General features: G+C 35.3%; 57 protein-coding genes, 4 long non-coding RNA genes and 2 other non-coding genes across 176 annotated transcripts; 33 read left to right on the top strand and 30 right to left on the bottom strand.

The window, feature by feature from the left end:
* The first annotated feature begins 1,460 nt into the window (after positions 1–1,460).
* Positions 1,461–67,952, top strand: LOC105231199 (vascular endothelial growth factor receptor 1). 15 transcript variants are annotated; one of them, XM_049446436.1, is made up of 20 exons: positions 1,513–1,611; positions 3,521–3,628; positions 43,146–43,223; positions 43,638–43,951; positions 51,073–51,459; positions 51,523–51,650; positions 54,396–54,570; positions 55,208–55,861; positions 57,528–57,679; positions 59,079–59,253; positions 59,326–59,795; positions 59,873–60,173; positions 60,238–60,396; positions 60,571–60,861; positions 61,173–61,652; positions 61,726–61,885; positions 64,788–65,023; positions 65,099–65,694; positions 65,934–66,084; positions 66,380–67,952. In XM_049446436.1, exons 4-20 carry the CDS (start codon positions 43,828–43,830, stop codon positions 66,919–66,921), a joined length of 5,181 nt encoding a protein of 1,726 aa, XP_049302393.1. In that variant the 5' UTR covers positions 1,513–1,611; positions 3,521–3,628; positions 43,146–43,223; positions 43,638–43,827; the 3' UTR covers positions 66,922–67,952. The 15 variants fall into 15 exon arrangements, with proteins under 15 accessions (XP_011210660.2, XP_049302395.1, XP_029408225.2 ...); XM_049446435.1 differs by having other exon boundaries at positions 43,146–43,254; XM_011212358.4 differs by lacking the exons at positions 3,521–3,628; positions 43,146–43,223 and having other exon boundaries at positions 1,461–1,611; positions 54,396–54,552; positions 55,469–55,861.
* LOC125775778 (uncharacterized) lies at positions 62,949–64,781 on the top strand. 2 transcript variants are annotated; one of them, XR_007421378.1, is made up of 3 exons: positions 62,949–63,145; positions 63,243–63,339; positions 64,153–64,781. It is a non-coding gene; the product is annotated as an uncharacterized LOC125775778 (long non-coding RNA). The 2 variants fall into 2 exon arrangements; XR_007421379.1 differs by lacking the exon at positions 64,153–64,781 and adding an exon at positions 63,728–64,144.
* Positions 67,953–68,404: 452 nt separating the features above from the next.
* Positions 68,405–70,165, top strand: LOC105231198 (39S ribosomal protein L28, mitochondrial). Its single transcript, XM_011212357.4, has 5 exons — positions 68,405–68,632; positions 68,807–69,241; positions 69,307–69,453; positions 69,517–69,746; positions 69,804–70,165. The coding sequence occupies exons 1-5, from the start codon at positions 68,612–68,614 to the stop codon at positions 69,874–69,876; spliced, it is 906 nt and encodes a 301-aa protein (XP_011210659.1). The 5' UTR covers positions 68,405–68,611; the 3' UTR covers positions 69,877–70,165.
* Positions 70,166–70,349: 184 nt separating this feature from the next.
* On the bottom strand, positions 70,350–72,343 carry LOC105231197 (GDP-mannose 4,6 dehydratase). The gene is made up of 3 exons (XM_011212356.4): positions 72,091–72,343; positions 71,337–71,772; positions 70,350–71,234 (listed from the first exon to the last, which is right to left on the bottom strand). Exons 1-3 carry the CDS (start codon positions 72,205–72,207, stop codon positions 70,654–70,656), a joined length of 1,134 nt encoding a protein of 377 aa, XP_011210658.2. The 5' UTR covers positions 72,208–72,343; the 3' UTR covers positions 70,350–70,653.
* Positions 72,344–72,728: 385 nt separating this feature from the next.
* Positions 72,729–73,981, top strand: LOC105231196 (mannose-P-dolichol utilization defect 1 protein homolog). The gene is made up of 2 exons (XM_011212355.3): positions 72,729–73,010; positions 73,076–73,981. Exons 1-2 carry the CDS (start codon positions 72,923–72,925, stop codon positions 73,771–73,773), a joined length of 786 nt encoding a protein of 261 aa, XP_011210657.1. The 5' UTR covers positions 72,729–72,922; the 3' UTR covers positions 73,774–73,981.
* Positions 73,982–74,128: 147 nt separating this feature from the next.
* Positions 74,129–74,935, bottom strand: LOC105231195 (inosine triphosphate pyrophosphatase). Its single transcript, XM_011212354.4, has 2 exons — positions 74,585–74,935; positions 74,129–74,520 (listed from the first exon to the last, which is right to left on the bottom strand). The coding sequence occupies exons 1-2, from the start codon at positions 74,820–74,822 to the stop codon at positions 74,195–74,197; spliced, it is 564 nt and encodes a 187-aa protein (XP_011210656.1). The 5' UTR covers positions 74,823–74,935; the 3' UTR covers positions 74,129–74,194.
* A 139-nt stretch (positions 74,936–75,074) lies between these two features.
* LOC105231194 (protein D3) lies at positions 75,075–76,061 on the bottom strand. The gene is made up of 2 exons (XM_011212353.4): positions 75,516–76,061; positions 75,075–75,443 (listed from the first exon to the last, which is right to left on the bottom strand). The coding sequence occupies exons 1-2, from the start codon at positions 75,999–76,001 to the stop codon at positions 75,186–75,188; spliced, it is 744 nt and encodes a 247-aa protein (XP_011210655.2). The 5' UTR covers positions 76,002–76,061; the 3' UTR covers positions 75,075–75,185.
* Positions 76,062–76,656: 595 nt separating this feature from the next.
* LOC105231192 (PIH1 domain-containing protein 1) lies at positions 76,657–86,254 on the bottom strand. The gene is made up of 5 exons (XM_011212349.3): positions 86,072–86,254; positions 85,891–86,002; positions 77,186–77,877; positions 76,914–77,057; positions 76,657–76,849 (listed from the first exon to the last, which is right to left on the bottom strand). The coding sequence occupies exons 1-5, from the start codon at positions 86,138–86,140 to the stop codon at positions 76,811–76,813; spliced, it is 1,056 nt and encodes a 351-aa protein (XP_011210651.2). The 5' UTR covers positions 86,141–86,254; the 3' UTR covers positions 76,657–76,810.
* On the bottom strand, positions 79,334–80,275 carry LOC125778828 (uncharacterized). The gene is made up of 2 exons (XR_007422965.1): positions 79,706–80,275; positions 79,334–79,652 (listed from the first exon to the last, which is right to left on the bottom strand). It is a non-coding gene; the product is annotated as an uncharacterized LOC125778828 (long non-coding RNA).
* Positions 80,584–104,789, top strand: LOC105231193 (multidrug resistance-associated protein 1). Of its 12 annotated transcripts, XM_049458079.1 has the most exons (17): positions 80,584–80,737; positions 86,582–86,794; positions 86,855–87,166; positions 87,233–87,532; positions 87,593–88,507; positions 88,603–88,740; positions 88,866–89,012; positions 90,927–91,011; positions 91,083–91,902; positions 91,975–92,131; positions 92,212–92,419; positions 99,052–99,133; positions 99,679–99,817; positions 103,025–103,242; positions 103,334–103,837; positions 103,960–104,341; positions 104,415–104,789. In XM_049458079.1, exons 2-17 carry the CDS (start codon positions 86,741–86,743, stop codon positions 104,604–104,606), a joined length of 4,653 nt encoding a protein of 1,550 aa, XP_049314036.1. In that variant the 5' UTR covers positions 80,584–80,737; positions 86,582–86,740; the 3' UTR covers positions 104,607–104,789. The 12 variants fall into 12 exon arrangements, with proteins under 12 accessions (XP_049314036.1, XP_049313998.1, XP_049313992.1 ...); XM_049458041.1 differs by lacking the exons at positions 88,866–89,012; positions 99,052–99,133; positions 99,679–99,817 and adding exons at positions 89,381–89,527; positions 101,875–102,095; XM_049458035.1 differs by lacking the exons at positions 88,866–89,012; positions 99,679–99,817 and adding an exon at positions 89,381–89,527 and having other exon boundaries at positions 99,052–99,275.
* Positions 104,790–106,601: 1,812 nt separating this feature from the next.
* Positions 106,602–108,535, top strand: LOC105231191 (UBX domain-containing protein 7). Its single transcript, XM_011212348.4, has 2 exons — positions 106,602–107,458; positions 107,519–108,535. Exons 1-2 carry the CDS (start codon positions 106,763–106,765, stop codon positions 108,314–108,316), a joined length of 1,494 nt encoding a protein of 497 aa, XP_011210650.1. The 5' UTR covers positions 106,602–106,762; the 3' UTR covers positions 108,317–108,535.
* Positions 108,536–108,698: 163 nt separating this feature from the next.
* Positions 108,699–111,158, top strand: LOC105231190 (protein phosphatase 1F). Its single transcript, XM_011212347.4, has one exon. It carries the CDS (start codon positions 108,881–108,883, stop codon positions 110,267–110,269), a length of 1,389 nt encoding a protein of 462 aa, XP_011210649.2. The 5' UTR covers positions 108,699–108,880; the 3' UTR covers positions 110,270–111,158.
* Positions 111,152–113,559, bottom strand: LOC105231188 (H/ACA ribonucleoprotein complex non-core subunit NAF1). Of its 3 annotated transcripts, none has more exons than XM_049458098.1 (3): positions 113,311–113,559; positions 112,774–113,256; positions 111,152–112,680 (listed from the first exon to the last, which is right to left on the bottom strand). In XM_049458098.1, exons 1-3 carry the CDS (start codon positions 113,420–113,422, stop codon positions 111,263–111,265), a joined length of 2,013 nt encoding a protein of 670 aa, XP_049314055.1. In that variant the 5' UTR covers positions 113,423–113,559; the 3' UTR covers positions 111,152–111,262. The 3 variants fall into 3 exon arrangements, with proteins under 3 accessions (XP_049314055.1, XP_011210648.2, XP_011210646.2); XM_011212346.4 differs by having other exon boundaries at positions 111,152–112,683; positions 112,774–113,253; XM_011212344.4 differs by having other exon boundaries at positions 111,152–112,683; positions 113,311–113,558.
* A 120-nt stretch (positions 113,560–113,679) lies between these two features.
* Positions 113,680–116,989, bottom strand: LOC105231187 (bromodomain-containing protein 7). The gene is made up of 5 exons (XM_011212343.4): positions 116,747–116,989; positions 116,004–116,689; positions 114,859–115,942; positions 114,172–114,792; positions 113,680–114,097 (listed from the first exon to the last, which is right to left on the bottom strand). Exons 1-5 carry the CDS (start codon positions 116,802–116,804, stop codon positions 113,841–113,843), a joined length of 2,706 nt encoding a protein of 901 aa, XP_011210645.2. The 5' UTR covers positions 116,805–116,989; the 3' UTR covers positions 113,680–113,840.
* Positions 116,990–118,090: 1,101 nt separating this feature from the next.
* Positions 118,091–119,536, top strand: LOC105231186 (uncharacterized). Of its 2 annotated transcripts, XM_049458125.1 has the most exons (3): positions 118,098–118,220; positions 118,292–118,501; positions 118,572–119,536. In XM_049458125.1, the coding sequence occupies exons 2-3, from the start codon at positions 118,297–118,299 to the stop codon at positions 119,264–119,266; spliced, it is 900 nt and encodes a 299-aa protein (XP_049314082.1). In that variant the 5' UTR covers positions 118,098–118,220; positions 118,292–118,296; the 3' UTR covers positions 119,267–119,536. The 2 variants fall into 2 exon arrangements, with proteins under 2 accessions (XP_011210644.3, XP_049314082.1); XM_011212342.4 differs by having other exon boundaries at positions 118,091–118,501.
* Positions 119,537–121,572: 2,036 nt separating this feature from the next.
* Positions 121,573–126,565, top strand: LOC105231185 (uricase). 5 transcript variants are annotated; one of them, XM_049451687.1, is made up of 4 exons: positions 121,573–121,691; positions 125,419–125,590; positions 125,652–125,936; positions 125,999–126,565. In XM_049451687.1, the coding sequence occupies exons 1-4, from the start codon at positions 121,653–121,655 to the stop codon at positions 126,469–126,471; spliced, it is 969 nt and encodes a 322-aa protein (XP_049307644.1). In that variant the 5' UTR covers positions 121,573–121,652; the 3' UTR covers positions 126,472–126,565. The 5 variants fall into 5 exon arrangements, with proteins under 5 accessions (XP_049307644.1, XP_049307637.1, XP_049307630.1 ...); XM_049451680.1 differs by lacking the exons at positions 125,419–125,590; positions 125,652–125,936 and adding exons at positions 121,925–122,209; positions 122,285–122,368 and having other exon boundaries at positions 121,579–121,863; positions 126,083–126,565; XM_049451673.1 differs by lacking the exon at positions 125,419–125,590 and having other exon boundaries at positions 121,579–121,863.
* A 1,561-nt stretch (positions 126,566–128,126) lies between these two features.
* Positions 128,127–136,879, top strand: LOC105225684 (uncharacterized). Its single transcript, XM_049455793.1, has 9 exons — positions 128,127–128,339; positions 128,405–128,725; positions 128,788–129,053; positions 130,409–130,541; positions 130,605–131,100; positions 131,156–131,539; positions 131,595–132,068; positions 132,241–132,494; positions 133,429–136,879. Exons 1-9 carry the CDS (start codon positions 128,289–128,291, stop codon positions 136,702–136,704), a joined length of 5,655 nt encoding a protein of 1,884 aa, XP_049311750.1. The 5' UTR covers positions 128,127–128,288; the 3' UTR covers positions 136,705–136,879.
* Positions 136,880–138,504: 1,625 nt separating this feature from the next.
* On the bottom strand, positions 138,505–140,073 carry LOC105231184 (uricase). The gene is made up of 3 exons (XM_011212340.4): positions 139,687–140,073; positions 139,224–139,532; positions 138,505–139,088 (listed from the first exon to the last, which is right to left on the bottom strand). Exons 1-3 carry the CDS (start codon positions 139,901–139,903, stop codon positions 138,604–138,606), a joined length of 1,011 nt encoding a protein of 336 aa, XP_011210642.1. The 5' UTR covers positions 139,904–140,073; the 3' UTR covers positions 138,505–138,603.
* A 6,978-nt stretch (positions 140,074–147,051) lies between these two features.
* On the top strand, positions 147,052–149,722 carry LOC105231258 (uncharacterized). Its single transcript, XM_019992102.3, has one exon. The coding sequence runs from the start codon at positions 147,380–147,382 to the stop codon at positions 149,603–149,605; it is 2,226 nt and encodes a 741-aa protein (XP_019847661.2). The 5' UTR covers positions 147,052–147,379; the 3' UTR covers positions 149,606–149,722.
* Positions 149,723–153,604: 3,882 nt separating this feature from the next.
* Positions 153,605–178,488, bottom strand: LOC105231183 (uncharacterized). Of its 3 annotated transcripts, none has more exons than XM_049454959.1 (4): positions 178,073–178,488; positions 160,029–160,556; positions 154,509–154,899; positions 153,605–154,414 (listed from the first exon to the last, which is right to left on the bottom strand). In XM_049454959.1, the coding sequence occupies exons 2-4, from the start codon at positions 160,354–160,356 to the stop codon at positions 154,243–154,245; spliced, it is 891 nt and encodes a 296-aa protein (XP_049310916.1). In that variant the 5' UTR covers positions 160,357–160,556; positions 178,073–178,488; the 3' UTR covers positions 153,605–154,242. The 3 variants fall into 3 exon arrangements, with proteins under 3 accessions (XP_049310916.1, XP_049310921.1, XP_049310910.1); XM_049454964.1 differs by having other exon boundaries at positions 178,239–178,488; XM_049454953.1 differs by having other exon boundaries at positions 178,271–178,488.
* Positions 178,489–184,387: 5,899 nt separating this feature from the next.
* LOC105231182 (RNA-binding protein 25) lies at positions 184,388–220,548 on the bottom strand. 6 transcript variants are annotated; one of them, XM_011212337.4, is made up of 9 exons: positions 220,188–220,548; positions 219,848–219,933; positions 190,697–190,847; positions 188,000–188,134; positions 187,715–187,905; positions 186,758–186,904; positions 185,468–185,579; positions 185,059–185,391; positions 184,388–184,992 (listed from the first exon to the last, which is right to left on the bottom strand). In XM_011212337.4, exons 1-9 carry the CDS (start codon positions 220,236–220,238, stop codon positions 184,843–184,845), a joined length of 1,356 nt encoding a protein of 451 aa, XP_011210639.1. In that variant the 5' UTR covers positions 220,239–220,548; the 3' UTR covers positions 184,388–184,842. The 6 variants fall into 6 exon arrangements, with proteins under 6 accessions (XP_011210639.1, XP_049311131.1, XP_049311146.1 ...); XM_049455174.1 differs by lacking the exon at positions 220,188–220,548 and having other exon boundaries at positions 219,848–220,054; XM_049455189.1 differs by lacking the exons at positions 219,848–219,933; positions 220,188–220,548 and adding an exon at positions 217,098–217,154.
* A 5,064-nt stretch (positions 220,549–225,612) lies between these two features.
* On the top strand, positions 225,613–226,583 carry LOC105231181 (adult cuticle protein 1). The gene is made up of 2 exons (XM_011212336.4): positions 225,613–225,767; positions 226,231–226,583. Exons 1-2 carry the CDS (start codon positions 225,762–225,764, stop codon positions 226,555–226,557), a joined length of 333 nt encoding a protein of 110 aa, XP_011210638.1. The 5' UTR covers positions 225,613–225,761; the 3' UTR covers positions 226,558–226,583.
* Positions 226,584–247,805: 21,222 nt separating this feature from the next.
* On the top strand, positions 247,806–249,056 carry LOC105231180 (adult cuticle protein 1). Its single transcript, XM_011212335.4, has 2 exons — positions 247,806–247,964; positions 248,304–249,056. Exons 1-2 carry the CDS (start codon positions 247,959–247,961, stop codon positions 248,712–248,714), a joined length of 417 nt encoding a protein of 138 aa, XP_011210637.1. The 5' UTR covers positions 247,806–247,958; the 3' UTR covers positions 248,715–249,056.
* Positions 249,057–254,497: 5,441 nt separating this feature from the next.
* LOC105231178 (adult cuticle protein 1) lies at positions 254,498–256,275 on the top strand. The gene is made up of 2 exons (XM_011212334.3): positions 254,498–254,648; positions 255,010–256,275. Exons 1-2 carry the CDS (start codon positions 254,643–254,645, stop codon positions 255,457–255,459), a joined length of 456 nt encoding a protein of 151 aa, XP_011210636.1. The 5' UTR covers positions 254,498–254,642; the 3' UTR covers positions 255,460–256,275.
* Positions 256,276–266,719: 10,444 nt separating this feature from the next.
* On the top strand, positions 266,720–268,224 carry LOC105231177 (adult cuticle protein 1). The gene is made up of 2 exons (XM_011212333.3): positions 266,720–266,879; positions 267,401–268,224. The coding sequence occupies exons 1-2, from the start codon at positions 266,874–266,876 to the stop codon at positions 267,803–267,805; spliced, it is 411 nt and encodes a 136-aa protein (XP_011210635.1). The 5' UTR covers positions 266,720–266,873; the 3' UTR covers positions 267,806–268,224.
* Positions 268,225–273,918: 5,694 nt separating this feature from the next.
* Positions 273,919–290,999, top strand: LOC105231176 (sodium- and chloride-dependent glycine transporter 1). 10 transcript variants are annotated; one of them, XM_049446725.1, is made up of 10 exons: positions 273,919–274,037; positions 283,989–284,856; positions 286,345–286,476; positions 286,550–286,766; positions 286,925–287,045; positions 287,105–287,447; positions 287,512–287,669; positions 287,776–287,904; positions 289,140–289,346; positions 289,410–290,999. In XM_049446725.1, exons 2-10 carry the CDS (start codon positions 284,406–284,408, stop codon positions 289,680–289,682), a joined length of 2,031 nt encoding a protein of 676 aa, XP_049302682.1. In that variant the 5' UTR covers positions 273,919–274,037; positions 283,989–284,405; the 3' UTR covers positions 289,683–290,999. The 10 variants fall into 10 exon arrangements, with proteins under 10 accessions (XP_049302682.1, XP_049302676.1, XP_049302674.1 ...); XM_049446719.1 differs by lacking the exon at positions 273,919–274,037 and adding an exon at positions 274,170–274,374; XM_049446717.1 differs by lacking the exon at positions 273,919–274,037 and adding an exon at positions 274,170–274,463.
* A 152-nt stretch (positions 291,000–291,151) lies between these two features.
* On the top strand, positions 291,152–297,628 carry LOC105231175 (sodium-dependent neutral amino acid transporter SLC6A17). The gene is made up of 10 exons (XM_011212331.4): positions 291,152–293,704; positions 293,905–294,036; positions 294,945–295,114; positions 295,717–295,808; positions 295,883–296,018; positions 296,084–296,414; positions 296,502–296,668; positions 296,730–296,858; positions 296,947–297,153; positions 297,216–297,628. Exons 1-10 carry the CDS (start codon positions 293,542–293,544, stop codon positions 297,498–297,500), a joined length of 1,812 nt encoding a protein of 603 aa, XP_011210633.2. The 5' UTR covers positions 291,152–293,541; the 3' UTR covers positions 297,501–297,628.
* An 8,453-nt stretch (positions 297,629–306,081) lies between these two features.
* On the top strand, positions 306,082–313,549 carry LOC105231174 (sodium- and chloride-dependent neutral and basic amino acid transporter B(0+)). The gene is made up of 11 exons (XM_011212330.4): positions 306,082–306,456; positions 306,587–307,076; positions 310,082–310,210; positions 310,308–310,477; positions 310,583–310,686; positions 310,759–310,900; positions 310,983–311,310; positions 311,371–311,534; positions 311,644–311,772; positions 312,665–312,871; positions 313,005–313,549. The coding sequence occupies exons 2-11, from the start codon at positions 306,914–306,916 to the stop codon at positions 313,287–313,289; spliced, it is 1,821 nt and encodes a 606-aa protein (XP_011210632.2). The 5' UTR covers positions 306,082–306,456; positions 306,587–306,913; the 3' UTR covers positions 313,290–313,549.
* On the bottom strand, positions 313,340–320,623 carry LOC105231256 (sodium- and chloride-dependent glycine transporter 1). 3 transcript variants are annotated; one of them, XM_049446729.1, is made up of 11 exons: positions 320,387–320,623; positions 319,746–320,030; positions 317,517–317,648; positions 317,295–317,458; positions 316,158–316,219; positions 315,967–316,090; positions 315,559–315,892; positions 315,325–315,476; positions 315,136–315,264; positions 314,107–314,307; positions 313,340–314,047 (listed from the first exon to the last, which is right to left on the bottom strand). In XM_049446729.1, the coding sequence occupies exons 2-11, from the start codon at positions 319,978–319,980 to the stop codon at positions 313,733–313,735; spliced, it is 1,848 nt and encodes a 615-aa protein (XP_049302686.1). In that variant the 5' UTR covers positions 319,981–320,030; positions 320,387–320,623; the 3' UTR covers positions 313,340–313,732. The 3 variants fall into 3 exon arrangements, with proteins under 3 accessions (XP_049302686.1, XP_049302685.1, XP_049302687.1); XM_049446728.1 differs by having other exon boundaries at positions 319,746–320,623; XM_049446730.1 differs by lacking the exon at positions 319,746–320,030 and having other exon boundaries at positions 320,387–320,622.
* On the bottom strand, positions 317,800–318,003 carry Trnay-gua (transfer RNA tyrosine (anticodon GUA)). The gene is made up of 2 exons: positions 317,967–318,003; positions 317,800–317,835 (listed from the first exon to the last, which is right to left on the bottom strand). It is a non-coding gene; the product is annotated as a tRNA-Tyr (tRNA).
* A 1,306-nt stretch (positions 320,624–321,929) lies between the features above and the next one.
* On the top strand, positions 321,930–326,290 carry LOC105231173 (uncharacterized). The gene is made up of 8 exons (XM_049460497.1): positions 321,930–323,013; positions 323,068–323,323; positions 323,387–323,856; positions 323,926–324,219; positions 325,068–325,159; positions 325,227–325,372; positions 325,504–325,592; positions 325,661–326,290. The coding sequence occupies exons 1-8, from the start codon at positions 322,090–322,092 to the stop codon at positions 325,952–325,954; spliced, it is 2,565 nt and encodes an 854-aa protein (XP_049316454.1). The 5' UTR covers positions 321,930–322,089; the 3' UTR covers positions 325,955–326,290.
* On the bottom strand, positions 326,002–343,515 carry LOC105231172 (CD109 antigen). The gene is made up of 20 exons (XM_049460480.1): positions 342,761–343,515; positions 334,681–334,858; positions 334,135–334,613; positions 333,634–333,964; positions 333,353–333,541; positions 333,085–333,179; positions 331,965–332,076; positions 331,656–331,802; positions 331,476–331,599; positions 331,273–331,410; positions 330,809–331,216; positions 330,617–330,748; positions 330,108–330,526; positions 329,670–330,017; positions 327,851–328,028; positions 327,419–327,774; positions 327,178–327,353; positions 326,982–327,105; positions 326,759–326,912; positions 326,002–326,694 (listed from the first exon to the last, which is right to left on the bottom strand). Exons 1-20 carry the CDS (start codon positions 342,862–342,864, stop codon positions 326,468–326,470), a joined length of 4,419 nt encoding a protein of 1,472 aa, XP_049316437.1. The 5' UTR covers positions 342,865–343,515; the 3' UTR covers positions 326,002–326,467.
* A 937-nt stretch (positions 343,516–344,452) lies between these two features.
* On the bottom strand, positions 344,453–358,985 carry LOC105231171 (alpha-1-macroglobulin). 3 transcript variants are annotated; one of them, XM_049459989.1, is made up of 12 exons: positions 358,513–358,985; positions 350,977–351,006; positions 350,625–350,878; positions 348,648–349,208; positions 348,315–348,582; positions 347,956–348,208; positions 347,796–347,898; positions 347,357–347,532; positions 346,751–347,283; positions 345,733–346,569; positions 345,380–345,664; positions 344,453–344,711 (listed from the first exon to the last, which is right to left on the bottom strand). In XM_049459989.1, the coding sequence occupies exons 1-12, from the start codon at positions 358,960–358,962 to the stop codon at positions 344,520–344,522; spliced, it is 3,942 nt and encodes a 1,313-aa protein (XP_049315946.1). In that variant the 5' UTR covers positions 358,963–358,985; the 3' UTR covers positions 344,453–344,519. The 3 variants fall into 3 exon arrangements, with proteins under 3 accessions (XP_049315946.1, XP_029408240.2, XP_011210627.2); XM_029552380.2 differs by lacking the exon at positions 350,977–351,006 and having other exon boundaries at positions 358,483–358,985; XM_011212325.4 differs by lacking the exon at positions 358,513–358,985 and having other exon boundaries at positions 350,977–351,496.
* A 3,941-nt stretch (positions 358,986–362,926) lies between these two features.
* On the top strand, positions 362,927–390,621 carry LOC105231170 (CD109 antigen). Of its 11 annotated transcripts, none has more exons than XM_029552376.2 (11): positions 362,927–363,085; positions 364,400–364,569; positions 372,240–372,645; positions 372,708–373,624; positions 373,744–374,005; positions 374,350–374,617; positions 384,436–384,670; positions 387,304–387,482; positions 387,562–388,460; positions 389,170–389,712; positions 389,790–390,621. In XM_029552376.2, the coding sequence occupies exons 2-11, from the start codon at positions 364,502–364,504 to the stop codon at positions 390,351–390,353; spliced, it is 4,341 nt and encodes a 1,446-aa protein (XP_029408236.2). In that variant the 5' UTR covers positions 362,927–363,085; positions 364,400–364,501; the 3' UTR covers positions 390,354–390,621. The 11 variants fall into 11 exon arrangements, with proteins under 11 accessions (XP_029408236.2, XP_011210617.2, XP_029408239.2 ...); XM_011212315.4 differs by lacking the exon at positions 384,436–384,670 and adding an exon at positions 383,705–383,933; XM_029552379.2 differs by lacking the exon at positions 384,436–384,670 and adding an exon at positions 383,192–383,414.
* On the bottom strand, positions 383,289–384,130 carry LOC115066503 (uncharacterized). Its single transcript, XR_007423254.1, has 4 exons — positions 384,036–384,130; positions 383,692–383,929; positions 383,481–383,634; positions 383,289–383,418 (listed from the first exon to the last, which is right to left on the bottom strand). It is a non-coding gene; the product is annotated as an uncharacterized LOC115066503 (long non-coding RNA).
* A 1,852-nt stretch (positions 390,622–392,473) lies between the features above and the next one.
* Positions 392,474–394,106, top strand: LOC105231166 (zinc carboxypeptidase). The gene is made up of 5 exons (XM_011212311.3): positions 392,474–392,674; positions 392,739–392,866; positions 392,927–393,314; positions 393,402–393,786; positions 393,860–394,106. The coding sequence occupies exons 1-5, from the start codon at positions 392,516–392,518 to the stop codon at positions 394,066–394,068; spliced, it is 1,269 nt and encodes a 422-aa protein (XP_011210613.2). The 5' UTR covers positions 392,474–392,515; the 3' UTR covers positions 394,069–394,106.
* A 1,694-nt stretch (positions 394,107–395,800) lies between these two features.
* Positions 395,801–400,417, top strand: LOC105231167 (uncharacterized). Its single transcript, XM_049454520.1, has 10 exons — positions 395,801–395,993; positions 396,067–396,194; positions 396,255–396,642; positions 396,702–397,086; positions 397,158–397,363; positions 398,221–398,397; positions 398,893–399,020; positions 399,196–399,580; positions 399,648–400,032; positions 400,151–400,417. The coding sequence occupies exons 1-10, from the start codon at positions 395,835–395,837 to the stop codon at positions 400,360–400,362; spliced, it is 2,553 nt and encodes an 850-aa protein (XP_049310477.1). The 5' UTR covers positions 395,801–395,834; the 3' UTR covers positions 400,363–400,417.
* A 1,218-nt stretch (positions 400,418–401,635) lies between these two features.
* LOC105231255 (myosin-VIIa) lies at positions 401,636–406,926 on the bottom strand. 2 transcript variants are annotated; one of them, XM_029552411.2, is made up of 10 exons: positions 406,732–406,926; positions 406,232–406,632; positions 405,974–406,178; positions 405,474–405,875; positions 405,301–405,411; positions 404,406–405,244; positions 404,181–404,343; positions 402,719–403,084; positions 401,923–402,651; positions 401,636–401,858 (listed from the first exon to the last, which is right to left on the bottom strand). In XM_029552411.2, exons 1-10 carry the CDS (start codon positions 406,750–406,752, stop codon positions 401,682–401,684), a joined length of 3,414 nt encoding a protein of 1,137 aa, XP_029408271.2. In that variant the 5' UTR covers positions 406,753–406,926; the 3' UTR covers positions 401,636–401,681. The 2 variants fall into 2 exon arrangements, with proteins under 2 accessions (XP_029408271.2, XP_049316027.1); XM_049460070.1 differs by having other exon boundaries at positions 404,181–404,337.
* A 580-nt stretch (positions 406,927–407,506) lies between these two features.
* LOC125779280 (uncharacterized) lies at positions 407,507–408,130 on the top strand. The gene is made up of 2 exons (XR_007423253.1): positions 407,507–407,741; positions 407,803–408,130. It is a non-coding gene; the product is annotated as an uncharacterized LOC125779280 (long non-coding RNA).
* A 3,343-nt stretch (positions 408,131–411,473) lies between these two features.
* On the bottom strand, positions 411,474–424,687 carry LOC105231165 (unconventional myosin-VIIa). 2 transcript variants are annotated; one of them, XM_011212310.4, is made up of 6 exons: positions 424,056–424,687; positions 415,736–416,002; positions 414,516–415,643; positions 414,305–414,446; positions 413,804–414,177; positions 411,474–413,138 (listed from the first exon to the last, which is right to left on the bottom strand). In XM_011212310.4, exons 1-6 carry the CDS (start codon positions 424,077–424,079, stop codon positions 412,044–412,046), a joined length of 3,030 nt encoding a protein of 1,009 aa, XP_011210612.2. In that variant the 5' UTR covers positions 424,080–424,687; the 3' UTR covers positions 411,474–412,043. The 2 variants fall into 2 exon arrangements, with proteins under 2 accessions (XP_011210612.2, XP_049316040.1); XM_049460083.1 differs by lacking the exon at positions 424,056–424,687 and adding an exon at positions 417,578–417,643.
* Positions 424,688–438,699: 14,012 nt separating this feature from the next.
* Positions 438,700–523,979, top strand: LOC105231164 (slowpoke-binding protein). Of its 7 annotated transcripts, XR_007423160.1 has the most exons (13): positions 469,199–469,261; positions 475,294–475,370; positions 496,311–497,077; positions 498,945–499,064; positions 499,425–499,592; positions 508,529–508,736; positions 508,825–509,061; positions 509,585–509,766; positions 511,991–512,192; positions 512,746–512,871; positions 512,972–513,114; positions 517,104–517,247; positions 520,367–520,506. XR_007423160.1 is itself a non-coding variant. In XM_049459709.1 (12 exons), the coding sequence occupies exons 2-12, from the start codon at positions 475,365–475,367 to the stop codon at positions 523,407–523,409; spliced, it is 5,112 nt and encodes a 1,703-aa protein (XP_049315666.1). In that variant the 5' UTR covers positions 469,199–469,261; positions 475,294–475,364; the 3' UTR covers positions 523,410–523,979. The 7 variants fall into 7 exon arrangements, 6 of the variants coding, with proteins under 6 accessions (XP_049315679.1, XP_049315666.1, XP_049315656.1 ...); XM_049459709.1 differs by lacking the exon at positions 517,104–517,247 and having other exon boundaries at positions 499,425–499,502; positions 520,367–523,979; XM_049459699.1 differs by lacking the exon at positions 517,104–517,247 and having other exon boundaries at positions 520,367–523,979.
* A 611-nt stretch (positions 523,980–524,590) lies between these two features.
* Positions 524,591–529,006, top strand: LOC105231163 (ubiquinone biosynthesis O-methyltransferase, mitochondrial). 2 transcript variants are annotated; one of them, XM_011212306.4, is made up of 5 exons: positions 524,591–527,511; positions 527,562–527,786; positions 527,878–528,274; positions 528,341–528,500; positions 528,570–529,006. In XM_011212306.4, the coding sequence occupies exons 1-5, from the start codon at positions 527,462–527,464 to the stop codon at positions 528,683–528,685; spliced, it is 948 nt and encodes a 315-aa protein (XP_011210608.2). In that variant the 5' UTR covers positions 524,591–527,461; the 3' UTR covers positions 528,686–529,006. The 2 variants fall into 2 exon arrangements, with proteins under 2 accessions (XP_011210608.2, XP_011210609.2); XM_011212307.4 differs by having other exon boundaries at positions 527,565–527,786; positions 528,570–529,005.
* Positions 529,007–529,184: 178 nt separating this feature from the next.
* Positions 529,185–530,442, top strand: LOC105231162 (ubiquinone biosynthesis O-methyltransferase, mitochondrial). The gene is made up of 5 exons (XM_011212305.4): positions 529,185–529,343; positions 529,394–529,600; positions 529,661–530,033; positions 530,084–530,243; positions 530,308–530,442. Exons 1-5 carry the CDS (start codon positions 529,315–529,317, stop codon positions 530,421–530,423), a joined length of 885 nt encoding a protein of 294 aa, XP_011210607.2. The 5' UTR covers positions 529,185–529,314; the 3' UTR covers positions 530,424–530,442.
* Positions 530,443–530,500: 58 nt separating this feature from the next.
* Positions 530,501–531,263, bottom strand: LOC105231161 (M-phase phosphoprotein 6). The gene has a single exon (XM_011212303.4). It carries the CDS (start codon positions 531,168–531,170, stop codon positions 530,697–530,699), a length of 474 nt encoding a protein of 157 aa, XP_011210605.2. The 5' UTR covers positions 531,171–531,263; the 3' UTR covers positions 530,501–530,696.
* A 274-nt stretch (positions 531,264–531,537) lies between these two features.
* Positions 531,538–533,460, top strand: LOC105231160 (transcription factor E2F2). Its single transcript, XM_011212302.4, has 5 exons — positions 531,538–531,901; positions 532,183–532,292; positions 532,359–532,614; positions 532,678–533,002; positions 533,063–533,460. The coding sequence occupies exons 1-5, from the start codon at positions 531,752–531,754 to the stop codon at positions 533,170–533,172; spliced, it is 951 nt and encodes a 316-aa protein (XP_011210604.1). The 5' UTR covers positions 531,538–531,751; the 3' UTR covers positions 533,173–533,460.
* Positions 533,461–533,665: 205 nt separating this feature from the next.
* LOC105231159 (probable ATP-dependent RNA helicase DDX47) lies at positions 533,666–535,648 on the bottom strand. Its single transcript, XM_011212301.4, has 3 exons — positions 535,356–535,648; positions 535,036–535,294; positions 533,666–534,815 (listed from the first exon to the last, which is right to left on the bottom strand). The coding sequence occupies exons 1-3, from the start codon at positions 535,533–535,535 to the stop codon at positions 533,761–533,763; spliced, it is 1,494 nt and encodes a 497-aa protein (XP_011210603.2). The 5' UTR covers positions 535,536–535,648; the 3' UTR covers positions 533,666–533,760.
* A 330-nt stretch (positions 535,649–535,978) lies between these two features.
* On the top strand, positions 535,979–545,445 carry LOC105231157 (intersectin-2). Of its 5 annotated transcripts, XM_011212299.4 has the most exons (13): positions 535,979–536,105; positions 536,332–536,873; positions 537,046–537,801; positions 537,880–538,304; positions 538,370–538,643; positions 538,703–538,850; positions 538,910–539,176; positions 539,241–539,887; positions 541,088–541,343; positions 541,629–541,943; positions 542,156–542,429; positions 543,763–543,936; positions 545,038–545,445. In XM_011212299.4, the coding sequence occupies exons 2-13, from the start codon at positions 536,710–536,712 to the stop codon at positions 545,046–545,048; spliced, it is 3,711 nt and encodes a 1,236-aa protein (XP_011210601.2). In that variant the 5' UTR covers positions 535,979–536,105; positions 536,332–536,709; the 3' UTR covers positions 545,049–545,445. The 5 variants fall into 5 exon arrangements, with proteins under 5 accessions (XP_011210601.2, XP_011210599.2, XP_049316007.1 ...); XM_011212297.4 differs by lacking the exon at positions 545,038–545,445 and having other exon boundaries at positions 543,763–544,911; XM_049460021.1 differs by lacking the exon at positions 545,038–545,445 and having other exon boundaries at positions 536,085–536,216; positions 543,763–544,911.
* A 10,952-nt stretch (positions 545,446–556,397) lies between these two features.
* LOC105231156 (sodium/hydrogen exchanger 3) lies at positions 556,398–612,688 on the bottom strand. Of its 22 annotated transcripts, XR_007423179.1 has the most exons (21): positions 611,336–612,688; positions 603,195–603,447; positions 598,068–598,331; positions 590,247–590,443; positions 588,718–588,838; positions 588,498–588,636; positions 588,202–588,419; positions 587,805–588,097; positions 586,535–586,660; positions 586,286–586,473; positions 584,536–584,674; positions 583,985–583,999; positions 580,926–580,982; positions 580,584–580,667; positions 580,306–580,474; positions 578,411–578,530; positions 573,429–573,638; positions 569,946–570,158; positions 567,062–567,419; positions 559,983–560,454; positions 557,439–559,918 (listed from the first exon to the last, which is right to left on the bottom strand). XR_007423179.1 is itself a non-coding variant. In XM_049459776.1 (20 exons), the coding sequence occupies exons 1-20, from the start codon at positions 612,686–612,688 to the stop codon at positions 556,798–556,800; spliced, it is 4,980 nt and encodes a 1,659-aa protein (XP_049315733.1). In that variant the 3' UTR covers positions 556,398–556,797. The 22 variants fall into 22 exon arrangements, 21 of the variants coding, with proteins under 21 accessions (XP_049315733.1, XP_049315708.1, XP_049315741.1 ...); XM_049459776.1 differs by lacking the exons at positions 557,439–559,918; positions 559,983–560,454 and adding an exon at positions 556,398–557,299 and having other exon boundaries at positions 567,062–567,380; XM_049459751.1 differs by lacking the exons at positions 557,439–559,918; positions 559,983–560,454 and adding an exon at positions 556,399–557,299.
* A 20,384-nt stretch (positions 612,689–633,072) lies between these two features.
* Positions 633,073–633,254, bottom strand: LOC125779277 (uncharacterized). The gene has a single exon (XM_049460402.1). It carries the CDS (start codon positions 633,200–633,202, stop codon positions 633,074–633,076), a length of 129 nt encoding a protein of 42 aa, XP_049316359.1. The 5' UTR covers positions 633,203–633,254; the 3' UTR covers position 633,073.
* Positions 633,255–633,880: 626 nt separating this feature from the next.
* On the top strand, positions 633,881–637,057 carry LOC105231155 (uncharacterized). The gene is made up of 8 exons (XM_011212287.4): positions 633,881–634,487; positions 634,587–634,787; positions 634,909–635,078; positions 635,146–635,289; positions 635,351–635,759; positions 635,894–636,432; positions 636,528–636,606; positions 636,672–637,057. The coding sequence occupies exons 1-8, from the start codon at positions 634,044–634,046 to the stop codon at positions 636,894–636,896; spliced, it is 2,211 nt and encodes a 736-aa protein (XP_011210589.1). The 5' UTR covers positions 633,881–634,043; the 3' UTR covers positions 636,897–637,057.
* Positions 636,985–638,124, bottom strand: LOC105231153 (peptidyl-tRNA hydrolase ICT1, mitochondrial). The gene is made up of 4 exons (XM_011212286.4): positions 637,883–638,124; positions 637,644–637,829; positions 637,272–637,441; positions 636,985–637,209 (listed from the first exon to the last, which is right to left on the bottom strand). The coding sequence occupies exons 1-4, from the start codon at positions 638,045–638,047 to the stop codon at positions 637,116–637,118; spliced, it is 615 nt and encodes a 204-aa protein (XP_011210588.1). The 5' UTR covers positions 638,048–638,124; the 3' UTR covers positions 636,985–637,115.
* Positions 638,125–638,386: 262 nt separating this feature from the next.
* Positions 638,387–640,664, top strand: LOC105231151 (probable tRNA (guanine(26)-N(2))-dimethyltransferase). The gene is made up of 6 exons (XM_011212284.4): positions 638,387–638,681; positions 638,732–639,174; positions 639,234–639,611; positions 639,677–639,845; positions 639,911–640,443; positions 640,509–640,664. Exons 1-6 carry the CDS (start codon positions 638,520–638,522, stop codon positions 640,627–640,629), a joined length of 1,806 nt encoding a protein of 601 aa, XP_011210586.2. The 5' UTR covers positions 638,387–638,519; the 3' UTR covers positions 640,630–640,664.
* LOC105231152 (protein CFAP276) lies at positions 640,653–641,475 on the bottom strand. The gene has a single exon (XM_049460358.1). The coding sequence runs from the start codon at positions 641,340–641,342 to the stop codon at positions 640,767–640,769; it is 576 nt and encodes a 191-aa protein (XP_049316315.1). The 5' UTR covers positions 641,343–641,475; the 3' UTR covers positions 640,653–640,766.
* A 148-nt stretch (positions 641,476–641,623) lies between these two features.
* LOC105231150 (serine/arginine-rich splicing factor 2) lies at positions 641,624–644,997 on the bottom strand. 2 transcript variants are annotated; one of them, XR_852780.4, is made up of 5 exons: positions 644,821–644,997; positions 644,585–644,715; positions 643,666–644,065; positions 643,504–643,608; positions 641,624–642,693 (listed from the first exon to the last, which is right to left on the bottom strand). XR_852780.4 is itself a non-coding variant. In XM_011212283.3 (4 exons), the coding sequence occupies exons 1-3, from the start codon at positions 644,884–644,886 to the stop codon at positions 643,702–643,704; spliced, it is 561 nt and encodes a 186-aa protein (XP_011210585.2). In that variant the 5' UTR covers positions 644,887–644,976; the 3' UTR covers positions 642,948–643,608; positions 643,666–643,701. The 2 variants fall into 2 exon arrangements, 1 of the variants encoding a protein (XP_011210585.2); XM_011212283.3 differs by lacking the exon at positions 641,624–642,693 and having other exon boundaries at positions 642,948–643,608; positions 644,821–644,976.
* A 370-nt stretch (positions 644,998–645,367) lies between these two features.
* Positions 645,368–651,031, top strand: LOC105231149 (eukaryotic peptide chain release factor GTP-binding subunit ERF3A). Of its 2 annotated transcripts, none has more exons than XM_011212281.4 (7): positions 645,368–646,327; positions 647,519–647,710; positions 647,790–648,559; positions 648,632–648,718; positions 648,881–649,057; positions 649,115–649,283; positions 649,371–651,031. In XM_011212281.4, the coding sequence occupies exons 1-7, from the start codon at positions 645,916–645,918 to the stop codon at positions 649,412–649,414; spliced, it is 1,851 nt and encodes a 616-aa protein (XP_011210583.1). In that variant the 5' UTR covers positions 645,368–645,915; the 3' UTR covers positions 649,415–651,031. The 2 variants fall into 2 exon arrangements, with proteins under 2 accessions (XP_011210583.1, XP_011210584.1); XM_011212282.4 differs by lacking the exon at positions 645,368–646,327 and adding an exon at positions 647,109–647,315.
* Positions 651,032–653,062: 2,031 nt separating this feature from the next.
* Positions 653,063–663,180, bottom strand: LOC105231148 (solute carrier organic anion transporter family member 74D). 2 transcript variants are annotated; one of them, XM_011212279.4, is made up of 9 exons: positions 662,582–663,180; positions 659,179–659,433; positions 657,979–658,232; positions 656,529–656,781; positions 655,983–656,309; positions 655,562–655,913; positions 655,349–655,487; positions 654,616–655,261; positions 653,063–653,621 (listed from the first exon to the last, which is right to left on the bottom strand). In XM_011212279.4, exons 2-9 carry the CDS (start codon positions 659,387–659,389, stop codon positions 653,473–653,475), a joined length of 2,331 nt encoding a protein of 776 aa, XP_011210581.2. In that variant the 5' UTR covers positions 659,390–659,433; positions 662,582–663,180; the 3' UTR covers positions 653,063–653,472. The 2 variants fall into 2 exon arrangements, with proteins under 2 accessions (XP_011210581.2, XP_019847628.2); XM_019992069.3 differs by having other exon boundaries at positions 659,179–659,418.
* Positions 663,181–665,546: 2,366 nt separating this feature from the next.
* Positions 665,547–667,114, bottom strand: LOC105231147 (V-type proton ATPase subunit S1). The gene is made up of 4 exons (XM_011212276.4): positions 666,930–667,114; positions 666,763–666,865; positions 666,459–666,699; positions 665,547–666,322 (listed from the first exon to the last, which is right to left on the bottom strand). Exons 1-4 carry the CDS (start codon positions 667,016–667,018, stop codon positions 665,682–665,684), a joined length of 1,074 nt encoding a protein of 357 aa, XP_011210578.3. The 5' UTR covers positions 667,019–667,114; the 3' UTR covers positions 665,547–665,681.
* A 1,616-nt stretch (positions 667,115–668,730) lies between these two features.
* LOC105231146 (solute carrier organic anion transporter family member 1A1) lies at positions 668,731–674,566 on the top strand. The gene is made up of 7 exons (XM_011212275.4): positions 668,731–669,092; positions 669,229–669,417; positions 671,853–672,009; positions 672,073–672,822; positions 672,901–673,159; positions 673,242–673,530; positions 673,584–674,566. The coding sequence occupies exons 1-7, from the start codon at positions 668,954–668,956 to the stop codon at positions 674,429–674,431; spliced, it is 2,631 nt and encodes an 876-aa protein (XP_011210577.2). The 5' UTR covers positions 668,731–668,953; the 3' UTR covers positions 674,432–674,566.
* Positions 674,567–679,173: 4,607 nt separating this feature from the next.
* Positions 679,174–934,176, bottom strand: LOC105231143 (protein bunched, class 2/F/G isoform). 9 transcript variants are annotated; one of them, XM_019992050.3, is made up of 6 exons: positions 934,035–934,175; positions 922,387–922,981; positions 916,501–920,317; positions 863,734–864,597; positions 738,840–738,891; positions 679,174–683,629 (listed from the first exon to the last, which is right to left on the bottom strand). In XM_019992050.3, exons 3-6 carry the CDS (start codon positions 919,719–919,721, stop codon positions 683,183–683,185), a joined length of 4,584 nt encoding a protein of 1,527 aa, XP_019847609.2. In that variant the 5' UTR covers positions 919,722–920,317; positions 922,387–922,981; positions 934,035–934,175; the 3' UTR covers positions 679,174–683,182. The 9 variants fall into 9 exon arrangements, with proteins under 9 accessions (XP_019847609.2, XP_019847610.2, XP_019847611.2 ...); XM_019992051.3 differs by having other exon boundaries at positions 916,501–920,314; XM_019992052.3 differs by lacking the exon at positions 934,035–934,175 and adding an exon at positions 933,188–933,994.
* Positions 799,354–825,362, bottom strand: LOC109579894 (myb-like protein Q). 2 transcript variants are annotated; one of them, XR_007423240.1, is made up of 2 exons: positions 823,372–825,362; positions 799,354–800,437 (listed from the first exon to the last, which is right to left on the bottom strand). XR_007423240.1 is itself a non-coding variant. In XM_049460364.1 (2 exons), exon 2 carries the CDS (start codon positions 808,856–808,858, stop codon positions 808,283–808,285), a length of 576 nt encoding a protein of 191 aa, XP_049316321.1. In that variant the 5' UTR covers positions 808,859–809,098; positions 823,372–824,408. The 2 variants fall into 2 exon arrangements, 1 of the variants encoding a protein (XP_049316321.1); XM_049460364.1 differs by lacking the exon at positions 799,354–800,437 and adding an exon at positions 808,283–809,098 and having other exon boundaries at positions 823,372–824,408.
* On the bottom strand, positions 807,275–807,348 carry Trnan-guu (transfer RNA asparagine (anticodon GUU)). Its single transcript has one exon. It is a non-coding gene; the product is annotated as a tRNA-Asn (tRNA).
* An 8,638-nt stretch (positions 934,177–942,814) lies between the features above and the next one.
* On the top strand, positions 942,815–1,004,388 carry LOC105231142 (uncharacterized). Of its 4 annotated transcripts, none has more exons than XM_011212270.4 (13): positions 942,815–942,930; positions 943,729–944,988; positions 965,427–965,549; positions 965,808–965,971; positions 980,480–981,086; positions 984,108–984,516; positions 986,144–986,574; positions 986,821–986,965; positions 987,046–987,197; positions 988,386–988,702; positions 989,011–989,295; positions 996,602–996,709; positions 1,003,719–1,004,388. In XM_011212270.4, the coding sequence occupies exons 2-13, from the start codon at positions 944,832–944,834 to the stop codon at positions 1,003,869–1,003,871; spliced, it is 3,051 nt and encodes a 1,016-aa protein (XP_011210572.2). In that variant the 5' UTR covers positions 942,815–942,930; positions 943,729–944,831; the 3' UTR covers positions 1,003,872–1,004,388. The 4 variants fall into 4 exon arrangements, with proteins under 4 accessions (XP_011210572.2, XP_029408261.2, XP_019847655.2 ...); XM_029552401.2 differs by having other exon boundaries at positions 942,845–943,456; XM_019992096.3 differs by having other exon boundaries at positions 942,845–943,606.
* Positions 1,004,389–1,018,768: 14,380 nt separating this feature from the next.
* LOC105231141 (uncharacterized) lies at positions 1,018,769–1,093,640 on the bottom strand. Of its 2 annotated transcripts, none has more exons than XM_049459684.1 (12): positions 1,092,777–1,093,640; positions 1,070,953–1,075,547; positions 1,060,425–1,060,579; positions 1,048,055–1,048,215; positions 1,045,556–1,045,828; positions 1,039,413–1,039,509; positions 1,038,388–1,038,515; positions 1,030,647–1,030,789; positions 1,027,563–1,027,685; positions 1,023,471–1,023,573; positions 1,022,546–1,022,727; positions 1,018,769–1,020,713 (listed from the first exon to the last, which is right to left on the bottom strand). In XM_049459684.1, the coding sequence occupies exons 2-12, from the start codon at positions 1,075,168–1,075,170 to the stop codon at positions 1,020,306–1,020,308; spliced, it is 5,991 nt and encodes a 1,996-aa protein (XP_049315641.1). In that variant the 5' UTR covers positions 1,075,171–1,075,547; positions 1,092,777–1,093,640; the 3' UTR covers positions 1,018,769–1,020,305. The 2 variants fall into 2 exon arrangements, with proteins under 2 accessions (XP_049315641.1, XP_049315646.1); XM_049459689.1 differs by having other exon boundaries at positions 1,092,921–1,093,640.
* Positions 1,093,641–1,094,880: the final 1,240 nt, after the last annotated feature.

The raw sequence follows: 1,094,880 nt of genomic DNA, 5'->3' as shown, positions 1-1,094,880 counted from the left end.
TATATGAACCAGTCCGAGTCAGTTTTGATCCTGATCATATATGTACAATTATACTATTTGAATTTTATGTAGATCTCGAATTAAATTGATCTCTGGTTAAACAAGGTTTTGCTGCACCGGCTGCATCGAAGCTATTATAAACGACACAGCTTGTATGGCAACTACATATATGCTATAGTATCTGAACAATTTCTTGGAATTGTGCCGTTGCCTGGGGCAATAATCCATTGATTTGGCTCGTCTTGGAAGACCCACAGGGTGGATTGCTGTTTTGTTTCGGGCTGATACGCAGAGATCCATGATTCCTCACCTGTGACGATCTTATAAACGTCTTTTGAAGCACCGCGATCGTATTTTTTCAGCATTTCTTTACACCAATCCACACGAGCCTTTTTTGAGCGATTGTCAAATTGTGCGGGATCCAACGAGAACAAACCTTTTTTACGGCCAGGTGTTCATGCAATATCGAATGTATGCTGGTGGGAGAAATGCATAGGCATGCCTCTATCTGAAGGTATGTTACATGATGGTCTTGCATTATCAGTTCACGTACGGCATCGATGTTTTCTGGCACAACGGCTGTTTTTGGACGACCTTCACGGAATTCGTCTTTGAGCGAGCGTCGGCCACGATTGAATTCGTTGTAACAGTTTTTCACAGTGCTATAGGATGGTGCTTCATAGCCATACAAAGATTTTAGTTCATCGATGCACTCTTGTCGTGATAATCCACGTCAAAAGTTGTGAAAAATGATCGCACGAAAATGTTCACGAGTTAATTTCATTTTTTGCCGAGATGAATTTTTTAATTCCCTGTAAATAAAACAATTCACTATTAAATGACAAAACGTTCTGAGTGATGTTATGCTAAAAAATGTCAAACTTTCCAATGGAAATGTCAGATTGCACCTGGCAACACTTAGTGTTGCCTACGCCAGAGATATATGTACATATATAGCAGCCTATGTATTAATCCTAACTGAACAATTTCTTAGGATATTATACCGTTGCTTTTGACAATAATTCGTTCTAAATTTTGTGAAGATATCTCGTAAACTAAAACAGTTTGCATACCAGAACATGTATTTCATCGTTCAGTTTGTATGACAGCTACATATATGCTATAGTTAGCCGATATCGGTGGTTCCAACCAATAAGCAGCTTCTTTGGGAGAAAAGGATTTGTAAAATATTATCGCGTGCAACGCACACACACATTTACTGTTCCTTCAGTAAATATTACTTATTTCAAACTGCACCGGATGCAAAAAAAAACATAGTATACGTTCCACAGTTCGTTTGCAGCAACTACACGAACCAACGGAAATCGCTACTTGCGCACATTGCTTGCAGTCGAGACACGAACGCAAATAGAGGCGATGAAAAATACACTAAAAACTACATACACGAACAAAAAAATATACATGTTTGTAGTGGTGTACGATTTGGGGGCATTTTAGCTGCGAAAGAGTTTGTTATTAAAGCGATGAACAGTTGAGCAGCGGATTTCAAAGTGTTTATTACGGAAGCGGACTCGCGTAAGACGACGGTGCAATTCATAGAATAGTGAAATATACAAATTAACGCGGTTATTAAACTGTCAATACACAATGGTAATGATTTCGGCTGATTTATTGTGAAAATTCAAGCAAAACTACATTATATATAAAGACTTGCAGCAGTGAAAAGTGTGAAATAATTTGTGTGCGCTTGCGAAATTTGCAAAATGCTAATAAAAAATAGTGTGAGATGAGCAATTTGGCGCAAATTTGACAGCTGCAATTTGTTTGCATTGCTTTCTGAGATGTTTTATGCATATTTATTAGGAATTGTGGATATTTTTAAAAACTGCAATATTTTTTGTAACACTCTACCAAATATAATAAACTTGAACTTGTGTTAGTTTGTGTTGTGTGTGTGTGTCATTGAGTACTTGAAGGAACATATGCGTTGTTAGACAACAAGCTATATAAAGTGGAAATAAAAATGTGCTTACAATAAATTGTATCCACAGGTGGTTTCGCTGTTAAGTGAGCTACATGCACACGCATATACGCACACACATGTATGTGTGACATTTGCCTTTTCATTTAAGCGGTTTTTGCTGATTACTATCAATTACTTTTATTCTCGAGTGTTCGTAACTTTTATTGTTTTTCGTTATTTCACTGTTTTGCTTTCTTTAATTACGAGCAGTGTTGTGTTTGTTGGCTAATAGGCATTAGTGTGCGGTGCTTATTGCATTTCAATAAATATACATTGAAGGTGTGCTAGAATTAATAAAAAAATTATAAGGAAGTACTAATACATATACAAGTATATGTATAGATTTGTGTTCACATACATTGTACATACATATGTATCTGTATACATATGTACATGCGTCAGCAATATGCTGTCCGATGACGGTATTCTGTTGATTGATATGATTGACGGCGTGTCACTCGGAAGCTAATCATACCGGAAGGATAACAAATGTTCACATACCATATGTCCATATGTACGTGTATGTAATGACATATTTACTTATGGCATGTTGACCAAAAACAAACAAACTATATTTGTGCGTGAATTGCGTAATTTTTGAAGTTATTAAGTTGTTTTGAATATTTAATAATTTCAAATGTTAATATTTTATAATTTTTTTTATAACTTTTGGCTATTGCAAATGTAAAAAGTAATCTTATTTATATTTTCATAATATCTGTATAATTTTTTTTTTATTATTACTATTTTTTATTTATAACACTTATACGTATATATTGCGCTTAGTCTGAAAAGTTACGTGACACACACTCTTATATTTATCAAACATACATAAATACTATGTATGTGAATGTTAGTTCAGTATGTTTAACACATTGTTCCGTACTCAATTCTTACCTTTTCGCTTAACTTTATTTGCGCATGATTCATCCACTCCAATAGCACATAGGTGTATGTAAATATGTAGCTTAGTGGTAGCAGTCAAAGTCATTTCAGTCAGATGCTTCACCGTTTCCGTTGTACTTGTAAGTCATATACAAGTATATAATACATACATATATGCAATGTATATTGTATTTTATTGCATTTCATTTTGTGAACTGTCTCATTTTACCTCAAGTTAGCGCAAATAACAAAACTGCAATAAACAAAGCAAAACAAGTTAACAATGCGCATCAATTTTTAATAAGAAATAACTAAAATTGAAAAAAACACATTTAAAGTCGTAAGAGAAGGAATTAAAAACAAAACGGTGAATAAGTTAATCATCAAACATTCTTTCTTTTGCTTTATCATTCGTACACACGCTTGTTAACTGCTTAAATTTTGGTCAAATCAGTTTGCTGTGCGAGTAAGAGAGCGCTGTAAAAAGGCACGATTTCGTGAAATGCAGCGAGTGAAATAAAAACCGTGTTTTTATTATTATTACCTGCTTTCGAAAAGTTAAAAAACACGCTAATGTGTTGAATTTTATATATGTACTGCCGCATATACATACATACGTAATACATACGGACAGCTTCTTTTGTGTTATAGAACGAGTTTATATACGCGTTTGTGTGCTATTGACCGCTGGCGAGTCACCAATTGTTGAGATTTTTCACGGTTATTGACAGACGCTTATGTACTGTTTGCTTTGCATTGGTAAGTACGAAAAAAGAATTGAAATTAAAAATGATATTTTTGATATTTTTTTTGATATTTTATAATAAAAAAAAAATATTTAATATTTTATATTTAATTATAAAAAAATTAATATTAAAAAAATCACAAAAAATATATAAAATATTAAATTATAAAATATTAAATTTTTTTTATAATTAAATATAAAATATCGAAATTTAATATTATTATTAAATTAATTATTTACTATTATTATAATTTAATATTTTATATTTTTTTATATCTTTTTAGTTTTTTAAATGCAAAGGGCTATCTTATTTATATTTTTTGTGATTTTTAAACCAAGTACATACTTATTATTAGTTATCTACACTACGACATATTGCATTTAAAGTAATTTTAATATAACAGAAAAGTAAAATTATATACATATCTATTCCAAAAAAAAATTCTGTTAAGTTATTTTTCATATAAAACTGACATTAGCATACAGCAAAGTAAAAAAAATATTCTCCACCTTCACGAGGTTATCAAAGCCCTAAACAGCTACCCAAAACGTTCAATATGTGCAATTACTCTGGTTACTAAGTGCTAAAGTGCTGTGGCCTATTGTTATGAATGCAAACACCGCATATGATGGATCTCTCTCAACATAATAGCTATTTACTTTTTTGGTAAAGTCATTTTGAGGATCATACATATATCCTATATATAGTACATAGATATATACATATGCACATCTGCTAGTAATTCAAATCATGCAAACAAAATGTTGTACCATTTAGGCACCAAATTAATCTTGCGTTCTTGACGCACTTTGCAGTTAACGAACGGTTTTTGTTTTTGGCGGCCAATTCGCTAAATGCAAATGTAATTTTGCCACACTCTTAATAATTTGCATACATATACATACATATGTCGGTATTTAAAGATGTGCATAAGTATCCACATAAATTCGCATTTATTTTAATGGTTGTTGTGTTTGTTTGTTTTTGCACTTATGTAAGAACACACACACACACACATATTTCAATATGCTAACAAACAGATATGATCTCATTTGTTACTTGCTTTGCTCATACTACTTCGGTCATACTCAAATACCCAGATGAATGTAAATGAGTAGAAGTACAATTATATCTCAGTATAATTTGCATATATGTATGTATGTACCTGTATATTATATACGCTCAAAGCCTACAGCAATAACTTTTAAGCGTTTTTTGCAAATATTTTTAATTGCCTTTTCTTTTTTCTATTTTTGCAAACATTAAAACCTTACTACTTTTAGAAATGATTTGAGAGAAATTTGCGCAGGTACTCAATATTTTATTAATAAGTCACAAATATTATCGGAAAATCGCGAATATATGCTTAATAAATAACGTCAATAGCTTTGTGTTATTCAATTTATTGAAATTATTTTTAGCTCAAAATTGTTGAGATTTCATTGTTCGCATTACTTGGAGATGAAGCTACTTGCGCACTTAACATACATATGTATACATATATGTATATTTTCATACAAAATCAGTTCCAATAACCGGAGACGGACACTATTTTGTTAATATTACGTTCAAATAATCTCTGATAAACAGAGAATCTTTCATAAAATGTGCGACGAAAATTATGTACTATTTATAGTTCCGGATTTTGTAAATTCTTATTAATTTTTGGTGTTTTGCGACATATGTTTTTAAAAACATTACGTAGTAAGATCATGGCAAACAAATTGGCTTGCGCTGGCGCCGTCTGCTTTGCGATGGCTCAACGGTAATTAATGGGCTAATTGTCATTTACTCACATTTTTCTGAAATTGGGTCACATATGTATATTTATTCAGTGGAAATATAGTTCTGAATTGCAACCTCTGACTGTAGGAATATATTTTAAATGCACGTTTTTGCTACTTCCCCATATGTGGAGAGCTTCCTTAGCCGTACAAATAGCCTACAATGGTGGGTGTCTGGTTATTGGGAATTTCACTGTACTCGTCTATAGTATAGAGACGGATCAGTTTGTATGACAGCTATAGTGAACTGATTAAATTATTCGGAGATTGTACCATTGCCTTAGACAATAACTCACGCCAAATTTCGTGAAGATATCTTGTCAAATAAAAAATTTCGAGGACTTGATTTTGATCGGTCAGTTATATGACATAGTGGTCTGATTTGAACAATTTCTTATCTTTCTTTGTTTCGAAAATTGTAGCATTGTCTTAAATATTAATCCACGCAATATTTCGTGAAGATATCAAGTCATATAAATAAGTATTCCTAACAAGAATTTGATTTTGATCAATCAGTTTGTATGGCAGCTATATGTTACGGTGGTCCGATTTCACCGGCTCTGACAAATAAGTAGCTTCATGGGAAGAAAAAGACTTGTGCAAAATTTCAGACCGATATCTCCGATTTATACAGACAGGCAGGCGAACATGACTATATCGACTCAGCTCGTCACACTGATCATTTACATATATATAATTCTCCGACTTTTGCTTCTGGGTGTTATAAACTTCGTGACAAACTTAATGTACCCTGTTCGGGGCATAAACACGTGATCAATATGTCTTTTTCTTCATTGTCGTAGACACCGCTTACCGGGTTATAGCTGAGTTTACAACAGCGCGCCAGCCGTACTTCCTTTTCGCTGTTTGGCGCTAATTAGAGATTCCAAGGGTAGCCAGGTTCTCCTTCCTTTGATCTTTTCAACGAAGTGGAGGTCTTCCTCAGCCTCTGCTTAGCTCGGCGGGTGCTGCGTCGAATTCTCTCAGAGCTGAAGTGTTTTCATCCATTCGAACGCCAGCGTGGCCGCTCTTAATTCGCTTAACTATGTCAATCATAGTCATATCTCCTACAGCTCATCGTTTTACCGATTACGGTATTCGGCGTTGCCAATGCGTAAATTACCATAAATCTTCTGCAGAACATTTCTCTCGCGAACTCGTAACGTCGACCAATCAGTTGTTGTCATCGTCCATGCCTCTGCGTCATACTGCAGGACGGGAATAATGAGTTGCTTATAATGTTTGGTCTTTGTTCGTCGAGAGAGGACTTTACTTCTCAATTGCCTACTCAGTCCGAAGTAGCACCTGTTGGCAAGAGTTATTCTGCGTTGGATTTCGAGTCTGACATTGGTGTTGGTGTTAATACTGGTTTCATACATAAATATGTACATATCAATTAAATATTAAGCTTACTTTCTGCTTTCATTCTCATTTAGACACAGCCTTAAGTATTTGCGGCTGTGTTATTGTCGATTATGTGCCATATTTTCTTACGTTATTCTTTTTTTAATTTTCCACTAATTCCTGACATCAAACTAATTGTCATTTAGTACTAAGTAAAACGCTTTTCTATCAAAAAAAAGACTATTAAATATCACGAGTTGCTGATATTTGTTGAGTGCATTCAACGTTTGTATTTCTGCACAGTCATATACTCGTATTATGCTTTCAAGAGCAATCACAATAATTTTCAAACCCAACGGACATTCTTCTTTTCATACACGCCAGAAGTGCTCGAAAACACCGACGTCCACTGAACCGGAATGAGATAAAAATTCCGCTATTATCAGTAAGGAAAGTATACGAAAAACTGACGTTTCACTTGAAATCAGAATTGCCTTATGAATGCATGTTCCATTGTGATAAATAATCAAAACTGAAATGAAAAAAACTTAAACATATTTGATATGTTGCTACATAAGCGATTAGTTATGTGCGGGCGATGAAAAAAATTCATTGAAATCGGAATGAATGAACGATAAAAAGTCACAAGCATTAATTTTTCTTTATTCCTTCAAATGAATTTCGCTTGTGGAGGACTTGTTTACACTCATTGCGCGATTTGCTGCTGATTGTATGAAATTGATTGTGTCGGCTATGAACCGCCACTTATTAAAAGAACTACTATAACACTACTTGGTAATCAAAGAGCTGTAGCAGCAACTACAAATGGAATAAAAAATTATTATTATAAGAAAAAAAAACAGTGTGTGAAAACGAAAACATATGTATACTTATTTATATGTGCAATGGAATAAACACAACACTACAAATATGAAAACAGAATAAAATGTGGTTTGGCCGAGCGCCAACACAGCTCAAGACGATTTATATATTACTTCACTTGAGTGATATACAATATATTCAAAGTATATTTATCTAATATGAAATGGATTCTTTTTCGTTTTCTTAGCGCCGGTTAAAGTCTTCCGACATAGATAGCGTCACAGTTGTTATTTTAGTTTTTTAAAATAAAAAAAAAAAACTTAAGTTGTTAGTTATATAAAAGGTTACAATAATTAAATAAATATATAAAGGGTGATTCTACTTTTTAAAGAAAAAACACAGTAACTTCAAATTAATCGAGGAATGATTTTTATCATTATTTGGCATTTATTTTTTGAAGATTATCTCTTTCAAATATTGGCCGAGCGCTACGTCTCAGGTGATCCATTCGTTGAGTCCAGTTTCCGATGACTTGTTCGAGCATTTCGACTGGTCACTAGCGAACGACATTCGTGATTCTTAGGGCGGAATCAAAGCGGGATTGTCCGCAAACACTTTAGACGTTACATATCCCCACTGGAAACAGTCTAACGGTGTGATATCACACGATCTTGGTGGGCAAACAACCGGCCCAAAGCGTGAAATTATCTGCTCACCGAAGTGTTTTCTCAATAAATCTATTGATTAATGTGATGTTCAGGTTGCCTTTCGTGGCGGCAATTTTGCTTGTTTATATGCCCATTGAGCCAGAAATAAGTCTCATTGCTGAACAAAATTTGGTCCGAAAACGTCGGATCTTCTTCGAACTTTTCAAGAGCCCATAGAGCGACAATATTAGGGTGCCGATGCCAGTTCGGTTATCAGTAAATTTGTTGAAAAGTGTGGGCAGCACAATTTGGCCAAGGCAATTGTTGCGCATCAGAGTACTGCCTAAAGATAGCTCTTTCCTTTTTTATTTTTTGACAAATATATATTTAAAAGTTGATAAGACAAATCGCTAAGGTTAAGATGGAGAGAGCGTTAGGGAGCGCCTTACCGCGTCGAAACAAACCCCTTGCACCACAACAACTTTGCGATAAACAAACACATTTGAAGGAGTCATTATCAGTTGGAAACACATGAATATCACATATATTTGTATGTATGTAAGTACTCGTACATATGCTTTCTATTATCTAACTTTTGCATTTTGGTATAGAAATGACGTGCATGCATGCCATATCTACATATGTATGTATGTATGTCTGATATAATACCAAATATTTACTCCATTGTACTACATATCTACACTAACACTTATGTATGCATATATGTATGTAGGTACGAGTGTCCATGATGAATTTATCTGCAGATAACAGCAATTATCAGTGCTTGCCAGCAACTTTGTTGAAAATTACGCTCCGCTTGATTTCGTAGCTGATAAATATGGCCAGCATAATAGTTTTTTATCAGCTAATTTATAGCGCTTACATACATACGTCTATACGTAGTGTATATATTCGCATATATGACAAGCAATATATTTATGTAATCATAATCAATTAACATGTTGTTTTGGAAATCCAACAACATTGGCAATTACATGTATCTTGATATAAAATTTATTGCCATTTACAGGTATTATACTCTGGCAACATGTTGCTACAAAGGAGTTTACAATAGTTTTGTTCACCTAACGTTGCTTGTATCAATTAAAACTAAACGAGATAGATTTGGAGTTTCGTATATATATAAATATGAAGATGACGCTACAAGTTGAAATTCGAGTGATTGTCTGTCTGTCCGTCCATTCAAACAAGCAAGCAATAACTTGAGTAAAAATGTAGATATCTTGAAACTTTATACAAGTGTTCCTTGACAAAAAAGTAAGGACGAGTTCGTAAATGGGCGTAATCGAACCACTGCTACGCACTTTATGGCGGTACCTATCTTGTCTTTTTACCGAAAATATCGGTAAATGTGTGAGATATACATATACAGGGATTGTCCGGAAAGTAAAAGGACTGATTTTCTACCGACTGAATTCGGTAGAGGGCGTTCTTAGCTAACTGGCGGCTGCTCAGTTGTCTTTGAGCACCTGGAGAGTCAGAACAAGCATTTTCGCTCGACATGTTTCTGAGAGTGGTGTAAGCCGAAAATGCCGTTCGTTAGAGCAGAGATACGTGATTAAGTTCTGTGTGAAATTCGATGTTGCTTTAGCAAGAAGTGGTGTGTTTCGGTGGCACCAGACCTTTTTGGAGGGCCTTCAATGCTTGGAAATCGGGATAACAGCTCTGCATCAGCGCAGAAGTACAAGCCCTATAGGTGAAATTTGGAGAGAATCCTTTCCTGATAATAGTATGTCTGTGTGTTAAAAATGGGCTGAATCGGGTCAATACTGCCCTTAGCTCCCATATACCTAATATAAAGATTGTATAACTTTCAAGTGACTTTATACCGCATATATCGGATAATATGTATGTGAGTTATCTCAATGAAAATGAGAGAGAGTGTTTTACTCAAAACAATGCATCTTGGTGCCTAAAGTGGCTAAAATTGGGCAAAAACTTGCCCTACATCCTAGATACATAACTAATAAAGTCGGCTTTAATCCTAGCAAGTTGCAAGAGCATGAAATTTTTGGTTATACCCAAACTTAGCACTTCCTTACGTTTTTTTCGAGTTTTATCGTTTACTTTCTCATTTGCTCTGCAATTATATATTTAATATCCGTGTTTTACACACTTCTTCTTCTTCTTTATTTTACACATTCCACATATATTTTGGGGTTATTTTGCATATTCACATATATGTGTGTTGAAACTTACATATGCAAATTACTTAGATGCGTATACAAACATACATATGTATGTACGCTTTCGCTCTATTGTGCATTAATTATTGTAACCGCAACTCAATTTGCCTATGACTAACCGCTATGTTGGTGCTATCCACATTGCGTAAGTTGTCTTTTTCACCGCATTTGTTGAGTAATGTCGAAATTAATTAACTGCTCACCGTTGGAAGTTACCAACCTACACAAGTGTGGCGGATTATTGAATCTACTTTTAGTTGCAATAAGCCGGAGTTTCCATTTATCTGATGATTATCATTATATTAGTCATTAGATCAGAGTTTGTAGTCCATCCAGTGTAACTGTTGACTGTGGTAACATACAATATGTATGTACGTCAGCACAAAAGGTTGTCTAACGAAGTAAAGTCAAATTACCAGAGGTAGGGGTTCAAATTATATTTTGTTAGAAATGAAATGAGAGATGTCACCTATTCGTGACTTCTTTATTTTTCTTACAATGTTAGTCTGTTTAACACTAGCTGCCTTCGATTCGTCATTTCTCAGCTCGCTTCTACTTTGTTGTCAAAAAATTACATGTAAAAGCAACAATAAAGTTATCTAGTTGAATTTGTACAAGAGAGTATTCAGATACGTCCTTAAAGCTTTACAAGCACTATCTTCAGAGTTTTGTTTTGCATATTTTAGATCAGTTTTACCATTGTGAAAGGTTCAATTGACAAATGAAGTTACAAATTTCTTTTTTTCTTGTATTTAGCTACTATTAGTTAAAGTTTCGCCGATACTACTACTACTGATTTTGCAGAGATATGCCTTTGTCCAATTCAGGAATAAGTCTGTGATTTTATTTTTTCCCATTAAAGCGTCATAAGCTTTAAGAACTCATACAAAGGAACCAATACGATAATTACTGCAAGAACCTTAAATAAAATCACATAAAGTTTCTATATTTAAATTTATTCAGTTACCACGTAGTGTACTTAAAATCATAAAATCCACACAAACAACATTGATTTTATAGCAATTTAAATTCTGGTTAAGAGCCATAAACTTTTATTATCCGTTTATAGTTCCTGTAGTGTTTTATTCGTTTATTGCATTTTATTTTCCTATTTAAAATACATATACTTACATATATTTAGTTACTAATGATATACATACATTAGGTATAGTGATGGAAGAAAGCAACAAGTAGATGTCAACCCGTTTTCAGGACCAGCCTGGAACACTACGTGGTCTGTACTTGTACACACACACAATAGTGATATTGCATGCATGTTTATTAAATATTTTAATTTCTGCTCCTAGCGCCTGCAACCTGTTGTTCGGTTTTTAAATACAATTTTACGACAGTCGTTCGGCGTTTCGGTGACTTTGTGACCAATTTCGTTCACTTGACCATGACAGCAAGTGAGTTGTTCTTTGATTAAAAGTTGTTGATATTTCAGTACTGATATTTTGTGTGTGCACACAAATCACGTGACAGCTTGTTGACTGTGTTTTGGTTTACCTATGTTTGTTTTGTGCCATATGCACTTGTTTATACAATATGCCTACTTACATACATACATATATAGTTCCAGATTAGAAATTTTCACTCATGCAAAGCTTTTCGTTTTTATCCAAACATACACACATGACGTGCTCGTACATATTTGACATTGCATATTTATTAATATCTGGCAATACCACTCTCTTGTAGTAATGTTTAGGTATTAAATACAGTTGAGCTTCCCTAAATCGAATGACCAGCATACACTTCAATAAACTTCGAGTTAGAGAGACTTTAGAAGACTTTTTCGACTATCCAATATATTTTATAAATAATAAACATACAACACAATATTTGTCATGCCGTTGGCCATAAAGTGTGTAATTCAATGCGCTCGGCAGTTTGGATCACATTTAAGTGCTACATTTTGCTACAACAGGGAATGTTGTTGTGTGCAGTAATAAGGTTAAAAATAGAGTCAACTGTGACGCTGCACTGCATTAAAACTCTTCTGGTCATGATTTGCTTTTATATCATATTATAAGTGTTTATCTTAAAACTTTTCAATGTTAGTATTTGAGGTCGTATATTTTACTTCTATATAAAATGTACTTTAGTTCTTAAGGTTACTCTTCAGTCGCTCTTTTATAAGCGCAATCATCGCATCGCATTATAAGCGTGATCAGAAAAAAATATTTTCACTTTGTGGGAAAGAAATTAGTGTTTTTAATTCAGAATTAATTGTCTAACTTCGGATTTGGTTCACTTTTCACCAGACAGTCGATCCTCGGAATAGTTGTTATACAACACCTTCAATAATTTTTGATTGTTTTTGATTTACCATTTTCCTACTTTACGAGTACTTTACCATTTAAAATCGAATTGCTGTCCACCCACACCTTTTGGTTAAGTTCCATAAAGAGGTATCACTAGTAGAGTATCGGTCGGGTGATTGCTGAGATAAGAAATTTTACAAAAAAGTAGAAAGTGCCACACCGTTTATACAGATTTTTCGATTACGGGTATGTGTGTTTAATATGTGATACTCCTTCTTTTCCTTACGTAATAAAATATGGGTGAACCCTCGCTCGTATTGTATGTTTTCAATTGCCAAAGTTTCGAATTTCTTCATTCAAATATAGAAGGTGCTTTTGTTTTTATGATTATTGCTTTTCTTCAATTTATTATACATATATTTTAATAATTTTTTAATCATATCTATCGGCTTGTTAGCAATCGAATGTACTTTTCCAGACATGATCTGCGCACCTTTTTCGCACACAGAAACTTCACAGGATTGCTACTCTAACCTTGCCCAAAATATTGTGTGAAAAATTTTGCGGAAAGTTTTAAGATTTTACTAATAATCAAACGTGGAGATATCTGCAAATACAACTACAAAGTATCATTTTTTACTCAATAAAATTTTCGCGTTCGTTTCAAAAGTTATTCACATGGACTATTGAGGAACAATGATGTTGCTGAGATATCGGTGCATACTACCAATGGATATGAAAGAAGGGCAAGGATCACAGCCGCTTAAATACAATAACTTCAAGTGTTGGCAATATTGGAAAATGTAGCGAAAGGGTTCAATTTCATTGTTCGAAGAAATCGTGAATGTACTGCAATCGTAAATTATACTAAATCATGCTTAAACAATTTTATCTATTATATTTAATTCAAAACCACATACTATTAACATGATACATATTAATTAAATGATATTTGGGTTTCATTAAGGTACATCATATACCAGCACCGTTCATATGGAGTAAAGTCCGGCGAATATTGGAAAATTGTATTATCAGTTTTACCGAATAGGAGCTAGGTTAAGTTGTCACCCGATTTTATCAATTTCAGGCGCACTGTTATTTGTGAATCAAGCTTTCTAATTTCCATTGTGATAACTCACATATTGGTCAATATACGCGATACAAAGTCATCCGGAAGTTCGAAAATCTTTATATAAAGTATATGGGGGCCCAGAGGACTATTGACCCGATAGAACAAATTTTTGACCTTCCCATATACTATTACCAGGAAAGTATTTTCCCCATATTTCAATTATATATCTCGCACCATGATCGATATTTTCGGTAAAAAATCAACTATAGGCACTGGAGGCCACATATTCGGTACCTAAGGGCTATAGCAGTTTTTGTCGATAATATGAATATTAGGATTTTTTCCGTTAGTCTTCCAATGTGAGAACATTTGCTTTGTTCCATTATTACAAAGCGAAATTCCCAGCGCTATTAATAACTTAGCCACAAATTTGTCGGTGTTTGAAAACGTATGTGCATGTCTTCACCACATTTGAATAAATTAGTATGAATACCCATTTACCTGACACGGTATCAATGGGAACGAAATTAGCATTTCGCCATAAAACACCAGCAGCAAACATATTCAGCTCCTCCGCTATCATTTCAAATTTATCTTTGTATGCATATTTTATTATTTTTTGCTTCCATTTTCTTAAGTGTGTCCACCAGTTGCATTTTCATTCATAATTCATTTGCCTTAGTCATACTTTTTCCTGATTGGCTTCTGTTTCCAAACACTTTTGCCCATTTACAAGTGCAGCACACACACAAATATAGATCTACAAATATGCAAGCTAATGTGCGACTGACAAAACGGCGGTATTTTATGGCCAGCACATTTTTTCAACATTTTTTCAAAGAACGTTACACCCGTAACATTTTCCACCATTCCTTTCGTTGAGCACATTCTATACGGAATACCGACACGTTCGGTGAGTTTTCTCTGTTTCCTTCAATTTTGTTCTTTTATGCGTTGGCGTGTTTCAAATGTTAATGTTAAATTTTTTCCATTCCGAGGGAGTCAAGACATACCATCTGTATATATATACATACATATGTATATGTATATGTTTGTATGTTTAAAGGTATATTTGTTGGAAGGTGTGCGTGTATAGGCGTGCTTAAGTTACCTCTTTTTGCTTTGCTTTGATTTTTTACGCTGCTCACTTTTTATGACCTTTAACCTTTCAACAGCTCGGTTCCATCGTTCGGGCACAACACTCGCAATTGCGTAATACCTTGACCTGTGACAAAGTTAAATGTTTTTTGTTTTTGTTTATAGATGTCATTTTGTAGATATGTATATTCACTTTATGTTCTATTATTATGGTGAAAAACATTATATAAATAAAATTAAATTCTGGCGATTTCCTGTCAATAATTCATGCACTTAAGTACTGCCCCAGAATATATGTATGTATGCAATACATTTTACAGTTCTGATTTTCAAAGTTAGTTTGGATAGATGGATGTGTAAGGAGCTCAGTTCTCTAAGAATGAATTTGTGATCTTAATACTCGTACTTACTAATGAGAAATTAATTTTTAATTATCAAAGTCCTTGTAGTATACTTTGACCTTAGACTTGTTTGTTAATTGTGGCTTCAGAGTAAGAATTTGGATCGATTCCTCACGGTGTTTGTGTTACTTATAGATGGTTCCAAAAGACATACTCGACTGACTGCTTCATGCTGATAAAAACAAGATATTTAGTCTTATTTCAAAGTGCAGCCAACTGCACATCTGTAGTGATACTGCCGCCACTAAGTCACTTAACAGCATTCTACAATAATTACCATTAAATGCACAAATTCGGACACTTTACATGAATGACCGTAACACCAAAGGCAGTGCTAAGCAATATTTCAGCATACTCTTTTTTTGTTATTGCATCCATAAAACGCATGAAAAATTATAGTCGCTAACACTCGAATCGCGCGTGAGTCTTCCTGTAGAGGTAAGAAGCCACAACAACTTGCGGAAAGAGTCCATATGTATGTATATAAATTTGTTACGGTCGAAAGCGATGGGAAAAGCATAAATCATGCTTTCTAAGCAATGTCTGGCAACTGCTTAAGTACACAAATGTGTACTGGCCAGCAAGACCAGAACCCGATTCCTTGAATGCTCATGTAAGCTAATGTTTATGCGCACGTGCATCATCGTATAGTGGCGGAAGATAGTGGATGCATGAGAATACTTCGCTAAACGTGTGCAAGCACTTATCGGCGTGTTTAGTTGCCCGCAAGTAAGGCAGGTAAGCAGCGTTGAATTTATGCGTTGAGAAACTAGCTTATACGGCTCACACTATCTTGTGTGCTTAGGTGTGGAGGAATATATTTAACAAATTTATGCTTGCAACACAATGTTGCATGCAAAGAAAGTCGATTTTAGACATAACTTAACCAACAATTACTCTAAGCACTAATTTGACCACGAGTTTTAGCAGATAACAAAACAACAAGAACTAGACTTTAGATTTGCATTTTATAGGTTTTGTTTTTAATGTTTGCAAAAAATTTCTAGAAGTGCGCTAGGTAGATAATTTAGCTTAGTATTTCGAATACAACTGTTTAAGATTATGTAAACTGAAGTTTAGCGCTTAGTTGGTTATTTGGTTGTAGATTCATAGACAGTCAAAATAGTCTTCTTCATTGTGATTAACGCTTTTTAGTCGAGCTCATGAAAGCATTCATTTCTGTGTTTCATAATTTAGCGCTAATTGTAAGATAGCTAAATAAGTATCGACAGAAGTCAAGGTCTACTTTTCCTATCACTGAGCAGTCCTTTGCAATTTTTATATTAACTACAGCATTGAATTATTTCAGAGATAGAAGTATACGAGGGTTGCTATATATATTTCTGGCCTAATAATGAAAAGAGGCATATTTATCAACAAAAAAGATTTTTTTTTTCGGCTCGTCTTGGAAGACCCACACGGTCGATTGCTGTTTTGTTTCGGGCTCATACGCATAGATCCATGATTCGTCACCTGTGACGATCTTATAAACGTCTTTTGAAGCACCGCGATCGTATTTTTCAGCATTTCTTTACACCAATCCACACGAGCCTTTTTTTGAGCGATTGTCAAATTGTGCGAGATCCAACGAGAACAAACCTTTTTTACCAGGTGTTCATGCAATATTGAATGTATGCTGGTGGGAGAAATGCATAGGCATGCCTCTATCTGAAGGTATGTGACATGACGGTTTTGCATTATCAGTTCACGTACGGCATCGATGTTTTCTGGCACAACGTTTTTCACAGTGCTATAGGATGGTGCTTCATAGCCATACAAAGATTTTAGTTCATCGATGCACTCTTGTCGTGATAATCCACGTCGAAAGTTGTGAAAAATGATCGCACGAAAATGTTCACGAGTTAATTCCATTTTTTGGCCGAGATGAATTTTTTAATTCCCTCTAAATACGTATAAAACAATTCACGATTAAATGACAAACGTTCTGAGTGATGTTATGCTAAAAAATGTCAAACTTTCCAATGGAAATGTCAGATTGCACCTGGCAACACTTAGTGTTGCCTAGTCCAGAAATATATATAGCAGCCTATGTACAATCAATTGGAGCGAACTGGTTAACTGCACCACTTTGTTTAAATTTGTTGAGCTATAATGCTTCACTCAGATTCTGGAACATCTCAAAGATTTGCCTTATCGGATGTTGTTATTTTCCACACTTCCGGTTCTTATGTGTGTGGAAGGAGGATTACGTGGGTTATTCTCATGCTTTGACTTCAAAAAAACGATCTCGGACTTTCTGATTCTATGTTAGATTTCAAATTCAAAGTTGAACTTCCCTAGATACATATGTATGTACATAGATAAGATTAAATATACTTTGGCATCGGACTTTAGTATTTGTAGCAGAGAGCTGCAACGATCACAATTTTTTCAATCATACCCGATCATTGACTCAGATTTTTTGTGACGGAAAACTTTGCTTCAACAAAAATGAATGATCGTAAGCGAGCGTGCTCGAAGCGAACAATCAGTTTCAATCACTGTTGCTTGTTTTGGCATGATTTTTCTCGATCGAAAGCCTTGTGTGAGCAGCAAAGAATGTTCGAGAATGCTGCTTGCATTCCGATCGATCACAATCATACCGTTTGGTCATACCGGTTGGTTCCTGCCAGCAGCGCAGTCGCTGAGCGTTCTTTTTCTTTAGCTGGAAATATTATAACTTAAAAAAGAAATAGGCTCGGACCATGTTCAGTTGATAATTTATTGTTTTTAAATTCATTTTTTTAAAGCTTTAGCGATTAAGAAACCAAGTTTATTACCTTCTTTTAATTTTAAGTTTTTGTTGATCTCAATGAAGAAGTGATAAAAATTTGAAATTTGTGTTCCCTAATATTTTAAGCATTACCTTTGTTTATTAATTTTAAGCATTAATTGAATTTTAGTTTTAAGCGTTAAAAATGAAGAAATATATGCAGTAATGTTTTGGTTAATTTTATGCATCGCAACTTGTTTCCGTTAAAACACACAAATATGTACATACAAACTATGTAACGGGTGATTTTTTTGAGGTTAGGATTTTCATGCATTAGTATTTGACAGATCACGTGGGATTTCAGACATGGTGTCAAAGAGAAAGATGCTCAGTATGCTTTGACATTTCATCATGAATAGACTTACTAACGAGCAACGCTTGCAAATCATTGAATTTTATTACCAAAATCAATGTTCGGTTCGAAATGTGTTTATCGACAAATTTTGTTCAGCGATGAGGCTGATTTCTGGTTGAATGGCTACGTAAATAAGCAAAATTGCCGCATTTGGGGTGAAGAGCAACCAGAAGCCGTTCAAGAACTGCCCATGCATCCCGAAAAATGCACTGTTTGGTGTGGTTTGTACGCTGGTGGAATCATTGGACCGTATTTTTTCAAAGATGCTGTTGGACGCAACGTTACGGTGAATGGCGATCGCTATCGTTCGATGCTAACAAACTTTTTGTTGCCAAAAATGGAAGAACTGAACTTGGTTGACATGTGGTTTCAACAAGATGGCGCTACATGCCACACAGCTCGCGATTCTATGGCCATTTTGAGGGAAAACTTCGGACAACAATTCATCTCAAGAAATGGACCCGTAAGTTGGCCACCAAGATCATGCGATTTAACGCCTTTAGACTATTTTTTGTGGGGCTACGTCAAGTCTAAAGTCTACAGAAATAAGCCAGCAACTATTCCAGCTTTGGAAGACAACATTTCCGAAGAAATTCGGGCTATTCCGGCCGAAATGCTCGAAAAAGTTGCCCAAAATTGGACTTTCCGAAATGTCATGAACCAATCTAACGTTTCAAATAAAGAACCGATGAGATTTTGCAAATTTTATGCGTTTTTTTTTAAAAAAAAGTTATCAAGCTCTTAAAAAATCACCCTATATATACATATTTGCAGGGCAATTCTCGATCTGATTGGTCTAATCACAATCAATTCAAACGCAACTTGATCGATGTCTGAGTTTTCGTGCATCGTTGGACTTGATCGTCTTTTTCTGTACAATCACTTCCAATCATCATACCGGAACCAACCAATCAGTTTCAATCAGTGAGCAGAGCAATCCAATCAACTGATCGAACTCCTTCGTTTTGAGCACGAAACTCGATCGAACAATTTTGTTGCGAACCGCTGTGCTGAGTTGTGACCGTTTTGAGCGTGGCTGATCAAACCGGATCGATCATACCCAATGCAGGTCTCTGATTTGTAGTCAGTTTCTTTATCAACTTCTCAACCTACACAATTATCTACATACGTATTATCTTGACTCCTTATATTAGCGAAATTCTTTCACCCGTGAACGGACGTCCCAATGTTAACTATCATCTAAAAAAGTTGCATACAATATAAAGAAAACTATAATATGTAGTTTGCCAACCATTCAATAAAATACACGCTTTGGCGATCCTGTCCACTTGGAAATTTTTTTATGACGTGAAACTTAAATTGTTTTGCTTGCAACACTTTCTCGCAATTGCTCCACTTATCGCCTCAGACAAACATTGTGCCATAAACAATCAGACGTCCAACTAATTTTCTACTAATAACACTTTTACGGCAGAAACACTTCCTCTTCTTGAACAAATGTGTCTGCACATACATGTGTACATATGTATGTATATTTCCATTCATATGAAAGTGTAGTGCCTGTAAAATGTAAGTGAATGCACATATGTATATTTGTTTATACATACATATATATGTAAACACCAGAACCCCCTATAGCGCCCTTACTCCATGGCACGCGCATGACTCTCCATATTCATATTTACTAAGTTGCCTCGGTAGACTCTCGTGTCTTGCAACACATTGTTGCAGCGTTTTGTCAGTTCATTGTAGCGCACCGGGTGAAATGGATTTTTTTAATTGACACCCAAGTATGCATAATTGACACCCGCGACGGAAAAGCAAACAAACAAATAAACACATTTTTCTATGTATACTTGTAAATATGTACTGTATACTGTATGTGTGTATACGTAGGTAGGTGTTGGATGTTGGTTGAAGTGCAATACGCAAATAAGAAGAACAGCTGATAGGCAAACGAAGGTGGCACACAGTTTTAATTAAATAAATAAACACTTGCAAAGTGATTGTACGCCGCTGAGTTACGTAATATGCACTTAAGTTGATCTGCATTGTGGATTTGACTTCGGAAGTCAACTAGTTGTAAATTATTTTACCGACAGTGCGAACCAAAGGCGTTACTAGTCAGGATGTTTAAGCGTTTTTATGTCTTGCGATATGACAATTGTTACATAGAGTAGTCGAAAAAGTATTTTCGTATTTCTCCGCTAGAGACATTATTCCATCAGTGTAAAGCTTTTATGGGTTTTGGCGAAAAACTGCGATAAGTAATTTTCACAGGCTTAAAGGGAGTTCTGGGAGAAAGGATATTGAATAGATTGGATATTGGATATTCGATGTTCGATTTTGTTCTTTATTTCCACTCTACTTTTATCAAAAGTACTTCTCACACTCTACATTTCGCTAATTTTTCTATGGAAGCACGAAAAACTTTCACCGTTTTATAGAATCGTATAATTCGTATAATCTTGAAACGTTCATACGTGCTTTACATTGCGCCCTTCCCCGCTTAGGTTAAGCTATAAAAATATGTTTTTTTAATGCCTCTTGTAATTAGTTGGCTATAATGTGAGTGAAGCCGTAAAAAAATTGTGTTTTATGTAATTGGTCATAGTATGTCTGCCACCCAGTGTCACAGGTTTTCATATTTTTAATGTACGTTTCGGTTCTCTTTCATTACTAATGTTTGGCGCTTAATTGAATCATAAAAAATGACATGAACCTACAATTTTATTTCCATTTCCGTTACTGCATTATTAAACGTACTTACATGCTCTTAAATAAATTATTGTACATACGAAAATATTTACTTTCATGAACAGGTTTGCAAAGAATATCACCTTTGTCTTTCAAACTTCCGACTATGTTGTACTTGAAAATATATCACTATATTTGTATTTTTAATGTGTCTATCGGTATTTTACTTATTTTGCGAAACATGCAATTGAATTATCCATATTCAAAGATGGTATATACATATGTATATCTGATCAAATATGACTCTAAAAAATCCAAAGTTTAGTAAATATATGTACAACCGCGAGACATCTATGTTCATATGAGTGTGATCCAGCTTAAAAGTTTTTTAATACAGTCATCATAAATATGGGAGATATACGCAGATTATTTATTCCTTTATTCCAAAGTTTTGGTATACCTTTTTCTATGTATTCTTTGGAGTTATCCTGGAATACTGCACAATTTTTTCTGTCTTTGTCAAAGAATTTGTTCTTAGAATTTCGAAATTAAGTGGGTTCATGGAGATATTGGGCGCTTTAGGTGAAGATGATGAAGAAGCTGTAATATGGTCAGTTCACAACCCTTTCCACGACAGACGGGTCATTCATGACCCAACCGTTCCTACGACAGTCGGGCCTACGTAACCGGAACCGACACGAATTTTTATTCCGTCAGGGTCTGTCAACTTGGCAGAATTCTGTCGATACAAAAAAACTGTAAATCGTCTTACGGTTCAACGGATTATTGTAGACATTTATTTTTATAATCTTTATGTACATATCTAAATAAAAACAATTGAACAGCTTTTAGATTACAAAAATCTCGTCAATCATACCTTCAAGGAATCTGTTGAAACGGCCAAAATTGATATTAGGGTAGGTTGGGTTAATAGACCAAAAAGCCACACATAGACCAGTTTGGTGCTTTGCGATACCAAATAGAATTTAGTTGCTAAGTCCAAGAGGAGTAGTCATCTTTTAAGATGCCTGCGTTTGACGCGAATTTTAACAGACTCTCCGGCCTCACTATCAATACCTACTCCAGTGATCATACTGTGGGACACCAGATGCTTACAGCCGTAGTCTTGCCAATGAAGGACAAGTGCACAAGAGATGCTCCATTGTTTCTCTTGTGCCCCACTCTAGACATTTCCTGCAGTCTTCTCGTTCTTTTAGCACCATCCTGCTTATTGACCTTTCTATATGATCCATATTTTAATCTGACCTAACGTAGAAATTTCATTCACTTTCGTTTCTTCATTTTTTAGTTCCTACATTTTTATTTGCCACAATTTCCAAGCAAGCGTTTTCAATCAAATAAAAAACCATAGTTAATAAATCCAACACCTGACAAAATACCACAACTAATCTGTTGCTAAGTCTCGGAAGATATTTTACACGCTTAACATTTTATTTAATTAATATATCCAACCACTTGACAGCTCAGCAGGACGACGACGAGGCCACCTGAGAAATTTTTGTAACGGCAAAAAGCAAATCGACTGAAGCGAGAAAATGGAAAATGGCACAACAGATCACAGCAAATGTCAAATGTGTGTTTGAAAGAAAACGTTTCTGCTAAAGACGCACAGTACGAGTATATATTTTATTTAACTGTGATAGCGGGTGCCGCACTTGAGTATGACTGAATGTACCAGTTTGTGTATATCTTTGCTTATACTCGCTACGGGATGATTAATGTACATTCAAGTGGCCAGCAACTTGTGGCAGCTGTCACACAAAGTGGCCTCACCATGAGATTTAAGCAACCGATGGCAGTTGTAGCGGTCATAGGGGTACACTAAGCTTTCGATTTTGCCAGCATTTCTAAGCAATGTCGGATTACAAAAATTTTAACCCGTATTAGATATAAAATGTGTTTTCTTAGATTATTCGGCATGTGAATACGTATGTATGTATGTATGCACAAGTATATGAAGTAAGTAGGCATGTGCTGGCAAAATATGTTAGGCTGGTGACAGTAGAAAGTGCTGATATCATTTTGTACACACACCGGCTAACAAATATTTAGGCTGCTAGTAGACTTTGTGTAGGTTGTTTGCCTTAATAAATTAGGTGGTGGCTCCTACTGCACTCGTGCAATTTGGAAATTAACTGTAAGCAGTTGCTCAGGTAGCCAAAAAAAGAAATGCAAGTTCTCTGTTGTTCATGGCACAGACGCAGGCGTTCCGGCAAACAAGCAAGCGCGCAAATTAAGGCTTGTTCCGCTATTTTCATTTCACTTTTATTTACATTTGTTGGCTATTTCTATAGAAAGTAATTCAACATCATTAAGTAGCCATAAGACACGCAACTTGTTTGCACGTGTCAACATATGCTTCTGCGCCTTTAAATATACTTATTTAACATTCGGCGAAAAAAGGTATTACAAAGTACCGTACATAAGAATTGCAGAAAACAGAGGGTGCGCTAAAATTTGCGCCGTTTATCTAAGTTTAATTAACCGTTGGAATGAATAATTAAGGCTAAAAAGTTAAAAGCTGACATTGTCATTTGTCCAAAGAAAGAAGCAGAGTGCATTGACCGCTCAAAGCGAACTTTTTACGAGTGTTAATAAGCATTTCGGCTTCCGCAAAGTTGGTAAACGCTTTGAAGCGAAACAAGTACATTTTAGGGGAGGAAAATAAATTTTCAGTAATAAATTTTATAATAATTACTAGCTATCCCCGCAGCCGTTGTCCTGCGTGAAATTATGTGTTTTGAAATGAAAAGAAAGTTGAATTTATCATTTCATTTTTTTTTCAATGTAACGCAGCTTGATAAACAAAATTTTTTGGTTTCTGTTCCGGTGTACAGAAAAGATGGCTTTCCAACTCGTGTGCACGCCACGTATATCTAGCCGTGTGAAAAACATAGAATTTCCAAACTTATTGCACACACTATGCGACTATCCTTGTGTCCTGTTGAGTGTCATCTCAAATGCAATTTTCGCTGGAAACTGAAATGGCAAATCGTTGGAACTCAAAGAAATTCGTTGAATCAAGCATTCAGCCCTTTGTATTCGATAGCTGCGTCACAATCAGTCGGGTTCCATTACATAGTTTCGGCGCTTGCAGATTGCAAAACATAATAACGACAGATCAAACTTTGAGACGCAAATGATGCGGTGGCATACCAAGCCTCTCCAAAGAATTTAGAAACTCCACTGGATAATTCACGGCGACGTCTTCAATGGAAAGACGATCGGTCGATTTGTATGAGCGCAAGTCTTCCGGAATTTGACTTTGAATCTTCCAGTTTAAGTCAAGAACATTGATATTTTTTGGCAGCTAATATTGCACATGCATTTAAGGAATCATAGATACGATAATTTGGCCAATGTCCGAACACTGGAGATGAGTTCATCTTTTGTGAATTTATAAAAGGCAGATGGAATTGATATCAAACCACCGGAAGTATCAACCGGAATTGACCCATTTCCAATTTTTAGCGAATACGATGTAAAATATCTTCGGCAATGTCATTTTTGTTCGTATCTCATAATTGACGCGGATTTAAAGGCTGATATGGTGAAATGATTATCGCGAAAAGTGTGGGAACTTCAGTGGCATTCGAAGTAGCTATCGCATCGTCCAACATTTGTTTCCACTGATTATCGTGTTCCAGCAATTGTAATTGCACACACCATACCATTCACAGTACGCAATACGCCGCGTACATTAATCAGTAGCAACCGAAGGTAGAAGCAATCATCGTTTTTTGGGTGGGTTGTGTAAATTCATCCTAATGCATTAGTTGAGAACACACCTGAATGTCCACTACTGTTCGGTCTTGCTTTCAGGGTAACTATTTCTTCGACGATGCATTCCAGGAATGCAAGGTATTTTCAAATAGAGCAATGTTCTCGTAAGCGGATCACTGACGAAAGTTGAGAAAAAAACTCGTCAATGTTAGTTTTGTTGTTGGCGGTGTTACCACCTGCTGTAATGTATTCTCTGGGCTGAAATTAACTCTTTGGCCATTCTCTAAATTAACTGCGAGACGCACAACAATCGGAAACCGTTCATGAATTGCAAAAGTAAATATCCTACAAAGCGCTTTATTGCAGTTCACGTATGGACCGTATCGTTTAAGACCATTAAGCGCCATGTTACTTCCCTTGGTGACGTACTTACAAACGTATTTTATAGATTACACCAAACTGCAATACTAAACATTGATATGAGTTTAGAATGTGAATTAGACAACAGTGGAGAATATAGTACGATCCATATGTTGTCAACTTCGATATTCACTACTCTAAGTTGTATGGTCGTCTGATGAGCTACGACGATGGAGTGGATATCCATCATTTCCAGTTTGCGATTCCGAAAGAAAAGCAAGCGGATAGTGTTTCGTGCATTTATTGTTAGACATATAAACCGAAAAGGGATTGTATTTAGTGTCCGCAAGGTCCATGAACCATATTGCTTTCCACCACTTCATATAATACTGGATCTTTCACACGTAAAGTTTTCACTGAATAATTTTCAATTGTTCAATTCACAACCTGTCGTAAAGCATCGTAAATCGTAATAGTAATAATTTTTCTCTTGAATAGCCGGAATAAAAAAGCAAGCGATCGAGACTGAACTATTCAAATAATTTCCAAATCAAAATATTGAAAAACAAAACAGAAATTGAAAAAAAATGTTTTTGGAAAAAAGTTACTTTTTGGAATTATCCAATTTGCCGACTTTTCATGAAAAGTATAAGATGTTTTTATTTCTAAACCTTCCTTAATCCACAACGAACAACCTCTTAAAATTTCATCAATATTGGTTCAGCCGTTCTCTTAGCGTTACTAACGAACAAACATTCATTCGTTTGTATGAGAAAAAGAAAAGGACTGTTTTTAGGGGTTTTCCGGCAATTATTCGAATAATCCCTGAACCTAAACGAATATTTTAAAAAAAGAATTATCAAATTTCGTTCAGTCGTATTAAAGTTATGAGCGTACATACATTTTGGCGATTCATTTTTACATACATACATATTTATATAGACGAAGATGTAAGGTTGTTTTTATTGTTTTTTTTTTTTTTTTTGAAGAAATGAAATATTGAAATGATTCCTACAAACATGAATTTTGAACAAATGCTTATGATTTGAAATATAATTTTTGTATTTATGAGTTGTATTAAATTTTGACATAAAGAGATAAAAAGTATCCTATGTCCGTCTCCTGGCTCTAAGCTACCTCCCTACCAATTTTCAGCCAAATCTGTTCTGCCGTTCTTGAGTTATAAGTGATGTAACTAACACGACTTTCTTTTATATATATAGATTATTTTTTTCAATTTTAATTTTTAACATAAATTTTTTTTTTACAAATTTTCAAGTACAAAAATTTTTTTTTGTAATAAATATCAGAAATATGTATATTTTTACACATATTTTAGCCATAATATTTTTTTTAATTTTAAATTTTAAAATAATTTTTTTTTTACAAATTTTGAAGTACAAACTTTTTTCGTTTGTAATAAATAACTGAAATTTGTAAATTTTTCAACACATTCTAGCAATAGTATATGAACATGTGTGTGATCATGCTTATGTACTCGTATATATGTACATATATTTATGTAGTCATATATATGTTTTGCTTACATAAACACACATTTAATGCATTTGAAACATTTTTCAATTAGACTTTTCAACAGCGTCAATAAAACCACAAATAATATTGAAGCAATTCAGAATTTCAACGGCAAATACAAGTCCTGCGTAAAATATACTTAAAACGTGCAATTGAAATATTTGAGCAACATTAGAAGCCAAATTATATCAACATATGTATGTATGTATGTATGATTGTAAACTTTTAAACATGCTTGTGTGGCTACAATTAAAATCGGCAATGAAGCACTTGGCTCTCAGCCAAGAAAAACATTGTGTGCGCGTACAATTTTCCAAAAATGTAAATTTAATTGAAGTGCAAGCGAAATATGGTAAATGCGTTTTAAGTAAATTCACTTTTGATTGGACTGCATTGTCCACCAAAATCGCCACAAGTAAAGAGCCGCGCAACGTTTTCCCAGTATGTTCATGCAGCTGCGATTTCACCTAAAAATTTTTTTTCCGGTGGCTGTGATCATTGTGCACTTACTTATTTTGGTTTTTGCTGCTTTCCATTGTTACTTGCAGACACAATTGCGGAGCCACGTGCAATTCTTCTTTTTCCGCTTACCAAAGCCTCAAAAATTTGCATTGAAGGCAGAAGTGAAGTGAACCACAGATGCCAAGGAATAACATAGTAGATAATAGCACAAATTTGCCTTATTCTGTATTTATTAATTTATATACATATGTATATACTGCCTAGCTTGAATCTAATATTTATTTGTTGTAAGAGTTTTGAGATAAATTTGCGTAGTGGCTATTGAAATAGCCCAGTTCTTTCGTTCGATCACTATATTTGTAAATTAAGCTTATCACCATTTATGTGGAATTCAGCTAAAAATAAGAAACTGTTTACACCTACCATATTCGGTTCACGAATGTGTGATACTTAAAGAAATTGATCCCCCAATGTGTGAGATAAATTGTTTTATATACAAACTAAAATGAGCATTTGGTAACAATTGATCTTTATCGTGCGATTCTGCACTGTGATACAGTCTCTAAATTTGAGATTTTGAGTTAGAGACAATTTTTGAGACTTGAGACGATTTTTTGATTAGCCAACTATTACTAAACTATTTTTCAATTAGCATCCAGCTTCTAAGTCCCGAAAAACACGACGTAATCCGAGAGAAAGTTAAATGTATTGGTGATTTTTAGCTATTTTGCCGCCATTTCGAGATGCCATGTCCTTCTCCACCTGATCTGTCCACCGGAGTGAAGTAAGATGAATTTATTAATAAAAAATTTCTTTTCCAGTATAGCCTTCAATACTTTCTCCTAATAGCCAAAAGTCGCACGGAGCCAAATCATGGTATATTATGGTGATGAAGGCATCAATCGAGACTCGACGCATTTGAGACACAAAATACTCTTCAAAATGGTTTGAACTGAGTCAAATGATATTCCAACACTATGAGCGAGGTCTCCATTTGTCAATCGAGGATTATCAAGAACCAAATCTTTGATTTTTGGATCACTATAAAAATCGAAGAACTCTTATTTAGTTATTAACAAAAACCCTTGTAACTCGGTGATTATACAACTTTTTGACCAACTGACGCAGACAGTCCTAATTGTATTGTGGTTCTAACAACCTAGATGATGCCCGGGAGTCTTAAATGATAATTTTAATTAACTTTTTATCTCTTCTATAGGCTGAAAATGGGCGCGATTACGATGATTTTTGACTTGTTTGCATGTCAAACTCATAAACTCACGAAAAAAATTCAGCTTTATCGCGACGAGTCGAGCAAGAAATACTAATTTCGAGGCAAATTCTTTGTTCCATATTTTTATCCATCGTAAAAATCACAACGGACTACTGAGGTGTAGCTGCTGTAAACTAACTGGTTGGCAGACCTCGCTCATATTTGGCATAGTAATTACGGAAAGTCCTACCAACTTAGCAAAATACATTTTTTTGAAATATCATTTACCGGGGGAGTTTAATTACAATTTCCGGGTGCTCCTTTGTCACAATATATAGTACATATGTATGTATATCAATAATCGTTGATGAGGAAGTATCGTTTGGATCTACGAAAAAATTGTGTCACGAGAGGCAATAGCAATCATTTAGCAAATTTTTTAACGAATTGTCACACAATTGTAGTTTATTGAATTTATTTATTTTACCAAGCAGTTAAATCAGCGCCCACGCCATAAAAATTGTGCTACTTTTGGCAGTCAATCAATATTTGCCTTATATTTGTTTTTTTCAGTCGCATAACGGCTCAATAGAGTTTGGCGCTCCACTTAAGGAGTGGGTCAGGCCGAGCTGAAACAACACTGCGATCAGCATGATACAGACACAGACATATGTGCATGTATGTTTCTGTACATACCCATTTCAATTGACACTCCAAATCAAATGCTTGAATCTATACACATAAATTCAAAGTATGTAAACATTGGCATATACTAGATCGCTTTTTGTTACAGATGGAGCATACGCAGTGGCACACCCCGGCCAAAACAAAAAACAAAAAAAAAACCAACCACTCATGTTTGCATTTATGAGCGTGCATATGTCTGTGTAACTGTGCACCCACTTGCGTTTGATCAATTTGCCGGCGTGGCCCAAAAATTATTTTCTTTATTTTTCACTCTTTTGATATTGTGTCCGCTTTAGACAGACAATTTGTTGCATTCATTGATTGCTTTGCCTTCACTTTTTGATCAAATATTTTTATAAGTTTTTCTGTTTTTCTTTTATAATTTTCCGTTTACTTGTGCGCTTGTTTGTATGTATATGTGTGCTTGGTCAATAAAACTAATTTATAGTATTTGTGTACCGCTGAGCAGCATTTTTAACTGCTGATATGTAGTGTTAGTGCTTGTACATATTGTGTATATGCATTTATGTGGAGACACAACTCTCTGATGCTTGTATATATGTACATACTAATATGCAGACAAGCAAACACACAACTCTCTGATACAGATACGTTTGTACCCTTTCGGATCTTATCCAGATCGGTGTTTGAAGTTTGTGATTTCTTACCTGTCAAAATTTAAGACAAGCTCATATTTACTTTACGGCAAGATATATCATTATTTTTAGCAGTTTATATATTTTAAATTTTCGGCCCGGTATCAATTCTTCTGCTTAAATATTGGTTGTATATACTTATTTTAGGGTAGTAATAGCAAGTTTTCGTAAAATAAATTTAAATTTTTGTTGTAAATGTGTTCAAAACTAGTCCTTTTTGAAAATTGGCGAACGATATTATGATTTTGAGAAGGTTCCAATTACAAATTCAATGAAAGCTCTATTAAACGGACGCTCTATAAAGCGGACATCTCCATTAACCAGACACATTGGCCGTTGCCAAAATATTTTTTTTTATTATCTTATTAAATGCTACAACACCTCAAGAATATTGCCTTGAAGTTGATGCGAGTAAAAGTTTCGGAGATACAGCCTTGAGAACTTTTGTGTTCGAGGCTAAGTGCGCCGTTTTTAAACGCAGTTTTCTCGGAACTGTCTGTCGGTTCTCGAGAACTACTCAATCGATCTTCATGAAATTTTACACAGGCCTTTGAGATACAATTCTTAGAAACTTGGAAGAAGGAGTTTTTTTTATTACAACTATTTGAAAAAAAAAATCACGCGAAATTCTCACTAAAATTTTAATTTTTTTTCCTTCGTCCAAATTCTAAGTTAAGGTTTTAACTAAAACACGTATTTGTTCACTTTAGATGATCCTCTAGGGAGTTATCCAGCCAATGCGGGTGTATCTTTTTTGCAAAGGCCGTGTTTAAATATTTTTTCCAAAAATTTCATTTTGGATTTCCTTGTTAATAGTGTATAGTTGTAATATTAAAAAATTCTAATAAAATCATTTTTTATGTGAGAAAAAAATTGTTGCCAGTGTCCGCTTATGGGAGATTTCACTGCATATGTATAAAAATTCTTCCTGCATGTCTGGAACTATGACGAAACCAAATCATGTGTGACTTTACTTTATTTAGCCTCCGAAATAATCGCAATCTTCTTATGTCCACTAACTTCTTGAAAAATATTCTTCAAATTATTTATTTTCGCATTGTAGATATTCTATTTCTATAGTTTCCTGTTTTTTGACATATCATTGTCTAAGTTTCATAATAACTGCAGAGCTCACTAATCAATAAACTTTTACAAGAAATGTCCATTTAAACAAATCTCTTGATCACATTAAACACACATACACACACATATAAAAATATATATAAAGATGCCCACGAATCGCTTAAATCGCACTGTTATCTCTAATAGAAAAACTTACGCTATGCGTCACGCCGCATTCCAACACGCAATGCATGCAGTTTATACTGCAATGTTTAGGTAATCAAATACTTTTCGCTAAACTGTAATTTCCTTTCTCATCCATCGAAGCTAAAGTCCAAGATGGTGCAATGGCCACAGACAACTTTTATGTGGTTCTTATCACTTCATCATCGCACGCTTTTAAATAGCAATTAAGATTTCGCACACACACATACCTCATATGCTAATATAATGGCATCAGTGTAGTTGAGTATTGCGTTTGACGCTGTAATATAATATTTAATGTGCAGATATTCCATAACGATTTGTTATACACAAAGCTTTTACCAACCGCACATTTGTAAATGTATTGACTTACTTTGATTGTATTGATTTGCAATGCAGAGGAAGCTGCATCTATATTTGCATCTTCTGTTACGGGCTGGTATTATATTGTTAATTGCATAGTTCAAGAGCGGAGAGTCGACATTCATTTATTCATCTTTTCTTCAAAGGAATATTAACAATTTCAACGTTGGCGGGCTCATAAATGTTTATTTTCCATCTCAAGAAATGCTCAAAAAGTCATTATTATTGACACCTCTTCTGCAACAGATATTAGGAAAGTCTTTTTTGCCCTAAAATGTCGAATTTCAAGGTAGCGTTTGTCGATACCATTTGAAGGAGAGTCGTTAGTTATCATACATTTGTTATATTCGCCACTCTTTCCGGTTTTTTGAATCGAAAACAGTTTTTAAATGCCACTACATTTATTAAATTTGCCAAGAAGTCTATAGCAGTCAGAAAAAGTGTAGTTTTTGAGATTTCGTTTTGAAATTTTGCAGACGTCTTTTTCTCCCCAAAAGTGAACGCATTTGCCGGAACTGCCGATATTGACCCTGTAGCATATAGCTGCCATAGAAACGGAACGATCAAAATCAAGTCATTGCATTCATCATCATTTTCTGTAACTCCCATTGGAGCATAGGACTTCAATAAAGGATCTCCATTTGCTCCTAGTTTTTTGTTAGCATTTCTAATTCGTTCTCATAATCATCGATTTCTTTTCATAGGAATCTCCTGCACGTGGTCCTGAGGGCGGTCTGTCTTACAATTTCCGTGAGGTTTCGACTCCAGAGCTTGTCGGAAAACTTCTGTAGCATTTTTCGTAGTGGTCACACACTCCATTTCCACTTTCGCAATTTTATATAGTTGGCCATAGGTTCCAGATTGCATTTTCTGCCTGTTATTGCTTGTCGTTGCTGATAACGTCAGGTTATAACACTTTTAGGACCGGCCGTAAGAATCTGTTAACAAAGCTCTGAATCTTTCCAGTAAGGTGGTCGATTACAAACCAAATTTTACGTCCGTAAAGCACTATTATTATACCTGCTCCGTAAGTATAGTCCTCAACATGATCAATTTTATTATCCAGTACTTGTATAAAATGATTTCTTCTTTTTGTGTCCATTTTCATTCTGTCTATGTTGATTTTTAAACCAGCCCTATTCGACTGGGACCATAGATCGCTAAGTTTCGGTTCCATTTCGGAATGCTTCGTAGAAAATAAGCTTCCAAATACTTTCGCGTTGTATGCTGTCATACGCAGTGCTGTAATCCTTGCATTGAAAACTTCTTTCTTTACGAGATATTTTCACGAAATGTGGGATGGATAATTGTATAAGACAACGGCACTTTCTAATTGTTCATATCGGTGCTTATACGAGTACATAGCTGCTATAGAAAGTGACCGATGAAAATCAAGTTACTGTTAGACAACTTTTTTATTTGTGAAAGGTATAATAGCTTCGGTGCAACCAAATTTAACGGTTTTTCTTGTTTATTTTAGTTCTCCACATATGTCTTTATTTGATACAATTATCTACCTTCTATCTTTGACACATGTGGATAAATCGCGTTTGAAGTCATTATTGTGGAAAACTAGAAATAATTCTGAGAAAAATGTATTAGTACATTTTAAGCATTCCATAAGAGGAAACGAAGATGCACATACATATTATATGTCAGCTTTATAGAAAGTGTCACAAAATAGACGTACCTAAAAGCTCTTAATTGCACACTTGCACACATTTAGTAATTATTTGTTATTATACACATCTCAATTACATTGAAAAATTAACTAAATACACAAACATTTACACTTATAAATAAACAACGAAGATACATTCTAACATATACAATATACACGCTTATATAAATACATTCAAATATAGATATGTATGTACATATGTCACACTGTGTAAGTGAAATTAATTTACATGATACCATATAAGCGCTGCTTCAGCGATCATTCATGAATTTTTAATCGGAAAAGACTCGCACATTCTAATGAAAGAAATTGAAGCCCAGATTCCACATAAAAAAATGTATTTCAATTAACAAAATTAAATAATTTGTGGTGCCACATTTCAAGTTATTGGCACAGCTGTTTACCATACATTCATATCATGGTTTCAATATCTTCACGCAAAGCCGAAGTCTATGCTAATACTCGCCATAGTATTTTTTGCGCTCTTCCAAGTCTATCGAAACCGGTTCTTCGTTGAATGACGTCATTCCATTGTCAATTTGTAATTGTTTGATTATTGTTGCTTAAAAATGACTAACATTTGGTTTCAAGAAATTCCTACTTAATAATTTTATGATTAAAAAAATTAAACGTGTTGGAAAAATATGAATTTCTTTGTTTCTATGCATCTAAATGCATTGTGACAAAGAGTACCCTGAAATTGTAAATATATATAAAATATTTAATTATTCATCAATACTTTTTTAACGCCTTCAGAGTAAGCCCTCTAGATGTAATACACTTATGCCAATGATTTTTTTAATCTTTGAAACACTTTTCATAAGAACTTTTTGGGATGGTCTTCAGCTCCTTCAGCAAATTTCGGTTTACCTCTTTGACCGACTGAAAACGGGTCCACGGAGCGGCAATTTCAGTTTGAGGAACAAGACAAAATCACACGGGGCCGAATTTGGTCAATATGGTGGTTGATATATAGTATTTATTACATTTTTGGCTTTCAAATTGGTCACAATCGTACTTTTTTCGAAAAAAAAAATTAGTTTATCCAGACGATTCGAGGAAGAACGTGTTTCATAGCTAAAATATCCACCGAAATATATATATTAGCGGACTTGCGAGAGGTAATGAGCTCTTTTGCCATCTCTCCAATACTTGCGTGACGATTTTCAAGCACCATATGTTTCACTTTGTTAATATTTGCATCAGTTGAAAAGGTCGAAGTTCGTCCAGAAGCATGGCTTCAACTATCTCTTGACCGCCTTTGAAGGCTTTGTACCGGTCGTAGGCGTGTGTTTTTGCCAAACCTGAAACACCGTAAGTCTTTTACAACATTAGCAGCGATTCTGCATACGAAATTCCGTTAGAAATACTAAATTTGAGATAAATTCTTTGTTCGATATTTTTATCCATTGTAAAAACCGCAACGCACTACTGAGGTGTACTGACTTAAAGAACTGCTCTAAACAAACTGGTTGACAAATCGCGCTAATTTTTGGCATCATAATTAAGGACGGTTGTACCAGATTAGGAAAAAAAATTTACCTGTCTTCCAAATAAGAGGGAGATGAAAGGTAGAAATGAAGAATTCCCGATACTTTCTTGACTGGGTATGTAGGTAAATAAGTCTCATTGCAAATAATTTTTCTTATCGCCTTTGAAAAGTATGCATAAACTCGAAAGTATTCATGCCTCATACTCAACTCAAGCTCTCTTAAGGAAGTGTATTATTCAAAAATTTTCGAGAAATTTTAAGACAACTTAGGAAACTATCCGGTAATTATAGAAAATTATTATAATAATTATTAAAACCTAATTAAGGAATATCGACTAAGAACAAAATAGCCTCACTCGGCTCTAACCGCTTAAGTGGTATCTACGCCAATAAAGAAGAGAATATCTACTAAGACCCACTCTTTTGTTATTATCATTATTATACTTAGGATCAATTCAAAATATTCAACAACATCCATATATACTTATTTGCAACTTTCTACAAAAAACTAAAAAAAAGAAATAATAAATTTAGCAAGTTTCGCAACAGCAGCAACGGATGACATGTTAATTGTTTTAATTAGCAATAAAATGCATGCCTGCCCTAGACCTACAACGTTGCATGAATAAATAAAATTATATCCTCATCCTTAGCACGACAGCATGTTGCACAACCCACAGCTTCCTGTGACATTGACAGGCACACAGCAGCCAAAGAGGGCGTGTCAGCACTAGCACGACTAGCTGTGCGGCGTTGCAACATAAATTAAATCAATGTTCAACGGCAATCATCACGCACCGAAGGGCCTATACGATCGAAGAGCGAATAAATACATCTACGTAAAAGTATGTGGTAGTGAAAAGAGAGCTTGTGAATACATTTAAAAATAAATCACATGCATTAAAATCCCAACGAATCGATTCAAACAAGTCATGGAAGTATGCATATGAAATGTCCAGTAGTCGGCAGCTTAAACTAGCAACTGCCAACCGCAAACGTTGTTGGAACAAATTGTCTGAAGCCGCAGACATCGCCAATACCACAGAATGCCGTTGACGGACGTTTTTCTGAAAAAATATGTACATACACATATACATATATGTATGGGAATATAAATTATATTTTCTCTATGTATGTACGTTTATATACAAGTATAAGATATAATAGGTACATATAAAGTACGTAAGTTGGCAACCCTGTAAAGATATATTTCTTCGGTCTTCAAACTCATATGCCTATATTCGTACATTCAGTGCCCCAGTCATTACTTTTTATTCCCAACATTTCTAGTCTACTATATTCATATACCCATAGCTGTATGCTCGTATTCCTCAAGTGCACGCACAGACATTTTGCAGACAACAGTCGGAGTCATTGATATTATTTCGTAGGCGATTCACAACTTGCCGCAACCGTTTATATATTCATATATATGTATATTATATAGAGGTACATACATATGTATAAGCCTATAATGCGGGTAAACGTGCAGGCGGCGGCGGGCATGTTGCAGCTGTCTTCGCGACTGCAACTAGTGACGTTTAACATTTGAGGCATGACGTTGATTTTCCGCAAGGCAATAAATAAACAGGGCAAAAAATTGCCGTTCTGTTGGGGTTTGCAATTTAAAATTTGTTTTGACCATTGATCACCTTGGCAACATGTTGCATGCCATGTATGTCTGTTCGTCAACTACCTCCACTATTTCTCAAGGACATTTGCTAGTCAAGCAATTTTTGCGCACGTTGCACAGTGGCTTAGCTTGGTATTGGAAAACATTAAATTTGTATGCAATATTAGGTATTAAGTAATGACCAAAGCTCGGATGTTGACGTATTTTCTAGAAGAAAATATGTTCAATCAGAATTATACTATACGCTTTCCTTACTTATGTAAAATGCATGCGGCGATTTTTACTATGAGGGAATTTATTTAACAAAAAGGTTTCATTAATGATTGGTTCCAAAATTACTAAATTTTTACGAAAAACATCGTCGCGCCTGGGAAGCAATTCTTTTCGTCTACCAGGATGTCATGAAACGTATTATTACAGGCGATGAGTCTTGGATCTAAGCTTACGACCCGTAAACTGACGAAAAATCGGTTGAATATCCTATCAGTATCATAGCAAAGGTGAGCCAAAGCCGAAGCCGTCAGAGCAGGTCAAAAATTAAGGTTATGTTGACAATTAACCGAACTACGAATTCCTTCCGACCGAACAAACTGTCAACAAGGAATACTATTGGCGCGAAGCTATTCGTAAAAAGAGATCGAAATTATGAACCGACAGTTCTAGATTTTTGCACCGCGATAATGCACCGCCGCATACTGCATTGATTCTTTTCTCCTAACTCTAGTTCGGCCAATACTTCCAAAATTATTATGCTTATTTTCGTTCGTAAAAAGTATTCGTTTACAAAAATCCACATCTTTTTACCAAGTTTGTCAAGATCACAAAATCGAAAGGCCTATGTAGTCTTTTTTTCCTTCACTGTAGCTCTTTTCGATTCGCCAACCGTGGAGACTAGCTTATTGACGGATCATTTTGTACCACTATTAAAAGGTTTATACGGCTGTAGAATTGAAGTTTCTTCTTCATATACTTTTATATGTTTACATAATAACTTTTCGTCAAGAATTTAAAAATATCATATCAAGAGTGTTATCTTTTACTAATTTCAACTGCATACATACTTATACTTTTATAGTGAGATATAGGGAAGAAAAGAGCCTATATCAATAGCTTCTGAAACTGGTTTTGTACTTAAAGCCTTATTGGCATTTACCTTCGTTGTTTTGTGTTTCCATCATGTTATTATTCCTTGTTTTTCTTTATGCCATCAACATCTCTACAGCTTTGAGTGATGTGAGATTGTATCTTATATTTAGCAAGATTGACGCAAATTCCTGTCGATGTAATTGCAGTGGCAACATTCTGAAGCAGTAATTTGCTGTAGCACAAAAGTACACGCTCTCAAGTTATTTATTTCTGGACTGCTCACTTGCATAAAGAAAAAAAATATGAACGCAGTTTAACAAATGTAATGAGCGTGCGTACTACAGTGTTTCGAATAGCTTAAAATATATTTGAATTTCGAAGAATTAAAAATATTTTTGTAAAGATGAAACGTTTTAAATTAAGCGGCACCAGTGTTTACGTTCCAGACTTCTCTCTTTTCATTCAGAGATTATTCCTGAGAATCGATAATAATTTCTTTCAATGGTGACATGATTTCGGAAATTTTCGTGCATCAGCCAAACTTCCTGTGTATAGCTCTTCAGTCCAAATATTTATAAGAAATGTGATTGAGATTGTAAACGTTTTGTAAAATTAGCGTAAAAGGAAAGAAAATCTTAAGAAAATTTTACAAATTTGAAGAATTTTGTATTTATTTACTTTTTTGGATTTTTTTTATTATTAAGAAATCACGCTTTTTCCCACAATTCTCGTTGAAAGTAAAATATTAATCACAGCAAAAATGTTTCATATGCTCTTGACCCATTTCAATATACAAATATGGACATCACATAAATAAGCACGAACCGCCAGTTCTTTTTCACACTTTCATTGCAGCTATTACTCATTGATACGCACACATTCACAGTTTTTTAATGTAAATATTTTTCCAATAAATTAATCCTATAATTTTTTTATAATTTTATACTATGGCTCAATTAATAAATGGCACAAATTCTTGGGATATTTTGACAATTGTTGGCTCCTAACCTATAAATGCTTATCTTATATTATATCCGAGTAAACAGATAAAAACACTCGTCCACACGCGTTCTTCAGTTATGTGTATACAAGTATATCTATTAAATATTTATGTATATTGTGTATATTGGACTTTTTTTGTATGTACATATGGTGTTATCTGAGTCGATTTCAAATAAGTTTAATGAAAGTGCACTTGGAAACCGGTGAGAGATCACGGTTTACAGTTAAAAGGAAATGACTAATATTTGAATCAAACATTTTTTTTAAGATTTTCAATCTTATCAAATTTAATTGAGTATAGCTTTTTCTACATTTGCTTTTTGTTTTGTATTGAAATCAATGCTAAGAGAATCAATTTCAACACCATAAATCATTTATGAAAGAAAAGTAATTTAGTCATATTGCTAAAATTAACCCTCAGTGTTAATATTCGTTGACTGTTATTAGAGTATATGGAAGTGCGATACCAATAACTCTGTAGCTCTTGAAAAAAGTGTACAAATTTTAGAAAATTGGAATCATTATTTATGAGTTTACACCTTATTTTAATTTTTTCCGGAATCCAGTGAAATTTTTTAAAGAAATATTAAATAATATTTGTAAACAAATATGTTTTCTTTATATTCATATTATATTTAACTTAAAAGATGGACCGTTATTCGAAAAGTTTGCTCTCTCAATGTTATTAAGATAACTTCCATTATTGCTGACATTTACGATATAAAATCAAACGGATGTTCGAAAATCTTTCAATTATGGTAGGTAAATAGGGGCTTAGGGAATTATTGATGTGAATCAATCCATTTATGACATTATTATTATTCTCTCCGAATTTACATAATCAGTGAGAGCATTGGCATAGTCTGTTGGCTTTAGCTACTGCTAGAGAATCACACAAACTACCGGAAAGGTGGGAAAAGTTCCAAAGAGATTTGCAAACATTTTTGCAGGTTAAATTGCTTCTGTACATTTAAATGTGAACTAAAGCTTATAACAGCAAAAAGTACGTTTCATTGTTTGTAGAAAATTTTTCATTTCATCCTTTTTTTGTTGTTATACTACTATTAAGGTGCGCCACTACCGCTTGCAAATAGAATGTTAAGCTTTTATCCATTTGCTCTTTTGTTGTTTCTCATGTTTGTACTATATATACTATATATACATAGTATGTACATAAGGTATGTACACAAATGACGTTTTTTATTATATTAATTAAATTATTAAAGTTCTTATCTCTTTAGTTATGCGGTGTGCTTCAAAATGTTTAGAAATGGATGTATGGGAGTGTATACAGAGAAAACAAGAGTATGGCCTTAAACGCTAAATTTACTTTTTTCTCGCAAATCCAAAGGCATGCGAGTATAAATATGTATGTATATACAAATTCTTCATTACAGGTGTATATTTGTATGTGCTGGTATGCAAAGTTGTTTTTATTGCACCCAAATGATTTGATATCTAGCAACTACAACTACCAACTAGCCTCATCGTACCTAAATAGGTACATATACACTGTACATACAAATGTACAGGAACAATTAGAGTATATGCTACTTTCAACTTGTATACTTCAAGTTGGTTTTTCAACCTTTACTCCCACATATCAAATTTGCACATTATCCTTTGCGGTTAAGAACATTTTATTGATGATTTTCTTGGTATATGCCTTCATTGATGGTCGGACCTCAATGGCACTGGTTTCATAAATGAAGTTTTTGCTGTACCGCAAAGCATTCAGATAAATAGAATATAAATGTATTTATTTATATTTGAATGCTTTGCAATGTCACATTTCCGAGTTGCGGTTTTCTCAACAAGTTTGCGAGATTTTTTTTAATGTCAAGTCAAACCCTTTTATGATATATGCAAGATTTTATAATAAATTGCAAATTTTCAGAATATTATCGAATTTTAAGATTTTTGTAGCAAGTTTTCATGCTAAAAGCGGAAATAAAGCTTTCGATGTAATCTCGTAGTTTCTTGAAAAAATACATAAAAAATAAACATTTTATAGATATGCTGAAAACACACAAACATATTATTTACAAATATATGTATTTAATTTAAGGTTGGGTTTTTAAATAGAAATTTAAATTTTAACTTAAATACGGCATGATTTTCAGTGGTACCTTTGCCGGCAAATGTTAGTTCCTAGTATTCGTTTCAGCGAAGAATCGCAGACAAACATCGAGCTCTTTTTGTAGTCAGCCTTTTTCAAAACCGTTTGATGTTGAATTTTAAATTCCTTAGCGATGTCATGGCTGCTTATGTGACGGTCCTGGTCAATTTTTCCATAATTTCATCGACTTTTTCAGCGATAGGTTGACCAGAGTGAGGTGCATCTTTCTCATCAAAATTTTTGGAACAGAAGCGTGAGAACCATTGTTGTGGTACACGAACTGATACAGCATCGTCTGCGTAAACTTCACAAATTTCATTGGTGGCTTGCGTGGCATTCTTCCCTTTTTTATACAAAAATTTTGAAACGTATCGAATTTCTTCATTATTTTCACACATTTTTGAATACCTGTAACTTTTTTTCAACTTTTTTTGGTTAAATGTATCTTGAAATCTCAGCTTTCCAACATTATATGGTATGACACAATGTGATTGGTAACACTGAAGATATACGACTGCAACGGCATCTACTGACAAAATACGAAAATACTTTTTCGACTACTCAATATGTATGGAAATACAAGCTGTACATGCTTCAGTATAAATTACTGAAATCTATTATTAGAAATCAACCCAATTACTAATGATTATTTTCTATAAATAAGTATAATAAGGAATACATACATATGCATGTGTGTGTATACGAGCGCCACTGTATTACTTAAATCTTGTAGAATTTCCTCAATTGCATTCTTTTCTAAATATGTCTGCACCAAAAACTCGAGACTTCCGTTCTATATATGTTACTATGGGCATGAATAACAATATCCATAAATAATAGCAAAGTCTGCTTTTCATATTTGACACAATAGAGGCTACTTAATTCGAAGCTTAATTTGAGACGCGTGTACGCATTTATTTATATGTATTATTTACATATGGCTATGCTCTTACATACATACATATACCAGCTATACTTTATTTTTGACATACATACATATATGTATATTCAAATGGTTACCGCACCATGTTCTGAATTAATATTGTGAATTTTTTAATCGTTTTTAATACCCTGAAAAATTGATTCGACATTCCATAGAAGTGAAGCAATGCAAATCATATTGTACATACTAGACATATGAAAGTGATGGGTGTAATTTGAATTTATTATTTATTGTCACACACAATAAGGCTCATATGTGTTTCGAAGCAGATTATCCGCTCAAAAAACCCAACCTAAAAATGTCGCAAACATTTGCAAGCTTTCGGCAAAGAAATGCACAGATTTTCAACTGCGTTGGAGAATTTCCTGGCGCACCAATTGGAATAATATGAGACCCTCTCGTCATTGGGAATACTCGCAAAACAACTTGTACGAGTATATTCAGAATGCTTTCTTATCACCATATTCTCAGAAGCATTTTTACGTTACATTATAAGCTTTACTTTATAAATAATAAATGTACTTGTAGATAACAAGTTTGTTGTTATACTCTCAACATGATGCACAGTGCATATTAATTTTTATACCCTGAACAGGGTATATTAAATTTGCCGCGAAGTTTTGTAACACCCAGTAGGAAACGTCGGAGATCCTATAAAGTATATACATTGTATCAGTGAAAAGAAATTGTAATTTAAATTCCCGGGTAAAATATTTATACTATGCCAAATATGAGTGAGATCTGAAATTTTGTAATCCAACTTTATTATTTCTAACAATTTCGTTTACGGTGATTCAGTTTTACCAAAAGTTTACCTTCGACCTCTTCAACTAATGAAAATATTAATGATTAGAGAGATGACAAGAACGCTTGACCACTCTTGCTAGTCCGTTCGAATGATTTTGGTGGATATTTTGGGTATAAAATGCGTTTTTGCTCAACTCGACCTGATGAAGCTGAATTTTTTGCAAAAAGAGCAAATTTCGAACTCACCTTCCGATCCCTCTCTATGCAGAGATCATTACAACAGCCGACGAGACACGGGTTTATGAGTTTGACATGCAAACAATTCAACAATCATCGGAATGGAGAGGAAAAAAAAGAGCCGAAACTAAAAGAACCACGCCAAAGCCGCTCAAAAATCAAGTGACCTACACTTTCCTAGGTACTTGTATATAAATGAGGTGACTAACCATGTCCGTATACTAAGTTTGACACGAAGTTTTGTAATACCCATGAAAGAAACACCGAAGATCCTATAAAGTATATACATAAATATGTATATAATTGAGTCGACTAGCCATGTTCCGCATATACATACATACGTGAAGTAGTCCTAAATATCGATCTGAAATTTTGCACCAGTCCTTTTCTCCCCGAGATGCTGTTCATTTGTCGGAACCACTATAGGATATCTTCATGAAATTTTGACATTTTACGCTACAGTGTCCGAATATATTGTTCAGTTGCAACCACGAAACGTTTTTATTTGTGAAGAGTATTATAGTTTCGGTACAATCGATTGTTTTTATCCAATGGTTGTTTATGAAATGCTGTAGTTAGTGAGACCTCAAACTAATTAGAAAGAAATATCATATAACTTCTGGACGGGCAATGTATTAGTCCGAAAAAGACCAGAATTTTATAAATTATGAAATAATTTAGTAATGACTTATTATATTTTATTGAAAAATTTAATGTTTTAAGTTAATTTAGCATTGAAAAAGTGTGGCATCGGTATAAAACTTTTGCCGCTTTCTTACTTATATATTGTTTCATATCTTTGGTACTTATACTAAACGAGCTGATTATATGCAACTAAATAAAATAACCTTTTCCTTCTCTTCTTATAATTTCAGATACAAAGCGACTAACGATAACTTCATGCAGTGGAAAACAGTAGCAAATACGACAAAACAGTTTCAGCATAGAGTCTCGTAAGACGTACACATAATTATGGACGACAATGTTCGTATGAGCATAAAATGCTGTGATAAAAATTATAATTTTTTTACTGCTCATTTTTGTTGTTTACAAAATTTGATTGAAAACAAATACATATCAACAACATGAGTAGTCGTTAAAAACACTTGACCGCGTACAGTGCGAGGCGATTAAGATGCGCAACATTCGCACAAATAAGAAATTACTAATTATTTAAAGTGAAATAGTGATTCAAAGTGCATTAGAAATAAATATCTGCAAATGCTTGTTCATAATTTTAGAAATTTTGCGCTTTAGTGTCGAGATAATAAAAAAATGTGTAATAGAAAGTAAAATTACTCACACTTAAGCTTTAAAAAAGGCATTAATTAAAAATATACATAAATGAAATTTCAAATTAATTGCAGATCTCTTTCCGGAATTGTTTTATACAACTACAGATGTTAAGATGTATAGTAAAACATTAATAATGTGTTAAGAGATCAAAAGTGAAAAATTGACGCAGCAAAAATAAAAAAAAAAAACAAACATATTTGTTTACAAACAAGTTTTAGTTTTAAATGAATTGTACAAATACTTCAACACATCAATATCAAGATGAGACTTCCACACACGTCGATAAGACACACAAACCTTCGGAGGAGCAGCGGTTTGACTAAAACGGGCATATTTTCGGCATTACTACTGCTACCCTTAACCACATTGTGGGGAGTTCAAGCCGGTGAGTACTAGTTTAAATAAATAAATGCCTACGCTGCATATAAACAGAATTGTTTAAAAATATGTTACTATATATTAACAAATATTAACTTTTGGCGAAGAATCAGAATAGCTTGAGGTAAATAAGTTGAAGGCTTGCTAAAAGTACATATGCAGTAGAGATGAGAGATATTGCGATTTTTAAATCACTGTGATATCAGAGATTGCTCTTTTTAAATAAATGTGATTATATATTTATATTGCGATCTCAACTAAGTCGACGTTCAAACGACGTTGTTGTTGCTGTAGCGGCAGATTCTGCCAATTTGACACTGTTTGGCCGAATAAAAGTCCGGGTCTGTTCCACTTACCACTTACGTAGGTTTTCCGCCTTTCTTTTCACTACATTTTCGCAAATATTGGAGCGGTTCGGCTACCTGACACTTAGAGCGTATTGCATAGTTCATTTGTATGTTGGTATGATGGTTTCACACATTTCTTAGAAGGAATTACCATTAGTGTGGTTGATAATTTAAGACCAAATAATTAACGCGAGTTTCCTAATCTTTGGGAAAATATTAAAAACCCGTAATTTTTTTATTCCATCATTTTTTCTGAAATTAATTAGTTACAATTCTTGTTTTCATCACAAAATGCTTTATATAAGAACGTTACACTCAAAACTTCAAACCGCTATGACGAAAAATAGCATATACGATATATACAATACCCTGAAGAAAGTTGTTACTTTTCTGCTATTTGCTATTGTGATCGTAATTCACAGGTTCGAACTGCTATCGTAAATCACAGGTTTCGAACTGCGATCGCTATCGCAGTTCATAGAAGCGAACTGCTATTTATAAAAAGTGATCGCAGTTGCGATTTGCGATTTTTCAATCACAGTGAAAAAATCACCGGTAGTGAAATATCGCTCATCACTAATATGCAGTGGTATATGACAAAAATATTAGTGGGCAAAAAATAGTAAGACTTTCTAATTTAAATAAAATAAACAGTCAGTAAAATCTGTGCTAAATATAACATCAAAATAATCATTAGTATTTAGCTTACACTTGTCTTTCTGACGTACATAAAGTGCACTGGTCAATTTTTACATTGAGCGAAATTATTTAACAAAGAAACTTAATTAAATTTTGTATGCGGAATCAAATTCCACAAAATATTCGGGCCTTCAACATTAACTAATGATATTTAGAAATCGATGATTAACAACCAGAGATCTTACTGGCATCGTGGGAATATCGAAAGGATCAGTGAAAACCATTTTGAAGGGGTTTATTCTACAGTCAAAGTAGTTCTCTATATAAAAAATATTTTCTTCACTTTTTCCTTTGAATACAACATATGTATGTATGTACATAGATTAAATGTGTAAGACTATTTCCTATAATCTCAGTCTTTGCTGTCCAAAATAAGGCGCCAAATGCAATTCCCAAAAATATTTGGCACCAATTAATTTATGTTATACTGAAGGAAATGTCGCTGAGGTTGATAGAATTACGCTTGCATGCTTGTATGTAAATATGTCTCATGTAATTAATTTCAATACTTAAAGTACAAACAGTAGCTTTGATTCTACTGTATTGACATGTTGTTATCGCCTATAATATATGTATGTATGTAGGCATACACAATAAATAATTATCTCGTAAATTACATTTTCTGCTTTAATATACCAATTAAACCCTTTAAGTAAACTAAGCTCGCCGCAATTGTTTATGAGTACTAGAACAAGACTTTGGAAGACTATCAGCAATTACTTACATACAAACTAACATGCATACATTACATGCCATTGTTTATATATGTATGTATTCCATATTTCACAGGAGAACACTTAGATAAGAGCATACATATAACTAATGAATTTGCATATATGTAAATATGAGTACATGTACTCGTATGTACAGCGGTGGTCATGAAAATAGCAACGCAACTAAGACATTGTATTGAAAACTGAGAGGTTTTGGAAAAATATGGGCTTATATTTATGTTTAAATTATAATTTGTTATATTGTTATTATTATTATTATTATTATCACTACCATTATTATAATTAATTAATTTGGATTTTTGAAAAAAAAGAAAATATAAATAGTTTTAAATCGAATAAAATAGGGCTAGAAGTAGCCACTGCTTGATGTACTTGAGTGAAACTTAACATTTTTTTAATTAATAAATTATCGCTTTGATAAGCTCTCAGATTTTGTTTCTTAAGTTTTTTTTTATAAATTTGTCAAAGTTCTACTCCTAAAATAATTATCATCCCCACTTACAGCACACAGTAATCAAAAGTAATTTGCTCTACTGGAATTATTAAAATTTGCTATTTTAATTATATAAATACTTACTTGTCTATGTTTGTAGCCATGCATATGTGTGCGCTAAAAAACACGACAACCTGAACGCGTTTGTAATATAGTTTGCAAACATGCATACATATGTTTCATTGCTTGTGTTTACTTTTTTATTTGTGTAGCGATAATCTAAAACCATTTTTTATTATTATTATGAGCCTTGGGAAATCTCAAATGTTTGTTGATATTTATTAGCGTGTACTGAATTTTTATTTCCTTTATTGACATTAAGTACATAAGTATATATACATACATAATACATTCGCTTATTTATATATTAATTGATGAAATTTTTTCGAAATGATGTCAAATAATCCCAATATTTTTCGCAATATCAGAAGTTTAGATCAGAGAGAGTCCTGCTTCTTTTATTGTTAAGTTTTTAAGATGAATTTTTACAGAACTAAGAGCTTTCCTAGTTATGTATATTTTTATACACTTAAGGTCTTTAGGTCAAGCTAATATTTTTTTTTACTATTAATGGGATTATTTTGCTTTAATCGTTATACTTTAATGACGGATAATTAATTAATTAGTAATAATTAATTAGTTAAAACAAAATATCAACAATAATCTTGTCTTCAAATTTATATTGGGTAGTCGAAAAAGTCTTTTCGAATTTTGTTAATACTAGATGTCGTTGCAGTCGCATATCCCCAGTGCTAGCAATCACATTGTGTCATACAATATTATAGTATTGGAGAGGTGAGATTTTAAGCTTCATTTAACCAAAAAAAAATAAATTCGGAGAAGTTGAAAAAAAGTTACAGCTGTTCAAAAATAAGTGAAAATAATGAAGAAATTCGCTATATTTTGAAATTTTTGTATAAAAAAGGAGGGAATGCCACGCAAAAAATGAAATTTATAAAGTTTACGGAGACGATGCTATGTCAGTTCGTCTAGCACAACAATAGTTCGCTCGCTACCGTTCAGAAAATTTCGAATGACACTGATGAAAGTTTTACACTGATGGAATAATGTCTCTAGCGGAAAAATGGCAAAAAGTGGTCGACCAAAATGGTAGATATTTGTTTATTTCTTTATTATTATAAATATAAAAAAAATAAGTTGAAATTTGATTAAAAATACGAAAAAACTTTTTCAATTACGCAATATTTGAAAATTAAACAAAATATATGAATATTAAATAAAGTATTACAGAATAAAGATATAGTAAATGAAAAGAAAATTCGCAATAATTAGCATAAGTAATAAAGTGAAATGCTTAAAGAGTGAGGTTAAGTTCATTTCTTCTATAATCACATAAATTTGTATGTATAGCGTAATGTTCATAATTGATTTTTCTGCTACACTGAATTTCAGTAAGATTATCAGCTCAGCTGCTGAATTTTTTTTATTTGCATTTTCTTTATTATTAGTGTTTTTTCGAATATAGTCTGCGACGTTAGATCTAAAAATAGTTTTTGAGTGCATTGTTCAAAGACATTGTGCTACAACTACGTTGTGTTTACAAATACAATACAATGCATGCAGTCATATTTACATATATACATAAATATATATATATTAATATTTTTTAATACATATGTACATATGTATATATGTATGCAGTATGCACAAATGTTATATACATTATGTATTATAGATTGCTAGTGTTGCGAGATCGCGTCCGGCACGCTTTGTACTGTTATTAATTTAAAACTAGAACGTTAAGCTAACTGAAAATATTACACTTATACAAAAGCATTCAGTTGCTGTAATGCTAGTGATAAATTAGTTTTGATAAAAATAGCTGCATTTATAGAAAAACAATTATTATAATACTAAATAATTATACCGAGAGATGTTTCCTCTATATAGTGCTCACTAATCAACCGATACAAAATACTTCACTTCGAGTGACTGATGGAAATATTTTTCAAATTATTGAAATTCAATACTGTATATGCTTGAAAGTAATTATATTTTAAATATTTTGCAAAAATAACGAAATCGTGATTTTCTGTAAATTCTAACTTACGGGCATGCGCAGCAGTGTTAATAGCAAACTATAATCGGTTTCCTTTCCTCAAGAAGCTACTCAGTATTTATTGCCAAGAAAAATCACAGAGAAACGTTGAAATAATATAAGATTTTTTAGAGAAAAAAATAAAAATATGTAAATCATTATATAGTAGAGTTATAGGAGTATCCATTTTGTAATAAATAACTCATACGCACTGTGTACCAAGAGTAAAACTGTCCGACTTAATTTAGTAACGTGTCAAATTTAACATTTTCAGGCGAAGAAGGAATTTCCATGCATTTTCAGCACATCTTCTCTATAACTATTTGTTTATATTCACTTAACTGTGTATACATACATATGTACATATGTATATTTATGTAATCTCTATTTGCCGTTCGCTTGTGCCAAACCTTTCGCGCTTATTCTGCTACGCGTATTTAATATATAATTTTAACGTGTCGATAGGTGATTTAAATGCAAATCGTTGGAACCATTCATTGAAGTGCAAATACAAAGTAAACACCGAATTATACTTCTTCTCTTCTTCTGTTGAGAGTTTAAACACGTAGCAATGCCAAATCAACATTTTGAATCGGTGCGAGTTGAACGCATTTCCAGTGAATAAAAAGCAATAAAAACGTTTATTTACAAGTATTTCGTACACTTAAGAGACGATACAAATAGATAATGATTTCAGTACACAAATGAATTGAAGCCAAGTAGGGAAGAAGTAAGCTCGGGCGAGACCTATTATTGAGTACTAAGTATAAGGTAGTGTTAAATATAAGAAATGCTGCGTAGGATATGTAAATTTTACTGTCAGGGGAAAGTAAGGGTTAGTTTCTGAAATTTTTGAAGAATTGTTGACCCTTCTTATGTTTAAATTTCGTTTCAGCGTTCTAAATAATGTAGAAAAAGTATGTTTGTTTTACAAGCTGTGCCCATGGCTTGGTTCAAACCCATCAAGCACTTTGTAATATAAAATATTTCACACAATATTGTGTGTTGACATATTCATTCAGTAATATTCGGCTCATTTACATCTAACTATCATATTCTTATGCAAAATGTGTCAGAGTATAAAACATTGTAGTAACAGAAATGCATTTGGCTAAGAAGTGCATTTATACTTATGTATATACATACAATTATAATTATATATGTATGTACGTGAATGGCAATTGCGTGTGGCATTCAATTTAGCTTGCGCAAATATGCATGCAACTCACAATTGTGCGTACCTATACTCGTAGTTCTTTATATTTAGTATGCAAGGCATAGAGCCCTTTCAATCCATGATAAAAGTGATAACAAATGGGCATTCGTATTTGGCATATAGACAAGTGCTGTTGACAAATATATAACAATACTAATTATCCTTACTTGCTCTCCTATAAGCACATTCACCTGGGCTGCAAATCGTACAAAAGTTAAAAAAAAATTAAAAACAAAACAATAAAAAATCGTTAACTTCGGGTGCATATGTAAAAAATTATCTCTTTTTTGATCGGCCAGTTCGCATAGCAGTTATTTTTTATTGTAGTCCGATCGGAAAAATAGGCGCTGTTATTGTACCGTTATCTTGGAATATAATCCTTGACAATTTTCTTATAAAAGTTTCCACTACATGAACATAGTCGTCCGAACTGAACAATATAGCTGGTTGGCAGCTGACCTGTATAGGCAAAACCAGCTCCGGGCCTGGCGAATGCTTAGGAAACTCATGCATCTCGATGTGATTTGATTTCAAAGTCATGAGGAGACTCACGGCAAACTGGTTATCAGCTGGCTCTATATAAGAAAAACAGGTACCGGGTCCAATAGGGGGACACTTTCGTCAAATGAGAAGCGTTTTCGGTAGAAAAAAACCTCAGCAAAAATTCAGATTAATATCACAAAAGACTGAAAAACTAGTTCGGGAATATACTGAGACAAGGACAAAAATAAATCGAGTCACTTTGTTACTCTAATCTTTAATGTATATATTTGATAGGGTGTTCTCCAACGTTTTCTTCTGGGGATTATAAAGCTGATATACCCTAATTAGGGTATAAAAGCTTTCTTACCAACAAATTCATATGTAAGTCTGTAAAAATATTCGTCATTTATAATTATTAACGCTTATTTCTATTTGACGTATTTATATTAAATTTGTTTGCTCAAAGTTAGACGTTTTATTCCACATCTCTTTTTTCCCCAATTTTTCAATATGTATGTATTTTGCTATAATTTTTTCCATTCGTTTGCGTTTGCAAATAACTTCCCTGGTGCTATACAGCTGTCTTTAATTAAACGCCACCTCATCCAATACGAATACCAAAAAGCAAAGAATTCTTTGTGAGTAAATAGAGTTGGACTTTGGCGCCACTGGCGACACAGTTTAATTGTGTGCATCCGATCTCTGCTTTTTTGTGGCTTCCAACAGTTATATTAAAATTTATTTCAGTTTGTGAGTGTGTACATATGTTTTGAAATGCGTGCGCCAGCCACATAAAAGTCTCATGCAACATAATATAGATATACAAGTATGTATGTATGTGTTTTTTTGGTACTCAAGTAAGAAATACATATGCTCACAGGGCATAAGAAAGAATAGATTTTAGGAATGTTAATAAAACCATATACATACATACAAAAATGTTTGTCATTCAACAAAATTGAAAAGTAGCGAAACGAACAGACAGCTCGCATAAGTCAAGCAAAGTTGAGCTGAGCTGAGATTGCTAAACCATTTTTAAGACTTATCCGCATACATTCTATTATTATATAACTAATTAGTTTTTATTTATGTTTCAGCGCCACAATTATTTCCAACAAATGACGACGAGGAATTCCGTCGTAATTATGCTGTCGAATACGGTGCACCGTTAATCACACCTCTAATGGAGGCTGTAACACTTGAATTAAATACCAATTATACAATACGTTGTGAGGCCGATGAGCCATTATCGTGGAGACTCCCTGATGATACTGACTACGACGAGCAAACATTTAACACTGGTGATCCACAACGTCCCCATGGCAGTATGCTATATCTCTTGGATATATCTAGCAAAAATTTGGGTAATTACTATTGCGTAAAAAAATCAAGTATTCCAAATAAACTAGAAGCAATGCAGGACGAGGAACTTGTAGAGTTGGTTAACAATAATAAAGCGTCCTCAATTTACATATACGTTAATGGTAAGCATAAATATACCCTAGAGGCATAGATTATATTTACTAACGTTGTTATTCCCCCCACAGACCCCGTTAATCTTTTGTCACAAAATGAATTTCCGGTCATTAGTGCACTACAGTACCAGGATACGGTCATACCATGCAAACCAACTATGCCCGACATAGAAGTGCTGCTAACCACGTCGCATGGTGAAGTAAGTATATATAGAAATTAGTATTTATTTTGACTAAATGTCAACTTGCTTACAAGCTCTTCCAATTTTACACTTTGCGCATACACGAGCTTAATAAGTTTTTCGCTTGCACTTTCAATGAAATACCTATTTAATTAATTGCAATGTTTATGAATGCTAATTGTCATATTCGGTTTCATATTTCATTAAATTGTGTCTTTAACTACTTTGGTTATGGCTGCTACATACATTTTTTTCTTGGCTTAATATTTTATATTATATTTAGGATGGGGTGGAGGCAAAAGTTTTGTGTTCCTCTAAGTCGACGCCACAGCATACAAGCTTTCCACCTGCCAATGTGTATGACTCAATTGAATTCGATCCGAAAATCGGTTTTATCATACACAATGTGAAAAACATTGCTGATTTGGATTGCTTTAGCCGCAATGGAAGCACAATTAGTTCACTTAACTATATAATTAGTATGAAACGTATGTCACTCAAGTCTTTTTTTATCTAAAAAAACAACAACTATAAATTTATGTAGATCGCAATACCTTGTATATATACATATGACTATTTATAGTTACCCAAAAACAATATATAGTACCATAAACATCCATATATATAATAGATATAGTAGACAGTACACAGAGGTACATAGCACAGTAGCTCTAGCAGTATGCCAACCTGTATAAATATGTAATTATTTGGCATTACTCTTTATAAATATAAAAATAAGTACAAATTTGCTAAATAGATAAAGCTAGTACTATAAATTATACGATTTATATAACAAGCTAATTGGTCCACATATAATAAATATTGCATAATATGATTAATTGATGGAAATTTCAATATAAAAGAAAATTTTTTTATTTCATCTGATTAGGCAGGGTCCATTTGAGCCATAGCACCAAGGTATATCAAATTAGGCAGCAAAAGCAAATGTGATTAATAGTGAAAACTAAAAAAGCATCTAAGGGTTCGATCACACTAAGACTAATAAGAATTTGTCCTTGCGATATAAACTTTACCAAGATTCGTTTAGGCGGAAGTTAGTACACTCGTTTTGCAAGGGGTTATAAGAATTTCTGCACTGGTTTCATTTATTTTTGATATCAATTCACTTTATACCAAACGAAAAGTTATTAGGTACTTCTCAAAGTCATAACATACATACATATGTATATCGTCACCTAAAATGCAAAACACCGTATAAACAAAAAAACGAAATTGAGTTTTTTATTGCTTACGATTCACTACATCATATTGCATATATCTAACATAAAATTTTCGACTTCTACTGTCAGATATAACCAATGTCTTCGTATTTTGTCAATAGATGTAGTTGCAGTCGTACACCTCCAGTGCTACCAATCATGTTGGAAAGGTGAGATTTTAAGCTTTATTTAGCCAAAAAATATTAAATTCGCGGAAGTTGAAAAAAAGTTACAGCTGTTCAAAAATGAGTGAAAATAATGAAGAAATTCGTTATATTTTGAAATTTTTGTATAAAAAAGGGAACAATGCCACTCAAGGAAATTTGCGAAGTTCACGGAAACGATGCTGCATCCGTTCGTGTAGCACAACAATGATTCGCTAGCTTTGTTCTGGAATTTTCGAAATTTCGATTTTCACTGATAAAAGTTTTATACTGAAGGAATAATGTCTCTAGCGGGAAAATGGCAAAAAGTGGTCAACCAAAATGTTACTTTTTTTGTTCTTAAATAAAAAAAAAATAAATTGAAGTTTGATTGGAAATACGAAAAGACTTTTTCGACTACGCAATATAACCATTTTATAACCAAAACAAATTTTTTTTCAATATGAGTGGTTTCTATTATTATCGTTTTTCCTTCGCCTGTAAACTTATGAAAAGAGATGTTACGTCATTTTGCATTTCAGGCGACGATATAATTTAATATACCATATAATAATGTAAATCGATAAGCGTGATAAAATATCAACCTAGATATTACAGAAAATCCTCGTATCTGTTATAGGGCTTATAATATATTTAGTTTAAGATAAATATTTGTATACAGGATATATTAGAGGGCACTACCAGAATCAGTATAAGAATTTTTAAAACCATATATACAGTTAACAGTATAATATTATTTTGGAAATTCAGATAGTTAAATTATTAAAAAATTTGCGCATATTTTTTAAATACCATGCAGTTATGTATATATGTATGTATGTTAGTAAGTCATATTATTTTTATATATAAACGGAAAACGTAAATTACTAGATAAAAAGTACTTTTGTAGTCCATTCATAGAAATCATTTTTGTAAATAAATACACCAGACTGTCTGTAGACATTCTCACACTTATTTGACTAATTTTAAACTTTTTCATTTTATACATTCTTGTATTTTTACATTATAACAAGTTCGCAGTTGCCCCTGTGGAAACCTCAGTGCACTTTGCCACAGGAACGATTTTTTTTTTAAACTAACCTAACTTAACAAAGTTAAAAAGTAACCACTTACAAAATTTGGACACGTTTTTATTATACCTACATATATATACTTATATTAACAATAATAAATGTAAGATATTTTTCATATTGTTTATTTTGTATGCAATACCTGTACCTTGCTCGCCTTCTCTCGTTAGCTTTTTGTATTACACACGTCCACATACACATCGCCATCACTTTTGTGCTCTTTCCTCGCTTACCGCTCGTTCATATAGTTAGTTTTTAAGTCTATAACTTTTTTCTAAATTCAACACAAAACGTTTTATTGCTATTTAGACATTTTCCAGTGAAAATACCGGCCGCTATAATCCACAGCGCGGTTTCGTCGTCGAAATACGCGGCGTTACCGATGGCGGCAGCTATGTGTGCCGACCGAAAGTGCCGTCTGCATTAAATGAAGAGGAGGAACAAACCTTTGAGATCTTTTTTAGTGGTAACGAACCTGTTAATCGTGAGTTTTGCACCCCATTTGTGATTGTTTTCTGTGTCTCTTGTACCTATCTTATTTACTACAGCTACATTTATTGTAAACAAAATACTTTTTTCTTTTACTTACGATTTGTTATGAACGAAAACGAATTTAAACAAAATTTATTTAAATATTTAGTTGAAATGATTGGAAAATGTTACTAATATTTGAAAAAATAAGGTTTAACTTCTTCTGACGTTGTCAAAAACGTTTTAGTATATTTCTATTAAGAAGTATGAGTTAAGATTAGCCTAAAATAGTTGTATACTTATATCCAATCTCGAAAATTACGAATAACTTAAGACAATTATTTGGTTATCAACTTGAAATTTGGTGTTGGTTTTTCGGCTTTCTTTTATTTCAATTTTATTCGCGTATTTTACTCCTAAGTATACAATTACATAGTTTACATGCGTATACACACTTACACATATGGCCTTTTTCTATTTTTCCTATACACCATTTTGGGCCTCTATCAATCCGGCGGTTATTGAAATACATATATAAAATACTTAACAAACGAAAATGCGTTTAAATTTTTTTTGTAATTAACATTAAAAAATAAAAAAAAAATCAATTAATTATACATATGTGTGTATGAATATTCGACAAACTGAAGCATCGGATAATACATCGGTGGAGGCTACAGTAACTACAATGAATACCACAACTACAAACGAACCAAAGCACAATGCCAATCAAATCATATCCTTAGAAACTAAACGCATTTATAAACCCAGACCAAGCCGAAGCACGAAATCCGAAACAAGTACAGTAACTAACAAAATCATGTCTGTCACTAACCGCATTTTTGATGTAGCTAAACGAAACAAATCGCCTGTTTTGCATAAAATGTTAAATAAATCTGTTGTTGTAACAGCTGTGGAAATGGGTGTGGATGTTGATCTTAATGTTGACACAACTAATCTTGGTGATGGCAATGTTGTTAATGAAAATAAGCGTATCTTTGGCGTTGAAACTCATAATAGCAATATCCTAGCAAATGTTGTGGGTATTACTAATGGTGACGGTTACGTTACGACGCACGCGACTACTCTTTCTGGCTATAAAAACGCAAAAGTAGTTAACAATTATACAGACGACCAGCTCACTGACATTGATAATAGTGACAGTAATGTTGTTGAAGAAAATCATATTTATGAAAACGCACCACAACGTTCAACACATTTGCGCGGCACAAAGCGGCCGCTTTTGAAACGCGCTGCGCCAACAACTAGATGGCATAGTTCACGATTCCGTGGTGCGCAACGATGTAAGTTCTATATATTACCAGCATATAACAGTAATTTAAAAGCTACACATTTTCATGTAGATTTTTCGTACCCTTTTTTTCGAGATTGTTGTTGAATGCACGGAATTTTCTCAATTAATATATTTTTTTAGGCGCATGAATTATGCTGGAAAATTATTGTTGTTTTCCAACGAAAATTTTCAAACGCACAATTTATACATTAAATGTTATCTACATATGTACCACGTTTTAATTTCATTTGAAAGTTTTTATCTTAAGTGAAGCTCACATTTTAACGCTTAAAAAGCTTGCGAAAGCTTTTGGTGCATAAGAAGCTCACATTTCGGCGCGTAAAATGCTTCGAAAGCTTTTGGCTCAAAAGAAGCTCACATGTTGGCGCGTAAAATGCTTTAAAGTCGTGCGTATTGTATTTGGTAAGTAAAAAAATAATGAAAAGTTCTTAAGCTTGGTAAAGAAGTAAATGAAAGGTATGGAAGATAAGCTGTTAAAGCTGAAAAAGTGTACTTATGTATGTATTTATGTATACGTGGTATATGATATATGCATACATATGAATTTTAATATTGTATATGGTACATGATATACTCGTATTGTATTGTAACTGAGTGCGGCTAAAAGCCTAGATCAAACCAAGAAGAAATTTGCAACTTTATGCATCGCGAAAATTTCTGAGCACAATTTTAATGTAAAGATTTTTGGACAATACGGTACGCCAAAATCTTTATGAAAGTGAGACTGAAGTTCACCACAGCCAAAGTGATAATACGCTTTAAATTTATAGTGAAATCTTCTTTCAAGATATTACTAAGGGTTATAGTAATAATTATTTTCATAACAAGCTTTAGAAGTTTAAGCTGCTGCTAAGAAAATGGTATAAGTTAAAATGAGCTTAAAAGGTTGTAGAGACTATCACTAAAATACTGTCTTTCTGGTTATTTCCAACAACTACAAAAGAAAAAAATTTGAATTAGTATAATTAGTAAATTAGTAAAAATCAAGACTCCTACATAGCAATTTTCCAATAAAACTATCGTACAAGAGACTTTCGAAGCACACATTGAGCACAAACTCTTAATCAAATTATGTAATAAATATAATGTTTATGCAAATACATATGTAAATAGCTTTTTTTCATAAGTTTTGTTTATGAATTTCACCAAAATAACGGTATTGTGGTCATGTATACCCAGCTTTAGCTAATGGAGCTTCTTGTTTGATATTAATCGGTTCGTGTTTTTATCAACTGAGCTCATAAAATATGTTCGAAAAAAAATACATCGGAAACTGGTACTTAATCCATCATTCCAAGCGCATCGCAGTTTTTTTGCTTTCATAACTAATTTTCACAACTGTATATCTACATTCCATCATTAAAAAATATTCATATTGCATTTTATTTAGTTTTTATATATTTATTTGTAAATTGTATTGTAAATTTGTTGTAGTTTTTTATATAAAATATTTGAATTGTATATGCTACGCTATATATTTTATGTATTTGCATGCATTTTGTACGATTTGTACTCCTCTGTTCTATGTATTATTCCCAAGTAATGTTGGCTTTTAGTTTTTTAGTAAATTTTATTTAAAAAACACATTTATTTATTTATTTATATAATTTTTTTGCTTTACGACATTCATCGTCAATAAATCGTTAAACTAATAGCGAGTACGAAATATATTGAGAAACCGATTATAACCTCAAATTCCCGTGGACATGTGAACGTTGGTGAAAACTTCACGCTGAACTGCTATGTGAAAATCGCCTTTGATGTTTCATACTCAACAGAATGGAAAACACCACCAGGTGTAGATGAGGTGAGATTAAGCAAAGCAATAATGGAATATACAAAATTTATTTTAAACAAAATTTGTATAAAAAACAAGTGAGGAAGTAGTAAATTCAGGTGCAAGAATAAAAGCCAGGGAAATACCTTAAGATGTAAAACGTCGACCAGAGGTTCGGAATCTAAGCAATTTTATATATACATACCTATATTCTATATAACTCATACACTGACCCATATATTGGGCATAAGATTTGTTAGAAAAACGAACATCATTATATTTATGTAGTATACGAGTATAGGAGTTGCGATAGTATAGACCCGATTGTATCCATTGACTATTATCATGCCACATATTAAAAAAAGTGCTCCCTGGGTTTCAATAAGGTATCTTACATACAATCATCAATCACATGGAGGAAAATAGGTCGGATGTTCGAAAATCCTGACATTAGTTATATGGGGGCTCAGGGAAGTATTAACCTGATTCAACCCATTTTTGATACACAATGTTACTATTGTGAGGAAGTGTTTGAATTTCAATTGTATATCTCATACATTGACCGGTATTTTCGGCCAAAAGCCACTTATAGGTACCGGGGTCCACATATTCGGTACCTAGGGGCTTGAACAGTTTTGGTTGGATTTAAAATAAGTGGAATGTCACGTACTAAATTTAGTCGAAATCGGAGAGTCGGATCGCGAGATATGGAATAGCAATAAAAAGTGGGCGGCGCCACGCCCATCGTCCAATTTTCACACTTTATAGGTTTTCAGTTAATGGTGTTTTGTGTATGTGGCAGTAGATCGACTACTTCTACCAACTACACATCTATGAACCCGTCAGTTTTTTGAACTAAGAAACCCGAGTACCGAGTTTCATTAAGATATCTGAAGTTTACTGAAGTTAATGCTTGCACAAACGGACGGACGGACAGACAGACAGTCACCCGGATTTAAACTTTTCTCGTCCTCCTGATCATTTATATATAGATTTCGTGAAGATATCTCGTCAAATGAAAAAGTCTTCAATGCAAACATTTGATTCCGATGGTTCAGTTCGTATCGCAGCTATATGCTAAAATTCCGATACCAGCGGTTTCGACAAATTATCAGCTTCTTGGAAAGAAAAGGACGTGTGCAAAACCTCAGTTCGCATATATAAAGACAGACGCATAGACAGTCGGACTTGGCTAAATCGACTCAGCTCATCAGGCTGATCATTTATATATATATTTTATAAGATCTCCAACGTTTTCTTCTGGGTATTACAAACTTCGTGGCAAATTTATCCTGTTCAGGGTTTACAAAAAACAAATTTATGATGTATTTTAAAATAAAAACCAATTTGTAAAGCAATACTTTTTAAAATATTAGTGCTAATAGTATTTTCTTCAACTAAAAATTTGTAAATATTTTATATGATATAGGACCGCATGATTAAAACTATACCAACATTTATAAATAAAACATCCACACATCAAGTTGGCGAGGCAAAATTGACAATACTAAACGCAAAGAAATCGGATTCTGGTCTTTATGAATGCATTTGTACGGACCATTCGAAAAATGTTGGACGCAACAATTATCAAATGACAATTTTAAGTGAGTATAAAAGCTATATTGATTTAAGCACAACCTTCTTTACATAAATACTTTTAAACACATTATCGCCAGATCGCGATGAGGGCTATATCAACATTAGTGAGCCCTCCGGTTACTACAAAATCGCCAGTAGCGCGAATAAAAAGGTGCAGATCAATGTTAAATATCGCGGTTATCCGTTCCCTACGCTTACTTGGTACAAACCAGACAACACGCAAATTCATCCATCCAAAAAATATATCATCAACACCACCGACACTTCGATAACGCTGCAAATAGTGAATGCACAACTCGAGGACAGTGGTGAATATGTGATACGCGCCAAGAATGAATTGCTGGTGAAAGAGTTGAAATTCAATGTGAGCATCAGCGACAAACCCAAAGTGACTGTCGAGGATGTGTATGTGCAGGCTGGCGAAGAAGCACATCTGCAGTGCAAAGTGTTATCCTTTCCCTACGCGGTAGTCTCATGGGTATTTACACCGTGTAGCATATCACCGCGTTGGCCGTCGTGCAACAAGCGAATGGATCAAAGCTTCAATGTATGCAAACTTTATTCCTTTTCTTTGTTTTTTACTTATTTTAACATTAATTTTATTTCATTTCATGACAACAATAGTCTACACTAAATGCGCAACCAGGCGCAACGGCCGTTGAATATATACATGACCTATTTTTTACGCCAGAAAGGCCGGGTATTATGCGTTGTTTAGCAGTAAATCCGAAAGGTAAGGGTGAAGGTAAAGGTCACGTGCTTATTGGCGACATAAATGACAATATGACCATATACGGTACGGATGAGAATAAGAAAATTGCACGCGGTGATGAGGTGACACTCACGTGTGCTGCTCTCTCTTATTACTTCTCTGACGATCTGGATTGGTATAAAGATGGCGAATTGGTGGAAGAGAACAGCGGCAGTAAGTTCTATATTACGAAAGCAATTAGTTTTAAATACTAATCACATTTATGCTCTTGTTGTAGATATTGTCATCAGCAACTCTTCAAGCAGCTACTCGTATCAAAAAACATTGGTTATCGAAAATATACAAGATAGCGATCAGGGCAGCTATGAGTGTCGTGCACGTAATGCAAACAATCCCGATATGGAAGAAACTAAATATAGGAGTATTTTTGTTAATGGTAAGTTGGCACGTAAATCCATTTTTTTGTTTTGCGAAATTCAGCAAGATCACACCACTTTCGACAATGAGTGTGGCTTTGTGGCAGAAGTTCTTGAGTAAGCGCTTTACGTTTGAACAAAAATATTTATTTGTTATTTTGCTCTCTTTTTCATTCCCTTTTTCTCTGCTGCAGAACCCTTGGCTCCACGCATGCGGCATACCAATCTTGATGAGAGTGTTAAAATGGAGCGCAAGCTTGGCGATGCTTTACAATTGGAATGCAAACCGGATGCAATACCAGCAGCGGAAGTACATTGGTATAAGGACGATGTTGAATTGAACAACAGCAGTTATGTGAACATTCTAGACGATGGCAGCAAACTAATTATACAATATATCAAACCTGAACATGAAGGTGTATACAAATGTGTGGCTTCAAATCGTTTGGGTTCTGTCGAAGTGAGTTCGGCGGTTAAAATTACAAGTGAGTTTCATTTTAACCACATGTAATAATCTAATATCGGTATTCTGCGTGAGACTATTGTCTCATGTCTCTAATTGTCACAATAGTAATTTAGTGGCCCTGTTAGTCAGGAGTCTCATTTTGGTATTCTGGAAGATACAGTAAAGTAGTATACTGTATACTTAGTAGTATACTGTATCTGCCAGAATACCAAAATGAGACTCCTGACTAACAGAGTCACTAAAAGAAGATTGTGACAATTAGAGACATGAGACAATCGTCTCTAGCAGAATACCGATATAAGTAAACTCATAACTTGATTTGTTCTGCAGATTTACCACGCATGCGCGTCGGTTGGATACTCGCCATATTGTTCTTCTTCATTTTCCTCATTGCCCTGGTGATTTATCTATGTGTGCGTGTCATGCGCGAACGAAAGCGTCTGCGTGATTACAAAGCAGCCGGTTTGGCAAATTTCGAAGACGGCGCTGTGGAGCATATAAATCCGGCGCTGACTTTAGACGAACAGGCCGATTTATTGCCATATGATCGTGCTTTTGAATTTCCACGTGAAAAACTTAAATTGGGCAAGCAATTGGGTGCCGGCGCCTTTGGTGTGGTGTTAAAAGCCCATGCGGAAGGCATACGACCAGATGAAAAGGAAACGGTAGTGGCTGTGAAAATGGTCAAACGCATTGCTGATAATGAGGTGATGCGAGCGCTGGTGACGGAATTGAAGATTTTGGTGCACCTCGGCCCAAATTTGAATGTTGTCAATCTGTTGGGTGCAGTCACCAAAAATATTGCGAAACGTGTGTAGCTAAATCACTCGATTGTTCTAAATCACTTGATTATATTAATTTTAAAAATATTTCTTTTTTTTAGGTGAATTAATGGTTATTGTGGAGTATTGTCGTTATGGTAATGTACAAAACTTCTTACTGCGAAATCGTAAACGATTCATAAATCAAATTAACCCTGAAACGGATAAAATTGATCCAACCATCACCAAACAGCGGTTTTCGGATAATTTCGAGTTAAACCGGTATGTTCTTTACTGTCTACATCGTATCAAATAATAGCTTAATCACTCATATATTTGGTTAACATATGTATGTATATACTACATGGCATGCAGCTCAATAATAACTAATAATATTAATAATATTGGGAACGTAAGATTCTTCGTTTTTAGTTTCCATTACCTTAAACTAATTGCATTTTACTAAAACAAAAACAAGTATTTAGAATTTCATATTCATATATTTTATTTGTTAAGAGTCGATATTTGTATCTAACAATTAACATTCCAACAGAATGTTCCATTTCGTGGCATGGCCTTTTGTTTGCTTAAACCTTATGATTTTATTGGTTCTGATATAATTCAATTGTGCAACTCTAACCAAACCATAGCTATTCACAACGCATATTAACAATCCAAGACTTTGAATTAATAACTAACAAAGACGTTGGCATGGGCTGTACTCGAATTATGCATGCCCCATAGTATAAAACACTTAAATTATCTTTATTTTGATTTTGATCTTTTTGAATGGCAGCTATTTGCTATAGCTGTACTCGTATACGAACATTTTGCCTATTTTGATCTGTCGATTTGAATGGCAGCTATACGTACAGGTTCTAACTCAACAATGTAGCTAGTTGGCAGCTGGCTCTATACAAGTAAACAGGCACGGTGCCCAAGCAGCGCTTAAGTGACACTCACATCGCGAAGTGAAGTGATTTGAAAGTCACGAGTGACTTCAACAGTAGCTGGCTGCTAGCTGGCTCTATATAAAAAGAGCAACTGCTGTGTCTGGCCAGTGCTTAGGTGACGCTCACGACGCGAAGTGATGTCGTTGTTATGAAGCTGGCGGCCAGCTGGCTCTATATAATAAAAGCAGCCGTTGTGACTGGCCAGTGCTTAGGTGACGCTCACGTCGCGAAGTGATGTCGCTGTTATGAAGCTGGCGGCCAGCTGGCTCTATATAATAAAAGCAGGCACCGTGCCTGGCCAGTGCTTAGGTGACGCTCACGTCGCGAAGTGATGTCGCTGTTATGAAGCTGGCAGCCAGCTGGCTCTATATAATAAAAGCAGGCACCGTGCCCTGGTGACGCTCACGTCGCGAAGTGATGTCGCTGTTATGAAGCTGGCAGCCAGCTGGGTCTATATAATAAAAGCAGGCATCGTGCCTGGTCCGTGCTTAGGTGACGCTCACGTCGCGAAGTGATGTCGCTGTTATGAAGCTGGCAGCCAGCTGGGTCTATATAATAAAAGCAGGCATCGTGCCTGGTCCGTGCTTAGGTGACGCTCACGTCGCGAAGTGATGTCGCTGTTATGAAGCTGGCGGCCAGCTGGCTCTATATAATAAAAGCAGGCATCGTGCCTGGTCCGTGCATAGGTGACGCTCACGTCGCGAAGTGATGTCGCTGTTATGAAACTGGCGGCCAGCTGTGTGTATATAATAAAAGCAGCCGTTGTGACTGGCCAGTGCTTAGGTGACGCTCACGTCGCGAAGTGATGTCGCTGTTATGAAGCTGGCTGGCAGCTGACTCTATAAAAGAAAAGTAGGAACCGTGCCTGGCCAGTGCTTAGGTGACGCTCATGCCGCGAAGTGATGTCGCTGTTATGAAGCTGGCTGCCTGCTGGTTCTAAATAAGAAAAGCAGGGACCGTGCCTAGCCAGCGCTTGGGTGCCACTCACGCCGCGAAGTGATGTCGCTGTTATGATGCTGGCTGCTAGCTGGCTTTATATAAGAAAAGCACGCGCCGTGTCTCGCCAGTGCTTGGTTGACGCTCACGTCGCGAAGTGATGTCGTTGTTATGAAGCTGGCGGCCAGCTGGCTCTATATAATAAAAGCAGGCACCATGCCTGGCCAGTGCTTAGGTGACGCTCACGTCGCGACGCCTGGCCAGTGCTTAGGTGACGCTCACGTCGCGAAGTGATGTCGCTGTTATGAAGCTGGCAGCCAGCTGGCTCTATATAAGACGAGCAACCGCTGTGTCTGGCCAGTGCTTAGGTGACGCTTACGCCGCGAAGTGATGTCGTTGTTATGAAGCTGGGCGGCCAGCTGAGTGTATATAAGAAAAGCAAGCATCGTGCGTGGCCAGTGCTGAGGTAACGCTTAAGCCGCGAAGTGATGTCGCTGTTATGAAGCTGGCTGCCTGCTGGTTCTAAATAAGAAAAGCAGGGACCGTGCCTAGCCAGCGCTTGGGTGCCACTCACGCCGCGAAGTGATGTAGCTGTTATGATGCTGGCTGCCAGCTGGTTCTATATAAGAGAAGCAGGCACCGTGCCTAGCCAGCGCTTAGGTGACGCTCACGTCGCGAAGAGATGTCGCTGTTATGAAGCTGGCAGCCAGCTGGGTCTATATAATAAAAGCAGGCACCGTGCCTGGCCAGTGCTTAGGAGACGCTCACGACGCGCAGTAATGTGATTTGAAAGTCAGTAGTGACTTCAACAGTTCCTGGCTGCCAGCTGGCTCTATATAAGTAAAGCAGGCAGCGTGTAGTGTTTCAAACTTCTTGCCAACTTTCATTATATAGTGATTGGAATAGCGCACTACCACTTAGTCATACAAAAATACGTATTATTTTTATTTTCACATATAAATAGTTAAGCTTTATTCTCATAGCATGTTCTTTCATCTATTCTACTTTCAACTAAAAATACTAATATCTAAAAAAGTTATTTGTTAATAACCTTTTTTCTAAATTGCACTTAAAATATTTGTAAATACCACTTCTGTGAGCCATTTATTAACTGATTTATGTATATCTGTATGTGTTTAACTATATTTTTGTGGTGCTGGTAATTATTTGTCCCTACTACTTCCTACTTCCAATGCGAATGATGCTTGTGTACTTACAATGGGAATAATATTTGTGGTGCTCATAACAACAACTATTTTATGCACTATGGATGCCTTGCATTTTATTTGAATCAGTGATGGAGTAAGATATGTTAATCTGGCATTTGCAAATCACCAATATGTTAATCATATGAATAATATGAATAATAATTATACGGCAAATAATCGTAGAAATTCCGACGAGGATCCACGCTCCGGCACACGTGCCGGCCGTCCCAATTCCACTGGATATTTGCGTCAATCGGATTTGTACGAAGGACATGTGGATAGCTGTGCAACGGAGCAGACTGTAATGACCACAATACCGGAGGGTACATAACTGCATTTCATATTCTAATGTATTTGCTTTTAACACCGTTACTCTGTTTATTATTTTTCTCCACCAGACGATGATAATGTCTTATCAAATAATTCAGTGCAACCTGCTTGGCGCTCCAACTACAAACCAGATAGTACAGAAGCAATGACAATTACCACAACACAGCTGGTAAGTTGGGCATTCCAAGTGGCACGCGCCATGGATTATCTGTCGTCGCGTAAGGTATTGCACGGTGATCTGGCGGCTCGTAATATCTTGCTTTGTGAGGATAATGTGGTGAAAATTTGCGATTTTGGCTTAGCACGTTCCATGTATAAAAGTGAGAATTACAAGAAACAAGGCGAAGCGCCGTTGCCGATTAAATGGTTGGCCTTGGAGTCGCTCAGCGATCATATATTTAGCACTTACACTGATGTCTGGTCGTTTGGCATTGTTTTGTGGGAGTTCTTCTCACTGGCCAAGGTACCCTATCCCGGTATGGATCCGAATCAGAGCTTATATTTGAAAATAAAAGATGGTTATCGCATGGAGAAACCGCCATATGCCAATAATGAATTGTATGATATAATGTTGGAGTGTTGGAGTACAAATCCGGAGAGCCGTCCATTATTTAATGTGTTGGAAAAATATTTCGCACGTATGCTGGGCGAGGATGTGACAAATGTGAGTAGAAAAAAATTGAATGATATGGAAAGCCAATACAAAAAATAAAGTTACAAAATTGTTTTACCAATTTTAAGAAATTTATAAAAATAATGCCAACAGCTGACCTTTGATTAACATCCCTCTCACTTATCCATTACCGTTTTAAAAACAAAAACTTATTTGTTGTGTATTTGAATATAAAGAGGGATAAAATTCCTATAGACGATGTACTAAAAAATATTTTAATTTTTCGACAGCATTATGTTGATTTGAATGACACCTATTTGCGCGCGAACATGGACAATGCCAATACCAAGCCAACTGATTATCTGTCGCTAATGGGCTCACCAGACGAAATGGCACCGGCGCCACCACGCTATGTAAACGGCCATATATTGCCTGAAATACGTAAGTTTAAATCATTTTAATACCTTTATTCACACGTGTATGCATAAAAACATCCTTTTTACACACATATGTAATTATCTACATATTTATAATTGTATATAAATGCGACTGTGTCTTTCTTTAACTAACCACTCTTACATATTTCTATGTTCTATTTAAAATCTTTCCATCTACATACATACACATATGTATTTACATCTGTCTTCGATTTCATGCAACTAACCCCACACTCCGTCTTGCCTACCATGCGTTTGTGCATTTGTGTGCGTTTGTCCTTCCCATTACGTTCACCCAGGTATACAGCCATCTACTTCCGACGACTACTTAAATATGAGCATCGAAACTGGTACAACCATTTTCTCACCGACACGTCCCAAAGATTATCAAAATTCAAATGATGATACAAATACAACAACAACAACTTCTTTCACCTTCCCAGATAATACAGCACCGACAGCGCCACCAACATCACAACATTCCCCAACCTTAGTGAATAATCTCGATAGTCCAATCAATAAGAATCGCAAGAAGGAGGGCATACAACCGGAGGAGATACCAATGCTGACGGGCACACATCACAATTCCGATGATGGCGACGATAGTCCAGGGCAAGACCGAAAGTTCGCCAAAAACATATTACAACAACATGTACGCGCTACGCCTACACCGTCGCCGCGTCATCACATCGCCGAGACCGAACTCAGCGGCAGCGATAACTATGTGAACGTGAATTCACCGAAAAAGTTGAATAACAATGGTGCGAGAGCAGCGGATGCATTTTCCAATCCCAGTTATCAAATTTTAAAGACTGTTTCGAAGGAAGTGGATAATAAATGAAGGGAGGTTAGCAGAGAATGCAACACAATCCGGGGTATACAGTTGAATAGCAGCGTTATTTGGCTATTGCTAATATGCGCGCGAATGTAAAAATTCGAACAAACATTTTCATGATTAGATGAATTCAACTTTTGTAGTAACTAAAGACTACTAACTAAATTATACTACTCTATGTGAGGTTTAATTATCGAAAGTAAAATCAATATTTTTTAATTTTATTTTGTTATTATTTTTGGTTATTTTTTTTAAGAAGTTTCGTTAAAAGTCGATTTTATAGCTATTATGCTAATAAGTGTTCATTTTCATAGTCAAAATCAGTTATAGTCATAAGTATTGCTTGCGATTTTGCTTATTCAAAGTAACTTGACATTTATTTTAACGGTTTTAGCTTTCCAAATATCATTGATCTTATCGATGAAAGCGCGCCAGCTTAAAAAACGGTAAAATATTACATACATAATGCATTTAATTACTATTAATGGAAGCATGAAAGGTTTGAGGTCATATTTTTTATCCATTATTTCATTTCAAAATTAAATAATAAGGCTAAAATTACATATGAACTTAAATTTTAAATTTTTTAATAAAAAAAAATTGTTCAGAATGCTTAAAAATCATTTATACTCCTATAATATTATAAAAGAAACACAATGAGATAGCTTAAACGCCGACTTGAATACTTACATATAAATGTATTGCGATAAAAATGTTTGTTTTAATGAACTATCTTTATGTAAACTTAGATAATTGTTGTATAATTAAAATGTAAGAAAGATACTTTCGTCATTAATGCCTATACGCTGATAGAATAGAATAAGTTTACAACTTACAACTACTTTAACTGTACATAGACTACTTTTAAATATACTGTGCGTTTCATACTCATACTAAATGTGAGCGGACAACTTTACAATGTGCTATATATAAATCTAATTAGTTTTATTGTAATAAGATTTAATTTTGTGAACTTGAATGCCTTAAACATTTTGCGCAGGAATAAAATCTACGATATATAAAAGTTTCTAAATGCATGTTTTAAATCGTTCATTTATTTATATGTTTTAATGGTTGGTATTTAATTGAACTTGTTTCGCGCAACAGTTTTTGAATATCCGTTAAACCATCGCAGGTTTCTCTTTGTAACGGATGAATATAAACGAGTACAACCCGTGATTGCTAGAAATGAGTATTCCTTCAGTCATCAATTATTTTTACACAGTGTCACCCTGTTCTAGTTAGTGTTGGCAAATACAACATTTGCAAATTGGTGTAGCTCCAACTAAAAACTGTAATATTTTTAAAAATCAAACAACTTCTCAAAATAAAATTTAATCATTTATTAATTGCTGATGGCCTCTTGGTAAAATACAAATGTTCATAAATAATTTTGTTAAAAGTAAAATACAAATGTTCATAATTACTTTTGTTAAAAGTAAGTTGCTGTATAACATATCTGCGCAACCAGCTGATTGTCATAGCAGAATCAGCTGAATGTGAAATGAAAAAGAATTGTCAAAACGTGATTGATGTCTATCTTTTCCACTTTCAATTGGAATCAGAGTTCAAAATCATTTATTAGTTTTAAAGAAATTGTGTTTTTAACGTAAAAATTTTGTTTCTTGTGTTAAAATCAGGAGAACAGTTATTATAAAAACGAAATAGTTGCACACTATAATTCAAAAAATTAGGCATGGCACACGCCACATCGCAGGTAAGTTTCGAAGTCATTGTGATAGTGACGCAATACAAGAAAATGTTTAGTGCCAAAATCTCCAAAGGAAATGGAATAAACAGCTTAAAATACTTAAGCTACTGTGTTAAAAATATTTTTTATATTGTGTAGAGTGCTCGTAAGAGAATTTTAACGAAATTGTATTATTTAAAGGGACCTCAACTGCTGCACGGCTTTAAGCGTTTAACACGCTTCGACAAAGGTCTTGGTGCACAACTGCCAGAGGCTTACAAAAAATTCTGGCGCGAATGGAAGCTTACTACACCAGCTGCCGTACACTATGTTCCAAAGACTGAACCCTTTGAACACGATGAAGTGACTGGGGAAGTAAGACCCGTTCAAAATGTACCCTTGCCATTAATCGACACTCCCGAATCACATGAAGGCATTTGGGGTGGAGAGGCTGTTATCAAAGGTTTTCAAAAACGTCATCCACAAAAAAGGCGAGTGCCACACTTTTGGGTACCGACACTACGACGTTCTGTGGTACACAGCCAGGTGTTAAACGCGTATATTTCAATGGTCGTAACTGATCGTACCATCGATCAAATTCACGATTGTCATGGCTTCGATCACTATCTTCTGAAGGTGTGTAATATTTTGGTTGTGAGAAAATAACTTTATATTTCAGTTATAAATATTATAATTTTCAGAATCTTGCATGCGATTTGCGTTCTGCACTAGCCCTGAAGTTGAAACGCAAAATCCTAATGGAATTGAAGGATGGCTGTCCCAATTTATCGGATAATCCTTCAGAGAGAGCGCGTGTTCTTAAGGAATTTAAATGTTATTTGGATTCGGTATGACGTAATATAATATATTGAACTTTTTTGAAATGTCTTGATGTTCTGTATATATTTTAGTATACACCAGAAGAAATTGAATGGTACGGTCATACATATGAAGAAGCCATACGTAAGTTGCAAGCTCAAATACGCGCTGAAAACCCTATTGTACCCCATAAAGTCGAATTTCGGATGAAATTAATTGAACAACTGAGAAATGCCGGTATTAGCGAAGCTAGTGGTAGTCACATCAATGAAAAGTCGGCGAAGGGAAACGACGATGCTGACATCGAACGCATAACAAAACTGTAAGTACATTTTTATAACTAACGAAATGCGCTAAGTAACTTTTATTTGTCCTGCAGTGAAGCACCATCCTCGCCTACATCAAACTGGTTGTCGAAAATAAACCCATTTGGCAAAAAGCAAGAAACATAAAAGACTTAGTCTATTAATTTTATTCACTGTTATGCAAAAATTAATGTTTGTCAAACATTCATGTTTTTTTTTTAGAATCAATGTATGTATATGGTATATGACCTTTCATCAATATTTCTCACCAATGAGTAATATTTTACAAAGATTGTATTGAAAGTATGCATGTGAACATTTAAACATAGGCATTATGTGTTTCGAACACATCGCATACTTGCAGTGCAATTTTGGTAAAAGGTAAATTTATACTCGTCTATGAAAGTGAAATAAATCCAATTATATATGCAATAAATATATATATTTGTTTTGGAAAAGTTCTAGTCTTGCCACCAACTATTCCACTTTTTTTATTCAAGGCTGGTCACCATAGATTCATCTATTCTTACCTCATAAATTGAGCAAATGAAATTTTTAAGCAAGAAAAAAAGTCCCGTCTATGAACTTTATAATTAAATAAATGATTAGATTTCTGCAAATATCTTTTGAACTGTAAAGCACATTTATTGCACACATAATACAATTGTTTTGCTTTGGAATGCAAATTGTATAAAATATTTATAAATACAATAAAAACACATACCTACAATATATATTATGTAGCAAACTATAAAATTAAACAAAATGTCAAAGGACTTATATACTAACTACATAAATGATTATGTATAATACAAATTATATACGCCATCCGTTGCTAAACTATATTTGTGCTTTCATAAAAAGAAACGATTGTACTATCGTCAAAGTCACAAATAAATCACACTTATGTAAGCAATCACTAGTTTAGGCAATTGGATTCCTTTTCATGAGTTCAATATCCGCTTCCATCATATCCTTAATTAATTCTTTAAATGTAACTTTAGGTGACCATTTAAGCTCTTTACGGGCTTTACTCGAATCACCTAGTAACAAATCCACCTCTGTTGGACGGAAATACTTCGGATTAATACGTACACGCACAACGCCGGTATCCTTTTCGATACCCACTTCATCAACCCCTTCGCCTTGCCAAACTATTTCTCGGCCAATGAATTTGAAAGACTCTTCGACAAATTCACGAACGCTGTGCGTTTCACCGGTGGCAATCACAAAATCAGCAGGTTTTTCCAATTGCAACATCATCCACATGGCCTCCACATAATCCATTGCGTGACCCCAATCACGTTTCGAGTCGAGATTACCCAATTCGAAAGATTCCAATTGTTGATGAAATATTTTCGCCACCGAACGCGTTATTTTGCGTGTCACGAAATTTTCACCACGACGTGGGGATTCGTGATTGAACAATATGCCATTACATGCGTACATATTATATGCTTCACGATAGTTAATAACTATCCAAAAGCCGTACATCTTGGCACAAGCTATAAAGAATGTAGAACAAATCATCAGCTTTCGGATAAATTCGTAATTCTTACAGAATATTTAGCAAAATATATATTTTTATAAATGTTGAATTAACTTACCGTAAGGTGACCGCGGGTAAAACGGTGTCTTCTCGTTTTGTGGTGTCTCTACCACCTTTCCGTACAACTCTGATGTGGAAGCCTGATAGAATCGTACAGCTTTTTCCATACCACATGTACGAACAGCATCTAGAATTCTTAATGTGCCTACAGCATCTACTTCGGCAGTATATTCACTCAAATCGAAGGACACTTTTACATGAGATTGTGCAGCTAAATTATAAATTTCTGTTGGCTTTACCATGCTGATGATCTTCACCAAACTACTACTATCTGTCATGTCACCATAATGCAGTTTCATTTTCCCTCCTTGATGTGCTACAGGGTTGGCATAAAGATGCTCAATACGAGAAGTGTTGAAAGTACTAGCACGACGAATAATTCCATGGACTTCATAGTTTTTCTTTAAGAGAAACTCAGCCAAATACGAGCCGTCCTTTGATTACGAAAAAGGTAAATTCAAATAATACAAAAATAAATAATATAATTTTGAATAAAACTTATATGAAAAATGTATAGACGTGGACAAAAGTAGATGCTGATATAATGGCCAAATATTATTTACTCAGCTGAATATTCACATGAAAACAATTCTTACTAAAACCACAAACTGAATGTTTCTCTTAAGCAGATATTCACATAATTATTTATCCTATCAAATTATTAATATATATGTATGTATATGGTAGTTTTGAATTGTGAAAAACCTTAAGCAATATTAGTTAATTTAATCTTTACAAAACATAGTACGAACCTGCCCAGTTATGCCGGTTATCAAAGCAATTTTCCTGCAATCGCCACTTCCATTTTCTTGCCGCTTATTTGGGTCGCTTATTTGTTGTGAGCCACTTGCTTCCGTGTTGGATGACATTTCGTTCAATCCACTATGTAGATAAATAACCAAATAAAACCTATTTATAACTAAATTACTAACAGGGCGGAAACAGAATTAGCTGACTATGAAAAGAAGTTAAAATGGCTTAATGGCATTCACGTAAATGTTTTGATAAGAAAACAGGTTGCCACACTTGATTTATATGAGATGATGTTTAAGTTTAATAAATATATTTTTTAATAAGTAGTTAAAGAATTTGTTAATATATATATTTAAATGAAACTTAAAATAATGCATGCTTTTTTAAAGAACCAAAATTATGAAAAACGTCTTAATATTCAAAGTAAGAAGTCCTTGATTGTGTATATTTGCCTGTACGTTACAAATACTTACAATCATGTGGTATGTACTCTTTCACAATGTTTTTGAATTTAAAAACTATCAAACAAATTTAAATTTACGCAATTTTTTTTATTTAAAAAATTTTCTTTTTTTGCCAAATTGCCATATGATTGCAAATGTCAATGACAAATCGATTCAAATGTCAAAATACGTGTTCATTTGCCTATGGGGATTATTATCTGCAATTTTGTTATCTAAACCTTGTACACTGATCTAAACGTAATCAATTAACAAATAAAGATATACAATTTATTAATTGAGGCCGTAATTGTAACAAATCCCGCTATTCTTTATCAATTAAGGGGAAACTGTGGATTTTTAGAATAAGAACTTCCTCAGAACATTAAAAATGACTGAAGTGCTAAAGACAGTTTTAAGTTACTTTCTTTCAGAGGAATGTATTGAAACATACCTGGTTTTTCACGACTTCACCGATGGTAAGTTATCTTTTAAAATTATTTTGCGTCTTTTATTCACAAAATAAATTCTCTTTTGAAAACAGGAACATGTTTTAAATCACTGTTGAGCAAATGTCTTGGATATGCAATAATCGCTGGGTCTATTTTGGTTAAAATACCCCAGGTTTTGAAATTGATCAAAAACAAATCTGGTGAGGGTATTAATTTGATAAGTGTACTTTTGGACCTTACAGCCATAACATCGCATATGTCGTACAACTATGTTAAGGGTTATCCATTTAGCGCTTGGGGCGATAATACATTTCTGGCCCTGCAAACTGCTGCTATCGGTGCTTTAGTTCTTTTCTATGGTGGCTCAAAGGGATTATCCTTGATCTTCTGCATTTTATATACGCTGGCTGTGTACGTACTCAATTGCGGCCTAACTCCAATTAATGTATTGCTGGTAGCACAAGCATTTAATATACCTATACTACTTCTGGGTAAACTCTCACAGGCGTGGACAAATTACAAGAATAGTTCTACAGGACAGTTGTCCGCAGCAACTGTGTTCTTGTTATTTGCTGGTTCATTAGCGCGCATTTTTACATCTGCACAAGAGACTGGAGATTCTATGATAATTGCAACATTTTGTGCGTCCACATTTGCGAATGGCGTGATTGCTTCACAAATGATATACTACTGGAACAAACCAGGAAAGAGTAAGAAAGTCAATATTGGAAAGACTTCAACAAAACCTATCTCTGCACCCAAAAAGGGTAAAAGCAAAAAAATCGACTAGATGACGCATAGTCGAAATCACCATTTGCGACGCTAGATATATTGTAAAGATATTTTCTTGTTCAAAAGAAAATTTTTCGTATACTTGTGAGCTGTTCATAAGTTATAATATAAAAGGATAAATAATCACTAACCCGAACAGAGTAGAAAATTTTGTGAATAATTTAAATGAATGCGGTTTGCAATAAAATAAATAATAACAAACGAAACTATTCAGTGCAGTTTTAGTGTAGAAGTAAGTTATGAGTTAAGACAGAGAACGTTGATTAATCAAAGTTCTCCGATTAAAGGTTATTCGAAATCTGTATACAAATGTAATATTTGTCTATCAAAAAAATTTTAAGTTACAAAGGAAATGAGAAATTAACGATTACACTTTATTCCGTTTCCAAAATTAATAAATTCCGTACATTATCAAACAGTTATTTACCACTATTAAAATATTCCTGCAATGCGGCTAATGCTCTATAACGATGGGAGATTTTATTTTTTTCTTCCTTGGGCATTTCAGCATAGGTCAAATCATAGCCTTTGGGTTTGAAAATCGGATCCCAGCCAAAATCGCGACAACCTCGTGGTTCTACTATACTACCTTCTGTTACTCCTTGAAAAATTATTGGTTCGCTGTTCGCACTCTCAGCAAAACTAAGAGTGCATATTGCTTTAGCATTTTTGTTATCCCATCCTGCTAACATACGATATAATCCTTCAGGTTGTAGTTTCTCCAGAAACCATTTTATGTAAGGCCCTAGGAATAATATGGGTATATTTTCATGTAGCGCAGGTGATTAATGCATATTATAAATATTTACCTGGTAATCCTTCTAACGCGTCGAAACATAAGCACGTGTCCTCAACTAGTACTGGTCCATCGACTTGTCTTGCCGCTTCTTTACATTTTTTAATGGCGATGTCATCAATTTCGCCTTGCAATTCAGGAAGATCTATTTTTCTGCTCACCACTTTGCGTGGAAACTTATCTCCCAATATGGCTACGAGTTCTTCCAGCTTTTTGGCGTTGCCAGTGACAAAAGTAATTGGTTTCGACATTTCGAAGGGCACTATTGAAATGAATATATAATCTTTTTTAAACCTTTTGTATCACAATCTAAATCAGAATTAAAAAATGCCCTAAAACTCAAAAAACCACAAATGATAAACAGTTGCAGAGGCGTATCAAGAAATAAACTCAAAGGGGTTTCATGTTTTTACCCAAATCATCCAAAGTGATAATTTATAAGCTCATTCCCAAATTAAATAATTTACGTCAAACCTTTTATTTTAAATTTAAAAAAATATATATATAATTTTATGAATTGCTATATTAAATATTTATTTCAATTTAGTGTCTTCTGACAAAATCACTACGAATTTTCAAATACATATATTATATATATTTATTGTAGCCGAGACTTATGCACCCAATTGCTTATATAAAATAGGTACATAGTCATCAAACTCAGCTTGATAGAAGTTGCCAGCGACTGGATCGCCAAGATTATACTTTTTGGCAAAAGCAGCAATTTTGAAACCCCCGCGGTCATCTCCACTGTTATTTGGTAAACGTTTTTCATCAAATGTCAACTTGCCGCTCTGTTTGTAAATCAAGAAAACATAGCGATGTAAACCAGTTTCTGGTGGTGGACCCGAACCAATATAAGCCGATAAGACCTTTAAAGACAGAAAAGCATAATGAATAGGTCAATTAAGTGTATTTTAGGTATTTATATTTAGCCAATTTACTTCTCCCTTGGAAACGTCACATCCAGGAATGTTGCCAACCAACCAATGATGCCATTCACGATATTTGGGATCGGTACGGCTAGGTGCATCAGGATCTGTCATGCACAAAGTATATAATGCACTGGGATCGGCCTTCCAAGTAATGGTAGGTTGGTCTTTTACTAAAGTTGGTGTTAAAACATTTCCTTGTTCTACAGAGGCACCACTTGGATAACAAACGGTTGCTACTTCTTGTGGAACACACGAAATTACATCTGGCACTACACAATGTTCCTCCATGGCTAATTTTGCTGAAGAATATTTACGACTACAATGTTTTGTGATCGAATTTTCTAGCACCAAATTGTGTCTTTTGACAGCTGCCGGTTGCAAGGTAAATGTCAAAAACGAACGAAGAGTGACATTTTCTTTTTGCCGGCGAATAAGATGACGTAAAGACGGGGCAACAAATACCCTACCATGATTGATTAAACGATTTAGCAACATTTCAAACAACAGATAGAAATTATTCAGACTTTCAGATGATTGAATAAATGTTATTAAGAATGAAAAGAACAAGTGATGAATTGCATAAGAAGAAATACAGTAAAATATAGCATAGAAGGATTGGCACAATGACATTAGATGAGAGATGCCATATTTCTGCAAAAATGATGCCGGTGAGAACGTAACCGTCAATGAAAACCGTCATTCCACCCCGGTTCCTGCTGGGATACTTTCCGCATAATGGCGCGGAACAGTTTCCTAGCAGCATCAACAGGTCATTCCTCAAGTACGTCTACGACAATCATTCACACTGAAATCCTCAGCACCGACTCCCTTTTAGTGAATGCCGTGCTTGGAGTCAAATCACCACGCATTGCAGACGAAGAGTTCGGGTTGACGCGAGAAACGAAAGCGACCAGGTTAAACTCCTACTTATGCAGAGTAGACTCCGCCATATCTAATAAATGTATGGCCAGCGTCCAATGAAACCGTCGAAACAGCACGTTATCGAATGTTTACAATCCTAACGGGGATTAGGTACCCGTTACAACAACATCGTTACCGCGTCATGATAACAGTGACCTCGGCGACATTTGGTGGATTTATTGAGGGAACACTCCGGGTGAGCAGATAATTTCACTTTTGAAAAAAATAATGACGATTTCTGGTAAATACTTTATTTATTTGTAAATTAAAAAAAACTCAATATATTGAAAATGCCGTGCACCTAATTTATATACTAAATAAAAATTATGAATGAGTTTAACTCTCTAATTGTACACATTTACATCTGTTGACCACCATACAATCTAATGGACTGGATATACAGGAATACGGACTTGAAGCATCTAAAATGAAAAATTTAGAAAATTAAATTACGTTTTTTCCCTTTTTTATGGTATTTTAACTAACTTTATTGGTTTTGTCGAAAATTGCTCGAGCACGTTCTTGATTCAAACGATAATTCACAAACTTATCAAACATATATCCATGCTTCATAGATTCCAATAAAATGCGATCTTCTCCAATATCCAGTGTGATTTCATTTGACGAGAGCTGTGGTGAAAATAATTTAATTATTACAAAAACCGGTATTTGTCTTACAAAATATTTTTCTATGAAACTGCAATGATCAATATATTCTGAGCACAAATTGAGATTTGGTCTCACTTTTCGCTACTTACACATTTTGGTAGATAGAACTCCGCCTGTATTTCTTCAACCTCCTCTTTGGACAATTTAGCGCGTAACTTAAACTCCGGCACTGTGGATCCAGCTAGTGATATTGCCTCTTTAATTTTGTAGGAATTCTGCTTCAATTGTTCCGATTTCTGCTTAAGCACATTCAACTCATTTGTATCAATCTCTTGTACCAATGGCACATTCTTTCCGCCACTACTTTTTTCCAGTTCTACCAATTTCTTTTTGTCTTCCTCATTTGGTTGTTTGTATGAGTTCAAAACGGTTTTTACGTCCTTATTACGTACACGATGTCGCACCAGTGTGCCAATGAACTTTCTATTTTGCAATATTATTGATTTCTCAACTTTTATTTGCACATTATATTTATCGTTAAGAGCTTCGGCAATTAGGGCCAGGAAAAAGTCTTTAAATAATAAGGATTTTTGAATTTTGACAAAGAAGTTAGGATTGATCGCAATATCACAAACATCTACTGAATTATTTGATTTATCCTTTGTGACACGTGGATCGGAAATACTCATGGGAATACGAAAGGAGCTGGGTACTTCCGATTGCAAAATGTCAGCCAATTGCTCTTCGGTAATGTCCTCCGGTGGCGGTATTTCTTCAGTTTGACAAACATTGATGAAAAATTTATCATTTGTGTTCGTTTTGAAGCTTTTGATGCAAATTCCTGAAATAAAAATAAAAATGTTAATAAGTAAGGACGCGGTAAGTTCGGGTGTAACCGAACATTTAATTAAAGATCATTTAATTAGACTTGATTTTATTGCTATATTTGATATTATAACCTTTATAATTATAATATTTTAAACGAATGTAAAGTTACGAAAATACATACAAGACAAGATTTTATATGTATTTTGCACATATCTACATTTATGTAAGTATGTATAAATACATAAATATTCAACTTTAAGAGAGTGAAAATACATACTCATGGCGAATTTGTAAATTTCTTAAAATGGGTCACATCATGTGTATATATTATTGTTAGAAAAGCGTAAGAGGTTAACGATCATACCAAAGCGAAAGTTTTCGGTTGAGATAGTTTAAGCATGTTAGCTATAAAGAAATTAGCAAGACATGTTATATCGTAAAATTATTAGTTACTATACTAGCTTAGTGAACATATTCTTTTAAAATTAAAACATTCATAAATAACATTCGACTTGCATTTTAGACAATATATTCTTAAGATGTTATGATTGAGACAAAAAAATTAACAGCAAATTAAGTAATTAATGTAAAACGATGTCACATTCATATTCAAAATCTCTAATACTAAATGTGTTTGTGTTAATGAAGTTGACAACTTGTTCTATGTTTCAGATAAAAAAATTTAGATTTTTGTATTATACTACTCCACTTGAAAAATTGTTTATACCTAAGTAATAAAACATATTGATTATCGTGTGGATATTTTATAAAAACATATGGCTGTGTGAATCACATACCTGTAGGTTGTCACAAATTTCCCCCAAATTATTAACTTGAAATATGTATTTGATTTAAATTGATTAAAGTTATCACTTAAAGTGGTACACACAATTCCAACTCAAACCATTGTCAAACAAATTTTTGCAAGTTGGCATTATGATTCGAAAAGATAATCTTTTAAAACATGTACATATGTACATACAGGTATTCAACATTTAAAGATATACGTATGAAAGATTAAGGTGCATTTTGATGTTATCTTAAGGGAGTAAGTTTTTTGTGCAATAATTGCCGCTTTAGACTTGGTCAATAAACTATTGGCGTGCTCCGTATACGTCACAATTTTTATATAGTTAATAGTTGGAAGCATTGCTGTTTATATTGACTAATATTCTTATGCCTATCATTTCCTATCAAACCTGCCACCTTGACTTCTGCTTTCGATATAAAACTAGCAAAAAAAATTACAAACCAATTTAATATTGTTTTTGTCTTGCTAATCAAAAATGTTCAACAAATACGACACTACGAAACACTATATTGACTACTGATAAGAAACGTGAAGTGACTCACGTGGAGAATTTGAAACCGATCAATGAACTTTTTGGTTATAGCCAAAGTCAGAAATTTTAACTGAGCTGAATAACGGTCGATATGAGTATGAAACGTTATTTTTTGTAACATAACTTATTCCATAGCTGATAAAGAAATATTTCCGTAGATGTAACCCTATGACTTGTAATTAAAAAATGACTTCGCTGATTACTGCCTTCAGGATTTAAGGATTACCATTATTATGTGCATACTGTATACATATACATTTTTAAAAACATGTACATATGTACTTATTTAACAATTACGTTATTTTGAGACATTGATTTGTATATATTCCAATTTGTCATGCTATTCATGTTGTATCGGCTCCGTTTCGGTTACAATAGACCCGCCTGTCGTGGGAACGGCTGTTTTATCGATCGTATTGGCGTAATACAAGTAAATTATTGATTTCTACAATGTTTAATGTTTCAAAAGTACATCTAAAAATATATATCTAAATATACCGTAAAAATCCTTCAGTATCATAGAATTTATTTTCAGGATCCTCCGTTTGATCATTAAATGTGTTTGAAGAGCAATTGTAAACCCCAAGCCTATGCATCATACCAATACAATATCTGCTATTTTAGTTAATCAAACTATGACTTTGCACTTTTAAATTACATAAAATGGCAAAATCAGAAATACTCCCACTAATACATGCATATGCAAAACCCAGCAGACAAATGGTGTAGTTCTCAGCAACAACAAAAATACAAATATGTGTGCAAGTACGTAATCGATAAAAAAACGTTACACTCATTAACGCACATTATTTTCTATTTATTTTGTAATGACGCAGCATTTCAAAAATATTTCCGGTCCTTAAGAATATTGCTTGAAAAAAATAATAAATAAGTTAAAATTTATATATTTCATAATAGAACTTTAGTTATGTATTTGAATATTTGTTACTAGTGTGGGTTAAATGACATTAGTAGCCCAAGCACTTCAAAGCCAAAAAGTTCCCGCAATTGACTTGCACAGTGACTTTTATTATGTATGTATATATGAAAATATATACATGTATACCAAATACGTACACAAACCACTCGTAAAATACATAGACGCTTATCTCAGTACTTCAACTTCTCTCAGGCACATTTTTAGCTTTTGCTCCCACTTTTTAGGCAACTAAGAGCTGATTGCGCTCCCAGCAACTGGTGGCCCAGCGCACAATTAAGACTACTTGGAGAGGCAATAATGGTTTATGCCCCATCTTTATATTTTCTAGCTGTTAAGTTCATACAAATGTATGTACGTATGTATATCTGTAGACACATTCCAACTAGCCATCAATAAATAACAAAAAACATTATTGTTGCTCGTAAATGCCTAACAGAAACGCAACCGCCAGCAGACAAAAAGGTAGAAGCGTTAGGTAGTTCAACCAGTTGGTGCGAGGTGCTCGAACGCGACGGTACAAAGCTCTTTATATTGTGGAAAAATCAGCGAAAACGAAACCGTACGATCTTTTGAACTTCAAAAAAAAAAAGGTAATGTGGAAGTGAAATTTTTGTATTTAATCGCTATTGGTGACTGTGTTTGTTTGTTTGCTGTTGTGTCAAACTCTGTGAATCGCAATTTTAACGTTTTGATTTTTGTGTAAATTTTGTGTGCAGAGAAATATCTCTAAAGATCGTGTTCAACCAAGCAAAGAGAGTCACGAACAAAAATTCTCATTATATATGTATGTACATATGTACATAGTTTAGTCATATGGCCAAAATGAAATGGCAAAATAACGTTAAAAATCCCCTTGTGTAAATATATATGTAACAAGAGAATGTGCCGTGAAAGTTTCAAAAAAAAAATCAAAATTCACCGGTAATTAGAATTTTGATTGAATTGCACAATACTCAGTTGATATGGCAGATAAAAAGTTAATTTACAACTCAATTATAAAAATTCACTAGTTTTTAATTTAACACAAGTGGGTTGTTTTTAAGTGGTGCAGGTGACTAAGGCTTTTTTATAGGGTTAGAGGAAGTATTTTTCGTGCTCATTCATTCTTACTATATGTGGGTACAAGTACATTTCTGTTTTACATACTACACTACGTACAAATGAATCAATCAAAACATATCTATTTGGTATATATGTACACGCATATATACTTTTTATAATAATTTAATTGCCAACGTGCTGGTTGGCCTTGATGATAATTCTAAATTATAGGTTTTTAGTTTTATTTGAAGTTATAATGTTTTAATATGCACTACCACAAACAAAATTGTTTGTTTTATACTTTACATTTGAAGTGAATAACGGAGGCTTTTGGCTTTATTTTTACATATACTATGTATTTTCGTACACGCAAGTCGCGAGTGAAGTTTTTTGTTTGGATTACGATTCTTGAAGCAACTGTTATTAAATACACCGACCGGTATATACAATACATATGTACATATGCATAATTACGTAAAGGTTTGACTGTGTTTGTGCATTATTCTTGAAATGTTAATAATTTTGAAGATCGCAATGTGACTGCTATAATTGAAAACCCGTTTATTTAACTGCTATAAGTTTTTATACCCTGAACAAAATCAAAAGCATGGTGGAAAACGTTTTTATTTGACAAGATATCTTTACAAAATTAGACACAGAATATTTTCCAAGCCAACACTACAATTTAAAAATATATAAAACAAAATTTCGATCGGTTTACTATAGCATACAAACTGACTGATCAAAATAAAGTGTTTTATGGATTTTTTTTTATTTATTTATGAAGGGTATTCTAGCTTGGAACTTAAACGAAGTTAACGTTTTTTTAATTAACACAGTAACACATACAGATAAATATATGTACTTATGTATGTCTATGGTATTAACTTTAAGTCAAAAATAATAAATACAGCAGAAACTGCCAAAATAGTAAAAGCATTGACAACTTAATTGCTTTTGATTCCTAGTCCAAACAATCTTTAAAATATTCACATATTTTTTAATAAGCTAAATTTTTTAAATGTTAATATTTTTAAAATCAATAAATATGTAATTAATGTGAAGTCATCAACACAAAATAATTACCACATAAAAATCCTGAGAATTAAATACGTACAATTTATAAACAAATTCGAAATAAATATTCTGTATTTGTTGCTATCAAAGACTTATCGAAAAACAACAGAAATATAAATTGCAAACAAAATCTTGAATATTTTTTTAATTTTAAATTTTTCTTTACAAATATTGTTTTTTTAGTGCGCGTTCTAACAAATAATTATATTCATGAAAAACCAAGAAAATAACATAAATTTAAAACAAACGAACAAATCTTGACACTAAGCCGAGAAGAAATTACTATTATTTGTTGTATGTACATTATATGAATATCAAGCACACGTACTGAACATCCTTATCTACGAGCTTTATGGGTGTTTTAATAACGATAAGAATTATCCAGTTACGGACTAACAGAAGAAGCAACCTTGTCGCAAGCATAATAAACTGGATCAACAAAGTGTACCAAAAGTAAATAATTAATTGCAACATTACAAAAAATTAAAATAGAAAGGATTCAAGTATAAAACTCTTTTCGTTATTTTGTCAATTGGGGTATTTCGCGTTGAAAGCGTCAACAGCAAGAAGTGTGCAAGAAAATCAAAGATAAACAAAATTACGCAATGTGGGCGTCCCGCGAAAAACATTGTACTATATAAATAGCCTAAATATATACGATTGGGTATAGGGAAAACGTGGTTAATGATATGGCATGCAATTTTTCTGCTGTATCACTATGAGTTTCGAAAAGCAAGATAACAAATGGGGAAGCCTACTGATAACAGTTGATACATATGCATGTATGTATGTATGTGCTTTATAGGTGAATTCTCCCTTAATTACGATAAGAAAAATGCAACCTGGATAATCGTATTCGTAAAAATTAAGTAAACAAGTGTATACATATACATTTACTTTAAAATATATATTTCAACAATAAATCATACAGTAATACAGTTGGCGTCGGGACATGAAACAGGTAGCTTTACATTTTCCACAAAAACGTCGCTAAATAAATGTGTTTAAACTAAATAAACGAACTGTTGTTGATATTGAGAACTGTGCGCAAAGTGATGACCGAATGCACAAACAAACAAAAAGTTTGCTATCTACATATGTACATATGTACATGCATTTAATACGGTATGAACATTTCATATTGTTACGAAATTACAATGAGTGCTGATAAAAATATAATCATATTTATAAAAACTCACATATGGTATCTGCTCCAGACGAGCATATACCCTAAACAACACAAATTAAGTTGTGAAATATGGAATGAAACCTCTAATAATATTGTTATTTTCTAGTATATGCGTGTACATAATTTTTTTTTAACTAGAATACAGTTTAATTTCTATATAGATGCTTCATATTTGGCGATTGATATAAAAGCTTTTTTTACCAATACTTCAAAATAGAGAATAGATAAGATAAGATTTCATAGTTGAAATATGCAATAGATAGAGTAATCTAAAAAGCATTACCCATGTAGTTGAAATTCAGATTACTTTCAAGTTCTGGTTTTATTTCTCTTATTGTCGGAGCCACTTAAATATGGAAATAAATAGCTCAAGGTAATTGATTTTTTCTTACAAAGTATACATTTAAAGGGTGCAAATTTCATTGGTAGTATAAGAAATACATCAGTATTTATTAACAAAGAGTGTCAGCTTATCTCTAAAGGCTAATCAACACTGAATTTTACAGGCATAAATAAGTGTATACATCACATGTGTAAGAATAAATGCAGAATATTAAATAAATATAATTGATTAAAAGTCGTATACGAAAAGCAGTGTTATACATACATACATACAAGAATATGCACATACGCAACAGTGATCTTAAAAATAAAAATGAATTAAATCTATCGGACGAACGGGTTCGGTGCTATATTAATTGGCTAACTTGCAGATTCCGCGATTGAATAGCATAACACATTAGAAGTTTTTATTAACGTTTTTCCAAAATTGATTTGGATTTGCTTCTGCTATACAAACGTTAAACAGGCCCAGGTTTCATATACACATACATACATACATATGTACATTATTACTCTTGTGTATACCAATGCGTGAAAGCAAATTTACTTTAAGTATGTTTATTTAAAGTCTTGAATTTCAAAGCCATATATTTTGCCAGTTGGGCACATTTATTTGTATATGAACAGTGTGGGCATTTGAATTATGTACATATTTATAATTTATGCAGCTTTGTTAGTGTTTACGTTTATCACTTGGATTTATTGCGAAATCGAGTTCTTTCGAAAAATCGCATCATACACGTGAAAGTAAGCTAGAATTTTTAAAAACTACTTGATGGAAATCAAAATAAGTGATAGCATTCCTCAATATCTCATTATCGAAAAGAAATTACTCTCACAATTACTAATTAATTTACATAATTTTGCATGTATTGTTCTCTTCGTGGCCATTGCAATGATATTACAAAATAAAATACAAACTTAACCAAATTTTAAGAGTTTATTTTTGAAGAGATTTTTCAGCACAATTTCTTTTGTTTGCTTTGCTCTGTACTAAAAGTCAAGAGATTTGAATGATAAGAATAATATCAATATTTGACTTTCAATTCTCATAAATTGAAATATGCATTTCTCCAATTTTAAATGTCAATTAATGTTGAACTTTAGTAAAAATATATGTATTTTAACATGTGTTCGTATATATGTAAGTGCTTAAGTATACACGTTTATATAAAAGCATGCACTTTTTGCTCAGGTCAATTACCTTCGAAGAAGATGTCAAATAAAAACTCGTCAAGACGTGCTCTCCGATTCAGCTTCTAATATAGGAGAATAGTTCCACTTATGTCTATATGTACACATATTTTAAAGTTTTGTATAACAGGATCTTAGAGTAGTAAATAATATGCATGCTAATTTCTTTAAACAATTTAAGATTCCACTAACACGTTTTAGTCTTTGGGTAAAATTTACCATTGTTGTTTCGGAAACTTGTTTAGCAGCTGTCAGTAAGCTGTACTTGAGTGCTTCTTAAATAACCCATAAAACCTGAGGCTAAACTGCTTAATGTTACTTTTTTCAATATATGGAAGATAAAAAACGCAAAAGCACATTTTTACTAACATACCAGCAAGACTGATGACATAGCATTTATGAAATTTTAAATATAAAATAAACATAAATCTATTTCTATATCTAAAAATTTAGATATACGCACTCATATAATTATATTTCCGCGGTTTCATACTTCATGATGTATTTTTCTCCTTCTCGATACTAAAACGATTTGTTCATGTTCTACTCAATTTCAATTACAATTAATTAAAATGCATTGTGCCAATCAGCAGTTTACTAGGCGTTCGTAATTGTTTTCACAACCAATTATTATTGGGTTGCCGACAGTTTCAGCCAAGCGTCTTGTTTAATTAACACATTTGTGGTCGAATAATAAATCTAAATTATGTGAAAGTAAACCTTTCTGTATACATCACTACTGCATTTTCTACATAAAAATGTATTAATTTATGAAGCGAGTAGTTGAAAACGTGAAAAAAGAGGTTATACTTTATCTTTCATGATTTTGCAAATCACCAAAAAAAAAACAATTGATAAGATACCACCAACCTCATTAAAACATAATATTTTCGTCATTACCTGGTTTTGGCTGTACAACTTTATATTCACGTGGAGGCGCTAGTGATTCATTTAACCCATCACTATCTTGCGTGCCAGAAAAGTATTGATTGAGTTCTTCTTCCACTTCATTCTGGAAACAAAATTTTCAGTAAAGAATTACATTATATCGGTGCTCTTGATTTGTAGTAATTTCACTCACCTTGACAAATTTTAAATTTTTTTCAAGTAGACTTTCATCCGCATCTAAAAAGTTCTTTGGATGAGACATTATTGGCAAAATGTAAGTTCTGTAAATAAACACTAGAAAATTCTTTACAAGTTGCAAAACTGTATTAAAAATGAAGTTGATAAACAAACTGTAGAATGAAATATGTACTGTCACCGTAAAATGACATTCGTTGACAGCATTTAGCTTTGTTCGTTTTTTCAGTAACGCAGAAATATTTTGTAGACTACATTACAGGGTGCTACAAGTGCTTAGATTAAATTTAGAGAAGGCACACAAATCATTTTATTTCTTCGGGTTTAGTTACTCAGAAAAACGTTGTATATAGATCGTGTAATATAAAATTTTGTTCTTCAAACTTTTGATTTTTTTTTTGTATTTCTACAAATTACGATACGGTTATCAACATTAGTAATTTTTTCTCTAAATTTAAATCATACGAAGATCTCTGTATAACAGCTGTTTTACATTTTCCAATTTCAGGTTAGCAGCTAACTAGCTGCGCGAAGGCCAGTGTTCAATTTGACAAATTACTTATTTTGTTACAAACATTTCATGCTTATCCAGATATTATAACAAAACGCAATTTTATCAAGAAAAAGCAAAGTGTGTTAAGTGTTTAATCCTGCTTTGAAGATCAAAATGACAGATAGTGGCAATCATCCTATGGATGAGTTTTGCGGCTCAGAATTTTGGGTAAGTTACAATGCATTGCGATATTTTCATTTTAAAACCTTTTTTAATCTATCGTAATAGAGCGCAAATCAAACTTGGTGGACCAGTGACCCAGATTTTACAAAATGCTTTGAAAAGACTGTTCTAGTATGGGCCCCATGTGCATTTTTGTGGGCTTTCTCCATATTCGATTTTTACTACCTGAAAGCAAGTTTAGATAAGAACATCCCTTGGAACAAACTTAACATAAGCAAATTGGTTTTGAATAGTGCTTTGCTTATTCTTTCGGCAACCGACTTTATTGTCGCTTTAGTAAAGAAGGGTGATGAGGCTACAGCCTCGTTAATATATCCTGTTGATATCTGGGGTCCTATTATAAAATTTGCCACTTTTGTAAGTAACAATGTTTATATTACTTAGCCAGTTAAGAATTCATTATATCTGCTTTATCTGTTTTAGTTGTTGCTGTTCATTTTTATACCTCTGAATCGAAAATATGGTGTGCAGACGTCCGGCGCACAATTTCTTTTCTGGTTCCTGCTTGTAATATTCGCAATTCCTCAATGCCGCACCGAAGTGCGTGCAAGTAATGAGCGAAGTAAGATATTGAACTCTGACGTTGCAGACAAACCTGACTATTCGTGGGATGAATACAATTATGTTAGTTACATGATTTATTTCGCACTTTCTTGCGCAATGCTATTGCTGAACTGTTTTGCCGATGCCATGCCCAGAGAAACTAAATACAAACGGACGAATGTAAGTTGTTTAACTATAGTGCCTGACTGGAATATATTTAGCATACGTTTTTCTTTTTAGAACGAAATACCGGAAAGTTCGGCAAGTTTCTTGTCTCGCGTGACATACACTTGGTTCGATGGTATGGCGTGGAGGGGTTATCGAAATCCATTAGTGGAGAAAGACTTATGGGATTTGCGTCCACAAGACAGCTGTAAAGAAATCATGCCAATATTCGCGTACTATTGGAATAAAAGTGTGCACAAAAACTATAAGAGCCAAACACCACCACAGCCCAAGGCGCAGTATAGTAATGGAAAAGTGGAATTTGAAAACCCCCATGGGCGTTCAGAAGAGAAGAAAAAAATCACATCCATAATGCCACCTATTATTAAATCATTTGGAGGAGTATTTTTGTTTGGTTCATTACTGAAATTTATCTGTGATTTACTGGCATTTGCGCAACCTCAAGTGCTCAGTTTAATTATAGGTTTTGTGGAAGATTACGCCGACGAAAATGCCGAAAGACAACCCGAATGGAAGGGTATTTTCTATGCTATGCTCCTGTTCATTACAGCTGCTGCACAAACATTTATCCTGGGACAATATTTCCATCGCATGTTCGTCGTTGGCTTGCGCATTCGTACTGCACTTATAAATGCTATCTACCGCAAAGCTTTAGTTATATCAAATGCAACACGCAAAGAATCGACAGTGGGTGAAATTGTCAATTTAATGGCTGTAGATGCGCAACGTTTTATGGATTTAACAACGTACATAAATATGATATGGTCAGCGCCGTTACAAATTGCCTTAGCCATGTACTTTTTGTGGCTCCAACTCGGACCTTCCGTATTGGCCGGTCTTGCTGTGATGATCATTCTAATTCCTGTTAATGGTGTTATAGCCAATCGCATTAAAGTATATCAGATCAGACAAATGAAGTATAAGGATGAACGTGTCAAACTAATGAACGAAGTGCTCAGCGGCATAAAGGTGAGGATATAAAATGTCTAAAGCCATAATAAAGTGATATTTCTTTATTTATATATATTCGTTTACATTACAACACTAAATTATTTGGGTTGTAGGTGCTTAAATTATATGCTTGGGAGCCAAGTTTCGAAAATCAAGTGCTGCAAATCCGTGAGAAGGAAATAGAAACTCTAAAAGCCGCCGCATACTTAAACGCCGGCACCTCGTTCCTATGGTCATGTGCCCCCTTCTTGGTAAGCTGATATAATTTTCCGAAATACCAACATTTCTTCTATTTACAGCACTATTCGTGTGTCTTACGATAAACATGAATAAGTAAAATGTATATGTTTTTTATAATAAATTTTGCATTTAAAAGGTCTCCTTAGTTACTTTTGCTACATACGTTTTATCAAGTAATGAGAATCAGCTAACGGTAACCAAAGTATTCGTTAGCATCGCGCTGTTCGAGAATATGAAACTACCGTTGGCTACGCTGCCAATGTTATTTATCGATTTGGCTGAGGTAAAACATCAAATTTGTACGGATTGGTGAAGAAAAACCTCATAAAAACATCAAAAGCAAAACAAAACAAAAAAAAAAAATATATGTTATGAACTCACTCATTAACTACTATAATGCGGAGCGAATATCTATAGCAATGATTGCAAAACACATTAAGTGCAAAGAAAACACGTAGTTTCCACATTGCTTCGAACATCTGAATGCAACATTGGTGGCAGTAGTCGTAGGAAATGATTACAAATAAAAAATTCAACGCCTCTAGTGCATTTCTAAACTCTCTTCTATAAGTTATAATATTCATTACTTCATATTCGCCGTTTCACTATGATAACAAACAAATTTCTTATATTTTATTTCTACCCTTCTAGGTGTCATTGGTCACATTCGGTACATATGTTTTAATTGATGAAAACAATGTTCTCGATGCAACTAAAATATTCGTTTCATTATCATTATTCAACATTTTGCGCTTTCCATTAATAATGTTGCCCATGTTGATAACCAACATGGTTCAAGTAAGTCGACCTGATTTATATGTGTATTATTACATGTGTTGTCGTTGTTTTTGTGTTTTGTGTTTACTCTGTTGATAAACGATAAATCGTTTATAGTGCTCAGTTGCATACATATACATATATATATGTATATATATGAACATGTAAATTATTTTGTAAATATTCCCTGTTTCAATCCTTTTTTGCTGAAATTTGTAAATATAATGATATTTAAAATTAAATTTTGCTTAATATCTATAACACAACTTCCCAACTGACTTGTAAAGCGCTAACTTTAATATTTTTAAGTTAAAAAAAATATAATTAATTAAAAAATAATATGCATATTTAAAAATTAAAAAATAATAATAATTTTAAAAAAATTTCTAAACAAAATTTCAAAATTTTTGCCGTTGTTGACAACACCCACCGTACACTTGTTATTTGTTCGGGTAACCGAACATTTTAAACTCTTGCAATTTGGTATTATCAAAGCCGGCTTGAATATGTAGTCACAGCGCCCAACTTCATATTTCGACGAAATATACGTACATATATGGCATAAAGTTAGCCGGATGTTTCAAACTCCTAAATATCAGTTTTATGGTGTCTAAGGCAAGTTTTTACCCGATTTTATTAATTCTAGGCACAAAAATATACCGTTATTAGAAAAATACGCTCTCTCAATTTCATTAAAATATCTCCGCGATTGGTCAACTGGAAATTCGAAAATCTTTATATTAGATACATATGTATATGGTGGCCAGTATTGACCTGATTTAACCCATTTTTAGTACAAGGTATATTATCAAGAAAACATTTCTCCCAAATTTCAATAACATACAGATTCACCGATATTTTCGGCAAAAAGTTAGTCATACGCACTGGTATTCACATGTTTGGTATGTGGTGCTTGAAAAGTTATGGTCAGATTTTGACTCGAGATGGCTTACACAAAGCCACAATTTGGGCAAATGTTGGCGGTGCCTCACCCATCGTCCAATTTTGACAACGGGTATAAAATTTAATGTCTCCTCTTTAATCATCCCGATCATAACCCTATATACAACTCTATTATTTTAGCAGAGCACAACTATTATACTCTGTGGCAGCATGTTGCAAGAGTATAACAATTGCTTGGTCGCTTTTCGAAATTCACTATAAGCAAACCATTTATAATTGGCTTAAATATAACGTTTTTCAATAACTTGTAGCAAATAGCACTTGGTTTACTGTCATATTATAGTTTTTAAACTAAAAAAAAAATATAAAATGAATTTTCATTTTTCGCTTTTACTAACAAGGGATAATCCATTAATATATGTGCATACTCAATGTATGAGAAATTTTACTCAATATATAAACTAACTTATATTTATTTCTACAACCCGTTTACACCTCACCAAAAAAAAAAACACAGACTCAAGTTTCTGTGAAACGTATTAATAAATTCATGAATAGCGAGGAATTGGATCCAAACAGTGTCCAGCATGATCCCAAAGAAGGTAAATATAATGCGAAACTTTTTTATGGTTCACTCTTAAGTCTAGTTTCATTAAAATTTTCTAACTTTCAGCCGATCCAATGGTCATCAGAAAAGGTGCCTTCTCTTGGGGTGGTGGCGAACAGACGTTGAAAAACATCGATTTGACAGTGAAAAAAGGCACATTGTGCGCTGTTGTCGGTACAGTTGGTTCCGGCAAATCTTCACTTATACATGCGCTGCTTGGTGAGATGGACAAATTGTCGGGTCGCGTAAACACAGTTGGCACCATTGCCTATGTGCCGCAACAGGCTTGGATCCAGAATGCCACACTACGTGATAACATTCTATTTGGCTTAGAATACGATCGTAAACGTTATAATCGTGTAATAGATGCGTGTGCATTACGTGCCGATATCGACATGCTGTCAGCAGGCGATCAAACTGAAATCGGTGAAAAAGGCATTAATTTATCTGGTGGTCAGAAACAGCGTATCTCTTTGGCGCGTGCCGTCTACAGCAATGCTGACTTGTACCTACTTGATGATCCATTAAGTGCTGTAGACTCACATGTGGGCAAACATATATTCGAAGAGGTGATTGGACCGAATGGTCTGTTGGCGAAAAAGACACGTGTACTAGTCACGCATGGCATTACGTTCTTGCCGCAAACAAACAATATATATGTGATGAAATTGGGTGAAATTAGCGAAAGTGGCACCTATCAAGAATTGTTGGCGGGCAAAGGCGCTTTTGCGGAATTCATTATACAACATCTGCAAGAGTCCCCTGATGAAGGTGATTTAGATGAGATTAAACAACAATTGGAGGGTACCATCAAATCGGAAGAACTGCTAGGCACATTCGAAAAGGCCATTTCCTTAGCACGTACTGAAAGTTTGTCAGATTCTGTGTAAGTTTAAATATTATTTGTTGCATCTTAAAGCCATTAATCTCTTTTTTTGTTTTTATTTGTGTAATGTAGTTCTGTGAAGTCGCTGGAGAGCAGTAGAGGTAGTTTACGGCGCCGCAATATTGGTCGTCAAGACTCACAGGCTTCAGCAATTTCAACATTGTCGCAAAATAAGACTGACGTGGACGAGGGTAAACTAATTGAAACCGAAAAATCAGAAACTGGTGGTGTGAGTATTTGTTTTTATATAGTTTATTTCCTTACGTGAAAAATTTACGATATTCATATATTTTTTCATCATCAATACAGGTACAAATGCATGTTTACAAGCATTATATTAAAAGTGTTGGCATTTTCCTATCACTTGCTACCCTCGGTTTGAACTTCATCTATCAAGCATTTTCGATTGGCTCTAATTTGTGGTTGACAAAATGGTCGAATGACAGGAATGTGGAAAACGACACGGGGCTGCGTGATATGTACTTGGGCGTTTATGGCGCTTTCGGTTTTGGTCAAGGTAAGCACAATGTTCTCTAACTCTATACACATAATTAAATGTAAATTTATATTTTTTTAATGTATTAAGTGTCTAGTGTTTTTATGTTTCTTTTGAATTTGTATGTCTGCCTGGCGTTTCATAAAGCTTTTCTTATTTAATGCATTTATTTTGTTATTTTCTATAATTGGAATTATTTCATTTTGTACATACCATATTGAAAGGTAACAGGGTATTTTTTTTGTGCTAGTCCAAAACATTTATTTTCGTATTACTTTATGGTCTCATTATTTCGTATATAAATATTACTTATTATTTTGTATTTTAGTTACTTATTTTCTATTGAATTCACCTTCTACTAAATGCTGGCCCTTGAAATACTAACGCTTCTCACTTGCAATATTGCTGCCATCATTTCTGGCACTCATAATCCTTGTTCAAATTTAAAACAAAGTTTCAAACTTAAAATGTATACAGTCCCCTACTAACGTTTGTTAACACTATTACTAGACTAGAAAGCACAAAATTTCTTAATTTTCAATTTTCACTCGAAACTTCTATGCCTTCTTGCACGTTTGTAAATACAAAGCAATTTCATCTGCTACGTATGTACATATATGCATACATATGCACTTTAATGCATAATACTCAAAGCTTGGCACAATTATATGGTACTTGGTTTAGCGGGTAGACGTAAATCACGCGGTTATATTGATTTTATTAAACACTTCTTTCGAACACAATAAAATAGTGCTTGGGAGCTATCTTGCTACACTTGCCGTTTCCATCGGCTGCCTTTATTGCTCGAAGGCATTGCATACACACCTTTTGCATAGTGTTTTCCGGTGGCCTATGGAATTATTCGATACAACACCATTGGGAAGACTTGTTAATCGCTTCGCGAAAGATATCGATACAATCGATACTGTATTACCGCACAATTGGAGCTCCGTCATGATGACGGCTTATTCGGTAACTAATTTAGAAACAAAAAAAATATATATTTTTCAAGGTTAATAGCATGCAAACATGGCTTTCGACTATAAATAGCAAGAAGTTTCAACCTAAAGGCAAGAATGATTTAGAGAGCGATATCTCAATAATATGGCGTAATCAACATAACTGTTTACAGTCGAAATTTGTGTACCCTTAATAAATTTCATATGCATCAAAATCTCTGTTTTTCCTCATATTGTGAAATATGTTACTTAATACTATCGAACAACGAAATTACAAAAATAAGTTTTTTTTTGTAAACACGCGAATTTGAATTTGGCTAACATTGGAATTTATGTGCTTACATGTACAGCATATTTAAAAGTTTCATCTGGTTTAAAGCATAATAAAACCAACCAATTTATACTCGTTAGACGAAACATTTGTTTCCGAAAAGTATTGATACTAACCAGTGTTCCTTATTTATCATAGCATAGTTCACTATTTGTTTACTATAATCATCAATTTATCTAAGTCTGACATCAATATTTTATAAAACAGAAGTTTATATACATATACATACAAAATTCATACACATAGTACCCAAACAATTTATTTGCATTTCTCCGCTAAATATATATTTCTATATGTATGTTTATTATACCAGATTTATGTGCATACATACATACATACGTTACGTATCACTCAAAAACATTTTTGTTACAAAAGCGAAAACAAAGCAGTTCCAGCAGCGCAATTTCTTTGCGCGACTCATACCTCTTCATACATTAGTTTTTTCGAGTTGCTTATTCGCCAAAAAGTTGAAGACTTAGCTTAAACTAGTGGTTGTTTAGAAACTATAACATAATTCGACATATATTAGTGTATGAATACATAATATTTGCTTTTCTGCTTGATGTTGTAATCGCCGTTAGCAGCAAAGCTGCTACTTCGGCCGACAATTGTCTGCATTTTCGTTGTCCGTTGCAAAGGTTGAAATGAAACCACCTAAATTAATATACTTAATTAAATGCTTACTACTAAAATGCATTTATTATTCTTTTTTCTTTTAATTGGCTATTATTTTTTCACACAAAATGGACAACACCAAATGCGAATAATGCATGCATGCATTTGTCATAATATCACCTAACCTCAATAGTGGTTTCCAGTTACTTTTCCGTATTGACGATATCATTGGGTTGTATTTATTCATCAATTATACTACACGATCATTTATTGAAAAACGTTTACCGTTTACCAATGGAATTTTTCGACACTACACCACTCGGCAGAGTTGTGAATCGTTTCTCCAAAGATGTTGATACCATTGATAATGTTCTACCACAAAATTGGCGCGTTGTCATTTCACAACTTTACGCGGTAACTTTCATATCAATTGATTTTATTTCCAATATTAAACAATGTGAGCTCAGCTAATCAATTCTGAAAACATTTTTTTGAAAGCTGAGCACATATGGTTTAATGTCAAAGCTGTATTTGCAATTTGCTGCGCATAAACGAAATTCATATGCCATTAAATTAAATTAAGTAATACTCACCGATCCAAACGGCTGTCGTGGGAATTGATTCATATTCCATACAAGTTTTCGCTTAAAATTTCGCAGCGAACATATTTTTTTATATACAGAAATATTTTACTATTTATATACACAAATACAGCTTTGAATTTTATCAAAATTATGCCATACATTTTTTTAAAATGAAATTGCATTTATCAGTCACTTAAAATTCAAAATTTTTGCATTCAAAGCATTACATTCTTTCATAAAAAAGTTCGCAAATAATTCTGAAGAATACTGCCGTGATGAAAGTCTTTGTTTAGATAAAATTGCGTTCGTTCCGGTTCGGTGGTGAGAACGGTAATCTACTTTATCATATTTTCTGCTGTTTGGTTACAAAAAACTCGGAATTGAAAAGTTCATAGCTTGCGATGCACTGATCCACTAAATTTGTGCGCTAACTTCAACTTCCTTGCGGCAATCTAACTGCGAATGTTTTCACACCGACGTTCAAAAAATAGTTTTCTCATCACAATTTACTTTAATTATTTATATTTAGAAAGTTGTGCATAACACTGTTCATCATCTCAATTGGCATAATAGAAAATTAGACACAATCCTCATCATATTACCTCATACATGTCGAGAAGTTAGGTTTTTACTGTAAAAACAGTGACTCCTTTTTAAGCGTGTTCAGTTGCATACCTCAATCCTGCCCCTAATCATTTCCCCAATAGACGAAATATTAAAAAATAATACATATTTAATTCCACCCAGTACATACATATACATGTTAGTAATGTAGTTTAGTAGTTTTTTTAGCGAATATTTATTACATTTTTGTTTTTGTTGTTGAAAATCATTTAGAAACTAGTTCAAAGATACTACATATAACTTAACTACAATATACCTAATCACACTTACTTACCCAATCGTAAATCAGCACCTTTGTTTGTGACTCTGCACCAAAAACAAATATTGTCAAAGAGTTCGTTGAACTGATTTCTTATACATATAAATTGTTTTTATATTAAAAACACTAAACAATTATACAAAAACTCCTTGCAGTTGTTAGTCAAGCTAGCTGTTCGGTCACATTGGCACTCGGCTGTATTTATTGTGCTAAGGAACTTCACAATATACTACTATCATGTGTATTACGATGGCCCATGGAACTTTTTGATACGACACCTTTGGGTAGAGTAATCAATCGTTTCTCAAAAGATATCGATGCGGTTGATTTCACTTTACCACAATTATGGCGCACAGTCATAAGTCAATTTTTCTCGGTACTAAATAATTTTCCGTTTCATTAAACATCCTTTGCATAAACGCGCACACATACACGCTCATTACATATACAATACAGCAAAAACAAAAAAAAAAAAAAGCAATTTGACAATACTATCGAACCGCAAACTTAAACAAACAATTACGAACTCATAACCTTGTATATTTTGACCCTAATAATCTTCGAAACAAATCTAATTTTTTTTTTTCAATATTTACAAAAATTTGTAATGCAATAATGAAAATTATATGGCGCTAAGTAGGAGATTATGTTGCAATGTGCACTTTTAGTTGTCTTGCAATGTGTTAATGGTTTTTTGTCTTAAACCCACTTAGAGAACTATATGGCGTATATTTTCAACCGAAATGTGCACCAACCTATCTCTTATGAGATAATCTGTTATATATGCTTCACAATCACAAACCGCAGAGAGGTTTACGCTTAAAAACTCTTTATTTTAATAGAGTTGCAAATATTGTCTTTACTTTATTTGTAGTTTTTCATAACAATCAGCTGATGCATGTAAATAAATGTAGCATTAATAAACCCTCATTGGAATGCACTGAGTATGCCCCTCAGATTTAGCGACTAACCTTTTTTTCTGCTTTTGGCTTCAAGCGCATTTACTTAACCGCTATATTAATTTAACTTTACTTTTCCTGTGTACATTTGTATATAATTTATGGAAATTTGCATGCTATTTTTTTTTGTAATTGTTGCCATACCATTTTTAATATATTTTTGATATTTACATACAAATATGTATATAAAAAAAATATTGCTGACATTTTCGAATTTTATGCTATATTTTCTACTTTCTATTTTAACATTCGTAACGCTACCAAAAACAAATATATCGCAAAACAAAAATATGTAATTTGCAAACTTAAAACGGTGAATTTGCATTCGCTTAGTCATATCGCGGTATTTATCTGGACTGTGTTTGGCATTTGGTTGCCTAAATAGCTCCTTGGAAGTATTTGTAATACTGGTTAAAAAGGTAATGCGTTGGCCAACTGAACTATTCGATACAACTCCGTTGGGCCGCATACTCAGCCGCTTCTCGAAAGATATCGATACGTGCGATAACATACTGCCGGGTGTGCTGCAACAATTTATGTCAACACTCTTTGGGGTAAAAAAACAAAACAAAAATAATCCACTATAACTAAAAAAATATTAAAAAAAAATACTATATAATATATATGTATACATACATATGTATATTTGTTACACTACAGCTTTTTCGTATAATTAATTTTACAAGGCTTCTGAAATTAACAAACGCCTACCAGTAATCCATTCATAATAATAGGTGTCGGTGTGGCTTTAAAAATTTAAATTATTGCATGCAATTTAACCAAAAAAAGTCAAAACGGACGGCATGAGTGCTAAATATGACAACGTATAAACTGTAAATGAATAACAAATCTGGACGATACATTTACTAACTGTGCTCATTTCAATATTAATGCGATTTTTTTTCTAATAATAAAACTTCTCAGCAGATCGATTTTTTTATAGGCAACTGCAAGCAATTTGGCTAAAATACTTTTGTGCCTTTGCAGTTTCTCCTATAAAAGTCAGTCTACTTATAAACATGCAAATGTCGCCATTACTTGATTTAAAACCCATAAAAATGCACAACTCCATCGGTTGCATGAAAGTTGTTTTTTAAGTTTAAGAAATTATTGACTTTAATATTTAAGTTTTTTTTTTTTTTTAATTTTGTTGTTTTCTTTGCATGCTGCTTCTGCATTTTAACGCAGTGCTAAGGAAATATTTTTTTTTTAATATTTAGTTTTAGCGGTGTAGTTGATTAGTATAAAACTTTATTTTACTTTATTATCGCTCATTAGCGTAGTTTATGCGATCGAAATGGCGTATTCAAAAGCCATATACTAAAAATCATTTTTGAGCACTCTCGCATTGCAGCTTTCTTCTTTATATAATTGCTTTAGTATAATTTTTTCTGGTAGCCATTCCATCATGAGCCCTAAGTAGATATAAATTAGATATCATACATTTTATATAACTAAGTTTTATTTAATATCTATTTATTTTTACATAACTATCATTATTACATTATTATTATTTTTACATTACTATTTTTATTACATTTATTACCATAGTTAACAATTATTGCTTTACTTTTACTATTATCTATCGTTATTTCGTATTATATCAGCTAAATTTTAACGATTATATTTAGATACATTTTTTGCAGCAGCTAAATTTTAAAAATTATTTTCATTATTATTATTTTTTTTTTGCACTATTTATTTAGTAAAATATTTTTCTTGCCTTGTCTCTATTACATTTCAATTCAAAACTCATGTTTTCCTTCTTTTCTTGCTGTTTTTAAATCAATACTAAAAACATAATACATTTTCGCAATTTTGTAGGTTATGAATCATTTCCAAAATATTAGCGCACTCATAGCAGAAATTTCGGTTGCGGATAACCGTACATATTGCTTAAACACCAATAGCTCTCACAAGCGTTTTAACTGATTTTTAGGTATGGCATGTCTTCTTTTACACCACCATATCTTCGTTTGCCACCGAATTTTACATAGTCGCCATTATACATATAATACTTGAATAGGTGCAAAATGTTCATAAACATCCAACAATGCGTGAAATTTCGAATTTCTTGAGATTCTTCAACCCATTTCATAAAAAAAACTCACATATGGCCATGAGATCTTTGGTTCATCCAGCTCCTCAAACTGGTTATAACGAATGGCAGCACAAAGACACTTTACCCTTTTTTCCGGAAATTTCAGTTAAATATAATTTTACTGTGTTTATTTTCCTCAACTTACCGTAAACACGACACATCCCACTCTTGAACATATCATGGGTGTATATGCCGGAAACTGTGACTGTGTTGAAACATAGGCGTGTTCGCTTATTTCGCCGTCGTACTGGTATACACTGGCACACTCAAGGCGGCCAAGGAGCTCCACAATGATCTGCTTAAGTTTATAATGCGCGCACCGATTTGCAATTTCTTCGATATCACGCCACTAGGACGTCTTCTGAATCATTTCAGCGGTGATATGGAAGTGATCGATGAAGAATTACCCGGCACACTGGATAGTTTCTTTACAATAATTTTTATGGTATTTATATTGTTTTAGTTCTTTCAATTTCTTCTTACAGACTTGCAAAACATAATTGCAGCCGTTTACGTAATTTATGGTTTGTAATTTCACAAAATTTTTATTCATTTTTATTTCACTCAGTTCATTTTCTTCGAGCATACAACATTTGCCAATCACAAAGTTTCCATACCTTTAACTGATTTTTTTTTGTTTTTCTTGTGCAAAAAAACAAACCGCCCAGCCCAGCCCAACATTTATTTAATTTAGTTAGCAAGTTTGCACACTAGTGGCGTTTTATATGATATTTAAAACTTATACACTCATATCTCATCCGTATAGCTCTTTGCAGTTACGGCGCATCTTTAGCTGTTGCTGTGGCCACAATTCACGCATCTTTACGAATATCCCACGAACTTTATAGTAGCCTCTTACATTTGCCAACCGAATTTTTCGATATAACGCCCACTGGGCATATTTTAGATCGTTGCACTAGCGATGTGCAAATATTAGACACAATAATGCCGCTCAATACGCGAATATTTATGTCGACCATGTTTCAGGTACATGCACTTGATTATCTTGTGAGAAAGCATAAATGTAAATATAAGACCTTTCTTTATGTTCACATGATTGTTATAATTCTCTTCTTTACATTTCCAGTTACATTTGTAAATACATTAGGGAGCCCGTCACATCTTATGTTGATTGATTTTTTTGCAAATGTCTCCTGCAGTTTCCATATTTGCCCTAAAAATAAGAATTCAACGTAAACTAGCTCATTGTTTTCAATTCAATTAATTCTCTTTTTTATTGAGTGGCATTTTGACGTTTTCTGTTATAATTGGTTCGCTGTTGCTTGCATTTTATACGCAATTTACATTTCGTTAGGAAAATTTGTATAAAAACTCGAAAAACTTTGTCCCAACCTTTTCAATTGTATGTATGTAGCCTATTATTTTATTTATTTTTCTATCTCTTCAAATATATTTTTTTTTTCTTTTTTGCCAACCAATTTCTGCAAAACTTAAACAAAATTTTTTTAAAACCTCATTAAATGTACAATTGAGCAAGCACAATTAGTTAATGATAAGTAAATAACAGAATGCCTATAGGCAGTAGGTATAAAATATAATTAATTGGATTGTTTATCAAAAATATTTATTTTTCAATTTATATACATATAAATATGTATGTACATATATAAAACAAAATTCGAAAGCAAAAAAAAAATAATTATTATTATAAAGAACTATATATAAGTTATTGATATGTTATCGTAAGACCGTTATTAGCTTACAGCTCAAGCTGTAAAAAGTACAAAATTGCTAGCTACTACCCTTTTAGTTGTATGTATATACAACCCATATTAATAAGTTACAAAATAAGTAAGATTCTATTAATGCTTTTTGCTTATAGTTACTAGCTTATACAAACTTTTTGTGTGTGTATTGGGCGATCTGTATGCATTTAAGAATTTAGTGTATATCAAAAAGGAATGACATAAAAAATTATATGTTCGTGCCTAACGAGTGTAGAAATATTTTTGGCTGCAATTAACTAACTACGTAAACTTCGAAACCGTCTGTGTTTAAATTAATAACTAATACTGTTATCGTAATGTTTTATGTTCATCTACATACATATATTTACGAATTGGCAAGTTCTGACATCGTTTCAAATATCTACCAAATTGGTAGTTAAATGTGCACCTAACAGGGTAAACTTATATAACGATTCTTGTTTTTGTTTACTTTTGTGCACCTAACAGGGCAAATTTTTTAACGGTTTTTGTTTTTGCTTACGTTCATCAAAAATGCATGTCAATACGAACATAGGCGCTGCAATGAGTATTTAATTCGGTGCATTCTTGGCTTCGAAACACAGACATATATGTATATGTACATATGTGTTCGTGCAAAATTTCAAGCAAATTATGAGCGCACTGCAAACATTTTTTGACATAATACGTTATGTACGTAAATATTACTACCGCAAAGTTTAACAGAAGCCAGCCCTGTTATATAGGGTATGTTGTTTACATCGATTCACTGACGTGTGTACGAAATAGAAAACAATCAAAATGCCACCATTGCAATGTTACAACTAATAACAAATCATGCTCATATAATGATAATAGCGTAAATAATCTATGTACGTATGTATGTGTGTTCCATAGATTTTTAAATAACCAATGTGGAATTGTCACATGTCCATATAATTGAGTGCATTCAAATGAAATTCCCTAGAACAAAGATCTTTCCCCAAAAATCTTTAAGAATTACCAGCAACTTGTAGCAATTTGAGCCAAAATTTTACACTATCACTCTAAATTGAAAACAAACAAAGCTCGTTGAGATCAGCTAATTGTATAAGAATAACGTTAACAATTGGGCTATATCAATAGTATAGTATAGTATTTGTAATGCATCTCAAAGTGATTAAAGTTGCGTGAAAGTTTTATACGTTTTCTTTTTCGATAAAATCAAAGTATTTTAAGCATTATTGGTACATATATGAATGTAGTAGTTAGATATTGGTTACAGTAAATACATACATACATACATTTAAATGTATATCTCTAAAAAAAAAAACCACCTGTCCTGTAACTCGTTTGCAGCTGCAGTGTCATATTTAATGACTGTTGCCCCATACTTGGGTGCTTTGCGTGCAGCAACTGTGATCCATTTGATGCTATTAAAAAATATGCTACGCGTACAACTGAACTTTTTTGATACAACACCCACGGGTCGTATATTGTCCAGATTTTCAAAAGATGTTGATGTCGTTGATACAAAACTGCCACAATTAGTTGATGACTGCCTATGGTGCGGTTTTCAGGTATGCATATAAATACTAAATGCGTTCGTTTAGTTTCAGCGGGTTGCGTATTAATGCCGTATTTAATATACAAAATTTTACAAATATAATCAACAACACGTACATACATACACACATTATGTATTGTACAAGGTTATTTATGTACATATGTCAGTTTACTTACTTGAACGCTAATAATATATTAATGTGATATTATAATGCTTGCGATGTTTATAAAAAAAAAACTGTTAATATTACTTTGTTGTTGCCGCAACGCCTTAGACTTGAAATTGTATCGATATGCACACGATTACTGCAAATATTTAGGTATTTGAGGAACATAGCCGTCAGTAGGAAGGAAAAAAAATGATCTGTAATATTCTGAATTATCTTGTTTAATAGTAGGGATTATATTTCGAAAACAGTTACTGCATGAAAATTTTGAAAAAAAAACATAATGCTCGCATTGTATGTGCTCGAAGTACTCAAGTTAGGTTTGATATAGAAACACAATTACTATATGCATACATACATATATAATATACTGTAGATTCTCTATAATTGAAATAATTAAAACTGCTCAGATTGCTACATCAATATCAGAATTCTTAAAATTGCACACGAATTTATTGTATAGCGACTTCATCCCCTTAATTTATTATTATGTAATTATATATATTTTTTTGTTTTTGGTTGCAAAAACGCGGTAAGATTAAGTAAACAAATTAGAAAATGTATATCACTAAGTTTTTGAATCAAGTAATGGCATTTCTAACCTCAAAAATATTCTGTTATAAACATAACCAAAAAAAATAAATCCGTTCATTATTAACATCATGTTTCACAAGTATAACACATTTTTAAATACAATTTTCCCAAAATACATATTAACATATTTATTATTTTCCTTCTTCGATTGCTTGTTGAATTTCATTTAACGCAATATAAAGGTTATGGCCACTATTGTGGTGATCAGCATGTCGACGCCGATTTTCTTGGCAGTCATTGTGCCCATAGGCTTGCTATATTATTTTGCGCAACGATTCTATGTTGCCTCTTCGCGTCAATTGATGCGTCTGGAATCGGTGTCGCGTTCGCCAATTTACACGCACTTCAATGAAACGATCACTGGCGTAACGACCATACGTGCTTATTCAGTACAAGATCGGTAAGTACACATTAATTAATGAATAAATGCAGAAATTATATATACACATGTATGTACATATAACATACTTATAATATAATACCTTTAATAGCTTTATCGATGAATCTGACAATCGCGTGGACAAAAATCAAGTCTGCAAATATCCTTCATTAATCGCAAATAGATGGCTAGCTATACGTCTAGAAATGGTCGGCAATCTAATTATTCTCTTCGCAGCACTTTTTGCCGTATTAAATGGTCAATCGAATGCTGGCCTTGTCGGTCTATCTGTGAGTTATTCTTTGCAAGTGACGCAAACGCTCAATTGGTTGGTGCGCATGACTTCCGATATTGAAACAAATATCGTGGCTGTGGAGCGTATTAAGGAGTATGGTGAAACAAAACAGGAGGCACCATGGGAATTGGAAAACTCGAAAGTACCACGCGATTGGCCAGTGGAAGGTCAGGTGGTATTTGAGAATTTCAAAGTGCGTTACCGTGAAGGTCTGGATTTGGTTTTGCGTGGCATTAACTTTACCATCAGCGGTGGTGAGAAAGTTGGTATAGTCGGTCGTACAGGTGCTGGCAAATCCAGTTTAACGCTGTCTCTGTTCAGGTGAGTTAAACGAAGGTGGTAGTAGTGGTGGTACTTTTAAAGGTTTATTTAGTTCATATCATATTTATTTTTTTCACGTAATGCGCTACTATTTATTCAAACAAATTATGGTATCTTTTTAGAATTATCGAGTCAGCCGGTGGCCGCATTTTAATAGACGGTGTAGATATTGCTACATTGGGCCTGCATATGCTACGCTCTCGACTCACAATCATACCACAAGATCCAGTCCTATTCTCAGGTACACTGCGCATCAATTTGGACCCATATGAAGTGAAATCGGACGATGAACTATGGAAAGCGCTGGAATTATCTCATTTAAAAACTTTTATTAAAACACTTCCTGCCGGCTTGAATCACGAGATTAGTGAAGGTGGTGAGAATTTATCTGTGGGTCAGCGTCAGTTAGTGTGTCTGGCGCGTGCTTTATTGCGTAAAACGAAAGTGTTGGTGCTTGATGAAGCTACAGCTGCTGTAGATTTAGAAACAGATGATTTGATACAGGTATGAGAATTGAGATTTAGATGATGCATAATTAGAAAATTAATTTTTTTTTTGTTTTTTCTTTCTTTTATAGAAAACTATTCGTTCGGAATTCAAAGAATGCACTGTGCTAACAATTGCCCACCGTTTGAATACTATAATGGACTCTGATAAGGTGATCGTTTTAGACAAGGGTGAAGTATCTGAGTTTGCTTCACCTGCGGAACTACTAAATAATCCCAAATCGGCATTCTACAGCATGGCAAAGGATGCCAATCTAGTGTAAATGTATTATTTAGTTATCACCTTTTTCGTTATGAAGAATTTCGTTTAGTTTATGCGAGTTAAAGTTAACATTATTGAATACGTTATTATAAGCAAACACTCAAACAAACATAACAGTAAAAATAATACAAAAAACAAACAATTAATATACATATATACATGTATATATACGTTCACATCACTAGGCGACAGCTAAATACGAAATAATGCAGACACTGACACCTTGTTGTTCTTAATGTTTGTACTTACAAATACTGTAACCTACTAAGTTTTCAAGCATGAAGTATTTTTGTATTTCAAATGCATGTAGTTTTTATATTTGCTTCACTGCTAAAACCATATCCTGATTTAAACTTAACAAGTGTACTCACTCAGTAAATAACGGCCAGTTATAATGAAGAGATTATGTTACATATCTTGTACTAAGTGCGCAATCTTAAACTTATATGCTATACTTAATTTCTGTTTATATATGTAAAAGTTATTTGTAATTATTTCTCTTCTATTTGGTTCTGCAATTCAAGTGTAAGGAGTTTGGAAGGTAAGCCAGATTTGCGCAAATAATCTATGTGATAACTGATGTAGCTAAATTCAATTTCTAAAACTACCTCACATTGCACCATTTAAGCAAACAGAGATTGATGAATAACGGAAACATTTGTTTATTACTTAATTGTGTTATGTAAGGTTTAATGTTAATATTGCTATTACGAGTACTTATATTTTTGCACCTAAACTGCATGTTAATTGGAATTATTATTTTTAAGTATGTAAAATAAGTGTGAATAGTGTAATTATTTTATTGTCTTCAATTGTGTTTCAATTATGAATAAAAAATAATTATATATCTTTACGATATACTTATGCAAAAAAATGTCATAGATTTATGAATTTACATGTAAATATGTAAAATCTAATTATATACAATATTAGTAAAGAAAAAAGCATTAAAATTCTGTAAAACTATAATGCAGTTGGCCTTCTGATACTTAGCATGACGAACTAATTTAGATATACATGTTTTATAAATTTAAATATTCTTGTGTAGAATGCGAAAAACAAATGTATAACATTGTAAATTTTTTTGTATTGCGTAAATATTATAATAATAAAAAAACCAAAATATACAAATTACCTGTCACCTGTTTAAAAAAAAACATTAGTGAAGCGGTATTCCTACACCTGGGCATTGTTTTGCAGATATGTTGGATATTAATTCAGATCGTTCGCTTTAAATACTTGAGTAAATTACGTTATTATGCACACTGAAATATTGAGCGTACGTTCTGAATGGAATGTTATCGTTTACGTTCATATACTATACATACATATGCATATGTATTTGCTTAATCACTTATGTGATCAACAACAATATTATTAAAAAAATAAACATTTGTGAACTTACGGGAAAACAATTTATACTTTTGTGGATTTCCTTATATGCAAGCTAATACGGCCAACACATTAGAATGTTGTTAAAATTATTTCCATTCGAGTTTGGAAGATCTTAAATGCGGATGATAATTGACCATTGTGTGATAATCAATATTTTTGGGTCAACATTTCCATAAATTTGAAATAAATAACCGGATTCAACATTTCACCGCTCAAAAGTCGGCCATCTTGGATATCAATAAAAAAAACCTCATATTCCTCTTGACATTTCTTCATGGATACTTCTCAGCTGTTGCCTTGTTTACATCTTATCAGCTGATACATTCTCTACTCCCCATTAATGATGGTTAAGTCTTACAACATCCCAAACAATGAATTCGAAATGTTATTGAGTTTATTTGGAATCGTAATATGATACATTGACGAATTATTGTTGTTCTATATATTGTCAAAGTGTTAGAAAAACAATTGTTAACACAAAAATTGTTAAATTAAATAAATTTATTAATCTTCAAACTCTCATTAAAAAATTTTGCTATCAAACACCCTGTATCGACGATACGTTAATGACAGGTTAAACATGAGAAAACCAAATGTCAAATGAAATAAACATAGAAGAGAATACTTTTGTACGCTTGTTGTTGCATGTGCAGTAAAAAAGTCTAGCTGTTTTAAAATAAAAGTTTTCCTAAATTTTCAAATATCATTGTAATATAAAAACGAGTTATTCGTATTGAACTTGCATACATAATTTTGGTAAAAATGTCCACACCAAATGAGGAACTGGTGGAACGCGTCGTTGAAGTAACGGGTGCAAATGCAGATGAGGCTAAACACTTATTAAGTGCCTGCAACAACGACGTAGAGTCAGCTGTTGCCTTGTATTTTGAGCAAGGAGGAAGTGCTGCTGAAGCCGTCCCAGCACCAGTTATTGACGATGAAGATAATGTTCGAGCACCTATAGCGCCAAAGCGTGAACAATTAATAGGACCTGAAGATGATAATTTTCTAGCTGCACCCTCTTTATCTGCTTCGGGGCGAATGCAACGTATGAATCAGCGTGTTAAAGTGTGTCCTTTTCGTGATTTTGCACGTGAAGGAGCATTAATGGAAGAACAATTGCAAGCAGACGCATCTGGTTTAGGATCATCAAATGGAGCATCAGGCCGACGTTGGGCTAGTACTCGCGCTGCGTCTATGGTGACATCAGCTGTTAGAGCGCAGTCTACAGATTCCAAACCATCCACTTCATCGCGTTTGGGTGATCTCTTCCGTCCACCAACTGATATATCATTTGCTGGTACTTTCCAGGCAGCTCGTGCTCGTGCGACGGCGCTCAGTCAATGGTTGCTTGTGAATGTTCAAGATGAAAATTTTAATTCACAAGTATTAAATCGCGACGTTTGGTCCAACAAAGAAGTGCGGCAGGTTATTAAAAGAAGATTTCTATTGTGGCAAGTGAGTATGGTTATGCAAACTTAATTAAAAAATAGAATTATTAATTCAACATATGCGCAGATTGATACCGATACTTCGGAGGGACGTCGTTTTGTTACATTTTATCATTGTGCGAATTTGCCGTATGTTTGTGTGGTTGATCCACGAACTGGTGAAGAGATGTGGAAGTGCACAGAGCCAAAGGAATCGAATGTTTTATGTGGGTTGCGTGAATTTATTAGTGAGCACAAGGAATTCATGGATGACGGTGCTGATGACAGTCCATCTACTTCCAAACGCACTATTACCTTGTCAGATGATGAACAGGAGGTGGAGGGCTGTGCAGAGAAAAAGAAACGCTTAAAATTGCTCGATCTAACAGAAGAAGAGCAAATTAATTTGGCGATACGTAATTCCATGCGAGAAAATGGTAATGCAAATGGCAAAGGTAAAAGTAAGCATACTGCTAATAATGAAGACCGTGAGGAGGGCACTAATGATGCGGACGATAGTAGTGAATTCGAGTCAATGGAAGAATTCGGAGACGAGGATAGCAAAAGTGCATACGAACATACGAATACATCATATGAAACTCAGCTTGGTAAAGCTACCAACGAACTAACCGCTCTTAGACTACGTTTACTCAATGCCGAAGGTAATGATGAGGTGGTACAGTTGCGTTGGCCATCGGATACGCTACTGAAAGTGCTTCGACTGTATATTGGTGAAAAGCATGCACATGTTACAAAAAATGGCGGCACATACAAATTGATTTGTGCGTTCCCTCGAAAAACGCTTGAGGCAGAGCATGACAGTTCTTCAATGAAGGAATTGGGCTTGCATCCTTCAGCGAATTTACATATAACGTTAGATGAGTGATTATTTCTATATGTATATCACAAAGCCGAGCATTATTATTACTACCTTTAATTAAATTTAATTCAAAATATTAAATTAAGATTACAAAATTAAGATTTATCAAAACATTTCTTGTTTAAAGAAAATGTGGCGGTTGTTTTTTCTTTTGTATTACTAATTATGATGTAATTTAAAGGATATAGGAATCGTCTTTCATAAAATACATTATGTCACACACAATTTTTTTTAGTAAATTGAGATTTTTAGAAAATAAAGGCTTTGGATGGAATACCATTTTTAAAAGGGGGTCTTTAAAAACAAAAAAAAGTTCAAACAAAAAAATCGTATGCTTCGATTTTTTTATTTATCGAGTCTTATTATGATCGATAAAAACTATTACTCATTGAAACAAATCAGCTGAGTACGCGCGTAAATACTTCCAAATATTTGTGATGCTGGAATGAAAACAAAAAATATATCCTATAAAAAGCAATTTAAGTTAATGTAAGTGAAGGGAAATAAAACATTTGAAGTTTATCAGAATCAATAAAACAATTTGGTGAATGTGCATAGCTCAGTATAGAAATGTCTGAAAAAGAATCTGCAAATGGAGCAATCTCAGCGCAATCTGTTGAATGCACCCGATTACGTGAATTTAAAAACTATCTCCGTGAGTTAGTGCGGGACAGAGTAAATGATGCAACCAATGCTGGAGAAACTAATCGTGCTTGCATTTCGCGCAGCAGCAACGAAACATACCCAGTGTGTTCTCAGGAAGTGTACGCTGAAATAATTATGACTGTATGGAATCATTTACAGTTAAAACGATGTCCACGATATTTTCAATTATCCATTTTGCGAGCCGTCGTTGCAGAAGTCGAACAAGGATTTTCAAACGCTAAGGAATGTGAGTTCACTGTGAAAGGCATAAACGATTCCACAAAATCAACAGATAATGAAATGGTTTATGATTTGGTAAAATTACAAAAGTATATAGTGAACAATTTGGAAAAATTGCTGACACGTTTGAGCGATAATTCTGAAGTAGGCAACATACCGAATTTTGCAGATTCAGAAGATTTATGTCTGGATGGAATAAAATGCAACTGCAATACGAAGCTGCCACCAGTAGCTTACATAACTGGTCATATTAAAAATAAACCACGCAAAATGGAAGATCGCCACATTTGTTTAGAACGATTTAGTGAATTATATAAACTAAAATCTACATTCAGTTTTTATGGTGTATTCGATGGTCATTCAGGCCCATTGGCAGCAAGCTACGCTGTAAGTCAAATACCATATCTTCTAGCTGAAAGTTTACGATCCATCAGCAATGACCTTGATGATGTTAAGGCGTATAGGGAAGCTTTTGAGCATTCTTTTCTCCAGACAGATAAAATGTTCTCTCGAAAAGGAATTTCCAGCGGTACAACGGCCGTTTGTGTACTTCTAGCGCAACAGACTCCACCGTCTTACGGGCATTTATACGTTGCATGGGTAGGTGATTCAAAGGCATTACTTGTTAGCCCAACGGTAAGTTTACAATTAGTTAAATCACATAAACCGGATGCGCCAGATGAACGTAAACGAATTGAAATGGCAGAAGGTGGTGGTACAGTACTGTATGTTCAAGGACAATGGCGTGTAAATGGTATTTTAAATGTATCTCGCTCCATTGGCGATTATTCAGTGGCTCCAGCGATTGCAGAACCCGATTTTGTGGACGTTTCCTTAACGGCGGCGCACGATTTTATCGTTTTGGGTACGGACGGTTTATTCGACCATGTGTCCGAAAATAAAATAGTGGACACTATTTATAAATTATTGGCCGATAGTGAGCAAAAAATTGAAAACATTCCAAAAATTCTTATAGAATTAGCAAAAGATGGAGACTCCCAAGACAATATTACTGTTGTTATTATCTTTTTAAAAAATCGACTCGATATTGTTCAAAATTTCAAAAAATATTAAAGTATTAAAACAACAAAGTATAGATGCTAGCCAAGTTTTAGGGATATTAACTACAGCGAATATACAAATACATACATTTATGTATGTATATTGAGAAACATAGAGTAGATATGTGCATACGTATCATTCATTACCTTAATATTTATATACATACATATAGTAGTTACCACAATTAGCAGATTTTATTTTTACACGAAAGTATCCTCAATTGCAAACGAAAAAGTGCTTTAACCCTTAGAATATTTACCATAATTTTTGTTTTGTAAATAGACTTTTATACGCTTTCAAATGCTAATTATGTCAATGTTGAATATTTGTGCCTGCAGCACACTTGTGCGAATTTGCAATGTTTTCAGTGCTCAACAGACGATCATTTAATAGAATGCGTTCGAGAAAAGTTCAAATTTTTATGAAAACAAGTTTATATTTACACAAATAAGTACATATGTATATGTATATAAAAATTCGGCGATGTAATTTTAATACAGACGCACGTTTAAACAAAATATAATAATATAGTATATATTTAAGCAAACTTAAATTTATAGCTTAATGCATTCATATAAAGATACAGAACTTCAAATATGATTTTAACGTTATTGTTAACAGATTAGATTACATACTACCTAATCGTACGTGTATGTGTGTGTTAAGTGCACATTTTATCGCTTATTACAATGGCTAAATGTTTGTTGTTTATTGAAGTTTTCTGTTTACTAAATCAATATTTGTTTTAATAGTATTCGTAGTAAATTGTTTTGTGTTTTAAATCAAAGTAAATAATGAACAAATAATCCAGATTTCGCCCACTTCAATTATGTACCTACACAAAAGTAGCTTAAGAATATTTTAATATTTTTACCACAATATAAAAATAAAATAAAATGAATATTAAAAAAATAAATTCAGTTTTATATATTGTTGTTGATTAATTACTAGATATAATATATACAAATATTAATGATATTAGCTAACCTATCAGTGGCTTTGCCCTTATTCGGCACCTGGTGGAGCTGGTTCTGCTGGTGATTGAATTGTTGTAGGTTGAGGCTGTGAGAATTGTTGGGATAGCGTTGATGAGCGGAAAGCAAATGGATTTGGCACGTATGCGGTGGAAGGATGGGGCATTGGGTGCATCTGAAGTGGAGGTGTCATTGCGTGTATTGGAGGCGGCGGTGTCATTTGTGGCAGTGGTAATGCATGAGGCGGAGGTGTTTGCATTTGCATTTGCATTTGAGGATGTCCATACTGATGGAACTGATTTGGTCGTGGAGCAGGGTTTCGATATAATGGACGTTGTTGCTGATTTGGTCCGGCGTAAGGTGAACGATAACTATGTACAGGCTGTCTTTGCTGATATTGTTGATTGTAATGCGAATGCCAACTATTGGTGTTATGCTGCGGTTGATAGGTTCGCGGTGAGTATGCACCATGCTGCCCAAATCGATCTTGTCTTCTATTTTCTCTACGATTACCTACAGCTGCGCGAGGATACCTACGTTGTGAATCGGTGGTGTTTTCACCAGAAACAACATTCATTCGGCTTCTTTTCATGGGGTCATTATCCTTATCATCTACATCCTCATTATCTTCTTCCTCCTCTTTAATGCTCTGTCGACGATGTTTTCGCAGCTTGTGGCGAGCTTCGCGTTCTTCTTCATCATCCGAGTAATCCAAATATCGTGGTGGTGGTTCTATATCATTTTCCCAGGATGCGTCAGATCCACGCATTTTCATAAGGCTCGAAAGGATAACATATTGGGTATATTCGGTTTTTGGTGCCACGTAAACTATATCACCTACATTTATGCCTTTCTCGTGAATATGTTGGTTGTTATTGAAACGAACACAATACAGTGGATCTGCCACTTGACCCAAAACATCAAACACTTCACCAAGTACACGTTTTCCTTTTTCCAAAAAAAGTACTGTGTCCAAATCTAACAAAATCGAATTTGGTAAAGCGCTCACCAATAGTAATTGATCTACAATTGAATGTACACGTCCAAGCTCTATACATTCCTCTGCTGGCACTGAAATTTGAAGATCTTGTATAGGCGGCAAATCATCAAGTAACATTTCTCCTCGAACTCGAGGCGGTTGTCGCCGACCTCGCTTTTTCGGGTCACCTTCTTCATCGTCATCATCTTCGTCCTCGTTATCATCATCATTACTTTGAATCCGTTTCTCAATTACTTTGGCAATTTTTGTTAAATATTCGGCCTCCGTTTCCGATTCAGAATCTGACGAAACGGTTTCAGTGGAGTCCGAGTCAATTTCCACTACTGTTGAGCGATAGTTCTTATTCACGGCGGTCGGTACTTCAATTACTGACGCCGTATCGGATTCGTTCGAATCATCTTCGTCAGCATCGGATACGTATTGCGATAGCAAACCCAGGCTTGTGGTAGCTGCTGTAAATTTGCAATTTTATTTAGAATTAGCGTGTTGTTAGACAAGTTAAAGTTAAAGAAAAATATGTTATGATATTATATTCATATTACCAGTTTTCGGAACGCCAGCACAAGAAGGGTTCGTTGATTGCTCTTCAATCAACTGAACTTCATTCACTTCTTTATATGTAATGTCCATAATTTCAACTATATCAGTGAGAAGAGTTTCGTTAGCTTCAACCTGCAGAGTTGCATCGCATATATCGGTCGTGACCGGCGTAAGTTCTATAACGGACTCAATAATTACACTATTACTGTTTGCAACGTTATTTGAAATTTGTGCATCATTTGTAGATTCCCGTCCTTCATCTGCTTTGCTCAATATAACTGGCACATTTTCTGTTACATGGCATTCCTCTACTGCGTTTTTATTATCACTGATAGCTTCCAAATCAACAGTTGGGTCCGAAGTATGTGTTCCTAATTCCATATTTTCCTTCGAATGCGAGTTAGAATCTGCAACCGGTGGTTGTGATGTATCAGATGTTTCTTCAATGTCGTTCAAATCACTATCAACGATTTCATTTACACCTGCTATTTTCAAAATATTAGTATTTTTCAAAACATATACAAAAAAACAAAATTTACCAATGATTTGAATTGAGTCCGTAGACACATGTCGCACCGCGCTATCGATGTGTACATTATTTGTATCCTCGCTACCAATACACTTGTTTGAGTCGATGGTTTCTTTATCCATGCTGCTTTTTGTTCGATAATTGCAAGTTTATATTTTGAGTTTACTTAATTAAAATTGAAATCTTTCAAACTAATCTAAATCCGCCAATAGAAACTCGTGAAAACAAAACGTGCTCGGGAGTAGAGATGGTTAATGTCACTCATACCTAATCGATAGATATAACCCCAAATCGATAAATTCATTGTCGATTTTGTTAAAATAAATACACATCCAAGATCAATTTAATCCTATTTAGTGTAGTCCGAAATTATATTGATTGATTAATAAATTAATTAATGCTGTTTTTTTAATTTAAATTTTTGAGAAGTGTTTGCCTTTATTTTATGTTGGCAAAAACAATTATAAAAATATTTATCAGTAAATGTGATAGTCGGCAACATAACTGTGTGTAAACAAATCTTATTGTTGCCTCCCCTTTCTATAACCAAGGATTTTCATCGGCGCTGGCGGGAGCATTTAAGTCGCTGTTACCGCTCTCTAGAATTTCCCGTAATTCCTCATCATCTATTTCCATACGCATACCGGCGCCCGAAACATTAGACCCATCGTCATTCGAGATGCCAATAGTGGAATTTTGCGAATCTAGTTGTAATTGGGGCATTGATACTGGTTGTTGAAGGACTTCTGGTAATGTTACACGTTGATTGACAGATTGGGGAGGTGGTGGTAGACCAACTACATAAAATAAAATAAAAATAATTTATATTGAAAATTTTGTGAAAGATGCGAGTCATTCAAGTTAAGCTCACCATTAGACATCCCCATCGCTTTACGAAGACTATATGGATCTACTACAGCCGATGGTGGTAATTTCTTAGCAACATCACTGAGTTGCTGTGTGATTTGGTGTGCCAGATGCACTTCCTCAGCACCAGCTTGTGGCACAAATGCCAAATGTTGAGGCAGTGGCTGTGATAATCGCTCGTGTTGAGTCGCACGCAATTTTTCGATCAAGTTTAGGTTATTGCTCAAATGTTCCTGAAGACGACGAGTCAGTTCGAAATTTTTCATTTCAGATTCGATGTTATCTAAAAAGTCGATATCTATTCCCAGATCTTTTAGGGTACGTAAGCGATTGAAATCAATGCGTGTGTTTTTGTACTTTTCATATTCTTCTTCGATTTGCTCTCGCGTCTCAGATGCTGTATTTACAGTTTGAAGACCACCAAATCCACCGCATGCACTAAAACACTTGAAGACTTCATTCTGTTCATGATTTTGTACTTGCATGTCATAAAGATCTGACATGGCTTTACTGTGCTCACCGTTAGTGAGCATGTCCAATAGGCCATTAGCCAGAGTTAATGCGTAATTCGAATTTTTGGTGAATTCCAATATACTTTCAGCATACTCTGTGCTTGTAGCATCACCTGAACGAAAACAAAAATTAATTTATTATTTACAACTAAACATACTTAATGACTGCTGCAGCTTACCATAAGTTCGCATTACCAATTGGGTTTCTTCGCGGCTTAGATTTGAAAACCGCGAATCAAAGCTTGGCGCAAAGGAAGCAAAAGCGCCATAATTAAGTGGTTTCACCATTTTCGCATCATTTCGTTTGTCTTCTCGCGAAGAAAACAACTGTCCGGAGCCGGACTGCAACTTGCCTACTAGTTCACCCAGGGTAACCACCTTTTCTGGTCCCTCGTTTTCATCTTTAATAAGTAAATTTAGCGAAGTGGTTCCATCTCTATTCTGTCGCAAGAACCCCATTTTATGGGCTTTTTCCTTTGCTGATAGTCTTTTTTTGGCAGCTAGTGCCGCTCCTTGTACCTGTGCCAGTATCTCTTCGGAAGTTAGATCATCTACATAGGGTTCAAAGCGAGTTTTTGGTTCATTCTCCAGGCGAAGTGCTCGCCGTTTTTCCTCCTCTTCTAATTGTGCAGGAGTTGGTTCTTCTGCTCCCGTGGAAGCGCCTTCATCTGCTGAGTCAATAGCATGGTGATCATAACTACCAAAATCACCATGTAAATCGAAACCTAGTTCCTTAGCAGTTAAGTCACGCAGGTAACCCGATAAAGGTTTGAGACTCCGTATTAAATTTTCAGGCATAAGATGCTTAGTGCCTACTTGTAGTAGCCGTTTCGCGGCCTTATTATAAACGGTATCAACATGGTTATACCGAATAGCATTCTCGCACATTAACTTGAAGTCATCAGTGAACTCGGTTAAAGTGCTATACTCGCTATCGTCCATTTTCTGGCGTATAGTGGAAAAATCCATCGGTTTAGTAATTATTGAAGAATAACCGGGTGCTATGTCGTCAGTAACAGGCCATGCAAAAAATTGGTGAGGATCTCTTTTTTCAAGAAAACGTAATAAATGATCTAATAACTTATTCAAAGGCGACTTTTGCTGTTTTAGTTTAAGCACACAAGTGCGCGGTTCTCGACCAGATTCACTTGAGGAGCTTGGAGTTTTCGGTGCCTCTAACGGTTTTGGTGTAAGCGCAGCCAAAGAACTAGTTCCACCGGGAGTTGATGCTGCCGTCGATGCTGATGGTGACGGTATTAATAGCTACACAAATATAACATTATAAATTTTAAAGCAATTTTTTCCAGTATTTCCATTAACTTACGTCCTGTAAAGGTTTTGTAGGACTAATCCCTCCAATTACCGCTGCCCCAAATGAAGAAGATTGCATAGAGGAGGATGCAGGCGAGTCCATTAAAGTATCATCGGATTTACGTGGCACTATGGGTTTTGACACTGGTCGACAAGATGGTGAATTATCCGTTGTGATACCCGCATATAAAAGTATATTTTCTGGTAATGGTTGTGAATCGCCATCTTCTATAAAACTGAAGCCATCTTGGCTAGAATCGTCATCCACAATCGGTGGTGGCGCACTTCTAGGGCTACGTTGAGCAACAGGTACTGTAGCAACTGTCGTTGGAATATCCTCATCCATTTTACACTCTTCACTTGGAACATCTGCAGTAACATCTCGGTACTCGGTACCATTATTATGTTCATGTCGCTCGCTGCGATGCCGTTTTTCTTTGTGATGTTTATGCTTCTTTTCTCGGTCCTTCTTTTTCTTCTTCTTCTTTGATTTTTTGTGTTTTTCTCCATGATATTCATCATGTTGCTCATCTTGAGCCATGGGACTACTTGGTGCTGCAGACATCATTGCCTCTACGGCAGTAGGTGGACCGGCAAGCGGAGAATCACCACTGTATTCGGGTGTGGAATTGGAGCCTACTTTAAGTATTAACTTCAAACCTCGTTGGAGCTGATTAGGATCCATGCTATTGCTATATTCTAAAAAAAATTTACTGTAAACAACATTATATTTTATTGCTATCAAACAACGAAAACCTTCATATTTTTCTCTGCGTTCGGATTTGTGTTTCTTATGTTTTTTAGACGATCCCATTTTGTATTGTGTTTAAATATACACTTTTTGTGAGTTTACGTATTAACAATGGTTATATGAAATAATTTTTAAATAAAAACATTAGAAATGAATTGAAATTAGACGCTCTCTCATAACTGCACGCTTGTAAATTTTTGACAGGTTTCTCCATTTTTCTCGCTAGCTTTGTTTTTTTCCAATTTGCCACAGTGCAAAACTCAGGGTTGCATTTGTCGCAGACTAACAATGCGACCAAACTTTATCAACAATATATAGCTGCGCATCGCTTGTAGTATATAAATCGTATGCGTTCCGTTATCTTTTTGATAGGTTAGTTACACTACAAGTAAACTATCGGTTAGTTTCCTTGTTAATTATCTGAGTGCGCTACCAAAGTTTGTGGTTAAAGTTTCGCGTTAATTTTTCAGGGCAGCTCTGATACCTTTTAATAACAGACCAGAATATCGTAAAATTTATTAGGTATACACACAGAGTATAAGTGAATATGGCATAAAGGCAAATCGTTTTATTGGAAGATTGAATTGTCGAGTCCGATTTTATTCAGTTTTGACACCAAAATATTCTACGTGGATAGTATTTACTTAAGAGGTGCGCGATTAAATTCTGTGAGAAACTCGGTAAATCGGAGGGACCGGGAAAAGGTTGGTGTTGAAGACCGGAAGAGTGAGCCAATCCAAAGTGAACAAGATGCTAACTTTTTTGACATTAAACCCATCGTCAACAATGAAGTTCTACCTCCTGAACAAACCGTCAACGCCAAGTTTTAAGTGGAAGTCTTCAAGAGACCTAAACGAAGGGTTAAATCCGACATCGCAGCCGATTGGAGGTTGCACCACGAAAACGCTCCGGCTCACACCGCCTTTCTTGTGAACAGCTACTTAATCAAGACCGGCATCCTACTGCTGCTGCAGGCGCCGTACAGCCCAGATGTGGCCTCACCGAATTTTTTTTGTTTCTTTGCCTAAAAAGGTCGATGAAAGGCAAGCATTTTGAGACGACAGAGGGGATCGAAGCAGTGCATGCTGCTCGGTTCTTAAGGCTACTCCGAAGAATGCCTTCCGTGGCGCCTTCAATGCTTGGAAATCGCGCTGGCAGCGCTGCATCGACGCTGGAGGAGCCTATTTTGAAAGTTTTTAAAGAATTGTAACGATTTCTTCAATACATTTTTTTAATTCGACTCAGTCCTTTTACTTTCCGGAGAAACTCTGTAATGGTAAACAGACGAAATCACAATAATTTACAGATATATAGGAATATGCAGTTTTCCAATCTATACATTTGATTGAACTGAAAGAACATAGTAAAAAACAAACACCATGATTTAATTTTCAAAAAAATTTCACTCGTTAAAATATGAAAATAAAATTAGCTATCTTTGTTTCTCTAAATTTCATTGTTAATTCTTCTAAATTTTAAGTAAATACTAAATTTGGCTTATTTAAATAAATTACTTCTATTTTTAAAGTTAATAAAAATATAAAAACAAGGTACAATGGCATCTGAACTCAATATGAATCGTTTAAATTTACCAAACATGGTTGATCGACAGCTAAAAGAGGTCACTTTGCCCGTTGAAACATACTTTAGTCCCAACATTTTAACGGGAAAGCGCAAAGTTCTTGAGGACAGACCGATTAAAGCCGAGATTAGCACATCCTTCAATAGCATTGTAGCATCTGTACATAATAAACTAAGAAGTACGTAAGTCATGCATATATGTAAGGTATGTATGAACCGTCAGTGGAACTTATAAGCGTAACGTTTTAGATCGGAAAGTTCGAAGACTTGAGAAACCTGCAATCATAGAAGAAAAATCAACCAACGAGACGCCGGCAGAAGCTTCACCACAAAAACCTTCAAACATTAAATCAGATATGGTAGAAACTAAAGCAGATCCAAAGGTCAATAGTACGAAACCAACTATACCATTTAAAGCGACTTCCATACCACAAATCAAAGCGGCTCGCGCACAAAAGCAACAACAACGCATGCGTCGTGCCGTACATAATTATCAGGATTACAATGATCCTGCAAGTCATAGGCGACTGCTCGAAGTGCAAAAACAGAAAAGAATTCTCGAAGAAATGCTTTTGGAAAACGAACGAATGGATCGTGATCGTCAAGCTATGGCCTTAGAGATACAAGCGCTGCGGGAGTATATGAATGATTTAGGACATAAATTGGATAGCTACTCTAAAAGGTTATCGACGAAACCGATCCCACGCTGTGAACATTTGTTGAAACCCAAACTGAATCTAAAGCCACAGCCGTGGAATAGTTTGAGTTCCAGGAAAATACTTAGTCCGATAAGAAAAGCGCCTGCGCCTCAATCAATATTGAAAACAACGAATTCTACACCGAAATCAACAAATCAAAGTATCAACACAGCGAGTAGCCCCGTGCGACATAATCGTAGTCCGATACGTAACTCGCCTAGCCCAGGTCGAAATACAAAGCGTTGAAAAACTACTGAGTACCCACATGCAAATGTATGTATGTATGATGGACCAAGTTGTTATACAGAGAACTCTGCTGAAATTCCGAATGCAGTGCGCCCGCAAATGTAGGCTATGGCATCTAGTGGCTGATTTAATTGTCGGTGTACCATTGACAACAATTCAAAATAATAAAAAAATAGTAAAACACTAAAACGCTTGTTCTTTGCCATGTAAAGACATACACTTTTTGTTCTTCACGGTTACACTAGCCAGAAGTCATTGCTTATACTCATATACAACTTTGCAGTAAATTTCTGAATCCTAACAGTTGGTGGAAAAAACAGCATTTAAATTCCAAAACAGTCAGTTACTTCAATTAGTTTAGCACTAATACAGCTAATAGAGGTTTGGTGGTGTATATTGGAGACCGGCTAAACCTTGGAAGTTTCATCACCATTCTATTTTACTACCCATATTTAAAACTACCAGATATATTCACTGATCTGATTGATGTTAGGTATTATTACTAAAAGACGAATGATGGTTAATCTGCTTCGGTTTAATGGTCTCCGTTATAAGAATACACAAAAATGTAATTTTTAATTTGAGCTCTATTCTTAGCTCTTTACATCTGCTATCATATATATAATAGTTATAAAAATCAAGCTAAATGATACACCAATGATAAGTGCAAATATATCTGTGTTTCCACAACATTTTTAAAAGCGTTTTGATTGAATACAAATTAATATTATAATTTTTTTTTATAATCAAAATTTTTATCATTCAGTATACATTATATTGTACAATATTATTAATACGAAACCTTATTAAAAACCAAATAAACATAAAATTATTGTACTCTTAAGCCTCATACATTATTAACCTACGTCTGGGTGGAATCAGCAAGAGTTATCGTAGTTGTAAAAATAATCAAATAAGTCTTGAGTTACTATATAGTAAACGCCAACATCGGGTTCTTAGAAAGTTTAAGAGCCCATATTTAGTTTCGAGAAAAACCCGTTTAAAGACTGCGCACCTAGCCTAGCTAGTCTCGAGCACACAAGTTCTCCAGGCTGTATCTTCGAAACGATTACTCGGATCTAGTTGAAAGTTTAGGACAATATTTCAGAAGTGTTGTAGAATTTAATAAGACAAAAATTCGATTTTTTGAAACCCGTAAATCCATGTAACCTCTTAACTGATTCCATCCACTAAAATTCTCTAGAAGCGCTTGAAGAATAATGAAATCAGCGTTACGGTATAAAAAGTTACTTTTCAGCTTCTTAGCCTCGATGAAGATGAAAAGCAAATAAATAAACGGCCTGAATAGACTTATAACTTTGAGAATTATATTCACATACATACGGAATTTTCATTTTTTGAAAGAAGAAAATATTTTTAAAATTATATCATTTTTAGTGAAGCAACTTTTGTTAATGTCGAAAAATGGGTAAAAAGGAATTTCGCTGGTTGATATAATATTGCTTTTTGAAGGGGAAATATACATTTGAATCTAAAAATTTACATTGTGACGACCTGCCGGACACTGCCCCAGGAAAACTAACCATCAAGAATTGGTATGCTAAGTTTAGACATAGTGAAATGAACAGCGAAGGCGGTGAACGTAGTAGACACTCAGAATAAGTTGTTACCGACGAAAACATTAAAAAACTCCGCCGAAATTGAGTCATAGATCTTAAAATAATATTCCCTGGGAAGAGATTTTCGTCGAATGAAGAGGTGATCGTCGAAACTAAGGCCTAGATCTTAAAAGAATGCTCGCTGGGAAGAAATTTTCGTCATAGATCTTAAAGTAATATTCGCTGGGAAATTGAGGTCTACTATGCTTTACTATGGTAGGACGGAAACTTTTTAATTTGACCTGATGTACTACTAGTACTTTTATCCCGAATATAAGTAGATATCATCGTCACTAATCAGTCGTCTGGATAATCATCACCGCGACTTCGAAAAAAATTATCTCACACTCGTTTTTTTTGTATGTACATATCGCTTATTTGCTGCAAGACCGGCATAAGTCAAAAAACGTGATTTTGGAGTTAATGCTACAGAATTGTTCGTTATATCATACTTCATGTTGAGTGAAAAATTCATATGAATACCTCTTATATGCTCCGCTTGAGAAGAGGTGTAAGGTTGGAGTCACCGTGTAAGGTTGTAGTAAGTTGAAAACTTTAAACGCGTTTTCTGGCGAATCGATTTTTTTGACTTATGCCGGTCTTGCAGCAAATGAGCGATATGTACTTTTTGATTCAAGATGATAAGATATAATAATTTAAGACTGCATATATTGTGCGCTATAATAAAAGGTGCAATTTTGTGCATGCTCTTACACGAATAATCTCGGTGAGAGGTGCAACAAGTTTTGTTTTTCTGCGTCGTCAAGATGTTCACTCGTCAATTGCATAATGCTGATACCAGCAAAGTTGCAAAAATACCAGATCCTCGATCACCTAATTACCGAATGGGCGATTATGGTTATGGAAAGCAGGGAGTGCGTGTTTTTCAACTGAAGAAGGATGGACCCATACACAGCGTGACCGAATTCAAAGTAAACTCACATATGCGTTTGCGCACACACAAAGAATACTACGAAGGTACTTGCTTTTTCATTATAATTTATAGCATACAATTCAATGGATTATAATTTGACATTAGCGGACAATACGGACATCATCGGCAGTGATGTGCAAGAGAATACCATTTATGTGCACGCTCAAAGGCATGGCCTGCGAACACCTGAAGAATTTGCGCTCACTCTTACGCAATATTTCATAGAGACATATGAGCAAGTCGAAGAGTCAAATTTGATTGTGGAAGAATTGGCGTGGGATCGTTTTGGTGAGCAAGAGCACCAGGGCTACTATAAGGGCAAGCAACACAATCACGCCTTCATGCGAAATTCGAATGGCACCCATGGTTGTGAAGTTGTGCGAACAAGGCGTATGTAACACCCCTAAAAAATATATATACAGACATATGTATATTAAATTTAGATTATTGTGATTTTCTTTCTAGAGGGCTCGCCACTTTTGATTGGTACTTTTTATGGTTTGCGCGTGGTAAAGACCGCTCGTGCACCCTTCACTGGCTACGTGAAGGGTGATATGTTCTCCGAAGGCGATATGGACGATCGTATTTTGTGTACAGATATAAATGCGCGTTGGCAGTACTCCAAAGTAGTTGACATTGATTTCAAGACGCATTGGTTGAAAGTACGTGACCTAATATTGCAATCGTTTGCTGGTGATCCAGAGAAAGGTGTAATCATCACTAGTGTTCAGTATGCGGCGTATGTTGCAGAACGTGCTGTGCTTGAAGCAATGCCCGAGATTTGTAGCATTTCGATAAGCCTTCCAAATTATAAACATTTTCCTTTCGATTTCTCACGTTTTCCGCCGATCGAGCCGAAAGCGAATGTCATCATTGCTAATCCAGCAGACACGCCGATGGGCTTGGGATATGCGCAATTAGACCGTTTGGAAAAATGAACACAATCAAAAAATTATATTATTTCCATCAATTCAATTGTATTTAAAGAGATAGTTTTATTAACATTGGTTATTGGTTGAAATAAATACCTTATATAGACAGGCTAATTATTTGTTAAGTAAATTTGATTTATAGCAGTTATTATGTGCAGTCCGTTGCTCTTCGAGGATGCCTTAAAATTAGTCGTAGAAGATTCAACAAAAACATATAGAAACTGTATTTATTCAATCTGCAGCTTAATTGATTCGATCCATTAAAATTCTCTATAAGCGCTTGAAGAGTAATAAAATCGACGCTACAATATAAGCAGTTACTTTTCAGCATCAACGATTGATATTTTAAGTTTAGACGTAGTGAAATGAACACCGAAGACGGTTTTCGGGTCGGGTTTACGCCCAAAAGAAGTTTTTGCCGACGAAAAAATCAAACAACCCACAAAATAATTTTGGATGATCGTAAAGTGTAGATTTTCAAGATAAAGATATCAACTGAACGTGTACATCATATCATTCACGAATATTTGGGTATATGAAGGCTCTGTATAAAGTGGGTGCCGCGCGAGCTCACTTTTAACCAAAAACAAAGACGAGTTGATGAATCGTAACAGTGTTTGAAGATGTTCAATTGCAATAAGCCCAAGTTTTGGCGTCGATATGTGACAATGGATAAAACATGGTTCCATAATTTCATTCTGAAGTCTAATCGAAAATTATCCAAGTGGACTGCTCACGAAGACCCGGAGGTCTTCCTCTTCCTCTGGATACTACGTCGAACACTTTCAGAGCTGGAGTGTTTTCATCCTTACGGACGACATGACTTAGCCAGCGCAGCCAATGTCTTTTATTTCGTTGCACTATGTCAACGTCGTCGTATAACTCGTATAGCTCATCGTTTCATCGAATGCGATATTCACCGTGGCCAAGGCGCAAAGGACCATAAATGTTCCTCGAAAACTCGTAGCGTCGACTCATCAGATATTGTCATCGTCCATGCCTCTGCACCATATGACGGGAATAATGAGTGACTTATAGAGTTTGGTCTTTACTCGTAGAGAGAGGACTTTACTTCTCAATTGCCTACTCAGTCCGAGGTAGCACCTGTTGGCAAGAGTTATTTTGCGTTGTACTTCGAGGCTGACATTGTTGTTAGTGTTAATAAATACTGGTTTCAAGATAGACGAAATTATCTACGACTTTGAAGTTATGGCTCTCAACAGTAACGTGGGAGGAGATATTTCGTCTTTCCCTCGTTCACTACCAGACCTATTTGCTTTGTTTCATTATTCATTCTGAAGAAGGCAAAACCAACGGAGCGGTTGTTGAGGCCAACGGCTCGCAGAGATCCTTCCCAATTCTGACGAAGCTTTTGATATTGCTCAAGGTCAGTTTACACAGCCGTATTAGTTTTGCAGGGATACGAATGTCAGACATCGTGCCATAAAGGCAGGTCTCTTTCGCGCTGTCAAAAGCTGCTTTAAAATCGACAAAGAGGTGGTGTATGTCGATCATCTTTTCACGGGTCTTTTCCAAGACTTATTGCATAGTAATTATCCGGTCAGTTGTTGATTTACATGCTTAAAGCCACACTGATAAGGTCCAATCAGTATGTTTACGGTGGGCTTTATTCTTTCACACAATTCGCTCGATAGAACGGTATATGCGATGTTGAGGAGGCTTATCCCACGGTAACCTGCGCAGATTGTTACCCAGGGTCTCCCGGTTTGTGGATTGGGCAGAGCACACTTAAATTTCAATCGTCCGACCCATGCTTTCGTCTGACCATATTCTAGAAAGTAGTTGACGCATGCTCCTTTTCAGTTCTTCGCCGCCGTGTTTGAATAGTTCGGTCGGCAATCTATTGGCCCCCGCCGCTTTGTTGTTCAGACGGCTAATTGGTATTCGAACTTCTTCATGGTCGGGCAATGAAACGTCAGCTACAACGTCATCGATTGGGGATAGCGATTATTACATAGCGTTATTGGATCGTTTGAAGGACGAAATCGTCGAAGACAGTCATATTCGAAGAAAAATAAAGTGATGTTTCACCAAGCTAATACACCGTGTCTTAAGTCAGTGAAAACGATGGCAAACTGAATTCTACAGATCTGGCCAAGAGCGCCTACACCCTGTTCTCAGAAATTTTCGTCGAATGAAAAGGTGATCCCCGAAACTAAGGCCTATTTTGGAGCAAAGAACAGGTTCTACTACAAAAATGGTAATCGAAAATCGCTATAATCACGCTTGAAGGGAACTGAGTTGAATGAATAAATAAACTTTGGACAAAAAAATGTGTTTTACTATGTAGGCCGGGGATTTTTCATTTGAGCTGATATACAACTAGTACATACTTTTATCTCAAATATAAGTAGATAAAAGTATCATTGTCACTAATCAGTGTAGTCTGGATAATCATCACCGCGATTTCGAAAAAAATTATTTCACTCTCGGTTTTTTCTTTGTATGTGCATACATACATATGATTTTTTAATTCAAGTTGATAAGATATAATAATTTAAGTATGCATATGTTGTGCGCTGCAATAAAAGGCGTCAAGTAGGCACTACAGCAATTTTGGCAATGTTCTTACACGAATAATCTCGGTTTTGCTTTTGTGTCGTCAAGATGTTCACTCGTCAATTGCATAATGCTGATCCCAGCAAGGTTACGAAAATACCAGATCCTCGAGTGCCTAGTTACCGAATGGGCGATTATGGTTACGGTAAACAGGGAGTGCGTGTGTTTCAACTGAAGAAGGATGGACCCGTACACAGCGTGACCGAATTCAAAGTAAACTCACATATGCGTTTGCGCACACACAAAGAATACTACGAAGGTACTTGCTTTTTCATTATTATTTATAGCATATAATTCAATGGATTATAATTTGACATTAGCGGACAATACGGACATCATCGGCAGTGATGTGCAAGAGAATACCATTTATGTGCACGCTCAAAGGCATGGTCTGCACACACCTGAAGAATTTGCGCTCACGCTTACGCAACATTTCCTAGAGACATATGAGCAAGTCGAAGAAACAAATTTGATGGTGGAGGAATTGGCGTGGGATCGTTTTGGTGAGCAAGAGCACCAGGGCTACTATAAGGGCAAGAAACACAATCACGCCTTCATGCGAAATTCGAATGGCACCCATGGTTGTGAAGTTGTGCGAACAAGGCGTGAGTAACACCCTAATATACATATGTATATTAAATTTAGATTATTGTGATATTCTTTCAAGAGGGCCCATCACTTCTGATTGGCACTTTTTATGGTTTGCGCATGGTAAAGACCGCTCGTGCGCCGTTCACTGGCTACGTGAAAGGTGATATGTTCTCCGAAGGCGATATGGACGATCGTATTTTGTGTACAGATATAAATGCGCGCTGGCAGTACTCCAAAGTAGTTGATATCGATTTCAAGACACATTGGTTGAAAGTACGTGACTTAATATTGCAATCGTTTGCTGGTGATCCAGAGAAAGGTGTAATCATCACTAGTGTCCAGTATGCGGCGTATGTTGCAGAACGTGCTGTGCTTGATGCAATGCCCGAGATTTGTAGCATTTCAATAAGTTTTCCAAATTATAGACATTTTCCTTTCGATTTCTCACGCTTTCCGCCGATCGAGCCGAAAGCTAATGTCATCATTGTTAATCCAGCAGAGACGCCGTTGGGCTTGGGATACGCGCAATTAGACCGTTTGGAAAAATGAAAACAATCAAAAATTTATACTATTTCTCTGAATTCAATTGTATTTAAAGGGATGCTTTTAGAGATACTTTTATATTTATGTAAAATTTGATATATTGATTATTGGTTGAAATAAATTCCTTACATGAGATAGCTAATTATTTGTTAAGTAATTTTCATGTACAGTCTGGTGCTCTGTTGTTTTGCTAAGATCTGAAGAGGGATGATCGTTGCAAAATATACTATAAATGAGTTAACTATCTGGAACTACGACTAGCGCTTCAAAGCAGCCGCTTATCCAGGGGTAGTCGGTCATTATTCTACTTGGTTAAACTTGTCGGTACTGTATGCGCAGAAAAGACTTCAATCTAACGCCACGCTTGTTGATATCAATTACGGCCTCTGCACACAGTTCAGTAATTTTCGCGATGTCTTCTAGCGTTACTGTAGTTCGGGTAGCTTTTTTTGAAGGGGATATGTCATAGGTTTGTTCGAAAGGATTCGCCAGTTGTGTATTTCTTAAAAAACTGGTTATTTATTCATTAATATCAATTTTTTCTCTTTCAAACTAATTATCCCCAGATATATAGAACTTCTGCCAGCGTTTTATTCCTTTCTTCAAAGCACTTAAAAAAGTAATTTTTTGTGATACTTTGATGAGCGTCTTCAGTTTTGGGAACAAAACAGTCAAAAGCCAGTTTTTGTTGTTCTATAAATATGTGAGATTATGTTAGATTACTCCTGGAAAATTGTGCATAACATGCAGGTAATATCCTTTATTGACCGTACGGTTAGCAAATCCTTCACATTCGACCTAACTTGGCGCGCTGTTTTCGATATTGGCGGAAGCTACCAGAAACCCATGATTGGTCAGCAGTTATGACCCTCTGGAGCAGATCTGGATCGTTTGGGAGCCAAACAAGCAAAGTAGCTGTCAAAAATTGACCAAGCATTTAAAATAGCGGTCCTTGTCAGTATAAGTGTATACGTTCTGTACAAACCTCGTATATGGTTACGACGAATTTCAGCATACCAGTATTTGAACGTTAAATGTATTGTTCCAGATTCTCTGTAACACTTACCAAACCAATGCTTTGCAGAAACAGTATTTTTCCGTATCAAGGAACAATGTTTCATTAAAACAGAAAATTTTTACCAGAGGTAGCTTTACTTCGAGACTAATAACTGGAGAACCATTCTGTTTTGTTTATCAAAACACATGTTTTTTCTAAAATTATTTGATTAATCACGATCTATACTCATCTTCTAACCGATAAAATTTAAATTTTTTATTTTTGGATAAATCCTTTGTGTGTTAATCTGACCACTGCGAGGAAACGTTTTTGGGAGATTTTTTTTCAAAAAAAAATTTATGGAAAATTCACAAACATTATTCAACTCCTGCTTTTGTATATGCTCAAAAGTTGTAATGTATTAACTCATTTAGAATATGAAAAAATGGTGGAAATAGGCATTTTTTCGGCCGTCAAAATCCACGTAACCTTTTTATCATTACGTGTTCAGTTTAAAGCGGACTCTACTGTGGCATAACACGTTGTAAAAATGCACACCTTTTCTGTTAGTCTATATACATATGTACATAAGCCATTGCAATTGTCAGTCAGTTCCTTTTTGGTGACGCTATAACTTATCACATTTCATTTATACACTCTACTTTCATTTGTTTCTCTTTTGGATCACTTGTATTTGTTGTACAATCCGTTAGCTCTTGCAAAATTACACACGTTTTACACTTAATGATAAACTATGAAAATAAAAATCATAAAAAGATAATTGTAGATTGCAGACATATGTATGTTGCTCTGATTAAACCTTCTAATGGAAATGCATATTTACTTTTATTTCCAATTAATTATCTCCTTACAAGTGGTAAGTAAATGTGTAACAGATTATTACAAGCACTTAAAAAAAAACATATCCTCTTTCATTTGAAGTGCCTAAACCAAGTACTACGACCTGATGCCGCTAATGTGGTGCCCTTTGCACCCGCAACACCACCCATACCATCGAAATGCGCGCCCAAATCCCCCACAAGTGTGCCGAAAAATGCATTGCAATTTCGTTTACCTTTCATGGATATGAATATACAAAATGAGCGCAATTTGCATATTATGCAGGAAATTTCAAAAGAACAAATTTTCATCCTGCATGGCAACGAGTTGTATATACTGATCGTGATCGGAGTGGAAAAGCGTTTATCCTTGGCTGGCGTGTTGGCTGGTGGTGTGCGGCAACATGAACCCATAGCAGCGGAGGTAAGGGTGAAAACTAGTTATTCATTTATATATATGTATATTTATATATTTTCATTTTAAAGGTGATTGCTTGGCGCAATTATTTGCTGCTTGTTGTGGCTTTGGAAGAATATTTGGAGATCTATCAATTGAATGCCGTTGTATTGGCCCAAAATGCTGAGGCGGCAAAATTATTCCAAGTTAATAAGGAGACTATAACGAATTTCGAACCAATACAACAGCTAACCATAAATGGTAGATTTCGTAAACTTTTCCTCTTCAGTGCCGACGAGGGACAAATCATGCTTTTAACGGCCGTGAATTATACAAAACTACAATCAAAATTACGGTACGTATGGCTGCTATTCTCTCCGTTACCGCTAGCGACAGAACGTACTGTAGATAATTTGCATACCATTCATTTTTGTTAAAGACCCAAATGCCTGATTTAGGTTTACATTCAGTCTCAACCTTCTTATGTTATTTGTTAGAAAACACATGTAATTCTCTAAATTTTGGGATACGCAAGTCTTCCAAATTTTTTTTAGAGGCCTGCTTTCCCATTTTCCCGATTAAACGTTTTCGAAATCAAGTTGTAAGTTTTGATAGTCTTTCAGTTGTCTCCAGTTCACATTCAGTTAACAAAAAAAGTTGTGAGCTCTTGAAAGTAAAGGTAGATCTTTACTACATCCACAAGAACTCTTCAAAGTGTTAAATCTTCAAAGGGTTTGTCCGGAAAGTAATAGGACTGATTTTCTTCCACCGCAACTGTACTTCGGTTGAGGGCATTCCTAGTTAACGATCGAGCACCTGTAGAGTCAGGACACAAATTTTCGCGCGACGTGTTTCTGTGAGCGGTGCAAGCCGAAAATACAGCGTTCGTTAGAGCAGAGGTACGCGATTAAATTCTGTATGAAATTCGGTAGATCTGTGACAGATACATTTGATAAGATCAAGCCGGCTTATCCAGATGTTGCTTTAGCAAGAAGTGGTGTGTTTCGGTTGCGCCAGACCTTTTTGGATGGCCAGGAAGAGGCCCAGAAGAAATAGCAAATCCAAAGTGAAAACGATGCTCATTGTCTTTTTTGACATCAAAGGTATCGTCCACCATAAATTTGTTCCTCATGGACAAACCGACAATGCCAAGTTTTACGTGGAAGTCCTCAAGAGACTCAAACGAATTGTCAATCGGGCCCGATGAGACATCGCAGCCGGTTGGAAGTTGCACCACGACAACGCCCTGGCTCACACCACATTATTGTGAACAGCTACCTAGCCAAGGCAGTCATCCCACCGCTTTCGTAGCTGCCCTACAGCCTAGATGTGACCCCCCGGACTTTTTTTGTTTTCTTGTCTGAAAAGTCGGATGAAAGGCAAACATTTTGAGACGACAGAGGAGATCCAAGTAGCATGCACCTCGGCTCTCAAGGCCATTCCGGAGAATGCCTTCCGTGACGCCTTCAACGCTTGGAAATTACGCTGGAAATTGTTTTCAAAATCTTAATTGATTCAATAATTTTTTTTAAATCGACCCAGTCCTATTACTTTCCGGACAAACCCTGTATAAGCATGATTATATTAGATGATTCTCTGAAAAAATGTTTGTTGCTTTGACGGAACAGACCTCTTTCAAATGCTCAGTATCCATCTACAAGCTCGACATCTCTTCAATGTTTAGTAATTATGATTGTTGTTTTTTTTTAGTACATATGAGTGGTCGAATACGTTCTTTGAGTTGGTGGAGGATCTTACAATACCAGCCATACACATGTTGAAAGTTATTGGCACCACACCGAAATTTTTGCTTAGTGGACGCCTTATAAAACATCAGGGCCGGGTATTTATTATAAAACTACATTTTTACTGTACACGACAAATAATTACCTGTTTCCTTCCTTAGACTATAGTCGTTGTTTATGAAATTAGCACAAACGATTTGCATTTACGCAATCGTCAGACGCTCACGGTACCCTCGACCACCATACATGCTTACACTTTTCATGGACGAAATTATCTGATTGGGTGTGCAGCACAACAGCCGAAATGCAATAGCTTTTGGATGAAGCGTGATGAGACACAATTCTCCCCCTATCGACAATTCAGCGGTAAAGAATTGACCTTCGAACGCTTCGGTGCGGGAAAGCATTTTTTGGTTGGTACAAACCAGAGAGCTGTTAATGTTTATCCGAACGCGCGTATGGACTGCTATGCGAGCTACACGGCAAAAGAAAGTGATGTCAGTGAAATAATAACCCATGTGAGTACGCAGAATGAATCGTTTGTATTGCTCAGTTACCGCCGACCGTTCAACACCTTGTTGCGCATTTTCGAAGTTGGCACGGCAGATGGCCAGAGTTTGGGTGCGCCGTTGTCAATGAATGAAACTTTGCTCGAAGGTCAGTTTACCTAGTTTTCCTTTGCGTTTTTATTTTACCTAAACACCAATTTCAGATTTAAATGTACTACAACAACACCGACACGAGTTCGAAGGAACCGTGCAACGTCTTCGCAGTTTGTTGTTGCAACGTAAAGCCGCTATGGACACCTTTCGCAAAGCTGCACTTATTTTACGTCCTAAAATTAAGTCATTGAAAGCGCCTCATCCGGTTCGGCTACAAGCGGGCAATATAGGCATTGTTAAAATAGTGGCTGAGTCGCTACAGAGCCCAATACAATTATTGAGGCGCGTGGAGGAATTACGTGCGCCCCAACGTAGTGCGCGTTTCATGCGTGCAGCACACCAAAAACCGGGTTTTGTACTAGATATCCCGCCTGTGGCACGGATACGTCGCCTGCACGTCGGTAATCTTTTGTACAATGGTTCACTTCTACCCGGTAGGCCTTATAACTTGTTTCTTATAATTTGCCTTATAACTTGTTTCTCAAACAGGTTTCCACCTGGACAATACGTCAAGTACTCGACAACCTATACTTTCTATACGCTCCGCAATACGAACCAAAGTGCTGAGCACATCGCAGTTACTGACACGGCAATCGTTTCGAACTCGACGTGAGAATTCTGAAGGATCACGTATTGCGCCTCTCACGGTGGGCGATCTAAGCGTGGAACGCATCAATAATGTTTCAGTAAATGAATTTTTTAACTCGTTGTTTTTACGTAATCGCGATCGTAAACTGAAAGGTGTTCTCACACTGCAAGGTGAAGCGAAAGTGGACTCACTATGGACACCAATACTTAATGATTTAGTGGTAGCCCAACTTTTCAATCTGAAGGAGCCACAGATAGTAAGCTCGAAAATAATGATAGACACAATAAATGCGAAAGAAATGCAGGCGGATTTGGTAAATGGCTTAAATTTTACCGAAGACATTGCGTTTAGTGGCCGAGATGACTCAATTGAAGGTAACCCATATTTGTGTTATTAGATTTTAATTCATATCTATAAATTAACTAACCCTATATTAAATATGTTTGTCTAATGAGTATATGTTAGAGTTGTTTCTTCTGAAATAGTAGTCTTATAAAGAATACTTAATGGCTAGTAATATAAAATTTTTAACTTTAATTCCTTAAGGTCCTGTTGAAATGAAACAAATGAGCATAGCCGGTGATCTAATAGTTGATTATCAACCGAAAGTGGAGCGTATCAACGATGATACAGACTTACAGTTTCGACAGTTCTACACAGGCAAAGTAATCATTAACGGCACTTTAACGGTGGATAATTTAGAACTTGATAACAGCAAGCCAACGGAGGTTTTTGTAAGTGGTCAAGCTTTTGCACAGCCGACACTGAGAGAGACTTACTTGTTACAAAATACACCACAGGTAGGGAGACTTCAACTGTATACTATACTATATAGGATTTGTCCGGAAAGTAATAGGACTGATTTTCTTTCGCCACGACTGTACTTCGGAGCAAGCGCTCATCGACTGTATTCGGTAGGGGGCATTCCTAGCTAACGAACGAGCACCTAGAGAGTCAGGAACAACATTTTCGCGGGACGTGTTTCTCTGAGTGGTGCAAGTCGAAAATGCAGGGTTCGTTAGAGCAGAGGTACACGATTAAATTCTGTGTGAAAGTCGGTAAATCTGCGGCAGAGACTTTTGATATGATCAAGCAGTTTACCCAGATGTTGCTTAAACAAGAAGTGTTGTGTTTCGATGGCACCAGGTCTTTTTGAAAGGCCGGGAAGAGGTCGCTGATGAATGAGTAAATCCAAAGTGAAAACGACGTTCAATGCTTATCATGAATTTTTTCCTCCTGAACAAACCGTCAACGCCAAGTTTTATGAGGAAGTCCTCAAGATACTCAAACGAAGGGTCAATCGGCTCCGACAAGACATTGCAGCCGATTAGAAGTTGCACCACGACAACGCACCGGCTCACACCGCCTTTCTTGATAACAGCTACCTAATCAAGACCGTCGTACCAACGCTTCCGCAGCCGACATACAGCCCTCCGGACTTTTTTGGTTTCTTGCCTGAAAAGGCAGATGAAAACCAAGCATTTTGAGACGACATAGAAGATCCAAGCCGCATGCAACTCGTCTCTCAAGGTTATTCCGGAGAAAGACAGAAGGAGCCTATTTTGAAAGTTTTTATAGAATTGTAACGATTGGTTCAATAATTTTTTTTTTTTAATCGGCTCAGTCCTATTACTTTCTGTACAAACCCTGTATATACTCAAAGTTGATGTACTGCCCAAAGTAAGTCAAATTTTTATTATAACTCCATATTTGCTTTTCTCTTTTACTACACAGGATATACGCGCACCTGTATACTTTGGTAATGCTAAAGTAAGCATACCTAAATTTACAAGCAAATTTTTAAATGACCACCCCACCACTCAACATTTACTCGCCAGTGGTCACCAAATGTTAGAGGCGCCACTTTTACTCATATTTATGCAAGCCAAAGTAGATGGTGACGTTATCTGTAAGGCATATAAATCAAAATTACTGGAATTATCCGAGGATGTCGTGCGTCGTGGCGACTCAGCATTTGTAACCGGTTTCAAGATATTCCAGGCACCACTCATCGTGGAACACCTAACGGCAGAGAAGTTAAAAAATGTGTCCACAAATGACTTGGTTTTGAAGTCGCAACTGAAGAACGAATATCATTTCTTTGGTAACAAATCTTTCGATAGATTATTGGTTACAAAGGATACATTTGTGGAACAGCATTTAAATTACACATACTTGAATGACATAAATGTAAACGCACCATTAAAACGTGATCACTTTTTCAAGCACCTGTATGTGCCATATCAACTACAAGCAACTAACATCGTCCTACATAAGATCAATGGTATCTCCTTCGATAAGATCTTCGACAGGTTGTCCGTGGAGAATGAGAAGCTTGTGTTACATAAAGATTTGCTAGTCAAGGGCAATGTGGAATTCCTCGAAAACTTGCAAGTGGATACCATAAATGACATAAAATGGGCGGATTACGTTTCGAATTTAGTGCGCAACAATGAGAATGCGGTAATAAATGGTTCCACAGTATTTACGCAAGGACTAACTGTGAAAAAGACGCTGAAAACACCTTTAATAAATAGCATTGATATGCGTGATGTCTTCAGCAATGTGCTCTTAAAGTCCAAACCTCAACAAATAACTGGTAACTATACTTTTGGCAATTTGCGCTTAACAAATCTGGACGTCAAGACTATAAATGATGTATCCACAAAGACTTTCATCGATACGCGCACCGAAGAGGTTAGCTTGGCAGGTGATTTAATCTTACCAAAGCTCACTGTACAAGGCGATGTAAATGGCAAATTCGTGAACTCGTTTCGTTACGCTTCGCTCAATGAGCGCCTGCAGCAGCTACCACAGCGACGTTGGCGCAATCTGGTTGTGCACGGTAATGCCTATTGGAATGAGTCTGCTGCCAGCAGCACGAAGCAATACGAGCTGTTGCAATATCTTTATAGACATGCGGTGCGACGCAGCGGCGATCAAGTAATTTCGGGCACAGTCTATATGACACAGCCGATAATAAGTAGAATGCGTACGCGCACGACATTTCCCAAAGGCGTGGATCTAAACTACATAGCGCGTGATTGCCTGTTAAAGAATACTACGGCACCGCAGACCATAACCAGCGGCAAGTTGTTCCATAAACCGTTACGTTTACAGCGTGCTTTGGTCAATGGTCCATTGCATGTTACTACATTGAATACGATCGATTTGCAACGTTTTCATGCGTCCCTATATCGCATTTCTAGCGATATGCCGATCGAAGGTCCTTTGTATTTCAAGATACCACCCATCGTCGGACAGCTGCTGGTGCAGGGTCTCGTTAATGGCATGCCTACCGCGCAAATATATACCACCTCGAATGGTGTGATGCCACCAGTAAAGTTTTATAGTTTAGTGGTGGATGAGGAACTAGAAATTGGTGATGTGAACGATATGAGTCTTGATTATTTGCTGTCGAAACGCATAAAGCTGAACGGCGAACCACAGGATGTAGAAGGCTTTTTGGTCTTTGAAAACTTGATTTTAAATAATGAAACTCTGCTGGAGTCAATAAACGGCATACCGATTGATGATATGGTCTTCAAGGAAAGCGGTCATGTGCAAGTGATTGATGGACAAAAGTTGGTTGAAGGCAACGTCATTTTCAATGGACCTGCGCATGTTTTAAATTTAAATGGTGCACGTTTGATAGATATGTATAAACAGAGCATTCTCACAACGGCTAACTATCATTTCGATAATCTCACCATTGATCAAGGCACATTTGTGAAAGGTTTGGTGCTCGTTAGCAACATGCCGATGAAGTCTAAGTTTAGAACCATGCACACTGGTGAGTCAAGTGAAAAACTTGCAGACACGCTACAAGTGGAGTTAGATACAGAAGACTTCATTGATCTGGCAGATAATGACGCCTACCGCGAAGAATTAACCGATGTCGTGAATGAGTTGTCCGCACTGCTTAGCACACGGAATGCAAGTTTGAGCCATCACAACAATGCCAGCCAGCAACATTTGCTATATCTGGATTTCGATTTCAGCACGGAGGTGTTGAAACATTATGCCAACGAAAGCGTGGACGAGACCTTCCTCACTGATCTGCAGCATATATCCATGTGCGAGCATCGACTGCTACAGGTGCAGTTCGCTGCAGAGAGTCGTCGTCTGTTCATCACCAATGTGACCACCAGCTATTTGACAGCGCGCACCGACGCCATATGGGTGAAGGCACAAAACTATTGTGGCGATCGCTATAAAAAGGTGAAAAGCAAAGTAACGGTGACTGGTCGTAAAGTAGCGAAAGTTTTCGGCATGAAAAAGTTTATTGAGAGCGTAGAATTATTTGTGAGCGACAAACAGCACACGTTCCTGCTGTTGCATGCCGTCGATGAGACGCGTAATCGTAATGAGGTGCGCGTTTTGCGCATCAACGATGAACGCGACGTTATCGCAGATTGGCAAACGATACCGTTTGGTATGGGCAAGTCCATGCGTCTCTTTAAGTTCAAAAATTTCACAGCATTACTTAGCAGTGCGGTGGTGAATAATCAACATGTAGTGACCATTTATCATTTCAATCCTGAAACGGAACACTTTAAGCTCGCACAAGTCATTGACGGTCCATATGATGTGCTGGAGATGGTGGCGGTGCAACCACAACGCTACCAATTGCTGCTAAGTTGCCACAAATGCCATAACGTCAACGTTTACGAATTGACACGCGAAAGTGTGAGCTCGTATAAGCTACTGCAAATCATTAAATTACCTATGCGCATAGATAAGTTGCATACATTCACCATGGGCGATGGTGAATTGTTCCTTTTAACTTTGGGTGAGCAGCAACAGGATTTCTATCATTTGCACAGATATGCCTTCATACAGGGCTGGGTGCACAGCACTTTCGGTTATTTCCGGAATATACAACTAGCTGTGCCGCTGAGTGGGAGGCTAACAACGTCAAGCGGCAATGATTTGTTGCTATTGTTGTGCGGCGGCGATGAAAGCGGTAGATGCAACGCAGTGCGTGCATTTACACAACAATCATTATAATTTATTAATTCACTCAATTCTTCAAATGATTAAGTTTGTTTGTAAATATATATGTATGTATATGTTAAGCTAATATTTTTGAATGTTTAAAAATAAAATAAGATTTACGTGAAAATATAAAAAAAATATTTATGTACCTATGGAAGCCGAAATATACATAAATGATACCATGAAAAATTTTTAGTCATAAGTTTTATTTTCTAAAAGTCGCATATCAAGCTATTAGAAAGATAAATGTGAAGTTCTACTCTCGAAGCTTGAGGGAAATTACTCCATACTATTTCATACAGTGTGCGGTCGGAAGCGATCGTCAGCGCGCTGGATAGCTGTGAGATCGAAATGAAGCTTAAGCATATTATACATTGTCTTCTCTGTCGTGGCCGAGTGAAATAGTTCGGGTGAACCACGAAAAGTCAATAGATGCACTCCGCAATGTTGAGTTCTGTCTCCTTTACTCTGGATCTTAGTGGAAGAACTCAGGCACGAGGTGTTCTGGTGATAGCTTATGCTGTCAATCCAAAAAAAAAGTGAACTAGTTTTATTTACTATGATAAAATCCCGATTGCACTCCTTCTCTCGAGTTCTCGACTTAACTCTATCTAATACGTGAAGTACTTGGGTTTCATCCTTGATAGAAAGCTATCTTGAATAGAGGGTGAGGAAAACATTGCACGTCGCTCGATAAAGCCACACTTCCTAAATATTTATAAAGCGTTCAAGAGCTGGATCAGTGGTACACCACCTATAACTTCTATAACGGTACCTAATGCCATTTTACATATAGCTTGCTTGGACATAGTCTGTATATGCACTGCTGCAAAAGTTGCTAATATACATTGGAAAACCGGGAATATTAACATACTGAAATCCTCTCTTACTTCGACTGCATCCCTGATAACTTGGATTACTGTGCCACGGAACCTACTCCTAGGAACATCTTCTTCGACCACATACCTTCCAGAGATATGCGGATGGGGCAGACTTCCTGGAGAAGAGCCGCAGTAAGCTTTTTCGCGGATAGATTAAAGCCCAAGAGAAAGATTGGAAGAGAAGACATAAAAGAAAGCTCAGACTGCCAAACCACTGTAAAACCTTTCAAGCAGAGGTGGCTGCCATCATGGAAGCAGCAGATGTACTTCTTCACTTTGATACCAGAGCTGTCTTGAGCTCGCTGACTGAAAACTCTTAGCGAGAATCATTGAGACTTTGAATTCCTATTGGAAATAGTCACCGTCGCTGAGCTTTCAGTGACCGGGGGCCGGCAGGTCGCGGATAGCCCGACAGCCTGTAGTAGCAAGTTAGTTGCGAAATAAGTTTAAACGAATAAGTAATTCCCGACGATAAGCAGTGGGAGTGGAGGTTCAGGTATACCAATCAATTTGATCGTTGAAACTCCTGCGACAGTGGGCGAATCGACACCATCCCTCTAAAGTATGTGCAAGGGTATGTTGTGTAATAAAAAAAATCCAGGCTCGACGGACTCATAATGGGAGGCTTCCTGGTCAGCGTCTATTCACCTTGTTAGCGGGGCTGATTATATCTACCTAATGGGTATATGACGCAGCATACGAGTATTGATATGATAAGAAGATAAGTGATATGATCTTGACTCTGCCGAGGTGTCAGCTACGGTGTTATAAGTAAGGTCCTTGGTTAGAAAGTGTACATTGGGCATGGGAGTAGTACCCAAAGTTGTCCTAGGTGGGGTCCGTGTTTTCCATGACCGGAAAAGTGAAAGACTGAACTCAGGGAACGTGGTGCTGGGAAAAGTTTAGCTTTATATAAAACAGAAACCACTGATAAATCTATGTACGTATATTTATTTTGAAAAAAAAACTGTGAGCTTATAATAATGCTAGAGAAAAGTACCAAAAAACTTAAACATTTTTTTAATGACTTTCACAAATGACTTTTTAGATCCTTTCTTGCTAGCTGCGCATAAATGGTGCCATGTGGCTTATCGGTTGGAATGAAGACCTCATTATTCTCACCAGGCACAACACTTTGGAATGGTTTCGTATCGAAATTAAAGTAGTGCTTGTTGGGCAAAGTCATTGAAATGACCGACACTTGCGGTATAACATCGAGTACCTCCTTCTCAGAGAGATATAGCGTATTTTGTACTGACACCGAAGACACACCGACATTTGGATCGCCAGCAAAATTTCTAATGATGATATTCTTCACTTTATTCCAAGTTTGACAGAACTTCACATCATCGATACTGGAATATTCCCAACTGCAATCCACGACGGTGCTGAAAAGGCGATCATATTGATCAGGCAACGTGCGAAACTCGTCATTGACGAAATTGACAAACGACGACTGTGTAGTCTTCAAAACGCGTAGACCTTTAATGCCGCTGATGACCGTTTGTTTGGGATCTACAAGTAGGAGAACGTAAAAGTTAGAAAAAGATAGTGGAAAATGCAATGTTATAGGCATAAGTAATGTGTGGAGCAAATTCGAAATTTAGATTACAAGAATAAGAAATACCTAATTATATTATATTTACTTACCCGTGCGCCTCAGCACGACATCACAGTAACGCTGCGCTATCGGTGTAAAGATGAAGGCGTGATTGTGACGATGACGATTGTTGATCGATGTGTAGTTGTCATCACAGATGCCGCTGTCCTCTTGTGCGATACGCTCCCAAGGATACTCCTCGACATGTACGTGTGCCTCGGCAACATGTGAGTACTTATTGAGAAAGTGATTGGCGAGCAGCAAAGCAAACTTTTCTGGATTTTCAATGCCGTATTTCTTGGCTAGCAAGTAAACGGTGTTCTTCTGCGAATCGGTTGCCACAATGTCAGAGTTATCACCTGGTTGAGATGAAAAGCATACACATTACATAATTGGTTTATATAAATTTTATTTGCTCTTTAATGAGTTTTTAGTAGAGGACTCGGTGGTATGCTAAGCAACACTGAGTTTCTTTCTTAGGTGTAACAAGCTTGAGGGTGTGTCCATGCTTACCGTGATAGTAATCCTTTTGACTGTATAACTTCAAATGTGTGCCCACTTCGAATTCTTTTATCGAGTGCACTGGCCCATTCCTCTTAACATGCAAGACTTTAACACTATCCTTGCCGTAGCCATAATCGGAGATCGTATACTGATGTGGTGTGTTCGCCGTTGCTGCTGGCTGCACTTCAGGCGTTGTGACGTGACTTTGCATTGGTCTCGCAAACATTTTTGCTGTTGATCCTTACTTGTGTAGTTATCAAAATTGGACACGTGGTGCTTACAATCCGCGCAATTAATCGCAACTGCGTTTGCGACGATATTTTTAGAATAACAGTTATACGCTGATGGAATCAGTTTGATAGAGTAGTCAGACACTGACTGTGTTCATCTTGCATTTGTGCTAATTTATATAAGTTTATTGAAGGAATATATCTTATATACGCCAAAAGATAGTCGACGAGACTTTAAACGAATGAATCTTATTTATATATCTATTTCCAGTTCAGTGATAAGGAGGCATGATTAACTTAATGATATGGAAGTGAAGATAAAAACTTATATCACGCATATTATGAGACATACATAGCAACAATGTATACTATATGGCAGGTGTAAATAATAGCGTCTGTAAGGAAAATATGCAAAATATGGCAAGTAATTTTATCCATAAATCCGAGACGATTTGACAATTAAGTGCAGTGAACGGGCATAATAGCAGGCGTATGTCATCTAAGTTGCGCTTTGCGTACTGTTAGAACAATGCCATCACAAAGGACACAATAGCAGCTCATCAGCCGACTGTGTGTGTGTGTGTGTAAGAATAATAATAGTCCCGCACAATGGTAGGCAAATTGATTGAGCACAGTTTGAGCGTTTAAATGGCTGTCGCAAAACCGTTAGCGCCGCTGTTGTTGCTGTAAATCCTCTGGCAACCTACAAAGTTCAAGTTCGCACGTAATCAAATGTGTACGTGTGCTCCAGTTGTGTCTACCCACATATATATACATATATGTATGTATGTACTTAGTTAAATACATGCCCATCTTTCTCCTTGCGATATCAGTGTCACCGTCTGTCATTGTTGCTGATTTGTTTACAGTTTGTAGCTTATCTGCATGTAGAAGCATATATCCTTATGTACTTGTGTCTGTGTGTGTGTTTTGTTGTCTTATGTGCAAATGTAAATAGCAGCTATGCCTTTTATTGGTACTTGACTTTCTATAATTATTATTTTTGCTGTTGGAGGCACTCGTCGTGCATTAAGCTTTCACACTTTTTCACGTACGCATACTCATACATGTAAAACAAACTCATACATATGTATATACAACCGCATATATTCATAAATATTTACTCAAGTGTGGACTGGCTCGCGAATCGCTCGTTTGCAATGTTTATCCTGTGATAAGATTAGCGCAATTTTAAATATTTTGATACGAATGTTGATTTCAAAACAAATCTTATATTCAAATGCAAACGTTCAGAGATTTTATTTTGTTTACATGCATGTAAAACTCACTTTCCGGTAATTTATGCCAATTTGTGGGTATCAAGTTCAGTAGACTAAAGTACAGTGCTGACCAAAGTGATAATGATAAACGATTTTGTTAGTAACAGGCTTCGTGTTGATGATGCGTTACACGTCCGATCAAAAATGAACCGGACTGAGAAAAAATAATTTGTTAAAAGCTGCGGCTGAGATGGCCTTTAGTGCTTTCAGCAAGTTTGGATTTTTTACGAATTTTTTTGGATTCGGCACAGCTTGGTTTATGCAACGCCATAAACTAGCTCGTTGGACCCCACTTCTTATCATCAGAAATGATGCGTTTCATTAATGTAGGGTCAGATATGCTTTTAATAACCACCGACTTCTACTCAACGTCGTTTTTCAGAAGGTTCAGGCCTTTTGATATGAGTCTAGCATTGACACGTTTCAGTCAAAAAATATTAACAAAAAAATGTTGAGCCTTTCATAAGATATACTTTTAGATATTTTTCTATCTCTCTGCTGCCAAAACGTCGACTTTTGAACACTGTTTCTTTAAAATTAAATTATTTAAAAGAGGTTGATGGACGACTCCCGTGAAGTAAATTTCGATGACGTCAGCAGTTATGTTCGTGATAAAGATTTCAAGAAAAATCATTGTTCGATCTGCTGTAAAAAAATGTTTACCTTTTGCGGCTGGGTAAGGCTGATTTCTGGTGAATCTATTAATAATAGGTGTTTTTTGAGATACTGTCTCAATATTATTACACATATTTATACAAATTTAGCCGCTCGAAGACAACTTGTTGATTTGTTGGACTAGTCAAGTCATGCCCCTAATAAGGATAGTTAGGTTAGGTTATGAGGTCGATCCTTACATGGACCTCTCTTGAGAAGCTTAGAATGCCGGTCCCATGTGGTACCAAAAACTGCTATATAATAGATTATAAGACTCTCACAAATTGACAAAGCGCTTTGAGTTTTTCACAAACTTATTGAGACGGCAGTGACAGTCTCTTGGTTCACCGTTGGTAAGACTGCTGAGATGTTTCAACCTCAGTTTTGCAGAGACATGACAACGTAGGAGAAATGTTGTTTCCAAATCACACTCCGCAATACAACTGTTACAACTTGCATGAATGCCGATTGGAAAATGGCAGTAAGAACAGTTACGATTGCGGCAAAATGAACTTTGCGAAGGGCTATTAGTTCAGTAGAGTGTTCAGTTCAGTTCAGTCTGCGATCTCTAAATGAGGATGAGGTGTTGTACAAATAAATTTCTAATTCAGTTTCCATACAAGAACTACGCCTCAGTGGCCATGAAATCCAAAAAAACTAGATGCATGCAAGAATTTGTTAGAGTGCGCTAAGCGTCCATTAGTTTACATAAATTATCGCTTGAAATGATTATAAACATGATAAGCAGATAATTTTGACTGTTGTTTAGATAGTGAATATCCAAAAATATAAACATCTGGCATCATAAGATCTGATAAAAATCATAAGAATCAACAATCTCTACAGAATTCCCCAAGTTCAAGAGTGGTGGCCTTACATTGTGTCCACAAATACGTCTGTAATTAAACTTGACATTAGAGAAATGACAGATAAGACAGCACACCTTGAAACTACTATTTTTTAGTTGACTGTTCTTGTTGGTTTAATACATGACTGATTAAGCGTATGTTAGGTTAGGGCCACACAGTTTCGAAATCTAATCAGATAGCTTACAAATGTCTAAATATTTTTGAATAAGATTAAATTTACTGTTAGGAAAATTAATAATAATATTTATTCAGACTTCTCTGTGGCTTAGTGGTACTATTAATGTATTCATTTCCGCGTTTGCTACAAAAATATTTATTTTCTTAGTCATTTGACACACTTAGCAGATATGCTAACATGTATCATGTTATTTGCACTATTTTAATCTGTACATGTCTGTATGTATGTACGTATATGCATCTCTTCATTAATTGTGCATACGAATGAATAAATATAAAATAATTATATTAAATAATTACATTTCCAAAACCTTCGCTTGATTAAGTTGAAGCCGGTAGAACGATTAACCTTCGCTTGGAGTAGTTATATGGTTAAAGTGAGAGCTAAAGCTTATTGGTTCCCAGAGAGAGAAGAGAGGTGAACAGTGAATTGGAGTATGTGAGTGCGAAAAAACGAAACCTGGTAACCCTGCAGGAGGCCGAGGACTTAGAACTGTTTATATAAGCATATCATACGTGGCGTATGAGTAACCTAATTTTTAGTGAGGAAAAATGAGAAAAAGTTAAATTTTTATCATATATTTTAAAAGTAAACGCTATTTGCCCTCATAAGGTCCAGACCGCAGAACGAAAAAACGTGAAAATTTGCACAGGTATTTTTTTAGAGCTGCAGAAGGTGCTAACGGAGACCTTTTTTGCAAAATCATCGTTAATCACCGGCTGAACCGATTTAGCTGGAAATTGGTGAGTATGTAGCTTGGTACTTCGGGAAAAAATATAAAAATAAAAAAAAATATTTCAAACTATAAGCATGTGTTCAATATTCATGTGAGAATCATTTGACATTTTTTTCCTTCAATAAAAAAAAAAAAAAAAACAAAATAACATCAAGAAAATTATGGCTATGTTTTGGAAGAGTACCTTGAACCTCGTCGTCCTAGCCACAAGCTAACCAACACGTTAACTTTATTGGCTTCTGGTAAGCTAAGGGCTATGGGAGCCGCAATATTTTGTGCGCCTTATGAATTTATATCTACATATATGTATGTGTGTGTATGTGATTGAAAACGAGTACATGAAATCGGTCCATAAAGTCCGCGAAAATTTGTTAGGCCGTAAAATTGACACACATTGACGTGAACACTGAACACTGCTTATGTTACCATAGCTGCCGCTTTCGATATTTCAGTTGAACATCAACAAGAGATGGCGGCGACAACACGCATACACGCGCAGCCCACGAGCGCCATTAACTTCGCACTACGTGTGTGCCAACTCACACATCAAACCAATCAGTAGCGCTTACTTTTCGCAGCTTATGCGGCTATGTGGGCTATAAAATGACTTTTTTGTTATTGGTGTTATCATAAACTCCATAAACAAAGGAGTTAACTGTTTAAGCTGCCATCAAGCAATATGCGTACGCGTGTGTGTTAAGTAATTTGCATATGTATGTGTATGTGAAAGTGGAAATAGAAGCTGACATAAATATTAAATTTGTTGCGGATTTTTTTTTTGCGTAAAGCTGGTGTTTAACGCAGTCCATTAGAGCCATTAGAGTTACGACGAAACACGCAGCAAATGCTCGCCAGAATACCTACATACATATGTAGGTGGCGATATGTATCCATTTTGCACCCACTCTCTTGTGGGTTTTTGTAGATATTTGCGCATAATTGCACAATATTTGATTTACTGTAATTTTCATGTTAACTTTAGTATGGCGGCTCTTTTTATGTTTCTGTGATTGTGTGGGTGTGTGTAAAAGGTTTGAAAGCATGAATATGCGTGCAAATATGCTTTTAAATGATGACTAAAAGGTGAAATCGCAAAGAAATAATGGAACCACATACATAATTTTGGAGAAAAAGCTGTTTAGTAGTTTTGCAGTGCTAAACGGAGCAATATTTTTGAATTTGACTTGATTTATATTGTTCCAGCTTTTTATACACACATATATATTCAAAATGCAAAATAAACTTTAATCGAATTTCTGGGTTATGTATAATTAATATTCTTTGGTAGTGCTTTTCACGTGGCGGATCCCAAATCCAGCGCACAACCCTGGGGAGGGAATGTGTCCCCTTCTCACTTTAGCTCGCCTTCAAAGGGATGTTCTTTGGCTTCCCAGACGATATTTGGTCAGAGACGGGAAGACGTGAGCTGCTTCAGTCATATGCAAAATAATCGTTTCTGTCCACTTCCAAGAGAATGGCGCTCAGAAAACTTTCCTTACTTGCGTGTACTTCTACAAATGGCTCCATCACGATTTGCACTCATCAGCAACTCGGTATAAGAGAACTGTGGGATGGCATTTCAAACTCGTTACATACAGCTGCAAACGAAACCATTGGTTTTAGGAAAAGGCAAAAGAACAACTGGTACGATAAGGAATGACGTGTCCTGGTGGAGAGAAATCAGAGTGCCTACCTCGCAACGTTACAATCGACCACACCACGTGCAGTATGGGATAAATACCTACAATTGAAGAGAGAGGCCGATATGCGAAAGTGCGAAGAGCTTGACAAGCTTGTCGACAGAGGTTATGCTCGAAAATAATACGTAAAAACGTGGGGACTAACAGAATGTTTCAAGTAAGTGATGCCCAGAACATACTAATATTATGGGGAACACTTTTTCAGCTTGCTGAATGGCAGTGAAAGCAGAACACCTGGTAATGGGATCCCGATTCCTCAATCGATGGTGATGGATTGGACGTTGCATTGCTCGACAAAGAAGAAGTTCGAATAGCAATTATCCGTCTGAAGAACAACAAAGAAGCGGGGGCCGATGGAGTGCCGGCCAAATATTCAAATACGACGGCGAAGAACTGATAATGAGCATGAATCAGCTTCTTTGTAGAAGTTCCTGCTCCTGGAGAAGGTACAACTTTTAAAAACTGTACAGCTGCTACTGTCATGCGCTGATGATATTGATATCATTGACCTCAACACCCGCGCTATTCCTTCTGCTTTCTTCGGAAGCGAAGGAAATGGGTTTGAAAGTGAACAAGGGCAAGATGAAATATCTCCTGTCATCAAACAAACAGAGGTCGCACTTCCCACTTGGCTTCTTTTTTACTGTTGACAGTTATAACTTCGATTTAGAAGAAAATTTCTATCTTGGAACCGGCACTAACATCAACAACAACGATGGCCTCGAAATCCCACGCAGAGTAATTCTTGCCAATAGATGCTACTTCAGATTGAGTGGGGAATTGAGAAGTAAAGTCCACTACCGACGAACAAAGACCAAACTCTACAAGTCCCTCATCATCTCCGCCCTTCTATATGCTGCAGAGGCATAGACGAGGCCAACATCTGATAAGTCGGCGTTACGAGTTTTTAAGTGAAATGTTCTGCGAAAGACTTACGGTTCTTTGCGCATTAGAAACGAAACGATAGAACAATGAGCTATACGAGATATATGACGGCAATGACATAGTTCAGCAATTAAGAGACAGCGGCTAGCTAGGCCATATCGTCCGAATTGATGAAAACACTTCGCCTCTGAGAGTATTCGACGCAGTATCCGCCGGGAAAAGCAGAGGAAGACCGCCACTCTGTTGAAAAAATCAGATGGAGAAGGACCTGGCTACACTTGGAATCTCCAATTGGCGCCAAACAGCGAAAATGAAGAACGACTGTGTAAAAAGTCTGATAGAACAAGCGGTATCTTGAGTTTTTAACCTCAATGCTTTCAAATTTCAATTGAATTACTTCCAGTTGAATACATGAGTCTCTCTTAAACGAAAGCTTATTTACAGTTGGCATATTTCGCGAAAAATTCGTCTCACATTTCATGTAGAGTGTATTTAAATGTCTTGCTATGTGTGTATGTATACATATATTTTTTGCTATTTGCTGTGTAAATATACGAGTCCGTCTAATTGACCGGAAACAATGGCAGAGGCAGAGGTGTGACCATTCAACTCATTCTACTTGTTGACATTACACTTCTTGTAGTTGCTGTTGTTGTATTTAACTTTTATTTTATTTTTCCTTAATATGAGTACGCCAAAACTATGTTGAAATAAAAAGAGCGCTTTTGTTGTGGTTACAAAGAAAATCGTAAAAATAAAAATGGAAAAAATTTATGTAGAAAAAGCGCTGAAATAAAACAATCAAACAAATTGTTTTAAGTAATTTTTTGTGTATTTGCATTTTGAGTTTTGTTGTGAAAAGATCAAACATTTAGTTTCAAGCGGCATTTCGCACCTTTTGCTGTTCTGCTCACACACACAACAGCTTTTTGATGCGTATGTGTAAGTGGCCGATAGTTCGTCAGAGCTTAGCTCAAGCGTTTAAGCGCCGGTGTTTGCTTTAAAGTTTGGGCGAAAAACGGTTTTTGAGATGAGTTCGGTTGCCGGCAATTACACGCCGCAATATCACTTGTCGCTTCAGTTGCGACCGGGTTCGCATTGAAAACGGTTCGATTTCCGCGAGTTTAGTTTTGTGCTTTCGGTTGCCAGTTTACAAATCACGAATTGAAAATGACTTTAGATTTAGCGAAATCACAACACATCCTTGGCGCGCAGAGTGTGTTGTTTCTACTCGGTTTGGGTTGGCTTGTCAGCGGCGCGACGCATGATGAATTGCCACAGTGCAGCCTCTCGGGTGTTTATAAGACACGACAGAGCGTTGTGGAGTCACCGAATTATCCAAATAATTATCCGACCAGCACCTGTTGGGATTACGTGATACGCTCGCCTTACCGTTGTCCAACCAAGTTTCATATACAATTCCTAGATTTTCATCTCGAATCGTCGCCGAATTGCACAAACGATTACTTGGCAATTGGTGTGGAGAATGATGGCGACGACATGGATTTGCTATGCGGTCAAGTAATTGGCATTAAAAAGTATCACACACCGGGCGGCATATTGCGGCTGCGTTTCTTTTCGGACAGCTCGCCATGGACGACGGCGCGTGGTTTCAAGTTGTTGATCACACGTTTGGCTTGCGAGCGCGAGGATTATTTACGTGAAAACCTCGATACGAATGACGAGGATACCGAGGAGGTTTTAGCGCCTTCGTCGAATTTCCAACCACCGCAAGCCATTAAGCCGCAACTATTTCGTAATTGGACGCTAGTGGAACAGCATAGACCGTATCCTACACCGCCGTTATTCGGTTGGAACTTACCAGCGCCGCCACCGCCCACTATTGGTAATTTATACGGACCGCCGCTGCCAAATCCCCAATACAACAAACTCACCGAAAGCATTAAGCCTTGCAAACCCGAGCAAACATATTTGAGTCCATTTCCGGCATACCCACAATTTCCAGCTTTGGGTTATAGGAGTAATGATGTGCAGCAGCCTGTGAGCTCTGATCAGTATGTCGGGGATTGGCAGTTGGGCGCGCAAAGTAAGCAATTGAGTGGAGAACAAGAGCAGACTTTGAAAACTAAGTCTTTGGTTAAGTCGGTGAATGATCCGCAACCGCGTCAACAATTTTTCGGTGCAGCTTTGCCTGGCGCGCAACTTGCTGGTTTGCAACCTAGCGCGCTGCCACCACTTAACGCACCGTTCGGCGTTGGTCCTTTTGGTGCTGCGCAACCGCCAGCCGTAGAGGATGGCAGTGCGCTTTTTGATAATACTCAAGGAGTCGTCACAACGGCATCGACACAGCATTGCTGCACATCATCCTTTCATCAGAAGCGCTTCTATCTCTCCAGTCCGGGCTTTCCGCGCACTGCATTCACATCGCTCTTGCCAACGCAACAACGTGATTGCCAATTCGGCCTGGAAAAGAATGCGGATAACATATGTCGTCTGCGCATAGAATTCAAGTTTTTCGATTTCGGTCAAACATACGTGGGCACTGGCGCAACGCAGGGGAATATCAATGTGGCCATCAGTACGAGTAGAGATGTCTGTACCGAAGACTTCATCGAAATCAACGGGGAACGCTTTTGCGGCTGTCGCACCGGCTATATTTACACAAGCCCTTGGGGTTTAGGCGCTAAACAGATACGCATGCGTATGGGCTATTCGGGCGTACCATCGAGTGGTTTCTTGCTTGAGATCTATCAGGAGGAATGCCAAGAGACCGCCTTCGTACAGCCGCAACGTCCTGCACATGATACACCGGCAACTGTTTCACGTCCGAGCCAAGTTGGCGTCGGTCCATCAAATGCCATTAACAACCAAAATATAAATAATCCCGTGCAGCAAACCATATTTAGTCAGCAACAGTTGCCCGCCTTTCAGCAGCCACATTACTTTGCGCAATCACCACAAACGCACATACCACCAGATCAGATACCATATCGTCCGCTACAAACTCCAATCGTTAATCCCTTCCTGGCGACACAACAGCCACAAATGTGGCCACCGGCCCCACAGCAGCCCTTGGCCGGCCTGCCAAGCCCATTCCCACCATTTGGTGTACCGCCAGTGCCGCTGTATCGCCATGCGCGTACTTCGAGCTCGATTGCAGCGGCGAGCACACAACAACCAATGACCGTCGTCGAGACTAATTCGACGCGCAAAGAGTACTATTACTTTGATGGCGACGAGGCGTTTGGTCGATTACGTGCCAGCGATGAGCCGGACGATGCGGATCGCAACGGCGTAACGCCGTCAGCGGGGGTACGCGATCGTTGCAGTTACACGACAATGGATGCGCTACGCTTGACCGTGGACACATTGTGGATAACCAAGCCCACTTGTTATGCACCGTTGCGCAGTTGGTTCAGCAACATTTTCGGTTAAGCAGATGCCGATATTGACACCCGAATTCTTATGTAATAAAGAGATTATGCTGTGTACACAAGTGTGTAAGATAAACGAAATAAAAACGCCGAGCTGTTCGCGCTCAAATAAATTTAGACCTCCAAATTGTTTGTATTGTTGTTGTCTTGTTATCGCTCCAATGTGTGAAATTCGCTAGAGGTGTTGGTAACAGATAAAAGCGCTTAAACATCAGCTGTGCTCACATAAACACCTACACAGAGATTTATATAGAAACGAGCGTCTGTGTAGTCCCAAATTAATAGCCAACGTGTGAGTAGCTAGGTTCGGCGGTGTTGTGTCAATATGTATATCGATATATGTATGTGTGTCAACATCAACTTCAAAATCTATTATTTATGTATGTATATCGCCGCAAACGAAAGTGAAAATGGTGCCATGTATTAATTATCTCTTTACTCTCTTTGCCACACCTTCAAAGATGATCTTTCATCGCGAACTCTCGAACTCACATCACTTCACATTTTCTTCTTTTGTTTGTTCACTCAATTTTGGCGCTACGTGTTAGCTGGCATATACGACATACTTACACGTTAACTGTTTTGTTGACTTTATGACATTATTTTGTGAATAAAGTTTTGTTTACAGACGTTGAAATGTATGTATGTACACTTTTGTTAGAGTGTGTTGCAATGTTTTTGTGGAAAATTAGAAGATGAGACATAAAAAGATTAAAAAGTGCGTGTGTCTTAAGAATACCTTGACTTTTCGGCACTGTGACACCGATTTACATATTTGTTTACATACAAAACTGAATATAATTATCGCGTCTGTCATAAGTTCCCTTCAGCAATACATTGAACTGGTTTGAAAAGTACTACTCTGCAACTAATTCGTTCGGAATTCAAATGAAAAATGAATCTTATAAAAATATTTCTCATTAACTAATTTTCATTTTATTTTTCAAGCTAGCAAATTTCTAACCAATTTAAGTGGTACCAGTTACTTGCCAGGGTAAAAACATTCGACTGAACTATTCGAGGTGAAGCTGATACCAGGTATCATATAATGTCAAATAGTTTTTTGCGCTGCTGGAATATTACATACCCTATTGCTATTGTTTGCACACATTTACTATATGTATGTATGTATATATTTTACTCAAAAAATAATACACCAAAAATATATGAATTTTTTTTTTATTAAATTTGACGATATTGGTGCTAATTAAGGTAAGCCGTATTCAACAATGACATGATTTTGTCTTTAAATGGATAACAATGAGTTTTTTTTTATTTATACCTGAAAGAAAAACACTTTTTGGTGCTTTCGAGGGCGACACAGATTATAGCGATATTCTAGAAACATTTTTCACAATACTTAGCGAGATTTTTTCATGATCTGAGGAGGAGAAAAAGTCGGGGGAAAATTGGGGTTTGCTTTAAAAATGATTGCGGGCAAGTGGCCGCCATAGCTGGCTGACTAAATCGCATGATTTTGGAAACCACGCCACAGCGACACGATAATAGATAATTATTAATTATTCGCTCTGCGCATAGCATTTCAACAATGGTTTGTGGTGGTTATCTCGTTTTGCGCCCTTTCTCGGAACGCGCTTGATGGTCGTTCGGCTTCAATTTTCACACGAGACGGATTTTCTAAGTCCGCATACCAATATAGTGATATCTGTCAAAAAGTCCAAGTCTGAAAAAAGTATTGCCTTATTGAAAACAACACGTCTAATAAACAGTCGTTATATATTTTTATTTTAAACGGCTGACGTAATAAGGGGTGATCCTTTTCGAGGTTTTTTTAAAGAAAAAAATACGGAAGCTTCATATTTAGCGGGGAATGTTTATTATCGTTCGAAGGAACATCCTTTGCCATTTTATTTTGAGAATTATCTCTTTCAAATATTGGTCCCGGCTATGTGCAAGATGGTCCATCCGTTGAGATCAATTTTCGATGACTCGTTCGAATATTTTGACTGTTTACTGGCGAATGGCACACTTGATGTTTTGCTCTAAGGTCGGAATCGAAGAAAAATTGTCCACATAGACTTTAGAATTTACATATCACCAAAAGAAAAGGTCTAATGGTATGATATTAGACCATCTTGGTCGCAAATCAACCGGCCCAAAACGTGAAATCATCTGTTCATCTCATTATTCTCTCAATAAATCCATTTATTGATCCGATGTGAGGGAAGTGGTGCCGTCTTGTTGAAACCAAATGTCGCTGAGATCACGAGCTTCAATTTCAGGCATCAAATAGTAATTATCATGGCGCATTGTCACATTGACGGTTACGTTCTCACCGCTATCATTTTTGAAGAAATGCGTACCGATGATTCCACCGTCCTAGAAACCACCCCAAATCATTATTTTTCCTGAATGAAATGTCAGGTCTTGAATTTATTTAGGTTGCTCTTTGTCCCAAATGGGACAATTTTGAATGTTTACATACCCATTGAGCCAGAAATATCCCTCATCGCTAAATAAAATATGGCTCGGAAACGTCGGATCTTCTTGGAGCTTTTCAAGAGTCCATAGATCAAAGCATCAGTTATTGTACAAGCTGTATTTTGTACCCTTTGACTTTAAGATCTCGAAGTAAAATGCGCCAAGGCTCACTCTCAGCTACTCCAGCTACATATATTTTATTCACTGCGTGCCGAACGTAGTAGCGAAACATATCCTTTATATAATGTGAATTTTCGTATAAAGTTGAACGATTTGTAAACGTTGTTCAGACGTAAGTCTTTCCATGATGAAATTCCAAACAATACTGAACAAAAATAACATGACAGCTAGACACGATTCACGCGTGCTCTATCAAGAAGAGGCTATTGAAAAAAGTACCTCTACTTGGATCACCCGTCATATAATTTCCAGACGACTGACGATGTATTTGACTTTTTTATTCCTAGACATTCATTACCTTCAACCCTCAATAAAGCGTTCAACATTGAGTCAACGGACTAAAAAGAATCATTAGTCCCGTTTATTAAAATTAGTTATTAATTTTATTAATACATATGTATGTCTTACATAATTACTTTTCATGCTTGCTATGTACATGCATACAAGTACATGTATGCAACTTATTGGTTTCCATATATTATATTTTCTTTATGTATTTAGAGGAACAACTCATGCTTTGGTCGAACACTGGTGCTCATGTATGTATGTATATTCGTAACGTATATTTGTTTTATTATTTTGCAACTGTAAATAACTAGTGATTAATTGCTTAGTGTATATACAGACTTATATACTTACTTGTATGCATAAGTATGTGTGCACAAGTAACAAACCAGAGCCACAACTACATACATATAAAGGAAAGTATATGGCTGTATTTATATGTTTATTGTATGTAGTAGTATTAAGGTATGTATGTTAGTAAATAGTATCAAGGTATGTACAAGTTCGTATTGAAATTAAATTACTTCCTTTCGTGCGCTTAAGGGTTTGTTTTTTTTTTATTTAACTTGCAATTAGTTATCATACACACATATATATTATGGTACTAGATATTATATATTATATACAACAGCATATGCCTGCGTTTACAATAAGTTTTTAAATACATATGTGCACACAATTCAATTGTCTATGTTTATGTTAGATTTTAAGAAGAAAAGTGTATTTTATATGACACTGTTCACATCTACACAAGTTTTGCGGATAAGGGTTGCATATGTGGGCCATTGATTTCTTTGCGACTGCCATTTTATATTCATAGAAAGTTTGTTAAAATTAAATTCAGTTTGCTTTGCGGACAACTAAAATCTACGCTGATGTTATAGTGCCTTATTTTTCAAAGTAAATATTTTTTTCGAATTTTCGATTTTTTTTTTAATATTTTTTATTTGAAATAATTATGTAAAATTACTATATTTTCAGAGAGTTAGTAGCAGCAGAGTTGCATTTTTATTTGTTTTCATTGTTTTTTTTTGGTTTCTAAAATGTCACAATCCCACGCCAGACATTGTAATGTCCTGAAAGGCTACAAACCAAAGCTAAAACAAAAAGCAAGCTGCTGCCATCCATTCAAGGTGCCTTGTCTTTTATTGTATTTATACTAAAAGAGTGCTTTGCAAACTACTAATATATTTATATTTTTTTTCAGAAATTATTATATACATATTTTTGTTGCAATAGTAATGCAACTATAATTAAATTTTGTGAATAAAATATTTAATGCTAACAATGCTGTGCTTAGCTGCCACTTTTACTATGTAAAATACTGTTTATATAATATTAATATATATTTTTTGTAAATATTTAATTCCGAAAAAAGTTACGCTAGAACTCTACACGCTATAGCTGCTTAAGGGCCTACAATTCTTTTTTTCTCCAAATTAATTTTTATGCATAATTTACAGTTTTTTAATGTTTTTTTAAGTTTACTGAATTTACTTTACTTCAATTTATAAGTACATATAGAATTTTGATTGCGAATTATGTGTTAAAAAGCTACGCTAATTTCTGTAAACAATTGCTTCCAGCCAAGTGCCGTGCTAGCACACAATATTCCTAATTTCTTCCGCCACATTTTGATTTCCGTTTCATGTCAACATCGTTTCAAAGTATTTCTAGTTCGTATTCCATTGCCTTTTTAAATATGTTTGTTCAACAGCATCGCCGGGCAGCTTAACCCAGAAAGCGTATATTGGTGAAAATGGCTTTGGCTGGTCGCTTGCGATTGCAGAAGTTTACAGTTTTGCTGTGATTGCCTTTGCGATTTTCGTGTAGGTTCATCAGCAGCTTGAAGACGTCCTCTTTGGTGGGCGTGCAGGCATAACGTAGCTCTGGCTCGTAAGTGCTAAAAAAATAAAAAGAAATTTACAAGAAATGCGTAAATAAATGCTTAATTTTTCAAACGCTAATTTCTCAATCGCAAGCCCGCTCTGCCTCACCTGCGATTCCTATTGTGCCGTTTCCATGGATAGCGGCGATAGTAGCGTGAGCGCTTGGCCACACCAGCGCCCAGGCCGCCCAAGCGATATGCCACATTATTGCTGCTAATTTCGGTATCTTCATCAGATGGTTCGTCATCGTCGTCCTCCTCTACGTAAATGACCGGCAGCGTTTGTATATTCGGATCCTCGAGCATTTTCATTAACAAAGCTGATTTAGTAACAATTTCCTGTTCCGCGCGCAAATCTTTCTCCAATTTGTGTAACATCTCATATTTGTTTGCCACTTCCAGTTCGTTAAACACAGTGTCAGCGTAATCGGGTTCTTCGGGTAGCGTGCCGAGCTCCTGGCCATTGATGGCAGTTTCGGCGTTCAAAGCGCGGAGTAGCTCTGTTGGTGGGTAGAGAGAGTATTTGAGTTTAGTTAAGGTTGAGTAGGGAGTAAATTGGGTGTTTATTTTATATTAAAAAAATTTAATATAATAAACTATATTATATATCAAATATTAATAAGATTTGATTTGCAAAAGCCATGAGTTTGAACTCTGAAAGCCTTTAGATTTAGGCACTATAGTTTATGAAAGATTTTTCTGCTTATCGTTTTATCAAATTTAAAATGCGAAACAAAATCAAAAGTAATATAAATAAGCATACATTTACTTAAATGCTCATACCCATATATATTATTTATATACAAACTTATAAACAATATTTGCCACGCTCTGAAATACTCATAATGCGTCAAGTAATCCTGCCGGCTCTCCCTTCAATCTAGCTTGTCTACTATGCCCATTACGCTGTCATTTAGCGGTCAATCAATGGCCAGAAAGTGGCCGTGGAAAGTTGAAAAGCTTATGGCTTTCAAGGATATACACTAGGGTGGGTGAAAAAAAGGAATATTTCTTTTTTTCGAATATTTATTTTCGCTGAGCTCTTAAATGTAATGGGAAGCTCCTTCGTCTAACAATTTTCTATATGCTTCTTATTATTTTTCTTATAATTTAAATCTTGCTTCTTTAAAAAATATCTCATTTCATAGATTTCATAGCAAATTAAATGCTCTACAAAATGGTCTCCTACGAGTTTTATGTAAACTTAACCGTTTAAGAAAAATTTAAGTTTGCTCATTTTAAGATAATTTTTTTTCAAATGATTATTATAACTGAATGAAAAAAAAACGTTGTAAATCAGAAAATATAATTATATAATATAAAGAATTTATAATTTTGTACGAAATCTACTACTCGACAGTTACGAAATATTCTTTTCAGTGTACCAAGCGAAAAAAACATTCGTTTTCTGACCCACCCTAGTATACACATTGGTGTCTAAAAAGCAAAACTTGTAGCTGGACGAGCTCATGCTGACACTTCGTTTAGGCATTGTAGTCACATACGAGTATTTACTATTTTCGTGCTTTTCCAATTGTGTGTGTGTGTGTGTTCAGCAAGCGTGTAAGTGCTCCATAAACTATTGGCAGCACTGAAGCGGAAATTGGAATTGGTTGATTTTTGCCATACGGTTATTTTTGTAACTGTTGATTTAAGCTTAAAATAGACAACACTTGTCTGTGTGTGTAAGACGATGCTAGGTTTGTAATATTATAAGTTTTCTACAATTAAGAGGATATTTCCTTCAGGGTTGAATTTGTGAAAAAAGTTGTAGAAAATACTAAAATTGAGTTGTAAAAAATAAAAATAATAAAGAAAATATAAAATAACATTTTAAAATTAAATTAAAAGCAAATATGCCTTAAAAATAGCAATTAAATAAATTTAATTTATAAAAAACTTCTTAATATAAAAATATCCAATTTTTTTTGCAAACATAAGATATTATGAAAATGTTGTTTTTTATGCAAATATGTATGTGCGCATATAACTGTTGTGCAATAAATCCTTGCATTGTGCGTAGGTGAAACGCATTTAGCAGGCAAATACATTCATAAGAACGCCTGTAAGTATGCTACAAAAATACATGCAAGCATAATAAAATTTGATGGTACATACGTACATATAGAAAACCTAAATACATACAAACATTATATTATATATATTTTTATTACAAATTCACCCTTCGTTAAACTTCATTTACGTCAATCGCAGCAGCAGCCACAGCGTGGCCGGCGGTTCGGCAATATTTTACTTAACCTTAACAATAGCTTCTGCTGTGCTATTGATAAAGGCGTATATATATGTATGTATTTATAGCCTGTACGTGAAAATATTTTCGGTGTTGGCGGAATTGCAAAATATAGAAAATCTGTTGCAAGTTATTGTTCTACAAATTGAGTTTTTGCAGCTTTGAAATATTTTTCAAAACTGCAGTTCGTGAATTAGATTTTTTGCTAGTAAAATTGTTAGCTTTATGAAGATTTAGCGAATGGTATAAATTTAATTTTTTTGCAATACTTTATATTAAAGTTGTTCCGAGTGCTGTCATTTTTTGAAGTGAAATATGTTGGACCTCTTTAAATGCTTAATTTTATCACAAAGCATTCAATTTCCTATCAAATCTATGAAACTAGATATTCTTTAAGTAGTTGGAAGCGAGATATGTTATTTTCTATCTGATAATAAGAAAAAATAGGAAACTGTTTGGCGGAGGACCTTCATTTTGCAATTAAGAGCTCATGCTTGGAGAGATTTTTTTGGAGGTTTCTAAAAAACAATTTTTCGGAGTACCACGTGAAATAAAATCGCTTTTTCGCCCACCCTAATATAACAATTTTTCTCCCCAGGGTTGGGTGCAAGGTTTGGGACCCGTCAAGTAAAATACAGCCCCGATGAAAGGAAGAAAACAGCAGCTATTGTAAACTCGCCTATAACCGCGTAAGCGGTGTCTATGCCAATAAAGAGATAAGAATGTATGGATATGTATATATTGACTTGTGTTTGCCGTTCATTGAGTCAATGTACTACTGATTTTCATATGTTTGGAAAATCTTATGCAGGCAAAGAAAAATGTGCTTGAGTGTTTACATTTTGCTAGCGGGAAGCCCCTCAAGGCATTAAATATTACTATGGAAGCGAATGTGTAAGTAAAATTACTTTAATTGCCTTCTTAGTTTACATGTTTTGCATAAAATTAACAAATTTATTTGGAAAGTAAGCTGCTTTAGGATCCTAACTTGATCGATAAAGCTGTGGACTTAACTAATATTCCAAAGCCAAACAAACGTTTACCCGCTCAGTGCAGCAATAGTGCTTATGCCACTTTAATAAATTAAAACTATAACTACTTGTAAAGCTATTGACTTTGAAGTTATTGTTTACTGAATTAAAATATGCTTTCACATATCAAATTTAATGTGCACAGCATACTTATTTAGAGGGTTATTTGCAAGGTTTTTTCCCCCAAAATAATAAATTATATAATGTTATTGATTTGAAGTGCAATATTTTCATATAAAAACTCTTTGCACATGACTTCACAATTCAATCTAGTCACATTTCAATTTAGTACTCTAATTTTTCGAATGAGTGATTTTCGCAGTTTCTTAAAAATACTTGAATGAGGATATGCTTATACTATTACTTGTTCAATTATACTTCAGTGATTCAATGACAACGGAAAATCAACAAAATGAGTTCTGTATGTCCCACAAGTATATGTCTCATAAGTGCTTTTGTGAAATTAAATATCCCACAGACTTATTTGAAAATATCCTCTTTGAAGTAGCCCTTATGAGTGAGGTCAATAAAATTAATATTCATTGGTTTTGAGTGATTTCAATACAAATAGATTTGTTTTATTTTTTCTGCTGCCATGACAATGAAAAATGATTAGAACAACTGTTGCTGATAAACTAATACAATAGAGAACAAATAATAAAAAAATAACCAGAGACTAATTCATTGATTTCGATATTGGGTTTAAAAATAGTTGTTTGGATAAAGGCAGGCATATCAAGTATCAATAACCTAACCTTAATGATAATTGTTTGTTTACTTGAAGTACACGTGTATGGCATAACTAAACACATTAGGGTGGGTAAAAGCAAATTAATATTTTTTCGCTTGATACTCTAAAAAACTAAGTTTTTAGGAGCGAGATATGAATTTTTCTATCTGATAATAAAAAAAAGAAAAAATTAAGGCGGAGACCTTTTCCATTACCATTTAAGAACTCATACTTGAAGAGACTTTCTTAGAGGCGTCTACGAATCTATTTTTCAAAGTACCAAGCGAAAAGACCCTACCTAATATGTACATATAAATGAGGTGAGATGTACTGACGGAAATGAAGCCGTTAAGCTGTAAGTACAGAAGACGAGTTACTCCTCTTCAGTGGCTCCAAGAGATAGAATTATTTGTGATGAATTTTTTCTAAAAAATTTATGTTAAGAAACCCTCAACCGATAATTAGGATTCTTTTCCTGTACAAAATCTAGAATCTGCATAGAAAATGTTTCAGGTCTTATCTTCTTCTTTCTCCTGACAGCTTCTACAATAATCAGTATATGGCTGTTCTAGTCTGCCGGCATGTCTGCCAATTAGACAGTGGCTTGTTAGCACCCCTACTGGAGTTCCTATATCATTTGTGGGAAATATAGTTCCTTTCTGCTTGTTCAGCAAGTTGTGATTGACTCCACTGAGACTTAGCTGTGTTTATAATATGTTTGTCGATTAAATAGCTGCAGGTAGCCAGAGAAATACATATTCTCTACATTCCAGAGTATAATTGTAAGATGATGTCTACTCTGCTTCACAGTTACGAGGATATACCTATGTTCTGGAACTCATTGCAGGCTTATCGTCAAATAGGATGTTAGAACCACTAAGAAATGCAAGCATTCTTTCACTAACTTTGATGAAACCCTAAAAGATTGTAGTGATTTCAAAGCTACCTGGCTATCAGTATATACCTAATTATAATTATATTATACTATAGGTATATAAATTTATCTATAATTCATTGTGAGCACTCTCCTTGTCAGAACAAGATTGCTTTTTTAACGGTGATCTCCGCTTGGAAGACACTGCAGTGGTCTAGAAACCGGTGTGAGATTTTTGTAATCTAGTTTTACTGAAAGGGCATCTCGATTATCTAGTTTGGACTAATAGATGTTTAACTTGTTCACCTTTCCCCTTTCTCACTCTTTTTTGGAAGGGAAGGCTATATTGGGGATCGAATTTAAATTCAATTGTATAGTATTTCTCCATGATATTGGTTAAAAGCATGAACTTACTGAGTATCATAAAATGTTACCGGTGATCTTACCGAAGTTTATATTAATGTGAGCCTTGAGCCTTTTTTAGACTATTTTAAGACCCTTAAAATATACGGAGAAGTAAAAGAGATCGAATGTTATTTAGAGAAATTTCTAAGGTAATTTTCAATGGAACGAGCGCTTCGCAAACATTTATGTATTTCTTAAAACCTAAGCAATTGTACTCTTCAGCATCAAGAAGACCAAGCTTCAGTCAATAACCTTGACATATTTCTTTACAATATATGTACATGTGTATATGTTTCTTGTTTACTTATTTTCTTCTATTCTATTTTGCTTTCACTCACCATCACCCGGATCGTAGACCGCAGCACGTCCGTTAGGCTCATTCAGCAGTTGGTGCGGTGGTTGCACAGCAATACTTCCGGCTACATCGTTCAAATAACCCGCCGATGAAGCAGCCGCTCTATCAGGATATGTGCCGGTCATTAATTCCGCCATATGCTTGGCATACGTCTTCGTGTCTGTTGCACCAGCGTTCGAGGCACCGACCCCGGCTCCGGCTGTTGCGGCGGCCGCTGCTGGCAAGGCGACATAAGCGTATGCATACCAACAGTTTCCGAGCAGCAAAACGGCTGCGGGCAAGGTATATATGAGGAACGCGTTGCGCTGCATTTGTGCGGCTTTAGGCTGAGATCGCTGTGTGACTTTTATTTATTTTTATATATTTAATACTTGGCTGGTCTTGCCTTTCAGCGTTGCGTCCTCGGTTTCAGTCGAGGATTAGTGTTGATGTTCAAATTGTTATTGTGCCTATGTTGTTGCTGTTGCTGTGGTTAGCCTTGGTGATGTCGGTAAGTTGAAAAGTGTGTGTCCTGAAAGTTGTCAGTAAGAATTTATAATGGTAATTAACATTTTGTCTGCCTTGCAGCGCGATTATACGCGTGAAATTACAAACAAACACCGACACACATACACACACAAATATGTACATATGTAAACCACCAATCAGCAGCTGCCACCATTGACAGGAACCAGGCGAGAAGTCGCTGAACACACAACGCTTGGTTGTGCGTCATTGTGGCCGCTTTTGCTTGTGTAGTTCAAAGTGCACACATACAAATATTATATACATACAAATATTATTTATGTAAGTGCGTGTGTTATTTTCGCTATTTGCTTTCTTAAATGCGTATATTTTCTTAACTAATTTTGCCTGTATGTAAGAAGCAACTGGTGACTGCTATTGACAACGTGCTTTTGGTCGTCTGTCTGTTTACTCTCACAATTAAGCGTGGCTACATTATTTGTTGCTGTTTTTGTGTATGAGCATTTGCATTGTTTTGCTGCCTTTCAACCAATTCAATAGCTTCGAAGGAAGCTGGTGGTGGATTCCACCCTAAATTGCCTCAGTGTTACGCTGTCAGTCTACGAGTGACTCGTTAGTCTTTCAGCAATCGTACGACTGACCCCTTTAGCACTTCTAGCCGTATGCGCACTTGCTTGTCGAAATTGTTGTCGTGGTAATTAATATAAATGAGCCGGAAACGGGAGACTGTTTTGTTGAAGTGCGAAATGCTTTGGTGCTTTTACTTGTCTAAGCGTGCGGTGCCTATGCTTGGAGGATGTGGTTAGGCTGGCTGGTTGGTCACACATACATACATGTATACATATATAAATGGTATATGTCTCCATAAATATGTACATTGTGCCAGCGGCAGTGTTCACGGTCTTCTTACTGTGTTTGCGGTTAATTTCACGGTAAAATACGCTTTGTTTTTATGCACAATGTGATAAAAGGAAGAGGCTCATAACTTATAATTTTCTTTGCTGTCACTTGTGCGGCTTTAGATGTATTAGTTTTAGCATTGGTGTGTATTTTGTGTTTACAATTTATAATTGGTCGGTGTGCTAAGCGGAACTTTGCCGTCTTAGGTGTTGATCTTTATCATTAGTGAACATTTTTTAAACAAATCTTAGGTAAATCTTTGTAATAAAGCTTTGATTTTAATGATTATTGGCCTGCAAGGCGGCGATTGCCAAATAAGCTTTTAATTCTACCTATAGGCTTAACATAATATAACAACAGAGCATTGAATACAAAATGATTAATTGCGATAATATGAAACAACGTGTAAAGATTGATTGCTCAAGCTGTCTTCGGATTGTCAACCATTTTCTCTGAATTTCAATTGCAAATCTGACACTTTGACCAATATTTTCAGTAAAAAGTCAACTAAAGATGCTGGGATTCAAATATTCGGTAGCTAGGAGCTTGAACAATTTTTGGTCATAAGATGGCATACTCTAAAGGCATTATTCGTGGAATTGCTTCTTGATATGTACTCTCGAAAGGAAAGAATCAGATGGTTTTATATGAGAATTAGGCGTGGCTGTAGTCTGATTTCGCCCATTTTAACAGTGTAGCAAAAAAATTTCAGAGGAATGCCTTATACCAAATTATATTGAAATCGGTCCGACGGGTCTCGAGATATATGATTTGTCCAATTTGGACTCTGACTCCTTTAAAGCGATGTCATACCATCTCAGATGCAAAATTTAATGTCTCTAAAGTATTTAGTTATTGGATTATCGCGCTTTTTGTAGTTTTTAACAGTACCGTTATATGGCGAATGATTGGAGCTACCAACCGATTTCATTAATTTTCACACTGTCGGAAGGAATTTTTATAATATTTGCGATACGTGAATTTGATTGCTGTAGCTTAAGTAGTTTACGACATATATACTTGTACATTAAACTTATTAAGGGACGGGGCTTGCAGGGACGGACGGACGGACCGCTAGTTTATAATTTTGATTTTTTTTACATATTTCGATAGTTTATACCTTTAAATATAACACATACAATTTTTTTTTACCGATATCTCAAAAAGTTTTTGAGTTATAGGCTTATAAAATATTGCCGCTCGGTTCAATCAACACAATCAGTTTATCGTTAAAAGCGTTTTTCTCGAAACAGTATTTTACGAATTTGATAAATGATGATAATTCAAATATAAAATATCCGATAATCATGAAATTTTATTCTGCCTTTTCTGTATATGATTCTACACACAATGACCTATCGGTTTTTTTATCTGATCGAAATCAAAAAACTAGTTTTGTCAGACTAAATACGGTCAAAATTTGGATTATATGGAGAATATTTTTTAGTTTAATGAGAATTTTTTGTTTCAAGGTTTTATTGACGGAAGAGGCCGGAATCATTGCAGCAGTGGAGGATTTTTTGTTTTTAGCGGTCTCGGTGATCTCGTATAACTCAAAAAATCTTTAGCTTTTTTTATAAAAAACTTCACTGTGTATTCTTGAAATATCTTTAAATATTGAAAATATCAAAATAATGAATAAACATTTTTTTAACTCCTAAAAATCGAGGTTTTTTAGGCTGTCACTGTTAGAAGTACTCCATATATTTTACTTACACTCTTCACAATTTATATATGTATGTTCATATATTTATTTTATTGCAAACGTGCGAATATAACCAAAAATATATTCATATAAATTTTTTTTCAATTTTCACGTTTCTTTTTACCTGTTTGTGTACAAACACTAAATGGTCAATCACAATCACAAGTACGTACCACCAAGTCCCAATCAAAGCGACTAAATGTGCGGTGTTTTTATTGTGCAATTCAAGTTCATAGCTGTAATTGTTTTAGTTTAATTAACATGTTTACACAACAAGTTAACAACCAACAATTAAGGACATAGACAATATGAGTAGGAATGTTCGCACGCACTAACTGTGTGTTTTTGCAATCCCACATCCCTATGTGTAGGCAATTGCTACGCTTTTCACTGCTGTGCTCTTTCCTTCATCATCGACTTTGCTATTGTTTTTGTTTACCCAGTGAGGCCCACAATTGGTTAGTGTTTACTTTTGGTCAATGTTTGGTTGGTTAATGTTCAATTTGGTGATTTTGGCGTAAGTTTACGCTTAGGAGCATATTGAGTTTGTTTGTTTTTGTACCTATAAAGGTGGTATTATCTTGCTAATTAGAAGTTAAAGCCATAAAATTACATTTTTGATGACTAAACGCTACATTTTCTTAATTTAATTTCGGCATTTCTTACTAAAAATGGTAAAGGTGGGTGTTTTTGGGTTGAATCTAGTGGTATGATTCGGAGCTGTGTGGCTTAGGGATATATTGACCAAAGCAACTGCTTCCATGGCACAGACTAATTGGCTTAACCCAAAAAAAAAGCAAAAAAGAACAGAAGAAACGTTAACTTCGACTGCATTGAAGCTGTAACAGCCTGCACAGAAATATTTCTTATAGCTTAAACAGGTATTATCTTAATTTTGCTCGGTCAGCTTGTATGACAGCTATACGTTATAGTAGTTGCCTTGGGCAATATTCTACGAGAAATTTCGAGAGGATATCTTGTCAAATAAAAAAGTTGCAATGACTTGATTTGGATATATCAGTTTGTATGGCAGATATATACTACTGAGGTGGATTCCGACAACTGATCTACTTCTTTGGGAGAAAAGGACGTGTGGAAACTGTCAGATCGTTGACTTAAAAACTGGAAGTGAACTGGTCGAAGCGTTGGTTAGGTATAATGGCGATTAAAGACTGTTTTTGAAACACTCTTTTAAAATTTTCAAATAACTGTATATTTTCTTAAATTTTTCTATCGATTATGAATTTCTTTCACTTTTTATTATTTTCGAAACAATTCGAAATCGTAAATAGATTATGCATTTTCGAATTCGAATTTTTCGAAAATGGTAAAAAGTGAAAGAAATTAATAATAAGTTGAAAAATTATGGGTAATAGAATTTACGGCGGATTTCTTTCACTTTTTACCATTTTCGAAAAATTCGAATTCGAAAATGCATAGTCTATTTCCTTTTTCGAATTTTTCGAAAATTTTTCAATCTTTTATGAATTTATTTCACTTTTCACCATTTTCGAAAAATTCGAAATCGAAAATGTATAGTCTATTTAAGACTTGACTTCGATATATAAGTTTGTATGTAAGATATGCGTAATAGTGGTGGTATATTTATTGCTCACATCTTTTTTATTTCATTCTTTTTTTCATTGCAAAAATGCAGTAATCAAGTTCTCGTTGTTATTATTCTTTGCCGCCTGCATAATTCAATATTGCTCATCAATTTTGTTATCAAGCAAGAATTACTTCCGTTCTTGAAATAGTTCCGGACATCTAATGTCAACGACATTTAAATTATTATGTTTATGAAACCTCTTTTGTTCGTTTATTAACACTTTGCAATGTCTTATTCGGATGCTGCTTCTACTTAGTTGTTGCGCTTTTTCCCTGTGGCTGCGTCAGCACGCACAAATAGCCGAAAGGAAGTACACACAATACATTTGTGCATATAAATGTTAAAGGAAACGAAAATGTACGACGAATGTGTAGGTTTACGCCCACATCTTGTACGCCTACAGTGCTGAGTACTAGCAAGCACCCACAGCTCGCGTTGCACTGCAAGACAGCCGGACCGGAGTGTGGCAAATGCGAGGTGTGGTGTTCGCCTCTTGGCTATGACGGAGCTATTCCACGGTTATGTTACAAAATGTTGGCGGCTAATTTCAGTGGTTGCGTTGGCACTTTTGCCTTGACTGCGCTGCCATGCAATTTCTCATTTTCATTAGAGCTTCTTCTTTCGTTTTACTTATAAAATCACTCACAAGTTCTTTCGAGTTTTTATTGCATTTCGTTGGTTTGCGTATGCCTTTTGTGTGCTCATTGCGCTTTGCCTTCCATTCTAGTTGCCTTACTCATTATTTATTTGGAGAAAAATTTGTTGTGACATTACAAATGTGACGAAGGCAAATGAAAAGTCTGTTAAAACGTGCTCATTAGTTTGACGAAAGTGTGAAGTGTGGAAGTATTGCCGCGGCAACTTTTCATTGCGAAATTGATGGCAGTGACGTTGTGCTAATGTTGACGCATACTTTAATGTACATATGTATAAGTTTGTAACACACAAAAGGAAACGTTGTCGACGCTACAAAATATGTAAGAATTGTGTTCAAAAAATAACTTGAATACTTTTTTTTAAATAAAAAATTATTTATTAGTCTACATTATTGTTGTCTTATTCAATATAGTCCCCTTTTGGGGTATTTATGCTAGTACTTCTTCCATTCGTCGAAAGACTTCTCAAACACGATTGTTTTTGAGAACTTTTTCGAAAATTATTTAGCTCTTTCAGCTATGCGCTTTCAATGTCCTGTGAAACGACGGCCACCTTGACCATTTGTCACAACTTCGGGGACACTATAGAATATAGCGACCATTGGTAAAGGCTTACGGTGATTCAGTTTTATTAGAAACACAAGCCTACTACAAAGCCTTCAAAGACCGGTCGAGAGATCGTTAGAAACATGCCTAGTTCTGGACGACCTTCGACCTCTTCGACTGAGGAAAATATTAAAAAAGTGAAGGGTGAAAATCTTCAGGCAAGTGTTACAGGTATGATAAGGGAGCTCGACATGTCTCGCGAGTTGGTTCGAATGAGTCTGGTGGATATTTGGGTATGAAAGGCGTTTTTGCTCGACTTGCCCCGATAAAACTGAATTTTTTTCCAAACGAGTTCCATAAATGATTTTCTTTGGACATGCTTGATCGTGCGAATTCCGATCCTACATTCATGGCCGACGAGACGAAACCAAAAAGCCGATCCTATATTCGTGGTTTGGTGCATCATGAATTTGTTCAGCGATTCAAGAGAAAGCGGCTGCGCTGGCTAGGTTATGTTAACCGGATGGGAAAAAACACCTCAGCTTTGAAGGTTTTGGTTTCAGAACTCGCCGGGGGAAGCAGAGGAAGAGGAAGACCTCCACTACGTTGGTGAGATCAGGTGGAGAAGAACCTTGCTACACTTGTTATCTCGAATTGACACCAAATAGCGCAAAGAAGAAACGACTGGCGCGCTGTTGTTAACTCGGCTATAACCACATAAGCGGTGTTACGCCAGTAAAGAGGATGGAAAGAAGATGCTTCAAGTAATTTTGTCAAAGCTATTTTTGTCTAAACTCTGTTTTTATAAGCTCTCTTTTATAAGAACTCAATTACCAATTGTTAATGACGTTTTACAAAAATTGTCAAGAGTTTCATAAATTTTAGCACATTTCTCTTCTTAATCAAATTTATGCGTCAAGTGCAGCTATGCCTTCATTAAAATCAATTTGTTCTTTCATTATAAACAATTTATCATCTTTCTTTATTGTTTTATCATCCTGCAAACAACAGTTATATGCAGCGAAACTATTCGAACGCATGTTCAAGTAAAGTTTTGCTCTGATACGCATATGTCCTTATCATTTCGCTCACTTGTTGTACACCACCTCCCATACTCAATTACAAGAAATCGACATGCGACACTCATTTAGGGCCGCGCTGTACGCATATGCGGGTGGAGTTGTTACTTTCGTCGCTGCAAACTTTGTTTTCATGCACGCATTTTTATTTCCTCTCCTCCTTTACGCGCTTGCATAAAAATGAAAAAAGAAAAACAACAAAGAATTTCAATAGATCGCTAATTGCCGTTAAAGAGATACTTCCGCCATGCGAAAAGTTACGCTTCGCAGCGAACACAGAGCGTTCGTTAAAACTGTGCAAAGAAAGCAAGCAGGGATGAAGGAAGTGCACGCTAATGCATTTATGCACTAAAATGAGAGTGCAGGTTGTAAAAGGCAGCTTGCAGAAGGGGTAAATTTTTTTTATGCTGCTCATGGATGGCTCTTCGAAAGCATGTATACGAGTGTAATTATTGTATATTAAAGTTCAAAGTATGTGATTTCGCTTAAAGTATATTAAATATTATTAAAAACGTAATTTTTGTGTGGTTAATTTTGGCTTGTCTTGTATTAACCGCTTTCAGTTGAGCGCTGTTAAACAGCCTGCATGAAATTGACGGGTAAGTGGTCACTTTTAAGTCACTGTGCAGTGATAGTTCATTGTTTTTGTATACATTTTTTTTTCAGTTCATACTGTATGCAATTCGCTCTGTTTTCGAAAATATCAAATTGTTTTTTTAATTTCAAAAATACAAAATAGTCGATTTCATTGAAGTCGGGCCATTTTGACTTCATTTGCATACTCGTATGCACGTGTTCTCCCATTCTTTATACATATACACCTTTCTTTTGTATGATTAATGCTTTGAAGAACGCTAGTGGACGTTGATAAATGTAAGTGTAATATAGCAGTAAAAATAATAATAAAATGTTAGCTTATAAACGCAAAAAATTTGGCTGCTTAAGTTAGGCCACTTTTTCAATTAACAAGCAGAATGTGTCAAATATGAAAGAGAAGTTAATTCATTTTAAAATCTTGCTAAAAATGCTGTTTATGAGTGCATGTGGGACGTCGGCAAAAGTGCCCAACTGAAATCGAGTTGTGCAATATTTGATTATTTTTTTCTTTCAAGTAATACAACGCAATTATGTGCGACCCAAATCAAAAATATCGAGTCTCAACCGCCTCAACTTGCTGCTGGCAGTTAGCCAAGTGAGTTGACCAAGTGTGTTGGCTTATTGAAAGTATGAAAGAAAAAGGTTTTGCAAATAATAAAAAAAGTACAGTAAAACCACTAGACTACCACTGCTGGTGTCGTAGCCACACCAACGCCAGGCCAGGCTAGTAGAAAAGTTTTCGTTATTACCGCAGGATTATAAAGTAAAACCACGTTACGAAAGGATTTGTGCCAACAACTTATTTACTGGTAAGATAAATCTTGGCAAACTTTATGCTTGCAATGCTCAATCAAGATTGGACATTGTCGGCTTAACGTGTAAATTTCAAGTAACTCATGTAGCGGCTGTTTTGGTGGCACGAGAAAGAAAATATGCCTTCAAAAGCTAGCGAATGGAAATAGAAAGAGTTTTTTTTAAAAGTTATATGGCACAACTATTCAAATAGGTTTTTGAGTAATTTGCAGACGCTTGTGAAAATTGCCTTTATATTTCGGGATTTGGCAACACTAGTGCCTCAATAAGGCAACTAATTACTTTATCGTAAAGTTTGACATTTTTGACGTTATACATATATACTAAGAGCAGTTTGACATACAAGCGCTCTTTGTGTTAATTACAGTAACTGCAAATATTCATTTCGGCCAAAAAATGAATATAAATTGCGGCGTTGACGCTAAACATACCATGAGCATTTTGAGATACGAGCGCTCCTTGTGTTGTTTACAGTAACTTCAAATATTCATTTCGGCAAAAAATTAAATTCAAGCGCCAACATTTTCACGCGATTATTTTTTTACAATTTTCGACATGTATTAACCTGGCTACAGTGCATCGATGAACTTAATTCATTTTTGTAGAAGAAGCTCCATCGAGCACCAATATAAGTATCAATGAGAAAATTAGATAGTGTTTTTAAACACAAAATTATAACTCGAGTTTTTAGCAAGTGAATTTGCTAATATGAATCTATATTCTTTTCAAGACGGGTCTATTATAGTTCTAATTAGTCTTTCATCCAAACAAAAGGTTCCAAATTAAATTCAGTCTGAAAGATAGCAGTGAGATATCGAGTTATCAATTAAACATGAACTTCTTGATTTGAATTGATTATACCCCAAAAACTGTTCTGATTAAATATTCATCAATGCTTTGCGATATTTTGTAGACTAGACTGTTTGTATACATAGTATATCTGTCTTACACTAGACTATTTTTATAAACTTTGCCAATATATCTTGACTAAAGTGCTATTTATAAATCCAAAACCACATTTAGTCTGTAAGGGCCATTTTCGTAAGCTAGAATTCCTTGAATTCTTATTGCTTATATAAAGGCTTTGAATAAAGTTGAATTCTAACCTTAAATTCATCAGAAAAACTTACATGCGTGGGTGATGATTGTGTGAAAAGCTTGGTATAAGCATGAAATTATAGGAAATTAAATAAGGCAGGGTTAAGTTCGAGTGTAACGGAACATTTTTTACTTCGCTATTAACTATTAAACTTTACTTTAAACTAGGGTAAGTAACTATTGTCCTGATTTTAACCTTTTTAGTTAAGAAGATACACATTTTTGACACAATGAATGCTTTAATCACAAAACTAGTCGTCATAAATTTCCACACTAGCACTCACATACTAACCGAAATATTGGGTAGTCGAAAAAGTCTTTTCGTATTTTGTCAATAAACGTTGTTGCAGTCGTATATCTCAAGTGCTACCAATCACATAGTGCCATAACATATAGTGTTGGAAAAGATTTTAAGCTTCATTTAACCAAAAAAAAAATTAATTCAGGGAAGTTGAAAAAAAGTTACAGCTGTGCAAAAATGAGTGAAAATAATGAAGAAATTCCTATATATATTCCAAAATAAATATTTTACTTTCACTTATAACAATATTTGATTTAATATGTACGATTAACTCAAAACTAGACTTAACTCACAACTAAATTGCAATAAATTTTAGATATTTTCTTCACTAAAAAAAAATCAAATTAAATTATAATATCTTTAGGCTACTCATCTTGACGCTGTCACAATGTGCATGTTATTTCTGAGTCCACTTACACGCAAATACACAGCCCACATAAGTATTATGCCTCAAGGGTTGCTTGGTGTGAGTGAGTATGTCAAATTAGGAATAACAGTTATATTTGTGATGTGAGTACATATTATACGTGACATGAGTGTCACTTCACTTTTTTCGTACTAAAACGAATGATACACACTTCACTTGTAGCAACGCATACACCGATAACTGCCGGACAAGCGACAAGAGTCGTAAACTGAAAGGCCTAAAAGGTTTTGCAAAGCCAATTATGCTATTAACACACATACATAAATTTGCGTGTAGGTGTTAAACGGCACGCACATATACACAACAGCATGACAAGTGAGGAGAAACCAATGACACGCACACGCAAGCGTGTAAGCAAACTATCGCCAACGCTAGTGTTGCTCATACGCACCGACGCACAGCCAACAGCATGATTTGTTTGCAGTTTTTTTATATAAAATATAATATTTATTTCGGTTTTGCGGTACAACACAGCTCAATGTACCGTCGTTCTGTCATTGCCCAACGCACTCATCGTTCATCCAAAATCTATTGTTTCATTGTGTTTGTGGCGGACATGTGTTTCATGCGTGCGGCTATTTCATTTCTATATGACTATATCCTTTACGACTGCTTTGTGTTGTTTGGTACCCGTACTCACATTCGCTATTTTTGAGTCTATGTAATTTACGGTCTAGTGGCGGTGTTTACAATTTAATTTAGCTGTTGGCCAAGCCTTTGCTTGGTAGCGTAACTCTCTGGCGGTTTGTAGTGTGCTTGACCGCTAGAAGTGCATGGAACTCGTTTGTGCTGTTGTCGCAACAATATAAATTTATTACAGTTTATTTTATTTTAATAGAAAACGATGCCTAGGCAACTCTCAGTGGTTGTCAAGTGTTTGCGTTGCGGAAGAGTATGTTGTGTATGTGATTGTACAGCCGTTCTCAGTGTAGAGGAGATTACCACTTTTGCCAATAACTTTTAGGTTTATTGTGATTATTTTTTAAGTTGAAAATATTTTGGCTTTGTTGTATGTCATCATGTTCTTACTACTGTTCTAAGAAAATACTAATACTTGATTTTCATGGCTATTTATAAATTTCGCAAAATTTTAAAACGACAATCAAAAGAAGTAGAAGCAAGCCGAAACCAATATTTTGCCACAAATTTATTTTTTTTTTATAAGGAAAAAATATAGTTACCTAAAATATGTGCTGAATAGGTTAAATTTTAAGTGAGCAGGCACAAAAAAAAAATGATTGCTCATATATAATTATTTAAAGTGGTGGAAAAAGCTCTAATAAATCGAAGAGCAACCGTGACGTATTGTGTACCGGTTTCAAATCCCTCGAATACTATAATAATATGAAACTTTTAGAAGAAGTGAGAAAACGGAGAAAGACGAAATTCATCTGCAATTTGGTGGGAATAGTTCATAAATATTAGAAAAAGCTCGGTCAAAAACAGGCATATCATCACTTGAAATGCAAAACTACGTATCATCAAAAAAAATGGAATTGAGTTTTTTACCTCTTACGACTTACTACATCTTATTTATATATTTATCATAAAACTTTAACCAGCTGATTTCAGCTATCACCATTTTATAACGAAAACTCAAATTTAGTTTTAAATGGGTGGTTTCTAACGGGTGATTTTTTTGAGGTTAGGATTTTCATGCATTAGTATTTGACAGATCACGTGGGATTTCAGACATGGTGTCAAAGAGAAAGATGCTCAGTATGCTTTGACATTTCATCATGAATAGACTTACTAACGAGCAACGCTTGCAAATCATTGAATTTTATTACCAAAATCAGTGTTCGGTTCGAAATGTGTTTATCGACAAATTTTGTTCAGCGATGAGGCTCATTTCTGGTTGAATGGCTACGTAAATAAGCAAAATTGCCGCATTTGGGGTGAAGAGCAACCAGAAGCCGTTCAAGAACTGCCCATGCATCCCGAAAAATGCACTGTTTGGTGTGGTTTGTACGCTGGTGGAATCATTGGACCGTATTTTTTCAAAGATGCTGTTGGACGCAACGTTACGGTGAATGGCGATCGCTATCGTTCGATGCTAACAAACTTTTTGTTGCCAAAAATGGAAGAACTGAACTTGGTTGACATGTGGTTTCAACAAGATGGCGCTACATGCCACACAGCTCGCGATTCTATGGCCATTTTGAGGGAAAACTTCGGACAACAATTCATCTCAAGAAATGGACCCGTAAGTTGGCCACCAAGATCATGCGATTTAACGCCTTTAGACTATTTTTTGTGGGGCTACGTCAAGTCTAAAGTCTACAGAAATAAGCCAGCAACTATTCCAGCTTTGGAAGACAACATTTCCGAAGAAATTCGGGCTATTCCGGCCGAAATGCTCGAAAAAGTTGCCCAAAATTGGACTTTCCGAATGGACCACCTAAGACGCAGCCGCGGTCAACATTTAAATGAAATTATCTTCAAAAAGTAAATGTCATGAACCAATCTAACGTTTCAAATAAAGAACCGATGAGATTTTGCAAATTTTATGCGTTTTTTTTTTAAAAAAAGTTATCAAGCTCTTAAAAAATCACCCTATATTACAGTAGAAACTCGTTTATCCGGCCCTCAGTTATACGGATTCGCGATTATCCGGACTACCAATCGCGACCAATTTATATGTACCTACGTACAAATTATGGAATCATGAACGTGTCGGAACGACGTTATATGTCTTTATGTAAAATGTCAGCTAAAAATGGATTGCAATTATATTTCTCCGTGACATTGCACGCAAATATACATGGGTTTTGGTCTGACATATTTTACAGCCATTGCAAATAATTTTCTGCGTGTGTTTGTTGTTGTGCCGGTGCACCGAGAGGAAATATATACAATTTTCGCACCGTGCAAGAGTTTTGCAAGAGCAAGAGAATACCCCTAGAGTGATACTGTGAGTCTACTACAACTGAAACGAATTCGTGATATAGCAGCAATGAAGAGAAAAAGATGCTTACGTCAAATGACAATTACCAAATATTTTAAACCTAATTAAACTTATTACCTACGTACTTATTTCATGATTACCAAATGCAAATTACCAAATAAAGGGTGATTTTTTAAGAGCTTGATAACTTTTAAAAAAAAAAAACGCATAAAATTTGCAAAATCTCATCGGTTCTTTATTTGAAACGTTAGATTGGTTCATGACATTTACTTTTTGAAGATAATTTCATTTAAATGTTGACCGCGGCTGCGTCTTAGGTGGTCCATTCGGAAAGTCCAATTTTGGGCAACTTTTTCGAGCATTTCGGCCGGAATAGCCCGAATTTCTTCGGAAATGTTGTCTTCCAAAGCTGGAATAGTTGCTGGCTTATTTCTGTAGACTTTAGACTTGACGTAGCCCCACAAAAAATAGTCTAAAGGCGTTAAATCGCATGATCTTGGTGGCCAACTTACGGGTCCATTTCTTGAGATGAATTGTTGTCCGAAGTTTTCCCTCAAAATGGCCATAGAATCGCGAGCTGTGTGGCATGTAGCGCCATCTTGTTGAAACCACATGTCAACCAAGTTCAGTTCTTCCATTTTTGGCAACAAAAAGTTTGTTAGCATCGAACGATAGCGATCGCCATTCACCGTAACGTTGCGTCCAACAGCATCTTTGAAAAAATACGGTCCAATGATTCCACCAGCGTACAAACCACACCAAACAGTGCATTTTTCGGGATGCATGGGCAGTTCTTGAACGGCTTCTGGTTGCTCTTCACCCCAAATGCGCAAATATTCCTTATTTACGTAGCCATTCAACCAGAAATGAGCCTCATCGCTGAACAAAATTTGTCGATAAAACACATTTCGAACCGAACACTGATTTTGGTAATAAAATTCAATGATTTGCAAGCGTTGCTCGTTAGTAAGTCTATTCATGATGAAATGTCAAAGCATACTGAGCATCTTTCTCTTTGACACCATGTCTGAAATCCCACGTGATCTGTCAAATACTAATGCATGAAAATCCTAACCTCAAAAAAATCACCCGTTACATATTGAACACAAATTATTCGTACATACGTACCTAAATATTTTATTGTATTTCATGATTAATGCTGCTGTTTGGTATTACGTATGTAGTGTAATCTAAGAAAATATGTCCAGATATACATAAGCACTTACTCATTTCTTAATAAACATTGATTTTCGTTGCAGGATATGAATATCTATTTGTTTTTCTTCATACATTCGATTATCCGGATTTTCGATTATCCGAATGCCTATCGACTACTATTAGTCCGGTTAATCGAGTTTCTACTGTATATCGAATTTCCTTCGCCTGCAAGCTTAGGAAAAGTGAAAACTACTACTGCTATTACGTTTCGTATAAAAATAAAGACATAGTTCCGAACTTAAGTCCAAATATAGGCAACAACTTAAATATTAACGACTTTGAATTATTTCAGTAACAACATTGGCTTCTTTTGTAAAGCCAGTGAAGTATAATGGCAGGAAATCGAAAGAAAGGGGTAACATTAAATTTTGAAATTAAATATTTATTGATATCTGCTAAAAGTTTTAATAAAAATATAAAAAAAAAAATGCCAACTATTCAATATAAAAACATTTCTAAATTATTTTAGAGTATTAGGTAGAAACTTTGAAATAATTTTTGTTTAATTTTTTGTGAGCTATAGTCTTCATTGATTAAAAATAATTGAGAGTATATAGCCACTGATAAATAAATATGAAAAATAACAAAATAATTATTAACCACTTTTTAGCTGAAAAAGAAACTCAGGAGCCGTCTTTAAGCGGTTTTGTGATTAGTTTTAATATGAGATACTCAATTTGATTAAGGGACGCTGACCCAGTGTGTCAGCCTAAAACGACCCTTTGAATGGTTGTAACCGAAAAACAAGAATTCTTTACTAGAATATATTGTCCATACAGTGACCTACGGTCGGAAAAATCAAAAATGTGACAAATTGTATGAGAAACTATATACAAAACTTAATAAAAATTTGATAGCGATCGGATTATTTTTATAAATTCTGCTAATATATCTTGACCAAAGTGCTATTTATAAGCCCAAAACAACTATTAGACTGCAGACGTCCTTTTTGTAAGCTAGAATTCTTTGAAAACTTATTGCGTATATAAAGGCTTTAAACAAAGTAGAATTCTAACCTTAAAATCACTATAATTGAATGTTTTATTTGTCTCCGCGTAATCACTAAAGTAAATTTAAAAAATGTAGTTTTGAGAAAAGCGGCGTAAGGGGGTATTCTAGTCTTGAAATAAATAAAACTTTTACCATATAAAACTCTTTTATTTTTTTATATTTTCGAAATTTAACAATTCAAGAGGGTGTTTACAAAAGGATTTTGCAAAATTCGAATTATTTTTGGATATTTTGCTATTTTTCTGACTCGGCATCCAAAATAATTCGGCATGAACGCAAAACGATACCTAAGATTTCTCAGATTCTACTAGATTGGCTTAGCTGGAATTTTTAGAGCGTTTTCTGTATAGATTTGTCTATATATGAAATGATTTACAAGTATATTCTCAAATTTAGAATTTGACTACATTTAAAAAATTCGAAGCAGTCACAAAGTGTGGTAGAAAATTTTTTTGTGATAGTCGTTTTTTCGTGAAAATATTTTTTTAAAACTTTGACGTAAAAACAGACATTGGGAATTATGCGATATTACTAAACTAGTCTTCTACTGAATATCAATCGTAAGCATGGTCACGTGCTCTATTTCCACAGCAGCTAATTTTTGAAAAATGTACTCCTGGAATAAATAACTAAAAACAAATAAGAAAAGGCTAAGTTCGGCGGTGACTTTATACTATTTCAACTTGCAGGAATCAAAGGCAGGGAATTACCTTAAGGTGTAAAAAGTCAACTAGAGCATCGGAATAAAAGCAATTATATATTAATATATACATATAATACATATTACTCACACACTGACATCTTATTCGGCATAAGATTTGTTAAATAAATGAAAATCATTAAACGTAGTATATGGGAGTTGGGGTAGTAAGGACCCGATATTATCTATTAACCATTGTCATGCCACATGACAAAAAATTGTTCCTGGATTTCATTGAGGTATGTCACATACAATTACCAATCATACTAAAATAATACACCACATACTAAAATAATGTTCCCTCGATTTCATTGAAGTATCTTACCTAAAATAACAAATCGAAAATCCTTATTTTAGTTATATGGGAGCTATGTCAAGTTTTATCTATTTTGGGCACAAAGATATACTGTTATGAGTATAACACGTTCTGCAATATTTATTGAGATAACTCAAATATTGTCCGAAATATACGGTATATAGTCACCCGGAAGTTTGAAAATTTTGAGGTATATGGGGCTCAGGAAAGTTTTGACCTGATTCAACCCATTTTTGATATACATAGTTAATATTATCAGGAAAGGATAATCTCTGATTATGTATTGTATATCCCATACATTGACCAATATTTTCGGCCGGTCGGATCACCTAAAGATACTGAAGTCCATATATTCGGTACCTAAGGGATTTTTACAGTTTTGGTTGGATTTGGACAATTTTTGGTCATAAAGTGGCATACTTTAAAGAAATTCTTAGTAAAATCTTATACCGTTATGTTAATCACTTCTTGCTTTGTGTTCTAGAAAATGAATGAATCAAATGGGTTTTAAAATTGTGCTGTATGGGAAGTAGGCATGGTTGTAGTCCGATTTCGAACATTTTCGCACTGTGAGTTAGGAAAATGAGAAGAATACTTCGTACTAAATTTAGTCAAAATCGGTAGTGTTACTTGAAATTTATGCCTCTCGATTATAACACCACTTAAAGATAAACTGATGAACCCTGTTGAACTAAGTGTCTACACTGTAGAAAACTGTGGCTCAAAAACTAATTGAGATATCGCTTAAAAATTTAAAATATTTTTATGTAATTTTAAAAGGTTAATCTATAGAAATATGAGAGGAATCGAGTATGAAAGTATTATACTAGCTTTGCGCCTCAAGCCGCTTTCCCGAAAAATCATACAATCTAATGGCTAATCTCCTTTTTTAAGTTGTCATGTTTAACATTAAAGGGATTATACAAATTATGAAACTAAAGCACTTTTAACCAAAAATATACAAATCAAATGGGCAAAAAGAAAAAAAACAAAATCCAAAAAACAACAAAATTCAAAACAAAAAAAAATTATATAATCATTTAGTAATTTTCCATTTCAACTTATGCATAACAACTGATTATTCCAAATAATTAACGGTAAAAAATATAATCGCTGACAAGGATTTGGTAACAACATAGCAACCATTGTTCTGTAGTATGAAAACTCTATCCAAACCAAGCAAAAAACAACTTCGATTGCGCTTTTAAATGCTAATTAACTACGTGATGGCAGTTAGTCACAGAAAAGCAGCAAATGAAAAGCGAAAATGCTGACGAATTGACTGACACGTAGGACTTCAGTTCAATGCGCCACGTTGCGCAATCAAATGCAGTTGTAAAAAATGAATGATAATAATGGCAGCAATAAAAATAAGAGTTTATAATTCTACAACAGTTCATACGAATATTTTCAGCATAAAAAACAACAGAAAACAAAGTGGAAAAAAAATATAAAATACAAAAGGAGACAAGGAAGGAAGGAAGAAGCTACGCACTCGACGTTGTGTTGTAAGAGCACGTATGCAATTGTGGCAACTTATGCGCCTCTAGAGTTCATATCACAGCGTGCTGCAATCTCACTTGTCAATAACAGTCTTTCACCAGCAGCCAACTTTCTTTTTTATATTCGCTAGGCATCTTACAAATATTGTAACGTTATCCTTTGAGTGAAATCATACTTAGCTGAATGCCGCAATTTTTTTTGACATGACACGCCAAATTGTATTTGAAATTTACTTCGAATTTACTTGGAATTTTTTCGGTCTGATCGCAAATTTTGCAAATTCACTCTTTTTAAGCACACACAGCAATTTTTAGTTACTTAAGATATTATTTACTCCACACCTGTAACACCGCTTTCATACGAGATAAATCACCTTTTTTGCGAATACAATTCAGCTTTGCAGCCGTTCAAATTTCAATTCGTTTTCGATTATTTGTTGCCGTTTTCAAACGAACACTTCCGTTTCTACAGTTAACGTGTTTTTTTGCTTTACAGTTACGTTTTCGATTTCACAGTTCACACGCTTGTTGCCGTTCAACGGTTGGTTGCTACTTTGGCGCCACTTGTTGAGCGAATGTGTTGCGGCTTCGTTATTTACGCGCCTTTTATAAAGTGAGTGCCGAACGCACACCAAAAAAACACCGTACAGCAAAAGCATATGTGTTCGCCTTCAATGTACACTGCCTGCGATAGGCAGTGTTCGCATGCGGAGTCCTCCACAACAACCACACACAGACGTAAACGAGTCGTCGGCGGCTTCAGCATCGGCATCGTCATCGTTGTCGTGGTCGTAGTCGTATTGCTCGCTTTTGTCCTCATCGTTATTGCGCCATCAGCGGCCGAGCAAGTAGCAAACGCAGCGTGTGCACACACACACACTAAGGCATGAGTGGCACATGCACACAAGTGGTAGCGGGAGCCGACGCATTGGCGATAAGAAGCATAGTGTCCGTCAGTGTTGCTGATAAGGCGTATGCAAGAATTGTCGTTTTTTTGTGTGTCGGCAACAAAACGTTCATTCGTTCACTGTTTTGGTTCATTTTGTGCGTTGTCAAAAAAGCTCACTTGACAAAGCTTTTCGCAGAACGGTTTCCTGTAGGCGTTTATATATATATGTGTTTGTTTGTGTGATGTACCGTTAAATTGTGTTTACATGAATGAAATTTATTTTGAAAATTTCAGGCTGCTTTGTTCGCAGAATTGTTGTTGTGGCGCTTAAATAAAAAAAAAATTGTGAAGAAGTGACTTTTCACACGCAATCAAAGTGACAAAAGTTCTGCCATCGGCAACTTAGCCGTATTGTATTAGTATTCTTTGAAAATATTGAGAAATCGCGGCGATTCTTTCGGTATTTTTGTGCAATTATAGATGTGGAAGAAACATAAAAAACTCGAAAATGTTTTCCATACAATGACTTGCGTCCAAAAAAAACAAAAATTGATAAAATGGCAAATCATTAAGAAAAAAGGTGATTTCTAGCCAAAATTTAAATCCGTGTATCTTTTTTTTAAGTGTAAACTAACAAATAAAAAAAAAACAAAATTGATTTGTGGCATTAAAAGATATCAATCGCAACCTTTTAAGTTATTTGCCATTTAGTGTAGATATATTTTTTCGCTAGCAATTTAACCTTAACCCATATTGACTGCATTAAAACTGTTTATATTGACGTTTGACATAATTAAATATAACGTATTAACAAGCTCATGCCTGATGTTGATTAAACTTGCTTATCTGGTTCGTGGGGGCGTATGAGCAACCCACATAATTTGAAAATTTCCACGCAGAATTTGTAGTATATACTATAAACCGATCTACATATATAAATATTAAAGCGGAATTACTGCTAAGCTGTCACATTTAACATTTTAAGTTTAATAAAACCACGGTGCTGAATGCTTGACCAAAAGTAGACATTAGGGTGCTTCATTTTTAGGTGATATTTTTTCTTTCTTTAAGTTGCTTGAAAATCGGATACTTATAAAGTATAGAAAAATATGCCACTACATAGTTAAAAAATGTAATGTGCAATATATGAAAAATTTAAATTTTTTTAAATATTTTTTTTCAAAATTTTTTCCATTTTTCAAATTTTTTTTTTCAAAAACACATTTTTTCAAATTTTTTCCCTTTTTCAATTTTTTTTTTCAAAAAGTATATTTTATTTTATTATTTTTTTTTTTTTTTAGACATTAGGGTGCTTCATTTTTAGGTGATATTTTTTCTTTCTCTAAGTTGCTTGAAAATCGGATACTTATAAAGAATAGAAAAATATGCCACTAGTTAAAAAATGTAATATGCAATACGCATATATGAGAAATTGAAATTTTTTCAAAATTTTTTTCTTTTTTCAAATTTTTTTTTCAGAAACACATTTTTCCAATTTTTTTTCTCTTTTTCAAAATTTTTTTCAAAAGTATATTTTTTTCGAAATTTTTTTTGAAAAATACAATTTAAACATTTTTTCTATTTTTTCAGAAATTCAATTTCTCATATAACATAGATAACACAGTGACTTTTTTCGGCTTTAACGTGAAATTTTGCTGAAAGCGTTCGTTTTGCTGAAAGCGCGTTGCAAGCTATACAATTGTCCACAGATTTTCAGGTAGCACGGAGGAAAAAAATACCACCTAAAAATTAACTACCTTACTATCATAGTATGCATATTGCTAATAGCTGTCATGAAGCTCATTCGAACATACTTATATAATTAGATTATGTGTTGACAATTGGCAATTAGCTGCTGCTTTGTTTATTAAGGTACTCAGGTAGTTGACAATCCGCTGTGGTCACAAAACTTTTTAGTTCTCAGTTTATGGGGCAATATATAGCTCAGCCTAGCTCAGCTAGGCCCAGCAAAAATTCAAGTTACAAATTTTTTTTATGTTTTCAATGAAATTAAGTTAAATATACAGTTACTAACTTATTGGACAAAGCTTCTTGCAGTCCGAGCAATAAAAGCCTTCCTTGATCTTTGAGTAATCTTCATATATCAATAAAACTCTTCGATCAGTCCTTACAGAGTTCACATAAAGGTATATATCGGGCAATCGAAAGAGACTTTTCCTATTTCTAGTCAAACTTCAACAGTAATCTTCATAAATTTCATTGGTGGCTTGGGTTGCATTTTCCCCCTTTTTTATACAAAATTTTCAAAATATACCGAATTTCTTAAATTTTTTTTGAACAGCTGTAACTTTTTTTCAACTTCCCAATTTATTTTTTTTTTGGTAAAATGAAGTTCGAAGTCTCACCTTTCCAACGCTATATGGTATGTAGAATGTGATTGGTAGCACTGCAGATATCAACGACATCTATTGGCAAAATACGAAAAGACTTTTTCGACTATCCAATATGTAAAAAATATATAATATCTTTTACAAGTAAGTATGTAAATAATATGTGCTTTATATGCCTACACTTTTCTTCCTTACTAGGAAACACTTTTAGTAATCTTTTGGGAGTTTCTATTAACTACGAATTATACATTTTGCCCTCCGGGGCAGTGAAGAGTCAATGCACGTAGTTTTGCTATATACATAGGTATAACTTTGTGTATAAATGCGCCTACATTTACATCGAGGAATCCCTATTCGCACTCACGAAATAGACAAATTGAATTTTTTCATCACTATCGTCTGTCACAATTGCCAACAAGAAAAAACGCCTAGGGAGTACCAATCATACATACCGACACATGTACATATGTATGTGTATATAAAAAATAGTTCACTTCTTTAGCTTTAATGCAAAAAGTAGGGCAACAGCCTTGCAGCAGTAAAATTCTGGCGGATACAAATAATTTGGTTAAAGCCTCCGCCACATGCGGAATAATAATAAAAGTTGGATTAGTAGTACTTCAGCAGTTTTTCGCCAGCAGCTTCTTTTCTCCCGAAGCCTGCGATTTTTGCTAGCACATACATATATTATATTTTTGGATGTATGCATGTTTGCATGCTGGTGGGCATACTCCTCAACCTCTAGTTGTTGTTGGAGATTCCAAAATAGGCTATGCAGAAATATTTTCACGCTAAAAGTGTCACTTTAGAAATATCAACATTTTCTCTGCGGCCAAGTGTTGCGCATTTTATTGGTCTTACGTCGGCAGTCTGCGCACGGAGCTATTGGAAATTGAATAACCAATATTTGGCATTTGCCCGTAGGTGTCTTTTAACGTGGCACTAAATACACTTGACTTGACTTTTTGGGGTCAAAAATGGTAATAGCAAATTCTTAGCTCATATTTGCTTTAGCGCTAGAGGAAATAAAGTACACAGTTATGCATGTATGTGTGGCAAGCAGTTGAGTTTTTAAGAATATGCAAAGATTTTGAGATATGCATTTAACATAGAAGTTGGTTTCAAAATTTTCCGGCATGGATCAATGCAATGTTTATGTATGTTAATATTGTAGCATATGAATTGCTCTACCCTGATCGGGGTATATTTAATGTGTCACAAAGTATGTAACAAGCAGAAGGAAATGTCGAAGTCTCTAGAAAGTATTTATGGACTACATTCTTCTTCCTCTTTTTTGCCGTATAGTGGAGTTTCCAACAGCGCGCCAGTCGTTCTTCCTTTTTGCTGGGATTCCAAGGGTAGACAGGTCCTTCTCTACATGGTCTTTCCAACGAATTGGAGTTCTTCCTCTGATTTCTCCCGCTGGTATTACGTCGAATACTCTCAAAGCTGGAGTGTTTTAATCCATTCGAACGACATGAACTAGCTAAAGTAGCCGCTGACCTATGTCAATGTTATCGTATATCTCGTACAGCTGATCTTTCTTTTGCGGTATGATATTGATGTCATCGGCATACGCTAGCAGGTGTAGACTCTTATAGAAGATTGTACCTTCTTTATTCAGATCTGCAGCTCGAATTATTTTCTCCAGGAGTAGATTGAAGAAGTCGCACGATAGAGAGTCGCTTTGTCTGAAACCTCGTTTGGTATCGAATGGCTTGGAGATGTCCTTCTTGACCCTGGCGGCGCTTTTGTTAGAAGATGGAGCCATGAGTAGAAGTTCATGAGAAAGAGGAAAGTTTTCTGAGCGCCTTTCACTTGGGAGTGGCCGGAAGCGATACTTTTTAGCAGCTCACGACTTTCGGTTTTAGACCGAGTATCCGCCGGGTAGGCTAAAGTGAAAAGGCGAAACATCCCTCATCAGAGTTGTAAGCTGGGTTTGGGATCCACCATGTAAAAAATGACCCGCAGTGACATGTACTACATATTTAGTATATGTATAAATGATCAGCGTGATTAGCTCAATGGATATATTCATTACCGAACTATTCCCTCAGTTTTTGATCTAGTGATCTGAAATTTTCCAAACGTCCTTTTTTACCAAAGAAGATGTTTATTTGGTGGAATCCTCGATATCGAAGCACTATAGCATATGGCTGCCATACAAACAGACCGTTCAAAATCAAGTTCTTTTGTGATAATTTTTTTATTTGACGAGATATCTTCAGTCGATTCGGTACATATTGTTTTCCAAGACAACGCTACAATACCCGAAGAAATGATTCAGATCGTACTACTATAGCATATAGCTGCCATACAAACTGACGCATTAAGATCACGATAAAGATTATGAAATGCAACTGTGAAGTGTCTCGTTGCAGCCGAAATATTTTCTTTTTATATTTATAACCTCTTTTATAAAGTAAAACAATTTTATATACCAAAAGTATTTAAAACTTATGTACCAATTTACCCACCAGCGCCTCCACCAACTTTCAAAATAAAAAGTAAAAATCATATCCATTCATAACTAACTCAGCCTTACGTGCCAGTCTGCGTGAGCGCGATCAGCATTCGATTGCGTCAGAACTCATTCAAATTGGCACTTGCGCTCGCAAGCAAACAAATCACTAGTAATTGCAACAGCAATCGCATGCCAATCCATTGATAATTACAATAACGCAAACACAGCGGCATGACTTTGTGATAATTATTGCCTCAGTGTGCGCATGTATATATGTACACTTATGTGTATATGAGTAAACGCTATGCCACTTATCGCACTTGAGTTGTTGCGTATACGCCACCGGTGATTAAAATTTGCAATTGACACAGCGCCGACGGTGACGAAATGCGATGCCCGTGGTCGTGGTGTTGCGCGAGCAGAACGCCCTCAGTGCTGTCAACGTACCCTAAGGTAATATACACGTGGAGATAGACATATCCGTTGGCGCATGTTCATTTATGGCCACGCCAAAGGCACGTACCAAATGTATGGCATACCTACATATTTGCATGTGCGGATTAGTGCATGTGCCGCTGCATATTTTTAGGCGTTTATGCGCGCTTTTCTGGCTATACTAGTTAGTAAGTGTTATATTTTTCACGTCTCATATTGACACAGTGATTAAAATGTTTATCAAATGTCAATTAAGCGCAACACTTACTTTACGCACATCATGTTGCTTATCATTTTCCGTTCGATTTTCCAATAAACGCGTATTTTAGCTGAAAAACAAAGGTAAACGCACTTGGTGATTATTCGTAAATTTAGCCCAAAACAACTTTATTCATTATAATTGTGTCATATTTGTATGCATGTGCCATTATTAGCTTTAGCTGGTTATAATTTGAGTTAATCAGTTTAACATTTATAAGAGATTGCCACGCTGGTAATTAGCTGCACCACATACATCATTTTTGCTTTAAGAATTTAGTTTTCGAAAACATTAATTACAAAAAAATACACAGGCGCATATCCTTCTTCAGTTAACTATAAAAAAATGCTGGTAAGTAATTTAGTTTATTATCAAAAGCAGCCAGCTTCACCTGCAGTACTTATCACCTACTATTCACGGCTGCTTATGTGCCTGCATTTCATCATTTACAACAAATTTAGCGTGTGTGCGTGTTTTCGCAAAATATTTGTGTGTTCGCCGCTTAGTGAATTTTCCAACTTCCAACTTCCATTTCCCATTTTCATCTTTTAGAAATTGTTATCTAAGGGCTCCTCCTCCTCCTCCTCCTCGTAGACCGGTTGCTCTTCCTCTTCCACCATTTCTTCCTCTACGACTTCTTCCTCAACACGTTCGCCAATTATTATCTCCTCGGCCAGTTGATATAGTTCACGCATATCCTGTTGATTAAGCGAAAGTAAATGCATAAATTGTTTGTTGTTGCTGCATTGTTAGTTTTTGCTCACCGATGCTTTCTGCAGCATAAGTATCTTATCATCATGATAGCGTAACTGCTCAAATTGTGCTTTGGAAATGAGATAACCACGCTCCACATCATACTCCATTTCTTCCTCCAGCTCGGCTGCATGACGCCGCTTCGATTCGCTTATGGTGCTGCCCTGTTCGTAGATCTCCGATTCAGTGGAAACGTCGGAGGCATCATCCAAGTATTTGCGCCGTTGTCGCTCTTCCTTCTCACGCTCAGACATCTCTTTGGCCGCCTCTTTGCTTATAGCCGGCTCGAAGATGCCTTCGGTTTCGGCTTGTATGATATCTTGTACATGCTTTTGTATGACAGCCTGCAGACAAAAGCGATAGTAATGTAGTTGCCTGTAATTCAAACTGCTTATAATCTGGCTGTAGTGTTTTACTCACCGTCTTTTCCGCCAACTCCTTGGTGAGTTTAATATCTTTAGCAACTGGTTTTGGTTTGGCGCCCTCCTCTAATTCTTTGCATATACGTTGTTCGGCTTCGCGGAACTTTTTCCTTGAAATAAATAATTTTAAGAGATATTTCTTGATCTTTAAAGATTACTAAGCTTTGATGCGATATACTGGGGGATCGAGTTATAAAAAGTGATGAGGAATGCTAAAGCTGTTTTATTTTAAGACTCATCAAGAATATGATGTAAATGATGTTCCAAAAAAATGTTTTGTTAAGTTGCAGCAGATGTTTAAGTCGGTACGTCTTTTGACTTTTGTGGATATTTTGGTATGAAACGCGTTATTGCTCGAATCGTCTGTGTATAAAGCCGATTTTTTTTCAAAAAGAGTATGATTATGACCGAATTTAAAGCCAAAACGTAATGAATATCATCGATCAACCGTACTACCAGATTTGGCCCAGTGTGATTTTTTCTTGTTCTCGAAACTGAAATTGCCGTTCCGTGGAGTCCGTTACCAATCGATCGAAGAGATGAAACAAAATTCGCTGAAGGAGGGAAGTCCATCCCAAAAAGTGCTTATGAAAAGTGTTTCTAGAACTATAAAAATCGTTGGCATAAGCGTATTATAATCTACAGAAGATTCTCAAAAGATAATGGATTTTTTTTCAAACTTGTTTATATCAAAAACTACGCAGATGTTGCAGCGAAAGTTTGGAGACTTATATTATATTATTGTAAAAAGGCTGTCATATTGCTTATCTATGTTTGCTAAAAGTTCTGCATAACTTTTCAGTTCAGTGGAGAGTTTGGAGACTTTCTTAAGATCTACATATTTTTCCAAAATAGCCGAAAAATAGTAAAATTCCCATTTTTAGATTTTTATTTTGAAAACAGTTCGGTGTAGAGTTTGGAGACTTTTTAAAATTCTATGGAATATAGTTCATAAAAAGTGTTTTATCAAATGACAGATATTTTTTGTTACAAATAATTTTTAGCACTATAGATTTCTTTGTAGACTTTGCGGGCGCAGTTTAATTGGACCAGTTCGGGTCAAATTTGATCAGATAGTAAGTCGGTAGAATATTCTTCAGGGACTCGGAACAATTTTATAGTAAAATTTTATTGATCTCGTGGGATTATTCTTAATCAGTTGTAAAATTATTAGGCAGCGGACAAATACTTTAAGTTGTAGTAGTAAAGCATGAAGAACAAAAGCTACTATACAAAATCTCATACAATTTAATAACTTGCGCTTGCCAACTACAACAAATTCACTTACCTGGCACGCACAATATTTAATATATCCAATTTATCCGATGTGAATGGTGTCGGCACGCGCATTGAGCGCTCCTTCATTTTGGCGCGCTCCTCCTCCAGGAAGCGCTTGAGGTCCTGTTCACACTCGCGCCACTCCTCATTGTCGATGCTGCAGCAATGGAAAAATATTATAAGGCGAAATGAATTATTGAATAGTTCATTGAACCAACTGTTAAAGTAGGTGAAACATTTTCACAGCTGAATCGTTATTGTCATAGCTTCCATGCAGTTGCACGTGCTATAAAAGTATATAAAATGGCTAAGTCGCTTAGTCTGTCATAGCCTAGGCTTAAAATATACATTTTATTCACAGCTTGGATATAATTAGAATTATTGCCAGCAGCAAGCAAGCCTTATGTTTACGCATTTAATCCTAGCAGCTACAGTTAGAGACGGACTAACACATGTATATCGGCAGGCGTTTCTACTGAATGCGAATACTCGGTGTACATGTAGTGGTAGTGTATATTTTTGGTGCTTAAAATAGGAGTGAATGCACGCTAAAATCCAAAGTCAAGCCTCGTCAGTTAATTAAAAATGCTAAGTGTGAAATTCTGATTCTGAGAATCGGCGCGAAAAATGACACGAAAAAATGTAGTCTGCTTCTGGGCGTTGTAGCGAATTATGAGCAACACATACATATACAAATGCGCATTTATAGGCATGCTATAGCTGTTATTCTGCATATTTGTTCTTTAAAATCATTTCAATGTTAACGACATAACGGCTTGGCAAGTTAACCCTTAGCAAAAAAAAGATTATTACTAGCATAGGATGCTGCTACAACAATGAACTCAATTTATAATCAGCAGAAGCGTATATAATAAATTAGCCTTTCTTCGTATCGTTTCATTTAACTGCTTGCCATTTTAGCCCATAACTAAGCAATTTTTCAATTAACGCTTACAAGTTGCCTTACCGCAGTAAATCCATGCCACGCTCCGCATCTTCGGCCTTGTACTGTTCTTCAAGCTCATTTTGCTGCTTGTTGCGCTCTTTTATCTTCTCAACGCGCATTTGTTCTTCCTCCACATACTTTTGCCTTTCGCGTTCCCATTTAGAACCTTGCGCCTTTAAGCGTTCCGCATTGCGCTCACGATTGGTTTTGAGCTGAAATTGTGAGCGAGTTTTATGTTTTACTTTATTGACATGAGATATTTGAAATATGTGGTTTTTGGTTTACTATAGGTTATTTGTGATTCACCTTGGCACGCTCCTTTTGGATTTCTTTATTCGCAATTTTATTGACAACAAAGATGGGATCATCGGCCAGTTCAGCAGGTATTTCGTCCGTTTTGCCTTCGATGATTAGCAGACGCTCACGTTCCACCTCGCGGAGCTGGTTGTTATGAAAAGTTTAAACAATTGTGATTATTGTACAATATTTGTTTATATACATTTTTGAAAAAATACAGATACGGTAGCGCAAGATGTAAGTTGAAATATGTAATTTTATTTGACAGCGTGGTTAATGGAAGAAAATTGCATGACTCTCGGAAAGATCTGTCCTATTGTAGATGTCAATTAGCAAACTGATATAAAATAGATATGAATGTATCGTCGATTAATTAATTAATTAAGGTGCTATCTGAATGCTTGTCATGACATTTTATAAATTGAGTCAATTAAGAACCGTTTCATATCTTTTTGAAAATCGCTTTTCAGCTCAAGTCCACGAACCCATACGTCCTTGATTCGAGTGCATGACCTAATTTTCCATATCTTTCTAGACAATTCAATAAAGCCTAGACTATCTACATCTATATATAATTATGACCACAAGTACAATTTGCCTGTAACCATGAACGCAACCAATGTGGCAGTTATTTTATTTGCATGACATCATTTCATATAACTGTCAAGCTGTCAGTTCACTGAAGCCACAAAAACAGTATACAACAACAATTTAAATAGATTTTATAGGTTCAAAATAACATTTATTAAGCAGATAATATATAACCCAATATTGCGGTAATAACCATTTAGTGATTTGACAGCTTTAATCTGCCAATAAGGCCGCTACAAAGTTGAAGGAAATATATTATTCAAATATATTGATCCAACTTTTCGAATATGATAAATTAAAAAAATAAAATTTGCAAAAGGAAAGACTTGATTTTGACAGCTCGTGGGAACCATGTTTGTTTACGGATTTGTGTAAGGTTTTTTCAGAGTCTTCAATCAAGTTTTTCATTTCATCAAGACACATTTTATTTTGATATAAAGCTTGGAAATCGTTCAAGATTCTCGGGTAATTACTGTGAAAGTTTTTTGCGCAAAGCACGGTGATCATAATGTTCTTTATGAGTGATTATTCAACGCATAATTTTAAATTTTCACCACAGTCTTCCCGTAAAAAAAAAAACACATAGGGAAGCCAATCTGAATCTGTCGGTTCAATGTCTTCCTGCACACAAAGAAACAGAACTGTAGCTGACACAGATCATTTGAAGTGTTGTGGCTTAGACAATTGAGTGCTTGCAATGATAGAAGCCGACGATGATTTTCATCGAAAAATCAACTCAGATGCGGCTCAGTTCTGGCTTAATGTCAAATACTCGTTGGAATCGGGAAACGGAATTGTAACACCAAAAGTTGATCATTCGGTGTGGATAGTGGTATGGTGGCATTATCAGGTGCTTTCTGATTTATATCCAGCGAAGCAGCTGAAGTACTAGTTAGTATGCCGCCCATAGACATACAGTGTGGAGAGTTCACGAGGTTATATGAGCTATGAGCGCCAATTACATAAATCAAAGAAAGTTAGGATAGAATGAAGAGCATAACTATGTGGTATACCTCAACCAAAAGACGGTGGACCCGTAGACCTATACCTGACATTCAAACGTGGATAACTAGACAACATGGTAACCTGGATTTCCACCTGAAACAAATATTAAGCGGGCACGGGTGCTTCAGGGGCTATCTATACGAATTTCAAAATGACTTCAGACCGTTCGAAGTGTATGGAGTCCATGGAAGACTCTGAACATGGGTTTTTACATTGTCTTCGGTTTCTGAACATAAGGGAAATGTTAGAAACTGCACTAAGCGGTAGTTTAACGGTGGAAATTTGACTCTGGAATCCTGTGACAAGTGAAAAGCTGTTCACGAAGCGGTAACTTCCAGTCAGTCCGTCCGTGCTATAGAGGAGACGTAAAATGTCTTGTCACACTCGCCAAGTATGATCTTATCTGGTGGGTCCGCGGGAAAGTCTTGAGTTGGGAGTAGGTTAAGTTTAGCGGATTGAAGTTCCGCACACCGGCTTTCGATGTTTCCCCCTACTATAAAAAAGCCAAAAGCAGGGTCATCGAAAATTGGCGTAAACTGGTGAAGATATGCAAACGGAGCCGTGTAAGTTATTTAGCTGACATTTTGTGGTCCATGTGGAAGGTGCAATTTGGAAGAACCACTTGTACTTACACAACAGTTTGTGCTGTTAAAAAACTTCGAAACTTGCTAAAACTTGTTCACTTTGAACTTCAGAATCGAACTTTGACTTGCTGCTCCTACAAATAAACGCTATTTTTACATGTCATGTCAAAGCTACATTTAAATCAATTGAGTTAGAATCGGGAGCGCCAAATATGACGGCTGAAGTTGCTTCAATGTGCTATACTGCACAAGAAGTTGGCAGCAAAAATTTTGTAGAAAATATGCCTAACATTAAGGCTTGAAATCACTAACATTTACAATACGAATGCCTAATTGCGTTCGGGTGCAAAAGGTCAAAGTGAGTAAATGGCTGACATTTATAAGACTTGTTGGGCTAAATTAAACTTAATTGTCTGAACTTTGTTAGAGTTGGGCGGTGGTGCCTAAAAAATTTAATTAACCGCGAAACTGCTAAATTTTATTTCGTCCTTAATCGCTTGCAACCAATGTATATTTGTCAACTCACCGCTCTGGCGTTTATGCGACGCTCCAGCTGTATGCGGCTTTCCTCTTCCAGCCGCTGGCGCAGTTCACTCATGAATTTATGATCGGTTAGACGCACCACATTTGTGCCAATTAAACGCTCCAAGGCAGCACTAATGCGTGGTAAATTGAAACTGAAAGCAAAGTAGTTAAATGTTATAGCAAAATGGAATTAAAATTATAGCAAAATGGAATTTAAAATTATGGCAAAAGAAATTCAAAATTTTAGCGAAAAATATTAGATTTAATAGCAAAGTCAGTAATTTTGTTTTTTATATAACAAACTCTTTAACAATTGTTTTTTTAGCGGCACTCACTCGCTGCTTTCTTCCTTCGCAACAACTGCTTCGGTTTTGTTCATTATATGTTCGTCAGCACTACACGACCGTGTTCACATTGCAACTGTTTACGTGTCACCGTTTTCGCAAATTTCTGTTAGCTGTTGTCATGTTATGGAAACACCAAATAAATAAATAAATAAACAAAAAATCCGAAAAAATTAAATGCTTTGACAAAATTCGGCTGTCACTGGCTGCGGGTTACCCTAAAAAACTTTAGACACAGACATTTGTTTATTTGATGTGAATTTTCCGTGAGTGTGCAAACTTTCGCACACATTATTGCAGCTTATATACACACATATTGACAAGGTTTTATAAGTCGATATATGTGGATACGCTCACAATAAATAACCCGGAAGTATTTTCGTTACTAGAATTTGGAAAGATTGTAGATAAGAAATGTAGACGCCTAAGTCTAATTGTGAATTAGATACAAATCGGTGATATCACGTTATATATACCATACATATTTATACCAAAATTTAGAAACTAGTAGCTGGAATATCCTTCACAAATAAACAAGTTTCTATACAAGTAATCGATTTAGTGCAGTCGGTTTGTTTGGCAGCGATATGCTATAGTGCTCCGATCAGAACAATTTTTTCGGAGTTTGTATCGTTGCTTGAGAAAATAAACCATGTCGAATTTCGAAAGGATACCTCGTAAAATGAAAAAGTTTTCCATACAAGGACTTGAGTCTGCTCATTCAGTTTGCATGGCAGCTATATGCTATATTGATCCGATCTAAAAAATTTCGTGGGAAGTTGTATGGTTGCTATAAAAAATCAGTCATGACAAGTTTCGAGAAGATATCTCGTAAAATAAAAAAGTTTCCCATACACGTACTTGATTATGTTTGTTCAGTTTGTATGGTAGCTATATACTAAAGTGGTCCAATAACAGCGGTTCCGACAAATAAGCAGCTTTCTGGGAAGAAAAGAATGTGCGAAAAATCTCAATATTTTATAAAGTGTGTGACTATCATATGACATCTAATGAAAAGCTAATCCCACACATTGGTGATACCGAATACATTGGTGACACAGATTACAACCTCTGCTTAAGCCCTTAAGGTATAATAAATAAAAAAAATTTTAATGGAATCGAACCCATTTAATTAACAACATTTGTCTGTAAAATTTATATATGCCAAGGCTTTATTTTAATCTCGGTTCTACATGAGTTAAGTGCTGAGCAGCTTCATGCTAAATATTAGAACTTCCCATACAGAGTGTTTATATGGTTCATTTAGGTTTAATTCCCGCACATTTGCCGCCTACTGGTTTCTTAAACATTAGCCTGCTGTTACTTTCGCAATCCTTTATTTGCGCCATTAATATTAGGATTTAAGCGCCACAAAGTGACAACACAACTTAACAACGAATGACTAAAAGTCATGCCACAAATGGTAGATACCACAAATGTTTTGCCACAGCGAAAATCGCGTGGTACTTTCAACATTTGTCTCATGTGGGCTTATGTGTTTTTGCTTTTGTTTCATACTTTTTGTTGAAAATCGTAAAATTCTAGTTTAGATTTTACGGAAATGGGGGCACTTTCGGTTTTATTACAATACTTAAAAGTATAAAGTGAAGAGTAGTTCGAGTTTCTCATGTTAGTAGTTATACAATATAAAGATCGTCATTTCAAGTTTGGTTTTGATAACGTTTGGTGATGTTGCGTTTCGATTAAGCTAGAAATGTAGCATATATGGTATATGAGAAAATTTAGATCAAACTAGATTTTAGCAACTTCTTAAAAAGCGAAAATTGGCTAATATGTGTACACATATGTGTAGCATATCTTTTACATAAATAGGCATTATTTAGAAACAGTCTACGCTAGCTTTGAATAGATTTGAATCGTTTAGTTGGGTCTCATGTGGGCTTATGTTTCCTTGCAGTCCGTTCTGAACATTTTATTAGGAAATTGAGCAAATTGCTTGAAGATAAAAAGTTTTCCCTACAAAAATTCGATTCCGACCGTTCAGTTTGTATGCCAGATGTACACTATAGTGGTCCGATTTCGACAAATGAACAACTTCTTGGTGAGAAATGGACGCATTCCAAATTAGAAAGAATAGTTCGCAAATACATATATAGACGGATAGACAGATGGGTATGATTAAATCGGCTCAACTCATCACGAAGATGAATTATGTATATACATACTTTTTAGTGCCTACAACGTTTCCTGTTGTCACAACGTCTGACAAACTACAAAAGATCAATTGAAAAATCCCACAAATCTATAGCATTTTTAGTTACTCAACCTTCAAAAGGAGTGTGTATAAAGCAACTTTTGTTATTGTGAAAAAATGTATAGAAGAAAACTTCGCGTGTTGATAGAATATTGCTTTGTGAAACAAAAACTTGGCTTCATGACGAGTTTCTGTACACTGCCCAAGAGCGATTGGATTAGTTTGTTTAGTTTAGACGTGATGAAATTATCACCAAAGACGGTGAAAGCAGTGGACGCCCAAAAGACGTTGTAACCGATATAGACATCAAAAAAGGCTACAAAATAATTTTGGATGACCATAAAGTAAAGTTGTTCGAGATAGCAGGCACTCTAGAGATATCAACTGAACGTGTATATCACATCATTCACGAATATTTGGCTAAGAGAAAGCTCTGTGCAAAGTGGGTGCCGACCGAGCTCACTTTTGACCAAAAACAACGACGAATTGATGATTCGAAGCAGTGTTAGATCTTAATAAAACCGATTTTTTGCATCGAGATATGATAATGGATGAAACATGGCTCCAATATTTCCCTACGAAGTCCAATCGGCAGTCATCCGTGTGGACTGCATACAATGAAGCCGCTCCAAAACTTGGAAACACGCAACAGTTGGTTGGCAAGGTTATGTCATCTGTATTTTGGAATGCACATGGCATTATTCTTATTGACTACCGTGAGAAAGGAAGGACCATCAATAGCGACTATTACATATCGTTATTGCACTGTTTGAAGGACGAAATCGCTGAAAACGGCCGCATTTGAAGAAAAAGAAAATAAAATGGTGTTTCATTAAGGCAATACGCCGTGTTATAAGTCAGTGAAAAGATATGAAAAATCCATGAATTGAGGTTCGAAAAGCTTTCGCATTCACCGTATCCTCCAGATTTGACCCCTTACGACTTACGACTATTTCATGTTCTTAGATCTCTAAAGAATGTTAGATGGGAAGAAACTTCGCCGAAACTGAGGATTACTTTTTTGAAGCAAAGGACAAATTTTGCTATAAAGATAGCATCGAAAAAATTGAAGGTCACTATAATCAGTGTGTCATCTTTGAAGGGAACTATGTAGAATAAAAAATGCGATTTTTGCAAAAAAAAAAAAAAATATTTTACTATGGTAGATCGAGGGCTTTTCAATTCACCTGTTATATACCCAGTTAGCGATACAGAAAAGGTTAACAAATATTTTTACGTGAGAACTTTCGAATGAAAGTTAGGTTCCTTTAATGATATTGAATACAAATAAAGGGGAAAAAGAAATATTTTGAATAAAGAAAATTATAATGTGTGTGTGAAACAAAACAGGTTAGGTTTAATCCAAACTTCGTAAAGAAAATAATCATTTGTAAATAATAAATAAAAAAAAAACTTGTTTGTTAGTATTTTTCACATAAATTTAGAGGTTAAGTGAAACAAATTTAACACAACAGTTATAGATCTTTGGATAACCTACACCGTTGCTATGTATATGTTTTACTAATGACCTTCAATTTTTCCGGAAATCAAGATAAATCGTTTTTAACACTTAAAAATTCAAGCAAACTTCATTGCTTCTTGTTCACACCTCAGATCACCTATATATTATTTTTAATATTATATTTTTTATTTTTTTTTTTTTAATATTATACATATTTTCTAACATGTTTTCTTTTCTTGAGTTTTTTCACTTTTTACCATTTTCAAGGGCTTCAGCACTGGTCTATTAGCCGGTTTTTATTTACATTAATATACATAAATAGCATGTGAATTAGCATGCACTTATGTATATTTAATTATGATATGTCGGCGTAAAATAATTATAATACCCACGGCACAAGGGTGTAGACATACATATATGCAATTATAAAGGGTGATTTTTTAAGAGCTTGATAACTTTTTTTTAAAAAAAAACGCATAAAATTTGCAAAATCTCATCGGTTCTTTATTTGAAACGTTAGATTGGTTCATGACATTTACTTTTTGAAGATAATTTCATTTAAATGTTGACCGCGGCTGCGTCTTAGGTGGTCCATTCGGAAAGTCCAATTTTGGGCAACTTTTTCGAGCATTTCGGCCGGAATAGCCCGAATTTCTTCGGAAATGTTGTCTTCCAAAGCTGGAATAGTTGCTGGCTTATTTCTGTAGACTTTAGACTTGACGTAGCCCCACAAAAAATAGTCTAAAGGCGTTAAATCGCATGATCTTGGTGGCCAACTTACGGGTCCATTTCTTGAGATGAATTGTTGTCCGAAGTTTTCCCTCAAAATGGCCATAGAATCGCGAGCTGTGTGGCATGTAGCGCCATCTTGTTGAAACCACATGTCAACCAAGTTCAGTTCTTCCATTTTTGGCAACAAAAAGTTTGTTAGCATCGAACGATAGCGATCGCCATTCACCGTAACGTTGCGTCCAACAGCATCTTTGAAAAAATACGGTCCAATGATTCCACCAGCGTACAAACCACACCAAACAGTGCATTTTTCGGGATGCATGGGCAGTTCTTGAACGGCTTCTGGTTGCTCTTCACCCCAAATGCGGCAATTTTGCTTATTTACGTAGCCATTCAACCAGAAATGAGCCTCATCGCTGAACAAAATTTGTCCGAAAAAAAAAAAAAACCGAACACTGATTTTGGTAATAAAATTCAATGATTTGCAAGCGTTGCTCGTTAGTAAGTCTATTCATGATGAAATGTCAAAGCATACTGAGCATCTTTCTCTTTGACACCATGTCTGAAATCCCACGTGATCTGTCAAATACTAATGCATGTAAACATTCAACAAAAAATCACCCGTTATATGTGTAAATAAATATGGAAATGTCTGCGTTCTACCTTGACACTGACTTTCGCTTACCGTCGTTATGTTGAGTATGTACATGTGTGAGTAAGATAGTGATTTAATTCGCAATGTCAACAACTTAGCATTGAAAATGCATTATTAGTGTGTGTGTGTGTATGTGTGCGGGTGTCGCATTGCCAAAACTTGTTTACTGTTACCGCTGCTAATGCACTTACTCACGTCATAGTATTAACATTTCAATTGGTTTTGAAGCCTAGGGTGAGTTTGTAACTAAAACCGATTAAATGAATTTCCAAATTTGGCTCAACAGTATAGGGTGTGCAAATAAGCGAACTTTTTAACCCAAATAAATTTTGTATCGAATTTTTTTCGACGTAATTGCATGGTTAAAAGTTCGAGCGAAAGTTTGGGGCAAAATGTCAATTTTTTTTTTTTTACTTCGGTTTCGGGTATTGCAACAGGTTAGAGCTGAATTTATTTTCACGAGGCTGCTGCAAAAATAATTTAGCTGGAAATTTAATTTTAATCAGCAATTTTTTGAATTTGTACTCTACCTTAAATACATTTTTATGCATTAATATCATTTTACTTTAAATATTTCACATTCTTTCACTTAAAGTTAATGAAGCATTGAATTTTCTGTCGAATTTCTGCCGTTTCATCGGCTCAAGAGCACGTCCACAGTATTTTATGTCTTGGCGTTGCAAAAACCGTACATTTGGGGAATACTATTAGTAAGTATGTAGCTAGAAATTTTCTTTTATGTTCTTGTAAATAAGTATGCCTGTATGCCTACTCACTTCATTTTGTGCAATTGATTTATTACTTACCATATTTTATTAGCCATGTCTCTTGTTCGTGACCGACAACCGTAAATTTTGAAGGGTTCGAGTACTTAATGATAGATACTAGCACATGTGTAAGTCTATGCTGTGAATGTGTAAGGCGAGAAAGGGTTGATGGTAGTTGGTTATTTTGGAAATAAATATTCGAATTGACTTTGATGTTTGCAGTGAGTTGTATTATTGCCGGCTAAATTTAAAACCTGACAAACAAAAATTATCTAAATTTCTTCAACCCCACTGGTAAACTTAAGTAGCGGTTTTGAGACTGGACTGGTCCCTATTGAACTCCTGGAAATAATCTTTTTGCGAAGTGTTAAGGTTAAAGTGCATCAGCTATTTCCATTTTATCTAACCATATCGTTGAAGGATTGAAGATGAACATAGACTCTAGCCGTACTGACAATGGAATCTGCTGTCAAGGTTACGCGGATAACATTGTTATTCTAGCCAGAGGTAAATTCGATAACATTTTCTGCGGCCTAATACAACGAGGTTTAAGCCTGGCTAAAGGATAGTGAAGAAAGCTCTCCAAGACGACCATTGCCCCGCTCACCAGACCAGGTCCTTACCTGGCCTCAGGAAACTTACCCTTGTAGGCAGAGAGATAGAGATGACCAGCATGGTAAAATATCTTGGTCTGCGGTGAAAGCATGTTGAGTAAAAGCAAGTAAGGCAGTAATGGTGTGCAATATACTAGCTGGTAAATACTGGTTCTGAAAGCCGAGGATCGTTAGGAGATTGTACACCATGTTTGTGGGACCGATAACACAAGTTTACAAATTCAGGTCAACTTTTGTATCTGAGCAGATAAGAACGATTCTTAACTATATTTGATATGCTGAATTCGAATATGCATTTAGTTTTTTAAGATTGATTCTAGTTTCCGAGTTCTCGCATGATAGCACCATTGTGCTGTTACAAGCACAGTAATTAAATACCGATTGAGGAAAATTCTCCCAATCTTACAGGCACTGCTTGATAAGTCATTTCAACTGTAGCAGTAAAATAAAATAAGTGATTAGAGCAAATAAAAATGGATTCACCAAATTTTGTTGCTTTTTATGCTTGTGGGATAGCCGCGCAACTGAACATCATTATGTGAGAAAAGAATGGCAAAGCCGTACTCAATATGAGCCTGGACAGCAAAACGTCTCCGCTGAACCACTTGTAAATCCACAAGACATTTTCCTGCCACCTCTTCACATTAAACTAGGCCTTATAAAGAACTTCGTCAAAGCATTAAACCGTGAAGGACCGGCTTTTCAGTATTTAGTTAAGTTGTTTCCTAAATTGTCATATGCAAAAATCAAAGAGGGAATATTTGTCGGACCTGATATTAGAAAATTAATGGCTGATAAAAAATTTACAAAATGTTTATCGCCCGATGGAGCAGCCACATGGGCATCTTTTCAAAATATCGTTCACCACTTTCTAGGTAATCACAAATCCCCTAATTTTAAGGAAATTATTGGCGATATGTTGCAAAATTATCGAAAGATTGGAGCTAGAATGTCTCTAAAGATCCATTTTCTGCATTCCCATCTCGATTTGTTTCCCGAAAACTTGGGTGATACGAGCGACGAACAAGGAGAGCGTCTACACCAAGATCTAGCCAACATTGAAAGAAGATACCAAGGATTTTGGGATGAAGGCATGATGAGCGACTACTGTTGGACTCTAATACGTGAAACAGATACTAAACAATACAAAAGGCAAAGTTCCACCAATCTTCATTTCTGATGTGTTACTTTTAAGTTAATAAAATGAATATTATTTGACAAAAATCATAAAAAATTAAATTCTTGATTATTTCAAAAACTAGAATCAATTTTAAAAAACGAAATGAAGATTCGGATTCAGTGTCATCAATTGTCATAGAAACCACTTTTGGTTGCCCAGATCCAAAACCGTGTATACTTGTGTAATCACGGTGGTTTCGGCCTCGAAAACTTCGCAGACTTTGATAAGGCTCCAACTTTATCAAAAAGTTCAAGGTTACCCTTAGCGGCAAGGCTAAATGGTATGATTTCACTCTTGAGCCACTGCTAAGGATGGTCAAGTGTTACGCTGAAATGTCGGAAGAAATTGGTGCAAGAGTCGCAGGACCACAGAATTTTTCAGGCAGATGTTTTTGCCATAAGTCGGTGCATAGAGATAAACTTCCAAAGCAACTATCACAACGAACGTATAACCATACTTAAAGGGATCTCTGCCTATGAGATCAAATTGCTACTAGTGGTAGGTATAGCCGGGAATAAACTGGCTGATGAGCTCGTCCGCTCCGTAGCAACCATAAACATGGTAGAATTTGAACCCTACCATAAAGGTGCTGGAGAAGCATTCGTCTACAAATTGCGAATAGAGTGAAGCATTTAGGGCTCGTCCCAGATAGGAAGCTTTCATGGGAACTTAATAACGAGGATAGAGCAAAAAGGACATTGGTTACCTTATAATGCTGCAGAAGAGTCATTGAAAAAAGTGTGGTCTCTCATCGCAAGTGGTCCTCTGGCTCTACGACACTATAGTCAAGTCTATTATGTTCTATGGCGTCTTTGTTTGGTGGAGGGCCCTAGAAAGATTCCACTTGCAAAGGAAATTCGAGAGAGTTTTTTTAAGAGGCGCTCCCAAGCATGTGTGGTACGCCAAGCTCCATTCCAAACAAGGAACTTTATTACATTATGCCAAGTTTTTCAGATCCAGGTTGCTGTATTTAAAGTAGAGGAAGATTTACTAACCCAGAGAGCAGCCTCCTTCAGAGATGTGACTGTTTACTCTGCTAACAGAACGGTTTTACTGGCCTTGATCTCATTAACCGTTCGGGGCTTATTAAGGCATGCCTAACCTCGTTATCTATGGCGTCGTGTGACTATGTGGTAACAGTAGTACAGTTGCAAGGCCAGAGCGGAATCACAGATAACTGTAAAGCTAATGAGCTGGCATGAAAAGGTATCCTAGCCCCGATTTCAGTATCAGTAGATCAGCTACCACTGATTCATGCGCTGTCGCAAGATCCTTTTGGACCAAGCGCAATCATAAGGGATCCAGTGAGTTCTTTGCCTTCAGAATGGGGGTTCTAAGAGATCATTGCCCTAAAAGCGTCTATGCTATAAGGTTGGATGCCAGCTGCAGATGCTTTATGGAAGAAGATGAGGTGGAAAAATCTTAACTCTTCCTTCTCCATTGTCCCGCCTTTGCGAAATTAATGCTTAAACACTCGGGAGCTCATATTTTCGTATTGTATTTTAATGTCTTTAGAGAGGACTGAATATAAGAGTCCAAGTGCCGTTTCTGGATCAGCCATCCTAACCTTCTTGGTTACAGTTATATCTTACAAAACAACTCTATTGAATAATCCAAAATATCATCCAAAAATAGATCTAGCGAAGTATTTTTTTTTTAAATATTTCTAGCAAAATTGTCGAGTATTTATTGCTGGGTTTTTGGAATAATAACATTGATTTACCACTTCAGATACAAAATTTATGAACAAACGCTTTAATTTTCTCCTAACCGATAAAAATCAGCTTCAGTTCAATTCATCTTATCGAAGCATCATTTTCACACCCAATCGAGAAATGCGGTTGAACGTCAAACATTTATCAAAAGATCTGTTATCTGCGATGATGAAAGCAAATAAATTCAAATGTCTAATATAAGCTGTATCTACGCATATTTACTTATATGACCCAGCAACCCTACCCGCTGTAAGTATGCAAGTACGCAGAAAGCACATCGGCAGGTTAAAATCATAGCGTGTTGCTGATTGCTCGGCTGATTGATTTATTTAGACAGTATGCCAAATATCAGGCATTAACAGCAGACTACATAGAATTTTACCTGTTCGCAATGTCAATACAAGTAGCGGCGCCTGACAGTAGGCTACGAATATGCGATACATAAGAATCTGTATGAGTATTGGGTCACATGCTGTCGGTCGGGAAATCCAATATCCGAATGAGCGTGACAAACGAATTGATTTTTAATATTTATTGCTTGTAACAGTTGTAAGGTGTGCAAAGGTGTGTGGGGGCGTTGTATGGAGGCGTGAATGATTGCGCAAATGAGTCGCTTCGTTTATTCCGTCTGATAAAAGGTGTTGTTAATAGCGAAACTTTTAACCGTCCTTTTTACACTCGAAGTTCTGCAAGATTATTTTTCTCTTGTGTGTGTTAAGCAAATGGTGTAAGCGATGATTTAGGTGTTTGTGTAGGAAAATTGCTAGGAAAAAACCTTACACATAATGCTTCTAAGCGTAAGTGAAAGTATGAGGAAAGAGCAACAGCTGATTTATGTAAGTGTAGACTAAAATAAAAAAGTTACGATATATAACATACAACCACCAATTATATTCACTAGCAACACTTGAGGTTACTAAACTCAGGCGAGAACTTTTCGTGTGTTGTTAATACCTTTGATTTGTAGATTTTAAAACATACTATATGTATTGTATATACTATGAACATTTGTCAGGCCACGAGAGAATTAACTTTTAAATCTCCGCATTGTAATTTTATGCCATTAATTGAACAGTGATATTTCGACTATTTTGGATTTTCTGTGTGAAATCAAGAATAATTCTGGGTTCTACATAAATATTATATAAGGTTTGTGAGACTGCTATTATGTGAAGCTAAACAAGAATAGAGGATGGAGCCAAGTGTAGAAGTTCACGCAAATGAGAAAAGTTCTCTGAGCGCCATTCACTTGGGAGTGACCAGAAACGATACTTTTACATAAGGCTCAAGCAGCTCAAGACTTCAGGTCTTAGACCAAGTATCCTCTAGGTAGCAAAAAACATCCGTTCGAAGGCGAGCTAAAGGTAGAAGTCGAACCATCCCAGGGTTGTGCGCTGGGTTTTGGGACCCGCGATATAAAAACCCCTACCAACGGAAACAGCTTCGGATAACAGACTTTAAGACCCCTTTTTTTGACGACGTCTGCAAACGTCTTAAGGACTACGATTTAAGGGCATGCAGCTGGAATGTCCGGTTCCTTGATTAAGAAGGTGCCGCTGCCCGACTGCTTGATGTCATCGTTAGAGTAAAGGCTGACTTCATCGCCATCCAAGAAACCCGATAGACGGGACCAGGGCTGAGGCAAGTAGTATTATAGACGAGCGTACGCTCCGAGCTCCTAACATTGACTCGGACCACTATCTTGTTACAGCCAAGAAACGCACCCACCTCTGCGCAGCAAAAGACCCAAGTCAACAAACACAAGGAAGATTCAACGTTGAAAAGCTGCAATATGGCCATTTGCCATATCAATGATTAGGACCGAGCCAAAGGATTATGTAAGTTATCGTTATTATTGCATGACTTAAAGACTACTCGGTTTCCAAATTCGACTAAGATAGGGCTGATATATAGACAGCTCTTCTAGAATTTAATCTATAGAAATTTTAGTCGCTAAGTTCAATCGACGGACAAACCTGGCAAGCTTGGAAACACGCAACAGTCAGCTGGCAAGGTTATGGTGTGTGTAGTTTGGAATGCGCAAGGCATAACCATCCACAGCGTTTATTGCATACCATTATTGGACCGTTTGAAGTAGGTAGTCGCCGAAAAATGGCCGCATTTGAAGAAGAAGAAAGTGCTGTTTCGTCAAGATTACGTGATGTGTCTCAAGTGAGTGAAAATGATGGCAAAAATCCATAAATTAGGCTTCGACTGGCTTCCGCATTCACCGTATTCATCAGATCTGGTCCCCAGCGACTATTTCCTTTTCTCAGTTCTCAAAATAATTCTTGCTGGGAAGAAATTTTCGTCGAAGAGAGGTGAGCGCCGTAACTGAAGCCAAATCGTACTACAAAAATTTTATTGAAAAGTTGGCGGGCCGCTAAAGTCAGTGTATGACCCTTGAAGGGAATAATGTTGAAAGAAAAAAAAAGAATTTTGCCGAAAAATGTGTTTTAGTCTGTTAGGTCGGTGCTTTGCAATCAACCGTTTATATTCAGGGCATAAAAATGTCCAGAAAATTATTTTAGAATATTGTAATAAAAAGTTGATGAAGGCTGACGCTGATTAGGTATCAAAGAGAAGTGCAATATATACAAGTACACCCATTAATTTTTGGGTAAATTAGATTAAATAAATAAATGAGGACTGCACCGCGATTTAAGGCCTATTGTGCCCTCTCTTTATTCGCAATGACTCACTTGGCTCAGCATGTTGATGAATTCCAACATACTGCTAGGTGCTATTGAGGCGATGTGAGCCCTATTTGGAAACATGAATCCAAGAGCTTTATCATTCGCCTGCAGGCTACTGTGCAGTCAATTAGTAGCTGTTCTGGAGTTTCAAGTTCTGGTAAGACGATCGACATAATCGATCGAATTGCAAATCTATGAAAAGGAAGGAAAAACTGTCTGTATGGAGTTTCGAATTGCTTATGCATTCACGCTATTCTGCGGATCGAGTTTAGCGACTTTTTATACTCTCGCAACAAAGTTGCTAAGGAGAGTATTATAGTTTTATTCACATAACGGTTGTTTGTAAGTCCTAAGACTAAAATAGTCAGATATAGGGTTATATACACCAAAGTGATCAGGGGGACGAGTAGAGTTGAAATCCGGATGTCTGTCTGTCCGTCTGTCCGTGCAAGCTGTAACTTGAGTAAAAATTGAGATATCATTATGAAACTTGGTACACGTATTTCTTGGCTCCATAAGAAGGCTAAGTTCGAAGATGGGCAAAAAGGGCCCCCTGCCACACCCACAAAAACCGAAAACCTATAAAGTGTCATAACTAAGCCATAAAGATATTAAAGTGAAATTTGGCACAAAGAATTGCATTAGGGAGGGGCATATTTGGACGTAATTTTTTGGAAAAGTGGGCGTGGCCCCGCCCCCTACTAAGTTTTTTGTACATATCTCGGAAACTACTATAGCTATGTCAACCAACTCTATGTCAAGAAACTCTATGTTTCTTTCAGGCATTTCCATATACAGTTCAAAAATGGAAGAAATCGGATAATAACCACGCCCACCTCCCATACAAAGGTTATGTTGAAAATCACTAAAAGTGCGTTAACCGACTAACAAAAAACGTCAGAAAAACTAAATTTCACGGAAGAAATATCAGAAGGAAGCTGCACCCAGGCTTTTTTAAAAATTGAAAATGGGCGGCCCACTTATGGACCAAAAACCATATCTCAGGAACTACTAATCTAATTAATTTTATAGCAAAATAAAAAAAATATGTAAATGAGGGATAATGAAATCTCGATTATTACTTTATCATGCGAGAGTATAAAATGTTCGCTGACACCCGAACTTAGCCCTTCCTTATTTGTTGTTAAATGTGACTGTAGCTATTTATTAAAAAATAATTTTACCGCAATTAAGAAAAAAAATATAACGATTTTTTGCTCTTGAAGAATTTACTAGAAGAAATTGGTTAAAATAATACTTATAATATAGAAATCTAATAATAATAATAAGTAATTAGAAGACTTGCTCAACCGACGTTGTCTATAACAACTCTCAAATTTTATCTTAAATTAAAGTTTTGCTTTCCTTGAAGCATAAATCAAATTTATATTAGCTACATAACACTGTTACCTTGGTGCTGGCTCCAATGTGCACTGCACATAATCCGACAAGTACGTGGCGCCCTCGCCATCGCCCACTGGTGTGGCCAACCGCTGTTCCTCCTTTTGCGAAATACTGACCGAACTGGGCTTGCCCAACAAATGTCCCTGCTTCTTTTTACCGGCCCTTACACTGCTCCTGCGCCTACCACCACTACTACTGCAATTGGTACCAACGCCTTGTTTGGTGCCACGCTGTTGCTGCATGCCGAGGTGAGCAATTAAAACTTTCACCTTCTACAGCTTGCAACGTGTCATGTAGTGAGTTTGCATTAAACACGGTTTCTCACACTTTTGTTGCCCTATCATTGCACTGGTTAATTGTAGCGAATAGAGAGAGGAGTTTTGCTCTGTAAACTTTGCCGTTTGTATATTTTTAATTACCAAATTATGGCACTTTGATTGGCGGCCGAAGTGTGGCAGCAGTACAAAGCCACCGAATGCAGTTAGAGTCTGCCTTCAAAGCACACCAACAACGCGCTTGGAAAACGTGTAAATATGCACACTTTATTGTTGTTGGTTTTTTTTGTGTTTTTTGCTTTTGTTGGAATTCTCGGATTACTGACTTTTGTGAAACGGTCTAAGTTGTTAATGACACACGACTGACACGTTGCGCCAGTCACTGTCATACGAGTAGCTGCGTTGGCAGTTAGCTAAACGAGATCGTTATGTCGCTATAAAAATAAAATAATATAAAGAAATAGTAACGGCAAAAACACTGCTCTCCTCTGCGCATTCTGCAAATCCTTCATGCAAGGATTTCATTCCAACATGCTGTTGGATTTTATTGCATTTCCATTCAATGTTGTTTACTTTTGTTTTGCGCTTTGTTATTATATCCTTTTATTTTAGTTTTTTGTTTTTGCCAACAGGCAGTGTATTCCTCTTTCGTTCTTGGAATGAAACGGAGGCGCAGGGCGCGTATGGCAGTGTATGCAAAAAATATTGTTTACGGTGACGTGGCATGAAATCTCTTCCCAGTTGGCGCGAGTGACACAGCTAAAACACCAACAAAATGCCAGTTGCCACAACTATCGATGGGCGTTGGGTGTGCGAATGTAGCAACTAATAAAAATAACATGCGTATGTGGCAATTTGCATACGAGTATAAATATTTTGTCCGCTTATAAGTGACTGGATTTGGATACCCATGTGCGCAGGGATATGCGTATATGACAGTAAAAGTGCCTGTTTTTATAATTAATGCCTGAAATATGTCCAAAAAACTGCTGAGAATCAATAAACAAAGTCTAGCACGTTCCTTAATATTGAATAAGCATATATTTTGTAGGTGCAAAAAATTTTTTAGGCACAGGAAAAAGCGAGTTCAAATATTTTATTTCACAGAATCACATCTGGATAGTCACTATGCGACAAATCTTGGAAAAGACCCGTGAAAAAAGGAACGAGACACACTACTATTTCGTCGATTTCAAAGCTGGTTTTGACAGCACGAAAAGGCGACGAAGCATCTGGAGCGTGTTCAAAAAGCGGCCCGCATCGACAGCTGTGGTACACTAAGGACAACAATGGCACTCAATGTCATTCTCTACGTTGCACCTGTAGCACGGTTGGTGCTTGGCGGCGAAGACTGCTATTAGACTTAGGGAAGTTAGGTTCTTGAGAGGCCCCGGCGAGCATACACTGAAATTCTCCACTGCTTTTATTGCATTTCCTTCAACCTAGATCACAGGACCGCATAATCCTCTCCTCAGGGTTCGAATCCGTTGAAGAAGGTATGCACTGAGCTTTTTTACGGATGGATTGAGGATTAGGGGGAGAGTTTTCTATCCCGAGCTATCTGTAAACTATTGCTCCGAAGTCCAACTTCCTTCAGAGCGGTTGAGATTGCCAACTACTTGCTGACTCAAAACTAGTCAAGGAGTGCATGACCTCAATAGAAATAGCTTCAAACTTCTTCCATATTGGAAACGTGTGGATGTATGGACAAAGCGGAATCGATTGACATTTTTCACAATTTCATCCGTTTGGAGTTGAGTTGGATCTCCGATGTCTGCTTGCGTCCTGTCGTAGGATTTTTGGACCTTCAGTGAGCTCAGCTGGCGCTGGTCAACGACTAGAACTTGTGCGACTGCGAGAACTTTCTAACCCAAAGTGAACCGTAAGAGGTCATCCAAACTACGGGTTTAGCAAAGCCAATCTTGGCAAAATTTTGGTGTTCTGACTGGACACAGTACAGTAGGTTTATATGCGGATATCTATTCAAGTGAGGGTCATCGATATATGTATCTACATATAAGTTGTTTATTCTACATCGATCAAGAAAAACTTTAATAATGGTTTGAGAACAACCGCAACAATTTTGCTTATGAATCCCTAATATTTACTACATCTTCTTCTTTATTGACGTGGACATCGCTTATGCGGTTATAGTCGCGTTTGCAAGAGCACCCCAGTCGTTCTTTCTGTTCGCTGTTTGGCACCAATTGGAGATTGCAAGTGTAGTCTGGTCTTTCTTCTCCTGGTCCTCCATCGAAATAGAGATCTTTCTCTACTTCTCTCCGTGTGTACTGTGTCAAATACTCTCAGAGCTGGAGTGTGCTCATCCATTCAGACGACATGACCTGGCCAGCGCCAGCGTAGCCGCTGTCTTTTAATTGGCTGAACTATGTCAATGTTGTCGTATATGGATGATGGATCTATGTGTAGAGGTTCACACAAGTGAGGAAAGTTCTCTTTCATTTGGGAGTGGCCAGAAACAATTCTTTTACATATGGCTTAAGTAGCTCATGACTTTCGCTGGGTTTAGAACCCCTCACGTAAAAAACACCCCAATGAAAAGAAGAATATGTACCATATACTTAACGGTACCACAGTTATTGCTATCTTCAAAATGCTGTCTTATTTTTAGAAAAATAAATAATAATATTTCCATACTTCAAAGCAATCATTTACTTCCAACACCCCATTGTTGTTATAATAAGCACATTTATTTACTATATCAATACCGTTTCAAATTGAATTCTCACCTCGCGGCGTGCTGTATGACATTTATTTCATTGCTCACTTTTTTGCATTTTCTTTTATAATATTTGTTCTCATTGTCATTGAACTTTCACCCTTCAATCATTTCGCATTGACTTAAGGTACTTGCAACATTGCAAGCAGATTTGGTTTCACAAGTTGCTTTGTCTTTCAATTTACGCTCTTAATGGAATATAAAACCATTGGCAGCATGTTTATTGCTTTTAAAAATACATTCTCATTTAAAAATTGAAAGAAACACGTTTGAAAAATAAGCTTCATGCATGGTGAAATTAGTGTCCTCCAACTGAAGGAGTATTCATAACTTCATTTAATTACTTGATTTTTTTTAAGTGACCATGTGGGTCTTTTTCAAAGACTCAATTGGTGTACCTTCAGATTCCCCGCTGTCTATTGACATACATATGTATATATACGGAAATTACGACAAAAGTACGATTTGGAGGCCTCTGCCTTTGCAGACATGAGTAAATATTGTCATGCTGTAGAAAAAATCCGAAGATTCTTTAGTGTTTGTTGTGGAGGAAGAGGATTTCATAAGGTGTAAATAAGTGACTTATTGATGGAACTGAGCACTGTTATGGAATTTAGGTTTCGTATGAAACTTTGCTTTACACAGTGAGTATCGAGATTATTAATGACTTTAAGCGCCTCTCTACTTCAACAAGACCATTAAAATACATGCATGTCTAATATTGGCTTTTATCAGAATTATACTTCATGAATAATTTAGAAAGAAATATTTTAAGAGTTACTCTTCGATTTTCAAGAATTTAGAGAAATAATCAGTTAAAGCTTGCAGAAATAACACTTGTTGATTGCCCTCATAAGCTAAAGTAATTTCCAACTGTCATTCTATATTATTTTTGTAACGGAAAAGCTCTTCTTTGGTTAGAGCTTTCATGACTAAGCAGTTTTATGCGAGTGTGTAAGTAATTTGTTAGTTGGGAGCTTTTTTATGTGCGGTTGGTGCATTAGCTTAAAGTCGTCAGCTATAAAAAAGCTTTACGTTTACACTGTAAAAAAAAGATTGTAATTGTTTTTAAAAGAGCTTATTAATTAGCTCATGCATTTCTTCATACTTCAATCAGTTTACTCAAAAATTCTTTAATTTTAGTTTTAGGATAAAAAGTTTAGTTAAATGTTTCAAAGATTAATTGAGTGAAGTATGATAAGAGCCATGAAAAAGGCTTTTTTCTGAAGACGTTTTCAGATTACGTAAAAGTAATGTGATATTTCGAAAAAAAATTTTATTTTTTGCTTTGCATATTTCGATATTCTTAAAAATTAGCTTAATAAAATTTTTTGAGTTACAGCCTTCTAAAGTGTAGATGGTCAATACAATCAGCTCAATTAATTTATCTTAATATCCGTTTTTTATGAAGTATATTTATAAATGATTAGCGTGACGAGCTGAGTTGATTAGCCATGTTCGTCTGTCTGTCCTTCCATCTGTCTCTATGTATATATAGGAATTAGTCCCTCAGTTTTTGAAACATCGATCTGAAACTTTTCCATTTCCCAACCATGAAGAAGTTCAAATAGCAATTATGCGTCTGAAGAGCAACAAAGCGGCGGGTGTCGATGGATTACCGGCCGAGCTATTCAAATACGGCGACAAAGAACTGATAAGGAGTATGCATCAGCTTCTTTGCAGAATACAAGTATAGTCGGAAGAAAGCATTCTCGACGATTGGAATTTGTGTGTTCTGTCCAATCCACAAAAAGGGAGACCCCACAATCTGCACCTACTATCGTGGGATAAGCCTCTTCAAGAGATTAAAGCCTACCGTCAATAAACTAATTGGACCTTATCAGTGTGGATTTAGGCCTGAAAAATCATCAACTAACCATATATTCAACATGTGCAAAATCTTGGAAAAGACCAGGAAATGCGGATTGACACACCACCTCTTAGTCGATTTCAAAGGTTCTTTTGACAGCACGAAAAAGAGCTGCCTTTATGCTGCTGTTTGAATTAGGTATCTCCGCAAAACTAATACGGCGTTGAGAAATACCAAAAGCTCCGTCAAGGTCGTGAAGGACCTCTCCGAGCCGTTCGAAAGAAGACGAGGCTTTCGACAAGGCGACTCCTTGTCATGTGATTTACTCAATTCCTTGAGAAAATAATTCGAGCTTCAGAGCTGAATAGAGAAGATACAATTTTTTATAGGAGTGTGCAGCTGCTGGCGAATGCCGATGATATTGATATCATTGGTCTCAACATACGCGACGTCAGTTCTGATTTCTCCAGACTGGAGAGGAAAGCGAAGCAAATGAGTTTGATGATGAACGAGGAAAAGTTGAAATATCACCTGTCTCTTGTATTTAATTTCGTCTAACTTGGAATAATAAGAAGTAAAGTCCTCTCTCGACGAATAAACACCGTTCTGCTATATGGTGCATACTCATGTACGATGACAACATCAACGTTACGAGTTTTCGAGTGAAAGGTTCTGCGGAAGATTTATGGTCCTTTGCGCAACGGCGACTACCGCAGTCGATGGAACGGATGAAAACACTCCAGCTCTGAGAGTATTCGATGCCGTACCCGCCGAGGAAAGCAGAGGAGAAAGAAGACCTCTTCTTCGTTGGAAAGACCAGGTGGACAAGAGGCTTGCTGCACTTGGAATCACCAATTAAAGAAGAAGAAGAAAAAATAACCGAGAGAAAATCTTAAAATTCATTGGTAGTTCCATGAATTGTGGCTAGAAATATGTATATCAAGAGTCGATTTTATATCTAGGTCAATAAAATTACTGTGGATTAGTGTTATTATTCATTGCTACCATTTTCGAAGAAGATTTTTAGGTCAGGCGACTATACTATATAGAGGCAATTTGAACTGATCGTTCAAATCAGGAAAGATATAACCTTTTGTACTATAAAAAAAACACCTCCAAATGGTATTATATGATAGCTTTGGTGTAGCTGAAGTCAACGTTTCTCCTATTTTATAATATTTTGTGTTCTAATGCTTAATCGTTGAATTGTGTTGCATCAAGAACATTAAAATATTTTATGTGTTCATTACAATACTAAATTAATGCTCAATATAATAAAGCTTGTTGCTTAGAAGACAGTGCGTATGAGTTATGCTTAACAACTCACTAGCCTTAGCTGTCTGTGAAATAATCTAACTTGTGCCTAAATCACTTTGGCATTCGTTAGAGAAAATTCAAAGCAAAAAATACGCATAATCAAGTATTGAGGAGGTAGTTATTCGCACAGAGCTAGCATCACTATATTTTGAAACCGTTTGCAAAGTAGAAAATAAAAAAATGGCAATATGGCAAGCGAACAGTTAACAAAGATTATCCAGTGTTGCCGTTAATTTCACTTGAAGACTTAACTTAATTTTTCATTTTAAAAAAGAATTTAATTTTTAAGTTTTTCATACTTGCACTTCACTAAATCGTTGTATTCAGCCGGCAGTAGAACATATTCTGGATCTAGCGCTTCAGATTTCGTGCGTCGCCTCTGCTGCTTGCCATTGCCACACTTGCTGCGCACAAATCGCACTTTACCAGTTGTTCCGCTCTTCGCGCGATTACTTTTGCCTTTGTTGTTGCTTGCGTGTGGATCTCGACGCATAGCGCCAGCGCCAATGTCACCGAACTGTCCGCCAACACTCTCCACTGGCATTTTGCCACGTCCACTGCCGCTACCATCACCCGTGGCACCACTCTCCTCCTTATTGGCGACTGCCTTCTCGGCGAAACTGTCACGCCGCCATGAAGGCGTTAGTGTGCGTATAATATTCTCGGTGTCACTGTAACCCTCATAATGATAGCGTTTACGCAAATTTAAACCGGAAAGAAATTCGAGCGTTTGCCACACATTCATTGTGTTCGTCTCGAAGAAGTGCTCATCGTCGACTGACCATTCACCGGGGTGTGTAATGCGATTTGCCAACATCATTGTGATGGTTGTGCCATTGGCGCTTTTGCTGTTGTTGCTGTGCTGCATTGTTGACGGCGCTGTTGTGAGTGAAGAGTTCTGCGAAGACAGGCGTCTGTTGCCACGTGTGTGAGGCATTGTGTGCCGCCGCTCGAAGGTGAAGCACAAAATTCTATTTTCGTTCAAATTGCGCGCCGTTACACGCTGCGATTGCTCACTTTTTTTGCTTTTCTGTTTTTTTTTTGCCGCTGCACTTAGTTTATTTACAGTTTTGATTGGCACCACCAAGCAACTTTAATTTCGTTTCCATTTTAAATGTAACTTAGTAATTGCAACTCGAACTGAGCACAAAATACGATTCGTATTCTACACACTCACACGTATACACACACTCATATGCCACTGGCTGGCTCTGCCTTTTTACGCTGTGCTGTGTGCCGCGTTGCAACAATTGTGTGACGGCCTCAAGTCTATCACCGGCGCTTTTCACTTTGCGCTACTCGCGATCCTCACAACTTGCTTGCGCACATCCACTTTCGAAACTGTTGTCGTTTTCATTGTTTTGACACCTTGACAGCAACACCTTGATGTATGTCCCAACACGCCACTTTGTAGCACTTAGGCTCATACGTTGCCGTGTCCAAACCACGGGAGTTATCAATACATTTAAATGGAGTGGGTGGGTGCTACGCAACAGTTAACAGTTGCGTGGCAGCAGGAAATTGTGTGTATGGAAATCCAATCGACACAGTTCTTTTCAATGAGCTCACATGCGTATCTACATACGTAAGTATGTACATTTATATGAATTTATATAATACAAAATATTTTTAAAATAACTCTAACTTGCTGTGAAGTATTTAAGCTCAACGTATCAAGTATGTGGCAGATGTCTTAAAATCACAGACAGTCTTAAAATAAAACGCAAAATATTTAATTAATCATCAGTTTTAATAGAGTTAAGCCAACGATTGCTCCAGTCCTACAATACTTTTCATAAGCACTTTTTGCCTTTAGCTCCTTCAGCGAACTTTGTTTTATCTCTTCGATTGACTGAAAACAGGTTCAACGGAGCGGCTATTTCAATTTCGGAATAAGAAAAACTCAAACGGATCGGAACGGAAATCATTCCAACGGATTCGCAAGAGATGTCGAGCTCTCTTGCTATCTCTCTAACATATGTAGGTAAATGGGTCGAAGGTCGTCCAAAACGAGGTATGATTTCAATGATCACTCGACCGTCTTTGAAGGCTTCACTCACTTGTAGACTTGTGTTTTTGATAAAACTGAATCATAGTAAGCCTTTTCCAATATTCACAAAGATTTCGCACCCGAAATTTGGTTAGAAATATAAACTACTTATATATAATATTGATCTAGTATTAAGAGTAAAACTAAATCAAGAAGCGATAAATTTTATATTTTACTTTTTGAAAGTGAAGAGTTCTTCATCCAGTTTCACCAACCGAATACTAGCTAGGGCTGACACAAAATGCACTTTAAAAGATCTCCTGAGCCATTTCCTACTGAGCTCGAGTAATCTGTCGGTGCAAAGGGTGTCACATTTGTCCAATCTGTGTTTGCAATGAAATCGGCCTCCGTAAACGCCAAGGCGAAATTGGTTGAATTAAGCTACGAACAGCTGAACTATCCGTCGTCAACCACAATTTGCCACCGTTCAACTTTATTTCTTTCCAAATATGAAAAAGTCATTCTCCAGGTAATAAAAATTTTAGCCGCAGGAGGATGTTACCATATTGCGTTTTGATAAAAAAAAAATCAGTATCGTCGAATCCAGTGCCCCCAGCTAAAAGATGACTATTTTAAGAAATAAATTAAGTAATAAGGGACTTTTAAACGTTAATTTTGTTAGGGTTCGAGTCTATTGTTTCGTTTTTGGGACGTCATTGTATCTCTATTAGTTTTATGTGGAAAGCGGTCAATGGTACATAGATATGTCTAAAAGGTGAGACACTTTATCTTCTTCTCTGGCACCACAAACCACCGTGGTCGGTCTAAACCGATAACACCAAACATCGCCAGTTGCCTTCATCCTTTACAAGGTCAGGTCAGTTATACATTCCTAGTACAGACAGTTCGCAATGGACTTGGCCATCCATGGGATGCGTGAGCGCCCTTCCGTTGTCCACCTATGCGCTTAGTTATATTTATGTCGCCGTAGAGTTCATACATTTCGTGGTTTCATCTTCGTCGATGTTCATCGTTCGCGCGGAAGGCTGCAAAGGATTGAGGATAACACTTCTCTCGAATGCTCCAAGCATCTTTAATCTCGGTTCTTCTTTCTCAATGCTGCGTCGTATAATAAAATCCTAATAGAGCCTAATTTTGTTTGTCGAGAGAGGAATTTGCTGCTCAATTTTCTACTGATCGCTTGGCTTAGGTCCTTCTCCTCCTGGGCTATGCAACGGAGTGGAGATTTTCCTCTTCCTCTGCTACCCCCGGCGGGGAGCTGGAGTGTTTTGATCCAGCCATCATCGTTCTATCTACCGCGGTATTCGCCGTTGCCAATGTGCAAAGGACTATAGATCTTACTCGAAAACTCGCAATACGGACTCATCAGATGTTGTCATCTTCCAAGCCTCTGCACCATACAGCAGGACGGGGATGATGAGTGACTCTAGAATTTGGTCCTTGCTCGTCGAGAGACGTGAGAAATAATAATTGCCTACTCAGAATTCACTATCTCCCGGTGTTATGCTTTCACTACCATTCAGCAGGTTGGAGAAGTTTTCCCTCCATAATTTCAGTATGGACCTCTGGGAGTCTACGGTCTTGAAACCTTCTGTTAGGCGAGGCATCTTTCGAGCATTATCCCTGTCGGACAGTTTGTCTCTTCGTTCTCACGCATTTCGGCCTTTCTATATTTATATCTGCAAATGGGTCTCTCTTCAGCTACGTATAATAAGAGTCTTATGGAGCCCAATTTGGGTTCGTCGCGAGAGGAATCCGCTCCTCAATTGTCTACTGATTCCAAAGTAGCACCTGTTGGTAAGAGTTATTCTGCTCTTGATTTCCAGGTTTAGATTATTCGGAATTTACATTAAATTCTTACCGAAATCTTAAAATAATTATCAAACGAAACGTGTTTCAGAGCAGCCAATTAAAAAGTCATTTACCAAAATTTCCTGCTTTCCATTTCAATACCCTCCCACAACAATATTTACTCTGATCAAAATCGAATGCACAGTACTCAATCGAAATCAAAATAAATAGCGACACACAGTAGTCGCAATTTGCGAGTTGGGAGCTGCGAGCGTCGACGCGTGGCGTGACTGCACGTGACTTTTAGCTAAATTAACACCCTCCGAAAAAAAAAGAGGGATAAAACAAAAAACTATATGCAAATGTACGTAGGTAACGTTTGTGTGGCACGACACACTTGAAGAATTTGTCGACAATTGAAAGCGAAAGGAAAAAACTTTTGCCTGCCGGCGTCGTTGTCGGCGCTGGCGCCTCAGGTGAAAGTTTGCGAAAAGCTGTAAATTAAATGCTCGTTGTTTGTTCGCGTTTTTTATGACCCTTTTGAGTGCTAGTGTTGCTTTTATATGCCACCGCTGTTTTAAGTACGTTGCTGGTGTACGAACAGTGATTGCTATTTGCTGCCGCAAAGTGTTCATAGCGACGCATAACTTGCAACACGTTGTTGCTTTGTTGCTAAAAACAGTGTGGCACAGTGCGGCAAGTTGCCTGGCTAATAGCGCCGCCGCGCGTTTCACGTCTGGGTGGAGCGGTGTGGTGTGGCATGGCGTGCCGCGGGGCGTGCTAGCCGCCGAATGTTTGGGCGCGAGCGGGCACTTCCACTCACACATACGTACAGGCATACGGCTACACGAAAGTGTGGCAGCCGAAATGCCAGCACGTACCAATTGCACTTGGTGGGCGTTGTCGGTCACAAGGGAAACACAAAAAACAAGAAAAAGCAGTATAAAAGTTTGCTATTATAACGGCAAACTGAAATGCAAATTGATTTCCTCGCATTTCTGCTGCACTTTGCATGCGATTTTTCGGTGCGGTGGAAGGGGGTGTAAAGTTGCAGTTTTGATTAAACTTTGATTCGATTTAAAGTTATGGCTTGAGTAAGAGTAGGTACTTGTTGTCATACAAAAAAGGTGTAAATAGTATATATGTAATTATGTTGGCCTAATTTTGTAATATTTCGTAGAGAGTCATTAATCTTAAAGTGAGGGTTCTTGTTGTTTAGAAATAAAACTTTGAAAGACTTCAAGTAAATTTATTTAATTCATCATATAGTGAACAGTGTATCTTAAGGCGGCAGTCTGATTTAGAAGCTTCAAAAAATCGATTTTTTTTTTCTTAAATCTCTTTAAAAATATCGAAGAATATGTTCCCAAAGTTATAGATGGAATTTCGAAATATTTTCGAAGATGAAAGAAAAATAGTGACCGAGCGTCTAGCAGATATATGAGTGATTGGGCAGAGAGCGAAAAGAAAAAAACAGATTTTGTATTCAAACAATGTGAGAGTGATGTTTAATTATATAACTATAAACTCCAGAAATTTCATTTAAATCAATTAATTCTTTCCTTCCTAAAGACATCCTCAAAAAAAATCGATTTTATTGAAGCTTTTAAATGAGGTTCCCCCCTTAAGGGTAAGCCTATACTAATATATAGCAGCAAAATAAATGAACTGCCTTGGAAATTTTAAAAATATTCCGTGTTAGATTTTATAATTTGAATAGAATTTAGGTGTTCCTTGATTATTTCAGAGTGAAAATTTTCAATCGGGTTCTCTTGAAATGATTAACACCATTAAAGTAGAAAATAATCTAACATTCAACTGTGGGCAAAAAATAGAAAGACTTAGATCATTAGGTCTAAGAAAAATGAAAGCAATATCTGTTCCAAAATCTGGCGATGAATGTTGGATCTATGCTTGCGACCTAGAAACAGACGACCAATCGGCCAAATATTGTAGCAAAGGTGAGCCGAAGTCGAAAAAATTACATCAAAGCCAGTCAAAAATCAAAGTTATGTTGACAGGTTTCTTCGGTTATCGAGGTGTGGTGCACTCCGAATTCCTTCCGACCGGCCAAACTGTCAACAAGGAATACTATTTGAGTGTAATGCGTCGTTTCGGAATTGTGGGTCGGTTTGGTTTATGAAGCACGATAATGCACCGTCGCAAACTGCATTGATTCTTCGTGAGTTTTTCGCCAAATTTTCAACCAACATCGTGCCGCAACCACAGTATTCGCTTCATTTAGCACCGTGTGACTTCTGGCTATTCAGCAAACTCAAACGACCACGCTGGGGAAACCGATTTGAGTCAGTTGAAGATATTAAACGTGTATCGCTAGGCGCATTGAAAGCTAATGCGGAAAGTGACTTTAATAACTGTTTCGAGAATGGGAGAAATATAGGCACTAGAGTATTAGGGCCATTAAGGGATCACTTTGAGGCCAAAACTGCAAAATATAAACTCAGGAGTGAAGAAAGACTTTTCGGCGAACATTGAAACAAAATTGGAAACATTTCTCTTTTTCAAGATACTTGAACTTTTGTTTATATACCCAGGACCATTCAAGTTTTTTCAACAGCTCAATATGAAAATCTTTTCCAAACACTTCTTGTATATTTTACGTACTACATATATGATACAAACTCCAATTAGAGCTCTGTTTTGATATATTTACCTACTAACACCTGCACTTGATCGTTCAAAATACTTAATGAAATTTATTGAATTTCGTACAATCAATCCATCGCCAAATTAGTGACTTCTAATGACTGTGCCAACGAACTGCGCGCGCTAGTACGACAAGACCAACAGCCAAACGCTGGCGTAGAGTGTGTCCATTGCCAGGCCGCCAGCTGCTTTGATTATGATGCAATTTTCAACAGATTTTACATCAAGCTGCCACAAACTGGCCAGATCTATGCCGTATGCGCATATATGTGCTCGCATTTGTTGTTGTTTGTGCCAAGTTGCGGCCACAACATAACTCCCAATCATTTGGCCAGGCAGGCAGCCTTGGGTGGGGCGCGTACCAAAGATAATGCGACTACGAGTTGATTATACTCGTACACATTGTTGAGTGGCGCAACAAAATAAAAAGTAAACAGCAGCGCGCTGTGAAAACTTCATAGAATATAACAAATTTATGTTACGAAATTCGCTTGGCTGGTGATAAAGGAAATTCCACTTATAGCTCAAGTTGTATTTTTATGCTTTGCAGCGAAATTCCTGTTGTAAGCGGCGTTCAAATTTATTGTTTGGCTAAAATTTATTTTATACAATTTATGACACCACAAATGTGGGCGAACGGCTTGGTGTGGAAAGTAAAATAAATAATATAAACTGGTTTAGTAAGAACACCAAAGGCATATAACTATATATTTATGTATGTACGAGTATGTACGTATATTTAGTTGGGAAATCGTTTGTACGCATATATGATTATAGTCGCTGTAGAAGAGCCAGAACCAATTATAAGAATTTTGAGGTCAATAAACATCCTCTTGCCTGCCGCCTGCGTCAGTTTTAAGGGTGTAATTATCTTCTATAAGAGTCCTTAGCGGCTGGCGTACATCGACGATATTAATGTCAATAGCTTCAACAACCGCGCCGTTAGTTCTGCTTTCTATAGACTGGATAAGGAAGCGAAGCGTATAGATCTGGTTGTGAACGAGGACAAGAAGAAATATTTACTGTCATCAAAAAAACAGTCGTCGCACTCGCGAATTGGCTTCCACGTCACCGCTGAAACATTTTTTCATGCAACTGCTATACAAACTGAAAATGTGACTTGCTAGCGGAACTTATAACATTTATACAGACGGATCAGAATGGCTCATGGAGTGGGAGCTGGAATCTATTGCTCGCAGCTGGAGCTCAGGCAATCCTGCAAACTTACTTTATACTGCAGTATCTTTCAGGCGAAAGAATTTAAGATCAGATAGCGACTGAGATAGTCAATAACGCAGGAAACAACATAAAGACCCCAATATGGGTATACGTCGATAGTCAAGCAGCAATTAAGGCAATAATCTCGCATTGCATCGTCAGAGAAAGTCCTTAGAAATAAGAGAGTAGTAATCGTATTAGCTGCCGTAAAGCGGCTGCATATATACAGGGTTCTAGACCTTAAAATAATTCCGGGAAACGAAATAGCTGATGAGATTGCCAAAAGTACCATCCGTCTGGCTACCGATTCAGTACATGAAATATGGGAGTCGCTAAAAATGATGTACAATGAAATTTCCGAAAAGTTTGACAGTCGGATCAGAATAAGATGGAATGCCTTATTGACATGCAGGATGGCCGTGTTGGTCGTGCTCCGGATATAAATTCTAGTCCGCTTTGGTTCCTCAGACTTGACTATCATTAGAACGCAGCACTAATCTTTCCCCGACTGTCAGTTTTCAAACTCATTTTCACTTCGTTTTTTGATGACCTCCATAATTTCGAATTATTTATAGAATATATAAAATAGTTCAGAATAATACAAAATGCATGCTTAGAAAGAAAATGGAATTTTTCTTTTGGAACAAATCTATAAAGAGTTTTCAACAGAAAAGAGTATCGACTGTTCGAAGACCTAATTTCTACGCCATATAATGACTACTATAGAAGCTGTCAGGTGATAGAAGAGGAGGACACTATAAAACATCTTCTATGCGAATATGAAGCTCTACACATATAGGGAAACAATGGCAACTATTGATCAAGGGTTTCTTGGCGACGTCTCGGAGGTTGCACAGTTACAAATTTTCATCTTGATAAATTTTATCAGAAACATGGGGTTGATCAGAGAAGAGTCAATAGCGTGAGGGACGCTTAGTCCCGGTGGTATCACAATTGACCTCCTCAGGTGCGTCGTTAGATAGTTAGTTAGTTTCATTGACATCTCACTGAGACTCCTAAAGATCTATGTACTTCGTTAGACAGCCACTCTACCTATCTACCTACCTACTACTTTCTAATCTATAAATTAGCCTACAGGGATATACGGACCTTTATCGTATTGTTGTTTGTAATTGCAGTAGAAATAACGCTCCCGCATAATAAAAAAGAAATAGAGAAAAGCAGAAATAATAAAATTCCGCATTAACGTGCTAATTCATTCCCCTGCCAAATTGTATGCAATTTATGGCTTTGATTGATTTACATTAACCGTCTCTCGCTAGGAAAATAAGCAATTCATATTACATTCAATACTACGGTATACTAAATCAACTTCGGCACATCGCAGTCGCATGAAACCAATCACCACATCTGGCCATTATTGGCATACCGAAATTTCAATCACACACGCTTTTTGTCACGCATTAAGCGAAAAGCTAAGCCGCCGCAGGAAGAAGGCAAATTAGTGCAGTCAACAAAGCAAAATCGAAGCAATAACAAAGCAAAAAAAAAAATAAAAAAACCAAAGCAAATACTCACGCCACAACAACGTCGGGATCCTCCCACCAGTTCTTAGTAGTTGGTTCTAGCAGCAAGCTCACACCGCGCCATCCTTTGGTACGTGGCTGTAGGCGAGAAAAACGCGGTGTTTCAGAGAAACTTATTAACGTTATGCGCTTCTTTTCAGGCATTTTTTGTATGCGTGTGTGCGTGTGTTGTATTTAAAGGATATTTTCACTAAAACTGCCAAGTGAAATTATTAAATTCACTAAGCTTGCTTATGGCAGTTTTAATGAAAATACCTGCCTGTATCCTTCGTCATTCGGTGTGTGAATAGTTGGAGGCGTGTATGTGTGTGTGAGTAGGTAGATTTACGCACCCGTGAACGCTGTTTTCCTTTAATTTTTTCGCTGAATACTAAACGCGCCATATTTGTTCCGTCCTTACGTTTTTAGCTATGCTAGTTTACAACAGCAAAAAGCACACTTGTATTTAGCTACTAAATACGCATTGAGACTTGGCGAAAGCATATAAATATATGTTGTTACTTATGCGTGCTTGCACAAATATAATAGCACGTATAATTCACTGTCACCACAAAACACTAACGCGTCGAATTTGTTGCTGCTTTGTATTAAGCAAATTATGCTAATTTATGAGAGTAAATATATAAAAAATATAAAAAAATACAAATGAATACTATTTATTACAAAAAATCGTTTTATCAAGAGATTTGGCACGTACTTTTGTTTTTGAAACTGTGAAAGAAATTTGAAGTATAAAAATTTTGACATGTTACACAGATGTAAATATATTTTTTGACTTGTTTTGAAAGCAAAATGTTGGAACTTCGAACAAAAAAATTATATGTTGTTGACACGTAAGGATTACAAATTGCAAAGTCGGTATAATAAAAAAATGAACCTAGGTTAGGTTAGGTTAGGTTCAAAGATCGATTACAGAATGATCTCACTTGGACAGCTTAGAACGATGGTCTGTTGTGATACCTATAAATTCCTAAAAAACTTCGCCATAAGACACTTAAAGATCGACAAAGCGCTTAGAGTCTGTCACAAATTTGCTGAGATAGTTAATATCCGTTTGGCTATGACGTCTGATTCGTTGGAGGTAAGATTACTCAGTCTTCGCAAAGGCTGAATAAAAGAGGAAAATGTGTTCGGATGTTTCCACCTCACCTTCCTCCATGCTGCCCTCCTACAAACAATTTTGACAACTGGCTCCCGCCAAAGTTTTAAGCCTTACCGCATGAATTTTTATTGGACAGAGTGCAGTAAGGACTCCTACAATTGCGGCAAGATCAACTTTAGAAGGCAAGTAGCCCAGTAGATCTCTTGCGTTCTCCTCTGGGCCGGAAGGACCTCCTAGTCACATAGGAACTGGTTGTTCAGATACAAATCCAGATCCGTTCCGGTTGCGTAGAACCGACTGTCGTAAGATCTGAAAGGAAGTGGTCGTCGACCAGCGCCTCCCAAGCGTACGCGAAGTCCATTTTTTCAGTGCTGGTACGCAAGAAGCAAATCGAGATTCAACCCAGTCTCATCCGGACGGGAGGCCTACGGCCAGCTCTTCAGCTTTGCAATTTCCGCCGAAAAAACGGCTGAACTCAAAATTTCTTTGAAAGCAGCTTAATTTTAAAAAGAACAATATCTTGTTCCTTCCATACGAGGACTCGAGTTGTATCAATCAGTTTGCATCGAAGCTATTTCCTATAATGGTACGATCTGAATAATCTTCTTGTAGAAACCTTTACAAATTAAAATGTTTTCCACATAAGGTCGTGACTCCGATCGTACAGTTTGTATGGCAACTATGTGCTACAATCATTCGGTATTGGTGGGTCTGACCGATGAGTAGCTTCTTGATAAGAAAAGGACGTGAGTAATATTTCAGAATGAAATTTCTTAAACTGAAGGACTAGTTCGCATATACATCTACAAATAGATGAACACGGCTAAATCGTCTTAGCTCTTTTCTGTATAGGATATACGAGTAAGTTGCATTTACTGGTAGAAAGAGCTATACTATTGTTAAAAAAAAAATTGGAAAACTCCGCTGAGACTTTCAACGAGAATATCTTTCCTGTATTTCATCTCAACCCTGAGAAAGCATCAAAATATTTTTTGTCCGGATAGTTATTCCAAAAGATTAAAACAACATTATTATCGCTTTATCCCAAAAACTCAACAATTCCTTAATCGGTGCTAAAGTTGCACATATATAGTCTAAAGTAGTTTGGTTATATAACCTCAAATTTAGATCTAGATTGAGATTCGGAAAAACGTCCTATAGCCCATGAAAAAAACTGATAAAATAATTATTTAAATAAAATATATGTATAGTATATCCATATATAATTTATATATATAATAATCAGTCGGAAATAATTCAAGGGAATATATGAATACCTCATTAGAGTGTTACAACTTCTGTTTATTCCATTTTTATTTGATTAGACCGAATTACTTAATTTACGCCACTTGTTTGTTCGATTCGGCACTCACTAATTTCTGTCGAATTTCATTTCGGACAGCACAAAAATGGATATTCATGGTAGGTAAAGAGAAACCTAAATAAATGGCTTAAAGTTAATAAAGGTAGTTTTGATCTTGGGTATTCAATATGCGTGATCTGTAACCGGATATGTGGTCATTATTTTATATATTCTTAGTGAGTAATGAAAATGGAGCTCAAACGCAGTGAAAGGCTTCTAACGGAGAACTTAAACAATAGTTATTATAATAAATGTATGCTGAAAGGGCGTGTCTGGTAAATTAAACCATAAATCAATTTTATTATTACTTACGCCAATAAACGCCCACACATGTATTATATATAAAATGTAGTCACTACATTATAGTGCTTTGAGCTAAGCATTTATCGGTGCTATTAAGTGCAACCATTAATTTACCGCATACCAAGTGCTTTTTATAATGTTTTGTTATGATTTTTAAAAAGCCTTTGGAATGATATTTTATAATATCCTTGTATTGTTCACATAAATAGAGTTCAACCTAACCTAAAATTTTGTTATTCTATTGGATATTAGAGATTATATTCCAAAAAGTTTTTCAGCGGACAAAGTTTTTAGGAAGTATATGTATAATACCCAGCAGGAAACTTTGGAGACCCAGTAAAGTGTATATTTGAATGATCAGCGTGCCCAGCTGCGTACATTTAGCCATGTTCGTCTGTCTGTCGGTCTATCTGTATATACGCGAACTAGTCCTTCTATTTTTGAAATGTCGTTCCGAAATTTTGCATATGTACGTCATTTTCTCTTGAAGAAGCTGCTTATTTGTCGGAATTTTGGATATGAAGGTTGTTGCATAGTATTACTCAGATCGGACCACAATAGCACATAGAAGCTATACAAACTGAAGGATAGGAATAAAAATTTTCCATTAACCGAGTCTTCCTCAATAAAATCTACAAACTGACCGACCAAAATTGGAATGAGGATATTTTTACCCCTTTATGCTATACGAAAGTCATGTGAAGGTATGCTTTTTTCTAGTTTTTTGAGGGATCTGATATCTTTGCGAGACAAATGGATCAGATCTTTTAAGCACTGAAGACGTAAACTTTTGAAATGCTTTATAGTAATAAAATTATTGCTTTTACTGTTATTTTCAATTTTTAATAAGCAAAGCATCCAAAGCATTAAAGAACTTTCCGTAACTGAAGACAATGCAAAAAGTGAACATGAATTTGATTTATTTGTCCAAAACGTCAACGTCAACGTCAAAGTGTTGCCTGCCAGTTAAAATTAGCATTAACAATTGGAATTTTTTAAAGGAAAATATGAAATATAGCGTCGACGTTGTCTTGTTTGTTGTCAAGTACTTAGCTTGTTCGTCTGTCTGCGCAAACACTTATATACATGTTCAAACTATATACGAGTATGTATGATATATAGGAGTGTGTATATTTTGTCACTCTGTGCGCCTGTCTGTTCGCTGTCAACAAGCGTATCGAATTGTCGCCGCACTTGAATTATTACATAAGTATGTACAGCATATATTCATATACATACAAAGTATACAGATCAATTGAAAAGTCCCCGGCTTGACACCAAGATGGCCTTACTAGAACCAACTTCATATGAGCACCGAAGTTGGTGAATGGAGTAGAATCCCAAAACAGGTTGTTACCGACGAAAATGGATGACCATAAAGTGAAGTTGTTTGATGTTGCAGGCACTCCAAAGATATCAACTGAACGCAGTCATTATATCATTGGCGAATATTTGGGTATGAGAAAGCTCTGTGCAAAGTGAGTGCCGGGCGAGCTCACTTTTCACCAAAAACAACGACGAGTTAATGTTTCGGAGCAGTGTTTGGAGATGTTCAGGCTTAATAAATCCGAGTTTTTGGGCGCTTTGTGACAATGGATGAAACCTGGCTCCATAATTTCAATCCAAAGCTCAATCTACAGTCATTCGAGTGGACTGTACACTATGAACCCGCTCCAAAGCGTGGAAAAACGACACAGTCGGCTGGCAAAGGACTATCAAATCGGCAGAATTCAGCCACTTAACAACAAAAATACCATTACTTGGCCTTATTGAACCGTTTAAAGGACGAAATCGACAAAAAACGGACGGATTTGAAGAAAAAGAAAGTGCGGGTCACAAATCAGTGAAAGCGATGACAAAAGCCATGGAGGGGGCTTCGAATTGTTTCCGCATCTACCGTATTCTCCAGATCTGGCCCCCAGCGTTGTTCTGTTCTCAGATCTCAAAACAATGTTTGTTGGGAAGTAACTTTCGTCGAAACTTAGGGCTTTTTTGAATCTGTAGGGCAAATCGTACTACATAAATGGTATTGAAAAGTTGGAGGATCACTAGAATCAGTGTATCACCCTTAAACGGAACTATGTAGAAGAAAAAAAAAACGAATTTCGCCAAAGAAATATTTTTTAATTTGGTAGGCCGGGGACTTTTCAATTGAGCTATATATGAGTAGCTGGCGCTGCTTATGAAACGGAAAGTGATCTTACCAGAATTGGCAGATCGAATAGGTAAGCAAGCAATACAAAATAACAGTAATTATAGGAGCGCATATAGTATAGTAAACACAGTTTCTTTGTTTGTATATATGTACATAGTTTTAAGCTTCAGAATGCACACGTGTAATTCTAAGTAGGGTTACGCAAGGGTAAAAATCTACATATAGAGCTAATTAAGTATAATTGAAACACCCATCCAGCTACCAGGTCGCATTCTCAAGCACACACATGCATGACACACCTACAAATCGCCATAAGTATGTGTGTGCAAATGCGGACGACCCCGAACTTGCGTCGCCTTTGACGTAGTTTTGACCAGCTTTGTCGCCAGCAGCGGGTTTAAGCCTCCACGGTGTCTTAAGTCTTACATTTGTGCTTGCCAGTGTGTGCTCGTGTGTGGCGTTGGTGGACGAGATCTTGACATTATTACTTTAAGACGACATAACGGTAGTTTCCGCGTCACCTATTTATCAGCAGGCCATTTATGTAGATATTTCTACACGCTCATTCGCCATTGCCATCGATTCGATATTAATTTGCCATTGAAAAGCAGAACTGGTACTGGATTAAAATGTCGAGTTTTATTTTTTTTTACTTGTGTCTCGGTATTTTTATAAAAAAATTGTCCATTGTATAATGTACAAGTTCATACAATAGCTAAGTGCACAACCGATCACATACTTTGCAAAGTGTCCACATACTTACATACTCGATCTGTACATATGACTTATGTGTAGCAAATTGTATGTTCCAGCGCGACATGGAAGCAAAATGTATAACATTTCTGAAACAGCGGCAAAATGCTAATCAAGAAGTATAAAAGATCACCTGAGTGCCAAGATTGATCATAGTAAGATTTCAAGCTTCGAGCTGTTAAGAAAGTTCATTTGAACCAACAAACACAAAACCTCATAAAATAAGCAACATGAAGGTGGGCAAAAAAAAGGATATACATAAATCAAAAGTGGTTCTAAATAAAAAAATGTTGATATAAAATAATTTTGAGTGTTCCTGTGCAGTTTTTATTATACTTATTTAATAATAGTGTTGAAAAAGAAAGACTTACTGGACAACAAAAAATAATGAGTGAACGAAAGTGAAATAAAAATTGTTATATTCTATTAATTTGTCGATATTTTGAAAGAATTAATAATATATAGTTACAATAGAGACCTTAAAGCCTCCTCAGTTAAAGATTTCAGATAGCAAAAACTTAAATTCAAATAAATTTAGATCCTAGTAAAATAAAAAAAAAAAACTAATTTACGATTTCTGCAAAAATTGTTACATTAAAATTATACAGAAAACAATTTAAATATAATTTTGATTAATATCTACACACAACTCATTTTAGAAATAACAATAAAATTAACATTTCTCCCCCCACTTTCTAGTTCGCCGTCTCCGTAGTCTTGTTCGCTTTGGCCCTTGGCGCTGCCCACTGCTCGGTCGTACCATTGATCAGTCAAATCAATGGCGCCGTTTTGGCCTCACCACTTGGTTCCGTTGCCGTACATGCCGCCGCCGTGCCAGCCGTTGTCGCCGCCCCAGCACCAGTACAGATCATCACCGCTCCCGCCGTGGTAGCTGCTCCCGCTGTCGTGGCCGCTGAAGGCACCTATGTGGCTAAGACCCGTGGCGCTGTACATGTGGCACCACTGCCCGGTCACATACAATCGGCAGCATCAGTGAACTTGCAACCAGCTCCTGGCACTCTCTAAATAATTATTTTCCGATAGTTATGAGTAAACAAAAAATTGCGTTTCGAACGGGAATATACGCACCTATTTTATACACTATAAATACACATACAACCATAATCTGGCCATATGCAATTTAACTGGTATACCTGCAACATGTTTACAATAATACATACATATATACATAAAAGACAATGAAATGATTAAGAACGAAATAATTTTAGTTTAATTAAACACTTTGGTAAACAAAATTGTCGCATTTCCTTTTATTTCTTTCAATCTCACTGTATAACTATATTCGTCTATAATTGCACTTTCTATTCTACTAATGACTTTCTTTTTACCATAAATGCACTGTGATATTGCATAATTATCTAAGTCAAATGCTCAATGCATAATCTTGCTTGTCACTGCCACTTTTTACATATTTCTTATTCAATACTTCTTTCCTAAACTGTTACTGTCAATTGGAATTGTTATCAAAATAAATACATATATTAGAAAAAAGGATAATTATTTTTTATTTTGAGTCTACTATAGCTCATAGTAGTATATACAGAGGTTAATTCTCTTTCACTATAACAATCTATAGTAGTTATTCCAAAAACATTTTTTTCTTCATGGCAGCAGCACTGGATATTCAAAATCAAAAAAAGCAACACTTTGTTAAAAATATTTAATTTTTTCTTTCTTAACACTAAGTCAATCACTTCTAATGCTTTTGCGATTACCATTTGCTAATTGATTTTGAAGAACTGAATTCCAAGTACTTTTCCATAAACTAGTAAAGCTAACGGAAGATGGCGTTACCAGTATCAACACTCAAAATACCTGGATAAATTGATAACTTGAAGACTACTTAAATTAGTTTTATTATCCAAGGATACTATTTGGATTATTTTTTGTGCCAACCAAAAGAATTTTGAACTGTGTCACAAATGTGAATAACTTTGAGCCATTCCCTACGAAATTATTATACAGCTTATATAATTTAAAATTAAAAAAAAAAATTAGAAAAATATTTTAGTTACAATTTTATGTCATTCTATGTTCTTGGAACTATACAAAGGGTATTCCAATTACTCCTCTAAAAACGAAAAGAAAATCGAAATACAGACAATCACTTTCAAATCCTATTTCAATTTGTGTGGCATCCAGTATAAGTACATAACGCTCATTTGCTGCAAGACCGGCATAAGTCAAAAAAATCGATTCTCCAGAAAATGCGTTTAAAGTTTTCAACTGACTACAACCTTACACGGTGACTCCAACCTTACACCTCTTCTCAAGCGGAGCATATAAGAGGTATTCATATGAATTTTTCACTCAACATGAAGTATGATATAACGAACAATTCTGCAGCATTAACTCAAAAATCACGTTTTTTGATTTATGCCGGTCTTGCAGCAAATGAGCGATAAGAATTAATATCTAATCAATCGACGAATCAACAAAATTTTAATTTTTTTTTGTCACTTGAAAACTTGTATCAAATAATATATGAATGAAAACAACACAACAGGTTTTCTGGTGAAAGCAAAACATATATTTTCTTAAAAATAGTACTTGGAATTTTCGTTAATATTTGGTTTCTCGAAGGTCTTTTTTAAATGTTCAACAATAATCTGCTAGGACTTCTGTGCACCATTTCCTTTCATAGCGCGTCTACTTTAAGGAAATGTTCTAATAGAACTTCTCTCCTTGTTTGACACTCACAGTACCCAACTTTGCCGGAAAGAAATCCAGAGAAGTGTCCAGCATTTGCACAACATCTTCCAATCGGGATGAATAGATCCCACAATCAGCGCCAACCACCGTGAGAGCAGCATATAAGGTTCTATTGAGCGTATTGTATGAAAGATTAAAGATTGAACCCTATCAGGGTAGCTTCAGACCTGGAAAATCAACAACTGACTAGATATTTACCATGAGCCAAATATTGGAAAAGACTTGTAAAGGGTGATTTTTTAAGAGCTTGATAACTTTTTTAAAAAAAAAAAACGCATAAAATTTGCAAAATCTCATCGGTTCTTTATTTGAAACGTTAGATTGGTTCATGACATTTACTTTTTGAAGATAATTTCATTTAAATGTTGACCGCGGCTGCGTCTTAGGTGGTCCATTCGGAAAGTCCAATTTTGGGCAACTTTTTCGAGCATTTCGGCCGGAATAGCCCGAATTTCTTCGGAAATGTTGTCTTCCAAAGCTGGAATAGTTGCTGGCTTATTTCTGTAGACTTTAGACTTGACGTAGCCCCACAAAAAATAGTCTAAAGGCGTTAAATCGCATGATCTTGGTGGCCAACTTACGGGTCCATTTCTTGAGATGAATTGTTGTCCGAAGTTTTCCCTCAAAATGGCCATAGAATCGCGAGCTGTGTGGCATGTAGCGCCATCTTGTTGAAACCACATGTCAACCAAGTTCAGTTCTTCCATTTTTGGCAACAAAAAGTTTGTTAGCATCGAACGATAGCGATCGCCATTCACCGTAACGTTGCGTCCAACAGCATCTTTGAAAAAATACGGTCCAATGATTCCACCAGCGTACAAACCACACCAAACAGTGCATTTTTCGGGATGCATGGGCAGTTCTTGAACGGCTTCTGGTTGCTCTTCACCCCAAATGCGGCAATTTTGCTTATTTACGTAGCCATTCAACCAGAAATGAGCCTCATCGCTGAACAAAATTTGTCGCGAAACACATTTCGAACCGAACACTGATTTTGGTAATAAAATTCAATGATTTGCAAGCGTTGCTCGTTAGTAAGTCTATTCATGATGAAATGTCAAAGCATACTGAGCATCTTTCTCTTTGACACCATGTCTGAAATCCCACGTGATCTGTCAAATACTAATGCATGAAAATCCTAACCTCAAAAAAATCACCCGTTATAAAAATTGGAGAAGATCTTTGCAGACAGGATCGACATACACCACTTCTTCTTCGATTTTAAAGCTGCTTTCGTGGGCACGAAAATAAGCCGCCTTTATGGACTATGTTTGAATTTTGTAGCCCCGCAAAATTAATACTGCTGTATAAGCTGACGTTGAGCAACACCAAAAGCTCCGTCAGGATCAGGAAGGACCTCCTTGAGCCGTTTGACACCAAAGGAGGTTTCAGACAAGGCGACCCCCTTTCGTGCGACTTCTTCAATTCGTTCTTGGAGAAAATAATTCGAGCTGCAGAGCTGAATTATCGTCCATAACAACGGCATCGTTAGTTTTGCTTTCTCCAGGTTGGACAAAGAAGCGAAGCAAATGGGTATGGTAGTGAAAAAGGGCAAGAAATATCTCCTATACTACTAAATTGAAAGGTGAATTTTTAATTTATACTTCGCGTATTTTTCGAATCAGTAAATTTTTTCTGTAAATTGATATGTAAGTTGGTAGTACTGTTAGCGACATCTAGGCTAAATTTCACCTCAAAATATTACAGATACGGTCAATTAGTATTACAGATACGCGTGGTTTTGTGAGGCTCTAAAAGTGAGTTCTTCGATTTTTACTACATATGTCTGAATTTATTGAACATAGAAGTCCGATAATGCACTATCTCATATTGCATTGGCTATTCGTGATCATTTCGCTATATTTTCAACTAATATCGTGCCGCAACCACCGCATTCGCCTGATTTACCTTCGTGTAACTTCTGGCTATTCAGCAAATTCACATGACCACTCCGAGGACACCGTTTTGACTCAATTGAGAATATAAAAGCTGAATCGAAGAAGGCTCTGATGGCCATCACGACGGAGGATTTTTCCAAGTGCTATGATGACTGGAAAATTCGTTGACATAAGTGTATTGCAGCGGGAGGGGATTACTTTGAAGGAAATGAAATGGACAAAATTCACCTTTCAATTTGATCACAGTAGTATATCCATATATTATATAGCAGTGATAGCCCCACTTTGAGACTAATAAGGTTTGTACGAAATACCATGAAAGTATATATGTGTGTGTCAATTCACTTAGTCTCCCATACTTTACTATTAAATTAACATTGATATACAGGTGTCTACAGCGATATAAAAATAAATATACCGAAGTAGGAAGTAAAATCTCATTGACTACAATCACAAAGAGCAAAATATTTAAAAAATGTTTAACAAGCATTGATTGACAAAATATCGCTTAATTGGCTAAACAAATAGCGGCGCAACAAGCGGTTACTAAAATAAACAAAACACAGCGCGCGATTGCATTTTCAAAACGCAATCAGGCGTAGACAAAAATAAAAATCATAAATTCGTATTTGCGGTCAAACTCATTGAGAAAAAAATGAACATTTTTGAGATAAAAAACACAAATAAGAAAACAAACACACGCATACATGTACACACATTTATGATAAACGAAGTGGCTCGCACCGAATTCGCCAACTCATTGCGTACAAAACGCACACAAATTGCTCGCGCATTGCCACAGATCGCAAGGATGGGTGGGTGCTGGCGGGGCGTGTGTCTTTGCATTCATGCTAAAACTGCGTGTAAACCTGTCGCGCAGCTGTGCTGACCTCCAACCAGCGGGCAAGCACACATTCTGCCAAATCTCTCACAGTTAGGCTGATCTGGTACGCTATCTGCCATGCCATACATATTTATGTAGGTTGAGCGAACGCATGTGCGCCGAACGCGCGACAATGACCGATCAGCAAGCACGCAACGCAACTACAAGTGCGCCGTATATAATATATGTCACTGCCGTTTACACATTGAACTTAAAATTTTGTAATTTTGCCCCGCCAATTTGTCAAGGCGTGTTTTGGTATTTGCTGTGTGTTTCGAAAACGCGTAAAACACGGCGCGCGCTGCGTGCACTTGAACTTGGCCGTTGCAGCAGCAACATGTTGCATTGCGTATGCAACAATTTTGTGTGTCGCCATGGAAATATTCAGCGCTTACGCATGCCTGTGCATTCTTTGGCCACGATAGCAGAAGCAATGACAGTAAATGGAGGAAGACAAAGCAGCGGAAGCGGAGCGCCTGCGTAGTGTTGACGTGCTGTCACGCGCACACGGTGTCGGGTGCTGGGCGCGAGATTTATGGCAAGCGTACGTGAGCATGCTGGCTGGCCAGTGATCTTATACAGCGCCGCGCTGGTCTTTTTGGGCTTGGCCGCACCGCGCCGCCCAGCAACCAAGCGGTTAACCAGGCAGTCAGTGTGTCAGCGAGTTGGCGGGCGAGTCGCGCAACTGCAAGCTGTAATGCGTTGCAAATTGCTTGCCGCCAGCGTTAAGTTATTGGTAGTACGATCAGCTATGCATGTAATATATGTACGTATACACATGTACTTATGTATGTGTAGGCAAGTGGTAGCAAAACAAGTTGGCGCGAGTGTTCAGCTGTACATGGGTCGCGTTTTTGCCTACAAGTGCGGCTATCAGCAAAAGTTGTTTATACGCTTGGGTGTTGTAAGTGCGCTATAAATATACATATATGTATGTATGTGTGCGTGTATATGTTTTTTGTTTGACAGTTTTATTAGAATTGTTATCATGTTTGTAATTACAATGGCTGCATATTACGCATATCTCAGCGCATTTGTTCAAGGAAATGCACAACATTCTTGGGCGCGGCGTGTAATGGCTGCTTTGTGCTTTTCAACTGAAAATTGAATTATGGCATTATTTCTTTTGCATTTTGTGTTTCGTTTTTTAATTGAATTGAATTTCGCAATGAATTAATGGTAACGGTTAATGGAGCAGGAAAGTCAGTCATGCAATTGAAATTTGTGAAATATTATTTTTACAATAAATAAATACATATGTTTAGTGTTATATGTATATGTATAGTATGTATATAAGATATGTATAAAGTGTATTGAACTAACTTATGAGTATTCTGAGCTGAAATTCATTATTGGTTTGATATGATACATATCTCCAAGTCTTTCTTTTTCATACGAAAAACTGATTTTTTTTTCAATAACTGATAAATAGCTGTCCAATTTCCTTCAGTAGGTCAACACGAACAATCCTCAGGCAGCTATCCATCAACTCTAGTTTCAGACTACCAGACTACTATAGCGTCTTTCAAGCAGATGATTACCTAAAAAATTGAAGTCGTTGGACAAGGTATGCACTGAGCTTTCTCATGGATGGATCGAGCCTAAAGGGGGATTTGCTGGCTTCTATCGCGAGTTCTCGACAAACTGCCGCTTCAGACAACTAAGCGTCTTTGAAGTGGAGGTGACTGCTATCAAAGTTGTAGAAGATGTACTGATCTCAAGTGCTGCTTTCTAAAGAGTAGTGTGCATTCCCTCCGAAAGCCGAGCGGCTACACTGGCTTTGAGCTCGCTGTGTGCTCAAAACTAGTTAATGATTGCATGACCTTCTTAGCAATAGTTTCAAGCTTCTTCAATATTAGACTTTTTTGGATGCCCAGTCAGAGCGGAACCGGAAACTGCACAGTCGATAAGTCTTTTCCTCAATTTAATCCAATTGAATGCGAGTCGTCTGTGCGATGACTTCCTGCGTTCGACCTTTAAGCCTCCACTGAGCTCGGCGAGCGCTGGTTAATAAGCAGATCTTGTGCGACCTTCTGGTCCAGAGTGAACTAAAGGAGGTTCGAGTCGGTTTTCTGCGAACTTGTGTGACTCCGATTGCGTTCAGCAAACTATAAAAAACTTGAGTGAACTGTAAAAGGTTCGAGTCAGTATCTGATCAACAAGCAAAATTTGTGTGACCGTAAGAGGTTCTCCATACTAATGTGCTGACTGGACACTGTTCAATAAGTTCACACGCAGTGCAGCTATATATTTGGTCAGACGCTCTTTGCAAAATCTGCATAGAGAAAGGTAAGATGGAATCATCTTGTCACTTCCTCCTCTGTTGCCCAGCTTTTGCCAGAATGAACTTCTTAAACTCGTAGTTAGCTTAAAACGAGTCGCTGATCCGGTAATCCATTTTTAGGAGTTTATGTGTAATAGAAAGGATATCCAAGAATTTTCTTTTATTATAAAAATAAGGAACCCCTTATTTATGCATTATGTTTTAAAATGTTTTCGGTTAGTTGATCGCCGCGGCTGGTTCGAATAAATGCCAGCCGAAAGGCGCATTTAAGCAATAACGCTTCGAATATAATCCTCAATTCGTCAATCATTTCGGGCTTATCCGTGCAGACAAGTGACTTCATATAACCCCACACAGGTCACGTCATATGTTTTCTATAGCATCGTAAATTAGACAGGCAATGTGACCCAAGTGATCCATTTAGGTACTCATGGTCGCCAAAAAGGAACACGTTTTCATTATGAAGCGGTTTTGGGCGAAGTCCATACCCCTATATGGCTATATAGGCGATTTGTGCGTTTAGGTAGTTATGGTCACCAAAAAGGCACATGGCAGGCAGCTTGAAATAGATAGGCATCGTCATCCATAACTCCACACAGGCCACGTCATCGGTTTACAAAAAGTGTTTTCCAATAAGTTGATTGTTAAGTTGACTGTGGGGCTGTGGGATTCCCCATTGCCTGTAATATTACCATTCATTCAATTTTTTAAAAAATATGAACCAATGATTACCTCTGCTCATAGGGCTCATCACACAGCGACTTTTTGAGGATATAATGGCGTTTAGATTTTTAGGATTTTTAAGCTTGCAAACCAAGATGCTTCAGCAAAGTTTTTATAAAGTGGATGTATATATAGTCTTCATTGAGCACTGTACGGCGTCCATGAGGATGCTCATTTCGCGGTTGCGCATTACCCACTACAGTGTACGTATTGTGAAACTGATCCATGGTTGCTCGAATTGTAAACTTTAAGGAATTATGATTATGAAATGGCAAACCAAACTAAGTGTAAATTAAGTAACAGCTGTTAAAAATACCAACTCCGAAAAAAGTATTGTTAGCTCCTGCCATGATAGTATTTTAAAGCTAAGGTCTTTCCTTTAATAAAAATCTATATCATATTTCTGAAAATATTAATAAAAAAGTCAATACATCTCTAACACTAAATTTCAAGTTCGCTCTTTATAGAGCCATAACTCAAGCAGAATTGCGAGTAACACCTTGATCGCGACCATGAAATATAATCATCTACTTGCTACACTTAGACGCTGAATTTAGTCTCAAAGTAGTAGCCTGACTTTAATTTAAGTGAATGGCGAAGTTTGAAGTGTTATTTCAATAAAAAAATGTCTCATTATTGGCCTTTTAAGTGTCCGACAGATTGAATTCCGTCATAAAATTGTAGTGTCATATATTTGTGGTTCAAAAACGCGTGCAACTGCCGTTTTTTTATGTTGTATGTTTTTAATATGTTGTATGTAGTCCAAATTACTATATTTGCGGTATATATTGTATTATACTTGTATATGGACATAATTGGACTCTTATGTTCTAGTATGCGGTTTTATGTTAAATTATGCATGTATTGAGTTTAACCCATTTTGGGTGAAATATGTATAAATTTTAAAATTAAATGAAGCTTTTTAGTTGTATAAATATGTACATAATATATATAAATACGAGTTGCGATCACTCATGCAATGATATAACCACCAAATATTTTTTGGAAATATAAAAGCTAAATAAAATTTAAGCTGAGCTGTTTACGTACCATTGCCCACTTGAAGGTTAAAATTATTTGTTTTGGTGTATGCATCATACTATACATAATATATAAGTACACTTTTGCATACTCGTATATATGATATAGATATGTTTGGGCGCTATGGCTCAATTGCCCTTAAATGTCTGACCTCATTGCAATTCTGGCTATTAATCAAAAATACTTTTGCATATCGCCACAAAAGGCGGTACGAACACATTAAAAATTGTGGTGTAAAAATACTGTCCGAAATAGAACTGCACGGCGCACTTAGCACCCAACCAACGGTAATTCTAAACGCGATTGTGGCATGCTTTTAGCAAAACGGTTGAAGGGGCGTCGACAATTTGCAGCAAAGTCACGGTGGACTTCAAAATTCAAAGTCGGTATTCATATACTGTGCTGACACATATGTAAACACCGTCACATACAGACATACAATTTTCTGAGACATATGAATGAATATATGTGAATATCTTTGTATATATGGAATAGATATGTTCGTAAGTGGAATATGTAACAAAATTATGACAGAAAATATAGTTCGAACACAATTTTGGTGAAGCGTTGCAAGGAACATGAAGTCATTTGACTGACTTGTGAGTAGTTTTGCATGCGTCACTCCTCTTCTATATTTCGCATATAACATAGTTATTTATACGCTCTCTTTGTGATTCGGCCAATCCTATTTAATTATACCACTTTATTGTTCGATTCTGTAGTTCTCTTTGATAACGCCCATCTATTTTATTTCTCCAGTTTTGTTCGACTTCACAGATTCCACGAAGTCTATTTTGTTACGTATATTCTATTTTACCACATTTGATACTTATACCAGTTGTTTATTATTATACCAGTTTTTGTTCGATTCCATTCCAAGGCTGCATATCTATTTAATTTTTGAGTTCGACTCATCTCGCTCCAGGAAGTACTCCATTCTATTTTATTATACCAAATGTTTTACTTATACCAGTTCTTTGTTCCACTTATATTACTTTTTTGTTCACTTCCATAGATCTCCAAGGTGAATTATCTTTGTTTAAGTCTATCTTTTTTATTTATACGAGTTGTGTTGTACTCATTATTCTCCAGGACGACTTCTATTTTGTTATTTGTGTACCATTATATCAACTGTTTTACCTATACCAGTTGTCTGTTTCACTTATAACAGTTTTTGTTTAATCTCCAAGCCGAATTCTCATTGACTAAGTCAACCTAAATTATTTATACCTGTTGTGTTCGACTCGTTTTTCTCTAGAATGACTTCTATTATTTTATATGTATTCTATTATATCAACTATTCTAATTATACCAGTTGTCGGTTTTAATTATGCGACATTTTGTCCATAGATCCATAGATTCCATAGATCTCCAAGGTGAATTTTCTTTGATTAAGTCTATCTATTCTATTTATACCAGTTGTTTATTTGACTTATATTATTTTTTTTATTTCCTCTCCAAGCTGAATTCTCTGACTAAGTCAACTTATTTTATTTATACCAGTTTTTTTAGACACGTTATTCTCTAAGAAGCTCTCTATTATGTTATATATATTCCATTATACCAATAATTTCACTTATACCAGTTATTTCATCGATTCGCCACTCTTCTAAAATTTTATATGCAAGCATATCCTCATGTTCATGAATTTCCAGACGATTTAGTGCGCACTAATCGTTTATAAAATCTTAAATTCTTTCAATCTCTATTTTATCATATTTATGTCTATTCAATCATTTCATTCATATGCATTATACATGATTTGTTTCGCAGGAAATATGTCAACTTAATTAGCGTAAAAGTCGTTGCGGTAATCATGGTGTCAGGCATGATGGATTGCTCTAATACTTGTATTAGTATGTACCGCGGTTTACTACAACTTACTCGTATGCAAATGTTTATATGTATATCTTTATGAACTTAATATGTAAAACATTTAGCGATTGCTCGAATTATCGGGAATATCAGTGCAAAAGATCGCTATGTCAGCAATTACAAGCAACACCTGGAGGAACTTTTGTTTGGCGCGACATTGTAATATGAGTAAGCAGTTTTTGTATTAATTTATGGCGTTAGTATAATATAATATATACCATAATAGAGACTCTCTGCATTATATTTTTCTCGACATATTCAGATTTATAATTATAATTGCTTATGTTATGACAGCAGTTTCAAATTTCAGTGATTAATTGTATTAATATTAATGAAAATTATTGTCTTTTAAGCACAATTATACTCCTATGCTAAGATCACGGAAGTGCAGTTTTTATATTTCTAGTTAAACTATTCTTGCGTTACGACCCCGGATTTGAGATCGATTAACAATAATTCCAATGCTTCAATCGTTAGATGAACAAAACTACTATACACGTTGCAAGAGTTTAAAAACAGTCGTCTGGAGCCAATATAAGACTTGTTCCCACCACTTGCAAACTATCATCCAGCAGAGATGCTACATACATATATCTACTCATATATCTTTATAAATACATACTTAATAATATATATCCGCTTTTAAATCCGTCACAAACAGATTTTGTTTTTTGTTTTACAATTTTCAGTCACCTCAATTTATTTTATAATAACCTTTTTAAGTCTATTAAAAGCCTTTTATTGAACGGTAAACAAGTTCTTTAATAGTTCACATTTCCTGCAAGAACTCCGCCTACGTTTATTGTAAATCGTTAAACCAGATCGCTTTTTTAATTGAATTAACTGCAAAGCTCACTTCGGGCAATTGGGGGCACTTGCGGCTCTGTGTGCCGGCGGCGGCCACTACAAATCTTACAACCGCTTGCCTTTTGTGCAATACTCTTTGAGAATGTGGGCGTAGTCCTGAAGCGTAGGTTATTTTTACTTTTCATTTCTATGCGCTGTTTGTTACATAAAAGGCATATATGTCGATATGTATTTGCATTGAAGGCACATAAAACACAAGCCGCTTTGCTTCTGATATATTATTACTGCCAATGAAATTGCTATGGTTTTAGTGACACTATCTGCTGCAACTGACTTTATTATTATATTATTGTTGGAAACTCATATTTTTATATGTGTAGCAGTGTGAGTTAACTCTATTATTTGGTACTTTAAATTTACAGTTTTTTGAGATTGACAATTGACCGCTATTTGTTGCAAACACACCTTAAATGCCTTATTTATTACATATTCAAATAATATAAAGTATGTATATACCTTTATGCGAAAATATATATAAATATACTGTTGTATATGGCTGAAAATTGCTTTGAATCTGTTATAAAGAAAATATGAAAAGTTATTTGATCCTTAGCACTCCAGGCTATAATATTTTCGGAGAGAAATTGGATCCATTTTTAATCACTTAACTAAAGGGATTGTGTTTGTTTCATACTTTATGGGGAACCATATAATATGCTTGCAGAAAGAGTTCCCACTATTGATAGCGAATTCTTAAAATAAGTAAGTATTCTACTGTCTGTTTTCACACTCACATCATTTTCAAGGCTTTCGTGACCACTTATCCTTGTATGTCATGAAAAACAGGTTGGTTTCAAAAGCCTAATTAAGTGAGGAATTGTAAACAGGGGGCTATACCTACCATAGCAGGTCTTCCAAGCAGAAGTAGCTGCTTCGATACGCTCCAGGAAGCACTCTATTCTATTACTTATATTCTATTATATTACTTAAACCGGTTATTTGTTCCACAAATACCACTTTTTTCAGCGATTCCGTGAATCACTAGGCGGCTTTATTTTGATTTAGTTCATCTATTACATACGAGGTGTGCAAAAAGTATCGCGAATTTTGTGTTTTTTTAAAAATTATTTATTTATTCATGAATATATATTTGGTCCCCTTCAAAGTAATCCCCATGAGATATTATACACTTGTGCCAACGGTTTTTCCAATCTTCGAAGCACTTCAAAAAATCATTTTTTTTAATCTTCTTCAGCTCCTGCTTCGACGCCGTCTTCATCTCGTCAAGAGAAGCGTAACGTCGCACAGTGGGTAATAGGCGGCAAAAATATATAATTTTTATACTCTCGCAACAAAGTTGCTAAAGAGAGTATTATAGTTTTGTTCACATAACGGTTGTTTGTAAGTCCTAAAACTAAAAGAGTCAGATATAGGGTTATATATACCAAAGTGATCAGGGTGATGAGTAGAGTTGAAATCCGGATGTCTGTCTGTCCGTCCGTCCGTCTGTCCGTCCGTCTGTCCGTCCGTCTGTCCGTCCGTCCGTCTGTCCGTCCGTCCGTCCGTGCAAGCTGTAACTTGAGTAAAAATTGAGATATCGTGATGAAACTTGGTACACGTATTTCTTGGCTTCATAGGAAGGTTAAGTTCGAAGATGGGCAAAATCGGCCCACTGCCACGCCCACAAAATGGCGGAAACCGAAAACCTATAAAGTGTCATAACTAAGCCATAAATAAAGGTATTAAAGTGAAATTTGGCACGAAGGATCGCATTAGGGAGGGGCATATTTGGACGTAATTTTTTTTGGAAAGTGGGCGTGGCCCCGCCCCCTACTAAGTTTTTTGTATATATCTCGGAAACTACTATAGCTATGTCAACCAAACTCTATAGGGTTGTTTCTTTCAGGCATTTCCATATACAGTTCAAAAATGGAAGAAATCGGATAATAACCACGCCCACCTCCCATACAAAGGTTATGTTGAAAGTCACTAAAAGTGCGTTAACCGACTAACAAAAAACCTTAGAAACACTAAATTTTACCGAAGAAATGGCAAAAGGAAGCTGCACCCAGGCTTTTTTTTTTTAAATTTAAAATGGGCGTGGCGTCGCCCACTTATGGACCAAAAACCGTATCTCAGGAACTACTCTACCGATTTCAATGAAATTCGGTATATAATACTTTTTTAACACCCTGATGACATGTACGAAATATGGAGGAAATCGGTTCACAAACACGCCTTCTTCCAATATAACGCTATTTTGAATTCTATCTGATGCCTTCTCTGTATAGTACAATATATACATTAGGAACCAAAATAGAAAAATATGTAAATGACGGATAATGAAATCTCGATTATCACTTTATCATGCGAGAGTATAAAATGTTCGGTGACACCCGAACTTAGCCCTTCCTTACTTGTTAACTATCTAATTTTAACAAAATTTCATTCCAGTAGTGTTTCTAGACAATGAATATAGTTTAATTTATCACGTATTTGCGAATTGCCATTTCACTGACGCAACAACGTATTTTTAAAGTCAAATAAAAAAAATTCTCTTGAAAATTGTGAAAAATATTGAGAAAAGTATGAGAACAGACGTATGGGGTGTCGACGTTTTATGCAATTAGAAGTGACTTTAAAGTCTATCCTAATATATATTATAATATATTATAAAATAATTATTTTCATTTCATAGGCCTAATTCATGTCAATTTTGACAAAGTTTTAAAATAAAACCATTTTTTAAACATTTTTACATAAAAATTATAGTTTTGACTATTAGCTACATGTACCTACATAGTCTAGTTAGTCCTAATATTTTATGTACACTTTAAGGGATTTGATTACGAAAAAATTAGCTGCGGATACGTGCGGATAAGTATCAAAGATAGCTATAACCTTGTCTGTTGCATTTTCATTTTTTTTTTCGTTGTTTTGTTTGTTTTTTTGATTGTTCGGTTTGTTGCTTTATTGTTATTTTCTGGAGTTGTCTCTCGTTATACAACAACAACAAAATACTAGTTTAGATGCCTTATATTATTTGAACTAATTACACAGTACAACAGCTAATCTGGGGGTGAGAAAATCCAAGTCAGGGTGATGTTACTAGGTCAATATAGTAAAACGCTCAAAGGGTTTGGCGTTCGTATGTGATACCGAGAGAAGTGCAAACGGGTGAAAAAAAATTAACAAAACACGAAATTTTGAAATGGAAAAAGAAATAAAATATTGTGATATTGCAGAAATTTAAAATAATATTAAATACAATCAATAGTCAAGCAGCAATAGATCAAGATTACAAGAAATATAGGCTTAATCATTCTAGAAAATGTGACAGAATTCCTACAAATCAAGATGTAATGCACTTGCTTTTAGCTTCATCGGATATGGGAGGTGGGCGTAGTTATGGGCGGACTAGTTTCATTTTTAGAGAAATAATAATTTTTATTGATTCAACGTTTGACAATTTTTAACAGTCTAGTTGTGATAACAGCGAAAATATTGCAACTTTTGTGATTATATTATATGGGAGATGGGCGTAATTGTGGGCGGATTTGCTTTATTTTTTCTGGACAAGCTTATATTTACAAAATATTACACTGTAGAAAATTTTGTTACTGTAGGATGATTTTTGATTTTTGTGTTATATGGGCGGATTTTAACACATTTTTTTTTTTCATCTAATTTGGCAATATGAGAGATGTGTGCCAAATTTCAAAGCCCTAACTCGATTCCTTCTATTTTTTGCCGCGGCTTGTATGAAGCGGCACCACTGTGTGTCGTCCTTTCAGGGGCCTCTTCAGTGCAGGGAACAAGAAAAAGTTACAGGGGGCAAGATCTGGGGAAACGGTGGTTGCGGCAGCATTAGTGTGTTGTTTTTGGCCAAAAAGTCGCGCTTAAGCAACGATGTGTGAGCAGGGGCATTATCGTGGTGCAAAAGCCAATTTTTGTTCTTCCACAAATCCGGGCGTTTCTGGCGGATTGCTTCGCGCAAATTGCGCATAACTTGCAGGTAATATTCCTTATTGACCGTTCTTCCCTGTGGCAAGAACTCATGATGCACCACGCCCCTGCAATCGAAGAAAACTGTCAGTTACGATTCGCAATACTTTTTGAACACGCCTCGTAGTTTTATACCTGTTTTATTCGAGTCAACACTCTTCAGGATGACTTATGTTCTATTAAATATATTCTCTCATACCAACTATTTTAATTTTACCACTCTTGGTTCTTCAATTCGCCACTCTCCTAGATTTTTCTATGCATACTTACATATACTCATATTCATGTGTTTCCAGATGAAGAAGCTGCCATCAAGGTAAGAGTAGAACTGATCCGGATCGTAGTCTCCTGCAGAGTGATGCTATCCACTCAGTTAGTAGAGTGCTGATACTAGCTTAAAACTCGCTGGCTGTATGCTTGAGAGTAGTGCATGAATGTCTACACTAGAATGCGAGCTGCGAAGACTTCTAGCTCACTACTGGATGCTTGGGCCCCGAAAAGCGCAGTAAAGCTGATAGAAACTATGCAGTCGCAAAGTCTGTTTAGCACAGGGTAAATCGTAAGAGGTCAAGTAAGTTCTTCACCCACAGCACAGTTAACCGTACAATAGTTGTAGGAGGCCAGTTAGACCACTGTCCGATCGGAGTTCGATCGGAAATTCTGTCATATGCTTTCGCAAACATCTGCTTGGAAGAAGAAAATATAGAATATTCTCAACATCTTGCTTCCAGTTCAATGTTAAAATACCTCAGATCTCATACTTCTAGACATGCAGGTGAAATAACGGAACTAGAAATAAAAATGTTTAAGCAAATTTGTGTTCCATGTTGTGATAGACTATCTTGTTGCAGCTACAAACGAAAACATTGGTATTCGGAAACTGCGAAAGAACAGCTGCTACTATTTAGAGTACCGTGCCGCAGTGGAGAGAAAATAAACTGCCTACCTCGCAACGTTATAATCGACTACAACATATGCGGGATTGGATAGATACCGAGAGTTGAAGCGGGATGCGAGGTAATTTATTGCTAAGGCAGACTAAAAAGAGATAAACTGGCCGACAGGGGTAATGCTCGAAAATTCTACGAAAAAATGCGGCGAATAACAGAAGGTTTCAAGACCGGAGCATGACCGCGAGAGGTAATCTAGTGACTGATGCCATACTAAAATTATGGAGGTAACACTTCACCAAAATGCTAAATGGTGGTGAAAGCATAATACTAAGATATGGCGAACTCGATCCTCCAATCGACGACGATGGAGCATACGTTTCACTGCCTCACCTTGAAGAACTACGAATAGAGCATAAACAGTTCCAAATGTTCATAGGTTACCCCAAAATAAAAAAATCTGTAAATCAATGAAATAAATATATGCCACCATATTTAGTAACGAATAAAAATAATGTATGCAATATAGTCACTCACAGCAATTACGGTAACAAACATAACGGTTTTCATATAATCATATCACAACCAAACAGGTTATTTACCAAGAATTTATATTTTTGAAATTATTTTTAACAAAGCAATCAACCACAAAAATATTTCAACAACAGCAAAAACAAAGAAAAAACAAAAAAAAATAACAACAACAAAAAATATTCAGCAACAAATTACTCACACTAACAAAAAGTCATCGCTGATAAGAAATAAAATGTATGTATGTACAGCAAACAATTTTTAAACGCCTTCAAACCGAAAGCTAAAGCATATGTATAACGGTGTGCTGTGAAGGTTTGTTGTACAAAAAATGTGCAAAAAGACTATGGGCAATCGAATTATACGGAAAATTAACTTGTGGCAACAAAATTTAGCTCAATTGAGCATTGAGCAAAAATAAACGAATAAAGTTGAGCTTTTGTTTCCTACGATTATTTTGCACATTCAACATAACATAGTACTCCGGCATGTAGCATACAGTTAGAGTTAAGTATGTATGCATGACATTACAACTATGTGACATTATAATATAGTTTGTGGCATTTATTTTTTTGTTGTACAAATATAGATATTTATAGGTGAATGCTATGGGTGCTGTCATTCCACAAATACACCAGTGGCCACTGACAGCACCTCTGACCACTTTATGGCACCACTTGAGTCGTTAAACCAAGTTGACAATCTCGCCACAATCGCTCTAATTGCTCATGATTATCTGTTGATCAAAGCAATTAACTGAGATAATTAGCCTTGCAATTATAAAGCACATTTCAGTTAGTTTTTATTTGTGTCAAATTTTGATTTGTGGACCAATGATTATTTATTTATGCAACCCACCCTTTTACTAACTATTCTTTATGCTCTTTGACCAGCATTCACCAGTGCTAAATATATCTATATATGTGGGCGTGCTGGCTGAAGCGTGTGTTGAATTTTGTATAACCCCTTCACCAAGCTGGCATTGTGCCGCAGAAATGGATGATTAAGCCACCGCAGAACCTCAGCAATGTGTAAATGCAGCTGACCTTTGTTAAGCGTAATTTCACGACTTACCCAAGTGTCTTTGCAGTTATGTTTGTTTGTTGCACTTGAACGCCTAGGTGATAAATATTCACATTATTCAGAGTTGTAGAGCTATCACATTACACTTGTAAAAGTCAGCGATAACAAGTATTTGAATAGTACATGAGAATACCTTGTAGCAGTACTTTAGACCTTGCTTAGCAATTATTTTCCGCATATTTATTAAAATATTGCCGATAACAGTTATTAATTAATTATAGTAGTTTAGTCTTGCACACAAGCTTTTTAATTGACTAATAAATTTTCTTAAATTATTCCTGACAGTGTATTTAAATTGACTTAAGTTGGATTCGGAACTCTTTTTAAAGATACTTTGAAAGCTTTTCATATGTGTTTCGGGATTTAAATTAAATAAATTCATAATATTTAGTATTATAATAGATATTAGCTAATAATAATCTTAAAAGCCACAAGTACCAGTCAGTATTAAGAAAAACATGTTCGCCACAGAGAAGTCCCACCTTAGTTTGAAGATCCTACTTAATTAGGGTACATCACTTTATATACGGATTTGTGAAGTAAAAAATATGAAATAGTTCTTATTTCAAATTATCCATACGTTAAAATTCCTTATTATATAATACAAAAGATTACTTCTGGCTGTCGGACCATGTCTGTTAAAATTCGTATCAAGCGCCATCCTAAAGGATGACTACTTCTCTTGAACCTAAGAACTGAACTACATCTGGTATCGCAAAGGACCAAAACTGGTCTATGCGTGGCTTATTGCCCAAGCAGATTAACCTAACCTAACCTAACCTATGGCCTTAGATCATATTTAATATTTTCACAGTAACAAATCTCTTTGAAAACACGCCAAAATAGATTTCCAAATATTCTCAGTTATAAAAATTATTTTCTTACATTGTTCGATTTTGATCTGTATCTGACAACTCACAACTTTATTGTAAATTTTTACATTTTTGATATTCTGCATCCTCAGAACATTTTGGCATGCGAGCACTAACGTTGTGAATAGGGCCACTGATATCCGAGTAACAAAGTGCTTTCCGAAGACAAAAAGAAACAAAAGCATCACATTGTGACAGCTATGGTGGCAAACCTCAACTTAATAACGGTGTACCCACAGACTTATCCTGGAAATCCATTCGTGGGTATATGGGCAACATTGGGACCTAGACTTCCACCTATCCCAAATACTTAGTTGCCACCGAAGCATCAACTCCAGTTATGACAAAACTAAGTTATATACAGTATATTAAGCGTCAGTCCGGCTGTATGATAGATGAAACTTAAAGTCTTTCTCTCTCCCGTGAAGTAAAACTTAATCCGGTGGTTCTGCTTCCGTTGCTTCCGGCTTTCGATACTTCCTCCTTCTATAAAAAATGCCATACAAGCGCTATTTGTGTTGTTTACAGTAACTTAAAACATTCATCTCGACCAAAAAAACATGAACTTTCGACGTGTATTAACTCAGCAACATATCAATGAAGAACTTTATTAAATTTTTTGCCATGAAGCATCATCAAAGATCAGTGTTATTCGTTGGTAATTGGTATTAAATTCAATCGACGTCGCAGATCACTCAAAGATGTATTTCATGAAGGTCGTTTAAAATCAGAAACTATTGATGCTGTGCAGAAGTTTATATTGCAAGATCGTTATGTCGTTATGTGGGACTAACATAAAATAAATATTACATGAACATTTGATTGCAAAAATATTTTTTCTCGATGGATCCCACCTAATTTGTGAAGCGCTCAAAAAAGGCTGCCTCATGTTGATTGGTTGAGAGAAATGTTAAAAAGATACGATGGTGTTGTGTATGAGCCCAAGAGTAAACAGCAATCGTCTATGTGGCTCTTTCAAGATGAGCCTAATCCAATCGTGCACGAATCATTTCCAAGCAAATGGTTGCCTTTTTTTGGAACAACAGTGAATTCTAAGAGGTACACAACCATTTGTTTGCCAATTGTCTTTCAAAAAATTTACTGCCGAAGACGGACAAGGCGCGCTCTCATTCCTCTGAACTAAGAGCACCACGGTTCCGATACCAGAAGAGGTATTTGATGCCATCAGAAAATAGTGTATCGATCGTAAATGAGAATATTTTGAAAAAAAAATAATCGGATCACTATAGCATATAGCTTCCATACAGACTATCCGCTCAAAATCAGCATTAAGATCGTTTTATACCCTTTTATGCTGTAAGAAATGCATCTGTGCAGGGTATTATGGTGTCGGTGCAGCCGAAGTTTACGTTACTTATTTTTTAGTTTGTTTTAAATCAATACATTTTCTTAATCTGGCAGCTTTACGTTGAATGATAAATAATTTCATTATCTCAAAGACACAGTTTCAGTGTAAGCACGCGACCATTATTTTGTAACTGCCAAAGCTAATTGAGATTTAAGCGCCACGAAAAAATCATAAAAAAACAAAACAAAAACAATGCATATTAATATTTAATGTGGACTTACAGATGTGTGCATGTGTGTACGTCAATGTAAATTAAATCAATGAGTGAGTAAATTGAGTGAATTTAGGTTTGGTTGCAACGAGCAAGCGATATATTATTAATACAGGTATACATACATACAGATGTCAGATATGTACATATGCACATATGTATACATATATAACATATACCGAAATATTTATTCAGCTACGTACATATATGTTCATATGAAATTTACTTGTCATTGCAGCGCATTTATTAAGTTTACTTCATTTTTCATTAAAAGCTTGGCATATTTTACTTTTAATTGAACTTATAAGTTATTCATAATTTCTGCGTACATATCCGCATAAAAATTATACTAATTATACAATTAGTATGCTCATCAACAAATAGGGGGCGGGCGCTAGAGCACTTTTGACACTGCTGAAGCAGCTGTCTAGCACTAGAGCACTCGAACTGACAAGCTGACAAACTGACAGACGCTTTCCAGCACCTTTCTGGCGGTTCTTTGCCGGTTCAACGCTGCTAAACACACAACGCAAATGCAACATTTAGCAAACTCAGCAACAACACATAAATATATTCTAGTGTTTACATTTGGCCATTGAGATTTTTTCAAACCGATTGCAGCCGGTATATATGTATGTATGCATGTTGTGCATTGGAGCCGCGTTGAGCTGAGTGCAGTCCATTTGAGTGGGCTGAGATCGGAATTTCGCATTGGTGGCGGCTGCAGAGGCAACCGGCAGTGAAAGGTTATTTTGGGTTTTGTATAGACAACAGACGGCTTGGACAGGCTGGCGGCTGAGGGGCGTGCAAAAACACCAACACCAAATATTACTCTACTTCCAATGCATTTATGCGGTCGCTCATACATTTGCTATTAGGAATAGTTGTTGTTGTTGTGCTTTTTGAGTATGTAACAAGACAAGTTTCGTTGCAATTTGAAGTTTAGCCGCCGCCCGGCGTTGGTGCTCCTGTCGCTCTTCAGCAGCTAAATGCTAACTGTTAATGTTACAGTTATGTTTTGTTGCTCCTTGTTGTTGTTGCTGCTGCAATTATTTTATAGCGTCGCTGCATATGAAGTTCAACGAATTTTTTAGTATAAAAGTTGGTATAATTTCGTATTCGGAATCAGAATCAAGTCAACACTTCTTGAGTGTGTCTAGTAGCGATACAGCAAATCCTTTTCTTTTACTTCTCAAATCCTTCTTCGCTTTAATCAGCAAACATGAAGGTAATACATAGTTTAACGGTGCTGGAGGATTTACGTAGAATGCCGAGACGATTGAAAATTGTGAAAAAAATTAAAAAAAAATAGAACGTAAAAATTACTAAAGATTCATGTGTAAACTCAAACAGTCAAAATTAAAAAAAAAAATGAAAAAAAAGTTTTAATTAAAGAACTTAAAATTTTTTCAAAGAATTATGAATACTCTTATTCAAAAATCAAAAAAAAAAATAATAAAAAAAAAAAATAATAACTAAAAAAAAAAAATTAATAACTAAAAAAAATTCCTTCCAAAAATATTTATTAAACCCTAACTCTAACTATATCTCCCCCACTCTCTTCCAGTTCGTTGTTGCCGTAGTCATGTTGGCTCTTGCCGTCGGTGTTAACTCTTCCCTGCTGCCACTAACCGCTCAAATTGCTCCAGCTGTGTCGTATGTGACCTCTTCATTGGGCGGTGGCCCCTTGCTAGCACAGGGCGCTTGGGGTGGCCCAACCGCTTGGGGCGGTTCAGCTGCCATCACCGGTTTGGGTGGCCTTGGACTCGGTTTGCACGGTGGCATCCCCGGCATCTCACTCAGCCAAGGACCAGTAGGTGCTGCCATCGCTGCTCCGATTGCTGCTCCTCTGGCTTTGGGTCATGGTGCTGGCGTGTATGTGGCTAAGACTCGCGGCGCTATTCATACTGCTCCCTTGGCTGGACACATCAACTCGGCGACTTCTTTGAACTTGGCACCTGCTCCAGGCACGCATTAATATGGCTCCAAATGCTTTTCATCCAGATCAACGCATATCCCAACATATCAAAAAAAAAACCCAAACAGAAATACGTATGGTTGCATGCTGTCAGCAGCTATACTTAATACAAATTTGACGACACTGATAACTAATGGAGGATGCCACCGCACAAACTGATTATGTATATTTTAGAGCGAAATGCAGATTTCCGCCGTTTCTGTAGTTTCGTTTCCGATATCCCGCAACCCACATCCTAATGCACTTACCGACATTTTTTTATGCAACATATGTTTAAGGCATATCTATATTTTTTATGTATAATAAATAATATAATATGTACATTGTACACATATACATACATATAGTTCATTTTACTTGCTTAGATTAATTGCAAAAAATTGATGATTGGATATTAATTTATTGCCATGAAGACATATTGTATAATATTCAAAATATTCTTTACTAATTCCGATACATCTATAGTCCAGTTTTGTACAGTAATTTTGAGAACTTGAGCTAGCCTTCTTATAGCCTTGATATTTCTGAATATTCTTCTTTAGCTTCTTTTCTTCCTATCTAATTTGTTGTTCTTCTAAAACATTGCGTGATTATTTTTCCTCAAAAACATATATATACGAGTATATTACGAAAATGCATTAAAAAACTTGACAAAAAATGTTTTCTGCATATTTCCTCCAACCGCATCTACGAATCAGTTCTATCTCTCCAGTCATTTATATAATTATCAGAACCTAACCATAAATATATGCCATATGTTGTTGTAAAATATATTTATAAACAGTATAACAATTCGAAGTTGTTGAGTATTTTTGTTTAAATAAAGATTTTGCAAGATTTTTATAAAGTCAATATATTCGTATGTTATATAATTATGAATGAGAGTCGGGCTCAATGATTTCATGGGTTTGCAGGCTGATCCTCTCTTAATGCCAGCCACTAATACACTGAACAGAGATGATCATTGATTGACAAAGAGAAAGAGCGAGAGAGAAAAAGAGAGGGCGATCGTTAGATGTTTCAGGTTTTGGGTGGACAATACCGTATCATAGCTTAAGATGAGACTGTTCAATAAACGGTGGTCAATAGAATATTGCTGTTGCCATGTTCCGAAATATGAATTGAACGTGAAACGTTTTGAAAAATGATATACTATTTGTTTCATATACATAGTTATTGCAAATACATGGAACTTCATGTTAAAACGATCACCACGCATAGGTTATTCAGGAAAATTATCCAAGATGGTAACACTGTCAATTAAGAAGAATGTCTCAAGTTCTCATGTCAAGCGTACGTTCAAGGAATTGCCACTGATTTATGGCCGCTGAAGGATTTGTGCTCTTCAGCACAATTTAAATAAAAAAAGAAAAATCATTAGCTTCGATTGAATCGAACTGCTTACAGCCTTCACACATAAAAGTATTCATTACAATAAAAAAAATTCTCTGTCAAATAACTTGATTTTTATCAGTCAGTTTGTATGACAGCTATATGCTATAGTTGTCCAATCTGAACAATTTGTTCAGAGGTTATACCGTTGCTTTGAAAAATAGACTGTGCCAAATGTGGTGAAGTTATTTTGTCAAATAAAGTGGGTTTCCACACAAGGACTTGATTTGGATCTTTCAGTTTCTATAACAGCAATATGCTGTAGTTATCCAATATCGGCTATTTCGACAAATAAGCACCTTCTGGAAAGGCAAAATATTAGATCGATATCTGAAAATCAAGAAATTAGTTCGCGTACGTACGGGCATCTCGAAAACTAACAGCTAGTTGGCATATGTACAGCCAGATAGGCAGACGAACAAAGTTATATCCACTTAGCTCGTCACGCTGATCATTTATATCTCATATGTTCTTTGACGTTTCTTGCTGGGTATTGCAAACTTCATAGTATACATAAATTGCTTCTTTCATAGTAAAAATTTGTTCGATATTAAATATGATGCACCATCAGCCTAAACACAGTTCTTTACAAGATCTCAACGAAGTGGTTTTGAGATCCGCAACATTTCATTCTTAACATCTATCTTCATCTCAGGCACCTCAGTCTAAATTACTGAGGAATGGGAATGGGTAGCAGCTCCGTTGGAATCTTGTGGTTCACAACTGGACTGTTCGATCTCAGAACAAATTAGCAAGCGCTGTTCAAATACCAGCAGTTGTGCAGTCGCAAGGACCTTCTGGCTCAACATAAATCATTAGAAGTCTAGGGAACACTTCGCGCTCAGCAAGGTTCACTTTTCAATAGTTGTAGGAGTTCTAACTGGCCACCATCCGATCGGAATTCCTGCAGTAAGACTGTTTATTACCCAGATGTCAGCTACATTAACCGTTTGGAAGAAGATAAGACCATCAAACCCAACCCAACCTATGTACCTTCACTTACATTGTACTATTTAGGTATTGGCTTCGGTAAATATTTATTGCTACATTACTGTCATTATTAGTAGCACTAATAACATATTATACCTCGAGCAATGGTCTAAGTACATAATACGTTTTCATCTGCTGCCTCCGGCGGTTACTGCATCGAATGCTTTCAGAGCTCAAGTATTTTCGTCCATTCGGACGTTGTGTAACCGCTGTCTCCTAATTCGATGAATTACATATGTCAATATCATCTTATGGAGGATGGAGTCATGTGTAGAAGTTCACGCAAGTGAGGAAAGTTTTCACTTGAGAGTGACACATTTAAAGGCGCGCTGAAGTGACAAGGCGAACCATCCCTCCTCAGGATTGTGCGCTGGGTTGGTGACTCGCCAAGTAGAAAACGCCCCATGAAAAGAATAGAATCAACTTATTATGTGGCTTAGAACGTGCCGAGAGATTCAAGAGAGGAAAATTATAAGGACCACATTTCAAAGTGGTGTCTTAGGAACACTTGCTCACTAGCTTTCAGGTTAAATACTAGTAAAATACCATTTAACTTGACAATACCCAAGCTAATTGAGACTTCAGCCTTTCACTAGTGCCTGAAAAGAACGTACACTAAATTGCCAGCTTTGCTTAAGTGCATTGAGTTAATTATTACAACAACCATTTAATATGTATACATATGCACCACTTTTGTTGTTGTAATATGTGCACCGCTTTTATTTTATTTCATTGCCGCGTATTGTTTACATTTATTTGCGCAATAATATTGTTGGGTGGCGCGCACAGTCAAGCGCAGAGAAGGTTTGCGAGGGAGCGGATGGTATTTGTTTTGGTGGCTTGCATAGCCAACAGCTGTTGTCCATCAGCTCATTCGAATGCAAGCCAATTGTACGAACGATGCACGGACACAGCGACGGTGTTGTTGTTGCGAGCAAACGCCAAACTTGCAGGTTGCACCATTACACACATACACACACAGCAACTGTGGAGCGTTCTTTTGGGCCTTGCCGCGCAAGATATGCATCAGGGTAACGCCAAAAGCGTGCCCACACATACACACACACATATATATGTAAATGTGCATATATGCATACTCCAAGCAGCGCGCGTAAAAGGCGTCCAAATACTTTGCTGCACCAACATTCGGCTGTTGAGATATTTCCATATCGATTGTGGAGTAAAGTGCGCTGCAGCGCAGTCCCGTGAAGCACAATTGAGTTAAAGTGAGTTGAGTGGTTTCGAGGTTCGGCAATTTTCCATGCAGCTCACCCAGTTGGTGGCGGCGCCGGTGGTGGCCGCCTGCGAAAGATTACATATATTTTCGGTTGTATGCGTGTGTGTGAGTGTGTGTGGACAGGTGGTTGGCAGGGTGGTGGCTGGGAGGCGTGCAAAAACACCAACACCAAATATTACTCTAGTTCTGTTTGCGTTTATGCGGCCGCTTATGCCAATGTTATTGTTATTTTTATTAAATACAGTATGTAACACAATAGAGCAAATAAAATCACGAATATGGATTCTTACAAAAAATTAGTATTTAATTTGGGCGAATTGAATTACAGTTTTTTTCAAATACATTCTTCAGTCCGTCTATAATATAAAACAACAAAAGAGTAACAAATTTATTCAGGTTTTATAAGAAGAAAATATAAATTCTCTTGTATGGCACTTGCTCAATTTTGATACAATGTAATTTTTACCGCTTTAATATTTAGTATAGCCTCCTTTGGCCGCAATCACCGCTTCAATCCGCTTGGGAACGCTATTGACTAAATCTTCACATTCTTTCTTAGTGATGGAGTTCCATACTTCTACACATCTAGTAAATAATTCCGCCTTTGTTTTCGGTGGACTGGCATAATTGTATACCCTTTTCCTTAAAACAAACAACAGGTTCTCGATAGGATTAATATCGAGACTTTGAGGGGCCCATTCCAAAGTTTCAATTCGTTGACTTCTAAGATACTCCATAGTCTTCGTAGCTTTATGCTTGGGGTCGTTGTCGTGCATCAGAACGATTTTACTACTGTCCAGACCCAATTTCTCCAACGAAAAAAATACCCTTGCCTTAATATATCTATATATGTACATATTTGCGTCCATATTTCCCTCGATTAAAATTAGGTCCCCAACACCACTTTTACAAAAGCCACCCCAAAAAAGAACTTTTCCGCCCCCAAATTTGAGTGTTGAGATGACATCGCTGCTGGTAATAGTCTTTAATGAGTTCTTTCAAACTTAATGTATTCTGTCTGGTCCGTGAAGATTAACTTCGTTTTCGTCGTTCCAAAACGAATTCGGCCACTGTTCTGTAGTCCAGTTTTGGTGGGCTTTAGCAAATTTTAGACGTGATTCTTGATGACGTTTAGTAAGCAAAGGTTTTTTAATTTTGCGCCTGGCTTTAAAACCTAGTTTTTTCAACTCGCGGTGTACAGTCATGCGAGAAACTTGTTTTCCGTAAGTCCTCTCCAGTTCTTTTTGAATCTCAGTACCTGATTTTACTGCTCCCGAGGCCACCAGACGGTTGATAGTTCGTCTATCATGGTTATTTAAAACGGATCGCCGACCAGATCGATGTTTCGGTACTGATATTTCATGACAATTAGCAATATTTTTCACTGACCCAAATGAAATTTTAGCTAAATTTGCAACTTGCCTATATGAGAGCCCTTCATTCAACCATTGAAGCACAGATTTTTTAATAGAGTCAGCAATTTTCTTCATTTTTCTAAAAAAAAACACACGAAGTTAATCAGCTTCACAAAAAACAACCTTTCTAATTCTACTTACCGTCTATAAAATGAAAAATACTTCTGAAAACGTTAGTTAATTGATAAATAGAGCTAGTGGTATTTAAAATACTCGAAAGTTGTTTATTTGGTCTTAGTTATGCTCACACGCCTGATCGCAACCGATGTTGTAACACAATTGAGCAAATGTGCACGTGGCGCAAACCAGACGCAGCCAGAAAATTATTGAGAAATTGTACCGTTATATTTCCGTGAAAAAAACTCAACTAGTGTACCTATTCGAATACATATATATTCTTTTCGTAATAAGTTGCGTAGTGCAAAAAAGTTTTGAAATCAGGAATATTTGATTTTATTTGCTCAATTGTGTTACATACTGTATACTGCCGTTATTGTTGTTGTTGTTGCTCAACGTTGTTTTTCCTAGCATTTTTTGAGTGTGTAACAAGACAAGTTTCGTTACAATTTAGAGTTAAGCCGGCGCCCGGCGTTTCTTCGCTGCTTACACCTCAGCGATATGGCTATTGCGTGTTGTTATTGTTATTGTTATGATTGTTGTGTTACAGAATACGGTTTTTTGCTTGATTTTGCACACCCATATTGAACTTATTGCTGCTGCAATTATTTTATAGTGGCGCTGCATATGAAGTTCAACGAATTTTTTAGTATAAAAGTTGGCATAATTTCGTATTCGAAATCAGAATCAAGTCAACACTTCTTGAGTGTGTGCAGTAGCAGTACAATACATCCTTTTCTTCACTTCTCAAATCCTTCTCCGCTTTAAACAGCAAACATGAAGGTAATACTTACGTAGATGTGGTGCCACAAGGATGTACATACGCTACAATTGTGGAGTTTAAGACACTTGAAAAAAAAGTTTAAAAATTATTTTAAGAGAATCAAGCACAAAATGAAGGACCTAGAAGATGTGTCTTAGAAAAATGTCATAAATCAAAAATATATGTGTGAAATTTTTATGCAACAAAATTTTCTTCGAAAGTTACAAAAAAATACTATCAAATTAATTGATTTTCAAAAATTATTTTTAAAATTTAAAATTTCAAAAATTATTTGAAAATTCTAAAAAAAAATTTAAAATTAAAAAAAATTCTTATTCGTACAAACCAAGCAATAATACCTAATTTTTTATTCTCTTCCAGTTCGTTATTGCCGTAGTCATGTTGGCTCTTGCCGCCGGTGTACACTCCTCTCTGCTGCCGCTGACCGCACAGATTGCACCAGCCGTGTCGTATGTGACCTCCGCCGTACACCCTAGTCCATTGCTCGCCACTGGCGGTTGGGGCGCACCAGCTGCCGTTACTGCATTGGGTGGCATTGGACTCGGTGGCTTGGGACTCGGTGGTCTGGGACTCGGCGGTTTGGGACTCGGTTTGCGCGCTGGCATTCCCGGCATCTCACTCAGCCAAGGACCTATAGGCGCTGCTATCGCTGCTCCAATTGCCGCACCTTTGGCTGCTCCACTTGCCTTGGGTCATGGTTCGGGTGTGTATGTGGCAAAGACACGCGGCGCTATTCACACCGCGCCCTTAGCTGGTCATGTCAACTCGGCGACTTCTCTGAATTTGGCACCAGCACCTGGCACTTGGTAAACACGGCATGCGCATACCAACAAGATCCTCACAAAGAATTATTAAAAACTGACATTCACAAACATACACACACGCACACATTATGCATAAATGCTGGAGTAGAGAAGCGCGTTGCCAACTACATTTATAAGTACAAGAAAGATTTTGACAACATTGCTGCCAAATGAAGGAAGCTGCCACCGCACTGATCTAATATGTATAATTGACACCGAACTCACCTATTCGCCGTTATGTATACCGCGTTCCGATATCCGCAACCGCAATCCACACCCTGACACGCCTACCGACATTCATATGCAACGCACACACACACACTGTCCAACGCATATCTATGTTCTTTATTATTATATTAAATGATATATTATGTACCTTGTACACTCATGTATTCCATGTTATTTACTTATCATAATCACTATGTTACACTGTATTTGTGGTGTTGGCGCAAACTCGTAGTCGTAAATGTTTGCCGATACGCCATGCTAAGGAAGGAAAGGATTTGAAGCACAAATCCGCTACAACAACTGCGATAACAATAACAACAACAATGATACTGATATTTTTACCGACAACTCTACATATAATATATGATGTTCATTCTAGTTTCGTACAACAACTTTGAGAACTTTTCACCGCTCTGTATTTCTAAATCTTCTTCTTTCTTCTACTATCTTTCGCTATTCTCGTTACACGAGCTATCTTTTACTATCACCCACACTTTTACCCCTTTATTCTTAATCTTATACAAAATATACAAATATATTGCATAAAGAAGCAGAAAAAAATCAATAAAAACAATTAAAGAATCAAAAAATAAAACCTGTCTTTCTCTTTTACTATTTTAGGCTTTAAATTTTTATGTTTTCGATTTATGTTTTTGAGTTGCGATTTCATTTCCATAAAACTGCATAACTGTAATCGACTATTTACTAACTACGCCTCGAGGTCCTTTGCAAAAACTTTCAATAGTTAGATGCTGGTGTAAAATCTATAGAAAATCTACGAAAATAAAAACAATCAATCTCACATCTAACACAGTGTGATGCATTACAGTAATAGTAAACAAAAATTTACAAGCTCCAAGAGTTAAGTAAGTAAAATGACTACTGGAATATGGACTCAAATATAAGTTAAGTAATATAATGGATCTACTAAGTAATTTCGTTTGACGACAACAGCGGATTTTATTGAACTTTTTCTCGGTTAACTTCATGCTCAACCAATTTACTGTAATACTACTATGAGCACAAAATAATAATACTTTGTTCATAATTTTAAAATTTTTAATTTATTCTCAACAATCTATGTCGTCCGCCTGAAAGTAGTTCTCCTCAAAGTAATCCAATTGGCTCCATTAACCTTGTGTCAACTGTTTTTCCAATCTTCGAACAGTATTCTAAGCAAGTCTTCAATGCGTGTGTCGATACACGTTTATTATCTTTAATTGATTCAAAACGGCTTTCCCGGAGGGGTCGATTGAGTTTGCTGAGTAGCTAGAAGTCAAACGCAGCTAAATCAGATGAATAAGGTGACTGCGGCACGATATTGTTTGGAAATTTGACGAAAAACTTATGTAGAATTAATGCAGTATGCGACGGTATATAATCTTGGTGCAAAAACCAAGAGTTATCGGCCTATAATTCCAGCCTCTTATTACGAATAGCTTCACGTAAACGCCGTATAAAACGGCAGTTGGACGGTCGCAAGGGTTGAGAGGGCACCACACCTCGACAATTGAAAAAAACTGTTAACATGAAATCCACAATATCTTGGTAGTCGGAAAGCGACGCTGTTTTTCAAAAAATTTTGTGATTTTGGAACCAATAATGCTTTCATTTTCTTCTTCTTTGCTGTCGTAGTGAAAGTCTTCTGCTTCCCCCGGCGTGTACTGCGACGAATACTTTCAGAGCTGGAGCGTTTTCGTCCATTCGGACGACATGACCTAGCCAGAGTAGTCGCTGTCTTTTAATTCGCTCATCGTTCCATTTAATGCGATATTCGCCATTGCCATAGCGCAAAGTGTTGTTGGCAAGTGTTATTGCGCGTTGGATTTCGAGGCATAAAGGCAGTTCTTTTTCGTGCTGTCAAAAGCAGCTTTGAAATCGACGAACAGGTGGTGTGTGTCCATCCTCCTTTGATGGGTCTTTTCCAAGATTTGGCGCATGTTGATTATCTGGTCAGTTGTTGATTTTCTTGTTCCAAATCGAATCAGTTTGTTGACGGTAGGCTTTAATCTTTCAGACAATACGCTCGATAGAACATTATGTGCGATGACGAGGAGGCTTATCTCATGGTAAGATTGTGGGAGCTTTCCTTTTATGGATTGGGCAGAGCACACTTAAATTCCAATAGTCGGGCATTCATTCGATCATATTCTACAAAGAAGGTGATACATACCCTTATTAGTTCTTCCCCGCCGTATATGAATAGCTCGGCCGGCAATCCATCGGCACCCTCGCTTTGTAGTTAGCTCTTCAGACGAGTAATTGCTATTCGAACTTCTTCATGGTCAAGCAATGGAACGTCTGCTCCATCCTCAAACATACAAGATCTAGTAAAATAAACTTATTATTTGTCCAATAGATCGCTTTAGTAAGCTGTATTTCGAGATATCTGTGTTAGTGCATTGACTTAGTAGGGTTACAGTGTGCTTTAAAATTTCCTTCTGTTATAAGAAAAATCACTTATAAGACATTTCGCAACAAAAATTTAAATAATTAAAAAGAACTTAAAATAATGAATCCAATTTTGTATCTAAAAGGAAAAAACTACTGTCTGTTTTTCAATTTCTTTGCGAATCAAAAATCAGCAATTAAAATAATTCAGGAAATCTCACTAAATGCAACGGAACGCCAAATACGATTAACCAAAGCAATGTAAGTCACTTCAGCAGCAACTAAACGCAAATTCATATGAGCATTACACATATTTATAAGTGTGTGGGTGTAATTGGTCGGTGTGCAGCGAAGAGAGTTGGTCGCCTTCGAAAGATAAAGCTTTAATTGTGCGCAAAAATTGCGGAAAAAGTTGCACAATTAACTAAAATCGCAATATACACAAAAAACTGCTTACAAAACAGCGAAAAAATAATTAAATATCAAATACAAAAATGTAAATATCTAAATAGCAGAACAAGTTGCAGATAAACGCACAACCTTTTAAATACGTAATAATTTTGTCATCGACTGGACAATGGACATGAAATCACTTCTGGTTCGACTCGTACACAGAAGCAATAAACAAACAGCGAAAAAAGAAAGAAAATAAAAATAAATTATAAAAGCCAAAAAGTTTACAACAAAGTGCAAATACATATAACTAGATTGACAACATTTGCGCAAATATTTGACTTTTTGCGCATTTCGATTGCAAAATATTGAAACCAACACCTTCAATCACGAGACGCCGGGCAGCGGACACAAACCGACTGCGATAAAAATCCTACGGCAGGCCATGTGTTTTGTCGATTTTTGAACACACTGCAGGCAATTCAATTTGTAATAAGCTACTTAACAACTAGTAACAGTAGAGAGCTCAACTAGTCAGCCAATGTCTTTTTTTATGGAAAGCTCTCTTACAATTATAAGTGTGTTGATGTTCCACAGAGAGTTTCTAATCAAAAGTGATACAAAAATATGTATGTATTAAGTTACTAGTAGTCGTTGTTTATTTGCTAAGTGTTAGAAAGTGCCGCATCGAACAACATTTTTAACACCAAAAATTTTTCTAAAGACTATATAAAGCAGTGGTGAAGTAAGCGGTTATACAAGAGTTGCCTTCTAAAAAATCCCGCGAAAAGTTTGCGATTTTATTAAAATTTTTGGCCAAGATGAATATTTTAAGTTACTGTAAACAAAACTTTCTGAGTGAAAACGTGAATTTGTTCCTCCTGGTCAAACCGTCAACGACAAGTTTTACGTGGAAGTCCGCAAGGCACTCAAACGAAGGGTCAATCGGGTCCGACAAGACATCGCAGCAGATTGAAAGTTGTACCACGACAACGCCCTGGCTCACATCGCCATTCTTGTGAACAGATGCCTAACCAAGGCCGGGATCCCAACGCTTCCGCAGCTGCCATGCAGGCCAAATGTGGTTCCAAACAGTATGTACCTCGGCTCTCAAGGCTATAGCAGAGAATGCCTTCCGTGATGCCTTCAATGCTTTGAAATCGAGCTAGCAACGCTGCAGGAGGAGCCTATTTTGAAAGTTTTTAAGAATTTTTTTTTTTGATTGACTCAGTCCTATCACTTTTTGGACAAACCCCGTAAATCGAGCTCGGTTTTCTAACTTTGTTGTTACTTTCACATTTAAATTTTGTTGAAAGAGAGAGGAATGGTGGATCGATAAGGACTACTCTCAAAAAAAAAATTAAAGCAATTAAGAAAAATTTCCAAAAAAAAATATTTTTAATCTGATAATTTATTAACTAGTTAGATTTTTGTTAGGCAGTGTGTTGTAGATTGGCATTTGACATTTGGACTAGTTTGACGCTTCATTGAGAATACTTTGGTACATTTACCACAGTTCTCTGCTGGGTTTCCGCATGCGTTTTGCTAGTTGCGACTGCGTCGTTGCCGCGCGCAAGTAGGTGGTGCAACATTAGCGTGGCACAGAGTGGATTGCAATGACACAGAACCAAGGCAACACGACGTGCTGAATAATTGAACCGCTTGTAAATATAACCCACACATGTGTGTATACAAATATGTGTTTCGATAATGTATCTATTTGGTGGCATGCAACCAGAAGTGCGCGCAAACCACCATGCAATCGCTTAAATAACAATTGGCAAACTTATGTAAATTCATGCGCGTGTGTGTGTGTGTTAAGTTAGTTCTGCATGTTAACACATATTTATCGCTCAATGATAATTAGCACTTTAAATGCCGCAACATTTTAGTTATAGATACTTCTGTTATTTATACGTTATGTCGCAACTACATGTGTGTATGTATGTGTAAGCAAGCTGTACTTTACTCCAAGTAATTGTTAATCAACCAAAAAAATTAAGAATTCCCACACACACACACTAGTACGTAAGTGTAACTATATTTCAATCATTTATTACTTTATTACTTTGGCGATAAGGCAATGAAATCGAATTGTTCGCTGCAACTGCATTAAATGTAGCGTGAATCGATTTGGAGCAATCAATTACTGGCGATGGAATTATTTATGCAGTTCTGCAATACCAAGTAATTAATAATCAACAACTGTTAATTTTCGTTTCACATCACTCTTACGTAAACATTTATGTACATGCATATGTAGAACAATGGGAGTGGTGCTGTGTATCCTCCGCGTCGCACTTGTACTTTCGCACCCCTTCTAATCGTGGCAGGTGGTGTTACAAATCACCCCGCGAAGGTTATAATTTATCAATCATCGTAAAGCATTCATTTAATTACCACTTTAAAAATAATTGTATTGAAGATTTAATAATAGAATAATACCAAGACAAAGTCCTCAGTCGTATCCATAACGAGTGTCGCAATCAAGGTTAGACTACTTGCGCTACACTTATTTAATAACTGTGTGGTGTGATTTAAAGCTGAATCGCAATAAATTTAAACGAATTATGCCATTTGTAGAGCATATTTTTATTTGCATTTACAAGAGCGGACCACAAGAATGCCGCCGGTTGTAAAATAATGTGGGAAAACTAAAATGCAAATTGCCACAAATAGAGCAGCTGGAGTGCCCTGTTTGCCGAGCGCGGGTGATGGATTTCTTGAGTAGTAATTATCACATGGCGTTTTGTTAATTACAGGTGTTCTACGTTTTATGTTTTGGCCCTTCGCCGCCCAGTTTTGTGTTGAAACGTGCATTTTTAAATTGAGCAAAATGGTTATTTGTATAAGAATAATATTTTGTCGAAAAAGTCTTTTCGTGTTTCTAATCAAATTTAAACTTTTTTATATTTATTGGTGGCTTGCGTGGCATTGTTTCCTTTTTCATACACAAATTTCAAAATTTAGCAAATTTTAAATTGTGCAAAAGTGTTCTAAAGCGAGATGTAAGAACTGGTCCATGAGTTCTAGAAGGTTTGCCTTTTCATGTTGCAATATGGCAGCTCGCAACTTTTTCGTAAAGTTCGACATTTTTGATGGTATAGATACGTAGAAGAGTTCGAGAGCTATTTTGGTTGTTTATAGTAACTTAAAATATTCATCTCGGCCAAAAAATATAAATAAAACGCAACTTTTTGATTGAGATTGAGACAACTGCAAGCATTAGTGGGATCAGAAGCAGTTGACTATAAAAAATTTTGTTCTTGGTGGATCCCATACAATTTGTCAATCGCTCAAAAAAGACTCCAGTTGATTCATCGAGGGAAATGTTAAAAAAATACGTTAGCGTATCATAGATTTACGCGTAAAAACCCGAAAGTAAACAGCAGTCCGCTGTATGAGCTTTCAAGATGATTCTAACAAAAGTTGTTCGAAGCACTCTAAACATTTTTTTTGAAAAAACTAGATATAACGCAACTACTCGTATACCACTAGAACAACAAAGAATAATACATTCTGAGTGGCAGATAACTATTTCCTTGCCGAAGGTCGCTCTTCATCACTCTAATTCAAGCACTCACACATCGACTGAAACCACAGAATTTTTGAGCCCACAAAACATCGATTTGATGAGTCATTCACCGCATGTTTCTGACATGGCACCGACTTCTTTTCTTCTTCACTTCTTTTTATTCTATTTCTCGCCACCTGAAGAATGAAGAGATTCATTCAGAAAGCATGTTTTGGAACTGCCTCAAGCTGAGTGGTAGAAGTGCTTCGACAATTGGTTCAAACGCATGCAAAAGAGTACAGGCCTTAATGGAGAATATTTTTAAAAACAGAGAAGTATAATTAATATTTCTTTTTGTGCTCTAATCCCGAAATATTAAAGGTAACCCTCCTGTTCAGAAATTTCGAAAATCAGGAAAGTTAGCTTTTCTATGCAATTCATTAACAGTTGCCATAAGTGCACATATTTCATTTTTTTATTCTAATACCTCGGGCTCTTCCTGTATTCCTCTACTTCATTGCCTCTTTAAAAAATGTCTTTCGTCACAGATTATTGGAATTGCGACATATTGTAATTGTAATAATTGTAATTGAGTGAAACCACGTCAGATTTAAATCCATTCGAGGACTGCTACTAAAGTGGCATTCCTTGATTATAAACCAGACATTTTCAAGGCATGCAAATTTTAGTTTTATTACTAATATATAAATTCAAATTACCCACACACACACATGCATACGTGATTCTGAATTTTTTGTGATTTAAATTACATTAATAAAAACTCAATCAATAAAGTTTTACATAAGAAATTCTTAAATTCCTTTTCAGTTAGTAGCTGTAACATTTATTGATTTCCAATTTTATTTCCTATGCAAACCAGCTCGAAGCATATTTAAAACAGAAATTTATTAATAGTTCAACAACATAAATATTGCTTAATGTGGACAATTGAATTTGCAAGTAATTTTAATTACTCCATTAGTTCAAATGCCTAACCTTGTAGGATTAAGTTTATGCAGTTGGACAAGTGTGAAACGGTAAAGAATTGCCCAAGAGCACTTACGGAGCTCAAATATTTCATGGCAAGACAAGAAGAATTGTAATTAGAACAAAAATTATTGCGTAAATCAAAAATAAGTAGTCAGTTGTTGTTATTGGTATTTGTTAATTAAAAGCGAAGGGCATACCAATGGTTCGTTGAGCACGAAATGGGATTATGCAATTGATTGGGAATTCCAATTTTTTTGCTTCGCTGAGATAGAAGTTAACTAGTTTTATTACTCCTTTGCCAGGCTAACTCAAATGTAATAATTTTTAATGATTATTAATTAATAAATTTAACAATTTTTAGAAAGAATATATAATTTTACAAACCTTAACATTTACAAAATATAATGTGATATAAAAATTGTATTGTCATAGTTCAGCCTTGAAATTATTACGAATTTTGTAAAAAGTCAAAGTGGAATTTTTTAATAAAAACGATGGAATTTTCACTGGGCCTACGGCCGTGAAGTGTTATTTGCGAAAAAAGTTCCGCCGTTTTGGGAATCGTAAGATCGATTGCTTTGAAATGTATCCCTTTAAGTAAGTCCGATGAATCTAGGTAATAAAATGTATTTAAGGAGAGATAGACATCTACTTGGTTTCTTGTGTTTTAATATCCAGCGGCTAGATTTCAGGTAACCTTAACAAGCGCTGGGCAATCACCGGCATTGGCATGACCGCAAAATATGTCTGGCTAGCGATAAATCTTAAAAGGTATACAGAGCTTTTAGTAATTTGTTTATGTCTGGAACTATGGTATCCATATACTCGATACATCTATTTCCTTGAATAGCCTTTTTTTGACAGATCACATGTGAGACGTGTAAATCTGTCATGTTATATTTGTTAAGTATCCGCAATACTATCACCCATCTTGAGACCCAGCCTTCATTATCGGATAATATTCGACCGGACAGACCACGTCCAGCACGCAGTGAAGAAAATATAGCAGCCGTATCTGAGAATGTACACCAAGACCGTGGAGAGTCGATTCGGCGCTGTTCGCCGCAACTCGGGGTACTGTAAGGAATGACTTGGTGCATTTTACGTCGAGATCTTAAATGTGCTCGGACTGAAGCCGTTCGACCTTCTCAAGTGACATCGCTTCGCTCTATGGGCCCTTGAAAAGTTCCAAGAAGATCCGATGTTTTTTGAGCCAAATTTTTTCAGCGATGAGACCCATTTCTGACTCAATGAGTATCGAGACAAGCAAAATTGCCACATTTGGGACGAAGACCAACCTGAAGAGATTCAAGAGCTGTCATATCATCGAGTAAAAAAAAACAACGCTTTGGTGTGCTTTGTGGGCTGCTGGAATCATCGGCCTATATATCTTACAAAAAGATGACGATGAGAACGTAACCTGATGCCAGAAATTCAAGCTCGTGATCTCGGCTACATTTGATTTCAATAAGACAGCGCTAGTTCCCACACAGCATTTCAGTCAATGGATTTATTGAGAGAACATTTCGGTGACCACATAATTTCACGTTTTTGGCCAGTTGATTGGCCACAAAAATCGTGTGTTATTACACCGTTAGACTTTTTCCTGTAAGGATTGTAAAGTCTAAAGCCCATGAAGACAATTTCGCTTCGACTCTGGCCTTGGAGCAAAACATCACGCATGTCGTTCGTCAGTTAGCAGTCGAAATGCTCGAGCGAGTCATCGAAAATTGGATTTAATGGATAGACCATCTCAGATGTAGCCACGGCCAACATTTGAAAGAGATACTCTTCCAAAACAAATTCCAAAGAACACTCTTTCGAATTATAATAACCGTTCCCCATTAATTTTGAAGTTTCTGTGCTTTTTCTTTAAAAATGTAGGTAACCTCGAATTGGATCACCCTTTATATGGAATATGTGAAATAAATATGTGAAATATCATATGTTGCTAATATTTTGCACTTAGTTGTAGTGACTTGCATGTAGCACTATGTCAACTATTTCTATCACAAATAATTACGTCAAGTTAATTGAATGAAGTGATCAATTAGAAGAACACAGTACAACCGGAGTAACGGAAAAAATTAAAAAATACTTTTATTTACACACTTGTTTATGTATGTATGTACATACATTCGTGTACATAAGAAACACTTGCATTCATTGCGAGGCAATTAGTATGTTCGCATAGTTACCGGAACTGCAATTGCGAATGGGTTGGGCGTGGCGTCGTGGCTAGCCGTGCAAGAAACGCTTTGACAACATACAGCGTCGCTAAGTTGTCGCGCAAACGCAGTAAAAGTTAAATCAAGTGCGCAGTCAAGTGGCAATTGTATATAAATAAACATACTCGCTAAGCTTCCCTGTAGGAATAATTGATATCAACAAAAATTCGAAGTTGAATTGAATTTTTATTGCAAAAATTGTATTACCCTGAATTTTTATACACATCTCTTTCTCACAAAAAAGTTGCCCATTTGTCGAAACCACCGATATCGGACCACTATATCAAAAAGCTGTCATACGAACTGAACGATCAAAATCAAGTCCTTGTATGAAAAAAACAATTTATTTGACAAGATATCTTCATGAAATTCAGTATGGTTTATTATCCAAGACAATGCTATAAAATCATAAGAAATATATTAGATCACACCATTATATCATATATCTGCCTTACGAACTGAACGATCAAAATCAAGTCCTTCTTTGGAAAAGTTTTTTATTTGACAAGATATCTTCACCATATTCAATGCGGATAATTATTTAAGAAAACGCTAAAATATTCTAAGAAATTTTATAGATCGAACCACTTTATCATATAGCTGTCATACAAACTGAACGATCAAAATTAAGTTCTTGTATGGAAACTACGTTGTATAATCCGTTGGCCTAACTTGACTGAATAGTGAAAGACTCATGCTATTTACATTAAAAAGTAAATTCGTTCCTATAATTCTCACTTTTTCCTACTGGGTCGTAACTTACCCGCATTGAGTAAGACCAGTTGCTATTTGCATTACGCGATGGCGGAAGGCTGTTTACGAGTATTTACCTTATTTATTAAATACTACTTTTCATTATTAATTTACCGATAGAATGCTATGTTATAGAGGTCGCCGCTGCAAAAAATCGACGTGACACTGCCAGTGCATATGCAAAAGAGAGGCGTTAACAAAAGCAACGACGTTAGTAACAAAAAAATATATAAGAAGCTTTTGATTGAATGCTTGTTGCTTTTACATATCAACTGACGGTAATATGTATGTACAAATGTGTGTGCTCCAATTAGAGTTAAGCTTGTAGGCGTGATATTGGCGGGTATGCTGTTGCGCATGCGCACGTCATATAAGCTAATATTTAATTATATGTGTGCGTCTATTTTCTTTCTTACAAATATATATATATTTTTTGTACTGCTTTATATTTTTATTGGCTATTTTTATATTGTATCGATATGAGCCCAGTTACAGTTGTTTTGCATTTTATTAGTAGCCGGCAGTTTTAGTTACATATTTATGTAAGCGCATATGCACTGGTGTTGTGTATGTAGACATTATGGACTTTCCATTATATGCATTTATCTATAAAAAAAAAAAAAATAATAAAAAATCTTTCAAGTTCTTGTTTTTCATGTTATTTTTTACGCTTTTTGTGAGTAATTGCTTGAACAAGAAGTTTTTTCTTCCTATATTCATTATAGGTGTCGATATTCTGACCACTCTCGCTTTCATTGCGACACTAAATAATCTGATTTGGCTTCGAATGAACACGTTGATTAGTTTTCTGTATAAAATCACCGCGTTTGTGGTATTGAAATCAGAACGGAAAATTAGTCCAAACGGTCAAGTACAATTCGCTTAGCAGCACTTAATCCCTTAAACAAAATCAAAAACATCAAAATGAAAGTAAGTGGCAAAAGGATTAAAAGTTACATGTAATGTGTGACAAAGATTCGGTATTAAGTTAAAATATTAAAAGGATTTATTAAAAATAATAATATTAAAAAAATAGTTTCAATATAAATATTTAAAATTGAAAAAATAGTTCATGCAAATAATAAATTTTGTTACACAGTGCATCGCTCTTCTGTGAAAAAAATATTAAAATTAAAAAATATACTTTTACACTAAAAACTAAAAAAAAAATTTAAAAAACAATTTTAATGAAAAAATATACTTTTCCATTAAAAGCTAAAAAATAAAAAAAAAATGTTAAAATATTAATTTTTTTTTTATTTTTCAAAAACCACAAAATTTTGTATACTATTATTATTGAAAAATTACATCTTTAATTATTTGGCTCAAAATAACATATTGTTAAAATATTTCATATTTTTTAAAATTTATTATTCTAAAAACAATTTATATTCTTATAACATTTCATATTCTTATAATCTTATTCTCTTTCTTCACCCCACCACAACCAGTTCGTCATCGCCGCTGTCTGCACTTTGGCTCTCGCCATGGGTGTTCAATCCTCAATCATTCCCGGTCTGCTGCCCGGTCTTACACAAATCGCCGGACACGGTCTCTCCTATACCGCCGTCTCTGGACCATTGGCCGTTCCCGTTCCCATTTCCGTCGCTCACGCTCCAGCTGCTGTAATCGCTGCCGCCTCACCACCAATTGCCATTGCTTCTCATGCTGCTGCTATTGCCGCACCCTCTGTCGCTGTGCATGCACCCGCTGTGGCGGCCGTTGCTCATGGCGGTGTCGTAGCCGGTGGTGCTTATGTTGCCAAGACCCGTGGTGCTGTGCATTCGGCTCCATTGCCCGGACACATCGCCTCAGTGGCCAATGTGAATGTTGCTCCCGCACCAGGCACCTGGTAAATTCAGCCAATCTAGCTGCACATCCGTCTAAATCAATTCTTCCCCCAATGGTGACATGGCTAACTCTTTAAGGACCTGCATGAAAATTATAAATGTGTGGCTGAGGCGCACATTAGTCGATAAAGTTAAGTAGGCGCAAATTTGTACACACGCAGTATGCAACGAACGAGCAACAACAATATACTAGTTGAATTCCACAACATTCATCACAACAACAACAGCAAACGCAACAATGCAACGAACAATACATTAATGTGGTTTTCATACATCTTCTTCTAATCTTCATCCACATTGCACTTTCACTCACTGCATTCCCCTTTTCCTATTGTAAATTCCTCTTTTCATCGAAGCTTACTTCTGCAGATGCTTGTAAAAAGTATGGTTGTAAATGAATAAAATGATTACGACTAAAAAACAAATTTGAGAGATTTTTGAATTCTTAAAAATAGCTGGTCTTTAGGCGAAGGTTAGATATCAAGACTAATGATCGATCAGAAGACCTAAATTGCCGCACAGGGACTTAAGTTCCCATATACTGACAAATCCTCTTGATCCTCTTAATCCTCATCACACATCAGCCAATTCGCCGGGATGACTGAAAGTTTGAGATGAAAAATATAACTTAGTTTTAATATCGCAACAGTTGACTCTCCCAAGATGAGTATAACTCACCTTCTACTAGACATCTTCAACAATTGACATCCGGGAATATTTGTAGTCTCACGATATCCATCGTAATCGAAATCCTAAAAAAAATTTAAGTGGACATAAGCTCAAAAAACTATCGTGAGGCTGAATTGCAGAAAAAAGAGTCAATTTCGATTCGATTTTTTGATTTACATGACAAATATCGTCAAATCTTGAGAATGTTTTTGTTGTTAAAAGCAAAAATTTAAAAAAATTTTGGATCAGCAACTAATTTGTAAGAGTTTTTAATACAAAGGGACGGATCGGAGCTCCGCTTTCTTTGAGAGTTCTACTTCTGAGTAACTGGACGTCGCGGGAGCATGGGCAGCGCGTACTACCACTACATCTTCTTAAAAATATTCTTTTGTCCCAAAGTGGATCGCAAGGAACATATAATAGTAAGCTCTTCGTCCTCAGCAAGACCAACTTTTTCTTAGTTCCAAGAAGAATCTACCGGGATGCAAGCTACGGAAGTTGTTTGGAGGAAGATGGAGTCAAAATTTTCTCAACAATTCCTTCTTGATTGCAGCACTTTTGCGATATCAAAGCTTAGATAAATGAAAGCTCACATTTTCAGACATTTTCGCTGAGAAAGAATGAAGGGGTTAGATGCGTTTAGAGGTTCCAAAAAATCGAATTTTGTTATTGTCTTATTAAATTCTACAACAACTCTAGAATATTGTTCTAAATTTTCAAGTTGATCCGAGTAATAGTTTTGGAGATACAGCCTTGATAACTTGTGCGCTCGAGGCTATCTAGTAGTATTTTGTCATTTTAGATGATCTTGCATCTTTCGCATCTTTTTTTCGAGGGGTCACCGGAAATGGTAATTTCAGAATTTTTTTATTAATAGTGTATGTTTGTAACAATAAAAGATTCTAATAAAATATTTGACTTTTTATATGAGAAACAAGTTTTTGATAAAGGCTTTTTTTACCCGAGGAAACCCATGTAATCCCCTAATAGAAATAAACGGCTGCGCAGATTTTTACTGAAAGGCACTTTGTCGATTCGTCTGATTTGATCACATAAGTTTTATTTTCTGTCTTCACAAAGTACTGTACTAGTATTCACCTTTGCTAGTGCAATTGCCATTATGAGGATTAGTCATTTAACCTTGAACCTTGAACCAAGTCTATAGCAAGATATGATGATCAGTTAACTATTTTAATCCTATTTTTTCTATAAACTATTTTGACTACTATATACGTATGTAAAATTTTTTCGCGGAAAGGATTTTTCAGTTTGACAACAATTAATCTCACTTTCGACTAAAGATGATCGTTAAATGTCATATTAATAACTTTTTAATTGACTTTTCGACGCTTCTTTGGCATTACTCAAAACATTCATACCAAATGAAATACATATATGTATCAATAGTGGGTGTGTTTGTTTTAATTGTGATAATACTATTCCTCTCACTTTTAATACTAACTCCGATTACACATCTATAACAATTTAAACTGAAAACAGCTTTAATTTCACAATTAACTGTCATGACAAAGTCCGAATCTACGTAAGCTTGACATACCGAGTGTCACGCAAGTTCAAAATTAATTGGTTAATTAAAATCAAAGCGGAGACTTTTATTGTGAATACAACAACAGTTACTAAAGTAAATGAACGTACATATGTATATATTTATAGGGTGGTTTTTAGAAATATAAGTTTTTATTATATTATTATTTAAAAAATAGAAATAGCAATGGTGAAGTTATATTGGGTAGTCTAAAAAGTATTTTCGTAATTTGTCAATAAATGTCATTGCAGTCGTATATCTTCAGAGCTACCAATTACATTTTGTCATATCATATAATGTTGAAAAGGTGACATTTTAAGCTTCATTTAACCAATAAGAAAATTTAGATTCGGGGAAGTTGAAAAAATGTTACAGTTGTTCAAAAATTAGTGAAAATACATATAATAGAAACTCGCTATATTTTGAAATTTTTATATAAAAAAGAGAAGAATGCCACGCAAACTAATGAAATTTGTGAAGTTTAAGGAGATGATGCTGTATCAGTTCGTGTAGCACAACAATGGTTCGCTCGCTTCCGTTCAGGAAATTTCGAAGTTTTGATTTACACTGATGAAAGCTTTACACTGATGGAATAATGTCTCTAGCGGAGAAATGGCAAAAAGTGGTCGACCAAAATGGTACATATTTATTAATTTATTTATTACTTTAAATATAAAAACGTAAAGACTTTTTCGACTACCAATATATGCAAATAAATAATTATATTTTTATTATTTACTCAAGTAGAAACACCCTGTTATCCTAAATACACAACAAGTGCAGTTAAAAATAGAAAACGTAATTGCCAGTAATGAAATGACCCTCAAATGTAAGTGGACCATTTAAACGAGTTTGAAAGATTTAATTACCATTTGTTTGGAATAATAAATACTTGCAGCGCGTAATACGAGCACACATTCCTGGCTAATCGCCACTGTGGATAAATAATGGAAAATAAAATTTTGAAAGCAGAAAGTTTATAAATTGCAGAAGATTCACAGCTTGATATAAATATACATATGTATGTATATACTTTTTAAATTTCTGATATAATTTTATTTTTTTTTTCTGATTCACAAATCTATAATATGTATGTATATAAATATAATAAAAAATCTATAATCAGCAGCATGATATCATTTTTAGTCCAAACAGGATATTTACGTGTTTTTTTTAAGTATTAAAAGATATTTCAATGAAAAAAAGTCTTTTAATATAAAATCTCTAAATTATTTGCTTTGTAAAATGATCATTTGAAATACCGGTTTCAATTGATTTGATATAATTGCAGCTATGAATATTTGATATCTATTTATTAGCTTAGTTAACAAACACATCTTACTTATTTACTCAATGCGTTTTCGTTTGCGATAAAAAGGTATAAACAATAACACTCATGTGCTCACATATTCACATTACCTTTTATATGGCACCCGATAGGAAATTCGGCGGCGAACTTTCTTTTCCCATAAACCGCACCAAACCGTAATTTTTATACTCTCGCAACAAAGTTGCTAAGGAGAGTATTGTAGTTTTGTTCACAAAACGGTTGTTTGTAAGTCCTAAAACTAAAAGAGTCAGATATAGGGTTATATACTCGTATACCAAAGTGATCAGGGTGACGAGTAGAGTTGAAATCCGAATGTCTGTCTGTCCGTCCGTCCGTGCAAGGTAACTTGAGTAAAAATTGAGATATCATGATGAAACTTGGTACACGTATTTCTTGGCTCCATAAGAAGGTTAAGTTCGAAGATGGGCAAAATCGGTTAACTGACACGCCCACAAAATGGTGAAAACCGAAAACCTATAAAGTGTCATATTTAAGCCATAAATAAAGATATTAAAGTGAAATTTGGCACAAAGGATCGCATTAGAGAGGGGCATATTTGGACGTAATTTTTTTGGAAAAGTAGGCGTGGCCCCGCCCCTACTAAGTTTTTGTACATATCTCGGAAACTACTATAGCTATGTCAACCAAGCTCTACAGAGTTGTTTCCTTCAGGCATTTATTTCCATATACAGTTCAAAAATTGAAGAAATCGGATAATAACCACGCCTACCACCCATACAAAGGTTATGTTGAAAATCCCTAAAAGTGCCTTAACCGACTAACAAAAAACGTCAGAAACACAAAAATTTACGGAAGAAATGGCAGAAGGAAGCTGCATCCAGGCTTTTTTTTATTGAAAATGGGCGTAGCGTCGCCCACTTTGGACCAAAAACCATATCTCAGGAACTACTCGACCGATTTCAATGAAATTCGGTATATAATATTTCCTTAACACCCTGATGACATGTACGAAATATGGGTGAAATCGGTTCACAACCACGCCTTCTTCCAAGATAACGCTATTTTGAATTCCATCTGATGCCTTCTCTGTATAATATATACATTAGGAACCAATAATGATAGCGGAATAAAACTTTACACGTATACGGTATTTGAGCTGAGGTATCCCTTGTGGAAAAATTGTCGAAATCGGAATATAACTTTTCAAGGTTCCTGATATCGAACACGAAGAATTCAGTGCCTAACCTAACCTAACCTAACCTAATTTTTCACCGAAAATATCGGTAAATCTCTCAGAATTTAATTCTAATTAATTTTACAGCAAAATAAAAAAATATGTAAATGACGGATAATGAACTTAGAACTTAGCCTTTCCTTACTTGTTTCGGAATGTAATGGTGACTCATGCAGTATGTGTGGATTGCTACCTGACCAATAATGCATATTTTGCTTTTTGACTAAGCCATTCAGCCAGAAATGAGCCTCATCGTTGAAGATGATTTTTCGATGAAAATCTGGAACATTTTGTAATTGTTGCTTGGCTCAATTCACGAACATACGACAATTCTTGTGATGATCAATTTAATCTTGTGAGGGTGTAGGCGTAGATAGGGTGTAGATCTTTCCGCAAAACTCGCCACAACGACGTCACAGAGATGCCCAATGATTGAGAACGATGTGTGATAGACAGATGTGGGTCTTTCTCAATTGATGCCCTAACGGCAGTAATATTCTCTACACAATTCTTTGTCTCACTGGCACGGGAATATTTTGTACTGTGCCTGTGGATTCAAATTTTTCCACTAGACGCTCAATTGTTAATCCGACAGGACGATTATGACGACCATAAATTGAACGTAGCGCCCTTAAGGTTGAGGCCATTGACTCCGAATTTCGGTAGTAAATTTCAATAAGTTCTACTCTTTGTCGGATCGTATATCTTCCCATTATGGAATGACAAACTTTACTGAAGAGAAATATCAAACGAGCGGGAAAAAATATTGTGTCGTTTCCTGTCTCTATCGTAGCGTCCGTATTGAGAACTCCGTCATAATTATTTATGTCAAGTAAAGAAGTTTTCTACACAAGACTGAATCACTTTGCATGACAGCAGTATGATTTAAGGGTCCGATCTGAAAAATTTCTTCGAAAATTGCATAATTTCTTTAGACAATAATTCAGGCTAAATTTCGTGAAGATATCTCGTCAAGCGAAAAAGCTTTATACATTATTCTGATCTGTCAGTTTGCATGGCAGATCAATATGGTATTTCAAAAACAGAGGAACTATGAATTATTTCACATTTTTATACCATTTACTTCACTTTTGCACACTCAGCTACAAATATCACTTATTGGCTAGTGACCAACTGCAAAAGTTTCCTACCGACCACAAAACGTATGCGAACGAAGATGTTTTCCGTACATTGGCTTTTGGACTCGCGCCTTTTCGCAATACTCACCGCAACTGCACAAACGTAACTATACAAACAAAGCACTAAATGTGAGCATAACAAATACACGCGAACTTAGCAAAAATCTCTCGCAAACTCTCACGGCAATGGAATTCGCTGGCGGCGCTGAGTGATGCGAATAATGAACAAAAACAAATTCGAATGCCGGTGCTCCAAACGAATGCTATTGTGCCTCATCGGCGGAGCGACTACCAGTAGGCCTCGACTCTCCAATATCAGCAGCCAACCAACCAACAATGCCAACTACTGATAATAAAAGGTAATGCCAACAACAAAAAAACAAATACAACAGCGTCCATACACTAACAAATATGTACACAAACATTTGGTGGAAAAAGTGCAATGAAAATGAAAATGAAACGCTTCGTCGCAGCTTTTTTTGGTTTGTGCGCTGTCGCGCATCATGTGGATTTGTTGTCTCAGTGCTGTGCGCTTTGTGTCGGCAACGACTTCGGGTGGACGTGCGCGTCATTGGTGTCGTAGCGTTGCGTTGCATTGATTAAAATCGATTTGGGAGCAGCAGCAGAATAAAGAAAATCGCCAGTTGTTAGTTGACAGAGTTGGAGATTGCTATTTGGGTGTCTAGTCGAAGCACGGTAGGTTCGGTTCGGCAGATGAGCGTTGTGTATTGAACGGCGGTGTTGTTGCCTTCTCGCCTGCTGCGGTATATGTAGACGATAGAAGTGTAAGTGTGAGTGTAAGTAATTTTTCTGCTTTTCTGCAACTTTTCCGCGTTCGATTTGGCTTATTCGGTGGCACGTAAGTGAATTGTTAGCTGTGCTTTGTTGTTGTACGCTTTATGCAATGTGATTTGCAATTTGCCACATTGTTGTTGCAATTACGTGACGTTGCTTGTGGAAAGTTGTTGCTGGTATGCCTAACTGCATAGCCAATAGATAAGCAAAAAAGTAAGCAACAACCACAACAACAACAACAACTGCATAAGTAACCAGCGAAATGTTGAAAGCATTGCACAATACAAACTTCTAGCCGAGCCGTCGCAGCGAGTGCGATTCGCAGGCCGCAGGCAGCAATCAGCAAGCAGTAGTTGTGAAACGGTGAGCGAGCGTGTAGCGTAAATTCGCCAGGAGCGTAGCGTGAAGTGCGAAAAAATATAATTCTTACTTAAAAGTGTTAAATTTTGTGCTATTATGAAAACAAAAGAGGCTCTGTGTTAAACGGAAGTGAAAAAGGTGCAAAATATATATGCAATAACCGTCACAAAGTGCATAATTGTGGGTTTTCCGTTGAACAAATGCAAATGCAAGTATGTAAGCAACAACAGCATAACAAAGAGACAATGCAACAAATATGCATACTCATGTTTATACCATTCGTATGTGTGTGTATTTGTATGTAAGTAAGTGGCGCCGGCTTGGGCTGACTGTATGTCTGCCTGATATTGTCTGCTTTGCTGCAAAGCTTTGTGCATATGAACGCACTTGGTGTGCATACATACATACATACATAAGTATGTACATAAATAAGTTTTATTTTTAAATATACTTATGTGCATCTATGTGTTACATAGATACATATGCGCCTATTAATATGTGAATATGAGCATCGCTGTGTATATTCAAGCAAAGTTATGTCTTAACGTGTGCGATTGCAACAGCTCTACACCCACACTGGCGCTACCCAACAAACCAAAATGCAGCGGAGAGAGTGTCAATACTTATGATACTTAAAAATAATTGATGGTTGTAACCAAGTGGCAATCCCAATTTTCAGATATTTGAGACTCGAAATCTTCTTACAAAATTCCTACACAATACAAGATCCTTGATCGTGTTGTTGTTGATCGGTCAGTTTTATGTACATGTGCTATAGTGATCTGGTTAAAATTTTTTTTTCGGAAATTGCACCGTTTTCTTGGCTTTTCTTTTGTTGAAGATATTTCGTCAAATGAGAAAGCTTTCCATATAAGCACTTAATTCTGGTCGTTTAGTTTGTATGGCAGCTATGTGCTATAGTGATCCGGTCTAAACCATTTTTTCTGAGATGATCCATTGGTTTGGGCAATAATTTCTCGAAGATAAACGAGCCGCTTCTTTATAAAAAAGACGAGCGCAAAATTTCAGGTCAAAATCTCAAAAACTGTGGGAATAGTTCCTTTATATACAGGCGATAGACGAACGGGAAAGCAAAGGAGGAGGGGGAAGACCATCACTCCGTTTAAACGAATATTTTTTGGCTACTTAGAGGATACTTGGTCTAAGAGCGGCAGTCGTGAGCTGCTTGAGCCATATGTTAAAGAATCGTTCTTGGTCACTCTCAAGTTAATGGCGCTCAGAGAACTTACCTCACTTGCATCTGCATATGGCTGGATTCTCCTATCATTTATATACATATATACATGTACTTTATAGGGTCTTTGACGTTTCCTTTTGTGTGTCTCAAACATCGTGACAAACTTAACATACCCTTTTCAGTATAGAAAAACCTATTTTTTCACATAAATTTTGAGGTTATGTTCACAAAAAAGTTCTATATATTTTTATTACCTACAACTTTGACATGTAACTTCTTTCGATAGGACTTTTGGTTTTGTTTAGAAATTGGGATTAATCGTTTTTGCCCCAGAAAACTCAACTTACGCTTCTTCCTTTCACTTATCGATCCCAGACCAACGTAAATTACTTTTATCTACACTTTTCCTACATTCTCTTCCTTATTCAACGGTCAATTTAGGTTATGTTAGGTTAGTCTGGGAGCCTAAACCAGTTTTGGTCCTATGCGATACCAGCAGAAGTTCAGTTGCTAGATCCAAAAGAGTAGTCATCTTTGAGGATGCCTGTGCTTGATGCGAATTTTCTGAAGCTTCACTATCCATACCTCCAGTGTATCATACCATGTGGACCCCAGATGCTTACAGCGTAGTCTTGCCAACGCGGGACAAGTGCACAAGACATGCTACATTGTTAATTTGTTCTTATACTCGAAATGGACTACATATATATTAGCTTATAATCATTGTCATAATCTTTAAAAATTATGTTTACTGGTCAGCACTTTTGTATCCGTTTTAGTTGCGACCTCTTATCATTAGCTGTAGTTGTTGCTACTTGCTGTTGTTGTTGGTGCTCTTGTTGCTCTTAAACGAGTGTCTGCGCATATTTGACGCTGCGCATAAATAGTGGAATAATGTGCGTGTGTGTGTACTTGTAGAAAGCAGTATAGCCAAGTATTTACCAAACTCAGCCGGAGAAAGTAAACAAGAATGTTATGAAAAGATAATTCTTCAAGCGCTAATAAAAATAGAGCAACCAACAAAATATGACAGATATATGGCATGAAATGAGCAAACGTCCAAAGCCGCAGTAAATAGCGATTTAAACTTAAAATACTATGAAAAGATTACAAATAAGTTTTTGTATAAAATGTGATAAAGTTTTTATGAATAGTGATACAACTTTTATAAAAAGTGATAAAATCAAATTTTAAAATTAAAAATGGAGTGAGAATAAAAAAAAATTATAATTTACAGAAAAAAAGCGAAAGATTATGTGAATGTGAATGTGAAAGATTAAAAATGCGCGAAATAAAAATTTTGGTAATTAAAAAAAAATTGCAAAACGGCAAAAAAATAAAAATAAAATAAAATAAATAAAAGTTAAAAAAATAAAAAAGTTAAAAAATTGAAAAAAATGGACAAAAAATAAAAAAAAATCGTAAATTTTAAAAATTATGCACACTGAATTGAAATTGAAGTAAATACAACGTAATATTAAAAAATTGTAAAAAATTAAAAAAATCGTTTCGTTTAACACATTGAGTGCCATGGCTACACGTTTTCGTGCGACAGGCATTGTCTGGTCTTATGTATTGTCATGTGTTTTTGGTTGACGCTACAGGGTTTTTTTTAAATGTATTTCAAGTAGCCTAATGTTTGCCCTAAATTTTGGTCCAAGTTTCATAGAGATATCTTCATTTTTGCGGTTTTTATGATAAAAACTCTGAGGTTCTTTTTAATTTTGAAAATTTATTGGAATTCATTCGATATTTCGGAAAAAAAGTATAAAAAAGATATTGAAAAATTAAAATTAGGATATGATAACTTCAATTACATTGATTTTTACATTAATTTTTTAGATGTGTATATTTTGGAAAGCAATCAATGCACAATTGAGGAGTGTTGGGGCATTTTCATTTCGGCTAAATATTCTTTTTGCTTCAGCTAGCATAAAACACAAGCACGTCGGATGGTTTTATTATTTTCATCTACTCTTTTTGTGATAATATGTTTTGATTGCGATACAGGCTGCGGGGATGTGAGATCTAGTAGGCCCTAAGCAACGCGTTCACGGAATGTTCGTATATTAATGTTTCTATTCGTAGCTGCTTTATACACAGTATAGGCATTTCCACGGACCTAACCCTTTGCGAAGGGTATTTGCGTATGAAGCCATTTGGTCGGAAAGATCAATGCCTGATTTCCCCTTATTATATTCTACCACAGCCAGTGGCTTTTCTGTTGCTCGTCTTTTACGTCTCGCTCCTTGACTAGTTGAAGGCTCTGCAGGATTACGTGCTCCATCGTATAAAATGCGTAAAAAGAAAAAAAATTAAAAATTGCAAAAAAAAATCGCGTCGCACATTTTCGTACGACATCGATTTTTACGATTGCAATTCCGTCGTGCAGTGCCATGTCGTAAGGAAACGTGCGACAAAAAAAACCGTTATAAAATCCAAAATAAACCACAAAATCATCCGGGATTGGCGCAGAACTGAATATTTTCTACTTTTACACCAGTTTATAGCAAAAAATGTGTTTGGCACCCGGGGAAGGTTTTCGTCAAAACCCCTTGGCACTCAATGTGTTATTAAAAAATATTTAAAAAAGAAAATTAAAAAATGTAATAGTTTGAAAAATCATGCAATTGAAGTGAAATACAAATATAAAGCAAATAATAACCAAATTTTGTTAAAAAGTAAGATAAAAAAAAAACATTTAAAAAAAATTATAATAAAAAGAAAATTCAATATTATTGAAAATGAAAGCAGTGCTTATATTTAAGAAAGTCTATATAAAATTTAGCATTTGCAATAAAATAATATATTATACATTATTATGCACTCTTTTCACTATACCTACAAATCCCAAATATCAAAGTGTGAGAGTACACAATAATTCCTTATAAATCATTGTAATCAAATAAATCTATAGCTATTCTAAGTTTATTTGCATTTTAGTTGCCTGGCAAATATTATCGCGGAAATTATTACACTCACACACACACACACAACAGTAAATAATCAATTTAATATGCCTGGCAGACTGGCAATAAATCGCTTCTACAGCCAACAAAACCAACAACAAATGAGTATGCAAAATGCTAAAACTTACAGGCTTTCTTCGCGTTGATTTGACTTGCTCACGAATAGCATTAATAATGTCTAATTGCTGCAACCATCCACCGAATGACTCAGATCCATTTATAAAACCGCAACTTTGTACTACAAATATATGCACACGTATAAAAGTAAATAGCGTGTGATCAAATTAGTAAATGACTTTTGCACTTCATCGTTGATTTAATGAGCACAAAGGCAAAAAAATAAACAATCGGAATGGAAAGGAAAGGAAAGCGCATTAAAAGTACACAAAGGCAATCGCTCGTTGTGTTAATTTGTTTAAAATAAACAAGCGTTAAACCAATTCATTAACGATAGGCACTAGGCTGCTGCTCGCATTGGCATCAAAACAAAAATCAGCTGTTTATCAACATGTGCGTGTATGTATTTGTGCAGCTATGACGCTCTGCTGGCGGAAAGCTTGTTATTAGCGCGCAAATGAGCAACTCAGCAACGCGCAGTGTTAACTGCTCTTCAATTCGCATGTTCTCTCTGAGATTTTTAACGCATTGCATACTATTTGAATATGTATATATATAAATATTTTTTTTTTGAGTATTTATTTTACTGAAATAATGCTGCTTGGCATCTTTGCGCTTTTCTTACTTTTTGCTTAACGTTAATTCGGCAATTGGGAGAGAAAGCGAGAGAGTTAACGAGGGTTTTTAGCAAAACACCTTACAATTTTTTGTGCGTATTTGCTACTAGAGTTTATCGCGTCACTATAGTTGTGGTGATAATGGTGTATATATAAATAATTAACACTATGTAATACAAATCAACTTTTTTATTTGAATATTGTTGATTGTTTTACTTCATTAAAGTTAGAAATTTAGTGTATTATTTATTTTAGTTTTATAGTGGAGCATAATTTTTTTCCATTTTTACTTTATTAAAGTTATATTAGTTTAGAATTTGGTACATAAACTCAAGATCAGATAAGAACCGGACAGGGTCGCCAAATAAAGATTTCACTAATTGATATATGGAGATGAAATGATCGAGCTTGGCAAATTTTTTTACCAATTTACTTTGTGCGCCCACTTTATAAAGTCCTGTCCGGGTCAAATTTGATCTTGAGTGTATTTATATATTTTCTCTGCTTACCAGCAGTTTCTTTGAACAATTCTATTCAAAATATTATATATCCTTAAGATAAAGTTATTTGGGCACTTATACGCCCTGTGGGTTCGCCCAAGTATTTTTGTCGCTCGTTTTTATCACTCATACGCCCCGTAGACATTGCAGAGTCCTTAGCCAAAAGAAATTAATATGTTTTTGCTATTCAAGTGGGTTATTTGACTTATTTTTATATTATTAAAAAAATTTAAATGGAAGCAATTGGAACGAGGAAGGGCTAAGTTCGGGTGCAACCAAACATGTTATACTCTTTCAACTTGCAAAGATCAAAGACCGACACAGATTCGTCTTACTACTGCGATTCCTTGTGCCAAATAAGAGTTTTTTTATCTTAATTTGGTGTTTAATTATAGCACTTTATAGGTTTCCGGTTAATTTCGTTTTGTGGGCCTGGCACTGGCCAAATACGAAATAGTACTTTTTATGCAAAGAAAAATGTGTATCAAGTTTCAGCAAGATATCTTAACTTTTATGCAAGTTACAGCTTGCACGGACGGACGAACAGTCAGTTACCAGGACTTCAATTTTTCTCGTCACCCTGATCATTTATATATACAAGTAGTATAACCTTACAGGTGTCTATCTCTCTTAGTCCTAGGTGATACATACATCACAATCGTTAGGTGAACAAATCTAATATACTCTGTTATTAACATAAAGCCGGTGTATATTAAACCTGTCTAGGGTATAAAGGCAAGAAATATTTAATTTTTGTAAAAATATTTCTTGTTACGTACTAATGTGTTTTTAATTATGCAGATTCTCAAAAGCAGCTTTCAATTAACAAAGTGGTGCTAATTTTTATTTCTTCGGAAGTACTTGTTGCTTAAAACGCAATGGATATCATACATTTTTTTAAGAAAGTAAACAATCTCCGTGCTTTGGTATGCATTTATTAACTATAAAGTAAGAAAACTAGCACTTATTAGATCTTCTTTCACTATTAGTGAAGTGTGTGTATTTTGATGCTATTCAACAAGTTGAAGACAGAAACCAATTCCGAAAGATTGGTGTATATGAAGAGAGGATTTGCCATGAAACGCGGTTTGTTATAGCAAAAATAGCGAAAGAACGAGATTAGAAAAACTTTTTATCAAAGTTATGAGCAATTAAATTGTAAAAATATTGTTGATGACTTTTGAAACCTACGACAATCCAATGATATAAAATTACTGTTCAAATGGACCCTTAGGACTGCGTTAAATTTGCTCTTGTTTTATATATCCTTTATTATATTATTCTAAGGGCCGTTTTTTTCAAAGTTTGGTTAGCAGCTATCTGTCTGTTCAGTTTTGGTTAACTTAACCAAAACTTCTTCTGTAGGAAAATAGTTTTTTTTAACCAGAACTTAACTGAGAGATGGTTTCTTAGCATAGACTGAGAAAACGGCCCTCAGAATTATATTATAATAAAAGATATACAAAACAAGAGAAATTTTAACTCAAGCAGCACCTAAACTATAATACCTTTCACAGGTGTATTTCTATAGCTTAAAGCGGTTTGAAAATATCTTTATCTTAATTTCCAGCGGTCGGTTTGTATGCAAGCTATATGCTATAGTCAGCCGATCTCAGCAATTTCTTTGGAGATTATAGTGTTGCTTTGGATAATAAAGTATGCTAAATTTCGTGGAAGTATCTTGTCCCACGGACAGATGGACATGGTTAAATTGAGTCAGCTCATCGCTGGCCATTTATATATAGACTTTATAGGGTGTCCGTCATTTCCTTCTGTATGCCATACACTTCTATCAGGGCATACACGTTTCCAAAACTGAATAAATTTTAATATTACTTACGTTCATTGCTTATTATTAAATATATTCAAAACAAAAACAAAAAATTACCTAATAACTTTTATTATATAATAAATAAAATATAATGTCCTCTTATACTATATATGAACATAAAAATAAGTAGACATGCACTAAGCCTTCGCGACTACCGCTAATAAAAAACACATCGAGGATAGCACGATGGCACCGTGCGGTCAGCGAACAAAGAGCATACATATGGAACAATGACGACAGCAGCAGCACTGAGCAGCCATACACACACACACTTAAACAAGTATACTTTATATATTTAGGTGTTGTGTATGCACTTGTTTCTGTGTGTGTCGCTAATCGCAAGCAGACGCTGCCAAACAGTCAGTTGAAGCGGACAGCTGTTGCTGCTTACTCGCTCCCCTTATTCCCCGCCATTATGCGTTGGCTATTGGAATTTTAACAATAGCTATCTATCAACACATTGCTTAGAATACTATACAAATTATTTGCTTATTTTGCTGAAAAACGAAACTTCGATGTTTCAATATATTTCAGTACGTTCGGGAGCACTGTCCAGTGCACAAAAGCGCAAAAAGGCGAAGAGCCACCAGACGGGAATGGTTACTAAATAGTCGATCGCGCGAAATTTGTACGTGATTAGGGGATTTCAATTTAAATTTCACGCGATTTCAGTAAAAAAAAAATTGCGCCATTTGCATTTTGTGGCAAAAAATATATTTTTTGTTTCAAATAAATTGAGAAATAATTATATTTTACGCTGCTACTGACGAGTGGTCGTAATTGGATTTCGGCTTAGACAATTTTTTTTATAATAAATGTTTTTTTTTTCATAGTATAAATATATGTATATTAATATGTACTCAAATATATACATGTGTACTACATATATACATTTTTTTGATTAACTGTGGCGCGCTGGAGATCGTTTTCGTTAGCTTCTTTTGGCCTTAAATGTGTATTTAATTACATTTCAAAAGACAAGGCAAATGTGAAAATGTTTGGAAATATATATATATATATATATATCATATTCGGTTATATACTTATATATATAAGTGAATTGTAATGAGTGCAAAAATTTTTGAGTTTGTGATTTTTTGAAATATAATGCCTTAACAATACGTGTGGTCAATAAGTTGAAAATATTTCGCTTGAACCGATGCCAGTGTTTGAACTATGGCTTATATGTCATAAATATAGCTCATTTAAATTTCTCGAATTTACTTGAAAGTGAAAATGAACTAAATTTGAAGTGTCATGTTTTGAGTTATCTTAAAATCTGAGTGCAATAAAAAACTTTAAAATTTTTTCTTGCAATTTAAAGTAAATATTTATACGGGAAAAAGGATAAAATATGACAGCGTAAAAAAAATTAAAAATATTTTTAAAAATACAAGCCTCGTACCAGAAAAGTGCCATAAATATCTAAAAAATATATATCGTCACCTAAAATGCAAAATAACGTAACATCACTTTTCATAAGTTTAAAATTGAAGGTTAAACGATATAATAGAAACCACTCATTTTGACAAAAAAGTGTGTTTTGGTTACAAAACGGTTATATAATGGTTATATACTAGTTATAAAAGGTTATATATTGGTTATATTGGACAGTAGAAGCCTAAAAGTTGATGATACATATGTATGTATATCTAATATCATATAGTGAATCGTAAGCAATAAAACACTTAATTTCGAATTATTCGAAGATATGTTGCTTTGCATTTTAAGCAACGATATGTGATAAATATTTTTTATAACGCCAAATGTATTATTTTTTTACTGTACGAATGAATATTATTTATAACTTACGTCTAATTTCGCCAAGGAAAATCATATAAATAAAAAAATTTCTTATCAAATTAACTTGCACTGACAATTTTTTTTACTTAATTTTTTTTTTTTTTTGTTTATTCTTCACAGCTGAGGACATTACTAGATTTACTAATAGAAATACAAATACTCAAAAATACATACATACGTAAAATTTGAAAAATGTGTTAAATCACTTTGAAAACTTTATCGCTTCAAAATGTGCAAAAATCCACAAATCGCTTGGGGATTACCAAAACCGCAATAAATATTTAATTTAACACGCAATTCCTCCGCCACGTGTACCGCTCAGAGTAAAACCACTGGGCAAATACAACAACGTTTACTTATGACTTCACAAATGTGGTCAACACACCACACTCTCCCACCCAAATATACGATAATGGTGAAATAATTGCGCAACCACTTAATAACAAATTAAATTGAACAGCAACAACAAAGTGTTGCAAATTGCTGCCTCTAACCCCGTTTTGGCAACAACAACTACAACCCCACACAACCACCACAATGAAATCGATCTTTGGCGGCGCCAAACAACAACTCAGCAGCTGCATGCAGCAGGATAGTGATGATACGCCGCCCGTTATATTGGTAGCCAACAACGATTATAACCACCATCAACATGAAAACCACTACCAACAGCACAATGGTGGCTATCAAGCGCCTACAAGGCGCAATCATTCGCCGCGCCACTACAGCCAGCCACATACGGAGCTAAACGATCACACCGATAGCCAGCACAACAATAATAATAATGTCAATAACAACTTTATCACAGCCGTTACGACGCCCATCACGGGCACGAGCACTTATGAGACCTTACAACGTCCCTTCAAGCACGATCGTCGTCGCGGTCAATGGTCGGCGACGGCAGATTTTTATTTTGCATGCACAAGTCATGCCTTCGGTTCGATTATCTTCTCGGAGGTGCCAGTTTATGCGATGATCTTTGGTGGCGGTAAGTATACGCATACACACATGCAGACATATGTACATGCGATAGTTTGATTTGATAAGCCACTGGTTTGGTCAATCTTTATTCTTTATTGCCAATGACATCAATTCGAGTTAATTTTAATTCGTGTAGCAGAGTAAACAATTGTCTTTATTTCAGTATGCTCTTATCACTTAATTGCCTAACCTTGCAAGAAATCAGCCTTTATAGCGTTTGCGGTTAGGGGTCAAGAGGAAGTATAAGCAATTACAGTATTTCTCTGGTAAAAAGATTTGTCGTGTTGTTGTATTTTTGGGAATAGCAAAATTTTGGGTTTATGAACAGTGACAAGTACCGAGGGACTAATATACATGAGTGTGATCGGCATATTAATATCAAAAAGTGATATAACTTTTAAAAAATATTGTTTAGGTTAGGTTACATCGACTGGTTTTGACGCCATACATTGACTTACAAGTCTTTAGAAATGAAGGTTTATTATAAATTAGAGCTGACATCGTGCAGGGCGTCAACGGTTTTTTGAGAAGTTAGGAGAGACTTGATATATAATTCTGATTCTTTCTCCAGTACTTTGAACTGTGAAGCTCTTAGGTTTCTAAGCCGAGTTTTATACAAGGCCAGTCATATGAAGTGGAGGTGTTCCAGGGTGTTCTCATACTTACTCCTCTGCACTTTCTACATGTGCCATCGTTTATAATGCCCATATGACTCGCATGTAATTCCAGTAAGTTGTGACTTATGACAAACGCAGCCGTGTGAGTAGAAAGATTAGCTCGGCTTCCTTGCACCTGATCTTGGCGATCCTGCTTATCCCTAAGGCATTTCATCTCATAATAAGCCGTCTATTAGCCCTTTCGAAAATTGCATTGTGTATCGTTTACTCTTGGCGAGCAGAATCTAGCAGTTGGACCGAAGCTATTTGCTGACCAGCGTGTGTTAGACTCAGAAGTCCACCGCTAGATCTTAAGAGGGAAACAGCAAACCAGGTTGTTCATTCCAATGTCATGTAATCGAGATAAGGGAATGTTTTCCTGCGATCTCAACGACTTTAAAAAAAAAAAGGTCTCTTATACAAGACTGTTGTTTCCTTCCCATTGAACGAGTTTTTTATGTTGTGGACAACCCTGGAGAAATAGTTCGCCTTCGAACGAATGTTCTTTAGTTACCAAGAGAATACTTGGTCTAAGAGCAAAAGTTTTTAGCTGGTAGAACCATTTGTAAAGAACCGTTTCTGACCACTCCCAAGGGAAATGTAGATTAAACTTCTACACACGACTCCATCCTCCTATACTATAGTCAACCTAAAATTAAGTGGCCACAGAAATAGTACTTTAAAATGTTTTTAGTCAGTCTTCAACTGTTAAAAAGTCTTTTGAAATTTAATCAAACCAAAAAAAAAACCATTAAAGTTGTAGTAAAAATTCTATTATACCTTTCATAAAAACGTATTTGTTTATCACACTCGGCTATATGAATTATATTTCTTTACAGTTTTCTTTTTGCCGATGTACTTGATAGCGATATTTTTATATGCCATTCCAATTTTTATAATACAAACTTTCTTGGGTCAATTCTCAACTTCGGGCCTAATTTCCGCCTTTCGTGTGGCGCCGCTTTTCAAAGGTGACAATATACTACTTTCTTTCTCAACTAAATAGTTTTCAATACCTTCATGTTTTATTTTCGCTTCAAACAGGCATTGGTTACTCCATACTGCTGCTAAATCTAATTTCGCTTGCCTACTATGGCATTGTGGCAGCTGTACCGCTTATCTATGCAGCCAATGCCGTGCACACTGTGATACCGTGGATGAGTTGTGATAATGCGTGGAATACGCCCAATTGTTCGACACATTCAACATATGACGCGGATGAGATCTCGCTAGATCCGCATGCGACTGTCGAGTTTTTTCGGTAAGTGTGTGTATAAGGTTTATTAACTAAATAATACTAGAAGTATAAACTAAATATATTTAAAAACCTAAAAAGTGCAGAAATTGATGCATACTTTCAGGCTGCTTTTTAAAAAATATTTTATGAAATAAGTAATAATAACTAATAATAATTCACAGATATATCATTCTCACCGATGATAACACGCCGCACGAGTATGTGATATCTTGGCCCGTGCTCTGTGGCGTTGTGGGCGTGTGGTTGCTCACACTGGGCATACTGCTGAAACGCGTCTCATTTGTAAGTAACTGAATTGAAATAAAAAGCAGTTTTTAATTATTTGCCTTCACACCTCACAGATTGGTAAATTTTTTCGTTGTACATGCGTCATAATGTTTGCCATTTTCTTGGCGATATTCTTGCATCTCATCTGCTACATAAGACTTGACTGGGACACCTTCGTAGACTACTTTAAGCCAACGCTGCAGAGCAGCTTCAGCGGTGTTTTGGGTGGTTTGCGCACAGCGATTTTCATGTCCACGTGGTTATTAGGCCCCGGTTGGGGTAACGTGCTCACACTAGCCAGTCACAATCGCTTCCACCGTGACAGCGAGAAGTTGACCTACTGGGTGAGCGGCACACATGTGCTGCTCGCTTTTATGGCGATGATTTCTGGGCGTATCGCTTTCGATCACTTCGAAGGTACTGACAAAGTGGCGTCTATTAAATTTATAAATAGTTAATAAATAATATTTTTTTTTCACAGATCACGTGGGCTTCCTGCATTTTCATTTCGATGAGGAACATTATATGCAATTTCTTTATCTCTGCTTTGCATATTTATTTGGTAGTTTTACGAGCCTACCGAACTTCTGGTGTTTCCTCTTCTTCAGCATGATTTTTCTAGCGGAACTAAGTGCAATTGTAAGTAATGTGGTTTGTGCACACACACACATATACATAAATGTTTACAATGTCATATTTTGAATAAATAAATGTACTCTTGGCTTTTCCTTTGTTTTCCTGCTAGATTATTCAAATGATGTCTGTGCTGACAGCTTTATTTGATGAGTACGAGCAATTAAGAACAAAGAAATCACGCATTACAATCGCTTTGACATTGTTGATGTTGACTGTGTCAATTTATTTTTGCACCAAGGTTAGTCTCTACAATTTTATGTGTATTTTGTATATAGTTTATATACTTATAAGCATGTATGGTATAGTCAAGTATGCATGTAAGTGGTATGTCATACTCGTATATGTATGTATGTAAAAATGTAGGCACGCCTGGAAGCCACTGACCGTTCGTTACTTTGTACTCCACTATTTATTACATGTTAAGCTTTCGCTAAGAAGATTAAAATTCATAAAAAACTATATGATCAAATTTGACCCGGACTGTCAAGAACTAACTCAACGTATTTGAATACTAATGCTCGCTTTGAAAGAGGCCATTAAGCTAATGCAAAAATTCCCACACTCATCCCAATTCTAGTATTTTCGGTTTCGGCACATTTCTAGAGCGCCATTTGCTGAATTGTTGGAAAGTTTGGAGGCTATTTTCATAAACTAACGTTTTACCAACAGTATGTTGCGTTTGATGAATGTAGGGTTCTCGGGTACGTCGTCGAGCATTAATTCACCAAAGCTTGGAGAGCTCAGTGAATATACATATGTATGTATCTTTTCAAAATTCTCTCCAACATCTCTACGTTATGCTTGTCCCAACTTCTCCTCCAATTTGTGTGATTCGCTTTGCTGTTGTCTCATATAAAGTGAAAAAATTCGTCTTTTAGTTAACTTAACTTAGAACTTGGACGAAGGAAAATAGGATTTTTGGCAGGCATTTTAACAAAAAAAAAATTTCAGTGAAAATTTCGCGTCATTTTTTTCAAATAGTCGTAATCGAAAAAAATACCTTATCGAAGCCTTGAAGAATTGTATCTCAAAGACCTGTGTAAAAGAAGATCGGTTTAGTAGCTCTCGAGAAATCTTGGCAACCGACTTCAAAAATACAGTTTCGAGCTCGCAAGTTTTCAAGGCTATATCTCCGATACTATACTATTACTCGGATCAAAAAATTTAATACAATATTGTAGAAATGTTGTAGAATTTAAAAAGGCAATAAAAAATAGATTTTTTTGAACCCGTAAACACACGTAACTCTTTAAGAAAGTGATATTGCATAAGTCTAACTCTCTTTAAAGAGTGCAGCGCCAATAATATACACCAAACCGGTTCGATTTTATTTCGAGACTCATTCGTTTAACACACTTTTAAGGTTTTTCTAGGTTTACAGAACCATTTATCATATAAATAATATAAAATATAAGCATTAAAAATAAGTAACTTTACATCTTCTAATCAGTACATTTTCTTTGTAAATTACAGAAAGGCTTTGAACATCTGGACCTGCTGCCCAATATTGTCATACTCTCACATTTGATTATCTCTTTCGTACTTCTCCTCATGACCACCTGGATCTATGGACGCGAACGTTTTCAATGTGATTTACAATTTATGTTGGGCAAAACGATTTCGAGTTTTAAGATATTTCTAATACGTTTTTTAACGCCCGCGTTCTTTGTGTTAAGCATTGTAAGTAGCATGGCTGTATATCTGATCTCCATTATATTCGAATTCTCTCTTTCTCGCTTACAGATACAAACGCTTTACTTTTTGGAGCGTGACAACTCACCAACGGCACTGGTTATCGTCAGTCAATGTGTGATATATGCCATAGCGCCTGCCTATATGATTTATAAAATTTGCCAAACCAATGGCACATTGCGTAATAGACTGAAACAATGCTTTGCACCGCACGACTGGCATCCCGTCGATGCTGATAATCGCCGCTTCTACGAGGAGATCATGGGCGTCTCGGAAATGCTAGTAATGGAAGGCGGCGAAGAGAACTGCGCTGTGAATGCTTAAAACTACTTATAAATATTATAAGCAAACATACATACATACAACACACACTTATGTATAGCAAATGAACAAATTATTTTTAAAGTCAGATAAAACGGAGAATGTTTGGAGCATTTCGTGACTTTATAGCTATAAGCTGTCATATTTTCGAAACTAAATTGGATTAAGCGTCTGCTATAAATCGAAAAATTTTAAATGCGTTTAGTAAAACAATTTCTTTTATTTGACTTTGTTTTTTAAATGAAAGCATTAATGGCATAATTAAACGCTGATTTTCATTGATTAAAGATAACGTCGCAAATAATACGGAAATTACGATTTTTATTAAAAAAATATTATATCTATACTTAAAAAAAATATAAAATGATCATATGAAGCCATAAAAAATCGTAAATCTCTTTTGTACTGACTGAACTTTAAGTAATATTATATAATATCAAGCTCGAGCGCATGGCTCACTCATAAAAATCATTCAAAGCTATGCTGTAACTTGATTGATTAAGACAGTAGGAAATTACGCATATATGTATGTCTGTATGTCTGTATGTATGTGTGTCTAGTGGTCTATATGTAAGCGCTTTTATATGTTAAACATTTTATGAAAATCCAAATACATATATACATGTATGTATGTATGCTAGTAATAAGTATGTATGCAGGGGAGTAAATAATATTATCGGAATGCTTTGTAGTTTTTTAAGCTGCCTTTTTTTATAAGAGATTATATGTCAATTTATATACACACGAACTAATTATATTATACCGAAGTGATATAACAGTTAAGAATACTCGATGTTCATACCAATGCATGAATGTAAGTTTGTGTCTAGTAATATACAAATGTATGTAATTACATACATACCTAAATTATGTACGTAAGTTAGGATATCATGCAACTACTACAGTTATGTACAATAATTGAACACGATTAGTAGACATTTTGAAAGTCGTAAAGTTGGAAATAGATTTGAAATGCGAAAAAAACTTTTATAAGTATTTCAACTCTGTGCGGATATACGAGTACGTACGTAAGTACACAATAAAGAAGAAGAGAGCAAAAGCGTACGCAAATGCGAAAAAGTTAGCCAAAGCCGAAAAGTTGAGAGGAGAGAGCAAAATGTCTGCGCAAGAGATTCGAAAGTTTTGTGTTCAAGCACTTGCTGTGAGCAAAACTTCTTTAGCGAGAAAGATATATGCTGAAAAAATTTTCATTTTTAAGCTTTGATAATTTTTGCACTGCGGAATTTACGAAAAAGTTATATGAGACCATTTGTGTAGGATTAAATTTCCTACAATTATTTGAAACTATTTTGTGAAATAGTAAATACTTAGAAATATTGTTTTCTTTCCAATAGTAAGGAAACACCTTTAATAATAGACTTACTTAACGACTATTGCTTGGAGTATACTTGCAAAGCGGAAAATTTCTACTTATTTGATCTCAATATAATTCAGAGAGTTATCAAAATAATTTTTTGTGTGAGTCAGTGCTTATCAGGTCTTTTAGGCAAAGACTAATATATTTAAACATAAAAACAAACGAGAAAACATTTAATTTTAAGAACAGAGTTCCGATTTTCACTAGTGAAGTTTCAAACCAATAAAACAACGATCTAGAGTTTATTTCTAGAAGGGAAAGTAGTTGGTTTTCCTTCCAACATATTTTTTATATTGATGATACCTCGTAAATTCATTGAATTTGAAATAAAATCTCTGAATTTGGGTGTCAAAACCACTCCGGTTCGTCGCTGGCCATCTCTATAGTTATCAAAGCAATAAAAATATTTTCCCAGCAAACGAGTTCCTCAAAAATTCTGGAACACAATGACAATAGCTGCCTCTATAGTTATAAGCAAAGCAGGCACCGTGTCTGGCCAGTGCTTGAGTGATGCTCATGCCGCGAAGTGATGTGCTTAAAAAGTCACAAGGTGACTTCAAGGTAGACGGCTGCCAGCAGGCTCTATATAAGTAAAACAGGCACCGTGTCTGGCCAGTGCTTGGGTGACGCTCACGCTGCGAAGCTGCCTCTATATAAGAAAAGCAGGCAGCCTGCCTGGCCAGTGCTTCCACACCACTGAGATAGGCCAAAAAGTATGTTCACACTTAAGTGTTTTAACGAAGTATGAAGGTATTTGAGAATTGATGATTGATAACCAGAGATCTTACTGGCATCGTTGGAATATCAGAAAAATCAGTGGAAACAATTTTGAAAGATCATTGAGCCTAAGAAAAGAGAGAGCAGGTTTGGTTCCCATTTCACTTAATTATTTTAAATATCCCGCCGCATTGACGTCTGTGAAATAATGCTTTCCCACTACTAGAATGCAATGAAACATATTATTACTGACGATGAGTCTTGGATCTATGCTTAAGATCCGGAAACAGACAATCAATTGGATGAATATCGTGGCAAAGGCTAGCCGAACTCGAAAAAACCAGGTCAAAGCTCGTTTATTGAGGTGTGGTGCACTCTAAACTCCTTCCGACCGGCCAAACTGTCAACAAGAAATACTATTTGAGTGTTATGCGTCGTTTTTGCGAAGTTATTCGTAAAGAAGAAGCCGTAATAATACACCGTCGCATACTACATTGATTCTTCATGAGTTTTTGGCCAAATTTTGAAACAATATCGTGCCGCAACTACCGTATTTGCCTGATTTAGCTCCGTGTGATTTTGGGCTATTGAGTAAACTCAAACGACAGCTCCGAGAAAACCGTTTTGAGTCTACTAAAGACATTAAAAATGAATTGCGACGCGCTTTGAAAGATATTACGGAAATTGACTTTAACAACTGTGTCAAGCACGACATAGATTTTGACGAATAAATTAATCATTTTAAAATTATGAACCAAATCTTAGTACTTTTTGCTTTTAGTACTACATTCGGGGTTGGTAAAAAACGAATATTTTGTCCGCTTGGTACTCTAAAAAATAGGCTTTTAGACACCTCTACGAAAATCTCTTCAATGATATATAGTATAATATAGATGTACATACTTATATATATTCTATATAAAACTGAATAAATGAATATCTATATATGTATATTTGTTTTTGTAAAATATTGAATATAATATTAATCGATGGCATTGAACTTTAAATTAATTGAAATTAAAGAGAAATTATTATAATTAATTTTTTTAATTATGTCCAAAATAAATTATTATTTTTGTACATATCATTATATATATAATATATGTATGTAGACATATGTACTGTTATTTACATGATTAGTACACGTATAAACTATTATTGTCGCCACGTTGCCGTAGTTCCCCAAGCATATATTGATAATCTTCTAAAAATTAATATATTCGATTAAATCAAAACAAATCTATAAATATATATATACGAGAATTTGTATGCATAATTTCAATATTTTACATACAAACACATGTATACTCGGCTCTGTGTTTACATACACTCATGCATGACTTCAGCGCGAAGAGTTTTTCCGATATCGCTCGATTCGGTCAGAAGCTAAGCAATTGCAGCGAACGTGAATGAAACATGCAAGTGATTAAATTTTAAATTTCTTTTCATGTTTTTGCTCATTTTTCTCTTTAACCATATTATAATCACTCGCAATTATTGCTACATACATATGGGTATGTGAACGAAATTTTGAAAATCGAGCAGAAGCTGTTGATCAGTTGCTTTTCGACACTCTGCGCACATGGATCGCTTTGTAACGTCGTGATTGTTGTCAAAATTTGCTGCATTCGTTTCAATTTCTTTTTTCTGTGAAAATTTAACATTTTGCAAATAATTAATTAATTAAATAAGAAAAAACAATATTATATTGGCATGAATAGCATGTCTGTGTGTTTGTGCGCGTGCGTGTAGACAAAATTTGTTGCAATGATTTACGAGAGTTCTTATGACAGCGGTCGTCTGCCGTACAAACCGGATTTGGCACGTGGCTATTGGAGCAAATCCAGCGACTTTATATTTACCGGCATCAGCTTGGCTTTTCGCTTAGACGTCTTCTCCATGGCTTGGATTGTATTCACATATGCTGGTTGTGAGTAAATATGTCTAAAGCAAAGTTATGAGAAAAGCGCTCAACGTAAAATAATTATGTACATATATTGAGTGGCAGCATAACTAACTGCGCATAATTGTTGTTTGTGTTGTGCAGTTTTTATTTTTTTGTCAACAAAAATAAAAACAAACTTTTCTGTGTGCGTTTCATTGCATTTTTGAAAAACAATTTATTTTTAGGCGTTTCCGTAATACTGTATATCGGAGCTTTATTCCTATTTGTTGTTCCACTTTTCGTAATGCAATCGTTTCTGGGCCAATTTTCGAGCAGTGGCTTCATATCGGCATTTCGCATAGCGCCACTCTTTAAGGGTGAGTATTTTTAATTTAAAAATTTATGGAGATATTCGCTGTTGCAAAAGTTAAGTATATTAAGTGCCATTAATTATTTACATTAAGAGTAGTAATTAGTTGATAAGAGAAGCATATACATATTAAGGTTAAAAGGCCGAAAAAAGTGAATTTCCCAGAATTTTTTCCCAGGGAACTTTTGAATTTATTGGTCCAAAAACTGGTGCACATATTAGTAAAAATATTTTTTTGGAAAAGAATTACAGCTAATCTCCGGGAGAGAGAAAAAAATCGATTTTTGACCAAAATTTCGGTCTTAAATAAAAAAAAAAAAAATATCAGTGAGAAAAAAATCTTCTAACAAATATATTTAAGAAGCTCGTGTTAAAATTTGAGACTAATCGGCTTAGCTGTTTTCGAGTAATGTTGGTCACCAACTTTGAAAACACCATTTTGAGAAAAACTTGCACTTCCAAGCACTCTGAAAAGCCTTTTCAAATTTGCATGTTACTTCGAAAGTATTCACTGATATTTTTGATGTGAATATGAATTTTTTTGTATGTATTCTTAAATATATGTACACTAAGAAAATAAAATAAAAAAATCGATTTTTTGAAAAATATAACTGAATATAACCCCTTAATTATTTACATTAAGACTAATTAATTAATTAGATAATATATTAGTTAGTAAGTCCTCTTTCAACACTGTCAATTAATTTCAGCTATTTAAAGCAAAACTGTTTTTAAACTCTGAGTCAGAAATTTATACATATATTTGTTATTCATTATAATTCCTCCACAATTATTTGCAAGAATAGAGCAGAATAGTATAGTAATAGAATTAAAATTATTCTGTTCTAAAAAAGAAATATTTGAAACTCAAAAAAATATTTTAATCTCAAAAATGTACTAATTTTTAATACTCAGGAATTGGCTACATTAGTCTGGCTGTGAATTTGGGTGTGCTCACTTATTATAGCGTTTTTGCTGCCGTACCATTACTATATTTAATACACTCACTGCGACCAACGTTACCCTGGAGCTGTGAGGGCATCAAGCATTGGTCATACAATTTTACGGAAAACGAAGTGCGACATGTAAGTAAAAAAAAATTGTAAAAAACTTGTTCGATTTTTTTTTTTCAAAAACTTTATTAAATACTAAATAAAATATTCAACTTCATAGAAATATATATACAAGCAAAAATAACTAAAGTTACACACTTAGTATACTAGTTAATCAACTATCAAACATTTTTTTCACTATTCGTTTTAAAGTACTGGTTAGGATATGTTAGGATACACTAGGTGAATTTCACGACAAACATATAGATAAATAAATGAGAATTTCACTGGGCCAATGGTCTATTGTGCCGACAAGCATACACACCAGTTCTGGTCGTCAGTGAGCACACAGAATACCACAAAAAAAGTAATAATTTTGTGGAGCATACACTTTTCTATAAAATCTAAGAAACGAGGTAGGGATATTTTTTCAAGTAGTTTTAAGCGTGATTTGAATCGTGTTGGCTGTTATATCTTCCCGTTACAATAGAGAGCTCATACTTGGGTAAACTTTTTACTACTAAAGGTCATTTTGATAGTACCAAGCGGAAAAGTTATAAGCTTTTCTGACTACTAACACCCACCCTAATGGATGCACTATATATATATATATATATTTATTAATTTAATTTCAGCTTTGCCATATTCTATCAAATGACACACTGCCACCAAAGAAAACTTATTTTTGGAGTGTAGTGCACCAAATACCATCGAACTTATTTTTAAAGTAATGCTTATCAAATATTATGATTATAGAAAGAATTGGCGTAAAAGTACCATATTTTCGAACACATTTTTCAGTTCTCGTTTTAATCACATGAAACTATTTGAACCGCAAAGCGAGGGTTTCTATATCTCTTGGGAGGTGCTGCTTTGCACTTTGCTCACATGGTCACTCATAGCGGCCATATTCTACAAATGCAACAGCCTTGAAAAGGTGGCTATAAATTTTCATTGTTTGTTAAAAAATATTTTTATAAATATATTTTTTTAATTTTACAGCTGAGCACCGTGCTGCGCTACAGCATATTTACTGCCATCATCCTGCTATTAATTGCTGTGATACGCTTCGCCTTGGTACCGCAAAATCCTTGGCTTTCGCTATTTGATTTCTTTTTACCGAGTTGGGATAGGCAACTGGAAAGCTTTGCCTCTGTGGGGATATTCGTGATATCAGCCTTTGGCGCCGGTTGGGGTACCATCATATCCCTGGCCAGTTTCAATAAATTCAAAACGAAAATTACACAAAATAGTTGGATTGTTTGTTTTGGGCAAATGTTAGTATTTTTCTGCTTCGGGTATATTGTCTATGTGACTGACATTTTTTATGATGGTGAGTTTAAGGTGGATTAGTGGCCGATACACATTTTATATACACTTTATATATACCGTTCTGAGTATTTAACAAAACCAATTGCAGAAATCAGAGAAGCATATAACAGTAAAGAGCCAGATGCATGGGTGTACATAAGCAAGTTTTGGGTATTATTTCTCTCCACCGGCAGCGTGATGGCGGAAATGTCGTGGTCGAATCTATGGTGTATTTTATATTACGCAATGCTGTTCTTAACGGCGCTAATCACAATTGTATGTAGAATTTAGTATAATTAATTTCGAAATTCAAATAATTTTAATTTTATTTCAACAGAGCATTAGCTTGCTTTCAACACTGCAGAGCATTTTTGACGAATTCGAAGGATATCGCACGCGTAAAACGGAAGTGTCGCTCATAGTTATTGGCCTTTTGGGCATATGCTCATTATACACGTGCTCCAATGTAAGCTAGTTCTTGCTGCTAAATTTTAAACAAACTTATTTTGTTAATCGACATTTTTTCATTTTTTTTCTAATCATAAATTTTGCAGAAAGGTGTCTTCTTACATGTGATCTTCTCGAATGACACGGTCGTCACGCAAACCGCGCTCAATCTCTTACTATTTTTCGTTGTATTGTGGGTTTACGGGCGTGTGCGTTTTCAGCGCGATCTCGAGTTTATGTTAAGTCAAAGCTTCAGCACATGCAAGATCTATGTGTTGCGATTTGTGTCGCCACTGTGCCTGATAGCGCTTTTGGTATGCACTTTTTATTTGCTTTAATTTCTCTGGATAATGTTTAGTATTCAAATATTTTTTAGCTCGCAGCGATTTTCATTTCCGTTCTTTACCACTATTTGGGCACAACGGTTGTACAAATAGCTGCGCTGCTATTTATTGTGCTGCCCTGGCTGTATGTACCCGGTTACATGACATATATTATGCTACAAACGACTGGCACTTTTAAGACGCGCTTCAAACGCTGCTGCCGCCCCATGGACTGGTATCCCGTGGAGTTAGAGGACCGACAACGTTACGAGCAAACAATGCGCAATACGGATATGACGCATCAATTGCATGAACTGGAGGAAGAAACCATGACATAGCTAAGAATTTGTTTGAGTTTAGCTACAAATGTGATTTTTTATAGAAAATTTGTTATATTTTGCACTGAATATGATTTATTTAAATATGAAAAAATATATATGTTTTTAAACATGACCAAAATAGTAAATTTAGTTTCGAGAATTTTGGAGGATTTGAATGTGTTATATAAGAAATTTGAAAAAAAAAATGAAAGATTTTTCTTGATTCGATATTCAAAAAAAGGTATTCAAAAATATTTCCCAAAATTTTTTTTCCAAAAGTAAGATTATTTTCGAAGTTATAGCCGTTTTAGGGTGGGACCGGTAAACTTTAAATGAGTATTAATCGAAATTATTTTTTTGACGTAGTCATCTCAAATTTTGCTCAACCGTTTCCTTTGATAAAAATGTTTGTTGTTCTTTAACGCGATAGCCTCAAATTTTGGAAAATTTCAGTTGTAATTATTTTTAAAAAAATCTAAAAAGTAAAAAAAAGCACATAGAAAAGCAATTTTGTTTGTTTTCTCTGTTTTTTGTATTGTATTTTTTTTTCCTTTAGCGAAGATCAATCCGATAGCGTCATCTTCATCAATGAAGATTTTTTTCAATTTGTTTGTGTTAGAGCACTACAAGGATTGGAAACATGTCAACCAGGAAGGTTGATTTTTTTTGGCATTTTCCACTCCTTCATTCTGTAATTCGAAGATTTTTTAAGTTTTTTAATTATTTTACTTTTTCTAAATGTCAATAAAAATCATAAAAAACTATATAATTTTTATTATTTTAATATTTTTTATCTTAGTTAGAAAACAATCTCACATTTAGTTATCTAGGCCAGAAGAACCACATTGGTAAAGGGGCATTAGTAACTTTCCCACTATGCCAGCGGAAAATTGTGGAACTCGACCAACCATCAGTGAGTGTCACATGGGATGGACCTACACGTTAGAAAATATGACTTGTTTTTATTAAAAAAATTGGTAATTTTGCAATTTTTAAGATCTTTTGTATGAAGAAAAAGGGCAAAATACACTTTTCGCTTCGTAAGTCTAACCAGAAAATACTTGGCATATGGAGATCGAACATCACACGAACATAAAAAAAGGTGCTAACAAACTAGGAAAAGAAGTTTTTATAGATCGGCTTGCGGTCACAGTTTAAGTGAACTCACTTAAATTTGATCCTGAGTGCATAGTATAGTCATTAGTCTTAAAAATGTGTTTATACTCATCACGTTGTCTTATCAAGTTTATTGGTCATCAAATTTCCTGGTAATCACCAAGTTTTATATGACAGACAACAACAGTGAAATTTAAATTTAATTATTGTTTTTCAAATAAATTTTCTTATAATTTGAAAATACGGTTATGAAGTCGACCAACGTCACGTTCACCGATAGTTATTCTGTCGCACAAACTGAACCAATCTACATACATACATATATACAAGTATGTATGTAGGCATATATTGTACACACACTACAAACATTACTGTGAACAAATTCACTGACAACACGCGATAATTGAGTCTTGAGCATATTTTATTATTATTTTTTAGTTCGTGCTTATATGTGTATGTATGTATTAGCACAAAAACAGGTATTTTGATTCATTACTTCCCAGAATAACAACAAAAGTTGTCCAATGCCCTCTGAGCGCATTTAAGAATGCATTGACTTTGTATTATCATAATAATACAATTCACAAGAACTCAATGTGCCATTGCAAATTTGACTCTTGATAATATTTTGTCGCTCATAGCAGAGAGCAGATAAGCATTTAAAAATAAATTTAAAGGATCGTTAAATGATCGCTGTTGCTTAATTTTTCGTGTGTTCTTTAAAAAAATTAATTTAAAAAAGTCCAATTTGAACAAATTTGGTACTGGCGGTGCATCCAACAGCTTAGTGCTTATATCTAAGGGTATACATATCTACTTAGCGCTTGTTAGGTTTGTCTCCACAATTTAAGGTTTATATGTACATACATATTTATATACATACATATGTCGCATGTAGGAAAGCTTTCTTGAGTTTAACCGATATAAGAGAGCATATACAAGCTTAAAGAAAGTTTCGAACGGCTAATGGCTTTTAAAAGAAGTCCTTGAGTGTAAGGATACCTTTCGAGAACTTGTGAAGTCAGCTCATTCATAAATCAATAATGAAACAGTTTATGTTACATTATTGCTTTATTTTAATAATTTTCAAATTCTTCATAATATCCCTTTCTACATTCATCAGTAATGGTTATAAACAGCCGAAAGGCTTATAATGAACATTTCATTAATAAAGCAAGTATTAATTTGTAGTTCAGTGTAATAATTTAATTTACAAAAAACTGTTATTAGTCTATTAGTCAGTCACTCATTAAGCACATTAATTTTCTGTAATTATATGTATGTATCTATAATCTCGTAAGAGATGTCTAAGCCAATTAAGAATCATTATATGTATGATACCAAAAATTCCGGCTAGACACGTAGTGGAGCTTAAAAGTCTGGCGTCTATTGTGGATCTAACATTATAATATTGGACATACATCCCCATCAAATTCGAACCGGACACCCTTCATATCCAAAACATTAACCAAAAAGGCTTGAGTTGATCCATATCAGATATTAATATCCACTACTATCTGTCTGATTCCAACCATGCTCATATAAAACGTTGTTTCTTCAACGTTTTCCATGTAATAGTCATAAACTGAGGTAGATGGATGAAACGCAGGAGTCAAGTCCGGGTAGTTTTTGATCAGATCGTATATTTTTAAGATTTTTTTCATTTTTACAAATCAAAATTAATTTTACTTTTCTTTTTTTATTAATTATTTTTTTTAATTGTTTTTTGCTATAAATTACCACTAATTTAAATGAATAGTTTCCATGTGTGGCCGGCTTAAATGACTGCTGATGCTACGTTTTTGTTTTTTATACGGTAAGCTTAATGTTTTCAGTTGTTTTCACAATTTGTTTGTGATGTTTGTTCTGTTTGCCAACAAAATAGTGCGTAGACACGAATTAATGCAATTAAAAACAAAGCAAGTAAGGAGTAAGTATGTTAGGATTGAACCAGATGTTAAGTTCCTCGCATATTCACTAGTATGGGCGCAAAGACTAATGAATTATTGAAATCAAAAATGGCTTCTCCGGCAACATCCGCAAAAAATTGCAGTAATAGACCACGATAAATAATTTTTGAAACCGAAAAATATCGTAGGAGGGTGAAACTTTTTGGAAACGAAAGATTAATTTACGGCGATCTAAGGTCGCGAAGGGTAGCGGAGTGATCGAATTTAGCTCGATTTTCCGCAAAACTACGGGTTCTATAGAAAAAAGGTTTGGGGCAATATTGTAGGTAATGAAAATATCTATAACTTTTGTTTAATGTTTTTTTTCACATAAGCCCAAAATTTATGTGAAAATTCAAATATCCAAGATTTTAGGTTTTTTACTTTTATTTTGTAAAAAAAAAATATTTTTTATAGCTTTTGCATAAATTTTGTTTTCATAAAACCTCAAAATTTATGGGAAAATTTTAAATAACCGAGCTTTTAAGTTTTTTATTTTTATTTTGTAAAAAAACTTATTTCACGAAATTTTTTGTAAACTTGCCTTTTTATGTCCCAAACTCACGGTATTTTTCTATTATTTAAAATATTAAATAGGTAACCTTATTTCGACTTAAATCGAACAAGCCATTTTTAATCCAAATTCTTACGTGAAAATAACAGAAGTTTTTAAAAAGTCAATATGTTTTATGCTTGTTGAAATCTCAGAAATCTAGAAATATATACTTTACTATGGTGTGTTTCGTCAGAAAATGCAAAAAAGACGCTAAAAACACATTTTTGTATGCCTACAGTGAAACCCAGTAAATTGCTTTACGAAAAATCTCAAACATTTTGAGGTACCTAGGCGGGCTGGGTACTTAAAGGAGTCTGCTTAAGTGTTTCAATGCGAGTACTAAACCAAAAAATACTAGTTATTTAGATAGATTTGGTATTTAAGTGGTAGGTACTTAAGGAGTTTTACTGTTACTCTTCGAAAATAACCTCACAAAAGTTCAAAACAGTAAATTTTGTTCGATGCTGATGCATTGAGCATTCACCGTTTTTTAAATGCTTATCAGTTTACCGAAAAAATGTGCAATAACAACAATTGTAATTATAATCAACATGCAAATTATTAAAGTGAGGGATCAGTGATGTTCTATAATACATATATTGTATTAATTATATTACATGCGTACATATATACATATTAATTTTATATGTGTTTTCTCTGCACTCTGTTGCTAATGTCGCTCTCATTTCAATGTAAATTTTATTTCCCTATCTTTTACATACATATGTATATATCTGTAATCGTATGCAAATTATTTAAAATATGTATGTACGTGAGTTTCACATAATTATTGTACATACTCAAATAAAAGCACTCACTGCTATGCATTTGAGTAAATAAACAATGTCGAGTAATCATTCAGCCTCTCATGCACTTGGCATTCAAATAAGTATCGTTTTACTTCGTCATTCAAAGTACTTGCGATAATAAATATATAATACTGTTTGCATAATTAAATATTTGGTAAAAATAATTTAGGAATGTTCATGATAAGCAATGGAAATTGCAATTTAATCGTACCACTTGACGAGGTCTCTCAAATCCAATCGGAGCTGCGGTTTGCATCAAGTAATTTCACCAAACTTAAGCTACACATTAATGTGCTTTCGGTGGATTTTTTTCATTTACCACAATAATGTTAGATGCGATATATGTATGTATATATTTTTTGGGCAATAAATAAAATCTCAGCTGTTCTAATCTATCAGCTTTGATATATACCATCATTTCTTATGTCATTTATTATTAGTACCAATTACTCTGACTCAATCTTTCCTTAGAAAATTCCTCAGAAGACTCGGAAGTGATATTATTGATGATGCATTCCGGTTTCTATGTAAATTGTATCTTTATTGTACCGTAGCTGTCGTATTATACCTATTTTGTTGATAGAGGATTATATTATTCCTTAATCACCCATAACTTAACATATTTTTCTATCCGTTCTCTATCTTTTGCAGATTTGCAATACTTTTACGGTATATAATTTGAACATTTCCGGTCTTCTGATGCAATTATATATGATGATATGATATGAAAAAGCAAAATATTTTTTATATCATTAAGGGGTAGACATAGTTGCAAATTTTGAAAAATAGTTTATGAGTTACAACCACTGTTCCGTTTATCCGCCTTATTCTCCAAACAAAATTTTTCCGATCATCATGAATTTGCCTGTTCTGTATATAACTTTTCATAGGAACCAATAAAGACCAAAATTGTGAAAAGTGAATATGTCCGCAGATAGCGTATGTGTTGCGATTACCTGGTTAAATGATTCATCCACTGTTAGAGACGTCAGTTGTACTTAAGTGGCATTTCCGATCTTTCTATGCATTATGCCATTGTATTGGTATGCTCTTAAAACGAAATGGAATTGCAAATTAATCGGATGATTTTGAAATTACGCTGTAATGAGTTTACGTAACTCGGTTTGTACTCAGCAGAAGTTTTGCATTTATACACATACTAACATAAGTGTGCTCTAGTCTTAAACTCAAAACACATCTGCCCTTTACTCCGCTCAACCGTAGTGATAAATATATACATTTAATTTCTGTAGATTAATTTATAATTAAAGCTGAATACTCTCGTACACATACATACATATGTTCCATCATTTATATTAGATATGCGAACAACTGCATTATAATTAAATGGTTTCATCTGATAATCCATATTTGATGCGCAAATTCATTATTCATAAGGCCTTACTGTAAATGGCTGCATTACAAAACGAAAGCACACTTACTGACATAATTCCACAAAGGGGTATGTACATATGTATGTAAAATGTGAAATTTTTATGTTCTAAACTACTTTGTACGCAGACTATTTTTCCGCTGCTAAAAAACTGATCTGATTTTCAACGATCATTACAAGATCTCAATTTCCTTATATTGGTCCAAAATGAAGCAAAAAATTTTTTTAAAATATCACTTACCCAAATTAACTATAATTACCCGGTGCTTTTTTGTCCCAGTGCATAGCTCAACACGAGCGCGCAACTTTTCAAGGTTGTATCTACAAAACTATTACTCTGATTAATTTGCGAATTTAGGACAAGACGGCATAGAATGAAATTAATCCGATCTGTTTAGGATTAGTTATTTTTTCGTCCAGTTTTGGTTTTATTTGGACAATTAATACCTAGTTCTATACCAGAATTTCTTCTATTCGGTTATTGTTATTGTTTCACCGCATTCTACCTTTATGATATGCGAGCACACGTAGAGATGCAAATCGAGTAGAATTGCTCTGCGCGTCATTACATTGTTACTATTTTCAAAATGTGACAGTGAACACTCAGATATACTCCAGTATTCTGTTTTTTTATACTCTTACAACCAGTTTCTACAGAGTATTATAGTTTTGTTCACATAATGGTTATAAGTATCACCTAAAACTGGACGAAATGTTCGAATTTAAAAGTTTTGATCTGGGAACAAATAGAGAAATACCTGGAAATCCTTCCACACCCCATTTCAACGCCCTCACTTAGGAGAAAGAATAATTTTGGCGATTTTGTCTTCAAAAACCGGAAATTTTGGACACATTTTTAATTTTATAAAATTCTGTGTAAATCCAAAATTTAAATTTCTTTAATACAAATATGCCCCATGCGATTCTACAAATTTCTGCATTTTTATATTTTCTCTACAACCAGTAGTTTAGAAGTTATAAGTATTTTTGTATTCGGCGGCTGCTTGCTACATGATCCTGGTCGCCTGGTAGAAATTTGAGATTTTGTCACCAAATTGAATGCAATTTTTCCCGCAGCGGCGGCGGATGAACCAAAAATTTGCGTGTTGGGTTGCCCACGCAAAGTGGTCAAATTGAGAACACGGATGTGGGGCATACTCACGGACCGGAAACAGGAACAGGTCACCGACCGGAAGTGTAATAACGGATATAGTTATTATTTCAGGATTCTAACATCCGGTTGACTCGTACCGTAGTTTCATTTCCTGTCCGGATGTTACGAGAAAAATTTCACACCCGTTTCCGGTATATGACTTCCGGTTGGATTTCACTTTCGGTCAACTATACATCCGTTTTCTGTTTATGGCTCCCGGTTGGGGTTTCAGACCGGAAGTATATAATTCCACTTCCGGTCAACTAATCGCCCGTTCCCGGTTAAATACACATCCATTTCCGGTTTTCGACTTCCGGTTGGAGTTTCGAACCTGTTCCTGTTTCCGACCCGTGAGTACGTCCCGCATCCGTGTTCCCAATTTTGTCCCTTTGAGTAAGCTACCCTCTACGCAATTTTTTGGTGCATCCGCCGCCGCTGCATAGGCGGTTTTTGAGGATAAAATCGTCAAAATGATTCTTTATCCTAAGTGAGGGTATTGAAATTGGATGTGGGAGCATTTCCAGATATTTCTCTATTTACTAGGAGTCCAAAATTTTTGAATTCGAACATTTGGTCCATAACCGTAAGTTTTTGCGTGATAATTCTTTTTGACAAATAGTCTTTCCAGATCTGATGGATTTAGATGCCTTAAATATTTATGTATAAATTTTCAAGAGTTGCTCTCCTCAGCTCGCTCTTCGCTCCCTTTAATGTTAGTCTGCTGCCTGTTTAAAAAAAAAAACGAAAATTGGCCCTCTCTCAATCTTTCTTATCGGATAGTACCTTAGTTTGAAATAAACTTACAGAATTAGAAACAATAAAGAAGACAACATCGATAAGAAAGTATGACCTCTCTTACAGAGAGACTTTTGAAAAAAGAAGAAAGTCTTAGAAGACTATCATATAAAACCCATATAGGCATAACATTTACATTGGAAAATGCTTGAGATTTTTGAAGTATCAGATTTCGCACAATATACATGTATAGTTGACTTCTGACTTCTCCGTATTTCTGTGTATCCAAAATGGATTGAATTGGTGATTGTATGTGAGATATGTAGCCCAATGAAACCCAGGGAACATTTTTTAGTATGTAGTCGACATGAGATAGGGTATATATAAAATTGCTTAGATCCTGATCCTCCGGTTGATGTTTTACATCTTAAGTTATTCATCTGTTTGATTCTTGCAAGTTGCAAGAGTATAGTAAAATGCTCGGTTGCACCCGAACTTAGTTCCTACTTACTTGTTTTTTGTTTGGTTTTCTATACATTGAGTACCGAATGCATGGACATCATACATACTTACGTAAACACCTTGAACTTCATATGCCTACAGCACTATATTATTACATATGTACATACATACAAAGCATTGCAATTTTCGTTGATAAATCAACGAAGTTCACAGGCAACGGCGGTATTTCGAAAAATTGCATGCGCTCAGTGTTATCGCTTATTCGCCGCCAACGACAATAGGAAGAAAACAAAAGCAACAATTATATTGCATAGTATTCATATATAAATAGTGCACACATACATACACAAATAAGACAATAATAATAACTGTATGTATGTATGCTTGTTTAATGCGATGATGAGAATGATCGACGGCGCGGCTCAGTAATGCACCGGAGCTGTTGCTACTAATTACAACGTACGATTATCTACGGAAAGCGCACAGATCGGCGCGAGCTTTGCAAGCCGAAACACACGAAAAAGTCAGCATTGAAGTACAACTAGAATCAACGATTATCAAAAGCAAAACAAGAGCACAGCAAACAAACAAAAAAATATATATAAAAACAAAAACAAAAATAGTAATAGTAATAATAGCAACAACAACGACACAGCAGGAGAAATATAGTTTGTTGCACGGTTAAATATTATATGAGTTGCAAAATTATATTTCACCGATACATGCATACATACCAGCACATATGTACGAGTATGTTTAGTATAAATGCTATATATACAGATTTGTGTGTTCATGATAAAGGCAAGTAAATGACACTGAGCATCCGAGTATTAATTTAGTGTGGTTTTCTATTCATTTAGCCGCTGTTGTTGCTCACGTTTTAATTAAAATATTGCTCATACTTTTATAACTTTTACATATTCGTATATAGTATTTCTTATATACAACGGTATTTAAGTGAATTTCGTGGTTTCTATTATCGCATTGATGTAATTAATGTACGACGGCAGGCAAACATTTAGTGTGGCATAAACTTGGCACTCATTTCAGTGTCGATGCGCTTGCCGTCGACTCGTTTGCATACTATACACTTGCACGGATCAACGCGTCGTCTAACATACGCACTGACAAAACCAACAAAACCGCCTTGTTTACAACTTTTCAATTTGCGACTGTAAATCAATTGCATTACAAAAAAGAAATTTTGAAAAAAAAAATTAAAAAGTGAAAGTGATAAAAAAAATTCTTTGCGTTGAAAATGGTTTACGAGTCCTCGTATGATAGTGGTCGCAGGCCACACAAACCCGACCTGACACGCGGCTATTGGGCGGCGCCAAGTGATTTCGTTTACACCTGCATTAGTTTGGGCTTCCGCATGGATGTGATATCGATGGGCTGGTTCATCTACCAACACATGGGCGGTAAGTCAACACAGCGTCATCTTTATTTATATATTTGTCATTCGAGTGTGTCAAAGTGTTGCTGTATATACATATGTATGTAAATATTTGGGTGTGCTGTAGTGAATGTTTTTGTATGTGTGCTAAATATATGTAGATATATACAACAGGTGATAATTGGCTTTGAAGCACGCGTTAGTCATTATATTTAGTCAAAATTTGTTTACAAAGTTATTTTAATTGACCGCGTAGTAAAAGTGGTTATCGGAGGTGGCATGAATTAAATTTAACAGTAAATTTTTCTTAAAAATATTTATGATCACAAAATGTATACTTCGAATCCATAATGCACACTATAATTAGAGCGTACACATATGGTAAAATGAAGCAACATTGCTGTAAAATTAAGTGCTTTAAACTAAAAAAAATAAACCGAACTAAATTTTTTGCCAGATTATGAAAAAATACGCAAAACTGTTAATAAAATAATAAATAAATTCTTTATCAAAAGAAATTCTTATCGAAAGTTGAAAATAAATTTGAAAAGGCGAAACTCACCATAGCACAACTATTAATTTGCGCTTTTCTTAAAACTCAATTAAAAATTATATAAATATTAATTAAATAATAACAATTAATAAAAATATTAATTCGTAGCTTAATTTTCAATTTATTGCATTATATTATTATTTTTTCGAACAGCATATAGTATATATATTTATGTACTTGAATGCCAATGCTTTTCGCAATAGACCTTTACTAATGCTTTTTAGTGATAAGCGCTGTCTAACTGAATATGTTTACGCCTCTAATTTATTTGAATTCATATATATATATATATACATGTCAATAAATAACTGCACAATAACCTTTGACAAAGTGATAAGCTTAATTTATTTTGATATAAACTTACAGTAGGTGCTGAAATGTATGGTTAAAAATATATTATATATATTTTTATATTGAAGGCTGAAGATGGTTATCTGCTCATTTATATTTATTGAAAATAAAAAAAATTGAATCTGAGCTGCACCGAAGCTATAGCAGTCTTCACGGTTGCATTTCTTATAGCACTAAAGGTTATAAAAATATCCTTTTTCTAGATTTTGATCTGTTGCTGTTGTTGTAGCGGCAGAATTATTTGATCGATCTGTTGGTATGGCCGCCATATGCTATAATTGTCCGATCTGAACAATGTGTGCAGACAATGTAGCGTTGCCTTGCGAGATCATCCACGTATAATCTTGTAAAGATATTTTTTCAAATAAAAAATTGATAAACTGAGAGATTAGTATGCGAAAATGCAGGATAAATTCACTCAACTCGTCCCCTTGATCATTTATAAAAATACTCCTCAAACTACGTGGTAAACTTAATATAAGATTATATGGTCCTTTTCAAGGTGTAAGTAGGTAGAAGCGGAGCCAGCATGTGCTGAATTAATACTGGATTTGCCATTTTGATGCATTATCATAGAAACTCTATAGTCTTGCTACTGCGTTTCTTCGCAGCGCTCAAACCATGAGCTCTCAACGAAAGTACTTATAATCATTCAATGCTTTTTGCTAAATGTTTTTCAAGTATTATGTGTAGGGCTTGTGTTAGAGCTAGACATTCACAGTGAAAGTGGAACACCGCTTCCGTATTACCTTCTAGCTTGCAACCAGCACAAATATAGTTATATATTTCTAGCACATGATCTCCAAAAGGCCAAAGACCCTTTATATTAACTGTAAGTCTATATATACTATTTTTCTTCTTTATTGGCGTAGACACCGCGTACGCGGTTATAGCCGAGTTTACAAGAGCGCGACAGTCGTTCTTTCTTTTCGCTGTTTGAAGCCAATTGGAGATTCCAAATATAGCCAAACCCTCTGCAGCTGGTTTTTCCAAGGAAGTTGAGGTGTTCCTCTTCCTCTATTTCCTCCGGCGGATACGTAGAGTCGAAGTATTTTCATCCATTCGGACAACATCACCTTGCCAGAGTAGCCGCTGTCTCTTAATTTGCTGAACCATGTCCATGTCGTCGTATATCTCGTACAGGCAGCTCTTTTTCGTGCTGTCAAAAGCGGCTTTGAAGTCGACGAAGAGTTGGTGTGCACCGATGCTCCTTTCACGGGTCTTTTTCAAAATTTGCGCAGATCAGTTGTTGATTTTCCAGGCCTAAAGCAACACTGACAAGGTCCAGCCAGTTTATTGACAGTAGGTATTAATCTTTCACTTAAATTGCAATCGTCGCGCGAAAGCTTGTGCGATCATATTCTATAAAGAAGCTGATGCATGCTCCTTATCAGTTTTTTGCTGCCGTATTTGAATAGTTCACCCGGCAATCCATTGGCCCCCATCGCTTTATTGTGTAGTTTGTATCTAGAATCCTCACAATGCTGACCCCTAAACCAGTGCTCTACAAGACGGCTATATACAACAACAAGACAACATGTAATTTGATTTAAGGCCCCAGTTCGTGCTAAGTATTCTTTTGCAGGTGCAGAATTCGTTTTTTTTTTGATGTTTATTTTCCAATTCAGTTTGGTATCTATTTCAAGCCCTAGATATTTTGCCGAGAGAGATAGATAAATTGTTATACAGCGGTGTGAGGAAGGATTAAATCAAGGTATTTTTTGCTTTTCTTGTGAAAAACAGTATCCGTTTTATTATGGGTAATACCTAGTCCAATGATCTCACTACGTAGGTATAATCTTCCAATGGCTTTCTCTATGTTCAGGATATAAAAGTGAGTTTAACTACACATAAAAAAGCTTCACCTCTCTCTTTCTCACTCTCACTCTCTGCTATTTTAAAGCGTTCAAACGTAGGTCTACAGACACATTATTACGAATTTAATTAATTGCAATCAAGTAGTAATTACTACCGCCGTATATTAAAGAAGCAATGCCGAATCAGATGGCAACGAATTTGAAGCGAGATTTAATTGATTAATGTTTTTATTTTTAATTATAATATAATATAATTACTAAATTAAATAACACGTTGCATTTTAAATACATTTAAAATATCTTTCACAGGTGCGGTTATACCTTACATCGTCTGTATGTTTCTTTTTGTGGTGCCAATCATGGTGATTCAGTCATTTATGGGACAGTTTTCCAGCAGTGGTTTTATATCGGTGTTTCGTATATCACCAATTTTCAAGGGTATACAAATTTTCATATAGTAAAAAAGAATATTTAATATTAAAAACCTCAGTGAGTATATTGGAAAAAAATTTTAAGCAAATTTTTCTACTTTAAGGCTTGGGTTATATAAGTTTGGGCGTCAATTTGGCTGTGCTCACCTACTACAGTATGTTCGCTGCGGTGCCGTTACTCTATTTCTTTCACTCCATGCGCCCTACGATACCTTGGAGCTGTGAGGGCATGGAAAAATGGTTCATAAACAGCACCGAAGTGGAAGTTGAACATGTAAATATAATAACTGAATCTAAATGTATATATTTTAACATATTAAATTTTATTTAAAAAAAATTAAAAAAAATAACAAAAAAATATGAAAAAATATGGCAATAGTCCTGCAAACTTAAGGATATGGTGGAAATTAATGCCAGCATGGCAAAAACCAACGACTCCTATAAATATATTGGCTATGAAGTGCCGTCTGTGTTATTTTTCAAGTAAGTTAGCGCCAAGTGCAATACTCTTTCACACTTCCAACTGACAAATATTATTAAAACACCAAAATGCAGCTCGATTTTCGGTGGTGACGATATTATGGACAACTATGAGTATAACAGTCCTTTTATGTTTTCGTGGGAGCTGCTCCTTTGCACAATGCTTAGCTGGGGCATTGTCGCTGCCGTCTTTTATCGCTTCTACAATACCGAATTGGTACGTATAGCATTATTTTTAAGCGCTCATAACTTAATATATGCATTTCTATTACTCTCTCCATTTTCTTTTCTATCTACAGATGAGTAAATTTCTACGTTACACCATTTGGGCATCACTGGCTTTGCTGGTCATCTCTGTGATACGTTTTCTGCTGCTATCACTCGATTTCAAATATATATTCAGTTATTTCATAGCAACTCCGCGTGAATTGGCCGAAGGCATACCAAATACACTGTTGTTTATCGTGTCTGCTTTCGGTCCCGGTTGGGGTTCTATTATTGCCTTGGCTAGCTTTAATCGCTTCAAAACCAATATTATGAATTTCAGTTGGCTTATTTGTATAGGACAAATGTGCATTTTTATGGCTTACGGCATTTTAACGCATATAATTCAGGGCTATTTTCAATGTGAGTATTACAAAAATTCTTAAATTGATAATTATATTTATAAAACGCATTTTTTAACAGCTATCATCGAACATTACGATGAGGTAGACAATTTGTATGTGTATGTGAATCATCACTGGGCTTTGTATTTATCAAGTGGCAGCGTGATGACCACGATGAGTTGGCCAAATCTCTGGTCAATGATTTTCTTTGGCATGCTCGCACTTATGGCGCTGATTACGATGGTAAAGAAATATTTTAAGCTATTTTTAATTTATTAGTATAGCGCTACTTAAAGCTCTATATACTTTTATATACTATTCGTATAATCAATTCTTGATTCCTTTCCTGTAGATCACGTGCTTATTCTCTGTTTTTCAAAGCATATTCGATGAATTCGAAATACTGCGTGCGCGAAGAACAGAAGTCACTTTAGGCATCATTGGTATACTAGCCGTTTTGTCTTTGTACACGTGCTCCAACGTAAGTTTAATTAATTTTATAAAGAAACTTGTTATTGGAAAATCTTTAAACACTAACTGAATGAGAAATCTGCTGTAGGATTCTGAAATGGATTACACATGGCAATTAAATTTTTTTATAATTTTTTTTGTGGCCAATTATTATGGATGATGCTAAGGTATAAATAATGAATAAAAAAACTGGATATTAGCTTAAGATATGATGTGATGTGATGGTATGACGTGACTATATGATGTGATGACAAACGATATAATCTGATGATAATTGACGCGATGAGAGAATTACAACTGCTGCATGATTTTTATGGTATGATGTGATGTAGTGACGTGATGTGATGTGATGATATGATGTTAAATATTAAACTTGTATGTTTATATTACCATATTTTTTATATTATATTGCGATGTGCTGTTATGCAATATGAAATAATGTGATGTGATGTAACGATATCATGAGATAGTGTAATATGATGTAAGAAGCTGAACTGCCACATGTTTATATTACCATATTTTATATATTGTATTGCGATGTGATGTCATGCAATAAAATATGCTGCATTGTGATGTGATGAAAACATGGTATATGGAAACAAAAAATAATGCTTTCTACATGACTGCCCAGTTTTCGTCACCCTAAGATTGAAGCACCTAGGTTGCCATACTGTGATCAGTACTTATGAGCACTAAGTACCACAACGAACATGCGTCTTTTGCTGCCCAAGTTGAATTATTCGTGGCCTTAGGAAAAATTAGCACATTTACCTGATCTAACCATGACCTAACTTATTCTAATGCAATCGAATATGATACGAATATAATACCACACAGCACACATAATGCGTTACTACTACAATCATGTGACCTACATATGTTTCTTCCCTTTACAATTGCAGCACGGTGTCGTTTTCTTCAGTGCCATGTCAATGGATTCATTATTTACGCAAACCACACTGAATCTGTTTCTGCTTCTGGTCGTGCTGTGGATTTACGGTCGTATACGCTTTCAACGCGATATAGAATTTATGCTGGGTCAACGTTTCTCCACGTGGAAAGTGAATATGTTGCGGTTTGTTGCGCCGATTTGCCTCATCATACTGCTAGTGAGTTGACTTACATATACTATACAGCTTCACTTTCCAATATCAATGCGCTCATATTACTAAACAACTTCATGGATTTCATTATTGAAATATTGAAAAAGTTTGCCTTACAACTAAAACCTTTCAATTACAGTTAATTTCGGTGATCGCTGCGTTCTACGAGCACAGTGTCGCCTCAATTGTGGTTCACATAGCTGCGATTTTCCTCATCGTTTTACCGTGGCTCTATTTACCCGGCTACATGATCTATGTACTCCTGCAAACATCGGGTCCATTCAAAATGCGTTTTCGCCGCTGCTGTCGTCCCTTGGATTGGTATCCGCTTGAAATGGAGGAGCGTCAACGTTACGAGGAGGCCATGGGCAATATGGATATTACGCATCAGTTGAGCCAGATGGAAGATGAAGTTGTGCCATAATGAGTTAATCATGCTGATCTACGTGTGTTGGTTGTGTAATCATATAAAATGTATATATATATGTATATATTTACTATTGAAGATATTAAATTGTGATTTGTAGACAAGGCCAAACTGTATATGTACGAGTATACACGTATTAATTTACAGATATAGCAGTTTTTTATTGTTGTAACGAAATCAATACGAATTTGAACTCATATTTTTACGTTTTCTCTAAGCCAAAGATGAATTTATAATATTCATAATTCTTTTTTTTTATTAATAAATGCTTATATTATATTTTTCTTATACAAATTATTTGTAATTTCTTGTTGTTTTTGTAAATATAGATAATATACACATATGCTAATACCTAAACAAATTCTGCTACATAATCATTACAGCGCTTTACATACATATATCTTATATATGAGGTAAATGTCTACGCACATTTTGTGACGTCACACTCGCGCTTTAGCCATCGACTCCACTCTGCTCTTATGCAGTTCACTGGTTAATTTACGTGAACGCTGATACTCCTCGTACTCAAGGCGATACTCCTCGTTCGCCGGCGTCCAATCAACGGCTTGTAATTGCCTGCGCACAGTCTTCACGAGCGTGCCCTGGCTTCGCACTAATGCATAAATCATATATGCTGGAATGCATGCAATGGAGATGGCGCAACTCAGCCAACCGAGTGCTATGGCCCAACGTGGGTATATAATACCATTGTAGGTTATGTCGCGATTAAATATGATGCTAGTGAAGAACATGCCCTGTTAAGGAAAGCGCGTCAAATATTAATAAAAAATTTCGATAATTTGTCTGTGCTCACAATCAATATGACTGGCGTGACGTACGTCCAACAATATTTCCAAACGATTCCCGGTCGCTTGCCGATCATAAAGTAAATATCGGCAATAAAATTGTCCACGCCATAGATCCAGGCGACCATAACCACTTCCGAGATGCATATGAGTATTACCGAAATCGATGCAGAATACCAATCAAACAGTTGAAGTATGAATATGCCGCCCTGGAAAGGGAAAATATACGGTTTAGAATTCTTTAAAGAGGGTTTTTTTTCATGTGGCAAGCTAAAACCGCCGAGAATATACATTTGTTTATGGTAAATTGCAATTAAAATTATACTCGAGATTAGTGGGAGTTGTCAGCCATATTGGAGGAAGATGTAGACTTAATGATCCAAAAATATAGTATTATCGATATGACCGTTTCTGGACTTAGAAATAAATTTATAATATCAAGATGCTGTCTCGCACTGATAGACTGAGTTCCTGAGAGCTTTTAGGATTATGAATAAAGAAGTTATCAAAGAATTTTATATACTAAAAGTAATAATCACAAACTCCTCTTTCATCAAATGCCTATCAAGCTCTTCTATAATGACAATATTGAAATATAAATACTTCCCAGCTCAGTATTTCTGAGAGTTCAACAAAATGAGGAACGTTGTAGACCATGCAAGTTATGGCACTACATATCCAAGCTATCGTTTCTAGGCTTACAAATAAATTTATTACTCTGAGATGATATCACAAAACAACTATGGAATGAGTACCAGAAAGAGTTTGAGGTTATGCATGTACTGAGAGCAGACTACATTTGTAACTTCTACACAAACGGCCCCTCAATCCTTCCTATAACGGCTGGTTGAGCTCTAAATACTACCCAGCTCATTACATCTGAACACAAAGTTTTACGAAAAAGTACATCCAACAAGTAACTGACCGCAAAACATAAACAAACACAACACCATCTCAACAATCCATCTTCAGAGCATTTAAAATGTTAAAAAATCTGAGTCTATAATCAAGCAATATAGTTTTTGTTACTTGCTTACCCTTGTCACCATAATTATTGACATTAAAAACATGATTATAACCGATCCCAATGTAACAAGAGCCTTATGTTGTCGCAGCTTTGGTATTTCATCGATGATCGACGATATAATCGCCTCGATTTGAACAAACTGCAAACATATTTTATTAGGAAATATGTACAAATTTTCATAGTTTCAGCCAACACTTACCACACTATCCAAACCTAGAAGGAAGAGCATCAAGAAGAAGAGCGCAGCCCACAAATGTGGCATTGGCAGCATGGCGATGGCCTGTGGATATGTTACGAATGCCAGGCCGGGACCAGATGTTGCCACCGTGGCCACTGGTATGCCGGATTGGTCTGTTAGGACAAAAGCATTAAGAAGAATAGGTAAAATACTAAAAAATATGTAGCGAAGGAAGTTTGATTTTTGTGCACTTACGTGAGAGGAAACCCAATACGGAGAAAACCACGAATCCCGCAAAAATGCTAGTCGCACAATTCACAATCGGTATAACGAATGCATCGCCTCTGGCATTGTTGCGAAAATTATTAAAACTAGCCATATTCACAATGCCACCCCAACCCGGACCCAACGAGAAGAATATCTGTATTGCAGCGTCGGCCCAAACTTTTAGATCCAACAATCGTGACCATTCCGGTTTGATGTAGAACAAAATACCTTTCCAGGCGCCAGGTAGCGTTACGCCGCGTATAAATAATACGAAGAGTATGAAAAAGGGAAAACTTGCGGTGAAGTAAACCACTTTGCCGACCTGGCGGAATATAAGTATGTATATAAATTATAAAAATATTAATTAAAAAATATGAAGTAGCGAAAAATGCCCACCGTTTTTATGCCGCGTATGATGCAGACATACACCGAGAGCCACACAAAGATCAAGCAATAAAACAGCGGCCATACCAAGTCGCCTAGTTCCTCAATGCTTCCAGATATTTTCAATATTTCGAAACTGTAAATAAAATATGTATTGAAAGTGAGTTTGTAGGGATGTGCCAGCAATTAACATTAATACCCACTGAAAGAACTCATCGGCTGGCGTGCGAAACCCAGTGTGATGTGTGAAGTTGCGCTGCGCTAACTGAAGGGATTAAAAGAAGGAAGGATTTAAAGAAATGTTTAAGGTATACAAATAATTTGATTGGCATTGCTGATTACACTTTTTTTATTTCCAAACACAACCTAAAAAAAATGGTCCTGAAAATATTATGTCATCCAAAATGACTTAAATTTAAATCTGATACGGAACAGAAAGAATTGGGAATAAAATACTTAGGAATAAAGAAAGTATGTGCTGGTAGCGAACCAGCGGTTTGTCTACTAAATTGAATGTTTCTGAGACGCGGGTGGACCGGACGTAAAAATTTAAATGCAGGATTACAGTATAAGGTCAGGAACAGGATGCAAAATATTGACAAGAAAATTTACGCCCACGGCTGCCTGGTATTTCTGAGCGCCTGGTAACGAAACAGCGAGCGGGTTGCCTTCTAAATTGAGTTCGGCCGCGGCGCTGGTGGACCGCAGGAAATGCAGGAATGAAGTTATGACATAAAATATAGAAAAAACATATATTTATTCAGCTGAATGATAATTGACTACTTATCAGAGATCTTCTGAAATATCCATTATAAACGGACAATGGGATTCGTACGCTTTCGGTGTTCATTAAATTGGCAAATATTATATATACATTATTAGTGAGGAAGGTCTCAGTTTGGCTGTAACTAAACATATTATACGCTTACAACTTGCAAGGACCAAAACCAATACTCTCCGTATTGACTCGATTCAATCTATTGTTGACATACAAGCATAGCAGTAAAGGACTTTTTACGTATTTCGATAACATATCTTACAGTATGACCGATAGTTTTTGTTGCCAGGCACCGGATGCCCCATATTTGGAAGATGGGGGGCTGGAACAGTTATTGTCCGGTTTTGACATTTTTTAGACGGGAGATGGCATCCCAAAAAAGCAATATTTGTGGCAAATTTTGTACTAATATGTTCATTGGGGATAGAATTGTGTACCAGATCAAGAAAGAATCATATATATCATAGAAAGTGGACGTGTTTGTAGTTTGATTTCGCCCAATAACCAAATATCTGTGCCCCAGCGCATTTGTGAATCTTCGTATTGACTTCTTTTCACTTACATCCATAACCTCCACACAATGATCTGTGTTCCACGCATTCTGACAATCAATCCAAGGCAATTTTAAAGAAAACAATTTACTTAAAAACATAATTGGATAGGCGATGATCACCGAGTAGTAGCAGGTACAAATAATGTTGACAATCACTATAGCGAAGCCAGCGCCTGAAAGTGCAGAAAAAACGTAAAATAATTTCAGAAATATCTTTTAATTTTAACTAACCTTTAAATAACGGTGCCAAGCGGAAGACACCAATACAGCCAACGCTCGAAAATTGTCCCATCACAATCTCCATGAAAAATAATGGAATGCCGCAAAGGAATAACATCAACAGATAAGGCACCAAAAAAGCGCCTAAAAAAACACGACCGAAATTGGAAAGCAAAAAGAAAGAAATGATAGAAAGTAGAAAAATGCATGACTTCAAATTGTAAAGCATAAAATCGCAAAAAGCAACAAGTAAAAATGAAAAGTAGTAAGTGTTAAGGAAAAAAATAATTGAGCCTCCTTCGAGCCGGATTTGAACCAGCGACCTATGGATTTCAACATATCAAGATTGCAGTAGAAAATGGCAATGCGAAGCGTTTTATCAATTAACCCAATACCTTGATGATGTTCATCATTGGGATCGATTATTCCACAGCACCGCCACTCTATTTAACAACTGAACTTCTACAGTCCACCGCTCTACCAACTGAGCTATCGAAGGCGTTGCTTACCGGCTGGAAAATAGCACGCTTAGGCCGCTGTAGGTGCGCCCAGCGAAAATCAGCGCGCGCGCACACCACAAATGCCAAGAAGGAAGCAATTCCATACACAAAAAGTACAACGAATGCCCCCACCACCCACCACATGTGCATGTATGTGTGTGCATGTGTATTCGTTTGTCCATGCCAGTATGTGTGTGTCGCTGCAGCACGCTTTTGCATATTTATTTGCGTCTAAACTAAAAATAGCTTGCCATGTGAATTTGACGAAAGCAACAGACAAAGAATTGTATAAAAGCGCATAAAAACAAACAGCGACTGAGCAAAAACCTAGCGGAATAAATGTAAGCAAGAATAAATAGAAAAATTACTGCAATTATGGTGCGAAGCAATTTAGTATTCTTGCAGCGTACGTCAGCGTATTTCAGCGTCTGCATGTCTGCGCGTGTGTGTGTGTGTGTGCAGCTGTGTGAACTGCTCGTTGCTACTGTGATTGCTGTATTTGCATAAATAAAAAACTAAATTAACAATTGTAAGCAATTTTATAATGAACACTAGTCTAAAGGTAGTGCTAATCTGCGCTACAAGAAAAAATAGATAAAAAATATTAATCAAATTGTTATGATAATAAATCGAGAACGGCTTAAACATAGTAGTTAAGTATATGTTTTATGGTAAACGGGGTTTATGAGGTTTGCATATAAGAAACCCGTATAATATATACTAATGTATACATATGTAAATGATTAGCATGACTAGCTGAGTCGGTTTAACCATATCCGTCTTTCTCTCTATATACGCAAATTATTCCCTAAGTTTTTGAGATATCGACCTGAAATTTAGTACACGTACTTTTCTTATCAAGGAGCTAAACATTTGTCGGAACCGCCGATAACGGACCATCCTAGCCTATAGCTGCCATACAAACTGAACGATCGGAATCAGGTCTTTGTAGGGAAAACTTTTTTATGTAACGGAATATTTTCTGGAAATTTGGCACAAATTATTGTTAAAGACAGTGCTACAATTTTCGAACATATTGTTTACATAGCACCATTATAACTTATAGCTGCTATACAAACTGAACGATCGGAATCAGGTCTTTGTAGGGAAAACTTTTTTATTTAACGGGACATTTTCATAAAATTTGACATGAGCTATTTTCTAAACTATTAATGTGTTCTGCAGGGAAATTGCTTTGGTTGGACCTTTATAGCATATAGCTGCCATACAAACTGAACGATCGGAATCAGTTCCTTGTATGGAAAATTTTTTCATTTGATGAGATATCTTCACTAAATTCAATACAAAAAAATTGTCTAAGATAACGCTAAAATATGCTGAGAAATTTAATAGATCGGACTACTATATCATACAGCTGTCATACAAACTGATCGATCAAAATCAAGTCCTTGTATGGAAAACTTTGTTATTTGACAACGAAACTTCATGAAATTTGGCATAAATTATTTTGAAAGATAGTGCTATAATCTAAGAATATATATTTCAGATCGGATCGCTATAGCATATAGCTACCATAGAAACTAACCCCCAAAATTATAAATAAAGGCTTTTTATACCTGTTATGCTATAATAAATGCGTCTGCGTTGAATTTTATAATAAAGTTAACATTTTTCTTGTTTTCTTTTTATTATTTTTAATTTTATTTTATTTTATTTTTTTAATTTTTTTTATTAAATTTTTTTTTAATTTATTCAATTCTATGCGCATACTCGTACTTACCGCCACCGCTGCGATAGCAGAGATATGGAAAACGCCACACATTGCCAATGCCCACCGCATAGCCGATACAGGATAACATAAACTCTGTTTTTGAGGCCCATTGACCGCGATTCGCATCACGCGCGGCGGTTCTTGTACCAGCGTTTATGGACTTGGCTGACGTGATATTCGTAGGCACCTGTGTGTAAGCATCGGCTGGCCCATTGCCAGGATGCGAATTGCTGCGACTGAACATTTTGGTTGATTTTTTGCACTTAGTTGTTGAAAAAGTTAACTGGACAAGCGCTTAACACAATTAGAAAAAGAAAAATATACGTTCTTAAAACTTGTTCTTAATATTGGCAGTGCTTTTGAATGTTATTTTCATTTATACATCAAGATTTAGCAACCGACACTAACAACTTTACATAACTTTCTAAAATCGTTTGATAAAATTCATTATAAAACAATCCGTTACTTATATCACAGCTGCTTCTTTTTATTTATAATACTATATATGCATAATATTTGCACATTATTTGCACATGAATTGTTCAGCAGTGCGTATGAGTAATATTAATTTTGTATCCCACAGCATTTATTTATCGCTACTCAACTTTTTTATTGTTATATCTCTACACTTATTACACAAAAATAATTACTTTTAAAAGGAATACGCGCAAGGACCAATATTTTAGCACCACTCAATAACCCTCACAACTCTAAATTGCTTGCTCTTATCACTTGCGCCATCACTGCACTTAACGCTAACGATCACTTGAGTACCACACACGTGCGCCGTCCATCGATAACTGACTCAAAATCTCTTTGGCGCTGCAGTTTATAGCGTACGTCCATAAACTCAACAGCGAATTTGCGTATTTTTTTCTAAACACTTGCCCATCTGTCTGCCCGCTTTTGCTTTTTATAGCAGCCAATTTTCTAAATACTAATCATCATACGCTCCCACACTGCTGCTTGAGTGTGTGTGTGTGCTTTTTGAGATTTTATTGCCATTAAAATGACACTTACACAAATGGCGCGGCGAGTTGATGGGAAGCTTGGTGGTGACGTCGCAACATTTCATGTAGCACATGCACACACATTCACACATGCTGTGTGATTTCTTTGACCGCGAAGGCGCTCTGTCGCACTACTTAAGTGAATTTAGCAATGAATGTGCCGAGACGAAAGATTTAACACCTACAAAAACTAAATTGAGATCGTTTGAAATTGCGCTTGAAATTAAGCATTAACTGTGGCATATATGTGCATATGTACAATATGTATGGTATATAGATGTGTAGATATTTAAGTGGAGCTACATAAATATGTGTAAATGTGTGCACACGTGTTGCTGATTTATTTAAAATTATGCCAGCAGTCTAATGCAAGGAAAGAGAATAAACGTTTTATATGCAACTAACGGTTTATTGGGACGATAACAGTAGTGGTAAAAAATTAATATCTATTCGTTTGAGCAGATCACTGACCATAAGCATCATGTAATTAGAAATTTATGAAACTAAATTCAAAAAAATTGCCTAACACCACGGCCATCTCACACTTAACGCTGCTTTATTTGCATATTTTCCACATAACATATGCAGAATATACATATGTACATACATCAATCCTACAATTTTAACTCACACGAATGCTTTCTCCCCTTACTTGTTTAATTTTAGTTCATCGCTATTTTTATTAAAAAAAAAGTCTCTACGCCAAACAATGCTCTTAATTATGCACAAAAAATCACACATGCGCATGTACATACGTATGCATTTGCATTGAAATATGCAATAATGCACAGGCTCTTAACTTAATACTTAGCATACTCACAGCTGCCTAATTTGCTGCCTAAATGCATGCTTTGTTTTTTCACCTAACCCGGCAAATTATAAACAAACCCGAAGTAAAATCAGTTACATTCAGTACAGTACGAAGAAAAATTTACTTTAAACTTTTTTCATTTCTATTAAACACTCTGTACCTCTTATTTTTGTCTTTTAAAATTAAAACACCTTTTAAAAGTTTTAATAACACAATTTATTTTATATAGCAATACCGTCAAGCAATGTTTTTTTCTAATAGACAAATTTATATATAATTTTTAAGAATCAAAATCATACTAACACTAAGAATCCTTTCATCTCCATGACACCCTGTGTCATGCACTGCATTACCTTGAATTGGCTGTCATTCATTCGTTTGAAATTTTTGACAGCTTGGCGCAAATTTCACAATTCAATGTTTCTTTTGTTTGAAATTTGATTGCAATTGTACATATTTTGTGTTTTATATTATTTATTACGTTTATAGAGTGTTTATCCATATTGCCTATATATATACATAAAAACATTCAATGGCGCCTACCAAGCACGCAAACGGAAGTGTGACTGCCGCAGCTCTGACCACACTTGGTGAATCTGCAAATGATTCGGCCACACAGCAGGCGCTTAGTTATGTGCGCGATTTTTGCACACATGCCACAAATTACCGAAATCAACAAACTATTGAATCACTGGCGTTGCTAAATCGCTCCGCTTCATTACTTAGCACAACTGTGCAGCCTCAATTATTTAATCCTTTACAGTTGGAAACATCCAAACTTTTCATAGACTTACATGCGGTAATGGGCAATTTAGCTGCTGACTCTGATGCACTTTGGGCTTGTGTCGCGCTTTTGCAACATTTAAGTCGCAATTTGACAGCACGCCGCGCATTAGTGCAGGATTTTCGTTTCGTGCCGCTGTTAACTTTTGTGCTTAAACGTTCACATGGACAAGAGAAGATTCAAAAGTTATTAACGCTCATGCAGGATTTAACATATGGCATACAAATAAGCTGGGAGGAACCATATTTAATAGTTCTACTGGAACAGCTAGTAAATTTAATATATCAAGCCACTGAGGACAGTGAGGACAGCTTGGCACAGTTGGCACTGTCTGTGTTAATCAATTTGTGCTACAAAAATTTTGTGGTAATGTTTTTATTCTTACGTTCGGTGAATATTTCAAATTTTACGAAACGTATACAAAGCTTTGGTATGCTGGCTAGTAAAATGTTGATCATACTCAGTGAAGATACGCATGCGCCGAATCAAAAAGATTTGGAGTTATTTATACGTTCAACGTTTGCTACCCTAGAGGAATGTATCAAAAGTTGGAACGTGCCGTATTTGCAGCATTTAATTGAATTTCTACTGGATTCCAAGTCACACTCGTGTCTACATCGTTCAATGTTAAGCTATACACATTATTGTGAAGATGTGGAGCGTCTACTTAACGTATGTATTCTATTTACATTTATTTCTTTATAATGTTAATCGGTAACTTTTTAGCAATTAGAGTCCTGCGGTCTCACAGAAGATGCAGAAGAGCACATTTCTAAACAACAGCATACATGCCTAAGCTTAATTTTCCGGCTGATTCGCTATATCTTAGAATTGAGCACAATTCTTCAGACTGATGGCAAAGAAAACGTAATAAGCCTGGACTCAAATGTACCGAGAATATTTGAATTGCTTGGCAAGTGGCTGGATTCCGATATATGTGGTGTTGATACTGTGCACTTACTAAATGGTTTAATAACATTGGGTATTTATCGCTTAAAAAATATTGAATGTTGAGTTTAATTTATTTGAAATAATTTTGTCACAGTTCCTAAGGAGTCGATACCGGCACGCATTGCGCGTGATCCCTCGTACATCGTGCAATTAATTAGTATATCCGAAAAACCAGAGACTAGCGCACGGCACATATCCGTTATACTTCAACTCCTATCATCGCTCTTACATCACCCAAAGACTGAAAAGTTGGTTTTATCACGCATAACGGAGTCATATTTCGACAAAATGTTTGCACCACTAATAAGCAGTGGCCGCACAGATATACCGCTGAACGCAACAACACCGGAGGAGATCGAAAAATACACCTACTGCTTACTATTATTAATCAACTTCGCGGGTGTGGCGAAGAAGGCGTATTTTGAGAAATGTTGCACGCTCTTACAATTCGCTACGATACAAAATGCATTGGCTCGTGCCATGGTCGGTGGCAGTGAGGAGGTGTGCGGCGCCGTTTTTCAAATTTCGCAATTCGAACGTTTCCCACAAGCCGAAGTTGCAAATGTAAGTGGCCGTTGAGCTTATTTTTGCTCGTATATACATATATTAATGTTAATTTTCTTTTAACCTTAGCAAATCTCGAAACTAACACCCTACAAAGGAGTTGGCAGCAATAATAACTCCACAACAGACAGTGATCAGTGGCAAAGGTTGAATATTATAATGAAAAGTCACAAAACGTTTGTAGGCAAGGAAATGGAAGAACGTCTAAATGCGCTGATTGAACTGATAAGCAACGCGCATCGTAACAATCAATTACAGAATGTCGCTATGTCGCAGATTATTGAGTTATTCAATTACAAAAGTGAAATTTTTAGCTGCTCTGAGAGTTGCATGCAAAGGCGTTTGGAAATCGCTAGTGAGGAGGTAGGTTGTGTTTTTTAAGTTATGTATAGCGAATTCGAGGTTTTGAATTTAATTTTTTTTTAATTTTTTTATTTCTTTTTTTTTTATATTTTTTTAATAATTTTTAATTTTTTTTAATTTTTATTTTTTTTTTTAATAATTTTTTATTTTTTTTTTTAATAATTTTTTATTTTTTTTTAATTTTTTATTTCTTTTTAATAATTTTTTATTTTTTTTTTTTAATACATTTTTATTTTGTTGTTTTTTTAAATTTTTATTTATTTCTTTTTTATTTTTCTTTTTTTTTATAATTATTTTTTTTTTTTTTATTTTTTTTTATTTTTTTTTATTTTTATATTTTTTTTTTTTTTTTTATTTTTTATTAAAAAAATTTTTTTTTTTTTTTTTTTTTTTCTGGGTAATATATTTTTTTTTTTTAATTTGTTTTTACATATTTTTTTTTAATAATTTTTTTTAATATTTTTTTTTTAATATTTTTTTTTTAATAATTTTTTTAAATGTTTTTATTGTATTTTTTTGTAAAAAATATTTTGTTTATAATTTTTTGTTTTGTATTTTTTAATTTTTAATAATATTTAACCGTTGAAGTCAGTCGTGACGATCAAACCTCTCACTTCGCGGTGTGAGCGTCACCAGAACACTCACGGTGCCTGCTTTGCTTATATAGAGCCAGCTGGCAGCCAGCTACCGTTCACTTCACTTCGCGGTGTGAGCGTCTCCCAAGCGCTGGCTAGGCTGTGGAGCCATTATTATTATTATTATATTTACTATTTTTATATATCTTTTATTTTTTTCATATTATATTTTTTATATAATGTTTTATTTATTTTTTTTTATGTTATTTTTAGATCACAAATTTAACGCAGCGCATCAATTTGCAAAATGCTGAGTTGCAAAAATATGAAATGATGAATTTTGAGCTACACGTCAGTCAAGAGGGGTAAGCTGAACTAACCTAATGCAAATAATTACTGACATTTAATTTATATCTAAATACTTGTCCACAGCTTGCAAACGCAATGTCAAGATTTGAAACAGCAAAAAGACAATTTGAAACATAATTTGGCGAGTTTGATGAAAAAATTGTCAGAACAATCAGAGTCGCTGCAAATAAGCGAAAAGCGCCTGACCGTTAAAGTCTCCGAAGTTATAGGTAATAAGAAAAAACAATATAAGTATGTATGTATGTACATATGTATGCATTATATATCATATTTATATTTCATAATTATTTAACAATTTTAATTATTTATTTAATCTAAAAACTTCAAAATTATTTTCTAGTATTGCAAAAGGAGAATGGCGAGCTGAAGGAGGAACTGACTACAAAAACCAAGGAGCTGGAGAAAATGCAAACCAATACGCGAGAAAATGTAAATACTGATTATATCTTTGGCAGTATTGCAATGGATTTACATATTTTACTTTTCGTTTTTCTTAGGCAACACGCATAGAAAAGTTGAAAAAGTCGATCGCTGCCTTCGAACTTAATATCAAGGAGAAATCACGTCTTATTGAAGAGCGCGAACGAGAGTTGAGCAAAACACACAAGCTTTACGAAGAGCAGAAGGATGCAAAGAAGAAATCCGACGACGTTATATCCGTGTTGGAGGCGCAAATCCAGGATAAAAATGAGCAAATACGCAATTACGAGTTGGAGCTGAGTGAAACAGAGGAGTTACGCAAAACCATAATGAGCTTGATGGAAAGTAAAAAGCCCAAGCGAAAAACGTAAATCCAAGACTTTTTCGCTAGAATCTCTTAAGACTTAAAAAAAGTAAATTTCATTAAGTTTAGTATTATTAGAAATATTTATTACTTTCCGTAAAGAAAGAACGGAGTTAGGGAAAGTTGTAAATTTTCGGTGTTAGAAATTTGTTTTTTTACAATAGTAGTTCGGCGCTTATATTACTAAGTACATATTTAGTTAACATTTTAATAGTATATATACATACATACATTACGTTTGCATATTCGATTTTCAAATGTAATAATGAACATATTTCATTTACATTTCTTTTATATATATATTAAACTGTCAAAATAAATTTTTAACAACATTCTTAACATGCATACCTTATATGACTCCCAAATGTTTTGTAAAATGTTTGCAAATGTGCTTCTATGAACAGCACCGCACACTGTTTAGTATCACTTGTTGTTACGTTGTAATTGTTAAAGCTTTGTTTTTGTATTTTTTTGTTTTTGTTTTGTAAAATTAGTATACATTGTAAATTAAGTTAAACAGTTATGTCAAATTCGCTGCAAACACTGCCAGCGTCAGCAGCAAGAGCGCTGAGACTATGCTGCGCGCAGCCGCATTACCAGATCTGCTTTCCACCTCGCCGTCACTGCCGCCGACGGGACGAGATGCGCGCTTCTCCGCCTTCTCGCAGAGCGTGCCACAGTTGGCGTGCTCGCATATATCGCAAACAACCGATTTTGGCGCACGGTAGAATTGACGTGCCCGACGAGCTGCGTACAATATAGTATTATAGTTATTTATCGGCTAATATAATTATTTGGATTGTGTGCTCACCATTATCGTAGTAGTCGTACATGACTACTGGCACCAGCTGATGGCCGGTCACTTTGACAGTTTTGTAAGCATGCAAAGTTGGACAAACTTCCCGTCTATCCAAATAGTCGAAGTAAATTACGACGACTGTATTGCGGCGTTGCGTCTCCACGCGCTGAAAATTCGTTAAAATACATTTAAATGCGATAGCTGAAAACAGATAAAAATATATTGCGGTCATTACCTTAATTCTGTCGCTGGATTCCAGTGTAGGCAATGTTTCGATGTCGACGACAAAGCCACTTGGTAAATATATTTCCATTACTGCCATATTAGAGCGGCTAGCATCACCCTCTACGGACACAAAACTAAGTACCGCAAAAAAAAAATTGTATTATGAAATATTAAAAAAAAATTGAGTTTATTCCTTCAATGCTCACCTAGCACAAGCCGACAAATGCAAATAATCCGAATGTGAGTTGCGATTCACGGTCGGATCTAACACAAACCTTGGCCATGCGCTCGTCACATTCGTATTGTAAGTGTAACTCAGTTGTGCGAACGCCATGCCACGCCCTGTAGCCGATATGGTTACATTTTTAATGGTATTGGGTAGCTGCGGCCGAAATAGTTTTGATTAAATATTTGAAATTTCCAAGCTATAATCAATCATAAACTCACCTCGTAGCTTTGCAGTGCCAGCGAATTCTGCGCATTCACATTGAGCGTAGTCTCGGCGCCCTGTCCATATTGAACATTGATCTGCACATTATTCGCTTGGCTTGAAAAGCGTTCGGCGAAGGACATCAGCGCTTGTATGCCAACTACAGTATCCTGCGAAGAGACGAAACCACCGAAAACATTACGCTGATCCGCCAGCCACTTGAGCACTGGCAAAGCGTCGCCGATCAGATTGTTTTCCAGCAACGCGAGCGCCGCATATGAAGAGATTTCAATGTTGACCGAACGTGTGCGATTGTACCAGGGCGAGGGCCCTTCAGCGGTTGGTGCTGTTTTATTCCACCACTTTTTGCCATCTGTAAGAAAGTACAAGACAATAGTATATTAAATAGATAGGTGGTGATGTGCATACATTTGCAGCGGTATACAAACCTTCATTGACGGCCATTGCATCGAGCCGTTGCAGAAAAGCGCTTTTTGAGTTGTGATTGGCGCGGGATAGCACGTAAGTACCAATGGCTGTCGCATGCAAATCGTTAGAATTATCCAGACCACGAGTTAGGTAGTCTAAAGCTTTGTTGAGGAGATTCGTGTATTCGGGATAGGATTTCTGTGAAAATGAGGAGTGAGTGAAAACATTTCATATGTTATGTTATGTACACAGATAACCGATAACATTTTTTTTATTATTTATTGTTTTCATTCATTATCTTTAATTATTACTTTTATACTCTTGCAACCAGTTGCTACAGAGTATTATAGTTTTGTTCACCAAACGGTTGTACGTATACGTATCACCTAAAACTGAACAAAATGTTCGAATATAAAAGTTTTGGACTCGGAATAAATAGAAAAATACCTGGAAATCCTCACACACTCGATTTCAACACCCTCACTTAGGAAGAAAGAATCGTTTTGACGATTTTCTCCTCAAAAACCGGCGATTTGGGACACATTTTTAATTTTATAAATTTCTGTGTAAGTCCAAATTTAAAATTTCTTTAATAAAAATATGCCCCATACGATTCTGCAAATTTCTGCATTTTTACATTTTCTCTACGACCAATAGTTTAGAAGTTATAAGCATTTTTGTATTCGCTTGTATTCGGCGGCTGCTTGCTACATGCTCCTGGTCGCCTGGTAGAAATCTGAGATTTTGGCACCGAATTGAATGCATTTTTCTGCAGCGGCGGCGTATGCGCCAAAATTTTGCGTGGGGCATTGCATACGCAAAGGGGCCAAATTCGGAACACGGAAGCGGTTCGTACTTACGGGCCGGAAACAGGAACAGGACATCGACCGGAAATTAAATAACGGTACCACACTTCCGGCCCGAGAACTAAACCGGAAACGACCATATTTCGCCCGGAAACGGAAACATACACCCCGAGAAGCGAAAAACTGCTAACTTCTAAAACGGTGGACCGGAAACGGAAATAAAATGTTTAGAAAAATAAAAATGTGTACCAAATCGCCGGTTTTTGAGGAGAAAATCGTCAAAACGATTCTTTCTTCCTAAGTGAGGGTGTTGAAATCGAGTGTTGGAGGATTTCCAGGTATTTCTCTATCTATTCCGAGCCCAAAACTATTAAATTCGAACATTTTGTTCATAAATGATTAATTTTTGATGATAATATCCAATCTTTAGTTCATAAATTCTTTTTGACATTTAGGCAGTCCAGATCTGATGGATTTATATGCCTTAAATATTTACGTATAAATTTTCAAATGCTCTCCTCAGCTCGCTTTTCGCTCCCTTTAATGCCCGAAATAAACGATAAGAAAATTTGACCTCTCTTACAGAGTTTATTTTGAAATCGTTGGCAGGAAGGCTTACTCCTGGGTATCATTAAAGGAAAGTTTTAACTTTAGATCATCTTCGGATAAGGCACGATTTAAGTGTCTTAAGGTATTTATGTATATAAGCATATACGTATATATGTATATGAACGAATTGTTCACACACGCTTACTTCTTTTTTTCTTGTTTTGAAATTGTTCATTTTCTTACATATATATATATATATGTATATATATTTTTAAAGTATTTATTTTTATATCTATTTATTTTTCTTTTAAATTTTAATTTTTTAATTTTATTTTGTTTATTATTTATTGATTTTTATTTTTTATTTTAATTATTATTATTTTCAATAATTTATTTTTTTAAGTATTCCCTTTTCTTAAACATAATTTTTTCTTTGTTTGGAAATTAATTAATTTTGTGTGATCAATCGCTTAATTTCACTTACCACGTTCTCCATAAAGGCCAAAGTTACAAATGCCGTTAAGCTTAGACCATCATCACCGAAATCCTCGAATACATCTCCTCGCTCTTCGAAGCCGCCGTCAGCATTTTGTGTGCTAACTAAATATTCCAAAGCCCTTCTCACAATATCCTCATCCACGTAAATATGCGGTGCTGCTTGCCGCAACGCACGCGCCACATATGCGGTTAGCCACGTAGAGCCTCGCTTCTGATCTATGCCAAAAGCGCTGAAAGCACCGTTCATATGTCGGTAGTAGAGTAGATGCTGATATCCCACTTCCAGATTGTGTTTGATACGCTGTTCAATGGCCGGCGTCAGTTGGCTGATGCGCTAAAATTGATTATTATTTTCATTTAAAATTAATGTTGATCAGGCGTTTACCATAATTTGTAAAATATATATTTTCGTCGCAACAATTACCTGCAGATAACGTAGCACCAATAAGTTTGGCATAAAGTGCACCATGGTTTGTTCACCGCAGCCCGTAGGCAACGCTATCAAATGCTCTATATTTCCCAGCAAACTACCGATAACATCACCGACGGCAGTCACTTGTATTTTGGTTGAGTCGGCAATTGCATTTCGTGGCACCTTGACGGTGATGTTCGTTTTGGTTTGTGGACTTGAGCTGAGCTCAAAGAGGAAGCCGCGATTAACCGTTTCCGTTGCGCCTGGATATTCGACAAGTAGTGTCGTTTCGATCGTGTCGGCAGCCAGCTGAGCGTTGGCCACAGCCTTAACATTAATGGCGCCCACACGTTTGGGTTTCACAATGAAGGCGACAGGTTTCACAGATTGAGCTAGCACACGTACTTTACGACTTCTATACAGTTCGATTTCTGGAAGAAAGGCGATGTTTAGAAAATGTTGCGGTAGGTGAGTTGTTGCTTGCAAAATGTTTATATTCGAAATTGATGTGCACTATTTACTTGGTGTGGGATCGCCGTTGCTGTCGAGTGGTGGGAATTCAAAGTCCTGTGCGGTATTGTAAAATGTGACTTCCACGTCCAAATCGCTGTTTTTATTGTTGGTGATAACGAATGGCAAAGCAATGGTCTCTCCTACGTAAACAAAAAATAAGATAAATATAAATTCAAGGATGTATGCAGTATCGTCATTACCCTTTCTAATCGAATATGGCACTTCGGTGGTAATATAGAATTCCTTATATGACTGCAGTGTTTTCGATGATTTCGTCAAACCCAAACCGGTTATTGGATCTAGTGAAAATGCGGACAGCACCCATGAAGTCATGGAACTAGGTATGCGACGATGTAAGGTCGTGCGTCCCTCATTACCCGCCGACATGTTTAAGAAGAGCCAAGTGTCAGCCGGTTCATGCATCAAATATATGCGCGGATTATGCCAATAGGGTTTGGGCGTATAGGAGAAAGCGTAACGACCCTTCCCCGGCGCCAAAGTGTTCACTTCGATGTGATGTGCTGGCCCGATGTCAGTCTTTCGTATTGTAGTCAACTTATTGTCGTCATCGTCATAGTCACGCAGCAAGTTCGGTGTGGTTTCCGGTTCTGAAAATTACGAAAATTATCATTACCTCAATACATACTAATTGCCAGGTGCTTACCCTTTTCGATTATGAAATCTGCGTTCGACATTGTTATAACGCCCGATTCTTTGCCAGGCGAACCGGTTTGAGTATTGACATCGCGCAGTTCATAGGTTTTTAACGCTGCCATTAGCCCCTCATAGCTGAGATCGTTGCCTAAAATGTCAAGTTATATATTAAGATAAGTTCAGCTGAGTTAAAAAAGAAAATAAATCGCTTACCTTTTCTTATATTCGCCGCATTTTGATCAACGAGCATAAGTCCGACATACGAGTAAGGTTTTGTTGTGATTGTTATATCGATGTCTTGGCCTGGTGGTGCTTTAAGCGGCGCTTCCACTTGCACCTAACAACGAAATTCATAATTAATATTAATAATATTTTTTTATATTTTATACTCACATTGTTTATTAAAGTGTGCTCGAACTCGATCACTTGCTCGTCATAGATGAACTCGCCATTTACCACCATATAGATGAGGAGTTTGGCGCGCGGCATCATAGCGAATGTGGCCAAAAATTTGAAAGTATGATAGTTGCTGTTATCCACCTAATAATAGTTTATTTTATTATTAATTTATTTATTATATATTTTTTATATTTGTAAAAATTAAGAAAAAAAAATAATATAATTATTTATTTATTAAAAAATAATTGTTTTGGTTAAAATAAATATTACTATATTTTATATCTATATATATAAAGTTCGTACCTGTACAGCATGAGTTGTTATAATATCGCCACGCCCTACAATTTGATACACAAAATATTTCATGGGTTCATTGGAACGAACAGCTACAGCGACTTCCTGGTTTATCATAGGTCTAAAAAAACAAAAATGAAAAAAGACGTTAACTTCGGCTTTAGCAAAGCTATAATAGCCTTCAAGGATGGGATTCTTATAGTATAAAATGGTATAACAAGATCTTAAGCTTGACTTTGATCGGTCAGTTTATATGAGAGTTATAGAATAAGGCTGTGGTTCGCTTGGAACAACATATTGAGACCTTCTGGCGCTGCCTTGGATAATTATTTGAGACATTATTTCTTGAAGATAGGTTAGGTTGGGTTAATCTGGCAGACCAATATGACACGCATAGCCCAGTTTGGTACTTTGCGATACCAGATGGAGTTCACTTGCTAAGTCCAAGAGGAGTAGTAATCGTTTTGTGAAGATAACTTGTCAACTAAATAAGTTTTCTCTACAAGAACTTCATTTTGATCGGTTAGGTCGTAGGGTTGATCCAATATCAATGAATCCCTCATAAATGAAAATTCGTCCCTTGTGTTACCCGTAAACCTTTAAAAGTGGATCGTAACATCCTCATGGATTGACAAAGCGTTTTGAGCTAACCACAAATTTATTAAGGCTTCTTTTTAAGGAGCTAGACAAAATGAGGCATTGGCTAGATGATTTCACCTCGCGTTTCTCAAAAGAGCCTTAGCAAAGAGCGTCCGACAGAATATTTTGCCTCACCGCGTGTGATCCCATTAGACAGTGTTAGTCAGAACACCCAAAATTACGGAGAGATTGATTTTGCTTAGAGCCTGCAGTTCAGGTGACCTCTTAGGGTTCACTCTGGATCAGTCGGTTAGTTTATATCGCCTATAGTGGTCCGATATAAATGGTTTTGATAAATAAGCAGCTTCTTGGAGAGAAAAGAACGTGTATAAAATTTCCGATTGAGATCTCAAAAATTGAGAAACTAATTCAGGTATATACAGCGGTACGAATAAACTTTATGAAACGAAAAATCAGCCTTCTAAAATTCTTATTTGTAAAAAGAAAGATTTTGATTCAGAATGGATTTTATTGGTTTCTTTCTACTTACTTGTCATTCAATATTTTTGCGGTAATATAATTTTTGCTATGCAAGTGTCTACGTGGTATTTTCCCGACGTCCGTGATAATGCCAATATAGTTCACCTGTGGAGAAGAAGAGAAATGTGAAGTTCTATTACATATATGTATATATGTATCTCGAAAAAAGAAACTTCGAATCTTTGTTATTTGAATCAGTGATGATTACTAGAAATCTATTTTTTTTAATTCTGGTTTCTAAACCACTTTTTCACCATCGCTTTCTAACCACAACTTACAATAACGGAATGATATTCATCCTTATCACCTTCTGGCACTGTAAATTTCATTTTGAATTCACCATTCGTATTGATGCCATATACAGTTTTGTTGTACATTTCACTGCTACCATAGACATTAGTTAGGTATGCTGTCGCCTCGGGTGGAAAGTCTTTGAGTTGAGCACCATCATTACGGACAACCTTTGCCTGAAATCAAAATTTATTTCATTTATTTATTTAAATATTTATTATCGACTGCATTGTCCTTCTTCTGAGCACCCCCATTTCTGTTTACTTACTGTCACTTCAAATGGCACACCCGGTATATAATAGCTAGGAATTCGTACAGTCTCAACACGGTATGCATCTAAATGCACCGTTATCACAGTAGAGAAGTTCTGCACCGAACCAGTGGACTTTTCTTCAACTAACGCATCCAACAAGTACTCGCGTTCGTAATCCTCCTTCAGTTTGAGCTCATCACGTATATCGAATTCGAAAAAGGCATTGCCGTCAATGGGCACCACTTTTCTCGTAATCAAATCATTGACGAACGGTTGCAACGAACCGAAGAAGGTGGGGTAAATGGAGAGTGTAGCCTCGCCTTTAATTGGTTCACCGTAGGCATAACTAGAAGGAAACGATGTTTTATATTAATCGCTGCTTTGTTAAACGAGTTGCAAAAGAACACACGCAATTATCTTTTATTTTTAATATAACACATAATTAAAAATTTCAAACACTTTCTCAGCGATCAAGCGATTTTTCCTCTACGATTTTATGACATCACATTTACTTACTTTGCCTTGACGTTTGCGCGAATTTTGCCATCTTTGTAGATCGCATGTTTCGCAGTATCTATGTCCACCACGAATTTCGGCAATATATATTCAATCACCTCGAACGTACCACGGTGTGACTCCTCCATCACCTCCACATTCAGCGACCATTCACCCAAATTCGGATAGTCCGACAATTGTAGCTCATTGCTGTAAACGGCATTTGTTAAACGTACATCTCTGTAGTTTTGTATGATATTGTAGCCAGTATCCCTTATTATTAGATGCACACGTCCGGTATTTCGTGCTGGCTTCAAGTTGGCGTCCAATACGAGCACACGATAATGCACCAAATCACCAGGCCGATAAATTGCTTTGTCGGTTTGCACCAATACTGTGAACTGTTTTGTGTCGAAGTTGAGCTGTGTTTCATTGGTGAATATGGCGCCACTGAGGCCCTCAGCCGTTAAGTTGTAGCGATCACGTTTTAGTGCTGGTATCTAATGTGCGGATTGAAGTTAGTCTTTATAGTGATAAAGTACAGAAAAGTGAAAATCGTTTGTTTACCTCAAAATACACCAACTCCGTGGAATATGGTCGCACTTCCGCGAATTTAAAATCGGTATAACTGCTACCTATTATACCCAATTTCACCTTCACAGGTTCTGGCGATTTATGTACACTCACCGCTACATGATATTGTGAGTTGGGTCGCAGCGTGTTGGGCGCAATTATTGAATAAATACTGTAGACAAAAAAGAAAATAATGATTAAATAATTTTCGTATGACTTTGTGACCCTTATAAACTTGTCCAGCCGATTTATCCATCAGGCTTGGTACTACAAACTCGCGCAGTAGTTCATAAAACCTTGGTTCATTCACTAAGTAATTTCGTTTGATGACAACAGCTAATCTCATTGAATTTTTTCGCACCAATCTTCACACCAAACCGCTTTACCTTTATACATTTCAATTGCTGATATCGTAAGGCTTGTTTGTAAAAAAAATTCTTAAATATTTCGGAATAGTTTTTGGTTGGGGCAAGGTCAAAGATGGAACAGAAAACCATTCTTCATTCACTAAATAATTTCGTGAAAATTGTGATGCGTACGGAGAAGAGGTGTTGACCGAATGTCAATGCCGAATAGGTTTGAAAAATCCGGTAATTACGATTTTGAGGTTGCACCACATTTTGGAAGCACTCTTGAAGCCGCTGTGTCCAAAATAAACTAATTGGTCGGTGGAAATCATCGCATAACAACTCGGGAGTCTGCTAAAAGATTGAATTTGTTTAACGCGATCGTTCACAAGCACATGAAACGTATAGGATTAATTTCGAAGCTTGACATATAGGTTTCTGATGTTCTTATAGAACGTTATTTGCTTCGTCGAAGAAATTATAAATTTTTGAAGCGCAGTGTTACTGGCGACGAAAAGTGGGTTGGTTACCAAAATTTGAAGCGAAAACGATCATAGTCGAAAAAGAATGAACCAGCTCAAACCACTTCGAAGGCCGATTGTCACAAAAAAGACTAGAGTAAGGCTTTGGTGGGATTTCAAAGGGATCGTTTAGTTTGAGCTTCTGCCCGACAATACGACGATTAATTCTGAAATGTATGGCAATCAGCTGGACAAATTATGTGAGGCACTCAAACAGAATTGGCCATAATTGATCAATAGAAAAGGTGTAATGATCCACTAGTATAAAGCAAGTTCTCATGCAAATTTGAGTTCTCGTCAAAAGCAGCTTGAGTGGGATGCGCTACCACACCCACCACATGCTCTATACTTGACTCCTTCGGACTATTACTTGTTCTGGTCTCTGTGAAATATTTTGGATGGGATTAAATGTTATGCAAGGATCAACAATGAGTGTGAAATCAATAAAAAAACATGTTTAAATTGCACTTAAAAAGGAAAGATAACGACGAGCAGTGTGGTAATATGCATAACAGAGGCTTACAAAATCCATTAGCCGTGCAAAGCAGCCTGAAGATTTATGGCTCCCTTCTTTTGTTGGATTACAGCATGTAAAATATGTATGTATGCTTTTATATATGTGAACTTTACATTTTATTTTATGTTGCATATCTAAATGGAAATTACCACAATAAAAGTCTGCACGGAAGCGGAAGTATCCACAAACATACATATTTACCACAATTATGCAAAAAATATTATGCGCGAGGTTGTGCACATATGCATCTTGAGTACTGCATGTAAAAATCATTGTTCACATGATAAACAATCACTATAATGATCATGATTCATTAGTTAAGGAAAGAAATGAATATTCATGCCTTAATGAGGCTATAAGAGTGTGTACACATAGATGGAGTAAAGTATATACTTGGGGTGTTAGAGATTTGTTTGTTTTTTAGACTACAAAGTAATCTTTAAATACTAACATTGTCGAAAAATATATATATAACGTACATCGAATAAATGCCCATGAAAAATAATAATTTATTTTGCGTTCCATATATATAGGTGTGTAGATAAGCTGAGTGGCATCTGAGGGTTAATTTAAGTCTTTGGGAGACCCATTGTGTAATCACCGGGACTAAAATCATTTTGTCTCCTCTCTAAACCATTCCATGCTTCTGATGAAGGTTATCACTACAAAAAGTTTTTTCTATGCAAACTGCGAAACATCGTCAAGAAACCCTCGGCTGATAGTTGCGATTATTTTCCGATATAAACCTTTGTACAAGTATTCGCATAGAAGATGTTCTATAGTCTCATTTTCTTCTACTTCCTGATAGCTGACAATAGTCAGATATTCCCAGTCTGCTGGCATATCTGCGAATTAGATGGTGATTAGATGGTGACCTGTTAGCGCTCCTTTAAGATTTGTTATGTCATTCCTTTTGAATTTGAATAGTCGGCATGTGCGGCCCATATCCCATTCACAAGTATCCAGAGGCTAATAAATATCCTCTTTTCCGAGGTCTAATTGTGGGATGTGGCTGTTCTTCATCTGCTTCACAGTTAAAAGGGATATCCACTGCAGGTTTATAGGAAATATAATTCTAGATCCACTAAGAGAGCATTTTTGCACCCTAAGAGATCTTAATGAATCCAAAGCCCCTTGGCTATCTTTACATGTAAATATATTACTTGATGCGCGCACAATACTTGTCAGACCAAGAAGGCTTTCTTTAATTACTCTGATCTCCGCTTAGAAAACCTTGCAGTGGTAGATGAAAGACAATTTTCATACCGCCTGGACCATTCCACCGTATTAAGTAGTGTGAACCCAGCCGTATTGATATTTTCCCCTGCGTCTCTGTTCTGTTTTGGGTTGAATTCTATAGGTTTACGAAACTCCATGGTATTGGGTGGAAACGAAAACTTACTGAGAATGCCACTTATTAGCTAGGCGCCGCAGTCTAAGGGCTTCGCCTCCCGCAATCTAAGGGCTTCGTTGCCACTTGCATAAAAAAGGCTATTAACAGTAGAAGAAAAATGACTTTTGGTGCCTGACTTGGCATTGTTCTAAGAGCTCCACTGGTGCATATACTAACAGATCTTTTTATGCTTTCTATACGCCCTACTATTTATGTCTTTTCCATTATTATCTACCATACCAATATTCCGTATGCTTTATAACTATAGCATATAGCTCCCATACGAACTGAACGATCAAAATGAAGTTCTTGGATAGACAACTTTTATATGATCATTCCACTATATTAGCGTAAAGCTGAGAAACAAAGCGGCTAAGCGATCAAAATATATGGATCCAGTTCTTATATGGAAACAATTTTATCGTAAAGTCAGTTGAGTGTGGTAAAAGCGTGCTGCCCTAGTACACATATTATTTCTGCAACGCTAATGTTTTATTATGTATTTAATTAAGCTAACTTTTTTACCAAAAATATTTTTCCCACAGCAATACCAAAAGGAAACGTATTTAATTATTACTGTTTTGTGTGCGCTAAATTCCAGTCTGCAATACATACATACATACGTACTTGTGTGTGCACATGCTTATTATACCTATATTTTTTGCTATTTATCTACTTAAATGTATGTATGTTTATGGTGTTGCTGTCTGTACTTGTTTTCATTGCTTTTACTTTGCAGCTTTTAGCGGTCTTCTAACTGGACATATCTATGACTCGTCAACATTTTTGGTCAGATTAGTAGCCACTCGTCATAGTAGACATAGCGCTGGCGTTTTTCTACTTAAAAATAAATATATAAACATACACATATTTGTATGTGAGTAAGCACAAAATAGCTATGTAGGAAGCAGCCGGAAAGAACGAACAGAAAATGCGAACAGAACGTGTAGGATTGTTCGAAAATTGAAAAGATAAATCCTAACTGGCAATAGTTACATTTTTGTAGGTATTTATATATAGTGGTATGGTGGTATGCTTATCTACTCGTTCTTATGCGATATGCGGATTACAAAAGCACAATTAGGTCAAGCGCTAAAAGTTAGTTATGAAGTGAATTTCGAAAAGTAACTTTATTAGGTATTTCAGCACGTTAAACATTTCAGAAGCTGGAAAATATATGTATATCAACATACATATTTTGTGTGTATTTGGCTTGTTTTTGTCATCATATTTTTTTGTTTGACAAAACAATCGGCAAAAATAGTTTTGGTCACAGCTGCCGTAAGCGTTGCGATTAACTATTATGTAAGAAGAAATTAATTATGTTTCCCGCTAAAAAGAGTAAAGTTGCGAGTTTTGCAACATCTGCTCAAAGAAAACGAAATCGTTATGGCCAATTAAAGTTAGTAATCAATTTCGGTTTTATATATGTACATATGTATGCAAGTAAATTCATATACACACATTAGAGATGGTCGTATTTTCTATTAAATCGCTTTTGCGTAAAATGTTCTACGGAACATTCTGAACACCTTTGCCTACGAGATTATGGGTCTAAAACCGGTTTCGAGCCGGCGATTTTTGGGGTGAAGTTTTAGTTTTCGGAACTGTAAAAATTTCTTCGTCCGTTTTTAAGATATCTGAGTGCAATTCAACACAAAGGTGATTTTTGAGATTATTTTGATTATTTGTCGGAAGCGGCCAGATCGGATAATTATATCACATACATATCACCCATACAACCGATTATTCAGTTATTTTTTATTCCGGTTGCCTGCATTTAATTAAAAAGCTATGAGTTTGTATTTTACTGAATAGTCATTTTTAAAATACAAATTATATAAAGTCATTGAATGTATGTAGTTTTAAATGCAAAAATTTTTTTGAAACCTATAATTGTTTAATGTTTTTTTTATTATATCTCTGAATCAAAGCACTTTGTTGTCCAAAATTTAATTTCCTACAACTTTTTCTTTGAAAGTTTTTCGATAAAAAAAGCCGTTAACGGAACGGTTTTTCTGCTCAAAATTACCTCAAATCCTAAAATCTAAAAAAATTGTTATGTAAATATACACATATGGATTATATATATATATGTATATACCAAAATATTGCAAAAGCAAAAAATCAATTTCATTTTATGTAGCTTTCGTACAAAATTTACAATTAGAAATGTTTAAATAAAAAAAAAAATTAATTTGAAGCCGTCATTATTATCCGAAATGTCAAAATCTGAAATATTTCGAACCGGTGTAGGCAGCTATTATATAGTATGCACACATACATATACATACATATATAAATATGCACATAACTTTGTTTGCACGTCAGTTAATTACGTAAATTATTTGAGCAGAAATATGTATGAAACTTGTATGCGTTTACTTAAAATAAACCTACATGGATTTCATGATATTTGCAATTATAAGAATGAAGTATACGAATTCCCATTAAAGTCAAGTTTCAATGACTTCTTTGCACATAGTTTGTGGTTGTGTTTTTCTTTATTAACACATCATGTAGGCGTATAAAGCACTTGAATAACAATTTCATAAAAATGTTCAGAATAAAAATTATTTCTAGAAAATAAAATAAATTGCTTACTTAAAATTATATATGTAGATAAAATGAAAGGGCTTTGTTTTCTACTAAGTGGCTGAGCATGTAAGCTCCTTGTAAGTTGAGTCATTAACCGAAATTATATATGTATAAATACATATATCTGTTAAAGCTTCACCTATGTTATATGAGTAATTTATATAAAGGTGCAAAACTTCATAAATTTCAGTCGAGCAGATAAACCATCACTTCCGAACATATGGATAGCGTACTGATGGACTATAGCTTTTGAAGCTTAAACAGCGTTATACCGTTCTTCCTTATCTACTTGTATTATGGGGTAAACAACGCAGCACGCTTATTATCTTCCCGAACTCAAAGTTATAAAGCCTGATCATCCTTTTAGTTAATAGTTTTTATGACCTTATTTCCACTTGCAAATAAATAAATAATTTTTTTTTTTTTTTCGTAAAAAATCTTTGAAGAGCCATTTTGTTCAACAAATAAATAAAAATTGTCTATTTACATAGAATTATTTATAGAATTTAATGTACTTTGAAAATTTGTGATTAATTTTGAAAAAATATTTGGATTTTATATATCTCGTAACCAATCTCCTGGTGGACATCGGAAAATACAAAATGTTGCTGGCGGTGAGAAAAATGTTTCTGCTTAAAATTATCTCAAATCCAAAAATCAAAAAAATTTATTATAACTACAGATTGATTGATGTAATAATCAAAGTACTAGTCAAAATATTGATTTTTTACAAAAAGTTAATATTCCTAAAAAAATTACACTTCAGAGGAACTTAAAATATTAATAAATATGTTATAACGCCAATCATCATTTGAAAATATATCCAGGCAAGTTGTGTGAAAATTTCAAGGCGATCGGCTCAGCCTTTTCGAAGAAAGTTTTCCCACAGTCTCTGAAATTCAAAAATTGTTTCGAGAGGGAAACGTGTACATTTTTTAAAGCCGTTTAGGTTTAGTTAAAAAGTCGGTTCTAACATAGAGCTCATTTGGACAGTCTAGAATGCCGGTCCATTCTCCTAAATCTCTAAAATTTCTTGAGACGGTTAATGTTAAGTTCAAGTTCAGAGTTCCCACCGTTTTAGCCACCAATCCTGGCTAAAAGAGTTTCGCAGTGGCGCAAAAGCTGGTCGTCGATCAGCATCTGCTAAGCACACACGAGATACATTGGTTCAGCGCCAGAATGCTCCGAGGACACCGTCTTGACTCAATTGAGGATATAAAAGCTGAATCGAAGTAGGCTCTGACGGACGATTTTGCAAGTGCTTTGATGACTGCAAAATTCATTGGCATAACTTTATTGCAGCGGAAGGGGATTACTTTGATGAAATGATTAAAATTGTCAACCGTTTCCTGATTTAGAAGCTTCAAAATATCGATTTTTTTTTTAACTGAAATCTCCTTAGAAATACGTCCCCAAAGTTTTAGATGTGAATTTGAAATATTTTCGAAGTCAGAAGGAAAATAGTGACCGAGCGTCTAGCAGATATATGAGCGATTGGGCAGATAGCGAAAACTTTGACGCGCGATTTCTCGGTTTTTCATTTTTACGATTTTTCTTAATTCGCGGGAAGGATAAAAAAACCAAACGTCGTGTGGAATTGGAGCAAAGTTCATTGCTTTGGCATTAAATTATCTTATATTTAAACTAAAGAAAAACTAGGAAAAGTCAAATGCACATGCGAGATGCATCGGGCAATTGCTTCCCAAAGACAGAATATCAAAGATTTCGTATCCAAAGAATTTGTGAATGATATTTAAATATATAACTATAAACCCTAGAAATTTAGCTTTTAATCACTTATTTCTTTCCTTCCCAAAAAAATCCTCAAAAAATCGATTTTTTGAAGCCTTTAAAGCAGGCTCCTCCTTAATCGTTGAATTTTTTCCTCACTTTACTTTTCCAGTCAAAATGATAATAATGCAAAATGCAAAAATTAACAAATCATGTTTTTAATTTTAACCTGTGACAATCTAATTTTATATTTTGAAGTTTTGGGGACAGCATGGCCAAGCTTTATGCTTGCCCGATTCATAAACCCTAGCACTACTACAGTTAATTTCAGTTCTTGTTTTCCTGCATTTGTTTCATTTTCGCTTTTTTGCTTTGGTTTCTTTTTTTTTGTGTTTTTGTTGTGCTCAATTTGCTCGTTTGTCGCTTAAGTCTTTTGTTTCGTCAAAGCATGCTGCAAAAGCCGAACTGTTGTGCACATTGCGAGGTGCTGCGCTCCGTATGAGATCACTTCATGACCAAAAACCAGCCAACAAGCAATGTTTGCGATGTTTCGTAAAACCTTAGAATGACTCAATGTTAAATAAATACGTAATAACGACACTATTTGAGAAATGTGCACATTGCAAATTTATTAGGAAGAACAAATAGAAAAATAGTAAAACTCAACGAGCAAAGTGACTAATTTCGAGCAATGTAACTTAGCTAGCAGCTGTAACAACAAAATTAACAACTCGTCTTAGATATGTGCATATACTTGTATTCATTTGGCCATAGGAATGTGAGTTTTAACACCTACGTGCACTCACTGAAATAACAAGTTGTTCATCAAACGAGCACTCGACACATTCATTCATTTATTTCTTGGCGTTTTCGTTACACAATTCTAACACACACACACATAAGCCTACAGAAGTACATAGGCATGTACCATATATGTGATTAATGTTGGGTAAAACAATTTACTAACCCCTGACCAGCGGTCAACTGTGTCCAATGCAGCAGCGTTGCGAGGAAGACGAAGAGCACAGAGGTGAAGCAGTTCAGCGACGCTTTACGCTGATAACATAACATATTTTGTTTTTGTTGTTTTTGTTTTTGCACTAACTATTCACAATTATGTATTTCAACTGTTGTCGTTTACAACCGATGCTTTTGCGTAGGTGTAGTGATGATATTTTTTTTCATATACATACATATATATACACATATGCAAATATTGTTTTTGCATTAAAATATTGTTAGACCTTTTAATGTCTTATTGACGCTTTTGTGGTCGGTGTTTTGATTTTGCTTTTAAGTTACTTGTGCAGTGTTGTGATTGTAGGTACGTGTGTATGTATGTGTGTGCACATATTAAGCGTGCGCGCTTGTTGTTGTTAAATTGATGCGATGATGCGATCACTTCTACGCTCATTGACTTATTCACCATTCACAATTTGCCTTTAAATTTTGGGCAATCTCATTGACTTATTTAGTATGCGTTTGCTTGCATCCCTTCACAACATATATATAACTATGTACACATATACTTATATCTATTTTGCAATAGACGTATTTTGCAACACATATATAAGTAGTATATTCACATTCACTGCTGCTCTACTCTCCACGCATTTACTAGTAGTCACTAACACCGTCACTCTCGTTTTGCTTTGCGCCAGCGCATTTGCGGGTTTCTTTGTTGTGCGCTTGTTGCGTTCAGTTTCGATACTGATTTTTCCCATGTTAAGTGTTAGCAACGAAACTGGCTCCCAAGCAGCTAAGCTGAGCTTGCTTTGCTTGAGCTTTTTTAATAGCAGTTACTTGGCTAACTCGATACGCAAGCTACTGTGCGACGAAAGCTTTTCAGTTGGAACTTTTGCGACGGAAAGTTTAGTATGACTTGACGAACTGCGTAGTGGGGTTTTAGTCCATGGTTTAGCTTAACTTGTTAAGTTATTACCTAAAGTTTTTTGAAATTTCTCTATATACATATTTTTTTCTAGGTAGGTAGGTAGAGAGTAGTGCAGTCCTATTGTATTTCGGGCTCAATTAGCACTGGCTCTGCCATTTTGATGCACTAGTCGTAGACCATATTATAATTGCTATCAATTTGCGAGCTCATTTTGAAATTGTGTACTTTGCCTTCAAACACATAGATATGTATTTGCTTTTCGTGGTATAAAACATGTCGAAAACGTGTCGAAAGTTAGGAGAACGTTTGACTCAAAATCACAAGCACTTTTTTTGGTATATTTTTCAGATATTGATCAAAGGAATAATATTTTTTCTGATTTGTATGTGGATATAAAGCCTAAAATAATTTTAGTGATAGCAGAATTTCCTTCTGATATTTTTCTTCCAAAACATATTTTTAATATCGATTTTACTACGTCAACTCTTCTGGATATGAATTAAAATCTGCGATTTTGGCTGTCAAAGCCCCTTGTGCTTACGCACCGAGTGATGCATTTCCGTCTTATCGAGTACGAAAATAAGGATATGTATCTTATTTAATATCAGTCACGAATAGACTCCTCTCATTCATCCAAACACCTTTAGACTACTTACTGTAGGCGTGTTAAACATATTGTTGGACATCTTTGCTGGAAAAAAATTAAAAAAAAAATTTAACCACTAGTGTAGACTTTATACGACATTGTATAAACTCTCTAATAACTCTATAATAAACACGGTTTATTTTAGAAGCTCAATAAGTTTTAATACATCGCACTTATGAAATACAATCATGGCGTTACTTGGTAAAAATACTTATCAACCAAATTCTTTTCGTAGTAATCATACATGCTAATCACCGCCGGTTTTAGATTGTCTACATCAAATTCTTTTGACACTGGTATTTCTACGCAATCACTGTCATCTCGCCTTACACCTTCAAAGTACACATGAAGTTGTTGTTTTGATTTTCGAACCATTTTCTAAAAATATACAATGAAACGTTTGCAGATAAGTAAATGCAACAATAATACTTAGGTACTAAGTCTCGCTTTACTTTGCTTATTTTATTTGAGCTTGAATTATCGTAAAGTGTGGGCCATCTAACGTTTTAATGTTGAATTATCTATATTTCGACATTGGAAACGTCAAATACCATTCGGAAAGTAACAGATATTCAGTAAAAAGTCCAAAATTTACGAAATGGGTCGCTATTCACTATTTTACAGTTCGCAGATTGGGCAGAAGATCGTTTGACCGAGAAGCCAATGCACACAGCACGAATCACTGTATGGTGCGGATTTTGGTCTGGTGGAATCATCAGCCCATTTTCCTTCGAAAATGAAGAAGGAAACGTAACCATCAATGGTGAGCGATGTTGCGCAAATCAAGCAAATTGAAGAGGAAGACTTAGATAACATTTGGTTCCAGCAGGACGGCGCTACGTGCCATACAACAAACGCTACACTCAATCTTTTACGCCCGATCTTCGAAATTTAAAATTTTATATCGCCCACCCTATACTTTTTTTTATCACTTTCTTAAAAGTCATCAAGAGATTTGTATTCAAGATGACCATTGCACTGACGCAGGATAATCTTGTCGATTAGAAACTTAACCTTCTAGTTAGATTTTTTGTAAGCATATTTACCTTGGCTTGTTTCGGCAGCTTAATGTCACAACAGTCGACGCCAAATTCGTCACTTGTTGGCAGGTTAATTTCCAATATTGCCATATTAGAGTGTTCAAGTTTCTCACCAACTAATTGCATGCAGGCTTTCAAGTTTTTTCTTGCAGCCGCGGTATCAGATATGGTAGAATTTATGTGGAAAGTATCGCTTAAGGGTTCCAAAGTATTGTACTGATACGAAATTTGAAAAGTCGCTTTGCCGCTTCCCGTAGCAGTGAACTGCAGTTCGCGGGTATTCTTAGGAAGCTGTGTGGTATGAGAGTTAGCAATAAAAATGTCTTCAAAATTTTATTTCAAATTTAGTTATTATTTACCTCAACTTTCTTGTTAATATCTTTATTCTTTTCGCCAACTGTGAACGTGTGCACCAATCGCTTTTGCGAGTAAACATCAATATCCAAAGTAGTGCCATGTTCCTTATATTTGGCGGCATAAATAGATAAGGCGCGCAGACCCACCTCTGTTTCGAAAGTCGATGCAAAACCGCCGTTACTATTACGTTTCGACACTAACCACTTGATAATGGGTGTAACCGGTTTTTTCAATTCCAACATTGTTATTAATATATAACCGGTTACATAAACATCAATATTCGCTGGCGTCTGACCATGTTGCCACCATTTATGGTCACCGCTAGTCAATGCTTTTGTTTCCAATATTCCCAAAAGCTCTTCAACCATGGGATCCTTGCGCAGATGTAGCACATATAAAGACAATGCGGTGGCACGCATATCGTTATTTTGCTTCACGTTATTTCTAATGTATCCTATAGCGTCATCTATAACTTTTTTATGTTGATCTAAATATTGCGTATTTTCCAGTAGAGTGAGCACCACAGATGCAGTGACACTCAATTTATTGAGCGTAACAAAATCATATAAACTGCCATCTTCTTTGAAACTGCCATCGCCTTGTTGTTTGCCCGTTAGAAAAGCGAGTCCATTCTTAAGAATATTTTCATCCACATAGATGTACGACTTCGCTTCGTTAAATATGCGTATAACATAAGCCGTAAGCCACGTATTACCTGGCGCCTTACCCCAGGTACTAAACGAATGATCAGGAACTTTGTAGGTGAGTTCTCGTTGATAGCCGATTTGCAGATAACTTTTTGCTGAATCAGAAATTGCCTTATTCGTTGCACTTGTGCTCTAGAAGAGAAGAGAAGAGATAATGGCATACATTTAAATGATAATTGTTTAATTAACGACAACTTGACGTGCAAATCACAGCTTGTTTTTATTCTAAAATAAATATCACTGCTGTTATCAGAAAATTGTTGTATACCTAGTTATAAGCGAGTATATGTATTAACCAAAAAACATGTCTAACCTGTAAATATTTTAGTACCATCAAATTTGGTACTAGATGTATCATATTTTGCTCGCCACAACCTGATGGGCTGGTAATTAGTTGCGCGAAGTTCTCACCATTGTTGATCAAATTCAACATGGATCCCATTATAAAGTCCATAACTGAAATCTCAATCAGTTCTGAGCCTAGCACAATATTCTGTGGTATTTTCAGTTGTACTGATTTACTTTCTTCTCCATTTATGTAGAGGTCTTCATTTTTCCACTCCGTGATACCCTCGTGTTCGACTTTTAACTGCTTAACAATCACATCGCTTTCATAGATACTTTGCGCCGTCATTTTGAGTGTTATCATGCCAACCACTTTGGGGCGTATTTTAAACTTGACGGTTTGTGTTCTCTCTGGCCTCACATTTACTCTCACCGCATGCTGTTTCTCATTGGGATTTAAAAAGAACTCGAATTCGTCGTTTAGCCTTTCCAATGTGATAGTAGCGGGTACACTTACGCGTAAATAGTTAAAGATCGTTGCTTCCAGTTCTATAATCTCGCCTATAAAATAATAAGTTCCATATAGGTATACATTTATTTAACGGTCAATGGGTTCAATTTTACATTTACTTGCCTAATTTTACGGACTGTGGTAATTTAACGGTAAGGAAAAATTTCAAAAAAGTCCGTATATTCGTTGGTGTTGTTGTGAGCGTAAATCCAGTTTTTGGATTGAGAGAAAACCCTGTTAGAACCCAAGTAGTTATGGTATCAGGTATTTTTTGCCGCAATTCATCATGACCATCCTCACTGCAATTCGAAATACTTGTCTATTAATATCAGTTACAACAAAATTTATAAAAAATTCAAAAGGTTTGTAAATACCTAAGTCATAGAATGAAAACTCTTGTAGAAAGTTAAGCGTTAAGTTTTCGATTTATACTGTATTATTCAAGTATAGTTTTATAAGAGAGCTAAGCTCATTGCATATGTAAACTGGCATTGTAAACTAGAAAAATCTACATCTCTACTTATCATACTTTTTCAAAGTAATCTATCGCAGCTATACATACCTCGTAAAATCTACAAAAGCAAAAGTTTCAAAGAAATTTCGACGCACGATTGGTTTGGCGCCTAACGGATTTGCCGAAGCTCTATCGCCAATGATTCCCTTGTCTACAAAAATAGGCAACAATTACTTATTAAACAACTGTAAAAGCTTACATATCCCACCTATATTGTAATGGGCATTTGTCATTGTTACAAGGCCAGCTGTTATGCCTGGTAGTCCATGACTTCCTGATATTGCACAGTTCACATTCCTTAAATCGTCAAAAATTGTTTTGGCGTCGAAATCGTTGCCTGACTTTAGCAGCAACACGCTTTTGTCCACACCCAATAAGCCAACGTACGAATTTGGCTCTGTGTCGATATTTAAGTTAATATACGCCCCCGGTTTGACCACATCTGGCGCATCGATGGAAATCTGAAAACGAAGCAAATAAACATATATAAATGGATTTAGTTATAGTAAGGATATTTGAAACAATTTTACTATTGTATACAAAAACGCTGTCACCTGTTCTACTTACAGTATTTTGAAATTGATTCTTAACGTTGAATTTCGTCTCATAATGAATCATCCTTTCGTTTTTGAAAAAATAGACAAACATATGCGCTTCCGGCATCATTTCGTAAGTTGGTGTAATAGAAAAAGTGTGTGCATGGTTCAAACCGCCATTGGGTACTTCGATGGTCTCAGTATATACAATATTGCCACGTCCGACAATTACACATACAAAGCTGGAAAAGGCCTCAGGCGATACGAGACGTATTTCTATCGCATCGTCTACTGTGGGACTAGAGTTAAAAATAAACATACTTATATCGATAATATCTGTGTAGAATGAAATGAATTGTCTTACAATTGTGTCTTTACATATAGTCCACCTTCGCCGCCTTCCTTGTTATGATACAGTTGCATAACGCCCGTGCTTTCTGAGTTTTCATATTTGATAGTTATATTTATGCTGACGTAGTTTGCGCATTCAATATTCACATCAACATCGCCATTATTTTCTGCATAAGTTACAAGCTCATCACTTATAAGATCATCTTTTGTACGCATATCAAGTGTGAGGTAAACTTCCCGATCGATTGGGTTTCCATTTTTATGTGAAATACGACCACGATAGACAAATGTCTCATCTTCTCTATTGCACTCGTGAACAATGTCGGGTGTTTCTATTTCAAAATGACTGGCTACAATTTTTATTGTTTTCGAAATTTTACGTGAGGTTTGTGTTGCGCCATCTAGAACGTCGACAGTTATGGGAATGACTCGTAGCCTTCCACCAAGATCCCTTACGTTGATTGGAATATCCAACTCACCCTCTTGCAAGTTATATTGTTTTCTTAGAATATTATTTCTCGTTACATTGAATGTGAGTACACACGTACCAAATATCGGTTTGCCAAAGGTGTAACTACAAAAATTATCATTTTATTTATGTTAAAATAAGTTCTTTCCCTAAGGAATATTAATAAAAAGAGTAAAAAGTTGTAATTTTCGAGACCTACGCTTTGGGTCATATACAAGGTGCGGTCCAAAGTAAACAGGACTTTTTGAATCTAGCGCCCCCCTGGTGGCGCCATCTATATGTCGACTGGTGCGTTAGAATTTACTATCTTTATCGATTGTCTAGTGAGATTTTCGTGATATTTCGCTGATTAGAAGTGAAGTTATTGCGTTTTAAGTGTAAGTATGTTTGTGTTACTCGTGCGAAAATGAGCTTCGAACAAAGAGCCTACATTAAATTTTGTTTTAAAACTGTTAAAATTTTTACCGAAAGTTTTCAATGGATGAAAGAAGTTTATGGTGATGATTGCCTATCCCGTAGCAGAGTGCACGAGTGGTTTCAATGTTTTCAAAGTGGTCGTGAGGACATCAAAATGTGGGCCAATCACCAGAAATTCCATCGAAACTGTGCGTGAATTCATCAAAAATCAGCCGAAATCATCATTTAATTTCATGAAATGGAATGGAACATCTCCAAAACCTCGATTTATCGCATTTTGACCGAACATTTGGATTTACGAAAGATGTGTGTACTTGGTTTACTGGTTAGAACGGGAGTCGTGCTGTCTTTTTGAGCTGCCATGGACCGTAAGGATCTTTTCTTGATGTCTCGAGTGGGTGGGAGAAACCAGATAAACGCAGAAATGCGTTAGCAGTATGGGGTCACGGAACTTGTGGCCCACTGCCTTTGTGTTTTAAGGTCTGAGCAGGTCTAAGTGGCTCCAGTTACGGCATGTATTGCATCTAATCGAGGTGGAGTTTAGATGAGGCCTTCTAGCGCAAACGCAGCAGAAAAATTCATCCAGCCCTGGAGGATCCGCAGAACCGTCTGTAAGTTTATTTTGCATTTCTGAAGTGTATTAAAGTTCTTTCTTGTTTAATATAAACCAACACCTCAAAATATCGCCCGGCTTTGAGCTTTGAAAACTGCGAGCGTTTAAAAGTGCCTCACAATATGTATAAGAAGGACACATTTAACAGTGATTCTCATACCGAATACTCTTCGAAGGTGTACAGAAGCTCTTACGATTTATTGTGACGTGAGATCACAATTTGAACCCACGCGGCTTCCTACCCATAATGGTGTCATATAATACTTCAACTAGTAGTAGTATTAGCCAAGTAGTGTGAACATAGTTGCCGCTTTATTGTATTCGTATTAAGAAACGAGTTGTTAAACAACCAAACTGTCAGTTAATTGACAACAATAGTTATCAAGAAAAATTTTGGCATTAACGATATACCGCATATTGCCTGTCAAGTTGTCAGATCCCTAAGTTCAAAATATATTTAAGAATTTTCTTATAAATGCAATGCAACTTACTGTGCTTTTACTTTAATTGAAAAGGTTTTATCTTTCAGCGACACATAGCTAGGCATCTGCAAGTCAATTTCAAATAGTGGCAGTTCATAATCTTTCACCTCGATAATTTTTTCCGTCAACATTTGCTGCCCCAAAAAAACTTGCATAGACCATTCGCCCGCAACAACTTGCTCAGCTAGCTTAAGTTTTCCCTTGTATACACCGGTATCAAGAACAACATCATCGAAACGTTCAATAATATTATTTTGTGCATCCTATAACAACAAAAAATACGTACATATCTATAGCGTATAATAACATACATAATTATATTGTATGTATGTATGTGTACTCGATTACACTGTGTACATACCTTTAAAACAACAGATATTTGTTGGTTGACCTTTGCTGGTAGCAAGTACTGATCTAAGAATACTGCACGAAATTGTATAGTATCACCGAATTTGTAGAGTGCCTTATCAGTTTGCAAATATACCATTGGCAGATTTTCTACGTATTCCAGATTCGTGGAATTTTCAAAAACAATCCCCGACAGTCCCTGTGCCTTCAATACATATGTGCCATTTTTAATATCACCGAATTCAAAGGTTACACTTTGTCCAGTATTAGGCGGCACCACGATTTCGGTATTTTTGCTAAATTCTGGCCCCTTCAGAGTGAGACCGATTCTCGCATTGTCCTGTATCTCATAAACACTCACATATATACTGTATTTAGAGTTGGGTCTTATGGTGCCCGGCGACGTTATAGTATAATATCCTTCCGCCTGTACCTGGACAATTACCGCAATCACTAAGCCCAATATGGGCAGCACTCCTGAAATATTCACCATACCGAGCGCAAAGTCGTAAAACACTGAAGCTTTATTTCTTGTATTGCTGATATTTATTTGGAAGTTCTAATGCAGTGGGTATAAATGTTTATATGTATATTACGTGATGACCCTATAGGAAATTTTTACTTGTTGTGAATATGCAACTGTGGTTCGGTTCTATCAGCTGATAATGATTAGAGAGATGTTGGGTGTTGCCTTAACTTCACTCAACATTGAGTGCGTATAGAGTAAAATATATTAATTAAAGTATTCCCTTTCAAATGATTGTTTAAAATTATATATATTATATATAATATATGTATATTGGGTAGTCGAAAAAGTCTTTTCGTATTTGGTCAATAGATGTCGTTTCCAGTGCTACCTGTATATGTATATTTTATAAATATTTTATGAACATTTGTAAATTACTTTAGTATCTATCTTTGGGAGTTGAAGATTTTTCGACGGAGAACAGCAAAATATTGAAACATCCTCTTTGTTTTATAAAGACTATATGTATTCATGTTGGGTTTTTTGCTAGCTTATCAACAAAATTTCATCGTTCCTTACTATACATATGTACATATATATTCAAGCATATAAGACTTGTATAAGTCTAGGAGTGATTCTACGTCTGAATACATATTTATTAATTCACCCCGAAAGGGAAACTTTTGCCGATTGTGGTTATTAAACAAATTTGTGAAATAGTAGGAAGAATTACATGGAATAAATTGCGTGAAATTACTTTGAAATAGATTACATACAGATTATTATGTGTAACATTCTTATAATCTTGAAATATGGGCAACATGTGAGCCTAAAGGTTGTTTGTTTTGCCTAATACTATCCGCGATATAGATTGTGTATATAAAAATGATCTGCATGAGGAGACAAGTTGAAATCCGCATGTGAATAAAAATTTAAATATATTTGTTGCGATTGATGCGGATGTTCCATGGCGCCTTCGGAAGGTTAGTATTGAAAGTGAGAGCAATGTCTTTGTTCGTAAATCTCTAAAATGTTATAACTTTGCCAAAACCAATGCTACAAAAGTTAAATTTTGTACAGGGGATCACAGTGAAGTGTCTCTCGATAGGAATGGCTTGATTTTGACAACTTGTGGGTGTCATGTTTCTTTATAGATTTGTGTCAAATTTTGTCAATATGTTTAGTAAGGTTTGTCATTTCATCATGACACGTTTCACTTTGGTACAACCCTTGAAAATTGTCTGAGATTCTCGGTTGGCTACTGTAGGAGCGATTCGCACAAAACACTGTTACGTATATCATTATGCTTTTTTACGGGCGTTTTTCAACGCATAATTGATTATGATTTCTACGATTATGCTCTTCCCGTTAAAGAAAAGCCCATAGTGAAAAAATATTATCGTTAATATATAATAATATCGTTCAGGCCATTATTGAGGCAATCAACGTCGTTCTGCACTGTCGGATCTCCCTCCGACGACATGGAAAATTTTGTGTTTGGATTTGGCTTTGCATCCATAAAAGATTGTATTGGCACAAGAACTGAAGCCGACAGACTATTTGAAGGGCCGCAGTTTTACTAATTGGGCGCTGGAAATGATTGCAGCCAAATACGATTTGCATTGCAAATCTTCTCAAATGAAGCTCATGTCTGTCTTAGTGGCTTCCTGGACAAATAAAATTTTCGTTGTTAGCGGGAGTGAAATCGTCTTGTTCAGGAAACGCAATTGCAACCCCGAAAATCAACATTTTGAAATGGATTATGGTATGGCAACGAACCTTATTTCTTTCGAAATGAGGCGGAAAATTCCGTGGGCATCAGTAGCGAGCATCATAGCACAATGTTGACCGACTTTTTTCCCGAAATTTGATGAAATCGGCGCAGTCGACCTCTATTACCAACTAGGCGAACATAATTCACATTTGAACCTGGACACTTGCATGCAAACTTTCTAATAATTAGTAGGATATAAGGATTTCCAAACATCCGGTTGAGTTGATACCGGGAAAAATGTAAGATTTCTAAAAAACTATGTATATTTTCTAAAAAACTATGACTTTTGCAATTGAATTTTTTTTCATTAATTTTTAAAACACATATGAAATGCTTTAAAAGTATCTAATTTCAACCAACGGTGAGGTTCAATTTAACGGTTAGGTTTATGAAAGAATCGTATGAATACATTTTGCAGAGCATTCAATTTGCTACAAAATCTATGAAACGAGATATTTTTTCAATTAGTGGGAAACGAGATTTTGAAATATTCTTTCTTCTGTTGATGCTAATAAAAAATAGAAAACTCCGAGGCGGAGAACCTTCCCGGTACCATTAAGAACTTGCAGTTAGAGAATTTTACGGAGAGAGATGCCTAGGCACCATGCCAAGCAAATTAAACACAGATGTCTGCATATTTTGGAATCTTTATTATAACATTTTAACACCTGTAAGGATAATGCACAACATTGTTTGTTATATAACTCTGAGCTTCTTAACATTCACATAACTTGCGAGAGGGCATGAAGCATATACTTTCAATGTAATCATGCCACTAACTCTAGGTCGTATTTGAAAATCAATTTTTTTGGATTTTCCTGGTTGAATGTCATCCGTATAAACAATCCCTCTGGCGAATTTCTTTACGGTAACAAATTCAAATTCATTCTTTTTATTTTCCAACGAAACAGCGCATCGCATTCTCTTCTGTAAGTAATTGTAAATCTCAGCTTCCAAAATAACAGTGCTGCCTAAAATCGAGTAAAACAAATTTCAAGTTAAGAAAATTCATAAATTTCTAATTTTTACCTTGTGGCCTTACCCTTCTTCACAAAATTTGGCAAGTCGATATCAACATATATATTCTTCACAGTTTTCATCGCCATTGAAGTCGAAAGCGTGAGTCCGGTTTTTGGGCTAAGCGCAAACCCTGTTATGACCCAAGATTTGAAGGAAGTCGTTGGTAACTTTGTGGGAACTTCATCATAACCAGTAGTGCTGGAATAACAGAAGATTAAAAAACCGGCTTTCAGAAGAACCGAAGCATATTTCAACTATTTGGAAAAGTGCTGAAACAGGTATTTTCGTTTCTTTAAAAAGTAAATTTACTAGTACATACCTTACATAATCGACGAATGCAAACGTTTCGAAATAATTTCGAGGCGTGAAATGTTTTGAAATGAGATCTTTCTCTTTCGCAATAGGTTCGTGTACTGGGAATCAGATTTATAACTATTAATAACTGAACATAATGTAATATTACTAATTTTTATACCCAAATAGTAATTGGCATTTGTCAATGTTATAAGGCCAGCAGTTTCACCTGGACACGGAGTGTTTATTTTCAAATATGATTTTGGTGTCTTAGAATGCACATTTGATAAATCCTTGAAAATTTTTTTGGCATTCAAATCATTTTCTGTTTGTAACATTAAAGCGTCTTTATCCATACCCAATAAACCAACATAAGAATTTGGTTCAGTAGATATACTTAAAGAAAGAATAATACCTGGTTTGATGATTTCTGGCGTGTCGAAGGTGAGCTGGAAATATTTTACATTTTGAAAGATTTAATATTTTAATTTTTTTCGATATTTTTTCTCTTAATTTTATTTGAAATTTTTTTCTCTCAAGATATTCACAGATAAATTTCTAATATTCCTCTTCAGTATTATTTTTTCGTACATTAAAAGCGCGTAATAGAAGTACGATCACATAAACAGGGTTTTCCAATAAGACTGACATGATTTCTTAAAAACACACACACTAATTGCTAATGAATTTTTAATGATTTTTATTTAATATAAAGTAGAATTGATACACTTAAGTTCTGAATATAACATCGTTCAAATGGTCTTCACAACTTCTTTTGCAGAAACGAATACGATGAACTCAATTTTCCAGTAATTTTTCCACTAAATCAAGTCGTTTGTCATGAATAGTAAATTTAATATTGACTTCGAAAGCTGGAAGAAAGTCTTGTTTTTTGGTAAAGACCAATAACTTCAAATAACCACACAAGAAGTAGTCTAATGGTGTTAAATCACAACTTCTTGTACGAGGTATGACAATTAAGTGATGAGACTGATTTCATAAAAACCGTATATTTGAAAATTATTCTACAACTCTGCCATCCCCTTCATAGTAGTCCCCTTGGGCAGCTATACAGCGATTCCAGCGCGTTTTCCATGCTTGGTAACATTTCTGGAACGCTTCGACTGGAATGTTCGCGAGAACCCTCGTCACGGCCGCCTGGATGTCCGTAATCGGCTCAAAATGGATTTCTTTGACCACCGATTTTGTTTTAGGAAACAAAAAAGTCACAAGCTGACATGTCGGGCGAATAAGGCGGCTGTTGCAACACAGCGATCCCTTTAGAGGCCAAATACTGGGACACACTGAGTGCGGTGTGGCACGGCGCGTTGTCGGGATGAAGGATCCAGTTACGAGCGATGTCTGGGTGCACCCTGTTGACTCGTTTTCGCCATCTTTCGAGTACTTGGCAATAGTAGACTTGATTCACCATTTTCCCCGGTGGAACGAATTCTTTGTAGACGATTCCATGGCTATCAAAAAAGGCAATAATCATCGTTTTCGCCTTCGACTTAATCATGCGAGATTTTTTCGGGCGGGGGGCACGGGGAGACAACCATTGTGAGCCTGGGCACGACTAAAAGCACTATTACCATACACTCTTACAATTTTAGCGTACGTTTCCGAAGCTGTTTCGCCCAATCTGGCGCAAACTTGATTTCGTTTTTTCCATTTTCCTGACGAGCACTACAAACAAATGTCAACTCAACTTGACGAAGCAGGCGAACTAAACAAGCTAGAGCAATGATACATACAATATCAGTCTAGAGGGGAGGGATACCGAAAAAAGAAAAAGGGAATTTCAAGGTCACATGTTTACCATAAGCGCGGCAGTAAAATCAGTCTCATTACTTAATTGTCAAACCTCGTAGGCCATTCAATGTCACAATTTCTTGAAATAATCGAAACTCCAAACCTTTCTCGATTTTTACACAGGAATTGTGGTACGTAGCCCTGTCTTGTTGGTACCAGTTGTTGTCAAGATCACTTCTTCCAATTGCGGTCATAAAAAGTTGCTTATCATCGATCTATATCGCTCTCCATTGACAGTAGCGGTGTCATCAGCTTCATTTCGAAAGAAGTATGGACCGTTGATTCCACCATACCAAAAACCGTAGCAAACTGATAGTTTAGATGAATATAACGGTTATTTATGAATAATGTGTGCGTTTTCTTTGCAGAACATGATTTTCTTAAAACAATCGTTATCGCTTTCAAGTTGTTTCAAGATAAATTCACGACGTTTACGGCGGTCCAATAGTTTCAGTTCTTGAGTGAGAACAATTTAATAAGAACGTAAGCCCAAATTACTAAATTGTTAAAACTTACTTAATAAAATGAAAAAAAATTACAAATCATGACATATTAAAAATGGGGGCGAAACGTTACTTAGAAATCATATCATCCCTATTGGCAGCCCCAATATTAACTTACCGTGTTTTTGAATGCGCTCTTTACCGAAAATGTTGTCTCGTAGGAAACCATGTTACCGCTTTTTATAAAATACACAAACATATGCGCTTGCGGCATCATTTCGTAAGTCGGCGTTATAAAGAAAGTGTGTGTTTGGCTCCAGCGGCCATTGGGAACTTCAATGATATTACTATATACAATATTACCACGTCCAACAATCACACAAACAAAACTGGAGAAGGGCTCTCGCGATGCTAGATGCACTTCCATGGGCCCATCAATAGTTGGGCTGAAGAGACAGTATTTAGATAAAGAAAAAATAGATGTTTATTGGTTGCGAACGATTTAACTTACAACTGTGTGCTAACATGAATTCCTTCCTTGCTGTTATCGTTTCGTTGCTTTAGTTCAATTTTTCCCGATTTTTGTAAGCCTTCGTAGTTGATAGATACCATGATGGTTCTATAATGAGAGCACTTAATTTTCACATCAATATAGCCCTCATCATTGACGTGGCTAACAAATGTCTCAGCGCCGCCATTGGTACCCGGATTCAACGTTACAAGCACATTATCATCCACATCAATCGGATCGCCGTTATAATTGTAAATAAGAGCGCGATATAGGAATACTTCATTTGGTTCATGGCATTCATAAGACATTGATGGCATGCTTATTACATGCAGATGTGGTACGATTCTTACCACCTTTGAAAGGGTGCGTATGTTATGTACGTTATCTTCAACTGTGACATTTACAATAACATTTTGTATAATTCTACCTATTTCATATAGATATATTGGTATTTCCTTATTTCCATTTTCAAGTTGATGTGTCATTCTTATTGTGGCCTTTTTTTCTGGAATGATATTTAATACGCAGCCTCCTGAGACAGGACTATTAAAGTCATAGCTAAAAATAATAAACCAACGAGCTGCGTTTTAAAACATATATGTATGTATGTAACTATAATGTGATTATAGCTTCTTCGATGTTCTCTACATTTTCTCAATTTAGTGCACGCGCAGAAAACAGAACAAGCCAAATGTATACTTAAATCTTTACAAATAACAAAAGCTAAGTCATTTTTGAATTACTTATTTGTTATTATTTTTTTCACACAGTCTCACACTGTGCCAATGAATGGTCCAGTGTGCCGTAAGCCTAACTTTTATTTGATTCAATGTACATATTTTTGAATCAACTTACCGCGCTCGTACACCTACGACGAATTCATTCTCCTTCAAAGTCACATAACTGGGTATGTCCAAGTCTACCTCAAATGAAGGCGGTTCATAATCTTTCACCTCGATAATTTTTTCCGCCAACATTTGCTGCCCTACAAACGCTTGCATAGACCATTCGCCCGCAACGACCAGCTCAGCTAGCTTAAGTTTTCCCTTGTATACACCGGTATTAAGAACAACATCATCGAAACGTTCAATAATATTATTCTGCGAATCCTATGACAACAAAAGATACATACACATTTATAGCGTATAATAACATAATTATCTTATATGTATGTGTACACGTGTACACTGTATACATACCTTTAAAACAACATATATTTGTTGGTTGACCTTTGCTGGTAGCAAGTACTGATCTAAGAATATTGCACGAAATTGTATAGTATCACCGAATTTGTAGAGTGCCTTATCAGTTTGCAAATATACCATTGGCAGATTTTCTACGTATTCCAGATTCGTGGAATTCTCAAAAGCAATTCCCGAAATTCCGTGCGCTATCAATGTGTATGTGCCGTTTTTAATATCACCAAATTCAAAAGTTGCACTTTCTACGGAATTAGGTGGCACCACGACTTCGGTATTTTTGCTATAATCTGGCCCCTTCAGAGTCAGAGCGATTCTCGCATTTTCCTGTAACTCAGTAACACTCACATGTACACTATATTTGGAGTTGGGTTTTATGCTGCCTGGCGACGTTATAGTATAATATCCTTTCGCTTGTGTCTTCACAATTACCGTAATCACTAAGCCCAATACGGGCAGCAGCTCCGACAATTTGTACATTCTGGTTAGAGGCCGACTAAGTACTGATATGAATGTGTGAATTATTCAAATTGATGTATGCTCCTCTTGTACGTATAAAAATGTATTAAATATCATTGAATATATAGCAAGCAATGTTAATGTATATGTGCGTATTTGAACGTATGTATGTGTACAGGTGTAAGCGCAGTTTAAGCCTTTCTTTGATCAACTAGTTGCGAACTACTTAACAACAAGTCGGTCAACCGTCTTTTTTCCAACAGCGTTTGACTTTTACATGTTGATATTATACAGGGTGTCCCAAAATTAATACAAGATTTAAATTTGCCGCCAGTTCAATCAGTCTTCACAGTTGATGAAGGTAGAACCGATTATATTTTGTATGAAATTCTCGTACTGCGCTCGTCAAGCTTTTATTATTTTTGAAATATTGCTCAATATTGAAGACACGTGTGTAGCCTAAATTGTCAGTTGTCAATTTTTTTGTTTTTTTTTTCACCACAGGGTTATCAAACCTTGCTACATAAATGACCATACATTTAATTAAATCGTGCGTCAATTTTGGGACACACTCTATTTAATTCGAATCTTTCGTTAATTTTGGGCAACTGTCAGAATTTGGTCAGAATTAAATCCATTTTTAGGTTTCCTGCCTTATTAAAGAAAACACACAGAAACTTCAAATTAAATGCGGAATGTTTATTATCGTTCGAAAGAATATTCATCGGCATTTATTTTTTGAAGATTAGCTCTTTCAAAGGTTGGCCGCGCCTACGTCTCAAATAGTCCAGCCGTTGAGTCCAATTTTCGATTACGCGTTCGAACATTTCTCGTTGAATGGAGGCGTAAACAAGCAAAATTGCCGATTTTATGCCACCGAAAATCGTCAATTAATTGAAGAACAGCCTCTTTACGACCAAAAAGTAACAGTTTGGTGCGGTGTTTGCGCGAATATGATCATCGGACCGTATTTTTTCGAAGACGATGATGGAGCCACGACAACAGTCAATGGTGAGCGTTATCGAGCCATGATAACGGATTTTGTGATACCCATTATTCGCGAAAATGACATGGATAACTTCTGGTTTCAACAGGACGGGGCTACATGCCATACCTATTGAGACAGAAATGTGCCTAAGCGCTGAGCAACATTTGGCCTGAGAACGTCGGATCCTCTTGAAATTTTTCAAAAGCCCATAGAGCAAAGCTATGTCAGTTGGGCGGTGGTTTCACCTTCTCACTTTTTCGATTGTGAATGAATGCGTCTTTTTCTATTAATTACTGCACTATATACATACTTAAAGTCTACTTCGAAGAGTTGAAAACTCTTATCGGTTTGAAGTGTTACAAAATATTTTTTCTCGCAAAAAATTTTTGGATTACTTCAAATATTGCCGAGCGAACTTAACTGTTAAACGATGATATTTGCTGGCATTTTGGTAGTCGAAAAAGTCATTTCGTATATCTTTCAACAGTGTAAATCAAAATTTTGACATTTCCAGAACGGTAGCGAGCGAACCATTGTTATGCTACACGAAACTGATTCAGTATCGTCTTTGTAAACTTCACAAATTTCATAGGTGGCTTTTTTATAAAAAAAATTTTAAAATATAGCGAATTTCTTAATTATTTTCACTCATTTTTGAACAGCTGTAACTTTTTTTCAACTTCCCTGAATTTAATTTTTTTTTTTTGGCTAAATGAAGCTTAAAATCTCTCCTTTCCAACACTATATGGTATGACACAATGTGATTGCTAACACTGGACATATACGACTGCAACGACATCTATTGACAAAATACGAAAAGACTTTTTCGAGTACCCAAAATTGATAGTTGGGCCTCGCGGATGCTTGGCCAACGTTGGGCCAGCATTGGTACTTGCGCGGTCGCAAGAGCATTCTGGCCCAGAATAGATCGCAGAAGATCTAACGATCCCTTTGCCCTCAATAAAGCTAGCCTCTCCTTAGTGGTGGGGCTTTTGACGGGCCATTGCCCTATTGGCACACATGCTGTAAGACTTGGAATCTTACCGGATGCCGTGTACAGAAGCTGCTTAGAAGAAGATGCGGCAGAAACTAGCCAGCACTTTCTTCTTGACTGTCCCGCATTCGGGAGGTTAAGACTTAGACACTTGGGGGCACATACCTTCAGACATCCTACCGAACTGGTGGGTGTAGATATTAAATGCCTTTGCAAATTTGTATTGGCTACCAAGCGCTTTACCGATCTGTAAGTCCGAACACGGGAGTTCTTTTTCTATGGCATCACAAAGGACTACGTACACTTGCGATCAGTTATCATTTGATCAGTTATCTAACCTAACCTAACTTAACCTAACCCAAAATTAACAATATAAACCATTCGATTCTTTCTTAGAAAGTATAATATACAATATGTGAATCTGATATATTAAACGAGTTGCTGTTACACTGGTTGGTCAAGTCAAGCTACAGTTTACCTATACTATAATTAAATATAATAATATACATATGATCCATTTCAAAAAAATTACTGAAAAAGTGTCAGGCGATTTCCAAGAATATAGAAACAAGATTGCGACATAAAAACTTAATGAATTTAAGATTCCCGAAATCTCTATCTACATACATATGTATATCATTCTTGGAAATTTCATAAGATGAAGTTTCGCAAATCGGTTGACAGTGAGATCGATTTTATGTTTACCAATGTCTTCGGCTATGCACTGCTTCACCAATAAGTTGCTTCGTGGTTTCGCTACTCAACTCTCTCACCGAGCGCTGCTAATTAAAGCTGCAGGTGATACTTATGAGTAGAAGAAATTTTTAAACTCACATGATAGTTTTAAAAAATATGGAAAACGACAGTGCAAACAAAATCAACTTTTGCTTTTGAACTTTCAATTCAAGCTCTGAGAGATTACCTCAAGTGTTTCTCATTTTCTCAGCACATATTGTAAAGAGTGCACCATACTTTGTTGTGTAAAAATGCATTACAAGCAGGTTGTGGCTATTCTTGCCGGCTGCTGTGGTATTTATAAGTAAACATTATGGTGGAAACGAAGCGGGAAGTTGAGGATTTAAAACTATTAACGTGTCTCATTGTATATATTTGTAAAGCATGTGTATTTAAAAACAAAAGCGAAATGTAAACAATGAGTAAGTCATGGAAAATATAATCAATATAAACAAATCAAAAGCAAAGGTGAAAAAAATACATTACATACAGACACATGTTTAACTTCTGAGAATAATGTATTAAAACAACATGTAGCGGAGCAAAGACAACAACACAACACTATATTGAAAAAGAACAAAATAAAAAACAAAAACAAAAACAAAGCAAAAAACACACAAAAGCCAAAGAACAAATATCAAAAAAAAAAAACAACTCAAAGAAATCTCAACAACAAGAACTCAAGACAAATCAACTCAAAAGTCCAAACATAAGCAAATAACAGCACAATGAGAAGAGGGCCTTGTGAAGAGATAATTAAAACAAAGTCAAGAAAAATGTTAACTTTGACGGCACTGAAGCTGTAACACCCTACACAGGTCCATTTCATATAATAAATATATATGTATATATATAGATATATTTATTGCTAAATCTGAAAAAAGTAAACTTTAGCTGCACCGAAGCTAGTATACCCTTCACAATTAAAAAAGTTTTCTTTACAAAAAATATAGCGAATTTCTTCATTATTTTCACTCATTTTTGAACAGCTGTAACTTTTTCCAACTTCCCGAATTTAATTTTTTTTCGGTTAAATGAAGCTTAAAGTCTCACCTTTCCAATACTATATGGTATGACACAATGTGATTGTTAGCACTAGAGATATACGACTGCAACGACATCTATTGACAAAATACGAAAAGACTTTTTCGACTACCCAATATCTATGCACTTTAAAGGGTCTTCGACGTTTCCCTCTGATCAGGTTATAAAAAAAGAGAAGGTTGAATAAAATAAAACAAAAGTGAGGTAAACTTATAACAAATGAAATACAATACAACGCGAAAGCCCATAAGCATGAGCTCGTAGCCAGCTGCTGGTCATTCGCAATGCAACTGTTGACGCGAGCGCTTGTCTACATACGATAGTTCGATCGTGTTTTGTGATACTACAAGTGAATTATTTTGAAATTGTAAAGTGAAATATATGTATGTAAGAATATATTGACATTTAAATTTATTAAACATTAGTGCTTAGTGACATATTTACGAACATTTCGCATACATGTAGCGATTCAAATATAAATATATGGTATTATTGAAACCTGCGGCTTGGTTTTGTGCAGGAAACGGGAAAGTGATAGCGCAAGCCAATCAGCTGCACTTAGATCTAGACCTTTGGCGGCGCATATATACAATATATGTACATATGTATGTATATGCATATATTTTATATAAATAATATATGTATAAAAATATGCATACATTCATGTTGCTGTTTCTCACTTTTACTGTTGCTTTAATTGATTAGCAACTTAATAAATATAATGCTTAAAACGGACGTTCATTTGACTGCATACTCCTTCATATACTGGAAATTAGTATATGTTTGTAGAAATGTATATCGAATGTGGCCGGCAAAAATTCAATCAAACTTTGATAAATTCATTCTGTGATCTTCACAAAATATACTTATTTGCATATGAAATGTACATGCGTACATGCGCGTTATAAAAACTGTATATATGTACGCTGTGTAGCTTCAGAAACCGCTTTTGTAATAATTGCCCATATTTGACATTTAAAGAAACAATTCTTAAGTGGCGATATATTACTGACAAAGTTGTTACATTGCCATAATACTTACATATGTATGTATGTCTCTACAAATGTATCTTCATACCTAATTATGTATATAGTGTTTGTTTCTCTACGAAACAATTACTTGCCTCTATATTCTGTATCATATACATATGTACATAGTATGTATGTATATTTACCAATAAGTACTCTAAGTAATGAAAATGTTCAATCAATTAGGAAACACATCAAGATTACATACACATACATACTTATCGTCACCTAAATTGCAAAACAGCGTAACATCAAAAAATATTGAAAATCGTTATCAGTTAAAATAACCAATGTATAACCATTTTAAAACCAAACCTCGAATTTTGTTTCAATATTTGTGGTTTCAATTATATCGTTTTTCTTTCTAAATCATATTACATATATGTATACAAAAACTTTTAGGCTTCCGCTTTTAATTATAACCAATATATAACCATTTTAACCATATGATAACCAACATATAACCGTTTTATAACCAAAACTCAAATTTCGTTTCAATATTAGTGGTTTCTATTACATCGTTTTTCCTTCGCCTGTAAACTTATGAAAAGTGATGTGACATTATTTTGCATTTTAGCTGACAATATGTACATACATACATACTTAATTAATTATGTATACCATATTTATGTTTTTTTCCAACGTGTTTACATTTCTACATCTGATTAGATCACAGTTGAGTTAACATATACATACATATTTACGACAATTCAAAAGAGAAAAGTTCATAATTGGAAATAAAAACACACTGAAGAATTGAACGGTAACAAGATGTCGCGTCGGCTATTTATTGCCGTTTTTGAAATTATACAAATCGTCGCTTTGGTAAGCGCAGCCGGGTAAGTAACTAATTTTTAACTTACTATATTGAAATAAAAAAATAATACTTAGTATTTAAAAAAAATTAAAAATATTTTCAGCCACAAAGATAAATATTTTATTGAAAATATTGTAGCTTTAAAGAATTTAGCGGAAATTTGTATACTCTTGCAACCAGTTGCTACAAAGTATAATAGTTTTGTTTGCCTAATGGTTATATGTATTAACTAAAACTAAGCGAGATAGATATAGTCTATGTATATTTATAATTGATCAGTACGACGAAAAGGTTGAAATCCAGGTGGCTGTCTGTCTCTCTGTTCGCCAGTGCAAGCTATAACATGAGTAAAAATTGAGATACCTTGATGAAACTTGGTTGTCAAAAAAAAAATAGATCGCTTCGTTTCCGCCATTTTTCGTTGACCTGGTGCAGCATTTCGCCTGGGATTTCGATTATAGGACGCTGAATGTTGTCTTCAAGTACCTCAAGCGTTGCTGATTGATTGGCGTAAACCTTTGATTTAACATACCCCCAGAGAAAATTATCTGTAAGCCTTAAATCGCATGATCTTGGCGGCCATTTGACTGTGCCATTTCTCGTAATTAGACATGAAACATGAGGTGGCGCGTCTCGTTGTAAATAGAGATCGTTCGCGTCAAATTCATCATGCAAATGCAATTGCGTTTCCTGAACCCCATGAGGATTTGACTCGCCCCAATAATGACAATTTTGTTGAAGCCATTAAGCCCAAATCACTTAAGCCTCGTCTGAGTACTCCGCGTTTTGCGCGCCGATCTCTTACAGTAGTCACCGGAATCACGTTCTCTTATAAGCTTTAACAATTTCCAATCATTGTACCAAAGTGAAAAGTGGCGTAATGAAATGGCAAACTTTACTGAACACACTGACGAAATTTGACACAAATCCGTAAATAAACATGGCCGCCAGAAGCTGTAAAAATCATGTCAAAGGGAATAATGTGAGATTTTATATGACATTATGGTTTCTAAACAAAATTAGTTAAAATTAATATTAACACAATTTTGTTTAAATAAACGTTTCATATTTTTAACTTATCTTTAGCTCCGTTTTAACTCTTATTTCACCTGTGCTCCCTTGAATAACTTCTGATCAAAGCAGCAACAATTTTTCCTAAAACTTTAGAATATTTTTGTTCCTAACTCTGTCTGGATAACATTGGTATGTTTGAAATAAGTATAACTAGTAGTACATAAATGACTAGTAGAGGAAGTTTGCCAAATTAAAAATCCACTAACAGTCACGTTGTCATATATTTTTTTCCACAGAAATTCCTGAAAAGTTAGAAAAAAAAAACGAAAATCAATTTAAGCTTAATACGAGTACGTGTTTCAGGAAAGCTCTGTAAAGCTGAAAAAAACACCAAAAATCAATTACGCTAATGAATTTTGCTAATAAACCTTGTATTTCGCTGATAATTTCATCTCGAAGTTTAGGTACATGTACAATATTCATCTAAGAAATATAAAAAATATAAATATAAAAAAATAATATTATAATTATTGCTTAATGATGCTGAGACGGCTAAAGAAAACGCGTTTTTTTTTCAACGATGAAGTTTATAATGAAATAAATTTTTAAAGTGTTTAGCAAATAGAAACTATTTGGGATTTCTTCCATTAGAAAAGCTTAATCGTTCTCGGAAATCTTTTCGCATAAACATACATATGTATGTATGTATGTGTTTATAAGTACATGATTTGCATGTTATTTACGTCAAACAATGCCAGCGGGCAGAAACATTGTACAAAGCAAAACATCATTATTATGATTTGTGCGCCGGGAATTCCCTTCGCAATTGCGAGGCGCGCACGTAACGCCTAGCCGGTATTTACAAGGTACATGTGTGTATTAAGTGGTTACTTCTTGCTTGCTGCCATGCAGAGAAATTTAAACATTGCACAGTGAAAATAATTTATTAAATTTAATGTATAATTATTATTTTTCTTAATTTTTTTATTTATTAAATTTAAATTTTTGTTACTTTTTTAATATATTTGGTTGTCGAAAAAGTCTTTTCGTATTTCTAATCAAATTTTATCTTTTTTATATTTATAATAATAAGAAAATAAACAATTATGTACCATTTTAGTCGACCACTTTTTGCCATTTTTCTGCTAGACACATATTCCATCACTGTAAACCTTTCATCAGTGTAAATCGAAACTTCGAAATTTCCAGAACGGAAGCGAGCGCACCATTGTTGTTCTACACGAACTGATTCAGCATTGTTTTCGTTAACTTCACAAATTTCATTAGTGGCTTTGTGGCGTTCTTACCTTTTTTATATAAAAATTTCCAAAAATAGCGAATGTCTTTATTATTTTCAACCCATTTTTGAACAGCTGTAACTTTTTTTCAACTTTCCCGAATTTAATATTTGGCTAAATGAAGCTTAAAATCTCTTCTTTCCAACGCTATATGGTATGATACAATGTGATTAGTAGCACTGGACATATACGATTGCAACGACATCTATTAGCAAATACGAAAAGACTTTTTCGACTATCCAATATTTTTATTAATTTTTAACTGAAGTCAAGAAACTGTTCCAGTATGATATGCATTGTTTAAATTAAGATAAAGTTGCTGTAACTACAATATTGTTGATCACACTGAATCCCTTTGTAAATACTTTTTTCGCCCTTCTGCAAATAAATACCAAAATAATCAAAATCTGAACGGAACTATCATCTTTGTGGCGTTGTTGAAATTTCCTACAGGGTATTTATTTATTTATGCGTATGTTTGTATGTTAGTATCAGCTGTTTTCTCACTGTGCGCCAAGCCTTTCTCACAACAAATAAAAGCGTAAAAACCGGCTAAATTGAATTATAGCCCAGAGCTTGGTTGCTATTGTGTTTGCTTGTGTACCTACACACATACATACATATGTTATGTATATAATTTTTTGTTTTTAATCTGAGCATCGCTATGACTTATCTGGAGGGAGTCAATATTTTTTCAAGCATTATATGATTTTATTATTTATATGCTTAAAACCTGAATCACTTCATGCTAAGATTTCAGATGATCAAGTTTAGGTGGAATCAAACAATGATGTACCCCCATTTTGCAGTTGCTTATTTAAAACTGATTAATAACCTAGTGATACGAGTAATTATATGATGTTAATTTTTGTTTGGATTCCATTTTTTATACCTAATATAGGGTATTTTGAGTTTGTCACGATGTAGTAACACCTTAAAGGAAACTTTAAGTATATAAGTATATAAAGATTTAAATGATCAGCTGATGAACTGAGTCGATTTAGCCATGTCCACCTGTCTGTCTGTCCATCTGTATATGGTCAGATATCGATATATAGTTTTGCACCCAACTTTGTCTTACTAAGATGCTGCTCATGAAAATATCCTATGGTTATTGTCTAAGGCAGTGATACTATATCCGAAAAAATACTTGAAATCAGATCGCTATATTCTAGATTTTATACAAATAGATCAGTCAAAGGATATTAAAGCTTTAGTGCAGCCAAAGTTAAAGTTTTTTCATGTTTTGGTATAATAATTGACCTCGCTTTTACCGAACCAAACCGTGATAATGAACTAACATACATATATGAGACAAAAAGAAAATGTGCTGGGTACAGGCACTATCAACACACACACAACCGTATATACATATTTACATCTGTATGAAATGAGATAATATAGCTTAATTATTTATTTAAAAACTTTCGTTCTATTTTTTATACTATAAAAAACGAACCGGCATAATATAAAACAAACAATATGATCCGTGACTAATTCTGAAAATAAAACTCATGGGCAGAGGTTATCAGACGTTCTGACCTATTGATTTAATTAATACTGAGCAAATTAAGAGGAATTTTAAATAAGCGTTTACTTGTATGAAATCTAAACAGCTGCAAGGCAGTATACACACACACGCATAAGTTCTATGTATGGATGGGCCATATAAAATTTTAAATTTCGAAGATAGGACGTAAAATATTGAGTGTAGCGTTTGGTGTTGTTCAAGTCTTCCTCTTCAATTTGCTTACCATTGATGGTTACGGTTTCTTCTTCATTTTCGAAGAAAAATGGGCCGTTGATTCCACCAGTCCAAAATTCGTACCATACCGTGATTCGTGCTGGGTGCATTGGCTTCTCGACGACTACGTGCGGGTTTTCTGTGCCCCAAATGCGACAATTCTGCTTGTTAATGTAACCATCGAGGTGGAATGAGCCTAGTCCGAAAAGATGATTTTTCGGTAAAATTGACCATCCTCGGTCAAACGATCTTCTGCCCAATCTGTCAATATTTCCCAGTTTTCTTCTAGTGAATAGCGACCCATTTCATAAATTTTAGACTCTTATTGAATATCTGTAACTTTGGAATGGTATTTGACGTTTTCAATGTCGAAATCTAGATAATTCAAATTTAAAACGTTAGATGTTCCACCCGTTATGTGTGAGTTGCTTCGTATACGAGTATGTGCCATACAGTCTTTCAGGCGGCGAAACTTGTTTGAATTGATTGTTCATTTCGGTCTGGCATGTGTGTTTACTTATTGGTGGATCATTAATTTAAAAAGAGTTGAAATACTTCTAGACGTTTACTCGTATCTCCAGTCAACTTATGTGGAAAGAACATTAAAAAAAGAAGTTTGAATCTAAAAGAAAATTGTGACGGAAAATATTATAAAAACAAAAAAATGTTAATTTCAGTTGCATCGAGTCTTTTATACTCTTCACAAATAAACAATTTCCTTACAAATACTGAGTTAGCCATGTCGATCTGTCTATCCTTCCATCTGTATATGTACATATATACGAACTAGTCCCTCAGTTTTCAGATATCGATTATAGGGATATAACATATCCTTCACAACTACAAAGGTTTCTTACAAGGAATGTAATTGGTTAAATGCTACGGCAGCTACTATATGCTATAGTGATACCATCCGAACACTTTCTTCAGAGACTTCAACATTGTCTTAACTCATTCCAAATTTCCTGAAAATATCACGTCAAATGAAAATGCTTTCCATATAAGAACTTGATTCTCATCGTTTAGTTTGTATGACAGCTATACGTTACGAGTATAACGATCCAATATCGGACGTTCCTACAAATGAGCGGCTTCTAGGTAAGAAAATGACCTGTGAAAAATTTTAGATCGATATCTCAAAAATTGAGGGAATACTTCGCGTATATATGGACAGATAGAGAGACGGGCATGGCTAAACCGACTCAGCTGGAAATCCTGATCATTTTTATATACAAGTATATACTTTATAGGGTCTCTAACGTTTCCTTTGTTTATTACAAACATCGTGGCATACTTAATATACTCTATTCAGGTTATAACCAGATATGGTACGGAAAAACGGAGAGTCTAGCTAACAAGTTATACAGGGTACATATAGGGTTTTTTCCGGAAAGTAATACGATTGATTCGATTAAAAAATGTATTGAACCAACCGTTACAATTCTTTGAAAACTTTCAAAATAGGCTTATTCTGCATCGATGCATCGTGATTTTCAAGCATTGGAGACGTCACGAAAGGCATTCTCCGGAATAGCCTTGAGAGCCGAGGTGCCTGCTACTTGGATCCCCGCTGTCGTTTCAAACTACCTGCCTTTCATCGGCCTTTTCAGGCAAGGAAGCCAAAAAGTCCGGGGGGCCACATGTGGCCTGTAGGGCGGCTGCGGAAGCGTTAGGATGTCGGCCTTGGTTAGGTAGCTGTTCACAAGAAAGGCGGTGTGAGCCGGGGCGTTGTCGTGATGCAACTTCCAATCGGCTGCGATGTCTTGTCGGACCCGATTGACCCTTCGTTTGAGTCTCTTGAGGACTTCCACGTAAAACTTGGCGTTGACAGTTTGTCCAGGAGGAACAAATTCATGGTGGACGATGCCTTTGATGTCAAGAAAGACAATGGGCATCGTTTTCACTTTGGATTTGCTCATTCTTCCAGTCTTTAACAGCAACCTCTTCCCGGCCCTCCGAAAAGGCCTGGTGCCACCGAAACACACCATTTCTTGCTAAGCAACATCTAGGTAAGCCTGCTTGATCATATCAAACGTCTCTGTCGCAGATTTACTGAGTTTCATACAGAACTTAATCGCGTACCTCTGCTCTAACGAACGCTGCATTTTCGACTTGCACCACTCCTAGAAACACGTCGCGCGAAAATGTCTGTCCTGACTCTCCAGGTGCTCGTTCGTTAGTTAGGAACACCCTCTACCGAATCCAGCCCGCGTGCGTACGCACCGAAGTACAGTCGCGACGGAAGAAAATCAGTCGTATTACTTTCTGGACAAACTCTCTATATCAACTAAAGATATGGCTTTTCTGTGTGTTTTTACTGGAAAAATAGCACATATTTAAAGCCCCTGAGCTAATATACATAGATATGTATATGTACATACCTACTTCAAATGTATATGAAGCAAAATTTTCTAAGTAATTAATTTGTTGATAAATACAAAAAAGTGCATAAATTAATACAGCAAAAACGAGATGCACGATTGTATTTGAAACAGTTCAATGACCTTAATATTAAAGGGTGATTTTTTAAGAGCTTGATAACTTTTTTTAAAAAAAAAAACGCATAAAATTTGCAAAATCTCATCGGTTCTTTATTTGAAACGTTAGATTGGTTCATGACATTTACTTTTTGAAGATAATTTCATTTAAATGTTGACCGCGGCCGCGTCTTAGGTGGTCCATTCGGAAAGTCCAATTTTGGGCAACTTTTTCGAGCATTTCGGCCGGAATAGCCCGAATTTCTTCGGAAATGTTGTCTTCCAAAGCTGGAATAGTTGCTGGCTTATTTCTGTAGACTTTAGACTTGACGTAGCCCCACAAAAAATAGTTTAAAGGCGTTAAATCGCATGATCTTGGTGGCCAACTTACGGGTCCATTTCTTGAGATGAATTGTTGTCCGAAGTTTTCCCTCAAAATGGCCATAGAATCGCGAGCTGTGTGGCATGTAGCGCCATCTTGTTGAAACCACATGTCAACCAAGTTCAGTTCTTCCATTTTTGGCAACAAAAAGTTTGTTAGCATCGAACGATAGCGATCGCCATTCACCGTAACGTTGCGTCCAACAGCATCTTTGAAAAAATACGGTCCAATGATTCCACCAGCGTACAAACCACACCAAACAGTGCATTTTTCGGGATGCATGGGCAGTTCTTGAACGGCTTCTGGTTGCTCTTCACCCCAAATGCGGCAATTTTGCTTATTTACGTAGCCATTCAACCAGAAATGAGCCTCATCGCTGAACAAAATTTGTCGGACGTAAAGCGCGAAACACATTTCGAACCGAACACTGATTTTGGTAATAAAATTCAATGATTTGCAAGCGTTGCTCGTTAGTAAGTCTATTCATGATGAAATGTCAAAGCATACTGAGCATCTTTCTCTTTGACACCATGTCTGAAATCCCACGTGATCTGTCAAATACTAATGCATGAAAATCCTAACCTCAAAAAAATCACCCGTTAGAAGTAATCAACAGGTTCTAAAACAAGGCTGGCCCACAGTCAGTACGAGTATAAGTTAGACAAGTTTATAAATACACAAAACTCATTAAAAACCATTATACTAAAAATAATTTGAAGAAAAAAAAACAAATAATTAATAAATCAAATATAATTTTTTCCATTTATCATTACACAGCCATTACTCAGTAATCGGACCTGGCACGATACGCTCCAAATTTAAATACAATGTAGCCGTTTCAGTGCACAAGGCCGAAGGACCAACCAAAATAGATGTTAGCATTATGGGTCCCTCGTATAATGAGACTAAAACTGTAGAGCTGCAGCCGATGTCCACTGAAAATGTTGAATTTGATGTGCCACAACTGCAGGATGGCGCTTATAGTCTGGTTGCGAAAGGCGTGTCCGGGCTCATCTTCGAGAACTCCACAAAGCTAAACTATGCAGACTACAAGCCAGCCACATTCATACAAACCGATAAGGCCACCTATAAACCAGGTGACTTAGTGCAGTTTCGTGTGCTATTTTTGGATGCCAATACGCGTCCAGCAAAAATTGAGCAGCCCATCTCGATACTGATTAATGTACGTATTATGCGATCATAAACTGAAACTAAACGCTTTTTATAACGTCAAATTTTATATAGGATGGCGCACGAAATCGTATTAAACAATTGCAAGACGTAAAGTTGACTAAAGGTGTTTACACCGGTGAATTTCAACTCTCCGAACAACCTGTGCTCGGCGATTGGAATATCGATGTCGTTATTGAGGGTCAATCACCGGTATCCAAGTCCTTTGAGGTGGCCAAATATGTATTGCCTAAATTTGAAGTGTCTATTGAAACCGCCAAGGATGTAGCCATACCGGATGGCGTCATTAAGGTGACCGTGCGCTCAAAGTACACCTACGGTAAATCTGTTGAAGGCACAGCCACGGTATCCATTAAACCCCTATATCATCATTATGGCATGAATATTCAACCAGAGGCAACCAAAATGGTTTATGTCGACGGCAAAGGACATGTTGAGTTTGATTTAAGTAAAGACTTAAGTATCGGTAGTGAGCGCACATATGTGCCGCCATTAAAAGTATTCGCTACGATGAAGGAGAAACTCACTGGCAATACACAAAATGCCACAGCTACTATTAACTTGCATTCCGAGCGCTATCGCATCGAAGGTGTTAACGTGCCAACCAATTATCAACCTTACAAACCGACCAAAATTACCGTTGTTGTGAAGAATGTGGACGGCTCGCCGGTACTTGATACAAAGAATAAAGCAAAATTGACTGTGCATCCGCCACGTAATTATATGTTTAGAGATTATCTGTCTAAAGATGAAGCCACTACTCCAAAGGAAGCAGATCAAATTATGGAATTTGAGTCAAATCTTGACGAACACGGCATGGCTACATTTGAGTTTACTTTACCCGAAACTGACCGCTATTATACCGTTAAATGTGAATTCTTAGATACAACAACATATCTTAGCTCAATATCTAAATTTATACCTACACTCGATACACCAGAATTGCTAAAATTGACGGTGAACACAAAGAAGTAAGTACACACATGATATCGCAAATATAAGTGAGAGAGAAAGAGAGAGAGAGAGAGAGAGAGCGTATAACTAAAACACTTATAATTAAATATATACACTTCTATTAATTTATTTGCAGTCCTCGTCTGGGCAAGCCCGTTGTGGTGGAGGTGGCATCAAGTGAGAAAATCCCATACTTTGTTTACACCATCGTTGCACGCGGCAATATCTTGAAGAGTGAATATGTCGATGTGCCGGAGGGGCGACAATCGCAGACCATCAAATTTATACCCACCTTCGAAATGATACCGAAAGCCAGCTTATATGTACATTATGTCTACGACAATAATTTGCGTTTCGTAGAAAAGGCGATACAGTTTGAAAAAGAATTCGAAAATACCGTAAGCCGTAAAATTAAAAAAAAAAAAATTAAATTTATTTTTATTTAAAACAAATCGCTCATTTGCTGCAAGACCGGCATAAGTCAAAAAAATCGATTCGCCAGAAAACGCGTTTAAAGTTTTCAACTTACTCCAACTTACACGGAAAACAGGAAATATATTCTCTTCTCAAGCGGAGCATATAAGAGGTATTCATATGAATTTTTGACTCAACATGAAGTATGATATAACGAACAATTCTGCAGCATTAACTCAAAAATCACGTTTTTTGATTTATGCCGGTCTTGCAGCAAATGAGCGAAATGTATGCTTACTATTTTCTACTAATGTTTTCTTTTGTATAGATCGACATTAGCGCCCAACCCCAAGCGAAACCTGGCGAGCAGGTACAGCTTCATATAACAACAGATCCTGATTCATTTGTCGGTTTGCTCGGTGTTGATCAGAGCGTGCTATTACTCAAATCGGGCAATGATATAACCCAGGAACAGATATTCAACACTTTAGGCGACTATGATGCTAGTACACCATGGATGCGAGGCTATGGACGCTATCCCGGACAGGAATCCGGCGTGGTAACAATGACAAATGCCAATTATCCCTACAATGATGGTAAGTACAAAGTTAAATTAGTATTCCGTGAAGCATTTTTTGTTAATATTACGTCGTAAGAGATCCTATAATATTACCTTAATAATGTTGAGCGCCTAAACATATGTATCTATGTTAATCCAAGAGTTATACCAATTACCACTGGCACTTGCTGATAGCGTGCTAGACGATGAGTATTTTGAAGTTGCGCTCAACGATGAGCCCATGCATAGAGATATTACGGATCGGACAATTGATCCTTCAGCTTATGGCGCATTGCCGATACGGAAAATGTTTTTAGAAAGCTGGATTTGGACACTGTTTAATAGGTGCGTTTCCAGTGTATTTGCTGCAAGGAAAAACGTGCACACTAAAGCGACTCTTATGCCTAATAGTGGTGACTAAAAATAATATTTGTAGAGATTTCGATCGTTGCCTATGGTTCTACGGTTGTAAATATTTAGCATGTGCGGTTCAGTTTAGATTATTTAAAAATAAAATAACGCTGCCTAGGAATGAAGTACTTATTCTTTATAACGTTCAAAACAACTGGAAACTAATTGAGTGTATTTATAATCGCGGTGAAGGACACTAAAAATATATATAAATCTGAGTGGTACAAGAGGGCACGCCTATATCTCTCACTCACACAAACTCTACCTACCTACCTTAAAACTACACTTGGATTGTTGATTTTTACGTTTTTGATTTTTAGCTATATGGTATTTACTTTTTTTCTAGAACCTTTATATATGCTTGAAGCAGATTTCGATTTAGACTTACACATTCAATTTGACTCAGAAGATGAAACAGACTCCATAGATCGTCTCGATGCTAATAGCGTGTCGACACAAACATCCGAGACCACACCCATAGTACGTAAACATTTCAATGAAGTGTGGATTTGGCATGAAAGTGACTCTACGAGTGGCATTGAAGGGTTGGTTAAAGAAAGATTACTTCGTGTGTACATTTAAAGGAATCGTATGCATGCGGAGCACTCAAAAAAAATGCAACCATTGCAAATATGAACATAAAACAATAACAAAAACATTAAAAAAAAGCAGTAAAAATAGCAACAACCGATAACAAAACGAAAAAGAACACAAAGCACTAGCAATAATAATGAGCTAAGCACTTTTTAGTAGATCTTATAACAGCGATCGGTTTGCTCTGGACCACATGTTCCACCTTCATTAGAAATTTGACCTATAGATAACTGTTTTCGAGCTTTTTTTAGTTATTATAAGTGTATGCCAAAGTTTTTTTTATTAGACAACAGAAACTCGTCTAGAAAGCCGTTTATTAATATTAACAAAATATCAACCCTGCGATTTTTTTTTTTGAAACAACGAAATATTTAAAAGTTTATAGTTTGGGAAATGTTGAACTCATATTGAATCTCTATGCCGGAAACACGCCTTCTGGTACTTATGGATAGCTTACGAATAAAAAAATTATATCAAGGCATAATCGCGATTCACAGCTATCATCAACCTCGACTATACTGCATTTGATCAATTAGAGCTCCGTGTGTATACAAATCCTGTAAATTGCTCAAACTTCTCGTTGTACAATATTATTTTAAGTATATATGCGATGGCCTGCTTACTGAATTTTCCTCTTAACAATTGAATGTTGCTTATTGTGGAACGGTTTTGTTGGATATGCGAATCAGCATGTGAAATTATAGTAGTATCTTTTTGCAGATCCATTCATAGCTGTACCCCGTTATTATTTCTTGAGAGCACGTACGGATGATTATCAAACGGGTTTAGTGAATATGCCTCATCCATCACTTTTTGTACAAAATTCGTTTACGCCGAGATTTTCACCAAGTTTACCACGTCCTGCGAAAATTCGTAAGGATTTCACTGAAGCTTGGATTTACGATAGTTTTTCAACTGGTGATGGTGAAATGTTAGTTGCAAATTAGAGTGAATTAGAACGTAGATACTTTGATGCATATAACACATATAAGTTCATAACCCCGAGTTCACAAATTCTTACAAATATGTATATATGTAGACAATTGGCAAAAAAGCACATCCACCTCAGACTTAAACGTCTGTAACACTGCAGTCATCAAACATATGTTTTTTTTGTTCGTCACTAACTCTTTGCCTTATTTTGGTTTTCGAACAGTGCGTCCCGAAAATGACGTTTTTCCTTTCGTAAGTCAAGAAAAGACTTTCGGATTTAAATTGGCCAATCCTATAAAGAAGACTTAGGCTATAATAAAAGCCAAAATATCCAGAAAACATTCCATTCTTGTGGAAAATGCGGCAAAATTAGATGCAAATTGCCAACAAAGTTGGAGATGATGAAGAGGAATATTGCCAGAAATTCTCTATCAACTTCATTTTCAAACTTCCTATCTAATGCAGGGTTTTTCAAGCGTTAAGGTGGCCTCCTGCAGGGTAGTGACTATCTATTTTGATAGCAGGGCGAGAATACTAGCTTAGAGTTCATTAATCGTGCCTTCAAGGCTAATTAAGAAATGACTAACCTCGTTAAGCCGCTTTTTGATAACTCCAATATGGCTGGCAGTCCTCAGCGGAATCGCTGGTAAACTGTAAAGCTGATGAGCTCACAAGGAAGGGTATCCGAGCCCCGCTATCAGTAGAATGGGTTGTTTCCCTTTCCTCGTGTGTTTTACTAATGGGCTTTTAGCTCAAAATTGATCATAAGAGATTTAGTGAGTGAGCTCTTTGTACTCAGTAAGGCTAGTCTCCCTCAGTGGTGGGGTCTCGCTTGATGCTTAGCTTTAGCTCTTAGAGCTCTGCCTTTTGGCCATAATTCGCTCTTCGATCCGAATCGTAAATTTTGCGTCAATGAACGAGAATTGCGATCGCGATGCGTAGGAGGTTCGGTCTTCCTTCATTTTTTTCTTAGCTCTAGCCAAACACTTCTTTGTGCAGTAACATTACAACTTGAACTGCTCTCACACACAGTAAGTAAACTCACTGTACCCGCTGGCGGCAGCAGCCACTTCTTGCATTGACGATTGGCCTGATATCTTAGCTCGATTTTTGTCCCTGTTCTGCTCCGTGTTGATTTTTATATTCTGCGAACCTCTAAACTTAGCGTCTCTTACTTACCGCCAGGTAACTTTTTAACAATGGCACAGAACTCCCAATTTTGTAAGCAAAGCCTGTTTATTAAGAAGCGAAGAATAGTTATACAAGTATACCTCTGCCTTAGCTAGACACCGCAGGCCCGCATTGTCCAGTCTTGCTTTAAGAACTAGCCCAGTTGGCAAACTTAGACGGTGATGGAACTAATAAACCAACAATAACTATAACAAAACAAAGTATTTTCTATAATTGCAACATTTTCCCCAATAAACGCTGCCAGCAATTTAGAAAACTGATTTTTAGAACCTACTGTTCTTCTTTCAAATCACACAGGCTAAATTAACTCATTTCATTTTGTACATACATACGCAAACATATATGCAATGTCATTTCTAATAATAACAATGATTGAAAAGTCCCCGGCCTACCGTAGTAAACACACATATTTTAGGCAAAATTCGTTTTTTATTTAGCACATGTATTTCCTTTCAAGGACGATACACTAATTATAGTGACCCATCGATACCACTAATATACTCGTAGTACACTTTGCTCTTTGTCGCAGTTTCGGCGATCAGCTCTTCATTCGACGAATTCTTCCAACGAACATTTTTTGAGATATTTGTGTAGGGAATAGTCGCTGGAGTCCAGTTTTGGAGAATATGGATAATGATGGAGCGGTATTTCATCCATTGTCACATAAGGACGCAAAAACTCGGGTTTATTACACTTGAACATCTCCAAACACTGCTCCGCATCATCAACTCGTCGGTATTTTTGGGAATTGGTTAGCTTTCGCGCCACACACTTTGCACAGAGCTTTCTCATAGCCATCCAGTTGAATTTTCATCTCAATTCACGGTCATCCAAAATAATTTTGTTGACTTTTTTGATGTTTTCGTTGGTAACAACCTCTTTTAGGCGTCCACAGCGTTCATCGTCTCCGATGCTCATTTCACTCCATCTAAACTTAGCATACGAATTCTTAATTATTGATTATTCTGAGGCAGTGTCCACAAACTCGTCATCCACCCAAATGCTTGCTTCAACCGTATTTTTCCACTTCAAAAAGAAATATTTTATGAACACGCGAAATTTCTCTCCACCCATTTTTTTAACAATGAGAAAAGTTGTTTCACCCAAAATGATATAATTCACAAACTAGTGATCCGACATCTTTAGTTTTAGTAGCACTATTTATGTGTTTAAGGTCGAGGACGTTTTAATTGACCTGTTAGTGACATTGTTTAGAGAAAATATACAACCGTCGCAACAATTACATCTTGCACATTTAACCACAACATTTTTTTTTTTAACATTTCTTACTTATTGTTTTTCACTCTAACAACAATTATGCACCGTATTTTTAGAACACACTGTATCTTTACAAAATTGTATGCCACCTTCTTCTACGCCGAATGCAATAGATCGTTTTGTTGCAAGCCAATGTTGAGGAATTTTGTAGTTTTTCTTAGTTTTATTTATTGCGAATTTATGTCAAACAACAACAATGTGTCATAATATATTTTGCACTCGAACTGCGATCTTCGCTATACTTGTATATAATGTTTAAGAATTTCCAGCGATAACCGTCAGCAGTATTCGATTACAATAGATTCATTGAAGTATGAGGACACACGAGCCTGAATAATCCAGGAAAAATGCGTTGAAAATAATAAAAAAATTTAATACAAGAAACTATAAATAATATTTATAAAAAAGAATTAAAAAAAAAAATATTTTGTTCGCAGTTTATGCTTACATTGACGCGTTTCAACAACCAGTTTATGCTTTTGGTGCTATTGGAGGACCTATCCCGCAAGCCAATTTATTCGCCGGCGAGTTTATGACTGCAGCCATCCCTGCAGCCCTCCCTGCACCACCACAATCCTTAGCTGGAGCAACTGCTATAACACCAATCTTGAGAAAAAATTTTATCGAAAACTGGATATTCATGAATCAAGAAATGTAAATTTATTTTTGATTGCTATGTGCTTTAGAGCTTTTTGCTCTTCGCCGCTTCGTTGTTACTCGTATATGCATGTAAAATGTTAGTGGTAAAGTGTTGGCGCTCCCTGTTTTTAAATTTAACATTTTCATTATTTATATACAGTTTTATGAAGTATACTCATATGTAGCTAAAACACGTATGGCTTTCTGGGAATATATGCTTTCACCAAATCAATTAAACGGCTGTGGGGTTAATTCATGTAAAACAAGATCCATTATCAAAAAAAATTTGGATACAGTTGAAATCTAGTATTTTCAAAAATTAATAGTAGATTATAGTAAGATACTTTCATCACATTTTCATGGAGATATATTAAAAAAATGGCAGAAATTACAGTGGAGCGGAAAAAAATTAATAGCACGGTGCTGGATCATCGCAAACAAAAAAGTTCTATCTGTATATAATAGTTTTGCCCATGTTACGATACTTTCGCACAAATCGATATTTTTTTTCTTATAACGTATTATTACAAATTTTGAAGAAAAATTAAATTACCTCGTAAGTTCTGTATAGAAATAGTGTTCAAAATTTCAAAACGATCGGTGCAGTAAGTAGTTTTGAAGTTATGTGAGGCATCTTTTTAGAATAGATGAGTTGTGTGGAAACACTTCAAAGCTATGAAACCTCATGTAAAACCTTCGTAAACCTGGTATAGGTTAAAAGTAATCATAACTTCGTAGTCTCCAATCGTCTTGAAGTTTTGACAGAAACTTCTTGTAATATCATGCATTCATTAAAGCAAATTTGAATATTCAAAACCCCCCTTAAGTATGCCTAAGGTGTTGGGCACTACAAATTTGTATTAACAGTTTGTATTAAAAATATTCGCGGTGTGTTGGGTAATAACTACCTCGTATATTTAAATTATATATGATCATTCGAATATCATACATGTTCTAAGTCATTTCATTTGCGATGGACTCATTCAGAGCATCTCAGCAAAGCATATTCGTATATTATATATTGTGACAAAAGAGTAGCCGGAAATTGTAACTAAAAGCCAAATTAATAGCATCATTATTAATAATTATTCATCAATATTTATTTTACCGCCTTCTGGGATTACTAGAACCCTTAAGCCTACGATTTTCCAGTCCTCGAAACACTTTTCAAAAGCACTTTTTGGGATGGTCTTCAGCTCCTTAGCTAATTTCGTTTTACCTCTTCTATCGACTGAAAATAGGTTCCAGTAAGCAGAAATTTCAGTTTGGAGAACCAGAAAAACTACACGAAGCCAAATCTGGTGAATACGGTGGTTGATCGATGGTGTTCATTGCGTTTTTGGCTTTAATTTCGGTCACAATCGTAGCTCGATGCGATGGTGCATTGTCAACGTGTAAAATCCATGAACTTTTTTCCACAATTCCGTCTTTTTTCGATGGATGTTCTCACGCAAACGCTTCAATGCGGCCAAATAGAACTCCTCATTGACCGCCTGTCCCTACAGAACAAATTCATGATGGAATAAACCACAAATATCGGAAAAAACAATGAACATCACCTTGATTTTTGAGCGGCTTTGGCATAATTTTGTTTGGTTTCAGTTCGTGTTTTCCCTCCATTTCGATGATTGTTGACTTTTTTGTATTTCAAACTCATAAACTCATCTCTCATGGGCAGTTATAATGCTTTCCATGAATGTGGGATCGGAATTCGTACGATCAAGCATGTCCAAAGAGACATGTTCACGGTAGTCTTTTCGAGAAAAAAATCAATTTTATCTGAACGAGTCGAACAAGAACGCATTTCACACCAAAAATCATTCGAACGGGCTCACGAGATTTGTTGAGCTCTCTTGCCTCTTGCCTCTTTAACATTTTCCTGACGATTTTAAACACTTTTTTAATAGTATATTTGCATCAGTTGATGAGGTATGTTTTCAACGATCTCTCGACCATCTTTGAAAGCTTTGTACCACTCGAAGGCTTGTGGTTTTTATAAAACTGAATCATCGTAAGCCTTTTCGAACATTCGCAACGATTTCGCATACGAAATTTGGTTAGAAATACAAAGTTTGAGACAAATTCTTTCTTTGATATTTTTATCCACTCTTAAAATGCAACACACTCTTGAGGTGTACTGACTTAAGCAGCTGCTGTAAACAACCTAGTTGAGAGATCGCGGTCATATTTGGCATATTAATTAAGGACAGTCCAACCAATTTAGCAAATAAATTTTTTTGAAATATCATTTACTCGTGGAATTTAAGTACAATTTCCTAGCGCTTTTTTGTCATAATAAAATATAGTATATAAACAAATTCTTATAAGAAATCCATTGTATTTGTGCAGGGTATTATGGCTAACGTTTTTTTTTTGATTTATCGTAAAATAAACACTTTTCCCCTGCCATTTGCTAATTGTTTATCAAGCAGCAAATCCCTACCAATGTGAAGTGCTCTCAGTATTTCTTATTAGCTTCAGAATATAAATACCTTGACTCAACGGACGAGGATCTGTTATGTGAAGCACTTCCACTACAAGCAATGGAGCTGGTAAAATGCGATAAAGGTAGTGAGAACTCAATGCCCTTACGTGCTTATTTTGCCGAAATTTGGATCTTTGGTCAAAGAATTAGGTACATAAAAATGTGTGTTGTGTGTTTTACCTCTTTTTGTGCATTTGTAATGTATGTATTAATTTCAGATATACAAGTATAGTATATAGTATTTATATGTAGAACTTTTTAGAACTTGATAAGTAGTTTTCCATGTTTATAGTTACATATATGTAAATTCATATATGTTAAAAGTCAATAAGAAACATTGAAGACTTCGAGAGTAGCTAAGAGAGTAAGCCTTTTTTATATCTTGGAAATCTAGGAGTTCCTCAAATATGTTAAGCAGAAAGCTAATTTTACAAATATATTCGTAATTGAAAGAATGACATATATGAGATTGATAAACTGTTCACACTTGCAGAATATTATTATCCTCTCGCAAACCGGTTTGCTATGGAACCACGCGTCATGTTTAGAATTGGGTCGAATTATCCTTCCCCCAGACATATGCTCGCCGCTTCATCAGTAGGGCGACCATTTACAGCAGTACCTGTAGCACCAAAATTACGTAAAAATTTTATGGAAGACTGGATATACGAAAACATTGAGTAATATATATATGCATATAAAAATATTGATAAAATCTCAAAAATGTAACGCATTGGGAAATTTAAATGTAAACGACATACATATAACTGTTATATTAACTAACATGGGTACATCGATAACATAGCACTTGTTATTGTTTATGGATTTACATATGAAAGTGAAAGTCATAGCTCTAGCGAGTTTCTTCGTTATTTTGGTCTCAGCGTGTCTAGGGCGTTTAGTAGAGTAGGCTTTTTATCTACGTAGCAGATGGCACAGCAGATCAAAGTTTTGGACAATGTGGTATATATTTTATTGTCTTAATCACTTTACCTACATTGTAACATTTTATCTGATCTACCATAAGATTTTAGCTTATGTTTCATGTCATTTTTTTCTCATTAAATTTCAATTCAAAAGAGGCCGAACTTATTTACTGGACTATAAGCCCGATACCCGAAGAAGAGCTTATTTTTCACGATCTCGATCTCATTGTCGCAGCAGCTGCCTTGAGAGAAGATACCATAGACGATATAGCATACTTCGCGAAAAATTTACAAGCTCGACCGACTAAACCACCGATACGCACATACGTAGAGCGCTCTTGGACGTGCTCAAATGTTGAATCACTATTCTATATCAAGTAACTTGATAAAAGAACAACGCTTAAAGCCTGAATAAGCAACTATATTACCATACATGCTCTTACCATAATGACTCCTTGAGCTTTCTTCGTTCAACTTTTGTCAGTTTTGTGTTCGCTTCAAAATTTTGTTTAAATTTCTAAGAACACCACCATATGCATATCTGCGAACTCTTTTCAACACATTTTTGCTTTCATGCGAACTGCTCCATTGTCTTGACTACAACATTCTAAAACGCTTTGCATATTTCATAAAAAAAATTTAAGCCGTATTCACCTCTTCACCCCAGCTCTCAACATCATATATATCAGAAGGAGTGGCAATGAGAAACGCTCCGGCTTAGGCGGCAATAGATCACACCTGACGTTTAGATACAATGCAGTTCATGGATACAATCCAGTTCATAGATATAAAGCAGTTCACCGCTCCGGTACTACTCGTATTAATCCCGGGCATGTGCTAGTTAAGACGTCAAAGCGTAGCAATTTTGCAGAAAATTGGATATTCAATATTGCTATGTAATAAAATAATATATTCATATTGGTTACTTAACGTTCAACAATGCGCTGTGTTTATAACTAATGTGGGTTTTAGTATTCTCATGGTGCATAATTACTCACTCAAAACTATGAATGACGTTATGAGATTGACTTCAAAATTTTATTCGCGAAACTTTAGATCATTATAAAATTTTTTAGCTGTTAATTAGAAATTTGCACGTTCGGCATATTAAATTTTCAATCTAAACAGCGTTTCTTTCGCTTCAAAATTTCCAAAGTTTCCTTATCATAATTAAGTTTTGAAAACGTTCATGAATCTTCAATAATACATACATATAAAAAAAATCGATTCGTATAAATTATTTAAAGTAAATTTATCCCAATAATCGATAGACACAATAAAAATACTGCATTAATGAAGATAATAATTGCATGACCAATTAAGCTTAAGATTTAAATATAAGCACATTTCCGCCATGATGTATTTGTGTTCTACACTTCTGCATGTCTTCCATCATAGACCAAAAGAAAAAACATCCTAAAGCGAGCGGTTCCAGCGGTGGTAACGTGCCAATCAGTGGCGCCGCCAATCGACGCAAACAAACGACGACAGAAAACTGGTTGACAACCAGCTCCACAACTGCTGGACCTATAGCATCTGATATTGGCAGCGTTGAGCAATTTCAATACGAATTACGTGCGCGCGAAAACTTTTTTGAAAATTGGATTTTTTACAAAATTTGCTCGGTGAAATCGTACGATTTTTTCGTTGATGAATATCTTTGTTGTGAGGCAACAAAGCGCTATTGTGGATAATAATTTTCGAATTTTCATTCCTAAGTGCTTAATTTGTCGAAGAATGAGTGTAGCTGAACCTAATTTATGCCTGCCAGCTTAATTATCAACTTTAAGTTATTAATTCAGTTGATTTTAGTTCATTTTGTAGATATGTATATACCGTACATATTAATGCTTACTACTTATGCAATGAGTATGCTTCAGTTTTCAGAATTTCCTTTATAGAATAAAATTATGTGCTACGACTTTGCAGAATCGTCGTCTAAATGAGGTCCTCTTCCCCCAATTGGGATTGCAAATGGAGTGTTCAGACAGTTATACAAATTTTTACAAACTCTTATACATATGTTGTATCTAAATACCATTTTTCTCTTTTGCCCAATTGAACTCACGCTCATCTCTAAATTTTATTTCTATTTCTATACATACATACATAAACCCTGTTTATCACTTATTTTTACTTCGCACCCATCTCCAATAGTAATCATGCAATAAATCTTTTAGTTATTTACTATTCTGTCCAATTGCCATCGCCTGTGCCTAGGGAATCTATTGCTGAATATTTACCTACAAATCCAGCGATTCTTTAGACAACTACAACCACAGGTCCGATGGTTGCAAATAGCAGTCCAGCAGTTCGTAAAGAGTTCACAGAAACATGGATTTTCGTTAATAATGAAATGTAGGTTTTCGAAATGAAGATTTACTCCATAGCTATTATAATCATAATACATAAAAGTAGGGTTGACTTTTATAGCTGGGGATTCTAGAAAAAAGATTAATCAGCGAAAATCGCCTTATTGTGTTTCAAAATATTCTTCGATGAGATCTATACTATTTTGCATGCCTTTCAACGAATTGTCGCTGCGCTTTTGCCATTCTAATTGAGACATCTCCGAAACATGCATTTTGAACGCATCAAGCTCCTCTTGAGTTGTCGAAAATCATCGGTTTGTGCACAGTATCAATTGTTTAAGGAACAGCTACTGATTACGGACCACTTTCGCATTCACAAATTCGTCTTGTAGTGATCTACGATCTCGTAGAATTCACAATAGCAAACACTGGTCTTTGATAGGGACGCGTAGATTAAAATTGAAATAAATTTATCGTGGCATAGTGTTTAAGTTAATCCACATCGAAAGTTGTAAAAAATAATTCCATTTTTCGGCCAAGATGAATATTTTAAGTTACTGTAAAGATCACAAATTAATCCACATCAAAATTTGTAAAAAACAATGTTCGATTTTTTTGGCCGAGATGAATATTTTAAGTTACTGTAAACTGAGTATATGTAACATCAAAAATAATAAAAATCGACGACGAAGTTGTGATTAGCCAGTTTGCTATACTAGTGTCGGCAAATCCCAAAATATAAAAGGCAACCTGTATCACCATTAAATATAATATGATGCACAGGCAATGGAGACACACACTCAACACTGTTGGCAATTCTGCAACTGTGGTAGCACTTTCTCAATACATTGCAAAAACAAATTTTCGGATATTACTTTGAGTTAATTAAAAAACATGCTCACCTTTCGAATTCTACATAATTAACCCCTGCATTAGGCGAAAACTTTCTTCTGATACAAAAGTATTATGACTTTTTAATCAAATTTAAGGGTTGAGTGTATTCAAACTATAATATCATAAAGGTAATCTGTAAAGCATAACGGTATACTTATAAGGATATATAGCATATGTCTGAATGACTTCGGAGAACAAGCTTTCATATTCAGTAATTTCAGAGACATAACGTCACCTAAAATGCAAAGTAACGTAAGATCACTATTCATAAATGAACAGTAAAATAAATAGCATAACAGGCGAAAAAACGATATAATAGAAACCAGCATGAAACAAAATTTGGGTTTCGGTTATAAAGTGGTTGTGTATTGGTTATAAAGTGGTTGTGTATTGGTTATAAAGTGGTTATATATTGGTTATAAAGTGGTTATATCTGACCACGGAAGCTGAAAATTTAATGCCAAATAAAAAATTTTATTTCGATTTTTGATGATACGTTATTTTGCATTTTAGGCAACGATATGTAGTTTCGGTTTTAACTGTTTCTTAGTACGATTTACTCTTTGGCGCTCATTTTGTATACATAATATATCATATGTCATTTTGTATATTATATCACATCACATATCTTATAACATATATCCCCACATGTACACACTTTTAACTGTAAATATTGCATTGAAAACAGTGTTTGCATCCTCACTTAGACTTTGTACACCGTTATTGTTACCAAGCTCATACTGCATGCTATGATTTGTCAATGGATTTGCATGCTTATAACCAAAAGTTATGGTTCCTTATATGCACATATATTTAAAATTTATAATTTATAACACACACACAAAATATAACCCAAATACACCTAGTTTTGGATATGACTAACACACTTGCATGCACGCATGTATGAAAAAACTTTTGTAGCAATTTCCGTCCAACTTTAAATCACGCTTGTCGCTTTCGCTTGTTGCCTGTTATGTGTTATTGTCTCACATACCAAATCATGTCACTAATAATAACGTATACCTATTTATATTCCGCTTCTTCAACGCTTCGTCTGCAGCACGGATGGCGGCAATTTTACCTTGAGCAAGAAGATACCCGACACCATCACGTCATGGGTTGTCACTGGCTTCTCGATGAATCCTAATACCGGCATTGCGCTCACGGCCAATCCCACAAAAATACAAGTGTTCCAGCCCTTCTTTGTCTCTACTAATCTGCCGTATTCGGTTAAGCGCGGTAGGTTAAGGCGCACACCACTTAAAATACTTATACAAGCTGCTGTAATTTTCTTCTCACTTTTGTTTCGTTACCTTAGGCGAAGTTATTGCCATACCCGTTATAATTTTCAATTATATGGACAAAGCTTTGGATGCGGAGGTCGTAATGGAGAATACGGATAATGAGTATGACTTTACCGAAGCCACCAATGAGATCGAGGACAAGCCCTTAGATGTGGTGCAACGCGTTAAACGTGTCTCGGTTGCGTCAAATACTGGACGCAGCATTTCCTTTATGATACGGCCCAAAAAGATTGGACAGATTACATTGAAAATCACTGCCACCACGCCATTGGCGGGTGATGCCATACATCAAATGCTTAAAGTGGAACCGGAGGGTGTGACACAATACGAAAATCGTGCCGTCTTCATAAATCTTAAAGATAAAAATGTTCACAATGAGAAATTAAATGTAGATGTGCCAGCCGAAGCTATACCCGACTCGGAATACATCGAATTTTCAGTGGTGGGTGATTTGCTGGGGCCAACGTTGAAGAACCTGGACAAACTGGTGCGCATGCCTTATGGCTGTGGCGAACAAAATATGGTGAATTTCGTGCCGAATATATTAGTTTTGCATTATTTGGATGCGATCTCCAAGAGTATGCCTGCAATTACGGAGAAGGCAAAGAAATTCCTCGATATTGGTTATCAACGTGAATTAACTTACAAACACGACGATGGTTCGTACAGTGCTTTTGGCAAATCTGATAAGGCAGGCAGCACTTGGCTGACAGCATATGTGATGCGTTCGTTCCACCAAGCAGCAAAATACACAGATATTGATCCCAAAGTTATTGTAGAGGGTTTGGACTTTTTAGCGTCGAAGCAAGCACCAAATGGTAGTTTCCCCGAATATGGAAAACTTTTCGATTCGGCACATCAAAATGAATTGGGTCTGACAGCATTTGTTTTGCTGGCATTCCTGGAAAATGTGGTAAGTAGAATAAAGTAAGGAAGAGCTATGCAGCTTATTAAGTGAAGAAGGTAGTGACAATTTCAGAAAAATTTAGGTCTCATAAAGCATTTTTAAGCATCACTAGGTTTCAAGCGAACAATAAGTTAAGATAATAAGAGCCAAGCGGCTTTAAAATCACTAAAGTCTCTTCGGGTTTCGCCAGATAGTGAAAGAAAGTCTTCCTCCCTTAGTGAATCTCAACCTATTTTACCATAAACATACAACGGCTTCCAGGACATGGTGATATTGCTGGTAACTGTGAAGCTGATGAACTAGACAGAGCAGGTATTCTACAATTAAACCCCGGAAAAATTAAATTTATATGGTTTACAGGATTATAGGGTTTCTTAACTATCCTTCGGAGGTTGCTAAGATTACTAAGACTATAATATATATTTTAAGCGAATGCAAAGCTCTGTACAGGAAAAGAATCGCAACCTTTGGTCGAGGGTTTCTTCAACTATCAACAGAAGTAGTTGATGGTTTAGAGAGGAGACAATAGAATGAGGGGATGTTATTTCTGGTGGTTTCACAATGGGACCTCCTAAATACTGTCGTCAGACAGCCACTCTAGCTACCCATCAAAGAGAAAAGTATCCTCGACCAAAAATATCTATGTCACTGGCGTGCTTTACTAGAAACGATGTCCAATACTTTCATTAATCTTTTTCATTTCACACTTTTACAGGAGCACATAGAAAAGTACAAAACGCAGGTCGATAATGGCATGAAATATATAATGGATAAGGTGGATAAAACAGACGATCAATACTCGCTCGCAATTGCTGCATTGGCACTGCAAATTGCCAAAAATCCCGCAGCCGATAAGGTGCTAACAAAATTACAAGGACTCGCTAAGCAGGAAAGCGATCGCAAGTGGTGGTCCAAGGCAGATGCTCCCACTGAGGGTAGTAGCGCCATCTGGCGTTGGCACCCAAGTAGTAATGACGTAGAGATCACATCGTACATACTGCTCGCCATACTAGATAAAGAGGGCGCCGAAAATACTTTGCCCATTGTCAAATGGCTGATCTCACAACGCAACAGTAACGGTGGTTTTGCTTCCACACAAGACACCGTAGTCGGACTGCAAGCGCTCATAAGCTTTGCAGAAAAAACTGGCGCCGGCAGTGGTACGATGGATATTGAGTTTGTTTCAAGCGGCGGTGAGGAAAATAAAGGTGCCATTGCGGTGAACGCAGAAAATTCCTTGGTGCTGCAAACACATGTGGTAAGTTAATTAATGCGCTACTTATGACTTTTAAAATAAACTAAATTAAATAAAATTATGACTTCTTCTAAACACAGCTACCGAAGACAACACGCCAAGTTGATTTTACCGCCAAGGGTAATGGCTCATCTATGGTGCAACTATCATACCGTTATAACTTGGCTGAAAAGGATAAAGCGCCAAGCTTCCAGGTGACAACCAATGTCAAGGAAGACCAAAACTTACTAATTATGGATGTGTGCGCCGAATATGTACCCGAGAGTGGAGCCGATAAAGAGAAAGAATCCAATATGGCTGTAATGGAGATAGCACTACCCTCCGGCTACACTGCGGAAACTGACGCTTTCAATGCTATTGAAGCGGTGGACCGCGTTAAACGTACGGAAACGAAAAATTCCGATTCGATGATAATTGTCTACTTCGATGGCTTGAAACCGGCCGATAGCAAGTGTGTGCCCGTTAGAGCAGCCAAAACACATGCGGTGGCCAAACAGAAGCCCGCAGCGGTCAGCATCTATGACTACTACCAAACAAATCGTCGTGCCACCGAATATTATCAGGTGAACTCATCGCTTTGTGATATATGTGAGGGCGAAGATTGCGGTTCATCGTGTCAAAAATTGAAGGAAAGCAATAATTAATGTACATTATCTTACTACAAGCAATTCACAATAAAAACGGCGAATTTGTAATGTAAATTAATATCAGTGATAAATTTTTATATCGGAATCATGTATGTCAATTTGTGAAAAGAGGTTATTTCCTTGCGCGTATGTATGTATATTTGTATGAAAAAATTATCGAAGTTAAATGGCTAACTAAATTTGTTAGAATATCAAATGTATAATATATATTCTTCAAGCAAGCATATATTTACCCAAAATAAAACGGAAAAATATGAAAATTTAATGGCTGCATTTTTAAAATATTGGTTCTAATCAAACTTCAACTTATTTTTTTTAGTTTTATAATGAACTTTAATGAACCAAATATGTATAATTTTGGTCGACCACATTTTGCCATTTTTTTGCTAGAGACATTATTCCATCAGTGTAAAATTTTTCTGGTTTCTCAGCGAAAAACTGTCACAACTGCTTCTCTTGAAGTCAACTTTACTCTATTAAGGGAGTTCTGTATTTACCGAAACAAATGATAGTCCGATGGTGCAATTACAGGACTATATGGTGTATGCATCAAAACTTCCCAGCCAAGCTTTCCCAGTTTTTGCCGAGTCATCAAAGCTGTGTGTGGTCTAGCGTTGTCCTGATGGAAGACGAAGCGCTTTCTGTTGATCAGTTCTAGCCGTTTTTTTTGCTTGCTTCAATCTCTTCAGTTGTTGACGGTAAAATGTAGCATTAATCGTTTGACCAGGCTGGAGCAGCTCATAGTGGATGATTCCTTTCCAATCCCACCAAACACTCAGCATAACCTTTCGAGGCGTCAAACCTGGCTTGCGACCATATGTTGACCTTTAGCACGCTTGGACCATGATCTTTTCACACATTCTTGTCGTATTTGATCCACTGTTCGTTTCCTGATACCATTCGCTTCAGAAATGGTTCGATTTCATTTCGTTTCAGCAAAGGATCGCAGATGTTAATTTGGTCCATTAAATTTTTCACAGACAATTCAATACCCAGTATTCAAGCATCGAGCTTATTTTTGTAGCCAGCCTTTTGTAAAACCCTGATTGCTGATGAATGTTAAGTTCTTCAGCTATGCCATGGCTGCTTATGTAAAGAAGCTGGTCCTTAATTCATCGACTTGTTCAACGATAGGTCGACCAGAGCGACCTAATTATGGATGAGCGAGGCACATCTTTCACATCTCTCATTTTTGAACAGCTGTCACTTTTTTTCAACTTCCCCGAATTTATTTTTTTTAATTAAATTAAGCTTAAAATCTCACCTTTCCAACACTATATGGTATGATACAATGTGATTGGTAGCACTGGAGATATATGACTGCAGCGACATCTATTGACAAAATACGAAATGACTTTCTCGACTACCAAATATATGGTGGTATTATAGTCTAGAAACAGAAAACTTCTTCTTTTTTGTTTTCAAAGTTAAAGTTTTCGAGAACATGTCTACAAGAGGACTTTTCCAAATTCGAATTACAAGTATTTTCGCAGATATAAGTATTCAAACTGATTCGGCTGGAACTGAAATTTTTTCAAAACCATACCCAAGAAATCTCAAGGTCTACTGGACCGATTTGCGTGATGTTTTTAGACAGTCTTCTTTAGAGATGTGCTTATGTCTGGAACTATCCGTATTACCCAATTTAAATTTTAAGTATTTCGAAAATTTATAAAAATTCGAAACAGTCCATAAAATAGTCTACTTTCCGTAGATCCAGGCAATGTAACTTTATTCTAGATTGAAAGAAGGAATAAGATATTGGGAGTATAAATTTTTTTAATCCGCTGCTAATTTTTAACTTTTTTTAACTTAAACTTTTTCGATATTCTTGCATCGTTAATACATAAATAACAAGTAAAAATGGTTACTAAAAATATTAAGGGACTAGAGTACCCCCATAATTAGCATATATACACGTAGTTCAATTAGTGTTATCAAAAAAAACTAGCAGATAATTGGTAATTCATTAATACCGATAACGCCAAATTACTGCTGATTAAGCAAGCAATAAATGGCACTTAGATTAACTACTAAAAATGTAGATTAAAATCAGCTTATCGGCCACTAAATACCTGATAGAATTCGAAATAGTCTACGAATGCTACTTAAGTATTTAAATTAACTCCGCTAAAGTTAGTTAAGCTTTAACTGCCACGATGAGGAACCACTTATTATTTTTGGCCATATTAGCCATACTTATGGCCATTGTCAGTGCAACGAAAGTGCGTTATGATAATTACAAGGTCTTTAAAATCAGGACACAAAATCTAGAACAACAAAAATGGATCGAGCGGTTAGCTGACGCGTCAAAGAATGTAAGTTTTTAATTTGAGAATTAATTTGTGAAAAGAAAAATTAAAACAATTAATAAAATAACAGTTCAATTTGTGGCACAGTGGCCAAGGAGAGGTCCACATAATGGTCAGTCCACAAAAACTGATATATCTACAAAACTATACACGTTCATTCAATATGCCGTTAGAAGTCATGGTTTCTAATGTACAAAGGTAAATTTTTGAAACTATTGTTAGTTCAAAAAAAAATAATAAAAAAATTGTATTTTAAAGTCTTATTGATGGTGAACAAACCACTAAAACGACAGATGATCTTAACGATTTCGGTTGGACGCGTTATTATCCCTTATCAGAAATTGAAACTTACTTAGACGACATACTTGCCAAATATCCCGAAGTTACCAGTCACATAGATATTGGCACGTCTTTTGAAGGCCGCAAGATACGCGGCATTAAAATATCTTACAACGAAGGTAACCCCGGTATATTTATTGAATCGAACATACATGCACGTGAATGGATTACTTCGGCGACGGCCACTTGGTTAATTAACGAGCTACTCACTTCAGAAGATGCAGATGTTAGAAAATTGGCCGAGAACCACGATTGGTATATTGTACCAGTCCTCAACGTGGATGGTTTTGTCTACACACATGAAACGGTAAATGAGCTTCCAATTTGAGTATTAATAGAATGTAGTTATATAAGAATAGTAAATATCAATCAACTTTTCAACACAAAAAATCAGGATCGCATGTGGCGGAAGACCCGACAGCCTGTTAGCACTTCATCTTGCATTGGCGCTGATCCCAATCGTAATTACGATTCGCACTGGATGGAAAATAATGGTGCTTCCGCGAATCCTTGCAGTGAAACTTATGCCGGTACACACGCTTTCTCAGAGCCAGAGATTCAAGCCCTAGCCAATTATGTAACGAGCATCAAGGAACGACTCAATATTATGTTGGCCTTTCATTCATATAGTCAAGTGTTGCTTTCACCTTATGGCTGGACCGAGACACCACCAGACAATTTTGATGATTTGATGGCAGTAGCGGAGGCTTATTCGAATGCTGTCGAAAAGTTACCCTATAAGACGAAATATACTTATGGCACTTCAGCCGGTGCAATGTGTAAGTGTGTTCGACATATTCTATTTGAACAACACCTTATTTTATTAAATTTTTTCCATTTTTGTTTTTTAAGATTTCGCTTCTGGCGCAACAAATGACTGGGCCTATAGTGAGGCAGATATCCAGCTTTCCTATACAATAGAGTTTCGCGATACAGGACGCTACGGTTTCATTCTGCCCCCAGTACAGATAATACCACATTGTGAGGACACTCTTGCCGGTTTGTTGGCATTTGTAGAGAAAGCCGATGAATTGGGCTATCTGAAAGTTAAATATACATAAAACACTTACCAATATTAATGATATACGTAATATATTAATAATAAATAAATAATTATTAAATAAACATACTGTACGATTTATTCATTAACACTATATACTTGCCAGTCTCACTTCTTTAATCCAAATAATAAATTTTTTCCATCCTAAAACCTGTTTTGAAATCAATTTCTTGAGAAACTTCTCCACAGTTCGTTTCCATAGTTTATTGAACTGAGCTGAAAGCAAGATAATCAATGTTTTCATTTCAAAGTCGAGGATTTGGGTCGGAATTTCAAGTACTTTTAAACAAATTTACCAACTTAAATGGGAAGTACTTAGTCTGATATAAAGGTTCCCTACTTTTTTAAAGGAAAAACTCAGAAACTTCAAATTTAATGAGGACTGCTTATTATCATGCGAAAGAACATTTTTTGGCATTTAGTTATTGATGATTATCTCTTTCAAACGTTGGCCGTGGCTTCGTCTCAGATGGTCCATCCATTGAGTTCAATTTTCGGTGACTCGCTCGAGCATTTCGACTGGTAACTGGTGAATGACACACATGCAGTGTTGTTCCAAGGCCTGTATCGAAGCATGATCTTCCGCATACAGTTTAGACGTTATATATCCTCACAGGAAAAAGTCTAACGGTGTGATATCACACAACTTTGGTGGCCACCGGCCCAAAACGTGAAATTATCTGCTCACCGAAGTGTTCTCTTAATAAATCCATTGGTTGATCACGATACGTGTTAAGTGGCGCCGTCTTTTGAAACCAAATGTCGCCGAGATCACAGGTTTCAATTTCAGACGTAAAATAGTCGGGGCGTGATAATGGTCGCCATTGACGGTTACATTCTCACCGGCATAATTTAATTTAAGATATGAACCGCTGATTCCCACAAACCACACCAAACCGTTGTTTTTTTTTTGTTTTTTTTTAAATGAAATGGCAGCGGTTGAATATCTCCAGGTTGTTCTTTGCCCAAATGCGGCAATTTCGGTTGTTTTCAGACCAATTGAGTCAGAAATGAGCCTGATCGCTGAACAAAATTTTACTCGAAAACATCGAATGTGGTTTACACTTTTCAGAAGTGCATAGAACGAAGCGATATTGTTTCGGTAGGTCGAGCGGCTTCAGTTCATACAAAAGTTGTATTTTATACGCTTTTGATTTAAGTTCTCGACGTAAAATGCACCAAGTCGTTCTATACGTCAGTCCGAGTTGCTGCGAATTGCCGCGAATCGACTCTCCACGGTCTTTGTGTACACTCTCAGCTACGGCTGCTATATCTTTTTCACTGCAAGCTGGGCGTGATCCATTCGGTCGCATATTATCCAATAATGATTGCTGGGTCTTTGTTGACCAATGTTTTAAATGAATTTCGGGTAGTTAATCTTTTATTAGAACACAAAACATGTCGTTGCGAGGTTCTAATTCAGGGATTTCTCAACCTTACTCGACGGTTTTGGTTAGTGTCAGTTCTTTACAGCAAATGAAAGAAGCAGCTTTACGACTATAAACATTATTCCGACATCTCTGACTCATTCTTCTCGACAACCATTTATTATTTTAAAATATTACAGTGTGAACTGAGCTTAATACCGTTTACTTATCTTTATAAAGTTTTGGATTAATTTATGTTCAAATACAATGAAGCAACTATTCTTCATTCTATCAGAAATTCAAAGTTTCGATAAGGCTAATCTAGCGATTAAAGCATGTACTTAAGTGCTTCTATTATATGAGCTGCAGTTAGTTAAGCTTTAACTGCCAACGATTCAAGATGAAGAGCCACTTATTTGGTTTGGCCATATTCGCCATTCTTATGGCCATAGTCAGTGCAACGAAAGTGCGTTATGATAATTATAAGGTCTTTAAAATCAGGACACAAAATCTAGAACAACAAAAATGGATCGAGCAGTTAGCTAGCGATTCAAAGAATGTAGGTTGCTAATTTGAAATTTAATTAATGGCACGAAAAATTATAAAAAAAACTATTGATAAATCATTGACAGTTTAATTTATGGCACAGTGGCAAAGGAGAGGTCCACATAATGGTCAATCCACAGAAATTGATATATCTACAAAATTATACACGTTCATTTAATATGCCTTTTGAAGTCATGGTTTCTAATGTACAAAGGTGAATTGAAAATACACTCTTGTTTAAAAAAATAGCAATAACACAATTTTTGTTTCAAAGTCTTATTGATGGTGAGCAAACCCCCAAAACGACAGATGATCTTAACGATTTCGGTTGGACGCGGTATTATCCCTTATCCGCAATTGAAACTTTCCTAGACAACATACTTGCCAAATACCCCGAAGTTACCAGTCAAATAGATATTGGCACATCTTACGAAGGACGCAAGATACGCGGCATTAAAATATCTTACAAGGAAGGTAACCCCGGTATATTTATTGAATCGAACATACATGCACGTGAATGGATTACTTCGGCGACGGCCACTTGGTTAATTAACGAGCTACTCACTTCAGAAGATGCAGATGTTAGAAAATTGGCCGAGAACCACGATTGGTATATTGTGCCAGTCCTCAACGTGGATGGTTTTGTCTACACACATGAAACGGTATGATTCATTTAACAACATCAGTCAAGAAATTATACATATTTAATATGTATTTTTAGGACCGCATGTGGCGTAAGACTCGCCAACCGGTGGAGGGTTCGAGTTGCATTGGCGCCGATCCGAATCGTAACTACAATTCACATTGGTTGGAAAGTGGCGGCGCTTCCTCCAATCCTTGTGATGAGACATATGGCGGTCCACAACCATTTTCAGAGTCGGAAGTTAAAGGCCTTGCCGATTATGTCACGAGCATTAAAGACCGCATTAATATTTTCCTCGCTTTTCATTCGTACAGTCAAGTATTACTTACACCTTATGGTTGGACAATAGATCCCCCGACGAATTATGCTGATTTGATTGCTGTTGCGAAGGCGTATTCCGATGCAGTACTCCAGTTGCCTTACAAAACAAGTTATACTTACGGCGCAACAGCTGATGTGATGTGTGAGTATGAGTGGGGTTTCATGTTTGTGTTCAGCATAGCTCTAAGTTTTCAATTTTTTAATTTTGTACAGATTTCGCCTCTGGTTGTGCCAATGATTGGGCCTATAGTGAGGCAGATATTCCACTTTCCTACACCATTGAATTCCGTGATACAGGGCGCTACGGTTTCATCCTACCTCCAATACAGATATTACCTCATTGTGAGGATACTCTTACTGGTTTGTTGGCACTTGTGAAAAAGGCTGACGAATTGGGTTACCTCGAGCCTAAATACACATAAGCTGATCTGCTTAAATTTATACACGGAATAGTAAAATTTTATATGAGATGAAATAAATATAATGATATACTAATAAAAAATTTCAGTTCTGCATTTTTTATGCTTACTATATATGTATACTATTAAAAAGGTGGGTGTTTGTTAAACTACTGACAAAGCAAGTTTTCTAAGAACCTACTTATAATTATTACTAACCAAGCTTTTAAAAAGTATTCTCACTTCATTTAAACTAGTTTGATACGATTATCGTTCCATAAAATGAGGGATACATAATTTTCTTAATCAGGCGACGTTAAACTTAAGGTCAGAGCAACCATTTTATGAAACTAGCCGAACAGTGCTTTATAAAGATATAAGTTTTACATTCTTGACCAAATTATAAGCACAAATTAGGACCCAAAAGAACCTTGTTTTCAAACATACCGCTCCACACGAGGTTAGATCTCCGAAAGTACAGCCCTTGGTCAGATAAAGTCTGGGTCGATTTAGGTAGCGTAGAACCGGCTGTTGCGAGAAGAGAACCATAACTATATCCTTACTGTTTCTGTTCTCTCAGCATAAAAACTAATTTTTTAGTTATTATTATTATATTTCATTGCAAAAGTACATACGGCTATGTGGTATTTGGTTAATATTTCGAGGGACTTAATTTATAGCAAGGCGTACATATATTCTTCTGCGTTTAGAAAAATAATATATACGGTAATTAATTCTTAAATATCTTGATAATGTGTTAACAGAGTTATCAAGAAATATAAATTACGCTTATCGATTATAATCTGCAATTAGATTGTGGGTATTTCTCAATTCTTCAATCCACTTAAGCTTTTAGTCATTAGTCGACCCGCTTCTAGCAGCCAGACAAAATGAAAGTTTCACGGGTAATGTTAGTTTTCGGATTTTTAGCCGCGTGCTTGTTGCTAGCTGAAGCAGCCAAAGTGCGCTATGATAATTTTAAGGTTTTCAAAATTAAAACTGCAAATGCCAAACAACGTCAAGTCATCGAGGGATTGGCAGAAAATGTGAAAGGAGTAAGTTCAAGGACCGCTTATATCAAAATATATATACGAGTATAATACATACTAGTGGAAGGGGCCACGCGCTGTTGTGGTTTACGTCTTATACTATTATTCATACAATAAAATATTCAATACTGTGAAAATATCTATCCTATCTTCTAAGTTGGTTCGAACTGGACAAGGTGTGCTAAATTTTACTAAAATCTCTTCAGTAGTTTAGGAGTCCTTCGCGGAAAAACAATAATGAAGTAAAGGAACTTTGTGTGAAGAAAGAGACATTTAACGAAGTGAAGAGATTTGTTTGATAAGTAATATAGGATAGTGTATCCCTCAACGAATATAATTCTTCAGCGAGCACCCATACTTTCATTATTCTTACATACATTGAACGATGTTTTATCAACGAAGTAAGTCGAGTTCCATCACGTATCGGTCATATAGATATCTATAAGAATGTTGCTACTACTTTTTATGCGATTAGCTAATAATATTTATTTTACCAATTAGTTTAATTTATGGCACAGCGATGATAAAGAAATCCATATAATGGTAAACCCAGAAAAGCTCATTTATCTACAAAATGTTACACGTTCCTATCAACTACCGTTCCAAGTGATGGTCTCAAATGTACAGAGGTACGTATAGTAACTAAATTATAAGTAAAAACTGGTGTTCAGATACAAACAATTCAAAAAAAAAAAACAAAAAAAAAAACAAATCTGACCTCAAAAGTAGTAAAAATTTTTTTAAATATAATACTTCTTAAAATCTTTTAAACTTTAATCACACCGAAATTTCTAAAATTAACAGTTTAATTGATAACGAGCAGCCCAAAAAGTCTACCGATGATCTTTCCTTTGGTTGGACGAGTTATTATCCCTTATCCGCAATTGAAGCTTTCTTAGACGACATACTTGCTAAATACCCCGAGGTTACCAGTCACATAGATATTGGCACTTCTTACGAAGGACGCAAGATACGCGGCATTAAAATCTCTTACAAGACGGGTAATCCCGGTATATTTATAGAATCGAACATACACGCACGTGAATGGATAACTTCGGCTACGGCGACATGGTACATCAACGAGTTACTCACTTCAACGGATACTGATGTGCGTGCCTTGGCTGAGAATTATGATTGGTATATTGTGCCAGTACTCAATGTAGATGGCTTTGTCTACACACATGAAACGGTATAATCCATTGTACCACATCAGTGAAGCAATAGCATACATTTAACACAGGCATATGTATTTTTAGGACCGCATGTGGCGTAAGACTCGCCAACCGGTGGAAGGTTCGAGTTGCATTGGTGCTGATCCAAATCGCAATAGTGATTCACATTGGATGGAAAGTGGTGGTGCTTCCGCAGATCCATGCAGTGAAACTTATGCCGGTACACATCCTTTCTCAGAGCCAGAAATTAAAGCTATTGCCGATTACGTAACCAGTATTAAGGATCGCATAAATATTTATCTCGCTTTTCACTCGTACAGTCAAGTGCTGCTTTCACCGTATGGACACACAACTGAGCAAGCCGATAACCACGATGATTTAATGGCTGTGGCTAAGGCTTACTCGGACGCTGTTAAAGCGTTGCCCTACAACACGGAATACACGTATGGCACATCAGCGACCGCTATGTGTAAGTATGACTACCAGTGTTTATAAAAGTAATTTTAAAGCTTAATATTCGTCGTGTAGTGTGTAAATAGTTTAGAGACATATATTGACGTTATATACTTTTTGTCATTGTTACTTAGATTACACTACCGGTTCCACCAGAGATTGGGTTTATAACGAACAAGGCATACGTATTTCTTACACCATCGAATTCCGTGATACTGGACGATTTGGTTTCATCTTGCCGGCAATACAAATATTGCCACATTGCGAGGATACACTAGCGGGTATTTTGGCGTTAGTGGAGAAAGCCAAGGAATTACAATATTTGGAATTAAAATATACAATTTAAAGCAAAATGAAAGTTCTGGAATTTCTGAAAATATAAATATTATTAACATTAATAAGTGGCTTTTTTATACTATCAGTAATCATTTATTTCTGCATAAGATGAATGACTTCCTCTGTGAATAATCAAAATGCTTTGTTCTCGTTTACTTCAGATATTTATTCGCTTAGCAACGCGTTGACGTTCCTTCTACTGTAATGAAGTGGATTATATCGGTTTTAGGTAGATAGGTAGGTAGAGCGGCTGTGTGACGGGGCACCTGGGCTCTTAGAGGGCATTTCGGGATACCACCGAAGCTAAAAACCCCTCTCACTATTATTTCCTCTCTAAAGCACCCCATTATTTTGATGAAGTTCAAGTGCGAATCGCAAACTCTGAAACATTGTCTACAAAGCCACTGCGGTAATTGCGATTCTTGGCCTATATAAGGTCTCGCATTCGCATAGAAGATGTTTTATAGTATCTTCTTCTTCTATCTCCTGACAGCTTATACAATAGTTAGCATACGTTGTTCCTAGTCTTCTATCATGTCTGCCAATTAAACAATGCTCTTTTAGCACTACCTACCACACCTACTGGAGTTCTTGTGTCCTTCATTTCCAATCTTCTTAGTCGGCCGTATTCCACTCATCCATCCATGGAGTCGGGAATTACTTCTACCAAGCTTTCGCTATATTTATAACATGACGATAAAGTAGCCAGAGGTATATAAATTTTCACTTTAATTTCTTTAATTGCTGCGATCTCAGCTTGGAAGACATTGCAGTGGTCTGGTAGACGGAGGATGATTTTGATGATTGATGAAAAGACACCAGCACCAACTAGATTATCTAGTATTGGCCTATCCGTATAAATACTTATCTCTGTGACCCTGTTAATCTTGCTCCTTTCCCTCTCTTTATTATGGATTTAACTACGAAGAACTCTTTTGGGTGACTTGTGGTTTCGGTCTTATAAAATTTTGGTTTGAAAGAGTCTACAAATATTTTTACCTATAAAAAAATGGTCTCTGATAAGATTGAGTCTACTGTAGAAGCATATATGATACCTATTAACTAATTCTATATTCTCACAGTAAAACTTGTTTGTAACGCAAATGGGAAAGATTACTTAATAATTTTTCATTTCGAAAATAAACCTTTTGAGGTATTCTGTGTTCTATTTATCTCCGAAGAGCAGTTGGTTTCGTTTTTTTTTTTTCTTTTATAGTAGAAGGAAGCATTGAAGTCTATTACCGACTCATATCTCATCTGCAAAACCACCCGATTAAGCACTACTTTTACTATATTGCGTTATGTGTATATATATACCCCATATATTCTCTATTTCTCTTTAAAATATTTGATATAAGAAGTAAGCAAATCATCCATTTTGTAGCCTTGTGTGGTAGTACAAAGCAATTTCGAAGCACCAATCATATTACCAAAACGCATATGAAAGTATGTATTGCCTGAGCTCCAGAAACTTAAATCGCCATAACCGTAAGATTGCAGTATATCCTAGATATACAACAACAGATATTACAAATTAAATATACGAAGAAACATATTTTATTTCACCCACCTTCATTTCTGGATGAATAATGTGAAACCCACGCTTATTTATTGCAATCAATATAGTCTCGGGCAAATTCTGGTCGCCACTCTGTTTCACTAAAAAGAATGTTGAACCAAACATTTGCTGCGCTGCTAAATGGCTGAGAAAACGTTGTCTCGCTTCGCACTCATCGACATGCTCCTCCAACAGGCCACTTACACATTGTATTATGCGTGGACGCCATTGGGTAACCTTCAAAAGTATTATAAGATCTTCGGGCACCAAATGTGGCAACACATCACCGATCTTATGCAGATGAGTTGAGCTCGTGCCAAAACCAACTACGTAAATTAAACCAGCCATTGTGATCGCCAAGTCTGTATCCACTTTGTAATAGCCACTCAAATATTTGGGAGCTTCTTGTGGATAGTAAAATATCATATCGGCATTACGATCCCGACCGGGCACTACATTAAACCAGAGTTTTTTCATGAAATACAGTTGATACTGTAATGCAACTTGTGTCCATGAGCGACTGGGTAAATTCAACTTCATCCACTCCTCCAATTCGTTAATGAAATCGAAAGCGAATTCCGTTTCCGGCATGGAAAATACTTTATTGCCGATCTTCACAAAGAGCGAAAATCCCTCGCAAGATTTGAGTTCAAAACGTTTTCCAATGTCTTGTGTGATGTGCGCAGCGCGTGTAAAGGATTCAATTTCAAAAGCTTCCACGCTACCATCCGGAAAGTATATCTGGTGGGGGAAAAGTGGCGAAACACCAATTAATAAATGTTTTAGTTATCAATGAGTGTGTGTGCACCTTATGATAAATATGCATGAACCGCTGCTGTATCCCCTCCACTTCGATGGCATGTGGTGGTCGTTTGCGCTGTCCATTGGCAAGCGTACGTTTCAAGCGTTTTAGCGACTCCGCTGCCAAGACATGGGTGCGTGTGTTTAAAAACTTAAGCAGCTCTTTCATAACCAATGAGCTGGGGTACATGACGCCCGTCGCTAAATACATCAGATCCCAACCGCGTTCCTCACTATGTTGCAAACGGTTGGCCGTCAACTGTTTCATCAACTGGCAGTAAAGCTCATCGCAGAGGGTTTCACACTCTAAAGCGGGTTTGAAAATTAAATCGGTATTTATGCTTTGCTTACCATGTGGCGTGTCACCCATGTACTGAAAAAGAGAAATTATTACAATTAAGTCTTAATTGAAGTTAATTAGTAGGTGGCTGAAGAACAGATACAACTTTTTGGTATAGCAATCGAAAGATAATACAGTAATAAAAGTCTAGTGTTCATTATCCATATATTTGTCTATGTCTATTGCGGATTTAGGCTTAATTCTCTAATTTAGTCAATTAGTGAAACAATTAGCTAATTTACTTAATGAAGTAGCTAAAAACTGATACCCACTCTAGTGCATATAGTGCATAATTGAGTCAATTAGTGAAACAATTTGCTAATTTAATTGTATCTATAAACTGATCATCACTCTAGTGAATATGGGCTTAATTGGCAGTTCCTTAATTGAGTCAATTAGTGAAACAATTTTTTAATTTACGCAATGAAATGTTTAAAAAGTTATCATCACTCTAATGTATATAGACTTAATTGACAATTCCCTAATTGAGTCAATTAGTGAAACAATTTGATAATTTACTTAATGGAGTATCTGAATATGATCCTCATTCTAGTGCGTATAGGCTTAATAGGAAATTCCCTTATTGAGTCAATTAGTGTAACAATTTGCTAATTTACTCAATGAAATGTCTAAAAAGTGATCATCACTCTAATGTATACATATAGACTTAATTGGCAATTCCCTAAGTGAGTCAATTAGTGAAAAAATTTGCTAATTTACTTGACTGATCATCACTCTAGTGCCTATAAGCTTAACTGGCAATTCCCTAATTGAGTCGATTAGTGAAACAATTAGCTAATTTACTTAATGAAGTATCTAAAAACTGATACTCACTCTAGTGAATATAGGCTTAATTAGTAATTCCTTAATTGAGTCAATTAGTGTAACAATTTGCTAATTTACTCAATGAAATGTCTAAAAAGTGATCATCACTCTAATGTATATAGACTAAATTGGCAATTGCTTAATTGAGTCAATTAGTGTAACAAGTCGCTAATTTACTCAGTAGAGTGTCTACAAAATCACTCTAGTGCATATAGACTTAATTGAAAATTCTCTAATCGAGTCAATTAGTGAATCAATTTGCCAATTTACTTAATTGAGTATCTAAAAACTGATTCTCAAATACCTTCAGAATATTGTAAAATATTACAAGCGCTTTTTGGAAATTCTCCGGATAACGTAAAAGCACTTTCAGCAGTGGCGCCTTCAGCATGTTGTATGAATGTCGCCACAGCTCATCATTTGTGGACTTCACTGTATGCAGTTGCGCCTGTGTTGGCCAGCTGGTGCTAAAAACCACATATCAATCATTCAGATATAAAAATATATATTTAAAGTTAATTTTACTAACATTATCTCATCACGAAAATGTTCTGCTGCGAATTTTCTCAGTGTATGCATACGTTGGCGCTGTATTGTGGTATATTTTACCAATTTTAAATTTCGCCGGTGCAAGCTTTCAGCGCTCTCTTTGTATAACTGTAATAACTTTTCTGTCGGTTTCACCAGCGTTGCTAGAACGCTTACCACTTCCACTGGAAATTCACCCAACTCGTCATTACAGATGCCTGGCAACCATCGCTTCTTACCCGCCATTACTTGCGCACCTGTGATGTCAGCATCGAATTGCACTAGATCACCTTTTAGTAAGAATAAACGTCCTTCACGCTCTTCCAATGCTGGCTTGTAATCCTCAATGGCAATACCGTACTTCGAGCGTTCTTTGAGATTTTTCAGCATCAAATTGATCAACTCCACGATATCTGCCGCGTCATAACATTTGAAAGTGAAATTTTCCTTCTGCACAGTTTCAATATGCAGCTCACTGAGATTCGAGCTCTCAGCTGAAACACATGTCACCTGGCACAACTCAGCGTAAGATAGTTCAGCCAAGACTTGCTCCGTTTCGTCGACAAAATAGACACCATTCGAATTGATGGCTATAACTACATTATCTGTTATGAGTTTCGGTCCAGCCGTGCGTACAGCTTCAAAGTATCGTGAGAAATACATAAACCAAGTTAGTTGCGCAAACAAACAGATATCCTCCATGGCTTGTTTCGGTGTACCGGATTTCACATATTCATTGGCGGCAAATGTTTCCATTATGAGCTCTTCCCATATTCGCAAGCTCTCACCGGCTGTCAAGAGATTATTTGGCACAAAATCGGGTATTAGTTTACGTAAGACCTAAAAATGTATGATTTCAGTGAATTATAACTGGTCTAAAAATTTAAGATGCTTACATTACTATCCATATTTACACCCTGTTCCACGTAATATTCTAATGCACAGATCATAGCTACATCTTTTTCGGTGCGAAAGCGATATTCACCAAAGTTGAGGCCACGCGTTATCTGAAAAATGAAAAGGTTAGAAAGTCGGAAATACAAAAATTGTTTTAGAATTATATTCCCACCTGCTTATAAATTAAATATGTAGCCAATGGATCCACACTTGGATCGTACCAAGCACTGAACATCTCTTTACGCAAATACAACTTCCATAGCGCATTCTTCTCATTCTGACCTTGTTCCTTAGCATACTGTTCACAATTGGAGATAGCATCCATTATGTGTTCATTGCCATTACCGAGTGACATGACTTTATCGAAGATTGTGATGACAATAGAGAAGCCGAAACGATCCAAGAGTCCAATATGCTCCGCTAACTGCTGCACTGCTTCCTTAGCTGTGGAAGCTGAGTCCACCTGTAACTTCTTCATGTTGCCGTCGGAAAGAAATACATTTAACGTGATGGCGGACTGATTGCGGGTTGCCTGTAACTCTAGCCACGATGGTGGTTGTGTGCGCGGTCCATTCTGTGACGAAGGTGTATGAGATATGTGATTAAAATTAATGAAGAAAACGGACAAGAAGCTCTATGTGTCAACAAACGTATAATTGCGGAATTTAATACCTTTAGCGTTCGGTCCAAACGATTCTCGCAATACGGCGCATATAACATGGGTCCATGCTGTATAAAACAACGTAGGAAATGCTCAAAATGTTTACCAGGCGGAAAGCAGCCTATGCAGAGAGATAGTAGTATCCAGCCCTTAGCGAAAGAAGTACGATAAGGATTATTGGTTAACTGTTTACAGATTTGTGCCAAAATCTCATCTCTGAAAACATGAAAATATTAAAATATTAATCATGAAAAACACAAAGCTTTTACCTCAGAGTGGGTCGCAGTATGCCGTGTCCAATTATGAAATGCAGCTTCTCCAAGTTACTGCTGCGCACATTCAAAACTTGTTCATAGAACTCGATTTCCTCGGCATTATCTAGTGTCTTACGCAATAGATCCGGGAATTTCGTTTTGCGCTTTAATGTTGTTCGTATCAAACGTTGATGTTTCGATTCGGTTTCGTTTAACGCAGTGACTGCCGCTTGAAACTCTTTATTTTGAGCGGCACTTTTCGAGAGTTTCATTGTTAAACGTTGCATAACGCTAGATTTGCCCACAGTGCCTACAAACTCTTTAGCAGGATAATTGAAGTGAGTGCTTTCAACGTCCTCTTCACATTTTGCCTCGGCCATGTCGCCCATAAAACGCAATATCATTATCCAAATGGCCTGTTGTCGGCGATACATGCAGGACAAGAGAAGAGTGCAGAATTTTATAATTAAATATATAACTACGCCGAAGAGTTAACTCAAAGTCATGGTACTTACTTTGGCGGCAATATCATCCATAGGTAAGTCATGTTCAAGTAACGTTTTCTTCAGCGGCTTTGTGCTATGATAACCCGTCGCTTGTGCGTTAAAGTAAGTCGCAGCGAATTTCGCAAAGCTATACTCCGATGTATCGATCGTGCCTGTTTCGGGCTTTGGTATGCGTATCGTACCACCCGAAGGCAGCGCACGGCTTAGCGGCTAAAAAATAAAATACTTTCATTGGAAACTATAGGCTATTAATTAGTGGAAAATAATTTCATCGAAGAAATGGTAATAAATAAGTGCTTGATCTAGACTGGATAAGTTCTGGAGATATTTACATAGTAAGGTTTTCGATACTGGAATTTAGTTAAAAATGAGATACTTTAAATTAAAATTTCTTAAGTGGAATATTTGAGTGGAGAACGCGAGTTTTTGGTCAGAGCTCGGTTGTATCTAGGTTGACTTTAGTTGTTATTCCAAGCAGTCAGAACAGCAGTTTTCGATTCGCAAAGCGTTGGAGAGTAGCCAATCAAATAATGTTTACGAGATGTTGAAATATACAGGCAGCACTTGTGGTATATTATCAAAATATCACTTTAACATTTCATCATGCTTGCTGGGTTATTCATTTACTTATTCTTTAGACCAAACACTCCTTTTACGCCTCACATTTTATAACAATCCATTTTACACTAGTGCGCTGTCATTCTAATAAATACTTTTCGATAAACCTAATCCACTACTGCCGCCTATTATTTCAACTGCCACCTAGTGAAATATTTACCAACTTGTATTTAGATAAGGAGCGGTGGCCACTGAAGGTAGTTGCAGGTTTTATCAGCTCAATAATTTGATATGGGTGCTAATAAAGCTTTGTTATATGAATGTGGAAATAATTTATTAAAATTTGTCGTATTGAACTTCGATTTAAATTGCTATCCGTGGTTAGTTTCTGTTCGATTCCAGGTTGATAAAGGTCTCCAAAATCTATTGTACACAGAATTGATGGAGGAAATATATTAGAAGTACATTCAGGCATACTATACATGCATATAACCACTTATTTATAAGAAATACTTTTTTTAGGAAACACAAAGGTTTAGTTGTTTTATTCTGAGCAGTAAGTAAAAGTTCGGCGTGAGTGCAAAAATGCATGATATTCTTAACAAAGTAAGAAAGCACTTTGTTAAGTATTTCACAATGATTTTTCAAAAATATGGAAGGAAAAGAAAAATATTTTCAGTGTCTAGTGGAGAAGCGTTTGCAAATGAAAAAAATTGAAGGATGTTTATAGGAAGCTGAATCCCATTGGAAACGAAAAATAAAATAACAATGAAAGGAAAAAAATACGGACGACCTGTGGTCAGGAATAGGAAGGTTGAATTTTTAACTAATAAATAATAAAAAAATTATATATTGATTTGAATTTTCGCTTACAAAAGAAGAGTTATTATAAGAATTCCCGCGGAATCATTGCAAATGTCGGAAAATGCTTACAGTGATTCAGTTTTATCAAAAACACAAGCCTACGGGTGGTACAAAGCCTTCAAAAACGGTCGAGAGATCGTTGAAGACATGACTCGCTCTAGACGACCTTCGACCTATTAAAAAAATAAAGATATGTTTCTGGAAAGCCAAGAGTTAAAGACATGGCAAGACAGTTCAAATGATTTCTTGGATATTTTGTCCCAATAAAGCAAGTTTTTTTGTTTTTCAAAAATATTATCATAGAGCAGTTTCTTCGGACATGTTTCATCGTGCAAATCCCGATCCCACATTCATGGAGATCATAATGACTGCTGATGAAACATGAGTTTAACATGCAAACAAATCAGCTATCAACTATCAAACTATCGTTTTCAGTCTGAGCAGGAGTCGATCGAAGAGATAAAACAAAATTCGTTGAAGGAGCTGAAGACCATCCCCAAAAGTGCTTATGAAAATGGTTGCGAGGCCTGGAAAAATCGTTGGCATAAGTGTATAATATCTGGTGGGAATTATTTTGGAGACGAACAGTTAAATATTTTGCGTTTGATTTACAATTTCTGGGTACTTTTTGTTATAATCTAGAAAGAACTTTTTTTTAATTTTATTCAAGTCTCTTTTCGAAATTAAGCTTCATATGTTCATACTCGTACTATCATTTCGACTTAAGGAAAAAAGAGAGGAGACGCCAACGGCAAATTTGTATTTCTGGTGGAAAAATATCGCGAATTGAATTTGTTTGGTCATTACTACAATGACTTGCATGACTTAAAATGTGATTATCAAAAATTAATTAAAAATTCCTAATTTGTTAAAAGCAATTAGACATTCAGATAATTGATAAATAAATTTGTAAATAATTAGCATTAACTAATATAAAAAGATGATAACTGCCAGAAACCAACAACAATTGCGAATAAATGGCAAAACTACTAAAACAAAAGCAATCCGAAAGGTTAAAACTCTAGTCACAAATATGGTGGAGAGGGAGGAGGCGTAAGTGCAAGTGCAAATATATTGTACATATGTAAAGATATAAAAAATGATGAAAATCTCTGAATAAAAATGAATTGACGTAGAATTTGTTGTCAGGGAATTTTTGAATAGGCGTATTCTAGCCTAGAGGTTTGAATTTCACTTGAAGTGTCGAAAAAAATTTCTATTTTTCTATTAGTTATTTATGAATATTACCAGAATACAGGAAAAAATAAAAATATTTTTTTTTTTTAATTTCCATAATTAAAAAGGGCGTCTCCAAACAATTTTTTCACAAAATGGACCTGCTTGTGAAAAAAAAAAATAATTTTTGTACCACTTTGTTTGGCGGTTTCGAATTTATTAAAAATAGTAATAATTGAAATTTGACTACATAAATAGTTCCAGACATAGACAAGGTCATAAAGAAGAGTCTTTAAAAATTTTTATGAAAAACGCTGCAGTAACGGGTGATGCAAGTAGAGATAATTTTTTTTTACAGATCAATCAAGTGAGTTATGTTTGTTCAATATTGTTTGGTATTTTATCATGAAAAAACTTACGCCTGAACAACGGTTAAAAGTCGTTTACGAAAATTTCCGTTCTATAAAGACTATGCTTAAGTTATGGACAACATAATCGGCCTACTGAGCGTATTATTCACAACACCATCAATCGCCTTGAGACGCAGCTTTTATTAATGGATAATATTCGACCGAAAAGGCAACATTCAGGACGCAGTGAAGGAAATATAGCAACCGTAGCTGAGACGGTACACGAAGACTGTGGAGAGTCCGTTCAGAGTCCATTTGACATCGCTTCGCTCTATGTAAACAAGTAAAATTGCCACATTTGAACCCAAGAGCAACCTAAAGAGACTCAAGATCTGTCATTTCATACGGAAAAAACAACGGTTTGGTGTGGTTTGTGGGCCGGTGAAATTATTGGTCCATATTTCTTCAATAATAATGCCGGTGAGAATATATCCGTCAATGGCATCCCTTATCGCACTGAGATAACCGAATATTTGATGCCTGAAATTGAAACTCGTAATCTCGGGACATTTGGTTTCAACAAGACGGCACCACTTCGCATCAATCAATGGATTTATTGAGAGAACACTTCGGTGAGCAGATAATTTCACGTTTTGGGCAGGTCGATTGGCCACAAAGTTTTTGTGATATCATACAGTCTATACGGACAATGTCACTTCGAATCAGGCCTTAGAGCGAAATATCACGATTGTCATTCGCCTGTTACCAGTTGAAAGGCTCGAAGAAGTCATTGAAAATTGGGCTCAAAGGTGGACCATATAGTCGCATCCAACATTTGAAAGAGATAATTTTCAGAAAAGAATGAATGAGTGTTTTGTTGAATTATGATAAACATTCCCCATTCAATTTAAAGTGTATGTGTTTTTCTTTAAAAAAAATAGGGGCCTCGATTTGAATCATCCTTTATAACTTGAGATATCGTGGGTATCGTTTAAAAAAAATGAGATTCGAGAAAAATCCGTTTAAAGCTGCGCAAATGGGCCGAGGTGGTTGAGATGTCTGGTCGATAAAATAGTTCTATCTCCGAAAAAATTTTAATTTTGAAAAATCTTCATATTTATATATAGTTAAACTTTGAAAACTAAAAAAACAACGTGTTTGTTTTATTTCTTGACTAGAATATACAATTAAATTTAATTCAATTTTTACTGCCGGCATCGCAAACAAATTAAATAAGAAATAAAAAATGTGTTTTAGAAAATCGTTGATAAAATATATCATGTGTATTTACTGTAATATACTGAGCACAGCTGTTTAAAAATATTTGCTAAAATATATCAAGCAAAAAGTCCGTATATTAATTTTTTTCAAAAAGTAGTTCAGCTTAGCGGCGAAAAATATGAAAACATTACTGTAAAAATACTTTAGCACAAAATTATCCGCCATTAAATTCGAAGGAATTACGGAAAAAATCAATAAAAATGCAACTAAAAGCTTTCAAAAGTATTATAAAAGCTTAGCTCGAACACATAAATTATAGTGAATTTGAATGGAACATATACAAAAAGAAATTTGCATTAACAGATTTTTTCTTTCTAACCAACAAATGTACAATTTTTTCAGTTAATTGCCAGCTATAAATATTTAATTTTAGATTAAAAGACATTAGCCTACATTCTTCTACAAAAGCACCAGCATAAAATGCATAAAATTCCAGCTATTTCTTACAACAAGAAACCAAGGCAGCACACCACTACAACCATATTCTAACAATTTATAAGAATAAACACAACAATGATAAACTATTATTGCATAATAATGTAAAAAATGTTTATTTACAAACGTCTTAAGGCACAATAAAATATTTAAATGCATTCTAAAGCAAATTGTTACAGGCTTGTGCACAAATACACGTAAATGAGTCAAAACAATGCTTAAGAAAAAACATTGCTCTACAATTTTCATATTTTGCAGCAGCAATGCTGCTGTCAATTAACATTTAGCACTAAGCTTAAAATTATTACTAATATATAAATGGCAAATATAGGCTAACTACTTTATGTATGTACATAGATGTGCAAGTGATAGTTTCAACAACGTTTGCTAACGGTATTTCATAGGTAAAGTGTCATGAGCATGAAATGAAAACCGGCGGCTACAATTTAGGCCACACAGCAACAAATTATTACTATACAATATAGTACAATTCTTTTTTATTTAGACTACAAATGTTAATAGCATATTTTCAGGCGCACTCGTTTTCCATAAACAATAAAAAACACAATTTCGTTATATACACACGCCTTCTAGCCAACTATGTACAGCGTCCCAAACACACTTAAGCACTAATTGCGGCGCACAACTAATTCTAGCTTATAATCTCGTTTGATTCGACAATTTACGGGCTGGTGGCGCCTCATAATAATTCACCGGACGTGATAGCAGTTTAATGGGTATATTCTTTTTCAGACGTAATTCGCGTTCGAACATCAACGATTTCTCTCGAACGTTCGACACGACGGGCGGACTCACATCGGCATCGTCGAGGAAGCCAAACACGTCATCCACAATCTGCTTCGACGACTCCAGATCGATGTAATTGTCATTGGGCACTTCTTTGGTTTGACGCTGTGCTGCCACGGGCATGCCATTAACGCCATTAAAGCCATTGACGCCGTTCTTACCATTCACCGCCAGTCCGCCATTCATGTGCGCCTGTGTGGCTATTGGAGTTGTGTGCGACGTCGGTTTTGACGCCGTTGTCGCCACTGCTGCGGTCGCTGCATTTGCGCTGAGGCGCGACTGTCGCTCGCGCTCGGCCTGCTGGTGTTCGAGTGCTTGTCGTACTAGTAATGCTTCCGAAGCGCGCAACGCCTGCATATCCTTGTGACGCTGGCGGCGCTGTTTAAATGCCTGCCGTGCCAAATGACCGCGACAGTAAGCCTGCAAGTGGGTCATACGACTGCGCAATCTGGTGAATTCATGCGTCAATTGCTTCTGTGCAATACAAGCGCCCAAGCGATGGAAGCCCTGTCGCGCAATGCGGAAATCGCGTCGGTACTTATAGGCGCGCCACACTTTCTGTATGACGAGCGCTGCTTCACGGTAACGTCGCAGCTGACGTCGGAAGAGTACGCGCCGAAAACCGCGTTGTATGGCTATGATGGATTGCAGTACTATGCGCGCACGCTCCTTCTCCAGGTATGTATCGTCAACGTCTTTCAGGAATACTTTCTGCCGACCGAACTGATAATCAGCCGTGGCGGGTAGTAATTTTTTGCATATTTGCTCGGTCACTTGTCGACAGTCGATGGTGTCGGTTGGACCGAGCTTCGGCAGCAGTAGGCGATAGCGTTCCACGAAGTCCTTGTAGCTGTGACGTATGGGGTAGCCGGCGTGTCGTATGCGTGCCGTCTCCATCATGCCGGAGTAGCGTAGCTGGCGCACGCAGAGCTCGCGGTCAAATAACTGTAAAATGCAAGAAATTAGGAGAGCATATTAGAGAAAATTGGTTTAATAAAACTTTACTTTAAGTTTATGTTAAAAATATTTAGGTTTGGACCATTTTATAATGTTTTCTAATATACAGGGTGGGTCCGGAAAGTAATAGGACTGATTTTCTTCCGCCACACCGACTGGATTCGGTAGAGGGCGTTCCTATCTAACGAACGAGCGACTGCGGCTCAAACATTTTTGCGCGACGTGTTTCAGTGAGTGGTGCAGGCCGAAAATGCAGCGTTCTTTAGAGGTGCTTCCGCAGCCGCCTTACAGCCCAGATGTGACCCCCTCGGACTTTTTTTGTTTCCTTACTTGAAAAGGCCGATGAAAAGCAAGCATTTTGAGACGACAGAGGGGATCCAAACAGTATGCACCTCGACTCCCATTCCGCGGAATACCTTCCGTGACGCCTTCAATGCTTGGAAATCGCTTCGGCAGCGCTGCATCGACGCAGAAGGAGCCTATTTTGAAAGTTTTTAAAGAATTGTAGCAATTGGTTCCATAAATTTTTCTGAATCGACTCAGTCTTATTTCTTTCCGGACAAACTCTGTTTGTGTGAATAGCGCGGCTCACATTTGTTAGCTCTCTAAGTCTCGGAATCTTCTTATGATACAACTATTATAGGTATACTTACATTAGACTTCTTATCCTCATTGGGTTTAATACATCGAATGAAGAAGGGATGTGCGGCAGATAGCGTGCGCATGAGCAGATCCAATGAATTCCGGAACTTAACGGATAATGTCAACTGTTTCTTCATGGTGTCGTATGGCAGTTGAATTGGAAAAATATCTTTGAGGTACTTATTTTTAGATTTCTTAATCATCTCCAGCAGGTCCATGCTGAACGAATCACGATTTTTCTCCAAAAATCCATTAGGGTTGTACATAACCACGCCGGCATAATGTCTTATGCCAAAGAGAGCGGCTTGATTAGACTTAGGTTTGACATATATGGACCGATTGCCATGTTGAACGTGCAGCTTTTCCAGCAATGTGTTATCGGTGCCTATGGAATTTAATTGGAAAATGTATCAATTAGTATTTCAAGAGATATTTTTTTATATAATTTAGAAAAAAAGTGTGAAAAGTGTTATTTTTCCTACGGTTCGTTTGAGAAGCGGATAGCTAATTACCTTTGGGAAACTTCGATTCTTCGTCAATGAGTGACATAATATTCACCGACTTCATGCCAATCAAGTCCAATATCTCTTGGTTATCCTGAAAGTCAATATGTTGCCACTTTATGCTCTCTTGCTCATATTCCGCCTGCTCCATCTATAAATACAAATTTACATAAAAATATTTAGTAAAATAAAATAAAATATTTTCTTACAACCAACTAACCTTAAAAATGTGTCGCACGAAGAACTGCTGCAGATTCTCATTCGCATAATTAATGCACAACTGTTCGAAACTGTTGTCGGCGAAATTTTCAAAGCCAAATATGTCCAGTACACCGATGGTATTTAGCGGTTTCGACGACTTATCCTTCGTATTAATAGTCGCATTTATGCGCTCAACGATGCGCACGAAAATCGCGCCATACAACGACTTCACGAAAGCATCACGTCCCTCAATGACCATTTCACGCGAGAGGCTCGTCACCACACGTTCGCCATGCACGAAAATGGTCTTGTATGTCAGCGCATTAGCCAAGGCTTGCTTCGTAACGCCCAGCAGTGAAGCTACACGCTGTAAACTCACAATATCGTTGGCCTCAGTGGCGTCCATATTATGTACCACCGTCGCCTTGAAGTACATATTGCCGAGATGTAAGATGGCAGCCAATAGACTAAATATGCTCCACACTTCCTCAGCGCCAAAAGAGAGCACCTTCATAGCAGCGCGTATATCAGCGTAATCTTTCGCATCACTTTTGCCCTGCAACTCATGACAGCCACCCTGTGATAAATAGTGGTACTTTGTAGAAGATCTATCCAAAAGTTCGAGACGTGCCAGTTCAGCGTCACTCAGACCCGCCAACATGCTATAGAAAATGTGATAATTGCGCTCGTCGCGCGACTGCGCCACAATACGTGACTTCTCCAAGAGATATTGTTCAATATTCGCACCCTGTATCGTGTCCGCATCCGTGAAACGTATCTCTATGTATTTGCCAAAACGCGACGAGTTGTCATTCCGCACCGTCTTCGCATTGCCGAATGCCTCCAAAATTGGATTGGCCTCGATAATTTGTTGCTCGATCCAAGCGTGTTTGCCGCTAATAGCGGCCAGATACTGTAGTATAAGTTTGGTGCTCTCCGTTTTGCCCGCGCCCGATTCGCCGCTAATCACTATGCACTGATTCATGTGTTCCCGTTTCAACTGCTGGAAGGCGTTGTCGCTGATGGCAAATATATGCGGTGGCAGTTCGCTGATCTTCTTGCCGCGATACTTGGCGATCTCACGATTCGTGTAGATCGGCAGCACTTGGTAGGGATTGAGCGCGATCAGCATGGAACCGGTATAGGTCTAAAAGAAAAAAATATTTAATTATAATTTACTTTACACAAGTATATAATATATATCATATGTGTATGTATATAAATATTTGCGCTACTCACATAAATAAGCTGTTTGGCATAACGCATCTCCAAGTTGCGTAAAATTGCGTACTCCTGCAAATCGCCCAGCGTAATCATATCATCGACACCTTGCTGTGATGTGATATGCATCGCTTTCATTACATCCTCTGCGGGCACCCAAAATTGCTTACCCTCATCATTGGCAATAAGTGTGCGTGCCTTCTCCGTGCGTATGACGCGCGCCCCAAAAGGCACCACAAACTCATTGTCACCGGCATTTTGTGGCCGCACCCACACACATTCGCCCTGTTTGAGTGGCATAAAAATAGATGCGAAAATTGAAAAACAAACACTTCATTATTGATTGAATTTTACAAAGGTGATTTAGGCTGGTTTATATACATATATTTTGCTAAAGGTTTGCTGTTGAAAAGTGCTTATTATATACATATGTCTTAGGCCCTAAATATTTCTGCATGTGTGTATATATATGCATTTGCATATTTATAAGCATACAATATAAACGGTTAGCCATTCAGACTTATTTATCGGTTGACATACTCGAGTTGATCACAGCAATAGACCTCAAAAGCCACTTTATCGACACGAGTGGCTGCTTATACGCCAAGGGGGTTTATGTGCGCTCAACCGCGACTGTTGTCTATATGTGAAGGCATGTATATATTATACTGTTGTATGACTTTAAATAAGCCTAAACGTATAATAATAAATAATATAACAACATTCAGAACTATGCAAGATTTATTGCGACTAGAATTTCATGTGTTTGTGGTTAGCAGCTAAGTAGTAATTTCCTGTATTAAGACATTTATTCATATCAGTTATTGTTATTCAAAATTTGTGTGGTACTTAGAAATTTTCACAAATATTTACATGTATATTTGTGCATACCTAATATATGTACATATTCATAAATATATATACATGTAAATGTATATGTATCTATATATATATGTATCAGAACTTGTATACTTACTGCAAAATTTATCTGCCTAACATTGGTAATTAAATGTTAAGCTATGTTCAAATACAGGATATTACTAATGGGTTTTTAATCTTCTTTATCAGTTGAAATTTAAGAGAATATAATTTGGTATTTCAGAAATGTTGCAAAAAAACATGGTCGGATAATTATCAAAAGAAAAGAAGTTACTTTGTATTTTTATTTAGATTTATATATATGTACATACAAGTATATACTAGGGGTTCCGGCCACTCGTTGCTGTGGTATACATTTTATACTATTGTTCAATACAGTGAAAATTTTATTTACAAATAAAGGCGAAAACGTCTTAGTCGGTATAAGAATCCAAGGGATTGCACTTGAGATTTAATTTTGAATATATTCATACAAATGAGTTTCATTGGAAAAAATAAAGAAGGCTGCTTTCAAGAGTATTCTTTCACTGTATTCTTTATTTATGAATTGTTTTTACTATCCTATCTTCTAAGTTGGTTCAAACTGGACACAGTGTGCTAAATTTTACTAGAATCGGTTGAATAGTTTAAGAGTCCATCGCAGACAAACAACGTGACACGTATTTTCTATATATAAAGATTGCAGTATGCCTTTATAAGAGAAATGAAAACCAGTCGTACATGAAAACAGACGGATTTTGGAATTCATATTCATACAATGTCTCTGTTGTTACAAGATTTTATTGTTTAAATTCATGTTATATACAAAAATCATCAGAGTGGAACAGATGTGCTGAAAAATGTGAGGACTATACGAGTAAGAAGGAAAAATTTTTGTGTTTGATAAAATTTGGTTTTATTATTCAATATATGTTGTTATCTTCGAGAGCGATACAACAATTATAACGACCAAAAACTTTGTCAATAGCATTCTTATAATACCTTTGCTTTAAGCCTCAAAATAGACCTCAGTTTGTGCAATTTCCTCTTCATTGTTGCTAAACTTCTAACCAGCGAGCAGTCTCTTGAGGTCTGAGAGCAGGAAATAGTCACTTGACCAGATTTGGAGTATACGGTAGATACTAGGCAATTCGAAGCCCAATTCATGAAATTTTAACATCATATACATTAATGTTTCATTATCTTGATAAAACAGCAATTTTTTCTTCTTGAAATGAGACCATTTTTTCGCGATTTCATCCTTCCAACGCTCTAATAACGCAAAGAAGCTGTTAGTGATTTCCCCCTTTGAAGATATTCGATAAATTTTATACCATGAGCAGCTTAAAATTCTGATGCCATAAACTTGCCAGCCGTTTTTACGTTTTTTCACGCTTTGGAGTCTGTTCATCACGTGCAGTCTAGCCATGTAGCCATGTTTTATCCATTACCACATATCGTTGGTTTTATCACAATAAAAGAGCTTTAAACACTTCTCAGAATCAGCAATTCGTTGTGATTTTTGTTTGATTGTGTACTAGCGCGGCACCCACTTTGCACAAAGCTTTCGCATACCCAAATATTCATTCACAATATATTCAATCCTTTGATATCTTTAGAGTCTCAGCTCTCTCGAGTAACTTCATTTTACGGGCACCTGAATTTAACTTGGGAATTTTTTGATGATTTCGTGGTTAACACCCTCTTTATGGCGTCCACTGCCTTCAGCATCCTCGGTGCTCATTTCACTCGGTTCAACTAAGCAAACCCATTTTCAACGATGGATTTCCCTAGTGCAGAGACCAGACAATGTTGATCAATCCAAACCTTGGCTTCAACAGTATATTTTTTTTCTTTAAAATGTAATGCTTTAATTTCATACACGAAATTCCTTTTGATCCATTTTTTGTAAACTAACTCAAGCTGCTTCACACAAAATGATATTCCTCATAAACTAGTAGTTCGACACCTATCCAATTTTTATACGTATCTTCTAAAGGTAAAGGCTGAGTAAAAGTCATATAAATTTAATAATAGTAGTACCATCGACTTTTTCTTCCTAGTTGTAATAAAAAATTATTATTTTTTATTTCCAAATTTTAACAGGATAGGAATCGTCTAGGTTATTCATAAGAGAGCTTGGCGTTAGCACATGTTTTAGAGTAACCTTCTACAAACAAGTGTCTAAATTTCACAGTTTTTGCACACAGGATGACAATAAAATATAGTTGTTGAGATAGTTGAACAACCGAGGATATTGAAGTAACGTATTGCAGTTACTGTTTAGCTAGAATCACAAAATTCTTTAAATATATCTATAATTGATATTTAAATAGCAACAATAATTATAATGGCTAACGTTTTAAATTTTCTTATTTTTCCCAAAAGTAATTGATTTATTAAGTGCCCACTGCAGTCACACTGATAACTAACTATTTTAATTTCTTGGGCACCAAATGATTTTACAATGTTGATATGCCAAAATCAATTATAACCACTGATTAGGCATAATGCCATGGTCATGGTAAAATAAATTAATAAATTTTTTAGTACTTTGTTATGTACATACATACATACTTACTTAGATATGGTCATTCACAATTATTAAAAGCCATATGGTCGTTTCTTTGGCCATGGTCGTTTTAATTTTCGTTTCATAATCCATTGAAAGATTACGAAATTTTTCTTGTATTTACAAAAACACAAAAAATAATAGAAAAAGGTTAGTTGCGACTTTACCGAAGTTATAATACCCTCACATGCATTTCTGGAAGCATTAAAGGGTATAAAATGTCATTTAATTTAATTTTGATTGATCAGGATATATGCTATACTGGTGCGATACCAGCGATTCCGACAAATAGCGATAATATAGACCCTATAAGTTGTTTTACTTCTGGGGTTTCTTATGACTTTTTGACCAACTTATTTACCTTTTACGGCGTATAAAAAACTGGCAAAGCATTTAGTAACGATAAAAGTACATGTTTTCTTAGATCATAAGCTCTTCACAGAAATGATATCTACGGGTGGCGTCTGTAATGTTTTTGTACAAACATACTTATGTAGGTATGCGCCTATCAGCTATGTGCATTTTATCTAATGTGGAAGAAAGAATAGACAAATATTTACTGATAAGCATGAAAGCATAAATTTGGTGATTTACGAGTAAAGCACAAAAATGTGAGTAGTTAAATAATTTTATTGCGACTTAAAATTTTTTTCAAAAATAATATATTTTTTTTTTAATTTTTATTTATTTATTTTTTTATTTTATTTTGTAATATATTTTTTTATAATACACAATATCAATTAAGTAAGACAGCACTCGAGCTACTCAGACAATAAATTTTCACAAGCCCATAGCAAACAGCAATATTTACTTGGAGATTTGGCGGAGCAGAACTTAAACTGCCATTCATAGAGGATTATAATTAATTGACATTTACCAGAGAGCTTGTTGGTGCATTTAAAAACGCAAAGCGCTCTATTAAGACACAAACAAATACAGGGTGTCTACTGGCAGGCAACTATAAATAGCACTAGGATGTGTAAATATGATTTATAATTCAATAAGTACACCTGAAACATTAACACAACTATGTATGTAATGCAATTTTTATTTGTTTTACGTTGTTACGTATTCCATTTGACGCAGCGGGGTTTGGTTGCGCACGGCGAGTTGAAAGTACTGCAGCTGCTAAATTACTTTATGGTAAACCAATATCAATAGAAATTGTGGAAAAAGGCATGACCAGCCATAAATAAATAGCAACAAATGCAAAATGAAAGCAGAGATACGAAAAATTACTAACAAACGTAACGCAAAAGCTGATAGCGGGCTGAGATTTGATTGCGGCGATAAGACTGACGAGCGCATCGAAATGGCGACGCCGCAAAACTAATTAAATAACTCAGCAGTGAAAATGTGAGTAATCTAAAAACTTTGCGCGAAATATTGAGTTTTATTTTAGAAATATTTTGTTTGACAATTTTGGCTGCGGCGCCTTTATTTTTAAATTATTTGCAAAATAGGTGTGATGTTAAGTTTTTAGGAGCAAAACGGCAATTTTTGGCAAACAAATCTGCTGCTTGTGGGCAAATAGTTGGGAGTATCTGTGCAGTCAACACGAAACTACGATGACGCCAGCAATAATCACGTACACCTAAGTACCGTAAAAGTAGTTAAAACTAGCAATAGAAATGTAACGAATGAGTGCGAAGAGCTTGACAAGCTAGCTGACAGGGGTAATAATCGAAAATTCTACGAAAAGATGTGGCGAATAACAGATGGTTTCAAGACCGGTCATACTCTTATTGAACGCTCAGAGCGATCCAGTGACTGATGCCCAGAGCATACTGAAATTGTGAAGGGAAGATTTCTCTAGCCTGCTGAATGGCAGTGAAAACATAACCTGTATAAAATATTAATTTGTTAACTCAGAAAGCACTGAGCAATATGAAATCATATTTGTTTGCGCCTCAAAACTAGCGCACATTAAGACGGAATTATGTCACTGCCCTTTTTAAGGCTTATGTTATGTTCAAAAATAAATTATTATTTAAGTTAATAAATTAATTTGTTATCAAAAAATATCTCTGAAGTCTATAAGAAAGGCCTTATTGGGTATGATATAATCTATGTCAATAAATAACAAAATAAAAAATTATTTGGGTTTTTTCGATTTCGTACTTTCGACTTATGATATCAGAGGCATTTTTAAATTAACCTAATTTAGCTGTGATTTAATGCATGTATGGCAAGGACCATTATACATATACTTATACTTGAATATTTCTTTTTCAATGAATGGGAAGTCATTTTTCGTTAGTTGATCTTATCAATGAATAGGTTGCAAGTGTCGCTTACCGAGCAAAATCTCATAAATCATATATTTTTTGGTAAATTATGATTTCAACTTGAAAGCAATCACAGGAAAGCTGTTTTTTTTTCTTATGGCTTTTTACTCACTAACCCTATGCTACTAACGCTTATCTTAAGAGACTACTCTGATTTTATTTTCATATATCGGTGCTGCTATTTATGGTTACATACTTCAAAAACGCTAACGGTATTATTAAAAATAAATTTTAGTGCTCTGCACACACAGTTCCGAAAACAATTAGACTTTATTCAAACACACTTCACGCAACATCTGTTAACAAGTTGTTATTTTTGTACCGGAAAGTAACGGAAAGCGCAAATGAATTACAAAAAAATATTTCTTTGAAGCGTTGTGATTGCCTAAGGTTCTGAAAATATTTTAGCAGTACAGGGTATCACTTTCTAAGTTGAAAATGTATATTTATGCAGTCTCATAAAACGTTTATAACCTCGCAGACAAATATTTAATATACAAAAATTATATATATAATTTTGAATTTTTATTCCAAAACACCTTAAAACCTAACAAGCAGAAAATTTCTTCTAAAATCAACCTTTTTTGTTCACTTTTAGCTATCTTTATATTATATATAAAAATTACGTGGCGCGTTGTTTGTCCGCGATGGACTCCGAAACTGCTGAACCGATTTTAGCAAAATTTAGCATCCAGTTTGAACCAACTTGAATGATAGTATAGTAAAAACAATTCATAAATAAAAAGTTCAGTGAAAGCTCTATTAAATGAACGCTCTATTAAGCGGACATGTCCATTAATCATGCACATTGACCAATCCCATAATTTGTTGATGTTTATTAAGTACAACCTATTCAGCGAACAACTCTATTAACTGGATAGAAAGCCTGGTAACCAGACCTTGAGAAACTGAACGATCAGAATCAAGTCTTTGTATAGAAAACTTTTTCATTTGGCAAGATATTTTCACGAAATTTGGCACAGATCATTATATGAAGAAATAATGTAATCTCCAAAGAAATTTTTTAGATCATATCACTATAGCATACAGCTGCCATACAAACTGAACGATCGGAATTAAGTGCTTGCACGCACAACTTTTTCACTTATCGAGATATTTCCACGAAATTCGGTGTGTATTACTGTCGAATATAAAGCTATAAATATATAATATAAAGCTCCGAAAATGTTGTTGAGATCGGAGTACTTTAGGACACAGCTGTCATATAAATTTGCCGATCAAAATCCAATTCTTGTAGGGGAAACTCTTTTATCTGAAAAAATATCTTCACAAAATTCGGAACAGATTTTTCTTTGAAGCCACACTATTATCTCCGAAAAATTGTAGAAATCGGACCACTATTGTATAGAACTACACTGCAAACTGATCAATCATAATCGAGGTAAAAATTTCTTATACCCTTTTATGCTATTAAAAATGTACGTGTGACGGATATTATAACGGGTGATTTTTTTGAGGTTAGGATTTTCATGCATTAGTATTTGACAGATCACGTGGGATTTCAGACATGGTGTCAAAGAGAAAGATGCTCAGTATGCTTTGACATTTCATCATGAATAGACTTACTAACGAGCAACGCTTGCAAATCATTGAATTTTATTACCAAAATCAGTGTTCGGTTTTTTTTTTTCGGACAAATTTTGTTCAGCGATGAGGCTCATTTCTGGTTGAATGGCTACGTAAATAAGCAAAATTGCCGCATTTGGGGTGAAGAGCAACCAGAAGCCGTTCAAGAACTGCCCATGCATCCCGAAAAATGCACTGTTTGGTGTGGTTTGTACGCTGGTGGAATCATTGGACCGTATTTTTTCAAAGATGCTGTTGGACGCAACGTTACGGTGAATGGCGATCGCTATCGTTCGATGCTAACAAACTTTTTGTTGCCAAAAATGGAAGAACTGAACTTGGTTGACATGTGGTTTCAACAAGATGGCGCTACATGCCACACAGCTCGCGATTCTATGGCCATTTTGAGGGAAAACTTCGGACAACAATTCATCTCAAGAAATGGACCCGTAAGTTGGCCACCAAGATCATGCGATTTAACGCCTTTAGACTATTTTTTGTGGGGCTACGTCAAGTCTAAAGTCTACAGAAATAAGCCAGCAACTATTCCAGCTTTGGAAGACAACATTTCCGAAGAAATTCGGGCTATTCCGGCCGAAATGCTCGAAAAAGTTGCCCAAAATTGGACTTTCCGAATGGACCACCTAAGACGCAGCCGCGGTCAACATTTAAATGAAATTATCTTCAAAAAGTAAATGTCTTGAACCAATCTAACGTTTCAAATAAAGAACCGATGAGATTTTGCAAATTTTATGCGTTTTTTTTTTTTAAAAAAGTTATCAAGCTCTTAAAAAATCACCCTTTAGTTTCGGAACAGCTAACGTTAACTTTAACGTTTTTAGTTGTTTTTGATTTTTTGTTGGCCAAATATGATCAAATGTTGAATTAAACTATCGAAAAATGCTTTTTTATCATATCATTATAAGTTTATTGCAGTATTCGATTTAGGAAAATAGAGAAATACGAGTATAATGAGGTTCACAGCCTTAGCATATCATATATCTATATTTCAAAATGTCTATTATTTACTTACAAGTTCATTTTGAAAACTAGTCATTTTTTCAATACGCTGAAGGCATCAGCACCGTGCCCTTTGAGTATATTGCGGTTATACTTCACTGTATTCTTAAAATTGCAATTAAATGTTTATCAACTTTTTATTATTATCTACCGTTTAACTTTTTTGGCTTTCTGAACACTCAAATTAATTATGCTGACTTCTGCTATTTTTGCTGAACTTCGTTTGTATTTCATTAATCACATTCAATGAGTTGTCTAGCATCAATCAATATTTGTTTCTTTACTTTTTATAAACATCACACTTTTTTGTACTTCATACAAAGATAACAGTATAAAATGGTATTTTATTCAATTGCTTTTAAATTGCGATTTTCAAAGCAATTTTTCATTTCTTTTTTGCTCTGCTTGTACGCGTATTCACTTAAATCACTTTCCAAAAAACAATATTATTTTCAAGAAATCGATATTTCCAATATGCTTATCAAACTAGCGCAATTTCGTAATATACATATATGCCGAATTACAAAAATTACTCTATGTATAAGTATGTTTGCGCCACCGTCGGTACAACGCTACCTGCACACGTTGCGATCAATTTCACGCCGATCCGTAGCCAACAATGCCTCGCGCACTTTTGAATTTCACTCAGTTAAGAATGTGTTTAATTAGTGGCGAAATGAGTATGTACATGTGTGTGCCTTGTCGATATCTTATGAGAGAACGCACATACCACAGTGCTTGATATGTTTGTTGTTGTTTGTTGATGTTATCATTTTGCTGATAGCGATATGCCAAGTTGTATAACATATGAATGGTAATACATATTCAGACAAACATGCGCTTTAATAATAGTTAGTAAGCGCTCAGCGATAATTTTTACGCTCACTTATCACTCTCACTCTCAAAAGAATTTTGGCAGAGTTTTTTGGCGTATATATATGTATATATTTGGAATGCTAGCTTACCAAAAATGTTTTCAAAAACAGTAATAAATCTTTTTACTTCTGTTATAGATTATAACTGGTTTTTAATAAATTTTGTCTAATTAATTTCATAACTTTTTGAAACTCGCAAAAGTGACATCACATCATTCTTAAGCACTCATTTTTAAAGTTCTAAAAATAGACAAATATATCCAATATTTTCAAGTACCTGAAGAAACTACTGGAATTCGCAATGTTGCGAATATACGAGGGTTACCTTTAATATTTCGTTACTTTTTTGTTTTCGCGATTTAATTTCATTTTTATGTCGAGTTGAATATTTTAAGTTACTGTATGCTAATTCTACTCGTAAGTGGGTGTAACATTGAAAAAATATACTTTGAGAGTTGCCTTTCATATTTCGTTCCTTCCTTATGTTCACGATTTAAACTCCATCTTTTAGCCAAAATGAATATTTTGAGTTACAGTAAATTACTCGTATGTCAAGATTTCTAAGTATGTGTAACATCAAACAAATTTACGAGGGTTACCTTTTATGTTCCTTTCTTATGTCCGCGATTTAATTCCACTTTTTGGCAGAGACGAATATTTTAAGTTACTGTAAGTTACTAGTATGTGAAAATTCTCTGAGTTTATGTAACAATAAAGGTGGCAAAAATAAAGATTAAGCTGTGAGTTACCGGATTTCAAAACTAGGGTCGCCATACACCGAAATAATAAGGCAAACTACGTACTCTTAAATAAAACGATTTTTTATTTACCTTGTTTCAAATTCTTAAATAAAGAAATTACTGAGCTTTCACTTGCAATGATAAGTCTTCACTACAATGCAAGAAGCTTTCACGCAATGCTTTCGGCTACAAGCACCAAACAAACTCAAAAAATTACATATAACTCATTTTTAGTATTGACAGCTTTTACAATGAGAAAGGTGATTCGAGCTGCTCAATCTAAATGACTTTCACGTAAATTTCCAACAGCTTTAAGACGTTCATAAATCTCTGAAACATTTTTTGAAGTAGGAACTATAAGTTATACCTCTTAAAATGAGCAAATAAATTCATATAAAAAAATAATTAAATTCCATCACACATTGCTCACCTCTTTCAAAACCACATATGGCATTTTTACTATATTTTTAGGGTACAATCAAACTACTTGAAATATCGACATATTTATACACATACCTACATGCAAACAACAACAAACAAAGAGCAAAGCTGAGAACACTTGTCCATTGATTATCAAAACAATAACCGTTATATGGTAATAAATACGTACTCCAATTTATGGCCATATGACCATGTGATGAGTCACACAGGGCAATTGACAAATTAAAAGGCAAGTGTTTGATATGGCCAAAGTTTATTTACAATATACATTTTTACTGGCAATAAGTGCATATTTTCTTAGTAAAAATCGTAACTTTTAGCAGCGCTTTCATTTAGAAGTGCAATGTTGCGCTGACAGAGCGAAATTTTACTGGGTTTTATATTTCTTTTTTTTACGACCCAATACGGGAATCACTCGACATATGTACATAGCGAGTATTTTGTGCACCGGTGAATATATTTTATGTCCATATGTTTTTAAAAGTACTCATTATTAAGACACGCGCAAGTATACATATGTAGCTTAGAGTAAATATTTACCTTTTCCCAACACTTAAATATACAAAATATTTGAGTAATTATTAACAGCACATAGAAGTGGAAGCGGTTATAAACTGGGTAGCGCCTTGATTAAAAAGTGGCAATTGACATCAATATATTTAAAGTCAGGTGAATGATTATCGCTGAGCAAGCATTTCGCAGCGAAAAATTTACAAAAGAAAAAACAACAACCACATACAATATAATTCTTTGTATAACTGTTAGACACACGCATACATATGCAATATTAAAATATACTACTATGAGCAAAAAAATAGTAAGACTTTGTTTATAGTTTTAAATTTCTTAATTTATGCTTCAAAATCTATGTTGTTTCCCCCAAAATAATTTCCATTGACTTCAATACACGTGTGCCAACGTTTTTTCAATACTCGAAACCGTTGTTAATGTCTTCAATTGACTCAAAACGGTTTCCCCGAAGCGCTCGTTTGAGGTGAATAACCAGAAGTCACACGGAGCTAACTCAATGCAGTATGCGACGATGCATTATCCCTGTAGGCCATAATTACGGCCTCGTTTTACGAATAGCTTCGCACAAACGACACATGTAACACTCAAATAGTATACATTGCTGACAGTTTGGCAGGTCGCAAGGAATTGTGAATGCACCACAGCTCGAAAATCGAAGAAAACTGTCAACAAAGCCTTGATTTTTGACCTGCTTTGATATGCTTTTTCGGCTTCGGCTCACCTTTGCCACGATATTCGACCGACTGAACGTCTGTCTCTGGGTCATAAGCATAAATCCAAGGCTCATCGTCAGTAATAATACGTTTCATGACAATCTGGCAGTCGGAAAGCATTGTTCCTTAGACATTAACGCGATGCTGTTGTCCCAAAAAATTGAGTGATTTTGGAACCAATCGTGCTTTCACTTTTCTTAAGTCCAAATGATCTTTCAAAACGGTTTTTACTGATCTTTCCGATAATCCAACGATGCCAGTAAGATCTCCGACTGTTAATCGTCAATTCTCAAGCATCAATGCCTTTATTTTAAAAATTATATAAAAAAAATTGAGTGAGTTTTCGCGCGAAATTGAAATTAAAAAGTCTTACTATTTTTTGCCCGCAGTTACATATCAGCCCATAAATATGGAATTGATAAAAACGTACAAAAGCCTATGGCCTACAGAACTTATCTACTGCTGCATAATCAATTATTCAACAAAATCTACCAATGCTATCCTAAGCTTAGTATTAGACCTAAAAGGCAGCTAAGTAGCTAATAAATTATTCAAAGCATTTGATCTATTATTGCGTAATGCGCCACAGTCACGTGACTTGGGCATGAGTCATGTACTAACTAAAGCCAAACAGATGAGTAATACACCTAATCAAACAATCAATTGTTGCATTGTCACTATAGACATAGCAGTATCACTTACTTATATAAACATATGTATATAACTGTTCAAACCGCAACCCTTTGATGCTCGTTTGAATGTGTAAACCAATTTATCATGTATACTCATAACAATTAGCGGCAATGTAAAGGGTTTAGGGTAACTTTACTACCAATTGGGAATGTATTTCATATAAAATACAACTAGAAGTGCTTATAAAAATGTTTGGAATATTCACTTCTTCCACTCATATGTGAATTATATAATACTAGCTTTGGCCAGGCAAGGTGGTTGCTTTACTTATATAGAGGCAGCTACCGTCAACTCACCTTGTGACTTTCAAATCACATCACTTCGCGGAGTGAGCGTCACTCAAGCACTGGACGGACAGAGTGCCTGCTTTTCTTATATAGAACCAGCTGGCAATCAGCCACCGTGAAGTCACCTTATGTCTTTCAAATCACAACTCAAGCACTGGCCAGGCTCGTTTCCTGCTTTTCTTATATGGAGCAAAACAACAGAGTATAACAAAATCCTAGCAAGAAACGAAGGAGTGAAAATATGATTCCACCTTGCCTTCCTCCATATAGTTTTGACAAAGAGCCTTCCACAGAATATTTAACTACACCGCGCGTAAATTTTTCTTAAAGCCAGTAGTTCGGAGTACCTCATACCATTTACTCTAGGCCAGAAGGATCTCGCAGTCGCGCAGGTTTTGATTGTAGATCAGCGCTTGCTGAGGTCACAGGAGGTCCAAACCGACTCGCTTCCAAACGCATAAAATTTGGTGAAAGGGTGCACACCCCAGCAAACTCATCAGTTTTGTAGTCTCTGGCGACACCTTTGTTACAGGGCAGCCATACGAGTGTAATAAGGAAGAAGCTTGAAACTATTGGTAATAATATTGTGCACTCCTTGACTAGTTTTGAGCGCACAATCAAGGAGCTCAAAGCCAGCATAGCTGCGCGGCTAACGTAATGAGTGCCCACCTCTCTGAAGGAAGCTGCACTTCTGAGCAATTCATCAACTACTACCTTGATGACAACCACTTCTTACTGAAAAACATTACAATGGTCTTATAGTCTCGTAGAGAGCTCACGACTGAAAACTCTACTATCTAATGGCCCTCTTAACTTCGATTCATTCGTGGAAAAACTTACTGCACCCCTTCTCTAACGACTTCGGACCCCTCACAATTCCCTCGCACACACCTGTGAGCTGAGAAGGAACCGCCAGCAGAAGGAGAAGGCGATGTAATGAGCTAGATTGAAAGCGACGCAATCGTATAGTGGATAGTTTCGGTATATGCTTGCCCGGGGCCCCACATATATCCAACTTCCCTAAGTCAAGTAGCAACCTTCGCCGGCAGGTACTAATTCTTGCATCAAAAGTAACCTAAGCAAATCTCTTAAATATCCTCTTCTTTATATATTTATCTTTAAATACATTTAAATCTAACTTGCAAAAAACCGTAAGTACTCAAGCAAATGATTCAATAACCTTATATTTCTTAGGAATTCAATAAGGAAAGCTGGCAGTCTTCTTTAAGGAAAATTCGTAAATCCAGCACTTGCCTATACATATTTCTCTGGATTTCTCTACACCAGCTACAAACACCTACACAAGCAACACATTAACCACGAATATGGAAATAAATACCCAAACTCATACATATACATACTCGTACATGTAAAATAGAACAATGAAGCAGCAATGACAATAGCAGCGCCTGAAAGCAGACATTGGCACACAGACGTCATCGTTGCGATAAGAATTTCAAATGCTGAGTTCGTGATATTACGACATAATTTTTGGTGTTGCGCAGGCAAAAGCAAACACACACACGCAAATTTCTAAACATATTTACACATATTTATATATAATATATAATATATGCCAATATATGCAAGTGTTATAGATAAATATATAAATACACAAATTTTTATGGCGGACGAGTGGGAGCCACAGTCACTCACTTTGACGAGTATTTGGCATATATTAGTGACTAACATACAAATGCTCATGGCAGCATAGTATTGAATGGGCGTCACTGTGTGGAAAATTGAAGCACTTCAGATATTGTCAGAGAAGAAATGAGTTGAGAAATTGTTTAGAAGTTATTTCAGCGAAATTCATTGATAGAAGAAGAGGAAGAATTCAGTTTGGCTTTAAAACTGACAGAACAGAAAGAAATAATTCCATGCTTAATGAGCACACAAGCTGTGATTGAAGTGCAAATGCTTTCACACTAATGCTTGAACTATGCAACAACAACAAATAAAAGCTTCGCCATATTTAATAATATTTTTTCGCATAGGCCAAAGCCTTTCTCTTTCACGACAAACCAATATAACAAGTGCAATAAAATGCAACTAAAATGCTAAAAGTTAGTCAGATACTATTTAATACTAAAAGAAGAACCCTCAAAAGATAAAACATGAAGCGTAGACACTCAAGTTAGTTGACAATCTACATTCACATACTTTTACTTCCAAATCTCCTTTATGACAATCGCGGCATAGCATTTAGCTAGACGGTCGGTATGTAGTCTGCCAATTTCAAAAGCAACACAAAGCAGTTATTAGCATTCTGTGCCACACTGCAAAGTCGTTACTGCAGAGGTCATGCCACCGCTCGCCAACTTTGTGTCACGACGGTTTACTATTGTAGTGGCGCAAGTTACTTTCAAAAATTTCATTAAATGTAACGAAACGCTTTTGAGCTTGCGAGCGTCAAGCAAAAAGCTGCGTGCTACGCCAACGCAACAAAGCGTTACTCCCTCTTGAGCAGTTTTCTATGCAAACGTGCATGCCATGACTACATCGAGCAAATGCGTATGTGTGTAAGCAAGAACAAAGTCATAGCTGTGCAACGTGGCCACCATGCATGTCCCCATTAGCTGCAGCGCTTGGCGCTCTGCCGCGCTTCTTCTATTATGTTTGCGCTCCACACGCTTTGTGTGGGTTTTTTGCGCGTTTCAGACTGACTTTTTGAGGTCAACGCATCGCTGCAAGGCCATTCCGCAGCGGACAAAGGAAAAAACAACGCATAAAAGCGCGTGTAAACATTATTGGTAACAATAGCTGTTGCGGTGGCGCGAGCAGCGACCACAACCAACATAGCAAAACCAAAGAAAACAACCACAGTGTTATTAATAATAGTTGCTGCCAATCAACTTGTGCACATAGCAAAATTAACTATTTATAAAGAAGAAAATAAATTTTATACGCAAACTTGAATTTTGTTGTAAACTTTAAGCGCTGTTGTTGTAATTATTGTGAAAAATGGATCTGAAATTATATCTAGTAATAATATAAATATATCTTCAGCGTTGAAAAGTTTTGAAAACAAAAAAAAAAACATATTAGTGTAGAGCGAAAAATAAAATAACAAACATTAGAGGAAAAATATTTTTCGAGCGATCAGTGTTGGGGAAAAAGTAGGGGAGTGGCTTGGTTGAACTTTTAAGTGTTGAAAACGGTTTGTCTTGATCTACGGCAAAACTACGGGCCTTACAGAAAAGAGTTATATGGCAATGTTGTAGTAAAGGAAAAGATCTATAACTTTTGTGTTTCACAAATTTTAGTGTAACTAACCTTGCCACATACGAGTATGTTCCTAACATATTGCATTTCTGTAATAATTATGTTGTGAAGACACTTCTAAATTGTTTTAGACGTGCGTACGCTCCGAGGTCCTAACATTGCTGCAATCACAACAGATGGCCGAACGATTTTCTTCTCGACTTGCACTCCTGCTCTCTGAGAGCACCTATCAGCAACTCGGTATAAAGGAACTGTGGGATGGCGTTTCAAGACCTTGGTTTTCGGGAAAGGCAAATAACAGCTGATACGATGAGGAGTGGAGAGAAAACAGACTGTCTACCTCGCAACGTTAAAATCTGCCGGATGGAATAGATACCGAAAGCTGAAGGGAGAGGCGAAACGCATTTGCAGACAGAAAACGAGAGAGGTCGAAATGCGTGGGTACGAAGAGCTTGACAAGCTGGCCGACAGGGGAATCTCCAGGGGTGATCTAGTGACTGATGCCCAGAGTATACTAAAATTAGGGAAACAATATTTATCCAGCCTGCTCAATGGTAGTGAAATCATAGCACCTAGAGATGGTGTACCCGATTCCCCAATCGATTATGATGAACCGGACGTTCCATTGCCCGACCAAGAAGAAGCAGCATAGGAGCATGCATCAGCTTCTTTGCAGAATATGATCGGACAAAAGCATGCCCGATGATTGAAATTTAAATTTGCTTTGTCCAATCTACAATGGAGCACTCCATAATCAATTCAATTCATTCAATTTGTGTCAAGTCTTGGAAAAGACCCGTGAAAAGAGGATCAACACATACCACCACTTCGTCGATTTTAAAGCTGCTTTCGATAGAACGAAGAGGATCTGATGTTGATATTATTGGCCTTAACACCCGCGCCGTTAATTCTGCTTTCTTCAGACTAGATAAGAATGTTAAACAAATGGGTCTAGTAGTGAATGAGGGCAAGACATAAATTTCTTGTCATCAAACAAACATTCGTCGCACTCCCGACTTGGCTCCCACGTCTCTGTTGATAGTCATAACTTCGTCTATCTTGGAGCCAGTGCTAATAGCAACAACAACATCAGCCTCGAAATCCAACGTAGAATAACTCTTGCCAACAGGTGCTACTTCGGACTGAGTAGGCAACTGTGAAGTAAAGTCCTCTCTCGACGAACAAAGGCCAAACTCTACAAGTCACTCATCATCCCGTCCTCTTATATGGGGCAGAGGCATGGACGGTGACATCTGATGAGTTGACGTTACGAGTTTTCGAGAGAAAGGTTCTGCGGAAAGATGAAGGGCTATGGCAACAACGAATACCGCAGTCAATGAAACAATGAGCTGTACGAGTTATACGATGACATTGATATAGTTCAGCGAATTAAAAGACAGCGGCTATGCTGGCTAGGTCATATCGTCTGAATGTTTGAAAACACTCCAGCTCTGAAAGTATTCGTCGCAGTACACGCCGGGAGAGGTAGAGAAAGATCCGTTTAAAAGACCATTTCTTGATATAACGTTGCACACGAAATTTTCTTTCTCAAGAAGTCGATATCGGATCACTGTACAATACACTATACATACATTAGCATATAGCTGTCACACAAACTGATCCTTCAACATACAGTCCTTGTATAGAAAACTTTTTAGTTTGAGATGTGACCTTTACAAAATTTGGCATAGCGTATTATCTGAGTCAACACTATAATATCTGAACAAATTGTTTAGATCGCGGTTCTCTATATCATATGGCTGCCATACAAACTGTTCGATCAAAGTCAAGATAAATATCTTTTTATATTATACGTTGTTATGCTATAAAAAATAACCCTATAGAAGGTAGTATAGCTTTTTTTGCTGGTTTCTTGTTATCAGTGAGTTGATAGTTGTTATTTATAGAAGTTCTGTTTAATTTTTTCCAAGAAATGCATAGCGAATAAAACGTGAATATTTATCTTATTAGTGTTTGGTATAAAATTCCGCTTTTATTTAATGAACTATTCATCTAAAATAAAATATTTTTCAGAAAATTAAAATCAGGGAATAGAAAAATAACTTAAGTTTAGGAAACAGAGACTTTCAAAACCCCCAAAGGGATTTTTATTCCGGCAATAAGCAAAAAAACAACGCATCGACATCAATAACTGCAACTACAATTATCCGCAAAGAAGGACGCTTTCATATTTGCTCAGCAGTATACAACTGCCAATTAAACACTTCACGCTTTTGCCATCGTCAACGGCAACCACTTCATGTTCCTTGATATTCCAAGTTTAGTGCTATTAAAAATGCCACAGCAGCGATAAGGAACAATATTAAGCAGGAGATTGGAAAAACTGAGAGGAAAACGTATTTTGCTTAGCAGCGGCATAGCAAAGCCGTAAATATTGCGCAATATACAAATCACGCTACGAAGATAACGTGGCGAACTTACACGCACGCCTAAGCAATAACGACAAAATGGAAAATAAGGAAAATAGGAAGAAAAAGCATAACACGAATTACGATTTGATGTGTGCATAAGTCGCCGTTATAAGGTGGAAAGTGGCGTGAGTATATGATTTCACAGCACAACTTTTGCACTAAAAAGCATAATTGTGTAGGCACAAATATGTGCACACGCCATATGCGTTGACAAACAAACATTTCGCTAGCTTACAACTCTTCACCTCGGCACGGATGCATAAATTCGTAAGCACACCTCAACATTTGCGCACACATCGGAACGGTAAAAGCGAGCAGAGCATTTTTACTGCATGCCTGACCTAATAAAATGTCATGCTTTCACGCTGACATGTGAAATCAACTCACACGCCCGCGCGCCACGCGCTGCTGCTGCAGTCACACCACAAACTGCAAGCGCTCGAAACGAGCTCAATACCGGTGGTTTTGTTAGTTGTGTGTGCACGAGTGCGTCACCCACAAACCAGCAATATACATAAATTCACACGTGTACGTGTGCATACAGTGGCATGTGCATAAGCATTTTACCAACAGTTGGCTGGCTTGCGGTTCAATCATGACAATACAAGGCACCAGTCACACATTAACCCTGCAATGCAGGACTTTTTATGTAAAATTTCAAATTTTGATGATATTTGTTAACATTGTGCGCTCATCATAAATCGCGTGATTTTTCACACCGCTGTATTTCACTTATATATCACTATATAAGCATGTAATATCAGAAGAAAAATATAATACAATATATTTTGCTATCACCACCTGGGCGTATACTTAACTTTTTGTCAATACCATATTTGTTGCATGAAAGTAGGCGCTTACTGCTACCAAATAGTCAATTTTCACCTGCCCACATACTAAATAACATTGTCTTCACTTCATGCTATTCTCCAGCCGCAGCTGTTGAGCACGTTTTTTCTTTGCATTCGTGCGCTTCTAGGTAGGCACACACGTCTCCATATTCACTTTCAATTCGTTGCGGCAGCACATCAGCATTTTATTTTCCACTAAACATGTATTTAAATTATTTGTTGTCGGTTTCGTGTCGTTTCGTTTGTCGTTTATCGTTTACTTCGTTGTTCGCCGATCCGTTGCATCCGATTTTTTCGCCCAGTGCACATTGTTGACCTATATTTGGGCATCAATGAATCCGGCATACAAGAGGCCATAGCCATAGAGACCGCTTCCATTGCCAACAGCACCGCACCGCTCATCTGCCGCTACGCCACTCACTTTCATTGTGCTATGCTGTGTGCTATGTTCGTTGCTTGCAGAGGCAGCTTTACAATCGGCATGTCCTGTTTTGGCGTCATCACTTTGTAGGCGAGTGCATTCTAGAAAGAGCTTTTCACGCGCCAAAGAGAGCGACTGGAAAAGCACAAGCGCTCTTAGAAAGCGAGCTAAATAATCTCTTCGCTTCAGAAGATAACTTGTGATAAAGCATATAATGCTCTGCTGAAATTATACGGTAAATGCGTGTGAAATGTGGTGTAATTTTAAGGCTATGCGTCCACAAGGTAATATTTTTAGACTTGTAATTATTGGCTTTTCTGAGACTCTGTGTTCAAAAGGTAATAATTTTAGATAGAATAATACAAAAAAATCTTAAAACAAATGTTTTTTAATAAAAAATAATGTTTCCATAAATAACCATAACAAGCCAGACAACAAAGCTTTCGTATGTATGGGCCATAACTTCCTAACTCATTTAAGGTCTGCCTATAACAATTGTTTTGAAATTTTTAACCTACATTTATACATATTTTAATAATGCAGAGTAAAATAAAATGGATGCTCAAAATTAAATAATTTTGGACATCCACGCGATCTTTGACGGGGATAAAAAGCAGGTTGTAATGATTCCAACCTTCTCTGTCAACTAAATCTAAACACAAAATCCTTTAGCTAGCTATAGTCCGTACATGAGCTTAAAGTAGAAAAAAATTTGAAAAAATTTGAATCAAAAAAACAAAAAATTTACACAAAATCGATCGTTTTTAGCCAGTCAAAATATGATTTTTGATCACATCAAAAAACTGGTAGGTGGTGTGAACTATAGGTATAAAGAATATGAAGAAAAAATCGATTCAAAACTTAAATATGCGATTTTTAAACATATAACCTATCAAAATATGAATAAAAATATATTTTTCAAATTTCACAATAGGTGTGCTCCTTAATACGAAATCTAATTTATTGCAGTACACAAAGGAATATTAGTTCTGGACAGAATTATGTAGGTACCAAGTATTTGCCCTTGAGCTGTCTCCTTCATTGCGCTTTACGTAGGTTGCCTTTTATATTTCGGGATTTTCTAGTATTGCAATCTGGCAACTCTCAACTTTATCGTAAAGTTTGACATTTTTCATATAATATATGTATACTCAGAACCTTTTGACTTACGAGTGCTGTTTGTGTTATTTGCAGTAAATTAAAATATTATTCTCGACCAAAAATTGACTTATATAGCAAACATTTTAATGCGATAAATTTTTAAAAACCTTCCACGTGAACTAACGAAACAACAGCTCATCGATGAACTTAATTATCTTTTTGGTGACGATTCTGCATCAAGGGCCAGTGTTTATCGATAGTGTGGTGAATACAACAGTCATTGTGTTTTTACGTGAGTACCTGCCGTTGACGGCCTAATCTCACGCTGCTTTAAAGCACATAGATCAAAACAATGCGTTGATCAGCGCCAATTGCTCAGGTGGAAGGGATACCTTTTTCATCTTGGTCGGATTCAAGGCCAACCTAAAACCTCTGCCGTGCTGAGGGTATGGCACCTGCCCGCAGTGCGACTACATACTAAACTGAATTTTTACCACGAATCTTCTCAAAGGTCCAAACTTAATGAGTAGATTGGAGCGAACTCCAAGGGCTAACTACTACCTGTGGTACCGGATTGAAGTCTCTGGTCAGATCTTGTAGCCTTTTTTACTACCAGTGGAGCACCCATCAAACTCAATGACTGGTGACATTTCTCGCTTGAACTTCAAATGCCTTTTCATTAGAAGGAATCTCATGCAAAGTCTAGAATATCAGTTCAAGTTGAGTATTATAGCACTATTTCTGACAAGACTATGATGAATTTTCGAGGCAATCCAAATAACAGAAATATTGCATATTAGATTTTAGGCGCCTCTTACGACAGGCATACCGAAACTAGTTCTTGCGAAAGCTATTGAAGCTAAGCGCAAACTGATATTTCTATATCGTCATGTGACATTCAATAAGGAATTTACTTTTTGATTGTACTTTTTACATTTGACTGTAAAAAAAAGCGTTCTCATTCGATCTTAAACAAACTTCAATCGCTCAAAGAAATGTCGTGTGGATTGGTCGAGAACAATGTTAAAAAATACTCTAACGGTACTTCAAAACAAGGTACCGAATAGTGTGCATAGGTGTTTCAAGATAAGCGGAATCAACAAAAAGTTATTCGCATATAAAGCACGAAAGCAGAACAGTAAATAAACAAACATTTGTTTGCGAGTTGTCGTTCAAAAACTCACTCTTCAGCACGACAAAGCGACTCCTTACATTTCTACTGAAATAACTTCATCTTTTAGCACTCAACACATTTATTTGATTAGTGATTCACCTTATGAACCCGACTTGGCATCGGATGACTTCATTTTATTCAAAGAATAAATTAAGATGTCAACGTTTTTCAACACTTGAAGAGGCGGTTGATGCCTTCAGAACATATATTATTTGGAGATATTACATCAAGTGCCAAAAGTGCCTCGAAAATTAGTTCAAACGATCTTAATTTAGAATATTTTAGAAAACAAATAGACGATTTTCGCTGACATATAATTTTTTTTTCTTTCTAAGCCCGAAATATAAAACGCAAACTTCGTATAAGTTATTCTCCATTCTTCGTTTGGATTCGCTAGGTTAGTTAAGGTTAACTTCAATAACTCAAGAATTAGTTCAATAATCATAGAGTATCATCTACAAATAAAAATCTTCAATAATTAAAATATTAAACAGTTTCACAATTAACATTTACTTATGAAAAAAATAGTTTTCTATCTTAAAAAGCAAAAAACAATATACATAAATAAGCCAGCACCATGGAAAAACGCAATTTTAAAAAATTTAAAACTCATTTGACGTTTACTTTTTGTGCATTTTCCCTATTTGACTCAATAGCGTAGCATTTCCGTATTTGCTCTGTTTATGTTGCTTTTCAAACGTCATCAATCTGCATGAGTTCGCTGGTAAAAGTTCTCTACACAACGCCACCACACCAGTGTACAACCATTTGCGCCCTTTACGCAAACGAAACAGCAACAACAACACGAAAAGCACAAATCAGCTGTAACTGACAAAAACACATTTGAGGCAAAATGCGCCCGCACAAAAAGGAAAATACCGAACACACAACAGCGAAGCTTTTCTCTTGCGCCACTGTGTGTGCGTCTCTGTTGGGCCGATGAAAAGTAAGTGAGCAAGTAAATGTTACTGGAAATTTTCCGTTACTCTCAGTGTCGGCTGGAGAGTGCAAGTAAAAGTCAAATGCGCTTGTAGGGCACATGTGGCGCGGCAGCAAGGGCTGTTGCGTGTCAGTGGAATATAAACTTAATGGATACACTCGCAAGCGCATAAAAAACACACATACACAAGCATACTTGTGGCACGCACATATACGGCCGCCGATGAATTCTGTGGTCACAGGCCGCTCAATCATTCAAGTTAGAGTCACAGGGCGAAGTGGACGTGTCGACGGATGTGCGATTTCGTTGGTTCAGCTGGTATTTAAATATACAATTACAATTGGTTGTAGCTTAAGGAAAGTGTGTTATAAAACAAAAATAACAACAATCGTATGCAAATGTGTCGCAAGTGTAGGAAAAGTGAAATTTAGCAGCAGCTTGGCGATTTTCGATTTTCAGCAAACAAAAGTGTGCAGCACTTGTGCAAGGAGGCATCTAGCTTTCAACGCAAATGTGTGGCTGTTTATGAGTGTGTGTGTAAATGCGTGTAGTACAACATTTGTATGTTTAAACACAGCATACAGTGAGCTGTGTGAATTGCTGCTAAGCCAGATAAAAGCTTTTTTATTAAAAGTAAAAGTTAAGTTCAAATTGGATTTTAGAAATTGAAATGGCAAATTTGTAAGCAAAGAAAATGCATGTGTAGAATACTCAAAGCATTATATGCTTATCACAGCAAAGGCCTGAAAGCATGGTGCAAAAAGTTGCTATGTACACATATGTGGCATAAAGGTCAGCAAGACGTAGCAGGAAGCAGGAAAAGTTATATTTTAAGCGAACGAGAGCATTTGCTCTCTATAGTCCCGTATGTTAAACTTCAACTTTAATTTCACGTTTTTTTTTTTTGTTTCGCTTTACATAAATTATACGCACTGCCATTGAACTGGAAAATCACATCACTGCGCGCGCTCTTTTGCACACACACTCTCGCTCTCCCTCTCTTTAAATTTTGTGTTAGTAGTAAAAACAGCAATAAAAGCAAGCCAGCTGAAGCGGCATGTTAGTAACAAAAATAGAAAAAAAAATACAAAAACGTGTGCATTAAAGAAAAAAAATACAACAAAAACAGCAGAAAACGACTTTCTGTTTTTCAGTGAAAAATAAAAAATTAAATATTATTTTAAATAAATTTAATATAATTAATTAAATTATATATAATTAAAAAAAATTAATATAACTTATTTTTTTTTTTTAATTATTACAATTAATTAAATTAAATATAATTAAAAAAATATATTTTAATTTTATTTTGAAATTTTGCTGTTAATTTAATTATATAAAAATTAAATATAATTTTAAAAAAATTTAATATAATTAAAAAAAATTAATATAACTAAATTTTTTTTAATTTTAACGGTGAATTAAATTAACTATAATTAAAAAAATATATTTTTAATTTCTTTTTTTTAATTTTGACTGTTAATTTAATTAAATAAAAATTAAATATAATTTATATAATTTTGTTTTAAATTTTTACAGTTCAATCCATAAAATAGCATTCAAGTAAAGTCTTAGTGTATCACAAAATTATAAAAGAACAACAACAATTACGTTTTAACATAGCCACAACACCATACAGTGCATAAGTTCTCATTACACGATAATATACATATGTTGTTTAAGTGTGTGTAAAAAAAATAATAAAAATACGCGCCTCAGCAAGTGGAGCAACACGCAGCCCGTGGAGACCTAAAAAGTTTATTTCAAAAATAGAAAATCGTTCAAATCAACTAAAGCAGTAAATGAATGGATATCGGTTGCAGGTGAGTAGTTGTTGTAATAGCAGTTAATTAAACAGATTCTTGCTTCCAAACAAAAATATTATAAAAAACAACTCTCTCAAGCAAATATATGTACAATCGTTCAATATGCTCACAATCAACAACAATTTGCATAACAACAAAAACCATCCCTTCGCCTGCATATATTGCGTGAATACATACATACATATATAGTACACCCACACCTACGTCTAATTAAATTGCAATGCTGCGTTCAATGTCCTCTGCTGGCCACAAGTGCATTTCAATTAAGCTTGAAGGACACCAAACCGAAACCAAAAGCCTCGTAAGGGTGCGTAAGCAAGTTGCAAACAAGTAAATAATAACTGACACTGCAGTTTGGTATGTGGCACACGCAGAGAGTGAAAAGAATGTGCAAAGCAAAATCTGGTTTAATTTTTGATTTGTGACATTTGTAGACACAAAAACGCATTGCCACCGCACAACAAGTTAGAAAGCCACACACATATTACTTAGACTAGTAGTGGTTGTGTTGTTCTAACGTGTCTTAAAATACCGCTAATTAATTGGATTTTCTGTTAGCATTTTCGTCGTAAATATATGCTACTTCTACCAACACAACTCAATGGTCAAAATGTAGTAACTAAATTATTTCTCACAGACAGTTAGACTTAGTAGTCGCTGGGTGGTCACTTGGTGGTATATCCGCCCTCTAAGGTGGATGCATGAGATCCTCTCAAACAAACTACTGAAGCCTCTAGCGATTCACTAACTATGTGTGTGGTCTGACATGATGCTGATGGAATACCATTTTCCTCCTATTGATAGAAAGCTGGCCCCTCCTGGCCGATTACTTTCGTCAGACGTCTAATAGCTAGCAGAACAGGTCCGTATTTAGAGTTTGACCATTAGGGTATAACTCAACTTGGATGATCTCCCGCAAATTCTACCAAGCATATAACAAAACACTCCTGACCTACAACACTGGTTTAGTCACTGTTTTACTCGGCTCAGCGAGTTTCGACAAGGACCGTTTTCGCTTGACGTTTATTGCTAGTGACCCTCATATCATTCGCAGATGAAATTTCGGGTTTCTTGCATTAACTCGTGTGGCATTCATACATCGTGTGGCATTCTTGTATCTCCAAGCGGTATTTTGTGCAATCTTAAGCTTCTCAACAATAAACATAGTGGTTAGGGAATGCTTGGACTCGATAACTTCCTTCAATTTACAGATATTTTCGACGATTATCCTCATTTCATGGATATTTTTGACAATCGGTCTCCTTTAATACGGTCTTTGCCGTCACTGATGGAAACAGAAGCGATAAAAGCAACGAGTGTTCAAACTAGAACCGCATATACAAGTACAACAAAAGTGTTAAGTGTCTCACGGAGAGTCTCAGTTTTTTTAGTTACTTAGGCGGATTGGGTACTCAAATAAGCTCACTTAGGTCCTTATCAGCGCGTAATAAGTCAAAAAAATGTTTGTTATATAAATCTTACAATTTTAGGGTACTATTTGAAAATGGCAGACCATAATTTCGACCACATAGCACAATAACCCCATAAATATGTACATACGCGTATATAGAAAATTGCGGGTTTTGCGCCTACGTTATTGTTTGATAATCGTAAATCCATATTTCATCTCTGTGTTCCTACGCTCATACCGCAGTCTTTTGTCCCCCTTTCAACCCTCCAAATTGCATAACCGAAATTCTGTTAGCTGTATATATTTTTAGAACAAGGACACTCCACTGACAACAAATGATAAATTTTGAGGACAGAAATTCGCAAAATCTGGCGCGTAAGCAATGCGACGCAAAGTGACATCTTCGAAATTCCAAGCTATGCTTTGATGATTTATGTATGTATGTGTATTTGTCATGCGTGCTCAAATACGCAGCCACTTGTGTATGAAGAATTACGTGTGTAGCTGGCGTTTGAAATTGCTGTCATTTCGTGTATAATTATGAGTATTTTGTGCGAGTTAAAAGCAGCCAGCTGCAAATGCATAATGCAACACATATACTTGAGGAGTTAGATGGATTCATATAGAGAATGACACGATTAGAATACCTTGCAGTTGTATTATTGCTAACTCTGCACTGTACTACCAGCAGAATTACTCTGTCATGCTTTTAAGAGTTAGCTTGTTTGTTTACACCACTAAGTCAACCAAAGACAACACAATGGATACCAATTAGTACAAATATATGTTGACTAAGAGTATATATGAACCGATTTTATGTAGTAATTATGACGAGAAGACTCTATAAATCTTACGATCAGCGTGACGAGCTAAGTTGATTTAATCAGATTCGTTTCTCTATTCTTCTGTCCATACTTCTATATATTTATATGCCAACTAGTCCGTCAGTTCTTGAGGTATCGATCTGAGAATTTTCACCCGTTCTTTCCTCAGCAAGAAGCTACTCATTTGTCAGAATGGCTGATGTCGGATCAGTATACGATATAGCTGCCATACAAACCGAACTATCGGAATAAAGTGCTTGTATGGAAAACTTTTTCATTTGACGAGATATTTTCGTCAAATTTGGTATGGATTATTATCTAAGGTAGTAATGCTATCTTCGAAGAAATTTTTAAAATCGGAGGACTATAGCATACAGCTGTCATACAAACTGAACGTTTACAGTCAAGTGCTTGTATTAAAAACTTTTTCATTTGACGAGATATCTTCATCAAAATTGGCAAGGATTATCACCCAAGGTAATAACGCTATATCCGAAGAAACATTTTAAATCGGTTGACTATAACTTATTGCTGCCATACAAGGTTCTTTAAGAAAATTTTTCCATTTGCGATAGTATTATAACTTCAGTGCAACCAAAATTAACATTTTTTCTTGTTTAGTCTGCTTTTTAAATTCACAAAAACAACTATGCATCGTCTGCTTCGAGTGTAGACAAGTTTTTATGTTGTTTACTCTCACACATGGCCACCCCGTTAAGTGGATAAAGATTTTATTTAAAAGAAAACAAACATATAGACCACTGTAGTGCGCCACACACAGCTAACCAAAAGTAAATACCAATATATAAACACGTATTGAAGAATTAAACAGAATCGTAAACATGCACCGCCACTAAATTCCAATCTAGTGCTAGTGAATGAACTTGCATGCGGAATTGTTTATTTTAATCTAGCGAATAAATATCTCAAAGCAAAATCGAATTATTAATGCAGCTGTTTACAAATTATTGGCGTTATAAAAACACGAACGCATACCGCACAACCACACAAAATAAACACATATGCGTTATTATATTACACAAATGGCTGGTCGACGCGGCGTATGAGCGATATTTATTGGACCTAAGTAAGCGCACAGTAGCAGTGCGTCATTTGAGCAGCAACAGCGCCGTCATAGCAAAACATAAATAAATATTTTATAATAAGCAAAGCAAGTGCAGAAAGCAAAAAAAATATATACACACAAAAATGTGAGAAAATAATTTCGTTGAGCTTACATGCCTTCCCTAGCAAGAGGTACTCACTCAGTGAGTTTACATGGGTCACGCACGAATTAGTAAGCATTTACATTTTGAGCCTTTACCAACAGAAAAGGCGACAATAAACAGTAAATATGATTATGGCGCAAAGAAAGTATTGCATAGCGAAGAGGATATAGTAAGCACTACTGTGACCAAAAGGGTTTGTCAATAAGCTGTAAATTTCCTTTGCCATAAAAGCGCACAACTGGAGCTCAATATACTGTAGCACTAAGCTCTTTTTAATATATTAAAGTTTACCTTTTCAACTAATTTTGGCTAAGTCTTTACTTATTAGTATATTCTCTTCAATTTTGTGTGTTTCCACTTGATTTTCGCTTGGTTTGGAAAAACATGCCGTACATTTTATTGGATTTTCATGTCCGTCTTCCTACATATACAATATTTAGATGCGTAGTATTTTATGCAGGTTTTTTTTTAGAGCTGCACCGCAATTTCACATTAAAAGGCATGGAAAAGTCACATACGAACTAAATGAACTTTTACGAGCCCATGTGCTGGCGTCATAAAAGTCTTCATAAAATGGAATGTATGTACCCATCAATTCACTGTTCGTTCACCGCAAAAGACTCTTAGTGTATCTACCGTTAGTACCTATAATTGCAGCAATAAAAACTAAGTGCTTTGTTGTATAAACTTAGCAATCAGGAAGTCGACGAAGAAATACAATAGCCAACAGCAAATCAAGTATTTTGATTCAAATAATGAGCAGCAATTGGGAAGTGACTCAACTGAGATTTATGCGCGCTTATTTATGTGGCAAACTTTTATTCCAATATTTTTGTACATTTTCTTTCACAATTTTAAGAAATTCTCTATGAGAACTTGATTTCGATAGGTCAGTTTGTATGGCAGGTATATGCTATAGTGATCCGAACTAAATAATTTCTACCGAGTTTACTGCACTCTTTTGAACAATAACCTGTGCCACATTTGATCAAATTATTACATCCAATGAAAAAGTTTTCCATACGAGCACTTTATTCCAAGCGTTCAGTTTGTATGGCAGCCATATGTTATAGTCAACCGATTTAAACTATTTCTTCGGATATAGCATTCTCTGGTAATAACCCTTGCCAAATTTGATGAAGATATCTCTTCAAATAAAAAAGTTTCCATGCAAGCCCTTGATTCCGATCATACAATTTGTATGACAGCTATACTTTATACTGATTCAATTTGAACAATTTTTTTGGATATAGTATTGTTGCCTTAGGCGTTAACCCATGTCCAATTTCAAGGAGATATCTCGTCAATTGAAAAAGTTTTCCACACAAGCACTTGGTTCCCATCGTTCAGTTTATATGGCAGCTATATGCTTTAGTGGTCCGATATCAACGGAACCGGCAAATTAACAGCTTCTTACGGAGAAAAGGATATGAGCACAATTTCGGAACGATATCTCAAAAACGGAGGGACTAATTCGAGTATAAACTCACAGCTAGACATGTCTAAATCGACTCAGGTGGTCATTGCTGATCACTCAATCATGTTTATAGTTACAGAGTGTCCGACGTTACCTTCTGGTTGTTATAAACTTGCTGTTATACCCTGTTTAGCGTATAAAAAGTTACTAGATCACCAAAAAATTCCACACCACACAATTCGGTGTACGTCGGAGCGTATGAGTAATTTCTTAAGCATCCCTCATGTTGTACGAGAGCTTTTCCTTCCACAATTAGCAACACATGTGCGCATATTATTGCATTAATACTTCCAAATTATCTGTATAACATAACAGTAAAGTAAATATCTACAAATATCTACAACTCGTGGTTGCAGTCTTGAGAATTTCTCTTGTTATGGCATGCTTAGAAATTATAAATTCCAACACTTGCACTCAATTTATTTGCTTTGGTGTCACTTATCACATACATACCCTACAACAAATAATCCTTGTTTACCATACACAATAGTTTCTATTGCCACATGGAATTGAATAAATCAAGTTGCACGCATGATGCATGGATTGATTGGAATTCACTGTGCGTGACTTGTTTCTGAGACGGTCAAATAGGTGCAACAGTGCTTGAATATGCAAATGAATTAAGTAAACGCACAACCTATGATTCTTGCAGCGTGTCTGCCTTTATTTATATTGACGTTGAAATTTCATATCCGTACATACTTAGACAAATATTTACTCATACGAGTATGTGTTTAGGCATTTAAACTAGTTTACTTTGTAAGATTTCCTTGCAACTTGTATATCAGTACTACCAGCAGGTGCGTCCATCAATTTTACAGCCCTCGTCGATCACTTGACGTGATTACATCCTCTGATATTATCGAAATTCCGACACTAATTGCCGTAATAGACAATTCTTTTGTTGTAATTAAATACAAAAGCATTTGTCATTTGCGTTTTGACAAGCTTCTTAAGTTGTTTTCGGTGATATTTATTATACTATCTACGAAATTTTCTATGTTTCACAGTTTCTATAATTTTTTCTAAATTTTTCTGAAGTTTGATCTTCATATCGTCTCCTAAGATACAAAATTATCTGCTCACCGAAGGGTTCTCTCAATAAATCCATTGATTTATGTGATGTGTGAAAGCTGACAGCCAGCTGCCGTTGAGATTTCCTTGTGACTTTCAATTCACATCACTTCACGACGTCAGCGACACTCAAGCACTGGCCAGGCCAGCTTTATTTATATAGAGAGAGCTGGCAGCCAGCTTCACTTGAAGTCGCGTTGTGACGACTAACACAAATCACATCGCGGTGTGACAGTCACCTAAGGACTGGCCAGGCATGGTGCTTGCTTTACTTATATAGAGCCAGCTAGCAGCCAGCTACGGATGAAGTCACCTTGTGATTTTCAAATCACATCGCGGCGTGAGCGTCACTCAAGCACTGGCCACGCATGCTGCTTGCTTTACTTATATAGAGCGATAAGGGTTATCATTGACAGTTACGCTCTCAGCGGCATCATTTTTGAAGAACTATGGACCGATGATTCCACCGGCTGACAAACTTCACCAAACCGCTGTGTTCTCTGGATGAAGTTTCAGCTTTTGAATCTCTTCAGGTTGCTGGTCGTTGCAAATGTGATACTTTTACTTGTTTACATACACGTCCATCCATCAGCCAGAAACGGGTCTCATCTCTGAACAAAATTGACTCGAAAACGTCGGATCTGCTTGGAAATTTTCAGGAGCTTATAGAGCAAAGCGATATCGCTGGGAAAGGTCGAGCGGCTTCAGTGTTATTTATTCGAAAACCAACAAAAGATTCAATTACAAAGTGTTTTTCTTATAAAAATAAAACACATGATTCAGATAAAAAAATTATGGAAATGAATGAATGAATGAAAAATTAATTTTGAGTCGGAAATTGAAATGAAAGTCTGTAGCTTTCATTTAATTTCTGCAAAAAAATTTCTATATACGCACAAATGAATTACATACACATCGTCAATTTGTAAAGCAGCCTCTCTCACCCACATACGCACCTCGAAATTAATATGCATAGAAATTCACTTAAGCAAACTCATATAAATAAGTTTATGCATATTAATATTCTAGAGCATATCACACCAATTTGCATATTTTTAGAACGTCTGACTGCCCGCAAACACATCAAAGTTTATGCTTTACATGAGTTCTCCAAAAAGGATAAGACTCAGCAAATTTTAAGCAAGAAAAGTGTGGAAATTCGCACATCAAATACATGAATACATAGCGCTGATGTATCTATTGACTATCCAGTCTATCGGTTTTCATAAACCACATGTTGTGGACGCTCAAAAGTATGCCACATGTGCCACATGCCATGTGAGACATGGATGAAACGTTAGTGTCTCGTCTATGCTCTTCTATGAGTTCATGTATGTTGCTGTAGGCAAGAGTATCACAATTCACATTACACGTATATTTACACAGAGACTGCTATGAAAGCAGTTAAAGTGACAAATAGGCAAAAGCCCAAAGGCAACACTTTTTTGAATGGCCAACGATGAACCGCCTCCCTTATGTCATACGACCACTCACAACCTGCAAGTGACTCTGTGTAAATGCAGGTTAATAAGCTAACAATAAATACTGTTCGTGCAGGCTCGTTTACACATCCCGAATACGAGTACACAGCACATTGAATGAAGGGAAATATGTCTATAAAAGTGATAGCACAAAGTGACGCTCTCTCCATCTCATTGTAAGGAAAATAACACAAAAATTTATGTTGTTAAAATACAGCGTTGCTACCTTTTGGCCTACACAATTTGTATTCCGATCCTTTACTTTATATTTTGTGTATACACAAGTGTCGAGTCAATTGTTAGTTGAAAAGGTGTTTCGTTGGAAAGTCAGTTAGTTAGTTCGCTATTATGCTAGTCATTAGCACACCCATTTATTTTGAAAAATATGTGTTACAAAAACAACAATGACACGTACACATGTTCGGTATATACTTAACTCTTTCAAACCGATACCTAGACACAGTTCTCTTTACATACCTTCAGAGCAAAATTAAAAAAAAAAATAATTAATTATTAATATACTGAAAATTATGAAAGGTATTTCAAACATTATTTGAGTTATAGTCTTATTAAGTAATCGTCTACAGTCGACGTAGTCAATCAGTTTATCTTAAACCCGCTTTCCTCAAAACTTAATTTTTCAAATTGGCTGTATTTGCACCTCGAACACAAATTCTCCGCTTGCTTTGCTTATTTTAAACATTTTCTGTTTTGTGGCACCTTTCAAGGGAGAGTTCCCTCTCCACTTCTCTGGATCATGGTTTTCAAAGAACTTCTGGAAAAGCTTGAGGAAGTCGAATAGTGAGTGATTGCCTAAGCAGGCGATGTAGCTCTCATGGTTCAGAAAAAAATTCTGAATACCCAGTGATATCTTAGTATCATAAGCAACTGGGCCGCTGAAAACGAACTTTCCAAAAACACTAGCAAGACCGAACTGGTTTTAATGACTAAGTAATATAAAATAATGGAGGCGCACTTACCAACAATGGGAGGAATAAGTTTGCGGCTTACTGACACAGAAAAGTGCCAAGGGCTTCCCCTAGACCGAAAGCTCTTATGGTAACCCAACATCGAGGAAAGGGCAAGGAAGACATCGGTTGACCTGTACTGCTGCAGAGGAACCATTGGGAAAAGGTGGGGACCCTCACCAAAGATAGTTATTTGGTTCTATGAAATCATAGTTCCATAATACTCTGCGGAATTTTCGTTCGGTAGAAGGTGCTTGAAAATACTACACACGGGTATATAGTGCTATATGAACATAGGACCGATGAATATAGCCTCGAAGTGTATGGCCACAAAGCTGCCCTCAAACTTATGGAAGCGGGGTTCCTGTCCTCAGACCCATAGAAGCTGGGTACTTAGATGACTGCAAACCAGGTCACTCTGCAATCCTTCTTCACTTTGATTTCATTGAAAACTACTTGAATTACCAGGTCGTAGCCCTAACTGGCATTTTTCTGCTCGCATACTTTGAAGGGTGATATAGGAGGGAAGGACTCGCTGGAGGAGAGTGGCATTAAGGACTTTTTACGGATGGATTAAAAGTTGAGTGGAGGGTTGGTAGAGGAATACACTGTCAGAACCACTTCAACGTCTTTCAGCGGAGTTGGCTACCATAAAAGAAGCTTAGATTTACCTCTCTGGAGCGTATCCTTCTTCAACGTGGTAACTATCCACTCCGATAGCAGGGCAGCGATATTAACCTTGAGTTCGCTGACTGTGCGCTCAAAATTAGTGAAAGTATGTCTAGACTCCTTATCTCTAGCGTCCAGTTATTTTATGATTAGGCTGGCTTGGGTGATTGGCTGCAGCGGTATAGCAGGATACTATAAGGCAGATGAGCTTGCTAGGGCAGGTACTTCACTCTCAATAACTGCAGAATGGAAAGGAGCTGAAGCTCGGTTGGCATCTTCTGGTTCACTACTGAATTGTTAGGCCGCGCCCAAATAAGCAAGCTCTAGTTGACTACTGCTATTTCCACTACAATTGAGTCTAAGTAACTAAACCGGACCCGGATTTTTTCCGGACGGTCAACTCGGCATCTTTAATCGTAATTACTTCAGGAAGTTTTCTGCCGATACAACATCAACAGTCAGCAGCTGTGCAGTCACAAAGTCCTTCTGGTCAAGGTTGTAGGAATTCTAACTGTACATTGTCCGATCGGAATTCATGCAGTAAGAACGAACGTTTTTCCAGGCGCCAGCTGTATCAGCTGTTTATAACAAGATGAGGTAGAATCATTTCACACTTCATCCTTGAATGTCGCGATGTTAGCAGATCAAGGCAAAGGCATCTCGGATTTCATACTTTTAGCTATTCGGGTAAAATCACGGAAATAAAAATATAACACTTATGCAGATTTGTGATTGGTTTAGGGCATTTTTCCGATCGCTCATATCCAACTTTAGTAGTTCTTCGTTTTGAATCACAAATAATTGTATATAAAAATAATCTAAGTGTGATTTTACCGCAATGCCAAGGCATTGGTAATTTTAACTAACCCAAACCAAAACCGATTTTGTCAAGCAATTTTTATTAGTAACCTGGCAACCTGGCTTTTATTTTCTATAAAGATTCATTAATTTTGTATAAAGAAGTCCTCAAAATATTAAAAATTTTCATGCACTAATTATCCTTAAAAAATCCCAAAAATCAACTTTTTTAGGCGTCCATCTTTAATCAAAAACATACTGAAGTAAAATATTAAAAACATTAATTACGCCGAGCATATTTTTCACGCGCCTGTCATAAACGTCAAAAGTCATTGATTGTTGCAAATTTTATGCACAACACAACAACAACATATATTTAAACCAAAATACATGCAAAACACTGTAATTAGTTTAGCAGCAATTTATCAAGCAAAGTGAAGGGAAAACAAAAAATATCAGCTCTAATTTGTACAACCAACAACAATTTGCGAAATTGCATAAATTTCAGCCGATAATGATGTCAAAACTGCGACTATTTTAGCAAACAAGTTTGGGCGTGCGAACAATTTCGTTGGCCGCCACTATTAACACCAATTAATTTGTAATCAAGCAACCATTGAAAGTGCCTACTATAATAAATTACTTTAAATAATAGCGCCAAACTCGCGCAACGCATGAGCATATGTGTGTCAAAATGTGCAAATAAATTGCTTCCACCGATTTATAGCTGTTAATTAATCGTTATTTTCCGCGCTCGCACCGAGTGCAAATTAACTAAAATATCCTGCATCCGGTGAATAAATGCGAGCGCACAATCAATTAAAGAGCATTTGCTTTCTACACAGCAGTGTTGCGCAGAATTTATTCGCCCCTGTCAATATCGTAATTTATTTGGGCGTTAAATAGTCTATTTTCTTCAAATGAATTAAGTTTTGGATGAAAGAAGTATTTCAATGCAAGATTTAAAGGATAAAAACAAAGTCGGCATTGGTTGAAATTGGAGGAATTCTCAAATAATAAATTACTATTTATTTTATTTTTATACCTGGAACACGGGTTACTAAGTTTACCACAAAGTTTGTAACAGCCTGAACGAAACGTCAGAGATCGTGCAATGGACATATGTACATAATTGATCAGCGTGACGTGCTGAGTCGATTTATATGTTATACATGCAATCTAGTTGCTCAGCTTATGACATATTTTCCACAAATTTGTCCACGTACTTTTCTCACCAAGACGCTGCTATTTTGTCGGAACCGCCGATATCGGAACACTATAACATGTAGTGGACGATAAAGCCGTGTCTAGAAGTTCTCGCATGTGAGAAAGTAGCCAGAAACGATTCTTTTACATACGGCTGAAGCAGCTTACGCCTTCCGGCCTTAGACCAAGTACTCTCTGGGCATCCAAGAAGCATTCGTTTGAAGGCGCGTTAATGTGAGAAGGCGTAAAAAATACGACCAATGAAAAGAAGAAACCAGTCTCGGATGAGAGACCCTTCTTTCGATGATCACCCCTACCAACGTGTCAAGTATGTAAGGAAAGGTGCCGCTGGCCGCAGGTTGATGTCCGCGTAAAAATTAAGGCTGACCCCCCCGCCGTCCAAGAAATGCGAGGAGCGGATATGCGATGTGGAATTCGTGGTGGGAGTCCCTCTCCATTGACGTCGATGAACGTCTAGCCGCAATCCGCATCAAAACGATCGCTAATTTTCGCCCACGCCCCAAAGGAAGGGAAAGACGATGTGACCAAAGATGACTTCTATGAGCGCTTGGAGCACACTTATGACAGCTGTCCCCCACCACGATGTCAAAATCGAGCTTAGCGACTCTAAGGGCAGGGTAAACAAAGAAAGTATCTTTGGCACAACGGTCGGTAAATTCAGCCTCCATGATAAAACATCCCTAAATAGGCTTAGGCTGATCGACTTCGCAGAGGCTCAAAATATGGTTATCTGTAGTACTAAATTCCAGCATAGAAAAATTCTTCAAAATACCTGGCTGTCTCCGGATCGAACAGCCACCAAGCAGACCGATCATGTTGTGATAGACGGAACACAAGTCTTCAGTGTTTTAAACGTTTATACATTCCGAGGTCCTAACATCTTGTGAGCTAAGTGACTGTTAACAGCTATACAATAATCTAAGCCTAGAGATAATCACAGAATAATTCTGGGCAATAAGTGCTACTTTGGAATTGTAAGAGATAATTTCGAGAGAACTGATCCTCGGCGATCCTTGGAGCATCTGTGTGAGCGGAGAAGAACTGTATGAGCTCCACGGCGACATGGGTATTGTTAAGCCCTTAAAAATCTAGTGAATGCGTTGAATGAGCATGGAGAATGATGCTCCAACGAAACGCTCATTCGACTCGAGACACATGGGGACAACGGAAGCAGCGGCGCCCACGCATTCAGTCGAAGGATCAACCTTAGCGACCTGTCTTCACTTGGGATGTACAACTGGCGTGATCTCGCAAAAAATGGAGACAACTGACTAAGTTATCTGTTCTCAGCCCGGATCGACTCACGGTTGAAGTGGCAAATAAGAAGAACAAGAAAAATCAACATACATATATATTTTTTATTCCCACGATGTCGAAATTCGAATTATGAAAAGGAAACTTCCAAACTTTAATTACTAACTAAGTTTAGTATATAGTCTTCAAATCAAAGTCAAAATTCTAATTATAAAAAGTAAACTTCACACTTAGTACTTATCCATCTAATGTATAGTAGTCTTCAAAAAGCACTGAAAAATATTTAATTTTCGTTACACAAGCCTTTCAATATTCTTTACTCTTCTGTAGCAGCTGATAGCCTCTGAAGCTGGCGCTGCATGTTTTAGGTTGTACATATGTTATTAACATTGTATAAGCTTTTATAAATAAATAAAAAAATAAAAAATACTCTTCTGTAGTTTGATTATTGCCTATCACTCGCCTAATTTTGCTTTCACCGTTCTTTACACTTCATTGCCTTTCATTTTATTTGCTATGTTTCAATTTCTTTTCATTTTATTTTATCACATATTGTAGGAGTATCGTCTATTTGATTTTTCGTACAAAGGCCAGTGTTTAAGCAGCATGTGAGCGTGTGTGTAAATTTTTTACAAATGGCTCCATTGTAACCTTTTTTACGCTTTGTAGTTTGTATTACGACTATTTCATTTATTCGATTGCTTAATTTGGCGCTAAAAAGGTACGCCGGTATATGTAGACAGCAAACAGACACACCTAGATTAATGATAAATGGCTTTATAATGCAGAACAAAGTAGTGCAGGGCGTATGAGTGATTTACTGGACGGCATGTGTTGGTTCTAAGTAAATAAACAGTGGTGAAAGTGGCTGCAAATAAGAGGAAATTTAAAGGTTTTTGTGGACTTATGCTATTATAAATATTTCTTTTAATATAAAAATGTATATTTAAAGTTGGCAGAGAGATTTTTTATGTCATATTAGCAAACTTTTAAAGCAAGGAGTAAGAAACTTCTTGCTGAATATTATTAATATTTTGCAAAAATTCTGAGTGTATAAAACATCATTTTTCTTATAAGCAAAATTTCGCAAAACATTTCTGCTATGCTTTAAGAAGTTATATCTTTGTTCCTTTGTATGAGAAAACCTCTTCTCACTCGAAAGCACATACTTTCATAACAGAATATACTGTAAACACAAAACTTTCGTTCACTTACATAAAATATAATTTTATTTTCTTCCTTAAAGTGCATTCTTCACATTTCATGTATATTTATACGCTCTTATTACGCAAATAAATCACTGTGCAACGCCTTCAACAGCCGCGCTGGCGTATATAATAAAACCCAACTACAAGAATTAATTGCCGGCTGTGAAATCCCAGAGAGTAAAGCAGGCAATTAAACGCAAAGAGCAAATTTAAATGTAATTGAAGCTACTTTGTTCTGTTTGCTGGGGTCGGTTTAATTTTAATTACGCTAAGCTTATAAACCACTATAATTTTACTTGAAATATTTTATAATTGCAGGGCTTGAGTAGTGGCTTTCTGTGGATTTGAAATTTGACGTCAATATGTGCTGTTATTTGCTGCTAAAATGTACTCACTTTACAGCAATAAATCCTTATTTATACTGTTCCACATGTACAAAGATATATTATAAGCAAAAATATTATTTATGCTCACGTGGTAATCAGGCAGCCTTAATTATGAGTTATCATCTTCTTTTGTCGATTTTATGAAATGTGCAGCAGTTTTATAATATTTATATATAAATAATTTACACATATTTCTATATTAACAGAAATTCACTATAACTTCGAATGGCAATATTCACCAGCAGCACTAAAGCTTGCTTATACACACACATGTATATCAATTATTATGTGCAACTATTATTAAAGCACATCACTAGTTGCAATAACAGTTTACAACACGATTACACTTGCTCTGCTGATTAACTGTTTACTACACTTACATATCTGGTGATTAAATGCACATTACATCCAAAAATATCAGATACACCAATGTATCAGATACATCAACAAACATAAATTTACTCATTTGAAATCTGTAATCAACACCGCAAGCAAACAATAAGCATTTCATGCATAAATAAATAAGTGACGAAAAAACGCACAACAACAAGCTCAATACAGATTAATTTTGTGCACGTAGAATTTGTAGATAAATGAGTATAAGTAAAATTAAATCGTTACTTGTTGTTGGTTTTCTAAACAGCAAGTATTTTATAGCATATACACACTTTAGCACATTGCTGATCACTAAATCTCTCGTTGCATTGTGGCGCATTTATCTGTTTGCGTTGTCAGTGGCTCATGTCTTGTGGCAAAATGCTAGAAGAGATTATTTGTGTTTGATTGACATTCAAGTTTAATCGATCAATGCTCATAAGCAAACATATTTCATGAATACAGGCATATTAGAGAGATACAATTTTTTGTCTATTTCTTATTTTTTCATTTTAATTATCTTACTTTAATCTCTATACTTTCTGTTTACTGGCTGGCTTAAAAGTATCTTTTCAGATTTGTTATATTAGATTATAAGATAATATTATTATTTTATTTTAAGTGCCTATAGTTTTAATATTTTGAAAAGTTTCCGCTTCGATATGTATCAATGATGAAAGAACGCTCCATTATTAGGTAACCTATTTCGAAGTTCACTACATTTTTTAAAGAAATAGTACTAAAACTTCAAATTTAATGTCAAATGTTTACTATCATTCGAAAGAACATTCTTCAGCATTTATTTTTTGAAGATCATCTTTTTTAAATTTTGGCCACGGCTGCATCTCAGATGGTCCATGCGTTGAGTTTAATTTTCGGTGACTCATTCGAGCATTTCGGCTGGTAACTGGCGAGTGACACACGTGATGTTTTGCACTAAGACCTGAATCAAAGCGGGTTTGTCGACATAGGCAGTAGACTTTACATATCCCCACAGAAAAGTCTAACGGTATGATATAACATGATCTTGGTGGTCAATCGACCGGCCCAAAACGTGAAATTATCTGCTCACTGAAGTGTTCCCTCAATGAATCCATTGAATGATGCGTTGTGTAGGAAGTGGCGCCATATTGTTGAAACCAAATGTCACCGAGATCACGAGCTTCTATTTCAGTCATCAAATAGTTGGTTATCATGGCGAGATAACGGTCCCCATTGATTGTTGCGTTCTCACCGGCATCATTTTTGAAGAAATATGAACTGATGATTCTACCCGCCCACAAACCACACCAAACCGTTGTTTTGTCTGGATGAAAAAGCAGCTCTTGAAACTCTTCAGGTTGTTCTTCCTCCCAATTGCAGCAATTTTGCTTGTTTATATACCCTTTGAGCCAGAAATGGACCTCATCGGAAACGTCGGATCTTGGCACATTTCAAAAGCCCATAGACCGAAGCGATGTCGCTTAAAAATGTCAAGCGGCTTCAGTACTTGCTCAAGCTGTGTTTCGAACTCGTTCAACTTAAAATCTCGACGTAAAATGAGCCAATAAAGCTACCGAGATGTTTGAGCCTTAGTCTTGCAAAGACTGAAGAAAGGAAAAGGATGTCTCAACCTCACCCTCCTCTATATAAATTCAAAATTTGCATCTGAAAAGATTTTAAGCCTTAAGGTTTGAATTCCTATGGAAAGTGTCCAGTAAGAACCCTTACTATTGTGGTAAGATGAACTTTGCTAAAGGCAAGTAGTTCAGTAGATCTCCTTAGTTCAACTATAGGCCAAAATAAACAAGCAGTCAGACAGAAGTGGGTAGTCGACCAACGCCTGCTAAGCACACGCGAGGTCCATTAGTCCAGTACTTGAATGCAAGACGCCGATGAAGATGAAACCTTTACCCATTTCGATGTGAGTGGGGCAAGCTCATCGCAGTTGCCCGCGATACCGCTATGACCAAGCACCCTTCTGCCTGAAAAAACACTACAGTGATCTGATAGTCTAAAGCTAAGGTTCACGGAGAGCGTGTTTCAGAAAACTCACCCGCAGGAGTGCTGCTAGCTTCGACCGATCTATTCACTGCGCTTCTTCTCCAGCGACAACACTTTGGATGTGAGGTTTTCTCTACATTTCTGAAGAACTGAAGCATTTTATCGCACAAAAGATATATGTATACCTCTTATATTTCCTATACTCTATTAATTTACAAAGTAAAAACAAAACCAACAACAGTCTTTTTGCCAGCCATGTTTCGATTTGTCATTTACAGGTTGCGCTGTCAATGCGTCAGTGCATTGGTTGGCTTGTTTTGTCTGCCAAAACCGGCAATGATTGACGTCACACATCAGTCGCCTGAAACGAGCGCAGTGGTAGCAGTCCAGTAGTAGTCAATATGCCATTCACGTCACGCAGCTCAAAGAACTACGACATCAACAAAAATACTATGACACTTGAGTTAGAATTGGCCAATACTGAAATTAATTTCACTACCAACACACAGAACACACGCATACAAGCGAATAAATAAGCAAACACTGCTTGGCTTGAAAAGAGCACTCGGCATAATTTCGAAAGCAGGTGCGGCTTGACAAACGTGTGCGGCAAATAACAAACAAACAAAACGAATAAATACAAGCAACAGCAAAAACATTAGAAAAGGGAAAAGGAAAAGGATTTTTGCGCTTTTCCGCCTTCTTTTTGCCTTTCTAAGTTGATTTGGAAAATTCAGTTAGCTTAGCTTTGTGGCAGGAAATGGTCTAAACGGGAGCCTTTTAAGTGGCAGCTCAGCTGGTTTGTGTATAAATTGTGGGCGTTTTCTCTGTTTATTGTAGACGGTGTATAACTGTTAAGCACAACGGCGAGCAGTGGGGAAAAACGTCACTAATGTCCTCTGTGTGCATAAGACTGGTCACTTAGCAGTTTACGATATTGATTTAGCCGCGTCAACTGCACAAAAAAAAAACAGAAAGTAAGTGAATTGCCAATGTGTATGTTTGTTCAATAGCTTTGCGGAAATTGACAGTTTTATTGAATTTCTGTGTTTTCATTAATCAATTAAACCAACCACTAGCACACAAACAAATACAAAGCACAAACGCATTTTGTCGCTTTGATGAAGACAAATAGTGGGGAGAATTTGTAAAATCGTGAAAAACGGCAGAGATTGCAATGTATTGTTCATGAAGCCAATTTATAAAAGCCAGTTAGTTTTTAACAAGCAAAAACAACAATATGTGAAGAGCGTAAAATACGCCAAAGAATTTTTTATCAAAAATTGCTCAATCAATCATCGATACTAAACGAATTTTGCTCACAAAAAAATTATTTTAGCAGTGCTGTCATAGGCAGAGATATAAAAATATCTTTAAAACGCTTTTTATATCAGCTTGTAAAAATAAAAATTATTATAATTCTATAAAAAGAACTCACTGCTGCTACTACTTATATGTACATATGTGGCTTTATACAAACATACTCGTATAAGCGTACTTATCAACGCTTAGCTGTCAAGCACAGGCGTTTGAAATATTGACAACCAAATATAATAGACAAAATATGCAAAAATCTTCTATTTATATATGCGTGGAATTTACACCCGTGGCCACGCAAACTTCACCAATATACTATACTTTCTTAAATATTTTTCAGGGCTTTTTCGTTCGTTCGGGATTTTTTTCAGTTTGGCTTTTTTTATGTTTTTAGTAAGCAGAAGTAAATTAAATTATTTTATCTAATTATAATTATAGTTTTTAACTTATTACGTTTAATGAATAAGACACAAATTAGCTTTTCTCTGCTTATAAAAGAGGTCTAAAAGTGATACACCGACTAAATTTCCTGTTTCATTTAAAAAAAATAAAATAAAATATTAATTTCAATTATAGTGTAAATGAAATGAAATTTAAAAAAAAAAAAAATTAAAAATATAATTTTTTCAAATATCTCCTTTCAGCTTTTTTTGTCTTTATTTTGTGCTTTATAAAAAGAGTTTCAGTAATCGAATTTAGTTCAAATATGCGCCGTTTCGTTAGAAAATCTGTTTCCATCAAGAGGGAAAGTTCATAATACCCCCTCGTAGATGCCCCCTCCCCTCGGACAGCCACTGTTTACAAACCTCTTTTAAGTTCAACTTTACACCAACAAGGGCGTAATAAATTGGCACTATGTTCGGGCTACATGGTGGATGCGATAAAACCTCCCATCCGAGCTCCCGTAGCTTCTGACAAGTCATCAATGAAGTGTGTGTTCTGGCGTTGTCCTGGAGGAACACTACACCCTTCCTGTTGGCCAATTCTGGACGCTTCTGGTCGATCGCCTGCTTCAAATGGTCCAGTTGTTCGCAGTAGATGGTAGAATTAAGCCCCTGGTCATATGGGAGCAACTCATAGTGGATGATTCCCTACCAATCCCACCAAACACACAGCAAAACCTTCCTGGCCGTCAATCCCGGCTTGGCCACTGTTTGGGACGATTCATCAGCCTTCGACTATGACCGTTTGCGCTTGTTATTGTCGTGTGCGATCCATTTTTCGGCGCCAGTCATCATCCGCTTCAAAAATGGGTCGAGTCTGTTCCGTTTCAGCAGCATATCGCAGGCTTTGATTCGATCCAGAAGCTTTTCTTCGTCAAATCATGCGGCACCCAAACATTAAGCATTTTTATGTATCCATTTCAAAACCATCTGCAAAGGGTTTTGAAAAGACTCCCATCTTCTGCGCGATGTCACGAGATGTTTTCCATGATTTGTGTCGTTTTCACCCGCTCTGAATCGTCGAAACCATTCCTCCGCAGTTCAAAGTGATAGAGTACCATCCCCCAAAACATCATTAATCTCACGGAACGTTTCTATAGCGGATTTGCCTTTAAAATAGCGCGAATTTCGGCGTTAGCGAACTCCATGTCTACACGTCTATAACTGTTGAACGCAATATCCAAACTAATCATACATAGCGTCTTTTTGTAAGTTATATCAAGATCTTTCAAAGATGTATAGTACAGCCAGATACGAGTTCTGTAGCGCTTTGTACATAGCCGCGAAATTCAAAAGACAAAAAGGCGGAAGGAAGATATTTATGTATATACATATATGGTATACACTCCGAAAATGACACACTAGAGTGCCGTCACATTGCTTAAAATTTCAAGAATTCTCTTAAATAAAGCAGGTCCTAAAATGCAAAACAACGTATCATCAAAAAAATCAATATTGAGTTTTTTATTGCTCACAATTCACCACACCATATTACATATACTATACATACATAAAATTTTAGGCTTCCGCTATCAGTTATACCCAATACATAACCATATTATAAACAAAACTCAAATTTTCTTTCAATGAGAGTGGTTTCTATTATATTGTTTTTCTTTCACCTGTAAACTTATAAAAAGTGATGTTACGTTAGTTTGCATTTTAGGCGACGATATTTACATATACATATGTATATCTCTATCTGTATAATATATCAAAACTTTATTGGTCTAAACTTCCATGCATTTGTGCGCTCAAACTATTAACTTTATGTAAATTGATCTGCACAAAACTTTGTTCACCCAAAACACAAGAATTTATTGAAACTAAATGGAAATATCATGCAATATTTATTTGCGCTTTTGGTATATAAAAACTTTAATGCGTGATTGAAATTGATTTTTCTCTTCTAAGCACGGAGAAGCACTAAAAATTAATTTACTTTAGAAAGCGAATAATGTTATATTCAATTAGTTACTAGACTTGAGCAGTGAAACAAGGTGAGAAACAAATGTTGAGCATCAATATTCAAACTTCATTTAATTAATTTTTAAAAAGATTGCAGCAAAATTCACAAATATCAGCCACTACAGAAAAACAAAAACAAAACATTTTAATAGGCCAAAAATAATTTTTAAAATTTTCTGTTGCATTACATAGCAATTTAGTAATTAATTAAATTATTTTCGTATTTAAATGAAATGAAATGAGATTTTGTCTCCCTAACACAATGAAAATTAATTGCTTACATTTCACCACTTTCTTATGTTGTCATTCCACTCTCTAAATACCGTTTTTATTGGCGCCCGTACTTAATGACCTCTTTTATAAATAATTACTGTTTATTTATTATTAAGCGCTAATTGTATTTGCGTAGATATATAAATACTTGGCAGTACGCAGAATTCCCACAAAACTAATTTGCATGCAGAAACGCTGCACTGACTGAAAATGGAATTTAAAAGAAAAAAATTAAGAACTCGGTCAAAAAAAAGTTTATAATTAGATTCAGAATATATTAAGTTTGCCATGGAGTATGTATGTGACAACCAGAAAGTGTCTTTGGAGACTTTGTATATAATTAATCAGCGTGACCAGCTGTCTGGGATTGGTTGTTGCTGTAATGGCTACGTAATCCCCGTTTGGATGGGAAGGATTAGATAAGCCCAGGAAAAGTGCTGTTTCGACGGGGTCGGACAAGAGGAGGAAGGGTGTCAGATGAGTAAGGTTAGTAGAGCATGCACAGAGGTGGCTAGTGTAAGCGGAGACTTATTGCATATTGGATATATGTTTCATATGTCTATTCTGGATAAGTAGGAGTAAAACCTGCTATAGTATCCACAACGAAGCTGCGCTCTCTCGTTTCTCTTGGCAACTCGAGCTCTTCGTCTGCGATGGTTGCTAGATTGACTCCAAGTACGCCGTTCACCCAAGGTGAGTTGGTGAAGATTTTAATGGCACCACCGAAAATGGCGGTCAGAGCTTGTCGGAAGTTAATTTCATCCGAAGTCTGGTTGCCGGCCAGCCGATTACCTTGTATGTTGCCAACAACGATTGTTTGTCTTGTCAGTCGGAATCTTAACGCCATCGACTGCAATATTAAGGTCAAGTCTCTACTTCTTCGTCCAGTTTATGGTCGCTGTGGATTTAGTGAGGGAAAGCGTTAAGTTCCGTTCAGCGAGAAAGTGAGAAAGGTCGGATAGATAGAAATTCCCTCTGGTGATTACGGGATTTAAAGATGTAGGAATTCAATTCGCAGGCGGTTCTACCTTACCGGAATAGACCCGGTTTTTAACCGACAAAGGACTGTTATTTCGGAGATGCAACACTCATGTCCGTCAGACCTTATGTATATACGAAAACTAGTCCCACAGTTTTTTACATGTCGATCTAAAATTTTCCACAAGTCTTTTTCTTTTAGAAGAAAAATAAAACATGCCATTCTAAAACTAAGAAAAATCGTTATCCATGCATATTAATCTTAAGATTAAATCTTAATTAAAGTGTCTCAATAACAATCTCACAATCCAATCTCTCAATAAACGTCAACTGGTCGTAATAAATACGGATAATAGAGAGAAAATCGTGCCCAGTAACAAATCCTTAACACATAAATATATATTTTATAGCACATACTTTACAATCTTTCCTTTCTTTGCGATAAATGCCACTTTTGCTCCACTTTTATGCCATTTTCCTTACACCACAACAACAGAGTATATAAAAATCACTATAATAATCAGCTAAGAATCAATAAGCTCTGCAGCTGCACCACCAATGGAAATGCAATCACCTGTCTCTTGTTAACCACCATCAGCCAGCTTTAGTCCAATTAAAAATATAACCTTATTGCCCCCTACTCATTAACTCGTTCGACTTAGTGCAATCGACTCACTTGCCAACCGCCGCCTATATTTAGCATGTATACATATCAGCTTATAGTGTGTGTGTACATAAGCGAAAAACTTTCTACCAACATAGCTACCACTACACAGTTGGCGACAATATAGAGCACGTTGCATTTGTAACGAATCCCACCAGTTGAACGGCAAATGATTTTGCAAAATTTCTGCAACGTTGCGACATTCGTCTGGGGAATTTCATAGAGCCGCACAAAGAGCTGAAATGTAGACGAGGGGGTGTGGGTGACAACAAGTGGTAAAGGCTTAACTTCTCCCTCTGATTTTATGCACCTGTGACACAATTTCCGCGCCTCTATGAAATTCTCGCTTTTATTTTTACTGCGGCTATCCCCTACCGCTCTTTTGTTTCATTTCGTTTCAAGCAATCAATTTTATTGATTGGATTTCACTCGTTCAATACTGTTAAGCCTGTGAACAGTGTGCGTCCATGGTTAGGTGAGGTAGGGTTATCAAAAATATACATTCAAATATATGTATGTTTATGTAGATATGTATAGAGCACAGCTTAGCTAAGGGCTCCATGAGAAGAGTGAAACCTGGACAGCTTTAAAATAAGGCTACAGAGGAAAATATGCATTTACTATAAATATATAAAGCATATTCTTCTATAGCCTCGTTATAAGGGGGGCTCTCTGGCCGCTTCTCTGGATCATGGTTTTCAGTGTTCTTCTGGAAATAATTGAGGAAGTCGGCTACCAGCTGATTGCCTACGCAGACTATGTAGTTCTCATGTTTGGGGAAAAATTTCTGAATACCGTGTGCGAGGTAGCTCAAAGTTACTTTAGTATCGTAAGCAACTCGGTTGCTAAAAATGATCTCTCCAAAAACCCTAGCAAGACCGAATTGAATTTATTTACTAGGACATACCAAACTCCGGAGGCGTATCTTCCATTAAGAGGGGAACGCGTCTTCAGCCTACTGACTAATCCTAGACAGAAAGCTTTTCTGGAAACGCAACATCCAGAAAAGAACGAGAAAATCATGCTTGCCCTTTACTGCTGTAGGTAAGCCATTGGGAAAAGGTGAGGTCTCTCACCAAAGATAGCTGTTTGGCTGTATGAAACCATATTCCTTGGATGGTAAAAGACACTTGAAAAAAAAATGTTCACAAAAAATTTCAAAAAATGTTCAAATGGCTGCTCTCATCAGTATTTAAATATCTTTCTGCGTATAGGTCCGGTGAACATAGCCACAAACTACCCCCACATTCAGAGAATCTGGGTACGTAAAAAACTGCCAGCCTCGTAACTCTGGAATCCTCAGAAACATTGATTTCAATCCGAAATAGTTAGATTACGAGGCCGCCGAACCTAGCCACAGCTGCCGCTTTTCTGCTCTTAAGCAAGAGAAGTATGGGAGGGTAAGGACTAGCTGGAGGAGAGAGCGTTTTTACGGATGGATCAAAGCTTACTTAAAGTTTTAGGCTTCAGCGTCCTTCAGGCGAAAGTGGCTGTCACAAAGGTAGCAGTAGATCTACTGCTGGTACTAGTTTGGATACCTGGCTCCAGCAGTATTGCAGGAAGCTATAAGGCTGAAGAGCTATGGACAGATAATTTAGTTTCAATAACTGCGGAATGGAACGGGTAGGAGCTCCGCTAACATCTTGTATTTCACAACTAGACTTTTGGCCTCAGACCAAATCAGCAAGTGCTTGTCGACTACCAGCAGCTGAGAAGTCGCAAAGCTTTTCTAGAGTAAATCTAAGTAAATCGCTACCCTTTCGGAAAGGTCCACCTTTAATCGTTCGTTCTAACTGCACACTAATAAATTTCAGTATCCTCTTACCTCCCACTATATTTTTAGCTGATGTAACTATACGCTCGACTTGTCACTTGGTAATCAGTAATAACATTTTCGAACCCCAACACAAAATTGCTTCCTGAAATGTCTTTTCTGTTGAAAATATTCACCGAAATTTGCTTAGGTCCTCCTAAGAATTGCAAACCACAACTAATGTCAGTTGAATAATCAAAAATATGCTGAGTTTTCCCAGAAATAATGCGTAGTTCTATATATAACTTGCTCATATGATATTATGACATTTTCCGCACACTGCCAAGGAGTATGCACACTTCACCTACAACAAGCGCCTGAACTTTCTGCCCAACCAGCAGCAAATTACGGGTGTTAAATAACAATAAAGTGCAGAAACGTTTAATATTTAACCTTTAAATACAAGTCCTAAAGTTATGTTATTACATTACGCTTATTTCTGTTCGTATGGGTGTAAATAATGTGCAAAATACTCTAAGTGGAAAATATAACGGCAGTTACATTTTAATTTATGGTTGCAGGGGATGTAAGCAGTTATGTTTGCACACTTCAGGTGCAAATACTTTACGAGAATCGCAAATGTTGCGCTGAATTAAATGACCTCTGCACGGAACAGAACATAATTTGCAGAAAATTTACTGCAATGTTACCAACAGCATAACATTACACTGTAGCCTGGTTTGGTTAATAAGGTCACTGCTAGTCATAGCTGTCAAAGAGGAACACAGAAATTAAATATTTCTGAGGGATATTCTTTATTTCTGAATATTGTAGACACAAAAAAATCTAATTTCAAGAGAGTTTTTCAAAATCAAATTATGTTTGGAGTTGTAGATATTTCGCTGACTAGGTATCCGAACTGGTTCGGCAAGTTAGGGAAGCATAAGCGTGCTTTTCTTTAAGCTGCCTTTTTCAAAACGACACACTCGAGTTCTATTCGACCGATTTATCAGATTCTTTTTTTTGAGAAATTCTTTTTATAGTTTTTTCTATATCTGGTACTATCCATATCCCCAAATTTGAGTTTTTACTATTTTTAAAAAATTCAAAACTGCCAAAATATGCGCGCAATTTTTTTTATGCAGTCGCCAGTTCTTGAAAATTTTTTTCTATCTTTCAACAGAACCAGACATTGCTATATTATTCTAGTTTAACATTTTTTTAATATTTTTTTTTTGTTGTTGCTGGGAGATTGAAATTATTTACTACAGCATGTAAATTACCAACAAATATTTTTGAATAATTATATTTTTCCTATTGAAAGTGTAAGCTCAAAGTTAATTTTAGCTCCTACCAGCACTCCGCGACATCAACTTGCACAAAAACTTTAACCCTAAAATATCTTCGTGTTTGTATGTATGTTTCTTAATAACTATTAAGTTTTGCATATTGCAGTTTTTTGGCTTTATACACTGAAAGTTTTTTCCACAACTTGAGTGCATTTCGATTTATTGCGCCAACAATTAACCCGGGCGTATACTTAACCGTGTTGCCAAGAAAATTACCAAACGCCGCCATAGCAGCTGTGTTGATTGCCTTCTTGCCTACTACAGATATGCGCACCCACGGCACGGACTTACTTGGAGAGATACCATTTTTTGCGTCGTGCAGATGTTCAACTTTCGTAAAAGCATATCGAAAGTTAGACAAATAAGTATTTAAGTACATAAGTATGTAAGTGAACGCAAAGTGTGCTGGTATTTGGAGCATATTTGACTTTGTGCTCACTTCTTTAATGCCTTGAGTTTTACTCCATTTTTAGATACTTTAAGCACTTGAAGTGTTTTGCGGAAGTTAAATTTAATGAGAAATGAATTTTCATTAAGAAAGACAATTTTTAATTGAGAAAAAAGATTTTTAAGCTTTTGCTTGGAACTTTCTCTTCATGCAAAATTTGAATTGTGTAGTAGCGGTTGAAATGCAAATATACCATATTAGCAGGTAGAGGTGCTGCTTAAATACATATATTTCCTAAAAATAGTAAAATCCGTTTTACTTTTACTTTTTGTGAACTTTTGCTTTGCAATTAAAATTGTGCATCTTCCTTTGGCACACATTTCAGTCAGCAACTTGCCGCTAGTCAACTCAGTGCTTTTATTCTGCATTGTTGTTGGAGTTTTCATTTATTTTATGTTTGCTTTGTATTTTAATGTGTAGTTGCGAATTTGCCTGTGGAGTGCTTTTTATTTGAGCGCGCATCCTCAGGCAGCACTTAAAACATGAAAATTTCTCAAAACTTGCCACCAAAATTAAATTGCGATTTTTTGAGGCGAATGGCGACATTAAAATAAGATAAAAGTAAAGTTTAAGAAATTTAGCACTAAACAAAAAAAATATATATACTTGTATATACCCGTCACAAATACAAAGTATTCCATACAAGAACTTTCATCGGTCAGTTGGTATGACAGCTATATGCTATAATGACACGATTTGAACCATTTCTTCACAGATTGCTTCAATGTCTTAAACAATATCGCACACAAAACTCCATCAAAATATCTGGTAAAATGAAAAAGTTTTCTATACAAGCACTTTATTCTGACTGTTCAGCTTGTATGACAGCTATATGCTATAGTGGCCCGAAGTGAACAGTTTGTTCACATATTATAGCATTGCCTTGGACAATAAACCATACAAAATTTTGTGAAGATATCTTGTCAAATGAAAATGTTTTCAATACAAGCACTTTATTCCGATCGTACAGTTTGTATGGCAGCCATATGATACAGTGATTCGTTTCGACAAATGAGCAGCTTTTTGGTAAGAAAATGACGGGTGAGGGCTTAATTCATATATATATATACATATATATACAGACGGGCGGACATACAAGCATCTCTACATCGACTTAGCTCATCACGGATATTATTTATATACATACTTTATGAAGTCTTGGAAGCTTCCTTTGGCATTTTCAACGTGGCAGACTACTATTTTATATTTCAACATTTAAGTGTTTCCAAGTAAAAAGTTTAAAAATAACTCAACCAAATTCCACAACATTTTTGCCATCGCAACTTTGTCCCTCATCCGTAAACAGAAATATAGTAAAGCCGCTAGTACTTCAATTTGTCACGAGTCATCTAACAAATTAACAGAATTTGCGATAACACATAAATTTCACACCAATTCTCCTTATACGCCAGCTTAAGACAGCTTTCTTTCTCGTCAAAATCGCAGCAAAAAAAATCAGTTGGCGGCAAACGCAAGACTGTCTGTGACTTGAAATTGAAGCGCCACCAAAGTTGTCTGAGGTTTTGGTGTCGTCCAATGCAATAATAATATTATGACTGCTAATAACGGCAAAAACAACAAAATTACTGAGGAAGAAGATACATATATAGTATATAACATACATATGTATAAGAAGACTTTATTGCCACATTTGAGTAGCAGATATATACTAACTTACGCAAATAGAAAAATTCAAAAGAAAATCCACTGTGAGCTTTGGTAATGCTAATACGATTACGTTAAGCTGTGAAGCGGCTACATTAGAAACTCAAATATACGTCATATATGCACATATACATATGTGATACATAGATTTTCATATATCAACAACTGTATACACATTAAAACATATTATTTTGCAAGAATTTTTTTACATTTCGATTTCTTATTTGGATTTATGTGCAAACATTCGACATTCGCATCACTTAATTTTTGTTTTTATTGTTTGTGCTGCGTTTAAATAAAAAGAAAATCACATTTAAGTCGTAGATGCTAAAAAGTTGCTCATACGCCATGGGCGGCATTGTCCATTGCATGTGAATTGTATTGTAAAGAACCTTTTCTGCTGTCGATATTATGCAAGATGCTGATCAGGAGGCTGAAAACACTTTCTCTGAGGCGTTTGTGGAAATTATAACGGTAATGCAGAATTATAGCCTCATAAAGCTAACAATAAGGAAACTATATTGTTTATTTTGTAACATATACAAAAATATCAGCAAATAAATCTAGTGTGAAAATTTCTAAGGCACGATAAATATGCACATTTTATGCTTTTAAAATACATTACCTAATAAAATATACTACTGTCAACTTTTCAACTAATAAAATAAAAATATTTTACATACTTTATTAGCATTTCCCATTATAACACAGATTTGCGCCAGCATAACGCCGTGCAAATGACAAAACAGCATACAAATTTTCCCCAAAAAATTACTCCAACGCACGTCTTAGACTCAATTATCTCCAAGTTATTACTTTAACACCATTTTACTGGTGACTTTGATAAACCGCAAATAATTCGCGCAAATTTGCCAAGAATCTCTACGCTCAAAAATGCCACGTTGAAAGCTGCAAATAACGCAAATACGCCTAAACTTCAGCGATAAACAGCACTAACGCCTTCGCCGCAGACATATTTATTACTTAAAAGTAATCATAACATTTTGACAGGCATCACCGAATGGCGGAATGGCGTTTTGTGTAGGCTTTGCGAAAATGTCAAAAGTTTACTGCCATTCGATTCCCAATAATCCCACGGGCTGCTGCCGCCACAGTGGAAATCAAGCAGTGCGTGTGCGTGTGCCAACAAGTTGGGGTGACAAATGATAGCAACGAACTGTGCCGCAATTACAAGCAATTCTCTTAAATTGAGTCACATTGCAAGGCATGTGGGCGTCTGCTCATGACTGCCGTTGGCGCTACGCCTCCACATATTGTGATTTGTGTGGGTGTGAAATGTAAAGAGCGCTGCTTTGTAGGTGCTTTAAAAGCGTGTTAACGTAAATAAGAATTATGGCGAAAATAGCTTAAAAATAAAAATTTAAATCAAATTTAATGTACGCATAAATTTTATTAAGATTTGGTTTTAATTTTTGGCATTTTTAGGTTGTTTACTTTCTTAAATTTATGGTACGAAGTTTTAAAGAAAAGTTATGCATTGTATTACATTTATAAACTCATTCAGCCTTATCATGTAAATTTTGAAAACTAAAATTACCGACAGCAATGCGCATGAGCAACTAGTGAATTTATTTTGACATCAATCTGCCATAAAACATAAATAAAATAAGTTTTAAATAACGAAAATATAATTAATTTTGTCTTTCTAGATTAACTCTGTGACACAGGCGATCAAGGTGAAATGAAAGTTAATGTGAGAGAACGTGCTGAATCACACTATTGGATTGTAAGTACAAACTGTAGTTTATATACTCAATCAAACAACTTTTAATGCTAACAAAAAAGTCTAAATTTCTGAAAGGAGTTATAAAAAATATTCTACAGAACCTTCGAAATTTTAGAATTTTTATACAGAAGTTTCTAAATCTACGAAATTCCGAAAATTTCAAAAATTGTAAATAAAGTGCTCTAAAATTGTCCAAATCTCTTATCGACAAAAATGGATAGGATAGCTGTAGTTAGGTTGTTGATTAGTTTTCATTGGGGTCGATTTTTTATGAGGCGGGTCCCAACCCAGCGTACAACCCTGAGTAGGGATGGTTCGCGTTCTCATTTTGGCTCGCCTTCAAACGGATATTCTTTGGCTACCCAGAGAATACTTGGTCTAAGACCGAAAGTCGTGAGCTGCTTGAGCCACTTGCAAAAAAATCGTTTCTGGCCACTCCCAAATGAATTATGATCAGAAAACTTGCATGAACTTCAACATATGACTCCATCCTCCCAGTAAAGAAGAAGAAAGTAGTAGTTAGGTTAGTTGAGGCTTCACATCTGCACGAAGATTAATTTAGTAATAAATCTTCGGTTATTTTATTGACCTTGCGAAGGATTTCTCTAACGCAAACTGAATTATCTTCATTAAACACGAAAGCTTCGTTAATCAAATCATATCTATTAACAAAAGTGAGTTTCATCGTTTTGAATTTTACATCATAAAGGGTGCTTTTTAGGCACGTGGTTTTTAAGCAGAAAATTTAGTTTTCTTATAAAAATAAGTAATAATAAATAGTGACCGCCGCGATTGACTCGAATGAATTCTACCCCAGAATTCCAATTTTCAAATAAGTTTTGCTTAATTGGACCTTATATCAGCAAAAACACGCCACTCTTGCAAAGCGTCAATTGTCTCGGGCTTATCTGCGTATATTTAGCGACTTATCTACAAAGAGGACTAAATTCACAAAAAATATTCTAGCGGTGTTAAATAGCACGACTTGAAAGGCCACAATACAGGTCCACTCACCAAAAATTTCCTTCAATAAATTTATTGCTTTCTTGATCGTATGGTATGTAGCACTAAACTGATGAAACTTAAGGTCGTACACCTTCTAGACGTGGTACCTTCGCGGTGTTTTTCAAGGGCCGTGCTTTGCTGTATAAGGCGGGCACGTATCTTCGCTACAACAAGATAGTGATCCGAGTCGATGTTAGAACCTCGGAGCATACGCATGTCAAGGACACTGGAGACATGTCGTCCATCTATCACAACATGGTCGATCTGCTTTCGAACTTTTGGGTCTGGAGACAGCCAAGTAACTTCACGCATTTCCCTGTGCTGGAATCTAGTACTACAGACAACCATATTTGGGGTCCCTGCGATCAGCCTCAGCCTATACTTATGGAGAGGTTTCGCCATGGACCCCGAATTTTCGAACTGTTGTACCAAAGATGTCTTCTTTGGCCACCCTGGTGTTAAAATCGCCAAGTCAACATCCTCGAATTCGGGCACGAAAAAGTCGATGATAAAGGCTTTATAGTGTTGTGCCCAATAGCTTTAACTTTACATTTTTAGAGATTTTTGGAACAATGGTTCCCTCTGACATTGGAGCAAACCAAAGAGTGATATTGAGGATGTAGTGGCGTCTCCACAATAGCTTAGGGAGTATCATTACTTCAAATGCGACAATTCTGTTTGCTAACGTACTCATTCAACCAAAAATTGAGGTTCCTTGCTGAACAAAAGCTTTTTTGTCTATTGACCGAACATGTGATTCAATTGTTGGTCGCATGGTTTCAATTCTTGCTCGAGCTGGATTTTGTAAGGCCGCAAAACAAAATACCGCCGAAAAATCTTATATAAAGTGGATGGGCAAAGCGCCATTTGTTGTGCGCGATGGCGGAAGGGCTCATTCGGGTCTTGTTAGATATTCTGCTCAGCAGCAAAAACGTTTTTGGTTCGCACTGCATGGCGTTTCTGAGAGTGTGAAAAGAAATCTTGAATAATTAGGTATTATTTATAAGAAATTTCTCAATTGCCAAAGAGCACTTTACTGTTAGCTGTATTAAATAATTGTAGTAAGTTCAAAAGATAGGGAAATTGACACGCCAAAATCTTTGGAACGAATTATAAATATTTTTGAGATTTTTTTTTGTGATGATGATCTCTCATTTAGATCCCATAATGATATAATCTACGAATAAATAGACTCCTCCAAAAATAATCATAGTATTAATGTTTCGGTTTAAAACTGAAAAATTTACTTTATCCTCGCATATCTATTAAATCCAAATAAGTGTATGCTTCACGCGTCGAATTTTATCCAAAAAAATTAATACTTCATTGTTGTTTTGTTGTTGTGTGTGCGCGAAATTAATTTCAAATTTATATTTATTCGGTAATACCGAATTTGCATGCACAATGAATTTTCTAATGAATGAGAACACACAAACAACTAAATAAAGCAAACATGTACAGATAAACAGCCACAATACGTGAGGGTAAATAATTTCCATGCAAATGCAACGCGCGCGCACATTAAACACACACACACATACACAGGGGCAGATTAAATGAACAACGCTGAATAACGGCGTATTTACTCACGAGTATTACCGCCGTTGCACAGACTGGGTGCGGAAGACAAGTAAATTTGCACACATATTGGCCGCACCGCAATACACTGCTGTAGCAACAGTTATGTGCGTGTTCTTGTGGATATGTGGTTGAGTTGTTAGTTAGCTGACGACGGTATTACAGAGTTGCCGATTTGAAGGTTTATATAAATGCCAAATTTATTAAAAAGGTATATTGAATATTTCTATTTTCAACCTGAGACCATATACATTTTCGAAACATGTCATGTAGAGCAATTTCTAGTACAACTAAACAGTAATATTTTTGAGGTAAGTATTTTTATGCCTTCAGTAGGGTATATTAAGTTTGGTATGTTGTTTCTCAGATACAGAAAGAATCGTCGGAGACTCTTTAAAATATATAAATAAATAATCAACGCGGCAAACTGAGTCAATTTAGCGAGCCGCCTATTCGTTCGTCCGAGTGTATATGGTATATGCAAATTAGTACCTCAGTTTTTGAGATATCGATCTGAAATTTTGCACACGTCCTTGTCTCGCCAGGAAGCTGCTCATTTGTTGGAACAGCCGATATTGGACTACTGTAGCATATAGCTGCCATACAAACTGAACGAGCGGAATCAAGTGCTTGTATGGAAAACTCTTTCATTCAACGAGATATCGTCAAACAATTTCACATAAATTATTGGCTAAGGTAAGGCCATAATCTCAGAAGAAATAATTCAGATCGGATCACTGCAGCATATAGCTGCCATACAAACAGAACGAGCGGAATCAAGTGCTTGTAAGGAAAACTTTTCCATTTGACGAGATATCTCAAAGACATTACGCACAAATTATTGCCTAAGATAATGGCGTAATCTCCCCAAAAATTTTTTACATCGGATCATTGTAGCATATAGCTGCCATACAAACTGAACGATCCGAACCAAGTGCTTGTATGGAAAGCTTTTCCATTTGGCAAGATATCTTCAAGAAATATTGCTCAAATTATTGCCCAAAGTAATGGCGCAATTTCCCAAGAAATGGTTCATATCAGATCACTTTATCATACAGCTCCGGTATAGCTCCCATACAAAGTGCCAGACCAAAGTCAACTTATTATTAGGTTTTTTTTTATTTTAGAAGGGCTTCAACGAAAGTTTATGTTTTTCTGGTTTCAAAAAACATAAACCAAATATTCAGTTTTCGGCTAAAATGGCAACACTGCAGCAAACTTTCACACAACAACTCATGCCTGCATTAGACGCCAAACACAAATAAATTACAAATACACATATTTATGTATCAAACGTCAAATGTAAATATTTAGATGATGTTACTGTTAACATTCGTTTCATATACACAAACATTTGTAAATGTATGCGTTTGCAGTCCATTTTTGGTTTTCATCAGTGCCCGGATACATGGTGTTGCCACACCGTGATACTGTTGATTTGTTGACTGCCAAAAAATATAATTTTCCATACAATTGTAAAACAATAAAAATCAATCGTCACTTGAAAGTTCATTTTTGGTTTGCATTCGAGCGCATACCAGTTTTGCTGCGCCAACACACACATACACAGCCACCCAAGCACTCACTTTATACGCCTTGGCAGCATGCCAATACAACTGAAACATCCAAGAAACGTAGGAAAAGCGAATGCATGCCAAGAGATAACCGAAAATGTTAGCCACAGTGCAATGTGCAAAGTCTGCCTAAATGTTGTCCATTAACTACTGTTTGCTGGAATTATTTGTTGTTTGCCCGTTATGTGGTTTCATTTTTCGCCAACTCATTGCGAGTGTGACATGCCAAAAAGTTTTCACTTGGCTTGAAAGAATTGCATTCTTGCATGCAACGCCGCACAGAATTTGTGCTTAAATTGTCATCAATTTGCTATATAATGACAGCAGGCGGCTGTCTAAATGATTCTATGCGCCATAGGCGCGAGATATTAAGGCGTCATTAGTGTGCACAATAGGACGACAATCAAGTAGGGGTGTGCTGTGTAATTACATTCCTTCTTGGCAGACAAACGTTGCCAGTCATATCGCAACAGAGCATATTTAGGCTGCGTTGAGTGACTTATGTTGTTAGCAGTTAATTAGCGAAAATTATAATGTTAGCTGTCGGGTTTTCCATGAGTGTGCTGTTATGAAATTGCCTTCAAATGAACAAATTTTAATGGTAAAAATGGTGTATTTTTGACCTAAATCGCTTTCACCTAATTATGCTAAATAAAGTATACCAGTTGAATGCAAAAATAAATTTTTAAAAGATCTTATATTTGAGATAATATACTGAGTATTTTGATTATAGTAATAAAGGATGATAATTTTCATACAATTTATAGACTTTTAAGACACCTTTTCAGTTGAAAGGGCCTGTGTAAATATACCGAACTTTCAAAGTAATTCTCACTAGTTGCAATAAGCACTTGTTGGAATCATATTCAGCTCCTTGAAAGAATTTTGTTTAATGTCTTCGATCGACTGAAAATGGGTTTCACAGAGCGGCAACTTCTGTTTGGTTTTTAGCTTTAAATTATATCACAATCTTACACTTTTTGAAAGAAAAAAGTCAGCTTCATCGGTACAAGTAGAGCATGAACGCATTTTGTACCTCAAATATCCACCAAGATCATTCGAACGGACTCGCGAAAGATGTCAAGCTCTCTTGCCACTTTTCTAACACTTGCCTGACGATTTTCATGCACCATATCCTACAACTTTTTAATACAGTCCTCAGTTGAAGAGGTTGAAGGACGTCCAGAACGAGGCAACAATCTTCAACAATCTCTCGACTGTCTTTGAAGGCTTTGTACTACTCCTAGTTTGTATTAAATAAATTGTAATATATGATTCAACATAATAATTCATTAAGACAATTAATTAAATTAATTAAAAAAGGTTATTACAAATTTAAAACCTTCAATGTTTAAGGCTACTCATATTTTAACTCGCCCAACAATTTCAAGGATGGCCAACCCTGTTGCCACTATTGAATTTCATGCAGTAAGAAATATTACGCCAATTAAAATTCGCACCTAGAGCTTAAAAAGTAAACGCACATGAAAATAATCCTTCACAGAGCGCCAAGCCCAGTTAACCATGATAACCAGTTGCAATTGCACACATAACAATAACCAACACACACATACAACTATACATGCAAACAGATATGCGTAACAAGTCGTACGAGACACCAGCTCATTGTGTTGCTTGAGATTGGCGATAATTCATACTGAATGTCGTTAACTGGTAAATAATACACACTATTAAATAAATATGTAAAAAAGCAGTTGCATACGAAAAGTCACTCATACGCCACGGCAACTGTGGTACAGACATTACGACAAATTTTCTTTTATATAAAATCAAGTAAAATTGGAAATATTTACACCATTTTATAACTAGATATATTATATATTTTTAACTGTCAAATTTCTTATTTACTTGCAGACCATATTTTGGTGTGCCTTGGGTGCAATTGTCATAGCCGGTATCGCTGTAATATCATATTGGATACGACGATGCAGGTATGTTAAATAAATATCTTTTGCTTATTAGTATATTTTTCTAAAACAAAAAATATTTTTCTAAAATAGCTATTTAGTATTAAGTACCGTATTTACTGGAGAAGATATTTCAAGTAATCTTTTAGTTGCAGGCTAATTAATTAATATCGAATAATGTTTCTGTAATACTAAGAGGCAATTACTCAAACGCATGACATTTTATTAATATTTAAGAAAATACGTAATTATATGACATTAATTCATGTAAATAGACTAGTTGACGAAAATAATAGTTACTTAGAACATTATTTTGTTGTATTGGTGAATTTATATACATTTATAATGTTCTCTTTGAGCTTTTGACTTTGTATGAATACCGCTACAAGTGGCCAAATAGTCATTGTGTAGGTGTATATATGCATATTTATGTGTGATTTGAGGAACATATGCGGAAACTGAGTGCGTGTGTGTAAATATTGCAACCATCGCTTTAGACTCATACAACCATTCGCCAATTAAAGTAAAACTAAAAAATAAAATAATAATAAAAAATGTAAACACGCATTTTTTGAATGCCCTTGGGAGTGTTTTAAAATTCGCACGCATTCTTTTGCCATATTATAGCGTGGTGAAAACAAGATATGTGAAATTGCTTGTAACTATTATAACTGAATGTGATGCTAGGTATGAACTCAGGTTTTGAAGAATGTGCTTTATAGTGGCACCGACTTGAAGGATGATGGTCTATACATGTATAAAACAGATTTCTACACGAAATATTTTTGCGCCTGGTTTCCGCCTATTGAAAAGTTTTTGTCCAAGTATGTAAATACGAGTATATTTGGAATACATAGCAACATTTTCAAAACCTTAACATAACACTCCTTATCAAACAACAAATAAACCCACAAGAAACTTCAGTGGTTTTAACTTTCATCAGCACACCTAGTGTGACATTTTTTTCATATTTCGTTAGAGTTAAGCGACTTTAAGTGTCGCTTGACAGTCGCTAAGTATGGTTATACGCCCGTTTCGATAATTGCGTTGAAGGTTTATCTCTAAGCACACTTATAGTATGACAAAAACGTCCATTTAAAAAAGCGCGGAAAATTTCTCATAGGTATGGAGAGTTCAGTACGTGGTCCTGCGACTCCTGTACCAATTCCCTCCGACATTTTCGACCCGTTGATCTACCACTTGCTTGTAGTTACTATCTCGAAGCAGTAGCTCGAGTGTGAAATAATTCCATTCAGCCTTACTACTAAGGGTAGCCTTGAACTTCTTAGTGAAGTTTATCGTTTTGATAATCATCCGCTGGGATGAAATTACCTTACGTCTGCCATACTCTTTTGCTGTCATTTGAAGCAGTGTGTGTCGGTCGGAGGACCATGGTGTTCAACCACGTGACAATGCTTGGCTTCCGGCCCCGGGATTTACCAGCAAATCGAGTGCACACCAAGCAGATCTTATTGTCAGTTAGCGAAACTAGTAGGTGCTGCCACATTCCTTTTCTGCAGTGAGACGTGTTGCCGAAAACACCTTCGATGTCAAGAAAGACGCATAAAATTACTTCGCCTCCTTCCAACGAACTCTGAAAGTAGTGTAATTTTCTGCGCCTTCGACCTTATTTCATGATCCACGATCTTTTCCATACTTTTAATAAGAAGGAAGTTAGACTAATTAGCCTGAAGGATTTTGCCAGTGTTTTTCTATCCCATTTGTCTTATAAAGATTATCTTCCATTTTTCAGATATATACGCCAGTGCGAGGCTATCCCTCATCAGCCGATCAAGGTTTGGTTGTGCTCTATCTCTATGTAATAGTGCTGGAAAGGTACCATCCGCATAAGATAGAAATATTCGACGGCTTATGGCTGACTTAAAGTTCTTTAAAGAACCCATAAGGAAATGTTTAGACAATAACAAAGATCCTAACTACAAAGAGGTAGATAACTAGGTAGGAAAGCAGCCCTGTTGTCTATCGGGCTTAATTAGCACTTGATGTGCCATTTTGATATACTACGAGTATTCGTAGAACCTGCCATTACGATTCACTTTCTCTCTCAAACCATTTAGAGGTTTCGATAAAGCTACTTATGTCGGATATGCTTTTAGTAGGAATCCATTCAAGGTTTGGTGCTTGATGGATTCCAAGTGTTTTGTGCCGGATCTGTGCTAGGACTGGACATTCATAGAATAAGTGGAAAATTGTTTCCTTGTTCCCTGCTATGCTGCAGCCTCGGCAGATGTCGTTGTAGGGCATACCCATTTTGGACGCATGTTCCCCTAATGGCCAGTGCCCTGTTACAGAGTAACAGCTACTACAAGGACATCGTTTAAGTTTTAGATTTTCAAATGAATCTTAAACTACATTTTCTTCAGAGAACTTAGAACATGTGATTGAAGAGCAAGGTGAACGATTTCATGAAGATATACAAGTATTATATATGTGAATGATGGCAAACTACTATTGGACGCTTCAGAAAGACCTTCCTGATGGTTCCTACAAACGAAAATGTACCAAAAAGAGTCTCACTAGGAAAACGCAAAAAAATCAAACCAGCTTTTTTGCAGACATGTGTATTATTTGATTTATAGCCATCTAAGGTGTAGGTACTAGGTTTAGTCAGGTGCATCAATGTCACTTTAAACGCGTTTTTCCTGAAACTACATATTTCAAATTTGTATGAGTGATTAATTGGAGACAAATGATCCGATCACTATCAAATTCTGCATGTTTTGTAAATAGTTCTCCATACAATGACTTAGAAGTGTTTTGGTTTATTCAAAAATCAAATTTTGGCTAGCCAAAAACAACCAAAATTTTGGCTAAAATACAACCTTGCCGCTTTTAAGTAAATTCATGTTTTTTTTCAACTGTGGGTATTTGTATGGACAATATATTCTAACTCTTTTTTTATGGTCATCACACGTCGTGCGTAACTGCAATTTTTGTCTTCAAAAATTTTACTATGTCTTCCCAAAGAATGTATGAACTTTTAAAACAATTGACACAGTAGTTTTTGTTTTTTTCACATTCCCAAAAATCGGATTTTTCAAGCTGTGTGCCTCGTTCTTCTGAGCACACAATTTTTTTCTATAACCAACCACAAAAATTACTTTCATATTTAGCACAGCCAAAAAGGGGAATTTATGCATTTCTATTTCAAGAGGAAACAAATTATAAAGTACTATATTAAAAATATAAATATACTTACAACAATAAATGTAACAATAAACTTAGAAAGCACCAGTGGCTGCCTGGTATGGAAATAGAACCATTTATTCACTTGAGTGCAGCGCTCATGACAGGTCCACGTGTGAGCTTAGTACCGAACATATGCAAGCAAGGCATATGCGCCAATAAGTATGCATACACTAAGTGCTTAAGTGTGTACAAATGAAGGCACATGCGAATACACACATACGCACATATAAATAATAAGCCGCTTGGCCGCGAAGACAAATGGCAACGTGACGCACTATACTAACCGTACTATACTTGAGTGCCAATTGTCATATGAATATGGCGAAAGAAACGAAAACACAGAATGGACTCGCCAACATTCACTAACTCGGAACCATTTTGGCAAATGAGTATATAAATATGTAGGTGTGTATACATCTTTATTACATGCGAAAGGCTTTACTTAAATAGTTTTTGTGTGCTTTCAACTAAAAGGAACGGTCTTTTAAGCGCCCATCGCATAGTCAGCGCTACCTTGACGGCAATGACAGCGGCCACGAAAGCGCTGGCGATTATCTGCTGTTGTTGACAAGTTCAAGTACAATCATGCCAACCGAAATGTAAATAGAAATGTTGAAGCAGAGAAAAACATTAAGTGAACACACATTTGATATATATATGGTATACTCGTATATATATCTGCCACACAGGTAACTTTGACCAACAATGACAACATGTGGCTGAAAGAAAGTGCCGCTAACACTAAAGAGGATGTATTTAAATAAACATATATTTTATCATGCAATATACATTAATTGCGACAGCAACACACATGTTAATTGAAACGCCCAAAGCACGCTTATGCAACAGCGCAAACAGCATTCAAGGTCACAACCGATACACGCATACACAGACATATGAGCGTATGGGTATAATAGTTATAATTCGGCCATTGCAAAGCCTCGCGCCATTCACACACACACATGTACACAAACAATTGACAGACTGACAAGTAAATAATATGAAGCAGCAGCGTCGCCAAACAATCAGGCACGACATGCCTTTTCAACAGACACACACACAAAGCACAAAAAAGTATATATGTCCGATAGCAGACAACCTTTGGTATATGTCAACTGACATTTCGACAGGAAACACCCCCATAATAAATGGCAATACGCAACTGAAATAAACATTAAACCATTGCCATCAAAATAATGACTGTTAAATTTATGGTGGACAAGTAAATGGCGCAAAACGGGGCGCAAAAACAACAAAAGCAAATAAAAAGCGAATTACAACAAATGCCGTTAAGGCCAAAAAGGTCAGCGTAGGCGTACAGCAAAAGGTGAAAGGTATCGCAAGTGAAACTCAAATTGCAGGCGTTGCCACAGTATTGCTTGAAGCTTCAATTAGTTGGGATAATTAAGTGTCAAAACCCTATCATTAAGGGTTGTAAATAAACTATTTTTTTAAAGCCAAGCTTTTCCGTAAACCGAAACTCTGCAGTTTAACAGTACTTCGACATTACAATATACACTTCTAGTAAAATTTTGTCCATATGGCAACATTGAAAAATTAAAATAAAAAATAAATAAATTTGTGGACATTTAAAGCAGCCACAACCAAATTAAATATAAACAGCTAACATGGCTTTGTTTTTTCCATATGGCAACCACAAACTATTAAAATGTTTTTCAATTCGTTAGTAGGCGTTGAAAGCAACCACAATCAATTTAAATATGAAGTTAAAATGTATAGTTTATAATGTTTTTTGTCCATCTGGCAACGTCAAAAATTTTTTTTCTGCGATTTCTTTACAGGCTTTAAATGGGTAGGAACAAGCATTTAAATAAAAATTAAAAATTCAACAAAATATTGCTTTGTGTTTTCTATATGGCAACCTCAAATTAATTTATTTTCATTTTTTTTTAATTTGTTTGTAGGCATTTAAATCAACCACAATCAATTTAAATATGAAGTTAAAATTTATAGTTAATAATACTTTGTTTTCTCCATATGGCAACGCCAAAAAATTAAAATTATTTTTTTAATTGCTTGTATAATTGTAGGCTTTAAATGCCGAGCAACACTCATTTAAATAGAAACAAAAAGTATAGCCGTATATTGCATTTCTTTTTTTTGTCCATATGGCAACCTCAAACAATTTAAATATTTTTTTTTTGCAGTTTGTAGCAGCTAAAGCAATCGAAATCAACAGTCAACTAAAATATGTAAATATAACAAAAAAAATTAATGCAGCAACATACAACAACTAAAGTAAATACAAACATTAGGTAAAATATTTTAGGCCAACAAATTCAGAGCCAATTATTAGCGCTTAGCCCCTGCTAACCATTTGGTCAGCGTCCTTTGACGCCCAGTTCTGCTACTCCCCTACCAGTCTAACTTACTATTTTATATATACATATGCTTATATGGACTTACCTTTATACATATATATATTAGCTGACATGTTGTTGTTAATGGCTCGCTGTTAAGGACACGACATATTGTTATGCTCCAACCTTTTTTTTCGTGTTGAGTAGCTTCAAGTATATTAGCGGGAAAAGGAATTTAGTATAATTTAGTTAGCGCTGAGTTGTAAAGCGAGTCACAACGCGTATTCCTAGAAATAGAGTTTGGTAGAAAAATTATTTATGCGAAAATTTTACGCATGAAATTTGTTTGACATTTGAGTCTACCCAGTTGAAATATAACAAAATTTAACGGTATTAAAGTTGCTGTACTGTTGTTGATTGTTGTACAGTTAAATGCCAAAACGCTACTTGATCATTAAAAGTGTTATAGGTGCTTCTTCTGTGCACTTTATTTGTTATGAATTAATTGTTGCGCATACGCCACGTTGTACCTCTAAGAGGCGTTTTGATTTTGTGCGTTATTTCAAATGAATTTGCTTTTTGGACATTGTTAGTGGCAATTAAGTTAATATAACATAATTAATATTTATTTAGAGTTGATAAATATGTGTATTTACTATGTGCGACTGTTATAGAAACTCATTTGAATATTTTGATTGCTTCTTTGAATTGCTTGTGGTGTTTACGGTATGCCAAGTGTGGCTTTTGCTTCTTGCTTGCCAATGCCAGAGTGGTGCACTAAGATAAGTTTTTTCTGATCTCTTAAAACATGCAGCATCTAACCAATTTATCAGTTTTATAAGCAGTACTTCAAAAATCGAGGCGAAAATCAGTTTATTTCAATATTTTTTCGAGTACCTTAGAATTAAGTTCAACAAATTGAGAATAATATTTATGAACTTTCTTAAAAGACACATAAGTCTTTGAAAACATATTTTTACAATGCCAACAAAGCTTTAAAAAATCTATTGTCTGAAGATTACAATATTATTAATCTGTAAGAAGTTTTCTATTAGACTATAAAAGGGGTTAACCTCCGCTGTGCCAATGCTATTACACGCTTCACAAGAAGCATTTTTTATAGGGTATTATAAAAGGGTATAAATACCTATTCATTTTGTTTGCGATTGTCCATTTTGTCATATTTTTGCTATCATATTTTTACAATGTGATTGATCAATTTGTATGGCAGCTATATGCTATAGCGATCCGATCTAAAATATTTGGATCGGAGATTGTTGCATTCGCTTCAGTAATAATCTATGATAAATATTTTTGAAATATCTTGTCAAATAAAAATGTTTTATTCATTTTATGATTCAGTTTGTATGGCAGCTATATGCTTTAGAGATTGTATCAAAACAATTTCTTCAAACATTGCATAATTGTCTTGAAAAATAATCCTTGCCAAAATTTCGTGAAGATATCTCCTCAAATGAAAAAGTTTTCCATACAAACACTTGATTCCTATTAAATAATTTGTATGACAGCTATATGCAATAGTTGTCTGATATCGGCGATTCCGACAAATTATAAGCTTTTTGTAAAGTAAAAGATGTGTGCAAAATTTCATCCTGATATATCAAAAATTGTTGAAATAATACGGGTATACCATTTCAAAAATATGCTGAACCCACAAATATTTCAAATATTTCCAAAACTGATTTGCACAAATTTCTACAATAGCATATATTTCTCTCAGCTGAACAATACCAATGCCATTTTGCCATTTTCGTACTTCATTTTCATTGCATTTGTCGCACCGCTGCTGTATACCCCTTTAATACCCACTAGTACAATGCACTTATCACTCATACGCCATGTCACACTTATAATTCAAATGTTATTCAACACCTGCTGTTGACATTACTAACGAAATTGTTGCTGCTTTCCTACCGAATTCAAACAATATTGTTTTAATCCAACAAACAGCAACTAATTGACCTCAACCCACTAAGCTGTGAATATAAAACCTGCATACAATGCCAAGTGGCGAACCGCTTGCACATACTGTGTTCACACGGCACATACTGTGTTCACACAGTACGAATTGGCTGACGCTACAGCTAGCATGGCGTAGCTGAACTTGTCATAAAAATTAAAAGTCAATTTTTTAATCCGGTTAGTGCCACAATGACAAAGAAAGCAATAAAGAAATGTGGCAGCAAGGGCTACACACATGCACAAAAATGTGTATACCACCGATTGCAACTGTTTGAGTGCGCTGTTGGACGCAGCAACGCCGCAAGCTGGCAAACGTGCTGAAGCGTTAAACCAAATACATATATACGCTAGAACTGTGCATGTATGTACTGTGTGTATATACATATATAAAAATATTAACATACAAATTTACATGCACGCCAGCAAAATGCACATGTATGTGTGCTTAAAATGGAATCGATTGCAGTAAACCCATTACGCGAGCTTAACAATCAACAAGAAGCCGCAATGCTCACCACTCAGGCATTTCACCTGCCCTTAAATACACACACATACATGCATACATGCATACTTACTTATACTGCTATACATATAACTGGCATATATGATGGTGTGTGTAAATAGATGTGCGCGCCGTAGTGGCAAAATAGAGACAACCAAACCATAAAAAGACAATAACAATAAAGTGAAATTCAATATTTTTCGCTTTAACCAATATACTTTCGGCGAATTGGTTTCATTGTGAAACGCGAGCCGACGACGACGTGGCATTGCATTTTACTAGTACGCGCCGTTCGAAGAAATAGTGCTGGCGGAAAATTTCATTTTTATTTTTGCATTTTTTATACAAATTCGATAAAAGTTATTTCGGCGTAATTTTATTTACGACACGTCGATTGACAGCCGCGCAGTAGTGCATTAAATAATTATTAATATATGTGTATATATATACAATATATGTGTGTCTGCTTGCTTAACCGTGCGCGTAATAAAGCGTATATAAATTAAAAGCAACATTTTAAACAAGCACAAACGTGATAAAACTGCAATGAAGCGTGAAAATGCAAATACGCTGAGAAAGTATGGCACGACCTTGGCGATAGTACGTGTGAAATTGTCCGAAAAATGCCAGCGGCTTAAGGCTATAAAGCAATAAATGCATAAATAAATACAGAAATACATAAATAAACACATAAATACAGTTATGTGCATGTGTATATGCAAATAAAAAAGCACTTCCGCGCAATTTTCATGGAAAAGCACTGTATGTGCTACGAAAAATCCACAACCATACACAAAAATTCATCAAATGAATAAATCCACAGCGAGTGAAAATTAATAAACCACTACTACAAACACTTGAATATTAAATAAAATGCGAAATAAATACGCAAACTTAACCTCCGTGTAACAAAGTGATGAAAAGTAAGTTAAAAGTCAGAGTCAAAGTCAGCGCCACCGACCAAACGGAAAATTTCCGTCAAAGGAAAAGTAATTTCACAGCATGAATTTCAATTAGCAAAAAGCATATTTACTTAGCACGGAAGTATTTCATAAAAAAAAAACAAAAAAAACAGAAAAAAGAAAACAGAAAACCTAACCATAAACGAACCACATTAGCCAAATTATTTAAAGCGAAAAATCACTCTAATTAGAATGCATTAAATGATAGCCACCAGCGGCTCGCCGCAACTATCTGTCCAAAAGCACACGCACACCTGCTCAAATTTTTGCTAAAATACACGTACATGAATAGCGCACGCTTTGGTTGTACGAAATGATGAGCAACGACCAGTTAAACTAACTGTACCAGTTTATGCTTTTATAGCGCATTGTCACGTTAAAACCGAGTTACTTCAAGTTCTAACCGCGGCACTTTTTTTTACTCGTTTCACTCACTTTCAGCATATACTCTTGCTCCGCTCGTCGAAATGTTGTCTACTATTTATTACAAAGCTCATCTAGCAGCAGTAGGAGTAGCGTAATGTAATGAGGCGCACGCGAAAATTATATTATATATGTATATATAGCATGATCGCGTGTCAGTGGCAAGCCTTGACCCCCTTTGAACTACTCGTCGCGGCATACTGTGTTGTCTAATTAGTGCAAACGCACTGAAGTTTCAGCTGTAATTTATAGAACGAAATTTGTACACGAAAAGTTTATGAAAGCGCGCAATACATGACAGCTGAAATGAAATGCAATTGGGTGGACAGTTTTTGAAATTTAGAAAATAATTAAAATTTTAAGTTTGAAATTATTGTTTCAATTTATTGCTAGCCAGTTGAACTAACATAAATGTAATTATATGGTGTATTACTATGAGCAATAGTTGGTAACCCTTTGTTCATAGTTTTAAAATTCTTAATTTATTCTACAAAATCTATGTCGTCCAACTCGAAATAATTATCCTTGGTTCCAATATACTATACGTTTTTTCCAATTCTTGAAATAACTTTTGAAGTCAATTTCGTGACTTCAATGCGCGTAGTAAATAAGTCATGTTTAATGTGTTCAATTAACTCAAAACGGTTTTCTCCGGAGCGGTCGTTTAAATTTGCTGAAGAGCCAAAAGTCACACGGACTTAAATTAATCGAATACGTTGGTTGCGGCACGATATTGATTGAAAATTTGACGAAAAACTCACGAGGAAACAGTGCAGTATGCAACTATGCATTATAATGGTGCATAAACCAAGAGTTTTTAGCTCATATTCCGGCCTCTTTTTACGAATAGCTTCGCTCAAATGACGCATAACGCTCAAATATTATTCTCTGTTGACAGTTTGGCCGGGCGTAAGAAATTTGCAGAGTACCACACCCCGATAATCGCAGAAAACTATCAACATAACCTCAATTTTTGAGCAGCTTTGATGTGCTTTTCGGCTTCGGCTTACCTTTGCCACGATAATGGGCCGATTGATCATATGTTTCCGTGTAGTGAGCATAAATTCAAGATTCATCACCAATAACAATGCCTTTCATGAGATCCTGGTAGTCGAAAACCATTATTTTAAATATAAAAAAAATATTGATTTTGGAACCAATCGCGCGTTCACTTTTCTTAGCCCCAAATGATCTTTCAATATGCTTTTCACTGATCCTTCCGATATTCGAGCGATGCCAGTAAAATCCTTGACTGTTAATCGGCGATTCTCAAATACCAATATCTTAATTTTATTGCCAAAGCCTTTTCCAACATTCTGAATGTTTCGGCACCACAAATCTGATTCCGCTCACAAAATTTAATGGAACTTTTTTGTTGAAAGTCGTCGTAAAAAATCGCCGAATACACTTTATGTCCTACGGAAAGACAAGCATTCATTTTCATGTGACATTTGGCACAGATGTCACCAGCAGTCATACCTAACTAGAAAAAAAATTTTTCGATGAATGGGTTTTCGCGCGAAATTTATTTAAAAATTAAAAATTATTTTTTTCTCACAGTAGTATGAGTATTAGAGCGGGTCGATTGACCGCGTTGAAATAAATTTGAATAATCGGTTGTATGGGATCTATATTGTATAGTTAGTTGATTGTTTTTCTCAATTTTTTACTGTCTTTGTTAAATATCTAATAGAGAACAGTTCTACAAATTACTTTTCAATTAAAGGCAGGATACTGGAAAATAAAATGTCTGAATTATCAGTTGTATGGGAGTTTTCGTCTGGCTCATTTCTCCATGTAATCAATAGAATATTTAAATGCACCTTTCATTTCAATAGCTCAAAAATTGATGAACAAATTTTATTATGTCGAAAAGTAGAACTTTACCTAAAAATCGCTGGGTCGAAACCGATTTTAGTCCTATAGTCTCTTAGGCAAAATTGTTCAGAATGAGCCGTAAAACATTTTCCGAACACGTAATTTTATAGAAAAAAAACGATCCACTCCAATGATAAAGTTTTTCACAGCGCGCAGCCCTCTATTACTGCGATTACTTCGATCATTTAGATTTACAAAGTTGAGGAAAAATGCAAGTTTCTACTGTTAATTGATCAAATCACAATAGGATTTGAATCACAATAAGATTGAGCTCAATGTCGACATTCTACTCATATTAAGTGTTGATAACGAAAGCAAAATGACGGTTCGAATTACTGGCTTTCAAAAGTTACAGGAAAAGCAAGAAGAAACTGTTCCGTCTGACTGTTTTTTCGGATGAAAGAAAAGTTTAATTTTTTTAAACGACAATATTCTCAAGCGATATTAAATTGATGAGATTACAAATTTTATTTTTAATTTTTTTTCTGAGGTCCCTTCAAGCGACATTGAATTGATAAAATTGTAACTCGGCGACTGGAGCACGTTTTTCATGAAATTCATAACTTTAACCATAGAGTTCACATTTGAAACAATGAAACCGTTTGTTTGTTCCTATATAAGCAAGCTAGTCTCTCAGTTTTTGAGATATCAATATCATCTAACCAAGAAGCTGCTCATTTGTGAAGCCATTATAGTATACATATAGCCGCCATACAAATTCATCGATCAAAATCAAGTGCTTTTATTGAACTTTTACCAGATATCTTTACGAAATTTGGCACGGAATACTTTTCAAAGACAATGCTACAATTTTCGAACATATTGTTCAGATCAGACTACTTTTTAATATAGCTATCATACATATTGACCTATGGTGGCTTACGTTTGCCGATTTAGTTTTGCATACAGTTGCTGAAAGATCTGACCTTGTATTATAGCTTCGGTGCAGTCAAAGTTAACGATTTTTCATTATTCTCATATACTTTGACACAGTCCTTTAATCGGTCAATCGTGCACTCAATTCGACACAGATAACCAATAAACACGTCAATAAATGTCAAAGTCGCATTAGAACACATCAATAAACATAGAAATAATCGCACATTTAAAAAGCGCTTACATACAGACACAAAATAAATAAATAAAAAAAAACAAATACAACTAAAACACACTTGCTGACACTGCTTTAGACCTGGCCAACAGGCGCTAACCAGCACTAATACAAGGGACTTGGAGCTTTAGACAGACAGAAGCGCAAATCCATGTGCATACAAGGCACACATACATACTACTTATGTGTGGTTGTAAATTAAGCGAAGCACTGCAGCACTACCACAACCACGCGCCACGCCACCAGTTCAATGAAAATTCATTGCATACCGCAAGGGGAGAGGCATTAAATGAAAAGCAAACACACAAATAAATAGTTGTTGCTGCAAAAGTATATGTAGACTTAGACAAATGTAGAGGCAATGCAATTGGCGGCAAACAGGAGGACAATCTGATTACACTCAGTGACTATTTAATGACCAATTTTGTGTATGTGTGTGTGTATGGTTTCATGCACGTGTGTGTTGTGGGAAGGCCAACTCAACGTAAGCACTGCCGCCTCATCATAATAATCAGACGACCTTTAATGGCACATTAATGTGTACTCTTCAATCCCAATGCACAACAACAACAAATGAGCTATGACAATGAAAGCTTATTGACTGAATTGAAAATTAGTCAAAATTACAATTATATGTACTTATACTTGAATAATCAGAAAAGTGAAATTATAGTTTTTGGACGATATACTGAACTGATTACTATATTTTAGTGGTAGCTTAGGTTCAGCTAACGGTAAAGTACTCATATAGTTTAATTAAGATATCGCGGATAAGTGAGCCTGAAAAATGGAAACCAGTGCATGAATTGTTGTTGTGTTTCTGATTTCAATAATGTTTGGCAACAAATTACGTTAGATCCTCACCAAACCTTTATTAAGTAATTGACATATTCAGCGATCGTTATTAAGAAAATAGACGCTGTCAAGGTTGGCTATCTCAACTAGTTGGTTTGACAGCGATGTCTGAAGAAATATAACTATAAAAATTTTATTTAAAAAATATGGCGTCACTATGATCTGCTTTAATCAATTATATGGTGGTAATATGATAGATATTATTTTCGTAGCTGAGCACACGCGGCCCACATTTTTATATTCCCTGCACAGAGTTTTCTCCTTAGTTTGTAACTCCCAAAACGGGAAACGCCGAAGAGCCTATGAAATTTATATTTATATTTCCTCATTTGTTAAGATTTTAATCTGATATTTATCACATGTCTTTTTCTCCCAGAGAAGCTGCTCATTTGTCACAACTATTTATATAAGACCACTATGTCATATAGCTGTCATACAATGCGATCAAAATCAAGTTCATACGAGTATATGGAAAACTTTTTTATTCAACGCGATATCTTTAAGAAATTTGGCATGAAATGTTGTTTACAACAATAGTGCAATCTCCGCAGAAAGTGTTCGCATTTGATCACTAGGGCTTATAGCTGCCATAAAAAATGACCTTTCAAAATCAAATTATTGTATGGAAAACTTTCTTATTTGATGAGTTGCATTCACGAAATTTGGTTTGGACGCTTGTTTAAGACAACGGTACAATCCTTGAATAAATTGTTTAGATAAGATCGCTATAGCGTATAGCTGCCATACAAAGTGACCTATCGAAATCAAGTTTTTGTATGAAAAACTTTTTTATTTATCGAGACATCTACACGAAATTTGGTACAAACTCTTATTTAAGACAACGGTATAATCCCCATGTAAAATGTTTGATATCCGACCCATATAGCATATACCTGCCATACAAATTGTTCAAACGAAATCAAGACTTTTTCGTTTTTGCTTGTGAATGATTATTTTCGAAGCAAGTGAATTAACCGCTTTTTCCTAACTTTCAACAATATAGACTCTTGTGGATGCTTACATCCCACTATAAAGTCTGTTTGTGTTTTAAATATTTGATAAATTTCGTCAAGATGTCTAAAAATTGAGAAAAGTGCTCCTCAATTTTATTGCAATCACAATCCACATCAATTAGAAAACCAAAATAGTATGCTTATACGCCTTGCAACATATTGGTGAAGCATAAAATTTCAAAACTTATCTTTAAAAAGTAGGATTAGCAAAAACTTCTTACAGCCAAAAACTCTCCGCGGTCATATAAGCCTTTTCCAGGCTGAAATAAATCCTCCGACCTAAGCAAAAATTTTTTTTCATTAAAACGGCGAACAACTATTTTATTTCAAAACAGTTTAAAAATCAATGAACGAAATATCAGCTTCAGCAAACATATGCGCAACGTGTTGGGAGAACCAAAACAATCAAAGTAAAAGAAAAAATCGAAGCAAAAATTAAATTAAATGCGATATACAAGCTTTTGTGGCATTCAGCGCTCACTCACGTGGCAAAACAACGTGTTTCTGCTGCTATGACATACAAATTTTCCATGTCTATCGTTGAAAGCAGACAGTATTAGTATTGCACACAAACACCCCCAACTCCCGGTTAGACATGCGTACAAAAGCACATTCAGACTCACACTGCACCACACTTATTGACACAAAGCAATGACTGGTAAATAAAACAAATACCCAACAAATTGAAAAAAAAAAAAACAGAAATCAATTGTACACACTAGCATTTATCAATTTGATTGCCTTGAGCAGGTCGCTGGACTATATACCATATATATTTGATACCATATACATATATATTTGATACGTACAGTCTTATACATGTATGTAGGTTGACATGCGAAAAACAAAATGGGACAGACTGTGAGCTCACGTGTGGCGGCGTACACCTGAGCGCTTCGTACTTTTTGACTTCGCCTTTTGCGGGCATGCCCGATTTTTAGTTGGTAGGTTATGCACGAACGGATGCCACTTAAATAGATATACGCTCTGGGAGGTGTACGTAAATCCGTGCGCGTTTGGCGGTTTCCTGGTAACGGTAAAAGCAATAAAAACAACGAAAACAAAGGAAGACATAAGGAAATCGAAAACCATTGAGTTTCCCCGAAATGATGGCAATAAATCAGTTTGCTATGATATACTTAAATGAATGCTCTTATTTATACACAAGTATATATATACGTGCAATATAACACATATATATACCATATATATGTATGTATTTATTTATGCGATTTAAGTGTTATGAGAAATTCAAATATCGTAAAATCAAATCATAAAATTTCGCTGGTTGTCATTTGCTTGTATTCCGAATAGGGTGTTGAATGATCGTCTGGTTGCTTTTTAAAAGAGTTTAAGAAGACAATAAAAATCCATTCAAATTGCAAAAAATTAGATGGATTTTGATGCAATAAACCTTTAGCTGGCTTTTTTTACAGGATTTAAAATTTGTACCGAGACAAACTTATTTTCAGTGAAATTTCATGCAAACATCCCAGTATCTATATATCCAGTATCTATGTATGTCGTGACACTCGGCCAATTTAACCTAACCTAACCTACAAATATTTCACTTAATTATGCTCATATCATTTGGTAAATAATTTTCACCATGTTTGGTGCGAATCCCCAATCTATCTAATTAAAATAACTTCTATTAGTTGACGTTTAAAAATATGGAAAAATTATTTTTAAAAATATTATTAATAATAATAAAAAAATTTTATTAATAACAAAAAAAATTTATTAATAAAAAAAATATTATTAATAAAAAAAATGTTATTAATAAAAAAAATCATCAAAAAATTTTTATTAATTTAACAATAGAAATAATCATAATCATAAGATTTCTGTTATTTTGCGATTTTTAGTAGTTAAAATTTCGAATTGGCTGCCACTATGATAGTTAATAATTTACTTACTTTATGCTTAGCAATTAAATAATTAAATATAGTTTATCAAAATTGTGCATGTGAATTTGTTTGGGAAATGCGAAATTTACAATTTGATTGCTGAGAAAATTTTTTAGTATTAAAATGCATTTTTTGTTAAAAAAATTAATATATACTTAGCAAATTTATGAATTGTTGCAAAATTATTATACAATATTTTATTACTAAAAACAATTATTCAGAGGTTCTATTCACTTATTAATTTTGAAATCAATATATATACTTTTTTTTATTTTATATACATATGTCGAATATGTTTTTTTTTTAAAGATGAAATACATATGTATATGCGAGAAATTTTTCCGAAAATTTTTAGTTCATCCGGCAAATAATTTCGGAGATATGAGCGTATTTGTAATTTTAACTTGGTGTAATCAGCTCCCAAACAGCGTTTTTGCGAAGGAATTTTTCTTAAACGCATGGAGCGAAAAACCTGAAATTTTCACAAAAACCTCTGTAGATATATTTTTGAGGAAACGATCGATAAATTGGACTTCTGATAATAATTACGGTTTTTAAGGTCCTCTGAAGTATAAATGATTGCACAGAAACCGACTTTTTTTGGAAAGTCAAATCAAAATTTTGACTAGTTGTGCGATCAGCTTTGAATGTCTATCTACAAAAAGCATAGCGGATATAAGAAGTTTCATTGAGACAACCAAAAGGTTGGTTCATCAATTGACGTATCACCAGCGCTAATTGAGCCAGAAGTAGCCGTACTTCCACCTACCTAACTACCAGCGAACATTATTTGTGTATATCTAGGTTAGATAATGTGCTATGAATAGACAAGTTTTGGTGCTTAGTGATAGCAGATTTCATGAGGAGTATTTATCATTTAGGATGCCTGCGGTTGACGCGAATTTTAACAAATTCTGTGGTCTCCCTAACGAAACCACTTCTAGTACCTCATACCGTGGGGTTTCCAAGTGCTTGAAGTGTCGCCTCGCTAATTCGGTACAAGTACACAAAGATGCTCTTTGTTTCCCTTATGCCTTGCAATTGAAATTTCCTGTCAGCTCTCCTTACACTATCGTATGACCCTGGGGCTTTTAGAATTAGCACACAATAGAAGTGAAGTCACTTGTTCCTGGCGAGACTACCCACTGCTGTCCTGCTTCCCAAGACACTTGTGGCCGAGTTGCGAAACAAGGTTATAGCCTTAATTGCAGCTTGGAAGTCCATGTAGATATTAATACGAGGGCTGCTACATATATTTCTGGCCTAATAATGAAAATAGGCATATTTATCAACGAAAATGTTTTTTTTTTTCGTTGGATTTGGCTCGTCTTGGAGGACCCACACGGTCGATTGCTGTTTTGTTTCGGGCTCATACGCATAGATCCATGATTCGTCACCTGTGACGATCTTATAAACGTCTTTTGAAGCACCGCGATCGTATTTTTTCAGCATTTCTTTACACCGATCCACACGAGCCTTTTTTTGAGCGATTGTCAAATTGTGCGGGATCCAACGAGAACAAACCTTTTTTACGGCCAGGTGTTCATGCAATATCGAATGTATGCTGGTGCGAGAAATGCATAGGCATGCCTCTATCTGAAGGTATGTTATGTGACGGTCTTGCATTATCAGTTCACGTACGGCATCGACCGGCTGTTTTTGGACGACATTCACGGAATTCGTCTTTGAACGAGCGTCGGCCACGATTGAATTCGTTGTAACAGTTTTTCACAGTGCTATAGGATGGTGCTTCATAGCCATACAAAGATTTTAGTTCATCGATGCACTCTTGTCGTGGTAATCTACGTCGAAAGTTGTGAAAAATGATCGCACGAAAATGTTCACGAGTTAATTCCATTTTTTGGCCGAGATGAATTTTTTAATTCCCTCTAAATAAAACAATTCACGATTAAATGACAAAACGTTCGGAGTGATGTTATGCTAAAAAATGTCAAACTTTCCAATGGAAATGTAAGATTGCACCTGGCAACACTTAGTTGCAGCCTATGTATCTATAATTATAATACATTTTTTTTATCAGACATATTTTTAAGCAGACAAATCTTTCCCATCAACAGGCACCTTTTTCGAAGGTCCTCCTAAAAAACTCTTTATATATAAAAAGTACATGTCACGTTATTTGTCTGCGATGGACTCCTAAACTACTGAACCGATTTTAGTAAAATTAAACACACTGTGTCCAGTTTGAACCAACTTAGAAGATAGGATAATTAAAACAATTCATAAATAAAGAATACAGTGAGAATACAGTCTCTTAAGTGGACGCCCTATTAAGCGGACATATTCTTTAACCATTCACATTGTTGATGTTTATTAAGTATAATCTACGAGTATTAGGCGGAAAACTCTGTTAACTGGACAGAAACGCTGATAACCAGACATTGAGAAAGCAGCCTTAAATTCGTTATTTTTTCTAACAAAGTTTGTTTGCATAAACATATTCAAAATTAAATCTCAAGTACAATCCTTAGGGTTCTTATATCGACTAAAAAGTTTACGCCTTTATTCATAAATAAAATTTTCAGTTTGTGGAATAGTTTATTATATGAATAATAGTATAAAATGTATACCACAGCAACAGGTGGCCGGATTCCCTAGTATATTTCAAAATCTGCCATTGTAACGCCATTTTTGGTGACCTCGAAATCCAGCGTCCGCGTCGGCAGGATAACACCTCCAAATTGTTGTAATCGATAAAAAAATCCTTCATCCAAGTCTTTAAGAATTTTATCTCAAAGATCTATGTAAAATATTATGATGATCGGTTGAGTAGTTCTCGAGAAATCTACTAGTTTTCAAACCGACTTCGAGAAAAACGCGTTTAAAGACAGCGCACTTAGTCTAGCTAGCCTCGAGTGCCCAAGTTCTCAAGGCTGTATCTCCAAAACTATTACTCGGATCGACTTGAAAATTTTAGGACAATATTTTAGAGCTATTGTAAAATATAATAACACAAAAACACTTCAAGTTTTTGAAACCCGTAAACCCATCAAACCCCTTAAATCATTAAAACTGATAGTTAAATATTTTTATATATTATTGGTTGAAAACAAATTGACTTCTAAACATTTTATTTCTTTTTAGTTTATATTGTTTTCGATTTGGAACATGATAAGAACTTTATATAATCAATAAATATTAGTACAGTTAATTTTCTTATACTTATAATAGTAACATATATCAATAACACCAAGCAACTGATAGAAAAAGCGCTTTAACTTTGTCTCTTACTCAATTAACAGTGCAAATCTGCTTAGCAGCTCCTTACCAATCTATCTTTTATTATAAAATTTACGGCGAGTGAGGAACTAAGTATGCCTTCTATGTGGTTATAGTTGTATTCTCTAAATATCCACACAATATTGTCATTGTGTGTGTAAAAAATTACCATGAAAATGCTCGAATCGCTCTTCTACGATTTCTTTTATACTATTATTATTTAATATTATTATTTTTGCAATCAAGATGCAAACAAATATTTCCTTTCTAGGTAGTTAATTGAATTTGGAGCAGGATTTTATATATACATATAAGTGTATTTATTGTATGCTTTATAGCAAAGTTATGAGTAGATAATCCAAATGAACATGAAAACCAAAGTGCTAAGGTTGTATCATATTTATGTATTTAACTAGTTTTCAACGTGAACAAAAACTGAAAGCAGAGTAATATCTATTGCGAAAAGCGCTGCAAATTATTGCTAATTAATTGTGTGAGTTTGCAACCAATAATTCCATTACTACATATTTTTTTGTTAATAGCGTTCAATTGCAATACAAAATTCGTGCAGCGTGTGCCGAAGCTTACTTCATACACATTTATTTCACGATACGATATTAATAAGTGCTCGAACTGAGCGCTGTACAGCAATAATTTACTTTATATAAATTCACACACTGACACTTGTACATAAATAAATAACTATATTACCATTCACAGTCACAGTATGAAGTCCTTTTGGCAAAATAAGTACACACTTTGCTTTCATCGAATTCAATAGTATGCCATCATTCATAGTAATGCCAATAGTAGTAGTGCAATCGTGCATTCGTTTTGCGCCCATTCACCACCCACCGCCTGCCACTTGATGAAACGTTATCAAAAGTTGCAACTGTTTCACATAACGTCCACACCCAAAGTTACACCTTACACGCCACGCCACATTCCATGTCACGTCCAGCTACTAGCCGCTATCCTAGTATGTATGTTGTTCACCCGTCCACCTATCATTCACCCGTTCGTTCGCGCTTACGGTGCAGCAACAGCCGGCCACTCGTTTTATATGCAACGACTAGTATTTGTAACTGAGTTTTTTTTTTGTATATTTCTTACCAGCCTCTGCGCAAAGTAAAATGTCAAAATGCTTTCATTGTTGTTGTTAAAGAGTTAACAGCCATTTATCACTTAAAACACATTTTTTAAAAACAATTTTCTTTCTCTTTCTTTTTTTCGGTTCTTTTACGCAAATGAAAAAAATAAAATAATAACAACAACAATTCACAACACTGAAAAATGTAAAAACACAAAAATACAAAATTTGCGAAAAAATAAATTTAACTGCTTATGTATGATAAAAACGCTCAACGAAAAAAAAAAATAAAAAAAATATAAAAATAAAAACAAATTAAAAAAAAAACAAACAAAAAAAAAATTTAAAAAAACAAACAAAAAAAATAAAAACAAAAAATTTAAAATAAAAAATAAAAAATTTAATTACAAAATTAAAAAAAAAAATAATAATAATAAATAATAAACTACTCTGCTTATCAACAAAGGACATTACGAGCAATCTACCGCCAGTGCAATCCGCCGACGAGCTTATTATCAACAACAGCTGCCGGCAGCAGGAGCAACTGCAGCAGCAAAAGCAACCATTATTGTTGCAAACTCATACGGAGTCTACAACGCAGCTGTTGCTTACTGAACAAAAACAACAGCAGCAACAAGCGTGCAAATCCACATATTCTATTTCCACCACCTCCAGCACCACCAACAACCCCAACACCACTAGCACCACCACCACCACTCCCACCTCACCCCCACCAACAATTAACCCAACGAAGTCCATTAACACACCCATATCCGGTGGCAGCAACCCCTTTACCCATACACCAGCGCCACTACCACTACGACAGCAAAACCAAAAAGTTATCACAAGATCACAATCATCTAAAGTTATTCAGGAGTTGCAGCAATTGCACCATAATAACAACAACTATCAACAACAACAGCCACATACGCATTCGATCCACCAACTAAAGCAACAGCAATCACTGCCGGCCACGCTACATCCACCGCAAACGGTTAACGGCAGTCATCATCCGCCACCTTCCAAGTCCGTCTCGATACTCGTGTATAAAACATTGAATACGGTCTTCAAGAGCAGTCGCAAGATCATTGTGCGCGTTTGTGAGGTTGCCAGCGCAAAAAAGTCCTTCACAATGTTCAAATTCAATAAAGCGGCCGCGCAAAATCGCGCTGAAAATCGGGCGAACGCCTGCACCGGACACGATCAGTTCGTGCGGCCACCAGTGCCCGAGAAGTGAGTGAAATATTACATTTTATGAAAATCTTTTAAGTGTAAAAACGACTATAGTGGGAAGTTTTGAGATTGGTGTGAAATTATTCGAGTTGAGAACTCAATGAATCTGTGGTATATTTTCTGCTACAGGGTACAATACGAAGCGCTATAATTTGCCTATGACATCCACCTTTAATAATATATTCAGCTCTTTCTTCAGAACTCAAGGAAATTACCAATTCTAAAAGCTAAACCATTTACCTTCCATATCCATATAAATAAAAATAATTAATGACTCAAGACTGGCTGGGCCGGATTTGATGATCTCTGATTTGACCGTATCGAAAAGACTCACTTAACTGAGGCTCGGGAAATATTTAGGTTGGGTTGTGTTAGAACGTAGGTGATGACCATAATTGATGGATCTCATGTGGACAGATATTCGTCCTTTATGTTACCCCTAAACTTCTAAAGGTATATCCCCAGATCCTCATTGATCGACGAAGCCTTTTGAACATACCACAAATTTGAAATCCGATCCACTTAGCTAGGTTCGACAAAGTTTTTGTACCAAGCTATTTCAATCTCAGTAAGGCAAAAGTCAGACAATAGAGGAGAAAGTGGCAAGTTGATTCCACGTCGCTTTCCTCTATACCGCTTTGACAAAGTGCGCCGTCAAAATACTTAGATGAACCGCATCTGAATCTATTAAACAGCGTCCAATCAAAACACCTATAATTGAGGCGAGACTGACTTTGATAAGAGCTGGTATTTCGAAAGATCACTTACAGGTCTTCTTCTTCTTTACTGGCATAGACACCGCTTATGTCGTTCTAGCCGAACTAACAGCAGCGCGCCAGTCATTTCTTCTTTTCGCAATTTGGCGGAAATTCGAGATACCAAGTGCAGACAGGTCCTTCATTACCTGATTTCTCGAACGGAGTGGAGGTCTTCCTCTTCCCCTGCTTCCCCCGGCGGTTACTGCATCGAAAACTTTCACAGCTGGAGAATTTTCATCCATACCGACGACATGACCTAACCAACGTAGTTGCTGTCTATTAATTATCTGAACTCTGTCAATGTCGTCGTAGAACTCATAAAGCTCATCATTCCATCGAATGAGGTATTCGCCGAATTAACGGCTCGGTTGTTGAGCCAATGATATCAATATTATCGGCATACGTCAGTAGCTGTGCACTCATATAAAAAAGTGTGCCTTCTCGCCTCAGCTCTGCAGCTCGAACTATTTTCTCCAGCAGTAAATTGAAGAAGTGACTTACAGGTTACACTTGGCTAATCTTGAAGTTACACATATTCTGTTTGTTGACCAGTGCTTGCCGAGCCCTCTGGAGATCTTTATGCCCAACGCTAGAACACAAGTGGATATGAGAAAACCGTATCGCTGCAATGGGATTAAATAGTCCCTCCCTAGCAAGCTCATCGGCTTTGAAGCTTATTTTACATCCCTGAATAACAAATACATAAAAAATACTTTAATCTAAACACAATCAACAATTGTCGCATCCATTAATTTGAGGTTTCCTTTGTTGGACGGTGAAAGGTTCATAGAATTAGTTAGGTTTTTTCAAAACAAGAAGTATAAAAGGAGTTAATAAATAGTTTGAGGAGAAGAACTTTAGAGGTACGAGTCAATTAAATAATAGTGTTAGGGATCATTTCAATCAAAGAAAGAAACTTATTATACACCTTAAAAAAACTTCCCACAAACGTCGTTTAAACAATAACAAAGTATCAAACGTTAACTAACCAAACTAATGCTGAATTGAAATTTCAAATTACCTACCAAAACCACCTAAAACTGCATGCAATTAAACACAACAAATGAAAATCTAAAAATCCCACGCCAAATCTTGAAACTAAAACGCAGGAAAGTTAAACACATAATGAAGAAATTACACAAACAAAATGGACTGAAACGCTCCAATTCAGCGATCGAATTTGACGTGTCCGCGCTCACAGCCGCCAATCGCCGGCACATCTACAGCAGGTAAGTCCTTTTTAGCTGACTGAAATGAACGAAATATCTGCCCATAAACGGTTTTGATTTTTGTATTAACTTTTTTATTTCAACTTCACACCACTTGTATTCATTTGATTTTTGTATAATAATAATCAAAAAAGAAATAAAATAAATTAAAAATCACTTAGTTCACCACTTATTAGTTTGTGCCAATCACACTTTTTGAACAAATATCCATAAATTACCAAGCATTTTTTGAACAAACCACAATTCGAACGAGTTCAGTTTTTGAATTGATCTTCTAATTTGTGTGTGTATTTTCTTTGTTCTGTTCTTTGTTTCTTACGTTTTGTTTCATTCGATGCAAACAAAATTGTTCTCTTGCAGCAATCGATCAGCCAGTTCGGAACAAGATAATTCAGATCAATCCGAGCACTCGGAAAAATCACCATTGGTTAGCGCGAGGTTAGACAATCTAGCTAGGCTATTTTTTAGCAAATCGATGCCAGCGGAAACCGGAAGTAGAGATACCATAGATTCTGTGCTAACGACAAGGTTGCATTTTCTTTACTTATTACCTAAAAAAAATTCTAAATTTCAAAAAAGAAGCAACTTATTATTGGCTTAAGTTCTCTCTCTCCAATCTATCCTCTCTATCAGTATGCTAAGTAAATGTGTTGGATTTTATTGAGAGCGTACTATATATAAAATATGAAAATACTGTATTGCTAAAAGTTTAAATTGAATTTAATTAAGTTAAACAATCTCTAATTGTACATAATTATTTTTAACTTTTATTATAATGACATTAAGTCTTAACGCAGATGAAGAAATGGTTTTCCTTGTTACACACATATCTTTTTGTACATAAGTATATATGATATAGTTAGACGAAACTTCATAGTATTATACGTAAACAACAAAAAAACACACTTTTTAATAAAAATGTATTTTTTTATTTTTTTGTAATTTCATAACACTTAGCACTTTTTAAATGATAATTTGTAGTGGTGCACTTTATGGATGTATAACTGTATATACAAGTATTATGAATGTATACTATATAGGAATATTGATTTATGTATGTATGCATACATGTATGTATTTATATAAATGGCACCAGCATGTTTTAAACTTAAGCTTTCAATGTGCTTTCACACAACGCTTCTTAAAAGTTTTTTTTTAACTGACATCATTACCAGTTACCAACTGGTTAGTGTTTGTGAGCTACGATGAATATAAGTATAAGTATAACGGTGTGAATAGTACATTTAGCAATGAGAATTTATATAAAAAAAAATTATAGAAAGTTACGAAATCTAAAACGAAATTCGGTAAGTAATGGTATTTAACCCGGTATTTATACCGAGAGTAATCGACTTGCGACACCAAAAATTTTTCAAAAATACTTCAGTCGGTTATTTACATTTTACAATTAAAACCACTAAATCATGTCAAAATGTCACACAGAGAAAAAATAACGATGCAGATCAGCTTAAAATTTCTGGTAATTTCTGGTTTCCTGAACAGAAGATATTAAGTCTGCCACGAAGTTTGTAGCACCCGTTGGAGGTCCTATAAAATGCATACATGTCATTATCAGCGTGGAGAGCTGAGTCGATGTAGGCATGTCCGTCAGTCTGTCCGTCCGTCCGTCTGTCTGCGCATATGCAAACTAGTGCCTCAGTTTTTGAGATATCGATCTGTAATTTTTTACCCATTTTTTCTACTTAAGGAGTTGTTTATTGGTCAAAACCGCCGATATCGGACCACCATAGCATATAGCTGTCCTTATATGGAAAACTTTTTCATTTGACGAGATATCTTTACGAAATTAGACATGGGTTGTTGTCTAAGATAATATTGCAATCTTCGAAGAAATTATTCAGATCGGATCACTATAGCGTATAGCTGCCATACAAGCTGAACAATCGGAATTAAGTGCTTATATGGAAAACTTTTTCATTTAACGAGATATCTTCAGGAAATTTGACATGGGTTGTTGTCTAAGATAAAAGATATTAATCTTCGAAGAAATTGTTCAGATCGGATCACTATAGCATATAGCTGCCATACAAACTGAACGAATGGAATCAAATTCTTGTAAGGAAACTTTTGTATTTGTGAAGGGTATTTGTCTTCGGTTCAACCCAAATTAAAGTTTTTTTTTGTTTTTTATTATTGTTTAAAAGAAATCGTTAGATATTTGCTATCAAAGTGCTGTGGCAAAATTGAAAAAAGTCTCAGGTACTGATGAAATTTTAACTCTAGAGGCTTTTCAAATAATATAAATATGTATAAATTAAAAAATAAATAAATTAAAAAACTTGTCTATAGTTATAAAGGTAGTTTTAAAAAACCAAATAATGAATTTCTCTTAACTTCCTTGCCGAAACTTAAACCAAAAATTGAAAAGTGTGCCCACAGCAGTCCTTATAACTGTAATACCAACTGAAAACTATTAAGTTTGCAACCTTTGACTTAACTTTCGTAAATTCTTTAAAAAATTTGTCTACTACTACGTATAATATATAAAGACGCACTCACAAAGCGATATATGACATCAGCGCTTGACAGACAAAACGATAGTCACAGCCATCTACAAAAACAAGAATTAAACATTTTGATAGTAATCCCTTTATAGTTATTTTATGTGTATTAGCATATTATTACATAGGTATATACATATGTACATCTATGTACATAAAATTAGCACAAGGTGTCTGAACATATGTATATATACATACATATATTCATATCTAGAAATCTTAAAAGAACACTACACACACCTTGGCATTATGGCACACGGCACCGGGCAAGGCACATGCACCGCACCGAGCAAAGCACACACACGGCACCGAAGCAGGCACACATACGTATAACTTACTTATATACACACAAGTACATACTTATGTCAATTTTGAGAGAACAATGCGCATAACTTAGCATAGCGTAAGGAACGTATGAGTGTGTTATAATATGGAGCACGACATGGTATTCAAATTTCATTTTGTTATCTCATAATCGGATGAGTTTAGATGAGGCTTGATAATAGTAAAGGAATAGAAGAATAGCTGCATAGCAAAGTTCAAAGCAGACAATATAGAACATTGAAATGACATTCCACATTTTGCAGTGTAGTTGTTCAGGTTGTAGTTGTAACTTTTAGTTAAGTTTAAGGAAGTTTTAAATTTAATTTTTCAAATTTATTTCATCAGAGTTTGTTTTAGGAAGTTGCATTTCCCTCAGCTTGCAGAAGGAAATCAATTCAAAGAGCTTGGAGTTTCTTCTGCAATTTATACCTAAAAACACACAAAACTTTTGAAGACTTCTTTTGGACATAAATTTATTTTTTTTAATGAAATTAGTCATCCGCTGTCAAAGGACATACAAGAGTTTAAAGATATCTACTAGGATTAAATTTTCCCTTACGAAATTTTGCACACATCCTTTTTCTTTTCAAAAAGGTGCTCATTAGTCGGAACCGCCGATAAAGAACCATTGTAAGATCTCTCCGACCTTTCTCGCTTCCTCTCTACACGGAACTAAGCACTTTCCTCCACTGAATCTACAAACTAGACAAAGGAGTACAGACTTGACTTTAATATTGCAATCGGCGACGTCAATATCCTATGATTTTAGGCGTGACTTTAGACAATCTGTGATCCTTCACTCCTCATACGTCCGCGATTAACCAAAGTTCAAAATTTTCAAGTCGCTAGCCGGCGGCATCCCGGGAAAGGACAAAGAAACGTTGCTGCCAATTTACAAGACAATCGGCCGGTCGGCCCTCAACTACGCTTCACCAATATGGTCGCCTGGATGCAGTGAAACGCAGACGAGGAAGCTTCAGAACTGTCAGAAACTGCACTCCGGACTACGAGAGGATGCTACTTGATGTCTCCTATGGAAGACCTGCATAATAAACTCCTCTACAGGTAGTTCCAGCTAGGATGCTTTGCCAGAAATCAAGAGGACATTCCTCAACTACGTCGACGACATCAGACAATACGTCGACCAGACTTTGGACGCAACCCCACCCCCTTTGATCCAACTTCCGAAAAGCACTGGCCGCCTTTCACAGTGGAGCCATCAACAGCTTCACCGACTCCCTTCCAGTGAATGGCGTACTCGGAGGCCAACCACCACCCATTGCAGACGAAGAGCTCGAGTTGCCACGAGAAACGAGAGTCACCCTTATGCAGCTTCGTCCTGGATATTATTGCAGGTCAAACTCCTGCTTATCCAGAATGGACCCCGACATATCCAATATATATCCTGTATACAATGAGTCTCCGCAGGACGCTGGCGACCTCTTTGCGTGCCCAACCAACCCCACTCATCTGACACCCCTCTCTCTTTGGTCAAACCCCGCCGAAACAGCACGTTTCTTGGACCTTCCGTTGGATGACGTCGACGACGGGGACTAGGTACTAAGGCAACGCTATAATATGAAAGATTGTATTAAGATCGGAGCACTATTGCGTATAGCTGTCATACAAATTAAAGCTTTCTTGATTAATTAAATATTTTACAAAGCATTTGGATTTTTAATATATATTTTTTTTATAATCTTGTTGCAAAATTCACCACTCACAGTTATATAATTTCCACTGTCATTTCTGCTACTTCACAAAGACAAGCAACATTTTAAATGCCCACTGCAGTCAAGCGCACATGCATACATGCATACAAATACCGACATGCTTGCTTATATTACATATAAATAAATATATCATATATATATGTAAATATATCACAAAGATAACTGCGCGTTAGCGAGTTCAGTAAAAAATTTATGAATCTTTGTACGCAACTGAATGCGCAGCCAAAAATTGGCATTTTACTGGGCATAACGGTTATTTGCTCTTCCTTAAACATGTATTTGTGTATGCAGTTGTGTGTGTACATTTTTCTCAAGTGCACATTTCTTCAGCCAGCGAGTTCAAGGCTGTTATTCATTCATATGAATAATTTAAAGTTATTCACTATTCATGCTCGGAAAGAAAATGCGCCTATCGCCATTCCTGCTTGGCTGCTTCTATGCGACTTGCTTTTTGTTCGGATATTGTTTGCAGTTAATGTGGCGCTGCCAAAGGCGCTTTTGGTTGATTTGCCAGCACAATCGCACACTGCATGTAAACACAAACATATATATATTTTTTTATTCTATATACATCGCAACCGACTGCATTTAAAGAGTATATAAAAATACGCACCACTCGCCTTCGCAATGTGTTTGTGATTCGCAAAGGCGCCAAGGATTTCCACACTTAGCAGGCGGCTCGAGTATATTAAGCCGCCAGTGAAAATTGTTGACTGACCTCATGACTGCTTTTATACCCTGATCATGGTATATTGAGTTCGCCAAGAAGTTTGTAACACACTGAATAAAACGTTGGAGTTACTGTAAGGTACACATGTATAAAGGGACAGAGGAAAGAGAGGTTAGGTGGATTCGAATGAGACAGAGTGTCTATCTGTCTATATGCGAGTTTGAGTCTCAGTTCTTGCTATATCGATCTGATCGATTTTGTACCTTCTTTCCTCCTCAAGAAGCTGTTCATTTGTCGGAACTGTCGCTATTGGATCACTTTAGCAAGCAGCTGTCATACAAAATGATCGATGAAAACGCAGTCCTCATATGGAAAACATTTTCATTTGATGTGATATCTTTATGAAATTTGAGATGAGTTGTTTTCTAAGCTGATATGGCAATATTCGAAACAAATTGTTCAGATCGCATAGATATAGCATATAGCTGCCATGCAAACTGAACGATTGAAATAAAGTAGTTGTAGGGAAAACTTTTTTATTTGACAAGATATCTTCTAGAAATTTGACATGGGTTGTTGTCTAAGATAATGTTACAATTCTCGAATAAATTGTTCAGATCGCATCACTATAGCATATAGCTGCCATACAAGCTGAACTATCGGAATGGAGTGCTTGTATGGAAAACTTTTTCATTTGACGAGCTAACTTCCCGAAATTTGACATGGGTTGTTGTCTAAGATAATATTGCAATATTCAAAACAAATTTTTCAGATCGCATAGATATAGCACATAGCTGCCATACAAAATGGTCGATCAAACCCCAATCCTCATATGGAAAACTCTTTCATTTATCTGGATATCTTCACGAAACTTGACATGGGTTGTTGTCTAAGCTAATATTGCAATATTCGAAAAAAAAATTCAGATCGGCTCACTATAGCATATAGTTGTCATACAAGCTGAACAATCGGTATAAAGTGCTTATATGGAAAAAATTTTCATTTGACGGAGTTATTTTCACGTGAGTTGTTGTCTGAGATAATATTGCAATCTTCGAAGAAATTGTTCAGATCCCATCACCATAGCATGCAGCTGTCATACAAAATAAAGTGCTTGTATGGACAACTTTTTCATTTAACGGAGTTATCTTCACAAAATTTGACATGGGTTGTTGTCTAAGCTAATATTGCAATATACGAAAAAATTGTTCACATCGCAACACTATAGCATATAGCTGGCATACAAACGGAATGATTGGAATCAAGCTCTTGTAAGGAACCTTTTATACTTGTATTAGTGAAGGGAATTACTGGGTTAATTTTTACGGTGCTCCTTATTAAGTTACCACAATTCGAATTGAAGGTTATCTATATCGAAAACTGTAGCTAGAAATAACTTACAAAACGTTTATCATTGGTAGAAATCATTGGCCGGTTACTTTTTCAGATTTAGTTATGTATATGTATAGCCGGCTATAACCACGTAAGCGGTGTCTATGCCAATAAAGAAGAAGACTTTGTATAGTTGCATATAAATAAATTAACTTTCTGCCTTGTTAAACTTTTATTCGTTTTTTTACCGTACCAAAATGCAAATGCAGTTATACAAATTTCAATTTTACGAGCGTAAAAATCGAGTTCAAAGTTTTCTCTTCTATTTTGTTTAACAGTGACACCTGAATACACAACAAAGGCAAATAAAAAGATATACTTTTGCTATTTAGTTAAAATAATAACAAACTAAGGCATTCTCTGTATTGAAAACCATTGACAAGCTTATTTTTTCAATTTTTTTCAAATAAATGCCAAAATAATACTCAGGTCATGGTAACTAAAAATCACAAAAATATTTAATTTTTTTTATAAATAAATGTACATCAAATTTAATTTTTTAAATAAATAAGTGTACTTTCAAATTATATGCATAGCCTAAATAATTCTCATTCTAATGGCTTTTGATGTCGCTCGCTTTTTCCACCTGCCAATTTTTTAAGCTCTTTTTATATTTACGTTTACCAAGATTTTGCACAGATAAAAAAAGAATTTTCTACAATAAATGTTCACGCCACACAAACTCTTCACTTTATAAGACAAGAAATCAACACTTAAATACTTTTCTATAAAATCTTTACATGTTTCTTGTTTTCTCTACTGAAACTGCTTTGCCTAAGAACATAAGTGTTTTGCTGCTCTATGTTTTCTCAATAATATATATGTTTCAACTCCATATAAAAATTAATATGTTTACGCATAATTAATATAAAAATTAATTTTAATTTTTTCATAGCAACTTTTCTATAAAAAAACAAAGCAAATTTCGAAAATTTCTTGAAAATATACAACTACATATCATTTAGCTTAGTATCACTTATGAGTATGTGAATGTCAGCGCAGAGAAGATTTGCAGGCATTTTTAATTTTAATAAGATAATCGAAGAACTAACGAGACTTTGCCGGCGCATTTTGTGTTTTTCCAACGCGAATGGTTGATCTTTTTCCTCTTCCGTTTCCGCTGTGCCATGCCGTCGCTGTGTGCCATCATTTGTCAACTGTTGTGCTACGCTGTACTGTGCTGCCACTGCCACATAGGCGCGGCAAAACCTATTGTCCGACGTGTGTGACCAGTGGCAGCACATTGCATGGCATATGCTTATATGTGTATGTATGTATAATAAATGCACGGGTAACGAAATACGTATGTGTGTAACGGTATTTTTCAAATTACGCTATCAAATAACGGTAAACATACATATGTATGCTATGCCTGTGTGTTGGTGACTACTGTTGATTTTTATTATGCGCAGGAAGTTTGTGGGTTCATATGGCCCGAAAAAAGGGTGCGGTTATAGAACTTGATTTTCTGAATATATGAAATTTTGGAAATTTTTCTGTTTTAATTACAATGAACAAGTAAAATTAAATTTTTAATATTGAAAAAAAAATTTAATTCCAATTTTAATTAAAAATTACATACCGAAACACCCATTATTATCAACAAATCAATAATGAATTTGGAATATTTAAATTCAAAAGAATTGAAAATTACATACCAAAACATTCATCATTACCTGCAAAACTGTAATTAATTTGAAATATTTTAATTAAAAAAAAATTCAGTTTCAAAAAAAAATTTATTACCTACCAATCCAAAAATTATTTAAATTTTTTGGAAAAGTTAAATTATTTAAACAAAATTTCAAAATTTTCAAAACTTAAAAGTTGGAATATCTTAGTCGAAAAAAAAATAATTTCAAAATTTACTGAAAATTGCGAACCGAAACACCCATTATATCCAAAAATTATTTTAATTTTTTGAAAAAGTTAAATTATTTAAAAAAAATTTTAAAATTTTCAAAACTTAAAAGTTGGAATATCTTAGTCGAAAAAAAAATAATTTCAAAATTTACTGAAAATTGCATACCGAAACACCCATTATGACCTACCAATCCAAAAATTATTTTAATTTTTTGAAAAAGTTAAATTATTTAAACAAAATTTCAAAATTTTCAAAACTTAAAAGTTGGAATATCTTAGTCGAAAAAAAAATAATTTCAAAATTTACTGAAAATTGCGAACCGAAACACCCATTATATCCAAAAATTATTTTTTGAAAAAGTACATCAATGTTAAAAATTATTTTTAAAAATTTTCAAAATGTTCGAAATTTTAAAAATAAAAATTTATCAAACACTCTTAATAAAAATCTAATTATTATCTTTATTCTTAGCAGTAAAGCTAAGCAACTCGCATTTACAGTATTTTCACTCAGTTCTAAGCAACGCAACCCACGTACACTTCCTCGTCATAACTAGAAACGTTAGTCAACAGCATTTGCCGTATAGAGCATTCAATTTTTTTTAAAAACATTAAAAATTAAGTTTTTCTTAGATTTAGTAAATAATTATATTTTATAAAAATTAAAAAAAAAATAGAAACGAAAAAACTGCAAAAATTTATTATTATGTACAATATGTTATTGAAATTAGTTAACGAAATTATATAGCTAAAATTTCTATATTTTGAAAAACACGCCCCCCAACAACCCTCCCTCAAAATCAATTAAATATAGCGTTATTTGAGTGTTTATATATATTATTTTGTCCATCGTCGCCAACCCAACCCTCCTTTTGATCCCACCACCGGCTTTATAGTAGACACCCGTACCTATTTAAGCCAGAGTTTGCCGCATTTTCGAACATTTTATTCAACTTTCAGGCCAAATATAAAATATCAATACTCGGCGCTGGATAGCGGCAATGGCATTGTGGAGCGCAGTCCACGTGAGCGTGCACAACGCGAGCGCGCACTTAACGCATTGCAGGAGTGGGTGCAGAACTCGAATGGTCGTTACGAGATTATCGCACATTTGGACGAAATTGGCTCGCGTCATGGCAAGAATTGGTTTCTAGTGACCGATGCGACGGTGAGTATCACAGATGAACATGATTTGTTTTATATAACGCATGCATATGTACGTATAACGCTTTGCACTATATTGCTGTTATTGACAGGTACGCACGGATCGTCTACTGACACTATTGCCACTCCCACCGGACTGTGTCGCCTTCGAGGATTTGCCCGCCAATGAGAATCCGAAGCCGATGCTAATGGAATTGCTCGGCTCACTGCATCATCCTTATATATATCCGATATTGGATTTGGGTTTTCTGCAGCTTGGCTCAAGCAATTTTGCCTGTCTGGTGACGCCATTCAATTCACGTGGTAGCTTAAAGGATTTAATTTACAGGGTAAACCAAACACAAATTCCTTTCGACACGCTATTGTCTGCACAGACAGGTGTTTGCCTATATGCCAATACATACATATGCATTAGGGGTGCTGTCAATAAATACGAAAAGTAGGTTCTTAGACACCTCTACGAAAATCGCTTCATGTATGAGCTCTTAATTGTAAATGAAAGGTTCTCCGCCTTACAGTTTTCTTTTTTCTCTTATTATCAGTTAGAAATTTTTATAACTCGCTTGCAACTTTCTTTCTTAGCGGTGTCTAATAAGCAATTTTTCGGTGCACCTGACCCACCCTAATGAGCAAAGCACACGCATATGTGCTCACATGTATTAGCGACTTTCATACTCGTGTATGTTGTGTAATGGCATTGGCCTCAAGTGTACCTCGTTTATTTTAGTCCGCTTTGCAGCAATTACTTTGCTGCGCCACTATTTCATATACAGTTTACTTTCGCATTTTCATTTTCATTTATTTTTATATGTTTTCTTTTAAATCCACTTTAATTGCATGCTGCTGCTCTAGGCGCAATGGAACGAACCGTGGGCACGCAAATATACACGTAAACCCAACGGTTTGCCCGTCTCACAAGTTCAGCGGCTGGGTCGACAAATCTTGGAGGCGTTGCTGTTTCTAAAAGAGCGCGGCTTCCCACTGCACGGACATTTGCATAGCGGAAATGTGATTCTACAAAATGGCGCCGCCAGGTGGGTACACTTCACAAAGTAAATTAATTGCTCTCATATGGCCGCTTTCACATATGTCGCGTGCATAAATTATGAGTTAAAATGGTTAAAAATAAAACAGTCTTCGATAAATAAGCATTTAAAGAAAAATCGGTAAAAGTAGCGAGCTCAACTGCACATTTTTAAGCATTTCGTATAAAAATTAATTTTTAATATATATAATCTTACTATTTTAATAGTAAAAATATTTCACAGAAAAGGTTACTGCTCCAAACAAAGAGAATTTGGTGATTACAATACTCTTTTCCTTATCTTTCTACCTGCCTTTGATCAGATATTTTTTAGAATGTTGTCCAAATCACATAAAATCTATAATGTAAATATATTTAGTATGATATGTTTGCATTATGAATCCGCATTTCGACATTCCCCATGTCTGAGTGCAGAACTGTGCTCTAAATTCTGTTGCTGACGGTCGCCCTGTTAACCAAATATTAGAGCACTTCAACTTGCTGAGTGTGTCACAAAAGTAGGTTAAGCCACTCCAACTAACAAACAAAGACACAATTAGATGCAAAATGCAAATTCTAAGTACGAGTATGAATATGCAATTGCATTAAAGTTTCACATTTTTCACAACAGTTTGTTAACAAATGAAATTAATTAAGATAGACAGATGTTGATGGAATGTAGCGACTATGCGTCTTTTTTGAATATATATATATTTTCATTATTAATTGTGACAAAGAAACGGCCGGATACTATAAAATGTATATTGCTAAGTTGGTTGGACTGTCGTTAATTAATATGCGAAATATGAGCGCGATCTGTCAACCAGTTTGCTTATAGGTCTCTTTAGGCAAGTTTGATTGCGCGAATTCTGATCCCACATTCATTGAGAGCATTATGAGTGCCGATGAGACATAGGTTTATGAGTTTAAATGTAAAATATTGAACAATCATCGGAAAGGGAGGAAAAAAGGAGGGGAAAAACGAGCCGAAACCGAAAAAACCACGTCAAAGCCGCTCAAAAATCAATTTGATGGTCACTATTCTTTTCGATATTCGTGGTTCGGTGCTTCATGAATTTGTTCCAAAGGAACAGACGGTCAATAAGGAGTTATATTTGGCGGTATTGAGGCGTTTGCGTGAGAACATACACCGAAAATTTCCCGGAGTTCTAGAAGAAAAATTCAAAGATTTTACACGAAAATAATAAACCATCGCATCGAGCGAGAACTGAAAATTTCTTATTTGTAACGGACGAAGATGCTTCCTACGTGTCAAAATACAGCACTACGTACCATTACAGGATGCTTTTTAATGTTTCCCTTCGAACACTTTCACAGTGAGTCTTGCAAGCTTCGAATCAAGGAAGACAATACACTCTTCTCCAAGCAGTTTTTCAGTGAAATTACCCAGTAATAACTTTGTCGTCTGCTTAAAACTGAGCCACCTCTTAGAAGCATAAAGAGATCCTTCCTTGATTACGTCGACGACATCGAACAATCCGCCAACCAGACTACGGACGCAACAAAGTTTAGTTGCGCACTGATCACCATTCATAGTGGAGCCATCAACACATTCATCGGCTCCCTCTAGTACTTGAAGTCAAACCACCACTTATAGCAGACGAAAAGCTTGATTTTTCCTGAGAATTTCGTTCTGGATACTGCAGGAGGTTTAACTCCCAGTTATCCATAATCGACTCCAACATACCAAATATGGTATATGATCAACATGAATGAGCCCTCTCATGACACTAAACACCTCTTTGCATGCCCTGTGAACATACTCATTTAAAAACAGTTTCTTTCTACAGTCCGACCTTATATAAACGTCACGTTTAGTTGATGACAACCAACTTGAATGTTACCATCCGAACGGGTACTAGATAACCGCTACAACAAAGATGTCAAGAAAAAATTTTAGAAAGATAAAAATAGTAAAAAATGGACCTTTAATTTTGAGAAGACAGCATTTTATGAAATTTTTGTTTAATCTTGTTGGTTCATACGAATATAACATTTATAGCAATCAGCAAGTCTTCATTGCTTTTTTTATACGAGTATAGCATAAAGAAATGTTAGAACGAAGGCGTGAGCCTCAACAGTGCGTATGAGCAACATTTTAATCATTGTTATCTATACGATATCATACTATACATAATGTACAAAAACAATTTAATATAACATAAACACATATTTTATATATTCAAAATATATACATTTTTATGCTTTCTTAGACTGTCCGGCCTCGAGAACGGTCTGCTCGGTCTTAGTTCGCGCATTAACGCTGTCATGTGGTCGCGCAGTACAACGGAAATCGAGAATGTCGATATCATTTGCTTCGGTCATTTGTTATATGAAATGTGTACCGGTCAAGAAATGACCACACCTAAACCGTCCATGCGGGTGCTCGAAATGGAATTAGAGCATTACCCACAAGTGAGTTTACGACTTCTTTAATTTTATCAAATTTCTGTCAAAAATTAAAATATTGAATTTTTTATAAGTGAAATAAATGTTTAGTACTTGTAATTAAACAATTTTTTTTATAATTGAAATTCATTTTTAATAAATTTTCTTAGTTTTATTTTTAGTTTTTATAATATGGCCCTAAATTACTACTTTAGCTCTGTTGGACATATTAAAAATATAATAATAAGTATAAAGTCATTACTTAGTTCACTTTCCAACAATCATATTTCACGAACTGCCTTTTCAAGGATTTTTCGCAGCTTTTAGATTACTTTAATTTTCGTTAATTTTTTCTCTTACCTTTAACTTAGTGGAAAAGGGTGTCAGTATTAATGAAAACGACATTTATTAAGCTCTGTTATTAAAAGAAAGAAAAAAATTATTGAACTTAAAAAAATATAATACCAGAAATACTTAAAAATTCTTGAACGTAGCAAACCCTCTCAAGGTTATAATTTTTACATATAAATTTTTTTAACTTCTGAGTAATTTATTAACATTTTTTCTATAACCAAAACAGATTTTAGATGTACTTGGCTTAATATTCGAACCGCCAAGCGGTGTCTGCCCCTCCGTCGAAGACCTAGTCTTATGTGATCTCTTCAGAAGCATCGATTTGCGTGAATTACGTGGTCCTTGCTTTAGCGTAAGTATCTCTAAAAAGCAAAAAGCTGACAATGAAGACTTGCAAATTTATGCTTTCGTTGTATTTCAAATAAATATGTATGTATGTATGTGCTGTGTAGACAATCAAGCCGAGCCTCAGCAGATCCACACTCAATCTCTTGTATGCCGTTAAGAAGCGACAATGTGCATCGCTCGGTAGTTCACTTAGCGAAATGAGCTCACCGAGCACACCGCCATCAACGCCACGCGACGGTCGACGCGGGTAAGTGTTTATTTAAATAGACATACATACAAACACACACACACACCGCCATATTTATGCGCAAACATGAAAAAAGCCTAGATATCAAGCGCCAAATATCAATTTTCATTATTAAAATCTTAACAAAGAATAGTAATGTATAACAGTTTTATGTTGCATCTCACCCCCTAAAGCACCCATACAATGTTTTAGTGTCATATACACACCTATACACACACATCAATCGTCTGACTGGCATATCTTACGCATAACTATTCACTAGTTCTCTACTGCAATCTTTCATATTTCTGTCACTTTCACACACGAAATTCGCCTGTAATGTCATTGTTAGTTCTATACTGAAGTTCCGCGTTCTATTCACCATTCATCACATCTATTCGTAAGAGTTCACTTGTGTGCGTGTAGTTATCGTCACCATTGTTGTCAACAACAACGCCATTCTCTGCTCATCCTAATACATACATACATTTTCATCACATATTTATAGTAATTTCTTTGTGTTTTGTCAGTGTAAATTTTTTATTTGGTGTTTGCTGATTACTCGCATAAACCTGTGCTGTGTCCCAGCTTACAAAGTGGAAAGAGCAACGGTTTTTGGCGCGTCCTCAGTGTAAATTGGCAGCGTGTTGCATTATCCCAACTATACAAGTACCCCACAGTGTAGCTCACTTAATTAGCAGCAAAATGAAAAAAGTTTGTGAGCGCTAACGCTGACATAAAGCAAAATGAAGCGCGCTCGACCGCTCTAATTTTGCATGTTAAGTAATGGAATATTGGTGACAGTCAAAACCGGTTTCGCCATTATCATTAAAAAAATATGAAATTAGTGGTTTATAAAGGGTGTTTTTTTTTGGAGGTGTACTTTATCTTAAATGAGTAATGGACAAATTATATTCGAAAGTTAGAAACCAATATTCTTCACGCTGTTTTTGATTGAAGGTCGCTTATATGACTTAAGGTTATTAAGGTTATGAATATAACCACTTGTGAATTTCAAAAAATCGATTATTTACATTTGTATACTGCATGTCTGTTCGTCAGTGCAAGCTGTAACTTGAGTACAAAATGAGATATATTAATGAAACTTGATACACATGGTTTTCGACATCATAAAACGGTCGGTTTTGCACATGGGCGAAATCGGACCATTGCTACGCCCACAAAACGCAATTATGTGTAATCCTATAAACTGCCATAACTAAGCAATAAATAATATATGATAAGCCACTTAAGAAACAAAAATCGAATTCGGTCAAGACGAATCGTTTAAGCGCTCCTACCGACACTGCTCCTTTACTCCTCATACGACCGCGATTATCGCCAAGATACAGAGCCGCAACATGAGGAAAAGACAAAGAAACGTTGTTGGCAACTTACAAAGCAATCGGCCGTCCGGTTCTCAACTATGCTGCAGCAATATGGTCGCCTGGGTGCAGTGGAACGCAGATGAAGAAACTACAGTCTGGTCAGAGCACTGCACTCCGGACTACGACTGGATGCCTCTTGATGTCTCCCATTGAACATCCACATAGTGAGACGCTTATGCTTCCAGTCAAGAAACATAATGAACTCCCCTCTAAGCAGTTCCTGCTGGGATGTTTGCGGCAGACATCACACCTGCAGCCACCTGCTTGGATCGAAACCGCCTCCTAGGAACATCAAGAGATCTTTCCTCAATTACATCGACGACATCGAACAATACGCCGACAAGACCTCGGAAGCAACTAACTTCCGACAAGCACTGACCGCCATTCACAGCGGACCTACCAACACCTTCACCGACTCTCTTCCAGTGAATGACGTTCTTAGAGTCAAATCACCACTCATTGCAGACAAAGAGCTCGAGTGGCCGCGAGAAACTTGCGCAGCTTTGTTCTAGATATTGTAGCAGGTTAATCTCCTACTTGTGCAGAATAGACTCCGACATATCCAACATATGTTCTGCGGGCAATGAGTCTCCGCATGGCACTGGCCACCTCTTTGCATACCCCGCCAACCCCACTCATTTGACGCCCTTTTCCCTTTGGTCCAACTCCGTCGAAACAGCACGTTTTTTGGGCCTTCCGTAAAATGACATCGACTACAAGAACGAAATGAGAATATAACACCGTCCACCTCTCATATAACGGTACTACTAAAAGCGCAATAAATCATTAACTAAATACGACAGAGACAAATAAATTTACAACCAAGATGGTGTGAGAAGGTTTAATACGGACCAGGGTAAAAACTAGACGATGGATGAGGCACCGTCCAACGACTTCAACCAAATTTGGTACATGACATTATTCTCCCATTCCTCTGTTACCGTGCGAAAATACTAATAAAATATTCCCTGAGATTCATTAAGGAACCTCACATACCATCACCAATCATAAGGTGTAGTCATCCGGAAGTTTAATGTTTGTTATATGGGGGACCAGATCAAGTTTTCGCCCAATTTTATCCATCTTAGGCACAAAGGTCAGTAAAACTCGCTGTCATTATCACGCGCTTCGCTCAACTTTAGGTCATCATAATCGGCCTACTGAGCGTACTATTCGGAACATCCCCATCGTCACCCATCTTGAGGCAGCATTCATTATTGGATAATATTCAATCGAGTATACCTTACCAGGCGACATCAATTCGCTTTATGGGCTTTTGAAAAGTACTAAGAAGATCCGACGAAGAGACAAATTTTGCTCAGCGATGAGACTTATTTTTGACTCAATGGTTATGTAAACAAGCAAAATTGCCGCATTTAAGACAAAGGACAGCCTGAAAAGATTCAAAAGCTGCGATTTCTGCCAGAAAAAACAACGGTTTGGTGTGGTTTGTGGGCCGATAGAATCATCAATCCAGATTTCTTCAAAAATGATACCGGTGAGAACGTAACCGAACAATCAGTGAAAATGGCGATTGTTATCGCCCCATGATAACCAACTATTTGATGCCTGAAATTGAAGCTCGTGATCTTGGCGACACGACCGCAACACAGTTTTTTTCGTAAATTATTCTGGAGTTCATAAAAAAATAAAATTTTTACACCTCTACAAACACCCTTTATAAAATATTTCAGAAATCATACCATCTTTGAAGCTATCGTACCCAAGCAGTTGGGCCAATAAATAAAAAAACAGGATAAATTTAGTTTAAAACATAATTCGCGTAAACTCGAAAAATTACTGCAACATAAAGCAACAAAATTATATCGAAATTAGTTGAAATTAAAATTTACCAAAATTAATTTTTTTGAAGCATCTCTAAACTAAGCTGTGATATCTCGCCAAAAAGTTTTCGTAATCTCCGTTGCTTTTGTTTACATATAACTTCGCCACTTTGTTTGCTGCCGGACACCACGTTAAAAATTTCTTAATTTACAATTTTTTAAAATGTTTTGACAAAAAAAATCTGATAAATATTAATACGCTCCAATTAGCTGTAACGTTGAAAATACGTGAGCATGTTTAATTGTTTTCTCTACTTTACTAAAATTAACTAAGATTTGTTCATATTAAATGTTTGTTATGTTTAGAAAATGAACTTTGCTTAAAAACAACTAAAAACCTCTAACACTTAGTGACACAATAATTAATTTTCTATTACCTATATTTACTATTTCAATAATTATATACAATAATTTATGTTTTGTGGGTGTTTTGCTGTAAATTTGTCTTATTATTTACAAACCTAATTGCGATTAGATGATTTTTATTATTATATTTTGCCTATGTTCAAACATTGTAGCCACATTTTACAATTAATTCAGATAATTATATGTTACCAAAATATATACAGTGCTCCAACTGCGCCCTATGAAGTCTTTCGTATGTACTAACATTTTTAGAAATGCATACAATTAAGCTCAAAAATAAAAATACAACAATCTCTACCACTTGTACTACTACTACCACTACTACTACTACTACTTATGGATGCAATATATATTACTAAATTGCCTATTTTGCGGTTTTGTTTACCACAATCAAATTAAAAACTGGATACAGTACCTACTCGTACCTTCATAACAACAACAACTGACAAAACAACCCAACAGCCTATGTACCTCCACCTACCTACTACTAATTAAATCTTCTACTACTACTACTACTACTACATATAAATTTAATGTGCAAATATTAGTCGAAGTGGTAAGTGTGATTTATTTTATATATTATTAATATTTTATAGTTAAAAAAACAACACGCAATAAGAAAAGTAAACGTTATCACAACAACACCAAAAACAAACAGTACCACACAATACCAAAATTTTATTCGCAAAATTTTTATATGCAACATGCAATTGCAGCCAGTGTGTAAGAGAGTAGTAAAGTACAGTAAAATGTTCCATCTACTATTTGAATCGATTTCATTTATAATTTTTGTATGTGAATTTGTTGTTAATTTTACCTAAAATGTGTAAATCTAATTTGTTGCTCAATTAGTTGATTTTGTTGAGTTTCTGTTTGCCGCTTTTTGTTGCGCGTTTGTATGTCGTGTATGTATATACAGTTATAATGCATAAGTTACACTTTGCTTAAGCCGAAACAGTGTTGCATGTTTGTACTTCTACTATGGTTTTTGTTTTTGTAGTTGGTATTTAGACTTAATAAAAGCATAAACTTCCGTCAACAAAGTAAAGCAACATTTTATGCGCTTATAGGGTATATACTTGTATATATGCCTGTATATGCTTATTTTTATATTTATTATTTATTTGTAAATATTATCGGTATAGCTATCTTTATCTACACAAAGCTTATAAGCCTTTCTATGTAAAAAAAAAATCGTTAACAGTAAAATTTCAACCACCTTTCGGGTAAAAAAAGTATAGAGTGTTTACCAACAACAACGACGTGATGTTAAAATTAAAAAAAAAAAACACCCAATTTTGGTCAAAATGTTTTCTGTTTTATTTTTTGCTATGCAGATAATTTTATGCCATTTATGATTTGAATAAAATGTCAGTCAAATGGCCACCACAGCTCGGTTCGGCAATATTGCGCTGAATGTTGTCTCTGAGCTCATCGGTCGTTGCTGCTTGATAGCCGTTGGCTTTGATTAAACATATTCCCCGAGAAAATAATCTGGAAGCCTTGAATTGCATGAAACACAGTCTTGTTACAAATATAGATTTCATAAAATTTCGGGCAATAAAATTCGGCCAACATCTCTATTGAAGATGTTCCAGTTTCCAGAATTTCCAGTTTCGTTTCGAAAAAAAAATAAGGGCCGATGATACCGCCATACCACAATCCGCACCAAAGGATAAAACTGGATAAGCGATGACGTTTTCTGAAACACGCTAGGATTTGATTGACGAAACTTTTAAGTCAGAAATGGGTTCCATCTGTGTAGATGATTTTTCGATGAAAATCCTCATTGGCATATAGAGGATTTGTCCAGAAAGTAATAGAACTGAGTCGATTAAAAAAAAAAATTATTGAACCAATCGATACAATTCTTTAAAAACTTTCAAAATAGGCTCCTTCTGGGTCGATGCAGCGCTGCCAGCGCGATTTCAAAGCATTGAAGGCGTCACGGAAGGCATTCCGCGGAATGGGAGCCGTGATTCAACATTCAGCTGCCTCTGTGATCTCAAAATGCTCAGAAGATTGCTTCTTTGTCTCGGCATTATACTCAAAGATCCATAACTCATCACTTGTGATTATGTTATTCCAAAATTGGGGGTCACACGTGTTCAAGTTTTCTTAGCAGACTTCCACTCGCCGCGATTTCTGGTCGTTATTGAACACTTTTGGGACCATCTTCGCGCATACCTTGCACAGGATCAAGTGCTCCGTCACAATGTCATGAACCACAGATTTTGTTAAATTTAACATCCAGGCAATAAAACGAATACTTGGTCGACGGTCTGAGTTCAAAACTTTGTGCACACGAGTCACATTGTCGGTGTTTGTCGAAGTCGCAGGACTCCCAACACGGTCTTCATCAGCGCCACCGAAACACACCACTTCTTGCAAAAGCAACATCTGCGTAAGCCTGCTGATCATATCAAACGTCTCTGTCGCAGATTTATCGAGTTTCACACAGAATTTAATCGCGTACTTCTGCTCTAACGAATGCTCCATTTGCGGCTTGCACCACTCACAGAAACACGTCGCGCGAAAATGTTTTTCCTGACTCTCCAGGTGCTCGGAGACAACTGACCAGCTGCTCGTTCGTTAGCTAGGAACGCCTTCTACCGAATCCAGTCGGTAGTACAGTCGCGTCGGAAGAAAATCATTCCTATTACTTTCCGAACAAACGTATTATTTCCAGCAGCCAATTTACAAAGCTACGGCGGTTCAAAGGATAAGTCGGCTTCAGTTCTTTCGCCAACACAGTCTTATACGGATGCAGATCCAAATTGAATCGCAAAGTTTGCCATGTTGTCATCGGAGATATTCAGCTGCGCAGAACGACGTTGAACCGACTAAGACGGATTGGGCTCAACACAGCTTGAGCGGCAGCGATATTACCTTCACAGCGTGCTTTTCTTTAAGGGGAATAAAGCATACTATCGTAGAAATTATAATAATTCTTGAGTTTTGCAATTAATTTCGCAGAAGAAGCATTAAGACAACCGTGTTTTTCGCGAAGAGCTCGTAGAGTAGACATCCGATAATCTCGATGATAAAATGGCAAACCTTACTGAACACATGAGAAAAAATTTGACACAAGTCCGTAAACAAACATGGCCGCCACGAGCTGTCAAAATCACGTCATTTCTTTTGGTAGACGCTGTATGTATGCAAGAAAAAGTTGAGACTCCAAATAAAATTATTCTTGGCGTTTTCTTAAACTAGAAGCCTAGTAGAAAAATAATTCCCAAACCATTACTTTCCGACTCAGTACTTATTTATTCCATATATTTTCGTAAAAATATTCTTTTACTAGATATTTGCGGTATATAAACTTTTTTTTATTTTTATAATAGTATTTTCAAAATATTTAATATTTTTTCTTGTTGTCTTGTTGTCTTGTGGTATGTATTTTGCTTTCTGAGCTATGTTCTTTGCTTGCTTAGATGTATTGGCGTATCACATTGCTCATTCTCTTCTCTCAATGTTCGCACTCACAAACTCACAGCCACACACAGCATCTCCAACTCATTCAATATTGAGCGAGTGTACAACTGATGCTTATTGAAGTACTATTTATGCATTATGTAACGTATTTTGCTTCCTACCAACAAATTGTGATTACTTTAATGAAAATTCTCTCTTAAATTTTCGTTTCGTTATCGTTTCGAAAACACCTGACAGCTATAGTCGAACAATGGACTCTTTCGATATATCTAGCGACTCGGAGGAAGGATTACTTGATGAAATACTCGTCGATGGCAACTACCACCAACAACGCTTACAACAGCTGCAACGCATGCAAAACTATCACCAACGCCAGCATCATTCCTATCCGCAACACTACTACGACCAGTTCACAGCATTATCACACCAACGCCAGTATCACACACAAGCTCATCCTTTTAGGGAGAACAAACCGCTGGACTTTGACACGATTGAATCATCACCCTTGCATTATTGTGAGAACACCACCACCCAATCCGATGACAATATCTATAGTACTCAAGAAAATCAAAAGTCAACACAACAGTCACGACAGCAAAGGCACATAGAGTCACCGTCTACGCCGCCACCGCCAGCACATTTGCTAACAATACGTTGTAGCTCCAGCAATAATTTGAATGCACCAACATTGGGTTCAAGTGCTGGTCGCTGCTCGTCGGGTAGTAGCACAAGTATTGCTTCAACAACCGCCGGTGCTGCTTCTGTCGCAACGCCAGCTGCAGCCTTTATTGTGGCAGAAGATAAGGACATTGGCGAAAATACAATACAGTCAGGTCAATTGGAGCTTGAAGCCGATGACAGTACATCAAACAATGACAGCCCGGCTAGCAGTGATTCATCGGCGCACCAAGTTGACGCAAATAGTCAAAGTCATGTGAACGATGATGCAAAGGCATCGACGTCAGCAGCGGCCGCCGCAACGAATGGTGTAACCGCCGGCGGTTCATTCAACCACCAACTAACGGCTGATATGTGCAACTATAAGAATTCGAAGAGTCGTCGACTCGAGTACTCACTCAAGTGTTTGAAGTATGGACGCAGCAATCCTTCGCAAGATTCAGCTTTTGGTTCACTCACCGACAATGATCTCTCGGTTGGTTCGTCCAGTTTTCGCATAAGTAGTTTTCAGTCGATATCTTCGCCGATTGATGAGGGTGTAGAGGATATTATAATCGCAACAACAACAGGTGGCAAGGAAACTTGTTTGGAATTAGCCACTATACCGAAAAGTATGGTGTCGCAGGATTCGGCCATATCATCACCTTGTCGTGAAACGTCGCCAAGTAACTTTTTAAACATAGACGATTGCATGTCCGGCTCATATTCGGGCGCATCCACTTCGTCCGGCTCTACAGGCAATATACGTCCACAACAATTTCCCGTCTCGCTTTCGCCTAAAATACTCGTCACTGCCACTACTAACTCTAGCAATTCGTCACTATCCTCGTGTAGCGCCGCACTACCCCAAGCACAACAATTCGACCCACCCAAAATACTAGTTAACGATCAAAACTCTATTTATACCACATCACCATCGAAACGTATCGGTACAATTGAGGTATTCTCACAAAAATATCGCGTCAGTTCGTTTGAGGATATGTCACCAAATAAGCGCTCCTCTTCCGATAAACTCTTAAAGAATGTCAATCGCATGGCATTCCGTTCACTCGAAGAGGAGCGACGCATTGATAGTGCTTTTATGCCGATTGCAGATCGCACAAACTCGGAAAATCGTGTCAACATGCAGCGTGATGAGAAATACAAGAAACTTACACACGCCTCGTTCCGCATCAGCAAGACGTCAAGCCAGGTAGTGGTCTACGACAACACGTCCAATCAAATGACGAGCACGTCACCGGTGGGCAATAAAAGCGTCATAGCCAGCGTGGAGATGCAGCGGCCCGCTACGGCTTCGGGTTCGGTTAGCACGCGTCAAACAATGTGGCGCGACAGCAAGTTCTATCGTAAGAATCGCATAGCTAAGTCCAATGACTCGCTGTTGGAAACGTCACCCAATCACTCGGCGCGCCTGTCACCATCTTCGTTGCGCGACAATCACTACGACAGCAGTTCCTCGTACGGCAGTCGCAGCCAAAGTCGACAATCGCTTAACCGTGGTAGTTCCATCAATGAAATATCTGGACTGAATCAGGCATTCGGAGGTGGTGGCGGAGTGGGTGGTGCTCAAGGTTTGGCAGTCACCACCAGTTTCTGTGGCAATGCTAGTGCAAGCGGTGCTGGGCGTCGTTACTGCAGTTCGAAGAGCGAAGATCTTGGTGATACAAATGACTATTTGCGGGTTATGGATGCGCGAAAATCATATTCAGAGAGACATCTGGTCACACTAACGAAATTAAAACAAACAGCAATCAATAATACAATGAGCGGAAGTGAGCAATGCTGCTTCTCCGAGGACGAAATGAGCTTCTATGATGACAATAATGTTTACGGTTATATGTATTATAATGAAAAACAACAACAACAACAACAACAACATCATCATCATACACACCAACACGCCAAACAGCAGCATCGACAGCAGCAACAACAACAGCAACAATCTCAACAAGCGCAACAGCGCCGCACACACTACAATGCACATCAGTCAACAAAACAAGCAAAAACACAACAACAACAAATGCAACACAATCACCAGCAACAGCAGAAATATCAGCAGCAGCAACAACAGCAACAACAACAACAGTCTAAACGTGCCAACCCAAATCAGCTTAGCTGGAGCAGCTGCTCCATCAATCGCCTACGCACCACCAATATAAAGACCACCTCCTTGGCTACACTATCCTGCCATCAAAATTTTACCTCCACCGCTACAGCACAATCCCCCTCGCCCAACGCGTCCAACACCACTGCTGCCGGCACGATAGACGCATTGCCACATGTCTCGCGCAGCGCTATTTTCAAGTCGGTTGATCACTTTGTCAACCTAACAGATAAGAGCGGCGGCAACAGTGGTGCTACCGGCAGCGGTGGCAGTGGCAGTGGCAGTGGTACCGGCACTGCCACCGACGACAACAGTTCCCCCGACGATTCGCCAACACACCAGACGCTGAGCGGCGCCGAGCTCTCAAAGATTTTCGCAATGCACGACGCCCAAAGCAGCCAGTGCAGTGAGGAGAAGACACCGCTGCTAGACAGCGTTGAGATGTCGCCAATCAGTCCAACCGAGACGGAGGATTCGACCAACGGCGAAAAAATGTGATATACTAAATTTCAGTAAACACACACACACACTCAAAATATCATAAATAACTCACGTATAACTAAAATAAATAAATAAAAAATATAAAAGCAAACGCAAGCGAAATTTGCGTGGAAAACGGTAACGAGGCTTTTCGTGTGTTACAAAGTGAATGCATGAAAGTTGCAAGTATTGTCGAACTTTTTTTTTTATATAGCGAAATTAAGCAATGTTTCCTTTCATGAAACAAATATTTTTTATTTACATTTTTTTTAATTACACACATTTAATAAAATAAAAATTTAAATAATATTTTTTTGCAATACTGTACACACTAGGCTGTGTGAGAAAAATCCAATATTTTTTTTGCTTGATTCTCTGAAAAATAGGTTCTTAGACACCTCTAAGAAAATCTCTCGAAGTATGAGCTCGGATTATGATTGCTTTATAAACAAGTGTCTCCAAATATGAGCTCTTAATTCTACTGGGAAGATTCTCCGCCATCGAGTTTTCTAATTTTTTCTTATTAGCAGATAGAAAAAATCATATCACGCTTCCAACTACTTGAAAAAATACCATTTCATAGGTTTTGTAGGAAACTAAAAGCTCTACAAAACAGGTCTAATGCGATTCTTTCGTAACCCCAACGGTTAAAGTTTGATTATTTTAAGGCAAATTAGTTTTTTCTTATGAATTTTATAACGGAAAAAATAAAAATTATTTTAAATTGCAAAACTAATAGTCTTATGGAATATTTACTGCGCAACAAAAATTGTCTATTACATTTTTGGAAATTTTTTTTTTATTTTAATTTTTTTTTTTTTTTAATTTTTTAATTTTTTAAAAAAAATTTTATATTTTTTTTATTGCTATATTCGATATTTAATTTTTTTTTTTAACTTTTTTTATTAATTAATTTATTTATTTTTTTCATTGATTTTTGACGATGGAAATTTCGTAAACGCTTACTTTAATCGAAAAATTTTAAAATAACCTATTTTTCAGAGTCATAGGCTTGTAGGAAATTTATTGCGCTATAAAAGTTGTTTATAATTTCTTTTTATTTTTTTAATTTCTTTTATATTTTTTTTAACTTTTTATTATTTTTTTTTTTACTTTTTTTATGTTTTTTTTATTTTTTAATACTTCTTTTAATTATTTTTTTTTAATTTTTTTTTTTATATTTTTTAATACCTTTTTTAATTTTTTTTAATTCAATTTCAATTCAATTTTTTCAATTTTAATTTTTTTATTCAATTTTTTATTATTGTATTATTTTTTTCATTGATTTTTGGCGTTGGTTGTCTCGTAAACGTTTACTTTAATTGTAAAATAATCCATTTTTCAGAGCACCAAGCGAAAAAAAATATTTTTTTTTTACACACCCTAGTACACACCTTTACAAACATTTATGTACGATTTAAATATGCTGCAAGCAGGAAAAGCTGGACTTACTTCTAAAATGAAAGCAACAAATTTTATTTTAAAGTATAACGGCATAAGAAACACACATACATACATATACAATATATAGTATATTGCAAAACTCATTCAACTATCTGCATTACAACAGCAACTACCATCCTTATGATAATTTTAAGAATTAAATGGCAGAGTTACACTATATATATTTACATATATGTATAGTTATATAAATATATGAATTTAAGTAACTCATGTTTCGTATGATAAGACGTTACACAATTTTAAAACAAATAAAAACTTAAATATATAATAGAAAATGATTTAAAAAATCTTTAAAAAAATATAATTATACCACATACGAGTATACAATATGACGTAATGTTTAGGGAAAACGTTATTTGCTTGAAATTTCTGACAAACCTAATTACTTAAGTTAGTGAAAAGTAAAATATATACACCTATACATATGTACAAAATGTATGTATATACGAATATGCGAACTTTTAACTAAATGAAAATATTAACTTTGCGCTGAAAGCAAAACTTTTTGTGTCATTTTGACATCACCGAAATTACTAGCAACGTTAAAAATTCCCCCCAAAAAATATATATAACAAAAATTATAGATAATATTTGTTGTACTAGTTGAAGTTAGTGAACATTTGACTTATATACTAAACGGCAAACGCATTGCGCTTTCGAAAAACAAAAAAAAAAGAAAAATAAAGTAAATGCATTGTGAATTCTTTCTCAATTTCTCAGCATTTTTTCGAATAGCTTAGACGAGGCCGCAATTAGTGTTGAATTTAGTTCTTATACTTCTAAGGTAAATGGTGTAATTATAGGCGCACTTAGTGGTAGATACAGACTTCGCAAAATCTCAACTTTATGGTAGTAAATTAGCTTTAAAATGCATATATGTACTTACATGTATGCAGATGCTCTTAGCACATTTAACTGAAAAACAAAAAAAAATAATATTGATAAGGTCTCAAAAATTTTTATTTCAAGTTGTATAGATGAAAAAGTGGTGTACTTGAAGCGTTAAGTTTTAGCGTAGATCTTAGTTGAAACAGCCGAAACGAAAGTTAGTAGAATGTTCTCCTAGGGGCACATGTATTTATTATACGACAGAAGCAATGGGCATTTTGTTTACAAAAGATACTCATTTAATGTGTCAATCACAGATATAATAGTAACAAAGTGGCAAAATGGCAACATAAATGCGCGCTCTGTGGCAGTATTGCAATAAGTCAGCTGTTCTTTATTTATCACCATTCGGTTTTGCTATAAATATTTGAACAATTCATTTTAAAATAGCAAATAAAACAATGTTCCATTTAAATGTGCTTAAATTTTCCATTTTACGGCGAAATAAACTAAACTTGAGAAAAAGAATCAACAGCTGATTGTGATTTGCAACAAATTGCCATGCATGCCACTGAAAATATGACATTAAATGAGTAGCACTATTGTTTTAACGCCTAAAATAAAAAAAAAAAACTTAAACACTTAATGCGTTATTTTTTTTTTTTTAATTTAAGTAAATAAATATTTTGCAATGGAAATATGCAATATTTTGGAATTCAACAAAAAAAAATAGTGAATAATAACGAAAATCAGAAAAATATTGCAAATAGTAGCGAATAAATTGAAAAATAATACCAAAAATCAGAAAAATATTGCGAGTGAAAAACAGTTAGAGTGCAACAAAAAAGTGAAAATTAATTAACTCATAGCTATTCAAGAAAATTACTCAACAAAATGAACTTGTTACCTTAACGATGTAAGCAATCAAACAGTAACATAATCGATATCACTAACTAATAAAACAAAAATATTCAATGTTAATAACAAGAAACTGCATGCGAATGAAACAAATTTCACAATAAACATATTTAGCCAAATTACCAGTTCATAATAGGAATGCACCTCACAAAACTTAATAAAAGCTAAGTTCTCAAGCCAGGAATAAAAAAAATATATATAATATATAATTCCATATTACTTGTTTGCGCTTAAAAACTGTTATGATAGTTACGTCATAATTAACACTGAATTTCATGTACATAATTTTTTTTATTTTTTTCAAGTTAAAATTAATTAAAATCATAATAATTAATGTTACAGAATATGTAAATTATATACAATACATACGAGTATTATAATATGTATAGTTGACATGCATACCTTTGGCACATGATCACACCCGTTAGTGTATTGATTAGCTTTAGAACATACATATACATATATATATTTTCTCGAAACGAAAGTTATTCAATTAGGTCCGCGTAAATCGGTGATATTGTTAAGTATGTAATTTTATTTTTATTTTCCACTGAACTACGTAAATAAATAAAACAAAGAATAAAAAACAAAAATATGACTTAAATGATGCATTGTTGCTTATTGTTTTAACAGCATTTCACTGATAAGCTAATTGGTAAGTATAATTATGAGTTTTTATGGCTTAAGTTGTGGGCAGTTGAGCTTCACGCCACTTTTTGTTGGTTGCTCTTTTAATTATCAGATTTAAGATTAATAAACGTGTGTTCTTCGTTACTTCCGCTGTGCTATAACTATTATAAGCGTTCACTTTAACTTTTAAGCGCAGTCAGGATTAAGAACTCAGTGCATTCAAAAGCAATATGTCGTTGAGAACGGTCAAAGCAGTGCCATTTTTGCTGCAACAGCAAAGGTTTTTTCTTTAAGCAATTTATACTCGAAATTACCAATATATTTTTAAAGCAGGTATTTCTTGCAAAATACTTTTGGTAATTTTCAACACGCACAAATGTCTTCAAATACAACTTACACTTCAACACCGAATACAAGCACAGCAAAGAAAAACAAAGAATTGCAACAATTTAACGACAGCACACAAAAAGAAATTGATCATCACGCGCGGTTATCAGCGACTTGGTGGGATTTAAATGGGCCATTACATGGTTTACACAAGCTGAACGATTTAAGGTGCGCAAATATATGTATTATCGATGAGTATTTTTAAAAAAGATTAAATAATATTTTTCACTTCACTATGTACGTACAAATGTATACACAGAGTTCCTTTCGTGAGCCATGGTTTGAGGGCGCAAAGTACCGTCGACAAGAATTTCAGAAATACCATCGACATGAACTTGATAAGTACAGCCCCATTACTAAAAGGTAAAAATATTTTGGAAGTAGGTTGTGGTGGCGGCATATTAACGGAAGCGTTAGCACGTCTAAATGCTAATGTAACTGGCGTTGACTTGGGCGCAGACGTAATCATGACGGCCGAAAAACATTTAAAGAAATATAGTCCCGAACTAGTTGAGCGTATAACTTATAAAACCGAGTCAATAGCGCAACATGCAGATGAATATGCAAATCATTATGATGCAGTTGTATGCTCAGAGGTGTTGGAACATATTGACGAGAAAGAAGCGTTCTTAAAAGATTGCGTTAGGGCTATAAAGGTATAATTTTAAATAATTGTGTTTTTATATTAAGATCAATAAACTCGCGTGTTTACGAAACATCAGCCAGGCGGTTCCATATTTATTACGACCTTGAATAAGACCGTTCTACAGTGGTTCATAGGAATTATTCTCGGAGAATATGTATTTGGTGTTGCACCGAAAAACACACATCACTGGAGTAAACTGATAGCACCACAAGATGTGCAACGCATTCTGGCTGCATGTAAGCATAACATTACTTATTAATATATGTATACATACTCACCTTTTTTAATGCATCCATATGTTCCAGTGAATTGTGAGACGGTATCGCTGAATGGCCTCACTTACAATGTTTTTTATAGGCGTTGGCGGTGGATTAATACTACAAAACTGTGCTATGCTCTTCATGCTGTTAAAGCTGCATAAAAACTTTCGAATCAATTGATGTAATATTTTTACAAACCCAAAAAAACTATTCATATTCATTCTCTAATACGCAATATTTGAAAGCCATATGCACATAAGGAACAAATATAACATAATAATAAAATAAATCACCAATTTTGAACGTTTTTTCACTTTGGCCATACTATTTATTAAAAATATGTAGAAAGTTCTATTTTTCGTAGTTTTCTTAGATTTGAATTGTCAGTTGAGCGTGACGTTCTACCTCAACCGGATATGCACGAATAACAAAACAAACACAGGCAACACAATAGATTTAAAAAAATTTCAGGCAGCATATTTACACATATATATCAAGAAATAATAATATTCGAACTAAATATAAATAATAGACGTTATTAATTAACTGATTCCATAATTATATTCCAAATATATAATTTAATGGGTTTAATGAAAGTACTGAACGGTTTAGCATATTCGCTTTCTGTGCTGCAAAAATAACAGTGGCAGCACCATTTATTGTCATTTCCATATGATCTCTATTTATTTATTTAAAAATTATTTAAGTGTATTGAATGTAAAAACTTAATTTAGTTGTTTTGAAGTAAAATATTTGAGTTAATTTTAACTAAGTCGTGAAAGAAGCCAAAATGTTATCGCCTTTAATAAAAATTCAAAGGTTTTAATCCTCTACAGTCATATTTCGAAAAAATAATGAAATTTTTACAGGCATCTTTTGGTTGGTACTCCCCATCTCCGATATGCACAAATATCTGCCAATAAGATTAACAATTCTGCACTTAATGGCCAAACACAGCGAACGCACACACATACCGCTAGCACACAAAAAGAAATTGATCATCATGCCAAATTATCAGCAAACTGGTGGGATTTAAATGGACCGATGCAAAGTTTGCATAAGCTAAACGAACTGAGGTAATCAATTATATTTTTAGTGACTTATATTCTTAACTTTAACTTAAATATTGGTTATAGAGTGCCTTTTATACGAGATGGTATCACATCGCGTGGTAACGTAGATCCAAGATTAATAAATACAACAAAAGTCTTACAGGATCAGACTATATTAGAAGTAGGTTGTGGTGGCGGTATATTAACTGAAGCATTAGCACGCCTTAATGCAAATATAACGGGTGTTGACTTGGGAGAAGACGTAATAAGAACTGCAAGAGAACATTTGGAGATACATAGTCCAGATTTGAAGAATAATGTAACTTATAAAATTGAACCCATTGAGGTGCATGCGAAAACGAAGTTAAACCATTACGATGCTGTTGTGTGCTCAGAAGTGTTGGAACACATTGACGATAAAGCAGGGTTCTTAACACATTGTGTTCACACCTTGAAGGTAGGAAGATCATTATATACACAAATTCTATTTATTTGACATATTTCCAGCCAGGAGGATCAATATTTATTACTACCATGAACAAAACTATTCCACTATGGATAGGAGGAATTTTGTTGGCTGAAAATGTATTTGGTATCGCACCGAAAAATACTCATCACTGGGACAAATTAGCATCACCGTTAGATGTGCAACGTATCCTATCTGCATGTAAGTTTTTTCTTCAATCAAAACATTTTTTTTTAATTAAATTGTTTCCGTGCATTGATTTCAGTGGGTTGTCAAACTGTATTGACAAATGGCTTCACATACAACGTTTGTCGTAGACGCTGGAAGTGGATTAATACTAACGTAATGTGCTATGCACTACAAGCTATTAAGATAGACTAAATTAGTGGTAATTTTGTATTGTTATTTTTATGATACCCCCACTATAAAGTTAAAAAATAAAATAAAAAATATATATGTACAGTTAAGAAATTATGTATTACTTCAATGTTGTTATAAATTTTCTTAATGATAGTAGGTGTCAACTAAAAAGTATCAGTTTGATAAATGACATTTATAACATTTTTTAATGTTTGGAGTTGTTTTATACATGTTTTGAATTTCCACAAGCGTATGACATACATTTGTTGAAATAATTTTCCGTTTATTGTTGTCTTAAACATCGTCCTCTTGAGGTTTGTGGAATCTCGCTTTTTTATTCTGCCATTTTGTTTTCTCCACGTTGTTGCGTTTTGCTTTGAATTGAGCCTTTGTTTGGAATTTCTTTTGCATTGTCACCTGCTGTGCATTATAAAAGGAGGCCATATCCTTGTCAGACACCTCAGTAGGTTGCTCATGTCGTGTATTGGCTAGTTTATCCGCTTGTTCCAACTCTAAAAGACGTTCAATTTCCGGATTCATGCCTCGAAAACTAAGTCGCCCCTCAATAAGATTTTCGCAATGCACAAAACTTGGCTCCATTATATAGTTTGAATTGCTATTCAGCATTTTTTGGGTAATTTCTTGAGAATACATTTCGCGGCCTTCAGCTTCTTCGATCTCTTTATCCACTTTCGCTTTGGTGCGTTGCATGAACTTCATCTCCAAGATACCCTTGGAAAGGCGTGGACGTACTTTTTTTGCAGACATTTTGATTAAAATAAAAGTTGCAAAATATATAAATTAATACAACGTTCTTTAAAACACGCTTACGAAAATCAAGAGAAAAACAAAACTGATGAAATATGTGAAGAGGGTAAAATTGAATATACGTTCTTTGTTGATAAGCTGTGTTTCCCGGTAGATGTCTCGTTACAGTTACAGATGTTGCCATGCATCCATTTACAATTATTAAAGCAACTGTATTGGCAATAAGAAAACAAAGGATTATTTTGCCTTTGTATCGCGTTTATACAATGCAACCACAACCTATATTACTTTATTAAATATCGTAGGCGATGTGACCTACTTAAACCAAGTATATAAATTACACTATTGTGATCTTTTGAGAACTTCAATGACATTATCAAGAAGAAGAAGACGAAATGGCGGCAGTGTTGAAAGTTTAGTTATCATATTTATCATAAATATTCGCGCTATATTAAAACATTTTGTTGAAAGATCTTTAACATAAAAGAAATTAATTATTATAAAGCTATATTACGATTTGCAAGAAGTCAAACTTTAGTAAAAGAGTTTTCAACGTAGATGTGAACATTGTGAAAGATACGATGATGAGCAAACGAATGGTGGTGAACGATTCCGCGCCCACCCCAACAAGGCAAGAACAACAGCAGCGCGCGGTTGGTTCTCTTGTGGCACTTACCCAAAAATTCGTCCAATTGATGAAATGGAACAATGGACGGATAGATCTCAGAGAGGTAATGTCGTAGAAGTGCACTTTGGGAAATTTACGTTTGCATTTTAGGAAGTAGTGTAGTGCATACCGCCCAATTTATTTGGCGCTTTCACAATAATTTCATACAATTCAAGTTTAGAGTTGTTCTTTTTCAAGTTTAGAAAAGGAAATATTTTGGATACTACCTTAATGAATAAATAATTGCTCGACGGTAATGTAGTTAAATATATGAGCATATATGGTACATGTTTACATTGAAGTGGGATATATACGTCTATACATATATAGTTTGATTATTTCTAGGCAACAGAACTGTTGGATGTCCAGAAGCGGAGAATTTATGACATAACAAATGTTTTAGAAGGAGTTGGATTGATTGAGAAGACAAGACACTGCAGCACAGTACGATGGCGGTAATATTTTTCAAATTATTATTATTACATTTTTGCTTTGACATTATATATGTATAAATTTTGTAGTGGCGCACTGAATGGTAGTACGGGGCACCAAAGTTTAAGAGCAGCGCATGCGCGAGCCAAGCATTTAAAAGCGCTTGAAGCCGATGTAGATCTCCAATTAGAATATGCTCGGCGTAATTTAAAATATATTAAACAAGACGAAGTAAACAAATCTTACGCATATGTAACTCGTGATGACTTGCTTTCGATATATGGCGATAAAGTTGTTCTGGTAATACCTAATCATGACGAAGAAGTGAAAATAGAACCTTCACATGTAAGAATCTTTATTTTTATAACTTAAAATGTTAAAAAAATGTGTATATGAAATATGATGCAGAACTCCTTATACGTGTCACTGGATAATGGAGGAAAAGTAGATGTGCGGCTGGTTACGCAACAAGGCACCTGTATAGCACCTAAATTAGAAACTGCTCCACTAGTTACCCGCTTAGAAACTCCTTCACCGTCTTCATCTAATTGTTCAGAATCAAGTACTTCAAATAAAGCAACTCTAGTCACTGATGAGCATACGTACTTTTGTAATCTCGAACATAAGAAAGAACAAGATGAATTAGAAAATCAACTTGCTGCTCGAATAATTTTTAAAAACTCTTCAGCACAACACTCATTGCGTAGATTTTTCCCAGATGATCCCAACTTAGGTAAATACATTCGTTTACTTAATAATTCTACAATAACTTTTTTTTTTTTAATAATTTCAGAAAATGCTCCACTAATTCAACTAAATCCCCCCCATGAAGATTACAATTTTGTATTAACAAAAGACGAGGGTGTATGTGAACTTTTCGATATACAGTGCAATACATATTGAGATTACGCCTTAAATTCCTTCTAAAATCTTTTGATCTTTAACTAGCTCTTGTATAAATTTATAGACATATGAAACCCCACATCTGTTGCAAAACAGGTTATCGTGGGTTATATAGTATAATTTATGTAAAATAAAGGTCGGCACTTAAAACTGCAATGGACGAGATGTAAAAGCAAATAATAAATTTACAATTTTAGTTAATATCGATGTAATTAATACCCTAGCGAAAATTATATTGTATACAAATATATAAGAAAATTAAAGACTTTCACAAAATTTTAATAAAAACTTGATTTACATTTTTGAAAAGTGGACACCGTAAATTTGATGGCCAAATTACTTCTAACCTTATTGGTAAAAAATATAAGACTATACCAATATCTGTATAACGACGCCTATTTTACAGTCACCATAGAAAGCAAATCAAAAATATTTTTGATTGAATAAGTTCTGCCTAAATGAAAAAGTCTATGTTAAGTAAAACATATAAATATAAAATATATGCTTAAAGTATTTATTTTCAAAATTATGAGCTATAACTATCCTACAATAAATTTACACTCTGAACTATGATGATCTTTCTGAAGATTACTTCCTTTTCGCCTTTTTCCAATTTTTCTTGCCCCCAGGGCCACCTTGAGGTTTCATACGCTTCCGAGCACCAGAAAAATTCTCGGAATCATCATAATCATCTCCCGCTTTCTTAAATTTTCCTTTTTTACTACCCTTATTATCTTCCAAGTCTTTAAGCTCTAACTTCGCAGTGCGTTGGGCTTCGCTCACTCTTTCCTGCAGTGCCATAACTTCATCCTCTTCGCAAGGATACAATGGCAACTGTTTGCCAAGAAGATGTTCGATTCGTTGATATAATTCCACATCGTATTGTGTAACAAAAGTAACAGCTTTACCAGATCGACCCGCACGAGCCGTACGACCAACACGGTGAATATAATCTTTACTATGCGTTGGTATGTCAAAGTTTAGCACTACATCAACGTGAGGTATATCCAGACCACGTGATGCTACGTCTGTAGAAATGAGTATTGAACGATTTTTCGCTTTGAACTTATTTAATGCGGCTAAACGTTTATTCTGAGACATTTGACCGTGTAAAGGTATGGCCGCTAAGCCCAAAGCACGCAGCATTAATGCTGTGCGGACAGTATTTGCACATGTGCTGCAGAATATCATAAAGCTATTTCCAGCCAACTCATTGATTATGTGTACCAAATAAACATCTTTATATTTAACGGGAATAAAGACGTAGTATTGTTGGAGTTGCTCAACTGTTTGATACTTGTTAGAAACTTCCACCTTTACGGGATCTTTTAACGAAGCACGTTGCAATTTCTTTACTTTTTTTGTCATAGTTGCACTGAATAAAAACGTTCGGCGTTCACGTGGTAAGACTTTCAATATTTTATCCAGTTCCACCTCAAAATCCATATTTAAAATGCGATCTGCTTCATCCATTACTAAATACTTTATAGCTTTCAGATTGAAACCTTTCATGTTTTCAAGGTGGTCAACTAAACGGCCGGGAGTAGCAATAATTATGTGGGGTTTCTTAGCCAGCTGTAGCGCTTGGGAAACCATATCCATACCACCAACAACAACGCAACATTTCACGCCTATGGAGCTACCTGAAAAAGTGTTCTTATTCAGTAAATCACATAGAACATATTATAAATACAACTAATAAGCGAATACTCAGAGGTAGTGACGAAACTAAAATAAATGATTTCATGTAAAAAAATCAAAATAAATTTTTACATCATTGCATGCTTAAATAATAATACTGCAGGATAGCGGGGAAAGGCAAATATCCATACAGCTAAGCATAGTTCGCGTTTTTTAACTCACCTAGTGCTTCAAACTGTTCCGATATCTGAAAAGCCAATTCTCGTGTGGGAGTAAGAATCAATGCGAAATATCTTTGGGGATTCTCCAGCAAAGCATGCAATATTGGTAAGGCAAAAGCACCAGTCTTGCCGGAACCTGTTTCGGCCAGGCCGATAATGTCTTTTCCTTGCAATGCTACTGGTATAGCCTCCTTTTGTATCTTAGATGGAGCTTTCCATTTCAATTCTTCACATGCCTGGCATAACGCGTCCGTTAAACCCTAAAACAGAATACCGAACTTCATTAATATTTTATATATAATAACATTATTGATTACCTACGAGGTCTTTCCATGTGACAGAACTTTCGACATTGTCTGTTGCTATATCATTTCCTGTACTTTCAGTCTCCTCCTCATCTTCATCGTTTTCTTCAACTTCATCCCCGGAATTTTCATCGTCGATTTCCTGCTCTTCATCACTGGCATTCGAAGAATTTTCGTCCTCTTCTGAAGTACCCATTTTTTTTATTTTTTATTAATAAAATAAGTGAATGGCGCAGAAATCTCAAAATTTACCAGAGAATAATTATTTTTTCAAATGCACACTGCGACAGCCAAATTAAAAGTGAACGAAATACCATGCTGCCAAACGTAACCTCAATTCACGTTAGGGATGTATTTGATTGTACTAAATATTTTTAGAACCTAATCATTTGCATAGACATGCGAGAAATAAACCTTGTGTAATAAATAGAGATTTATCTCACTTTAACGTAACGTCACAATCCATAAAATTAAATTATAGCAACAAAAAGTAATTGATTACGAGAGAAGTATCATATTACAAATATAAAGAATATGGTATCAGAATTTAACTTGCTTTCTAATTTAATTCCCCCTCAATATTTGTACCTTAATCAATTCTTATCGAAATTTGACGATAGCTAGAAACGATTTGTAAGACTGGCATCACCGTTCCAATTCGATTTATTGATTCTGTGTGACGTTTATTGCCTTCGTGAAAAAGTTAAGTGTCGCGAAAAAGTTTGGGAGAAATAAAATTTTCTGTGCAATTTAAGAAGGATAAAAAGTAATAATTGTGTGAAAATTGGTACAAAGCAATTAATAAATACCTTTAGAATTTATGTGTTAACAATGGCTTTCGTTTAAATGGACCATTGCCATATAACTTTTCATACATGTAATAATAAGACAATGCTTAATCGCAGCTAAATGGTGCCGTAAATAATCTTTATTTTAAAAAACAAATATGACTTTCGTAAAGAAAAAGCTTAATTGATTTTTTCACATTTTAGATTTTACACCTCCCCTCTGCATTCACAATAATATTAGCCTCACACAATTCGGTGTACACAATAAACGAGGGGGCAGGCAATAGGGGAAATAGCTGATAAGGCCAAGACACTAAGAGGGGGCGTTAAGGAATACATATGATAACAGAATAACAATAAAAAGCTGAGCTCTATTTAGAAAGTGTAAAAATTTAATACCTACAAATAAAATTTGGAAGGAAACTTTAATATTCTGGGACGGCTGAAGTCATAAATCACCAGTCTTGTGGCTGCACATTTGAAAGAACATCTATTTTTAAAGTATAGTTTCTTCGGTCATTGATTGGACTTTGACGAAAGTAGAATAATTACTTGTTAGTAAACGTTTGCATTGTTTTTGCAATGAATGCTGCAGTTGATCCGTGGGTAATAACCCAAAGAGAAAAGCTCAAGTATCAGGAGCAATTCAAGGCACTACAACCGCAAGGAGGCTTTGTAACTGGCGCACAAGCGAAAGGCTTCTTTTTACAATCACAATTGCCTCCGCTTATCCTCGGACAAATATGGTGAGTCAGCATTGAAATATAATTTTTATTAACATACGTGAACGGGTTTACTCATACACACATACGAATTGTCAAACAATGTGTTGATTAAGAAAGTGTATATTTTTGTACGCCTATTTATAAATTAACTTAATTTTACGACTACAATACTATTTTTCCGTTAATATTTTAGGGCTCTCGCCGACACAGATTCCGATGGAAAAATGAACATCAATGAGTTTAGTATTGCATGCAAACTAATTAATTTGAAGCTGCGTGGAATGGATATACCGAAAGTTTTACCACCCACATTACTTGCTTCACTATCTACAGTGGGAAGTACGCCAACAATGACGCCCACCGCCACGGCAAGTATGAGTCCTCTAGATCCGTTGAAATCAATGTCGGCAAGTGTACCTGTAGTAGCACCCACTTTACCGATATCAGGAGCAACATTGCCTGGTGCTGTACCCGCTGTACCTGGTATTGTTCCAGGTACATTACCTGGTGTGTTACCACAAACTATACCAGCTGCAATGACTACCGGTGTTGTCACCGGTATGCCACCAACAGGATTGCCAATGCAAATGCCAATTAATGCTGCCGGCTCGGCCGCAATGGTTCTACCTGGCAATGTAATACCAGCTGGAGTGATGCCAGTCGGTGCTTCGGGTATACAAGGTGTTAGTACGGCTGGAATAATGTCAGCAGGCATTGTTCCTCCAGTGGCAGGTGGAGTTCCAGTTCCTGGAATGGTGCCAATGTCAGTAGCTGCAAGCGGTGGTGTAGTTCAACCAGCAATGGTACCTGTGTTACCACCCGGAAAAATTGTTTCACCACCCAACGGTAGTGAGGTACCCAAATTACCAGCTACACCAACTCCACCACAAAGCAACCCACCCAGTCGACATATGTCAATATCAGAGCGTGCGCCTTCTATCGAATCACCGTAAGTTTTAGTTCATTCGTATATTTCTCCTTTATGGTTTAATTTTGAAGGGAAATTAATTATGGTTCAATTTAACAGGCAAAGTGAGTGGGCCATCAAGGGTCCAGCGAAGCGTAAATACACACAAGTCTTCAACGCAACTGACCGTACGCGTTCCGGTTATTTGACCGGCGCACAGGCCCGCAGTATACTCGTACAAAGCAAATTGCCACAAGCTACACTCGCGCAGATTTGGACACTCTCCGACTTGGACTCCGATGGTAGACTAAGTTGTGATGAATTCATTTTGGCTATGTTCCTTTGTGATAAAGCCATGAATGGGGAAAAAGTACCCGTCACATTGCCAATCGATTGGATTCCGCCCAGTTTTCGGAAAACCAAATCGCGTCAAGGCTCCATTTCAGGACCGGGTTCACGTGCTGGATCCACAACAGCATCTCGTCATGCGTCCGTGTCATCGCAAGGAGCCGTTGATGCAGATCCGGCTGCAGGCTTACCTCAAAGTAAACTACAAAACACACGAAATAAAAGCTGCATACCAATACATTTTTATTTCTTATCCTTGCAGCAACGTTTGAAGACAAACGCAAGGAAAACTTTGACAAAGGCCAAGCAGAGTTGGATCGAAGACGTAAACTACTACAGGATCAGCAGCGTAAAGAGAAGGAAGAGCGCGAGCGCAAGGAGCGCGAGGAGGCGGAAAAACGTGAAAAAGCACGCCTAGAGGCTGAGCGCAAGCAACAAGAGGAATTAGAACGACAATTGCAAAAGCAACGCGAATTGGAAATGGAAAAGGAAGAACAACGAAAACGCGAACTTGAAGCTAAAGAAGCGGCCCGAAAGTGAATATTATTCATATATAAGACACTTTGAAAAGAAACTAAAATCTTCTTTTTTTTAGGGAGTTGGAAAAGCAAAGACAAATGGAATGGGAACAGTCACGCATAGCAGAGATGAACGCTCAAAAACAACGTGAACAAGAACGTGTTTTGAAACAGAAAGCGCACAATACACAGCTCAATGTTGAGCTAAGTACACTAAATGAGAAGGTAAACGCACACTTTTGGCACTTAAATATGCGAAAACTATACACTTTTCTTATATTTAGATTAAAGATTTGTCCCAGAAGATTTGCGATACACGTGCTGGTGTGACCAATGTTAAAACCATAATCGATGGCATGCGCTCACAGCGAGACACCTCAATGACCGATATGTCTCAACTGAAAGCGCGCATAAAAGAACAAAACGCAAAGTTGCTACAGCTTACACAGGAGCGCGCTAAATGGGATGCCAAGAGTAAGAGTATAGCTCTGAGCGGAGCAACCGATACAGCACAACAAGAGCAATTAAATGCTGCTTTTGCCAACAAACAGGTAACTACACTGAACACATTACATAATTTATGCTAAAACTTGCGCACAACTTTTGTACTTGCAGTTACTCATCAAGCAATTGAAAGACAAAGTGGAGAATATACGCAAAGAAATTGAATCCAAGAAAGAAGATATCAATTCCAACGATATACAAGTGGCTGAGGTGAAAGGCGAGCTATCGGCATTAATTGCAAAGTGCGAAGAATTATATGCTGATTACGACACGCAACGCACGCAAGTGCTCGAATTAAAATATAACAAGAAGAATGACAATGTTACGGCTACAAGCGCCTGGGACACGGGCTCAACTGCTTGGGGTACCAGCGTCGATCAGTATGCACTTACAAATGATACTGCTGCGTTGACGGAGACAACTACAAATGCCGCTGCACCGGTAGATACCACAGGGCCCGCGCCTGAAGGTTTTGTAAAATATCGGGCGATTTATGAATTTACCGCACGCAATCAGGATGAAATTACTTTTGTGCCCGGCGATATAATACTAGTGCCGTTGGAACAAAATGCTGAACCCGGCTGGTTGGCTGGTGAGATAAACGGACACACTGGTTGGTTCCCGGAAACCTATGTGGAAAAATTAGAAGATGAATATGCAACTGCTACAACGACTCCAGCTATTACAGCCGAGACCGACACAAGTGAACAGATAAGTGGTTATGCAGCACAAGACGCCTTCAACGACAACAGCCAAAGGTAGAAATAATATTTCTTGATTTTTTAACTTTTTTTTAATTTTTTTTTTTTTAATTTCTGTTTTTTGTTTAAATATATTTTTTTTAATTCATTTGTTACTTTTTATTTTAATTTTTTTTTTTTAATTATTTCTAAATTTTTTTTTTAATGCGTTTAAAATTTTTTTTATTTTTTTTCTAACATTTATTAATCTTTTTTTTTACATTTTTTTTAAATAAATTTTTTTAATTTTTTCTTAACTCTTTTCATTTTTATAAAACATTTTTCAATATATTTTTAAATATCTTTCAAAACGTTTTCTAATTTTTTTTTTAATTTTTTTTAAACCTTTTTTAAATTAATTTTAAACCTTTTTTATAATTTTTTTTTATAAATTTTTTTGTTATATTTTCAAATATCTTTCAAAACTATTTTTTAAATTTTTTTAAACCTTTTTTAAAATTTATTTTTTTTTAATTTTTCTTTAACCTTTTTTTAATTAAAAAAATAATAATATTTTGTTTTAAACTTTTTTATTTTACTTCTGTTTTTAATTTTTTTAAACTTTTTTTTAATCTTTGAAACCTTTTTAAAACTTTTTTTTTAATTTTTCTTTACTTTTTTAATTTATTTAAAACTTTTGTTTCTTTTTTTAATTTTTTTTATTTTTGTTTTTTTTTTTTTTAACTTGTTTTAAACTTCTTTTTTTTAATTTTTTAAACCTTTTTAAAACTTTTTTTTTACTACTTTTAAAATTTTTGCTTCTTTTTTTAATTTTATTTAATTTTTCTAAAACTTTTTGTTCTTTTTTTAATTTTTTTCTTAATTTTTTTCAATTTTTTTAAAACTATTTTTTTTTAACTTTTTAAATCTTTCTTAAACTTTTTTAAATTTTGCTTTTAATTTTTTTTTAACTTTTTTTAATTTTTTATTTTTGTTTTTATTTTATTTTAATTTTTTCTTGTTTTATTTTTTTTTTTTAATTTTTAAACCTTTTTGCAAACTTTTTTTAAATTTTTTTTAATTTTTTTTCTTTAATTTTTTCAACCTTTTTTACATTTGATTTTATTTTTTCTTTCTTTTTTTTAATTTTTTAATACTTTATTTTTAATTTTTTTAACTGCATTTTTAATTTTTTTCACTTTATTTTTAATTTTTTTTCACCTTATTTTTAATTTTTTTTTATATTTTTAAAAATATTTTTTAATTCTTTTTCACCAGTCTGGGCGCGGATGCACACAACGGTGAGGTGGAGTATTACATTGCCGCATATCCATATGCGTCCACAGAAGTGGGCGATTTGAGTTTTAATGCCGGCGAAATGGTAATGGTTATTAAGAAAGAGGGCGATTGGTGGACAGGCACAATTGGCACACGAACTGGCATGTTCCCGTCAAACTATGTGCAAAAAGCGGACGTTGGCACGGCGTCAGCGGATACAGCGCTAGACATAGCCGGTGCCTTTGACGACCAAAAGGTAAGTAGTTGCTGATATTATTATTTCTTTTTGTTATATTTTCTTTGAAAAGGACTAGTAGCTGTCATTAGTGTTGAAACGGTTTGTGACACGTATACTAGTTTCCTGTTGCTCCAAACATCCACTCATTGAACATTTTCACAAATTGCGTTTATATTTGCATTTTCTACATACATGCATATTGTTGTATTGTTTTTGTAATACTACTAACAATATTTATACAAATTGCTTTTCCACATTTCCTTCAAATGCTGCTCCATTGCCGCCTTTTGTAACATTTCACAGGAAAATGGCAACGCCGATACGAACGCTAGTGTGGCCATGGCAGCAGCCACAACACCACACGATCAATTTACAAGCAATGACACAACTACAACAGCAATAACAACTGTAACAGCAACACAACAACAGAAATTTAATAGCGGCATAAGTGCAGATGCCGTAATTGATCATTCAGCAGCGGCTGCAGCTGCCGAAGAGACGCGTACAAATGAAGACTTGGACACAGAAGTCTCACAGATCAATACACAATCAAAGAGTCAGAATGAAACAGCGGAATCGTTTAGTCGCCCAATGTCACGCACCTCTTCCATGACGCCTGTAAATAATTTGTTAACATCCTTTATCCTTTATATTATAAACCTATACATTTGTAGTTACATCATCAGGTTGTATTCTTGTGATGTTGTTTTTTATTAGTATTGTACTAAAATTAACATTTTAACTACAACCTTTATTAAACTATATTTAATGCTAATGATTTAAATATTAACTGCAAATTGCTAATAATGAAAACATGTCTTCGCCAATAGGGTATGCGCGCAAAACGCTCTGAAATTGCACAAGTTATTGCACCATACGAGGCTACGAGTCCTGAACAACTTTCGCTTACCCGTGGCCAATTAATTATGATACGTAAGAAGACCGACTCTGGCTGGTGGGAGGGTGAACTGCAGGCGAAAGGCCGACGTCGCCAAATCGGTTGGTTCCCGGCCACGTATGTGAAAGTATTGCAAGGTGGACGTAATAGTGGTCGCAATACGCCGGTTTCGGGTAGTCGTATCGAGATGACAGAGCAAATTCTAGGTAAGTGCATCTAGTATATTAGGGTGTCCGTTATTTCTCACGTTGATCAGTTTTTTTTGTTTGGAAAAATCATGGGATTTTCTGATATTCTGCATTAGCAACTTAAAAAAGTGATATTCTTAACAAAATTTTGCGCTCTGCAAACAAGATCTGGGTGAATTTTTCTATAAAAATATTCCTTTGAGAGTTATACGCAGTCAAAGTTACACATCAAATGTACTGAGCATTCATACAAGTGATTTATACACCCTGTGTTGCTCATACGACATGGTGTACCTTACAAATATTCGTCCTTATTCCAAAAGATCAAAAAATCGCAAGTAAAATGTATGGTATATAAAATGTATAGTATGATTTAAGCACGACTTTTAAAAATAAAGTTTTTGAGATATATCATTTTGGTGAAGCAACTTGTGTTAGTTTACAAAAAATTGATCAAAAGGAATTTCGTGTATTAATAAAGCAATACTTTTTGGGTGGAAAAATACTGTTGAGCAAAGGTTTGGACCGATTAACATTATCTGGACTCTGCACCAGGGAAATCAATCGTTGAAAAGTGGTTTGCTAAGTTTGAACTCGTCGAAAGGAGCATCGAGGACGATGAAAGCAGTGGACGCCTAAAGAGGCTCTTACTGACGAAAACATCAAAAACGTCCTCAGAATGTTTCAAAAGAGCGTTTTCAAAATAAATAAATTCGCAAAAATTGACTGGCGAGGTATTCAGTATTTGGAATTGTTGGTATAATATTCATCGAAATTCTCTTCAAAAGGGAAATCGCATTATCAGCGACTATTACATTTCACGACAGTCGGGTCTACGTAACCGGAACGGACCCCGTCCAGATCTGTCAATTCGGCTGAAATCTGCCGCTACAACAACAACAACAACAACGACTATTACATTGCATTATTGAGGCGTGTGTGAAAAACGAAACCATTTGAAGAAGAAGAAGCTGTTTCGCCAAGACAACTCACCGAGCCACAAATCAAAAAATACGATGTCAAAATTTCATGAATCGGGCATCGAATTGCTTCGAAATCCACCGCGTTTGCCAGATCTGCCCCCAGTGAATATTTGTTGTTATCAAAAGAATTCTCTCTGGGAAGAAGTCGTAATAGTTTATTTCCTCACTTGCGTGAACTTCTACACATGGCTCTACCCTCCTCGAAGATAACTATATTGAATAAAAAAAATATATTTTATAAAGAAAAATATTTTCTTAGATTACGATTTTTTCAGCCCATCTGTCAAAAAATCACTTGTGAAATAATGGAAATCCACTTATAAATAAATATGTATTGATTTTAAATTAATATATCCACTTAATTACAGACAAAGTCATTGCATTGTACCCATACAAGGCACAAAACGACGATGAACTTTCGTTCGAGAAGGACGATATTATCAGCGTCTTGGGGCGCGACGAACCCGAATGGTGGCGTGGCGAACTGAATGGCTTATCGGGTCTATTTCCTAGCAATTATGTTGGGCCATTTGTGACCTCCGGTAAGAAGGCGAAGCATGTTAAATAATGCAGCGTTTTAAATAATTTGCCACACTCATGTAAAATTATATATTTATTTATTTATTATGGGTTTAATTAATTAATTTAAACTATTAAGTTGAATACTCTCAAAGTAGCATAAGTTATTTATCGTTTCTCTTTAACGCTCTCTTTTACATAGCATTTGTGCAAAGTTAAGGCGAAAACTAAAAAAAAAGCAAAAAATTCATTGCTACTATTTTTCCACTCTTATCTGCCTTTGATGGCCTTAATTAAGTACAATTGCTAAGCAGTCTATGTGCCAGACTGTTGTTTATTCTCATTAATCAGTTATATTATTATTTCCATTGTAAATTGACTCGTACATTCCAAATATTTTCTCATTGTAAACAATTTATAACGCCACAACGGGTCAATTAATGCTTAGGCTTAATTTTATAGACTTTTCTATTTTGTATCTTTGTAAGTGATAGCTTGAAACAAGTTCTTTTTGTTTACTTTTCGAATGTTCGTCATTTCATGATAAGTATTTTTCTGTTCTCTTATTTAGCGTGTACATGGTTGAGCATAATTTTCTTTTTTTTTGTATCTATTGAATGCTCATTCCAGAAATATACAGTGATTACACTTTGAGTGCTTTGTGTACGCGCTAAGCGTTGTAAATTAATTTCAATTATGCAATGATATAGTTTAAAATCTTATAATCTTATATAATTGTGTTATAATACTTTGGTTTTTGTTATTGTTTTCTTTTGAAACAACGTTTATATTTTATATTTAATAAAAAAAAATAACTAATCGATCAACATAGTATTTGCTATAAACATTTAGTCATTATATACATTTATTAATTTTCATAAACTTTACGTAATCTTCAATTACTGTTATCGTTTGTACTACATAGCGCTATTTGCATTCTACAATATAATAAACTCACATATATTTTAATAAAATTGTTTATGTTTCTTTTAAAAGTTAACGCTTGAGTTGTTTCCTTTTTGGTATACCCTTTCGTTGTTTGCTTTAAAAAAAAAGTTGATTGCATTCCTATAACAAATAACGGTAAAACATAGTTTTGTATATTTCCAACCTTGTTTTTACAGGAAACGTGTAACGAGTGTTAGGCCTTGAAATGTAAGCGTAAGCCGATAAAGGACACAAAAAGTAGTTATTAGTAAGAAAAGAAAGAAGAAAGTTAAAAAATAAACGAAACAAATTTAAATGTCAAAAGTGTTTTGGTTAAAGTTTGGAAAAACAAACAAAAAAAAATTGAAATGAAAAGTATTACTACTGTGACTCGGTACTCTAGAATTATGAAAACATAAATATATAAAGAAATTTAAAAAAAATATATCACATACTAGACTCATTCGTTGTAGCATATGCTATTCGTTATCTTTTGTCTAAGCTATAAAAAAATGAATATTTGTGAACTCTGGTATATACTCTGTAAGAACAGTGCAATTTTTGTTGCTAATTTCTAATTTTATCTTGACAATGTTTGCATAAATGAGATTTGTTTTTCATTTAACAGCGCAAAAGTGTTGAAAAGTGAATAAATTCGAAAAATAAACGCTATTTTTTAATTTAAAATGACAAACTACCTGTGAGTTATTGGTATAAGTAATTTTTTAATGAAATACACAAAAAAAAAGATATTTATTAAATTTTTTTCTAATTCACATTTTCAAAAAAATATAAATTTTTTATTTCTTAAAATTTTAAATGTTCCATATGAAATACACAAATGTACGCTGCAAATCAAAAATGTTGTTTTTTGAATTTCTTTCTAATTCACATTTTCAAAAAAATATAAAAATTCTTTTCCTTAATTTTTTAATTGTTCCATAAGTGTTAAAAAAATAAGAATATATTTTAAAATTATTTAAATGTTCTATGTTACTATGTGAATTATACAAAAAAAAAGTAAAAAAAAAGTTTGCTTGCCATCCACACATTAAAATAATTATAATAAAGTTGGAGACAATATGCAGCAATTTGCGATATATTTCGCTTGCACTGATATACCCACTATATTAATACAGTTATGCTATAAATGTATGTACATACATACATATGTATATAATAAAAGTTATTTAAGTTGAAGTTCATAAATTTTCCATAAAATTATACAAACAGTGATAGTTTCAAAAGTTAGAAAAATACTCGTATTAGAAATATCAAAACATATTAACAATGTAATACATACATATACATTGAAAGTTTTCCTTTTATGCTTAGTCTTTTTTTATTTTTAATATTTTTAATTAATATTTTTTTTACTTTTAATAACTTTCTATACTTTCAGGCACTTTATTTATTTTTTTTTTTTATTTTTTTATTTGTAAAAGGTTTTTAATTTTTTTTTACTTTGGTTTCAGAATTTAGAAAAATACTTGTATTCGAAATGTCAAAACATATTAACAATATTACTACATACATACATATACATTGAAAATTTTCCTTTTATGTTTAATATTTTTTTTTTGTTTTTTAATATTTTTTTATTTAATAATTTTTGTTTTTATTTAATACATTTGGTTTTATTTTTAATCTTTTTTTGGTATTTTTTAATATTTTTTTGGTTTTTTTAATAAATTTTTATAATTTAAGATTTATTTATTTTTTTTAATTTGTAATACTTTTTTATTCTTTTTTACTTTTAAGCATACTTTTTAATATTTTTTGCATTTAAATTTTTTTTTGTAATACATACATTTTGCTTTATTTTCAAAATTTTTTAATATTTTTTTTAATTGTTAGTCATTTTTTATACTTTTACGACTTTCTTTTTACATTTTTTTAATATTAAAAAAACTATAAATTTGCAATACTTTTTTATAATTTTTTTTTTCATTTTTAAAACTATTTTGTAAATAATTTCCACATATGTTATATATTTTATGTTTTTTATTTTTTTTTATAATATTTTAGTATATTTTTTATAATTTTTTTTTAATTTTTTTATTGTTTCAAATTGTTTTTTATATATATTTTTTTATCTTTTTTTTAAATTTTTTAAAATTTTTTTTTTAATTTTTTAATTTTTTATATTGATTTTAAATTGTTTTTTATATATATTTTTTTAATTTTTTTTATTTTGCTGAATTAAAAACTCACCTTAAGTTAAATGTATGATTAAGAAAACTTATTTTAATTTCATCATTTTTAAAATCTGTAATTTTGTTATTATCATATCCGAAACCTGTCTGTAATAATTTAATTCATTTATAACTTCCTTTATTTTAATTTAATTGTATGTATTGAATTAGGCTTGCAAGTCAATAAACATTTGTAAATTTATACAAACAGCGTGTACTTCCAAGAACATATTTAGCAGCAAATATACAAAATACATATATACGTTCAACTAAATAATATAATATTAATAGGCATAAGAAGCCTTTTGTGGATTGGGCTCAAATTCCAAACGAAATAGAACTAACATTAATGCATATATAATTATAAAGAGTTACAAACGTTCAATGGCATGAAAATAATAACCTAAATACATACATACATACATAAATATATGTATATGTATAAAAATATCCAAAATTGTTGTTTCGAAAGTTTTTTGCAAGTTTCCAACTATTAAAAAGCAACGGAAATATACATATGTTTACATATAAATGTATGGTCAAATTAATATATAAATAAACTGTCGGCTATATACATATATACTAACATTCACACATATATTCACACACCCAACATATAAACGTTATTTGTATATATATAACATACATTTGTATTTGTAAGTATGCTTACGCTCTACAAATAATCTGAATGTTAACTGTTGCATATACATACATACATACATTATAGACATACATATAAAATTAATAAAAAATACAATCACAATTAAAAATATGGTAAAATTTATAATTAAAAAAGGGATTCATTAAAAGTGTTAAAATGCATGCAATAATTACTAATAACCATAATATGTATACTTACTAATAACTAAGCAGCGGCGGGACCAAATCAATGGCATAAACATCTCTCAAAAACTAGCAACTTACCACCAAAATCGTCAAAGGCATTAATAATTATTAAATGTATTGCATAATGCTTACACATGAATAAAAAAAAATAAAATGTATGCAAAATCACCTTTGTTTTGGTTCCACTATTCTTTGAGTTTATATAGAAATCCGTAATAATAATTTGATTTTTGAAGAATCAAAATAAATTTTGTATATTTATTGTGATTAATTACTGTTTACTGTTTTGTATTTATGTATATAGTATATTTTTTATTTATATTTGTATTTAATTTTAAATTTTCTTAAATTTTGTTAAGCTTTGCGTTCATTTGTAATACTTATGTTTATACATACATGCCGACATTCAGGTGTATTCAGCTTATACAATAGGGATATTCCTTACTTCCTAAGTTGAATTTTTTTTGCAAACCCTCGCTCAAGTTTCAGTTTTTGCCTTAAGAAATGGATCCAATATAAACAAGCTCTTTATTTTCAATTTAAACCTTGCCTAAATCATATTTCTTTTTCCATGTATATATAACATGGTTTTTAAGATATTTTGCAATAAGCAAATAAGTCTACAAATTTGAAAAAATGATTTTCTAATAAAATATTTTCCGCTTTACAAAAATGGTTTGAATGATTTTTTCCATAAAACATTCCTTTAAAAGTTATGCCCAGTCAAAGTTACGCATCAAATGCACTGAGCATTCATACAAGTGATTTAGACACCCTGTGTTACTCATACGCCGTGGTGGATGCTCGTACAGTACATTTGATGCATAACTTTGACTGCGTTTAACTTTTAAAGGAATGCTTTTATGGAAACAATAGTAAGGACCTTTTTTGTAGAGTGGACAATTTTTTATTAGAAAATAATTTTTTCAAAATTATAGAATTGCTTGCATACTGGAAAATAACAAAAACATACCATGTTGTATACTACATAGGAAGGGTAAAATGCATTAAGCACGGAAAGAGTTTATTTACGTTGGTTAGTTTTTTAGCACAAAAATTTTAACTAAAAATGAACTTGAAAAATAACGGTTACACTAATATACATAACGAATTTCAACACTAAAAACGATTACACTAGCCGCTTCATTAATTGACATTAAATAACATTTAGGCGAAGGCATTCATAGAATTATATGCATATTATATGAATCTACTACATGAATGAATGAAGTGTATTGCTTTAATATAATTACTACAAACCAAAGAATACTAGAATTTGTTAAATTTATATAATGCTACATGCATTTATATACACATATATATATATTTAAACTATAAACTATAGCCCAATAACTGAAGATCTCAACTTTCAAACAACACGCATACATAAAGATACATATATACATACTACATGCAACGGTATGTACATATGTGCATATATGCGCAGCAGAGTTAGTAATACTAGAACAAGAAATTAGCTATATATATATCGAACCTTCCTATATGTTATGACGCATTCAACTTTAATGCCTTTACAAGAAGTTAAATTAATCTTCTACATCTTGTTACTCAATAATAAATAATTAATGCAATTAAAAACAAAAAAACTGTAAGTATATTAGCCTGATGTTGAGTCGTTCCATTACATACTAGTATATTCTAAATATATGCAAATGTTTAGTGAAAATATTATTGTCATAATTTTGCGTTAATGAAAAAAAGCAACAACATGCAATATGCGGTAACGAAATACATTTAGACAAGTACATACAAATAATATATAAAAGATGACATTGCAAAATACGAATTATTCAACAATAAAGCCGTAAATTAAGCATGCTTGGGTAAAGCGCCTGGAAATATGCAACGTTATATAATTTTGCTGCGGCATGAAAGCTTTGAAAAAGTGTTGAAAAGCAAACAAGCACACATTTAAGACGCATACACTGGAAATTATTATTATTTTTACTCAATTGGTTTATAATTTATAATTAAATGCATAAAAATAATTTGCTTCGTATACAAATTTATATACGTGCATACAATAAATACTATTCGAGCTCAAATTTGACTCGGCCAAGGCCTTTTAAATTGCGAACTGCGCGAACACAGCGTATGTATATAAATACATAAACTAATGCAATGCATAACAGCCACAAGACAATTTCTTCATTGTCATGGTAGCTTCAGTGGCGTCAAAGGGTCAGTGGGTGTTTGCTATATAAAAACAATCCTTGATAACGGTTGCATGTTGTACAGCACCTAAATGCGCCTCGCTATTGCATTTGGCATATATAAAGTTAATACAAAAACGATTACAATATTCACCTAAAGAAAAAGACATAATAATAAATGCCAACGCATTCATTCATTCGAAAAGGTGTATAAAGCTGAACCGAAATTCCAGAAAATTTATGAATGAAACTACATATAGACACTTACATACAAGCATATAAGGAATAAAAAATAAATATATATATACATACAAACATATATGTAATAAACAAGTTCATTCATTTAGCTACATAAAAAACATATATCCATTTATTTGATGCAATAAATGTACAAGTATAATAAATTATTGAATTCAAGAAATTACTTTGTGTTTTATTTATAAAATTGTCACTTTTGATAGAAATATAACTGTTACTATACTTACTTAGTGATCCGAACGGGGTTACTTCGCCGAAAGGATAGCGCCAGCCCGTATAAAATTATGCAGTAAAGTACTACTGACTGTCGTGGGAATTGATATGGAATATAACATAAAAACATCGTTTCGCGGTGTGAGCGTCACCCAAGTACTGGCTTGCCTTGAAATCACCTCGCGACATTCATATCACTTCGCGGTGTGAGGCCACCTCATGACTTTCAAATCACGTCACTTCACAGAATGAGCTTCACCCAAGCACGGGCCAGCCGCGGTGCCTACTTTTCTTTTATAGAGCCAGCTGGCAGCCATCTACTGTTGCAGTCACCTCACGACATTCAACACACATGATTTCGCGGTGTGAGCGTCACCCAAACACTGGCCTGGCACAGTTGCTACTTTACTTATATAGAGCCAGCTAGCAGTCAGCTTCACTTGAAGTCGCGTTGTGACAACTAAATCAAATCACATCGCGGCGCGACGGTCACCTAAGCACTGGCCAGGCACGGTGCCTCCTTTACTTATATAGAGCCAGCCAGCAGCCACCTGCACTTGAAGTCGCTTTGTGACAACTAAAGCGAATCACATCGCGGCGCGACAGTCACCTAAGCACGATAGCTGGTTTTCTTATATAGAGCCAGCTGGCAGCCAGCTTCACTTGAAGTCGCGTTGTGACAACTAAAACGAATCACATCGCGGCGCGACAGTCACCTAAGCACTGGCCAGGCACGGTGCCTGCTTTTCTTATATAGAGCCAGCTGGCAGCCAGCTTCACTTGAAGTCACCTCGCGACATTCAACACACATCTCTCCGCGCTGTGAGCGTCACCCAAGCATTGGCAAGGCACGGTGCCTGTTTTCTTATATAGAGCCAGCTGGCAGCCAACTTCTCTTGAAGCGACTTTCAACACACATCACTACGCGGGTGTTGGCTTCAACGTATTTAAATTTTGGGCGCCGATTATACGAAGTTGAAAAATTCTTGTGAATACATAAAATATGTACATTCAAAATTTCGGAGAATGTTCTCAAATATGTACATAAACAAATTCGATATCCTAACTACTGATATAGAAAATAGTCTCTTTATAAGATTCACAAGTAAGTACTCACCTTAATTCGTTCAATATATTAAAACAAAAATGATTTTTGTAATATTTGTTGTAAAGATTTTTATTGATTTCAATGAAAGTTCTTACGGCGTTATTATGTGTAGGTTCTCATGATTACAACAGTTCATACATACTTTATTTCGCATCCGTTTTCACAAAGTTATATACATACAAATTGGTTAGTACTCATATTATTCAATGTAGTTAGCATGTACATATGTTGTTGGTGCAATTGTTTTCAATTAACTACCGCTAATGCATTGAACTTACACATATATGGGTAATTATGTAAGTATTATGAATATAACATAAGTAAGGCGTTGAGTTGAAAGTTGTGCCAATTTCGAAATCGTCTAATATTGTATTTTTGCTCAATCTATCATTTTTTGTTTATGTTTTAGTACATGCTCATGTACATGTGTGGCAAAAAATATGCGTGTATTGTTAGCGATCCTATATGGTATACGTGTATATATAATTTTTGCTTAAGTTTAGCGCTAATTAAAATTCTTTTTTAGTACTAATTAAAAGCCTATTTTGGTAATTTCAAATTAATTAACTCTGGTATTTGCACACATTTTTAATTTTAATTTTTGTTTTGTTAATTTTCGCTGATTATTTTAAATCAATGAACTTCGACAACGCTTAATATGAAATAAGTTATTTCATATTTAATATTTCTTAATAATTGATTTTTCAAATACTTTCTTCGTTTATACAGTTATTGTCTCTAAAAATTGTAAATGAAGACGAAACAAATTAAGTCGCACGTAGTATTTGTCTTGTGTCGATAAATAATTTATTTTAAAATACCAAACAAAGGTGTTTGATTATAAATAAATTTTCTGGTTTCATAAAAAATTAATTAAATTTATCATTAATAAAAAAATAATAGTAATATTTAATGCCATTATTGTATACCAAATTTGAAGCACAGAAAAAGTCATTGTAAATTGAAATCCATTGGAAATGAAGGACAAAATAACAAAAATTAAAGGAAAAATATGTTACGGATGATCTCTGGTCGGAAAGAGGAAGAGTGGAGCGCGTGGTTGAATTTTTAACGGTTGGAAACGGTTTATCTCCATTTACGGCAAAACTACGTGCCTTATATGAAAAAGTCGTAAGGCAAAGTTGTTGGTAATGAAGAGATTTACAACTTTTATATGAACACCTTTTTTACATAACCATAAAATTTTTGTGAAAAACTGCAAATATTAAAATTTTTGTGTTTTTTTATTTTTATCTTGTTCCAAAAATATTTCTTTCAAGAAATTTGTTGCGAAATTGCTGCTATGTTCCAAATACGCTATATTTTTTAATTTAATATATTTATTTTGGAATTTTTTTAATTAATATAAAATAACTTTTTATTATTTTTTTTATATTTCGAAATTGAAATGTAGTATTTTTCATTATTTTTATTATTTTTTATTTCTTTTTATTATTTTTATTAATTTCAAAATTATAAAATATAACTTTTTTATATTTTTTTTATAATAATTATTTTGATATTTCATTTATTTTAATCAAAATAAAAAAAATTACCAAAATAGATAAAAATACTACTTTTCAATTTCGAAATTTACAAAAAATAGTAAAAAAAAAATAAATTTTTTAATTTGGAAATTAATAAAAAGAATAAGAAAATTATAAAAATAATAAAAAAAAATATAAAAATAAGCTTATTGAATTTTATACTTTCTGTTGGTATAAAAAATATATACATTCCTATGATAAATTTTTTCAGCGTATTTTGGACATAGAAGCTAAGTTTATGCTGAATTTCGTGAAAGACACCAGATTTTGGTACAAGGTAAAAAAAACACAAAAACTTGCTCATTTGAGTTTTTTATCCAAATTTTGAGGTTATGTGAAAAGGGTGTTCATATAAAAGTTTTAGATATTTTCATTACCTACAACTTTGCAATAAAACTTTTTTCTACAGGGCTCGTAGTTTAGCCGTAAATCGATATAACCCTTTTAAGCCTTAAAAATTCAATCACGCCACTCCTCTTCCTCTTCACGTCCATAGATCGACTGTAAATTATTTTTCCTTTTTGCAATAGGTTTCAACTTTCTGCTCCAGTTCAATAAAAAAAAAACAACTAAATAAAAATATTAAAAAATTTTTATAAATTTTTTGAGTTTATGCTTCTTTTGCTATATATTATTTATATTGAAAGAAATTAGAAACTGCTTTCAAAATGTAGAACACTTTTAAGTTTAAGTACGTTTAACACATTACGTATTCTGTTATTTCAGGAAGATCTTTGCAGTACTTCTTTATAAAATTATAAAAAAAATAAAGAAAATTTTTCGATTTTATTTGCAAGTAAAAAAGGCAAAAAATGCTTAAATTTTTGTATTTTAAAGTTTAAATTTGCACTTTTGTTTGCACTTATAAAGTTAAAAACAATTTATAGCAATTATTTATATTTTCATAATATTCAAATATTCGGAATTCAAATATAAAACTTGACAGCTGTACGTTTTCGAAAATTACGCTTTTCTAAGCGCTCGTGCATATCATAGCATTCAAATAGAAACAAAAACTTAAGTACAAATGCTTGCCAAATTAAGTGTTTTAGTAAGAAAAATGGTAAAACTGAAAGTAAATAATATTTTATAAATAATATTCTATGTACAGTTACATGTACATTGACATCTACTATGCCTAATATTACAATTTTTTTAATTTCAAAGCCAAGTTTTTTTTTAAAAGATTTGCTTGAATTTTAGTGTACCAATTGGGAGTCGATTTTTTTAAGTAATTTTATTTGACTTGTTTTGGTTTTTAAGTATAACTAGTTTAAGTTGCAACTGTTAAAATGTTATAAAAATTATTAAAACTCCAATCATTCACGCCATAGTTTTAATTGCCTTATCGACACGCCGTTCAATACATTTTCAACTACGCACTATACTAAACATACATATAATTATATATTTTACACACATTTACAAGTTTTCGTTAGGATTCTCAATGCTATGGCATGTTCTTTTAATGCCCTAAGCAGCAGCTTAACTTTTTTATACATACATACTATTTTACATATTTTTTGTTTACTGCAGTCACATACTGCATGACGGTTACATACATACATATAAAATGCTTTACAAGTTCTCAGTTAAAACAAAACTGTACGTTAAAATATCTTTACACCTTTCTATTATTAGCGCGGTATATACATTTTCTAAACAAATGAAAGCCCAAAAAAAATTACTAAATTAATTAAAGTTGAAATAAAAACGTGAAACGTTTGTGTAGACATGAAAAATATGGCATTGGAATTGCTGAAGTACTTTTGTTATTTTCCTGGAAACTATTTAGCACAATGTTTATAGTAGTTACTTATTTTATTCAAACACAGCCCAGTGTTGCTAATTAGGTGACGTTTCGTTTGTTCTGTCTATATTTCTATCGAAGCATAACTTTAGGTGCACAGTGTTTAAGTACTGCATAAAATGCAGTACGAAATAGGAGTGAATTGGTCTGCGCTACAATTACATTATGTGGTTCTATAGTTTTGGTGGTTATTTTTAGTTATTATTGCAGTCATACATTTACCTTGTTACAATGCAGTTTAAAGAAATTTTAATTTTGCTGCTATTTAAAATTTATACACGAAGTTATATTGATATTGTGGAAAAAAATTGAAATTAAGTAGATGCTCGTGTACTAAATATTGTTTGGAACCAAAAAAATAATCAAGGTTTAATAAAATTATAGTGAAATAATGGTGAAAACAATAAATAATCTTGCTATTTTTCGAAATTAGTCAAAATAATAAAGAGAAGCTGTTTTTTGAAATTTCAAAAATATTCAAAAAGATAAAAAATACTATTTTTCAATTTCGAAATTAAAATATATATATATTTTTTATTATATTTCGAAAATAACATTATATATTTTTTTTTTATATATGTATATCGTCACCTGAAATGCAAAATAACGTATCATCAAAAAAATCGAAATTAAGTGTCTTATTGAATACGCTTCACTACTTCAAATTATATACATAATATTACATATGTTCAACATTTTCTGGTTCTGCGGTCATATATAAAGCAGTCTTAACCAATATTAATATTTTGTTTCACTCAGGTTCGATTTTATTTCGTGTTTCATTCATGCCACTGTAAATTTCTGAAAATGTTGTTACGTTATTTTGCATTTCAGGTGACGATATACATATATTATATATATATATCTTTTATGTTTTTGTTATTTTTTATTTCGAAATTAATAAAAAATTGTGAAAAATACTATTTTTCAATTTCGAAATTCAGAAAAAATTATGTTTTTGATTACGAAATTAACAAAAATAATGAAAAATACTACTTTTTATTTTGGAAATTAATTAAAATGAAAAAAATGCCAATTTTCAAATTCGAAATCATTGAAAATAATAAAAAAATATTTTTTTTTAATTTCCAAGTTAATCGAAATAATGAAACATGCTATTTTTCAAAATAATAAAAAAAAAATATTTTTCGAAATTTATCAAAATAATACAAAAATGATATTTTTAAAATTCGAAATTAACAAATATAATTTTTTTTATTATTTTTTTTTAATTTCGAACTTGAAAAATAGTATTTCTTACTACTTTCATTATTTTCGAAAGTTCGAAATTAATCAAAAAAATAAAAATTGTGAAAAATACTATTTTTAAGTTTCGAAATTAACAAAAACTAATTCAAAATTATGTTTTTCAATTTCGAAGTCATTGAAAATAATAAAACATACCATTTCGAAATTAGTCCAAATAATAAAAAAATAATATTTTTCGAAACTAATCATAACGATAAAAATAATTAAAACACTTTAACTTAATCTACTCACTTAGAATCACTAACTTAAAAACAAACTTATGACAAGCAATTTATCTAAACCAGCCACTTGTTCCAAAACTTATACTAATTTCTATAACATACACAAAGTTTTTCTTCAATTAACAGGCATTATTGGCAACTAGTATTTCATTGAATTTTCGCAACCTTAGACTTACCCACCCTTTTAATTTTACTCTAATCATTGTAACATTTCATACTTGAAAGCCCAACGATTTAGGCGACGTTGCTGTTGCTGCTTACCGCTGCTGCTTTCGCCAAAAAGTCGCCGTTATAGCAATTGCTTGCGGCGACAATCTCAAATGATACTCTCATCATTGTTGCGTGTCAGCCGAATTGTGGTTGTTGTATTGTTACTGCTACTGCTGGCACCGCTACTACCATTGCCGCCGCCACTCCCACTGCTACCGCTACGATTTAGCGCGCCACTACCACTACCACCACTGCCGCTAGTCAAAGTGGTGACGACAATACTCTCATCGTCATACAAATCAATATCTTCATCCTCATCATCATCATACTCGGAGTTCGATGTGGAGAGTAGGGCGGTCGTCACTTGATTACGCAAGCCACCGAGCGTGCTTATAGCACCGCCAACACCACCACTGCTGCCACCCATACGGCGTATTTGTGCGCGTGGCGTTAATTTGGGTAGAAGTGGCTCACGGCCGGTGCTATTGCTGCTGCCGCTTATGGTACGTTCGCGTGTGGCCAAAGCGGTGTTTTCCCAATCTTCGCCGGTCGGTTCGCACAGGGACTTCGAATGACCGTGCTGGTAAGTCTCCTCGGGGATAGTGTCTCTGTGATGTGTGTTTGTCACAGTGATAATATTGGTGGTTTATTTGGTTTTTACGTTTATGGCGACATGGTTAATGGGTGCAATGAAAGAAAATTTTCATTATAGATATTTTGGGTAATGTCGAATATTTTAGCATGATATTCGAAATACATAGTTATATATGTACATATGTATGTAGAAAATATTGATAAGCAATATGTATGTATATGGCTTTTTATAAAAATGTTTAAGCGTATACAAGTTTGAATGAGCACGGTTTTTAAGCACAGAACCAAGAACTCATGCGAGTGAAAGCAATTTTTTCCTACAGAAAGTGGTAAGAAGCCGACAAAATCATAAGCTTTAGTCCATAAGTACACAAAAGTATAATGCTTAGCAGCAGCGATGAAAGCAAAGCAAGCTATGAATAGTAATATAATAAAAAGTTTTTTTTTCGTAATATACCCATACTAATTTTTCATATATACAATTTATTGACCAAAGCATAAAAATCGTTAAAATGTAAGAAGCATTTGAAATTACATGTAAAGCTTATCTAAAATATTACAAAAAGTAGTAAGTGATGGATATTTCAAGCTGTAATAGATTTATCATAAATTTTTTATGTACACATACATATACTAATAAAATGTATATAAACATGAAAAGCACCAGTGAGAGAAGAAAAACAAGACCAGCAGCAAGTAAGCATAAGTTTTTTAATAAACCGTAGAGTTGAATATAGTATTTACAGTTCAAGTAAATGTTTATTAAGATGCATTAAAAAGAGTTATAACTTAATTTCATAAATAATTAAATATATGAACATGTATATTTGCAATAGTACACTTTATTACAACACACTATAAAATTAAACCCTACCAAAACTTAAAACTAAATTTATAAAAAATATTGGAATAAAACATATTTAGCCAAACAATTTATGTACATTTTGAACAACTAAGCACATAATACTTATAGTATGTCTAAATATTATAAGCAATGAAATTTTTTAGATTTTTTTTATTAAAAAAAAAATTTAGGTTTTTTTATTTTTATAAACAAAAAAAATATCGATATCGAATTTTACTAATAAATATATAATAAGTGTTTAGAAACATGATGCAGTGATTTATAACTTATTAAGTAAGTGTTATTTAGCCTATAAGCATTCATATAACTTAAAAGTATAGTTGTAGCATAAATAGAAACTGCTTGTATTTAAATATTACATAATACTGTATGGTTTGTAGGACCAAATTTCATTAATTAAATTAAAAAACTTTATTGCGCCATGAATACCTAGTAATAGCCTTGGTTTCACTGATAAATACATTCATTGAGATTCATTCTCGTATTTCTGAGCAAAAAAAAAAACAAAAATGTTTAAATTCATGTATAAATTATGTTAAGAATTAAAATGAAATAAAATTGCCTTCTTAAGCTAAATAGAATACAACAATAGGAACTAATATTGGGTAGTCAAAAAAGCCTTTTCGTATTACTAAACAAACTTCAACATATGTTTTTATGTTTATAATGAACTTTAATAAACCAAATATGTATCACTTTTTGGCAAAATTTTTCCGCTAGAGACGTTATTCCATCAGTGTAAAAATTCTCTGCTTTCTCGGCGAAAAACTGCAACAAGTAATTTTCTAAGCTTCTTTTAAACCAACTTTACTCCATTGAGGAATTTCTGCATTGACCGAAACAAATGGCAGTCCGATGGCGCAAGGTCAGGTGGGCGCATCAAAACTTGCCAGCCAAGCTTGGCCATTTTTTTCGATTGTTCGCTTTAATCTCATCATTTGGTGACAGTAAAATGTAGAATTAAACCAGGCTGGAGCAGCTCATAGTGGATTTCCAAGCTTTCCAAGCCCACCAAACACTCAGCATAATCTTTCGAGGCGTCAATCCTGGCCTTGCGATCGTTTGTTGAGCTTCACCACGCTTGGACCATAATCCTTTTCGCACATTATTGTCTTATTTGATCGGCTTTTCGTCCCCTGTTACCATTCGCTTCAGACATGGTTCGGTTTCATTCCGTTTGAGCAAAGAATGGCAGATGTTAATTCGGTCCATTAAAGTTTTCACAGACAATTCATGTGTTATCCAAACATCCAGCTTCTTTTTGTAGCCAGCCTTTTTTAAATGCTTTAAAACCGTTCCATGATGAATGCTAAGTTCCTTAGCGATGTCATGGCTGCTTTATTGATGGTCCTGGTCAATATTAGCCATGACTTTTTCAACGATAGATCGACCAGAGCGAAGTGCATATAGCGAATTCCTTCATTATTTTCACTTATTTTTGAACAGCTGTAACTTAATTTTTTCCCCCGAATTTAATTTTTTTTTTGGTTAAATAAAGCTTAATCTCTCCTTTCCAACACTATATGGTATGACACAATGTGATAGCACTGGAGATATACGACTGCAACGACATCTATTGACAAAATACGAAAAGACTTTTTCGACTACCCAATATATACATACATACATACATATAATAGCTATTATATATTTACAAAACATAATTGTATATACCATAAATATACGAGTATCCACACAAAATATATTTTAGTCAAATTTAATTGGTTATTTATTAAATTAGAATACATAAACGATTACAAAAATAAACCTACATATAAAAAAATAAGTATATTTAAATTTATATGTAAGTAAATTTTACCTATATTACTTACTTTTTAAAAACTAAAATATGAGCAATTCAGTGTTTATGTTGGTGAGTCTCCGGTTATGGCCAATTCGTATGTGTTGTTTGTGTGACACAGCTTCCTCAATTTTTAACTTATTAGTACTGCTAATATTTGTGTTGTGTTGTTTTTATGTATAGTTGCATAAAATTGTGTGTTTGTGCAATGGAGTTTGTGTTTTGTTGGTAATTATAAATATTTTTTTATATACATAACTAGCGCCGGATCACTAACTACAAAGAGATGCTAAACAATTTCATAAACCGTGAGTGTTTCGCATTTAATAAATTAGAAAATTGCGTATATGTTTGCGTGTGTGTATATTTAAATGTATATAAGTTCGTTAAAACTTATACATATTTGTAGCTTTCATGTGGCTACAGTAAGGTAAAGCCGATATTTTTGTGATTTTGTTTGAGCGTTGGTGTAGTGTTAGACACGTTGATATTGGAAATTTATGCTGCAAAAATATAAGGATTGTATTTTGTAAGTATGGTTAGTCACAAAAGAAGATTTTGGTAGAAATTACAGTAGCCGCTTATTATGTGTTAGCTGGAAAACTTTTATGAATGTTAAATTGTTGAATTATTCGCCGTTTTTTAACGAAATTCCATTGCTAAGTTAACTTATGCGATGGCAAAAAGGGCGTATATAAATTGAAGTAATTGTTATTGCCATAAAAATTATATTTTGATTATTATCTTATTTTTGAAGTTAACTTAACATTGTGAAATTCTGTTTTTTGTGTTAATATTTTATACCATACAGATAAATCATATTTTTAATAAACAATTACATATTACATGTACTTTAAATAATCAAACTACTAAAAATATTTAGAAAATTAGCAAAAAATATTTAATTTTTTTTTTAATATATTTTCTTCATTATTTTTATAACTTAAATACTGCTTTGAATTTTTTAGTAGACGGCTCGCTCTAGTCAGTACGTAGTATTATCAATTAACAACTAATAAGAGACGCACGGTCACACACCACGATTTCCAACATTGGAGCTAGGGTGTTCGTTATTTGCTAAGTTTTTTTTTATTTTTGTTTTTATTTTGCAGACACCTCTAAAGTTAAAGTTTCAAGTCTTGCTTTAAGGGGTTTCACGGCTACAAAATAACGGTTCAGAACGTCATCAACAAGGCACAATCATCCAAATCCTATGGCCCTGATGAAATCAACATGCCTATGCTAAAGCATCTAGGCTTGACGGGAGTAAGTTACCTCACCAAGATTCTCAACCTGTCGCTAAAAACTCTTCAAATACCCGATGTGTGAAAAGTCGGAAGAGTGATCCTAATACTGAAACCTGGGGAACCCGCCAACAAAGGGGAGCTCTATCGTCCGATAACTCTCTTCTCCCCGGTATTAAAGACACTTGAGGTTCTGTTACTCCCGACCTTCACTCACCACCTTAGCCTAGCAAAGCCCACTACTACTATTTCGAGGAAAAAACTGGCAACTGAACCAGGGGTTCCGCAGGGTGGTGCGCTCTCTCCGCTATTGTTTAACTTCTAAATCTCGAAACACACACAGCCACCAGAAGGAGTCTCTATAACCTTATATACTGATGATTGCAAGATATTGATGTCGGGCGATGGAATCGATGGCATGTGTTCAAAGGTAAATGGCTATCTCTCCGACCTTCCTCGCTTCCTCTCTACACGGAACTAAACACTTTCGCCCAATAAATCCACAGCGACCTTATTTACAAACTGGACGAAGAAGTACAGGCTTGACCTTAATATTACTGTCGATGGCGTCAAGATTCCGACTGTCAATAATTCTAAGATTTTAAGTGTGACTTTTGATAGCCTGTGCTCCTTCACTCCTCATTGGAACGCGATTATCGTCACAGTATAGAGCCGCAAAAAAAATCCTTAAGTCGCTAGCCGGCACATGGGGAAAGGACAAAGAAATGTTGTTGGCAACTTACAAGACAATGGGCTGGACGGTCCCTAACTATGCCGCACCAATATGGTGGCCTGTATGCTGTGAAACGCAGACAGATAAAAAATCCGAATCCGTTCCAGTTACGTAGACTCGACTGACTTGAGAACGGGTTTCAAAGTTGAAGGTTTATTTGCTTTATGCAAAATTTCAAAAAAATCCTTTGAAGAGTAAGCTAACGCAAAAATAAAAATTTACTTGGGAAATTGCGAACACCTTAATGTGTATATGCAACAAAATACTTATGTACATAGTAATATACTTAAATTATATATTTAGATAACGAGAATATTTGCTTATGAAAGTTAATAATTATATAATTACTTTCTGATTCTAATATTATTTAGTATTTTACAACTACTTTCACTACAACAAAGTTTACAATAAGCTCTACGTATTAAATATAAAAAAGTTATGATTCAAACAATTCTTAGCTTAAATATAAATAAATAAAAAACAATAAAGAAACAATTTCTAAAGTAAACTCATTAGACACAATGAAAAAAAAATAAAAAATAGAAACAATTTCTATATTCATTAGTAGCCAAATAACATTACCTCAGTTATTAATTTTGATTTGAAAATGTTTAAGTAACTTTAATTAATATTTGCAGTTACATACTACTCGTACATATGTATGTATACATAAATATGCACGCAAAGTAACCGCATTTCCTATAAAAGTACTAAAACCTTTGTATATAGTATAGGGTGATTTTTTAAGAGCTTGATAACTTTTTAAAAAAAAAAAACGCATAAAATTTGCAAAATCTCATCGGTTCTTTATTTGAAACGTTAGATTGGTTCATGACATTTACTTTTTGAAGATAATTTCATTTAAATGTTGACCGCGGCTGCGTCTTAGGTGGTCCATTCGGAAAGTCCAATTTTGGGCAACTTTTTCGAGCATTTCGGCCGGAATAGCCCGAATTTCTTCGGAAATGTTGTCTTCCAAAGCTGGAATAGTTGCTGGCTTATTTCTGTAGACTTTAGACTTGACGTAGCCCCACAAAAAATAGTCTAAAGGCGTTAAATCGCATGATCTTGGTGGCCAACTTACGGGTCCATTTCTTGAGATGAATTGTTGTCCGAAGTTTTCCCTCAAAATGGCCATAGAATCGCGAGCTGTGTGGCATGTAGCGCCATCTTGTTGAAACCACATGTCAACCAAGTTCAGTTCTTCCATTTTTGGCAACAAAAAGATTGTTAGCATCGAACGATAGCGATCGCCATTCACCGTAACGTTGCGTCCAACAGCATCTTTGAAAAAATACGGTCCAATGATTCCACCAGCGTACAAACCACACCAAACAGTGCATTTTTCGGGATGCATGGGCAGTTCTTGAACGGCTTCTGGTTGCTCTTCACCCCAAATGCGGCAATTTTGCTTATTTACGTAGCCATTCAACCAGAAATGAGCCTCATCGCTGAACAAAATTTGTCGATAAACACATTTCGAACCGAACACTGATTTTGGTAATAAAATTCAATGATTTGCAAGCGTTGCTCGTTAGTAAGTCTATTCATGATGAAATGTCAAAGCATACTGAGCATCTTTCTCTTTGACACCATGTCTGAAATCCCACGTGATCTGTCAAATACTAATGCATGAAAATCCTAACCTCAAAAAAATCACCCGTTATATTCACCACACTTCTTCCACACTTTTTTATTTACACATTATGTTACCGGTATGTTAATGCATGTATGTACATGTTTTACTTAAATTAGCATGTTATGCATTTTATAGCGATTGAGCGATTTACTCCTACAGCGGGCTGTAAACACTTTTAGCAGGTTTATGAAATCATTTATTAAACGCATTTGCATGAACCTTATTAAAACAGAAGACCAACTACTAATAGCTACTTGGGCTATTGTCAATTATTGTTGAGGGTGTTGTAGCGTTTGAAGAGTCTGGGGTGGCAAAACAAATGCTTGTTGGAGTAGCAGGAGCCTTTATGGGGGAATTATTAGTAGTAGCAGTAGTAGCAGTAGTAGTTGTTGTTGTTGTTGTGGAAGTATTGATAGTAGCAGTAATGGTGGTGTTGGAAGCAATATCAGAACTTTTAGTAGCTAAACTGGAAGTAATATAATTATCTATTAGAGTGGTCGCATTGTTAGTCGTAGTGGTCGTAGCAGTGGTCGTTGTAGTTGTAGTTTTACACATAGTTGTATTTATTATAGCAGTGGAATTAGTGGTAGTATTATTAGAAGTGGTTGTGGTAGTTAATGCGCTTGCAATGTCTTGTAATGTTGAATTAAATTGTAAGACTCTACTTGGCCTGCGTCCAGTTACAATTAGTCTGTAAATACAATACAATACATACCAAACAACACACAAAGTTACCGTTATTTTTTTGCATTTTAACGCACACAGCTAAAGTTTGATTATCGAAACAAAATTAGTAGTAATACACATGTAGGTTGTTGTTGTTGCCTTTAATGCAGTTTAGAATGAGAATATTAGCGAAATGCCACAGAAATCATTTTATAGTGTAAACTTAGTAATGTTTGCACTTAGCGGTGTGTGTGTGTGTATGTGGCACGTGTGCGAATTTTGAGCATGTAGTGTTCAAGTTCATTTATAGTCTATATTTGCTAGACTCTACAGGGTCCAATCAATCAAGGCACCAATACTATAAATATGCGACAATTTCTATTTTTGTAAATAAATTTAATACACCAGATTGTGTCCAGAACATTGAATGCATTTTTTAAAATATATCCAGATAATATATCAATATCCAGATAAATTTTAACCCGCAATGGTCCATTTATACTGCGCGTGCTGAAGGAATTGCTCGAAAATATTTTTCAAAGCCTTTACAACATTTTTTATGTAGGCGTGAATTAATGTGATGTTAATTACATATGTATGTTAATTAGCCGACATACATATGTATGTTAATTTTTACTATTGAAGGATTGCAGAAAAGAGTTTTTTTAGATTTTTTTGTTTCCAATGGAATCAAGGCTACAGCAATCGTCAAAAATGGTGCAGTCGAATTTTGTGAAGTCTCTTTTATCATCAACACAAATAATTAAGTGTCACAGAGTATTCAGTGAAGGTCGTGCAGTCATCGGAAAATCATTCAAGTCGTTCATTCACCTCTGTTAAGAGGCAGAGCTATGTTAGTGTGAACTTAAAAAAATCATTTTTTTCATATTTCAATGGTTTATATCTTAAACAATAATATACTAAAAGTTCGATATTTCGAAATTTTCTGAGTTACGGGGCTTCTAAAATATAGCTGCTCAGTTAATCAGCTCAATCAGTTTATCTTTAAACTTTAAATTTTACAAATTTGCTTGAGTAACATTTTCTCAGAGACAAATGACCTGATTATTATGAAAACATTTTAACGAGAATTTTCCTTCTTTAGGTTTCATTAACGAAAAACACAGGAATTAAGCAGTGATGGATCTTTTTTAGCGCCGTCCCACCTATCGTATAATTAATATATGTATTTAATTTTTCAAAAATTTTACTGTGTTTTCGGCAAACATGTAAAAGTATACTGTAAAAGTATACCCTGAAATTTTCAAAACAATCGATACAAGGTTTTTTTAATTTTCGAAAATCGAAGTTTTTAGTTTGTCACACTAGGTGACAGCGCCTTAATGACGTTAACATCAAAAAAATTAAGTCCTTGGACAACGTCGTGTTGGCATTAGAGAGATAGTAGACCATCTCATCATCAATCGATTCAACACATTTTGCTTAATGTTTTGGGTATAAAGCGTGTAAATGCTAGAGTCGTGCCAATGCACCCTCCATAATGTCATTGTGACTGATTTTTTCACAAAAACGGGCAACTAACATATTCACCAGATTTAACTTCTTGTGATTTTTTTCTGTTTTCGAACCTGAAAACTTTGCTTCGGGCAGCGCATCTTGAGTCTATTGAACTAATATACAAACAAATCAGCAGATAAACAGTTGCAACGTAAAGAGATAGCTGACAAACAAACACTAATTGATATATTGAGATCAAACTGCTCATGAACATAAAATAATGTTATACCAATCTAAGTAGGAAAAAAATATATATCAATGCGTTGTGCGCGCGCAGTTTATATGGACCAGTCCGCGTCAATTTTAAATATTGGATGCTTCAATATCATTTTTCTAAATTAACATACGAATTTTAGATAAAAACCAATCCAATTATATATAGGTAATACTACTACATACAAGCTTAACATTAAGTAGTATGGGATAGTTCACCATATAATTAATTTTAACACAAATCTTAAGCAGAACCAATCGCAAGATGCTTTTAAAGTGAAGTTCATGAAATTTAACAGTTAATCTAAGTAACTCAACTAATTTATGCATAGTTCATTGAAGAGGGTAATAACAATTTCGTAGGACTGTTAAAAAATTACTTTGATAAAATTTTGATCTTCAAAAAGTTTTATTTATTTTATGGAAATATTTTAAAAAAAAAGTTAATTGAAGGTTTGGTGTTCCTATATGGCATATTCAGTTTATGATATTTTCCATCTATGGCGCTAAATATGCTAAAAATGCTTTAAAAAATAGCAAAAAAAAATTAAAACTGTGATGATAATATGACACACAAGCAATTTGATATACCTATATTAAAATATAATATATGGAATAATGAAATGTTGGTTAGTAAAAAATGACAATCAGCCTATGATTATGACTAATTGGCATAAATTCTAATAATTAATTGCGGTTTTATTTATGAAATTTTTATATAAATTAACAATAATTTAGTTGCTATTGCTTAGCGTATTTTAAAATGCTATTAATTGTATTAAACAAAAAGTAGTGCCATATCTTCTAACAACAATAATAAATACACACAAATAAATATTAATAACGCACAAATACTACGAAGTGTTCACTACAAACTTATTGAAATGTAAAATGCACAACAAATGAAACCAAAACAAAAACTAATATGTAGTTTATACAAGCAAATTGTATGAAAAATATTTTACAAATAACAGGACTAAAGTGAAAAACAAACATTAAAAGATGTGTAAGAGTGTGTTAGGCGAAAATGGAGCAACTAAATAACACACACATACGAGCTGTACGTGCGCACGCCGCAACTTATATGCTATACTTACCCACTTAACTCCAACATCGAGCCACGCCGCACATTACGCCTATGGCTGGCCGTTACTGGGAAAGGGCCCGAATGCGCTAAATCGCCTATATTAATACCGATGCCACCATGGCCGCCGGATGTGGCGACCGAAATCGATTGTGAACGCTTATCAAGGCGTGGATTCGCATGCGGCGGCTGTATTAATGGCATCAGCGGTAGGCCACTAATCAATGCATTTGCCAGTGTGGGGTCGGAGCCACGTGCTGAACCAGCGCCATCGGTAGGATCGCCCAGACTGCTGCCGCCCCTCGAGCCGCAACTCTCGCGTCGGAATAAACCTATGACAGACTTGGGCTGTTTAGGTTTGTTTATGCCACCTTTTTGTGTTAAATTGTGAAGTGGTTTTTTTGATGATGGATTGTGCATACGAATGGAGGAGTTTGTTTTTTGTTTGTTCGATATACGATATTTCATGAGTGTTTGGGCGTTTGTTATTATTACGTATATTTCGGGTTTTGTTTAATAATTATTTAATTTTTTTAGTTATCATTTTTAGTATTGTTAAGTTGTTTAGTTGCAAAACATGTCATGTCAGGGGTGGACAGTTGCATTATATTTATTGCCATTATTATTTTATTTTTGGATTTTTTTTTTTTTTTTTGAGTTTGTTTGCATAACACACATTCAACGCAGTTTACGTGGAAGAGAAGAACATAGAGGAAATCGAAAAAGGTAAAAAAGAAAGTTAAAATAAAATAAAACACAACATTAGCGGGTGTTTACAGAATTTTGACAATTGGTGCTGTAATACGTAAGAATAATTTTAAATACATCATATTTCAAAAGCTACTCTCTAATTTATTTCATATTATTTGCATATAATTTTTCTCACACACATATTGCTGCAAATATACACTTTTCCAATAATTCTTTAAGAGCGAGTAGATAGTTATAGTTAAAAGAGTAAAATAAATGCGCAAATAATAGTAAAAAAAACTGAAATCGGGGGTATATAGAGGGCATGCAACATTTTGCTTTTAATATACACTCGTGTTAAACATTTATATTTGCATATGCATACTCTCTACTTTTAGTATTAAATATAATATTTAAAGTAATTTCTTTACTAAGCTGCAGTTACGGAATCATATACACAGGTAGGGGTGGATTTTGAACTATACAAGTTTAAGTTGTCCCGGAGGAAGCAGAGGATAAGGAAGATCTCCTCTCCTTCCTGAAGAGATTAGGTGTAGAAGGACCAGGCGAAAAGATAAAATGACTGGCGTGAGTTGTTAATTCGGCTGGAACCGAACTTATCGTAGATACATATACGAGGTATGACAATTAAGTAATGAGACTGAATCCATAATAACCGTATATTTGAAAATTATTCTACAACTCTGCCATCTCTTTCGAAATAGTTCCCTTGGGCAGCTATACAGCGATTCCAGCGCGTTTTCCATGCTTCGTAACATTTCTGGAACGCTTCGCCTGGGATGTCCGCGAGTACCCTCGTCACGGCCGCCTGGATGTCCGTAATCGACTCAAAATGGATTCCTTTGACCACCGATTTCTTTTTAGGAAATAAAAAAAGTCACAGGTGACATGTCAAATAAGGCGGCTGTTGCAACACGGCGATCCCTTTAGAGGCCAAATACTGGGACACGCTGCGGGCGCTGTGGCACGACGCGTTGTCGTGATGAAGGATCCAGTTACGAGCGATGTCTGGGCGCACTCTGTTGACTCATTTTCGCAATCTTTCGGGTACTTGGCAATAGTAGACTTGATTCACAGTTTTCCCGGTGGAACGAATTCTTTGTGGACGATTCCACGGCTATCAAGAAAGGTAATAATTATCGTTTTCACCTCCGACTAGCTCATGCGAGCTTTTTTCGGGCGAGGGGCGCGCGGAGACAACCATTGTGAGCTTTGGGCACGACTAAAAGCACTAGCGCCATACACTCTTACAATTTTAGCGTACGTTTCCGAAGCTGTTTCGCCCAATCTGGCGCAAAATTTTATCATGACGCGTTGCTCTTGATTTCGTTTTTCCATTTTCGTGACGAGCACTACAAACACACGTCTACTCAACTTGACGCAGCAGGCGAACTAAACAAGCTAGAGCGATGGTATGTACAAAATCAATGGAGAGGGGAGGGATGCCGGAAAAAGAGAAAGGGAATTTCAAGGTCACAGGTTTACCACAAGCGCGGCAATAAAATCTCATTACTTAATTGTCAAACCTCGTATGTATAGTTATATTTTAATTCGGATGGTATTATAGTACAGAAGAAGAAACTTACCAAGAAAAAATTACGAGACAATTTTTGATTGAAAATCAAAAAAATATTTGAATTTTTCCCTGAAATTTTGAGGTTATGTGAAAAACGTGAGAGTTAAAGATATCTTTATTACCTACAACTTTGGTATGTAATATTTTTAATAGGACTCGAAATTTGTTTAACCCTTCAGAATTCAATCACTTCATTCTCCTTCTTCAATTTTATTATTTTATCAGCCTTTTCCAAGGGGTTTCAAGCCATTATGAATTTTTCACTTTTTGCCATTTTCAAAGTTCTGATGTACATTTTGAAGTGCGAAAAAATTCGAATGGCTTCTCAGTACTCGGTACTTATTTCATACAAAACTATCGAGATTATACAATACTATCTGTTTCCTTTATGTAATACTCGTATATAATCGCCCTCCTCTAACTTTCAGATCCAACAATAAAAGGTATAGATTTTCGTGTATCAAGCATACATACATATTAATATTCTACTTAAAGGCTATGTACATACATGCCATCTATTTATTTTATTAAAAAAACATTAATTTATATATTTGTATTTAATTTATATCTAGCAGATAATGTACATTTTCATAAATAAAAGAGCACTTACCCAAAAATGTGGCGCTGGGCGAATTATATGCCAAATACTCCTTATTCGAAGCCCAAGCGGGGAATTCGTTCTGCTGCACTGCGTCTGACAGTTCGTCGCCCTGCCGTTTCCACGGCAACTGCGATTCTGTAGCAGTAGGTGTTGCTACACGCCGTTCACCATCTGAATCACGTGAGATATTGTGATCCTCCTCGGGTATTGGATTCTCAGCAACTATTTTGAGTAAAATATTGCAATATTTGAACTTTTGAATTTGTAAAGTGAACAGCACCTTATTTACATAAACTAATTGAATCTATGGTAAGCATACCAATACATATTTATACAGTTATTTTGGTTAGCTAAGCTTAAGCTGAATAATATTCATAAGTTAATAAGGCAATAGGCAGTGTGCATGCGAGTTCGGCAACAAAAGATTAATTTGCTAATTTTTTCATATATTTTTCGTTTAGTTACATGAGTTATGTCGCTTGACAGCCATTCTATAATTGCTTATTTTGGTTAGTATGTTAATTTTGTTATTGCTGCAAACAAAAATATAAAATACGAAACATTTTGTGAACCAAAAAATCAAAACACGCAAAAGAACCAAACAGAATTGAAACGCTAAATTATAGCCATGCACAAAAATGCCATGCTCGTAGTAATTGATGTGTTTGGCGTAATTACAGAATCATTAGAGACCGATTGGAATTTTTTCTAATACAAACGCGATTTGAAAAATTGTTGTTTTTACATTGGAAAAAATTAAACGATTGGCATAATTTTGGTGTATGTTTCTAATTTGTTTGAAATTTCTGAAAATAATGGCTAAATGATAAGTTTATCGATATATTAGTAGTAGTAGTACTCAAAAAGTAGTCAAATTCGAATGGGAATGTATGAAAAATGAGACAGATATATATTTGGTATTGGCTAAAACTTTATACACAATATTCAGGGCTGCTGCTACAATTCTGCCTGAACTTGGTATCAGCACTGACAGTAATTGCTTCTGCATTATACGCTGAACAGGGTATGTTAAGTGTGTCACGATATTTGTCAGGCTCCTGAGAACTTTCAGATTCTTTAGTTGGTTTACGTATTTCAACAACTTCAGGTTTTTTCACGATGTCGGGTTTTCTAGTTTCAATGTAGTCGTTTCTAGCACTTCAGCAATCTTGCTTTATGCCTCTACACTTCGTTCAGGCTCTTGAGGACTTTCAAGTTCTTTAGTTAGTTCAAATACTTAACAACTTTAGGTTCTTTTACAAGCTCGGGTTGTATTGTTTGGACTGTAGTCCTCTCTACCACTTCAACAATCTTGGTTGATTTCTCTACCCTTCATTCAGGTTTTTGAGGAATTTCAAGTTCTTTAGTGGGTTCCAGTATTTTAACCGCTTTCGATCGTTTCTACCACCTCAACCCTTAAGGAAACGTGGGAGACCCAATAAAATAATTATTGAAATCATCAGCGTGACGACCTGAGTCGATTTAGCCATGCCCATTGGTCTGTCCGTCCGGTCGTATGTCTGTATATGTTTTGAAACATGGATCTGAAATTTCGCTCACGTTCTTTTGTCCCCAAGAAGCTGTTCAGTTGTCGGAACCGCCGATATCGGACCACTAAAGCATACAGCTGCCATACAAACTGAAGGAACCTGATGAAGTGCTTGTTTGGAAAACTTTTTCATTTGATGATATATCTTCACAGAATTCGGCATGGATTATTGTCTAAGGCAATGGTGCAATCTGTGAAAAAATGGATCAAATCGGATCACTACAGCATATACGTGCCATACAAACTGACCGCTCAAAGTTTTTCTATGAAATATTCTGTATTTGTGAAGGGTACTAGTATAGCTTCGAGATAAACGAATTTAACGATTATTCTTATTATTATATTTTTCACAGTCCTAACTGAGCAATAATAGTTCGGAAACGTTTTTATTTTTGATATTTTAGAATTAGTTCAAGTAAGGAATTAGTTTTTCAATAGGGACGCTACAAAAGTAGACCGAAAGGGACAGCAAACGACGCCGTTCTCAAGCGTTGAGCGCCACAAGCCACACAGCGAATGTTACAATCGATTTTTTGAAAACCAATTTTGGTGAACGTGTTATCTCACGAAATAACCCAGACAATTGGGCGCCTCGGTCGTGCAATTTGACGCTGTTAGACTATTTCCTGTGGGGCTACGCCAAGTCTATGGTCTATGCCAACAAGCCAGTGCCGATTGCAGCAGTGACGGCCGATTTATGCTTGAAAACCGTCGAAAATTGGGTTCAGCATCTGAACTTCTACAAGCGTCCCCCTGATGGTCACGGAAAAAAAAAAATTTACCTTTCAGTACTACACAGAAGTTAATTTTCAGTATGTTTCGTGCAATTCTCATCAAGCTGCTGTGACAACCTCATTTTACTTATACATTTTTGACAAATAAAATATTAAAGATTTTTAGGTTATATAATTATAAGACCTAATTCGATTCGAGCAGGACTTTAATGAGTGATTATGAATTTGAAATGCAACGACCCATGAATGTACATGTAGGATTTACGGTAATGGGAGTTTTATTTGTGAAAAATATGTGGTATTGTCTACGCTAAAGAACAATGCATGAATTTAAATTATTTTAAAAGCCAGCTATGCAATATTCGTACAAACTACTTTAAAATCCAAAGTCATATTGCCATTTCATAATTAACTAAATGCGCTTTGCATATCATGGGCGCATGCGCAATAACTAAAAGGTATACAATTAAAGTCTAAGATTTTGTGTTTTACAAATTTTGCATTGATGTTTGGGAAACGGGTGATTTATAATTAATTTTGAGGCCGATTGGTTAAGACTTTGGTGGATGCACCTTTTCTAATGATATTTATAGTAAAAATATTCCTTTGTTATTACACATGATGTACAATGATATTGGTTAGAAACGATTTTTGTTGCTATAAGCACCAAAACTTGAAGTTGTTATTGAAGTTTCGATGTAATAAATGCTTTTGATTAGAACAAACATGGATTTTCTGTGTAATCGTATAAGTAATTACAATAAACTCAAATATTTAGGACGCAGAAAAACAATTAGTGCTGCTAAATATTTGCGCCTAAAGCAAATACATAAACGTGAGTTGTATATATTTTTTTGTATATACAATATAAATAATAAATAGTTACACAAAATGGGGAAATGAACGAAAATTTGGTGAGCAAAGAATATGTATATGTTTCGGAAATTATACAAAGCCAAATAATTTTTTGAACAATAATAAACTTTATCCAAAAGAATAGTTTTTGAAAAAACAGCCAGCAACGCCAAACGATTTTGAGCAACATGTTTACACAATGCGTGCTTTTGGCTGGCGGTAGTTTCGACGCGATTTCGAAAACATATTTATGTATTTTTACACTAAATTGCAAAGGCGAAAACTACATAATTTAATTTGTTTATCTGTAGTAGTGGCTACACTTGGTAGCTGTAGTTGCTAATAAGCCTTTACCAATGCACTGGTAGGAACGATCCCGTCGCCAAGGCAAAATCGATTCGGCCGCTGTCGGACCCACATCGGGTGTTAACAATTTCTCCGGGCTGCCATTCTCACTCTTTGATGTCGAATAATGTTGTACGATGCGCGCCTTCGATGCATCGAAACCGGGTAAATTCTGTATGTGCGCTATAAGTGAATTATTATTGGCTCGATCCGAGTCCGCTGTATACGTTGCCACATGTTTAGTTTTTATGTTTTTTTTTTTTGTAAAACGTGTTTTTTCATTTAAATCCAATTTGTTTAAGTTGGCATTTGTATTTGTTGTTATGTGATTTTCATAAGTTTCCCAACATGGTTTTATTTTTATTGTGTTTGCATTTGTATGCGTGTTTATAAACATTCATTGTGGTTGCCAATTGTATTCAAATATTTACAGTAATTTGAAACATCTCAAATCGTTAGATTAATATCATATTTTTTATAAGTAGTGCGTGGTAGCGTTTGTTACACATTTGTTTTGTTTTTTTTTTAATTTTAGAAACAAATGAAAAATATAGAGAAGTGTTTGTGAAAAAAAGAATACTTTTGTTAGATTTTTAATACTGTTACTTTTGTAATAGAAGGGTTAGTAAAAATTTATAAAGAACTGTAAACTCATATCAAATTTCTAAACAGGCCATTTCCAGTTATACAAGAATTTGTGGCTATAGACTTTATGTAAGTAAAAATATTTTAAATAGCATAAATCGAATTATAAAAAACTTTATGTATTTTAAATTATTAATTTTTAAAAATGGTAAGAGTTTAAAAAAAATTAGAAATTTTTTTACATATTAAAAATGTTTTCTAAATAATATTTTAAAAATGTTTTTCTAATTAAGATTAAGATTTAGAAAAAAAATGTTAAAAATTTGTATATATAAAAAGAATTTTTAATTTTTTTTTTAAATCTTAATTAGAAAATAAAGATTTTGTACAATTATATTTTTAATATATTTTTGAATTAAGTTTTTTTTTTAATTTATAGTTATTAAAAATTAAGAAATTTAAAAAAAATCTTAATTTTGTTCTTTTCCAAATTATATTTAAAAAATATTTTTTTAATTAAGTTTTTTTAAATTATTAACTTTTAAAAATATTTAGAATTTAAAAAAAATTGGATTTAGAAATAATTCAGATTTTTTTTTTATTTTTTAAATTTTTTCCAAATAATATTCTTTATTTTTTATATTTTACCAATTAAGTTTTTTTAAATTATTAGTTTTTAAAAATAATCAGAATTTAAGAAAAATTTAGAATTCTTTTATATTTAAAAAAAATTCCAAATTATTTTTGTAAACATTTTTCCAAATTATATTCTTGAAAATATTTTTCTAATTAAGTTTTTCAAATTATTAGTTCTTAAACATATTTAAAATTAAAAAACAATAGAATTTGTTTACATTTTTTAACATGTTTTCCAAATCATATTTTTCTAAATGAGTTTTTTATTAATTGTTAAAAATGTTTAGAATTTTTAAAACAATTTAGAAATTTCCTCATTTTTTTCTAATTTTTTTATAACATTTTAAAAATTCTTTCTAAATTTTTAAAAATATTTTTTAAATTTTTAAATAAAAAAAAATTTATAATTTTTATGTGAAACAAGAGCAAACGTGTATCTGCTCAATAACAATTAATTGTGGATATATTTTAGTGGTAGTGAGATGTTCAATTATTGTGACAGAATATAAAAAGAAAGTTCAGCTATAAACAAAGCACAAAATGGAATAATAAATCAAAATTTTTTAATCCGAAATTTTTAATTCAAAATTTCCATTTTTTAATCCCAAAATCGGAAATATAAAAAGAAAAACTATAGATCGTTTGAACGTGTAAAATATTTAGAATTAAAAAAAAAAAATTAGAATTTTTGTATATTTTTTTAAATTTGTTTCCAAATTATATTTTTAAATATTTTTTCTAATTAAAATTTAGAATTTTTTATATTTTTAAAAACTGTTTCTAAATTATATTTTACAAAATTTTTTCTGATAAGGTTTTTTAAATTATTATTTTTTAAAAATATTTACAATTTTTAAAAAAAAATTTTGAATTTTTCCATTCAGTTCCAGAATATTGTATATGATGCTTCGGCGCAAACTCAAATTCAAAGTGGTAGTGGCGCGAAAGATGAAATTCAAAAACATTTTTTTTAATTTCTATTAACATTTACATTACGTTAAAATTTTCTATTTTACAATACAGCAATTGGATTAAATATTTGTAAACTTTTATTTGTGTTTAGAAATTTTAATAGTATATTGAGTTAAAATTTTCGAAATTATAAAACAAAAAATAATAATTTAAATGTTAATTCAAATATTTTTTTAATATATAACTTGCAACCCTGGCACTAGTATCCAATTTATGTACAAATATTATAAAAAAACAGCGTGCTTTTGTGCATTTGATAAATTTTATGCCTCTAAATCTGGAAATGGACTGGTTATAACTTAAATTTTAGTTACTAATTGGTATACTATTATTCACTTTTATTAACAAAAAAACTTTTATTCGTGAAATGCTATAATTCTCTTTGTCGTATCGTTCAAGCTATTGCCTATTAGAACTGAGACAGGAGTCTTCACAGCACTTATGGTGTTTGAAATTATTACCGAACTGTAAAACTATTAACGATATGCGAGTTCGAATGAAAGTGGCATTTTTGTGTAAAAGAAAATGCTAATAAAAATCAAGCTATGAAAACATATATTTTATATACTTTTATATATATGCATATTGTACATAGATACGCCATACATCTTGCGATTCGCTTAATTTAATAATAAAATCTGGCCAAAATAGACATTTAGGTTACATGAATTTAGAACAAGCTAAAAGTTTGTATGTATATACTATATGTTTACATGATAAAAATAATATACTAAAACTCCTCATTGTTCCGATAATTCACGTTCTGTAAAGAATGTGTTTCGCGCGCTTCGCTCAACTTATGGTTAACATAATCGACCTACTGAGCATCTGGAGACGCATCATTCATTATAGGATAATATGCGACCGATTAGACCACGCACAACGCGCAGTGAAGAAAATATAGCAGCAGACCTTAGAGAGGCGATTCGACGCCGTTCGCAGCAACTCGTACTTATGCATGGAACGATTTGGCGCATTTCACGTCGAGATCTTAAATTGAAATCATACAAAATATAGCTTGTACAGAACCGCCCTGTGGGCTCTTGACATGTTCCAAGAACATCCGGCGTTTTCGAGTAAAATTTTGTTCACAGCTGAAGGCCATTTCTGAATCAATGAGTATATAAATAAGATAATAAATTGCCGTATTTGGGACGATGAACTACCTGAAGAGATTTAAGAGCTGCTATATCATCCAGAAAAAACAACGGTTTGGTGTGGTTTGTGGGTCGGTGGAATCATCGGCCAATATTTCTTTAGAAAAGATGCCAGTGAGAACGTAACCGTCATTGGCGGCCGTTATCCGGCCATGTTAACCAACTCTTTGATGCTTAAAATAGAATCTCTGCGACATTAGTTTCAACAAGACGGTGCCACTTCCCACACATCGCATCAACCTATGGATTTATTGACATAACACTTCGGTGAGCAGATAATTTCACGTTTTGAGCCGGTCAATTAGTCACCAAGTTCGTGTGATGTCATATCCGTAGACTTTCTTCTGTAGAGATATATAAAGTCTAAAGTCTATGCGAACAATCCCGCTTCGATTCAGATCTTGGAACAAAATATCGCGCATCGAAATGCTCGAACGAGTCATTGAAAATTGGACTCAACTGATGGACCATTTGAGAGATAATCTTCAAAAAATTAATGCTTAAGATTGTTCTTTCGAATGATGAAAAACTTTACCCATTAAATTAGAAATTTATGTTTTTTTTTTAAGAGTAGGGAAACTAGAAATGGATCATACTTTACATCAGACAAAAATTGTGGACCATAAAATTATATACTCGTATTAAGTAAGGAAGGGTTAAGCTCAAGTGTAACTGAACATTTTATACTCTTGTAATTTGCATGGAGCAAAGCTAGGTAGTTACATTTAGTAGTTGGCAAAACTTTATGTTAACACCATCTTTAACATAGATCTTACTGTTATCAGAATATGATTTTTTTGCTATAGCAACAGGGGTCCACATATTCGGTACCTGTGGGCTTGAATAATTGGAACCAGACAATTACGAATATAAAAACAAATATAGACCTTTGAACACGATTTTGTTTCTCGATGAGGAGTTTTAGTATGTTATTTCGTTTTTCAAAATTATTTGAAAATATTTACTAACTTTCTGCTTTTTGTAAAGTTATGCAAACTCATTCTAATTTTTTGTCTATTTTATAATTATTTTTATTTTTTTTATTTATATATCTTTTCAACTATATAAAAATATTTTCGTTTTATAAACCTCATGGCATATGCGCATAATATGCAAATACATATATTTACTGATGAAAAATTTGGAAAATTATACTTATACAACCAAATTGGCTAAATGATAATCGCATTTTTACTTGTACTAAGCAAACTCTTAATTAACAGAATTAAATACTGAAAATGTTTAAATTTAGCAAACTAAAATGAAACTGGGTAGATAAAATTTTGTAAAATTAAGAGCAACAATAAGCGTTAATGTTGGGTAAAAGTTGAACAAAGGTATAGTAGAATATTAGCGTTTATGCTGTTTATTGTAGTAGTAGTAGAGGGTACATAAATTTGTTCAACAAATTGCTACTCACGCACACAAACACACACAGCTTACACCGCCAACATATACATGTCAACGATGCAACAGCAAATTGATGCGTGTGTATGCGTGTACGTTAGCTAATACATTATTTAAATCAAATCATAAAATGTATTTTACAAAACTATTGTTTAATATTCGTAGTATAACAAAATGTTTACAAAAATGCATTCATTGCATAGTGTGTACATATGTAAGCGTGTATGTACTTACGCGAAGACTTTGCCGTAAATGTCAAACCATCATCCCAATCCTCGCCGCTCACCACAGTCACCTCGTTCAGCTTACCGAGATTATCTTCTCCTGATTCATTGAGAACATCGTTAATATAATCTTTATATATATGCAAGAATATTAAAAATTTATGGTACATGATTTTATATGTGTTTGAGTTATAGTTAATGAGCATCCAATAGGTCCGCAAAGGTGTGCAAGCAAAAAGGAAAGCAAATATAGGGAGAGAGAAAATGTCGCCAATATGTAGTGAAGTACTAAATTTTCAATAAATGCCAATTAACTATGCTAAGTTATTCATATTTTTTGTTTACATTTTTTTTTTTATATAATATAATAATAATTTGAGAAACTTTATTCAAAAATTAACTGGGTAGGGAAAATTGCTCGTGGAAATTACAGTGGTTTAAATTAAAGTAAGATGGTTGGAAGAGAAAACTCTTGGTCCGTAATTTTTTCAATTATTTCAATATACAAATTTCATGCTAGCTTAAGGAAATTTACAAAAAGTGCTCTTTTCAAAGTTAAATTTTAGTAAATTTGAAACATTTTGTATAAATTTAAGAAGGCTATGTGCAGTAAAGTTTTTTAAAGAACAAGCTTTGCCTCAATTTACATGCAATAATTGTTTTGATCGAGGGGTTACATGGGTTTCACGGCTTTAACAAAAAAGATTTTATTATTTTAGTCGAGAGAATCAAAACAATATGGCAGCAATGGTGGCAAACCATACTCAAAGGACGGTGGACCCACAGACTGATACCGGACATCCATTCGTGGATCGACAGGCGACATGGGGACGTGGATTTTCACCTAACCCTAACCTAAGTGGACATTGGTGCTTTAGAAGCTACCTGTAATTGACGAATTGTCCGACGTGTTCTGAAGACCCTGAGCATCTATTCTTTTATTGCCCTCGCTTTTTAAGTAAAAGGTAGTTTTATGGTGGAAAATTTGACGACACCCATGTGTTTCAGTCCATTGAGAACGAAGCGAAGCGGTAGCCTCAATCATGACAAAACTGTGTAGGCGTTCGTCAGTCCGTGCTATGGAGGAGACTTAAACTTCTTATCACTCCCACGAAGTAATACTTAATAAAAAAAACGCATTTTTCTGGAAACTGTGTTTCTAAGGTCGGTCGTCAAAATTTCTCGCGAACGACTACATCGTTTTAAAGAAATTTCACACAGATTTTCGAGATATAATTTACAAGGTCTTGAACAAAGTATTTCTTTTTTGTTCAATTACAACTACTATTTAAAAAAAGTGGAGCAATTTTCAGCAAAATTTTCATTTTCTCTGCCAAAACTACTATTTTTACTTTTTTTGTGGTTCCGTTGTCCAACACCAAGTTTATGGTCTTAATTAAAATTTCTTAATTTTTTCAAGGAAACCCATGTAACCCCTATACATTTTTGAGTGCCGTTGAATTTATAGCACTTTGGAGACTTATTTAATCATTTTATTTATTTCAAAATATATACATATGTATCCTATATACTACATGAGGCCTACGATGTTGCAGTAAAAAAAAAAAAGAAGTTAAAAATCGTGCGAAAACAGATCCAACTTAATGACAAAAAATTGCTTTTTACTTTGTAAAATGCCCCTCATTTTCATTAAGTTTCCAACAGAGATTATCAATATCCTTTCCTCTAATAATTTACTAAATGCAGTCATTAATATTTATATATTTTTTTTCTTTGTGTGACTCATACATAAGCCTAGCAGTTTAACGTAACCTAACCTATATTATTGTTTTGATTAAGGAGAGCAAAAGCTGAGTTCTAATTTAATTCCACTACCCTTTAAAGTTTATAATCACTTGAAAATCGTTTTTTTTTTGTATTTAATTTACTTTTTGGCACATTTACCTATTTCTAATCTACGATATTTGTTAAGTGAATTGTGATTATGTTTTCTGATTAGAATTTTGCGAAATTGATGTTTCGTTTTGTTCGTACCATGCGTAAATTGTTTCGTTGTGCCATTCTGTTGGAAGTCGTGGAAAGAGACGTGATTCTGTTTAACGCCGTCTGGTTGCTGTAAATAAAATGCTACGTTAGTCATACTCATATATAATATATTAATATATAAGTATATATGTAAGTATATTTGTTAGTAGTTAGAAATGTATAAAGTAGCGGCATACCTTGCTCGTGCCTCGTTTGCTGCGCTTGTGATGTTTCCGATCGTTGAACATTCGTCGGAAGTTCATTTGCATTTTGTAATTTACCTGTAATGTGTTTTAATTAGAAGTGAATTTAAATTAGTATGAGAAAATTGCTATGCGATATTTTCCAAGAGAATGCATTTTGTTGCAACGCTTGTGTAGGATATTAGTGGGTATTCGGATTTTGTTTGTTTACAATTTATACAATTCAGCACATAGATTTTTGTTATTAAGTGGTGCAAGTTAACATTTACAGAGATTTGTCAAATTTCGTCTTAATTTGTGGTTGGTTTAAACTTCTACTTTAGTTTGGTGACTTACCTGCGTAGACAAATCTCTGTCGTCTACTGCGTGTCGGCTATAACTAAGGCGGCGGTGCTGTAAAATAAAAATGCAATTCACAAGGTATTAACGACACGTTTTCGGTTTGAGTTTCGGTTTTATTGCTTTGTAGGGAAAACACTAGGCTTACACTAAGAATTCAAAAATTAGTTTTAGCTTGCAACAACTAAGCTCCTACGAGTATTCAAAGGAAAGAAGAAGAAGCTGGAGTAAAATTTGGCTATACATGTACATAATAAAATATTAATAATTACTATAATAAAATTTTAAAAATATAATAATTAATTTTACTAAAATTTCATTTTTGTTTTATATATTTTTTAATTTTGTTTTTACTTTAACTCTGCTTATTCACAAAGTACTGTTTTACTGAATTTAAAAAGCATTTTTCAATGCAGTTATATTGATAAAACAATAACAACATATAGCTCGTATATAGATATGTAGCAATAAAAATACTAGTAATTAGCGAGTTCTGTTACTGAATCGATAATAGTATAATAATATTAATGTATATTGAAACCAACTCTTTTTTTTTAAATGTTGGCGATATGCCATATAAATAAATCAATATAGACGTCTTTATCAAAACAATTACGTGGTTATATCAACGAAGTGAATTTAAAAAAAACCGATTTTTTGGCGAATACCGTCACTTAAAATGCCAAATAACATTACATCACTTTTTATAAGTTTGCAGATGAAAGAAAACGATATAATAGAAACCACTTATTTTGAAACAAAATTTAAGTTTTGGTTATAAAATGGTTATATACTGGTTATATCTGACAGAAGCAATTGAAAATGATGTATTGAGTCGTAATCAATAAAAAATTCATTTTCGCCTTTTTTATTGATACTTTGATTTGCATTCTAGGTGACGGTATATTTGAGAATATTTTTTTGAAAATTTCAAGTAGATCCGATAAATTTTTTAGAATATAGGAGAGTATTCGTAAAAAAATTAATTTGGTCTAATTGGCTCCGAAAACTAAAAATACGTTTTTTTTTTTAGAGTCGGAACGGCTTCACCGAAATGACTGGATTAATCGAGTTGAAATTTTCAGGCGGCATTCTTAGATATATCTTTCAGGAAATATTTGAAAGAATAAGATTTTGACAAACATTAAGCGGTTACATGGGTTTACGGGTTTCCAAAAATATTTAAAAAAATTGTCCTGAATTTTCAAGTTGATCCGAGTAATCGTTTAGTATCTTCGAACTTGTGCGCTCGAGGTTAGCTAGGCTAAGTGCGCCGCCTTTAAACGCGTTTTTCTTGAAACTGTGTTTCTGAAATTGGTTGGTAACATTTCTCGAGAACTATTCTACCGATCTTGGTGAAATTTTACTCAGGTCTTTGAGATACAATTCTTACAGATTTGGACAAAGAATTTTTTTTCGATTACAACTATTTGAAAGAAATATCACGAAATTTTTATTTTTTTGCAAAAAAACCCTTTTTTTTTCTTCGTCCAAGTTAAGGTTTTACCAAAAATACATATTTCTTCACTTTAGATGATCCTGTAAGGAGTTATCCTGCCTAAGCGGACGTATCTTTTCTCCGAGGGGTTACCAGAAATGGCGTCGCAATGCCCGATTTTCAAATTTTTTGTTCCAAAAATTTCAGAACTTCTTTGATACAATAGTGTATATTTGTAGCAATAAAAAATTCTAAAAAAAATAGTTAATTTTTTATATGAAAAAAAAATTGTTGAAAAAGGCTGTTTTTTACCCGATGAAATCCATGTAAACCTTTAAATAAATGATAATAAAATTTGGTTTTCAAAATCTTTTTTAAAAAATAAAATTTTTTACGAATAAATAAAGTCTTTGAATTTTTTTTTAATGGAACATTTTGTCAAATATTAAAACTTTGACTAGTCCTTCAATCATTACCCATATTCATCTAAAAATTCTTTTTTTTTGGATTTTTTGACTTTCAACTAATTTTCTTTTTTTTTTGGTTTTTGGATTTGTTATAATTTTAAACAGAAAAATTTTCTTCACTTCAGACAACTTTTTATAAAAATAAATGATTATTAAAGTACAAAAAAATTTGTAAATATTAATTAAATAAAATATTTTTCGAAAAAATATTCACAAAAAAGCCCTTTTACTGACTTGCTAAAAATATTATCATTGACATTTAAAACTGTTCTAGTATTTTCCTATACTTTTATAGCAACAATTAAATTAAACTAATATTAATATTAAGAAATAATGTGTGTGAAATAAAATTGTGCATAGAAAGCTTTGATTTACATGTGAACTACCAGTGTAGGTGCAAATTTAGCAAAATAGACGCCAAATACAAAGAATAACACACGTGAAGAACATATTTTTGGGCTGTGACAGTAATACTGGTGCTAAATCGATTGCCTCGATGCTTTAATAATACCAAAACGACTGAACCAATGTTTGAACGTTATGGTCCCAGAAGACTTTCAATTATTTGTCATATACTATAAATAATATTACTATTCAATTTCAAACGTAGTAACACGCTTCGAGATCTATGCTTTTTGAGCAATATGAACAAACATTGGTTCAGCCAAAGAGGTAGCGCAAAGACAAATGAAAAATTTTGTAACTGATTTGTGTCTACAAATAGAAAAAAATGCCTATTTTCACTGTTTGCAATGTGTTTGTGTATGCAAGAAATGGTGATATATAGGACACTTATTATAAATATATATTATATATGGTACAAAAATAGTTAAAAGTTTTGAAAAAAATTACACATAAACACAATTTAGTAAATGAGCTCATAATTAATAAGATATTATTTAATTATTTTTATTTTAGTTAGCTAAATACGTTAAATTTAACATTTTTACTAATTATTTTAAACTTTGTTTAGCATGTTTTTGTTTTATTAATTATATTATAGACAATTTATTTGTTTATTGAATAATTTTTATAAGAGCTTGGATAATGTAAAAAAAATTCTGACAACAATTAACAACCAACAAGAAAGTAGCAATAGTAAATGGATGCAAATTGTTTGTAAATAGTAAAATGACCAATTTTAGCCATACCATTTGCATCGATGCCTGTTTGTAAGGTTTTATTTTCAATTTTGATAATTGACATTGAAGTTGGATAGATTTTTCAGCATTTTAGTTTTCCCGATTATTTTCAGAATAATGCGTAAATATATAAATATTTATATATATAGTTTTTTAATACGCGTATAGCGATTCGTTGAAACATAAAAAGAGAAAAGAAAACATTTCAATTTCGACGCATCAATTAGAGCATTATTAATACACTTGCTATTTTTAAATTTGAATAATACATATACAAGTATGCATAGTATGTAAATAAAAATAATATACAAAAATAATAATAAAAGCTGTATATGAAGAGTAAGAGAGTGTTGTGAAGAAAATGTATGTATGTGAAGCAATAATGCAGAATTAATAAAAAATTAATAAGTCTATATTGATTAATATGTATGTAAGTGTACACGTATATATTGTATTGTAAATCGGTGTGGTTTGTACTAACTTCAGGTATAAGCTATACTACAAAACTTTAGAAAGGAAAATATATAATTTATGAAATTATTTAATGTTATAATACAAACCCTTCTATATGGTTTCAGCTCCTCGGCAAGCAGATGGTGTATTTTTGCATCTGTAAGATCCTTCTTCGACGGATTGTAGTCCAGCTCATGCATATCAAGATTTCGTGAGCAACTGTTGTCCAGATTGGTAAGGCTTGGACTATTTTTTAGGATATAAATAAAATATTTAAAATTTTTATTAAGTGATAAATTATTAAATTAATATTTTGTATACAAAATAATCATAATTCAAAAGCATGGTAGAGGCAGAAATTTTTTTTTTTCAAAAGCAGTGACAAAATTATTTACAAAAAAAAATTTTTTTTAAATATTTATTTTTTTATAATTATCAAAAAAATATTTATTTTTTTATATTTATATTTCAGTGACTTAGCTTTTCTAAGCTTAGTAGATAAGTGTCAAAATTATTTAAAATAATAATCATTCATTAAAAAGAATTACTTTTTATTTAAAATAATAATTTTTAATGGCTTAACGTTTCAAAGCTTAATAGTTAAGTGTTACCTTTGTTCAAAGTTTCTAAAAATTAAATTTAGTAAAGCTGCATATTCCACTTGTGCCTAAACCATGCTTTTTGAAAACCCATAGCTTTAATGATATGAATCTTTTATATATAGTTAAATCATATAGACAACGAATAGGCAATGTGTGAGGTGAAAGTATATCTTAAGTGTTCTACGTAAAGTTAAAGTTTGGTTCATACAATATTTATTCAAAAACATAATAAAGTAAACGAATTTTAGTTACAGTGCATATTTTGTGGAAATTTATGCATAAACATATTTTTGTGTTTAAGGATTTATTTAATTTTTGTATATTTTTTATTATTATTTTATATATGTATATTTTTTTTTATTATATTATTATTTTTTATATTTTTTTAAATTTTTTGTTACTATTTGTTTTTAATATTTTTTAATTTTTTGTTATTATTTTTTTAAATGTTTTTTATTTTTATTTTTTTAAATAAATAATTTAATTTTTTTTTTCAGTTTTTATTTTTTATTGAAAGAAAGATCAACAATAAAACAAATTTCGGCTCAGAAATAAAGCTTTTTACATTATCTGAAAACTATTTTATTTAACTACTGCTAATTAACTGTTACTTTTAAGGGTGATTATTCAAAAACCATGTTAACAACATAGCTGAAATTTTCTCTGTAAATGAGCTCTTATTTAGCATTGTAGAAAGTAGGAAGGAATAGGGCTACTATTTTAGTTGTATATATTTAAAAGGCGAAAATTTATATACATTCGAGAAATTTTGGTGGCATAATAAGCTTTGCTTTGTTTTCTTGGCAACTTTGTGATTTAACATAACCAAAAAAAAAAATAATAAAAGGCTTAAAAATTTTTTATCAAAGGAGCTATGATAATTCAACACTTAATTTACGCACTCTAATGTAATGTAATATTAACTTTACTACAAACAAAAATTAAAAATTTCTTTAAAAATTAACAAAAAACCAAGATAATTTCTATAGTAACAGGGACACATGCTAGCTAACAGTAATGTCACTACAAACAAATATAATTAAAATGAAAGTATTAAACTACTACGGGAAAGAGTATTTAAAAATCCAAATAATATTTAAAAATCCAAATTAAAACTGAAAACAATTCAAATCAAAATTAAAATTAAATCCATCTCACAAGTTGAATCTTTTCACATTTTTGTATCACGATAGTTACACATGCACATATTTCTGATTTTTTTTCTTTGCTTTGAATTGTTCCAAAATTCGTTTACCATGTTGTGTAAATAGTTGGCGGTGCCCACCTTCCACCAATACAATTACTGGTGTAATTTCGGAACAGTGCACTCATCGATTCGGTGGCCGTTATTTGTCCGATGGTTGATGGATTACGACGCATCACCTCCATAGCATCACGCATCGTGAGTTTCGAATAGGTTTCAATGATTTTAGGTTCAGCACCCTATATAAACAATAATAAATTGTTAATTAATAAATAACATAATACCAAACGTGTTTTTTACCTTTAAGTCTCTGATTACCAGCGGCCGGATAAAGCGGTTATCAAAACGCTTGAATTTATCACGCACATTATAATTGCCAGTCTTGCCGATTATATCTTCAATTCCGGCCATTAAATGGTCCATGAACTGTTTGGGATTAAAAAAATATAAGTTTTACACATGAATATTAGTTTTTTTTTTATTTTTATTTTTCTTCAATATTGCATTTTTATTGGGTTTCATTTCTGATCCAAAGATCGCATTAGATTACTAAATGCAGTAATTAGTGAAGCCATAAAAGTAAAACTTCTGTAATTCGAAATTATAAGACTTCAAAATACTTTGTGGCTGCTAAAAAATTGCTCAGGCGTTAAATTTCTATTCTCACCAGTTCGGTGGGATATTTGAAAGTGTGAACTCCGAAGTGTTTGAGTCTTAATCTCGCAAACCTGGGACAATAAAGAAGGAAGATGGGCTGAGATATTTCCACCTCGTCTTCATCCAAACATCTTCTGCAGATGGCAGCCGGTTGTCAACCTAACACTATGGACTCCACAACTTGGGAGAGGCTAGCCTTACTGAGGGAAAATAGCTCACTTTATGTCTTAACAGAGCATTGGCCTGTTAGAATCCCCACAGCTAGGAAGAGGCTAGCATTGTTGGAAAAGAGCTCACCTGATCTCTTGTTACTAATTTTGGACCAAAAGGAATCCTCTGACAGCGTATGACACGATTGTATCCCAGTGCTGGCCAAGTTTCCACGAAGACCAGCCATGCAGTAGTAGAAAACACGAGGAGAGGGAACACGACCCATTCCCATTCTACTGAAAACGGAAATGAGGTACCCTATTCTTGTCAGCTCATCAGCTTCACACTAGCCAGAAATTCCGCTGTGCCCTGACACCCATTACTAGTTTTATCACAAAGTGACTCGATGATATTGATAACGAGGTTAGCCATTCCTTAACCTACCCTGAACGCACAGTTAGTGAGCTGAATGCTAGTACCGCCGGTGAGCCTGAGAACACCACGCACACTGAAGAGCGATGATCTCTCAAAACTCTCCAGCTGGTTTGTAAGTGTGATCTCTTCTACGGCCCTCTACCACACAAAGACCCTACAGAACATAATGAACTAGGCTACGGTGTTGTAAAGCCAGAAGAGTACTTTCGGTGAGAAACCCCAACTTTTGGTAACGACACCGCTGCTGCAGTACAAGGTAATTGATGTCTTCTTTATTCGTTTAGTTACGCAAATTTATATTTCTAATTGTTATGTCTATGAAACTTACACGTTCGTGTATGCGCTCATTCATTGTCGGCTTCCGCTTGCTTGCTCGCTTCACGTTCAACATCTTTACCAGCGGTTTTATCGTTATGCCTTGCAGGAAAACGGTAAAATAAATCACCGCTATTGTGGTTGTCACATACATATCCTTCTGCTTGACAATCCGCTCATCAACCAGCAGCACCAATGCGAAGGCGACCGCACCACGCAAGCCGCCATAGGACATAACAAACTGATCGACACGTGACAACTTGTGCAATCGGAAACGATTCGCTAACGCAGATAATATCACAACGCCTATGTGCAGAACAGAAATGTGATATATAATATACATACATACTTACATTATATATCGAGGTATACATTTAAACATTAGGTTAAAGGATAATGGGAATTCTTACCGAACACACGATATACCGAACAAAATGTGATAGTCAACAGCACAAAGGCAGTATTCCACACGTGATTATTGTTGACTGTTGCTACACCAAGGAACATGAATATGATTGTTTCAGATGAACTGGATAACATTTTGAGTGCGTATTTTATTGTTGTATGTGATTTTTGTGAAATATTCGCTTCAACATAGTTTTTCATTGTGATGCCACAGAAGGTAATACTGAAGGACAATTAAATTTTACAATTTTACTTGTATGCAATGTTAACGGTAATTGTAATGAAAACGGTTTTTACTTACGCTAGAATGCCGCTCATGTGGAATATTTCCGCATTGAGATATGCCAAGTATGCCATTACGAAGATAAATATCGGTTCAATCACGCGCACATGATCGGTGAAACGCGTCACCAAACCAGTAAGGAAGCCCCAAATGATGCCTAGAAGAGAGCATAGTTAACATGAAGCTGGTGCCAAATAGGGGACTGTACTATTTGCATAAAATTAAATATATTACTTACCAATAACAGTACCGCCAATGGCAACAACAAAGAATGAACCTACACCACTAGCAATATCTTGAGCTATTATATTTGATATGCCGATTTCGTTGTATACTTCCATCATATGATACATTACGACCTTAATAGTAAATAATTTTAGAATGTAGTAAATGGATTTTAACAATATTAATTAGAGTTTAGATAATTAAAATACCAAATATTCATTAAGAATGCATTCTAGTGTAGATATTTGAAAAAATCGAATTCTTTTCGTAATTCGATAGTTTAGATACTAGTTAAGTCGTTAAGTTATAGTAACAGGTTTTTCAATAGGGACGAAACAAAAGTAGACCGAACAGCAAACGACGAAAGGAAAGATATACGGTCCAATAACGAGTCCAAATTATTAAAGTTTACCGCCAAAATGCAAAGTCAGTGACCTCAACTTTAAGAGCTCACGTCCAATTAATGGTCGTCATTATCGTCCTGTCAGATCAACAATTGAGCATCTAGTGGAAAAATTTGAATCCATAGGCACAATACAAAATGTTCCCGTGGCAGTGAGACAAAGAAGTGAGCATTAATTGAGGAATACCCAAATAGTGTCTCACTCGTCGTTCTCAAGCGTTGGGTATTTCTGTGACGTCGTTGTGATGAATTTGGCTTAAAGGTCTTGGCCTACATCCTTACAAGTTCAAATTGACGCAAGAATTGCAGCCGCTGGACCACCAGAATCTTCGTATATTCGTGAATTGGGCTGAGCAACAACTTGAAAATGATCCGAATTTTCATCGAAAAATTATCTTCAGCGAAGAGGCTCATTTCTAGCTAATGGATTCGTCAATAAGCAAAATATGCGTTAGTGGTCAGGCAGCAATCCAAACGTACTCCATGAGTCTCCATTGCATCCCAAAAAAAAAGTACTTTTTGGTGCGGTTTATGGGCCGGCGACGTCATTGAGTCGTACTTCTTCGGTGATGATCAAGACCGGCGCGTTACTGTGAATGGGAATGGCTACTTCTAAATGATAACCGAATATTTTAAGCCGGAATTGATATGGACTTGGACAATATGTGGTTCCAACAGGACGGCGCCCCAAGCAACACAGCGAATGTCATAATCGATTTATTGAAAACCAAGTTTGATGACCGGCCGTTATTTGGGGTAACCGAAATTTTATAAAATATTTTTTTTTTTTGTTTTGAATCTGCCTGTTTTATTTTTCAAATGAACACAAGGCTACAATTCATAGCGACGAGAACACGGCCTTTTTTCCGTCTACTTTAAGGACGCTTAACTTATTGAAAAATATTATTATTTTTTATTATTTTTTGTACTCTTCAAGTATAAATAAACTAATCTTAAACAATTTATGGTAAAAATATCAAAAGTTTTTTTGTAACAATTGCCAAAAAACGATCGAAATTTTAACCTGTACACTAACATACCATCTTAATTTACATAAATCTAAAATATATTCAAAAATATAATAATTTATTGATTTCGAAGTTTCCATATTAAGCAAACAAAAATTTTCAACTACTTACTGTCACAGCATCGTTCAACAACGATTCGCCAAACACCACTATATACAGCACCTCGTTAACGTGGATCTCTTCGAAAACTGCTAAAACAGCTACAGGATCAACAGCAGAAATAAGCGCAGCGAAGAGGAAAGTGTCCAAAAACCGTGGCACTTCTGGTCCAAACATGCCAGTCAGACCACAGCCCCAAAGAGACAGACCTTGAAATAAATAATTGAAATATGCACATACAAATTTATAACTCAAAATTAATTTATCGAATTGGTAAACATATAGAGATAGTGGAAACATAGTGTGTAACTTTGTATATGCATTTACATATTCATTGGAAAACTTTTTGACATGAAAAATCTAAAATTTCTATAACAAACAGCAACAATTGCCAATTTTTCAATCACTGCAACTGTCAAAATGTACTAAAATATTGTTTCTAAAACCATCTGCAATATGTTTTTCTGCTATGCTTCTTCTATTTTGCTGCGCAGCTTTCATAGATCGCATACATAGTTGTACATATGTACGTATTTATGAACGTACAAATGCATATATGTACATATGTATATGGAAATCATGTTAGTTGCCATATTTTATGCTTTTGACGCACGTGCGATGACTTCAAAATGAAATGAGTGAATGGCAGTGTTTTCGTTGTATTTGTATTGATGCCAAGGGGTCACAGAACAGTCAAGTGCCATATTCCGGATGCAACGTGAGTGCTTATGCATTTGATAAACACTTGTAAAAACATACACAGTGCGATTTCTATTTATTTTTGTACACTTTTTTGAGCATTTTTCTGCTGTCACTGACAGCTATAGCTTTGTAATAAGAGCAGCTCAGGTAGAAAAGCACAAGCATGTTGATGGATAAAGTATTTTAAGACTACATATATTTAAATATAGAAAACTTAGATACATATTTCTTCAACTTTTAATATATGGTAATCTAAAATTTCACTTTGGCAGAGTTAAGGGGTTAATGGTTTCGGTCGAGCAAATATTTTTTTCTTATTTACAGAATTATTATTTTTTCATTTTTAAATCAAACTTTTTATTATTTCAAAGATACATATTTTATAAAGATTTTGTGAAATTTTAAAAACTCGGCCATTAAGACGTCATTTTCGTAGGCTCTCAGCAAAAAAGTGCCTCCGTATTGACAGCAGAAAATTCAGAGAATCATAAGAATAAATGAATAAAAATAAAAAAAACTTGAAAAAAATAATATGAATAAATAAAAATGTTATTTTTGCCGACGTTTTTCAAAAAAAAAAAAATAAAATTTTGGTGAAACTTTAATTTCTCGCAGTTTTTTTTTAATAGTTTTAATAGAAAAAACATCGCTCAACTTTTCAAGTGTGTATCTCCACAACTATTATCCGGATAGACTTGAGCATTTAGGACAATATTTTAGAGATGTTATAGATTTAAATAAGACAAGAAAAAAACATGGAAGTTTTGAACTCGTGAAACCCATCCAAGACCTTAAGACAATTTTAATACGATATTAATGTGATTCTGAGATAGAAGAGATGATTGATAAGAGTTTTAAGCTAGCTAAGGTAAACCATAAATTATACGAGTATTACCACAAGCATACAGAAATAAAAAAAAGGATATAAGAAGAGCCTTATCTCGGTTTTGGTGGGCAGTAGCTTTATATATGCTATAGTGGTCAGATATTGACAACTTCGAGAAATGAGCAGTTTCTTGGGGAGAAAAGGTTGTATGCACACTTTCGAATCGAAACTTAGAAACAGAGAGTGTCTGATTCGCGTATAGGTAGGATTTCGCCAAATAAAAATATTGAATAAAGAATTTGTCTCAAATTTTGTATTTCTAACAAAATTTCGTATGCGGAAACGTTGCGAATGTCGGAAAAGTATCAGAGAGATGGCAAGAGAGTTCAACATCTCTCGTGAGTCCTTTCAAATGATTTTGGTGGCTATTAAATGAGTTCTTGCTCGACTCAACCCGATAAAGCTGAATTTTTCTCAAAAAGTGTACAATTTCTACCGAATTTAAAGCCAAAATTGCAACGAATACCATCGATCAACCAACGTATTCATCAGATTTGGTTCCGTGTATTTTTTTTTTTTGTTCCTCAAACTGTTGGTCATCAGTCGATCGAAGATATAAAAAGAAAATTCGCTGAAGGAGTTGAAGGTCATCCCAAAAAGTGCTTAAAAAGTGTATCGAGGACTAGAAAAATTGTATGTATTACATCTGGTGGGAATTACTTTGAAAGCGACAAAATAAATATTGATGAATAATTATATATTTTACGTTTTATTTACAAATTCTGGGTACCTTTTTGTCACAATATATATATACTTATATATTTTATAGGTTCAGGGTTACAATCATCTCTTCAAACTTAGTACACCCTGTTAAGTAGACTTATATCGCTGGCATAAAACATATCTACAAATGCTTTGAATTTTCACTACTTCTTAGCATGCTTACTACATTTCTAGCTTTATTTATGTGTTTTCAGTAATCATAAAAAAAGATTTAATGTTTACTAACTGCAAAGGAATGCGCAAATTTTTCAAGATATGCATAAATGTACTTACATATACAAGTACATTATCGGATTGCTACAACCATTGTATTACTGATCGCAAATGTGATGCATTTCAAGTTGCTTACTTGCTTAAGCAATTATGACTAGCTAGTCAACAATACTTCACTGGCAAAGTACAAACAAGTTGATAATATGGTACTATATATATATATATAATATTTACTGATTCATTAATAGCTTGTTATTGTTAAGCGCCACCGATTACTTAAGCAAAAGCACATCTGCGCACAGATACTCGAATTCATAAATGATCTAAGTACACACAATCAATTAGAGATTATTAACAAGTTCAACGTAAATTACGTAGAGATCACTGCTGAAGCAACTCATTGCTTTCAAAGTACATACATATGTATGTTAAGAGACCAGTGCAAAAGCCCAAACAGTTGCTACTATGAAATAACAGGTGGATGGAATAAAAAGAGCAGCTTTGAATCGTTTAGTGGAGGTTTTAGATTTTTATGGGAACATTTGCTGTAGTAAACAAATAACATTAAGCTTACTGACTTTTTAAATAAGTATGTTTTATTATTCAGTTATATAATTTTGTATCGATACGGAGCGTGCTTCCTTTTTTGAAAATTTGAATCCATAATGTCAAATCAGTTGTTTTTTTTGATTTTTTGAGCGATATAGCTTCGCTCTACGGGCTCTTCAAAAATTCCAAGAAGATCCGACGTTTTCCAGGCAAATTTTTTTCAGGGATGAGGCTTATTTCTGGCTCAATGGGTATGCAAACAAGCAATATTACCGCATTTGGGACGAAGAGCAACATGAAGAGATTGAGGATCCAGAAAAAACAACGGTTTGCTGTGGTTTGTAGGCCGGTGAAATTATCGGTCCATGTTTCTTCAAAAATGGTGCCGCTGACTATTTGATGCCTGAAATTGAAGCTCATGATCACAGCAACATTTGGTTTCAACAAGACGGTGTCACTTCCTACAAATCTCATCAATCAATGGATTTATTAAGAGAACACTTCGGTGAGCAGATAATTTCACGTTTTGGGCCCCTTAAAAATTCAACTATATTCTCCCGGTCTTCTTTTTTGTTATATTTTTTTTTTATTTTCTAATGAGTTTCATCCTACTTCGATTTATTTTTTGCTTTCCAAAACGATATACCCTGGTGAATAACTAATTTTGTGTGAGTTAAATTTATGCGAAGCAGCTTACTGCAGTTCTCGAATGACAGAAACGAGTCACGAAAAGTTTTTATGATGTAGGGAAAAATGCATTGTGCTTGCATTGTACTACTGTAATTTATTTATTTGTTCCTCAAAAATTGCAAACTATTTTCCGCTTTCATTTGCAACACGTGGGATGAATGGAGCCGGCAGCAATTTCCCATTCAACGTCAGTCAGAAGCAGCAACAACGTCAGCGGATTGTATAACTGCAGGCCTTTTCCATATTCATTATTAATCATTACATTATAATAGACATATTTTAATAGTGAAAAAAAACTGGTTTGACAAAGGCGTTTGCCAATGAAACTGCGCTGCCTTGCCCATGAAAATGAAATTGCTGACCAATCAATTTTGTCACCGAGCAGCTGCTGATGGACGGTCAAAAGGTATAATGCAATGAAACGATGGGCTGACACACAAACTCACATGTACATTAGGGTGAGGTAAAATAAGATTCATGTTGAATTTTCCTTTCCTGACACACACGAGTATTTGACTCACCCCAATAGCGAAAATTATATGTTTTGTCGCAGCCATTAATCCAGAAATGGGACTCATCTGAGAAGTTGATTTTTTGATGAAACACAGAGGCACAATAGCAACCGGAAAACGTGAATTTGCGTAATAATCTTGGACAATTTCCAAGCGTTGTACCAAAGTGCAACGTGTCATGATGAAATGGCAACCCTTACTAAACACACTGACAAAATTGGACACAAATCTGTAAACAAACATGACCGAGCTGTCAAAATCACAGCATCCCTATTGGTAGACGCTGTATGTAGATAGATTTTAGTAATAGCACGTGTCGCATAAAGAAAATGTTGCTGCACTCAAGCACACAATTTTCCGGCTGCTCGCCACAAAGGCACCAAGCTGCACGTGCCGGTGATGAGCGCCATTGAGAACTTTTTGTGGTTTTATATTTTCACTCTCACTCGTTACAAACCAAATTGATTCTCGCTACGACATGAAGAGCGGATAATTCTATTTATTCATTTTAAGCAATTATTTCGGAGTCAAAGAATCGAAAATAATGTTTTTGTCATTATAATTCTTAAGAATATTTTTGAGAGGAGAGCTCAATCACTCGTAAGAGCTATGTTCTTAAGTCCATCTCTGCTTCGAATAGTAAAGATATTTTAAGAAATTTCAGTTCGAATACTTTCGGAAGGGCTCTCTTGAGCTATAGTGAAAGTTAAGTTCAAATCTTCCCAACGTCCGTTTTTCGTGTAATGTTATGAAAAATTTCTAACCCTTTGTTATTGTTACTGAATTGACATTTTTTATTTTAAGGAGATTCATGGGTTTTTAGGATTCAAAAAAAATGCTTAGAATTTTTTGCTAAGTTCTCAAGTGTAACCCAGTTATGGTTTTGGAGATACAGCCTTGAAAAGTTGGGCCTCGAGGGCAGCTATATAGTCACTTGAAACTACAAATGCGTTTTTCTCGAAAAGTCGGTTGACAGGATTTCTCAGGCATTTTACAAAAATGTTCGAGATGTAATTTACAAGGTCCTGAACGAAGACTTTCACCAGAATTATCATTTTTTGAAATGGTTGCCAGAAATACAATTTTAACGGTTTTATTTTTCCATCGTCCAATACGTAGTTTATGGTCTTAAACACCTATTTTTTCCTTTTACTTTCGACGATTCTGCAAGAAGTTCCGCTCAACGTTGAGACACCTTAACTTCGACGGACTGCCAGGAAAAAAGCCAAATTGGTCAATTTTTGCATATTTTCCTCTAAAAATATCTTTGCAAAATACGTATCTTTGGAACAATACATACAAAGTTTCAATTAATATTTCATTTTTTTTCGTAAAGTAAATTGTAGATTTTTTTTTGTTCGAAGAAACTAATGTAACCCCTTAATTGAACCATATTATAAAAATTAAAATAATATCATGGAGCGAATGCATAGATACAGCGTGACAAATAGTTCATTAAAATTTTTTTTTTATTAGAGTCGGTAAGTCGTTTCGTTCTAATAATAACAAAGTATGAAGCTGCTATTTATATCATAACGTTCCATTTCCTTACTTACTTTGCTCTTAAAAGACTTTCGAAAAATTACATAATAAACAGAATGAAAAATCAACAAACAAACAAACCAAGCCCCTTCGGCTGGGAAGTTGATGGCTTCCAACTAGAAACACACGCCGCAGTCGGCCAGCTACATGTGTACGTCAAATAAACTTTCAGCATACGCGTTTGCTTGGGAAAGGCAAATAAAACTATAAATGCAACGGCATAGTGCATTCATATTGCACATGCATAATGTGGATACGCTGACATAATAAAAAAGCAAATAAACCAATAAGTACAAGTATTGTGGACTGTCTGACTGGCAGCGGCGCATGTACGGCAATGGCGACAGCGCTTCATATTTCACAATCACATTAAGCAATTTGTTGGCATGTACCGCAATTAATTGAATTGAAGTGAATGGATGCCGCCACACAATAAAAATGGCATAAAGCTTACGCAGCAACAGTGATCACAATTAAGATGAAGCAGTAAATTTCCCATAACTCATAAGCCAATAATTGAACGAAATCAATCATAAGCTATTATCGATTAAAGATGCTTCTTGATTATTTTAATATGGCTATCTTCAAAAGAAAGAAAAATGTTAAATTCGGCTGCACCGAAGTTATATGTACATTGAGACAAAAAAGTACGGAAATTGTAACTAATCCACCGGGTAAATGACTGTTCTTAATTACTCTGCCAAATATGAGCGCGATTGGTCAACCAGTTTGTTTACAGCAGCTGCTTAAGTCGGTACACCTCGGTAGTGCGTTGCGATTTTTGCAATGGATAAAAATTTCTCAGATTTTGTAAGTCTAACCAAATTTTATATGCGGAATCGTTATGAGTGTTGAAAAAGGCCCACAGTGATTAAATTTTATCAAAAACATAAGCTTAAGAGTGGTACAAAGCCCTCAAAGACGGTCGAGAGATCGTGCCTCGTTCTGGACCACCACAAATGATGAAAATATTAAGCATGTAAACGATATGGTACTTGAAAATCGTCAGAAAAGTGTTAGAGAAGGTCTCTAGCGAGTCCGTTCGAATGGCTTTGGGGGATATTTTGTGTATGAAACGCGTTTTTGCTCGATTTGTCCCTATAAAGCTGAATTTTTTTTTTCAAAAAGATTACCTTAAACAATTCTCTTTGGGCATGTTTGATCGTGGGAATTCCGAGCCATTCATGGAGAGTATTACGGATGAGACATGGGTTTATGAGTTAGATATTCAAACAAGTCAACAATCATCGGAATTGAGGGAAAAAACGAAACTAACAAAACCACGCCAAAGCGACTAAAAACCAAGGAGATGCTCTTTGTTTTTCTTGATATTCGTGCTTTGGTGCATCATGAATTTGTATTGACAGAGATCAATAAGGAGTTCTATTTGGCCGTATTGAGGCGTGAGAACATCCGGCGAAAATACATGGAATTGTGGAAAAATTCACCAGATTTGGAGCTTACTTTGAAGGCAACAAAATAAATATTGATGAATAATTAAAAAATTGCGTTTTATTTACAATTTCCGGGTACCTTTTGTCACAATGTATGTATAATACCCCTCACAAATAAAAACGTTTCCAATGCCCAAACTTGAGTTTCAACTTTCAATTTGCCTTACAGCTAGTATAAGTACGGGGTACAGTATATGGAGGGACATACAGGCAGACATGAATAAATGGACTCAGCTCAGGGTGATGCTGATTGCACCATATACATACTCCGTAAATCGGATGTAAAATTTTTCAACTGATGTGCTACGGTGTCTGTGTGGGATTTGAGGTGTCCTGTTATTAAATTTGAGTTCAAAAATTTTCCATCACGTTCAGCTATTTTAAATGTTGGTGACTTGATCCCTAAATCCCTAGACTATAACACAAAAAATTGATCAAGACATTTTTACTATCATTTTCGGTTTCAACAACCTAAACCAAGCTAGAATTAGCCTCAAGCATCACAATCGCAAAATGACTGTAAAATAGTTGATGAAATATAGTGTCCAGACTTTACACTTACCAATGGTTGCCGTATTGAAAACCGTGCCGATGCCAGCCATCAGTAGGATTGTGCCCAGGTTATCGAAGAATAAGCGATTTGGCATAAAGTAGCCCGCATCCAGGATAATTGGCGGCAGCATGTAGAAGAAGAATGTGTTGGGTGTAAGCGGTGAGACGGCGACATCCGTGCAGAAATACAATACGAAACCAATAATTACACCAACAACTATAAGCAAACACGACTCGGGGAAAATGAGGTGCAATTTCGGTGTCATATGAAAACCTGGAACGAAGTAAAAACAAAATATATTTTTAAGACACTAAACATATGAGTGCACATATAGTGACAGTTGAAGTGGTAAATACCATAATACAAATTAGCAATATTATTGAGTGGGTAGTAGAAACATACGCGACTGCAAAATTAAGTGACTGTTATTTACTTAATATATGAATAAATACTATATAACTAAGTAGTGAGAGTTTAAGTACTATTTGCAATCGACAAGAGACAAAAGCAAACATTTGCAAGTGGCTGTACAAAAAATTATTAGGTTATATGGAGAAAATATATGTATATATACATATATATTTATATATTTATAGATGTGTATATATTTATATACATACGAGTTTTATATTTACTATCATTTCCTCTCTTTACCAACTAATAAGTGTTTATAGTATTTAGAATCGACTTTATAGTATTATTTATATGAACTATATGTATATATACAAACGTATGTAGCTAATGTATGTATATAATATGCGCGTTCTTTTCTTTGAGTATTTTTTTTGCTTTTATTGTGCTTTCGACGTTACAACTTTGCTATGGTTTATTGATTTTTATTGTTGTTGAATATGTTTACGAATCCACTTGAAATATCTGCACACACGGAACACACGGAATAAAAATGCATGTATGTATGTGCATGTGTGTATGTTCAAAGACAATTTGCGGAATATCTCAATTCACCCACGGCTGGAAAACAGACACACAAGTCGGTATCTTAAATGCCTTTAATGCGCTTGTGCTCATACTAAGACGCAGAGGTATACATAAATGGGATTTCATACATATTCTTAAAGGATCGTTATATTTTAGTGTAAAACAAAGGAAAATAATCTCTTATTTAGTTATTTTTTTTATCTATTACAATTTTTAAACAAAAAAATTCCTGATAATACAAGAACAAATGCTTTTATTTATTTGATATATAATAATGCTGGATAGTCGAAAAAGTCTTTTCGTATTTCCAATCAAACATCAACTTATTGATTTTTTTTATATTTATAATAATATATAAATAAAAAAATTTATACGATCTTGGTTGTTCACTTTTTTCCATTTTTCCGCTCGAGACATTATTCCATCAGTGTAAAACGAAATTTCGAAATTTCCACAACGGAAGCGAGCAAACCATTGTTGTGCTACATGAACTGATACAGCATGGTCTCCGTAAACTTCACAAATTTCATTGGGGGCTTGCATGGCATTCTTCCCTTTTTTTATTTAAAAATTTCAAAAGACGAATTTTTTCATTACTTTCACTTATTTTTGAACATTTGTAACCTTTTCAACTCCCACGAATTTAATTATACGACTGTAACGACATCTATTGACAAAATACGAAAAGACTTTTTCGACTACCAATATAATACAAGTTTCCCTGAACACCCTAGGAGATCATTGAAAATTATACGCGGATAATTAAGGCTTCAACGAATAATCATTTCTCTAAAGCTATCCATAAACTATCGCGCTATTCATCTCTTTCGTACTAGTTTAAATTGTGTAAAGCATGAAATGAGCAGTTGCTTTGGGAAATGTCGAAATTACTACGGTACGGTGAAAATGTGTAAGCTTACAAGTGGCAGAAGGTAGTATGAAGTGTTTTAGATACGGTTATCTGCTGAAATGGCAATTTTTCATCAAGAAAATGCAGGCCAATGTTAGCCCACCTAATAATCAGGTCAATGTTGTAGATATGCTCGAAAGGTCTACGGCAAAGTCTACAGTTTTTTACTTACTAAATCTGATTTACAACACACGTGAAAGTTGTTCACTATGTAGCTCACAAAAAATTTGTAGTGAAGCATTTAGAAGCGAAAAAATTAATAGTAATTTTTTAAGCTACTTTAGGGGGGTAATGTTTTGCGTCTTCCTAGACATCAAAGGTGCCTTTGAGAACACGTCTCACATGAGAGTAGCAAGAGCACTGCTTACCAGAATAGCTGGAAAAAGAATAGGAGGTACCAGTATTCCTATCGGAAGTATAAGAGGCTGCCCACAGTGAGGAGCCTTGTCGTGGACGAATCACTTGTGTTGCCAACTAACAATGGAATCCGCTGTCAAGGATATGCGGACGTCGTTGTTATCGTAGCCAGAGGAAAATTTGGGGACACTCTCTGTTATATCGTACAAAGGGGACTAGGCCTAGCCAAGAGATGATGCAGAGGTGTTGGACTGAACATAAACCCCTTGAATACGACGATCGTCCCGTTTACGAGACACAGGTCTCTGCCTGGCCTCAGGAATCTGACAAAGAGATAAAGATGACTAAAATGGTCAAATATGTTGGTCTTACGCTGGATTCCACTCTGCGATGGAAGCAGCATGTTGATCTAACCATGGTCAAAGCTGATAAATCCTGGGGCTGCAAGCCAAGGATTGTCAGGTGATTATACAGCATGATCGTGTGACCGATTATCACATATGGAGCGGTGGCTTGGGCGTCGAAGACATCGTAGACTTTGGCAGGTCATCAACTACAGAAGCTGCAACGACTCGCCTGCGTCTGCGTGTCGGGTGCCATGCGCACGTGACTGACTGCGGCACGTGAAGTCTGACTGGAACTCATACCGTTCCACATAGCAATTTGTCAAGTTACCAAACACACACTGCTCTAAATGACAGTACAAGGATTTGGTAGAGGTAAGGTAATCTTTTTCCAACGCATGATGAACCTAAATGGCGAAATACCACTGGCTCTTCTCCCAAGGGATAGCATTACTAAAAGGGTTGACTTCACTAGGAAGTTGAAGTTTACCCTCAGAAGTAAGGCTGAATGGAACGACTTCGCTCTCGAGCTACTGTTTAAGCCAAGAAATTTCGAATATTTGTGAAAGTGACCCCCAAATCTTTGTTCCCTTGCCTGAAAAGGCCGATAAAAGGCAAGCATTTTGAGACGACAGAGGGAATCCAAGCAGCATGAACACCGGACTATTGCGGAGAATGCCTTGCGTGACGCCTTCAATGCTTGGAAATCGCACTGGCAGCGCTGCATCGACGCAGAGAGAGCCTATTTTGGTTTTTAAATAAATTTCTTCGAATCGACTAAGTTCTATTACTTTTTGGACAAACCCTGTATTATAGCTTCGGCCACCGAAGTAAAGTTTTTTTTTGTTTTTCAAAACGTACCTCTAAATGTAAATCAACTACTAAATAATTAATCGATTTTTTTCCAACTGATTAGACCAAATAAGGTACATGTGTGGACAAAATATTAGAATAGAGAACAAAACAAATATTAAGGTTTTGAGAATGTTGTGCTTTGCATTGTTCTCTGCACGTAATTTTTAAAATTATTGGTACGTATATATATCTGTTTATATACGAGTATGTGTATATGATATTCAAAATATTATTTTATTTTTAGTTGCTTGTACTAGAAATATGTAAAATATTATAAGCATTCCGCGTGCACATTTTAATAGCCTAAGTTCGTCCATTGTTTGTAATTTATTTTTACTTTCATATTGTTTAAACCCAATATTTTAAAATAATTTATTTCTAAGTATTTTTGTTTGCATTTATGCAAATCCACGGAAATCGTTCGAAAATCGTATCCGAAAATTGCATAGCCATAAAATCCCTGACAAAGCCTTTTACTGCACATTCAATTTGCTCAAGATTACAAAACAACAAATAGTAAGCGAATCATAATAATACATATAAGTACATATGTATGTATATTGGCCGAGTAGCGAATTTGGTTGCCAAAAGGCAAATACACAAACCACTCCTCGACATATCCAGACAGCAATGTATCGGCGCATATTGGCGGTTGCCAAGTGTAAAAATTTCTACACAGACATGCAACCATTGGGTATTGTGCACAAGCACATTTCAAATTGGAACACGCAACCGACAAAAGTTGTTGTTGTGTATTTATGTGTTTTTTAGTTGTTTAGTGTAGCGTGCACTGTTGTTTGTATGGTGTTGGAGGCGTGAATGTCCTTGAAATGAAATGCGAAAGCCAAGGACAAACGATTTGACAAATACCCTCTGTGCAAATGGCACATAATCTATAATGCTCATGCGTCAACACTGGTTCCAGTTTAACCGATAATGTTAGTTCTAACTAAAATAGCAGTTTATAAACTATTGCAATTTTCTTTATTTCAAAAGTAGGAATATTCACCTTTCGAGATGAGAAAGGTGGCACAAATTGTCATCGATTGAATTTAGTCTTTCATATGACATATAGGCTATCCTCAAACTGTGTTAATTGTACGCTTAGTCACCTTTATCGTGTTATTAACGCAAAGAGACGCGGCGCTCATTTCCATTAATGACAAACTTTACGCAAAAGTATGAAAACTGCAATACTTAAGCACGCAAAGCATTTATTACCGTTACCAGAGAGAGATATTATATTAGCATACATTTAGGCGTACGAGGGTGTTTATCACGCACTATACAGCGCATTTATTTATAATCAGTTTTCTGTTTTTCTTTTTGCGTAATTTTTCCAATAATGCTGTACTATATATAGGTACATATATTCATAGCATACTATGAGCTGTTTTCAATACTAAATTACCATCAATTATGGGTCAACTTTACTTACGTTAAGTCAATTAAATAATTATCAGCGACATTTACTGGGAACTCATTATCGTTTTTATAATTGATTTCACTTGTAATATAGCATGACTGTGCCATTTCCGCAAATCCCTTTTATTGATTTTTATTTTTATTTTTTACACGTGATAATTTAGCATATAGTGCCATTACATGCATATAACCGGTAGTTTATCACGGTGTGTGATAAATCATACATTATAACATTATTATTACATATACATACATATATTTATATGCTACATGTATTATCCGACACCAAATGTTTTTAGTACTCACCAATTTTCGCTATGCTCGCTGAAAGTATCCAAATGCCGATTATGAATGGCGTTTTCACCCTGTCAAAATCAACTTGTGAGAGCGGATAGCGCTCAGGCCTGTGTGCATATGGATCATCGTCGTCGTGTGCTGAAATCATTATCGGTGGTCTATGTGTATCGACTTCTTTTGGCTTATCACTAGGTGTAGGTTCTGGTGCTATTGCGTTTGTTTGCAGTGCAATTTTATTGCCATCACTGTCACCAGCACCGCCCTGAAAAATTAATTTAAAAAATACAGTTTATTTTGGAACATAAGAAAGAAGTGTTTTTTCAAGTTTCATGAAATTTTTATACAAGCAAAAATAAAAAAAACTTTGTTATTTGAATTTTTCATACAAATTTTGAGGTTATGTGAAAATTGTGCATATACAAAATTTATAGATCCTTTTATTAACTACAATGTTGCCATATAACTTCTTTTTATAAGACTCGTAGTTTTACCGGAAAACAAGATTAACTGCTTTAAGCCTTCAAAATTCAATCGCACAACCCTCCCTTTCTTCTTCCCATTTACTAATGTTTTTGTCAATGGGTTTCATCATGCAGGGTAATAATAAGTAGTAATAGGACTGAGTCGATTTAAAAAAAATTATTGAACCAATTGTTACAATTCTTTAAAAACTTTCAAAATAGGCTCCTTCTGCGTCGATAGAGCACTGCCAGCGCGACTTTCAAGCATTGCAGGCGTCACGGAAGGCATTCTCCGGTGTAGCCTTGAGAGCCGAGGTGCATGCTGCTTGGATCCCCTCTGTCGTCTTAAAATGGCGTGTTCCACTCGGAAGATTGCCTGTTTGTCTCTGGATAATACTCAAAGATCCATGACTTGTCACTGTGATTTCGTTATTCAAAAATCGGAGGTCACTTTCACACATGTTCAAATTTTCTTGGCACACTTCCATTCGCCGCAATTTCTGGTCGTCAGTGAGCACTTTTGGGACCATCTTCGCACTTACCTTGCGAATGTTCAAGTGCTCCGTAATAATTTCATGAGCCACAGATTTTGATAAATTTAACATATGGGCAATTAAACGAATACTTAGTCGACGATTTGAGTTCACAACCTTGCCCAAACAAGTTACATTGTTGGTGTTTGTCGAAGTCGCAGGCCTTCATCAGCGACCTCCTTCCGACCCTTCAAAAGGCCTAGTGCCATCGAAACATACGTTTTCTTGCTAAAGCAACACCTGGGTAAGCCTGGTTGATCATATCAAACGTCTCTGTCGCAGATTTACCGAGTTTCGTACAGAATTTAACCGCGTACTTCTGCTCTAACGAACGCTGAATTTTGTCCTGACTCTCCAAGTGCTCGGAGAACTGACCAGCCGCTCGTTCGTTGCTGGGAATGCCGCTCCGAAGTACAATCGCGGGGGAAAAAAATCAGTTCTACTACTTTCCGGACAAACCCTGTAAGTCTGTTTATGTCTTATGTTATTGATACAGGTATTTCAAATTATTTAAAATACCAATCGTTTGAAATAATTACAGATTAAAAATTTTAACGATCGTGAAGGAGTTTTTGTGACTAAAGGTCTTTTTGGAAACGTATCGCCAATATGTCACCTAACATTTCATATCTATGAGTATTTTATTTCGATTACCAGCTACAAAATTATGGAAAATTCGTAATTACGATCAAGTGATAAGAACAAAAAGGTTCTTTCAAGAAAATATGGAGAATTTCCGTATCTACAGATAAGTAAATGTAAATATCACAAGCACTTGGAAATTAAATACATATTTTGTAATGAAAAACTTCAATGTAACCTCAGACGTCAGTGCGTTATCAATCATTTAGGGCTTTAAGTGTTAATTACAATAACTCAATTCTAACTGGAATGAGTTCAGACCATCGATAGCGCCAAGAACTTCTAGCACTGATAAACTACAAGTATAAACGCGTTCAGCGTTAAAAACATAGATAATGGGATTTTCCACATATTTTTACATTTTACTGATTTATTTATGATAAAGCTAAACAATTTTAAATATCACAAAGCTTTTTAGCTGACACTATAAAATTAGTGATCCAGTGACACGAGTTATTTATAGCTCTTCAATTATCAGCTGTAACTAATGCTAGTTAATACACATACACATATTTATAGTTTAGGCTCATAAGCTTTTGGACTTCCTTTGCACATTCTAAGGTATGTAAACGTCGAAAAAATGTCATTAAAAATACATTTTTTTTTATAAAAACGTTATCACAGAAGACATACATATCGTCACCTGAAATGCAAAATAACGTATCATCAAAAAATTCAAAATTGAGTGTCTTATTGATTACGCTTCACTACTTCAAATTACATACATAATATTAAATATGTTCAACATTTTCTAGTTCTGCGATCATATATAAACCAGTTTTAACCAATATTAAAATTTTGTTTCACTCATGTTCCATTTTATTCCGTGTTTCATTCATGCCACTGTAAATTTCTGAAAATGTTGTTACGTTATTTTGCAGGTGACGATATACAAAATTACATATAAGAATCATTAAGACTATTTTAAAACTCGCTTATTTATAAAGCGCTTGTTTACCTCTTTATCTATAAAACCGAACTGTACGGAAACTGCAAATGCAAAAAGGTAAGCGAAACCGAATTTTGTGCGCGTTTGGGTGCAGCACTGGCGATTGAATGTTAAATCTTGAAGTTTAATGAATAAAAATTAAAGAAAAAAACAGATTTTAATGTCGGCCCTGACGTGGACATACATGCATGCATATATATGGTATGTATGTACGTATGTATGTATGTTCGTATGCAAGCTCACCATATCACTTTGCCAACTTTATTCTGCTACAAGCGATTGGCCTCATTTGCGCCAAAATCTAGTTAACACTGGAAGTTGGCTGTAAAACCAAATCTAACCAACTCGAACTGCATTGTGCAACTTCATAAAAAATATATTTAATAAATATTACTTTGGCTATTAATGCTGCGTGTGTATTGGTGCAAACAATATGACTTTTTGATAAACTAGCGTGCATATTTTGCATTGAGAGGAATTATGTCCATGTTAGAACAATAACAAATGATAGACATAGTCACTAATGTACGAGCATTAATTATAAACGTGTCGTGTCTAGTCAATAGTTGCAGCATAATTATTGTTTGCAAAATATAATGCTTTTTATATTAATAGAAATATTAATTGTGTTGAATGTTGACACACTTCACATATCAAAGTGAGAATTGTTCAATGCGCGTTTGCATCAGACTCACTGATCGTTATCAGATGGCATGGTGGCATCAGACACACTGATCGTATCGTTTTGATGAGAGAGTCACTAACACTAACTTATGTTGGATAGTTTCGTCGTTAAACCCAACCTGAAAAAGTCATGATACGACATTTGAAAACTGTAACTAAAATTTTGAATTACACTAAATCACATTCCGTCCATATAAACACTAAGTGATGATCCTAAAGAGAGTGTTACGGGTTCAAACCTCATGATGGTAAAGACCATGAACCGTATCACAAATCACTAAAAACGATGGTAGAATAATCTGAAATCAGTCTCGATTGGTGCTGCTTCCCAGTATTTACCTAATCTGTCCCTTAACGATTTTTTTCTCTCCTTAGACGTCAAAGAAATTTAGCAATACTGCACAGATTATCGCCAGTATCAAAACTCTGGGAGATCTTTAGAGTTATTGAATCGTTTTCGATGGCAACTGTGTTAATATTTTGTTTAATACCTCTTATACTGTAATATTATATTCGATAGTCGAAAAAGTCTTTTCGTATTTATTATAAAACTTCAACATATGTTTTTTTTATATTTATAATAATAAATAAATAACAAATATGTACCATTTGGTAGACCACTTTTTGCGATTTTTCGGCTGGAGACATTATTCAATCAATGTAATTCGAAATTTCCAGAACGAAAGCAAGCGAACCATTGTTGTGCTACACGAACTGATGAAGCATCGTCTCCGTAAACTTCAAAAATTTCATTGGTGGTTAGCGTGGATTTCTTCCCTTTTTACACAAAAATTTCAAAATATACCGAGTTTCTTCATTATTTTCACTCATTTTTGAACAGCTGTAACTTTTTTTCATTAATTTTATTTTTTTTGTATAAATGAAGCTTAAAATTTCACCTTTCCCACACTATATGGTATGACACAATGATTGGTACTCGTATTGGTAGCACTGGAGATATATGACTGCAACGACATCTATTGACAAAATACGAAAAGACTTTTTCGACTAACCAATAGCATTGAATTTTTAATGTCTCTCAGAGTATCTACGTTGAATTTCGCGCGTACTTAGCACTTCCCTACTTTATCGAAACTAGACAGGCATGAATGACATAAACCTGAAATGATCGTATTTACAGGTACCCAATGCATCAATACTGCAGCAATTGCATTGTGCAATATATTCGTTCAGTCTGTGTCTATTTGGTAAATATGTAGGTAAAATGTTGAAATGAAAAGTAATTTTACTAATTTCTGACAATTGTCAGCGAAATTTCATAATCAATCGCATAGAAAATTTCCCCATAAATTGCCGGACAAGTCACTAGTACGAATGCAAATATTTCAAAAAAAAAGCTTTTGAATAATTACTATTTTTTCGCAGCAACAAAGGCATTGACAATGTCAAGTGGAATTTTTCCAGGTTTAATTTAAATCGATTGGCATTTGGCGAGCATGCTTCATGCATATGTATGTATGTAAGTATGACAGTCATTTTCTTTTCAATTGGATATTTCTTTTTGTGCGGAAGTTACGAATTCTTCTAAGAACTACGTGAGGAACTTTGTTGGAGTAAAATAAGAAAAAACGCTAACTTCGACTGCACCGTAGATAAAATACCCTTCATGGGTGCATTTTTATAGCATTAAAGTGTATAAAAAATCTGTATATTGATTTGGTTTGAACAGTTTGTATGGCAGCTATATGCTTTAGAGGTCCGATCTGAATAATTTGTTGAGATTTTGTAGCTGTGGATTATAATTTTGCCAAATTTCGTAAAGATGCCTTGTCAAGTATATACAAAATGATTTCCATATCAGGACTTGAATTTTAAGATCAATTTGTATGACATCTGTATTTATAGCGGTCTGGTATCGACGGTTCCAACAAATGAGTAGCATGAGAAGGAAACTGAAGAACTAGTTTGAGCACATACAGACAGACAAACGAACATGGCTAAATCAACTCACTGATCATTTATAAATATATTTTACGTATGTATATAGTAGCTGGTGTTACAAACATCGTGGCAAACTAAATATAACTTATTCAGGGTATAAAAATATATTGGTATATAAATAAATATGATTGTTATACTTATACTTTTGCAACATGTTGATACACAGTATATACATATTAAAGTTTGGTTCACCTGACGATTGTAGGTATCACCTAAATCTAATCGAAATAAATGTAGGGTTATATACAATATGAATATATTATATAAATGATCAAAATGACGAGGCGAGCTGAAATCCGGGTGACTGTCTATCTTTGTAAAAATTAAGCTTCCTTGATGAAACTTGGTAGACGTGTTCCTTCGCAGAAAAGTAATAATGGGCGTAATCAGACCACTACCACGCCCACAAAACGTCATTTTTCAAAAACGTATAAAAGGTTATAACTAATCTTAATATATAAAAATCACGTGTCACATTGTTTGTTTTCGATGGACTCCTAAACTACTGAACCGATTTTAATGAAATTTTTAACACTGTGTGCAGTTTGGTCCAACTTGAAAGATAGGATAGTTTATAACTCTCCTTATAGTCGCATTATTTATTTATTGCAAATTATTTGTTTATTATTAGCAAAGAGCTATCCACCTGTTGGTGGCGCTAACAGCGGTATTGAGTGCGCTATGTTACAGTAGATGGCGCTACAAACATTAAAAACATTAAATGAAAATACGTTTTTTGAAGTTTATATTATTTGTGGTAAAGTTATACGAGTCTATGACTTCCAAAAAAAAAAAAATAAAAATTGGGCGGGGCGAAGTTCGCCGGGTCAGCTAGTTAAGATATAAAACTCAAATTTGGCGCAGCGGTTCGCACAGGCAAGGGGCAGCTGTGGCCTAAAAATCTTGAAAAAGTGGGAGAGACTCCACCCTTTATTTGGTTTAATATACATATCTTCTAAGCAACTAAAGCTACGGTAACCAAATTCACTCGGGATTAATCCCTTTGCGCCCCCCACCATTGTCAAAATGGATGAAATCGGAAGATACTTCCGTCCACTCACCATATAACCGTACGGTAAAAAACTACCAAAAGCACAATAAATCAATAACTAAGTATACTAGAGACATACAATTTTACCCCCGAAGTGCTTTGAGAGGGCTTTATAAGAGCCAGAGTAAATATTGAACGATGTGCATGTCACCACTTACTTTTTGTTGAAATCCCATATCTCGGGACCCGACCGACCGACAACATTTGGTGTGTGAGAGTTTTCTCATATTCCTATGTTCCATTATGAAAATGGACAAAATCGGACTACATCCAGGCCCACTTTCCATATTGCACAATTTTAAATTCCACTTGATTCTTTCACTTTCCAGTAGACAAATCAAAAAGCGATTAATATAACGGGATACAACTTTGCATGAATAATGCCTCCAAAATATGCCAACTAGGTACCGAATTTGTTGACCACAGTATTTTTCGATGGCTTTATACCGAAAATATCGGTCAATGTGTGAGATGAAATGCAGAAAGAGCTCTTTCCTGATGACAGCATGTCTGTGTGTCAAAAATGTGTTGAGTCAAGTAAATACTTCCCTTAGCTTCCATATACTTAATACAAAGATTTTCCTGTTGACTTTATGCTGGATATATCGGCCAACATGTAAGTTATCTCACTGAGAATGTGAGAGCGTGTTCCCTTATAACATTTTTTTTTTGTGTCTAAACGGGATAAAGTTGGACGAAGATTTGACCTAGCCGCCATATAACTAAAATCAGGATTTTCGAACATCCGGCTGTTATATAAAGTAGTTTGTTGGATTCGGATCCTCTGTTTAACATTTAACAATTTAAGACATTTTTCTGTCTTTGATTCTGGCAAGTTTAAAGAGCAAAAAATGTTCGGTTGCACCCTAGCCCAACCCAACCTAGCCCTTCCTTACTTGTTTAACTATATAATAAGTATTATCATTAGAAATTTGGTAATGATATAATCCGTTCACTATATGTGACGTTTATTGACGCCATAACTGTCAAATCAATAAAAATTATGCACTTAAATTCTGGGAACAGTAAAACGTAAAAAACGATCTCCGCTTGAATAATAAAAAACAAACAAAGTTTGCTAATACTAGAAGCTAAGCAAATAGTTAAATAAAGCTGAGAAAGTCTGTCATAAAACCGGCATTTATAATCATAGATACATCACACAGTCATATATAAAAATATATGCGAATATTCATCATCAGCAAATTATAGAGGAAGAGTACAAATCATAGTACATACATATAATACGAGGATGTCACTGTAAATGGCAATAAAAGCTAAAAGTGCTAATGACAATATTACTCATACTTCCACACGAAAGATTTTTGTTTTTATATTTATCTATGTAAATATATATTAAAGATTCCGCTTGCTGCTTCATTGCATCTGCAGTTTACATACCAGCAGCCACAAACACACATACACATATATTTCGATGTTTATTTGCACACAGAATAGTTTCTATTAAAGTCAGTCAAGTGTGTTTGAGTTGCATTTGCCTGACGGACACTGCTATGTTTGCATACATATGTGCATATGAGTAAATATGTGTAACTAGATAATAGTCGCTCTGTTTGCTAGCTGCCCATCCGTTCATAATAAACACTTTCAAGTTCAAGGTTGCTATATGAGAGCAATGAAAGGAAATTCCATTTGAATATGGCTATAAAAAAGCTACTCTATCATTACGAAACAAAATGCATACATATGTGACACATAGTTGTCGCCGCTTTAGAGCACACAAACTGTTTAGACTTTAAAAATTAAATCATTAAATCGAAATCTCCGAAACATGAATATGCGCAGATGAAATATGAATATAAGACTTGATCTAATACAAATACAGTTAGTGAAACAACAAAACTTACCGACAAACGTGCAGTTGTTGCACCGCTTTCATCCTGCCTGGCCGCTTTTGAGGTTGTAGCAGCGATCACAGCCGCTGGGGTCGGCAGAGTGACGGGCGAACCATCGGTAATCACATTTTGTTGCGGCAAACTATTCGGACGGCCTTCAATGCGATTCAAGCAGGAGAAAAACACACAGACAACAAACAGAAATATCAGCTTGCGATTGGTCAGCAACTTTAAATGTCGCGTCGGCTTTTCTTTGGTAGTATCATTCTCGTTGCCAGGCAGCGTTTGCGATTCTGTTGATTTCTTTTGTTGCTCCTTGCTGGATTTCTGCTGTTCTTGACGTCGCCGTGCATCTTTGAGGCGCGGATCGTCATGTTTAATGGTGACCGCATCACAGAAAGCAACAAATGCCAGCCAGAAGGTAAGCAGTTGCGCACGCGCTGAAGCAAAAATGTCACTTTGTGCGCAAAACTCATTACTACGTATCGCTTCGTCAGTTAGCGTCGAATTTCTTTTTGTACCATGCACATTAGATTTGGTTTCTTCACTACTACTTTCAATTAAATTACTACTACTACTACTATTTTGGCTTAAATTTATAGTTGCGAGTTTTGGACTACGTTCACTAAACACTATTGTATCACTATTACTATTACGTTTATCCTTATTATAAACAGTTTTCCCATTATTCTTATTAACATAAGCATTTGCAAATGCTTCTTTGCATTTATTAGAATCACTAGCAGCATTATTAATATTACTTTGAAATATATTCATTATTTGACTAAATTTAGCACCATTCAAAACCGTTGTCACTTCGTTATCGACAAATGCATTCTCCGTAACTGTCTTACAATCAATGCACGATCTGGCATCGCCGCCTTCATTAACCGTAACATTGCCTATCTCGGCCGTATCAGAATCGGAATCACAATTAGAATCAGAACAGTCATCATCTTCAATATCACTTTCAGCAGTAGCGCTTTCATTGCTACCAGCCGCGACTTTGGTGGTCATCGTCGTCATTGTCGCCATTGTTGTCGTAGTCGCGGCGGCAGCTGCAGCTCTTTGACAATTCACGCACTTTACTTGGTCTTTTCGCAGATGACACCAGCAAGTATTTTGTGTTGAACTCAATCTTTGTGCCAATGCGCCGACGCTATCATACACATGACACCCTACAGTAGCAGTCTCTTTTATTTTATTTGCCATTCGGTACAGTTCGCTGACACTGGTATTGTGCAGGCGTCTGGATCTTGCAGAATTTTTCGCTGTGGTACATATATTATTAAGGATTAATTTATTTGTTACATTGGCATTACTAAAACGAGCAGCTGCTTCATTGGAACTTGCATTAATTAGCATTACAGCAATTAGAACGTTGTGATAGCGAAAAATCTGGTGAGTTGAAGTTTGCTGACGGAGTTGTAGTGTATATTAAATGACGTGATTTATTTACTATATCCAGATCTTTATCTTTATTAATTTGTGAATTTTGACGATTTGGCTATTTTGTTGTGGTTTGTTTTGGAATTACAGATTTTTCAAAATCGCTGATCTTTTCTGCTGGTTGTTTTCGTTAGTCCACGTTTGAAACTGTAATGGAAAAAAAGTTGAATTGAAGACAGCTTAATATATCGGTTTTGAAAAATATGATATTATTACTTTTTATTACTTATTATTATTTTTTTTTATCTCGAAATAATAATACTTAGAGGCACACCTAGTGCCACAGCCTAGAAATGCCATTTTCGGATATTAAAAAAAAACAACAAGAAAAAGAGTTCACTAGTACCGAAGCTATAAAATAATCTTCACAAATACAAAAAGTTCCTTACAAAGAACTTTGAGGTCAGTTTATATGGCAGCTATATGCCAGAGTGTCTCGATCTGTAAAATTTTTTCAAAGATTGAAACGTTGCCTTGGGCAATAATCCGTGTTAAATTTCGTGGAAATATCTCCTCAAATGCAAAAGTTGTCCATACCAGAGCTTATTTTCGATCGTTCAGTTTGTATAGCAGCTATATGCTATAGTTATCCGATCTGAATAATTTCTTTGCGGATTGCATAATTACTTTAGGCAATAATTCACTTTGTACTATTTAAAGCACTTTGATCCGATTCGATAGTAGTTCGATATTGGCGGCTCGATTACGAATGTAAAATTTCAGATTGATATCTCAAAAACTGAGGGAGTATAAATTTTATAGGGTTCTTGCATTGACCTCCAACGGAAAAAAATCAAAAATTTCCAAAATGACGGCACTTTGAAAAAGCGAATTTTACCTAAAATTTTGGTCGTGTTCGGATTGGATTTTTATTAGATAAAAAACTTTTTGATCTAATAAAAGATTAGAGAAATCAGAACAATTATTAAAATGTAGTTTTGAGAAATCTGCTTTGAAAAATAAACTGACGGAGTTGATTGAAATAAGCGGCTATATTACAAAGCTGTAACACAAAGCTATTTGAGATATCGATTCAAAAATTTAGTATGTTATTTTTAAGGCTATAACATACTACAATATGAAAAAAATATATATTTTTTTAATTTCACATAGTATGTATACTTCAAAAGTACTTTAAGGGATTACATAGGTTTATGAATTATTTATTGTTTTATTCAATTCTACAACACCTCTAGTATATTGTCCTAAATTTTTAAGTTGATCCGAGTAATAGTTTCGGAGAAACAGCCTTGAGAACTTGTGCGCTCGAGGCTAGCTTTTATTGTCACTCAAATCTTTAAACGCGTTTTTCTCGAAACTTTGTTTTTGAAGCAGATTGGCAAGATTTGTCGAGAACTACTCAACCGATTTCCATGAAATTTCAGACAGGTCTAGGATTTTTTTCGATTATAACAATTTGAAAAAAAAAAAATGTCGCGAAATAAATTTTTTTTTTAAATGTCTACCAAAAATTAAATTTTCAGTTTTTTCCTTCGTCCAAGTTCTAAGTTTAACTAAAACATGTATTTTTTTTCCTTTAGATGACCCTGTAAGCAGTTATCCTGCCAACTTGCCGCATCTTTTCCAAAAATTTTAGAATTTCTTTTAAAAATGTACGTTGGTAACAATAAAAATTCTAACAAAATATTTCACTTTCCATACTATGAGAAAAAAATTGTTAATAAATGGCTGTTTTCCGGAGAAACCCTTCGTTACCCCTTAACATTATTTACTAAAAAGATGGCTCATTAATGATTAAAATCGTCAGATAATTTACAGAGAAATACACGTAAACTTCTCGAATTATTAGTTTGGTTATTAACACAACTCTTAATGCGTATAAAACCTTAGATGAAAGTCCTAACTCCAACAAGCTCAGATAACCAATTACATACCGGTTATTGTTTGATAATTAGCATAAACGCTCAGTACACTTAACATCAACTATGACAGCCCTAATTCCAACAAACTCAGCTTGTGTGTAATCGCTCTTTAATTACCAACTAGTCAATAGTAAAACAGTATTCAATAAAAATTAGACGCTATTGGTAAGCAGATTGTCATTTTATAAAAATTCATAACCCACAAACATTGATACAATTAACACGATGGCCGGCAAATACAAAATAAATATCAAATATAGAAAAAATTCACAAAATTTACACTTTGTTATCGCCTCTTAATCAATTTAGTATAAACGCCCGTCAACTCAATTGAATTATTAATCAACAAGCACAAAAACTTTCAAACCACTGAAGCAACAAGCCCAGTCATAAACAATGCAAAATTATCAACTGACCTGTGGCAATAACCGACTTAAACTGGTTAAAATCACTCTCGACAACTGGTATTTAACGTCTTTTACACACAGATCCTTAACGCCGGGCGCATTTTTCACACCATTTCAACAATTAACAGATGTGATATAAATACGACGGGTTAATTGAATTTTAAGTGAGATAAAATGCCAAAATCTCTAGCAAATACTTAACAAGGAATTTAAAAATCAAAACAAATTAATCTATGCAGGGGAGAGAGTGTTGGCTTATTTGCTTATTCTACGTGATAATATTGATATTTGTGAAATATTGTATATGAAATCAGCAATTGCAACACCTTTTCACGTCAAATTCAACTCTTTCGGTTAGAAATTTCTTTACATATAGTTTGGTATAATAAACCGAAAAGAGTACAATAACCTCCTAATATGGAAAATAAATAGACATGCATAATTTATTATGCATTAATTTTTTAATTCGCACTATAGAGATATTTTTGCAGACGGAAAATAATCCATTAGCACTCAATTATGCCCATCGAAGATGTATCTGCGTGAAGTAGAATAGTGCTGTAGCGGCAATATGAAAGAAAGTGCGGTATAATTCAAACCAGGAATTCGGGACGAAGTATGAAATTGTCCACGAATATCATTCGAAAATTTCCTAAAGATTTTTTATTTAATACGGTATATATTTAGAGTTTCTTTTTCCAATGGAAAATATATGTAGAGTCGATAAATTAAATTGGTAAGTTTTACCGAAATTCAAAACTATACTCAATATCAAACTTTAAGCGTCGTAAATATACATCGGAAAAAAACACACGTATTGACAATCAGAGATCAAACTTTACACGAACATAAAAAAGTTTGTGCGTCCCACCAGTTTGGGTCATATTTCATCTTGAGGGTATATTTTCAAAACACTTTAATGGCGATCATTTTTATAACTGACGTAAATTATACAGCCTTAAGAATCAAGCGCTTTAGTGTTGTGAAACACTGCCAAAAAATCTCTTGCTGGAAGCCTTTTGAGCGAATACAACAGCTCGCTATTCTCCGTAGAACGGGAGCGCTATGAACCACGCCAATGTCTGCACTAGAAAGATTGCTCAACAAAAGTGGATTGGAGAGCTTTTGCAGCGAAATCAGTCGCGAGATTTGGGCCTCGATAAACATGGGATTTGAGGATCAAATAAACCATATACCCTCACGCTTTATCTCTGAGAGAAGATTTCAAGTTACATTAAAAGAAGGTGAATGGCGCAAGAGCATGTGAAACGCCGGCGGAACTTTTATGTACCATTAAAAGAAAAAATGCCTAACGGAGTGGACGCCGGTAACTATTGCGCGGCGCTAGATATCAGGCGAGTCTTCAAGCTTCCGTAATACTACAGTATATTTCACGCCGAAGGCTTCGCAGTTAGTTAAAGGAGGATATATACGGTGTTCCAAGCCCCGAGGGTATTCCGGATATCCGTCTGCCTACAGAGTCAGTACAGGGAATTAGCAAGTCACTATAAACCGCTAAGATGGAATGTCTAAGGGCATTTAGGAGCGCTAGGACCATGTGTAAGGGCACCTGCTGTTTGCTTACATAGTCTAGAAAATACTTCTTAAAGGCTGTTGCCCTCTGAACCACTTACTGGCATCATATGGCTATAAGTAACGATGGCACATGCAGGAAATGTAGAGGGCCGTGCATGAGTAAGACACTGAAATAGCTGTTTTTTGTCCCGACTTATCAATAACTCGTCTCAGATATCAGATCGATGGACTAGATGAAATATCAATATTAGATACGAAACTTCATAAAAGGTTTTCTCTCGCACTACAAGGAACCCATAGATCTATAGTACTTATAGCATTTCAACCATCCAGCCACTTTAATCAGATGGCAACTTTCTATCATGAGACGTCACTGCCTTCCATTATCACATTTTAAAGTGCTAAATACTTGGCAATTTCCATATGCAATAAATGTTTAAACACACTTATTTTTAAACAAATTCATTTTTTGCATTGAGGCAACGGCCATACCAACATATTAACATTTTTTTACTGCTTCTTTTCCATTCTTTTGCACAATTTATTAGCTCAGTCATTTAAAATAGAAGTGCAAATATGCACATAAAATAGTCTTATTTGCAGATATCCGATTATTTGAACTAAAACTCTGGTAAAATCCGGTTAAATGTAAACACGTGTTTGCGGCTGATATGATTTTTGGCTTACGTCGGAGACTAGACTGCTTACATTTGTATGGTATGTATGTGTTTGTAAACAAGACTAATGTGCGCTGTAAATACTGGATGATTAATTTTATGCGATAGTGGAGCTTCATTCAAAAGTCAACAAACTAGCTTGTGTTTTTAATCAGTAGCTTTTAATTACCTTATTATTTTAGCAGCACAGTTGACATTAACAGTAATGTTGATACAAAGTAAATAATGTTAATTTTTGATACGAGTTTTCATTCATAAATATATATGTATGTATGTAACAATGACATTAGCTTATTCCTATTTACATTAAATTATTTATTTAAAATATGTTTTTAGACGTCTTATACAAATATACATAGATACCTATATACATACTACATAAACTTTCAAGTAAAAAGCGTGTATGTATACATATGAATGTATGTATAACGGAACTGGTATAATCTTTTCTTATGAATTAGCTCAGGTTATCATTAATAGTAATTATATAGAATATTACTGACCGCTGATTTCATTAGTTTAAATGGCTTGTGTTTACTTTCACACTCTGAACTGGATGTATGGGGCCTGCCTTCTATATTTAGAGCACGAAAAACATATATACATATATTAATCAAAGAAATATTTAATTGTTTCCCAAAATATTCCTTATATTAAGATCTATACAATTTTGCATGCCTTTAATTGAGACATCTCCATCAACCACCTCTTCAGGTGTCGAAAAACGGTGACCTCCTAGTTTATTATTTTTTTTTGTAGGAGATCATTCGGTGGATGTCTCTTCAACTCAATGATTTGAGTGCTCAAAAAAGCATTTGTCTCAGTCGAGGTCTGAGAGCTCAAATTATTGTGATGAAAACCTGTCTTCGGCGGTTGGTTTTCCTGATTTCTTGAAAGACAATTGGGAAATAACTGGTTGCAAATCACTCAAAGGTTACTGTCTTCAGTTTTTCTAGTAGCATGGTTGCGACGTTCGTAACTTCAAAAATGTCAAACTTTAGGAGAAAGTTGTGGGTTGTCAGATTGCAACACCAAGCTTGCAAATCCGGAAAAATAAAAGAAAACGTCAAAGACCCTAGAAAGTATATACTCGTACATACTATATAAATGATTAGCGTGAGGAGGTGGGTGAAATTAGCCGTCGTATGTACCGGACCACAGACGCATACAGCTGTCATTTCAACTAATCGATTAGAGTCACAATCTTTATAATCTTTATAGAAAATATAGACATTTTTTTCCTTATTAATTAACCTTAATTCGACTTGAAGGTTCTGGCAGAAAGAAACCAAAACGTTTTTCTGAGGCCCAATTACGTTTTTACATATCGCTCATTTGCTGCAAGACCGGCATAAGTCAAAAAAATCGATTCTCCAGAAAACGCGTTTAAAGTTTTCAACTGACTACTACCTTACACGGTGACTCCAACCTTACACCTCTTCTCAAGCGGAGCATATAAGAGGTATTCATATGAATTTTTCACTCAACATGAAGTATGATATAACGAACAATTCTGCAGTATTAACTCAAAAATCACGTTTTTTGATTTATGCCGGTCTTGCAGCAAATGAGCGATATAATAAATGCATTTGTGTAGGGTATTATAGCTTTGTGGGAACTGCAGTTAACCTTGATTTTCTTTTGCTATAAATATACGTAAAACGCAATATAACATAGGCATCATAAATATTTTGAGGATTAACCAGTTGAATACTAGATTGTCCACAAGTTATAGTTATCTTATCAGTATTTATTAAATGTTCGTAGAATCGGTAATACCACAAATATAAAAGAAGCCTTAAATAAGATAATATTTATATTTGCTAACAAATATTATTAATATGGGTAGTTACTTCGTCGAGCTTTATCTACAATTTCTGTTCAGCGACTTATATAGGATTCTAGGTGTCTCGCTTTTATGAAGACTTACAGTTAAGTGGCCGCCATCTAAAGCAAATTAAACGGAGAGAACGTGTATGCTTTCGGCTACAATCTTTGGCCGACTTATTCACTTATTTCCTTGTAAAACGTTCATATTAAAGAAGAGGTTTAAAGCGCCTTGATTATTAGATTAGCGTATTGGGAGACTTATTCACTTATGTCTTAGTTTAACCATTATATCAACCACACATTTCTAAAGCTTTTATTTAGAGCATAAGCTCCAATTAATCGGACAAAATAAACTAATGCGAAGTAATTTTGTGGTATGCATGTAATTCATGAGAAATGTTTTGAAATAAAACGAAAACCACATTAAAATTGAAAACATGTAAAGTGAACTGGCAGCAGGGCGGATAATTTGCGATAAACTGGAGGCGTTTTTTCTGAATATTCTACATATTTTCGGTAAACAAATCAAGAAACGGCGAACTCATGTGGCTCATGTGGTTTATAAATAGGCAAAACATGTATTTTGCCAACAAACTAATTTATTTATGTATATTTGTTCGAGCAAGTGTGTGCCTGCCGATGTAAATACGAATGTATCTGCTTGTAAAAGTGTACGAACTATGCATACATGAGTCGCCTATGTAATTATGTATACATGTACTTCCATGTATACATGCTCCTCTATACAAAAACTGGACTCGATGTCTTTGAACTATGTAGGAGAATACAGCGTTGTTTACGACGTTTTATTTAGGTATGAAAATACACAAACTTAAGAAAACAGCACACCGGTATATAATTACTAAAAGTGAGTGCTTTTTTGTACAGTATTTGCCGAAGCCCTTAGCTGCTTTAAGAAAAAATTCAGTGATAATAAATCGACTATGTTTAAAAAATTTTGCATTTTATACTCTCGCAACAAAGTTGCTAAAGAGAGTATTATAGTTTTGTTCACATAACGGTTGTTTGTAAGTCCTAAAACTAAAAGAGTCAGATATAGGGTTATATATACCAAAGTGATCAGGGTGACGAGTAAAGGTGAAATCCGGATGTCTGTCTGTCCGTCCGTCCGTCTGTCCGTCCGTCTGTCCGTCCGTCTGTCCGTCCGTCTGTGCAAGCTGTAACTTGAGTAAAAATTGAGATATCATGATGAAACTTGGTACACGTATTTCTTGGCTCCATAAGATGGTCAAGTTCGAAGATGGGCAAAATCGGTACACTACCACGCCCACAAAATGGCGGAAACCGAAATCCTATAAAGTGTCATAACTAAGCCATAAATGAAGATATTAAAGTGAAATTTGGCACAAAGGATCGCATTAGGGAGGAGCATATTTGGAAGCAATTTTTTTGGAAAAGTGGGCGTGGCCCCGCCCCCTACTAAGTTTTTTGTACATATCTCGGAAACTACTATAGCTATGTCAACCAAACTCTATAGAGTCGTTTCCTTCCGTCATTTCCATATACAGTTCAAAAATGGAAGAAATCGGATAATAACCACGCCCACCTCCCATACAAAGGTTATGTTGAAAATCACTAAAAGTGCGTTAACCGACTAACAAAAAACGTCAGAAACACTAAATTTTACGGAAGGAATGGCAGAAGAAAGCTGTACCCAGGCTTTTTTTTTAAATTGAAAATGGGCGTGGCGTCGCCCACTTATGGACCAAAAACCATATCTCAAGAACTACTCCACCGATTTCAGTGAAATTCGGTTTATAATATTGTTTTAACACCCTGATGACATGTACGAAATATGGGCGAAATCGGTTTACAACCACGCCTTCTTCCAATATACCGCTCTTTTGAATTCCATCTGATGCCTTCTCTGTATAATACGAGTATGTATATACATTAGGAACCAAAATAAAAAAAAATATGTAAATGCCGGATAATGAAATCTCGATTATCACTTTATCGTGCGAGAGTATAAAATGTTCGGTGACACCCGAACTTAGCCCTTCCTTACTTGTTTTATTTAATTTTGTTTTTTTTTGGGGGGGGTTTCTTTTTTCTGTTCACTTTTTTTTCGTTCACGGAATCGCCTAACAGTCATGAAGACCTGCTTTACTCATAACTCAATTCCGATAATGTGACTTATAAGCACAGTACATATGTAAGTCGCCGAGCTTCTCTTCCTTTTCCTTTTAACCTAAAATTGTATTGACTTTTGGAGAGTCAGTTTTCAATCAATTCTCTATGACTTGCGAGCATTGTCAAATGCTTACAACAAACATTAAAGTTGATTACAATTATAAAAGATAAACCCCTGCGAACGGTTCGTGTTGTTGCTGTGAATATTGCAAGGTTTTAAGTGGTAATTGTTGGCGTGAGCCAGTTTGTTTGGCTATGACCGCACACTTACAATCAGTGCTGGGCCATTTGATTTTAATTGACGGCAATTGTCAACAGCATGTTTGTATGAATGCGTGTGTGTACGCTAACGTTGGATATGCTCTGGCAGGCAAGTGTGGGTTTTTAATAACGTATACGGCGTGTATCACCAGGCTTTCGCACGAACGGCGGTAGTTCTTTGTTCTTTCAGACGTATTTTTACTCATATCAATACTTGCATTTATGTATATATATATGCTAAGCTTGACTTCATATTTGCGGTGTGCATTTCGATCGAAAATGAGGGCATATGTGTACATATGTATTTATAGGACACTTTTATTTGGTAGAGATCCAAATGGACACTTGGAGATGTCACTACAAAAATATATTGTTAAATCGCCAATTTCGGTATGCCGAAAGAATTTGTGACCTCTTGTAAAATATTTGGCTAAAACATCAAATTAAACAGATACACTCAGTCCTTTTTTTACGCGATTATTGGTTCTGCCACTAATCGCGTAAAAAAAAATCGCGTAAAAATGGTTAGTTTTCCTATATTAACTGACGAATTGGTTCCGAATATAAAAAATATCGCGTATAACAAAATATGCGCGCAAAAAAATATTCAAAAACAATACAATCAGTTTCAAATTTCATACATATGATTTATTCATTCATAACAAAATAAAAAATACAAAACAAAAACCATATATAAAAGAGAAGGAAATAGAAAATAGGTAGATCCGACTGACAAAATTAACTGAATTTATGGTGCAATTCAGTTAATTTTGTTTGAATGCTTCTTTTTGGACCCAATAAATTCCGATGTAGTTCTTTATATCTTAAAATACAGAGACTCAATTCTTTTTGAAAAATTCGTGCACGTTCGGCATCAGTATCATTTGCTACAAAATAATTTTCCTATTCTGCTGCAAGTTTAAAACCTTGCTTAATCGTCTCTGCTTTAATTGGATGATCGTCTATCTCGGTGTCAATATCCAATATCCACACACTATTAGGGTGCGCCGACATATTCAAAAATTATTACGCGTAAAAATATGTAAACAAGCAAAAAACGAAAACAAGCAATCGCGTTAAAGTGAGAATTTCGCGTAAAAAAAGGAATTTGCGCTGCAAAAATAACCGCGTTAAAGTGAAATAGCGTAAAAAGAGATCGCGTAAAAAAAGGACTGAGTGTACATATACGATATTTACATAGGTTAACCACTGAAACATTCGAGTAATCGTTTCCACGACTGTCGAATCTACGTAACCGGAACGCACCCGGATTTACAAGCGGGCAAGGACTGTCAACTCGGCTGCAAATTACTTCATGTTTTGTGCCGCTACAATAGCAACAACAACATGTCATTTTAAAGCCTTTCATGCGTAGATTTTGAAAACGACTTATCTCGATTATATGTATATGTATTTGTTCGCCCAAAATAAAGTTTAATTTTTTGACTTGAAAAATTGTAACGAATTAACTTCAAAAATCCGAGAAACCGACGAAATAAATGTCAACATACTAATTTTATGTACATTGGTAGTCGAAAAAGTTTTTTCGTATTTTGGCAACAGATGTCTTTACAGTCGTACATATGTATATCTCCAGTGCTACCAATTACGTTGTGTCATACCATATGGAAAAGGTGAGATTGTAAGCTTCATTTATCAAAAAAAGGAAGTTGAAAAAAAGTTACAGCCGCTCCAAAATGAGAAAAACCCACCGATGAAATTTGTGAAGTTTACGGAGACGATGCTGTATCAGTATAAATTATAAGTATAAATATAACAAAAAAAAATAAGTTGAAGTTTGATTAGAAATACGAAAACACTTGTTCGATTACCCAATATTTTTGAAGGAATTCTAATTTCGAAATTTCAAATTTCCAGTTATTTTTAGAACACACCTCGTACATGCATACATACATATGTATATACATACATATAATTGAATTTTGTATTAAAAATATCTTTCCATTTTATGTAATTATGGACAAATATATTTACATATATACTAGTATTTCTTGCCATATACATATGTATGAACATGCTTATGTTGACGCAAATGGAAAAGCATTACGCAAGTTCACCAGCCACTGAAGAATATTTCTATATATGATTGCAGTCATTACACTTTGACGGTTCTTGAAAACTGTATATGCAGTTCTGCCAAATGTGTTTACGACATTGAACTTGGCAGCTGTTACAAATTATCTGTATGTGCTGAACCTTTTCGGCTACTTGGATTTGGCTTTCATATACCTACATACATATATGTATGGTTGCAGTATTTTTATTGATTTTGAAATGGGCAAGCAAAATAAACAATGCTCAGCAGTTTATTGAAAATAAAATCTAAAAGATTGCATTTTTATTTATCTCATTTATCAGCAGGCACTAATACAAACAAATGTATTGGCAAGACGCCATTGAATGCGGCACGCGGATAATTTCTTTTGGATAATATTATAATATTTTTGAATGCAGAAATATTTATTAGTTAATATCTGATTTATGATTCATAAAAAAATATTTAAAAATATTTTTCAAGTTGGTAGTGGGTTCTAGCGTGTGATTTTTTAAGAGCTTGATAACTTTTTTTAAAAAAAAAGCGCATACAATTTGCAAAATCTCATCGGTTCTTTATTTGAAACGTTAGATTGGTTCATGACATTTACTTTTTGAAGATAATTTCATTTAAATGTTGACCGCGGCTGCGTCTTAGGTGGTCCATTCGGAAAGTCCAATTTTGGGCAACTTTTTTGAGCATTTCGGCCGGAATAGCCCGAATTTCTTCGGAAATGTTGTCTTCCAAAGCTGGAATAGTTGCTGGCTTATTTCTGTAGACTTTAGACTTGACGTAGCCCCACAAAAAATAGTCTAAAGGCGTTAAATCGCATGATCTTGGTGGCCAACTTACGGGTCCATTTCTTGAGATGAATTGTTGTCCGAAGTTTTCCCTCAAAATGGCCATAGAATCGCGAGCTGTGTGGCATGTAGCGCCATCTTGTTGAAACCACATGTCAACCAAGTTCAGTTCTTCCATTTTTGGCAACAAAAAGTTTGTTAGCATCGAACGATAGCGATCGCCATTCACCGTAACGTTGCGTCCAATAGCATCTTTGAAAAAATACGGTCCAATGATTCCACCAGCGTACAAACCACACCAAACAGTGCATTTTTCGGGATGCATGGGCAGTTCTTGAACGGCTTCTGGTTGCTCTTCACCCCAAATGCGGCAATTTTGCTTATTTACGTAGCCATTCAACCAGAAATGAGCCTCATCGCTGAACAAAATTTGTCGATAAACACATTTCGAACCGAACACTGATTTTGGTAATAAAATTCAATGATTTGCAAGCGTTGCTCGTTAGTAAGTCTATTCATGATGAAATGTCAAAGCATACTGAGCATCTTTCTCTTTGACACCATGTCTGAAATCCCACGTGATCTGTCAAATACTAATGCATGAAAATCCTAACCTCAAAAAAATCACCCGTTAGATGAAGTTTTGTCAGTTTACGAGCGCATATATTTGTAAGAACTTATTACGCACTAACCATTTATTATTATTAATGCAAGTTACTATATAAATTAGGGAATAACATTTTGCAAGTTATTGCTTTTTTATAATGAATACATTTTCTCCTAATAAATGTCGTATACAAACAATAAAATTGTTGTAAGTACCATTGCCGTTGAAATATGTAAGTCAAAAGCCAAGTGATAATGACAAAAATAAATAAAATGCTATTTGTATTGGATTATATGGACATACATATATGAGTGAAGAGACCAACATAGTTAAATATATGTAAGTATGTATGGGGTATTCCATACCAAATCGACCACTTTTGAATCCGACCCGTAGATTTTTGAAATCATAAAATTATATTTTCTATATGATAGAAATAAAGTTTACGGAAAATTTTTTTTTTTTCATTTTTTTTTTTTAAATAAATTAAAAAAATATATAAAAAAATCGGCCCACTACGATATTAGCATGGATAGTTGTCAAATTAATTGAAGTTTTTTTTAAGGGGGAAAAAAAAGCGAACTTCCAAAAAAAATTACGATTTTACTTAAAAAAACCGATTATTTTATATAATTGATCGTGTTAAATTTTTTTCGTGTGTTTTTTCGAAAATTTCATTCAAAAACAAAAATTAAAAAAAGGTCCCCAAAAGTCAATTTCTACAAAATTTATGGCTATTTGAAAATAAAAAAGCCATTTTTTACCAAAAAATAGCAAAATTCATAACTTTTTTGAAGTTGGACAAAAAATTTTGAAAAAAATTCTCAAAAATGTTTTCCAAAGGGTAGAAAAAGATGGATAAGTTTCAGCAAAATCTAAAGGGGTCGGGTTCAAAAGTGATCGATTTGGTATGGAATACCCCGTATGTACTAAACACAGATACGTAAAATAGTATTACCAAACTTCCGACAAGCACTGACCGCCATTCACAGTGAAGCCATCAACACCTTCACCGACTCCCTTCCAGTGTATGGCGTACTCGGAGTCTACCCACCACCCATCGCAGACGAAGAGCTCGAGCTGCCGCGATAAACAAGAATGACCCTTGCGCAGCTTCGTTCGGAATACTGTAGCAGGTTAAACTTCTACTGATCCAGAACAGGCGCCTACATATCCATTATATGTCCTGCGTGCAATGAGTCTCTGCATGACACTGGCCACCACTAACCCCACTCAACTAACATCCCTATCCCTTTGGTCCGACCCCACCGAAGATTTTTTCCAAAATTCTTAATTGATGCGACATTTGGCACAGACGTCACTGACAGTAATACCAACATAAAAAAAATTCGACAAAAGGATTTTGAAGTTTAAATTAAAAAGTCTTACTATTTTTTGCCCACAGTATGTTTGTATGAGTGCTTCTTACTTTATGTAACGGGTGATTTTTTTGAGGTTAGGATTTTCATGCATTAGTATTTGACAGATCACGTGGGATTTCAGACATGGTGTCAAAGAGAAAGATGCTCAGTATGCTTTGACATTTCATCATGAATAGACTTACTAACGAGCAACGCTTGCAAATCATTGAATTTTATTACCAAAATCAGTGTTCGACAATTTTTTTTTTTATCGACAAATTTTGTTCAGCGATGAGGCTCATTTCTGGTTGAATGGCTACGTAAATAAGCAAAATTGCCGCATTTGGGGTGAAAAGCAACCAGAAGCCGTTCAAGAACTGCCCATGCATCCCGAAAAATGCACTGTTTGGTGTGGTTTGTACGCTGGTGGAATCATTGGACCGTATTTTTTCAAAGATGCTGTTGGACGCAACGTTACGGTGAATGGCGATCGCTATCGTTCGATGCTAACAAACTTTTTGTTGCCAAAAATGGAAGAACTGAACTTGGTTGACATGTGGTTTCAACAAGATGGCGCTACATGCCACACAGCTCGCGATTCTATGGCCATTTTGAGGGAAAACTTCGGACAACAATTCATCTCAAGAAATGGACCCGTAAGTTGGCCACCAAGATCATGCGATTTAACGCCTTTAGACTATTTTTTGTGGGGCTACGTCAAGTCTAAAGTCTACAGAAATAAGCCAGCAACTATTCCAGCTTTGGAAGACAACATTTCCGAAGAAATTCGGGCTATTCCGGCCGAAATGCTCGAAAAAGTTGCCCAAAATTGGACTTTCCGAATGGACCACCTAAGACGCAGCCGCGGTCAACATTTAAATGAAATTATCTTCAAAAAGTAAATGTCATGAACCAATCTAACGTTTCAAATAAAGAACCGATGAGATTTTGCAAATTTTATGCGTTTTTTTTTAAAAAAAAGTTATCAAGCTCTTAAAAAATCACTCTATACTTTACATATTAGTGTAGGTATGTCAATATTATCAATATAAGCATTTGAATGCAAAGACATACATACATATGTACATATGAGGCGCATATATAAGTAGTACATACATATATGTATAGAAAATTGACAGTTTTCAAACTGAAATACCCTTTACAGGTGCATTTCTTAAAGTATAATTTTGTATGACAGGAACTTGATTTGAACTGATCAGTTTGTATGACAGCTATATCATATAGTGCTCTGATATCGGTAACTTCTAGTTAAAATAGGCGCTAACCAAGAAGAGGAAGAATGGGTATATGAATTAAAGTGGTAAACAAATGTTTTTCTATTTCTCATTGACTGTTTATTAGGTTATTCTATGCACTTATTATATAGTACATACTTGTACGTACACAATCCTTTGTTAATATAGCTTATTGATTGATATATGTATGTATATTTAAATATTGTAAAGGTTATACGTAAATTACATTTTTGTAAAATAAATCAAATTATTAATGCCGCAATGTCATCAATCAAACTTAATGTAATAACAGTAATACAAGGCAGTAAATTTCATAAGCACCATTAGCCTGGTACACCTAGATAAATATTATATACACAAGGGATTGGTACCCTTCAATGGTACACATACATATGGATATATTTGACAAAGAGGTTGGTAGTTGGCGATTCGAAAATATCGGCATACCTTGTCTGTAAATACTTATCATACATACATACATACATAAGTCTACCTTTATGGTTCATATGTATGTGTGTAAAAATATCTATGAATCACAGTCACACCGGCTAATTACAAAAAAGGTGATAACAATACCGCAACACATTACAAAAATTTATCGGATTATTTTACTTAGAGTATTTATTATATAAATTAGAAAATCAATCAAGTTTATGTACCAAAATATCACACGGAAGTACTTTGCAATTTGCTCTACTTTTGAGAATCAGTTAACCATAGAAAAATAAATTATACTAAATAGCCATAACCATATATACATATGTACATTTAGTTTCAGTGTTTTAAATATAATAGTATTATTAAAGAAAAAAATCATAAGAATATTATAGACACTTTATGCACATGGTTTTCGTATGTGTTTGTACGAGTGAATGCACTTGGAATTTACTCTGTTGCATAAAGTTATTTAACATGAGTCACTACAATAAGAATCTCAAACATGTCTATGTATATATTCACATTTTTTTATAATTATAATATATGTATGAATGTCAAGTGTTATTTATGTATGTCTACTTTGCATATAGACATTAAGATTTGTACAATAATCTTTTCCAATGATTATTAAAAATAACTTGCTGGTTCTTTATCAACACTACACATATGTATATGTAAGTGCATGTATTGTGTTTATATTTGCGTAAATATTTACATAATTTTCCATTCATATAATCGCCCAACAATGTGATTCAGTGCAACTTTATTAACTCTAAACGCTTTTTATCAAGAACAAATGATAAAATTATTTGAATAATAATTTTGAATACATAGAGAGGATATTTATAAATGCAGTTGTATAAGAAAAATTGTGTATATAGAAATATATTTAATTTTTAGATTATATACACAGGCATAAATATGCATATGTGTATGTAGTATGAATCTATATTAAAGAAATTCTAAGAATTAAGGGGCTACAAGTAATGATAATGGATTTTGAAATGTTTTTAGCTCCTGCCAAATCGTGTTTTTAAGCTGTCTGATAAGATTTACATAATTCTGTATCATAAAATAATGGAATATTATTAAAACGAATATTCTATGTTTCATGTACAAGTGTATGTATATACATGCTCAACCATGCCCATATCACCAAAAAATATGCATAACTTGTGCCTATCTGCATAAATATGTAGCGGTAGACAACAAACCGAGGATAGTTGCTCAACAGGAGTTATGTAGGTACGCTACGCATAGCACAAAGAAAATAAACGAGCCACAAAGTCAGCTGTAAATAACCACTGTATGGTGCTTAAACGTTTAAAATATTTTTCATCATTGAGTGTCTAAAGTTGACTTCATACGTATTTATTTATGCTTCTAATAAGCATGTTTATTTCATGACTTTCAGTTCACAAATTGCTGCATAAAGATTATCTCTACTTTCTTTAGTCCACACAGGCATTTTATCGCAACAGCTGATAGATATCGCAACACGACTGCACTGTCTACAAAAAATAACTACCAATCACAGCTTAAGTTCGGTACAGCTGTTCCGTGGCTTCCCTTTCCGTTCTTATTTAAAACTAAAACAATTACCTTTTCAGATTCCTGCTTGGAATTTACTACTAATTTCGATATTGGTGCAGCAATAATTTACATTCACTTATATTTCCATAATTCTTAACATTTGTTTACTTTTCACAAGCATTTCATTTGAACAATTTAGTAAGTGCAGAGAAATGCATTTGATCACATTGCCAGCGAAGCGCACAAATGCGCGCGTACTTTGTATGCACTGCACTCGGCAAGCAGACAGGCACTAACAAAATACCATCTGCTCTTCACCGCACCGAACTTTTATATATTTTTACATATTTTCTCTAACCGAATGTATATTTATATTTTCTATTTGTTTTGGAAACGATTTGCACACGGCTTATTTTATGTATGCGCTTACGTACAGATACGCGCATATATTCTTAAATTAAGCACTTTCTTATATTACAAAAATTGCCACTTAATATACACGAAACAATAACGCGACCGCTTCACTGGAACAAGCAAAATGAATAATTATAATAAACCGAGAATGCACCAAAAACGTCAACTCAACAAAATTCCGATTCTGCTTTGCTTTGCGCGTTTACTAGCAAGCAGAAAAAAACAAACTGCCAAGTGACAGCGCTATTGTGTACAATTGTAGCTGAATTTTCCCTTTTTGAAATGCATCGTTGTGTATGTGAACAATGTTGTACTGCCATTTTTAGGTTTTCTAATATTCCCCTAGCTTTGTAAATTGGTTGAATTCAAAGATTTATGAAGTAAATAACAAAACGAATATGTATTAATAAATATAAAAGATAATGTAATGGAATTTTACTATAAATCATTACACAAAACAAATAAATACTTATAACATATGTATATGTATATGAGATATTCGTGCAAAGTGGCAACATGATCGTTGGAAATTCACCACACTAGTAACGCTTTGTTCTTTACTAGATATTTTTGAAGCAAGCAAGCAGAATTACATTTGCAATAAATTTGAATTAAGTATTGGAATTGAATTAAATACTGGAATTGAATATTAGCTGCAGTGGATTTTGCTGAATTAGGCATGCTTTAAAGTAGTGGTTTATTTTGTAATATAACACTACGCAAATTCATTCAAATATAGCGTAAACACACATATACTTATGCAAATGAATTTAACTCGCCGGAAAACAGGTGATCAAGTTACTTTTGACTTAAAGATTTCAAATGTACACAGGAAGCAGTCACACTCTTTACCAGACACACAAGTAAGACCTGTAAATATGCAAAGAATCGCTAAATTTCAGTTAACCAAACAAGTAGGCAACAGCGGACTTTATACTGGTGGGGTGCCTAAAAATTAGTTAATTTATGATTTTAGCAGGTGCTATCAACTTGATCATTGCTCATAATTTTGCAATGTTGATTTATTTATTTTACTAATAGAAAATATTTCGCTGTTGTTGTTGTTATGAAATTTTCAAATGTTGTACAAGCGTGAATGCTTTTTGTTCAAAAGGGGCGTGTTGCAGTGTACAATTACCGGCATTCAGCCATACTTTTTTATATACATACAAACATATATACATAGGTGTGTGCATAGAAAAATTGCTTTTCCATTGATTATGCACGCAAGTGGAAAAGGTCGCTACTGTGCATAAAATACGTAAGCAGTTGCATAACGCAAGACTTCGACGCAAAGCGTTGTCAAATCCTTCAATTTGGTGTAAACGCAAATGGCCAATAGCCATTGTTGGTTGACTGTTGAAGGCGAAATGAAACCTTGAAAGAGAATATCCTTGTACTTGAATTTTTGCACAGTCTGCCAACCGGTTGCACATTCATGCGCCATACGTACATGACCGCTCTCATATCGAAAAATGCAAACACGCCTCAACACATGTACGTATGTATGTATGTATAAACATATGTACTATATTGCCAATATTTAACACTGCACACAAACAGTTGAATAGTAAAATAGTTGCATAATGAAGCGTTTTTTTATTTTATTGGAATAATTGTTGAGATTACAAACTGGACACGAGTATTAGACGGAAAACACAACACTGCGGTATCGCTTCCGTTAAAATTGGAAATATTTTATTTAAAAATTTTTTTTTAGTATTCTTAGTTGTGTCAGATTCTTTCTCTCCAAGCTCAATCAGCGTAATTATTATTTTTTCTACTTTTTTCCAACATTTTTCCTTACAAATATGACATTTGCGGCTAGCAGTTTATTTAATACAAAACAATATACGAAAAATTGTTTGCAAAGTCAAATTTTATATGCAATTATGCATACATATTTAAATATGCAAACTACTCTCCACATAACAATATTTTTGTTAGGCTAGGATGTGTAACAGCAACACTAGTAATGGCGATAATGATGGCAGCTATTGTTTGTGTACCTGCACTTTATGAGCCAACAGCCTCTATGTGAGAGAAATAACAACGTGCACTCTCGCGAAACCCGCACTTAATACAATTTTTGCTCTCCAACCAAACACATTGCCCGGCTCTGTGCATTTGCAGACAAAACATCTGATTTTTTAATTTTGACAGCTGCACAAAAAGCTCTTAAATAAAACTGCACACTGAAGCCAAGTAAAGTAAAAACAACTGATATGTCAAGTGACAGGTAAAGAGTCCTGCGCGTACGGTGTTTACAATTGACAGATATACTTATATGTAACTGCAAAGTAACGGCATACACATGCTTGAAATTGACTGCTGCTGTGCCAACAATAAAAAAGGTGTTTGCTTACTTGCCGTACCCACAAAATTCTATGGACCTTTTCACTTCTTATACTTATGTATGTATATATAGGTATGTATAAGAGTGGTTGTGCACAAAAATGTGGGTGTATAAGATTTGATGAGTTCCTCAAAGGCACATCTGAAGCATTTAAATATGAAACATAGTTTACGTCAAGCAATCTCTGCAGCTTCTTCGCACTCTTCACACGTCGCACAACCATGTTCTCTTGTTTGTGACGCTGCAAATACACTTTAATACAGACGTACGCATTATCGCTAATGGGCAGTAATATAGCTTTGCTATCGAAAATTATATAACAATTTTGTTCAACGTCTACCGCAGTTACAATCTCTCACACACGCGTCGCACACACATTTGGTTATCCTGCAGCTGGGCAAAAGCATACATATGTATGTACTAACAATAAAATATGCGAAAACGTTGTAGGAGTAGTATACTTTTAGGATATATTTGCGTTACGTACTTTTTGGTTACATATACATTTCCGATTACTTCTGGTTCCAGCAAATTAAAATGCATTTATATACTCCATTTTTATATACAAACTGCTGCGCTGCACTTTTTTTGTAAGTGAAAAAGTCTCATAGACAAGAATTTCCATGAAAATTCAATGCTTTTCATCTACTAAGCCGCTCCGAAATTATACATAAATACATACATATACACGTATATAAATTATTCTACAATTTTGTAACGATTTGTACACGTTTAAAGAGATCGCTTGAGCACGTTGGAATTTTGCATTAAATTTGCTGTTTTCATATAAACAGCAAATAGTTTTATATGATTTTTATGAAAATTTGTAAATCTATTTTCGTAGAATTGATTGGCTGCCATTTCTTTAGACGACTCGAACGATGACTGAATTTTTATGTACTGGCTGAAAATTTTCTTGGACCACCTCGGTCTAGGCACAGTAGACAGCAGCAACCACGAATTCTGACATTTATTTGCTGCATAAAGAAGTTAAAAGCTCCGGCGGTGGCTGCAAAAAGCTACTGCGAACATTGTGTAGTGGGAAAGTTAACCGATTATTAAAATAATTATTGAAATAAAACCGCCAGTACATCATATCTATGTTATGAAGTGAAAATAAAGAAAATAAATGTGTAAGGCAATATAGATGCATACATATGTATATGGGCGCCATGTCGTAAAAAAAAAATAGAAATAATAAACAAAATTTTTTTTTGTTTCAGTGAGTCAAATATACGTATATTTATTAAATACAATTTTGTTTAAAGATTTATAGTTTTGAAATAGTACTATATATGTATATCATATTGTCTAGGGGAAATATTGCAAAAAGTGGTCGAGCAAAATTTTTTTTATAAATATAAGTTGAAGTTTACCCGAAATACGAAAATACCAGTCCATTTATTAATTATTTCTTATATTATTTTCATGTTTAAACATAATAAAAAGTAATATTTACTGAGCATCACTGAAAATCTCCACTTCCAATTTCCCACAGAGCTGCGCTCAAAATACCGTTACTACGAATTCCCTTATGAGTTATGAGTATTATGCACCGACTAGCAATAATTGTTGTCATTGTGTTGTGAAGTGAATTTAGTAAATTTTGTCTAAAATACAAAAAAAGAAACTCAATACTATTGACAAATATTGTATTGAATTTTTGTTTTCTTTTCATATATACAAATAATATTCAAATCAAATGGCCGTTGTTTTATTCATAATCACCATACCGACAGAAACGGAAGAGTTGCTGCTGCAAAGTGAATTTCGCAAAAAGAAACCTGATATCGGCGCTAACTATGGACGAGAAGATAAACTGCTTTCCACTCCTGTCACAACAGCAACAACAACTGCAACGTTATCGAATTTATCCAATGCTACGACTACCACCGCTGCAGTTACCATTAACATTACCGATGCTAATGAAATTGATATTGTTAGTCTTGGCGCTAAAATGGATAACCCACTGACCACACAGACACTGGATCAGCAACAATACAGCACTTTCCCGAAACGACGAAGATCCGAAGGCAATAAATTCTTATTTGGCGATGCTGGACAGTTGCTTAAGAATTCAATCTTCAGGGATAGCAGCACAGGCAGTGCGTCAGATAGTGCGAAAGACATTGATGTGGAGATTGTGGTGAGTAGTTTGTGACAGTGACAGTGTCTAAAATCTGAGCGATTTGTTTACTTTAATAATGGCGGTTGTAATGTAAAGCACTTCCTTTCGTTTGGTTAGGATGGGCCACCATTTATACGGAAATCTTGGGAGGGTTTACGGGATATTCTTTCATCTTCAAGCCGTAAAAGGAAACGTGATTCTTCGCAACTAAATATACCAAGTGACTCTTGCATGGAGACGGTATTACGTGAAATTTTAAAAAGATCTCAAATATTCAACGCAGTTTGGACGAAGGACACTGACGGACGCATGCATCAGGTTGGTAATGAAAAATATTTATATTCTAGTTTTAGCAGAAATAATCCTTATTTTGGGCGATATTTGTCTTATTTTCAATTTATATACATATATAACAGTAATAGGGTGTCTTTCTTATAAGGTAATATTTACAGTTGAGTTTAATGAGAACTATGAAAATTTATTGGACAAACTTCACGAGTGGGGTATCGGAGATCGCGTTGGGTCGACCGTATCTGTGATGAATTGTTTGGTCTCAAAAACATTTCGACGCCAGACCGAATTCGATTTACAACAAGAAAATGACGATGTGTAAGTATTTTATTCCAAAACACATGTACATATGTAGGTTTGTAAGCGTTAATACTTCTTTTTAAAGCAACTTGAACGAACAAAAGCAAAGCGTTTGGAATCGTTTTATGAATTCGGTGAGAAGTCGTTTGAATGTAGCGCAAATTGTGCGTGATGTAAAACAAGATGCGGCTATAACATTCGATTTTGTCATATTGTTAATATCTGCCACGTAAGTTGGATTTTTTAAGTTTCTATTTAATAAAATGATAAGAGTATGTTTTTGTGCTTAGCATTTTGGCAGCAATTGGTTTAGCCGAAGATAGCACGATCTTTCTTGCAGCCAGTATGCTCGTTTCACCTTTGATGGGTCCGATTATAGCTGCTATTTTCGGCACCGCTATCAAAGATCCCACGCTACGTACGTTGGGCTTAAGAAATGAGCTGATTGGCATATTAATAGCAACAATTATCGGGTTCATTTTTGGCTTAGTAATCTGCTCGATCGATGAGCGTTACGGCAATGGCGAAGGACTTACGGCTGAGATGCTGTCACGCAGTGAATTACACTCTTTGCTGGTTGGTTTATTTACAGCAATACCTTCCGGTGCTGCAGCTGCTGTCGCAATTTTAGGTGGTAATATTGGCTCTTTGGTGGGTGTGGCGATATCGGCATCACTCCTACCACCAGCCATCAATGCCGTAAGTTTCAAATTTTTAGAACTAAAATTTATACAAATGTATCTTTATCATAAGTCCATAGTTATTCCCCTGTATATTATATATGTATAGTTACTTTTGTTATTGTTGCTTTTTTTTTTAATTAATTTTGTTAGGGCGTCCTTTGGGCTTTAGCACTAATTTATACACTTTTCGAAACGGATGATTCAAGATTTAACATTGTTGTTAAGTCGCATTCGTTTTCCAACAATCAAGCCACCGAATTGGTAATATTGGGTGCCATAAGTATGCTAGTAACAATTTCAAATATAATATGTGTATACATTATGGGCGTATTGGTACTGAAAGTTAAGGAGATTGCACCCGCAATTTCCAGAAATCATCGCGAATTTTGGAAACACGACATAAAAATCGCAAGAGGCCTTCCCAAGAATGGTATCGACACCAATGCTTTAATCGATGAATTTGCCAACCTACCGCAAGAGGATCAAAAAACTTTGGGTATAGATTATGATCTATTACGAACGCTACGTTTAGATGATGCTTCGTATCAAAACACTTGGTCGCCCATTTCGAATAGACAATTATTCGATCGTTCTGCCTTAAATGTTATTAGGGACAACTACTCTACTGTTCATCAAATAGAACGTTTATACTCAACTATGAACCAACAGCAAACACTACAATATAGAAGGTATGTCTGTATGCAATTGCAGTAAAATGAGAAAAATTGCTAAATGTATAATGTAGAAGTATATTTCTATATAATAGTATTATTTTGCATTTTAGAAACCGTTGTAGTTTAAATCGTCATCCAACAGCGCGAGCTAGCGATTATGGAAATACCTATGAAATATTAGCAGCCAGTGTAATTAGAAAATACTCTATTTTATTGTTTTATTTTTGAGTGTTAATTTGGATATGTTTTCACAGTTACCACGATGCGCAACAATGCCCACGCAAACTAATTGTCCTAGCATTAATGTTTTGAATGTGGTAGGAGAGGCAGACTCTTCTACAGCTAATCCATCTACGCAATCTTCGATGACAAATACTCCGACAGCAACATTGGACAAACGTAAACGACGCAAATTTATCGTAACACCCGCTGAAGATCCAATAAGGATTTCCATTAATTATGACGAAATGGATGCTTAGAGGATTCGATAAAAAAAAATATTTAGTTAACAGTTACAGTTTTCATGCACACTCATGAACCATATTTATTTATACACATCTACGCATATATAGTAATTTTATAATTATGTTTATTTGTATTGTTTTTTCTTCACCTTAAAGAAGTTACAAATGCTTAAAAATCAGTTGTTTTATTTGTTTTCAAAATGTATTACGACTTTACTGCAATCCATAAATAATCTAGATATCTGTGACATTCGGACCCTGTCTGGAAGCTTTGGTTAGCGATTTTTGTCGCTTTACTAATAGCCTTTCACGTGCAGCTTTTTCTTGTCTGAAAGTAAGATTTATGTACGTGAATCGAATAATTTTGTAGTTTTTTTTTATTCGACTTACCTACGACGCAGCTTTTCTAAAGTTTCCTCCGTCGGTGCTGCCTTTTCTACTTCGTATTCACGTATTAGGTTACGCAGCTTTTCCAGGGCGTCAGCCAAATTCATTTGTTGTGATCGCGTTAAATCGCTTTTTATGACGAAGTAACCATCCTTGGTGAGTTTATTTTGTTGCTGTAATTACAGATATTTAAATAAATATATACACATACATAAATGCCGGAACTATTTTTCAATTATGATATAATTCTAAATATTGAAAATGTATGCTGTATACAAGAAATCCTTTAATATACGGTCGATATTTAAAGTAGTAAGACACATCCACATTATGCAATATCTCCAAAAATTTAAAAATATCGACATATGTACTTACGGACTGCAGAAGCTTTTGCCTTGTCTTTTCAGGTATCCAGTCGGCACTGGCTAACTTAAAACGCAAGTCAACTTTTGTGTTTACGCAATTCACGTGTTGTCCACCAGGTCCGGAGCTTCGACTATAAGTAATTTCCAGTTGGTTAATGGGTATAAAACCAGAAAATTTATCACCTGTATTTGATGGCTACAAATTGTAATATATTAAATATAAGTTTAAATAAAAAATAAGTTATTTACTGGTGGCGGTGTAAAAAGTTTAAGACGGCTATTTGGATACAATTTGTCGAGAGACAAATCACTTTTGAACGAAAGCCGGCGTCCTAGAATTACTGATGTTGTGTACGTTTTTTCAATGTTGGAAAAGCGTAGAATAGATATAAAATTGCCACAAATTTTATTCATTTTAATTTATTTCAACTCTTATTTAAAGTTATGTTAACTACAAGTGAATCTTTTTTTTTATATTTTGAAACAGCTGATTGAGTCCAGTGGTGCCACTATCATATGGAAGAAAATAAGCCGCCAGTGTTGGTACAAAAAAGCAGTATTTTGTAGTTTTGCAATGGACATTTTACATTCCATACAATTTTATTTTATAAAAAAAATTATTTTCACTCGTTAATTATTTATTTTTCTTTACACTGTACCCACATATTCGAGATAACAGCTTTGGCCAAAAATTGTATATTGAAATGCTTATTATATCAAAATTAGGATGTTTTTGCTTTTGTTTTTGTATACAACTCAAAATGTTACCACTTGTTGCACTTCTTCGATACGTATCAAAACTATTTAAGTCGTTATATAAAAGTTTGTTGTTTATATATGAATAAATATGCGTTTAAATAGGTAATGTAATAATAAATGTAAATAAATGAGGAATCCAATCCATCATTTCGCATGTCTTGCAAAGCTCCCGATAAAATGGGAATGGCAACGCAGATTATGCCGTACCATACAACCAGCTGATTACAAAAACGTGGACGCAAAGCGATTGACACAAAGTATGGAGGCAAAATCTACATTAGAAAATAAAGTATGTAATCAATAATTTAACCGGTATATTTAATATCAAATAATCCTCAGGAAACAAATAACTATCAAAGAAGTGCGCTAGATCGTGTGATTAAAGAACAGAGCGCTGAGATTGTTGCGGGAGGCAGTGTTTTCTACAACCCAGTACAGGAATTCAACCGAGATCTAAGTGTTTCAGTGCTTAATGTGTTTGCACGACGATTGCTAAAAGAGCGCAATGCAGCTGCTAAGAAAAATGTAAAGGAAGGAAATATAGAAACAAACAATATTGAAGATAATGCACTCACAGCAGGACAGAAATACGAGAATGGTTTACGTATATTAGAAGCTCTTTCTGCGACTGGTTTGCGTAGCATACGATATGCAAAAGAAGTCGCCGGAGTGCGTGAAATCATTGCTAATGACCTTTCAAAAGCCGCAGTAGAATCAATTGGTGAAAATGTGAAGCACAACAAAGTAGAAAATTTAATTGAGCCAAGCCAATCGGATGCCTTGTAAGTTGTACATAAAATCTAAAAAGAACGATTTAAATTTAATCATAACATTTTACTAGGACACTTATGTACCTTTCCACTGGTAATGATAAGCACTTTGATGTAATTGATCTGGATCCGTACGGTTGCCCAAATCGCTTCTTAGATGCAGCAGTGCAATCTATCGCTAATGGAGGCTTATTGCTTGTAACAGCGACTGACATGGCAGTACTAGCCGGAAATACACCAGAAGCTTGTTACGCTAAATACGGATGTGTTCCATTGCGTATGAAATGTTGCCATGAAATGGCGCTACGTATACTACTGCATTCCATTGAGACGCATGCGAATCGATATGGAAAATATATTGAACCACTTTTGAGTATTTCCGCAGATTTTTATATACGAGTTTTTGTAAGAGTTCATGTGAGTCAAGCAAAATGCAAATACAGTATGAGGTGAGTAGAATGTTATAAACACTTTCAGCAAATGTATTCAACTAATAATCCATTAACCAATGAAGCAAGCAGTCAATGGTATTTCAATGCACTGGTTGTGAAACGTTTACTTTGCAACAGTTGGGAAATGTTAAGGTCAATACCACAGACAAAGGTAAATCGCAAACAAAATTCGGTATTCCGACTGGACCAAACGTTGGTATGAACTGTGAACACTGTGGGCACAAACATCATGTAAGATACGATACCAAAGCTCAGTACTCATACCTTCATTAAAAATGTATATTTTTTATTTATAGATGGGCGGTCCAATATGGTCATATCCCATTCATGATCAGGAGTTCGTTAAGGAATTAATACAAGCTGTAAATGATAAACCACTCTGTGAGTTGGGAACACAACGTCGTTTACAAGGAGTGCTAGCTGTGGTGCAAGAAGAATTATTCGACGTGCCGCTGTATTATGTGTTAGATAAACTCTGTTGCGTTCTTAAATTGGAGAATATTCCAGTGCTCAAATTCCGTTCGGCACTTCTTCATGCAGGTTATCGTGTTTCTTTCTCACACGCAAGTAAAAATTCTATAAAAACAGATGCACCTGCGACGGTTCTATGGGATATATTGCGTTGTTGGGCCAAACGTCATCCTGTAAAAGCGGAACGTATGGTAGAAGGCACAGCTTTAAAAGCCATATTGGAGAGGCCGACTGAAAACGATTATATTTTTGATGATATGCATCCTGAAGCGAATCCAGACAGTCGCCGCAATGCATTAACTCGATTCCAAGCAAATCCGACTGCACATTGGGGTCCAGGTACACGAGCGACAATAATGTGAGTTGAATAAATAATCTTTTTTAAATTAAAAGTAATGTACTAATTATACACTATTTCCACAGGATTGGTCAAGATAAAGTTGCAAAAAGTCATAGAAATCAGAACAAGAAACAAAAGCAAAAACCTGCGGAGAAAAGTGATGATGACCAAAGTAAATGTAAGCAACCAAAATTGGAAACATGAGACTACGTAATAAATTAAATATATTTGATTTTTAACATGGCAAATTTTATTGGACAAGCTTTGGAACTATCAATAATGTATCTTAAAAAAAAAGATATTTTTCAAAACTGCATGGAATACGGCAATGATCATCTCCGTCAATATCGGAAAAAATTTCCGTCCCCAGTTTGTCGTGAAAAACCGTTGTTTACCAATTGATTGTGTACACCACTATTGATCAATTTAACGCTATGTGGTGAAATTTTTTCTTTAATTCCACCAATTTTTAGTGGATGATCTTGATTGTCACCGGCGGGTAACTGTACCGTCTTCACATTTTTAAGTACTCGAAATGAACTCAATTCCACTGTGCCATCTGGTGAATCATCGGTTCTTTCACAAGCACAAGTTTCTCTTTGCAATAGTGTATCTACACGCTCTGGAAATATTTCACTGGAGTGATCGTACCGTGATTGTAGCTGGAAATCCAAAGAGTCGTTGGGTATCTCAGGTGTGGCAAGAAAACGTTTACTTTTCCGTACAGAATTCAATGTCTGATGGTAGAAAAGCCGTTCGTATGGTTTCAAATTTGTAAACCACAATGCACCAGCTGGCGCTTGAGGTGGTTGGGGCATGGGGCAAAGGTAAATACCCTCCGTACTCAAGTCAGGTTCAAACCAGACATTTCGAACGCGTATTTTTACTTTTGCCATTTTGTTACTCTTACAATTCATTTCTTAAGCTTTTCGAATTTGTTTAGGAAAAAAAAATAGTTTACCGAATATATAAACGCAAACGTTTTTATTTTGAATGATGCAAATGGCATATAACGCCCCGACTACTTGAAATTTAATCGAAGAAAGCATAGCAACAGTACCATGGAAATGGAAATAAATAATAACGGCATTTGAAAATAATAGTTTCGTACACAACCACAGTAACAATAAATTTCGGAAATTAGTCATCCTGTTATCCAAGCAACTGCAACCTTTCGTTTAGTAAGAAAAAACTTCGATCTTTATATCATGCTTTGCATGTTTATTTATTAAAATTTATAAAATATCTAGATGTTGGTCTGTAAAAAAATCTAATTAGTATAGATAATCGCAATTACCTACCTGTAGCATCATCGCCAGATTCTTTTTCAAATGTACTTAGCATCACATCCCGCGAAATGCATGTTGGACATCAGCAATTTGCCAAACATTAACTGGTTTACCTGTGCTGCAAACTTGGAGAAACAAAATCTTTCGTAGGGACAGCAACAATTCAGAACTCGAAACGCCGGACCACCAACTAACTACCACCCAAATGAAGTCGAATATCGTACGAAGAAGCGTACTGAAGTGAATAACAGCGAATAGCAGCAACAAACAGCCACCAGTTACAGGTAGTTGCAAGAGTAATTTTCGCTACAGCATTACCTGCCAAACTTCCGCTCTACATATACTGCACTGCCTTCAAACATATGCACCATATTTGAGATTTCGCTGAACTTGGGTCTAAATCGCAGGTATTTAATATATTCTATCCGTACACCGCTCCAACTGCTGCGCGTACACGCGTACACAATCAAACCGTCAAAGTATATACATGACTGGTTCCGTTACACATCAAGTATGCTTTAGATGTACTTGGTCCGGACATTCTGTTTACGAAATTCGTTTAATAAAACGGAATTGACGCTGCAACTTCAACGTTAATTAACAGCAACATTTTCATTTATAGGATGCGAACACGAATATTAAATTAATAACAGCTTAACACTTGGATTAGTTTTCTCAGAGGCTCGAGAAATAAAATCGAAGTGTTAGGCATAGTTAAGTGCAGCGGCTCAAGTGGTGTACAAATATTACGCTGGAACAACAGCAAACAGCGGCTGTAGCAGCAACAAGAGTAACAGGAGTACGTTTTCCTAAAATTCGCTACGTTGCAGCCATCAATGAATTTACGAATCTCTGCCTCCTGCTCCTTGCACATTATATCTCCCCAAACATTTTTTTTTACATATTTCATTATAATATCTGCCTCAATCACTTTTCGCACTTTACAGCAGCCCTTGCCCTTACAGCAATCTTTGTTTGCCTGCATTATATAGAAGTGTAAAAAATATATTACCGCCATGTTATAAAATTGGTTTATAAAGTGTATACCACATAAAAATTACACAAAAGTTTAGCAACATAATAATGCAAACGTTGGATGATGTGTTGTGTAATTCGTATGTAGACCAGAGTAAGTTCTTTAAGTTGAAAATAAAAATCTTATGTATATTACCTAGAAATATTAAATTGCCTATCAACATGTCCTTATCACCTATACGGACTTTTTCAATAAAATTACTTGGAATACATTTATTATTATTTTTTTTACAAAACTTACAATACGTTCATGTTACTTTCAAATTTAAATAAAGGAGTACAAATAATTTTGGAAACAAATTTTCTAAAACTATTCCCATCTCATTAACTTTTTTTGGGTTAATTATATAAATCTACTTTTCCAATTACTGGAAAATAAAAATAAATAAAATCATAGCTTTCTCGACCACATTTAATTTTCGCTCATGAATCTTATATAATAATGGCATTCTAAGCTACCAAATGTAGTCTAAACATAGTTTATATATTTTTTGGGTAATCATACGTTATTATGTATTTCTACACACCTCAAAGAGAGAAATGATAATTGAAATAATTAACATCAGCTTTTGGTGTAATATGGAAATTCGGACATAATGTGATTTGCGGAAACGAGATATCTATGAAATTAGGGAGTTTTAAAAGAAAGGTATGAGGGGCACGTTTAATTTTCCTGATTATCTTATCTTCCACATTTTCTCATTAATTTTTTGTGTTTTTGTAGTGCTACAATTGAAATATTTAAAGGCTGTACCTGTTGATCTAGCAGCATTAAACGCAGACTGCGCTTTTATATGAAGTCGCCGCTAATCAACACATGAAAGTATTTAATGCATACTGGTCACGATGTTGGGCAATTCTATAAAAACAAGAAGTTAGCATTTAAAATTTCAAGTACACAACAACACTAATTTACCTCTTTTATTAAATCAATGACTATGTTAGAAATCCTTTAAGAGCGGCTGCGACTACGTGAAACACTACGTCCAGCTACACCATTGCGACTTTGACTACGGCTTAGTGACTTTCGTCTAACTGGACTTCGTGAAAATTTGCTTCGACGAGCAGGTGAACGACTACCTGCTGAACGTGATCTTGAACGTGGCGAATATGATCGTCGTCGTGGACTACGAGATCGCCTGCGTGCAGGTGAACGAGAACGGCGTCTACCGCCACCGCCACCACGTCTGTTATTCGTTCGTGTTGCAGAAGTAGGACGACCATAACGAGCCATCTGTACGCGTAACTCCCTACCGTCAAGCATTCGGCCATCCATAGCCTCTAATGCATCCTCTGCATCACGTTTGTCGTAAAATCTATAAAGAAATTTATTTTGAATATAACCTAGTAATAAATTAAAAACTATATAAAATAGCGCCAAAAATATTTCATCGAGGTTTGTTGTTGAATTCGTACGTAAACTGACTAGGATTATTTCGTAGACAGTAGTTGCAAAGTGAACTCATTTTATATGTGCATCTCACAGGAGGATTATCTTTATTTTAAAATTATCCCAAACAAAGTGATATGCAATATTTTTTTATTCCAAGATTATTAACAAAATTATTGATTAAAAATTGTAAATTTCGTACGTAAGTTGACTAGGATACATTCGTAGACAACAGTTGCAAAGTGAAATTATTAATATTTGCACGTTCACAATTAGATTACTTTAAGCAATAATAAAAATAATCGGCAGAATGTACGGTGCAAGTGGTTTTCATACATGTATGTATGTATATGTATTATTTGAGGTTAGAATTATTTCACGCGGCCATGCCCCAGAAAACTGGTGTTTAACCCATTATTTTACAGCTTTTATTTTAACAACTTACCTAACAAATGCGAAACCACGACTTTCACGAGTATATCGATCACGAGGTATGTAGATATCTCCAACCTCACCACATCGCTCGAATACACGTCTCAAATCCTCCGGTGTAGTACGATATGTCAAATTATCAACCTGAATGAAATCAAATGGCAAAAAACATTATACAGAAATATTTTTCATGCGAATGAGATTCTTTGCCCAATCACACCTCGTATTTTCAATTTTATTTATACTAACCTTAAGGGAAATCATTCCATCAATTCTTGGTGGTGGTCGTGCAGAATTATTCCCACCTCCACTCATTTTGTTATTTGCTTTTCAATAGTTACTTGTTTACTTGAAATTAAGAAATATTTATTCTCACAAACTGCACTAATAGAAATTCAGACATCAAAGAACTAATACAAAATGGCGTCGTGAAAATGCTACGAATACACGTCCGTTTTAATCATTTAACGAAAAATTAACGAACATTTGGAGACATCTAGCGTTATTTTCAAAAGCTGCAGAATAATGAAGTACGATATAGCCAACTTTACACAATTTCTCACTTTCTTTACAACGTCCTTCTATCATATATTTACGTGAAACCAAATTATTTTATAACAAAGAATATATGTTTTTTCACACTCAACTTAGCAAATTTTGGACAAAAATGTGAACTTTTTTCACTCCCTCACTTATTTTCGGAAAAACTTAAATTTTCTAAAATTACGTATCACCCTATGGTGTGAAAGGCATGTTTCTTATACCACGCTGTTCGTCGAATGTTGCTACATGGGTGCAGGTAAATTTTTCTTATATGCGTGGCCATTTTAACTGATTTCGTGTTACCGCAGAGGTTTGTAATTTTTGCATACCTAAATGTAATGCGAAAAATTCTCAAGAATAGTTGGGATAACAATTGTTAAGTTGAACTTCACTTCAGTTTGTTTTAAATACTGCTTTTGAGAAGTTTGTCATAGAAAAAAGCGTTGTAATATAGAACGGTTGGCAGAATTGGCAAGGAAAAACGTGATTTGTTGAGGTGATTTCTAGTGAACGCTAAGAAATTGTGGAACGTTAGGAAAGAGTAACCAGACCTCCCGAAAGCATACAAGTTAATAATCTTTGCAATCAAACAAAGAAAAGTAAAAACGTGTACGGTTCCAAATTCGTGTGCGTGTGTGTGCTTGAAAATTTTGTGATAAACGTGGAGGAGGAGAAAAGGTGTCACCAATAAAATAAAAAAAATAAACCATCTTCGTCATCGAACGAACCTAATAAACTTGCGTAGATTAACTAATCCTAAACGATTGTGAGAATAAGCAAAAAACACATTTTAAAGCAAATATGGCACAGGATAACACGGAGATGGCAACAAAATTTTCCACACTGAATGTGAATGCAGTTGAATTTGTTCCCAGCTATGGTTACAGTAGCGTTGCAGCAACTGCGGCAGCAGCGGCGGCAGCTGTAGTAACCACAGCCGGTACCACACCAAACGTTGTCCCTATGGAAGCATCATCTCTGCCGGCGTCAGGTAGTGCCACTCCCGCCACAACCCCAGATTCTGCAGGTTCGGGTGGCTCTACAAATGCATTAAATGCCACTGCCGCGGTCGCTGCCTTACAGGCGGTACCGCCTGGAGCAGCAGGAGAAACTCCTGCTGATTCCCCAATGCAAACATCGCCTGTTACAACGCCTTTAGGGGCAGCGCCCATTGAAAACATCAACACCGCAGATAAAATTGCTGCCAACAATGGTAAAGTACTATATCGGCTCCCCAATAAAGTCATTTTAATAATATATGTATATTCCGTTCATTAAACATATGGGTATATTCATTTTTAAATATTTTTTATTTATTTCAAATTAACAAATTTTATTTGTCAACTTTTTAAGCCTATTTGCATGCTCCGTTTGTTAGTACATAAAAAATTTGTAAACTTAGGTTGCACTATTAAATAGGAGCGGCTTGTAAGTTTTTTTATTTTAGGTTTTTTTCGAGTTTTGTCATTTTAACCTCTTAAAAAAATTTCTAACACCTATCATGCATTTTAAATAGATGTATTAAACTTTTCGCAATAGTACTCCAAGTGCATTGCACTACAAATGACAAATTGTGTATAAAAATTTCTCCATCTATTTTTAACTTTAAAAGCAAACAATGAGTTCGTCTTTCTTTCACATGCTCGCTTTTATAATTTTTGATTTCTCTCGCAGTTGCCGTTGGCTCTTTCTTCCATAAATTTGCGAAAAAATGCTCTATTTTCCACGAGCTAACTTTTAGCTTCTTGACCAAGTCAGTATGCATCTAACATATATATAAGCGACGTGTTGCTCTCTTAAAGCAATTTTATTTTTGAAGTATAATTCATAAAGTTATATATGTACATAAAAAACAAAAAAATATATATACTTGTTACTGCATTGTACCTGTACATACTAATTTTTACTTTTCTTTTTTGACCAAATTCGCTAATCTGCTGTTTGTGGTTTCAACCGCTTCTAACCTGTTAATGGTGGTTGTCTAGCTGTTAGCAACTCGAAGTTGCGTACGGCTGTTAGTCAGCGGATAGTTGCATGTGGCCCGGTGCCACATTTAATTTGGTTATATATTTGTTCGATTTTATTTCGTGAATAAAATAGCTTACTTAAATCTTTATTTTATTGATGCACTCATAATTACATAAAACATATTGTAGTTAGTTTTTTTAAATATATAAAAATGCCACGTATGATAAGAAGAAGTAAGCTAGAAAAAATGCAATATAAACCACATTTTTGATCAGCTGTGCATGTATCAAACAACGAGTTGAATACTTGAATACGTAGATCTAGAACAAATTGTATATGTAGCTGTTTATTTCTTAATGTTACTAATATATTATGTTGTTGCACTTTTTTGATTATTTTACTGCAAACGGTTATAAATAATGTTGAATTTTGACAGAAAATGACCCAGCCGATAGTTGGGACGTTGAGGATGATCCTGTCATAACACCGGACGACGAGGAACCTGACGAAGCTATTGAAGATGTTGAAAATGATACTACGCCTAAAGTTTCAAAAAAGAAAACACCGAAGGTTGAGGAGTCCCGTAGTAAAAAAGAACATATTAATGTTGTTTTCATTGGACATGTTGGTATGTATTGAGACAGTTTAGTTACTTGAAATTTGTACAAATTAAACTTTTGTATTTATCACAACATTATTCATTTTAGATGCCGGAAAATCAACAATCGGTGGTCAAATAATGTACCTCACAGGTATGGTTGACAAACGTACACTAGAAAAATACGAGCGTGAGGCACGAGAAAAATCGCGCGAAAGCTGGTATCTTTCGTGGGCTTTGGATACAAATCAGGAAGAACGTGACAAGGGAAAAACTGTAGAAGTAGGCAGAGCATTCTTTGAGACAGAACGCAAACATTTTACTATATTAGATGCACCAGGGCATAAGAGTTTTGTACCCAATATGATTGGGGGTGCTGCTCAAGCTGATTTGGCTGTTTTGGTTATCTCAGCTCGAAAAGGTGAATTCGAAACTGGTTTTGATCGTGGAGGACAAACACGTGAACACGCTATGTTGGCTAAGACCGCTGGTGTTAAGCATTTAGTGGTTTTGGTAAATAAAATGGATGATCCGACTGTAAATTGGGATGAAACACGTTACAACGAATGTAGGGACAAGATTCTACCATACCTCAAAAAATTGGGTTTCAACCCTTCAAAGGATTTAACCTTTATGCCTTGCTCTGGTTTGGGCGGCGCTGGTTTACGTGATCCGGTACCAGCCGATATTTGCCCCTGGTACAGAGGGCCGGCATTCATACCATTCATTGATCAGTTGCCTTCGCTCAACCGTAACGCTGATGGCCCATTCATAATGCCTATTGTTGACAAATATAAGGATATGGGTACAGTGGTAATGGGAAAAGTAGAATCAGGCACTGCGCGAAAAGGGCAAAATCTATTAGTAATGCCAAACCGGGTAAGTGAAATATTTGCTAAAAATATAAGCACAAAAAATTACATTATTAATTTCTTCCTTTTTGGTTTTTAGACACAAGTTTCAGTGGATCAGCTATTCTCTGATGATGAAGAAGTTACTTCTGTGGGTCCTGGCGAGAATATCAAAGTCAAACTGAAGGTGTGTAAAATTAAAAAGTCTTGGTTATTATATTTTTTTTTCGATTCTAAAAATAGCTAAAACTTTTTTTGTGTAATGAAAATTGTAATTATAAATTAATAAATATGAATATTAATTATAAATTTATGAATATAAATAAATAATAATCATAATTTTTCACAGGGAATTGAAGAGGAAGATGTTTCACCCGGATTTGTTCTATGCGACGCCACCAACCCCATAAAAACTGGCAAAGTTTTCGACGCGCAAGTCGTTATTTTGGAGCACAAATCCATTATATGCGCTGGTTACTCGGCGGTTATGCATATTCACTGTGCGGCAGAGGAGATTACAGTGAAAGTAAGTTTAATCTCACAGAAGTTTATATAGCTTTTACGAACTTTCCATTTTTTGTAGGCCTTAATTTGTTTGGTTGACAAAAAGACCGGAGAAAAATCAAAAACACGTCCAAGATTTGTTAAGCAAGATCAAGTGGCAATTATGCGTATTGAATGTTCCGGAATGATTTGCCTTGAACAATTTAAACTATTCCCACAGATGGGTAGATTTACACTTCGCGACGAAAGTAAGTAGCAACAAATTGTAATTTATATTTTTACTTGCATATTCCAACATATTTTATTAATAATAATTCTTTTTTGACCGTTTACAGACAAAACTATTGCTATTGGCAAGGTATTGAAGGTGATCGAATAAATTGAGCACAGCTAAATTCATCTAAACGCCTTGCTTCTATATAAGAAACAAAATATATGATAAATGAGCAGGATCGGACTCGTTAAACGTAAATCATTAACGCCATTTCACATTAACTAAAAACTACACACAGAAGTTGGGCAGAGAGTAGCGTATGAAAAGAAGGAGTATATAACAAATAACAATACACAAACCTTATAACATTATAAAACGAACGAACACAAGAATATGAAAAGTAAACGTAAATATATAATTATATTATTGCTATAATTAAATATGAAAACAAAAACTTATATAAAATAACTGATTTTATTCTTTCGGTTAAAGTTGAAATAAGTTCAGTGAAAACATAAATGTTAAGTAACACGCAAAGGAAAATTGCAAAAGAGAACTACTGCTAAAAGTAAGCAACAAGTAATTTTGAAATGATTTTTTTTACATACATATATAAATCGATAGAATTTTAAAATCGAAATATTAAAGCAAAAATAAATAAATTAGGGCAGTTCCCTTCAGTAAATGAAAATGATCGCAAGCTAACTATTGCAACGCGCTAAACGAAAATTGGACCATATTCACGAAACATCAGCACAACAACAACAACGTAGATGTTCCACATAATATCAGTGCAGGAAAATATCATATTTTAGCAATATTTATGGAAGTTACCTTTAGATACCATATATCTAACAAAGTGGTCATTGGTCACAGGCTGACGTCGACTAGTCTGACAAAGCGGCAGCAAGGTAATACGCTTACATATATACATATGTATACACACAAAGTTACCTAAATAACTTAAAAATAAATGCTGTAAGGTATTTTCTACTCAAATGTTGCCTCGTTATTTCAACAAATGAACTATATTAGTAGGTTTACGAAATGTTTTTGTTTTCCTTTTTTTTGTTTTTTACAAAAAGACATTTTTGTTTTGCGGCATGTAGACATGATAAGACTGCGTGTTTTAAACAAAATCTTATGCGTTTCAATGATGAATATGTTTTAGACTGCTTTTTGTAGCAATGCCTAATCAACAAATAATAACAATAAATATTTTTAACCAACACACGCATTATATATATTTAGTTTATAGTAAGCAAAAAAAAAAACTACAACCACATTGGATTAAATTGTATGTCCTTTTGTAGTACTGGCAGAATTAATTAACTCTCCAACGAATTTTACTTTATTTTATTCACACGTTTCAACTTAATGTAATATATTTATGAAATCTCTTTTGTTACTGTTTATTTCGTGAAACCATGAAATTAAATTTCGTTGTCACTTTACACTTATTTCTAAATATTATTAATAGCTGAAAACATATTCACACAAACGAACAGCATTTATCCTACTAAACACTAAACTAAATAGCGATTAGTAGCAACTTTTATAATGATTGGAATTAGCTTTGCTTTTGTGTTACATAAAAATTTTTGTTTACAAATATGTATGATTGAACTATAACTTTATTAATGTAGGTATGTGAGAATTTCGACTACATTTCTAAAATTAAAAAAAAAAATACAAAAACATTATTATTCAAATAAAAACGACATTAATTGCTTTAAAACATTGTAAACTTGTAAACTGAAACGAAATACTGCATACACATTTCCTCTTATTTAATGAAAAAAAGAAAAACAAACAAACACATGAACACTTCAGCTAAAAGAGATGAAAGACATACGCATATTAAATGTCGGTGAAATGTCAATAAAGCGTAAAAAAGCTAAACATAAAAAAACTAAATTTTTTCAAAAACAAAAAAGGAAATTAGTTTGGTTATATACAAATTCAAGGCTTGGAATTTCTCTTGAACTACCAGTCTTATGGCATTTCGAAGCAGTGTATGACATAATCATTTTGGTGGTTCCACTGTGTGACTACGAGTATAATAATTAATAGATTATCTAAAAAGTCGATATTTGTTTTTTAAGAAAATCGAAATTATTTTCAAAAATTTGCATCCTACGCTCATTACCTCACCACTATATCTAAGTAGATGTGTGAAAATTTCAGGCCAATCGGTTCAGCCCTTCGGAGAAACTTCGAATAATGCGTTGTTAGAATTTGATCTTCCCTATCACTGTTTGATCTACATACTTATTGTGGATCCTGAAAAATTTGTTTCCGTTCTCTGGCGTTGTTGACATTCCTATGGCAGTGTTTTATTAGCTGTTCCACTTCTGAAGGTGGTATTGAGTTCGTGTCTCCAGGGAAGTAAGTTGATGATATTAAAATTTCTGTTTTCATTTATTCCGTCTTAGTGTTTAGTTGCTTCGTCACTTTTCTTCCTATTCTAACACTTTCAAAGCATTGGTATGTAGATCTCATTTTGGACTTGCAACAATCCCAACGCGTATGCTTGTCCCTTATTCGCACTTTTTGGGTGAAAAATTGTTAGATTGTGCGCAACAGGTATTTCTTCAACAATTTTTGTGGATAGCTTTACACCTGACCACCCACCTAGTTGAGGTATTACTATATTTGCGAGCAATTCAGCTGTGCTGGCGTCCTTGCAGACAAAAATGAGCAACCCTGGCCTAAATTTCACTCCTAAGAACACTAATAGGCTTTTCCAACCCTTGAGCGCCTCATACATTATTGTCTGCTGAATATCAATCAGTTGTTCCGGACACAGCCGCTCTTTTGTGAAGTCCTTCGGGAGTACTGTCACCCTGATAACTTTTATAGCCTCAGCGTAGCTTTGATCTTGAACAAACCTTATTGCTTGTGGTTTCGGAACAGTTAACTATTCCACTTGTTTGATAGGGGATGCTAGGCTTGGTCTTTTCGACGGCTGGTTCGCTAGAGGCGTTCGCTGAGCGCTTGTGTGTGTGTGTGTGTGTGTCAGTTTTTCAGCTGGGACTCGCACAGATTCTGGGCTCATACGAGTACCCTTTTCCGGATTTCTTGTCTTGTCTTACGATTCCTACTCCACTCAGTCGCTGTCTTCTTGTATCGTTTCTTGTGCCAGGACGTTCTAGTTCGTTGACTTTTGGTCCTCTGTACCACCTGTGCTTATTGTCATATCTTTCTCTTTGAAGCGAGGTTCATCGCCTTTATATGCTCCGCTGGTCTTCTATCATCTGTCGACAAGGAGAGAGAAGGCCTTCTTCGTTCCGCGGTTCTTCTGGTGGAGGGTTGGTCGTCGAACTGCGCGTATTCGGCGAAGAGCGTTACTTTTATCCGAGGTGCTGCCGGAAATGACGTTGGAATGACCTAGTTTTGAATATTTTTCTTTAAAAATTTTACAAATTCTTTGTAAAATATGTATCTTTGAATTTATAAAAAGTTTGAGTAAAATATAAAATAATAAAATATGCAAAAAAATCTATTTTTTTTTTTAATTCACAAGTGGTACTAGCCATAACCTCTTAATGTTGCACTGAATAACGAGTTGCTAATACTTTTTCAGACAAGATTAGATTAGTTTGCATTAAAATGCTAACTTTATTTGCAATTACTACTGATTATTAAAATTCAAAACTTTTTCATCAAGCACGCACGTTCTATTATGTTTTAATCGGACGAACGTGCAAATATATTCAATTCATTATCAAAATGCTCTCCAACTATATACATTAACCCTTAAATTTTATAAAATTTTCTACAAAAATATGTATGTAAATAAAATTATATCGCTAAGGGCATATTTATAATTATATTTGCGTTTTTTACATACACATATATATATTTTTTTAATTTTAAACAATGATTTTATCAACTTAAAATTATAAAAATTCATTTTAATAATTATTGTTCATATTTTCAATTAAATAATAGGGAATATATATAATTTTACACACTGAGGAAAATAAATTAGAATGAATATACTTGTATACTTGCTACATGTGCATTCTTCAATTACATACATATGTACAAATTTTCTCTTATATACATATTTGTGTAAATAGAAGGATTTATACAATTTCTTGAGTACTTTTCAAAAACCTATGCAAATACTTTTACAAGGCGACAAGCTTCATACGTATACAAGGCATAATGGTAGGACTTCATGAGCCCAAACCGCAAATTTCGTACATTAAATAATACTATGAGCTATGTGCTAAAAGCGGTGTGATTGGTTTATCTCTCTGACGCGTTTCTTTGAGCTTCTGCTCCTCCTTTTCGCCATATAAATCAAGATGTCTGCCATGATACCAAACCAAAATGTCGAAGATCACACCGATCGACGTAAGCGCTGTAATGAAATATTTTTTTTTTTACACTAAGCACATATACACATACATATTATATAGATTAGGGTGTCTGTTATTTCTTAGGTAGACTTTTTTGAGATCAAAAATCCCATGTTAAATATACAGAGTTTGTCCGGAAAGTAAAAGTCCGGAGGGGCCACATGTGGGCTATAGAGCGGCTGCGGAAGCGTTGGGATGAAGGCCTTAGTTAGGTAGAAATTCACAAGAAGGTGGCGTGAGCCGAGGCGTTGTCGTTGCGCAACTTCCAATCGGATGCGATGTCTTGTCGGACCCGATCGACCCTTCGTTTGAGTCTCTTAAGGACTTCCATGTAAAACTGGACGTTGACGGTTTGTCCAGGAGGAACAAATTCGTGGTGGACGATGCCTTTGATGTCAAAAAAGACAATGAGCCTTGATGGCCTTCATCAGCGACCTCTTCCCGGCCCTCCAAACAGGCCTGGTGCCACCGAAACATATCACTTCTTTCCAAAGCAACATCTGGGTAAGCCAGCTTGATCACATCAAACGTCTCTATCGCTGATTTACCGAGTTTCACACAGAATTTAATCGCGTACCTCTGCTCTAACGAACGCTGTTTTTCGGCTTGCACCACTCATAGAACCACGCCGCGCGAAAATGTTTGTCCTGACTCTCCAGGTGCTCGGTGACAACTGACCAGCCGCTCGTTCGTTAGTTAGGGACGCCCTCTACCGAATCCAGTCTGTACGCGCACGCTCTGAAGTACAGTCGCGGCGGAAGAAAAGCAGTCCAATTACTTTCGGGACAAACAATGTACAAAAGGACAGGCCGACATGGTAAAATTGACTCAGCTGATCATATATGTGTATATATATATTTTATAATGCCTTCGACGTTTCCTACTACGTGTAATAAATTTCGTGGCAAACTTAATATACTCCGTTCAGGGTATTAAAATCAACTCCGTAAATAACGGACACCCTAACGTAAGTATACCTCAAACTTTCATACTTACACAACGCTAATATATTTACATAGTACCGGAATTTCGTCTGATCATACAATTGGCAATTGCCTCTACCATGACAAGTCTCCGTCCACACAAGGCAAGTTGAATCTATTATACGTCCAAATATAATGGGGCCCGGTATAAGTGCAAGCAAACTAATCATCATTAGGGAAAGACCTTGTGCAAAGGATTTATCCTTCGTGGCAACGGCGCGAAAGTTCACCAATAGATTGCCAATACGCCCAGAAGAGCCGAACCAATTGACAACCATCGATGCGATAGTGAAACTGTAAAAGGCCACAGAACAGCCCTTCAAGCAAACGCCTGGTGTGAGTATATCGGAGAGTGTGTTCACAGAACGGCTGACGCGTGTGAGCAGTTCATCAGCCGTTGTTGTTGGTTTTGGTGTTGTTGTCCATATGCTTGCTGTTGTTGGTACGGTGATGTCATCGTTGTTTAGTAGCATGGTGGGTACTGGTACCGGCGTTCCTGTTGTAGATATACCATTGATAATTTCTGAGCTTTTCTGTGTAAGTGGTTGTTGTTCTTTGGTGCTTAAGTCACTTAGAAAGCTGGGAGTGGTGGACGTGTAGGGAACAGTACTCGTAAAGACGGGGTCCAAAACATTAATGCAAGAGCAATTCGAAAATGTCTGTAAGTAAAGATTTTTTTAAAAAAGTATTGTACACACTTCGACATACAAGTACATGCGTATACACGAAATTCTTCAAAAACTCACCTTCTCTTTGGCGTCCCAAGTTTTACAGCCCGCATGACATGCAGAGAAGAATGTTGTGTCGCTGGCCTCGTGACAGACCGGCGAATACGCCACATTATCGCAGCTACAATTTTTATTACATTGATTGGTGAAATTATAGCTGAGAGAAAATTCAAAAAAGAAAGCAACAACAAATAAATGAAAAAAATTTAAATCGAAAATTAATTTACTTACTTGTCACCATTCTGCAGAGATATCGTATCACCACAATACATAAAAATATACGACGTTTGCCCCAAAATATACACACAGCCCACTATAACATTCCACATTAGCACTTTGCTCGGCGATGGATGTTTCTTCGATATAACGATGCCGGATCCAATGAGGCCAATCACCATGCCAATTATCGATATTGGACCCACTACAACCGTGGCGGTTTGTGCGGTTCTATGGAATTGCACCTCCATATATTTGGACAAGAATGTCATGTAGCCAGCAGCGCCCAAAATATAGAATACGCCCGATATGATGTTGTATATAAGCAATTTGTTGCGTAACAAACGCAGCAGGGCCTTCGGAAAATCTGTTGCAAGAATGCACACCAGAGCTTATTAATGATCAAATTAGTTATTTATTTAAATTTACGGCAAACCTTTAAGTTTCGGAAAGTCGTCCGCGTCAACCGCAGCTGCTGCGTTTGCATCCAGCGCGGCTGTAAGAGATAGCGTGCTGCCCAACGATATGCCATCTTCCTTCTTAAGCTGCTCCAAACGCATCATCCGTGGCAAGTGTGAGTTGTAGTGTTCCGATTTCTTTTTTGGCAATTGTTTGGGAAAGAGTCCGATTAGACCAGAGAAGAGCACCATCAAAGTGCCCAATATCATCCAACCAAACCACCAAGCACCCAACCAGCGTGGATCTTTATTGTCGATTAGTGGCTTTTTGAAGGGATCAATATACATATTTAATGAAATGTAACCTGAAATTATGGTAGAGATCGGAAAAAATTGCATGTTCAAAATGGGAAAGGGTTCTTTAGAGTAACTGTTATCGTGTGTAATATTGTGAGGTAAGTTTAAATTTAAGAATAAATTCTCGAAAAATAATAATGCCATTAAGGTAATCATAAACTTATAACATCTTGAGAAATTATTTTTTTTTTGTCACATTCAGTTACCGTTAGTTAATTTGAGCTTACCCAAAAAGAAACCCACGATCGGACCGATCATTCTGAGTGCCATGGCCACGGCCAACATGAGCGGCGTATTTCTCTCTTTCGTATTATCATCAAGATACGTTTGACCCAGCGAATAATACAAGGTATTGCCCACGCCTAACACGAATTGCGAGAGGAAAATCAAGACCAACGGCACAATGGACAGAAAAGACTCGCATTCTTGTGATGATTTCATTAGACCGCACATTTCTTGCGAACTTCGTATGGACGCGTTCTAAAACGAAATTATGACAATGATAAATTAGTAAACAATGGAATAGTTACTTATAAACATGTTTTCTATTGTGCAGCGCATATTAGCATATATATTAAATATTTACATACGATAACATTGTGTGTGGACGTTGAGGTAGGGGAAGCTGTAGCTCACTACAGGGGTCGTCCTATAAAACTCCAAATAATTCCTATCTATTAAATTTAATGACTATATAAGAATTCTTTTAATTACTTCATAGTGATCTGCACTTCGGATGCAAGGCATCAAAGTAACCTTCACCTCTTTTTTAAAACATGTCAGCTAAAACAAATCACATCGCGGCGCGACAGTCACTCATGTACTGGCTAGGCATGGTGCCTGCTTTACTTATATAGAGCCAGCTGGCCGCCAGCGCTTCACTTGAAGCCACCTTGCGACTTCCAAAGCAAATCACATCACGGCGCGACAGTCACCTAAGCACTGGCCAGGCACGGTGCCTGCTTCACTTATATAGAGCCAGCTGGCCGCCAGCTTCACTTGACGTCGCGTTGTGACAACTAAAACGAATAACATCGCGGCGCGACAGTCACCTAACCACTGGTCAGGCATGGTGGCTGCTTTTCTCATACAGACCATATATTTTTCAGTTCGGACCATTTTAGTGTATAGCTGCTCTACAAATTGACCGATCCAAATGAAGTTCGTATAAGGGAAGCTATTTTATTTGACAAGTTATTTTTATGAAATTTGGTACAGATTATTGTCATAGACAAAGCTACAACATTCGAACATATTGTTCATTTCGGATCGCTATAGCATATACTCGTATGTTGCAATACAAAGTGGCCATTCAAAATCAAGACAGAGCCCACTTTATTCGCTTCTCTGCTGTAGGAGAAAGGTATCATAACTTCCGTGTGGACGAAGCTGACTTTTTTCTTGTTTTTGGTTCAAATATATACATAATTTTTGTCAGATCTCAAACCCATTTCTTTGTCCATAAGTGTAAGTTTGTATGTATTTGTCTATATGTGTATTGTACTTCTGAGCTTAGCGCTCAGTAAATTTGAATTCGGACGACTTAAATTGAACTAAATTATTGTGTACACCAAACACACACGCCCACACACACATAAGTATACATATGTAAATATAGCACACACACATATAAAATTTGATATGATAACATGAAATGTACTAATTTTGTTCACCTACAACCAATGAGAATGAACTTGTCATATTTAACGTCAGGTTGGATGACGACTGCTCTTGTAAATATTCCGCGGTGAGATGTAGTGCGCCATCGCCGGCGCCATAAATGAAATGTGGCAGAGCTAATATATAACAGGATAGTCCGCAAAACACAATGCCCCATGCGATCCAACGTGGGCGATTTCGTTGACCCCCAATATAGCTGAGTATAAGCGAGAGCAGGATTTGCGATATTTCATTGCCGCTCAAGATAATGCCTAATAAACGGTAAAGAAAAAAGTGTGAAATGGAAAAAAACGGTAAATAATGTATATTAATATATGTATATGCATTTATGTATGTTTAAGGCATAAACTATAAAAAAACGCAAATAATGAAGGAATTATAATAGCACCGGGCAACAAAAAAAATTTTTGGTTTTCTGTTTTCATGCTTAAATTCTGCTTTTAATCATTGAAAAACACATGAATTTGTAAATTTGGATCTTAAAATTTAATTTTACATACGAGAGAGTCCATTAAAACAGAAAAGAAATACAAAAAAAGCTACAAGGTGGAGAGAGCCCATATGAACATAAAGGAAATACGAAAAAAGCGCTACAACAACAAAGTTTATTCAAATAAAAAATTTTGCATATTTTTGGTGTAGGAGAAACTGAAATTACACAAAAATTCGAAAATGTTGACCGGTGTAGCTAGTTTGCTTTTAATTCATAATTCTTAAAATAGCATATTCGTTAATTAAGCAAGATTTTTATATGAATATGCACGTATATAATTACACTAAACGATTGCGTATAAGCGAGGCTTCAACTAGTTGGTGTGTGCACTTAGGAAGAAATTTAAGTCTAATTTTTTTTTTTTTTAAATTAGTGAGAAAATATTGAGCATTAAAAGTATGACGTTCAATCAAGTCCAAACCCGTTTATAATTTCAAAGTGCCGCGGCACAAAAAAAATTATTTTTTTTTTTTCAAAATAAATATATGGTTAACAAAACACTTGTATTTCTTTTTCAATTCAAAAAATTTTAAACATATTTCAATAGTGCCAGACACAAGAAATAGCTTTGAAGTCATCACCATTTCCGTTTGGTTGCTCATACGCACCGTACACTGCCTTCATTTTATATGTAGTTCGGTGCGTATATTTTATTACATGTTTGTATGTATGTACCACTAGTCGCTTAGAATTCGAATATTTACCTGTTGTTTGGCTAGGAATCTTGAAGCGTTTCTCGATTGTTGTTAATGTGACGACGAAATACATGTAGGACATGGCTTGAATGGTGCCCAGCAGCCCATAGACCAACATAAATGACTTTGTTGTTGCGTAGCGTTGCATCCAAGCGGGATGCCATTTGGCTAAACCGCATAGGTAGTCACCGGGTCGTTGACGCAGTTGCGCTTCCGCCATTTCGAGTGCTCAGCATTCAGTTGTTGATGCTACAAAAGTGGCGACTGTTAAACGAATAACAGTTATTAAAGGAAATTTTGAAAATTACAATATAAACTTTGCATAAAATATAAAAATCATGAATTTCTACATTTTAGACGCATAGCGGATTACACGAAATATTTGACTAGCACCGTTAAAAACCGAACTGATTAGATTACTTTTCTGATCGATATGAGGTTTTACGCTACTAATAAAGTTGACTGACGGATTGTAAAAAAATTTTGACGGTCATTGTTGTCACCAAAAATAGCAATAAATGAAATATTTTAATTAATGACTGGCTATATGCTGTATAACCTACCTAATGTAAAGCATGTCTTATTTGTAAGAAAACATTAAGTTACTTAATATTTATTAACGGCAAGTAAATTAATAACACTTAAATTATTTCTAGTAGTTTTTGTAGTCAGTTATCAGCTCTATAGAAAATAAATCGTAGCTTAAAATGCAAAATAAAGTAACATAAATTTTCATTCGTTTACAGGCGCAGGAAAACGATGTAATAGAAACCACTCATATTGAAACAAAATTTTAGTTTTGGTTATAAAATGGTTATATATTGGTTATCTACTGGTTATATAGTGGTTATATACTGGTTATATATTGGTTATCTACTGGTTATATAGTGGTTATATACTGGTTATATATTGGTTATCTACTGGTTATATCTGATAGGTATATTGGTTATCTACTGGTTATATAGTGGTTATATACTGGTTACATATTGGTTATCTACTGGTTATATATTGGTTATCTACTGGTTACATATTGGTTATCTACTGGTTATATCTGATAGCGGAAGCTTAAAATTCGATGCATATATGTATATATGTAATATGGTGTAGTGAATCGTATGCAACAAAAAACTCAATTACTAGTTTCTTGTGATAGGTTGTTTTGCATTTTAGGTGAGGATATGTAGTTTACACAATACATGTAAACGAACATATACTTTTATGTATATATATATAAATACACAACAGTTCCTCTATGAGCGCAAATAATCATTGTGACACTTCTGATCGACAAGTTACCTATTTATTTTTCATGGCCTGGAGATCGTGCGATATCAAACATTCCATTTCACTAGCTTTATTTAGCGTTAGTCAGGCAATTCTTATAAAGTACTTGTTAGTTGGTGACTTATATGCTTAAGTTGTTTATTTTAATTTCTTTCAACGTTTATTTATTAAGTAGCAGATCACTCCATTTGTCATCGCACTTGTAGGAAGTGGCTGAGATCTGATCATCGAACTTTTAACATTTTTTATATTCAATTCGGCACACGACTGCTCTGTAGAGAGCCAACTGGGTGAGTGAGCTGCGCTGCAAGCCCAATGTCAATTGAAAGCACCAAAATTTGCTTCAAATTTGGGCAGCAAAAATAATTTGTGTTTGTAGAGCTGTATAATTTTTATCTCTCATACATACATATATATTTATGTACATTTCAGCCTTTCAGCAAATACCGTTCGAGTTTAATGATCTTCGATTATCTACATTACATAAAATATATACGGTAGAATATAACAATTAACGCTTATCACCTTAAGGTTCCTTGCAGGCGACTTTTTTACACACTTCACAAGAAAAGGCGGGCGTGTGTACAAAAGTATATACAACATATATGTACATATATCTATATATGTATATGGGTGAGTCAAAAAAAAGTTTTTATTCGCTTGATATCTTGAAAAATAAGTAGTTTCTTCGACACCTCTACGAAAGTCTATCCATAATGAGCTCTTATTTTTAACGGGATTCGCCTTATAGTTTGCTACTTTTTCTTACAATCAGATAGAAAAATATATATCTCGCTTCTGACTACTTGAAAAATGTTTGGTTTCATAACTTCTGTTGGAAAATTTGTGTTCTGCAAAGTGAACTCTTACGATTCTTTCCTAAACCCAACCATTTAAAAGATAATAACAGTATATAGGTTAGGTTGGTAATTTTTAATTTTTTTTTTATACGATTTTTAATGTAAATTAAAAAAAATAATTATAAATCAAAAAACCCGTAATTTTTGTAGAAATTTACTGTTCAACAAAAATTGGCACTTATCTTGTTTTTTAGTTTCTTTTATTATGTTTTTTTTTCAATCATTTTTTTTGTTGATTTTTGGCTATGGATAGCTCATAAACACTTAATTTAATCGAAGATTCATGTTTGGAGAGATTTTCAAAGAGGTGTCTAAGAACCCATTTTCCAGAGTACGAAGCGAAAAAAGTATTCTTTTTTTCTCCACCCTACTATATATTCATATATACATCTATATTCATGTAGCAACATACTCGTAATATAAAGTGCCAAAAAGACGCCTGTTGATAATATGCTAATCGATGTATATACATTTCTATGTATATTTACATATGTACAAATATATTTGGAATTCATGTAGTTATGTACATATGTATTTCATACAGGTACATATGCTTATCATGAACGTCTTTTGCGATAAAATAGTTTTTACGAAATAAGACGCCAAATTTCGGCTACTTTTGGCCAATATAGGCGCCATCGTGCTGTAGTTGACACAAAAATGTGTTCGAAAGGTTCACAAATATTACAAAAACTGTAATGCTGCGTGTGCAAACTTCCGTTATTTTTGTCAAATATTTGCAGTTTTGAAAACTATTATTTGTGTTTATTTTGCTATAATTTCTTTTGTTTCGTTTTGAAGTGTAGCTGAGGCTTAATTCTTGCGCAAGATATCAAAATGCATATTTTAGTAGAAAATTCTTTAATATGAAATTTTTTAATTCTTTTAAACTAAAATAATTTCCTTATTGTTTTCCGCTGCTAACTGTTTATTTTGTATATATCGTTTTTGAGCCGCATATGCTTTAAACCTTTTTTATGCACTCCGCATGCTCCGCCATATTTTGGACTTTGCTTCTTTTAAACTGTTTTTTTTTTTAGAAATATCACTAATATATATTTTTTAAATCTTTTCTTTTTCACATGAAAGCGCGTAGTTCTAGTTTTATTCGTCGGATCGGTATCATGCTATACCTTTTTGGAGAGCTCATTTCACCGCAAGACTTTTTTGACAACCTAATATGTTATATATACATATATTGCATGTTATTTTTCGCAACGCGAATTCAAATAATTTCAATTAACTGCACAAGGTTTTATGCCAAATACCTTTATAACACTTTTCGTTTCCTCTAAATTCGTTTTCACGGCTTTCTTGTTAATTCTGCCGTTGCTCACTATAAAATGCTCCTATTTTCCAAACACGTTCTACGCCGTCCACCTGCGCTCATTTACTGAAAGTCATTGAGTAATTCTTTTATTTAGCCTGAATAGTGTGAAATTAATATTGTTGCTGTTTATTATCAATTATTTATTGTATTTATCGCTTATTTATAATCTTATCAACAAATTGGGTCTTCACTCGTAATTTGGAGAGACCAATCGAAATTTACAAGTATGAGCGCACACTTAACAATTTAGCAATACTAATTGCAGTTATTATTCTTATGTATTGCATTACTTAGTGCTTTCACATGTAACGGAAAAATATTGAATATTATTTGTTTCACGTCAATTATTTATATAATTTATTAAGAAAACAATGAAAAATGCCGATTTGCTAACATAATTTCTTTTTTGTATTTCAATTTTGCATATTTAGTTCACACAAAGCAAGTGTCCATACTATAATTTATTACGCTTTACAATTTCTGCGATTAAATTGAGCAAAAGTTCCGTTGATATCGGCTTGGCGTGCCGAAATACACTGATTTCCACAACTGGGCCACATTCAAATCCGCGCCACACATTGCATTCTATTAATCATAATTGCGTTGTCAAATGTTGAATACAAGCTTCATTATTTGAATGACAATAATGAGAGATATGATGCGCTTACATGTAGTACGTTGAGTGTGTGTGTGTACTAACACATGCTAGGTTCGGTTTCGAGGAGATGCTTGCTTGGTGTGTTTGATATCAGCGATGGCTACGTCATGGTCCTCTACAAGTGCCGACAGAACGGAAGAGAAAGTCGCTGTGATAGCGATTACACATACATATGTATAATACATCGCATGTGCTTATAACATACATACATACGTATATTTACAACAATGATAATATTATATAATGATGTGGCGCTTTTGGCTTCGTTCATTTTTCAACAAAATTCTCCTTATATAGTATTTACTTTAACTACTCTATCAAACTGTAACGATAATGAACATAATTTCATAGAATTAAAAAATAATAACTTAACTGTTATAATTTTGTAATATAGAGTTGTACAAATTTTTATTATATAATCATCTTCGAATAATGATAATACAGTGAAACTTCGATAACTCGTATTTGCAAGGGACCACAATTTAAATACGAGTTATGGAGTTTTTCAAGTTATCAAGTTTTCAAGTTTTTTTTTCAAGTCAAGTTTTTTACGGCAAGAATAATTTCTTTTTTTTTTTTAATTGTTGTAGAGGCTTTTGATACACATTTTTCAATTTTTGTCTCAAGAAAAATATGAGTTATCAAAGGGACCGAAATACATGCATTTTTCGCGAATTTTTCTAGGGACCGAAGAAATACTATGAAATATCAAGGTTTTTCGCTTATCGAGGTTACGACTTATCGAAGTTTCACTGTAATAGGGTTTCATTGCATCCCTTTGGACATACCTGCCTTGCAGGAAACCCCGAACAGTAGTATCAACTCAAGCTATTGTCTGAAATGGGTTTTGATTTTGCTCCAATTACACTTTTCTCTGAAAGAGAATCGGTAAAGGTGTTTAATGGCTCCACTTTGAATGGCGGTCAGTGCGTGTCTAAAGTTAGTTGCGTCCGAAGACTAGTCGGTGTTGTCGAAGTAATCAAGGAAAAATCTCTTGATGTTCCTAGGAGGCAGCTTCGCTTCAAGCAGACGACAGCAAGAATGATTTCTGCCAAAATATTTCAGCAGAAACTGCTTAGAGAGAAGCTCATTATGTTTCTTGACTGGTCGTCGCTGTGTAAACGTTCAATCGAATACATCAAGAGCATTCTGTTATAGTTCGAAGTGTAGTATTTTAACACGTCTGAATCTTCTTCATCTGCGTTTCCATACATCCAAGTAACCATATCGGTGCGACGTAGCTTACGACCGGCCAATTGCCTTGTATGTTGTCAACAACGTTTTTTTTTGTTTTTTTTTCCCATGAACCACGACTTGAGGATTTTGTTGAGGCTCTGTAGCTTGCAAATTATCACGGAGAAACACCGGTTTTCGAATGTAACACATACCACTTTAGGGTTATTGGCAGTCGGAAATTTGATTTCATCGACTATAATGTTAAGATGGAGTCTGTACTCTTTCGTCCAGTTCGTGAATATGATCGCGACGGATTTAGTGGAGGAGAGTGTCAAGTTCCTTGCAGAGAAGAAGCGAGAAAAGTCGGGAGATAGCCGTTTACTTTCGAAAGCCGACTATTATGTTTTCGGGTGCCTGTGATTACTTTCATTAGGCAACAACCATTAATTGAAGTGCCGATCGCATTCAAATGTATATTAAGTAACAATATTTCATACGTTATCGCAAATCGGCGGAGATTGCGTCTTGATGAGTGCCGGATTGTTCTTCGAAAATCGATCACCTGAGCTTGTTTGATCGCTAAACAAAACACGTAGAAAAACTTTTTCAATTGTAAAAATTTGTGAATATTTTGCATTAACAAACTTTTTTGTCTTCAGGAAACAATGTTTTATGGAAATTCCAGAGTCGTGACTTAGATACCAATATCTTGAGAACGGCAAGGTTAGAGAGGTCATTTGCCAGTGCAGTAGTAATGAGGGAGCGAAGTGAATACTTGTATATTGCATAAGTCTGACTTCTTCTTTTTAAATGAAAGCTCCTCCACGGACCATAAAGGCTTTATGATCCCTGCTATCGTTAACGGGGAGCGATCGACCGAGTACATAAGCGATATATACTTCTACACGTACAGAGGTAGATCTGTTGCCTTCATGATGGCCCGAAGACCCATCGTCAGTTTCAGCAAATATGACCGGGTGGAATAGCCCAATCAGTCAACCATCTTAAACTACATGTTATAGAGACCACAAACAGTAAAAATGAACTTGACACCACAAACCGTTGACGAACTTTGCAAATAGTTTTTAAATGAGTAAGATTAATTTTTAAATTCAAGTATCAATATTCCTTTCTTTAATTATTTTAATAAACAAAACAAATGTATATTGCTAAATTAAATCAGTCAGCAGCTTTGTTAAGCACTTCAATCTCTAACGTGTATATAAAGATTACGTCCGGTTGCCGATTCGTACTTAGTTGGTGACTGCACACTCATCAGCATACCAATACCGACGGACAAAGCAGTGAGTAGTATGGCAGTGATAAAAATACCAGATATAATGGCAGGCGATGTGAAGGCTTCACATGTCCAGGCATCCTTAAACCTGAAATCACCAACACGTGTGTCTTTATCATATTGCAATTGCACCCTTTTTAATATAATTGCCTCCTTATCATTATGGAGTGATATTTTACCACATGAATACGACGAGGTTTGCGGTGCATACAGATCAGTTACGTAATATTGCGTTTCGTTGTATTTAAACGATTTTATCTCGAAGTAACCATTGCTAAGTAGTACACTGAAGGTCAGCGAGGCATTTGTGTTATTCGCTTGAAACTCAACTGTCAATATGGGATCCGTGCCGGACACGTTCATACTCTGCAAATGGATAGTTTCTACTTCGTCTGCAGTTTGCGTCTGAAATTCCGTGAAATAAAATGAGAGCTGGTTGTGTTGGTGAAGATGGCCGATTGGTTCATCTGATTCACCTTGAGTACCCAAGAACAAGTAGGCAACTTCTCCGCAGCCTGAGGCATCCGTTATGGCTTTTATGACATCATCTGTAAAACAAGTGCGCAATATTTAGTACTAAATATTCATTGAAAGACATCTTAGAGGGGGGGTAAGACTTCTAAAGTAAATAAGTTCCACGAGGATATTCCACCTTTTCAATAAATAATAAAATAATTTCCTTACCGCAACTTCTCATTGGATTTTGCGCTCTGCTTAATACATCCAATGAGATCGTATATAACGCCCCAACTCTACACGATAAAGGAGCATCCAAATTTCCTTCGTTGGTAGCCTTTAAATGTGCTGTGACATTTAGAGTTAAAAGAGCTCTTTCAGGTCGCTCAACATTAGCGTAGAAGAATGCCTGTGTTTGTTGACTTAGAAATGGGAAGCAGCCTTCGCAACGGAAACTCTTTAAGGTTAGCTTTAATATTTAAATAATTTTTAATGGAATTTTTGTACAACTTTTCTTTAATTAGCAGCATACCGTTTTATATAGAAAGGCTGCGACCATCTTCGTCTCCAGTAACGGTTTTATTTCGTTAATAAATTCATGTTGACTTATTCTTGGAAACACAGATTTCGGTTGGCTAAAGGGGAAAATTGAAAATCAGTATATCAGTATATACTTATAATAAATATAACGCAACTCACACTTCAGCATGCCAAATCAAAACGGGTCCACATTGTGCTGCGGTCACAAGCACAGAAAGTACAAGAATTCCAATGAAATGCTTCTGCATTTTGAATATTACGTCCGATAAAATTGAATTGTGCTATGAAATTTGTAAAATTACACAAACGTTTTGACAATTAAATCAGTGCAAAACTGTCAACAATACGAACCCAGTCGAACAATTTTATGAAGTACGTACATAAGTACTTTGTGAGTCAAAAATTACTTCCTTAATGTTTGACTTTGAGTAAAATTTTAGAGTGCACACGCAAAAGGTTCGTTGCACCAAAGCTATTATAAGCCTTCAAAAATTCGAAATTATCCTTAAAAGAACTTGATTTTCATAAGACAATTTGTTTGGCAGCTATATGCTATAGCGAACAGATCTGAAGCATTCCTTCGGAAATTGCAAGATTGCCATGCCAAATTTGTTGAAGATATCTCATCAAAGAAAAAGGTTTTCCATACAAGAACTTCAGTTTGTATGGCAGCTATACGCTATACCGGTTCAATATCAGCGGTTCCAACAAATAAGTAGTTCCTTGTGGAGAAAAGGACGTATCTTAAAAACCTGACAGACGGATAGACAGACATGGCTAAATCGACTCAGCTCGTCATGCTGATTAGAAATTGTTAATAAAACGCAAAATATTTACTACTGTGACCGCTTCCGTGTTCCCAATTTGGCGCCTTTGCGTATGCAACGCCCCACCAAAATTTTTGGTGCATCCGCCGCCGCTGCAGAAAAAATGCACTCAATTTGGTGCCAAAATCTCAGATTTCTACCAGGCGACCAGAAGCATGGAGCAAGCAGCTGCCGAATACAAGCGAATACAAAAATGCTTATAACTTCTAAACTACTGGTTGTAGCGAAAATCTAAAAATGCAGAAAATTGCAGAATCGTATGGGGCACATTTTTGTTAAAAAAAATTTTAAATTTGGACTTACATAGAAATTTAGAAAAATAAAAATGTGTCCCAAATCGCCGATTTTTGCGGAGAAAATCGTCAAAATGATTCTTTTCTCCCAAGTGAGGGTGTTGAAATGGGGTGTGGAAAGATTTCCAAGTATCTCTCTATTTATTCCGAGTCCAAAACTTTTAAATTCAAACATTTTGTTCATACCCAGAATATATTAAGTACATAGTATATGGGGCCCCGATGCAATGCATTTTTGGAGGAAGGATTACCCCTTAATTTCATTTATATGTACATATGTATATATCACAGAATCCTGCTGAGCTGAAAACAGGAGTTATGATTTCTCGCTTCACAAAGCACTGTATAGTTGCTTGCTATTTTGACGATAATTCAGTAAATTAAATCCTACCCAGCACGCGTATGACTTATTTCAAAACTTTATATCGGCGGAACCCAAATTGATAAATTGTCATCAATCGAAAAAGTTTGATAGGAATAAGTTACATAAGCTATTTGGCTGACAGGTACATTGCAACAAAAACGACAGCTCGGTCCTAATGTTTTTCAAATCAAAAGGCAAATTAAATTCGCTTGAAGCTGATTTCCGGTTCGATTTTTTAGAGCGATTTGCAACACTTTCAATGCTAATTTGCTTCATACCCAACATGTTGCATTGTTTGGCAATACAAGTACATACACACACACACGGCAATACGCTCCGTAGTGGTGAGAGCGATATTGCTTATCAAAAGCTGATAAACTGCATATACGCTGGGCTGCTTATCTGAAAACTGCCTGACTCCGATAAGAAATGAAACCTGAGTGCGTAAGGTAGAATGACGGCGGATTCCACCTGTGCGAGAACCGTTGTATTAGTCATTTGCCTGCTTCGAATAACGACGAAAGTACAATAACGAAAATAAAAACACAATTTATACTGCTCCAATATTAATAATTAATTAAAAGAATATAATTAAGTGCTTTAGCAATAATTTCATTTGAATATTTGCGTGTGTATGTGTCAGTTTGTTTGAGATGTCTATTTTAGACTAAATGCGATATCCGAAAAAATCAAGTGTAAATGAACAGATTAGAAAAGTCATATTTACCTCATGCTTTGTTTTATATCAGACCTTTAGTAGATGCCTTCAAAATGACGGCGGGTGCACGCAGTTCGGACTTATCGCAAATAGCCGTGAGCGCCAATAATATACCAAACGGTTAGCATTTGAATTAGTGTTCTATGTATACTGCATACATAAATTGTTTTGGTGTTGTGAAATATGAAATGTTCATGTTTTTGGAGTTACCTTGTGTTTACCAGTGTATAACCACCAATCTATGTTCTCTTCGCAGATAGTGTCGATTGTGGTGTAAAATTATGTGGCTGTTGCAATGGCCCCAGTTGCCTTAAATTGGCACGATTACGCATCTTTGTTGTAGCGTTGGCGTGTGCTGGTTCGTTACAGGGTGCTTGTGAAACCTACTTTCGTATATCAGCAAAGGGAGCGGCACTGGAATATGAATATAATCCAATACTTGTTGGTAAGTAAATTTATTTGCCTTACCTTGACCTACAAATGAATATTTTGGGAGTGATGGAAGCCTGAGATTTCAAAAAAAAATCGTTATGCCATCTCAAAGGCGGATTTTTTTTTAATTTTTTTAATTTCTTTTTGTTTTTCGAATCTTTTTGCCGAAAATTGTAAAATATTCAATAACATGTGACTAAAATTGAAGTCGATTGAAGCAAAACACACCAAAAAATTAAAAAAAAAATTTAAAATTAAAATTTCGAGGAACCCTCTCGATATTAGTTGGGCGAAACTCTTATTTAACGAATGAGTCTTAAATTTTTGCATTCGGATGATCCAACACCAAGATATGAGGAACAAAGCCAACTTACTCTTTTGGAGACACTCCAGAGTAAACGGTTGCCTCTGCCATACTTTTTAATATTTTTTAGAAAAAATCAAGAGAACAATCTACAAATATCAGACTAAAATGTTCCAATAGTTTCTTAAAATAAATTTTAGCTCTTTCATTACAAAATTATAAACATTTGCCCTTGTTTTACACGAATTAACCTTACTCTCCTCTCAGGGTAATAAAGTGGTTAGGAATTTTAGTTTTTGGTTATAGCCTCTCTAATCTTATCAATGCGATACCAATTAAAGTGTAATTTTGCAAGTTCAAGCCTTGTTCGAAATATTTTTTTAACGTATTTATGTATATTATTTACAGTTTTGACCATTATAAATTTAATTTACAAACCGAAATACCTCATATCAGTTAACAAACAGTTATTGGTGGCAAACTGTTATCATATCTATACAGTTAGTTCATTATCAATGAATGCAATCCAGTCATCGCTTCGTTTTGCGATCAAATTATTAAACATATATACATACATACATATTAACATATACATAAATTGTTGTTGTGTACATTTATAGGTATTTATGGACAATTATAGGCGATGCGTAATCACAATTAAGTACATAGGAACTAACTCACTTCCGCCACAACTTTTGCTAAAATATTGGCAAATTTGTATGTCGTTAGCTACATAATCCAGCAACATAACACAACTGAATACGCGCTTCCGAAGGAAAAAAATTATAAGCAGGATTATAGTATAACCTTCAAGCCAGCTTCCAAAATATTGAGAAAAATATTTGCGGCATCCACTGCCTGGCATTTCTAGGAGTGGTAAACATTCAAAGATGCGTGACTTCTAATATTAGAAGATATATTTTTTTCTGCTAAACTATCATTGACTGCTTTTCAGAGAAAGCTTTCCAATGAAATAATTAGCTAGAAAGAAAGACATCTAAACTTAGCTCCGCTGACAGAGAATAGAAAGTGGCCAAACTTTAACTACATCGTTTCACGTTCTACTACTGGATAGATAGATCACACCTTTTGCCACAGTCTTTATAGCCATTGTGTAATGGTCCGATGGTGCGGAGCAATGTCATTTCTTTGTCAGTTGGCTTTAAAGAAATCAGGAAAACCAACCGCCGAAGACGGACAACCTCCTTTACGACTATCTGAGCTCTCACACAACCACTGAAACAACTGCATTTTTAAGCACTCAAATGATAGATTTGACGATTAATCCACCGTATAGTCCCGACTTGGCAACGAATGATTTCTGTATGTTCTCTAATCCCAAATCACACATACCATTTAAGGGGGTATTTTAGTCTAGAAATTTAAAAAAATCGAAATTTTTTTTTGTATATTTTCAAAGTGTAACTATTCAAGAATATGTGTACAAGAGAATTTTTCAAAATTCAAACTATTTTCGGAGATATAGGCATTTTTCTGACCCGGCATCCAAACTGGTTCGGCCGGAACGCGAAACTTTAAACGCGTTTTTCTCAAAACTGACTTTTTCGGAACGATGCCCACGATTTCTCAGGTTCTACTGGACCGATTTACTTGAAATTTTTATAGAGTCTTCTTTGTAGGCTTGTCTATGGTTGGAACTAGCCCCATCCCCAAATTTTTATTTTTATTATTTTTAAAAAATTCGAAAGAGTCAGAAAAAGTGATCCAAAAACACCTTTTTTTTAGGCAGTCGCCATTTTGTGAAAAATTGTTTTTCCCACTTTTCCGTAGTTCCGACCATTGCGACATTATTCTAGAATCTAGATAAATAATCTTTTATCTTGTTGGTTTCAGATAACTAGGAGGGTTGAAATCATGGGCATGGTCACGTGGAAATTTTTAGAGACCCCCCACTTCGTCAGCTCATAATTTTTGAATTTTTTACTTTTTTTAGTTCTTAATTTTTTTCTCTAATCTTCTAAAATTAACAAATAACTAGTAAAAAAATGAATAGTAAAAATATTAATTGCCTTTTTTTTACGACACTTTAAAAATTACCTGAAATTCATGCTTCTAGACTAGAATACCCCCTTAAATGTAAGTCAAATATAAGTTGTCTTTACTCTACCCATTTCTGATTCCAGATTGGCTCATTGTTAGCAGTGGCATATTTCAAGCCTTATTTGCGTTGCTATTCGCACATTGGGCGCTCAAGACCCACTCAATAAAATGGCTATCAGGCACAATTATTGCACAGTCGCTCGTCTGCGTCATCGCCGTCATACCAGCCATAATTGGCTTGTAAGTAAAACATAAAATCATTTCAAATCCTGAATAAATATTACTAATCAATAAAATTTTTAGCGCCGACGGTGTGGTGGCACCCATCAGCAGCATAACTACTAACCTCTGCAACATAACGCCATATCAGAAGAGCATACTCACCGCACAACAAGCTCAGCTTAGCACGCTTATATTGCTTTTTGTGCTACAGTTCGCGCTCGGCTTTGCCAATTTGGCCTTCTACACAATCGGCACCACCTACTTGGATGACAATTCAGCTTCGATTGATAGTCCGGCTGTGATAGGTACCGCTTTGGCGGGACGCATATTTGGTTTACAAGTTGGTTCGTTTGTTGTGCTTGGTGTTGGCGCAACAACGCTTGGCTGGTGGTTGGGTTGGCTTATCTTAGCACCTTTAGTTTTGTTGAGCGGCATAGTGTTGGGCCTATTCCCGAAACGTCTGCCGAAGACCGTTATACATCATGCAGCCCAACGCATTATTGAAGAGACGCAAACACGCACATTCGGCAGTCAATTCTCCACCTATATTGATGATGTGGGCTTTGGGCCCTCAATCAAACGTATTTTCACCAATAAACTGCTCATGTGCAATCTCTTGGGCATAATGTTCATTTTCTCGGCTACTGTGAACTTTGAGTTGCAAGAGGAGTCGTATTTGCAATCGCGTTTCTTTCTGCCATACAGCGAAGAGGATGGATTGCTGCAGGAATGGGAAGCGCGATTTGTCGCTTACTTTCTGAGGCCACCAGTGGCAGCGGTGGGCATACTGGTGCTGGGACTTATAATCTCCAAACTGAAATTATCAGGCAGGTGCGTATGCTTTTCTTGTATATATTTGGATCTAGTAATAACTCACTAATTACCGCCGACTGTTTTGCGCTTTTGCAGAGCCATAACTGCACTAAATATAGTTTTCGGTGTCACTTTGTTGGCCGTTTTCATTGCGAATATATTTATCAAATGTGAGGTTGGTGACATTGCTGGCGTCACTCAGGGCAAGGTATTGCAGCCATTCTGTTCCAAACAGTGTACCGGCATTTGCAAGGCGACCACCTTCCAGCCCGTTTGCCCCGAAAACTCAACGGTCACTTACTTTTCGGCATGCTACGCTGGCTGCACACGCACTAACAGTATTAATAATGTGTTGGTAGGCATAAATGGCTGAACTCAGCAATATTCTAAAAAGCTTGTATATCTCAGTTACCCACTTTTTCCACTTTCTCTTGTAGCTCTATGAGGGCTGCACCTGCACATCCAACTATAATGCGGAACCGCAAGTGAATCTGCGTGCAACCGAAGGCGCTTGCAGTTACGTGAACTGTCAGCGCATGTTGATCGCTTTTCAGGTGCTAAGTTTGGTAGCTGCTGCTGTTTTGGGTTCCAGCACCATAGGCAAGGTCATAATTACTTTGCGCAGCGTGCTGCCGCAGGACAAGGCCTTGGCATTGGCGACCCAACTAACACTTTTCGGCATCTTCGCTTACATACCAGCACACATCGGCTATCAAATGGTCACAAGTGAGTATTGGCTTTGAAAAATTAAATAACATACTGATCTCTCTGCTCTTTAGGATACACTTGCGTCTACTGGACACCGGAGTACAAGCGCTGCTTGCTACGCGCGACGCCCAAACATGGCAATATTTTAAATATCATTTCAGCATGTCTCATTTTAGTTGGTATTCTATTCGATATATTAGTTTTTATTTTCGTAAAAGGTCTCAACATATATAACTGTAAAGTTACCGATCCGAATTATTCACCTTCACTCTACTCACCCATACCACGTGAGGATCCCCACGTAGCTGCTGTACCACAAGCTGTAGGCGGCAGTCCTGTGACTACACAAACTGATGCTTCACCAATGCAACGCCGCGACGCACAATCCGTACGTTCTGCACCGAAATCTGAGGCTGTCAGCGTCTTTCGTAATCCCAGCTCACTGACCGATTCATCGGTGGGTGAGAATAGTTTACAAGAGCAGCATAGTAATGGCGTTACATATGCCCAAGTCGTCTTCCCACCGGATAAACACAAAGTCGACGATGGCACTACCAGTCCCAAACGCATGGCTGTGCGTGCTGATGTGCCGCTGCATCATCTGTCTGCGCATGACGTCCGTGCACAACTGGGAAATCTCAAATCATTTAATCAGGAAATTCCAGACGATAACGAAATTGTTAAAGAAGTGCAACCCGAAATCGAGGAAAAGGTACCGTTAACTTTAAATATAGCTGCCGCCAATGAGCCGACGCCATCGAAGCCTATAACACCGACAGCAGGCGTTAAAGTGCTGCCACCAATCGCGCCGAAGCCCAAGAAAATGGCAACAACGCCGGTGACTAGGCCTATAGAAACGGATTTGGATAAAATCGAAGCGCTACCAGCTAGACCTTTAAGTCCAGAAACAGATTTCTAAATTTCCATTAAATATCTTGTATTTAATACAGAACAAGAAAAATCAGCACAAATATTTTCAAATTTTAGCATTAAGTTTATATTCATTGATTTTTTAAGAGCGCCCAAAAATAAATATTTATGCACATACGACTAACTAATGTCTTTTAAGTATTCCTTTTCCTCTAAGCATTCGGAATTGTGCAACTTTGGTTGTAGTTGATGGCAATTAGGCAACAATCCTGAAATGCAAACTGAACAGACAGCTCGGAGAAGTGGAAATTTTCGACTAATCCACAATAATTCATAAGAGCTCAAAGCTTAATAAAAGATCACTGCAACCGTGTGTCCGTTTGGGCTGCGGATACAAAACTTCGCAAGTTGTCTCTATCCTGTGCAAAGTCACGCAGTTGTCCATTACAAGTTCAGACAGGTTTCCATTGGATTAGACAGCGTGGTCGTCATAGCTACCGTTGTCCATCCATGGGTCTCGAGTCGAAGGAGCTTTTGACTGGAGCATAATCTTCAACGCGAACGACATGGCCCAACCGACGTATTCATTGGACTTTTACGCGCTTATCTATATTCATGTCACGGGATAGCTCATACAGTTCGTGCTTCCATCTTCTTCGATATACATACATTTCTCATGCAGACGTCTTCAAAGATCTTGCGAAGAACAGTTCTCTCGAATGCCCCAAGTGCTTTCTCATCTCGGTACGTCATCATCCAATCTTTAGCGCTTTCTAAAAGGATAGGAATAATGAGACACTTATAGAACGTAATTTTCGTTCGCCAGGTTATCGAACCACGCGGAGAGGTCTTTCCCAATTTTAACGGAGCTGATGATTGCACTTAACGTCATTCAGCATAACCTTATGAGTTTTGCGGGGATACCGTATATAGATATGGCATCGAATAGGCAGCTCCTTGAAATTGATAAAAAGGTGATGAGTTCCAAATCGTTTGTCCAGGGTTTCCCCAGGACGTATTGTGAAAATCTGGTAGTTCTGGAGCTAATTAGCTAAGTGAAGTCCTTGCCCTCAGGCATATAAACAACAGTCGTCATGATTTAATTTTCCTATGGTTATGGTGGATAAAAATCAAAAAATTAATTTAAACTCTTCAAAGTAAATTTTTTAAGAAAAATATTTTTTTTTTAAGAAAATTTTTGAAATTATCAGATTTCTTATAATCTTATTGCAATTTTGCTGGGTACACTTAGAGCCAAACAAATTTTGAACCAGTGCATTTTCCTACAGGTATGTTATTGTTAAGCCTAAAAGTAGGCAGCGATTCTCAGCATTCGATTTATTCAATGCCGTTTCCGATGAAGCTTGAACGTCCTCTGTTGAGGCAGTTGTTTTACCTTTTTCTGACGCAAAATAGCTGGCACAAGGTGGAAATTTGTAAAAAAAAAATCTATCAATATAAATTTTATAGTTTCAAGTGACAAATGGAAATGGTTGAGAGCGCTGTAAACGCTAAAAAGTCTGCTAAAACATCGCTGTAAATATATTTAGATTAGTTTTTAGGCATCTCATGAAAATATTGAGTATTTTATTGAACATATTTATTTATATTTTTTTAAAACAATTCTTGCAAAAAAAATTACTTTTGAAATTTTCGGTTAAAACAAAGACAATTTTATAGTTTTAAAGAAGCATGTTTTTATTTATTTATATTTTATTTCTAATTTAGTTCTTGTTCATTTCTCCTTTACACTAACATTTTAATCATTACAATCATTATCATCACTAATATATCAGAACTTTCAGCAAACAAATTGCTGCTATGCTATTCTCACATATATAATTCTCACGTATTATAATATTATAAGCTAATTATCTTTTCAATAAACAATTATAAATATCTTCTAAGCATTAGAAGTCACATCTTAATAGCATAACTAGGTCCTGTTATGCATACAATTCTCATTAAATATTAACGTAGTTCAAAAATTATTATTACATTATTCAGACAATGGTTTTATGATAAAAAATACGTGTAAATATTATTGTTTATATTTCAATACCTAATACATATGTATATAAGTAAATTTTACATACAACTATCCAAAAATGAGTTAATTAAACAATTTTACTTAATTTGTTAATTTAACAACATTTGGAAAAAGAGCATATGCTAAAATTATTACAAAAAAATATAAACATAAAAATAAGAAACATAAAGTAACAAATAGACTAGTTAAGAGTTTGCTTCCATGTTCATCCACTTTTATAGCTGGTCCATTGGCATGCTCGCTTAGCCCGCTGCTGGCGCTGATTGGAGCCCATATGCTACTTCACTACTAAATATATAGCTTATGCGTTATATATATATTTGATTTTTTTTAATTCAGTTTATTTCTGAAATTACTACAATAGTTGTTGTTTTCTTTTTTACTTCAACATAGGTATATATATTTATATGTGTATTATGTATGTATGTATATGTCTATTTACAATTGTTTTGCTTTGGGTGTTTTTTTATTTTTTGCTGCTAAAACAACTAATTCTCCATGGTTTGAACAAGTGCTGGAACATATTTGTTTAAATATTTAACTGTAATTTTCTTAATGTTTTTCTTCACAATTTCTCATTCGTACTAATATGTGCACATGTTTATTAGTTTTGTTTTTTGTTTGAATATTTGCTATTGATTTTAGTTATAATATTTTGTATTTTTCATATTCACTTTATTGTTTTTACATACATCAGCTGTGTTTGTCTTTCAGAGTTTTGTTTTTCATTTTGGATTATTTTAAGTTACATACATATGTACAAAGGAAAGAAATGTTGCCGCAACATTTATTTTCGTTTAGATACAAAAATTGCGTTGGCATCTAAACGTTCGCTTTTTAACGTTATCACTTGCCGAAGCTTTATACGAACGTTTTGTGTTCATGATTAAATATTTTTTTTATAATAAAATACAATAAATGTATTATTTTAGCTTGCAAAAGTTGTTGTTGTTGGTATATGATGACATGAAAATACTCAAAAATTACACATTCTTAAGGAATGTTGTGGTCTGCTTGCAAAAGAACAAAAAAATACAATGTGGGAAAATTTTGATGATAATAATAAACAAAATTCAATACTTTTTATTACAAATTTTGTAGAAAATATTTAAAAAAAACTTGCATAACAAAAACTAAAAAAAAAAACAAATTAATGGAATAATTAAAAATTTTAAATCAAAACATAATAAAAGAAATTTGATAAAAAAACTCAAAAATTTTATAAAAAAGAACTATAGAAAAATTTTTATGAAAAAATTATTTCACAAAATTTTTATAAAAAAAATATTTCACAAAATTTATATAAAAAAATATTTCACAAAATTTTTATAAAAAAAAATATTTCACAAAATTTTTATAAAAAAAAATATTTCACAAAATTTTTATAAAAAAAAATATTTCACAAAATTTTTATAAAAAAAAATATTTCACAAAATTTTTATCAAAAAAAAATATTTCACAAAATTTTTATAATCAAAAATTTTAGTAAAAAAAATACTAAAAAGTTAAAAAAAATCAAAAATTTTAGTAAAAAAATATTCAAAAAACTAAAAATAAATTTACAATTTTTTAAACAAAGAAATATTTCAAAAAAAATTTAAAAGTTTTAATAAAATAATCAAAAATTTTAGTAAACAAAATTAAAAATTTTTATAAATTTAAATGATAAAAAATCTATATTTCAAAATTTTAAGTAAAAAAATTTAACCAATTTTAATTTAAAAAAAACTCCAATTTTTTGTTTAATTGTTTTTTATAATTTTTTTATAAAAATATATTTTTTTTATAATTTTTTTTTTATAAAAATATATTTTTTTTATATTTTTTTTTATAAAAATATATTTTTTTTAATTTTTTTTACAAAAATATATTTTTTTATATTTACTCTTTTATAAAAATATTTATGTTTTTTATATGTTTTCTTTTACAAAAATATATATTTTTTTATTAAAAATTTTGAATTTTAATAATTAAAAAAATTTTATTAATAAAAAACTTAAAATTTTTTGTAAAAAAAAATATTCTAAAAGTTTTTACAAAAAAAATACAAAAAATCTATTTTAAATTTATTTTATTTTTAATTTTATTAAATAAATTAATTTAAAAAATTTCAAATTTTTAAATTATTATAGAAAACTCTATCAAAAAGTATAATAATAACAATTTCAAAATTTTCTAAAAATCTATCGCAAAAATTTAAATGAATAAAAAAATGTATGAAAAAAAAATTCAAACAGTTTTGTAAAAAAAAATTTAAATTTCTAAATATAAAAAAACAAAAATTTTACTAAAGTAAATTTAAAAAACTGATATTAATTTCAAGAATTATATTAAAAAAGTTCAAAAATTTTGAAGAAAACAATTAAAAATTTTTAATGAAAAAAATTTAATAAAGAAAAGTTCTAAAATTTCAAAATTTTAACTGAAAAATTGTATTAAAAAAAATTAAAATTTTTGAATAAAAAAAAATTAAAATTTTTTAATAAAAAATTAAAAATTTTAATGAAATCAATTTCCAATGTTTCAAAAAAATATTGAATAAAACAAAATTCAAAAATTTTTATGAAATCAATCAATTGCTAATACTTCAAAAAAATCGAAATGCAAAAAAACACTTTTTTCTTATAACACATTCTGCTACATATTTCGTATTTTCCCTTTTATCTTTCTCGTTTTCTCTGTTTCTATATTTCTCTCTCTCTGTCTCTTCCTTTACTTGTTTTACAGCAAAACAAACAACATTTAGGTTTTGTGTTGTTATTTAATAACTTTCAGTGCCATTTATTTCTTTAACTTTATTTATTTTTCAATAGTTTTGTTTGAATTGTTTTTAATATTCTCTCATACGTACAAACTATGCAATAAATTATTATTTAAACTTATATAATAGAAATAAAGCAAAACTACTAAACTACAACAATATTTTATTATTATGTATATGGTACGTGGCTACAGTAACGTTATTTATATGTGTAGGTATATGTTTATGTATGTGTGTGTATATATATATAATGTAATCTTGCAGTTTTTTTCCACATACAAACAGCAGTTTATAGAAGTTGTTAAAAGAAAGTTTAGCTACAATTTATAAGTTTATTTTATTAAGCAGCATTTATTATTATATTTTATATATTTTGCATTTGTTGCACAATTTATGCAACAACATGAAATGCGCAAATTCAACTGTTTCATTCTATTTATTGTAAATCATTATTTATATATGTATATACAGTTGATTTTGCTGCAGTCATGTCTCATGCATGCGAATCCTTAGACAATTAGAGTCTCCGCAGGATTCTGGGCGCTGTCTGGCAGTCGCTTTTATAGTTTTTCATTCACTTTAATTGTTTTCTTTTATTTAAGTTATAAGCAACTTATAAACTGTAGCTGAACAATAGCGAAAAATATTATTAACTGCAAATGTGTTGCAGTTTCATGTATGCATGTGTGTGTGTGTGTGTTTTAAAGCAAAAATACTTGAGTTGTATGCATAGAAAAGTAAATGTTAACAAGTCAAAAATCTTACAACAGATTTCGTATACAATACTATTAGTTATAATTAAAATTTGTTGTTATGTACGCATAAATCGAGAAGCACGCAAGTCTGTGTTATAAGAAATTTGCTTAAGTATAATAATAAAATAATAAAAAAAGACCACAACATGTTTCAAAATTGTTTAGTAATAAAATATTTGGAAATTTGCAAGACTTGTCACTTTTTGCATTTTTTTTTAACCTCAAAAAATTGTGAAACTCATGTTGATTAAAAATGATGTTTAAAACAGAGTTTTTGCTGGCTGGCTTTGATATGTGCTAAAGTATTTGTCTTCAGCGCGTTATAAATGTTTGAAATCTTTTGGTTATTTACATATTTTCGGCATGTTTAATATTTCTTCATTTTTTATACAAAACTTTATATTGGCTATTTTACAAATTTTTGATTTAAAGATTTATTTTTATATTTACAAACAAAATTATGTATTTTTTTTAAATATATTACTGAATGTTTATAGCAGCTGCAAATTTTTGTTGGATAAATTTGTTGTTGAATAAAAAAATATATTTTTTTAATTACAATTATTTCTTTAAATTATGAGAATTGTATTTTATATAAAAATATTCAAGTGAAAAAAAAATTCAAAAAACATGTAAATTGTAGGCAGCCTGAACGATTTGACTTGTTTTGGTTTCAAATTTATATTTTGCACAATAAAACAAGGCATTCACTTATAATGTTGAAATTTGCAATAGCTGACAAAGTAGTTTTTGAAATCTTGATTATTTTAACAACTTGCTGTATAATAAAATTATTAAGTAAATTTGAATTTATAAAAATTAATTATTTTATAATTTCTTGAGGTGTTTTAAGTGAATTTTTATAAAAAAAAAAACTGAAAAATTTTAATATGCATACAAAAAATTTTAATATGCTGTTAGCGCGTATTTGAGTGAAAAAATTTCAAAATTTTAATATGCAGCGTTTAGCGTGAATGCCTTGTTTATTATTTAGCGAAACAATTTTACTTTTACCGCTGCACAATTTTAAACTATTTCTTTAAGCAATTTGTTAGAAAAATATTATTAATTAGTTGGTTTAATGTATGTATTCAGTTTATACCGCAAATAACATGAAATTTTCCATTTGAGTTTTTTTTTTAATAAATTTTTGTTAAAAATTTTTTTTTCTGCATGTCATTGGAACTTTTGCTGTTTTGAAAATTTTGGTTGCAAATGCAATTTTAATTTTTAATTAATTAATTTAATTTTTTATGTTGTTTTTTGACTTCACTAACTGTATATTATAACATTTTGTCTGTACATTTTTCATTTAGCGTTTATATATTTTTTTTTTAGTTTTTGCTATTTTCAATTTTTCAAGTTCGCAAATTGTTTTTCAGCATGCGAATTTTTACACAACTTTTTTATACTCGCGCGCATACAAGTATTTTTATACGTTTGCAACATGTTGTTACAGCGTATATTAGTGTTTTCTTGCTTGCCTTTTTGTCTTTTTGCATTTTTGCTACATTTCCTCCTTTTTTTAATTTCACAAATATTTGATTCCCTGATTATTTATAATTTTTCTTCAAATCTTTTGCTTGTTTACGGTTTTATTATTTTTTTCCAAAAGAAATGTGCTTATATTTACTGAATTTGGAAATACATACAAATACATGCAATATGGTTGTTGTTGTTGTTATTTCTATTGTTAATGCTAATATGCAAATATTTCGCTTTTGGTTTTTCACATCGTGATTTATCAGCTTTGTAAAAATTATACAACATGGATGGAAAATAATATCAAAACTTAAAATTACACACAACTTTAACTAAAATAACTAAACGAAAAATGAATTTTATGTTGAATCATACTTTCCTAAACTGCTCTCTAATCGTTTGCTTATGCTTTTAACTATGCGCTTTTCAAGTGTCAGTGAAAAGTAAAAAATTTAAAAATTTCGAAATTAAAATTTAAAACACAATAATAATATACAGAGTATGACAATTATGAAGCAAATTATGCAAACGATTTGATTTTCTCATTCATATTTACAAAGATACAAAGTTTGCAACATCGCACATTGTTCTCTTTCAAGCAACATTACAATATTTTGCTTACTACCTTCTGTGTTCCCCCACTTCCTGCTTCTATTTGACTCAACTTCATATTTTTGTATGCTTGAAATAATTATAAATTGAGTTATATCACATTTAACATGATCATTTCGCTTTGTTTGCCGCTTGCAGTCACTGCGGCAACATGTTGCGCTGTTTTAGTTGCTGCAGATTCATACTGATATATTTGTAGCAGCATTAGCAACATGTTGTCGCTACAGGGCAAACGTTGCCCAGTGCTTGTGTGTGTGTGAGTGTATGTGTGTGTGTTGCGGCAATGCAATATTGACGCGTACAAATACACGGCATTGCGTCGCTCAAACAAAGCTGGGAATACTTGTTGGTATGCTATGAAAGCGCTATATGTTGCCAGCAACATATGGCAGCATTGGCGCGCAACCAATTGTTTGGCGACGTTTATCAGTGAGTTTTGTTTCTTGCTTTATTTTTGCTTGAAGTTTTGTTGCTTATTTCTTTAGGTTTGTGGTATTTTCGTGATGTGTGTTTGCCGGCTGGCTGGTGTTGTGATGGTTTGCAAATGTTAGCCACAACGTTTTGAAGGGTGGCGATATTTTAGATGGCCGCCTCGCTGGACGCGTAAAAAAATCAATCAAGCGTATATTTTTATTGCCGTGGCATGGATCACAATGTTTGCAGTTTTGAAAAACTTGCAGCATTCCATAGAAAACGGAAAGTATTTATTTGTGTAAAATAAATATGTATGTATATAAAAAATATTAACCGATACAACGCTTGTGCATGTTTCTCAAAAGTTGCAAACATTGCCCTATCATTTTTTTTTTTAATTTTTTTGTGGCTATGAGAATCTTTTGTGGCGCAATAAAACAATTTCTTTTTTGTGTTGCCACTAAATTATTGCTGCATTTCACTTGACAAAGACTCTCAACAACCAACACATACGCAACAACAAAAATAAATTAATTTGTACGCCACTACTTGCAGTCCAAGCGCCGCTCACTCAACATACACACACCAATATCACCTTCAATTCTAACAATTATGTAACTCCAACTACCCAGACTGGTGCTTCGAGAAAGTTTTGTTTTCTTTTAATATACTACGCCTCGCTTCGACTATAAGCTTTTCTCAATTAACGCTTCAACATTGCAGCGTTTAGGATGACGACATTGGGCCGTTTGTTGTGGCCGCCGCATTTTCCGCGCCATTATTGGTCGCTGCTGCTACTGCTGCTGTGGCCGTTGTTTCGGTCGCTGGGCTGGCGTCGCTGCTCTCATTAGCCGCAGCGGTTGTGGGTGTACCAGCCTGTTGTTGTGGTGCTGCGGCAATCATATTAGCGGTCGATACTGTGGCATTGCCGGTATTGCCGGCCGTGATCGCTGGTGTGCCGGCACTGCTGCCATTGCTAGTGGTGTTGCTGCCGGCGATCTGCAGCTGCGTTTGCATTTGCAATTGTTGCAACATCTCCTGTGACATGTTCGATTTCAATATGGTGTTCTCAACCTCAAGTTGATTGATTTTGTCCATCAGCTCGGAAATCTTCTCCTTGAGTACTTCAACTTCCTCGCGAACAGCTATCATAAGATGGGATTTGACCAGATCCTATGGGGAGAGAAAGATAGGTGGTAAGAAGAGAACAATTAGTAAGGCTTGCGAGATGATAAAAGCTAAATAAAGAATATGCAAATTGTAACACAAATATTGATCTTCATTATTTATGTAAGCTCAACACAAATATTGATCCCAATTATTTGTGTAAGCGCAGCTTATAATATGATATAATAAAAGTAGTATGTAAGCTCTCGGTAAATAAGCGAAATTTTGTTTAAAAAATTTCAATTTCATAACTTCATTGTTCATTCTTAACTTGCCAGCTCGCATGTGTTTTATAATTTTATAAATCAATATTTTTCGTGTGAGCCGCTTGTAAACACAGCCTACTGGCTTTACCTGTTCACGAAATTATACACATATACATATACATATGTACATGCATACATATCGCGTTAATTATTTACCCATACACAATTGTCAACATGCAAATTGGCCTGTCATAAAAGCATATTTTGTAGCAAAAGCCAGACAGACATAACCAAGCCGCGCTGGCATGAGAGTTTTGCCAGCTTCACGTTGCTCAAATGTAAATATTTGTCCGATTTGTGCGGAATATGTACATATGCCATGTTTTGCTTGCAAATCAAAGCAATAAATAACATAACACAGTCATATCCACATGGATTTATCGTGGCAAAACGGGTTGATTGCGTGATTTTTTTTCTCTACGGTGATAAGATAAGCAAATATTTTGCCTAATATGGCATAACTTGTTTAAATATCATAAAAATAAATCTGTTTACCTATTTGTGAGAGACACTCTATTTATTTTTATATACATGAATAATTAAAAACCCTCTTCAACAACAGTTATCTGAAAGCCTTTTACTCAATAATCTGCAATCAACGCAGAAACTATTTATAGCTACGCCTTTGTACGGACACTAAGTGACACAGAACCGACATTAAGTGACATAGCAGAGTGTGGCATAGACTGCTTGGTTAAATGCTGTGGTTAGCCGACTATGAAGAGTAGGCCGAGCCCACAATAGCATATTTCAAAATAATTAGTTTGGCAGCGTTTCATATTTTTAACAAGTGGTTATTGTGAGAGCTTTGAGGAGAAGGCTGGAAAGTGATGCAAGTTTGCAAGCTTCGTTGAATATATTGTATTAACAGAATACGAAAAGACTTTTTCGACTACCCAATATTTGCTAATAAATAACTGGTAAATGCTTAACTTAGTCGAAAAATTATCAGATATCATTTTTGTAGCGCAGAAAATTTTCTACAAAACTATGTTTTCCGATTTACTATATAATGATTTCTTATCTTTTCATGATATCATTTTGTAAAGCTTCAATTTCCTACGAAAACTGTGAAACGAGATACTTTTTTAAGTAGTTGGAAGTAAGATATGATTTTTTCCATCGGATAGTAAGAAAAAAATGAAAAATTGTAAGACGGAACACCGTCGCGTTACAAATATGAGCTCATACGTGGCGCGACTTTCTTAGAGGTGCCTCAGAACGTATACCTCAGAGCACTAAACGAAAAAAATAAATCGTTTTTTGGCGCACCCTAATGTTTGTCTATAAATATCTAAACCTTAGTAGTTGCCTAGAGGGCTATGTCGACACGCCACAACACAAATTACCCGAGCAGCAAAAATTGTGACACAAAAAAGCGAATTATTTTATGCCGACATAAGTATTCCAAAATCACATTAGCAGAAACAAGAGAAATGCCTTAATGACCGCACTATGCAGATACCGGGCGGCACAAATGCATAGGCATTCAGCTCAACACAGGGTTCAACTACTTGGTTGAAGTGTGCTCGAAATTGGGGCGACACGCGTATCTATTAATTTATAGCAGAGCGACAGCCGGGGGTTCACCCAGTGGCGCAACGCAACCACGACCTCCGGCAGCCAGCAAAAAAAAAAACAAAGACAAAGAAAAACCGAGCACGTGCTAATAATCATAACAAAATTCGCACATCACGCCACGCAAACGGTGATGGTGATTCATTTGGTTGTGCTTGCAATGGCTGCCCACATGCGCGCTTCATGCGCAGTCGGCAACAACATGCCAAAGACAACACCTTAACATTCATTCATATACATATGTATATCTGGATATACAAATATGGATAAAAAATAATATAAATACAGGTAACACGCCACAAGCGAAATATTGCTGAGCATTCGAAAAGGCGACGACGTCAGTACTTGGAACAAATACAAGTGTGTTAGTAATAACATTGAACATATGCCACGAATCATTAAAAAAAAAGTACTTAATTAAACACGAAAACTTAATAGTTTCATGTTTTCCAAGAAATTTAGTTGCGCCAAATGAGAGTGGCATGCGCACACAAAACGGACCACTGGGACACATCAAACAAATTGACGTTGTACGTGGGTGTAATTACTGCAAAGCATGTGCGCTGACAGCTGTCCTGTCATTTCGGTGCTATTTGCTCAAGCGACGGTCAATTAGAAGAGAATCACAAGACAGGGTCCTTCAACAATATATTGAATGCAAAGCTGTCGAGGAAAAAAAGTTCAATAATGGCATTGTATGGTTATGTGTGACATGAAAGCAACTCTTCAGTAATTACACTGAGTATCTTAACACTCGTAGTAATGAGATAATCACAGTGTGCAATTTCTAAAAATATACATATTATTGATCTACTTAGTTAATGTGGGTCAATATTAGTGAACAGCAATGCTTGTCGGTTATATGATTGGCCTTGCTTGCGCTGAAATTTAGCACACCCAAGAAACTAACCAGCAAGGTAGGCACATATGCTTTTCAGCCTGTGATGAAAGAAAGTGTTAGGTAGTTAACCTAATTTTTTGGATGGCAGATAAGACACATACTATGCTGTCAATTTTACTTTTAGAAGCAAAATTTTTGTCATTAAAAATTTTGGCTTTCAGTTTGGAATATATATATGTACATATAAGTATGTAAGGATGTATACATGAAATGATGTATATAATATACTATAAAAATATATAAAATATGTGTTGTGGTTTAACATGCATCTATAATTCCTTAACAAATAAGGTAAAAACGAAGTATGTATACCAAGAATTTGCGCTCAGAGGACGCTGCCAAAGGTCATTGTGCGCTTAATACTGTCAAATTTTCTTGCAAAAAATATACTCGCATGTAAATATGTAAATTTGTGCGTTTTGACAGCATTATTCTTACGTCTGAATCTTAAATAAATGCGATTTGAAAGCTTATTATATTAGGGTGCGGTCAAAAAATTATATTTCTTTTTGATTGCTACTCCGAAGAATAGATTTTCAGGGCACCTCTTAAGAAAGTCGCTATAAGTAAGAGCTTTTAATTGTAATGGTAAGGTCCTGCGCCTTAGAGTTTACTATTCTTTTCAAATTATCAGTTAGAAAAATTCAATATTCGTTCCCAACTTCTTAAAAAAAAACATCATTATCGCCAAGACTTGAAGAGATTTCATTAGAGGTCATACTTGAAGGAACTTTCTTTAAAATAAATATCTAAGAATCTATTTTTCAGAGCACCAAGGAAAAAAAATTTCCTTTTTTTACCCACCCCAATGTTGATATAAGCACTTTTTTTCGGCTGCCTGTGGCTCTAAGTGTTTGCTGAAATTTCTGGCATCTAAAGGTAGAGAATCAAGCATTGCTTGAATTGACTTATTCGAGAAATTTGACAAAAATTTTTCACCTCGTCAACACGTGGCATATAAATATATTTTTATGTTCATTTTCAAAGAAATATATAAATTTACTCCAAGAAGAAGAGAGAATTATCAGCCAGACAAATACAAACAAATTAGTTCAATAAAAAATGCTTTGCGCAACAAAATTTAATGCTTCTAATAAAGTTGCAGTAATTAAAATTAAATTTATTTATTTTTTTATTTTTACTGCAAGAGTAAAGAGAGAGTAAATCGGCAAAAAGATGACAGGTTTAGTATGCTTATCTTGAGGAATTCGACTAGCGATGAACCCGAAAGTTTTGGCTTGCTTCCAAAATTATTAATAACTCAATATTCCGACGAGATGTATGGATTTGAAATTTTTTAAAAATTATTGCTTTCAAAAATATGAAAAACTACGCACGAGAAAGCCAAAACATGTATGTAACTAGGACGTCAAGCAGCCGTTGAAGGCGTGATTAACTCTGCAGAAGAAAGGAACCAATAACGAAGGTGACTAACTTTTTATACAAAACAGAAAAATAATCAAATAAAAACACCAAACTGAATTTTGCGCAAATAAAAACAAAAACCTATAGACAAGAAGCGTAAAAACAATAACAGCGCAGCTAAGGTATTGTAATCAAAACACAAGTGTCTGCCATAAAATATAAAATTAAGCCTCTTGAGCTTGATGATAAATGCACGCGAATACTTAAACAAATTAAGTTGCCAATTTTGTTGTTGGTTTTTAGAGTATTTCGTATAAGCTAACTCAAAGTCGTCAAATTTAATGATTACGGGCAGACAGAAAAATATAAAATGTGTAGAAGGAAAAATAATTTGATAAACACACGACGAGTGTGTATACATAGTATACAGATTATAATGACGTGGCAAGGCCGCACATAAATAATAGCAATAATAATGCAGAAATGTGTTTATGTATTTTTAAGGCTGCTTAGCTAAACAATTGATTTTTTGATGAACGAAAAAATTTAATAAAAAATAATAATAATATAAAAATAATAAAAACAGATTAAAAATAATATAAAAATTAAAAATAATAAAAAAAATAAAAATAATAAAAAAATTAAAAATAATAAAAAAAAAATTAAAAAATTAAAAAGTTACTAAAAAAAAATAAATAAAAATATTTTTTAAAATAAAAAACTGAAAAATATTAAATAAAAAAATTAAAAAGAAATAAAAAAATACAATAATGAAAAAAATTACAAAAATAAATTCCTAAAAAATATTTTTTAAATGAATAAAAAAAAAATAAATAAATAATAAAACCAAAAAATTTAAAAAAATACATAAAAGATTTACTAAACCATTCTTTTGTCGAAAATTTTCCTCATCAATATTATCTTATTAATTACCCCTTCCAAGTGCCATTTGGTCGCAGACAAAAACTTAATAAATCCAATAAACAAATAAATTAGCACGAGCCAAAAATGTGCACAAAGCAGTTTTTGAAAGATAAAAAGCACTAATGAATACAAAAACAAACCTCAGTAATGGAATTGTTAACTCTACTGATTATTTTGCTGATTTTTTCTACAAACGCCAACCGTCAAAACATAATAAAGTAATTTAACAATCATTTGTATGCGCCAGTCGTAAAAAAAAATAAAAGTTCGCCAAGCTAAAAGAAATTACAGACACAACCGAAAACCGAAACCGGTTTTGAATAATAAAAAATTAATGTTATAGCGAGTCAAAAAATACGTTTTATGACAGCAAAGCTGCTTAAATAGACTAATTTGCCAGACAGAAAAATTTATAAAATTAAAGCTATGCATATATTTTTGAAAATAGCTTCGAGCGAAAATAAAAATTAAGGAAATAGTATTAAAAAATGCGAAGAAAACAAAATAAAAATAAAAAAAACATAAAGAAAACTTAAAAAATGCTGAGAAAGCAAAATACAAAAAATCTATAAATAAGCGCGTGAACATAGAAGAGTAGAGTAAAGAGGCGATACAGCAATATTTATTTATTGAACTATAGTAAAACAGTGAAGCTGCTTAGACTCAAATTTAAGTATTTGCTAAACGATGTTTGGGCTATTCGCACTAACTTCTTAGACTCAAAGATATTTGAACTTCACAAACTCGCATCAACATAAACCACAAAAAAATTTGAGTTAGAGAGATTTAGAGTTATGGAAGGAAATTTGAAAGAAATTTGGCCTCTATTGCCAATTCAAGAGTTCGGGTTATGGAGAACTTTAAGTTATAGTATTTTGAGCTGGAAGTTCAGCTATATTTTCTAAGCAACGTTTAAGTATAACTATCGAACTAACTTTTTGACTGAAGTATCTATTTTCTATTTATCTTTAAGTATACCAATTCGTACTGGCTGCTTTAAGAAAATTTCCAAAATTTAAGAAAAATATGAAACAGTTTGCGTCAGTCTAGACATCATCGACGCATTTGCATTTTAAACTGGCAGGCATGCGGTGTATATACCGAATTCAGACGGAGGTGTGACCGCACGCAACAAATCGCCCTAGTACTCGTTTATGCAGCGCTGCAGGTAGCACTTTTCTATCGTACTAGAATATTCGCTTGCAACCAAATAGGTATAGGTCAACGTTACACTATCTTGTCGCCACTTAAATACAATTTGACCTTCGCTTACTATTTTATTACTAGCGAATCTTCATTTGCGCGGCTGCAGTTTTAATTGCTCGTCTCGCTGCAGATTATCGGCACGGACGTCAATTTGCTGAAAACGAGTACACATATTGGTGCGACGATATGCGTATTTAAGTGACGCCAACACAACTGATTGATTTTATTTCTGATTTTAGCAATAGACACTGCACTACCTATACACTATATACATATGTATATTTATATAGCTATGTATATGGCGATTTGTTGGCTGTCGCATGTGTGTATTTCAAGCTGGCGCTATTGTATAATGATTTTTTTCTTTGCAACGGTCAGCACAATGGTGTATGTTGCAATGCGGTGGCGCGCGCCTATTGAAAATACTGAATGGTGCATGTTGTAGAAATAGAATAATGGCTATTTAGCCATTTAGCTGCACGCGTAAGCATTCAGTTTGCTTTGCTAGCGGGGGATTTGACATAAGCGCCACTACTAATAATGTCACAGTCATTGTGTGAATCCATTTAAAATGTTTACTGGCAAAATACGCTTGAAGGCACACTCTAAGTAGTACTATTACCGCATGCAGGCGTTCGATATTTGCTATTTTTGCTGCTTTAGCATCTTTTTTATGCGAAAATATTATTGAAATGCAAATGAAATTTACTGAAATGCGAGACATTGCCTTGCATACATATGAGAAGTCAAATTTGTTTTTTTTTTAATGCAAATACATTTGGATTGCAATTTAAATTAGGAATTTTAAAAGTATTTTAAGTGTGGCGGAAAAATTTATAAAACAATTTTTTAAATTAAATTGCATTAGCCTTTGAGCATACGAAAATTGCATGTTTGCTGATTTCAACACAGGCAAACCGAACTGAAACAGTGTGACTCAGTTATTGGGTTGTTCGGGTGAGTATGCTGGAATCGATACGATTACTTTACGCCCAAGTAAACCGAGCTGTGCATTTAGCAAATACGTTTGTAGGTAATTATTACTAATTTGCGCAAAATTTTGTATGAAAAAATATTGAAATTATTTGACAAAATTGTAAAAAAAATAGAAAAATGTGAAAACTAAAAAAAACAAAATGGCCGCCTTAACGCACTTTTAATATTGAGTTAATGATTCAAAATGTATCAAGCACGTTTTCTTTGTCATGATATTGACTTTTCCAGCTTTAACAACTCTGCTTTAGACTGCATAAAAAATTAAATAAAAAATGAAGTGTGTATGTCTTCTTTTAATTGCATAAATACTTTGTTTTCTAACAATTGCGTCAGAAAAATCAAAATCACACGAAATTTTCGCTACTTTCTTCCTAGATACATACATATGTACATATGTACATGCCTACAAATGTGGGTATGAATAAATGCAGACTTACTTTTGCATTGGGCACCATCACATAGCAGGGGCTGTCTTGGCCCTTCTGCCAAATTTCGTATAGCCAATTTTCAGGTTGACGCATTGCCATTGTGCCCATCATTTCTTCGTAGGTTCGCGTGTTGCTGGTTCAATTAGTACAAGTTTATGCTTAAAAAATGTGTCTTTTTTATTTCAGCAGTGACGCGCTCGCTGTTCAGCACTTTTTTATTTTTATTTTTTTGTGTGATATGTGTTTGCGTGTTGTCGCTTGACGGGAGCGATAGTTTCAGTTTTGAAATTATATAACAATTTCACTGGTTTCAATTTACTTTTCTCACTGCAGCGTAAGAAATTACACGATACTTTTTAAAGTAAAAAAAGTATTTCTTTTAATTTTTATAATTTCTTTTTATTATTTAGAACTTTTTAAAATTTTAATCTTTTCTGTATCACGTAGTTACGGCAATGGAATTTGCTGCAAAGTTATGCTTCTAACTTTGTTTTAAATTCGCTGCAATAATATTCTCTTGTGTGTGTTTTGTGCTTAATTGCGCTTTCTTTGTGTTTCTTATATATTTATTTTTCGCAAAAAAGGCACACAGTCTTTTTTAATTAGCTTCTTTCAATTTCTTTGTGTTAATTTATTTGCTTTATTTCTTTGTTGAATTTCTACATTCAATTTGCTATTAGCAATGTTTTTAAGCGTGTTGTTGATTTTACAAAAGTTCAGCAATAACTGAATTTCGATTCAATGTTCAATAAACTGTAGTGCTTTTTCTGCCACTCGGCTGTCTGGGCAAGCAGTATTTTTCAATACACGAACGCGTTGTCGTGTTGCGTAGAGATAAAAAAACGAGTTGAAAATCGCACGATTGTTGGAGCTTTTCTGTAGCTTTTACATGTGTATTAGTGCGCGTAGTTAAGCTTTTTTTGAGTATAAAAATTTCACTTGAGTCTTTGTCATAAAACCACTCTTGGAAATTGGGCTTTCTTGTGCAAAATCGTATATAACTATGAGTTAAAAACTGTACTTAAAAGTCACTTTCAGGAAGGTAGTGTGCTTTTTCAGAATTAATATAATTCTCATATAAGTTATTTGCAATTGTACAAAACTTATTTTTATTTGCTTTTTGATTTTTAAAAATTTTCCTTTTATCTTTTACACTTTTTTATTGTAGTACAAGTGTACTTTTGTCTAACTTTTGAAAGTTATTTTTGCTAACAAGTTTGTATGGCGACTGAACGTCTGCCGGCAAATGTCGACACCTTTATATCGTATGGCAAACAGCCGATTGCCGACTCAAATGGCATGCTCACTCACTCATTGGCTTGGCGGTGGTGGTGGCCACTGCTGCTGCGCATGTTTGCCGCAGTAATTTGAGTATTGTATTTGGCTCGAATTTCTATTGTCACAACCGCAACATGTGAGCAACGAATGCTACAGCGCGCAATACGAAACGCTGCGAATAGGTATAGGTGAACCCACAGATACTTTTTCTGTATCTACAGATGCGACAGTGTGCAGATAATGCAGGCATTTCTGTATCTACAATGAAGTCAACGCATATTGGTGTTGGTGAGAGCATATTTCTCACTCAAGCTATTGAGTGTGTGTATAAGCACACGGACAGTTAAGACAAAGCGAGCTGAGCGCGTCCGATGGGAAGTGGCTCAAACGCGTAGAAGAGAGTTGAGTGTGTATGAATACATACAGAATGGAATAATTAAAAAAAAGTATATGCAAATATTTGATGCTTTCCTAAATAGTTGATTAAGATTATTTTATTTGACACTTTCTGGTATTTATTTACTTTGATTGTTTACACAGACGTACGTATAAATTATTTTGCTAAGCGTTTATTCAAAAATAAGCAACAATATGAACACTTAAACTTTTAGTGGTAATCAATACAAATAGGTAAACGTATGAGAAATCAGGAAGTCAGGGAACGAATTGCCAGATAACACCACTAAATAATGGCAAATAATTTGCGAAGGCCATTACGATAAGGCAACTCATGCGCATATGTACATACATACATACAAAAACAAATTTACATATAAAAGTAATTACGAGATTTTCAAAGCTCAAGGCTAAGGCTGATTATGCGGTTTTCTTTCATGACACAGAATTAAACGTTAATAATTGTTGACATGGTAGGTGTGAAAACTTTGAAAGTTTAATTAAATTACAGTTATAATTCATTACAAATTAATCGATTTTGATATTTTAACTAAAATTTTGATAATTAAGTTATTCCTTGGCAAGTTTTCTTGAAAATATTTTAAGAAAAATTAATATTTGAGTAAGGTAATTGAAGAAAAAATTTGCGATGTGCTAAGCGGTCTGTGGGGTATTTGAGGTATCCTGATTACGAATTTGAGTTCAAAAAATTTCCAACACGTATCTTTGTAATTTTGGTAACTGGTGGTAGTTTGATCCCTAAATCGTTTAACTACAACACAAAAAATTGTGCGTGTTAGGAAATTTTACTATCATTTTAGGTTTTAGCAACCCAAAGTTAAGCCTCAGTCGCAAAATTACTGCAAACTGGTGTTGTTATAATTATAACTGGGTAGAGATACGAAGTTTCTAACACCCAGTAGGAAAAGTGGGAAATAAATATAAATAAACCAACATTTGTACGATATATTTATAAAAGTGATGAACGTTATCGATTAAGACGATTCAGCCTTGTTCGTCTGTCACTCAGTAAATACCCGTACGTGTCCTTCAGTTTTTGAGATATCGATCTGAAATTTTGCACACGTTCTTTTTTAACCAAAAAGTTGCACATTTGTCGGAATTACCGATATCGGACCATTATAACGAATAGCTGTCATACAAATTGAACGATCAAAATCAAGTCATTGTATGGAAAACTTTTTTATTTGATGAGGTATCTTCAAGAACTTTGGCATGTATTATTGCCCAAGGCTACGGTGTAATCTCTGAAGTAATTGTTTAAATCGGATCATTATAGCATATAGCTGCCATACAAACTAATCGATCAAAATCAAGTCTTTGTACGGAAAATGTTTTTATTTGAAAAGATATCTTCGTGAAACTTGGCACAGATTATTGTCCAAGGCAGCGCTACAATCTTTGAACATATAGTTCAAATCTGCCCAATATGGCTTATAGCTGTCATACAAACTGATGATCAAAATCAGGCCTTTGTTTGAACAACTTTCTTATTTTATGAGATATCTTTACGAAATTTGGTACATATTATTGCCCAAGCCAACGGTACAATTTCCAAACAATTTATGCAGATCGGATAACTATAACATATTGCTGCTATACAAACTGATCGATTAAAATCAAGTCTTTGTATGGAAAATGTTTTTATTTGATGACGTTTTTTCCTGATTTTAGTACATGAGTGTACATACCGACATACGTGCATTCTGAATATATAGAAATATAAGCAAGCAATACGTTATAAACGAACGCAATAAAATGCGAAATGGCGGTATAAAAGAGCTATCATAAATCACTGTTATGACAAAAACATATATATGTACATATGGCAGAATATAAAGATATATAAATGTATGTATTTAAGTATGAAGTCATAAACTACCACCTAGACGTATTTAAAAGCGTATGTGAAGCGAAAAGCTCAAAACCTGAGAGTAAATACTAAAAGGTACCGATTGCGAATTAACCATGGCGTCATAAGTGTCGAGATGAAATGATGACGTGCCTTTAAAAAATGTTGAAACAAATTTCAAGTCGACATTGATGAGGTAATCGAACGTTTGCAAACCAGGAATGCTTGTGATTGGTAATAAAATTTAACACAGAGAGTATGAGGGAGAGTATATGTAAGTATGCCTGAAAACCACACGCATTTATTTACCTTTTTCCGATGGCTTTATAAATTTTAATATGAATCAGTCATGGCCTGCTATAACCTTTTGCTTCAGCGTACTACACACATATTACAAGATATGTACATATATGTATATGTATGAATGTATGTATGTAAGCATTCCTCACACCAAAATCTCCAAAAAAAAATTCTTTTTGCGACGCAAATAAATGACTTTTTGGCGCAAACGCGGGTGGCATGTGCTGGAGTTGTGGTATTTAGTCTGCTGCATGCAACATGCGATTTTCGCTTTTACGCATTTCTAATTTTCAAGTTCAAAGCTCTATTTTTTAGAGGCAAAAAATAACGTTTAGGGTCAAAAACTTAGGGCTTGTCATCTAAAAAGTCGCACATTGAACTAAGAATAGTGAGCTGAAGTCATCGTTGAAATGAGTCATGTGAACGCATATTGCCATATCGCACTGACTTTACAGCAGAATGTTTGTAAGGGTAAGTTGTATATACAGATAAGCGATTTTCGCGAATTACTAGAAAATATGTGCTAACAAGTGGCGTGATTTTTATAGTATGATGAACAGTAAAACAAGCAGAAATTAAATTTTTTATATTTAGATATGAAATAGATTAATTGAAAGTAATAATCGGAGCGTTACCGTACATTGAAACATTAAATTAATTTGTTAGTGTTTGGTGGAAAATTGAAAAACAAAAAAAATGTATAAAAACAACAAGAAATGTTTCAGTAAGTTTAAATACCTTTCACAAATAAAGAAGTATTCGTACAAGAACTAGATTTAGATTGTTCAGTTTGTAAGGTAGCTATATCATATATTCATCTGATCTAAAAAAATTTCTTCAGAAATTATAGCGTTGCTTAGGAAAATTATCTACGCCAAAATTTCGTAAAGATAGCTTGTAAATTAAAAAAGTTTTTCATACAAGAACTTGATTTTGATCGTTCAGTTTGTATGGCAGCTATATGCTATAGTAGGCCGATCTAGAAACATTCTTCAGAAATTGGAGCGTTGCTTTGGGCAATTATCTATGCCAAATTTCGTGAAGATATCTTGTCAAATAAAAAAAGTTTTCATACAAGAACTTAATTTTGATTGTGCAGTTTGTATGAAAGCTACATATATCATATATTTGTCCGATCTAGAAAATTTCTTCAGAAAATATAGCGCTGCTTTGGATGCCAATTTTCATTAAGATATCTAGCCAAATAAAAAAGTTTTTCATACGGATACTTAATTCTCAACCTTCAGCTTGTATGACAGTCTTATGCAATAGTAGGCCAATATAGAATATTTTTGCAAGTATTGTAGCACTGCTTGGGGCAATAAACCATACGAAGCTTCATGAAGATATCTTGTCAAGTTGTCAGACGGATGGATACAAAGAAAAAACTAAATTGACTCAGCGCGTCAAACTAATCACTTACATAATTATACATATGTACATAAATACATACATACACATGTACATATGTAGCATTTTTACTTCATAGGGTCTGCGACCTCTCATTCTAGGCGTTAAAAACTTCGTGGCAAACTTTAAATACCATGTTTAGGGTAGAAAAAAGAAATTAACAAAAATAATCATTCAATAAATAAACAAATAAACAAACAAATATGAATTTCTAAAGCGTCCTTGACACAAAAAAAAACAATAACAATAACTGCCTGGTGATTTGCGAAATATGCTTATCTACTTAACCTTCCAAACAATTTCTTTGAGGGTAGACAGAACGGCACACCCCTTGCTATTTGTGTTGCTGTCTTTGTATGTCGTGAATCTTCGCACTTCTGCCGCCACAAACGCGCATTCAAAGAAACCATTATATATACGAATGTATGTGTGTTTATGTAAAAGTACATTTATGCACTTGCAGTTCAAATGCAATGCCGTCCAGCAAAAATACTCAGGCTGTTTAGACAGTCGGTGCATCAATCGCAACCAGGCAGAACACACACACGCCTACGAGCGCGCCGTTAAAATCATCAGTATGCACAATGCGTAAATACTAAATAATGGGCATAATTACTATGAAAAATATGATACAATGAAGGAAGAAAAACATCCGCATTACACGGATAAGTGTGTTTGTATGCGCGTAGACGAGCAAACAAACACATGGACTCAAAGCAAACAAACAAGGCGCATATAGTCCGTCCAAAGGCCGTCTCTTCGAGCGATAAACATAGCATGGCAGGCAGGCAGGCGAGCAAGCTGGCAGAAAACAAATCAATCATCAATGAGCAAACTAAAAGTCTACTTAAATGTTTACAAAAGCAACAACGAGCAGTGCATAAAAACACTTTAAGTGACAACTGAATTTCGACGGCTTCAATGCATATTTATTTACATGAGTACCATACATACTTATGTACATACATCTATGCAAATGTGCACAAAGGCGCTGTGAGCTTGTAGTATAACTAGAATACGCGTATAGTATACTTTATGCATGCATAATAATAATAAATATATAAATTTTGATTATTAAATGTAATTGATAATGTTTAAAACATTATGGCTCATTTCAGTACTGAGCGCGTGGCCAATGCGGAAGAAATTGCCAAGTGTTGATATTGATGAATACTGTTTATCGCTTTAAATATACTAAAAAGTCTATACAAGAAACTGAGTTAAGGCTCAAAAAGTCGTCATTTAGCAATTGGAAGGAATCAGAAAAAAATTTAAATCGATTCACCCTCGTTTTTAGCGGATTCGAAAGGCAGCCGCAGCGGACACTGAAACCACAAACAAAATCTATCATTTTCGAAAAATGACAAGCGATCTTTAGTTTCTTAACATAAGGTTCGCTGTTTTTATTCTGTGACCACAAGTAATAACAGCTAACTTAAGACGATTGAAGTAACATCCGAAAGCTGCGACTACAGTTTTACGCCATCCACTAAAATATAAAGAAGGTTTTACGGCATTCTAAAGCTATAAGCTAAGCTAAGCGGCTAAAGTCAACAATGATTTTACATATGTATGTATTTAAATCAGTGCTTCAAGGGCGCCTTCAGAAATCGAAATTATCGACTTTGGCGGCACCAAATTTATGAATGCCCTTTATTTTATTGTGGAGTAAATGATATACATATGTTTGTAGGTTTAAGTCACATATTAAGATGGTCACATAAAACGCAAAGCAACGTATCGACAAAAAAATCTAAATTATTTTTTTTGGATTATGATCAATTAAATTATATGATATACATATGTATATGTACAAAATTTAATATTTTGCTCACAGGTATAAATAAATTTTAATCAATATTAAAATTTTGAGAAATTATTATTTTATATATGTATGTACATACATACATAAGTAGGTTCCGCCTTTTCCTGTAAACTTATGAAAAACAAAAAAACCATTAACTTCCGCTGCACCGAAGCCATTAAAATCTTCACTGGGGTATTTTTTAAAGCATATAAAGGTATACAAGGATCTTTATCTTGATTAGGGTTGGTCAGTTTGTGTGACAGCTATATGCTATAGTTGTCCGATCTGAACAATTCGTGCTGAGATTAAAGCGCTGCCTTGGAAAATAATCTTATCCAAATTTTGTGAAGATTTCTTGGCAAATTAAAAAATTTCCCATGAAAGAATTAATTTTGCTCGATCAGTTTGTATGGCAGCTATATGCTATAGTGGTTCTATCAGAACAATTTATTCAGAGCTTGTAGGCTTCCCTTGGATAATAACCTATACCAAATTACACGAATATATCTGGTCAAATAAAAAAGTTTTCCATACAAGGACTTTTTCATGAAGGAGTCAGTTTGTAGGGCAGATATATGCGATAGTTGTTCGATATCAACAGTTCCGAAAAATGACCATCTTCTTAAGGTAAAAAGAACGTGTGCCAAATTTCAGAACGATATCTCAAAAATTGAGTATCAATTTCGCTAATGTACAGAAGGACATGGCTAAATTGGCTCAACTCTTCATGCTGATTATTAATATATGGACTTTTATGGGTTCTCCGAAGTTTCTTTCTGAATGTTACAAACCTCATGGCAAGCTTAATGACATAAAAAATATTTAGAATACGCATTTACCAAAATACTTTTATACGCCAACAAATAGGAACCAAAGAGGAAACCAATACTTTTTCTTACTCTTCATAGTCACAGATAGTTCAATAAATTCAAGGAGTTCAAAGCATATTGAAGACTGCGTGTTTTCTAAAAAATTCAATATGATAAGAGTCCACTATATTATAGTGCATAGTCAGGAAATGCAACTTGGCCTTGAACGCTTTTCATTATCTCACTGTAAATGACTTTATAGCGAGAAAAGCCGCTTATATTTCACTCCATCAACTTGATTTATCCAGTACAATTGTAGTTTTCAGATATGTGTGTACATATGTATGTATGTACAGTTGTCCACAAAATAATAGGAGTGCCTATCTGAAAAATGTGTTTGGCTGCATAACTTTTTTAAACCAAATGCAAATGACGCGAAACAATAACGGTATATATAACGGGATACTAGCATTAAAATACAAAACAAAATTTTATTGTGATGATTGCTATTCTACTTCTGCTTTGCTAGTTCTCGAAGACACTTGTTATTGCTTTCCACAAAATAATAGGAGTGTTAGATATTTCGTTTTCAAAATAGTCATTAACATCAAAAATTTTCACAAAATTAGAAAAGTAAATATAGTTCCATAATCTAGCAGCAATTTTAATTAGTTATTATTTTATTTAATCATTGAGTTTTTCTCCAGTGGGTAGAGGAATTCATTATATAGAGGAAACGCGGAAAACGATCAAAAAAATTGTGAAAATTAGGAAAAACTTATAAAGAGATCCAAAAAATCGTAAAATGCTCTCCTCAAATGATAGCAAATGTCTTTAATTATAGAAAAAATAATGAAACTCGTGGACAAAAGCGCAAAACATCCACTTCAGACGATCGCAATATAGTACGCTACTACAAAATTAATCCTTTTGCTTCAGCCAGGAGCATCCATGGCGAACTAAATTTGTCCGTTAATACTGAAACTGTTCGTAGGCATTTGGAGCAGAACAAATTATTCGCCAGAAGTCCACGAGAAAGACCCCATTAAAAAAGAAACACAAGGAAGCCCGCATACAAATTTCAAAAGAGCATGGCTACGGCCCCGCGTCTAAATGGCGAAACATATTGTGGTCAGACGAATCCAAAATTGAGTTATTTGGTAGTAGAGGTACAGTAGGAACTTTATCCGACGTCTCCTTAACTCAGAATGTAATCCCCGGTTTACCACAACAATCGTTATACTTAACGATGCCAAATCATGGTACGCGCTCGTTTCCACATTGTGGTGTTGGTCTAATTCTCTTAATTGAAGGCATCGTGGACCAAAGGGCATATGTCAAAATATTATATGAGACAATGTTAACACATGCCTCATGGAATATGCCATTGATATGGGTATATCAACGGGGTAAATGACTCTAAACATACTAGCAAGTGCGCAAAAAAATGGTTTAGGGCCAACGGAGTTGAGGTTATGTGGTGACCTTCTCAGTCTCCTGACCTCAACTCCATTGAAAGCCTGTGTACAGATATCAAGAAGAAAGTAGCTGAAGAGAAACCAATCAATTCGAGAGATTTATGGCAAGTAGTGGAAGAGACTTGTAAAGAAATACCAATAAAGCGTTGCCAGGATCTGATAGACTCCATGCCTCGGAGATGGGATGCTGTGTTAAGAAAATCGAGGTTATTCAATGGAAAATTAATTATTTTAATATTCTGTGAAACTTTGGAAGCATTATATATTAAAAATATAGAACGGTCACATATTCCATAAAATACTCCTATTTTTTTGTGGAACTAGTTTTTTAGTTTACTTGATATAAACTGCGATATAAAATTTTGCTTATGCTTAATTGAAATAAATGAAATCTGGAAATATTAATAGACCTTTAACAAATTACATTGTGTAAAAATTTTGAAAAAAACAAACATTTTTCTTAATGAAAAATAACAATTCCTTTTTCTCATGTGGCCACTCCTATTTTTTTGTGGACAACTGTATATAAGAAATAATGCGATATTTTGCATTGTTTGCATGACAGAAGACAATTTGATAAGCAAATTGACAGTCATAAACAATTGACAAATGCATACACACATGCATATGTATGTACAAGTATATATGTATGTATGTAATTATTGTGTGTGTAGTGAATACTAGAACTGACAAGTGTCAACTATTGATTAAAATGTAAAATCATGAATGTACATATGTATTTGAGGTAGGAAAATACCAACTATATACATACGTATGTGTTGTATACATACATACATACATATGCCAATATAAATTAACAAAAGTCGAACAAAGAAATATACAAAGAATTATAAAACTACAAAAAAAAATTAAAAAAAATAAAAAAGGAATGCAAAAAACATGAAAGAAAGAAATTACAAAAAAAAATTAAAAAAATACATTAATAAATAAAAATAATAATAATAATAATAAAAAAAAAAACAAATTAAGCGCTTCGAAAAAAATGCAAAACATTCAAATAAAATTGATGCGAATTAATTACAATTTTATTATAAACATTTTATACAATTATCAACACCCCCAAGTAACTTTACAACAGCTACATGTGTATGTATGTACATACATTCATCCATCACTTGCGAATCGTAAAGTTTCGCTATAATATAACGACAATATTACGAACATTAGTGTGCACATATACATATGTATATATATGTATGTACATATATATATTGATATATATTCTGTATGCTTGCAAATGAGCAAATGAAATGCCGGAATAGTATCAAAACAAAACAATAAAAAAGGCAGAAGCTGAAGCAACACAACCAAAACAGAAAACAACAAGTCAAAATAAAAATGAGCAAAACAAAACAAAAGGAAAACAGCATCAAAAACACAGGCACAGGAAGGCATGTACGTAAGTAAGTGAGGGGTGGAAAAGCCACTGCAAAGGCAATAGGGCGAGAACAGGCAAAGGAATGGAAAATTACAGCGCATTTTCAATCACCAGCAGCGCTACAACTCAGCTGTGTGTAAGTTGGTGCGCGCTGATGATGTGGCCTGAGTGTGCCAAGGGAGCGTGCGGTGGGGTGTCAAGTGGTGCGAGCAAAATGGGTTTGAGTGAAACGACTTGAACTCTGCTATGAAATGTATAGGTATTTTCACGCAGACGCCACATGTTCTGTTCTATTGCGCGATAGCCGGCAAACAAATACACACGGCAAGCGCCGCACACATACTTACACAGCAAATATGAAAATATAGCTGAAATGTTACATATTTACAGTGCTACATATGTATGTGCATATAAGTAAGTTTGTTGTTTAGAAGTGATTGGGCTTAAAGGCTCGTCAGCGTTTAACTTCCCTATCTTTATCAGCACGGAGAAGTGTCGCTAAAGATTGCTCACTTGGCATATACAAACAAATATATGTATGTAACATGTGTACACGCCTTTAAGTAGGTAATAAATTGCAAATGTGTGTTTGTATGGAAATTCACATGTATTGGATGTACTATATAAGTATGTATGCATGATTATGCGGCCTCCCACAGTAAATGCACAATGAAAGGCAAATACTGAGGCGGATATGAATTTACAATATATATACCTTTATATATAGATATATATATGTATGTACATATATGCTTGATAATCCGCAACATTGTTGCCGCATTAGGTGAACAAAATAACAACAAAAAAGGCTAACATTGTTTGTAAACAAAGTCTTAAAAGCGCTTAAGGGTATATGCCACAGTTGATGCCAATGAGGAAAGTCACGAAAAACAGGAAAAAGTAAAGAACCAATACAAATAGAAAACGCCGCCGAAAAAACCGCAGTCGTGTTTACGCACCCAAAGAGAGCTTTGTGGCAGCCTGTTGAATACACACCTACTTATGGAAAATTTTCAACATTTCCTACAAATATCAGAAAAAAAAGCAAAAACAAACCACAACAACGCTCAATCTTCAAGTTGGCGCAGCTGGCCGTAGTAGACGGCATTGAAATGAAATCATTCGAAATTGTTTGTACGATTGCTCGATTGCTTTGCCATGCTAAATAGGCCTAGACCAATGAGTTGAATGAGTGTAGGCCATCATCGCAGCTACTCACTGGAGAGTGCACTACGCGGTAAGCCACGCTGGCCAGTGGAAAATTACAAGTGGTGCGCTAACCAAGACGTTGACGGAGTGGGTGACGGTGACGGCACGTAAAGCGCAACAACAAACAATAATAACACTAAGTTAAAATAGCTATGGTGAATGCTCATTTTGTTTACCAACTCGACTGGACTATCTTGGTTGGCGAGCAAATAGGCAAACATTTTTATTGCCGGCATGAATTATTTGTTTGCTAAGTGTAAGCATTAGAAATGCTCGCAAAATAAACGCCTTTACAGACATACATATGTACATATATTGAATTTGTAAATGTATGCGCAGATAGTTAGTAACTATATTTATGATAGTATGTACATACATATGTGTATGAGGTTTAGCGCCGAAGTAGTAGCTGCCAGATTGTGGCAAAAGCAAATCCTCCATATTTTCAAAATATGATTTTAAATACGAAAATAAAAATTACTTCGGAATTTTTGCGAGTTTAAGTGAATGAAATGTGAAAAGTGATTATAGGTGTCTTCGATTCGCTATTGCTCTGCTCGTTTGTGTTCTCTTGTCAAAAAAATAACATGTAAAATCAACAACAAAGTTAACATGTTGAATTCATACAAGAGAGTAGGCGGATACCTCATTAAAGTGGTATAGCCGCGCTATCTTCACTGCTACCAAATTTGGTATTGCATATTTTAGAAAAGTTTTACTATTGTGAATGGGTAAAAAAAAAAAAATCATAACACTTTTTCGGATGCCTCGAGACAAGATAGTGCAGGATTGCCCAACAAGACCTGCCCGTTTGTTTGAGCAACTGTTATAGTTTCTTCGATATGCTGGAGAGTAACGCTTTGCGAATCGTAGCACTACATGGGTTTACGGGTTTCAAAAAATTGCTTTTTTTATCGTCTCAACACCTCAAGAATATTGTCTTAAATTTTTTAGTTGAGCCGAGTAATGGTTTTGAAGATACAGCCTTGAGAACTTGTTCGCTCGAGCCTAGTTAGGCTAAGTGCGCCGTCATTAAACGCATTTTTCTCGCAACTGTGTTTTTGAAATCGGTTAGCAAGATTTCCCGACAACTACTCAACCGATTTTCATGAAATTTTACAAGGTCTTTGAGATACAGTTCTCAAAGACTTGTACGAAGGTTTTTTTTCGATGATAAAAATATATCTATAAAAAAATATATTGCGAAATTTTCATTTCTCAGTTTTTTCCCCTCGTCCAAGTATGTTTTTCACTTTAGATCCTGGCTCATGCGGATGCATATTTTTTCAGAGTGGTCATCGAAAATGGCGTCGCAATGACCGAGTTTAAAATTTGTTTCCCAAAATTTTCAGAATTTCTTTTTAAATAGCGTACTAACAATAAAAAAATTCTAATAAAATATTTCAATTTTTATGTGAGAAAAAAATTGTTGAACAACGACTGGTTTTAACCAGAGGAACTCCCTTAAAGGAGTAGAAATAGTTATGTAAGCTTATAAGCAACAGCCAAAGAAAGTAATAGCTGACGATATTCAAAAAATATAAATTTGCCAAATATTTTCTATTTCAGCACTCAAAACAAGTAAAATTAGAGTAATAGGATTTTTAATGTCCTCAGTTGGTTATATTTGATGGCCCACCACTGTGTGGTTTCCTTTGATTTTTCGCATGAGTAGTCGAAAACTTTCCACGTCAGATATAGTAAGCAATACATATAATATGTAACGATTCTTAGAGAAAAATAAAATTTATTCACTTAATGAATTTCTTGGCAATATAGTTTATATTTATGGCTTTGTTTTTGCCAAGCATTAAATTTACATTCGATTTCTGCTAAACAAAATTCTCAAATTTGATATTTTTATACAAACATATGTACATTATATGTTTTGATTGAGTTGAATGTGCTTATTCGCTTTTCGGCACACATAAACAAATTAATTAATTAATTTAAAATAGTATTTAAATACATTTGCGATACCCATAAAGCAATAGAACAAGCAAGCATACGCAAAATGTATATAAATGATTACAGTGAAGATTTGAGTCGGTTTAGCCATGTGCGTGAACTACTGCTGAGTTTTTGAGATATCGATATGAAATTTTGCATATATCTTTTTCTCATCAAGAAGCTGCTAATTTGTCGGAACTGCCGATATTGGGTGACTTTAGCATAAAGCTGTTATACAAAATGAACGATCGAAATCAGGTTCTTGTTTGGGAAAGTTTTTTATTTGAGGAGATATCTTCATGAAACTTGGCATGGATTATTTTTTAAGTCAACGACACAATCTCCGAAAAAATTGTACAAATCAGATCACTATAGCATATAGCTGTCATACAAAGTACCCGAGCGTAATCAAGTTCTTGTATGGGAAACTTTTTTATTTGAGGAGATATCTTCATGAAATTCGGCATGGAATATTTTTAAAGGTAATGGTACAAACTCCGGAGAAATTGTTCAAATCGGACCACTATAGCATATAGCTGTCATACAAAGTACCCGTCCGGAGAAATTGTTCAAATCGAACCACTATAGCATATAGCTGTCATACAAACTAATCAAAATCAAACTCAAAATTGTGACCATGTATGAGAACTATATTATTCAAAGTTTAAGGAAGCTTTTTGCATTAAAAGAATGAGTGGTATTTATACTAAAACCATTCAGTTTCACTCTTTGAATTGTGTTTACAAAGCACCGTTTTCCTCTTCAAAATTGTTATATAATTTTTTATACGATTTAGATGCTTAAAGACACGGGTTACTAAGAATTTAGGTATAGTATATACCTAAACACGTGTATACAAATACACAAGCGCCAATAAAAAACCGTTTTAAGGAATAAAATAGCAGGCGCCACCACACCGTAAACAAAATTTTTTTCGAAGCTAATAATTGGCAAAAGGTAATTATCACGCTGGGAATGTGTGATAAAAAGCAAACAAACTCACACTTAGCCACATAAGGTTAAAAAGCGTTTTGCTGTGATTTACGAGTTTGTGTGGCGCATTTTGGCAAAAGACTGCTGAAGCAAACAAAAAAAAATAAATAAACGAAAATTAAAATTTATAAAAAAATGCCACATTTGTATATATGTATGTAGTATAAAGAGATTGTCTCTTCTACTAATGACTATATAGTATTCATGTATGTATATTATATTAAATACACGTGTTGGCAAAATGTTAATTACTTGGTAAAGGAAAAAAAGTCGCACTTTGTGGCTAGAAAGTCGTGTGCTTGCGGTTCTATACGCTTTTGTTTTTTAATTGGGGCTAATATAGACATATGTACATGTGTGTATTGGTATATTGTCTGTACGAAATGGGTTATTCAAAACCAATTGTGTGGGCGAATACGAAGATTAATGAATTAATAATTGCAATTCATATGCAGGATTGTCTAGATATATCAGGGAATGTATGTATGTAAGTATGCCATATATGTATATATACATATGTATGTATATGTGTTCATTAAAACAATTATGTATTACTTAAAAAGTAATTGCGCTTTGCTGTTGCAAGCTTGTGTGCATTGAACGGTAGTAATGAGCCTGAAAATACTGCCATTAGTAAAAATAGTTTTACTACTAATGGAGCTGACTACAAAAATTGCTCAGAAAGCCTTGAACTCATTAACATTGCGTTTAGGGCTGGTCAAAGGGTGCTTAAGCTCGATAACAGTAGCATCTAGTGTCTTTATGATAAGTCTGTTATGGGTGTCAGGCCACAGCGTAAACGCCGGAAACTGTAAAGCTGATGAGCTAGCAAGAAAAGGCACCTTCGAGCCGCTATCAGTAGAATGGAAGCGGTTTGGCGCTCCCATATCTTCTGGTGTTCTACTACTAGTTAGCTGAGCTTCGCAGAAGCTTGGTCAGTGCTGGGCCACCATCGGTATATGCGATGTCGCAAAAGCTTTTTGGCCCAAGATCGATCGCAAGAGATCTAGTGATCTCTTTGCCCTCAGTATGGATAGTCTCTCACAGTGTTGAGGCTTTTAACGGGCCATTGCCATATTGGCGTCCACGCAGTAAGGCTGGGAATCCTACCAGATGTCATCTGCAGAAGCTGTATGGAAGAAGATGAGGTGAAGACAACTCTTCAACTTTGGAAGATCAAGACTTAAACACTTGGGAGCGCATACCTTCAGACTTCCCATCGAGCTGGCGGAAATGGAAATTAAACGCCTGTGCGTTTTGGATACTAAAGGTTTTGCTAATTTATAAGTTCGAACACAGGAGTTCTTCTTTTCTATGGCCTCACAAGGGACTGCATTTAGTAGTCCACGTGTGCGATCTTTGATCAGCCATCTAACCTAACCTAACACCTATAATTTATAATAAAGTAATTATGGGAAATTTGGTACTAATTTTGCAATCATTTCCTCCCCATAAACCCATATTGAACTAATATTAGAACGAGTTTTCAACCGATTGCAATTGGCTTAAACTATTTTATGTAAAATTAACGACATTCAGCTTCTTGGTTCGAAATGCTGGCCTACGAAGGCGTTAAAAGAAACGTTGTGGTATGAAAACTTTGATAACTGACAATAAATGTGAAAGTAAAACAGCCTATTGACAGTTGTAGCTACAACAACAACACCTGTCATTCACTCGCAGATTTAGTAAACACAAATGAACATTCATGCGCGCCAAAAAGCGAGCGAACAACCTAAAGTTAGCAAGAAATACAAAAAAATTTTGTTGAGTTTTGTACAAAATCAAATAACAGCAACAGCGCTGTGTGAGTAATTTTCAAATGCTGTCAAACTGAGCTGTCAACCCGTCATTTTTACGCAAAAATAAATTTGGAGATATGTTTTGCACTTTTTGCAGGCATACAAACGTACTATTTTAAAAGTGATGTGATGTGGGTTTGTGTTATACAATCATTTAACACACTAACAGGGGTCAAAAGCAATTTTTTTCAAATGAAGTTGACGTTTATATATGCAAGGTGGCTAAGTGCGGGTACACGCCCACTAGCCTAGCCTTCAAACGTATAATTGCAAATTGACTGACAGACTGCATGCCTACATATATATGTATATATACATATATACAAAATCATTTGAAATCATATGTATGTATGTATGCAAATATGAAAGTTGGTGTGCGCTTTTAACGCCAAACATTTGGTGACCTTAACCCAAAAATTGTGCATAAAATATAGCAATTTGTCAACAGCATACACAGTTGTGCGAAAATCTTGATTTCAAAAACAAAATTTATGTTCAAAAATTAATAAAATTAGCGTTTAGAACATTGTCCAAGATTTCACGGTGATAATCTGTTACAAGGACATATGTTTTTGTGGCGAAAAAGTGAAGGTGATAGCAACATAGACACATATTGTCAACTAAAATGCAAAATAACGTAACATCACTTTTCATAAGTTTACATTATAATAGAAACCACTCAAAATTTTATTTTTGGTTATAAACTGGTTATATATTGGTTATCATACACTCATATAAAACTAGAGTTTTGGTTATAAACTGGTTATATATTGGTTATCATACACTCATATAAAACTTGAGTTTTGGTTATAAACTGGTTATATATTGGTTATCATACACTCATATAAACTTGAGTATTGGTCATAAACTGGTTATATATTTGTTATCATAAACTCATATTGAAACAAAAAGTTTTGGTTACAAAATGGTTATATATTGGTTACTATATGGTTATGGCGATTTTCGATTTTTTTTTTTTATGATAAGTTGTTTTGCATTTTAGGTGACGATATAAACTTGTATGCAAAAAATATAAAACTATATGCAAAAAACTGCTAGCGAAAAATTTCGAGCAATCGTCAAATTAAAAATTATAGAACAGCTGGCTTCGAGGCTTGCTGCGTGTAGAAATACGCGACACGATTTTTCTTAATTTTTTTCTACTAAGATATTCTAACTCTAAGGCTAAAACTATACAGATTAAAATGGCACTCACTAAAATAAAAGAGATGCTATATGACCTAATTTCAGTTATGATTTATTTAAAAAAAAAGGTCCAATAAGAGAACATGCAAAGTACAAAAAACTCAAATCTAAAACAAAATAACATAATTTCTTCTATAATTCCAAACTAAATGTGCACTAAGCACTAGCAGCACGCTGGCACTGGGTAAAAGTCAAAATATATAGTTATTTAAAGAATTCCATGTCCGAATTCGCAACATGTGCTCCGTGGCATGTGCTAATATGGCAAGACGCTATGCTACGGCTACGGCTATGGCGCTGGCTAGCTATGCGCGAATCATTTTAAAAATAGTCAAGTCAACAACAATGTCACACGCCAACGTAAAATTGCTTCGCGTCCAAAATAGACAGACAAACGTATCGAAAAGAAAACAATTTAATGCGTGAAGAAAAAAATTTAAAAAATATAAAATAAAGAGTTCGAATAAACCACAAACACATCATACATTCTTCATCGTACACAAATTTTTATAAAAACGAAAATGCTTCGTGACGCGTTGGTTCGTGGTTCAGCGCGAGATTTTCGATGGCGTAACAGAGAGAAGAAAAAAGAACTGTCAGCGATTAAAAGAACGCAAAGATTAAGTATTTAATATGTAGCAATTTTATGAAATTTATAGCGACAAGCGATAAAAAAGGTGTAATTGCAGCATTTGTTTTCGTGCCTAGCCAACCAGCAAGCAATTTTGTTGGCAGGAAGAATTTAATATCATTGCATTTTTATTAGTATTTACTAACAATATATTCAATAAACAACAACATCTTCTGCTTATTTACACTTGCATATAAATATGTATAGCTGTATGTGTAGACGCTTGTCTTCCTGAAGTTTATTGCCTTAATGTCGGCGCGTCTACAGCATTTAGTATTCATTAGCGAACGCTTGAAATTGCCGCAAATGCTTGCAAATGTTTTTATTACATTTAGTTTGACGCACGCAAACGAAGTTTACGCTATTTTTGCAAAAAAAAAAGTATTTAATTAGCGCTATCAAAATATAATTCTATGAAAGCATAAATAAATAAATTAATAATAATTTAAATGTAAATTAAATAATTATTAAAGGCTTTTGAATGAAATGTGTTGCCTTCAATAAATTACTGATGCGAAAATGATATTGAAAGCATATCAAGCTTTAATGTATGAAAGCTCTTTGCGCTTCTGTGAAAGCTTTTTTAATAATTTTGCATACATCTCTTTTAAAAAGCTCGTTTTAATTTAATATATCTCTGTATATAAGATATCAGATTCATTTATATTGAAAGCATCTTCAGTTTTTACAAATGAAAGCTCTTTAATTTTCGCCAAAAGCTACTTTAGTATTTTTTCACACAACTCATTCAAAACACTATCATCAATTTAATATACATATAATTAATATAAAAGGCATATTTAGCTTTCACAGAAGAAAGCTCTCTGGACTTCAGTGAAAGTTACTTTTTTATATTTTCATACAATTTAATAAAAAAAATTTTTGCAATTTAATCTACATATACCTGTGTAGCATAACAGAGTCATTAGTATTGAAGTCATGTTGAGCTTTCACAAATGTAAGCACTGTGTACTCCAGTGAAAGCTACTTATTTATTTTTTCACAAATTACTGAGCGAAAACTATATTGAAATCAAGCTAAGCTTTCATAGATGAAATCTTTTTGGACTTCGGTGAATGCCATCTTTTTATATTTTCATACAACTTATTTAAAAGCTCTTTTTATTTTAATCTATCTTTGTATATAATAACTGAGTCATTAATATTAAAAGCTTATTGAGCTTTTATAGATGTAAGCTCTTTAGACCACAGTGAAAGCTACTTATTTTTGTTTTTAAATAAACTGAGCAAAAATTGAAATCATGTAATTTCAAAAATTCTTTTCAATTTCATTTATCTCTGTGTACACATATAATAACAGATTCATTTATATTGAAATCATGCTGAGCTTTCATAGATGAAAGCTCTTTGGACTTTTGTATTTTTCCATACAACTCTTTAAAAGGGCCCCACAATTCGTCCAAGAACCACTGATAGCATCATGTAAGTCAACATGTACCAGAAATATATAAATATGTAAGCATAACTTAAAATATTCAAGCTTTCTTTGGAAAGAAACAACGACGCGCTTTAGCGACGCAAAAATGTCCAGCATAAATTTCAATGAATGAACTGCTGTACAAAGTACGAGGAGGAGTCACTGTGCACTAAGTCTATACATATATTTACATTGATATTTTTACTTGTTGATTAGAAAAAACTATTTTTGATTGCCAATGAAAGCTTAGAGACATATGTAAGAATACTATGTTGAAATACATACATACTGTGTATATTTTGCAGACTTTGAAAGGAGTCAAAAGTGCTATATGCAAACACTCGATTAGTAAAATGCGTGAAAAAAAATAATAATAAGAACCGCAAATAACTCAAGTGTGAATTAGAGTGATTGGTGATATGTTGAGCCTTTAAAAGGGCATATTGTTATTTAAAATTTCGATAACAATTCATACATATTTTTATAGGAATTGATGTGATTATTTCAAGTCCAATCAAACAAAAAATTCAAGGCTAAAAACTTTTTCTCAGATAACTCACAATGTGTGTTTGTAATCTTTGTTATGAAAATCCTTCGCCGATGAAGTATTACAGTGGTTATAAATGCTTTCGTATATATTTACTTAAGAGGTGTACACAAAATATCAGTCGTATATAAAACATACGAGTCACAAAATTTACTCAAAAGCATATTTCATTTGCATTCATGTGTCTTCTGCTGTGGTTTCTCTTTGTTTTGTAATATTTACACAATGATTTGTCTTTTGACGTGGGCTGACACGCGCTCAGTTTCAATAAAGAAACAAAAATATATAAATATTGTGCTTTGAATATGCAGCCCTTTGTATGGGGGCGTGAAAAGGTATAAAGAAAGCGTGCCTCATTCTGCCTTAACGCTCTCAGCAGTAATACATAGTCGATGAATGCAATTGCAATCGGTGCTCTTTTGGCGGGAAATGAAAAATGCTTCATCTTTGAGGGCTATTCTAAGCAGATAACTATCATTAGATCAAAACGTGCGCCCTTTGAAATATATTACGACTACATCACACACAGATGTAGACACGTCTACTGCACTCGTACTGTGTATCTGGTTGCATGCCTACAAACACATCTTCGTTGGCTATTCATTCATCGTATTTCTTAATTTCTCAATTTATTTTAATAAATTTTATTGATTTTTCATTTGCTCTATTACGTATACATTTGCCAGCAATAATAGCGCGCTGTAAGCTTGTCAGAACAAGCTAGGAATTTGTTATAGCTTATGGAAGTGTGGCGCTTGAAAGCGATTCACTTGGAAAAATACAAATGAACACAAGATATAAAAGACTTACATACAGATCTAGTATTTATTGGTGTTGTTGGGAAATTTGTAGATTGTGCTTACCTAGAAATAAAAGAAATAAAATTTGTATTAAAAAATTATATATTTTGAATTTGTTAAAAGAAAAAAAAAGCATATATTGTTTACAGTGACTTAAAATATTCATTTCGGCGAAAAAATGAAATTGAATTGCGAACATTTTTGACGTGGATTAACCAGTTCATTTTTGAAATTAGGCTTCATCAAGGACCAGTGTTTATCGATGGTAGGATGAATTTAAGCGAGGTCATAGATCACTCCAAAACGAATTTTGCGACTTTTTACAGTTGTTGCCGGAAACTTTTAAGGATGTTAGCTGTTACTGGCTCCCAGTCAATATTGAACATTTGACTGTAAAAAAAACATTCTTCACCAACCAATTGCCGAAGACGGATTCCTCTTCACCACGCCAATACGAGCTCTCATACAACGACTGAAACAACTGGATCTTATCATATAGTCTTGACTTGGCACCGAATTACTTTATTTTATTTCAGTACGTAAAAAATATACCAATAGGTCTACGTTTTTCACGTTCAGAACGCATGATTTGTAGGTACCTCTGAAAGAGTGGCAAAAGTGCTCCGCAATTGGTTCACACGCATGCAAGAGATCTTAATGGGAAATATTTTTAAGAACAGTAAAGCGAATTTCGATGATAAACATTTGTTTTTGTACTCTAATTCCGAAATATGAAAGGCAAGACTCACATCGCCATCAATTTCAATGTTTTAATCGTTTGGGAAAAACTTTTTGGACACATTTTTCGGAGAAGAGAAAAAATTTTATCCTTATCAATTTTCTTCATAATTTTACGCATTTTTTCATTATAAGAAATAAATCAGCTACTCAAGATTAAACTACTTAAACTAGGTAAAACAGCCTGCTTTTACACGATCATAAATTTACGGTTATTTTTGGATGTTATCTTTAAAAATTTTTGTTACTTTGGCCTTGTCTTTACCATCATATTTATACTAATATAGAACTTTGAACAACAAATTTTGATAGACTTTGATCAAGGACAATGAAAATACGGAAAATACAAATACAAGACATCCACTTGTTATCTTAAGTTTTATTCCTAGAACACTTATTATTCTAGTCCAAAGTGAACCACAACTCTCAAATGAGTATCATAGACATGGTGCAACTACCAATGTGGGATCGTGCTTGTTTATATGGCAAACACGCAGTTCAAAATTAAAAACATTCGTGAATGGGTATAATAAATATCGCAAATATATGTATAATGTATGTATAACAGCTGACAATAACAGCATAAAATGTTCAAGTTTATGTATGTGCGAGGAAATTTCCTCAACCTATACTATACATTATATTTTTGTATTATCGGGCATGTGGAAAATTTTCGCCAATAAAATCAAGTCATTCAGTGAATTTACGAAAGATTTACACAAATTGAAAGGATAAACAAAGACACGAGTGTCGGCCGTGCGAAAGAGTGCGAAAGTAAACTGTTTATATAGTATGTTATGGATTCGTAGATATTAATAGTCTGTTTTCGTGAATTCGCTTGGTGATATTTATAAAACTGGCCACTTATTAGCTGAGTTATATATAGCAAATTCACGTCTTACAAATCAAATCAAATTGATTTTGCAAATAAACGAGATTAATGCAAATGCGGATGTTTATTCAGCGCACTTAAAGACAAAAACCAAAGCTAAAGTGCTCATCGTTTTGTATGTGACCCATTTCTTTGGCTGAGCAATAAACAAAAGTGACATCGAAAATTTTGCTAATAAAATGCGAAAAACATATTTATAAAAATATTGCAGAAAACGGCAGGTCTAGAATATTCAAATGGTGGTTAGAGGTTTCCGCATTTTTCTAGGTTGAGTAATTTGTGAGCAATTTTTTGGCAGCTGTCTATGCGCTAAAATTGTGTTTTGCACATAAAAACCTACACGGCGTATGAGCAATGTGACAAATCGGTGACATTTGAAATGAGCGTCACGCGGCACAGAGGTGTGATTAACAAGTTTTGGTGGTGTAGCTAATTATCAAGCCCCAAAAGTAATTTTTTTAAATTGAGACTATTTTGGATTTGTTATATAAATGATTTTAAGGGCGCTGAGTACGAATCTGAAGTTTAATGAAAAAAATTCAAAATTTCGAAAAAAGAAGATCGAATATAGTATAAAGTGTGGTTGGTGGAAAAAAATGAAAAAAGAATTTCGATTTTAAGTAGAAATGAGGTTTTCTCCTTGATATGCGGAAAAGGTGTTGATACAAAAGTTGTAAATATCGAAAATGATGTTGAGAGCAAGTTGAGCTTTCATATATGAAAGCCTTTGCACTTCTGTGAAAGCTACTTTTGTATTTTTGCATACATTTTGGATTTTGGTTAAAAAGCTCTGGTTTAATTTAATCTTTCTTAGTATATAGGAGATCAGAGTCATTTATATTGAAAGCGCTTTGAACTGCGGTGAAAGCTACTTTTGTATTCTGTTACACAACTCATTAGAAAATTTTTATCAATTAATATACATCTGTACATAAGGTCATTAATATAAAAAGCATGTTAAGCTTTCATAGAAGAAAGCTCTTTGGACTTCGGTGAAAGTTACTTTTTAATATTTTCATACAACTCATTTAAAAAGCTCTCTTCAATTTAATATAAACCCATGCACAATAACAGAGTTATTAATATTGAAGTCATGTTGTGCTTTCATAAATGTAAGCTCGGTGACTTCGGTGAAAGCTACTTTTATATATTTTTTTAAATTACTGAGCAAAAATGACATTAAAATCAAGCTAAGCTTTTATAGATGAAAGCTTTTTGTACTTCGGTGAATGTTACTTTCTTATATTTTTATGCAACTCATTGAAAAAGTATTTTAAGTTTAATTTATATCTGTGTATAATAACAGAGGCATTAATATAAAAAGCAAGTTGAGCTTTCAAAGATGGGAGCTTTTTTTTCGATATTAAGTAGAAATATGGTTTCCTCTTAATATGTGAAAAAGGTGTTAATACAAATTGTGTTAGATACATTTTTTTAACCCAAAAATTTGAATATTTTAAATTTTCTCATAAATTTTGAGATTATGTTAAAAAGGTGTTGAAACAAAAGTTATAGATCTAAACTTACAGCTTCGTCCACAACTTTTTCCCAAAGGATAGGTAGTTTTCTCGGAAATAGAAATATTTTAACTCTAAGAAATTCAACCACACTCTTCATCTTCTTCTTTCCGAACACGAAATTTAATTTTTCAGATTTGCTCACTTCGGTTTGTACATCGCACCACTGTGCCCTACATCCTAAACAAACAACATATTTTGTTTGTTGAAAAAAATTGCAGAAATTGACAAGAAAAAACATTTTGCGACGCACACGTTGCGCACTCAATTAATCATGTATCTCTTATGTGAAATTTCTTGACAGCCTCTTTGCATTGCTTGCAGTGCGTGTGTGCTTGCTGGGTGTTTTTCGATCGTTTCAATTGGCTTTGCCCCTTTTTCGGATTTTTATTCGTAATTTATTTTGGTTTTCACCTTGGCCAAATGATGAATGCTCGCGCACGCATATTTGCATGCAAATGAGCTTTTTCCGATACCGTTGTGCGTGGTCGTTTGCTGCGGGCCTACCGGCGCAACAACAACTTTGCTGGGGCGCATGAACATGAATTTAATGAGCTGCAAAAGCAAAAACAATGATAAAACAACAACTCGGCAAGACAAAAGAGCGACGTAAACAACTGCGAGTGGAGTGGGTAGGCATATTTTTTAGGTCTTGTAAGCAAAAATTTTAAGTTTTTGTGTTATTGTGAATATACATACAAATATACAATTTGCAGAAGAACTTTTTTATGGCAGCCATTACAAGCATTACAGGCAAAAACAAACACATAAATTTCTAATAAAAGCTCTTAAAAAGCTCAATTTTTGAAATGAGCGTTTGTTGTCTTCAAAATTTTGCAAATTTTATTTTTTATAACTAGACCTATTCATTATAGTCTTTACAGACAACTTAAGTAATTTTTTCTCAATATATTATAATTGACGTTTCTAACGGTTTGACAGCTTACAAACTGGGTCAGAGCTGGTTTGTACGTTTTTGTATGTTTTATTTAATCTTCTCTAACGCCGTTGGTAATTAGTGTGTGGCTGCAATTTGTATGCCTACACACTCAGCGCCATTTAATTACATACATACATACAAAAGTATTGTGTGCGAATATTTGAATCTATGTGAACTTGGACAACCTGGTTTTTACTTGCGAAAATTTTGACAATTGATTGACATTTCTTTGGGTTTTTGAATTTATGCGCAAATTTTTTGAACTTATGCAGATGCGATTGACTTCAAAAAGCTGGTATCTCTAACAAATAGTTGCCAATAAGTAGGCAGCTACTTGTAATTGAAATTTAAGAAACATGGAGGAGGACGTTTTCGTTTCATGACTTTGAAAATTTAATTGTTCAACTGAAGGATAGCGAAAAATTGAGGACAAGGTGCCGAAATCATGAAGGCAAAAGTTGCAAATGAACTATTTTTGATGCCGAAACCACAGATTATTAGTAGTTTGCAGTATTGCTGCTTGTGTCCGAAGCGATAGATTTCCAGATCTAGATCTGGGCTACCTTCGACCTCTCACTGATGAAAATATTAAAAAAAGTGAAGGATATGGTCTTCGAAAATCATCAGGGAAGTATTAGAAAAATAGCAAGAGAGTTCAACATCTCCCGCGAGTCCGTTCGAATGATTTTGGTGGATATTTTTAATAAGAAACGCGTTTTGCTCGACTCGTCCGGATAAAGAAGTATCGTAAACAAGCTTCTTTAGATATGCTTGATCGAATTCCGATCCCACAATCATTAACAGAACATTATAACTGCCCACGAGATATGGATTTATGAGTTTGACATGCAACAATCATCGGATCGGAACCCGATTTCAGTCGATCAAAGCGATAAAACAAAATTCAATGAAGTAGCTCTAAGGGTCATCACAAAAAGTATGATGAAGTTATGAAAAGTGTTTCGAGTACTGAAAAACTCGTTGATACAAGTGTATTTACATCTGGTGGGGATTACTATGAAGGTGACAAAATATATATTGATAAAGAATTAAATATTTTCGTTTTATGCAAAATTTCCTGGTACTTTTTTGTCACAATGTATAAGTGCGTCTACCATATTCATTTATTTTCCTAAATATATGTTTATATGTACATTGAAGTGGTAGAAAAATGTTTATTTTTCGCTTGGTACTCTGATAAATAAGTCTAAGATATCTCTACGAAAGTCTCTTCAAGTATTAGTACTTAATAAAAGGAAAATCTCGCTTCCAACTATTTGCAAAAAATATCTCGTTTCACAGATTTTGTAGGAAATTAAATGTTAATACAAAATGGTCTCGTACGATTTTTCGTAAACCTAACGGTTTACAAGATACTAACGGTGGAAGTCTAATTATTTAGAGAAAAATATTTTTTTCTTATAAATTTTAGTTCTAAGATCCATATTTCAGAGTAACAATATATATTTTTAACAATATATTTTTATTTTCTTTATACCCACCCTTATATACACATACATATATGTATAAGTATGATATATAATATTTACTATACATACATAGAAGCATATACTTGCTTTAAGCTTTCTGACCACACCCCTTAATAGCGAATATGCACTTGTGTATATATGTATGAATGAAAATCTCATAAATTTTAAAAAGTTATAAAAACACTTTAAGCTAAGCGAAATCAAAAATGTAAAAAAAAACATGTTTACACATTTTTTATAAGTATATGCGTATTTGTGCATATTAATATGTAAATAAGTTTATAAGCATATGAGCAAAAGGGCACAATGCTGGCTTTGGCGCAAACAATCGAAAACTTCTAATTAAATATTCATAAAATTTCAAACAAAACAAGCAATAACTTAGTGCCAGTTATGGGCGCCATCGCACCGGTTTTGAGACTGTTAAGTTTTATTTACAATAACTTTAAGCGTCTGTTGAATTTATATGCGGACTAATGGTGCTTCAAAACTTTTTATTGTTTCCGCTATTTACATATTTAATAAATCACTTCAATATTAAATATTGATATTGACAAAAAATTAGAAATATATATTATACATATATACAGTTATTTATTATATTATTTACATATATTTATAAACACTGTTGACAACCTTTGTGGTTGTGGTATTTGAGAGAGTATTATATACTAACGCAAGCCTCACGGTTTGCGATTTTTTACTGTGTTTTTAAATTATACCGATTCAATAATTAGAACGATGGATATAAAAACTTTTCTATAAAAAATATATATATTAAAAATAATTATATATTAGTGTTGTGTGTATTTTTACCACCTTCTTGTTTGCTTTGTTTGCTGACGTCAGTAAACATGCAAATTAAACATTTCACCTACTTTGATTTGTTGCCCCTATTAATTAATATTTCACTAATGTGAAAATAACGACAGCTTGGCAAAACAAATACGAAGGCAGCGAGATGACAAATGAATACAAAATCAACGGAAAGGTAAACAAATGACCCAATCGAGTAAAATGTGGTGCCAGTCGCGATATGAATTTTTCAAATGTTTTTAAATGCTATAAGTATTATGTGCATAAATTAATTAAAAATGCAAACGGCTGTAATAAAATTGCCTGCATATAAAAATGGACGCCACTAAGCGGTTTAAACACACAGAGCGTGGGTTGTGTTGTAAGTGAAGCACGTATAGTGGATAATTAAAAGTAAGTAAATGTTAATCAATCAGAGTCAAGTAAAACAGGAAAAAAAACTTTGCCTTTATGCCCTTCATAGATGTTTTTCCTATAGCATGAAAGAGTATACAAGATTTTGAACTTGATTTTGAGGGGTAAGTTTGTATGGCAGCTATATGCTATAGTGGGCCGATCTGAACAATATATTCGGAGAATATTCCTTTGCTTTCAATAATAATCTGTGTTAACTTTCGTGAAGATATTTTGCAAAATAAAAAAGTTTTCCATACAAGAACTTGATTTTTATAGGTCAGTTTGTATGACAGCTATATCTTATAGTGGGCCGATCTGAACAATATATTCGGAGAATATTCCTTTGCTTTGGACAATATTCCGTGCAGAATTTCATGAAAATAGTTTGTAAAATAAAAAAGTTTTTCATACAAGAACTTGATCTCGATCGGGTAGTTTGTATGGCAGCTACATATAAACCATAGTGGTCAAATTTGAAAAAAATTGTTCGGAGGTTGCGACGTTGACTTGAAAAATAATCCATGCAAAATTTCGTGAAGGTATCTTGTCAAATAACAAGTTTGCCTTACTAGCACTTTATTTTGACCGGTCAGTTTGTATGACAGCTATATGCTATAGTGGTTCAATTTGAAAAAATTTGTTCGAAATTTGCGGACTACCTTTAGACAATAATCCATGCCAAATTTCGTGAAGATCTCTCGACAAATAAAAAAGTTTTCCATACAAAAATTTAATTTTTATCGGTCAGTTTGTATGGCAGCCATATCTTATAGTGGTCCGATCTGAACAATATGTTCGGAGATTGAAGCTTTGCCTTGAGCAATAATCTGTGCTAATTTTCATGAAGATATCTTGCTAAATAAAAAAAAATTCTATATATTATTTTTCTTTTCTGTATGAAAGTAATATTCTGTTGAACGTTTTCGAATCATTTTACAATTTTTCTAAATAAAATTTACATTCAAAGGCAAAAAATAATCGCACGTCTTTTTTTGAAAAATATAAATAAATAATTCACAGCACTAAGGCCTTGGAACAAATTATTAGTTCATTCCATGTCTATACTAAGCACCAGCAAATCGTTGAACTTTGACTAATGCGCTAATGCCGCCACCATAAAATTAATCAAAATTAAAGAACGAGTCAGTGAACAATTAAATTTTTGAAAAATAGAAAGGGACTGTAAAAACATACATATGTATTTGCTAAGCACGTGTGTTCAAAATCTTTGTATTCTAAACGTGTTGTTGAACCCAAAAACTACACACCCACATGCATAGCCATTTTTAAGACAACTTTTTCGAACACACGCTTTACGAAAATTTGTTTTGTTATCAGCTCATGCTAAAAACTAATTTATGGCCTGCGAAACAACGGTATAATAACAATAATACTGCGAAAAAGTGACTAGGAATTTAGGACTGTGCGAAAAATAACAGCACAGCTGCGTTAGAGAAGAATGAAGCAAACATTTCCGCATAGATTTGAAATCGAATGTTGTTGTTGCCTTGTGTTTATTGTAGTTGTAGCAGTATTTCGGCGATTTATTTTTAATTGAAAAATTGCTCAAGGAAATCGCAAACAAAAGCGAAATTTTAATTGACTTGCCACGTAAGTCTATATATATCATATACATGCATACATACATACATACATATGTACACACGACGACGTTGCGCGAGAAGAGTTCAATGATTTATTTTAAACACGCCGCTGAAATTTGTTTGCAGCAAGTGTAGCTAGCTAAACGAACTGCTAAGCAATACGCACGAATATAAACGAGCTACAGATATGTACATATCTATGTTTGTAGATACAAAAGTGCTTCCACATAAATAAAAATGAATTGGAAGTGTTCATAACAATCCATATGTGGCCAAATATTATCACACTTCCCAAAGCGCAAAAAACATAGTTGTTACATACATACATATAGACAGCGTGCATAATTATGTCTGCATGTATGACGCTTGCACAGTTACCTGCTAACTTACCTCATAACTTTTTATAGTCGCTTACGAGGTAAAACGTGCCACATACGTAGATATGTTGCATGTCATGAGGCATTCGCCTACATTTTCGCAAGACGTCACACTATTGACTTACATACCAAATAAAAGCAAGCGTAAAAACAAGAATAACAACAGCCATGACTACATATGCTAACTAATAAGCAGTTCAATTCACCTATTTTACATAATCTCCCACCAGCAGCGGCGCATGCATGCGACTGACATAAGTTTTATAAATGCCGGTTACGCGCTGGCTGGACAGACAGTAAGCCAACCCAACAACAACAGGGCGCCTGTGTTCGTGTGTGTGTGTGTCCGTGAGGAATGCAAACACGCAATGTTTAGTGTATTAAGTAATACAACGTAAATAGTCGTAATAATAAATACAAGTTCGCAGTGTTGCCAGATGTAATGATGTTTTAAGTGATTTCTCAATGAAGTCTGGCTCGATTTCAATGCTTTGCCATAAAATTTTATAATAACTGTGATATCTTGTCAAATAAAACACTGCTTTATGTATATACAAGAACTTGATTTGAATCGGTTAGTTTGTATGGCAGCTATATGATATAGTTGTCCGATATGGAAAATTTCTTCAGATATTGTAGTGCTGTTTCAAAAATTAATGTATGCCAAATTTCGTGAAGATATCTTGTCAGATTAAAAAGTTTTCCATATAAAGACGTGAGTGTGATCGTTCAGTTTATATGACAGCTATATGATATAGTTGTCTGATATGGAAAATTTCTTCATATATTGTAGTGCTGTTTCAAAACTTAATGTATGCCAAATTTCGTGAAGTTTTCATTTGAAATAAAAGAGTTTTTCATACAAGAGCTTAATTTTGATGGTTCAGTTTGTATGACAGCTATATGATATAGTAATCCGATCTGGAGAATATTTTCAGGTATTGTAGCGTTGCCTTAAAAGTTAACGTATGCCAAATTTCGTGCTGATATCTTTTCAACTAAAAAAGTTTTTCATACAAGACTTGATTTTGATCCGTCAGTTTGTATGACAGCTATATGATATACTGGTTCGATCTGGCAAATTTTTCAGATATTGTAGTGAAGTCTTAAAACATTAAACAATGCCAAATTTCGTGCTGATATCTTTTCAACTAAAAAAGTTTTTCATACAAAAGCTTAATTTATATCGTTCAGTTTATATGACAGCTATGTAATATAGTGGTCCGATATCGGCGAATCCAACAAATGAGCGGCTGCTTGAGGAGAAAAAGAAGTGTGCAAAATACACAATCGATATCTCAAAAACTGAGAGACAAATTCGCGTATCTACAGACGGCAGGTTAGACGGACATGGAAAAGTCGACTCATTTTATAATTTACATATAGGCTCGTATATATCTTATAGGGTCTCTGATGTTTCCTTCGCGGTGTTGCAAATTTCATATCAAACTGAATATAAAAACAGTATAGGGTATAAAAAAAAACTGACAACACCCTGTACTAACTAGCTTTGGTGGTCGCATAGTTTGCCTTGCAGTGATGTTGCATCAGTTAAATTGTTTTTTTTTGTTTGTTGCATTAGACTAAGTTGCTTTGGTGCCCGTCATTGCCATTTTTACAACCCAAAGCAACAAGCGAACGAGTGAGTGAGTGGTGAACAAACGAGTGTGTGCGGCAGGCTGGCTGGGGGTACTGTGCAAGGACGCCACTAACATAAATAATAAATAAGACACGACAAAGCAAACGGCATAAATGCATAGACGCGAGTAAAATTGGCAGTCAGCATAAATTATTGCAAGACATAAAACACATGTGTTGGTCAAATGTTGTCGTGCAAGTAATTAAAATACGACGAGTTGTACTCGTATATGTATGTATGTAATTCTGAACTGAATATTTACAGCGACGCGACTTTTAAGTGAGCGAAACAGCTGCATTTGGGACAGCTACGCATATGTATGTGCGTGTGCACGCACTTTTATGGGGACCATTAATTTTAAGCACCACTGTGTCTACAACGAGAACAAATGCAAATGACTTGCTAGACGGCTTTTTAAACACTTAGCAACAACCTTAGTAAATAGCAACTTGACTTCGAAAAGTTGTGAGGCTGCATGCGAGCGAATTGCGTATAATTACAATTGGTGAACGCAATGAATTTTTTTCTTAAATGTCGGTCAGCGCCTATTTTAATAACCGTTGTAGGTGGTCAGTCAGCGTTTAAATAGCTCACAAATGATATGGGTGCCTTTTACTTTTAGTGAGTTAAGCTTTATGTAAGTATGTATTGTGTATGTATATACTCGTAAGTCTTGGGCAATGAAAAATTTATTGCAAGTGGGTTTGGGAGAACACATGTTACTTTCAAAGCTCTAATATGCAACTTGTCTAGCATGTGTTAAGATTCTACATATCGAGGAACGTTAGTGATATGGTAGAAAGTAAATACGCTTCAGGATAGAATATCAAGCAATAGCCTTATTATTTGAAGTGCAAGGATGAATAAGTAAAAACACTTCAATCCACAACACACCGTCACGCCAAAAATAGTTTTAAAGTGTAGAGAGTGTGTTATTTTATTTTTTTTAATAAAAAAAATTAATTTACAAAAATAGGGTATCACATGAATGCATCCTCTCACTCTTGAAGATAGTTGGTCTAATTTAATTTTTATACCCTGAACATAATATATTAAATTTCTCATGAAGTTTGTAAAGGGAGAAGAAAAAGTCGGAGAGCCTATAAGTATATAAATAAATATTTATTTTTTTACGTTTTTTTTCATTCCAAGAAACCTGCTAATGCCGCTAATGGCCTATTATAGCATATAGTTGCCACACAAACTGACCGATTAAATTAAGTTCATGTGAGGAAAAGTTTTTTGTTTAACGAGATATCGTCACGAAAATTGACATAGAGCTTTGCCCAAGGCGAGGCTACAATTTCCTAACATATGACTAAGATCGTACCATTATAGCATATAGTTGCCATACAAACTGACCGATGAAATTAAGTTCTTGTGAGGAAAAGTTTTTTGTTTAACGAGATATCGCCACGAAATTTGGTATAGACTTTTGCTGAAGGCAACGCTACGATTTCCTAACAAATTACTAAGATCGTACCACTATAGCATATTGCTGCCATAAAAACTGAGCGGTGAAATCAAGTTCTTGTATGAAAAACTTTTTTATTTGACGAGGTATCGTCGCGAATTTTGTCAAAGACAACGCTACAATCTAGTAATAACATATTGTTCATATCGGAATTTAATTTTTGAGAATACTGACAATTTAAAATTCAAACTCTTTCTGCCTCTCACCGCCTACCTGCCTGAATTACGATAACGCGATATGAAAGTGCAGTTTCTCAGCTGTTTCGCAGCAATAATTTTTTGCATTTAAGTGTGAATGGGAGCTGGAGTTTTTACAACAATTGCTGGGTGTGCGATCTTGTGATTATATTGACGTCAGCGCCCATTAACATTACCTGAGTCAGTGTAGCAAAAACTAAGACTGCGTGAAATATAAAATCTCCCATTACAAGCACATATACGTGAACATATGAGTTGTAAACAATACACAACGCTTGCTGACTTTTTCAAAGTGCCATAGGTAACTGACACATAAATGACTACGGAGTTATATTACATGCACTTGTACATATGCACATACATAGGTGATATATAATTTTGCAGTGCAGCAGCCTTAAGTAGTTACAGTGAAATTTAAAATAAACATGACTTTGCTCATTTACTTTAAAAAGCTATAATAACAAAACTATTAGATTTCATCACAACTTTGTGCAAATGACAATGAATCAGCTGTTTAAAGTTAAAGACAAAAAAAATAAAAAAAAAATAAATAGTTGCGTATACGTCATGTAGGACGTGACATAACTAGAAGTGTAATTACACCACAGGCGGCCAACTAAGACTACTAATATTGAGATAAGTTCTCTTTGTAATTCTTCCGCAAAATGTAATATTCCCCGCTGTGTCATTAAGCAGCGCTTTAAGAAGGCAAAAGCAATAAAATGATGTCAATATAGACAATTTTGTATTGGCTGAGAACTGTGGGCGTGCCTCGCCAACTAATGCATGTGTATTTGCGCAGCTAGCAATTATGCAATAGCAAAGGTGCATAAGCAGCAACAATTCCGCTTAGTCACCTTTTGACTTAGATTGAATTTTAGTACGAAATTTTTTTTGTTCTTATTTTTTTTAATGAAATGCCTTGAAATTGTTTTAATTTGCAGAAATTCTAACTTTTCGTGCTAATTGTATTGTTGGCGTGTCTAAACAATTGCGACTCTTTTCGCATGCACAGAATTCAACGAAAAGGATTTTATTGTCGGCGACAAGGTGAAATTTCATTTTCACTTCAAGGTTGATGATTTTGACGAATCGCTTTGTTGTTTAAGTTTATTGCTGCATTTTTATGTTGCATTTCCCTCTCGGTCTGGCAGCTTCTGTATGTGTGGGCGGTTTTGTGGCGAAATTATTGTCAATTTCGTTGATATTTTTAGCAAGTCGGAAGAAAAGTAAAATTTACGAGTTGAAAAACGTAAATTTTTGCGCGAAACGGCGACGGCTACGGCGTTCTAAAACCCATGCCATAAATGAGTGTACCGAGGAATTTGCACGCTATATAGTATTTTGGCAAGAAATAACGAGAATTTATTCTATAAATGGTATTAAAATATATTATATATATTAATTAGACCGTATATCTAGGGGCTAAAAGACAAACTAGTGATTGGGTGCACGAGATACGGAAATAAAATTTTTTGAATTTTTTTTATTGCAAAGTAACGAAGTTTGTCTGTAGAAGGACGGGGTATGCCAATTTCGGAGTTAGATTCTTGTATGGAACTATTGTTTATTTGACAAGGTATCTTCACGGTATTTTGCATAGATTATTATTTCAAATATCCCCACAATTTTCGAAAAAATCGTTCAGATTGGACATCTATAGCATATAGCTGCCATACACAATGAACGATTGGAATCAAATCCTTGTATGAAGAGCTTGTATATTTGACAAGGTATCTTTACGAAATTTGACACAGATCATAATCGAAGACAACCTCCGAAAAAATTGTTTAGATCAGGCAGCATATAGCTGCCATACAAACTGATGGGGCAAACTCAAATCCTTATATGGAAAACTTTTTTATTTGACATGGTATCGTTATGAAATTCGCCACAGGTATCGCTACAATCACCGAAAATACTTTTCAAATCGGATTACTGTAGCATATACCTGCCATGTAAACTGACCGATCAAAATCAAGAAAAAAACTTTTTATATCCATTTTATACCTTGTGAAGGGTATTATGGAGAGGATGGAGCCATGCGTAGAAGTTCACGTACTCACGACCTCCGGTCTTAGACCAAATATCCTCTGGGTAGCCAAAATACATCCGTTTGAAGGCGAGCTATAGCTTTAACTACAGTGCAGTCGAAATTAATAGCTTTTTCTTGTTTTTTTTTTTACTTCTTTGAAATGTATCAATATTAATATCATAAAATATATTTATGGTAGATACAAAGAAATATTTAAAATAAAATTTTATTAGAAATCAATGCAAAATTAAAATATTACTTATTTTTGCATTTAAACGCGCGATGCGTGACCTATGCATTATATGTGACAGTTTATCAAGCAGCGTGTACTTTATGACGCCTTTTGGCAGGCAAATAGTAACACTAAAAGCTCGATATGAGTACAGTCTGTATGTAGGTTTTCGTACCAATAATCTTACTTGCTTGTTTAGTGACTTTGACTTTGTCAATAGCCGCCCATTCATTCAAGTAGCCAAATAGGAAATTGTATTGACGTCAATGAAGACAAATGACAAGTGTCTAGCTGTCAAATGGTGCACTCACGCCGACACACTGCCACACCGCCACACACGTACTGGCATGTTAAAATTGTACCATTTTACAATTTGCTTTAAATCGAAAGAGTCTATGGTTGAATTAACAGCAAATCGACCACACAAATATCGATACGTTAAGCTGCCTTTTTTTTACTAATTAAAACAAAATAAGGCGGGTGCTTTGATCTCATTTGGTCATTGGAAGACAACGTCAGCACCAATAGAACGGAAGGGCAGTGTCAAAGCAATGGGAACCGAATTGTGTCAGCGCTGGGATAATTGTTGCTACAATTCCCCGAAACAGTGCCAATAAACGTGTAGAAAAAAGACAAACGCAACATGACACATAGTTGAATTTCAGTTGAATTTGTTTTCAATTTAAATTTTAATTGCACGTTTTGATCTTCAATTAATTGTGCAAAATCTTGCCAAACTAGAGCTAACAAGGAATTTCGAAAATGTTGCATAGCCGATTTGGCAGTAGACATTTTTTATTAGAAAAAATAATATTAAACTCATATGTAGTGCATTAGATTATAGTTTAAGTGCAACGGATTGTATGAAGGTTGCAATACTTTATGCTCCTCTATATTAAGCAATAGTTTTTCGAGATAACGATCTGAAATTTTGCACAAGTTCATTTCTCCTCAAGAAGCAGTTAATTTGGCGAAATCGCCGATATCGGAACACTTTAGCATACAGCTGCCATACAAACTGATCGATCAAAACCAAGTCCTTGTATGGAAAAATTCTGTATTTGGCGGGGTATATTCAGAAAATTTGGCATAGATTATTTTCTAAGGCAGTGCTACAACCTGCGAAGAAATTGATAAGAACACACAACTCTAGCATATAGCTGCCATATAAACTGATCGATCAAAACCAAGTCCTTGTATGAGAAACTTTTTTATTTGACAAGATATTTTTACAAAATTCGGCATAGATTACTGTCCAAGACAATGTCACAATCTCAGAAGAAATGACTCAAATCGGCCAACTATAACATATAGCTGCCATATAAACTGATCGATCAAAACCAAGTCCTTGTATGAGAAACTTTTTTATTTGACGAGATATCTTCATGAAATTTGGCACATAGTATTAAACAACGGTAACGGTATAAACTCCGAAAACATTTTTCAGATCGGACAACTATAGCATATAGCTGCCATACAAACTGATGGATGGAAAACCAGATAAATACCACTTTATACCCTTTTATGTTTTAATAAAAGCATCCGTATAGGGCATTATAGCGTTGGTACAGCCGAAGTTAAAATTTTTCCTGTTTTACTCAGTCTTCATATTTTTTTTGCATACTTATACTTATACTACTGCGTTTTCAATAACTTTCCATTAACGAAAGTTATCTTAAAATAATAAAAAAAAAAATATATATATGTGCAAAAGACATAAATATTTATCATGAAAACCATACATTTCTTTAAGTACATTATGGAAATACCGAAAAGACATTTGTGGTATTTGTGGACTTAATTGTTTGTTTACAAAGTTGGCAGCTGAAAACAAAAATTCCTTGTCTTTTTACTTAAACTAGTGAAATTTTGTTTTTCAAAACATTGTCAAAGCACTTGAACAAATAGTAGGTCATCATAATTATTTTTATCTTATCAATGGAAAACCGGCGCACGAATGTGAATTATTTGTAAAAATTTCTTGCGCAAACTTAACGTACTACTTTTGATGGAGTTAAAACAGAAATTTTATTTGGCTTTTTTATATGGCTTATTTTCTGTATAGACAACATAAACAAATGCAATTCCATGAAAACTGAAAGTCAACGAGTTGAAAAAATTTACCCAAGAAAGCTAACAACGGATATTATCAGAACTTGAAAGAAAAAAATAATTAAAAAATATATAAACAATAATTCCTTAAATAAAATAAATTTTTTAATTTTGTTAAGTCTCATTTATGTCTAGCTACTGCTTTGAGCATTCAAAACAAGCATTGCTCAATCACTTAGATAAGCTTTTAATTGCAAAAGCTTATGGCTTATCAGCTTATAAGTGCTTGATAAGAAATCTAACTAATTAGCTAACTGCAACCAGCTAGTTGAAACAGCTAGTCAAGCAGTCTGCTAAAACATAAATAAATTAAGAAGACACAGCACAAACTTGCTTTCAAGTTTTTCAATTTTTTTTCCAACAAAAGCAAACTTTTATATAAGCACCTCTGCTATATATATTTTTTCACAATTGAATATAAAATAAAAATTGCTAATTAAAAATATTAACGATTTATTATAAATCATTAGATGGTAGCGTGACTTAAAATGTGAACTCAGAATTGGAAAAATGCTCTGCAATCACACCCAGCTGCACTTGTAGCACAGATGCGGCGCACATGTGGCTAGAAATGTGCCAAGGTTGTTGCAACAGTCGCATGAAGATAAATTTTGAATATTTAAAGTAACTGCAGATGGTAGCACTGCGTAGTTATCACAAAAGTGGGTGTGTAAAAATATTAACAGTTATGTAAATATATAAAACATAAGCATATAGATGTAAAATATATAAAAATAGGCGAACATTGTATTGTACTATATAGTAAAGAACGACGACGAAATTGTGCAGATAAAATATAAAAAAGCACATACTATATATATACATATATGCATGTATGTATATCATACATTAATCTCGTAGTCGCGCCTCCTTATTTGGCATACAAAAATATTAATAATGTATTTATTTATCGTCATTTTTGTTGCTGTGTGAACTAAATGCGCATTTGCGCGCCGCTGATAACTCGTTAACGATAAGAGTGCAACAACATGTTCATAAAATATTTAAAAAATATATATCGATAAAAAACGAACGAGTCATAAAACAAGAAAAAATGTTAATTTTGTTTGCTTTGAGGCTATAATACCCTGCATAAAAAATTCTTCAAAGGAACATGAACGGTTAATTTGTATGACAGCTATAGGCTATAGCGGTCCGAACTGAACAATTTTTTTGAAGATTGTAGAGCTACTTTGGATAATAATCTATGCTAAATTTCGGGGCGATATCTTGCTAAATAAAAAAGTTTCCCATACAACGACTTGAGTAAGACCGATCAGTTTATATGGCAGCCATATGCTACACAGATGCCATCTCAACATTTTTTTTGGAGATTGTAGAGTTACCTTGGAATGTACTCTATGCCAAATTTCGTTAAGATATCTTGCGAAATAAAAAAGTTTTCTATATAAGGGCGTGAGTTTGGCTGATTAGTTTATATGGCAGCCATATGATACAGAGATGCCATCTGAACAATTTCTTTGGAGATGGTACTAATGATTTATGCAATGATTCTCACAAAATTTCTTGAAAATATCTTCACAAATAAAGAAGTTTTCTATACATGCACTTGATTCCGATCGTTCAGATCGTATGACAGCTATATGCTATAGTGGTCCGTTATCTTCGTTTCCGATAAATGGGCAGCTGCTTGATCAGAAAAGAACGTATGCAAAATTTCAGCTGAATAACTCAAAAACTGAGGAACTATGTGGCGCTTATACAGACAGAGGAACAGACGAAAATGACTATATCGACTCAGCTCTACATTCTGCTCATTTAACACATATAAATATTTTATAGGGTATATTCGGGGTATAAAAAATGTATTGATTGAAGGGTGCACTGTTTGTGGCATTTTAATATGACTAACTTTACATGAATTCCACATGAAGTGCTGGCGATAAAGCGAACAAATTCTTTGCACGTAGGAAAACAGGAGCTTATTGTATTGTAAGTACACAAACTCAGTAAATATTGTACATCTGGCTTGTCAGCAAATTTAAAAACATATTTACTACTGTAAATATATTTACAACGTACAAACTTTAGTATACATACATACATACATATTTTGTGTGTATATGTAATGAAATCAATTTTAATTTTATTTATTGTAGAATAATAAATTATATTACAACACCTTCAGGCAAGCGAACGACATTTTACATTATACCAAATAAGCTAAGTGCCGTGATTATTGCTCAAATGTTAATTGCTGATAAGCGCCATTGCTTTGTTAAGTACTCAGCGCAAGCGAGTGAAGTGATAAGCAAAAATATTATAAAGGCATTGAAAATATTGGAAGATTTTATTGCCTGAACAACACTTCAATAAATATGAAAATGTAACAAGAGAAAACTCAACAGACTGCTCTGAAGTCTTGTAATTATGAAGAAAGATCGTTAGATTCCAAAAAAAAAGAATGATAATGACACAAATGTCAATGGTGAATTCATTGAAGGCAGTGCGCTTGCATCCTGTTGCTAGAAAAGTGAAAATAGCTTAGAAATTGGAAAAGCTTACTTTCACAAGCGCAAACGCGACTAGCACAAATGCTCACTGTTTAAGGCGAAACAACTTTTTGAGTTGAGCGAAAGTTCTGTTGGCAATTTTTTGAAGGCAATAAGGAATTTTGTGGTCATATTGCAAAAAATAATGAAAAATATAACAGTTTAAGTTATTTTTCTAAGAAAAAAAAATCGTATAGATACATGCTTCGAAACTCATTAGGCATAAAATGTCAACTTATTGTTAGAAATAACAATATTTTAACCCAACCTTGAAAATGATAACATTGCCATTAAAATTGGCCGACATTTTATTGCCGCTATAAATACATAAAGAATAAAATTAACATTTACGAAAGTATATGTATGTTTTTATGGGTGGATATATGACATTTTCTCATCACAAAGGCACCGCTAGTACATGAAAGCTTGGAGCATTTTACAATAAAACAGTCTTAGAACTCTACCAAAGCTTAAGAAGTATTTTAAGCTTTTTAAGCACTAAAGTTTTTATGAGTTACTTTAATATTATAAAATCAATACAGATCGAGATAACTATGATATTGTACCATGCATATTAAAAAGGTTTATAAATATTCAAATTTTCAATTATGACAATTTTTTACAGTAGTTAGAAGCTTTTGGAGAAAGAAAAAATTAAATGAATTTAAGGACAACCCGTCTTTAAGATATTTTTTCAAACTTGCACTTGCGGCTCTCACAGCTTTTGTAGAAATAATACTCTAAACGCTTTTTCAAACTATCTAAAGAGCTTTTTGAAACTTTCACTTGCAGCTTTCATAACTTTATAAAAAGAAATAATACTCTAAATGCTTTGTGTTTCATTTGCAGTTTTCAGAGCTTTCACCGAAAAATAAATTATTTGTTTCCCAGCTATATCTTCATTGTATATTATTTTTATTAATAAATGGTAATATAAAGCCTGAGCCTTCTGAAATGCTTTTTGAAGCTTTAACTTGCGGCTTTCAAAGCTTTATAAACAGTAATAATACTCTAAGATGCCTTCAGAAACTTTCACTTCCAGCTTTCAGAGCTTTAAAAGAAATAATACTCTAAAATGGTTCTTCAAACTTTCATTTGCAGCCTTCAGAGCTTTCACAGAAAAATTAATTATTTGTTTGCTAGCTATGTATATCTTCATTAGATATTACTTTTATTTAACAAATGGTAATATTAGGCCTGAACTTTCTAAAGGGCTTTTTGAAACATTCACTTGCAGCTTTCAGAGCTTTTTAAATGGAAGTAATAATTCTAAAATGCTTTTTCGAGCTTTCATGTGCAGCTTTCAGAGATTTCAACGAAAAAACAATATTTATTTGTTTTACAGTTATATCTTTAGTATTAGAAAGATTGAACTTTCTAAAGAGCTTTTTCCAACTTTCACTTGTTGCTTTCAGAGCTTTCACCAAAGAAATAACAGGAATAGAAATAACAAGCCTGAACTTTCGCTGAAAACGTAAGTGAATTTTTAGTATTATAAAATGTTTTAGAAGTATAAAATAAACAACCGAAAACATAAACGCCTAGAAAGATCTCAATTGATGCCATAAAAATATACACAAATACATAAGTATTTATTTTCTAAGAAAAATGTCAGTCAATTCTGTCTACTATTGCCGCCTATGGCTAATCAAGACACACACTGTCACTATCTTACAACTTTACACAAATCCGCTTGCAACAAACTGAAAATGCTGCATAATTGGAGAAATTGCAACAACAAAGCACTTGCAACTAAACACATAAAAACTTCAGCTTCGCAGTCAGTATTTGCCGGTCGCACAGACATATATATGTACATACAAATGCATGTAATAAATAAGTGAAACCTAAGCTCCCGAAATGGTATGGCGCCGCCGATGCAATTCAAGAAGCGAGCAGCAGTTCTAAGGAAAACGAACGTACACGAATGAACGTTTGCAGAGGAGCAAGTATTTTGTAACTGAAACTTTTGCAACTAGTCCAAAAAAGTGCTTAATTGCACCAATTCAAAAAGCGATACTAATAGTAGTTTGTTTTAGTACATAATAAAATGCTTCAAAGATAGTGCTGGATCTCGTTTGAACAGCTGTGAACGTTGGTCCTTTGTGATAGTCTAAGATCTAAAAACGGATGACTTCATAGATCGAGGGAAAGTTTGAAGCTGACCACAAATAAGTTAACACCAACTTCAAGCACTTCCCTAGGTTCGACGGAGGTGTATTTATTGAAATATTTCAATCTCCGTCTGGCAAACGTACCTAGAAGATTCCATTCGGCATTCCTTCATAAAGTTCTGGCTGAAAGCGTTCGACAATATACGTACACAACACACATGTTATTGGACTGTGTCCTGTCAGAACTCGCAGAATTACGGCGAGATTGCTTTGATAAGAGTTCAGAAGACCTTTTACAGTTCACACTCAACCATAAGGATCGGCAGCTGCCAAGGTTGTGATTGTTGACTACTTATCGAGTATGCGGAAAGGAATAGCTCCAGTGCTGGAGTGCAAGAGGGCAGTGGAGTACCGACTCGCTTGCTTTCGGATAAAACGGGGGCAAGGGTGCCCATCCTTTCAGCTTTGTAGTTGCAGGCGACTCCACTGTGACCAAGCACTCTGATCTAATATCAAATTCTTATATTTCTGACTGATAAATTAAGTCGTCTAGGACATAATTAAATGTTAGTGCGGAAAAATATAGTCGGTTAAGTAACTGGAATTGCGAACTAGTTCAAAACTGGTTGAGTTCACTACAGTGTATTTAAGGGTATATATATACATATCCATATATACAGCTTCCATGCGGGAAAGTTCTGCTGCACTTTATTTATTGGGTTTCTTTTTACTTCGAATTTTTTGGTTCTTCTATTGGAACAACAACAACGAACACACATCGATGGTGTGCTTGGCTGTCATTCATTTAATTGCGAAAGCTGAATGGAAGCCACCGGATGATTTAGCACAAAGTAAGCGGTAGTGTGACAGAATCTATGTATCCACATATGTGTATGGAGAGTCAAGTGAGTTAGGCAGCTAGCTAACTAGCGAATGCCAGCTGCTTGCTCGCATCAAAACACATACGAGCGTTTATGTGGGCATTAACATGAAATCATAAACGACTACAGAACAAGTTGCACGAAAAAAACTTATACATACATATAAATATGTATCCGTCAAATAGACAGGCGCTATAAGTGCGCTGAATACACAGTAACGTTGACAGCAACGCCAATGATCGTGCGGACAGACAACCACCAGCCAATCAATCGAATAACAAATGCTGAGCGCTTGAACGCAGCGCCCATACACGCCTGTTGTCAGCGGCGTGAATGCTGGCGACACAGATACTCAACTTAAGCCAATGAACTAAATTAAATTGCTATTGCGAATTTATTAAGGCTATTTTTAGCGACAATGCTTTCAACGGCACTGCAAAAAAAAGTGGCGTGCAACAGCAAACGGCTGCAGTAGTGGCTACAGAGTTGTTGCGTCTCATGAACAGCAGTTGTGTGTTGATTGGAGTTAGCGCCGCCGTTTGCAGTGCCCACCAAGTGCAGCCAACCGAAGAAAGGAAAGCCTGCGCTGACAACGCGGACTTCAGAGCTGTTTGTTGAACTGACCAACTGAAGCGACAGCGATGACAACGAGATGCAGGCGAATATTTACATACATACAAGATTGATTATATGTACTGCACATTTATGTGGTGGAAAATTGATTTGTATGTGAGAAGTTGAAGTGATAAATTAAATGACGCTTTTAAATTAATGAAGTAGTGGCGGCTTTGCGCAATTAAGAGGCTTTCTTCGATACGCTAGAGAACTCATATAAGTACATTTCGATAGCTAAGCAGATAAATAAAGTAACATCAATTTTATAAGTTGACAGGCGAAGGAAAAAACTATATAAAATAGAAGCTATTCACATAGAAGCAAAATTTGAGTTTTGGTTATAATTTAGGTTACAACTTGGTTATACATAACCTGTGGTATGACAATGAATTGTAAACGATTAAAAATTCAATTTCAATAAAAAACGATATAAAAAAGAAACTATTTCTATTGAAGCAAAATTTGAGTTTTGGTTATAGTTTTGGTTATAAATTAGTTATACATAACCTGTAATATGGTTACTCATAACATGTAATATGACAGTGAATTGTAAACAGTAAAAACTGAATTTCAATAAAAAACGATATAAAATAGAAACTATTCACATAGAAGCAAAATTTGAGTTTTGGTTACAGTATTGGTTATAACTTGGTTATACATAACCTGTAATGTGACATAAAATTGTAAACGATTAAAAATTCAATTTCAATAAAAAACGATGTAAAATAGAAACTATTCTTATTGAAGCAAAATTTAAGTTTCGGTTATAAGTTTGGTTATGATTTGGTTATAAATAACCAGTAATATGACAGTGAAATTTAAACTATGAAAAACTTAATTTCAATAAAAAACAATATAAAAAAAAACTATTCATATTGAAGCAAAATTTTAGTATTGGTTATAATTTAGGTTATAACTTGGTTATACATAACCTGTGGTATGACAATGAATTGTAAACAATAAAAAACTCAATTTCGTTGTATTTTTTTTGATAATAAGTTCTGCATTTTAGGTGACGATATAGTTACACATATGGTACATAAAAATATAGAAGTGTAGAACTTCAATGATTGAAAAGCTTGGAATGCTCTTGATTTAACATTAAGCATATTTAAAAAATTGCTAAGGCAAATTTAAACGCCTCACAAAACAATCAAAACCCAAAACATAACAAAAAGTTGTCATGATATAATAGTAATGCGTCAAAGTAGACCACATTAAGCCTCTGAAAGGCCTCTAAAATGTGCCAATAGAAAATCGCTGCCTCTACTAAGCTTAGCATATTTTCTTAGAGCAAAGTACGTAAATCGAGGAGCGAGAAATCTTAAGCAAATGTTAAGTAACTTTCCGATAATTGAACTTATTTGCAAATCGGTGTGCAACGTGACACTTGCTTAATGTCATTGCAAGTCAACTATACGCACGAGAGCACATGCATATATACTGACATAATAAATATTCATATGTGAATGCAATCTGCGTTCATACTTTAATTATTTTTGCTGTTGTTGGCTTTGGCACTTTGCATGGCAAACCAATAATTAGAATGTTGGCAACGTCAGCATTTGGTACATATGTACATGTATGTAAGTTTGATGTGTGTACTAATAATGAAAGCTGTAAATGAGGTGGACTCTCATCGGTTCGCAGTAAAGATTTTGAGTAGATTTTTATGCATATTTGAAGTGCTAATACTATAGGCAAGCCCACTTTTTGTGGATTTACAAAAAGTTGTTTTTTTGTTTTTATAAATTGTTACAGAAAATACTCAGTAAAAGTATAGAATTTGAAATTCAAATAAGAAGAGATTTGTATTCTGAATTTTGTCAGTATTAGTAACTAAAAAGAAATAACTTAAAGTTAAAAGCTATTAATTAACGATTCTAAAAACTGATATTTATACTACTTTGTTTAAAAAAAGGAATATACCAGATCTACTGTGATCAAAAAGTAAGCTGAAATTGTCATTTAAAACTCGCGGACATCAGGAAGGCAGGTAAACTTTTTTTTGTTGGTAGGACTGTCTACATTTGCCAAGTGTCTATTTGTTAAAAGGTTACCCAGTTACATGTTTTTTTATGAGTAACCAATCATATAGTTAGTGCTTACCGAAATAGCAATTATGAGTAACCGGTATAAATAACCAGAAATTAATTTTTCGATGTTTGCAATGATTCTTGAGCAAAGAACTTGTTCCAATTTTTGTTTGTGGAAGGTATATTCTTGTACGAACACTTTGAAAATGTTGCTGAAGGCTTTTGGTGATCATACTATGGCACAAAAAAACATTTCGAGGTGGTACAACGAGTACAAAGCGTGCCGAGAAGCCCACGGCAAGGTCGATCGAAAATCGCAGTAATGTTGTGAGTTTTTTTTGACTATCGTGGTGTATAGGGAACTATGAATTCCTTCCGCGATCTAAACTATTAGCAAGAAAAATTTGAATGTTGTGAAATGGCTGGAATTATGGGAGAACAACTCTAGTTTTATCAATCAAGATAAAGCAACATGTCATACTGCATTGGTTCTTTGTGACTTATTTTCCAAAAATTTGACTCATGCCATGGTTTAGCAACCAGCGTATTCGCCTGATATGTCTCTATATGACTTCTGGCTATTCAACAATCTCAAAAAGCCAAATCCGGGGACGTCGTTAAGACACGACTGAGAAGATAAAACCCGAATCGAAGAATGTTTTGAAGGTTATACCGAAAAAAAATTAATCTGGCTGCTTAAAGGACTAGCAAAGGCTTCAGAAAAAGTACGTTTCGTAGGATGAAGATGAAGATGATTTACCTACCTACATAGTATAAATTGCATTTAAGTTTGTAAAGTTGTTTGCTCTGCAACACCTCTGCTTAAGGTGTTAAATTAAATATTTTCAAAGCACATAGTGAGGATTATTTAATTTTAGATGTTTCATTAGAACTTAGAGACGTAAAACATATCACGTCATACACTATATGAAAATATAAACACACTTATTTGTTTTATTATTAGAATATACTATTTGTAATACTGCTTTTCGGTTAAAAATATGAAGCAACTATAAATAATCTCCATCACATGTCTAATGACATCGTTTGTCAATAATTATTAAAGCAATTAGTTGCCAGAAGTGAAAATTCAATAACAAAGATCTATAAAACAAACAAAAAAAACAAGAAAAGACGTAAACTTCGAAGACACCGAAGCCATTATACCTTCTTAAAAGATTTCTTATAGAACTTGCTGCCGATAGGTTAGTTTGTATGGTAACTATATGGCATAGAAACAAATCTGAACAATTACTTCGGATATTACATATGCTCACTTTCGACAACAACTTATGTCAAATTTTATGATGATATCTTGATAAATGGAAACGTATTCCATACAAGCACTTTATGCCAATCGTTGCACCGGCTATATACTAGAGTGGTCCGATAAGAGGTTTCTTGGGGATAAAAGGACAAGTGCAGCATTTCAGTTCGATATCCCCAAAACTGATGGACTAGTTTGAGTATATACAGACAGACAAACATGACATCAGTTTGAGAACACCGCAACACCATATAATGTAAGCATTTCTTATTACTAATAACTTTTAATTTAAAAACATTATATTTTTTAGCATAACTGGAAAATTTTCGTATATGGACTTACCATAGCTTGCTCGATCTTATTATCGATCGCAACTGCACTTGTTCCAGATGCACTGTAAGTAAAAAGGAGTAAAATTTGTCATTAGTTTTCGCTAAATAATACTATTTTGTAATAATTAATAATTAATAAGTCGAAAATGTAGTATATAGGAAATACTGCAAGCTGTCAAAAACTAAAAAATATATATAGTATAAATATAGTATAACAAACCAGTTTTGTTATATTTAAATCTCTTAGTTATCTAAACGCACAAATGCCGACTAGTTTATATGAAATTTTATGCAAATTGGCGCTAGCTAATAGATCCATCATTAAATTTTGAAAAAAAAAATAAAAAAATAAAAAACATGAAATATATAATGTTGAACCACGCTAACAGCATTAAGGTCAATTCAAAATTGTTTCCGCCGAGACGGCTAGAAATTTTCGCAACACATTTCAATCATTTTAATAGCCGTCCATTAAATCCCAACGCACGATTCAACGATTTCGCATGCCAATGAGATTTAGCACAAAAAAAAAACGTAGTTTTGGCCAAAAATTACTACTTCCTTAGCAATTATATTGAGTTGCTATGCAATTTTTATGTGGTTTTATAATTATGTGAAATCATTTTTCAAATTATGATGCCAAAAAACTAATAAGTTGCCAGCTGAGGCTTGAGATGTGGCCATGGGTGAAGCGCAGATTAATTACAAAAAATAAAAAATGGAAGAAATTAATAAAAAATTAGAGAATCAAGCGATACTGTGTAGGCTAATGGCATTTTGGTTGAATTTCAAGTTTACATTGGAGGTGAGGTGTTTTAATTGAGTGGCCTCGATTGTTTAAATTATTGAAAAAATATTAAGGTTTGTCAATTAAAAATGCTTTTATAAATGAAAACCAAAGAATAAATTGTTATAAAAAAATTAAAAATTATATATGTATATAAATAAAAAATGAAAACCAAAAAAAAAAATTAAAAAAATTAATTTAAAATTAAAAATAAGAAAAAAATGTTTAAAAAATTAAAAAAAAGTTTACAAATAAGTTATTTAAAAAATTTAAAAATGTAAAAAATGTTAATTAAAAACAAATAATTAAAAAAATTGTTAAAAATAATTAGTTTAAAGAAATGTTTAAAAAAAATTAAAAAATTCACAAAAATTGTAATTAAAAAATAAAAAAAAATTGAAAGAAATTACAAACAAATTAAAACAAAATTATTTAAAAAAAATGTAAAAAATATAAATTAAAAACAAAAAACTTGTTCAAATAGTTAAAAAAATTGTTATAAATAAATAGTTAAAAAAATTAAAAAAAAAAATTAAAAAAATGTAAAAAATTGTAATTTAAAATAAAAAAATGTTAAATGTAAAAAAAAGATTTTTAAAAAAATCTAAAAAAATATAAATTAAAAATTTAAAACAAAAAAATTTCAAAAAATTGTTAAAAAGAAATTAAAAACAAATTGTTAAAAAGAAATTACAAAAAAATTAAAAAAAAAATTATTAAAAAAATGTTAAAAATATTAATTAAAAACAACAAAATTGTTCAAATAATTAAAAAAAATTGTTAAAAATAATTAGTTTAAAGAAATGTTTAAAAAAAATTAAAAAAAAAAATATAAAACTTGTAATTAAAAATAAAAAAATGTTAATGTAAAAAAAAAATAAAAAAATTTCAAAAAAATTGTTAAAAAGAAATTAAAAACAAATTGATAAAAAGAAATTAAAAAAAAAATAATTAAAAATAAAAATGTTAAAGAATTAAAAAAAAAATGTTTAAAAAAAGTTGAAAATTAAAAACAAAAAAATGTTTAAAAAAAGTTGAAATTAAAAACAAAAAAATGTAAAAAGAAATTGTTTAAAAAAATTGTTAAAAAATGTTGAATTTTTTTTTATTTAATCAATAAAAAAAATGTGAAATGTAAATTTAGTTTTTTTTTAATTATTGTTTAATCAATTTCGGCCTCCAACCAAACTCAAACAACTGTAAACGATCACATGGTTTTGCTTGCCGCCGAGTAACACATATTTACAGTTATATCAAATAACAATATTTTACCTTTGCACACAACTTTAATCTTGTTGTGATTCTGTCTGTAGACACCCACTTTCTTTATCACAATATAAACAATGGTAAAGAAAATGAGAAGATACAAACCGAAGGATTTTTGCGGCAACGCTTATTAAACTGTCTGTCCAAGAGAGTAAGAGAGTTTACCTTTCAATTAATTAATTCTAGTGACTTAAAGTAAATATTTCAATAATTATTAGTTTTCTATATAACTTTGCAAATGCGTTTGCACTGCTTTATATTGCTTTATGACCATCAATAATATATTTTCCTATAGAAAAAACTAATATATTAATTCAGCATATATACTTGTATGTATGCATATAACATGAAATAAATAATCAAATAAAACCAGCAAACACCATGACTAGTAATTCAAAAAACTAGCAGTAAAAAAAAACGGCCTTGAACCGCCTTAGCGACCGCTTAATGCCACAATGTTTATACAAAGCCTTTAGATCTGGTGAGCATAATTTTATACGACCACATTAGCATTAATGTTTTCGGCATTTTCCCTCATACAAAGGCAATGTTGTATTTTGGAAACATTAGAACGCCACAAACAGTCAAACTATGGAAGAGCAGCATATGAAATATAAACAGAGTTACTTTGGCATTCCGATTTGCCTCAAGTGCACGATGGGTCATTGGAATTATAATAGTCAAAAAGCTAAACAAAATTAGGCAAATTGAAATGTGGTCTGTGCGGTTCTTGTGTGTATACATTCTAAACTTTATCAATATTTGTGTTCGAAAACGAAATAAATAAGCACCACTTTAAGTATTTCAAGGCTGTTTACAACAATTTGTAATAAAATCAAGTTAAATCAAGTCATGACACACATTTTAAAAAGCATCAAACGTATTTGAATGGCAAGCAGCGACTTTTAAGTTTTAATTGGCCGATCACCTTATTTGAAGGCGTGTCACAAACCAACACGGTCGCAATATAAAAATATTTGTTTTTATTTTTTTGTTTAAGCATTCACAATATGAGTAAAAAATGATATAACAGTCAACGGACTAAATACTTTATATTACCAAAAGTGAATGGGCCGCAAAGTGCAGACACGAAAATTTTCTCACACTTTGAATTCATGTGGTTGTTGCTTCAGCAAGAAGTCTTAAATTTATTCAAAAGCGCCAGTTCTATGCAATTATGAAACGTTAAGGTGATTTTCCGTGTCAACGCTTATCGAAATTGATCTTCGTCACAATGTATTGCTCACACATATCCAAATTTTTATGCAAACAAGAATAACTTCAGTCTTCGTTAGGTAAAGAAAATATTCAAAAGTGTTTCTTGTAAGCGATCGCACACACTCTCCCAGCACTTCAACAACTGGAGGATAATTTGAGAAAGTGAATCAATTAATTGGACGATTACAAGAGAAGCTGATAATTTTTTAGGATTTTTTGGGATATTTGGAGTTTGTTACTAATGTGCTGGCTTAGGTTAGGTTAGGTCGCAGGGTTGATCCAAAATGGTTGGATCTCAGTTTACAAATATAAGACCTTTGTGTTAAAGTGGATCACCAGTTTTTCATATATCGACGAATCGTTTTGAGCTTACAACAAATTTATTAAGGCGGCTAATATCAATCCCAGCCATTTCGCTAGTTTCGTTAAAGATGTGTCTACCGCAAAATTTCAATCTCAGTTTAGCAAAAGTTTCCAGAAATTTCCATCACGTTTTACTCTATACACACTATACCTCACGTAAAGTCATAGCATAGTGTCCAGTCAGAACCCTTACAATAGCGACGAGATTGGCTTTGCTAAGAGCCAATTCGGAAGAACTCGGTTCGGTCTGGCCAGTTTTAGTTGTTGACCCGCGCTTGCTTAGCTCACTTCTTCTTCTTAATTGGCGTAGACACCGCTTACGCGATTATAGCCGAGTTAACAACCGCGCGCCAGTCGTTTCTTCTTTTCGCTACGTGGCGCCAATTGGATATTCCAAGCGAAGCCAGGTCCTTCTCCACTTGGTCCTTCCAACGGAGTGGAGGTCTTCCTCTTCCTCTGCTTCCCCCGGCGGGTACTGCGTCGAATACTTTCAGAGCTGGAGTGTTTTCATCCATCCGGACAACATGACCTAGCCAGCGTAGCCGCTGTCTTTTAATTCGCTGAACTATGTCAATGTCGTCGTATATCTCGTACAGCTCATCGTTCCATCGAATGCGATATTCGCCGTGGCCAACGCGCAAAGGACCATAAATCTTTCGCAGAATTTTTCTCTCGAAAACTCGCAGCGTCGACTCATCCGCTGTTGACATCGTCCAAGCCTCTGCACCATATAGCAGGACGGGGTTATGAGAGACTTATAGAGTTTGGTTTTTGTATGTCGAGAGAGGACTTTGCTTCTCAATTGCCTACTCAGTCCGAAGTAGCACCTGTTGGCAAGAGTTATCCTGCGTTGGATTTCTAGGCTGACATTGTTGGTGGTGTTTACGCTGGTTCCAAGATAGACGAAATTATCTACAACTTCAAAGTTATGACTGTCAACAGTGACGTGAGTGCCAAGTCGCGAGTGCGACGACTGTTTGTTTGATGACAGGAGATATTTCGTCTTGCCCTCGTTCACTGCCAGACCCATTCGTTTTGCTTCCTTGTCCAGTCTGGAGAAAGCAGAACTAACGGCACGGGTGTTGAGGCCGATGATATCAATATCATCAGCTCATTAGCTCACTGAAGGTCCAAAAGTCCCATTTCAGAGTACAAGACGACTTCGGAAAACTAACTCGAAGTATAGCTGCTCGCCTATCTTCGAAGTACATCTACTGCTACTTTGATGACAACCACCTCCCCTTGAAAGATGCTACAGTCGTCTTGTGGTCTGCAACTAGAGTTGATGGAGAGCTCTCGGCAGAAAACTCCTCCATCTACTCTCCCTCTTAACTTCGCAATCCATCTGTGAAAAAGCTCACTGCTCCTCTTCTTTAACGGCTTCGCTCCATCCACAAGCTTCTAGCAGGTGTGTGAACTTAGATGAATCGCCAGCAGAAGGTTCTGTGATGCAGTGATCTAGATTGTAAGGTATGCAATCGAAGCTATGGCGATTTTTTTTTCCTTTTCGAGACCTCTTACATATATACCCAGCATCCCTTAATTGATAAGTGAGGCATGTACCGAGACCTTAGGTCGATTTTGCCCTCTCTTAAATCACAAAGATTCACCTAGCCCTAACACATTGATAAAGCCCAATATTCAGCCTTTTTGGAAACATGGATCCAAGAGCCTTCCCTAAGTCTAATAGCAGCCTTTTCCGCCAACCAGCTGCTGGTTTAAATCAGCTGAATCTTCCCACATGCATGAAATCTGTAAAGACGTTATTGCTGAGCTTTACGAATCATGAGTTTACGGTCTTAAGTTGGCACTGAAGCCACTTCGTGCTAATGAAATGGCATAGGCAGACAGACACAACCGAAAAAACACGTCAGGTTCGATTATTATGAAGCATTGTCTTGAGGCTATGTACAATTTTGTAATTTATTTCATAAATTCATGACAAGAAATAAAAAAAACAAGCAAATTGAGACATATCTTGCGCCATTTCGTGCTATCTTACTTCGCTGTGCTTTTAACTACGCCGATTTCCTTTTCTACCCAATTTTAGAACCAACAAATGCAAACATAAATCTGTTATAGCTATATTATTCGTCTATACTTAAAAGCAAAATAAATATTTACACGAGGTGTGAATTAAATTCGACACAGAATTATGTGCCATTAAAGAGAGAGCGCAATGCCAGCCCCGAAGTATAGAGTTTACATACGGACACATGACAGATGCCCCACCTTGCAGCGCCTTTATAAACATTTATTACGAGCTGACGCTTTATGAAATGCAAACTTTCGTTTACAACTGCGATTTGTGTTTTATTTCCAACTTCCGCTATGAAACACAGACAACGCCGAATGATGAGTGGGCAATTAAATTTCGGGTAAACACAAAATGTACGCACGCAATGCAATAATTGTAAAAGTGAAATTAAATTGGGTACGTTTCGAAAATGTATGCAAGCAGAAGTTTCTAGATATCAGCAGTTGCAGGCGAAAAGCTTCGAGAAATCTCAATCATAATTGCAACGCAATAAGTGTGAAAAGCTGCGGACGCATTCTGATTTCAGCTCAAGGTCTGCTGCAGCTCTCGCCTGTATTTTCTACCAAAAGCGCACAAATTACGTATGAGTAAACAAGGCGTTTAATGCTGACAGTCAGCTGTCATATTGTCGACCGTTTAACATAAATTCATATTTTACAACAAAAAACCAAATTAAAATTGCGAAAAATTTCCGTCAAAAAAGGGAATTCCATACTTTTAACGCAAAGTGACAGTGAATGTCACGAAACAGCTGTTCGCCTTAAAAGCTTTTGTACAATGAAAAGCGCATAATAATTTAACGGGATTTATTTGCTATCAGACATACATATGCATACATACAAATAAACAATGTCTACTGTGGGCTTTCGATACATTTCTTTTTGTGGTGACGCGCTCGTCCTCCACATCGATGCGTTCATTATGAATATGCGCTCGGCTGTTGGCGTCGGTTATTGACCCGCTCGGTGCATAGTCGGTGGGCTGCAGCGGGTGGCCTTCAGCACAGTTAATGCAACTTTCAGTGCCAGTAAAACTAAAATCATTCGCATGTCGCCAATCAACAGCTGACCGCAAAAACCCAACATCGATACTTTCGCTTTTTTTATAGCGCCACAAAAATTGCATTGCCGTCATTCACAAACATATTATATACATATCTACATGTGTATATGTATAGTATTTATATGCTGGTTATTTAAATGCTTTAATTTTCATTGCTTAATTTATGCGTTGATACTGGCGTCAATATATCAATTTCTGTTGCCAAAGTTATTTTTAGTGTTTTATTGTATTAATATAAGCATAAAAATAAAATAAAAATATATTTATATTATATTTTACTGAGGCGAAGCTTAAAATTTTTAAAGCGTATAAAGTTTGTTAATGAAGGTGACGAATCTAAAGTTATCATAAGTACTCTGTTTAATTCGGTTTGGAGAGGCAAGAGATGCAAGATGAGTAGGTGGTTGACCTTTTGCATAAGAGTCTAATTCCTGGGAAACCGGTATTATCACTATCGAATTGAATGCGTAAGACCCAATAAATGAATGCGTATGCTGCTCGGATCTTCAAATATGTTAAAGGGCTTTACCTCTCCGGCTTCAAGCACATCCTTTTGAATTTACTAGGAGTTCTGGGACTGCATAAATGAGAGGGTAGAATACAATAGATCACAGATACCAGTGCAAATCTCAATTCTATTATATTCTATCATCCTCAATGGAGTTTGTATGAGACGCTTTCTTTCAATTTTTTAATACATTCCATCTATAAAAATTCTTAAAGCCTTACTTAAAAAGCCGAATATCTCGAGAAGTATTAATGATAGCGATTTCAATCTCGAACCTTTTTTATAGCAAATAAAATTTCCTACAAATTTGTCATTTAAGTTTTTTCTATAGCTCCTGTCATTTACGAGATATATACAAAAAAATGCGAAATTCTTGGAAAAATCGGGTTTAGAGCCCCGTACTACCTCGCCGGTGTGAGTTACGACTTTGTTGCACTGGGCACTTTTGTAGAGTGAACTATTCTGAGAAATATGCGTATAAAGTCAAAGCGATGCCATAAAATACCTCTGATCTGTAGGAATTTAAAAATAAAAACTCACGATTGTAGTGTATTTTCTATGGAGAATTTTTACAGGCCTTGGTCCAGTTCTTAATGTTAATATTAAGGGCTAAAATTTTCAGGAAATTTTTTTAGGGTATTTCCAAGGAAATTTCGTGACGGGACTGAAAAAAATTAATAGTTCAATAAAAGAAAACACCCTAATGTACATATATTAAAGCTCCGCTGCAACCGAAGTTAGCGCTTTTTCTTGTTTTCAACACATTTTGGAAATTCAATACTCTGAATGCAAATATTATTTTATAGCAAAGGCAAAAAGACTTGCTCGACTTCAAGCAACTGACGTGATGTGTTTATAAACGAAGCTTACGTATGTAAATATTAAGTAATTCTAAGCTTTGTTGGAATGCCGGGCAGCTTATGGACTAATTTCACGATTATTCAAGTTATATGTCAATTTATATTTTGAATACGAGCAAGCATTAATTTTTTATTTATTATTATTTTTTTTAATTTATTATTTTTTTATTGCATTTTTTTATTAATTTTTATTTTACATTTTTTATATTAAATTTTTTATGTTTTTTTTTTCAAAACGTTTATATTTTTGTTTGTATTTATTATCATTATTTATTTTTTTCTTCACACAGCATTTTGATATTCTAATTTTTATTGCTCACTTTGCTTAGAATGGAAGTTTCATCGTTTTTTTTTTGTTTCGTCTCCTTGCTGTTTTTATTTATATGCACGTTTTTTGCATATTTCATTGTTTTATTATTTTTTATGTGTCAAATTTATTGTCACCTTATAAAATTTCGTTGCGACAATTTTGATTATCAAAACAAAATTAAAGCCAATTTGTTGTTATTTGTTTATTTGTCTGAAATATACATATATAGAATTGGAATTAGCAGACATAAGTGTGTATGTATGTAAAAAATATACACACATACAAGTGTGCAGACTACTGTTTATGCTTTCGAATTCTTTTGGCTCAACAAATAACAACAAATAGAGGTGTGATTGCCTTCACTTCCTGGAAATCACTACGAAGCGCTAAATACTTCAATTACCACGTGCTTTTGTTGTTTGTATGCCTTAAATATGTATGAATAAGTGAACAGGCGACGACACTAAATATGGAAGTGGAAGTCATAAATGAGGCGCTCAAGAAAGGTATGGGCTGGAGAATGGTTTTGCTACGATTTGTAGCTTTTGAAAATTAACACAGGTAAATATAAAGGAAAGTGTGTTTAAATATGTCGCAGAAAAGAGCGGATATAATAATAGAATAATTTGAATAATTTAGAAAAAATAAAAATAAGATAAAATATTAAGAAGAAAAAATATTAAAAAAATTATAAAAAATTAAAAAAAAAATAAAAAAAAAATTAATAAACAAAATTATTAAAAATAAATTTAAAAAAATTAGAGAAAATATTAAATATTCAAAATATTAAAAAAAAATATGAGAGAAAACTATTAAAAAATTATAAAACAAAATTAAAAAAAATTGAAAAAATATTAAAAAAGATATTTATATAAATACATTAAAAAAAATTAAAAAATTTTTGAAAAAAAACGAATAAAATATCAAATAAAAATATATTTAAAAATAATAAAATAAAATATAAAAAAATTAAAACATAAATATTATCAAAAAAAAAGAGTATTAAAATATCATATATACTTTCAAATTTAAAAATTCAAAATATTAAGAAAAATTATAAAAAAAAAAAATTAAAAAATATTTAAAAAATATACACATAAAATATAGAAAGATTAAAATATAAATATTATTGAAAAAATAAAAAAATATAGTCATATAGTAATATCATATACATATGTATGTATATGTACTTTCAAATTTAAAAATATTACAAAAATGTAAACATAAAAAATTAAAAAATATAAAATTAAACAAAATAAAAACAGAATTAAAAAATTAAACAAAAAAAAATTAAAAAATTAAAAAGGAAAAGAAAAATTTGAGAAAATATTAAGTATACAAAATAAAACAAAAAAAAATATTAAAAAAAATATATAAAAATATAAAAAAAAAATTAAAAACAAAATTTAAAAAAAAAATATTTATATAAATATATTAAAAAAATCACAAAATGAAATATAAAAAAAAAATAAAATACAAATATTATTAAAAATGAAAAAAATATTAAAATAAAATATTGAAAAAATTAAAAAAAAAAAAATTTAACAGATAGAGTAATAAAATATGATATAAACTTTCAAATTTACAAAGAAAAATAAAAAAATGGAAGCATAAATTTAAACTTATCTATCCATTAGGTACAAGATGATATAAAACACTCGTATATATCCGTAAATATATATGTCCATAAGTAATAGATTAAAATCAATTTCCTAGAAATGTATAAACAAAAAACAAAAGAGTCAAGTCTCAATTTTGTAAACAGATTTCTGCTTAATTTGATCGATGATTACTTAATCTCAATTATTTTTTATTCAAAGATTAATTTATAGACACCTAACCGAAAAATAATCAAATTGACGACAAAAAAAAATCTTGTCAAAATCAGCAAAATGCCTATGTATCAAAAACAAAAAAAAAAAATTATAACAAATAGTAAACAAAATAACATTTCTAATCGCCTTAATAGCAGCTCTAATGAATTTTTATGGCTTCACCAGTATTAGTTGATGTGCTTTCGAACCAAATTTGGCTGGACGATAACGTTCAAACCTCATATTAATGTCGCGCGTTAATTGTCTGGCGTTGCCGATTATTATTATCAGCATTGCTGAACAATATTTGCGATTGTGTTTGTTTGCTACGTATACAAAACATATATGCAATAGCACGCAGCGATCGAATGTTGTCAGGTTTATTAAGGTTCAAATGAACTCAGTAATATTTAGCAATGATGTCAGATAGCTAGCGCCCAGCCAAACAACACAGACTGCCAGTCAAACAACCGTAAGCAAGAAGCAGGCCATTTTATGGTGCGTTATGCTTGTTTTGGTGTCGGCTTGCGAAGTGTGAATTTATTTATTTCTTTTCATATTTGTTAATACGGTTTGTTTACTTTATTTCAAATGAGGAGAAAATCGTATTTTTAACAGTTATTGAGCAGAAGGGCCGGAACTACTTTTATGCGTTTATGAGTTTTTGTCAAAACAGAATAATAAATTAAATAATTATATCTATTTCGAAAGATTATTTTACTTTTTATTTTTACTTTATCAGCAAAAGAGTGGGTGGGTGTGTTTTGTGGCTATAAATTGTGGGGCAAAAATAAAGATAGGTGTATAAAAAAAAAACGTCAGGTGCGGCTTCTTTTAGAGAGGTATCCCGCTACTTCGAGAGCTGGTATACAGACTTTGAGCTCACCGAAAGTGAACCGATGTGCTTGCAAGAAAGGACCCCCCACTTTTGAGATCACTGAAGGTGAACCGATGAGCTTGTAAGAAAAGATTCCCCTTACCCGCATTGGTTCGTGAATTCGGGCGCCGGACCTATGAGCTTCGCACGATCTCAGCAAACGTTGGTCAGCATGTGGGTTTGCGAAAAACTTTTGGATCCGAGTGGAACATATAAGGTCCATTGAACTACTCGCTCTTAACAAAGGCTCACATCGTAGGCGTTTCATCTGGACACTATTATATTGGCATTCCAGCGGTGCGGTGAGATCTTAGCTTGTCAAAGTTGCAATGAAGAAGTTGAGGTGGAAACATTAGAAACTTTCTAGTTGAAGCTTCTCGGTATGCTTTTTACGAACCCGGCGAATTGACTGTAATTGATTTTAGCCACCTCAATAAATTTGTAGCAGGCTCTATGCATTTTGTCACTAGGCGACGGGCTTTTTGATCCATACCTAGTAGTTCAGAGCAACACAACGGACAAGCATCTCTAGCTGTGCAAGTGGGATTATTGGTGACCTTACGAGAAATCAGCCTATTTACCTAACCTAACCTAACTTAGATGGATGATAGATTTGATATATGTACATATAATATATACATTTATTGCAAAGGAAGTTGAGAGAGATTCTTGTTATCATCAAGTTGTTCCTAATCAATTTTTTAATTATAAACAAAATAATTTTCAAAAAAAAGCTAAACATTATTTTTTTTATATTAAAAAAATATATACATATATTGTTTATAATCATCAACCAAAAAAACATATTGTTTATATATATTTTTTATAATTTGCCACCTGATATTTAAAAACAAGTTGGAGGCATTAACTTTACGTTTGCCTTTCGTTGATTTATGTAAAATCATTTCTAGCTTCCCTGAGCTCGCCGCACCTTGCTACCAGCTTGCTATAAAATCACAAAAAAACTACAATAAAATATACATACATAAGGACATATTATATATTATCGCTTCAACTTGAAAAACATACATACATAATATAGGATTTTGCCCCCTTATTTACTTACTATTACTTATCATCAGAATTGTATTTTTGTTGATTATCAGTAGAAACCTTACTACATTACCCAACTTAACAACACTATTCAAATTCATATTACTTAGACTGTGCGGTGTTCGCGCGATGTTCACGTGATCGCAGCGATGGAGAAAAAAGTGTGAAAACTACGTCAATGCCGCATCAAATCGCCTATGCAAAAACAAAGTGATAATTCCAGTTTCGATTTGTGTTTTTTGCCGAAAAAAATCAATTAGAAAAAAAATTGTGTATTTAAGAAATTTATTGAATTTTAATTTGTGTCGAAAGAGTGATGTAACACCGAAGCTATAGTACCCTACACAAATACAAAAGATTCCCTACAAGTACTTGATTTTGATAGGTCAGTTAGTAAGGCAGCTATATGATAGGGCTATGATCTGAAAAATTTCTTCGGAGTTTGTGGACCTTGTACAATAATCCATGACGAATTTCGTGTAAGTATCTCGTCAAATAAAAAAGTTGTTCATACAAGGACTTGACTTTGATCGTTCAGTTTGTATGACAGCTTAAGATACAGTGATCGGACATAGCTGTTTCCGACAAATGAGGAGCTTTTTGGGCAGAAAATGATGTACTATGATCATCTATCCCTTATATATGTATAAACTTCGTATTAATAATAAAAATATTTATCTAACTTCACATAACCTCAAAAAATATACAATTTCCATCGAAATTATTTAAGTCTATAACGTTTACCATATAAAGTTGTCCAAACAATTGGGTCGAGCTCCTGCAATACATAATTTGCTAAAATATGCGCACAAATCGCAAGTTAATCAAATAGACAAGCTAAGTTGCTTGTACTACTAACCGGCAGCTACAACGAAATCAGCGCCGATTTTCATTCGTGCCACCGTTGACCAGTCAACTGACATCAAAGCGCCACAGATTGCAAAGGCAAAACAAGCAAAACGCACAGCGCTATCGGATGGATAGATAATTTTAAACTGACAAATAAATGACAACCGATCGTCGCAACATGTTGCTGGCAACATAAGCATCTATGTTTGCATGTTAGCTCAACTAAAATGAAAATTTCAAAAAAATTAAAGCTCGTGCAGCAAAATAAGGAGAATTCAGTTGCAACCCAAATCGTTGACAGCCAGCTAGTTTGTGCGCTAAGACCACAAAAACAACAACAGCAGGCAATATGTTGGAAATTTGTGGTGGCGCCTGTTGTGGCAGCAGAGCGATTTACCAAAGATCGATTGACAATTGACATGTGTGCTAATTACGCATTGAAAGTTGTCAAATACATATTTACAAACATATATGTGTATTAAGCTCTGTTTGTATATGTAAGTGAAATGCCAAATGAAAAGTGGGTCTTCATATTTATTACTAGAGCTTTGCTGCTGGATTCACGGCGTCGGCGCTAAAAAGAGCAACGCACGCTAAATGCCGGCAGCTTTTAAATTAGAAATTTCCAGCTTGTAAGCTGTAAGTTGCAACATTGTAAGCGTTTACATGCCCAGCATATGTACATGACAATTGAACTTTTTAATTGAGAAGCAATAAAAATAAAATATCATAGTGGAAACTACAAAGAGCTGTCAATTATTTGAGTAAAAATAAAATTGGGAATTTGAATTCGTGTTTGTTGGCCATTGACAGCGAATCTTTTGAGAAATTAAAAAAAGTCGTGTGTGCTATTTTTATACATCATGACAACAATTTTTGAGGACATTATTCAATTGAAAGTAATTAATATATTCGTTTTTAGAAAAGCGTGTTGAGAAAGATCGATTAAGGTTACTTAATAACTTAATAAGGAACAAAGATATTTTATGAAGATCTTCAATCATGATTTCGATCGATCAGTTTGTATGGCAGCTATATACTTCAGTGGTCTGATTTGAACAATTTCTTGAGAGATTGTAACCTTGGTCGAGACAATACTTCATACCGAATTTCGTGTCGATATCTCGTCAAATAAAAAAGTTTTCCATACAATAACTTGATTTTGATCGATCAATTTGTATGACAGCTATATGATATAGTAATCTGATTTGAAAAATATTTTCGGAGATTGTAACGCTGTCTGCGACAACAGTCTGTATCCAATTCCGTGAAGATACCTTGATAAATAGAAATGTTTTCCATGGAGGAACTTGATTTTGAGCGATTGGTTTGTATGGTAGTTATATGCTATAGTGGGCCGATCTGCAGAACTTACTCAGGGATTGTAGCTTTTCCTTGAACAATACTCCATGCTAAATTTCGTGAAGATATCTTATTAAATAAAAAAGTTTTCCATACAAGAGCTGGATTTTTATGGATAATTTTTCATGTTAGACAAATGCAATTGTTCTCCAGTATCGCCGGCTCCCACGTGAGAAATCAAGTATGTTTATAATTTATAAGGTCATCGACGTTTCCTTCTGGGTGCTATAAACTTCATGGCGAACTTAATATTATATATCCTTGCTCAGGCTATAAATGTCCGACGACTAAGTTATGCCTTCGCATCCTGTATTTGCAATAGTTCATTACTCATGTTAATAATAACTAAATAATATTAATTTATTAATTTATTTATTTTTTATTTTTTAACGTGAAAATACTTGTGGCACGTGCTTGTAGTCGGTCCTTAAAATACTTTTACGTTAAACTGGTCCAGCCTCTACGACTAACACATGTACATACTACATATATCGCATGCATGGCAAAACTCCAGAAAATATACACTTAATTCATATCATTAATGTCGGCTTGAGTTTAAAATAAAATTTATTTTTATGTTGAATTCACCATTCTTTTGATTGCACTTAACTGCAAGAACTTTATCTTGACGAAAAAACCACAATGGCGACATAATCACCTCATTATCCACTTAAACAATGTCTGAAGAAATTCTTCCGATTAATCATTTCTCCTTCAATGGTTAAGCAGCAATTTAACCAACGTCGAACTGAACACTTCCGGTGCGGAAAACATTAATCAGCGAATACCAGACGAAGGCGAAACGGCAGAAAACAATAATAAACAGCGTCGGCAAAAAATAAAAAAGAAAACAGAATAAACAGAGTCGCTGGAGACCTTAGCAACAGACGCAGCAATACTGCAACATTGAGGCATAATAATTTAAGGCAGCATGGATTTTAAAACTGATTTCATTGCGCAATGACTTGAGCGAAAAATTTGTAAACATATTGCAAGAAAACAACAAAAAAATATTAAAAAAACGCACAAGTATGTAAATAATTTCGCAATGAAAGCATTAAATCGTAGCTTCGACAAATAGAGTCAAGCCGAACTGCTGCAGTGGATATTCTTTGAACGGCGGCTTGACGCCTGAAAGCAGACACGGATATGTAAAGAGAAGACACAGCAAGAAAAACAATCAAAACACGCACAAAATCCACACTTGTAATGAAAGACTTGAGCGGCAAGTGAGGAGTAGACTAAGTGAACAGGATTAATTTGTTGTCATGTGCCGCTAGGGCAAACGAGTTCGCCGGCTCGCTACGTGTATTATGCGGATGCTGCATGTGGCAGCATAGCAACACTCGCAGTATGACCAAATACGGTGCTTGTAGAGGGAAAAACCAACACGCACAACAGATTTACTGTTCACATTTACGCCATTGCATTACATATGCATACTTTTGTATGCAATATGAGTGCACTTATGTGTGACTGCATGATTCCGCAGATTGTTATGCATTCATGCATTGCGATTTTCGACTTTGTGTGGGCGCAGAGAATTTTTCACGCCACTTTACGCACAAAAGTAGCAGACAAAGCAGCTAGATACTTCCATGTGTATGTACAAATGTATCTATGTATATGTGTATATATTGACTTTGCGGGGATTAAGTGGCCAGAACGTCTGCCAAGAGCAAGCGTGACACAGCGCAACATTATGCATATACATATACTATAAGGATTAGGGTGCTTCCAAAAACTTGAATGATTTTTGTTTTTTACTTTGTGTAAAATCAATTTTAATAAAAACAAGGAAACCCGTTATAATGTATTTCACAGGTGCATTTTTATGGCATAAAGGGTTTAAAAAGATTTTTATCTTGATTTTGATGGGTGAGTTTGTATGACAGCTATATGCTATAGTGGTTCGATCTGAAAAATTTGTTCGGATATTGTAGCAATTACTTGGATAAAAATCAGTGCCAAATTTTGTGAGGATATCTTATCAAATTAAAAAGTTTTCCATACAAAGACTTAATTTTGATCATTCAGTTTGTATGGCAGCTATATGCTATAGTTGTCCGATGTGAATAATTTCTTTGTAGAGTATAGCATTGTCTTGGACTATAATTTATGCAAAATTTCGTGAAGATATCTCGTCAAATATAACACTTTTCCTTATAAGAACTATATTTTGATCATTCAGTTTCTATGGCAGCTATATGCTATAGTGGTCCGAATTAAACAATTTCTTCGGAGAATACAGCAAAGTAACTTGGATAATAACCTGTGACAAATTTCGTCAGGATATCGTTTCAAATAAAACAGTTTTCCATACAAAAAATTATTTTGATCGGTCAGTTTGTGTGGCAGCTACATGTTATAGTGGTCCAATCTGAACAATTTCTGCGGAGAAGTAAGACTTGATAACAAATTTCTTGAAACACCCTAATATGCCTGCTTAAGGCAGCATGAAGTTATAATTTTCATTGCATTCACTGCACATTTACAAATAAATACAAAATATGTAAGCGAATTTCACCTGCGAGTACGCCAGCATTCCACATTGTAGAAGCTTCCAAGAATTTTACAATCAATTAAAAAGTGAAACAAAGAAGTTATAAAGAAATCGCCGCGTAAAATAGCGCTTTTAACTACAAATTGCAACTGCTTACATACAATATATGCAGCTAAGTGCATATGGCTTTGTGCAAACACACACACACACACACGACCTGTGCCAGATCGGAGAAAATAAATGCAAGGTTTTTCGAAATATGCATTTGTGCACATGTAACTAGGCACATACCTACTTAAATATGTATGTTGCATGCATTTACTAGTGACTATCGGTTGTCGCTGTCGTTGTTCGGCGACTTCTAGTTTGTGCGCACCACTGCAGCAGCAATAAAACATAGTAAAAGTTTGTTCAACTGCACAACATAAACTTGTTTTGTTCGCGACACTGTTGTTCATGACCTGGTTTTCCTCCACTGCCTACATACAACTGCTGCGCAAACCTAATCAAATAAATTTATGTACAATATGTGCATATGTATGTATGTATGTATGTGCAAAGAGACTTGCAACATTCGCAAATGCTTTGTGATGAAATGAGGATTAAATACCAATGCGATCAAAATGTGTTGCGACTCGGTAATATTTAATTTGGAATTATGCCGAATTAACAAAGGTGAAGTAAATATATGCAGATAATTTAAAGGCAATGGCATTTCGATGTAGAAAATGTTAGGTTAGTTTAGGTTAGACTTGGCTGAGCATGAAATTCTTTATACACCATATGTAGGTCAAGCTGATAGCTACACAGCGCTACTGCAATCAGGTATCTGTGTGGCGGTGCATGAGTATTTCAACAGACTACTATACTCTGAAGAAATGAAGTTAGTAGTAGGTGTTCATTATTATGAGCATCTTTACGGATGGATCAAAGCTGGTGAGGAACGTTGGTGGAGGGCTTTATTGTCAGGAACTGTTCATTAACCTAATTTCCAGGCTTCCTGACTACTGTCGCGTTGTTCATGCCGATGTTGCTGCAATTAAGGTACCAGTAGATTTACTGTTCCAAAGTACAGCCTTCTTCGGAGAGATAACTATCCAATCTGATAACAGTGCGACAATAACTAGCTCACTAATCGTTCAAAGCTAGTCAAGGAATGCCTAACCTTGCTATCAATGGCATCCAATCAATTTGTGATAAGACTAGTAGCCACAGCGGTATCGTAGGGAATTGAAAAGCTCACCACTTGGCTACAAAAGGCTCCCTACATAGCACCGCTATCAGTACAATGGGACCGGGCCGCTACTTCGCTCTCTTTATGAGCTTCGCAGGAACTTGGCCAACGCTGAGCTACCATCAGTTTTTGCGCTTTCGCAAGATCGATCGCATGAGATAAAGTGAGCTCTTTGACCTCAGTAAGGGTAGTCTTTTCCTAGTTGTGGTGGTTTTAATTTGTCATTGCTTAGTCGGCATCCACGCTGCAAGATTGAGAATCTTACCGTATGACAGGTATAGCACTGTTTCGAAGAAGATAATGTCGAAACATTTCAACTTTTCTTTTTTTTTTCATTTTTCTGTCTTTGCGCGATCCTCCCTCTCTGAAACACTTGAAAACTCGTACTTTAATGTATCCCGCTGAGCTGAGCTGGTGGAAATAGAAATTATACGTCTCAGCATATAATACAAATTGGCCTCAAGACGCTTTATCGATTTCTAAAATGTCTTATAGTTCTGTTTTATGGCTTCACAAAAGACTTCCATAATATATAGGCAGTTTATCGTCATCCCGATCTTGAGGATCAGCCATTACCTAGCTAACTTATTTTATAAGTGAAAGACGGAAACACTAAATAAGCGACCCTGTCAAATTTCTGCACCTTCCAAAGCAACAGTGGCAAGACAAGATCCATTCACACGACAGTCGCGTGGAAGTAATCGGAAGGGACCCGGATTTTTATCAGGCCAAGAATTGTCAACTTGGCACCATGCCTCGAAATGACTTTAGGAATGTTTTCTGCTGCTATAACAACAACAACAGAGAAGACCAGATATTCTAGTAACAGAATTCATTCTAAGTGGACGACTTATACATTTCATAAAAAGTTGCTATGTTCGGCTTTTTCTTAATAAGTAATGACGAAATATATGCTTTCTTAGATCTTATTTATGTTTTCAGCTTCAAGCATTTTTTATTATTTTTTCAATAAGAAACGCATAAAAATAAACTAAATATATTTAAAAATCAGTCTCAGTTTCCTTACTATTCATAAAATGCATTAATTTTTCGCTGATTTATATTTCTTTGTAACCATGAGATTTCTTTTTTCCAACCTAATTACCATCCGATATGCCTTTTATGCGTTAAACAAAGCATCACTTTTGCTACCTTGTTAACACACAAAGGAATACAACAACCATAGGCGGGCAATGGACCTATGGAATGTTGAGTGGAGAAAATATTTACTTTATAAAGTGGCAACAAGCAAACGAAACAAAGTAAATAGGTCTATACACTTGTTCTCATGTGTATTTAACTGAGGCGCTTACAGTTATCAATAGTTTAAAGGGAAAGCTTTTGCTAGTTGGGAGCGTTTAGAGGAAATATATACTCGTATATAATATGTTTATACTACGTAAATCAAAAATCTAGAACTGCAAAGTTGAAAATAATATTTATTTTCACAGCAGAATCCTTTGAGGATGAGATTTGTTCTAATGATAGTTCGAAAAATGCCACTTGAAGATCTTGAAACAATTTTTATATAAATATTCTATATTGAATTTATATAGTAGGTTTTTAAACATATATCTGTTAGTATATATACTCATATATATTTATGTGAAAATAAACCTTTAAGCATACTTTTCGTACTGATTTCGCTAGCTGCGACTTGATCGTAAGTGCCAGTCAATAAATAACTTCACTTACTTCTTTTTTTTTGCTTTTTTCTGGCCTATTTCACTTATATTACAACTGCTTATCACATTACAAGGAAAGGCGTCTATATTTAGAACTCGCAAATTGTGTCAGTTGCAATAAATAAATAAGCTGTAAGCGCATAACTCATCAATAACGGTGTACTGACAATTTATACTCAAGATTTATGTAAAAAATTATTCGAAATTGTTGAAAAATCGGTAAGTGAAGCGAAAATTATTTAAAATTAATCGTGTTTTTTTACAAAAAAAAAAGCAGAAATCAGGGTTTCTTCTCTACTTTCTCAAACATACCCTATACAAATATTTTACATTAAGGCTGATTCATATGAAATCTGTAGTACCAGTTGAAGTGTTTGATGTTTACTCATACTTTTTTCACAAAACATACATACGATTCTAACCTTTTTTTTTTTTGTAATTCGCAGCAATTTCGATTTGAAAACAATACATAAGGTACCATAATTGCGATACTCACTCTGGCAAAAAGTAGTCAATATATTTCATAACCACTTCACGTACGGGGTCTTGTTTCCCTGAAATACTTGGATACATATCGAAAGCCATTTTCTTGATGTTCGTTGACTCGGTTTTCATCGCCTATGATACGACCGATCGATGTGAATTCGTTAAGTGGCAGTTGCTGTTGCACTAAATTTGACTTGATTTTCTAAGTTTGGTGGAGAATGTCACGCCCCGCACAACACCAGCTAATTTGGGTACTTTTGGATTAATTGCACTAAATTACAACTTTTTTTTGTGTTTCTTTTTTTTTTATTATATAGGCTACTGTGGTCACACAAGGCGCCTTATGCGTGTTGAGTGAGGTCGTGTTCTTAGCTATATAGATTAGTGTTCAGGTGAAGAACTTAGCTTTACACAAGTATCTATCTATTTGGTTGTGTATACAGTTAGGGTTTGCCCGCTACTGTTTTGGTTGGGTTGCAGCAGTCGCAGCTGGGGATGCGAGCTGCTGGTGGCTTCAATATAGTTTCCGGTAACTGTTTTTCGGTAATGTTGTATGCGGGTGCGAAAAAGCGCCAACTTAACGGCGGCGCTGTAAAGTGCGCCTTTGCTCCCACCACTCCACTTGTGCAAATGCCACTGTTCTCACCTATTCTACACGTTTGATGGGTTGTATTTGTCTGTTGACTTCGACTTTGGGATACACACTTGATTTTTCCTGCTTTTTGCTTTGTTTCTGTTGAATTTCGAGATTTCAGGCGTATATGCCCGTGTGTGTGTGTGTTTTTTTCTTTAATATAAACAAATTCGGGGAGGGGTCGCTAGCATTCGTTGTTAGGCGTTATATTAATCAACTGTATTGAGTTTTTATTTAATTTAATTGCAGCAGACTTTTAATTGATTTGCACTTGCCACTGATATGTAAAATTGTATAAGCATCTATTGAGCAATTTTCTATAATTTTTTTTTTTGCTTTTAGGAGTTTTAGTCTCGTTTTTGAATTTTTTTCAGCACGTTACTTATTTACAACATTGACATTAATTTCACAATTCTCATTTTTTTCTACTCAAATTTGCCACGCATTATTCTAAATGTTTCCACACACTTCCATTCACACGTTGTCTCGTTATGGTACCCGCATCTGCTTAATTTTTTACGTTTTCTCGTAAATTAACTCAACACTTTTCACTTTTTCACGCAACTCCAACTTTTCTGGATTTTTATGATATTTTTATTACACTCAATATAGCTTATATATTTATATTTTCTTAAAAAATCTTTCGACAGCAAAAAAAACTTTGCTACATAAACTCTGCTAGTTGGTTGGTGCTACTTTTCTGTTGCTATTGCTGGTGCTTCCTCTTCTTTTTCGTCTGTATCGTACAAAACGCGTTTCAAGTTGTTTCTTTCTTATTTTTGTGCGCTCTCCCGATATGCTCTTTCCAACAATCCGAACACATGCACACAATAGAATTGCACTTTGTGGTTTTCGTGTATGTATTGGTAACGCGCCGTTTATTTAAATGTATTTGTGACTTTCAACAGAGCAAATGTACTCAAAACTTTTTGAGCATTTACCATTCAGCCGTATGGTAAAGCGCTTAATACAGAGCGGGAGCTGAGAGTGAACGCAGGCGCACAATGTGCGAGCTGATCGAACTCATATGTGTGTGTGTGTGCGCCTTAATGCTGGGAGCGTTTAACTAGTACTCTCGACTAGTGGCTTATTAAGTAGCGACTAAAAAATGAACGGTTAACGCGTTGATTTCGAAATGTAAGACTTCTTTGTTAAAGTTGTGTGTAAAATTTTAAGCACTTTATTGCTTTTGAAAATGCTGCAAAGTTTTTTAGGCACACCAACACATTTACTTAGAATTATTCTTTTTTTAAATAATTTTTTTGCACACAAATTAATTCAACTTAAAATCGTTTCACATAAGTAGAAGGCGCGTATTAACGCGGCGCTTGGCAGTATCACTTTTTAGAAATTTAAATTTTTTCACACTTTTCACAAACAACGCACATACATACATACACCAATACACGACACATTAATTATTATTTATTTATTTACTTTATATTTTGCCTTCAACGAAACCTTACAAAAAATCTGTTTGAATTATGGAGTACAAAAAAAAAACTATGGAAGCCACAAAATAAATCCTTTGCTCATACAATCAACCAACAACCAGCCGACTTCGTGTTTGAAGCCCAAGAGCACTTTACCATAACTGAATTTTTTTCACTGCTTATGCATGCCATTTACACTATGCTGTTGAAAAATTTGAAAACTCACTTCCCATTCGCGTATCATACCACCAACAATGTACAACATAAATACAACAATAACAACACAATCAGACGATATGTAAGAAGCAACAGCTAACAGCGGGAGAGCTGAGGGGGAAATGCACATATTGAGCACAATACGAACAACTGTAGTTGTTGTTGTTGTTCTGGTGGTGGTGGTGGTGGCAGTGGTATTGACTATTGCTTTCGACCACAGCCGCAGCGCTGTAATTTCAACTCCAACACGGTTGAAAAAAATGCACTAAAGGCAATGCAGAAAAAATGAAAAAAAAAATTAAGCAAAAAAAAACTAAAAAAATTTTAATGCAAGAAAAAAAATCTTAAAATAAGAGCAAAGAACAACAAAAAAATAAATAAATAAAAGAAAAAAAAAATAAATGACAGACAAAAAAATAAATGAAAGACGAAAAAATATAAATGAAAATAAATGCAAACCCAAAAAATTTAAAAAGGAAGCTAAAACCTAAAAAAATATTAAATGCACACAAAAAAAATCCTAAAATGTGAGTAAAAAATTATGTAAGCAAAAAACAAAAAAACTAAATTTTGCATTTAATAAAAAAAAAAAAAAAAAAAAAATTCAAGGAAAAAATACTAAATGCGAAAAAAAAATTATGAAATGCAATAAAAAAAATATTAAAGACGAGAAAAAACCAAAAACAAAACAAACCAAATGCGATAATACAAAAATAATATAACTGCACGAAACAAACAAAAAAAAAAATATTTAAAGTAAAAAAAAATATTAAATGCAAAAAAATTATGAAATGTCAGTAAAAACAAAATATACTAAATGGAACCAAAAAAAATTAAAAAAAAAAACAAAAAATTATGAAATGCAATAAAAAATACTAAGGAGAGAAAAAACTAAAAAAAACCAAACAAAATAAATGCGAAAATACAAAAAAAAAACACTCTAAATACACAAAAAAAAATTATTAAATGCTAAAAAATGCAAGAAAAAAATTAAATGAAATTAAAAAAATAAATAAAATTAAAAAAATGTAAGTAAAGAAATATTATGAAATAAAAAAAATTCTAAAATGTAAGTAAAAAAATATACTAAATGGAAGCAAAAAACAAAAAAAAAATACTAAATGCAAAAAAAAACAAGAAAAAAAAATTTTTAAATGCAAAAAGTTTAATAATAATAAAATTATACTAAATCTAAGAAAAAAAATTAATCGAAAAAATTAAAAATAATAAATAAAAATTTTGAAATTCATGTCGTTCACAGAATGCAGCATAACTTCATACATACATACTATGTACTCTGTACAATTTGCATTGCAGAATCCATAATGATTTATGAAAAGTAAATGCGTATAAAAAATTATAATAAAATTTAAATTAGCGATTTTGTGCACCGCCAGCGTCACACCTAAAAATACAAGTGCTTATACATACATATGTATTCTCTAGCCAACGGCAGTCGGTACCTGTCAGCGTAAGTGCGCTAAACTCACCTTTTCTACCTTATACCACATAAATACATACAAACATACATACATATATGTATATGTTAAGCTGTTTGTATGTATGTAGGTGAAGTGCTTGAAATTGCAAGTAAAACCGAGCTTGCGATTATATACTATACGCAATGACTATAGTCAATAGTTGTATGTAATATTTACATAGTGCAGTTGTAAATATTTATTACTAAACTAATTATATGAAAAAAAAATTGCTAGCTAAGCTCGCAATAGCATTTAAATGAAAATTGCTTACTTGTGGAAAACTACAATTGTGCTTTGCATATTAACATTTTATGCCCGCCAGGCAGCAACTACATACATATAAGTACATACATATACTATACTCGTATTGCCATTGCAATGGAATGATTTGCAATTCAACTGCAGCAATCTTTATGAGTAACACTTGCTTTAATGATTATTGCAATTGGTGTTGTTATTGGCATTTTCTGCATTTGCTGTGGCGAGTTGAACGTTGGAAGCGTTGCCGAGGCATCAATGACATCTCAAGCAAGTGGTTTGACATGCAGTTCAACAAACATACAAACACTTATAAGCATAAATATAATTATTCGATTTAAGTATGTACAATTATGTGCAAAATAATGCTTCAAATTATGCACAATATGTCAGTTTTGTGGTGTTAGAGGGGCAGAGATGAAAATGTGGGTGAGGGAGCGGCATTAGAATGCCTCACTTAAGCTCGTTTCAGCTAAAAGTTATCTTTGCTGTCATATGACAGCCCAATAAGGAATATGAGAAAGCTCTCAGCCACTTTAGGATAAATGCCGTTATTTTGCTGTTAAAAATGTGTAGAATATCGGAGTAATGATCCACCAACACCGAGCTTATATAGAGAGTAGTGCAATTTTATTTCAAATATGTGCAAATGAGCAATACGTGACGACTATACGCCCTTAAGTCTAGTCTGCTGCTAATTTTATCAAATTTCTTAGCGACATTTGTACTAATCAAGAAACCATCATAATTTTATTTTTTAGATGACCACAAGGGTGGAAATCAGGACAACGAGAACACGGTATTTTTCCCAACTCTATTTCAAGGACTCGTAATTCAAAGAGTTATTATTACTTTTTTAAATAAATTTTGTACAATCTTCGAATATATAAAAAAAAGTCATAAAAAGTGATTAGTAAAAATATCAAATGCTTTTTTTAACAATTGCCAAAATACATATGTTCGAAATTCGGGGTTTAGACCAGGGTACCCCCTGCAGTGGTTATATGCACTTGCCAGTCGGAAAAAGTGCGTTTTTTGTGATTTATTTTTGAAGCGGCCTCTTTTTTAATTAATAAATAAAAATATTGTATAATTATCGAATTTTATGTACTTTAAAACTCGGTGATTCCTTTTGAAAAATTATTTTTATTTTTTTATATTTTTATTCCAGAATCCAATCTCAAAAAGGACCTCCAAAAAAATATGTCTGGTCGTTGGAAGATTTTTCTGCCGTTCAACTACAGTCGGGTCTAAGTAACCGGAACGGACCCGGATTTTTATCCGGCCAAGGACTAGACAGTACAGCATTCCTCGATTACTTCAGCAATATTTTCTGCCGATACAAAAAACGAACAACAACAAAGTTGTTCTACTTAAAATTATCTCAAATGTAAAAGCCAAAAAATTATATTGGTACTATAGATATCTACATATGTTGTATCATATGGCTCCGTGGGACAGCAAAGTGCTATAGATGAATAGATGTAATGTTCGAATGACTAGTCAAAATTTTGATTTTTGGTATAATGGCAGTTTCCAAAAAAAGTCCATTTTTCTAAAAATCTTCAAAGTCAAAAAATATTTTACTTGTAGCTTTCCTCAAGTAAGCAATCCCACGATTATTACCTATCAAATATGTTAATATGTTTTTCGTATATCTAATAAGGTCGAATATGAAAATTTCAAGCCAATCGTTCAGCCGTTTCAGAGAAATTTTCCTCACTGACTCACAAAACAGTGTTTTGAGAAAAAACTATTTCAAGTTTTGAGGAGCCGATTAAGCCAAATTAAAAAATTGTAAGAAAACCCTTCATATATACGAGACAATTTGCCGGATTAAGTTAAAATTTTCGGAGAATATTTTCAAATATATCTCAAAAATAGGTTTTCAGAGATTCTTACAAATGCGCCCACAACTCTGAAACTACTTTGATACTACTGAAACTCTGATCATGCCCACACAAACTATTTATAAACGTTTGACTTTTGATTTTACAATAACAATGTGACTAATACGAATTCGTCGAGCAGAAACTGAAGAGCTTTTCAGCCTTATTATAACCAGAATTTGGCCATGGGCTTCTGTTGTTTTGATTAGAGTAAACAACAAAAGATTACAAACAACATTTTATAATTAATCTATTATATAAATAAACATGTATGTATATTCAAGGTGAAGAAGATGATTAAAAGAGTAAACGGTAGTCGTTACAATACACTATTTACATACATATGTATGTACTTTTAATATACATATGTATATAGATAAATAAAATATATAATATTTTTCAGTAAGGAAATGAGAAAATCAAATCACAAATTTTAAACGAAATTCAACTAACAACCGAAATAAGTCTCAATTAGTGAATAAACTTACATACATATGTACATATCTACAACTATCTACAATAAAACTCCGGGAGAAATCGCCTAATTAGCTCTACTTTTCCTACAACTGACGGAAATAGCCACACACACTAATTATGGCAATATTAAATTGTCTGTCTGCCTACACAGATGAGATGAAACATTTGCTTGCGCAGTTAATGCAAGCCACCAGCAGCAACAGCAATAGCAACAAAGCAGCTCTGCGCGGAAGGTCGAAAATGAGATTATTGATTGTTAAAATGTAAACAAACGCATTAAATATAAGATCAAGACAAGGGCGTGAAAACATTCGCTATGCTTCTTGTGTACTTGAAGAAAGGGAAATCATTGCAGTTCATAACTGTAAACAACGAACAACGACAGATACGAGACGCTACGAGTTAACAATACACGTACAAACTGGTCGCCAAAGCAGCCAAAAGAAATTTTTTCTTTCACGGGAGGTAAAAATCAAATTGAAATTTCACTCAAAACAACATGGCCGATTGGACGACAACCTTGTCAGCTATTCAGCCACGTGCTGAAGAGCGCTGAATTGCACGTACACTCGTACCCAGGTAAAAAACAATAAAATAGCAGTGAAGCTGTGCGTACAATACTGGTGGAGAAGCCCTAAAAATCGTCGTCGAGCAGCATGTGTTGGCAAGTGATAGTGATATGTACACACAGCCGACAGGGTACTGGGCAATATGCTGTTTATTGATGAGAGTGACTGCAATGAAAAATCGCTCAAGTGGCAGCGCTGGCTGGTGATGGTGGTGAAGTGAGCGCTGTTAACTCTGAGAGCGAGCGTATGCTTTATGTTGGCATTAATGTACGAAAGTCGCACAATTTTTGGTTGGACTGGTGAGACTGCGATAAAAGTGTCGCCTATATGCCATGCTGTTTGTGGTGGCGCACATTTCTCTACATATGAAGCTACATACATACATACATACGAATACTGTATGGGACTGCAACATGCCAATGCAATATATTGCACTGATGTGCTTACAGCGAGCTGTCTACGAACTTTTATTTCTTGTAATGAAAAATTAGCGTTTTGTGAACATATTCAATGAAGTAATTAAAGCAATTTGTAGTTGACACTGCCCACTGCTTTGATAGCTCACCAACGAGAACTAGAGTCTCTCAGTTTTTGAAACATTGAGCTGAAAAATTTCACACTTTTTTTTACCCAAAAAGTTACTAATTTGACAGAAACGCCGATATCGGAACATTGTGGAATGTAGCTGTAATAGCATACTGTTCGATTAAGATCAAGTTCTAGTATGGAAAACTTCTTTATTTGACAAGATATCTACCTGAAATTCGCTCGAATTATTGTTCAAGGTAAAGCTATAATCTCTGAAGATAATATTAAGATCGGCCTATTATAGCATATAGCTTGTCATACAAACTGATCGGTTAAAATCAAGCCCTTGTATGAAAACTTCCTCATTTGACAAAATATCTGCACGAAACTTGGCATAGATTATTGTCCAAGATAGCGCTACAACATCCCGAGGTAGTGTTAATATTGAACTATTATGAAATATAGCTGTCATACAAACATATCGATCAAAATCAAGTCATTGTATGAAAAACTTTTTTATTTCAGAAGCTATCTTCACGAAATTTGGCATGGATCATTCTCCAAGGCAAAGCTATTATATCCTTAGATAGTATTAAGATCGGCCTATTATAGCATATACATAGCTGTCATACAAACTGATCGATCAAAATCAAGTCCTAGTATGGAAAACTTTTTTATTTGACAAGATATCTTCACAAAATGCGGCATAGATTATTTCCAAAGGCAGCGCTAAAATCTCCAAACAAATTCTTCAGATCGGAAAACTATAGCATATACAAAAAATTATATAAAAGCTGCCAGTTTATGCATAAAGATTTAAAAAGCCTTTGTTCGGCATTGCTTGAAACTTGCTAAGTACATATATTTTTTAAATAAATCTAATTGAATTGCGCGCAACAATAAAATTGAAGCAAATTACTATTGTCATCAACGTAGTGGCTATTTTTAGCAAACGCACACACTCTCTCATACCAATACACGCGTACGCGCTTATTTATTGGCGTTTATTTTTAGTTACTTTTCGCAATTGTTGATACAACTTTTGATTAGTGAATTAAATGCGAATTGAGATGTTGCTTCAATGAAAAGACATATGTACGTATGTATAGGAAGTATGTATGTATGTACTTGTATTCGCATTTTTTATCTGCTTGCTTGTTTATAAACAAAAATACGTTGAAGTATGCGCATATACATACATACATACATACATATATAAGAAACTATGAATTATTTGCGAATTTTGTACAAACATAACGACATTATTACATTATACGGTCACACGTACGCAAAATATATTTTTTTCTTGATTTTGGAGGAAATAAATTTTTTCGTGAGATTATGTATAACACTTTTCGGTAATGCTTCTTTAACAGGTCCTATAAAGTTTCTAAGTTAGATCAAAATGTTTGATATAAAAATTTTTAATTTTTCGGAGCTTCGGCTATGACTTCTATATAAGACAAAACGAAAAATGCTATACACCTTTGAATAAAGAAGAAAACTTTGATAGTGGCAATGCTTTAGGAAATTACATATCTACTATAATCCATAGAAAAGTTTGCGAAATTGAGTCTTCCAGCTTCGAAAATTTCGATTTTGCAGAAAACCTTCGAAAACCGGAAAAATATCTATTTCACTTATAACTCAGTTTCTTATAAAAAAAAATGGTTCTGTCCAATACCCAGCCGAGTTGTAAAGTATTATCGATATGTTTGAAATTCCGTTTCTTCCGTTTGGAAAAATTATATTTTTGAATAAAAGAGTAACATCTTTGTTATATAAAAATTTCTTTTGATATAAAAATACTACGCACAGCACATAAAAAGTGGTCTCTTTACATTTTTGCATTTTCAGAGAAAATTTATTATAGTAAAGTGTATATTTTTTATACTATCAGAAAGCATACATTTCAACAAACATAAAGCCTTTTAACTTTTTAAAAATTCTAACATTTCGACTTGGGAATTTCCGTCTGAAAGTTTGAGGTTTTTCGATTTTAAGCCGAAATAATGCTTCCTCCATAACATTTATATAAAAAATGCAATGTTTTGGGGATATTAAGAAGGAAAGTTTATACAAGATTTTTACATGAATTTTGAGGTTATGTGAAATAAGTGTTAATACAAAAGACATAGATCTTTTCATAACCTACCAGCTCGGCATATAATTTTTTTCCATTTAACCCGTAGTTCTTCCAGAAATCGGGCTAAAACGCAATAAAGCCTTAAAACTTCAATCATATACCCCTCTGCTTCCTCTTCACGATCTTAGAACGGACGTAACTTACAGTTTTGTAATTTCACCATCATTTTCAGTTTAAGCAACCCACAATGATCAAAAAAGAGCCTCTAACATCAATGTCGCAAAATGGATGCAAACTAGTGTTATCTATCCTGGTCTATTAGATATAGCAGAGGAAAATGGTGAATAAATAAGTTTTTCATATTTATAGCTGCCCTCAAGCACAAAATCCTACCCTCAAGTGGCGTTATACTTGTATGGTAAGTTGTTATCAACAATGTTGCAATTGATAAGAGGCGCACTTGGAAATATCAATAAAAAAAAAAATAAAAAGAACTCTGTCAAGTGTTGGCGCAGCTATACTGGCTGCTTAGGCCAAGATCCCTCCTCAGTCTAAAGAAAAAGTTGCTAATTTATAAGGTAATACTAATCGATCGATCTAGACAAATGGCATTCAAATCAGGGGTAGTGCAACGAATTCGAAATTAAAACTAACCTAAGCTTTTCAAGTTCTGGTTTCCTATGTGAGAAACAATGTCTTCCACCGGGACCCAAACTTCTTTTACTGTAAAGGAAGCAATAGCGGAATTTATCAGACATTACCTCTTTCGTTTGGAGCATTGTGAAAACATATTTGCGGTTAAACTGCCGGACAATAGGTTACAACGTAGAAGATTGAAAAGATACCAATCGCTAGACCTCCCCTTTCGATTAAATTAATGTATAAAATTTTATTTTATTCTATTTTTATTTTTTGTTTTTTTTTTTAACAAAATTTCCAAAAAAAAATATTACAAAATAAACAATTTCCAAAAAAAAAATAAAATATTGATAGATTATTCATTACTGAAAAGGTATTAGAAAACACTCAAAACTTCAATTCCGACATATTACCATGAAATCCGACAGGTGTCGCCTTTTCAACATAACGGTAGTTGCAATTTCAACATCGATTATTAACTCGCCTACAGTAGTTGTCCGCCTCTTTTGGCAGCAACATATGTTTGTTAGTCGAAAAAAAATTGAAAAAAAAAAATATGGACAAAAACAGTATTGAGCAGCTATAAAAATAATTCATTATAATTATATGCGCACGTTTGCACAATCGTCGAGCGCGGCTTGAGTGTTTGAAATGCACAATTAATGACAATTGCAATGGCAAGCAGCAGCAGCACCTGATAGCCCCACGTACTGTATAAAAACAATAATTGCCACAGCAACAGAAAATAATGTTGTAGATAAGTAATCGCGACAGCCATTTGTTGAGAGATAAACGGGCTGACGGAATTAACAAGCTTGCTGTTTTACGGCTCCTTTCCACTCCTGCTGTCGCTGTTGCTGCGCGCGCTTGCCAACACACCGCTCATAGAGCTGCATAGCTGCGCACGAACAATACAACGAAAACAAGCGTGTAAGCATTTTGTGGTAATAGGAAACAAATCGCCTAACAATGTTTGTGAACAAAGACAATGCCAATGCAGCGGCGTGGCTAGCGTTAGACAATGGAAATGGCTGGCCTCCTGGAAGTAACTGTCAAAGCGAAACAGGCGCGGAGCATTGCCAACAAAAAAACGCTTAAGTCGAGTTACTGCTGTTGGCCAAACGCTAGGCTGTTTAAAAATTTTGTTTACAACACACAAACAACAATACAAAGACAGGCAAGCAACAAAATCGTCTAAGTATTTAATGAGCTTTTTTTTGCATGTGGCACCTGTGGCTGAAGCAATAATTATAGTCATAAAAAAAACGTACAAAATAGCGTTGAAAATAGCAACTGAAAACGATGGCTTAAATTTTTGTTATTGCTTTAGCTGTTGTGACTATTTAAAAGTGTTACACAATCAACCGCCGCGACGCCAAATCTCAGTCGAAGCCGGTGTCGTGCTGCTGTTGCATATGCAACCGTGTGGAACGAAGCGTGTGACGTAGCTCGCTTGTTGTCAAGTTATTGGTCATAAACATCAACGCAATTAATAGTGTATGTAGGAGATTTTAATAAAAAAAAATTAAAAAAAAAAATAAAAAAAAAAATAAAAAAAAAAAAAAAAAATAAAAAAAAATAAAAAATAAAAAAAAAAATAAAAAAAAAAATAAAAATAAAAGAAAATTAAATTAAAAAAAAAAAATTAAAAAAAATAATTAAAAATTAAAAAAAAAAAAAAATAAATCAAAATGAAAAAAAAAAATCAAAATGATAAAAAAATATCAAAATGAAAAAATCAAATATTAAAGCGAAACAATTTAGGCTCACATCTGTCGCTCGCATCATTACTGGTTTTACTAAACGGGTTAAGGGGAAGTCCACTGTAGCTTTAATGAGAGTAGTGGGGCGCGATTTCTGTTGGTATTTCATAGACGCGTCGCCGAAAAGCAGTTTTAATGGTGATACTTTGGCGTGTTTCAAACTGAGAAAAAATTTAAAAGTTTTGAAATAATTTTTAAAAATTTTGAAAGAGCTTGTAAAAAAAAATAGAAAGAATAGAATAGAGAAAAAATTTAAAAATTTTGAAATAATTTTTAAAAATTTTGAAAAAACTTGTAAAAAAAATATTTTTAAAACTCATTCATGTTAAGATAATTTTTCACCCTTTATATTTTATTCATCACCCCTTTCATATTTCGGGACATGACAACCTTAATTAGCGCCAAACAAAAACGAAACGTAAGTACAGTAACTTATAATGTTCATCTTTGCCAAAAATTGAAATTAAATTGCATATACTTATTTATTACTTGGATTAACCCAGCAACAGGGCTGAGATTGTTGATCATTCTAACACGAGTTTCGTGAAGGTCACACACAATTAAGTAAATTCTGAAGGGTACACAGCCATTTGCTTGCCAATTGTCATTCAAGAACTCAAGGCAACCAAGAACCGAAGACAGTGATCTTCACCATGACAATGCGAGCTCACACACATCGACAGAAACAACTGCATTTTTGAGCACTCAAAAGATTCTTTTGATGAGTTAGCAACCATATAGTTCCAACTTTGCATCGTATAAGTATTATTCCTGTACGTACGTAGAAGGTAAACTAAAAGGTAAACATTTTGCTACGGCTGAAGCGACTGTTGATGCGTTCAGTACGCATGAATTGGAGATATCTCATTCAGAGTGGCAAAAGTGCTTTGAAAATTGTTTCGAACGGATGCAAAAGCGTATAGATCTTAATTGAGAATATTTTGAAAAACAATAAAGCGATTTTCGAATATCAATAGTTATTGCTCTAATCTCTTAATATAAAAGGCTCACTCGTATATCAATGATTTATTTTTTAGCCAAATTTTTGTTTGGTGTTTTCAAATAGATTTTTACATATATTTTATGTTGTAGTCCTCTCAAATTACTTATTAACGCATTGACAGGTGCAAAAAGGTTGCTAATATACATGATAACTCATCAGCCTGATTTTTGTTTCTTCCTTTACTTTTCCTTCAGCGCGGGGGATCAAATAGCGTACCCTTTCTTTTTGGAGAAAAATTTTGAAACTGACACCCCTACAGACTGACTACTCCTTGACGCAATGCAATTCCACAGAACTTCTGCATGAAGTGTCCTCTTTGTTTACCAGGCAGACGTGCTAAATTCGAAATTTTTCGTAGTCACGTACAGTGTAGGCTTCAAAAAAAGCATGAAGTGTGTGCGCTTTATTGTTTAATTTACATACATATCTAGGTATTAGCGCACTTTACGGTGGATGATTGGCAATGCAAGAATTATAAATACACTTGTAGCTTTCGGTGATAAGAGAAACTCTGGCGCCATGTAAACAAAGAACAACAACGAGTCATTGCGATCAAATGAACCGCAACAAAGGCAATTGCAATTGCTATTGAATAGACGAGCCTTATCACAAAAGCTGCATAAAACAAAAGTAGAAAATAATAACAATAATGCATACAGTGCACAGTGCATTGAAAACGTAATCATTTATTGCATATATAATATAAATAATACTGCACGTAGAAAAAACGGCTAAGCTTTTATGACAGTGTAAATGTCAACCAACCCTCTTTGGCAAGCAAATGAGTACGGCACAATTAGATTATAACTAAACTCTAACTGCTGCTGATGAAATGCCATATTTTTCCAATTTATGGTTTTGAAATTTATCGAAACTATGAAAAATATATATTTCAGTTGCACCGGAGCTCAAGTACCCTTTACAAAAGTTTTCCATATAAGGGCTTGATTTTCGTCGATCACTTTGTATGGCAGCTATATGCTATAGTGGTCCGATCTGATCGGTACTTTAGGAGATTGAAAGTATTTCCTTGGAAAATAATCCATGCCAATTTCGTTGAGATATTTTGTCAAATAAAAAAGTTTTCCATACAAGAACTTCCCTATAATCGGTTAGTTTGTATGGCAGCTACATGCTATAGTGATCCGATCTGAACAATTTGTTCGGATATTATATTTTTGCCTTGGACAATAATCCATGTTAAATTTCGTTACCATATTTTGTCAAATAAAAAAGTTGTCCATACAAGAACTAAAATACCCTTTTGAAGGTTTAATGAAAAATAAAAAGGAGATAAGTTCGCTTTTTTTATTGTCCGCGTGAATCTTTTTCGTCGCTTTTCATTTATTGGCTACGTGAATCTTTTATCTACCTTCAAATGACTGATGCATTCCTTTAAAAGCTTCTTTATCACAGCAATTCTTTCAAAACTTTAAAATATTATGTCTACAAGCGAACACTCTTGGAAAAGAAAACAATTTTCGCAAAGACAGGTTCCTTCAAAGAAGATTTTAACCAACTACCAGCTTAGTCAACGCCTCGCACCAAACACTTTCGACTACAGCGGCCGACATGTGGAATTATCCTTTATACTTTTCAGAGTTATTAACCTCCTCTTCTCTAAAAGACACCACGAAGTGATTTTCCACAAATCGTATAATAAATAAACGATTGCAAACTGCAAAACTGAAGGACAATCTATACAAACGAACACTGCATCATTTATAGATATTATTATATGAACATAAATATATGCACATAAATATAAGTATGTATAGTACATACTTGTATGTACGAATAAAGCTTTATGAGCAATCGACTAAGTAGACACGTGATGGATGGCTGTTAACGGTTGAACTGTATCTGTAATCGGTTGCTGACTATTGAAAGGCGGCGTAGAGGGAGCGATATTACAGTTAGAACAAGGCGAACGGGCACCAAACTCGAATATATAGATTAGTCAATGTTGAGTAAACTGTTGATTAGTTGCCAAGCAATTGATATGGTTATTAAAGCAATTATTACAAATGCATAATTATGTATTCAACGATAAACATACATAAGTATATAAATTTTTTGTATACAAAACTTATTGTTTATATTTTATCAGAGGACTCTTAAAGTGCTCGCTTTTTACCGATTGCTTTATAATTGAGATCAGAGTCATATTTGAAACAATCATTGATATTTGTATACTTGAATTACCTGGTCGCCGAAGCCAGCCCTCCCTGACGCCTCTCTGCTTACATACCATCTAGAGAGGCATGGAAGGGAAAGTGAATGAGTACAAAGTTGGGAACTTTTCATCAGCTCCAATTTTAGGCTAATTCACCACTATAGCTTCTACCAAGCGGGCGTGGCTAATATTGCAGTAGGTCTACCGCTCCGGAGCGCAGCCTCCTGCAGAGTGGTGACTATCCACGCTGATAGTAGGGTTGTGATATTAGCTTTAAGTTCGCTGATTGTGTGTTTAAGACTTGTGAAAAGATCTCTAGACTCCTTATTTCTAGTATCGAGTTATTTTATGATTACACTGATTTAGGTTCCTGGCCACAGCGGTATTGTAGGAAGCTGAAAGACGGTTGAGGGTACTTTAGTCCCAATAACTGCGGAATAGGAACGGATAAGAGCTCTGTTGGCATCTTGTGGTTCACTTCTGGACTGTTGGACCGCAGACTAAATCAGCAAGTACTGGTCGAATACCAATAGCTGTGCAGTCGTAAGGTGCTTCTGGCTCAGGGTAAATAGTAAGAAGTCTAAGAAACTCTTCGCTCTCAGGAAGTTCCACCTCTTTTATTGGATTTAGGAGTTCCAACTGGACAATGTGCGATATTACCGGATGAGAGCGAAAACTGTTCGGATCTCTTACTTTTACACATCCAGATGAAATAGTGAGATCAGTAGCCATACGGAATAGAATGTACCCTTATCTTATAGTAGCTAGGGCACTTGGATCAGCAACACGGTGTATAGTTTTCTTATAAGAGGGAAAACGTCTTCACACAAATTTCTAAGTGAAACTTTTCTCTAATATTTTTATACAAAACAAATTTTCAACAATTTAGTATTAATATATAAGCATAAAATGCTTGTTGCGAGCACTAAATCATTGTATTAGTACGTGCTATTTCATATGCTGATTAATCTTCGCATTAATTCATTTGTTTATATTAGCTGTCCATCAGTGAAATAGCTGCTCAAGTTTGCCACCACCTCCTCCTCCTGCAAACAGTAACAAAGGCATTTATTTATGCAGCTTGCACAGCCGTCAATATTTATTGCTTTTACGGCATTGAAGTGGCTGTAGTGACAGCAACAGGCGCAGAGATAAGAATTAAGCACACCCGTAGCCGTTTGTTCAGCTTAAAAGGATCAAGGCGTGTCCTTGGTGAGTTATTACAAGCGTCGAGCATTTATTTATATAAGTGAGACTATAACTCCGGTTGCCCACCTACTGTCAACCACTTGACTTACGCCTTGACAGGCAATTACATTTGCCACGCCATTGAATGAATTTATTATTTGCCAGCGATGATTGAAGCAGCTTAAAGTATAACTAATTTAATAAAAAAAACGCACCACCGGCCGTCGCTGGCAGTCAAGTCAAGCGAGCAAATTTTTATTTCCGCCTCTAAATTACATTTGGCATGTGCGAAGGCACCGTAAATGCAAGAGTACCGTCACACTTGTCGTAATTTACGCCTTCACGGGCAGTGCCACCTTAACCGCGCGCTTATCATTAGTGCCATCGTCGACCAGCTTTAACTTTGCTGATGATGTAAAGTCAAATATTTGCGTAACACTCGCATATTATTTTGTTCCAAAGTAAATAAAGTAATGTATTTATGTGTATATATATGTAATATATGATTGCGGTATATATAATATAAATCATTTGCATTGAGTCATAAAGCAAATTAAAAGTCTGAACGCACGTTGATTTGCTCGAGTGGTGAGTTCGAGTGTCTGGTGGTCGCCGAAAGTGTGTTGCTTATGGCGCGGAAAACTGATTTAATTTTAATATTTGAAGACAGAGTGCGTCATTATTTACACATTAAACTTCGTTAATTATTTAATATGATGTCAGATTATTATTTTTATTTTAATGCGGTAAACAGTTATTGCAGTGACATTTGTCTTATACTCGTAGACACAAGAGTTTCAAGCATATTACAAGACCTTTTTCTTTAGAACTGAGGGATATCCTAGCAATTTAAGTACGTCGAAGAATGATGGCCAATGAGATGAGCAGGTAATCATCTACTATGAGGGGCTGCCTTGCTCTTATTTGGGATTTGTACTGTCTATAGCTGAACCGTCTGAAGAAAGCAATCACTCAGAAACGGCCAGATGTGGCCAATAGGAGGTGAATTGTGTTCCATCAGGGCAGCACAAGGCCACAGACATCGACAGTAGCTCGCCAGAAGCTTCAGGAGCTTCATTGGAATGTTTTTATGCTTCAATCATATAGCCCTGTCACCAAGTTACTTCTACGTGTTCCTCTCTATAATATTTTGCTGGTGAAAATTCGCCTCCGGAGAACTGTCAACAACTGGACCATCTGATGCAAGCAATCGTTCAAAAGCGGCCAGATGAGACGATAGTGGCTTGCCAGAAGTTCTGAGAGTTTCACTGGGAGGCTTTTATGCCTTAAACATAAAGGCGAAGGTTTCTATAAGAGTGGTATTATGAAATTATTATCAAAATGACGAAATGTTATGAACAAGGCGGTGTATATTTGAACTTAAAGGGACTACGGCTACACCTGAAAGGTTAGGCGTCCAGTCACCAATTGACATTGCAGTGGAAAGCGCGGCAGCGAAACCACCTGTAAGATTGCTGGCTCTAGGTGAATTTGACACAAGTACCTTTCGACATAGCTTGATAGGCAGCGGGTTCATACCCTGACGCTTTATCTGTGAGGAAATGTTTCAAGTCACGCTGAAAGCGGGTGGATGGCGTAGGGTTCACAGGGGAGCTTCAAATATATACAAAGACGGATCAAAAATGGCTGCTAGAGTGAGCTCTGGAATCTCAGGCGGTCTTTTTAGCTGTCGGAATACTGCTGTATTTTAGAGGGTGAAGTCTTTGCGGTCAGCAAAGCTGCTGAGATAGCTAACCACGCAGGAACTGACATAAGGAACTTCATATATACGTCGATAGCTAAGCGGCAATTAAAGCAATAATCTCACATCGCATTCCTATGAGAAAGTTCTTCTAAGCAGGAAGGGTTTACGATGAGTAAAATTTTTCAACAAATAAGTTCCATTAATTTTTGTGTACGGAATAAAATTTCTGGACCGAAACGTTTAGAATATTCGAACAGACCTTCGGTGATAATTGTCTGCCGCGAGCAAGTGTTTTTGATTGATTCAAATTATTTGAAGAGGGTCGGTAACGCGTTGACGACGATCAACGTGCAGGGCCGCCACCAACATCAACTGATAATCAACATGTCAATAAAATAAAGAAAGTGGTGCTTAAGAATCGACAATTAGCAGTCAGAGATTTTACTGGCATAGTTAAAATATCGGAAGGATCAGTGAAAACCATTTAGAAATACCATTTGGACCAAAGAAAAGTGAAAGCACGATTGGTTCCAAAATCACTCAACAACGTTGCGTTAACGCCACTGAAACAATGCTTGCCGACTAGCTGGATGTCATGAAACGTATTATTACTGGCGTTGGGTCTTGGATCTGTGCTTACGGCCTGAAAACAGAAACAAATCGGCTTAATATTGTGGCAAGGGTTAGCCGAAGCCGAAAAAGCCACGACAAAGCAGGTCAAAAATCAAGGTTATGTTGACATTTTTCTAAAATTATCGAGGTATGGTGCACGTCGAGTTCCTTCCGACCAGCCAATTGTCACCAAAGATTACTATTTGAGTATTATGAGTCATTTGCGTGGAGTTATTCGTAAAAAGAGGCCAGAAATATGGGGTGGTTTTTGCACCATCGCTTAATTCATTAATTTTTCGTAATTTTTTCGCCAAATTTGCAACCAATATCATGACGCAACCACCGTATTCGTTTGATTTAGATCCGATCGTTTCGGGGAAAGCGTCCTGAGTCATTGAAGGCTATTCTGAAAATTGATTTTAACAACTGTTTCGAAGTTATGAAAATCATTGGCACAAGTGTACTGGGCTCAAGGGAGATTACTTTGAAAGGCATGACATATATTTTAAAGTATAAAATAAGAATTTTAAAATTATGAACAAAGTCTTACTATTTTTTGCTCTTAGTAGTACCTTTAACACTGTTTTCGAAATGAAACCAAGCCTCTTACTGGTGTTAATGTTGAAAGTCACGTAACTTACGTTCAGTAAAGAAAACTGAAGAGCTTGAATTATGCGAAAATTATAGCCTTATAACGTATTATTATAAAAAAAAAAATGTTGCCTGCGATACAAAAAATCCGAATAGAAAAAAGTTGCGCGCGGCTAGCAACAACTTAGAGATGGCATTAATAGTGCGATTGCATGCAAATTTTGTGCTTAATTCGTTAAAAGTTTTTGAAATTTACGATCCGTAAAAAGTGTCTATAATTTACGCCTTGAGGAGATTAGACATTTTGCAATGTAAATCAGGCATAATTTATGTAAAGCTGTAAGCATACACACCCCTATCTGAGGCGAAGAGCGTCGCTGAGGATTAATAAATCATCTTGTTTACTTCATAGCTCAAATACTAATAAGCAGAGGAACCCATTGATTAGGTAATGAAGTAAACACTGCTGAGCATATTCCTACAAACAGCGAGCTGGGAAGTTAGGAATCGCATAGCAGTCGAATAGTCGCCAGCTTTGAAGGCGGAGTAGAAAATGTTGAAAACAAGTTTGGATTACAATTAATAAAATATGACACTTTGGACATTAATAAATCGACTGTGTATGAAAAAGAAGACAAATAAAATAAAAACACAATTCACAAGCTTTATTTGTAAGTGAAATTGCAAAAATGAAGGGGATTTACTAGTATTCGACAATTAATTGCAGAAATGACGGACGCTTGAAGCTGCAAGCTAAATTATAGTGTCGATCTATTACAAAAGTAGTAGCAGCTGTAGTAGTACGGAGCCGAAAAAAATATGACCTCACGACTGGCACAAAGGTAGCGAAAATACGCAACAAAATGCTGCGGTTAACTGCTGCAGCTCATAACTAACAATCAGCTAAGCGACCTTGACTCAGCATGCGGACTTCGTGACGTATTGGCTGCATAAAATATGGTGGCTGAAGGCATCTTTCAACTGCTCCAAACTGGTAGTGGAAGCGCGGCGTTTGCAGCAAAAATAAATGAATGAAAAAACTAAGCAAATAATAATTGCGTTTCAGTGTTTTTGCTCTGGCTTCTTGTACGAAATCATGCGCAATTATTGCTTGCTATTAGTTAGTAATTATACGTGTAGGTATTCACTTTAATTATATGCATATGGCAAACTTTGATATATATACCATATGTATATATGAACTCATATCTAATAAAAGCCGCTATAAATACAATAGATGATGTTATTTTTCATTTCGCCGCGGCTTTCAACTAATAATTAAGTATTTAAGCAGCAGATATAAAACCGGTTTGTGCATTCGGTAATAAATCGCAACACGAGTGACTTGTTTTTGCAAGCAAATGCTGCAAATGAATGCACGAATTTCTAAATTTATGCATTTAAATTAAAAAGATCTCATTAAAATAACAATAAAACCGTGTTAGCTCAAATTAACATTGATTTAATACAACAATGACGTCAATGGGGGCGCGGGCGTGTATTGTCATACAAAGAGTAAAAAATTATGGAGTTGATGATAAGCTAAAGGTATTAAGGCAATACAAATATTCGGTTCAAATTATAGTACGAAATCAGTCGATTATGAAACAATTTGATATGTTACATAATCTAATCCAATTTAACATAACCTACTTTAATTAAAATTTTAGAGAAAAATCGTTCGCAACTCTGCTTGAACTCAGCTTTTTTAAGAATGTGGATAAGTCACAACCTATTCTAGGCCAAACATTTTGGTTACGGCTTGTATAAAATTAAATCTGTATATCTGTAGCACCGCCCAACTTTAGGTGTAATTCTACTATTTAAGGAACACCTCGACCAATTCCAACCAAATTTGGTGCATAAGGTTACTCTGACATTTTCAAATCAAATCAAAATTCAAACCACCCACCTTTAGGTGAAACTCTACTATCTAAGGAACTCCTCGACCGATTTCAGTCAAATTTGGCGCATAACATTATTCTGACATTTTTTAGGTAAATTAGAATTAAAATCAGTGAAGTCGAACCTCAACTACTGCCATTTTTCATATAACATAATTTTAAACTTTCTCTGATGCTTTCAGCTTCTGTATATAAATGAAGCACCAGTAAAGCTATCCGAGTAAAACTTTGCACAAAAAGCATCTTTAAGTGGTTACAAGGGTTTCCTCGAGGAAAAATAGTATATTTTGAATGTTTTTTTCATATAAAAAGTTAAATATTTTAATAAAAATTTTTATTATTCCAAATACATACATATTTTACATAGATTTTTTGAAATTTTCAAAAGAAAATATTCAAAACTCGGTCAATACGTCGTAGTTTCCGGCAGGCCTTTAGAAAGAACAGAACTTATCGAATCAAATGAAGTAAAAAGAAAAAAATTGGGTTTTGATTAAGACCATAAACTAGGACCATAATTGTACGAAGAAAAAGTGAAAATTGTATTTTTTCCGTACAAAAAAATGCAAATTTCAGTGAAAATTTCTCGACGTTTTTGTTTTTAAATAGTTGTGATTGAACAAAATAAAATTGATTTCCCTCGTCAATAAAGAAATAAAGATTGAACAAAAAAATTTCGCGTTCAAGATCTTATAAATTATATCTGAAAGACCTGCGATAAATTCACCTTCTTCATCTTACTAAAGTTGATACAAAGCCATAACGGCAGTGCATTTAGAAGAATTCCATAATCTTATATTTGGGTATAAAATCGATTTTCTTGTATATACTCATTTGTCAAGCGATATTGAGTTGCTTCAAATCATTAACTTCAAATATTTTAGTTAATTAACCTTCATTAAGATTGGTTGATTAGTTCGCGACAAATTTTGACAATTGACTTTGAAAAGACTGTTTCGAGAAAAACGCGTCCTAAGTTTTACGCGACTATACATCTCTTATCTCGAGGGAGCAACTTTTCAAGGCTTTTTCCCCAAAATCATTGCTCGGATCAACTTGATCTCTTAGGATAGTATTCTACAGATGTTACAGACATGCAACGCCATCGAACATCTAAAAATTGTCCAAATTAGACTAAAACTTTCACCACCTGTGGACCTCAGTGCCTATGGCTGACTTTTTAACAAAAATAAGGTGAAATTCATAGAAGACGGTTTATCGACAATAATGTGGCTTTGTCAAAAGTAGGTTAAACCGGGTCAATACGTTCCCAGGTTTCTATATACTTAGTCCACAAGTGCCAAAAACGGGTTATATCGGGTCAATACTTCTGTCAACCTCCATATCTCTAATAACTTTTGCTTCAAGTGTGCGAAATCGTTCCATGAATTGCTCCAGTTCTCATACATTAAATATAATGATTTTCGTTATTCTAGCGGACTTTATGGCAGTGAATGAGGTATGTTCATAAAACTGCGTTGGAACATATAAAATTTTAAATTTCGAAGATAGGGCGTAAAAGATTGAGTGTAGCATTTGCTGTATGGCACGTAGCGCCGTCCTGCTGGAACCAAATGTTGTCCAAGTCTTCCTCTTCAATTTGCTTGAAGAAAAATTCGGTTAACATTGCGCGATATCGCTCACCATTGATGGTTACGGTTCCTTCTTCATTTTCGAAGAAAAATGGGCCGATGATTCCACCAGACCAAAATCCGTACTTGGGTAATACCAAAAGTTATTGCAATCAGTCCAAGCCTTCTGCTAGCCACAATATATCCGATCTACGGATTCCCGACTTTCAACCTGATTTTAAACTATTTATGTTGCCCAAAATGTATATATTTTAGTGAAATATATTTTCGTTTACAAATTTTTAGCTTTGAAATTGCTATTCTTAGGAAGTAGTTGCCAACTTTGCGTTTTAGCCCTTGTAAAATTGTTTATCTCTATTTAGTATGTTATTACTTACACTCTGCCAGGGATTATAATGTAATAAAAATAGTATGAACACGCTTATTACTCCATGACTTACCTGAAAAAAGAAAAGATAAATTTGTAATATGCTATTAGTGAATGTACTTTGGATTAAAGACTTAATAATTAACTAGCTATAACAATTAAAACTACATTCTATAATTTGTAAGCAATTAAAATAATATAATGCAATTGGAAAATAATTAGCTTGCTAAGTGGTACTTTGGGTTGTGGCAATAATCATAGATGATTTTAATGCAACAGCTATTTTTAAACAGAAACTCTCATATGCAGATTTATCATTTCAAAAGCAAATATTATTGTAATATATATTATGAAATCCGAATACTTTACCAATAATAAAAAATATATAATTTTATAATATATAGTATATATGCAACTGTATTAGCACTTACTATAAAGCCAATTTATCAAATGGAATTCTTAAGCAAAAAAACTGTAAATATGAAAGTACAAAGTTTCAATATTTTCACTTTGTTTAGCTGTAATGAAATAATTGCTGCAATTTGTTGCCATTGCTGGGCATCACTCGAAACTAGTTTGCGCTGGGATTCGCACCCCTGTTGGCGACAGAATTGATTGCTAATTTAATACATTTGCACTTGAAAGAGTAATAAGTGATTTTCAAGCAAAATCAACGAGTGTCAGCTGCCGCTTACCGGCGAGCACTAAGTTTTAGCAAATTACGTTCCAAAGAAACAGAAAGAAGAATCTAAGCAAATATGAGTTTGTTCAAATATATTTTTTTTACGAAAAAATCGATCAGCATGTCACCAAATCAGTGCATTTCTATCTCGAGGCGTTTCAATATACATTGCATTGCAGCTTCGTAGAAATCGAAATCAAGAAATCATTGCAATAAATGCTGTAATTTTAAGGAAAGCACTGATTGGAGAGTTCAAAGATGAAGATGTTCTGTTTACAGAAATACCATTAACTACAATTTCTTTGCAGATTAAGAGGCCTTAATCGCATATGCTCATAAAAGACGGGTAATTAATACGAGTGTTGGACTTTAGACTATTATAAGTAACAGTACATGTGAAGATATTTTTAATAGAGGCATTTATTCAACAATTTTTACTGCAAATATAATTAATTTAATTACTTTATATACATTTTCACTCAAGCAGCTCATGGCATGCTACACTTGTTGGCCTTTGGCCGTGCAAAATGCTTTCCAGTTTTTGATAAAAATCAAAAATAATGCAAAAGCAACAATAAAATGGCATACAATTAAAAAAAAAAAAACAAAACAAAAAAAAAAAAAACGATAACGCAACAGACTTGCATATATCTGTATGTATGTGATTGACATTGTCCACATACAGCAATTGAATGTTTATTTATCCATTGCTGGAACCGTGTTGAAAATGAAAATTTTAAAATCTTTACGGCAACGGAGTGTGCCTTTATATTTGCATTAAGATTTGAAACACGCGTTTCACCATAAAATCTTGCCGACACTGAACAAGCCGTTTATAATGCCAAATGGCGCTGTGTACACGGCAGCTGGCGCAACGGTAATCGATTTCGTTTGTGCATTTACATATGCATATACATATGTATGTACATACAAAGGTATGTAAATCAATGTGACCATGAAAAATTGATTGCGAAAAAATAAATGAATTCGCACATCTGTTTGCAATTCTTTTTTGAGGAAAATTGTTTTATCTGTTAATACGAAAACAAATATTTATTTAATGACTCATTTATAAAATTTGGAAAAAACAGAAATGGCCTTTAACAACTATAATGAGGATCTTTCAGGTAGTTATTCTACTTGGTGCCACGAAATTAGATTTTTCAGATAAATTTTTGCCTGCAAAAGGATTGAAGAGGTGTTTTACTGGTAGATATAGAAGTAATATTTCGATTCCATGAAATCGATAAAAAAGTGATTGGTGTCTTTCCATTCGGCAAGTATAGGCAGAAATGAAAAACGTTAGGCTAAATAGGTATGAATATAATAATAAAAACATTATTTTTTTGATTTTGATTGGTCAGTTTGTATTGCAGCTGTATGATATAGTAGTCCGATATGAACGATTTCTTCGGAGATTGTACCGTTGCCTTTGAAAATAATTCATGCCCAATTTCACGAAGATATCATGTAAAATAAAAAAGTTTTCCATACAAGAACCCGATTTCGACCGGGTAGTTTGTATGACAGCTATATGCGATAGTGGTCCGATTTGAAAAATTTCTTCGGAGATTGTGCCATTGGCTCAAAAAATAAGCTATGTCAAATTTCATGATGATATCTTGTAAAATAAAATAGTTTGTCATACAATAACCTAATTTCGATCGGGTAGTTTGTATGGCAGCTATATGCTATAGTGGTCTGATATGAACGATTTCTTCGGAGAATGTACCGTTGCCTTGGAAAGTAATCTATACTGAGTTTCGTCAAGATATCTTCTCAAGTAAAAAAGTTCTCCATAGAAGAACTTAATTTTGATTGGTCAGTTTGTATTGCAGCTGTATGATATAGTGGTCCGATATGAACAATTTCTTCGGAACTTGTAGGCTTACCAAGGACAATAATCTACGCCAAATATTAAAAAAATATCTTGTAAAATAAAAATTGTTTCATACAAAAACTTAATTTTTATTCATCAGTTTGTAAGGCAGCTATATCCTATAATGACCCGATATCAGCTTTTCGACAAATTACCAGCTTTTTGGATAGACAAGTACGTGTGCAAAATTTCAGAGCGATATCTCAAAAGCTGAGGGTCTACTGGCAAGCTTAATAGGTATAAAAGACATACGTCAGTACGTTCCACTTTCGTATGCGTCAATTAACCAATCAATATGTATATATATTTGACTTTTCTCCATACTAGTAGTATGCCAGTAATATGATAAGCACGATATTAAGTTAAACACTCACAACAACACAAATTATTAACTATTTACATATAATACATACATATATACTTTGCTACCTTTGCACCTTAATTACCCGCAATATACAAGCACACTACTCATTGCTTTGTCTTTAACTTTTTCTCTGCTCAATACATTTTTTTCTTCGCTGTACTTAAGGTCAAAGTATTATTGCTTAGTGCAATAACCTGCGCTAATGTGGTTTTACCGTTGTACACGTTGCTAAAGTGGCGTGCTAAGCGAGCGCAAACAAGCAAACACCGGAGGAAGCCTTTCAGTCTGACATTATTACAATTGTACAATGAATGTACATATGTACTTGTACGAGTGTTTAGTGGCATGGAAGATGAAAAAAGAAACGCCGAAGGAAGTAGAAAATAAAGAAATAATATTATATTAAGGACACTCATATTTCAAACACGCAAGCCGCGCCGTTCAATGAACGTGTAAAGCGTGGATTCCTGCTGCTGTGGCGTTAGCAAGTAATTTATTTCATTATTAATATTGTTTGTTAACGATTATTTGACTGCAGTGTGTTCGAGTTGCCGAATTGTGTTGTAAATTCGATTTATCAATTGTATTTGCTAAGGTTTACTGTTAAGAGCGACGCATTTATTGGATATGATTGAGAAGGTGTACTCATATACAGTATATATACAATATACATACATATGCAAACATACTAGGGTGGGTAAAAAATTTCAAAATTTTGTATTTTTCGCTTGGTACTGAAAAATAGGTACGAGACCATTTTGATTTGAAGATTTGAATCTTTCTATCTGATTATAAAAAAATAGAAAACTCTAAGGCGGATGAACTTTTCGCTATAATTAAGAGCACGTACTTGGTGAAACTTTCTTCAATTCTTAGAATTATTTTTCGGACTTCGTAACAAAAAACAAATCTTTTACAAAACTGACGTCGAGGAGAGGTTGCAAAAGAGATGCTTGACAACGTAGCTGACGAGGATGCATACAATGGACATGGGTTTATGATTATGTCGTCGAAGCTGTTCAATTCTCTAGCGATTAGCGCTCCAAAAATGCGCCGACATCGAAAAAAGCCAATGCCAATACTGTACAAAATTGTTCTTTGCTTCTTATATAATAAAATTTATATTAAGTATTTATGAAATTTCTTCATCAAAAATACAATTTGGTAACAAAAAATTCTCATTTGCTACGTGCCTTTACCTAGAAGCCTTCAAAACGTCAGAGCTACACTACCACAAACACTTAAATTAGCATCCACACTCACTAGGTTTTAGATAAAGCTACTTTTTGAGCTGATCCAATCAATTTCGAAACGCGCTGTTAACACTAATGATCGTTTTATGACAAAAAAAAATAAAATGTCAAACAGGGCGTATGAGTAACTTTTTAGGCGCAAAATTTCATGTATGTATGTGCATTGTGTGCATTTACGAAATCATTGCCGGCAGGCACATAACTTAAACATAATTAAATAATTATTAAAAAATCATTTCAGACGAACGTCAGGAGACAGCAAAAATCCAGAAGAAATACCAGCACAATTGTGTAATTGAAGAGAATGGTCAATTGTCTTCACTTACAAATCACAAAACATAAAAATAACACAATAATAATGAGCCATACTTGGTGATTGAATGCAAAGAAGTGGCACTTCAGATGTGTACGTGTATGTACATATGTATATGCACTCGTAAGCGCGCTTTGTGCGAACAATAAAACCCAGCGACTTGCCATAATGGTAGAAAGTGTGCAGAATTGGCGGCAAACCATCAAAGCAGTCAGACATAATATATTTTTAAAAAATATTTATAAAAAAGTCGCATAGTGGTTTGACATAAAAAATAAAAGAAAATATAAATAAATAAAAAATAATAAAAAAAAAAATAAAAAAATAAAAATAAAAAAATAATAAAAAAAAACAATAACAAAATCACAAAGCTAAAGTAATGTAATAAAAAGGAAAGTAGAGACATGGCACTTAAGTAATATTTGGTGTTATGCGACATAATGAAAATTAATTGCAAAAAAAATTAAAAAAAAAAATTGTAAAAATTAAATAAATTTGTAAAAATAAAAAAAAAATAATTGTAAAAATTAAATAAATTTGTAAAAATAAAAAAAAATTAATTGTAAAAGTTAAATAAATTGCTAAAAAAATTAAAAAAAAAATTAATTGTAAAAATTAAATAAATTGCAAAAAAAAATCAAAAAAATTAATAAAATGTGAAAAAATAAGACACTCACTCTTCAGCGCTGAACATGCGCACCATGTGACGTTTCAAAACCTCAGGTGTGGCCGGCGAATGCGGCGACGCCTGATAGGCCAAATCCATCATAGGCTCATCATCTTCAAAAAAGCCAGACGATGTGCTCGAAGTGGTGCGCGGATATTTCATCATGGCTGCTGCTGCTTCTGCTGTCTTTAACTGTAAAGTGTTGGCTACGCGTAGAAAGCAAAATTTTGATTTGAATTATTTACAGCGAAATGCCTGCAGGGCTAATGAGTTTTTGGCGTGTTCCAACTACACCCTTCTGCTGCAAGTACGCCTCGATTTGGTCAACGTTGCTGTGACCAATTTTGCACTGTTCGGTTAAGCCGGCGCTGTAAAGTGGTTAGCTTGGACAGCTTGGCTAGCTGTGGCTTTCCGCTAGCGTGACTAGCAGATTTCTTCAATGCTCACGCTTGTTGCTAACTGCTGGTACAAGTTTCAGTTGTTGTTGCACGCAGTCAACGGGATTTTTCGCCCAACAGTGCCAGGTGTAGTGTTGCTGCAAATGTCATCTGATATGACCGCACAATTTCTTTGGTTGTGGTTCAAGTGCGGCTATTTTTAGCTGGACACTTTAGTTTGCTGTCAATATTTGTTTTTGTGCGATGTATAAATGTGTATTTAAACGGTGTTATTTGTAGGGATTTGCTTAGGTAGCCATAAGTAGATGAATTTTTAAAATTTTGAAGAATATTTTTTTCGTTTATGACTTCAGATTTCAATAAAATTTATTTTATAGTAAAATTTTTTTGCATTTATCACTAATTTATTTCTTTGACTGCCAGATTTCAATAAAATTTTTTTATAGTAAAATTTGTGTTTGCATTATCACTTATTTATTTATTTATTTACTGCATTTTATTTTTCATATTTTCCATATTTCTACTTTTTTTGATTTTATTTATTATTTTCTTATTTATATATACATAGGCACCACTTTTCCATTTCACCACACTTAAATTTTTGATATTGCCCAGCTGTTGAATTGTGGAAACTGAAACCGAAATTGTTTAGAAATTTTTGTTTTTAACAGCACGCCGCCAGCGAGTGAACTAAAAATTAAAATTTCGCATCTTATTTGTGGCGTGAATACACAAATTTGTTGTACATTGTACAAAAACACTTTTACGGTAAACGGCAATAAATAAATTTGACCAAAAGCGGGTGGGCTGCACAGACAGACGGCGGCTTCGCATTGAATTTGGCAGGAGAAAAATTGTTTTCGCCAGCAAAGTAAGTATAGCACACACAAACGCGCAAACACATGCGCAGTTGTAAACAAACAAATGATGATTGTGTAGGCCAGGTGTTGAACAGGTACTTTTATTTACGCGCTTTTCTACACTTTGCAATATTTACACAAAAATCGTACAAACACATATACATATGTACAGATAGATTACTACGCATGCATTTATGGCTGCGTATTCAATACAATCAGCAGCTTTTAATTTGTTTTTTGGTACACACTTCACACACCTTTAAGTAAATAACTCGCAAAGCCTCGTCTTTATGCCGTTTGTTTACCTTTTTCAATAATTTATTTCGATTGATTTCGCGCAAAAAGTGTAGCAGTGTATTCACTTTTGCACTAAAATCTATTTCACCTTCAAGTACATGACGTTTCGATGACCGTTATCGAATTAGAATTAGTGTAAGCACACGTTCAACGCTGCTACTGCCGTTCCGTGCCGAAATTGGCGCCACCAGCGCCACTAAACGTCCATCAGAAAATGTTAGTGTACGCGCGATTAGTTCAGTGGGTTAAGTCGATAGCAGATATAGACACAGATACACACACACACACGATACTAGCGTATACTCAAAATCTATCTCTGGTAGCTTAACGACGTTCACCGCCTGTCGGCAGCCAGTAGGTGGTGTCATTCTTTATATTAAATGGTGAAAATGTTTGTAGCAAATAGCAAGCACAAAAAGAAATGATGATGAGATGTGGTGGCACAGACGAAAATAAATATAAATCGTCAATATAAAACAACTACAACAAACGAGTTTATGTATAAGTATACAGGGTGTCGCGGTAAGCGCTTTTAATTTGTTTTTCGTATAAAATATTGTTGCACGAGTGGATTAAGTAACGAGGAGAGCACGTAGAAGTTGTAAAATGTTTTATGTAAATATAAAAATGAGCCGGTAGCCTTGCCATAAACAATAAACTATGACGAATTTAGTAAAGATACGTCAAATAAAAAAGTTTTCCATACAAGGATTTGACTTTGTTGGGTCAGTTTGTATGGCAGCTATACGGTATAATTGTCCGATTTGAATAATTCGTTTGAAGATTGTAACGGTGCCTTGGACAATTATGCACGCCAAATTTCGTGAAGGTACCTTGCCAAATAAAAAAGTTTTCCATATAAGCACTCAATTTGGAGCTATCAGTTTGTATGGAGGCTATATGCTATAGTGATCCGATCTGAACAATTTCTTTAGAGATTGTAACCTTGCTTTGGTCAATACTCCATGCCAAATTTCGTGAAGGTACCTCGTGAAATAAAAAAGTTTTCCATATAAGGACTTGCTTTTGATCGCTGAGTTTGTATGACAGCTATATGATATAGTAGAATAATTTGAATGATTTAAACGGAGATTGTAGCGTTGCTTTGGACAATACTCCATGCAAAATTTCGTGAAGATACCTTGCTAAATAAAAAAGTTTTCCATATAAGGACTTTATTTTGAGCAAGCAGTTTGTTTGAAGACTATATGCTATAGTGATCCGATCTCAATAATTTTTTCCTAAAATATAGCATTGCCATGGATAATAATTTATGCAAAATTTCGTGACGATACTTTGTCAAATAAAAAAGTTTTCCATACAAGGACTTGATTTTGGTGAAGGGTTAATTGAGTAGTTAGACAATGAGAGATTATTCTCAGCACCACGCTCTGTTTCCCAAACATTTTTATCATACTAAAAAGCAATAATTTTTATATCATCACTTGGCTGCACAACCTGTATCTATTTTTATAACACCATATCCCATACAAAAACCCAGTCAGGCAAAATAATCAGCTTGTATATATGTATGTTTGTGTGTATATATGCTTAAACTAATAAATTTTGTATTGTGTATCTACCCTAAAAGTGCCCAATAAACTAATATGCATATGGCTTTTACTTTTATAACCAGATCTAGCGCTAATAACTAGCTAATACCTCGCATTTATATTAACAAAAGCAACACATTTCGGTTTCCTTACGTTCGTTGTTCTGAAGCTATACATTTTTTTCATATTTATGTGGTCTTCGTTGATGTGCGAGAGGCAGACTAGATGAAGGATTGAGTGACTGATTGACTGATTGATGTAGCGGTAAATAATGAAAGCACTAAATGCCGTTTTCTATTTATAAATTATTATTAAGTGAATTGTGTGAGCGGCAAAGGCAAAGCAAAGTACAAAATATTTTCGGAGGCAAACAAATCGATATTTTTAAATAAATAAAAAACAAACATATTACTCATAACTTACTATAATAGATAATAGATTTAAATTTAAATATTTGATATGCTGGTTTTCTGCTAGCTATACCGTTATGCTTGCTTATATAACGTTTAGCACGAAATATTTATTTTTGAGAAATTCCATTGCAGGTTTTTGGCATAACAACAAGAAAATTAAGATAGCTGAAGAGTGATTTATTTGCAAGCGTATAGTTTGAGCGAAGATAGCAGTCATTTAGTGTGAATTAAATAATATTTAATAGACATTTATTTGCATATTTTTTTTGAAATTTTATGGAAGTAGAAGAGAATTTTATGGCACGAGAACAGAGAGTTTGAGGAATTATGAAACTGAATAACTTTATAGCACCAGAACAGGACGTTTCAAGTATGGCAGTCAAATGACGAAATTATTAGGAAAAATTTGATAAAATGTACAAGTAAACAGCATTTTTCGAGCTGCTCAAGTGCTGGAAAACCTAGCACAGTTAAGTTCGAATGAACATACACTTGAACTGCTAAGTGATCAAGTAAATTTTTTTGGAACTATTTTAACTAAACTTGAATTGCAATTGTTTTTCAGTAAACGCTAAAATTAAGTACACAAGAACTTAAGGGCTTCATAAAAGATGATGGAGTGTCTGCTAAATAACTGCGGAAGTGTATCGCTTCTCATGTCTACAGAGATAAGTACAAATAATGGTATAAGCATAATGAGTTCTTGAGAAGCAAAATACTTGAAAATGTCGTGGTAAGAATACTATACTCGAGATTATGTTGAGTTCTTCTACTGATATGAAAAATATTGGAGTACTATGGTTAGATGTAAATTCAAAAAAAGATATCAAAATATCATGAGTACATACATTATACATACTGTTACAGTACTCAACTGCAAATCTGAAGAGAATTTGCTGTAATGGAGTGAATACAATTACAAATTTGTCAAAAACAATGAAACTTACTTAACACTCAGAAAAAATTGAAAAAAACACAGCTTCAAGTATCATACAAACGAGTGCCAATGGTTTTCTGAATAATTTATGAGTCTTGGCAAAGGTCAAATCGTTCGATTATCGAAAAAAAATTAAAAGAGTATTAAAAAAAAATTAAAAGAAAATATTAAAAAAAGTTAAAAATTAAAAAAAAGTTAAATTAAAAAAAAAATGTTAAATTAAAAAAAAGTTAAATATTAAAAAAAAAGTTAAATATTAAAAAAAAAGTTAAATATTTAAAAAAATACTATATGTATATAAAAAAAAATAAAAAAAAAAAAAACATTAAACGATTTATTTTTTATGGAAAATTACAAAACTGATCTCATTTATATGCGAACACAGATACAAATTTAATACAAAGTCGATGAAAACACGTGTAGCTTTGTTGGAAGTATGCCATGAATTAGACAATTCAAGGTTAAAAGAAGAATAAATAAATAAATCAGAAAGCAAGGAAAAGATTTTGGAAAATTTCATTACATGTGCCTTGCTTTCCAGCAGTGTTTCCTTCTTCTTTAATCTAAATCTCCAGCGTCTTAATTAAACGCCGAAAAACTTGTTCAGAAATGTTAAGAGAAACGACAAGATGAAGTGTCTTATCTGTATCTTCCAACGTTCGTCTCTTTTCTTGTGACAAATTTTGCTTGTGCAATAACAGTGCATGGAATGTGTGACGAAATTTTGTTGTACAACAATGCAACAGGCATAAATTAAAATTTTAAACGGCCAAATGAATTTATCTCTAAATGAGATTTGTGAACAAAATGGCAACTGAGAGATAGGCAGGTTGTAGTGATTAGTTGTTAGTATTGTTAGAGTTGTTATTATTATATTAGTTGCTAAGAAATAAACAAAAACAAGATAAAACATTAACTTGGGCTGCACAGCAGGTGGAATACCCTTCACAATTAAAGAAGTTTTCATACAATTACTTAATTTTGAACTATTAGTGCGTAAGACAGCTATATGATATATTGGTCCGATTTGAATTATTTTTGTAGGAGATTGTAGTGTTGTTGTAGACTATGATTTACGCAAAATTTTGTGAAGATATTTTGAATAATAAAAAAGTTTTCCATACAAGTACTTGATTCTTATTGTTCAGTTTGTATGGCAGCTATATGCTAGAGCAGTCCGATTCGAACAAATTTTTCGGATATTGGAGCCCTGCCTTGGAAAATAATCCATGTTAAATTTCGGGAAGATATCTCGTGAAATGAAAAGATTTTCATTCCAGAACTTAATTCTGATTGTTCAGTTTATATGACAGCTATATGCTAGAGTATTCCGATTAGAAAATTTTCTTCGGATATTGTAGCCTTGCCTAGGAAAATAATTCTTGCCGAATTTAGAGAAGATATCTGGTCAAATAAAAAAGTTTTCCATACAGGAACTGGAATTTGGTCTTTCAGTTTATATGGCAGCTATATGCTATAGTGATCCGATCTGAATAATTTCATAAGATCTTGTTCCTTTGCTTTGGTCATTAATACATGTTAAATTTCGTGAAGAAATTTCTAAAAATAAAGAAGTAAGTCATACAAAAATGAAATTTTCATCCTTCAGTTTATATGGCAGCTATATGTTTTAGTGTACCGATATCAGCGATTTTGACAAATAACCAGCGTCTTGGCGAGTAAAAGGGGTGAGAAAATTCTCAGATCGATATCTCATCGTATATACTCGTATGTATATAAACAGACTGATGGACATGGCGAAATCGATTCAGCTCGCCTGATCATTTATATACATAGGATCAGTTTAATTATTGCCTGAACATCTCTTTTACGAAATTCACTTAATATTAAAAAAAATCTTGTTACAACTTGCAATATAAATATATATATATATTTTTTACATTATCAAATCTTAAAAGCAGCACACGTAGTATCAACACTTCACCTACACAATCATTTGCAAGTGTTAGTAAGCGTATAGCTCACCGATAAGGTAAAAACTAGTAATGTTACATTACGTAAAAAGTGTAAAAGAATTCATTGCACAAATAACGTATTGTTCACTGGGAGTCCGTCGGGCACGCGCCGAATTAGCACTGATTATACACTTCGATTTGTCGTCTTTTTGGCATACTCGCGCGCTAAATACATATATAGATGGAAACAATTGAATAGATCTGTCCGACTATTCCACATATATAAAAAAAATACGATTTTTTTCTTTTTCACATACTCTCAAACGAATGAACGATTGCAAAGTCGCACGCCGCTGGTTGAGAAACTGACTGGGTTGAATCGATTCAAACCGCATCGAACTTTAAGAATAGCCAACGAGCGAGTGAGTGAGCTAAAGATACTTAGCACAAATGCGAGCGTCGCTAGTGTGGACGCGGGGCGTGTTTGGAAGACGCGATCGAACGGCAAACGGGCTGCGATTTAGATAGCGCGATCGCCGTGTAGCAGCGAGCAATCAAACTTGTGCCGGCAACAAATATTTGTTTACTGAATGTCAAAAAAGCGTGGCGTCGCCAGCCGCTATATAGACGGTCCAAAATTCGAAAATAAAGCACAAAAAGTAATAGCGCAAACAAAAAAGTGTAAAATGAAGCAAAATTCAAAAAAATCGTAAAAGTAAAATGCGAGAGCACACAACGCCTAACAGAAAAAAATAAAAATGTTGTATAACTTTTTGTTTAGTAATTTGTTTTCAATATATTTTTTTACAAGCTGTTTTATCGCTAGATTTTCTAAAAAAGCGCCCGTCGACGATAACACCGATGTGTCAATGACTGACTGTGCGCTGTGCAAGTTTTCAATGTCATTTATGAAAATATTTAATATTGTTTACCCCGCATGGGCACTCCCTAGTCGGATTAGAAATAACGCCACTGTGGCTGCGCCGACGACTGCGGTCGAGAACCTGCTTTAAGAAATGATATGGAAAAAAAACTTGGCACCAAAGTTACATTGTTGCTTAGCACTGGCACTATGCGGTGTTCAAATGACGCTGGCAAGGGCCCGATCAGCATATTTGTCATACTCATTTTTTACTACAAGCGTGTTATACAACCCCACCGTTTGCTCAGCTGTGTATTTTGCATACAAATGATCGCTCTCCCCCGCTGCCTGCGTTTGTATTTGGAGAAAAAAAGCATTTGCTCAATTTACTACCGCCGCTCGCCAGTCAAGCGGCCTGTCTGCTTGTAAATGGTTCTCATATCGAAATTATCTAATCGCAATGTTTAATCAGAAACTTGTTTGTGACATTTTACTATTGATTTTTCCCTAACGATTTTTAACAAGGGTATTCATTGTAACTGCTACTCTTTGCAAAATATAGACGTAAAAGCGAATGTCGTTTTAATTAAAAGTCGTAATAAAAGAAGAAAACAAAGCAAAATCTTTCAGCAGAATATTATTAATTGACAACGTAAGGGTGGCATTCACTGCGACTTGGAGATTTATATTTTGAACAGAGTATATTTAGTTTGTAGTATATTTTCGATTTAGCCATGCCCGTCTGATTGTTTGTAAATACGTAAAATAGTCCTTTAGTTTTTGAGATCTCGAAATAAAATTGCGCAGACGTCTTTTTCTCGCAAAGTAGCTGCTCATTTGTCGGAACCGCTAATATCTGACTACTATAACATATAGCTGCCATACAAACTGATCAATCAAAATCAAGTTGTTGTATGGAAATCTCTTTTGTTTGACAAGATATCTTTATGAAATTTGCCACAGACTCAAAGAAATGGCCTAACCTTCAATGAAATTTATCAGTTTGGCTCACTTCTGTATATAGGTTAGGTTATATTTGGTTATTCTGGTAGGCCAATAAGCCACGCATAGACCAGTTTTGGTACTTTACGATACCAGACGGAGCTCAGATAGTAGGTGCAAGAGGAGTACTCGTACTCATCCTTTAGCATGCCTTGACGTAATTTTAAAAGACTCACCTCCCACAGTGTATCAGTGGGGACCACAGATACTTACAGCGCAGTCTTGCCATTGCGGGACAAGTGCACAAGAGATGCTGAATTAATTCCCGAATTAATTCCCTGTGACCCTGCTCTATACATTTCCTGTAGTCTTCTCGATCTGTCAGCCCCATCCAGCGGGCGTCTATCGTCTCGGGGCAAAGACCAATTACTATTCCGAACATGTTCCTACAGCCTCTTCTATCGAGTGCCAAGTTGGGCATGACTTTTGCAGTTTTGCGCCCAGGTAGATCGCTCCATGGGGTTTTGATTTTCTTTGCCATGCTTCTGTCGAGATCGTCGCATAGACAATGCATCGGTTTTCCAATGTTGATAAAGTTTTCGGACCATTCTTGGCAATCTCGTCCACTATTGTATTGCCCTCGATGACTTTGCGGACTGGCACCCAGCAGAAGTGAAGTTGCTTACTTCTGGCAACGCTTGGCTATAGATGTTGACTCTGTACTTGCCTGAAGGTGCATTAGAAGTCAGCTCTGCGGCTTTCGCAATAGCAAAGACCTCAGCTTGAAATTTACTGTAATGGTTCGGCAACTTAAAAGGTTGCCTTATGTCTAACTCTGGACAGTATATTCCCGCACCAACTCCATCGTCCATTTTTAAGCCATCCGTATAGATTTTTGGAGTGTTGCGCGTAGCTAACATACCTTTACGCCATCCATCTTTTCTATGTTTACTTTGACCTTCTTTCCAGCTGAAAAGTGGGATCAGGTAGTCGGTCTTTGCCCAACCGCCTTCACCCTCCGAGCTACATATGTGCGAATGTTCTATATGTCACTTCTCCTGAAATCAGTGGTCGACCCGATTTAGTTGCGCATTTTTCAGCGAATAGATTTATAGGTGGCAGGTTTAGTACCAGTTCAAGAACCGCCTTTGGAGTTGTTCTTTAAGCTCCTGTTATGCACAGCGCAGTGAGCCTATGAACCCTCTCCATTGGCTTCCGGTAGATAGATTTCCATACGCCTGCCCACCGCACTATTGTACTATAGAGCAGAATTGGTCTTACAATAGCTGTGTATCAGCAGTGCATGAGAGAGGGAGAGAGCCCCCTGGGGTATCTCTATGGCGTACCACTGCCACACAAACTGTCTGATCAAGACCTAGATTGTTGACCAAGATAATGTTACAAATTTTGGAAAAATTGTTCAGTTCGGAATACTATAGCGTATATATTTGTCATAGAAAATCATCGATCAGAATCAAGTTCTCGTGTAGAAACTTTATTTGTTAAAGGTATTATAGTTTCGGTGCAATCGAAGTTAACTTTTTTCTTGTTTCACTTTTATGAGAGAAGATCGTGAATTAATAATGAAAGATCGATTTATTATTGAGAACAAATAGTAGTCTCCACGCTAATGTCAGTTTCGGTTGTGCCTTCTGGTTCATCGAAGGTAAAACTACTGAAATGTTTCAGCCTCAGTCTTGGAAATGCTGGACAATGGAGGAGAAAGTACCTGTATGTTTCCAACTCCATACAATTTTGGCAACTAGCGTCTCTGGAGAAATTTACATGTGACTCTCAGCTGAAGTATTTAGAACAAAGAAATATTGTTCATATCCAGAAATTATTCTGAAAGATCGCACCAATGTAGGAAAAGCTATTGAATAGCTTTGAATATTCAAACATAGCGACATTTGTGCATGTGAGCAAAACAACTGCCATCATTATATATTAATATACAAAGAAATTTTCAAATTAAACTATTAAAAGAAACAAATCTGTAAGTATACTGATACAAATTAAGTTAGCTGATACGAAGCATTACATAATATAATCTAAAATACTTAACATTTTTCACAATTATTGCTTGCTACAACTGTCACACGAGGACAATGCGTGACATGCCATTTGACGTCATAGAAATCGAACGACAACAATGTAGCTGAAATTGATGATAACAAACCACTAATCCAATTTCATGCCATTAAAACGTATGTAAATAGCAGAAATTCATAAGTCATTAAGAATTAAAATGAATATATACATTTATGAGTAAAACAAAAATAAAATAAATCAACTGAACTTCACGCGATTCTTTTTTTCTACTTTCGGCGATTTACGTATGCTTTTGCCGCGCCGCAAATGTACAAGGAATTCGTCTTTAATCTTCAACAGAGCACAAAACGCTCACAACCAATTAACACGGACACACTTGTTTTGAACATATTTTGCAGATTTTCAAAATGATTTTCACATGTAATTTGCACATTTTTTGAGCATGGCAAATTGGAAAAAATTAAATTGAAAATAAGCGGAGGATTGTGGTATTTATACATTTCGAAAATTCAGAAAAAAAATTCAAAAAATACAAAATTGTCTAAAACCGTGAATTGAAACGACAATGAATGAGTAAAGAGATTGTGAAATAAAAAAGAAATATAAATAAATATTTCAGTTCAGATTTTGCGACAAGTTAGAATAATTAGTCAACGAGGCACATAAATATATTTTTTTATAATATATTAAGCACAAAATTTGAATGGTGATGCGCGAAAAGTGTGAAATACGTGAATAATAAGCTTTAGTTTATACCTTTAATGACGAAATGGCATTTGTGTATGTGCTCATAAGCATATAATTAGCTTGCAACAATTTCTATTTTCTTTATTTGGGCAGTTTAACATTTCAACACGGTTCCTTAATGTATTCATATATATTTACATATACATACATATGTATATCTACCATCCCCTTGGCTGTACTTGGCATTAAAGCGAACACCTGCATCCAACAGACCTTCAATAATTTATTGCCTCATTTCCAATTGCTGCCGCACACTGCAGTGAGTTTCAGAAACAAAATTTCAACACAATACAGAATTTTCGTATAAATTTTTTGCATCAACAAAATGTTGCTTTGTAAACAGTGCTGAATTTTGCGTGCCTAGCGTATGCTCTAGCGCAAACACCTGGGCGTATACGTGACCAACTGCGGATATGAGTGGATTGTTGCCAGCTAAATATGCATATCTTTGTACAATTTGATCTGATATTGCATTCTATGCTTGATTGAGTGCAAATACGCAAACCGTTATAATTGAAAATTGTTGATTGCATTATGATAAAATGCTGGAGTAACCGAAGATTCACACATACATATGTATGTGTATATACGATTCTATATGATGCTTTAGCATGTAATATAAGTAAAAGCCAAGGATAACAGTTCTTTTAAGTAATTTTTAGGTTGCAAAAATGTTGCGCATTATATGCAGGTTGAACAAACATTGTCCAACCCAAGTTTTATGCTATTTTATATTGTTTTTTGTTTACTATTTTTCATTTTTGCAGACATTTGTGTGCACTTAGCGATTTTCAAAAGCGTAAACATTGCAAACTGGTAGCTTTATTATTGACAATGAGTTTTGTTTGTCCTTTGTGATAAGATATCAATAAGGTAATTATGTACATACACGCTTTTACTGTCTGAGCGAGTGCTGGCAAATAATATAAACAATTTATCAAAACAAGGTAATTCACTTTATCAATGGAAACATATTAAGCTCAATTTTTTTTTTAAGTTTTTTTTTTTTTAATTGTTGCTTAAAAGAACATTTGATACATTTTTTAATTTACGAGCAGCTCATTAAAATATAATTATCAAGCAATTTAAGAAGCGTGGTTTTAATTTTTTTTCAAAAACAACATTCAAGTAGGGCAGTTGTAAGGAAAGCTATATGCAATATTAGTCCGATCGGAACCAATTGTTGGGAGATTGAAGCGTTGTCTTGGAAAGTAATCTGTGCAAAATTTCGTGTAGGTAACTTGTCAAATAGAAAAGTTTTCCTTACAAGTACTTAATTTTGATCGTTCAGTTTGTATGGCAGCTATATGCTATAGTGGCCTGATATGAACAGTTCTTGCAGAGATTATGGCATTGCCTTAGATTATAATCTGTGCAAAATTTGGTGAATATATTTCGGCTAATAAAACGGTTTTCTCCACAAGGTCTTGCTTTTGATCCTTCATTTTGTATGGCAGCTATATGCTATAGCGGTCCGAACGGAATAATTTCTTTGCATATTGTAGCAATGATTTGGACAATAATCCATGCCAAATTTCGTGAAGATATCTCAACAAATAAAAAAGTATTCCACACAAGGACTTGATTTTGATCGTTCAGCTTGTATGGCAGCTATATGCTATAGTGGTTCGATCAGAACAATTTCTACAGTGATTGTAGCAATACCTTGGAAAATAATCCATGCCAAATTTCGTGGGGATATCTGGCGAAATAAAAAAGTGTTCCCTACAAGGTATGAATTTCGGTAGATCAGTTTGTATGAGAGCTGCATGACATAGTGTGCCGATATTTGTGGTTCTGGCAAATGAGGAGCTTCTTGGAAAGAAAAAATTGTTTGCAAATTTTCATATTTATATCTTAAAAATAGAGGAATTACTTCGTGTTTCTGCAGGCAGACTGATCTCTTATATACTATATATACTTCAAAGGTCGCTGACTTTTCCTGCTGGGTGTATAAAATTAAATATAGCCTGTTCAGAGCACACATAAAAAATTAAATTTAATTAAACTATTTTTTACTACATTTTTGATTTACAATAATTTTTTACTTACGGCCGCAACATTATTTCAACAGTGAATATGCTTACCTGCAATGAAATAAGAATAGAAAATGTTTTAATAAATGGTAAATGCAGATTTAATGAAAATAAATTCTATTTTTCAAAAATTTATTTAAATAATTATATAATAAGTTTAAAAAATAATACTTTATTTTTGTACAGTAAAACCTGCTTAAGTATCTCCACGCTTAAGAACCGAACCTGCATAAATAACCAACTATTTCGGGCTTAATATACGCAACGAGGCACTTAAACGGGCTCTCTTAAGTACCCAACCCATCTAAGTACCAAAAAAGCTGGGACTTTTCGTGAGACATTTAAGCGGGTTTTACTGTATGTGCATTTTATAATTAATTCAGCTTAATTCTAACTGTCACCTCATATGATTTTTATTTGTTTATAATTTCTTTTTCGCTTACTTATCAATTTTATTTACATAAAACTTAAGTACATCCGCATTTGAAGCTTGCACATATACTTAAGTAAATTTGTTTACTTTAACGAGTCTCACTTAACATGCCAAATTGACAGAGCGTCTTTAATAAATTACTATAAAATTAGAATTAGTTTGACTTTTGCGTAAATTAAATCTAAGTACCACAAAAGTCAATATCCAAACAGACACCTAGAAACCGACGGGTGTGCGTAATTCGCCATTTATGCGTTTCGAACACGCATACACACAGACATACGTACATAATTAATTAACGTAATCGGCGATTGCGCCCCGACAAAAGCACGTCCTTAACGATAAATAAAGTTGAAATAAATTTGGCGCTTGGCCAAAAGAAAATGCCAAATAATTTTGCACCAACGAACGCATACGGTGGCGAATGAGCTGTGGAACTTGGCGGTGGACATTAGCAAGCGATGAACTCGCTGAATTTGTTGCAATTCAAAGCAAAGCAATGTACTGTGGCTGGCAACCAGCAGATGAATGCAAACGCTATATATCTGAAGGCATACATACTTATGTGTGTATGCATAAGAAAGTGCAGCCACACAAACGGAAGCAAATGCATAGACCTACATTCATACGAAAATACATATAATTCTTATTTCTGAACATATAACTGTATAACTGCGTTGCATTCCTTGCACTCGCTGGCTGTTGTTGTTGCTTTTGCGCCCCTTATGCCATCATTTGATTGCCACCGTTAATTGAGTGGCAATGATTGGCTGTCACTCGGTGTTGAATGGCCCCACCAATGAACGCCCTTTGACAATACCTAAGACTACTTGTACGCTACTACGTAATTGGCAATCGCCGTGTTGTATAATCTTTGCAGGCAGGCAGATATCAGACGTCGGTGGTCGACAAGTCGCATAAACAGGCAGTGAGTGAGTAAAAGCAGCGCCAAAAGCTCAACAAGTTTACAAAGCATTTTTATGCCAACCAAATAAAGTCATATAGTTGTCAACACCAAGCGGTGGGTGGCGTGGCATACATTGTGGCTGCTGCTGTACAATTTTGGCTGGTGTCACAGCACATTAAAGAAATTTTCCTTTACAGCTGTCAGCTGCACAAAGCTGCACTTTTCAGAAAGAAATGAAAAATTGCTGAGGAAAAGTAAAAAAAAAAACTTAAAATTATATATATGTATATCGTCACCTGAAATGCAAAATAACGTAACAACATTTTCGGAAATTTACAGTGGCATGAATGAAAGACGAAATAAAATGGAACATGAGTGAAACAAAATTTTAATATTGGTTAAAACTGGTTTATATGTGACCGCAGAACCTGAAAATGTTGAACATATTTAATATTATGTATATAATTTGAAGTAGTGAAGCGTAATCAATAAGACACTCAATTTCGAATTTTTTGATGATACGTTATTTTGCATTTCAGGTGACGATATATACTATATTTAGTAATTTTCATTGCATATTATACAAATATATGTATATTCATGTTTTTATTGCTTAATTTTCTTAACAGCGTAGTTGACATATTGGTTCGAAAAACCACAGTAGAAATAGTGACTTACAGGTACGACTGACAATGAGTCAGGCAATCGAGAACATGCGCCCATAAAAGAACAATGTTGTCGACTAAATTATATGAAAAATGTATATCACGAGAATTTTAGGCAATTTGAATTGAAAATATTAAAAATGTTATTTTGTATTTGAGAAAACCGCTTTGCCATGTCTAAATTAAACTATCGTGAAACTTACGAATTTTTAGAATTTATATAAACTAAAAAATAGTTATTAATTATTTATGGATGTCTTCAATACTATCAATTTGTTTTATATTTAATTAAAAAAGAGTGGATTTTTATAAAAATATTCACTGAATGGCAAAAACTACTCGTGGTTGCTTTTTTTCTGCTCACATTACCATCGAGAGATATGTAGATGAGAAGCGGTCGCTGCAGAAGAGGCGCACTCAGCTTTTTCACGGATGGGCCGAAGCTTGGAGGGAAGGTCGGAGGCGGAGCTGTAAGGAACTCTAGTCAATCTTAGATTTAGGCTACCGAACTGTGTAGTATTTTTCAGGCAGAAGTGGATGCTATTGAGATGGCGGCATACTTACTACTTCGAAGTGCAGCCTCTTTCATAGAGATAAACAGTCACTTCGACAGCAGAGTGGCGATATAAACGCTGAGCTCGCTTACTGCCTATCCTTACTTGTAATAGCATCAAGCAACTTCATCATCAGACTTGTTTGATTGCCTAGTCATAAAGAAATCGCTGGAAACTGTAAAGCCGACTAGCCAGTGGGGACGCCCTTGCCCCGCTCACATTGAAATGCAACCGATTTAGATCTCACTTGGCATCTTGCGTTCCAGCCCTGCTCTAATGGACCTCTAGTGCGCTTGGCAGACGCTGGTCGACGACCCGCTCCTGTGCCCCTACTAGATCCTTTTGGCCTACTGTAAAACACAGGAGAGCTTCTGAACTACTTGCCCTTAGCAAAGTTAATCTTTCCGCAATAATAGGGGTTCTTATTGGACACTGACGGATGCAAGTTTTGAAAGTAGTGCGACGGAGGCACGGACTTTCTCCTCCATTGTCCAGCGCCTTTGCAAGATTGAGTATGAAATATCTTCGGCGAACCAGGCATAGCAGAAACTGGGATTAGTGATCGCAAGAAGTTTGTGATAAGCGCAAAGCGCTTTGCCTATTTGTATGGGCCTTAGATCTATTATATTATTAAGTAACACAACGGACCGAATTTCTAAGCCGTCTAAGGGAGATCCATGTTAGGCTCGACCTGCTGACCTAACACGGACCTGTGAAACCTGAGTGATCCAAGTAGACGTACTTTTTTCAATAGCCTTTTTTGGCAGCTCACGCGTGAGTCATGTCCAGCTGTCATGTTATTTTTGTTCAGCATTGTTTGGTATTTCTTCTTGGAAAGACTTACGCCTGAACAACGTTGCAAATCGTTTAACTTTATTACGAAAATTCACGTTCTATAAAATTCTAAGTGGATCTGACGTTTTCGAGCCACATTTTGTTCAGCTATGAGGTCCATTTTTGGCTCAATGGGTATGTAAACAAACAAAATTGTCGCCTGAAGAGATTCAAGAGCTGCCATTTCATACAGGATAACAGCGGTTTGGTGTGGTTTGTGGGAATCTTCAGTCTATATTTCTTCAAATATGACGCCGATGAGAACGTAATTGTCAATGGGGAACATATCGCGCCATGATAACCGATTTAGACTGCCGCTTTTCCCACCCATTGCATCAATCAATGGATTTATTAAGAGAACATTTCGATGAGTAGATAATTTCACGTTTGGGCCGGTCGATTGGCCACCAAGATAGTGTTATATTACACCGTTAAGACGTTTTCCTGTGGGGATGTGTAAAGTCTAAAGTCTATGCGAACAATGCAGCTTTCATTCTAGCCTTGGAGCAAAATATCACGCATGTCATTCGCTAGTTAACAGTCGAAATGCTCGAAAGAGTCATTGAAAATTAGACTCAACGGATGGACCATCTGAAACATAGCCGCGGCCAACATTTGAAAGAGATTATCTTCCAAAAATAAAGAATGTTCTTTGGGACTATAATAAACATTCCTCATTAGATTTGAAGTTTCATGTTTCTTTTTCTTAAATAGTGAACATCGAAGTGGATCACCCTTTACGTGAAATATGGTCAAGTGAATAGTATAGGCGATAAAAGTGAAATTAGGGGTACACATTTTCTCCTAAAGCGGCAAGAAAATATTTACTTGCTTCTTTGTACAGGCATATACTCAAAGCATGCAGATTTCAAAGAACTTAATTATTTTAGTAATCAGGTAAACAAAATTTAGAATTAATCAGTACAATTCTGAGATTTCAAATTGGATTCTTCGGCCACTGTTTCGGTAGAATCTCCAGCTAACATGGAATAACTTCAACAAAAATTTACCCCGAATTTATATTCAGCGCGTGCTGGCAATAAGTCAGCCAACCGAGTAATGAGAAATAGTTCCAACTTATTTAGTCTATGCACAAGCGATTTTCTATTTATTTATTGGCGGCCACCAACTTTTATGTATGACGCATTTTCATTTTAATTTTCTTACGTGAACTTTTCGGAATTGCTTTGGCATAATAATTGAGCTTCGTCGCGGCCATGTGTGAAAATGGCCGTCAGAGGTTAAGTGATCGTTAAAGAATTTCCATTTATGTTTATTTTGTGAATTTCTTTAGAAGTGTTGAAATTAAATGGCGTGCGCGAATGCTTTACGACGCCGTTGGTGGTCGAAATAATTAGACAGATGATGAGAATTATGTTGAGTCAGAGTGCAACGGGAATTCACGTTTCGAAAGTTGATTGATGTTTTGTTTGTCTGTTTTGGTTTTTAGTTGTGATATGTTGTGTTGATGACTGTGTACAATTTCATAGTAAATACGGGTGTAAGTAAGTGCATGTAATTGTGGTGAAATGTTTACATAATGTTGGAATAGTTACGGAAAATTGCAATTATAATAATTTTATTGTTGTAATGCACAAAAATGCAAGAAAACTATTGGAATTTTTTATTCTAAATTAAATACTTATACGATGATTGTTAAAGGGTTATATCCACTTGAATCATACACTGTCAGATTCGAGGATACCCTCTACGATATCGTACAAAGGGGATTAGGCCTGGCTAACATCAACCCCTTGAAGATCATCGTTCCGTTTACGCGACATAGGTCCCTGCCCGACCTCAGAAACCTTACTGTTGGCGACAAAGAGGTAGAGAAGTTTAATATGGTCAAATTTCTTGGTCCATTCTGCGGTGAAAGCACCACTAAAACATAAATGGTGTGCAATCTACTAGCACGTAGATCAGGCGGCCGCAAGCCGAGCATTGTGTGGTGGTTGTACACCATGATCGTGCGACTGATTATCACATATGGAGCGGTGGCTTGGCCTAATAAGCATCTCCGAATCTGTGTGTCGGATGCCATGCGCACATACCCTATGGCAGCACTTCGTAGTAATCGGTCAGGTGGCGAAACATACACTGCTTCAAATGAAAGCAGGAGGGTTTGGCAGAAGTAAGGTAAGGTAATAATAAAGTGACGAAATACCTTTGACTCTTCTTTCAAGGGACAGCATTACCAAAAGAGTAAACTTCACAAAAAAATTTAAAGTTAACTCTTTATAGATGTGCGAAGTTTTTCAAGCATATTCCAAGCAGATCTTTTTGCTTTAAGTCGGTGCCTAGAGATAAACCTTCAACGCGACTGAATAGTCTATCAGATCGTAATCGAGTGCGCATTATTTGGTTATAGCATCATATACCAACATGATAGGAACTGAACCCCCTTATTGCGGTTGGTCCTCATACCACAAAGAGCTGTCTCCTAAGGAGGAATGAGTAGTAGCGACAACTCCAAGGCATGCGCCATGCCACGTGGCTAATAGGTGGTTATAACCTTAGCAGATTTAAATATGTAATCAACCTCCCAAGAGACAAACGCCGGCTACTTGTCGCATTCTACACTGGCCATTGTAAGCTCAAGAATCACTTATATAACGTGGGCCTTCTTGTACAAATTGCCGGTTCTGCGACATGGAACTTGAAACTCCAGAACACCTGCTAATTGACTCCACAGCGGACTGCAGAACCAGCATAAAGGCCCGTGGATTCTTGTTTCCAAATAGAGATAGCACCTAGCAGTATATTGGAATTTATCAATACGCTGGGGCTAAGTGATTCGTTGTGACTTAGGAGAGAGTATAATAGACTATAGGTCGCGGTGCAAAGCTAATTAATTAATCAATCTATCTATTCACATATGTATGTATATTGAATGAGCATTCTTTTTTACTGAATGGGCATTAGGGTGGTTCAAAAACAAAATAAAAAGGGCTTTTTTGTCAAAAGCATCTATTCTTCAGAGTACCAAACGAAATAATTTTTTTTTTTAATCCACCCTAATGCACATATTCTTATATTGGGAAGTCCAAAATGGTAAATATTTGTTTATTTATTTATAAATAAAAAATAATAATAAGTTGAAGTTTGATAAGATTTACGAAAAGACTTTTTCGACTACCCAATATTTTCGAAAATTTGAACTCGATCCGGCAAATAATTCCAGAAATGAGCGTAATGGCTGTCAAAACTTTATACACGTCTTTTTTGAAACACTTTCGTGAAAAAATCGTTTTATAACTTTTCCGTAGAACCAGATATTGCGACATTCTTGTAGATCAACAATATTTTTTTTAGTTTCAGATTGTAAGAAAAGTTGTAATCGTGGGCAGTTTCACGGGCTAGTTTTTTGAGAAATTTTGAATATTTTTTATTTTTCTCCTATATTCTCGTAAATTTAGTAAATAAAAATAAAATAAAAAAAAATCATAAAACATAGTTCTAAAATAAATAAAAAAAAATCATAAAAAATACTGTCGCCCCCGGGTGGGCTCGAACCACCAACCTTTCGGTTAACAGCCGAACGCGCTAGCCAATTGCGCCACGGAGGCACTTGAAAAATGACGCGCTTAAGGGATATTCTATACGCTGCTATGCGAGCAGCAAAGGCGTGTGGGATGAGAAACCGCACAGTGGCAACAATAGCAACAAATGGAGCGCAATTATGCAATAATCGTAGACAAAATTATATTATTAGACTATGTCTATTTGCTTTTTTCCGCTATAATTGTTGCTGTTTTTCACTATTGTTGGAAAACACTTGCTGTTTAGTAGTGTTGCGATTATAAAATGTGCGATGTGCCGTATCACAGCTGAAAAAACAGGTGATAGCTAGTGGTGGAATAACAGGGGCACAGCAAAATGCTAAAGGCTGCAAGAGCAAATTGATAAAGAACACAATTTTAGCGCCATATACGTACATATACGGTGTATGCATATACGCATCACACACGCACATACATATGTGTGAATAGCAGCTGATAAGCGATGGCGGGCGCTGGAGATGTGATTACAATTGTTGTATGTGTGTGTATGTGTGTTTCACTATCATTGTTGACACTTTTTTATTTAAACGTGCTTTTGTGCCGCCCAAGCATTTTTTATTTCCATATGGAGGAGCGAGCACCTTATCGCAACGCGCGATTAAAGGGTGTCTGGCGCAATGGCGATCAGTTAAAAATCAAGCAAGGCGGTGTGTGTGTATATAATGTATGTGTATGTGTGTATATATGTTTGCATGTATGTATGTATGTATCTATTTATGTACGTGTATATGTATGTACCGTAAGTGCTACCGTGTTATCACGTATAAAGAAAATTATTTGTTTTGGTGTATGGAAATAGTTCAGCAACAACAAGAACAACAAAAGCGTCAACATTTTCCAACACTACAACTACAAGAACAACTGCAAATTCAAAGCGTTATCATCAGGAGTACACAGACAAGTACACATTACAAAGCAAATAGTTTTGTTGTTGTTGTACTTACCTAACGAAATCTTTGACAAAACAATAAACGGTAAATAGACCGCGATCGCTGAGCACCACATCGGGCTTTAGCACGGGCAAGTAGCAAACAAAATGACTGCTCGAAGGATTGCTGCTGCCGCCGCTGCTGTTGTTGTTGCCCGGCGCATGCTGTTGCTGCTGTTGTTGTTGACGTTGTGGCAAGAGCAATTGTTGTTGTTGGTTTTGTTGTGCTTGCTGTTGCTGTGGTGTTTGCCAGCAATCTACCACAGCCGATGTTGTTGTTGCAATTGCAACAACATTACCATCAACAACATCGATTGGCGTGCAATATGACTGTTGCTGTGAGGATTGTTGTTGCTCATGTTGTTGTTGTTGATGGTGGTGGTTGTGTATGTGGTTAGTGTGGCGTGTTGTTGCTGTGATTGTGGCTGCAGTTGCGCTCGTTGCAATAACAGCAGTTGCTGCAGTGGTGTTCATGTTGGCATGCTGTTCGCAAGTGTTTATTGTTGTGGTTGTTGTGATTGTGGCACGTTGTTGCGTGTCTGGTGCCGATTTAGTTGTGGTGGTGTCGTCGCCCAACGGTGTGGACATTGTGCAGCAACATAATTAAGGCGTGCATGTGTGCGTGTTTTGGGTACCGCAGTGCTTTTGCGCATGTGTGTGTGCAGTTTAGAAAAAAAAACACTGCAGATTATTTTTTTTTTAGTTTCCTCAATAAAGTTGCTACGTTTTCCCTTTTTCTTAGTAATTTTTTTCTTGTTGTTTGTTTATTTTTTTGTTTTTGTGTTTTTCGCTTTTGTCGCAGTTATTTCCTTGTCAGTCTTAATTCAACTGCAATGCTGTTTCATTAAATTACATACTTACTTCTTCTTTTTTTTTGATACAACATTTATGCAAACAAAAGTAACTCTTCTGCGCAATCGCAAAGAATGTTCAGTGTTTCGTATGTATAAAGCCGAATATTTTATAAAATTATAAGAATGAATTTTTTTACTGTTAACAGGTAGAAGGTACACAAACACGACAACAAAAGTAATATTTAACACAGCATGCGAGTACTTGTTTAGACCAATAGCTTCTAACAACATAAATGGCAGCCAATACTTGCTAGTCACCAATATTAATAAGCATATACTTAAGTTATACATATATTACTTAACATTAGCTAACGGGGTCAGTTATCATCGCTAATAGCTTCGTAATTCAAGCCTGTTTATCTAAGTGTCTGTATCTTTCATAATATGTTGGCATATAAGTGGGAAAACAAATTATATTTTTTTCAGATATGTTTTCAAATAAAATATTTTTGTTTTTTATAAATTATTCATGTTTTTTCTTAAAAAAAAATTCAAATTTTTTTCTTAAAAAAAAAAAATCAAAATTTTTTTCTTAAAAAAAAAATCAAAATTTTTTACTTAAAAAAAAATTCAAATTTTTTTTTCCAAAAATTTTCAAATTTTTATTTTTCCAAAAAAAAAATTTTCCAAAAATGTTTCAAATTAAAAAAAAAAATTTAAACATACATATACATTTTGCATACATAAGAATATAATTTTATATATAGCATAACAATAATTACAATTCTATTTACACATGAAAGCATACTTTCAGGAGAATTGGAAAGTTTGGAAAAAGCAGGTAAATTTTTCGTCTAAGATACTAAAAACTAAAAACAATATATTGATGAAAAAAGTAAAAGCAATACAACCCTTTTTGGGGTAAAATAGAGTAATCATACCAATAATTTTAATTGTAGGATGAAAATTCGAAATTAAAAGGAAATTAATCACTTACAATGCACGAAAAATGCGAACAAGCAAAATGCGGTTAAAATCATTCGTACAGATCGTACCGTATCAACTTTGTCCATTTAAGAAGACCCATATGAAAATTTTCCCAGGCATATCTTTCAGAAGATTATATTTGCCATAAAAACCCAGAAGGATACGACGGAAACGCCAAATTTAAATCATAACTCACGAATTAGTCCCTTAGTTTGTGATGCTCATTTGTCGAACAGCATATAGTTGCCTTACAAACTGACAAATCAAAATGAAGATGACTATGTATTATGCTGGGTTGCTTTCGCAGAATTCATCCCTGCAGTCACCAGCTTCGAGTGGAACAGCCTCCTAGGAGTATCAACTACGTCGTCGACATAAAACAATACGCCAACCAGACTTCGGACGCAACAAACTTCAGTGAATGGCGTACTTGGAGTCAAAAAACCTCCGACTGGAGACGAAGACCTCGAGCTGCCGCGAGAATTGAAAGTGACTTTTACGTAGCTTCGTTCTTGTTACTGTAGCAGGTTAACTCCTACTTATCCAGAATCGACCCTGGCATATAAAATATATGTCCAATGTGCAACGAATCTCCGCATGACATTAACCACCTCTTTGCATGCTTTGCTAACCCTACACATTTGACACCCCTCTCCCTATGGTCCGATCAACGTAGAAACAGAACTTTTCCTAGACTTATCATTGGATGACCTTGATCCTAACGGAGATTAGGTACCCGTTAAAATAACAACAATAAAAAAGATCTTTTTCCTTATTAAGGAACCTTATTTTGACTCGACCAAATCAATTTCATACCCTTCAAAGTAATCCCTATCTTATAAAATGCACTTTTGCTAACGGTTTATCGTCCCTCTCCGGTACAGCCTTTAAAATCTTTATAGATTTTATCTCTTTAATCTTGATCCACTCAATCTTTTGAATTTGTTGAATAGCCAGAAGTTGCTCCAAGCAAAAAAAAAAAAGATGGTGAAGAACCAATGCAGTATGGCACGTTCATTTGAGCGATTTTGGGCACCAATAAAGATTCAATGCGTTTAGGACAAAAAACAATATTTAAAATGGTTTGGGTTGAGCCAAAATATATACAAACTCTATTTACCAAGTCTCTAATTGTCAATTGACGATTTCTAAGCACCAAATCTTTAATTTTTTGAACGTGGCAATCGGTCTAGACTGCGATCCGTCTTAAAGGCGTTCTCGGCCCGCGTTGAACTAGCTCCTATCAATGTTTTTTGTGCCATAGTTTGATCTTCGAAGTTCTTTAGCGACATTTTCAACGTGTCCGCACAAGAATATTCATTTCGCAAACAAGATTTGATGCAAGAAAACTATAAGGATTTCATAAATTCAAAAACCATTAAATTTTACAATGGGTCTTGAAAGAAAGAAGCGTCAAAGCGCTATGAAATACCATACTTGTATTTTGGCAGTTTGGGTGCAAAACGGAAGCATTCCGCACCAATAATTACCGTGTAATATCCCAGTAACTTCTTGGCTTGTACCAGTATTTTTCAAGAAATCAATAAATTTAAAAAAATCAAGAAGGGGTTCCGGTAAAGAAGTAATATTTAATTTTTTCCGCTTACAATATTATAATCTAAAAAGTGCATAGCTTTTTTTTCAATTTGAAGCATGAAAAGTTTAAGACGACGACATATTCTCACCACTATGAAAAACACGACAGCTTTTTCTATTTCCTCCAGCCATGTTCCAAGCTCCACACTTTTTGTCAACATATCATCACATGCAACAATAGAGCGTTATATGAAACCATACTAATTCATTAGGACAACAATAAGATGGATGTGTAGAAAGTAATACTGTTGGCGTTGCATACATGAGAGAACTGTCAACCGAAGAGCGACCGATGTGCTGACAGTCATTAAAATGCGCTGCAGTCAACGCAATGTTCCAACGATGTTGATGTTGGCATAATCGTGCCATTTCACCAAGGGTACATATGTACAGTATGAGCAAATATATGAAATGTAGTATGTAGCATATGTGACAGTGCAGCGTTGCCTTCAACAGTTTGTCAGTCAGTGAAAACACCGTTATAATTTAAGGTGTAAATTGTCGCACTACAAAATTTGCTGGGAACAAATGACAATAATAGCAACAAAGCTGGCTAAATTAAAAATAAAAGCATTATCTGCCACAATATATACATACATATGTACATATGTAAATACAATCAAAACTTATAGGAACTTTTCTGTTGCAAGAAATAATATAAAATCTTCATAAATAAAAGAACTATATAAAAAAGGAAACTATAAATGAAACAAAAAAACAGAAAATATATGCAAATGTCACAGGGTGTAGATTTTTATATATGTACATTAGGGTGAGCCCAAAAAAAATTGAGTTTTTGTGTTTTTTCTTTGCATTTAAGCTTTTTGTTAATAATATACCGTAAATTATAAAAAAAAAAATAAAATTAAATTATTTGATAATTAAATTTTTAGATTTTTTCCTTTTCAAAGTTTTAAGTTTTTAAATTTTAAGAATCTCACTATGGTATATTTTTTAAGGAATTTATGCTTTACAAGAATCTGCTTTGTTTTTAAGGAAAACAGATTTGTTAATATGTAAAAAGGCCCATACCATATCAAAACCTGGGATATTTTTTATTTGCGAATTTTAATCGATGAATTTGTTTAGTTTACTTTTGACGCAATCTAATATACTCGTACATATTTATGAGAAATTATTTAATTTAACCCATTACCCAATAATATGAAATTTAAATGAGAATTTTTTCCCAAAAAATATCCCTGAAGGGAAATTTCCATGAATTGATTATTTTACTTTTGATACACCCTAATATACATATTTATGAGAAATTATTTAATTAAACCCATACATTTTGGCTCACCCATACTTAATAATATGCAATTTAAATGAAAATTTTTTTCCAGAAAAATTTCCCTTTAGGGATATTTTTTCATTTGCATATTTTAACCCATGAATTTGATATGTTTACTTTTGGCACATTTTTATGAAATATTTTTTTCATTAAATCCATAATTTTTGGCGCACCCTAATATACGTACATATAGAAACAGATTATATTACATACATATATCTGCGCATATCACTTCGAGCTTATTTTGTTGATAAGTTGCGATGAATGTCATCGCTAAGGACAACACAAATAAAAATGAATATATAAAGGACAAAGGAAATACATATATAAAGGACAAGCATAGTTTAGCATTCCAAGTAAAACTCGGCATGTTTAACGATTTTTATCATACAGTGTGTCCATATTTGTAAAGGAAATATTTTTGGTAATAATTTTGAATGTTATGCAAGCAGTTTTAAGTAAAAAAAATAAATAAAATAAAAGTAAACTAAAAAAAATATATAAAAAAATTATTAAATTTAACAAAAAAAATTGAAAAAAAAAATTAAAATTACAATTAAAATCAAAATAAACTGAAATTAAAATAAATGAAAAATAATATAAAAACTAAAAAAAATATTAAAAAAAATGTATTTGCAAAAACATTCAACAAAATAAAAATTTCATTCTGTATGGCAACCTTGTTCACCATATTTAATTCTTCTGCATTTATATTGCACACATATGTATGTATATGTAAATATTTTGCTATATTTGCTTGAGCTTCCACTTAAACGTTGCGTGCCAACTGGAAAATGACAAATGGCAAACTAGGTCAATGCAATTTTCCGTTGCATTTTCCGCACGAGTGAAGGAAAAATAAAAACGACGACGCTAGCAATCCTTCACAACACTTTGTTGTAGTGTGTTTGTGTGCAGTGTGAGGAAATAATGATGGATATGATTATTTTTAAATTGAAGACCTTTATGCACGAAGGAGTATTGACAAGATGAATGCTCAATCAAATAAAATGTTTGTTGTTTTTTATTATTACGTGTATATTAATTTCCTTTCTGAACTTCCTGTTTGCACTGCAGAACAGCAAAGATGAATAGAGGATATGATAAAGATTGTGTTCTGTAAGTTTTTGCACAAAGAAGGAAGTCTTTAAGTTCCGCAGGATGTGGAAAAAAAATATATTACATAAAAAAGCTTCGTTTTACTCAATGAAAACAATGAAATTTTTAACATATTCATGTAAATTTTTTAAGCTTCGATCTCCTGATGATACTTTGCATCAATTAAGCTGGGAAGTTCAGTGCGAACTTGTTCCTTAGCTTGCGAGATATCGCTCTGAAATTTGGCACATGTGCTTTTCTCACCAAAAAGCTGCTCATTTGTCGGAACGACCGATATCGGACCACTATAGCATATAGCTGCCATACAAACTTAACGGTGAAAATCATATTATTGTATGAAAAACTTGTTTATTTAACGAGATATCGTGTCGAAATTTGATATGAGATATTGATTAAGGCAAGGCTACAATATCTGAAAAACTTGTCCACATCGGACTACTATATCATATAGCTGCCATACAAACGGAATGCTCGGAAGGGTATTCCAGCTTGGATAAAACTGAAGTTAACATTTTTCTTGCAAAACATCAAAAACAGCTTTGAATACGCCACAAATTGTTTATAGGCTAAAATGTCAATTGTATTTGCATATATGCGCATATACCCAGATATGTAGTTATGAATAGAAGCGCAAAACTGTAAATGAATGGTGGTAGTGTGCCAATAGAAACGAGTCCTTGAGCAGGATTCACTTGTACCAGCTTAAGCCTTGAGCGGCACAATTCAGGCGCTGAAGCGTAGAAGTGTTAAATTGCATAAATAAAAGATGTGCCAAGCCACACAGCCGCAACAGCCGCGGCAACAGCGCATAAGCGCGATAGCATCAGCTGACATGATTGCCACAAGCCACAAAGCAATAAAAAATAAAAATATACTGCAAGTCGGGCAACCGCACTATGCAAAACCGACCGAAGCCTGTGACGCACTGCCCTAACGAGCGGCAGCCACTTCAGCAATGCTTAGGTGTCGGGCAGAGCCACCTGCCACACGTGCAAAATGAAAAAAAAAATGTTTAAGAACATAAAGGGGGCAATAAAAGCAACTAAGAAAATATGTAATGAAGAGCACAAAGAATACAAGTTGTGGCAGGCACATATGCGCCATATAATAGCAATCGACTACTTGGCAACTTGCTGCAATGAATAAGACATGCATGCCACACACGCATACAAACACACATATGCATGCATGCATTAGCGAATATGTTGCGCTTATTATACGCAGCGAATTTTATGCGATTCTCGTTCGGTGCACGCGCACGTGCCAAACAACAACTATGCGCCCTATATAAGCGTGCAAATGCCTTGGCTTGTGTTGTTGGGCGCGTTGAGTTTAGTTTAGTGCGTTTTTAGAGAATTTCGTGCAACCTTGACCTGAAAACGTACTTGTATCTCAAGTTTTGCCTTGTCATCTAGCAGCAACTGAGTTACATACATATGTGTGTATTTGAGTGTTCATGCTTGTATGCATAAATACATACATATGTATACGATATGTGCGAGCGCGCATAGCAAATGATATGCTACAACTAACGGGTGATTTTTTTGAGGTTAGGATTTTCATGCATTAGTATTTGACAGATCACGTGGGATTTCAGACATGGTGTCAAAGAGAAAGATGCTCAGTATGCTTTGACATTTCATCATGAATAGACTTACTAACGAGCAACGCTTGCAAATCATTGAATTTTATTACCAAAATCAGTGTTCGGTTCGAAATGTGTTTCGCGACAAATTTTGTTCAGCGATGAGGCTCATTTCTGGTTGAATGGCTACGTAAATAAGCAAAATTGCCGCATTTGGGGTGAAGAGCAACCAGAAGCCGTTCAAGAACTGCCCATGCATCCCGAAAAATGCACTGTTTGGTGTGGTTTGTACGCTGGTGGAATCATTGGACCGTATTTTTTCAAAGATGCTGTTGGACGCAACGTTACGGTGAATGGCGATCGCTATCGTTCGATGCTAACAAACTTTTTGTTGCCAAAATGGAAGAACTGAACTTGGTTGACATGTGGTTTCAACAAGATGGCGCTACATGCCACACAGCTCGCGATTCTATGGCCATTTTGAGGGAAAACTTCGGACAACAATTCATCTCAAGAAATGGACCCGTAAGTTGGCCACCAAGATCATGCGATTTAACGCCTTTAGACTATTTTTTTTTTTTTGTGGGGCTACGTCAAGTCTAAAGTCTACAGAAATAAGCCAGCAACTATTCCAGCTTTGGAAGACAACATTTCCGAAGAAATTCGGGCTATTCCGGCCGAAATGCTCGAAAAAGTTGCCCAAAATTGGACTTTCCGAATGGACCACCTAAGACGCAGCCGCGGTCAACATTTAAATGAAATTATCTTCAAAAAGTAAATGTCATGAACCAATCTAACGTTTCAAATAAAGAACCGATGAGATTTTGCAAATTTTATGCGTTTTTTTTAAAAAAAAAGTTATCAAGCTCTTAAAAAATCACCCTTTACAAGTATTCAGTCATCCAAACGTCAGATGTTTAAGTGACGAATGTCTTTTAATGTGATAATATAGTGTTGTAAGGCTTCAAAGCGCGCCATAAGATAAATACTTGGTGGATTTAAATGGGTGCTGTCGCTGCTGCTGGTCTCAGCAACATAATACGTATGTACATAAATAACATATAAAACAACAAAAAAAAAACTTTAACTGCGATTGCACCGGAGCTTTGGTAGAATACCCTTAACAAATAAAAATGTTTTCATATAAGAACTTGATTTTTTTTGTTCAGTTTGTATGACAGCTATATGATATAGTGAACCGATCTTGAAAAATTATTTAGATATTGTAGAGTTGCTTTGGAAAATAATTTACGTCGAATTTCGCAAAGATATCTTGTCAAACAAAAAAGTTTTCCATACAAGAACTTGATTTTTATCGAACAGTTTGTATGGCAGGTATATGTTATAGTCTTTCGATCCGAACAATTTCTTCAGATCTTGTAGCGCTATGTTGGAAAATCATCTATGCCAAAATTCGTTAAGATATCTTATCAAACAAAAAAGTTTTCCATACAAGAACTTGATTTTCATCATACAGTTTGTATGGCAGCTATATGCTAGAGTGAAAATCACCGATTTCGACAAATAAGCAGCTGCTTGAATAGAAAAGCACTTGTGCAAAATAGCGCAGCGATATCGCAAGAAGAGAGACTTATTCGCGTATATGACTAAATCAACTCAGACTCGCCATTCTGATTATTTAAATATATTTTTCTAGGATCTCTGACGATTTCCTGTGGGTGTTACAAGCTTCGTGGCAAACTTAATATAACTATACTCCATTCAGGGTATAAAAAACACTCCGCAGTTCAAAACCACCCAAGTGTCTGCCTAAAGTTTCCCATCGCAAGCTGCACATACGCATTTTCTACTCACTACTTGTGTTGCTACATTCTCAGTGTTCAGTGAGTGCGCGCTTTATCAGAAAACTGTTGAGGGAAAATGATTTTCCGAATGCCTGTCACGTATTGCTTGAGTTTTTGGGCGCCAAAACACTATGGCGACAGCGTCTATGGCGGCGTCCAACAGCGTGGCGGTGTCTTTCTGGCATTAACAGTGGGAAACAGCAGCTGTTATTGTTTTTGTAACGGACACCAGTCAACTATAATATGTTTGTACATATATATGTACTATAATGTCGCGTCCATTTCAACCTTTGAGCTTCAGCTGGAATGTGAATTAGATTTCCATTAAGTATCACGTATTTGAAGCAACAGCATATATTCGATCGTAAATAAATCGCAAATACATTTTCGGTGACTCGTAATGTTTTATGTTTTTGATGGTATATATATGTATATAATCATCCGCTATACACCATTGCCAAAGTCGTACCTCATGCATATATTGAGAATTGACTACTGTCAACTATTGGACTGCCTGAAAGCAGCAATCATCAGTTATGGAGAGACTATGGGTCTAAAACTGGTTTCGAACTGGTGATCTTTAAAGCTTTGAGCTCATAGTCGCTTAGTCTAAAATGTTTAGAATGAGGCGTAGAATATTTCCCGGATACGTAATTTTATAGAAAAAAATCGATCCAGTCTAATGTACATACATATGTATGTATGTATGCAATTTTATACATATGTATATCATACAACGGATTTCAGCTTCATTTACAGCGAATTCTAATGAAAGTATAATAAGTCTGTCTTTCGATGACATAATTAGAAAATTATATCGACGTAAGCGATATTATTAACCTAACGGTTTTCGTTCAATTAAAAATATTTGGAGATTAGATCACTTCATTTAATTGCTATTAGCTTTGACATCATAAATGTAACGCTTCATCAGACACTCACTCACAGTCGCTAGAGTTTACACAAAAAATAATCTACTACAAAAAAAAATATTTTCCGTGTATAGATTTCAATGACACTTTTATATACCGTATGCGATATGGATATGGATACCCCACCACTTACATATAAAATTTATTTAGTGAAATGCCAAAATCTGCAGAACGAAGCTTTGACTTGCAAAAATTGATTGTTCAGGATTATTTAAATGAACTGAGGTACGGCAAAATGATAGAAAAATATTTTTGGAACAAGCCCACAATCCTGAAAGTGATCAAAAGTTACAAAAGAAAAAGTGGACCGGAGAACGTAACACAATCAGGCCGCCCAAGCGCAACTACTGCTCGCGGAGGGACTAAAATGATCAGAGAAATGAAGAAAAAAACCGATTATTTCAGCTCGATTTACTCAGCAGAGTCTTCAGATCAATGTTTCTGAGCGATTAATAGTTAGCGCTAAATCAGAAAAGATAGTTATTCCGGCCACTACAAGCTTAAAAAGCCCTTAATCAGCCAAAATAATTTGAAACCACAATTGGAGTTTCCCAAAAAGAATTATCAAAAGCCGCCAAGTTCTTTAGAAAAAAAACAATTTGGAGAGATGAGAGCAGATTTTAGTTCAACAATATGAAAGTTTGGCGAAAGAGTCATAAAGATCGGGGGTAGAAATGTTTTAGTTTGGGGCTGCTTTAGTTACAGTGGTCTGTCAAATCAGGTAATGGTCGAAGGCAAAGTGATGATCGAAATCTACGTAGAGATGCTGAGTAGAGCCTGTAGCGCAAAAAATGGGTTCAGAAGACCTGCGGAATAAAGAAACCAAACACAAAAGTTGGGTTTTTCGATCAAACATCGATAGAGCTCCTATCATGACCTGCCCGAAGACCTGACTTAAAGCATAATGAGAATTTATGCAACATTTGATTAATAAGCTCGACCGATCTTCCGTGGATTAGCCCTAACCTTCAAAAGCAGCTTGGTGTATAAATTTGACAGCTGTCGGATCATTAATTTGTCAATTACAACATTTTGAGTGAATCCACTTTTGTTATTGTGAAAAAATGCATGAAAGAGAATTTCGAATTCGAACGAATACTTGGATAGGAGACAGCTCTGAGCAAAGTGGCTGTCTAGGGAGCTCAATTTTGACCAAAAATAACGACGAGTTTTTGATTCGCAGCAGAATTTGAAGACGTTCAAGCGTAATAAACACGAGTTTTTACGTCGATACGTAACAATGGATGAAACATGACTCCATTATTTGACACCAAAGTCCAATTGACAGTCATCCGAATGGGATGCACACGTTGAACCCGTTTCAAAGCGTGGAAAAACGCATCAAGGCAAGGTTAAGGCATCTGCATTTTGGGATTTACATAGAGTAATTTTTATTGACTATTACATAGCGTTATCGGACCGTTTGAAGGACGAAAAAGCGTCGCATTTCAAGAAAAAAAAGATCTGTTTCACTCAGGCAATGCACCGTATCCCCAGTCAGTGAAAATGATGGCAAAAATCCATGAATTGGTGTTTGAATTGCTTCCACATCTACTGTATTCTACAGAACTGGACCCCAGCGACTGTTTTCTGTTCTCAAATCTCAAAAGAATGCACGCTGGGAAGAAATTTCCGTGGGATGAAGAGGCCGTTCCTGAGACCTATTTTGAAGAAAGGGCCAATGCAACCATAAAAGGTATCAAAAAGTTGGGAGCATCGCTGTGTTCTGTATTCACCCTTGAAGTGAACTTTGTTGAAGAAAAAATAAAGAATTTTGTCAATAAAAAAAATGTGTTTTACTGCAGTAGGCCGAGGACTTTTCAAATGACCTGTTACACTAAGTGCGCCGCTTAAAGTTTCACAACACCGTTATAAGTTTTCCGCACTCATAAGTGTTGACGTGATGAGTAGCTACTACACGACAATCAAACTGAGTTGATACGCCTCTCCCTCGCAGGAGAAACTTCATACAATTATGTAAGTATATACAATGTTCCCTCATATTTATGAAGGATGTAGTGTAATGTGAGTTATGCCAAGAAAAAAAACATGTTGCTGGTAAAACAAAAAATGGCAACATCAAAAAGCACGTTTACAAAGAGCTTAGAAACTTTTAAAGAGTTTGAGACTTAAAAGCTAACTGAAAAGAAACTTGCTTAAGTTAACTGCTTGATTTTAGTACAGTCAAGCGAAAAAAAACAGTTAGCAAGTATGCAAAGTGTTTGGGTTTTGATACAACATTTGTAAGTCATACTGTTTATAAGTGGGTCAATATTCATGTGGATGCAAAGTTGGGAATAAATAAGAAATAAGTAATGTTCGTAGGTAGTGGAAGAAAGTGTGGAGCGTACATTAGAGGAGGAAACGTGCTGTCGGTGAGAGGTTGTTGTAATATGTAAAAGTGATACTTTACATATTCATAGCAGTTGAGGAATATATTTATTTGGAACTTTTTCAAAAATATATGTATATAAATAAATGACGTCATCACAATAGCGCAGTGGCAGCATGGAAAGTTTATCATACGCCGTGTCAGCTCTTGGTTTACGCTTTCAACTATCAGGCTAGCAATTTATGAACACGTCAAATGTTGGCAAGCGCTTTTGTTCTCAAGCCACGACTCAGCGGAATATGTTGCGCCTTTCTTTCTTTGAAATTTGCGCTTTATTCTCACACTTTAACCTTTCTGGTTGGCGCTGCGCGATTTGCGTGACAAAAGCTGTTTTGTTTCTTCTATTTTTTTTTGCTGCGTTTGAACACTCAGTTTCGGGTATCAAAAATGTGGCATGCTTACACAAAAGATTGCCACAGCAGAAACTATTTTTGGCAAGTGCCCGAGGCAATGTTATGCTAAACAATGACGTGTAGCTTCGTATTTGTTGTGTGTGTGTGTTTTGGGTTAATTTACATTTTTGTGTGCAGCAGATATTTGTAGAGGAGGAAATAAGTATTTAGTAAAATTGTTTTTTTGTTTTTTGGCATATTTTTATATAGTTTAAAGATAGTTCATTGAAAGTTCGTTTGTGTATAACAATATATCTGACGGCTGTTTCTCTGTCAGCATAATTTAGTAATTCGAGAACTAGATACCATCGCAGCACTAAGTAAACTTATACTTATATACGAGGGTTACCACTTATTTGGCGGGATTTAGCAACCCTTGTGTTGCAATTTGGCACATCACAACTTTATCGTAGAGTTGAACATATTTTATGTTATAGATAATCATAACATTCTGATAAACGAGCACCATTTTTGTTACTACAGTAACTTAAAATATTCTCCTCAGCCAGAAAATGAAATTAATTTGCTATATTAAGGACCAGTGTTTCGTTCGAAGTTGTAGAGACCTCAATCAGAGTGGCATAACATTCGGACCGTAGGAGCGCTATCTGTTGTTTACAGTAACTTAAAATATTCTTATTGGCCATAAAATGAAATTAAATTGCTACATCAAGGGCCAGTTTTTATCGATGAATTTAATTGAAGTCATAGAAACCTCAATCAGAGTGGCACAGGAGCGTCATTTGTGTTGTTTACAGTAACTTAAAATATTCATATCGGCCAGAAAATGGAATTAAATAGCTCCATCACGATTTTTGGTACCAGTGTTTATTAATGATATGATCGAAGTCGTTGATATCCCAACTAGAGTGGCAGAATGGCTTCGACAATTGGTTCAAACACATTCGAAAGTGTGTAGATCTCAAGGAAGAATATTTTGAAAAACGATAAAGAGATGTTTGATAATAATAATCTATTTTCTTTATCAGGTGAAGGCTATAAAACCTTTGGGTTTTTTAGTTCTATTTTACATATTACTTGTATTAGAAATTTTTTTTTGTCCCGCTTTGATCTTCTGGTCACAGAAAATAAGGTTCTTCGCAGACTTGGAATCTGTTGAAGTTTATTTCCACCTTTTTCATAAAAACTAAAACTATTCTTTTGCAGATCTTTACAACATAGGAACCACTTTTAAATATAAAAAATGCTAAAACAATGGATACGAAGTAAGTAAATAAAACGAATTTTGTTTTCATGTTTTCAGTAAATTTTATCAAGTATGCTTAAAATTCAAAAAAAAAAAAAAAAAAAAAAAAAAATTTTTTTTAAATATATGTACATATAAAATATAATATACAGAATTTGGTTGAGAAGAAATTTATAACGACTTTTTCCATGCAACACAATATATTTACATATTAAACAAATCAGTTCTGTTATAGATATGAAAGATACCTCGAAAAAATACGGTTATAACGGTAGGATGTGTAAAAAAAATAAAAATTAGTTTGTAGTCATTGTTCTCAATAACTGGATTTATAACAACGTCTAACAGGCAGGAGTACGCAGGGGCACAATTTAATTCACTTAACGCTAAGCTAAGACCTAGTGTGTTCATTTCATTTTTAGGGGGTATTCTAGTCTAAAAAAATTTAAATATTTTTACATATTTCTATGGTTTAGTTAAACATAGATATCGCCTCCGAAGGATTTTTGAAAATTCAAATTATTTTTAAAGTTGTAGCGTGTTTGGTTTGAACGTAACGTAAAGCTTTTAATATGTTTTACTTAAAACCACTTTTTGCGTTGCGATTGCGCAAGTTCGAAACAGTCAATTTTTGGTGCCAATATGCTTTAAATATCACACTAACATTTGAAACAACAAGAACTGTTATTTTCTAATTTCTTATATTTAATATAAAATCGAGAAAGTTTACAATTAGTGAAAAATTTAACATTATTTTTGAGCAGTCGGAATTTTATATTAGAAAAAGTTTGTATAGTCAAAAATTTCTATTTGTTTTCTTATCGATTTCCGAAAAAAAGTTTGTAAGGTCAAAAAATTCAATTCCTTTTCTTATCAAGTTCCAGAGTTCGACCATCTAGACTAGTATACCCCCTTGAGATTTTTGTTTAAAAACATAATAATACGAAACGAAAATGAATTTTGCTCAAATAAGAAAGCATACTTTCAAATTACATTACCTTTTTATAAAAATATTCCCGTTATTGAATGCAATTTCTAAGTTGCTTTTGTTTTCCATAAATGTTGTTTTTGTTTTATTGGCAACAGCAGATGATCTAGACGTCGTAAAAACTAAACGAAGTAACGCTCGAAGACGAAATTTGAGATTTCAATAAAATTTCAAATAAAATCAAAGAATTTCGACGTTGCGACGTAGGATTATAGGTGGCGATAAGCGACGAAATGTGTTGGCGGCGCTGACAGAGCGCTTGACGAATCAATTTAAGGTTGACAGCCTGACAGAGCGCTTGTCGAAATAATTTAGAGCTGTGTCGAAGATGTTGCACTATCAAACAGTTAGTTAACTGTGTTCATTTACTTTATTTATGTTTTTTGTTTGGAGGCACTAAACGGTTGGCTTGATTGGTTAAACGCTTGGGCGGTTTGTAGGGACTTCAGCGGCGCTGCTTTGTGCTCGTTAATGTAGTTGGGGTGAACAATGACGGAGCTGTCGGCAAGTATGAGACACAGTAAGATACAGTCACACTCGATAGACCTAAAATAAAGTATGCTTGCGTTGGTGTGCGGGAAGTAAACGAAGTAGATTTGCGACCAGCTTTGGGGGTAATGCGTAGGCGCTGCTTTCCAGCTTTGTGTGCGCTTTAAATGCGTAGTGTTAGTTTTCGATTTTATAGCTTTGAAGAGCTCGCTTAACTTCGCTTTGGCATCAGGAGCGCGATGGTTTGTTAGCACAATAAACTAGTGGGTGGGTATGCGCTTCGTAAAATGCTTGATTTTGGTGGTATTACGAAGTATTGCTAAATTATTTCCACTGTCTTGGGTTTGTTCTCGTGTAGAGCGCTTTATTTGTGGCACACTTTTACGAGCACTTGATGTGCGATTTAATTTTTATGTGGCGTGAAATTTACCGCCCACCTAGTAGTTTACTTTGACGTTTTATTTGGAAAATATTTTGTGTGTGTTTCTAGGTGTTTCTAGCACTTTCACTTCTTTGAAATTTATTGTAGGTTTTTTTTTATTATTTTTTCCTCACTTTTTCAGGTTTTATTAGGTTTTTTTATTTATTATTATTTTTATTTTTATGTGTTATTTTTTTGTTTTCTATTTATTATTTGTTTTTTTTTTCACTTTTTAGATTTTATTATAATTTTTATTTGTTTATTTTTATTTATTATTAATTTATATTTTTTTATTTTTAATTTTTTTTTGTAATAAATATTTGCTGTCCCAATTAATTTCACCTTTTTTTATTGAATTTTGTTTATATTAAATATAAAAAATATTTTTTAATTTCGAAATTAATTTTTAGTGACTTTTTACACTAACAACTCTGCTTAGGACAGCGCTCTAATATAATTTTTTATATTATAACCAAAATTTTTTGTTATATAACTCAATTTCGTTAAATCGCTTTTGTGTTACTTTCTCATTACTTTATCAACATTTACCTTTTTATTGCTTTTTGCAATATTTACAGCTTTTACATTTACTGCGCGCTTAGCAACAAATTAATTGCTGATTATTTTTAAATTATTTTTTGGTTTTTTGTACTCTGATTTTTGCTTCGCATTCGCTTTTTATTATCTTTTTCCAACTCGCTCGTCGTTTAATTTTTTATTTCGTGCGTTCGTGCGTATTTTCTGCGTATTTTTTCTTGAGATTTTTAAACTTTTATTGCTTTTATGAATATTTCGCTGCCTTTCTTGCTTTCACGCAGCACTATAATTTTCTACACAATTTTTATTTGTTGCGATTTTCCTCTGTTTTCAATGCCCCGTATATATACACTGCTTATATTTTACACGTTTACCGACGTTTATTTCGTAATTTGTGTTTGCTTCCTGAAGTTTTGCGTATTTTATTGATTGCAGTGGTGTTTCCTCTTTTTTTATTTTATTTGCGTAGTATACGAGAAAAAAGCGCGGTATTTTCTTTTGTATATAAATTAAATTGAATATTTTTTACTTTTTTACAATTTATATATTATTATTTTTATTTTATATATATTTAATTTGCAAAACTTTGCTTCTAATATTAATAAATTTGTGTATTTTGGTTGCTTGTTGGTGGATAGTATGAAGCCAAAGTGTATATTGACAGGCCGAGCGACGAGCGTAGCTTCTCAGCGTAGAGGTTGAGAGTCGTAGTGGTGGCCAAAGCAGAATACGCTTTGCAGTGCTGCCACTTTTCCGTGCGCTGTCACAAAAATTTTCTTTTTTCCCATGCGCTAACAACGCTCTGCTGTACAATAAATGTAAATATGTATGTATAACGGCACTCTTGCTGGCTGTTCGTCTCATTTGTTGGCTTGCTACGTTCTGGTGTGTTTTTGTGCAGCCAAAATGGCTACTCACTGAAAAAGCGTTTTCATTGAGGAACACTGAGGCACGACGACGACGACGACGACTTCCACAACACCGATGACGGCGGCCATGAGACGGCGACTAGTCTCGTTTCGACTATTTTGCATGCCAAATTGTATGAGGGAGGGTGTGCAATGCGCTGGGATAGATGCATACATACATACAGTGCCGGTCAATATAATAGCACCAGTTGCAATTATCTGATTCAAGTGATGTAAAAATTTCAGCTATTTGTTATGTTATTTTTTTGAGTGTAAAAAACCGTTACATTATTTATGCTCTCTCCGAGTGTGTGCATTTGTTGTCAAATTTCGTAACGGTTAATGAGTTATAACAGATCTTTTGTCAACCCTTCTCATTTCGTGCAGTCAATAAAATAGCACCAGTAGACTCTTTTTTGTTTGTTTTGCAAAAATTTGTGGAAAAAAGTGAAAACGGAAGGTAATAAACATCTTTTTATATATTTTCTATTAAATCGTGTAATAATTTACAAAAAATTGTATAGTTATGGGTCGCGGAAAGCATTGTTCGTCGGAAAAACGTGAACTAATAAAAAAATTTGTGTCCGAGGGTAAATCGTATTCCCAGATAAGGGATATGCTGGGCTGTTCCAATAAAATGATAATAAATGCTGTAAGATATGAACAAAAAGTTGAATCCCGTGGTAGAAAGCGAGTTTTGTCACCCTTAATGGTAAAACGTTTAGTAAGGACGACTAAAGCAAATCCTTTTATGACAGCTACGGAGCTCAAAAAAACATTGGATGTGCCGGCGAGCGTGGAAACTATTCGCCGCAGACTTCGAGACAACAGCCTGAATGCCTGTAGTCCTCGAAAAGTGCCACTGCTTTCCTCTAAGCATATTGCTAAACGAATATCTTTTGCTAAAGCACATCTAAATTGGCCAAAGGAAAAGTGGAGAAATGTGCTATGGACTGACGAATCCAAAATTGTTCTTTTTGGTGGAAAGGGTTCCAGATGTTTTGTCCGTAGGCCACCTAACAGCGAATACAAGCCACAATTCACATCAAAAACAATCAAACATGGAGGTCATAGTATTATGGTATGGGGTTGCTTCTCATATCAAGGTGTGGGTCCCATATATTGGATCAAAACCGTTATGGATTCATCGGTTTATGTAAAAATCCTTGATGAAATTATGCTGCCGTATGCTTCCTACGAAATGCCGCTGGTGTGGGTCTTCCAGCAAGACAATGACCCCAAACACACCAGCAAAATGGCAAAAAAATGGTTCAACGATAACTCCATCAATGTAATGGAGTGGCCTGCACAGTCCCCGGATTTGAACCCTATCGAAAATCTGTGGACCGACATAAAGAAGGGTGTATCTACAATAAAACCAACAACTGTTGAAGGGCTCTGGCAGGCTGTGCAGAAAATTTGGAGCTCCATAAAAGTTGAAAGATGCCAGCATTTAGTGGATTCCATGGGAAGGCGTTGTGCCGCTGTAATAGCAAACAAAGGGCACGCGACAAAGTACTGAAAATATTATTATTAATTTATCTAAAAGATATCTGACAAAAATTTTTGATTTATTTTAAGAAATACCATTAGTTTTGTTAAAAATGAATTGAAGTGCTATTATTTTGACTGTGTAGTTTTTAAGGTGTTTGTTTAAATTCATTAACATATTAAAAACTGTTAAAAAAAACCAAATAATTTTTTTATGATAATGAACTATTAGCATCAAAGAATTTATTATTTTGTTATGAGTTGAGTTGGCCCAAGAGTTAAAGAGATATAAACGGAGTTAGTATAAATTTATGCGTGGTGCTATTATATTGACCGCAGCTGTACATATAAGTAGATGAAATTAGCAAGCGCTTTGATTCACTTGCCATTTGTAATTGCGAGAGCTTCAAAAACCAAACAATGCCCAGATACGAGTACATACAGATGTACTAACGGCATTAAAGTGCGAGTATGTGGTTTCGTTGGTTGGCAGCAGCTTGTGTAGTGGCGGTTGTGAACCAGCTAGCCAAGTTGACAAGCTGACCGACCAGGCCAGGTCAGTTTAAGGCAGCGCATGTCATTACAACAACGTTACCGCCACAGCACTCATATAGCCATGTGACAAGCAGTGCTGAGAGTTGAGCTGTGCGCTTCGCATTTGTTTGCTTGCGAGTTACTGTTGGTTAGTGAGCTGCTCAAACGAACGCGCTGCCTCACCCTGCCCATCACACTGTTTAACGCAGGGGTTGTGGGTGCCGTTGCTGTTGGTATTATTGTTACATGGTTCTCTGCGTTTTACAAGCGCCTTGAGGTAGCTTGCTTCTTGTGTCAGAATGTATGAGTTTGCTGTGATACCATGTTTCTGTACATTCCGCTTTTGAATTGCAGACGCTCAGTTTATGTGGTGCTCTGCACAGCTTGTTTGCTGTGTGTAACCCAGCAATATCATAAGCAACTTTAGGTTGAGCTCCCCGGGCAATTTGTTGGCAGCACTGAAGTTGCTGCGATTGGAGTTTTTGAAAACAAGGTTTGATTTTTGGTGTATAAAATAAGATTTTAAATAATTTGAGGTTTTTAACGATTTTGAAAAAGCTTTGCAACTTTAAAAATAAATCTTCAATAAGCTATAGATACATACATATGTATGTAGTTGTAACATTTCTGATCTAAAAATCGTAAATTTCAGATGTTAAAGCGGTATCTAAAAATATCAAATGGAGATCTGTATGATAACAGAAAAAAATCAAAAATTATATGTGTATATTAGGGTGGGTAAAAAAAAATTACCAGTAACAGTTTTGATCCAAAAAGCCAAAATTAAAATCGGATGACAAAGAAATATTAGAAAATATCAAATGGACATCTATATTTGTATAACAGAAAAAATATAAAAATTATTAGGGTGGGTCAAAAAAATTTTTTTTGCTTGTTACTTTGAAAAATAAGTCGCTACACACCGCCGAGAAATACTCTCCAAGTATGAGCTCCTAATTATAACGGGAACGTCTTATAGTTTTTAAGTTTTTTTATTATTATCAGTTAGAAATGCTTGCTTCTAACTATTTAAAAAATATTTCGTTTAAGAGCTCAGAGGTGGAGAGACTTCCGCAGTGATATCTAAGCAGCTATTTTTCAGAGCTCCAAGGGGAAAAAATATAATTTGTTTATTACCCACCCTAATGTATATATTTTTTGAGACCCTATATTTCGACTAAATATATCAAATGGAGATCTATATTTGTATGCCAACAGCAAAAAATCAAAAATTATAAACGTACAGATGTATATTAGGGTGGGTAAAAACATATCGAAATTTTGTTTCACTCGGTACTTGGTAGAAAAACGCAAATCACACTTCGAACTACTTAAAAAATATTTCCTTTAAGAACTCACAGTTCGAGAAAAATATTCTGATATTTAGTACCCACCCTAATCTAGGCACTAAGCGGAATAAAAAATATAGTGAATATATTATATATAAATTATTTAATTCCGTAAATATTTGTAAAAAAAAACCACTATCATTCAGTGGAGACTGCTATTACAGATACACAAATTACAAAGTAGCAACGAAGAGTTGACACAACAGCATAGCGCCTGCGCATAAACAACGTTTAATAGAGAGCTAACTTTGTGCAGAACTGCTCAGCGAAGAGTAGCAAATACAAGTATACAAGAATTTTAACAGAAACCAAGGCGACTGCTCTGCCACAACGAGCACTGCAATGAGCTAATCATAATCAGCACATGTGTACACACCGTAATTTCTGCAAAGAGCATACAGCTACATACAAGTATATTAAATTGTTGTATGGAATATGACTTAAGAATTGATAACGCCTAAGCGTACAAATTTACACCTACACTCGGCGCAATATGAAATCGCGTAAATGTGCTGCTGATGTGTAAAACATACCGACGTTTCCTGAAAAAACGCTTGGAATTCGCACAACGCAGCAAAACCACCCTGTCATCAAAACAAGGCATCAAATGTGGGTTTTCATTTTTTGTTTTACTTATCAATGACAAGTGGTTAGGTATTTGAAAAATGCAGTTTTTTCTGAAAAAGTTTTAGAAAAGCTTCAGAAAAAGCTTTATGAAAGCTCGATTTTAAGGACTTAAAGAAGAAAATATTTTTTTGAAATACATTCGAGAAATATAAAGGACTTTCTGAAAGCCTTAGCCGAAACGAAGTTTGATCTAGTTATTTGTTGAAATTTTCTGAGTTTTCGTGCGGTCTTGAGGTATTCTGCTCCAGAAAAATCGATTTTTTATATTTTCAAAGACTAACTGTTCAAGAATATGTCTACAGAAGGATTTTTAAAATTCAAATTACTTATGGAGGTAGGTTCGACCAGGTCGCGAAACTGTAAACGCGTTTTTCAAAAAACTGTTGTTTTCAAAATCTTACCCACGACTTCTCAGGATCTACTGAAGTTTTTAGAGAAACTGCTTTATAGACTTCTCCATGTCTAGATTTATTCATATTCCCAAATATCAATGTTAAAATTCGAAACAGTCAAAAGAATATACAAAAATAATTTTTTTTTCAGACAGTCGTAATAATTATAAATTTTTTGTGGTTTCAGATTTCCAGAATGTTTGAAATGGTGGATATGGTCACATGCCAATTTTTTGAGACCTTACTCTAGTTGAGAACACCCCTTAAATAAAGAATTTTCTTCGCCTTTGCACAAGCTTTTATGCCATTTGCGTCGCGGAAGTACTTCAGCAACAGCTTAGAAGAAAAGTTCAAGGCTCAGGAAAATAGCATTGACTTGAAGTGTTCTAACCTTGGATACAATTGTATACAATCGTCAAACTTGTAGTTATAAACATGATGAGAAGTGTAGCACGTAATAGAAACATGTAAATGTAAGTACCTAGATGTTGTTTCATTCTGGTGATGATGTAAACAAAGCTTACTAGAATGATGGCGTAATATAGGGGTTAAATTAAATATGTGGGTAGATTAAAGCAAAACAGGTACAGCCTTTAATGGAGTAACCGCGGTGTAAATGTGACTGTCAAAAGCTTACCTTTGATTTTAATACAGAACTCTAATACTATATTTTAAATACTGAGTCTATACTATCGTTAGCGTCTTATTTGACTCCCACTTAAGCAATCAATCGAACCTTAGCGCCTCTTTCAGAGTTGACTTAATTGTCTCATTTGGATAAGTGTTACTATTGATTGTCGCTTTCACCAGTTGGAACGAACTCAGTAGTGAGCCAAACTATGTCTTTTGAAAAAGGGTGGTCTTTCACCTGATTAACCACTAACATTTCTTAACTTTTACTAGTTGATTATTCCATTTGCCATCCCACTTGGGGGCAGAGAACCTCATATAGACGATGAGATGTAAACAGGGAACTTTTAGTATGCTATCATGTATATTTAATTCCGACACGATCGCTCTGTAGGGAGCTAACTACTTTATTTCATGATATTGGCTCAAGCTCAATATTTTCTGTAGAAAATTATAGCGACAGCGCTTCATTCTAGTGGCCCTTAAAAAGTTCCAAGAAGATGCAAAGTTTTCGAGTCAAATTTGGTTCGGCGATGAGGCGCATTTCTGGCTCAATTGGTATGGTAAAACAAGCAAAATTGCCGCATTTAGAACGAAGAAGAACCTGAAGAGTTTCAAAAGCTGTCATTTTATCCAGAAAAAACAACATTTTGGTGTGGTTTATGGGCCGGTGGAATCATCAGTCTATATTTCTTCAAAAATGTTGCTGGTGAGAACGTAACGAAACCGTCAATGGCGACCCCTTTTGCGCCATGATAACCGACTATTTGATGCCGGAAATTGAAGCTTGTGATCTCCACGACATTTGGTTTCATCAAGAAGACGCCATTTCTCACATTTCCTTTCAATTAATGGATTTATTGAGCAATGAGTGAGCAGATAATTTCACGTTTTGGGCCGGTGGCCACCAAGGTTGTGTGATATCACACCGTTAGATTTTTTCCTGTGGGGATATGTAAAGTCTAAAGTCTATGCGGTCACCCCCGCTTCGATTTAGGCATTGTAGCAAAACATCACGTATGTTATTCGCAAGTTACCTGTCGAAATGCTCGAACGAGTCATCGAAAATTGGACTCAACGGATGGCGATCTGAGACGTTGAATGTTCTTTCGAATGTGAATAAACATTTCGTCTTATATTTGAAGTTTCTATGTTTTTTCTTCTAAATAGGAGGGAACCTCAAAATGGAACACCTTTTAGTATTAGTATAGACAACTATACTGAAGTCTCGTCCCGGCAAGAGTAATGTTGTATGCCGTTTTTTTCTATGACCTCTTTGAAGTATTTCCATTGCAAATATAATCGCTGTAACGATTCCAAGGATTCAAACAAGTGAATGTACAACTCGGATCCCCTGCTTTCTATTAGTTGTTCTATATATGTATGTATATTACTCTAAATTAACCTTTCAAGGCACTTGAAATAATTGCTTATGATTACATACATATTGTACTTGCGATGACCTTTCGTTCTAAGCACCCGGCGACAGAGCAATATGGTCATTTCTAATGTCATAGAGCGAGCAGTAGAAATTTTCCGCGGAAATTGCAATGAAAATTGCTTGCTGAACAGATGTTTATGAATCATGGAGGGATGTAAAAAAAAATATTGTGCCATAAAGAGAATAACAAAAACAATATATACATTTTGAAATTGCTCACTCTTCTGCGGTGTAAAAAGCGAAGAAATATTAAAATTAATTTGTTATCTGAATCACTTAACACCCCCACGACTTGCTATTTCTTCAATGCACATTTAATGTGCTCAGTTAAATTTATAAAATTGTAATTACTGCAATTGGAAGCAAATATTTTCTAAATGCGCAATTTTCACTCTTATTTGTGGTGGAAATTAATATAATTGATGGCTGTCAGGGTCAAAGTGCTGATCTTAGAAACTCAATTGTATGATGTGCACATGAGATCAGCAATTTTTTACAGCAAACTTAAGGAAAATTCTTCAGAGGAGCGTGCACAAATACTGATATTACATATAAATATATGTATGCTTGAGTATCTAAGTATGTGACTTAGGTGTTTTTCTGAGTCTCATAATGCGAAAACTGGGTTACTCAAACAATAACACTGCTCACGAAATCACTTTATTTCAGAGATTATTAGCCATTGTAGACTAGAAGTGTATGTAAGTGCATTGTTTATTTGCTGCCACCTACTAAATGGTGTCGAAATTTCAAAAATTTATATTCACACGCAAAGCGATTAGATTAAAATGCAGAATTGGGGTCAAGTTATTTATATTGATAGGCGGGAAAATGCAGACTTTAGTAAAAATAAAATACATAATATCTGAATATTTTTGGAAATTTGATTTTTTTTTTAAATTGAAAAAAGAGAACAGAGTATCGAAGAAAATAAGTGATCAGGCAGTTGACAGAACAGAAAAATGGTTATCAAGTTGCCGTCAACAATTTAAAATATTACTTACTTTTATTCTTAACATTTTCATGTAATATAACTCAATTATACATACACTGCTATATATATTTCTAACACTTTTAGCATAACATCACTCAGAACGTGTCATTTAATCGTGAATTGTTTCATTTACAGGGAATTAAAAAATTCATCTCGGCCAAAAAATGGAATTAACTCGTGAACATTTTCTCATTTTTCACAACTTTCGACGTGAATTATCACGACAAGAGTGAATCGATGAACTAAAGTCTTTGTATGGCTATGAAGCACCATCCTATAGCACTGTGAAAAACTGGTACAACGAATTCAATCGTATCATGTAACATACCTTCAGATAGAGGCATGCCTATGCGTTTCTCCCACCAGCATACATCCGATATTGCATGAACACCTGGCCGTAAAAAAGGTTTGTTTTCGTTGGGGCCCGTTTGACGATCGTCAAAAAAAGGCTCGTGTGGATTGGTGTAAAGATAAATATGCCTTCGTATTTGGTGGGATTTTGGATACACTGGTGATGTAAACTGACAACTCAGAACTTTTTCGTAAATTTTTGATGGTTACATACTCAGAACATTTTGATAAACGAGCGCTATTTGTGTTGTATATAGTTACTTAAAATATTCAACTCGCGAAAAATGGTATTTAATTCGCGAGATAATTTGTTCCAACTTTCGACGTGTGTATCGATGAATCAGATCATGCATCAATCAGGGACCAGTGTTTATCGAAGGAGAATTCAATCTCTAAAAATAGTCTCGTGAAGGTCGTAAAAATCAGTTGCTGTTCCGGAAATAAACTAAAAACAAGGGTTTTCGACATCTAAAAGACGGTTGATGGGTTCGAAAGGAATGTTTTGGAGATACCTCAGTTCGAGTGACAAAAATAGTTCCGAAATTTGGTTCAAAGGCAAGCAAAGAGAATACATATTTTCAAAAGCAATAAAGCGATTTCGATAGCAATAATTTTTATTGCAGTTTTCTCATCCCGAAATATAAAAGGCAACCTTAGCGACCTAATACCTAAGCTTCATTAGCTCTGTTCGATTCGCCATTGCTCTGCTCGCCATCTTAGCTCGCTGCTCTGTTGCTTAAAAATTTATGTACATGTGAGAACAACAACAATTTGAACTGGTTGAAATCATAAGAGACAGTATGCGGATATCTCACTCACTCTAGCTAAACTGTACTAAAGAACCAGATTTTAGATATGCTAGAATCCTGCGTGAATATTTTTGTATTAATTTGTTATTGATTTAACTACTTGAACTTTGGATTGGTGACACATTTTACTTCGAAAAATTAAAAACAAACAAGAAAGATAAGAAATTAAATTTAAACCATGAAGATAAAATTTAGAGCACTGATTGAGGAAAATATAGTAAATTAAACACTTAGTCAAACTTTGACAGCTTCAGATACATATGCATGTATATACAAGTATATAGTATATGTGACAGATAAGTTAAGTACCTGAAGTGGTAAAAACAAAAAAACACTAAATCAAGGATTTTACCTAGTACTTTTGCGTGCCTTGAACTATGGAACTCAGACAAAACTTATTTATTACCAGTAGATAAAAATTGAAAAATATATGGCGCAGATCATGCTCTCAATAGATGACGAATAAATAAGTTAAAACGAGAGAGCTACTACCCTCTATACATATATCTATATCTCTCTTGCGGTGCACCGCTCTGCGCTTAAGCAACGGCTCTCCTACATCACAGGTGAGTAGCCAAACAATGACAACAGAGAGCAAGAGCGTGACAGCAGTATATAGATGTGTGCAAGATCTTCAGTGAGCGAAAATCAGCTGCAATCGAACAAGGGAAAACTTGAATACTACTTATATACTCAAACGCAACAGCTGTTCGCAGGCAAACGGCTACCGAGTGGCAAGTGAGAGAGTGCGCTCGCTGCGCTACGTTGTGTGATTGGTTGTGCGGTGAGGGCAAAAATAGACATAGCCACACGAAAGTACATAACCCAAACAGGTAGTTGAAGTGGTTGTGTATCGTCAGTTTGACAGCGAATGCGGTTATGTCAAAACACTTAATAACGCCGTGTCGGATGGCAAATCATTCAAAATAAATTGAGACAGCAACGAAGTTAGACGCAAAGTTTGAAGCACGTGCAGAGCTAGTGTAAAATGAACATAGACAAGACTACTGGTTTTGTAAGTGAAAATTGTTAAAGTTTAAGAACTGAGAAACACGTGGCGTTTGACAAGCGGATGGTTGCTAAAGCTTTCCATGTGTTGTCAGTGATTTAGTGACGGAAAAAATAGTATAGATAAACAGAAAACGGCAACAGGTGTGTGCTGGAAGTAAGGCGAAAAGTGACAAAAACCAGAAAAGCAGTGAATAAAGACGCAAAGTTCCATAATAAAAAATAATTAAGTGTTAACCAAAAAGGGTTGTTGGCAATCAACGAAAAAGTACAGTTACAACTTCGCTTAATTGTATCGCCGCGCCGACAGTGAAGAAAAACACGCAAAAAAAAATGTCCGAAGTCGTCTGCATAATGTTCATCGGCCCCTGGGTCATTTTGGTGCTGTTGATGCTATTTGCCATGTCGATAATTTAGGTGAGATGACGGCCATGGCATGCGCGGCGCGTTGCTATTTTTGCGCGCAAATTTTTTGGTCTTAGAGAAAGATGTGAGCAAAGTGGAGCGCTCGTGCCTGTAAAAAGCGCAAAGAGGCGGCGCATTTATTAATTTTGAAGCAAAAATTAGCTGGATCTCAACCTTTCCAAAACAATTGTGTCAATATTATTCAGTACTTTTAACAAGCATGCGTTGAAAACCAAAATAAATGAAGTACACAAATATACTTAATATTTACTATGTAAACACACTTGTACCAGACATGATACAGACATATATATTATATACGTATTACTTGCTTGTATGTATAGTAAGTCATGGCTAACTATAGAATATTGACGCAAAATGGTGTTTTGCACAAAACTTGTGATTTATTGTATGAGCTTAATAGCCATAAGTTATTTTATATTGTATTAGCTACTTTATTATTAAGACATACAAAATGTTTGTGTAGGTAATAAGATTATTTTTTATAAATGAAAGACTTCCGCTTTGGATAATGTATGTTAAAAAAAAAATAAAAGATGGATTGCTAAGTTTTTAAGATAATAAAATAACATAAAAAGAAGAGTTTTTATGCTGACTATATCATAAATCGTTGCGTGTTTTCACTTTATAATATAATACAATATTATGTTGGTAGATTCTACCGAGCAGTTTTGATACCGGAAATATCGTATACATCGCTGACATGTGCATGTCAAAAGGTAACGAAAATTAAAAAAAAAAAAGAAAAAACCTTAGCTTAGATATCACTGAAGCTATAATAACATAATACAAATACAAAAATCTTGGAGAAATAAGCACGTGTGCAAAATTTGAGATGGATATCTCCAAAGCTGAGAGATATGGAAAGAAAAACTGAGAGATATGACAGTAAAATGTCAAAATCAACTTAGCATGTCTAAATGTTCGTTCTATGATACGAGTACACATCTAGACTACCATCCTTTTTGAGCTTTAAGTATTGTATAATCTGCCAAAGATCGATAAAAGCCCATCAAAATAATACAACTTAGTAGATTTGGTAAAAATATCTGATTTTTTCCACCCCAGCAGGTCAATGTATCTTAAGATGGAGCCTTGGTAGCTATGGAATGCATCCCGGCCGAAGGCTGCGCATTCGCAGAGATGATGTTCCAGCGTATCATTATTCCTCGGACATGCCCTCATTCCGCTAATCAGCTTCTACAATTTTTTTAAGGTTGGATCTTTACGGTAGGTGCCCTGTGATGATCCCTAACAATAGTACTAAGTTCCTTTTTCCCTAGAAGTAGAAGATGTTTGGTCAGTTCACCATCAACACTACCCTAAAGTCAATTGTGGGAAGCTCGGTGTTCCAAGATCTGATGGGTTCCTTTACCGTCCATCGCTTCAAACAACCTTTAAACGAACTGAATCCTCAGGGACAGCATAGGCGAATTGTGTTTCCAGAACTATCAACACTACCATAAAGTCAATTTGTGGTATGCCTAGTATTCCAAGATCTGAAGTGTTCCTTACGGGTCCATTGCTTTAAACACCTTGAAAGAACTGAATGGTCTGGGACAGCTTAGGTGAATTATGTTTTCAGCTGGCCCCGAGCAAGCCTTTTAATTTCTTTCTATTCCTATATGCCTGATTACTCAGATGATATTAACTAAGTTATTGACCAGTTATTGCTTGTTTGCATAACCTAAAAACCTAACGATGTGAGATATAGTATGGCGCCACGTATAGCCTTTAATGCCGCCTGGTTGTCTACTAGAAGGTTTATGGGCTTGCCTGTTAGAGCAGAAGCGCACTTGGCACTTTCTGCTATGCCCTTAATTTCGACTTAAAAGGCTGAATTGTAGTTATTTAGTTCGAAGCCACCTTCTGTGTATGAATTACTACAAAAGAAACGAGCTCGTGCTTCTTTTCACCCTTTAATCCGTCGCTGTATACGCAGATTTCGCCACTGGAGCTGTCGATTACAGAAACATTGGTTCATTCCTTCCTCCTAAGGAGTGAAAACGTTGTGTTTAATTCCTCATAGATCTCTTTTGCTCGGTCGCAATGCCAATTTAGCTCGAGCTTATTTAAGAAGGACGAGTGTGATATCATGTCCCTAGTCTGGCTCCAAAGTTCTAAAATCATGAGCCGGGTCGCCATAAGTATTGCTTGAATATGTATTGGTGGGATATCGAGTATAAGTATTCCTTCGTGTACTTTCGAGATTTAAGTTTTTAACCCTGTGCATTACTGACAATCACTAACTCCATGCAAATATGTTTTCCATATACATTAGCTGTTATATTTCCTTTACAGAAGCCAGTAGTTAGCTTAAAGAACGCTTCCCTTCTCCTTTCAAGTAGAAATAATCCACAATGTGTTGACATCCATTTATGAAAACTCGGCCATTTTCAATACAAATATGAAAAACATAATAATATGAAACGAATTCATAGCAAAAAGTGCAATGTATTCTTCAATGGCCGCCTTATGCCGCCTAAGCGCTACACATTTAGTAGTGACATTACAAAAACAACAATCAGTTTTTTGTAAATTTAGCAGTATACAGTGTTGTTATAGTTGGAGTTCATAGACCCGAATAAATGGAGTAAAAACGATAAACAACAAGAACAACGGTAACGTTGGTTACATAACTGAAAAATGGCGCTGACAGCAGTATAAATAAACCGTTGCATACACACATAGTTGCTAATACCTGTGGCTGAGCACGGAGACAACACCGTAATGGGAGTTGAAAAATGCTAGTTTGTATAATGAAAACATTGGACGCGGACGACCTAGTGACCTATATGAACAAAGCCAAGTTGTTACTGCGTTTATGAGCTGCAAGGGGTTAATGCACCATTTTTTGCAACGTGCAACATTTTCTACTTCCGCATTCTATATTTAGCTAGTCTGTAGGTTGTAGTTTAAATGCGCTGTCAAATGTGAACCGCACAGCGGCCGCGGTGGCATGCGGAAGTCAGGTCAAAGCATGCAATTATTAAGGTATTTTCTGGCTGTGATTAACGATAACGTTGGCAAAGTAGTGGATATTTGCATGAGCACGAGCTTTTATTGCTACAATAGTAATTTGGTTAGTTATGATGAAGGTGGGTTGGTTGGTTTGTTCTAAGGGTGGTTTTGAATGTAGGAAATATAGTTTCACATCAAATATGAACACATACATACATATATTGAATTATACTGTGTAAAAGTCGCAAAACAAACCGGGTTTAACTCCAAAGATATTTTTTATAATGATTAGTAACTGGTAATATACCCGTTAGTTTTGCGAAAAAACGGTTTAGAGATAAACTGATTGAACTGAGCAGCCACATTTTAGAAAGCAATAACTTAAAAACTATTTGAGATATTGATTTCAAATTTTAGCATGCTATTTTCAAAGCTATATGCTATCGAAATAAGCGAAAATCAGAAAAAAACATTTTTTTTCGGAATTTCACACTTGATAATAAAGGGTGATTTTTAAGAGCTTGATAACTTTTTTAAAAAAAAAAACGCCTAAAAATTGCAAAAACACATCGGTTCGTTATTTGAAACGTTAGATTGGTTCATGACCTTTACTTTTTGTAGATAATTTCATTTAAAATTTGACCGCGGCTGCGTCTTAGGTGGTCCATTCGGAAAGTCCAATTTTGGGCAACTTTTTCGAGCATTTCGGCCGGAATAGCCCGAATTCTTCGGAAATGTTGTCTTCCAAAGCTGGAAATAGTTGCTGGCTTATTTCTGTAGACTTTAGACTTGACGTAGCCCCACAAAAAATAGTCTAAAGGCGTTAAATCGCATGATCTTGGTGGCCAACTTACGGGTCCATTTCTTGAGATGAATTGTTGTCCGAAGTTTTCCCTCAAAATGGCCATAGAATCGCGAGCTGTGTGGCATGTAGCGCCATCTTGTTGAAACCACATGTCAACCAAGTTCAGTTCTTCCATTTTTGGCAACAAAAAGTTTGTTAGCATCGAACGATAGCGATCGCCATTCACCGTAACGTTGCGTCCAACAGCATCTTTGAAAAAATACGGTCCAATGATTCCACCAGCGTACAAACCACACCAAACAGTGCATTTTTCGGGATGCATGGGCAGTTCTTGAACGGCTTCTGGTTGCTCTTCACCCCAAATGCGGCAATTTTGCTTATTTACGTAGCCATTCAACCAGAAATGAGCCTCATCGCTGAACAAAATTTGTCGATAAAAAAGCGGATTTTCACATTTCGAACCGAACACTGATTTTGGTAATAAAATTCAATGATTTGCAAGCGTTGCTCGTTAGTAAGTCTATTCATGATGAAATGTCAAAGCATACTGAGCATCTTTCTCTTTGACACCATGTCTGAAATCCCACGTGATCTGTCAAATACTAATGCATGAAAATCCTAACCTCAAAAAAATCACCCGTTATTTGCGTAAAATCTGTGAACTCAAATACATGCTTTTTGTTGGCGTAAATATTGCCAAACCATAGAAATAATCCATAAAATTTTTCCGCTAACAAATTTTTGCTCATTTTCCACAACTAAACACGCGTTTAAATATACATCCATACAGACATATACTTTATACTAGAGGACCTGCCCATGTTTTACTGTGGCTGTTACATAGGTAGTACTACTAATACCATCTATATGATTTCTATTAGTTAGATTATAAATATTATTTAAGGAATAATCGCATTTTTGGTGAAGCAAACTTGTGTTAGTTTACAAAAAATGAATCATAAAGAATTTTTGGGCTGTGCATCAGTGAAATCAATCGAGTCCAATCGACTGTCAGCCTGGTGGACTGCATATTAAGAAACGGTTCTCAAGCGTGGAAAGACAAAAAATCGGCTGGCAAGGTTATGGCAACAGTCTTTTGGGATGCCCGTGGTATATTATTCATCGAGTGATAAATGAGCCAGTTTTAATTCATTGCATTGTGTATTTAATTGCAGTTCTATTCTACCATTCCGTTTGAAATTGTACGCATATATGTATTCATCGTTCCCGTTTAAATATTGCATTGCTCTGTGCAATGCTTCGAAAAGATTTCTGTATATCTCAAATTTTAATAGACCTTTTTATCAACACTTCAGTTATGGCATTATTTTTTTATGCCAGACCTTTTGCAATTGTAAATTGCCTGTCAAGATACCCCCTCCAATAGTTAGCAGGTATGAAAAAAATGTTATAGCTACCCATAGATGTATTGAATGACCCAATTGATTACTTAAGAACGAACAACTCTGTCCACAATATGAAAACTTGATCTACAGATGTCGCCGTTTACTTTGGCATCGTTTTGTTTAATGCACGTTTACGCCAATTTAAGGTTTAAGTATTGGATACTGCGATGGTAGCGCCATCCATTGGTCAAACATTTAAAATTAGCAATTAATTACAAATGAAAAATTAATTTAAAAAACATTTTCCAGTGGACCAAATTGTAAATCTAAACCATTCTCGACTCTCCTTGAATATACATACAAAATTTCATCAAAATCGGTCCATCCGTTTAGGAGCAGTTCAAATACAAAACACACGGTCAGAAGATTTATATATATAAAGATTACGCACAATGGATTCGTCATTCAAATAAAGTGATTTCTCATGTTTATGCGCTTTTGTTTCAAATATGTTAAATACTATGTGTTGACCTAGCCCACTTTGTCCTACTCAGCCATAAATATATACATACACACATACATGCATACATATTTGCGCACATTTGTCTTTGTCTCTTTAGCAGCCACTTGCAAACCGCGAATTGTCGCGCAAAAGTAAATATTAGCTGACGACAAAAAGCAAATTGGCTATTGTTTGACTACTCGTCGGATTTTGACCGATATTTGGAAATATTACACGACAAAAATATTATTGCTGTCAATGACACTTGGGGTGTTGGGGAAAACCAATTCGTGGTTACTAACTCAAAAGTTTAGCAAACAAAAACAGACAAACTTAAAAAGTGTGTCAATATTGGTAGTTTTACTTTCGGTGGAGCAAATAGCAAATAGAAATAACTTTAAGTGATGTGTGGTAGAAATGTCGATAAAATATGTGTAAAATATTTCAGTACAAAAACTTTCAGTAGATTTTTAGATAGTCACATATTATTACTAAAATAAAATATGTAACATTTTTCGATTTTTTTTTTAATTTTTAATATAAAGCAAGAAAAAATCTTAACTTCAGCTGCCCCAAAGCTGTAATACTTTTCATAGCAGCATAAGGGATACATAGATCAGTATCTTGATTTTGATCCGTCAGTTTGTATGCCATATATGTATATGCTATAGTGGTCCGATCTGAACAAATTTTAAAGATGACTTGGATATTAACCCATGCCATGTTCCGTGAAGATATCTGTCCAAAAGAAGAAGTTTTCTACACAAGGACTTGATTTTGATCGCTGAGTTTGTATGGTATCTATATGCTATACATAATCGATCTAAATAAATAAGTTCGGAGATTATAGCACTGCCATAAAAAAAATCTTTGCCGAATTTCGTGAAGATATCTTGTGAAATAAAGAAGTTTTCCATACAAGGGCCTGAGTTTGAAGGTCAGTTTGTATGACAGCTATATGCTACAGTGGTTCGATTTAGTTGCTTCTGACAAATGAGCAACTTCTTGGGGCGAAAAGAACGTGTGATAAATTTTAGGTCGATATCTCAGAAACAGAGGGATTAAATCGATTCAGTTCAATACGCTGCTCATTCATAAGAGGCCTGCTTTTTATTTGGCGGAATTCAGCAAAACTGGTTTTGCAATCTGGCAACTCACAACTTTATCTTAAAGTTTGACAATTTTTATGTCGTACATACTCAAAGCATTTTTACATACAAGCGCTCTTTGTGTTGTTTACAGTAACTTAAAATATTCATCTCGGCCAAAAAGTGGAATTAAATTCGCGAGATTATTTTTTGTAAACTTTCTATATGGATTCAGCAACAATACATCGATGAACTAAATTCAATTTTTGGCAATCAAACTCTATTAAGGACCAGTGGTATGGTGAATTCAATCGAGGTCGTAGATCTCTCCAATACGAATTTCGTGAAGGTCGAAGGTTCAGAAGAACAAATCTTCACGTTACCTATTGTGAAATTCATACAAATATTGGAAGTCCGACCGTTATCTAAATAATGTTTCGATTACTTGGTAGTTAAAGTTAAAACAAAAACCGTTAGGCAATTTTTAATAGGATGGATACAGAAGAGCTCGATGTTTGGGAGCCACATGAGTTATCATAAAAACAATCTCAGGACTGAAATCGGTATATTTCTGATATTGATGACGTTCCCTTTTGGCTGTTACAAACAACATTGCCAATTTAATATACTCTCTTCAGAGTACGTAGGCTGCTATATATATCTCTGTCGTAGGCAACACTAAGTGTTGCCGGGAGCAATCTGACATTTCCATTGGAAAGTTTGACATTTGACAAAAAATTCATCTCGGCCAAAGAATGGAATTAACTCGTGAACATTTTCGTGCGATCATTTTTCACAACTTTCGATGTGGATTATCACGACAAGAGTGCATCGATGAACTAAAATCTTTGTATGGCTATGAAGCACCATCCTATAGCACTGTGAAAAACTGGTGCAACGGATTCAATCGTGGCCGACGCTCGCTCAAAGACGAATTCCGTGAAGGTCGTCCAAAAACAGCCGTTGTGCCAGAAAACATCGATGCCATACATATGCATTTCTCCCACCAGCATACATTCGATATTGCATGAACACCTGGCCGTAAAAAAGGTTTGTTCTCGTTGGATCCCGCACAATTTGACAATCGCTCAAAAAAAGGCTCGCGTGGATTGGTGTAAAAAAATGCTGAAAAATACGATCGTGGTGCTTCAAAAGACGTTTATAAGATCGCCACAGGTGACGAATCACAGATCTATGTGTATGAGCCCGAAACAAAGCAGCAATCGACGGTGTAGGTCTTCCGAGACGAGCCAAATCCAACAAAAAAAAAAAAAAACCATTTTCGTTGATAAATATTCCTATTTTCATAATTAGGCCAGAAATATATAGCCCTCGTACACAAACTTCCGCATTAAAAAAATATAACCTTCATGTGGTTTGAAATGTGTTTTCTTCGAGCAAAATATGCATTTAATTTATTCATTCTCGCAAGATTTATGAGGCATATATACTAAAGAGACAACACTCTGCATTTTAATAACGGAAATATTTCGTTACACAGCGTTAATTTACATAACAGAGCAAAGTTAAAAATTATAAAAAAAACTGAAATGAGCATTATATAAAATGAGCAAACTAGTAAACAAAATATTATGTTATATAAGTAAACATTTAGTGGTAAATACTGGTGTTGTTTCCACTACATTTTGCTTAGGTTTCCCACTGTTTTATATTATATATGGTATTTACGACTCGTAAACTGTTGTATTTAAAAAGTAATACAAATAATGTAGAAACAATAGCTGTAAAATCGCCATAACCAAAAACTAATCACTGTCTAACAAAACCGTTAAAAGCCAATACGAACCGGCAATAACAAAGTTAATAACAGCATACCAACAATTAAATACGCAACGACGAAAGAGGCAAATTAAAAAATAATTTTAAATGGTTTTTTGCAGCACTGAAAAGGCATGCCTAATTAGTACTGCGCACGTGCGTACGACCCTAAGTGCAGCTCCAACTTTCACTACTCGAGTAAAGGTATTTTTTGATTTTCAAAGTGGCCACAAATAAACCTTAAAAACGGCGTAAACAAAAGTAAATGCATTCCATTAGTTTGTGGCTTACTTTAAATAACACTTAAATATGCTGAGTGGCTAATATGTAGCTATAAATATGAGACTGTGGGCAGTGCTGCATTTTATTAAGCCACTCAGCGTGCAGTGCGTAAAGTGCGTTGGAGAAGCTGAAGTGGTATCGATGATCACTTCTAGTTTTTGTAGCTTGTTGTAAGTGTTGTTTTTTGTTGTTTATCTATTGGTTATTTACAAAAAAAAAGCATTGAATGCCACTTCAAACAAGATAATAAATCAAAATGCTAATCAACTTATTTAAATTTTGTATTAACAACCTTCAATGACAAGGTGTTAGTGACAAATTAAATGTTGTTATTTTAATCGTTGCATAATAATTTAATTATATAATTTTTTTTGTGGAAAGATTTATGAATGTCTAATAATATTATATTTTTGAGCAAAGATTTTATTGTCGAACATTTATCTGTATGGCTCGAAAATGGAGGATGGAGCTGGAGCCAGATATACTGTGCAGAGTTGGGCTAAGCTGTTGGAACATTACAGTATGTTCAAGCAAAGGTCTTTGCTTTTGGGAGCCTATAATCCATCAGCGAACAACTCCACAGTTAATATCTACGTAGAAAGCCAAGAAGCAATCATGCATATCGGTCAGTAGTGTCTTCGAAAACAGGGCAGCAGAGGAGTGTCGCTAGGGAGAAGCGACTTCTCTTTTAGTGGATGCCAAGTTACAAAGGCATCGATGACAATGAGATAGTGAACGGATCGCCAAGAGTGGTGTATGACTGTCATCCGACAACATGGTAAGCATTATTTTCATGATGATCGAGATGATCTGAACAAGAACATGGTAAGGAAGTTTAAAATCCGATGGAATATAGGCATTCAAAACTGCAAAGGTCATGTGTGCGAGAACCCTGAAGGAATAGTCATCCTTCAGGAACTACGTAATGACAGCCCATCTGACATCGCTAAGGACAAAAATTGGTATATGCGTGGCTCAAGAGCCTACCAGAGTAATCTAACTTATAATTTTACGGTTGGTTTCGTTATATGGCATTAGAAAGAATAGTTTTTAGACAGCTGAAAATGTGAAAGGGTTCATGGTTCTGATACCGTAACAATAAAATAAGTGCAATTTGGGAAACGATTCCGTTCCCCTAATTTTTTTGACAAACACGCGCTGCGCTCCTCTGGAAGGCCTTTTGTCGAAAATCGCGGTAAAGTAATGGAAGTCCGACCTTTATGTAAGTAATGTTTCGATTCCTTAAAAGTTAAAGATTACACCAAAAATCGTTTGGACCTTTTAAATAAGAATTAATAAAGACGAGCTCGATGTTTGGGGACCACATGACTTAATAAAAAGAACCCCTTATGAACTGAATTGCCATAGGCGAATTACAACAAACTCGGTCCATTACTGAAATGGACGGTTACCAGTGATGGTTTCTTATGTCAACTTCTAGCGAAAAGATCGCGTTGAGCCGCGCAAATGGTGGCCAAACCAGGATCGGTCAGATTTAACAGAGAGATTTTGCTACGTGTTTGGTAGAATTGGCAGAGAGTTAACTACTTACGAGCTCTCTTTAAGCGGATCTGTACTTTCAACAATGGCGCCGTCTGAAGGGAGCAGTCGTCCCAACCGGCCATATTTGGTCAGTAGGAGAGGAATTGTGTTCCATCAGAGCAACGCCAGGTCACACTTTTTGTTATGGACTCGCCAGCAGCTTCGGTAGATTGGTTGGGTGGTTCTTATGTGTTCACTGTGTAGCTCAGACCTGGCGCAAAGTGATTACTACTTTTTCCTCTGTACGCCGAATGATTTTGCTTATGAAAAATACGTTTCAAGGAAAGTTTGTGAAAATCGACTGTCAGAGATAATTGGCAAAAGGGACGAGGGTTTCTTTGATAAGTTCTACAGTCGGATCTACGTAATCGAAAAGTGTCCGAATTTTTCGGTCAAGGATTATCAAGACAGCGGCTTTGTCCTTAATTACTTCAGGTAGGTTTTCAGCCATTACAGCAACAATAGAGGTTTTATAGAGTAAAATTATGTATATAGAAGTCATTCTTGCCATTAGAGATAAGGGTTTCCTTGATAAGTTCCACAGTCGGATCTACGTAACCGCAACATGCTTGTATTTTTGTCCGGTCAAGGATTGTCAACATTCTCACAAAACGGTGCATATTTTACCTGAATCTGATCATTCTCATTATGCTGAATAAAACCTTGAATTTAATGTAAAAATAAAGGATTTCCTTTTACTAGACCTTATGTTAAAGGTCACAATTTCGAAACAATGCATAGATTAAATTTTAAGTAGACAATATTGCATTTTCTCAGAAACACAAACTATTTGCACACAAAAATAATTGCAATTTCGAGAAAAGATTCAATGAAAACCCCTTAGTCACCTTCCATTCTTTGAAGCGACTTACTCACAGTCAAGGTAATAAAAATCCAATCACAGCAAAATGTCAGAACACAATATTGCTTAGCTTCCGGACCAAAGGCGAGAGGGAAATTCGTGGAAAAATTGTGAGAAAATTGCATGAATGTTGCAACCAAGCAAACCACCAACAATAACAACTTTCCGTCACTCGTAAACTAAGCACATACAAACATACACGGCACTGCTTAACTTTTGACCCGCAATTCTAGTGTTGCAATTGCAATTGCTTAAGCAAAAGTTTTCGCAACAGTGGCGACGCTGGCCACAGATACTAGTGGCAGCGGCAGCGCAAGTTGAAGAATTCTGAGAATGCATTGAGTAAAGAAAATCGAAAATAGAAAAAACCTGCAAAACAATTATTTTAGTGAAAATACTTTGTGATTGTTCACAAGCAGTCATTGTCATTTTGTTTGTGGTGGCACGGATACTAGCACACAGGTTGCCATAGTAAACTTGCAACAAAAACAACTATATATACATACATAATAAACTTATATACATACATACAAACATGAAAAATTAGTAAAAGTCGCATTTACCGCTAGGGAAGTAAACAACCTTCACAGACTCGGTGTTAATGCATTAAGGTGACACGGCGTATGGGTGCAGCGCGCCAAGCGGCCACAAAAAAGGGCGAAAGCGCTGAGGTAAATAACCTGTATAAACTGTAAGAAATAGTTTGCAACGCTAAAAATCAATGCACTTTACTTTCAAGCTTCTCCGTATGCCAACCGGTATAGCGGGGTGAGGGCACTGGCGCTGATCTAACAAAAAATAGAGACAATAACTGTGAGTAGCTGACGACAGAATGTCTGCCTTGACTTGAGGCAAAGAGCAAGCAACAATTTAAGCAGCGCAACAAAATCAAAACATGAAGTGGGAAATGCTTGTTGACTTCTAAAAATATACGGCAAATGTGGTGGTACTGTTGTCCCCAACAAAATGCTGCAAAAAGCAGGCGAAATTTTTTCAAAATTATACACACAGTTGTGGGTATATACCAGTTAGGTATGAGGTATTGGTAATTGCGGTGTGGTTTTGTTGGCTGTGTGTTTCGTGCACAGTTACCAAATTAAGCTGTGAATTTACATGGTCGGTTGGTTGGGTCGCTTGCCTGGGTTTGCCTTACTTAACATACAAGCTTGCTATTTACATTCGAAGTATTTATGTAAGGTTGTACATATATGTATGTATGTCTACATAGTGTATACGTGTTTCGTGTTTAAGGGTTGTGGTCTCTTTTTTGTTGCTAGGTGTGCTACAACTATATTAAGGCGTTTGTCTTTCTGTGGCTTTGCGTTGTAGCCGCGTCAAAAGGCTAAAAATAACTGTGCAATAATTTGCTAAACAATCATAACCATAATATTGGTTGGCAAAACTTATATACACACCTACTTATGGCTGGTTCACGAATATTGACATTATGCAAATTTTGTTTACCAGCTTTTGTTGACAACTCGCCGATTCACTGGTTCACAAAAATAGCAAAGAGATAGTGCAAAATAAACTGTGCGCAGATTCATTTGATAATAAACTGTGAAAATACACATTTTTTGCATAATAGTGACAATAATATAACAGAATATTGGTATATAATATCTTATTGTGCAATTGTATCAGAGGTAGGTTTAAGTAAAGCAAAAGTAATTTTAAGGATTCCTGTCGAAGGTGGGTATAGACAAAATCTGAAGGTTTAATGAACTTTATTATTACAGCTGTACGCTACGGTAGATTGTAGCAATGCACTGGATAATAATTCATGCCAAAATTTGTGAAGATATTTTGTCAAATCAAAAAGATATTTCATATAAGGTCAGGTCAATCATTTTGATTGGTCAGTTTGTATGGCAGCTATATGTTATAGTGGTTCGATCTAAACAATTTGTTCAGAGATTGTAACGGTGCCTTAGACATTTATCTGTGCCAAATTTCGTGAAGATATCTTTTTAAATTTAAAAGGTTTCCATATAAGGACTTAATTTTCATCTGTCAGTTTGTATGGCAGCTATATGTTGTAGTGATCCGATCTAAACAATTTGTTCAGAGATTGTAACTGTGCCTTAGATATAAATTTATGCCAAATTTCATGAAGATATATTGTCAAATTTAAAAGGTTTCCATATAAGGACTTAATTTTGGTGAGTTAGCTTGTATGATAGCTATATGCTATAATGGACCGATTTTAATAATTCGTTCGAAGATTGTACTATTGGCTTGGGCAATCATCTATGCCAAATTTCGTGAAAATATTTCATCAAATAAAAAAGTTTTCCATACAAGTACTTAATTCTGATCGGTCAGTTTGTATGGCAGCTATATGTTATAGTGGTTCGATTTAAACAATTTTTTCAGAGATTGTAAAGATACCTTAGACATTTATCTATACCAAATTTCGTGAAGATATCTTGTCAAATAAAAAAGTTTGCCATATATGGACTTGATTTTTGTCCGTCAGTTTGTATGACAGCTATATGCTATAATGGTCTGATATTAGCGGTTCCGGCATATGAGCAGCTTCTTGGGAAGAAAGGAATATATACAAAATTTCAGGTCTATATCTCCAAAACTGAGCGGCTGGTTCGCGTTGTATATGGCTAATCGACTCAGGCGTTATGCTGACTATTTTATAGGTATACATACATATATAAATACTTGATATGATCGACGTTTCCTTTTAGGTCTTAAAAAAAAAAATAACTAAATGTCCGCACATAAGACACTTACATATGTCAATTGAGCACTCAACAGTACCTCACTTGCTGACAACGCTTTTAAAATCGCAGCCTTTGGTATTTCGCTGAATTGATTGCTGCGAGTTCGAAAGTAATCGTAAAGCAATTTGCCAATAATTCAACTGCAAACTATATTTATATGCAAAATACAACAACGCTTGTTGCTACCGTCCTATTGCTGCGTATGCGGGCTGGAGGCCAAAAAATCATGTAACGAATTGCGGCAAAATGTGTTGCTTAGGCAGCCAATTTTCGACAGACATCAATCAAATGTAACACCGCCAGCAAAAGTAAAAACTACACAACAATTGAATGGCGTACAGTTGCAGCGGCCAACAGTAAACAATAGTGATTATATTATTAATTTGGCATTAAGGTGCACAAAACAGCGAAACTACAACAACAGCTCCAGTAGGGGAAAATAAAAAATGTAACAGCATAGACTAATCGCTTTTAATGCAACGAAAATGAAAATGACCTAATTTCGGTTTTTTTACTTGGAATTGGTATTGAAGAGAAAAGTAAACGAGTGAATGTGTGCTTGTTTTAAAAGTGGCAGGTTTGCAGATGCACGCAGCGTTTTAAAACTTTTACAAATTTTAATTAAATTTACACGTGCAACATCATGTGGCGCGTTATATGATATGTTGAACTTTATTTTTAGTTGCCAAGTGCCAAATTTCGTGAAGATATCTTGGCAAACAAAACGGTTTTCCGTAGAAGGACTTGATTTGGATCTGTCAGTTTGTATGACAGCTATATGTTATAATGGTTCGATTTTAATAATTCGTTCAAAGATTGTACTATTGTCTTGGAAAAGCATCTATGCCCAATTTCGTGTAGATATCTTGGCAAACAAAAAAGTTTTCCATATAAGGACTTGATTTGGATTGGTTAATTTGTATGACAGCTGTATGTTATAGAGGTCCGACCTAGACAATTTGTTCAGAGATTGTAACGGTGCCTCAGACATTAAAATATGCCAAATTTCGCGCACATAATTTGGTTAATGTACAAGTTGTCCATACAAGAATTTGATTTGAATCATCAGTTTGTATGGCAGCTATATGCTGTAATGGTTCGATTTGAATAATTCGTTCGCTGATTGCACCATTGTCTTGGAAAAACATCTACACCAAATTTCCTGTAGATATCTTAACAAACAAAAAAGTTTTCCATGTAAAGACTTAATTTGGATCGGTCAGTTTGTATGACAGCTATATGCTATAGTGGTCCGATCTGAACAATTTGTTCAGGGATTGTACCATTGTGTTGGAAAAGCATCTACACAAAATTTCGTGAAGATATCTTGGCAAACAAAAAAGTTTTCCATACAAGGATTTAATTTTGATCGGCCAGTTTGTATGACAGCTATATGCTATAGTCGTCCGATACGAACAATATGTGCGGAGATTGTAGCACTGTCTTGGACAGTAATACTTGCCAAATTTCATGAAGATATCTTGACAAACAAAAAAGTTTTCTAAACAAAGAATTGAATATGATCGAACAGACCGAAAAACGGGCCTGACTAAATCGACTTAAATAGCTCGGTTCACTGATCACTTACCAGTATATGTATACTTTTTAGGATATACTACTCCCTTCAGTTTATAAAAATCTTTAAAACTGTCTATCCATCCTATAACCCATCTAATGTGGGCATTTGTATCATAAAGCACGCAGATATGCTATAAGCAAAAGCACATACGTGCACTGCATTTTTGCAGTTATTCGCCGATGTGAATACAAAATTCGTAAATACATTATGGGCATACACTCGTTTTAACTGTTGCAGTAACGCAATTACCGAGCAGGGGGTTTGGGTAGAGGAAGGAAAAAAATTGAAATTAATAGCAATAGACGGTACAGTGGAAAATAATGATTGGTGCAATTATTGCACAGCTATTGTTGTTGCATCCGCCATATTTGCTGCCATTGTCGTCGCCACAATGTCTGTGAACGCCAAAGTGCAAAAACATTAATGTGAACTAAACACAAGCACACATTAACACACACATGTGGTATATACATACATACATATATACATAGATATAAGACAATAATGCCAACAAATATTATGCGAGAATGCTTTGAAGTAAAGGTTGGCTGGCAGTTAGCACGAGCATGAGAATGAATGCTGAGGTGAAAAGTGCATTTGTCAGTACTTATTATACGAGCGAAACGTCGCTTGCATGTATAATAGACACATTGGAAAATTACGTTTAAGTCGCAGCCTAGTGTAGTTACATACATGTGTACATGTATATACATAAGTATGTATATAAAAAGGTACATAAGCCTTCAGTAGCAAAACACTTAGAATTCATATGCAATTCTCGGTCTTCAAAGTGTTTGTTTACTTGTTGAAACTACGAATGACGCGTGCAAATTGTCCATTCATTTGCAAAACAGACACAAACCAATAGCTTACTTACTTTTCTGACTTGAGGAAAGCGCAAAACCGATAGGTGTAATCGATAGCGATTAAAAGGTTTAGTGAAGACGTGCGCAATGGTTTTATGGATTTCAACATTTGAAACCAAATCATTGTCCAATGACCACCCAGGAGCGTAAATTGCAGTGGGAGAAGTCAGAAGTAATTGACTAAGCGGAAGTAATGTCGATTATGATACTTAAAGAGCGTAGTAACCTAAACATCAACGACTCGGAGGGAGATGTTTAAACCTGCCATAACTTCGTATTTTGCATTATACAACAAATATAGTGAGTTACGCACTCAGAAATTTGTTTAAAAGTCGATTAAAAAATCGATAAAATTTTTGTGTATAATATTTTTTTACAACATAACTGTATACATTATTATCGACAGGTGGAAAATGGTTCTCTAGACTGATTTTGAAGTAAAAAATCGATTAAAAAATAATTAATCGATTATATAAATCGATAAAAAAGTAGGATTGGAAAATTTGACTAACTAGACTGTAGTAGTAATTAATTGATTAAGAATTAATTAATCGATTACATATCGATTAAGAGTCGATTTATCGATTATATGTCGATAAGTTTTTATAAAATTATATATTTTTCCGTGTAGGCTAAATAAACATATATACCATTAAAATTTATTAACACGAATAAAACCGATTTTGAAGTAAAAAAAATCGATTAAAAAGTAATTAATCGGTTATATAAATCTATAAAAAGAATTTTGGACTAGAAAAATTATATTTTATGGGCAGATTACAAAAAAATTAGAATTTATTGACCCGACTAAAATCGATTTTGAATGAATTGTTCGATTATGAACCAACTAATCGATTATAAATGAATCATTCAATCATTCGATCAATCAATCGATTTTGAATGAATCATGCAATTGAATAATGCAATTAATCAATTATAAAAGTCGAAAATAATTATTTATGACTAAATAAATTATATATCATTTATATTATATATAATGGGCGAATTAAAAAGACACCTCTAGAATTTATTGATCCGCCTAAAACCGATTGCGTATTAAAAAAAAATCGATTTTGAAGCAGTTAATCGGTTATATACCTTAAGTGAACAAAATTTTTTTATGATTACGATTATAATATACTATTGTGCACAGATTAGAAAAAAGATCTTTAGAATTTATTGAGACGTCTAACACCGATTGTGAACTTATCGACCGATTACAGATAAATAAACCGATTAAAAATCCGGTATGATTACAAAAAGTATATGCTGAAATAGAATTTTTAACTAATGGATCGACTAACAAATAATAAATCGATTATAAAAGTCGATAACAAATTTGTATGATTAGAAAATTCGCATATTATAGAGAACATATCGAAAATAGACCTTTAGAATTTAATGTTGCGGCATAAGCCGATTAATAGAAATCAAAGGTTAAAGAAAAACTTAATCGTTTATAGAAATCGATAATAAATTTACATCACTAGAAAATATGTTATTACTTTACACAGCCTGAAAATAAAATTTTATAATTTATTAACGCGTCTAAAACCGATTTTGAAGTAAACAATCGATTAACAAGTAATAAATCGATTATAAAAGTCGATAACAAAATTTTATAACCGGTAAAGATCTCAGATTTGCTGTTCAATTAATCTTCAGATATTGCATGCACGAGAAAAAGTGCCGATTCATCATGATTACTTCGTAATAAAAATTACAGCGTATAAATTTCGAAATAATTGCGCTTTACAGAACACGCAATCCAATAAAAACGTGTTATTTCAAAAATGTGCATATATCTTAAGATGAAGATAAACGCCTATTTTATGTTTTAATATTGTTTGTTAAAATTGTTCCGCATTGCAATTATTATAATTCATTATTAATAAGTCTAATAAATGACTTACCGCCATAGTCTCGTGAAAAAGTAGTAATTGTAAAGTACATACCTAGAGAAATGAAGAAAACAACATTAATTAATTAAATATAAACAACAATAAAAGTCAGCTAAGCACACACAAGACATTTACAGTAAGATTAAACACTTGCTAAAAGCTTAAAAATAATTACAAATGTTTAGGTTAGTCGATGCTTGAGTAATTTTACCAAAAGGTAACATTCTGAAGAATGCTTACATGACAGATTATTTACTTCACAATATGGTACAGATACATAAAATATATGTACAGTTACACATGGTAATGCGGTATATATTTACAAATATTAGATGAAAATCGAAATGGCTAACAACCTTAGGGATGCTGGTACAATAGTTGCAGTCTTTGGATAGTTTTCCTAACTAAAATTAATTTATGCTTTTCCAATGACACAAATTGAATATGCTTAGTAATGTATATACAATTTATTTTTTTAATGCATAATAAATTTTATATTATAAAAAATTTTCAAAACATTTTTTTTTGTTTTGAAAATTTTACGTTCATTACACCGATGAATTACTGCTGGCGAGGCACACAATGATGTATTAATGACCTGTCTGTTTGTTCATTAGTCTGTCAATACGTTTGAGGAGTACGCCCTTAAGCGATTGTGTTGCAATTAATGCTTAAGGTGCATTGCCTTCATGCATACAAAAATAATTTACTTATCAGTTTATTTTCGAACCGATTTGAACCGGTTTAAACCGCTGGTGTGTTTTTGCCTGTTGCTGACAAAATTTAAAACGTAATTATAGTCAGAAAAAAATGAAGAAAATAATACAAAAGTGTAGATATATACTTATGTGTGCAGCATTTTTGGCAAAGGAGTTTCGTAGTAAGTTTGCCACACAGGTCATGAAACATAGACTTACATACATAAGTGTTGCTACTAAAGAACAGCTTACGAATCGAATAGCTTATCGATTTTTTATTTTGAAAATATCAGATTTTCAGATCGATTATTTTATCGATTTTTGTTTTAAAAATATCGATACACATATTTTCCAAACAAAAAAAGTCTATCGATTAGTCGATTGTTTGAATCTTTAGCTGATGTTTTATCGATTTTTTTAAATATCGATACACATACATATGTTAAAGTTGATTAATATACCGATTTTTGTTTTGGAAATATCGATACACATAAGTCGATTAATTTATCGATTTTTGTTTTGTAAATATCAATAAACATATTTTTAAAAAATCGTTAGATTAATCGTTTTTTTTAATTCTAAAGCTGATATTTTATCGATTTTTAGTTCTTACAATAAGTATGTACATATATCGATAAGTGTGTTAATCGACTTATGTTTTAATTGCTAAGCTGATGCTAAGCGAAGTATTTGTAAGATTTTTTTTGAGTTAGTGGGATCAGCTGCCAAAACGTTAAACGGGTTTTTCTAGGTGAGAAAAATTTCTTCCGAAATCGCTGGTTTGAAAATTTCACACCAATTTCTTAAATATACTATATGTGAGAGGTAATGATCGGAGGGTTTAGATTTCGATAATATTTTTTGTGTATTTTTTTTACAAAAAGCGACCTTTTTAAAGAAGCTGCCGATTTGTCAGAAACCAAAATTTTTACTAGTCATTTAATCATTACTTGTAATCAACTATTTTAATAGTATACTTTTTTCATAATTTGAAAGAGAAACATGTTCCTCACAATCGAAAGTCGTTTTTCTGAGGTTCTACGGCATCAACGAAATCCAAAATTTTTCAAAATCCCCATTTACAATTTAAATGAAATGTCTCTTCTCAAAAATTCACAAAAACACAACTTTTTTCTGACTTGGTAAGTGTATATAACTTTTAAGTGTGCAAAAGCAAAGTTCCAAGTTTGGGACAGCCTTTTCAATATCTATAGAGCTTTTGTTGGTGCCGAAAAGATTTAGAAAGGCGAAATGTAAATATCTAGAACCGGAAGAGATTTGGACCAATTATTGTACTTTTACGGTCTATCGGTACGAGTATATACATATGTGACTTGCACCTCAGTTTTTGAGCTATCGATCCGAAATTTTGACTACGCCTTTTCTCCGAAAGGAGCTGCTTTTATTTAAGAAAAAGTTCTCCAACGAACGCAGGTGAGTATGTAAAGCGCAGACAATTTGTACTCTATGGTATATAAATACAAATATATGTTTACAGATTTGTAATAAATTAAAAATTGTTTACACCAAAATTCCATTGCAGGCAAGAGGTGAGTGTACCGCTGTCATACACGTGGCCTGTAGTCAAAAAAAAAAACTCATTTAATTTACTCATATATGGCAAAAACTTCGAGCTAAGAATATGAAAAGCTACGAACTTCGCCTACTTGTACCCAAAAGTACACTCATGCTCATATCAAGCGAGCTGAAGTAGGGGTAGCCATTATGGGCTGATAAACGAATCGCAAGAAGCAAATAAATAAACACTTATAAGCTGTAAGTATTTGTTAAAAAGTTGTAATAAATACAAATGTAAATATTGAGAGACTTAAATACATAAATATTATACATATACTATATATATACATACATACATACATATATGTATACTTATATACCAGCATACATTTTAAGGTAGTAACCGTGCTAAATATATAACCAAATATGGTTGGTATTGTCAATCACGAAAATTTGACGCCATCCACCATTTGGGTTGGGCTATTGATAGCTGTCAATTAGAAGTTATTTATGAAAATGCCACATCTTCTAAGTGTAGGTCTAACATAATTTTCCTTAACATGTCTGCTACATAATTGTGTTATTGTACATATTCAACGTTTATTTGTGTGTTTTCTGTTTGTTGTTTTGCCTGGCTGATATGCGAATGTTTTGCGTTGCAATTTACTGCGGCTTACCGCCAACCAAATCGACGTCGCACGAAAAAACGTTGCCAAAAATATAAAATGACATCATTCCACCATCATTGTATGTACATACATATGTATGTATGTATACATGTGTGTACAACCCACGGTGTGGAAAGAAGCCACTCAAAAGAAATGGTATTAGTGGAGCTTTTGAATATACCCACATGTTGAACGGCACAAAACGAGTGAACGAGAAATCGAACGAATGAGCTGAGTGAGCCAGCGGGCCGCGCTGATAAGCACTCGAAACACACTCTTCATTGAAGTACAGCAACTTTGTTTCATGCTCTGCCAGCCATATAAATTTGTTAGCATAACAAAAAATTCAAAATTTAATGCATTTCAATATGGGAATTGCCAGAAAAAAGTCATATAGGGTGTAGTTGCTTGTAGCTGGCATATTGGCAGACAGTTGTGTGCTTTTTAATACTCTTTTTTTGTTTTGTTTCAGCCTTAAAATGGACACAGCTCATCACAGGCGTTGCACATATTTGGCCTTGAACCTAAGCAAATTCTCCTTGCGTGCACAAATTTTCGCATTTACTGCAGTGAGTGCAGTGACTGGTGTTAGTCGAAATTGGTACGCGTGTATGTGTGCAGTAATGTTTGGATTTGTATTATTTTTGACGAAAATCAACTGTGTTGAACATATGTACTTACATACATTGTGACCAAAAAGTAGCCGGAAATTGTTTTTTGCTAAATTGTTAGTACTCTTCGTAATTACTTAGCCAAAGTTTGTTTGCAGCAGCTATTTAAGTCGGTACACCTCAGTAGTGCGTTACGATTTTAACAATGGATAAAAATATCGAACAAAGCATTTGTCTAAAATTTTGTATTTCTAACCAAATTTCGTGAAGGGTATCGTTAAGAATGTTGGAAAAGGCTTACGGTGATTCAGTTCCATTCAAAATGCAAGTCTACAAGTGATGCAAAGCCTTCAAAGACGGTCGAGGCTTCGGTGAAGACATACCTCGTTCTGGACAACCTTCGTTCGACCTCTTCAACTGAAGAAAATAATAAAAAAAGTGAAGGATGTGGTGCTTGAAAATCATCAGGCAAGTGTTAGAAAGGTGCCAAGAGAGCAGGACATCTTTCGCGAGTCCATTTGAATGATTTTAGTGTATATTTTGAGTATGAAACGCATTCTTAGTCGACTCGTCCCGATAAAATTGAATCTTTTTAAAAAGAGTACCGTAAACAGGTCTCTTTGGACGCAGGATCAAATGCAAATTCCGATCCCACATTCATGGAGAGAATTATAACTGCCGATGAGACATGGATTTGACAAGCAAACAGGTCAACGATCATCGGAATGGAAAGAAAAAAAAACGAACCGAAACCAAAAAAAAAAAAACCAGAGGACCGTTCAAAAATCAGGGTGATGCTCATTTCTTTTATCGATATTCTTGGTTTGGTGCATTCTTAATTTGTTCCGCTGGGACAGACGGTAAATAAGGAGTTCCCTTTGGCCGCATTGAGGCGCTTGCTTGAGACCATCCGGCGAAAACGGCCGGAACGATGATAATGCATTATTGCATGGAGCGTTTTGTTTGCAATTTCAGGGCGCTTTTTTGTCACAACGTATAATATACATACATACATTTACTATACATATGTATATTGCATGGTGTATTTAAGCATATCCTTTTAGAGTTTTTGGAAATTAGAATTATTGCTGGAATCACTAGAAATTATTAACAATAAGTTCAAAGTGGCGCTTTCCATCGTTTTGAAGCTCCTAACCAATATAGTAACCTTAATTTTATTTTAGCATCAACTTTAGCAAATTGGGAGCAGCAAGTTTGCTTGCTTTTCTTTGACTAATTTTGATTAGTAGTACACAAATTAATCAACTAAACCTAGAAAATAGTTTTATGATGCACCATTTCGCTTCTAAATTAATTAACAACGCTTTTTGACATGCTTACTTATACATACATACATATGTACATACATTCTTACTTATTTATAAATTTAGATCGCATTTTCAGGACACAGAAAGCATGTCATCACTAATTGCTGCGTAGTTAAAGCACAGTTAATGCGCAATAGTCGTAAATATAAGGAAGGAGTATTCCACAAAACGCAATAAAAGTTCGCGCCTGCGCTCAGGTGTAAAATAAGTACACATGTGCCTACATATGCCTTGATTTAGGGCGACATAACAAATGGTTACATGTTCCACAATAATTTTAGGTACATACATAAGTATGTATGTATAAATGTAAGCATATATTTCCTTTGAGAGCTCAATGAATGCTCTGGAGAAAAAGCAGAAAATCCCCAATAGAAATTTTGGCAGATAAAAAAACAAAAAAATAATAAAGAAAAAAACCGTTAACAATGATTGTACTGAAGCTTTAATACCCTAAAAGATGTGCTACTTACATATGTATATACATACATATGTATATCATAAAAGATGATAATCATAAAAGATATAAAACAATTTTTTGTTGATTTCATTGGTCAATTGATATGGCAGCTATATGCTATAGTGGTCCGATCTGAACAATATGTACGGAGATTGTAGCATTGTCTGTGAGGATAACCAATATAAGATTTCGTGAGGATATCTTCAAAAAAGTTTTCCATACAAGGACTTGATTTTGCACGATCATTTTGTATGACAGCCATATGCTGTAGTGGCCCGATCTTAACGATATGTTCGGAGACTGTGACACTGCCTTGAACAATAATCCATGTCAAATTTTGTGAAGATATCTTATAAAATAAAAAAGTTTTCCATACCGAACTTGATATTGATCCGACAGGTTGTATGGCAGCTATATGATATAGCGATCGCATAACGGCAATTTTCGACAAATCAGCAGTTACTTGGGAATAGAAGGATCTGTGCAAAATTTCAGATCAATATCGCAAAAACTGTGGGACTAGGTAGCGTCAATACTAGCAGGTAATATACTAAATCGACACAGCTTGTCAGACTGATCATTTATATACATATATGTCTGTACATACATATGTATGCACTTATATAAACCTTATAAGGGCTTCAACGTTTCCTGTTACCAACTTTGTGGCAAACTTAATACGCCTAGTTCAGGGTATAATAATAAATCTAGACTGCGTGGGCGTATGAAAAGAGCGCAACGTGCCACATATGCACAAACTAACATAATGGCAACGCGTAGTTTGCTACGCAATAACTTTTAATCCTCGCAAGTTTGGCGTAAGCGCTAAATTTTGAACGCAAGAAAGCTTTCGTTTTTTATAAAACAAAAAATATGAAGAAAACAAAAATACTGAAGAAACACGCGATATTTCAATGACATCATTGCCACATTTAAGGCAAACGCTTACATCTATACCTAAATATGAGCTTGTTGTTTACTTATGTTGCCGCTAATGTTTTGCTTCCTTTCCTATGTTTTGATGTTTTTCAACTTAGGCATACATATGTACATACATATACTTATGTACCTCCATGGATATATGCATATAAATACAAATACATACATACTTATACATACATATGTATCTACTTATACACAACCATCAACAATGGCCGCTTATTCAACGACAGCCGACCGTCGACAGTCAAAAAAATATCAAAACATTGCTGCTTGAGCCACAAGTTCGCGCTTTTTGGTACATAAACTCGTATCGCTGTTGGAAGCTTCTTGTATTTTGAAGTGTTCTCGTTTCAATTTGTTCTTTTGTGTAATTTATTATTATTACCTTTATGGTGTGGATGTGTGCGTGAACACCAGTCTTCTACTGCGCAGTAGTTTTGCGAACGAGCCACGCTTTGCTTAAATGTTTTCGCTTTTCGTTTCTAACGCAAGATATTCTTGATGAAGAGGCGGCAAACTGGTAGTGCGTAGCCAAAAATTCAATAATGGTAACTGACTGAAGAGGTCTAAAAATATGCATTACCGAATTTGTTGCAGAAGAGGCACGCAAAGGATAAATTAAAAATAGTGAGGTAATCTTTCTAAAGAGGCAGTGCGTAATAAACATTACGATACATAAGTATGGATGTATATATTTACATATGTATGTATGTATGTACATATTTCTGATTCGACTGGGAACCCATACAGCATTTAGCTCCTGTGTACATGGAACAAATCTATATGCTTGAATCTTGAACTAAGTACATACATATGTACATTACATAATTCCAGAGCATTGACAAAATTTGATTTTCTAATTTTGAGAAATTTCTTGTTTCCATTTTGATACACAACATCTGAAATATGTACATATACATATGTATGTATGTATGTATATTACAAGCTCAAATCGGTAGACACGTACGACGAAGGGCCTTAATAAAATGCTATAAGTAAATGAAGAAACTTACTTGAAGTATACTGGGCATTCAATGTTTGCTCTCGATAATTACTAATAGGATTCATAAAAAAAAACAAGAAATAAAACGTTAACTTCGGCTATAACGAAGATGGAATACCGTTCACTGACGCTTTTTTTATAGCATATGAGGATATTAACCCACCTCCACCACCCCTTCGTCGATTTCTAAGCTACTTTTGACAGCACGAAAAGGAGTTGCCTTCATGCCGCTATGTCTAATTAACCCTCGCAAAACGAGTACAGCTGTATAAATTGACGTTGAGCAATACTAAAAGTTCCATCAGAATCGGGAAGCACCTCTCCGAGTCGTTCGATACTAAACGAAGTTTCAGACAAGGCGATTGGCAATCGTGCGACTCCTCAATCTACTTCTGAGAAAAATAACTCGCGACTGCACAACTGCATAGAGAAGGTATAATCTTCTCTAAGAGTGTACAACTGATATTGATATCACAGGCCTCAACAGCAGTGGCGTTCTGTTTTCTCCACACTGGATAAGGAAGTGAAGTATGTAAATGGGCTCGTAGTAAACGAGGGCAAGACGGAATATCTTCTGTCATCAAACATCGTCGCACCAGCGATTTGGCTCGCACGTCACTACTGGCAGTCATAACTTTCAAGTCATAAATAATTTCGTCCACCTGGTTCCAAGGCATCAACACCAATAACAATATCAGTCTTGAAATCCTTGCAGATTTTCCTCATACTAACAGCTCCTACTTTGGACTGAGTAGACAATTGAAAAGTAAAGCTTTCTCTCAACGAACAAAGACCAAATTCTACAAGTCAAAGACCAAATTCTACAAGTCAGTCATTTCCGTCCTACTGAGGAGCTGAGGCATGGACGGTGGGTCTGATGAGTCGACGCTACGAGTTTTCAAGAGAAAGGAAAAATGGAATCTCCAATTGTCGCCAAGCAGCGAAAAGGAAGAACGATTGGGGCGCTGTCGCTCGGCTATAACCGCGTAAGTGGTGTCTACGCTAATAAAGAAGAAGGAAAAGGGTATTAAAAGATCGTCATCTTAATTATGATAGGTTAGTTTACATGTTTGAAGCTTTTTTTGACACTGCGAAGATACCTCGTTAAATAAAAATATTTTCCATATAAAGACTTGAGTTTAATCGGTCAGGTTGTATGGAAGCTTTGTGTTATAGTGAATGAGCAGCTTCTTGGGGAGCAAAGAAGTGTTCCAAATTTGAGATAGATACTCAAAAACTGAGGGACTAGATGGCGTATTCAACAGACAAATGGATATGACTAAATCGACTCAACTCGTCACGCTAATCTTAATTGGGTCTCCCATTTTCTTAATAGAGTTACCATGCTTTCTTTCAGACTTAGGTTAGTTTTACTATTGGAATGATCTCATATGACAGATTGCTCTTAAGAGTGAAATAAAAAAGTGTTATAGAAATCGCAAGGTTCGAATCTAAGAGGTTAAAAATATGTTTTCTGCAGCGAAAAAGGGATTTCTCTTTCAAAGAATGTGGCAAAATACAATTGCGCACACCTCAGAGAACAGTTTAGCGCAGGGTTGAAATGCAAGATCAATCACTTTATTCGAAAAACTGGTACAGCTTTTTCGATTGACTACTCTCCAACGCTTGAAGAGTCGAGAGCTATTATTAGTAATTATTTTGGTACAAATAAAGGACCGTAATGATACAAAAAATATTAATAATTACCCGATACTTGATTATATAGGAATTTATAAGTTTTATTCTAATATATCGTATAACTTAAGCCTAAATATTTCACGAATAGTGGTAAAAAATCATGCTGAAAAAATGGAACTAGGATTATTTACAAACAAAATTTTCATTGAACTTTGGGCGGATTTATGCTAATAACACTAAAACAGAGAATATCCACCAAAGTTGTGCATAGAAGGTAATGGAACATGCAGAGAGAGGAGGAATGTTAAAGAATGTTGTCAGCTGATACTTGAATGGCTGATACCGGTGAGGAATATGAGAAACAAGCGAATGCATGAAGTTTCGAAACTCGAAAACTGTACATAAAGTTGCAAATCATAAGAGAATAAGTACGATGACTGCCCCACAAACCGGCACAAGGTGGCATGGATGAAACTACACGGCATTGTTGTACTGATGCATGAGCTGATGGTGATGCCATGTGATCGAAATGGTGGTCTTGTGTGTGTGCATATTTAGACTAGTGAGTGATTAGAAGCCAATTCAACAATAAAAGTGCATTCAGATTTTGTAATGCATACAAGATGAGGTCATCTCTGTAATAAACAACAATAACAACATCAATGCTATTAAAGGAAGTGAACAAATCGAACGAAAGAACAAATATACCATATATGTATTGGCAGTGCTAAGCACTTGTAAGAATTTTGTTCATTTCGTTTGATTGATAGATTGATATTGAGAGTTTTATTGAACTGGCACAGACACAAGTCGCACGATGCAGTCAAACAATTGGCAGTCCGACTGACCTGTTCAATGATGTGGTCGGCGAGGTGGCGAACATCACGGCCGCTGACGCCGCCGCCGCATTCCGGCCCGTCGCATCGAGGGATAAGGCACGCGGCACCATACGTCCAACGATCTGTTGCTGTTGTGGTTGTTGTTGTTGTGAGCTTTGGTGTGTCAAGGTGGGCACGCGTTTGAAGTTCGCACCTAACGCATGATCGTAGCTGTAAGCCATTCTAATGGGCGTTTGTGCGCCGCCGCCGCCAGCAACACCACCACCACCGCCACCAAGAGTGGTTTGCGAATCGGGTGAGCTGCCGTAGAAGGGAGAGTATGGATATGCGCTGGTGGTCGGGCTGGCGCTGTGCGCTACATGTGTAGGTGATGTTGGCAGTTGTGGAGTTTGTTGGCCGCTTGACAAATGCTGTGGACTATGTTTATTACCGCTCGGTATAGGAATGGCACGACTTGTTGGGTAAATAGTTGGTGAGAATTGATCGATGGCTTCATCTTCGTCTGCATCCTCATCTTCGGCGGCGTCGTAATTTTGTGTATTTGGCAAGAATTTATAGCGATTGTGACCAAGCGCCAGATTCGTATAGATATTGGTGTCGGAGCGACCTGGTATCCATGGGCCAGACACTCTGCTATTCTCCAAATCGTGTGGTGATGCCGTTTTCATATAGTACACAAGCCGTTCGGCTGGTATGTTGTTGTTATTGTAGTTGATATTAAAATTACTGCCGTTACTGTTATTGAGCAGAAACACACCTCGTTCATTGTTCGACATATTGAGCAATGTGGAGATGGCGGGTGTTATGTGCGGTGTGCTGAAGGCACGCTTACGATTACTGCCATGGTACATGGCCTGCGAGAGACTCGATATACTGCTTATGTAAGGCGACGTTTTGTTGTTGTTGCGTGTGGTGCAAAGTTTTGGTTCGAAAAATTCAAGTATTTCGGTTTTTGGTATTTCATATATTTTTGTTCAAAAACGAAAAGTAAAAGAATAGAAGAAAAATATTACCAATCAGATAACTCAAATAAAATATACGAAGTGCATATATTGAGGAATAAAGGAGGGTATCAAGTGGAAGCTTTGTAAGGAAAACAAGGTCTGTGTTTTGTGGTTTGTGGATGGTCGATATGGAAGGGATGTATTACTAATATTTTATAAAAAAATATAAGAAATTCCGAAATGTAAGTATGTTATACTGAAAAAATTTCTAAATAAATATAGTAATACTAAATTATAAGAAATTTGATGGTTTTTTTCCAATTGCAGTTGCTTAATATAGTGAAAGTGTTTACTTACGTAGGAAAGTGAGCGAGTTACTGCCTTAGTCATACTTAGACAGGCTCGTTGGATAAACAGTTTGATATTATAAATATTCGAAATGCTTGCTAGCATTCGTTAACTATACGTTAGCACAATTTCACTTAAGTATTTAGTATTTAAGTACTCTTTGTTAGAAAGAAACGTTGTAAGTCACTGTAGCTTAGAAAAAACTTGCAAATATACTTTCGAATAGTAGTGGTTAGCTAAGTAATTTTAAAATCAGATTTATGCTGTTAAAGTTAGTTGGAAATAGAGGTCCATATATCATTAAAATATGCCAATATATCGATAAAATGATGTTATCTATTTTGAGTGTACACATAGTAGTAGATCTAGTATTACGCAGGTTGCCGTTTATATTTCGAGATTCGCCTAGATTAACTCAGCAACAGCACATCGATGAAGTTAAGAGCTTACATGTGTTTACGGTTTTCAAAAAATTTAATTTTTTTATTGACTTACTAAATTCTACAACACCTCTAGAATATTGCCCTACAAGTTGATCTGAGTAATAGGTTCGGAGATACAACTTTGAGAACTTGTGCGCTGGAGGCTAGCTAGTCTAAGGGCGCCGTTTTTAAACGCGTTCTTCTGGAAACTGTAGTTTTGAAGTCGGTTGGCAAGGTTCCTCGAGACTGGTTGGCAAGGTAATTCAAGACTTCGACGAAGGATTGTTTCTTTTCGATTACAACTATTTGAGACACAAAAATTTCGCGAAATTTTCAGTTTTTTTCTTTGTGCAAGTTCTAAGTTAAGGATCCTGTAAGAAGTTATCCTGCCAACGCAGGCTCATCTTTTTTTTCGAGGAGTAACCGGAAAAGGCGCCGCAATGGTCGAGTTTAAAATATTTTTTTCCAAAAATTTCGGCATATCTCCATTATTAGTGTATGTTTGTAACAATAAAAAAATATAATAAAATATTTAATTTTTTATTAGAATAACAAGACAACCTTCGTACATATAGCAATTTTTTTTTTTAGTAAAATATAAACTGAAAATTAATTCATATAATAAAGGATTAGAAATAAAATGTAATAAAAACTGTTATCAAAAAAATAATGCGCAATCTTTTAATAAAGTTTTTTATGTAGTTTTTCAATTGAGAGAAAATAACTTTTTTAATTTTTACACATTTTCTGGTCTTTTTACCATCTGATCAAATATGACCCGGACTGTAAGCTATGTACGCAAACTGAATCGATAGAAATGTGTACCTAGATTGGTACAAACTTTTTGTTATTTGTTTTTTTTTGGTTACCTTTTCGTTAGTTTGTTCGTTATTTCGTATTTGAACTCGATATTCCAATTATTGACTGTTTGGTAGTTGTTTGTTTGTGACGCGAAGTTTGTCAAACGAGTTTTACCATAAAAAATGGGACTACGAGTTTGTTCGAATTTTTTTTTAAAGGGTTTTTCAACTTCGGAATCGCTAGAAAATATAGCAGAAGTCTCTTGGAAAGTATATTTTATCACAAACACCAGTATTTGAGTGGCACAAAGCATTCAGTGTTGGTTGTGAAGTCATCAACTTGCTGAGAATGTGAGACGTCCATCCATCACTTTTAATGACAGTAACATCGCAACTGTCAAAGAAACAGTGCTTGAAATCATCTTGTTGGAATCTAGAGATAGAGATTCTCAACTTATCCTGTCGATCGACTCAGCACATTTTGGTTAATATTTTGGGTATGAAACGTGTCAATGCTAAACTCATATGAAAAAAATCAATATTCGCTGAAGGCTTTTGAAGTCAAGGCTTATTCTTGAAGTGTAAAAAAAATTTTAATAAAGCGTTAGCTACTTGTATTGGTTTAAAAGCTAATTTTGAAGGTATTACTAAGGATTTGTATTGAGGGGGTATTCTAGTTTCAAATATTCAAAAAAGTCTTGCGGTATTTTTATTGTTTTTTTTATTGAAATTGAAATGAATTTTTGATGACTCATGCCCAGCTCTTGACCGATGCTACGGCTGCTACTATGCCGGTCTCTTTCGACCAATTCAGCGATTTTATCGCAATTTTCGACGACAGGCCTTCCGGAGCGTGGCGCATCTTCGACCTCTACACCAGAACGAAAACGTTGAAACCATCGTTGTGCGGTGGAAATGAAAACTGTATCGGGTCCATAAACTGCACAAATTTTATTGGCGGCTTGAGATGCATTTTTGCCTTTATCGTAGTAGTACTGTAAAATATTTGTGCCGTATTTTCTTTTTATATTGCTCCATGTTTGCGACGCTATAACTCACGAACGACTTAAAAGAAACGACAATCAATCAGACACGTGTTAGTGCGTGAAATGAGCTTTCCAAAGGGCATAGCATGACCCGAAGCGACGAATAAAACTAGAACTACGCGCTTTCAGCGCCAACTAGTGAAAATACCGCAAGACTTTTTTGACAACCCAATATTTTCAAGTTTAATTACAGTTCAGTTTAACTATTCAAGAACATATCCATCAGCGGATGTTTTAAAATTCAAATTAATTCCGGAGGCATAGGTACTTTGTTGACTTGGCATCCAAACTGGTTAGGCCGGCACTGAAACTTCAAGCGCGTTCTTCTTTTTCAAAAAGATACCCATGATTGCTCAGGTTCTATTGCAACGATTTACTTGAAATTTGAAGAGAGTCTTCTTTAAGGATTTGGCTATGTCTGGAACTTTCCTTAACGACAGACATAATTTTTCACAAATTTTTTTTTAAATCAAATTAGTCAAAAAAACTGTTAGAAAATTTCTTCTTTTTTCTTTCAGACAATCGTCATTTCATGAAAAAATTCATAATTTTTCTATATTTCTAGACATTGTGACATTATTCCAGATTAATATTTTTTTCATTTCAGATTCGTGTGTATGGTTACGTGCCAATTTTTGAGACAAAGACTTTATCAGCTAAAAATTTTTAATTTTTGTATTTTTTCCCCGTATTCTTGTGGTTAACAAATAATTAATTAAAAAATGCAAAGCAAGAATATGAACTGCCTTTTTTACGAGACCTTAAAAATTAGCTGAAATTCATAATTTTAGACTATTATACCCCTTAATAGACGTGAAAATTGGCTTTTTGGCAGTCCGGTTCAAATTTGATCGTATGTTAAGTGTATAAAAAATCAGCTGCCCATAGATTTCTAAAGCAAATTATGTTTTCCGGTAGCTATCAGTAGCTTTGATATAAAGCCAATTAACCAATGCAATATGCCACATTGGCAACTGTCATCAAATACAAACATACTTGCCAGTTCATAGCAATTAGTCAACAAAAATAATAATAATAAATTTTACGCTGACTATTTGTGAATATTTGACGCTGCATAATTGTGATTTTACAACACATTTTGTTTATATATTTGGTATCCATTGCAATTCCACGCAAATTCAAATAGGCAAGTTTGGCTGTCAATTAATGTCACTCATACGCAGCGTTGAGCGCAGCACGCTGTCGATATGTAGCAAATAAGCAGCGCTGAGTGGCATCGCTAACCCACAATTTGATAATCCATTTGAGGGTATATATTTCTAGGATTTTTTTATATTTTTTTTTGTAAGTATGCATTTATTTATGTGTGTGTGTGTGTTGTGTATTGGCGCACAAATACGCGCGTGTGTGGTCAACCAAGCTAATAAAGTTTATTGGCGTTTTCATATCGCGCATCAGCAATCAAATCCAGCAGCAACAATAACAAAAGCAGCTTTTGTGGTGAATTGTAAAAAAAACGGATGCTTTTTTGTATTTGCTATGTGTTGATGTGTGTGGGTGTCGATGGATGTGTATGCGCTGCTACTGCTTGCAGGCATTTCGCAGCAATTACGCAACGTATGTATATTATTATGCGCGTTCTGCTCCAATTATGCCAATTGAAAATATCTATAAATCTCGCATGCGTGCAGTGAGTTTGCTGCTGGCTCCGCAGAGACGAAATTTTCCCAAAGCAAGAGAGAAAAAAGCGCTGAAGTGCAGGCAGTTGCATGAAAATGCGCCAAACGCATTGTATGTGTATTTGTATGTATGTATTGTTATGTTACTCATTTCCTTTCATTATTTATATGTATGTATGTTTGCGCAACTTTTCGATTTTGGCGCGCGTCGACGAAATAAAGTTGGGGAAAAAATAACAAAATGAAAAAAATGAAAAAAAAAAAAAATGAAAATAAAATAAAAAAATAATAAAAAAAAAATAATAAAAAAAATATAAAAAAAAAAATAATTAAAAAAAAGTAAAAAAAAATATAAAAAATAAAATAAACACAACACGAAAGGAAAGGAAATTTGGCGGCATCGCACGAACACTGGCGGCGGCGTTGCCAGCTACCAGCTTGCTGGCGTTGGTTGATTGGCTCAACCTGCTGGCACTGTTTGGAGAGTTGGCTAGATTTTTCTGCTAGTTGCCAATTCGTTTCGATTTCAAATGCATTGTTTTGAAAATTTCGCTTCCGGGAACGTGTGCCTGCCATATAGAGCGCATTTTGCCGCAATGTGTGCGTTCATCTACATATGTGTGTGCCTACATGTGTATATGTGTACATAATCACTTGCTACATGTTTACCAGTGACGCTTCGCTGGCTCTGCAGCAACGCTGGCAGCTAACAAAGTATGATTACAACAACAAGCCAACTGTATATTTGTTGATTTCCACTGCAATGTGCAACAACTGGAAAACAAACGAATGTGGCAAGCTCAAAACGAAAGCATAGTTGTCACAAATAAATCCCCACTCACATGATTGTGTGCGGTCGCACAAAAGCGGCGTGGTAAGGACTTGAAGTTGAAAACTAGAATTTGAAATTAAGCGCATAGCAGGCACAATGCAGTCTTGCCTATTTTGGCGCAGTGGGTCAAAGCATCCGGGTGGCCAGTTGTTGTTGGCTTTTGTTTACGCGCAGCTAAAGAGCTGGTAAAACACAAAAAGGAAATGGGCGCATAGAGGCAGTGAATAAATTGAAAAGAGACACGGATTCAATGTGACCGAAAGGGTTGTCGATACAAATTAGTTACATAATTTTATATTTAAGTATTTTAAGTTTGATAAATATGCTCAGTGTGTGTTGATGTTTGTCCTTCTGGCAGATTTGTAGGTAGCCTACAGTAAATAGCGATCAATGTAGTGCTCCGTTTCGACGAATATCGGATCTACGTAACCGGAACGGACCCTGATAATTATCCGGTCGAGGACTGCCAACTCGGCAGAATTCTGCCACTACAACAACAACTACATCAATACAGTATTTTTCAAACTAAATTCTGAATGATTTATATTTAGTAGACCTCTACGGCTCAGAATGAGACTACAAATTAATAGTCTGCTAGTACTAAGTCACATTAGTTTGAGTTAAATTAGGTCCTATGGCGATTCACAATTCTTTGTGAAGTCAGAAAAACTCTTGTATGGAATATAAAGTCTCGATAAAGCGGCTTAAACCTAACATAAAAATCTGTTCCGACATTTTTTTCCATTTCCGCTAATTCAGCAGTTTATCTAAAGAAAATAAATAAGGACAAAATGAGATCTAATGTATTTTACCCCTTAACTCACGTGAGCGGCACATTCAAAAAAAGTGTGGAGATGATTCCACCTCGTTTTCTTCCAGGCAACCATATCCAATGGCCGATGAAATTTTTAGTCTTATCGAGTGATCCCTGAATAGGCAGTAATCTGTTAAATATCTGCTACAGTTGACTAGGGAAAGGTTAACAATGCGTAGAGAAAGTTTACACTAGACCTCTTACTATAACGATCTTGCTACGGGCTGGCTGATCAGCCCTGGCACAGTTCATTGAACCTCGAATGAAAAGTGACCTGATAGTACGTACTCCAGTTGACCAGAGAAGGTTTAATGTTTCGGAGAGAAGAATTCACTGGATCTTTTACTATAAGGATATTGCCACGGGCTGGCTGACCAGCGTTTACACAGTTCACTGATCAACCAGCTAGCAGTAAACTGAAGGATGACAACTTTCATGCAAGTTCTAGAACTAGCAAACAACAAACTTGTTAATATTATTTAGTGAACCCCGAACGGACCTGTTAGAACTACAAGAAGAGAAGGTTTAATTTTGCTGAGAGGGAAGAGTTGACTTGACCTCTTACTAAAGGGACCTTGCCTCGAGTAGAAGTACCTTACGACTACACCAGTGCTAGCAACAGAACAGCGCTTTCATAGCTCACAGATCAACGGACCAGCAGTGAAGCTCAAAACGACAACAGTACTTCTTCTTGTTCCTATTCACTCATACATGCTAAAAATATTATATTTTTAAATTTTACAGCGAGTTTGGTCAAGCTCTCGTACGAATATTATGCAAAATCAAATTAAATCAAATATCCCGCGCTAAATTTCAAATATCCCTACTTTTTTGAAAGAAATTTCATATATAGCACACTCATTACGTATTTTGGTGAGCACTCATAAGCCCGGCAATTTTATCATTTTGTCAATAAAAAGTTTTTTTCCAGCACTTTTCCTTGCTTTGTGATAATTGGTCACTTGAGAATGGCTGCTTTGCTAATGGCTTGGCACTCAAATCACGAAAACATGCCTTTCGCTGGCTTTCCTTTGCCGTTTTGCGTCTTTTAATAACATCAACAATTTTTCTGTGGCAAGTGCGAGTATGCAACAGCCTCGTTTGGTGTGGTGATTCAAGCAATTTTGCAGTGCAATTTTCGAGGAAAACTCACATTACATTTTAAGGCGTCATTATTTACAGTTGTGGCAAACGACGAGTGTCATTTGGCTGACAGTTCGATGTACACTTTACAGCTACAGTGTGTTCAACATATAAACCGAGGCATCACAAGCAGTTATATAAGCTGGCAAAATGGTACCCAGTTGGAGTGTCACGAAGGTATATCACTCTTATGAGATATTCACCAACTCTCTTGATTGGGATCCAGCGGAATAACTCTCTTGTGACTTTAACTTTTGATTTTCAAAAGAGAGCAGAAGCCTCGGGGGGAATCGTTTGCATTTTTCTTTATATGAATTTTTCATAACCTAAAATTGTGGTGTACGTGAACTTGTCCCTCAATTTTTGAGTTATTGATCTGAAATTTCACACATATAATTTTCTCTTCAAAAAGCTGTTCCCTTGTCGGAACCACCGATATCGGCCCACTATAGCATATAGCTGCCATACAAACTGTGCATTTGAAATCATGTTTTTATATGGAAATCTTTTTTATTTGACGAGATATTCTTATGAAATTTGGCATGTATTGTCGTCTAAGGTAGCGGTACAATATCCGAAGAAATTGTTGATTTCGGACCACAATAGCGTATAGCTGCCATACAAACTGATCGATCCAAATCGAGTTGTTATATGAAAAACTTTTTTATTTTACAAGATATCTTCACCAAATTTGGTGCCAATTACTTTCGAAAATAGCGCTACAATCTCTGAACAAATTGTTCAGATCGGACTACTATAGCATATAGCTGCCGTACAAACTGGTCGATCAAAATCAAGTCTTCATGAAATTCTAATAACACATTGCCACTTAAAAGCGCTTTTAGGAAGGAGAAAGGCAGATAAATTTTAAAATTTATTCCGACAGAGCTGTAGCGAATATTTTCGCACACACTGTAAACTTGCAATTTTACTGCTTTACGCCTGTTGCTGCTGCTGCAAGTGCTGCTTTTGCTGTTGCAAGTGTTGCTGTGGCTGCCGTATGCTGCTGCTGCACACATGCATGCATACATACATATGTATATGTGCATTTTTTGTTGTTGCTACTTCAACTTGTTGTTGTTGCTGTTGCTGCTACTTGTTGTTGTTGCATTGTGTTGATCGTCGCTTTCTCATTAATTTGCCAACAATATTGCACGCGGCTGCAGCTGTCTGTCGATCACTTACCAACGTTTGCGCATGCACCATTGTTGTTGTTGCTTTGGTGGCACAAAAGCATTGGAGGACTTTTTCGAAGTGGCACACGTACGTCTCGTGCCTCGCGTCGCTACTTTTGTTTGGCGCGCGGTTATCGCGCCGCTGTTTGTTGTGATCTGTCTTTTTTGGGGCCAACTATTTTCCGCCACGATGCAACAATAACAATAAATCGTTTTGATGTGCTTGCCTTTGTTAAGCGAGCACACATACAACAACAACACACTCATTTGCTTTGTTTGCGCTATAAATTTTTATTTTTCCAACTGCACACACACACACACATGCGCGCGCTGACATGCATTGGCTGCACTTTGTTTTCACTTGAGGAAATGGAGTTGCGCGTTTTCGCCTTTTGTTGTGATATTTCGAAAATTGGGTGAATGGAGCCGGTGCCTCAGCAGCTGCTACCGGAGTTTGCTGCCACCGACAGCCACACACGCACACACACACACATGCAGGTCTGTTTCGCGCGCTATTTATGTGCACTTTCCAACACTTGGTGCGCGCAGCGAATCTCGGTTGGAGTGGCTGGCGCCCGATTTAGCCCGCCACATTGTGCAACCTGCAGTTGTCAGCGCCGACGCTGGTGATTCTTCTACACATTTTATTGCGTTTTTGCTTTCTTTGCAACATTCGCTTTGCATAAATTAGCCATTTTTTCCTTAATACTAAACATAAAATAGCAAAGCACCGCAGTTAACACACACAGGAAAAACATACAAGAGGATTATAGACATTTATATAGTAAAAGAAATTTCGCGAATGTGTAGCTTTTATGAGCAATTTTAATAACAATTAGATAGGCAGAATTAGCAAAAAGTTTGGTTATTTACAGGCGAAAATGTTTTTTTTTTTATTTTAAGCAGGATTTTGAATAAATTAATTTTTCTTAGCACCGGACATATACAGAAGGCTTGGGGTTAGGCGCACGATTGATTAGTGTTAATAAAGCATTTTTGCATGTACAGTATCTGTGCATATTATTGTGAAAGACACCGTACTTATAATATTTTAATCTAATTTTAGTATATTTATTACCATTAAATTTTTTTTTATTTTTTTTATATTTTTTTTTTATTATTTTTTTTTTATATTTTTTTTTATATCCTTCACAATAATAGCTATAGATACTGTACGCACGACTTTGTATTTTTTTGCTGTTTTTATTTAAGTAAACAGCAATGTTTTTAGTTATAAGCAAATTTTTGCTGGCTTTTTGTCTGGAAAAGGTTTGCTAAGCAACAACAAATAAATTTAATGTCATATGCTTAACTTTCAAAGAAGTTAAGTTAAGAAATAAACTTTGTTCACTTACATACTTTTGCTAAATACGAAAATACTGATTTCACTTAACAGTTGCTTACCTGAAAATTAAGAAGAAATAAATTAATTTAGACTTTGGCAAATATAAAACTTATATTGTATCATATTCAAATATATAATTATAATATATTATATTAAAATTTACATATTTATATTATATTATATTATATAAATTTAAAATATATAATTACATTATATAATAAAATTACAATCATTATTGACTAAAATTGCAATTAAACACAGAATGTTAGTTGTTAACAGTTCGTTTACAAATTATGCTAAATTTGTAAGGAATTCTGTAACATTTTCTGCTTGTACATCAATTTCGACATAGAATGTTAATAAACAGAGAACAAATAATGTTATAATGTTAATAAACAGAGAACAGATAATGTTAATGAATACAGAAGGCATTTTATATTTAAAATATTTCCAACATTCTCTGATTATGTTGCGATTAACACTCTGTTAGCAGGAATGCTATCTGTTAATTGGAACGTAAATGTTCGAAACTTTGCATATGGTTTGTGTATGCGCTAAGTCAACCGTTTTGGATTGCGATTCGCTGCAATATACGCACAGTAAACACCCTACAACAGTTTTTAAAGCTTTGTATACGAAGCATGTGTCGGGGCTAACAGTTTGGCAGTCATTGCAGTGGCAGTGGTAATTTTTAACATTAGCGTGTTGTCAACAGAATGAAGAATGTCGCAGCGAATGTTAATGACTACAGCGACAGTTTAAAGACGAACTCTTTTATGTCATACGAGTGTTTAATTGTTTGCATTATTATTATAAAAAAAAATCATTATTAAATAAAAAATGTAAAAGAAATTAAAAAACATGAATAAATTACAAAAATTGAAAAAAAATTAAAAAAAACTAAAAAAGAAGATTTAAAGAAATTAAAGAAAAAATTATTAAAAAATTATAATAATTACAAAAAAAAAATAATTAAAAAAATATTAAAATCAAAAAATAGAAAAAAAAAATAGAAAAAAATAGAAAAAAGACATTTTTAAAATATTTATGTATATAATTATAGCAAAATGAAAAAAAAGCATTAAAAAAAAAAAGATTTATAGAAATTAAAGAAAAAATTATTAAAAAATAATAATTACAAAAAAAAAATAATTAAAAAAATAATAATTAAAAAAAATAATAAAAAAAATTAATAATTAAAAAAGTTAAAAAAAATATTAAAAAAAATAAAAAAAATTAGAAAAAACATTTATAAAATATTTATGTATATAATTATAACAAAATTAAAAAAAAAAATTAAAAAAAACAAAAAAAAATTTAAAGAAATTAAAGAAAAAATTAATTAAAAATTTAAAAATAATAATAATTACAAAAATTTAATTAAAAAAAAATAATTAAATAAATAATAAAAAAATGTAATAATTAAAAAAGTTAAAAAAATTAAAAAAAAAAATAAAAAGAAAAAAATAGAAAAAAGACATTTTTAAAATATTTATAACAAACTGAAATATAAAAAATTATTATCAAAAATATGTTAAAAGAAATTAAAGAAAAAATTAAAAAACTAAATAAAAAATTAAGAAAAAAATGTTATAAAGAAATATAAAAAAAGAAAAAAATATTAAAAAAAAATTAAAAGAAAAAAATATTAAAAAAATGAAAAAAACATCTTTTTTTTAATTAAAAAAAAAAAATATTTTAAAATAAAAAAAAACATATCTTTGAAAATTAAAATATAATAAAAAATACGGAGAAAGTAAAACAAAAAATTAAAAGGAAAAAAAAATTGGAAAAAGACAAATAAAAAAAAGATATACTAAACTAAAATGCATATAACCATACAAGTACTTTGCATAGCCCTGCCTGTATTCCCTTCCTCCAATATCTAACACGAAACAGTTGAGCTAGGATCGTCATATTGGAAAAAGTTAACTTTTACTGAAAGATATGCCCGTACATAAGTATGCATGTATGTATGCCTGCATGAATGCTTATACTATATACATACATACATCCATATGTAAATCACGGCAAGCACGTGTAATGAGCACCTATCGGCAATACAACAACAACAATAACCATTGCAATATGAAACTATTCAATGTTTACTTTATGTCTGGCAAAAACAAATTGGCAAAAATTAAAGAAAAACGAATCGGCTGGTTTGAAAAAGCGTTAAATTGCGTTCTAAACAAATTAGAAACTTATAAGTATTAACGAGAAGATAACGGCGGCAAATGCAGTCAATTGCACACATAAATATATACTTATATGTACATATGTATATACATATGCATATCTAAGTACATACATATGTGCATACAGCCATATGCATTGCATTTGTGGTTGCGAAAATAAGGCGGAAGGTGAGGCAAAGCTGGTTATGCGCTGAGCGTAAACGCAATATACACACATACATATATACATACATATGGGCACACATTCACATGTAAATTTCCTCATATGCGAAAATTTGCAAAATCAAAATAATTGGCAAAAAGTGAAGGCGGCAAAGGGGAAAAATAGAAATATGCGCATTTTGCACACTTTGCTGTTCATTAGAATCAACATCAACATCAACAACGCGAATGTAAACAACTCAGAACTCAGTTCAATGTTGTCAATAATTGTTATTGTAATCGCGCGCTTGGCTATGCATTATTGTAGCAAAATGTTGTTGTCATCAGTCATTTGTCAAGTCTGCTGTACTCGATTTTTCTATTACGTCCATAATAATTGCTAAAGCCACCGCTGCTGCTGCTGCAATCGCAACGGTCGTCGTGGTTGCGCGCTGCTCCGCTCGGCTGCCGCTGTCATTCATCGGCACACAGTTCAGTCGACGGCGCTAGACTTCGCTGCTGGCGCATGAAATGCACACAAAATGCATGATAACAACAAACACGGCGCGGAGCAAAAACCTAAGTGGGTGTGGGGCGGGATGGCAGCGGCAGTCGCAGCAGCAGCGCAACGCAGTTGTACGAATGAATGTTGAAAACGTAAATGGCGACAAGAAATCAAAACAAAACACTTAATAATTGCCAAACGCTGTCAGCGGCAGCGGGCGGTGGGCAGCGCAGGGCGGCAGAGCGATCGTTGCAGCCGATGCCATTAATTGATAAAAACATTGAAGAGAAGAGCGCGCCGTAGCAAATGCGAGCAGCGCAATTGCTTTTTGTTAGTGTATGTATGTATGTGTGTATGTATATTTATTACAATTTGTTTCGTTATTTTTGATTTGCCCGCTTTTTGCTGTTATCTTATGTAACTGTGTCAACGGGCGAGCAGCGAAGAGAATGCAGCTAGCGAAGTAAGCAGCTAAAGATAGATAACAAAGCAAAATCGTTGGCAGAGAAATATGCCAAAGTGCGAAATTGAGCGAAAGCTTTTGCGTTGCGTTGAATTGAGTGACAGAGAGCTGCCAGATTTTCGTGTTCATAATAAGAGACAGTGGTTCTATAAGAGCTGTCTTCGATTCACCATTTCACTCGCTATCTTCGAGCGATAACCGACTATTTGAAGTCTGAAATAGAAGCTCTTGATCTCGCGTCATTTGATTTTAACGAGACGGCGTTATTTTCCACACATCGAATAAATCAATGGATATATTGAGAAGAGGACACTTCGGGAAGCAGATTTTTTGGGCCGGTCCATTGCTACCAAAATCGTGTGATGTTAGACTTCTTCCTGTGTGGATATGTAAAGTCTAAATAGGTAATCCCGCTTCGATTCAGGCCTTGAAGCAAAATATCACGCGTGTCAATCGCCAGTTACCAGTCGAAATGTTCGAACGAGTTATCGAAAATTGGACTCAACGCATGGACCATCTAAGAGGTAGCCGTGGCCAACATTTGAAAGAGATGATCTTCAAGAAATAAATGCCGAATGATAATAAACATTCTTCATTACATTTGAAGTTTCTGTGTTTTTTTCTTAAACTTTCAGTTTGCGAGTGGTTTCGATCCAGTCTGATGCACGTGTATAGTGCAAAAGAAGAAAAGAAAGAGCAATTTCTCGAAGTCAGTTAGCTACAGGTGTGAAGACGTCCTCCACTATAACACAAACTAAAGATCGTATGAAAGATTTTGACCATTAAATATTGTAATTAATTGCATATTTCGTACTTTTTTTTTCTCCACTACTACAGTTTAAAGCAGAGAGCAAAACGATTACATACTTGAGGTTTTTACACCTTCTCGAAGTGAATCGGAATGTCAGGTTAGAGTTTAATATGAATAACAGAATTCTTGAAAGACTACAGAATTTGAAAAGGCCAAGTTGTGTCTACAGAATAATTAAGTAACGGCATAATAGTTTTGATTTTAGGTTAGGTTAGTCTGGTAGGCCAATGAGCCAAGCATAGACCAGTTTTGAGCCTTTGCTAAACCAGTTGGAGTTCAGTTACTAGGTCCTTGAGGAGTAGTCATTCTTTAGGAGGCCTGCGCTTGACACGAATTTTAACAGACTCTGTGGCTTCACCTCCTCCAGAGTATCTTACTCAGATCTTCTCGATCGATCAGCTCCATTCTGCGGTCGTGTGTGGTGCCACCAGACAGTGACCAGTTAGTATTGCGATCATGTTTCTACAGTCTCTTTTATCGAGTGCCAATAGGAAATTTGTGTACTTCCGATCTAACGTTTTGCACATGACTTTTGCAGTTTTGCATCCAGGCAGTTCGTTCCATCGGGTTTTGATTTTCTTTACCGTGCTTCTGTCCAGATCGTCACATAGGCAATGCATCGGTTTCCCAATGTTTAACACGTTTTCGGGTGTTAGCCGTACATCAGTTTTGCCGTCCCCTATTTCATCGCGCTCGATGCCTTTGTAACCTGGCAACCATTAGAAGTGAAGTTACTTGCTTCTGGCAACACTTTTCACTGCTGCCCTGCTTCGCAAGATACTTCTGGCCGATATGTGATACATTGTTACTGCTTTGATTGTTGCTTGGCTGCCTTGGTGGATGTTGACTCTGGAATTGTCTGCAGATGCCTTAGAGGCTAGCTCCGCGGCTTTCCCAATAGCAAAGACCCCTCCTTGAAATATACTGCAGTGGTCCGACAACTTATAATACTTTTTGAATCAAAATGAAATTATTTAGATTATTGAATACATTCCTGGTTCCAAAATAGCGTCCCGCTATTTTTCTTCAAAACAGAATTGTGCGTTTTGTTTTTATCCTCCACAATGTATCAAATTTAAATGTTTTTGGATAAATGAAATAACAAATTGCGCGCCAGCCAAACTGACACAGCGAAGTCGAAACTGTTTCACTGATTGACAGCGACACCCTGTGCGCGCAGTAACAGCTGTCCCAAACGGCCTGCTATGTTCTATGTTTCGAATGTAGCCCACAAATGTCAGGTACTAATAATAGTGAGGAGGCGCTACCGTCTAAAACGTAGGCGCCATTATCGACGGACAGACAGACATAGCTATGTACATATGTATGTTCGTAAGTATGTAGACAATATCTAGATTCACGCGCACCAGCCAATTCGCCATAGCACCCTCCGGCGACCGCGCACACTACCTATCGGCCGCATGCTTTTAACTTTTTTCTTTTTTGTATTTTTTTCTTTTTTGTGTGTTTTTTTTTGCTAATAAAGCCGACGACGAGGAAAGCAGTCAAGCCGAAGCAAATCTTTTAAAGACTTTTAGATGTCACACAAACATTTCAACAAACGCAAACACACATACACACTTCTACACAACAGCAGGTCTAGGTCTGCGAATGTGTGTGTGTGTATGAAAATGGCCAAGTGCCAATAGCAGCCAAGCAGAAGGCGCAGTGACGGCCGACGGACGCGTCGGCGAGTACAACCACCTCACCGCGCGCGAATATACAGACAACAACAAAAAAGTCGATTGTCGCAAACTTTCCGCATCAAAGCGAACGTGCGGATAGGCGAATTTGCAAACAAAGTGTGGCACAAAATCAATCATTGAATGCGAAAATACAAACACCAACACAAACCAGACACACAGACACGAAAAGGTATGCAAGTAGGCGAAAACGTAGAAATTATACCATACGAAGCTGATTTGCACGCATATACTCGTATACATAAGCACGAAGTGTGTGCGAAGCAAAGGTAGAAAGAGTTAAAAATGGGAGTCAAAACAATGAAACAAAAAGATAAGCGCAACTCGCACACGAGTGCTTGAAAGGCGCCCCCACAGTCCCCGCAGTTTCTACATTTTCGTTCGCACGCTTCATAACAGCTCCAACCATCGTGTGTGTATCGACAGCGCTCCGCTGAGAGTCGCGGTTGTGACTGTGTGTGATTGCTAAAGCGTGTGGAGCTGATCGTTAACTCGGCGTATATTGTTTGATTCGGCTAGGAGAGTGGAGCAAAAATTGCCAAGTGAACCTAAATAACAATCGAGTGATATTTTCTCAAACAATTTTAAAGTTATGATGGCCAATTAATATATTAAGCAATAATAGCCCCAAACAAAAAAAAAATTAACAAAAAATAAAAAAAAATTAACAAAAAAATATAAAAAAAATTAACAAAAAATAAATAAAAAATTAACAAAAAATAAAATAAAAATAAAACCAGAAAAATATAAAAAAATTAACAAAAAAAAAAAAATATGAAAGATTCTTCTTCTTCTTAACTGGCGTAGACACCGCTTACGAGATATAGCCGAGTTAACAACAGCGCGCCAGTCGTTTCTTCTTTTCGCTACGTGGCGCAATTGGATATTCCAAGCTTAGTCAGTTCCTTCTCCACCTGGGCCTTCCAACGAAGTGGAGGTAATCCTCTGCTTCTGCTCCTGTCTCTTATTTCTATGTCAATGCCGTCGTATTTATCGTACAGTTCATCGTTCCACCGAATGAGATACTCGCCGTTGCCACTACACAAGGCACCATAAATCTTCCGCAGAACTTTTCTCTCGAAAACTCCTAACGTCGACTCATCCATCAGATGTTGTCATCGTCCATGCTAGAGGCTATATATCAGGACGGAAATAATGAGTGACTTATAGAGGACTTTACTTCTCAATTGCCTACTCAGTCCGAAGTTGCACCTATTGGCAAGAGTTATGCTGCGTTGAATTTCGAGACTGACATTGTGATTTCCGTTAATACTGGTTCCAAAATAGACGAAATTATCTATGACTTCGAAGTTAAAACTGTCAACAGTGGCGTGAGAGCCAAGTCGGGAGTGCGACAGCTGTTTGTTTGATGACTGGAGATATTTCCTCTTGCCCTCGTTCACTAAAAGCCCCATTTGCTTCGCTTCCTTATCTAGACTGGAGAAAACAGAACTAATGTCGTGGATGTTCATGCCAATGATTGAAGCATTGAACCTGAAACAATAATCCATGCCAAATTCTGTCAAATGTCGTATGCTACCTTTGTGCATCTCTCATATGTATGAGTAAAGCGTGACAATAGTTGGCAACCCTGTTAAATTTTTGTATTAAACAGCTGACTGAGTCACTAGTTGCTGTTAGCGTTAGCGTCGTAGTTCACACACACGCACAGCCAGCTGAAGCAGCAAGCGTCGGCACGACGCAGTGACGTGATTCACTACTTCACCCGCCGACTTCATTTCCTGAGGCAATGGCATTTCCACAACAACACATAAATTGCCCATACACACGCCTACGCAGTCAGACAACTTTATATGGCGTTTGTGCGTGTTTAGTAGTTTTCACGTTTTGCAAATTTTTCGCCAATTTATTTATATACGAAACGGTGTTTTTGCACACATACAGTCACACAATAAAGTCTACATACCCCCCCGAAAATTGCAATTCTGAGTTATCTATGCACAATGGAAAAACAAAATACATACCAAACGAACTCTTATTAAGAGCAATAAGATATTTTGACAAATTTTTTTTAATTTTTATATATTTATTAAAAATATTTCATAAAAATTGTTTTCCAAACACAGAAAAGTCTACATACGGCAACACGAAAATGTGGATAAAATGCAACCCTGTATACCAGCAGTGCTACCAACTATCTCAAGCGTCTTTATAGTGTACCGTTATTTGTAAATAAGCTAATTTGCATACTTTTAATATTTTCAATGTGGTATTATTTCAAAATGAGTAAAGAAATTAGTGTTGAAGTACGACAACTAGTTATAAATTATCATAAAGACAAAAAATCTTTACGTGAGATAGGAAAACTAGTAGAACGTCCAAAATCAACCGTTCAAACAATAATTCAGAATTATAATATAACGAAAAGTGTACAAAGCAAGCCAAGGAGTGGTCGTCCGCCTAAGCTTTCATCACGAGCAAAGCGTAAAATTGTGGCAGAAGTTCAAGAAAATCCCAGAATTTCGGCAATTGAAATTGCGAAAACCTTGGAAAACTTGGATATTGCTTCAGTGCATCCAGAAACTGTACGAAAGTGTTTAAGAGATAGCGGATTTCATAGTCGTGTACCCAGGAAAAAACCGTTTATTAGTGCAATTAATAAACAAAAACGTGTTGATTTTGCAACAAAATATATTGAAGCAGATGAATGTTTTTGGGCCAATGTCTTATTTAGCGATGACAGCAAGTTCAACTTGTTTGGTTGTGATGGGAAACAAAAAATTTGGCGCAAAAACAAAGAAGCGTTATTATCCAAAAATTTGCTTCGTACAGTCAAACACGGAGGCGGTTCCGTAATGGTGTGGGGTTGCATGTCAGCGGCTGGGGTGGGTAATTTAGTGTTTATCGAAACAACAATGGATCGTATGGTGTATCTGAACTTATTAAAAGATAATCTGAGGCAATCCGCAGATAAAATTGGTCTTGCAGAGGGTTGGTACTTCCAGCAAGATAATGACCCAAAGCATACTGCACGTATTGTTAAAGAATGGCTGCTATATAATGTACCTCATCAACTTCATTCTCCTCCCCAGTCGCCTGATTTGAACCCCATAGAGCATTTATGGGATGAATTAGATCGTCGTATTAGATAAAGAATGATAAAAAACAAACAGGACCTAAAAAACGCACTACTAGAGGAATGGGATCTTATTTCAACAGACTATACCAAAAAAATTGTTTTTTCAATGAAAAACCGATTAAACGCTGTTCTGCACAGTCGAGGTGGTCCCACTAAATATTGAATTAAATATTATTATTACCCTTTTTTGTAGAAAATACGTTTTGGTTAGGTGTATGTAGACTTTTCTGTGTTTGGAAAACAATTTTTATGAAATATTTTTAATAAATATATAAAAATTAAAAAAAATTTGTCAAAATATCTTATTGCTCTTAATAAGAGTTCGTTTGGTATGTATTTTGTTTTTCCATTGTGCATAGATGATTCAGAATTGCAATTTTTGGGGGGGTATGTAGACTTCATTGTGTGACTGTATGTACACGTCAAAATTGTGGAATGAGACCTTATAAAGTTTGAATTCGATGAGGTAGTAGGGCTACCCTAATTTAACTAATTTTGTTGCGCTATGGGCGTGTCAAAATTTAGCAGCAAAACATTACTAATATCCTAATTATGTCAGTATAATATATAACATATGACAGCAATCAAGCAATGCCGGCACTCAGTCAACACTTTTGATTAACCATACTACACTTCACTTCATTTCAGTACTAATTTATATGTAAATTCATAATTTGTTAAAAAGTTTGAGCAGTAACTTTCAATTTTGCACACTATCCCCCATTTTGCAATTACAAAAAAGGTTTTTTTCTTTGCTGTCACTTGTGGGGCGGACTGTACTGCTTGTGTGTTAAGATGACATAATTGCATGCGAAAAAGCGGAATTAATATCACATATGTATAAATTAAAATATAAAAGGCGAACAGCAAAAAATCCGCAAGTGAAGGCGCCAGCTACTGACCACAAACAAATAATAGGTGCCGCCCGCGAAACGCCCCAAACAATGACAGCGTGAGCGCCGGCACTGGGCTTGGAGAGTTTTGTGTTGACAGCTGGAATACTCTAATGGAAGTATATGTAGATATGTAAGTATGTATGCTAGTACGATATTGCAAAATCTAATAAATGTTAAAATGGTCAAGGGATGTATGAGTGCATAGAGTACTCACGGTCAGAGGCAATTAATTCAATTAAAAATATTTGAGAGTGTAAAAAAAAAATAAATAAAGTGCGTCGGGGAGGGAGTTGTCTCACAAAAAATGGTATGAATTGGTTGCTGAGTGGCAACAGTAAAAATTTATTTTTCAAGAAAGTTAAAAATATATTATATATACTATGTAAATATGTATTAACAAATATGCCTGCTTCTTGGAGCAACACAAGCAATTAATATGAATTAACCACAATCGCCACAGCCATTAGCATTAATATCCATACATAAACAAAACAAGTGTGAAAATTTAAACTTTTTTATCAATGAGTCTATTAATAACTCTTTCTTGGGAAGCCTGTGTGAATAGAAAACTATTTCAGATTAAAATGGAATTTTTACACTAGTGACCCACATATTTTCACGAGACAGTTGAATATTAAATTGTCCACACGCATATGTACATGCATACATATCCGAGTATATGTATGTACATATGTATGTCTAGAAGTGCTCGGGCACAACCAAAGCGACGAATATTTCAAGTATTTCGAGCGAATTCCAGCACAAATTGCATGGTTGCATGCAACAAAAATCGTTAGACCGAACACCGTTTACAACCCAATTAAATTTTAAACAGAGTTGTTGTTGGAAAGTAATTGAGGATAATAATTGAAACACAATAAAAAAAAAATTAAAAAAAAAAAATTAAAAAAAAAATTGAAAAAAAAAATTAAAAAAATAAAAAAAGAAATTCAAAAATTAAAAAAAGAAATTCAAAAATTAAAAAAAAAATTAAAATTAAAAAAAAGATAATATTAAAAAATCTAAATTAAAAAAAAAATCAAAAAAAAATAAAAAAAGCGAAAAAATAAAAAAAAATCAAAAAAAGAAAAAATTAAAAAAAAATGTTTAAAAAAAGTGCCGTAGCGCAACAGCAAATAGTTATCTTATTCATCATCTCCAACAAGTTCTACAATTTTATTGCATGAATCATTCGCTGTTAGAGTCAGCACTGCCATTTGATGAACGCATTGTTGTTTGATGAAAATAAAAATATACAAACAGCTAACTTTTCGGCCAGAAGAAAATGCGCAAAAGCAATATGCATTGTATACATATGTACATACATACATATATTATAACGCGAGATATTGCCTTAAAAACTGCTTTCACTAAAAAATTGCTTACTGAGCAACTGCCCACAATATCTACGGGTATAATTGGGCTACTTGCACCCGCAATGTGCAACCATTTGAAGAATTCGCTTATTGCCCATAAAAATTGCAATAAATCATAACAAATTTTTAATTATTATAAGGCTGGATGAAACGCCACAAAATACAAAAAGCAATAAAAAAAGTGGTGCAATAAATTTTAAAACACGAAATTCCTAGATATGCACTTTTGTAGCTGTCATGCCGTTAAGGACGGTTTAATATATTTTTTTGATTATTTATCGATAATCTTAGTTATCGATATATTTAATTAGCAATATTTTATAGGTCGATAATTTTACGTAACGATAATTTTACTAGACGATAATTTATTTATCGATAATTTTCATTAACAATATTTAGTTTTGCTCATCGATAATTTTATCTACCGATGATTCATGCCGTTAAGGACGGTTTAATATTTTTTAAGATTATTTATCGATAATTTTACTTCACGATATTTTATTTATCGATAATTTTCATGATCAATATTTATTTTTGTTTATCGATAATTTTATGTGCCAATAATTCATGCCGTTAAAGACGGTTAAATATTTTTTAAGATTATTTATCGATAATTTTACTTCACGATATTTTGTTTATCGATAATTTTGATGATCAATATTTAATATTACCCACTGCTAATTTTTCTTATCGATAATCCATGCCATTAAGGAAGGTTTTATATTTTTAAGATTATTTATCGGTAATATTACTTATCGATAATTTTAATTCGCAATATATTATTGGTCGACAATTTTACTTGACGATATTGTATTTATCGCTAACTTTCTTTTTAATTATTTTTACCCATCGATAATTTTACCTACCGATAATTTTATTTATCTATAATTGATTTATCGATAATTGCATTTATCGTTATTTAATTTTTCGACAATTTTACTTATCGGTATTTTATTGATCGATATTTTACTTATCGATTATTTCACTTAACGATATTTTGATCGTTCCCAGTGGGCATGGTATTATTTCAAATTCATCAAAAGTGGCTAACTTGGCTCACTCGTCGGCTTTGACGTTGCCAAAAATGTTCTTGTGGTCGGAAATCCAAGTTATGGAGAATTGGAGTTGACGTGCCAGTAAGCAATGCTGCCTAACTATCTGTATATTGTTGATTTCCGCATCCTGTCGTAGTTATTCAGCAGAACACCACAGTCCTTCTCTATACCTAGTACTTCCGCTGGGAAGATGCTTGTTGAGTTTGATAGGGAGAGATATTTTGAGATCATTTCGGCCCTAGTCTGCAGTCTATTTTAGACACGTCAGTATAGATAGAGGTTGTATCATCCTTACCTACAAAATCTCTTCTTCTTTCACTTCTAACAGGTATCCTCTTACTGATCGTGAATGTATTAATACTATTACCTTCAAACACTCACTTTTCGAAACGCTCAATACTAACAAAAGGCCGTGCAAAGCTTCATAAATGTGGCAAAAATACAGAAACAAAAATTAGCCATTAAAAAAATTCCAAGTTTAATATTGAATATGTGTAAATAACCGCGAAATCAATAACATAGAATATTCGTCCAGCTGTTGCCATCCACAATATTTTATTTTAAAAATAAACCGCTAATTTTGAGGTGTGAAAAAGTCACATGCAAGCAAAACTTATCGCCGCCATTCACATATTTTTCAGTTAAATGGGTGATAAATAATCGGGATAGATTAAGCGCGGCGAAGATCGATGCACACTCGGCAATTATCGTTAAAATTTAGCCGAGAGTTAGCGTACATTAGACAATAGCTTCCGATTGAGGATAACAACAATTAACGACAATGATTGCAATGAAGTTTACAGAAAATATGAAGATCGGAAAAGTCTGCAAATAATTTATGAATGCTCCAATTGAAGTCAAGTCAACTTTGTGTGTGTGTGCACTTATGTATGTATGTATGAAAACATTTCTCCCGTCATTCGTGCACGATTTTAGTGCTAACCGATAGTGTTGTTGTTGCTATTATTATTGCCGGTGGAATTTATTAAACTCATTCATTTCCACATTTCATTTACATTTGGATGTTCATATGTACTCATGTATGTATGTATTTATTCATGTTTTTATTTCGCTTGCAATGTGTTTCTTTGCCGGCAAGCTCAAGCTTGTTGTTATTGTAAATGCTTTTCACACCTAATCATTGCCAAACAGCCAACAAAAAACAAAAACAAAAATATAACAACAAACCAAAAAGGAGTGTAAAAAGCCATTGGCTGACATGTGTGCGCGAGCGAGATAAGGCTAATGACCCCAACTAGAGTAGCGGCTTTGGCGAGCGACCGCGACCGTTGTGAGAGTTTTTAGGACGAGCGAGTGCCGGTGGTGTTATTACACACATAAAAATGTATGTCTGTCGTATATATTCACGATCGTCGTTCACACACATGCCAAGACACTGGTGAAGCAGCGACTTTATGGCTCTTTTTCTGCACACATACGACTATACACGAATGTGTTAGTATGGTTTTGGACCCTGTCCTAGCACAACTCCTTGTTTTTTAGTTTTCCCCCTCGGTACGGAGGCTTCCCTTTTTTATTATAATACAATTTCGATAATTGCAGTCACATTGTAGCTCTTCAAAATCATTCTGAAGCTTTGCTTTTAGTCTTTGAGTTTACCCGACTTCATTCAACTTTTCTTTGTTTTAACTTTCTTCGTCGTTTGTGTTTGCTTCTATATTTTTTTTATTTTCTTACATGAAATGCAATATAAACATACGAACATATGCGGTTCGTATGTCTACTTCGGCATTTGGTTTATTAATTCTTATTAACTGGACGAAAGTTGATTAAACTGCCAGCTGCGCCATATGTCCGTTATTTGGTATAAAATATTGAATCTTAACTCACTGTCACTGGATTTCTTTTGCTTTCATTAAGATTTTGAATCATAAGCAGTTGATTTATCATGCACCATAACGGTCATGTGGTTATCTACAGCTAATTTTTTCAATAACGGTATTATAAGAATAAGTTTCAAAATGTATGACGTTAGTACTTCTGTTCGTAGTTTCATAGAGCAGTTAAATCTTTAACTCTTTATGACTCTATTGAAAAATTACATTTAGTACCATCACTATGTTCTAGACTGTCTAGATCACTGGATGGACTGGACTGGATGGTGGATTCCTGGTGTTGCATCTTGCAATAAAATTTTTTTTCTGACTTCGTTCTAAGAAATGGAATGTTTTAGACTGTCAGATATGATGGATCACTGGATGGACTGGACTGGATGGTGGATTCCTGGTGTTGCATCTCACAATACTATTTTTCTTCTGACTTTGTATCAAGTTATGGAATTGATCTGTTGTGTGTTTTTCTTCATGTCTCAAAGTATTCTTGTGACTTACCATCAAGAAATTAAAATGCTCAGTTTGTGTGTCCCATTAAGGTAGCCGGCACCATCTTCTTACCACTTTTATTGTCCGAGTTTATAACAGCGCGGAGGCTGTTGTTTTCATATCATTGAGGGCGTTTTTTACGTGGCGGGCCCCAAACCCAGCGCAGAACACTCTAAAGGGATGATTCGCCTTCTCACTTTAGCTCGCTTTAAAACGTACATATATTCTTTGGCTTCCCAGAGGATACTAGATCTAAGACCGGAAGTCGCGAGCTGCTTGAGCCATATGTTAGAGTATCGTTAATGGCCGCTCCCAAGTGAATGGCGATCAGAGAATTTTCCTCACTTGCGTGAACTTCTACATATGACTCCGTTCTCCCAAAGGATAGCATTGTGAAGTATTTACAAAAACTTACTCTTCTCTATAACAGTTTATAACCAAAATACTAGCGCTATGCCATATTAATATCATAAAAGTTTTGATAATTTGTCGATCGATAGTGCCTGATGAGTTCCCTCTTATTTAGAAGAGCTAGTCTCTAATTTTTTGAGATACTGAACTGAAATTTTGCACACGTCCTTTTTTCGTTCAGAAGCTGCTCATTTATCGGAACCGCCGATATCGGACGACTACAACACATAGCTGCCATACAAACTGAACGATCGGAATCAAGTACTTGTAGGGAAAGCTATTTTATTTATCAAGATATCTCGATGAAATTTGGCATACAGTATTTTTCAAGGTAACTATATAATGTCCGAAGAAATAGTTCAAATCGGAACACTTTAGCATATAGCTGCCATACAAACTTAACGTTCAGATTCAAGTACATGTTTTATTTATTAAGATATCGTCACGAAATTAGGCACGGATTATTTTCCAAGACATTGCTAAAATTTCCGAACATATTTCTCAGATCGGGCCACAAAAGTAAGAGCTTTTTATACCCTTTTATGCTATTAAAATGAACCTGTGAAGGTTATCTATAATAATAGCTTCGAGCAACCGAAATCAATGTGTTTTCTTGTTTATATTTTTAATAAGACTTCTATTAATTGACCACCATATCTTAAAATATTTAACTAATATCCAAGAAAATCAGCCGCAACAAACGCTTGAAATTTTAACAGAGATAAGCAATATACTAACATTACATAATATGCGAAAGTATTTATAACTGCTTTCTGTACCTACTTCTTATCTACTTTCGATTTCAATAGCACTTGACTTTCGGAGATTCATCAGGGGACATTATAACTGTGTGCGTTGCTGCAGTGTGAACAATATAGTAAAATAATTTATATTTAAGTAGGAAATGAAAAAAGCAATAAAAAGGAATAATATTTTGCAAAAAGTTTTGAAGAATTAATAACAAAAGTAAAGATTTTTTTTAAATTTATTTAAAAGTTAATTAAACAAAAATAATTATAAAAATTTCAATTGCACTCTAATTGACTTAACAAGTAAAAAATTTGCATAAACAGATCAAAAAAACAAACAACAAAAATAAAAACAAAATTTTCCATGCAATTATGCCATTTGACATTGAATTCGCCAAATGCATTGCTATATAAGAGAAGCTAGGTACCATTCGCATCTAATTACATAATGATTGTGTGCCTCAATATGCACGCGTGCCAAATATGTGCATTCACATGCAATCGCCGAGTGGAAAAGTAGAATATTTTAATAATATTCATACACATCCAGAATTGTTTGTTCGATTTTTGTGCGCAGTGTGCGGAAAACTAAATAAAGACAATTGTATAATATATACACATATTAACTTTGTATATTTAATAGCTTTTCTCATAATTCATAGTGGAGAACTTTTAGTGACATCATTACTGCATGTATTCAGTCTGACAGACGAGCTGCCACAATTGAACTACCGACAAGAACTCAACGAATACCGACATATGCATGTCATGACAACGTTTTCAAGTCCATGGATCGCAATCTTTATGAGTGCAAATATATGCCATTTAGACACGAGTACTACATGCATACATACATGCGAGCGAACGGTATTAATGAGGCAAATAAGCATTTATAATTTGATTTAATAACTCGAAAGTATTTAATGAGTGGGCGAAAATTGTAGACAGATGACAAACCAGACCAGACAGTGAACAACTGACCACCGACACTGCCATCGCCACAAATCAACCGGCACCGAACAGCACAACCACCTTTTTGGGTACGATTGTATGGACGGGGGCATAATGTAAGTGAAGAGTGTTGAACCTGCATGCTCGTGTTAACCGTTAAGCATTTTTTGCGGTTTCAGTTTTTGACAACTTTTGCAAATATTTTCCTTTGTTTGTAATTGAAATTTATTAATTATATTTGGTAACTATTCCATTTATTATATATATGTATGTACATATATACTTAAAGAAAACCTATTATTATTTTTTAATTAGTAGATAAGTAATTGAAAGCAGTGTTGCATATAATGTTAGAAAAAAATTAGGCAATATTAAAATGAAAATTTTTTTTTTATTTTTTTTTTTGCAGTTCACAAAATTTTAATGAAAAATAATTTTAAAATTTGTAATACCAGATTGAAAAAATAAAAATTAAACATTTTAAAATTAATTTATGATATCTACTATTTTTAGGAAACGAAAATTTTAATGATGAAAAAAGTACATAAAAAAATGTTTAATATACAATTTTTTTAAACTCTTATTTTGGAATTAAAAAATTTTGGTTTTCAGACTCAAAATTAATTTTGAAACTTACGATAAAAAATTATTATTAATTTTTTTTATTATTAAAAATTAATTTAAAAAATTTTAATTCAAAAAATGACAATCCAAATACCAAATTGAAAAAATTAAAAAAAAAAATTAAAAATGATTTTTTAAATCTTTTAATAAAACAGTTGAGAAGTTAAATTTCGAATTCAAAAAATTAAAAATAAATTTAGAATCTCAAAAATCGAATTTAAGATTAAAAATAAATATTTTATTTTTAAATATTTATTTTAATAATAAATATTTTATTTTAATCTTAAATACCCGAGTAAAAAATATGAACAAAGTTAATCCAATTTTTTTATAACAAAATATTTTTACCTCTAATTTCGGTATTAAAAATTTATATTTTTGGATAAAAATTAATTTTTAAATTCTTTATTTAAAAAGATGACAACCCGAATACTGAATTGAAAAAATTAGAAAAAAACTTTTTAACCCAAAACGAATTAAAAGTTATAACGGGTGATTTTTTTGAGGTTAGGATTTTCATGCATTAGTATTTGACAGATCACGTGGGATTTCAGACATGGTGTCAAAGAGAAAGATGCTCAGTATGCTTTGACATTTCATCATGAATAGACTTACTAACGAGCAACGCTTGCAAATCATTGAATTTTATTACCAAAATCAGTGTTCGGTTCGAAATGTGTTTCGCGCTTTATTTTGTTCAGCGATGAGGCTCATTTCTGGTTGAATGGCTACGTAAATAAGCAAAATTGCCGCATTTGGGGTGAAGAGCAACCAGAAGCCGTTCAAGAACTGCCCATGCATCCCGAAAAATGCACTGTTTGGTGTGGTTTGTACGCTGGTGGAATCATTGGACCGTATTTTTTCAAAGATGCTGTTGGACGCAACGTTACGGTGAATGGCGATCGCTATCGTTCGATGCTAACAAACTTTTTGTTGCCAAAAATGGAAGAACTGAACTTGGTTGACATGTGGTTTCAACAAGATGGCGCTACATGCCACACAGCTCGCGATTCTATGGCCATTTTGAGGGAAAACTTCGGACAACAATTCATCTCAAGAAATGGACCCGTAAGTTGGCCACCAAGATCATGCGATTTAACGCCTTTAGACTATTTTTTGTGGGGCTACGTCAAGTCTAAAGTCTACAGAAATAAGCCAGCAACTATTCCAGCTTAGGAAGACAACATTTCCGAAGAAATTCGGGCTATTCCGGCCGAAATGCTCGAAAAAGTTGCCCAAAATTGGACTTTCCGAATGGACCACCTAAGACGCAGCCGCGGTCAACATTTAAATGAAATTATCTTCAAAAAGTAAATGTCATGAACCAATCTAACGTTTCAAATAAAGAACCGATGAGATTTTGCAAATTTTATGCGTTTTTTTTTTAAAAAAAAGTTATCAAGCTCTTAAAAAATCACCCTTTATATTACCAATTTATTCGTAAATATCAAATTAAACAATTAAAAAATGATTTAATGATTTAAATAAAAAAATAATTTGGACTATATTTTTGGGATTGGAAATTTCGATTAATGGTTTAAAAATTATTTTTTAATATTTTTTCATTAAAAAATTGACAACCCAAATTTCTAATTGAAAAAATTAAAAATAAATTTTGAATCCCAAAAATCGAATTAAAAAATTAAAAACATATTATAATAATATAAAAATATTTAAGTCTAGTTTTGGGTTTAAAAATTATTTTATAAAAAATTCGAAATGAATTTTTAATCCAAAAAGCGTATTAAAAATTTTAGTCCCAAATACCAGAGTAAAAACATAAAATAAAATATTAATCTATTAAAAAAACATTAACTCAAATTTTGGTATTAAAAATTATTTTTAACTTAATTTTTCGATTTTTGGTTTACTCTCATATTAATTATATTTACTTTTACATACGTACATATGTTATCAATTTGTATTATTATAACTATTTATATAGCTATATTCCGTATTGTACAATAAAAACTAAATAAACTTTACTTATACATAGTTCGCTTAACACGCGTTCTCACTCAAACTAAATAAAATCACACACATACTAATTAAGAAATAATGACAGAAATGCCAGTTCAGCACTGATAAAACAGACAACATTTGTATATAAGGAATTAATGCAAAAAGCATAAACAAAAACAAATCGCAGAAACAGTAAAAATGTATTAATTTAGCTCATTTTAATCGCTCACGCGCTCAATAACACGCTGCTAGCTCAGCTGACGTCTTTGTAATTCATTCTAGTTTCTTCTTATACACCACTTGAAAGAGTCGAAAGTCAAATATAATGTAGGACTGCGCTGCCGCCGCCGCCTTCCCACCTCAGTCTCAGTCCTACCACAACATTAACGCGTTCTATGCGAGTCTATAGAAATGTTGGTGGGTAGATTAAATGAGAGGTTAAAAATTACGCACACGAGACGAACGATGGACGTTGTTAGCGTCAACCGCAGCGGCAGCGTCGGCGTTGCTGGCAAAAATGGCAAAATAATAGAAAAAAGTATGCAGTTACTCTGCTTATATAGCTTTTAGTTTATTTTTGCGAATTATTTTTATTTGGTTTCGTAACATTTTGTTTTATTTTATCTTTGATCTTCTCATTATTTCATTTTACTTCGTATTTCCGTTGATAAGGTAATAACATGGCAAAACCTTCACAGAAGTAGATTAAAAAGACAGCGAGCAAGTGAGCACAATGCAGTGATTGTGAATTGTTATATGCACTATTTTTATGAAAAACCCATAAAAAGCAGACAAGAAGGTACTAAGACCAAGAACTTGCTAAGACTTTAGTACTTAATACGAGCTCTTGAAGATACGAATTTTTTGATTGAAAACAAAAAAATCCCTGGTTGATTTTCCAGGGATTTTTCGCTGTAAAAAAAGTTAAAAAATATTGCAAAAGTCCCTTTTTGCACTTTAGCTCGTAGATATTGATTTGTAGTCCCAACATTAGATTTAAGGATATTTTTTGTCAGTTTGCTGGGAAATTTTTTTCGTTGCATATTTTTTCTAGTCTAACGCGTAAATTCGATATCCATTGTTTTTACATTACCTTAATGTATAGCCCCAACATAGGATAAAGGATATTTTTGTTAATTTTTACAGGGATATTTTTGCACTTTCTATACATTTAAAATCCGCTTTTTTGGCGCACCCTGACGTATCGATCCAACATAGTTTATAATAGGGTGAGAGTCTACATGTTAACATGAACCTATAAATTCTATAGCTTTTTTGAATCCCAAGGGATATTTGTTCGGGTATTTGCTCACATTAACCCGTAAGTTCGTTGTTAGTGTTTTTGGTTTCCACTAAGGCATAGTTCCAACATAAGATAAGAGGATATTTTTTGTCTGTTTGCAGGGATATTTTTTTTTTACATATTTTTTCCGGTCTTACGGCTAAATTCGATATCAAACAAAAAATACAAGTATATTTTTTTTATTGCAGGGATATTTTTGCACTTTAACCTATTAAACTGATATTAGGGATATTTTTTTATTTGCATATTTTTTCCTGTCTATCAGAGAGAGATAAAATTCAAGTATATTTTTTTTATTTGCATATTTTTTGCGCTTTAATCCAAACAATTTTTTACTTACTCTTTTTCAACACCCTCATGCATAGCCTCTACATAAAATTCAAGTATATTTTTTTTTAATTTCAGCAAGGATATTTTGTTTTTTTGCGTATTTTTTTTGCACTTTAACCAACAAATTCCAAATTACCCTTTTTGGCGCACCCTAATGTGTTGGTCCAATATAGTTTCAAGTTATAACTGGGATGAATCTCTCTTTCTCTTTATATAGGCTCATTTTAATACACAAATTAAATATTAACTTTTTTTATTGCACACCCTAATGTACCCCACATAGTTTTAAGTGACAACTGGGTGCATGAAATACCCGAAAGTTAGTTAATATCCAATTTTAAAGTATTAAATGCAAAATGGCGCGCAGTAATAATTAAAATTTCATCAATTTTCTAACGTTTACCAATTGTAACAACCTCTATCATTAAGTTGCATAATGATAAAATACTTTTACCAAATACAAATTATTCACGTGAAGCGATTCGTGCGCCAACAGAAGTTTGGAAAGAAATGCGGTCAATGAATGTGGTCAAAATAGAGTACTTTGAGGCACTTGAGCAACACGTGCAACCTCGTTTTTACACTTCCCTTGAATAAACGTAGAAAAAACACACACTTACATATGTACATCAATGCATATGTACATATGTACATATGTATGTAGGTGTGAAAACAAATCAGCAGTTAATGTGAATGAAATTTCGAGAAATAAAAAAATACAAACGAAACAAAGTGGCTTTTGAGCTTGTTCACTAATGGAGCGCGCCTAAGCAACCTTATATGCACGGGCATTTATTTTGTTGTTGTTGATAATTGTATGTTTTTGCTTTTACAAATTTACATTTTATTTTCAAATTGCGCCATTCTTCCAAAACAACTACACACACGCACACACACACATTTCGTTATTGAAGTGCATAAATGCAAGCGAATGAAAGCAAAATTCAAAGCTCGCCACCAGCTCGCGACGAACAACAAGTATGCTCCCCTCTCTATAAAATACGTTTTCGAAATATTCACCTCCTTAGTGCACCATATTCATTCACTTTTCGCTTTGAAACGATCGTGTTATCATTGTGCTGTGTGTTGAGTCGACGAAAGGTGTTGGCAGGGAGGGAGCGAGACACCATAGTAGAAAGCTAACGAAAAGTTCAATGAATTTATTTACTACTCGTAATTTGTGAGTAGCGCCGCCAATCACAAGAACAAAAACAAAAACAACACAAACTTATATAACAACAAGGGAGAAGCATGAAGAAAAGCAAATGATTATTGAAACAACATAAGAAAAAATAAAAACAAATTATAATAAAATCAACAATCAATCGTTTAATGACTTAGCCCCATTCGTTTATTTATTACGACTTCTGAAGTGTTACAACAATGAACCCATGAGCCGGTGTGGTTTGCGAGAGAGTTCCTCTTCTTTTCACATATAGTCAGATATGTAAACATATATACATAAGTATATGTATGTATAGTGATTCATGTCATTATTACGTGATTCGAAACTTTTTGTGGTACTCTGTCCAGCCGCAAAACTTCTCGAATTTTTTATAAAAAAAAATAATTAGATTTTTATAAATAGTAGATTAAAATAAGGCAATTATTCAATAAAAAAAAAAAATAATAACTCCACAAGTTAGCTGAAGCCACCTAGACAGCATAGGATTGCCGGTTCCATAGAAATAGTCCGCCTACAGTTATATCGATAAATGTAAAGCTGACCAGTTGACAAGGAAAGCCGCGCTATCAGTAGAATGAGAGCATGATGGTGCTTCCCTCTTGTTGTGTCTTCTACAACTGGATAGCTGGGCTTCGCGGGATCTTGGTCAACGCTGGGCCACCATCGGTTCAAGCGCTGTCACAAGATCATTTTGGCCTATGATCGATCGTAAGAGATCTGAAAGCTTTTAACCTTCAGTAAGGTTAGCCTTTCCCTAGTTGTATGGGTTCCAGCCGGCCATTGCCCTACCATCGTCCATGCTGTTGATAATCTTACTGGATGCCAGCTGCAGAAGCTGTATGGAAAAAGACGAGGTGAAAACGTCTCAGCACTTCCTTTGCTGACTTATAAGATCGACTAGAGGAGTTCTGCTTTTATGGCATTACAACCGTCCAAATGCGATCTCCGGGTCAGCCATCGAACTTAACCTAGCCTAATCTAATATGTCGATAAGTCTGAATCATTGCTGCTTTCGGACGCTAGTCAAAAATTTGGATATGACAGTTTCTGATAAAATGATACTGGGCTTTATTTGAGAGGTTATACCAGAATAAGTTGGGGGCTAGATTACACAGAGAGATCACTTTAGCTTCGATAGAAAAAGTGCGGTTTCGATGCGGTCGGACCAAAGGCAGACGAGGTTAAGTGAATGCATTTAAGGGTGCTTGCAAAGACGTGGTTGGTGTTATGCCACGACTCTTTGCAAGCAGTATTAGTATATTGTCGGTGTATATTTTGGATAGTTATGAGTATATCCTGCTATAGTATACAGAAAGTAGTTGCGCCTGCTTAACCTTGGAGCTCACGGACGGCGATGGCTAGAGTTTCCAATTGAAGGACGCCAATTGCGGGGGAGAGTCGATGAAAGTGTTAAAAGGTCCGATATGATTGGATTTCAGTACACGTCTGAAGTTGATGGCGTGTGAAATTTAGTCGGTATATTTTTGAAGTTGGTCGACATATTGTAGGAATGTTTGTTTTGATGTTCCTAGGAGGCGGTAGCGCTTCAAGCAAACGACTGCACTGATGATTTCAGTGAAAACATTATATCTCCGCAGAAACTGTTCGGATAGGAGTGCATTATGTTCCTAAACCAGAAGCATGCGGACCTTACTGTATAGGTGTATGAAGGGGTAGATCAGGAGACATTCTGTGATAGTTCGGACGGCAGTAATTTGACTTTTATGTATCTTATTTAGCTGCTTTCTGCTGTATTCAGGTGATCTTATTACGGCTGCGTAATTAACGTCATTAACAAAAATGCTGAGGTCTTTGAATGACCATTAAGAAGTTGGTGAATAAGGTCGCTGTGGATTCAGTAAGAGAATGTTTTAGGCTTAGTGTAGTGAAGGAGTTAGCAAAGCCAAGGAGATATGACTACCCTTGGTATAGCTAATACCATTTTTTGAGAAGCTTTTTGGTAGCAGAGTGACTTTCCACAACTCAATGCATTTAAGATTTGAACCCACTTCTTAACGAATGGTAGACATGCTCCCAAAGCGTTCGGTTACTGCGATTATAATATATTTCCACACATAAAATATAATTTGTATTATTCAGTCAATGTTAAAGAAATGTGTATGAAAAGTATAGATATTCATATAATCTATGCATTAAATATGTATATACATACACACAATTAGTTAAAGAATTTGCGTTGCTACTATGCTATCATTTGGAAGAATTTATTTTTATTAAATGACATTTTTTCTTTATCACGTATTATGCATGTCGCAAATAGCATATCACTGCAAAGTGATGATGAGACGGTGGCGGACATAAGGACAATTGCGTTTTGCTATTATCAACTATCAGCGAAAATAACCGAGCAACTCAAGCATTCCACATATTAACAACAGTAAAAAAAGATAGTAGGAAGAGGTTCATTGGTATCTACAATGTAGATAATTATATACAATTCAAGCAATAACAACAATGCGCCACATAATGGCGATTGCGGTTACGTATATATATTCTTAAAAAAATGCTTTGCGGTGAGGTAGAGATATTAGCAGAATATATATGTATGTAGGTCTTAGGTCTTAAAGTGATAGTTTGTTTGAAAGTCCAAGAACAGTCTCGGTAAGAACTTTACTAGTGTAAAAAGCTTTATTGCAATCACACCTTAGAAAGTGCCGAATCGAACAAACAACTCATCAATTAGAGATTTAATAAAGTTTACTCTTACTCTCAGGTTTTGGTATTCTCTATTTTAAATTTTCTCAATTGGAACGAACTTTTGATGACTGAACCAGATCGTGAAGAGAGTCTTCTTCTCTTATCTTATCATAAATCATATTCCTTCGTTAATTACCTGGAAAATGTGTACATCAAAAAGGTCACGTGAAAATTTCAAGTCGACGGTCCAGCCGTTAAGAAGCTTTTCTTCCGACCCTGAAAACAGCGTTTCGAGGAAAATGAGTTTAAAGTTTTGGAACGAGATACTATATTCAAAAATGCTTACAAGTGCGCTCATAACTCCGAAACTATTTGCCTGATCAACTTCAAATTTTCGAAGAGTATTCTCAAAAATATGTACATACGATAAATAAGCAAACGATAAACTCGAATTTTTAAAATTCAAAACAGCATACAACCCCTTAAGACAGTCATCGAATTCATATGCCTACCAATCTCTTCAAAAACAACTATATGACATTAAAATTACGAACTAAAAAAGCCAAAATATTGGGCATTTAAATAGTTTTTCTGCATTTTCTTTCAAATAAAAATTTTATACCTCTAAAAACAAAACACCCAAACCGAAATAAATATATAAATACATACACTATAATAACAATGGACTCAAGTGAGACACTGTCTGCTGAGGCGAAGGCGCCGTCATTATAAGTATATATGAGTACATATGTATAAACATACATATAGACAAGTACAAACGTACGTAGCACGGTCCGCAGCACTTCATCCGCCCGCCCCACGACACACGCGCCTCAAAGCGCGCTGATAATCGCCACAAAAGCCAATACTTGTTGCTATTTTTAGAAACGGCAAAAACAAAAATAAACGAAACTGCGACGTTGGCGGCGACTACACAAAATAAAAATAAGCACCAAAATAAAAATAAAACAAAAATGAACACAATAATAAAAAAAAAAGAAACAAGTTTAAGTGCAGAGTCGCGAATGCCGCTGTAAGTGTTGTAATCCAGAGACAACAAGCACACCAACGGCAGACAACAACGGCGATAACACAGCCAAAGCAAAGAAGCTAGCCAGTCGGCTGATCAGTGCAGTGTTTAGCAAGAGTATGTTCCGAAAAAGAGTACCAGTCGGAGTGAGTAGTTAGCAAACCGAAGAGTATCGGTTTGACAATGCTGCAACAGGCGTTGACGCAGCTGGGTGGTGGCGGTCTGCATGAGAGCAAATATGCTCCAAGTGATGCGCTGTTTGTTGATAGCTTACGAATATAAGGTTAGAGGCAGCTGTGGCAACTCATTGTGGGCCGTTGCACAGCGTTGCAAGTTCAAAGAACGCAGTAAAATAAATGCAGATAAATATACTAATGTATAAATCTATATTGCCATATATAGAGATAAATATGCTTTTGCCATTACGATTCAAAATAATCACCGACATTAAGAAGTAGAGTCAAGAGCAATAAAAATTCAATAAAATAAAAAACTTGGTTTAAAAAATATGTGAATTTGGAGCCATGAAATTTGCAATTGTGTTTCGCTATAAAATTATATAAATTATTCAGAATAAGAGCAGATTTTCCAAATCGGCTTACGATCGTTGTCGCCGAAATTCAATGCTGCTCCCATTTTGTCAATGTCGAACATGCTTAATCTTCAATGTCAACGCTTTTCAAGGTTTATCTAACTTTTTTATACTGAAATCTGCGTAGATTTCTTCAGCATGATAGCTAATAGTCTAAAAATATATGTATATTTATAAGTATGTAGGTATATACGGAAACTGAAAGCAACTGAAAAGCAGTTGACAAAAAATTATAAAAAGAATTTTATTAAGTTTTGAAATCGTCCAAATTTAAAGAAACAAAAATAAAAACAAAAAAAAAAATTATCAAAATTAATGTTATAAAAAAATATAATCTATAAAAATAATAAAAATATACAAATAAATGAAGAATAATATTAATTAAACAAATAAAAAATATATAAAAAATAAAAGTAAACACTAAATAATACATTAAAACACCATTAAAAAAAAACACATATTATAAAAAAATTATAAAAAATTAAAGAAAATATAAATAATATAAAAAGAAATTATAATATTAAAAAGGGCAATAATGCCATAAAAAAATTAAAAAATAATAATTAATTAAAAATTAAAAAAACATTAATTAATTAAAAAATAATAAAAATAATTAGGAATTAAAAAAATATTAATTAATTAAAAAAATAAAAAAAAAATAAATTGTCTGAATAATTCAACATATTTTCAACCAAATTTTTAACATAAAAAAAAAATAAAAAATATTTAAAAATATAAAATGAAACTGAAAATATAATAAAACAAAGAATATTTAACCTAACACAGCAAAAAAGAATATTAAGAATGACAAACATATTAAAAAAATACAAACAAAAAATAAAAGAATAAAAAATAGCAAAAAATATTAATTAATTAAAAAATATTTAAAAATATAAAAAAAACTAAAAAATATAAAAAACAAAGAATATTAAAAACATTAATGCATAAATATTAATAATTAAATATTAAAAAAATAAGAGATTGTAAAAAACAAAAAAATATAAAAAAATAAAATTAAAGATATTAAAATAAATAAAAATATAAGAAGTAATTAAAAAATATATAAAAAAATTTAAAAAATAATACAAAAAAATTTAAAAAATATAAAAAAAAATTTTAAATATTATAAAAATTTAAAACTATCAAACAAATTACAAAAAATTAAGAAATAATTATAAAATTATGAATTAAAAATATTAAAAAAATAAGAGATTGTAAAAAACAATTTAAAAAATATAAAAAAAAAATTAAAATTAAAGATATTAAAATAAATAAAAATATAAGAAGTAATTAAAAAATATATAAAAAAATTTGAAAAAATATACAAAAAAAATTAAAAAATATAAAAAAAATAAAAAAATTTTTAAATATTATAAAAATTTAAAACTATCAAACAAATTACAAAAAATTAAGAAATAATTATAAAATTATGAATTAAAAATATTAAAAAAATAAGAGATTGTAAAAAACAATTTAAAAAATAAAAAAAATAAACAAAAAAAATAAAATTAAAGATATTAAAATAAATAAAAATATAAGAAGTAATTAAAAAATATATAAAAAAATTTAAAAAAATATACAAAAAAATTTAAAAAATATAAAAAAAATAAAAAAAATTTTAAATATTATAAAAATTTAAAACTATCAAACAAATTGCAAAAAATTAAGAAATAATTATAAAATTATGAATTAAAAATATTAAAAAAATAAGAGATTGTAAAAAACAATTTAAAAAATAAAAATATATAAAAAAATTAAAATTAAAGATATTAAAATAAATAAAAATATAAGAAGTAATTAAAAAATACATAAAAAATTAAAAAATATAAAAAAAAATTTTAAATATTATAAAAATTTAACATTATTAAACAAATTACAAAAAATTAAGAAATAATTATAAAATTAAGAATTAAAAATATTAAAAAAAAAAAAAATAAAAATAAGAGATTATAAAAAATGCTAAAACAAGTTAAAAAATAAAAAAATTAATATTAAAGATATTAAAACAAATAAAAACATAAGAATTAAAAAAATATATATATGTCTAAAAAATGTTAAATAATATTTAAACAATTTAAAAAAAATTAAAAAAAAAATTAAAAAAAGGAAATAAAAAAACATAAAATGAAAAAATAATAACAAAACAAGTTTAAAAAATTAATAAAGCATTAAAAAAAAAAAAGAAAAATGGAAAGACAAAATCAGCCTATATTTTTTCAAAAGAGTTTGGAAGTAAAAAATTATCGAATTTTTCTCCTAAAATAATTATTTTATGATTACTAAACATTTCGAAAAAAATATTATAAAATAGTTTCTTGTACAACAACAATTTTTTATTTTAATGTCTGATTTGAGAGAAGGCAAATGCTATCAAAGAAAACCCATAAATTATATCTTTGCGAAAACGCTCCAAAGGAAATATCGTATACTCTTTACCTCTCTTTACTTCAGTTTAAATAAAAATGCATGTTAGATAATGAAATGAGAATAATATATCTCACTAACCGGCGAAGCGCCAAAATTCTGAACTTGCAACGCAATTTACTTACTCATTATTTTTAAAAGTTAGTCATTCAAAGTACTCCGTTATGACTTTTTTTTGCTATTTTCTCGACGAATGTAGGTCATTTAATAGCGACTTAGCAATTCATAATTTTTTTTTATAATTTTCGACCGTGAAATAGCTTTGTTGTTTATGTGATTTCAGTGATTGCTTGTCAAATTTTTTGTGTACGACGATTTTCGAACTAATTTTTTGTTGCTGTTACTGTTGACGACCTTGCGCCAAAATTCATAGCGTTTAATGTGTCTTTCTTTGCTTTCACGCTTAGCATTTTTGCAATTAGGTGTGTAAGTAAGTGTGTTGAAGACAACAAAAAGCAACCACCGGCCGCGTGTTGGCTGCTGTCGCTGTACAAGATCAATTTACGGCCCACAACAAAGTAAGTAAGCGCAGGTGTGTGCGTGTAGACTCATTACCGCCGATTTGTTTTGTAAACAAATAGTACGACAAAAAATTATGAGGACAGGCGCAGGTAACAAGCGATTTTCGGCATAAACAAACTTCGATGAATAATTACACATGAACACACACGTATGAACATATAGTATATGTATGTATCTGCAAATTATATGTAAATATGAATATGTGCCAAAAAGCAACAGACAAATCAAGGTACAACCAATAATAGGTCAGTACTCTCGACACTGTGTAAATAACATTAGAAATTATTATTGTGTGCTGCTCAAGTAAACTTGCGAATTGTCGGTGGTGTTCGTTGCATATATGTTTGTAAGTGTGCTGAATGCATATTACAAATGCTAATGCACATAACTCAAATGCTTCGATCGCACTTGTCTCACATGACAAGCCGCTTGTATGAAACAAAGTTCCGTTTAAGCGAACTAGAATTTCGGTTTCCACTTCATAATTATAGGTGTCCAATGTATTAGCGGTGACTGTGACACAAATTTGCCACAGGAAGTTGCACGTGTGCTCCAAAAACCTGCCACTACAGACAACTACGAGCTCGCTTCCTATCACATACAGACATATGGAGGTACATATGTGTGAAACTATGCGAGGCGAGTGAACAGGTGTACTTGGTAGTGACGCCTAAAAAATACAGCAAACAATTGTCGCCAAATGATTACGAAGCACTATGCAAGCAAAAATAGAAGTCTGTTTTGCCGCAAGCAGACTTTTTCGCCTTTTATTTTTCGGGATTTGGCAACCCTAATGTTGCAATCTGGCAACTCACAACTTTACTGTGAAGTTTGACTTTTTTGCCGTTATAAATATTCAGTACATTTTGACTTACGAGCGCTATTTGTGTTGTTTACAGTAACTTAAAATACTCATCTCGGCCAAAAATTGGGACTAAGTCGCAATTTGTGTTGTTTACAGTAACTCAAAATATTCATCGTGACCAAAAAAATGGGTTTAAATCTCAAAAATTTGCAACAGTGCATTGATTAACTTAACTAAATCTAAGTGACAATAAAGGTTCAATGTTCATTGATGTTATGGTGCATTCAATCGAGGTCGTACAACACCCCAAGACGAATTTCGTGAAGATCGTCTTAATCAGTTGTTGTTCCGCAAACTATTGATGATATGCGCAAACTAATTGCAAGATCGCTATATGACCTACCTTCAGGTAGATAGAACTATACACATCAATATAGCAGCCGTAGCTGAGAAGGAAGACCATGGAGAATCGATTCGTTGCCGTTCGCAGCAACTCCGACTGACGTATGGAACGACTTGAAGCATTTTACGTCGAGATCTTAAATTGAAAGCATATAAAATAAAGCTTCTGCAAGAACTGAAGCCGTTCGACCCTTCCAAGCGACATCCCTTCGCTTTTATGGGCTCTTGAAAAGTTCCAAGAAGATCAGACGTTTTCGAGCCAAATTTTGTTGCGATGAAGTCCATTTCTGTCTCACTGGGTATGTAGACAAGCAAAATTGCCACATTTGGGACAAAGAGCAACCTTTAGAGATTCAAAAGCTGACATTTCTTCCAGAAAAGCATAATCTGTTCATATTTCTTCAAAAATGATGCTGGTGAGAACGTAACCGTCAATGACGACGTTATCGCGCCATGATAGTTGCCTATTTGATGCCTGAAATTGAAGCTCGTGATCTTGGCGACATTTGGTTTCAACAACACGGCGCCACTTCCCAAACATCGCATCAATCAATGGATTTATTGAGAAAACACTTCGGTGAGCAGATAATTTCACATTTTGAGCCTGCCGATTGGCCTCCAATATCGTATGATAAGGTCGGACTTTTTTCTGGGGATATGAAAAGTTTAAAGTCTATGCGGATAATCCCGATTCGTTTCAGGCGCTGGAGCAAAACATCATGTGTCCTTCCCCAGTTACCACTCGAAATGCTAGAACGAGTCATCGAAAATTGCGCTCAACGGATGGACCATCTGAGACGTAGCCACGGCCAAGATTTGAAAGTGATAATATTCAAAACAGAAATGACAAAGAATGTTCTTTCGAATGATAAAAAAACCATTTCTCCTTAAATTTGAAGTTTACGTGTTTTTTTTTTTAAGTAGTGAACCCCGAAATGGATTAGCCTATACAACTGCTATAGTTTGTTCCATTCACTACTCGCCAACGCTTGGCATATTCAACGCAACTCTTACAACTTCTAGAATGTTTTGCTTTAAATTTATAGACAATAGGGGGCAGCGACATTGAGGCTAGTCATAAAATGTGCGGTACAATGACATGCCTTCGAGAGCTTTTTCTGCAACTCCGCAACATAGGCATGTAAAATAAATCAGTTAGACTTAATTGTGATGTTTTCTACAGCTTAAGCAAAAATAAATTTGAATTTGTATAAAAGTGAATTACTTTAATCCGCTTAATGGTGTGACCTTTGACACACGACGAGCATACGTTGTATTTGTAATGCACGCATATCATTTAGGAAAGGGCGTACGCGCACCCACTAAATTCCCGAAACCATTAATTTGTCAAATTTATCAATTCACTGACACTCTTCCGCTAAGCAAGTGACGCACACACGAAATGCATAAACATAAATGCACAGGCGGGTATAAATTTATATCATGGAATGTGGATATACATATACATGTATATATGTATAGTCGACGCACGCAGCAGTTACAGGAAGGGCAAAAAGAAGCACATAAATATTTATGAGTAACTCTCACCAGACAACGCAGCCACACCCGTTTTCTTGAATGTGCACTTTATACTTTAAATTGCATAAGAAATGTAAGAGGACAAGGCGAAAAGAATTTGAAGTAAGCACATTATTAAATTGAGGTATTGATGTACTGTATTATTTACTCATATTATTCATATGTACATATGTATGTATATGTAGCAATATTGTTGAATTGTGTCATAACCTTCCGTATAGGATAACTTAGACTTTCGAAACTGGAGGAAATGTGAAGATACTGTAATATTGTTGCTTTTCAGAGCCACTCACTCGAGTTGTCTCAAAAAAATATATATAATTTTCGAGTTATAAGCGATCTCCGACGGATAAAATAAAAGTTCCTCCACTGTTGTAGTGATTTCTGCGTGGATGAAACCTAAAAATGAGCCTCCGCTGGAAGATATTGACCGAACAACAAACTTTAGTCGAAAAAAATCGAAAACTGACAAAATGGCAGCGTTATGGAATGAGTTTCACCCAAAAAAATGTTGGACCATTTGGCATGAAAATAAATAAATAAAGGGTTTCGTAGGTTTACAATCATCCGCCTAAAGAGCAACAAAGCGGCAGGGGCCGATGGATCGCTGGACGAGTTACTCAAACATCGCGATGAAGAATTGACAAGGTGCATACTAAGTCCTTCTTTACAGGATATAGTAGGATGAAAGCGTGTCTAACGATTGGAACCTAAATGTGCTCTACTCAATCTACAAAAAATGGGACCTCTTTATCTGTGCCAATTACTGTGGGATAAGCCTCCTTAATATCGTGTTTAAGGTTCTATCGAGCGTATTGTGACTGATAGGAGCTTATCAATGAGGTTTTACATCTGACCAGATATTCACTATGCGCAAAAATCTTGGAAAATATTCGTGACCGAAGATCGATATACCACCTCATAATTTCGGTCCTGCTAAATGGTGCTAAAGAATGGAAAATGACAACATCTCATGAGTTGGCGTTTCGAGCCGTTCCAACAACAGTCGGATCTAAGTAACCGGAACGGACCCGGATTTTTTATTCGTGCAAGGACTGTTAACTCAACAGAATTCTGCCGCTACAACGACAATAGTCGGTTTACGAATGTTCGAAAAAAAAGTAAGATTTATGGACCTTTGCGCTTAGACAACGGCGAAACCGCAGCCGATGGAACAATGGGCGTCATTGACATAGTTCAGCGAATCAAGAGACGGCGGCTATGCTAGGCTAGATCTTGTTATCACGATGGATAAGAACACTCTAGCTCTGAAAGTATTCTATGCAATATCCTCCCGTGGAAGCAGTGGAAAACCTTCACTCCGTTGCAGGGATCAGGTAGAGAAAACCTTGGTAACCGTGTCTACCCGAGTAAAGATCAGCTAAAAAAAGATGGATCTCATTAAAAATAATGGGTTGTAGCCCTAAAACTATTTCATACATCGAATTAAAAATTTTACTACGATATATTTAAAGGTAATCTAGCAATCTTTGATCCTTAGTATTTAGTTTCATAAGATACCTAATTTTCTATGTGAGTTCTTCTCGTAAAAGTCCACCGGACAGACGGCATACTCATTACATGAGAGCTTAGGATTCCAAAACCCAAACAAAGGTCTCACTTACAGACGGATATATACAACATTAAGTCAACCAGAAGGACATATTAATACAGCGAATAGCAGGACTACATCGACTGAATTCAAGTGCATTTCGCACTAAATTAGGCAGAGGCGTAAAACTAAAAGCTATAGATCAATTTCATATTATTTCCGAGCTTAGATGATGGCCGATTTCAGTATGTTATGAGGGTTTCTTATAATTTACTAAATCTAGTTAAAATTAATCAAGTGTTTTATGATATATGAACCCAAAAGTATACCGAGACACCAGCAAAAATCAATTTTTGTTTTCATCAGAATAATATATCATATACCACACCTTCGAACTCCGCAAGTTTTCAGTGTTATTCCATAGAGAGTAAACGCACTTTTTATTAATTATTGCAGAAATACATTTATACATTCCTATAATCGGAAAGGCGCCAATACAGGAAGGTAGGAAGAGTAACCTTGGCGCTCCTTATTATTCGCCTGCTTCCACACATTTATAAATATCTACGTATGAGTATGTATGTGTATGCGACTGCTTATGCATATGTAATGGCTATGAGTAAGTGCATTTTAAGGGGGAGTTGAACTTCCACAAACAAAACAACAACAATAAAAAGCGCATGACAACAACAGCAGCAGTATGAGACAACAAGCAGAGTGAAAACGGCTGTGTATGGTAGTTGGTGCAGTGTTAATGGTGGTACTTAGCAACCGGGCGGTTGGTTGCTTGAAAATTTCATGGATAATGGATATTAACTTCAGTACGAAAATAGCTGCAGCACTACTCGCATAATGGCAGCAGCCAAAGCAGGAAAAGCAGCAACAACAACAACAACAATAGGAATAACAACATGGCATGGTATTAACATGCGACAATGAGACATTGTGCAGTGATCGATGCGAAAGCGGTGGAATGGCTATTTTTAAATTGATGAATTACAGTTGGCGTGTGAATAAGTGTGGCTGCATGATGAGTGTTGGGGTGTATGTAGGTGTGTTTATATATATGTTTTGTATATATTTTTACATATAATATATATTATACAGGTACATTAGGGCGGGTTGATTTACAGGGAGCCAAAAGCCGAAAAAATCGCATATGCGGCTCATTTTGAACAACCCTGCCTAAGGGAATATGGGTCTTAAGCCGGTTACGAGCTCTTGACTTTTTCATTGAAGTCATTATACCAGAAAAAAATGAATAATCGGTTGTAAGGCAGATATATGTTATATTTCTCCGATTTTCTTTTTATTAATTTCATTTTTATTCATTTTCTATAGTAATCTGATCTGAGTGATTCGGATAAATGCTCGATAGAATATTAAAATGCACCTATGTATTCAATTTTATTCAGATACATGGGTTTACGGGTTTCAAAAAATTTTTTTTATTGCTTTATTAAAACCTACAACTCTCCAGAATATTGTCCTGCATTTTCAAGTTGATCCGAATAATAGTTTCGGAGATAGAGCCTTGAGAACTTGTTCGCTCTAGGCTAGATAGGCTAAGTGCGCCATCTTTAAACGCGTGTTTCTGTGTTCTTGAAGTCGGTTGGTAAGATTTTTTTGGAACTACCGATCCGAACCGAACCGATCTTTATGAAATTTTACACACGTCTTTGAGATACAAATCTTAAAGACTTGGACGAAGGATTGTTTTCGATTACAACTATTCAAAAAAAAAAAACAATATCTCGAAATTTTCAGTGAAATTTTAATTCTTTTGTAAAAATGTCTGCAAAAAATTCAATTTTCGGTTCTTTTTCCCCCTTCGCCCAAGTTCTAAGTTAAGGTTCTAACTAAAACAGGTATTTTTTCATCTTAGATGATCCTGTAAGGAGTTATCCTGCCAACGCGGGCGCATCTTTTTTCCGAGGAGTCACCGGAAACGGCGTTGCAATGGCGGAGTTTAAAATATTTTTTTCCAAAAGGTAGGTAGGTTTGTAACAGTAAAAAATTCTAATAAAATATTTATTTTTTTATATGACATTTTTTTGTTTAAAAGGCGCTGTTTTTAACCCGAGGCAACCCAAGTAAACACCTTAAAAATCGATGACTTTAAACCTGTTTCAGACCCATAGGCCCTTAGAGAAAGTTATTCAGAAAAACCCATAGACTATTTCCCACATATGTGATTTTATAAAAAGAAATCGACCTGCTCTAATACACATATTTATATAAATATACGACAGTCCCCCCGGCTTGTTTATGGAAATTGCGAATTTCCTTGCATTTAGTTAAATATTGAATTAATACAAAATAAAACGCTCAAATTACATTAGTGCAAAATGCAAAATAAGCTGGCGCCATGTCTTGCATTGCGGGCAGCTTTCGGTGCTTTACTTACACGTCGCTTCCGCCTTTAAACGCTGCCGGCGTACGCATCGATTCTCACGTAATATAATCTGCCCGCGTGCGTACACACTAGATTTACGCTAGGCAGCTAGCCACCACGTTCATTTCTATGGTTGCTAATTGCATAATCAGCACACCGCTCGATAGCAGCTGTAGCTCACCCCCCATCCACCTACCAGCAACATTCGAATGTCGCACCACAAACGCTTAACCTTTTCAATGTTTAACATTACATTCAACGCGACTTGGTGTGAAATTATGTGTTCGGTTTGTGTTATAGATATTTGTACAGCTTTTAAAAATTAACGCTGTTGAATTTAATGCTAAGTGCTTTCACGTTGAAAGTTTATGCTCCAATCGAAATGCCGTTTCCAGGCAATGTTTAATACACTTAATAAATTAAAATGTTCAACACGCGCCATGCCGACTGTTTAGCCATAAAAAATATGTGTGATAAAAAAGAAGAAAATGAAAAAACCGAATGATTGTCCATTGTGTGCATAGTAGCTGCTGGTGTAGCGGCAACGCTGCGCGCTTGCGCTGTCGACAAGTGTGTGCGGGGTTAATAGCCGCTAATTATTTCTGTCACTATGTGTCATCTCGCAACTATGCAATGCGGTTGACACGTTTGTATTTGCATACGCATACATGTGTGTGTATGTATGTTGTGTATATATGCATGCATCTTCGCATTTTTGTATGCGTAGCTTCGACAATCTTCTAATTTTATGATTATTTAACCACAATATTTACAATGTAAGAAAATTTCGCTGAACAAATGACTTTTTCATATGAAATTTTTTTTCTGTTACTGATATGAAATTCACGGAAGTTTGAAAATTTTAAGATTTAAACTAAGCATGTGTTGATATAGTGATTTTCTAACCGAAAATGTGCCTTAACATGGCACTAAGGAAATATAAAATCAATTTTGACAGGTCAGTTTGTATGACAGCTATATGATATAGTTGTTCGATTCGAACAATATGTTCGGAGATTGTAGCCTTGTCTTAGGCATTAATGTGTGCCGAATTTCGTAACGGTACCTCGTCAAATATAAAAATTTTCCATACAAGGACTTGTGTTTCTTGGTCAATTTGTATGACAGCTATATGATATAGTTGTTCGATCCGAACACTTTCTTCGTAAATTTTTGCGCTGCCTGAGATAGTAATCTGTGTTGAATTTCGTTAGGATAACTTATCAATTAAAGGGGTTTTCCATATAAGGGCTTAAGCTTTATTGGTCAGTTTGTATGACAGCTCTATGTTATAGGTGTTCGATCCATCCAATTTCTTCGGAGATTGTAGCGATGCCTGAGATAATAGTCTGTGCTGAATTTCGTCAAGATGTCTTGTCAGTTAAAAGGATTTTCCATATAAGGACTTGAGTTTTATTGGTCAGTTTGTATAACAGCTATATTATATAGTGGTCCGATATAGACGGATCCGACAAACAAGCAGCAGCTTGGGGAGAAAAGAGCAAGTGCAAAATTTCAGATCGATATCTCAAAAACTAAGGGTCTAATACGCGTATATACGGGCAAAACGACGAATAGACGGGACATGGCTAAATCGACTTGACTCTTCATGCTGATCATCTATTGATCCAATTCATAGGAACTCCGACGTTTCAGCCATCGTTGCCAACTTAATATACCCTGTTCAGGCATTAAAAAACAAGTTTTCTAACGAATGAATATATGGAGAAATGAGTACCCTCCTTTCCATGCCTTTTTTAGGGTTGTGCGTCAATGTATGTATAGTGTTTGTTGGCACGGAAACAGTTTCTAGATCCACTCTTCGCTTTCTAGTATATTTTTGAGACCAAACACATATAACCATACATATATGTATGTCACATCTTATAAGCAAATTTTTAGTTTTTCAAAAAAGTTTTTTACTAATAAAACGGTGAGAAAGACAAAACTCTCTGAAAACATGCTTACAAAATATTTACAAAGCGTTTGGTTTGTGTGTCGAGTGTGCAAATAACCTATATATACCATATGTATGTGATACTCGTATTCATTGTTTATCTAAATGACTTTATCTTTTTTTCAAAGTGTAGCATTGACGTCAATCAAGTTTGAGGGACAATATCTGTAAATATTTTTGCTCAAAGCGTTAATGGCAGCTTTATTTCATTCACCAAAGCAGATAATTCAATAAAGCATAAAAAATAAATAACTATTGGATTATTGAGTTTAAAAAATGCACCGAAGATTGAATATATTGACGTACGACGCCATAACGTGCAAAATATTTGCGATATTTAAATTAATTGTAAACACAAACAAAGCAGGCCAGAAGGTGAAAGAGAAATTTAGAAAATTAAATAAATTCTAAATATCGGTATTGCTAAGGTTGTGTTAGGGAGGGAGTGAAGGGAAGGGAGATTACGTTTTTAATAAGGAAATAATAGGCGCTTTCGGGGTTTTAAGCAATTAATAAAGGTTTTATGAATCCTTTTTGAATTTGGACATTTTTTAATGCGATGGTTTTGTAGAGCGAGAATTTAACCGTTTCGAATTTCTAATAACACTACACTGAAGCTAAAAACCCTTACAAAGGTGCATTTCTTTTACCTGAAAAGTATAAAAACAACATTGTCTTGATTTTGCTCGGTCATTTTGTATGGCAGCCATATGCTATAGTGAAGCGATCGGAACAATTTCTTAGGAGATGGTAGTATTGTCTGGGAGGAAAATCTAAGTTGAATTTCGTCAAGATATCTTGTCAAATAAAAAAGTTTTCCATATAAGAACTTGATTTTGACCGATAATTTTGTATGGCAACTACATTTCACAGTGGTCCTATCAGAACAATTTCTTAGGAGATTGTAGCGTTACCTTATATATACTAAAATTCGTCACGATATCTTGTCGAATAAAAAATTTTCTCATATAAGAACTTGATTTTTCTCGATAATTTTGTATGGCAACTATATCTTAGACTGGTCCGATCTAAGCTATTTCTTAGAAGAATGTAGTGTTTCGTCACGATATCTCGTCGAATAAAAAAGGTTTCCTTAACAAAACTTGATTTTGACGGAACATTTTGTATGGCAGCTATATGCTATAGTGATCCGATTTGAACAATTCTATCGGAAATTTTTGCGTTTTCTTCGACAAAAAACTATGCCAAATTTCGTCACGATAGCTTGTCAAATAAAAAAGTTTTCCATATAAGAACTTGATTTTCTCGATAATTTTATATGGCAACTATAGCTTGCAGTGGTCCGATATCGGCAATTCCGACAAATGAACAGCTTCTAGGAAAGAAAAGGACGTGCGCAAAACTTCAGAGCGATATCTCAAACCCTGAGCGACTAGTTCGCGTATGTAGAGACGGACATGTCTATATCGACCCGACCCAACACGACACGCTGAAACGTCGCCTCCGCTGCAACTTCAAAAGCAGATTTAGAAAGCAGGAGGGTGTGTAAAGTTTTCGCATATACGCCATATGACGAACGACGCGAAGATCGCGAAATTCTTCAATTTGCCGACTAAGATCGTTATTGTGGCCATGATTATGGCTGTTTGTGATTGCGTAGCGCGCGTTGGCAATAAGCCAACTACATTCATACATACATTCGATATATATGTACATACATATATCGTTGTACGTCAGTAAGTATGGGTGTGCTCGTTTGATGTACGTGTGCTTGTGTGCGTTTTAAGTGTGGCTTGTGTACTTGTTAATACGAACACGCGCAAGCTTCGCTTTTTTCACAATCTATTTTTATTTTCGCCGCTGCTTAACCGAATGCAACAAGATGTAGGCAAACACCGAATTGTTAATACTGATGACGATGAACAGACACACATATAAATGCATACACACACATGTGTGTATATGTATATAATGTTACAGAGTCGTACTTTGTTGCATGCGACAAGTTGTTGGGAGACGGCGAGTGGGTAAACGACCAGCCATTGCGCAGCGAAGTCAAATTTAAAGCGCAAGAAATAATAATAATAAAAAAGAAGGATTGCTTCAACAAAAGCGTGGCCCACTTGCATTGCAGACAGCCACGACGGCATTCGCTACACAACATAAACAAACATAGACAGCCACCAGCCACCAGCCGGCAATACGAGCCACAAAGCTATCGCCACAGCCGAGACCGGCATATAAGCGGGCAATCGGGCAACAGCAGCATTGTCGGCATGTGCAACAACAGCAGCAGCGACCGGCAACTGATCGGCGGCATGAGTCGCGCAAACTCAAATGCATTCATGTAGGTTGGCGGTGTGTGTCTGCTTGTAATGCCCATGTACATATGTGTGTCTGGATATGTATATGCATAACTTTGCTAAATATGTATGTACATACGCAAACATTAACTGCAATAGCCGGCGATTTCACAGCCGTATTGTTGCTGCTGTTTTAATATGCAGTTACATACAAACACACACATGTCTATTCATATATATTTCTGCTCTCTTCATTTTTTTCTTAGCTACTGACTGCCTCCGAGTTGTTCAATTCAATTACTTGGCCAACCGAGTTTTTCTTTCAGACAGCAATCAAAGCGTCTGCTGGAAGACATTTATGTGAAGAAATCTACGGCTGTTGTTCGGACTTTAATTTACGAGTGAGAGCGCGTTGCGCTCATAAAAATATGAATAGACCAGTCGGAGTCGGAGTCGGGCTATGTATGGATATGTGCTTTTAATAACGGTTTTCGCAATAAAAGGTTAGTCAAGGTAAATTTGAAGTGTAGCTGATTAAAGTGGAAAGCCAAGTTCACTTGCGGTCGGATTTTGTTCAGGTAAGATCAGTTTAAATTTGAAAGACATTATTATTTTTTAACATTGGGTTTAAATAAACGTCTCTAGCCTAGAAAGTTCATTATCTTTGTTAGGTTTGGAGGAGTACACGTTGGAAACTTTGTATTAGCTCTAGTTTTAGACTTCCCGAACGCTGCAGGTTATGTTGATGACAACATCTGATGAGTCGGCGTTACGAGTTTTCGAGGGAAAGGTAACGCCGAAAGGGGAAGATTTATGGTCCTTTGCGCATTGGCAACGACGAAGGTATACGACGACATTGACATAATTCAGCGAATTATAAGACAGGGGCTACGCTGGCTGGGCATGTCGTCCGAATGTATGAAAACACTCCAGCTATGAGAGTATTCGACGCAGTACTCGCCGGGGGAAGTAGAGAAAGAAGAGGACCTCCACCCCGTGGTAAAAACTAGGCGAAGAAGGACCAGCGAAAAGGAAGAACGACTACCGCGCTGTTGTAAACTTGGCTATAGCCGCGTAAGCGTTTCTTAGGTTAATAAAGAAGAAGACTACATCGCTGACATAAAGGTAGCAGTAGATCAACTGGTCCGGAGCGCAGCCTCCTGAAGAATGTTGACGACTATATGTACATTCCGATAATAGAGTAGCGATATTAACCTTTAGTTAAGGATATATAGAATCCTTATCTCTGGTGATTATTCATTTCTAGAGTAGGACATTCGAGTTGAGGATATTTAAAACACTTATATCTATATCTATCTAGTTATTTTATGATTGGAATGGTTTGGGTGCCTGGCCATAGCAGTATTTACAGGAAACAGTAAAGCTTATGAGCCTGCTAGGGCAGGTACTTCAGTCGCAATAACTGCGGAAAGAGAACGAATATTAGCTTCTTTGGTTTCTTGTGGCTCACTACTGGATTGTGGGGCCTCAGGCCAAATCAGCAAGCGCTGGTCGACTAGCAGGTCATAAGGGTTTTCTGGCTTTGGATAAATTGGACGAAGTCTGGAGCTCTTCGCTCACAGCAAGGTCCATCATTTAGTAGTTGTAGGAGTTCTAACTGCCGCGCTTCTGCCAGATCAAAGCAAAAACACCCCGACCTCATCATTTTAGACATCAAGGTGAAAAAGCGGAACTAGAAGTATAACACCTAAGCAGATTTGTGATAGGTCCAGGGCGTTTTTCCGTATGACAAAATAATATACTTCACATAGATCTACTAAAGGAGGGTTGGGGGTTTAATTAAGAGACAACAGTCAAACTTAAAACTGTTTCAGAACACTTTTTCCACTGAGTCTAAAGCTAAACTTGGATATATTTATACTTAGATAATTTCAATTACAGAATATTTAATCAACTATCGATAACTATATAGACTTTGGATCCATGCAAATAATATTAATTTCAACAAAAATACACAAAAAATAAGAAATTTAAGTTTAATGGGCAAAATGTTGACTCACCTATCAGTCTCTGTTTCTGCATTCGGTTGTGTTTGCTGTGGTGGCTGTTGCTGTTGTTGTTGTGGTAGCTGTTGCAATTGTTGTGGTACTTGCTGCTGCTGTTGTTGTTGTGCCGGCGGAGTTGGCTGTTGAACCGGTGACGGTTCTTCGACTGTAGTCACAGTTGCAACATTATTGCTGTTGTTGTTATTGTTAGTATTAGCACTAGCATTGTTCATATTATTAGCACTATGAATTTGTTGCTGTTGCTGCAACTGCAATGTCTCATTTTGCATATTCGCAATTGTTGTTGGATTGGTTATTTGGACATTGTCAAGCGTTACTGGTTGTTGTTGTTGTTGCTGCTGTTCATGATGAGCCTGGATGGTGGCCGCCAGAACCTTAGGATCAGCAATAGTTGGCGGCGCACTTTGTTGCATTTGTTGTGGCAGCTGCTGTTGTTGTTGCTGTTGCTGGCCGCCAGACTGTTGTTGCAATTCATAGTTTGTCAATTGAGTTACGATGGGCATCGTTTGACCAGCTGGAGCTGATTGTTGGTGTTGATACTGTGGTGGATGTGTTGGTTGTTGTTGTTGCTGCTGTTGCTGCGACTGTGGCTGCGCTTGTGACTGGAACTGGAATTGTTGTGGTTGTGTGGCTGCGCCATCGATTTGCGATGTCGGGGCGGAAGCCGATTGATTTTGTTGTTGTTGTTGTTGCTGCTGCTGCTGTTGCGATGATTGTTGTTGCTGAAGTTGCATATTCATGGCGTCGTTGGCCATCATTTGCGGAGGAGAAGGCTGATGTTGTTGTTGTTGCGGTTGTTGAAGATGCTGCTGCTGCTGTTGTTGTTGTTGTGTAACAGCGGGTTGGAAGTTTTGTTGCTGCTGTTGACTGTAGTTGCCACCTTGCTGTTGTGCTACATAGGCTGTTGGCATGGACTGTTGCTGCGCATTTTCAACCTGTTGCATGCTAACAGCACCGTTATTGTTTTCACACATGACAACACTGCCGTTTTGAAACTGCAAATTGCTAGGAAGCGTCTGCGGCTGCTGTTGTTGCGGCTGTTGCTGTTGTGCCTGTGGTGGCACATAAACCGTACCAGCTTCCTCGGAAGCGGCAATCGCTTCCTCCTGTTTCTTTAGTTGCTGCAACGATTGTTGCAATTGCTGTGCGACAACTGTTGCATAATCCATAGGCAATGTTTGCCCGTGAACCACATCCTGAGTGCCTCCACCGACGCCTGTGTTATTGGCATTCGCATTATCAGCATATACTTGTTGTGACTGTTGCTGTTGTAGTGGTTGTTGCTGCTGCTGCTGTTGCTGCTGTGTATGTCCCTGCTGCATGCCAGCTGATTCGGACATAAAGTGCTGCATGCCATGTACTACTGTAGCCGGTGCGGTGGCAATACCAGATGGTGCAGACATTTGTTGATGCATCTGTTGAGCTGGTGAGCTGACGCTTCCGTCACCTTCGCCAAAGTTCCAGTTGTCATCATTCGCAGCATTGGCAACGGTACCGCCCCCAGTAGTAAGTTGCAAACTATTTCCAACGCCATCCACATGATTTTCGAGCAATTGTGCGGCGCCCGTGCCAATTATCATACTTTGTGTAGTCTTTGCCGGTTCGCTGCTGCCGCCGCTACCCGATTCGGAGGAAACAGTCTTTTCATTATTGTTGCCACCGCCGCCCTCCTTGCCGCCGGTGCCTACAGTTGAGTGATCGAGATAGTCCATGCACATCCAACGTCCACGGCGGAACGGCTCAGTCGACTCGATCTTGACCACCTTGAAACGTTCGCTACGATGCTGCGTCTCTTTGATGTCGTCCTTCTTCTTACTGCCGCCTGGTGTGACAGCAGCGCTCACCACATTTATAATGTTGTCCGAAACATTGACCTGTACATTTTGTATAGTCTGTCCGAGCGATGGACCAATGGGATCTACAACAACGAGACCATACTGTGAACTGGTCGGTATCACCGGTGCTGTAGTGCTCAATGCATTATTGGAGAAATACACCTCCTCTTTGGAGAATGTATCTTCTGACATTGAAGGTGTCTCATTTTCGAGATCGGTAACACGACTATGAGATTCATCTGTATGGGATTCATCCAAGTCGTCAGCCGACTCATCGCCATTATCGGAATTCACCTTGGGATGTCCCACAGTAACGGAAGTAATCTGAAAAGATGAGGTCGTCTTTGGTTTTTTACTTGGCTGCGAAGCGGCAGTATGGTGCTGATTGCCGGCAGCGCCATTTACACCACCGCCACCACCACCACCTCCATGGCCATGACTGTGATGAGTGCGGCTTGTATTGGTGCTGGCCGAACTACTGCCACCACCATTGTTGTTTGGCGATGTGACTTTCGTCGATGTCGAAGCCGTAGTGGCTGTTGACTGTGGTGCAACCGATGTGCTCGAGCTGGTACTGTTTGCAGTCACATTCGAGTGAATGCTACTATTGCTGGTCGCATTTGAAAGATTCGTATTGGACGAATTAGCGACCGAACCAGAACCACTGCTGCCGCCATTATTGCCACCACTGACAGCGGCATTGAGACGCAAACTCTCACTGGTACGACGATGCACTGCATTAGTGGTGCCGCCACCACCACTACTACCACCCGTTGAAGCTGAATGGTGATGATGATTCATGCTGCCGCTGCTGTTCACATTATGTTGGTGCAGAGACGAATGATGGGCGCTCTGTGGATGATGGTGATGATGACGTTTGTCCGACGAGTTGATGGCTTTCGCAACACCACCACCACCACTGCCACCGGTATTTGCATTTGATAGCGATGTCATTTTAGTCAACGGCGGCTTCTTAATCGCTGTGGTACTGGCGGCACGTATGGGAGCGTGAGACTGTATTGTGTTGCGGCGCTGTGCTGCTATGGTGCTACTCTTGAACATATCAGAGAATTGATGATGATCCATTATGGTAAGCGAATGGCCTTGTTCGGGATGCACTTGATTTGTATGATGCTGTTGCTGATTGCGGAGGTTGTGATTGTGCGAATGATGATTGGTGTTGGGTGCAACAACGGTTTGGGTGTCTTCGGGCGATGATGCGGAATTATTCTCTTGTGGCGGTGTTGTAGGCGATGCGAGTGCAGAGGGAGGTGGCTGATCTTGCTGCGGCGACTGCGGCTGTTGTTGCTGCTGCTGCCCTTGCTGCTGATGTTGCGATTGCTGACCGGAATCTTCCGTGGCGGTCTGATTCTCGGCCATAATCGGGTTTTTCAAGGTGCGCAATGTCTTTAGCAGATAATCCAGGACGAATGATTTTATTGCAAAGTAACCGTATCCAAATGTAGAAATCTTATCGATTTTGTAATTAGTTTAAAGGTATAGGTTTCGATTATATGCGGCTGCCTTAGTGTAATTTGCTTCAAGTTGAGTTTCTTTGTTTAATTCACCTATTTGCACTTAAGCTTACGACTTAATTACTACTAAATTCTATGCGTTATTTATATATATATATATGTATTTTTTTTAGTTAATTTTAAATCGATTACTTCGGCATGAGTATGCAAAACACACGATTTTTTATTCACTGTTGCTAGGCTCTAATTCTTCGTTTGCTTTTTTATTTGCCGCTGCTTGTCACAGCTTTAAATTTGTTGTACACTGTTAAATTTACATCAACCAACTGGACTGATTCGTACACAGCGCTTTTGCGAATTTCACAAATGGTTGCTTTTTGTGATTTTCCTAATAGTTTGTGGGTTTTTTGTTTGTGTTGCTGTTGCTGTTGCTTTATATGTATTTGCAATTGTTGTCAGTTTTATTAGTGTCGTTGATGAGGTCGCGCTCAGCGGTAACTGCTTTAAGAATAGAAATTTAAATTAAATTTAATTGAATTTGATCATCAGTACAAGTACGTTGCATTTCATAGAAATAGATCAGCTCAGCTCAAAAAAAGCATATACGAGTATATATGCGATATGCTATATTTATATACCCAGGACAGGATAGGGTATATTAAGTTGGCCACGAAGTTTGTTACACGCGGATTAACGTCGGAGGCGCTATAAAATAACTATATACATATATAAAAGAGCAGCTGATAAATGACAAGCCACGTCCGTCTGTCTGTATATACGCGAACTAGTCCCTCAGTTTTATAGATATTAAACTGAAATTTTGTACACCCTCTTTTCTCTCCCAGAAGCTGTTCATTTGTCAGAATTGCCGATATCTGACAACTATAGCATATAGCTGTCATACAAAGTTAACGATCGGAATCAAGTGCTTATATGGAAAACTTTTTTAATTTACGAGTTACCGTGACGAAATTTGGTATATATTATTATGTAAGTCAACTTGGCAATCTGTGAAGAAATTGTACAGATCAGACAACTATAGCATATAGCTGTCATACAAGGTTAACGATCGGAATCAAGTGCTTATATGGAAAACTTTTTTAATTTACGAGCTACCGTGACGAAATTTGGTATATATTATTATGTAAGTCAACTTGGCAATCTGTGAAGAAATTGTACAGATCGGATCACTATAGCATATAGCTGCCGTACAAACTTAACGAACTGAATTAGGAGCTTGTATGGAAAACTTTTTCAGTTGACGAGATATCTTAACGAAATTTGGCGTGGATTATTGTTTAAGGCAAGAGTGTAATCCCCGAAGAAATTGTTCAGATCGGATCACTATAGCTTATAGCTCTCATAAAAACAGAACGATTGAAATCATGCGCAAGTATGGAAAGCTTTTTTATTTGACGAGATATCTTTACGAAATATGGTATAGTAATAATCTAAATCAACAATGTAATCTCTGAAGAAAATGTTTAGATCGGTTCATATACCATAACATATATGTAGCTGGCATACAAAGTGAAAGATCGAAAACAAGTGCTTGTAAGGAACCTTTCATATTTTTGAAGTGTATTATAGCTTCGTTGCAAGTTAACTTTTTTCTTGTTCTTAATAATCTAGCTTGAAAATTTTTGGGTCAGATTTTTCAAATGCGCATACTCCTCAAAGGCCAAGATTCGATTTAACCGGTAGGAAATATTAACGAAATAATATTTTTTTAAGCGCATTTAATAACTCCTCATAAACATCACGTAAAAACGGTCGAAATTATTTCTATCTGTTTTTGAGAATTCTACTGGGTTATCTGCGCTTCGCTTGCAACGCGAAAAAACCCCCTAACTGCCTCCAATTTCAATGACACTTGAACTATGACTGTGAAACGCAATTTCCGACTGAATTTGTATCTATTAATTTAAAGGTTACTGCAGTATAACAGAGAGATTTGGTTAGCTGACGTACGTCGTAAGGTTGACAAAGACAGCGCCTCAAAATGGCTATTAAAACGACTACGATTTCAGCGTCTAAAGTCCCGACCTGCGTTTGTTCGCATTTTAGTTTGATGGCGGTATAGTAGCGGTTATAACTCGTATCACGTTCGGTGCTGCTGTCGACGTGCACTGTTACCGCGACGTTGCCAGTGACAGTGGCTGTTGCTGCTAATATTGTTTTGACGCTCGTTTTATTGCTAATAGTGTAAATTTTGATTTTATTATTATTATTGGTTTGTTTATTGTTGCAGTTTTCTACAATACTTTTGGGGCTACCACTATTCGGTTTGTCGTTGTCCACATGTAAACCAACAGCGACGTTAGCTATGCGACGATGATACATAGTGTGCAACAACAGACATGGAGAACAGTCATGCGGCATAGCCCGGCGCTGCCATAAGCATTGCTGTTATGTAGACACAATTACTGGACCGGTATAGTAATGAAAATTTTATATAAGTTGGGGACTTAATTTAATATTTTTTTTTGTATACAGCTCTCAGTTGAACTCGTGGTTTACACAGTCACTCATACACATCTACCATCTACCATTAAGTGTAGCACTCTCACCTTGATCACGACGCTCTTGCACTAGTCGACTTTGCTTATTCTATTCTTGTTATTTGCAACATTTTCACAAATATTTTCTTTTAATTTTAAATTAACACAAATTTGCATACTTTTAAATTATTCATAACCAAGCAATTTAACTTATGCTATTTTTATATTTTTTTTTTAATATTTTTTTTTTTGTATTTCAAGCAGTAGAACACATTCGTTAGTTGATTTTTTTTTGTATTTTCAAAACATCGCGATTTATGCGTTAACAAAGCACCTCTGAAATTTACGCACTTCACTCTTCGCACTGTTGGGTTGTGGAAGGTAACTTAACGAAAAAAAAAAATATAAACTAAAAGCAAAACTCAAAAAATCTTAGAAATTTTTTGCTTTTGTACTAAACATCTATACTTTATGTAGTTGTGTTTTAGCATTTTTTCACGAACTGAAGAAATAAATTTTTGATTTATTTTTCTCAAGTATTGAATTTGTTAAATTTTTAAGGTTGATTGTTCTTTTTGTTGATTAGAATATTAATCTTTTAGCTAATTATTCCATCACACGTTTTTGTTTCACACAGAGGATTCAGTTTCCGCTGAAATTATTCCTGTAAAGAAACAGAGCAGAGAATAAAGCGTAGATCAGTCAAACAGTTTCTTAAATAATCAGTTTCTATTGATCAAAGCGACATATTAGTTAAATTTTCATGCGAATCTGATTCGGCATTTTAATGTACATACATATGTATTTGCATACATTTGCGCTTGTGTGTGTGTGCGCTGCGCTGGCATTGTCATTGTTGTTGTTTTTAAATGCGTAGTTTGAATTTTCTTAGCTAATACTACACATATTTTAAATAACGCCTCGTCGCCAGATTCGCCGCGTCTTATGTCCATCAATAAATAATACCTAAGCAAATATATCGGTTATGTTTGCACGCTTCGCTAAAAATATGCTATTTGATGCGAGAAACTCATTTCTGGTTTCATTGTGGTTTGCACTTAACTACTTAGTGTGCAAATATCTGTTATAAACATACATACATACTTGTGTACATATATACATACACTGCGCTTCATTAGGTTAGCACACTACAGGTTTAAATAGTTTTGTTTAAATTCTAACAAAATTGAAGAAGCTGAAATTCTCAAATTTCGTGTGGAAAGCGCTTATGGTGATTCAGTTTTATCGAAACCATAAGCCAACGAGTGGTACAAAGCCTTCAAAGACGGTCGAAAGATCGTTGAAAACATGCCTCGTTCTGAACGAAATTTGACCTCTTCAGCTGAAGAAAATATAAAAAAAAGAAAAATGATGCTTGAAAATTGTTAGACAAGTGTTAGAGAGATAGAAATAGAACTCGACAGTCGACAGAATGATTTTGGTAGATATTTTGAGAAAGAAACGCGTTCTTGCTCGAATCGCCTCGATAAAGTTGAATTTTTTTCAAAAATAGTACCGTAAACAGTTTTCTCTGAACATGCTTGATGGTGTGAATTCCAATCCTACATTCATTAAGAGCATTATAACCGCCGCTGAGACATGGGATTATGAGTTTGACATGCAAACAAGTCCACAATCATCGGAGTGGAACCCGTTTTCAGTTGATCGAAGCAATAAAACAAAATTCGCTGAAGAAACTGAATGCCCTCCCAAAAAGTGCTTATGAAAAGTGTGTTTGAGATTTTTTGATTGGAAATTAGGAAACAATAAAGTAGCTGAGAGTTAGAAACAAAGAAATCAGCAGTAATTGTTTTAGGCTGATGAAGATGTGCTAACCTAGTGACGCGCAGTGTATGTATGCATATTGAAAAAACGCATAGTATGTATGTATGTATGTTTGTTGTTGTCGCGTTTATTGCTGTTTGTTCTGTTTGATTTTTTCACATCTTTAACTTATATTAATTACAATTTTTTTTTGTTTCTGTTTTGCGAAGTGTTTGATTTCATTGAAGCAACAGCGTTTACTCATAAAACACATACGGACAAAAGATGACAAGAGGAGAGCTGCCTTTTGTGCATAATTTTTATGTTATTTCAACAAATTGAGAAACAAAGTAAACACAAACTGTAGACTATAATATAAAAAGAAGGTAAACTCCTACACCAAAATAATCATAAGAGGCCTGCCTCTTGCCAGAAACTATCCATCAACTCCAGTTTTAGGCTGGAGTCTGATCTGATTACTGTCGCGTCTTCCAAGCCGAAATGGCTGTAATAAGGTAACTGTAGATCTCCTGCTTCCGAGCATTGCATACTTCAGACCAATGACTATCCACTCCGATAGTAGGACTGTACTGAATATACGCTCAAGTCAAGTGAAGTAATGTCTAAATTACTTATCTCTGGCTTCGAGTTACTACATGATTAGAGTATTTTTGGTGACTGACCACAGCGGTATTGCAGAAAACTGCAGAAATGATGAGCTTGCTAGGTCAGGTACTACAGTCGCACTACTGCAGCTGAATGGGAACGGGTAAGAGCGCCTTTGGGTGCTTGTAGTTCACTACTGGATCCTCAGACTAGCTGACCAAGCGTTGGAAATGACTGACCATAGTAAAAATTAAGGTAATGTTGAAAGTTTTCTTCGATTATTGAGGTATGGTGCACTCCGAATTCCTTCCGACCGATCAAACACTCAACAATGAATAACATTTGAGTGATATGCGTCTTTTGCCTGATACTAATTGTAAAAAAATACTGGCATTTTAGGGCGAAAAACGATGCTCATTGTCTTTTCTGACCTCAAAGGCATCGTCCACAATGAATTTGTACGTCCTGGACAAACCGTCAACGTCAAGTTTTACGTGGAAGTCTGCAAGAGACTCAAACGAATGGTCAATCGGGTCCGACAAGACATCGCAGTCGATTGGAAGTTGCACTACGACAATGTCCCGGCTCCAATGCTTCCGCAGCCGCTCTACGGCCCAGATGTGGAAACCCCGGAATTTTTTTTTTGTTTCCTTGCATGAAAGACAAGCATTTTGCGTCGACAGAGGGGATCCAAGCTTTTTTAGTTGAGATCGAGGAACCTTTTTATTTGAGTGCAGCCGAAGTTAAAGCTTCTTTTCATGTTTTATTAATTTCTCAAAACAAAAATTGCATTTTGAAACTGCAGCCAATGAAGACGAGGGACCATGTGAACAAATATAGGTACATTGCATATAAAAACTACAAGTGAAAATAATAATGTAAAAGAATAAGAGCAATCAAGCAGCGCGCTACATTAACGCGACCAAAAAGAGATACCAGCGAAGAAAGGAAGAACGGAAAGTTTGCGAAAGAAGTAGAAAAAATCGACGACTTGAAGAAATGGGAGGCGTACAGTAGTAATGCAGCAGTTTGCTTTTCACAACCGATAAAGCGAAAAAATCGATAGAAAGCAAAAGAAAAAGTTTGCAGTTTCCTGTTGCTGTTGCGGCATATACATGCATACAACAATAAAACTCATGCAGAGGATGTGGGGGCACAGCGAAGTGGGGTGTGGTGGTATAAACGACATGTTGTATGGAGTTCGCCATTCGCGGTGGAACAGCTATTCTTAGGTGGCAAGTAACGAGCTGTATGATGGAGGTGGTGGTGGCGTTGTTTAATAGTTGTTGTTGTTAGCTGTGGTGTGGCTTTACAGCTGAAGTTGTTTATTCACGTGTGTCAGTGTGTGTGTGTGCATAAATATGTGAATGTCGTGTTGGCAAGTGATGGGCAATGAGCAATAATTGCTGTCTGTACAAATTGGCATTCTTCACGGTTACTAAATCGACGAACACTATTATAAGAGTGGCGGATGAAAACAGCTGTGGAAGCAGAGAAGGCGTTCGGTTGGCAAAAATACTCGCATAATGTGTATGCAATTCTTTCGCAGTGATAAAAACGCACGAGTGAATAAATAGCGAAACATTTAGTGACTGACAAACAACTACCGTTAGAATTACATACATGCATATGTACGTTAATGTAGTTACTGTGTGTGTATTCACTGTTAGTAGGGTGGGTCGAGTTCTAACAATAAAATTTATTCAACGCTTTCTTAGATAAATATTTTGGGTACCCAATATATTGGTTAGTCGAACAAGTCTTGTATAAAAAGGGAAGAATGCCACGCAAGCCACCACAGAAATTTGTTAAGTTTGCGGAGACGATGCTGTATCAGTTCGTATAGCACAACAATGGCTCGCTCGCTTCCGTTCTGGAAATTTCGATCTGTGCATCTTTCTTTTTCTCGCTCTGGTTGATCTATCGTTGAAAAAGTCGATGAAATTATGGAAAATATTGGCCAGAACAGCCACATAAGCTGCCATGACTTCGCTAAGGAACTTAACATTCATCATCAAACGGTTTTGAACCATTTAAAAAAGGCTTCCTACAAAAAGAAGCTCGATGTTTGGGTACCACATGAATTGTCTGTGAAAAATTTAATGGACCGAATTAACGTCGGCGATTCTTTGTTGAAACGAATGAAATCGAACCATTTCTGAAGCCATTGGTAACAGGAGACGAAAAGTGAATCAAATACAATAGTGTGCGAAAAAAATCATGGTCCAAGCGTGGTGAAGCTCAACAAATGGTCGCAAAGCCAGGATTGACGCCTCGAAATTTTTTGGTGGGATTGGAAAGGAACCATACACTATGAGCTGCTCCAGCCTGGTCGAACGATTGATTCTAAATTTTACTGTCAACTGATGAGTTTGAAGCAACAATCGAAAAAACGGCCAGAACTAATCATCAGCACAACGCTAGACCACACACAGCTTTGATGACCCGGCAAAAACTGGGAGAGCTTGGCTGGGAAGTTTTGATGCACCCACCACATAGCCCTGACCTTGCACCATCGGACTTCCTTTTGTTTCAGGTAATGCAGAACTCTCTTAATGGAGTAAAGTTGGCTTCAAAAGAGAAGTCTGTGAAAATTACTTGTCACATTTTTTCGCCGAGAAACCAGAAAAGTTTTACATTGATGGAATACTCGTAATGTATCTAGCGGAAAAATGGCAAAAAGTGGTTGGCCAAAATGGTACATATTTGGTTCATTAAAGTTCATTAAAAAAAAAAATAAGTTGAAGTTTGATTAGAAATGCGAAAAGACTTTTTCGACTACCCAACATTTTTTTAGTTTTTGGATTTGCGTTAATTTTAAGCAGAAAAATGTTGCTCACGGCCAGACACCATTTTTGGAGAGCCTCCTGGAGATAGACTACGAAATCAAAGGAATGCAAATTTTTCAAACAATTCGTCGATTATTAATGTACTGAATTTCAACAAATCAACTGCAATATTCTTTTAACACCATTAAACTCTGCTTTCAAACAAACAAGCAGTTGATTTTTAATAAAATTTTTCGAAACTAAAAAAATGTGCCGTCCTAATGTGTTAATAATAGTAACGTATGTGTGTTGTAACTGCAACTTCGGAAATGAGTCACTTGAAAACAATTGTCTGTTTTGCTTTTTTTCTTGCATATATTTTTTGTTGTGTTTGCGTTTGATTATGCACTTTCTGACAAATATAAAATCAATTTTGATTATTTCTGTATTTTGTCACGAATGTTATTGAGTGCAATGGCCATGAAAAAATTAAGAGAAATAAAGAAGTAAACAGAGGAGAAGTAGAACAACAAATGTTTTTCGAAAATTAAGAAAGGTAGCCAATAAAAACATTTTTTTCGTTTTATTAGAAGCGTGTGTGTAAATAAAGAAAATTAGATTAATGAAAGCGATGCAAAGCAAAACGAAGTGATATCAGTACGCAGCTGTCTGAGAATAAAAATAAATACATACATACATATCTAAACGGGAACTAAGCGTAGTATCTTGCATATTTTTAGCTACTGCGAGGCTATTAATTAAAAAAATTGGATCGGATTGGACTAAAGCACCATGAAAGCGGCATAGTGTGGCGATGAATAAGCGCTGATAAACAGAATGGTGAACAATAATAGAGCACATTTTTGACAAAATGAACTTGGAGAGCCAAAACCATATTATAAAGAGAGTAGAAACCGATATAAGAGAAGAAAGTAGAATAGAGGAATGATAATGCTATGCGTACACATCTACATACATAAAAACAAATAAAAGAAATTATTTGGGTACTAAGTATGTATATAACAACGCAGCGGGCGCAAAAAAAAATTTCGAAAAATGTTTGAGCGTAAGGCAAGCCTTCGCCTTCAAGCTGGCTCCTTCATGCCGACGTGACGTTTGGAGCGTACCGCATAACGTCGGCGTTTGTCCGAAACTGATGTTTGGCAAACGCTTTCTTTCCAGCTGATATGCTCGACCAAATACAGCAAACAGTTCTCACGCGTCGCGTATCTCTCGCAGTCGTATGCGTCGTGAACATGCGCTCGCTGTTGTCAAGCGGCGGTGTGTGGCTGGTAGCGAGGGAATACGATCAAAATAATTTTCAAATTTTATATACATACATACATATGTATATATGTATATTATATATTATTTTGCACTATGTGCCATTTAACATTTATGCTGCGCGGCGGCAGCGCAGCCAGTGCCGTGTGTAGTTGACGCTATGAACGCCGACAGCCACCACCTTGCCGTCAAAAACATATGTATTTATTTTAAAAACTAAATGCTCGTACATGCTGCCCCACCGCAGCTCCCACACTTGATTTTAGATACATATGTATGTATGAACATATGGATGTATGTACATATGTATGTATTGTACATATGTTTCGCTTGCAAACATTTTTAGCTGTCACACGTTTCTAGCGAATGTGCAGACATAAACATTGCAAAAATAATAAATTCACTAGTGTACGTGAAGTTGTATAGCTTGCACTACGTACTTGTTGTTATTGTTGATTTCGCATTTTTCTTTTTTCAATACATTCGATAGTCAGTGGTAGTAGTTCTTCCTTATTTATTTATTTATATTTTTTTCGTGTGGCAAACTAATACGAGAATGGCAACATATAAATAAATAAATGCGAAAACGTCAAATGTAAATGACATACAGACATACATATGTACATCATTAATGCCAACATCAATTAAACTTGTAAATATTTCTAAACGCATCGAATTTCTAAACAAATAAACTATATGTTTATTTCTGCTAGATGTATGTACCTACATACATATACATATGTATATAGACATGTTTGGTAACACTGCAAAGCGAGTCCTTAAAAGCGAGTGCACTTATTATTATTACACAATGCCTTAAACTAATTTTTAGTCAGAGCATCAAACGGGTTAAGGACACAGAATTAATGGTGGCTTGTAGTCAATTGATATATGTACATATATGATACAGTATTGCGCAAAAGTTGTGTAGTAGCCATAATCTGATTTGAAGTTTGTTTTAGAAAAATTGGCCCCATACATGTGCAGCAACGATGCCATTATTGGGTTCATGCAAATTGAGATATATGATTTTGGCATTACAGGGATTTCCAAAATAAAGGGGATTCCCATATTGCAATTTTTACTGTGGCGCATAATTTGTATTATAGCCAAATAGATTCTTGATTAGACTCATTATTATGTTACAAGTGCATTGATCTATTTTTTGAAAGTAATTATAAAGCTCTCTTTTTCTACCTCTCTCAAGAATATATCTAATGTAGTTTGTATTTTCCTCTTGCGTTCTGTTAGAAGTTTACGAACTCCTGTCGAAACTTGGTTAAATTTCAATAAGTTGGTCCATAATTTAGGATATAGTTGTAAAACTACTTTTAACAAACGCCATCAAAAGATATTTCTGCTATTCCTCGAAATCACTACTGTCAATAACGGGTGATTTTTTTGAGGTTAGGATTTTCATGCATTAGTATTTGACAGATCACGTGGGATTTCAGACATGGTGTCAAAGAGAAAGATGCTCAGTATGCTTTGACATTTCATCATGAATAGACTTACTAACGAGCAACGCTTGCAAATCATTGAATTTTATTACCAAAATCAGTGTTCGGTTCGAAATGTGAAAATCCGCTTTTTTATCGACAAATTTTGTTCAGCGATGAGGCTCATTTCTGGTTGAATGGCTACGTAAATAAGCAAAATTGCCGCATTTGGGGTGAAGAGCAACCAGAAGCCGTTCAAGAACTGCCCATGCATCCCGAAAAATGCACTGTTTGGTGTGGTTTGTACGCTGGTGGAATCATTGGACCGTATTTTTTCAAAGATGCTGTTGGACGCAACGTTACGGTGAATGGCGATCGCTATCGTTCGATGCTAACAAACTTTTTGTTGCCAAAAATGGAAGAACTGAACTTGGTTGACATGTGGTTTCAACAAGATGGCGCTACATGCCACACAGCTCGCGATTCTATGGCCATTTTGAGGGAAAACTTCGGACAACAATTCATCTCAAGAAATGGACCCGTAAGTTGGCCACCAAGATCATGCGATTTAACGCCTTTAGACTATTTTTTGTGGGGCTACGTCAAGTCTATAGTCTACAGAAATAAGCCAGCAACTATTCCAGCTTTGGAAGACAACATTTCCGAAGAAATTCGGGCTATTCCGGCCGAAATGCTCGAAAAAGTTGCCCAAAATTGGACTTTCCGAATGGACCACCTAAGACGCAGCCGCGGTCAACATTTAAATGAAATTATCTTCAAAAAGTAAATGTCATGAACCAATCTAACGTTTCAAATAAAGAACCGATGAGATTTTGCAAATTTTATGCGTTTTTTTTTTTTTAAAAGTTATCAAGCTCTTAAAAAATCACTCTTTACATATTTTTGTTTTGTTCTTGCACAGCTAATTCCTTGAGCTCAGCGTTAGAAAGATTAACTGCTGTTTCCTGAACTATTTCTTCGACAACTTCTAAATTTAAAATTAGTTTCCTTTATTCCACTATTTATTTCGTTATTTTATCCACATCGACAGAGCGTCCAATGTTGTTGTTGAACAATCCTATGTCTTCCCGTTATGTCCAATGTCTTCATTCTTACATTCATCTGACTAAATGTTCTTTCATAATCCTTCCAAAGATATTTTGTTCTGTTCTGCCAACTTGAGTTGCTAAAGCACTTGTCTCTGATAATAGCCAGTTTAATTCAGCTATAAACATTTTTTTGAGTTTCGCTTAAAAATCTGATTTTTTGTAAAGTTTTGCGCTGAAATTAATGGGAACTAATTGAAAACCAAATATGCGTTTATGGCACATAAATTTCGAACGGAAATAGCGATAAAAGAGCAACAACGACTTTATTTTGATTTGATATAAAATTGTGTTTATATTTCTATCGTTACTGTAATGTAAACTTTTGTTCTGAAGCAAGTGTCTTCAAGCTTGCATATAAGTAGGCGATTGTAAATATACATATACTCTTTCAGACCTACATACATACATATTCAGTTTGAGGTTGGGGAAATGGAAGTAAACGGAAACTGATATACGATCGGTAGATTTATTTGAAATCAAAATAAAGTTGTGCAATTGTTTATATGCATATGAAAAATAATTTTCCATTGTTATTTCCAGCTGTTATGCGGGTTTAAACAGAATACGCAGTGCAAAATGTGGTTCTCGGATTGACACCTCTAAATTGTAAAACAGAAGTGATCAAAATAAGAGATGAGTCAAACGGACTGACAATAAAATTAATGAATCATATAATTTAAGTTTGGAATTAAACATAAATTCAACCATATGAACGGTAGTTTCATGAAGTCAAAAATCTCATAAACAATAATAAAAACCATATGATAACTTATCAACTACAAAAATGCTTCTATTATATATTTTTTATGATACAATGGCATTTATTTAAGTAAACAACTCAAGAATGGAAATTTGGTTCACTACTTGCTCATCGAATGCATAATATGTGCATCAGTTTGTTGATAAATTTATATGTGTTTCAACAGGAGAGATAGTACAAGTTGTACAAGTTCCATACGAAAAAAGCCGCTACCAGTAAGGATGACTGGCTGGCTGGAGGCGGTTAGTAGTCAGCCATGAAAGAGGCAAAAGGAAAGTGAAAAAGTGAATCAACATTTTAACAGCACAGCCACCACGACCGCAACCACGAAGACACAACGAAACAGCCGAATGAAGCAAATGCAGACAAACCAGAAATGAAAGTGCGAAGCGCAAGAGTGATAAAAGTACAAGAAGAGAAAATTCGTTGCCATTGCTTTAGATGTCGGAAAAATGCTGCTGCGCTGCTGTGGCGCTACTATTTACCGATTACAAAGCCAGCCACTGGAGGAAAGCAAAATGGATTGGAATGCAAAAATTCTTTTCGACATTTTCGTTGTATCTTTCGAGGGCGAAAACCCGACATATTGGCTTGCAGGCATATGCGGTTGGAACACTTAGGCAAACGAGAAAATGTCATTAAGTACATATAACTATTTGGCTACATATACTATATTTTTTTCTATTAGCGACATTGACACTGATAGTACAATAAGATCCGCTGCATTATTAAAATCAAATTAAGAATGTCTTATGTAAATATATATATAGAATAACCATAGTATTAAAGAATAAGTCCCAACATAAAATAATTGAAACTTCTTGTATGTATTTGTGGCGTAGAAATTCCGGTGTTGACCTTAACGCAGTTGCAAATAGATGATGTAAAATATATTCCTTTTAACCTATCATTTGCATTCTATTTCACTCTATCCTCCATTGTTAAAAACCAATAACTCAAATTCTGCGTTTTTCAACGCTTTGAACTAGGTTTTGTAAATATTTATTTGTTTCGCATACTTATTGGCAAACACTTATTTCACATAATCTATCGAAACACAAGCCGCGTGTAATTTAAAATATTCCTTCTTCTGAAACTTAGGTAGAAACATTACAAACAGCACACTATGATTTATTTTACCATAACACGATGGGGTGTTGACGATTTTCGCAATATGTGCACCATGCGTTAGGCAAAAATTTAGTTTTTGTGAAAATTTTGCTTATTTCTTAATTTTTCACATTTTTTTCATTTAATATATCAAGAACCGAACTGTGAAATAAGCAAATAACAGAAACAAAAAAACGGCAGCGTTGCCGCAGCACCAAACTATTCTCGGATCATTCGGTTCATAACCAAAGTCAGCAGGCGACTACACACAATCACATCGATTTGTTGCATTAATTTACTAAACATTTTACTTATTTGCAAACACGACATACACATAAAAAACACTGCGAGTTGTTAATTAATGCAACGGTTAACACTTTTCAGCTATTAACACCTTTCTACACTATTATTTTCGAGTGTAATTTAGTGAAACTTTTCGCGAAAATTTCATTTTTGCCAATAGAATCGACGACGTAGTGTGGAATGACACACGGCAAAAAATTTGACATTTGTAGCAGCGCTGCGTAATCAAAACGATGAGAGCAATCGTCGTCGCTGTAGTCGCCGCCGCTGCGGACGAACGGAGAATCAACGAATAGTGAACACACAAACGGAAGATAAAGTAGTAGCGCATAAAGAACGTAGTATGTAATAACAACAACAACAAAATAACGCCAGAAATATACGAAGAGCGCGTTAACACAGCGCCGCTGCAGCAGCGGCTATGTGCGCGCACACACGCACACAAACAGCCACAAAGAAATATACTTCGGCTAGCCAAACGCAGCTGAGCCTTTAATATTCGCTATTATACACAAATTACAAGCATAGCTTTAGCACAGCGCATGAGCTTATATATCACGAAAATTAGACATACTTTATTTTGCACAATTTATATTGTTTAAACGCTGCGTAAATTCACATTTCACTTCCACAAACCCTTTTTCACAACGAACTGAACTGACGACTGCGAACGAACGAGCTAATGTACGAATGTCAGAAACTTGACAGATACAAAAATGTCAAGATATGCACAAAGCGGAACACGAAAGTGAAAAGGAAAACGAAAGAATGCGGTATTTGGGAAACAAAACTAGAGGATTTCAGCTTAACAGAGGAGTTTGTGATAATGTTTTGCCGGCAGATGTCGCACGCTTATCAGCAGATGTCGCTTCGGAAATATTAATTGAGGCATTTAAAGTAGGGTTGTAATCTTTGCTGAGACAGTATTTACTGTTTTTTTTTCGAAATATGCACAACCGCTTTTCATTTGTGGGCGGCAAAAGAAGGCTCTACTGTTTTGTTTTTATGAATGAAAAAGAAAATAACAATTATATAACACATATAGTTTAATGCTATAGCCAAGGATTTTGCTTTATTATAAAGATAGAAGTTTGACATTATATAGTAAAAGTCATTTCGAGCCAGTGATTCCCGCAGTTGGCTCGAATGATTTCCAGCTAAGAAGCTCAATTTTCGACCACTTTTTACATTAACTGGTACATATCGTGCCGAATATTCTCATCCATGGGGTCAATTGACACGGGCTTATCTCCGTAGTCAGCAAATACACATAACTCCATAAAAATGTTAAAGCGCACGATCTTGTAGGCCAAGCCATAGCCCAACAACGCAAGATAATGCGCTTTCCAAAAGTTTCCTTTAATAAATTAATAGTTTCGTTCACTGTATGATATATAGCGCCGTCTTGTTGGAACCAAAGGTCGTCCAGATCAACATCCTCAAATTTAGATAGGAAAAAGTTATGAGTCATGGCTCTATAGCGTTCCCCATTGACTGTAACAACATGGCCGGCTTGATTCTTTGCTAAAGCCAGGCTCTTTTTCATCTGATCTTTCCAACGAAGTGGACGTCTTCTTCTTCCTCTGCTTCTTCCGGCGGGTACTCCGTGAAACACTCTCAGAGCCGGAGTGTTTTCATCCATTCATTTTCTGAACTAAAGGGTGGTTGCTCTAGCCAATGATATCAAAATAATTGGCGTAAACCAGCAGTTGTACACTTTTATAGAAGATTGTACCTTCTCTATTCAGCTCTGCAGTTCGAATTATTTTCTCCAGCAGCAGATTGAAGAAGTCGCACGATAGGGAGTCGCCATGTCTGAAACTTAGTTTGGTATCGAAGGGCTCGCAGAGGTCCTTCTCTATCCTGAAGAAGCTTTTGGTATTGTTCAACGTCAGTTTACACTTTTCGTGCTCTCAAAAGCAGCTTTGAAATCAACGAAGAGGTGCTCTTCGTCGCCGCATTTATATAGCTCGGCAGCTAATCCATCAGCCTCCGCCACTTTGCTGCTTTTCAGACGGCTAATTGCTATTCGAACTTCTTCTTGGTCGGGCAATGGAACGTCGACTCCATCGTCATCGATTGTGGAATCGAAAAAAGTATTGCCTTATTGAAAACCAGAAGGGTTGATTCTTCAACCCTTTATCAATAATATTTTGTATTTCACATCATTTCTGTTCAAAGTTCATGCAGATCAAAAGGTTTAAAAAAATTACGAAAATTTTGAACTTTAACTTTTCTTAGCGCCACACTCCCATGATATCTCATGCAATGTTATATTACTCTCTGCGAACTAATGACACAAGTAGCTTTATAGTTTATTCAGAATCTTCTGTAAACAATGCTTCTTGCTTATCTGCTGCTGGTGATGGTTTTATCTGAAAGCTGGCAGACAGATTTCTCGTTGATAAGACTCAGTATGTATTCTGTAGCGAAACTTCTAATACCGTTATCTGCATTTACTAACGTTATATACAAATTTAATGAAGAAACAAAATATTTTTACATAGTAAATTATTTAAATTTTTTCTTTCAGCAAATTTATGGAAACAAATATTTTGCAAACAATCTTGTCTTGTAGACTCACTTATTTTCTAACTTGGAACCATATTCATATTTATCACAATATGGCTATAAATAGCAGTAGTGCCTCCTACGTAAGGGATGTGTAAGTTTAAATACAAAATATTTATAATATTTGCTTTCAACAAATTGCATTTAGTTAGTAGATTAGGGTTCCTGAGCTGTTTCAAATACTCTAGTAGCTGATAATCTGCGTTCTCTCAACAAATTACACACAAATATGTATAAACATATAAAAATATGTATGTATATACTCTATCATCCGCGCTTTTCTGTCATCTGTAACACTATCGCTACCAACTTGTTGTTGTTGCCGTTTAGCTTGACTGAGGTGTTTGTGCTTTGACGCAAATATTTGCGTTAAAGATAAAAAATAAAGTTTCCCAACAACTGACAACGCCAACATTGATGTCAGCAACACTAATTTACGATCTGTATACAATACTATGCTACATAGATATTTTATATGTATATACTACAAGTATGTTTGAATTTATATAGATACTAGGAGATCACTCTATATGACAACCCACTTGAGGGAAGAGGACCTCATATACTATATGATATGTGAACTTCGAATGTTTAATATATATTATTTGTATTTAATTCCGCACAGAACCGCCTCGTAGGGAGCCAACTGGGCGAGTAAGCCGCGCTGCACTTTATTCCATTAAGTACATTGACTCCCCTCCCGTGGTCTAATGACGCCCACATAGATTATTATGTCGGGGCTTAGTCGCGCGCATAATTAAAAAAGTTATGACAGGTGATCCAAATTAGAGGTATTCTTTATTTCGCAGATCACGTGTGAGTCGTGTTAAGCTGTCATGTTATTTTTGTTCAGTCATCATGGAAAAACTTACGTGTGACCAACGATAGACTTAAGTATGGAAGGACATGGCCCATATTACGAAATTGAAGCCCGTGATCTCGGTGACATTTCTAAAGTTTAAAGTGTAGGCGGACTATCCCGCTTTGAATCAGGCCTTGGAGTAACACATCACGTTTGTCATTTGCCAGTTACCACTCGAAATGATCGACAATTGCACTCAACGGACCGTCTGTTCTCCATTAAATTTCAAGTGTCTGTGGTTTGCCTTTATAAAAGTAGCGAACCTTGAAATGGATCACCCTTTATTAGTACAGATTTAACATAATAGTTAGTAGATATCTTGTCCTCTGAACTTATAGAATTAAAATAAAAATCGTATCGGGGATATTGCCTTTCTTTCCAAAGAAGACTGAGAAATAGGCGAGGTAGACAGAGACAAGTGGGTGGTGTGTCTTTCAGCAAACATCATATAATGACTATTGTAAAAGCTGTCAGCAGGTAGCAGAATAAGAGACTAAAAAAGCTCTTTTAAGTGAATGCAGAGCATTGTATAGAAAAAGAATCGCAGCTATCGGTCGAGGATTTCTTGATTTTCTGATGAAACCTTTTGAGCTGATGAACTTCATCAGAAATTGTGCGGACAGTATAAAATGCAGTGAAGGGATTTTATTCCCGGTGGTTTTGAAATGTTCCTCTTTAAGGCCTAGGTCCACTGTCAGACAGCTACTCTAAACACAGAACTGTTCGACTTTAAAGTCGTTTTCCTCGAAACTCGGTTTTCAGAGTTGGAGGGCTGAATCGATTGACATCAAAATTCCACACCGGCTTCTTAGACACATTTTCAGATGATTGAAGGAATAAGATTTTTAATAGAAATTTTCGAAAAGTGCTAAAACTAAGATTTTTGAAAAATTTTAAAATTATTTTGTAAAAAAAAAAATTGTTAGAAATCAAGGTTAATGATCGAGGGATTAGCACAGGTAATGATTGAAGACTAGTAAAAATTTTGATTTTTGAGAAAAAAAAATTTTAAATTTTTCAAAAATCAAAATTTTTACTAATCCCTCAGTTACTACCTGTAATCATCTATTATAAGAATATGTATATTTTGGTTTTTGGAATTGAGATAATTTAAGTAGAAAAATGTTTCCCAACCCCGGATACATTTTTTCAGAGATCGTACTAGAGATCGGCTACGGCATTAAGGAAATCCAAAGTTAAGAAAATATAATCACCGATTATTAGTGTACATTAAATTTTGTTAATTATTATCTGTTTATTAAATATTATCTGTTTATTAAATAAAATGACTTTTCAGCAAAAAAAAATCTGACTTTCAACTTTATAAAATCCTTTAAAGCGAAAAGTTGCTATGTCAAAGTTATAGAAGAACGTTATACGAATCGGCACATGGTCAAGATCTGATAAGAGTCCACCACGTGTACTAGAAATATATAGACACCTATGTATGTACATATGTGTAAGCAAGTAACAGTCTAGTCTGCTTGTATATACCATTGCTGTGACCACGCCAAAGGGGTACCACATTTCAATAGATAGCCAATAGCCAGAAACTGTCGCCAAATTAATCAATTTTAATCAAATTGTATGTACTTATGTATGTATGTGTGTGCGTGTCGAGTAATGTGAGTCAATTACATTACATCAATCACACATTTGCCTAAGCCATCGCTTGCCTACAGTGATTCTATGTACATTTGAGCATATTTTGGCATTACCAGCAATTTGGCCGTTCACACCTTTCATTAGTCGCGTAACGCACATGGTCCGCTGGCAGTTAGACAAAATTCGCACTCGTGTATAGTCGAAATAGTCAATTTTTCTTAGTCTTTTGCTTAACGAAATGCAAGAAAGTTTTATCTTCCGGAAAAGTGTTGGAATTGTGCAAACACAAATTTTTAAGGAACTGCTGGCTAAACCAAGCGTATTTTTGTGTCTCGCAAGGAATTACTCATTTGATGGCGGCTGATGGTGGGTTGGAGGTATAATATATAGAAAAACGTTAACTTTTCGATTGCGGCGAAACAAAATACTCTTGGCAGATATATTTCTTATATATACAATAAAAAAGTGGAAAAAATCTTTACCTCGATTTCGTTTGGTGAGTTTGTATGGCAGCTAAACGTTATAGTGGTCCGATCTGGAAAATTTCTTCTGAAATTGTAGCATTGCTTTGGAAAATGGTCCACGCCAAATTTTGGAAAGATAGTTTGCCAAATAAAAATGTTTTCCATACAAAGACTTGAGTATGACCAGTCAGTTTGTATGGCTGCTATATGCTATAGTGATTCGATCAGAACAATTTCTTCGGAGTTTGTAGTATTGACTTCGAAAATAATCCATACTAAATTTCGTGAAGATATCTTTTCAAACAAAAAAGTTTTTCATACAAGAACTTGATTCCGATTGTTCAGTTTGTATGGTAGCTACATATATGCTATAATGGTCCGATATCAGCGATACCGACAAATAAACAGCTACTTCAAGAGAAAAAAATATACACGAAATTTCAGGTGAATATCTCAAAAATTTAGGGACTAGTGCGCATAGATACAATGAATTAGGTAAAGTTTTAGGGTTTAAGGTAGATTTAATACCGAATAAAAAAAAAATAATAATAAAAATAATGCCAAATTTGCGAAAATAGGATATAGTATTGAGAGAAAGTATTAGAAACAAAAATAAGGCTATAAATTTCAAAAATGTTTGCATCATTTACAAGTAATCACTCAACTTTTTCGTACATCGCGGTCAATTTGCTCTACAACAAATACATGCCATACTAAATTACAACAAATATCTGTTATTCTAAATAACAAACACATTAGGTGAAAGCTCGCTAAATATAAATAATTTGCAATTATTTTAATTATTTTATTTTCGATCTTCATACGCTTTGCATATAAGACTGTCGATTACAGTAAATGTGCCTCTCAATACAGGTATTAAAGCTTGCCGCTCGATATTTTTATACACAAGTCAATAAAAACCTAACTGCCATGCGGCGACTCCGTTACAGCTTTGCGACAGTTCGCATTGAACCAGTTTTTTCCGGGTTCATTGGTTGCTAATAACAATAACATAAGCGATTTTTTGGGATGAATAACTGCACAGCGGCTATGCATTTTTGTCGGCAAAACAAAATCTGCATAACCTTGCTCTCCATATAAGAAAAAGTTTATAATGATTAGTAATAACAGATTTGCCTCTGTAATCTTAGAGTCAATAGTAACAGAAAATAATTTAAAACGATGCCAAAAAAATAAAAAAATATTTTATTTAATACAAAACCTATCAATATGTTTTGAGGTTTTGAAGTTAATTCCGCAAGCATTACCGGGTATACTACATGATCGTATTTATAAGAATTTTTGAACGTAGTGTCTCCAAAACAATGACGTCTCTTAAGGTTTCGTCAAAGTTAGTGAAATAATGCCTTGACCTCTCAGTGGATCCAACAACCTATTTCACAACAAACCTACAATAAGTTCCAGGATATGTCAGGAGTATCACCAGTGAGGCAGAACAGACACTACACCACAATTAGATTCCAGAAAAGAGGAGAAATATATGCAGTTGGCTACGCGGTGAAATCAAACGCTACTTTGGTCAACAAGCAGGCAACGGGCAGGCATGAATGGAATATGGGTCGCACAAAGTCGAAAAGGTATGATATAAAAGTTCTAGTAGGTGTGCTTAGAGGTCACTGTCTAATTGGCATACTTGACAGTAGATCAGGAACGCCGTAATATGGCTGTTGTAGAAGTTATCAAGAGCTAAAATCACAGGAGACTTAAAACATCTTCTATGCAAATGTAAGGCTTTATATAGGAAAAGAAACGCAACTGTCGGTAGAGGATTTCTTGGCAACGTTTCGGAGGTTAGGTAAGGTTAGGTTATATTAAGTTATGTTAGGTTAGGTTGTGTTAGGTTAGATAAGTGAAAGAAAGATCTCAGGTGGACTGCTATATGTAGTCTTTTTGGAAGGAAAGAAGAACTCCGTCTTGGAGGTTGCACAGATAATCACGGGTTGGTTTAGAGAGGAGACAGGAGAGTTAGTGAGCTTTAGTGCCGGTGATAGAATAAGGGCCTACTAAATACCTCGGTGCGTGGTTAAACAGACCATATACCTAGTGTCTTCAAAAACGCGTCATTCCCCGAACTCTGTTTTCAGAGTCGGTGAGCAAAATTTCTCTGAGACGGCTGGACCGATCGACTTGAAACTTTCACACACCGTCTTAGATACATATATTTTCCAGGAAGAAATAAAATTCTTCATAATAATTTTCAAAAATAGCCTTTATTCGGAAACCGCCATTTTCTCAAAAATCAAAATTTTGACAAGTTCTTCGATTATTATCCGCACTCACCTATTGCTATCAAAGAATTTGTTTTTTTTTTGGTATTTGAGTTCATTTTAAGCTGAAAAATCTTGCTCGTCGCAAGACCACTTTTTTTAAGAGGTTTTCAAGTTTATTTCTGGATAACGGCTGATGGATCAAGGGTTCTCGAAACTTTTCAAAACTAATCGCTTATTATTAAATAAAATGCTCTAAAAAAACGCCTTTTTCCGGAGTGGTGTATAAATTGTGACAAAAAAGCACCCGGAATCGCAAAATATTTAATATTCATCAATATTTATTTTGGTGTTTTCACAGTAATCCTCGCCAGATGTAATTCACTTATGCCAACGCTTCTTCCAGTCCTCGAAACACTTTTCATAAACACTTTTTGGAATGATCTTCAGCTCCTTCCGCGAATTTTGTTTTATCTCTACCGATCGACTGAAAACGGGTTCCATTCCGATGATTGTTGACCTGTTTGTATGTTAAATTCATTACCATGTATTTGGTATTCGAATTCGCACGATCAAGCAAGTCCAAAGAGATCTGTTTACGGCACTCTTTTTGAAGAAAATTCAGCTTTTTTGGGACGAGTCGAACAAGAGCGCGTTTCATATCCAAAATACAAGTATCCACCAAAATCATTCGAACGGACTCGCGAGAGATGTCGAGCGCTCTTGCCAACTCTCTTACACTTGCCTGATGATTTTCAAGTACCATATCCTTTATTTTTATATTTTCATCAGTTGAAAAGGTGGAACGAAGGTCGTCCAGAACGAGCCATATTTTCAACGATATCTCGACCGTCTTTGAAGGCTTTGTACCACTCGTAAGCTTGTGTTTTGGATACAATTGAATCATCGTCGATCCACTATCTTAGCAAAACATATTTTTTTTAAATATAATTTACCCGGGAATTTAATTATAATTTCCAGGTGCTTTTTTGTCACAATGCATAACCCCTTAAATAAAGTATATGCTTTAATTGTTCCGTTAAAGTTGAAATACTGCCCTTAGACCTTCAAATTCAGTAAGATAAACAGTAAGATAGACAGTTGTAAAAAAAGCAAAATTCACTGTCTTCAGCTATTTCCCTGAAAACCTATTTGCGCTGTCGCCACTCCACTGTGCATACGCTGCTGTATTCAGTTGTTGTTGCATCTCGACAAACATGCCTTATCATAATCGGAACTAGCGTGTGTTTTGTGTGCGATTTTATCAGCGCTTCCATTATCTCCTATCTTTATCTCCTTGTCATTCTACTAGGTAAGCAAAAATCACCCACTAAATGACTTATCGCAAAATCTCATACACAAAATCCGATTTTTCCACCAAAAAAAAGCAGTGTGATGATCAGCAGTACTAGCTAGTACGAGTAACACTATCCTAGGGTACATGTACTAAGATGCATAAGCACAGTTAATTGTGGAAACGAGCATAAATAGTAACGAGCGAAAGAATGTGTAGGCGATGATAGTTGAACGACGCAGCCAGCAAAGATCGTAAGGAAATATGAAAGATGATTCGGCGCGTTGACAGTGAGCAAAAGTCGAGCAGTGTGATGATGAAAAGTATAAGATCTGTTTATAAAACTTTAGTCTGAGTGATAAAACGAATTTAGTCTTTGTTCGGACATACGCAGCGAGTGTGGCAGGCGGCAGACAACGTTCTAAAGTGGCATTGCAAGGCAGCGGGTGAATTGAAAAAATTAAATAATAAAAAAATATAAAAAAAGAGAAAACAGAAAAAAGCTACTTAAAGTGCAGTGTAAAGCAATAAATTGTGTAATAAATATGAAAATATAACAAAAAATTAATTAAGACTTTAGCAAATTTATTGCATAAAATATTAAATGAAATCGTTTTGTGCTGCTTAAGTAAAAAATGTGAAACGAACGCTGCAAATAACTGTTAATAAGCTAGAAAGCGAATTTTAAAATTGTGCAAGATTTTCAGTGCTAAGTAGCTAACTATATATAGTATATAGTATACTAAAAATCAAAGAAAATTAAAAAAGGACTTTTTGTAGCCGAAAAGTGAAAAATATATATAACCGAGCCGTGTTTAAATTAGAGAAAAAGTGTTTAAATTAGAGAAAACGACAATTTACGAATTAAAAATCAATTAATCATAACTACTCGCCGAGCAGCAGCTCACTTTTTCAATGCCAACAACGTTGTCCGCGACCATTTGCTGAACATTTATTGGATTAAAAGCGCACGTAAATTGAAAGCGCAGCTTACAGCTTAAAAGCTCAGGAGCGCACACAAACCCACCCACTATACTATACACACACGCACACACTAACACCATTGCACAAAATTTTTTTTTTCCTCAACAACAACGTACGAAAATCTAGTGAAAGAAACGTGTGAGCAAAGCAAAGCGCAATAGCGCAGCAGTGTGACGGCAGAAAGTGGCCGCTTAGACGCGGACTTTACTTTTTCGTTGAGTGATTTTATTTTTTATTTCTTATTTTTTTGTTGTTGTTAGTCTGTTTTGTGAATGGAATTGAAATAAATCGCTGATTATCTGCTTAAATTGAATTTAATCAAGACGAACGGACGTTTAATTTCAAGTGTTTCATAGCATACATCATACTTGTGCTGGAAAATACACACACACATACATATACATATATGGAGCTTTAGAAGCACTGATGCACATACAAATAGTGTACACCTAAATCAACGTATTAGCGACTGTGTGGAGTCGTTGTGTCGCACATAGCATATATAGCATATACATACATACAAAGAAAAACATACATACATGCCACACATATACTATTGCACTGCAGTAGAAACAATTTTGTTGAACACTTGTGCACAAAACACTAGTCAGTCGGTCGCTTGGGCGGCCTAACGTATGTCTTTGAGCTACCTTCATACAAAAACTGCGTCTCTGTATGTGTGTGGCGCTGAAATCACAGTGCTGTAGTCGACGTATAGACGCAAAAGCGCGTGTTTAACTCGATACAACTGCGAAATCAAACTCCGTTTTGTGCATATATTTCATAAAAACGACATAAAACACGCACACGGGCGCGTAAAGCTATAGTGTGGCAACTAAAATACACATACGTGACGATAACGCCAACCCAAACGCGGCACATCGTCAAGGCGCCCACTCTACACAACGCGCTCAAGCTCCACAACGCGCCAACACCTCACAACGTCCTAACTATCCAAAACTAGCCCACTCTCTCCAACGCACCCAACATTCAACTAGCTTGCAGCCCCCATCCAACTGTATACCACATCCTCCAACCTCCAACCAGTGTCGTCAGCGCCAGCGCCAGGCTGCAGCACTACGCATTTGGAGTTTGTTATATTTACGGTGTTTACATTTCGGTGGCGGCGCACAAACATTCAGCGCCATAATTTACTGCACCCACCGCCAAGTGGTGAAGTAGTGTAGACAAGCAGTAGTGCAGTGTAGAAGCTGCGCGCGCCTCACAACCCAGCGCGTCGCGTAAGCATCAACAAGCAAAGGTGCAGCGTTGGCGCCTCACTAAGGTCTAACCATTTTACCAGAAATAGTAAAACTTGCAATTGTGATATTGCCAACGGCAGCGTGTACGCATAGCACTCAAAATGGCAATAATAGGTGGTGAGGAGACTGCTACCGAGACCATTGACATGGTGCCGGTGGAGAAGGTGAAACCGTCGAAATTTGGCGAATTCTGTCGACGCAATGGCATAAATCCGAATTTGATAATGTTGAAGATAACGTTGTTCGTCATGTATGGCGGTGAGTATTATTATGATTTCTACACGCTTTATAATCTTATATGTATGTATATTTGTATATAGAGTTGTGGTTAATAACTATGCAAATTTGGCACGAATTGCTGCTTTGTTATTCGTAGCTCCACGAATATTAGCATATAAATATCAGTGACATTTCAAATGATCGTTAGTCCACAGGTCTCTTCACGCCTTCATAATTGGTCTTTAGAAAATAATTTCTTAAACAGTTCCAATGATATGTTTTAAAAATGATTTCGGGAATGTGGCCTTCGCGGCATCCTCTTCTTTATTGGTGTACACACCGCATAAGCGGTTATAGCCGAGTATACAACAGCGCGCCAGAGATTCTTGCGCTGTTTGGCAGCAATCGGAGATTCCAAAAATCGCCAGGTCTTTCTCCACCTGGTATTTCCAACGAAGTGGAGGTCCTCTTCCTTCACTGCTTCATCTGTGTTTTCTTCAATTCCGAGGACATGGACATGACCTAGCCAGCGCAGCTGCTGTCTCTTAATTCGCTGAATTATGGCATTCTCGTCATATTTCTTGTACAGCTCGTCGTTCCATCGACTGTTGTGCTCGGCGGTGCCAATGTGAAAAGGGGCAAAACTTCCGTAAAACATTTCTCTCGAACACTCCTAAGGCCGACTCATCAAATGATGTTATCGTCCATGCTTCTGCACCATATAATAGGATAGGATAGGATAGTAGAATTTCCTTTTGTTCGTCGAGGGAGGACTTTACTTCCCAATCCGAAGATGCACCGGGTAGCAAGAGTTATTCTGCGTTGGATTTCGAGACAGACGTTATTGTTGGTGTTAATGCTGGTTCAAAAAAAGACGAAATTATCTACGACTTCGAATTTATGACTGTGAACAGTGACGGGGGAGCCAAGTCTCGAGTGCGACGACTGTTTGTTTGATGATAGGAGATATTTCATATTGCCCTCGTTCACTACCAGACCTAATTACTTCGCTTTCTTGTCAAGTTTGCAGAAAACAGAACTAACGGTGTGGATGTTGAGGCCAATGAAATCATATAATCGGCATACGCCAGCAGCTGTACACTCTTATAGATTATTGTACCTTCTCTATTTAGTTCTGCGGCTGGATTTATTTTCTCCAGCAGTAGACTGAATAATTCGCACGATAAGAAAGAGCCTTGTCTGAAGCCTTGTTTGGTATCGAAAGGCTCGGAGAGGTCCTTTCCGATCCTGAAGGAGGTCTTGGTAAAAGTAGCTTTTAAATCGACGAAGATGTGGCGTGCCGATCCTATTTTCAGGAGTTTTTTCCAAGATTTGCCGCATAGTGAATATCTAGACAGTTGTTGATTTTCCAAGCCTACAGCCACACTGATAAGGTCCAATTATTTTGTTGATGGTGGAATTTAATCTTTCCCACAGAACGCTCGATGGAGCGGCTGGATTGAATAAATTGCAGTCGAAATTGTAACCATATATCTATAATGATGCGCTGAATGTTCCTTTTCAAAGTGTCATTCGCCTCGGGCTTATCTCCATAAACAATATAATTTTACAAAAAATAGTCCACGATCTTGGAGACCACGCCACAAGGTCGCGACGCGAGATAATGCGTTCAACAAAAGTTTCTTTCAACAAAATTAACGTTTTGTTCGCTATATGGCATGTACCGCCGTATTTTTGTAACCATGGACGGCTTGATTTTTGTATATGGACCAATAATTACATCTGCTCACAAAGTACTTTAAACAGTGACTTTTTGGACATGCGACGACGTTTGAACAATGACTTAGGGAGCCCTCTGATCCCATTTGGGCTCATTCAGCGAACGTGCAACGCGCTTGATGGGCACTCGGCGTTAATTCTTACACGAGTTGAATTTTGTACGCCCGCAAACGCAGATTCTTCTACAAAATCTTCTATAAAGAAGATGGATATAGCTCCAATAGTTGCGCGTTTTGGCGGATGGACTCATTGTGCATTATCCAATAGAGTAAATGTGGTGCAGAACCGATCCATGGTTGCTCGAATTACCAAGCGTGATGATTGGTGATTATATCGAGCGAATATTGGACCCAAAATCACGTGAACCAAATCGCTAAGCGCGGAGGTTTTGCACACACTAATAAATAGCAAAACCTAGACAAGGTTATGAATCCGTTTTATACATATTAACTTAAAAATTATCCTCTAAAAGTTGCAAGTCTCCCATGAATAGGGGGAAATATTACCATGAGCTCTTTGCACGAAAATGGGATGCCAGCGTTCTGGTGATAGGTAGACCTTGGAGATGTATAACCTTCAGAAAGCAGCGATTAGATGAGAGGAAATCTCGTGTTCTAATAAAAAATGGAGAGAGATGACGATCTTAACTCAAATTTCCGATTGCATACAATTTCCCCTGAACTGGGTTTATTAAGTTTTCCACGATTGTTGATGACCTGACTGGATTTAGTCATCTTTATCTGTTTGTCTGTTTTCGAGATATCGATTAGAAATGTGTCACATGCCATTTCCTTTCGAAACAGTTGTTTATTTGTCATCATTGCTACTGACATCGGGGCGGGTTTAGCATATATGTAACTGCCATACAAACTGTGCGATAAAAATCAAGTTCTTGTATGGAAAACTTTTTTATTTGACAAGATATCTTCACGAAACTTGGTACGAATTATTATTCAAAATGCACCTACAATCTCAGAAGAAATTGTTAAAATAAGACAACAATAGCGTATAGTTGTTATACAAACTGAACGATCGGAATCAAAAATTGTATGGAAAACTTTTCCATTTGACGAGAAATCTTCACGAAATTTGGCATAAATTATTTTTCAAGGCAACGCATAAAGCTGCAATACAAACTGAACGATCAAAATTAAGTTCTTGTATGAAAACTTCTTCTTGTTTGTGTAGGGTATTCCCGCTGCGGTACGGTTCACATTTTTTTCTTATATCTGCTTTGAATAACACCGTGTTTCCTTCATCTAATGCCACACAATCGAGAAGAGGAACATTTTATACTTAAGCAGCTGACTCACTGCAATCAGTTAATGCCAGTTAAGCGCTGAGCTTAATTGTGATTAAAGTTAATTTGTTAATTAATATTTATTAAATTGTGACATTGACACTAACAACAATTACTAGATTTGCTGCGCACGGATGTACCGCTAGATATCAGATACGAATATTTACATAAGCTAATTTGTATAACATAACAACACAGAGCTTAATGCGAGCACATATTCTAATAAGTGGCGTTTGCACTAAGTGAATTTGGTCGCATAACCCTCACACAAAAGTGAGAAAACATAAAAAATGCACATTTCTTTAATATAATCAAGTGGATTATGCTGCTGCCGCTGAGACTGAAAGAAATACAAACTAACTTCACAGCAATGCATACACACACACACGCGTGAGCAGTTTGTAAGCGTGTAAGCTTTTGTTTTGTAAAATTAAGAAATCCAGAAAAATGGAACGCAAAGCCGAAAAGCAAAATAGAAAAACAAAAAAAAAAAAATAAAATCATGAAGTAAAACAAACAAGTAAGCATTGTCATTGACCGTCACAAGTGACTGGCATTAGGTACATTTATACCTAATTCACATATGGCTAGAGCAGAAATATCACGCGTGTGTGTTTAAGTGACTATTTGTATATATTTGTGTACAACAGTTACTTGGTCTCCTTATAAGTCACATACATAACTCTCCAATGGCGTTGCTTTAACACTCACTTGCACTCAAATTTGTTTATAAAATTTTTTAAAATTATTTCAAATTCGTTGAAATAAGCGAAATTTGCGACTTTATTTGCAGCGGTGCACAAACTTTTCTTTTTTATAGCCTCATCTAACCCGGTTGGGCCTAATTTTTAGTATCTAGGCAGCTTAGAAATTTATATTTTTATATATTCACTGCTACCGATTGCCTTAATTACTGCCTGCTGTGCTATATTTTTATATGTCTTTACTTTTTTTTAAAGCAAATTCCCTTAAATATATTTGATTTTTTTCTGAATACTACAACTAGATAAATTTGTTTGTATATAAGCATTGTGTCATGTAACTAATTGATAATTTCCGAGGCTCAAAAGCCATATGAGAAATAGTAAGTGAAACTAGTCACCGAGTAGCGAGTGAGAAATGGCGAGTAAATGCAGAAATCGACATCAAACAGCAGCTCAATCAGTGTGGGGATGCCACATATGTCAAAGGAATATGTCTTGGCATTGAGTTAGGAAGGTGGTGAATACTTGCTCTATTTTTGCAATTGTATGGGTGAAGGTAGTTGTGAGCTCTGCAAAGATACACATATACTATACAAATTCGATAAAAAGAAAAGCGCTTCCAGGGGATTTTTCATAAACATATATGTATATATATATATAGATATACGACTGCAACGTTATATATTGATTAACAAAATACGAAAAGAGTTTTTCGACAACCAAATATATTTTTTATAGAAACTCTGTTCACCTAATGAAGTACGTATGGATGTACATATATTGCCATGTAATTGATATACACATACCACACTTACAAGTGAATAAAGACACACATAAATAACTCTGTGTTATGCGCTTCTGTCTTGCCTTTCCAGAGTCAGAAGAAATGGCAACCAAGTGAAAAAGTGACTACGTTTAATTGGCTGCTTTGTTTTTACATTCGCTATGTTTATATATACACACACATATGTGCATGTGCTAATACATACAGCCATATTGTATATATGCACACACACAAGCTTCTAAATTCTAGTTAATTTAATACAAGTGCTAACGTCTAGATTAAACGATTTTTTCAATGTTAGATTTACGAACGATATATATTAATTCAAGCAGCAATGCCATTGACGAGCATTTCGTACGTTTCGCAGTACATATGTACATACTCGGTTTCGTCATAGCTGTGTGACATGGCGTATGAGTGCGCGATGAAGTTTTGTGCGGAGATGTGGAAAGTGGATATTTTTTGTATATAGAAATTTAATTCAAAAAGTAATTAATTGGTAATAATTTTAATGAAAAATAAAAAAAACGTTAATTTAGGCTGCAGCGAAGCTATAGTATTCTTCACTGTTGCATTTGTTATAGCACAAAAGGCTATTATAAATTCTTTAACTTGACTTTGATTGGTAATTTTGTATGAAAGATATAAGCTATAGTGATCCGACCTGTTATGTTGCTTTGGATAATAATCAGTGCCGAATTTCGTAGATATATCTTGTCAACTAAAAAAGTTTTCCACACTCGGACTTGATTTTAATCGGTCAGTTTGTATGACAGCTATAAGCTATAGTGCTACGATTCGAGCAATTTCTAAGGAGGTTAAAGCGATGTATTATTACAATTATTTATGCCAAATTTCATGAAGTTATTTTGTCAAACAAAAAATATAATGACTTGATTTTGATCGGTCAGTTTGTAAAGCAGCTATGTGCTATAGAGATCCAATCTGAAGGATTTCTCCGGAAATCATGGCGATGGCTTGGATAATTAACTGTGCCAAATATGGTGAAGATATCTTGTCAACTAAAAAAGTTTTCCATACAAACAATTGATTTTGATCGCTCAGTTTGCATGGCAGCTATATCCTACAGTGATCCAATAACAGCGGTTATGTCTCTTAAACGAAAAGGTTCATAAAAAAATCAAATCGTAAAATATAATTTTTTGTATATGAATTTGTGTAACTATTAATAAGAAAAAAAAAAAATAGAAAACTGCAAGGCGAGGACTTTCCCGGTACAATTAAGAGCTCATACTAGAAGAGCCTTGCTTAGAGGTGTCTAAGAACAATTTTTTCTGAGTAAATAACAAGCGAAAATATTTGTTTTTTACCCACTCTAGTGTATATATACGAGTTTAGTAACGGGTGATTTTTTTGAGGTTAGGATTTTCATGCATTAGTATTTGACAGATCACGTGGGATTTCAGACATGGTGTCAAAGAGAAAGATGCTCAGTATGCTTTGACATTTCATCATGAATAGACTTACTAACGAGCAACGCTTGCAAATCATTGAATTTTATTACCAAAATCAGTGTTCGGTTCGAAATGTGTTTCGCGCTTTACGTCCGACAAATTTTGTTCAGCGATGAGGCTCATTTCTGGTTGAATGGCTACGTAAATAAGCAAAATTGCCGCATTTGGGGTGAAGAGCAACCAGAAGCCGTTCAAGAACTGCCCATGCATCCCGAAAAATGCACTGTTTGGTGTGGTTTGTACGCTGGTGGAATCATTGGACCGTATTTTTTCAAAGATGCTGTTGGACGCAACGTTACGGTGAATGGCGATCGCTATCGTTCGATGCTAACAAACTTTTTGTTGCCAAAAATGGAAGAACTGAACTTGGTTGACATGTGGTTTTAACAAGATGGCGCTACATGCCACACAGCTCGCGATTCTATGGCCATTTTGAGGGAAAACTTCGGACAACAATTCATCTCAATAAATGGACCCGTAAGTTGGCCACCAAGATCATGCGATTTAACGCCTTTAGACTATTTTTTGTGGGGCTATATCAAGTCTAAAGTCTACAGAAATAAGCCAGCAACTATTCCAGCTTTGGAAGACAACATTTCCGAAGAAATTCGGGCTATTCCGGCCGAAATGCTCGAAAAAGTTGCCCAAAATTGGACTTTCCGAATGGACCACCTAAGACGCAGCCGCGGTCAACATTTAAATGAAATTATCTTCAAAAAGTAAATGTCATGAACCAATCTAACGTTTCAAATAAAGAACCGATGAGATTTTGCAAATTTTATGCGTTTTTTTTTTTTAAAAAGTTATCAAGCTCTTAAAAAATCACCCTTTATAATAATTAGTAATATTCTAATCTAAGTACATATGTACTCGCTATTTCATGGTATACAAGTGCAGAAGTTCACACGCATATTTTTTGGATTATTAGAAAGAAAATAAGATAGTGAGAACAGAGTAAGTACAAGTGTACCTAGCTCCACTACATACATACATATGCGTGTGAAAACAGTCTCCAAATCTCAGCGGTTTAAAAACAGTTATCTTCTACATAAAAGAAAAACATGATTCAAATGGAGAATACAAGCACTGAGCTACGGATTTGAGGAAGAACTCTACATATACGAGGGCTGTCCGATAAATAACCGACCTCAAAAAAAAGTTTCTACTTCAAATTGTGCACATTTGCCAAAAAAGAAAGTTTTGTTCCACCAAGACAACGCACCATCTCACACCTCAACAGTCGCCATGGCGAAAATCCACGAATTGCGGTTCGAACTGCTTGACCATCCACCTTATTCACCGGATCTAGCACCAAGCGACTTTTTTTTGTTTCCTCAACTTAAAACTGCGCTCGGCGGCCAGAGATTTTCGTCAAATGAGGAGGCAATCTCTTTCGTGAACTCGTATTTTGCAGACAAAGACGTCAAGTACTATTTGGAAGGGTTGCAGAGATGGGAGCATCGCTGGGAGAAGTGTGTGGAGTTACAAGGAGACTATGTAGAAAAATAAAAAAAAAAATTTTTGAAAAAGTCGCGTGCATCATGGTTAGGTCGGTTATTTATCGGACAGCCCTCGTAGTTATCGATATTAGTAAAAATCGTTTATTTACATATTTTTTGGGGTAATTTGCACAGTGTTGCCAATATTTTGTTTGTTTTACTAGATTTAATGCGACATTTAAACAGTTGTTGGATTTTGCCTAAAATAAAATTAATCTCCTGCACGTTTATCACTCAACTCTCTCATTCAGGGTTAACAATATTGTATTTTCAACGTTGTTTATTAAATAAATGAAATTATATTTATTTTGCAAAGAATATGTTATCATATGAGAGGGGGCACGTGATGGCGCTTTAATGGACGACATGCAGTCATATGTTTATCATAACTTAATTTGCATTGTTTGCGCTGATTATCTACAAAGTTATACTTATTAATTAAAATGTTTCATTTTTGCTATGTAATTCTGAATGAGAACAAATAACAATAATTTTTTTTATTATATATATACATATCTATTATTTTACCTGTTTAACGGTATATATTATTGTCGCATTTTATATAGTTTTATCATTGTAGACCACGCGAGCGGAAAAGTGACACAAAGTCTCAAATATATTGCAATTTTAATTTTATGTCCGCGGCCCTACTGTTAAACTCAAAGTTATCTCGTTAATTGTAATTTTGAAAGATAACAGTTTTCGCTTAAAAATATGAAAGTTGTTATACGGCTGTATGTTTTATTTAAGTTTTACGGATTTAAGTTTTTATGCGTCATTAGCTGTCATAAAAGCTACCGTTTCAAAACAATCCTTCAACTAGCTATAAACATTTTGAGAGTTGTCAAATATTTGCTTTAGTTTTTCTGCGAATTATCTTTTATATGTATTTACTATATACAATTGCGGGCAAAAACTAAGCTATAAAATGCTATAAAGGGTGATCCATTTTGAGGTTCCCTACTTTTTTAAAGAAAAAACAAAGAAACTTACAATTTAATGAGGAATGTTTATTATTATTCGAAAGAACGTTTTTTGGCATTTATTTTTTGAATATTATCTATTTCAAATGTTGGCCGCTACATCTCAGATAGTCCATCCGTTGCGTCCAATTTTCAATGATTTGTTCAAGCATTTCGTTTGGTAACTGGCGAACAACACGCGTGATGTTTTGCTCCAGCCTGAAATAAAGCGGGATTGTCCGCATAGAGTTTAGACTTTACATGTCCCCACAGGTAAGGGTCTAACGTTGTGATATCATAATTTCTTGGTTGTCAATCGTCCGGTTCAAAATGTGAAGTTACAAGTACGAGGGCTGCTATATATATTTCTGGCCTAATAATGAAAATAGGCATATTTATCAAAGAAAATGTTTTTTTTTTTCGTTGGATTTGGCTCGTCTTGGAAGACCCACACGGTCGATTGCTGTTTTGTTTCGGGCTCATACGCATGGATCCATGATTCGTCACCTGTGACGATCTTATAAACGTCTTTTGAAGCACCGCGATCGTATTTTTTCAGCATTTCTTTACACCAATCCAGACGAGCCTTTTTTTGAGCGATTGTCAAATTGTGCGGGATCCAACGAGCATAAACCTTTTTTACGGCCAGGTGTTCATGCAATATCGAATGTATGCTGGTGGGAGAAATGCATAGGCATGCCTCTGTCTGAAGGTATGTTACATGACGGTCTCTCATTATTAGTTCACGTACGGCATCGATGTTTTTGGACGACCTTCACGGAATTCGTCTTTGAGCGAGCGTCGACCACGATTGAATTCGTTGTGCCAGTTTTTCACAATGCTATAGGATGGTGCTTCATAGGCATACAAAGATTTTAGTTCATCGATGCACTCTTGTGGTGATAATCCACGTCGAAAGTTGTGAAAAATGATCGCACGAAAACGTTCACGAGTTAATTCCATTTTTTGGCCGAGATGAATTTTTTAATTCCCTGTAAATAAAACAATTCACGATTAAATGACAAAACGTTCTGAGTGATGTTATGCTAAAAATGTCAAACTTTCCAATGGATATGTCAGATTGCACCTGGCAACACTTAATGTTGCCTAGTCCAGAAATATATATAGCAGCCTATGTATCTGCTCATCGAAATGCTCTCTCATTAAATCCATTGATTGATGTGATGTGTAGAGAGGAGCGCCGTGTTGTTGAAACCAAATCTCGCCGAGATCACGAACTTCCATTTCAGGTATCAAATAGTTGGTTATTGTTGCGTCATTGACGGTTACGTTGTCACCAGCGTCATTTCTGAAGAAATATGTACCGATGGTTACAACGGATTTCTCTGGATGAAATGACAGCTCTTGAATCTCTTCAGGTTACTCTTCGTCCTAAATGCGGCAATTTGGTTTGTTTACTTAACCATTGAGCCAGAAATGAACATTATCACTGAACAAAATTTGACTCGAAACAGCTTGACATGACACACGTGTGATCTGTCAAAAAAAAGGCTATTGAAAAAAGTACCTCTACTCGGATCAACCATTATTTGTTTGGATTTATTACGGATTGACAAATTATAAGGGATCCAATGTGAATAAATTTTTCTTACTTATTTCCCAGTAATGCCTTCAATTGTCTAAATCTCTCGATAGGCCACATGACGACCTTGCAATGTCGTTCGTTACCTGTTTTCTGAGGTAAAATGTGATTTTGGACGAAATTCGTTTTAGAGTGACGAAATTCGTTTTCGAATCAGGTAATTTCTCGATTGAATACACCATCTATCGGTAAACGATGGTGATTGATGGAACTGCATCACCACAATTGCTAAGTTCATCAAAATTTGTTATAAATAATCGCGCGAAAATGTTCGCGATTAAATTCCACTTTTTTTCGTCTGAGTTGAATATTTTAAGTTACTGTAAATACTGACTAATTACATACATATGTAGTGAAACAGTTGCAAAGACGAATTTATTTTTCTTATTCAAAAATTTAACTTAATAGAGATAAGAATAAATCATTATAAGACTTATTTACTCAGAGTTTAAAAAGACTTATATTAAAAAAGTATGGTTTTGTATGAAAGCTGTCATACATTTTGCACAATACTGTATATGTACATTGTGCGAGGTAGGAACATATGGTTTTAAAGACTGCTTTAGTGAGCTGGCTAGTGTCAAAACACAAGTTTGTTTAGCTGAGAGTGGAATATTTTAAGATATACTACAATATGTTTGAATAAATAACCGAACTGGCCCAAAAATCCGGAGGTCAGCGGGGAATGATTTATATGCATTGTCTAAAAAACGCTTAAGGCATAATGTCGGTGGCGCCCTGCGTCATGCGGGCTTACGGGCTTAACAGCATATAAAATATTATTCTATGGGAATATATATATAAATACTAGAGGACCCGCCTACGTTTTACTGTGGCTGATACATAGGTAGTACTACTAATACCATCTGTATGATTTCTATTAGATAGATTATAAGTATTAGTTAAGGAATAATCGCATTTTTGATGAAGCAACAAAAATGAATCAAAAAGCATTTCATGCGTTAAGAAAGAATTGGTTTTTGGGGTAAAAATACTTTTGAATTTGGGCTGTGCATCAGTGAAATCAATCGAATCCAATCGATTATCAGCCCGGTGGACTGCATATTAAGAAACGGTTCTCAAGCGTGGAAAGACAAAAAAATCGGCTGGCAAGGTTATGTCATCAGTCTTTTGGGATCCCCGTGGTATATTATTCATCGAATGATAAATGAGCCAATATTTAGCAATTTTATTATTTTTCAGGAAGTTTGAAATTGTACACATATACATATTTATTCATCGTTCCCGTTTAAATATTGTATTGCTCTGTGCAATGCTTTGAAAAGATTTCTGTATATCTCAAATTTTTTATCAACATTTCAGTTATGCCGCTATTTTTTTATGCCAGACCTTTTGCAATTTTAAATTGCCTGTCAAAATACCCCCTCCAATAGTTAGCAGGTTTGAAAAAAATGTTATAGCTACCCATAGATTTTAAGGTTTGAATATTGGATACTGCGATGGAAGCGCCATCTATCGGTCAAACATTCCAAAATTAACAATTGATTAAAAATGAAAAAATAATTTGAAAAACATTTTCCAGTGGACCAAATTGTAAATCTAAACCATTCTCGATTCTCCTTGAACATACACACAAAATTTCATCAAAATCGGTCCATCCGTTTAGGAGCAGTTCAAATGCAAACACACGGTCAGAAGATTTATATATATAAAGATAACAGCTAACAGTCAACTTCAACGCTTTTTGTCTGTTGTTGTTATATTGACGAAATCAGTGACAAGTAGGCATGACATTGGCTATTGTTTCTGCCTTTAATTGGTTTATTCGCCTGTGCTTATACTTGTACGTTCATTTTTGGCCATCAAGCAGTAATTAGACTAAATACTCGTAAATGCAGCTTTAGATAACGCACAGTGCGATAAAATGTGTGAACCTTGCTAACCGCCGATTTGTTGTTGCACTCACCCTCGTAAATAAGGTGGTAAAGCTTTTTATTTAGTTGAGGCTGTTTTTTGAAAGTGAAAATCTCAAAATAAATATAAGTTCAGTGCTAAAACGTGCATGGTCGCCAGAGGTCGTGTACACACATATGTAGTTGAGTTTGCCTGAGCGGTGAAGACTTCTTGTTAAAACTGATTAAGATAACAGTTTTGAAATTTTTTAAGTTGCCTCAGTTATATTTCCACTGGAGAACTGAAGTGGATGCTCATAAGCATAATTATTATTTTTCCTGCAGTCTCGAGTATGCAATTTGCGCCAAACGCTTGTGGTTATGTTGCAACACGCCATTTGTGTGGTTTTTGTCTTTTTTATGTGTAGCCACTGGCAACATAATATGCACGTATGTATGTATGTAAATTTGCGCAGGTTATGTTTTTCTTAATTATTTCATTTTGTTCACCGCCTTTGCGTTGTTAATTTAATGCATGGGTGTCTGAGAGAAATTACCATAAACGGAATCTCATACTACTCCACCTCAAACATGTATGAACATACGAGTACAGCCCGCACACCAGTCGTCAAAAGAGAGTTCGTTTATAAATATATGCACTGATTGTGGTAAAATTATTTACATCGATATAATACTGTGATCAAAATTGATTTCGTTCCCTTCAAAGTAATCCTCGCTCTTGTCCAACATAATGTAATGCAATTCCGCCCAAAAATCTGTTCAATGACGAGTACGCCGTAGACATGTGAAGTAAAAACTGTCACATTGATAAACAAGTTAAAAAATTATGCTCCAGCCATATAAAAGTGAGTTATACTTAAAGTAAACAACGTTGCATATCGACTGTACACGGCGACAGTGGTGACCAATAGTAAAAAAAACACAAACGTAAAAAGAAAAAAATAAAAGTTTATACAAATTAATACACATTTGTCGACAAAAAGAAACAGACGCATATAAACAGTTTTATACCCTCAGCACAACATGGTGAGCTTGTCATGGGGTAACATGAAGAAAGAAATGTTGGAAACTCGACAAGTATATATGTATATATATGACTAGCAATGATATAACCATATATCCTTTTCGGGTATAGTTCCTATAGGATATAATATTTTTGTCTGTATATAAAAAAATAGATGTTCAGTTTTTCGATCTGAAATTCCGAAAATACCAAGAAAGGTTGAAATTGCAAATGGGCGTAATCGGACTATTGCCACGTCCACAAAAGTCACGAAACGAAAACCTATAAAGCGCCATGACTAAGTTACTACTTAAGAACAGAACCGTAATAGAGTGCAGGTGATCGCATTAGCCAGAGGAATCTTTTTATTAAAAGTAGGCCAGGCCCCGCTTTCTAAATGACTTAATGTATGCACAAGGTCTGTCGCAAAAGAAACAGGACTGTTAAAAAAAACAACAAAAAATTAATATTTTTTAAGAATTATATTTTGTTATTCAAAGTAGTTTGCTTGTGCTTCGATAAAGCGCTTAGCCCGGTCAATTAGCCTTTCAAATGAGTGTTTAAGGTCATTTTTCAGAATGCTCTTGAGAATATCGATTGTCGCCTTTTGGATAGCTGAAATGTCCTGAAACCAGTGTCCTTTTATAGGCAAATGAAGTTTTCCAAATAGGTAAAAATCACAGGGTGCCAGATCAGGTGAGTAGGGCAAGTAATTAATGGTTAATATGGAGTTTTTTGTCAAAAAATCAGTGACAAGCGTCGACCGATGACACGGCGCATTATAGTGCAACAGGCGCAAGGACCCAGCCTCAGGGTATTGAGGTCGAGCACGACGAATGCATGACAAAAGACGCTTCATAACACCAAGGTAAAACACAGCATTAATCGTTTGGCCAGGTGGGACGAACTCTCGGTGTACAATACCCTCGGAAACGTAAAAACAAATCAGAATTGTCTTTATTTTTGACTTCTGAAGACGACTTTTTTTCGGTGGCTTCTGATCGTCACAGAGGTCCTCACGACCTTCTTGGAATCGCTTAAATCACTCATGCACATTACTACGGGATAGGTTGTGATCACCATACACTTTTTTCATCATTTGAAATGTTTCAGTAAACGTTTTCCCAAGTTTAAAAGAAAATTTAATATTTGCTCGTTTTTAAAATGCATTTTACGACCGATGACCAAAAGCTGCTGTCACTTTTTGATCGATAACATCGATTGTAGTTATCCAATGGTCTTAAAATTTTTACGAAATGGCAACAAGAGATCAAACTTTTTATTTCATATACCCACCAATAGGTGGCGCCACCAGAAACAGTTAGATTTAAAAAGTTCTGTTTCTTTTGCGACAGACATTGTATATATTTTCCTAACCGCTTAGGTTAAGTCAACCAACTTTGTTGACAAAAAGTCTTTTTTAGAACTTCTTCATATACTGAAAAAATGAGTAAAATCAGTTAATCACGAAGCTCATTCATAATCCTGCAACGATTTTCTTGAAAAATTAGTCATATGAATAAACGATAAGTCACTGAATAAACGCCCCACAATTTTACAAGGGCTTTATAAGATTGGATGTAAAAATTGACGAGGAACGTGGTCACCTTTAGGTAAAAATCTATATCTCAGGAACTGTTAGAACAATTTCAACTAAATTTAGTCTGTGAGCTCCCTTAGTCCCCAAATACCTAATATAAATATTTTCGAATTTCAGTTTTACTTTACATTGCTTTATATTGGAACAACTTCAAAACGATAACGATTTTTTTTAATGGGGTGTTCTACTCTAGGATTTTGAAAAATTCGATTTTTTTTCATGTATTTAAAGTTTAGACCCTTAAGAACATATCCTCCAAAGGATTTTTAAAAATTAAAATTATTTTAAGAGCTACAGTTACTTTAGTGACGCAGTAGGTAGACTCACTTTTTTAAACGCGTTTTTATCGAAACTACTTTTTTCCACACGGTACCGGCATTATCTCAAGTTCTTACTTGTTCAGGAATTTCAAAAAAAATGCGTAAAAAATGATATTTATTTTCAGGCAGTCGCCATTAAAAAAAAAAAAATCGTGTTCCTTGAGGTAGAGACTATAACAGCATCCTTACTGATTAAGAATTTCTTTTGATTTTTTTTTTCAGAGCACCAGAGAGTCAGGATCAATGTCACCAGGATGCGCCATTTTTTTACACCTGTCTCTCCCCCCCCCCCTTCCTATAATTATTTTAATTTTTAATATTTTTTTGTAAATTTTTTCTTCTGTATTCTTAAGATATCAATAAAAACACCATAAAAAATGGATGGTAAAAATATTTTTTTTTTTTTTTTAAATAAAATTCAAAAAACTGCCCAAAATTTGATTTCTAGACTAGAATACCCCCTTAAATCATTTCCTCCTCTGCGACTCACTTGCATATGAGTAATGCGGTAAATAAACAAAATTGTCGATTATGGTGCGAAGAAAATCTGCAAATTATTCATTAACAACCATTACATTCACCTAAATCGACAGTTTGGTGCGGTTTTTGGTCTGGTGGAATCATTGGTTCGTACTTCTCTCGCAATTAAGCTGGTAATACTGCTTCTGTCAATGGAAAGCGGTAATTGTTTATGGGCGCAAGTCATGGAGGCCATTTGAATGATGTTATATATAAATTTCCTCAACAATTATTGTTTTTTTTTTAAAGAAATACTATGAAAACTCAAATAACACAGTATCATCTTGCCTTAAGGGGTTCCATGGGTTTACGGGTTGCAAAAATCGATTTTTTTATTGTCTTCATGAAATTTTACACAGCTCCTTGAGATACAATTCTTAAAGACTTGGACGAAAGAATTTTTATTTTTCGATTACAACTATTGAAAAAAATGTTGCGAAATGAAGCTGTTTCTCAGGCTTTGATCTTTGCCATTTTCGATTACACCCGAATTTAACCCTTCCTTACTTCTTTGTTATTATTTTTTGTTGTTACTTTTAAATATGGACACAAAAACTCGTCGCCGCGCAAAGTAGAGAAGGATTTAATTACTCGCCTTTTTTGTGTTGCACTTTTTGTTGTTGTCTGCCTGTGACTTTTTGTGCAAATAATTGCATGAAATACTTTTTACTCACTTTGCTTAATGCTGTGCGTAAACAATTGCCAAGCATAAGTGGCATAAAAAATGACAATAAATGTTACATGCGAAACATACAATATAAGTATAATATACAAGTATACCCTTATATATATAATATATTCATATATGTATGTATGACGGTGTTTACGTGGTGTTGCGCTAAAAAGCAGCTCATTGATTATACGAGACTTCCGTGATTGCCAACGAAATGCCACAATATTGGCGCTGGCATGTACAAATATATGGGACCAAAGGATCTGAGAATCAGCGCTTTTTGCCACATATTTCATATGTGTATTTCTATAGCAGTATTTCTATTGGGTGCATGCGCTTTTGTGTGTATGCGTATGTATGCGTATGTATGCGTATGTATGCGTATGTTACTCGCCTGCAACTGAATTTAATTGGCTTACTGTTTGCAGTTGGGCTTTATTGTGTTAAATAATTAAAGTGCTACAATAAATACAGGCGATTTAAGCATTGGGAGCGCACATTTAAAGTATGCTGTCTGTTTTGTATGTTATATACAAAAAAAAATATTACAAAAGCAAAATTTTTTTTAATTCCTTACTAAAGATCAGCATAAATTTGGTAAATATTTTTTTTTTTTACCTTACCGTAAATGGCTTTCATTTGTTTACTCTGCCGATTTTATTGAAGCCTGTTTGACTTTTTTCGCATTTGTTTTGTGTTGTTGTTGTTGTGTGAGTTTTCCGGCAGTGATTTTTGCAATATAAATGTGGCCTGCGGCGATTTGGCTGCGTTTGAAGCGCCTGCCGTGTTGACGGACGGCTAAAAATATAGAAAATACTTTGCTAGAATAATTTTGCGCAAATATACTAATATTTCATACATATTTAAGTGAGTTATGGTTTAGAGCAGCGCTTTGTTTACATCATGAATATTTTATTAACACGTACGCGTTGGTTTCCTGTCAAAAATTTCTGTATTAAAAATCTGTTTACTACAAAAAAAAATATGAAATTTTATGCACAAATTTGTTGGATTCATTTTTTTATGTATGTACATTTGTGTGCATACATGCAGGCGTATGTTGTTATAGTTATTATATGCTGATGTTCACAATAAACTGTGTAATGCAATTTTCAATTATTTCTTAGTGGATATTCAGAGAATTTTTATGTATTAAATTAATAGAAAAAATTTGTCGGATAATTGTTTTACGATTTGTAGCAAAAAATTTAAACAATATGATTGAATTTAAGTATGGCCCTGGCCTTTGGTTCATTGTGCATGCTTTTTCATTTTATAAAATTTTTATACTCTCGCAACAAAGTTGCTAAATTGAGATATCATGATGAAACTTGGTACACGTATTTCTTGGCTCCATAAGAAGGTTAAGTTCGAAGATGGGCAAAATCGGCCCACTGCCACGCCCACAAAATGGCGGAAACCGAAAACCTATAAAGTGTCATAACTAAGCCATAAATAAAGATATTAAAGTGAAATTTGGCACAAAGGATCACATTAGGGAGGAGCATATTTGGAAGTAACTTTTTTGGAAAAGTGGGCGTGGCCCCGCCCCCTATTAAGTTTTTTGTACATATCTCGGAAACTACTATAGCTATGTCAACCAAACTCTATAGAGTCGTTTCCTTCCGGCATTTCCATATACAGTTTAAAAATGGAAGAAATCGGATAATAACCACGCCCACCTCCCATACAAAGGTTATGTTGAAAATCACTAAAAGTGCGTTAACCGACTAACAAAAAACGTCAGAAACACAAAATTTTACGGAAGAAATGGCAAAAGGAAGCTGCACCCAGCCTATTTTTAAAAATTGAAAATGGGCATGGCGTCGCCCCCTTATGGACCAAAAACCATATCTCAGGAACTACTCAACCGATTTCAATGAAATTCGGTATATAATATTTTCTTAGCACCCTGATGACATGTATGAAATATGGGTGAAATCGGTTCACAACCACGCCTTCTTCCAATATAACGCTATTTTGAATTCCATCTGATGCCTTCTCTGTATAATACAATATATACATTAGGAACCAAAATAAAAAAAATATGTAAATGACGGATAATGAAATCTCGATTATCACTTTATCATGCGAGAGTATAAAATGTTCGGTGACACCCGAACTTAGCCCTTCCTTACTTGTTAATATATTATTTGCGCGTTAGAATAAAAACTATTCAGTGTTGATAACTAAATTTAGCAAATAAATTTGACGCTTTCATAATTTTTCTGTCTCTAGGCGCAGAATTAAATTTTTTTCAATAGGTCGCTTTGTAGACATTTCACGGCCAGACAAGCTAAGTATATAAAATTTTAGATATCATTGTTTAACCTATATACCTCTTGAAATTAATTGCAAGGATGAGCTGAATCGATTTAGCTATGTCTCTCAGTTTGATTAAATCGTTCTGACATTTTGCGTATGTGCTCTTCCTCGCAAGAAGCTAACATTTCTCAGAATCGCCGATATCAAGCGAAGCAAATGGGTCTTGGTCTGGTAGTGAACGAGGGCAAGACGAAATATCTCCCGTCATCAAACAAACAGTCGTCGTACTCACGACTTGGCTCCCCCGGCACTTTTGACAGTAATAACTTCGAAGTCGTAGATAATTTCGTCTATCTTGGAACCAGTATTAACACCAACAACAACGAAATCCAACGCAGAATAACTCTTGCCAACAAGTGCTACTTCGGACTGAGTAGGCAACTGAGAAGTAAAGTCCTCTCTCGACAGACAAAAACCAAACTCTATAAGTCACTCATAATTCCCGTCCTGCTATATGGTGCAGAGGCTTGGACGATGACAACAACCGATGAGTCGACGTTGCGAGTTTTCGAGAGAAAAATTCTGCGAAAAATTTATGGTCCTTTGCGCATTGGCATCCATCGCATTCGATGAAACCAAGAGCTGTACGATTAATATACACTGACATGGCCACAGTTCTGTGAATTAAGAGACAGCGGCTAAGCTGGCTAGGTCTTGTCGTCCGAATGGATGAAAATATTCTTTCAGAGTTCGACGCAGTATCCGCCGAGGTAAGCCGAGGAAGAGGAAGGTTCACTCACTTGAAGAGATTAGGTGGATAAGGACCCGGTGGACTTAAAATCTCGAACTGGGGCCAAATTGCGAAAAAAAGAAACCGCGTAGCGGTGTCTGAATCAGTAAAGAAGAAGAAGCTTACATGAAATCTCGAGAACGTTGAACCAGCGGCTTTAATCAACATTTGCGGTCCTCTAACGTCCATTCTTACCATTGGGCTTAAAGATATTTAGCGTTATTTATGGATAAGTACTATATAAATAGCGCTAAAAGGTGTATGCCGCAAAAGTTGCTATCAGACTCAGTAAAGCCGGGTTTCTAAATAAACACATGTCTGAATATTTTATGCCAGATCTTCTGGACCATGGAGTCGCCAAACCAAACTCCGGCGGCTTTTTCTCTGCCCACATACCTCCAAGGGAGTTATTGGTGGGTGGAAGCCATTGGAGCAGAGGGGGCATTCTTTACGGATGGAACTAAGCGTGGGGGAAAGGTTGGTGGAGGGATATATTGTCAGGAAGCCTCTATAAACTGCAGTTTTAGACTTCCTTGCTCTTGTAGTGTGCTTCAAGCCGAGGTTGTTGCCATTAAGATAATGTTATATTTACTACTTCGGAATGCAACCTCTTTCAGACAAGTGACTATACAATCTGATAGCAGACCGGCGATTAACCATGCGTTCTGGACTGGTTAAGCAATGCGCAACCTCGTTATCAATGACACGATCCACTTTGTAATAAGACTAGTATAGGTGTCAGGCCACAGCGAAGGCGCAGACAACAGCAAAACTGATGAGCTGGCAAGGAAGGGTATCCTTGCCTCACTAGTAGTGGAATGGGAACGGGTATTTGTTTCCTCTTCTCGTGTATTCTACTACTAGATAGCTGGGCTTGGTAGGAACTTGGCAAGCGCTGGGCTGTCAACGGTTTATGCGTTGTTGCTAGATCCGTTTGGTGCAAGATCGATCTTAAGAGCTTCGGTGAGCTCTTAGTCTTCAGTAAGGCTAGCCTCTCTCTAGTTATGGGGGGTTTAACCGAGGTGGAAATATATCAACACTATCTTTTTGTTTGTTTGGGTGTTCACACTTTCAAATACTCTGGGATAGTGGGAATATTCCCAGAGCACTTTTCGCTTTTAAGATGATCATTTTGACTTATAATTCTGGAGCTGATCGATTTCTTGCAAGGTAACATAACCACAAATATTTTTAAGAACTTTGTTTAGTTTTGCGTTTTTGCATAGATGGCAACGCTATTATAAAACTTTTTAATGAAAGCTTTCCAGCTTTTGCTTGATAGCTACTTTATGCAATAATATTTTGTTGTTTTACAATAAATTTTCTTACTTCCTTGTACTAAATTTTATTATACGAATATTTGCAGCAACATCATCGCTACTGCCCTACTTGACCATACACATGCAATCGATCGGTCTAACAGTGGAGGAGATTGCCATCATCTATCTGGCATTGCCGTTCACCACTTTCCTCAGTCCGCCAATTACAGGTATGTTAAACAGCCAGCCCGTTGCTAGATGCGGCACACCCAAGCCATGAAGGCAAAGTGCAAAGTGTATTGCATTGCAACATGAACACAGACAATTTCATTAAAATCCATTTACTTTTACTCGCAGTAATTGACTGACCTGCATTGCTCGCAAATTGTACGATATTTGATTTAATTACTATCTTAATTAAATGTATTAAAATTTTCACTCTTCATTTTCTTTACACTCCTCTCTCTCTCTCTCTTTGGTTTCTGCAGGTTTCCTTGTCGATAAATTTGGCAAGTACAAACCGGTCGTCATAATGAGTTTGCTGCTGAATGCACTTTTCCATCACTCGCTCTTGTTTATACCGCAACAGGAGATTCCAGGTATTGTGCCATCGGCGTTTGTTATGCGCCATCCTGATACCGGCGATATAGAGGTGAGTTGCACAGCACACTTGAATATTTACTCATCCATCTCCAGCTTCATTCAACAATCACACAAAAGTATTCAACCTGCTATGTACCGTTAATTTCATTGTTTTACCAACTTGCACGCTTTGTAGGTACAAAGTGCTTCCAGCGCATACTGCATACCTGTGGTATACATACATATGTACATTCGTGTGTGAGCCGCATTGTAATGCCACTACAACATCAGCCCTTTGTCTTTTCCTGCTCGCTTTTCCCACTCCTTTTCGGTTGATTGCCTTTGGTATTTCATTTTCCTTGGTGGACTAAAAACTGGCTGCTGCATTGTACGGCTGCCGGCGGATGCTGGCGCTCAAAACCAGTGATGTTAAAGTTTTTTGGTTACTTTCGGGCAAAAACCTACAGAAGTTGCCACTGTCAAGAGAGTTAACATGATTTTTGCAGAGTTCGTTTGCACATTGTTTTTAGGGAGAGTTCAGGGAGAGCATAACTGCTGGAAACGTTGAAGTCGATGATTTGTTGCCGGGAAGACATACTTTTGCTTTAGACAGAAGGGAAATTGCAATACCGATTCTACTGTCGCCTTAGCTCGCTAGATGGCGCTAGAGTCAAGTTACAGAAAATACTAGTTGTGGGTCTATTATAGATCTACTTCTTCACTTAATTCTTAGTAAGTTTCTGTTTTAGACAGAAGGGAAATGACAGTATCGATTTTACTGCCGGTTTTCGGAAAGCTTTATGGTTTCCAGAAGATATTCCTGTATAGTCTGAGCGCGCTAGATGGCGCCAGCGTCAAATTATTAGAGAAAATGCTAATTTTGGGTCGATTATCGATTCAATATTTTTAAAACGCTCTTGTCGACCCTCAAAACCAATGATGTTTAAGATTTTATACTTTCGGAAAAATCTCCAGAAGTTGTCACTGTGAAGAGAGAATTAACAAGATTTTTGCAAAGTCCGTTTGTATGTTAATTTTTTGGGAGCGAATAACTGCTGCAAGCCATAACTTCGAGGAACTGCTCTCGGGCAAAGAGAAGGCTTTGATAGATTGATAACTGATACGAGTGGAGGCTCAAAACCAGTTAATTTTAAGTAACAATCTGTTTTGGGCAGAACTGAAATTATATAACAGATTTTACTTTTGGTTTTAGGACACCTTTGTGGAGTTCACAAATTATAAAGGGTGATTTTTTAAGAGCTTGATAACTTTTTAAAAAAAAAAAACGCATAAAATTTGCAAAATCTCATCGGTTCTTTATTTGAAACGTTAGATTGGTTCATGACATTTACTTTTTGAAGATAATTTCATTTAAATGTTGACCGCGGCTGCGTCTTAGGTGGTCCATTCGGAAAGTCCAATTTTGGGCAACTTTTTCGAGCATTTCGGCCGGAATAGCCCGAATTTCTTCGGAAATGTTGTCTTCCAAAGCTGGAATAGTTGCTGGCTTATTTCTGTAGACTTTAGACTTGACGTAGCCCCACAAAAAATAGTCTAAAGGCGTTAAATCGCATGATCTTGGTGGCCAACTTACGGGTCCATTTCTTGAGATGAATTGTTGTCCGAAGTTTTCCCTCAAAATGGCCATAGAATCGCGAGCTGTGTGGCATGTAGCGCCATCTTGTTGAAACCACATGTCAACCAAGTTCAGTTCTTCCATTTTTGGCAACAAAAAGTTTGTTAGCATCGAACGATAGCGATCGCCATTCACCGTAACGTTGCGTCCAACAGCATCTTTGAAAAAATACGGTCCAATGATTCCACCAGCGTACAAACCACACCAAACAGTGCATTTTTCGGGATGCATGGGCAGTTCTTGAACGGCTTCTGGTTGCTCTTCACCCCAAATGCGGCAATTTTGCTTATTTACGTAGCCATTCAACCAGAAATGAGCCTCATCGCTGAACAAAATTTGTCGATAAACACATTTCGAACCGGACACTGATTTTGGTAATAAAATTCAATGATTTGCAAGCGTTGCTCGTTAGTAAGTCTATTCATGATGAAATGTCAAAGCATACTGAGCATCTTTCTCTTTGACACCATGTCTGAAATCCCACGTGATCTGTCAAATACTAATGCATGAAAATCCTAACCTCAAAAAAATCACCCGTTATCTGTGAAGTCTTAATCCGCTAGATGGCGCTAGTGACAAATTATTACAGAAAATAGTATTTGTGAGCCGATAAGGCGCGTGTTTTCGATTTGATGTTTGGAAAATGGTCAAATTTATAAGTTCGGACTATCATAGTCTAACAGAGTAGGTAAAAACTCTACAAGATACTGCTTAACATGAGCGATGAGAAGGTCAGTAAAGCATTCCTCGATAAGTGTGACTATCGACATGCTTAGGTTTGTCTGCAATTTCGGGTATGAAAAGTCTTTATGTCCTATAGTAGTAAGTAACGAATTATATCCATTTCGGATCAACTCATGTCTAGTAAACCTAAAAGTCTACACATTTCTTCAATAATTTTCTTCCACGTACACAAATTTTCGTTCAGAAACAAGCCTTGACATGCCTTACGTTCATTACGTAAATTTCCCACAAGATTCACGACACTGGCCGAGCTCTTTCGCTATCAGAAATGAGTGCTTTCAGAAATTCCTTTTAATTACAACAATTTATGTGGTTGAGTGGTAAATACTATGTCCGTACATATATACGTGCTTTCTTTGTATATACCCAACCGGTAAAGGCTCGCAAAGCCGATGTAGTGGCCAGCGACTACACACCGCACTACAATAGACAAATATGCTCCACGTACATATGCATAAGTCTGATTCCGTTCATATGAATGTGAGTCTTTCAGCATGCTTTTCTCCAATGAAATTGCGGTTGTTCGCTTTGTCTTCACCGACAATGCTCATTAATATTGTTGCTGTTTTGGTGCTGCGTTTTAACCTTTTGTGCCGTGCGTAATTGGTGTGTAGGATTTTCATCTTAGCCATTGTTTTGCATTTTGCCACTTTTGTTGTGAGTCGATATTGAGTCGAAGTTGCAACTGATTACAACACACTGGCGTGTATCTAATACACTTAAGCGTGTAAATGAATGTGCATTGCTAAGCGCATGTGCTTCAGAGCAAGGTGAAATTTCAATCAATTCAGGCTTCAATAGAAAAGCTTTGTTGAGATGTGGTATGTTGAACTGCACGCGGTTGAATTGTTGCTCAATTGCTAGGTGTTCGAGTACTATAAGACTACGTGTAATGGATAAAATTAAGGTATAAGCAGCTGCTGAATTATATGAATTTATTGTATAATTAGTTCATCTAATTGCTAGGAATAGAATTTGAATTGCTCTCAGGAATAGTAATGGGAGTAACTCTTTATTTTGGTAGGGCAGTTTGTTTGTTAGCTATTTTTTTAGCCATAAGAGGAGTTTTAAAAAGCTACTACTTATATGGGATCGTCATCTCACATAAGCGGTGTATCCACTTAAACACTCCCCGCTCCTATCATGGATTTTTCTCATGCCCAGGGACTGCTTTCGCATTACTTTAGGGCAAGCTTTCCATGAAGACCCAATTGCGAACCAGTTTCCAGTCCCTGTGTCCAGGGATGTCTACGATTTTGTAGCTTTTCAAACTGTTTGGCTCACCTTTTATTGAGTTGAATTCTCCGGCGCTGGATCTGCGTTCATGTCACTATCTTTAGTGGGTGGTAAATACATGTTCCTATATGAAGTCATTCAGTTATCATCCCCGTCTTGCTATATGGTGCAGAAGCATGGACGGTGACAACATCTGATGGGTTAGCGTTACGAATTCTCGAGAGAGAGATTCTACGGAAGATTTATGGTTCTTTGCGCCTTGGCAACGGCAAATACCGCAGTCGATGGATGAGCTGTACGAAATATACGATGACATTGACAAGTCAAGTGGTCCGAATGGATGAAAACACTCCAGCTCTGAGACTAGGAAGGATGGATCTCCACTCCGTTAGAAAGACCAGGTAGAGAATGATCTGGCTACGCTTGAAATCTCCACAAACGCCAAGAAGAAGAAAAATAATGTGTTCCACGCTCGAGGCAATTTGCTGCCGGCTTTCGCCGCTTTCATTTTTCTATTCGGTTCTCCATATTTAGTTGTTCAAGATTGTTTTCTAATGTCCTTTACGCTTTTGCAATTTAAAAATGGTGTGATTTGCATCGTCACGTAGTTCGTCTCGGTAAATACATGCAGGATATTGAGTTTTGCCCATGTTGTACAGGCTTTTATGGAAATATCCATGAACGGAGAGTATCTGTGCTTAATAATAGCTCACCTCGCCTCAGTTTAGCTATCCATCTTTCTTTGAGCTACCTTTTCTATCGGTCTTGCCAGAGTTCAAGTGCTTGCTTCCTCGACTGTTATCTTGTAGACAACGTCCTCTGGCATTTCGACGTTTAAAATTTCGTCGCAGTTGGCGCTCCTCTAGAGTTAATTTCCATTCTATGAGAGCCTACACTTGTATCATATAGTAGTGCCCTGCCTTTAAGATATAATAGTACCTATCATTATCATAAAGTAGGTTAGCGTTTTGGATCGACTTTCTAGTACGCCTATCCTTTTGACCCACTTTGAGGATTTTGAATGCGTTTCTTATATCTGCTGTTGCGAGGAAGGATATTTTGACCTCGAGAAGTTGTTCTTCGATGAGCTTCCTTCACGCCACAGATGACGTCTTCAACGGTTCCGGTGGTGAACCTGTCTGCTCTCAAGCCATGTTGTCGCTCTGATAGGCCTCCAAAATTATTTATGGCGGCTATGACGCGTAGTTTCAATAATCTTTTCACCAGTTTTTCTGCTGTACCAACCATGCACAGAGGTCTGTATGCTGAATGTGTTTTGCTCCAAAGCCTGAATGGAAATGGGATTGTCCGCATAGACTTTAGACTCTGTCAACAGTTCGTTTTCGGTATTTCAAAAAACGTTTATTTTCCATAAATCATCAAAGCAACTTTCATAATATTGATCAATTAGTGTAAAGTATTACTAAGTGGAGCTTAAAACCTTTTTTATTTTAAAACATGTGATTTCTATTTACAATTTCCGGCTCACAGCTGTCACAATTTTTACAAAAAAGGGAAACCACAATGTCTAAATGAATAAAACGTACTATTAATATTTAATTGAATATTTTTTAAAGACAACTTTTGAAAAATAATTGTTTTTTTTTAATATATTGTAGTATATGAAGTTTTTACGCAACAAAGTGTTTTAGCTTATATTAATAATAATTTTAATAATATCATGCATTTGCACTAAATTTTTCTCACCAAAAAAATTGTAAAAAATTCCAAGCCACATGCATTGCAAACGAATTTTTTTAAATGCATTCACACTAATTCCCATTTCAAATATCATTTAAGTGGTTATCAATGATTTTATGCCATCAGCTTAGATATGTAGCCACGCAAAAAACTAGAGATGCGGTGAAAAACTCGCCAAATGGTTTTACCCAAATCAGATTTAATGGTAAATTGGGTGAAATAACGAAAACATAAAAGTATAAAACGCTAATCAAGCATTTATTTACAACGGTAGTTTGATCAATTCCGCCATTGGCACTTTTCCGCATAAATAAAAATCATAATAAACCAGAAAAAACGGCAAAAATGCGCAAAGCCGAAAAAATGACAGTTACACGGATATACGCACACATGCATAAATACATTGGTATGCGCAACAACAACAAATAGCGCAAACGAAAAGCACTCACAACTCATTGCACTTGAAAGCATAACTGCTCAATGAAATCACACGCGGCTAAATAGCTGCGAAAATCAGGGGAGAAAGGCAAAAGAGCATCAACGAAAACTATTTAAATATGTAAGCAGACATACACATAGCTTGAAACACACATACATACATGCATGCTTAGAGTCATACATTATTAACAATGTGAAACGTTTATTTATTTTATGCAGTAATTTAATCGAAATTACATGCTTGGCCAAATTTATGGCCAAAAACGAAATGTGGAAATAAATAGAAAAATTGAATAAAAGAGGAAAGACATCGAAAAAAGAAAATACGTTAGCTGCGGCTGCACCTGAGCTGGTATACCCTGCACATATACCGAAATTTCGTTAGAACTTAATTTTGTTTGTTCTGTTTGTATGGCAGCTCTATGCTATAGTAGTCCGATTTAGAAAATTTCTTCAAATATCATAGTGCTGCCTTGGAAAATAATTCGTGCCAAATTTTGTGAGGATACTTCGTCAAATAAAAAACTTTTTCATAGAAGGACTTGATTTTGAACGTTCAGTTTGCATGGCAGCTATATGCTATAGTGATACGATTTGAACAAATTTTTCGGATATCATAGCAATGCTTTGGAAAACAATTTATACCAGTTTTCGTGAAGATATTCTAATAAATAAAAAAGTTTTCCATACAAGGATTTGATTTTGATGGGCCAGTTTGCATGGCAGCTATATGCTATAGTGATACGATTTGAACAATTTCTTCAAGGATTCTATTGTAGCCTTTTGCAGGAATCTGTGTCAAATCTGGTTAAGATATCTTAACAAATAAAAAAGTTTTCCATACAAGCACTTGATTCCCATTGTTCAGTTTGTATGACAGCTATAAGCTATAGTCGTCCGATCTAAACCATTTCTTCAGATATTACACAATTATCTTAGATAATAATTCATGCTAAGTTTCATCAAAATATCTTGACAACTAAAAGAGTTTTCCATACAAGGTCTTGATTCCGTTCGTTCAGTTCGTATGGCAGCTATGTGCTGTAGTCGTCCGATATCGGTGAATCCAAGGTGTGAGTAGCTCCTTAGAAAGAAAAGAACGTACGAAAAATTTCGGATCGATATCTCAAAAACTGAGGGACTAGTTCGCATATATATAATATATACTGACGGTTCGACTCAAGCTGTTAATTTAGATATATATTTTACGGGGTCTCCGATGGTTCTTTTCGGCTATTACAAGCTTCATTGCAAATTTAACCTGTTCAGGGTATAAAAACCGAAAAGTATTTTTCTTTCCGCATATGAGCTGTTAGCTATTGCTATTGGACCTTGGCCATGGTTATTGGCTTGTAACGACTTTTATGCTTGTCACAGACATATGCGACAGTCTCAATCACACACGCCCACACACACACATAAAAACCGCTTCGCACACATGTTTATACAAATAGAAATGTTTATTCAGCCACTGGACAGACGTTGTGTAGACTTACCGTTATGCCTTTACACGAGCTAGCATACTTATCGGCGCAAATGCAATAAAAATGAAATAAACATACGAGGGCGTCTTATTGAACTGACATTACAAGCACGCACGCACACACAAAAACAAATAAGCAGCTTTCCTTTTGCGATTGACTTTCATGGAAAGCCTGTGTGAGTGTGTGCAAATCGCTTTTATCGTATATGCTGCGCTGCTGCGATTACATAAGTACGCACTGCAGCATAAATTTTGGCAGGGATAATAAATGTGAAGCATTCGCTGGCGTTGTACTGCTTCCAAACGAACGAACAAACCGTTAGTCTGCACAATTGCCATATATAATACATTGTAATATATTATTTATTTACCTTATGCCGTATTTGTTTGAGTTCAAGGTGGATTTTAGATGGCAAAATACATATGCATACATACTTGTTCATATTATATGTATATATTGTATATGGAGAATATAAAAGTATATGCAAATATATGTATATACTGCTCTCATATTTCATGTTGGCTTATAATAAAATTCTTAGTCCGAAAACATGCATTTATTAAAAATATTTTCTGCTGAAATTTGTGATTTGTTTGCTAAGGCATGTCCTTGCAAATACTAATCTCTTAAATATGCTTGAAAATGTCGTGTGTATCAAGCGAATTCTAATGAATTTCCTGAGGTCTACATATTTATGTACAACACCGTATTTACAACTGCAAAGGCATGTTTGAAAATACTCGTACACATGAATATTTGAAGATACACACAGACATGCAAAAGACACAAACACATAACCGAAAGACACATACTATTACCATATATTTCCATTCCCATTGGCCTCTGCACCACACATTTTCCTTTAAACATAGTTGCTACATTTTCTTGTATTTTCCAAAATCTTCTTCCGTTTTGCCGACATTTCCAATGCAACAATATTCGTTGTGACAGTTCAAGATGCACGCAAATCCATGTGAAAAATTGCTTTATCGAATTCTTACAATATTCACCTCAATGCATAAGTTACGGCTGTAAAAGTCAATTTTTCATCCTTAAGTCAATTTTAATTTTATTTATTTGTACATTGAAAACTTAACTTTAAATTGACATTTTGTTGAATTATATTTTGCTAAGTCTTGTCACGGGCCAAATTGGTTTTGGCATTTAAAGCTCTAAGACAATTAGGCAGCTGAGCTGTTGGGTCTACATTTCACTTGTTGTGGTGAGAGTTTTTGTAATTTAGGTTTGATAAGAAGAAAATATATATTTATATATATAACTGTGTGTAGGTATGTATAAATATAAATGTAAATAATAAACATAAATATGTATAAGATATGTTGGTACCCTTGTGTATGTATAAACATTACCTTGCTTCAAGATGAGCTGGTGCTGCCCTTTAACTAATCTAGATAAATATTTGAGTAAAACAGTTATCTGCTTGGCTGGAAAGTTTTTGAGTCTTTTAACTCCCCTTTAGTTTGATTAAATTATTTAAAATGTAATGGTTGAACGTGACCTGAAGATAATTTGCGACGGATATATTTATATATTCAAACACCTAACGTACAGCTGCAAACGAAACCATTGGTTTTCGAAAAAGGCAAAAGAGCAGCTGGTACGATGAGAAGTGCCGTGTCGCAGGCGAGAGTTAACAGACTGCCTACTTCGCAACGTTACGATCGACCACAACCCGAGCGGGATGGGATAGATACCAAGCGTTGAAGAGGGAAGCTAGACGCACTTCCTGATAAAAAAAGAGAGAGGTCGAGATGCGTGAGTATGTAGAGCTTGACGAGCTGGGCGACAGAGATAATGCACGAAAATTCTACGAAAAGGTGGGGCGACTAAGACGGAGGTGATCTACTTGTAATAACCGATGCCCAGAGCATACTGAAATTATGGAAGGAACACTTCTCAAGCCTGCAGAATGGCAGTGAAATCATAACACCAGGAGAAGGCGAACCCGATTCCCCAATCGATGACGATGAAGCCGACGTTCCATTGCGCGACTATGAAGAAGTTCGAATAGCTATTACCCATCTGAAAAACAACAAAGCGGCCTGGCCAGCCGAGCTATTCAAACACGGTGTCGAAGAACTGATAAGGAGTATGCATCAGCTTCTTTGTCGATTATGGTCGGACGAAAGCAAGTAAGACGATTAGAATTTAAGTGTGCTTTGTCCAATCCACAAAAAGGGAGACCCCATAATCTACGCCAACTACCGTGGGATAAGCCTCCTCAACATCACATATAAGGTTCTATCGAGGGCATTATGTGAAAGACTAAAGCCCACCGTCAACAAACTGAAATGAGCTTATCAGTGTGGCTTTAGGCCAGAAAAATCAACAACCGACCAGGTATTCATTATACGCCAAATCTTGAAAAAGACCTGTGAAAAAGGGATCAGCACACACCACCTCTTCGTCACTTTAAAAAGCTGCCTTTGACAGCCCGAAAATGAGCTTTCTTTATGCCGCTATGTCTCCGAAAAGCTAATATGGCTGTGAAAACAGACGTAGCAATACTACAAGCTCCATCAGAATCGAAGGACATTTCCAAGAAGTTCGATAACAAATGAGGTTACAGACAAGGCTACTCCCTATCGGACGACTTCTTCAATCTACCCCGGAAGAAATTCGTGCTGCTGAGTGAAAGAGAAAAGGAACCATCTTCTGTAAGAGTTATATCTCAAAAACCGCGCACCTAGTTTTGTAGTTTTCCACATTGGATAAGGAGCAAAGCAAATGCGTCTAGTAGTGAACGAGGGCAAGACGAAATATCTTCTGTCGTCACATTCGCGAATTGGCTTTCACGTCACTGTTGACAGTGTTACAGGTGTTACTTCCAACTGAGTAGGCAATTAAAAAGTAAAGCTTGGTCTTTTGCCCTAAGATCCATCCTAAGAGATCCAGTGAGCTCTTTGCCATCAGTAGTGCTAGCCTTCCTCTAGTTGTGGGGGTACTACGCAACCATTGTCCCATCGTCATCCATGCTGCAAGGTTGAGAATCTTACCGACTTGCAAAAGCTGTGTGAAAGAAGGCGAGTTGGAAACACCTCAACACTTTCTGTGAGACTCATAGGTGGGTTGAAGCCGTTTAAAGGGAAGTGCAGTGAGCTTCTTTGTGGACGAATCAAGGTTTCAGGCTAAGATTGGTGGGAATTGCAGCCATTAAGTAAAGTCCTCTCTCAACGGATAAAGACCAAATTCGACAAGTCATTCATCATCTACCGTCTTGTTGTATGGTGTAGAGGCGTGGACGATAACAATATCTGATGAGTTAGTGTTATGAGTTTTCGAGAGAACGGCAACGGCGAATACCGGCGAATAGATGAAAACGTTCCAGCTCTGAGAGTATTCGACGCAGTACCCGACGAAGGAAACAGAGGAAGAGGAAACCATCACCTCTGTTGCATTGACCTGGTGGAGAAGGACCTAGCTTTACTCGGAATCTCCAATTGGCGCCACACTGCGAAAAGAAGAAACGACTAGGAATAAAACTGATAGAAAAATATCAATTATTTTCTTTTTATCAATTTCCACAAAAATCTCCCATAAAAACTAGAATTATTAAATAAATTTCTTCTAGAAACAATTTTCATTTTCTGCAACATTTCACAGCGGCTTATCTTCACACATGTCCAGATTGCTTTCAATATTGCAGCATTTTGCAGAAGCTCCATTTCTATGCAAATTATATGCAGTGATATGCTATGCATACGCTTACAACAACAACTACTTATGTAATATCTTACAATGTGCATAAAAATATCTCCGCTCTCATAAAAATCCCACATAAACTCTTACACATGTATGCATGTGTGTGTGTTTATAAGAAAGGGGTATGCGTGGCGACCTGGAAAAGGCTAAAATGTCGAGTGGCTTGTAAAAATACTACCGAATTGTTGGCATGCCACTCGAAAAGCCACAACACTGCGCAAAGCTGGCCGCATTATAAAATCTTGCCAAGACATAAATAGCAACATTAGCAATAAAAACCGTAACACGAGTAGCGACAGTGGAGTAAACTACTGCCAGTAAGCAGGAGTACGAAAGTATGAGGTGCATACGAGTCTATGAAAACATATGAATACAAATTTATGATGGAAGCACTTGCCAGTGGCTGAGTTTCCAATATTTTTCCCTTGCAAAGCAAAGCACTCGTTCGAAACTGGTTCGGCACGAGTGCGTCAAGTCTGTTAGCTTTTGAGGAGAAACATATAGAAAGCGAAGCTGTCACGTTCAGCCGACGCCGCTGTCGATTCTTTTTTTGTTATAAACTTAAAGCTGCCTGCTTAAGTATTTTTCTATAATTTGCTGGCCATAATTTGGTAGTTTGGTGTAGTTAGCCAAGTACTGAACTGCGGATTTGTCTAGCCTCTTTGCATTTACCTGCTGGGTTCAATGCGCTGCACTTATTCATATGTGTTTTATGGCATTCGTTCGACGCGATTGTAGATTTTGCGCAGCGCAGCATTGTTGTTTTTATCTGCATTTTTTACGATCCACTTCCCGGATGATTACAGTGTTGTTGCTCGCATAATATGCCAGTTTTGCATTTATCACAGCAAGTTTCGAAGGTATCTTATTCGACGAATCGACTTGGTCTAGAATGAATTGGAGTATAGTAACATAAGTTGGATTGACTTAGCGTGTAATAGGAAAGCAAGCCTGTATCGCTCTCTACACAGGCCTGTACAATGCAGTTTGCGATGTTGATATTTTCTCCGTTCTCACAAACAATAAATACCATCTAATCTAAGAAACTTCGTTGACAATACTAATGTCTGAACAATGATGAAAATAATAGCAAATTCTGAATTTTCTGAATGGACAGAAAGTCTAAAAATCGTAGCTTTTCTACACGATGTTCTCAAGTTTATTTATATGGGATAGTAATACCGGAGTTTAGAGGCAATGAGATTCCAAGGTTGGATAATCTTTTGAATTATTTGACGTACAGACATTTTAGATCTTACCCAGAACTATCAAAAGATGGCATTTGCATTTCAAATAGATACAAATTGTAATGCCGTTCACAACTTTGAACGAATTAAACTGATCTTACCCACATGTGACAAACGAAGAGTGTGTTCTGCTAAATAGATCAAGACGACTTTACTTTTCTACTCAGTCCGAAGTAGCACCCGTTGGCAAGAGTTCATCAAAAGCGGCGTCTTCCATCGGAGGCTGTCTTATGATTTTCATTGGGGGTGTTTTTTATTTGGCGGGTCCGAATGCCAGCGCACAACCCTAGAAGGGCATGTTTCGGCTACTGTCTGACCACCCAGAGGATACTTGGTCTAAGACCGGAAGTCGCAAGGTGCTTGACCATTATGTAAAAAATCGTTTCCGGGCACTCCCAAGTGCGTAGCGCTGTGAGATCTTTCCTCACTTGCGTGAACTTCTACATATAACCCCATCCAACAAGTTCAACAACTACCTTATAAGCATCATTATTGGAGTTGGGTCTCGCCGAAAAATTTTTCACTACCACATCTCTTCTTGTATGTAACGAAGCAGCTGTCGAGTTGACTTCAGAAGAAAATCGAATGTATGTGAACATGAAAATTTACGAAAACTTTTTACGTGGTTCTAGAACTACATACTATAAGTGCCCTAGATATCGCTGGGAGGTTTATTATCGCGAACCTTGCTATTAGACTCAGAGAATCTGGGCTTTAAAATGAAGACATGTCTGAATGTTCGGAAGAATTACTTGATTTGACTTTATACCAGATTTTTGAATCACGAAGTCTCCACTTAAATTCTGGCGGCATATACCAGCAAAGTTTGTGAACAGGCAGAAGCCGTTGGAAGAGAGGGACAGTAAGATTTTTTACGGATGGGTCAAAGTACAAGGAAAGGCTGAAGGAAGGTTATATTGTCAAGATATCTCTATCTAAATGCTTCTTCAGACTTCCTGATTAATATAGTGATTTTAAAGCCGATAAGCTGTCATTAAGAAAGAGGTAGATTTATTGCTCTGGAATGCAGCCTCCTTCAAAGAAGTGACTCTCCACTCGGGCGACGGTATTAGCTTTGAGCTCACCAACCATGAGGTCCGGGTTGCTTAATTAATGCCCAACCTTGTTATCAATGGCATCAAGTCACTTTGTAATAGCACTAGTATGGGTGCCAAACCACAGCAGAATCGAAAGCAATCGATGCAGGAGAATTGCCTTTTGGCCTAAGATCGATCGGAATAGATTCAGTGAGCTCTTTACCAGCAGTAATACTAGCCTCCTCTTAGTTGTGCATCGCTGTCCAAACTGTGAGGAAGAAGGCGAGATGGAAACACCTCAACACTTTCTGTGGGATTTGTGGGTGGGTTGAAGCCGTTTCAAAAGAAGTGCAGTGAGCTTCTTTATGGACGGATCAAAGCTTCAGGGTAAGATTGGTGGGAGTTGCAGCCATTAAGGTGGTGGTAGATTTATTTCTTCGCAGAGAATTTACTATTCTGATAGGTGGGCGACGACACAAGCATTGAGTTAAAAAAATGTGCATTCAGAATTCGAAACAGTAAGCTCTTTGATCTCAGCATCTCCCTAGATGTGAGGGTTCTAACAGGCCATTGCTTCGAAGCGTGGTGAGTAGAGTCGATTTAACTATGTTTTTTTCTCCGTCCTTTTGTCTGTCTGTATATACGCGAACTAGCAGTTTTTGAGATTTGGATTTGAAATTTCACACATGTTCTTTTCTCACAAAGAAGCTATTCATTTATCGGAACCGCCGATATCGAAGCACTAAAGTATATAGCTGTCATACAAACGCGATCGTACACAATAAAGTGCTTGTCTGGAAAGCTTTTTGATTTGGTAAAAAAATATTGCTAAAATACAAGTAACGAAAAGAGGGGAGTTTCTTTATGGATTGCGGGCGTTATGGGTCCGAAATTTATAAAAAATTTCTTGCATTATTATTTAAATTTTAAATATTCACTCTTCGTTCTTACATTTTCCCATTACAGCTGTTTTCGCAATTGTCTGCGAATGTGAGCGCACACGACTTGTGAAGTCATGTGGCATGCCCCAAAGTAGGTGACTGCACCAATTTACTACATTGTTGTTCATACGCCAGTGTTTGTGTGTATTTATAACTTTTCTTTAGTTTCCTTTCTTACCATTCACCACTTGTCATTCAATGCTTTTTCTCGTTTTTTGTTTTCTTTTTTTTGCGCAGCGAGCCAAAAATACTTACATTGCCGTCGAACACAGATTTTTTAAACTGCTATTGCTTTTCCAACTCCTCACCATATATAGATATATACAACTAGAGAGACATATAACTGTATATTTATAACGCATTGATACGTTCTGCTCTCTTTCCTTCCTAGGTCTGGTGGTCACCCTGTCCCAGTCGCGAATGCCCCGAGGAGCCGGAGCTTGATTTGGCTGTGAGTCAATGTGTGGACTATTGTCTGCTGCAAGAGCAGCAACAACAACAACAGCAAACGCAACCATCGCCTAAACCCTCGTTATATGGTCCATCGCCCGATTATTATTCGACAACGCAACGTGCGCCCACAACAACAACGACAACAACTACAATTACAACTATGAGCTCAACCACGACAATGGGTACAATCGGAACGACAGCAACAATAGTCGCTGCAGCCGCCGCTGAGTCACCAACACCAACCGCCATAGCAATACTGGATCCATCTGGCAGTACAACGTCTCCATCTCCACCTGCGCCACCACCAACACTGTCGGCAACGACGACGACGACAACAGCGCGCAGTACGACCACTACAACGACGGAGACGGCGGCGGCAGCAGCAGCAGCCGCTCGCGCCGAGACAGCAGCAGCGGCGGCTGCCGCATTCACGACACCAAGCTCAGTGGCCCGTTTCCAAGATGTACTTAATATGTCATCGACAATGTTCCCGCCGGTGGTGACGTCTTCTTCGGCCTTGTCAGAGCTGGAGCAGGGATGGAATTGTAAGTGACAGTTGCAGTTCGTGTGTATGTGTGTGTGTGTGTGTTTGTGATTGTGTTACCATGACTGCCAAGTTTACTTATGACCCGCTGGCCTTTCTCTTTGTCCGCCTGTCTGCATGCCAGTATAACTGTTTGTTTAACTATTTGCCGTCTAAATGCACACACATACATGCATGTATACATATGTGAGTGTTTATGTATAGGTTGCTTGTATGCGAGGCATTTAATGTGTGCAAAATACATGTGTACATTGCTCTTCACCACGAGCGCTCACTCCTTCAACGACTGCTGGAAGATTGGTGTTCTGTGCGTGTATGTGTGTGTACAGTGTTGTGTGCGTGAACTTATCTGCCTTGATGTCGTCTTATTTGTATTTGGGAGTGTGAAATGAATAAATGAATGCATAAACGCTTGTAAAATGGACAATTGATGTAGTCTAGTGCATTTCTAAAGTGTGAAGTGTCTAATGTGTGAGCTTCAGTGTACAAATGTATGAATGTATGCGCGTATGTGCCGGTGCGTACTTGTGTTTGAAAAGTGACAAAGTATGAATGCATAAATATAACAGAACAGAAATATAAGCCAGGCGTGAAAATAACAAACTCTATGCATTACAGATTCCATGTTTGAGTGGTTGAAATACGGTGGCGGTTCAACTAATAGGTCGGAGAAGCTTTGAGAAAGTCATAGAATTTTAAAAATACAGTCCTAATTAGAATATAATTTATAAAAAAAAATTTAAAATTGCTAGAACTTTTCATTGCAACTGGCAACCGTCGTGATCAAACAAAAACTTGTGAAAAATTCTTAGATTTAAAAAATATCTCGTGCAATACGAAAGCATTTCGAATATTATTGATAACAAATTTTTTACAACCGTGATCAAATTTGACCCGGACTAAGCGATATGTTGTGAAAAATTAGAATTGTAAAAAATATCGTTTAGTACGAAAGTATTTCGAATATAATTTAGAATAAATTTTTTACAACCGTTTGAAATTTTCATTGCAACTGAACACCATCATGATCAAATTTGACTCGGACTATCCAAAACGCTTGGAAAAAATCTCAGAATTTTTAAAAATATCCTAAAAATTATTGTGAATATAATTAAGAACATATTTATACAATTTTTTGTGCCACTGTAAACAATCATGATCAAATTTGACCCGGACTGAACAAAAAGCTTCGAGAAAATCTTAGAATTTTTAAAAATATTAAGAAATATGAAACAGTTTTGAATATGATTCATAGCAAGTCTTTAACAACTTTTTGAAATTTCCATTGCAATTGAATGCGATTATGATCAAATTTGACCCGGACTACCTAAAAGACTTCGAGAAAATCTTGGAATTTTTAAAAATATCGCTAAATACAAAACTAATTCGAATATAATTTCGAACACATTTTTTTTACAAGCGTTTGAAATGTTCTTTTGCAACTGAAACCAATTCGAATAATTTTAGAACGCATTTCTTGCAACCGTTAGAACTTTTCATTGCCACTGTATACCACCATGATCAAATTTGAACCGGACTGGTGCGAAGTTTTCTTACGAAGCTTATTGCAAATAGACAGAAAAATCACAAAAATCCTCACTCTATTTATCGAAGAAAGTAAATAGTGTTCTAAAGAACATGGAAAATAGGAACCCTGATTGAAGGCATCGTACGAAAATTAGATTGCTTTCGTTTTTTCTGAAGATAAAAGCTTCTAGACTTTATATGGAGATCGTTTTTTCCTCCTATGACACGTTTCCCTATGATCAAATTTGACCCGGACTGATAAAAAAAATGATTGCGTTTTATTATGAGCTAAGCTTTTTTCAAGATTACGTAGCTCATTACAAATAGACAAAAAAAATTCTGTGCTCTATTTATAAAAGAAAATGAATAGTGTTCTGAAGAGGATTGAAATTAAAAAGAAACTCTGATTGAAGGGCATCGTACAAAATTTTTTATTCTTTTCTGTAGATAAAAGCTTTTAGACTTTATATGGAGAGCTGTTTTTCTTTATCTTTGACACGGTTCCATTTGATCAAATTTGACCCGGACTGATCAAAATAAAATATAAATTGAAGTTAAAATTTTCAAGACTGTAGCTGAACGGGATTTTAACTCATATATAAAGTAATTTTTTATCAGTTGAAATTTCAGAAATTTATAAAAAATTTTTGAAGAAAAAAAAAATAATTTGCTTCATCGTCCCACGGTTTTCATTCTTCTAGCTATCTGATTTTGAAGTAAATCGGTTATATAGAATTTTAGACTTTTTGACAAACGCATTGAAAAAAGTTGTTTCGAGGTTAAAGTTGAGTTGTCACGACACAAAATTGGTTGTAACTTTAAAAATTTCTGGACCAGAATACCAACTTAATTCACTATTCACTTTTCTTAAATTTCCGCTTAATCTTCGAACCAACCCTGCATCAAGTGCAAAATTGCACACACACATCCATCCACCAAAAGCTGAGACCCACTACTGTCATATCCAACTATTGTCAGATTCTCATCTAATTGTTATTGTTGAAATGCATGGCCGTTGCTGCCATGCAGAATTTCTAGCTGGCGAATGTGATGGACTATATAGTGTTTGTGCATTTGTCATTCTCTTTTGTGTGGCTGTCATTCTTACTCTCGCCCTAACATTCAGCACAAAAGTCAAACATTTCAATGTATTATTATTTGTATGCATGACTTTACGGACAGACTGTACACATACACATCAACCAGTGGAACATCTGAATGTGTGCATTTGTGTGTGTGCGCTTAGTTGTTTGCCGAGTCAAAGCGCACACGTCATTGCGTTGTGTACCCTTTGTGTGGATTTGTGCGCCTTTTAACAAGTTTATTTCGTGCACACATTTCGCTCGCTTCTTTTGTAGACACAGTTGTGTGTCTTTTTTTAGCAAAGCATTGCATTATTTATTTATTTTCTTTTATTCACATGATCTTTTATTGCTGGCACTCAAAACAACTTTGCAACAACAACAACAACAACGAAAAAAATAATAATAATTAGTGGAGGCAGGCGAAGTGGGCAACGACAGTACGTACAACCCCAACAGCTGGGTGCATTCGGATGGCACGGACGCTGCCTATTTTATGCTGCAAATGCATCCTGATTTGGCTGACCCCATTGAGCAATTGGGCATGGAAATCGAACCGGACGACAATGAGACGGTGACCGATTTTAAGCAGCGCTTCGGCGAGAAACGTCTGTGGGATATGCAAATCAATGTCACCGATTTGGATGAATTGGATCTACGTTGCGGCGGTCTGGTGCGTCGCTCCAACATGTCACAACTGACAAATGGCACTGTCAGCTGTATGGTGCAACGCTGTGTATTCACAATGAATGCACCGGAGATTTGTCCGCCCGATTACAAAGAATCAGATGATCGTGTATTCTGGATTTACTTCTTATTGAGGTGAGTGTGAGTGAATGTTGTGATGGCTATTGACGGCAGAGTGAGAGCTCAATTGTTGTGGTAAGTAAAGTAAAGTGTGCCGAAATCTTGCTTAAGGCGAGTATTAGAGCTGACTATGACATTTTATTGATCAAAAATACGAAAGTTTAGAAATAAAGTTAAAAAAGTAAACTTTATCGGTCAGTTTATATGGCAGTTATAGACCACAATTGTCCGATCTGAAAAGTTTCTTCCAAGATTGTAGAAATGCCTCAGAAAATAATTTATGTCAAAACTCGGCAATCCATATAAGGACTTGAATGCTATAGTCATCCGATATTGGCGGTGTCGAGGAATTAGCAACTCTTTTGTGAGAAATGGTTGTATGCAAATTTTTAGATGGTTATCTCAGAACTCTTCTTCTTCTCCTTTGCGAAGTCATTCTTTTTCTACATTCTAATGCCGAAGGGTCTGGTCTTGATCCTTCCATTGTATGCGTGGGCATCTTGCTTGCGTTTTCCACCCATATCTATATCCATATTGCTGAAGAGCTCATACAGTTCGTTGTTCCATCATCTTCGATATTCATCGCCCCAAAAATCTTGCGAATAACAGTTCTCTCGAAAGCTCTAAGTACTTTTTTGACTCGCTTCGTCATCGTTCATGTTTCTGCGCCTTATAGTAATAGCACGTGAATAATGAGAGCGAATTTTTTGAAAAAAAAAGCATGCAAAGGAATCACCAATTCTAAAACCTCGCCTGATATAGAATGGCTCGGAAATGTACTTTCCAATTTTGACGGAGCTGATGCTTATCGCATTGGACGGCGTTGAACAGACAGCTTCTGTAAGTGCTGTCACAAGCGGCTTCCCCAGGATTTCAAGTATTGTGCAAATTTGGTCAACGGGAGATTTGCTAGGTCTGAAGCTACACTGATAAGGTTCTCTTAGTTTATTTGCATAGGACTTAAGTCCTCCACACAATGATGTCGAAGCAACCTTATATGTCATGTTAAGAATGCGATATTTAACGCAGACTGCAAGATCTCTCTTCATGTGGATTGAGCAGAGTACACTCACATTCTAATCATTGGGCATGTCTTTATCCGACCAAACCCTATCTAGCTTCTTGTCACCAGCTTTTAACAGTTCAGGTGGTAATTCAACGGTTTCTGGGACTTTGTAGTTCTTAAGCCGCCTAAGAGCTGTTCTCACCTCATCTTGGGGACTTCTTCATTGGTCGCGGAAGTGCCATTTAACAGCTTCGAGAAGGGTTCCCTCTAAATTTCGAGTGTACACTGTGTGCTAAACAGACAAAGCTAAAGCGTTTCAGTTCGTCAAGCTGATAATTTATACATATACTTTATAGGGTCTCATTGAGTTCGAAATTTATTAAAACCAAGTTCGGCTTTTATTGCTAATGCTAAATTCCATATTACGTTAGACAGTAGATTTCCCTTCACGTGCTCTTTGTATTTATCCTCGTTGCATTGTAATTAATTGATATTAAGCAAATACCGTCTTGATTTTTGGTATCTGGACCAAAAGTAACTGACACCTTTGAACTTTGTGCACACCAAGACGAACTCTGTAGATATCTTTATTGTAATGTACGTTAATATGTTTATGATTATATTTTCATTTGATAGATTCCTCGCCACTACCATGCTGTCTGCCGGTGTCACCATAATGGATCCCATAGCGCTGACTATGATTGAGAAGTACGGCGGTGACTTTGGACGTGAGCGTCTCTTTTCCAGCATTGGCATGGCCATCTTTTCGCCAATTACTGGCATAATGATTGATTATTTTTCGCGTGGTCTCGGCTACACCGACTACTCGGCTGCCTTTTATACCTACGATTTGTTGTTGGTGATTTCAACAGTTTCGGTGCTGATGATGCCGTTGGGCGATAAATTGCCGGCAGATAATGTTTTCCGGGATTTGTGGAATTTACTGAAGATGCCACATGTTATTACGTTCATCTTCTTCCTCTTCATTTTGGGCAATTTCTGGGGTTTCATCGAGAGTTTCCTCTTCCTATACCTGAAGGAGTTGGGCGCACCCAATTATTTACTCGGTAAGTAAAAGCAGTTAGTGTAGCTGTCATGCCATTTGTAATTGAACGTTGACATTTAGTTCGGTTGTTCGCTTGTACTGTCGGAGCGTGAGTGACAACGAATCGAAACGAATTACGATTTCAATCAAATTACGTTGTGCCACTTGCTATTCCACACAGTATTCATTTATTATTTTCCCTTGTGAATCTTTGTATTTGGCCGTATGTAGTTACGTTGATAAATTTGCTTGCTTTGGCTATTTATAGGCATAACCATCACTGTTGGCACGGTGAGCAGTATTCCCTTCTTGTATGGCGCCGAACGTATCACCCGTATCTTTGGACACGTTAATTTGATTATCATTGCTTTCTTCTCACATGCCGGTCGCCTCGTGGGCTATTCGTTCATTGAGTAAGTGGTGCTGGCATTCATGATTTGTTTTGCTGCTCTTTTAATTCCTTTTGGTTTGGTTTTATTTTTTTGTTCTGCAGAAATGCCTGGTGGTGTTTTCCCTTCGAAGCGATGGAGGCTCTGTCTTGCCATTTGATGTGGGTGGCAGCGGCCACTTATTGCTCAATTTTGGCACCGAAAAGCTTGTTGGCCACATTGATTGGTGTGCTGGGCATGGCACATTTCAGCTTGGGTGAGTATTGAGTTGGAAAGAGTAGCGTAAAGAAGTTGCGACGGGAAATATTAGAATCGAGGGACTGATGATAGATACTAATCGAACAGCTCAGCAAGTGTCTAGAACAGAAGAGCTCGTCTTCTGTATAACACATGTAAAAATTTGTCCAAATAAGTACTGACCTCATCGAGTTGGGGTTAAATTAGGTTCCATACACTCGTAGCTATTTTTTGAGACATTACAACTGTTATCGGACTTAGGTCCTAAATGGGTTTCACAGACTCTTTTGCATTCATGCCTCCTTTATAAGGGATTCTAAATATTTTTGGACAAAGATCCATTCGATCCGTTTACTATAGATATAATGAAGATGCCAGATGACTCACTAAAATAATATTTTGGTATACGAAAAGATGAATAAGCAGAAGAAGAAGCGGCAGAGAAAGAAGAAAAAGAGAACGCGTGGTACTTATGAAAATTGACGAAACTTAAACCCGAGTGGGCGTCATGAGTTCAGCTAAGATGGTGGGATGTCTTATTTGAAGAAGAAGAAGAAGAAGAGCAATAAAAAGAAGAAGGGTAAGAACAAAAAGAGAATGAGAAAGCGTGAAACATACGACAATTTACGAAGTGTTAACACGAGCGGGCATCATTTTGGACGACCAACTGTTCAGGCGTTCAGAGATTAATAAAAAGAAACCACAGTGTGGGACTTTTGGTTACACGAGAACCACTGTGGATGAACAAATTGTTAAGATTTTCAGAGATTAATAAGAAAAAGACAAAAACGGGAGTTCTGCTTCTTATGTGACGGAAGTAAAAAGAAGAAGAGAAAGCGTAGAAAATAACAATTTACGAAGTGTAAACCCGAGTGGGTTTCACTAGTTCAGTTAAGATGGTAGAATGTCTTATTCGAAGAAGAAGCCCAAGACGGGACTTCTTGGTTATACGAGCGGCTACCACTGTGGACGAACAAACTGTTAGAACTGTCTGAGAGACATCAGATGGTCATCTAGCTGCAACGCAAATAAGGCATTTATTTAGATCGAAAACCTGCTGGAATAACCAAAAAATGTATATCCCACTTCTTTCACCAAAAATTCTGAGGGAAATATCTAAAAGTTATCAAGCCAGCTCGATAAATCTAAGCTACTTTTTTTGTCTAACAATACTACTATATTACAAAATTTCTTTAAATGTTTTTAGGTCGCGGTAGTGGTTCCTTTACCGGTGGTCTACTAATCGGTCAGTTTGGTACAAGAGATGCCTTCCGTTATATGGGTCTATTGGCTGTTGTAGGCGGCATCGCTTACGGCTTACTACATCTGGCTTGGCTACGTAAGTTCGATCATAACCTCGACGACTGTGAAGAAGAAGCAGAGGCAATGGAGAATGGTGAAACAGAGAAACTCACCGAACCAGCTACAAAAGAACAAGGTACATCTATGTCACTGGAACGTCTCAGCTTGATGATCAAATACAATCAGATAGGCAGTTTGACTTCACTGCCCCGTGGCTCGAGGGTAAGTTGAATGTTATCTAACCTCGAAAATCACAAAATTTAACAAATTAAAAAACTTCTAATTGAATCATTTATTTCTTAACATAACTGTATTACCACCTTATAATCCCTACCACACTCCTTTTGTGCTGACGTTCGCTGGCACTTTGCTTAATCACGAAAATTTAATTCTAATTTATTTCATTATATTCTTGCTTTTCTTCGCATCGTCTACGTTCGTGCACTTTTCACACCATTTACGCAACGGGACATCCTCGGGCTGCTATGCTGCTGTACCGTAATATATAATTCTTGATTGCACCTGCGTAGGCGGATATACACGACCATTTGTCACATCGCCGCAGCAGCTATAATGTCGAGTCAACACGTGTACCCCGGCACGGCAGTCACATTGGTAGCGCCTCGAAGGTTGACATTTTGCGCTCAACACTGGATATAAATCACAAATCCTCCAATAATTCGGTGCTGAGCAAAGCCGATAACAAAACATCAAATCAATCATTAGGCCGAAATCGTGCCGACAGCGCGCCCAAATTGAATCACAGCAATATGAAGAACATCTCACAGCCAACGCTGGAGGGTGTTGTGCTCGAGGTAAGTGGGGGGCGGGTGTGTGCTTGACAAGCAGTGTGCTGGTCTCGATGGTTGGGCGTTTGCAGAATGCACGCATAAAATTGCTAATGGCGTCAGCGTGTTGCGCGCGGAGAGTGTGCGTGAGCTGCCGCTTTGTTGGCTGAGCATGACTGTTGGCTGACTGGTGCGTGTCGCCGGAAAGCAGAACGCAAAGTGTAAAAAGCGGAAAGTGCCTGTTTGCGTGCATTTCTGCTGTCGTGTATTGGGGTGCGTGCTTAAAATCCGTTACAACGCATAAGCTAAGCACCTTCGTGGGTGCGTTGGTGCTACGCTGGTTCATTGGTTCATCGTTCAGGTAGGCCTCTGATTTTCGCGGCGTGCAGACTCCACCTACGCGTTGATTGCCGTCAATTGTGTTGATTTGTAGTGGATTTTTATGTTCATTGTTGCTGTTGCCATTGTGTATATTTTGTTTGCCATTTCCATTGCTACGGCTTACGGCTATTTTCCGTTATAAAGCAATTGTAAGCGTCGTACTGTTGGCCCCCCTGCTTTTCCGCCTATGCAGAGCTGTGTTAGCGACTACCATTCGATTCATTTTTCCTTGTTTCAACTTATCGCTGGCATTATAGCCTCAGCTACATTGCTGTTTGGCGGCTGTGGCAGCTGCTGTTGCTGCTGTTGTGAAATCGCCGCAATTGTTTTGCCCAATTTTCCGCTTTTTCTCGCTTTGGTATCGCTGTTTATTTGTATTTTTGCTAGTTTTTTCACAGTTTTTGACCTTTGCTTTCAATGATATGGTTTTGTAGCGTTTTGGCGTCGAACGTGCGAGGCAACAATTGTATGAGCGTCAAAAACGAATTGCAACAACAATATTTGCCGAAATGGAAATGGCAATCGAGCGACGGCTTGGCGTTTGTGGCTGTGTCTGTACGGAATACTCATACTTATTGTACTTTTTGCTTGGTTATGCAAATTTCTATTTTGCCAAATTTCCGGAAAATGATTTTAACTTTTGTTTGTTTCAAATAGCTTAGGGCGTCGAATGCTTAGTAAAGCGGCTTCCCGCTTTGATTGCGATTTCGGTTTGAGTATAAAGTTTAATTTTTAAAGATTTTTGTAGACTTGAATTTTATGTGAAAAATATAGTCGAGAAATTGATGTGTGGACCGTATATTTTTTCTCTGTGGAGGAGCTCTGTAAGACTGGTTTGAATAACACTCGATATTTTTAGTGGTTCAAGATTTCTATAGTATTTTGCTGTCTTCAAAAAGTATTTATTGTATGTGAAATAACATGAGAACACTTCTTTAGTGCCTTTTTGTAAATATGCTTTGTATGTTGCCATGTACACGTCGAAGTGTCTTTTCTTTTCTTACATTTATTTATAAAAATGTTTGCTTATTTTCTTACGCTTCATACCTTTAGACTATAGGAGAGGTGTTCAAAAAGTAGGACTGTACAGATCACCTAGCCTCCGTCAGTCATGGCTCCGTGTGACTTTTTCCTATTTCACTATTATATATTTGATATTTGATGTTCTATTATCTACATATGTATATTCTATATTCAATATTCCGTCTTCTGTAGCCTATATTCTATGTTCCATATTCTATATTCCATATTGCTTAAACCTTTTCCTATATTCCATATTCCTTAATATATGCTCTATATCCTATGTTCTATATTCTATATTCCATATTATACATTCTATTCCACTTTCTATCATTAATATGCTATATTTCACATTATATATTCCATATTCTGTATTTCATATTCTATATTCTTTATCATACATATGTATACTCCATAGTATACTATATATTCTATATTCTATACTCGTACTCCATACTCCATATTATTTTCCCTATATTGCCAATCTTTCCCCTACAACATGGAAATCATGTTTAGCGAAATATTTCTGCTCTCCAATCTGCCACTGTTATTTACCAAAAAAAAAAAAAACAAAATAAATCTTTATATATATAAATCTTCTGACCGTGTGTTTGCCTTGGGATTGCTCCTAAACGGATGGACCGATTTTGATGAAATTTTGTGTGTACGTTCAAAGAGATTCGGGAATGGTTTATATTTACAATTTGGTCCACTGGAAAATGTTTTTTAAATTATTTTTTAATTTTTAATCAATTTTTAAATTTGAAATGTTTGACCGATAGATGGCGCTCCCATCGCAGTATCCAATATTCAAACCTTAAATTGGTGTAAACGTGTATTAAACAAAACGATGCCAAAGAAAAAGGCGATATCTGTGGATCAAGTTTTTATCACATCGCTTAATATCTATAAAAGAAAGTGATGTTAGTTACTAAGCTTATAACTAGAGAACGCCTGGACCGATTTCGGTGATTACCACCAATTCGGATAGGTCTCCGCCCAAACAACGAGAATACCAAAAAGTATCTTTTTTCCATAAACATTTTTGTATGTTTTGTTTTTCAATATTTTGATTTGTAAATTATTTGAATAGTTCAATTTCGGTCGCTTGCTTTTTTATTCCGGCTATTGAAAAGAAAAATTATTCAGTGGAAACTTTACGTGCGTTTCACACAAAGAGGTCAATTGCAGATTGAAATTTGTTACGAAGCCACGAAGAGGTCGCCCTAATATCGGTCCATCAAAGTATGGCAGCCAAAGGCAAGGCAAGGCAAGGCAAGAAGTACTCCCAGGATGCGGTGACATACGTGCGGTATTATGGATCGCGGTCAATAAGCAAGCGATCGTCACGATGTCACAGCACGACTTTTCAAACAACAGTTACGATGTTTCATGGAGTTTATCTTGGAGTAGGGTAGGTATATGTGGTACTGTTAGATGCTAAATGTACTCTGTTGAGTAGCAAAAGAGAGGTTTGTCGCACGTACATATTCTTCTTTGGATGGTGGATGGTTGTCACACCAGATCAAATTGATGAACTCATTTCTGCGGAAATTAATGATGCAGAGAAAGATCCAGTATTATATGAAGTGACGAAAACCGACATGGACCTTGCGGACACCACAATCACACTTCGGTTTGTATGCCTGACAATAAATGCGCGAAACATTATCCATGTGCTTTTCTGAAACACAAGCTGGAAATGATGGATATCCACTCTATCGGCGTAAATATCGAAGTTAACAACACATCAAAGTTGACAACACATGGGTCGTACCATATTCGCCACTATTGTCTAATTCACATTCAAAAGTCATGTGAATGTTGCGTATTGTAGTTTGGTGTAATCGATAAAATGCGTTTGTAAATACGTCACCATAGGAAGCAACATGGCGGTTATTGGTTTTAAACGACACGGTCGATACGTGAACTGAAATAAAGTGCTTTGTAGGATATTTCTTTTGAAATTCATGAACGTTTTCCGACTGTTGTGCGTCTCGCAGTTAATTTGTAGAATGGCCAAAGAGTGTATTTCATCCCAGAGAATACAGTATAGCCAGTGGAAACATCGCCAACAAAACAAACAAAACAAAATTAACATTGACGAGTTTTTTCTTAACTTTCGTCAGTGATGTGTTTGTGAGAACATTGCTCTATTCGAAAATACCTTGATATTGTACATGGAATGCATGGTCGAATAGTTACGCAGAAAGCAGGGTCATCCAGTAGATGGACATCCAGGTGTGTTCTCAACTAATGCATTAGAATGAACTTACACAATCCACCCGAAAAACGAATGCCACTGAAGTTCACACACATTTCGCGATGATCAGCCTTCAAATCCGCGTTATGGGATACGACCAAAAATTACATTGCCGAAGACATTTTACATTGCATACGCTAAGAATTGGAAATGGGTCAATACTGATTGATACTTCCCATGGTCTGATATCAATGTATGTTGCCCATATGCCGTTTATCAATTCACGAAAGATGGACTCATCACGAATGTTTATACGAACATTGGCCAAACTGTCGTAAGTACGATTCCTTGAGTGTACGAGCAATCTTAGCTGCCCCAAATACCTATGTTGTTGACTTAAACTGGAAAATTCAAAGTCAAATTCCAGGAGACTTGCAATCATACAAATCGATCGATCGTCTGACAATGAAGATGACACCTTGAATTACCAGTGGAATTTGTAAATTCTTTGGAGAGGCCTGGTATGCCACCGCATCATCGCAATCTGATTGTGATGCACCTATCAAATATAAGGGACAGAATGCTTGATTCTACGGATTTCTTTTGAGTTCTAACGATTTGCCAATTCGGTTCAAAAGTATTCCGTTTCCAGTGAAAATTGAATTTAAAATGACGATCAACAGAATAGTCGCATAGTGGGTGGCATACATTTGGAAATGCTATGTTTTTCACACGGCCAGATATACGTGGCGTGCTCAAGAGTTGGAAAACCATCTTCTCTGTACATTTACGCACCGGAACAGAAACCAAAAAATTTTGTTTATCAAGCTGCGTTACATTGAAGAAAAATATAGACAAATAGCAAATAAATGATTATCAATAAAATATGAATTTTTGTCTTTTCATTTCAAAACACATAATTTCGCGCAGGACAACGGCTGCGGGGTCAGCTAGTAATATTATAAATATAAATCATCGTTACTTTAACGCAGAGAAATACTATAAACTGAATACTGAAATCATACCATGGATATTGGGGTTGAACTTTTTCAATTATTGCATTTATGAAGCATAAACATTTTGTATGAAGTTTCAAACACTCACGAAATTCACACAATTTGTATTGATGAGGTCTGTAGGAAAAGTTTAGGCAAAATCAACAAAATTCGCGGATAAATTATGCAAAATATTCGTGACTATTCGTAGACATATCACAAAACATAGAATAGGTGGATTTGATATGATTTCTGAATATTGGACCAAACCATGTTTTCGAGAAATTGTGCGATAATGAAAATAAATGTACGGATATCATCCAACCTTTCTTCTTAATTCCTTGGTGTGCGTTGGATTATTTTTGTATTTCAGGATTTGGCAACCCTAATGTAGTAGAACGTTTTATCACACAAGCGCTATTTGTGATTTTTAGTAGCCTAAAATATTCATCTTGGCTAAAAGTTGGAATTATGAATTTAATCGGGGTCGTAAATCGTCGTGAAGGTCGTCCAAAATCAGTTGTTCTTTTGAAAACTGTTGATGCTATGCGCTAACTGACATTGCAAGATCGTCACGTTAGCTTTCGTGAGATTGAGACAACTACATGTTAGGTATTAGTGGAACCTGCAAACATTCAATATTACATGGTCAGTTGATTGTAAACAAAATTAGTTTCAAGTAAAGTGTTGTCTCTTTTTATGGAACAACTGGAGATATCGTAAACCTAGTATTGCAACGAACAACGCACAACTCACAACTTCATCGTAAAATTTGACAATTTTGATGGCATACATATTGAAAACGTTTTAACACACGAGCGCTATTTGTGTTGCTTGCAGTAACTTAAAATATTCATCTTGGCCTAAAAATGGAAATAAAAACTTCATCGATGAACTCTAATAAAGATCAGTGCTTATCGATAGTATGGGGAATTAAATTTAATGATGCTGCCCAGTTTCCCAAGCACCCATTTTATTGGATTCGGCTCATCTGAAAATACTCACATAATCGATTGTTGATTACTTTCGGGCTGATACGCATAAATCCACGTTCGTCTCCTTTTACGTGTTTCGAAACATCCGCATCGTAATTTCTTAACATTTCTCTCGACTAATCAACACGAGACATACTCATATCACTAGAACAAACAGAACAGTAAAATCTGAGTGGCATACAATAAATTCTTCGGGAAAAAAAAATCGCCGAAGACTCTTCACCACGAAAATGCGACCTCTCATACATCGACTAAAATAACCGCATTTTTGAGCACTTGAAACATCGATTTGATGAGTCATCCACCATATAATCCTGACTCAGCACCATATGACTTCTTTTTATTCCCGTAAAAATTGAATCAAGAGGTCAACGTTGTTTTACACTTGAAGAGGCGGTTGATGCGTTCAAAAGGCATGATTTGGTGATATCTCAAACAAAGGATGAAAAGTGTTTCGTCAACTGGTTTAAACGCTAGAAAAGTATATGGATCTCAAGGAAAAATATTTTTAGGGACAATAAAGCGTTTTTCGATGATTAATATTTGTTTATCTTCTAAGCCCGAAATTTGAAAAGCAATCTTAGTATCCAGCAAAGTCGACTTTTTTGCAGAGTTTGTTCTAAGCTAATTTTTTTGGAAGACTGGGTCATAAGATAAAAGTCAATTTCTCCGTTTTTTCGAAGTTAACGTTTAAAGTCTAAATTCGAAATTGAGAATTTCGAAATTTAGAATTTCGAAGTAAAATGTTTCGACTTTTTGTAAGGCGATTTCTCCGTTTTTTTTCGAAGTCGAAATTTTTTTTTCAAATTCCTGATTTCGAAGTTAACCCCTAAAGTCGAAATTCATAACTTCGAATTCCTGATTTCGAATTTCGAAGTAAATTACCTCGGGTTGAGAGATTTACTTCGAAAAAAAAAAATGGAGAAATCGTCTTTTAAGTTATCAAAATTATAATTATTAAATATAGTACGAGTATGAAAAGTATGAAAGCAGCAAAAAAAGAATAAACAAGAATAGTATACAACATATTTTGGTCAAGCTTATGTGACCTACATACATATGTACATACATATACATATGTTATAAGAGTGTAAATTCGGATCTTCGAAAAAATAAAAATTTCATAAATTTTGCCTGCTACAATACCGAGAATAGTGTCGTACTGTGTAATGCGTATTAAAAAAATTTGGTCAAGAATTAAGGATATCTTAGAAGAGTAATTGTTGGTTTGAAAAGAAGAAGAAAAAAAAGAGAAAAACTATTAATTTTGAAAGGCACTATACGTTCATATGATTTGAGAGAAATCGAGGCAACAAAAATTTATGAGAAAATTTAGTCACACAGAAGTTCACTTTTAAGGATACCAAAAAGTGTTATGTGTGGCCATTCAATATATAACGGTAACGTTACGAATTGACTGATGGACTACTGATTGATTAGAAAAAAATTGTTACTCTCCGTTTTTTTGAGGATTATGATTTGTTCACGCTAACCATACCCAATGCACCCCAAAAGGTAGAGCACACTTTATAAGTGATTTTTTTAATATTTTTGTTGTTTATGCGCTGCTCTCACACAGTTTTGTTCCTCTACGACTCCCAATGCTTGCGTTTTTTTACTATAATTTATGTTTGCTGATTTTTGCTTTATTTAGTTATTTTTTTGTTATATTTGTTTTTAATTTTTTGCTTTTTTATTGGCGCATTTGCTTCACTGTGCCGCGCATACGCAAACTGCAGGGCGTTGAATCAACTTTTTTCCCCAGCCGCATGAAAAAGTATCCGAGTGGTTTGTTAACATCAATACCAGCGATGGATTTGTCCGTTATACCCAACACAATGCTGATGGTAATGTACACAAGCAAAAAAAAAGCAAAGCGAAAACATCAACTCACATACACACACGTACACACACAAAGGCGCATGATTGGCATGCTGTTGAGGGCATGCGGCAAGTTGAAGTTGAAATTGCAGTTGTAGTTGTAGTTGTTGTTGTATATGCAGTTGTATTTGTAGCTTTTGTGTTGCACGTTTCGCGTTGCATGCTTCGTTTGGCAGCTGCATTTATGCATGGCGCTCACAGGTGCGCATAGCTGTGGGTCTATTGGCCACGGCGCCCATTAGTAGACGTCAAAATGTTCTTCTTTCTATTTAGTTTACTTCTGATTTATATCGTTGCAATGCATTCGTATATTTTTGTATGCAAATTTTTTGGTTCTGTTTTTTTCGTTTAAAACATTTTTTTTTTAAGCTTTTGCATGTCACTGGGGAATGTCATTTTTGTTTTTGCGGAAAATTTGCTCGAATGCCAAAAATAACAAGAATAACTATGTAATTTATGTGTGTGCGGCATACTTGCGGCTAGTCATAGTGCTTGTTTGCAGTTGTTTGTGATTTATTTATATTTTTAATGGGCGTGTGTGTGTGTGTAAATCGAATGCCAGAATTTTTAATAACTTGATTTGCATCGGATGGAGCAGCAGTTTTCCAATGCTTGCTTAGCTTTTGAGCAAAATACACATATTTGGTACAACGATTTTGATTTGTATTCTTTACAGTATGTGAAATTTGATATAAAATATTTTTTGTACCTTTTTTATACCGTATTCGTCTGTATATATGTATGCGAATTCGTTCGTGAGTTTTTGAGTTATCGAGCTGAAACTTTGTGAACATCCATATTTCCTTAAGAGACTGCTTATTTGTCGGAATCACCGATATCCGACCACTATAGCCTATAGCTGCCATACAAACTGAATGTTCGAAATCACGACCTTGTATAGAAAACTTTTTTATTTGACGAGATATCTTCAAGAAATTTAGCATGGAGTATTACCAAGGTATTTGCTATAATCTCCGAAGAAATTGTTCAAATCGGATCACTATAGCCTATAGCTGTCATACAAACTGAATGTTCGAAATCATGACCTTGTGTAGAAAACTTTTTTATTTGACGAGATATCTTCAAGAAACTTGGCATGGAGTATTACCAAAGTCTTTGCTATAATCTCCGAAGAAATTGTTCAAGCCTATAGCTGCCATACAAACTGATTGATCAAAATCAAAATAAGAATGTTTTTAATACATTTCATGCTTTAAAAAATGCACCCGTGAAGGATATTATCAACAGTTTTTCTTTTTTGATACTGTTGTTGCTTCGAAGTGCGGCTTGTGCTTCACAGTTTGAAGTATTGCGTTCAATACACGCTTTCGGCCTTCCAGCAACTCTATATTTGAGTGCCTGCATTGATATATTCATATATACATATACATATATATATGTATAGTATTATATATATATATAGATATACATATTCGCACGCTCCACTCCACTTGCCTTGCAATAAGCGTTTTTTGTGAAGCACACTTGAGAAAGTGTTTGCCGTTAGTGCGTTGTCTCCTTGATGGCACTTGACTCCATTTTATATAAAAGTTCGTTGAGTATATTGCTGCACCGCCTGTGTGCGTGCGCCAGTGAGGTGTGTACGTATTGAGTGCAACATTTTTGCATATATGTACTTGTACGTGTTGTGCAAATATACATATGTATATGTATATCCTTAGTTATTGTTGAAAACTAGAGCACTATAAATTATTATTCTTTAAATATATATATGTATATGAGTTCGTGCGAAGAAAGGCACTTACTGCAGAAACTTTGAAACGAGTTTAAGCGTCGTGTTTAAAGCTTCAAGTTTAATATAAACTCTAACTTGACAAAAATTAAGAAAAATTCTAGTAAAGTCATTTTGGCTTTCGAAATTTAGTAGATATGTTAAACCTTTCCGTGAACCCAAGCTATTTACTCACAGAACTTTCTTTTAATTTTGCTATGAGCAGCAATTGAAAGGTTAATCATAGTTCACGCTCTCGTTTGAGGAAGGGTAATATTTGAAGTTGAGCTATTCAAACTAATTGGTAACTTCCTTTACATATTTTTGGGTAATACTTAAGGGCACCTTGCGGTTCCGGCTTGATACTGCTTCCGAGTGGAAAAGTAGTGTTTCAATTCATGTTTATACCCTCAACAGGGTATATCAAGCTGGTCAAGAACTCAGCAAGATCCAGCAGGAGATATCGGAGACCATGTAAAGTATATATGTATAAATGATCAGTGTAAGAACCTAAGTGCTTGTTCCTCAGTTTCTATATACGCGTGCTAGTTCTTCAGTTTTTGAGATATCGATCTGAAATTTTGCAGAAATCTTTCTCTTTCCTAAAAACTGCTAATTTGGCGGAATCGCTTATATCGGATCACTATAACATATAGCTGTCATACAAATTGAACGATCGGAATCAAGTGCTTGTATGGAAAACTTTTTCATTTGACGAGATATCTTCACGAAATTTAACACGAATTATTGTCTTAAAGAGTGCGACAATTTCTAGATATGTGATTCAAATCGGACCGCTATATCATATAGCTGCCATACAAACTGGCCGAACAAAATCAAGTTCTTGTAGGAAGAACTCTTTTATTGCACAAGATATCTTAACGGAATTTAACACGAATTATTGTCTTAAAGAGTGCCATAATCTCTGAATATATTATTCAAATCGGACCAATATATCATATAGCTGCCATACAAGCTGACCGAAAAAATAGAGTTCTTGTATAGACAACTCTTTTATTGCACAAGATATTATCACGAAATTTGGCATAAATTATTTTCCAAAGCAATAAAGCAAGGTCCGTAAAAATTGTACAAATCCGACCACTATATCATATAGCTGCCATACAAGCTGAACGACCGAAATCAAGTACTTGTACGAAAAACTTTTTTCTTGCACAAGATATCATAACGAAATTTGGCACGGTGTATTGTTCAAGATGTAATACAATTTCTCATCTACAAATTAAAAAGTAAATACAGAAAACGTATTACTATCGCCCAATTACACAATACTTAATTGCCATTTTGTGCTGCAAACCAAATGCAATTATATGTCTTCTACTTTTAGTTGCTTAAATTTTCGCATGCAAGTGGCATAAAGTACTGCAGATGGAAAAAGCAGATATCCTTCAAATACAGAGATGCAACCAATCAAGCGTACGAACGAGATTTCCATCTCGACAATCAAACACTTTTGCTACACACTGCACTAACCCACACACACCCACACACCTACAGCTTTTTACATCCTCTACTTATAATTCATACTCACAAACTACTCATAAATATACTCATACGCATATACATATATACATACATGCACATGTAAAATCTTATACAAATATCAATGTATGTGTGTGTGTGGGTGTTCGTGTTCGCGTGTGTACTGTTATCTGCATACATCAGCGCTTGATACACGTATCTTCCACTTTGTATGCAATCATGCATTAATGCAGCTGCTCAATTGCGCATATTGCTGTTTGCTGCTGCGTCGGCTTGGCAAAAGATACAACAACACTGCGCTTAAACATATACAAAAGCGCTTACAAATATCGATATATGTGTTTGTGCGCTCCTGTATAAGTGCAAGTATACTGCAATACTTTCACACGTGTGAAAATGCGATTTATAAGCGAACTAAACTACAACAACTCATACAACAACAAACCTAGAAATTGCAATGACCACATTCATATGGTATAATCCACTTGCGCCGGCAATAAAATCATTTAAATACAACCTGATTGATCATGTAGAAATGCAAAACAAGCCGCATAAACAGCCATAAAGCTGTTGGGAAAAACTACCGACTACCGTGTGCAAAACAACAAACAATATTATAAAAGTAGTAAACAAAAGCTCACAAAACAATGCAAAAGCAGTAAAAACACACACGTTGTATATGAACTCTGCAAATGTTTGTGTGCGTGTAGTTGTAAAGTATTGATATTTATTGCTGAAAACGGTTGTGTAAGTGTGCGCGCCTAAAAGCGGGCCAGGCGTTGGGGATTTGCAACTATTTATGACGCTGCACAGTACAGGCATGTGCAATTAGATATACATTTGTATGTATTATACGAGTATATAGTTATGTGGAATTTATATATGCACATGCAGGTATACTGCTTCGTTATTATACACCTGCAAAAATTATTGGCTGATATGGGTTGATTTTAATCGTTCAGTTTGTATGGCAGCTATATGCTATTGTGGTCCGATTTGAACAATTTTTTCGGAGATAATAGCCTTGTCTAAAGTAATAATGTTCGCTAAGTTTTGTGAAGATATCTTGTCAAATAAAAAAGTTTTCCATACAAGAGCTTGATTGTGAACGATCACTTTGTATGACAGCTATATGCTATAGTATTTCGATGGAAACAATTTTTTGGTAAATTACATAACTTACTTGGCAAAACACTTGTGCCAATTTTCGTGAAGATATCTCTTCAAATGAAAAAGTTGTTCATACATGCAATTGATTCTGAGCGTTCAGTTTGTATGGCAGCTATATGCTATAGTAATGCTATCTTAAAAATCTTTTAATATTTTGTAGCATTTTCTTGGGAAATAATTTGTGCTAAACATCGTGAAGATATCTCGTCAAATGGAAAAGTTGTTCATACAAGGACTAGTTTCTGATAGTTTGTAGACGAGCTACCTATAGTATATCTTAAAGTAGTCCGATATCGGTTCTCCCAAAACACGGGCAGCTTCTTGGCGAGAAAAAGACGTTTAGAAAGTTTGAAATCTATATCTCCAAAGTAATGATTTAGAAGTAGTATGGAACTAGTTTCGTGAACACATTTCATAGACTATTCTGATATCAGATCGAGAAGACTGCAGGAAATGTCTAGAGCAAGGCGCCATCAAAACAGTGGAGCATCTCTTATGCACAGGCGTTCTAAAGCATGACTTCCTCATGGACTTAACAACTGATTTCCATCTGGTATCACAAAGAACTAAAACTGGTCTATGCGTGGCTCATTAGCCTACCAGACTAACCTAACAGAACTCTGATACGAGTATTGTGCAGTGATGAAGAATTGCTAATTGCGTTACTCATTTCATAAACGCTCTGGGAATACTCTCTGAACAGGATTTTAGGGGTTAAAGAAAGATTTTTAGGAAATCACATCAATTTGGAATCTTTACGTGAAATATTGTGATGAAAAAGTCTCTGCCTCAAATAAAGAGCTCATCATCGGTTATGGATTCATGTAGATTCATACTAGGACTCATAGAGTGATACGATATAGGCTTATAGATTTATACAAAAATAAAAATAACGTCTTGCTTTCTTACAAATGAGAAATCAACGCCATGGAAGATTAGAATTTATTTGATTTTTTGCTTATTAGACACCATTTGGTCCGCATATAATAAAGAAGCTGCTCCGTAAGAAGGATGGAGTAGGAAGAGAGACTATAAGAAATGCGCCATGCCAAGTTGCTAATGGGTGGTTACAACCTTAGCGGGCATAAATGTGTAATCAACCTCCCAATAGACAAACTCCAACTACTTGTCACCTTCTACACTGGCCATTTTAAGCTGCAGAAGCACTTATATGTATCGTATAATATGAGCCTACCTTCTTGCGTTAATTACCGGTTCTGCTACTTGAAATCTGAAACTCCAGAACACCTGCTAATTGACTGGCTAGCAGTCCGTAGGCGCAGGATAAAGGCCCATGTACTCAGGTTTCCAAACAGGGATTACATTGGCTAAACAGCACCTAGCAGTACAATGAAATTTATCAATTTACTGTGGTTTGGTGAATCGTTGCCACTTAGGAGAGAGCACAGTAGAACTTAGGTCGCGGCGTAATCCTCATTTATTTATCTAATCTATGTAATATATTAGACCAGTTTGGCATTTGAAAAAAAAAAATGTGAAAAGTGAAAGAAATTCATAGTAGGAAAACAAAAATGAAAGAAAAAATAATTTACTGCGATTTATATTCGTGAAAAGAAACAAAAGGGTCGCTGACAAAATAACAGGGGAATGAAATATAAAAAAATTGCTTTGAATTGTTTAAATGGGTGTTCTTTTGAATTTCTTGAGAATTTTATATATATATTTTATACCGTCAGAATGTAGAGATTTCAATAAACTTAAAAACTAACTTTTTATGAAAGTTTTTAAACCTTATTTGAAAGCTTTTGATTGAAAATTGCAGTTTTTATTTTCTTTCAGTTTTGTTATTTTATCACTCGTTTCCAATGGTAGTCCTGCTACTATGATTTTTTTTTTTGGTTTGCATTGTTATTTACGCTGATCTACATATATATTTTCTGTAATATTTGACTTTTAATAATCTTGAAACCGAAGTTATGAGTCGGAGATCACATAAGAATTGCTTTGAAAAGCTTTCTACTTTCCCGTATTTAAAATTGGCACTCATTACTTGATCGTTAATGAGTATTATGAAGAAGAATGATCAGTAACTGCTACTGAATGTATAAAATATCTGTTGTAAATATATATTTGTGCAAACTTATTATAAAAAAATTATTTCCTGTAAAAATAAAATTAAAATATGATTTTGCATGAATTATTAATATATTTAAATACTAAATATGTAAATAAAGGCAAGATAATTAATTCTCTAGATATTTTGTTGACAATAAATTGTCTCATGGGCGCGGTTATAGACATAATTTTCAAAAAAAAAAAAAAAAATTGAACAGGCCTATAGCGTGCTCAGATAAACAAATAAATATACATATATATATATATATACCTACTTATTAACTGAAAGTTTATACCGTAATTAACTGAAAGTGACTAAAAGTGTATTTGCTTGAGTGGCCGATGATTTCCGTTAAATTAAAATTAAAATAAAAATTAGTATGTGTATAGGTACGAGCGCATGCGCACTACTAATTATAAATCACGTAATACACATATAATGAGTTAATTAATTACTCTTTTTCTTCCTTTTCTTATGCTTGCACAACGCTCAGGATCAAGATGCTACCAAAGTGATACCCGAAGAGACCGATTTGAATAATTCGAAAATCACTGTCGCCAGCCAAGAGGACGCCAACACGCATCAAGTCAATGGCAAGGGATCGAGTATAGCAGGGGAACGCAATGTCAAGGACGACGCTACATGATTTATGCATACACACAGTAATGTTTACATAGCTACATACGTACATATATGAATGAAAATATATGTATTTGATTTGAGTGATATTAACTAAATGCAAACAAAACTAAAAAAAAATTATCAATAATTATAGCAAACAGCAAGCGCACAAGCTAACGATTTCCCAAATATTTTATTTGTTATATAATAAGGTTTAAGACATATTAGCTCTTTCTAAGCAACACAAAACAATATTGCTTACAGTGTGTCATAACATGTTTGGCCCCATTATATATGTATGCTTTTGAAGCAGTGTAGTAATTGTAATTAAGTAATGTTGATTATTTTAGCAAAGTGAAGTTGTTTTGTTTGATTTATTAACCGTTAGCTTTAGCAATGAAATCGCTATTATTTACTTTTATTTGTTAGTTTTAATTAAATTTTTGCTCAGCGTATTATTTTACTTCCATATATGTATTTTTGTTATTTGTATTGTATATGTATGTATATGTGTATTGAAGCTATTTGTTATTTGTAAATCTCCTACTCAGCTAAACTCAAAATATCGAACGTTTAATATATAATAAAAATTAATGAAATTATTACGGAAAACAGTTTTATTAAAATTTTTAGAATATTCTATTGTGGTGGCCAATCGACCGGCCCAAAACGTGTGCAAACTACTTGTCCTTGGCAAAAGTTGGGCAGAACCGCAACGCATTTTTTTTTTGCTTTCCTAATAACTTGTCTCTACTGGTTTGTTCTGTAAATAAGTAGTCACCAGAGAACGGCATCGGCTGAATGAAAAACATTCGTACGCACTCAACAGCCGAATAACCACACTGTTCGGACCAGCCGATCCAACATGCATGCGCTCACATATTCGTTGTTGATTTTAAATTCACTCGGGTGTGTGCGATTTTTTCTTTCACTCCGAGTTTGTTCGGCTGTGTTTTAAATATAATGATTTCGGACGCTTGCCTCATTCGGTTCAACAATCATTGTTTGAACAAGAACAACACTCAACTCGCAAAAATCAACTCGTATGATTTTACTCCATATGCGCGCAGCAAGCGGCACTTTTTCTGCACAGATGAAAACGTGAGAAGACGAAAACAAAAACAAGCTACAACAACAAGCTGCAGTTCGTGGAACGCATGGGGCTTGCATAGAAATTGTTACTGTACATGCACGCTCACCTCGTGTCGTCTTGTCGCTAATAGTTTACTCATAATCAATCACTCAAATTGAACCGAATGAGGCTTTCGTCAACACATGCTCATTTTTTTGAACGCTGACTCTTCTTCAGTGAGTGAATTGAGTGAGAAATTTTGAACCGAAGACTCAAGATCCTCGGAATGATGTGTACGGAAAAATTAGTTGATTTTTACTCATCACTCTGGTTTTTTTCAGTGAGTTAGGTTGAATGAAAAAAGTTCGCGTATGAGTAAATCAAGAAAATAGTGATTTTTGCAGTTCTCTGGTAGTCACATTGCCAGAAATGTTAATGTACGATGCTAATCACCACAGCCTAACAGAAAATGTTAATCAACAGTGAGTGTAACAGCAATATTGTGACTGCGCAGCTTTAAAAATATGCGAGCGCTCTTAGCTACCCTGCAAAAAATTGTGCGACTAATCTCTAAAGAGAGTATTTTTTTTCCGGGACTAGTCTCGATGTGGAACAATTGAGTATTAATTAGTCGCAACTAGTCTCCAAAAACGGTATAATTGGAGATCAATTAGTCTCAATTAATCCCTATCGGGTACTATTGGGAAAAAAGTTAGAATTTTGGCAAAATACATTCATAAATTTCAAAGCAAAGTTACTGAATTTCCTTCAATTCAATTATCATAACCTATTACATTTAAAAAAAACCATAAGTAATGAATTTCGTACATGTAGGACAATATAAAAATGGTCAAATAGTTATCAACAAGTTTGACTATTGTGAATGGTATTTACATGGCAATTGTCAAAATCAATTGTTTGACAGCAGCCACTTGAAATAACGAAGCGCAAAATATTTAGTTTTTTGCTTTGTTATATAGATTATGGAATAAAGAAAAAACGCATTGAAGAATAATAACTAAGGTAAATAAACATATAATCAGATAACAAACGCGTATTAATATTACATTTTTGCAGGATCTAAAGTCAATAGAGGTTATTAGTGTGTTGCTGAAATTTGAGAACCCATGTGCTGCTGTAATGGATTCTACTAATGTGCAAGTGGTTTCATTTTGACGACGAACAAATAATTGCTGTTGGCCGGGCTCTCAGAGCTGTAGCGGACGAAGTTTCGAAGAACCCAAACAGGAACTCGTTTTCTCGGAATCTGCGATGTCTGCTATTTTATGCAACATTCTCAGAAATATAAGGCTGCTTGTTAAATAAGGACGTCATAGCGTCAATAAACGTGGATGGTTCACATGGAAAGATAAGCTTAAAATCTTTCCCAAATTTTTATGCTTCATTGACTGGTAAGATAAATATTCCATACCATTGTTTTACACATATGTATGTTTTTATTTCAAGTTAAATTAAATCTTCTTTTCATTTAGGAGCCATTGCCAAATTACCATTTAAGGGATTGTCGCCGGAGGACGCGCTGCGCAAAGCCATTGCTTTCGAAAAACGCGTTATATGAAAGCAAGAAATCAACGCGAACTTTTTGAGTGGAGTACAAAACTGCGTAAACGATTTTTTTTAAGATACATTTTTTTTAAATTTTGATGATAATTTCTTTCATGAGTTTTGCAAAAATTTTGATTTGTCAGATTTATGTTAGAGAAAGCTGTATTTAAAGTGTTTAAAGTCAATTAAATAAAAATACATATTTTAAAACGAAGGCTTCGGATAAAATTTATCTTGATTGTTTAAAGGGATTTTAGAGGTTTTATAAACGACTGGTCTCATTCTGCTACCATTGCGACCTACAAAGCGACTAGTCCCTTTTTATACCCATTTTGGGTATAAATGGGTACAATTAGTCTCTTCATAGGACATGCTCGAACAAAAGGGAACAGTTCAGTCCATACAAAGAGATGTAAATTGGGATTAGTCGCATGTTCCTTTTGCGACTAATCCCGGACACATCCCAGGACTAGTCGCATTTTTTGCAGGGTAATGAGAAAATATGCTGCATACTCTCCTAATGCAATTTCTAGCTACGCGCACGCTTAGCTAAAAGGAACTATAATCAATGGCGGCGGAAATAGGAAGAGGCAACTGATGATAATCGCTCTTGAAAATACCAACGACATCTATTGGCGGCTAGAAAGATCTTATAGCAATCCAGTGGCCACTAAATTGTTTTATTAATTTTATACATATATACATAAGCATACATACATACACATGTACGGATGTATGCATCGGATATGAGCACTAACGATATTTTAAAACAAGAATCTTTGATTTTCGAACGATTTTAAGACTTACTTTTACTTCCAATAATTTTCCAATTCATATATAAAATGTGGACTTCACAGTAGTAGTCTTATCTGTTGCTAACAGAGGCGATTCCAATATTTGATTTCTTGATAAATAAGAAGGAAATCCGTGTGTTAAATACTATTATAAATTATTTTATAGACAAAAGATTATTAAAAAAAATTTAAAAATATATAAAAAAAAATTTTGATTCCTCATAGATATAGAATGTTAATGTAGAGTGATGAGCAACGGAAATAATGTGGCTGCGCAACTATTAAACTTTTGCAAGCGCATGTAGTTATAAGCATAGCTATTCACATACACTTTCAAACACAGATACACAGAGCATGAGAGCAGTACCTACGCAGTATTTTATTACAGTTTTATCAATTTTAGTATTTTTTCAAAAGGAGTTACCTCACTTAATGCTCTAAAACGCTCTCTGCTTCCCGTAATGGTAAACCTATCTATATCCAAACACATTTTATATGCATATTCCGCCAGTCCGTCGCTTGCTCCTACTGCCACAAATCACTATAAACACATATAATACACAATCACGATCACACTTTTCACTGTTAAACGATTAAAATCCCGAACTACCCTAACTTCTACCTAATTTTATTAAAAAAAAAACTAAAAATTGTAGCTTTAATACCAAAAATAATTGCACTTTTCACTGAGCTGCAACAAATTCCATCGAAACAAGCGAGAATCTATGACACTTATATTTAAAATGGCGCCGGAAGCACGACGAATGACATTCGAGCTTTTAAAAATGACATCTGATGACATTCAACTGCTTCAGTAGCTAGCACAGGGTAGCATTTTCTAAATATTTTAAAATATGTATGTATATGTAAAATAAATATAACTGTTTTTTTGGTTTTCATACGCTTGGCTTATTATTTAGATTTAATGAAGCTAATAGCAATAACAATTTTCCTGTATAATGGCTAGATACTCTTCAATAGGCAGACTGTTGTCAACAGATGGCACTATACTCTATAAATGGCTCCCTCTGTTGGTGTAGTCTGATTGAAGAAGGATCACCGCAAACTAGCTGTCAGTGTTACAGGTGTTGGGATAGGTATAGGCAGAGAACCTAAAACAAGATGTTCTCTGGTACTAGTAACCTCAACGGTACCGGTTATTTCCGTTAATGTTTTTATAAGTTTCTTAAACCCGAATTTCCATTTATAACCGAAACACTTGTGTGCGAATATGAAGCTTATAGCAATCACTCCTAGATATGATTTTTCTAGCCTGACAGCTAACATACTCTCCAATACACAGATTGTTGTCAACATATGACTATAGAAAATACCACCCTCTGTTAGTTTTCTGATTGAAAAAGGATCACTGCAAACCATCTAACGGTTTATTAACTGTTAGCTGACTATAGCGCTACCAGACAATTCTATTAAAGTTACTGTGAGTTACTTTACGCCGAATTTTCAATAATAACCGAAACGCTTTTGTACTAATATGAGCTGGAATGTGTGATCCGTCGTCCCATTCTCCTGTAGTAACAGTTAAATTACCGGTTAATTACCCTATAGTGCTACTAGATGTCTCCTTATATAATACTTTTGAGCTTTATTAAAAGAGAAAAATGTCAAGTAGATGATAACCACTATATGAAATACCACCGCTCTTTGTTGTTTCGCGTTTATCAGTATGACGGCGGCTGCTTGAAAGAACACAGTGTTGAATTTATGTATAGGAAAATTAATTTTTGGAGTTTAGTAGGTGCCAAATAAAATTTTATATATTTAAAATTGTTGTTAGTTAATTAAAAATAATTTTTGTCAGCGAAATATCCAACTTTGAATGTTTTAGCTCTTAAGAATCAAATAAAATAACTGATGTGTATTAGATACTTTCGAAGAGTAATATGTGCGCCATCTGTTGGTCACGTACATGATCATGTCGTCTACTACTGTTTGCAGCCATAAGACAAAAGAATATAATAAATTCGGCTAAAAACAATGTGCTTAAGACAAATTAATTAAAAAGGCAGTATTTTTTATGTTCTCGCATATAATGTGAATATACATATTTCTGCCGTCTCACTGTAGTTAAAAAATATTTATGAACCCTGTAGTTTGAGGCGATCTACTACATTATTCACAGACGTCACTTCGTTAATTTCCGCCGCCATTTCGAGCATACGTTTCCTTATACCGCGTTCGTGTAGGTTGCATTTGCAGCAGCTCGATGAAAAGTGAAATTTGTTTAGGAATTAAAGCTGCAATTAAGCAGTTTTTAGGAGAATTAGGTTCAAGTTCGTCAATTTAATCGTTTTAAAGTAAAAAAAGTAATCGGGCGTTGTTATTTTTGTTGTAAAAGTGAAAGCGAAAATTAGTGAGTGCAAAAGCTGAGCGCTGAGCGTCGGCGCAAGCAGAGCATTGTCAGTGGTTGTGTATAAAATGTTATGTTAATGTTAATTGTGTTATGTTAATGCTAATTATGTTATGTTAATGTAAATGAAGTGTTAGAAATAGGGAAAAATAGTTTAGATTAGGGAAGTGTGTCAATTTATTGCAGAAAATGAGAAACAAAGTGCGGTAAGTGCTTATAAAATTTAATATTATTACATTCTATAATTATTTTATGTTATATTTATGCAAAAATGTGCCTTTTAATGCAAGTTATTACACATTTATTTTAAATTAAAGCTACATTTTTATTTTGAATATACATACATATATCTGCATATGTATAATAATTATAAATATATAGTACTTGCATAAAATTGAAAGGATTTACTGGCCACTGCATCAATCAAGATCCTTTTAGTTGCCAACAGATATCGCAGGATTTTTAAAAGTGAATATTTTGAATGCCTCTCCTAATTCTCGTCTTCTTTGCGTCTATCTTTTCTGTACTTCTGCGCACAGTCAAGTGTAAATTCAGAAATGTGTATATCAGTGCGCAGTCACATTACAACTGTTGCTCTTTGCTGTTTATTAACATTTACTTCATTCTGCAATTAACAGTGAGTGTTAACATTTGGTGCTATATACAGTGTTTCTTAGCAGAGTACTAGAGAACTTTTTGATAAATAAATAGAAATGCATTAACAACTTGCAGAGTCGCGTTCATAATAAATAAGCCGTAAGTTAAAAATATCCTAATTTTGGGTAAATAAATATAAAATAAATAATAATTTTAAAAAATATTAAAAATATGTAAAAATCAATTTTTACACATTCTGTAAATAAAGACAAATTAAATAATATTTTATTATAAAGAAATTTTAAAATAATAAGAAAAATACTTATGAACTACCTTTATACATATGTATGTAGATTGGTGGGGAAATTTTTAACAAATCTGTGCTTCGATGAGCAATCACAGCTTAACCTAATTTTTGTAGCATTAGGTAAAATTCGGGAAACGAGTTGGGAACTGTAGTCTAACAGTCGCTAATTTCGGAAAAAAATGATTATAGTATGAAATCTATTAGAAAAGTCAGATAAAATTACAAAAATTAAAAAAAAAAAAAATTATAATTAACGTAGCGACCTGCGAATGGGATTTGGAAGAGAAGAGTTGTGATTAAATTTTGAAGCACTTTATATAGATTTCCAGAAAAACTAAGCGCCTATGGAAAGAGTTATATGCCAAAAATGTAGGAAACATTAAAATATCTAAAACCTTTCTATACAGACTTTTTCCACGAAACTTCGAAGTTAAGTCTAAAGACACTGATAAGATCCAAGCAGTTTGTTGAGGCTGAGCTTTAGTTTTTCACACAATACGCTCGATAGAACCTGTTGTTGAGGATACTTATCTCACGGAAGTTTGGCGCTGATTGTGGGTTCTCCCTTTTAGTGGACTGGGCAGAGCACAGATATATTTTTACTACATAATTAAAATAAAATTATTATTTTTTTAAATTTATTCCTTTAATATTTTAAATTTTTGTTTAAAATAATTTTAGTAAACTTAAAAATAATAAAATTTTATTGAAAGAAATTTTGCTGCTTACCAAAATTTCTTGAAAAAAAAAAAATAAATTGCTAACTTTCAATTAAATATATGAAATATACATATGTATATGTATATATATTTTTCTTTATATTTATCTACTTATGTACTTTAGGGCTGAAAAGCGTTAATCTTTAAAAGCCAATAACCCAAACCACGATTCTTTGCCTTTCTGACTCATTTGACCATTAAACCAAAAGGAAACCACGTGCAATTTGGCTTATGAATGATTACTATATACTTGTACATATATAATGTATATGGCACACAAAATGAGCACAAATTACATATATGTACCATACATAAATTTCAATCAACAATTTACTGGCGGCATTTTAATTACCATTTTATTGTATTTTTTTCATTAAAAACGCTTTAAAAACTTCCACACACACACACGAAACGTAGATAAGTAATTAAAAAGCCACATATTGTATGTAATTAATAAATCTCTGTATATTTTCGTTATTATTTATTTATTAGAGCGTCAGTTTTTGTACGAGCACGGTTTTTACACTTTTAGTTGATTGAGTGCATTTCGAATTTTCATTTAATTAAACCAATTTATGCCAATTTTAATTATTTTACTACCTACTGCCAGCAAATGTATATGTTTACAGATATTTGTAGATTTATTTGCATATGGGATTTGAGAAAGGATGCCACGCCAAAAAAAAAAAACAAAAACATTTTTTAACAGTCGCATTCATTGGCCATTTTATTGCCATTAAAATAAAAGTTTACACATATTGTGGTCGAGTTAAATAAGTAATTGCTTTCCCATTAATGCGTATATATTTGTAGAGAAAACATAAAACATACCACTGTGGGCAAAAAATAGTAAGACTTTTTAATATATATTTCGCGCAGAAACTCATTCGACGAAATATGTGTATGTTTTCTAGGTCGGAATGACTGTCAGTGATAACTGTGCCAACGTCAATCAAATAATGGAATTGGTGTTGGACGATCAACAGTCAAAGATCTTACTGGCATCGTTGGAATTTCAGAAGGATCAGTAAAACTTATTTTGAATGATTATTTGGGCCTTAAGTAAAAGCACGATTGGTCCAAAAATCACTCAATTTTTTCGAAATACAGCGTCGCGTTGACGTCTGTGAAACAATGCTTTCCGACTACCAGGATATCATGAAGCTTATTATTACTGGCGATGATCCTTGGATCTATGCTCATGACCCCGATAAACAGTCAATCGGCCGAATATCGTGGCAAAGGTGAGCCGAAGCCGAAAAAAACACGTCGAAGCAGATCAAAAGTCAAGATTATGTTGAAAGTTATCTTCGATTCTCGAGGTGTGGTGCCCTCCAAATTCCTTGCGACCCGTGAAACTATCAACAAGGACTACAATTTGAGTTTTATGCGTTGTTTGCGTGAATATTGAATATGGTTTCACTTCTTTGTTTCAAAAAATATTAAAACTAGCAAAAACAGGCTCTTTTGCTCCATCCATTGGAACTTTTATGTGGTGGATCTCAAGCTCAGCGGGACAAGAGCAAGCTTCGTTGCTCACGTTTATTTATCGAACCGCTTGCTCTAAGGTAGACACCGCTAGCAGCCGCACCTCATGGTGAGCAGACACTGCAACGTTGTCGATTTCTTAAACTGACTACCTCGGAGTGGCCCAATCAAGGCTCTTTTTCTCTTAGCCGAGTCCCTGAGATTTAGTCGGGTTGATTACCACATTTCACTCAAAGTTGTTCACATTGCCTGGGGTGTTCGACGTAGACTCAGGAGAAACTAACTACTACACTCCATTTACATCCCGAGGTGAAAACAGCTCTAAGGTGGCTTAAGAACCAGGGTTGATGAATTGGCGGTAACGCGATGAAAGCGCAGGTTCGAGCGCCTAACATAATTGGAATATGATCGCTGCCCGTTCCACAAGAAGATAGATTCCGCATTCTGTGTTAATTATCGCCTGATCAGCATTCTTAACATTTCATATAAGGTCTCTTCGACAGCATTGTGTGAAGGACTTAACTCTTTTGTAAATAAACGGATATGATCTTATCAGTGTGGCTTCAGACCTTCCAAATGGATCATAGATCACTTTATTACAGTACGTACAATCCACCTCTACGCCGATCTGCACTAGTTTGGCCATGTCGTCCGTATGAAAATGTTGCTCGAACGAAATGTTTCTTCGATTCGAGACCCATGGGTGCATAACAGAATGGAAGCAAGACGCCCACTCATCCAATGGAAGGACCAAGTGTATAGCCACCTGTCTGCTCTTGGGATATGCAGCTGACGAGACCTCGGACCGGATAGAAGCAAAAGGTGAAGTTTGTGTTAGTGTTCTCGACCCAGACCGACCCACGGTTGGAGTACCAAAGAAGAAGAAGAAGGATAAAGACTAGTTTGTATTATTTAACATACGCTCATTAAGAAATATATACTTTTTCTTTATATAACTTTCCCCGCAATATCGTTCAGTGCATCTGTTTACTCGTAAATATTAGCGCTGTTATTTGTATAAATGATTTTACAGTTATGTTGTAATGTTAGAATTGGCGCACCATTGTCAGCCATATTGTAATTTCATTCGAGGTGCATTGATTTTGATTTTTGCAAATATACACTCAAATTACCGTTGCCGAACGCACCAAACCTAATTTCCAATTACCCGAACACTTTGTTTACCAGTCAGTATATACCTATACACAATTGAACATTATCCATGCGCATTTAATGCTTCGTGCCGAACTGTTATTCAAGTTGCCTAATTGATTCCAGTATACCGTTGAGATTGACTTCGCGCTCATAAAATATTAAACTACTTTGGCGTCAATTAATAATCACACTGGGTATTCCATTGCAGCAGCTCGATGGTCTTTGTCCTGCTGTTATATGTTTGCTGATCGAAAAAGCTCGAAATAAGTACATTGTTGTTGTGTTTGTTTAGCGCTTATGTAATTTGTACATATTATACTAATTTCTGACTTTTTGCAAAAGCAATTGTCCCCTTTTTCAGTTATAAATGAATTTTGCAATAAAAGGTGTTCGCATGGATTATTTAGTGCCTGGTTGATTCGCTTCATTGCAGTTAGCTAAATGATTCAGTTATGCGATTTAGATAAGTTGGTTAATTAAATATTGCTTTTGTAATAAATTTACAATGTTTTATAGAATATTTTTCATAAGTGAATGCACCGTTATTAATAACATATGTGAATAATTGGCGTTTTGCGCTTACAATGGTGTTATTAGCTTATAATGTGAAATATATATTCCATTGTGAAATGTATTACAATATGCTAATTGGCCCCGAAACGGTTTTGTTTCAATTATTATAGTTGAAACAATGTGCAATATTTCAATATTCTTTAATAAAATGTGCAATCATAATAATATGGAAATTAGTGTTCATAGGGAAAGGCATAGTCAAGCGTTCGTTAAAAGTAACATTATTTCGGGTGTCCTCTGAATTGGTCAAGTTGGAGCCAACTACTGAATTTTTGAGTAAACCCGCTATTGCTACTTTCACATAACTTGCCAACAACAATCTTTCCAATACTATAAGCCGCTGCTGCAGCTCGTATTTTCCCACCACTCTACCAGCCTATAAAGCATGTAAATGCAAGATTTCAGTAAGCTAAATATGCTGTAGACCTATTCAATGATGCCCTTCCAGCTATAGAATCCACTTTTCAACCAAAATCTCTATCTGTAGGGTATGTTATTTAGTCAGAACACTAGAAAAGCAGCATTACAAGGAGCGACTATGAACCAACAAGTCATTGGATTTTGTATAAACCCGAATTCTTTTCCACCTCAGCTGTCCAATTTTTCGTAATTTGGAAGATGTCTCTTCTCATCTGATTAAAATCTGAGCAATCGCATAATAATGTTCCGGCGTCTCATCGTCCTCTGCGCATGCTCTACATTCTGCCGAAACCATTTTCTAAAACTAGGATCTTAAGAGCAGGTGGCCTGCGATGACTAAGCTCCCTTTTATCTAAAAGTAGAGGCTTTTTGGTTTGACAACCATCAATACAGTCCCAAAATAATTAGCATGTGTTGCTTATGTTCAAGGACCTAAAGTGTTCTTCGATTGTTCATTGCTTCAAACAACCCTTGAAAGAGCTGAATGGATTGTGTCTTTAGCTGTGCCTGATTTGACCAGCTCGTATGGCTTTTCATTTCCTTCTATTCCCGAGTACCTAGATGACATTAATCGAGTTATCTACTAATCGCCTACTTATTGCTAATTGCCTAACATAAAACAAATTAGTCCTAGAATTGGCCCTACGGATAGCCTTAATTTCCGCTTGGTTATCCACTAGATATTCCTTAGAATCTGACAGTGAATATATGCATTTTAATGTTGGAAGTTTGGATCCCAGAACCATTGGTAGAAGCTTCTTTATTGGGGAATGAAAACGATGTGTTCCTTTACTGGGCCTTGACCTCAAATCAGGAGTCAACTGGCCGTAAGCATTGCCTTTAACCTCTCTTATAAAGGGTGATTTTTTAAGAGCTTGAAAACGCATAAAATTTGCAAAATCTCATCGGTTCTTTATTTGAAACGTTAGATTGGTTCATGACATTTACTTTTTGAAGATAATTTCATTTAAATGTTGACCGCGGCTGCGTCTTAGGTGGTCCATTCGGAAAGTCCAATTTTGGGCAACTTTTTCGAGCATTTCGGCCGGAATAGCCCGAATTTCTTCGGAAATGTTGTCTTCCAAAGCTGGAATAGTTGCTGGCTTATTTCTGTAGACTTTAGACTTGACGTAGCCCCACAAAAAATAGTCTAAAGGCGTTAAATCGCATGATCTTGGTGGCCAACTTACGGGTCCATTTCTTGAGATGAATTGTTGTCCGAAGTTTTCCCTCAAAATGGCCATAGAATCGCGAGCTGTGTGGCATGTAGCGCCATCTTGTTGAAACCACATGTCAACCAAGTTCAGTTCTTCCATTTTTGGCAACAAAAAGTTTGTTAGCATCGAACGATAGCGATCGCCATTCACCGTAACGTTGCGTCCAACAGCATCTTTGAAAAAATACGGTCCAATGATTCCACCAGCGTACAAACCACACCAAACAGTGCATTTTTCGGGATGCATGGGCAGTTCTTGAACGGCTTCTGGTTGCTCTTCACCCCAAATGCGGCAATTTTGCTTATTTACGTAGCCATTCAACCAGAAATGAGCCTCATCGCTGAACAAAATTTGTCGATAAAAAATTTTCGAACCGAACACTGATTTTGGTAATAAAATTCAATGATTTGCAAGCGTTGCTCGTTAGTAAGTCTATTCATGATGAAATGTCAAAGCATACTGAGCATCTTTCTCTTTGACACCATGTCTGAAATCCCACGTGATCTGTCAAATACTAATGCATGAAAATCCTAACCTCAAAAAAATCACCCGTTATATCTAATGGCAGTTTGAGAAATATATAACTATAGTATCTGGGTTTTTCGTATGATGATGGTAAGCTCCACTAATGTCGTTAATAGTGTCCTATTTGGTAAAAATTAAGAAAAACATTTGCAAAATATTCTTATCTAGATGCCTTTATATTAAAAACAAAATTCAAAGGTTCAAAGTCTTTTGAGAAGATCAATGACGCCTCCCGTCTTCAATAAAACTTAGCGAGGTCAATCACCGGTAACGAGGTCAATGACTTATGGCGAGATCAATGCCACTTGGGAAGTCCGATGAAGGGAATCAACTTTTCCCTTCTTCTTCTTCTGCACTGCAACCGTGAGTTGGACTGGACCGAGCACACAAAATTTCGCCTTAAGCTCTTCTCGAGTCGCGCCAAGTGTCTTGATTCGAAATCGTCCATCGACATGTCGGAAAACGCCTTAGGCGATGTTAATATATGTATGTGTACTTAATGTTCCACTAATGAAATGCATTATTTATTACACGGTATAGTAAATTTGCCACAAAGTAGCACTCAAAAAGAAACGTCGAAGATCTTATAAAATCAATGTGACGAGCTGAGTCGTCATAACCATACCGTTTTCAGTTTTTTAGTATCGATCTGAAATTCTGCACACGTTCTTTTGTCGCACTTTAATCTCCGTACATATTGTTCAGGTCGGATCACTATAGCATATAGCTGCCATACAAACTGATCGATTAAAATATAGGTCTCATATGTATAATTTATATATTTGACGAGATATTTTCAGGGAATTCAGTATGGGTTATTGGCTAAAGCAGGCGTGAAATCATCTAAGAAACTGTTCAGATGGGACCACCATTGTATATACTCGTATGTATGTAGCTGCTATACTAACTGAAAGTTCAAAACAAAATTTTGCATCTTTATATATATAAATCTTCTGACCGTGTATTTGCAATTGAACTGCTCCTAAACGGATGGACCAATTTTGATGAAATTTTGTGTGTATGTTCAAGGAGATTCGAGAATGGTTTAGATTTACAATTTGGTCCACTGGAAAATTTTTTTAAATTATTTTTTCATTTTTAATCAATTGTTAATTTTGGAATGTTTGACCGATAGATGGCGCTACCATCGCAGTATTCAATATTCAAACCTTAAATTGGCGTAAGCGTGCATTAAACAAAACGATGCCAAAGTAAAAGGCGACATCTGTAGATCAAGTTTTCATATTGTGGACAGAGTTGTTCGTTCTTAAGTAATAAATTGGGTGATTCAATACATCTATGGGTAGCTATAACATTTTTTTCATAGCTGCTAACTATTGGAGGGGGTATCTTGACAGGCAATTTACAATTGCAAAAGGTCTAGCATAAAAAATAGTGGCATAACTGAAGTGTTGATAAAAAGGTCTATTCAAATTTGAGATATACAGAAATCTTTTCGAAGCATTGCACAGAGCAATGCAATATTTAAACGGGAACGATGAATACATACATATATGCGTACAATTTCAAACTGATCCTTCCTGAAAAATATTAAAATTGCTAAATATTAGGAATGGTTAGAACTGCAATTAAACACACAATGCAATGAATTACAACTGGCTCATTTATCATTCCATGAATAATATACCACGGGCATCCCAAAAGACTGATGCCGTAACCTTGCCAGCCGATTTTTTTGTCTTTTCACGCTTGAGAACCGTTTCTTAATATGCAGTCCACCAGGCTGACAATCGATTGGACTCGATTGATTTCACTGATGCACAGCCCAAATTCAATAGTATTTTTACCCCAAAAACCAATTCTTTCTGCTTTTTGATTCAATTTTTTTGTAAACTAACACAAATTGCTTCACCAAAAATGCGATTATTCCTTAAATAATATTTATAATCTTACTAATAGAAGTCATATAGATGGTATTGGTAGTACTACCTATGTATCAGCCACAGTAAAACGAAGGCGGGTCCTCTAGTTTATGTGTATTTTTTTAACTGACTAATTAAGAAAAAAATATTCCTTGTGTACAACTTACCAGCCTTACTTCTTTTCTGAAAAAAATGCGCAAACTGTTTGATTTTATTCAAGCAAATCAATTATTGCTTCAATTATGCAACATTTAATTTATTGAACATAATGAAAGCGTATTGTTACATATAATTACACTTAAGTTATTATTTATCGTATTCATAATATTTCTCATACGTTATAAGCTAAATATTTGACATGCTTTTGTCATAGTTATTACCATAATAATTACAATAATAATTATAAACGTTGGCAAAAGCAATGCCACGCCTTTCGTAAATTATTTTTTATGCTAAACCTTGCACACATGCATCGTTAAACCAGTCATTTTATAAGGAGCGAGTCGTAGCAAAATGTTAGATACTTTCTTACGAGTATTTCTTATGCTTTTTTTACTTTTTATAAGAGTACTTTTTTATTATCCTTTATTTTAATAACTGTTGTTCTTCACTATATTTCACTATTTCTATGCCTAATTTGGATTTTATTTTAATTTGTATTTATTTGCGGTTTTCACTTTTATTGAACTAAACTTTAACCAACGCACCGATTAGAATTTGAATCCTTAAGCCGGAAGTGGCTTCATCCATCCGCAAAGTTGTCGCTCAGTACGTTTCGGCTGTCCACTTGAAGCGGTGGATAACATTAATTAAGTAATTATGTTAAAATGCAATTTTTTCCTTGTTTTAACTTAATTAAATTTTCGTTTTCATCTCTGCAATTATTATCGCTGCAACAACACATATAAGTACGTGCTGGCGCATATAACGTATCTACAAATCAATTGCAACTTGATCGAATGTAATTTTATATGTTTGCAGGTTAATGTATTTCATTACTCAGCTTGTAGTTAAGCTTATTAAATTTTCAGTTTGATTTTAGTTGTCCTTCACGGTAACTTATGCTGCTATTTGCCACACTACACACATACATACATATTTACTTGCTTCTGGGCTGCAGTTTAGCGCCAGGCGCGCAGTAGAAGTGAAGCAAATTTCAATTAAAGTTTCAATACCTGCAATATTTCACTTAAAAGGCTTTCAAAACTACAGCGAGCGAGTGGTGACAGCTTCTAGTTGCTATGCAAAAAACGCGCTAACTGTGTTTTCGCCAGCGCTGCCCCTAAAGCACAGGTCGCACCAGCGCCAGTGTCACCAAACTCGCCTGCCAGCAGCCTTCACTCTACGCGCACTGACATACGTATGTATGTGTGCAGGCGTGTACACATGCATAATTTTCAATTAACTGTATAATTAACTCATAATTATTATCATTATTATCAGCGTCGTCTACATAATTATGATGAATAATCAGCGTTTGGCCATTAATAAGAACGTTTTGTAAATTTAACTAACCAACTAGTGGGTGTGTTGTTGCTGTTTTTGTTGTTGCAGCTACTACTATTCACAGTCGTGTGCTGAGCCTCAGCACCCGCCACCGTCGTTGCCTCTTCCCTCTTAACCGCGCTGAGCCCAACAATTGCGTCCAGCCGTTGCTTGCCAACAACACCCACTAAAGCCCGCACCACCAGACCGCCCACAACAGCAGCAGCAGCGGCAACAGTGTCGGCGACCGCTACTTTAGCCATTGTTGGGACGTGCTTGTCTTTGGCTCACTGTATCAGCGGTGAGTGCTGTGAATTCTCGCTAAAATCAACTGTATAATACATATCGTTCTCCAAATTCATCGCCAAATGCCGTTGGAACGGTCGTTCGTGCATTTGGCCACCCAGCTGTTGCTGCTGTTGACGCTGTTGTGAGTGATGTGCGGCGGCGCCATGTTGCGCCGATGGTAGGTGTCCGCGCGTCAGCGATGTCGTTGAGCCGGATGAGCGCAGTGAACCGCTGGCGCTGGTACCTGCACCGCCGCCACCGCCCAGTCCTTTGCCGCTGAGCCAGTGTTTGTTGAGCTTGCTTTGGGATTTGCTGCGTCGTCCAAATCCCAGTATTGGAAAGAATGTGGAGGAGCGCGTTGAAAATTTACGGTACGTCTGATTCACCTTGCAGTGACAAATGGCCACCTGTTTGAAGGAGAGAGAGAGAGAAAGAGAGAACAGGTGAGCGATGTCACATAAAATATGTCGTGTTGGCAATAAATTAATAAAATTAAGTTATAGTAGTGGAAGAGATTTGGCTGCTGAGTGTCGTTGAGATTGGGAATAGCACAAGTATCGCCTGTCCTCAAAAAAGTAGTCGGTCTAGACTATTTAGTCTATTAAGAAATTAAGCATAGAACTCTTTTCAAGCAGTATTTCATGAGATTGTGTAACTCCGAAGTAAAATTTGTGGTTCCGAGATTGAAAATGACATTTCTCTTAGCTCATGCGTTTTCAGTGGTTTTTGATGAAGAAGCGTGGACTGTGGCCCGGTTGCAGATGTTCGAGAAAATTACCGTTTTGCATATAGAAATATGAATACTTATGCCATGTCCGCAGAAGGAATGCTAGTCCTCTTTCTGCGAAGGTATTAAGTGAAATATTTACTTGAAATACTAGACGGCTTAGAACCCGGTCCAATTTGCTACCTAAAACTCCTAAATAATAAAAACGTAAGACCCTTAGCGCTTTGAGCCTATCAAAGGCTGGACAATGGATATTTCTACAACTTTGACAACTATCGTTCGAAAAATTTTGTAGCTTTAGCGCATAAATGCCTATTGGAGAGTGCCTAGGAATGCGGGAAGACCAACTTTTCTAAGTTCAAGTAAATAATTCAGTATAGCTTCTGCGTTTTCCAATAAGTCAGAAGGATCTCGTAGTCGCACAGGTGCAGCCGATCGATCACATCTTCCAGGCATGAAGTCCATTGGTCCAGTGTTGGAATGCAAGATCCTAATGGAGACCCATCTCCATGTGTTCTGTCTGGCTTGTCGATTCTGCTACGACTAGGCATCCAAAAGGCTCTGATAATGAAGTAACTTGATGGTATGAGGACTGACGATCGTTGACTTTGAGCGCAAAGTTAGCAAGCTCAGCGCTCGTATCATCCCTAAAACAGGCTGCACTTCATAGCATTATGTCTACTGCCATTTAAATACCTGAAAAAACCCGTGGCCCGGTAGCCTAAAGGTAAAATTGTCGGTGAGCTTCTTACGGAAAACTCCAAGACTAACTTTTCGAGGGCTTTTATTTCCTACCTGCTAATAATTCGAAGTAAAATGAAAGCTAACTCGGCTTTAATGAAAGCGTCTAGTGGAAACTTGCGTAACACAGTAATTCAACGGCTACGTTTCCACACTCACAATTTTTGTGGAGCTTTCGGAGGAAATGAAGGAAAAAGTTCGAAATTCTCATTAAATAAAAACTATATCGTAATTTAAAAAACTTGAAAAGCTTTTCAAATCCGAAAGTTTAATATTAAAGCAGAGATTATCAAATTTGGCTCACCATGAGGTCAAATGAGGCTCGTTATTCTACGAAACAAATTCAATGCCAATTTAACCCACACCCTTTCATTATATATACATATTAGTAGAGGCCCACAAAACTATTGCCACCACTAGTTAAGCTCCATGTGGTAGGCGAAAGCGTCTAAAGAAGCAATAAAATGTGGAAAGTGGCAATTCAAAGGGAAATATTCCGGCGTAGTCATGCAGACAAATTATAAGTATGTTGATGAGGATGCTTTGGCATTGGTAATGATTTTGAGGAATTCGCAAAGTATCACATAATTTAGCTTTAAATGAGCCCACAAGAGAGACACACGCTTCCATATATGGCACTATAGCAATTTGCATTCTCGAAGAGATTTGAAGTATACTTCATGACGTTGGTGTGAGAAAATAATGATTATGGTGGAAGGCTAAAATAGACTATATATACGTGTATGTATATACATATACTGAGATACTTACCACAACGGCCACAATAAAAACGGCTGCCGCCAGCACACCCGCACCAAAGTATGCATTATGCAATTCAATGGGGCTCTTTAGCACAACCGATGAACCGAAAGTTTTGTCATTAAAATTTCTGGCGCTCGTATCGTCGACCATAAACTCGCTGGAACTAACGACGGTCTCCACAACAAATTCGTCTGCAGCGTGGAATGTGAAGAGTAGTGTTCAAGTATGTTGAAGACGCAAAAGTAGTAAAGCAAGATTTGGCGAAAATAAAAAGCAAAGAGAGCGTGGGTAAGAGAAGGAGAGATATATAGTCGTAGAGAAATTAGTAAAGTAATTAAATAAATTACCGCTAAGTAAGCATGTGACAGAGATACGTACATATATTACTAAATAACGAATTAAAAGTAATGCCGTTATAGTGAAATACAGTTATATAATGGTTTTAATAATTAAAAATAAAAAATATAGACTCTAATGCGGCATTGCTCTCAGCAGTTTACCGTTATAATAAATTTGCCTAATGACTAGCAGTATTTCGTTCTAATATAATTTATTTTATCATAGCATACTTTTAAGCGTCAAGCTATTACTAGTAGTAAGCTTTGGTAGCAGTACATCAACGTTGCTTTTTGCTTTCTCTGCGAAAAACTGCCGTTTTAAATAATTAATTTTACAACTTGGCATAATGGCAAAAATTATGCATGACACCGCCAGTCCGACAAACAGACGCGCAAGTGTCAAGCGCCTATTTATACACCACACTACTGCGGTGTGACTGCGGCTTCCGGACTACTGCCACTGATGCTAACGTCCAAATTATGCTTAGTTATACTCCCTGGCGCTTACAGGACTAGTACATAAATATATATATATTTACTATACATATATATGTATATATAATATATGTATATCTACTATAAACCTAGACACTCACCTTCGCACATATTGCCGGTGTAGCCCGGCCGGCAGGCGCAGTAGAAGGAGGCGCCGCTGGTCCAGCATGTGCCGCCGTGCTTGCAGAGATTCTCAGTGCATTGCTGTAACGATAGTTGGGGGCGTGTGCAAGTGTGTTAGTGAGGCAAAAAGTGAAAAGTTAAATATAATTTTGCCAGTAAATTTCCTAATGTGTAAAATATGTACCAAATGTATGTGTGGCTGTTCATACATACTTATACATATGCGTATATGTGTGTGTGTATCAAAGTCGTTGGTGTTGCTGCCAGTCGTGCGGACGTTGCTATAATGACGTTTTAATGTGAGGTTAGCATGGCGCAAATGATAATAAATGCGCTTAATTATTTCAGTAGGAGACGAGTTTGCAAAAATTATGGACTTTTTGTTAAGCCCTCGTGATAATTTACGCGATAAATGATGTTTAATATTTAGCAAGTCAGGACGTTCATTGATACTTTTTCGTTGCGTGTCTTTGTCGTGTCGTCAATTAATGACAGTTGGTGTTTTTTTGACGAAAAGTAATAGCAGAACTTAAAGACATTTTTACTTTGCAGTTCTTTAAGATTCGCAGCCACAAATATGAAAGGAAAAAAATTAAAGTGTGCTCCATTTCGAGGTTCCCTACTTTTTTTTTAAGAAAAAGCACAGAAACTTTAAATTTAATAGCAAATTTTTTTTTAACATTCGAAAGAACGTTCGTTGGCATTTTTTTTTTTGAAGATTATCTTTTTCAAATTTAGGCTACGTCTTAGATGATCCATTCGTTCAGTTTAATTTACGATGACTCATTCGACCATTCCGTTTGGTAACTGGGGAATGACAGTCGTGATGTTTTGATCCAAGTCCCGAATCGAAGCAGGATTGTCCGCATAGGCTTGAGACTTTACATATCCTCACAGAAAAAAGGTTAACAGTGTGATTACACACGATCTTGGTGGCCAATTGACCGGCCGAAAACGTGAAGTTATCTGCTCACCGAAGTGGTCCCTCAATGAAACCATTGCTTTATGCAATGTGAAGGAATTGGCGCTGCTGTGGTGAAACCAAACTTCGCCGAGATCACGAGCTTCAATTCTAGGCATCAAACAGTCGGTTATCATGGCACGTAAAGATCGCCACTGACGGTTATGTTCTCACCGACATCATTTTTGAAGAAATATGGACCGAGATGATGGAAAGTACATCAGCTATTGTTTTTTCTGGATGCTCTTCGTCCCAAATTTAGCAAATTTTGCTTGTTTCCATACCTGTTGAGACTGAAATGGGCCTCACTGCTGAACAACATTTGGCTCGAAACGTCGGATCTTCTTGGACCTTTCCAAGAGATCATTGGGCGAAATTATGTCACTATAAAGTTGAGCTGCTTCAATTCTCCCACAAGCTACATTTTGTATGCTTTTAATTTAAGAACTCAACAAAAAATTAGCCAAATCGTGCCATACGTCAGTCCTAGTTGGTGCGAATGGCGCCGAATCGACTCTCCATGGTCTTCGTGTACACTCTCAGCTTAGGGTTCTATATTTTTTTCGCTGCGTGCTGGATGTAGTCTATTCGGTCGAATATTATTATTGCGAATAGTACGCTCAGTAGGCCGCTTATGTTAACCATAAGTTGAGCTGGGCGGAAAGAAGAGACCTAGCTGTTAATCCAAATAATACTGAACTGTATTTATTTATCAGTAGGTATAAAATCCCGGATGTATCATTTTCTTCATTAGGGGCTTTTGGGTTCTCTCTTTCGAACTTGTGAAGTACGTGAGAATATTTCTTTATAGGAAGCCCCATGCTGTGAGGAGGCTGATAAAGATCTAATATTGCTGTAAAGGAGCCACTGGAAAGCAGTGGAGTCCTTTACTAAAAGTTGTTCTTTGGCTTTACGAAACCATAATTAATCCAATACTGTTCGATAGTTTAACAGTTTGATAGAGGGCCCTCAGTTGCTATACGCGTTAAAAGATAGAGTGTGTCCAGCTAGCGGTTTTTATTGTCTTCAGTGCTGTACTATGTACCAACGATAGCTCCTAATGTCATACCATATACAGCACCCGTGGACACAACCGGAAAAAAATTACTGCGAAGGTTCCTATCAGACACTGGGAAGCCGGACACATTAAGAGTCCCAGAGTGTGACAATCCGAAATCCTCTCTCACTTTGATAGCATCTCTGACAACTTGAAGCCCTGCACCGCGGAATCTACATCTAATGTCATCTTCTCTGAGGGATGTATGGGAGAAGCGGAGTCGGAGAAGGGAGCAGTGAACTTTTTTACGGAACTAGGACTTTAGCCCTAGTTCAGGATGTCGTAATGCTAGGTGCTATAATTGGACACTGTTCTTTTAGCACTCACGCAGTGTGGCTTAAGAGTTTAGAGGACGTAACTTGTCAAACTTAGAAGAAAGAAGATGAGATGGAAACATCTAGAGATTTTCTCTTCCACTGTCCACCTTCCGACAGAATAAGGTTGAAGTATTTTCATTGAGACACTTTCTGCGAACTTGATGCATTGGAGGTTCAATAAATTTGTGGGTGGTTCTAGCGCTTTGTAAATATGCGACCGTATTTAATGGTTTAGTGGCAACACAACGGACAGTCGCTGCCTTCTTTTCGGAGCTCCCTACGAATTTTTTATGGAAGGACGTTTCTGCTCCTTTTTTGTTCTGATTAACATGGTTTATGTTTTGAACCCACAGGTGTAGGGGAAATTATGTTCATGGCTGTCTTCTTAAAGCGAGCGCCAGGTATCTGCAAGATTGACCTATTTAAGCGCCCCAGCCAGGTTGAGCCTCTGCTTGGGTCGCATGACACCTTGATCCAGTCCTTTTCGTACCCCCCATCATAGTTGGGCTCTCCATCCGAATGCTTTGTTATTGAGGAGCAACGAACACCCAGATAAAAAGTAAGACCTTAGCCAGGTAGCTTCCAATTGCAACATGAGCGAACTGTTACCAGCCGTTCCTGCTTTCATTGGAATACTGTGGTATCTACATATTACCAGTCGGCACCTTCGGAGAGGGTTCAGGGGGCTTTTAGCCATTTTGAAGCTCTCAACCACCATCAGTTTCAATCATGTTATTGCTTGCACAGACAGACGGACAGATAGTCATCGATTTAAAAAATTACTTTTAGGTTGACAAAACTTTCATATTCAGTAAGAATATGTTGCGAGAGTACAAAAACAGCTAAACACGAGTATAGCTAATAAACGAGACTAAAAGAGTCAAACAGATATTCGAAATATTTATTATTCCCTTGAGCAAGAGATATCAAAAAAATTGCTACTCGTTTTAGCTAATTTCTAGTCAAAGTGAATAAAACTGGAGAGAAATGGTGGTCGTAAATTGACTTTCCGTATTTGCTTTACATATGTATGTACATATGTATCTGTGCTACTTCATCTGCATAAAAAATCAAATAAACGCACTCAAAAAAAATTAAATAAAAAAAGAAACATGAAAGCGAGTGTAAAAATGCTGTTGGTAGCTAAGCAAAACTAATAACATATTTCTACATACATATGTACATATACGTATGTAGTTATATTGTATGTGTTGGCAGTTAAACTAACCGGCTACCGTGCTTATTTGCATACTCGTATTTTAGAGCAACGAAATGTCAGCAGTAGCAACAAAAACTAGCGCACTTCAAACGGCAACTAAATGCGAGTAAACAGCAAGCGAGAGCAAATTCAGTGCCATACTAGTGAATTCGGAATGAAATCAGCAGCGGAATTTAACTCTACTCCGCACTACAAACTTTCGTCATAATCGCATAAATTTGTTTAATAAAAATTATAAATTTTTTTCTTGAAAAATAAAATCACTTGATTAAGATAAGCTTATCTTTTAACTAAACCCAATTTAGATTCGTTTTTGGCTGATCACAATCTCGCCACTTTTAATTTGTTTAATTTTTGCGCAGCGAAATCGCTGTCTGCATAAAAATCGTAAAAACTCATTGGTTTCGGCGCCCACGTGTCTACAGCATTTTCGGGTGTGTGTATGTATGTGTGTGTTTATATATGTATTTGCTGTTTGGCGAAAATAAAAATTCTCTTACATAAATTGCGACTTACCTTTCGTGGCATTTGATTACAATCCAGGCCATTGCGTCCTCCCGGGCATTCACAGCTGAAATCGTTTCCATGGTCAATGCAGTGATGGCCATCGGGGCAGGGTTTTTTAGCGCAAAAATCCACCTAAATAGTAGCGTACGGAAAAGGTGACGGTTAGCGCAACTGGGCAAATACATTGGATATATATATATGTATGTACATATGTGTAATTCTTATGGGTAAGAGTCAAAGCAGTAGATTTCATAATAAATGTAGAAGGACATCAAATTTTGTGTGTTATGGCAGCAATTAGGGTATATTAGTAAGCAAAAAATGAGAGGGGATAAAAAATTGAGCTGAGATATGGTCCACGGTAATACTTGGAAAATTTTTTCATATTAAATTTAACAAAATGTGTAAAAAATCAGCAGAATTTTGGTTCATTTGAATATTTTTAGGTAAATACAGTCTTAAATGTTTAAAAAAGTATTATTTTCATACTTGAAGGGTGGAGATCGAATAATGCTTTTGTAGTTGATATCATAAATGTCTATAAAATATTGTCCGTTTTCCTATATCAAGAGTAAAAGCCAATTTATGAAATAATCATTAAGCCATCAGAAGTATTTGGTTATTAATTTTAAAATTTTGGTCTCCAATATTGCTATTTTTTTGCTTTTAAATTTCGACAATTGGCGTCTAGTAGTGTAATATGGCCGCTCACAACTTTATCGTAAATTTTGACAATTTTCAAGTTGAAGACACTCACATCGTTTTGACTTACGAGCGATAATTATGTTGCTTACAGTAACTTATAATATTTATCACTAGTCTTATCACAAAATGACGCGATGCCATTGATAACAAGGTTAGGTATTCCTTAAGGCTAGTATCGCCGTCCTATTATCAGAATGCACTTCAAAACAGTAAATCTACTGCTGTTGGTTACAGAAATTTAAATATTCATCTTGGCCAAAAAATGGCATTAAATCAAATACAATTTTCACGATTAATTTTTATAACTTTCACCAATTCATCAGGTGTATTGATGGTTGAATTCAATGTTTTGGTGATGCAACTTTATCAAGGACGAGTACTTATCAATGGTACAGTGAAATCTATCGAGGTCATAGACTCCAAAATAAGGTTCGTAAAACGTCGTCCAAAATCAGTTGTGGTTCCGAAAACTATTGATGCTGTGAGTAAACTGATATTGCCAGATGGTCAGCTGACCTATCGTGAGCTTGAGACAACTACCATTTGGGCATATTCAATGTTTCAGGAACATTTGACTGCCGAAATTGTTTGATTAGATAGATAGATAGATCCCACATAATTTGGAAATCGTTGAAAACAAAAAATCTTATCGATAGGTCAAAAGAGAGGTTAAAAAAAATACCATAACGGTTTTTCGGAACCAGTCCAGGACATCGCGATGAATCGTGGCTTTGCGCATATGAGCCTGAAAGTAAACAGCAATCGACAGTATGGGTGTTTCCAGATGAGCCGAATCAACAACGTTGTTCGCGTACGAAGCACTTCCAAACACTGCTTGCCTGTTTTTTTATGTTTTTTTTTTAGAAAAAACTAGGCATGACATAACCATATTACTAAAGCAACACAGAACAGTATAATCTGACTGATACGAGTATAAAACCATTTGTTTGCCAGTTGTCTTTCAAGAAATCAGAAAAACCATTCGCTGAAGACAGATCACTCTTCATAACGACAATGCGAGCTCTCACATTTTGACTGAAACATTTTTGAGCACTATGATGGGTCATACATAGGCCCTACTTGCCACAGAAAGACTTCTTTTTATTCCCGTATTAAAATATAAACCAAGAGATCAACGATTTTCGACACTTGAAGAGACACTTGAAGGTTGTTGCGTTCAGAACGCATGTTTTCGAATATTTTGAAAATGTATACAGCAATTTTTAAGACTAATACTTGGTCTGGATCTCTAATTCCGAAATATAAAAGTCAACCTTCGAACTATGTCTGAAGTGTGGAGATCAATTTCTGCTTGTGAAATCATAATATCTGTGTAGAATACATTTTAGGTATGATGTATGGGTTATAAACCGTTAAATATTGACAGATGTTCTATCTGTGGAGAAAGAGTAATGTCATATTAAATATAGGATATAGGAATAAAGATTCGATTACTAACGATCGATGAACCCTTCGAGATATACGACGCCATTGACAGATAGGTCATGCCGTCCGAATGAATGAAAATACTCCGGGTCTAAGGGTGTTCAACGCAGTACCCACCGGGGAAAACAGAGGATGAGGAAGACCTCCACTTCGTTAGAAAGACTGGGTGGAGAAGGACCTGACTACACTTGGAATCTCCAGTTGGCGCTAAAAAGTGAAAAGGAAGAACGTCTGGTCCCCTGATGTAAATTCAGCTATAACCAAGTAATCGATATCTACGTCAATAAAGAAGAAGAAAAGGCCTTCATTCATCATAATTGTGTTATTTTTATAAAACTGAGAATCATTGTTATTCGTCTATTCCTATGACAGTCGGCCCTATCTAGCCGGAAGAAACTCGAACATTTATTAAAACAAAGGTTTATGAACTCGGCGGCATTTCTAAATTTATTTGGAAGTTGTTTTTTTTTGTCATTACATTAACGTTTGAGGGTGTTTCTTCAAGCAAGAAGCTCTTGAATGAGCTCAGCTGTATACGAAAATAAGAATAATTCAACAATAAAAGTAGAGAAAAAGGAATGAAAAATAAATAAATGTTGAAATCATAAAAATAAAATACAAAAAGAATAACATTTTGAGAATAATAACTTTGAATTTTTTTCAAAGCAGTAAAGCAAAATAATATGCTCAAACAGACTTTTATCCAATACCACGGACACCCAGCGTTGGCAACAAATTAAGTTCTTTTTATAACATGTGGCAATACAAATTGAGTTTGCCGTTTCTGCTTGCTTGCTTTGGCTGCTTTTAACCACCAATGCAACAGCAAAAAGTAAAAATAAACTTGCTACGATTTCTATACAAACATATGTACTTGCACATACAAAGTAGAGTTATACATACATATATATATATATATATACATCCAATCGTGCTGCTTACCTTATTTTGGCAGCGCGTTCCAGAATATCCTTTGGTGCAGCGACATTCGAAATTGCCAATGTGATCGATGCATTCGCCATCGTTCTGGCATGGATTCGATTCGCATTCATTATATTCAAAATTGCAGAGTTCACCAGCGAATCCTGTGATGCCACCGTAGATGAACGTAATCAACAAACCATTATTGAATGATGTGCATGTTGGTGATGTGTTTGTATGTGTGTGTTTGCATGTCGCAACGTTGAACGGCACACGGTCGTTGCAGGCGTTTTGGCATGGCAATAACACGAAAGACATGAAAGAGAATGCGGGTAAAAAAATTGAGTTGCAAAGAATACATTCGATATTGGCACAATCGTGTAAAGAAATGAAAACTAATGGAAATGTTTTTAATGAGATTTATGCAGATGATATGTCCCCGTTGATTTATGAACTGGAAAATGTGTGTCAAAAAAAGAAAGTAAATGTTTGCGAAGTTGTAAGTCATTGCTGCAAGTAAGTAAGTTGCATAAGCTATGTTGCAAGTAGATGCTGTACATGTTAAAAAGTTGCAGTGCTGTGAGTTTAATGGTGACTGCCACAAACTACCTGCGCTTAATTAAGTAAATAAAAACCGATGAAAGGATTCCCCAATATTTATGCAACTTAAACACGGAATGGTTATTACGTGGCAGCGTTGACAGTTGATAATCACGCAGTTTATTGAGTTTACATAAGTGGTAATAAACAAGATGCATAAGATATTCGACAGCACATAAAATAAGTTGCGTAAAAATATATTGCGCTTGAGTAACTCAGAGCTACGGTCGCGTTACACTTTGGGAAATGCTCACAAGGAACTTGAATTTTTTCGTTGAGTTTGTAGGGCAGCTATATGTTATAGTGAGCCGATATGAACAATTTTTTTGGAGATTGTGCCGATGCTTTGACTATTTGTGCACCCTAAATTTCGTGAAGATATCTTGTCAGATGAAAAATTTTTCCATACAAACACTTGATTCCGATCCTTCAGTTTGTAGGGCACCTAAACGGTATAGTGATCCAATCTGAACGATTTCTTCAGAGATTGCACCATTGCATTGAACCATAATCCATGCTAAATTTATTCTGATTGATTAGTTTGAATGACAGCTAGATGCTATAGTGGTGTGATATCAGCGATCCAGACAAATCAGTGGCTTTTCTGGGAAAAGGGACGTGTGAAAAATATCAGATCGATATTTCAAAATCTGAGTGTCTAGTTCGCGTATAAAAAGACAGACCGTCGAACGGAAGGATAGATATGGCCAAATCAGCTCAGCTCGTTATGCTTATTCACTGAAAAGGTTCTTTATATGAGAATATTGAATTTTGGAGTGTTTCATGTTCAGGTTGTTACCAAAATTAGTGAAACGGTTCCTTTGGACTATCATATGCAGTGTTTTGAGAAGCCATAAGAATATATAGTAACTCCTGTATCCGATCTTATAAGTCGGAAAAGTGTCTTGTGGTCGATATAAATTTGCGTAGGCGTTTATCTTCTGTACCCACCAGCTCAGTACGTTACCTGAAAGTGTGAGCACCTAAATGTTTAAGCCTTGATCTCGCAAAATTGGAATTATGAAAAAGTATATATTGAGATAGGGGCGTATCGTGTTAGAATTCCTACAACTTAGGAGATGCTAGCCTTATTGACGACTAAGTGCTGACTGGATCTTCTACGATCGATCTTGTATCAAAAGGATCTTGAATCAGTTGGAACCGATGGTAGTCCAGCGCTGATCAAGCTCCCGCGAAACTACTGATTGCATGGCTGGGGTGCTTTTCCTTGCCAGATCGTCAGCTTAATAGTCACCTGCGATTCAGTTGTGGCTTGGCACTCATGTTAGCCTTATCAAAAAATGACGTAGTGCTATTGATAATAAGGTTAGGTATTCCTTAAGGCTAGTATCGCTGTCCTATTATCAGAGCGGACAGTTAGTTCTCCGAAAGAGGTTGCACTCCAACCTACCGCAAACCCTAATTGGAAGCAACCTTAGCTTAAAATATACTGAAATAGTTAGGAAGTCTGAAACTGCGATTTTCCACCAAACCACCAAGCCATCCATAAGGAAGCTCACCGCGCCTCTCCTCCAACAGCTTCTATCCACCGACAACCCTCTAGCGAGTAAGTAGGAAGAGAAAAAGTCGCTAGAATTTGGTTTGGGGATTCCATGATCAAAAAAATCCCTTATGAAGTCAAAGCCTGCAAGAATTTCAAAATGTAGAGAGTCAGTTTAACTGAGCTTGATACCAACTTTCGCAGTAATACACTTTCGATATTGCTATATCTTTGAACACGATATGCAGAATGACAGTAAGTGCCGTGGTTGGACCTTATTCACCCCACATGCTAATGAGTGCCCCGCTTTGAAAGCTGTCGAGCTTACTTGCAAATTTGGTCATTTATTATGTCCTCCACCGCTCAAAGACTATGGAGTACTATATGGTCATAGAGCCAAAGTACTACTTTTGGTGAGAGACCCCGCAGTATAAGCTAATCAATGCCTCCAATGTGCTCTCCACGATATTAGGTATGCAAAAAAGCATCCTATTTAGACGAGCCGTAAGTGATAACGCCGGTATCTTATATTAATCGAGGGTATTTTATTCAAGTATGGCGGATAAATGATTTTTCAATTCTTTGAATACTATGGAGTTTAAATAGATCTTTCGAACTTTAATCATGAAGATAACTTATTGAAAAAGCGCTTTTTTTGCTTTCGCTTAAATTAGTTTCATCCCAAAAATTATTGCTGTTTTAATGCCAAATCTTTATATATATAAATCTTCTGACCGTGTGTTTGCATATGAACTGCTCCTAAACGGATGGACCGATTTTGATGAAATTTTGTGTGCATGTTCAAGGAGATTCGAGAATGGTTCAGATTTACAATTTGGTCCACTGGAAAATGTTTTTTAAATTAATTGTTCATTTTTAATCAATTGTTAATTTTGGAATGTTTGACCGATAGATGGCGCTACCATCGCAGTATCCAATATTCAAACCTTAAATTGACGTAAACGTACATTAAAGAAAACGATGCCAAATTAAGTCTTAAGTAATAAATTAACTATATGAGGGGGTATCTTGACAGGCAACTTAAAATTGCAAAAGGTCTGGCATAAAAAAATAGTGGCATAACTGAAGTGTTGATAAAAAATTTGAGATATACAGAAATCTTTCCGAAGCATTGCACAGAGGAATGCAATATTTAAACGGGAATGATGAATACATATGTATATGCGTACAATTTCAAACTGATCCTTGATGAAAATTAATAAAATTGCTAAATATTGGGAATGGTAGAATAGAACTGCAATCAAATACATAATGCAATGAATTAAAACGGGCACATTTATCATTCGATGAATAATATACCACGGGCATCCCAAAAGACTGATGCCATAACCTTGCCAGCCGATTTTTTGTTTTTCCACGCTTGAGAACCGTTTCTTAAGATGCAGTTCACCAGGCTGACAATCGATTGGACTCTATTGATTTCACTGATGCATAGCCCAAATTCAATAGTATTTTTACCCCAAAAACCAATTCTTTCTTAACGCACGAAATGCTTTTTGATTCATTTTTGTTGCTTCATCAAAAATGCGATTATTCCTTAACTAATACTTATAATCTAACTAATAGAAATCATATAGATGGTATTAGTAGTACTATCTATGTATCAGCCACAGTAAAACGTAAGCGGGTCCTCTAGTTGTCTTATAATAAATTTTATCAGACATTTCCAAATATTTATCAAGTCTTTAATACTTGAAATTGTAAGTGTATTTAAACTAGCTTGAGTTTCCAACTTGTTTTTTTTTCTTTATTATTTTTGCTCTAGACGAATAGATACTGTCTTTAGTATTCCCTAAGTATTTACTTTATTTTTGTAATTTCATTAGCATAAAGTTAGTTATTTGGCATAATATATGTCTGTATATATTTGGGTTTGGGGTTGGAATCAGCGAAGCATTGTTGATGAGGGCAGGCCACAAGGGACAAACCACAAAATTCACAAATTGAAAATGGCGCCAGTCAAAGCTACAATAAGTAGCCACTGGGTTCACAGTCGTTTGACGGCGACGCTGACTGTGGCTCTGGAATATTTTAACCAAATATTGTTTATACTTTGTGTTGATACTTTCGCTGGCGCTGGCACGCAGACAGTTGTCAGTGCGCATTTGCATTTTCATAGATTTTTTTATTTTTATTTGCCACAGCCGCTTTTTGTCCTATGAGAAATTTACATGCTGATGTTTGGCATTTTTTTGTGTCACTTGTGTGATTTATATTTGCGCACCTTCTTCAACTATGTGCGTTTGCTAATACCTTTGGTATTTTATTTTTATTTTTTTGTTTATTTTGTTTTATTTTTTGTTTATTTTATTTTATCTTTTATTTTTTGTTTCTTTTTTATATATTTTTTTTATTTGAATTGATTTTATTTTTTTGATTTTTCTTTTCGCATTGCCCAAATGTCACACTCACTTCGCTTATTGCATTTTCCCTCGGTGCTAATTTGAATATTGTACATATTGATTTGTGTGTGACAATTTACTGCATTCTAATTGAATTTTTCATTTTGCCAGCTTACAACATTTGCCACTCAAAGCACTCATTCAGTATTCACCATTACCATCGAAGTCTTGTTTGGCACTCGAAACAATTCGTGAATTTAATTTGTTTGTTTCATGCGGGCTCTTGAATGTCAAATAAAGTGAATGTGATGCGCTGTCGTTTGCCATTCACGTTATATGCGGTTAGCGTTGTTTGTTCGCTGCGTGCACATCTATATATAAATAAACATATATATATATACATACTATATTTAACATATATATGTTTATATACATATGTATGTCGCGTGGTTTTGCCATTGTGCCCCACGTTTTATTGTGATTTCATTTGCAACGAATTCGCGTGCAAAATCCACGCAATCCAATGCTCGCCTCTGTGCACAAACAATACACCCCCACACACCGGGCCATGAACAATAAAGTACCGCCATGCAATGCCACCAAGTTCACATGGATTTAGATTTGCAACAACAAAAGACTGTGAGTGGAATTATTTGTCGAATGGCTGGAAAATCAATCGAATTGAGATTTTCAAGTGTAGAGTCGTCGGGATTGCGAAATTTGGTTATTTTCGGCTGACTCTTCAAACTTAAATGGTGAGGCTTTTATAGGCATTTGAATGCTAATGCAATGGCACTCATCTGATGAATTATTTTTGGAATCAAACTATTTTTGTTACTTTCCAAAATAGTTGCAGGGATGTCGATTTTAAACTTTTCGAATATTGTTCTTAAATAATATCTAAAACTGGTTTTTAATTTTTTTGATATTTCCAATGAAATGTTCGTGTGTCGTACAGCTTTATGGTTCTTCTATAATATCAAGTTGAAAAGTGAATTATCGTTCGAATATTCAAATAAGAAAAGTCTCTTTTGAAAGATGTGTTTTATGGAAATATTATAAATAAATTTCGTGAAGATATCTTGTTAAATCAACAGGTTTGCCATATAATGATTTTACTCTGATGGATCAGTTTGTACAAGAGTTAACCCCGCTGATGCTTCTCGAGGGTGCTGACTGGTAATAGATACCACAGTATCCCGACGAAGACAGGAACGGGTAGGACGTTTTTTCTCAATAGCGCATCATTTAGAAGAGGTCTTAATATGGTTAATATTAAGGAGAGGGTTGGATCAAAGTGTCATGTTATCAGAGCCGAGGAGCAACCTGACAGAATGCCCTTAAATATCACAATCTTGAACAGAACTCACGAAAACCTCCGTAATTAGACAGCCTTATTTGCGCGGCAATGTGCAAGCCGACGTACTTTTTCCTACACTCGTGGGCCCAAACCTAAAGCAGGATATAAAAACAGAAAAGAATTGAAGGGGTCCACATCTCCCATAAAAAGGATGAAAGCAACTAGTTCCGAAAAGAAGACACCCTTTAAAACCAGCTCGGAAACAGCCAGCACAAAAAAGGAGCTCAGCTTTGTCTTTGTGCAAGAGCTGGCACTAGCAAGGAAGTTGAAGCTTAGCCCAGCTCCCGGTAGGTAACAATACCAGGGGCAGATGGAACCAAACATGGTAGCCAAAGTATGGCTGCTAATCAGGGATGTAGATGCCAAAGGTGTTGTTGATACATAGTAGTTCATCTACCAGGTAATGTGCTAGTTTCAAGGCTGACAATCCAGTGAATGCAAGGTATGCGAAGAAGCAACGTGCTGCCTACTGTTGGGAATAGTGCAACTGTAACCGCCAACCAATGCGGAGCTTATGAAGGAGCTTCAAAAATCTATGGATTGCGCGAAAGCAATACTATCTAATTTTAGACTCATACCACCTGCAGTGGTATCCGAACGACAGAGGTCAGCTAAAGGGGCTAAGCCGTCAGCCAAAAGACCGATGACAAAGGGAGTAACGCCTAATAATGTTGAATGGGTGCAAATTGCGCTGACAAACATCGCTCTGGAGGGCCATTCAAATCCGTGTCCACCACTTATTCCGGCTGTTACCAGGCCAAATAAAAACTATTGCTTTGGACGACGACATATCGACATCCCGTTCATAGCAAAGGAAAAGGTCCAAAATGGCCACAATAGGATCTGCATTGATAGCAAAGATATCCATCTTATCTACATCAAAAAGTAGTGGGAGATCAATTATGGATTCACGAAGGTGAGAATTACAACTTAGAAGTCGGACGCTAACGCTGCAAGCCATCTAGCATCAGAAAAGGGTATGCATGAAGTCGAGAAAGGTCTTATACAGTGATTTTGATAGCATACTGCGAGGTGAGTGTTCTTTGGAGTCAGAGCTTGCATATAGACTCTCAAACCTTTACACTGAGAGCTCTCGAGCGACTCTTAGGAAGATGCACAATTGTTAATGCCTATTACAAATTAACCGCTATCACAGCAAACTCACTTCAGTAGCCCTAATTAACTGCTTGGCAATAGAACCGTCTGATTTTATCCTCATTCAGAAGTCATGCGTTAATGGACTTTGTCAAAGCTGTATGGAGGAAGGCGAAGTCGGATCATCCTGTCATTTCCTCATATATTTCTCTAATTTTTCCAGGCTGGGTTTGAGTTATTTCGGTAAACACAGCTTTGGTGAAACCAGAGAAGTGTTAGGATTGACATTAACTGCTTTAATATACTTGTATTTGTGGTTAGCGAAAAAGGCTTAGTCAATCTTTCAGTATCTGGTTATTCACGAGGACAAATATCTCTTTTAGCGACTTCTATCAATTTTGGATCAACTCTGCGACCTAACCCAAACTAAACTAAAAATATGAAATACCAAAAAACTATCTTCAATATAGTGAGCTCTTTAAGATATCTTAAAGCAATTAAAAAACTCTTAAGCTACGGTGTCGTTATTCGCTTAATTATCACCATGTTGTTATATATGATCACAACAAAGTTCATTCAATGTTTTAAACACCACGCCCGAAAATATTGACATAACAGCAGAGAAATTCCATTTTCTCCTCAGAAATGCAGCTGTATTATTTCCCAACAGTTCATAAATAAATATGCGCTTTAATACACTTGTTCTTCAACTGTGTCGAAAGTCACTTTGCCACTGTGGGCACTGTCGGAACACCCACCCCCCAAACACCCAATATAAAACAAAGCCAAGTGAAACAACAACATCGTGAAAAGCAATGATCACAAACAATATCGTATACTCACCCGGCTGACAGAAACAACGGAAGCCATCCTCTTGATCCACACAAATGCCATGTACACATGGTGATGATTCGCATTCGTTGAGGCTGTGTTGGCACAGTGGGCCCGTATAGCCAGGAGTGCAGTCACATCTGTTTACGCATACAAAACAGACGAATTTAAAATAAACAAAAGACAAAGTACAAAATACGACATACGAGAGTTTATGTATATTAAATGCAACTCTGCATGAGTGTACGCAATTGTGGTTCGTGTGGGTGAATGAGGGAAATGCTGCCAACGCGTTTTGAGGTTAGGTTGCACGTGCAAACACACACTCACACACACACACGTGTTTAGCGCAGAGTTTGCTTGGAAAACTAACGGAAAGTTAGCAAATATATGCACTATATCACGCGAAATGCCGCGGTAAATACAAAAGCAAATATGCAGTTAGGTGTGTGTATATGTTTGCAGGTTGTAATATATATGTGTATGTGTGTGTAAAGAGTTTTATGCACACACAAATAAATCCGCGCCTATTTTTGCTCAATTAAATGCCACAAAGCGAAACTTGCGCTTGTTGTTTTTATTTTTGTCTTTTTGCGGTTTCAATTGTTGTCGATACATATTTGTTGTTGTAGTTTTAATTGACATTTTTGTCGTGTTGCGCATATATTGTGGCGTTTGTATTGTTCAATTGTGGTCGTGAATTTATAGCGACACCCCCCTCTCTCTCCGCAGCAATGCGTTGGCGCGTCTATTGAATTAAAGTGAGTGTGTAAATGCTTTTTGTGTGAAGTTTTTCGGTGTGAAATGCTGTGTTGAATATGTATGTATGTGTGTGCGCATGGGTTTCTATAGTGAAATGCCAGTTGCATTTGGTTATTGTTTTTTTTTGTGCATAACTGCATTTATTTATATATATTTTAGCTGCAATTAGCCTTCTATAAATAATTATAACCTCAAATCTCATTACTAAAATAAATAAATATTTATTAATAAAGTGATTTGCGTCACTTTTGTTTTGGTATTACGCAAAAGCTTACCTGAAATGTGTGGAATTGCCCACACAACTGCCGCCATTCATGCATTCCGCAGAATTGCATGGATCCGACTCGTATTGACAGTTTTTGCCCGTGTAACCTGCAAAATAATGCATTAAGTAATAGTTCAGTAATGCCAGTTTAAAGTTTTTTTAAGTAAATGAAGCAAACATTTTTTTATATTTTTTTTATGTAATGCAAACTTAACCCTTTCACTACCATATTTTACGCGGCGAAGTTACAAAAATTTAAATATTTTTTTTCGGATAGATTTAATATTCTAAAAGAAAAAAATTAAACAATTTTTTTTCTGCATCCTTCAGAAGAAAGATATATCCTGGGATAATATGTCCAACCGGTATATTTAGACGGCACTAAGTGGCTATATATAAAAAAATCTAGTTATTTTTGTATCTTTAATTATTTATTTTATGGAATTTTTATTTTTTTATGGAACTCGCCAAACAATTCAAAGTAGAAGGGCTCTTGCATATCGATTTTTTTTATTGAGGTGCATGAAACACAGCATCTACGGCGATCAGCTTTCACTGCCATATGGTCCCCAACGGTTAACATTTTTTTGCTCTTTTTGACCTGAGTTCTTTCGTTGTAGATGTCATTTTGGCTTTGATCAAAAATTACGTGCAAAATGAGTTATTCTGCTAGAGGAACAATAAGATCTTTTAGCCTTTTTGTGAATATTTTTCCGATAAAAAATATGGGCATTTACAGCACATGTCATAAGGAGCTTGAAAAACATTTTACGGTAGCATTTCCTCGATTTTCTGTTCTGCTCATAACTTACTACTTTTACCTTTTTACTTTTAACCTTTTGATCAGATATGTCATGTTCTCATTATAAAAGGTCAGAACGCAATAAAGCTGATGGTCCTCCTCATACTACTGAAAGATTGGAGCTTTCATTGGACAATACTATTGCATAATCAATATCTACACCTTCATCAGCCTCGATCGGAGGATCGTCTATTTCGTTCTCAGAATCTGGAATATACTCTGAGTCAGAAACACTAGAATCAAAAACACTGATTTAAGTGTCAGATTTTTTGCTGTCGATTAATTGTAATAAAACGTGGTACACTCATTGAACGCTACCAAAACAGCTGATATTGTTCGAAAAGTACTCCAAACTAGCAATGGGACCTTTGATAGTGAAAGGAGATAAGTGAATAAATTAAACTGTACTATTTTGACTATTTTTATACCAATAATTCTCTTGGGATAAATAAATGATAGAGCTGAGCTAATTTAGCCGTCCGAGTCATCTATCTGTCTGTCTGTAATTACGAGAGCTAGGTTAGGTTAGTTTGGTAGGCTCGTTAGCCACCCATAGACCAGTTTTGATACTTCGCGTTGCCAGATGGAGTACGTGAGAAGTAGTCATGCTTCAGTATGGCAGTGCTTGTCATGAATTTCAACAGGTCCTGCGGTCTGAGCAGTAACTTTGTGTATTTTTGATCTACCACTTCGCTCATGACCGGATTCTTATAGATCATATCATCAAATTTTACCCTTGTCATGTTCTTGTCCCAATTGTCGTAAAGGCAGTAAATGGGTTCACCGGATAATAATCGTACACCACTCTTATCATTCTCGGCTACTATCCCATTTTCATCGAAGCTTTTGTGAGCTGGCGACATTCTCCACTGCTGTCCTCTTACCCAAGATACCTCTGATGGATATGCGACACGAGGTTAATGTCTTAATTTCTGCTTGGCTGCCTACATATATAGATCTTGACTTGGAGTTGCCTGCTGATGCATTAGAGGCTGGCTCCGCGGTTTTACCAATAGCAAAGATCTCTCCTTGAAATATACTGTAGTGGTCCGGCAATATCCGTATATACTTATGTTTAATGAGTTGCGCATATTTTTAGAAAACAGATCTATAGGCGGCAGCGAAGAGGTCTATAAGTAAGCGAACTAATCCTTCAGCTTTTACGATATCCATTTGAAATTTTTTTTCATTCATTTTCTTTTCTTCTCAGGAAGTTGCTCATTCTTCGGAACCCCCAAAGTTGCTTATAGTCCCCAGAGGAAAGTGGAGTTCTTGTATAGAAATCTTTTTTATTTGACAAGATATCTTCGCGAAATTTGGCATAGATTTTTGCCTAAAGTAATATTACAATCTCCGAATATATTATACAGATCAAATTACTATAACATATAGCAGCAATAAAAACTGACGGATTAAGTTTCGGCGCAACCGGATGATCGGGTTTTCTTCGCTTAGTTGCTGACATCAGTACCCATTTCGCATGTATTGGCGTATTCCAGCTAATCATTTCAGGCTAGCTTCGTTCAATTTGAAATGTAAGAGTTTTCGAAGAGAAGTGCTGACGACATGCTTATTTTTTCTGTTATCTACTTAGTTTTATAAAATCGCAAAATTTTCTACTTAAAGCTTTATTAATGTGGAATATAATGAAAAATAGCTGCAAAACTCGAAATTTTTTCACAAATATTATTTTAAAGTAATGTGCTTAATTTTAAGCCTCTAAGTATAAATATTTTTATTTTGCTGAGCTTAAGCTTAAATGCAACTTAATTATTACTTTTCCATATCTCCCGTTAAAGTGCTGTTTTTTTTTTGAAAATGCATGAAAATCAATCAGAATTTTTAGTTTCGCTTCGGGCATTCGCTTGCCATTAACGTCATAATCCCTTTGTGCACTGGAGTTATCATAGCGCATTGAATGCAATCGCTAATGCCACAATAATAATTAATGAAGCGATATGGAAATAAAATTAAGAGGATTATATAAGCTTTTGGGACTTTCACATAATTTGGCCAAATTGTGAGAGTGTGTGGGTGTATTTGAGCTATATAATTTATATTTTGTGGTGTCAGTTAATAATGGATTTTCCTATGTGTGTATAGAAGGGGACTCAAAAAACATTTCTTTTTGTTTGGAACTCTTTAGAATAGGTTTTAGGTTAACCATAAAAAGATATGCTTTAAAATAATCAAGTTTTTAAACGTTAATAACTTTTAAATGGTTAAGTTTACGAAAAAATCATAAGAGACCGCTTTGTAGAGTTGTCAATTTCCTACTAAATCTATAAACCGCGTTATTTTTTGAAATAATGACAGCGAGATATGAATTTTCCTATCTGATTTTAAGAAAAAAAAAAATAAAAGTGTAAAGCGGTGGACCTTTTCGGCACATCTTGAAGCTTTTACTTGGAGAGATTTTTTTAAAAGCGTCTAAGAACTGAGGATAAGGCGAAAAAAATTTATTTATTTTTGCCCACCCTAGTGTATATGGTCTTTTAGAAGCGTGAGCGCTTTTACTTTAGAACGATTGTCGTATTTAAAAAGTGCAAGAAAGCATCAGTTGACACTATCTACGTGAGTTTCCACGCAGTAAATTGCAAGCGCAGTAAATTAACTTCCACCGCTGTCACTTCACCAGCTTTAATTGGCTTCACTTACATATCAATTTATAAAGCAACTTAATGCACTCAATTGACTGCTTTAAAATCACACGAAACCGAAACGGAAACGGAAATTGGCAGGAATAAAATCAGCTGAAAAAAGTATTTCCGTGCCAAACCAACCTAACATTGGCTGCCATTTCAGTTTTCCACTCATTCACTCATTTTATTCTCGCTTTAGCATGTTCTTACTGCTGCTTCCTTTGGCAATTATTCATATTTTCTGTCAGCGCCTTATATTTTTTTTTGCTTTAATATTTGTGGAGTTGTTTCTACTCGCCCGTAATGAAGTAAAAAGTATGAGCTATGTTTGCCTTTGTTTTTAGTTGTAGCCTGCCTTTTTCCATTTAATTTCATAATTCTTCAAGCGTTATGTATAAAAACCCTTTTTCATAATAATATTGCTGTACAAACGTAGCCATCAATTTGCTATATCCGCCTTTGACCAAGCACAGGAGTGGGTCCACAAAGTGCGCTTCATGTTTTCAACTGTTCGCTGCCTTTCGTTGCGTCTTCTTACGTTAAACGTGCGCTTACTCATACATTTTGCCTTACGTACTTTTAATCTTTCCATTTTCCATTATTCTGTTTCGGTCTTGCTCTGTGCTCGGCGTCTGCTTTTGTTGCTATAACTTCAAAGTGTTTGCATTGTTGTACCAATTTAATACATTTTTTTTTCTATAGTGACCCTAATTGAGTTTAATTAGCGCGAATGACCACCAATGGCAGCTTACAATGTTGCCTGCTTATTTGGCCGGTCAGCGGTGGGGTCGCGCTGCATTCACCGGTTTGTTGTTACTTGATGGGTTGGTTGGTTTGCCAGCGTACTAAAAGCGAAAGACTGCTGAGTCTGAGTGTGGTTAATGGAGACGTTGAAAATAGTTCGAGTAAAATGGTAATAATAAAGTTTTGTTATTATAAAACCACATTAAATTTGAGCTGACTATGCGCCCCGGCAGATGGGGGCTAATTGAGCTTTTTCTGTATATTTTTTCATGTTCTTTTGTGCTATGGATTAATTTAAGTGATAATGGAGATTTTTAAATTTGCTGTGGAAGTCAGTACTTTTTTTTATTTGAAATAGTTGATTGTGGCGGTAAAAATGCGTTAAAATTTTAGAGTGGAGCTTGAGGGATAAAGTGAAAATGACGAGATGGAGGAAATAGTTTTGAAAGTGGCGTATAATATTTTTTACATTTAATATTTTTTCTAACTTAACTTAATTTTATCGACTAAAGCTTTTATAGGTATGTAGGTTGCCTTTTACATTTCTTTCGGGATTTGGTAACCCCAGAGTTGCAGTCTGACAACTCACAACTTTATCGTAAAGTTCCACATTTTTTAGATTGTAAGAGGTCAATTGAAAAGTCCTCGGCCTACCATATTGAAACACATTTTTTGAAAAAAAAAAAATTCGTTCCTTTTTATCAAAATATACGTAGCTCTCTTCAAATGTGATTCAGTGATTACTTTTTTTTGTAGTACGATCTCTCCATTGCTTCAAAAAAGGCCTCAGTTTTGGCGATCAGCTCTTAGTTCGACGAAAATATTTTTCCAGTGAGTATTATTTTGAGATCTAAGAACAGAAAATAGCTGCAAGGGACCAAATCTGAAGAACACGGTGGCTGCGGATGCAATTCGAAGCCCAAATCATAGATTTCTGCAATCGTTTTCACTGATTTGTGACAAAGTCCATTGTATTCGTGAGACACCGGTTTCTTTTTTCTCAAATGCGTCCGATTTTCGGCGATTTTGTCCTTCAAATGGTACAATAACACCATTTAATAGTCGCTGTTGATGGTTCATCCCTTTTCAAGGTAGTCAATAAAAATTATTCCATGCGAAACCTAAAATACAGACAGCATAACCTTGTCAGCCGACTGTTGCGTGTTTTCATACTTTGGAGCGGGTTCATCATGTGCATCTCACTAGGGAAGACTGTCGATCGGACTTCGGAGGGAATCGGTGAACCCACGTTTAATATAAAAGCTACATATCGATGCAAAAACTCGGCTTTCGGCTATGCCTGAACATCTCCAAACACTGCTTCGAATCGTCAACTCGTCATTACTTTTGATTGAAAGTGAGCTTGCGTGACACCCACTTTGCACAGAGGCTTCTCATACCTAAGTATTCTTTAGCGATATGATGTACATGTACAGTTGATATCCTTAGAGTGCCTGCTGTCTCTTACGACTTCACTTTACAGTCATACAAAAATATTTTGTGGACTTTTTTCATGTTTTATACAGTAATAACCTCTTTTGGACGTTCACTGCCTTCAGCGTCTTCGGTGCTGATTTCACCATGTCTAAACTTACAATACAAATTCTTGAATATTGATTTTCGAGGAGCAGTGTCTGGAAACTCGTCATCAAGCCAAGATTTTGCTTCAACTATATTTTTTTCCTTCAAAAAGCAATATTTTCTCAAAACGCGAAATTCCTTTTTATCCAATTTTTCATACAAAAAAGATTGCTTCACTCAAAATGATATAAATCACAAACTAATGATCCGACAGTTGTCAAATTCATAGACGCGCCCTTTGAAGGATAAGGCTAACTTAGAATCATATGTGTCTTTTTCAAGTAGCGCCATCTATATGGAACCCTTCAATTGACCTGCTATTTCGTACATACTTGTATTTTGTTTTTTCATTTTTACAATTGCAAGCACAATTATTAAACTTACCATACGGACACAGGCATTGATATGAATTTCCCTCATGCCCTTGCGAAAGGTCAACACAAATGCCATTGTTGGTGCATGGACTGGGCGTACAAGCGTCGATCTCCTCACAGTGGGGTCCAGCAAAGCCGCTGCAGCACTGACACTCATACTCCTCCATCGCTGAATTCGAGTAGCACACACCTTTGCCAGAGCATTCAGCGCTTTCGCCACAATTGTCGGTTTTTGCGGTGACCTTCAGACGAACGCACTGCGCGCCCCACAACTCGGAAACAACTGCAGAGTGAGAAAATATTATGGTTTTACATACATATATATGGCAGTTGCAGCAAGTGGCAGCGTGAAATTGAAAAATATTTGTTAGAAAATGCACGCTTGCATTCTTCTAAGTAAATAAGTAGTGTAGAGTGCGGGCGTATAAATTTTAGAAATAATGTTAGAAAAAGAAAAATAAAACAATAAACGTTGGCAAGCGGCGAAAACGAAAAGTGAAATGAAATTTCACTTCACTGCTGGCTGCTGCGCATTTTCCTAATTTTCTCAGTTTTTCAGTTTTGCGGCATGCCATTGTCAACCAACACTATTGCGTAGCAATGACAACTTCATTAAAACGTCACACTGGCAGCAAAAGGTTCTTATATGATGCGTTTGGTGGCCGTAAAGCGCTCGCTTAATGTGGATGCGGCTCCAGCTTTATGTAAATACGATGTGGTGCACATGTTGCTGTAGAGTTTATAACGATAATGCAGTAACTGTGCGCAAAAATTGCTAAACTAACTGAAGGTTATGCTGTCGCCGCTTAAATATAGCAAGCTTTATGCACTTGCATATGATTACAACGCTTTAAAGTATGCACAGCAAGCCATAAGCGAAGTTGCGCTTTTTAAGCATATTTTGCTTGTATGGAAAACTTTTTTATTTAATGAGATATCGTCATGAAATTTAGAAGGGATTATTACGCAAGGCAACGTTACAATCTCCGATCATATTGTTCAGATCGGATCACTGTAGCATAGAGCTGCCATACAAACTGACCAACCCACAACAAGTTTTAGTATGAAAAACTTTTTTATTTGACGAGATAACTGCATGAAATATTGCTTAAATTAAAGCCTAAAAATATGCTACAATTTCTGAAGAAATTTTTCAGATTGGTCTACTCTGGGATATAGCTGTCATATAAACTGTTAAACTCAATTAAAGGTTTTGTATGGCAAACTTCTTTATTTATTAGGATATCGTCATGAAATTTAGAATGCATTTTTATCCAAGGCAACGCTATAATCTCCGAGTGTTTTGTTCAGATCGTAGACTTATAGCATGTAGCTGTCATATGAACTGACAGTTCAAAATCAAGTTCTTGTATGAAAAACTTTTTCATTTAGGGATATATTTTCAAAAAATTATGCATAGTTTTTTGTTAAAAAAAGTGCTACAATTTTCGAAGATATTGTTCAGATCGAACCACTTTAAGATGTGGCTGTCATACAAACTGACTGATCAAAATAAAGTTCTTGTATGGAAAACATTTTTATCTGACAAGATATTTTTACGAAATTTGGCATGCGGTATTGTCGAAAGTAGCCTTACAATTTCCTAATTAATTATCCAGATCAATCAACTATAACATATAGCTGCCATATAAACTTAACTATCCAAATCGAGCTCAACATATTTTTATACACTTCTATGCAATAAGAAATGCACCTGTAAAGGCTACCAAATTTTCGTTGCAACCAAAATCAACATTTTTGCTCGTTTTTAAATTTTTTAGCCTTGCAGCCAAAGCTTACACTATTTTGCGCGCTGGTTGTTAGCTGAGAGCATAAGCACGTATAGGCACATAAGCCATCATAGGCGCAATAAAAGCACAAACCCTATACACCGTTATTAAAGTGCTTTAGCTTTTAAAACAGTACAGTTGCGTTTACAAACGCATTCAGCTGGCCTAATTTAGTAGGCGCAACGCATCGACCGTACACCATGGCGTATGAGTGATATTTATATCTTCATGTGCATACGCGCAAATGCACACAGGCTAACGGCATGCATATGCAGCACGCATTAAACCATCAACACGCATTTAATATCAGCACTCGACCATGCAAAGCACTTGCCTCGTCTAATAACCAATCACGCCTGCGCCAGAGGTGCTGCTTTGCTGCGACCGGAAACACGCTGGTCTGCTCTACGAGCGATTTCCGCACACCACAGCCGACGGCGTTGAAAAGCTGGTATGATAGCTAATGACAGCAAACATAACACCAACAATACAAACAACAACAATAACAACAAAAAAGGGGAATAGCATAAAATGGGGGGAAATGTGTGTTGCATATAAGCATACAGCAAATGCTTGTGGGGCTTTCACAGGTATATGGTATAGGTAACCCAACGAATGGAGTACATAAAAATACTGTATGCTTTTGTATGTACATACACACATATGCATGTTTGTGAATTTCGTAAATATATAGTTGGTATAACTGTTGAGCTACTCACCAATTAGCAAGTTGACTCCCTCGGTGAGGTCCTTATCATAGAGTGTCACCAGTTTCCTGCCATCGACAACCAACGGTGTAATATCCAATAGTATACCCTCCGTAACGTCGCAATGCTCATGTCCCGAGCGTGTCACCTGATAGACTTGAGTATTGTGGGCACTGTGTGTTTGAGTTTCAGCATTTGTTTGCATTTATTCATTCATGTAAGCGCAATATGCGCAGTTTATGTATGCGTGTATGTGTGTGTGCGTGTGAATTGATGTGTTGGTGTAGAAATCAATGAAAAGAGTAGAAGCGTACACATTTTAGTTGGTTACTTGTTTTGGTGTTTACTTTGAGCTAAATAAATGGGGTTGTCACTGTAAACTTAAAGCTCATACACACACACATACATCCACACACAAGTAAAGTCACCAATACATAGCATGTTTGTAGATATAATGAATCACACATACACATACACATGTCTTTCCACTACAAAACTGTAGCCGTTTGGCGCCAGAGCAGAAACAAATGCAACCATGCGTTAAGTGTAGGGAAGAAAATATATTGAATTTTATTGCGAAACTCGTATGTGGCTGCTTTGCACTGAGGAGTGTGGCAAAAAAAACCGTATACAGAGGAGTTTATAAAAGTGAAAAATAAGAAAAAAAAATTGCAAACGAGCACAGCAAAGAGTAAAACTATATCTTTGTACGCTTGAGTACACCGCAAAAGCGTACACTTAAACAAGATGCTCTCAATTAGTATGGAGAGTGTTCAACAAACCGGGAATAAATTGGTGACAGTGGTGCTTCTTTGCTTGTTTGCTGTTTTGCTAAATTGTTAAATTAAATTAGCTTTGAGTTGTACGGTTTCGTAATACGCATTCATTACTGATTGAGATTACCACAATACCGTTAAATAGAAGGCAGTGTTAGATGAATGTAAATGTATCTAAATAAAGCAAAGATAAATGGCAATCATTATTTTAGTCACCCGAAAAAGGGGCTTCAAATTAGCCGGATACTCCCCTCAATATCGGATCCAGAAATATTTTCTGAGGGAAGTTCTTCAAAAAAAAAATGTTGCTTCTATCAATATTTGAACAAGTTTTATCGTAAATTCTACTAAACATGTTTCATTATCCGATTAAGGGATAGTTTTGGGGTCGTGAATTCACCTCAGATCATCCAACTAGAGATTGGAACGTTTATATTCGTTCAAAAATCAGTTTCTGATGTTCCTGGTCATAATTTGGTAGGCAGTTGAGTACCTCAGCTTAAGCCATAGATGCCAGATTTTACATACTCAGTTGGGCTAAGCCAGCGGAAATAGTCTTTTGTATTTTCAGTGTTGATACAAGAAACTCCAGGGATGCTGGTATTTTTAAAGCAAAAGTTATTGTTTCATACCTCATACTATATTCTTGATCTATTTTAAAGCTTTGTATTTTGTAGGAGGCAAGCAAATGGCTCTTGGAACATAGTTCTGCCTTGAGAAGTGGTCCATTGGCCTTTGACATCCAAGAAAACCTACTACAGATCGCTTACCCCTACATTGTTGTTTTGACGAATATTAGTGCTTCGATTCGGATATATTGGTAATGTGAGTTACATAGGTTAGTTTGAGTATGGTAAATAGACAAATTTCTCGTAACGTTACGAATAATCTCACTTCGACAGCTATGGATGCTTGTCGGTTGTGACTCCCAAAACTCCCAGGTCTGAATAAGAAAGACCGTCGCATATCGACAAAACCTCTAGCGTCTGCCAAACATTTATTAAGGCGGCTAATATATAATTGGGAAAAATTCACGGGATTTGTAAAAAGTATTGCAACTCAGAGGCCATTTGTACGCCAGAGAAGAAAGCGTCAAAATGTTTCCACCTCAAGATGCGGCCTAAAAAATCTTTTGCCTGACTGCGTGAGTGCCAATGAGACAGTGTTCAGTCAGAGCAGCTGACATTGCGACCACGTGAACCTTGCTAAGAGTTAATAGTTCCATGAAACTTTTATGTTCCACTTTGGGCCAGACAGCTTTCCAACCCCTACAATTGCTCGTTGCTGACCAACGCCTTTGAGTGCGCGAAGGCAGGCAAATCTCTGCTCATTTCCATCCATACGAAATTTTTGGCAGAATAATTTCTTCAGAGTTTATCGGCTTTACAATTCCCGACGACACTGTTGTGACCAGCCACTCACAAAAATTCAATATGGAAGTAACTTGGTGCTATTGCTGCTGAGCTCATGTACTTCTTAATTAGCTTTGAGCTCAATATCAGCGAGATCAAGCCTCGTATAGCAGATCCGAGTGGAAGTATACCTCTCTAAAAAGGCCGCACTTCGAAGAAGTTTCGCTGTTACCTTATTGGCTATCATTTCTTTTTTGACAGCTGCCGAGAGAGGACTCACCGTCCAATTTTTCTTTTGAGCTTCGATCCATCCGTGAATAAGCTCACTACGCCTTTTCTCCTTTCTATCTACATATTTCTTGGTGGTGTATCCACCAATTAGCCGGTCCCAACCCCAAAATAGGACGGAAAAGCGAGCAATACAGTCTAAAAGGCCCTTCTAGCTTTTAGCTTAAGGTCAAAATGCACTAAACCAATATCAGCGAAGATGGAACTCACAATTTTCACACTCAGCTACGGCTGTGGTAGAGGCACAGATTCTGCAGGACCAACCCCTCTCTTATATGAACGAAGAAGTTCCCCAAATACCATTTCGGTAAGAGATTGAAACCCAGTCCAAAATAATAGCAAACGCTCCGAGGCCGCCAGAGTCAGGAAAACGACTTCGATCTCCAGAGGTTACAAAGTTTTCAAAAAGAGCGAAGTATTTAACTACACCGTTATCGGCGTCTATTTGAGTCGATGTTCAGTGATGGTCTAATGGATCTAATCCTGTCGTAAATATTGCTTATGGTACACCTTTCTATGAATGGATTTCTATGGTGGTGCTGAATGTTAGACTACAGCGCGCTTTTTTCGAAAAGTGAGTGTGCGACAAAAACCGAAGAGAGTAATCAGTGAGAAAGTCGTGTGCTCAGACAAATATTTTCAAGAGAAATTAATTTTTCAGAACAAAGGTCACTTGACTAATTTTCTTATAAACACTATTTGCATATTTCTCTGTAAAAGTTAGCTAGAATCGGTCGAAAAATCTTTTAATTTTATTAAGCTCACCAAGACTTACGTAATTTTGATACAAGAATATACTTATTTTCCAATCCTTACGTAATTATTATACTTTGCAAAACCAGTTACATATATTCGAAAACATTCAAAGAGTCGAACACACCAACCAATTTGTTTTTCCGCTCAACTTTTGCGTCTCTTCATTCGCAATGCCACATGGAATGAGCAAGCAAACGAGCGGAATTTGATAGCGGAAGTTCTGTGCGGTAACTTGTGTTTAATTAGTACGACTCAGTTTATCTCTCTTAATAGTTATGTAGCACAATAGTTATCATCCTGCTCATACTTAAATATTTTTCTCTAAATATTTGTGCGCTCAACGTTAAGCTTTGTACAAAGTTGTTAAACTAATTAAGGTTGACTGAAAGTAAGGTTAAAAGTATGTGGATTGTCGTCACAAATTCGTTTATACTCTTACTGCACACATGTGTGGTTTTGAGACTCTTGAAAGGTAGATGTGTGTGTGTGTGAGAAGGTAGCATTTTGTGTTAAAATATTGCTGGAGGAGTTGTGATGTGAAATTGTTATTTTATTCCAGCATTGAGACATATACATATATCCTTATGCTTGTGTGTAAGCGGAAGTATTCACAATTATAATTGTTGCTTTAATTTGGTTCAACTTCTAATTTTGTTGTTTGCGAAAAGTATTTTCCTTAACTTGGCATCATTTTCACAGTTTTGGAGTCATTATAAATGTTTAAGAAATTATTTGAATGTATGTAAACATATTATTCATATTCCATATGTAGTTGTTATTTGTGTAACAAAACATATTTGTCTATAAGATTTCTATTTTTTTGAGAAACCTACCTCATGGTCCTCGATATAAACATATGCTCAGCTTCCAATTTTGAAAAAAATATATATTATTTCTATAGGTATAAAAAATACCAAAGCTTTGGCAAAGAGCGTCTGATAAAATATTTAGCCGATCCACATGTAAACCTTATGAACAGGCTCCAGTCAGAAAACCTACAGTAGCGACGAGATTGGCTTTGTTAAGCGACAGTAGTTCCCAGGATTTCCTCTGACCCAGAATGATCTCGCAGTCGCATAAGTTCGATTTGTTGACCAGTGCTTGCCGAGCTTACTGGAGGTCCAACGCCAGATTGTAAGCAGATCTCGAAAAACTGACTCGCTTACACTCGGATGAAATTGGCGAAAAGTTGTCCTCCCTTGAAAGCTTATTTGCTTTGAAAGACCGGTGATTCCACTGTGACCGAGTTCTTGCTATTGATGTAATGAAGCCATTGATTAGTTTCGCACAGTAAGGGAACTGATAACCAGTATAGTCGCTCGGCTATCGGAATGAATGTGGTACGCATCTTAAGAAGACTGCACGTTGATGGCAGCCATCTTCACTCGAAAAACGTTCCAGTGGTCTGAAAGCCTGAAACTGGAGTTGATGGAGTGCGCTAAACAAAAGACTCCACATCTTAACATCTCTCTTAACTTCGATACATCTGTGAAAACTTTTACTACATCTTTGCTCCAATGACTTCGCTCCGCCTACGAAACCCTCGCAGGTATGTGGGCAGAGAAAGCACATCCACGAGAAGCATGTGGTTATGTGAATTGTAAGGTATGAATTCAAAGTAGTGGAGATTTTTATTGTGACCCTGATCGGGAATCCTCATATATCCTGTTTCCCTAAGTCTAACAGCAGTATTCACCGCCTATGCCTCCAGATGGAACGTGTAGAATGTCATTGCTGGGGTTGCCCTTACTCGTAGTGCCCCATAGTTGCCGATGAGATTCGCTTTTTGAACAACTTTTTGAAGCAACTGGATGTTTAGTTAGTATGGCTTTTCCCATCATCCTTCTCGGACAATGACTTCATAAAATATTATTAGTTTAACTACGGTTTCATAGACCCGGAGGACCACTTTTGTTGAGAAGACCGATCTATTCCGAATTTGTCCTCTACAACAGTATTAGGCGACCGATTCTTTTCTTCCGCTCCGTTTGGCTGCTAACAGAGCTTACTACTTATCCAGTATAAGCCCAAAATACTTCACTCTGTGAAATAGCTCAGTTTTATTTGGATTTTTGGCTAATTCATTTCAATCTGCCCACTGTCTTTTTTTCTGTTTTTACACCATTGGATGAGATTGTAAATAGAACTCAGGTTGTTCACCGCTGGGACTGGAGAGCAAGGAGGAAAAGACGCCATACTCGGGGTGCTTGCAACTCAAACTTGTTGAGAGCACCAATAAAAACCTCCGGAAATACTTTTTTAAAGGCCTCCTCGATATCAAGGAAGAAAGCCGCTGTATTGTCTTTATGTATAAGCGCTCCTACCAGCTACTCGTATGACACCACCGAGTGCGAGGCAGTGTCGACCGTATGCCTTTGCTATAGACATGCTGAGTACATAGCAAACCTTCCATAGCAGACCATGAACCTTTATAGCATTTTCTAAGGTAAAGAGAAGATGTTGAAAGTACTGAAGGCTATGGATAATGACAGAAATTAAATTTACGAGTTTTAGTACTTTAAATATTGCGCTTTATTTTAGCAAAGCGCAATAAATTTTCAAAAGAAGAGCGCTGATGATTGCCTGATGTGTTTATTTTGTAATATCATCATTTCCATCATTCGCTGTCATTTATATGACTTCAAGCAGCTTTCGAAATATACATACATACATACACATACTTGTGCGCTTGTATGAAAAGTGCGTTGAAAGACTAGTCACTGCTTCCTTATACACCTATATATATGGATATATACATATCCTTCTATACCATATATACCATATATATACCATATATATATATGGCTTGGTGTACATTTAATCGATAATAAAAACTTTTGCTCGCTGTCATGCCGACATTGTGAAAAGTTGTGATTTTTTTCACATTTTATTTCGCTTGAAATGAGTTTCCCACCTCCGCCCCTGCGTTCGCGACACTGCTGCGCACGTTTCAACGCTCGACTTTTTGCTTGCCAACACAAGTGGTCGCATTGACTTTTCACGTTTACAAGATCAAAAGTTAGTTGCTCCATTTTTCTTCTTCGATTTTTTGCGCTTGCAATCTTTTCCTGCTTTTGTGAAAATGAAAAAAAACAACAACAACAACGACTCATGCTTTCGTCTCATATTCTTTTCAAATGTGTGCAAACTTTCGTACTTCACATCATTTGTTCCTTTCAATGCGTTCATGTTTGACTCGCGCTTATACACGCACACACTTACAAACTTGTACTTATGTATAAGTGTATGTGTGTGTTGCGTGCTCAATGAGCTCGGTTTGATTGCGGCTTTTTGAATGGTGCGCCGACGAAAGTACGAATCCTTAAAAAGTGCAAACCCATACAATGAACTCACCCACCCACGTATGTGTTTGAGGCCTTTGTATGTGTATTGTATTAAATTGATAAATTTTGTGAGCAAAAAGTAATGAAAAAGATTCATTAAAAGTTTTTGAAAAATATATTTTTTCATTGTATTTTTTTGTGTGCGCTTTTGAGGCAATTTGTTACATTTTTCTCACTCGACATTAATATTGCATTCTTCGCCGGAGCGAGAAAGCATTTTTATGCTGAAAATATTAAAAATGTTTATAGGTATGTGTTGTGTACAGTTATTGTGGTAATATAGCCGCAGCAGTCCGCTCAAATGCGTAATTAAACGGGAATCCAATAACAAATGCATGAAATACTTCAAGTTCAAATATTGGTCAGCAATATTGCCATTGATTAAAAATAAAATTTCCAACGCAAGATCCGAGTTTTAATATGAACGAGATATGTTTGGAAATAACATATAATATATATTTCTCAGTGTTGTTGGTATGTGTAGAATTTGTTTTTAATTAACTTCGGGCTAAAGTTTGCGTAAAGTTGAGTTTGTCGATAACAAATATTAGATTTGGCGAAAAGTAGCACAAGTTCGAGGAAGAAATCAATCAGCTGTAAGTATTTAGTGCTGTATTGAAGCGAAAAGTTTCTATTTGCTAATGAAACAGTTAGATTACTTTCTTAGAAGTAAACTTTATTTGTAAGTTTTGGGAAATCATTAGATTACACGCACGTATGTTAAATTATCGACACTTTCTTTTGACTTATATATCTGTTTTTTTTTGGCAATACTAAGGACCAATATGTCTAATATGTCGCAAAAGCTGGCTAGTTTTACTTAACCTAATCTATAATTATTTCCTGAGGGCATATGACTTGCCTGATTGCTTTAAGAGAAGGCAGGCGAGAGCCAGTCGACCACGCTTATGCCATCATTAGGCTCTTTGAGCTCCCGAGTACTAGCAAAATCAAGGCTTATCCACCAAACCCGTAGTCAGTTTTTTCACTCCAGATGCCAAAAGTAGAGACCCACGATATATATTCCACCTCATCCGGTTGAAGGCTGGGCATTCGCAAAGACAATGTCCCAGCGTCTAATGATCCGCGTTTGCTTTGCCCTGTATTCCCTTTGCCTTAACGTAGCTGCACTTTGGTCTGCCCGCCATCAACAATACCCCAAAGCAGTATGCCATGTGTTGTTTGTGTCCTAAGATCTGTGGAGTTCCTCGCAGCTTCATTAGGTTAGGTGAATCTAGTAGGCCAATAACCTACTTGCATAGCCTAACGCGGAGAGACTTTCTATGGCGTTATACATAGATAGCCTTAACTGCCGTGAAGCAAGCTTTATTGGCTTGCTGAATAGAGCAGAAGCCCAATTGGCACGTTCTGTATGTCAACAATTTAGGCCTGAAAGACCGAGGTGTAGTTACTTAGTTGGAAACTATCTTTTTTGTATGAATTATTACAGGATAATCCGCTCCTGTACTTCCTTTATCGTTTGACCCTTGAACTGCGAAGCTCCTAGAGATCTAAGTCTAGTTAAGACTGGGCTGAAGCATAGGAGGTGTTCCAACGTTTCACTATTTCCCACTATTTCTAATGCCCATCCGGTTCGCATGTGGTAGCCAACAACGGTTTTTCAGTACTTTCGAGACCGTGCGGTAAAAATAACGAATTCTTTTCTTCGCGGCTCTTGCACATACTATTGGTGAGTCTTTAGCGCATTCCAGATCCCTTTGATCCGCCTGTCAGCCCTTTCTTTATGTATGGTTTTTACAACTTACATATTTCCTGTACTGGATCGGTCAGTTTTTAGTTTCACGGATTTCAGTTCCGGCCTTGAACCCAGTATATAGGCAGCCCGCCACCGGCAGCCCGACAACTACTCACCTCCCTGCTTTTGAGAACAGTGCCTGACATCATGCGATGTGAGATAATGGCCTCTTGTCTATAGACATGTGTTGATCGTCTTTATGTTGTTTTCTGTCTTGTTGGCTATTTTTATACTCTCGCAACAAAGTTGCTAAGGATAGTATTATAGTTTTGTTCACATAACGGTTGTTTGTAGGTCCTAAAACTAAAAGAGTCACATATAGGGTTATATATACCAAAGTGATCAGGGTGACGAGTAGAGTTGAAATCCGGATGTCTGTCAGTCCGTCCGTCCGTGCAAGCTGTAACTTGAGTAAAAATTGAGTTATCATGATGAAACTTGGTACACGTATTTCTTGGCTCCATAAGAAGTTCGAAGATGGGCAAAATCGGCCCACTGTCACGCCCACAAAATGGCGGAAACCGAAAACCTATAAAGTGTCATAACTAAGCCATAAATAAAGTTATTAAAGGGAAATTTGGCACAAAGGATCGCATTAGGAAGGGGCATATTTGGACGTAATTTTTGTAAAAGTGGGCGTGACCCCGCCCCCCTCTAAGTTTTTTCTATATATTTTGGAAACTACTATAGCTACGTCAACCAAACTCTATAGAGTCATTTCCTTCAGGCATTTCCATACACAGTTCAAAAATGGAAGAAATCGGATATTAACCACGCCCACCTCCCATACAAAGGTTATGTTGAAAATCACTAAAAGTGCGTTAAGCGACTAACAAAAAACGTCAGAAACACTAAATTTTACGGAAGAAATGGCAGAAGGAAGCTGCACCCAGGCTTTTTTTTTAATTGAAAATGGGCGTGGCGTCGCCCACTTATGGACCAAAAACCATATCTCAGGAACTACTAGACCGATTTCAATGAAATTCGGTATATAGTATTTTCTTAACACCCTGATGACATGTACGAAATATGGGTGAAATCGGTTCACAACCACGCCTTTTTCCAATATAACGCTATTTTGAATTCTATCTGATGCCTTCTCTGTATAATATATACATTAGGAACCAATGATGATAGCGGAATAAAACTTTACGCAAATACGGTATTTGAGTTGAGGTATCCGGTGTGAAAAATTGTCGTGATCGGACTATAACTTTTCAAGGTCCCTGATGTCGAACACGAAGAACACAGTGCCTAACCTAACCTAACCTAATTTTTCACCGAAAATATCGGCAAATCTCTCAGAATTTAATTCTAATTAATTTTACAGCAAAATAAAAAAATATGTAAATAACGGATAATGAAATCTCGATTATCACTTTATCATGCGAGAGTATAAAATGTTCGGTGACACCCGAACTTAGCCCTTCCTTACTTGTTCTGATTGCAGTATTCCGGAAGATTGAAGAATCACCTAATCATGCTTCTGCGCTACCCACCCTCCTTTTTAATGAAGTTAGGTAAACTTTTGCATAATTTTCTGCCAAAATCCAAAATGCAATCAAATCCTCTATTCACTTAATAAACTCTAACTTCTTAAAGACAAGTAAGACTTTATGAAAAAGTTTTCAGATCCACAAAAGTCTCAGCGCATTTGAGTAAAGACACTCAGCTGTTCAGCGTCAGATTCGCATTTCCGAAACACATATCATAAAGGATATTTTCAGCAATAAATTTGCGAAACACGAAACTTTAACCAAACAATAAATGCGTTAGAGCGCCTTGGCGTATGCTATGCGATTGTATATTAACTATATATGTGTGTAACGTTGTAACGTTGTCTGAGACATCTAAGTGGGTACACTTGAGATACCGCTACTTGTTCCACTTATGGCGAAAATGCTCCATTTACGAACCACTCAAACGTGCTGAGATGTGTGCGGCTGATGTGAAGCCGTTGGCGGTGGGGTGCCTACACATATCAGCGGCAAATGCGTAACTGTAGTAAGCATACCGTAGACTTCTGCAAGCACTCACTATCGGACTAAAGTATCCGTACAATTGCCTCAACAGATCGTCACTTGGGGAATATATGGAAATGTGCGTATAAGAGCACCTGCGCTAAAACACCAAATGAATGCCTGCTCGTCGTGTATTCAGCATAAGACCGTACTCGCAGCCCCCACCCGCAACTGCGTCCACCTAATGTAATTTCACCGTTACAAACAGCTTGTATGTGCACATGGTGTGTGTGTGTGTGTGAAAGGAGGCACAGCCAGCGGCTATAAAAGGAAATTTATGTGCACAGTTGGTAGGCGTCCTCTCTCTTCATCGTGCAACGGCGACCGAGCTTTGGAATTTCAACGGCGGCAGGAAGCTAGTGGGAAGCAATAATAATAAAAATATAGTAAGGAAAACAATTGTAGCTGCGCGTTGTAGGTGCGGATGTGTGTGTGTGTGTGTGAAGGTACGTTTGTTTGGTTTATAAACAATTGGGAGAATTTAATAGACCGCTGAAAGCATAGTGAATGGGAGAAAAATAAAGGATTCGGAGAAAAATCTCGCTGCAGCAGCTGAAAAAGGGTGAGCTAACCGATGCTGCTGTCAATAGTCGCTAACAGGGCATTAGTGATGTGCTCAACCACATTCCATACAGCCGCCGGCAATAAAACAGTACAAACACATACATACATACAATATGTTCTCCTCGGTTGTGGGCAATTCCTGGCATGCTTAGCTTTGCAATTCCGTGTTTTACATTGTAGCAGCGGGAAAATGTGGGTGTGCTCGCATTACGGGAGTTAGAAATCAATAAACATTGCAAATGGTTGTCGTAATGCGATTAGTAGACACGCGCGACAAACTACAAATTCTGGAATTATCACCTTACAACTATTTAGAGTCAAAAGCAGGGAAAGGGAACGGCAATTTTATGGCACCCGGTTGTTTAAGGGGATGTATCATTATCTTTTTATTTCATGCCTCGTATTGGGTAGTCGAAAAAGTCTTTTCATATTTCTAATTAAACTTCAACTTATTTTTTTATATTTATAATGAACTCTAATGAACCAAATATGCACCATTTTGGTCGAACGCTTTTTGTAATTTTTCCGCTAGAGACATAATTCCATCAGTGTAAAACATTTCTGGTTTCTCGGCGAAAACCTGGGACAAGTAATTTTCACAGGCTTCTCTTGAAGCCAACTTTACTCCATTAAGGGAGTTCTGCATTGACCCAATTAAAGGATAGTCCGATGGTGCAAGGTCAGTGCTATATGTTGGATGAATAAATACTTTCCAGCCAAGCTCTCCCAGTTTTTGCCGAGTTATCAAAGATGTGTGTGGTCTAGCGTTGTCCTGATGGAAGACGAAGCCTTTCTGTTGATCGGTTCTGGCCGTTTTTTTCGATTGCTTGTTTCATTCTCATCAGTTGTTGACAGTAAAATGTAGAATCTATCGTTCGACTAGGCTGGAGCGGCTCATAGTGGGTGATTCATTTCCAATCCCATCAAACACTCCGCATAACCTTTCGATTCGTCAATCCTGGCTTTGCGACCATTTGTTGAGCTTCACCATGCTTGTACGATGCTGTTTTTCGCACACTATTGTCGTATTTGATCCAATCTTCGTCTCCTGTTACTATTCGCTTCAGAAATGTTTCAATTTCATTTCGTTTCAGCAAAGAATCGCAGATGTTAATCCGGTCCGCAAAATGCGAAAAGACTTTTTCGACCATCCAATACATAGAATTCGAAGACCTTCGTTCTTCTTCAGTTCACATGACAGTCGGGTCTATGTAACCGGAACTGATACAGATTTGTATACTACCAGGAACTGTCAATACGGTAGAACATATAATATTGTATATCTGATTCAACTCCAAGCGAAAAAATCATGCATTTTACTTAAAGACGAAACAATAGAATGACCTTAAGTGAAAATTCTTGGTTAAAAAGTGTAAACTTGTTCACATATCTTACACAAAATTGTTAAACTTTTCTATAACACACATCCAATACTCTGCATTTATCTCTAATGATTTGCTAACCTCTTTCAAACATTCATTCACAAATATCATTTAATGACTCTGGTTTTTTGAGGATTACTTACAGACTGGTATGCGTGATATGATGCTGGTTGAAATGTAGTAAAGTGTCATTGATTTCCACGATTAAAATATCGCCCGACTGTATTTCGGCTTCACCTTCCCAGGAGACCAATAATGGTGAACAGTCTGTACCGCCGTATGGACAATTTTCCGAGGTCTGCAATTGAAAATTAGGAAAAAAAGTTAATGAAAGCAAAATAAGCATTTAACGAATTTTTTTATATACTTATTGAACTTTTTTTGTATAAAATTCAGTTTTATTTAGAATCTGCCTTATTACTAAAACGACGTTAATTAAATTCGATGAGGAATACAATGATTTTGAAGCACAGTGAAAAATATTTTTCGAAAATGAAGGTGAGATCAATTGAAACGAAAGAGGATATCTAATAGGTGTTGTCCTTATGTCTATTCAAGATTGTTGACTATTATCCAGCAATTGGATCACAAGTACGTTATCATGATTCTCAAACCGAGAGCTAACGACTACCAAATTCTTCTATGGTATCTTTCACGGTACATATGTATTTAGAAGTCTCGATGGAGATGTCATTTTTAACATGAGAATGTACACCCACTATTGTGTCTAGAATTTTATTTTGAAAGGCTTGAATAAGTGTAAAATTTAAATCAGCTGAACTTCCGTCGGTTTGAATTCCACAGATTTCCGAGATCAGTCTGAGCATTGTTTTGTAAACGAGTACCTTGTTTTTAGACTGAGACTTGATCTTGACCTAAGGAGCCAGTACCTTGTTTTTAGACTGAGACGTGATCTTGACCTAAGGAGCCAGTACAGCTACGCAGACCGTAATCTGATCACGTTTCTCTTAATTTTAACGTGGCCTGCCCATGTATGTCTTTTATTAATTGCAAGTCTCAGATATTTATGCTTGTTGGTAGCAACCGGTCATTTAAAGTCAATTGGTGCCAAGAAATAAGTAAGTAGTGCGTATCTGAGGGTATACATACATCACTTGTATGAACATTTCATTATTAATGCCGCTCCTTAAGGTGAGCTGCGATTGTGGAGCTGTCAATTGTGTTTGAAGTTTCCTGAAGGCAGCAGTAAAATCGACGCCAGCAGTACAGTGCCATATGCATCAGCCGTAATTATAGAGTCAGAGTAAATCATTAAAGTATATATATTAGAGCACAGGCGCCAGAACGCGGTTTTCAGGTACACCATTGCGTACGGGTCTCAGAACCGACTCTGCATCACATCGACTGATGACGTATGATTCCGCAAGTATACTTTAGCAGTAGGTAGGAAAGGAGGCGTTGTTTTCTCGTTAACTTATGTAAAGAACTAGTTGAAAGACCTTCTTAAATATTTGACGGACATCAAGGAAAAATGCAAAAAAGTATTTACAAATTTCCATGGCACTGTCTGTCAGTGTGTTTTAATTATGCCATGCAACTATCTGAAGCCAAAAATGTGTTTTACTACTATAGGCCGTGGACTTTTCAATTGACCTGTGATTTCAATTATATTGAAAATAATATTCATATAAATTTGCATATAAATACCCTTCAGAAACCAAATACCGAAAGTTGCAAATTAGTTTTGATGTTATGTCAAAGTTTGCATGCGATTTCCAGGAACCGCTAAACAGTCACAAAACTGTGGCTGACCTGCTGTGGATCATATATATGTATATACGTGGAATGGCAAAATAATGGCAAAAGGAAAGAGTATCAGATATGTGTATCTTTTGCGACCTACAATCACAACAAAAATATGCCTTTCATTTGCCGCAAAACGGTGTGACCCACGAATGTTATTGTGTCAACGCAAACTAAATATGCGAAAATTTGAACCAACCAACACAATATGTCGCGCATAAATGGATCAAGCCGCCATGTATCCTTTTTCACACAGAAATAAAATGTGCATATTTATTGATGGGCGTGCTAAAGACCTCATTCCGTCACACATGCGCGTACATATGAATATTTATGTGTGCCTTAGTTGCGTATTTTTGGGCTCACTGTTCGTTCTGTGTTCTTTTTTATTGGGGAATATTATGTCCTAAAAAATTTGCATATCTTAGCAAAAGGCCAACGGGTTTTCGCTTTAACATTCGTGTTGGCCACACAGGCGAAATCTGAATTTGTCCTTTTTGCGTTGGAGGGTTGTGAGTTGTAGTGTAGCTTGCTAAGTACACGTACTGGGTTATAACCACGAAATTTATTACATTAGCATATGCGGGCGAATACCCTTTTTTCGCAATTTTTTCCGTTTGCGAGATTTTCCTAATTTGTTTTTGGCGGACGTTGGTAAAGGCGAAAGAAACGCAGACATGCTCATCCTTGCAATATTTATAAGATTTTAATTTTTGTTTACTTGCAATAAAGGTGTATATTAAACGGTTTTAACTGTACTTTGGGACTTTAAAGTGGTCGTAAAGTATTCTGAATTCGGAAATTAAATACTTAGACTACTGCACTGGCGTACTTTTTCATGAATTTATATTATACATTTAGGAGCAATTTTAATTTATATTGGATAGTCGAAAAAGTCTTGTCGTATTTTGTTAATAGATGTCGTTGCATTCATATATCTCCAGTGCTACCAATCACATTGTGTCAAACAATATAGTCTTGGAAATGTAAGAGATTTTAAGCATCATTTAACCAAAAAATTGAATTCGGTGAAATTGAAAAAAGTCAAAATTGTTGGAAAATGAGTGAAAATAGTAAAGAAATTCGCTATATTTTGAAATTTTTGTTATAAAAGAGGGAAGAATGCCACTCAAGCCACCAAAGAAATTTGTCAAGTTTACGGAGACGATGCTGTATCAGTTCGTGTAGCACAACACTGGTTCGCTCGCTTCCATTCCGGAAATTTCGATGTAATAGTTGCATCTCGCTCTGCTCGACATATCGTTAAAAAAGTCGATGAAATTATAGAAAAGATTGATCAAGACCATTACAAAAGCAGCCATAACATCGCTAAGGAACTAAACATTCATGATCAAATGGTTTCGAACTATTTAAAAAAGTCTGGCTACAAAAAGAAGCTCAATGTATCCGTACCACATGAATTGTCTGTGAAAAATTTAATGGACCGAATTAATATCTGCGATTCTTTGCTGAAACGAAATGAAATCGAACCATTTCTGAAGCGAATGGTAACAGGAAACGAAAAGTGGATCAAATACGACAATAATGTGCGAAAAGATCATGGTCCAAGCGTGTTGAAGCTCAAAAAATGGTCGCAAAGCCCGGAGTGACGCCTCGAAAGGTTATGCTGAGTGTTTGGTGGGATTGGAAAGGAATCATCCGCTATGAGCTGTTTCAGCCTGGTTGAACGATAGATTCTACATTTTATTGTCAACAACTGATGAGAGTGAAGCAAGCAATCAAAAAAAAACGGCAAGAGCCGATCAACAGAAAAGGCTTCATCTTCAATCAAGACAACGCTAGACCACACACATCTTTGATGACAAGGCAAAAACTGAAAGAGCTTGCCTGGGAGCTTTTGATGCATCCACCATATATCCTTGACCTTGCACCATCGGACTACCATTTGTTTCGGTCAATACAGAATTCCCTTCATGAAGTTAAATTGGCTTTAAGGGAAACCTGTGAAAATTACTTGTCGCAGTTTTTCGCCGAGAAACCAGAAAAGTTTTACACTCATGGAATAATGTCTCTAGCCCTTCAGTTTTCAAGATAACACTCTGATGTTTTTCACAAGTTCATTTCTTCTCAAGTAGCTGCTATTTGTCGGAACCACCGATATCATGCCACTATAGCATACAGCTGTCATATAAACTGAGCGATCAAAATCATGTCATTGTATGAAAAACTTTTTTATTTTACGCGGTAGCTTCACGAAATTTGGCAAGGATTATTTTTCAAAGCAACCATATAATCCGTAAAGTAATTATTCAGATCGGACTGCTATAGCATATAGCTGCTATATAAACTGAGCGTTCGAAATCATGTCATTGTATAAAAAACTTTTTTATTTTACGAGGTAGCTTAACGAAATTTGGTGTAAGTAATTATTAAAAGCAACGGTGCAATCTCCGAGGAAATAGTTCAGATCGAGAAACTATAGCATATAGCTGCCTTACAAAGTAGTGTTGGAAGTCAAGTCCTTGTATGAAAAACTTTTTTATTTCCTTATGTAACTTCACAAAATTTGGCATGGATTATTATCAAAGGCAATGGCATAATCTCCGAAGAAATGGTTTATATCGGACTACTATAGCATATAGCTGTCATACAAACCGATCTATTAAAATTTGGGCCATATATGTATGAAAATTTTTTTCTTTGAAAGAGTATTATGGCTTCTGTGCAACCGTAGGTGACTTTGATTCTGATTTTATTTTCGGACACTGAAAGAGTGTTTCACATTTTTTTATATTTTCTTGCTTTTTTTTAACACATTATATAAACTTTCTCTTCATTTCGCTTTTGCACTTTTTTCACAAAACTTTGCAACTTAAATAAGTTCTTGAAAGGGGTTGGTAATTTGGTCTTTATTTAAATACAAATGCAATATCACTTGCCGAGAGTTGCTGGAGTACATGCAAAACTTTTTCGCATTTACACCGCCCAGCTCAACATTTTCCTTTTCATTGTGTACCAACAACGTAGTTACCGTTTGTTGTTCAATTACTATGCTATTTTCGTGTATATCGTCAGCGCACGCATCGCAGATTTTTTTTTTTAAACACTCTCCATTTCGTTTCCTCTGCTAGTTTGCAGTTTATTTGATTTTTTACTGCTTTTTCATTTCATGCTACTTTCCACTTTTCTATTTCCTTTTTTGCTCACAATTTGTTTTTCTGCGTGCAAATTTACAAATCACAAAAGTATGGAAATTTCACTGTAATAGAAAATAAACTGACCGGAAATTTTGTACACAATTGTGTGTGTGTGTGTGCGTATCGTACTGCTTTTCAATGATGTTGCTGTTGTTGCAAGTATACCCTTCAGCATCATACAGTTTTCATAGAATTTTCAGTTAAAGTGTAGAGTACATTTGCATATTCCCTCTTTGCTGGCGAGTTCGTATTATTTTCTCTGTATGCTTATCAACATAACGGTGCCTGCTTGAGAGGCGTGTGGGCGTGTGTGCGTGTGCATATGACTTTGTGTTTAAGTGGCGTCTGCCTTGTATGGGTTTCAAGTGCGTCTATGTATGTAATTTGATCCGCCGGGCAAGCGTTTGCTCGGAGAAAGAAGGATTTAATATTCCCAACAATATCTACCGCATAATGCCACTACTTATTGGAGGTGCGTTTGCACACACACATACATATGAGCTCATTGCCATACTCTTTAGTATCCAATGTTCACACACTTCAGTGGGCGCTTTATGGAAAGTATGCAAAATGAGTTGTGGTTCGGCTTGAATCGGCGTTGGTGTGATTATAATTGTTCTATGGAGCCATTGAAGAGAATGTGTAATATATGTACTTATACATACGTATAATAATAAAAATATGTGTGGCGTTGCAGTATTCTTTCGCGAAGTACAAAATAAGCTTCTTTAAGGTTTGCTTTAATTTTTTTATATTGAAAACCAAATCGGAGATTAGAATGTTTTAAGCATATTTAATAAGAATATAAGCAAAAATATAAACTTCAGTTGTGCTAAAGTAAAGCTGCCTTTCTTATAGCTTTAAAGGTAAGAAAAGATCTTTATCTTGATTTGGAGCGATCAATTTGTATGGCAGCTATAAGATATAGTGGTCCGATCTGAATAATTTCTTCGAGTATTGTAGCAATGCCTTGGGTAATAATCTGTACCAAATTTCGTGACGATAGCCTTTTAAATAAAAGGGTTTTCCATGCGAAGACTTGAGTTTGACCGATCAGTTTGCATGGCAGCTATATGTTATAGTAGTCCGATTGTAAAGATTTTTTCGGAAATAGTAGAAATATTTATAGTAATAATGTGTGCCAAATTTCGTGAACATAACTTTTCAAATAAAAAAGTTTTCCTCATAAGAACTTTAGTTTGATCGATTTGTTTGTATGGCAGCTATATATTATATTCGTCCGATCAAAAAGATTTTTTCGGAGATCATAGATATACTTAGAATAATAATCGGTGCCAAATTTCGTGAACATACCTTGCCAAATGTAAAAGTTTTCCATACAAAGGCTTGGGTTTGACCGATCAGTTTGTATGACAGCTATATGATATAGTCGTTCGAGCTAAATGATTTCTTCGGATATTGTAGCAATAGTTGGAGATATAATCTGTGCCAAATTTCATCATCATATCTTGACAAATAAAAAAGTTTTCCTCATAAGAACCTTAGTTTGCTCGAGCAGTTTGTATGGCAGCTATATGCTATAGTCGTCCGAACTGTACCATTTCTTAGGAGATTGTAGCAACACTTTATGTCATAAGCTGTGCCAAAATTCTTGAAGATAGCTCGTCAAATAAAAATGATTTCCATACAAGCACTTTATTGCGATCATTCAGTTTGTATGGCGCTTATACGCCATGGTGACCCGATATTGACTAATCCGGTAAATAAGCTGTCTCTTGGTGAAAAAATAAAGTGAGTAAAATTTCAATTTGATATCTTCAAGGCACTAGTGCGCTATATTAATTTTTTGCTAATTTTAGCTGTTGCTTCAATTTTTAGGACCTTGCCACAATGAAGCGTCGTAGAGAGTAAATTTTGTTCAACTATCTATTTACAAATCTACTCATCGAACATTTATGCTTGCTATTTCCTACTGGGCATATCGAGTATTATAAGCATACGTGACTTCATTGTACTCCTTTGAGCTCATCTTTGCTTGCTCAAGTGCTTTCCATTGTATTGTAAGCGAAAGTTCATATATGATTTTCTACATACATATGTACAAGTATGTACACATGCTGGCTCTGCGTGTGAACTCGACAACGTCCAGCTGTTCCGATTTTATATTGTGTTTATTTTGGTGTAAATCAAGTAATTGTGCGCTCAAATAATCCCAGCATGAATGTATTACTTGAATACACCGCTTTTATTTATTTGCATTTATTGGGGGTGGCAAGTCAATTGGTGTGAATATAAAGCTGTTATATATTGAAAAGAGTTTTGTATAAAAAGGCTGTTTGCAATATCAAAACCTTGCACAAAATTTTCAACCAGCAAATTTCTTTTATTTCATTATTTTTAGTTTTTTTTATTTTTTTTCTTTATATTATTTTATAAATATTCGAAAATTTGAAATTTCTCTCTCATTTGCTTGCAGCTCATAAAGTTTCTTAACAAGCTGCAATAATGTTTGTATGTTTGCACTCGTACTCTCGATTGTACTGACCTCTTTATATTTCAATTTCAGCACACACAGTTATTGCGCACTCAAGCTATGCACAAATGCAAGCCGGCGTATGTTTGTTTATGTGTGTGTTACGTTTGAAGCACTTATACTCGTACTATCTGGGTATTCTTGTAGCTGCGGGCAGTTCGTTTGATTGTTGGAGCGTTGAATGCTTTTTAATTAACAGCAATCTTCTGTTGACCTCCACCCTTAAAGGGTGAAAATTATTCGTTTATTCGGACAGCAGCTGCTGCTGATTTACTCGTTTGCGCCGGACACAAAGTAGCCACAAATACACATAAGTAATAATAAATATATTTTATAGGAATAGCGCAAGCATATATTTATTTCAAAGTTATTATGATTATAACGGGTGATTTTTTTGAGGTTAGGATTTTCATGCATTAGTATTTGACAGATCACGTGGGATTTCAGACATGGTGTCAAAAAGAAAGATGCTCAGTATGCTTTGACATTTCATCATGAATAGACTTACTAACGAGCAACGCTTGCAAATCATTGAATTTTATTACCAAAATCAGTGTTCGGTTCGAAATGTGTTTCGCGACAAATTTTGTTCAGCGATGAGGCTCATTTCTGGTTGAATGGCTACGTAAATAAGCAAAATTGCCGCATTTGGGGTGACGAGCAACCAGAAGCCGTTCAAGAACTGCCCATGCATCCCGAAAAATGCACTGTTTGGTGTGGTTTGTACGCTGGTGGAATCATTGGACCGTATTTTTTCAAAGATGCTGTTGGACGCAACGTTACGGTGAATGGCGATCGCTATCGTTCGATGCTAACAAACTTTTTGTTGCCAAAAATGGAAGAACTGAACTTGGTTGACATGTGGTTTCAACAAGATGGCGCTACATGCCACACAGCTCGCGATTCTATGGCCATTTTGAGGGAAAACTTCGGACAACAATTCATCTCAAGAAATGGACCCGTAAGTTGGCCACCAAGATCATGCCATTTAACGCCTTTAGACTATTTTTTGTGGGGCTACGTCAAGTCTAAAGTCTACAGAAATAAGCCAGCAACTATTCCAGCTTTGGAAGACAACATTTCCGAAGAAATTCGGGCTATTCCGGCCGAAATGCTCGAAAAAGTTGCCCAAAATTGGACTTTCCGAATGGACCACCTAAGACGCAGCCGCGGTCAACATTTAAATGAAATTATCTTCAAAAAGTAAATGTCATGAACCAATCTAACGTTTCAAATAAAGAACCGATGAGATTTTGCAAATTTTATGCGTTTTTTTTTAAAAAAAGTTATCAAGCTCTTAAAAAATCACCCTTTATAATAATGTTTTAAGAATCAATTGGAAGGTATCTTTAGAACAAGAAGATATGGCCTGACTTGGTGTTACCATCCTAAAAGGAATTGCTGGGGAAAGACAGAGAGAAAGTGGAAAATATAGCTATAAGTAAGGTTTAGAATCCAAGCAGGTACCATATTGCTCGCAGACAGGTTATAGTAAGAGAGGGAGAGAGACTGAGATAACTGTTTGCATTGATTATAAGTTGCTGATAGGATTTTTTAGCTTGTTTTTATGTTACCAGAAAGCTGCTTCTTTGCATATAAGAAAAGTCAGCCAAATTATTTGATTCTAGCATTTCAAAATATAATTTTTCTACTACACGAATTCGATATGAGTGTCCTAATTGGGTTAACACCAGCAGTTAATATGACTAGAAGTCTTTGTGAGAAGAGAAATTCTCACATTGCCTTTTCGAACTGTCTATAATACTAAGAGTTAAGTTCGAGTGATCCCCACTCTTTGGGTAGAATCGCTTTCTAATTAGCACATACCTACAGCTTTTAGAGAAATTGCTGTTAAGGTAGTTTAGTAGAACAAAGAATGAACTAATGAGCTCTCTGACTACTCCCCACTGACTACAAAAGTTATCAGTAGTTAAAATCCAATCCCAATTCTCTAAATTACCAGTTTGAAAGGTCTCAATGCGCTACAGGAAAACTGTAATTAATTAGATATCGATCTGAAATTTTACAAACCTTTTTTTCTCACTAAGAAGATGGTCATTTGATGGAACCGACTGGAATAGAGTCCTTGTATGGGACACTTTTTTATTTAACAAAGTATTTTCCTGAAATTTGGCAAAGTTTAATGTCCGAAGCAACGGTATAATTCACGAAGAAATTTTTCAGATCGGACGACTATAGCATATAGCTGTCATACAAACTGATCTATCAAACTCAAGAACTTGTATGAGGAACTTCTTTATATGACGAGATATCTTCACGAAATTTGGCATTGAGTACTATCCAAAGGAAAGATACAATCACCGAAAAAATTGTTTAGATTGGATTACTATAGTATATAGCTGTCATACAGACTGACCTCTCAAACTCAAGTTCTTGTATGAGAAACTTCCTTATATGGCGAAATATCTTCACGAAATATGGTACTAAACATTATCTAAAGTAACGGTACAATCTCCGAAAAAAATGTTCAGTTTGGACGACTATAGGGTATAGCTGCCATACAGACTGATTTATCAAACTCAAGTCCTTATATGAGGAACTTCTATATATGACGAGATATCTTCACGAATTTCGGCATTTAATATTATCCAAAGTAATAGTACAATCTTTGCAAAAATTGTCCAGATCGGACGTCAATAGCATATATGTAGCTGTCATACAAACTAAGTGAAGTTCAAGTTCTTGTAAGAAATATTTTATATTTGTGCAGGGTATTATAGCTTCGTTCCATCCAAAATTAATTTTTTTTCTTGTTTTCGTTTGAAATATGCCAACATAAGTCTTCTGGGTAATAAACTTTGTTATATTTAGCCAAAACGGATGAGAATATACACACACACAAGTATTAATATTTTATATACAAGTATGTATTTCTCTTTCTCATTTGAGTGACCCAAGAAATGTGTAACAATCAGGGCTAAATGAGATTTAAAGCCAGGCTATTACATATGTCATAAATATTTACCTAACTTATAAAGCAGGGCATATATATTTCATATAATACAATGAATTTGTTATGAAAGCCAATAAAGGTTTACTTATCAAATACCATGCACAATAGCAACACACACACAGTAATATTTTGCTAGTAGCAGACACACAGTCATACCTTGCCATATATATATTTGCTAATATAATATGCGTATTTGCTGGCTTATGCGGGATAAAAATATATGTATTGTATAATAAATAGAACACAATGCGAAAACTCATAAAGGCAATTGTCCTACTCACCATAATGGGTAGCAGCAGTTCATGCGTCTCATTGCCGCGCCACAAATGCGCATCGCTCGGCACGTTTTGTATTTCACATTCGAGTGAGTTGATTTTCTCCTGCAGGCGACTAAGTATGCGTGGTCGGACGATTGGCTTTGAGGAGGATTTCGAAAGATTTGCGGTGGTAGTGATTGTGGTGGTGGAGGCGGCGGCGCTGGTGCGAGTGGCCGACACCATTGTGCTGCTTGTGCTGCGCACTGTGGCGGTGGTATCATGCGGTTGGCTAATATGGGTCGTCTTGGCGTCACGCTGCAGCTGTAGGTAGGGATAGATGAGCGACGTTGGTGTTGTAGGGTCAGCTGCTGCAGTTGTGGCTGAAAAAGGCTGTTTGGTAGAAATCAATGAAGCTGTTGTCATGCCATTTTTGGTTGTTGTCGTTGCAGCAGTTGTTGCAATATGCGCTGGTTGCGCGCGCTTAACATGCACTATGTTCACGCCATCGAAATTAACACGTTGCAGTGGCTGGTTCGTTACTGCGCTGTGAGTGGCGCTGTCAATATTGCCAACAGCTGCATCCGTAGCTATTGGGGGCGTAACGGCTTGGCTCTTGTGCGGCAGCGACTTAATGTCGAAAGTTTTGGCCGTTGCAAGCGCATCGAAATGACTCGCAGTAACTGTAACGGTGTCAGGCGTGTCGTCAGCTGTGTGCGGCGTGTGCAAGTTGACTTGACTGCTGTAATTTTGGCCGTTTGCTGCTGCAATTACGCGCGTTGTTGTCACTCTGGCTGTGGCTACAGTTGGTTTGAACTTGTGCGCACTGGTGGCATTAACGCTTGTCGGCGGCAGCAAAAGTGTCTTGAGTAGCAATTTAGCGCGTTGCAATTCTTTTTGGTATTTCTTAGTCGATTTGTCGCCAATAGCTGGTTGTGTAGCTACAGCGCTTACTGTGGTTGCTGCTGACAGCATTTGCGCGCTTTTCTTTGCGTTTTGCGCACTTTCCGGCGTCACCAGTTGACTCCCCTCGAGTTCTACGACTTTACTTTCTGCATGCGCGGCCGCACTTTTCGCTTTTACCGCATTTTCAGCGTCCCTGCTTCCCACATACGCCGCAACTTTGTTATCTGCGCGCAACTCGGTTACATTCTTGGCATCGCTGTCGCTATTAACCCGTTGCTGCGAGTTCACGTGCACTTCACCCGCAATTGCTTTGCTTGTATCTGCGTTTGGCGTGTACTTGGCAGTTGCCAACTTTGCACTTTGCCGCAACGCAAATCGACTTGCCGCACTCTCTACGGTATTTTTTGCTGTTGTTGCCGCTGCAGCTGCGGCCTGCTCCACCTTGGCTTTTGCCTTCAGCCGTTGCCGATTGTGCAGCATCATTTCATTGTAGAGTTCTTTACTGTTGTAGAATTTCGTCGTCGAAAATTCCGGATGTGTGCCAAGCGCCGTTCTCAATGCGCCATTACCGCCCTCGGCGCCGCCAACAGGCATGTCGCTGTGACTTTGCGTTGCCCCAGCATCCGTGTTGAACTTTGTATTGGCGAAATCGACATGTGGCATGCCGAGCGCATCGCTGACGCTGGCCGCGCGATGCATGGGAAAGTCGAAACTTTTCTTGACGCGTCGCTCGATGAAGTCGTGTTGTTGCGGCGCAGTGCGTTGCGTGCCAGCGCTCTTGTATTTTGTGTATTTATTGCCGGCGCCTTTGGTTGGTTGCACTTTGTGGTTGACACTGTAGCTTGTCGCTTTGCCGCCAGCCAGTTGTCGTTCTTTACTGGCTGTTGTTGCTTTTGTTGTCGGCGGTGCGGTGGGCAGCCCGGTCGGCGTTGCCGCAAACTCATTCAAGCGGAACTTTTGCTCGATTTCCGTAATGACACCATCCTGTTCGGCCAGCAGCTTTCCGGTGAAATCACTGATGCTATCGGCCTGCTGCTGTCGGCGTTCGGGTGCTGAGCTAATAGCCGCCGCTACAACTCCATTACCATTACTTTGTGCCGTGACTGTTGTTGTTGTTGTTGCTGTTGTGGTCGCGCTTGGCCTACGATTGACGCTGTGCCGTGCCGCTGCCAAATTATTGATGTTATCGTAACGTTGCACAATGTTATCCGCCGCGTTCACTTCATTTGGCAATAAATTCTGTTGGTGCGCTATTTCCTCAATGTCGTCGGCTTGTGCGTACAACCCTTCTGCTGGTTGGGGCTGCTGATCCGCGTCGTCGCTGTCCACCGGCTTATAGATGGTACGCGCTTTTAGCAACTTCGCATTGGAGTCACGTATAATTGGATTGAAATCTTCCATTTTCATGGGATATAGATCAACTATGTTGAGTGCGGGCGGCGTGGTGCGCGACCCAATTACAGCGCTTGTGCGCTTTGTGTTTTCGACATGGTCATTCTGTTCTTCGCTGTTGTTGCTTTCATGTTTGTTGTTGTTGTTCATGTGCTGGCTATTCATGTTATCCAACTCGCTTGCGGTGTCCGCTTTGTGTTGCTGCACCTGTCGGTTTTCTATATCTTTGTTCGCCGGCTGCTTGCGGCGTAATTGGTTTGGTTGCTCTAGCTGTTGTGGCTGTTGTTGCACGAGTTCTTGTTCGCCTGCCCCGTGTTGTGCTTTTTGTTTAACTGGTTTTGTCAGCGCAGTTTGCTGTGCATGTTGGCCTACTTGTTCAGTGACTGCTTGTTGCTTTTGTGGCTTATCTAGCGCGTGTATTGTTGTCACCGCCCCTGCCGCTCGTGCTTTGCTGTACCCCGCTTCTGCGCTCACTTGTATCTCTGGCAGCTTGCTTGGCTTGCTGGCACTCGCTGCAGCTGCATCGTCCGTCGTTTGAGCGCCAGCTGTCGCCTGCTGCACCTGCTGCTGTTCGTCCGCGCCACTGCCATTGTATTCGTCTGTTACAATTTCAGCCAATTTAATGCGGTAAAGTCCATCCGTGAGTCGGAGCTCAATATTGATGCCATCCTTCGCTGTTTGGGTTGTTGCTGTGTCATCTAGCACTGATTCCATCGTTGTCTCTTCGTTTGTTGTCGTTGGCTTTGTACTCCTCTCCTTTGTTACTGCCTCAGGTTTGCGCTCTACCTTCTCACTAACAGTATACTTCGCGCTTAAAGTTTTAGTGTCGTCCACCCCTGTCATCTGTTTGCTTGTAGTCACCGCCTCTTTTAGCCACATTGCGGTAGCGTCCTCTTGTGGCTTCTTCACTTCAGCTGTTCCGCTATTTTCCTTCACAATTGGCTGCATGTCACTAGTCGCTTCTCGTTTGCCATTCGCCTCCCACTGCTTTGTCACTTTTCTAACACCGCGCTCAGCACTCGCAACCCCTTCGGCTGTTTCAATTTCGCCCACTGTGGACTCGGTGCGCTCGCCGTCCAGCTCATCTGCATACACATCCGCTCGCTCGTCGTTCGGGCGCGCCGTACGCAACTCCTCTACATTTTTAATGATTTGTGTGTTGGCTACATTTCCGTGCTCTTCGGGTTTTGCTGCACCGCGTCCGCCATTACTCGCCGCACGATTGCCTGGCGGAAGTGTATCCGCACGTGATTTACTTTCGACATTCACTGCTGGCGCTTCCCCGAAAATGCTTGTTGTACCGCCTGCTGTTGCACTACCACTACTCGTGGGCATGGCTGGTGTTGCGACACCATTCTCGTGCGCCGCAGCATTAATTTTGTTTGTTGTTGCTGTTTGTGGCCGCTTTCTAACATCATTTGTTACAAAGTCATGCATTTGCTGTTTGCCACCAGCTTCACTAACCACTGCTGCTGCTGCCTCCTCAACTGCATGCTGTTGTTGCTGCAGCTGAGTTGGCTTTGCCTGCTCATCCCTCACCCACTCAGCTGGCTGTGCTGCTTTTGTTGTTGTTGTTGCTGTATTCAAAACCTGCTCGTCCGCATCGTTTGCCGACGTTAGTGTTGCAGGCGCATTTGAGGATCCCAATGTCACGGTTTTTGTTGTTGTTGCTGCTGCTGCCCCTGTCGTTGCTGTTGCGGTTGTTGTTAGCGTCGGGGTGTGGGTCGTCGCCAGTTTTTGTTGACTCATCGCTTTTGCATTCACATCCAACTGCACCCCTTCCAACGCCTGTTCGCCCACTGTCACCGTCGCACCCACTATCGGCGCTTCCGCTGTCGTTGTCGCTGGCCGTAAACCTGACTCGGCGTAGCCATATGCATCAGCAAACACCAACACTGTTGCAATTGAAAATGCTAAAATGTAGAATTTTTGCATTTTTGTAAACATTTCCGCTGAATTTTCGGCTGTGTGTGTGTGTTTGTTTTTATTTCGCTTGGCTTTTGCTATTTCAGCGCTTCCTGTTTTTCTCACACTTCCTGTTGTTCGTCTATTTCCTCCGCTCAGTTGTAGTAGGCGCACTCAAAACGCTGCACACCCGGTGCTCTGTGCACTCGTTCTGCTGGACTCACTGTTCTTTTACCCTTTAACTTCTATTAAATTCGGTGAAGTTTTCGTTATGCTCCGCGTTACCCAATATTAGGGCTTCCGTTGTTGCATCAGCTGCTCGTAACGTTGTTCGCTTTGCTTTTAGTTTAAAGACTGCATTTGCTACCGGTACTTGTGGTGCTACTGGTGACATTGTTTTCCGTTGCTCGATTTTGCAACTAAAAGGAAACAGCAGCGTTGGAAAGTAGAAAGAAGAAAACGAAATAAATTATTACCGTGAAATGTAGTATAGCTTCTTTAAAGGCAAACATATTTGTGTGTGGTAATTTTGTTGCACAAGTGCCAATTAAGTGGTGTGTATGTAAGCGTTTTTGTGTTTGGAATACTGGGAAAATTCTTTCATATTTGCAACTTGCTGAAATTGTGACTTGAATTGCTTCAGCAAATTTACTGCTTGCTCATTACGACACTTCATTGAGCAGTATATATAGTCAACGATATACATTAGAAAGCGTCGGTTTTTTAATTTTTCTATAGTATTGCTTATGAAGGCAAAGTTCTTGGGATCGAGTTGAACAACTTTACCTAAGAGACTAGAGGACCCGCCCAAGTTTTACTGTGGCTGTTACATAGGTAGTACTACTAATACCATCTATATGATTTCTATTAGTTAGATAATAAATATTATTTAAGGAATAATCGCATTTTTGGTGAAGCAACTTGTGTTAGTTTACAAAAAAAATGAATCATAAAGAATTTTGTGCGTTAAGAAAAAATTGATTTTTGGGGTAAAAATACTATTGAATTTGGGCTATGCATCAGTGAAATCAATCGAGTCCAATCGATTGTGCCTAGTGGACTGCATATTAAGAAACGGTTCTCAAGCGTGAAAAGACAAAAAAATCGGCTGGCAAGGTTATGGCATCAGTCTTTTGGGATGCCGGTGGTATATTATTCATCGAATGATAAATGAGCCAGTTTTAATTCATTGCATTGTGTGTTTGATTGCAGTTCTATTCTACCATTCCCAATATTTAGAAATTTTATTATTCTTCAGGAAGGATCAGTTTGAAATTGTACGCATATATGTATTCAACGTTCCCGTTTAAATATTGCATTGCTCTGTGCAATGCTTCGAAAAGATTTCCGTATATCTCAAATTTTTTATCAACACTTCAGTTATGCCGCTATTTTTTTATGCCAGACCTTTTGCAATTTTAAATTGCATGTCAAGATACCCCCTCCAATAGTTAGCAGGTATGAAAAAAATTGTATAGCTACCCATAGATGTATTGAATCACCAAATTTATTACTTAAGAACAAACAACTCTGTCCACACTATGAAAACTTGATCTACAGATGTCGCCTTTTACTTTGGCATCGTTTTGTTTAATGCACGTTTACGTCAATTTAATGTTTGATTATTGAATTCTGAGATTTTAGCGAAATCCATCGGTCAAACTTTTAATATTAGCATTTAATTACAAATGAAAAATTATTTTTAAAAAACATTTTCCAGTGGTCCAAATTGTTTATCTAAACCATTCTCGAATCTCCTTGAACATACACACAAAATTTGATTAAAATCGGCCGATCCGTTTAGGAGCAGTTCAAATGCAAACACACGGTCAGAAGATTTATATATATAAAGATTAAGAGTCTAAAACCGGTTTGAAGCTAGCAGTTTTTAAGGCGAAAATCTGAATGATAGGTTCTATTGGAGATATGTGATATAATTGTCCGATTTTACAGATTTCGATGAACGATGAATAAAATACCAAAGTTAACTGAAGTAATAAATTTCATTCGGATATCTCCAAAACTGTTGAAAAAATAATTATGATGCTTGTTAATGTTATTTTAACGGTTACCTAGACCAAGTTATGACAGTAAGGATTAAATAAATGGTCATCGAGGTCATCCAACGGTTTCGATGAGGTTGGATCACAGGAAGGAAAGTGTCATATGTGTAGGGTTAGTAGTTAGTGTCATGCGTTGCACGCTACATATGTTTGATAAGTCGGCGTGAATTCTGGATAAGTAAGAGTTTAACTCCAGAATGAAGCTGCGTAAGGGTCACTCTCGTTTCGGGTAGTAATTCGAGCTTTTCGTCTGCAGTGGGTGGTGGTTTTACTTCAAGTACGCCATTTACAGAGATGGAGTCAGTGAAGGTGTTTATGGCTCCCCTATGAATGGCGGTCAGTGCATGTCCGAAGTTGCGTCCGAAGTCTGGTTGGCGTATTGTAGTTGAGAAAGGACCTCTTGATGCTAAAAGCAGGTGACACCAGGGATGATTACTGCGAAAGCAACCTAGCAGTAACTGCTTGGAGAGGAGTTCATTATGCTCTTTAACTGGAAGCATACGGGTCTTACTATGCAGGGGTTCCGTGGGAGACATCTAGAGGCATCCCGTGTAGTCTGCTTTTCTTCCCGCAACAGGCGGTTCTACTTTACCGGAATTCACTAGTACTTTTTCCGGCCAAGAACTGTACTTTCGAAGATCTAATATCGTTTGGATCGGTGAGTTTTCTATGATTTCTAAAATACTTCGTCTTAAAACTCGATGGCTCAAAACTGGTTTAGGACACATAGTTGCTTGGGAAAGGTTTCTCAGAATGATCCGTAAAGTATTTCGAGCATACTTGATTTTTCCTTTTTTGAGGCTGCCTGTAAATTAACCCTCTGTATACTCTCCTATATACTCTGTATTATATAACTTGGTTATGTTAAGTTGATATTTAATGTCGAAGATATGAACATTTTTGTCAAAGTTTTTAATTTTGTAAAATCGTCGTTTTGAAATTCGTTGAGGGAAAGGACTTTTATCGACATATATAACAGGTAATAATAGAAAGCAATGAATTCTATTATACTATATATTAGGGCGGAAATGAAGTACAGTAGCTGAACTAAGGCTGGATACCCAGAGTAAATCCAGCCATAGTTTAGCTAACATACTCAATTGCTACTCCTGCATTCGCGTCGAACACCCTGTGCAAAGTGTGCAACCTTGGGTGAAATGCGGTAGCAAACTCTGTGGAACTCAAGGGTTCACTGCTAAGAGAGTGGGATCCCTGACGATGACCAGGAGGTCTGTGTTGGAACAAGCGAATCGGTATACTCGTATTAACATGAATCAATGAACGTTTCTTCCCAGTTGGGGTTGAGACGCTGTGTTTGGGACTTGACAAATGAAAATATAATTCCAATGAAGGGATCACAAAAGCGTTTGGTTACCTGGAGGGCGCACATAAATATTCTTCGAGGTTGGGAAACTACAACACTGTTGGCAGCTCCAAATTTCAGAAAGTTAAGAAATTTATAAGTATACCACGGAATCAGCATCAATTTCATCAGATCTACATACGGATGTAGTACCAAAGAACAAGAAGTAGATGCAATCATAACCTTGCTCTTCATTAATTCTAGTTACCTCTACCGTTTTCGAACCCATTTCAAGTTAACAAGCATTAAACCCCTCATTACATTTAATTATAACCAATTAATGCGTTAAAAACTGAATCCCAATTCAAGTACATGTACGTATGTTTATGCAAATTAAGTGAACAGACTCTCAACTATAACAATTTATTAGCTTTTCCTTACTTTCTTCGTTTCTTCTTGAATATTCGCTGCCATTTAAGCTTACTCACTCTTCCAAACTATTACATAAGCAAGCATTCTTAATTGATTTGTTTTAAATACGTAAGTAAGTATGTATTTGTAAATGATGGGTTGTAGCGTATCAATATGAGCAAATATTGACGTATCGATTTGTATAAATGTGTGTACTACATATATGTTCAAGTGTATAATGTATGGTATGTGCGTGTATCAGTCTTTTTGATTGTCTTAAGTTGACGTCTGCCTTAAAAAAACTAAGTGAGATAAAATATTTGTTGTCAGAAAGAAGTTTGTGTGGAGAAATATGTATATATATGTCTATTAGGGTGGTACATCAGAATGAAATATATTTATAGTATATTTTTCATTTGAAAATTTTTGTTTTAGTAGAAAGCATCTTCTAATGAACTAAAAAGTCGACAGAAAAAATATTTCTGCACACTGGCATAATAACTTGGAAGAAACCCTGAGCTCGCAGCGCTACTGACTGCTGCAGGTACAAAAATGCAATAAGCATATTTCGTACTAGTTATACTCTGAACAGAGTATACTGATGTTGCCATCTTGTTTCTAACACCCAAAAGGAAACGTCGAAGTTATTATAAAGTATGTATATAAATTATCAGCGTTACAAGCTGAGTTGATTTAGACACGTTCGTTTGTACTATATACACGTGAACGAGTCACTCATTTTTTGAGATTTCGATCTAAAATGTTGCACCTGCCCTTTTCTCATTAAAGAGCAGCTCCTTTGTCGAAATGGTCGTTATCGAACCACTACAGTATATAGCTACCATACAGACTGACCGATCGGGATAAAAATTTTGTATGCAAAGCTGTTTTATTTGGTGAGATATCTTCATGAAATTCGGTATGGGTTATTATCTGAAGCAATAATGTAATCTCCGAAGAAATTGTTAGTATCGGATCACTGTTGCATATAGCTGTCATACAAAGTGACAGATCGGAATCAACTACTTGTATGGAAAACTTCATCATTTGACGAGATATATTCATGGAATTCGACAAGAATAATAACCGCAGATAATACTATAATATATGAAGAAATTTTGTAGATCGAAAAGCTATAGCATAGAGCTGTCATACAAACTGGTTAGTCAAACTCTAGTCTATGTATGGAAAACTTCTTTCTTTGACAATATATCTTCACGAAATTTTGCATAGGTTATTTTCTCAAGCACTTCAGTAATTTACGAAGAAATTGTTCAGATTGGATCACTATAGCATATAGTTGCCGTACAAAATGGCTGAACGAGTTCAAGTGCTTCTATGGAAAACTTTTTTATTTGAAACGACAACTTCACAAAAATTGGCACAGATTATTTTCCAAATCACTGCTACAATATTCAAAGAAATTGTTCTGATAGAACAACTATAGCATATAGCTGCCATACAAACAGATCGATCAAACTCAAAATAAGTATCTTTTTATACGCTTTAGTATATAAAAAATGCACCAGTGCATAGTACTACTGCTTGGGTGAAGCCTAGTTAACGTTTTTTCTGTTTTTTGAATAATTTTTGAAAACAAATATATGTGTTAGAATAAAAAAAAAAAATATTAAAGGAGAACTTTTATTAAGTGTTTGATTTATTTTCCTAGTGAAACTAGAATTTTCTAATTTCTAGTACTTTCCAAAAACCACACAGTTTCTTTTTGTTAAAGTAAATTCGTTTGAACAGTCAAAGATTCCCCATAATTTTGCTTTGAATTACTACTTGTTAACCGAAAAGACCACAAAATTCATTTGGTTGTCAGTTTGCTACAAAAGAGACATTCACAAACAACTTGCTGCCATCATCTTTGTCTTTGTTCACCACCCTAAAGCAAGTACATTTGTATATTTGTATGCTTTGCGTTTGCACAATCTTACAACTCATTATTTTCAACATCATTCAATATCATTCCGCCTTAATTGATTTTACTCAATATATCTTAGGCACCACAAATCCTCCAGCTAAGATAAATGTGCATGTAAGCATGTAGGCATATGCGTGTGTGCGTGTGTGCGTTTGTAATAACGTATTAATACGCTCACGACATGAGACAAGCATTTGCCGCATCATTCAGGCTTAATCCTAGTACTTTTGGGTAGTTTGTCACAGGCGAACACAAGCGATCAGCAGCAAATATTGTCAGCTGCACATGTTAGTGTGTGTGTGCGTGTGTAGCTATTGCCTCTTGCTACACGCAACCAAACTCAACTCTCCAACGGCAAACTGAATATGCAGGCAGAAGCATACATTGACGCTCAACTGCCTAAGTAAAACATTGTTGCTTAGTCGGCTTTGTCTATAGACTGCTGCTTTACAGATACATACAAACATACACTCATTTATGCATTAATACATTTATATATACATATATATATATTCCCTATAGTGCTTTTATGGCTATGTCTTCGTCTTAAGATAAATCGTTGTACGCTTGAATGGCTTCAATAAATGTGTTTGTTTATGCTTCCCATCTGCTTAGTGCTCATATGTGTATGTACATATGTATGTGTGTATTCTATTTATATGCAATATTCACTGCATTTGCTGGCAAATTTGTAAATCTCTATATAGAGCTACTTAAATACAGGTGTGTTTGTGTGCATAAGCTCGTATGTGAGGTTTCTTCCCTCAAAGTGAAAAGTTACGTATACGCCTAGCTGGTTACTGTCTGCTTCCATGTATTGGCTGTGCCTCGGCGCTATTAATGACAATGTAATCGATATGTGCAATGGTTTTTGCACACAATATAATCCAGTTCAGCGATAAAGCATGAACTCAGCTCTAGCCGTTGGATAACCACTTCAACACTAATGCATTTGCAACGTTGTTTTTATGGCGGCCATATGTACGTGGCGTGTTAACATTTACCTTAATTGCTGTTGATATGGTGGAGCACAACGTCGCATACTTCAGACACGTGCACATTCACGCCAGACCCATTAAAATATATCGCGATAATACTGGAGACAAGTAAAGTAACAAAAAGCTATTTCTATTTTGCTTTAATGCAATCAATTATTATTCTAATCGTGTGATGAAAATGGTGGAAAAACTTAATAAACACTGTTTATTAGGCGTTAAGCGGTTAATCACATACTTTAGAAATATTTACGGGGGGCTAGTGAAAGGAAATTCATTATTTTTTCGTTAAAAAAATTAGCATATGTTAAAATGAGCCTACTTAAGTCAGGATGGATTAGGTTATACTCTCCGGCTGTCATGCTATACATATACCTGCTGGTTTTTAGTAAATCAAATATGCATTTTGTTTAATAAATTGTTCCAATTTCGTATATAATTTCGTAATACCATCGTCTATTTTAGCCTAAAACGGAGTCAGTAGTTTTTCAAATCTTCTCTTGATGAGTCATAGAAAAGAGGATATAGTAATCACTTGTTGCCAAGTTAGGACTATTAGTCCAGTCATTATAGTAAGTTCACCACGGAATTCGAGATACACTTTAGGGTGTCAATATACAAGTATTTACAGACTTACAGCTGGGTATCTCGAATTCCGATATTCTTACCTAATTTAGGCTTAAATGACTGGACTATATGAGTTGAGTGTGACAAACCACTCAGCCAAGTTTTCGCAGCTTTTTTCGTGTCATTATCAATATATGATGCCTAGCGTTGTTCCAATAAAAAAAGGGATGCATCTGATATTGACAAAAATGTATTGCTTCTGGACGAATGCTTCTTCAGCCGGTCAAATTGGTGAGAATACAGGTTCGAGTCATGAGTTTAGCTGCTGGGAAGTAGCTCTTGGTAAATGACTCCCTGTAGATCTCACAAAATAATTAGTAGAACCTTCCTGTACGCCAAGACCGCCTGACCCAACTTTGCCGCTGCTCTTCCCGAATCGACCACCATCCTTATTTGTAGGTATAAGTCCCTCACTTTTTGTATTAAGTTTTATTAAGTAAAATTGTTCCAAAGTCTGTGCAGATTACTAAAGCTATCTTTCTGAGGAACAATGAATATGAACCTCTTTTAACTAGACCTTATACATGGTTTTTCAAATAAAAGTGACTCAAATATTAGACAACTTTTTCCACTAAATCATACAACGTCATGAGTAACACTTTCAATGTTGACTTCTTAAGCTTCAAGAGAGTCAGGTTTATTGCTAAAAACTAATAACTTCAAATAACCCCACAACAAGTAGTCTAATTATGATTAATCACAACTTTTTGGAGGCCATTGTCACAATTTCTTGAAATAATCGAATCTCCAAACTTTTCCTGCAATAATTCGGTTGTAGCTCGTGCTATGTGGCACGTAGCTTTGTCTTGTTAGAACCAGCTGTTACCATGATCAACTCCTACCAATTGCGGCTATAAAAAGCTAGTTTTCATCGTTCTATACCGCTCTGCTTTGACAGTAACCGTGTACCAGCTACATTTGGTAAAAAGTAGGAATCGATGATTCCAGCAGACCAAAAAATCACACCAAACTTTTAATTGAGGTGAATGTAATGGTTGTTCGTGAATAATTTGCGGATTTTCTTGGCAAATCGCAGAATCGATAGTTTTGTTTATTTTCCGCACCACTCAGGTAAAAGTGAGCCGTTTTGGGAAAGATGATTTTCTTAAAACAATCGTTTTCGTTTTCAAGTTGTTCCAAGACAAAATCAACAAATTCGCGAGGTTTACGGTGGTTAAATGACTTTAGTTTTTGAGTCAGAACAATTGTATACAGATGCAAGTCCCAATTTCTTTCTCAAATCCGCCAGGTTGCGTTTTGGGACAGTCCCTATTTTTCAGAATGTATTGGAATCTACAAATTGTAGCCTTCAGCAACAGATGCTTCAACGGCAGCATATTTTCGTTTCTTCGAGCGGTTCCTTGACTTATTGACATTTGAACATTGTGTAAAGAAAATGTGAGTAAAAATTTGCAACAATTCGACGAATAGCGAGCAGAGATGGATGATTATTACGAGCATAAAATGGCAAAAGCACACGAAAAGTTGCAATTGATGAACGATTCTATTGATAATAAAATTGAATAATCTTTAAATATTGTTCTTACGTTTATCTTTCTTTGATGAAGTTGTAAATATTACTGAATACAATAAAAAACAAAAATTTTAGATCATGACAAGTGGCCGAAATTACTTAGAAATCATATCATCACTATTGGAAAATCTGGTATAACTTATTCAATTATTTGATTCGGTCATTGTACTCAACAGATCTCATAAATTTAATGATGTGAGTATTAGAAAGCAGTCGCATGGTAAGTGGCGACCCACTCGGCTATGCTGCAACATATAGGCGTCATTGGAGGACAGGAGAGCAGACAATGTCATGAAAAAAGTGCAGCACGGTTCCCTCACCCAGTCGACGTGATTACGGAATTGAATATGAATGTTACTAAAAGTTCGATAGTCACATGTCAGCGTCTTTATGATGTTTTCTTCACTCAAGTAGGATGGCAAATATAGTGAGCTAATAGTCGTATTACAAATTTGGTTTAAATAAAAATAATAAATAAATAAAAACAGATATATATAACGGATGATCCAAGATGAAGTACTTTTTTAATGGCCTCGTTTTGACAAATCACGTGTCAATCTTGCAAAGCTGTAATTTCATTTTTTCGGTATTTTTCACATTTCATAGAGACATAACAATCGGCGTCAAGATTTTGAGTGGAAAATGTTCCTATTTGCCAAGATATCTTCTCCATCTGGCTCCATAAAAGAAGTGTGTGTAGTGTGTGTGTGTGTCAATGTGATGTGATTTCGAAGTCACAAAGTGACTTCAGTGAAAGCAGGCTGCTAGCTGGCTCCATAAAAGAAGAGCAGCCACCGCGTCTGGACAGTGCTTAGGTTACCTCGCGTTTCAATGTGATGTGATTCGAAAGTCATAAAGAAAAAACTGGCTCTATATAAGTAAAGCAGGCTCCACGCCTGGCTTATTTGACAAAATATCTATACGAAATTTGGTACGAATTATATTCTAAAGCAATGCTCAAACCCGGAAGAAATTATTTAAAACGGACCACTATTAAATATATAGCTGCTATACAAACTGAACGATGAAAATTAAGATGAATATCTTTTTATACGCTTTAAGACAATGAGAAATGCATCTGTTGAGAGAAAATATAGTTTATGAATTCTTCTTAAATTTTCACAATCCGAGTTCATAAAAATTCGTTTAATTTATATATTTTAATATGTAAGCTTTAATTTTGCTGTAAAAATCAACTAAACAAATGTCTGATCTTATGAAAAAATACCAGCAATTAAAAATAATTCAAATTTAAGCAGATTACAGCACAATGTCTTCTCCAATGTCTAATGTAAATAACGAAATAATACATAAAATATTTAAAATGCTTTCAAATATCACTGTAAATGCTTTCGATTTAAATAATGTTATATAATCTTACTAGGCGCCATGAGTATAGACGCGAAAATAAAAGAAAATCTCCGTCGCTATTGAAATTTATACTTTCGGATAGACAATTTAAAAGGCGACGAGCGCTTTACCCACAACAAAGCTGCGCTAATGCGCTGAAAAGCAAACAAGCTTTCCTCAGTTGAATGGTAAATAGAAGAAAAACAAAAACAAAAAACAAAAAAAAAGCAGAAAAAGATATAACGTAATAATGTAGCCAAATAAAGACATGAAAAGACTTTTTTCGTGCAACTCGTATTTTTACGCTGCAATATAAATCATCTAAATGACAACCAGTAAAACTAGGCGATGCCGCAAAATCCAGCGACCTTGAGTCTTGGAATGTATCCAATTTCGTAAAATGTGCAAATTCGGTATTTCGGTAATGCGGGTTGAAAAGTGTACTCGTTTATATAATCAACTCTGTATAGATTTTTTTTGGCGCTGGAAAGCTCTGCACTTAGCTAAATTAGTAATCAATCTTTTATGTGCACGGCGTTTACCTTTGTGTGTGTGCGCGTTAGTGTGCATACAAACAAACATGAAAAAAAATATAAAAGTTTCATAGCCGAATCGGACGCAGCTGCATGCTGCTGAATTTAAAATTTAAACAACATTATTGCGGATTAGAGTGCGCCAGACAGAGCAGCGGCGGCGTCTACTCCGCTGGATTTTAACTTTCTTTCTACTTTTTTTTTAAATTCGTGAATAGCATGGCATTTTTCTAGAACGTATTGCATAGAAATATTTCGCGCTGTATCTTCACAAGCTATTTGTAAAGTTTGTTTTGAAAACAAATGCAAAAAATCAATAGTAATGCTAGTTCACCAGCTTGAAATAATAATAAAGTAATAATAAAGTATAATAAATTCAAATTATGGAAAATGTAACAAAACTAAAGAAAGCATTTGACAATGAGGTTTCCATTATTTTTATGAATAAATGTTTCTTAAAACAAATTCAGAGGCTCGCTATTTTATATTTTCCCCATAATTCTAAGAGCTATGACGCTTTTCGAAGATCTACTGCTTCAGAAATTTTCTAACATAATCTGGATTATAGCTGTACTTGTAGATTTTTGGCCAAAGCTGCGTAGAAATTTCCATGGAAACACCTATCTGCAAGGTGCCTATAACTCGCACCTGCCAAATTCGCCGCCGTACTATTTACAAACTAGGCGAAGCTGTATAGACTGATCATCAACATCACCATCGATGAGGCTGAAATTCCCACGATTCTATAATCTGCACTTCATTACTCCGTACACAACTGCGATTATTACCGAAGTACAGAGCCACAAAAATGGATATACTCTATTTGCTAGTTGGAAGAGAGCCAAAAATAATGTGTCGAGAACATTCCAGGCAATCGACAGGCCGGTCTTTCAGTACGTTGAATGTCCCCATGGAGTACGAAAATTTAGAAGATACCGACCTGCCAGAACCGACACTCCGTACCATAACAGAATGTCTGTTAGTGTTTTCCATGGTACATATTCAAAGCAAGGGCCGTGTGCTGCCAGTTAAAGAGCATAATAAACTTCCCTCTAAGTAGATTATGTTCGAGTATTTTCTCAGAAATAATCCCAACAGTCACCTGGTTTAAGCAGCAATGCTAATTTCCGACCAGTACTAAACACTACTCACAGTGGATTAACACCTTCATTGTCTGCCTCGGAGTGAATGGCGTACTGGGAGTCCAAACACTACCCACTTGAACCCGTGGATGGAGCTTGTTTCCTGGCCTTACGGTTAAGTTATTTCTATGACTTAATATTTATTACTTCTTGTTTTCCCCCCAAGTGGGGTATGAGTAATCCTTGAAACAGCAACAATAATAACAAAAAACTTCGGGGATTTTTGGCCTTTGAGCTTTTAGTTTAATTCAGATTTTCGAACTTTTATCTCGACAGTCATGTAATATATTTATCAAGATTTCCACTTGTCGCTTGCTTTGCAACTTCTCAGCTTTTATCTCCGGCTTTACAAAATCAACACGACTCCGTCTTTATACCGAGAGACAATATTAAATCGACTTTGTTCGTCAGGCTGGTCATTTAAAAGATGATTTATTTCGAGGTTCCTATTTTTCAAATGTTGACAGCGGTTACGTCTCAGTTGGTCCATCTGTGGATTCCAATTTTCGGTGACTCGTTCGAGCATTTCGACTGGTAACTGACGAAAGACGAAGAATGCTTTGTTCTAAGACCTGAATCGATGCTGAATTGTCCGCATAGACTTGAGACTTCACATATACCGACTGGAAAAAGTCTAATGGTGTGATATCACAAGATCTTGTTGGCCAATCGACCGAACTATTACAAAAAGTACTTCTACTTGGATTAACCGTTATACTTTATAGGGTCTCTGATGTTTCCTCCTGCGTGTTATAAACATAGTGGCAAACTTCATATTTCCTGTTCACGGTATATAAATTGGTTGTATTACCGCATAGATCATCATCAGTATCAAGTTTCTTCGCGCAGAAAGAAAGCAGCGTCACACAATTCAGCGTAACTTAGAGAATATATCAGCGCTGGGTTGTGACGAAAGTGTTGACAATCGGTTTGTATATGTAGTATAGTAGGTTCGGTTCGTTACTCACTAGGGCTTGAAATTTAGAGAACTGCTATAATGAACTCGAATTTCTTCCCGAAGTCAGTTTAGGCTTGAGGAGAACTCCATTAGAGCTTTGATAATTCATTTAGAGGCAAAGTGGACCCAGAAAACTTTGAAGCGGTCTCCGAATATCGCCAACCACGCGTTGTTGTTGTTGTAGTGGCAGAAAATATTTTTCAAGTAATTTTGAAGAAAGGTGCCGAGTTGATAGTTCTTAGTCAGATATAGCTATATATTCTTTCGATTACTTAGACTCGACTGTCGTGTAAACAGTTTAGCCATGAGAACACACGTTTCTAACAACTAGTTATACATCCTTGCTAGGAATTACACCATCCACCTCAAAAGCTACATCAGTAATCTGATATGCGTATATATGTATTTCTAAAATGCTTTTTTCAATATCAAGCTGCAAGTACAATTTTAAATACTGTTACTTTTGAAGTGAAAACAGTACAAATAGGTATAATAAAGAGAGTATTAACTCTTGCAAAAAAAGGGGGGAAGTGAAAAGAGCGAAATGTAATTTAAAATGCAGCGAAGCATAGCGACTCAGACAATGACAATGCTAACGGTACCAGCAACAATAACAACAATGGGGGAAAAAATTACTAACGCGGCGGGTATTCAACTGAAAAAAATCAGGACTACGCCACTCACAGCCTATGTGGCTGCATGGAAAATTCAGTTAAATTTGAAGCGTTGGCGAAATCACACGGCGAACGGAAATGTGGGAAGGTGTGGTACCAACACAACAACAGCAATAAAACCACAACTGTTTTATACAGTAGCACAACTCGAGCTGAAAGGAAAAAGAACCGGCGGCATGAAAGCTATAACAATAATAACAAGTAACAGTAGCACCATGCACAACAAACATTTCACGCACACATACACTTACACACACACACATGCAAAAGCTTTACCAACGGCATTAACACCGACATCAGCAAAAAAAAACTGCGTGCGCTACATAAAAAGCAGAAAAGTAGAAAAGCAACAACAAAAATAATAACAAAAAATAACAACAACATGTTGAAAAAGAGGAAAGTATGCAAAGGACACGGTAAATAAGCGCTGGTGAAAAATAAACCCCAACCATGTACACGTGGTGACTAACAAACACACACCTACATATACACAGAGCGTGTCTTCACAGGACTTCAAATGCTTTATGCAGATACATATGTTTGTATATATACGTATATCACAGCACGCCTTGCTATAGACAGATAAATTTACAAAAACTACGACAACGAGAAAAAAGAGCACTGTGTAAGAGAAAGCACTTTGGTGCCAAAGCAACAGCAACGCTGGTAATGAAAGTATATGGCTGTGAAGCAGTTGCAAAGCACGCTGCTTGAATTCACATTTATCTTGATTTGCCGCCAGACACTAGGCGCTATGAACTATTACTCTAACTACACATTACGTTAAGCAAATGCCTGCAGCCCTGCAGAAGTGCGAATGCATGAGAGACTTGCTATTAAAGCTTGGTTAAAAACTAGATTTTGATCAGTGTAAGCCAACTTGGTGCGAAGTTGCGTAATAAGCTTTAATTGTCGTTGAAATATTGCGGAAATTAGTTTGCCTATTTTAATCAATGCTACGAACACTCTTGAGGCATAGATAGGCTTATTGTGGTTGCTCGATTTAATGAAGTTTTTAACGGCTGTCTCTTGTGAATTGCAAAAGTAGGCAACGTGACAGATATTTTCACTGAAACTAGCGGCTGAACTCGACTATTTTTTGAATATATTTTATGTATGTATATGTACATATGTATGTTATGTGGGAGACTGAAAGTTCTATTTAGTGTATAATATGTACAAGTATACGACTAGAATAACACCCAGAAAGAGAACCAACCGGCCTGGCAAAAACTCAATATGAATTTCGAAGGCACAGCCGAAAAATAGACGCCAACAAAAAGTTAATGGAGTTGCAAACACGCAACTGATGCAACCAGGTGGACACGTGGCTCCAAAGAGTACTGCACTGTGGACACGTTCGATGTTAAAAATGTTCTCAACTCGGCCTATTGGCGATATATCATTGAAGCACCACTCTACCTGCTGGGTATCATATCTGGCTAACTCTCGAATAGGTTACTCTTATATGACACAAATAAAATACCAATTAACTATATACTGTGACAGGTTGAGTACCATAAAGCTCAGTTCTAGGATCGTTATTGTGGAACAATATATAGGGCGGACTGTTTCGGGTCCCACTACTCAAGGTGATACAAGTAATTGGGTATGCTGATGGTACAAAAAGAATGGCTTGGTAAAACAAATCTCCAGTTAATAGGCCAAAAAGCCGAAGCAGTACTTATAACAGGTAGAATAAAGCTAGAGTCTGTTATACGCAACATTAATAGATACTATTTTGCAACAAAACCGTTAAAACACTTGGGTGTGATGTCAGATGCTTGGCTAAACAATCGGATCCACTTTGAGTAAAGCAACAACGGTGACAGCTGCACTAAGGATAAAGATCATTATTAATCAACATAGGTGGAACTAGTCAGAATAGACACGCTCTCCTGGTCAAAGTAAGCCAGCCGGAACTAATGTTAGTCGGAAAAGAAAAAATCAGTGGTTCGGTTAAGCGCAGTTTGGATAGCTTGCGCTTTCTGGACTTTGACACACGAAGCCGTTGGATGTGGAATTTGCCGGAATATGCTATCAAGCATAATAGCGATGAAGCACAAAAGAGTTTTCGATATAAAATAAAGTACTGGCAGACTTACTACTGAAAACAGGCAGCTAGAAAAAGATGCTAGCCTAAATGTGTGCCAGAAATGATGGGATGAAACAACAAAAGGTAGATGAACACACGCACCAATCGGAAACGTGAAAGCGTGGGTAAAGAGGAACTATGGGGACACTAACTATTACTTGACGCAGTTCCTGACTGCACGTGACTTACGGATAATTTACACAAATACGGGCGTGAAGATGGGTATGACTACGAATGCAAAGCGGCTGACCCCTGAAAACAAAGTATCGCAAGTGCTCCAATATCAACAGGTTTGGAACCAGGTTAGAAAATGAGGGGCGACAGCCTTAATAAAGCTTAGAATGAAACAGGAGCTCAGAAAGAGTGAGAGGAGGGTAATGAATGACGAGTAGGAACATTTTAAGAGGTAGATGCAACAGTCTTAACCTTGTCCTTGCGATGGTATGCCTGGTGGTGGTCCCGAAAGAAAAAGAAAAAGCTAAAGAAGACGGAGTTATGGGTTTAGTATATAGGCATTCTACTTCACAAGATCCCGAAAACTAGCTGAGCATGATCCATGATGAGATGTATCCTTGGCAAATAGATTTAATCGTGCTTGCGGTCTACAATTTGGCGGCATCTTTTGAAGATTCCTCCTCTGTCAGCAAAAAAGAAAAAACGAAAAAAGATGAAGGTTTTCATAATGTTAACAGAGTTCCAAAAGTCTACTGTCTGCCGCTGCGCATACTTTTCCATAGTGAGATTTCGCGTTGAATGCTATAATTCTTATCTGGCTAACTTTTTATATTTGAAGGTATCCTTGAGAGATTCCCTTTTACATTTCTACCTGATAATTAATATAAAATTTTTTATATTGTAAGTTGTGTTGTAAGACCGAAGCATTCGCTTAGGTCGCTGAACTCATTTTTAATAAAACATGTTGTTGTTGTAACGTTTGAAAACATCCTTGAACTAATCTAGAAAAAAGCTGTCGAGTTCGTAGTGCTTGTGTGGTTAAAAGTTCGGGTTAGTTCCGGTTACGTACCGGCTATGTTTCGGTTACGTATAACCGACTGTTATGGGAACAGCGTAAATAGCGGTAAAGTCACATAATATCCGGTTAATACACCTGTTTTGGGGTTTCTTTAGGTATTATGTTGACTATTGAGCTCACTCGTTATGTTCATCTAAGCATAACAGCAAATTCGGAACTTTCAAAATCGTCATATTTTGATACAATCACATAAGCGGAAGGTCATTCAGATTTAAAGCGAAAAAAGTAAAAAAAAAAACTTTTGAATAGTTTTTTAGAGGAATTGGGAATATGTTGTCGAGAACTCGCAGATTTCTTTCAAGGAATGGAAGTAGCTTTTTTTATAGATTAGCAAATTCAACATTTCTAATAGCCTTTGCATTTTTACTGCAATTATGAATTTCTGAACTGTTTTCAAAGACTCTGAATTTATATTCAAACTCATTTTTAAATAAAAATTAATATTTTGTTTGAAAAGAAATTTTTCAAACTTAGAAAAAATTGTTTTTTGACCTAAACTGTTTTTAAAGTTTCTGAATTTATTATTCACACTAATTTTTTAATTAAAAAAAATTTCAAAATTTCAAAAATGTTTTTTGACAAATATTTTTATTACGTTGACGAAAATAAATTTTAAATTGATATCTCTTTTAACATTTAATCGAAATCGCTTCTTGTTTTCAGATTGCTAAACTTGGCTCTTAATTATATTAAGTGCAGAACTCTTGCGCTGCTGATTATGCAGCATTACCAAAAATATCACTGCGCGAAGAAAAAAGGTACGTGAACAGCGTTTAATCATATTTCAAACACTTTTAACAAACCTACTCCCTAACTATAATTTTTTAACAGCACATAGCATATTTGCATTAAATATATCAACCCATTCATCACGCTTAACTTCATATAAAACACGCTGTAAAGTTTGTGACTGCCACTCCTTAGAGCAAATGCAAGTGTATGCTAATAAATTCAAACTTAAATATACCGAACTCAAACTGCCGCGTTTTGCGTTTCTCACCTTCGACCACTTCACACCGTCGGCTGGCGCCCTGCGTGTCGGCCCATTAAGCACATTTACACACTTGTACAAGTAAAATCTGCATTCAGTTTGTAATATTTAATAGTACACGCATTGGTTCATGATTTATGCAATGCCACTTACTGTTTTCAGGCGCACTCACTCCGCACGGCACGCCTACAATGCCTTAGCAGCAACGTTTACATTAATCTGCTTTGTCTACACTTTACACTTGGCACTGGCACACACACACGCGATCACGCACACTTTTGCAACGCGTTTTGTACTTCACGCTTTGTACTTGAAAGCGTTTACGCTGATTTATATACTGACACACAACACACGTGCTGCTGTATGTGCAAAGCAAATATGAATTCAACATGCACTACATAAACACACTTGGGTATTTGTTATTTCCAGCAGCGTTGTTTCGCGGACCGAACCGCATCCTCGCGTATGTGCGTATGTGTGTGTAATTGTTTGTTTTAGTAACGTCTTAGCTCTTATGCGCGCTTGAATACGTAAATTTTAGTTGCGCAACGGTAAAAGTGTAGCGCTGTCGAGCAACTGAGTTTCAATGCCACATGCAAAGGCGAGTTATGCCAAAAACTTCACTCATCACTTAGTTTCAACACTTTAGTTTTTCTCCCACACAAATTATTCCTTATTACTTTATTTTCGTTCTGCAATTCTCAGTGGAAATCACATGTTATGCTTTCAATTATCCTCTACTTTTGACACATTTGTATAGCATAGTTGACACACATGAACTGATTCACACGTTACTTATACGCCGTGTAGTGCTAATGTGTACGAGAACCGTGCCGTTTGAAAGTCACTCCGCTACTAGCTGGCACAGCAGGGATGCTGCGTGATTTCATAGCAGTGAAATCGAGATTTTGCGAGTTTGCCATGATGCTGCGAGAGCGCTGACGGCCATACGAAGGCGAGAGCGCCGAGCATTTGGCGTGTCTGTTCGTAAAAATACTGGGAATTTCGCTGCGGCAGCAAGGACAATAACAAGCCAAGGAGTGGCAGGTGAAAATATACCAAAACATTTTGTCTGCAACATTGTTTACGCCACAGACAGCTGATTGCTGCACAAGGCGTTTGGGTTTTAGTGCGCGTCGCTTTTAAGTTGTTGTTGTTAAATGCGGCGTACACAACGGCATTGTAGTCATTTTGTGTTGTTAGTCGCACGTGCGCAACCAAAAGCTTTTAACCACTGTTTTGCTGTGCTATTAGTACGTTATGCATATATGTATGTACGCATATTTTTTGTTTGGCTGGGTCGCATGGCGTATACGTGATTTTTTTGGTTCAATGTTAGTGTGTATAAACATTTATATTTTTTTAAGCTGCTGCTGGTAAATATTTTTTATCCACTTACATAGCATGCATCCACCAATTGAGTTTGTTAGCTTGTATATATGTACGTAGTGAGGTGTGCTGCTATGCGCTGTGCTGTAATGAAGCCCAGTGCAGTGTTGGGGTCCTCAGCGTTTTTGCACTGATAAACAACGGTCAGTGAGGGTGCAGTGTAAACATTAGCATTGATAATGAGTATTTGTATGCCGCTTATTATGATTATGCGGTGCAAATTAGAAATGTGGTAGGTCGCCAAGCGACTTGGAGGTCGTAGTGTAGGTACATGTGAATATTAGGGTTGATATTAGGTTTGTTACATGAAATGATTGCCATAATCGAGGATTTTATACAGCTTTTAAGCCTTGTTTTTGTAATAATTTTAGAAGTGGTTGTGTTTGTGCTCTATTTCATAATTTTTGATACCGATTAATATTAAAGCTATGCGGTTATAATGGGCAAAACTAACGTAACTGCCTAAAGAAAAGGCGCTTTAGGGAATACAAGTTTTTGTACTTGCTTAAACGCTTATTTATACATATTTTAAGAATACATAGTAAATTTATTCTTCTACATCGTTGGTTAGATTTGCTAGTGTGGTTGATCCACATCACTTTATTTCACTTGGACGAATAACCGCCTTTGCGTTACCCACTAACTTCTCGAAGTGGATCACCAGAGCCGCTAATCACCTACCAGCTATGTCTATAGGAGTAACTTGTAAGATAGCATTGAGTGC

This window comes from Bactrocera dorsalis, chromosome 1 (genome assembly GCF_023373825.1).
Source record: "Bactrocera dorsalis isolate Fly_Bdor chromosome 1, ASM2337382v1, whole genome shotgun sequence".
Classification (NCBI taxonomy): domain Eukaryota; kingdom Metazoa; phylum Arthropoda; class Insecta; order Diptera; family Tephritidae; genus Bactrocera; species Bactrocera dorsalis.
Note: the sequence above shows the minus strand (reverse complement) of the source record. Positions and strands in the feature narration are given on the sequence as shown.

Coding starts and splice junctions, on each gene's coding strand:
- LOC105231199 (XM_049446434.1), top strand. CDS start 43,828: ATGAGACTTCCACACACGTCGATAAGACACACAAACCTTCGGAGGAGC. Junction 60,862..61,172: donor TTCGGCGGTTAAAATTACAA/GTGAGTTTCATT, acceptor TTTGTTCTGCAG/ATTTACCACGCATGCGCGTC. Junction 61,653..61,725: donor CACCAAAAATATTGCGAAAC/GTGTGTAGCTAA, acceptor TCTTTTTTTTAG/GTGAATTAATGGTTATTGTG.
- LOC105231198 (XM_011212357.4), top strand. CDS start 68,612: ATGGCACACGCCACATCGCAG. Junction 68,633..68,806: donor TGGCACACGCCACATCGCAG/GTAAGTTTCGAA, acceptor TATTATTTAAAG/GGACCTCAACTGCTGCACGG. Junction 69,454..69,516: donor TTAAATGTTATTTGGATTCG/GTATGACGTAAT, acceptor TATATATTTTAG/TATACACCAGAAGAAATTGA.
- LOC105231197 (XM_011212356.4), bottom strand. CDS start 72,207: ATGTCATCCAACACGGAAGCAAGTGGCTCACAACAAATAAGCGACCCA. Junction 71,773..72,090: donor TAACCGGCATAACTGGGCAG/GTTCGTACTATG, acceptor TCGTAATCAAAG/GACGGCTCGTATTTGGCTGA. Junction 71,235..71,336: donor TTACCCGCGGTCACCTTACG/GTAAGTTAATTC, acceptor CATTCTTTATAG/CTTGTGCCAAGATGTACGGC.
- LOC105231196 (XM_011212355.3), top strand. CDS start 72,923: ATGACTGAAGTGCTAAAGACAGTTTTAAGTTACTTTCTTTCAGAGGAA. Junction 73,011..73,075: donor TTTTCACGACTTCACCGATG/GTAAGTTATCTT, acceptor TTTTGAAAACAG/GAACATGTTTTAAATCACTG.
- LOC105231195 (XM_011212354.4), bottom strand. CDS start 74,822: ATGTCGAAACCAATTACTTTTGTCACTGGCAACGCCAAAAAGCTGGAA. Junction 74,521..74,584: donor CGCGTTAGAAGGATTACCAG/GTAAATATTTAT, acceptor TATTATTCCTAG/GGCCTTACATAAAATGGTTT.
- LOC105231194 (XM_011212353.4), bottom strand. CDS start 76,001: ATGTTGCTAAATCGTTTAATCAATCATGGTAGGGTATTTGTTGCCCCG. Junction 75,444..75,515: donor GTGACGTTTCCAAGGGAGAA/GTAAATTGGCTA, acceptor CTGTCTTTAAAG/GTCTTATCGGCTTATATTGG.
- LOC105231192 (XM_011212349.3), bottom strand. CDS start 86,140: ATGTCTCATCCAAAGAACTTTTTAGATGCGGATGAAAGTCTACTTGAA. Junction 77,878..85,890: donor AGTTGTACAGCCAAAACCAG/GTAATGACGAAA, acceptor TTTTTATTTCAG/GAATTTGCATCAAAAGCTTC. Junction 77,058..77,185: donor AGTTCTATCTACCAAAATGT/GTAAGTAGCGAA, acceptor TTTTCACCACAG/CTCTCGTCAAATGAAATCAC.
- LOC105231193 (XM_049458035.1), top strand. CDS start 86,741: ATGACAGATAGTGGCAATCATCCTATGGATGAGTTTTGCGGCTCAGAA. Junction 86,795..86,854: donor TTTGCGGCTCAGAATTTTGG/GTAAGTTACAAT, acceptor CTATCGTAATAG/AGCGCAAATCAAACTTGGTG. Junction 88,508..88,602: donor AAGTGCTCAGCGGCATAAAG/GTGAGGATATAA, acceptor TTTGGGTTGTAG/GTGCTTAAATTATATGCTTG.
- LOC105231191 (XM_011212348.4), top strand. CDS start 106,763: ATGTCCACACCAAATGAGGAACTGGTGGAACGCGTCGTTGAAGTAACG. Junction 107,459..107,518: donor GAAGATTTCTATTGTGGCAA/GTGAGTATGGTT, acceptor ACATATGCGCAG/ATTGATACCGATACTTCGGA.
- LOC105231190 (XM_011212347.4), top strand. CDS start 108,881: ATGTCTGAAAAAGAATCTGCAAATGGAGCAATCTCAGCGCAATCTGTT.
- LOC105231188 (XM_011212344.4), bottom strand. CDS start 113,422: ATGGATAAAGAAACCATCGACTCAAACAAGTGTATTGGTAGCGAGGAT. Junction 113,257..113,310: donor GGACTCAATTCAAATCATTG/GTAAATTTTGTT, acceptor TTTTGAAAATAG/CAGGTGTAAATGAAATCGTT. Junction 112,684..112,773: donor TGCTGGCGTTCCGAAAACTG/GTAATATGAATA, acceptor GCAAATTTACAG/CAGCTACCACAAGCCTGGGT.
- LOC105231187 (XM_011212343.4), bottom strand. CDS start 116,804: ATGGGATCGTCTAAAAAACATAAGAAACACAAATCCGAACGCAGAGAA. Junction 116,690..116,746: donor ACGCAGAGAAAAATATGAAG/GTTTTCGTTGTT, acceptor AATTTTTTTTAG/AATATAGCAATAGCATGGAT. Junction 114,098..114,171: donor AGCGATGGGGATGTCTAATG/GTGAGCTTAACT, acceptor TATTTTATGTAG/TTGGTCTACCACCACCTCCC.
- LOC105231186 (XM_011212342.4), top strand. CDS start 118,297: ATGGCATCTGAACTCAATATGAATCGTTTAAATTTACCAAACATGGTT. Junction 118,502..118,571: donor TGTACATAATAAACTAAGAA/GTACGTAAGTCA, acceptor GTAACGTTTTAG/ATCGGAAAGTTCGAAGACTT.
- LOC105231185 (XM_049451687.1), top strand. CDS start 121,653: ATGTTCACTCGTCAATTGCATAATGCTGATACCAGCAAA. Junction 121,692..125,418: donor ATAATGCTGATACCAGCAAA/GTTGCAAAAATA, acceptor GATCCCAGCAAG/GTTACGAAAATACCAGATCC. Junction 125,937..125,998: donor TGAAGTTGTGCGAACAAGGC/GTGAGTAACACC, acceptor TATTCTTTCAAG/AGGGCCCATCACTTCTGATT.
- LOC105225684 (XM_049455793.1), top strand. CDS start 128,289: ATGGAAATGCATATTTACTTTTATTTCCAATTAATTATCTCCTTACAA. Junction 128,340..128,404: donor TAATTATCTCCTTACAAGTG/GTAAGTAAATGT, acceptor TTTCATTTGAAG/TGCCTAAACCAAGTACTACG. Junction 129,054..130,408: donor AAACTACAATCAAAATTACG/GTACGTATGGCT, acceptor GTTTTTTTTTAG/TACATATGAGTGGTCGAATA.
- LOC105231184 (XM_011212340.4), bottom strand. CDS start 139,903: ATGTTTGCGAGACCAATGCAAAGTCACGTCACAACGCCTGAAGTGCAG. Junction 139,533..139,686: donor TCAAAAGGATTACTATCACG/GTAAGCATGGAC, acceptor CATCTCAACCAG/GTGATAACTCTGACATTGTG. Junction 139,089..139,223: donor TGTCGTGCTGAGGCGCACGG/GTAAGTAAATAT, acceptor TCCTACTTGTAG/ATCCCAAACAAACGGTCATC.
- LOC105231258 (XM_019992102.3), top strand. CDS start 147,380: ATGACTTTAGATTTAGCGAAATCACAACACATCCTTGGCGCGCAGAGT.
- LOC105231183 (XM_049454959.1), bottom strand. CDS start 160,356: ATGCAGCGCAACGCGTTCCTCATATATACCTTGCCCGCAGCCGTTTTG. Junction 154,900..160,028: donor GGTCTACGATCCGGGTGATG/GTGAGTGAAAGC, acceptor ACCCACCAACAG/AGCTACTCCGCGCTTTGAAC. Junction 154,415..154,508: donor CGGCACAATAGGAATCGCAG/GTGAGGCAGAGC, acceptor TTATTTTTTTAG/CACTTACGAGCCAGAGCTAC.
- LOC105231182 (XM_049455168.1), bottom strand. CDS start 211,558: ATGCCTCACACACGTGGCAACAGACGCCTGTCTTCGCAGAACTCTTCA. Junction 186,905..187,714: donor CGTGGCATGGATTTACTGCG/GTAAGGCAACTT, acceptor CCATTGCTGCAG/CATCGACAATGAGGAGTGGC. Junction 185,392..185,467: donor AGGAGTTGGCGGAAAAGACG/GTGAGTAAAACA, acceptor TTTTGTCTGCAG/GCTGTCATACAAAAGCATGT.
- LOC105231176 (XM_049446725.1), top strand. CDS start 284,406: ATGAAATCGATCTTTGGCGGCGCCAAACAACAACTCAGCAGCTGCATG. Junction 284,857..286,344: donor TGCGATGATCTTTGGTGGCG/GTAAGTATACGC, acceptor ATTTCTTTACAG/TTTTCTTTTTGCCGATGTAC. Junction 287,448..287,511: donor CGCTTTCGATCACTTCGAAG/GTACTGACAAAG, acceptor TTTTTTTCACAG/ATCACGTGGGCTTCCTGCAT.
- LOC105231175 (XM_011212331.4), top strand. CDS start 293,542: ATGATTTACGAGAGTTCTTATGACAGCGGTCGTCTGCCGTACAAACCG. Junction 293,705..293,904: donor TGTATTCACATATGCTGGTT/GTGAGTAAATAT, acceptor ATTTATTTTTAG/GCGTTTCCGTAATACTGTAT. Junction 296,669..296,729: donor TAACGGCGCTAATCACAATT/GTATGTAGAATT, acceptor TTATTTCAACAG/AGCATTAGCTTGCTTTCAAC.
- LOC105231174 (XM_011212330.4), top strand. CDS start 306,914: ATGGTTTACGAGTCCTCGTATGATAGTGGTCGCAGGCCACACAAACCC. Junction 310,211..310,307: donor TATATCACCAATTTTCAAGG/GTATACAAATTT, acceptor TTCTACTTTAAG/GCTTGGGTTATATAAGTTTG. Junction 311,773..312,664: donor CTTTGTACACGTGCTCCAAC/GTAAGTTTAATT, acceptor TTACAATTGCAG/CACGGTGTCGTTTTCTTCAG.
- LOC105231256 (XM_049446728.1), bottom strand. CDS start 319,980: ATGTTCAGTCGCAGCAATTCGCATCCTGGCAATGGGCCAGCCGATGCT. Junction 316,220..317,294: donor ATTGTGTGGAGGTTATGGAT/GTAAGTGAAAAG, acceptor TAATCCCTTCAG/TTAGCGCAGCGCAACTTCAC. Junction 314,308..315,135: donor CAATAATTATGGTGACAAGG/GTAAGCAAGTAA, acceptor TTCCCTTTCCAG/GGCGGCATATTCATACTTCA.
- LOC105231173 (XM_049460497.1), top strand. CDS start 322,090: ATGGCGCCTACCAAGCACGCAAACGGAAGTGTGACTGCCGCAGCTCTG. Junction 323,324..323,386: donor AAATGGTTTAATAACATTGG/GTATTTATCGCT, acceptor ATTTTGTCACAG/TTCCTAAGGAGTCGATACCG. Junction 323,857..323,925: donor CACAAGCCGAAGTTGCAAAT/GTAAGTGGCCGT, acceptor TTTTAACCTTAG/CAAATCTCGAAACTAACACC.
- LOC105231172 (XM_049460480.1), bottom strand. CDS start 342,864: ATGTTATGTTATCAGCGTAAAGCGTCGCTGAACTGCTTCACCTCTGTG. Junction 330,018..330,107: donor TGGTGCTACGTTATCTGCAG/GTAATTGTTGCG, acceptor AATCAATTTTAG/CGCATCAGCCAACTGACGCC. Junction 327,775..327,850: donor TGCAATGGCCGTCAATGAAG/GTTTGTATACCG, acceptor ACTTTCTTACAG/ATGGCAAAAAGTGGTGGAAT.
- LOC105231171 (XM_029552380.2), bottom strand. CDS start 358,962: ATGTACAAATTGTCGGAGCTGCTGCCCGTATTGGGCTTAGTGATTACG. Junction 350,879..358,482: donor AAATATATGTTGTTTTAAAG/GTATGTATACAG, acceptor TTGTTGTTATAG/GATGCACAAAATAATATTAT. Junction 345,665..345,732: donor ATATTAACAAGAAAGTTGAG/GTAAATAATAAC, acceptor CATACCACACAG/CTTCCTAAGAATACCCGCGA.
- LOC105231170 (XM_029552376.2), top strand. CDS start 364,502: ATGTCGCGTCGGCTATTTATTGCCGTTTTTGAAATTATACAAATCGTC. Junction 374,618..384,435: donor CAATTATCCCTACAATGATG/GTAAGTACAAAG, acceptor CTTCCATCATAG/ACCAAAAGAAAAAACATCCT. Junction 389,713..389,789: donor TGGTGCTGCAAACACATGTG/GTAAGTTAATTA, acceptor TTCTAAACACAG/CTACCGAAGACAACACGCCA.
- LOC105231166 (XM_011212311.3), top strand. CDS start 392,516: ATGAGGAACCACTTATTATTTTTGGCCATATTAGCCATACTTATGGCC. Junction 392,867..392,926: donor ATGGTTTCTAATGTACAAAG/GTAAATTTTTGA, acceptor TGTATTTTAAAG/TCTTATTGATGGTGAACAAA. Junction 393,787..393,859: donor CACTTCAGCCGGTGCAATGT/GTAAGTGTGTTC, acceptor TTGTTTTTTAAG/ATTTCGCTTCTGGCGCAACA.
- LOC105231167 (XM_049454520.1), top strand. CDS start 395,835: ATGAAGAGCCACTTATTTGGTTTGGCCATATTCGCCATTCTTATGGCC. Junction 395,994..396,066: donor TAGCTAGCGATTCAAAGAAT/GTAGGTTGCTAA, acceptor AATCATTGACAG/TTTAATTTATGGCACAGTGG. Junction 396,195..396,254: donor ATGGTTTCTAATGTACAAAG/GTGAATTGAAAA, acceptor TTTGTTTCAAAG/TCTTATTGATGGTGAGCAAA.
- LOC105231255 (XM_029552411.2), bottom strand. CDS start 406,752: ATGGATGATATTGCCGCCAAA. Junction 405,245..405,300: donor GTGTAAATATGGATAGTAAT/GTAAGCATCTTA, acceptor ATACATTTTTAG/GTCTTACGTAAACTAATACC. Junction 402,652..402,718: donor TCATGCATATTTATCATAAG/GTGCACACACAC, acceptor TTCCCCCACCAG/ATATACTTTCCGGATGGTAG.
- LOC105231165 (XM_049460083.1), bottom strand. CDS start 417,628: ATGAAGAGGAAATTGCACAAACTGAGGTCTATTTTGAGGCTTAAAGCA. Junction 415,644..415,735: donor ATGCCAAACAGCTTATTTAT/GTGAGTAGCGCA, acceptor TTTTTCTTTTAG/ACCTATACCGGTTCCATGCT. Junction 413,139..413,803: donor ATGAGGATAAGAAGTCTAAT/GTAAGTATACCT, acceptor TGCATTTTACAG/TTATTTGACCGCGAGCTCTG.
- LOC105231164 (XM_049459699.1), top strand. Junction 499,065..499,424: donor CGCCGGCACATCTACAGCAG/GTAAGTCCTTTT, acceptor GTTCTCTTGCAG/CAATCGATCAGCCAGTTCGG. Junction 508,737..508,824: donor TTCTAGTGACCGATGCGACG/GTGAGTATCACA, acceptor TGTTATTGACAG/GTACGCACGGATCGTCTACT.
- LOC105231163 (XM_011212306.4), top strand. CDS start 527,462: ATGTCGTTGAGAACGGTCAAAGCAGTGCCATTTTTGCTGCAACAGCAA. Junction 527,512..527,561: donor TTTTTGCTGCAACAGCAAAG/GTTTTTTCTTTA, acceptor ATATTTTTAAAG/CAGGTATTTCTTGCAAAATA. Junction 528,275..528,340: donor ATTGCGTTAGGGCTATAAAG/GTATAATTTTAA, acceptor ACGAAACATCAG/CCAGGCGGTTCCATATTTAT.
- LOC105231162 (XM_011212305.4), top strand. CDS start 529,315: ATGTTATCGCCTTTAATAAAAATTCAAAG. Junction 529,344..529,393: donor CCTTTAATAAAAATTCAAAG/GTTTTAATCCTC, acceptor AAATTTTTACAG/GCATCTTTTGGTTGGTACTC. Junction 530,244..530,307: donor GCAACGTATCCTATCTGCAT/GTAAGTTTTTTC, acceptor CATTGATTTCAG/TGGGTTGTCAAACTGTATTG.
- LOC105231161 (XM_011212303.4), bottom strand. CDS start 531,170: ATGTCTGCAAAAAAAGTACGTCCACGCCTTTCCAAGGGTATCTTGGAG.
- LOC105231160 (XM_011212302.4), top strand. CDS start 531,752: ATGATGAGCAAACGAATGGTGGTGAACGATTCCGCGCCCACCCCAACA. Junction 531,902..532,182: donor GACGGATAGATCTCAGAGAG/GTAATGTCGTAG, acceptor GATTATTTCTAG/GCAACAGAACTGTTGGATGT. Junction 533,003..533,062: donor CCCAGATGATCCCAACTTAG/GTAAATACATTC, acceptor TAATAATTTCAG/AAAATGCTCCACTAATTCAA.
- LOC105231159 (XM_011212301.4), bottom strand. CDS start 535,535: ATGGGTACTTCAGAAGAGGACGAAAATTCTTCGAATGCCAGTGATGAA. Junction 535,295..535,355: donor CTGTCACATGGAAAGACCTC/GTAGGTAATCAA, acceptor ATTCTGTTTTAG/GGTTTAACGGACGCGTTATG. Junction 534,816..535,035: donor GGAACAGTTTGAAGCACTAG/GTGAGTTAAAAA, acceptor ACACTTTTTCAG/GTAGCTCCATAGGCGTGAAA.
- LOC105231157 (XM_011212297.4), top strand. CDS start 536,710: ATGAATGCTGCAGTTGATCCGTGGGTAATAACCCAAAGAGAAAAGCTC. Junction 541,944..542,155: donor GCACCTCTTCCATGACGCCT/GTAAATAATTTG, acceptor CTTCGCCAATAG/GGTATGCGCGCAAAACGCTC. Junction 542,430..543,762: donor GATGACAGAGCAAATTCTAG/GTAAGTGCATCT, acceptor ACTTAATTACAG/ACAAAGTCATTGCATTGTAC.
- LOC105231156 (XM_049459751.1), bottom strand. CDS start 612,688: ATGCTAATTAATGCAAGTTCCAATGAAGCAGCTGCTCGTTTTAGTAAT. Junction 588,637..588,717: donor CATTGGCGGTACTGTTATTG/GTAAGTAATATA, acceptor GCTCTCTTCTAG/GCATCATTTGGGGCTTCCTT. Junction 580,668..580,925: donor ACAGAGATTTGTCTACGCAG/GTAAGTCACCAA, acceptor AACACATTACAG/GTAAATTACAAAATGCAAAT.
- LOC125779277 (XM_049460402.1), bottom strand. CDS start 633,202: ATGGCAGCCAATCAATTCTACGAAAATAGATTTACAAATTTTCATAAA.
- LOC105231155 (XM_011212287.4), top strand. CDS start 634,044: ATGGCCGTTGTTTTATTCATAATCACCATACCGACAGAAACGGAAGAG. Junction 634,488..634,586: donor ACATTGATGTGGAGATTGTG/GTGAGTAGTTTG, acceptor TCGTTTGGTTAG/GATGGGCCACCATTTATACG. Junction 635,760..635,893: donor TACCACCAGCCATCAATGCC/GTAAGTTTCAAA, acceptor TAATTTTGTTAG/GGCGTCCTTTGGGCTTTAGC.
- LOC105231153 (XM_011212286.4), bottom strand. CDS start 638,047: ATGAATAAAATTTGTGGCAATTTTATATCTATTCTACGCTTTTCCAAC. Junction 637,830..637,882: donor AACTTTTTACACCGCCACCA/GTAAATAACTTA, acceptor TACAATTTGTAG/CCATCAAATACAGGTGATAA. Junction 637,442..637,643: donor GGCAAAAGCTTCTGCAGTCC/GTAAGTACATAT, acceptor CTGTAATTACAG/CAACAAAATAAACTCACCAA.
- LOC105231151 (XM_011212284.4), top strand. CDS start 638,520: ATGAGGAATCCAATCCATCATTTCGCATGTCTTGCAAAGCTCCCGATA. Junction 638,682..638,731: donor AATCTACATTAGAAAATAAA/GTATGTAATCAA, acceptor AATAATCCTCAG/GAAACAAATAACTATCAAAG. Junction 640,444..640,508: donor GGTACACGAGCGACAATAAT/GTGAGTTGAATA, acceptor CTATTTCCACAG/GATTGGTCAAGATAAAGTTG.
- LOC105231152 (XM_049460358.1), bottom strand. CDS start 641,342: ATGAATTGTAAGAGTAACAAAATGGCAAAAGTAAAAATACGCGTTCGA.
- LOC105231150 (XM_011212283.3), bottom strand. CDS start 644,886: ATGAGTGGAGGTGGGAATAATTCTGCACGACCACCACCAAGAATTGAT. Junction 644,716..644,820: donor ATGGAATGATTTCCCTTAAG/GTTAGTATAAAT, acceptor GATTTCATTCAG/GTTGATAATTTGACATATCG. Junction 644,066..644,584: donor CGTGGTTTCGCATTTGTTAG/GTAAGTTGTTAA, acceptor ATTTCTTTATAG/ATTTTACGACAAACGTGATG.
- LOC105231149 (XM_011212281.4), top strand. CDS start 645,916: ATGGCACAGGATAACACGGAGATGGCAACAAAATTTTCCACACTGAAT. Junction 646,328..647,518: donor TAAAATTGCTGCCAACAATG/GTAAAGTACTAT, acceptor GAATTTTGACAG/AAAATGACCCAGCCGATAGT. Junction 649,284..649,370: donor ATTTACACTTCGCGACGAAA/GTAAGTAGCAAC, acceptor GACCGTTTACAG/ACAAAACTATTGCTATTGGC.
- LOC105231148 (XM_011212279.4), bottom strand. CDS start 659,389: ATGGCGGAAGCGCAACTGCGTCAACGACCCGGTGACTACCTATGCGGT. Junction 658,233..659,178: donor GATTCCTAGCCAAACAACAG/GTAAATATTCGA, acceptor ACCGTTTATTAG/GCATTATCTTGAGCGGCAAT. Junction 653,622..654,615: donor TGTAAATATATTAGCGTTGT/GTAAGTATGAAA, acceptor ATTTCATTACAG/CGCTTACGTCGATCGGTGTG.
- LOC105231147 (XM_011212276.4), bottom strand. CDS start 667,018: ATGCAGAAGCATTTCATTGGAATTCTTGTACTTTCTGTGCTTGTGACC. Junction 666,866..666,929: donor TTGATTTGGCATGCTGAAGT/GTGAGTTGCGTT, acceptor TTTCCCCTTTAG/CCAACCGAAATCTGTGTTTC. Junction 666,700..666,762: donor CAGCCTTTCTATATAAAACG/GTATGCTGCTAA, acceptor TAAATATTAAAG/CTAACCTTAAAGAGTTTCCG.
- LOC105231146 (XM_011212275.4), top strand. CDS start 668,954: ATGAACAGATTAGAAAAGTCATATTTACCTCATGCTTTGTTTTATATC. Junction 672,010..672,072: donor ATACCAGCCATAATTGGCTT/GTAAGTAAAACA, acceptor TAAAATTTTTAG/CGCCGACGGTGTGGTGGCAC. Junction 673,160..673,241: donor ACAGTATTAATAATGTGTTG/GTAGGCATAAAT, acceptor TTTCTCTTGTAG/CTCTATGAGGGCTGCACCTG.
- LOC109579894 (XM_049460364.1), bottom strand. CDS start 808,858: ATGTCCACACCGTTGGGCGACGACACCACCACAACTAAATCGGCACCA.
- LOC105231143 (XM_019992050.3), bottom strand. CDS start 919,721: ATGGCCGAGAATCAGACCGCCACGGAAGATTCCGGTCAGCAATCGCAA. Junction 864,598..916,500: donor GCAGAAACAGAGACTGATAG/GTGAGTCAACAT, acceptor TTACATAAGCAG/TATATCGAGTCTCTCGCAGG. Junction 738,892..863,733: donor CCGACCACATCATTGAACAG/GTCAGTCGGACT, acceptor TTTTACTTACAG/TGCATCTGGAACAAGTGCAG.
- LOC105231142 (XM_011212270.4), top strand. CDS start 944,832: ATGGCAATAATAGGTGGTGAGGAGACTGCTACCGAGACCATTGACATG. Junction 981,087..984,107: donor GCTGGAGCAGGGATGGAATT/GTAAGTGACAGT, acceptor AATAATAATTAG/TGGAGGCAGGCGAAGTGGGC. Junction 996,710..1,003,718: donor TACCCAACACAATGCTGATG/GTAATGTACACA, acceptor CACAACGCTCAG/GATCAAGATGCTACCAAAGT.
- LOC105231141 (XM_049459684.1), bottom strand. CDS start 1,075,170: ATGTTTACAAAAATGCAAAAATTCTACATTTTAGCATTTTCAATTGCA. Junction 1,060,580..1,070,952: donor AACTGCTGCTACCCATTATG/GTGAGTAGGACA, acceptor TTTCAATTGCAG/ACCTCGGAAAATTGTCCATA. Junction 1,020,714..1,022,545: donor TTTTTATTGTGGCCGTTGTG/GTAAGTATCTCA, acceptor TCCTTCAAACAG/GTGGCCATTTGTCACTGCAA.